This window comes from Schistocerca cancellata, chromosome 10 (assembly GCF_023864275.1).
Source record: "Schistocerca cancellata isolate TAMUIC-IGC-003103 chromosome 10, iqSchCanc2.1, whole genome shotgun sequence".
In the NCBI taxonomy this organism is placed as follows: domain Eukaryota; kingdom Metazoa; phylum Arthropoda; class Insecta; order Orthoptera; family Acrididae; genus Schistocerca; species Schistocerca cancellata.
Window position 1 is genome coordinate 88,711,327 of NC_064635.1, and position 1,050,907 is coordinate 89,762,233.

Sequence of the window (1,050,907 nt, forward strand, 5' to 3'; positions counted from 1 at the left end):
TATCTAAAAGAACAATTAAAAGAAGAGCTTAAGAAATGGGAAAAACTAGCAAGAAATGTAAATTAAGAATTTTAAAAAGTACATCAACCAGTTATATTACAATTGCAAAAGTTAACCAAGGAGTTGAAGGATTACGAGAAAAAGGTTTAAAAGCAATTGAAGAAAATAGAGAAATTGAAAAACTGTTATAACCAACATTATTTAGAAGAATTAATGATATTCCAACAATTAAACATTATGAAAGTGATTAAAGAGTTTATGTACTAAGTGAATGGAAAATATATAGCTTGTTAGAGAATTATGGAAAAAATTAAAAGAAAAAGATGTTAGAAACAAATGTAAGTGAATGAATTTAAGAATTTGTTAATGATAGTAAAGATTAGTTTATGATTGATACCTGTTGGACAATTTAAATTTCTTGGGAAATGTCCAATACAATTGAAAAGTGATAAATTAAAAATTGGTGAAAAAGAATATGAAGGAACAGAGGTATTAATGAAACTTTTAACTACAAAATTACTGTGGATGATTTAGGAACATAATTTGATTATCTTTAATTCCAAAATTATGCAAGAGTTTTATTTGACTCAATTGCTGTATATAACGAAAGTAATTCAAATATTGTATAATCAAGTGTAGAAAATAAATGTAATAACTTGATTAAAACAATTTTTATACAGTATTTTCTTAGTTTTTCAGAAAGAAATCTTAATTATTAATAAAAAATGTGGCTGAAAAAATAGTAAAAATATTTTCAGGAAAAAAATATTCAGAAAAAACATATTTGGATGAATGACATTACAGATTTAATCGACATATGAACAGTAATTCCTGGTGAAGAATTAGCAGGAAATAAAAATTATATAATGAAAACGTTGGAGTAATGCCAATGTTAACAAACAAATTTAGTGGTTTTATTATGATTGTACCAAATGGAATTCAACATGTTTTATAGATTTTTCAATAATTTACCACATACATTTTGGAAAAGTGAAAAAATGGTAAAGAATTATTAAACACTTTGATTAATAAAATACCATTTGAGATGCTTCTTCCAAGTTATCAATTTTGTGGTCTGAAAATCAAATTAGAAGAAACATTAGGCAGAGGTGATCAAGGAATTAATACATTAGGTGAAGCATGCAAAAAAATGGGATTACTTACGGAGTTAATATTTAATTAGAAAAAAACCATGAAGCAGATAAAATATCACAATTATTTGCAAATCAAAGAATGTATTTGAATCATTGCTGCAACTGCAGTTAGAGGACTAATTTAAGGAAATCGAAGATTAGGAATGGGCTTAAATGTTGTGAGAGATGAAGTAGGCTCAAACCCGCAGCTCGGTAGAAATGAATAAGGATTATAAAAATTATTTATAATTTTTTAATCTCAACTTCCCGATTGGCTGTGCTTTTTTACCAAAAAGCAAAATTAAAACAAAATAAATTGAACTTAAACTCAATAACGATCAGTTCAACGTTATTGAACCATTTTAACTTAGGTACAAAAAAGAAAGAAAGACAAAACTGTTGGAAATTTACTTGCTGTTGTGAAAATTTTCCGCTAACAAAAATACGAACAAAACTATTTGGAATGTGGAATAGTAAGTGTAGATACTTCTCATCATATTGGAACTCATTGGATTTGTTACAATAAAAATAAAGATTTAAAATTTGTTTTTCATTTGTATGTAGGGAATATACCACAACAACTAGTTAAGTATTAGGGAAAAATAATCTCTCCTACAATAGCGAGAGAATAGAAAAGTACGACGATTTATAATGAAGAAAAGAACTTAAACCATTAGATCCAAAAATTAATGATGAAGTTATTTCAAAAATCCAAAATATTCAACCATCAGTAGACTAAAAATAGTTACTGAATTTAAACAATTTTAAAACAATAACATAACATTGTTAAAGTAGCTAAATGTTATATATATTCAGAAAACTAATGAATAGTTAATATCAATGACCCACTTGATAATTTGGATGCAGTTTGTGAAAGATGCTAGGGAACAAAACTTTTAGAACCTATATCATAATAGTTAAATGTGTTAATTATGTTTCAAAATTATTATTCCAAGAAAGATTGTCAGAAAGCTTCAACCAATTATATTAATAAACAAGAACTATGAATTATTTCCCAAAAAACGGAAGTTAAAGATTGTGTTCAGGAATACATTTAATCCATACTAAAGTGAGTTACAAAAGCTTAATTATAAAGTATATGATAAACAAATTATTGAATCTACATTCAAGACTGGAGGTGAACAATAAAATATGCAATATCAGTGAATATAATTTTATGTTAAAAAAGTTATTGTTGTTGATAAGAAAATAAATAGAGATTTAACATTTAATGATTTTGATATCTGGATGAGTGATCACAATAAACTTAACAAAGTAACTAGTGAAATCAAAAGAATAAAAATAGTTCACAAATCAAGTTTTCTATGTGTTACAATAAAAGATACTGTTAACACTGTTCCAGCTGGGATAAAGATAATTGTATTTGTTGATGTAATTTAAATATTTTTATTCTATATAAATGAAGAATGATAATTGCATTTACTGTTTGAAGTGCAGAGAGTTTACTCAAACACTTGATCGTCATAGATTAACAACTAATAATGTAAAAACGAAGAATTGAAGGTATTTGTTCTATTTGTAAAACTAGAAAAAGGAAATCCATTAAGAGAATGTTGTATGTGACGGTCTAAATATTTGTGAACAAATTGTTAATGAATTACATAACCAAGAAGGAAAAATTTTAAAAGAAAAAGTATAATTACTTTAGGAACTGATCTATATTTATCTATTTAATCAAAATGGATTCTCGAAATTTGAAACTAATTTCGAAAATAAATAGACAATATAAATATTTATTAACTGTAATAGATGTTTTATCAAAATTTGCATGGGAATTCTGGTTAAAGTTAAAACAGGTAAAAATATAATTGATTATATTGAAAACATATTTGAGTCCAGAAAACGAAAAAAATTAGCAAATAGATAGTATCAGAGACTTTTATACTGAAGATTTTCAAGTATTAATGAAAAATTTAACAACAGCCATTTTTGAACTTGTAAAGAATTAACTGCTGTTGAACGAGTTAATACAACATTGAAAGAAAAAATGTGGAAGAAACCTGCTGTCAATAATATTAAAAATAGGTTGACTTAGTTTCAAAATCAGTTGATGGATATAATACCAAACTATTCAACAATAAAAAAGCCACCGAAAGATGTAAAAAAATTGTAAAAATCTCATTTAGAACTGTTTATGTAACTAATTTCTTAGATAAAGAAATTAAATATGAAATTGGTGATATAAAAATGGCTCTGAGCACTATGGGACTCACCATCTGAGGTCATCAGTCCCCTAGAACTTAGAACTACTTAAACCTAACTAACCTAAAGACATCACACACATCCATGCCCAAGGCAGGGTTCGAACCTGCGAATATAGCAGTCGCACGGTTCCAGACTGATGCGCCAAGAACCACCGGCCGGCTTGGTGATAAACTAAGTATAAGTAGCCAGAATGAGATTTTCAATCTGCAGCAGAGTGTGTGATGATATGAAACTTCCTGGCAGATAAAAACTGTTTGCCGGACTGAGACTGGAACTCGGGACCTTTGCCTTTTGTGGGCTAGTGCTCTACCAACTGAGCCACCCAAGCACGACTCACGCCCTGTTCTCACAACTTTACTTCTGCCAGCACCTCGTCTCCTACCTTCCAAACTTCACAGGAGCTCTCCTGGGAACCTAGCAGAACTAGCACTCCTGGAAGAAAGGATATTGCGGAGACATGGCTTAGCCACAGCCTGGGGGATTTTCCAGAATGAGATTTTCATTCTGCAGCGGAGTGTGCGCTGATATGAAACTTCCTGGCAGGTTAAACTGTGTGCCGGACCAAGACGCGAACTCGGGACCTTTGCCTTTTGCGGGCAAGGGCTCTACCAACTGAGCTACCCAATCACGACTCATGCCCCGTTCTCACAGCTTTACTTCTCCCCAGTACCTAGTTTCCTACCCTCCAAACCTTACAGAACTTTAAGCATAAGTACACTGAAAGGAATTTTTGGAAATGGATATACAGGAAATTCATCAACTGAAATTTTTCAAATTGAAGATGTTGATTATTCGAATCCAATTACAAATAAATCTAAAGATTTAATGAAATTTTTATGAACAAGAAACGAAAATGTTTAAGTGGTTGAAAAAGTTTTAAAATAAGAAAGGTAATAAATTATATGTTACATGGTAAAGTTTTTATAATTGACAGAATAGATGGGTAAATGATAGTAATGTATTTGTTTTAAAATACTAATAAATTTTTTATATATAAATCAGTTTACCACTCAAAATCTAAACGTGTTTGATGTTGAATATAATTAATGCCAAAATCATTTGGACACTTTACAGTTGATTTGGTGGAATGATATGTTTTTTATAGAATTTGCATTAGACATGCAAATAAATACTCTTATCAATGTTAATTTAAAATTGATTATGAATTGAGTTCTTTGAAATTTAGTGTTATATTCTAAGAAACGTGTGTAGTTTATTTTTATCAGCACACAATTGTTCAGGTGAATATTTATCCAAAGAATTGAAATAGTATTGATAACAAACAGTTCTCAAAATTTCTTTAATTTTTATTTATTCACCTAGACTTGTTTTAAAATATTTTTATATATTCTATTGATAACATAATAAAAACTGAATTTTTCATTATCTACTTGTAGTGAATAAATTCATGCTTCAATTGATCATCAGTGACTATCTGCCTTTCAATTTCCAATGTTATGTTTCGATCATGATGATCATTTTCATCACATTCAACTGCAATTCTATATTCTGTTACATATAACCCATTTCTGTACTTTTTAATACAGCATTGTATTTCACATTTTTCATTTTTAAAACAATAGATGGTGATGCTAATGAATTATTGATTTAATTATAATTTTAGATGAAAATGACTAATGAAGTTATCTATTAAGTTTTCTGAAGTTCTTGTTTTTTTTAATAACGAAATAATTATTTTTTGTTAATGAACATTCTATGAGGGCGTAAATATTTATTTATATATTATATATATATTTTTTGATATATTAACAATTCACTATAAGTTTTCTTATCTTAATTACCTACATGTTCCTTTATATCACCTCAAGAATGTTTATATCTCAAAGTATCAACAACTTGATTTGCATAAAACCAAAGATTATTTTCTTTATCAATGATTACTAAAAGGTGTTTGTTATTAAATATATGTTTCTTATTGTTTGATCCACAACTTACTTTATTGATAGATAGAAAAAGGTATTTAATTGTAATTTTTTTCATTGAAATAAATCATCTACTAACAAATGGAAAGCAAAAATGAAATGATTTGCCCATTGTTCAATCAAGAAATAGAAATTCAGAGAGAAATTAAAATAACAACACATAATTTGCACTCAAGTTCAGTAGTAAGGATCATAAAAGATAGAAACAAAGAGAACATCTTCATTATTAATTATAAATATTTTTTGTGGAAAATATGGAAAGGAAGTTAAAAACTCTTCTAAATCTATTCATAACTTTGATGAATCACGAGACTAGCTTTAAAATATCTTAAAACATCGAAAGCAGCTACTATTATACAAGAGTACAATTATTTTGTGGAATATTTGTTTGTAAATTTTATTTGAAAATACATTAAAAATTATCATATGAGAAAATATTAAAGACAAATTAATTTTTTATTTTTATTTAGCTGTTTCATTGCTGTAAGAAACCAGTCATGTCATATTTTATTTGTATTTAATTTATTGTGACTACTCGGTAATGTATTAATTCCATTTTGTAATACAGCACAGTTATAATTATTAATTGAAGCACTTTATATCTTTTCAAATTTTGCAATATCTGTCAACTGAACTGATAGATTGATTTCGCATATTCAATAAATTAATCTAAATCTAATTCAAAGTTTTTATAATTTTGAAATCTATCTGAGTTTCTATCTAGACTTTGTGCTCTTTGTTTTTTACATTAATGACAGCGTTTTCATCTTTAATCACTTTTGGAAAATTGATATATGATAAACTAATATTTGTATCGTAATTATTATTTAATTCTAAGCTATCTATATAAAATAAACACCAACCAGAGTTTTACCTCTGCATTTCTTCCACTTCACTTAATGTTTATTGATTGATTTTGTTAATAGTCTTCTAAATCAGTTGTCGTTGATAATACTCGATTAGTTGTCCTATTATTAAATACTTGTATTTCATCTTGACTTTGAAAATTGCAATAAAATTACATGTTAACTTTAATTGGTTTTAAGATATTCTTTAATTTAATGATTACTTCTTATTTTAATTTGATTATATAGTTCTTGTTGTTTAACAATATTATTATTATTATTATTATTAATTCGATAAGTATTTATTCTTGATTTGAAAGCAGAACCTTTTCTATTATTTCTTTTATGTAATTTTTAAAAAATCTTCATCATCTAGAAAATTGAAACCTCATGTATGTTTTTGATTAATTTCTTGATGCTTATCTACTAAAGCTTTTTGTAAATAATATTCATTACTGTTATTATTAATATTTTTCTCATTGTCATTATTGTTAATATATTTCTCGAATGAATGTATGAGAGATTCAATGTTGTTTATTTATATTAGAATAATTTTTGAATTTTTCGTTTTACAGATTTTACGAAGATCACTTAAAGATTTTTTACTCAAATCGTTATCTTTATTAAATATACCTTGGATTGTGTGATAAATTCAATTAAATAACTTTTTCTCAGTTTAGAATAATTTTTTGTTTTCCATTTTTACAGATTTGATGAAGATTTTAAAGATTTTTTTATATCAGATCATTATTGTTATCATTGTTATTAATATTGTCAATAGGATTCACAACCAGACAGATTAATTTTTCTTTATTAATTTTGGATTAATTCTTGAAATTTTCTGTTTTAGCAATTGATCGAAGTTCTTTAAAGTTTTATATTTTAGCTCTGTTCTCTTTATTTCTTTCTTTCATATTAAAATAATCAATCAATTTCAATAGATCTCCTTTAAATACTTTGGTTAATTTTTCATACTTTTTTGATTGTATTTATATAGTATGAAATTTGATTTTTTATTTTTATTAAAACTTTCTCAGTTCAAAGGTAGCTATGAGAGTTTTTGGTTTGTATTTATAAAGAATAATATTTTTAGATTTGAAAAATTTTAAATGAGAAAAACAGAATTTGTCTTCTTTAATAGAGGCAAACGAGATTTCTGCATTCCTATTTTTAAAGAATAAAATTTATTTCATTTTAAAATTTTTGATGAAAAAAGTTTAATTCGTATATTTTAAAATGTAGATAAATGAGTTTTTTTGGTTGGCAAAACTGCAAAATTAGATTCTTGGTTTGCAACCTGGAAATTTTACTCCAAAATGTTCTTTGAGTCAGAAACCCCACCAATATGCTACTGTTGTGAAATACTGCCTTTTCAATCCGATATCAATAAATTGTATTCTCTCGAAAATAATTAAAGACAGATCTTTAGGTATAGTGTTAAAGAAGAATCACTATTAAATCACTCCACATTTCAATGTTTGTCTCTTTGATGTGACATATTTTGAAGAAAGTCCTTACTTCTAAATTTTCCTTACAAAAGCACCTTCTGTGGAGTTTATTAAAAACAGCATGTAGTATTTCTATATTGAAACAATACTTAGTCTCATTTGGCTGTCATTAGATAGCGCTATGTTAAAAAAATGTTTGTATCAAATGAATTGCTTTAGAATTTCAGTGGGACACCAGCCCCCCACCCCCTTCACACACACACACACATGCAGTGCTTCTGTCATGAACTCAGCAGAAAAGTGGTGCATGTGAATATAAAAATTTCGATTATTGTATCACACTTGGTGTAAGGCACAACTGACCATCAAATTTAATATCTTCCAAGTCCAACATGTCTGCCAAAAAGATGTCAGCAACGCAAAAAATATATTGTGAGATGTCAATCGTATTTTCACACACATATACGTCAATAATGGTGCCCAAGACATTTCAATGAACGCTCAAATTAGGTACATCACTTATATTTTTGTGCCTAGTTACTTCTAAGAAATATACTAAACAGAAATTCCATATTTTCAAAGTTTTCTGTGATATTTCACAGTACATTAGCAAGCAACATTTTATGGCAGAAGACGGTAACACATCATTTTCTACACTGGAGGCTGATTTGCCATTACTCCTTTTTATTACTATTGTTTCAGTCCTCCTCATGCCTATGTACACAAACAACTTGGGAGTAAGGCTGCATTATTTACCAATTGTAGTTATGGTTCCAAAGCTCCACAGTCAGCTAGTAAATAATTACAACATAATTAAAATATGCAATATAAAATTATACAATGTAACCACAGACAAACTGAGCGAACGCCAGTTGAGGAAGGAAGGAAGTGATTTCTGGAAATCTTTGTTGCACTGAATAACTTAAACTGTACTTTCATAGTACACAAGAAGGACTTAGTAATGTAAATATTTAATTGCTACACATGACAATCAAAGTTGGTGGTGGAATGAGACAGAGAAAAAACATGACGAAAAATAGTGGTGAAACCAGATGGAGATAAATGGTAATTGTCTCTAAAATATAAAATGCAATCTTTACCACCAAAATATAAGTAACAGTTTGGAATAGACAAACACACACACAAATATATATGTATACACACACACACACACACACACACACACACATACATACATACATACATATATATACACAAGTTGGTCCATTGATTTTGACCAGGCCAAATATCCCATTTTTATTACATATTCGTGTAGTACATAAAGAATTATGAATGTTTTAGTTGGACCACTTTTTTCGATTTGTGATAGATGGTGCTGTAATAGTCACAAACATATGGCTCACAATTTTAGATGGATAATTGGCAACAGATGGCATTTTTAAATTAAAATACAGAATGTAGGTACATTTGAACATTTTGTTTCAGTTGTTCCAATGTGATACATGTACCTTTGTGAACTTATCATTTCTGAGACCGATTACTGTTACAGTGTGATTACCTGTAAATACCACATTAATGCAATAAATGCTCAAAATCATGTCTGTCAACCTCAATGCATTTGGCAATACGTGTAATGACATTCCTCTCAACAGCGAGTAGTTCGCCTTCCGTAATGTTCGCACAAGCATTGACAATGCGCTGATGCATGTTGTCAGGGGTTGTCGGTGGATCACGATAGCAAACATCCTTCAACTTTCCACACAGAAAGAAATCTCGGAACGTCAGATCCGGTGAACGTGCGGGCCATGGTATGGTGCTTCAACGACCAATCCACCTGTCATGAAATATGCTATTCAATACCGCTTCAACCGCACGTGAGCTATGTGCCAGACATCCATCATGTTGGAAGTACATTGCCATTCTGTCATATAGTGAGACATCTTGTAGTAACATTGGTAGACCATTATGTAGGAAATCAGCATACATTGCACCATTTAGATTGCCATTGATAAAATGGGGGCCAATTATCCTTCCTCCCATAATGCCGCACCATACGTTAAACTGCCAAGGACGCTGATGTTCCACTTTTCGCAGCCATACTGGATTTTCCGTAGTCCAATAGTGCATATTGTGCCGGTTTACGTTATCGCTGTTGGTGAATGACGCTTCGTCGCTAAATAGAAGGCGTACAAAAAATCTGTCATTGTCCCGTAATTTTTCTTATGCCAAGTGGCAGAATTGTACACGACGTTCAAAGTCATCGCCATGCAATTCCTGGTGCATAGAAATATGGAACGGATGCAATTGATATTAATGTAGCATTCTCAACACTGACGTTTTTGAGATTCTCAATTCTCGCGCAATTTGTCTGCTACTGACGTGCGAATTTGCCACGACAGCAGCTAAAATACCTACTTGGGCATCATTATTTGTTGTAGGTCGTGGTTGACGTTTCACATGTGGCTGAACACTTCCTGTTTCCTCAAATAACGTAACTATCCGGCGAACGGTCCGGACACTTGGATGATGTCGTCCAGGATAGCACACGCCCGTTGGGCATTTTGATCACAATAGCCATACATCAACACGATATCGACCTTTTCCGCAATTGGTAAACGGTCCATTTTAACATGGGTAATGTATCTCGAAGCAAATACCGTCCGCACTGGCGGAATGTTACGTGATACCACGTACTTACATGTTTGTGACTATTACAGCGCCATCTATCACAAAGCGAAAACAGTGGTCCAACTAGAACTTTCATATTTCTTTACGTACTACACGAATGTGTAATAAAAAATGCGGGGTTCCTATTTAAAATAACGTAGCTGATATCCATTTGACCAATGCCAGCGCCATCTAGCGGGCCAACCATAGCGCCATCTGGTTTCCCCCTTCAAGCTAGACGAGTTTCGTTCTTTGTAGTTTTTTCGTTTGATGCTTATTACGTGAGATATTTGGCCCAGTTACTATCAATGGACCACCCTGTATATATATATATATATATATATATATATATATATATATATATATATATACATTGCTTATCATAGTATGCAAGCATGGTCACTAATTTCTGACTGTGAAATTAAATTCAATAAAGTTGTAGTGTTACGCAACACATGTAAGATTTCAGAACAAAAATTCGTATTGCACTTTCCTCATAACTTAATTTTTCTATGGGTTTTAAAGAATATACACATGCATTGCACATTGGCGCTACTAGTAGAAGGTATGGCTTAAGCAGCACTTGTTGATGACTAAAGTTTGATTGTTGTACACCACTTTCCAGTTACAATAGAACATTAAATTCAGTATTTCCAAATTGTAATAGTGTCTACTACCTATGAAAATACAGGTGCCTTGCATACTGACATTATTGAGATAAACTACAGTGTGGTAGATCAGAAGAGTTCCTTCTCTGTACCATACATTACATTTAGGATAAACATAAAAATTTGTGTATATCACTGCAAAACACACATGAGCACCACTGCTGCTCTGAATTACTGCTTAAAGCCCACTTGTCGATACAAATTTCTAAAGGAAAGAATGTTATCCACACAGATAATTACGTCGAAAACTCACCTCTAAAAGCTATATTACTGCCAACCAAAAGTTATGGTGATCCTGAGGTAACATATTAACTTCATCATGCTGTTCAAAACATTATGTCCTTCTCATGTTAGACAATGGAAACATAATGTTTCGATGAAATAATATATTGAACAATAATAATAAACATTCATATGTGCACTTAATGAGGGTTAACATAATTTTAAAGTCACCCAAACATTACAAGAAGTCCAACCTGGAGAATTCAGTATGTCTTGCAGAACAAAATGTCTGTCTTCTTCTGCTGTAGATGTTAAGCAGGCAAGGCAGTGACAGGTGACATAAGCGATCAGGTGCTCTCAACTAAAATAGTGCTCCAGCATGAGAAGCTGACAGTGTATATGACATAACTTCACACTATACATGTCACAAAATGACAGCATTGTTAACTGATGGATGATAAGATGTACTCTAACACCAGAAGCTGACAGTGTGTACGTACATTGGGTGGCAGCTAAGGGGGAGTCAGATATTGACAGCAACAACTTGCTCAACTCCACAGCATTTTGCAGTGTAACCATTTACCATTATAACCGCTTTAGATACTGTTGGTTGGACAATTATGGTCATTCTGTAATGGACCAGCATTCTGTTAAGATTTTCATAATGTTGTAAACTAAAGAGATAGCTTATTAATGAAAATTTCAATGTGAATGTGGTGAAAGGTGTGTCAGAAGATAAATGTAACAGTTTAATATAGTAGACATAAACTGAACTATTTCTTTCAGTGTTTTAAGCTGATGTATTTAAATAAGCTGTATTTGTGAAATCTGGTTTATTCCTGAGAACGTAATAACTTATTGCAATGGGAAGAGTATCATGAAGCAAATAAAACTGGAAAGTCATTTGCCCTGTGAACCTTTACTATGGCAGAAATGTCTATTTGGCTGACCTAATGATTAGAACTAGTATAGAATTAGCAGGTGAACTTGTTTTGGAACGCCCTTTTTTAACGAAAAGAACTGAAGACACACGGAATTGGGAGAAATAGACTGCTAGCAGTGGTTTGTTGGGGTCATGGAAAGCTGTGTTCAAGTTTTTAATATTTTGTCCTAACACTGGCGCAGTTTATGGAGGACATCGATAATTAGTAATATGTCATTTCATATAAAATACAGCAGCAGATGCAACATACTTCCATGCAAAGTTACGGTGCTCCAGGAATAGCACAATCATACTTCAAGAATAGCCCCAGAAGGTAGACAATATGGCTTATACAGTCTGTCTAATTAATATGATAAAGGTGGATACTGCAGAAAATTATTAACATCACATTTACACCTGCACTGCTTCTGACAAGATAAGCTTTGATAGTTTGACATGTAGTAGGAAAGCCAGACATTTGTTAAGAAGAACTGTGGTTTACAGCTTTTTTGGGATAATTACAGTAACCGTTAACTCTTAAAAGCTTTATCTTATTACTTCAAGTACATTACATTGAATTTGCTTAAACCCTATCCCACAGATATCATTTATTAAGTGGAACAGTAACTACAGTTAATGCAATGTTCATTCTCATAAAAAGTGGAGACCTGTTAATTTGATGGGTTGCATTATCACAGTATTTAATTAAATTCATTTCAATCGCTCCTCAAGAGCCACGTAAATTCAATTTGGGAAGAATAACTAAGTTCATTTTTATCAGAATATTTTAGCACAGTCATTTTTTTAAAGGAAGCAGTTGCTTGGTAAATTATAACGTTTCTACTCTAACTAACAACTAACATAGCAACAAAATATATAAAAACATTTCTTGTATGTATTTTATAAAATATTCACTTCACTCATTACACTAGATTTCAAACTATGTACAAGTGTGCAAGTGTATACACTAGTAATTGTAGGTACATAAATGATTAGAGATAGTCAAAGAGAATGATAATATAAAACTTTGTAAAACTTGATATATAATCTTACCTCAATCAGTATCAGTAGTTATGTATCTCTGCACTGGGGAAGAACAGATGACATGGGGGGTGCAAAAAGTTATAACACACAGCAGAATTTTCGGATATGAAGACACAGTCTGCAATAGGCAATAAGTGGAGTATGATGCAGTGAGATTGGTCTCTCTACAGAGGCAGAATAACTTGAGTGTGGTAAATGTGACATGATGTGAATTTATTTACTCTGTAAGAAAACAGAGCAGTGCCCTGTGATATTTATTTTGTGTGTAAAGTCAATTTGTGACAACTGCAATATGAGTGCAAGTAGTTGGAATACTTATATCTCATATGGGCACAGCTGTTATAGTCCTTCAGGAAAAAGGACTATTGCAACAGATGTATTGTATCAGTCTCTAATAAATCATCTACATCACATACAGCAGGTGGAGTACAAATATACATAAATGCACTTCAAGAGGATAGCTTTAATGTGAGCTGTTATAGGAATTAAAATGTCCATATCTAATAACAGCCACCAACTGACCGTATAATTCATTGACTAAGACTGTCAACAGATAAGATCGAAACATTGTTTGTGCATTTTTTACAGGGTTCAAATTGATAATTTTTGTTAGTTTGTACAATATAGGTCATAAAGAAATAGTGTCTATTAGTGACAAAATATTATTCTGCCAAACTATTCATTTTATGTAACACAGTGTGTTACTGCAAAGAACCTCAAACTAATTTCATAATTAATGAAGTGATCATTAGTTGTGCTTCAGAGCAAATGAGATAGTGTGCATTTTCAAAGTGATTACCTTTCCATGTATTGTATGAACTGATTCAGATAGCTAAAACCTTGAGCAATGCAGCATATCAGTGCTTTTGCACAGGATTATTAATACGAGAATTCACTGTTTTAATGTGGTTACTTCATGCTCATATAGCTAGTGCAGTAATTACTATTCTGTTGTGACTATCTGAAAGAAACACTTCTTTTTTGCATTGCCTTTCCTCAGCAGTAGTAAAAGAGATTATTACAATGGTTATTAAAGCTCACGAAAGTATCAAGTAATACCCACATTATTATCTAACCAAGATAATAACTGGTATTGCTTTAACTGTCTGAAAGGATGCACAACAGAAAAGTAATTGAGTGACACAAGTATTACAGCAGGAGTGTATGAGATACTAACTATGAAAATGGCAGATCATGGTAGGGAAATAAATAATGCATTAACTTTGTTTTTAGATAGAACCTGCGAATATCTACTAAACACTCACTATTAAGTACAATAACCCAAATAATGCTCAAACAGATTTTACGTTTGAAAGAGAGTTCAGTTCCAGCCGACATATTTCTAAAACTGTACCTTTTATTACTCCTTGCCAGTTTCTGGTTAGTCATTATGAATGGCTTGAATGCTATAGTGAACGCACTCAGTTTAGTAGCTGCAATCAGTCTCTCCTAAAAAAATATGACAAAAGTTCACCGTAATAACAATTAGAGTAGAGGAGTGGAGAGTTATTGGAAGTTGACAAGGTGACTGTCACTATACTGCATGTGAACATGGTGACCATAATTACCTCTCAGATGCTACACACTGGAATATCGATGACCTGTTGAGATGGTGACTTTCATTTTAGCCCACACATGCAATAGGATGATCACCAGATTCCATTTGGTGGGGCTGTGTCATTACCTGGTTCATACACTTATTTCGACTCAGCAGAATATGTTTGAAGAATGCATCTTTTCACATGCACAGATGTTCACAATACCAATCATGCTATTGACTAATCAACCTATGTTTCATTCTGGCACACTACCCCCCTTCCTACTGCTGCAACAGTATAAGCCATGATACAGGGAACCTGAAAATACATTCCCTCCACGTTACAGTGAAACTAAACAAGCGCCCCATGCTGCAAAGTTTTCCAATATAAAGATTTTCCAGTTAAAGCTATTGACAGCGTAGATTTTTCTAGAGTACTCAAGGTGAGTTGTAATAAACAGTAACAAGTTACTTCATGTTATCGCTAAACTGCAAAAACATGCCCCACATTACAGCAAAACTGGGCACAGCTGCTGGATCTTACATTCTATTCTACCACCATAAGCTGACAGTCTGCGTGTGCAGTGAGTCTCACCTACTGCTAATTTCAGCTACAGGGGGTTCAATTAGTGGTGGTGTCAGCTGTTCTTAGCTATTAATGGTGTCAGCTACACGAAGTGTCAGATATTGGGTGTGTAGTTTGTACAGTCTGCTTGTTATAGATACACTACTGCAAATGATACATTATACATCTTGCAGAAGGACAGTTTCCACTTCCTTTGTAAACAAACAGGGCTTACCACCAATCTACATTACTGCCAGTTGTGATGTATTGTGTGAGTATGTGACTCCATAGATTACAATTTATGAGTTAGTTACAAGAGAGCAATGAGATATGCTACTAATACCTAATGCTCTACCTGAGCATTGTGTAACGGTCGTCAGACATTAGGTACAATGGACCGCAAAAAAGTACTGAGGAAGCTTGTGCACAAGTATAGATTATTTAGGTGGTTAATAGTCCTGGTATTACCGAAAGGTTACAACTACATCAAGCTGTCACATCACCATAACGGATCTCATTGCCACGCACTCACACGAAATTGTGCCAATATCTGCAGTGCACTATGGTAATGCCCTATGATTCTTATTTTTCTGGACTCTACATCTTACTCATGTGGAAGGAGATTAACTCATTTTTCCAGACGAACTATTCGGGGACTTGGTGGTGCCCATGGTGCGTGCAGTGGTGCAGTACAAAACTAAGTTTTACATTATAAGTTATCTGGGAGTTATGTATCATCAAAGCGACAATGTGCAACAGGGACCAAGTAACTGGGTTTACTGCAGCTTTTAAGACACTGACCCAATGCCCAGGAGAATGGGGTCGAATGGGGTCTCCTATGTTTGGCTCTGATTCAAGTTTTCCATAATTATCACAGATCATCACAGGACTCTGTTCGGAGATTTCTTTCGTCAAGGACATGGTTGAACACCAGTCGTATCCTGCAGAAACATACTTATATATTCTGTATGTATGTGGATTATGGCTATTTGTTTTAATTTGTCTAACAAGTCGTACATAGTTATGTGATGATCCTTGAAATAATAAATAGGCAAATAAAATAAATCTGGGAAAATAAGACAGCCACAATATCCACCAAGGCAACGAATTATTTAACAACGTATTCAGGTACATGTAGAGTTTACCCATCCCTGTAATTAAATGTTCTGTACAGTTGTGGGGAAGGTCACTGAGAATGGCGAACACTTAAAGATATAACCATAATACTGTCCATCACCTGAGAGCAAGTAATGAAGAAATGTGGACTCTATTACGTTACAGTGACTGAAGCACCGGGGGCCACAGTGAAATCAATTGTGATATGCTGCCCTACAAATATGAAAAGCTACAGACAATTTCTGTTCAGTGGATACAGCTAACTCCTCATTAAAAAGTTTGCCGATTAAGTTGCTTTTTGATTAATCGTGCATGGTTCTGCAATTTATGAAGAAATGAAAAACGGAAGTGGAAGATTCCCCCAATACAGAGAAAGAATAATTTCATTTAGAACAAAAATACGTAGATGACGAAAAGATCTGTGAGGATGTCTATTGTGATGCAAATAATCACGATTTGAGTAGTTAAGTTACGCGAATATGGAGAACAAGGTGTGTTTAGTGGAAAAGTCCAAAGGTGTAGTGGTCGACAAATCCGTCATAACACACATCAAGACATTTGAATGCGTTGACCTATTGCCGGAGTGTACGAGACCAGTTTTATTTGAATATTCAGAAGTTATCACCGTTCAGAACGTGGGAACCGGGGTGAGAAAAGATACTTAATGAAACAGGCTCTTTCTCTTCAGTGCTCCTCCTCAGTACATTACCTAAACCTCCACACAAATATGACGACGAAATATCAGAGACGATACTGACACAGAGGCATTACAACAGTACTATTACCTCATAATTTGTTTGTTAATGAGATGTGTGCTCTAGTACGCGTCTCTACTAGTAGGGAAATTGATTGTTACTGTAGGACGAGACCAACGGAAAACTTCAGCATTCCTTGACTCTCACTTGCTACAAGAGACCATCAAAAGCTTAAAACCACATTGTTGGTACCAATAAGACTGTATGGCCTTGTCAGAATTAATGTAGATGGTCTTTTATGGATACTAGTCGCGCAGTCCGGAACCGTGTGACTGCTACGGTCGCAGGTTCGAATCCTGCCTCGGGCATGGATGTGTGTGATGTCCTTAGGTTAGTTAGGTTTAAGTAGTTCTAAGTTCTAGGGGACTAATGACCACAGCAGTTGAGTCCCATAGTGCTCAGAGCCATTTGAACCGTTTTTTTTTATGGATAATAGTAAGCAACATCTGTTCTCATACAGAGTGTCCGAAAAGTCTTTCCCTGATTACATAAATTTATAACTCAGGCTAGAAATAAGATACAAATATGGAACTTGTGTCGAATTGTTTACAACTATCAAAGTTTTTTCTGTTTTAGGTTCGCAGTACGTAAGTAGTGGATGAGGTGCAGTGCCCAAGAAGCCATGTTAACCAATCAGGAGAAAGCACAGTGTGTCCTGTGGTACCATGAGACACGACCACCAACCACAGTGCAGAGACACTTCCAGACAACATTTGGAAGGAATCCACCTGATGTCAAGAGCATTGAAGCCTGGTATGAGAGGTTAAAGAACACAGGATCGGTTGCTGACCTTCCAAGGCCTGGTCGACCAAGAACCTCAGCAGACAGGGTGGAAGCTGTAAGGCAGTCTTTTCTGCGAAGTTCGAAGAAATAGGTGCGCAGGACTTCACGTGAATTACAGATGCCAAAAAGCTCTCTCCATGACATTTTACACAAACGTTTATTGTTTCGTGCAAACTAAGTGCAAATCGTTCAGGCCTTGTTGCCCAATGACAGTACACGTCGATATGACTTTGCGGTCTAAATGCTATCACGTATTGAGGACGATGATGGTTATCTCAGACGAATTGCCTTTTCCGACGAAGCGACCTTTTTTGTCAGTGGAGTAGTGAAACGCCATAATGTACGCATGTAGCGTTCACAACCCTCTGGCGAGGTCATGGAGTGCACCAGAGGCAGTACAAAGGTGAATGTTTGGTGCGCGCTATTGCACGATCGAATTATCGGGCCATTCTTCTTCGCTGAGGCTACCATGACATCTGCAGTGTATCTGCACATGTTGCAACTGTATGCTGTTCCTCAGCTGCTTCAGTATCACCCCGATGTCTTGTTTCAGCAAGACGGTGTATCGCCTCATTGGGGTTTGGACGTCCGTGCCTATCTCGATATGGCCTTTCCTGGGCGATGGATTGGTCGTGATGGGCCAACGGTTTGGCCTCCACGCTCTCCTGATATAACCCCATTAGACATCTTTTTATGAGGTTATGTCAAGGACGAGGTCTACCGAACACGTGTACCAGATCTTGAAACCCTGCGGCAACGGATAACCACAGTCGTTGAATCGATCCCTCCAGTGATATTGGCTAATGTGTGGACGGAAATTGAATATCGCCTAGATGTGCTACGTGATACCAAGGGCGCTCATGTGGAAGTTTACTGATGTGTGAAAAAAAAAACTTTTATTGTTTGTAAACAATTAGACACTAGTTTCATATTTGTATCTTACTTCTAGCCTGAGTTACCAATTTATGTAATCAGGGAAAGACTTTACGGACACCCTGTATATGCTGTGTATGACTTCGTATACAATGGCAAGGAGAGGTGGGCAGCAACTGACATGGTACGAAAGCTTGACAGGAGCAGAAATATTAGCGAACAAGTCACCACAGCAAACAGAAGATTTACTTAACTTGTGTATCTCCAAGAATTCAAATACTCATTACAAATATTGCACCGAGAAATAAAGTCCGGCCATCGCTGTCACAAGGAAGTGGCTCCAAGCACGAGTGATGTGAGCGGCTGCTGCCTGCAGTGGTGTTCCACAGAGGCAGAGGGCGCTCACTGCAGGCGCTGTGTGGCTCAGCAGGCGTTCTGCCAGATCCCATGCGACTGCTATTGGCCTTAGACAGAAACTTGACATTCCATTACCAACAACAAGGTGGGGTGTATTGTTACGTGATAATACACTACACATTACTTACCCAAACAACTTGCTCCTTTGCTGAGACTATTTGGCAAATGCTGCGTAATTTTTATGATTTTTGTCAGTAGACGAGGGGCTCTAGATCTGAGCATTTCGGAATCTTCAGATAGATTTGATGTAGTACCACATTTTATGAAGACCCTTCTTGCATATCCTTAGGACTAATTGGTTATAAGTTTGCTGTGGCCGTCATCGCTTTCTTCCAGCATGTTCTTTCGTCAACCTATTTTATTTTCGACCAAGAATATTTTTATCAGAATGATCACGTTGCAATGAGTAAACCTGTCACTCCATTTTAGATGTAGAAAATAGCCAAAGTTGCGAAATTCAGTTTTTTTTATTTGATTGATGATCAGTTTTGATGCCTCAGAACATGTCCTACCAACCGGGTCCTTCTTCTTGTCAAGTTGTGCCACAAACTTCTCTTCTCCCCAATCCTTTTCAATACCTCCTCATTAGTTATGTGATCTACCCATCTAATCTTCAGCATTCTTCTGTAGCACCACATTTCCAAAGCTTCTATTCTCTTCTTGTCAAAACTATTTATCGTTAATGTTTCACTTCCATACATGGCTACACTCCATACAAATACTTTCAGAAACGACTTCCTGACACTTAAATCTATGCTCGATGTAAACAAATTTCTCTTCTTCAGAAACGGTTTCCTTGCCATTGCCAGTCTACATATTATATCCTCTCTACTTCGACCATCATCAGTTATTTTGCTCCCCAAATAGCAAAACTCCTTTACTGCTTTAAGTGCCTCATTTCCTAATCTAATAAACTCAGCATCTCCCGACTTAATTCGACTACATTCCATTATCCTCCTTTTGCTTTTGTTGATGTTCATCCTGTACCCTCCTTTCAAGACACTGTCCATTCCGTTCAACTGCTCTTCCAAGTACTTTGCTGTCTCTGACAGAATTACAATGTCATCTGCGAACCTCAACGTTTTTATTTCTTCTCCATGGACTTTAATACCTACTCCGAATTTTTCTTTTGTTTCGTTCAGTGCTTGCTCAATATACAGATTGAATAACATCGGGGACAGGCTACAACCCTGTCTCACTCAAGAGCTTACATACTTACGTGTAAAGTTTTTTCGCGAAAACTGTCACGAGGGAAGATTCAGATCGCGAAAAGATATTAACCCAGCATGCTGGAAATCCATAAACAGTCTCTCTCTTTCTGGCCAACTTTTCTATGGAAGAATTCGAGGAAACAGTGCTTGAATCAATGGCCATTAAACCAACTGTATTTGGTAGGTACACTATGTGATCAAAAGTCTCCGGACACCTGGACGAAAATGAGTTACAAATTCGTGGCGCCCTCCATAGGTAACGCTGGAATTCAATATGGTATTGGCCCACCTTTAGCCTTGATGACAGATTCCACTCTCGCAGGCATACGTTCAATCAGCTGCTAGAAGGTTTCTTCGGGAATGGCAGCCCATTCATCACGGAGTGCTGCACTGAAGAGAGGTATCGATGTCGTTCGGTGAGCCCTGGCACGAAGTCGGCGTTCCAAAACATCCCAGAGGTGTTCTATAGGATTCAGGTCAGGACTACGTGCAGGTCAGTCATCACAGGGATGTTATTGTCATGTAACCACTCCGCCACAGGCCGTGTATTATGAACAGGCGCTCGATCGTGTTGAAAGATGCAATCGCCATCGCCGAATTGCTCTTCAACAGTGGGAAGCTAGAAGGTGCTTAAAACATCAATGTAGAGCTGTGTTGTAATAGTGCCACGCAAAACAACACGGGGTGCGAGCCCCCTCCATGAAGAACACGCCCACATCATGACACCACCGCCTCCGAATTTTACTGTCGGCACTACGCACGCTGGCAGACGACGTTCACCGGGCATTCACCATATCAACACCCCGCATCAGATCACCACATTGTGTACCGTGGTTCGTCACTCCACTCAACGTTTTTCCACTGTTAAATCGTCCAATGTTTACGTTCCTTACACCAAGGGAGGCATCGTTTGGTATTTACTGGCGTGATGTGTGGCTTATGAGCAGCCGCTCCACCATGAAATCCAAGTCTTCTCACCTCCCGCCCAACTGCCATAGTACTCCTGGTGCAGTTTGGAATTCCTGTGTTATGGTCTGGATAGATGTCTGCCCATTACACATTTCGACTCTCTTCAACTGTCGGCAGTCTCTATCAGTCAACGGACAAGATACGCCTGTACGCTTTTGTGCTGTACGTGTCCCTTCCCGTTTCCACTGCACTATACATCGGAAACAGTAGACCTAGGGATGTTTAGGAGTGTGGAAGTCTCGCGTACAGACGTATGACACAAGTGACACCTAATCACCCGAACAAGTTCGAAGTCTGTGAATTCCGCACTCTCACGATGTCTAATGACAACAGAGGTCGCTAAAATGGAGTACCTGGCAGTAGGTGGCAGCACAGTGGACCTAATATGAAAAACGTACGTTTTTGGGGGTGTCTGAATACTTTTTAACACATAGTGTATATGGGCGATACTTTCGTAGTGTGACCTCAAGGACAAGATACAATAATGGACTTTTTACATCACCACAACTCCGTCAATAAGAACACCGGTTCACAAAGGAAAGAGAGAATGATAGTTGACTGCCTTTCTTGGATGTTTTGACTAGGTCGGAGAATGACGCCTCTCTGGGGCTTTCAGTTGATCGTAAGCCATACCATGCCGAATTTGCATTTACAATCGTCGAGTCCTCATCATCCATAAGAAACTACGAATGTGCTCAAACGCTTGTACACAGAGTTCACGCAGCCTCAGACCCAAATAGTTTGTCTAAAAAACTCGCTCGCATACAGACAGAATCGAGAGTAAATAGATATTCTACTTGGTAGGTTAATAGCGCACTGTCAGTTACAACTACGACCCAGGATGTGGATTAACAGCAGAGCCCACCGACATAATCTACAGCTTTTTGTTCTGTCGCGGGCCAATTTCGTTTAATACAGCAAGAATTCTCCCTTAATTCCAGATGAATATGGTTATCCGCCCACTGTCTAAGAATGGCGATGTTCTACGATCAGTGGAGGACAATTTGTTATTGCAGAAGGCTGGAATTTACAGAATACCTTGTCAGTGTGGAATGGGGAGAAAACGCTCAGCGTGGGATGACGCTGCACCAAGCGTCGTTTCTCCACGCTCCTTTTGCTACTTAGCAAGTCCGCTATTGGTGTACATTGCCCACCAAACATTCACCAGAATGTGATAACACAATAATTTTGGCCACAGCAACATTTCTTAAGCACGTAAGCCATTATCATCACTTAGATCTATGTTTACCAGGTGCAGAAGTATGAAACCGAAATTTGGTTGTAATGGTTCAAATGGCTCTGAGCACTATGGGAATTAACATCTGAGGTCATCAGTCCCCTTGAACTACTTAAACTAACCTAAGAACATCGCACACATCCATGCCCGAGGCAGGATTCGAACCTGCGACCGTAGCGGTCGTGCGGTTCCAGACTGAAGTGCCTAGAACCGCTCGGCCACAACGGCTGGTTTGGTTGTAATAATTACACGTCTGTTGTTTGAAACCATACATTTCGCCCACCTCTCTGGCAGGCTATGAATGCCATGCCGCACCCTTTCATACGAACTGAAGCTTGGTTCAGCGACAGCGTGTTGCAGTGATGTAAACAGATGATAATCGGACGGAGCCAAGTCTGAAGAATAAGCCGCATGCCCTAGTGCAGGCTGTTCCAACCGAGCTCCACAGAGCTGGAGCGCTCCGGAGCGCTCACTGCGACAGCTCGGAGCCCGCGTGGAGGGGGAAAGCGAACTCCCTGCCCCCTGGACGCATGCAGCCGCAACTGACGCAATAATCCGTGTTCAATGACAGCTATGACTAGCCGCGGGAGCCCTGTACCTCTGTTGGAGGATACCTTTCTATTCATTGAGATTTCGTGTTCTGTAATGCGTTTATAATTTTCAGGTGAATGAGAGCGAAGAAAACACTACTGAATCTGCAATTCGTGAGAGCTACAGGGTCGCTCACATCATTGCGTCGAGTGACAAGCTGTTTTCGGTGGAACCACTCGTAAAATAGTGCATGGTAGCAGTTGCAGAATGTTAGCATCCAAGGGAGGTGCAGGCAGTTGAGGGGGTTTGCCTGTCGAAGCAAACAATGTCTCGTCAAATCCTCTACATGGCAGCGGATTTAGAGACACAGCTCAGGAAAAAGGCGGAGGGCTTTGTTGCATTTTCGCTAGCGCTTGACGAAAACACCGACATACGGACTGTGCTCAGCTTGCAGTCTTTGTGTGTGGTGTCGACATGCAGCTGCAAGTAAGTGAAGAACTCTTGGATGTGGTACCACTCGATTACACCGCAACAGGACCTGACATTTTTGAAGCTGTTTGTGAATCAGTGGACGATATGAAATTGCCGTGGGATAAGCTCCATTCTGTAGCGACAGACGGTGCACCACAAATGATCGGGCGTCACCAAGGTTTTGCTTCTCGTTTGAAAAATAAGCTCAGGGACGAATTCGGGAAAGACATTTTCACTCTTCATTGTTTTATTCACCAAGAGGCACTGTGTGCTGAAACAGTAGAGCTAGGTGGATTATGAAAGATGTCGTGAAGTGTGTGAATTTTGTGCGGCGTGACGGTATGAATCATCGCCAATTCAAAGGATTCCTGTAAGATATGGAAGCGGAGTATGGGGATATACCTTACTACAGTACAGTTCCTTGGCTGAGTCAGACAAAAGTTCTTTATGTTTTCTTTGCCATTCGTGAGGAAATATCCCTTTTTCTCGAAATGAAAGGGGAAGAAATGCATTGTCTGAAAGATATAAAATGGATATCAGACCTGGCGTTCCTAGCTGACATAACTATGCGTCTGAATAATTTAAATCTGTCATTGCAGGGCAAAGGGCAGCTAATCGTTGACATGCATGACCAGATCAAAGCGTTCATGGAAAAGTTACGCTTATTTGAGAGGCAGATGAGTAATGGACATTTAACGTTCTTGTATCGTCTTGCTTCTTTAAAACTACTTGAATGTACTACTTTCGGCGATTACCAAGCAAAGTTAAAGCAGCTCATCACGTCGTTTGAAACACGATTCCGAGACCTCACTAGTTTGGAAATGGAACTTAAGGTGTTCAGCACTCCTTTTTCAGTTTCCCAGATGACTTGTCATTGTCACTTCAATTGGATATTATTGATTTGCAAAATTCAACTTTGTTGAAAGAGAGGTACTACAACACGTTGAATTTGTCACGATGGTATCGTTCATTACAGCAAAAAACATTTCCCAAGCTCCACAACAATGCCGCTCAGATCATATGCATGTTTGAATCTACGTATTGTTGTGAGCAGCTTTTCTCAGCAATGAAAACAGTAAGAAGTAAGGAACGATCGTTTCTTCAGGATGCAACAATGAAGGCCATCCTCCGCATTAACGCTGCGAACACTTTGACGCCTTATATTTCCGATCTTGTACTGAAAAGAAAATGTCAAGCTGCAGAGGCCCAATAAATGTAGTATGCAATTTCTTGTAAAACAGTTGTTTCTTATTTATTTCCTGAACATCGTATTTCCTAGCGTAGCACGTCACCACGTCTTAGCAGCTAAGAGTATGAGGTTATCGATCTTGTAAGACGCAGCTGGCACATCAAAACGCTTGCCTTGCCGCCTGCCTCAGCCAGCCGTGCCACGTGCCGGCGCGCCGGCCCACTGGAATGGTCACAGCCAGCGACACGGCTCGCTGGAGCAGGGAGCGCTCCGCGGCTCACAACGGAGCCGACGAGCTGCAACAGCCTGCTAGTGTTTCCCAACTGAATGCCTCGATCGTTTTCCTGACCCGTTTTGCTGTTTGTGATGGGGCGTTATCATGGAGCAATATGACTTTGTGTTCTCTTTTTTCATATTACGGTCATTTTTCACGTAATGCTCGACCGAAATCGATCGTCTGCTGCTGGTATCGATCAGTGTTAATGGTTACACCAGGTTTTAGCAGCTCACACCCTTCTGATCCCACCAAACACACAGCATTGTCTTCTTTCCAAAGGGATTTAGTCTTGCAGTGGATGACGATAGTTTGCTTGGATTCACCCATGATTTACGACGCTTAGGATCCATTTTTCATCGTCTGTCACTATTTGATGGAGAAAAGACTTTCTTTTGTATCTGGTGAGCAGCATTTCACAAGTGGTCTTTCGATTTGCTTGTTGTCTTTCATTCAGTTCATGCAGAACCCATTTTCCTACTTTCTGCACCTTTCCCATAGCTTTCAACCGAAGAGAAACTGCTTTCTGCGTCCCATTCAACTGTTCCGCGAATTCCAGTTGAGTATCATCTTCATCCAATAAGGCCTGCAGTACGTTGTCTTTGAACTTTTTGGTGGTTTCCCGTTCTCATTGTTTCTCATGTCAGATCACCACTTTTGAATTTCTTGAACCACTCGAAATACTGTTTTTCCAAGAGCATGTTTGCCGGAAGCTACGACAAGCATTCGATGCGATTCTGCAACAGTTTTCTTCAAATGCTAACAGAAAACTTTCATGACAACGTTTTTCGAACGACGCGAGCTCCCGCTCACAAGGCACACATGGCTAGCTTCCGCACTCTTGTCGCCCGCATTATTCTCAGCTGCTGACAATCCACTGACCATTGTGTTGTGCAACAGATCAGTTGTTTATTTTTCTCAATAATCAATAATACTGTCAGTTTGGCAAGCTGTGGGTGAGTAACCAGCATCTGGCATGTGCCTATCATTCCTCCTGACGGGAACGTTCGTCATTATTTTAATACTGCTCAGATGGTAAGTTTCCATTCCAGTCGTTCAGTGTTAAAAATACGATGAGTTACGGAAATTCAATTACAAGTCCAACAGAACTGATAATTCATTATTGTGTGAATTGTTAACCTTTTCTCATTCGAAGATGCATCACCATTTGTGGGTAACGGCCACATTTCTCTTTTTGACAGGTTTATTGTACTTCCTTTGCCAAAACACAGTATAATTTGCACAAACTCATCTTACAGCAGCTATTGCAACAGAATTCTGAAACAGAGTGCCTCATTAAACAAGTAATTGGTAACCAGAGAGCTCAATAGCTTACGAAAAGCCTCATAGTTTCAGTTTGTAGTAATATGAGGGAAGAAATGTCATGTTTATTTTCATACTAGAAAACTCTTGTTTCACTAGCTGTCGATAACTCTTGAAAATTGCAGTCACTGGAGTGAAAAAAATAAAAAAGGAAGCATAACTACTGATATATCGCCGTAGATAAGAAAGTTCCATGTGTTTACGAATTGGCAAAATACTCTCCTCCTTGTGTGCTATCATTCGCCAAAATCTCGTTTCGATGTCTCGAGTGGTTTAGGAGATATGTAGGATGTTGTGAATATTTCTTTCTCGTATGCGTGAGATCGGGAGTGAGCGCGCTACATGGGATCAATTTCCTCGAGATCGGAGGCAGATAGAGTCCTCCTCCCAAGTCTAAAAAAAAATTCAACACGTTAGTTAAATTTCATAAGCAGCAACATATGGTGCAATATGCACCAAATGCAAAATCATAGCGACCCCTATATTTTATTGCAAAGTTTTCGAATTTTGCGTAGCGTCTTACTTAAATGTCTATATCGCAATAAGTATGACCATTAGCCAGATGGTGAGCACTTCTCCACGAAGCTCACATATAACTCTACAAGCAAGGCAAAAATCAAATATTTTTACTGAATAGTTTCTGTAAAATCGTTTGAGAAAGTTTATAGGGTGTCCGCGCTTCGTTTCTTTCAGCGCAGAGCGCCACCAACCGGTGCGACCAAAGTATGTGTTGGACCAGCGCAACGTGCGCATCGCGCTGTAGCGTCGTGTCACGTCACTCGTCCTATACGCTTAGCCTTACAAGAAGCAGATGGCGCTGCACACGCGGTCTCGCGGGCCCTACACTTAAGGCTAGCACCATCTATAGGGAAATTCCGGTTTCATACTTCTACACATGATACGTAAGCGAATCTCACTTCGCTTTTGTTTGGCGTGCAATTGGTAACGGCTGACACCAAGAGAAAAAAGGCTAATTAGTTGGTGGTTGACTAGCTCCCGTGATGAACCCACGGAAGAATCGAATAGTGAAAAGATATGCATTTTGCGATACAAGTACTCTCTGTAATGTGTATTCGTATGAGCACATCATGTACGGTCACAGTGAATCGCAATCCTTTCCCGGCGCATCCATCACCACCTCCGCCAAAACCACCTCCTCCCAAACACCCAATGTGGCTTTCGACCTTCCTTCTCTGCTGATGACCAACTCCTCCGCCTCACTCATCTCCTCTCCCTCCAGCTTAACTCCCGTCGCTCCGCCATTTTTGTCTCCCTTGACCTTGAAAAGGCCTACGACCATGTCTGGCATCCCGGTCTCCTGTTTAAACTCCAAACCTACGCCCTTCCTATCAACTACATCCGTCTGGTGGCCTCCTTCCTCTCCCACCTCCCCTCCTATGTTACCATCCATAATGCCAATTCCCACACCTTCTACCCCTCTGCAGGTGTGCCCCAGGGCTCTGTCCTCTCCCCTCTCCTCTACCTCCTGTACACCGCAGATATGCCCCAACCCCCCCCCCCCCTCCAGTACACCTATTGCAAAATGCTGATGACACCGCATTCATCGCCCTCGTTCCTACCCTCCACCGGTCCCAACGCCTTCTACAGAATCACCTTGACCTTTTTGCTGCATGGTGTAACCAGTGGCTCCTGAAACTCAACCCTTCCAAGACCCAGGCCATCATCGTAGGTCGTACCACTCGCTCCTTCCGGCTCCTGGATTTCTCCCTTATTGTCTGCGCCCGTCCTGTCCGCCTTACCTCCACCCTTACCTACCTTGGCCTCACCATTGACCGTCACCTCACCTGGATCCCTCATCTCCGCTGCATCCAATCCAAAGCCCACAACCGCCTCCGACTCCTCAAACTCCTCTCTGGCCGGACATGGGGGTTGCACCCCTCTACCATCCACCACACCTACAAATCCTTAATCCGTCCCATCCTATGTTATGCCAGTCCTGCCTGGATATCTGCCCCCCCCCCCAAATTCTATAAGTCCCTCCAGATCCTTGAGCATCATGCACTCCGCCTCGCCTTCCGTATCTGCCTCCCGTCCCCCACGCGGATCCTCTATGATCTCATTCCTTACCCCCATCTGCTCCTATTCCTCGAACATATCCACATCCTCTACACCTCCCGCCGTCTTGAACCCCCTCACCCCCTGGTTACTCCTCTCCTCTCTGATCCCCGCCCCCTGCCACGTCTTCACCGTTGTGTCCCCCCTACCCTCCATCTCTACACCCTACATCTCCTTTCCCAAGGTGGCTTCCATCAACTCCCCCTCCCGGATGGTGCCCTCTCTCCCTCCATTTATCCCTCATATCAACTCTGATCCTCACTCCCCCTCCTTTCCTCTGTCCTTTTCCCGGGCTCCCTCTCCCCCCCTTCCATCCTCTTTCTTCCCCACCTCCCCTCTCTTTGCCCCCTTCTCTCCCCCGAGTCCTTTTCCATTTCCCTCCTCTACCTCCTCTCATTCCCTCTCGCGTCTGCCTTTCTCCCCCTTTATTAGTCCCCTCCCTCCTTGGTTCCCCCCCTTTTCGTTTTTTCCTCTCCTTCCTCCTTGTTTTTCCCCCTTCTCCAGGTCCCCCCCCCCATCTGCCTTTGGATCGGGAGTGCCATATTTGTGCCGCCATTTTCGTGCGGTGTTTTACGGTGTGTTTTTCCAGTGAGTGTTCCGTGTTGTGTCTTTTGGGAAGTGTAGTGAACAGCCATCATACTGTCGCTGGGTGTGAATTTTTTTATCTCTTGTGAACAGAAGCCAGACTGTCGCCCTGTTTTTTTGATTGTGTGTCTACTATGTTACTTGTCTGATTCCTGTGTATTTTATCAACATTGCCAACCCCTTTTGCTTTCTGTTTTAACTTTCCGTATTTTTACGCCATTTTACACTTTAAATCACCATTTTATCGCCTGTTTTTTTCTTGTTTCTTTCTTCTTGCTTTTTTACCAAAAAGTCTGTAGGCTGCAGAGCGGCGTAGTAAGCTGCTGCCAGCCAGCCCCCTTCGGGAAGAATTGAAAATCAATAAAGAAGAAAAAATGAATCGCAAAATATCTGAATTCGAATGAAATTGCGAGAAATGAGAGTTGTTGTGCACGTGCACGACGTGGACATTACCACTGGATTAATTATTGTACCGATGAACGTCGATCTGGTGGCTTGAAGTGACTGGATATGAATTTTAGCTCAAGGAATACAAATCAGTGTGTGAATAGTGTAGTCCTGTAAAACGTTAAAATTAATAATATGCTAAAGTTGTATCACACTCGTGTCACGTCAGCCAGTAGTGTAACACTCACTTAACTCCTCATTAGTAATTTATTTTATCAACATTCCAGCTTGTCAAGCTTATTTGTTGTCCCACATGGCGACTGCATCTTAGAGTTGCAATTTTCGGCTCGAAGTGCTGATATCAGTGATTTAAAAATTGATATTCACGTGGCTCTGATGTGACCAGGACAATGAACGAAACCACAGTGATACCAAAAGATACTATAGTAGGGAAGCGCTGTGCAAAGAACGTGAGGTCAAAGTGGTGTCTGTAGGACTGTGCCAAGGTTCCACTACAGCAGACGAACAAGTGACGATCGGAGTAGTTGGCAATGACGCGCACTGTGGTGCCTCGGCAGAGCTCTCGTCGACAGTAGAGCTTAGCGAGCCATGTAATCTGCCCACCACCAACAGAAGCTCTATACGTGATACCTAAGGATCGTAGCAGTTCAACGACGATCCACTCTGCGGCGCAGTAGCAGAGCTGATATAAGGGCAAATGAACATCATTGGCCACGTTCTTCCCTACTGCACAGAGCTGACGTCACAATAACAACACGCACCTGGCATGTAACGAATGAGAAGGTGTAGGTGTTGCGATACTTGTATAGGAAATTAATTACGGCAATAATACGAAGAAGGGTGTCAATAATTTTATTTTATCACTTTGCATTACGAAATAAATTAACAGCTGGTGTTGCTCCATGTAAGTCTCAATTTTAATACATGCAAGGTACCTCTGGTTAACAAATGAGCTTTAAAGACTGTTGCTACATCAAATTGTTGCGTATTTATCAACGTCTGGTGCTGATTTCTGTCGCTGTCAATGTGAATTATTGTTGTGTTGTATTGTTGTTAATGCATTTAATGCATTGGAGATAGGCTACATGAGTGGAACTAGTGAAATGTACGAGGGTACGATTATTCTAGATAGCAGCATCGCTTAAATATGAAAATGAGAAGATATCATATAATTACAATGTGGATGATGCTACTGTGGCCAATGATGTGGGAAGATCAGGTATGGGTCGCTCTCTGGCATGCGCTTTCACTGAACAAGAAAAAAAGAATCAGAACCCATAATTGTTTACTTTGATGTAGCAACTTTTGGAAGAATCTCGGAAGATATCTCACGAAAATGTTAAAGAATTTTGGTTTGAAATTTCCCAGGCTTAGGAGAACCTTGTAAAAGAACTGTAAGGAAATATTGATGATTATATCAAACAAAATAACAAAAGTCAGAAAATCCTTGAAAGAGAGATCTAGGAAGTTTGTGAAAATTTCACTTTGGAACATCAAAAGTTTGTTGATGGGTTCCACAAACCAGATAATAAGCTGGATTTAGTCACAGAAGGGCTCAAGGGAGGTGTGCAGAAGATAGACAAAGGGTGAAAAACGGAGACAGAAGCAATTTCAGTAACTATTAATCAGCAAACGGAATGTGGGGATTGGTGATATGAGGAGGACAAAAATTCCATAAACTCCGTGAAAACAGACGTGAATGCATAGATGGCTTCTACCACAAAACAAATATGAAACCTAGGTGAAGACCCTTCAAATATTCATTCAGAACAGAAATTATGCATGGAGCCTTTGGTTGCCATATCCGTAGATGTGGGAAAGGTGAGGCAAAAGAAAGGGCAACAGAGAGAAATCAATGTAAAATTGCTGTTGTATAATGGTGTCGTAGTTGAGAGTAATCGCACAGGCATACATAATGAGGAAGTGTTTATAAAAGTGGCAAAATTTTTGAAGTTTAGTCCAAAGGGGAAAACGCATCCACATGACTTCGTATATCAGTTAAAGGAAGCGTCACCAGGGGTGTGGGAAGCCCAGAGAGAGTTACAGGGTGGCACACGACAAGTCACCTGATTTGTTTCATGAATAACACATTTGGTGTTGATAAGACTTGTAATTTATTGATGTAGAAGTAAAGAATACAGCTTGGAAAAGCACCCTAATGAGTATGTTGAATATGACTGCCGTTTTGGTTTACAACTTCTTCAAGTCACACATGTGCATTTGTGACGACTCTCCAACACAAATCTTATGAAATGGCGTGGCATAACTCCACAATGATGGTCCTAAGTTGCACTGCATTTTCCGGTTTTCTGTGGTACACCTTCTCTTTAAGGAACCCTCAAATGTAGAAATCACTTGGGCTAGTGTCCAGGCTGTGGGGCAGCCACATTCTTCCTCCTGCACAACGTTCTGGAAATCTGTTTGACTATACACTTAGGCCAAGTCTTTCGTGTAGGAAATCAAGCACAATGTAGGCAGTATGGGGTAGTGCTCCATCCTGCATGAATCACTGTGTCTGCAATGGAAGACACGAGGGAAGAACTGGTTTCACAGCATGTGTAAGTAGCATTCACCGGTTACTGTAGCATCGAAGAAGAATGGACTGATGATTCTATAACTTGACATCGTGAACCAAACACCTCCCCATAGGTGTCTTTCGTGTGGATTATTCATGGAGGTATATGTGCTCAGAGTAGAACGTTCTCTTTGTTCACATCTACATCTACATCTACATCCATACTCCGCAAGCCACCTGACGGTGTGTGGCGGAGGGTACCTTCAGTACCTCTATCGGTTCTCCCTTCTATTCCAGTCTCGTATTGTACGTGGAAAGAAGGATTGTCGGTATGCCTCTGTGTGGGCTCTAATCTCTCTGATTTTATCCTCATGGTCTCTTCGCGAGATATGCGTAGGAGGGAGCAATATACTGCTTGACTCTTCGGTGAAGGTATGTTCTCGAAACTTCAATAAAAGCCCGTACCGAGCTACTGAGCGTCTCTCCTGCAGAGTCTTCCACTGGAGTTTATCTATCATCTCCGTAACGCTTTCGCGATTACTAAATGATCCTGTAACGAAGCGCGCTGCTCTCCGTTGGATCTTCTCTATCTCTTCTATCAACCCTATCTGGTACGGATCCCACACTGCTGAGCAGTATTCAAGCAGTGGGCGAACAAGCGTACTGTAACCCACTTCCTTTGTTTTCGGATTGCATTTCCTTAGGATTCTTCCAATGAATCTCAGTCTGGCATCTGCTTTACCGACGATCAACATTATATGATCATTCCATTTTAAATCACTCCTAATGCGTACTCCCAGATAATTTATGGTATTAACTGCTTCCAGTTGCTGACCTGCTATTTTGTAGCTAAATGATAAAGGATCTATCTTTCTGTATATTCGCAGCACATTACACTTGTCTACATTGAGATTCAATTGCCATTCCCTGCACCATGCGTCAATTCGCTGCAGATCCTCCTGCATTTCAGTACAATTTTCCATTGTTACAACCTCTCGGTACACCACAGCATCATCTGCAAAAAGCCTCAGTGAATTTTCGATGTCATACACCAGGTCATTTATGTATAGTGTGAATAGCAACGGTCCTATGACACTCCCCTGCGGCACACCTGAAATCACTCTTACTTCGAAAGACTTCTCTCCATTGAGAATAACATGCTGCGTCCTGTTATCTAGGAACTCCTCAATCCAATCACACAATTGGTCTGATAGTCCGTATGCTCTTACTTTGTTCATTAAACGACACAACACCGTTCACGTAAAAATAAGCTTCGTCAGAAAACCATGTGTTGTGTAGCACTGCCTCTTGGTCTTTCTCGATTGCCCACCTTGCAAACTAAAGTCTTCACTCCTTATCTCTCGCAGTAAGCTTATGCGGCACAGACATCTTGTATGGATACAAGCGAAGGTCGGATTGAATTGTATAATTATTTGTACAGATTGGCGTGAAATTCCCCAGTCGGCACTGGCTCTTCTTGTTGATTTAATCGGACTACGAGTCGGAGCGACTCGAACTGCTTCAGTGTTTAGCGACGAATGTACGGTACGTGCATGTGGCCGCTGACACTCCAAAACAGATCCAGTGCCTTCAAATTTTTGATGTAATCTGGTTATTGTCTGTGGACTGGGAGCCCACCGTGTGCCGAAATGAGCACGAAACCTTCTCTGTGTCAATGTAACGCTGTTCTTCGCGTGAACAGTAACACAATCTCCGTCTTTTGTGTGACGGTCAACCGCCCTTTGTCCGCCATCGCGGCAAACCGAAATGGTGGAATCACAACGGAAGCGATGAACTCACAAGGACATCTGGCGTAATTTCCACGAACTGCGCGAAGTTGAGCGAACAATTTGAAAGCTGTTGCCCCAATAGTATACTTGTAGGATCAAAATTCAATCGGGTAACTTATCGTGCGTCATTCTGTAGGATTTTTGACATTGCGAATGGAAAGGGATGCTGGTACACGGGGAATGAGGTTTAGAAGTAACATGAAACATATCCTGAATCCCAACAGGAATTCCTAAATGAGTTCAGGTCAACGATAAAGGATAACGACGTACGAAATAGCCTGTACAAAAATAAGAAATTCAGCTGTGAATGTGACGGAAGCAAAAAATAGTATATCAACGAATTATATGAGAAGATAAACCGGTATGTGTGGTAGCATGTATCAGTACTACCCTACCACCGTTTCACCGTTGGCATCAGGCTAGAAAGTTTCCGCCTGATGTCGATAGCGGTAGCACGGGATGTGGCAGACCCAATGGTGCTCGCACACTGAGCCCCGACCCCAGTGGCTGTGGACTACGAGTGGCCTCTGGCACAGTGGTGTAGGACGGGCGGTGCCAGCTGCTCAGCATCTTGCAGTTGGAACCGCGTTGCGAGGACACCATTATTTGTGCTTGGTACAGCGAGCCTCGTCCTACTTATTCTTGTACGAGCTGGACTGTGTTTCTTGCTGCATTGCTTGCAATGAGTATCTGTATGCTTTGAGAAATACTATTTACGTAAATCTTTTGTGTGTTGTGTTAGGCTCCTCGCTAACCATTTGCGCTCTTGTCCAGCTTTCCTACGAAAGCAGCTGCTACTCCCTATGTAGCCAACCTCTCTTGCGTACAGAGTCGTACACAACAATACGTGCAGAAGCAGTGATATCACTAATAATACACTCCTGGAAATGGAAAAAAGAACACATTGACACCGGTGTGTCAGACCCACCATACTTGCTCCGGACACTGCGAGAGGGCTGTACAAGCAATGATCACACGCACGGCACAGCGGACACACCAGGAACCGCGGTGTTGGTCGTCGAATGGCGCTAGCTGCGCAGCATTTGTGCACCGCCGCCGTCAGTGTCAGCCAGTTTGCCGTGGCATACGGAGCTCCATCGCAGTCTTTAACACTGGTAGCATGCCGCGACAGCGTGGACGTGAACCGTATGTGCAGTTGACGGACTTTGAGCGAGGGCGTATAGTGGGCATGCGGGAGGCCGGGTGGACGTACCGCCGAATTGCTCAACACGTGGGGCGTGAGGTCTCCACAGTACATCGATGTTGTCGCCAGTGGTCGGCGGAAGGTGCACGTGCCCGTCGACCTGGGACCGGACCGCAGCGACGCACGGATGCACGCCAAGACCGTAGGATCCTACGCAGTGCCGTAGGGGACCGCACCGCCACTTCCCAGCAAATTAGGGACACTGTTGCTCCTGGGGTATCGGCGAGGACCATTCGCAACCGTCTCCATGAAGCTGGGCTACGGTCCCGTACACCGTTAGGCCGTCTTCCGCTCACGCCCCAACATCGTGCAGCCCGCCTCCAGTGGTGTCGCGACAGGCGTGAATGGAGGGACGAATGGAGACGTGTCGTCTTCAGCGATGAGAGTCGCTTCTGCCTTGGTGCCAATGATGGTCGTATGCGTGTTTGGCGCCGTGCAGGTGAGCGCCACAATCAGGACTGCATACGACCGAGGCACACAGGGCCAACACCCGGCATCATGGTGTGGGGAGCGATCTCCTACACTGGCCGTACACCACTGGTGATCGTCGAGGGGACACTGAATAGTGCACGGTACATCCACACCGTCATCGAACCCATCGTTCTACCATTCCTAGACCGGCAAGGGAACTTGCTGGTCCAACAGGACAATTCACGTCCGCATGTATCCCGTGCCACCCAACGTGCTCTAGAAGGTGTAAGTCAACTACCCTGGCCAGCAAGATCTCCGGATCTGTCCCCCATTGAGCATGTTTGGGACTGGATGAAGCGTCGTCTCACGCGGTCTGCACGTCCAGCACGAACGCTGGTCTAACTGAGGCACCAGGTGGAAATGGCATGGCAAGCCGTTCCACAGGACTACATCCAGCATCTCTACGATCGTCTCCATGGGAGAATAGCAGCCTGAATTGCTGCGAAAGGTGGATATACACTGTACTAGTGCCGACATTGTGCATGCTCTGTTGCCTGTGTCTATGTGCCTGTGGTTCTGTCAGTGTGATCATGTAATGTATCTGACCCCAGGAATGTGTCAATAAAGTTTCCCCTTCCTGGGACAATGAATTCACGGTGTTCTTATTTCAATTTCCAGGAGTGTATGTAAGCTGCCAGTGGCAATACGGGACAAATGATTGGCCACACCAAAATATGATGCGGAAGCTATCAAATCAGCATTAGGGCAGCAGGATAAGTTAGAAGAAAGGAGACGAACTGGAATCCGAACAAAGCAGAAAAAGCCAAGAAACTCTGGAAGAATCATTGGGAAAAGATCAAACGATGACATAAGATACGATAATCGAAGGCAGAGTGGTAATAATGGAGGATCGTAAGGTCGTGCGCTCAGTAGCTGAGACAGTGGCGTCACTCAACCTGGTGCTGAGTGCGAGTTGCCAGGGTCCAGTAAACGACGTGAGCCAGAACCAGATGTAAACAACGAATATCACGTTTCATAGCGTGAGGTACGCGTGGAGAACTGACAAAATATTCATGATGAGGAGCTATTAGTAACTGAAGATACAAGATGATAGGTACTGACAGTTAGAAAATGGAATCGACAGATGAACTACTGGGTGATCTGCTGTGGAAATAAGAAAACACTCCTGAAAAGGTGTGCAATTGATTATAGAAGGCGAGCTTTTTAATGTAAGTTATGACATTCTTTTAAGTGCAGCTTGTCCTATTCAAAGCAATATCACAATAATGATACGCAACATGGCTAGAGCAACGAAAGACGCTACCGGATTTTCTGGTGAAGAGTGTGTGCGTTTTAAGCGATAGAGGTACGAAAAGTAAGGCAGTAAAGGAGCAAATAGTGGTCGCCCTGAGACTCACGTATGCAGACTGAAACGACGAATGAAAATTTGTACCAAGGCTGAGATTCGAACGTGAATCTACTGCTCACTACGCAGAAACTGTAGCAACTACACCATGTTTTCTTTTTTTTTTCAACATATCGCCTCCAGAAAGATGTGTGACAGGACGATAAAACTAGAAATCATATTCTGTACACGAAAAACCATTCACGTTCTGTATCAAACAGTCCCTTTTTTTCAACCTTTTTTTTATTATTGTTGGTCCTCGCATTCCTGAAATTACCTAAAAATACAAAAAAAGGGAAGCTAATTCCACCACCACTTTTACCCTTCATTTTTAAGAAGAAACCCCACTTAAAAAAAAGCTTCACCACTTCAGGCGTTGGCCCCTATCACGAAAAAAAAGGGAAAAGAGGGTACAAGGAAGGTGCCTTTTTTATCACGACTGAATCCATCTCTGTCGCACCATCATGTCCTCACAAAGAATGGAGATCGTCTTTGACACCAGCGGGAGAGAAATACCGTGTGGTGGCGACACATTAGTAGATCATTGATGCACGTCTTGTCGGAAGTGTGTATGAATCACCGTTGAGGGGATCAAATCTGTAAAACTGAAGAAGGGACATATATCAGCTGCTCCTTACATGGGTGATCCAGCTGCGAGGGGTCTTGTGGAAAGCACTCCAGAAAAAGTTAAAGAAATGTGGTTCGTACTTTGGGTCCTTGAAAACTGCACAATATCGATCTTTAAGATATGGCCAGAAATCAAGGGCTGATTTGTCACCACCACCAAACAGGTACTCGACTGAGTGCCCACTAATCCAAGTCACCAAGTAAGTCTTTGCACGCGGAAAATAGTCCATGTCCGGGAAGAGAATCATTTGTGGAGTGGTGCTGTCATGTCAGGAGCCATGCGTGTGATGAACGCCGGTATCTGGCGGACCAAAAGCACTACTCGAGTCACAAGTTGATGGATATCGTCGTCCGGCACGCCACACATCTTACACAATGTTGATGGCACCAGGTGAACCCGGTGGAGACGTGATTGGCAGATCTGCATCCCATTAAGCGTCACATACCGGGTGGATTGGACGTCCGACGCAAGGGTAGGGGCGGTCATTGCCCACCATACGGCATTCCACCGGCCCAGGGGATGTTTTTCCTCAATCACATTCGTCGGAAGCCGCGACTGCAGCGAGGCATACACTACCGTGGCCGTCAGTAGACGAGGAGGGAGAAGCACAGTCCCGGTGTAGCTATGTCCAAGAAACAACTATCTCAAGCAGAAAAATGGCGATAGGACGTCTGCCAGCGGCACTGCGGCAATGAGTGAACCTGAGGTAAGGGCCCTCATCAAAGACCACATATTGACATGTGTGCTTAGAAAGAAGGCTGTTGCTCGATGGTGGACGACACAGAGATTGAGGCCTCCTTTGTCGTTTGGGAGGGTGAGGGACTCGTAGTTGACTTTAAATAACAAGCCTTGATTCACAAAGGAATGCAACTAATACACGTCTGGCCATTTATGGCAGAACGGGGGAAGTCTGCAACACGTGTGGGATCTGCGACGTGGCATAAACATTAACAAAACTGGTCCATTGCAGAATGTCTAGGGTTCAGAGTCAATGGTGACGGAGCTCTGCTCGGATCCAGTGCAATAAGTGCCTACTTTTAAGAGCCACTGATCGCCACAAGTCGGCTGTAAAATCAATACCCAGACATCGTACTAAGTCACAGATATGAAGGGGCTTGACGCATTCACCAGACACACCACTGCCCATAGGCAAAGTCTGAGATTTGCGAATATTAAGGACACTGCCCAAATCAGCACCGTAGGACTCCACCAATTCCAGCGTTGCCTGAACATCTTTGCCATTGCGCAGGAGGAGGACCAGGTCTCCTCATAGGCAGTGCAAGAAAAAGTGTGTCCACCAAGAGTCATCCTGATGAGGTGTTGGCGCAGGCCACAAGTAACGGTTCCATGGCGGGAACATAACGGATTGTGGAAAGAAGTCATCCTTGCTGCACCAATCATTGTACCAGGACAGTGGCATAAGACAACCACTGCACAAATCCTAGATGTCGTGCCCCAGATTAGTCGGATTATGACTTCCACAAAGCTGCCACACCACTGTCAGAGAGGAGTGATCAACTCTATAGAAGGCCTGACTGAAATCAAGGGAGGCCAAGACCCCTGTGATATGCCACATCTGCACAAGTGCAGTCATGTCACAGTACGACATAAGGCAGCCCAGATGTTGTGATCGCCTAAAAGGGCCTGATCGTAGGACACTATGTATCAGGCGGCCGCTAGATGTGCTGCCAAAAGCTGGGTAAAGATCTTCATATCACTGTTCAGCAGCGATAGGAGTGATAGTTATTGATGGGATTCTACCATTTGGTTTATTGACAGGAATGAGCAATCCTTCGAGGAAGACACCAGGAAGCTATACTTTGGGGGACATCAAGTCGCAGCATGTGTCTGTCCAGGCAGGTACCAGTAATTGGTGGTAGTTCCTGTAAAACTCTAATGGGATGCCATCAGGTCCTGGAGACTTGAGAGGCACGCCAGCCAGTATAGCTGCAGTGACTTCCTCCTCAGTTTTGACCTCAAATAATGAAATCCGTGTGTCTGACAGTAGTGTGCTGTATGTATGGCGAGAGATTTCTTCAGTTGTGTTTGAAGGATGATGGTAGTCCTCAAACAGTTGACTATAATGAGTGTAGAGAACATTCCCACTCGCATGTTGTGTTGTGACACAGCAACCATTGGCGTAAGTTACAGCATTCGATCATGGTGTGATAAATCGACGGCCTTTCGTGATCCGTTCTACCCAAGGTGCATTCAAGTACAGTCATACATTCAAAATGCTGCCTCGTGAGTCTCGTGATCCGCGCAATCATTACCTACCTAAGAGCCAGCTTGGCACATAGCAACCACCAAAAGAGTGCAATTGGGTAAGCCCCTTTCCGACAAGCACATGATGTTTATGTTGCATCCATGAGCTGCTGGCATTCAGATGAATGTAGGTGTGTCACGTTCAGTTTCCTGGGGACTCGCTCGTGCCATAACATCTGGCAGTGCATGGTCAGAAAAATCTGTGGGCCATATTTCAGCGGCCGTGTGCCTCAAACAATGGAGCGCAAGCAATAGATGTGGTGTATTCAGCTGGAGGAGTGGCTGGTATAATGCATGAGATCTGCCCTATTGCTTCACATATGGAACTTAGTGTGGCAGTTGTATTCGGTGCCTGGGTGGAATTAAAAGCCCCACTGAAGATTATGGCATCCTGGTGTCCCATAAAGAGGGGTGTGACCGCATCTGTGAAGAAAGTGGAAAGTTCAGGGCGTCGTCCCGATCTGGAGAGCACATAGATATTAACGATTTTGATGTCATGCAGAGTGATAGTGTCAGGGAAAAATGTGACGTCTTCAGCAATTAGGCTGTCATGGAGAAGGATTCTCACACCGCTGCCAGTGGCAGATGCATGGGAGACGTGAGCAGTGTGTCGGCCAATGAAATCCTCGACAGAGTCCTTCTGGAGGAGGACAATGTCTATATATGCCGCATTCAACATACCTTGTAACACCATGTATGGCGTGCGTGGATGGTATTGATGTTGAGAGTCGCCAGTTAGTACTGTTGGGTCTTCATGTCTACCAGAAAGGTGGCATCCACTTTGGCAGCAGCCGTCATGTGCAGACCATCCACAGCATCCATCGCGTTTTCAGTCACTGTGTCGTAGCTCCATCAGGACATGCCCTTCTGCAGCACCAGGCACTAGCACAGTGTCAATATAGATGTGGTGTATTTGGTGTCCCTCGACAGGTCATCTGCCATGTACGCAGGTGGAGTTGGCACAACAGGAGGGATGCCACCCAGGACGTCAGAGGAACATCATCGTCCGACGTCTGCATGTCAGAGGACTTTGCATCATTGGACATGTTCTTGTCATCTTGTGGCCCCATTCTTTGAAGATAATCATCTGAGAGCACATGGCGTTGCTTCTGCACTTCCCTGGGGCCTTTTGTTGACATACATGGTGTTCTGTGTTGGAATAGGAGCAGTTGTCCATCACCTCCTTGCCAGATGGAAAGAAGGCAGAAGTCAGTACAATGCCAGGCATCAGATCCACATATGTGTCATAGCTAGTGGTACTAGGCAGGCGAGTGTCTCCTCCCAACATTGACTCTAGTTGCAGTGATGTGGAAAGTGTCGGATTAGTCTCCATGATGGTAGTCGTCACCAGTGAGAGATGGTGTGGGTCTTGAAAGAAGTTGGTGTAGTGACCACGGCATAGGTGACAGGAAGAACAGTCGATGGCAGAGTAGATGTGGTGTCACTGAGTTGTGTCTGTACAAGCCTGCACTGGAGACAATTTTGGTGGACATGCCTTCCCTGGCCACAGCCAGCGCATGTGTCATACATAATGATGGACCTGCATTCACCTATAACCAAGTAAGACGGCACACGTGTCACCAGTTGAATTTTCGCTTGACAGACGCTGTTGAGTAGGGGGTAGATCTCAAAGGTTTTCATTTTTCGGCCAGGAAACTGAGTACATTGCCATACGGCTCAAAAGCCAACATGACGTCGCCCAGCGGGACCTCGAACGGGAGTCTAAACCTGTGTGGTCAGTCACTACATCACCTATGTATTGATTGGGGTGCTTCAACTTGATGTTTCGCGCGTCGTGGCGCACGATTTCGCTACACAGTTCTTCGATGAGCATCTTGACATATATAACGCTCTCAATGATGGAAAAGTGAATGTTAATGACATTCTCTAGATCCAGGTGAAAATCATCATGTATAACGCTCCCAATTTCGTAAGGTCTTGGTGGTGCATATTCTGCGTGGAATGCGATCTTGATTGTTGTCCGGCGGTAAGAGTGTGCCAAGGGTCGCTCGTAAGAGGCACTCGACACACTGCGGCGAGAAGCAAACGACGCGCGCTTGAGCTCCACAACAGGCACGACACAGCAGACATCTGCACCTTATGGCTGCGCTAATCGAACTGACCGCTGGGGTGTATTGGCTTTGCACAAACTGAACGGATTACCCTAGCACGCCTCCCTCATCTATTCAAATTCCCATTCACGCCTCAGCCTACTTCGCATTCCCCCTAAACTCGAACAGAAATGCAGAGGCTCTCCAGCTGTACTGGAACGCAACTCAGCATTGAACGAAACTGGGGCTTTCTGCCTGAACCCCAGGCACAGGTGCTTTAATCAGATGAAACTGTATGGCTCCAGAGACCTTTTTAAGTTTCATACATCTATGAATTGTATGCAGCCTGAAGCTATGAACGAAAATTTGTATCAAGGCCAGGATTCGAAAACAGGTCTACCACTCACTAGGCAGATGCGCTAATAATAATGCCACCCTGGCACAGTGGCTTTGCACAACCACAAAGGACTATCCTAAGCACGTCTCCCTCCCCAAACCAAATTCCCTTTCACACCTCAGCCCACTTGCCATTCCCCCTGATCATGAATAACATTGTAGAGTCTCTCCAACTGTACTGGACTAGCACCTCGGCATCGAAGAAATGTCACTGTGCCAGAGTGATGTAGTGGTCAGTGCCTCTGCCTAATGAGCAGGAAAAGCAGGTTAGAATCCCAGCCTTGGTACAAATTTTCATTCATCGCTTTAGCCTGCATATATATAATGTTTGAGAAGTGAAAAGGTCTCTGGAACGATGTAGTTTCACCTGATTAGTGAGAGGATTTTATGAGATTTCGGCGCTGCTCGTGTATGGTCTGGGATTGTTCATGATATTTGGTGTAGAATGGTTAGCGAAACAGCAGGCTCGCTTAAGCTTTGGTAATTAAAGTGTCAAAGCATGTAATTAAGGAAAAGAAAATGTTATTGCATTTGAACGTGTCTTGATGGCACATGAAGTGATAGGAGTGACAATATTAAGCTTTAGCATGGAATGACAGTGTTCAAAATGGTTCAAATGGCTCTGAGCACTACGGGACTTAACTTCTGAGGTAATCAGTCCCCTAGAACTTAGAACTACTTAAACCTAACTAACCTAAGGACATCACACACATCCATGCCCGAGGCAGGATTCGAGCCTGCTACCGTAGGTGTCGCGCGGTTCCAGACTGTAGCGCCTAGAACCGCTCGGCCACCCCGGCCGGCTGACAGATTGTCAAATGAAACTGTATGGCTCCAGAGGCCTTTTTAAGTCTCATACATCTATGAATTGTATGCAGCCTGAAGCTATGAACGAAAATTTGTATCAAGGCCAGGATTCGAAAACAGGTCTACCACTCTTCTTGTACTCGAGACCGACATTGCAGGATTGAACAAGAAACAGTGGAGATGGGAAGACCATTTTAACGTTGAGAACCGTAAACAAGGACACAGAAAGGGCGTAAAGAAAGCAGGTGTTGGATATCTTCAATGGGCATCCGATCTGCTGAACACTGTTGGCAAGCAGGGTGCACTCAGCCCTTGTTAGGCAAACTGAGGAGCTACGTGACTGAGAAGTAGCGGGTCTGGTCTCGTAAACTGAGATACGGCTGGGAGAGCTGTGTGCTGACCACATCCCCCTCCATATCCGCATCCAGTGACGCCTGTCGGCTGAGGATGACACAGCAGCCGGTCCGTACTGTTGGGCCTTCATGACCTGTTTGGGCGGAGTTCAGTTTTTGGCCCAAGTTTTGCAAACAAACTAGGTATAATCTTCAGAAAGTAAATTACAAGTAAGCAAGCATGAACCTTTCTTCACAAAACACTATGCAGTTCCTCAGGCAAAACGAGAAGCCGTGGGTAAATAAATTAAAAAAAAGTTAATGGCTGGAATCGTTGAAAGATCAAGTCATACGACCATCCTCTGTTTGTTGTAGAGAAAAGGAATTGTAACCTCAGAATAACAGATGCCCGACCAGTGAGCAAAATCGTATTACCACAGGGAGAGACATACCTCAGAGCCTAGAGAAATTGCTTTAAAAATTCAATGGAGTGAAAATATTCCGTAGTACTAATTTAAATGTGGCTATTAGCAGATTCCATTATTTACAGATACAAGGCAGTATACAACCTTTCTATATTAAAGCAAAAGCCATCATTACAATGTTCCACCTTTTGGCTTCAATATTTTCACCTCAGCCTTCAGTAGGTCGTTAGACAAGGTACTAGTAGAGAAATTTTAAAATGAGGCTACTTGTCACATCGATGATATTTTAATATCTACAGAGACTTGGCAGGAGCATCAATAAATTTTAAATTATATCTTAACTGCTTTCAAATAAGCTAGCATGCCGGGAACATGAGAAATATGGATTTGAAAAAGACAGAGCAACATTATTAGTGAATTACGGATTGAGTAAGTGTGAAGGTAAAATTATAGGCCATAAAATATTTTCCTGTACCTCACTGCAAAGTCAGTTAGAGAGATTCTTCAGATTACGCAGACTTTTTAGAAAATTCGTAGGGGTGCAATAACTGAAAAACCCTCACTTATTGAACATCCTGAAGACCAAAGCTCTGTGGCAATGGACTGAAGACTGTCAGCGATGGTTTTATATCAAGAGCAAGTTATATAAAATAAATATCCTGTCACACCAAGACTTAGATAAAAAATTCCTTATGGGTTGTGACTTATCAGATTCTGTGCTAGGTGTGCATCTTAATCAGATAGATAACACTGTTGAAGGAGGAAAAAGAACCATAGCCTTTGTAAGTCGTGCATTAACAAGGCGAAAATCCCAATATATGATTACAGAGAGAGAAACATTAGCAATCCTTTCGGATTTTAAGAAATACCAGTATTATCTCACAGGAAGAACAAAAAAGGTAGTGACAAATCACTAGATGCTGTCCTTGCTTGAAAGCAAACTACACCTAGAAAAATGACTATATGGACTCTTGCACTTCAGGAACATCAGCTTCAAATTGCATATGGGGCAGCATTACCTAGCATGCCACCATGTGTTCAAAATATTAAAGAAACTGATCCCCAAGGATATATGGTGGGGATCAGTCTGATGAAAGGAATTCTGCCTGAAGTTTATACGAAGAAACTAATAAAGAATTTATGGCTTGAACAAAACTTGGATCCAGTACTTCCACAGGTCAAGAGAATCTTCACATTTCCTGCCCAATATAACAACATTTTATGTAACCATTAAGGTAAGTCAAAGTGAGTGTGGTGAGTGGGTGTTACGGAGCATATAATTGAAAAGATAATACAGGGTGTTTATGTATGAATATCAGGGTTTTAATGCTTTATAATATTTATTATATTAAAGTTACGGTTATGAATGATATGTCAAATGAAAGAGCAACTCAAACAGTTTTACCAAGAACCGTATAAATGTTAAATGTGAGCACCATTTGCCACATGGCACACATCAAGTCTATAACTGAGTTCTTCCCAAATATTGATAAGTGTGTCTTCAGTGATTGTAGCAACAGCTGCTTCAATTCAGTTTCTTAATTCAGGGAGGTCTGCTGGTAGCGAAGGCACACGCACATGATCCTTGATGAAGCTGCAAAGGAAAATATCGCATGGCATTAGGTCAGGTGAATGTGGAGACCATGAAAAGCATGCCCTGTCATTGGGCCCCTTGTGGCCAATCCAGCGCTTGGCTACAGTGAAGTTCAACCAGTCATGTACCTCGCTATGCCAGTGAGGTGGCGCACCATCTTGCTGGAATATGAAGTTCTCTGGCTCATCTTCTTCCAACTGAGGGAAGAGCCATTGCTCTAGTGTATCAGTGTAAGAAGTGCCAGTTACAGTAGGTTCACCAAAAAAGAAAGGCCTATAAACTTTCTGCTGGGATATGGCACAAAAAACAGTCACTTTTAGGGGAATCTCGTTTGCATTTGCACCACCTTGTGAGGATTTTCTGAGCCCCCAGAAGCGCACATTGTGAGTGTTAGTATGTCCACTAAGGTGAAATGTCGATTCATCACTGAAGACAACGTGATCCAGAAAATCTTCAGCATCAGGAAACAACATTTCCTTTGCGAAGTTGGCACGTAATCTATGGTCTGCCGGCTTTAGAGCCTATAATAACTGTAAACGATAAGGACATAGTTGTATGTGTTTTCTTAAAACTTTCCAATTAGTCGACTGGGAACTTGCAATTCACGACTAGGCTTCCTGACTAATTTCTCACTCACTCAACAGTCTCTTCACTAACTCTTGGTCGTCCTGTGCTCTTCCCTTTACAGATGCAGCCAATATCTTCAAATTGATGATACCATCTACGAATGTTATTATCACTTGGGGGATAACAACCGAACTTCAGCCAGAACACACATTGCGCAGTAACTACAGATTCGGTCTTTGCAAACTGCAAAGGACAAATCGGTTTCTGTTCACTAATCGCCATCTTCGCTACTACCGCTGTCTAGTGGACTGCGGCGGAAACATTGCGCGCTGTACATGCACACTGGTGCCAAACACAACTGTTCGAGTTGCTCTTTCATTTGACATATAATTTATAACTGTAAGTTTAGTGTAATATATATATTATAAAGCGTTAAAACCCCGATATTCATTTATAAACACCCTGTATGATACATCTGATTTGGCAATGTTCATTTTGGTGCTGGTAAATGCAATGAAAAACTGAGAAGAGAATTTATAGCCTATGGTATGAATGACAAGGTTCAAAAAGCACAGGACACATGTGATGCCCACCGAAAGGCGAGAATTATTATGGTCAAATGTCAAAGACAGATGCATTCAATTGTACCAGACTGAATGAGGGACTCCTAAGCCATCTGGCAAAATCACTTGACAAATTCACAGAAGTAATCACAGTACTAGAAGTAGGCTACAAATATGTGTGAAAATTCTACCCATTGCGGAGATCTATTAGTAAAACAATGTTGCCGAAAATGGTTAATCATTATTTTGGCTGTGTCTGTAAACAAAAATTGGTCCACAATTCATCTACAGGGTACAGGAAGAAATGTTTTGACAAAATAATACTGAGCAGGTTTTGATTACAAAACACCTGCTGCAAATCCTTCGACGAGAGTAATGAAGGAGAGAAGCTACTTGTGTAGGACTCACTGTCACCAAAACTACAGGCTGGTGGAAGGAATACCTAGATTTCCTCTGCATTGGAATTGTTGTTAAACCCATATTTGCTGAATTTATCAGATGTTCCCAAGACAAAATGGTGTGAGAACGAAAAATACAACTGGCCACACAGACATCAGAACCAAAAGAGAGTGAACACCATGAAAAAATTCTCAGTCCGAATAAATATCATCTCGTGAGATGACGGATGACATATGGAAATTTAATTTAGAATATAAAAGTCCATGTAAAATTATTGGCACTGAGTATACTTACACAGTAGTTTCACTGACTGTGACGTCAGGCAAATATGAAGACTGAAGAATTACTTGAAGAACGTCATCTCTTTTTACATAGAATAAAATTACAAAATTATTTTCTTGCGCGAATGTGCGCTCTTTTCATAAGCAAATGTTTCATGTTATCTACGAAAAATGTAATAAAACGTGTGTGAACTGTGGATTCATATCAACAGTATCAGATAAATCAACCTGTGGCTGAAACGAATCGGACGAATGGTATTCTCAAATGTTTTTTAAGAAAATGCAAGTGACGAGCGAAGCTCCTCTCAGCAAATTATACTCTATTCTGTTCTCTTGTCTCCATCGACCTGAGCAGATGTATTTTATGTAAGTCTCTCTCTCTGTAGTACAATTAGTTTTGATTTATAATTAAATATGTTAAAATGAGTTTTATTTAAAAGGAAATGTACTACCCGAATTATTAAGTTGTACATGATTTATGATTGTCGTAAAATTTGATTCAGATAGGCTAGCGGATCATAGTAAAGAGGCCCAATGTGCCGAATGCAGTTCGCGTTGGGCCACCGATTTCATCCTGCTATAACCAGAGCGCGTCCCTGAGATAACTTTCGGATCATTTAACAGTGACTTACGAAACATCTGAGCGAGCACAAATTGCGTGTGATCCGGCCATTGTCTCCAAACTGTGAATCTGCTGCTCTCGCTTCTGTCAGAAACTGGCCCCACCGAACTGCTGATGGCGTTAGTTTACTACGGCAAGTAAATGGTAAAAACTTCAGAAGCTGGTTTCGTTTTGAAATCATTGGATTCTCCTTAGATGCGTATGAGATGCAGCTGGAAGAATGCCCTCACCATCAACAATGGCCATTGCTCAACTACTCGATGAGATAGAAACAATATTCAATTGTTGCCTTGGTTTTTACAAATTCTGTCACTTTATTAAAACAACAGGAGCAAAATAACGTGTCAAGGCAAACATCTTGTTAAAAATATGAGGCCATAACACAAGAATGAGTAATGTAAAGAATTTTACTTTATCGAAATTGTTGTGTATTATTTATAAACTCATTAATGCGTGCTTTACTGCACGTAAAATTAGGATCATAAGAAGTATTGCAATCTGTCAACCACGATCCTTTTTTTGCATCAAAGACCGTGTAAAACATTATGCTATAAAATATCTATTGTTAAGGTTTTGTATCTCACATGTTCTTGTACTGTTTTTTTCCACTACAATTTATTCTGACAGTCTAACGATTTTTCTGTGCAGCTGTTGCTAGTTTAACCAAGCTCAACTGTAATTATTTGTACCACGTCACTGTGAAGCTAAAACAGGTTGCCCCACGTTACAGAGAGAATGTTACACCTTGTCCCACATTACAGCAAATCTGTTACATGTTATACACAACTTTACGCGTTTTCCATGTTACAACGAAATTGTATCAAATTGCCCCATGTTACAATAAGAATATGCACAGCTCCTGTATCTAATAGCATTTTATTACCAAAAAATGACAGTATATAGGCAGTGAGTCTCAGCTACTCAAAGTATCATTATAAAATCATCAGCATACAACTTCACTTCCCCTGGAAACAAACAGATCATACTAACAGTCTATATTACTGTCAGTTGTGCTATATTGTATGAGTATATGGTCTCATAAATTACGGTTTATGAACTTAGTTACAACAATTCAGTGAGATATGCTACTATGATAACAGACACGCATAGTATGATACTGGATGATCTGCAGTTCGTATTTCTGGTAACGTCTACGTGTACATCGACACACTGCAAATCACATTTAAGTGTCTGGCAGAGGGTTCATCGGACCAGCTTCACAATAATTCTCTATTATTCCAATCTTGAACAGAGCGCTGGAAAAACGAACACCTATATCTCTCGTGCGAGCTCCGATTTTCCTTATTTTATTATGGTGATCGTTTCTCCCTATGTAGGTCGGCGTCGACAAAATATTTTCGCATTCGGAGGAGAAAGAAGATAACTGAATTTTCGTGAGAAGATTCCGCGGCAAAGAAAAACGCCTTTGTTTTTATGATGTCCACCCCAAATCCTGTATCATTTCAGTGACACACTCTCCCCTATTTCGCGTTGATACAAAACGTGCTGCCCTTCTTTGAACTTTCTCGATATACTCCGTCAATCCTATCTGGTAAGGATTCTAAAAGAGGGCAGACAAGCGTAGTATAGACAGTCTCCTTAATAGATCTGTTACATTTTCTAAGTGTCCTGCCAATAAAACGTAGTCTTTGGTTAGCCTTCCCCACAACATTTTCTACGTGTTCCTTCCCATTTCAGATGTTCGTAATTGTAATTACTAGGTATTTAGTTGAATTTACGGCCTTTAGATTTTATTGTTTTATTGTGTTACCGAAGTTTAACGGATTCCTTTTAGTACTCATGTGAACGCCCTCGCACTTTTCATTATTTAGTCTCAATTGCCAATTTTCGCACCATACAGGTATTTTTTGGAAATCGTTTTGCGATTTGTTTTGATCTTCTACTGACTTTACTAGTCGATAAACGACAGCGTCATCTGCTAACAACCTAATACGGCTGCTTAGATTGTCTCGTAAGTCGATTATATAGATAAGGAACAGCAAAGACCCTACAACACTTTCTGTTTTATCATGCATGTTCGATGTATCTGGAAATCAGGAAAAGAGGAGCCCAATAATAGTTAAGGCAAAGCAATCAAATGGAAACATGCAGAAGACACAATTTAGAACGGAAGCAAACTGAATTGATCACTTACAAAAGAGACAGCAGAAAATGCGAATTTCTCTCTTACATCATAGAAATAGCACAGGCAAGACTTATTCAATCGTCAAACGATTCGACACTTTACCTACCCATTTGCAGTCCAAATCTGTTCAAAATCAAAAGGAACATGAATGACAGTAGCGCTTTTGGCAACTTAGGCACCTGTGTCGCGACTGGATGCTCTATGCAGCATCGTGTAATGATCGCTAGTCACTAAAATCTTTGGATTTCAGAAAAGTTCTGTGGAATCTGATGCATACATACTGTTACAGATTACTGAGGGAATTCAATGCAGTGGTTATAAATGCAAGGGATCAACGAAAACAACGTTTCACATTATAACAGAAGATCCTCTTAGAAAAAGATAAGTACATAATACTACCGACCTGCTACACTCCTGAGTCCAACATCCTTCTCACCTGGAGGGTAGCTTACTCAATTTTCTACATGGATTCGAGGGAGGACATCGTGACGCGCGCGTTTTTTGTCCTGGAGTCTCCAGTGGGTGTCCGAAGTGTGTGTAACGGAACTGTGTATTATAACTTAGCTGATGGAAACCGTGTATGATGAAGGGGACGTTATAGAATAAGAGCCAACTAAATGAGGCACTGCAGTTTTAAGTCAATGATCTCATATACAGGTGGAAGGAGCTCTTACGCCTATCTCTAATTTAAGCTCTCCACCGCTTCCCCAATATATTGGAGGCAAATGCTGAAATGGTTCATTCATCAAGGCCACGGCTGACCATCTGTCTTATTCTGCTGACATATATACTCTGTGTATATGTGCATTGGAGTTATTTATTTTAATTTTGGTAATAACAGATCCTGTACCATCCTGAGATGATCCATACATGGATAAATAAATAAATAAAATACATTTTGGAAGGTAAGGCCGACCACTTGTCATTTTCTGCTGACATGTTCCGTGTGTATGTGCATTAGAGCTATTTATTTTAATTTCGGTAATAACAAATCCTGTATCATCCTGAGATGATCCAGATATGGGTAAATAAATATATAAAATATATCTTGGAGAGTAATGCAACCACAGCATCCAGGAAGGCCACGGAATACTTCACGACATATTCGACCACTCACAGCCTTCAGCCATACCTGTAAGTAAAAGTTCTGTTCAGTTGGGAGGCAAGCTTCTGAGATGCGAGATCCCTTAAGGATATGACCCTGCAAACTGTCCTCCACAGGAGTGCAACTAACGAAGAAATGTGGATTCTATGCAATTACAGTGATAGAACGAAGCGAGTGCCACAATGAAATCGCTTGTCATGTGCTATCCTACTCATAAGTGCATTAACTTCTTTTCCGTAGAAACTGTTGTACTACGAAATACTGGAGACGATCCTGACAGTAATACCAAGCGTTATCAAAGATAATGCAGCAGCACTATTACCTCATAGTTTGCATGTTGATAAGATATATTGTCTATTAAGTGAGTCTACCTATTGGAAGATTGAATTCGACCTCAGAATATGCGTACATCGGAAAATCAAGCGCCGAGTGCCTAATTATTAATTGATATTTATGGTTAAATTTAAATCAGTGTTGCCGTATATGGGGGGGGGGGGGGGGAGGAAGCGATTCGTGTCATTGAATTTGGCTTTCAGTAATAGGACAGTTAAAACATGACTGACTGACAGACCTTTCATTCTGGTACTAACAGCTATGATTAAGTTTAAAGTTAAATTCATTAACTGTCTGAAGTTTGATGAACAGAATTAGTTTAAAAATTCGTTCCATCAGGACTAGCGGCATGTTGTACTGTACAATGACTAATTTCAGAAGGAAAGTTCTCAAGGCGGGTTTGTATTGATTCCTGGCACAGTGGTAAATGCTGGCTCTGTGACTCAGTGAGAAATATTAGTAACGAAAATTATAATTAAGGGTAAGGAATTAAGTGATGTGTTTAACTTACTTTCTGGGTAAAATTACGGCCAAAATTTTGCACTAAACGCTCTGGATTGCAGCAGCAACATCCAAACACTTTCATACAGTGTTAACAGTCCTCAGAGGGTTCAGTGACTCAAAACTGTAATCAAACATAAATTTTATTATTCTTGTTATTCCTTGCGGATTTGTTGTTGGGCACTATGAAAGCCTTCAATGCTCTAGGGAGTCCATGCAATTTAATAGTCGCAATCAGCCACTTGTAATAAAAGACAGTAAAAGTATGCAATAATCACAAACAAAGTAGAGCTGTGAAGGACTATTGTAGGTTGACATGGTGACTATCAGTATCCCACATGAGAAATATGATGACGACCAGCACTCCATAGATGCTACTGGCTGGGGGAGTGATGGGCAGTTGACATGGTGACTGTCATTACCTCATTTGTGCAGTATCGTGATCACTATTACACCCCACTCCCAAATACTAATGGGTAGGCCATAGATGATGAGCTGACATCTTCACTGTCATTACACCACACATCCAATATGGTGGCCATAATTTTATCCTTCCCTCAGAGACTGTCTAGGTGGTCGGAGGATGTGGTGACTGTCATTACCCTGTTGGCTCATCTATCTCAACTCAGTGAGATATGACAAGCTTGCTGATTGTATCAATGCACATTTTCAGATGTCAACAAGTTAAATTATGCCAGTGACTAAACAGTTGAGACTTGTTTTGGCACACCACCCCATTATAACAGTTAGCCTCATGTTCAAAGGATTTTACAAAAAGTTACCAGCTATGTTACAGTGAACATGTAACAAGTTGCTCCAAGCTACCAGACTTTCCAGTCTAACCATTTTCTATGATAACTTATTATACTGAAACCGATTTTCAGTGTAAACATTTCTAGTGTAAGCAAGTGAAACTCTGACAAGCTGCCCCACGATGGAGTGAAATTATAACAAGTTAGTCCATGTTAAAGCAGAACTGTAAGCATGCCCCTATCTTGCAGCAAACTATAACAAGATTCTCCATGTTACAGCAAAACTGTAACAAACTACCCATGTTACAGTGAAATTGCGCTAAACTACCACATGTTACAGTGATGCAGTAACAAGTTGCCCCAAGTTATAGGGAAAATACGCTGTCCAGTCACATTAATTCGTTCACATGCCAAAAGCATCAATTACCACATTTGGCAGAGTGAACCACTGCAAGCCCTGCAGGAACAGAATCAGCGACGCTCCTGAAGGTACCAATATGGATATGGAGCCACGCCAATTTCAGTGCTGTGGCCCACTGCACTATATTTCTCGGTTCAGGATCCATGGCTTGAACAGGAGGTGGTCCCTCGGAGTCTCATGTGGGTTTCATTCCAGTGAGTCTGGTAGCCAAGAGAGTACGCTGACCTCATCATGGTGCACATACACAGCGGTCTGTGTGGCCTGTTGATCTGTGTTGCTGGTAGAAGACATCTTGCTGAGAAGAAACAAACTACATGTAGGACAGACGTAGTCCCCAAGTACAGATGCATACTTACGTTGAGACAGTGTACCTTTCCCAGTGACGACATAACCCAAGGAATGCCCTCTAGCCTGGACCCTTCAGACGGTTGTTGCAGGGTGTTTGCTTTCAGACGTTTTATGCTATACACAGCAGTGGCTATCTGTTCGATGGAGCATAAAATGTGATTCATCTGGAAAGGTCACCTGTCGCCACTCACAAGGGAACCTCCCTATCGCACCCCTCTCAGATTTAGTTATAAGTTGGCACAGTGGATAGACCTTGAAAAACTGAACACAGATCAATCGAGAAAACAGGACGAAGTTGTGTGGAACTATGAAAAAAATAAGCAAAATATACAAACTGAGTAGTCCATGCGCAACATAGGTAACATCAAGGACAATGTGGGCTTAGGAGCGTCGTGGTCCCGTGGTTGGCGTGAGCAGCTGCGGGACGAGAGATCACTGGTTCAAGTCTTCCCTCGAGTGAAAAGTTTAATTTTTTATATCATCGACTTCGCTCTCCAAAATTCCAGGACATGTTCAGATTTGCTTGGACATATGCAGGATTTGACGGTCTACGTACGGAAAATTTTGAAAACGTTAAAAACATATGTTTTGACAGAGCACGGGGAAAACTGTGCGAGTCTGAAACTGTTGCATTTATTTGTTGCAGTTTATGTGACAAACACTTATGTTTTCATCACTTTTTTGGGAGTGGTTATCACATCCACAAGAAAACCTAAATCGGGCGAGGTAGAAGAATCTTTTTACCCATTTGCCAAGTGGGTCGACAACATATTCCTGTCATGTGACGCACATGCCGTCATCAGTTTCGTATAGTATATATCAGACGTGTTTTCCTGTGGAGGAATCGGTTGACCTACGACCTTACGATCAAATGTTTTCGGTTCCCATTGGAGAGGCACGTCCTTTCGTCTACTAATCGCACGGTTTTGCGGTGCGGTAGCAAAACACAGACACTTAACTTATTACAGTGAACACGGACGTCAATGAACGAACGGACAGATCACAACTTTGCGTAAATAAAGAAAGTAAACTATTCACTCGAGGGAAGACTTGAACCAAGGACCTCTCATTCCGCAGCTCTTCACGCTAACCACGGGACTACGGCACTCCTGCGCTTACACTATCCTTGATGATGCCTATGTTGCGCATGGACTACTCAGTTTGTATATTTTGCTTATTTTTTTCATAGTTCCACACAACTTCTTCCTGTTTTCTCGATTGATCTGTGTTCAGTTTTTCAAGGCCTATCCACTGTGCCAACTTATAACTAAATCTGAGGGGGGTGCGATGGGAAGGTTCCCTTGTCAGTGGCCATCCAGTAGCAGTATCAGTGTGTAAGCTCCAGTATTCATCGCCGATGACGTAAGGGTGCATGAAACAGGCGCCTTCTCCAGAGGCCCATATACTGCATCCTTCTCTGAACAATATTAGAGGAGATGTTATTAGTAGCCCCTTGGTTCAGCTAGGTGGTCAGCTGCTCAAAAGTTGCATATCTTTTCGCTCGTACACATCTACACAGCCATCCTCTGTTGTCGATGGCTCATGGTGCACTGCAGTTGCCTCAGCATTAGTTGTGGATAGCGGTATTTTACCGTTCACGTTATACTTTAACCATTTCAGCACTTGAACAGCTTACACACTTAGGCATTTGGGAAATTCTTCACCCTTGGCCTGAAAACCAGTGATCATGCCCTTTTCGACGTCATATAAATCGTTCAGTTTCTACAATGTGATAACTAACGCACTGTTTTGCGAACTCTCTCAAAAGGTTTAATGCCCTCCGCTACTAGTGCTGCTACCTGCCATCTGTGATTTGTTATTGCATGTTGAACATAAGCGATGGTCACATCAATGTGACTAGACTGTGTAGAACAAGTTGCCTCATGTTACAGCAAAAGTGTAATAAATCTCAACACTTAACAGTGAAATTGCAACAAGTTCCCCTTCTATAGAATGTGCGTGTGTGAATTCCTAAGAGACCAAACTGCTGAGGTCATCGGCCCCTAGGCTTACACGCTACTTAAATTAACTGAAACTAACTTACGCTGAGAACAACACACACACCCATGCCCGATGAAGGACTCGAACCTCCGGCGGGGGTGGCCGCGCAGTCCGTGACATGGCGCCTCTAACCGCGTGGCCACTTCTACAGGGTGTTACAAAAAGGTACGGCCAAACATTCAGGAAACATTCCTCACACACAAATAAAGAAAAGATGTTATGTGGACATGTGTCCGGAAACGCTTAATTTCCATGTTAGAGCTCATTTTAGTTTCGTCAGTATGTACGGTACTTCCTCGATTCACCGCCAGTTGGCCCAATTGAAGGAAGGCAATGTTGACTTCGGTGCTTGTGTTGACATGCGACTCATTGCTCTACAGTACTAGCATCAAGCACATCAGTACGTAGCATCAACAGGTTAGTGTTCATCACGAACGTGCTTTTGCAGTCAGTGCAATGTTTACAAATGCGGAGTTGGCAGATGCTCATTTGATGTATGGATTAGCACGGGGCAATAGCCGTGGCGGGGTACGTTTGTATCGAGACAGATTTCCAGAACGAAGGTATCCCGACAGGAAGACGTTCGAAGCAATTGATCGGCGTCTTAGGGAGCACGGAACATTCCAGCCTATGACTCGCGACTGGGGAAGACCTAGAACGACGAGGACACCTGCAATGGACGAGGCAATTCTTCGTGCAGTTGACGATAACCCTAATGTCAGCTTCAGAGAAGCTGCTGCTGTACAAGATAACGTTGACCACGTCGCTGTATGGAGAGTGCTACGGGAGAACCAGTTGTTTCCGTACCATGTATAGCGTGTGCAGGCACTATCAGCAGTTGATTGGCCTCCACGGGTACACTTCTGCGAATGGTTCATCCGACAATGTGTCAATCCTCATTTCAGTGCAAATGATCTCTTTACGGATGAGGCTTCATTCCAACGTGATCAAATTGTAAATTTTCACAATCAACATGTGCGGGCTGATGAGAATCCGCACTCAATTGTGCAATCACGTCATCAACACAGATTTTCTGTGAACGTTTGGGCAGGCATTGTTGATGATGTCTTGATTGGGCCCCATGTTCTTCCACCTACGCTCAATTTAGCACTTTAGCATGATTTCATACGGGATACTCTACCTGTGCTGCTAGAACATGTGCCTTTACAAGTACGACACAACATGTGGTTCATGTACGACGGAGCTACTGCACATTTCAGTCGAAGTGTTCGTACGCTTCTCAACAACAGATTCAGTGACCGATGGATTGGTAGAGGCGGACCAATTCCATGGCCTCCACGCTCTCCTCAACCCTCTTGACTTTCATTTATGGGGGCATTTGAAAGCTCTTGTCTACGCAACCCCGGTACCAAATGTAGAGACTCTTCGTGCCCGTATTGTGGACGGCTGTGATACAATACGCCATTCTCCAGGGCTACATCAGCGCGTCAGGGATTCCATGCGACGAAGAGTGGATGCATGTATCCTCGCTAACGGAGGACATTTTGAACATTTCCTGTAACAAAGTGTTTGAAGTCACGCTAGTACGTTCTGTTGCTGTGTGATTCCATTCCATGAGTAATGTGATTTGAAGAGAAGTAATAAAATGAGCTCTAACATGGAAAGTAAGCGTTTCCGGACACATGTCCACATAACATATTTTCTTTCTTTGTGTGTGAGGAATGTTTCCTGAAAGTTTGGCCGTACCTTTTTGCAACACCCTGTATACAGTGCTCTATAGGTAGCCAATTTTCACTTACCTTGAAAACAAACAGGGTATACAACAAATATATATTTCTGTCAGCTGTGCTGCATTGCGTGAGCATATGGCCCATGAACTGCAATTTATGAACTTAGTCACAAGACTCCACTGAGGTATACAGCTAAGATTAACAACACTTACTGCCTGTCACTGGGTCCGCTATTGGTAATTCTGGCAACGGGCCTGCGTTATCTGGACATCAGGAAAAGATAAGCCGAACATTAGATAATGCAAAGTAATCGAATGGAAGCATACAGGAGATTTGAATAGCATTTTACAAGTGAGGCAAAGTGAATAGACCACTTACCGTACAGGCAGGAGAAAACAGTTAAATCTCTGTTACATCATGGGCAGGAGTGAGATTTCTTAACCCACAAAACAGTCTCATAATTTTTGTGCCCATCCACAGTCAATATGCTACAAACGTGTGCAAAATCAAAAGGCACATGAATGATAGTATCATTTGCAGCAATGTAGGCACTCCAGAGCATCTGCTTAGTTATTGTCCAGCGGTTATCAGACATACAGGACACAGGGACTCACAAAAGTACTGTGAAAACTGGTGCATACTTCTCAACTATAGATTACTTAGATTACTTATGGGAGTCACAGTACTGGTTTTAATGGTATGTTACAACTACAAAGGCCTTTACATCATAATATAAGATCACAATAGCACGCTTTTGCAAGAAAATGTGCCGAGATCTATAGGACATTAATGTTCTGACATTCTCCTGAGGTCAACATCTAACTCATGATGAGAAAACCTGACTCAGTTTTCCAGACGGACTGAAGAAAGGACACGAAGATGTACACGTTCATGGACCTCGTCTCACCAGCGGGACCCCACTGTGTGTGTAATGGGGCAGTGCAAAACTGTGATTTATACTATAAATTAGCTAGTGAAATTTGTGTATGACCAAACAAACATTGTACTTTATGGAGGAACCAAGTGAAACAGTGCAGTTCTTGATAATACAATAAGAACCTACTAAATGAGTCAGTGTAGTTATTAAGACATTGACCTCGTATAAGGGAAGGTAGAGTCAGTTATGTCTAGCTCTGATTTAGCTTTTCCATAGGTTTCCCAAATCACTCTACATCATCTAAATTTACATCACTACTCTGCAAATCACACTTAAGTGCCTGGCAGAAGGTTCGTCGAACAGCCTTCACACTAATTCTCGAGTATTCCACTCTCAAACACACACCTGTATCTTTCCGTTCGAGCTCTGATTTCCCTTATTTTATTATGATTATCGTTTCTTCTTACGTAGGCCGGCGTCAACTTGGCAGGAGAAACTTGGTGATCGAAATTCGTGAGAAGATCCAGCCACACAGAGAAAGGCCATTCTTTTAATGATGTCCACCCCAACCCCTGTATCATGTCCATCACACTCTCTCCCCTATTTCTCGATCATGGAAAACGTACTGCCCTTCTTTGAACTTCCTCGATGTACTCCATTAATCTTATCTAGTAAGGATGCCACACCGCATAATAGTACTCCAAAAGACGACAAACAAGCGTAGCGTAGGAAGTCTGTTTAGTAGGTCTGTCGCATCTTCTAAGTGTTCTGTCAATAAAATGCAGTCTTGGGTTCACCTTTCCCACAGCATCTTCTGTGTCTTGTTTCCAATGTTGTTCGTAATTGTAATTCCTAGGTATTTAGTTGAATTTACGGCTTTTAGATTTGATTAATTTATCGTGCAACTGAAGTGTAAAGTATTCCTTTTAGCAATCGTGTGGATGACCTCACACTTTTTATTATTTATGGTCAACTGCCAATTTTCGCACCATTGTTGTTGTTGTGGTATTCAGTCCTGAGACTGGTTTGATGCAGCTCTCCATGCTACTCTATCCTGTGCAAGCTTCTTCATCCCCCAGTACCTACTGCAACCTACATCCTTCTGAATCTGTTTAGTGTATTCATCTCTTGGTCTCCCTCTATGATTCTTACCCTCCACGCTGCCCTCCAAAACTTAATTGGTGATACCTTGATGCCTCAGAACATGTCCTACCAACCGTTCCTTCTTCTAGTCAAGTTGTGCCACAAACTCCTCTTCTCCCCAATCCTATTCAATACCTCCTCATTAGTTATATGATCTACCATCTAATCTTCAGCATTCTTCTGTAGCACCACATTTCGAAAGCTTCTGTTCGCTTCTGGTCCAAACTAGTTATCGTCCATGTTTCACTTCCATACATGGCTCCGCTCCATACAAATACATTCAGAAAGGACTTCCTGACGCTTAAATCTATACTCGATGTTAACAAATTTCTCTTCTTCAGAAACACTTTCCTTGCCATTGCCAGTCTACATTTTATATCCTCTCTACTTCGACCATCATCAGTTATTTTGCTCCCCAAATAGCAAAACTCCTTTACTACTTTAAGTGTCATTTCCTAATCTAATTCCCTCAGCACCAGCCGACTTAATTCGACTACATTCCATTATCCTCGTTTTGCTTTTGTTGATGTTCATCTTATACCCTCCTTTCATGACACTGTCCGTTCCGTTCAACTGCTCTTCGAAGTCCTTTGCTGTCTCTGACAGAATTACAATGTCATCGGCGAACCTCAAAGTTTTTATTTCTTTTCCATGGATTTTAATACCTACTCCGAATTTTTCTTTTGTTTCCTTCACTGCTCGCTCAATATACAGATTGAATAACATTGGGGATAGGCTACAACCCTGTCTCACTCCCTTTCCAACCACTGCTTCCATTTCATGTCCCTCGACTCTTATAACTGCCATCTGTTTTCTGTGCAAATTGTAAATAGCCTTTCGCTCCCTGTATTTTACCCCTGCCACCTTCAGAATTTGAAAGAGAGTATTCCAGTCAACATTGTCAAAAGCTTTCTCAGGAGTTTGATAATGCAATTAATTTGGCCACACCGTGGCCGCTTTGGGACTCCATTAGGTAAGAGGAAACCTGCGTGGCAGAAAATCCGTTGGCTGGTTACGTGTTGAATAATGCGTGGGCCATTAAAATCTCCACGATTTGCTCTAACCGAAGGCGGCAGTCCGCCACGGATGTGGCAAACAGCAGAGCTGCGGGAAGCTGGGTTCTCGGATTTCACCAGCGAGGTCGCTGCCGCCGGCTGGTGTGGCTTCGCTGTCAGCACGATCGCGTGTCATGCGCGGAATACTCAATGCCCGCTAATAAACTGTGGTTCGGAGGACCTCTTTGTCATTCTTCGTCTGTTTCCGCCTGAAGATGACTGTAAGGCCCTCCCAGCCGAAATATCGTCGTATGTAATTAACGACGGCTGTCAGCAAGCTCGAAATTTTTTTAACGTTCATTTGGCCTGGAAAATTTTGAAATTCACCTGGATGGGACACGTAGACCAGTACTGGCAATGAATGTTGTAATCCAATTATTGATACGGGCGGACATAACTTAGGACAGTTGCTACGAGCATAAGTTGCCGTTGTAAGGTGAAGCTGTTTATGTCAGCACAAAATTAATAATTCGCTTCCTACCAGTAGCCGCTTGGCTCACGGTTCTCAGTTTAGGACTACCTGCGATCTGTGTTGTTTTCGGTCACCTTACTTATGGGGACTTGGACGTCACGAGGGCCCAAAAATGGATTTCTGTAATTTAATGAAATTCTATGATTCTTCCTGATTCTAAAAATACACTCCTGGAAATTGAAATAAGAACACCGTGAATTCATTGTCCCAGGAAGGGGAAACTTTATTGACACATTCCTGGGGTCAGATACATCACATGATCACACTGACAGAACCACAGGCACATAGACGCAGGCAACAGAGCATGCACAATGTCGGCACTAGTACAGTGTATATCCACCTTTCGCAGCAATGCAGGCTGCTATTCTCCCATGGAGAAGATCATAGAGATGCTGGATGTAGTCCTGTGGAACGGCTTGCCATGCCATTTCCACCTGGCGCCTCAGTTGGACCAGCGTTCGTGCTGGACGTGCAGACCGCGTGAGACGACGCTTCATCCAGTCCCAAACATGCTCAATGGGGGACAGATCCGGAGATCTTGCTGGCCAGGGTAGTTGACTTACACCTTCTAGAGCACGTTGGGTGGCGGGATACATGCGGACGTGCATTGTCCTGTTGGAACAGCAAGTTCCCTTGCCGGTCTAGGAATGGTAGAACGATGGGTTCGATGACGGTTTGGATGTACCGTGCACTATTCAGTGTTCCCTCGACGATCACCAGTGGTGTACGGCCAGTGTAGGAGATCGCTCCCCACACCATGATGCCGGGTGTTGGCCCTGTGTGCCTCGGTCGTATGCAGTCCTGATTGTGGCGCTCACCTGCACGGCGCCAAACACGCATACGACCATCATTGGCACCAAGGCAGAAGCGAATCTCATCGCTGAAGACGACACGTCTCCATTCGTCCCTCCATTCACGCCTGTCGCGACACCACTGGAGGCGGTCTGCACGATGTTGGGGCGTGAGCGGAAGACGGCCTAACGGTGTGCGGGACCGTAGCCCAGCTTCATGGAGACGGTTGCGAATGGTCCTCGCCGATACCCCAGGAGCAACAATGTCCCTAATTTGCTGGGAAGTGGCGATGCGGTCCCCTACGGCACTGCGTAGGATCCTACGCTCTTGGCGTGCATCCGTGCGTCGCTGCGGTCCGGTCACAGGTCGACGGGCACGTGCACCTTCCGCCGACCACTGGCGACAACATCGATGTACTGTGGAGACCTCACGCCCCACGTGTTGAGCAATTCGGCGGTACGTCCACCCGGCCTCCCGCATGCCCACTATACGCCCTCGCTCAAAGTCCGCCAACTGCACATACGGTTCACGTCCACGCTGTCGCGGCATGCTACCAGTGTTAAAGAATGTGATGGAGCTCCGTATGCCACGGCAAACTGGCTGACACTGACGGCGGCGGTGCACAAATGCTGCGCAGCTAGCGCCATTCGACGGCCAACACCGCGGTTCCTGGTGTGTCCGCTGTGCCGTGCGTGTGATCATTGCTTGTACAGCCCTCTCGCAGTGTCCGGAGCAAGTATGGTGGGTCTGACACACCGGTGTCAATGTGTTCTTTTTTCCATTTCCAGGAGTGTATATACTTTATGTATAATACTTCGTCATTTTCATGTTTAAATGTCTTTCTAAAGCTGGTGCGGTGCGTGAATATCTAGCTGTCACATTAATGTCAAACACAATACTCTGACAACGATACCTCGTTATTTAGTTCTGGTGCCGCTATTTCCTCAGCAAATCGTTTATGGAATATCCTTGAAGAATATAGCGACTGTACTGTGGGCAGGGATTTATTGTAATCGATCTTTCCGTCGAATCCGAATGAAAGCTTCAATAGCTACCTTCAGGAACGCTTGCCAAAAACTGTTTTTGTTGGCATGTCAGCTTTTCATACTGGTGCGACGGACGCAATAATATGTGTCAGTGATGGAGTAACAAGCAGATTAGAAACCATGATCAGACTGGACATCAAAACTGGGAACAGCCATTCCATGTGGGCTGCTACGAGCAGACAGGTAACGTGTCGTTAAAGCTGAACAAGCTACTGAAAATACGACACAAGGGAGGCGAATAACAAAGAAAAGAAAGAAAGTTAAATGCGGAAGTACAGATTATGAAGCTGGAATGATTTGACGCATTACCACTGACAAGAAAATAAGACACAAATATTTAGTTACAATTTTCCTTTAATCAACGTTTTTCCATACTTAGGTATGATCCAATATTAAAATTACAAAAACAAAATTTTGCATGAATAACAAAATATGGCTTTTCTAGGTAGTGAACCACATTATTCAACAATATATTAAATATTTTAAGCTGGAGCACATTATTTGTTCTTAAATTATTAGCAGAATAAATCGACTTTCAAAACACATTTAAAAAACTCAGAACAAGAAATTGGTAAGTATTCCTGGTTTACTGTTAATAATTAAAAGTATAAAATTTGTTTTCACCTTTCATTTTGAACAGTGTGGAAATACAATTTACTTAAAATAAAAATTACACGTAATTCAATACCTAAAGTATGAATCAATATTCAGTCTACAATGTATTCCACAGTTTACAATTCTTTTTCTCATAGAGGTCACAATATTATTTGGTTAACATATCATCCCAAAGTTTTTGAGATATTAAATATTAAAATACTAGTACAAACTACGGACCATGACGTGCAGCTTCCCTTAAGCTATTTTTACCTCTATTTAAATACAGGGGAAACAGGGCGGAAAGCGCTATTATTGACTTATATCTGTCTTCGTCATGGTGTATACCATGGCTCGTGGGGGGGTAAATATTTTCGTGCAGACGTAATGTACTCGTTAGATGCAAGTGTTAACAGAAGTCGATGGCAAAATATCAAATTTCCAATTTTTATAGACCCGAATGTTGTATACATGTTAACAATTCCATCCATGAAGGATGTAGAACACCGTAAGAGCAAGAAAACTAATTTACAGCAGTGAGATCACGTAAATTTTCAAAGCACGGTAATAAGACACAGGGCCTGATCGATAATTCATGTGTTGTATATTTTACCTGTTACTGTGAAAGAAGTATGAGCAAGTGCATAGCCCAGCTCATACGGGGAATACAGATAATACGAGTACGTTCAAATCGTTTTCGACAAATATTGTTTTCTGTTTTACTTGCCCAAGCGTGTGGCACTGGAAGACGGTCGCTTGGTAGGTCTTTTGTTAACACTAAATAATTCTTCAACCTCAATGAAAAAGCTAATAATGGTAGAAACCATAGAGCTAGGTATTTTGTTGTATATTTTAATGTAAGCTTAAAGAAACACTTCTAGAGCTAAAGGCTGTTATATACACTCCTGGAAATGGAAAAAAGAACACATTGACACCGGTGTGTCAGACCCACCATACTTGCTCCGGACACTGCGAGATGGCTGTACAAGCAATGATCACACGCACGGCACAGCGGACACACCAGGAACCGCGGTGTTGGCCGTCGAATGGCGCTAGCTGCGCAGCATTTGTGCACCGCCGCCGTCAGTGTCAGCCAGTTTGCCGTGGCATACGGAGCTCCAACGCAGTCTTTAACACTGGTAGCATGCCGTGACAGCGTGGACGTGAACCGTATGTGCAGTTGACGGACTTTGAGCGAGGGCGTATAGTGGGCATGCGGGAGGCCGGGTGGACGTACCGCCGAATTGCTCAACACGTGGGGCGTGAGGTCTCCACAGTACATCGATGTTGTCGCCAGTGGTCGGCGGAAGGTGCACGTGCCCGTCGACCTGGGACCGGACCGCAGCGACGCACGGATGCACGCCAAGACCGTAGGATCCTACGCAGTGCCGTAGGGGACCGCACCGCCACTTCCCAGCAAATTAGGGACACTGTTGCTCCTGGGGTATCGGCGAGGACCATTCGCAACCGTCTCCATGAAGCTGGGCTACGGTCCCGCACACCGTTAGGCCGTCTTCCGCTCACGCCCCAACATCGTGCAGCCCGCCTCCAGTGGTGTCGCGACAGGCGTGAATGGAGGGAAGAATGGAGACGTGTCGTCTTCAGCGATGAGAGTCGCTTCTGCCTTGGTGCCAATGATGGTGGTATGCGTGTTTGGCGCCGTGCAGGTGAGCGCCACAATCAGGACTGCATACGACCGAGGCACACAGGGCCAACACCCGGCATCGTGGTGTGGGGAGCGATCTCCTACACTGGCCGTACACCACTGGTGATCGTCGAGGGGACACTGAATATTGCACGGTACACCCAAACCGTCATCGAGGCCATCGTTCTACCATTCCTAGACCGGCAAGGGAACTTGCTGTTCCAACAGGACAATGCACGTCCGCATGTATCCCGTGCCACCCAACGTGCTCTAGAAGGTGTAAGTCAACTACCCTGGCCAGCAAGATCTCCGGATCTGTCCCCCATTGAGCATGTTTGGGACTGAATGAAGCGTCGTCTCACGCGGTCTGCACGTCCAGCACGAACGCTGGTCCAACTGAGGCGCCAGGTGGAAATGGCATGGCAAGCCGTTCCACAGGACTACATCCAGCATCTCTACGATCGTCTGCATGGGAGAATAGCAGCCTGCATTGCTGCGAAAGGTGGATATACACTGTACTAGTGCCGACATTGTGCATGCTCTGTTCCCTGTGTCTATGTGCCTGTGGTTCTATCAGTGTGATCATGTGATGTATCTGACCCCAGGAATGTGTCAATAAAGTTTCCCCTTCCTGGGACAATGAATTCACGGTGTTCTTATTTCAATTTCCAGGAGTGTATATACGTATGTACTTACCTGATTCCGGCAACATCAGATATTGACAAACTGCCCCAGAATCTGCAAAAGAAAGTACGCTCGTTTAATGATAGCAGAGAAACCACAAATCATTCTGTTGGAGGTAAATAGCGCAATCGGAGATATTGTCCAATGCACATTAGAGATGGGGGATCCGCTCTTGAACTAATTCATAGAGTTGAATCTTTCAAAGGAGTGAACAATCAGTGATTCAGAAAAAAAGAACGGTAGCTCCAAACGTTTCCCACGGCAGAGAGAGAGAGAGAGAGAGAGAGAGAGAGAGAGAGAGAGAGAGACGGAGCATATCAGCAGCACCTCTGCTGGTCAGAGCACAGTGCACGCCACAAAACACAGCCAGCGCCGGCCTCTGCCCTGCTTCTACCTTGGCTGCCTGCATTGTGCAGTGCCCCATTGGATTTTGTGTTTCACATATGCCGTGCCGTCTCTGTGCGTCGTCTGCCGTGTGCAGTGTCTGGCGCAGCTTAACTTCGCATCACACTCTGTCGGCGATCGTTTCAGTCGCACGTCCTGCCCTCTGGGCAGTTGATGCGAGCGACAGGACAGAGAGTCACCTAGCGGATAACATAGGAACTACTTGCAACAACCTGCTCGCAAGGGAACGGACGATTTGTCTCGGAGCGGGTGAGTTCACCGCTCCCCCCACCCTCGGAACTCGCCCGCTCAATGCTCACCCCACCGTCTCGACTCTAGCCAGAGCATTGAGCGCAGCGACTCAGGTGCCACTCTGGTCTCTGCGGTCTTAGCTCATGCAGTAATACAGCTCGCGGCTCGACCTGCTCGACTCAGCGCCTCTGCATCGGAGTTCGTCCCTACTGGATATTGTTCTTCGTAGTAATACCGCTATGTATATTACATTATTATGTTATGTATACATCAATTGTTTTTATTTTATTTTTATTTGTTTAAACTGATTAGATTAGGTTCCTGATGACTCCTGTTACTACAGGATTTTTATTATGGACATTCGAATTTACGCTTTAATTACGAGCGAACCGATAAACGTATCGCAAAATGTGATACACCAATATTTTCCTTGTTTTATTCTGCGTAAGGCTATATGCAGCACTTTCGTTTTACAGTCAAATTTATATATTTTTTTCTTATTCTGGTACGGATTTTGCGATTTTAGGCGTCTTCGGAAGGAAACGTTCACTTTAAAAATATATGGCTTGCGATGTATTTGTATGAGGTTAATGAAATTTTAATACATTATAGCCAAATATATTGTTAATGTAAATCTCAAGTTACAACATTTTCCGATCACCCAAAAAACCACGATAGTGCAAAATAAATCAATAATCAAAAACTTTGTCATATCGTGGAAATTTCAATAAACAATACAAAATTCTTACTCGTTATCTGTGTTACTTCAAAATAGGATCAAATAAGATCAAAATACAGGTATAGTACTGGAATAAACCAAGTTTAAAGGGCAATGTGCCTTCCATTTATTTTCTATTGTAAATGAGTGGTGAGTCATGAAAAAGAGCTAATTCATTTCAGGGAGTGAACAGTTCTGATCCAATCTCTGAAAAGAACAGTTTTGCCCATTTCTAATGCACATATAAAAGGGTGATCATTAATAAAACCGACGAACTGCAGGAACGCATTCCTGACTAAGAATGGTGGAAAAAACGTCTTACGAACATGTGTCCGGAAATGCACTGTCGCCACAGTAGATAGGACTGAGGAATTGAAGTTCCTCTGACCAGGTACCGCGTGTTCCTTGCTTATTGCAGGCTGTGTGATTGACACCGCGTACTGTAAGCAGCAAAATGGCCCGGTATTGATGTCGGGAACAAGCCGAAATGGTGTTTGTGTACGGGCAAGCAGATGGAAATGGTCGAGAGGCAGCATTGCTATACCAAAACAAGTACACCCACAGACCCGAGCCACATAATACATTTCAAGCCGTATTTGGACGTCTGTCTGAAAGGGCCCATGATCACACGAACACCGAAAAACTGCTTCAGATGCTGGGTGATTTGGTTGGTGTCTGCGAAGGTACTTGTTATGGTACAGCAATGCTGCCTCTCCATCGTTTCCATCTGCTTGACCGTACACATACACCATCTCGCCTTGTTCCCGACATCAATACTGGACCATTCTGCTGCTTACTGTACGCTGCGTCAATCACACAGCCTGCAACACACGAGGAATACGCGGTACATGGTGAGAGGACCTGTCATTCGTCAGCGCCGTCTGCCGTGGCAACGATGTATTTACAGACAAATGCTCACAGGACCTTCTTTCCTCCATTTCCAGTCAAGAATCCGTCCCTGCAGTTTGTCGGTCTTATTAATGTTCACCCTGCATAGATTTAAAAAGAAACTGTAAAGTTGAAGAAAAATCTAACCATATACTGTAACGCCATCCTGTGTTTGCCCTTTCTTATACTCCCTCTCTGTTCTATCGCCCTTCTACATCTCCGTCTACATCCATACTTGGCTTAGCAGAGGGTGTTTGTGTAGTACCAAATTTCCCCCGCTTCCTGTTCCTGTGATGAATGTTTCGCGGGAAGAAATAGTGTTTTGTAATCCTCCCTATGAACTGGTAACACCCTAGTTTTTCCTTCATAATCTTTTCCGAAGAACCGCATAGGAGGAAGTATAATATTGGTTTACTCTTCTAGGGACGTACGCTCTCGGAACTTTAACAGTAAACTACACATCGATATGTGGAGCGCCTCTTTTACTGTGTCTGCCACTGCATGTGGCTGAGAATCTCGGTAACGTTTTCGTGCTTACTGAACAAGGTACAGATACCAGACAAACAAGCAATATCCAAGCAATGATCGATGAAGTACACTGCCTGAGGATTCTTCCAGTCAGTCTGAAACTGTCATCTACCTTACCTTCGAAAGGTTTTATGTGATCTTTAGTAGTAGGACAAAGTTTGTGTGGCCCCACTCTGCATTGTTTCCAGATTTATTCAAGATGGCGGATCCAAGATGAAGGCAACAGATATGGCAATGTCGCAATGACCTCATTATGTGAAGTTCAAATTTTGGCGAGAATATACGTTGATTCGGCTACCTCCACTAACCTAACCCCCTCCCCTGCCTCCCCCTCCTCTCCCCCAGAAAATGGTGGGAAGTTCAAATTTTGGTGGAACAAAGGTCACTTGGGCTACCTCCACTAATCTAAGAAAATGGTAGGAGAAAAGGGCTACCACTACTAACCTAAGTCATCCAACCGCCACCTCTTCCTAGGAATTGGTAGGAAAAGGACTCAGCCTGTGCTGGGCTGCTGGATAGGATGGACATAAGTGTTTATTTTGCTGGCAGTCTTTATTTAAACAATTTGAGGCAGTACCTCCATCCAGTGTGTCCACCATGAGGTCCTGAGTCCAACTGCGTGGTACACAGTACTGCCACCAGAGGGTGGTTTCATCCCATGGCGGTCTAGGGGGAAAATGGCGGGAAAATGACTCAGCCTACGCTGCGCTACTGGAGAGAGGAAGAAGTGTACTTATTTATTTTGGAACAGTTTATTTATGGACGGATTTCATGTACATTTATTACACTGATACAATACACTCACACTGACGTGCTTGGGGGGCACAACACACAGCCTACAGACCTGCAAACTACGCGTAAATTACTGAAATAATTCAGTACTTCAATGTACAGACATGCAAGATACTCGGAAATTGTCAAAATAATGCATGCAAAAGACTCTGCCAACATGCTCACAACGCTTAAACAGCTGAAAATAATATACTGCACAAGCACTCATTGCACATATAAAACGCTTTCGAACTATCGTCAACCGCAACATATCAGAGGCTCCAATGTGTGCATGCACCAAAGCCACAGCGAGGCACCGCCGGACAGAAAAATGCAGGGGTGCAAGCCATTTATCTCAGGCTGCCATCACCTACAGCCAGCAGGTGATAGTTGCATCTATTTTTCGGTGTACAGTTAGAATTCTTCGAGTGTTCTACTGACGTCACATTCTGTGTAAATAAGAGCCAAGTCACCCTCTGGATGCGCTCATGTTTACCATTGCTGGCGCAATGCCTCTCTACCTGCGGTCCAGCAAAGACCTAATTGCCGAGTGACACACCCTCACAGATGCAGCTAAAAGGTTCTCAATGTTATACTGACGTCACAGGTCATGCTATGGAAATCTGTTCCAATGCTTCCCAGAACAGCGCAGGGTGCGTTGTTCCTAGCAATCCTAATGGGACATGTGAGCTACATCTAGCTGTGAATGTATTTACCTGCCCACCGTTGTTGACGCATCACTGCAAAATGTTTGCATAGTGACTTACCATCGCAGGGGCATCTAAAAGGTTGTCAGTTTTATACTGTTGTCACATGGTGATGTAAATAAGAGCTAAGCCGACCTCATGGAAATTGTAAAGTGTCACATAAATAGTTAACAGTCCCTTTTGTAGGAGGTTTCGCGATGTCTCAGCTTGTCTGCATGGAAATTCTTTTCCTAACAGAACCTGTTTACGAAAATAGCCCAGAATAACACCGAATGCATTCCTCCTTATGGTCCTAACGTGGCACCCCATCCATCACGTGTTACCCTTCCTGGAAATCGATAAGTCTTGCTTTCAACAAACGTCTCCAAAACGCAAACATTCTCACTGCTTTGCAGAAGGTCCTACGTCTTGGTACAAAGGATGTCTTGTGAATGAATGGAACATTATGATCGGCTCTTACTGAATTTACCCTCAAAATTACTGATGCTGATGTAACACACTGTCCACCTTTCTGCAGACGAGACTTTCAGCGGCAAAACTATTTTGAACAGATCGCCATATTGCACTGACAGTTAAACCCTGCAAAAGTGGCCTAAAGCTCGTCAAATACAGAAAGAGTCTTACTCAAGTACACAGCCAGCTTGGTTCTGCCATCTTGTATAAATTTGGCAACAATGCAGAGTGGGGTCATATGAACTTTGTTCTACTACTGACGTTCCCATCTAAATCACTCCATCGCATTTTCCTAGATGTTTAATGGATGTGATTGTTTCCAGTGATTAGCCAGCAATCATATTTTACAAATACAATGTGCCTATTTGTGCGGAGTATGTTCCGTTATGTTGAGGGTCAACTGCCTCTTTCTGCCCCAACCCTCGAATCTCTGCTGGTCTTCACAGATTTTGCAACTATAATTTTCTAGCATTGCAGTTTCTCTGCACGCAACGTCATCAGCCACAAAGAGCATCGTAAAGCATCCAACATTAACCACTAGATGATTTATTTATATACCGTGAAAAGTAATGATGTAACAACATTCTGTTTAGTCACGCCAAAGTTACTTTTACGTCTATAGGTTCCTGTCCGTCAAGAATGACATGTCGTGTTCTGATTGTTATGACGTATTTCATCCAGAGACGGAGCTGATCTGACATTCCATACCCTCGTACTTTGTATGTAAGGTGTTGGTGCAGAACTGTGCCGAACGGCTTCTGTGTACCAAGGAACACGGCCCCATCCAGGACGCCTCTATTTACTACACTCTGGGTCTTGTAGACGAATCGAGCGAGCTGGGTTTCCTTTGCGGAGATATTGAATCCTACAAATGAGACATTCAGTCTCCAGAAATATCACAGTACACGAGCATCAAACGTGTTCGAGAATTTTGCAACAGACTGACGTCATAGATATACGACTGTAGTGTCATGTGTCTGTTCTACGACCCTTCTTGAAAACTGTAATTAAGTGTAATAGAATTACTTTACTTCGCAATCCCTAGCTTGAAAAGATTTATCGCTAGTCAAGTTGTTTTCTATTTCGAACTAAGTTCGTCTTTTTTCGATTTACTCTCAATCCATGTTTTGTTCACGTTAAAGAATTCATTCCATTCAACTCATCTTGTAACTTTTCTTCATCGTGACTGTGTATAGCAATGTTTTCAGTGAATCTTACCACTGACAAACATTCACTCCGAATTTTAATCCCATTCTTACATATTGCTTTTATTTCCGTCATTTCTTCCTCGATATAAAGATTGAACAGTAGGGAAGAAAGATTGCGCTCCTGTTTTACACACTTTCTAAAGGAAGCACTTTAGTCTTGTTCTTCCTGTCTTAATTTTCGCTCTTGGTCCTTGTACACATTCTGTACTACCTACCTTTACCTATACCATTCACTTATTTTTCTGATAATTTCGAACATCTCGACCCATTTTACATTGTATAGTTCTGTTTCTAGGTCGACAAATTCTATGTATATGTCGTCATTTTTTAAATATTGCTTCCATTATCAAGCGAACGATAGTACTGCCCCATTGGTGTCTTTTCCTTTCCTACACCCAAACTAATCGTCATTTTGCGATACATTGTTCTTGCCCACACCTAGGATGAATGAGATGTTAAGCTGACTGGACAATATTTCCCTCACGTATATGCTCTTCGGGACTGTGTGGATGACATTTTTCAGGAAGTCAGATGATATGTCTCCAGACTAATAGATACTACAAAACAATAGCCTGATAAAATTCCTTCGGGCTTTCAGCTGTGTCAGGTGGCTCATTAGCCCTCTGGCCGAGTGTCCTTCGGCGATTGCCACGTGTTGGCACTCGTGTGATTGTACCATTGTCCTTATATAGTCACGCTACCTGGGGGCTGACAAGAAATACGGCCCCGCAACGAACTTCTGACGTCACAGTAGTCGGCTTGTCTACAAAACTTGGCACCATGCTTGGCCTACTGGGAATCTATATGTAACTGAAATGGTACCCACTAAAGGTTTTAACCAGGTCATTAGGTATCGAGAGCTTGCATACTTTTAAACATACACTCAATAGTTCTTAAGCTCGTCTGAAATAGTTACTCGCTCCCCGCCAGAAATGGCTACTGGTACTTGTACGACCTGCACTATCACATGATGTGACGCATGTGCCACAGCCTGTGTTTCTTGTGGTCCTCGCGCTGCATTCTGTGAGGTCACTGGTGATCATTCCAGCACCATATATGGTGATGTTTTCACTGCATACATGCGACGCCTGCTTCAATATTCCTGCGCTCATGTTGCAAGCTCTGCTAGCTACAGACTGCAGTCTTTATTGAGGATACTGTAACAAATATTTATTTCGATCGCTTCTTTTGCAACGACATCCGAGAAACCATTCGTCTGTTTACTAACAGATCTCCTGCTGAATGTATTTTGGCGTCCGTTTTTCCAGAGATCGTTCTGCCACTGCTTATTTCTCAGGAAACAGTAGGCAGAAACAGCTTCTGTGCTCTACACAGTGCTTTTCAGCAGCAGGCATAGGCTTTCTCACATACGTCGGTCCACACCCAACTAGTACTTTATAAACCCCTGGTACTCTGAGACCTGCATCGCCTTTCATGGGTTTCGTGAATTGTCGAATTTTTGCTGGAGGCCTAAAGACCGATTTCATTTTCTGCGTCTTTAAGAAGCGGCCCACTTTCCCTTTCACTGAGCCACAGAACGGTGAAAAGGCAAACTTTTTCGTGTCGTCCTTGGGAGCCTTCAGCGTATGCACCACCAAAGAGATACCTTGCTGATTCTGTCAATTCCCCTACCTGTTTTTCTTGAATACTTCCCGTAAGTGTCTCAGTTTCTTTGCCAAGTTTTCAGAGTCCCAAAGGGCTACTGCTCGATGCTTCAAGATCCTCAGAACAGGATGTTTCTGCATTGCATGATGGTCAGTGGTAGCATGCAGAAATGGGTTTCAGTGTGAACTGAAATACTGACATTGGTAGTCTAAAAGGCGCTATTTGTATAGGCAAGCGGTAATAATGACGGTACTTGCATTTTACAGCACTGATGATACCCACACCATGGTTGAAATCTGGCTAGCTATGCTATAACTGATTATTGACGATGTATTGTTGTGCATTTCTAAATTCAAATAAGAGAACAACACTTTTTAGAAAAAATAATGGTATTAACCATTATCTCTTATATTGAACTCATTCCTCATTAATTCTACCTTGTTTAATCATCATTACTCACATCATAATTATTGCTGTAGAATTTCAGTCATTCATACACACGTTTTTTTTCAAAACCAGAGCCTTCTTTTCATCAGTAAAGAATTGTTGAGTATTAATTATTTAATATTATGATAAATCTGATAATCCCAGTGAGATGATGATGATCACTTACCTTCCTGTTCTCTAATGTAAATGGTGCTTTACACAATGGACCTCATTTAGGCTTGGAATAAATTTAGTGTTGTTTCTGTGTTAAATGATTCATTCGAGTGAATATGTATGTCCATTTGTTTCAAACTCTTTTTTCACTAATTCAATGAACACTTAATGTGCCTCAGGACACCTATAAACCTACTGGATCATTTTAATGAACTTTACTGTATTTCACATTCTAACAACAGCGTTCAAGTTCACATTTTTCGATATTTCATTATATTTTATTCATATGGTTTTGGTTTACATGTATCCAGCTCATAAACGAAGCTTTCAAAATCAGTATACATTACAAATGGTGCAGGCATTGTATGTTCATAATTTAAAAATAATATGCATTCATCTTAAATTGGTATATTTTGAAATGTCTAAATAATTGAACCATCTTCTTCGTGAGTTTTTAGACTATCTTCTGAAGTAAGTGTTGACACCTAATCTGCATATATAATCTTTTCAGCATATCTTTTACGCTCATAACAAACTAAACAAGACAAATTTTTAATCTAACAGTACTGAAAGCTGTCATCAGCTTTCATGTAGAACAGATCTTTATTTTCTTTTAATTTTTTTAGCCTTTAAGGGATATGATACATATTTTACATTATGTGCATATTAAATTAATACGCATATTAAGTTTACATTCATGTTTATGCGTGTCATCACTTTCAACTTGGTATTCTATTGACACCAGCGTCCTCTCGAATTCTTCCATCAACTGTTCAGTTAGAATTTTTACACTTACCGTGACTAACTGCATATAATTCTGATACTATCGCCAAAAGAAAACACTTTGGATCATTATTTGTAACATTTACATTTGCTTTGCTAATTTTTTTTTTTTTTTTTTTTTAGTTTTGCTTCATATGGGATGAACCATGAAGTGTTGTATTTCATTAATGCCTAGTTGTAATCTTATTATTCTATCTTTCATCTTGATAATCTGTAGTTATACATGTATCATTTGCTATTTTATAGCTACATGCTGAGAATATAAAATTTTCTGTTTCTACTCTCATATTCAAATTGAACTCACAGATCTAGATCAATCTCACTTTCAAATAGCTCTAACCACTAAGGGACTGAACATCTGAGGTCATCAGTCCCCTAGACTTAGAACTACTTAAATCTAACTAATCTAAGGACATCACATACATTCATGCCCAAGGCAGGATTCGAACCTGCGACTGTAGTAGCCACGCAGTTCCGGAGTGAAGCGCCTAGAACCACTCGGCCACTGCGGCTGGCCCACTTCCAATTCATGGAATATTATAGTATTATCTTTCCTGTGATCATATACTGTACATTTACCTAATGTTATAATTTGTTGTGGATCTATAATTTTGGGGTTATTTTCGATTTCTCATGTCTGAAATCTACTTGGAAACGCTTTCTTAGTTAAATGATGTTGATGTACATTTGTTTTTGCAGCTTTCCATATAAATCTTCAGCAAATGGAAATGACTGGCCACAAAGGATGAGGTGCATGAGTTCATTATTACATAATCTGAAAGATTTTGGCTCTTAGCTAGAGCTCTAAGCTCAGTAAACCTCATAGAATGTAGTTTCATTTCGAGAAATGTAAACTATTTTAGTATTGCCAGGAGATGGCTTTTTACATAATGGAATGAATACCTGTTTCATCTACCTATTATAAAATATATGTAATTTTTCTCATAAGCTATATCTAATATTCAAATAATTCAGTGGATACAATATGCTATTTAATTTCAGTTACTGTTTTAAAAATTCTAACACATGTACTTTTCTGTCTAACTTATCTTTCATACCTTCATACACAATATTCCAAACTGTCATAGTTCTACAGTCCTCTCAGCTTATCGTTTTATATGGTAATGTAAAATGGAAATCATTATTGTGCTCCATAAAGGTATTTTAATCAATTTTCTGTTAATGATATCTTTAGTTTTAATACACCTTGCATTCCCTCTTTCATTGTCACATAACTTATTCAGTGGTATGTCCTTTTGTGGACAAATTTTAATTACTAGCTCCATTTATAAACCAGTAAAATGTTCCAACTTTTGACCTATATTCTTTAGGAATGTTATTATCTCTGGAATTAATGCAGATGATTTAATGTGGTCTGTGCCAAATTGTGATAAATCAGTTGTACCATCTCTTAACACCTTCTTTGTGAATTCATTATACTCATAGAATGTACTCTCCTTGGAAAAATACAACATCCCATAATTCCTCCTGTACCATGATAGATATGATAAAACATCGCTAGGCCAGTTTTTTCTACACAATCTGCAAGAAGGATCCATTCCATGACATGGAACAAACCAAGGTAATTGTCATCTCTAAACCAGGTAAATCAACAACAAACCTCATAGTTCCTAATGCCCTTCCGAGAACAATGTACAAATTACCTGAGACATTGCTGTATAACAGAATATGTATCAAGATAAAAGAAAAAAGAAAAGATGTCTATAGACCAGGTTGGATTCTGACCAGTCAGTCTGTCCAGGAGTTTGGTCGTGCTGGTTACTTAGTGATAACAACATACACAATGAAATACACATCACCGAAAATATGTTAACAAAACAGCTAAGTAAAATGGAAAAATACTTTAGTAAATGGGGACTTTATCCAAACCCTAACAAAACTGAATTCACTTGCTTTCATCTGAGTGATATCCTAGCTGATGAGAACTGGACATATTTTACAAGGTTAACTGCCTAACTCATAGCGAATACCCACTGAATTTTGGAGTTAGGAGAGCAGCATGCCAACATTTAAACAGCATGTAACAAAGGCTGCAGCTAAACTAACGTCAAGAAATAATATTCTGCAAAAACTATTCATGCACTTGGCGACTCCAGTTAGAGGGTGCCTCATCTTGTTGAAAAATGAAGTTGTCTTCATGCAGCCTCGCAGACAACCAGATTTGTAACATATCAAGATACTGCTGACCGTTAACCGTGTTCCCATCAAAGAAGAATGGGCCGTAAACAGGTGATCGGGATATCGCACAAAACACATTGACTTTGGGCGAATCTTGTAACTGTTCAATTGCTGCATGTGGGTTCTGTAGGCTTCTGTAGGCCCCAAATTCGAACATTCTGTTTGTTTACCTGACCATTGACATGGAAAGTCGCTTCATCACTGAACACAATGCGTTGTGCGAAAGTATTATCACTGTCAATAGCAACAAGAATCTAGTTACAAAATGCCACACGCAGAGCTTGTAACAGCTGTAACTTGTACGGCTTCATAACCAACCGACGTATCAAAAGACGCCAAACTGTTGTTGTAGGCAGTTGTAACTCCCGACTGGCACGACGAGTTGATTTGGAAGGACTACGTTGGAAAGCAGTTTGAATTTGTGCAACATTTTCTTCAGGAACACGAGGGCGACCAGGACTCTTTCCTTTCCATACACATTCTGTATCTAGAAACCGTCGATAGCATCTGCCAATGTTCCATCCTTTCGGAGGATCAATCTGGTAACTCAACATAAAACGTCTTTGCACTGTAATCACGGAATTTCACTTCGCAAGCTCGAGAACACAAAATGTTTTCTGCTGCATAGTAGCCATTTTAAGCATATGATGGTTACCACGCAAAACAGAAGACAACTAACATCTAGCGGCTATTAATATAAACCAGACTATGTATTCGTTTCTCCAATAGCCGAGCCGAGGCGCAGCGATCGATAGTTTGGACAAAATAATACTTTGTAATACGTATATTCTTTTTGAACACTCTGTATTATCAGCGACATTATTGACATTGACTGGGAAGGATAATAAACCAAAAAAATAAAATTAAAATAAGAGGTAAAAGGGGGAAGAGGGCGAGAGAAGGGCGTCAGAGGTGGGAAGTAGCATACTACTATTACTAGTTTGATATCAATAACAATGTACTATCAAACTGTAAACTAAAAAAATTGGTACAACAATAAAAGGGGAGCGAAGAAAAAAATCAGTTTCAGTGATATAGAAGGGCAATGCGCAGAGCAATGGGAATGCCGTAATTGACGGGGGAGGAAGGAGAAAGGGGTGTATAGGAACACCTTAAAACATGTGAATTAATATATATAATTTTCAATAAGTATTATGCAAGAATCCTGAAAGGAGATATGAGAGGTTTATTCTGGAGCTTTAATGAAATTTAAAAAATCTGTAATTATTCAACAGAGCCCAGCGCTTTAGCGTTTGTTCGTTACAGAGCGTGAGAGGCTCTGATGTGAACTTTTCAAGATTTCTGTTTCCTGTAAAACGTTGGGCATTCATGTCTTATGGTGGTGTGACGAATCTTCAGAGCAGCGTCTATATCAGGTGGAGAGCTGATTTTCTTCTAAGTGGTCGGATACAGCGGTTTTGGAATTATGGATGCCTTGATGTTCTTTAAACCGGATGTTGAATGTGCATCCACTCTGTCCAATATGAAAGCACTGGTAGTTGCTGCAGCGTATTTCATAAATTCAGAGCTTTTGCAAGGATTACGACTTCTGGCTTCATAGGGTTTATGTTGTAGATCAACTCTCTGTGGAAAGTAAAAGGCTGGCATTACCCTGGCTTTTATAAGCCGTTTGTTAAGTTTATCGGAAATTATCCTGACGTATAGGATTTTACTGTAACAGTTACATGAGTTATACTTCTCAATGGGTTATTGCATCTTCATTTCTCCTGCGCTCTTTACTTTTCATTTGGGGATTGAGAGCGTCTACACCTGGAGTCGAATAACCGTTAGTACGTCACCATATTTCATGATTCCGATTTCTTTTTCGTGATCATGTTCGCTAAGGGTAACTTGTTTGACACAGTGCAGCATGGCGTGCAACGAGGACATCTTTCATTTCAGAGGATGGTTTGATGAACTGTGGATCATGCTGTTAGTTGTCTCTTTTCAGAAAAATGTCATAAACTACTTTGTTGCCCACCCCATCCTTGCTGTACCATATTCTCCCTTTTCCCTTTTGTTTTCATTTTATTCTATTGATAGCTTGTTCTTACCAGTCAATCTTAGTAATGTCGTTTATAACAGTTTCTTACGAATGCTGTTTATTCATCAAGAATCATAACGTCTGTACACACACTGCGTTTGTACCACTAGTTGTTATGTATCTTTGCCTAATTTCGTTTTATAACCATTCTTATGAACATTGTTTTTCCATAAGACGTTATTATCTTTATCTCTTTCGACATTAGCACCATTAATTGATTACGAGCTTAGACTATTAATACTTCATTACAGATTTACTGTTTTTATTATTTTTATATTTTTACCCTCAATTCCATTTCAGTACTTAGTTCTAACGGTTTGTACGCGTTTAGGCTAGTCATCAAGTGTAGTTTTTCATCTCCTTTTCCCACCACATAATGGGTCTTCTTAGAGGACACCCACATCGATCATTAGTTTCCCTTCCACAGCACGCTGCCCAATCATTCCTCTGACTACCACACCATCATGTCCACTTGTTCCTCATTGCAGGCTGGTATCTGCATATGCGACCAAACTTGACTACGTCAGTTCCTCATTCTACCGTTAGATTTTAGTGTTTTCAGCTTTTGCTGACCTTTTCACCCACATTATTTGAGACCCTCATACACCTAATTTCGCTTTCTGGGTTCCCTATTTTCTAAACTGACAAACCCAATCGAATTTACTGGTTGTGTTTGTAAGTGAATTACCATTCTCCATTAGAATTGCTTATATAGTATGTGGACTTATACTCCATATCCTTCCTTTTTTCATTAGATTTGTACACCTCAAGATGGGAGTATAACTTTCCTGAAAGCATTCGCGTTTATTTTAAAACATAGTAAGAACTGAAGCAGACATTTTCAGTCCCATTACAAGAAATAGCTATGTCACTTACTGGTTGGCTTTCCTACAGCATTTTGAACTTCAAAAATCACAAAGAAAAATAAAAAAAACTGTATTGTGCTGGAGAAACAATAGTTAACTGTTGATCAGTAGGCTTGGCAAAGCATAGACAAGTTTATCCACACATAGAGACCTAACACAAATAATAAAGCAGATGACCTTTTAAACAGAGTATCATTGGGCTACAGTTTAAGCTGCATATAGAAAGAAAATATTGTATTGGGAGCTTGTTAGGTTTCAGTAATCAAACTGCTACTGAAAATATTATTGTTAAAGATGTTCCTAAATTATTAGCATTTGAACTTTTTAATATAAGCTTTACTTTAGCTTATGGTGTGTTTGTAAAGGGTGCTGATCACTTTTATAGAGACACATATCGTTGCTTCATTTAAGCCTAATGTTTAGTTTGATGCATGTATAATCTTTTGCTCAACTCTTCTACTCTTTGTTGATATTTATGATGAAACTCAAGAGTTATTTCTAACCATGATTGATACAAATGATACTTTGGTGTATTTTAGTGGGACCACTGTAAGAGTTATATTGAAATGAAGTAATGATTTTTCCCTTAATAAATGACAAGATTGAGAATTGTCAGTTTGTGTTCTTCTGTGAATGAGAAGACAAAAAAATAACATGAGTACTGCTAACAATGGTATAGAGATGAATGTACTATATTGGTGATGGATGGGTGAATCCTAAGCATCCTCAGTTGTATATGAGATTTAGGCTTGTTGCAGCGAATGGAACAGACTTTCCAGTGTATGATAGGAAATTCAATAAAATCTTATTGATAAATATAAAGCTATTTGATTTTGTAACCATGAAGGAAGGAAATTATGTAGGACAGAACATGCATTCATTTCATCATCTCTTTTATGGCAATTGACTTCATATCTCTCTGATAAAATATGTATGGAAGGTCATAGAGTTAATAATGATAAAATAAACAGTAAGAGTAATGAAATTTTTTATCCATTGGAAATGGGGGATTTTTGGAAGCTTATAAGGAGGTGATATGGAAGCGTATTCTTACTGCATGCTTCTCCTAGAGTGAAAGTGCAGGAGATTCTCTCTTTAGATTGACTGATCATAATAATGTAGGAGTTGAAATAAGAGATACTCTTCTAACTGCAGGTAAACTTGTAATAGAAAATATGGAAATGCAACTTTCAGTTTTTATATTTGAGACTAGTTATGAGCTTGAACGACAAGAAATCATATTGAAAATCCTAAAAAACATATGTCTTCCTATTAATTAGAAGCTATGGAGGTGGCTTGACGAAGTGGAAGGAAAATTTGGAGCTGGATATCACAAATTACTATACCTCTAAGGAGTTGATATGCATTATTACATACTTGCAGTATTTCAAACTAATCATAAGAATAGGATTTTGACTGACTACTCGTTATATAGTCATTTTAAGCCACATACTCCATATCTGAAAAAATGGATGATATGAAGTATATCCATAAGAGAGGTGCAACTTATAGCAAACACATAATTACTGGAATACTTGTGAATCACTTCATGGTTTTTAGCCAGTTACATAAAAGAAAGGAGAAGTCAATGTCAACTCATATAATTTCATAGCAAGCTATCCTATATTCGTCATAAATATGACACATGAAAAAAATGCAGTGGCTACAGAGAAAAATCACTAATGTTATGTGCTACATTCAAAAATAATGGTCAAGCCGAAGCACTTGCCTTTGTAATTATATATGGAAGAAAAAACTTCATACTTGATATACACCATAGACCACACAGTAAGAAGTTTTAACTCAACAAATGTTTTGACATATTGAGCAGAGAAGACAGCATTAGTTAATATACATATGATCTACCCATGTTAGCTAGTGTAATCTCATCATACATAATTGTTATGTGTAAGTTAAGCTTATATGCTTTTATCAAACTCTTTCTGTTTTTAATTTTATCAAAAAGTTTCATGTGTAAAAATTGTTGCCACGAATTTATGTTACACTTTCAATTATGTATGTTTATATTATGTTCAGTATTTAGTAAGTCAGCTATTTTTGCAGTACAATACATTAAATGTTTACTGTTTTGGTATTTCCACAATAATATTATTTTATGATCTGATGCAGATGTAATCTGTCAGTGTACATAATGGAAAATGGAATTCTCGAACTTGTTTAACTTCTATGAAATATTATGACTGAATATTAAATAAAATTGTCAGTGAAAGCTAATTCCTGTTCTAAATAATAATTTAACTATTTTGGTTACATTGTTCACTAACAGAAGTTCTGGCAGGTTTTGTCACTGAATATTAAATATAATTTTTAGTGAAAGCTAAGTCGTTTTCCCAATAACACTGTAACTATATTTGTCGCAAATGCTCAGTAATTGACATAAAATAGCAATTTAAATGTTCTTTAATTAACTTGGTGTAACATAAGTTCTATCTTGTGTAAACAGCACAGCAAAAAAATTTGTCGCTTCTGTTCTGTGGATGACAATTGAAACCTAGTTCTGTCATTTCGAACCCAGTTTGAATACCTTTTATGTATTTGAATGTGATTTCATATGTTCAGCGAAACTGAACTGTATCAGAGATGAACAGTGCTAATCATAGTACACAAGCAACAGCATTCACCTTTAATACAGCATTCTGTGCTGTGTTTATAAGTAGCAGAGAGTACACATCTGTACCTTTGTAGTGCTGTGCATGAAATATGAATGGGTTGTAAATTAAGTGAACTTATGAAAAGAAATTACAGAATTAACTGACGAGTTTAAAATACAAAGACTGTGGTGCAAATACTATTTAACATGTCATCCCTACACATCCCTACAACTTGCATGGATATAAATTTTTAATTATGAAAACTGGGGTCCAGGCAAATTCCAGAAAAGCGCTAGACACGTGCTGAAACGTAATATCATATATTCTGCGAATCATTCGTTAGCAGTACCTAACATTTTAAGTGGAAATAAGTTTTCTAAGTTCATCCACGATCAGACACAATTTTCTCAATTCCAAAAGGGTTAAAATAGCTGTCAAAAGTAGTATAATACGGCGACTGCTTTCAGTATGTATAGACTCCATAAAACTCAGACCCATATTCGTCTTAATTTACTACAGTACTCTTCATTGTAATATTAAAAATTACAAGGAAAAAAAGCTGTCCATTTTCTTGAGAGCGCAGTGCTCTATAGCAATAGTCTGTGTGGTGTCCTATTGCTGACTTCATGCTTTCACGCAGCATATCTTTGCCTAAAGTTAAATGTTCTCACATTTTCTACAAAATTCACAGTTCCTTTACATGCAGAATAAAAAATGAAATTACAAATATTGGGAAAGCAGGTCACTGAATAGAAGCCACCGATTAACTGGTTAAGAAATTGATTACTATCACTTTTTATTACAGTTGTTACACTATCTATACACACACGTGTCCTTTCAGTACTCACCACGAAAGGATATCAGGTCTATAACAAATGTTTGACACAACTGGGATTCAGCATTTAATTATTGTTGGTATTTTGACATTAGAAATATCTTTATGATCGTACTTTAATTTTCCCTTCAGTTCCTTTGGAAGTCTCTAAATGATTGAAAATCGTTATTTATGATACATACATAAAATTACAAATTAATTGTATGAAATGTATATCAATAACATTCATTGTAGGCACATCAAAAAAAGTTTTGCATCACCTTGTTTCCGAGAGTTCCGTAACCTTTACAGAAAATTGGAATAGTGATCAACATAAACATGATTTCCGCCCTTTTTATTGCTCATGCAAACCACACATTGCATGTTGTACCACCATACAGCGAGAGCTTCACAGGTGGTGGTGCTGCTGAATGGAATGAACAGTATAATGAGTACTGAATACGGATTGAGAGTAAATCGAAGAGAGACGAAGGTAATGAAAAGTAGTAGGAATGAGAACAGCGAGAAACTTAATATCAGGATTAATGGTTACGAAGTACATGAAGTTAAGGAATTCTACTACCTAGGCAGCAAAATAACTAATGACGGACGGAGCAAGGAGGGCATCAAAAGTAGACTAGCACTGGCAAAAAAGGCCATCCCCGGCCAAGAGCAGTCTATTAGTATCAAACATAGGCCTTAATGTGAAGAAGAAATTTCTGAGAATATACGTTTGGAGCACAGCACTGTATGGTTGTGAAACATGGACTGTGGAAAAATGGGAACAGAAGAGAATCGAAGCATTTCAGATGTGGTGCTACAGGCGAATGTTGAAAATTAGGTGGACTGGTAAGGTAAGGAATGAGGAGGTTCTGTGTGGAATCGGAGAGGAAAGGAATATGTGGAAAACACTGACAAGGAGAAGGGATTGCATGATAGAATATCTGTTAAGCCATCAGAGAATGACTTCCATGGTACTAGATGGGGCTGTAGAGGCTGAAAACTGTAGAGGAAGACAGAGATTGGGATACATCCAGCAAATAATTGAGGACATAGGTTGCAAGTGATACTTTGAGATAAGAGGTTAGCACAGGAGAGGAATTCGTGATAGGTCGCATCAAACCAGTCTGATGACTCAAATGAAAAATAAGGTCCAATTCAACTGATATGGTCACGAGTCCAAGAGAGACGATGTCGTGCTGTTAACAAAGATACTGGCGTCAATTGTCTTGCTGCCGGAGCCCATTAACATCAGATTTCGCTGTACTGTCTAAACTGATAAGTTGGTCATACGTCCCACATCGATTTCTGTGGATATTATTTTCACGCAGTGTTGCTTGTCTGTTAGCTCTGACGGCTCTACGCACACGTTGCTGCTCTTGGTCGTTAAGTGAAATCCGTCGGCTACTGTGCTGTCCATGGTGAGTGATAATGCCTGAAATTTGGCATGCTCAGCACGCCGTTGATACTGTGGATTTCAGAATACTGAATACCCTGACGATTTCCGAGAAGGAAAGCCGCATGCGTCTAGCTCCAAGTACCATTCCATGTTCAAAGTCTGTTAATTACCGTCGGCGGTCATAATCACGTCAGAAACCTTTTCACATAAAGCACATGAGTGCAGATGACTGCTCCTCCAATGCACTGCCCTTTTATGTCCTGTGTATGACATATCGCCACCATCGGCATATGAGGGCTGTTTGAAAAGTCGTGCAAAAATAAAAACTACTTACCTGTTTGGGGTAAACCTTTTTTAGTTTTCCACATAGTCTCCTTTTAGACTTATACACTTCGTCCAACGCTGTTCTAATCTGTTGATCTCTTCCGAATAATAGGAATTGTCCAAGTCTGCAAAATAGCTATTAGTTGCTGCAATCACCTCCTCGTTTGAATAAAACCTTTGTCCCGGCAAATTGGGGAACAAACAGTAGTCCGAGGGAGCCAAGTCTGGAGAATAGAGGGGATGTGAAAAGTGCTGGAATCCTATTTCCATTATTTTTGCGACCACCACTGCTGAGGCATGTGCTGGTGCATTGTCGTGATGGAAAAAGCGTTTTGTGGTCCTATGGCCGGCGTTTTTCTTGCAGTTCGGTTTTCAAACGGTCCAATAACGATGAATAATATGCACCTGTAATAGGTTTATACTTTTCTAGATAGTCGATGAGGATTATCCCCTGCGAATCCCAAAAAACAGTCGCCATAACCTTTCCGGCCGAAGGACTGGTCTTCACCTGTTTGGTGCAGATTCTCCCTTGGTAACCCGTTGTTTAGATTGTTGTTTGGTCTCAGGAGTATAGTAATGTATCCATGTTTCATCCACAGTGACGAAACGACGCTTGAAGTTCTGCAGATTCTTCCTGAACAACTGCAAACCATCCATGCAACACTTTACACGATTCCGTTTTTGGCAAGCGTGAGCAATCGTGGAACCCATCTTGCGGATAGCTTTCTCATGTCGAAATGTTTATGCAAAATATTATGTACCCGTTCATCTGAGATGCCCACAGCGCTAGCAAATCTCACGCACCTTAACTCTTCTGTCATCCACCACCACATCATGGATTTTATCGATTTTATCAATGACTTCTGGAGTCGTAACCTCCACAGGGCGTCCAGAACGTTCAGCATCACTTGTGCCCATATGGGCACTCCAAAAATTTTGCAACCACTAATAAACTGTTCTAATCGAAGGTGCAGAGTCACCATAATGTTTATCAAGCTTCTCTTTAGTCTCCTGAGGCGTTTTGCCTTTCGTAAAGTAATGTTAAATCACTATACGAAATTCAGTTTCGTCTATTTTTTCACAATCACTCGACTTCCTTGATTCACACGAATGTCAAACACAAAGAAATAGACCTATATGGCTGAAACTTGGTGTGCGTTCTTTCCAAAGATGCTACTAACTAAACATGTCCTCGATAAGCGTCGGTGGTGCCAGCTCTCGGTCTTTGTACGGACTTTTCAAATGCCTTTAGAATGTGCATAACGCTGGCCCATGACTTCTGCCACCTCAGTGTATTGCTGTAGCCCTGTTTCTCTTTCCTGAATCTTTGTATATCGTTCAGTCACCGATGAACTGAAGTATTTCATCTGTCATACGAGGTTTCTTGTCAAGCGACAGTGACTGTCAATTTTAGATGTCCATTCCCGTCCTCCTTCACTTTCTGTTGTGATATTCACTATTGCGGTATCTAAAGGCTCGGAGAACTTCAAACACATCTCATCATTTCTCAGTACTTCAGAACCTCACGCCTTTCCGCATTTATCGTTGCGGACTATTCTCTTAAACTTCAGACTCCTCTTCACCATTACATTGGGATCTGAGTCTTTATCTGCTCCGGTGAACGCCTTAGTTCCCAGTACACAATTTTGTTTTCTCTCTCTGGCAATTATGTAATGCAGCTCATTTTGTCGCGTCTCGAGCCCTTTCTTAAATATTTTCTCTCCTCTCGCGTATTTAGAAAAGCTCATCTGCTACTACCAACGGAAAATTAGAGCAGAACTCAATTCGTCTTTCTCCTCTGTCATTCCTAATGCCGAGCATGATGTGCTTCTGTAGCTGTGTCTTGTATTCCTTCGCCTACTACAGAGTTCCAGCTACACATGATTATTACATTTTCATCTCCATTTAAGTACTAAATTATACGTTCGATATTGTCATATACCCTCTTTATCTCTTTCTCTACTGCTTGTGAAATCGTCAAGTTTTTCGGAAATATTGATGTGCCTTTGGTTTACTGTCGATTCTGATGAGAATAATCCTATCACTGTCACTGAACTCTTCACAGTCACCAATTCCCTGCTTACCCTCCTAATCATAACCAATGTCACTCCTGTTGCGCCGTTTTATGCTGCTGACGACATTACCACCTATTTGTCTGACCAGAAATCCTTATCTTCTTTCCATTTCACTTTAACTGACCCCCCACTAAACCTAGACTGAGTTCTTGCATTTCCCTTTACAGATTTCCTAGAGTCCCTACCACAGCTATATTTCTAATGTTCCGCACTCCAATTCGCAGAATATCACCCTTTCTTTGAGTAATCAGTCTTTGTCTCATGGCGGTCTCCCATTGGCATTTCCCTCCCAGAGGTCCCAATGGGAGACTATTCCCGAATCATGACATTTTCCAGTTACACGACACATGTCCTCTGTATACATATCTTTATTCTTTAATGCAATGATTTCCATTGCCTTCTGCATCCTTTTGCCGTTAATCGTTCCAGATTCATCACTCTTTTAGGACTTTTTCCCACCCACGGCCCATAGGATGCCCCATGTTTGTCATTTCCTTGTTCCTTGCCGAAGCCGTTGATAGAACAAGGGTGACTTTTTATGTCAGAAGTTTCGGTAGCTATTGCTGACGATTTTGTTTCAAAATTTAAGCAGTGGCTGGAATCTAACCTGGAACCCAGGACATTTTTATTACTATCGTAGCTTATCTTGAACCAGGTTGAAACTCAGTGTATAATCATATTGGTTCCAGAATCAAATTTTCACTCTGCAGCGGAGTGCGCGCTGATTTCAGACTTCCTGGCAGATTAAAACTGCGTGCTGGACCGAGACTCCAACTCAGGACCTTTTCCTTTTGCGGGCAAGTGTTCTACCAGCTGAGCTACCGAAGCACGACTCACGACCCGTCCTCACAATTTTACTTCAGCGAGTATCTCGTCTCCTACCTTTCAAACTTCACAGAAGTTCTCCTGCAAAACTTGCAGGACTAGCCCTACTGGAAGAAAGCATGTTGCGGAGACATGGCTTAGTCACAGCCTGGGGGATGTTTCCAGAACAGAAGCTTTTGAAATGGGCTGCTACCGCATGCTTTTGTTCCTTAATTTATTCTAATATTAGATAAATCAAACACCACCCCTTATGTTCCACTCCGTCCATTAGTAGAACAGGTTTTATTTTCTTCAACTGTGCCCAGTAATTTTCTAAATTGAGTGGATCATAAAAATTTAACATATCCCTACGCAACAATTGTTAGTGGTATTTAGATTTTCTGCTAAATGGTTATTTATTAATGTAGATGTATGAATATCTCTGCGCCACAAAGAAGAGAACAAGGATTATGTTCTCTAGGTGCTGTAGTATATAGGTACCGATTTTCAGGGATATGATATCCTAATTAAGCATTTCATGTTTTAATTAAGGCGAGGGTCGATCTTTACAACGGTCTTTACATTTAAAATGTTTCCTTCAAAGTTTTTTTCATTTTTTGATTTATTTGTTTATCTATTTTGTGTGCGCATATGTGTGCGTGTGTATGTATGTCTGTGTCTGTGTGGAAGGAGAAGAAATGTGATGATGGTCAGTCATCAGCACTTCATAGAAACGTAACAAAGAAACTTTCTGCCCTGTCGGCTAATGGAATACCCAGAATGTATGGAAAAGAAACTTTCTGCCCTATCGGTCAATGGAATACCCAAAGTGTATGGTTCGTGGTACCTACTGGAAAAGCTGACAGCACGAATCAGTTCGACCCAATTTTCTTACTTTCATTTCATGGTTCTATCGTAGTTCAGTTTCTCTTAGCACAGTTATACCTTAGTTTAGCGATGCATTACTTGCTCCAGTGTTATTCAGTCTCAGCGCAGCAGGTCTTCCGACCTGTTGGGAATTTCTGTATGCAGATGACTTCACAATTTCACATTAAAGATCTTCATGAATTTGAAGAATACATAACAAATAGTCTCAGTAAACTTTATGGAAAGCCGGCCGGTGTGGCCGAGCGGTTCTAGGCGCTACAGTCTAGAACCGCGCGACCGCTACGTTCGCACGTTCGAATCTTGCCTCGGGCATGGATGTGTGTGATGTCCTTAGGTTAGTTACGTTTAAGTCGTTCTAAGTTCTAGGGGATTGATGACGTCAGAAATTAAGTCCCATAGTGCTCAGAGCCATTTGAACCTTTATGGAAACTTTAATACTCAGGGCGTTAAACCTAATATTACTAAAACAGAAGTATGTCTCTTCCATCCTTCTAACCGCCTAGCACAAGGAAATGTGTGGCTCTCTTGACATAGTCAAGTACAACGATAAGCCAAAGTAGCTTTGTGTCATGCAATTTTGTCATATACAGACATGGTTGGAGATCGTGGCTGTTTCAGAAAATAAATTGTTGATTGTGTATAGCAACCAACCACAAATTGGATTCCATCAACGCATATTATACATTGGTTTCCTGTCAGTTGTCTTAGGATAAACAATAATTTACAAATTGCAAACATTTAATCAAAATGGTTGCGTTACATATTTCTGTTGTGATACAACATACGTGAAATGTCCCTCTGGTGCATCCATATTAGCTGTTTTCTTGCAATGAAATATATCCTCAAAGGTGTTTATAGTTTCACATTCGTAAACGTTGCACTGCATTGTAAACCATTTTCGTTCGGTCAACAAAAACTACCTTTCAATGTATACCACATGTTTTGATTTATGACATACTAAAACAAATACGTAGTTTGCAAAGTATCTGAGTATCAAAGATGTTACAATGCAGTTATCCTGGTACAAAGACATGGCCTTTTTTTTTGACGGGGAAGGAAACGTAAATTACTGTTACGTTAGATTGAAATAGTGTTTTACATTAAATCTGTTGTTGTTGTTGTGGTCTTCAGTCCTGAAACTTGTTTGATGCAGCTCTCCATGCTACTCTATCCTGTGCAAGCTTCTTCATCTCCCAGTACTTAATGCAACCTACATCCTTCTGAATCTGCTTAGTGTTTTCATCTCTTGGTCTCCCTCTACGATTTTTACCCTCCACGCTGCCCTCCAATGCTAAATTCGTGATCCCCTGGTGCCTCAGAACATGTCCTACCAACCGGTCCCTTCTTCTTGTCAAGTTGTGCCACAAACTCCTCTTCTCCCCAATTCTATTCAATACCTCCTTATTAGTTATGTGATCTACCCATCTAATCTTCAGCATTCTTCTGTAGCACCACATTTCGAAAGCTTCTATTCTTTTCTTGTCCAAACTAGTTATCGTCCATGTTTCACTTCCATACATGGCTACGCTCCATACAAATACTTTGAAAAACGACTTCCTGACACTTAAATCTATACTCGATGTAAACAAATTTCTCTTCTTCAGAAACGGTTTCCTTGCCATTGCCAGTCTACATTTTATATCCTCTCTACTTCGACCATCATCAGTTATTTTGCTCCCCAAATAGCAAAACTCCTTTACTACTTTAAGTGTCTCACCCTAGTGTAATTCCCTCAGCATCACACGACTTAATTCAACTACATTCCATTATCCTCGTTTTGCTTTTGTTGATATTCATCTTATATTCGCCTTTCAAGACATTGTCCATTCCGTTCAACTGCTCTTCCAAGTCCTTTGCAGTCTCTGACAGAATTACAGTGTATTCGGCGAAACTCAAAGTTTTTATTTCTTCTCCATGGATTTTAATTCCTACTCCGAACTTTTCTTTTGTTTCCTTTACTGCTTGCTCAATAAACAGATTGAATAACATCGGGGATAGGCTACAACCCTGTCTCACTCCCTTCCCAACCACATCCTCCCTTTCGTGCCACTCGTCTCTTATAACTGCCATCTGGTTTCTGTACAAATTGTAAATAGCCTTTCGCTCCCTGTATTTTACCCCTGCCACCTTTAGAATTAAATCTAGGGCATTAAATGCAGACAGAAACGATAATACGGGGAATTTTGTGAATTACAGCAATACAAACTTTGTGTCATATTAGACAAAACGCTAACATACCGCATCTTTCCTAGGCAGCTAAGAAGGAACAAATACGAGTTAATCCGCTGAGGAAGCTGGCAGGCAGTGCACGGAAACATATACATTATTTCTCCGCGTATTTCCGCTGGCGTACTCTGCAGCGGAACACTGATCAACAGTATCGCTCCGTGGCGCTCATGGGAAGAAATCTGACATTCCTAAGAACTGAATGCAGCGAGGAGAACCACTAATGGTGGCACTGTTAGATCTAAACGTACGAGTGTATGTTGGTGACCAATACAGTCGAGCAACTGTCGAGCTCGCCTTCGCCGAAAAGTGTCTCTCTACGAATTTAGCCAGAAAGCTTCTAAAAATGATCACCCCTTCGTAACGAAGATTCGTTTTCGCTGCGTAGGAAACGCCTCCAATCCGGAAGAGAAGCAGAAATAGAATACAAAATGTTGTCCACTTGGTTACACGGGACGCTGAACCAAATTTGTGTGTCAAGCCACGACAACCGGGATCCATTAACTTATTGACAACCCAATTGTTGAAATTCTTTCCTTTCATCACCTTAGAGAGGTGCGGGTACAGCTTAACAGATTACAGACAACATGCACAAATGGGGCATTTGCACTGACCGTGCGAGCCGCTGTTGTGGTATTCAGACAATGAGACGCATTGTAAAAGACTGCCCTCACAGATGTTTGGATGCTGTTATCGAGAACCTACATGACGCATCCGACGGCGCGCTCCTGTCAATTGCGTCTAACGACATTCTTTTGGATTTTGGGTTGCTGAAAATTCATGTAATGTGAATAGTTGCTCATATGTCTCTTATTTGTTAATTTATGTAACACTTTTGCTGGTGTACAATACAATGCGTACAATAACAATACGAGGGATGTTCAATAAATAATGCATCACATTCCAGAATGAGATTTCACTCTGCAGCGGAGTGTGCGCTGATATAAAACTTCCTGGCAGTTTAAAACTGTGTGTCCGACCGAGACTCGAACTCGGGACCTTTGCCTTTCGCGGGCAAGGAGTGCTAGTTCTGCAAGGTTCGCAGGAGAGCTTCTGTAAAGTTTGGAAGGTAGGAGTCGAGATACTGGCAGAAATAAAGCTGTGTGCTTCGGTAGCTCAGATAGTAGAGCACTTGCCCGCGAAAGGCAAAGGTCCCGAGTTCGAGTCTCGGTCGGCACACAGTTTTAATCTGCCAGGAAGTTTCAATGCATCACATTGTTTTACCCGGCAAGTTTCGGTTGAAAAAAAAATGCGGAATTTGTTGTGGATCGTGAAATATTCCCGCTTAACTTCCTATAGTTTCATGAAGTTACTATTCGCAACCTGCAAAATGGCGTCTGTAACGGAGGTGCGTTCGAAGCAGAGAGCTGTCACTAACTTTCTTTTGGTGGAAAACCAGAGCTTCGCAGACATTCACATGCGTTAGCAGAATGTCTAAGGAGGCCTGGTAGTGAACAAAACTAGGGTGACTCGTTGGGCGAGGCGTCTGTCATCATAGCAACGAGGCCTCCCAAACATTTCAGATCTCCTTCGTGCCAGCCGGCACGAAGGCCTGCGATGCTGGAACGTGCGGACACTCTCATTTGAGTTGCGCAGTCAGACACGCAGCTACTCGACTGGAAGTCTCTGTCGGTAGTGCTGACACACTCGTCCACCAGTTGCAATACTCAAAGGTGTGTGTCCCCTGGGTTACTCGCCACCTAACAGACGACCATAAAGACCAACGAAGGACCATCTGTGCGGAGTTGCTTGCGCGCTACTAGGCTCAACGTGATAATTGATGCAGCAAGATTTTGGCTCCGACGTCGACCAGTAGACTGGACCTGCCAGTAAGGTGGCATAAGACCATCCCATCGAACGGAGATGTTGAAAAACAGAGCTTTGTAGCCAAAAGAATGGGGAATAATATGGTGTACTGGAATCCCGAATGAAACAGATATGATTTCAGAAAAAAATGTCTTGCATTACTCATTCAGTGCCCCTCGAAACTTGATAGCAGACTTGCTTGCATGACGCTATCTCATGGTAAGTAAGGGAGCCAAAAATCAATTGCAGATCATGCACGTGTCATATTTAAGTAACTGTGTCCAAAATTAGCATGCGGCGTTGTTATGTCGGCGACCACTGCGACGCTCCTTCCAATGGGAGGCCCCCACGCTTCATGGGGCATGCAATGGTCGCGTGTCGCCACGTCTTTATTCTGCCGTCGGTCGCCCATGACCGCTTAATCTCCCTCCCTCTCCCTTCCTTCTGCTCTCTGTCGAGTCCCTGGGTACTTAAATCCCAGGTTATGTCAGTTTCATTGTCTGTATCTTTTAATGTGTCCACCACGTCAGCAGAATTACAACGTCTGACAATGAGAAATAAACTGTGATGCCCCACGCGTGAGGATTCTATGGCCAGGAATTAATTCCTAATGTCAGGCAATGTTATTAGGGAACAGTCACGCACGCTCACAGAGTTACCTTCACAAACGTTACTTGGTAACGCAACTACCTCCATCAGCACATTTTTTTCACCTCTGCAGTCTGTGAATGAAAGCTTTATCAAGCACGGTTTTCGTATCTGAAACACGCGAAACTCCATGCAATGGTTGTAATTTCTATTTCCACATCGTCAGAATGAAGGTTTCTTTTCAATAGATTGCACTCTTTTTCATGCTAGTATATTCTCTACATCTGTTAGCTCTCGAGACTTACCACGAATGAGATAATACACTGGAGTGCTAAACGTCAGCATTACGTGCCACTGCCAGGTAACTTGGACCGTACATGCACTACTGGCCATTACAATTGCTACACCACGAAGATGACGTGCTACAGACGCGAAATTTAACCGACAGGAAGAAGATGCTGTGATATGCAAATGATTAGCTTTTCAGAGCATTCACACAAGGTTGGCGCCAGTGGCGACACCTACAACGTGCTGACATGAGGAAAGTTTCCAACCGATTTCTCATACACAAACAGCAGCTGACCGGCGTTGCATGGTGAAACGTTGTTGTGATGCCTCGTGTAAGGATGAGGAATGCGTACCATCACGTTTCCGACTTTGATAAAGGTCGGATTGTAGCCTATCGCGATTGAGGTTTATCGTACCGCGACATTGCTTCCCGCGTTGGTCGAGATCCAATGACTGTTAGCAGAAGATGGAATCGGTGGGTTCAGGAGGGTAACACGGAACGCCGTGCTGGATCCCAACGGCCTCGTATCACTAGCAGGGCTGTAACGGATCATGCAGCCACGTCTCGATCCCTGAGTCAACACATGGGGACGTTTTCAAGACAACAACCATATGCACGAACATTTCGACGACGTTTGCAGCAGCATGGACTATCAGCTCGGAGACCATGGCTGCGGTTACCCTTGACGCTGCATCACAGACAGGAGCGCGTGCGATGGTGTACTCTACGACGAACCTGGGAGCACGAATGACAAAACCTCATTTTTTTCGGATGAATCCAAGTTCTGTTTACAGCATCACGATGGTCGCATCCGTGTTTGGCGACTACGCGCTGAACGCACATTGGAAGCGTGTATTCGTCATCGCCATACTGGCGTGTCACCCGGCGTGATGGTACACCCGGTGTGATGGTATGGGGTGCCATTGGTTACACGTCTCGTTCACCTCTTGTTCGCAATGACGGCACTTTGAACAGTGGACGTTACATTTCAGACCCGTGGCTCTACCCTTCATTCGATCCCTGCGAAACCCTACATTTCAGCAGGATAATGCACGACCGCATGTTGCAGGTCCTGTACGGGCCTTTCTGGATATAGAAAATGTTCGGCTGCTGCCCTGGCCAGCACATTCTCCAGATCTCTCACCAATTGAAAACGTCTGGTCAATGGTGGCCGAGCAACTGGCTCGTCACAATACGCCAGTCACTACTCTTGATGAACTGTGGTATCGTTTTGAAGCAGCATGGGCAGCTGTACCTGTACACGCCGTCCAAGCTCTGGTTGACTCAATGCCCAGGGGTATCAAGGCCGTTATTACGGCCAGAGGTGGTTGTTCTGGGTACTGATTTCTCAGGATCTATGCACCCAAATTGCGTGAAAATGTAATCACCTGACAGTTCTAGTATAATATATTTGTCCAATGAATACCCGTTTATCATCTGCATTTCTTCTTGCTGTAGAAATTTTAATGGCCAGTAGCGTAGTATATTCTCTACATCTGTTAACTCTAGAGATTTACTACGAATGAGATAATACACTGGAGTGCGAAACTTCAGGATTACGTGCCACTGGCAGGTAACTTGGACCGTACAGAGAAATAACCGCTAAAGGGAAGTGCAGACGGTAATCGAAATGAAACCGCAGTGAGGCGAATAGAAATGACACTTTATTCAAAGACAATAATTACACGCATATCACTGAGATTCGTGATTGTCTTCTGGGCATTACAATAGGCCGGACACGGTTCTTAATAGGCCGTCAATAGGGCGTCTGACCACCACGCACGGTAATGCATTCTCTGCAACGTGTTCCCATGCTGGCCACAAGATTGGTAAGAAGTTCTTGTGATAGGGTGTACCATTCCTCCATCAGTACCGTTGACGCTTGCTTGATGCCTGTTGGTACCGGCTTGTCAGTCCATTCGCCGAATATCGTTTCCTTTCAAGAGCCCCTCCGCCTTGTCATCCGTAAAATTGAGTAAAGACCAGTCCGCTGGGGCAGCTAAACGAAGCAGCCCGAGTTCGATTCACGGCTGGGTCGGAGATTTTCTCCACTTCTCGATTGGGTGTTGTTTTGTGCTTATGTTTCGTATCGTCATAGCTCACATTCCAATGGGCACGGTCCGAAAACCAATAAATTAATAAAAAAGTCAGGGCCAAATGCTCCAATTTAAAATTGTGAGAGATTAAAAAATGTACGTTTTCTGCCACAGTCAATGTCCCTACAGGAAGAGACACTTAGACCACACATCTCATCAACAAACATACTATGAGGTAATAGTACTGTTGCAATACCTTTTTTGACCTCTATTACCACTATACCTGTATCCTCTCTTATATTTCGTCGTCATGTTTATGTAGAGGTTTAGTTAATGCACTGAGAAGGAGTACTGAAGAGAAAGTGCCTGAAACTGTTTCTGGCCTCCATTCGCGTAGCTTAACAGCTGAAATCGTGATTCTTTGTACCGCAACAGGTATCCTCACACATCTTTTCGTCATCTACGTATTAACCATCAGAAATTTCTGTTTTAAATGAAAATATTCGTTCTCTATATAGGAGACTTTTCCACTTTCGCTTTTCATTTCTTCATAAATTCCAGAACTGTGCACGAATAATCCACAAGTAAGGTAATCCGCAAATTTTTTAATGGGGAGTTAGCTGTATCCGGTCAAAAGAAATTGTCTATAGGTTTTCATATTTGAAGGGTAGCATATCACTATTTATTTCACTCGATGCTTCAGTCACTGTAACGCAGTAGAATCCACATTTCTTCATTTCTTGCTCTCATGTGATGGACGTCCGCACCCGGTAGCTGAGTGGTCAGCGCGACAGAATGTCTGTCCTAAGGGCCTGGGTTCGGTTCCTGGCTGGGTCGAAGATTTTCTCTGCTCAGGGACTGGGTGTTGTGTTGTCCTAATCATCACCATTTCATCCCCATCGACGCGCAAGTCGCCGAAGTGGCGTCATATCGAAAGACTTGCACCCGGCGAACGGTCTACCCGACGGGAGACACTAGTCACACGACATAAACAATGTGATGGACATCTGAACTCACAGCCTGTGTGACTTAAGCAAAGTGTCGGGGAAATGTGAAAATGCCATCACCTCACTTACACATTAGCCACGCCAGAAAAAAGGCTATAAATTCAGCTTAGTTCTGACTTCAAAATTCCAACTTTTGTACTATGGTCTATAATTAATTTCTGGAGGGAAGTACAAAAATTCAGTGACTCTTGTCCTCTAGGAGACTGCACAATGGAATGTTCGTGCACCATGAGGACTGAAATTGTAACTGGTGGCAACTACTTATTTACAACTTATACAAGACAGATACATGTTTCAAAGCTATATTGAAGTTCAAAGCAGGATTGCGTATAACCCACTGCCAAGAGATGAGGAAGTCGTACGATTCCTATAGCAGAGCCACTTGTGTTGATAGCACGAGTGGAGTCCTCTACTGCCCGACGAAATTCTGTAACTGTTCCGAAGCTAATCATATGAAATGCTTGCTTCGTCTTAAGAATCTAGGCTGGTTTCGGACTGCGTTCCTAAAATCAACAGCTTAGAGAAAGAAGCAGCGACAATTTCTGCAGGACTCCCCTCCATCATTTCGCAGGGCAATGCTCGGGATGACGTGGCCCAAGTTGCGACGCTTGTTCGATCGATGGGGCTGAGACGAGCTGCATCAACCAATGCTCTCCCTGAACTTAAGCAATTGTGACTTCATGTTGTTTCCTAAGATAAACTGCATGGCATTCGTTCCAGAAATGTTATATAGATTCTTCCAGCAACAGATTGCTCCACTCGAATTATTAAGACAAGTGGTGCTGCTAAAATTAGCGTATGACATTCACATCGCTGGCAACGGATTCTGCACAATGCTTGTGACTACTCTGAATGGCAGTAAAGCTTTGAAACATATGTTTGTTTTGTATATTTATAAATAAATAGTTGCCACTATTAAAATTTCAATCCTCATACGTTTCTAAGATTCGCTACCGAATATATGACTTGCCGGATGAGTGGCACATACTAAAGAAGCAAAAACCGGACTTCTCAGTGGATAGACGTAAGATCCAACAAAAGACAAAAAAGTTATATGCACTTCAGAGAACGAAACATGTTTGTACGAGGCAACCAAATATTTGATGAAAGAGTTGTGTGATACAAACGAAAGATCATAGGCGTGTTTGGAGATCTGAGAGAAGTACAGGGTGTCCCACTCAAACCTCTCTGATTTCAAGGACCCAGAAGAGAAAAACCACAGCAGATACGACAGTGAAAAATGCACCACATTGTAGAGCATATCAGAGAATTTATATTCCTGCATCAGAATTGCCAGTCGCCCGAGTGCAGAATGGTCGCATGAAGTGAAAATGGCGACTCCACAGCAGCGCGCGCAAGCAGTAGTGTGGTTTATAGAAACAAAATCGCCCATTACTGTGCAAAGAAATTATCTTCGTGTGTATGAATGTGATCCACCTGATGTGAAAACAATTAAGGAATGGTATAGGGAGTTTGTAGCAACAGGAAGTGTTCTGAAACATTCTGGCGGTGCACGTTATGGAGTTTCAGAAGAGAAAGAGGACATCAGACAAACGTTTCTCAGAAGCCCACGTAAGTCAATTCTTAAAGCATCTAGGCAACTTGAAGTATCTTGATCAACATTGCATTGTGTAGTCCACCAGCATCTTCGCAACATCTGACACCCAACGACAAGCCACGCCGACAACAATTTGCTGCAGATATGCTGCAGCGTATTGATATGGATCCCAGCTTCATCTATCAGAAGAGTTAATACACATAATGTTCTGATTTGGGGTTCGCAAAATCCGCACGTTGTCATTGAACATGTTCGTGATAGCCCTAAACTAAACGTCTGGTGCAGACTAATGCACGACAGGATTGTAGGATTGGATTGGTTGGGGGAAGAGACCAAACAGCGAGGTCATCGGCCTCGTCGGATTAGGGAAGGAAGTCGGCCGTGCCCTTTCAAAGGAACCATCCCGGCATTTGCCTGGAGCGATTTAGGGAAATAACGGAAAACCTAAATCAGGATGACCTGACGCGGGATTGTACTGTCGTCCTCCCGAATGCGAGTCCAGTGTGCTAACCACTGCGCCACCTCGCTCCGTCAGGATTATTGGAACGTTTAGTGAATAGGTCAGTGTATCTGGACATGTTGAAGCAGTTTGTGTACCTTCAGATACAAGACTTGCAACCCAACATCATTTTTCAACAAGAAGGAGCTCGGCCGCGTCGGTCAACGGCTGTTCACACGTTCCTAGATAAGAAATTTCCCAATCGTTGGATCGGACACGAGGGACACATTGCCTGGCCACCACGTTCACCCGACATTACGCTGCTTGAATTCTTCATGTGGGGATTCGTGAAGGACAGCGTGTATGCGACCAAAGTGGGCGATATTCCTACGTTGCGACATCGTATCTCTAATGCGATTGCAACAACAACAGAGGAAATGTTACAAAGAACGTGGCAAGAAATTGAATATAGACTCGATATTCTTCATGCTACAAATGGTTCACATGTAGAGGTGTAATGACCATAAATAAATATATTCTTTGAGGTGCTTTACAATGTGGTGTATTTTTCATTGTCGTATCTACTGCGGTTTTTTTTTCCTGGGTCTTTTTTTTTTAAATCAGGGAGGTTTGAGAGGGACACCCTGTATATCCAAATTTTGCACCAGTCGCATAAGAGTGGCGGGACTGGGCGTCGGTGTTGTCTTCATCATCATCATCATCATACGTTGTCCGCCCCCGGTAGCTGAGTGGTCAGCGCGACGGACTGTCAATCCTAAGGGCCCGCTCAGGGAGTGGGTGTTGTGTTGTCCTAATCATCATCATTTCATACCCATCGACGCGCAAGTCGCCGCAGTGGCGTCAAATCGAAAGACTTGCACCAGGCGAGCGATCTACCCGACGGGAGGCCCTCGTCACACGCCATTATATATTATTATTATCATCATCCTGATTCGTGACAGTGGCTAGATTGGATGGTGTAAAAAACTGGACAGTGTAAAAACTGGGACTTTGTATAGGCGGTGATGACCGTGCAGTTGCGCGCGTCACAAACCAAACATCATCACTGCTTTGCAGCAGCAATTTGAGCAGCAGTTGGCACCTCAGTGGCACAACGAACTATTATAACGCGGTTATTTCAAGAAGATCTTCCAGGTAAATCTCATGTAGCGCCCATTCCACCGACCCCAAACCACCGCCATTTGCGACTTCAGTCGTGTCAAGCGAGAATTCATTGTAGGTCAGGGAGGCGGTCTCTTATGTTTTCTGATGAAAACTGGTTCTGCTTTGGTGCAGATGATGGCTGTGTGTTAGTTAGAAGGGGTCCAGTCGAGCGCCTGCAACCAACCTGTCTGTATGCTAGACACATTGGACCTACATCTGGACATATGGTCTGGGGAGCAATTTCATATGACAGAAGGAGCATTTTCCTGGTTGTCCCACGCATCCTGACTGCAGATTTGTACGCCAAGCTGGTCGTTCGACCCATTGTGCCGCCATTCGTGAAGAGCTTTTCTGGGGGATGTTTCCCCACTGGAAAACGCTCGGCCGTATATCGCCGTTGTAACCCAAAACGCTCTACAGAGTGTTGTGATGTGGCCTTGGCCTGCTCGATCACCAGATCTTTCTCCAGACGAGCGCATTTGGGCGTCACTGTACGACAACTCCTGCATCATCCACAAAGAGCATTAACCATCCCTGCATTGAACGACTAAGTGCAACAGACACGGAACCCCATCCCAGAAACCGACATCTGGCATCTGTACAGTTTGACAGACTCAAACGAAAACAGAGGGTGCAATTTGATTTTTCAATTTTGTGCTCATATCAAGAAGTTTTGCATTGAAATACTCTTCCAGATATTTGTCATCCTTCGCATTAGACCTAAAGTAATAACAGTCCACAAAGTCACATTCAAAGATCGTAGTTTCTAACTTGATAAAAGAACTATGGAAGTCTCATACCTACAAGTGTTGCAAATAGTTCTAAACATGTCAGAACAATACTTCTTTTTCACTGGAGGAAGTTCTGTCTCGTTGCATACTAGATGAACAGCGACAGGGGTGGCATGAGATGAGTGCTGAAATAGCTTTGTGTCTCTGTGTGAGGATAAGGGGAAATTCTATATGTCTACAAGTCACCTATATTGTGGCACATTGAAATACGTTTGACTGCAGTTAGAAATATTTCTGAAAATCATCATTTTAGAGTTAATACAGGTCATGCGGATACGATTTAATGTAGGGAACTCTGAAATACTTGGAATGAAGTTTTGACATCAAATATTTTATGTGAAGTGGGAATACAGCACAAATTGAACCATTCGTCTGTTGCCGTTTAAACAAAACACGTGTCGTTCTGAGTGGTTCTGGAAGAACAAATAAATGCGCTGATAACACTTTATTTGCTGCTACATTATGCTGGCTACATAACCCTTCACCCCTTGAATCTATATGCTATGTCAAAATCCAACAAACTGCTTAACATTACAACAAAACTGTAACAAACTTCCCCAAAATTATAACAAAACTGTAGCAAATTTTCACATGTAGTACTGAAATTTAAACAGTGTGCCCACGTTATAACTTCCAGATGTAACAGCATAAACTGATACAAAATACCACAGTTACAGTAAATTTTTATCAAAATACTCCGTATTACATTACAACATATTGCCCCATATTACAGAAACACTGTAACAAAATGACTGTATTACAGTGAATTTGTAACAAATTGCCTCGTTTTACAGCAAAAATAGTATCAAACTGCGTTTGTAACATTTACATTCTACGAAAATGCTCCGTGACACAGGGAAAATTTACCAAACTCCCCACTGTTACCTAAAAACTGTAACAAAATAGCCCTATTGTAGTGAACTCATAACAAATAAGCTTATGTTATCTGTAAAGTAAAAATACAACAAAAATTCCGTGGCACAGGAAAACTGTACTAATTTTCCCAGTTATAATAAATTACTCACAAGGGAACCTCCCCATCGCACCGCCCTCAAATGGTTCAAATGGCTCTGAGCACTATGGGACTCAACTGCTGAGGTCATTAGTCCCCTAGAACTTAGAACTAGTTAAACCTAACTAACCTAAGGACATCACAAACATCCATGCCCGAGGCTGGATTCGAACCTGCGACCGTAGCGGTCTTGCGGTTCCAGACTGCAGCGCCTTTAACCGCACGGCCACTTCGGCCGGCTGCACCGCCCTCAGATTTAGTTATAAGTTGGGACAGTGGATAGGCCTTGAAAAACTGAACACAGACCAATCGAGAAAACAGGAAGAAGTTGTGTGGAGCTATGAAAAAAATAAGCAAAATATACAAATTGAGTAGTCCATGCGCATGATAGGCAACATCAAGGAGAGTATGAGGCAAGGAGCGCCGTGGTCCCGTGGTTAGCGTGAGCAGCTGCGGAACTAGAGATCCTTGGTTCAAGTCTTCCCTAGAGTAAAAAGTTTAATTTTTTATTTTCAGACAATCATTATGTCTCCATCCGTCCGTCCGATGCGACTGTGAAACTGTTACATTCATTTGTTGCAGTTTATGTGACAAACTATTATGTTTTCATCACTTTTTTGGGAGTGATTATCACATCCACATGAAAACCTAAATAGGGCAAGGTAGAAGAATCTTTTTACCCATTCGCCAAGTTTACAAGTTAGGTGGATCGACAACGTATTCCTGTCATGTGACGCACATGCCATCAATCAGTGTCGTATATAATATATCAGACGTGTTTTCCTGTGGAGGAATCGGTTGGCCTTGCGACCAAATGTTTTCTGTTCCCATTGGAGAGACACGTCCTTTCGTCTACTAAACGCACGGTTTTGCGGTGCGGTCGCAAAACACAGACACTAAACTTATTACAGTGAACAGAGACGTCAATCAACGAACGGATAGATCATAACTTTGCGAAAATAAAGGAAGTAAACTTTTAACTTGAGGGAAGATTTGAACCAAGGACCTCGCGTTTCTCAGCTGCTCACGCTAACCACGGGACCACGGCGCTCCTGAGCTCACACTCTCCCTGTTGACTATCCTGCACATGGACTACTCAGTTTGTATATTTTGCTTATTTTTTCATAGTTCCACACAACTTCTTCCTGTTTTCTCGATTGATCTGTGTCCAGTTTTTCAAGGCCTATCCACTGTGCCATCTTATAACTAAATCTGAGGGGGGTGCGATGGGGAGGTTCCCTTGTCAGTACACCACTGTAACGTAGTGCTGTATTGAGTAGTCTGCTATAATTCCGATACACTATGGGAAAATTTGTGCAGAGAGGCAGAGAGCGAGTTACTGTAAACGGTTCAGTGTTAGGACTGTTTCCATCAGAATCGACAGCCAGCCAACAAAGACGACATTAGTTCAGATTTGCATGCCGACGTGATAAGCCGAAGATGAAGAGATAAGGAAAGTATATAAATATCTTGAAAGCGTAATTCAGTTCGTAAAGGAAGATGAAAATCTAGTGGATAAGGGGGATTCGAATGCGGTTGTAGGGGAAGGAATAGAAGGAAGGTTTACATTGGAATATGGCCTTGGTACTAGGAATGAGAGAGGAGTAAGATTAACTGACTTCTGCAATAAATTTCAGCTACTTATAGCGAATACACAGTTCAAGAATCACAAGATGAGGAAGTGTACTTGCAAAAGACCAGTAGATAAAGTTAGATTACATCACGGTCAGGCAGAGACTCCGAAATAAGATACTGAAGTATAGGGCACACCTAGCGGCAGATGTGGAGTCAGATCACAATTTAGTAATGACGAAGCGTAGGCTGAAGTTTACGAGACTAATTAGGAAGAAGCAGTGCGCTAAAAAGTGGGATATGGAAGTACTTAGGAATGAAGAGGTAACTTGAAGTTCTCGAGTCTGTAGCTACTGCGATAATGAATAGCTCAGTATGTAGTTCAATTGAAGAGGAATGGGCATCTCTAAAAAGGGTGGTCACAGAAGTTGGAAAGAAAAACACAGGTACAAGGAAGGTAACTGCGAAAAAACTGTGGACAACAGAAGAAATACTTCAATTGATGGACCAAAAAGGAAGTACAAAACTGTTCCGGGAAGTTCAGGAATATGGAATGGAGAAGAAAATTGAAGAACTGTTAGATGACGATCAGTTTGGCTTTAGGAAAGGCAAAGGCACCAGGAATACGGAATGAAGAAGAAAATTGAGGAACTGTTAGATGACGATCAGTTTGGCTTTAGGAAAGGCAAAGGCACCAGAGAGGCAGTTCTGACGTTTTGGTTGATAGTGGATGCAAGAGAGAAGAAAGAACAAGAAACCTTAATCGGATTTGTCGACTTCGAAAAAGCGTTCGACAATGTAAAATGGTGCAATATCTTCATAATTATGAGAGAAAGAGGAGTATGCTGTACAGAAAGATGGGTAACGTATTATATGTATAAAAATTAAGTGGAAACAACAAAACTGGACGACAAACAGCGTGGTACTGAGAGTAAAAATAGTGTAAGTCAGGTATGTAGCCTTTAGTACCTACTGTTCAATCTATACATTGGAGAAGCAATGACAGAAATAAAAGAAAAGTTCAAGGGTGGGATTACAATTCAGGATGATAGGATATCTATGGTAAGATTCGCTGATGACACTGCTAATCTCAGTTAAACTCAAGAAGAATTACGGGATCTGCTGGATAAAGTGAACAGTCTAATGAGTACAGAGTATGGATTGACAGTAAACCAGAAAAAGACAAAAGTAATGAGAACTTGCACAAATGAGAATAGCGAGAAACTTAACATCGGAATTGGGGAATGCGAAGTAGACGAAGTTAAGGAATTCTGCTACTTAGGCAGCAATATAACCCACGGAGGACGGAGCAAGGAGGATATAAAAACAGAGTAGAACTGGCCAAAAGGGCATTCCTGGCCAAGAGAAGTCAAGGCCTTAATTTGAGGAAGAAATTTCTGAGACCGTACGTTTGGAGCACGGAATTACATGGTAATGAAACATGGACAGTGGGAAAGCAGGAACAGATGAGAATCGAAGCATTTGACATGTGGTGCTAAGGAATGATGTTGAAAATTAGGTGGATTGTTAAAGTGAGTAATGAGGAGGTTCTCCACAGAGTTGGCGATGAAGGGTATACATGGAAAACATTGACAAGAAGAAAAGGCAGGATTGTAGGACTTCTATTAAGACATCAGGAAATAACTGCCATGGTACTAGGGGGAACTGTAGAGGGTAAAACGATAGTGAAAGACAAAGATTGGAATATATCCAGCAAATAACTAAGTATATTGACTGCAATTTCCACATTGAAATGGGAAGGATGGCACAGAAGAGGAATTTGTGGTGTACCGCATCAATCCAGTCGGAACACTGACGACTTGGGGGAAGTAAAAGGACAGTAACTGTCCACCTTGGGTTTTCTACTTACCCGTGATTTTATATTCTGTGCAGATAGCTATAACATCAGAGGGATGTGGAGATCCTGTAGCTCATTTAAGATATTTTGTATTTGCTGCCATTTTTAAAAAATTCCCACAATTTTATGCATAGCGAAATTGGCCTATGACTTCGTAGGAGTGAGGGCAGAAGTCTGACAACAATAAATGATGTCAGTTTAAAAATTTTCCCGGTGAACTGAGTTATCGAAGAAATCCGAGTTGCAGCCAGTCATCATTAACGACCGGCTTCTTCGAAAAATGAATGACACATCTATAACTTCATAGGGGGGCAGAAAGGCCGAGATAGGAAAATTGGCAACAATTGAGACTGTACCTGAATGTACACTGCTACCCTATTCAGGGGAATACTCCAAATCCATAACATGTATTGCCAAAAGAAAGTGTCTAAAAGGATTGAAGCACTGTGACTTTATTTGAGGTGTGATATTCCTGTTACGTTTTTATTCCTTCCATAGAAGAGAGTGACACAAACCACGATGGCTCTACATCGTGTTCACTTTTTTTCCATTTGTCCCGTATTCACCTCGTTCCTCTTGGTTCCCCTAGAGTTCAACAAGGAACAATGTTGCCCATTCACCAGAACTACTGATGTGTTTATCAGGCATTAGCTGATAACAGCGAATGCCTACCAACGACATTCCACTGTTACGTTTTGTGTAGCACTACGAATAAGTCCATGGTCCCTAAAGCCTCATTCCATTTTAATGCAACGTGTTAAGTAGTACTTTAATAATTAGAAATATTGTGAAAAGTTCTGAGTGGTACATTTAGAAGCTTTACTGATTTCTTTCTATATGTTTCGCGGGCTTTAGTAGCCTGAACTATAACATCGCTACAACCTCAAACTTTAGCACATGGGAGAGACACTGAAGGGAAACCGATGAAACTGCCTGTACGTGTTAGGTAGATGCTGGTGATGTAATGACTGCAATGTGTGACATATTGAACACTGCTATCCAATTATTCTACCTAAACGAATACTTTCACGGAAATTACTTTGCACTTCTTCACAGTAGCTCCTTTTATACATTCTCTCTCCCGCTTTTGCTTTCATGAAATAACCTCAGCTTTAGTACTGATGTCATAAAATGATCTCACAAGGAATTACAAATCATCCATGTAACGCTACTAAATAATGTTTCTTGAGAGTCACTTATCAACAGATACCAATAAGAAGTAAATTCTTCACTCAAACTCTTTCTTAGTATTAATTTCTCTCTTCAATCTTCACGAAAACAACGCCTCACAAACTGGGCAACAGAGAAATTTTTAATAAGCATGACCAGTGATAAAAAAATTCCTGTTTCATGTTTGTATATCAGGCAGAGGTAGCCAAATATGCTTTACTATTATTTCCATATTCAGTATTACATCAAGTCTCGGTCACATGGAAGTGAAAAAGATTTCTTCTTATCTCAAAAAGCGGAAATTAAGTGTGATATAATACAACTATGAAGAATATATTTCCCTTTTTATATTGAAAAAATGAAGTACTTTATTCATTATTAATTAGTCTCCTTATGTATTCAAATTTCTGACCTGACTGCTACACAAAACATTGGGAAACAAGCTAAGGATATGCTAAGCAAACTTTCGCTTCAGGAAGGATAAAGACACAAGAGATGCAGAAACATACATCTCCATTCCAGCTCTACACAAGAAAAAAGAACTTAACAAATGTGGACTTCACAAACGACGAACAAATGTTGCTAGATACAGGTATAGAGTACAATATACAACTAAAACTAGGTATGAGAGTAATGGAAAACCTCATAGCAACAACTAAACTCGCTACTGACAAGAGGGCTGCAGCAGATTTGCCGATAGATCTGTCCTCGGTTTCAAGTAACGTTCAAACGAATGTGGTGAGAGTTTCAAGGTTTTGTGACTGTCCAACTTGTTTCCTAAAATTTTATGGAGACGTTCATAATGTGTTAACAGAGTGGCTGGCTCCCCATGATTTTTGTAAGTGGTCTGCCCGTTACATTTCCCTGTGTCTTTCTTTACACTCTTCTGCAGCTTTACTTCCGTTTCAATCCCTTTTACCGCGTTGTCAGCTGAGTGCGATAGAGTGATTTTGTGGGTCAACGTGAAGAGGTGGGACTAAATTTGATAGATTTCCTCTTCACTGTGTGAGAATAATTTTAGTCATTTTATTCTGATTCGTTAATTCTAGTGTCACGACTGTGATAATCTCGTCTTTTAGCGCTGGTAAAGTCGAAACATACACACGCGTATGGCTTAAAGCCGTCTGTTATCACTTTCGTCCGTGGCAATATAATCTGCTTTATAAGAGACATTAAAGTTTGCTTTCCCCTTGAATCAACTGGAACTAGTAAGCACTTGCGAGATTCTGTTTCATTGCTGTCAAATACCCAAATATATTCAACTTAATTTTTAACAGTCGCCCTGTCTGGTAGCTATATTCGATTCGTCTATTTCCACAATCTTGTTTTGTCCACGTAACGGAACACTCTCCTTCGTGACCATAACGTAACAGTCTTCTGGGCAGAAACCGTAGTAATCACACAGGGTGTTCGTGGACAATAGTGTTTCAGAAACTGTCGCTTGTAGCGGTTAGAACTAAAATGGTGCTCCTCTCGATGGATCGAGAAGTTGGAACAGTTACGCCATGTGTTCTTATTTACACATGTTCTCTTGTGACACAAGAGCAGTAAAATTACAAAGAAAAATCAGCATCCACACATCTTTCCTCTGAAGTTTCACGGAGTTGATTGCATGACATTCTACACTGCATTTGGAAGAAGTCGGCAATCTCAACAAAATTTCAAACAATTTCCCACACTACGTAACCGAGGAATTAGGTATTTCTTGATGTGGGACTATTGGCACTCGGAACTGCAATGCTTTCACTCATTGCTTTGACAACAGAAAGCCATAAATTATGTTTCTCTGGCAAGGCATTTACAATAAATCGCCCAACCAGAGTCGTGTGGTCGACATCGAGTTGCACGTTCGATACTATCGTTAGGGCACTGCGTGTTTGATAGGCAAAAATTCTTGGAAATTACCCAAAAATTTACGTAGGACCTATATCCAACGAACTGAACACATTACAAAAGTCGAAAACAGTTAAATTCGCGTACAGAATCGGACACAGCCAGAAAACACTGAACCATTTCGAGGAAACAAAACTCCCACTACATTCACAACCAGACATACACAAAATCCATTGTAAAGACTTTGATTAATTCAGTGTAGGACAAACAGGCAGAAACTCAGAAGCCTACAAGAGACTGTGGTAATAGGCTCTAAATTAGTGGATAATGTCGTGACTATGGAGTCGACAGTTGTAGGTTTACATCTCACAACATCGTAATATTTTTTTCATCTTAGTGTTAACACATTCTAAGACTCTCTTATGAATATAATACAAGCATATTCTTCAATACTCGCTGTTATTTAACATTTTCGTCTGATTTGAGACCGAGAAATGAAATAAATACACTGAAGCCCCAAAGAAACTGGTATAGGCATGCCTATTCCAATACAAAGGTATGTAAACAGGCAGAATACGGCGCTGCGGTCACCAATGCCTATATAAGACAAGTGTCTGGCGCAGTTGTTAGATCGGTTACTGCTGCTACAACGGCAGGTTATCAAGATTTAAATGAGTTTGAACGTGGTGTTGTAGTCGGCGGACGAGCGATGGGACACAGCATCTCCGAAGTAGCGATGAAGTGGGCATTTTCACGTAAGACCATTTCACGAGTGTATCGGGGTTATCAGGAATCCGGTAAAACATCAAATCTCTGACATCGTTGAGACTGGAAAAAGATCTTGCAAGAACAGGACCAACGAAGAGAATCATCCACCGTGACAGAAGTGCAACGCTTCCACAAATTGCTGCAGATTTCAAGACTGGGTCATCAGCAAGTGTCAGCGTGCGAACCACTAACATCCTCGATATGGGCTTTTGGAGCCTAAAGCCCGCTCGTGTGCCGGCCTTTGAGGCCGTGCGGTTCTAGGCGCTTCAGTCTGGAACCGCGTGACCGCTACGGTCGCAGGTTCGAATCCTGCCTCGGGCATGGATGTGTGTGATGTCCTCAGGATTTTTTTTTTTTTGGTCCTCAGTCTACTGACTGGTTTGATGCGGCCCGCCACGAATTCCTTTCCTGTGCTAACCTCTTCACCTCAGATTGGCACTTGAACCTACGTCCTCAATTATCTGCTTGACGTATTCCAATCTCTGTCTTCCTCTACAGTTTTTGCCCTCTACAGCTCCCTCTAGTACCGTGAAAGTCATTCCCTCATGTCTTAGCAGATGTCCTATCATCCTGTCCCTTCTCCTTATCAGTGTTTTCCACATATTCCTTTCCTCTCCGATTCTGCGTAGAACCTCCTCATTCCTTACCTTATCAGTCCACCTAATTTTCAACATTCGTCTATAGCACCACATCTCAAATGCTTCGATTCTCTTCTGTTCCGGTTTTCCCACAGTCCATGTTTCACTACCATACAATGTTGTACTCCAGACGTACATCCTCAGAAATTTCTTCCTCAAATTAGGGCCGGTATTTGATATTAGTAGACTTCTCTTGGCCAGAAATGCCTTTTTTGCCATAGCGAGTCTGCTTTTGACGTCCTCCTTGCTCCGTCCATCATTGGTTATTTTACTGCCTAGGTAGCAGAATTCCTTAACTTCATTGACTTCGTGACCATCAATCCTGATGTTAAGTTTCTCGCTGTTCTCATTTCTACTACTTCTCATTACCTTCGTCTTTCTCCGATTTACTCTCAAACCATACTGTGTACTCATTAGACTGTTCATTCCGTTCAGCAGATCATTTAATTCTTCTTCACTTTCACTCGGGATAGCAATGACATCAGCGAATCGTATCATTGATATCCTTTCACCTTGTATTTTAATTCCACTCCTGACCCTTTTTTTAATTTCCATCATTGCTTCCTCGATGTACAGATTGAAGAGTAGGGGCGAAAGGCTACAGCCTTGTCTTACACCCTTCTTAATACGAGCACTTCGTTCTTGATCGTCCACTCTTATTATTCCCTCTTGGTTGTTGTACATATTGTATATGACCCGTCTCTCCCTATAGCTTACCCCTACTTTTTTTCAGAATCTCGAACGCTTGCACCATTTTATATTGTCGAACGCTTTTTCCAGGTCGACAAATCCTATGAAAGTGTCTTGATTTTTCTTTAGCCTTGCTTCCATTATTATCCGTAACGTCAGAATTGCCTCTCTCGTCCCTTTGCTTTTCCTAAAGCCAAACTGATCGTCACCTAGCGCATTCTCAATTTTCTTTTCCATTCTTCTGTATATTATTCTTGTAAGCAGCTTCGATGCATGAGCTGGTAAGCTGATTGTGCGATAATTCTCGCACTTGTCAGCTCTTGTCGTCTTCGGAATTGTGTGGATGATGCTTTTCCGAAATTCAGATGGTATATCGCCAGACTCATATATTCTACACACCAACGTGAATAGTCGTTTTGTTGCCACTTCCCCAATGATTTTAGAAATTCTGATGGAATGTTATCTATCCCTTCTGCATTATTTGACCGTAAGTCCTCCAAAGCTCTTTTAAATTCCGATTCTAATACTGGATCCCCTATCTCTTCTAAATCGACTCCTGTTTCTTCTATCACATCAGACAAACCTTCACCCTCATAGAGGCTTTCAATGTATTCTTTGCACCTATCTGCTCTCTCCTCTGCATTTAACAGTGGAATTCCCGTTGCACTCTTAATGTTATCACCGTTGCTTTTAAAGTCACCAAAGGTTGTTTTGACTTTCCTGTATGCTGAGTCTGTCCTTCCGACAATCATATCTTTTTCGATGTCTTCACATTTTTCCTGCAGCCATTTCATCGTAGCTTCCCTGCACTTCCTATTTATTTCATTCCTCAGCGACTTGTATTTCTGTATTCCTGATTTTCCCGGAACATGTTTGTACTTCTTCCTTTCATCAATCAACTGAAGTATTTCTTCTGTTACCCACGGTTTCTTCGCAGCTACCTTCTTTGTACCTATGTTTTCCTTCCCAACTTCTGTGATGGCCCTTTTTAGAGATGTCCATTCCTCTTCAACTGTACTGCCTACTGCGCTATTCCTTATTGCTGTGTCTATAGCGTTAGAGAACTTCAAACGTATCTCGTCATTCCTTAGTACTTCCGTATCCCACTTCTTTGCGTATTGATTCTTCCTGACTAATGTCTTGAACTTCAGCCTACTCTTCATCACTACTATATTGTGATCTGAGTCTATATCTGCTCCTGGATACGCCTTACAATCCAGTATCTGATTTCGGAATTTCTGTCTGACCATGATGTAATCTAATTGAAATCTTCCCGTATCTCCCGGCCTTTTCCAAGTATACCTCCTCCTCTTGAGATTCTTGAACAGGATATTCGCAATTACTAGCTGAAACTTGTTACAGCACTCAATTGGTCTTTCTCCTCTTTCATTCCTTGTCCCAAGCCCATATTCTCCTGTAACCTTTTCTTCTACTCCTTTCCCTACAACTGCATTCCAGTCGCCCATAACTATTAGATTTTCGCCCCCCCTATACGTACTGAATTACCCTTTCAATATCCTCATACACTTTCTCTATCTGTTCATCTTCAGCTTGCGACGTCGGCATGTAGGTTAGTTAGGTTTAATTAGTTCGAAGTTCTAGGCGACTGATGAGCTTAGAAGTTAAGTCGCATAGTGCTCAGAGCCATTTGAACCAAAGCCCACTCGTGTATCCTTGATGACTGCACGACACAAAATTTTACGCGTCGCCTGGCCCGTCAACACCGACATTGGACTGCTGATGACTGGAAATATGTTGCCTGGTCGTACGAGTCTCGTTTCAAATTGTATCGAGCAGATGGACGTGAACGGGTATGGAGAAAACCTCATGAATCCATGAACCCTGCATGTCAGCAGGGTACTGTTCAAGCTGGTGGAGGCTCGGTAATGGTGTGCAGTGCGTGCAGTCGGAAAGATATGGAACCCCTGATACATCTAGATGCGACTCTGAGAGGTGACACGTACGTAAGCATCCTGCCTGATCGCTTGCATCCATTCACGTCCACTGTACATTCCGACGGACTTGGGCATGCCCAGAAATGATATAGAATGGCTCCAGGAACACTCTTCTGATCTTAAACACTTCCGCTGGCCACCAAACTCCCCAGACAGGAACATTATTGAGCATATCAGGGATGCCTTGCAACACGCTGTTCAGAAGAGATCTCTTTATGTACAGCCCCGCAGGATTCATTGTGTCAATGCCCACCAGCACTACTTCACATTAGTCGAGTCCATACCACGTCGTCATGTGGCACTTCTGCGTGCTCGCGGGGGCCCTACACGATATTAGGCAGGTGTGCCAGTTTCTTTGGCTCTTCAATGTATTTTGCTGTTTAGTTCCGAATACTTGGATATTGCTTAGTGTCTGGTTAGGTCATTGCCTAAGAGGGCAGCTTAAATTGTTGCGAGTGAAACTATGCGCAATAACATTCATACTAAATTGTTAAGGCTTTCGTGGTCAGTTGTTGACAAACCGCCTATTTGTTTCTGTGTCGGGTTCTTTGGCCGACGTTCGTCTGATGATTTTACTGACGTTTCGCCAGCACGAGTGGCTGGCATTGTCAAAGCTTCACCCTCCATTGCCGGTGGTGAACTGGAGCCGAGCTCGCGGTCGCAGACTATATGTACCTGGCGCGCCAAGTCCGAGGGTTTCTCCACGGTCATTTCCGGTGCGGTTCTCCTCTTGCTACCCGCGACGGTCGTTCGCTGCAGTACGGGAAGCCAGGATCCGTTTACCTTAAGGCTTTCCTCTTTCTTGTTGAAGCTGTTCCCGTGTTTGTGTATTTCTACAGCTCCTCTAAACAAGCCGGTGTGATAGTGATCTCTACAGCCAGAACTTTCGTGTCGGAGAATTTTATTACATGGTCGGTATCACTCAGCGCCTGCTCTGTCACGGCCGATTTCTCCACCTGACCCAACCTGCAATGTCGCGTATGTTCTTTGATCCTGCTGTTGATTGATCGTCCAGTCCTTCCGACGTAAACTTTTCCGCATGTGCATGGTAAGTGCTATATTCCCGACATCGGACGTTCGCATGCCAGTTGCATGTAGTCTGCGGCCGAGAGCTCGGCTCCAGTTCACCGCCGACACTGGAGGGTGAAGCTTTGACAATGCCAGCCACTCGTGCTGGCGAAACTTCAGTAAAATCATCAGACGAACGTCGACCGAAGAACCCGAGAGAGAAACAAATAGGCAACATTCATACTCTTCTTGTCACAAATATTTCGCTGGTAACAATCATCTCACAATTTCTCCTGCACGTCCCGTTGGTATATTTCTGCCGCTAAAGACATGTGTAAGCTGTTACCCATGCGAGAGAGGTCCCCATCGAACGCTAACGAAAGTCCATATCAGTTCCTGTAGTTGTCGATATTGCGCGTGGCGTTAAATGACGTCACGTTTACAGGAATTAGTGTGAAGTAAGTACGACCCAAGAATTACGATATATAGACAAATAAATAAAAAAACTGTAACCACACAGCATCGCTGTATTTGCTGTTAGTCGTAGCTGTCAAACCTACAACAGGATATACCATCGATAAAAGACCTAAGCTGACATTTCCCAACAACAACAATCAGAAATAAAGTAAATGGTTAACAAATAAAATTAGTTTGCGATAAGATTATAGGATAGAGGCAGCGCCATGGATGCAATACGGATGTAAACGCCGACACACAGTCAGCCGAAACTGTTATTACAATGGCATCCAGACCGTTAGCTGATTACAGTTGTTGATAAATATCAACAGGGAAAGCTGTTATTAGGTTTAATTTGGCAACTGTTAACAAACCGTATTTGCCGGCAGATAGACTGAAAACGGCGATAGAGATTAAATAGGACTGTTGCCACTGTATAGTCTACAGCGATAAAACAACATCAATTATAGCAGCATTCTAGTTCATTACTATTATTACAGCAAGGAAATCTTCAATTTAGTAGCGGCCGCTGTGGCCGAGCGGCTCTAGCGTTTCAGTCCGGAACCGCGCTGCTGCTACGGTCGCCGGTTCGAACCCTGTCTCGGGCATGGATGTGTGTGATGTCCTTAGGTTAGTTAGGTTTAAGTAGTTCTAAGTCTAGGGGACTGATGACCTCAGATGTTAAGTCCCATACTGCTTAGAGCCATTTGAACCATCTTCAATTTAAGAAGGACGTGAAATATAAATATTGTTTAGGGATACCGTCTCTCTGTCATAAACCTGTACGTTGAAGAAGAAATGAAGGAAACAAAAGAAATGTTGTGAAATGGAGTTAAAATTCGGAGTAAATGAATGTCAATCATTACCAGATGGCACATAACCTCTTGAATGTTATGAAAAGCACCAGTAATGAGACTAACTGTAAATCTATCATCAAAGTCGGGAAAAAAAACATAGTATCTTGCAGGTGAATTAAAAAGTGACGGACATAAAGAGAACACTAATACAGGAAATGTTTCGAAACAAATGAAACAGTTTGTGTTTTGTAATCTAATATACCTACACGTTTTATCATCTTGAATGTCTACTGTATAAGTATGTCCATATAAACACAAATGAGGTGCGAGAGCGCTAATCATATCGCAGAAAGCATGAAACTATCACTTAGGCGTCTTGGCAGTTTCGTATTTCCTGCAGTAAATGCGCTGCTTTCGTGTCGTGTGACTCATACTTTTCAATTGGCTGAGGGCAGCGAAAGACAGAAGAACCACCACAAACGGAACTGGAGATAGGAGCAAACTGCAGAAACAACGGATATGCTACTGGGATTCCCACATTCCGTTAGTATGGGTAATATACCCATCCTGCTAATTTCCATGTGCACAAAGGGAATCATTGTGAATAATAGGCACAGTAACTATAGACTCACAAATAACGCCAAATAATTCGAATAAATAACAAAATATAACAGAAAAAATTTTTGTCTTGCAACTATAAATTCACCATGCTTCCCAGCCCTTCCCGTTCACCATTACACTATCAGTGATACGTCAAACAGATTGCTTGCAATTATACCTACATTAAATTTATGTGTATGTCTAATAACTGTCACTCTACGCCTTTTTTAATTCAAAATGTTGTGGGCTTACTTGCGTTTCTTGATATTATTACTGTCCATGAACAGATAAGTGTATGTTATAAAAAAAGTTTAATTTAACTGAATGATTTTCACATATTTATTATTTTGAATGTGAATAATATGCGTTGTTTTATTGTTTTGTTAGCGTTTATAAAGCAGATGTTACGCCATTTCGGAATAGGACAGTCCGCTAGAAACGAAGCTTTATTTTCGGATATCTTAAGCTTCATGCTATTGATTTTCAAAAAGATTTCGGCACTCTTGAAAGTGTTTCATGAAGTGGTATGTTGTGTTTCAGTACCTGTGCTGAGCCCGGATCTCGTCCGTCACAGAGCGGAATGAAACATCACTGTTTGGATACAATTAGTCTGTTCTAAGCACAGGTGGACTGAAACAGCCTATTTTGAAACAACGATACAGTTTCTGTGTCTGGCTCGAGATCGAATCTGGTCCGGTTATCCGAGACAGGGGCGGAATGAAACACCACTGTTTCGAAACAGTGAACCACAGCCGTTCCGAAACACTGAAACAGTTCCACGTATCGATACACTGTATCGAAACATAGAAACAGTGGCCAAGTCTAATGTGCACGTCTGGAGGTCAAGATGGGACGGAAGGGAGTCGTGGTCTGTGGAAAAAATTCGATAAGAACTGAGGTTAGTGCTATAGATGGATGCGGAGAAGTAGCTGTTTTGATTAGGTGAGAAAGGAAATTCCGGCGCGGAATCGGCTAGAAAAGGAATGTGTGGAAAACTCTAGCTAGAAGATGGGGCAGGCTGTAGGAACATGTGCTAAGACATTACGAAATAGCATTAACGTTGCTAGATGAAACCAAAGTGCGTAAAAATTGCAGAGGAAGATGGAGAAACGAATATTTGTAATTACTCCTTTTAGAAGCACTGTGTATTTATTACCTATGAGCTGCAGCTTCATTTTTATTGTTCGTACACTGCACTTGTTTCTGAACGAGTGATTTCTAAGCTGAGATTGTAAACGAAATATTGCTCACGTTTCTTTAAAGAAATTGTATGTTGTCTACGGGTGAACACGCTACTCTGAAACGAAGTGACTGACACAGAATAGTAAATCGTAGCAGCCACTTCAATCCAGACAGAAGGCGGGCGAGAAAAGAGAATAAATAGTGCGTAGATTAATATCTGGCAATGAAAGGAAAAGCTACAAAATTTTGAAGCAGGCGTTAATACGTTTTACACGTTTCACTGTGAAGTGTAATCTTAACTAGAAGTATACTCACCTTCTGTGGTGTTTCTCTCCTTCGCCATAACAAGCAACAAGACTGACAGCAGCGCACAGAGGACGTGCGCACCCATGGTTCTTGCTGTGAGTGGCTGCCAGTGCGGTCTCTAGCCACCGCGTCGCCTTATATACCTTCACCGCCATCGGCGTTCGTCGACCATACGCAGCAGCTGTTTCCTCAAACGTCATGGTTTCGTTACGATGTCGAAGCTGCCACCTGCATATATATACACTGTTCCTATTTCTCATAAAGGAAGCATTTCTGAGAGCGCAGTAGTTCTTTAACACCCAAAGTATATCCATGACCTAAAATTACCTCACAGGCGTACGCACTGTATTAAAATATTTTACTGCATTATACACGTTAAGTAGGATTTGCTGCTCCCAGCATGTAGAGAAAATACAGTGAATAAGTTGCTAAGTTTCCCTGTCTTCCATCAGTAATGTCCTACGCATTTTGTCTATATATAATCAAGAATGTTTCTCGTAAGCAAACGATGATCTTAATTTATAGGGAACACTGATCTTCTACTGTCTTCCAGAAAGCTCTTCACCAGATTTTTTTTTTTTCAGCTATAACGCAAAAACCTACGCTGGAAAATCACAAAGTGCTCTTACCATATTTAAAAGTACAACATTTCTCTTATCAAAAGGGAATCTTACGTAAGTCGCAAATTCAGCTTTAAACTGTTCCGAAACCTTGGTTCCGATGACCATATTCAGTTTACGAAAATCAGAGCAGGCGATTTCCGTCAATTAACTTCTTTGCCGCCCCATTCAGTCCTTGTATTAAACCACCCTCAATACAGAACCTCTTGATCAGCGTTAATTAGTTCCATTTCCTTTCGATGATATTATTTTGATATAATTTCAATAGCTATTCAGACTTACTTCCAAATTTGTTTCCGTTAGGCTTTGTAATCTAACATCATTTGAGATCTGTTCCAGTTCCACGTAGTCTTTCTTTGTCCCGCCAGTTTAAGGATTCGAAAACTCCTCTATTAAGTGCTCAGAGTACGTTTCAGTATATGAAAATACCTTGCATGACTATGCTTTCACCTTTGAATGTCCTGCTGACCTGGTGAAGTCTAATGGAAGCAGTAGCACTAAGGTGTACGTTCGTTATATGGTTCATATTATAAGCTGAAGAAATAACATGTTCTTCAAGCGTTCTCGACATAGTTTCATTAAGTAAAAGACTTCTGAAAATGTGTGACTCCCAGGTAGTGCACGAGTCGGCATCATCAAACACCGACCAATTCGGGAGATTTAAATAAGCTCGTTGATGATCTGGAGCCCTGAAAACTGCTTAATTTCTACCACCCTGACTGGCAGTAAAGAGATCTTGGAACAATGATAAGAACATTTCGTGAGACTCATGAAAAAAATTCAACTACAATAGACTGCATCGCTTCCAATGTGCGTCAGAGCAGAACAAACCATGGATGGCAGTTCAATCAACATCTCTTAACCGACTGAAGTTTAGAAAGGCACGTGGTGCAGACTGCAGTTAATTCAAAACGACGGTCTGTCCCTGAAGGCTATACTTTTTAACGTCATCCTTTCAAAGTATATATATATTTGATATATTTGATATATTTGACACCCCTTTGAAAGGGCACGGCCTAGTTCCTTCCCCACTCCTCCCAAATTCGATGGGACCGATGACCTCGCTGTTTGGTCCCCTCTCCCAGATAAACCAACCAACCAACCAAGAATCGGAACCCATCACAGCTACATGCTACATGTTAAATTATCGCAAGAACTTTCCTAAATCGCTTTCAAGTTACTTTGAAAGAAATGTTCACCTGTCTCATGCATTAACAGGTACAACTTACAAGACTTTCTATGGAAGACAACTGCGTGCTCCATGCAGCGAAAATGAACCATGTCTCTTCTAGAACTGGTCGCTTTAACATAGTTAATGTTGTTTTTTTTATAGATACATTGCATTTTCCCGGAACCTTTCTAACAAACTTAAGTTCTGAATTCGTCATGTCCACATCCGATTTCCATTGCTCATTCTATTTCGACTGCTTCACGGTAGGGCGTCTGTTATAGTAAGCAAGTGCTATTCTAGTTCTTTCTTTATTGGGTGTGTTGCTTTGCATTCATCTGTACTTCAAGGTAACTGCATTTCAGTTAGCGCGTTTGGAAATGATATCGAAGTAGTTAGACAGTCTCTCGCTGTTATCCAGAGGCAGTACTTTGCTCCAGAAATAACAGATATTGGTGGATAATATGGGAAGGCTGCTCACCGAATATGATAATCATTTATGTTGTGCATCCGCAGTATTCTACATCTACATCCATAGTCCGCAAGCCACCTGACGGTGTGTGGCGCTCAGCTTACCTTCATTTGAGCAGAGATGATGTTACCTCTACTCTGTTCAAAATTCTTCCCTACATGTTCGATACAACGCCAGCACTCACGTTTTCGAGCCAACATTAAATTTTGGAAACATATTCGTTACAGATGTGTTTACAAAACAGTAGTGGGTACCCACTAACTGCAAATTAATTTTCACAGGAGGAAAGAGAAAAATTGCTGAAAAATTAATGATCAGAAAGTACTATTGTGTAGATCAGACCGTCTACCTTGTAGTTTTGCCGGTCAGCGACTCTCCTCTGACCTCTGTCAATTACTTTGTTTGTGAAGAACGCTAAGTTGCACCATTAATCGAGGACCACATTTCCCGCTACGATCACAATTACGTCTCCGGTGGTACTCTCTTCATCTCACTCTGTGTTCTCAATTATTCGCTGTGTATGTGTCGATCTCTGTTCTCCACTAAAAGTTTTACCCGCTACAGTACCTACTGGCACCATTAATGATCACTGAGACTTGACACGTGTGCTATCATCCTGTCCCCTGCATCTAGTTACTGTTAACCACGTATTCCGTTCCTCGCCAATTCTGTGGATACCCTCTCCATTTCCTGTCTAAAAAAGTCGAGGGACATGAAAGGGAAGCAGTGGTTGGGAAGGGAGTGAGACAGGGTTGTAGCCTCTCCCCGATGCTATTCAATCTGTATATTGAGCAAGCAGTAAAGGAAACAAAAGAAAAGTTCGAGAGAAGAAATAAAAACTTTGAGGTTCGCCGAAGACATTGTAATTCTGTCAGAGACAGCAAAGGACTTGGAAGAGCCGTTGAACGGAATGGACATTGTCTCGAAAGGAGGGTATAAGATGAACATCAACAAAAGCAAAACGAGGATAATGGAATGTAGTCGAACTAAGTCGGGTGATGCTGAGGGAATTAGATTAGGAACGAGACACTTAAGGTAGTAAAGGAGTTTTGCTATTTGGGGAGCAAAGTAACTGATGATGGTCGAAGTAGAGATGATATAAAATGTAGACTGGCAATGGCAAGGAAAGCGTTTCTGAAGAAGAGAAATTTGTTAACATCGAGTATTGATTTAAGTGTCAGGAAGTCTTTTCTGAAAGTATTTGTATGGAGTGTAGCCATGTATGGAAGTGAAACATGGACGATAAATAGTTTAGACAAGAAGAGAATAGAAGCTTTCGAAATGTGGTGCTACAGAAGAATGCTGAAGATTAGATGAGTAGATCACATAACTAATGAGAAGGTACGGAATAGAATTGGGGAGGAGTTTGTGGCACAACTTGACTAGAAGAAGGGATCGGTTGGTAGGACATGTTCTGAGACATCGAGGGATCACCAATTTAGTACTGGAGGGCAACGTTGAGGGTAAAAATCGCAGAGGGAGACCAAGAGATGAATACACTAAGCAGATTCAGAAGGATGTAGGCTGCAATAGGTACTGGGAGATGAAGAAGCTTACACAGGATAGAGTAGCATGGAGAGCTGCATCAAACCAGTCTCAGGATTGCAGACCACAACAACAACAACCCACCATCCTTCGGAGACACCCAGCTCAAACGCTTCGATTGAAGGTACAGTCCACGTTACACTTCCATACAATTACAGGATCAAGTCACGTTAATGTAACCACCACCTGTGTTCGACATTTACATTCAATAATCACTCACAGACGGCAGATAGCACCACTGGCAGTGTAGAATATATAAAGAGTGTCGGGGGGACGTGGGACGCAAGGGAAAGCAGCTCGTAGCCGCACTTGAGCTTCTCATCAACGCGATGGGGAGCAACAGCGGCCGCCGACGACAGCCGAAGCGCACTCAGCGGAAGCGCAAGATGGTGCAATGCTACAGGTGCCAGCAGCTGGGGCACACTGCGGGTGTTTGCAAGAACGCCGTCGCGTGCTTGAAGGCCGGTTTCCACTAGGGCTGCCGCGCGTCAAAACCGCGCGTCAGCGGCGTGGTTGCCATGGAAACGGCGTCAGCGGCACGGCGCGGCGGGCTCTGCGTCGCGGTTTGACCATGTCGAACCGCTTCCGCTGCCGCGTGACGCGCCCCAGGTGCGCGCCGCCAATCACAGACCGCGCTGAGCGTGACGTCAGGTACGGAACCCCGGGCCACGCGAACTTTCGCCGAACCGCTGGCGCGGACGCGGCGGCAGCTATGAAATACTTATCATCCGATTCCAAGGAAACTATTCGGTAGAAAAATTTGATTCTTGGGCATGTTACAGCCTGATATCTTCTCTCGATAAAGAACCGAATTTCTTTTCGTTATTCGTGGTGGTTACTTGCTGTATCGCATTTACGTAAACCTTTACACGAAATTTTAATGAGTGTGCAGAGGTAAAAACGCATTGCGTGGACTTTGCGTACAGTTCATTTTAGGTAATACGTTATTGCGTTTGAAATTTAGTCAACATATCGAAATTGTTTTTAAAGCTGAGAGCAGATAGATAGCTATCACCGTTCTCGAGATATTGACTGATATGTCGGCGGATGGGCTGTGCCGTGACTGCGCGCGGATTGCTCGCGGTGCGACCGGTACTTCGTCCTGCTCGTCGTAAACCATGTGGTTGTATCAACCGCAAATTTCGTAAACGCATCAAGAAATCGAAACGTGTTTTTTGCAAACGATAACTTGTGAAAAGTCATGTATTTCGTCGCATGATAAATATCCTAAATCTGTTTATCTACTGAGATATGAAAGTAACTACAGTTTTTCAGAAGGGATAGATGTTTTTTTTTAATGGCATTAATAGCATGTCGAATGAGAAGTTAAACCGAAACTAATTTGCTGGTATGTCATAAGATGTAATTTACTAAATATGTAGAGCTATTGATTATTTCCTTTCTTTTTTCTTTATCCAGTGTACTTTACTGATTCAAGACGCGTTTCGCCTTTTACTTTAAGGCATCTTCGGTGGAATCTAGAATGACTCAGTTTTGTTTTGATCTGTGATACTTGCAGATTATAAAACAGTTCACATCTTTTTTTACGCGAATGACTGATTACTTACAGTGAATTGAGTTTTTGGCGGACATATACGTTTCCCCTCACCTGGTCACATGCTGGAGATTGAACTAAAACTTAGATTATGGAACATAAGCACATCTTCATGTTCGCTCTTTTTTCTTCTGTCACTAGCAGTAGACGTTTTACCGAAAACTCTGATTTAAAGTCGTACCTACAGTGTGTTCACCTCATGTCCCTTCCTGTCTGGTTTGTTTATGTACATGTTGCCAACCTGCAGAATTATATGCTGAAAACTAATGTTTGTTTATTTTTGTTCTCCTTATATCTGTATGTGTGTGTGTGTGTGTGGCTAGCCAGTGATAGTTATAGAAAGTTGAAAGTGAATCCAGTAGTTGTCAGACAGTGGTTGAAAGATTTGGTGTTCAGCTGATTTCAGTTTTGGTTTAAATGTTTTGTGGAGGAGTGCATGGAAGAGTAAATTCACTGCTTACATTAATAGATAAAATAGTAGAATAGTATTTCAACAGATGATTATTGTCAGAATAGTATCACCCAACCCCTTTGTCCTCACTCTTTGACGCCCCATAATACGTCCTGTCAGCTAACCCCTATTGTTGTCAAAGTTGTGCCGTGATTTCCTCTTCCTCCTCTATTTAATTCCGTACCTCTTCTTTAGTCACACGATCCTCGTATCTAATGTTCAGCATTCTTATGAATCACCATGGTTTGAAAGCGTCCATTGTCTTCTTGACAGAACTGTTCATCGTCCATGTTTCACTTACATACAAGGCTGCACTCCACACAAATACCTTTGTAAAATAGTATCCAACCATTAGAATTTATATTCGGAGTGAACAAATTTTCTTTTTCAGAACGCTTTTCTTGCTATTGACAGTCTTCAGTCAGGTTTGCTTCTGTACCAGGAAATGCCTTACAATTTAAAATCTGGTTTCGAAAACTGTTCCAAATATATATTATTCTTTCGTGATTCTTAAGCAAGCTGCTGGCGATGATTACATTATACTCTGTGGGAAATTCTATCAGGTGGCTTCCACTTTCATCCCTTCCACCTAGCCTTTGTGTTCTTACTGTTTTCGTGTACCTGCTACCGTATCACATTTTAAATTTTTGTCTCGCTTAACTATCTGAATAATCTCTTTTGTCGTACATTATTTCAATGTGTTAGGAGATAGTGAACAATCATGAACGGTAGTCATGAAATCTGTTTATGGTGAAATGAGAAAACACGAATAATGAAATATGTGAAAGAGTACATTGTACAGAAAATGAAAAATTGGTACGTCTTCACCCAACTTCGTCTTTCCTTCATGTAGGTGTAAGATATAGTTAATCAAACGCACCGCGCGTTTCAGTGGGTCCTGCCCCGTGCCTCAGTGGCTGTCCGTTATTGGCTACCACTAACGTCTGCCGCTTCCAGATGGGAACGCCAATTCCGCGAGCCGCCACGGCAACGTGGAAAACGCTTGCTGCTGCCGTTGCCGCACGCCGCGCTGCCGCGCTCTAGTGGGACCCGGCCTTGAAGTGCGCGGCAGCTCGCGACACGCGCAGTTGGAACGAGCCACGAGGGGTGGCCAGCAGATGGGCCAACTGCAGCAGCTCACACGCCGCCAACTCGCGTAGCCGCGGCTATCCTAATGCTCGGTTTACACTAGAACGTTATTGCAGCAATTTACTTGCGCGGAGGAACTTGCCGAGCGATTTGAGAGTGTAAACATATCGCCAAGTCGACTTACGACCGTAGCAATTTATTGTGGAAGTGACTTGCTGCACGTTTTCCGCTTCCAGTGTGAACACCACGGGAGGTTCAAATGGTTCAAATGGCTCTAATCACTATGGGACTTAACATCTGAGGTCATCAGTCCCCTAGACTTAGAACTACTTAAACCTAACTAATCTGTCACACACATCCATGCCCGAGGCAGGATTCGAACCTGCGACGGTAGCAGCAGCGCGGTTCTAGACTGAAGCGCCTAGAACCACGCAAGGAGTATCTACAAGTAACTTGCAGCTTTTAGGATTTATTTCTATTTCCTGCAAGTAGGAAGCGCAAGTTATACTAAGTATGTCGTCTGCATAACACTCATATTTAAAATTTTACTTAATGTGATGACTTAATTTTATACAACCATCTTACGTATTATACGCAAACAAATTTCAGAAATGGAGGAGAAAGGGGAATGGATGAAGCAGGATAGAGAACATTTTGTTGAAGCCGTGGAGAGCTACTACGAAGTATGGAACGCGCATAACTGGGACTTTAAGGATGGAGTGAAGAAGATGAGCGCATTAAATGAAATCACGTTGATATTCGACACATCTGTGAAAGAAGTACACAGAAAAAGTAGTATAACTTGAAGACACAACCACTTTGCCACCTGCATCCACTCGCTTGTAGTTTTATGAGTCTAGAAAAAGACGATGTGTAATTATTACATGTTCTATTTAATTAGCTTGTCACTTTCCATTATATGAGCATTAGAAAAAAAACATTTTTATAAGCATATCATTCTGTAAAAATGCAGGTTTTCAATAAAAATTTAATTTTATTGTTATGTTTTCACATACCTTCAAATAATTTTCCCTTTTTCAAGATGTCAAAAATGGCGCTACATACATCGGGTACAATCAGAGAAATCGTGCTGACGGGAATATGAAACAAGCACATTAGGGACTTCTATGAGTGTCCTACAAAGAAAAGATTTCAAAATTCAAACTTTTTTGGTTGTATGTTTCACATAAATAAATTAAAAGGCCTATTTTATTCATAGCTCACCTGTAGTTATAAATCGTAGCGTGACTAGCAAACGTTCCTTTGCTGAAATAGCAGTACGGAAGTTTGTGTCTCGTTTTGATATGACGGGCGCTATTAACGTCAACAAACACTCAAAATCATTTGAGGACATTCTGCAAAACTTTCAAAAGTATCCATGCTCTCGATACTAAGTTCTTGCAAAAGGTTATTATAGACACCATTCTGCGATCTTCTCATTCTCCACTCTTTAACCCAAATACTTCTGTTTTTCTTTTTCACGTTTTTCATTACAATTACAAGAGCTGCAGCATATCCCACCCGCCTACTTCTCATTTTATACTTTGGCTGACACTCGTAGTGGTACTGAAAGCATATGTAAACAGTATCAGCAAGCTGTTGAGGCAAGTTTCATGCCAAAGAACTTGCGGAAGAATCTTGCTTAATTCCTGCGCTGCTGTGTAAACAAAGTTGCAAGCGGCTCAAAATAACTTGCAGCAATAACTTATGCAAGCGACTTGCTAGTGTAAACCCAGCTTAAGGAGGAGTTACGCTGCCAGCCCGCCGCGACACGCCCTGCGCGGTGTCTGGTGCCACGACGGCCCCCCCCCCCCCCTCCCCCAATACAACAACTGATCATGTTACTCAGACAGTGTTTGAAACAGAAAAAAGTAAATGGAGAAATTTTTTAAATTATTTTATTTTTCTGAACAAATCCCTGTCTCTGCGGCCACAGAGAGCATATGTTATCGCGAAACAAATAAAATTTTCGGCAACTGCTTAGGCTAAGGGAAAGCAGAAAGGTGGAAGGAGTATATAGAGGGTCTATACAAGAGCGATGTACTTGGGGACAATATTATGGAAATGGAACAGCCTGTAGATGAAGATGAAATGGGAGATACGATACTGCGTGAAGAATTTGACAGAGCACTGAAAGACCTGCGTCGAAACAAGGCCCTGGGAGTAGACAGTAGTCCATTAGAACTACTGACGGCCTTAGGAGAGCCAGTCCTGACAAAACTCTACCATCTGGCGAGCAAGATGTATGAGACAGGCGAAATACCCTCAGACCTCAAGAAGAATATAATAATTCCAATCCCAAAGAAAGCAGGTGTTGATAGATGTGAAAATTACCGAACTATCAGTTTAAGAAGTCACAGCTTCAAAATACTAACACGAATTCCTTACAGACGAATGGAAAAGCTGGTAGAAGCCGACCTTGGGGAAGATCAGTTTGGATTCTGTAGAAATATTGAAACACATGAGGCAATACTGACCTTACGACTTATCTTAGAAGAAAGATTAAGGAAAGGCAAACCTACATTTCTAGCATTTGTAGACCTTGTTGAGTGGTACTTAAGATAGGTAAATAAATTAGTGAAATCAATGTGAAGTGAAGTAGAAATTAGAAAATAAACGAAAAATTAGTTTAGTTTAGAAGAATTACACACTGGCAAACAGCAGGCAGAGCAGCAGTGGCAACAGCCAGTGGTTGCAAGTCAGCAGGTTCAGGAGAAGCCATCGCCCTCCCCACATAAGCGGAAGGTGTCGATTCAGCCGTCAGGGCATCGCCCGACTGGCTCATGTGTTTCTCAGTTGTCACATGTGACCAAAGGCCCTCGCCTACATTCCAAGAGCCAATGACCGACGTTAAGAAGATTCTTCGAGAAGCTTTTCAACGTGACAGAAGAGGCAATGACCGTGAAGTCGTTCACCTACAGTGAACTGAAGTAAATAAATACGCGAGACGCAGTGGGCCCGACAGTAGTTTTCAGTTCAGTTTCAGTTCGAGTTCAGTTCCAGTACAGTTCAGTCGGCGCTGAAGACCATCATGCTGGAAGAGACTACATCGTACACAGAAGCACCAAGTCCGCCACTGTAATGGAATAGCAAGCAGCAGCCTCGCCGCCAGATGAGAGAAGTTAGAAGGTATTTGAAGTCTGATTTTTACGTACCCGGGTGACTCGTGAGGACGGGAAGGAGACGGCCTCACATCACAGTCACCTGTGAGCTGGTGATGAAGATCTGACAGCCGAACACTGGCAAGTCGGAGTCCGTTGTTCGAGTCCAGGACACTGGCCTTCCGCCACCACACCGCTCTGTTGGCCGACGCACAACACTGTCACACACGGTCGCATAGAGAAGAGAAACACTGCGACGCCACATCCAAGGTATCACCATCCGATTCACGACTTCGTTCTCAATAATTAAATGGGCCACCTCACGATGCACGTCTCCAGTCAACCGGGCAAAACAGCGGCACGAGATACACACCGGCAGGCGTAATAAGGCGCTGCCGCTCACGCAGAAAAAGGCTTTGCAAACGACACAGATGCCGCTCTCCCAGCCATAACAATCCAGTAAGGAAACCACTGTACAAATCTCTCAATAAAAGTTATCTTATGTAAAAATGCTGTTTCATTCTACCTTATACCCGAGCCAAGGAAGAACCCACCCTGCCCACATGTCGTTAAGAGGAAAAAAGTAATTTATGTAGTGTTTTTCACCCTGACATAATGCTTTAGAATCAAATGCCCTTTGCAGTAATGCTCATCCTGACAACTGACTAGCATCAAAAGAGGTTACCCAGTTACAACTTAGAAAAAGCTTTTGACAATGTTGACTGAAATACTCTCTTTCAAATTCTAAAGGTGGCAGGGGTAAAATACAGGGAGCTAAAGGCTATTTACAATTTGTACAGAAACCAGATGGCAGTTATAAGAGTCGAGGGGCATGAAAAGAAAGCAGTGGTTGGGAAGGGAGTGAGACAGGGTTGTAGCCTCTCCCCAATGTTATTCAATCTGTATACTGAGCAAGCAGTAAAGGAAACAAAAGAAAAATTCGGAGTAGGTATTAAAATCCATGGAGAAGAAATAAAAACTTTGAGGTTCACCGATGACATTGTAGTTCTGTCAGAGACAGCAACGGATTTGGAAGAGCAGTTGAACGGAATGGACAGTGTCTCGAAAGGAGGGTATAAGATGAACATCAACAAAAGCAAAACGAGGATAATGGAATGTAGTCGAACTAAGTCGGGTGATGCTGAGGGAATTAGATTAGGAAATGAGATACGTAAAGTAGTAAAGGAGTTTTGCTATTTGGGGAGCAAAATAACTGATGATGGTCGAAGTAAAGAGGATATAAAATGTAGACTGCCAATGGCAAGGAAAGCATTTCTGAAGAAGAGAAATTTGTTAACATCGAGTATTGATTTGTCAGGAAGTCTTTTCTGAAAGTATTTGTATGAAGTGTAGCCATGTATGGAAGTGAAACATGGACGATGAATAGTTTGGACAAGAAGAGAATAGAAGCTTTCGAAATGTGGTGCTACAGAAGAATACTGAAGATTAGATGGGTAGATCACATAACTAATAAGGAGGTATTGAATAGAATTGGGGAGAAGAGGAGTTAGTGACACAACTTGACAACAAGAAGGGACTGGTTGGTAGGACATGTTCTGAGGCATCAGGAGATCACAAATTTAGCATTGGAAGGCAGCGTGGAGGGTAAAAATCGTAGAGGGAGACCAAGAGATGAATACACTAAGCAGATTCAGAAGGATGTAGGTTGCAGTAAGTACTGAGAGATAAAGAAGCTTGCACAGGATAGGGTAGCATGGAGAGCTGCATCAAACCAGTCTCAGGACTGAAGACCATAACAACAACAACAACTAACAACACTTTATCAAGCTATAACAGTCCACTCAGTCCCAATCGGGGAGAAAAATTACAAGCTATTTATCTCCCACTACACAAAATGAATTTACCTCGCTCTGGGCGGAATTATTGTATTGTTGATGTATTTTTGTATAATCTTTGATAGCACGCCAGGCATCCCACACATAGAACAAATCAATGGCATAAATCGTTCCATTCACAGGGAAATCAAGAAAGTACAGCCCTCAGGGGCACAGCACTTGTTTCCTGGGTATGGGCTTGGTGACCAGAGGGCTCTGAGTAGAGGACTACTGAGAACAGTGAGCACGTAAGGTCTGGGCTTGCTTCAGCGATCACTGAGCGGCGGCCCGACGGAACGTTGTGTTTCACAGGCAATGAGGATCTTGGCCCAACCGCCAGGACTGCGAGAATAGTAAGACCTCTATAACAAAATCTTCAGTCTAAAGGTGTGCTGGACTTTGATGAGATGTGTGGCTGTTGAGGAGGAACAGTGACTAGTGGGCAACCTCTGGGGAATCTGCCACACTTCCATTGTATAAGTCTTACCCAAGCAAGTGCGGCTCTGTTTGGGTGCACTTCCTTCCACAGCTGCTCTGGGAATACCATGAAGCCTAAATCACATATGCGTTTCTACTTCCAGCAGTCCAGGTGAGACGTTGGGCAGTATTAACACCCAAAACCATTATATACCTCATGTGGCTAGCCCACTGGGTGTTCTCCATGACGGCAGTCGAAGTAACGGACTGCATCCCGTGGTAGATAACGTTTTTGTCGTCATGAGAGTGAGGATGGTACTTTTGAAAAATTATCGCCGTTTTACATATATAAAACTCTCGAGGGACTTGCAGGGCAACTCAGACCTATCAAGAGGCTGCGTAGTGGTACCCTCCTACTGGAGGCTCTGAAGGCTCCCAAGTACACAAGATGTTAAATGTCAAGCTATTTGGAGAATATCTCGTCAACAGTGAGCTGCAAACTTTGTAAGTTGCGTTAAAGGTGTTGCAATGTGTCAGGACATAATGGATATCGACAAAGAAGAACTACAACAGGAATGAGAAAATGCATAAGTGACTGAGGTCCAGAATGTAATGGAAAAGGTTGATGGTGAGCTTCAAAAGTTAGCTTCATACATCATGACATTCACTCTCCTGACGTATCCTCAATATATTGCTGCAGGTTTTCTTCATCTTAAGATTAGACCTTATGTCCCAAATCCAATGTGCTGCTTCAAGTGCCAGTACTTCAGTCACACAAATATGGATTGCAGCAGCCAGACTATGTGTGTACGATGTGGCAGCACAGCACACGAACAAGGTTTGCAATGCACTGCCCCACTCAGGTACATTAATAACTGCTAGGCCCATCCAATTTGGAGTGTGAACTGCCGAGTCTTCGCTGAAGAAAAGAAGATTCAGGAAATTAAAGTCATCCAATGTGTTTTGCACTCTGATGTGAAGAAAGAATAGAAGGTCACTCAGCCACCAAGTTTTGTCAAGCCCTTTGTCTCAGCATTGAGGCAGCCTGTCCAAATGGACAGTAATATATTGTCATTCACATTGCATTCAGACTATGATGGTAGTAGTAAGGTAAAGCCAACACTACATCACTTTCTATATCAAATTGATATGCTAATTAATCAAGTTGATCAACTCATTAACCCTCCCAATGATGTTGTCAAGGGGCTTACCCCAGCTGACACGTGTCTCACTCTACCACCCCTCTGGGAAATCCCCAACCATGACCCTCCTCTCCCCACTGCTTCTCCTCCTCCCTGAAAAAATTGTGGGAAAATCGCTCAGTCTCTATTGAGCAACTGGACTGGGAGGATCTCACTGCAGTAATGTATTGTCATTCACATTGCATTAAACAATTTAAGGCATTGGAATACTGTTTAAAAAACTTCTGGGGTGGATTTCACATTCACTGAATTTATTTAAACATTTTGTTGTATTAACAAGCATTGTAAATTTGGCTATCAAATCGCTGGGGTTGGATCTCTGTATTTCGCAGGAAAAGTTCATCATTCTCTGCTGCTTATTTAATTTTCGAAGATGCAGGTCTTATACAATACTGTACATCTAAAATAAGTAATTAAATACATAAATAGATCGCTTTTTCCCGATCGCTCAAGGAAAAGCGTGATGAAATCGACATCAAAACAAAACACTCGCCACACGTAATTACACTGTTACAGATCGCACTAAGCATATCTGGTAAAAAACCTTCTGATCACATATTCGCGCACGCCACACCACAACACATGCACCAGAATGCCGGCAACCCTTTGTGCCCCGAGCGCTGGACTGAGAGGTGCCGGTCACCTGCGGACAAATGCGTGACACCAGTTGGTGGTTTCCTTTGAAATTTGATACCAGATTTCTGTTTTGTTCCCAAACACACGTCTTCTACTACAGGTCAGCGGAAGCGGCTGCTTTATGTGCTCACCCTGCTGTGCAGATAAAGATTGAGTTAGTTCACAATACCAACAGCAGAGGAAGCTGGGAGAAGCAATCTCCTCAACCCTCCTCCCTCAAATCCCCTCCTCCTTTCCCCCCTTGCACTATTGTTTACGTCTCGTCAGGCAATACATCAGGTGGCAGCAACTCTTTGTAATTTGATATCTGGAAAGTTCCTGTCAAACCACACGCTCTCTCTCCCTCCCTCTCTCTCAAGTAGCTACTGCCTGACCGGCGAGTGTCTCTTACATGCCACTGGAAACCACACCAGCACCTATTTTGTCTTGAACAAGGAATTGTATACCTGTTAAATCCCCCAGCCATCCGCAAAATGCTGGGCTGCGGATGATGTCGTGGAAATAGTTCATTTGCACTACCCACAGTCTGTTAAATTGAATAACTAATTAGTTAAATCGATATTCTCTGTCTGGGACAGCTTTTCCTTGCTTCCTCTTGATGAATAATCTGACTGGTAAACAGGGTGTTACAAAAAGGTACGGCCAAACTTTTGGGAAACATTCCTCACACATAAAGAAAGAAAATACACTCCTGGAAATGGAAAAAAGAACACATTTACACCGGTGTCAGACCCACCATACTTGCTCCGGACACTGCGAGAGGGCTGTACAAGCAATGATCACACGCACGGCACAGCGGACACACCAGGAACCGCGGTGTTGGCCGTCGAATGGCGCTAGCTGCGCAGCATTTGTGCACCGCCGCCGTCAGTGTCAGCCAGTTTGCCGTGGCATACGGAGCTCCATCGCAGTCTTTACTGGTAGCATGCCGCGACAGCGTGGACGTGAACCGTATGTGCAGTTGACGGACTTTGAGCGAGGGCGTATAGTGGGCATGCGGGAGGCCGGGTGGACGTACCGCCGAATTGCTCAACACGTGGGGCGTGAGGTCTCCACAGTACATCGATGTTGTCGCCAGTGGTCGGCAGAAGGTGCACGTGCCCGTCGACCTGGGACCGGACCGCAGCGACGCACGGATGCACGCCAAGACCGTAGGATCCTACGCAGTGCCGTAGGGGACCGCACCGCCACTTCCCAGCAAATTAGGGACACTGTTGCTCCTGGGGTATCGGCGAGCACCATTCGCAACCGTCTCCATGAAGCTGGGATACGGACCCGCACACCGTTAGGCCGTCTTCCGCTCACGCCCCAGTGGTGTCGCGACAGGGGTGAATGGAGGGATGAATGGAGACGTGTCGTCTTCAGCGATGAGAGTCGCTTCTGCCTTGGTGCCAATGATGGTCGCATGCGTGTTTGGCGCCGTGCAGGTGAGCGCCACAATCAGGACTGCATACGACCGAGGCACACAGGGCCAACACCCGGCATCATGGTGTGGGGAGCGATCTCCTACACTGGCCGTACACCACTGGTGATCGTCGAGGGGACACTGAATAGTGCACGGTACATCCAAACCGTCATCGAACCCATCATTCTATCATTCCTAGACCGGCAAGGGAACTTGCTGTTCCAACAGGACAATGCACGTCCGCATGTATCCCGTGCCACCCAACGTGCTCTAGAAGGTGTAAGTCAACTACCCTGGCCAGCAAGATCTCCGGATCTGTCCCCCATCGAGCATGTTTGGGACTGGATGAAGCGTCGTCTCACGCGGTCTGCACGTCCAGTACGAACGCTGGTCCAACTGAGGCGCCAGGTGGAAATGGCATGGCAAGCCGTTCCACAGGACTACATCCAGCATCTCTACGATCGTCTCCATGGGAGAATAGCAGCCTGCATTGCTGCGAAAGGTGGATATACACTGTACTAGTGCCGACATTGTGCATGCTCTGTTGCCTGTGTCTATGTGCCTGTGGTTCTGTCAGTGTGATCATGTGATGTATCTGACCCCAGGAATGTGTCAATATAGTTTCCCCTTCCTGGGTCAATGAATTCACGGTGTTCTTATTTCAATTTCCAGGAGTGTATGTTATGTGGACATGTGTCCAGAAACGCTTACTTTCCATGTTAGAGCTCATTTTATTACTTCTCTTCACATCACATTAATCATGGAATGGAAACAGCAACAGAACGTACGTAGCGTGACTTCAAACACCTTGTTACAGGAAACGTTCAAAATGTCCTCCGTTAGCGAGGATACATGCATCCACCCTCCGTCGTATGGAATCCCTGATGCGCTGATGCAGCCCTGGAGAATGGTGTACTGTATCACAGCCGTCCACAATACGAGCACGAAGAGTCTCTACATTTGGTACCGCGGTTGCGTAGACAAGAGCTTTCAAACGCCCCCATAAATGAAAGTCAAGAGGGTTGAGGTCAGGAGAGCGTGGAGGCCATGGAATTGGTCCGCCTCTACCAATCCATCGGTCACCGAATCTGTTGTTGAGAAGCGTACGGACACTTCGACTGAAATGTGCAGGAGCTCCGTCGCGCATGAACCACATGTTGTGTCGTACTTGTAAAGGCACATGTTCTAGCAGCACAGGTAGAGTATCCCGTATGAAATCATGATAACGTGCTCCATTGAGCGTAGGTGGACGAAACTAAAATGAGTTCTAACATGGAAATTAAGCGTTTCCGGACACATGTCCACATAACATCTTTTCTTTATTTGTGTGTGAGGAATGTTTCCTGAAAGTTTGGCCGTACCTTTTTATAACACCCTGTATATGGCTGAAGTTCTGGGGCTATTCGGGATTCGATCCCGCACTTGCCTGATTTCCAAACCCTGTTCTTCCCCTTTCTGGATTTTCGATGCCTCCTATTGATGGATACTGGCACAGGTTGGTTGTCTGGAGGGAAATCAATTACGTTGGAGGTAGCTGAAAACAGTAGTGAGAATTTCAAAATTGAGCTCTATTGCACTATGTCCTTAAACAATTTGCAGCAAATTTGCCTGGAGTATGCTCGCAATACCAATATCAGGAGCAATAAATTGATCAATCAGGAATCTAAGTCACGATTGGAAGTGGCGCTTTATAAAATGATAGTTTTGATGTAAAATTTCGGCGGTGATTTATACAGTCATGGTTGTGTAATTCCCGACCACCTATAGGTCTGCTAAGTGTATTTCTAGAGCACTATAGAATCCCCAGTCCGCCCTCGTGGTCTCGCGGTAGCGTTCTCGATTCCCGAGCACGGGGTCCCGGGTTCGATTCCCGGCGGGATCAGGGATTTTTCCTGCCTCGAGGTGACTGGGTGTTGTTGTGTCGTCTTCATCATTATCATTCATCCCCATTACGGTCGGAGGAAGGCAACGGCAAACTACCTCCATTAGGACCTTGCCTAATAAGGCGGTGCGGGTCTCCCGCATCGTTCTCCTACTCTCTGTAAAGAAGCATGGGACTTCATTTCCATTTTTTCCATAGAATCCCCAAGTTGGTTCTCTCTGCTATACCAGGAAGAAGAAGGAGAGGAAAACGTCTACTGTGTGATAGGATAGTAACAACAACAAATCCGCATTTATTTAAGGAAAAACCACTCCATGTTTCCGCTGCAAGTCAGAGGCCACTGGTATGTACTGAGAAGCACTCAATGCCACACATGGTAGCCATCACTACATATAAAAGGGTACCCTCATCTAGAGGAGGGTACCGAAACAGATTTTCAACGGTTTTGTAGACATGATTCATCACACATACAGTATGTTGGAAGTCCACTGCTGACTGTGGTATGGGGAGACTTGCTGTTAAAGATTGCAGGTAGATTGCGCTCTAAGTCACACACAGAGCACACAGTTGTTCACGAGTCGAATGTAGGTTATACCACGCAACCGATACAACTTGAGATAATGTCGGAAAAATGATTATATGTGTGATAAATGAGATGCCACATCATCTTCCTCTCTATAGAATGCATCATCAATCTACCTTTAAAACAAACCTTGTTACAATTCCTATTAACTGATTGCTCCATCGAATTTTTGAAAATCCTTTAACGCTGATCCATGTCAAGTTAGAGTCAGATGTTTCTCTTTGCTAGATAGCAGTCAACTTGCATGTATGACTATTACGTCAGTAGACATACAGCAGAATGTTGTTGGAAACCACGCAGAACTTTCCGTAAGGTATTTGTTAGGAGACACCACATCTTTGTGGTTGGTGAGAGTACAGAGAAGCACATTGTAGATACTATTTGTGGGAGTTTAAAGTAGGGGAAGAGAGGAAACAGTGAGACAGTTTTATCTCTGGAATTTTGGTTTCAGTTGTTGGTACCTACTGTGAATGTGGTAACCATTATTATTTAGTCTGTGGATTTCCCCGTTTCGTACTTGACATTCTTGTTGTGATTTCGTTGTTGGTATATTTGTGCTCAGACGTACGAAAAGTATCTTTTTACTAAATTTTCGTAGCTGGTTTCTGAAAGACCATTGGTATTTTCAAATCATCTCATTAGTCACTCAAAACTATGGTTTTCCCAAGACATACAAATCTCCTTCATTGAAATGTTGCTTTCAGCTGAATGTATTTGGAGCCATTTTGAAAAAAGTTTGCAACTGGGAACAGTGAGACATGTATAATGAGGGTACACTGAGACGTATTCTCACTGTTCCCAGTGCTTGTTCATAGTGTCTGACAATGCGTGCTTGCTGTGGTTTCTGTAGATTCTAGTGTGCAAACTTTTCTTTTAGGTTATAAAATGCCCAGGAGAAAGAAGAATGATAAGGAAATAGGAAGGTTTTCAGAATCTTCAATGACGGAAGCTGTCATGCTGGTGATCGAAAATAAAATGAGCATCAGGAGTGCATCTAAGCTGAAAGGCTTACCCTTCCAAAGAGTACGATACGTTATGAAATATCTTCAGGATGACACTTCAAACATGTGTCCCAATTATTCAGTGAATCGCATTTTTCAACAAGAATAGGAGCTTACTTTATGTGAATATCTAGTTGTGTGTTCTAAAATGTTTTATGGACGTACTATGAATGACTGCCTTGCCTTAGCTTATGAATTAGGTATTAAAAGTAACTCTAGATAATGGTGGATGTGCTGAACACAGACGCTACACCAGACTGTGTCAGCCAGAAAAGTCAGCTGTGGCTGAACACTGTCTTGACACGAGACATAGCACGAACTATGGTGAGACAAAGATCGTTTCGTTTGCTTCTACGTATTGGGACTCCTTCATTAAAGAAGTAGTCGAAATACACTCCTGGAAATGGAAAAAATAACACATTGACACCGGTGTGTCAGACCCACCATACTTGCTCCGGACACTGCGAGAGGGCTGTACAAGCAATGATCACACGCTCGGCACAGCGGACACACCAGGAACCGCGGTGTTGGCCATCGAATGGCGCTAGCTGCGCAGCATTTGTGCTCCGCCGCCGTTAGTGTCAGCCAGTTTGCCGTGGCATACGGAGCTCTATCGCAGTCTATAACACTGGTAGCATGCCGCGACAGCGTTGACGTGAACCGTATGTGCAGTTGACGGACTTTGAGCGAGGGCGTATAGTGGGCATGCGGGAGGCCGGGTGGACGTACCGCCGAATTGCTCAACACGTGGGGCGTGAGGTCTCCACAGTACATCGATGTTGTCGCCAGTGGTCGGCGGAAGGAGCACGTGCCCGTCGACCTGGGACCGGACCGCAGCGACGCACGGATGCACGCCAAGACCGTAGGATCCTACGCAGTGCCGTAGGGGACCGCACCGCCACTTCCCAGCAAATTAGGGACACTGTTGCTCCTGGGGTATCGGCGAGGACCATTCGCAACCGTCTCCATGAAGCTGGGCTACGGTCCCGCACACCGTTAGGCCGTCTTCCGCTCACGCCCCAACATTGTGCAGCCCGCTCCCAGTGGTGTCGCGACAGGCGTGAATGGAGGGACGAATGGAGACGTGTCGTCTTCAGCGGTGAGAGTCGCTTCTGCCTTGGTGCCAATGATGGTCGTATGCTTGTTTGGCGCCGTGCAGGTGAGCGCCACAATCAGGACTGCATACGACCGAGGCACACAGGGCCAACACCCGGCATCATGGTGTGGGGAGCGATCTCCTACACTGGCCGTACACCACTGGTGATCGTCGAGGGGACACTGAATAGTGCACGGTACATCCAAACCGTCATCGAACCCATCATTCTACCATTCCTAGACCGGCAAGGGAACTTGCTGTTCCAACAGGACAATGCACGTCCGCATGTATCCCGTGCCACCCAACGTGCTCTAGAAGGTGTAAGTCAACTACCCTGGCCAACAAGATCTCCGGATCTGTCCTCCATTGAGCATGTTTGGGACTGGATGAAGCGTCGTTTCACGCGGTCTGCACGTCCAGCACGAACGCTGGTCCAACTGAGGCGCCAGGTGGAAATGGCATGGCAAGCCGTTCCACAGGACTACATCCAGCATCTCTACGATCGTCTCCATGGGAGAATAGCAGCCTGCATTGCTGCGAAAGGTGGATATACACTGTACTAGTGCCGACATTGTGCATGCTCTGTTGCCTGTGTCTATGTGCCTGTGGTTCTGTCAGTGTGATCATGTGATGTATCTGACCCCAGGAATGTGTCAATAAAGTTTCCCCTTCCTGGGACAATGAATTCACGGTGTTCTTATTTCAATTTCCAGGAGTGTACATATAAGTAACGACCTGATTAATAGAGTCATGAGATTCCAACTCAGCAAAGCATATGTACCAGCATCGGCGATACTTTTCCCACGTCGCGCATGCACAGACCGTGGCCCATTTTGCCATCAAGGGGCACTGGATGTCGGCATGCGCTATGATGATGTTACAGTTCCATGCCTTGGCCCCTACACTTTTCTAGCGAGTCAGCACATATATTGGTGAGCCACTGCAGCAACACGTCAGCAAGCACTTGAAGATGCTGTTTTGTTGGAATACTGTGCAGCTTCCAGAACATTATCCAACGTGACGCCCGTGAACCAATGAAGCAGTTATTATGTCGGGAAAGTCTCAAATAGTACGTCTGGTCCCTGCACGGGGAGGAGATGGTCAACAAAATACGTGAGTTCGATAAACTCCACAAGATGAGAAACACACTGTTGTGCTCTGTCGCATTTTTTTTTTTTTCGGGACCAGCAAATTACATTGACATTCGCTAAGTTTACTCATTGTGTAGACTCTGCGGCCACTAAGACGATCAAACAATGAACCAGCCTGGCATTGATGAGAGAAAGGCGAGAAATACACATAATCTGCAGCAGCCTTCTTTCATTACATCAGACGTGTCATGTCTGTCAGCGGGCTCCTGGGAGTGGGTGGATAGTGCTGCATTGTCGCTTTCAGACTGGACGTGGAAACCTGCTGTGGCATGTCAAACTTCCAAGTCCTATCGCTTTAGACGCCAGTCACTGCAAGAACATCAACCATGTACATGTACTGAGTGTAATTTCACAGGTGAACAACTGAGTGACGCTGCGATATCAGTGTTTCAGAAGGGACCTAATTTTGCATCCACTCCAAAGACCTTGCCTATCGCGGATTTTATCAGTGCCATTGAGCAAGGTGTCTTGAAAGTGAGAAATAAGGTGACACGCTTGCAGGGACATAACGAGGATGCCCTCACCCAAGCAGAACATCAACAATGAAGAAAGGAAACTTCTCTGTTCTTGGAGAGAGGACACAGAAATAGTGATTTTACCGGCTGACAAGGGAAACACTACTGTTATTTTGCCTGCAGCATTTTACTTCGGCAAGATGACTGATTTACTGCAGGAGTCAGCGTATCGTCGTCTCCAGAAGGATCCAACTGCATCTTGAATCGAGCTTCAGTGTACAAGCGCCAGTCACGACTTTATGGGGTGCCTAAGATCCGTAAGCCACGTCGTAAGTAACCGCCATACACTTTGTTTTTTCTACCATGACTCGGAGACCCGTGTCAGCTGACGCTAAACCGACATTAACACGTGTCGATCCTCTGGCCCTCACAGCAAAATGAACATCGTATGGCGTAAACTATACAACTACCATACCACAGGGTGGCAGAAATAAAACACAGATGCAATGTTTCTCATTGACAAAAATGTGGAAGACATCGCAACATATGGAAACTGGAAGAGTTTGCGGTATTGTAAACAACAATTTGAAGGTGATTACCTGTACAGTTAATCTTATCTTCCCTCCGAAAGGGTAGTGGATGTCTCGGTGCTCCGTTTCGAAAAGCTTTTCAAATGTGTGTAAAATATTATATGACTTAACTTCTAAGATCATCAGTCCCTAAGCTTACACACTACTTAACCTAAATTCTCCTAAGGACAAGCATACACACCCATGCCCGAGGGAGGATTCGAACCCCCGCCGGGACCAGCCGCACAGTTCATGACTGCAGCGCCCTAGACCACTCGGCTAATCCCGCGCGGCTCGAAAAGCTTTGTTCCTTCATTTTGAAGTCATGTACATGATTACTGTTCCGGTGTTGACCATCGCAGGAAAGTGCTGTTCACAACACGCATGAGGTAGCACAAATACACTACTGGCCGTTACAATTGCTACACCAAGAAGAAATTTAGATGATAAACGAGTATTCACTGGACAAATATATTATACTAGAACTGACATGTTATTACATTTTCATGCAATCTGGGTGCATAGATCCTGAGAAATCAGTACTCAGAACAACCACCTCCGGCCGTAATAACGGCCTTGATACGCCTGGACATTGAATCAAACATAGCTTGGATGGCGTGTACAGGTACAGCTGCCCATGCAACTTCAACACGATACCACAGTTCATCAAGATTAGTGACTGGCGTATTGTGACGAGCCAGTTGCTCGGCCACAATTGACGAGATGTTTTCAATTGGTGAGAGATCTGGAGAATGTGTTGGCCAGGGCAGCAGTCGAAAATTTTCTGTATCCAGAAAGGCCCGTACAGGACCTGCAACATGCGGTCGTGCGTTATCCTGCTGAAATGTAGGGCTTCACAGGGATCGAATGAAGGATAGACCCACGGGTCGTAAGACATCTGAAATGTAGCGTCCAATGTTCAAACTGCCGTCAATGCGAACAAGAGGTGACCGAGATGTGTAACCAATGGCACCCTATACCATCATGGCGATGACGAATACACGCTTCCAATGTGCGTCCACCGCTATGTTGCCAAACACGGATGCGACCGTCATGCCGTCATGATACTGTAAACACAACCTGGATTCATCCGAAAAAATGACGTTTTGCCACTCGTGTACCCAGGTTCGTCGTTGAGTACACCATCGCAGGCGCTCCTGTCTGTGATCAGCGTCAAGGGTAACCGCAGCCATGGTTTCCGAGCTGATAGTCCATGCTGCTGCGAACGTCGTCGAACTGTTCGTGCAGATGGTTGTTGTCTTGCAAACACCCCCATCTGTTGACTCAGGGATCGAGACGTGGCTGCACGATCCGTTGCAGCAATGCGGATAAGATGCCTGTCATCTCGCCTGCTAGTGATACGAGGCCGTTGGGATCCAGCACGGCGTTCCGTATTACCCTTCTGAACCCACCGATTCCGTATTCTGCTAACAGTCATTCAGTCACTGGATCTCGAGCAACACGAGCAGAAATGTCGCTATACTATAAACCGCAACCGCGATAGGCTACAATCCGACATTTATCAAAGTCGGAAACGTGATGGTACGCATTTCTCCTCCTTACACGAGGCATCACAACAACGTTTCACCAGGCAACGCCGGTCAACTGCTGTTTATGTACGAGAAATCGGTTGGAAACTTTCCTCATTTCAGCACGTTGTAGGTGTCGCCACCGGCGCAAACCTTGTGTGAATGCTCTGAAAAGCTAATCATTTGCATATCACAGCATCTTCTTCTTGTCGGTTAAATTTCGCGTCTGTAGCACGTCATCGTCATGGTGTGGCGATTTTAATGGCCATTAGTGTAAAAAGAGGTACTATTATCGTATTGATGAGAAAAAATAATAAAAAATAAAAACATCTGTAGGGTATTGCGGCATGTGGAAATAGGACGAGTCTGTAGCAATGAGGAACACTTGCAGACAACTGTATTAAGGTGGTGACTTCTACATTTTATCCCATATTCCATAGTGACAAGCAGCAAAAATCCAGTGTTCTATCAATTTTGCCTCCATCTCAACGGAGTGGCGTCAGTCAATTGTTATGCAGTCATCAAGAGCGACGGTCGGGATGGGAAAGACGCCATTGATATGGAGCGATGTACTGTAATACACATTCCAGTCGATAGCAAGATCAGTTTTAATAAATTTTATCCAGAAGTCGGGGAGAGCAATATCCACCATGTTCTGCAACCTATGTAGAAACAGAGTGCGCTGAGATAATGCTATAGGAGTGTGTTTCGACCACTTGTCGGAAGTGGGAACATGTTGTCGTAGCTCCGCCACCCGTGTACGATGTGTAAGGTCAGCAACAAATGAAGCCTGCTCCTACAACACGACGACAGTGCGAAAAGTTACGGTGGTGTTTCTTGTTGGGGAAATTAGGAAGAGTCAACATCGAAGCAGATCCACGTCCCTCAGGATCCATTCAGGTCTATCACCCAAACATTCTATCATCGCTATTCTGTACCATTTTTCTACTGTAACATGCTTTGTACATTGCCATACTTTTTTTTCCGCCACGACTTCGACGTCTGTGTCAGATTCTTAACTGACATTAACACGTTTGGTCCATTGACTCCTCTGGAAACTGGACATCGCACAGTGTAAATCACATTATGTGGTAATCAACAGCGTATCTGGACTGTTGGGATGGAAAAGATACCGTCGTTGTACTGTAATAGTAAGCGTCATAGTTGATAGTGCGATCAATTTTAGCAATTTTATCGTAATTTCAACACCGACCAATGGCGTGGCAGCATGCTTACCAGATTCTTTATCACTGCTAAACAGCCCCTCTACTACTTTGCGAGTACCATCGCGAGTGTAAGTAGATTATTGTGCAGTACGTTCATTCACTGTTAATTCTCGAACATATACACCAAAGTATACTACACAGCGACCTACATATCTCTAGCACTTTGATCATAGTGTGTAACTTACGATCTTTCTCTATGTGGATATGAATCACAGGGCATTCTCGCATTCTTAGCATAAAGTTAGAGACCGAAAGATCTCCTCACATTGTCTCTGGCCAACGCTCCCTGGAGCTGACCATAAGTAGATCACTATATTTTACGTTTCGTGTAGGAATAGTGCGAACCAAAGCTGTAAATGCTGTCCCGCACCCATCCAAGAGCACAAGATTTCTCCACACGCGCGAATTTAGAGGCGGTAAACACCCCTAATAGGTGTACAGTAGATGTTAGGCAATAACATTTTTATGCATTTTGTGTCAATGAAAGAAATATCTGGAACTACAGGCATCACAAATTTGTTCTCTAGTTTCAAACTTTTCCTAAGAAATGTAACTCCGCATTCGGATGGTTCTTTTTTACCTCAAACTCTACTAAAACAAAGTCACCCACTGTAAGTTTTCAAAGTTAACCATTTCCGGTTCTGGAATCAGTTGTGTCTGATCAAAGGTCTCATCACCTGAAGAATCTTGCAAAATTAATTCACTTTCGTCAGCATCAGTTTCATCAACTAGGAATAAAGCTCGCTTTGCTTCAGGTCCCTTAATGTCTTTTCGCTTCCTTTTCATTTGTAGTTCATTCCTTTCTGGTGTCTCGGTCGCAATCATTGTTATTCCTTTAGGCCGTCGGCGACTGCAAGTTTATCTTGGTTTTGCCTTTGGGAAACCTCGTATGTCTTCTGGAGAGAGATAAGACATTGGTGCAGATTTTCCATGTGATTGTGAAGAACTGGATGCTATAGACTGTGCTTAACTTTCATCATGTGATGGGTATCCCACATCAGTTTCAGGTTTAAGGTCTTTTTCGGGTGTTATGTGTTTTTCCAGGCTTTAATTTAGAGGTCTGTCAGTAACAGAGGATGGGAGAAAATCATCCTCATTGAACACATGGCGATCTAAAGGAAATATTCCTGTCATCTTAAATCCGGCAGTGATATTGGCAGGAGTCATTCCTCGCTATCGCCACACAGTGAGCAACATTGTAAAGTGAAAATGTTTCACCTGGATGAGACATCATCCGTGTAGCTACAGCAGCATCGTAAAATGTATGGAAAGGTTTCATGACACTGGCATCAAGAGGGTGCAGTTTATTGGTGCAATGAGGTGGAATTGTCAGAATCGTTATCCCATTCTCTTTGCACAGATCTATTGCCTCTATTGAGAGGTGGCTCTCATGACTATCCATCAGTAACAAAGATGGATTTGCTTTTGAGCTTGCAGAGAACTTGATGAAGTGATGAATGACCTTCACAGAACATTCTGAGTTCATCTAGCCTCCTTTAACGGCAAGATCTGATGTGCCAGCAGGTGCTCCTAATATCATACGATCTTTAAAATTCACACTTGGAAATATCATGACAGGGGGGTAGGCTCTTACCGAGAGCATTTATAATACAACATGTCGTAACCAGTGTTCCAAGTTCGGCCGCGCCGAGTAACCGCGCGGTCTGGGGCGTCTTGTCACGGCCCGCGCGGCTACCCCCTTCGGAGGTTCGAGTCCTCCCTCGGGCATGGGTGTGTTTGTTGTTCTTAGCGTAAGTTAGTTGAAGTTAGATGAAATAGTGCGTAAGCTTAGAGACCAGTGACCTCAGCAGTTTGGTCCCATAAGACCTTACCACAAATTTCCAATTTTGTTCCAAGTTCTGCACTGGTTTCCTTGTTAACTTGTTTCATACCCTTTAAGGCCAAAATCTTCTGCGTCTTCTGCACCGTTGTTGTTACAGATTGAAAATACGTTATCCATCAGCAAAATTTGGATGGCGTTTGATTACTTCTTCCAGTTTATCAAAGAAATTTGACACATTAAATTTATTAATGTATGCTCTACCACACTGGTACGGGGTTTTATATATCTCTGGTGTGCTTAGACCTAGGGTGTCATTAATGGAACCCAGCATTGTTTGCAATTGCGGAAGAGACATTTAATTTGATCTTTCTTGAACAGGACACGCCAGCACCATAGAGTAGAAAAAATATCCTCGTGGAGTTCTCCATTTCTTCTGGCTGTTCTTGAGCCTTAGTACATGCAGGTTAAAACACATTATGGATCTATTTATCAGAGTACCCGTTTTGTCAAAACACAGACCGAAAATGGCTAGGCCCTGCTAACAGGCTCCCAGCATCTGAGATAACTCATTACAATTTATAGGAACTAAGTTGGAATACATCTTACAGCTATCCAAATATGTACTTACCTCTACCTACATTTTATTTAATGAAACATATTTTAAGCAAACTAACGGTGTTTCTATAGGCAGCCCTTTCTCTCCCACAGTAGCTAACCTTTCTATGGAAGACTTCGACAATAAAGCACTTCAGTCAGCGGTGTTGAAGTCGAAATGTTGTTTTTGGAGACATGTGGACGACACCTTTGTAGTTTGGCCACATGGAACAGCAACGCATCCTGCATTTCTGGAGCAACTCAACTCCCTCAATCTGAACATGTGCTTCACCATGAAAGTGGAGAGAAATAGAGACCTCCCATTTTTAGACGTCTTGATCCGCAGAAAGGAAGACGGTTCCTTGGGTCACAGTGTGTTTTGTATGCCAGTTCACACTGACCTACATCACCGAGCTTCGAGCTGCCCTCACCCATCTTAACGAAGTGATGTATTATGGACTCTCGTTCATACAGCTGGAGTTATCACAGATGCAGGGAGCTTATCAGCAGAGCTAACCCATCTTTGGTCTGTGTTTGTACAGAACAAATACTCTGATAAAGAGAGCCATAATGCATTTAAAGCTGCACGCATTAAGGCTCAAGAACAGCCAGAAGAAACGGGGAACTTCATGGGGTTGGTTTTTCTACCCTATGTTGGTGGCGTGCACTGGTAGGCTGTTCAAGAGAGACCAAATTAAATACGTCTTCCGCCATCCAGCATGATTGCAAACTATGCTGGGACAACCTGGGTCTAAGGGAACCAAGGATATATAAAGTCCCGTGGCGGTGTGTGAAATCATACATTGGTCAGTCTGTCATGCTGTTGAGGATAGTTGCGTTGAACATAGACGTCACACCAGATTGGGTCAGCCACGAAAGTCAGCTATGGCTGAACACTGTCTTCACATGGGACACAGTACGAATTATGGAGAGACAAAGATCCTTTCGTCCGCTTACAAGTACTGGGACTCCATCATCAAAGAAGCAGTCAAAATACGTATAAGAAACGCCCTGATTAATAGAGACATGGGATTCCAACTTAGCAAGGCATGAGTACACGCATCGCAGTACTAAGGCATCGTCTGCTGTAGTCCGTGTCGACACAGTTAAATGGGGTACCAACGTTCTGCCCATAGCGCGCTGGGAAGCGATTTGCGGCCGCGCTTTTCCCGCGTCGTGCATGCGCAGACCGTGGCCTGTTTGGCCATTACGGGGCACTGGATGTCGGCGTGCTCTATGATTCGTCTACGATAATGTTACAGACCCACGCCTTGGCACCTACACTTTTCTAGCGAGTTAGCGTATACACTACTGGCCATTAAAATTGCTACACCACGAAGATGACACGCTACAGACGCGAAATTTAACCGACAGGAAGAAGATGCTGTGATATGCAAATGATTAGCTCTTCAGAGCATTCACACAGGGTTGGCGCCGGTGGCGACACCTACAACGTGTTAAAATGAGGAAAGTTTCCAACCGATTTCTCATACACAAACAGCAGTTGACAGGGGTTGCTTGGTGAAACATTGTTGTGATGCCTCGTGTAAGGAGGAGAAATGCGTACAATCACGTTTCCGACTTTGGTAAAGGTCGGATTGTAGCCTATCGCGATTGCGGTTTATCGTATCGCGACATTTCTGCTCGCGTTGGTCGCGATCCAATGACTGTTAGCAGAATACGGAATCGGTGGGTTCAGGAGGGTAATACGGAACGCCGTGCTGGATCACAACGGCCTCATATCACTAGCAGTCGAGATGACGGGCATCTTATTCGTATGGCTGTAACGGATAGTGCAGCCACGTCTCGATCCCTGAGTCAATAGATGGGGACGTTTGCGAGACAACAACCATCTGCACGAACAGTTAGACGACGTTTGCAGCAGCACGGACTATCAGCTCGGAGACCATGGCTGCGGTTACAGACAGGAGCGCCTGCGATGGTGTACTCAACGACGAACATGGGTGCACGAATGGCAAAACGTCATTTTTTTCGGATGAATCCAGGTTCTGTTTACAGCATCATGATGGTCGTATCCTTGTTGGGCGCACATTGGAAGGGTTTATTCGTCATCGGCATACGTTTCAGTTTGGAACCGCGTGACCGCTACGGTCGCAGGTTCGAACCCTGCCTCGGGCATGGATGTGTGTGATGTTCTTAGGTTAGTTAGGTTTAAGTTCTAAGTTCTAGGGGGCTGATGACCACAGATGTTAAGCCCCTAGTGCTTAGAGCCATTTGAACCATTTCATCGCCATACTGGCGTATCACCAAGCGTGATGGTATGGGGTGCCATTTGTTACACGTCTCGGTCACCTCTACTTCGCATTGACGGCACTTTGAACAGTGGACGTTACATTTCAGATGTGTTACGACCCGTGGCTCTACCCTTCATTCGATCCCTGCGAAACCCTACATTTCAGCAGGATAATGCACGACCGCATGTTGCCGGTCCTGTACGGGCCTTTCTGGATACAGAAAATGTTCGACTGCTGCCCTGGCCAGCACATTCTCCAGATCTCTCACCAATTGAAAACATCTGGTCAATGGTGGTCGAGCAACTGGCTCGTCACAATACGCCAGTCACTACTCTTGATGAACTGTGTTATCGTGTTGAAGCTGCATGGGCAGCTGTACCTGTACATGCCCAGGTGTATCAAGGCCGTTATTACGGCCAGAGGTGGTCGTTTTGGGTACTGATTTCGCAGTATCTATGCACCCAAATTGAGTGAAAATGTAATGACATGTCAGTTCTAGTATAATAAATTTGTCCAATGAATACCCGTTTATCATCTGCATTTCTTCTTGGTGTAGCAATTTTAATGGCCAGTAGTGTATATTGGCGAGTCACTGCAGCAACACTTCAGGAATCACCCGAAGTTACGAGCAGCTGTCTCATTGAAATAATGTGCACCTTCCACATAATTATCCGACCTCACACCCGTGAACTAGTTATAACGTCGGGAAATTCTCAAACACCACAAGTCGCTTCTTATTTTTTAATTAATCTGCAGTACAATTTCGTGCGTACTTTTTAGTGAGATCTACAGTGCAATTTGCTGCTTATCACAGCACAATGCAGGTCAGGAGAGGAGCATCAGTAGCATGAGTTCCGAAAGCTTCTGGGTTCACATATGGCATGGCTCTGTGCTAGTCATGACAGTCTTCAAAACTTAACAAGGGACAACCAGTTGTGTAATATTATACGTTCTGCTGACAGAAGAAAGAGTATCCTCGTAATACTTAATCATTTGCTAAACCGTAATGTAGTTCTTGTATCTCTTCGTTTCCACAGTATGAGATTCAAAAATACTGGTGAAGGCATCATGCTCATGATCTGCCTCTCTGTTACAAGGAAATTTTTTCCTTATGTAAAACCCTGATTACTTTAGTAAATAATTCGTATGTCAGTATTGCAAGGTGCCGGGGCTAGCAGTGTATTTAACACTAAATTCTTCTAGAATCTACATATGTAAATGATGCTCTAAGGCCCCCCTATTCTAACTCCGACTTTTGCTGCTGCACATGGATTAAAAAGATACGCGAACTGACTGTAACAAACCCTGCAAGTGGAGTAGAAAAAGAGTTTGGCACCTGCAATAATTTAATATGATAAATAAGTTAAATAAAGGAAGGTTTTATTAACGTTGTGAGAAATGATAGGATTGCTCTGCCGATTTACAGAATGAAAGTTCTGTCCAAAATAACAATATGATTTATTAAGACTAAACACAAAATAATAAACAAAAACACATGAAACATTTACAATACATCAAATTGGCTCAAATTGGATACTCAAATAAACGCTGTGAAGGTGAAGTTGTCCCTAAACTTGATTGTGACGTTTATGACGAAGTGGTATGTGGAGCCAATTCCTTGCAATTCAAATCTTAAGAGAGACACACAGCTAACCCAACATTAATTGCTGCTACATTAGTGAGAACTCAGACAATGAACACCCAAGACAGAACAAAGTTAGAAAAGACAAACAGGCACGCTCTGCTGAGTTCTGATTATCGCCTAGAAAAAATGCCTGCTTTGCCGGTGCTACAGACGTACATTACCAAGCTGTCTTCTTAGCTGCAAGGACACGATCTGGCGTACTGGAAGCGATGGCTGGTTGCTTCGACGTCCCGTCGTGGTGATGATAATGTCGCGAGTATCGAGTATAGCCCGAAACAAATTGTCCTGGTCTGGTTGTTCCAGACTAAAGACTTCCTATCAATACAAATGCGCCTCTGAGGGAGACGAAGAAGGCTCGCCACACAATCACTGACGGTACAGTGATTGATTTTAACAAGTGAAGTCACCCAGTAACTCCGATACAGTCACCTTGAGCCAAAACTGCTCAAGACAGACAACACAGGTCTCTTGTATGCAGAACGCTCAATTGCCAACTGTACTCGGAAAGTTACGTTGAAGTCGAAACTTCAGCAACTTCGTCAAACAGTTACAATTAAATAAAAGTATATTAGACAGCCAACGGAAGGCAGGCTGTCCAGAGCAGCGAGAGCTCAGTCTTGTAACCTACCCCGACCGAAAGCCGAGAGCCGACTCCCCACAAGAGCACCCGTACAAACCGAACACAGAACATTCCCGCCCCCACGACAGTGGCCGTGGTTAACCGTTCCAATCAGCAACTCGAAAACCGGCGGAAAATTCCACTCTATTGCCAGAGGACTACCATTCCACCAATGGAGATTCTTGGCGCCAATTTCTGCGCCGATTTTGCTACGTCACGGAGCTATGCCCTGAGCAAGCCAATCACAGTTACGATTTTGCAGAAAGCGCGGGATTTTGCCCGCCACAACTGCCTGGGTACAGAAGTCATTCCCACACCTCGCTGGTAGCCCGCCAGAAAGTGTTTTCGCTAAGTTTCTGCGAAGTAACGGAATCTCTAGCCCAGCCGCTCCTTCAGGCCTCTGCGGGCGTTTCTTTTGACAATGTCGGCGTCTGGAAAGTATTCACTCGACTCCCTCACACCTGTCGGCTTACCCTTTCAAGATCAGCAGAGCCCGCCTGTCACCGGACCACCTGGGTGACGAGAGATGCTGCGTGGGTAGTCCGCGTGTGAAGGAATAGCAACTTTTCACCGCATGCAAGTAGAGAGGAAAATCGTAAGATAGAAATATGAGAGGGGGCTCATGCCACCTCTCATAGCCCCTACGCCATTTTAGATTGTAGCTGGTGAGTGGTTGGCTCATTTAGGAGTAAGGTAGTGAGTCAATCGCCCAAGAACAATCTTGCAAACTGTCTCCACATGCCGCATTCTATAAAGAAAATCACTGCAACTGAAAAATGCAGCTCATAGAGGGAGGATTATTTATGATGTAGCCAACTTCACCTTCTTAATATGGAACTCTAACCTCACATCACACATCCATACCCAGGGAGCCCCTTCCAAACATAAATTCACACAGACATTCACGCTCTAAATATGGCCCAGGCATGTGAGCCAAATATGGAGCAGTTTATTCTTTACAATCAGAGTTGGAGTGCTCAACAATTAAATTCCCAAGATGTTACAACAATTTGAATCATTAAACTAACCTGAACTCACTCACACATGATACTATTTAAGTTAACAATCTCTTTATGAGCTTTCAGAATCTAATTACAACCTCCGATTCATTCTGTCTCCCTGCAGCAAGAATAACGTTTACAAAATGTTCCCTGAACTGATGGTCCATTCACAATGACAGTGGTGGTATCTGCTTCAGTTTATGGGGACTTCAGGCACACTGTTTGCATACACACAACAATAAATACAAAATACAAAAAAAAACAACAGGGTGTGGAGAACAATACAGTAATTTGTAATTTGTGCGCCCTACTCTATCACTTACATAAGAATTACAGTGTAAAACACAAACACATACAAGGTATAACATACATTACAAAAACAACACTAGAGAAAGAAATTTAAGAAAAAAAAACATGGTTCATGGGGCATCAAGTTGTGCGTGCACATTGCACAATGTTCACGACTGTGCTGAGAATGAGGCACTAAATCACATTGTTAGAAATATTCGAAGCACTTCACAAATTCGTTAGTTTCTCTGAGGGCGTTGGTATGTTGAGTCATATGCATTGATGCACGTGGTTCCATGTCCTGAGCATCGGAGGGGGGCTTTTGGGATGGGGCCACAGTACTGACATCACATAGGGCTAAACGTCGGGTGTTGTTGCTACGTTGTTGCAAAAGCAATAGGGTGTGCTGGAGCATCTGCAGTACTCTGTTGAGATTGCAGCAAGACCCACGCATATGATAACGGCAGTATGGTAGGAAGACATAGTGATAGGCTCTCCTCATGTCGATTAAATGTCTCTGAGGTCTGCTAGTTGGGATGCATCACTAGTCCAGATCTCTTCTCTCCCTGGACAGTACTTTACGTTTCCCAATATTGAAGTTCGACGAGGGATGATGGCACGTGGAGTGACTCCACAAGTGTGTTAGGTCATCCAGACAGGATCGAACTAGGAGCGACGATTGCTACAACAGCTCTCTAATAGTGAGGAGAAGCTAGAAATGAGACAATTCATTTGTTAGAGTTTGCAGCACGATAATGCTTTGTGTATGCAGATTGGCCAATGCTAGTTAGTTGTAAAAACCCAAACAGGTGAGTATATAGCGTCCCTTTCTGTCCTGAGGCACATGAGGCGCAGGTTCTGACACCATATGTGATCTTCGTGTACTCACGACAACGTGGTCTGCCGCAGGGAATCCCTCCAAACGGCTGCCGCGTCTGGAGAGCTAGCTGGCTGTCATGTGTGGGTCGCATGTCAGTGTCAACGGCCAGCCTGACTTTCGCTTGTGCCCCAGCGAGGATCCCGCCTAATCCATCAGGTATACGGCCCGGTGACTGTCAGCTTGCAGGACCGGACGCTCCCGCGCCCTTCTCGTTAGGTGGCGCCTTGACGCTCCCCTTCTTGCAGGTAGCCAAAGACCTCTTGTTTTTTGCTTTGGCTGGCCTCTGCATTGCCACAATACCCGTCATCTGCACAATTATGACAAAAATCTTATGCCTAACTTTTTCCCATGACCTTCTATGTTATAATAAATTTACATAACGACACATTGATGGTCTGTCATTTCAGAAACTCTTATTTTACTTTTATAGTTATTAATCTATAGCTATCATTACAACAAAATCTTGGTGTATCTAATCTAGACATGGAAATAATTTATCTTGATATTTGTGTAGAGACCGATCTCACTATTGTATTTGGTGTATGACAACTGATGCTATGTATTGGATGAACAACTAAATGTGCGGGCCCACACTAATATTATTATTAATTATATCGATTGACAGTAGACATGCTCAAGAATTAACTACCATTGGCCAACAATCTATATTCTATGTCTTCTCAATAAGTTATGTTATTATGCAGGTTCAAGTCTTACTGAGCTATAAAGAACATGCAACTATTCGACGTTCGCTCGCCGGTCGTCCCTCCATCTCGGGTCTGTGATTTGATGACCTGAAAAATAACATCCCAACAGGCGCGCGCCAAACATTCCTATTAATCTAGTTATTGTTAAATCCTACAGTTTAACTTATCCTAGTATATCGTACCTTTTTTTTTCAATACTCTTACATAATTCCTGTTACGCTGAGATGTCTCGCTGCTCGCCGCTATTGACGACGACAGTGATTTGCGCACCGTACGACACGGCGGCCTCCGAGTTCTCACTACGCCTCACTGAAACTCCAGAGACTGGGTTAGCCATGGCTATACAAGACAATAAATTTATAGTTGCAACTTCCTTCTCTATGTGATGCGGTTTTCGCGATCAAAGCACACCTTTCCAGAGGCAATGTAATACGACCAAGCCAGGACTGGTTCCTGTTGCGGATTCAGTCGCGCAACGCACGCCAGCTACACAGTATGTCACGAATCTCCAAGTATAATTCCTTGGTTATTCATCTGTAACAGTCACGAGCAGCACGCTAAATCCCCAACCAGCACATTGGCATGGTAGGCTTTATGCCCGCCTTTCTACCGTCTAGGGCACCATTGGAGTCAAACGCTCACAGGTTCACCCCGACTTGCAAGACAACGATGCTGGCGCAACACTGTAAAAACTATACTGCCCATATTCATCCTCGAAATCACGCAATATACCACAATCTTGCAGTGCACTGACGCGTGCCTGCAAGCATTGGTATGAACGTCTCACGAACTGGTTGTGGCCGCTATGGAGCGTATCACGACTTCTCAGAACGCTTCTAAGAGCACGTTCTTATTTGCGCCCGTTTGTGCGACATCTCGTCACTCATCATTATCCCTTAACATGGACACCAGATAGGAAAGGACAAAAACGTTGCTCATGGAAAGGTAGTGCCTCTTATCGCATCGACAGTGGAGATCGCGAACATAAACAAAAAAGTTAGCAGCAGTAAATTCTTATGCGAGAAAACGCAGCGTGTTAATACTTTAACAAACTTAATCTATTAATGCAACGATTATTGTTCCCCGAAGAAAGGTTCATATATTTGCCTATTCTACCATGTACACCACTTAAACTACTATTATTCCACGAACTTCTTCGTGTGAGAGATGTGGTGGAGTCCTATGGACTAGCGCCAATCCCTTGTCAGACTCCCCCTCCTCTGACGTGCATTAGGATTTGCAGGTCTAATTTGAATCTCCTGGTTCTCCTGTTGTCCTTGGTTTCGCACTCTCCAATTATGGTCGCTTTGCCGTTCGTTATTCCTCCTGTCCCAGATTCCTTGTCTAGATTGACCCTGTTCCCTGACGTTCTGGTTTCCGTGTCTCTGGTTTCCATAACCTTGAATAGCGTAACCTTGATTTCCGTAACCCTGGTTTCCTAACTGACAAGTGCGATTATGCGATCTGTTGTCGTCTTCCCTTGCTGGCCAGTGGTATTTGTTATTTTGCGCCTTCTTCCTGTCCTTTGCGTCTTGTTTATCAAAGACTACTTCGAGTTCGCGCAATAGACTCTTGAATGCTTCTATGTCAGATCCACACTTCCCGACAAATGTCTGTTGATACCTAACTGCCAATTTGGAAAAGCAAAATTTGATGATTTCTCCATTGCTATATGGACTATCTAAAAACTGATTCTTCTTGAGTAAATCATCAAATAATTTGGTTGCGCTCCTATGCCCGGACACTTCCAGTTCAGGACAAAATATTATTTCCTCTTTAATCCTGTCTTGCGTTTCCTTTGACCAGTAGGTCCGCAGGAATGCACCAACAAATTCCTCATAAGTCCGACACGTCGCTGCCACACCCCGCATCTTTTCCGCGGTTTGGCCTTCGATGTGTCCACACATGAATTCTAATTTTGCCTGGGTCGGCCATGACGACGGTAATGAATTTGTAAACTGCATCACCCAGCTCTTCGGATGCATCGACCCTCCATTATCTTTGAACTTCTGGAATTTTAGTATCGACAGGAAGTGATTCTGATCAAAATGCTGTCCGATCCTTGCACTGGTGTTGTCTCTCGTTTCCGATACTTGCGCGTCTGCTGAGTGTCCTCATCTATCTTGCTGATAACTGTGATGTGCTACCTCTGTATCACATTGGAAGTGGCACTCAGAATTCACTCTCCTAAGTGGGCTACAATTATTGGAGCTATTACTAGGTGTTTCTGCGTGTGCATTGTTAGTTCCGCACTCTGTCACTGAGCTAGAGCACGGCGGGCTTTTCCTCGGAGACACAATTCTGTGTACTCCATCATTGGTATCCGAACAAGCAGTGCTCGTGTGCCCGTTTCGCTCTAGTTTTGCTATCCGACTCTCTACTTCTTTCATTCGTTTCGTGATGTTCGTAACCGCAATATTACCTTGGGTTTTTAAGAACGCTAGGGATTTTGAGTGGGCTTGTGTCGCACGTCGCAAGCGACCTGCAAGTTGAGAAGTTACTTTTGCGACTTTCATTGCCCCTGCTGCTGCCGTTTTGGCTAGGCCTGCTACTTTTTGTGCTACCATTGACATTTGTTTTGCTTCTCCACATTCTTTCTTTATTGTTAGTAATTCCCCACGAATTTCCCATATATGCGAAATTATTGCCTCTGTGTCCTTCTTACGCTGTTTCTCATCTTCTTCCTTCTCCTTCTTACGTTGTTTCTCATCTTCTTCCTTCTCCTTCTTACGCTGTTCGTCAGCTTCTTCCTTCTCCTTCTTACGCTGTTTCTCAGCTTCTTCCTTCTCCTTCTTACGCTGTTTCTCATCTTCTTCCTTCTCCTTCTTACGCTGTTCGTCAGCTTCTTCTTTCATTGACCGTAGGAAACTCAGTATTGGGTTAATGTCATCATTTTGATCCTCGTCACACATGGGTGATGTAACTCTGGACACCTGGGCGCTAGAGCTCTGACGTGACCGAGCTGGTCTCTGTCTGCACTCGTTCGTTTGATTATAAACTTCTGCTGCCGTCTCGACCTGTGTGCCTGTCTCTGTTTCATCCTCTACCTCACTATCATGGTCGCGACGTTGCTCTAAGATCGCGTCTAAATCACCTTCCTCATCAATGACCCTGTCGTCCGGTGCTGCTAAAAATGTGCACATCTCATCTCCGAACCTATCCTCGTCAGTAACCTGCCTCTTATCCATTATTCAATTCTCTTTTGTTTTAGTTTCGCTCGCTAATAGTCGTGCCTTACTTCTCGTGATCATTCATGAAAAAACAAATTTATCTAAAATTCACAATAAAAATCATCTACTCCCAATATTTTTCCACATAGATATAAAATTTCAACAACGCCGTTCAAACGCTGTAACTACAAGCACGATTTGTTGTGGTACAGAAACTGCACACAAACCCGACAAAGTGTGATGTGGTACGGACACCACATCAAAGAAACACAAAAAACAATGAACAAACAAAAAATATATACAGTGAAAATAAAAACTGAAATCATGCGCCGCTAATAAAAACTAATCTCGGAATTACAATAAAAAGAACTTGGGTACTAATCATTAAAAAAAAAGTAGAGAAAAGAAATTTGAATTTTCCTAGTAAGAACACAGTTAGCTTATCAGTGATTCACAGGAAAGATCCGAGGCTGAGGGTCGCCATTTTATGCGAGGTGCCGGGGCTATCAGTGTATTTAACACTAAATTCTTCTAGAATCTACATATGTAAATGATGCTCTAAGCCCCCCCTATTCTAACTCAGACTTTTGCTGTTACGCGAACTGACTGTAACAAACCCTACAAGTGGAGTAGAAAAAGAGTTTGGCACCTGCAATAATTTAATTTGATAAATAAGTTAAATAAAGGAAGGTTTCATTAACGCAAATGATGCTCTAAGCCCCCCCTATTCTAACTCCGACTTTTGCTGTCGCACATGGATTAAAAAGAGTTTGGCACCTGCAATAATTTAATTTGACAAATAAGTAAAATAAAGGAAGGTTTCATTAACGTAGTGAGAAATGATAGGATTGCTCTGCCGATTTACAGAATGAAAGTTCTGTCCAAAATAACAATATGGTTTATTAAGACTAAACACAAAATAATAAACAAAAACACATGAAACATTTACAATACATCAAATTGGCTCAAATTGGATACTCAAATAAACGCTGTGAAGGTGAAGTTGTCCCTAAACTTGATTGTGACGTTTATGACGAAGTGGTATGTGGAGCCAATTCCTTGCAACTCAAATCTTAAGAGAGACACACAGCTAACCCAACATTAATTGCTGCTACATTAGTGAGAACTCAGACAATGAAACCCAAGACAGAACAAAGTTAGAAAAGACAAACACGCGCGCTCTGCTGAGCTCTGATTATCGCCTAGAAAAAATGCCTGCTTTGCCGGTGCTACAGACGTACATTACCAAGCTGTCTTCTTAGCTGCAAGGACACGATCTGGCGTACTGGAAGCGATGGCTGGTTGCTTCGACGTCCCGTCGTGGTGATGATAATGTCGCGAGTATCGAGTATAGCCCGAAACAAATTGTCCTGGTCTGGTTGTTCCAGACTAAAGACTTCCTATCAATACAAATGCGCCTCTGAGGGAGACGAAGAAGGCTCGCCACACAATCACTGACGGTACAGTGATTGATTTTAACAAGCGAAGTCACCCAGTAACTCCGATACAGTCACCTTGAGCCAAAACTGCTCAAGACAGACAACACAGGTCTCTTGTACACAGAACGCTCAATTGCCAACTGTACTCGGAAAGTTACGTTGAAGTCGAAACTTCAGCAACTTCGTCAAACAGTTACAATTAAATAAAAGTATATTAGACAGCCAACGGAAGGCAGGCTGTCCAGAGCAGCGAGAGCTCAGTCTTGTAACCTACCCCGACCGAAAGCTGAGAGCCGACTCCCCACAAGAGCACCCGTACAAACTGAACACAGAACATTCCCACCCCCACGACAGTGGCCGTGGTTAACCGTTCCAATCAGCAACTCGAAAACCGGCGGAAAATTCCACTCTATTGCCGGAGGACTACCATGCCACCAATGGAGATTCTTGGCGCCAATTTCTGCGCCGATTTTGCTACGTCACGGAGCTATGCCCTGAGCAAGCCAATCACAGTTACGATTTTGCAGAAAGTGCGGGAATTTGCCCACCACAACTGCCTGGGTACACAAGTCATTCCCACACCTTGCTGGTAGCCCGCCAGAAAGTGTTTTCGCTAAGTTTCTGCGAAGTAACGGAATCTCTAGCCCAGCCGCTCCTTCAGGCCTCTGCGGGCGTTTCTTTTGACAATGTCAGCGTCTGGAAAGCATTCACTCGACTCCCTCACTCCTGTCGGCTTACCCTTTCAAGATCAGCAGAGCCCGCCTGTCACCGGACCACCTGGGTGACGAGAGACGCTGCGTGGGAAGTCTGCGTGTGAAGGAATAGCAACTTTTCACCGCATGCAATTAGAGAGGAAAATCGTAAGATAGAAATATGAGAGGGGGCTCATGCCACCTCTCAGTATTATTAATGCATTTTCAATTGTTTACATAAAAATGCAGAGTTTTAACAAATTTTACATTTTAATTTCACTAGCAATTAATATTTATTACGATTCGTCGTTATATTATTCCATAAGATTACATAATTCGATTACATTAATGTAATTTTACCTCATACCAGTGTTCATAAAGAACACAAGGCTTTGCTACCTCACGTGGACGAAATGTATTAAGGATCTAGTTTACCCATTTAAAATAAATAAATAAAATTGTGTTCTTTGAAGTTGTCTTGGCGGACAGAATATCCCATCATCTTTCAGGCGTGCATCCGGGAAGCAATATCTTGGTTGCCAACCTTACAGCCATCTTCAGGACAAGTCAGTGAATGAATAGAATCACATTACTTCAAGTGGCTTTAATTTGCATTCTATCATTCGCCTTGAAGATAGTTGTATGGTTAGCTGCCGAAAAATCTGAAAATGAAATACTGCTGCCCCAGAAGCAAGCCCGGAAGATGGTGAAATATGAATAAAATTATCACCATATTTAATGCCTACATGGGAAACTGTAGAAAAGGAAGAAAATGTATGTTACTATAGCTAGGTAGACATAAACCAGCGTCTGCAAATTCTGAGAATCATACCATCACTCACTCAGTGGACTATATTGGAGAGAGTGACATTCAGAATGAATATGTCGATACAGAAAAACTTCTATGTCTCTTGCTGTAACATAAAGCCACATACACACATTCTCAAAGTACTCATCTGTAAATATCGATTTGCTGAATTTACTTATTATGACTGAGATAAGACCGTCATGGTAAATACTTGGCAAAGTGAAGTGGTAAGCTCGACATGGTGGCCATACCGTAATCTTTACGCCCGAAAAATAGAGAAGGGCAAATAATACTGGTGCAGTGCTCTTACAAGTGAAGCGGTGTTCACACGCTGCTTTCATTACCATGTTTTCAAGTGATACAATTTGCGAAAGATGAAAATCCAACTTTGAAATAAAAATGCGATGTTCGCTATCGCGTTTACATGTTAGGTCTGAATCTATTTTGCTAATTCGATCAAATATTGGTTTCCGAGTATCATTTGTCAACCACGAATGGATTACGTAAATCTGCTGTTCCGATTTAGTCAACAGCGTGAAACGAAATTATCAGCACCTTCGTAGCTTTATACACCGAAGAGCCAAAAAAACTAGTACACTTGCCTAATCTCGTGCAAAGCCCCCGCGAGCATGCAGAAACGCCGCAAGACGACGTGGCATGGGCTCGACTAGTGTAGTGCTTGAGGGAATTGACACCATGAATCCTGTCGGGCTGTCCATAAATCCGTAAGAGTACGATGGGTTGGAGATCTCTTCTGAACAGCGCGTTGCAAGGCATCGCAGCACTGCTCAAAATAATGTCCATGTCTGGGGAGCTTCATGGATAGCGGAAGTGTTTCAACTCGTTAAGAGTGCTCCTGGAGACACTCTGCAGGAATTCTGGACGTGTGGTGTGTTGCACTGTCCTGCTGGAATGGCCCAAGTCCGCCGGAATTCTCAATGGGCATGAACGGATGCAAGTGATCAGACAGGATGCTTATGTACGTGTCACCTGTCAGAGTCGTATCTAGACATATCAGGGGTTCCATATCACTCCATCTGCACACGCCCCACACCATTACAGAGTCTCTACCAGCTTGAACAATTCTCTGCTGACATGCAAGGTCCATGGATTCATGAGGTTGTCTCCGTACCCCTACATGTACATCCAATCAATACAATATGAAATGAGACTCGTCCGATCAGGAAACACGTTTCCACTCATCAACAGTCCAATGGTGGTGTTGACGGACTCAGGCGAGGCGTAAAGCTTTGTGTCGTTTGGTCATCATGGGTACACGAGTTGGCCTTTGGTTCCGAAAGCACATATCAATAATGTTTCGTTGAATGGTTAGCACACTGACACTTTTTATGGCCCTGCATTGAAATCTGCAACAATTTTCGAAAGGGGTGCACTTCTGTTACGTTAAACGATTCTCTTCAGTTGTCTTTGGTCCCGTTGTTTCAGGATCTATTTCTGGCTGCATCGATGTCGAGGGTTTGATGCCTTAGCGGATTCCTGATATTCACAGTACACTCGAGAAATAGTCGTATGGGAAAATTCCCACTTCATTGCTACCTCGGAGACGCTGTGTCCCATTGCTCGTGCACCAACTATAACACCACGTTCAAATTAAGTTAAAATCTTGATAAGCTACCATTGTAGTAGCAGTAACCGATTTAACAACTGGTCTCGTGGTCTCACTAATTCACAGACTGTGCTCGAGAGGGTAAGCAGCATGGCTGCTGTTCCTCTGTCGACCTCTTGGTTGGTTTGATGGCCTCTAGTTGGAATTGGCATCACGCTACTTCCTGAGGTTTTCGAAGCAGTCTATTGCTGCTCGGTCCTCTGGGGCAGGCTTCCTCCTGCTGGAGCACCACTCTTCCTTCACCCACTTCTCCGTGATTTGGTACACATGCTCCCAGCTGCGGGGGGGGGGGGGGGGTGAATATAGGGTGGGCGTTAAGAAGACGCAGAGACCACCTCGTGCAACAGGCCACAGGTGTGCTGAAGGTCGCAGGGGAGCGTTGGGCATGTACGGAGGTGTGGAGAGATATGGGTCGTCAGAGTGTGGGTACGACCCATCCCCTATGGACGCCGCAATCTTCTTAAGAAAGGGTTGCACACTGCACTCATCTAGGAGCGGCAAGCAAAGGGGCAGCTCTTCCTCCTCTGATGCCTCTTCCTCGTCGTGGGAGGAAGCGGACGGCGTCTCTTTCCAGGTTCTTGTGTATGTCCCCACAGCGGGAGACAGAGCGGGCGACTCGACATCCCTCTCCAGGTGCACCGCCTCCTGCATTTGTGCAGGGGCGGGGCGGTGGACGTCTACGTGGCGGCGTCCACCCCCACCGGCCGCCTCACAGGGGAGGCGGGGGCGGGGGACAGGCGACGTCTTCTTCAGAACCGGCAATCCTCGCACAGCTGCTGGAGCTGGCGATCGATACCTGCAAGTTCGTCCTTGAGTGCGGCCCTTTCGGCCGGAAAGGCGGCCTGGAAACCGTCCAGGGCGTCGTCAGTGGCGGCTTTTAGGTGGCGCGGCCCACCACCCTCACCTATATCTGTATTTGAAATGCAAGCCTATACCAGTTTCTTTGGTGCTTCAATGTAATAGAGAGATTGTTTAAGAAGAGATGTTAAAAAATGTTATCCATGAGGGAATGTTTTATTGCACCCCCCAGATCAGGCGCATGGAAGTTGATTGCGACGTGATCATTGGTTGAAGATTATTGTAATCAACATGAAATGAAATGATCGTATGGCGTTGTTGGCCGGGAGGCCCCATGCGGGGAAGTTCGGCCGCTGTATTGCAAGTCCTTTTTAGTTGACGCCACTTCGGCGACTTGCGAGTCAATGATGATGAAAAACACGCAACACCCAGTCATCACGACGCAGAGAAAATCCCTGACCCCGCCGGCAATCGAACCCGGGACCCCGTGCGCAAGAAGCGAGAACGCTACCGCAAGACCACGGGCAGCGGTCTGTAATCAACATATAATGGCTAGAAATATTCCGAATGAGTAAACACGTTGCGTGCAATCTGAAGAAAGTATTTTGCATGATGCGCTCAAGCATTGAAACTTATGTTGTTGCTTAGAACCCTGGTACAGCTTATGGGGTTAAGACAATAGTCCTCAAAAGCACGAGGTTGCAAAAGTTCAAACACGCTTCCGTACATTTAAATTTTTATTTTTAAATCTTTATCAAAACGGCTTTACTCGTTATTTTATTCTTAGTCCTCTGCCATACATTTTAATCATAGTATTAATTTTTTATATGGTTTCAAAAAGTCAATGCCTCTCCTCCCCACCCCTTAGCAGTTACCGAATGTTTTGTCAGTGCAAATGATGGCAGACAAGAGCCTTTTCTAGTAAGAGAAAGTCGGTATAATAATTGGCAAATTAGGCTGCTACGAAAGATACATGGTTGTCCCCAATTAGTTTAGTTTTGTTGATAAGAAAATGTTTCAGCATTTGTGTATCTAGTTTCGTCGAAGAAATATGAAATGTTATTCTCCTTAATAAATGAAAACGTCATGGTCCCTTTCTGAGTGATAGTCCGGCGTTTTCGTTGTTGATTCACATATGAGAAGTGTATCCTTAATGAAACCTATGGCACCGCCTACATGCACAACAATCAACGCCGACCGGCACTTTTATTCGACAATACTTCACGCAGTGTGTCACTTTGCCAATATTTATTTACTATATAATTATGTGAATCGATGTTTCATCTCAGTAAATCATTGACCAATTTGCTTCTGATGCTTCATTCTTCCGTAAAAACCTAACGTAGTATACCCTTTTTGCAACTATGTCCTCTACTGTGGACATTACACCATATTTATTGCCGGCCATTGTGGCCGTGCGGTTCTAGACGCGTCAGTCTGGAACCGCGAGACCGCTACGGTCGCAGGTTCGAATCCTGCCTCGGGCATGGATGTGTGTGATGTCCTTAGGTTAGTTAGGTTTGAGTAGTTCTAAGTTCTAGGGGACTGATGACCTCAGCTGTTAAGTCCCATAGTGCTCAGAGCCATTTTGAACCACATTTATTAAGGCACCTTATGAAACTAAATTTAACATACTGAACAGATTTTCTAAGAGTTTCGTTGATAGAGTTGAAGTTCACTTCTGTGCAACAAAAGCTGTGTTGTTTTCACACTGTTGGTATTGCATTATATTGTTCGTAATAGTGTCGAAATTGCTGCCTGATATTACATTTTTCCATAGCGTCAATGGAATACTTACTATGAGCACGTCAGTTCTCCGTCTTTGGTATTGGGCTTCATGTACCTCCTACCATCCTGTAGCTCTACGTTAACATGTTGGTTGTACGTTCCGTCGTCTTATTCGCCGGCATGATACATCCCTTCTCTACAATATTTATGCGCTTCATCATTACAGGGATCGCAGATCTGTGAGGCAATATTTTCTCACATGTGGTACAATGACTAGTGGCTTGAGGAGGCGTGGGACCATAACATAAGGGCTTCTATAACACTCTTATGTAGAGATACTTCTGCTATCAAACAAGACTTGTGTAGAAATTGTTAACAAACACCATTCTTGGATGAATGGACTCGACCAACTAAAGCAGTAATGAAATGCATTTTAAAGTATGTTTCCATGAAAAATATATCTCCAAGTATTCCACAGCCTTTGCCATAATCATATATAGATAGAGAATAAAAAGGTAGCAAAATAAAGCTGAAGTAAGAGAAGTAAAGTCTAAACAAATGACAACGTCAGCTTCTACGCAGGAGTGCCAACACAACCCGCAGACCTCTGGTGGGGCAATCCATGAGTAGTGTAGTACAACCTGCCACTCCAACATATCTCTACAGCACTAAATGTACGCAGGAAGTGTCTGATTATCATTTTGCAGATGTTTTTGGTTTCCTGGCCGTCTGTACCATGCATATAAGCGCGCCACAGCTACCTTATATTGGCATCAAGCAACTCACAACTCATGTCAACTGAGCAACGTTGTGAGGGCCAATAAGATATGATCAGGGTAACCGGCACTTCTTAATTCATAACATAGAAAGTGTTCAAGCACTGTGACAACTCCGCTGCTTCTAAATTAAACTCTTGTGGCAGCAAAAACAGCACAAAACTGGGTATACTTTAACAAGAATTATTGAGGTAGAACATGTCAAAATAGCTCCGATCTGTTCCATTGCTACAAGGAAGTGTAGCTCAATAACAGAATACCACTCTGGTTATTGCTGACTACTTGTTGCCTTGCTCTAGTGCAAGGCAAAATGTACAGAACAACATGAAAGACTTAATACTAGGGAAAAGTATAAAAAAAGTAAAAAAAATAAATACCCAATAAAATAAAAAAATTGGCAAACAGAGTCACAGGAATTCCTGGAGTAAACCACAAGAATCTTCTTCTGCCTGTGCAATCCTTTTGAAAAGAAAAAGAAAAAAAAAGGTATTTTAGAAGATAGTGCATCTCAAGTGTACCCCTGCACAGGCAGTAAAATGGGCAATTGAAATAGGAATGACACTCATCTTCAGGGTGACACTGCAGCTTGTGTAAAGTACTCCTATATATATCTGATGCCTGTACTCCTCCTCCTCATTGTTGTTTTGGCACCAGCAGGATCAAACAATTTCTTTTGAGACAGTGTACATTACACTGTTTGATAATATTAACATAATTTTACCTTACATGTCCTAATCTACATAAGTCTTCATATCTTCATATGGATCTCACAGTAAAAACAGATGAAACACAATATGCTGCTGCACGGCTCAGGAAATGAATGACAGGATTTTCCTTGGTAGTTCTTCCACAACCACAAATAATTTTTTTTTGCATGTACAGATGCTCCCATTTTAAGAATAATTTTACATAAGATAAAGCATTCCAAAATAGGAAGTTCGAGTTACACAAAAGCCTGCAAATTTGGAATATAATATTCTCACTTAACCCCTAAATCCTTTGATTCATTAAGAATTTCAATGTCCGTGGATGAACGATATTTAAAGTAACTGTTAAAATAACATTTGCCCAGCTGTAACTATTAAGAAATAATATGTTCCACACTAGATTAGCATTAAAGTTTGCACAGTATAGGATTTACCAATAATAAGTTGAGTTTTAATCATTCATTTAGTTTTCTTATAGCATGAGAAAATTACTGTTTTTATTACTAAGTCTTCTGCCTTGTTGTAAAAAAATCTATATTTTTTAACGAACCAATACTATTTGTGCCTTGATTCTGCTGTAGGCATTCTGAAGATAGTACTATAATCTAATACACATTTCTTTTTCTTTTCACATCAAAGAGAGAAGTGCAATAGCATAATGATGTTTCATGTTTCCTCCTGCATATGTTTTGTAACCGCCATCTATGAAACCATTATTTTTTTATCCAGTGACCATAAAATACAAATACAGGATGGTCCGTTGATCGTTACCGGGCCAAATCTCTCACGAAATAAGCGCCGAACGAAAAAATTACAAAGAACGAAACTTGTCTAGCTTGAAGTGGGGAAACCAGATGACACTATGGTTGGCCCGCTAGATGGCGTAGCCATAGGTCAAACGAATATCAACTGCGTTTTTTAAACAGGAACCCCTATTTTTAATTACATATTCTTGTAGTACGTAAAGAAAAATGAATGTTTTGGTTGGACCACTTTTTTCACTTTGTGATAGATGGCGCTGTAGTAGTCACAAACATATGGCTCACAAATTTAGACGAACAGTTGGTAACAGGTAGGTTTTTTAAAATAAAATACAGAACGTAGGTACGTTTCAACATTTTATTTCCGTTGTTCCAATGTGATACATGTACCTTTGTGAACTTATCATTTCTGAGAACGCATGCTGTTACAGCGTGATTACCTGTAAATACCACATTAATGCAATAAGTGCTCAAAATGATGTCCGTCAACCTCAATGCATTTGGCTATACCTATAACGGTATTCCTCTCAACAGCGAATAGTTCGCCTTCCGTCGCTCACGCATTGACAATGCACTGACGCATGTTGTCAGGCGTTGTTGGTGGATCACGATAGCAAATATCCTTCAACTTTCACCACAGAAAGAAATCCGGGGACGGCAGATCCGGTGAACGTGCGGGCCCTGGTATGTTGCTTCGACGACCAATCCACCTGTCATGAAATATGCTATTCAATACCGCTTCAACCGCACGCGAGCTATGTGCCGGACATCCATCATGTTGGAAGTACATCGCCATTCTGTTATGCAGTGAAACATCTTGTAGTAACATCGGTAGAACATTACGTTGGAAATCAGCATACATTGCACCATTTAGATTACCATCGATAAAATGGGGGCCAATTCTCCTTCCTCCCATATTGCCGCACCATACATTAACCCGCCAAGGTCGCTGATGTTCCACTTGTCGCAGACATAATGGATTTTGCGTTGCCCAATAGTGCATATTATACCGGTTTTGTTACCGCTGTTGGTGAATGACGCTTCATCGCTAAACAGAACGCGTGCAAAAAATCTGTCATCGTCCCGTAATTTCTATTGTGCCCAGTGGCAGAACTGTACACGACGTTCAAAGTCGTCACCATGCAATTCCTGGTGCTGCAATCGATGTTGATGTAGCATTCTCAACACACACGTTTTTTGAGATTCCCGATTCTCGCGCAATTTGTCTGCTACTGATGTGCGGAATAGCCGCGACAGCAGCTAAAACACCTACTTGGGCATCATCATTTGTTGCAGGTCGTGGTTGACGTTTCACATGTGGCTGAACACTTCCTGTTTCCTTAAATAACGTAACTATCCGGCGAACGGTCCGGATACTTGGATGATGTCGTCCAGGATACCGAGCAGCATACATAGCACACGCCCGTTGGGCATTTTGATCACAATAGCCATACATCAACACGATATCGACCTTTTCCGCAATTGGTAAACGGTCCATTTTAAGACGGGTAATGTATCACGAAGCAAATACCGTCCGCACTGGCGGAATGTTACGTGATACCACATACTTATACATTTGTGACTATTACAGCGTCATCTATCACAAAGCAAAAAAGTGGTCCAACTAAAACATTCATATTTCTTTACGTACTAAACGAATATGTAATAATAATGGGTGTTCCTATTTTAAAAGAAAACGCAGTTGATATCCGTTTGACCCATAGCAGCGCCATCTAGCGGGCCAACCATAGCGCCATCTGGCTCCCCCTTCAAGCTAGACGAGTTTCGTTCTTTGTAGTTTTTTCGTTTGATGCTTATTTCGTGAGATATTTGGCCCGGTCACTATCAATGGACCACCCTGTAGTCTACAGTTGAACTAATAATTTTCTAAACCAAGTGTATGCATTCAGTACTTGCACTAAGTGTAATGTTTGTATGGTTGTTATGCTGAGATTCGATTGGTGGGGAGACTTGCATGTCTCAACGATACAGAAGGCCATACCGTAGGTGCAACCACAACACAGGGGTATCTCTTGAAAGGCCAGACAAACGTGTAGTTCCTGAAGAGGGGCAACAGCCTTTTCAGTAGTTGCGGAGGCAACAGTCTGGATGACTGACTGATCTGGCCTTGTAACATTAACCAAAACAGCCTTGCTGTGCTCGTACCGTGAACAGTTGAAAGCAAGGGGAAACTACAGCCATAATTTTTCACGAGGGCAGCTTTACTGCATGGTTAAATGATGATGGTGACCTCTTGGGTAAAATATTCCAGAGGTAAAATAGTCCTCCTTTTGGATCTCCAGGTGGGGACTACTCAGGAGGACATCGTTATCAGCAGAAACAAAACTGGCGTTCTATGGATCGGAGTGTGGAATGTCAGATACCTTAATCGGGCAGGTATGTTAGAAAATTTAAAAAGGGAAATGGATAGGTTAAAGTTAGATATAGCGGGAATTAGTGAAGTTTGCTGGCAGGAGAAACAAGACTTTTGGTCAGGTGAATACAGGGTTATAAATATAAAATCAAATCGGTGTAATGCAAGAGTAGCTTTAATAATGAATAAAAAAAACAGAAGCGTGGGTAAGCTACTATGAACAGCATGGTGCACGCATTATTGTACACAAGATAGACATGAAACAGACGACTACCTCAGTAGTACAAGTTTATTTGCCAACCAGCTCTGCAGATGATGGAAGAGATTGAAGAAATGAATGACGTGATAAAAGAAATTATTCAGACAGTGAAGGAAGATGAATATTTAATAGTCATGGGGGACTAGAATTCGATACTAAAATGAAGAGAAGGAACAGTTGTAGGTGAATATGGAAAGGGGGTAAAGAATGAATAAAGAAGTTGCCTGGTAGAATACTGCACAGAGCATAACTTAATCATAGCTAACACGTGGTTTAAGAATCATGAAAGATGTTGTACACATGGAGGAGGCCTGGAGACACTGAAGCGTTTCAGACTGATTACATAGTAGTAAGACGGAGATTTAGGAACCAGGTTTTAAATTGTAAAACATTTCTAGGAGCACATGTGGTCTCTGACCACAATCTATTGATTATGAACTGTAGATTAATACTGAAGACACTACACAAAGGTGGGAATTTAAGGAGACGGGACCTGGATATGTTGAAAGAACCAGAGATTGTAGAGAGTTTCAGGGAGAGCATTAGGGAACGATTGAGAGGAATGGGGGACAGAAATACAGTAGAAGAAGAATGGGTAGCATTTAAAAATGAAATAGTGGAGGCAGCAAAATGGTTCTGAGCACTATGGGACTTAACTCCTGAGGTCATCAGTCCCGAAGAACTTAGAACTATTTAAACCTAACTAATCTAAGAACATCACACAGATCAATGCCCGAGGCAAGATCCGAACCTGCGACCGTAGCAGTCGCGCGGTTCCGGACTGAAGCGCCTAGAACTGCTCGGCCACCACGGCTGGCTAGTGGAGGCAACAGAGGATCAAGTAGGTGAAAAGACGAGGACTACTAGAAATCCTTAGGTAACAGAAGAGATATTGAATTTAATTGATAAAAGGAGAAATTATAAAAATGCAAAAAATGAAGCAGGCAAACGGAATACAAACGTCTCAAAAATGAGATCGATAGATTGTGAAATATGGCTAAGCAGGGATGGCTAGAGGACAAATGTAAGGACTTAGAGGCATATATCACTAGGGGGAGGGAGATACTGCCTACAGGAAAATTAAAGAGACCTTTGGAGAAAAGAGAACCACTTGTATGAACATCAAGAGCTCAGATGGAAAACCAGTTCTACGCAAAGTACGGAAAGCAGAAAGGTGGAAGAGTATGTACAGAGTCTAGACAAGGGCGATGTACTTGAGGACAATATTATGGAAATGGAAGAGGACGTGGATGAAGATGAAATGGGAGATATGAGACTGCGTGAAGAATTTAACAGAGCACTGAAAGACCTAAGTCGGAACAATGCCCTGGTGGTAGACAACATTCCTTTAGGACTACTGATAGCCTTGGGAGAGCCAGCCCTGAAAAAACTCTACCATTTGACGAACAAGATGTATGAGACAGACGAAATACCCTCAGACTTCAAGAAGAATATAATAATTGCAATCCCAGGATTCCGTAGAAATGTTGGAACACTTGAGGTAATACTGACCCTATGACTTGTCTTAGAACACAGATTAAGGAAAGGAAAAGTACGTTTATAGCATTTGTAGACTCAGAGATACTCATTTTCAAATTCTGAAGGTGGCAAGGGTCAAATATAGAGAACGAAAGGCTATTTACAATATGTACAGAAACCAGATAGCAGTTATAAGAGTCAAGGGGCATGAAAGGGAAGCAGTGGTTGGGAAGGCAGTGAGACAGGGTTGTAGCCTATCCCTGATGCTATTCAATCTGTATATTTGGCAGGCAGTAAAGGAAACAAAAGAAAAATTTGGAGTAGGAATTAAAATCTATGGAAAAGAAATAAAAACTTCAGCTTTGCCGATGACACTGTAATTCTGTCAGAGACAGCAAAGGACCTGGAAGACCAGTTAACGGAATGGACAATGTCTTGAAAGGAGGATATAACATGAACATAAAAAAAAGCAAAACGAGGATAGTGGAATGTAGTCTAATTAAATCAGGCTATGCTGAGGGAATTAGATTAGGACATTAGACACTTAAAAGTAGTAGATGCGTTTTGCTGTTTGGGGATCAAAATAACTGATGATGGCTGAAGTAGAGAGGAGGTAACTAACGAGGAGCTACTAAATAGAATTGGGTAGTTGAGGAAGCTGTGGCACATCTTGACTAGAAGAAAGGATCGGTTGTAAGACATGTTCTGAGGCATCAAGGGATCACCAATTTAGTATTGGAGGGCAGAATGGAGGGTATAAATCGTAGAGGGAGACTAAGAGGTGAATACAATAAGCACATTCAGAAAGATGTAGGTTGCGATAGTTACTTGGGGATGACGAAGCTTGCACAGGATAGAGTAGTATGGAGAGCTGCATCAAACCAGTCTTTGGACTGAAGACCACAACAACAACAACAACAACGACGACGACGACTCCATTGTGTGGTCTTTGATCAACTGCGTTCAGTGGATGATAACAAGCACACACGAGCATCTTCGAGGTTAAGAGAACAATATGTTACACTCTGCTCACGGGACAGCGTACGGCAGCACGCCGACATTACGCTTCACCCATTGAGTATAGTAAATTAGCCGAATAAACGAATGCTACTGAATACGGCTCTATCACTCTGCACTTGTCATATGCCTTTTTCTTCTTTGGTGCAGCAGACTCAATGATTCTCTGATCCTAGACCGAAATCGATCTCTATCTTTCCAAGCACTTATACCGACTTGCGGGTTCTGCTGGTTAATCGGACATGGAATGTTAATTTTAAAGTGTGGCCAGGTGCCCTTCCTGTCGCCACACCGTACCCCCCAGGAAGGAAGTAGTGCACCCCAACTGTCTGCGTCTAGTGTAAGCCATGGTATAGCGTGAATGTGTACAGATGTCTGCGAGCCGTGTAACCAGCCCAGTATTCACCTAGCGGGCGTGGAAAACTGCCTAAAAGCCACATCCAGGCTAGCTGGCACACTGGCCCTCGTCGTTAAAACGCCTGTCGGATTCGATGTGCGGCCAGCGCGCCTAGCCGAGTCCAAGAATCAGTGCGTCAGCATTCTCGACTACCCTGGCTGGTTAGACCGACTGAAATTGATCATCTTTATAAAATATACTGATTCAGCTATGTATTCAATAATACAGTTCTTAATCATTATTAGGTCTTCTGTGCTGATGTGTGCGTGCACATTTTGTAACATGTTCGTTTATAGTAAAATTTTTCTAAGGGCACAAAATTATTATTTTGCGAAGGAAACGAGCTTCGTAATACAGGGTGATTCAGTGATGATGTTATAAGCTTTTAAGTGATTATGGATAATAGTAAATGATCCAGTTTGAGCTAAGGAACGGTGGGCTGGAAATGACAGAGTCAAAAGTTATAAGCGAAAATCGTACCGGAACAGCTGCTCAGATTCTACGCTAGGCAACTTTCAGAGTAGATAGTATGGATCAAAACAAGAAAAAAATGTGAAGAAACATGAGTTCTAAAATGCCTTAAGAGCTATGAGAACTTGTTCATTTTCATTACTGTGGGACACTTGTCTTCTATTGCACAACAGTTGAACAGCTCTTAAGATATGCATTTTAGAGCATGTATTTACTGGACATTTTTTCTTTCTTTTGGTCCAGACTCCCAGCTATGAAAGTTGCCTGCCCTACAGCCTTAACAACAACAATGCTGGTACATGTGTCCTACTGTCAGAGGTATCAGAACAATTTTCGTTAATAACCCTCGATTCAAATTTTTACATTTGCCATTCTCCATCAGCCCTGAATGATTGTAGCATTATGTGGAATCACCCTATAGACTGATAGGTTGTCTTGTCATGTGAAGGGGTAACAACACAGTCTGGAAAGAGGAGAGGAGGCTCGTTGTCGACAATGAAGCATGACAAATGTAACCTGTTCGCGTTACAGAAGTCGCATTTGTTTGATGTGGGGTACACAAGAAGAAGTGCATAATTAAAATGTGTTTACGAGTTAGTATCTTAAACACATATTTCTTGAATTAGTACGTGAGGTACTATGAACAGTCTGTGAGATCGAACCACACTTTTTAAGTGGACAGTTTTCAGAGTTGCAACAAACTGTGTTTTGAACTTTTACAAGTGATTTGTGTTCTGATTACTATTTTGCAAGTTTCCACTAAACTGACACAGTTCTCGTGAAGTATGATAGACGGTTTATATAAACTATTATCCGCGATGTTGTGATCTGTGTTTTAGGCATTTGCTACCATTTATTGCACTAATGGGCAATACTTGAATCATATACACTGGTTTGTATTATCACTCATAACAGAACTAATAACCAGAATGCTGTGTATAGATTGTTAATTGGTAAGAATTTTTTGAATGAATTATCTCCTTCTGTGCAACGAACTGTAAACTGGACACTTACATGTGTATTAACTGTCGGCTCACATTACTGCTTGCTGTTGAATATGCATAATGCTACTGTGAATTACGAAGTTTTCTGAATGAATAATATGCTGAGTTGCAATAAACAGTGAATTGGAAACAAATACAGGTTTTGCAGCTTGATTGCTATTACAAATCACAGATGTATAAGCACTACAGGTATAGTGCGGACTTTCATAAACAGTATGATAAAAAATTGAATATCATGAAAATGTATACATAGTATACACTAAATTCTCTCAACACTAATGCCAAATATGACAAAAAATGATGTTACAAGGAAAAGTAGTTTAAATCTGCTCAAAGTAGTGCTTTACCAATAGGCACTAATATATAGGTATGTCGACATACTGCCTTTTTCCTCATGTGCTACCATAGACACATGGGGACAGAGAGACATGCGCAGAAGTCAGTGGATTAAATATATGGTATGCAAGCACGATATTGCGTCCACAGGTCACTGTTCTTCTTGCAAGGCTGCCAATGATCCGTTTGCTCAGTAAGTTGTGCTACATTTATTGCGAGGAAAGAAAAGAAAGCATGAAGGCGACCATGGATGAAACAATGTCTACATAACAAGAGGAAAGAGTGATGGGGCTGTCAATAATATTTTGTTGACCGGCAACAGACAACTTATACAACGGTTTGATGTGTTTACTTCGCGTTTCAAAACAAAGCACTTTATTGATTATTCTTCAAACTGACAAATACTTAATGGGGGTTCTTGGTCGCAGTGCAGTTTAGATGACATTCAATATGTCATATGCGTTTAGCCTCAGACTCGACAAATTCGGGAATGCCACAGACCCAGAAAACAAATGATCGTGTGGCTTTGATGATTGGGAGGCCCCATCTGGTGTAGTTTGGTCACCGAGTTGCAAGTCTTATTTCAGGTGACATTACATTGGGCGATTTGCGTGTCTGCGATGATATTATGACAACACAACACCCAGTTCACAAGCTGAGAATATCTCCAACTCGGCCGGGAATCGAACCTGGGCCCTCTGCATGGTAGGAAAACAAGTTACCACTCAGCTAAGCAGGCGGACATAGGCCCATAATCCACTAGCATGGAGATTGTGTTTTCCAATTTTGGTTTTGAATCCTCAATATTTTTAATTTCAATTTCTAGTAGTTTGTTCACGAGCTCCACCTATCCCGATTATATTTTGTTCAGACAACATTCCCCTATAATGTTGTGCTATTAAGTCACTATAACATGAAAATTTGTCAACAGTTTTCGTATAAACTTGTCATACGTGGTTAAACTCCTTCTTTTCTGTTGTACTTCAAGACTTACACTTTACAATAATATTATTAGAAATTTTTTATTTTATTTTTAATTGTCCCAAGTCAGGCTAATACTTGAGGTTCAGTGCGTCACATTTTAAATTTCTAGTCAGATTATCTTTATTTATAATCATCTATAATTTACAGTATGGTTTCTTTGGAGTTAACAATACTTCACTACACATAAATCGTTTAAAATCATAACCTCATCGCACTACACAATGAACCACATGGGGCCCAGCTGCCTGTCATTTTCTAAACAGCAAAAGAATGAAGACGCTACAATGCAGTCCCACCAATTTTAACAAACGGCACATGCACATACACATATGGCTGCTTGCACTGCTGGAAACGTATGCCAATGCAGAAAGTTAAACAGAAGAAACACATCACATGGATGCATGTTTATGTCGCTGGTCAAAGCCAACGTTTGGTAGTGGATGTGCATGACACGTTGGCCCATGTGCTGCCCCCACACTCTTGTTCTCAATGCTGGGCGACCTCATCTCTGCTCCTTAGTGGCTGCCACCTCAGTTGCTTGTCACCTACTGTACCATTTGATTCGTCCATTACTATCGAAACATTCTCTGCTCGCCTCCACTACATTCGGAAAGAGAGGCATGTGCACACCAGCTGCAATGTAATCTTTCTCAGAGGATTTTGAAAAAACTATTCGCTAGAAATGTTTGATACTCACGCTTCTAATAGCCTCATTTGTCAGCTTCGTGATGAACTCCCTATCATTTTTTTAACAGTCATAATATTTGTGATATTTGTATATTAAGTAAGATATTGCACAGAATTCTAGTTCTTTGCAATGAAAAAAGGGGTACATGATAAACCGTATATTAATGCATACCAGATAGAGCTAACATGCTGAATTTTTGTTTAACTGGAGTTGAGATCTACATCGATCAGCAATCTTGAGCAAATGGATCTTATATAAGTCATTCACTTCTCATTGTGTGCACAAATGATAGAGTGCAAGTGAAATACTCATACCCATCTCTCACAGCTCAGAAATAGTTCGAGATACAGAAAGGATTATTTGGATAATATTATCATGCAAAGCCGAGGGCATTTTGACTTAATAGCTAACATCAAAAACTTTCTTATCTACAGTGATATAAGAGTGACTACAGATTTTTTCAATGAAAGAAAGAGCACTGAAAGACCTTAGTCGAAACAGGGAGTAGACAACTTATAGCCTTGGGAGAACCAGCTGTGACGAAACTCTTCCATCTGATGAGCAAGATGTATGAGACAGGCAAAATTCCCTCAGACTTCAAAAAGAATGTAATAATTCCAATTCCAAAGAAAGCAGGGGCTGAGAGATGTGAAAATTACCGAGCTATCAGTTTAAAAGTAACGATTGCAAAATACTAACACGAATTCCTTACAGACAAATGGAAAAACTAGTAGAAGCCAACTTTGGGGAAGATCAGCTTGGATTCCGTAGAAATGTAGGAATACACAAGGCAATACTGACCCTATGACGTACCTTAGAATATAGATTAAGGAAGACAAACCTACATTTATAGCATTTGTAGACTTAGAGTAGGCTTCTGACAATGTTGTCTGGAGTACTCCCCTTCAAATTGTGTAAAATACAGGGAGCGAAACACTATTTGCAGTTTGTCCAGAAACCATACGGCAGTTAGAAGAGTCAGGGGCACGAAAGGGAAGCAGTGATTGAGAAGCGAATGAGACAGGGTTGTAGCCTATACCTGATGTTATTCAATCTGTATGTCGAGCAAGTAGTAAAGGAAACCAATGAAAAAACTGGAGCAGAAATTAAAATCCAGGGAGAAGAAATAAAAACGTTGAGGTTTGCCAACAGCATAGTAATTCTGTCAGAGGCCGCAAAGGACTTGGAAAAACAGCTGAACAGAATGGATAATGTCTTGAAAGGAGGATATAAGATGAACATAAAAGCAAAACGAGGATAATGAAATGTAATTAAATCAGCTGATCTTGAGGAAATTAGATTAGGAAATGAGACACTTAGAGTGTTGCTATTTGGAGAGCAAAGTAACTGATGATGTCGAAGTAGAGAGAATATAAAACGTAGACTGGTGATGGCAAGGAAAGTGTTTCTGAAGAAGATAAACTTCTTAACTTCGAGTATAGATTTAAGGATGAAGAAGTCTTTTCTGAAAGTATTTGGGTGGAGTGTAGTCATGTATGGATGTGAAACATGGATGATAAATGGTTTAGACAAGAAGAGAATAGAAGCTTTTGAAATGTGGTGCTACAGAAAAATGCTGAAGATTGGATGGGTGGATCACATAACTAATGAGGAGGCACTGGATAGAATTGGGGGGAAAGGAATTTGTGGCACAACTTGACTAGAAGAAGGGATCGGTTGGTAGGATACGTTCTGTGGCATCAAGGGCTCACCAATTTAGAGCTGGAGGGAAGCGTGGAAACCAAGCATAGAGGGCAACCGACAGATGAATACACTTATCCGATTCAGAAGGATGGCGTTGCAGTAGTTACCTGGAGATGAAGAGGCTTGCACACGATAGAGTAGCATGGAGAGCTGCACCAAATCAATCTGTGGCCTGAATGCCACCAAGACAACAACAACAACAACAACAACAACAACAACGTAATTATTAGAACAGCCATCCAGAGCTGGTGAAATGAGAATTAGAATGGGTTTCTAACAACATAGGTGAAGGAATCATACTTTTATTTTTATACTGAGCATGTGCTTTTCATTAGCTATTGTCCTTACTTATCCTCAATTGTTTGATTAATAGTATAGACTGCTTCAGTATTCTATCGCACATGCCAGTGAGATGAAATTGTGAGGCCACACTGTGTTTTGGAGAAAGTAGCTAATTTTTAACTTGGTAAAAAGAAAAGAAGATGTAAAAGACAGACGAGGATAAATCGCACCCACTGTTGCAATTTGAGTATAATTCTGTACCCATTGCGTTTTTAATTATAAACTGTTGACTTGTCAACTTTTTGGACATACTGGCATAACTTCTTAATACGATCATTTGCACACTTGCTAGCTATAGCTCACAAGTTCCAGGCATTCAGTGGAAGGTTTAAGCTGCTGAACCACACCTCTCCTACCCCACTTCTCATTCGCAAGCGTGCCCCTGACACTAACCTTGTCCAACCCCCTGCCCTACCGTCTTCACGGCTGGTGCCTGGTAATATTGCACACACTCTATCAGAAATTAGAAATTCCCCTTAATCCAGACGGAGCAAAATTATCTGGCCCCGGGAACATCTTCGTTCCTTTATAACATTGCGTCTTAGCCATTCTGCACTGCAGCCAAGACTTCTGAATATTTCTGCTTAGCCTGGGCATTACTTGCGGCCGGGACGACACAGTTGCTTCGTTTACAGTTAAAAGGGGCACAATGCCAATGGTGTTCCACTGTGCAAGCAGTGGATTTTTGTTCCAAGTGTGCAGTTCAATCTGTCCCATTTTCTTGTACTTGTTTATTGTGAGATTGTGTTAAACCTACATGAAAGTTATGTATAGACAACTTTTCAAATTTTGTATGTAGTTGAGAGTGATCATCAGCAAAAAATATATGAAAGATATTTAGTTATTTGCAGGTTTCTTTTTTCAGTATGAGCTGCAAGCAATAAATTGCATCAGCATCATATCTACTTTCAAGTATTATGTTGCAAAATGACTGTGTGTAACCTGAGACAACAACTGGGACAAATAGATTGAACAATATTTCTTTTATGAATTCACAGGCAAAGTGCTACAGCAATGCGAACTGTTTTGGTAGTTTCTGATACCTTACAGCCTATGTGAGGACTATTACACGATTAATATATTTCTTGAACCTATGGCCTGTTGAAACTGGAATGTTGTAATTTTTACACTTAACCCATTACTGGCCAAAACTCTATCGGATCCTTTTTGCTAACTTTTATACATAAATACGTTACAGTGAGTGATTAATTAAATAAAAAGTAGTTTTGAAAATTTTAAGTTTATTAGAACAAAAACTATAGACCATCCCATGTTTGGGACATTGGCCAAATGCGCTATCCAAATTCACAACCTTATTCTCCATGCATAATATTGTGAGAAACAACACAAACAATAAATAAAGAAAGTTTTAATATTATTGAATGTCTATTCAGTATGAAATGAAGCAAAACACTTGTCGTGTACACCAACACTGCACCTATCACAAATTTTTGTTGTTTTTTTCCTTGCGGTAAGCACATCTCTTCTGTGTTTTACTTGGCACAATGAAATGATTTCCAAGATATAGTCGCACAACTGTGCTCACCCGTCCATCAATTTGCTTCCTTGTGGTCCTCTGCATTTTGGTACTGATCCTGTTTTCTTTGATAGGTAAAACATCACTATTCTCCATCGGACAACCAAAAGTGAGAGCTTCTCATTAGAGTTAGCAATTTGGTATGCACGCCATGTGTTTAGTACGCAGATATCTATCATCTGTGTGAATAATGGCCACCACCATTTCTTTGACATTATCCTCGTCCTATAAAGTGATATCTGCTTGTCCAGTAGCTCTATGCCACCCATATGAGCACATCAACAATAAATGATAGTGTAACATGCCATTGTCCCACTATTGGGACACATAAAATATATCGATATTGCACTTACTTGAAAAAATTTGAAGTATACGTAATCTTGCACGGACATCCATATGTTCATAACAAACACGCCCAGACAACTAAATCACAGCTCATTGTCATCCAGGAACTACCAGCAGACGTACAGTGCTGCCAAGTGCGAGAGCAAAAAATCGGCAAGTTTATAATTTTCCTGACATGAAGTACTTAGAAAAAAGTTATTTATTTTACATTTACAGGTATTATAGCAGTTAGTTGAACCTACAGGTGCAACAATAAAGGCAAAAAGCTACATTGCTTACGTAGAAATAAGTAAAATATACGTGTCCCAAGAAAGGGACAATGGCCAGTAATGGGATAATTAACAAATAAAACCAGCCACAGTTAAATCGGGTATTATTGTGGCGCAACTATAAACCTCCAAGAGTAGTACCTAGTTGGGGTTTGGGTAGTCACAGTTACAGAATCAATAACAACTTATTAATAACAACAGGTACAACATAACCACCGTTTTGGGCAAGATGCTGAACAACAGTCAAAAGCAGAGAGAAACACAGCTGTCAAAGAAAAGAGAAAATAGTAACAACATAAATATTAAATTGTTCTTACTCAATCCCTCCTTTCCCCTCCTTAATTTAATAGCTCTGCTGGAGGGCTGTAAAAAATAATACGTACTTAGCAAAAGATTCCAAATACAAACATTCATCAATCATGCCACTTTAAATTTTATTACCAAATCTTGAGGCACAGATAATTACATTGCTCACTGATAATTTCATTCAACATTTGGGTTTCTGAGATATAAATGAAACTACAAATGCATTGTTTCCTATAACAAACTCTGTAAAGTAGTATCATACTAATCCATGGCACTCAACTGCTACCTTCCCCTTGGGATTACGTTATGGGTACAGGGGAAACTTGTGCAAGTAATGCAATGACGGAATGTTATTTGATGTCCATGGCACAATGGACGTAAATATTTCGTAGAAATTTTTAAAATACTTGATGTCCATAGCACAATGGACACAGATATTCCACAGAATGTTTTACATTATATATTGCATTGTACCTACAGTCTGGGCACAGTCTTGTATTCTAACAGTCTGGAAATATAGTGGTGTATAACTTGATAAGGGTGAGGCACTGTGATACAGTGACAACAGTTTATCTCACTCTTTGTGTCCCATATGGAGTCAGAAAGTGACATCTACAAACACGACACCTTTTAGTGATGAAAGAATCGAGGTTAAAGGGTCCACAGCTTTCCCATCACAATATTACCACCTGCATTGACATCAAGGGGAATGTAATTGGAGATAAGTAAATGTGGGATCTGCAGATGAAAAAGGAATAATGGGGCAATATGAATAGCAAGTATCACACATATATGTTACCAGTATTGTGGTAAGTTATTACTGATGCTATATTTGCATTTGATGGAAGGCCGCATCTGAATTTCTTGTGTTCTTTGCTGCTGTTTTGCTGTACCTACCCATAAAAAATTGTGTCACATCTAACGCGCCAGTATTAGTGCTATATTTATTCAACGAGCTCAGTGATTCAACAGATTAAAAAGTTGAAAGGGCACTTTGTCTAATAGTTCACCTACTGCTACCTAATAATTAATCAGTGGTTAGAAGATAAGGAACATCTGCAATGTTATCATGAAGGTTTTCTGGGTATGATACATATTATATTGCAAAATAAGTATTGTTAAACAAAACAGAGATTTTGGACATAGTAGGCATTTCAGCCATGGCTGACACTTGTTTCATCCTGTGATATCTGTTTCACAATATGATGCAGTACAATAACCAGAAAACGTTAATGTTAACTGACTTTGGTCATTGTAGCCTACACATGTATATCTGCACCTGTATATTTGCATATGTATATCTGCAATGTTGAGACAGGTTATTATGACCAGCTGCCAGCAGTCAGATCAGTCACTGCACTAAGAAAACTCAGAAGAAACCCAGTCAGGTGCTGATGGTCTCCATGGCTACCTGAAAGCTAAATTGATAGTTGGTTCTCAACACAAAATAACAGAATGTAATGCTACATATTACATGAGAAGATACAATACTATCCCACTAAAAGATTGGCCTTAGGTCAGTAATAACAATCAAGTAGTTAAGAATATTTGACTAGGGAGATTTGAGAGATTAAGGGTGAGAGAGAGGAAAGTGTGCAATATCAAGGAGTGACTTATTTTCAGGCATTCCAATGCAGGTTAAGATCCATACCATTTGCAAAAGCTTTTATTTTCCATAATGGCTAAAATAGTCAAATTACACAAATCAAAAGGTATACGATGGATTCTGATAGTGTTCCTTCCTTTGTACCAACCCGACAACAATTTCACATATGCTTAGAACCTGGCAAAGACCCCTTGTAATTATGATACCTGGTCTAATTCCACTCAAAATCTGTTGCTTACTTGTATATTAACCAAGAATTTTAATCACAATAACTTAATTTGATAGAAATATGCTTTTTATCTCAACAACTCAACCATCTACACGATACATTCAGTTGAACTGAACATTATAATAACGATGATTAAATTGAGAGCCTCTGTTAAAGTATGCTTTTAATCAGCTTTCTAGACAGACTGGACTCTGGAATCATACTAGACGTGAGATTTGTAATGCACCTTGAATCCATTTCTTAAACTTCTTAAGACACAAGTTCAGTGAAAGTAGCATTCCCCAGTGCACATTCATAAGCGTATTTTCAGGCAGAGTGATCTGTTGAATGACTTGCCGCATGCATCAGAGGTTCAGCGAATATTGCCCAAGTGTACATGTAAGCGGCTGTTCCGACTGATGTCACTCCTGAATCCCTTATCACTAGAGACCAGAGCTATGGCAGGATGCCTTTTTAAATGCATTGCATCTATTTTCAATATCAATTTGTATCTATACAAAACACATCTTAGTGATTGGAAAGTAACAGTTTTGTGTAACCCTTTCCGACATTTTTTATATAAATATCTCAACTGCCAAAACAGATGCATTTTGCTGTCTTTATTATTATTTGTTCATTTATTATTAAAAACAACAATCATTGCCTCATGTCACAGTAAAAAAGAAATAACAGCTGTTAAGAGTTTAAGTTATTGCTTGTGTTTACTTGGCTTCCTATTAGATCATACCTCCTTAAAAACAACAGTGTGTGCCAGAGCTAAAACGTGGTTTCATTATTGTTCTAAATTTATCTTTCTTTCAGTTTTCATTGCAGCGTTGTTCAGCAATGTAGCTACTAATATGCCACAATTCAGCGTTCCTTCATGTAGTAAATAGAACAGTTACATTAATACTCTTGGATCTGATATATTTTCTACTGATGGTAAAATAATTCTGTGTAAAATAGCTGAGTAGCCTGTGAACTACAAAAACAAATATTTGATTTCCGAAGATGTCAGTAAAACCAAACACAAAAAGTACTTTCAACAGCTGCTGGGAAGTAGATTTGGTTGCTCACAATGGTAACTGCAGCGTCGAGTCGAAAAGTACAGTTTGCATTCAGCATGTGTAATGCTTTTATTGATGTAGGAATCCCTTTGTGGGAACTATAGAATCCTACATGAAAACAGATTTGGGTAATTATACAGCCGAATCTATGCCCAATGAGTAAAGTTTGCAGGAATGCCCTTTAAGTGAATGATACAATGAAGTAACGAAAATCATTAAAAATGAAATGAAAATTTGAAACAATGAGTCAATTGATCCTATGGGTCATTTTACCATCAGTATCATAGTTGGACCATTACATATATAATCATTATAATGCTTCAGCTTTTAAGAAACATTTTCATTTTCATGTTGTTTAAAACTTTACCCTTCTTTAAAAATATAATACCATTCAATGTCAACATAAATATGATGATATAATGACTGAATAACGCAGTCTTATAACTAAAAAGGCATAATGTAAAGTACTTTTACATCTATTTTAGCTATCTATAATACCTTTTTGCTTGCCTATTTTAGTGATTTATAATGCCTAAATATCCAGTCTCTGGTTATGATACACATTACAGATATATAGGCATTTGTTTTTATGCATCCACAACACTTCTTCAGGCGAATACTTTGCATTCATGTCTTGTTGCAAACATCACAACTGTACAGGCGATGAGTGTGCACCTTCAGCCTGCTACTCAGTGTAAATGTTCTGAGACACAGAAAGTCCCCATTGTCGATGTGCATGTGCTCCTTCAAGCTTAGCAGCTGTGCAAATGTCTTTCTATTGATGATATATGCGAGATACACTTGATCACTTTTATTCCTAAGGCGCCTCCTTCTTGGTGAAGCATTGCCCAGCATATTTTCTGTTCCTGCAAACAGATAAATCTTGGTAATCAAATAGCCGGTCTCACAAGTGTCACTCTCATCCTCCCTGCTGGTGCGGACAGTAGTGCCGAAAAACGATAAAACTGTGTCACAAAGTACTGCCACACAGTTTAATTATGGAAATGAAGAATTATATTAACTTAGACATACGTCGCAAAGTACCTCAGAGTCTCTCAAATGTAGGAACATTCTCCGCTGATAGTGGTGCTATTTCAAAGTAAAACTTCAAGAAAACCCCATACGTATGTGATTAACTGATAGCTACCACAGAAACCTAATGAGTAATGTATGAACGTATTTTCAGATGTTCTTGCTGTGGTAGCTCACTGAAATATGGGTAGTTTATGTTGATGTTGTCATGGGTGCCTGACTCACCAGATGCCCCCACTCACAAATCTAAATGAGCTAACCTGCTTAGACAACCATAAATGACGCCATCTCTGTCTACATCTACAACCACATCAATACTCGGCAATTCACACTCAGTGGTTTGAAAGAACGTTCATCCAACCACTTTCATACTACGTATTTCTCTATAGTTCCGCTCTCAGAAAGTGCACAGGAAAAATGAACATGTAAATATCTCTCTGATTTCTCTTATTTTACTACAATAATCATTTATCACCATGTAAGTGGGTATCAACAAAATATTTTCAAAGGAAGCCAGAGATTGAATTTTCACGATAGTACAAAATTAGCTGTCTTCTTTGAAGTTGTTCGATGTTCTCCATCAATTCTATCTGGTAAGGATCCTATGCTGCACACCACTAGTCTATCAGAGGTCGGATAAGGACAGTGCAGGAACTCTCTTGGGTGGATTTGTGCATCTCCTAAGTGATGCCCCAATAAAAGGCAATCTTTGGCTCGTGTTGGCCTTCCCCACATTATCTGTGTGGTTGTTCTAATTTCAGTTGTTGGTAATTGCTACCACTAGGTATTTAGTTGAATTGAGACCCCTTCGATTTGTGCAACCAAAATTTAACAGATTCCTTTTAGTACTCATGTGGATAAACTCAAACTTTTCGTTATTTAGAGCCAATTGCCAGTTTTCGTACCATGCAGATGTCTAAATCATTTGGCAATTGGTTTTGATCTTCGTAAGACTTTACTAGACGGTAAATGACAGCATAATACGGAAACAATGGGCTGCTGTCATTGTCTCTTAAATCATTTACGTAAATTAGGTACAGCAGAGGGCCTACAACACTTCCTTAGGGAAACATCAGCTTTCTCATCTCTTTTACTCGCTGATTTTCTGTCAGTTGCTATGTACTGTGTCCTTTCTAACAGGTAATCACATATCCAGTTGTACAACTGATGTGATATTCCACAGGCACGGAATCTGAATAGAGGTCACTTGTGAGGGACAGTATCAAAAGCCTTTTTGAAAATCCAGAAACACAGAATCAATTTCAGAGCCCCTGTCGATAGCAGTCATTACTTCGTGAGAATAAAGAACTAACTGTATTACGCAAGAACCATATATTCTGAATCCATGATGATTATGTGTCAAGAGATCGTTTTGTACGATATAGTTCATAATGTTCAGACACAGTATATGAACCAAAATGCTACTGCAGATTGACGTCAGTGATATGGGTCTGTTATTCATAGGATTACTTCTGCTTCTCTTTTTCAGTATTGGTGTGACTCGTCCAACTTTTCATTCTCTAGATGCAGCTCTTACGTCGAGCCAAAGATTGTATATGACTGGAGCTTTACAGCTGCATACTATCAAACAAATCTAACTGGTATACTATTTGGACCAAAGGCCTTGCCTTTACTAAGTGATTTGAGTTGTTTCACTGTACTCAGGATATCTACTTCTAAGTTACTCATATTGGCAGCAGTTTCTGATTCGGATTCTGTAATGTTTACTTCATCTTCTTTGATGAAGGAATTTCAGAAAAACATATTGAACTCCACTTTAGTGGCAGTGTCTTCAAAATATTATCATCACTATTCCACAGTGAAGGAATTGTTTGTCTCTCGCCAGTGATGTACAACACATATGACCAGAACCTCTATGGTTTTTGTGCTATATTCAGGACAGAGTTTCGTTCTGGAAACTATTAAAAGCATCTCACAGTGAAGTCTGTGCTAAATTCCGAACCTGTGCAGAACTTCATCAATCTTGAGGATTCTGTAAAAAGGCATTATTATTTGCCAATAAGCTGTATAAATTTTTATTTATTCAACCCATTGCGGTTGTTTCAACCTCCAACAATTGGAAGAAGTGAACAAAAAGACGAAACTCTATGTAATTTATGCAGTCAAGAAAGAAAATTAGAGTTGTACCTCTGAAAACCAACATCATATGTAGTACATACAAAATAATAATATCTGTTGATTTAAAAATGCTTATTTCTCATACAAACACATTCATATACCAAATGTAGCAGTGGCAAAACACACAATGCAACCTAACCAGATTTTGACACACTTTTAAAAAGCCTAGATAAGTTACACATGCAATGTTGACAGTTAAGAGGCACAGGACTACGTAACTGCAGATGTTCGAATAGTCTAATATCACAGAGTAAAAACATAAAACCTGTAATACTATCATTGGTGAAATCAGGGAGAAGACTAGTTAACAAGATTGATTGCAATGTTGGCACTCTGTGGTGCTGTGAACAAACAACATGTTATGAGTACAACATAAGGAAACCAAGACTACATGAGCATTTTCTTGCGACACATGTCAAACAAATAAATGTTGAAATGAAAGTAATGTCATGTAAAAGCCATATAGTGGTATGATAATTTGTTGTTAAACTACACTTGAAGAAAGTAATAACGACAACTGAACTTACCATCAACAATGAAGTGTCAGAGCTACAAATTTTCATTATAACAAGTGCCATCTTTAACGCCAGTAAAATGAAAGGTCAACAGCTGTAACAATTAATGATAGTGAATTCTTGTCAATTCACAAATTTATAAGGGATATTGAGCTTCTATACAAAATCGTAAAAGTTCAGAAGGTGTGGAGACGATCTCTCAGGAAGGTGTCAAACGAATTTTCTTCTGCTTTTTTAAACAGATATATTTTGCGTTATTTTTGGTAGGTTCAGATGTTACGTCATTCAGTCTCACAGCAACAACCTTGTGGTCACTAAATCCCTGTATCTGTCGCAATGCTTCCTATTTCCTTGAGATTCTTTGTTGCTACGAGGTCAAATGTTTTTGAAAACATTTACACGCCAAGTAGGTTCCTGAACTAAAAATAATTTCTGGAGAAATCATTTATCATAATTTCGGACAATGTTTTAGACTTACCACAGGCTGTGAACATGTATTTTCACCAACATATAGAGGGTACAAGGACGCGATCACATGCTGCCGACGTTGTTGTGACTATGCCGCAGAAGTTTCACTGGGAAGTTCTTACACATCGTCCATACAGTCCAAAGCTTTCCTCATGCGATTTCCGTATTTTTGGAGCCCTGAAGAAAAACATTCATAGTACCCAAATTCTTTGGATAAAGATGTGTTCATCTCATACAATCATGGTTCCATAGGGAAGTGCAAAAATTTTTCCATGAACCCACTGACCCTCTTGTCTTACAGTGGAATAACTGTACTAACAGTTATGTCGATGATCTTTGAAATGATAAACACTTTACTTACTTGTTTTCTCTCTGTCTCATTTACTTTTAACTGTTCCTTATAGACTGAAATAATGACCATAAATAAATGTATGAGTGGGGTATCTGTTTGTGATGCTACTAAAATTTTCTTTGAATCTTTCAGCAACTGTATCATCTGGGTCAAGAGGAAGGTGAGAGGAACCAATTATTAATTTATTCCAATTTTAAAGTATATCCTCTACCCATACTTTCTCATAGGAACTATCTATTTCAATTTCATTACAAGACGCGTCTAACAGTAAAAAATACGCCACCACCAACGGTACTTAGTCTATCCTTTATGAACATGGTTTACTCCTTTGCAAAAATTTTAGCTGAACTTCTCTCCAACATTAACTAGCTACCAGTAACTATAAAAATTGACCTTTAGTGCCTTCTATTAGCACATTGAGCTTAGGTTCTTTCCCAACTCATCTACGTCAATTTCCTGCTATAATACATATGGTTCCTAGGTCTAACATCATCCTATGTTTCACCTGATGTGTTTGAAACTGAATCCCTCATTGTTCTTTCTTGAGGGCATCTAAACTAAAAAACTGGACAGTCCATTCCACACACCCCCCACGGTACATGCAGCCACATCCTGTGTGTAATGGACCCCTGACTTATTAAGACAATGCTGATACTCCTCCACCCTATGGCGCAATTCAGGGAATCTCCAGCCTACACTCTCGTAGAACTGTAAGACCCTCCACTCGACTCTGTCCCTAAGGTCCACAATCGCTCCTGTCACTAATGCTAGGTAGTGAGCTCCGCCTCCATCTTGCAAGGAAGACTACTAGCCTTTACCAGTTCAGACAACTGCTCGAAACCAGAGAGAGCCTCTCTGAGATCCAAAGCAACACACATAATTAGTACTTACATGAGCCACCACCTGCAGTTGGCTGCATCTTTAGCTCCTTCTGACATGCATAGGGACTTGTTCCTCATCAGGGATGACTTCACACAGTTTGCATAACACACAGGTCAATCAAGCCTCAGCTACATTGATATATTGGAGTCAATACATATCCAAACACAAGTGTATCTCCAATGTACCCCTTTAGACATCATGGCCGCTATCGACTGGGGATCTCAAGGTGATTCCGTATTTCTAGATTTCTGGAGAGCTTTTGACACCATTCCTCACAAGAGACTTCTAATCAAGCTGCGGGCCTATGGGGTATCGTCTCAGTTGTGCGACTGGTTTCGTGATTTCCTGTCAGGAAGGTCGCAGTTCGTAGTAATATACGGTAAATCATCGAGTAAAATTGAAGTGATATCAGGTGGTCCCCAGGGAAGCGTCCTGGGACCTCTACTGTTCTTGATCTATATAAATGACTTGGGTGACAATCTGAGCAGATCTCTTAGGTTGTTCGCAGATGATGCTGTAATTTACCGTCTAGTAAGGTCATCCGAAGACCAGTATCAGTTGCAAAGCGATTTAGAAAAGACTGCTGTATGGTGTGGCAGGTAGCAGTTGACACTAAATAACGAAAAGTGTGAGGTGATCCACATGAGTTCCAAAAGAAATCCGTTGGAATTCGATTACTCGATAAATAGTACAATTCTCAAGGCTGTCAATTCAACTAAGTACCTGGGTGTTAAAATTACGAACAACTTCAGTTGTAAAGACCACATAGATAATATTGTGGGGAATGAGAGCCAAAGGTTGCGTTTCATTGGCAGGACACTTAGAAGATGCAACATGTCCACTAAAGAGACAGCTTACACTACACTCGTTCGTCCTCTGTTAGAATATCGATGCGTAGTGTGGGATCCTTACCAGGTGGGATTGACAGAGGACATCGAAAGGGTGCAAAAAAGGGCAACTCGTTTTGTATTATCACGTAATAGGGGAGAGAGTGTGGCAGATATGATACGTGAGTTGGGATGGAAGTCATTAAAGCAAAGACGTTTTTCGTCGCGGCGAGATCTATTTACGAAATTTCAAAAAAATGGTTCAAATGGCTGTGAGCACTATGGGACTCAACTGCTGAGGTCATTAGTCCCCTAGAACTTAGAACTAGTTAAACCTAACTAACCTAAGGACATCACAAACATCCATGCCCGAGGTAGGATTCGAACCTGTGACCGTAGCGGTCTTGCGGTTCCAGACTGCAGCGCCTTTAACCGCACGGCCACTTCGGCCGGCTACGAAATTTCAGTCACCAACTTTCTCTTCCGAATGCGAAAATATTTTGTTGAGCCCAAGCTACATAGGTAGGAATGATCATAAAAATAAAATAAGAGAAATCAGAGCTCGAACAGAAAGGTTTAGGTGTTCGTTTTTCCCGTGCGCTGTTCGGGAGTGGAATGGTAGAGAGATAGTATGATTGTGGTTCGATGAACCCTCTGCCAAACACTTAAATGTGAATTGCAGAGTAATCATGTAGATGCAGATGTAGATGTATATCCGGCTTGACTTCACTCTTCCAGCACAAATATTCATCCTAGACAAGTGAATTCATGTGTATCTTAAAGCCAACTCTGCTATCAAGCTTGTTATTGCGCAAACCACAACAATAGAAGTATTTGCAGAGTTCACTCGCAAACATACTTTCAGGCCTTTCCTGTGTCATAAAGTGAGTATTTTCCCAGTTCTACAGGAACATGATGTAAGACCCCCAGGATGCAGCTAAATTAGTATTTAATTAAGAACAAGCCAGGATAGGATACCGATGGAAAATAAAAGTCGGCAGAGACATTAACTAGTTAGGCGCAGACAAACGAAGACTTTTTTTACATTCATTATTTTTTAGGTATACTGTATTTTGTTTTTAGTAGTGGAGGACAGTCGAAGTTTTTCTCGAAAGAGTGAAGGATGTGCATTTTGTAGAGAAAAAAGTAGTGCAGTCTAAATGTATTTAATATGAGTATTCAAAAAAATGGTTCATATGGCTCTGAGCACTATGAGACTTAACATCTGTGGTCATCAGTCCCCTAGACTTAGAACTACTTAAACCTAACTAACCTAAGGACATCACACACATCCATGCCCAAGGCAGGATTCGAACCTGCGACCGTAGCGGTCACGCGGTTCCAGACTGAAGCGCCTAGAACGTACGGCCACACCGGCCGGCTAATATGAGTGTGAAAAATATGATATTCAAGAGGAGTATTAAGCATTTACATTTATGGAAATACGAGATTTGTTTTGTAATTGCGAGAAGTGCCAGTGCCCAAGGAGTCCTCTGCTGCCTCAACTAGGTCAGTGCAGTACGAAACGAGATTAAGTTACGCACAAGACAGACATTTATGCAAGCAATTTTTCATATTCAGTAGAGTTATATTTATTATTTTCATTTTTTAAGTATATTATATGAACCGTCCCCTTAGAAAAATTTATACACGAGACTGTGCTTAAACTGACACAATATTTTTTAGCGCAACGCAATCTGACTATCAAAGATCCCTGCAAAAGAATGGCCCTGCGTAACATTAACCTATACCTTTCAGAAATCACTTACCTCACAAAAATCTTCATTATTCGAACTACTGCAATACAGCGAGTGCCACTACTGCCAGCTAAATAAAAGATTCAAACTACGGAAGGCACTAACTACTGATAGGGATAGTTAGCAAATGAAAGATATTAATAGAGAACAAACAATGTATTTACCTTGATAGTCATAATATATATATATATATACACTCCTGGAAATTGAAATAAGAACACCGTGAATTCATTGTCCCAGGAAGGGGAAACTTTATTGACACATTCCTGGGGTCAGATACATCACATGATCACACTGACAGAACCACAGGCACATAGACACAGACAACAGAGCATGCACAATGTCGGCACTAGTACAGTGTATATCCACCTTTCGCAGCAATGCAGGCTGCTATTCTCCCATGGAGACGATCGTAGAGATGCTGGATGTAGTCCTGTGGAACGGCTTGCCATGCCATTTCCACCTGGCGCCTCAGTTGGACCAGCGTTAGTGCTGGACGTGCAGACCGCGTGAGACGACGCTACATCCAGTCCCAAACATGCTCAATGGGGGACAGATCCGGAGATCTTGCTGGCCAGGGTAGTTGACTTACACCTTCTAGAGCACGTTGGGTGGCACGGGATACATGCGGACGTGCATTGTCCTGTTGGAACAGCAAGTTCCCTTGCCGGTCTAGGAATGGTAGAACGATGGGTTCGATGACGGTTTGGATGTACCGTGCACTATTCAGTGTCCCCTCGACGATCACCAGTGGTGTACGGCCAGTGTAGGAGATCGCTCCCCACACCATGATGCCGGGTGTTGGCCCAGTGTGCCTCGGTCGTATGCAGTCCTGATTGTGGCGCTCACCTGCACGGCGCCATACTCCCATACGACCATCATTGGCACCAAGGAAGAAGCGACTCTCATCGCTGAAGACGAAACGTCTCCTTTCGTCCCTCCATTCACGCCTGTCGCGACACCACTGGAGGCGGGCTGCACGATGTTGGGGCGTGAGCGGAAGACGGCCTAACGGTGTGCGGGACCGTAGCCCAGCTTCATGGAGACGATTGCGAATGGTCCTCGCCGATACCCCAGGAGCAACAGTGTCCCTAATTTGCTGGGAAGTGGCGGTGCGGTCCCCTACGGCACTGCGTAGAATCCTACGGTCTTAGCGTGCATCCGTGCGTCGCTGCGGTCTGGTCCCAGGTCGACGGGCACGTGCACCTTCCACCGACCACTGGCGACAACATCGATGTACTGTGGAGACCTCACGCCCCACGTGTTGAGCAATTCGGCGGTACGTCCACCCGGCCTCCCGCATGCCCACTATACGCCCTCGCTCAAAGTCCGTCAACTGCACATACGGTTCACGTCCATGCTGTCGCGGTATGCTACCAGTGTTAAAGACTGCGATGGAGCTCCGTATGCCACGGCAAACTGGCTGACACTGACGGCGGCGGTGCACAAATGCTGCGCAGCTAGCGCCATTCGACGGCCAACACCGCGGTTCCTGGTGTGTCCGCTGTGCCGTGCGTGTGATCATTGCTTGTACAGCACTCTCGCAGTGTCCGGAGCAAGTATGGTGGGTCTGACACACCGGTGTCAATGTGTTCTTTTTTCCATTTCCAGGAGTGTATATAGCAGTTCATGACAAATTACAAAACTCCGCCATCTCTCTCCCCACATCCACCACTGCTGGCGGCTCACCTCCAACTGCCCAACGCTACGCGCTGTTAACATCCAGCTGCCCAACACTACACTGGCAGACAACAATGCAAACTAGCCACAGACTGCACACAGCACAGCCAGTGATTTTCATATAGAGAGCGCTACGTGGCGGCGGCGTTACCAATATAAGAACCTAAACAGCCTACTTACATAAAGAAAACATAAACAGCCGACTTACAATTACAATTGGCGACCTGTGTGCCAGGACTTCTGGGCACCGGTCATGAACTGTGTTTCTTAATTATTGTTATGGTCAGAAATTTTTATGACATTGTTATAAATTGCAAAAACTAATTGCCTGTATTTTCTGTTTGCATGAATCACGACGGGGAGCGAGTATTACAAAAAGGCAAAAATTGGACCCAGGTCACGTAAAATTTTCCATAGTAAGCTGTTTTATTCGGCGCAGCAAAAGGTAGGACGACTATGCAAGTTGCTTGCATGGTTATGCTTGGTAGCCCCTCCTTTTGATGTAGATAGAAACCTTTTCCTCATTATTTTCTTCCGGGAATTTTTGGCGAAAAATTTACAAAAAAATTTCAGTGTGTTATGCATCAGCAAAACAAAGAATTATAACCCAATAGTTTGCACTTCATAAATAGGCGTAAAACAGGCTTTGACATTTGCATACTTTACATTTGTCAAGCGTAATAATTAGCGTATGAAAAATGTAACATTTGTGAAATTTCCATTTATAAATTCATATAACATGGTTGAAAAATATATGCCCATTGTTGATAACAACAGCGAAAACGCAATCAGCCAAGGTGGCGTAGAACTGCAAGATCGGACAATTGAAGTTCAGGCGCCATGCATGCCTACTGCAGAAAGTTTAAGTAGATCGGAGACGAATATTGCAGGAGTGATAAATGATAGAGACGCTCCACAACAGAATAACCTTGACGACACAGTGTTGACAATTGACGAAAACCATGTCACGCATCTCCCAGAGCGACATTCTGCTCATGAATGAAACATTGGAGAGCGATCAAATTACGAATCTCGACAACGCGTAACAAACACCTTCAGATTACAATGTAAACATTAACTTGGGAAACACAGCGAACAGCAACCACAGAAGTACAACTGAAGCACTGCTATGGCGGCTACTATCTAATATAAATGAGAAATTTGATTATATGAAGCACGGTATGAACACTAATTTAAGTAGTTTGATACGTAATCTGAACACAGTTACACAAGATATGAACACGGTAAAACAGCAGCAAAACACTGTTACACAAGATATGAATATGGTTACACAAGACCTAAATGCAAAATTCGATGACTTAACTAAAAATTTTCGCACTGAAATAGACGAAAAATTGAATGACATGAAAACACAGGTAAAGCAGGAAGTACTTTCCCAAGTTAACAGTAACATTGCAGAGATAAGACAGAAGGTAGACTATTTAATGATCATCACGATCTAGTCGAACAACAGATAAAGAAAATTACAGACACAAACACACACATTGAGACCACACAAAACCAGTTGTAGATTGCAAAGTGTAAACATACCCGCAACACCAAGCCTGAACAATTACTAGCCGGAATTAAAGTAACTATAATAACAACATAAATACGATCGAAAATGCCACGAGTTTATCAACTATTTTTGCAGACGAAGGTTTGCTGAGACATCGACAGTTTCCTACATTCACTCATCATCATCATTTAAGACTGATTATGCCTTTCAGCGTTCAGTCTGGAGCATAGTCTCCCTTATAAAATTCCTCCATGATCCCCTATTCAGTGCTAACATTGGTGCCTCTTCTGATGTTAAGCCTATTACTTCAAAATCATTCTTAACCGAATCCAGGTACCTTCTCCTTGGTCTGCCCTGACTCCTCCTACCCTCTACTGCTGAACCCATGAGTCTCTTGGGTAACCTTGCTTCTCCCATGCGTGTAACATGACCCCACCATCTTAGCCTGTTCGCCATGACTGCTACATCTATGGAGTTCATTCCCAGTTTTTCTTTGATTTCCTCATTGTGGACACCCTCCTGCTATTGTTCCCATCTACTAGTACCTGCAATCATCGTAGCTACTTTCATATCCGTAACCTCAGCCTTATTGACAAGGTAACCTGAATCCACCCAGCTTTCGCTCCCATACAACAAAGTTGGTTGAAAGATCGAACGGTGCACAGATAGTTTAGTCTTGGTACTGACTTCTTTGTTGCAGAAGAGAGTAGATCGTAGCTGAGCGCTCACTGCATTAGCTTTGCTACACCTCGCTTCCAGTTCTTTCAGTATGTTGCCATCCTGTGAGAATATGCATCCTAAGTACTTGAAACCATTCACCTGTTCTAACTTTGTTCCTCCTATTTGGCACTCAATCCGTTTATATCTCTTTCCCACTGACATTACTTTCGTTTTAGAGATGCTAATCTTCATGCCATAGTCCTTACATTTCTGATCTAGCTCTGAAATATTGCTTTGCAAACTTTCAATCGAATCTGCCATCACAACTAAGTCATCCGCATATGTGAGACTGCTTATTTTGTGTTCACCCAGCCAGTCTATTGTTTTCAACATATGATCCATAAATAAGATGAACAACAGTGGAGACAGGTTGCAGCCTTGTCTTACACCTGAAACTACTTTGAACCATGAACTCAATTTACCGTCAACTCTGTTGCCTGACTTTCTATGTAAAGACCTTTAATTGCTTGCAAAAGTTTGTCTCCTGTTCCACAATCTCATAGAACAGACAATAACTTACTCCTAGGAACCCGGTCATATGCCTTTTCTCGATCTATAATACATACATACAATTCCCTGTTCCACTCGTAACACTTCTCCATTATTTGCCGTAAGCTAACGATCTGGTCCTGACAACCTCTAAGAGGCCTAAACCCACATTTATTTTCATCCAATTGGTCCTCAACTAATACTCGCACTTTCCTTTCAACAATACCTGAGAAGATTAAAGAGATACCTCTGTAGTTGTTGCAATCTTTTCTGTTACCATGTTTAAAGATTGGTGTGATTACTGCTTTCGTCCAGTCTGATGGAACCTGTCCCGACTCCCACGCCAAGCAAATCACATTAATAGTTTTTATTACAGTAAAGGAGATTGACAATACTTCACTTTGGATTTACAATGAGTTGTCACAAGCAACAGGCTACATGCAAACAGTCAGAGTCCTTTGCTATACACAATGCTCGTGCAAGTTTCTCACACAGTTCATGGATCACTAATAATGGCTATCGTAGTGCTCTCTTCTAAGGTGTGGTTTCTATGAGTGTCCATCTTCTACTCCTTTACTGTCCTGTCAAGGCTGGTGGCAGCAGCACTTACATTCTCTTCATGCAGGGGCTGCTCCTGTCGTGGTGCCGTCCTAGTCAGCCACCTATTGCCTGATGTCGTCTCACAGCCTTCCCTGCTCTTGCATTCTTCATCTTTGTGCCAGTGCTTGTGGTTATGCCAGAATACCATTGATCATTTTGCACGATAAATTGTAATGGTGTGGAATGAGTCAGTTTACATTCACATCGCAAATTAACATGTAAATATGGCTACGTGCTGACATTTACGAGGATTTTTTTTTTTTTTTTAATCTACAGATGTGAGTTAGTAATTCCTGCCCAACACCTTTTACACATAACAATAATAGAAATTCTTCTTTGAAATATGAGTTGTCAAGGAGAAACTTTTTCAGTTGGTTTTCAGATTTTACTTTGCTGTCTGTCAGACGTTTTATATCACTAGGTAAGCAATCAAAGATTTTAGTTGAAGCATTGTGTGTCCTTTTTTGTGCTAAAAACAACCTTAATGGGGAGTAATGACTGTGATTTTTTCTTTCTGGTATTGCAATGTAATAAATTAAGGTTGAACACAAAGAATACAAACAGTAACAGTTTACATTTCAGAATGAAGTGGTGAAACAACTCTGTCACATTAAGCATATATGACAAATCTATAGGGTGTATAACAAACCCAACGTTTTTAGGTATTAACACTGATTGTCATATAACATGGAATGAACACACGAAGGTACTGCCAAAAAGAATGTCATCAGTATGTCATGATCTTAACAGTTTTAGCAGTAGTTTGTAATAGCCAAAATCTTGTAGTGGCATAGTATGCCCATGTACACTCTATTGTTAGCTATAGTATTCTTTTCTGGGTCAAATGGCACAAAACATGGATGCAGTTTTTAAACTGCAGAAAAGAGTCATAGGAATAATAGTGGAAGTAGTAATTGATGTCATTGTAAAGAATTATTTAAGAAAATTATGCATCCTACCTGCATATTAGAGAAAACATTACTAAGTATTTCACTAATATTTCTATACATAATCTGGACCAAGAGCCAGCTGGACTTACATTTACTCCAGGAAAACAAACAAATGACCTTAAACAGCATATTCTGTCATGGAATAAAATTTTACAATAAATTGCTACAGGAAATGTAAAAGATTACTAAAATATATCTTTTTAAGATGGTGCCTAAAACATTCTTTGTAAGTAATGCATACTGCATTTGGATATGTGGGAGCATAGAGTCAGCTTTTTGAGTGGGTTGAAGTTGCTGCAAGGGCCACAAGAGCATCATCACAGTCCAGGAGTCACCAGATGGTGTGATGAAAAAAGGAACTATGTTTTATAATACACGTTACCTGAAGCAAATTGTGTGTAAATCAAGGAACATTGTACAATATGGACTAACCAAATGAGGAAGCGCAGCTATTAAGACAATGCCTCATTCTCAGAAGGTTGGTGGTGGTTTCTCCAGCCATCCTGATTTCGGTTTTCTGTCATTTTCCATAATCACTTATAGGAAATGCTAGGATGTTTCCCTAATCGAGGCCTTGACTGACCACCTATCCTAACCTCATAAACTATCTGTCCTGCACTCAGAAATATCCTGGGTGTGACAATTAAGCAGCAAATACTCATCTTCAATTCTCGGCATTCTCCAATGCTGTAGTAGCTGTAAAACAATTTGCAAGTTATCTGCTCCACCAAAGTGTGCTGCTGCTTGCTGAGTTCTTATCAGTGTGACTATTGATTTGGTAATGGTAAGAGAAATATCAGGAAATACAGGGAGACACAATATCCTCTTTCAAAATCACATTTATTGCATGATACTATAACAAAACTGGCTCACAAAAACTGTTGGAAAACTGACACACACATGGCTGATTCATCACTCCTTATGTATATTTTGGCTACACCATCCACTATTAGAAACAGAAAAGTTATGGATTACAATCAAAACCTCACTGGGGCACACAGACTGTCATCATTCAGTTATGCATTAATTCTTCCCTCTCACTCTGCAACAAAGTTTTACACAGCTTTTATCTTTTAGTATTGAAATTCATAAAATATGCTTGCTAACAATGTTTTTTTTTAAATATAAAGTTGTTTATATTGTGAAAAGTATTAGTTGGAAAATGTTCCTAACATTTCCGTTTGTTTATATCACAAATACAAACAGAATGTAAATTTCATTCCTTACAAAAACTATCCTGCAATTACAAAATGAGACTTGTTTAGTTTTTATATCAAAGAAGTAATTAGTCACAGTCAAACCAGTGCAGAGATATATGTATGCTTTCTAAAGTTGGAATGAAATTAATGAGAGAATATGAATCATTATAATAAATGGAATTCTATGTGAAATATCCTTGTTACAAAACTTATATAAGCATGTAAATGTTGCATCCTGATACCTCAGGCCAACAATTCATATTATACTTGCCATAATAATCATATATTAGTACGTTTAAAATCATAATACATGTTACGCATTTCAGAACAAAATTCAGTTCTCAGTTAAACAATTAGGATACTTATTTCAGTTACTGATTTTAACAGACTAATCTGTCAATTTCAGAAGACTACAAAATTTATGATGATATAAATTTTTTTAAAGAAAACATGTTGGCCAGCATTGAGTACTTTGAGCTTTATGCTCTTATATATGGCTGACTAGGTAGTAGATGTGTGATTTTATTTATAGCTGTTATTTTCTCGGCAACTGTGTGTTGTAAATTTTGACCTGTTGATTTGCTTTGTATCACCTTCAAAATGTGAGATAATCAATAAATAAAATGGTGTGTTTGCTTAACACATTGGTTACTGGACTTGTATCATGTGATTTTTTCCAGTTTGTATATCTGTTAGACACATTGAATGTGAAGTTAATTTCTTCAATATCATTCCTACTAGGCCATGTGTATAGGAATTATGCACAACTTTAATTAACAAATCAATACTGCTTTCAGCATTTCAGGCTAATGGCACTTATTGTTTGGAAGAACAGAGCAAAATTGATATAAATGCTTAATGGTAAATACCTCAGAAGGTTGGTTTTCAAATTCACAACAGATGTAATGACATATCTGAATTAATTAATAGGTTGTACCCTTTACTTTACAAGTGTGGAAAAAAAGAAAAGAAAAACATCCCAAGCACATGAACTTTACTTTTGGACAATACTTAGAGTCTCTAATACTTGATTTAATTTTCCTTATAGCTTCAACTCGGCCAAATTTTTGAGAGTATCTTCAGTGACTCAATGTGCACATGTTTTTGTTGCTGCCTGTCTCTTGCAATAAATTGTTCTGTGAACTTGATGTTCTTGATTATCCTTTGGGGTTTCCAGTGTTTATCAATGTAATTGCAGCTTTCTCTCAAAATTCAGTTATGTCCATGTTTTTGTCAATTACTTGTTTGGATATAGCTTGAATGTTGGCAGGTGCTGTATTTTTGAGGAATTCAAAGTTCAGACATAAGATGGCATTTGATCTGACACATCTATGAATCATTTTGAGGCATTGTATTCCAAAACTGAGGATAGTTTTTTGTTTGCTCCTTTCCCTGATGTGGTTGCTACAATTTCTGGAACTTCTTTAGTTATCAGAAACAAGACATTTCTCTTGCCCTTACATTTTCCTACAGTTATACATGTGTTACTCTGTTCTGCATACATAGCATTTCACCTTTCTTGACCTCACATTTCACTACATTAATTGGATTCTACTTTCTGTTATCCTAAATGTACCAATGAGGTGCACTGAATATTCATTCCATGGGCTAATGTGATGTTCATGTACTAATTGTCAATATACAGATTGCGACCCATCAACTCCACCGCTCCATGGGAAAAAAGTCATAATCGGTGAAGCAATCCCTTTCCCAGCATCCACTTTCAGATGCCAAATGTAATGTCTCTGAACACACAGCTTGAATAGCTTAATACTATATTTATGATGTTCTCCTAGAATATACTGATAAAACCCCAGCCTCCCCTAAAGAGCACCACAGTGCACCTGGATGGTGAGTGCTCATCAGAGACAAGGGTATCCTCAGGAGTTCTCTAGGTAAGTTTGGTATGCTGCTGTTATTTTCTTTACATATAAATGATCTGGCAGACAAGGTAAGCAGCTGTGTGCAGCTGTTCACTGATGATGCTGTGGTGTATGGAAAGTTGTCATCATTGAATGACTGTAGGAGGACACAAGATGACTTAGACAAAATTTCTAGTTGGTGTGATGAATGGCAGCTAGCACTAAATGTAGGAAAATGTATGTTGATGCAGATGAATAGGAAAAAGAAACCCAAAATGTTCAAATACAGTACTAGTAGTGTGCTGCTCGACAAACTCATATCGATTAAATATCGGGGCATAACATTACACAGCAATCTGAAATGGAATGAGCATGTAAGGACTACAGTAGGGAAGGTGGCTGGGTGACTTCAGTTTATTGCCAGAATTTTAGGAAAGTGTGGTTCATTTACAAAGGTGACCACATAAATGACACTAGTGTGATCCATTGTTGTTTACTGTTAGAGTGTTTGGAATCCACACCAGATCAGATTAAAGGAAGACATTTAAGCAATTGAGATATGGGCTGCTAGATTTGTTAATGGAGGTTTGAACTTTATGCAAGTATTATAGAGATGCTTCAGGCACTCAGATGGGAATCACTGGAGGGAAAGCAACATGCGTTTTGAGGAGTGCTATTGAGAAAATTTAGAGAACCGGCATTTGAGGCTGACTGCAGAACAGGTCTACTGCCAGATACTGCATTCATATTGCATAAGGACCATGAAGATAAGATTAGAGAAATTAGGGCTTGTATGCTGATGTATAGATAATCATTCTTCTCTCACTCTATTTGTGCGAGGAACAGAAAAAAAAATGGCTAGTAGCACTACTGGGTATCCTCTACAGTACACCCTTTGGTGGATTGTGGAGTATGTGTGTAGATGTAAATGTAGATGTAGACAGTTTTATCATTACACACTTTCTCTCCAGAAAAATGTGATTCATAAAATTGATCATGTATTGGATAAAGTAATGGTGAAATTTTGTACAGTTTGCATTTGCTTGTGCTAGAAGTGTCCAAAAAATGTAACATACTGAAATGAGCTCAAACCTGTTGCTGGACAAAGCCTTACTTGATTTTTGTATAGCACATTCTGTAGCCAGTAGTTTTTGAGTGTAGATTTTCAATCCAAATCAATCCACAAAACAAATTTAAAAAATGTTGCATCTCTTCATTCTTTGTGCCCACTCATTGTTGTAGTCTGTTGTCTTCTGTACATTTTTCATTGATAATACTCTGAATAATTCGTTGCACAGCATAACAAATTGTCAAGGTGCCAACCACTTCCTAAACTGGGTCATCAAAAAGCAATTGGTAAATCTCCAATTCATGACAACTTCCAGTCATTTTCACATGATCAGTAATTCCATTACAGGTTGTGATAAAATAATTCATGTTTTTTGTTACATATTTTTTATTTTATTTTTTTTATTTTTTAGTCCACCTGCATCAGAGTCATTGGAATCACAATCAGAACTCTCAGCAAAAGTATTCAAGATAATTGCTATTAGATGCTTCACCAAACAATCTGACATCACTTTCTGCGGCCAACCAACTCCTAATTGTCTCCATATCAGATGTTGTCATAAACTCTTAAGAAAACAAGCTCAGATCTTCACAGGAACATGACTTTAAACACACAAACCTCTAATGAGTATAACAGAGCTCATAAATGTAAAGAAACAGTTGACTGCAAGGCAAACTACAATAGTCAGGTTCACACTATCTGTCAACAAATTTTGGGACTAAAAGTGCACGGCCTCTCCAAGAGACCGCAGTAGCTTTATATCCATTTGCATTCAATGTATCTGGGTATACATATTTTGCACATGGCCTGGAGTACATACACTGAGGTGACAAAAGTCATGGGAGAGAGATATGCACATATACAAATGGCATTAATATTGTGTACACAAGGCATTAAAGGGCAGTGCATTGGTGGAGTTGTCATTTGCATTCATGTGAAAAGGTTTCTGATGGAACATGACTGGAATTAACAGCCTTTGAACATGAAATGGTAGTTGGAACTAGATGTATGTGCAAAATGATCCATGGAACATGAAAGTAACTACTCCCCTACCATTGTACAGGACTTAATTGCTGATGTTTCCCAGTTTTCAAGAATTGTTCCTGTCTGTAGGCACTTGTTCATGAAGTCCTTCCATAGTTTCTCCAGGCTGCCAGTGGAGTGTTACATGTATATGCTGTCTGGACCTGCCACTGTCTTGTTCCATTCTTAGTTTATTGTTGTTGTTGTTGTTTTTTTTACCAATTCAAATTTGAATGCAATCTCCATGGGACATTCCATTTTGGAAATCATTAGGGAATTTAATATTCTGAGATCAACAGTGTCAGGAGAGCAATGAGAAAACCAAATTTCAGTCATTACCTCCCTTCAAACATCATTTTCCAACTGTTCAAGTTGTGTTTGAAGGAGTTATTGTGTCAAGAAGAAATCTACAGATACCAGTCACTGAATGCTGGTACCAGTTTTGACTGGACCGGAGGTGGGATTCTGCCTACCCGTTGGCCAGGGGACCTGAAGATGGTGTAATATAGTGCTGAAACTGGTTGCTCAAATAAAATGATGAGTGGAAATTTAGGCAGCTGAAGGTGTTTTGATTTTACATTTAATCCCTCTTAGGTATAACAAGAAATTGCATATTAAACTTATGAAGGAAGTCATAAAGTTTTCATTATCATCTCAAAAATAAAATTACATATTTACTTTCAGAGTAGTTTCAGGGGTAAGACAAGGCTGCAACCTGTCTCCACTGTTGTTCATATTATTTATGGATCATATGTTGAAAACAATAGACTGGCTGGGTGAGATTAAGATATGTGAACACAAAATAAGCAGTCTTGCATATGCGGATGACTTAGTTGTGATGGCAGATTCGATTGAAAGTTTGCAAAGTAATATTTCAGAGCTAGATCAGAAATGTAAGGACTATGGTATGAAGATTAGCATCTCCAAAACGAAAGTAATGTCCGTGGGAAAGAAATATAAACGGATTGAGTGCCAAATAGGAGGAACAAAGTTAGAACAGGTGGACGGTTTCAAGTACTTAGGATGCATATTCTCACAGGATGGCAACATAGTGAAAGAACTGGAAGCGAGGTGTAGCAAAGCTAATGCAGTGAGCACTCAGCTACGATCTACTCTCTTCTGCAAGAAGGAAGTCAGTACCAAGACTAAGTTATCTGTGCACCGTTCAATCTTTCGACCAACTTTGTTGTATGGGAGCGAAAGCTGGGTGGATTCAGGTTACCTTATCAACAAGGTTGAGGTTACGGATATGAAAGCAGCTAGGATGATTGCAGGTACTAGTAGATGGGAACAATGGCAGGAGGGTGTCCACAATGAGGAAATCAAAGAAAAACTGGGAATGAACTCTATAGATGTAGCAGTCAGGGCGAACAGGCTTAGATGGTGGGGTCATGTTACACGCATGGGAGAAGCAAGGTTACCCAAGAGACTCATGGATTCAGCAGTAGAGGGTAGGAGGAGTCGGGGCAGACCAAGGAGAAGGTACCTGGATTCGGTTAAGAATTATTTTGAAGTAATAGGTTTAACATCAGAAGAGGCACCAATGTTAGCACTGAATAGGGGATCATGGAGGAACTGTATAAGGGGGGCTATGCTCCAGACGGAACGCTGAAAGGCATAATCAGTCTTAAATGATGATGATGATGATTTACTTTTTGGTTGGTTTTCAGGTACACATCTACAGTCCTGGTACATGATGAGATCACAACACTGTCCCAGAGGAGTCAAAACAAAATGTTATGACCCAAAGTTATGAGGCATTTTCAGAAAGTAAGTGTACTGTGACCTTTATGGACTGTGTTTCTTTGATTCTTGACAGCTGGCAACACTGACTGATGGAGGGTGATCCTGATTAGAATGAACATAGCAGAAACATGCAGCATCAAAGGAAAATGTTGCAATGATAAAGTGGAGTAGTGATTAGCTTTACTCGAGACCAGCATATCACAATCGAAATGGTACCAGAGAATGGGAGAAATAAGATTTCAGCATCTTGCATAACCTTTTGAACATGACAAAGGTCACCAGCCGATGGATTCCGCAGCTCATCACATCCATTCAAGTAGCCCACAGAATCGTTGCAGCAGCAGAAATGTTGCAGCTGTGTCAGGACACCCCACATGACTTCTTCAGCCACCTGATCACAGTGGATGAATGCTGGATGTATCAGTCTAACCCTGAGACAAAGTAGCAAAGCAAGCAATTGAAACATTCGGATTTACCCCAGCTGAAAAAGATGAATACCCAATTATCATCAGAGAAGGCAATGCTGGGTGTGCTTTGGGACTGCAGTGGCCTGATGCTAACAGATTATGCTTGTAAAGGGCAAACTGTCACAGAATGGAGTTACAGGAGACTGTCAGGGTAATGTATCAGAGTATGAAGGAAAATGATCAACAAATGAAATATGCACTCCCTTATATACAGGGTAGCTATAATTAAATTTTCAGTACTTGAGAGGGCCCCGTGAAAAACAAGTGATTGTAGGATAATAAAAGTTTGTGAGATCATTTGCGAGGACATGTGGTAGAGAAATAATGGATAAACTATTGAAAGAAACTCATTTTAATTTCCATAGGAAAGGGTAACATTTGTTAATTGTGTACCATGTTTACATACTAGGTTACAAACATTGCTCAATGTGATGACCATTTGCATCGTTGACAGCCTGGAACCACGCAAGTCATACCAATCTGCATCTGTTAGCAGCATTTTTTGTATGATGGGCTGTGGAATGTTCAGCTGTCATGACACAGCTCATAACTGTTTGAAGACTGCATATTGTATCCACCATTCTCAGCTGTGGAAACAATAACGTTTTCAGCAACTTTTGGTGTCATTGGCCATCACCCTCCTTCAGGAGCAATTCCAAATTGCCAGTTAATTTGAAATTCCAAACCAGATTCTTTAGCCCTGATGCTGAAAACAGCAGTATTGCTGTCATTTTGATAACAAAGCTATATAAGTGAAGCCCAGCTCACCTTGTCCAGACCCATATCAGCTATCTGCAAGTGTAATCCACACCGATGCTTGTGTTTCAGAGACCAACCCACTAGTGAGAGCAATCAAGGCATGCCTTCAGCAAAATCTGATCCAAATAAACTACATTATAATAGTATTGATGTTTCAGAGAAAATTATATAGACAAATGGAGCTATCCAAGAAGGCCCTATGAGTCCAGTGCTGTTCAACATGTACACAGCAGGTGTGACAAACGTAATAGAAGAAATCTCAAAATCAGAAATATTTCTGTATGCAGATGACATGGTGATTGGATCAGCAGTAAGAGAGGACATACAGAAGGCACTGTCAAGATCTAGGAACTTTGGAAAAGATAACTGACCTACAGGTAGACCAAGAGAAGACTGTTCAACTGAAATCCAGGAAGAGAGGAACAACATCATTCAAAGACAGTATAGCTGTATACAATGAAACACTGCAAATACTAGTGAAATACAAATACCTGGTAGCTACATTACACATATCTGTAACATTTTTCAGTATGCATATCCAAGAAAGAGCAGCAGCTGTCATCAAAGCCTCATATAATACCGCTAACATAACCAATCTATTGACAAGAACACAGATGACACTATACAAAGGCAGTGGTGCCAGTTGTAATGTATGGAACAGAGATCATATGGAAAAACTTATAGATCAGCAATATGAAAAGAATTGAAAAAGTGGGGATGCATTCATGAAGTGGGCATGAGGAGCAGGAGAAACAGCGCCATCACAAATTAACAAATGTGATTGTGAAAGAGACCTATTTCATGGATTACAACACTGGCTACCTTACACAGGACCATATCAGGAATTAATGTTACGGACTAGAAGAAAAGGCGACAAACCTATTCTACAATGCACCAGCCATCAGGATAACAGCTGGAGCACAGCTGTCAGAAAAAGAGCCATGTAGCAACAATACTTGGGCAATACACGTGTTTCATCATAAAATATGTATCAACAACAGGTTTCATGAACCAAGTGGAGAGTTTAAATGTGTATTATGCAGACAAGTGTTTAAAAAATACATTGTAACATGCATGAAGAGAAAATGCTACAAGAGAGTACAGAAAAGGCCAAAAAATTTGTATAAACTTGCATAATAGTGCTCAGTCTGAGTACATCAGTATGTGTGTATGTTGCACTTATATACTAAGGCAAAAGAAATACGCAATACTTATAATGGTTTATTTTCAGAATTATCTATAAGTTACATTGAACTTCATCTTCCCGAAAAATATTAAAACTTATAGAAGTTACGTGCAAGCACGGCATTGCTTTTTTGTATGCAGGGTCTTACTCAGAGCTGTTCAAGCTGTCTTCATCATCTTCCACATTTTCTCTAGTCAGGGGCACACACACACCTCTAGAACCGCACACTAAATGTGGCCCGCACATTGTGTTTTCGGGAACTACCTTGCGGCACCTTTCTCCATTTTCTGTGCAGAACAAAAGAATATACATATGATAAAAATTTCATGTAGATTTAATTACAATCATAAATTGGTACTCACCACACAGAAGAGATACTGAGTGGCAAACAGGCACATTTAAAGAACATTTAAAAGTAGATCAACTGCCTGGCTCTATCTCTTACTTTAAATGTACCTGTGTGTCAGTTGCTGCCTCCTCTATGTGGTGAGTAGCAGTCTATCCTCTTTCATTGCTTTTATTACCTCCCACATTTTCCTTAGCTTACTTATAGTTATGTATGGAAAAGAACTTAATTAGAAAACTAACATCAAAGAGTTAGTAAAACATCATAATCATGTAGATTTGGATGCCTGAGTAAGAAAGTGGGTCGTGTCCAGTTTTGACATTTTTGAATCATACATTGATACTTAATCTGCTATTCATCTGGAAAATGAACTTGGTTTGGATGGGCTGTCACAATCATTCCATGTGCAGTCTGCCATTCATTGCTGAGTTTACTGTCTGTAAGGGTCTCTAATAAATACAGACTTATTACATGTTGGTGTTGCATTTGTACTGACCTTCCAATTTAATTTTGTAGATATATTTATTTGTAAATTACTATCTTTAATGTTATGACAAAAAACACATAAGTTTTGTCAAACCTGAGTGCTCTTCATGGAATTCCAGGGTGCTGTGGAGTTGAGTTTAAGGCATTTGAGTCAGTAAATACACAACATGCATAAAATATCTGTCTTCCAAGCATTAAGTTAAAATACAAGGGTAGAGCAGTGTGCCCCATTAAGGAATGGGACTGCAGACAAATTTTAATGAAGATTTTAATATTTTTGTGTAAAAAAAGGATGCCTGGCAAATATGTGATTGATTTAAAATTGGTAACCAGATGCCTGAAAGTACGGGTAGCAAGAGAGAGATTTAGAAAGGCAAAGCATGAAGATTTTATGGGAACACTTCTCATTTAGTCTCAGCTTGTTAAAGGTATTAACACAACAGCTGCATCATTTGTAACCCATTCTACAATTCTTTGGTTTCTCAGTATTTTCCATTGTTGCCTGGTTTGCTGAATTTCTGTGACTTTTTATCAATGATAATTACTGAACACACTTCACTTTACTTTTTATTGGGAAACCTTAAAAGAGAAGAATCCAGATTCACTTAAAACCATGGGAAAATGCAGAGCTTATAGTGATTTAATATCTCATATAGCTTCATGTTTATTTTTAGATTACCTTTGACCAGCAAACTCAAAATTCACTTTAATGTCACTACCTTAGCAGTTCTCTAGCAGTGGAGGGGAGGAAAATCAGACAGGAACATGTCTGAAAATGTACACAAATATCACACCAACAGTGCTTTGTCCCATGAAATACAATGTTTGTAATGCATTATAACTGTGTAAACAGTACTTGTAATTTACACAAGTATTATGGTCAAATGCCTTAGAACAGAACAGGACATTGTAAATGGCTGAAGTGAGATTTTGGTTCATGAATCTAAGGGTTAGCCACTGGGGTTTTCATCTGAGGAAGAATTGCCATAACCTGTAGTTTTAGATTCTTCATCAGAAAATGATGTTACAGCACACGATGATATATTGAATAATGCTGAAGAAAATAAGCATGTTTATATGTTTTTTTCTTAGGTTGGTGCATAAGTAATGTTTTTCCATAAGTTCACATAACAGAGACATTAGTCATCAATAATATATTCTCCTTCACTGTTTACAACAGTCTGTCAATGCTGTGGCAACTTTTCAGTTCCATGACTGTAGAAATCACATGATTTTTGGGGACAGAACTTGTGAAGCCATTATTGGAGCACATTTTCATATAGAAAAGAAGTTTCTTGAAGGTTGTTTGATGGAGAGCACAAGAGGTGAAAATCTGAGGGAACAAGATCAGGTGAAGAATGTGGGTGTAGAATAACTTCCCAACCCAATTCCTGTATAGAGTTTTTTGTCATTTATCGCAGAGTAGCATCACTTCACGCTGTCTTCCTGGTCACTGTTCTTGGATTGCATCCAGAAGTCATCTCAGTTATTAATGACAAATGGCAAGTAGTGATGGTTGCACCTTGGGGAAGCAATTTATAGTACACCACACCATTGTTATTCCACCAAATGCATAACATTACCTTTTGTGGATGTATGCAGTTCTTGGTATGGGGAGCTGCATCTTTGTTTGGTCCCAACCATTCCTTTCTTTTCCTTATATTAGCATGAAGGCACCATTTATCTTCACCAATAATGATACTGGATAGTAATGGTTGATGTTGTTCATGAGCCAATTGGAGACAAGCAAGCAGAGATGCATGTATAGCCATCCATTGTTTTTTGTGATTGTGGCTTAGAGCATGTGGTACCCATACACCTGATTTTTGGAACTTACCCATTTCATGCCAGATGTCACATGATGGTGGAATGATCACAGTTCATCACATTTATTTTATTTTATTTATTTATTTATTTATCCATCCATAGACAATAAATATTGTATGCATGTTGTCCAAAAGTACATGCAAATTCATGGGAGACAATTAGTACAAAAGGAACATACAAAATTTTACATTAAATAGTGCAAAGAATAATACATACAAAATTGTACAGAAAATGTACAAAGAATAATACCTGGTCATACAAGACACAGTAATACAACCTTTTATGCATGTATACTAACAGTATTGTAACTGCATAGACTGTTTCTTCTAAGGCTTTACTTTTGTCTTCCCTAAGCAGGAAGCCCCCCCCCCCCCCTCCCCCATGAACAATGGATCTTGCTGTTGGTGGGGAGGCTTGCGTGCCTCAACAATACAGATAGCCATACTGTAGGTGCAACCACAACGGAGGGCTATCTGTTGAGAGGCCAGACAAATGTGTGGTTCCTGAAGAGGGGCAGCAGCCTTTTCAGTAGTTGCAGGGCCAACAGTCTGGATGATTGACGGATCTGGCCTTGTAACACTAACCAAAATGGCCTTGCTGTGCTGGTACTGTGAACGGCTGAAAGCAAGGGGAAACTACAGCCATAATTTTTCCTGAGGGCATGCAGCTTTACTGTATGATTAAATGATGATGGCATCCTCTTGGGTAAAATATTCCGGAGGTAAAATAGTCCCCCATTTGGATTTCTGGGTGGGGACTACTCAGGAGGACGTTGTTATCAGGAAAAAGAAAACTGGCGTTCTACGGATCGGAGTGTGGAATGTCAGATCCCTTAATCGGGCAGGTAGGTTAGAAAATTTAAAAAGGGAAATGGATGGGTTAAAGTTAGATATAGTGGGAATTAGTGAAGTTTGGTGGCAGGAGGAAGAAGACTTTTGGTCAGGTGAATACAGGGTTATAAATACAAAATCAAATAGGGGTAATGCAGGAGTAGGTTTAATAATTAATAAAAAAATATGAGTACAGGTAAGCTACTGCAAACAGGATAGTGAACACATTATTGTGACCAAGATGGACATGAAGCCCACGACTACTAGAGTAGTAAAAGTTGATATGCCAACTAGCTCTGCAGATGACAAAGAAATTGATGAAATGTATGATGAGATAAAAGAAATTATTCAGGTAGTGAAGGGAGACGAAAATTTAATAGCCATGGGTGACTGGAATTCGAGAGTAGGAAAAGGGAGAGAAGGAAACATAGTAGGTGAATATGGATTGGGGCTAAGAAATGAAAGAGGAAGCCGCCTGGTAGAATTTTGCGCAGAGCATAACTTAATCATAGCTAACACTTGGTTCAAGAAACATGAAAGAAGGTTGTATATATGGAAGAACCCTGGAGATACTAAAAGGTATCAGATAGATTATATAATAGTAAGACAGAGATTTAGGAACCAGGTTTTAAATTGTAAGACATTTCTAGGGGCAGATGTGGACTCTGACCACAGTCTATTGATTATGAACTGTAGATTAAAACTGAAGAAACTGCAAAAAGGTGGGAATTTAAGGAGATGGGACCTGGATAAACTGAAAGAACCAGAGGTTGTACAGTGTTTCATGGAGAGCATAAGGGAACAATTGCCAGGAGTGGGGGGAAGAAATACAGTAGAAGAAGAATGGATAGCTCTGAGGGATGAAGTAGTGAAGGCAGCAGAGGATCAAGTATGTAAAAAGATGAGGGCTAGTAGAAACCCTTGATTAACAGAAGAAATATTGAATTTAATTGGTGAAAGGAGAAAATATAAAAATGCAGTAAATGAAGCAGGCAAAAAGGAATACAAACGTCTCAAAAAGGATATCGACAGGAAGTGAAAAATGGCTAAGCAGGTATGGCTACAGGGCAAATGTAAGGATGTAGAGGCTTATCTCACTAGGGGTAAGATAGATACTGCCTACAGGAAAATTAAAGAAACCTTTGGAGAAAGGAGAACCACTTGCATGAATATCAAGAGCTTTGATGGAAACCCAGTTCTAAGCAAAGAAGGGAAAGCAGAAAGGTGGAAGGAGTATATAGAGGGTCTATACAAGGGTGATGTACTTGAGGACAATATTATGGAAATGGAAGAGGATGTAGATGAAGATGAAATTGGAGATATGATACTGCATGAAGAGTTTGACAGAGCACTGAAAGACCTGAGTCGAAACAAGGTCCCTGGAGTAGACAACATTCCATTAGAACTACTGACAGCCTTGGGAGAGCCAGTCCTGATAAAACTCTACCATCTGGTGAGCAAGATGTATGAGACAGGCGAAATACCCTCAGACTTCAAGAAGAATATAATAATTCCAATCCCAAAGAAAGCAGGTGTTGACAGATGTGAAAATTACCGGACTATCAGTTTAATATGTCATAGCTGCAAAGTACTAATGCGAATTGTTTACAGACGAATAGAAAAACTGATAGAAGCTGACCTCAGGGAAGATCAGTTTGGATTCCGTAGAAATGTTGGAACACGTGAGGCAATACTGACCCTATGACGTATCTTAGAAGAAACATTAAGGAAAGGCAAACCTACGTTTCTAGCATTTGTAGACTTAGAGAAAGCTTTTGACAATGTTGATTGGAATACTCTCTTTCAAATTCTGAAGGTGTCAGGGGTAAAACACAGGGAGCAAAAGGCTATTTATAATTTGTACAGAAACCAGATGGCAGTTATGAGTCAAGGGGTATGAAAGGGAAGCAGGGGAAGGGAGTGAGACAGGGTTGTAGCCTATCCGCGATGCTATTCAATCTGTATATTGAGCAAGCAATAAAGGAAACAAAATAAAGGAACAAAATTTTCTCTCATTCTTGTGTTGTGGTCATGAAAATCTCTGTTTACAAGTGCTGCACAATTTACCATTAAAAGAAGTTTTGTCTCATGTATGGACAAATTTGATACAGCAAATATTTTAAATTCTACGAATTTGTTTTTGCAGGATTCCCATGGTGTTAGTTTACTATGCATCTAATGGCTTTCTTTTAAAGTTTCAAAATTCTCTGAATGTATAGATCTGCTGTTACTGCACATAGTGGTATATGGTACAATATGCGTGGGAAAATAATCTTGTAGCACAATTTTAGCAAGGTTTCCATTTTCATCATATAGCACAGTTTTGTTTTCAGTAAGAATATGTATGTACTTGGTTTTAGAAAAGATCATATCAGTGTGGTTTTTGCCATGTCAGAAATTTGTCCACCTCTGTTCCCAGAAACACAGTCCACTTCTTCTAAGTCTGCATCCTCAATGTTCAGAATAAAATCCTCTGGGCAGTTAGTTTTCTTTGTTGCAAATTTTGTACACATTGTATTCTTTCTGTTGATCATTAAATCATTTTCTCAAAAAATACCACTCTGCCATTTGCACGTTCTTACCAACTATCTTTTCCATATCCTTTACTGAGTCACTGTATACCAATAAAATTGTGTCATTGGCATATGCAATTACTTCTTCATTTACTGCAGTGGGCATACCATTTATACATAAGATAAAGAGGAGAAGTCCTAATACTGAACCATGAGCTACTCCATGTTTAACTGCACAAAATCAGAGTTGACATTTTTCTCTGTATTTCCATACTGAAGTTTAATTTCAGCACACTGTTGTCTGTTTTCAACAGAGGTTTCTATAATATCCCTGGCTTTTCCTCTTATGTTGTAGCAGTCCAGTTTCTCTACAAAATTTTTATGGCACACACAATCAAAAGCTTTTGAAAGGAGTAAGATACTCTCCTTTGACAAGGCCCTCAGCAATGTGTATTATGAAATTTGACAATGCAGTCTTAGTGAATCTCCTCTCTCTAAACACATATAGTGCTTAATTTAAGTTGTTTTGTTTCTCTCTGAAGTTTATAGTTCTGTCTTTAATTGCTGTTTCTACTATATTAGAAAGAACTGTTGTGATTGTTATGGGTCAATAGTTCCCTGGATCTCCTTTATATTTTTCTTTAAACACTGGCAATGATTTGCTCCTTTTTAAACATTTTGGGAATACTCCTTTTTCCTCAATAAATTTAAATTTATAGGGAAAATCAGTTGCTTTGCAATACATCTAGCACTGTGTTGTACCATTTTAGCTGATTTTCCATCCTAACCCTAACATTTTTATTTTTTAGTGCTCCAATTATTTTTAAAACTTCCAATTCACCTGCCGAGAGTAGGGACAAACTCTTAACCTCCCTTAGGGACATCCCATGCTTTTTGGTACTCATGTGTTTTATTTTAGAAGTGTCTCCACTAATATTACTTCTTGATATGACTCCGTCATGTCTTTTCCCTTCCTTTCCAATATTATGTTTGTACCTTTTAACATGTTAATGAAATTCAGATAGTTTGTGGCTGACTTAACTGCTAGGAAAATTTGGACTTTGCTAGATGGTAGGTGAGTCATCCTTTGATCTCATATATGGTATCCTAGAGCCTATGCTTTTCTATCCAGAATGGGGAAAAATCATGGATCCAAAGCTAAAAGAAGCCTTAACAAACCTCTTCCTTAACACACCTCCTTCTACCTGAATGTAATATAATGGGATGGATCTAAAGAAGGAGATAAGTGGTATGTTGCTGAAGGTGAAGATCAGTCAATCAGCAGCTCCAGTCATGGTAAAGAAGGAAAGCTGTGATTGTGTAATGTTGTCAATTTCACCTATTTGCCTACAAATTTCATGCAATGAGTGCCCTTGATGGGGACATGATCTACTTTCCCTCAAAATCCCAGCTGCTGGACAACAAATGTGAGTTTCTTTCTGGCAAATCAATCACAAGAAGATAATTTTCACCTATTTGCCTACAAATTTCATGCAATGAGTGCCCTTGATGGGGACATGATCTACTTTCCCTCAAAATCCCAGCTGCTGGACAACAAATGTGAGTTTCTTTCTGGCAAATCAATCACAAGAAGATAATTTTCACTGTAACTACAATTTTCTAATGTTAATTATATTCTAGAAAATATAATAAAATCATATAATTGTTGTGCTGTTTGTGTAATTTGCAATAAACAAAGGAAAGTATATATGTGTGTTTTTTTTTTTCAGAATATGGACATGACCCACAATTTTTAGTCAATTATTCAATTCCTCAATCATTTGATTAGTAAATTTGATTACTACTACAGGCAATTCAAAAATGAAGAAAGTAATCTATTCTGCACATGTTCATTTACTAGTAAGATATGGAATCAACTTTTGGGGTAAGAAATGACAGGAATAGTATTTTCGCAAAACAGGAGCATGTTTTAAAAGTTGTATATGGTGTTGGGTCTAGAACATCCCAGACACCTCTTCTCTTCAACAACCTTGGTATTTTGGCAATTGTTTCTCAATATAAATTCATTAATGTCCTTTGTCATTACATCTATTTCTTTTTTTCATCAGAGAAATTGGACAGTCATCATGTATCTCCATATCATTTTACATGAAAGAAAATGAAATGACAGCATTGTGGAATATTATTGTGTCTTTTATTTTTGTATTTTTTGACACTATCGCGTTTCACATTAATGACATTACCAGCTTCTGACCGTAAGTAGTCGTCTTCAGACTGTCAGTAGGTCAAAAGGGGATACAAAGAATCATTGTATAGCCTACCATAGCTAACAAGTAATTACATAATGAGAGAAAACAATAACATTTTATAGCTTGCAGTATGTGTCTTTAAGCATAAATATATTCTTTTTTATATTTTTTTACGTAATTACTTGGCAGATCTTATACCTTATGTGGTGATTCTTTGTTTCACCTTTCTAACTGTCAACAGACGGAGGATGATGACTGACTTGAAACTGCTAATAACAGTGTGGAAAGCTCATGTAATTTTGTCAATAAAATATAAAAGTGAAAGAATGTAAGTCAGTTGTAAGTCAATTACTTTATTCTCCAAGACAGTCTGCCATTCTTTTCCAATATTATTTTATTATAGATGTAGTTTTAACTGTAAAATATCCTAAAACATTAAGAGTTTCTGTAAAGATTTTCAATGGAGTAAGAAGAGTTGCCAAAAAGAAGGCTATGTAATTCAGTCAGAAACTCCACCACATTACTATATGCTCTGGTTAGCAGATTTTTGAACATATGTGTTTCTCTCTATTGTCTGTACTAATGCTGACACATTGAAAGCCTTTGTAGAAGATGTTTTTGGTCCTAAAAATATATACATGCTTTGCACTCTTTGTTGAAAAAATAAAATATTGGTAATGACCAGTGCTTGATTTATAAAAAAACAGTTTCCACTACTTTTACCTTCCAGGGTGGGGGGGTTGAAATTTAGAATTCTTAAAATGTCATTTTAAAGCTTTCCTGAGCGTTTTAAAAGTGCGAACAAAACATTTATATTGGCAAAAAATGAAGTTCTGCTGTGCCACATCTCAAAGTCTGTGGTCATTTATTTCCATCAGATTTACCAGCATGGTGTACTGGTGTGTATTATCATAAATCAAGCACCAGTAGTGACAAAGGACATCAGGGTGTTCCAGAAATGTTGTGATAAACCTCAAGGGGCTGTAGAAGGTGTCTCAAGGAAGAAACTGAGGATAGGAATCCATGTTTGGAAACTTCATTCAGTGATCCAGAATGAAATTTTCACTCTGCAGCATAGTGTGCACTGACATGAAACTTCCTGGCAGATTAAAACTGTGTGCCAGACTGAGACTCAAACTTGGGACCTTTGCCTTTCGTGGACAAGTGCTCTACCATCTGAGCTACACAATCACAATTCCCAACCCACCCTCACAGCTTCAATTCTGTCAGTATCTCATCTCCTACCTTCCAAACTTCACAGAAGCTCTCTTGCTAACCATGCCAAACTAGCACTTCTGGAAGAAAGGATATTGCAGAGACATGGCTTAGCCACAGCCTGGGGGGATGTTTCCAGAATGAAATTTTCACTCTGCAGTGGAGTGTGCACTGACATGAAACTTACTGGCAGATTAAAACTTTGTGCCAGACTGAGACTTGAACTCAGGACCTTTGCCTTTTGCAGGCAAGCGCTCTACCATCTGAGCTTCTGTGAATTTTGGAAGGTAGGAGACGAGGTACTGGCAGAATTGAAGCTGTGGGGATGGATCATGAGTCGTTCTTGGGTTGCTCAGATGGTAGAGCACTGCCTGTGAAAGGCAAAGGTCCTGAGTTTGAATCTCGGTCCAGCACACAGTTTTAATCTGTCAAGAAGTTTCATTACTTGATGCTACAGAGTGTCAAAGTTACAGGCATTGGCACCTGCCACTAGGCCACCCCTTCTGCAGCAAGTACAGTGACAGACCATAGGCAGAACATTGTGCAATGTCATTAGTTATTCAGTGATCCTGACTGATTTCCACAATCATCAACAGATGAGATGGAGCTAGTTGCTGCATAGAAAGGCCTTGTCTCCTATGAAAGTGATGCTCCGTTGCCCTATTGGATGACAGTTTTGGACACAGCTTTCACTCTGCAATTAATTTTTGTCTTATGTGCTGAAAATTCCAGATTTTTAAGGGTTACAGGAGAAAAATATACTGCAGATGGAAACTTGTTGCCAAAACCGTCATCCATCGAGACAACAGAACATCAAACTCATAGGAGACATGGCCTTTCTATGCAGCAGCTATCTCCATCTTCTCCACTCGTAATCGTGGCAATCAATCAAGACCACTGGATAACAAATGACATTGTGAAACATTGTGCCTCCAGTTCATCATTGTACAAAGTCATGTTTGCTGTTGAAGGGGTGACCTACTGGTAGGCACCAGTGCCTATAACTTCAGTCTTCTGTTGAGTTGTCAAATGACGTTTCTGGGAATGGGTTCCTGTCCTCAATTTGTTCCTTGAGACACACTCTACAATGCCTTGATGTTGGTTACAACATTTCTGGAACACCCTGCATATACATTGTGAAAGAGTTGCCAAAATATAAATTTTTAATGGTCTTTTTTAGATGTTAAGGAAAATTGTCCCCATAGCAATTAAGAGAATACAACGCTTACTCAAGTGTATCCAGCATACATCACAGCAACCACAGTTCTTTACAACTCCTGAGGGGCAGTAGTATGGTGGAGGGTTGCAGGGCTTGTTGCACTCATGTGGGATGCACTGCACAACGTCACCGCGTGAGTCACGGAGGTCGTCACTGTCATCGGCCACAGCGAGGCAGGCAACCAACAGCACTAGACACACAGGTCTCAGGAACATCTGCAAGCAGGGCAGTGTGCAATCAAGTAGGTGGATTCTTTCTGCCTGTCGTGTTTTACTTCCATCCAAAACATCCTTTCTATTTTTTGCAAATATCTTCAATATTATTATTTTTATGTCATGCATAATATCCAAAAACCTCAGATATTGAGATAGGGTTTCTCTGAATTAACTTTAGTGTTTATTTTGTTCATTTGGTTATCAGGAGTTCATGAGCTAATCAATGAACCTAAAGGCCACGAGAATTACAAATACCTTTAGTTTTAGAACTTTGGTATCATTGTCCATGTGTAAACATATACCCAATTACTAACCATCAGACAAAGAAGAGCAAAAATATATATAGTTTAGTTTATTAACATCCTTCACATCACTCACATGTTATAGGAACTGACATAATGCCATACAGCATATGTCTAGCACAATTATACAAGTTAATATAATAAATATGAAATTAACATTTTATAATGTATTAAAATGACTCAATGAACAGGCTCTTAACAAAGGTATAAGTGTGTGGAATAGATTCACAGGTATGTGAGTGCCTCAAAGACTTCTTAAGTTATAGAACCGAGTGTGTTGTCCTCATTGGCAAGTTTCATCAGAGACAAGGGTACCATCAGGAGTGTGCTAGGGAAGTATGATAGGGCCAATGTTGTTTTTATATACATAAATGATGTAGGAGGAGGGTACAAGATGACAGACAAAATTCTAGTTGGTGTGATGAATGGCAGCTAGCACTAAATGTAGAAAAATGTAAGTTGATGCAGATGAGTAGGAAAAACAAACCCATAATGTTCGGACACAGCATTAGTAGTGTTCTGCTTGACACAGTCACATACTTTAAATATCAACGCGTAACCTTGCAAAGTGATATCAAATGAAACCAAGGGCATGTGAGGACTTGGTAGAGAAGGGTAGAGAGAATTCTAACAAAGTGTGGTTCATCTGTAAAGGAAAGTGCAGTTAGGAAACAGGTGCAACATATTCTTGATCACTGCTTGAATATTTGGGATCTGTACCAGGTCAGATTAAAGGAAGACATTGAAGCAATTAAGAGACAGGCTGCATCATTACCAGTAGTTTCAAACAACATATAAATGTTGTGAAGATACTTTGGGAACTCAGATGGGATCACTGGAGGGAAAACAACATTATTTTCGAAAACACTATTGAGATAAGAGAACTGGCATTTGAAGCTGACAGCTGAACAGTTCCACTGCCACCAACATACATTACTCAAAAGGACCGTGAAGATAACATATGAGAAATTAAGTCTCATACAGGGTCATATAGATAGAAATTTTGCCCTCATTCTATTTGCAAGTGGAACAGAAAAAGAAATTACTACTAGTAGTGGCAGCTTGCAGAGTATCTGTCTAGTTGCAGATGTAGATTTAATGCATTGGTCTCATATACACTCTCTGAAAAAGTACACCATGATTTGATATACATGCTGTATACTTCAAGAAGCACTTCATTTGCAGTTAAATAATCATACAAACAAAATATAAAATTTACAATGAGAACAGTATGATTGAAATGGCAATGAAGAAAGTACAGTATAAGAGCTTGTTAGTGATTTACAGATTCAAAATATCCCTCCAGGTTATAAAAACATTTATTTAACAGGTAATTTTTTAATTCTGACTTATTTTACCTCTTCTTCAATTTCCTTTTGTTTTTCTTACTCTTTCTACATGTAGGTTCTTACTGATACTTGTGTTGTAGTTATGGAAATCTGAATTTATATGTGAACTACTCGACTGTGTTCTTACTTATGGTACACTTTTGAATATGTACAAAGATACTGGCAGAAGTAAAGCTGTGAGTACCGGGCATGAGTCGTGCTTCGGTAGCTCAGATGGTAGAGCACTTGCCCGCAAAAGGCAAAGGTCCCGAGTTCGAGTCTCGGTCGGGCACACAGTTTTAATCTGCCAGGAAGTTCCATGTACAAAGATGGTTGTGTAAGTATTTATAATTGCACATATAATGGCCTGCAGAGTGTTTGTGGAGAGTTGTGTCTAATAATTCTAAATACTCTTTTCTGTAATTTAAAAGTGTCTTTCAAAAAAGATTTTGTTACACAGAACATTATTCCATAACGTACAATACAATGGAAATAAGAAAATTACATTCTGTGCTACAACTCAAGAAATTATTCTTAGTGCAAAAATGCAGAATTGTGTTTGTGGATTATGTATATGATACAGCCTGTATGTCTCAAGTCATGACCAGTGTACCAGTGTGCATGCACAAAAACTTTGTAGACTATACTTTCATTATTTCCTGATCACCAAATAATAAATGGTCATCCTTCTCATTTACTTTACTGTGTTGCATGTAATTTGTTTTATTTTAATGATCTATTAACTTATCAGCATGAAACCAGTGCTGCACGTACTTTAGAACTTTTTCAGTTGTAGTAGATAAAGACTTACTGTCATCATTTATAATTATGCTTGTATCATCTGCAAAGAACATAATTTTGGATTTACTTTGCAGAACATTATTCCATAAGATACAACAGAATGGAAAGAAGAAAAATAAACTAATTTTGCACATTCTGTTCATGTTGTAAAGGGACACTCTCCTCTAATGTTACCTTTCTTCACCAGAGGTTATTGATATCAAAAATACTTTCAACCTTTTAAACAAGTTAATATTATCTCAGCTGGTTAACTAAAATAATTTCATATGTTTTTGTATATGATAGGGTATATTTCAGACTAAAATGTATAAAAAGTAATTTCTTTATTTTCTTTGTTACAATCAATATGTACTAACTCTGTAGTACAGTTAAAATTACTCTTTATTTAGAAACATTTGAAATTATGAAATATTCAGCACACCTAAAATTCCTGTTATTAATTGCACAATATGACGCTAATTATTAAATTTATCTCTAGATTCATATAATATAATCATAGAAATTAATAGAAAGTCATTTGTCAATAAATTTTGTAAACTCTTTGGAATATTGTTAGTACCACAGAATGTAGTAGTGGTGGGCATTCCTCTTATGTGATCAGTTGAATTTTTATGTTTGGCAATAATGATGTAATTTTTGATAATGAAGTGGAAATTGTAAAGGCAGTGTGATATAGAAATATGTGATACAATAAAAAAATTACAGAAAGAGAAATTATGGAGCAGGCTTACTTCAGTACTATCATTTCATTTTGAACCTACAATGTCAAAAATTTCAGCCCCAAGAATCAACCCCTAGATGTGGAGGAGAGAAACTACGAGAGCCAACTACGAGAAAAGAAGATAACTAAAAAAGTTTATTGTAAATTTTACTCCTCTCGAAGCTTATTAAAAGAGTTTAATTTTGAAGTAAGCGACAGTTAACAAATGATGTGAGGGAGGGTAAGATTACAAGTGGTGGCATCGTATGGGATCAGTTCATTGATAATGAAGTTTTGTCTATTGCAGAAGATGGGTTGTGCAATTTGCAGTTCATGTATAAATGAATTCCCAATCACTTGAAGAAAGAAAACCGAGGACTGCCCAACAAAGACTATCAGCAGTGATGAGGTACTACCAACAATGATGGCCCACATCAATTGAAAGAGGACTTTACAACTACAATGAGGGACATCAAAAAGGAAAGATAAGTACAAACTACTTGTGAAATTAATTTGTTTGTGGACTAGTGTTCTTGTTAACAAAATGAATAGAGATGAGAGTAGTAGTGATGCAGAAGTGAAAGCTGTGGGATCCAGTCAGGACAGGTTTGAAATGAGTGAAATCGTAGTCTGCAAATAAATAGTAAAACTGATATTTTTCTGTTGATTTAGGCAAAACTAGAGGAAATGAAGACAGAGAAAAATAGAAAATTTAGTGCAGTTAATGATCAGTTAACCAAAAAATTTACTATGCTACAATGACAATTAAATGGCCAGAAAACTGAAAACAATAGTAAAATGGATAGGGTACAATACCAAATAGACCAACTTAGTAATCAGGTTTTGAAGGTAAAAAACAAATTGTCAGAGGGGTTAAAATGTGTGAATGAAAAAGTTGAGGTCTTAGAAAATAAATTGATTGTTTTGGAAAATGAATTTATTGTCGAATCTGGAAGACAGATGAAGAATGTTAATGACTCAGAGTTGAACAGAGGGCTGTAATGGAAAAAATTGAACAAAACTTTAGCATATATGAAGATGGTATCTGTTCTTTCAGACATGTCCGAAAGAACAGATACCATTGGTGACCATTAATCTCTCTTAGTATGAAATGATAATTAAATCAAGACCCTAAGCTGTCAACAGGCATTGATATAAATCATTGGTGACAGTCGAAAATGTGTACCCTGACCGGGACTCGAACCTGGGAACTCCTGCTTACATGACAGACTCTCAATCCATCTGAGCCATCAAGGGCACAGAGGATAGTGCAACTGCAGGGATTTATCCCTTGCACACTCCCTGTGAGACCCACATTCCCAACTTAATGTCCACACACTACATTCATAGTGCCCCTGCCCATTACAGTCATTACTCGCGGCAGACGATCGTACCGAGTCCTGTAAGAGTTCGGGCAATGCGTGTACATCCAGCACAGAAGAAGCAGCTCAATGGCTGGTTAGCCTTAACTAGTCCGAAAGAACAGATAGCATCTTCATATATAGTTAAGGCTAACCAGCCATTGACCTTCTTCTTCTGTGCTCGATGCACATGCTTTACCCTAACTCTTACAGGATTCGGTAAGATTGTCTGTCATGAGTAATGAGTGTAATTCGCAGGGGCACTATGAATGTAGTGTGTGGACATTGAGTTGGGAATGTGGGTCTCATGGGGAGCATGCAAGGGATAAATCCCTGCAGTCGCACTATCCTCTGTGCCCTCGATGGCTCAAATGGATAGAGCATCTGCCATGTAAACAGGAGATCCCGGTTTCAAGTCCTGGTCAGGGCACACATTTTCAGCTGTCCCTGTTGATGTATATCAATGCCTGTTGACAGCTTAGGGTCTTGATTTAATTATCATTTCAAAACTTTAGCAGTTTATGTAAAAAATTTTAAATATTGAAAACAATGTGCAAACTAATGTAAATGTTTTAGATCAAAAAATTTCAGCAGTTCAGGAAAATTGCATTTACAGAAATCTGTATTCAAACAGTGGTATTGCATGTTCCAACATTCCTATCAAAAGTTTTCTGTCAGACAAGGCATGAGTGACAGTCAAAAAATTAAATTTGTTAAAAGATGTCTTCAAGGAAAATCTCTAAGATGTCTTCAAGGAAAATCTCTGTGATGGGTAAATTTAAATTTAAGTCAGTGGAAAACATATCAAAGTTTCAAATAAAGTTTTTTACATAAATTTTGGTCAGAAGCTGAAAAGGGAGAATTAATACTGAATTTTTGAATTGTCATAATTATGGTAATAGGGACAGTACGCTGAAAGAGTTTTATAAGAATCAACTTAAGAAGTAACACACCTTGACAAACCATCTGATGAAATGACTTTGATTGAAGCACTCAAAAGGAGATTACCAAAAAGATTGTAGTGGAATTTAATACATGGACCTGATAAATGTCTTGAACAATTTTTGCAATATGTTGATAGGCTTGATAGGGCAGTAGAAAGAAGTATGTACCATGATAATCAAAATGACAGAAATCACAATGGGAATTACAGAGACAGAAATTTTGAGCATCAGCAGAATAGGAATAATGGGGGTAACCATGGGTAATTTAGTAGGAGAAACAATCATAGAGGTAACTACTCAGGAAACAGCAGTCCCCCTCAATGAAGGTCCATAGTTTTGGGGTGAGGAAACACAACAAGCACAGGACCCCTAATTTACACTTGCAAGGAGACAATAATAATAGTGTAAATGATATGACACACGTATTTAAAGTTGAGCAGAAGGAATATCAGATTTCTTATTTATGTTTGATCAAAATTTCTGGGAGACTATGTTTAATTATTGTAATGTAGGTGCTAATCACAAACCATAATGTGAGAGTAATGAGAATTTCGATGTAGTATGTACTAATGATGCCTTCTCTTGGTCATAAAACAGTATTATTGATGTATGTAAATCAGATGATGACTGTATGGGATCTGAATGAGGTGATATTTTTGATGTAGATGTAAATGAGAGCTGTGAAATAACTGAGGTTGGTAAGTCTGAGACTAGTAGCTTAAGGTGAGGCATGTGACTATCATGGAGATGAGACTTGTGTTAGTAATAATGGTATTGGTGAAGTACTTTTGGGAGAATATGATGAGGATGATGAGCATCAGGTATTTGTAGAGTTTAAGAATAATAAAGTTTCATAGTTATTTGTGAATGATGTTGATAATACAGATAAGGTTAGTGATGCATGTGATGATGTAAGTGAGAGTCATAGAATACCAATCTAGTCAATGCAGTTTTTCATTAATGTCATGCAGAGCAATGATCCAGACAGTAAAGATGAGTTATCTGTAAGCCTAGAGAATAAAGGTGAAAACTTCTTGAAGTTTGTTTGGAACAATATTGATGATAACATAGATAAATGTGCATTCTATAATAAGTTAGCTGTGGTTAGTCAAAATTTGTATCCATATTGGTGGAATGAAGTGAAAGATGATCTATTAGGAAGTGTAATTTTGACAGTAATATGTTTTGTGTTCCTTCTGTAATAAGTGATGTTAGTTGTTCTATGGAATCCATTCACTGTGTTCAATCTTTACCTGACAACATGAGTAACCAAAGTAATGGCATGATACCAGTAAAGTGGATAAAACCCTGTAAAGTCAGTGTGGATGTAGCATTCAATGAAATTGAAGAAGTGTCTAATAACAGAGATGGTAATTCAGATTTTGGGTGTCTTTACATTAAGATTAAGATTGGTCAGTGGGAAGGGAACTGTTTGACTGATACAGGTAGCTTGATTTGTGGTATATCTGAACAATTTAGAGACAAGATCCAGTATAGTAAGAATTTTGTGCAAATGCCTGTTGCATGTGTAAGTATAGGAGGAGCAACTGGTAAGCAAAGAAAGTATGTAAAATGTCAAGTACCATTATGTTTTAGTATAGAGGACAAGACCTATGAACCTGGATGTATAATGGCTCCTAGTCTACAAGAAAATATACACTACATTTGTAGGTTCATTAGACTATATAATTGTGTTTTGTTTGTCATGAATTTAGTATGTGAGATGATATAATTCTTGCAGTTCTGTCTTATCTGTTGACTGAGTTTAAATCTATTTGCAGCTTTATGCAACTACATAATTGTGGGTTATTTTTTTTTTTCTTTTTTTTTTCAGGAATGTAGTATGTAAGATGATGTTATTTCTTAAGTTTTGTCTTATCTACTGACTGAGTTAAGATCTATGATACACTAAATAATTATATTTTGTAATAGATTTTTGCTTTAGAATTTCATAGATATATACTATGAGACTAAATGAGTAGATCCTTTTACAATTTTGAAATGGGACAATGTTCATAATTTGTACTTAAAAAAATAGGAATAGTATCATAGTATATCTGTGTGAATCACCTTGTTAGTTCATTTTTTTTTCATTGCATTTAACTCTGTTTATTAATGTCTCATACGTGAACACTTTAAAATCTTATCTGATGTAAATCCTACATAATTGCTTTTGGGATATAAATAGGGAGAGCATATGCCATGTGATCCAAAAAAGGTGTTGAACAGCATATGATGTTTCAGGATTTGATGTGAATGCTAGACAGGAATTACCTGTCTATTCCAGCATGTGATTAGAACTCTAGGGAGGAAACTGAAAGATGTGGGCAGACCCACTCCCCACACTGCTGTGTGGCTGTACCCTGCTGGACCACTCAACTTCCAAGAGATCATAGGTGCTGGGTAATGTACTCAAGCATCTGCCAACTACATCACTGTTGTGACTGAAATTTGTAACTTGTTAGCCAAGACTGCCGAAGACAGTATTATTTCACATAAATGAATTTTTTTTTTTCAAGTAGGGGGATTGACTTCCCACCACATTATATAACTTTAAATCAGTATGTTTTCATTCAATTGTAAATGAATCTTCTAGGTCTTTATGTATGTAGGTTAGTTTGAATGGACAATTAGCAAATAGTGTGGAAGACATTTACTACTATAGACAATATAACAAGATGTATACATGTCTGCTTTCATACACTGATTTTGGTCCTCAAGGTACTCAGTTATGTCATCAATCAAAGATATTTATGACTCTGTTTACTTGTATTTATCCTGAGTACTGCATATTGTATCTGACTGGAACTTGAGTGTGGGTGAGCTCATGCTTAACTCTGCGTTGGGTACCCCTGGTCATCATGACTTTGTGTGTGTACTCAAGGAGAGTGTACAACTATTGATTAAAGGTAGATGCTTCGTATAATTACTCATTACATGTGATAGAACTTTGCTGGTTTATACCCAGTGTGGTTTGGATTCATGGGTGTGTGTGTGTGTTTTTTTTTTACTGATGAAAGTTATGGCCAAAAGCTATATGTGAGTATCTTTTAATTGTTTGGTTGTGCCTATCTGCAACTTGTATTGTCTTTTTATGGTAAGCAGCAGTATAAATATGAGCTCCTCATCCAGGCCATGAAGGCCTAAAGGATATCTACCTGCCAATGTGTCATTCTCTGCCTTGAAACATCATACAGTTGTGGTATGGAGGGGCACGTGGTGAGCACACCACTCTCCCAGCCATTTTGTAGACTTTTCACATTATGGAGCCTCTATCACTAAGTCAAGTAGCTTGTCAATTACCATTATAGAGCTGAATACTTGCTGTACTGATCCCTCCACTAAGGAAAAACCCTTGACAGTACTCGGAATCAAACCTGGGTCCTCCTCATGGCAGTCACCTACACTGACTGCTCAGCTACGGAGGCAGACTCCTCTGTACTGAATCTAAATATTCACATAAGTTGTGGAATGAGTGGCTAATGAAGTTTATTTCCAATTTTCTTCTGAGATGTTGGATATTCCCAATTTCTTGCTTTATGTTAGATGAGAACCTGTTGAACATCTTACCACCAGAATATATGATTACTTATTGGCTTACATATTCATACTACTATTTTTGTCCAGCAACATGATTGCAGTTGCCACAGTAGTTTAAGCAGCTGTTCTGTAGTTAAAAACTGAATACTTAAAGTGCTACTGCTACTATTCAACTCTAGGGAGCATTTTTACAAGCAGTGGTCAGCCAGTATTGTCTATTATTTTTCAAATTTCCCTTCCTTAGTCTGTCATTAAGTGGCTGTAAGTGTCTTAAACTAATTTTATTAGTTACGAGTCATATTCAAGAATTGTGAGACCAGTTATTACCTGCAGTTCTTATTTACATAGGCAGTAATTTCCATACCCTAACCATAAAGACTTGAACAAAAAGAAATTTTTTTTTGAGCTTAAGCAGTGTGAGGTTGGTGTATTCACATATTTACTTAACATTTTTATGTTGAGAACAAATTCTTTATTATTTCCTGTTACTTCTTTTTAACTCATACTTGCATAAAATATGAGTGTTATGTAATTTTGTGAGGTTGTAAACTGATGATTACTTTTGAGCTTGACTGATCTCTGAAATTTCACCAGTCAAAGAGGACATTAGTCCTAGTCTGAGATTAATTTTTATACAACACAGAATTCTTGATCTCAGGTTATTTTCTATGTTAATCTAAGATCAAAGTGCAACAATAATGGAAATTTCTGGATGGAACAATACCTAAAATAAGTAAAAGGCAACCACCCATATATAATGGACTGGTGTATAGAGCATAGAATCATGTAACAGAAAACACTATTCATACTGGCTTTCAAACTCTCGTTCTTTCTATAGTAGATATTATTTTATAGCACACTTTACATACACAGCACATTGCCACCCAAACACTCACTCCCATGGCCACAGTGAGACCACACCGCTGTGGCCACAGGAGTGCACATTTGGGTGTCTGTGTGTGTGAATGAGTGTACCTTTACCAGAAAAAGAGCAAAAACTCAAAAGCTACCATAAACAGGGTTTCCTTTCAAATATTTCTGTGCTCCACACATCAGTCTGATGTAGTGAGTGCTTCCTTTCCTTTATTTTACATATCAATCTATGGTCAACAGCTTCTTATAATCAGCCCTTAATCTTACAAAAAAATTATTTTCAGAGACCAGAAGTAAAGTTCAAGAGAGATGCACTACATGAAATTGTTAAGCATGCAAATAGATATCAATCTCACCTGCCACTCTGGCATGTATTAGTTATCCAAAGACCTCAGTTCTGCTTTGTAGTTATAACTTTTCCGTTTTCTCACATGACACCAGGAAAGCCATGTATGAAGCTGGTCAGATGGATTCAGTATTCCCTAACTTCCAAAAACATATGGCTTGATACTACACAAACAATTATTTACAAAAGTATAATTATGTGGAATATCAACCAAACTTTGTGATTGGATTGAGGATTACTTGGCAGGAAAGGCACAGTCATTGAAAGAAGTGGAAACATCATCAGGCATGCCCCAGAGGAGTATGTGGGACACTTCCTGTTCTCACTGTATATCATGACATGGCAAATGACATTAATAGACTTATCAAAAGCACACTACTGGCCATTAAAATTGCTACACCATGAAGATGACATGCTACAGACACAAAATTTAACCAACAGGAAGAAGATGCTGTGATATGCAAATGATTAGCTTTTCAGAGTATTCACACAATGTTGGCGCCAGTGGCGACACCTTCAACGTGCTGATATGGGGAAAGTTTCCAATTGATTTCTCATACACAAACAGCAGTTGACTGGTGTTGCCTGGTGAAACGTTGTTGTGAAGCCTCGTGTAAGGAGGAGAAATGCATACCATCACGTTTCCGACTTTGATAAAGGTCGGATTGTAGCCTATCGTGATTGTGGTTTATTGTATCATGACATTGCTGCTCGCATTGGTCGAGATCCAATGACTGTTAGCAGAATATGGAACTGCTGGGTTCAGGAAGGTAATACGGAATGCCGTCCTGGACCCCAATGGCCTCGTATCAACTAGCAGTCGAGATGACAGGCATCTTATCTGCATGGCTGAATCAACAGATGGGGACGTTTGTAAGACAACAACCATCTGCATGAACAGTTTGATGATATTTGCAGCAGCATGGACTATCAGCTCGGAACCCAGGCTGTGGTTACCCTTGACACTGCATCACAGACAGGAGCGCCTGCAATGGTTTACTAAACAATGAACTTGTGTGCACGAATGGCAAAACATCATTTTTTTGGATGAATCCAGGTTCTGTTTACAGCATCATGATGGTCACATTCGTGTTTGGTGACATCACGGTGAACGCACATTGGAAGCATGTATTCATCATCGCCATACTGGCGTATCACCCGGAGTGATGGTACGGGGTGCCATTGGTTACATGTCTCGGTCACCTCTTGTTCCCATTGACAGCACTTTGAACAGTGGACATTACATTTCAGATGTGTTACGACCCGTGGCTCTATCCTTCATTCGATCCCTGTGAAACCCTACATTTCAGCAGGATAATGCACGACCGCATAATGCAGGTCCTGTATGGGCCTTTCTGGATACAGAAAATGTTCAACTGCTGCCCTGGCCAGCACATTCTCCAGATCTCTCCCAAATTGAAAACGTCTTGTCAATGGTGACCGAGCAACTGGCTCGTCACAATACCCCAGTCACTACTTTTGATGAACTGTGGTACTGTGTTGAAGCTGCATGGGCAGCTGTACCTGTACATGCCATCCAAGCTCTGTTTGACTCAATACCCAGGCGTATCAAGGCCGTTATTACTGCCAGTGGTGGTTGTTCTGGGTACTGATTTCTCAGGATCCATGCACCCAAATTGTCTGAAAATGTAATCACGTGTCAGTTCTAGTATAATATATTTGTCCAATGAATACCCATTTATCATCTGCATTTCTTCTTGGTGTAGTAATTTTAATGGCCAGTAGTGTATTTGATATCACCAATCAGCATTGAGGTTTAGGGGAGCAGCATATAACTGGATTAAATCATACCTCCATGACAAAACAGCTCATAGAGATAACACACAATGTAAAGGGGGCAGTCAGTGCCCATCAGTCAGATTTATTAATGGTCAATTGTGGAGTTCTCCAAAAGTCTCATCCTGTTCTTATTTTTTTTTATCAAATAAACCTTTGAAAACAACATCATTAAGTTTGTCACAAAGAATGTAATTAAATACTTTTATGCAAACATCTTGATTATAAAATGAAAAAAACTTTCGCACTAGTAATATTCACCAACCAGAAGAGGATTCCAACTAATCCACATGTCAAAATAAATGGACAAACTATAAAAAAAAGGAAAAGAAAGAAAAACAGAATATACAATATTTTTCCGTGTATGGATACAAAAGAATATGAAATGGTATGAATATAATAGAGGGAAACATTCCACATGGAAAAAATATATCTAAAAAGAAAGATGATGAGACTTACCAAACAAAAGCGCTGGCAGGTCGATAGACACACAAACAAACACACAAAATTCTAGCTTTCGCAACCAACGGTTGCCTCGTCAGGAAAGAGGGAAGGAGAGGGAAAGATGAAAGGATTTGGGTTTTAAGGGAGAGGGTAAGGAGTCATTCCAATCCCGGGAGTGGAAAGACTTACCTTAGGGGAAAAAAGGACAGGTATACACTCGCACAAACACACATATCCCAATATGAAATATATGAAATGGGATAGACATAAACAAAAACTGAGCAAAATATGTATCAAAATAAGAGTACTAAGAAACTGTATATCACAAGATAAGCTCAGGACCATATATTTTGTTTATGTTCACTCAATGTTGAATGAAGATTTAGTATTTTGGGGAAATTGTGGAGCAAGTCTAAGATAATTTAGATTACAAAAGAAGGTTATTAGAGTAGTGGAAGAGGTAGACCAAAGATCATCACACAAGCTGCTGTTTAAGAAAAATAAATTGCTACCACTTTCATATCTTTACATATTAGAAAATGCAACTATTATAAAAGAAAAACAGTAGCAGTCCATGCATAGCATGTAACCAATGTGTACACTGCTTCTGCACAACATGTTTAACAGACAAATACAGTACCATTCATAAAGGGATACCCTATCCCAGCATCAAACTATATAATGCATTACCAAAATAAAAAAAAAACAGTAATGAAGAACAGAAACAATTTCAAGTCAACAGTGGAAGATTACTTGGTGGAGCACTGCTTCTATACAGTAAGCGAGAAAAACAAAACTGCAAAACCAGTTAAGATTGTTTTTGTAAAGTGTATTTAATAATAAAAAAATGTGTAATAGTAACTTCTGCTAAAGTAATGTGGGAAAAAACTACAAGAACCATGTGTAGTAACTAACAAATTATCTAATATCTTTCATACTCTGTACAATCCTAGATTCACAGGACCAATAAGTAAATAAATAAAGCCTCAGATACTTTGTGATGCAATTATCTGTGAGGAGGAGTTATCTGAAAAAAGCTGCACAAGTATTCAGTCAGTTCTTGATAATATTTCAAAATAGTGCAAAGACTGGCAACTTGTTTTGAATGAAAAGAAAAACTGTGTGCTTCAAAAAAAAAAAAAAAAAAAAAAAAAAAATTAACATCCTATGACCACAATATCAATAAGTCACAATTGTAATCAGTCAAGTCACACAAGTACCGGGATGTAACAGTTTGCAGGGAAATGAAATGGAGCAATCACAAAGGTGGCAGGCTTCATTTAAAACATTATTGGCAGGTATCAGCATACATATAATGTAGGAAATGTGTAACACAGATGCTGACTTTAATGCAGTTTATTTACTGATCACTTTCAGTCAAGAACTATGTTCACAGTAGCAAAATATGCAATTATGAAACCAACATTACATATCATACATTTCTTGAAATCCAAGATAAATAATTTAAGCCAAGCAGAAGAATTCTGAATGCAGTAACTCTGTGAAATGCAGGTCCTAATCCCTGCAAATGAAAATATTAAACTGGCTCAGTTTAATGTCTTCATTTGCAGTAATTTGCACCAGCTGGCTTGGCTTAAATTATGTAAATTAGACTTCAAAAAATGTATGATGTGTAATTTTGGTTTTATAATTGCATATTTTACTACTGTGAACATGGTCCTGGTCTAAAACTGGTTGGTAAATAAATTTCATTAGAGTTAACATTTGTTTTTTTTTGCATTTCTTACAGTAGATTTCACTTCATTGGCAGTATACAGGGAAAATACAGTCTCTGAAGGAGACAGCTTATGTGCAACCATCTTAAAATATTGCTCAGATGTGTGGAACCTGAGAAAATAGGAGAAACAGGATATATTAAACATAGAGACAGAAGGAAAGCACCAATGTCCACAGCTTTGTTTGATAGTTGGGACAGCATTGTGAAGAAGCTGAAAAATCTGACTAGGCAGATGACTGGAGATAGGTCCCAATTATCCCAAGAAAGCCTACTCAGAAAGTTTCAGGAACTGTTATTAAGTGAGGAATCCAGGAATATACAACAGCTATGTATATGTTACTTCTGTAGGGACCACAAAACAATTGCATGCTCAGTGGTATTTACGGAACTATTCTTCCCATTCTCTGTGTGTAAATGAAATAAGAAAGTCTTAATATTGTGATACAATGTAGAGTACCCTCTGCCATGCACTTTTTAGTGGTTTGCAGAGTATGAATGTAGAAGTTGTATCAACAGACAAGCATGTGCCACACATGTATGTTGTAAATGCAAATCAAAGTGTTCAGAAAATTGCTACAAAATATGAAGGGGTAACTAATTTTTAAGAAAGAAAGTCTACATTGCTCAAAAATGTGCTGTAAGAGTAACATATGGAGCTCACCCACAGTCATCTTGCAGACATCTGTTTAAGTAGTTGATCACTGTGCTGCAACTAAAATTTTTGGTCACTTACCCAGAGGTGTAAAATGTCTGACAGTTAGATGTTCAGCATGTAGCAATATTCAGAAATTAATTTGCTATGTGAATGTAAACTTAAAACTTCCACATCATTACAATTTATCACACAAATGATCTGTGCAACTTGAAACTCACTAACTATAAAATATAAATAAATAGCAATGTATTTGACAGATTTATTACAAAATATCTAACAATACCACTACAGTTCATCTACTGAATGTTTGAATATTTAGTATATGCACAAATAGACATAAATATTTTTTCTTGGAAACCTACTACATCATCTAGTACATTGTACTTCATATAATCAGACTAAATAAATAGATAAATAAATGAAATCAGAGCCATGTGTGATAAGTCTCACCTTGCTGTATTTCTGGCACTGTTGTGTGTGCTCCTATGAGAAATCTACTTATTCAGTGGCTAATGTGAAGAGATTTTGCCATCTGCCTCACCTTTATATCAGGAGCACTGTGGCACATGGGAGCAGATATTACAAAGAAATGCTTATGGCTGTGAGACAAGAAGCTGCTGCCTGTGCTAAAGCAGATTGTATTGTGCTGACTTAAGTGTGCCACTTTACCCTGCCATCAGAGGTCACACTGATATAGCAGTAGTAAGGTATAATAATGTACATCTGACAGTTTTAAATGAACTCTACATAATACGTGTAGCATTGAGTTAGTCATATTCAGATTAAAATACAAACAAGTAAAATGTTGCTGCAGTTGCAAGAGCTATTGTTGCCAATTTGAGAGCTATTGTGTTTGATCTCTAATGTTGCACACGTTGTTGTTCAGCATTCCAGCTTAGCAGTGTAAAAAGATGGAGACATAAATATTGTAAAAAGCCAATGGAAATAATGAATGAAATATCTCTCAATTAATTTAAAATGATTTATAGATGTTAAGTAAAATGTAGATCTATGGTTACGACTGGTCACAGAAACCTGAAACATTAATTTTTGAGAGTTTGTGTGAAGACGCTCTTCAGTGGGAAAGTGCTACATCTGAATTCATGTCCATAATCTGAAATTCACTGTTGAGTGGTGACTGGCAGATAGTACATCACATTGAACTTTGTATTAGGGCTTCTCTGCACTCCATTCACTTATGATGTGCAGAAAGAGTGATTGCTTAGGTGCATCTGGGGATGCTGTAATCAGTCTAAAATTATCTTGGGGTCCCTGTGGAAGTGATGTGAAGGGGGTTTTAGTATTTTATTAGATGGATCGCTTAACACTAGTACTTGAAACTGTGTAAGTAGTCTTCCACCTATCTTTGAGAATCTGACAGTTTAATTTTTCAACTATTCCATGGTGCTCTCCTAAGGGTCAACCAAATTTATGACTATTTGTTATTTCATTCTTTGTACATATATTCAATATCCCCTGTTAATTTTATTTGTTATGGATTTCACACATCTGAGAACATTTTAAGATGTAATCATAGAGTACAATTTAAAACAGTGGACATGTGATATTCACCATGAAATATTACATTTAGCTTATTTTGTGTGTGTGTGTGTGTGTGTGTGTGTGTGTGTGTGTGTGTGTGTATGTGTGTGTGTGTGTGTGTGTGTGTGTGTGTGTGTGTGTGCATTTACAAAAAAAATCATCAATATTGGTAGTTTATGTGGGTATATTATACAACCAGTTGCATTTTTGTCCTTTAATATGATTTATGTTCAGTATCATTAACTAATTTTCAAGCCACTGTAGTCTCATAATCAGGTGGATATGTTGCAGGAATACTATCTGTATCATGTGCAGCTAGGCGCTAGGGTCATGATGCCACATAAACACAAATCTTTTTCCTTCGAAATACTGGATGATGATTATTTGAGGTGAGGGGCACTCAACATCATGGGCATCGGTGCCCTGGTGAAAAGTCAGCATGCCAATGTCATGGGTAGGGACAAAGGCTGTCCCTGCATGTGGAGCAGTTTGTAATGCATTAAAGTCTGCCTCCCTTCCCCACCAATTTAGGGATGAGAACTAACAGTTCACAAAATTTCACCACTCTTGTAAATGGAATCAGTATCAGGGAGGATGATGGGGAGATCTCCTTCGAGACCAATGGCTGCCCTAATATCAATATGTTGCCAAAATATGCTGAACTGAAAGTGGCACAGAGTGATGGATCTTCCCACTGGAGGAGGAAGCCAGGTGTTAAAGGGTTATATCCGATGCACAGCCTGGTAATCCAAATACTGGAGCTAGCATCCAGCTAGTGGTGGCCATCAATTCAGCTCACAAGCCACGCTGCGGCACAAATACCACAGTGCTCAGCCTGACTGCACACTTCCCCTACCACCATACCACATGGTCTGAATGTGAGGAGGAGAAACAGCAGAAACTTCGAACACACCACACAAGACATGCAGATGGCAATGTATTTGCACTGCATAGACCTTCATTGCACTACATAGAACTTTATTTTATATTTCAAATTTCTCAACAATATAGATCTAAAAGAAAGGCAAATTTTCATTATTATTATTTATTTATTTATTTTATTTTTGCACTGAAGACAACATACAGTTTTTATCTGGTACAAACTGTGAACGTAAGGACGGATGCAGACAATTTTACATATTTTTGCACTCAGGTCACCATGTAATTGTGACTTATTAGTTTCATAATAAAAAAAGAAGTCTTTCTCAAACACCTGCACACAAACACAAACACACACACACACACACACACACACACACACACACACACACACACACACACACACACATGTGTGTGTGCATTGATCAAAATATTGTTGCACATTGGAAACCTTATCACAGAGACATGAAAACTCAACCTTAGGAAAGCAATATAAATGTCCTGAACAAACACTAAGGGGATTTGCCTTTAAAATGGCAATTACCTTGCAGATCAGTCAGTTACATCTGTGCAGATCAGTCAGTTACACCTGTGCATGCACAGGGGCACTTGTAACTGAAATGAAAAACAGTTTTGAAAAGACACGCAATATAGGCAGTGTCCTCCAAATGTTTGGTCAACTATCCTTGTAATTCTTTCAAGCCCAAAACAAATGATTCTGACCTCATGTTTTCATAAATACCAGTAATCTTAGGGAACTGGTCTACAATTGTCAGAATGTATTCCCCCTACAAAGTGATTTTTTTTCTTTTTTTTTTTGTAATGCATCCCCATTAAATTGAAAAGAATTTGTTTCTCACCTTGTATTGGCTTACTGTGGGCAGTTTGCAGTCAGTCCATTTAAAATGAGAGGTCTGCAATCCATTCCAGATGTTCTAATTTTTGTTCCTGCACTCCTTTTTCCTTCATCCCCATCGACACAGAAGTCGCCGGAGTAGTGTCAACTCGAAAGGCTTGCTCCAGGCGAATGGTCTACCCAACAGGAGGCCCTAGTCATATGGCATTTCGGTTATCCTTCATAAATTGAAGAATAGCAAGTTTTAAACTGAAAACTCATTCCAAGATTTCCCATTTACTTAGCCAATGTACTTTGCAGTAATATATAATGTCTTCATGTACTTTGTTCAGTTCCATCAAAAACTATTGCAACTGGCAGTAGAATAATGCATATAACTGCAGAAACTTTACTATTCACATCATAAATTTTTTCATGTGCTCTATGCTGCGACTTTAGCACAAAGTGCTTCTTGATGTACCGAACAATGAATCCATCTGTCAATCATTGCAATTTTTTGCTCTTTGATTGTCAAGTAAATGTTTATATTCTTTCTGCATGTTATTTTAATGTCGTTCCATCGGAAATTTGCAGTACATGCCACTGATGCAATTGTGTAGTATATATTGACAACTCTCATCCCTCTCTTCTGTCTTTCCTATTCATTTTAAAGGCTTGTAACAATATATTGCTGGACTGTCTCTTTTTGTGCAGACAGCCACTGGGACTGTGAACAACCTTCATGCCACAACAAATACAAAATGGTAAAGAGTGTTGGCATCAGGATTCTGCCAAACTAAAGAGAGTTGTGCTGACTGGAAAGTGCCACACCACATCACTAAACAAAATATTACGCTGTTCTGCATACTTCTGAGAAGGACTAAGGAGAGATGAGACAGGCTGGGCCTTGGCCTGCAAGTGGCCTGCACACCCTGTGTGAGAGAAGTTTGACACACTGAGGCTGGATCTGATCTAGATGCATGTGGTCCAGATAATGATACTGTTACACCTCCATCTGATGATGAGCCTACAGTGCTTGAAAACTAGTTAATGGTACAACAGATCATATCAAAATAGAAAACAAGTGACTGGTTGCTTATTATACCCACATTAATTAGAAGTTTAAATAACAGTTTCAGTTTGTTATCCACAGTGAGTATAGTGAAAATAATGAAATCCCTCTGACATTTCATTACACGCATCTGAATTAAATTTTTAACATCTTATCCTTTTTCTCAGCTCAACACTGCAGTCTTTATGGGTGCATGGAGATTCAGTTTTTTAGATAACCAAATGGGAAGTTTTTCAAAATAAACATCACTATTACTATCCGGATGTCAGATAATAATATGTCTAGCAATTGGTGTTGAGAAATCAATGAATGACTAAATAGTGTAGCAGTAATTCTTTACAGTATGAAGTTACTTCTTTGCAAGAATATATTAAGAATGTATCATCAGTTCTATGTCATTCTCCAGCCATGGCTGGACAGACAGCACCAAGTTTACAATAATATTACTACAATAAAATTAATAAAATATTTCAATTTAAACTGTAATGTAATTGGATTGATAAAAGGGCTACTCAACAAGCAGCAGCAGTAAAAAACACTTATAAAAAATATTAAATATGCAAGCTTTTGGAGTCAGTGGCTCCTTCTGGTAGAAGGGTTGAAGGGGAAGGAAGAGGGATGACGGAAAGGACTGGTGAGGTTTAGGAAGATAGATAGAGTTCGGAAAAGTCACCCGGAAGTCCAGTTCAGGGAGACTTACTTGTGGGATGTGAAGGAAAGACAGACTGTTAGGGACTGCACAGGACTAGATTTGCAAACCTAAGAACTTAATGGAGAAAGGTAGGGTAATATGCAAGACAGAGATATTACTGCTGAAACATCATACATGAGTTAATAAGAGCTAATAGCTAAGTGCATTTTATGTGATAAAGGTGGGAAGGAGATGGCAAAAAATAGACAGGTAAGAAAATGGCAGATGAAAAACCTAAAAAGAAGTGAAGAAAGGAATTGTTAATTTGAAGAAATGCTGAGACCAAGGATATTGACATAAATTAATACTGGGTGGGTGGTGAGAACCAAGGACATGTTGTGGTGCCAGTTCCCACCTGTGGAGTTCTGAGAAACTGGTGTCTGGGGAAAGAATGCAGATGGCACCAAGGACATGGCTGTCATGTTATAGTGCATGCTCTGCAACAGGATATTGTGTGTTGCTAGTGTACAGCCTCTGCCTATGCCCATTCATCCTAACTGATAACTTGGTGATTGTCATGCCAATGTAAAAGGCCAAACAGTGTTTACATTTACATTTAAACTATGATTGTATTGTACTGAACTGAGGACCTACGAATAACAAAGAGTATTTGCCCCCATTGTAGCTCTCAGTGGGTCACAACCCCACAATAGGCTGCAGCAGTCCACTCACCCCACCACCACCCCACACCGAACCCAGGGTTATTGTGTTGTTCAGCCCCTAGTTGACCCCCCTGAGAATGTCTCACACCATATGAGTGTAATCCCAAATGATTTCATGGTAGAGTAATGGTGGTGTGTGTGTGTGCATGGACACAGTGTTTGCACAGCAATTGCCGATACAGTGTAACTGAGGTGGAAGAAGGGGAACCAGCCGGCATTTGCTGAGTCAGATGGAAAACCACCTTAAAAACCACCCACAGCCTGACCAGCACACCAGACCTTAACACTAATATGCTGGGCGAATCCATGCCAGGAACCAGCATGCCTTTCTGCCCGGAAAGCAGTGCGTTAGACTCCATGGCGAACTGGGCATGTTAAACTGTGATACTAAAGTGGCTGCTATAAAACATATATTTTAGAACTAGATTACAACATACATTACAACAATAAGGCAATTGATATTAGAACACAGTGCAGTAAAATAGCAGAGTTGCTGCTGTTTTCATTGGAACTGAGTTACAGCTCAGTTAGACAATGTTCTGTCACTAGAGAAGTATTCTTATATACTGTATGAAGTTTGCTCTTTTAGTATGCATAAGATTTTAGTTCCAAATTATTCAACTGGTAATGAGTGAATGTCCTTAGGTAAAGCAATAAATAACTTTAGAGCCACCATTGATAAGCTATTCTGCATCTTAGTTAATTGATATCTTGGCCTATCTATACTGTCTTTATAGTGAGTGTTGTGTTGATGAACTTCATTTCTCCTTCTGTATGTCTCACGATTTGTCTTTGTGTGAATAAGGCAAGTGAAAATATATTGGCTAAAACCAGTCAAAACTCCTAATCTGGAAAAATTTGGTTTGCAGTGATCAGTTTCTTTGCTTCAGATAAAGAGCCTCAGTGCTTTCTTGTGCAACTAAAGCACATTCTTGCAGCCTGCAGAATGATCCCACAGTAACAGCCCATAGCAGGTGTGATTTTGGAACATTTTATAGTATACTGTTAGGGACTACTGTGGTATAACGCTTTTTAGTATCCTCAAGGGCTACAGGACTCACAAGAGTTCGGAACATACATGTTCAGTGTGTTGTTGCCAGGTTAACTTGGTATCAACGAAAAAGTCCAGAAACTTAACAGCTTCTGTGTCACCCAGAGCTCCAATATCACTTAGACTGCATATCATACCCTGTGTTTTCTCTTCATTAATTTGCATCTTGTTCATGATGAATCAGGCTTTGACTTCAGTGGATAATACTTCTGCTTGTTGAACAGCTTGCAATACATTGTTCCCTTTTGAGAACAAAGTTGTATCATCTGCAAACTGCAAGGTGTGCCCATTGGAACCTATGTCACTAACAAAAGTTAAGAACAACAGGAGCCCAATTATGGATCCCTGATTATGCTTTTTGCACTGACACAATGTGCCATCTGTTATTTAGGTAGGATTCAAGTGTTTGTAGAACAGCTCCTCCAATACCATATGAGTTTAGGTTGCTGAGAATGGCCTTATGTGGGATACATGAAATGACCTACCAAGGTTACAGAGTACCAATGCTATAGACTCCTTGTCTTTAACACCATGACTTATATTTGTAACTAAATCAAGTGCTGTTGTTGTAGTTGACCAGCCCTTCCAAAAGCTGTGCTGTGTATCATGAAAGTTATTTCCTTCAAAATAACTTAATGGCTAATCTTTCATTATGGACTAAATCCCCTTAGCTAGCACTAGTGTTATAGGTATAGGCCAGCAACTTGGCACTTCACTTGGATTACCCTTCTTCTTAAACTCCTACTGTGCATGCTACTTTCAGGAAATCTGGAAATTACCCAGTGGGGCAGCATTTATTTATTACTGCTGATAGTGACAGAGCAATTTTACATATTATAGTTTTTAATGTAGTACAGGGCTCTCTGAGTCTTTGTAGTCTTTTACTATTTTTATTATGCCTTTGGGTACAATCTCTTCCACGTTATCATGCTCCGTTTATTTTCAAATTTCACAGCAACTGCAGGATCTGTTCTGAAGTCAGGAAATTCACCTACTGTGCTTCCACCGTGTTTATAAAATATTCATTAAATTCATCTGGATTAAAGCAATAGGTGAGCCTTGTCCTATGTTCATTAACAAGACCCCATGCTGCCTTGCAAGGATTGTCAGTTTCTTCAATAAATCTGGTGCTTTACTCCCTTCCTATTTCTTCTTCATTCTGTAAATCCTTTTGGCTTATAAATAACTGCAGTATAATCTGTCCTTAAAATCAATTACTTCAGTGGCTTTGACACAAATTATGATTTAGTAGTTGTACAATGCATTTTATTTTAGCTAATCTAGAGGTATACTAGCGCTTTAATTTGAAAGTTTTCTGTGTGTATTTTGATTTGGTAAGTGGATATCTCTTGGGTTTCAGTGGAAAATTTTCATCAAATTTGGCATTAAGAGCCTGGAAATTGGAAGTGAATGTATCACTTGGTGTCAATTCTTCATACATTTGATGCTAATCTGTAGAAGACACTGCAGTTCTGAAATCATCTAATTTTTTCTTTTTAATAACCCTACTTCTGAAGACATAATTTGAATGCCAGTTGGAAATTTGTTGAATACTTGCTGATTTGCCCATAACTTCATGATTACTGCACTGTGATTTTCAAGCATAGTGTCAACCACACTTACTTTGTAGCCCCAACTATTTAGATTTGTAACAACTGTATCAAGACAGACATCTCCTCTTGCAAGTAAATAACTTGCCAGTGACAAAACAAATTGAGAATGCACCAACAGCACATGAGAAATAAACATCTCTAGCTACATCTCTAGAAGAAATTGGGCCTACATCAGCATCAGAATGGGAACCGTCATTGTTACCATTGGCATCGTCAGAAGCAGTAGTAGAAAATGTATCAGCTATAGAAGCACTTCCACAAACCACAGCGGAAGTTACACCAGCAACAATAACTACATCCCTGCTGAAAGGAAGGAAGATAACTACAGCAGAAAAAGCAGTAAAAATTGTTGTGGGTAAGCAGAAAACAGTGCCTCCTCTCCATTTACATGATTTTTAGTGGAATACAGCAAGATGAAGAAGCCCATAAAATAGGTAGTGTAAAAGATATTATAGCTCCTAACCAAACTGTTCATTCTAAAGACAATAACAATTCTGTTCTTAAAATTTGCTGTCTGAATGTTCAAGGAGTAAAAGACAAAGAATTTATTGTAAAAAATTTGATATTTTTTTTCTAAGTGAACGCTGGGCAACAGAGGTGAACTTAGAGCTATCAAATTTAACTATAAAATAGAAAATGGTTACCATAGAAAAGTGCATAAAAGGGGTTGTGTGGCATTGTATACTAACCAGTCCCTCAGCCACTCCATCAATAGGTTGGATCAAGACTAGCTGTGTGACAAACTGAATTTTGAAGCCACTGGTATAGTTAGTGACAATTTTAAGTTAGTGATAGTAGCCTTATACAGATCACCTAAGGGTAAATTAGTGTATTTTTAGAAAAACTGGACATGCTGTTAGATGTATTTAGGAAGACAAAATTGTTACATTACGACACTGTAATAGGTGGAGATTAGAATGCAGATTTTGATGTAACAGCAGCCAAACATAGAGTAACTGAGCTCAAAAATCTTCTTAGACAGTACAATCTGCACTTTATCAATAATAGGCCCACAAGAGATGAAGTATGTCTTGATAATAATCTTTGTCAGTTTCAATACTATGGAAGAATAATGTAATGTGACAGTATTTCCATCCTCAGATCATGATTCTGAATCATTAAATTACATAAGTAGGTTCTGTGCTGATAAGAGTAACATTGTGAAATTTTAAATTTTCCCGGCGAACTAAATATTCAAAAAGATTTTGGGCTTGCAGCTGCTTGTCGTTAGCTTCCATCCACAATATTGCGATTGGACAACTGCCAGCCATCCTCAGGTGAGCCATCGAAGACTGACAAAGACGCACTCCATTCCGTAATATATAGCATGCAGTGAGTATTCTGCACATGTGTCAAAATCATATGGACAGCCAAACTACACTGCCCACCAGCAGTGCCCTCGCTGGTGGAACTGCTGAACGCTGTCTTCGGCATTGTCAATTGCCGCGGCCATCGGAGTGCTCTGACGTCTTCGTCTGGAGCAGATCTTAGAGATGACGGGGCTCCACGCATTATCTAACTGGTAGCCATTGTCATGGTTGATAAGATTGTCTGTCTGTGAATTTCCACTGATTCTTTTATGATGGAATCCCAAAAGGATGTTGCTGTGGCCAAAGTTGTTGTCTTGTCATACTCCATTGAGTGTCCAGTGCAATGCTCAGCAGTTGCATATGTAACATTCTGTTTGTTTAAACAATGGAAAAATCAGGATAGAATAATGACAAAATTATGAAAACAATAGACTATTACCCACCACATAACAGAGATGATGAAGTGCAGATAGGAACAACAAAAAGATCATCAAACAAGAAGCAATTTGGCCTGAAACCCCTTCATGAAAAGCACACACACACACACACACACACACACACACACACACACACATGCACAACTCATAAACACATGACTACAGTCTCTGGCTGCCAAGGTTGGTCTCTTGTTGTTGTCTTTCATTGACAGCACATTGTAAAGCTACATAACTGCATTGTAGTCACTTGGCAGTGAATTAATGAATGATCAGAAAGTTACTGTACTTCTCTCATCATTAACTCCGTTACTGATAGCCTGCATAAATTGGTTCCATGCAGGAACTGCTGGCATTTCAAAGTGGGCTGCAATGAGTTGATTCACTTACCACACATTCATGGGGTATCAATCCAACCACTTTCCCACCAACACTACACACGTCACTGATGACATCACACTTATGACTTAGCACTTCTTGGCCATTGTTTACGGAAATGTATTTTACATGAAAGCTGTCTTAACAGCTGCAAAGAAGTGGTCACTTAATATACTGAGAATAACTCAATTATATAAAAACAAGCCCAGTCAAGTTATTTTGTCCACTCACATAAGAGAACTGGACAGGAAAAGCTGGTGAAGTATCGTCTGTCTGTAAACTGAAGAGCAAGCAGCACACTTGGTGGGAAGTTGCCTTTCCTGGAAGAACACTACAACTGCCATACAGAATGACTAAAACTCAATTTTCCTCTAACAGTGTACAACAGGGTACAGTGATTTATGTAGAATCTGCCCTTATGCTTTTCTAATGCTTGTATTATGTTATCACACTTTGTAGACCCCCCCCCCCCCTCCCACCCCTCCCCAGGAGTGTCTGTCTGCGTTGTTACACCATCATAACACAATTTATTCCTTAATATACTTCTAGTGCACTTAAATGTGACACACATATTTAATATTTGTTCTTAAGCATTTCATTTAACAATAAACACCAATTTTATCCCCTTAAAGGACTATTTTTATAAATTATCTGTGGTTTTTCCATCCCCTGCAACATGGAAGCTACTAGGTCTAGAGGAGAAATGAATAGGACCATTTTGTATAAATTTAAAATAGTTTAATTTTTTTCTAGGGAACATTTTCACTAGGAGCCATAGTTCTTGAGCCATTTGATAGGAACATAAAAAAGTGAGCTTTAAATGACCATTAACTCCAATGTGAACAGCCCACCACTCAGAATTTTTAATGTTTTCAGGACACTCCCCATTAGCATGGTGCAAAAATTTGTGACTTCACAATTTTTCCCCTAATTTTCCTTCATTGACTGGACTACTAGGTACTAAATATATTTTTAGATAACAGAAGGAAGCAATCAGATGCGTAGTAGGATTAACACCCAGAGGGACCTGCAGAAACTACTTTAAATCTCTCAGCATCATAATAGTGCATAAACTGAACATATGTAACTGTTTAATATTTACTAGAGAATATCTGAAAAAAATCAACAAGAGATATATTGTGCATGTACACAATACCAGAAACAGTGACTCGGATTTTTCTTCCCAAGACTTGCTCTAGTCCATAGTCCATAATAACTATAATTGCTTAAGCATTTTTCAGTAGGTTACCAGACTCAGCTTGTACAGTACCACTAAATAAATATAAGAGAATATTAAAATATGGCTCAAATACCATGAATACTACTCAGTTGAAGAATTCATAAACACTAATCATCATATAATTTGTTTAGTCTAAGTGATGATAAAACCTTATATTTCTTAAATAAACTGATTATTTACTGTGTGTTTTCTGTATATGTAATTTATTATTGTATAAAACTTGGTCCAAATGTAAACTTTGACAAAGGTAACTGAATGAGGTTAATAAATATTCTTTTCTTTTCTGTGCCATCAGAATACTTTCTCAATTTTCTGGATACAGAACAATACTGCAAGGTGAATGTTCTGGATACAAATTATTTATGTACAAAAAGAGATATATTGTTTTTCTTAATCTCCTGACAAATGTGAGAATCTTTGACATATCCAATTTTCAATTCACTCCATAGTGAACAGTTGGTTTTGTGTAGAATTTAGTACTACACATTTTGCTACTCTGAAAAAAAGCTATTGCTTCACCTGCTATATTACTCAGCTGCTATTACTATCTAATACTTCAAACACAGCACTTTAACTTCAAATGGACCACTATTAGCTCTCTATGTACTTGCAAAATGAAGAGCTATCTGATAAAAATATTAAAGTTGGGCAGAATTTACATTCCTCAGTGCAAGTATTTAGACTTGTTGTAGAAGTAATGACTGATGAGGTATTCTTTTGCTTTTTTTTTTTTAAATAGAGAATTTATGACACACTGTTGACAAATATCATATGCATCAGCTGCTGCATTAATCTATTATGGCTTGTGACACTTGAAATGTGAGTGAGGCTAAAGGTGCAGGTCAGGCCAAAGTGTCAAAGTCTTATCTGCACATGTGCACTGCTGATTGTGTACTTGCAGGACAATATCTGTTTCTTCTGTAGCTACATCCATGGAGTGGTAATATATTTTTATAATATCTGGTGGTACACACATTTTCTGCTGATAAATCAATATTCATACCAATGGTAAAGCAGGAAGGTATACTGGGGTGGCGGCAGAAAATGTATAAGTTAACAAAAGGAGCTCAGTTTTGCCTGCTTTGAACTTAAAAATCTCTCTCTTTGTGTTGACCTGAGTACAGTACTCCTAGCATAACTAGCATACAATCATTCAATATTATTCTATGGCTAAATCTTAAGTGGCTCTTTAAATAAGGCATAAAAGTATTTATTTCACAAAAGTGTGCAATAAGATTATAGTGTAAAGTTCATAACCAAACTTTTTTAGAAGTCTCTAGCAATTTTCACACATATGCCCCAAGTCATTCATTTCTTGTAAATTTCAGTTAATACTAACATTCACATTACACACTTTTAGCTTTTCCAGCATACAGTCTGACAGTGTTGACTGAAATCAGTAGAGCTACACAAATGTTTACCACAAAATAGGATTAAAAACAGCAGTTGAGTAGCGTAATGGCCAATTTTTTGAAGTAACTGCATTTCTAACAAGTATTTAAAGCAATAAATGTGATTATCCATGTGCACAGATTAGACTACTGTTAAATATTTCTTAATATAGATTACAATAGTAGTCTTCAATGGCTCTGTTAATGCAAAACCTTACAAGATTGCTCTGCCTTATATGGGGTTTATAGAACATGATGCAAGAATTATTGAATAAATTCTGTTATACAGAGGGTGTCAAAAAGGTCATGAAATATATTTTTTTGCCATTCCCCAACTGATTGCACTATGTTTGGGCCATTTGAGTTAGCAGGGGGTGGGGGAACCTTCAGCTACACACTAGGTCAGTCTGTTCCAAGCACTGGTGCTGTCAGGTTCGCTAATTTAGAGCACTTCTATTTGAAGATCATGTATTGGAAGTACTTTCAAACAATGTTAGACAATCAAGTTCTGCACAAAACTTAGCAAAAAAGCTGCAGAAAGTCATAAACTGCTTAACAAGGAGTCTTGTCTTCCATAAGTGCAAGTTATAAGGCGGATGAAACAGTTTAAGGGAGACATCAGAAAGGGGTGGATGATGACTCCCCACTCTGGATGGCCACCAACTAGTCAAACTGATGAAACTGTGACTCATGTGTGTGGGTTGTTGAATGCTGACCATCAAACGAGTGTTAGCTAACACTCTGAGTGTCCCAAAAACCATTGTGCATCACATATAATTTTGTAGGAATTGAACATGCAAAAGATGTGCATTAAGCTGGTCCCCAAACTATTAATGAATTAGCTAAAGGCCAGTTGAATGCTGATCATGAGTTAGCTGAAGGAAAATTTCAGTATAACCCAGAGATGAAGTTCAGAGTGCCAAATGACACTCCCTGTCACCCTCAAAACAGAATAAGGTTAAATAATGGAAACTTCAGTTTGAAATATTAACAATGTTAGGAAAAGGTTAGACTGCTGCTCACTGTAGAGAGGCCCTGTGGAGCTGCAGATAGGCTCAGGGGAAGACAGTTATAGCTTTCGGCCAAAGTCTTATTCAGCATGAAAACACACAAACTCTTCAAGAATCACACCCTCAGTGTCAAAAAAGACAATTTAAACTTGCTTATTCTAATCTTATTCTGCAGTGTTACGAAAAGGATAGATTGCTGCTTGTAAAGTTGACCCAATGGGCTTTGAACAGATACAACAAAAGGACCGTTACACAATACAGCTTTCAGCCAAAACCTTCATAACTGAAGAAAACACACACACGTCCACAGAAGCAAGCACACCTCACACATGACCACTGCCACTGACAGCTGTGGTCAGAGCTGTCCGTGGTAGCTATGACAGCTCTAATCAGAGCTGTCAGTGGTAGTGGTCATGTGTGAGGTGTGCTTGCTTCTGTGAAAGTGTGTGTGTTTTATTGGGTAATGAAGTTTTTGGCTGAAAGCTGTATTGTGTGGCAGTCTTTCTGTTGTACCTGTCTGCAGCCCAATGGTTCATCTTTACAATGAGCAGCAATCCATCATTTTTGTAGTAGTGCAGAATAAGATTGGTATGAGCAGGTTTAAATTGTCTTTTTCGATACCGAGGGTGTGGGTCTTGAAAAGTTTGTACCTCAGTGATAGACCTTTAATGCTACATACTACGTAGGAGTTCTGGTAATATTGTGAAATAGGGTCATTGATGCATGGAAAGACACTGCTGCTATCTCGTTGCAGCCTCGTGATACTGAGCCCAGCCACACATCTCTCGCCATCCTTGAGTTCCCAGCAAGGCATAAAATGGCAAAGGTACTACAGTCACCCTATAGTCAAGATCATTACTCCAGCAGATTTCTTCTTGCTCCCCAAGTTCAAGAACATGCTCAAATTACACAATTTTGACAGCGTTGGGCTATCAAAGTGGCTGTGACAACAGCAGTAAGGGTATGCTTGTTGAGGCATTTGAGAGAACATTACGGGCATGTAAGAATCGGTGGAAAAAATTGTATATGGTCATGGAGGGGATTTTCAAGAATATCAACCCTTTGTACAGACGCTGTTAATAAAGCTTTTTCAAATGTAGTTAATTAATTTTTTGAACATGCCTTGTATGATGAAGCAGATGGAAAGTTTATTTCATGTTTATATACTTTTTACTGCTCTCATGAATCAACATAATATGACACAAGAATCAAAAAGTAATGCATGCGGGATTGTATTGTTACAGTAACAAGTTGTACCACATGTTACGGTAGGTTACCCCACACTGAGAACTGCAGCAACATTTTAACTACATGTCTGTTTGTAAAATTGATAAAATGTGTGTCTGTAAAACTGATAAAATCTTTTTTTAATACACTACGTTTTCACATACACTCAAGTGCAAAGTCTTTTAATGGTGGTTGTAGATAACAGTGTAGCTGCTATATTACCATAAATCCATTGCTTTCTGTTCTCATTAGTTCTACATTACAACAAACAAAGTAATACTATTTTGAGTAAGAATTATAATCAATTCAAAAACTGTCAAAGCTTATATGAAGTAAATCTTGTGGAATGCAAATTGTTAAGCATCATTTCATTAAATCATTGACATAGAATACGGCTTTTTGTACCTTAAAACACAGTTTTAAATAAGTGATATTCAACAGTAAAATTAATTCAATACCATAAATAATTTTAAGCATGTACACAGTACAATAAAACAGTACAATATAAAACATTAACATAATAGTACAGTTTGTACACCAAAAGTGATTTATACACACAAAAGAAAGAGGGAAATAGATTAAATTTATGCCAACAATATTCACTTACAGTAAAATAGTATCTATCTTGCAAAAGTATTTTTAGAGCCATTTTGAATTTTTATATTTCTTTTTTGTCTTGATGCAGTGGGGAAGTTTATTGTAAAGTTTTTTCCCAGTTTGCAGTGGTCCATTTTGTCTGAGGGTTGTGTCTGCATACTCACTGTGAAGATCCAATTTTTGCCTGTTGAGCTGCTTGAGTTTTACATACTAAGTTTTCTTTGGCCTCTGAAATTTTGTTAACATAAGTAATACCTCAGGAGTGTATAGGCAGGTCAGTGCTAGTATCTGGAGTATTTTGAATACGGTTTGCAAACGTTTCTGAGAACTGCATTTTCAATCACTATTATCATCCTCTTTTTGTACTGTGAAACAGCTTTTTCTAATTGGCAAGTTGCCCACTATCCCATATCATAATAGTCATTCTGCTTGGTAATAACACACATTTTTACTGTTTCTTTTGTTGTACACCCAGTACAGGTATTTTTATGGCCTAGTAAATCATGCTTATCTTCTAACTTATGTAACTGATATGTATGTTTCGTTTCATGTTTCCCTGAATCCGTTTTCTAAGAAATTTTGTGAAATTTACCATTTATAATTATTTACCAAAGAGATATATAGGGAGGGGAGTGTTAATAGATGTTTGTTTTGTGTGGAATAAAGGTCCACTGTGACAGTTATCTCTGCATCATCAACAAGATTGTTAGTGGTAAACCATTCTGCAAAATGTGAGTTGCAGTTTACTATTTTACATTGCAGTTCTGCAGCAGTTTTGCCTTTTATCAATACATTAAGGTCATCTGCAAATGTTGTAGCCTTCTGGTAGTTGCTGGACGAGCCTAGGTCATTGATAAATATCAAGAACAGCTCTTAGCTTAATCTGAACCTTCAGGCACATCATACATAATTTATTTTCATTTATGATGGTAGGTATAAATAGGGTTCTATTCCTGGTGTGTGATTTCTACTATCTGCTTTTGAGGAATGATGTCACTAATTCATGTACCAACTACCCAATACCTACATATTCAAGTTTTCAAAGCTGTAGGTTGTGGTCTATCATATCAAAGATTTTTTGAGGCCCAGAAATATTGCTAATACATGTTCCTTCTGGTCTACTGCAGTCAAGGGTTCATTCACAAAATCAAAATTGTCAGTGTCTGTTCTCCTATATTTTCTGATTCCATGTGGGGTACTTAGTACAATAATATTTTTCTCTTTGAATGTAATGTGCCTTTTGTAAAATATTACCTTCTCCATTTTTAATTTTTCTAGAAAACACCTCTAAATTAATGAGGAGTTGCAGAGATGAGTTAGGGGCTTAGTTAGCACTGTTACAAATTGTCTATGCCCAAAGAAAATTTTTATTTTAATTCTCAGTATTTCCTCTTCATCTGTTGGATACAAAAAGAATGTTCTTGCATTGAAATAGGTTTTGGGCTGGTCTCTGTTTTCAAAAGCTGTTCTTTGGTGTTTCTCTGTCAGATTACATGCTTCATGTGTGAAACATGCATTAAATACCTCAGCTATTCTGCATGAGTCAGTAATTTTGTTTCCACTTTTAAGCAGATTAATGTTGCAGTGTTCCCCCCCCCCCCCCCCCCCCTCCACTATCTGATAATTTTCTTAAAGATATGTTTGTATCTTTTAAAATAAACATCAAATTCTGGAATGATTTCAGTTTGCTTGGGTACACGATTGAGAAATATTTTTTCCTTCTTTGAAACCTGTATGCATGGAGTGATAGAACTACCTATTGTGTTATTTTTTTTATTTTCCTTTCTCTGAGTGGAAATCAAAACTCAAAATAGCACTGGAAGGCCCTTAATAATTTACCAAATTTATGTGAATTTATGTTTTGAACACTGAAGTTTCTAGCTGTAGTTACTGATGATTCACTGGGATGTACAGAATGATTTGCTTTCTTGGTATCATTCATACAGTCTTTCTTTTGCTTTTCATCTTTGTCCCACAATTGTCACAGGGTCAGGAAAGTTACAATGGATTTGGCATGGTTAATTTAAAGGGGTGGCCAGATGCCCTTCCTGCTGCCACCCTGTAGTATCCCCTGAGATGGAATCAGTGTACCTTGGCTGCCTGCGTCTAGTGTAAATCATGAAATGGTGTGAACGTCTTGCAAATGTCTGGGAGTCATATAACTGAAGTAGGACATGGGGACCAGCCCATTATTCACCTAGTAGGATGTGGAAAACCACCTAAAACCACATCCAGGCTAGCTGGCAGACCGGCCATCATCGTTAATCCACTGTGCGGATTCGATCTGGGACCGGCAGGCCTACCTGGGTCCAGGAAGCAGTGCATTAGCACTCTCGGCTAACCAGGCAGGTGGTATTATTCATACAGTGTGATCCCCAAAACCTATTTCATAAGCTCAATAGTAAATATGTGGTGTATTTTGGAACTCATGTGTTATTTATATGTGCTGTTGTTTATAATGTAGGTTTCATGTTAAATATGAAGAGGAGGATCAGTCATTCAGTTTATTGCTTAGGTTAAACAGAAAAATCAATATTAAAGTCATTACATAGAATCAGACATCTGTTTTTTTCTGTTAACTTGTAAAGGAGAGATTCTAAATTTTGTAGCAAAGTGTTTGTATCCCTACTATGGGTCCTGTACAAACAAAAGTATGGCTATATTCACATTTCATATTTCAAGTTCTTGTATTTCTGGATCTCTTTATCTGGGAATATCTTCTGGGAACTGAATGGGTACAAATATTACATCACTTTTAATGTAGATACAGCTGTCATCACAATTTTGTGCTTTTCTGCAGAAGTGACTGCCTAATATAAATCCTGGGAGAGATACCATTTTAAGTTTACAATGAAAACTTTAGATGTGTTTCAACAACATTTTAGCAGTATGTATTATGTTCTACACATGATGCAGATATTTTTTAATTTTCCTATTCTGAAGTCTACATGTTCTGGTATCTGACAAACTATGAAAAATAAAAAAACTTAATTTTGTGAGGGAGCGAATGAGGACATACAGACAGCGCAAGTTTGCCTTAAAGTACTCATCAGCAGAATACAAAATGTAGCATTTTCTTTACAGTGTTCCTAAATGTTTTCATTTTTGTTTCTAGAGGATAGGAGTAGTTTGTTGAAGAGTAAGTTGCCATATTTTTTTCCACAACATGACTTCTGATTAATATTTTGTCCTCAGCCTTTGGATCATCTTTTCTATGCATGAGGATGCAGAAGGCAATGGAAACCACTGCATTAAAGACACGTAATGTGTATCCACAGGACATGTGGCCTGTAATTGAAGAAGTTTCATGATGATCTCTCCATTGGCAAAAGATTCCGGAATAGTCCCCCATTGGGATCTCCGGGAGGGGACTACCCAGGGGGAGGTTATCATGAGAAAAAGATTGAATAATCAATGAAAGGATAACGTTCTACGAGTCAGGGCGTGGAATGTCAGAAGCTTGAACGTGGTACGGAAACTAGAAAATCTGAAAAGGGAAATGCAAAGGCTCAATCTAGATATAGTAGGGGTCAGTGAAGTGAAGTGGAAGGAAGACAAGGATTTCTGGTCAGATGAGTATCGGGTAATATCAACAGCAGCAGAAAATGGTATAACAGGTGTAGGATTAATTATGAATAGGAAGGTAGGGCAGAGGGTGTGTTACTGTGAACAGTTCAGTGACCGGATTGTTCTAATCAGAATCGACAGCAGACCAACACCAATAATGATAGTTCAGGTATACATGCCAACGTCACAAGCTGAAGATAAAAACAGATAGAGAAAGTGTATGAGAATATTGAAAGGGTAATGCAGTATGTAAAGGGGGATGAAAATCTAATAGTCATGGGCGACCGGAATGCAGTTGTAGGGGAAGGAGTAGAAGAAAAGGTTACAGGAGAATATGGGCTTGGGACAAGGAATGAAAGAGGAGGAAGACTAATTGAGTTCTGTAACAAGTTTCAGCTAGTAATAGCGAATACCCTGGTCAAGAATCACAAGAGGAGGTGGTATACTTGGAAAACGCTGGGAGATACGGGAAGATTTCAATTAGATTACATCATGGTCAGACAGAGATTCCGAAATCAGATACTGGATTGTAAGGCATACCCAGGAGCAGATATAGACTCAGATCACAATATAGTAGTGATGAAGAAGAGGCTGAAGTTGAAGACATTAGTCAGGAAGAATCAATACGCAAAGAAGTGGGATACGGAAGTACTAAGGAATGACGAGATATGTTTGAAGTTCTCTAACGCTATAGATACAGCAATAAGGAATAGCGCAGTAGGCAGTACAGTTGAAGAGGAATGGACATCTCTAAAAAGGGCCATCATGGAAGTTGGGAAGGAAAACATAGGTACAAAGAAGGTAGCTGCGAAGAAAGCATGGGTAACAGGAGAAATACTTCAGTTGATTGATGAAAGGAGGAAATACAAACATGTTCCGGGAAAATCAGGAATACAGAAATACAAGTCGCTGAGGAATGAAATAAATAGGAAGTGCAGGGAAGCTACGATGAAATGGCTGCAGGAAAAATGTGAAGACATCAAAAAAGATATGATTGTCGGAAGGACAGACTCAGCATACAGGAAAGTCAAAACAACCTTTGGTGACATTAAAAGTGACGGTGGTAATATTAAGAGTGCAACGGGAATTCCACTGTTAAATGCAGAGGAGAGAGCAGATAGGTGGAAAGAATACATTGAAAGCCTCTATGAGGGTGAAGATTTGTCTGATGTGATAGAAGAAGAAACAGGAGTCGATTTAGAAAAGATAGGGGATCCAGTATTAGAATCGAAATTTAAAAGAGCTTTGGAGGACTTACGGTCAAATAAGGCAGAAGGGATAGATAACATTCCATCAGAATTTCTAAAATCATTGGGGGAAGTGGCAACAAAATGACTATTCACATTGGTGTGTAGAATATATGAGTCTGGCGATATACCATCTGACTTTCGGAAAAGCATCATCCACACAATTCCGAAGACGGCAAGAGCTGACAAGTGCAAGAATTATCGCACAATCAGCTTAAGAGCTCATGCATCGAAGCTGTTTACAAGAATAATATACAGAAGAATGGAAAAGAAAATTGAGAATGCGCTAGGTGATGATCAGTTTGGCTTGAGGAAAAGTAAAGGGATGAGAGAGGCAATTCTGACGTTACAGCTAATAATGGAAGCAAGGCTAAAGAAAAATCAAGACACTTTCATAGGATTTGTCGACCTGGAAAAAGCGTTCGACAATATAAAATGGTGCAAGCTGTTTGAGATTCTGAAAAAAGTAGGGGTAAGCTATAGGGAGAGATGGGTCATATACAATATGTACAACAACCAAGAGGGAATAATAAGAGTGGACGATCAAGAACGAAGTGCTCATATTAAGAAGAGTGTAAGACAAAGCTGTAGCCTTTCACCCCTACTCTTCAATCTGTACATCAAGGAAGCAATGATGGAAATAAAAGAAAGGTTCAGGAGTGGAATTAAAATACAAGGTGAAAGGATATCAATGATACAGTTCGCTGATGACATTGCTATCCTGAGTGAAAGTGAAGAAGAATTAAATGATCTGCTGAACGGAATGAACAGTCTAATGAGTACCCAGTATGGTTTGAGAGTAAATTGGAGAAAGATGAAAGTAATGAGAAGTAGTAGAAATGGGAACAGTGAGAAACTTAACATCAGGATTGATGGTCACGAAGTCAATGAAGTTAAGGAATTCTGCTACCTAGGCAGTAAAATAACCAATGATGCACGGAGCAAGGAGGACATCAAAAGCAGACTCGCTGTGGCAAAAAAGGCATTTCTGGCAAAAAGAAGTCTACTAATATCAAATACCGGCCTTAATTTGAGGAAGAAATTTCTGAGGATGTACGTCTGGAGTACAGCATTGTATGGCAGTGAAACATGGACTGTGGGAAAACCGGAACAGAAGAGAATCGAAGCATTTGAGGTGTGGTGCTATAGACGAATGTTGAAAATTAGGTGGATTGATAAGGTAAGGAATGAGGAGGTTCTATGCAGAATCAGAGAGGAAAGGAATATGTCGAAAACACTGATAAGGAGAAGGGACAGGATGATAGGTCATCTGCTAAGACATGAGGGAATGACTTTCACGGTACTAGAGGGAGCTGTAGAGGGCAAAAACTGTAGAGGAAGACAGAGATTGGAATACGTCAACCAAATAATTGAGGACGTAGGTTGCAAGTGCTACTCTGAGATGAAGGGGTTAGCACAGGAAAGGAATTCGTGGCGGGCCGCATCGAACCAGTCAGTAGACTGATGACCAAAAAATAAATTCTATCCTACTCTGCATAAGTAAAACACAGTTTATAGTACACTGATCTGCCAAAATACTATAACCATTGCATACCATGATGTTGGATGCCACACAGTGGCATTGTGGGCATGTGACGTAACAGAAGTATGTAAGTGGAGCAGCCACAGATGAGGGATCACCCTAGCAAAGATGTGGGCTGCAAATGGGGACATCCATTAAGATAAGGGACTTTGACAAAGCACAGATTATTATTAGGCAGAGCCTGTGAATGAGTATCTCAAAAACAGCAAACCTGGGTGAATGTTCATGTGGCGCTGTCATGAGCGTCTACAGAAAGAAGTAGAAGGACGATGGAACTGTGATTAGGTGCTAAATCATTGGATGTCCACATTTATTCACAGAATGAGCGTTTTTGAGACTTATCTGCTCTATAAAGAAGGATAGATGGAGATCTGTGGCATCTCTGTTGAAAGAGCACAATGATGGTGCATGCACAAGTGTCTTGGAGTACACTGTTCATCATACATTGTCAAACATGGAGTTCCACAGCAGACCACCCCTATGTGTTTAAATGTTGACCCAACAACATCATCAATTGTGATTACAATGGGCCCAGGACCATTGGGATTTGGCTGTTGATCATTGGAAATATGTTGACTCTTTCAGTATATCACATTTTTGCTACAGTAGGCCAATTGTCATCTACACATATGCCGTCATTGAAATGAATGTTGGCTCACAACATGCAGTGCACCATGGACACAGGCTTGTGGGAGCAGTGTTATGATGTGGGAGAAATTCTCCTCCACTTGCATGGGACCTGTTGTAGTAATTGAAGACATGCTGACTGCTATGAACTTCCTGCATCACTTCATGCTCGATGTCTTCCCCGATGAAAATGTCATCTTTCAGCAGTAAAATTGTCTATGTTTCAGAGCCAGAATCATGCTACAGTCACTTGAAGATCATTACAATGAACTCACATTCATGTCTCAGTTACCAAATTTATCTGATGTAAATTCTACGGAACCCATTTGGGTCACTATCATCCACCATCACTGCATGCAAAAATCAGTGGCCCATTATTTACAAAAATTACTTGACCTGTTCGAAGACATCTAATGGCACATACCTCCACAAGCCTACCAACAAACTGTTGGATTCCTGATATACAGAAGCAGTGATGTATTTTGTTCCAAAAATGGACAAGCCACCTATTAAGCAGGTAGTCATAGTGTTTTTAGCTCATCAGTGCAGGACTGGTGGTTAGCTGCATTAGTATTTTCTCATTATTTTTATTAGCATGAGTTCTACATGGAAATTATTAAATTATTTCTGTGAACAGTCATCCAAACAGTGGTCTCATATGTCACTATTGAGTGTTTAACTTCATGATACCCAGTTTTGAGAATGTTAGATCACATGATTGCTTGAGAATTCTGAGTGCTTGGTGTAATTATGCTCTGAAATCTACTATCAGTCCACACCCACAAAAATGTCTCTGTTACTTGTTTAATTTATATACCATCAATTTTTAAGGGCTCCATTTAGGCAGGATGTTTTCTGAGTGGACAGAAAAATATATTAACTTTCTTGCTTGTGTTCAGCAACAACTTACTCTCCTGTAGCCAGAAGAGGAGCCTACTGGCTGTCTCATTAATCTTGTACTTTTATTGCAGAAGACTGAAAGGACAAATTTGTATCATCTGCAGGTAACACAGGAGAGGTGTTGGGGAGGTTTAATAGAAGTTGATTGCTGAATGTTAGGGCTTTTGGTTGATGAGATAGGATTGAAACCATGAATTTGGTTGGAATTGGTCAACTCATACAAATAGCTTGGTGTAAGAGTTTGTAGGGAAATGAATTGCAGTAATCATAGAGGCTCAGCCATGGCTATATCAGGTGGCAGACTTTGGTTTATTGGCAGAATATTGAGGAAATTCAGTCAGACTAAAATACGTCATAAATATTTCATGTGGCCTGTCCTAGAATATTGCTCAAGTGTGTGGGACTCATACCAAATAGGACTAAGCAGGGATATTGAACATATATGGAGAAGAAAAGTACAAATGGCTACAATTTTGTGTGTTCAGTGGTAGGGTGTATACGTGGACAAGGAAAAAAAATTCCTGGATTTTTCCCGGATATATCGGTTAAAAATACACTTTCCCCCACACTGAAAATACATTTTTTCTGTGTTAAGTGACAGTATACTCTTCAACAGTACAGTAAAATTCATCAACCCTTTGAATGTTTATGTTTTAGGCCCATACACCGGAGTAGAATTTGCCGGCACTTTATAAAACGGAATTCAGGGGGGAAAACATGTTTTGAAAAACCTTTGATGTGCTGCAACATGTACGCTGCAAAAAAATGGTTCAAATGGCTCTGAGCACTATGGGACTCAACTTCTGAGGTCATTAGTCCCCTAGAACTTAGAACTAGTTAAACCTAATTAACCTAAGGACATCACACATGTCCATGCCCGAGGCAGGATTCAAACCTGCGACCGTAGCGGTCTCGCGGTTCCAGATTGCAGCGCCTAGAACTGCACGGCCACTTCGGCCAGCTTGACAACTGCATATTTTCATATTATGAATGTATAAATTTGAATTCCACCAAACACCGCATGTTACTTTCCAAAACTTTGAAATCAAGATTGCGATGCACTTTTGTAAGACAGTCATAGCTCATGTCACATGATTTTGCCAGCTGATGGCAGCAGACGACACGTGATGTAGTAAGCCAATAGCAAGATCACTCTTCAGTAGTATGAACACACAAATAAGAAAAGTTAATGGTTTAAATTAATACACATAACATTCACATATAATATTGGTCTCGAACATTAATAAGCTGGAAGAGAAGCTAAGCTTCCACGTATAATGCTGATCTCTTTTTGCACGTCTTACACTTTAAGAACATCACACAAATGTGCCAGTAGAATTTTTAATAATGACGTAAAAGTCTGATCTTCTGGGCTCTAAATTCTTCTAAATGGTCATCTTCAATGAGTTGATTTTTAAATGAGATTCAAACGCTTTGTGATTTAAGAAATTCATCGTACATTCTCACACATAGTTCATCTTGCATAAAAGGAAATCTGCTTTTAATGTAATGCTTTTTAAACCACATTTCAATATTTTCCTACGACCTGTTAGAAACAGGTTCGTTTCAGCAGTTGCAAGAGAGCGCCAGATAACAGGCGTCATTGCACTTGCACAGCTACGATGATGCTGGAAGCCCATATGTTGTATGTGTAAAACATTAAAAGATCTTACATATGTCATAAAAGAAACAAGACATCAGACGATACTTCAAGAGTGCCGGAATTTTGTGAACCATACTAAAACGCAGAATTTGGCTGAAAATGCACATTTGTATGTAAATTTTCTTGGAGTACCAGTACTGTATTATCTCATGTTTGGTTCTTTATTATGCCATGATGCCATACATGCACTTGAAATGCAGCGAATAGTTGAAACTAGCCATTCATGTGAAATTAAACACTTTGTTTCAAATAAATTGACTGCCTCAGCAGAAAAGATTAATTTTAAGCCAAATTGTTCTCTATGGTGATTAATTCTTGACTGTCAGAAAGGTCGAAATAAAATCTGGCACTAATAACATATTTTAGCCTTCTGTAATCATACTAACGTACTTTAATTCATTTGATAGCTCCCGGCCACAACAATCCATTTGTTTATCATTTAATGTGAGAGCATTAACGAAGAGGAAACAACAAATTCACAGGTCATGTGGAGACTCCCCACCTCAACTCAGGCTGCTCTGTGCATCAGCCCCGATTTACTATATTTCTGAACCGGGGCAATATTAAGTAGTGGCACCCAGCCACACCTCTGTAACCAGAAGTGGGAGAAGGCATTACTCATATGCGACTTAACTGTGCATACCCAAGAGCCCGCCCACAACAGATCAAACTAATCTAATTTAAACAGTTGTCTTGTCACGCTCATTGGAGGCAATTTGTTGTTATAAAGCATTGCATAGTCTTCCTAAAGGCTCTGCCACACTTTGCTGTTGGCAGACGCTTGTATGAGCACTGTTTTGTTGTATACGGCACATTTCCATTGCAACTTAAGTTTTTTTTCTCGTTTCTTTTCTCTTGTTCATGTTTTGTTGGTACAGTATTATTCAGCAGTAGCAGGATATAGTAATATCCTTTGTTAGTGTATTGGTTCTTACCAGTCAAAATCACAAAAATTTAACTGAAAACTAAAACAATGAAAAATTCCCGAAATTCTAGACAATTCCTGGGGTTTTCCCTGTTTTCTCCCGGATGAAAAAATTCCTGGGTTTTTCCCGGATCTCCCGGTTGTCCCGGGTCGTATACACCCTGAGTGAGAGAGTGTCACAGAGATGCTGAAGAAACTGAACTGGAAGGCTCTTGGAGCCAGATGTAAACTATCCCAACAAAGTCTACTTATGAAGTTTCGAAAACCAGCTCTAAATGATGAGTCTAAGAGTGTGCTACAACCTTGTACATATCACTCCCACAGGGATTGTGAGGACAAGATTAGATTAATTACAGCATTCTTGGAGGCATTTAAACAACCATTCATCACAATCTCTATATGTGAATGGAATGGGAAGAAAACTGTAATAACTTCTGCAATGGGGTATATCCTGTGCCATTTGCTTGACAATGGTTTGTACAGCATAGATGTACTTGTAGATCTGCTGTGTCTCTGACATCATATAAATCTAGATTCTGAAGCGCCAGTGAGTTATAAATTATATCAAAGCCAGTAAAAAGTCTAGAGGAAAAATTCCTTTTGGTTGAAGGATTTAAGAATTTTATGGGGGAAACAGAAAAGTGCATAACTAACACTACTGTTTTTATGAAATTCAAATTGATGTTTGGTGAACAACTCCATTTGACTGAGAAATGCTGCTTTCATTGTTAATGTTAGTTCAATCAATTTAAATATAGCTGTTAGAAGCATGATGATAATTGTTTATATCATGTGTGTTCCTTTCCTGAAGACTGAAATTATCTTTGAGGTCTTTAAAGCTTCTGATAAACACCCTCTGTTTATTGAACTGTTTATCACGTTATGTATGAGTGTGGCAACTTCCACCGAAAAATTCTCAAATAAACAATCTAAGATACAATTATTTCTGCCTGAGTAAGAAGATCTTGTGGCTCTTAAGATTTTTAATACCTCTTGTTCACCTACTGGATGTTGGAAAAATTGACCTGTTTGTTGCTGGAAGTATGGTTGTAGTGGTACAGTGATACATGGCAGTAGGTTATTGGTAATCTTTTAAAAATACTGGATAAATAATTCACACATCATTTAAGTTTTGTTGCTATTTGGTGGAGGTATTCATGTGGATCTAGCTTGTCTTTTGCACTTATGGTGCCATTAATAATTTCCCGAGCACTTTACTCATATTACCTCAGTTTACAGTATACTGATTGAGATCTGCTTTGATTTTGATATGAATGTGATCAAACTTATTTTGCACAGTTTGTGCTACCTTTTTTTGCTGTTAACATCATAAATAAACTTTGCCTGTATATTTCAGTAATTCATACACCATTTTAAATAGTAACTAAACATGTTCTCCCTTTTTAAGCAAAATTCAAGCAGTATTGATTGGTACATTTATACATAAAAAATTAAAATAATTTTCAAATTATTTCCATTTCATCAGGTACCACATTTTTGCCTTTGACTGTAAGTATTGTATATTTTCTGCTATCTGCCAATTTCAACTGATATGTAATTTTCTAGTGACAGCTACAATGAATTTGTAAATAAGAGAAAATAAATAATAATTACAGAAAATGCTGTCAGTTCATAAATTTCCAGTTGTTAAGTAAACTCAAACAGATTTATAAATTCAGGACACAGCATATTAAATCAGTATAGATCTATGTTCCAGCAATAGTTTATTAGTGGGTTTGAGATTTTTGGAGCACATGATTCTATACACTTATAAGTGAAATGAAAATTCCTACCTGCTTAAATAATAAGGATTTGGGAAAAATAGTGTATGAAGTAATTTACACATTTTTAGATAACTGTTGCCCAAAATCAAATTGTAAGAAGAAAAAAAAATATTTATTTACTCCTAAGGTGATGCAAAAGCAGCTGAAGGGTCTGATGCAAGAGAAAGGCAACTCCATTTTAGCATTTTTTTCAGGAGGGACACAAAACTAATCAATGTATTCTCTTAAATAGTTCAGAGAGATATATTCTTGAAGCCCACACTTTAAGGCTGTAATGCATGGGTACAATTGAAAAGTGCAGACTGATTAGTATTATTTATATTAATATAATTTTAAAATGGAGTTATCTTTGACTTCCACCAAAATATTAATATTTTTAAATATTTGAAAGGTGTCTTTATTTAAATCATTAATTTGGAAGATGAACAAGCAAGTGTAGAATAAAGACTTATGCTCTTTGAATCTGAATATACAAACAAAACAACATAGAAATAGTCACCGTAGCAAGTTGAATGTTCAATATTTATGCACTGCATTTGTCTTCTGTAAGAGAGTCAGTGTAATCTTCACTTCCATCATGTAATATCACTTCCGTGCTGCATAGTACCACATGTCACTACCTTATATGTACTGCTCCATCAGTGCCATTGTGCCTCTTAGTATTGCTAGTTTCAATGGCAGCTTCTAAAAGGAACTTTAGCAAAGAGAATGTAAATATATTTTCTAATAAACTAAGAACTACAGACTGCCGTCTAGATAATAGTGTAAGTGAAAAAGCTTTCAAAACTTTCTTAAATTGTTTCCTTATGTTTTCAAAGAAACTTTTCCCCCTAAAGCCTGGCAGCAAAGAATGGCCAATAAAATAAATTGGATTACACCAGGAATAAAAGTTTCTAGTGCCAGGAAAAGACAGCTTCACAATGAGTTAAAAAATAACAAAAATTCTGACTTTGTGGGGAATGTAAAGATATATAAGAATACATTCAAAAAAGTTGTACAGCCAGCAAAAAAATTGGCTAACAACCTATATATTAGTAAGCAAGAAAATAAATCAAAGGAAAATCTGAGTTGGGAGTAAAGAACAAGTGCCAAGAAATTGTCCAAATAAAACTTAAAAATGATATGATTATAGATCATTTTTCAAATGTCAAACTGTTTCAATGGTTTCTTCATAAATGTGACAAAATCAGAAGTAGCTATCACAGCTCACCAGGACAAGATAGATGTCACCTTTGTAAATATAAAACAAAATGCAAGCCATAAAACATTCAAAAGAATTATCTCAAAAGATGTAGAAGATGCTATTGTGTCTTTGAAAAAAAAAGAAATCAGCTCAGTGGGATGAAATTCCAACCACTGTAGTCAAGGCTGTTTTTAACATTATTTCTCATCCATTGACTAAAATTATTAATCAGTCATTTGAGGAAGGATGTATCCCAGATGTGTTAAATTATGCTGAAATAGGACCATTGTTCAAGGAAGGCTCACCAGATGACATGGAAAATTACTGCCTTACTTCCCTCCTGCCAGTTTTTATTAATGTGATAGAAAGGATTTTTGCAAAACATCTTGAAAACTTTCATAAAGAAAACAATATTATAGTTAAAATCAATTTGGTTTTCAAAAGCATAAAAATACAATAAATGCTATCAGGGAATTCACTGAAAAGGTAAGCTCTGCTTTAGACAAGAGTAAAAATGTTGTGGTTTGACCAAAGCTTTTGATGCAGTCAATCACTTGCTACTTCTACACAAGTCAGAGAGATATGGCATTGAGGACAGGGCATTGCAGTGGTTCAAATTTTATTTGTCAGAAGGAAATCAGAGAATTATTCTAAATTCAAATGGAAAAAAAATCATTCTTGGACTGGAAAAAGATTTGTACAGGGGTCCCACGAGGCTCAATTTTAGGGCCTTATCTTTAACAAGGGAAATGGCTAGGTTAAAGTTAGATATAGTGGGAATTAGTGAAGTTCGGTGGCAGCAGGAACAAGACTTCTGGTCAGGTGAATGCAGGGTTATAAATACGAAATCAAATAGGGGTAATGCAGGAGTAGGTTTAATAATGAATAAAAAAATAGGAGTGCAGGTGAACTACTAAAAACAGCATAGTGAATGCCTTATTGTGGCCAAGATAGACACGAAGCCCACGTCTACTACAGTAGTACAAGTTTATATGCCAACTAACTCCACAGATGATGAAGAGATTGATGAAATGTGTGATGAGATAAAAGAAATTGTTCAGATAGTGAAGGGAGATAAATATTTAATAGTCATGGGTGCCTGGAATTTGACATTAAGAAAAGGAAGAGAAGGAAACATAGTACATGAATATGGAATGGGTGTTGAAATGAAAGAGGAAGCCGCCTGGTAGAATTCTGCACAGAGCATAACTTAATCATAGCTAACACTTGGTTCAAGAATCATGTAAGGAGGTTGTATATATGGAAGAGGCCTGGAGATACTGAAAGGTTTCAGGTAAATTATATAATGGTAAGACAGAGATTTAGGAACCAGGTTTTAAATTGCAAGACATTTCCAGGGGCAGATGTGGACTCTGACCACAATTTATTGGATATGAACTGTAGATTAAAACTGAAGAAACTGCAAAAAGGTGGGAATTTAAGGAGATGGGACCTGGATAAACTGACTAAACAAGAAGTTGTACAGAGTTTCAGGGAGAGCATAAGGGAACAATTGACAGGAATGGGGGAAAGAAATACAGTAGAAGAAGAATGGGTAGCTCTGAGGGATGAAGTAGTGAGGGCAGCAGAGGATCAAGTAGGTAAAAAGACGAAGGCTAGTGGAAATCCTTGGGTAACAGAAGAAATATTGAATTTAATTGGTGAAAGGAGAAAATATAAAAATGCAGTAAATGAAGCAGGCAAAAGGGAATACAAACATCTAAAAAATGAGATCAAGAGGAAGTGCAAAATGGCTAAGGAGAGATGTCTACAGGACAAATGTAAGGATGTAGAGGCATATCTCACTAAGGGTAAGATAGATGCTGCCTACAGGAAAATTAAAGAGACCTTTGGAGAAAAGAGAACCACTTGCATGAATATCAAGAGCTCACATGGAATCCCAGTTCTAAGCAAAAAAGGGAAAGCAGAAAAGTGGAAGGAGTATACAGAGGGTCTATACAAGGGCGATGTACTTGAGGACAATATTATGGAAATGGAAGAGGATGCAGATGAAGATGAAATAAGAGATATGATAGCACTAAAAGACCAAAGTCGAAACAAGGCCCCAGGAGTAGACAACATTCCATTAGAACTACTGACAGCCTCGGGAGAGCCAGTCCTGACAAAACTCTACCATCTGGTGTGCAAGATGTATGAGACAGGCGAAATACACTCAGACTTCAAGAACAATATAATAAGTCCAATCCCAAAGAAAGCAAGTGTTGACAGATGTGAAAATTACCAAACTATGAGTTTCACAGCTGCAAAATACTAACACAAATTCTTTACATACAATAAACTGGTAGAAGATCAGGGAAGATCAGTTTGGATTGCTTAGAAATGTTGGAACATTTGAGGCAATACTGACCCTACAACTTATCTTAGAAGATAGATTAAGGAAAGGCAAATCTACATTTCTAGCATTTGTAGACTTGGAGAATGATTTTGACAATGTTAACTGGAATACTTTCTTCCAAATTCTGAAGGTGGTAGGGGTCAAATACAGGGAGAAAAGGCTATTTACAATTTGTACAGAAACCAGATGGCAGTTATAAGAGTCGAGGGGCATGAAAGGGAAGCAGTGGTTGGGAAGGGAGTGAGACAGGGTTGTAGCCTATCCCTGGCATTATTCAGTCTGTATATTGAGCAAGCAATTAACAAAACAAAAGAAAAAATTAGAGTAGTAATTAAAATCCATGGAGAAGAAATAAAAACTTTGAGGTTCGCTAATGACATTGTAATTCTGTCAGAGACAGCAAAAAAAGATCTGGAAGAGCAATTGAATGGAATGGACAGTGTCTCAAAAGAAGGGTCAAATTAAATCAGGTGATGCTGAGGGAATTAGATTAGGAAATGAGACACTTAAAGTAGTAAATGAGTTTTGCTATTTGGGAAGCAAAATAACTGATGATGGTTGAAGTAGAGAGGATATAAAATGTAGAATGGCAATGGAAAGGAAAGTGTTTCTGTAGAAGAGAATTTGTTAACATCGAGTATAGATTTAAGTGTCAGGAAGTCTTTTCTGAAAGTATTTGTATAGAAGTGAGACATGGATGATAAACAGTTTGGACAAGAAGAGAACAGAAGGATGCTGAAGATTAGATGGGCAGATCACATAACTAATGAGGAGGTATCGAACAGGATTGGGGAGAAGAGAAATTTGTGGCACAACTTGACTAGAAGAAGCAATCGGTTGTCAGGACATGTTCTGAGGCTTCAAGGGATCCACAATTTAGTATTGGAGGGCAGCATAGAGGGTGAAAATCATAGAGGGAGACCAAGAGATGAATACACTAAGCAGATTCAGAAGGATGTAGGTTGCATTAGGTAGTGGGAGATGAAGAAGCTTGCACAGGATAGAGTAGCATGGAGAGCTGCATCAAACCAGTCTCTGGACTGAAGACCACAACAACAACACCATCTTTTCCTGCCGTACATAAATGATTCACCTTTAAGCATTGATGTTCACTCCATTTTATTTGTAGATGACACCTTGTTTTTAACTGTAAATGACAATTTAGAACAAATTCATGGTACTGTGGAAAATGTAATGGGAAACCTATAATTATGATTTCAGCATAATGGATTAAAACTTAACGTCACAAAAACACAATTAGAACAGTTCAGTGCTAAAACAACATCAGTGTCTCCCATAAAAATAGTCCATGGCGATCAGGAAATGATTGAAGCAAGTTATGTATAATTCCTAGTCCTAAATCTTGACAAAAATTTAAAATGAAATGCACATGTAAACTACTTAGCTAACAAACTAAACAACCTAGCTTATGTGATGAATGTCTTATCTGGTTCCACACTTATGGACACCAGGAAGGTAGTCTACCACAGCTACTTTGAGATTTAATACAGAATAATTTTCTGAGGAAACTCAATGAACAGCCCGAGATTACTTACTCTTCAAAAGAGAATCATAAGAAATGTGTTAGTCCAAAAAAGAGCATTATGTCACCCATTATTAAAAAAATAAAAAATACTAACCATTACTTCTCTGCACATCAATAAAACATTTATTTTCATATATAAAAATCAAAACTCACTTGACAATATTCATTTCAACCACAATTACAGCACTCATCACCGACACAGTTTCAAACTTTGGTCTCACAATTTAAAACTTTACACTCAAACATCATTGTACAAGAGATTAAAAATTTACAATAAATTAAATAACACAAAACTGTTAAATATGGAGTTTGACCCACTAACAACATTGTTATTTAATAAACTAATGGAAAAATATTGTTATTCAATTGAAGAATTCATACAGGACAGTTTGGCAATTTCAAAAGAAAAGAAACAGTAAAGATTGTGTATTGTATAATAAATTGTTAATATATTGTATAAATTGTAATGCAAGATGCAAAATTACCATAAGTGTTATGTATATTCTCGTTAATTGTTCATGCCTAAAAATTCAGAAATGCCTCATTAGATATGTCAATTACTATAAATTTATTTTTTTAAAGTAAATTTACATGTCTCCAGTACAAAAATCTTTGATTTGTAACTGTATGTTGTGAGACAAATAAACTACTTTCTATATTCTACATTCTTGTTATGCATATGGAGCAGTGAAGGTAATATTCTGAGGCTTTTTCAGCAGCCTGAATTAGGTGAAGGTAGACATGCTTGCAGATACATTACATTCTGTCATGTCACTATTGTGAATGTAACAAAACTCTCAAAAAATAGACACTAGAAATCTATCTTTGGTATCACTTTTAAATGTTTTTAGCAAGTAAGGTTTTAGATGACTCACAAAGTCTGTTATCATAGCAGTGTTAATGCTGATTACATGGGATATTGATGGTGACATCTTTTTCACTATTTTCTAATATTCATGTGACAGAAAAATCGTCTCTGTTCTGTATGTGTTCTTCTTGATTAGACCAAATTACCTATCACAGGGCATAAAACTATGACCTAGTTCAGGAAACTGGTGGGTAATGATTTCTAGTCTGACAACATTAACATGCATAAATAATAACTGAACTAGTGCCATATTCTTATTTTGGACACAACAACTGTCTGAGAATAGGTATAGATGCCTACTATCTCCTCTCAGTATATTCTCAAAGCTGTGATTTCCTCATTTGCACTTTTCTTCCCAGTCAATTCATCTTATACATATAAATTTGTGCTGTCTTATTCTTGACTTTATAGAATAAGACACAGAAGTTGTGCACCCTAAGATTAATGACTATCAAATGCATCAGTAGATGATACCTGGGTAGTGGCATGTTTTGCTGGTAGTGTATAAACAGTGTTTCAGTAGAAGCCTCCTTCTATGTCTCTCCAGATTTATCTCTCAGTGCATTACAGAAACATTCAGCTTTCCTAAGATCCAACTCTTTCTCAGCTGCAAGTTTCTTCTTTTCTTCCTCAGATTCAGTACATTTCATTTGATTTGCAGTTGTGTCACAGATTCTGCAAGTGTCCATTAAAGGGTTCCCAAATGCATAATTAAAGTTCTGTTGAAAGTAAATGCAGTAGTAATTATACAAGACAATAGGTTTATACCTTTTATCCTCTACCTTCAAAATGTGCTGGTTTTGCTCATATTTCTCCATACATGTGTCATACATATTGCTCACATTAAACTCAGGAGACAAATAACATTTATTATTCTTTTCCTGCAGTATTGGGATGTACTTTTTGAAAACTTTTAACATGACAGTCTATCTTTTGTCTAATGATTTACAGAATCGCATTGGACCTGGTTTCATGCTTTTCTCTCATGTCATATAGAGGTATAATGTTTGCTGATACGTAACTTGCAATGAACTCTACACATGTTTTTGGCAAGCTCATATATTAGACTGAATTCTGTCTTGCATAGCTTAAATTCCTCTGGTCCCATCCTAATCTAAAAAGAAACAATATAGTATTAAATGCCACTATTCTATATGGTAACATATGGTATACATTTCTGAAACTGTTGCATTTCACATTTACTTTATATTTAAAACTGCAAGCTTGACAAATCCTAGCCCTCGTTGTTGGTCTAGCACCTCACAATGCTATGTGTAAGAGGGAGTAAAGACTTAATCACATACTACCATCAGTTTCCAGTGGATGTACCTCATTCTTGCATCAAAGATGCAACTAATTTTACTGCACACATATGTGAATTTTACAGTTACCCCCTCTTGCACCAAACCTTTCAATTGGAGATATTCCACATGCTTGATTTCACAGCGTGGAAGAAGCAGAGGACAGAATTAAAGTCTCTATCAGGATGATATTCCATACTGATGTTGTCAGGTTACAGATGCCACCCTTCCACATAAGCTTACTGTTACTGGCTGGTTACCTGGTCACAGCCACCCACACAGGTGCTGGAGATAATCAAACAGCATCCACTCCAGAACAGGAAGTTCCTTGGGTGGCATGTGCTACGCTGGAGTGTGACAAGCCATGTCCCACACTTCCACCCAGCTGTCCCTCTGGCATCATCAAGAAGTGTGGCTGCTGTGATGTTTGCTGGAAATACCTGAGTAAGTAACACAGTGCTTTATTACTAGGTAAAAGGAAATCCCAAGATGGATAATACAGACAAAAGTGGGGAGAGGAAGCGATTCCTCAGGAGGTGATTGGGCGAGTGGGTGGGGATTAGGGTTGGGCGACGAGGGGGGAGGGGGGTGGCACATGAGTACATATAACACATATAACAGTTCAGAAAATGCACCTACCCCTCCCCGCTCTTTTGTCTTTTTAACCTCCACTCCCTCCTCCTCCCCCACCTATCCCCCCCTCTCTCTCTCTCTCTCTCTCTCTCTCTCTCTCACACACACACACACACACACACACACACACACACACTCAGAAGTACTATCATTCATTCAATGTGTTCCATAGAGCCCCCCTCCCCTCCCAACAAGAAGGAGCAGTTTCTGGAATGTGGAATGTGGCAAGGTATACATTAACAAAAGACAATAAAATGTTATATACATAATCTGTGCACTGTATAGTTTTATATCAATGAAACTGTATAAATCACATTTTAGCATGTCTTTTGTACTCCAGTCAAATGATTAGCATATGTGTGTTACAAGATGAATAAATCATAATTCACAACTCCTTCAACAACTGAAGGAGTTGAAAACAAAACAAAATATAAGCTTCTAAGCCAACACAACCAAAAGAGAAGACTATTTATGTCACAAACTAACAAATACACTCATTAAAACCTATAAAGCACTTCCTGTTGATGTAGAATCATGAATTTGGCAAGAAGGAATTTTTGACAGCCCAACCAATGGAAAAAATGGTAATTTGTAATTATATCATATGAAAAAAATATTTCTTTTGCTATTTGTTATCCAATGTCAGTCTTGATTTGTATTAATATCACCAAAAAAAAATTTCCTTTGCCATTTGGTAGCTACTGTTAATCAAATAAATGAAGGCAAAAGAAATATTTTTTCATGTGATATAATCACAAATCAACATTTTTCCTTTGGTTGTACTTTTAAACATTACTTCTTGCCAAATTTCATAATTCTAGGCCAATAGGAAGTGCTCTATAGATTTTAATGAGTGAGTTTGTGAGTATCAAAATGTGTGACATATTTAGGCTTATCATTTGGTTGCATTGATTTAGAAGCTTGTATTTGTTATGCCACCAAAGACCTATAGATCTTAGTATGTGACCTAAATTTTAACTTGTGCATTTACCTGTTACTGAGAAAAGGGGGTCATAACTGATGGACAGACAGACAGTCCATAATAAATGAGAAAATATTTTTTTGTGTGATATAATTACAAAATACATTTATCAGATTTTTTTCTTTTGGTTGTTCTGTGAAACCTTGCTTCTTGTCAAATTTCATGATTCTAGGTCAATGGGAAGTATCCTGTAGGTTTTGATGAGTGAGTTTGTGCGTATAAAAATATGTGATATGAATGGCTGTATCTTTTGAGTGCATTAACTTCGAAGCTTCAATTTTTTATACTGCCAAGGGATTATAGACTTTAGTATATGACACAGATTTGAACTAGACTTGTCTGCCCATTCTCGAGGAAAAGCATTTTTAATGGTTAGAGAGCAGACAGACAGGAGAGAGATGGACAACAAAGTGATTCAATGAGTTCCATTTTTACTGACTGAGTTAACTAATCCCAATTAAAACTACAATATACAAGGTATGTCCACAAAGTAAGTACTATTTGGTTATACAAAACAAACATGTACAGATACAGAAAAAATGTTTATTCTAGAAAGATCTACAACTGTTAAACTACTTTTCTGCATAGCTTCTGAAATTTTGTAGGTCTTATAGTGTGGCACAAGTTTTTGTGTGCCTTCTTCATAGAAGGTTGCTGCCTGTGATTCAACCATGTGGTAATATTTTCTTTCAGCTCATCATCATCATTGACATGTTTACCACCAAGGACAGATTTTAGGTGTAAGAAGATGATCAAACACATCCCAGTGAAATTCCCATGAGAGTTGTTTGGTCACATTCACAGTGTGACATTGGGCATTATAGTGGAAACACATTTTCACAGTAATCCACAGCACTTGTTCTGTAATGCGTGGTACAATTTCTTAATGGTCTCGTAGTAACCACATGCATAGATTGTTTGGTATCATGGTAAGAAATCAATCAGCAAAATGTCCTTTTTATCCCAAAAAATGGTGCACTTGACTTTTCAAGGTGTCAAGATTTGCTTAGGCTTAACCTTCATTGGCGATGAAAAGTGTCTCCATTTCATTGAATGCTGTTTTGTTTCAGGGGTGTCATATGATACCCAAGTTTCATCCCCCGTGATTATACGAGAAAGAAAACAATTGCCTTCTTCATTGTAGCATGTTAAAAACTGAAGTGCACTGCCCATTTATTGTTTTTTTTTTGTTCAGTAAGAATTTTGGGTACCCAACATGAGCAAAGTTTTTGAAATTCCAGTTTTTCAGTAACAATTTCATGAGATTTGCGGAACTTCCATAGCTAGGGCACTAAGTGTAAACTTATGGTTGTGCTTAATCTTCTCTTCAATTGTGTGAACCAGTTCATCAGTAACCACAAATGGGCATCCAATTCGTTCTTTATCTTTCTCATGATCACGTTCTTTATTGAACAGTCTGACCCCTCTTCTAACCAATGAATTGCTGATAGAATTTTGTCCATAACTCTTGTAGATTTGCTGATGAACTTGCTTTGGTTTAACTTTCTTTGTATTTAGAAAATGGGTCACAAATCTGATTTCAAATGTGGCATTTTCAATTATGGCTGACATTATAAATAAGCACTACAAAGCACACATCGGCAGCAGCAATCTGAAAATGGCATACATGTCTCCTCCTTGAGTCAGAGTAACTGCTGCGCATCCTCAGAACTGCAATCATAGTGCTGCTGTGGATAGAAAGAGAAATGGAACTTACTTTGTGGATGACCCCCGTAAAATTGTTGCTAGTGTTTCTTCATTGATTGTCCTCAGTGTTGACATATTGCATTGCTATACTGGCTGAAGAAAGGGGGCGAAAGTTCAACGCTGACTCCTGTAAATGATGTAACCAACAAGTGCACAGTTGCATTTCACAGTTCTTTACTTTCCCTGTTCACAACACCACAATCTTACACAGTTAATATGGCCAGTTCACTGTTGTTTAACTTTCGATAAGCCTCAATAATAGGTTGCAGGCAAACATCAGAATACTGCTACTGTTGAATATCTATGAGCAGGAGAAACTGAACCACACAGTTCACAGTTCTTGCACAGTAATACAGTACATATTGAACAGACACTGTCATTGTTTTAACACAAGGCCCATTCGTGTTACACTTATTTCACAGTTAAGTTGATGAATTGTTGTTGGCCCAACCAATACGAGTCCCTTGTCTGAAACTCGGCCATGGACTGACTGACTCGAGACCAAAAATTGGACCTTTTTATATCATCACAATAATAGCTACTGAAACTACACATTGTTTGATGTTTAAGTTACAGGAATTACAATTAAAACATAACACATTAAATTAACTGAATATATAGAAAAAGTCCATCTTTTTAACAGTTTCTTCTACTAAGCTAAATTATTTGTTTAAATCATGTAATTAACAGATATAACAATACCAGAGAAGGAAAGTTGCCATTCACCATACAGCAGAGATGCTGAGTTGCAATAGGCACAACAAAAAGATTCACACAATTATCTTTCGGCCACAAAGGCCTTTGAAAGTTACAATTGTGTGAATCTTTTTGTTGTACCTATCATGACTCAACATTTCCGCTATATTGTTAGTGGAAACTTTCTTTCTCTGGTACTGTTGCATTCTATCCTGGATTTTCCATTGTTTAATTAACAGATATAAATATACAAACACTACTTTTGACAAACCTGGTAATTACTTTGGAATTAGTTAAGGGATGGATTTGCTAACATGTTTCCGAGTAGATCCAAATAAATACTTAAGGAATGCCAGTGTTTCATCTTCCAAATGTTTACAATTAATACGGAATTTATGTTTGTTTATAAGTCAACAATAAAATTTAAGTTACAGAACAATTACTGATTTTACCCTATAACAGAAGATATTAATTAGGAATAGTTGAAATAAATTACTAAATTGATGACATACATAAAATTAAGCACAAAATTAGATGTGGTACTATATTTTTTAAGACTGGGGGCCAACCGTTTTTGTTTTATGAAAATGCAGATTATACTCATATATGTTAACAGTAATAAGCCAAAAATGAAAAAAATGAATTTTAAGGAGGCAGATTGCAAAGCAAGAGATGAAGTAAAAAGATCCCAGCTTGCTTTGTCACAAGCTGTATGCTTTGTGTCTTGCATTGTGACTGTCTAACTCACAGTGTGGCTGAAACTAATTTTTATTATTGGCAACAGAAAGTATTAAGGAATACATGTAATGGGAAATGAAAGCAAGAATTCCAACATCCATAAAAATGTTTCAGCAAGAGTATGGTTACCTACTTTACACAATATTCTTACAGCTCATTTTTGTTAAATAGACATTTTCATTTCTTTAGGTGAACTTCCAGAAGAGACAGTTCTGTAAAACAATAGAAGTGCAAATACGCAAAACAATTGACTCCTCTTGTGTTTAGGTCAAGTATGTAGTCAACAATCACACAATTTGAAAACAACTCTAGTATCAGAAATATACTGTATGACAAAAGAAGTGTAACACCCAGAAGAGGGGGAGGAAACAAAATGAAACGTCATCGGTTCTACATCTACACCTATGTCTACATTGATACTCTGCATTCCAACTTATGGTGTGTAGCAGAGGATACCCCACACCACTGCTAGTCATTTCCTTTCCTGTTCCATTTACTTGCAAGTAGAATGAGGGGAAAATGGCTGTCTATATGCCTCCATATGCCCCCTAATTTCCCATATCTTATCTTCAAGATCCTTACACACAATGTATGTTGGAGGCAGCAGAATCATTCTGCAATCCACTTCAAATGCCAGTTTAAATTTTTTCAATACTGTTCCTGGAAAAGAATGTTGCCTCCCCTCTAGGAATTCCATTTGAGTTCCCAAAGCACATCCGTAACACTTGTGTGTTGTTTGAATGTACAGGAAACAAATCTAGAAGCCCATCTCTGAATTGGTTTGATGTCTTGCTTTAATCTGGCCTGGTACAGTCCCAAACACTCAAGCAGTACTCAAGAACAGGTTTCACTAGAATCCTATAGGTGGTCACCTTTACAGATGAATCACACTCTCCTACAATTTTCCCACTAAATCACAGTTAACCATTTGTCTTTCCTATCACAGTCTCACATGCTCATTCCATTTCATATCATTTTTCAGAATTATACCCAGATATTTAAATACTGTGACTGTCAAGCAGTATACTAGATGCTGTATGCAAACATTATTGGTTTGCTTTTCTGCATGGACTTACATTTTTCTACATTAGAGCTTGCTCCCACACCAACTAGAAATCTTGTCTGACTCATCTTGTCTCCTCCTATGGTCAGTCAGCTTCAACACCCTACAATACACCACAGCATCATCAGCAAACAACCGCAGATTGCTGCTCATCCCATTTGCCAGTCATTTATGTATATAAAGAATAATAGTAGTCCTGTCACACTTCCTTGGGGCACCCCAGATGATACCCTTGCCTCTGTTGAACACTCATTGTCTAGCACAACATACTGGGTGCTATAACTTAAAAAGTCTTTGAGATAGTCACATATCTGTGAACCTGTTCCATGTGCTCATATCTTCTTTAACAGCCTTCTATGTGGCACCATGTCAAATGCTTTCTGGAAACCTAGAAATATGGATCTAAGTGTTGCCTTTCATCCATAGCTCACAGTATATTGTGTGAGAAAAGGGCTAGCTGAGTTCACACAAGTAATGCTTCCTAAAACCATGCTGATTTGTGGACATAAGCTTCTCAGTCTCAAGAAAATTTATTATATTCAAACTGCAAATAAGTTCAAGGCTTTTTATTTATTTATTTATTTTTTTTTTTATTGTTCCGTGGGACCACATTAAGGAGAAGTCTCCATGGTCATGGAATGAGTCAATACATGAAATTATAACATGATTGTAGAAACAGATAAAATGAAATATAAGAAACATATTCAGGCGACACATCATTAGTTTAAATAAAGAAAATCAAGAATGTAACACTGGAATTTGCTTAATTTTTTAGCTCTTCCAGGAGCTCCTCGACAGAATAGAAGGAGTGAGCCATGAGGAAACTCTTCAGTTTAGACTTAAAAGCGTTTGGGCTACTGCTAAGATTTTTGAGTTCTTGTGGTAGCTTATTGAAAATGGATGCAGCAGAATACTGCACTCCTTTCTGCACAAGAGTCAAGGAAGTGCATTCCACATGCAGATTTGATTTCTGCCTAGTATTAACTGAGTGGAAGCTGCTAACTCTTGTGAATAAGCTAATATTGCTAACAGCAAACGACATTAAAGAAAATATATACTGTGAGGGCAATGTCAGAATTCCCAGACTATTGAATAGGGGTCGACAAGAGGTTCTAGAACTTACACCACACATAGCTCAAACAGCCCGTTTTTGAGCAAAAAATACCCTTTTTGAATCAGAAGAATTACCCTAAAAAATAATACCATATGACATAAGCGTATGAAAATATGTGAAGTAGACTACTTTTTGTTTGAAATGTCACTTATTTCAGATACTGTTCTAATGGTAAATAAAGTGGCATTTAGTTTCTGAACAAGATCCTGAACATGGGCTTTCCACAAAAGCTTACTATCTATCCGTACACCTAGGAACTTGAACTGTTCCGTCTCACTTATAACATGCCCATTCTGTCTGATTAAAATATCAGTTCTTGTTGAATTGTGAGTTAGAAACTATAAAAACTGAGTCTTACTGTGATTTAGCATCAAATTATTTTCCACAAGCCACGAACTTATTTCATGAACTACATTATTTGATAATGTTTCAATATTACACACAAGATCCTTCACTACCAAGCTGGTGTCATCAGCAAACAGAAATATTTTTGAATCACCTGTACTCCTAGAAGGCATATCATTTATATAAATAAGAAACAGCAGTGGCCCCAGCACCGATCCTTGGGGAACGCCCCATTTAACTTGCCCCATTGGGACTGAACATCATTACCACTCTCAATATTGCGGAGAATTACCTTCTGCTTTCTGTTCTTAAAGTAAGAGGCGAACCAATTGTAAGCTACTCCCCTTACTCCATAATGTTCCAACTTCTGCAGTAATATTTTGTGGTCAACATAGTCAAAAGCCTTCGTTAAATCAAAGAAAACACCTAATGTTTGCAACCTTTTATTTAATCCATCCAAAACCTCACAGAGAAAAGAGACTATAGCATTTTCAGTTGTTAAGCCATTTCTAAAACCAAACTGTACATTTGACAGCAAATTATGTGAATTTAAATGCTGCAGTAACCTTGTATATACAACCCTCTCAATAACTTTAGCAAACACCGATGGTATAGAAATAGGTCTATAATTATCAACATTATCTCTGTCTCCCTTTTTATAAAGTGGCTTCACTACCGAGTACTTTAATCGGTCAGGAAACCGACCACTCCTAAAGGAAAAGTTACAGATATGGCTGAGTGCTGGGCTAGCATACATGGAACAATGCTTCAGTATTCTGCTAGATACACCATCATATCCATGAGAGTTCTTGGTCTTTAGTGATTTAATTATTAACTCAATCTTCCTCTTGTCAGTATCATGGAGGAGCATTTCAGGTAACAGTCTCGGAACACTTTTTTCTATGAGCGCTATATGATTCCCTGTTGGGACTAGGTTTCTATTTAGTTCCCATGCTATATTCAGAAAGTGATTATTAAATACTGTACATATATGCGACTTATCAGTAACACGGACATTCCCACTATGCACTGATTCTATATCCTCGACCTGTCTCTGCAGACCAGCCACTTCCTTTACGACTGACCATATGGTTTTAATTTTATCGTGAGACTTAGCTATTCTATCTGCAGCTTCTGCAGCAAACCAATGATCAGGATTTTGGCCTGTAATTTTCTAGGTATATTCTTTTTACTTCATATACACAGAAGTCATCTGCACTTAATACAGGGTGTTCAGAAAGTCTCTCCACAGTGCCATATGATTGTTAGCCACATGTGCCATATGCCGTAGTGAATATACCAAAATGAAACTCAGTGAAATACAAGTTATTAATTTACTGAATATTCATTTTTACTTACAAATTTTCACATTAAATGTTGAAAGTGCCCCTCTGTTCAATTCATCTAATCATGTTTCCAAACACAAGCTGTAACATTTCTTTTGTAACAGAAGCAGTGAAAGTGGATATTGCAGTTTTCAATTCATTGATAGGTTTTGGATAGTTTTTATACACAATTGCTTCTGCTGCACCTCAGAAGAAAAAGTCAGGTGGTGTTAGGTCAGGCGATACTGGAGGCCAAATTCCCTGTGAAATAATGCAATCATCAGCAAGTAGTGACACTGAAATGCAAGCTGTATGCACAGTTGCACCATCTTGTTGAAAATAACCATTCAGTATTTCACTTAACACAAGTTCCCCTATGAATGGATACAGAATATGACTGCAGTATCGTGCATTTATTTTTTCATTGAAAAATATGGGACCCACAATCCGACATTTAGAAATTGCAATCTAAACTCCTATTTTCACAGAATCAAGTGGTTCCTTATGATAAACAATGGATTCACAGTACTCCACATATGAGAATTTTATATGTTCATGTACCCAGATAAATGAAACCACACCTCATCAGTGAAAAATATTTAATTAAGAATATCCCTTCCATTTTGTTGAACAAAGTTTTTGAATCATTGACAATAATGCAGTCTGTTGCCATGATCAGTATTTTTCAGGTCTTGCACAACTGTCACTTTGTATGGAAAAAGTCCTAATTTTTTCCTTACAGCTGTGTGGGCCATTCTGACACTAATATCAATTCCCTGGGCGAGTTTTCTTACTGACTTGTTCAGACTCATGGACATTTTATCAGAAATAGTAGTTTATCCTCAGACAGAACAATAGGACAGCTATTTCTCAGTGTATCTGACACTGAACCCGTACTTCAAAATTTGTTAATCAAATCTTGCACAGTTTTGTGATGTGGGAGTGTTGTCCCTGGGAAAACTGAATTAAATGTTTGATGAAATGAAACTGTGTATTTACCACCAGCTTTGAACACTTGTTTGACTAAAAACACATGATCTTCAATGGTTAGCACTTAAACACTTACAAAAATGAAACAAACAAACAAAGAAACTAAACTTAAATGTTCATGTCAACACATAATGACATGCACCAATGACACTACTGACACTGGCTAGTATAAATGAAACAGTGGAATGTTGGGAGAGTCCATTTGAAGAGGAGTAACCCAGCAGATGAACAATCATGTGACATGCACGGCTTACAATCATGCAGCACTGTAGAGAGACTTTTTGAACACCCTGTATCAACAGACCTTCAATACTCAATAATTTAAGGTCAACATTCATCATTTAAATTTACGTACTTCTCATTATCATCACCATTGCGCATAGAGCTGGTCACCACCCTTCCCCCCCCCCCCCCCTCCCCCCAATGCTGTTACTGGATTTGCTCTCCTCTGCTCATGCAAATTCCTCTTGTCTGCTTTGATCCTCTTGCAGGATTCTTGGCATGGGCAAAATGATGAACAGGGACAGTTATTTATATAAATAGCTGTATACAAACTGCGTCTCCATAATAACTTTAATAACACTTCTTTAATGTATGGTTATAATACACATTTTTGATAAATAATATTATTGCTGGTACAAAATAACTTATTAAAGAAAAGAACAAGAGAAAAAACTAATAATATGATCCATTATAAAAATCTGACTGGGATTCCATCCAGACCCAGTGACTTTCTTCTCAACTCCTTCAGTTGTGGTTTGTGAATTGCAATCTATTTCTCTCATAACATACATATGGTAATCATTTGATTCGAGTACTGGAGATACATCAAAATATGGTTAATGCAATTTACTCATATAAAGCTATAGTTAATAAAATGGAGTTGTATTTAGACATAGATATAACTTTTTTTGTGAAAAGATACCTTTACGTATTCATATAACAAGACAACTAATAAGCTACATCCTGCTCAGATATCCAGTTCGTTGTCCATGAAATCTTCAAGTGAGCAGTAGCATCACTGAAGCAGAGTATCATGTAGGGTGATTTTCAGTGAATCTAGGTTCATACTAAGAATGTTCTTGGCTCTTAGTATGTTGTAAGTTTTCATTTCCATATACTGGGAAGTCTGAGCATATGAGTTTAAACAATGAGCAGGAAGCATAAAATTTTCTTTATTTCTTATATTATAAGTGTGATGTAAGCAATTCTCCTAGGATAATTCTAAACTACTATACAAAAGAATGTTAATATTATGGATGCATAGGGAGGGAATTGTTAACAATTTCAAATTTTTAAATAATCGACAACATAACTTCTATGGATGCATAACACACACGTTTCTAATAATTCTTTTCTATAGATTCAGTACACATATTAAGTTGCTCAAATTTCCCCAATACACAATACCATACCTTATAACTGACTGGAAGTATCTATGGTACACAATTTTGCTTGTGTCCATGTCAGTGGCATTTTCCAATATTTCCCTTGAAAATACAAAGCTACATTGTTTATTTACTAGATATTCCTCATATTTTTTCCAATTTTAATTCATGTCTAGGTTTAATCCTGAAAATTTCACAGAATCCACGTCTTCCAGATTTCGATTTTTATAGTTTATTTTAATTTCCTGCAATGTTGACTGTTTTGTTCTGAACTGGATCACGTGGGATTTTGGGATGTTAGGGATTAATGCAACACCATTCATCAGCAGTCCACATTTCCTAGTCACTGCACCACTCGAGACACAGTAGTTTGTGTTGTGGTGTTAGTGTGAGCCAGGATGGCAGCTCCGTAGTATTGCTACTGCTAGTACTCGACCAATGGTGTGAGGTGACAGAATATTGCCGGGAGTTCATTACTTGTAATTGGATAGCAGGCACAGTTGTGAATGGCTAACAATGTGCTCAGTTGACAATATGGCAATTCTCTCTCATGGCGGTCAGAGGTGGTTGAATCTCAATGACAAGTATACCTACCCGCACGTAGCAGTGCAGTCAAACTTCAGACCCTCACTTAATGGTGAAGTCAGACTTCAGACTGCTGTCACATCTGATTACTCCAAAAATCTGGATACTGATGCGTTCAACTGACTGATCAAATGGGGATCCACCGTGAGGCCCCTTTCACACACTTTCAATTGCCGATACTGCTGCCTCACACAAATATGCAGCAACTCCATGTCTTTTACAGCTATCACTTGATATCTGACTGAGTCAGTATCTGAGATTGAACACAACACTTACACACCATACCAGGCCTGGCAATAACACTAAACGCAGACAACACTAAAGCATTCTGGTGGCCATTCTACATGTCACAAAGAAATGCAACTATAGTCACTTACATATCCATCAATGGAGCATAAGAGTACAATGTTATGCTGACATCCAACCATATCATCTGGGTGCTACACTTTTTTTAAGCAGTATATATTGCTAAAAAGGGAAATGGCTTACACTATCCATCACTCAGCCTTCATGTGGCACAGAAAGGAGTGAGGCATTTGGTGATAAAAATCTTGGGTCATCTACCCATTCAGAGATGTAAATAATTTGATAAATAATAAAATTAACTTCAAACCCAAACTGAAATCATGTCTACTCAACAACTCCTGCTCAATTGTAGAGCTTCTGAATATTTAATACTACAAAGAGAGAGAGAGAGAGAGAGAGAGAGAGAGAGAGAGAGAGAGAGAGAGAGAGAGAGAGAGAGAGACTGAACATAGTTAAATATAAATTACCATATGTATGTAAAATAAATAGGTATATTCATATATGTTGGCATATTTTCTGCCAAGAAACTGTATTATAATTTCAGAACTGGCTCATTCTATTACAAGAGGTTGCAGTTGTGCTCCACAGGACATGTAAATAACTATTTAATGACATCAAGCATCTTACCTGCTTTGACCGAGGCCTTGCTCTAATGCACACATCTTAGTGGCATTCTATCTGCCTGTTTAGATGAAGGACAGCTGTGTCGCAAGTTCCTTCAAGGAAACACACTGTGCGGTCCTGGTCTTGCCTGCAGCAGTAGTGGCTTATGTGAACATCTGCCTAAAGTTTCCAGCAGTGAGGAGGAGAGCTCTGAGTGAATGACTACACTGATATTTAGAAGGTGACATAAGATTTAAATATGTATCTCAGACAATAAACAGAATGTGTAATGCATCAAAACCAGTACTTTAGCAAATATAAAGTCCTGAAATCAAGTGCTAATAAACTGCCAACATGTTCTGATTGTACTCCTCAACCAAAAATGTTTTAAATAAGAGTTGTTGAAATGGATTTATTCTTCTCATAAGATGTGTCTTGGACAATTCAGAGAATCTGTACTTGAACCAGATAGTAACATTGTTTTATTGTTTTCATCTTACGTTTGACAGAAATAATATAAATGGGAGGTAAAACACTGTATGTTTCTCACAGAATGAACTGATAAACAGATAAATTTGTAGCTTAATATTAGACACTGAGGTGACAAAAGTCATGGGATACCTCCTAATATCATGTCAGACTTCCTTTTGCCTGGTGTAGTGCATGGACTCAAACAAGTCATTGAAAGTCCCCTGTAGAATTATTGATCCATGCTGCCTCTATAGCCGTCCATAATTGTAAAACTGTTGCCAGTACCTCTTGATTCTGTCCCATAAATGTTCAATGGGATTCATGTTTGGCATTCACTCAAATTGTCCAGAATATTTTTCAAATCAATCAGGAACAACTGTAGCTCAGTAATATGGCGTACCATCATCCATAAAAAAGCCATCATTGTTTGGGAACATAAAGTCCATGAATGCCTATAAATGGTCTCCAATTAGCTGAACATAACAAATTCCAGTCAGTTGTCACTTCAGTTGGACGAGAGGACCCAGTTCATCCCATGTAAACATAGCCCACACCATTGTAGAGCCTCCACCACCTGGAGGCCTCCATGATTATATTTGACAAATATGCTGACATGGTGTGAAAGTGTTATACTAACATATTTTACATAAATGCATGTAGTAATATTTATTACAATATTATTATATATATATCTCACTTACATATAAAATGGTTTAAGTACCTTTCTTTGAATACTACAGTTTTATTACAGATTACAATTTCCCACATGTAATGGTACTAACATGGTGGTGGATCAAAATTCCTTGGTGTTTCACCAGAAATGAAATCTCATAACCTGAAATTACTTTTATTGGAATTCATACAGTTCAATGACAAATGCAACATACTTGACTTCAAATTTTCACATTTTCAAATTTATTCAAATTAAACATTTTCTAGCTTACACTTCCTTTTATATTTCACAAACACCAGACTAGCACATATACTTTATGATTAATAGCAGAGGTAACATATTAAATTAACTATTCTGTAACAAATTTAACGCTATTGTCAACACATACTTGAATTTCCACAAATCACAGTTCATGAGACAACAGACAATTAGATATAATTTCCATAGTGCATTACACACCCATTGAATGAAGTATTGATCTTCATGCACACTCTGACAGAGAAATGATGATTGAGTGGGTTTGGAGAGTAAAATTTCACATATGTGTTAATCATATGTTTGTTCACTGTAGACTTACACTAAGAAATTAACAAAATACAGCAAAGTTACTATGTGATGTTACTGTGATGACTGCCAAGCCTGGACTCCCAATAATTCTTTAACTTCATAATGTTAACCTACAAACTGACATGGAGATGTTGACTGATTCCTTTCTGGCTGTAGACTAAAGATTTCTGGGTGGTGTGGAATATACGTTGACTGGAATATGTATATTTTGTGATTTTTGGTAATTACATTTTAGTTTCTAAAACTACAAAGTGAATATTAAGTGGTTTTGAAAACCTATTGTTTCCAAAAATAATCTGATTTAACTGAATTATATACTGGGTAGGGTGAAATTAAGGCTATCCAACTAGCTATGTCAGTTCTCTGAAAGGTAGTGATAGAAGAGGAATTTGAGCAAATTCAAGACTGCCTTTCTTATACTACAACATTGACACTCCCACTACCCACAACCTACCAACCTCAAAGTAATGGACCAGTGAAACATTGGCACCCCACAGTCAAAACAGCTCTCATGTGCCACTGAGGGGAGTGGGCAGAAGCCGCGTCACAGTCACTTTTAGGTATGCTTTCAGATAAAGGGAAATTCTACATGCATCCTAACAGAAATCCTTAATAGGAAACCACTAATTCTACTAGTGTACTTCACAAAACCACCTCAACCACCAGTAGAGAAAGAACCTCCTCTGCTCAACAGCAAGGTGAAGCAGCACATTGTTCATCTCAAGATACCACGACAAGCACACAGTTCACACAAAATCTTTGTTCATTAATTTCCAAAGGATTGAAACCTACATAATGCTGACAGATGACACTGTTCACCTGGCATTGGAACTGCCCTACTCAGGCCTGCCAAGAGTGATTAGATGGGGAAAAAACATGTTTAACATCTTACTGCATGGGAAGCCAATGACTGTTACCATCAATGGACTTGAGCCCATGTGAATCCTACAGAATACCTCCAATGCAGCTGTAAATAGCACTGATTGACTGCACAGATGGCAGTACTTGCACCAGTCTAAATGACAACATATTTGTAATGTGAGTAGACATGCAACAGTTTCATTATGATGAGATTTCAGTTAAACTAGCCAATGACCTTCTTGTCATGGAGAATGGCACAGGGAACATTGGTGCAATGAGTGGACATCTCCTGGAATATTCTCTTGCCATTACAAACTTCCACAGGATATTGACCAGGTACTGTCACTACCTGGTTGTCAGCAGACAGAACCCACACTTTCACAGTTACTAAGAAACAACCACAGTTTCAGCATTTGCCAGCATAGCAGGATACACCTGTAGCTATGGTTCCACTACTTCCAACATTTAAGGCTCCACCCCACTCCAGTGCTGATAAGCAATCTCATTATGGACAACCACAATAACTTTCCCTTCACCTATTACAATATCATCTTTACTGACTAGCAGCAATCACACCTCACTCATCCACTTGCACCAAGAAATTGTCCAGCTGTGCCATGCTTATGCAGCTAGCCATGGCATGGCTGGTCAGGCATGCCTGCATGAAGAAATCAACAGAAGTGTTAATCCCCCCCCCCCCCAGTGTTCTGTACAGCAGGGTGGGGGGAGGGGGGGGGGGGGGGGCTCTGTGTCAACTGTTGGTTAATATAAGAATACTCTCTGGTCAGCAGCACCTAAACTTTAACTCTGAATATTAGTTAAGTTAGATAGTCTTTGGAAAAGTGAAACTAACTACTGGAAAGGCTGAAATTAGGACTATCCAACTAGCTATGCCAATTCTCTTGCATGCTGTTGCAAGAACTTCATTTATCAATTTCTCTTAACTAGCAATGTTTGAAACAAAACTAAATATGGCACTAGTTTCTGGAAATTATGAGATGAATAATAAGGTTATATAAAATATTGTACAAATAGTATTTTGGTAGTTTTGGGTCTATTGGTACACGCACTGCTCTTTAGTTTAACAAAGATGAAAAATCTGTACATGACTGGCAGTGTTAGAGATGGTATAAACACAACATATTTTTTACACGGACTTTACATCAGTACTCCTTTCTTTTACAAAGATCATCCTTGTAACTGACTTCATATTTCTTTGTGCACACATGTACCAAAAATTCAACTGCAATGTCAAAGCAATTATCAATGTTGATAACTTCGAGATTCCTGTTAACAAAGAGAGAAACTTCATGTTCTTTTTTATACCTGTTGGCAGGTTGTTGTATAGTTGCTTAAATTGTGCTTTTTTTAAAAGCAGAGGCATGCATTGTCTGAATATGGGGTTTCATTTCATGTTTTGTAACATGATCTCAGATATTCACATTTTTGCTGACTTTATCAGTGTTGCTTTTAACTAATGTACATGTTTCATATGTTTCAAGACTGCCAAGAGGTAAAATAACTGATTGTTAGAGAAGAGTTCTGCAGCTGTCTGTAGTCAGTTTCTGATGGATAGCTCATTCTATTCTGTTTGTAAAATGTGTTGATAAGAACTTACTGAATAAGTGACTACTTGAACCATTTCCTGGCCATCAATACTACACAATAATTATTTAGATGAGTTTATTTTCATTTAGTTATTGTATAGTTTTAATATGTGTAAAGCATGATGAAAAAGTATCTCTTTGTGAACTTTGCTGCAGTATATATTCAGTGTAATGTTACTCCAATGCAGTTAATGAAGCACCAACATGTAGTCAAGGATTAGTGTGGCATTTGCATCTTTCCAATTTACATGCAGTAAATGTGAAGTATGGTGACATTATTACCAAATGTGTCCAATCAGGAGCAGCATGCTGTTGTTGTTTTGTTGGATGCCAAAGAACAAACAATGTTAGACATCAATCAGGGAAAGAAAAAGGTGTATGGGGCAGCATGTCTGTCAAAAACCACCATTGTGGAATGGTGTGATATGGGGTGCTGTTGCTTCATAAGAAAACATTTTTATGTATTTTTATTTATTATCTTTTTTTCCATATAGTCACCAACTGGTGACTTTTGCAAACATCATAGCATTTTTATGCAATTTTTGTACAAACAGTAGAAATTTGCAATTCACATGTACAAGAAGCCACTTGCGGGTGATGCACTTGGCAATGTATGGTACAGTACTTCATAATGTAACATACAGTTGTTACATAGTATAGGTATTTGAATTTACAGCATGTTGTTACAAAAATAATATATATTACCATCACCTCAGCATAGTACATCATATAAATAGAAGAGCTGGGCTTACATTTAAGAATAGCTACATTTTAATATCAGTGTTCATTAAGTGAGTACAAACATTTGAGAGTTAAGAATGATTTTAATTCCCTTTTGAATACTTTATCTCTGTGGCATCTTATAGTGCATCTTATAGTGCTCTGGCCATTAATCCAAGGACTATGATCTGTTGTCTTTAGTTTAGTTCTGTTTCTGAAGAAGCAATCTTTTTGTCTTGTGTTATGGGTATGCACATCAGAGCACTTACTTTCATTATTTTTATGGTCCACAAAGAATGTTATTAATTTGTACCGATACAATGAATATACTGTTAGATATTTGTGCTGTACAAAGATTTCCCTACATGAATCTCTGTATCATAGTCAATGCATGGCCCTGCTTACTCTTTTCTGCAGTGTTAGGATTCTGTTCATGTGTCTATCAGCAGCACATCCCAATATCTCTATTCCCTAATTAATATATGCAAATATTGTTCCATAATAAGCAATTTTTAATGTTTGTTCAGAGACTAATTTTGATAGTTCGCTAATTAAGTGCAGATAACTGCTGATTTTATTGCATAAAAAGTTGATATGGTCTACCCATCTATGATTTTTGTCTAGGTACATCCCCAAAAATTTACATTTGTCAGTGTCTACTTTTTTGATGCCACTTATATTATCAATACAGGTTTGGTATGAATTAACAAGTTTAAATGGTAATAGCTGGGACTTGCTAATATTGACTTTTAGACCTTGATCATGGAAGTAAGTAGTTATTTGACTTAAGCCAATGTCAAGTCATTAGTTTGTTTGCAAAAGAACAAAAGTGAGGTATCATCTGCTTAACTTACTAATTGGGAGTACAAAGGTGTCTCTAAATCATTAATGTAGACCAGGAAAAGGAAAGGGCCTTGTCCCCACATCACAAATAAATAATGCAGAAGTTACACCAACTCAAGTGGGAGACACTTGGACACTTGTCCTATAGTCCTGATCTCTCTCCATGCCAGTATCACATCTTCAGTCTTTTAAAGAATGCCTTGAATGGTTGACAATTGTGTCAGATGAGGATGTGTAGCAGGCACTTACAGACTTCTACATACAGTGTTATACTAAATGGATATGCTCAACCTAGTGCATCAGTGGAAAGATTGCGTCAATGCTTATGGCAATTTTGCCTGATTGAGATACTAATTTTGGACTGTACAGCCTTCAAACAGAAACTTTTTTGTCACCCCATATATTTTCATTGTATTTGTATTGCTGAACTGAGTCACCAGTCACAATGTGAATTCCGAAGCTACTCTTCACTATACATGCTATCAGCCATTTCAATGACAATGTATTAAAATATCTGAATGACAATATTTTATCCACTGGAATTTTTTTGTAACCTGTCTGTGGCACTTGATTATGCAAATCACATTATAATGGAGTAACATTAAGTTAAGCTTTTGCCCAAAGCCTTCTTGAGTAAGGGAAACACACACACACACACACACACACACACACACACACACACACACACACACACACAAACCTACACACACACACACACACACACACACACACACACACACACACACACACAAACACAATGCACAGTCATTCACAAGCAAGCACGCTTCATGCATGTACGACCACTATCACTGGCAGGGGAACGGATAGCAGGGTATGGGTGTGGGGTACAGCATTGGAAGGCTGTGGTGCATGGAGATGAGGAAGGGGGGGATGAGGAGCAAATGTAGAGAGGAGAGGGGAAGGAGACAGATGGGTGGGTGCATTGGCAGAGGGCAGCACACAAAGAGGGTGGTAGATGAGAATAGGGAGGAGGCACAGTGGTGGAAACTGTTGGGTGGAAAGTGTGGGGACAGTAAGTTATCATAGGCTGAGGACAGGATAATTTTGGGAGTGGAGAATCACTGCAGGTCAGAAAAGCTGGTGGTGGAGCAGCCACTGAAATCAAGCATGTTATGCTGAACTGCATGTTGTGCTACAGGCTGTTATCTGAGTTATATGAAGAACTCTACAGGCAGTGCAAATATCAGTTCTGCAAAGAGACTGGGAAGCTGAAAGCAGAAAGGCATTAGCTAACAGATACAAAAGTCAGATAACTTTTCAAAGTCTCGCTGGTCAATAGTAAATAAAATCAGAAAAAATGCAACAGAAAGCAAAATTAATGTAGAACTAACTGTGAATAATGTTGATGTTTCTGTTGTCTCCTACTTAGAGATATTTTTAATAATATTTTATGGACATTATTGAAAGTATTGTCTGTATGAAACAGGATGCACAGCATACATATAGGACCACTAATGAACAGAACGGAGTGCACTATCTACAGCAGGCACTGTGACACTCTGCAGCTTACTGGTAGCCTCAGAAACAAAAACTCAGCAAGATTAGATGCAATTTCTGCATTCTTACTGAAGAAATGTAAACATGCGTTAACAAAAACATTTGTTTACATGAAAAGCTGTGTTCTTTTTAAGAATGTGTTTCCCCAACAAGTCAAAACTGGCTGTAGTTGCACTCTTAACAAGAAGGAGGGTGTACCCATTTAAATCTAAAGATCTACTGCATTAATTACATACCTAGTGCATTAAGTTCTAAATTGAGGAACTTATGTTAAAATGAATTTTGGAACATTGTGACAGTGCTGATGTATCAGGTGATTTTCAGAACAGTTTCAGAAACAGTCAGACTATAACATCAGTGGTGGTGCATTATGTAATTGAAAAAATAACTGGAACATCCCACACAGCAGGAGTATTTTTGGACCTCTCCAAAGCTTTCAACAGAGTACATCATAATGCACTCTTATCAAAAATTATGGTGAGTAATGTGATTGGAAAAATCATGCAGTTACTAGAAAATTTTTTATGAGGTACTGTATATCTATATCAAATACAACAATTACAATAATATTTGTGTAAGATTGTATTGTAAGTGTGAACAATTTAATCTGTCCCTTGTGTATCAAGAAGACTCACTAAATCTTTTTCTATAAATTCCAGATTTACTGAATACCATTACATGGAGGAGACTGTATTCACCAGTACTGAATATCTATGGTGTGAAAATTCTGAAATTGTTCTAATACTGTTTGTTAATGAAGCAATTACCTTCTTTTTTCCCTGCATCTTCATGAAGTAACAAGGAGTCCATATATCTGTGTCAGTATGGAGCACTGTGTGATCAGATTTTAATAATGTTTTACCAGGAGATGCATTTACATTAATTATAAACTCACACAGAATTACAAGGACTGTGGAGCAGGATTCAGCTAACCCATATCCTTCACACATCCCTCCTCACCATACTGCATGTATTCCATTATGTCAAAATTTCTTGTACAATCATTTTCTACAACACAATGCAGAAATAATATCTATCTCTTTAATACATAGATTTCTCATACTGAAGCTCAACTAGTGCATAACAATATTTCATTCTGACAGAGTATTAATTCTGTAAATATTAGCAGTTCCAGTATACTGTAATGTATTTTCATATCTTGACATCACGACAAGTGATCGGAGAAGTGAGTACTGTATTCAAATGTTCTATGTTTTTATGTTATACTTTCTTACATGTTCCATGCCCATGAGAATAATCTCATTTTTGGGTCTGTGGAACCAAAACTGAATTTAATCTAATCTGATCTACAAGTCTCTCCAAATATTTATTGTCTCTTTTAATTCCAGGGAGTAGCCCCCATTCAGTGTCCAGGGAATGCCAAGCTAACTTTCTCGAATCACTGATATAACATTTCTGGATGTCCTCTTATCACATAGCATGAGCTTACATAAAATATGAACAAAATGAAATGTTTCTTAACAAAGTCACAGCTTCTGTACCCTCAGTTTAACCATATACACAGAGACATATGAAATAGAATTTACTGAAATATGGAGATTACACAAAGGTGGACAACAATGTACGGAAATTTTATGTTGTAGAGGGTTTGGGTATTCTCTGGTGGTGGATGGCTGGTCAGGGTGAGTCATAAGCTACTCATAAGCTTGTAGTATTTTTATTCCATCCAGTACTTCATAGTACAACTCAGGCTCATGTCAGGCAGTACTGGAAGGTGGACCTTAACACATGGACCCTGGCACTGAAGTGTTGTACTGGGACTCTGGTCACTGCTATGCTTGGGGAGGCCCAGGTATGTTTCGTCATTCCATAGTTGATGGTACTTGATGTGCACTGAGCATACTCAGCCTGACATGGCAGGCTGACTCAACCTGCTGAGTGTGGGATGATGAGTCCGCCACTGGCCACTGCAAATGGCAGGCACAGATGTCCAAGGAGTGAACCCTGGATCAGTAGCTGGCTGACAGCAACTGGTGCTGGTTAGATGGATATGAGGGCCTCAGTTTAACCCTCAGCCCATTGCATGACACCTGGGCCCTCTCGGGAGACAGCCCCATCATGATGGTAGCAGAATGGTGGCGACCTCACGATGGACATTGACACTACAAAATGACTCACTGGTTCAGCACATGTCTACATCTGTATACATACTCTGTGAACCACTGTGAAGTGCATAGCAGGGAATACAACCCATTGTACCAGTTATTTGGGTTTCTTTCCATTGCATTCCCATACACTATGTGATCAAAAGTATCCGGATACCCCCAAAACATATGTTTCTCATATTAGGTGCCATGTTCTGCCATCTTCTGCGAGGTACTCCATATCTGGGACTTCAGTAGTCATTAGACATTGTCAGAAAGCAGAATGGGGCACTACTCAGAACTCATGGACTTCGAATATGGTTAGGTGATTGAGTGTCACTTGTGTCATACATCTGTATGCAAGATTTCCACACTCCTAAACATCCCTAGATCCACTGTTTCTGATGTGATAGTGAAGTGGAAATGTGAAGGGACACATACAGCATAAAAGTGTACAGGCTGACTTCATCTGTTGACTGACAGAGACTGCCGACAGAGAGTAGTAATGTGTAATAGGCAAACAGCTATCCAGACCATCATACCGGAATTCCAAACTGCATCAGGATCCACTGCAAGTACTGTGACAGTTATGTGGGAGGTGAGAAAACTTGGATTTCATGGTCAAGCCACTGCTCATAAGCCACATATCGTGCCGGTAAATGCCAAATGACACCTGGCTTGGTGTAAGGAACATAAACATTGGATGATTGAACACATGGAAAACATTGTTTGGAGTGATGAATCATGGTACACAATGTGGCAATCTGATTGCAGGATGTGGGGAATGCTCAGTGAACATCATCAGCCAGTGTGTGTAGTGCCAACAGTAAAATTCAGAGGTGATGGTGTTATGGTGTGGTCTTGTTTTTCATAGTAGAGGCTTGCACCCGTTGTTGTTTTGCATGGCACTAACACAGTGCAGGCCTACATTGATTTTTTTTAGCACCTTCTTGCTTCCCACTGTTGAAGAGCAATTCAGGGATGGCAATTTCATATTTCAGCATGACCAAGCACCTGTTCATAATGCATGGTCTGTGGCATAGTGGTTACACAAGAATAACATCCATGTAATGGACTGGCCTGCACAGAGTCCTGACCTGAATCCTATAGAACACATTTAGGATGTTTTGGAACACCTACTTCATGCCAGGCCTTGCCAACCAACATTGATACCACTACTCAGTGCAGCACTCCATGAATATTGGGCTGCCATTCCCCCAGAAACCTTCCAGCACCTGACTGAATGTATGCCTGCAAGAGTGGAAGCTGTCATCAAGTCTAAGGGTGGGTCAACACCATACTGAATTCCAGCATTACCAATGGAGCCATTTTCAGCTAGATGTCCAGATACTTCTGATCACATAGTGAATGGAACTCTGTAGGAATGATTGTATGGATGTGTCTGTGTATACTGTAATTATTCTAATCTTATGCTCAGGATCCCTCTGTGGGAGATATGTAGGTGGTAGTAGTATATTCCTAGAGTTATCATTTGCTCGTGGCATAATGAGACAACTCAGGAGCCACCAGCACCAGCCATAGGGGATCAAAAATTCTGAACATGGCTTTTACATAAGCTGAAACTGGTAAATAAACAGATATTATTGTGATATTGAGTGTTAATTCTAGTTTAAATATAGCATTGTGTTGCTGTTATCCATATACTATGTTGTCTAGGTTTATGATTGCACTTCCCCAGTATTCTAGCAATAAAGCAAAGTCTGCCACCTGCTTTACCCATGACTGAGCCTATGTGATCACTCCACTCCATTTCATACCCCTAAAAAGTATTACACCCAGATATTTGTAAGAGTTGGTGGATTCCGGCAGTGACTTGATATTCTAGTCATAGAACATAATGTTTTTTTTTTTTTTTTTTTTTTTAAGTGCACAATTTTATATTTCTGAACTTTTAAAGCAAATTGCCAATCTTTGCACCACTTTGAAATCTTACCAAGATCTGACTGAATATTTATGCAGCTTCTTTCAGACAGTACTTCATGATAGATGACTGCATCATTTGCAAAAAGGGTGAGGTTACAATTAACATTGTCTGCAAGATCATATACATCATGAACAGAAAGGGTCCAAACACACTTGTCTGGGGCACACCTGAAGGTACTTTTTCATATGATGATGACTCTCCATCCAAGTTAACATGCTGCATTCTCCCTACTAAAAAGTCCTCAGTCTAGTCAAAAATTTCCCTTGACACTCGATATGATTGTACCAATATTATGAAAATGATAGTTGCTACACATGATATGCACATGCGTGCACACACACACACACACACACACACACACACACACACACACACACACACACACACATGACCACAGTCTCTGATTGCTGAGGCCAGATTCTTGTACTTTTGACAATAACTGAAGCTAACTGGATGATCAATATTTGTTTACATCAAAACAGGTTTGTTGTGGTATTGCATCTGCAGAAAAAATATATGCCACATGCAAAAGTGTCCCTAGTTACAGTTACTGATTGTCACTGTCTGGCAGGTGAACAGTAACCACAGTAAGCACTGTGGCATGATGCTGTGCCAGCATATTGCCACAAGTGGTCTGCTTTGTGGCATTAAGCCCATTTGCCTAAGCTCTCTGTCACTATAACTGGAATTAGTTAATTCTTTACCACACATTGTAGACACATCTGGTTAGTCTTTAGCTCATGAGATCTACAGGGTGCCTCAAAATAAAGTTTAAATTTGATGTTGCAAAATAAAATGGAAATGGAAGTCTATCAACAATATCTTTATTTTCCATTGAAATACACAGATTAGGAATTTACTTCTTAAAAGTAATGTCATTTAAATTCAATCCAGTATGCCTATGGCACTCATGTAAATAATGAACAAAATTTTAAATGATGGCTCAGCATATAGACACTGGGATGGCTGCCACTTCCTTGTGGATATTTTCTTCCAATTGCTCCAGAGCAGTCAGGTTATTGACATACACTGTAGAGTTGACATATCACCATAAGAAACAATCCATGGGCCTTAAATCTGGATTGTGTGGGGACCAGTTTATGTCACACATTCTGGAAACCAATTTCCTAAGGAAAATTTCATGAACTCACAGTGTAGACACCTCTTGGTTGTGTGTGCTGTGGCTTCATCTTGAAACCATGTTCTGCAGTTATAACTGGGAAAGTTTTGCAGTTCAGGCACCAAAAAGTCATTTAACATTGTCAAATAATGTTCCAAATTCACTGGAACTGCATGACTGCTCTTATCCTTGATAAAGAATGGGCAAATTATTCCTCAGACTGACATCCCAGCCCATACAGTAACTTTTGGTGAATGAAGGGGTTTCTCTTACTTCTGTTTAATATTTGTTGCACTCCAGTAATGGCAGCTTTGCTTATTGATGTGACCATTAGTTGAAAAGAAGCCTAATCAGAAAACAAAATATTGTTAAATGAAGAGCACTCAGTCACATCGTTAATGAACTGCAGCCTATATCTGCCATTCTGATGCCTTAATTATTGCACAAATTGGATTTTGTAAGGATGAAGTTTAAGGTATTTCTGCAGAATTAAGTGCGATATTGATTTATGCACACTTAAAGAAGTTGCACACTTATGAATGGAGATGTTAGGATCATCATGAACAGGCTGGCACTCACCATTGATTCACCCATTCTTGACAAGCTTAGCCACACAGGTTTCAATTGTGCCAGTATTGAAACTGTCCCCACAAATGTGTTGACCCATTTCTGAATAAGGGGAACACTTGTTAAGGAAAATTTCATGAACTCACAGTATAGACACATTGGTTGCATTTACATTACGAAATCCATGACCACTGCAAAATTTCCTCCATGCTACAGTCACTGAACCACAATTTTGGTGAAAGTTTCTCTCACAGAACACATGGTCCACTCCAGAGAAGTGCTCCATATCAAATGAATTCCTAAAGGCCAAGCAAGCAATGAACATACCCATCCACTATTCTTCGATTTGTTGTGCATGTGCAGAGAGCTCTTCAAATATAAACTTTCTTTTGAGACACCCTGTATAAGAGTTCATATGTGACATTCCAACAGTTAAGCAGATGCCCAGACACATTTGAAATCCACAATTAATACGCTTTCAGCAACTGGCTTTTGCTGAAAACTTACACAATATGTACCAGAGATGTATTATACACTGACACTACACACTCTTAAGTTCCCTTTTATGGTTCACTCTGCTCCATGCAGCATACTCCAGGCTGTCTCCCTGAGAAGCACATAACTCTCTTTCAGTCCACCAGCAGCTGTGGCAAACAAATCCTACAACAATAATCCCACTAACATTATGAAACTTTGCATCCTATGTTTTTCATGTAGACTACCTAGTAACATTCATGTGCCCACCTGTCAAAAGCCTGAATAACCATCTTTAGCAGCTTGAACCATGGCAAGACATGCAGGAAGAGAGTCAATGAGTTTCTGGAAGGTACCAACAGGAATGTGGAACCACGCTGATTCCAGTGCAATGGCCACCTGTGCTAGGTTTCTCTGTTGGTGATCCATGGTATGAACAGCCCAGTTGAAATGGTTCCACAGATTCTCAATTGGGCTCTAATCCAGGGAGTTTGGTGGCCCAAGGAGCATGCACAACTCATCCTGGTGCTTTTTGAACCACACATGCACACTATGAGCTATATGCCTCATTGCATTATCCTGCTGGTAGATGCCATCTTGCAGAGGAAAAACAAACTGCATGTAGGGTCGGTGTTGATCCACTGTGCCCTCAGAATGATGCCATCACCATTAGAATGCCACAGAAACATTCCCCATACCATAACACTCCCTCCTCTGGCTTGGAGCTTTCCGATGATTCCCACCAATACATACCAATGGTCATCTGTCCGATGAAGCATAAAACAAGATTCAGCTGGAAAGGCCACCTGTCACCACTCAATGTATATCTAGTTGCAGTACTGGTTTGCAAATCCAGCATTCATTACCAATGAAAAGCACTCAGCATTTATACAAGGACCACATCCCTGTGGCAGAATCTCATAACAGCAACATTCACTGAATGGTCATTGAGGAGACCCTGTTGGTAACACCTTATTTCATTTGAGTGGTCAATTGTTTGACAGATATGCCTCTGTTCCCCCATACACATCTCCCCAGCTGTTGCTCATCTTTGTCAGCTATGGTCCATGGTGTACCACAGTTTGCTCAGTGCCACATTTGGGTAGCACCATTTTGCCATGCACAATACACTTTAATCATGGCAGCATAAAAAGAGTTTTAAAACTTAGTCATGTTGGAAAAGCTTCCATCCTTGGCCTGAAAGCCAATGATCATTCAGTATTGGATGTCAAATAAATTGCGCTGTTTCCTCATAACAATGACTGCACTGTTTTGCCTCGTCCCCCAACATAATTTATATACCCCTCCCCCTCCACTGCTGCCGCCTGCAGCCTGTGAGTAGTTATTGCACACTGACATTGAATGTAGGTGGTGGTCACATTAATGTTTCCATACCAAGACATAGCACTACACCACTCACCTTCTTTGATCTAGTTATCCCATATCTCATGTGACATACTGTCCTAATTATCTATTATGCTTTTTGAGTAAGTTGCGCAAAGCACACAAGTTTTTAAAGGAGAGCCTAGGTTGAATTACACTGAAGTGTAAAAGAAACTGGTATAGACATGAGTATTCAAATATAGAGATATGTAAACAGGCAGAATATGATGCTGCAGTCAGCAACACCTTTATAAGCCAAGTGTCTGGCACAATTGTTAGATTGGTTACTCCTGCTACAATGGCATGTTATCAAGATTTAAGTGAGTCTGAGTGTGGTGTTATAGTTGGAACATGAGTGATGGGACACAGCATCTCCGAGGTAGTGATGAACTGGGGATTTTACCATACAACAAATTTCACAAGTGTAGTGTGAATATCAGGCATCCGGTAAAACATCAAATCTTGGACATTGCTGTGGCCAGGAAAAGATCCTGCTAGAATGGGACCAATGATGACTGAAAAGAATCATTCAAGGTGACAGCTGTACAACCCTTCGACAAATTGCTGTAGATTTCAAGGCTGGGCCATTAACAAATGTCATCGTTGAAACAGCATTGATGTGGGCTTTCGGAGCTGAAGGCCCATTCATGTACCCTTGATGACTGCATGACATAAACCTTTATGCCTCACCTGTGCCTATATACACTGACATTGGACTTTGATCACTGGAAACATGTTGCTTGGTCAGACGATTCTAGTTTCAAATTATATCGAGCAGATGGACATGCACAGGTGTGGAGACAACATTATGAATCCGTGGACTCTGCATGTCAGCAGGGCACTGTTCATGCTGGTGGAGGTTCTGTAATGGTGCGGGCCATGTGCATTTGGAGTGATATGGGACCCTGAATCATTTTGATATGACTCTGATAGGTGACATGTACGTAAGCATCCTGTCTGATCACCTGCATCCATTGATGCCCATTGCACACTCTGATGGACTTGGGCAATTCCAGCAGGACAATGCAATACCCCACACTCCCAAAATTGCTACAGAGTGGCTCTAGGAACACTCTTCTGATTTTCAACACTTCCGCTGGCCACCAAACTCCCCAGACATAAACATTATTGAGCATATCTGGGACGCCGTGCAATGTGCTGTTCAGAAAAGATCTCCACCCTCTAGTATTCTTATGGATTTATGGGCAGCCCTGCAGGGTTCATGGTGTCAATTCCCTCCAACACTACTTCAGATATTATTCAAGTCTATGCCATGTCATGTTGCAGCACTTCTGTATGCTTGTTGGGGGCCCTACACGATATTAGGCAGGTGTACAAGTTTTTTTGGCTCTCCAGTGTATTTACAAAAGAAATCTGTGAGACAGTAACAATAGTCACATTTATAATCATAATCATTGGAGAACTATTGTTTAAACCCTAAACTTCACCCCTTGTTCCTGAGAGGCCTACCCAGCATATTATGTTTTGTGAACTCTGTGAACCACTGACCTATTTACTTAACCATAGGCACTTTACCAGCTAAAACCAGGTGCTTTACCAGCCACAACCTGTGTCCTTTCTACAACTCTATAATATGAAATAATTCTCTCTTCATCATAATCCACTGATACTTGATTAATTCTGCCATTATGCTACACATGTTCAGACAGATTTGTTAGGTGGACTTTATGGTATCACACTCACTGAGCCACAAGGGAACAGGAGCAATGTAACAATGACATCATGGATAATGATCTGTCTTGCATCAGTGGTATCAGTGCCTCACTACACTGCTTTGAGACAGTGTCACATGATGTAAAAACAAAAAACACAGATTATAAGATACTGCTGTGATATAATCTATGTTTTACTTTCTCATCATTGTACTACTGTTTACAACTACCTTAATAGACAATAGATCGAGCAGAAAGAGTGGAGAGTGGAACTGGAAAGAAAGGTAAAAGCTCCACATGTGATTCTTGCATTCTGGGACATCAAACTATGTATCTACTGGTGTAGACCTTTTAGGACCTGTTAAATTCATAATTCACATAGCAAACCTATTTACAGCACTCATATCTTCAATCACCTACTCTCTGCATTGGCTTAAAATTCCCTTGCTCCCACAGCCTTCCACATCTCTTCCAAGCATTCTCCCCACAATGTCTAATGTTATGCCCTCTGTCAGCATACCCAGCATACCACATTGTGTGATTCAATACAAGGCATTATATGACCCGATAAGTTACACTATATGCACATAACCAGTCTCACTGGTTCACCACTTGGGCCCTTCCCAACGTATCTGTACCTGACATAATGGAGAAAAGGACAGGGTGAAGAGGACAAATCTAGGAGCAACAGACACAATATTTCAGCTAACAGAAAATACCTAATCTACCTTAAACCCTATTCTTTGTCTAGGATATGAACAATGCAAAATACCAAAAACATATTATTTAATAGCAGAAAGGATTGTACTAGGCTAAAATCCACTGTCTATCACAGAAAGGACCAGATTTACAAGACTGCTACAATTAGCTTCATCACCCTATAAAATTTTCCAAAATGTTGTTCCTGACATCTATGACAGAATTTATGAAAAAAATCAAAAGAAGTATTTCAGGTATTCTCACAGTTTCACAGCTCATTGGTCATCTTAAATCCACCTGGAACTCAGATTTCTTGTTGTGAAGACTTTTACATGTTCTAACACTGGAGAAAATATGGAAAGGGGTATTAATACTGTTGTAGATCACTGGAACATTGATCAAAGTGAAAAACAAAACTCATTCATGACACTGAGTATAGCATGGTGAAAATTTTGGCTCAGTATGATTCAGCTAGATGTTTTAGTCATTTGCTGTCTCATTTAGAGTTGGACCCAAAGTAGCAGGAATGGTCACCACTGGTAGACATCTCATAATGCACTTCAATCATTCAAACTTAGTTCATGGAAAACTGTAATGTCCCACTGATCATGAGTTCATTAGAGACAGTGTGTGTATGGAGTCATGTCTCTACTACTGAAAACTGAGTGTCACATTAGGAAATGGCATAGCAGGAATAAGGTAACCTACCTCCATGCCCAAAGTCACTAACATGTGCTTGTGCGGAGGCATTCAGCCCAGGAGCAAGCGCCAGTTCAGATCCTGGTGGTTGAAAAAAATTTCACTGCCAGTATTTGGCATGCAAGGGGAGATGAGGTGGTGGCATAAAGTTCATGACTGCAAGACTTTGTGCCAGTGTCCTGGTTTAAATACCAAACCTCTCCACAGCTTCTCATGAAGTAAGGGCATGTGACACTGTTGGTTGGGATCTGTCCATTGAACAGGGACATTAAACTTGGTGCCCTCAAGCTGTTATTTGCCAGGAAACTAGTCTGAGGCAACTGTCCATGGCAGTCTATCCTTCACACACACACACACACACACACACACACACACACACACACACACACACACACTATAGATACATGTAGTAATAAAAAAAGTAAACAACAACAAAAAATTAAAAAAAAACAGGAATAAGATTAACATTAATGTTAATCTTAATATAACAGAACATTAAGTAGGGTGTTTGGAACATTTGTGATTGTGGTCTACACAAATGATTTAATGGTAATTCTGGAGGGCTCTTCAAAAACTGCCATGATTGCTGATGATATATGTACATTGATAGAATATCCTAACACATCTGTACCAAACACAGCCAGATGAATAACAGAAAAGGATTACAGCTGGTTCACAGCCAACACATTAATACTTAAACTTGCAAAAACCCATGTTTTTGTTGGTGTTGTTGTTATTGTTGTGGTCATTGTTGTGGTCTTCAGTCCAGAAACTAGTCTAAGGCAACTGTCCATGGCAGTCTATCCTACATCTCTGAATAACTTCTGACAACTAAATCCAGTTGAACCTGCTTACTGCATTTTCAGTTGGAATCCCCCTACAATTTTTATTCTCCTCACTTACTCACATTATATAACTCAATAATTCTTCATGTCTCAGAATGTGTGCTATCAACTGATCTTGACAGATTTATGTTATGGAGATGCTGAAGAAACTGAACTGGCTAACTCTTTAAGGTATGTGTAAAGTAACATGTGAAAGCCTACTTACAAAGTTTAAAGTACCAGCTTTAAGTGATGGATCTGGGAATGTATCTTGCCCATAGGGACCTCGAATTACAGCATGCACAAAGGCATTTAAGTAATCATTTTTTCCAGTCTCCATGTGTGAATTGAATCGAGAGAAGCCCTAATACATGACACAATGGAAAGTACCTTCTGCTGTGCATCACTCCACACTGGATTGCAGATTATGGATGTAGATGTGAGATGTTATACCCAATGAACTGTACATTGTCACAGATGATCTTAAAATTAATGTTTCAGCTTTTATTTAGCTAATACAAGTACTGTAATACATTAAGTCTTTTCATTGTATAGTGTTTAAATAAAATATACATCCTTGATTATTTCACAGATACATATTTGTAGGATCAATGAACTGTGACCAAAGTAATATCATCACTTATTGGTGCTGCTGAGAAGTTGGTCTTGTAATATTGTAATAGGGTGGATCTGGTTTAAATCTGTGCCCAAAATGCAAATCTGTATTTTACCTAATATCTAAAAACCATTTTAAATTTTTGAGTTATGTTTCTTTTGCTGTTTCCATTTGCTCTGTACAATATTTCACTCTCCATCTGTTTACACTGATAAACTGGAACTTCAAGTAACAATGTGTACAATGTTTGTATTTTAAAATTTAATGTCAAGATGTCCAACTCAGTGCTACAAGTATTCTGTGGACTTGGTATAAAACTATCTGACATATATTCGTACACCTTATTGCTTGTTATATCAGTGCAACCTCCTGTGGAAGGTTAAAGTGACACATTTAGCTCAGCACTATGGAATCTGATTTAGCAAAACCAGCAGTTGCTTATCTTACAGCCATAAGCATTTCTTTGGAATATCTGCCCACATGTGGTGGTGTTGCTGATATGAGGGTAAGGGGCAAGGCAAAATGTCCTGACACTAGTCTTTCCAGAGAGCTGCAAAGTTAGTGGATTTCTAACAGCACACAAAACAGCACCAAAAATACACCAATGTAAGACTGCTCATACATGGCTTTAATTTCATTTACTTATCTGCTTATTCAATCTTTTTGATTATATGTGATGTAATTTACTAGATGATGCAGTAGGTTTGACTTAAATCCAGTGTTTTCAAGGACAAATATTCATATTTATATATGTATAAACTTAACATTAATATCCAGTTACTGAACAAAGGTAGTGGTGTTGCAAACATTTTGTAATTAATCTGTCAAATACATTGCTATTTATTATATATTTTATAATTTGTTGAATATTTTTGCTTTCGACAAGACTGTTAGGCAATTTGTATATATAGTAGTAGCAGATGATCAAAATATCAACACACTGAAAGAAAGCTGTTATTCAAGGAGTTTCAGTAAGCTAATCAACAAGTCTGACCTAAATCTAGTAGTAAGTAGTCCCACAAGGTACAGCAAAGATATGGGGACATTAATAGACAGACAAAAAGTACAGGTCAAAGACACAGCCATTGCTGAACCCCATGGGGAATTAACAGAGGTAACAGATAAGGTAACAATGTCATAAAATATAATTAAATGTTTCCCTGAAACATTTATTCCTAGCAAGCAAGAAGACCTGGGTTTGAGTCTCAGCTGCAGCACAAATTTTAATTAATTTTGTCTGCATCTATCATTAATGTCAGAAAATATCATTAAAGGACTGTGACAAACAAAGCAAGCAAGCCTATGGAGGCTACAAAGGTTAATGCAACCCAATAACTGGAGCAATCATATACCAAACAGTAAACATAAATAAGGGATGGGAATCATTCTCCAAAACATTATCTTGCATTAGTATGCAGGAATACAAAAGTTCAGTGCAATAACTATGTGCAAAACTATGTACAAACAATCTCAGATAAATCCAACACAATCAAACTGTGATGCCTATATGGACAAGAAGAGATCATATAAGAAATTGATAAAAAAAATATTAGATTAGATTAGATTCAGTTTTTGTTCCATAGACCCAAAAAATGAGATGATTCCTGTGGTGTGGAACATGTCAGAAAGTAAACATGAAAACATAAAACATTTGAATATAATATTCACTACACTGATCATTTGACAGGAGATTGTCGAAATAGGTGATTACAATGTGGTAAACTGAAACAGCTAATATTTACAGAATTAACATACTGCCAGAATGAAACATTGTTATGCTCTATTAATAAAATTATCATACTCAAAGTACCTAATCTTGAATGTTGTCACCAAGTGCTGTCAACACTGAAATCTAACAGACATTTTTACTTAAGCTGGCTTAACAGTCTATGCTAAGATATTCATCTATAGAGTAGAAGGAGTTGCCTATCAAAAAGTCTTTCAAATCCTGTATAAACCATGCTTTATCTTAAACCAAGGTTTTGATGGTTGCTGGAAACTTATTTGAAAATGTGTGTTCCTGAATATTGGACCCCTTTATGGACTGATGTAAGTTATTTTAAGTCTTTATGTAGATTGCTATTATTTCTAGGATTGGTACTATGTATCGAGCTATTGGTTGGAAATACTGAAATATTACTTGCAACAAATATCATTAAGGAATAAACATACTGAGAAGCAGTGGTTAGAACACAAAGTTCCTTTAACAGGTTTCTACATTATGTTCTTGAATTTACACCACCAATGATTCTTATCACATGCATTTCAGCCTAAAAGCTTTTGCTCAGTTTGATGAGTTACCCCAGAATATGAACCTGTATGGCATAATAAAATGGAAGTAAGCAAAGTATGAAAGTCTTTTATATTTATATCTCCTACATCTGACATCATTCTCACTGAAAATACAGACTTGTTTAGGCACTTAAGCAATTCTGCAGTATGCCCTTCCCAAATGAATTTATTATTGAGTTTTAATCCCAGAAATTTAACACTGTCAAACTCTTTGATCTGCATGTCTTCATATGTTATACACATGCTGGAAGGAAATCTCTTACAGGTTCTGAACTGCACATAGTGGGTCTTCTCAAAGTTTCATCACAGTGAATTAGGTTTAAACCATTTATTAATGTCAGTGAAAATTTATTAGCAGCCATTTATAAATCTGTATTTGACTTGCTACCTATTGCAGTGTTTGTATCATCTGCAAACGAAACAAATTTAGCATCTGGCAATGTAACAGACTAGAGGTCATTAATGTACAGAAGAAAAAGCAATGGACCTAAGATGCAACCTTGAGGAACACCACATGTAATTAATTCCTAGTCAGATGAAGGCTGACTGCTTACTGCACAGGTATTTTGCAACACCCTTTGTTTCCTGTTAGATAGGTAAGACTCAAACCATTTTGCAGCATTGCTGGTGACACCATAATATTCTAACTGACTTAAGAGAATGCTGTGTTTCACACAGTCAAAGGCTTTTGACAAGTCACAGAAAATGCCAGTAGCCTCTAATTTGTTATCTAATGAATTAAGCACATTCTCACTGTAAGTGTAAATAGCTTTCTCAATATCAGAAACCTTAATAAATCCAAACTGTGACTTGCTCAATATATTATTTGCAGTCAGATGCTTAAGGAGATGCTTGAAAATAACCTTTTCACATAATTTTGAGAAAGCCAGCAAAAGTGAAATTGGTCAATAGTTTGATGGTACCTCTTTATCCCCCATATTGTAAAGAGGCTTAACTTCAGCATATTTTAGCCAGTCAGAAATGTTCCACTGATAAGAGATTGATTACACAAATAAAAAGATAGAACTCAACTTGAATGGGCACTCTTTGATGAACTTCATTGATATGTTATCATAACCACTGGAATACTTAGATTTTTAGGATTTTATGATGGATGCTACTTCTTTGGGAGATGCGAGTGTCATTTCCATTTTACTGAAGCTGTTTTTAAAGACTTGTCTCAAATACTGCATTGCACTATTCACTGAACCTGACAACCCCAAGCTGTCAGTAACAGAAATGAAATACTTGTTTAAGAGGTTTGCAACACTACATGCGTTTGTTACCAGTTTTATTTATTTTTAGAGATATCTTTTCATCTTCCTTTCTGGTCCCACCTGCCTCTGTCTTCACTATATCCCATACAGTTTTTATTCTGTTGCCTGTTGTAATTATCTCTTTCTCATAATGAATCTGCTTCTATTTCTGGATTACTTGCTTCAATACTTTGCAGCATTCTTTGTAATTTTTTATAATTCTAACATCAGAGCTGTTTCTAGATAGTAGATACAGTCTCCTTTTTGTCCCACATTATATCTTTAATCCTTGTGTAATCCACAGTTTACTTTTTGACTTCTGTGTGATTTGAGGTACCTTTAAGCAAAAACAATTTTCAAAAGAGGAGGTAACTTTAGTAATGAATGTTTTGTATTTTCCATTTGAGTCAGAAGTATTGTAAAAATCTATCTGGTTCATGTCTTTGAGCAGCTTCCTGAATTTCTCAATTTTTGACTTATTTATTACCCCACTGTACTCAGATGTAATAGATTTTTTATCCTGAAAAGTTTGAACATTTAACACAAGATGCTGCATGTCATGATCAAATACACCATTTACCTTTGGTTTTGTGATATGCCTTTTTTCCCTGGATTTGTCTACAAATATATTATCAATAGCAGTCTCAGAGCATTTACATATCCTAGTTGCAAAGTTCACAGTAGGAACAAAATTGAATGATACTGTTACTGACTGCAATAATTATTCACGGACAGAGCTATTCAATAAATCCACATTAAAATCACCAGTGACCACTTGTTTTTTACCATGTGATGGGACAACAGAGCTTCCAGATTTTTTATGAAGAGGTTAAAATTTCCTGAAGGTGATCTGTATATACCTTCGATTATAACGGACTTATTATGAAATACTACTTCTGTTGTACAAGCTTCTAAGCACTGCTCTGAGCAAAATTTATTAATACCAGTAGTCTTGAAATCAAAACAGTTTCTGACAAATGTGGCAACTCCTCCTTCCTCCATATTTTCTCTACATAAGTAAGAAGTTAACTTGAATCCTGTAACATTTAACATAACTATATGAGTGGTCACATGATGCTTATAGAGGCAGATTATATCAACTGGTTTGCTCAACTCTAATTCTTCAGGATAAGTAAGCAACTCATTAAGCTTAACCCTTAGTCCTTGGATATTCCAATGCAGTAAGGATAATTGATTTTGTGCACTGGCTGAATTACAATTGCCTGAACCTAATTTTTCTATCAATTTTTTAATATCTCTAGTTTCAATCAGAGGCTGTCTCCATGAATTGTATACATTATAATTTGCTTTTTGGCTGCCTGTTTTACCAATGTCATTTTCAACCTGTCTCTGAACATCTTTTGTTTATGTCCTCCCTACCCTAAAAGAACTGCTGATCTGTCACTTTTAACCACTGTTTTTTTACCACTTGTGACTGTGCCCCCCACCCCCTTAAGTTATTTGCTATTAGCCCAGACAGTTTTCCCTTCCCTTGAGGTGAAGGCCATGACTAGTATTGTCCCACTTGCTGATAGAGTCAACGGGAACCACACTGGTATGAGACCCTATACCTGATCCAAGTAACTGTTCCACCCATAAATTAACTCTCATAACAGTAGAATTTAAATGAGGCCCGTCATGGTGCATCAGAGCAGACACAAGCCCAACACCAGTATGTCTCGTTTCTCATTGCTGAAGCAATCTTTAACAGGTAACTCTCAATTGAACAATCAGGGTTCCTATCACAGCTTGTAATAATAAGACAAAGACCATGTGGTCACACATAAAGAAAGAGAGGGAAGATGTAGATATGAAAAATGGTGTAATCATAACTATAAACAAAATGGGGACCCTATAGAAGTCAGTAATATTTTACATCAACATTGTGTTGACATAGTGGACAAATTAATGAAGCAAAACTCTCATGACAAAAATAAATACAAAGTACACCTCATGAGACAATGCATTTGTTCCTTTTCCCAACAAATGAACATGAATTAGTAAAAATAGTACACCAATTATCTACTAGACTAACTAAATCCTCCTGCAGTGGGTGGTAAGGCATCTGACTTTTCTCATAAACTTAGCTATGGAAGAAAAAATATTCCTGACATGTTTCAAAAAGAGTAAAGTGACCCTTATTATAAAATCAGGCGACAAGATAGATTCAGGAAATTATCAGACAATAACTATTACACCTGTCTTACCTAAAACAATAGAATGTGTAATTAAAGATGGAACAGTACATTTTACAGAATGAGGCCCAGGATGTGTTTAGGAGAGGTAGAGCCATGAACACAGCAGTAGCTGAATTTATAGGGCATGTAACTAAGCTACTAGATGAATGAAAGAAAGTTTTTGGCATGTTTCTTGACCTTTGAACTCTATTGATTGTGTATACCACAACATATTATTAAAAACTGTTATGGTAGAAGGGGGAAAGCGGTTGATATCATACAATCATTCATGGAAAATAGAAAACAGTGTGTAGAAATAAAACAAAATGTGAGCAATACTCTTACAAATGTCAACCCAGATTTTGAATCTGTTAAATATGGAGGGCCTCAAGGATCAGTGCTGGGCCCATTACTTTTTATTTTATATACTGATGATGTGTCCAAAATAGTAGGTGGAAATACTGTCATACATACAGACTGCACATCATTTATTATAAGTAGTACCTCAACAGATGACTTACAAAAGCAACCTTCTCTAAATGTGGAAAATGGAAACAATTATTACAGTTGAAATAATCTTTTTATAAATGTTAATAAAACCACATATATGTAAACACAAGCAAACAGAATACCTAACTGGAACACATGTCAAGCTCAGAGACAGTGATCTAAAAGAGACAGAAACATATAAATTCCTGGGTGTTACAGACAATAGGTACTTGACATGGGAGAAGCATATAAATAATATTTGTTGTAAAGTGAGTTCAAGTACATGTATGATGAGAAGAATATTAACAACAATAAACACACAACAACTGCTAACAATGTCCAATAGGCTAGTTCATTCACATATTTCATGTTTATCCTGGTCTGGGGAAATTCTGCAAATGTGTACATGCAAAGAGTGCTAAAGCTACTAAAGAGGGCTGTGAGATGCATAACAACATTATGTCCTAGATATTCCTGTTGAAATAAATTCAGTGAACTAAGCATAGTAACAGTAGCATCACTAGACATATATGATACAAGGATTTACGTAAAAAGTAGCCATACTGCATCATTAAACAAATATAGCCATAACTGCAGCATGATTATCATATTGAAGAAAATTGGCTCAAGTTAACTGACAAAGAGACTGCAAAAGAAGGGGCTGAGCTCATGGCATCACTTGTGCCAACTACCGTATTTACTCGAATCTAAGCTGCACATTTTTTCCTGTTTTTGTAATTCAAAAAACCACCTGCGGCTTAGAATCGAGTGCAAAGTAAGCGGAAGTTCTGAAAAATGTTGGTAGGTGCTGCCACAACTAACTTCTGCCATCGAATATAAGGAGCACTACACAGGCATGCTGTGCAGGCACAATGATAAATACTGGCAGCAAAACCTCTGTGTCAGTAAATAAATTTAAAAAAAAAAGGTGGAAGATGAGCTTATTTTTCCTCTGCCCCGAGTTTCGACCACTGCATTTTCATACATTATCCATCGAAGTAAATACAAATTCCGTATTGTTCATCTTCGAATGTTGCAGTGTTTCAATGTACTACGAAAACCCGACTGGCAAGACTGTTATGGATGTTTGTCAATATGGCCAACTCTACGTTCTGAATTTTTTCCTACCTGTGAGAAGAGATTGTTGCTAATAGGAACTTTTATGAATTTGAGTCACATGCAGTATTCTCTTCACCATAAGAATAATACGAATGTAAACGTTTTGCCATGTATTCTTTCGTGTTTGCTGCTGTCTCATTTAAATTCTGTCTGCCTAATAAACTATGAATCTAGAGTGAGACAACAGCAAACGCGGAAGAATATACATATCATGTCATGTTTATATTCGTATTATTCTTATGCGTAATAGTGATACAGTCAGAAAGACAAAGAGTTTGGGCAGACTCTTTGTCTTTAAATATGTCTGCTTGTGTCTGTATATGTGTGGATGGATATGTGTGTGTGTGCAAGTGTATACCTGTTCTTTTTTCCCCCTAAGGTAAGTCTTTCCGCCGATCCTTGGCTTACATTTCAGCAAGATAATGCCTGCCTGCACATGTCAAGAGTTCCTACTGCTTGTCTTCATGCTTTCCAAACCATACATTGGCCACCATGGTCACCAGGTCTCTACCCAATTGAGAACGTTTGGAGCGGAAGATTTTGACATTCTAATGCACCAGTTGCACAGAATTTGGCAATGTATCCCTCAATGCCCAGCTGAATAATTGCTTGGACAAGGGCAAGGGTGGATTAATGCATAACTGATTTGTTCAACTTGTTAAGCTCATTCTCTCAAAGAAATCATCCAGTTTTTCTGAAATTACAACCATTTGTTTGTCTGTACCTCTTTTTTGTACAAATCAGGAAGAAGTGGGCTTTTTAGAAAATTTATCCATAGCCTGATGCCACCTCAGATTAATATCTTTATGTATACATGGAAATTCATGTTACGTGTACTCAATGATCACTTCTTCTAGTCCCTTAAGTAATTTTTATTTGTTTGGCATTGTATAATACAATTTTTGGAAGATGGCTGGTTAAGGTATTTGCCATGAAGCAGACGTTAGCAGATTTCATCATCCTCTTGATTGTGCCTGGTATGGATATATTTGAGTTAATAACAATTATAATTAGGTCCTCTAAAAACATCACAGTTTTTCAACAGTCCTTCAATGATCAAGCTATATCATTTATACAGGTCAAGAACAGATGTAGTCTGAGTGTTGAACCTGGCAAGATTCAGTATTTAAGGTTTCCCCTCTCTGAATTTAGTTTTATTCATACTGTATCAAATTTTAGTATGGCCATGCATTTTGTTGTTGAAGTGTGATTCTGTCCACACAAATGTCTGCCTTTCATGCCATAAAATTTTAGTTTTTCTAGTAAAATTTATGATATGCACAATTACAGGGCTTGGCAAAATCACAGTAAATGCCATATGTTCCTTTTTAGTACTGGCAGAACTGACTGAAAAATACTGTATTGCTTTCTCTGTAGAGAATCATTTATTGAAAGTGAACTGAGCAGCAATTAAAAGGTTATTTAGAGAAAAGAGGTTCAAAATACTGTTGTATGCTATCTTCTTAGGCTAGCAAAATAAATAGATAAGAAAAATATAAGAAAAATTATTATTAAAAGATAGAGAGGGGACAGAGCCACATGACAGTAAAATATTTATGTTGTGCAGGATTATGCCATAAATGTGCATGCATTCTTGATATTTCAAAACAGTGCATAAGACAACTGATTCAATTATTTCAGAAGAAAATAAAAAATAGTACACTGTGCGAAAGTTTGCAGATCTCAATTGTCTTCTCTGTAACTTCTCTTGAAATAAGGAAAATTTTCTGTAGTTAATACTAATTCAAAAACATAAATTGAAGGGTAGTTTATATTTTAGAGAGAATCTAAAAGATTGTGAACTGATGATATGTTAAGTTCTCAGTAAGATGGTTGGTATGACACCTTTTTGAACAGGTATTAAAACTTGCTGTTCTCTGAGTTCAGTGTAAGAAGGATGATTTCATGAGTATTAACAACAAATCCATAAATTTCATCAGTCAGCATAGAGTAGATTAAGAGCTGACGAAGAAATCAACATGAATGATAAGTCTATGTAATAGGGGCAGAGGATAGTCCATTATTCAAACTGCTGCTAATATTTTTGCAGTAAATTTAAAATTTTGGCAACATATTGGAATTTCAGAACCTTTTACATGTACATAAGTTCCCCAATCATACCATAAACATCAGTAGAGATTTTAATTATCCAAAATTAATTTTTTAGTGGTGGGGATGGTAACACCTGTGAAACTTTACTAAATGCCTTCTCTGAAAACTACCTAGAACAGATAGTTAGAGACCTCATTCCTGATGGAAATATATTGGATCTAATGGCAACAAATAGGCCTGACATCTTTGAGGATATCCACATCAAAACCGGTACTAGTGATCATGACAACAATGATTACCAAAATACAAATGACAACAAAAACAAGCAGAAAAATATATATGTTCAGTAAACTAGATAAAAAAACAGTTGTGTCATAATGAGGAACTTGAAATGTCAGCACAGGGCAGGTATAGGTAGAGGAACTATGGCTGAAGTTTAAAAGAATAGTTGACCATGAACTGGATAGAAATGCAGCCAGTAGAATAGTTCATAATGGTAGGGAACCTCCATAGTATACAGTCACTGTAAAGAAACTTCTAAAGAAACAGAGATTACTGCATAATAGGTGTAAAACAAAGCATACAGCTATAGATAGAGGGATTCTGAATGAAACGCATTTGGCTGTCAAGAGAGCAATGTGTGAAGCCCTCAATGACTACTGTAGCAAAATATCTCTTATAGAACCTGAAGAAATTCTGGTTATATGTAAAGGCTGTTAGTGGCACCAAAGTTAGTGTCAAGTTCCAAGCAAAGAGCCAGGAAGTGAAATTGAGGGTAGCAAAGCAACAGGCTTAACTCCATTTTCAAACATTTCTTTACAAAGAAAAACCCAGGAGAATTGCCACCCCTGTCAGATTCTATATTGAATTTGTGTCTGAGTTAGCTGCTGTTCTAATTATAATCTATCATAGATCCATTGAACAAAAAAATCATGCCCAGATCTTGGAAAAACGTACACATCACAGCCATTTACAAGAAAGGTAGTAGAAGTGATCCACAAAACTATCATCCAATATCCTTGACATCATTTATTGTAGAATATTAGAACATATTCTGAGCTGAAACATAATTAGGTATCTTGAACAGAATGACCTTCTCAGTGCCAACCAGCATGAATTTCAAAAGCATTGATCATATGAAAACTAAGTCACACTTTTCTCACATTACATAATGAAAGCTTTGGATCAAGGCAACCAGGCAGAAGCAGCATTTCTTGATTTCTGAAAAGCATTTAACTCAGTACCACATCTACAGTTATTGTCAGAAGTCCAATCATATGAGGTATCAAGTGAAATTTGTGATTGGACTGAAGACTTTTTGGTAGTGAGGACACAGGATGTTATCTCGGATGGAGAATCATATGTAGAAGTAACTTTCGGTGTGCCCAGGAAAGTGAGTTGGGGCTCTTGCTGTTCATATTGCATATTAATGACATTAAAGACAAAGTTAATAGTAAAATCAGAATTTTTGTGGATAATGCAGCTACCTATAATGAAGTACTGTCTGACAGAAGCTGCATAAATATTCAGTCAGATCTTGATAAGATTTCAAAGTGGTGCAGGGATTGCCTACTTGCTCTAAATATTCAGAAATGTAAAATTTTGCACTTCATAAAATGAAAAAACGTAGTATCCTATGACTATAATATCAATGCATCACTGTTGGAATCAGTCAAATCATACAAATACCTGGGTGCAATACTTTATGGGGATATGAAATGGAATGATCACATAGGTTCAGTCATGGGTAAAGCTGGTGGTAGACTTCAGTTTATTGGTAGAATACTGGGGAGGTGCAATCAATCTACAAAGAAGATTGCTTGCAAATCAATCATGTGATAGGCTCTAAGATATTGCTCAAATCTGTGGGACCCATACCAAACAGGACTAACAGGGGATAGGTTCAGTCATGGGTAAAGCTGGTGGTAGACTTCAGTTTATTGGTAGAATACTGATGGCTCAACACAAAAGTTTTGTCTCAAGTACAGATAGTGTTGAGGATCAGTGGATGAAGTTCAAAACCATCGTACAATATGCTTTAGATGAGTATGTGCCAAGCAAGATCATAAGAGATGGAAAAGAGCCACCGTGGTATGACAACCGAGTTACAAAACTGCTGCAGAAGCAAAGGGAACTTCACAGCAAACATAAACATAGCCAAAGCCTTGCAGACAAACAAAAATTACACGAAGTGAAATGTAGTGTGAGGAAGGCTATGCAAGAGGTGTTCAATGAATTCGAAAGTAAAGTTCTATGTACTGACTTGGCAGAAAATCCTAAGAAATTTTGGTCTTATGTCAAAGCGGTAGGTGGATCAAAACAAAATGTCCAGACACTCTGTGACCAAAATGGTACTGAAACAGAGGATGACAGACTAAAGGCCAAAATACTACATGTCTTTTCCCAAAGCTGTTTCACAGAGGAAGACTACACTGTAGTCCCTTCTCTAGACTGTTGCACAGATGACAGAATGGTAGATATCGAAATAGATGACAGAGGGATAGAGAAACAATTAAAATTGCTCAAAAGAGAAAAGGCAGCTGGACCTGATGGGATACCAGTTCGATTTTACACAGAGTATGCGAAGGAACTTGCCCCCCTTCTTGCAGTGGTGTACTGTAGGTCTCTAGAAGAGCGTAGCATTCCAAAGGATTGGAAAAAGGCACAGGTCATCCCCATTTTCGAGAAGGGACGTTGAACAGATGTGCAGAACTATATCGTTGGTAAAGCAGATGCCAGACTGAGATTCATTGGAAGAATCCTAAGGAAATGCAATCCGAAAACAAAGGAAGTAGGTTACAGTATGCTTGTTTGCCCACTGCTTGAATACTGCTCAGCAGTGTGGGATCTGTACCAGATAGGGTTGATAGAAGAGATAGAGAAGATCCAACGGAGAGCAGCGCGCTTTGTTACGGGATCATTTTGTAATCGCGACAGCGTTACGGAGATGATAGATAAACTCCAGTGGAAGACACTGCAAGTGAGATGCTCAGTAGCTTGGTACGGGCTTTTGTTGAAGTTTCGAGAACATACCTTCACCGAGGAGTCAAGCAGTATATTGCTCCCTCCTACGTATGTGTCGCGAAGAGACCATGAGGATAAAATCAGAGAGATTAGAGCCCACACAGAGGCATACCAACAATCCTTCTTTCCACGAATAATATGAGACTGGAATAGAAGGGAGAACCGATAGAGGTACTCAAGGTACCCTCTGCCACACACCGTCAGGTGGCTTGCGGAGTATGGATGTAGACGTAGATGTAGAGGTGCAATCAGTCTACAAAGAAGATTGCTTACAAATCACTCAGTAGATCAGCTCTAGGATATTGCTCAAGCGTGTGGGACCCATACCAAACAGGACTAACAGGGGATATTAGACATATACAGAAAAGGGCAGTATAAGTGGTCACAGCTTTACTTAATCCATAGGAGAGTGTCACAGAGATAGTGAAGGAAGTAAACTGGAAGACTATTGAAGACAGACAAAAACTACCCTGAGAAAGTCTATTAACAAAGTTTCAGGAACTGCCTTTAAATGATTACTCTATGAATATACTGCAACCGTCTATGTATCATTCACACAGAGATCATGAAAATAAGATTCGAATAATTACTGCATGCACAGAGGCATTCACACTATCATTCTTCTCATGCTCCATATGTGAATGGAACATGAAGAAGCCCTAGTAACAGATACAATGGGACATATCCTATGCCATGCACCTCAGGGTGGTTCGCAGAGTATAGATATAGATGTAGACATAAATACAAGAATTGCAGTTTCTTTCTACTGGTGGTTATCTTCTGGTAGTATACAATGGCTCTGTGCACTGCCCCCTGATGTGATGTAGGTATGTTAATTTTAGTCAGGTGTGCTTATAATAACCAAAATTACCGTATTTACCCGAATCTAAGCCGCACTTTTTTTCCGGTTTTTGTAATCCAAAAAACCGCCTGCGGCTTAGAATCGAGTGCAAAGCAAGCGGAAGTTCTGAAAAATGTTGGTAGGTGCCGCCACAGCTAACTTCTGCCGTCGAATATATGTAGCGCTACACAGACATGCTTTGTAGGCACAAAGATAAATACTGGCGCCAAAACCTCTGCGTCAGTAAATAAATTAAAAAAAATGTGGAAGACGAGTTTTTTTTCTCCGCCCCGAGTTTCGACCACTGCATTTTCATACATTATCCAACGAAGTAAATACAAATTCCGTATTGTTCATCTTCGAATGTATTAGAATTTCAATGTACTACGAAAATCCGACTGGCAAGCCTGTTTGGGATATTTTACAATATGGCCAACTCTACGTTCTGAATTTTTTCCTACCTGTGAGAAGAGATGGTTGCTAATAGTAACCTGATGAAATGTGAATCACAAGCAGTATTCTCTTCACCATTCACAATAAGAATAATACGAATATAAACATTTTGCCATGTGTTCTTCCGTGTTTGTTGCTATCTCATTTAAATCCTGTCTGCCTAATAAACTACGAAACTAGAGTGGACAACAGCAAACGCGGAAGAATACACCTATCGTGTCATGTTTATATTCGTATTATTCTTAGCCTAATAGTGATACAGTCAGAAATGAACCACGGCAACTGACTAGATTTTTAAATCTAAGATGACTCTAATTTCTGTGCAGAATTTGATGTACTAAAGAAGCGGCCGCATAGATTTTCAAACAGAGAAAACGGCACTTATAAGATCAAACAAAATAAGCAATCAATTCAAACCAGACGAAGCACGTGAAAAAGGAAGGGTACCCGTATAAATACGGACGGAGCGCCTGACGCATAGCAATGGCTACCTGGTAAAGCTTACGACTCAAACCAAACTACTGTAGCTGTATTGTCATTCATTTGACCTAAATTGTGTCTCATATTACAATGGACCAACTTTGTTTCGATTTGGAGGTGCGGCCTAAAACTTTTCTCTCCCCTTGAATTTAGAGTCTCAAATTTCAGGTGCGGCTTAGATTCGGGAAATCTTTTTTTCCTTTGTTTCGAGTCTCATTTTTCAGGTGCGGCTTAGATTCGAGTGCGGCTTAGATTCGGGTAAATACGGTAGTCACTATGAAAAAGAGAGAAGAAATTGTGATTTAAATGGTTACTTTTTATTCTAATATTGAATATGGTGTTGAGAACTCTCTCTGTCTGGAGAATTTGATTAAAAATAACCCTTTCAGAGTTGCTGTAGGAAAACATGTTTTGATATAAAAAAATTAATTGCTCCAGGGGTCAGCGTCGACTCCCCTTTTGTTCAAATACAAAAGAAAAATTCTGGCAGAAACATATGCAAATGATATTACTCCAACAACTCAAAATAAATCTTCCAAAGGAGAAAAAACTCTCTCAGAAAAATTAGATATTCTACACAAATAGCCAACTATAAATCGTAAATTGTTACAAACCTATTACACCAAGGTGAGAAAAGTCATGGGCTATGTCAGCAGACAATCTATGCGAGTGCCTTTGCTAACAGCATGACATAGCCTGCAATGCATCTCCTAGGCTTGTGACTGTATCAGTTGGACACTAAATGACTAGAAAACTGTGGCCTGGTCAGATGAGTCCTGATTTCAGTTAGTAAGAGTTGACACTAAGACTTGTGCATTTAGCATAGGCCCCACAAAGCTGTGGACTCAAGTTGTCAATAAGGCACTGTGCAAGCTGGTAGTGCCCCATAATGGTGTGGATTACATTTATAACGAATGGACTGGGTCCTCTGGTCCAATGGAACCAAACGAAATGGTTATGTTCAGCTATTTGGAGACCACTTGCAGCTGTTCATGTTCCCAACAACAATGCAATTCTTATGGATGACAATATGCCATATCATTGGGCTACTGTTGTTCACAATTGATTTGAAGAACATTCTAGACAATTCAAGTGAATGATTTGGCCACCCAGACTGCCCAACATGAATCCTATTGGACAAATATGGGACATAATCAAGAGGTCAGATCATGCCCAAAATCCTGCACCAGCAACAGTTTTGCAATTATGGATGGCTATAGATGCACCATGGCTCAGTATTCCTGCAGGGGACGTTAAGTGACTTGTTGAGGCCATATCACACTGACCTCCTGCACTATGCTGGGAAAAAGGGGTTCTGACACTATATCCCATGACTTTTCTCACCTCAGTGTATATCAGAGGTGTGTGTAATCCATCTAAATAACAAGTTCATTGACACAAAATGTAACACTGGTGTCACCACAGCAAAGTCATAAATATAATCAGTCTCTGACATGCAACACATTTAAAATAACCAGCCAGAAAATTAAAACTTAGATCAGCATTAAGATTGGAACAATTTGGGGAGAAAAAGCAAAGGCACACTGTTGCTGAGTACCATAATATTTAATTGGTTATGAGCAGTCTTTCTCGGATTTCCAATAGTAACATCGAGTGATGTACAACTTTCATTCAACTGAACACAGAAGTTTGAAACTTGTCTGACTTTGAAACTTTTTGGCAGATTAAAATGGGTGCCGGACCAAGACTCAAACTTGGGACCTTTGCCTTTCGCGGGCAAATGCTCTACCGACTGAGCTACCCAAGCATGACTCACGCCCCATCTTCACAGCTTTACTTCTGGCAGAACCTCATCTCCTACCTTCAAAACTTAACAGAAGCTCTCCTGCGAAGCTGTGAGGATGGGGTGTGAGTCGTGCTTGGGTAGCTCAGATGGTAGAGCACTTGCCCACGAAAGGCAAAGGTCCCAAGTTCGAGTCTCCGTCCGGCACACAGTCTTAATCTGCCAGGAAGTTTCATATCAGCACACACTCTGCTGCAGAGTGAAAATCTCATTTTGGAAACATCCCCCAGGCTGTGGCTAAGCCATGTCTCTGCAATATCCGTTCTTTCAGGAGTGCTAGTTCTGCAAGGTTCGCAGAAGAGCTTCTGTTAAGTTTGGAAGGTAGGAGACGAGGTACTGGCAGAAGTAAATCTGTGAGGATGGGGCATGAGTCATGCTTGGGTAGCTCAGATGGTAGAGCACTTGCCCGAGAAAGACAATGGTCATGAGTTCGAGTCTCGGTCAGGCGCACAGTTTTAATCTGCCAGGAAGTTTCATATCAGTGCACACTCAGCTGCAGAGTGAAAATCTCATTATGTCTGACTTCCTTAGCACAACAAAGCCAATTATTTACAAGCCTGCCATTGTAGTGCTATGAAAGATATAGCTACTACAAAGGTGTATCTTTAAGTATTGACAACTGTGTTTTCAATGTTGACAACAAGAATAGTAATCAAATATTAATTTTTCTCATTTAAATTAGGCCTGGGTGGTACTGAGTTATTAGGGAAATGCTCCTTTGTGGTCAGACGGTGGGACTTTGGGAGGTGGTGGGAGACTGGAAAGATAAGACATGGGAGATTTGCTTTTGTACAAGGTTGGGAGGACAATTACAGTCAGTGAAGACTTCAGTAAGACCTTTGGTGTATTTCAAGAGGGACCACTCGTCACTGCAGATGCGATGACCATGGGTGTCTAGGCTGTATGGAAGGGACTTCTGGGTATGGAACAAATGGCAGCTGTTGAAGTGGAGGAGTGGAGGTATTGCTGGTGGTTTGTAGGCTTGATATGGATGGAGGTATTAATGTAGCCATTTTGAGATGGAGGTCAACATCTAGAGGAAGGTGGCTTGTTGGGTTGAGTAGGACCAGGTGAAACAAAAGGGGGAGAAGTTGTTGAGGTTCTGGAGGATGTACATAGGTTGTCCTCAGCATCAATCCAGATCACAAAGATGTCATCAATTAATCTGAACCAGGTGAGGGGTTTAGAATTCTTGGTTTTTAAGAAGGATTCCTTTAGATGGTTCATGAATAGGTTGGCATGGGATGGTACCAATCATATACCCATAGCTGTATCCCATATTTGTTTGAAGGTAATGCCTTCAAAAGAGAAGTAATTGTGTGTGAGAACATAGTTGGTCATGGTAACAAGGAAGGAGGTTTTTGGTTTGGAATCCATTGAGTGTTGGGAAAGGTAGTGTTCATAGTGTTCAATAGCTGTAAGGCCATGGGCATTAGGAATGTTAGTGTAAAGGCAGGTGGCATCAATAGTGATGAGCAGGATACCATGTGGTAAAGGGAAAGGAACTATGGAGAGCTGGTGGAGGACATGGTTGGTATTTTTTACATATAAGGGTAGGTTCCAGGTTACAGGCTGAAGGTGTTGGTCTTCAAGAGAAGAGAGTATATCAGTGGGAGCACATTAACTGGCCACAATGGGGTGTCCTGGATGGTTAGATTTATGGACTTTAGGAAGCATGTAGAAGGTAGGAGTGCATGAAGTGGGTGGGAGGGAGGGGGGTGAGTAGAGAGATGGACTCCAGGGAGAAGTTCTGGGATGGGCCTGAGGATTTGAGTAGCGACAGGAGATCCTGCTGGGTTTCTGGAATGAGATCACTGTGGCAAGGTTTGTAAGTGGAAGTATCTGACAACTGGTGGAGTGCTTCTGCCAGGTAATTCTTGCAGTTCAAAGCAACAGTGGTGGAGCCTTTGTCTGTAGGTAGGATTGTGAGGTTAGGATCAGTTTTTAGATGGTGGACTGCACTTCTTTCTGTGGAGGTTAGTCTGCATGTTGAGGGCTTTGGGGAATGATAGTGAGACAAGGTTCAAAGCTAAGAAATTTTGGAAAGTTGTCTGGGATTGATTTCGGGGCAGTGGGGGTTGATCGTGGTTGGATGGAGTAGTGAACTTAGTTAGACTGGGTTAGGTATTGGTCTCTGATTGAGTCTGATCGGTAGCATTGGTGGAAAAAAAGTTCTACCACTGTAGGGACTGGGAGAAGGAGAGAAGAATAGGTGAGGCCTTTGGAAAGGACTGATATTCCTGATGGGCTAAGGCTTCTGGAGGAAAGGTTCATGAGTGTGTTATGGGCCCGTTTAGGTTCTCGATTCTGTGTGGTGGTGGGAGGGAGTTTTGAAGGGTGGGGTAAGTGTAGTAGGTCTGTGAAACAGCTATGAATGGATGTGGGGGAGGTTTGGAGGTTGTTGTAGAGGTGGTGGTTAGTGGTGCTCCAAGGCAGGAGTAGGAAGTGAGCAGGATGGAGAGCTTTTTGAGGTGGTGTTTTGCATGTTGTTCAAGTTCCTGCAGGGCAAGATTTTCAATGTGTATTACATGTTCCAGGAAGTTGGGACTGCATAGCAGGAGAATTTTGCAGATCTAGAGAAGGTACTGTAAGGAGGTTTGGGCTTAGTTGATATGGTTTTGCAGGACTACATTGGTGAGGGCTAAGGATTGGCGGAATCTGGACAGGTGGAGGTCATTGTGGAAGGAGGGGTGGCAGCCAGATATGGGTAATTTGATGGTAAGGTGATTTGGGGGGATTCCATAGCCAAGCAACAGTGCAGGAATGGTATGTGGGACTGAGATCTGGCTAGGCATATGGAAACTTTTCTGCATTGATGCAGATGGAAGGTGCAAGGATCCATGGTAGTGGAAAAAATACGAAAAATCACTTAAATAAAGTAGAATTACGTCCAATAAATTTCGCAGAAATACACCCAAATATATGAGAAGGATGAAACAGATGCAAAAGGGGGAAACAAGATGAAATCTGAGGTAGTTAACAACAATCTTGGAAATATACTTATCTGGGAGAAAGTGTAGCTCTGCTTAGATCTTCAGTAATTGCAGAATGTATAAGCCAAACACTGTTTTAAAATTGCTCTTCATTTATTGCTCCAATCAAAGAAAAGCATGGCAACACACATTTCTGGCAACAACCAACACAGACAACCTGCCTTCACTATGCCTAAAATCAGACTCTATGTAACACTTTGGCAAACTGAACTGGGGGCGCATTTACTGTTGTATAAATAATGTCTAACAATCAGCATATTTCATAGCACTGTTCAAATGACACTTTGTTGAAATTATAATTAAAATTTTAAATCTCTGTCAGTCTGAATAAAAGATTTGTTACTAAGAAATAAGCTGACAGGTTTCACACAAGCAGAATTTAGATGGCATATTTTTAGACCAAATTCAGTGAAATACGTTTTGTAAACACAGAAAAAAGTTGATTTACATTTTAATTACCCAGTAGTTTCCCTGCTAACATTCTTCCTGACTCTTTGGCACAATATCAACAAATTTATGTAGATAAAAGTTATACAGAAATTTTGTAAGTATTTTCAAGTTAAATTCAAGTTGCTACAATATGCTCTGGAAGACAGTTTTACATAAAATAACAATAATTTGAAGTTTAATGGCATAGCACTCAGTATAATTATAATTTCAGACAGATAATACACTGGAATTTGGGAATAACCACAATTTATAGCAAGCGAAAAAGTTTGCTTGATTCTGATCTGTGTATGAGCTTCTACACTAAAGTTGGGGGATCAGATGGTATACTAATCTGTACCATTACACATTACATAGCATTACACAGCAACATGTTGCAAAAGGCCATCAGAGTGCACTGATGCACTCTCTCAGCTGTTCCAGTGTTCTCAGAGGGGAGATGTCCTTTCTGTACTCCCAAAGGAAAAAGTCATAAAGCATTTGGGAAGGTGACTTGCAGTGGCCAAGTGAACACAGCCACGACATCCAATCAAGTGATGCAGTAGTTCATCATTTATATAGTGACAAACTTTGATGCTCCAATGAAGAGGAAGATGAAAACTATGGAATCAGCAGTCAGAAAGAACCACAACTGCAGTATACTGAGGTAATAAATACCTACCACAGTCATCTCACAGAAGAAAAATGGCCCATACAACTTTGTTTGTGACACTGCTTAAAAAAAATTAACCCTTCATGAATTTCATTCATGTGCCACAGTTTATTGAGATTTTCAGTGCCACACAGTCTTACATTGTGGCAATTAACTTTCTCAGATAAATGGAAGGTTGCTTCTTAACTGTATATCACCTTGTTGTTGAAATGTTCATCCTCCACTGTCCCCTGCATTGTGATGCAAAATTGAAAGTGGCAACATAGTCTTTTTTTAATTGTTGTATGACCTACAGGTACTGTGATTTAAACACCACAGAAATATCTTCCACACAGTTTACTGCAGTATTCAGAGTTCTTGGTTTGTAAGGAGCATTTAATTTTTTGGATTGCATGTGAAACTTTCCCTCACCATCTTATGGTTGCATCTGGCACACTGGGTTGACCAGTGCTTTACTGTTAACAGAGACAAGCCTCCCAAAATTGTCAAGACCAATGTACAGTGCTCTGCATACGATGTAGTTGATGGTTCTTTTCCATGATATATTTTGATTTCATGCTGCACTGTTGTTACAGATAAACATTCCACACATTCCAACACATGAAACGCTTTTCTTTCTTTGACACCATTTTGTCAAGGCACTGCACTCATAACACCAAATGGGGAGCACAAAGCAAACTCAATGAGTTTATGTTTATATTCATACATGAATTATATTTGTACACATAATACTTTGGAAAATACAGAACTTTGAATATGAATGAATCATTTATAGAAGCCTGTATTTTACACAAAAAATAGCTTTTATCCTTTCCTTTTAAGAAATTTTTTATGTATAATATATTGCATCTGATCTATAATTATAACCTGTACCACTTGAACTGACATTCAGTTAAAAATCTGGCACTTAAAAAAATAACTTCTACATCAAAAAGTGCATTGTTGAAACAATTTTCTCATCTGAGCCAACTTGTAGAGTGACACTTAAAATAACGATATTTGTTAGTTTAGATCTCTTTTGTCATGTTCTTATTTATCATACATTAATTGATATTTAGTATCACAACACTTTTTTAAATAACTGTCAAATTAAAAAGATGAGGGTACTAGAAAGGCATATATTGTTTATTACAGAGTTGTACACTGTTTGGCAAGGTGTCGAGTAAAGAAAATCCCCTGAAAATGTAAGTAACTCCATAACCATATATAACGTGTGCTCACTAATTGAGAGAGACAACAAAAATCATGCAATTTCCTATTTGGCCACACCACTTTTTCCACTACCAATTGAAAACATAGATCTTTTACCCAGGTCAGATGTTTTCATCTACCTTGTCCCAAAATTTACCCTATTAGTACTTCCCAATATTTCACAGCTAGGACTCAAGCATCCACGCCAACTTTGGAGATCAAAGCACATTACTTTACATTAAAAATTACATTACTGGCTCCTCATGTATCTTCATGCTCAATGTGCTTGCTTGGACATAAACTACTAAGAACTCTATCAAACAACTGCTAAAGTGGATGAAGGAGCAGAGCTTTGATTCGATGACAGCTTCCAACATTAGTGGCGAACTTCATGGTTTATTCTTGTAGTTTCTTTTACTGCATCTGTGTGCAATGGTGTTAGTGTCAGCCAGCATTCCTGGTCCACATCATTAGTGCTTTTGCTATTTGACCCTGCCACCACTTCTGCTCTCTCATGTGTCATAATAGATGTATATCACATATAACACCAATGAAGATACTTTTCAATACACAGTCATCAAATTTACATAGGCTCTCACAGGAAGAATTGTCCAGTGACTGGTTCAGCATTTTGATGGGTGGAAATGTACAGTAAATCAAAATAGTAACTCACTTATCATTTATCAACATTTCTGTAAAAGTGTCAGGATGGATATATTGTGCAAATGTCTCTTTGCTGGAGGTGGGTGAGGTGTAGGTGATGAAGGCAGCCAGTTGTTGTCAAAGTTATTTATTATTAACTATAAACAAACATAGTACAGCATGCCTGCAGCAGGCAGACAGCACGCGACGGGTATCAAACTTCAGGCTTAGATGCACTGTTGTGGAAATGCGGCCAAAAATGCTTCTCGAGGAGGCAGCTGGTAGTGAATGGCCTCACTACTGGTACATTCTAGTGGCCAGCTGTTGCTAAGTCAGGATGATATGACAGCATCTTGGTATTGGGTGTCCAGAATGAGATGGAAGGTTAGGCTGTTGGGCAGTGGTCTTTGGTTGGCAGCATTGTTGCAATGATGGTAACTGCATCAGGAGAATGTCACCAGCCCTGCAGCAGAGAGTGACGTGTGGCAAGTGTCAGTGCCAGCCTAGCTGTGCTGATGATTTTCTTTGGCTGGCTAGGGGTACAAATTCATCCAAAGTGGGGCAGTTGGAAGACAAGTACTGCCACATGCTTAAATGCTGCTGAAGCTTCCCAAAGGTTTGTCACTGCCTACAGATCTGGGTCACTTTTGGGGTCACTGCCAGGATATCAAAGTGCTACACCAGCTGGTTGAAGCTCACACCCTGAATACAGCACTGAGGTCCTGTCTTGGCTAATGCCATTACATTTCCATCTCATGGTATTGCATTTTTACTGATTTCATCCAATCATTTAGATCAGTGAATTTAATTCATATGGTCCACATCCAGAGTAAGCTATTCTTGTCCACCAAATCCATTCCCCCAGTGATGCTATGCCCATATACTTCGTGGGACATCTTCTGATAGCAGTATTCATAAATCACAAGAGGAGACATCTGTGGCTATGATAGTCTGAATCTGTGTTAGGCTTTCAGACAGTCCAATAGTTAATATGAAGGAAGTCTGATTTTGAGTCTCAGCCTGTCACAAATTTTCAACTGACATGACATTCTACATAAGGATAACTGTCACAGGTATGCTAAAATCAACACCTGTCTCACGCTTTAAGTCTTCCCTAATGTAGCACCACCAGATCTCAGTCAAAAACAGGGAATGGTTTCTGAGTGGACTGAGGTATGCAACATAGATCCTACAAATTCTCTAACTAAGAAAATTCATCATGCAATGCAGGATTTCATAGCTTGTATTTGAACTCATAGCGATTTTAGTTGCATGAGCATTAAGCTGGGGTCATGAGCACATTTCTGTGCCTAACACTTCATCTCCTAATGTTGGAGACATCCCTTTCTCAAACTGTGCAAGAATTGAAAACCTCCTCAAGAGAGGAGTGGTCCAATATCCCCGAGGACTCCTCAACAGTTTAGTATCCATCATGAATAATAGGTGAATACTGTGAGTTAGTGCCCAAGGAGGGCACATTTCTTACCTTTATATTGACAGTCTGACCTGTCTCAAACATGAATATTTTTATGATTGTTATCCTATTTTTCCATGAGGTGAAATCTATGCCATTTTTCATTAGAAACATATCACTCCACCTCTATTATGTATGTATTGCACTGTCCATCTTTACCTGTGATTATTCCTGCCCAGTAATGTCTTGTTACTTAGCTACGGTCCAGGAAATTGCTATTTGGGGCTTTATAGCCTGTGATGAGGTCTCCAACAATAGGAGATGAAACTTAATGCACAGAAGCATGCCTTGCACCATGGTGTAATGTCCATATAACAAAAATCATCAGGTTTAACAAAACCGAATCCTGCTTTCCACATATCTCAGAAGCCTGTGAGAGATCTTAACAGATTCATCAATATACTCCTCCAGATTTGGAAGGACATCATTTGCCAAACAAGACCTTGTGATGGTACAGGGAAAGAAATATGTAGTTGGCTGTAAATTAAATATGATGGTTCTCATCTTCACTGGGGGTCTTAAGTCAGCTTCCCTTTCCCATGCATATAATAATTGAAAAAATTAAGTCAAATTGTTGCTGATGCAGTTAAACAGTAAGACAATTAATTAATCACTGGGCATTATACAGGTGCAACTTACATGAAATTATTATCCACTTCTTTAATATTTAAATTTTCACTAATAAAAGTTTATTGTCTTTAAAATTTTCACATAAACTCAAATACTGGTGGCAACAACTATTTCAGTAAGTGATTAAAAGGGACTCGAACCCCCAGTATAGCAGCTGGTTAAGCTCACTGTATAAAATTTAATAAATTTAAAACTGCTGGAAATCCTCAAGTATATTCACTGCTAATTATTAAAGCAGAATAAATTGCAAACTAACTCACACCAGTCAAACTGACACACAACGCTAAAATCTAAGTGCCAATTTGCAGTAAAAATCATGAGAGTCCTTGGAGGTAAAACTGAAACAAAGGCCAACTTTACTGCCATAATGAGATTTTCACTCTGCACTGGAGTGTGTGCTGATATGAAACTTCCTGGCAGATTAAAACTGTGTGCCAGACAGAGACTCGAACTACGGACCTTTGCCTTGTGCGAGCAAGTGCTCTACCGACTGAGCTATCCAAGCATGACTCATGCCCCATCCTGACAGCTTTACTTATGCCAGTATCTCGTCTCCTATCTTCCAACTTTACAGAAGCTCTCCTGAGAACCAGTTTGCAGGAGAGCTTCTGTAAAGTTTGGAAGGTAGGAGACAAGATACTGGCAGAAGTAAAGCTGTGAGGACAGGGCGGAAGCCGTGCTTGGGTAGCTCAGTTGGTAGATCACTTGCCCGTGAAAGGGAAAAGTCCATAGTTTGAGTCTCAGTCCGGCACACAGTTTTAATCTGTCAGGAAGTTTCCAACTTTTGTGTTTAGAAACAGAGTCAGAAAGATCACACAAGAATCACAAGTCTAGACTGTCACCTGGCAAAAACAATCAGACACCTAAATAGGCTCTGAGTTTTCTAAGTCCAGCTACTGGACTACTTTCCAAACTTTTCTGTACCTAAAGCATGTGAAGCTAGAATCACTGCTCAGTCTGTCTGAGATGTCGCTTCAATTATCTCACACAGAATGCTCTCTGATCAGCACAGGTCCTGCCCCAGCCAGGTCATGACAAAACCTCTGTACATCATGATGGCTGTCAGCCCATATATGGCCTCAGTCCACCACTTTCAGCAAATTCTCATATGCATCGCTTAATGAGGTTCGCAGTTTCACCAGCCTCTATTATATGTTTTGGTTCAGAGTACTGAGAATTATTTGACTGGATTATTAGCTACATGCTGAAATTCTAGTCTAATATAATATATTATATTAAATTGTATGTGTAATATTCCACTTAATAATTAAAACTGAATAGCTGCAACCTTCATTGCAATGCTCAAAAAGAGTTCTTTCTGTTAGTGCCATTAAATATTATTAAAACTACTAAGTTGACACCACTTCCTTAATGGATTTTTACTGCTCTTTTTTGTGTGCTACTCAGAATTTATGGATATTTGATAGTTCATTACTTAAGGATGAAACTAGGTAAAATTATAAACAAACAAAAAGACACACAATAAAAAATGTAAATCTTAAGAACTAAGGATTGTAAATAGCTTGTTAAAATCTTTGACAATGCATACTGCCTTTCTGTATGTGAACTTTTATTTTGTGATAGATTTTAAATCAATTTTCAATTAAATCCAACTGAAATGTGTGTCACTGCTTAAATATTTACACTATAAATCTTTGTACATACCAGTCAAAGCACCTGGCTGGGAGCAACAATTTGATTGACCTATCTTCATTGTACATTATTTAGTAAATAAAGTATCATACCTTTGTCAGTTGGCACCTACAGAAAAACTTCTGAGTGCTGTATCTTTCAATATACAATGTTTACAAATAATATCTGCACTCTGGCACAATCATGGTGCTCCCATCATTCATACAATATATCGTCCTTTGTCGTATAGTTAAACGTTTGCTTTGTATAAGCGCAAATGTGAACAATAGTTAACTGCCATTGTGTGTCCAACAGCTGAGCTTAAATCACTTCTGTATTTTTTCAACTTAACAGAAAGTGCCCAACACACACAGAAATGGGCCTGACACAAGCTCACACACAGACATTAAGCCCTAGCACAGCAGTCAACACAAAGGCAGAAGCCCAACTCAGACCACAGCCACCCTCTATGCCATGGCACACGCATCATTCAAGTGCTGCTGACAATCAAACCCTCCATTTCACATACTAACACAATCTGTCATGTCACAGCCTGGAGTGTCATACTGGCCAAACTGTATCACCTGCACTCGTGCAGCTCCCAAGAAAAATCTGGAGTAGCAACAACTGCATCTCAGCCAAACATGTAAGAGCAAAAGCACCCTCTTATGAATGGAGGATCATAAGAAGTCTCCAGAATGTAATTGTTGTGCATTGGAGTGAACAACAGATCACATTATTAGTGAATTTCCAATCTGAAGATTTCACAGAAATTGGAACAACTTCCTACAGCTCCATCCGAAAGCTGCTGTGTTACTACATTCCTGGACATAAGGCTCTGATGGAGCTTTGATATTAATATCCTCTCCAAGAGTTCACTTGACATAATTTTATACTAGTTTCTTAGCATTTTTATATGCTTGTTTAGTCTCATTCTTTTGTTTAGTGTCATATTTTCCTGTACTTTCCGCAAGTGAAGTAAAATAAATAATAATGAAATGACAGAATGGATCATAGTGGCAACCATTATATTTCAAGAACTGGTTACCTTTGATTATGATGAGATGGCCAAGGCTTCACAGAGACCCATACGAGTGATTAATAGTTAACAGTTTAAATCTTAATCTTACAAAGATCCATATTATGCAATTTTAAATGAGCATTAATGACCTGGTATCACCAGAAGTAAACATTAATTAAAATACACTATATGAAACACACTATGCACATATTCTTGGGGTTCTAACCTGATGACAAATCTGAAACTGAATTAGTGTTTGACAAACCTCACTTTTCACTGTGCAATGGTTCATTTGAATTCTTTCAGTATCTTAAAAAGTGAAAAAAGAAATCAGGGTTAGAACTTCTACTTTAATTGGTCTCTGAGTGTTAATCATTGAATTTCTCACTTATTTTTTATGAATATCACTTATTTTTATGAATAATATCCATTACAGCTTCTTCAATTACTTGCAACAGTATTCTTGGAATATTTCCTGTTAGATGAAAGATGTCATTTGATTCATAATATCCTCTGTGAGAAACTTTAAATGAAAAGCCACAGAAATTTAATTTTCTTCATCAACATTTTAATAAACACTTGTTAGATTCATTCTTCACAATGCACTATGCCCAGCTGTAAGCACATTACAGTGTAACATGCAAGGAACTCCAGTACACAATCCTAAAAGCAAAGTGGATCTAGATATACCTAATTATCCAAATATAATACTTGGCAATGAAATAAAATTATCTTTGAGTATTTATCATTAACAGTTGGAATTTTGACCATATTCTTTTAAATTAAAAATTAATGCCATAAGTAATAGTAAAATATAATAACAGTAATTAACAATACTGGATTTTTCAAGATTACAAAATATGTTTGACAAAATTTTTGGTATTATAATACTTACATTAAAATAACTCTTCTAGACTTATTTTCACATTCATACATAAATAATTATTTTCGCATTCATACATAAATAAATGACACTTCAACATCCTTCTGATTTAAGTGAAAATCAAAAATTAAAATTTTGTGCTAAATGTCACTGGATCAGGTGCAGAATTCATTGTATGTAGGACTATCATGCTGTGTACTAGAAAATAAAAGTGTGGCACTGACAAGTTCCAATATGGTGTCCACTGGACAACAAGTTAAAATGTAAACAAATAAAAATAAAATAAAAAAGTCAACACATAGATAAAATAATGAAGCAGCTCAGTTCTGTGTGTTGTGCCCTTAGAAGCATCTCTCATTGTATATGAATGCATGATTCCACCATGATACATGCTGATGAAATTCTCTTGGGCTTCTATCCACCTAGTTTAAAAATCAGAAGCTTTTAGCTGAGCTCTTCTTGGCTACTGTCCAATAAGCACTTGGCAATGCCTGAGGAGAACCCATCAAAGCTTGTGAATTTAAATCATTTGATGCAGTTGGAAGCCAGACAGAATTTTATCAGCTCTCACTGTACCAACCTAAAGACGAAAATGTTTGCTTGTGCCAGATATTTTCACTTCCTATTGTCTTACATAATTATCTTCTGGGGTAGTGCTCCTGAAGTAAATAAAGTGAAACAATGGAAAGTCCAGGTTAGAATATCAACAATTATGAATAGGGTAGATTGCTACTCTCTGTAAAGATGACATGCTAAGTTGCAGACAGGCATGATGAAAAGATTGTTACACACTGAGCCTTCAGCTAAAGCCTTCCTCAGAAAAGGAGAGAAAACATGCACACATTCAAACAAGCAGGCATAACTCACGTACAGATAACCACTATTTCCAGTTGATCTGGCCAGAACAACTAGAGACAATGGTCATGTGTGCATGAGGCGTGCCCTCTAGCATGAATGTGTGTGTTTCCTTTCTTTTTTTTTTCGCTGAAGAAGGCTTTGGCCAAAAGTTCATTGTGCAACAGTCTTTTCCTTGCCCCTTTCTTCAACTCAGCATATCGTCTTTTATGGTGAGTACTCAATCTATCCTTTTCATAATTGTCAATAAAGTAAATGAAGTGTTTGTTCAGCAGAAGTGAGCATGAAAAATGTAGCACAAAGTAGATAACTGTACAGGTCACAGAAACTGTTTTAAGGATCTTGGAATTCTTCGACTCATTTCCCAATACATTAACTTGTTAATGATGTTTGATGCTGATACTAAAAACCAATTTCAAGTGAACATTGATATTCACAGTTGTAATAAAAGATACAAAAATGATTTTCATGTAGGCTTGGCTTTTTTGTCTAGGAACCAGAATAAAGTTACATAGTCTGATGGACAGATATTTGACGAGTTCCCTTTTTATGTAAAGAAATTGGGAATCCATACCAGAAGAAAAGAAAAAAAAAGTATACCTCATTAGCCCCTGTTTCTACATTTTCTCTGCATACCTAGGTTCTGGGACTGACAAGTTCTGTTAGCTATGTGGTAAAGTAGAAATGTTTATAATAAATCTGTATGACAGATAGTAGTGTACCAATGAGAATAACTAATTGTTGAACATATAAGTAATTAGGCGGATAAAAAATCTACTCACCAAGCAGTGGCAGGAGGACACACATGTAAAAATGTTTTGCAGTTTGCAAACTTTCAGAGCCAGTGGTTCCTTCTTCTGCCAGAAGGGCTGAACAGCGAATGAAGAGGGGTGAAGGAAAAGGACTGGTGAGTTTTAGGAAAAGGGTGAAGTTTGGAAAAGTCTCTCAGAACCCCATGTCAGGGGAGACTTACTTAACAGATGGGATGAGAAGGAAAGACTGATTGTTTGCTATCAGCATTTCTTCCCAGTAACTATTCTTTCCTTCACTCCCTTTTAGTTTTCTACATCTTTCATTTTCTGACACATCTATTTTTAGTTGTACCCCTCCCACCTCTATCACATACAAAGCACTTAGCTTTCTGCTCTTATTAACTCATGCACAATGTTTTAACAGTAATCTCTGTCTTTAATATTATTGCAAATTACCCTGTCTTCCACCTTTAAGCTCTCAGGTTTTCAAATATTGGCTGAGGGAGTCTCCAACAATCAGTCTTTCCTACTCACCCCATCCAGTAAGCCTGGGCAACTTTTCCAAACTCTAACCTTTCCCTAAACCTCACCAGTCTTTTTCCTTCACCTCTCTCCCTTCCCCTTCGATGCTTCTGCCAGAAGAAGGAGCCACTGGCTCCAAAAGCTTGTAGACTCTAATACCTTTTTATAAGTGTATTCTTCTGCTGCCACTTGGGGAGAAGTTTTTTATCTATCCAGTTACTTCTAGATAGTAACATAGTGTAAAAAGGAGTCAGTATTTACAGATAAAAAGATATTTTCTCTGAAACATAGAATTGCAATCAGGTAAATATTAAGCTACTAATAGCATATAAACAGCAGCTGTGCAGTAAGCAGTCAACAGCATGATGCAGCTATTTTTTTTTAAGTAGTAACTTTGATACTAATTTACTGAATTTAGATGGGTTAATTGAGGACAGCATTAGGCAACAGACTGATAGTTTATAGTTAATATGGCATACCGGTCCACTTTCTATGATGTCCTCATCTTTGACTGACATATTATTTGACTCGTTCTACATCTCTGAAGGTTCTCTTTCTTGATGGGATCTTCTTGACACATACATGAATGAGTTAACTGACACCTGTTGTACTATGACTGCCCATTCATTGCTATGCTTGCAGATGTTCCTGAGACATGTGTGCCTAGTTCTGTCAGTTGCCTGCCTCGCTCTGGCCGATGACAGGTTCGGCCATCATCATCCACATGGTAGCATTGTGCAGTGCCTGCCAAATATGTGTGATGAGCCCTGCCCCACTTTACCATCCTACTGTCCCTCAGGAGTCATCAAGAACTGTGGCTGTTGTGATGTATGCTGGATATACTTGAGTAAGTACTGTAGTCTTTTATTATTTACAGGGGTATTTTTTTTTCAACCTAGAGGGACAATGTTTTCAGAATACAGTAAAAAGACCTATATGTTGTATTATGTCTAGAATATCCTGCAGAGACATCATCAAAAATAATGGTAATTTGGCAGATGTTTCACAGTACATACATATTCATTGATTTCTTTGACATTACCAATACTGTATTTTTCTGAAAAGTATAGAGCAAAACATGAATATAACACTAGGACCAAAAGCATCTTCTGCAAAGAATTCAACAGCTTAGAATTAGTACACAAAGGAGAGAAGTACAAGAATACATGTACTGGGTGTTGCAGGATGAATGGTCAGTATTCAGGGCTATTGCAGGTGATTATTTGAAGCAGAAAAGTATAAGAAACATGCATACCTTAAGAACACAGAGCATTTTTTCATCTTTGATACTGTAAAACAAATCTCTTCTACAGCAAGTTCTCTGCTTTCCATATTTTGGGAGTAGGTAGTATCAACCAAAACAAGAAAAAATTGTCTAATGTACATGGGCTCTATAATGTGATCACTTGTTCAGTAGAACAGATATATTTCACAATAGTGAAGATGAACAAGTGCTCATAGCTCTTAGATCCCATATTTGCTGTTTATTTTTTTCTTGTTTTGGTACATACTACCAGCCCCCAAAATATGGAAAGCACAGAACTTGAAGTAGAAGGGATTTGTTTTGCAGCAATGAAGTTGAAGTAGTGCCTATTGTATTAAGGTAGGTGTTTTAGAGACCATGTTTACAAGACTTTTTTGTGTCATGTCCCTGACTATTGACCTTTCCTCCTGGGACATCCTATGTATTTAACAACATGCTAATTAGAGCAAATTAAATGTCATATGAGGAAGGTGATGGAGTTCAAGACTGAATTAAAGAATTTTTTTGGCAACTCCTTCTAGTTTGATGAAGTATGTCATCAAAGAAACTCCTAATTTTTTAGGATATTTTTAGTTAATATTAGATCTGCATTGTATCTTTTATTTTTGTATTTTTTTACTTAACCACAGTCATATTTCAATATGCTATTACTGGTTTCAGCCAGTTAGATGGGGTCTCTGGATTGTCAGAAAATAAAAAGGATATACAAATAATCATCTTATAATATATAAAATGTACCAAGTAATTACCTACATAAAAATAGAAAAAGAAAAAGATAGAAAAAGAAAAACATTGTACCCAAAGGGACATGCTGCCAGCTGCAAGATTTTATCCTTTTCTATAGTAGATAATTACTTGGATAGATTTTTTGGAGTATACAATGATCCCTTGGATTCCTTTTTTATCTACTGACAGTCTGAAGATACCCACTCATTGATTGAGACAGGTAATGGCATTGTGAAATGTTCATGTGACCAGAAAAGAAGAAGAAAACAATAATATCCCATGATGTATTGGGCTTAAAATGTACATGCTTCACTATTGTCCACATTTTTGAGAGAAAAATGTTTGTAATAACATAGGGCATTAATGATTTTATACTTAGAAACAGATATCAAATGCCATCCACAGGATGTTCTATAGCCAACAGCATTTACAATTCTTAAAACATTGTCCCATATTGTGAAAATACTATCTCTATAAGTTTAGTTCACTCAGAAACTGAGTCCATAGCTCATTAGTAAATAAGAGTATGCAGAAAAAAACAGTGTCTTCATTTTTAAATTTCATACAATAGTAATCATACATACAAAAAATGGACGCTACAAATTATGGGCCATGACTACATTCTGAAAAAACACACTTATATACTTTTGTTTATTTATTGAAAATTAGCAAATATCACAGACAAATATATCATTTTATTATATTTCATAGAATATAATTAACTTTATAAAATTACAGTTGCAGTAAAATTTGCCTTCCAGGGATTACTTTATCAGAAAAAAAAATGTTTAGACACTTATTGTACAGTAACAGGGATTTTGAGGAAAAATGGACCATATTTACATTGTAGACTTTCACTGCATAAACTTTTGTGGAAAATCTATCAAATTGACAGCATACCCAAACATTTACATAACCACAGCTTCTCCTTCTTTACCTGCACTTGAGTTGCCCTTCTACTCATCTTGATCTTCAGGTCTGTGTCACTTTTCTTCTTCATCAGGTCTATAATCGTATAATAGGTTCAGCTAGGAGGTATGATACACAGGGAGTATGTAAGGGAGCTATTTATTAAGGCTTTTTATAGCTTTGCATCTGTGATTTTTCCTCCTGGATAGAACACCACAGGTTCTGGCATGCCTGAGAGAATTGCTCTCCTTCCATCTCACAATGTACACATTTTTCTAATCTTCAATTTCACCTGCACACTATTTGAATTTCATTAACACTGGATGTTTGTAGTGTGCAGCTACAGTAGTTAATGTCCCTCAGTAGCCTTCTTTCTGTGACTGATAAACTAGTTAATACACTCAGCATATGACACAAAGTCAGCAATCTCACCACCTCAAATTTTTATTCTTCACTTTTGACAATAAATGCCATCCAGAAATATGAAAATAAATATCTTTCGTGAAACACACCATCTATATATCAGCAAAATCCACTTGAATCTGTAGAAAACTTTGACTTGTTCTCATAAACTGCTGCCCTTTCTATTTGCCTCTTTGCTGTAGTGATGTGCACCTGAGAAGGCACAGGATTGGGCAATGCACAATGGTGAGGAAAAGTGTAACACATGATGCTCTAGGCAATAATATCATTCTGCCTCTTCTGACTGTAGCATGCACATTGGGGCACATGTAGGAAATTTACAAGGGCACCATACAAACTTTTCCTCACCAATTTCATTCATATTGACAGCATCCTCAAGGAGTCTCCAGGTGAGTAAGTCAGGGCTTGGTTTTATAAAAGTGAGTGTCCTGGATTGAATCTCACTGCTATCAGTTTTTTTTTTTTCTTTACCAGGCAACTTCGATATGACAATGCAAATTATCAATATTCCTTCATTCATTTATTATTTTCATAAACTTTATTCTGAAAAAAGGAAATTGGAAATAAAATAAGGGTACATGACAATTTTCAGGAAGGTAGGAGACAAGATACTGGCAGAAGTAAAGCTGTATTATTGTATCTACATTTGTGACAAGTATAATGTGGAACCTACAGAGCAGGGCAAGAATCAGGAAGACACTGATCATACAAACATGGAAAACAATAATTATAGTCATGTATATCACATGTAATGACTGGCAAATTTTTGCATGTGCTTCATTTTTCAATGTGTCTGTTGCAAAACAAACTTGATTTTCATTCATAAATAGTTGTCAGTCATCACACAACTTCATGGCATACCCCTGATATCGAACCATGTACCCGATGCTGGTGCTGATAGCTCACAAAAAGCAGTAGTGCCAGCAGCAAGATTTGATCCACAGACCTCACACTTATCAAACCAAGCTCTTACTCACTCATCTGTGGGATCCTTACATACTGATGATCATAGAAAGTGTATAAGCACACCTAAAATTTTCAAACTCAATTTTCTTGAAAATAGTGGAAAGCTGTGTCTTACTGTCTACATACATTGAAGTCCCTGTCATGCCCTACACACACCCTTTCAGTATGATCAAATTACTGAGGTTAAGTTTGTACAACCCCCTCATCAACATTGATTTTCATGTTAGTTTGAGTTTAGTGAGGGTACTTAGCCACTACAGTGTTAATTATTGATGGCATAAAGCAAACACAAGAAGTATTATGTTAAGAACTGATAGCATTAGTTTTCTGACTTCATAAATTCTGCTAGGCAGAATCAGAAGCAGTCACAGTGACCCATTGCAGCACTCCTCTCTATTTTCCCAGTTAGCATGCTAAGCAGTGGCTGGAGTGTGAGTCATGGGACACAGCCAGAGAAGACACCGGCAATGTTGCAAAGCATTCTCCTTCCCTCTCTTCAGAGGATGCAGCATGAAGCCACCTTCTTACATGCAATCCACTGTAACAAGATAACATCCTAATATAGCAATTTTTAAATTCCTGTTTAATCCTCTGCAACTGCCAGAAAAATGTTACAATAGCCATCATGCCATTATTCAATTGTGAGGAAAATTATGCATGATCAAATTTTGCCTGTCCCTCTCATAAAATATAAACACCGATGACTCCTCACTCCCAAGGTCATAAATTCCAGTTACACATATGTAATTGTCTGTAGAATTTAAATTTCATACATATGCTTATCTGCAGTAGTGGATTTACCTTGCTGACATGTCAGTAGAAATTAACATCTTTAACAAATTGAGACTGAAAAAGAAATAAATCTGGAGAAGCTTAATTCTCTGCATTTCTGGGTCTCTCTTTTGTTGCCCACCCCTTCTGCACACACTGATTATGAGAGTATGCATTTTTTAAACATGGAACTATTACAATCTTAATTAAAACATCTGTAACCTCATTCCTTAATCGGCTGCAATTCGCTATTCAAATATTCTAACTTACTACTTAACTTTGTGGTCTGGCATGAGTAGTTAGAGACTGTTGTCGTGTGTGTGTGTGTGTGTGTGTGTGTGTGTGTGTTTCATCTGTTTTCAATGAATGCCTTGTTGTGTTACTTAAAATCCATCGTGATAGCAAATTTTTTATTCATATGACCGGTTTCGGTTCATTCAGATCTAATATTTCACTTACAGGAGTAACCCGTCCAAATCCAGCAACTTTCACATGCACGTTTTTTTTTTTATGTGACGTAGCATGTGAAAGTTGCTGGATTTGGACGGGTTACTCCTGTAACTGAAATATCAGATCTGAAGATGGTTCTGGATGAACCAAACCTGGTCATATGAATAAAAAATTTGCAATCAAGATGGATTTTAAGTAACATTATAAAATCACTGATTGCTGTTATCCCATAAGACATTATGTCTGTTTTTGCAAATGCCTTGTTGGCTGAAAGCTAACTTTCTGACAGTCTTTTTCTTGTGCCTATCTGTGACTCAGCATCTCTGCTACATGGTGAGTAGCAACTATTCTTTTCACAATATTGTTACATTCCATACTGGATTTTCCACTGTTTGATTTTAACTTACTACTTGGTATGCTCAGATATGTTATAGATTTTTTTATATTTACTAATTCACTATTTCTTAAATTGTGTTCTGTGGAACCCAGGGATTTTGTGAGGATCACTCAGGAGTGCTGCAAAACTTACATGCTTCTTCTTGTAAGATTTGAGAAAATAAATTGCAATCAAGCAATAACAGTTAACAAGTTTACAAAATTAAAAAAAATTCAATGACAACAAACCCTGCTTCCTCTTACTAATTTGGATAGTTGATATGAATGCAACACTGACTGCAAATAAAGCTGTATTTATTAGAAACCCTTTTAAATGTCGAACTCAGCCATCTGGTACCAACAGCGCAAGGTATGATTGTAGGAGGCCATTCAGACTAAGCCCATTTTCCAGATGAACAGCAGATTAAAAATTACAATAAACTATGAATTAGAAACCCAGTTATTGTCAATGCATGATCACAGCAGCAGAAGAAAATGAAACCAGTATCTCTTTCATCACTGGAAGAAATATTTTAATTAATGTTGGTAGTGGATTTCCGGTGAAGCTTAAAAGGTCAATATCCCCAACTTTTGCAAGAGCCCGTGTTAGTACTTTTACAATTTACAGATTATGTGTTGAGAGAACATACATACCAAAACAGACTTGATTCCAAACCTGTCATGAGAATTCAATATTCAACCATAAAGCCTATCATTAGATACATCTGTGAAAATAAAAATCAAAACCAGCCATCACATTAAAATTTAAAACTCCTGTTTTTTATAAATTGATGTTACTTTGACAACATTAGGGCTACTTTTGAAATTACTTTTTGGAGCGAATAAATATTATTTGGAATAAATCCTATTTTTGTTTCAGATAACCCATTTGCAGAATGTTACATTAAAAATATACCATAGAAATGAAGTAGGTATTCCACAACAAAAGTGGACATTACAAAAGGATTCACTTACTGAAAAAAAATCAACAAACTCTGTACTAAAATACATCATCTCCAAAATCATTGAAAATGTGAAATGCCAAATCACAGTCTGCTATGTTCGACAACAGTAGATATGGTCCATTATAAAGAGTGGCCAAGATAAAAGAGCACCCATGTTATTCTGAACATGATTTCTGAAGTATCTGGGTGTTGTTATTTCTTAACACTAGGGCAGTACTCATTTTACATGATGTCAGTTGACATCAAGCAACAATTTAGAGATCAACGCTGTGTCAGTAGTGAGTTTGAAGCTTGTTGTGAATACAGTTTTGTGGAATGCCTTTTTCAGTTGAACAAAGAGTGCTTATTGTTGAAACTTTTTTGTGTGTAATTCATTTAATACATTAAATGGAAAGTTCATGATAAAATATCCAGAGACCACTGCTCCTGCAAGAAGACTCTGCAGAAATTGATCACTAAATTCAGAGCAACAGGTTCAGTCATTAATGCTAAATGTAACCATATAAAGAAAGTTTGTTCACTGGAAAATATTGAATGTGCTCACAAGGCTATGGTAAGAAATCCACAGAAATTGACTAGACATCTATCCTCCCAACTAAGCATTCAATGAATGTCATATCAAAACATGTTGAAACTGTTACATATGTGAGCATGCAAAGTAAGAGTGATGCAAGCATTAAAATTACAGATTACACACAGTGACAACACTATTGAAAATGGTTACTCATGCATGTTGCTGAACGATATCTGGTTTCAAATCTTTACTTAAAATCAGACTAAGCATAGTTTCACCTTAATGGGTATGTGAATTCTCAAAATACATGCTATTGGTCAACAGACAATCCCAGGGAACTCTTTGAGGTACCTCTACATGATTTGAAAGTAGGTATTTGGTGTGCAGTTCAGCCAACAGGTTGTAGGTCAGAATTTTTGTAATAACACTGTGAACTTCGAAGCATATGTAACAGAATTTAGCAACAATTTATAACACAGCTACTGAGGAAAAATGAAGTATGCGTTTTTCCAGCAAGATGATGCTATGACGCATACTTCATGGTTTTCAGTGTCATACATCCATGAAGCTGTTGGAGAAGAATGTACAATTTCCACAGATTTATGCCCCATCTGTCTACCTGTGATTTTTATTTCTGAGGTAATTTGAAGAGTAAAGTCTACAGTAACAACCCACATTCATTGAAGAGCTGAAAACAAACATTCACAATGTGATTGTTGAAATCACACCAAATGAATTGGCAAGTCTCCAGAAACATATTGAGACATGCTGATTTGTGTATCAAAGTTTATGGTGAACGTTTTCAGCACCTCCTATGAACTACTGATCTACTGAATGTTAAAATGTTGCTGTAATAGCAATTTACTACTCTGTATTCTGTATTTACAATAAATCAGTGAATTGTCTGTATGACATGAGGCTTCTTTTATTTTGGCTACCCTGTATGACTGAACAAAGAACTCCCATTTATTAGAAGTACACTGACTGTCAACAGATGGTGGGGAAATACACACCAGGACTTGGTCAATTTTTTCCTGTGGCAGATCTCCTTTTTGGCTGCAAAAAGCAATGCATAACTCAAAAATGACAACAGTGGGCATGGTCCAGATCTTTAGTCAAGCATCCATATATATCTGAATTAAGGAATTCACTGATTCTCTGATGTTGGTTATCTGATTAAGGTCTTCATATATATGACTGTAATTAAACAATAGAAAATGTGGAATGGAATAAACATAATGGAATAGGTCAGATTGTTCTTCAACACATAGAGGAGGTGTTAAATGGCAGACAAGTACATTTAAAGTACAGGGTGACACAGTTAAAAGTAGCCTGTCTCCCCTTTGCATGCAAATGCAATATTTCGACTTGTGAAATAAACAGCTACAACAATTGACAGTTTTATGCAATAATCAACTGTTAGCATTCTTCTCTCAGAATTTCAGTTTATTTCATCAGTGACATTGGATGTTCCTCTTCATGGTCTGCAAAATAACTTTCTCAATAGAAGAAAAAATTGAAAGTGTCGAAGTATATGTGAAAACAGGTTTGATTAAAGAAACCCATGAAATGTTTGGGTTCAGCTGTCTGGATAGATGACTGCCAGCAGACAGAGCAATACTGAGTCTGTATAAAAAGTGGTGCACATATGGATCTCTGCAAAATGTAAAACAACAAAGAACTCTACCATCTGAGCTACCGAAGCACGACTCACGACCGGTCCTCACAGCTTTACTTCTGCCAGTATCTCGTCTCCTACCTTCCAGGAGAGCTTCTGTAAGGTTTGGAAGGTAGAAGACGAGATACTCTGCAGAAGTAAAGCTGTGAGGACCGGGCGTGAGTCGTTCTTCGGTAGCTCAGATGGTAGAGCACTTGCCCGCGAAAGGCAAAGGTCCCAAGGTCAAGTCTCGGTCGGGCACACAGTTTTAATCTGCCAGGAAGTTTCATATCAGTGCACACTCCGCTCCAGAGTGAAAATCTCATTCTGGAAACAAAGAATTCCTTCAGTTTATACACCAGAAGTTACTGTAGACATTTGCTGGAGAATTATTCAGAGTCCAAAGAAGTCTACACATTACTTTGCCCAAGAGGCACATGAGAGTAGGAAGAGTTGCCAGCAGATATGGAAAAGTCTTAATTTAAAGCCATATCATGTGATGATTGTGCCACAATTATGGGAGAATGATATTCAGAAATATGTAGATCACTGCACATGGCTTTTGAATAACATCAGTGTTATTTTGTTAGACCCTTTCTATTACATCATGAGGGATGAAGCATGGTTTCATCTTTCCAGTCATGTGAATTCACAGGACACAAGATACTGGGAAATGGAGAACCTGAACATTGTGTGTCAGCACCCACTCCATGATGAAAAAATTGGCACTTGGTGTGGTGTTTGTTGCATATATGGAAATTGTAGATACATTTTGTGCTCAACTCATTGGGTATGAAAGACAATACTGCTTCTCCTAGCAAGATGGTGCAACATACCACATGGCTAAGGTATCCCTGAAACAAGTCCATGATGTCTTCTCTGAGGAATGAACTGACAGCAAAATTTATGGCCACAACATTTGCCAGATCTAACAACATGTGATTTTTTTTCCTTTAAGAGCAAGGTCTATCTAACAAATCCCCACACAATACAGGAACTGAAAGACAACATCAGCCATGAAGTTGCCACCATCAATATCCAAACTTTACGCAGGGTGTATCTGAATATGTTTAGACATGCACAGTTGTGTATTGATGTTGCAGGGGTTAGTTTCATCATCTTCTACAAATGTATGTTTCTCTGTATTTTGCATTTTAAATAAATGGGAAGTCCATTTCAGCTCTTAAGTTCTGTAATTTCACTGCATTTTTCTTTATACTTACATGGGCTACTTTTATCGGTGCCACCTGTTACATTTAAAAGAGGGTTAAGCTATGGAAAAAAGTCCTTCCTTAGACACACTCATACATATGCATAAGCACGTGTGTGCATGCATGCATGCGTGCACACACACACACACACACACACACACACACTACATACAGATACATTCATACATGCAGAGCTCACACACACATGGCCATTGTTGTTTGCATACATTTAGTTTACTTGTAAATTACAGGTGGAACATTAACAAAACTGACAAACTGCAGGGATGGATCACTGACTAGAAATGGAGAAAAAAAAGGGTCCTATGAACATGTGTCTGGAAATACGCCATTGCTACATTAGATGGTGGTGATGAATGAGAGCCCCTCTGACCACATGCAGCACTGAGTGAGGTGCACCAGTGGTTAGCAGACTGGACTCACATTTGGGAGGATGATGGTTCAAATCCATGTCCAGTCATCCTGATTTAGGTTTTCTGCAATTTCCCTAAATCTCTTCAGGCAAATGCTGGGATGGTTCCTTTACAAGGGCATGGCTAACTTCCTTCCCCATCGTTCCCTAGTATGATGGGATGATGACCACACTTTTTCTTCCTTCCTCCAAATCAGCCAACCATATGCAGTGTGTTCCTTGTGTGTTGCAGGCTATGTGACTGACACTGTGTATTGTAAATAGCAGAATGGTCTGGTATTCATGTTGGGAACAAGCTGAGATAGTGTTTGTATATGGTCAAGCAGACAGAAATGGTTGAGAGGCAGCACAGCTATACCAAAACAAGGAGCCTCAGAGACACCAAACACATCACACAACATTTCAAGCCCTTTTGGGCACTTTTCTTGTAAAGATCTGTCTTGATCACACAAATAATTTCTGTCATTGAGATGGACCTTTACAGATAAAGTGACACAGGACAATCGCAGATTTATTTACAGACTTTATGCCTTCAATTGACCCTTTTGGGTGTTTGTGTGCTCATGGATCCTTTCAAACAGATGAAGGGAGGCTGTGAACTGTCCGCATGTCAGATTTGGAGACCAGATTCTACAGGATATTGAGAATATCCCTAGTAGAATCTCCTGACAAGTGGCCCACCTACAAAGTGTAAGCCAAAGTTAGATTTTATTAGTTCTGCATGGCAACTGCTACTGTTCCTATCACCTGCAATTCCACGGAGGCCACTTTGAACATCTGTTGTGGCATGGATGCAATGAACCTCTGAGCTGTGTTCTGAGATGATTTGTTGTCATTGCACACACAGTGTCCACTTTTGGACACATGTTCACAGGACCTTTGATCCTCCATTTCCAGTCAGGAATCCATCCCTGCAGTTTGTCAGTTTCATTAATTTTCATCTTGTATGTGACTGTCTGCCACTCAGTGCCTCCTCTAGGTGATGAGTAGTAATCTATTATTACAAATAAATTTACATGTGTATTTGTCTTTTTTCTTGACAGAGGAGGGAGAAATCTGCCGCAAATTCATTCCTGAAAACACAATGTGTAGTCCAGGCTTGGTGTGTGGTTCCAGAGGTGTGTGTGTGCCGATGGCTGATCAAAATGTGGAAGATGGTGAAGATAGCTCAGACAGCACAGACAGCTCTGAGTAAGACTGTGCACACAAGAAAAGTAATGCTGTACTTGCACTCAACTCCTATAAGAATTAATGCATTTGTGGAAGATGAAACTCATTGTAATCCTGAAAATAAATAATTAGAAGTACTGCACATCTCTTTTGTTCTTTTGCATGTAAATCTAACTTATTCAAGTACCAAATGTAGTCACTCCATTTATGGCTACTGAAAATATTTACTGTAATTGAAATTTTGTCATTTTCAAGCACAGCTAGATGTTAAGGGCCACTCTGCAATGTGAAGTCATGACATGCAGCTAACAAATTTCCATTCTAGCACTCTCGATGCAGTTTTGTATGATGGTGTAAGTAAACCACTCTCTCAAATACCATGTGAGCATGACCCATGTGGTGAGCATAAAAACACCATTCCATTAACACAAAAATAAATATTTCATTCACAATATAAACAGAAATTTACTATTTGTATAGCCAGTGTGATGGCTGGATTGTGACTGCAGCAAAATGAAACAATGGCAAAAACAGACACAGGATGTGAGCTCGGTAGTACGAAAGTACGAAAGTATTAGTAGCTTGAGACAATATCATATGGCTTGTCAGATGTGTATCCACAACAAAAGTCAATGAATATCCAAGTATTATGTCTGGAGCAATACTTGAAATAAAGAAAAGGTGACCACTCACGTATAGTGCATTGATGTCTAGAGCACATAACATGTAACAGGAGGCAGCATCCATGCTAGCTTTTGAGCACTAGCTTTTTTCCCAGGAGTAGTACACAAATTCACCAACAATCCTCACAGACATCCGAATACACACTCTCCTCAGCGTGGCAAGATGATTGTTTGCCTTTCCCTTATTTTATACACTGCTCCATCGAAGAATTTCAAGTATTATGTTTCCATCCTACATACCACACTTATGAAACTGCATATGCACCTACATTCAGGGGCTTGAAATTTTAAGTTAGACATTCTTATGGCACACCAAGTAAATTTTATTGAATGCTGACTACACTTCAAACTGACACAGACACATGACATTGTTTTTTAACATAGCTACAAAGTCTCTGTAAACAACAGTCAGAGTGTCCTACCAATAGTCCACTTCTGGAATGATAGAAATCTACTGCTTGTGTTAACAGAGAAATTCAAAAACTTCTGTGTGAATGTCCACATTGTTTGAATTTTTTTTTCCCACAGACACTTCACCTTTCTAGACAGAGGGTGTATATGGGCAAATACGTAATATCCTGTTGCAAGACGTGCTCTACAACATGACAGTCATGACCTCGGTGCCTGTTTCACCACACATGCTATCTGGATGTTTCCCAGACATCAGTTTCTTAGAACTCTGCAGATGGAAACTGTTGTTACAACCATGTGCATGGTTTTGCCACTCACCAGGCCTTAATGTATGTTAATTTCTTCAGTTTCATATTTCTTCTCAGTAACTATTCCTTTCTTCAATCCCTTACAGTTTTCTATTTTCTATATCTTTTATTTTCTGACTTGTCTATCCCCCCCCCCCCCCCCCCTCCTGCAATACCACTACCATATACTGTGCATTTAGCTTTCTGCTATTATTAACTCAGGCATGATGTTTTATTAGTCATCTCTGTCTTGCTTATCTTCCATCTTTAGGCTCTCAGGTTTTCAAAGCTTGTCTGTTGCAGTCCCTGACAATCAGTATTTCCTTCTCACCCCACCCAGTAAGTTTCCCCTGACTCAGGGTTCTCACTGACTTTTTTGAACTCTCTCCTTTGTAGATTTCGCACTAACCAAAGTCTGTTACTAAAATTGCCAATTGCTGGGCCTAAGTGATCAACCTGTTCCATAACTCCACAAATTGTTGCATCGAGGTATTTGTATAAGTTGACTTATGATGTACTCACAGGATCTACTTCTTTTTCATTTTGTAAAGTGTACAATTTTATATCTCTGAACATTTAAAGCAAGTTGCCATTATTTGCACCACATTATAATCTTATCAAGATTGACTGAACATTTGTGCAGCTTCTTTCAGAATGTATTTCATTATAGATAACTGCATCATCAAAGTATCATACAAATCAAATGTTTCCAGAAATCAACAAATATATCTTCTTCTTCTCTTCTTCAGTAGCGTTACAGCCCTTGGTGAGCCTTAGCTTCTTCAACAATCTTCCTCCACCCTTCTCAGTTATTTGCTGCTCTTTTCCACCCCCGGACTTCCATGCTGGTGATATCCATTATTACCTCATCAATCCATCTTCTTCTAGGTCTCTCTTTTCACCTAGCTGAATGGATCATACTTGTCATCATTTTCTTTGGAATTCTATCCTCTGCAATTCTCTCCAAGTGTTCTAGCCATCATATTCACTGTGATTTCACAAATTTTACTAAGTCCCTGCCTTGTATTAACTCTTGTAATTAGGCATTGTACCTTATTCTCCAGCCATCTTCCTCCCTTATTGGGCCATAGATTTTGTGTCATATTTTCTGCTCAGTGGTTCTTAGTGCATTTTTATCATATTCTCTCAATGTCCATACCTCTGACCTATATGTGATAACTGGGGGGACTAGGGAATTATATATTAGTAGTTTAGTTTTTCTTGTAACAAGACTATTTTTGAAAAGTTGCATATTTGCAAACTAAGCTCTGTTTCCTGCTTGTATTCTTTTCCATAGCCTTTCCAATACTGTTATCATTTGTTATTAGGGCTCCCAAGTAGTAATTTGAATCATTTCCCATTGATGTTTAGATTGTGACATTACCATAGATTTTGTTTTGTCTTCATTTACTATGAGGCCAATTTTAAGGCTTTTGTTTCCATTTCCTGGTATGTTTTTAGGAGTGTATTAGTATTTCTTCCTACTATAGCAATGTCATCAGCATATGCACATAAATATGGTGCCTCTTTTGTTGATTTTATTTAATACCTATGCAGTGCTATATTGAATAGAACAGTGGAGAGACTATCACCTTGCTTCACACCTTTATTAAAGTCAAAGCTTTCACTTGCTCTGCTAAGGACCTTTACTTTTGCTCTTCTCTCTGTCATTGTAATTCTGATTAGACTTATTAGTTTAGCACTTATACCAACTTTTTTCAGTACTCTGCATAGTTCTTGCTGATTTATGCTGTCAAAGGCTTGTTTAAAGTTGATGAATAGGAAATGCAGATCTATATCATATTCACAGAACTTTTCCATCATTTGTCTTATCACGAATATTTGATCAGTTGTTCCTCTGTCTGGTTGAAAGCCACACTGAGATTCCCCTAGTATGTCCTCTGCACACTTCTGTATCCTTTTGTTTAATATACTTGTGAAAATCTTATAAGCTGTACTTAGGAGTGTTATACCTCTATTGTTTTCACAGCTGATCTGTCCCCTTTCTTGTAAATGGGGATTATTATTCCAATTTTTCAATTATCTGGCATAGTTTCTATTTCACAAATATCTGACATTAATGTGTGCAGTTCCTTTATTACAGGCTCACCACCAGTTTTTATTAATTCAGCAATTATGCTGTCTTCCCTAGAGGCTCGATTGTTTTTTGACTTATGTATAGCCTGGGAGACCTCTTGTAATGTTGGCTTTCTTGCCTCATTGGTTTCATTGTCTACTTCCAGCTCCACTCTTTCCTCCTGTGCAGCTCTCTCTTCATCTTCTAGGCTGGTGCTTAATGTATCTTTGAAATACTCTGCCCATCTTCCCGCTACCTGTTCTTCCTCCCTTATCATTTTCCCATCTTTACTGGAACAGGCCATTGTTTTTGGTTGGAATCTATTCTTCATTTTGCCTGTGGCATGATAGAACTTTCTTATTTCATTCTGTTCCTTTAATTCTTCTAGTTTTTGAAATTTCTTATTATTCCACTCTCTTCTTTCTCTTGCACAGTCTGTTAGCTCTTCTCCTTAATTCTCTATATTGTTCCATATTATTTCTGGTTTCTCTCTGTAGCACTTTTGTTCTTGCCCTGTTCTTTTCCTCTATTGCTGACCTGCAATCTTCATCAAACCATTCCTGGTTTTTTCTATTCCTTCTTACGCCTATTATTTGCTCTGCAACATCCTTAATGGCTTTTTCAATCCTGTTCCACCTTCCATCTACTCCTACTGCAGTTTCTTCATCACTCAACTTTCTGCTTAGTGTTACTTGGTATTTTTTTATTCATCAGGGATGTTCAGTTTGTCTGTATTCCATTTCATCATCTTTCCTACTCTGTTGCCATTTGTTAGTATTTCTCTCTCAAGACTGACTTTATCATAAAGTGGTCTGAATCACAGTCTGGTCCTCTGCAGCTCTGTACATCTGTAACTGACGTGGAATGGCGTGCAATAACTAAAATATGGCCAATCTGATTGACTACTCCATTGGCTGCAGACTTCCAAGTACCCAGATGGATCCTTTTGCGTGGAAAGCAGGTAATTTTAATAATAAGATTATTCCTTGCTGCAAATTGGCATAGTAAGTCTCCATTCTCACTGTTTTCTTCATGTAGTGAATATTTTACAGAAACTCCATATGGATGTTCATTCCTCCCTATTTTTGCATTAAAATCTCCTATTACTAGCATCAGGTCATATTTAGGTACTGCACAGCATACCTTTTCCAAGTCTTCATAGAATCATTCTTTAATTATATCCTCTTTTTCCTCTGTTGGTGTATGTGCATTAACTATTGATATATTCCTAAATTTCCCTCTTAGTCTGAGTCTGCACATCCTTTCATTTATGGTTTCAAATTCTACAAGGCTTTTCCTAACTTCCCTATTTATTATAAATCCTGTTCCAAGTTGGCCTGTTCTTTCTTCTGGTCCACTATATACCAATGAGTACTCAGGTTTATCTATTTGCCCATTCCCTTGCCATCTAATTTCCTGTAGCCCTATGATACCATATTTGAATTCTAAAATTTCATTGAGTATTTATTTCATTTTTCCAGGCTGAAGCATTGTCCTCACATTTGATGATGCTACTCTCAGATCCTTTTTCGGTCTCATTTGCCAGTGTCTTGATACATGCATTCCATCCAGTTTCTGAGGATTCTGTTGAATTTCCATAATATTCTTTTTTTTTACAGTATGGAGTTATTGGTCGCATGCCCAACCCCCAACCTGGAGGACCAGGATTTGTATGAGGTTTAGGGAAGCTGCCTTCACTATGCCTGTGGAGCCCTCCCTGCCCTATGTTGCAGGAGACACTTTCTCTGGCTCCTCTGACGAGACCAATCCTGCTTGGGTGACCCTGCCAGTAGCTATGCTACCGCCAGCATAGCTCTTGACTTAAACAAAGAATGCAAACCCCCCGCCTGGCACTGAATGTGCCTACTATAAGGCAGTGTCCCCTGGGAGGGTCAACAAATATATTATCTACCTAAATGCCTTGAGACACAGCTTCCAGAATATTTTGTGAGGAAATTGCAAGTTGCATTTCGAATGACTGATGTCTTCATGCTAGTTTGTGAGGAGGAGGTCAGTCAGAGTTATTATCAAAATTTCGAGAGAACACTTTCTGGGAAGAGTCAGGCAGCATATTACTTACATCTCACATAATGACCATGGGGAGAAAATTTGAGAAATTAGAGCCAATACAAAGGCTTGTCAACAATCATTTTTCCCATGTGCTACTCACGAGTATAACAGGGAGGGCTCAATTAGTGGCTTGCAGAATATGATGTAGATGTAGATGCTCACAACACATTATATTTGAGCTCAGAATATTTTCTAAGATACTGCAACATATGGATGTCAAACATATTATACAGCAGTTTTGTTAGTCACTTCTGTTCCCTTCTTGTAGATTGAAGTGACACGTACTTTCTTCCAAATACTAGCACAGATTTTTGGTCAATATCTATGATATGATGTGGTTACAAGAGGGACAAAGCAAGCCACAAATTAATTTCGTAAAAATCTGCATCTGAGTGACTATTTTTTGCCCCTTGTGTTTTCAGCTACTGTTAAGAAGAATTTATTGAATTTAGTGACTTATGTTTTGAATTTGACATCCTCAGCCTCACTGCTAATGTCATCAAGGAGCCAAGTAAAGTCTGTCTTACTGAGTTTATTTTTGTTTAGACACAAACCTAGAAACACATATAAATATGTAAAATGCTGTTTAAGATCTCTAATCTTCCTATCCTTTTGCCATATATTTACATTATGTAAACTCATATATTGTTTAAAATAAACATTAGGACACAGATTGGGAACAAAAACCTAATTGCCATGTTCACAAACACCTTATTGTATTAAACATAAACTTCTGTACGATCTGAATCAACACATCCCTTTTTCAAACCATTACTTCATCACATGGGAGTGAAACTTTGTAACAAACTCCCTCAAAACTAAAAGCATATACTAAACCTAAAACCTTCAGAACATGTTTAATGACATAGCAGCATCACTACTTTTGCTCTAGTGTAGAATATTTAAATGGATGAAGTGCATTATTTGTAATTTTAAATACACAATGTGATCAAAAGTACCCGGACACCCCCAAAACATAAGTTTTTCATATTAGGTGCATTGTGCTGCCATCTACTGCCAGGTACACCATAGCAGCAACCTCAGTAGTTATTAGACATCATGAGAGAGCAGAATGATGTGCTCCACAAAACTGACAGACTTTGAACGTGGTGAGGTGATTGGGTGTCACTTGTGTCAAACGTCTGTACGCAAGATTTCCACACTCCTAAACATCCCTAGGTCCACTGTTTCTGATGTGATAGTGAAGTGGAAACATGAAGGGACATATACAGCACAAAAGCATCTGTTGACTGACGGAGACCGCCGACAGTTGCACAGGGTCATAATGTATAATAGGCAGACATCTAGCCAGACCATCATACAAGAATTCCAAACTGCATCAGGATCCACTGCAAATACTATGACAGTTATATGGGAGGTGAGAAAACTTGGATTTCATGGTTGGGCGGATGCTCATAAGCCACACATCACACTGGTAAATGCCAAACAATGCCTCACTTGGTGAAGGAGCATAAACATTGGACAATTGAACAATGGAAAAATGCTGTGTGGAGCAAATCACAGTACACAATGTGGCATCATCTGTGTGTTGGTACAGGATGAAAGACCCCCACGATACTGTAAAGTTAATTTTTATTAAAAAAAAAAAAGGTGCAACACCAATTGATCATAAGAATTAGCAATGTTAATTCTGAATGTCCATTAAGGCACAGACAAATGAAAAAACATTCATTCAATTATTTGTACAGTGTTTTGTTTTTACACTCTGTCTCATATGTAGAGGAATGATGAAGATGTGTGATTTTAAATATGAAGTATTACGAGTTCTATGTATCATATGTGTGCATGAATAATAGTATACTGAACAACAGCAGCAAGTATTTTTTTTATTGAAGTGAAGACCCTATAAGGAGGATTTTCTTGATTATGAAAAGCACCAGTGTTCTCAGAGTCCTGCTTGTACAATTTAAATGCAAGCAAAGTCTGATAGCCTACAGAACATTTCTAATAATACAATAGTGTTATATCAATTTAAAAAAGTTTTCATATACATATTGAATAATATTTAGTAATATTTATTAATTTATTTTTTCCTTTTTTATTATTACAACACAACTGGGAACCGTGACAGGGCTCAAACCTGCAACTCAATGAAATTACTCCAAGTAATTACTACACCATCAGAAAACAGCCCCAGGCTAATGACCTCTCAGGGAGTGGGGGCAAAACAAAACTACAGACATGTTTCATATGGTTTGACAAACAAGGTGACATCAAGGATGATTTGTATTAGCATGAGTTAGATATAGTAGATACAGTCCAGGAAGAACAAATACAAGCAATAATTAAGGTGGTTTAATATTTACACGCAGTTAATTTTAGATATAAGTTCAACTACCAACCTAATGTCAAATGCATTTTCCCAACATTTCCTGTACAAAATTGCAAGGGGCAAACTGCCACAGGCAATAAGACAAAATTTGTTTAGCATCAGGCACTTATTCCATTACAAATTGAACATTTTAGCATGAAGTGCAACTTTCTTATAATTGACAAACATATAGTTACTTGTCTTATTGTCATGGAAACATTAAGAACATACAAAACACAGATTGATGTAGGTAATGGTAAATGACACTTTTATGTAAAGGATCAGATTTTTCCTATCAACTTGGTCAAAACATCTGATGTAAGTAACAAAAAAAAACCAGAGTCAAAAGTGATAGTACAATATTCCTATTTCAGAAACAAATCTGATACTGGACAAGAAGTAGACCCTGAGGTTAGTTACAAAATGGTAGAGCAGAAACTAAGTGAAACACAGGTACTAAATGAGATGCAATGACAGGAACTTTCTAACTAGTATGCAGATGTTTTCAGTAAGGAGCCATGAGTAATCAAAGACTATGAATATAAATTTGAAGTCTATCCATATGAGACATTTTGTGTAATGTCATATCCTATTCAATGGGCAAAACAAGAGGCAGTAAGAGAAGAGATCAATCATATGATTAAATGGGGAACTATACAAACTTCATTTTTACCCTATTGTAGTCCAATATTACCAGTAAGTAAGCCAGACTGTTCTGTAAGATCAGTTCTCGATGCCAGAGGTAGCAACACGATTCTAGTGCCAGTACATATAAGACCAGACAACTTGGATGAACAGCTTTTAATGTTTTACAATACAAAATATTTCAGTATACATGATCTCATGATGTCCTACTGGTAAATAAAGCTCCTTGAAGAAATTCGAAAATATACAGCATTTGTCTGTGGTGGCAGAAGTTACGAATTCCGTGTTCTACCTTTTGAACTGAACATTAGTGCAGGAGTGTTTATATCTAAATCACAGTTTATGTAGATGACATGTGAACAGCCACACCCACTTAGTTAGAACATAACAGGCTCATTGAACAGATGCTTCAACGATTTGCAGATTATGGAGTAACAGCAAATTTAAAAAAGTCTAGTTTTGGAAAGGAGCAAGTCAAATTTTTAGGACATGTTGTTTCAGCACAAGGTATATTACCTGATCTGAAGAAAACTTGATGACATACACAATTGTCCAGCTCCAAGGAATAAAAAACAACTAAAAGGATTTTAGGACTAGCATCCTATTTTTGTAAATTCATACCACAGCAGCTGATGAACAGTGACGCATTGCTCAACTTGTGAAAAAATAGGCTTTGGTTATGGGATGGTAAGTGTCAAGAGGGCTTTAATAACATTAAGCAGACTTTAGTCAATTCAAACATTCTTAGCCACCCTGACATGTCCAAGGATTTTTGTCTATGCACAGATGCCTTATCTCAAGGGCTGGGGGCATACTTGTCCCTGATGCGAGAAGAAGAAGGTGAGGGAGTACCCAAGGTCATCAGTTTTGCTAGTCACACATTATCAGAAGCAGAAAGATGTTACTCTGTGTCAGAATAGGAAATTTTAGCACTAATATGGGCATTTAAGGAGTTTGAATATTTTTTGTGGGGCAAGAATACCAAAGTTTACGTTGACCATTAGTCACTGTCATTTCTTTTCACATGTAAACTATTACAACGTCAATTAACTATGTGGAGTCTATATTTACAACAATACAATTTAGAGATCATTTACATTAAAGGAAGTCAAAATGTTATTGCAGATGCCTTGTCTAGGTTACCACAAGATTTAGAGGAATTAGGTGAATTAACAGAGCAAGATGCAGAAATCAAAACATTATTAACACAAGGTACAACACAACAGCCTGATTACCATACGTTTTGTAAGCAAACAAAAATTATACAACAGCAAGATCACAGATGGACGAAAGTCATGCCAAACCTTAAGCAGGATGGAGGTGGAAAGGCAAGTAAATGGTATCAGGAGTACAAGGGCATTTTGTTTGATAGGAACCATTAAAAATCTGATCAATGCTGTGTGTGTATTCCCAAAGATTATATCAACGAATTTATAAGACACATATATGAAGTATGGGGTCGTTATGGATTAGGCAAATGTACTGCAAAAATTGCAACACTTTGTTATTTTCCAAATTTCAGAAAACGAGTCCTACAGGTATTACGAAAGGGTGCAATATGTCAAAAATCAAAACAGTCCAATGTGTAAAATATACTGAGCTACACCCAGTACTCACAAAACACCCACATAGCTGGCCCATATCCAAGAAGTAAAGGAGGAGTAAGATATGTAGTAGCACTAAACAATATTTTCTCAAAACATATCAAAATTTATGCCATTAAAAATGCAACAGCCACAAATATCAGAAAAATAATTTAGGGAGACTCTTTGAGAAGAGTAGGTAAACAAAGGTACTACTAACTGATAATGCTTTATATTTCATTGTGCAAAAGTGGAAACAATTTATGATTGCACAGGGCATAAAGCATATATTAGTAAGCCTTTTTCACCCAGAAGTAAGTGCAGTAGTACGAGTCTTTAAAGAATTTAACCATTTTATTAGAAGTACACCCCTCACTAACACACCCAATGGGTAGAGTGTGTAACTCCCTTCATGCAATTTGTCAAAAACCTTCCACATTCTTCAACAGGTTTCACACCTAATGAATTGATGTTCCAGACAAAACAAACAAATGAGTGGGAGTCGTGCATACCAAAGGTACCCACTACAGAAATTACCCTTCAAGACAAAATCAAACAAGCTGTGGTTACACTAGAAAACAGGGCTGAGTATAGGAAGAAAATTTATAATAAGACACTGAAACTTGTTACACAATTTTTTGAAGGGCAACAAGTTCTCTTATGGGCACTTCCTAAATCAACAAAAATTCACAAACTGAATAAGAAGTGGCAATTACTCTATACAGGACCATATGTAATTTCCAAAATACCATACCCTGGGATGCACAGGTTGGTTTATGAGAACACAGGATGAGACAAGGGTCTCCACCTCCACAATGACATAAAAGTTTGATAGAATGATGAAGCTAGGTAGCATTTTTTCTTTCTATCATAAGATAATTGTACATAGCATACACAACTCTCAGTCTAATTTTTCTTCTGGAGAGTATTTTTGGATGAAGTAATGTGTATAGGCATAAGTAATTCTGATTTGTACATGTAGGCATAAAATTAACAGCATTGAGAAGTAATATACCCCTCCATGCAAAGTGAAAGTATAAACAAAATTAGCATATGGCTCAGCTGTCTACGCTCAACAATATGCTCTGATGTCAGTAACAGGAGAGGAGGCACTGACCTGTGCACATGCATGACAGACTGGCAGAAGGTGCAACCAAAATAGGAATGCAATATGTATTTAACTTAGATACAAAATAAACAGAAATACTACAAAATGACATATACTATCTAAGAACCAAGAAACCTATTGATATATTTAATTATATACTAAGATACTAATTAGATCTAATTAGATACTAAGCTACGTACAACATATTTACAACCAAAAGGAAGCATTATGAAAAACTGCACAAGACATGTAACCTAAGGACAAACGACAAAATACCGTAAGAAATATCAAATAATTTTCTTTGCAGAGTAAATGTTCATAATGGGTAATAGAATAGACAAATGTCTATGAATTTTCACAAGGTATGGAAATATCTACAGATGTGTGTAATGACCAAGTGCATCAGTGGCCACTGAGCTATGTAATGAAGTTAGTTTTAAGTGTTTTCTTTCAGTGACCAGTGCAATGTCACCGTGCAGAAGAAGAGAATTACGTCGAGAATAGCAGGTACCAAATGAAACCGGCTGCACCTCATGTAAACAATTTAGTTATAGGGATATTTATACAAAGGTCATTAGGCAAATAAAAACTGAAATATGCATCGTCACAGTGTATCTCTGTGACAATTATCAATATCTATTCACTGCAGAGTACACACTAACATTTAAGTGTGTGATTTTACAAAAACCAATTAATTTTATCATGTCACATGAAAGCTTGAATACTGACATTTCCAAGTATTTGAGAAAGGTAAGTCTATGATGGTTAAAACATCAGATTTCACACTAAGCTACACATGAATTGAAGTAAACAGCACTAACACATGAAGAAACAACATGATACAACATGGGTGATTAGTTGGTACACAGTATTTCAGTGAAGCAAATGTTCCTTGGCAACTAGTCCATCATTGTATGAGTAACATTTCCTCATAAACCCTTGAACCAGTAGATGAATATTCCTCTTCTTCCTTCCCAAACAAGGAGGCAGTGCCAAGTGTAGTTAGGCCAGCAATGCTCAATGTTTTGGCACTATTTCAAATGTTTTCTCCCTCCTGTACCTAACTAAGAAATGAGCTTGCATAAGTGATAAAAGCCTATCTATAAAATGAAACAATGGAAAATCCAGGATGGAATGTAATAATACCAGAGAAGGAAAGTTGCTACTCACCATATAGTGGAGATGTTGGTCATGATAGGCACAACAATTTGTCATGCCTATCGCGACTCATTATATAGCGGAGATGTTGGGTCGTGATAGGCACAACAATTTATTGTGCCTATCATGACTCAATATCTCCGCTACATGGTGAGTAGCAACTTTCCTTCTCTGGTTTTGTTAATTATAAAATGAAGCATAAATGTATCACATGCTCGTATTGTGTCATAATAATGTGATATATAATTAATTTGTATATGTGATATTAACAAAGATAAGTTGAAGCTAACAAACAAACTGTAGTAACAGAAACCAGTTACAGAAGCGTCTGATTTCACCCGTCTGCTTTGACCCATGACATAAGAGTGTTGTGGTGTGTGACGTCATTACAGCACAGAGTTAATGAGTTGGTTGTGTTTCTAGACTTTGCAGTGCCGAAATTTGTTGGTGGTATGTAATTGTTTTTTTGGGTCTATTTTTCTCGAGTTGTAATGTTTTGTATTTTTATTGTGTATCGAATGTGTTTTAATTTACATAGGGATGTTTGAATTTTGGATTTTTGAGGTGTTGTGGTTGGTTTTATTTTTTGTAGTTGTAGGTGTTGGTTTTTTTGTATCAATTGTTATGGTTGTCCTATATAGATCAAGGTAATGACTGATTCCAATTTTTGTAGTTTTATATGTAGGTATCGGTGCTTTTGATATCATCATCTGTGGTCAAGAGAAATGTCTGATTGCAATTTCTGTAGTTTTTGGTGTAGGCATTGGTGGTTTGGTATCGTCAGCTGCAGTTGACCTGTAGGTCGAAAGAAGTGTCCGATTCCTGTAGATTTTGTAATTTTTTTTTTTTTTTTGTTCATCATTTTGTGTGTTTTGGGATCATGGTGTGTTTTTTTTCTGTTATATTTAGCTTGTTCCCTCCCTAAAGCCCCCAATTTCCCATGGTTGTTCCATTAGTTTGATGGTATTTTTGGAGGGAGATGTTATTGTCTAATTTATACGTATTTTTGTGTTAGTTGTCATGTGTATGTAGTGACATCATAGGCGCTATATTGGAGATGGTTAGAATAGCCATTTCCACCATATTGATGAAGTCATGGGTCAAAGCAGATGGGTGAAATTGGACACTTCCTTAATACCAAAAAATTTATGACGTTTTAAAACTTAAGAAAAATATGTTCATAGTATAAGCAATGGATGGAATGTCAGCCATAAGTACAAGCTATCATGTTATGTATATTGTTGTAACTCAATACTTGTATGAATTTTCATTGGAAACCAAACTCTATATGAAGAAATGAGCTTTAGAGACAAGCAATTTATACAATGTTTTGGACGGCTACATGTGTCTTTCAACAAGTGGACAGTCAAGTGTCGGGACATGAACATGCAAGTACAACAAAATGAATTCTGAGTATCGTAGCTCACAATGCTTGACACTTTAACAAGTGAACCATAGTTTTTCAAGCAGGTACACACCTCATCGAAGGGTGCTGTTGGTTGGTGTTCTCTGCACTTAAAATGCAATTTCAATGGGTAATAATGATGGCCAAGCTGTAAAACTGGACAGCATCAGATTTTGAACAATAATCACACACACAATGCACCCCGAATGAAGACAAATGCCACGGCAATTCTTCAATATGTGATACTCAGGTGAAAGTGTGACACTCAATGTGAAATCAACACTAAGAAAGCGAGTGCATGCACATGTGATGGAGGCTTCTAGCATGTTGACCATTAGCGTCTAGCTCTTAGCTGCCAAATAGGCCAGTGCACCGGTGCAAAACCCGGCAGTGAGAATGAAGCAACCTGAACATTATTGTTAGCACACTACATTCAAATATGTAATGGACTAACATATTATGTATATAACCAGAAATTTTCAGACAGTTTAAGGCAAATCTCAATGTAGGTACTGGTAAATACAGCTTGTAGGTTGATAAAGAGATTTTATCAATTCATTCGGTTGCAATGAAAGAAAATCATACCCAAAATAGCGATTGAATCCTCTGTGTTGCAGCCTGTTGTTGGCCACCAATAAGGCAAACAGTAGTATTTAATTAGTAACTGATGCTCACTCCATTAACAAAATCATTGTTCCTGTAAGGACAAAACCCACAAATATCGATGATGAACAACTCTCAAAATTTCAATGTGTAACATATTTACCTTCACAGGATCTGCACTCTTCCTACTGGCATATGTCACTGCACATGGAAAGTAGGAAATGCACGATATTTTTATGTTCTTGACACATTTACCATTTTTGTGCATTACCTTTTGGACTTAGTATTATTGCAGGTGTCTTTATAGCAGCACAGGGCACCATATTGAGACCAGTGCTTCACAAGAGAATCACCATGTATGTTGATGAGTTCATTTAGATTTGTTAAATGAGGTGCTTAAAATTTTCTTAAATATGGTGTTACAGTTAATTTACAAATGTTCTGATTTGTAACACAAAAAATAAAATTTTTGGGGAACAAATATTTCACCTGGTCCTGGAAAGACTGCAGTTATTAAACATTTTTCTACACTACAGAACAGAAAACAATTAAAGGTTTTTCTAGGCCTAATTTCATTCTTTAGGAAGTTTGTACCTGAGCAGTTGTTAAACAGTGACCCCTTCTGAAACTATTAAGAAAAAAACAATACATGATTTTGGACTGATAAATGCCAAAGAGACCCCCAGGACATAAAGAAAACTTGAGTAGATGCAAATATTTTACACCATCCAGACATAACACAAGATTTTGGTTAAAGCATAGATGTATCGTTTCAGGATTTTGGTGCTTGTCTGTTTCAAATTACAGAAATAGATGGAAACAGCACAGATTGTGTAATTAGTGTTGTGCCAAACATTCACTGAGTGCTACTAAACTCAAAGTACTACCTATAGTGTGGGATTTTTGAAAGTTTGAATACTATGTGTGGGAAAACATCTGCAAATTTATTGTGATCACCAAACTTTATCTATAAATGAATTCAGTTTTGAAATAATACATATAAAAGAAGAACAAAACACTATAGCCCATGCACTTTATAAACTCTAATAAGAATTAAATGAATTTACAGAACTAAATGAAGAGACATCAGATTTTAAAATCTAATTAACACAAGATGAAAATTATAAACCCTGTTAGTTAACTCTGTGTTAGGAAATGAGCAATTTACAAGAAAATGATCCTCACTGGAGGAGGGTAGAGCAGAAACTGAACAGCAAGGAAGATGGAGATCTAGGTAAGTACTACACAATATACAAAGTTGTGCTATTTCATCGGCGAGTGCCGGAATAGAACTGTCGGTGCATCTGTATACCTGAAGATTATGTAATTGATTTTATTAGATTTACACACCACATGTGGGGTTATTGTGGAGAAAAGAAGTGTAGTGAGAAAATTGAGTAATATTGTCACTCAAGAGAAATGGGTGGAGAGAAGCTTGTGGTAGCTCCATTATACTCTGTGGAACATTCATGTAGGCATCTATGGGTCAAGTGGAACTCATGTAAGGCACCACGATGGCCGAGGGGTATCGTACACTGGTTGCAGACCATGTACACCCCTTCATGCTGATTGTGTTTCCCAATGGCTGTGACATTTATCAACAAGATAATGCATCATGTACAAGGCCAGGAGTGTTATCAAGTGGTTGAAGGGACACAGTGGTGAGTTCCAATCAATGTGATGCCCCCCCCCCCCCCCCACCAACTCACTGGATCTGAACCCAATGAAACACATTTGAGATGAGATTAAATGAGGCATTAAAGCTCATTTCCCACTCTCCAGAATTTACAGAAATTAGATGCAGATGTGGTGACAACTCCCTCCAATGACCTCCCAAGGCCTCATTGTTTCCATGCCATGAAGTGTAACTGCTGTTATCTGTGCCAAAGGTGGACATACTGGATATTAGGTAGGTGGCTGTATTGTTCTGGTTGATCAGTATATATCCATGAGTGGTGAGAATGAATTTTGCCAGATTTCATTCACTGTCATCATATGGTACTAGCAGTCCCATTCTGTATCATTCAGTCACTCTGCCAATCATTTCAGCAGGTGAGTGCGCTAAGCATTAGAGTTGCCACAAACGAGCCTCCAGGCATTTCTGTAAGCTATTCAGTATCAAGTTGGAATTGTTCCTGAGTTACTGAGGCGGGCCTCTGCCACCTTACCATCGCTCCTAACACCAGCCAACTGGAGACAAGTAACCACAACTGCAGGCATGATCACTCAATGATGTGCTCCTGACACAGAGCACTGCAACATGCGCAGTGCCCCACACCAGAAGCGACCAGCAGACACAACTACCAGACACGTTATTCCCATTATCCATTATTGTTTTTGAAAAGTGTGTTTATAGTGAATAGTGTTGGTCATATATAAGTGAAAATGGTGGAAGAAAATGAGAAGTTAGTATGTTCACATCCCTGTGACAATGAAATGGCTTCACGTATTGGCATTATGTGTCTGTTGTTAATGTGTGCTATATTTAAAACAAAACCAGTATGCAGTAAGACACCTCAGTATTGTTCAGTTTCAATAAATATGTCTAGCCTTCCTCAGAATAACTACCTGTGTTAAAAATTTGATGACTGATATAGCTTGTTCAACTGATTTAGTCGTTTCAGGGCTTGCTAAAGAGATATACCTTCAGTTGCAAAGGGATGGCAATAGCTCTTTCATGGGTTCATGAAGTTACTCAAGCAAATTATGAGTCATCTTCCTGCTCAGTCAGTCAGTACCTAGCCACAAAGTTGCTCTCAGTCATTTCAAAAGGGTCTGTCTCATCCCACTGATTATGTTGGCAAATCATGTGGCACAATATTTCCTCAAACTGCTCACCCACCTTTGTTGCTCTTGCCTCCTTGTTAAAAGTACTGTGTACACAATGTCCACTTCAATGATCCTTGGCTAAAACACATGCATAATAATGTTTATGAACTCCCTTTCCACTTGGATGCATCCCAGTGATTCTTCAATGAAACATAATTGCTACATCCAAAACTGAAAATCACCCAATATTTATAAAATAACAATTTTTCTCCACAATCAAAGCACACTGAATGGTACAAACAGCCTTATTGACAAATCCACACCTCTCAGTACAGTAGACAAAAATCTACAGGTGGACCAATCGGTAACAGCTCTGAGTAGCGTACAGAATAGCAACTTTGGCTACTGAACTGAAAATGACATCACTGCCGAGACTAAATTGTGGAACCAAATGGTATGAATGCTACAGAATAGGGCTACTGCACCTGGCACACTGCTAATTTGAGTAACAGTAATTACATTTCTGAAGTGCTAAGGTCATTGGCTGTGACCTGTCTTCTAGAAATATGTGGTGATATCAGGCCAGAGATTTGAAGAAGCAAGGAACAATGTGCCTATATTAAGAAGGAAGCCTCTAGGGATATGGAATGAGTCAAGGTGTACATTACTGTGTTATGCACTCACAAAAAATAAAATTTTGTTATTTGCTATCCTTTTTGGTCCTACAATTTTAGTAGTCAGCAATGTACATTTGTACAACTAATTTTAAACCTTAACCCACAGGGTGTGATCTCTCAGACATTTCAGTAGCCAGCAGTGTATATTTGTACAACTAATTTTAAACCTTAACTCAAGGTCTGATCTCTCAGACAACAGGAAAATTTTTGATCTCACTCTCTGAGGTTAGTCCTGGAGGAATACTTCTATACTCCCCCCTCCCTTAAAATGCTAACCAAACAATGTTTTACTGTCAGTTGCATTATTGCCTTCTCTGTTTGTTGTTGATAGATGTTAGTGACAGATGCTGCAATCCACTAGATTGTGCCTAGAGTTGTGTGAACTAAGTACCTCATTTCTCCAGTAAAGTACAAAAAGTGTTCACAGGAATGGATCAGTTTTAATAATTGTGAGTTTGATGAAATTGTTAATCAGTGGATAGAGATACATGTTAGTGATATAGATCAAGCAATAGATGAAAAAAAAAAGACAATTTTACAGTTCTGCTAGCAAACAACAGAATCATTCAGAGGAAGAACTTCAGGGCAATGGTGATGTGAACCTTTCTCTTCATTTCTCTTCATTTAAGCTGACCTGATCTCTCTGGTTTTCTTGGTACGATCAATCAAATGGTGTGCTTCCAGATATACAGCCAATTTGTTCTTTCCATTTTGAACACTATGTTTTGATGAGTGAACCAGTCATCTTCTTCAGATGCTGGGAATTGTGCTGTTATGTGCCAGACTGGTTGGAGGCAGGGAGTACACATAAAAGCACAATTCGTGGTACCTGTAGAACACTGTACATAAAATGGAAGCAACAATTTGGTCATATACCCAGAAGCACACAATTAAGGAAATATACCTTCCTGGAATGGACAGTTGATACCATCCAGTAGTAGTGCCATTACTTGTACTGTCATCTGCCTGATGACATAGTTTGACATCTCAAGCATGATCGACACACTTGGCTGCTTTCAGCATTTTTATAACCTTTGCTAGTTCCTCTTCAGATAATGCTTTCAAAAATATTGAGTAGCTTAGGTTTTCATCATTATGGACATATTCTGGAATAACTAACAACATCCATTAGCCTACTGAATTTGTAAAGATTCTAACCCCCCCCCCCCCCCCCCTCATTTTAAATAAGTTTCATGGCAGTATGTGGTATTAATTGAGATATTATGAACAGGTCTTTTGTTTCATACAAATATATCCATTACTGGTTTTGATTTTCATAAGTTTATATTCAGATTCCAGTACATGCCTCACAAAATTTATTATATAATTTATTGTTGGCAGTCAGTTGTGAGTTCAAATTACACAAATTTATTTCAGTACTGTGGTTTCCTGCCACTTACAGTAATAACCCCTTGGACTGTTGGTGCCATACAGCAAATGCTTTTTGCACTATGATTAACAATGAAAATTGAGGTCCATAAAAATTTCATTATACATAGTTGCACAAGGGAAATGAATACTGATTTCACAACCCACATTATGCACTTTTCTCTACGATTTTTATTTCCATGAGCAATAAAGAAAATTAAAACAAAAAAGATTCATATTAGTTTATAGTAAACAAAGAGCAGAGAAATCAAATGCCCATGTGTTGCATTTGCTTAACTACCATGTATGAAATAACCATTAAACTGGAGTACAATGTTTACCCAGAAAGAACACTGGTAGCAAGTTTTCACACAAATGCCTTTGAGTATGGCTACAGTCTTATTCATGAAGACATTAATTTTTATTCAGCACTTGTATGCAACCATGCAGGAATCTACAAAGACTTTTTTCCCAACTATGTTTCTTGTGCATTCATGTAGAAATCCAAACGGTCTAGTATTTAATTTGTGTATGAAATGCTCAAGGCTTGAAACTATTATGATATATGTGCAGATGCTGAACAATTCTCTGTTATCTCTTTCAATATTTTATTACATATCCTCAATAGTGAGGACTATTACTCCACATCTAAATGGACCCTCAATTGGGTTTTGAAGAGCACATTTTTCAGCACACTTCAATATTTACATGCTTGCATCCTAAATTTACACCTATTATTAGCCACAAGCACCATTACGGTGTAGGCCTAAATGTACTGTCAGATAAGAGTATGAATATCAGTGCTATTGTTGAGACTTCTGCAAGGTGTTAGCTCATCAACTTTATATACTGCATACCTCTGAATCCACAATGAGCTTTTTCCTGAAATTTTGTGCCCAGGAGTAAGGACTGTCTTGCATTTGCGGCATGTGATGTGGAGTTTTTATTTTCTTCACCAAATAGAACTTCAGTCTTCTATTATGCTGAAACTTTGTTCTCTGCCATGCCCACTGCTTTAACTTTGAATGTACACATGCACTGTGAGTAGTGTTGTACATTAGCAGAAGGTGTCCATTATAAAAAATTTTTACCAGTTGTTGTTTGACTTTGGGGATCCAACTTCCAAGATGCATAGCAAAGTGTGTAATAGATCACAATGTGGAACAACATGGTTCCACGCTGAATTTTTCAACAGGACACAGGCATTACTATGAGACAAATTTAAAAATTGTAGTTGTTCGACATCCAGAAGCAACACACAATTGCACAGCTATGAGGAAATATGGAGTCACAGATGTTCAAAATGGTGAAAGGACAAAGGACATCTGAAAAATGTGAAGTTGACTAGGAAGGCTTTCAGTGACCCACAGAATGTATGTTTCGAAAAAACTGAAATGGAAATAGTGGTATTTGTACTTGAGAAATGTAGAGAAGGAACAGGAGTGTCCCACAATATCATACGAAATAAAGGACATGAATGGGCACAGGAATGCGGTGTCCAATGTAAAGCCAGATCTAGGTGGTATACAAGGATAACACCACACAATGGATCTGTGCTGCAACATCGAACATCCCGTGCTCAGCATCCTCCAGAATCATACGTGGAGAAGTTGGTCAAGTATTAACAGTATGTTATAAGACTGAGAAAGAAACATGCTTATCTTCCTATGGCCAACTTTAAAAGCTGACGAGACCCCTGTTTACCTCGACATGCCATCCAGTATAACAGTTGAAGAGAAAGGTGGCAAAAGTGTATTGGTTCATACTGGGGGCAATGAGGGATCACAAATCACCATGATGTTGTGTGTGCTTGCAATGGAACAATGGATATGCCCCTAATCCAATGGGACTGATACTCACCATTTTGTCCCATCCCCTGAATCAACTCTATGTCATCCTCAGTCATAAAGGTATGCCACAGGGAAAGCTGCCACCTGGTGTCATATTTTGTTGAAATGGAAAATGATGGATGACCAGTGAGTTTTTTGTTATAGATTGGCTCCATACAGTCTGGAGCAAGGGTCCAGATGCTCTTCTAAAGAATCATGGAAAGTTAATCCACAATGCTTTCCAGGGGCATTTGACACCAGCATTGAATGCAGAAATCAACCTTTTACTGTCTCCTTCAGTTGCCTGTAATATGGTAACTATTTGTAAATTTTCAAAGTAAACCTAGTATGTGTATACATCTTCTTTTCTAATCCCTTGTCAAACAGCAGGGGTTCATCTCACATTCCAAGAGTCATCTCGGATTCAGAGATATATGGTAATATTCTTAAAGCACACTTCTGCAAAAGAAATATTTCTTCTACCTTAGTTGGTTGGCTCCAGAAGACTATTCCACTGGACAATATTGAGTAAAACTATGCTAATAATACTTTAGCATTCCAACAAAATTAGAGAGATTTCTAAGTGAAACAAGGCAGAACTGAGTGGAGTGAAATAAGTAGCTGTAAAACTCTTTGACAATCTAGCCATAGGAATAAAACACCTTGACAATAGAAGCATTTCCTAATGTAGATTAAAGATTTTTCTCTGTAACAACCCCTTATATACCACAACGTAAGACTGAGTGAGGTGGTGAACTTGTTAGCGCACTGGACTCAGATTCGGGAGGATGATGGTTCAAACCTGCATCTAGCCATTCTGATTTAGGTTTTCTGTGATTTCCCTAAATTGCTTCATTTATTTATTTATTTATTTATTTACATTTTCTTTGCGTGGAGCCATCATAATGATGGCTTTTGCAAATGTCAGACTTAATGCTATGGTTATATTTACATTTATAAAATACACTATATCCTGTAGCTGTTGCTTCTTCTGTCTATTTTTTACATTTATCATATTACAACTGATATGATAATGCCTCATGTTACAATCACTATCTTAAAATTCATTGGAAGAATATAAACATTTTTCTATTAGAAAAGATTTTAATTTTGTTTTTAACAACATTTCCCATGTACGTTCTTAGAGCATTTGGTAGTTTGTTATACCAAATCAAACCACTGACTTCTATCAGTCATTTTTAATGTTATTCTGTTACAGAAATAGTTACACTTTGTTCAAGCATTGTGGTCATGTACATCACTGCCCTTGATAGCTTCTGTTGGTTGACTTATAAAAAATACAACTATTTTGAAGATGTACAGAGAATATGTTGTCAGATATTTGTGCTGCACAAACACTTCATGACATGAATCTCTAAGTCCCATCCCATGTATCTGTCTTATTGCTCTTTTCTGTAGTAGTAGTATTCTTTTTAAGTGTACATCAGCTGCACAGCCCCACAGTTCAATTCCATGATTGAGAAAGGGGTAAAGTGTTCCATAATATAATAATTTCAGTGCTTGGCTAGGAACTATCTTTGTGAGCTGGCAGAGGAGATATATGGCACTACTGACTTTTACGCATACAAAATTAATGTGGTATGTCCACTGCAAATTTTAATCAACACACACACCCAAGAATTTACAGTTACCATTTTCTGTTGCAGAGATATTACACACACTATTCATGTGTTCTACATTTATTTCAGCTGACAACTACCAAATCATAACACTTTTTGTAATATGATCTACAGAACACGTAACTAATGTCTAGGAATGCACACATGGCATTTCATTTGGTGTGTGCTCATTAATCTCTACCCATGATAGGATTTATGTAACATGTCATGTGAATGAATGACATAATCCAAGGCACTATTCTCAAATGCAGGAAGCCTCTGATTTTCCCAGAAAAAGATTGGTAGCTACTGAAAGATTCTGGCCTTAGTGATCGTCATCAGGGCAAATCCAAATCGTATCAGACAAATCTTCCTTTCTTTGATTTAGTTTCAGTCTTTCTTCAGCTGTGATCCTACCCAGTACACAGCAGTCATATCCAAGGCTTCTCAACTTAGTTAGATAATTTTCCTTTTTCCCAACCACCATTCAGCCAAACTTTTTCTTTTTATTGAACTTCTTCCAGTTTTATTTACTGTGAAGACTGCATAATTTATCATTTCAGCCCACAGATTCTTATTCAGGTTTCATGCATATGAAGACCTAGAGAGAATAGCAACGAATTTCCATTTTTTGTGATTGTGTTGCCATATTGTAGAGGTCTGTGTGTAGAATCTGTTGAGGTATTCATTGGCACTAAAAATACTAAGATTCCTGTATTAATAAAAATGAATGTCCATTTTTGTGATTGTGTTGCCATATTGTAGAGGTATGTGAGTAGAATCTGTTGAGGTATTCATTGGCACTAAAAATACTAAGATTCCTGTATTAATAAAAATGCCTGACAAGATAGAAAACTGCTGAGAGCCTCGAGTTTGATGAAAAAAATGATGATAGTCCATTCTGCTTTCTTTCCATAGAAAATAATCTTTTAGCCTGTTGGTTGGTGTGACTGGTTGGTGATTTTCCTTTGTTTCATTATTGAATTCAACAAAAGGTCTGTTGATTTGATCATTGTTAGTAAGGCTGTGTTACTGTTGTCTGTAGTCACAATAGGTGTAGATTGCTGTAAAAATGGATGAAGATACAAGTGTACAATGCACTCAGAATGCTAAGAAGAGTTGAAAGCACTGTAGATTATTGGATGTAAAAAAAGGAATTATGGTACGATGCGCAGAGGATATATTTAAGTAGTTTGGTTGATGTGAAACTTGTACATAGAAGGTATCCTTGAAATAGTCCTAGTGAAGCTCTTCTTCGTGATCATACATACACATACAAAATAAGAGTGAAGAAAGATACTGCTATGAGGGAAATTCCTGTTTGTTATAAAGCTTACCACATTCTTCAAGGGACATCTCCTAGAACTTTGCAGGCCATCCCATGAACAGTTAAAAGAATGTGGCAGAGTTGTACCAGATGGAAGGGGCAAGCACAAAAATCAGCCTCATGCTTTGAGTGATGACACAAGGAATACAATTCATGAGTATATTCAGTCATTCCAAGGCTACAAGTTGCACTGTTCTTTGAATAAGACATCTAAAACTTACCTTCCAGTTTATCTCGATGGAAAGAAATGCCATCAGATGTACTTGGAGAAATACCCCAAAAATCCAGTGTCTTGTGATACATATTTGTGAATTTTTAATGTGGAATACAATATTTCATTTGGGTATCCTGATTCAGATATATGTAGTCAATGTAATACCATGAACGCACAAAACGTTCAAATACAAGAACTGGCTTGTTCAGAAAAAAGACTAAGAAACTGAAAAGTCTGAAAATAGACAAGGAACTTCATTTAAGAAGAGCCCAAATATTTTATGATAAGAAACATCTCTGCAGGCAACAGTGTGCTAAAAGCAAAGAAGAAGCTATTGCCATGGATTTTTAAAGGAATGTGCCAGTCCCAAATACAGCAAGTAACATGGTATACTACAAACATTAGCTGACAGTACATGTTTTAGCATCAGGGAATTCAATATTTTATTGTTATTGTGATGAAACTGTAACAAAGAAAGCTGCAGATGAAGTTGTATTGATGCTTCACCATCTCGTATTTCACATTCTTTCTCCTGATGTAGTACAATTATACATATTCTGTGATACTGAACAAAATAAGAACTTTACTGTTTTTAGATATATTCAATACATATGGATGGTTTGCTAGTGTCTTGAATGGGTTACAATGACATTTCCAGAAAGAGGGCACTCATACCTCAAGTGTGACAAGAACATGGGTTTAATATCACAAACTGCTCAGATGGAGGTACCAAAAGACTGGTATTATGTCATACGTCACAGTCACTTGAAACCATGTCCATTTCAATTTGTGGAATATGATCAGTCAATGTTTCTACATTGGACATCACTCTTTTCATGTAATGGAGTGTACAAAGGATATTACCTGTACCTTAGACGCCACTCATGGAGGTACAGGTAGAGGATAACTAGCCACGCATTACATCACTGAGGTCTGGAAGCTACAACAGTTTGTGGGATACAGTGGTAATCACATAGATGCATAAGAAGAGTTCATCAAGTCTCCCAGAACAAGAGTTTCAACTACCAGGACCAGCCTACTGGACAGACTTGCTCATTCTGCTCCTAAAATGGAAAGATTTGCAGGAATGTCTACTGAATATTTTATAGACTATTACTACTACTACTAATGAAACAGTAAACTACAAACTTTTTTGGTATTGGTTTTTAGGATTGTTAGAACACTAGGGTTTGCTTACTGCTAATATTGTCACTCCATTATGACATTCATAGGTAGGAAAGTGTTTCAAACTTTAAAATTCAAATACCTCACTAACATTAAAACATGACATTCATCATTATTCCCACCAGGTCACCATATATTGCTGATCAAGCTGACTCTTTCAGTTATTCTGTTTAGTTGAACTGTGTACATGTTCATCTTTAGGTGAAAATGTCAAAGTTCATCTAGAGTATGAGACTGTTCTTTATTTTGGCCTCATTGTCTGACTTCAAACACTTTATTAGTACTTTCTTTCCAAACTGATTTTCTACCATTCTCATGGAAGTTTCTAATTAGAAACAGCTTCATCATTATCTTCAGGAAACAAACAGAATGGAAATGGCGAAAATTTTCTTTAAACTACAAAAATTATCTTTCTCCTCCTGATGACATGAGATTCATTTCACACAAGTCAGCATGAATTACATCCAGAGTATTTGTTGGATGGGATTTGTGGCATTGTCTACTGTAGACAAAACTGACATGGACATATTCATTCCCATAATCAATATTCAGTATCATCAGTCACATTTATTTTTAGTGCTGTATGTTACTGACATATGCAGGATTCAGAATTTTTTTACATTTTTACAGCTGTTGTTTGCATCAGCCCATTGCCACTTTTGAAAACTGACATTTTTGCATTTGCAGTTTCAACACAGCCTTTATAATACTAGAATAAAGTTAATATTTGGTGCATATAAAACATTCTTCAGAACTACATTGTACCATTGTTCTCCATGGAAGGCCTCTAATTTGACACCCCCCATGCCAATTCCTTCTAATTCTGAAGCATCATCAATTTCATATAATGATTCAGTCTTCATTTAATTTATTAACCAGATCCTTCTAAATGTCATATGTACATCTTTGGCATCAAATGTTCCCTTCATCAGACTGCAAATTTATGTCATCTGCACTGGCAATGGATAACGCAGCAGTGAATAGTGCATTACATTTGAACCTTTTTGATTCTTTACAATTGGATTTTTTTTTCTCATTTCTAATGTTGCACTTGGGACATTCTTTGATATGACCATTTTGTTTGAGGTTGTTACATAAATAATTGTCTCTAAAATATGCTGAATATCTGATACAAGGTTTATTTCTGAAATGATTCTTTACTTTCCTGTTTTTGCCATGATTGAAAAACTGAACTTTATACTTTTCTGCTGTCTTACTTTGATGCAGTGTTTATTTTATATTGAGATAAAAACATTTTGAGACATGTTTGACTGTAGCGTCTCACTTAATCTATCTTCTTCAAATCACAGACGATCAAATAATGTATCAAGATTTTTGTCTGCTGCTGCTGCTGCTACATTATCCCATGTTGTCTGGAAGTGGTGAAGTTGTGATGGTAACATTCCAAGAAATCACAACATAATCCAGCTCTCTTTTGCAGCTTCCGTTCCTGCTGCTAACTTTCTGCATGTTTTTGTAACTGCATACAGTTTGAGAATAGCTGATTTACTAGTATTGTATATGTAATTGAAGAAATTTCTCCAGAAGCATTGAACTGTTACATTAGATTTCTCACAATACCACATTTTTAATTTTTTAAGCATTTGACAGATTGACTTGCAATTTGCTATTTTCCTGGCTATGTTGTTTCTGATATTCAAATCTTTAAAGATTTGTGCCTCAAGATCTTTCTCAATCCAAAACTTCATCCATTGCTCAGTTTGTTCTATTGTCTGGCTGCTATTGATGTACCTCAGACAAAATTTACTATTGTGGCTTAGTAGAATCCATTGGTGAAAGACAAAAATTTATTGTCTGTGAACTTAAAGCATGTAACTGACATTTCTCAATGCACTTTCATTTGCCGATATGTCTACATCAATATACGTAGTCTGCAGGATTCTTGGCAAATGGTACCTTATACCATTACTGGTCATTTCCTCATCTGTTCCATTCACAAATTGTCTCTATGCCTCTGTACAAGCACTAATTTCTTTTACCTTATCTTTGTGGTCCTTACACACATTGCACTTTCACAGCATTATAATTGTTCTGCAATCAGATTTGTTCTGGTGTAACATCAAGCACCAGCATGTTGGCCCAGAATGATACAGCAGAGAGCACTTTGAGATGACATCAGCCAATAGCAAGCTGACTAGGACAACACCATGACAGGAGCAGCCTATATACAAAGAGAATATAAGCACCACTCTGCATAGCCTCGGCTGCACTAGAAGACAGGCACTATAAGAGCTGCACTATAAGAGCCACACTAGAAGACCCACACTAGAAAAGCTGCACTAGAAGATGAGCCATGATCAAAATGATTTAGCCATGACTTGTGATCTATATTAATTGCTTGCATGGATATTTCATATATCGAAGGGTATTGATTATTTGCATGTTGCCAATTGCTTGCAACACTTCCTTGTAAAAAGACAAAGTTAAGACTGTCAGTTCAATTTATTGTGGCAAACTCCATTAATAAGACTTGCTTGAATGTTGTCTAGCTATCCGAGGAAACAGTTCCCTAGGCACCCTATATTAGATGAGTGGGCAGCATCCCACAAGATTCCAATGCTGATTCTCTTAATTTTCTTAATAGTGTCACATGAAAAGAGCATCTTCTTGCCTCCATGGATTTCCATTTGAGTTCACAAAGCACTTTTGTAATATGTGTTGATCAAGCCTACTGGTAACAAATCTAGCAACCTGCCTCTGAGTTGCCTCAGTGTCTTCCTTTAATCCAACATGGTGAGAATCACAAACACATGATAAGTACTCAAAAATGGGCCCCACTAGGACTCTATATATAGTCTCATTTACAGATGAACATTTTCTAAAAATTCTCCCAATAAACCAAGGTCAACCATTCACTTTCCTACTACCATCCTCAGATGTTCCTTCTGTTTCATATTGCTTTGTAATGTAATGCCTACATAGTTAATTGACATGACTATATCAAGCAGCATGCTGACATGTTCCACATCCTGGAGGACCTCCTCACTACGGATCAATTGGAATGAAAGTAAATCTAATCTAATCTAATCTAATCTAATGCTACATTTGAAAATTACGGGACTGTTTTTACTACTCACCTGCACCACCTTATATTTTTCTACATTGAAAGCAAGTTGCCATTCATCATACCAACTAGAAATTTTGTCTACGTTATCTTGTATTCCCCTATAGTCACTCAATGACACCTTCCCATACACCGAAGTATCATCAGCAATCAACCACAAATTGCTTCTCGCCCTGTCTGAAAAATCATTTATGTTATATATAGAATAAGACCAGTCCAGTCACACTTACCTGGGGCATCTCTGATGATATCCTGGTCTCCTATGAACACTCACCAACAAGGACAACATGCTGAGTTCAGTTACTTAAGAAGTCTTCAAACCACTCACATACCTGTGAACCTATTCTGTATGCTCGTACCTTCATTAACAGTCTGAAGTGGAACACTGTGTCAAATGATTTCCAGAAATCTAGGACTATGGAATCTGCCTGATGCCCTTCATGCATGGTTCACAGGATATGTTGTCATGAATCACAGTAGAGCAGCGATTGGCAGTCTAACAACACTTTATTTCATCGTCACAGAACATACAATACAACATGTCAAAGATACACTGTCCTAAGAGTAAACAAACAGTCTCTCACTTGCCCAAAGTTCATCACTCTGTGACACAAGTGACAAAAGGACAGCTGAGTTTTGTACAAGGGAAGCTATCTAAATCCCTGCTGATTTGTGGACAGAAGCTCTTCCATTTCAGGAAATTTATTATATTCAGAGTGACAATATGTTCAAGAATTCTGAAGCAGATTGAAGTAAAGAATATTGATGAGTAATTCTGCAGGTCCATTCTTTTACTCTTCTTATATACATGAACCATGGATCTTGCTGTTGGTGGGGAGGCTTGCGTGCCTCAACGACACAGATAGCCATACCATAGGTGCAACCACAATGGAGGGCTATTTGTTGAGAGGCCATTCAAACGTGTGATTCCTGAAGAGGGCAGCAGCCTTTTCAGTAGTTGCAGGGGCAACAGTCTGGATGATTGACTGATCTGGCCCTGTAACACTAACCAAAACGGCCTTGCTGTTGTGGTACTGCGAACAGCTGAAAGCGAGGGGAAACTACAGTCGTAATTTTTCCCCGAGAGTATGCAGCTTTACTGTATGACTAAATGATGATGGAGTCCTCTTGGGTAAAATATTCCGGAGGTAAAATAGTCCCCCATTTGGATCTACGGGTGGGGACTACTCAGGAGGACGTCATTATCAGGAGAAAGAAAACTGGCATTCTACCGATCGGAGCATGGAATGTCAGATCCCTTAATCGGGCAGGTAGGTTAGAAAATTTAAAAAGGGAAATGGATAGATTAAAGTTAGATACAGTGGGAATTAGTGAAGTTTGGTGGCAGGAGCAACAAGACTTTTGGTCAGGTGACTACAGGGTTAAAATACAAAATCAAATAGGGGTAATGCAGGAGTAGGCTTAATAATGAATAAAAAAATAGGAGTGCGGATAAGCTACTACAAACAGCATAGTGAACACATTATTGTGGCCAAGACAGACACGAAGCCCATGCCTACTACAGTAGTACAAGTTTATATGCCAACTAGCCCTGCAGATGATGAAGAAATTGATGAAATGTATGATGAGATAAAAGAAATTATTCAGGTAGTGAAGGGAGATGAAAATTTAATAGTCATGGGTGACTGGAATTTGAGTGTAGGAAAAGGGAGAAAAGGAAACGTAGTAGGTGAATATGGATTGGGGCTAAGAAATGAAAGAGGAAGCCGCCTGGTAGAATTTTGCACAGAGCACAACTTAATAATAGCTAACACTTGGTTTAAGAATCATGATAGAAGGTTGTATACATGGAAGCCTAGAGATACTACAAGGTTTCAGATACATTATATAATGGTAAGACAAAGATTTAGGAACCAGGTTTTAAATTGTAAGGCATTTCCAGGGGCAGATGTGGACTCTGATCACACTATATTGGTTATGGACTGTAGATTAAAACTGAAGAAACTGCAAAAAGGTGGGAATTTAAGGAGATGGGACCCGGATAAACTGAAAGAACCAGAGGTTGTACAGAGTTTCAGGGAGAGCATAAGGGAACAATTGACAGGAATGGGGGAAAGAAATACAGTAGAAGAAGAATGGGTAGCTTTGAGGAATGAAATAGTGAAGGCAGCAGAAGATCAAGTAGGTAAAAAGACGAGGGCTAGTAGAAATCCTTGAGTAACAGAAGAGATACTGAATTTAATTGATGAAAGGATAAAATACAAAAATGTAGTAAGTGAAGCAGGCAAAAAGGGATACAAAAGTCTCAAAAATGAGATCGACAGGAAGTGCAAAATGGCTAAGCAGGGATGGTTAAAGGACAAATGTAAGGATGTGGAGGCTCATCTCACAAGGGGTAAGATAGATATTGCCTGCAGGAAAATTAAAGAGACCTTTGGAGAAAAGAGAACCACTAGCATGAATATCAAAAGCTCAGATGGAAACACAGTTATAAGCAAAGAAGGGAAAGCAGAAAGGTGGAAGGAGTATATAGAGGGTCTATACTGGGGCGATGTTCTTGAGGACAATATTATGGAAATGGTAGAGGATGTAGATGAAGATGAAATGGGAGATATGGTACTGCGTGAAGAGTTTCACAGATCACTGAAAGACCTAAGTCGAAACAAGGCCCTGGGAGTAGACAACATTCCATTAGAACTACTGACAGCCTTGAGCGAGCCAGTCCTGACCAAACTCTACCATCTGGCAAGCAAGGTGTATGAGACAGGCGGAAATTCCCTAAGACTTCAAGAAGAATATAATAATTCCAATCCCAAAGAAAGCAGGTGTTGACAGATATGAAAATTACCAAACTATCAGTTTAATAAGTCACAGCTGCAAAATACTAACGCGAATTCTTTACAGACGAATGGAAAAACTAGTAGAAGCCGACCTCGGGGAAGATCAGTTTGGATTCCGTAGAAATGTTGGAACACGTGAGGCAATACTGACCCTACGATTTATCTTAGAAGAAAGATTAAGGACAGGCAAACATACATTTCTAGCATTTGTAGACTTAGAGAAAGCTTTTGACAATGTTGACTGGAATACTCTCTTTCAAATTCTGAAGGTGGCAGGGGCAAAATACAGGGAGCAAAAGGCTATTTACAATTTGTAAAGCAGATGGCAGTTATAAGAGTTGAGGGACATGAAAGGGAAGCAGTGGTTGGGAAGGGAGTGAATCAGGGTTGGCGCCTTTCCCCGATGCTATTCAATCTGTATATTGAGCAAGCAGTAAAGGAAACAAAAGAAACTTTGGAGTAGGAATTAAAATCCATGGAGAAGAAATAAAAACTTTGAGGTTCGCTGATGACATTGTAATTCTGTCAGAGATAGCAAAGGACTTGGAAGAGCAGTTGAACAGTATGGACAGTGTCTTGAAAGGATGGTATAAGATGAACATCAACAAAAGCAAAACGAGGATAATGGAATGTAGTCAAATTAAGTCTGGTGACACTGGGGGAATTAGATTAGGAAATGAGACGCTTAAAGTAGTAAATGAGTTTTGCTATTTGGGGAGCAAAATAACTGATGATGGTCAAAGTAGAGAGGATATAAAATGTAGACTGGCAATGGCAAGGAAAGCGTTTCCGAAGAAGAGAAATTTGTTAACATCAGGTATTGATTTAAGTGTCAGGAAGTCATTTCTGAAAGTATTTGTATGGAGTGTAGCCATGTATGAAAGTGAAACATGGACGATAAATAGTTTAGAGAAGAAGAGAATAGAAGCTTTCGAAATGTGGTGCTACAGAAGAATGCTGAAGATTAGATGGGTAGATCACATGACTAATGAGGAGTATTGAATAGGATTGGGGAAAAGAGGAGTTTGTGGCACAACTTGACTAGAAGAAGGGATCGGTTGGTAGGACATGTTCTGAAGCATTCAAGGGATCACCAGTTTAGTACTGGAGGGCAGTGTGGAGTGTAAAAATCATAGAGGGAGACCAAGAGATGAATACACTAAGCAGATTCAGAAGGTTGTAGGCTGCAGTACGTACTGGGAGATGAAGAAGCTTGCACAGGATAGAGTAGTATGGAGAGCTGCATTAAACCAGTCTCAGGACTGAACACCACAACAACAACAGAGAGAAGAGCAGCATAAATGGTCAGAGATCACAGAGATGTTAAAGAACCGAATGGGCAGACTCTTGAAGACAGAAGGAAAGTATCTCAAGCAAGTATAGTAACAAAGATTCAAGAATTAGCTTTCAGTGATGGCTCTAGGAATACAGATTACTACAACCATACACATATTGCCACCATAGGGATCCTGAGGACAAGGTTAGATTAATTACAGCATGTTTGGTTGTATTCAAACAGACTTTCTTCCCACACTTCATACATGAATGGAACAGGGAAGGCCCTAATAATCAGTGCACTCGGATGTACCCTCTGCCATGAATTTCACAGTGATTTGCAGAGTATGGATGTAGAGGTAGAAGTGCTGCTCAAGCAGGGCTAAGTTAAAAACATTATAAATGAATCCTGGTGTAGTCAACAAAGCTTGCAAGTTTTCAGTGGCATGCAATTTGTAGAAATCCAGATATATTTGAGCCCATCTGGAAGTGCTCAGCAACTGCGCTTACTTCTATTGATAAAAGAAAGTGTAGCAGTCAGTTGCAACACATGCTTCATCTAGCTGCTCTATATTTTGGTCACTGACCATCTTCAATGTAGCAGATAAAGTTAACACATTTCATCCATTATTTGGCATAATCCCTGTTGGTCTATAATGTGAAGAGGGCAGTTTGATTGACTTGAGGTAGTAATGGGTGTGGCCTGTGTGGTAACTGTCTGTGATGGACTGGAGGCAAAGACAGGGGATGAATGCTGAGCACCAATCCATATCACGTCATGGTTGAAGTTGGTGTAGATGGAGATGCAGGCATAGAGTCTGGCACTGTTGTGTTGAAATCATGTCACTAAGAGGGACTGAAGTTGTCTGTGACAGTTGGACATGAATAGTACAACTGATAGTGGTGTTGTAGAGTGTCATCAGTCTGTGACAGCTGTACAGTAATCAAATGTAGACCCAGGTGAACGCAGTCAGTGGAATCAGGGTTGTCGTGTGAAGATCGACAACATGTGGCGGTCAAGTTCTGTGGCAGTGACTGGTGAGGAAGAGACACGGCGACAATATGCTGCCCAAAGATACCAGCAGCGGAGAAGCCAGGTGGCAAGAAGAAGCACAGTGTACTGTCATGTGTGTTTCATTGTATGTCCGGGATAGGTGACAGTGTAGATGCTGGGTAGATGAGGGAGTCCAAGTGTGGTCAGACTGCTGGTGGGCACAACTGGTCAGTGGGTCCAAGTTCATGAGTGCACTCCTAGTCTTGTCATTAAGATGGCTGGGTGAAAAGACTATAAGCTGTTCACACGCCATGGTGAAGGCACCAAATGTTTTATTACACTGCGGAAGCATTATCTTCATACAGAGTGCATACGATGACACACAGCAATTGGTGTAATGTCAGTGAATCACCAAGAGCTCATCAGCTGAAGAGGCACACTGCTTGTGTGTGTCCATTGATGTATGATTGTCTTACTTTTAATTGGCTTGGATGGTCGACATATCAGGTAGGGATGAGGTGCCAGGGCAAAAGATTCTGCATTGCAACAGCCCTTATCAAGGCACACAAGCGCAGTATGTTATACAACCAAGGAGAGGTGGATTTGGTGTAATAAGTCCATCACTGGGCCTGGGTTTATGATGTTCCTAAAAGAGAATGTCCATGTAAGGCAGCAAGACAATGACAGTCTTAATGGCTACAATGCTGTAGGTTCCTCTGTTGTTGATGAGCATCAAGTGGTAGTGATTTAATCTGCCAGGAAGTTTCATATCAGCACACACTCCACTGCAGAGTGAAAATCTCATTCTGGCATGACATGATGTTGTAGACTTACACTTTATTGAACAATTGCATACACAGATAAAGACACAACCGTAACACATGGACACTAAAATCACACTGAAGTCTCTGATAAAGTCACAGATATTGCACTCACAGCCCATCAGTGATATATACCACAGTGGGTGTCCCCCTCCAATAGTACGGTGTCAGGGGTACAACTCAGTGATAAAAATTGTAAACTTCCAAACATCAAGATACAACATCCTAGATATATGATGGGCATGAGTTGTGGGCCAAGAAAAAATCTTTAGGAGTATCATAATCTTGATATGTGCCCTCCAAATATGGTAGCCAAAAACTGGAGATATGTGAAAAACAAAATGCAAAGGGCAATTGTGGGACATAGTTGGTGTGTAGTGAAACTAATTGAAAAAATTACAATCATTAACACCTATGAATTTTCCAAAACATTAAAACTTATGTATTTTCCAAAGCATACTATATTGCACAGTTTTACCAATTCAAAAAATGCAAGGCAACAGGATAAAGCAACTAGCTAGCAGATAGTTTAGGAAATATATTCAGGCTGTTGTATGATATGCTAGCCAAACTGAAGGAGTCTGGTGGGCTGGAACTTGTTCATATCAACAGAAAAGCAATGGTGTTGCTTCTCAAGCTAAATGGAAGTTCAGGCAATATCACTTGTAAGCTTTTCTAAACTGTGCACCCAAGTCTGCATCTGCCGATCAACATAAGCAAAGTTAACTGCAAGATAAAGCATGTTAGGGAATTCTTCCTTCAGGCCAATTACATAGACAAACAACGAGACAAGAGATTTCCAGCATGAATGGAAAAAGTGCAACACAAGCAACCAATGACTGACAGGCAAATTTTATGGTCAAGCACAACCCTCAAAGCATATTATATCTACAATGTACAGGGTTGTTAATAATACTGTTGAAACAAACAAAAAGCTCCACAGAATAGTGTTAATGATAAGGATGAATGCCTCTCATGTGGATTAGCTGATACCCTTCTTCACCATTTCACTTGCTGTGGTCATTTTTGCAACTGGAGCTGGATCGGGAATAGAGTAATAGACTTTTCCTACTGGCAAACTTTTTTAATGGTGGCCGCTTTAGCAAAGCACAGTTTGGTTTCAGAAGTTGAAGAAGTATAATACCAGCCATTGCACAGTCTGCAGAAAAGGTACTTGAAGCTTTTGATAGGGAAGATTTTGTTACAGACATTTTCTTAGACTTGTCGAAGGCATTTGGACACTATTGACATTAAAATACTATTGAATAAGCTAGGAGTGCTAGTTGCAAGAGGAGCGGTGAATGAGTGGTTTAGGTCTTAATTGAAAAACCGGATGCAAAAGTGAAGATCTACTGGTGATAAATTTAAGAAAACAATTGTCAGCCAAGAAATAGATAAACATAGCTGTTTCTCAGGGTAGTGTATTGGGTACAATTCTTTTCTTAATACCTATAAATGACTTTCCAGACAGTGTAAGACATAGATAAAAAGTTCTCTTTGCCAATGACAGTAACATCATAGTCAATGATAAAACATCAACACTCCTATTAGAGACAGCAAATGAAACCCTCAAGGATGTTTACAGGTGCATAGTATGCAATAATCAATGTTGGACACAAGAAAAATGGACAGGATGCATTTCAGCATAAAGACGGGAAGGAACTCTAGTACTTTAAGCACAGATGATCATTGTATAGATTATGTAGCAAAAACAAAGTTTTTAGGGATGAGCATTGATTGTCAACTAACATGGAGTGCACATACAAAGATACTTGCAGAAGGGTGTCACCAGCATGATTTAGAGTGTTAGCATAAGTTTGTAACAGCCAATGTCTGGTGGTGACATACTATGCCCACATACACTCTGTTAGCATAAGTTTGTAACAGCCAATGTCTGGTGGTGACATACTATGCCCACATACACTCAGTTCATAGCTTTTGGATTCTTTTCTGGGGATCAGAGGCACAAAACATGGGCACTATTTTTAATCTGTAGACAATGGGCATGAGAATAATGGAAGTACTACTGGAAGTAGTAGGCGAGCTCATTGTAAAGAGTTATTTAAAAAATTAGGCATTCTTACTGCACCAAGTGAGTACATACATAATATGTGGTGTATATCAGGGAAAATACTTCTAAATATGTACTAACAGTTCTTTTCATAATCATGGATCAAGAGATAGTCTGGAGTTACATTTACCCTGGAAAAACAAACAAAAAACTCAAAACAGAATTTTATATTGAGATAAAATTGTATAATAAATTGCCAAAGGAAGTGAAAATGATTATTAAAACACATTTGTTTAAAAAGACAGTTAACTATTCTTCATAAGTAATGCATATTACACAATACTCAAGACTGGTGGACAGTAAAGAAACAAGACACTACAGCATCTTGTCACATTATAGTACAGTGTTATGATTTACTGCTTTCACATGAATCAGGTCAAAATGTATAATACACGACTGTATGTATGTTGGCTTAGTTTTTCAAGTGGAGAATTGAGTGTGGTGTATTTATTCAATCCAGAAGTTCAGTCCAGTCCATCGAATGTCTTATGATGTGTGCCAGTGAAGAGTGGTTTAAATTGCAAGTGACTAGAAGCCCTCCAGGAGTCATTAGCAGGTATCCTCAGTATGTGGGCAGTGAAGAAGTAAACAATGCTTGGCTTAGCAAGTTACCTGAAATAATTAATGTATCAAAGAAAGAGCATTATACAATAATGAATTACCCAATGATGCACTGCGGCTGTTAGGACACTGACCTCATGTTCGGGAGGATGGAACTGCTCTGTCCAGCAATCCTGATTTGGATTTTCCTGGATTGCTAATGCAAATGCCGGGATGGTTCCTTAATCAAGGCTATGGCTGAGCACCTGTCCTACCCCAGTAGGTTAACAGTCCTATCCCGTTAAAGCATGTTGCTGTATGCTGTGTATTATATTTGGGCCTAGTTATTGGCATTATATTGCCTTGATAAATCCTATATCATCTATATCATTGTGAGCTGATCCTTGAATGAATAAAGATAAATAAATAAATGAAACAAGGAGCTCTGAAATCAACTATACACAAGACATCCTACTTTGGCCTGCATCCAGACTGTATCCTACCACAAAAATAGCACTATAATGTGGTTTCTGGGACATTATGTCAATCACATAATTAATATCAGAGGGGATGATAACTTTACGAACTTCATTACCTACATGAAAGTGGTGTACTTGGTAACCAAAAGATCTGCAAGACAAAAAAATTATTTGTCAACATGCTGGAAGTAACATTTGACAATATTTGAGTAGGATAATCCATTGGAGGCCTGAAGCAAGGTAAGGAAAAGAGCAAAACACTTTACAAGAACACATTTAAGTTTGAAAACAAATTATTTCTCATGCTCAAGAATATTTTTTATTATTAGTTAGTGACATTTTTCTTATTTAAGACATGCATTTTATTGTGATACATCATGTTCTCATTTGTAAATAAGTTTATGTATTGGGAACAAAACAGCAGAAAGGAAAACTGAGTAAGTATCTCCTCATGATGAGTGAGACACTGAACTCCAGAAAATGACAAGACATCAATCTCCTGTAATTTACATCTTGACACGATTTACTTGTGGAAACACTAAACCATGATCATGTACTGAAATGCAACAGGTGTTGTAGTTATCCCCTTTAGTTATTACCCACTAACCTGCCTAATCTTCAATTGTGTAGTATGCATTACCTATGAGTAATGTTTGGCTGTGTTTCTAAACAGACGTGTTTTAGTAATATTTTACATTTCCTTGGGCAATTTATTGTATAATCCACAACTTAGTTGTAACAAGGAAATAAGAATGTGATATGTCCAGAATTTATTGCTGCGAGAAACTTCTAATTCATCAATTCCTGTTTGAATACACTAGTTATACATGTGTTTTCTTTCCATTTCTCATTAGGCCTATTTTCAACTTCCCAACAGTACCGAGTGTTTCAAAATGAATATAGGGGTTTTAAGGCTTTGTAGCATTTATTACATTTGACTTACAAATAATACATCAAATGAAAGAGCAACTCAAACAGTTATTCCTACAACTCTTCAATGTGAGCACCATTTGTGACAAGCCACACATTTAGACGATTGGTGAGTTTGCTCCAAAACTTGACCAGTGTGTTTGGCTGCAACAACTGCTTCAATAACAGGCAAAGGTCGCATGGCATCACATCAGGTGTACGTGGAAGTCAAGTGAAATGCTCTGCCATACGTCTCCTTGCAACCAATCCAGCGGTATGGTATTTGTATTTCTTTATTGGTCCTGTAAATTGTGTTTAGGTACATATTTTGCACAAACAATGTAGGACAAGTCAGGTTGGTACAGTATATACAACATCATACACATTGTTATTTTTAAAAGATAAATATTTAAAATTTTTCAATACATGTTGAATATTGATGACAAAATTAATATAATGAAATAAAATGATAGATTGGTTAAGAATATTTGAGCAGTAACACTATATTTTTCTGGTACTCTAAAAACTCGGAAACAGAATGGAAGCAGTGGTCAAGCAAGTACTCTTCCAGTTTCACTTTAAACTTTTGTAAATTTTGCATCTGTTTCAAATAGGATGGCATGTGATTGTACAGCATTATGCCAGTATGATACACTCCCCTCTTACAAATGTCTGTACTTACTGTATTGACATGCAAATAATGCTTCTGCCTAGTATGATGAGGGTGGAAATCACAGTTATACTTGAAGATATTTCCATCTTTTAAAATACTTCCTTTTGTGAAATTTAGTATTTCACAAATACATAAACAAGGAAGAGGCAGTGTATTTGAGATTTTTAAATATTGGTCTACAGGAGTTTCTGTACTTAGTATGGTTTATTAATCTAACAATCTTTCTCTGTAGCCTAAATGTTTTGTTTGTACCTACGGAGTTCCCCCAAAGATAATGCTGTACATCAGCACTGACTGAATACTGCTATGGTACATTGTGATCACTAACGCACAGTTTGTATTTTGTGAGAGGATTCTTACTGCATACGTAAGTGTGTTTAACTTTTTATTTACATGATTTTAGGTTTTGCTGAATATGTATACCCAAAAATTTTGTGTCGCTCACAGATGAAACAGTTTTTCCATCAATTTTAAAAATCGGTCTTGCAGGATGTAGTTTCTGTGAATTGTGGAAATTGACTGTCAGTGCCTTTTCATTATTTATTATTAGCTTGATTGTTCTGAACCATTGTGTTAAATTTTGTATTATATCTGTAGCTGTTTTTTTGTAGGCTTTCCTCTTCACATGATTTGATTAGGATATTTGTGTCATCTGCAAAAAGTACAGTTGTCCCTTTAGTTATTTTTTATGACAAATTATTAACATAAAGAATGAAAAGAATTGGCCCAAGGATTGACCCTTGGGGTCAACGGAATCGTCAGATTCCACCCATCGGCTTTGACCCGTGACATAAGGCTGTTGTCATGTGTGACATCATGATGGCGTGGAGTTTAGTTTGTGAGAGAGGCATGTTTGTAGGTGTCGTTTTGATATGATCGGTGGTGCTCTCTGGTGGTGTATTTATGTGTTGTGTGATGTTTTTGATTTAGTTTGCATGTGTGGCGTGTTTATAGATGGCGTATTGTTGCGGTCAGTGGTTCTCTCTGGTGGTGTGTTTATGGGTAGCATGTTTTGTGGCGTATAGGGTTCATTTGGTGGTAGCATTGCATGTGTGTGGTATCGGTGCTTTCAGCAGAATATTTTTCACTGAGTTAACGATTTTGGTTTTGTTATGTTGACGTTATTGTAGTTTTTTTCTGTTCGTTGTGAGTGAAGTTTGGTAAATTGCTTTGTTTATGTCTTTGGTAGGTATGGATATGACTGACAAGGTCAACAGTTTTCGGTTGTCGGAATTTATGGGGGACAGTGCTATTCGGCCTGTTGGCTGAAGTCGTGAAATGTTCTGTGTGTCATGAAGAAATGAGGCTTACTAAAGTTCCAGCGTCTTGGACCAGGGATGGCTATATGTGGAGATGTCGTAAGAATAACAGGTCAAGGGAAGTGTTCGATTCCGATTTTGATTTTCTAGGTGTCTTTTTTTTTTTTTTTGTTTGTTGTGTGTGTGTGGTAGGATTAAGTGTGGTTGTCGTGAAATTTTTGAGATTTATAGTGTAGTATCGATTGTTTTTGTTGACCTATATAGGTCAAGGGAAGTGATAGATTCCAGTGGATTTTTCTGTGTAGTGGACTTTGGGAATGTTGTGGGGTCCTGTTATTTTAGTGTTTTTTGTTGTTTGGTGTCATAGCGTTTGTTTATATTTTGTTGGTCCCCACCCAGAAACCCCCACTTTCCCCTGCTTGTCCCATTAGTTTCATTATATTTTTGGAGGAATATCTGGTTGGTGGTTTTTCGATCTATTTTCGTGTTTGTTGTCATGTTTACGTGATGACGTCATAGGAGCAGTAGGGGAGTTGTTGTGAATGGTCATTTCCGCCATATTGGTGATGTAATTGGTCAAAGCAGAGGGGTGGAATCGGACGCTTCTGTTATCCTGACCCTCCACATGTAATGTTTTGTACATTACTGTAAAAATTACAAATTTTTTGTGTTTTTATGTCTTTGTATTTTATTTGAGTGATCTGTTGATGGTCATGAAGGTAGGAATGTATCCACTTGTTTGGCAGGCATCGTATTCCATAATTACCTAGCTTCTGCAACAGAGTATTATGATCAATTACATTGAAGGCTTTACTAAGGTCAAGAAATATGCCAGACACATGTTGCTTATTATCTACTGCAGTTAGAATTTCATTTAAGAAGGTATAAATAGCTGACTGTGTTGATCTGCCAGTTCTGAATCCGTGTTGTGCATCATTTATTATGTTTTCTTTATTTAGAAAGGCTGTCAGCCTTCTAAGAAATAGTTTTTCAAGAATTTTGCCAAAGCCTGACAATACTGATACAGGTCTATAGTTTGCAGCTTCATGTTTGTCACCTTTCTTGTACAGCGGTGTTACTTTCGCCATTTTCAGATTTTTCGGGAATATACCACTCACGAATGATGAATTGAAAATATCTGTTAATGGTTCTACGATAGATGTTACACTTGCTTTGATGATAATATCTGGTATTTCACCAGTACCTGCTGAATACTTATTGGGTAACCTTTTTATAATGACAGATAATTCCTCAGGTGTTGTAGGAGACATAAATGGGGTTAGTGTAAGAATTTTTGTATCTGATTGGAGTGTATTGCTGTCTGGTTGTGAGTTGTAATGTTTGGTAATCAGGTGGTATGCTAGTGTTAGAAAAGCAGTTGTTAAATTTATTAGTCACTACTATGGGGTTGATTATTTTATTGTTGTGTTCATGAAGTTCTATATTTTTGTGAGCTAATGGTGTAGTACCTGTTTCTCTATTTATGATACTTCAGGTTGCTTTAGTCTGATTCCTGGAATTGTCTATTTGTTTGTCACTTTCCATATTCTTTGCTTTTGTTATAACTTGTCTAAGTATTTGTTTATATTGTTTAAAGTAGTTAATAAACACAGGATTTGTGGTTTGCTTTTAGTATTGATATAAGTTCCTTTTATTCTGGCATGATATTTTTATTCCTGTTGTGATCCATTTATTTTGTTTGTGTACAGAATTTATAAGTGATGTTTGTTTAGGAAAGGCTATTTGAAAAAAATGTTTGTACGTGGCCATAAATTTATTAAACTTGTCATCTGTGTTGTTTGAACTATAAACATCAGTGCAGATTCCTCTTCTCAAGACAGAGAGAGAACAAAAGTAATCTACGTTTTCATTATGAAACTTCCTGGCGATAGCTCTCTTCTTCTGGGGTTTTGTGTTTCCTGGAATAACGATTGTTAGTATTTGGGCATTGTGATCACTAAAACCAGTGTTTGCAGTATGTGTGTTGCAGGTATATTTATATGTATTTACAAACACCTGATCTATGGTTGTTGCAGAAGTAGTGGTTATACAAGTTGGGTTAGTTATAGTTGGTTTTAGGTTAAAGGACTTCAGTAAATCTTTGATTTCATATTTAAATTTACTGGGTTTGGATTTGATTTTTTTTTTTTTTTTTGATTTATTGATCCATTTAATCTACAATGTGCAAGAGATATTTGGATTTTTTTAAATATTAACAGTTTTACATATAATATACCTTTGTACATAATAACACACATTAATATATCAATTAATGATGAATACTTAAATAAATATTGTTACGCTATGTACAGAGAGATAAAATACAAATGTTCTTCTGAATGAGACTACATTGAGTAAACACACAAAAATTTAGATTTGTAGGTATTCATTTACTGTGTAAAAGCAGTGATCAACCAGGTACGACTGCAGTTTAGATTTGAAGTGACCAATGTTTTGTATGTGTTTAATGGTATCTAGTAAGGCATTGTATAGTTTGATACTAGGATGGATAAGGCTGTTTTGAAATAACTTTGTGTTGCCACTTTGAACATGTACATCCAATTTTTGTCTCGTATCATAGCTGTGTATTGTGTGATTTTGAGTGATAAGTGGTCTTTTTGTATATAAGTTTTGCTTTAAATCCATTATATTTTCAAGTATATATATATGCAAGGAAGTGGCAGGATCATCCTTTTTTGAAACAATAGTCTACATGATTTGCGATTATCTACCCCTTCCATTATTCTTATAATTTTTTTTTTAATGTTTTGATGGCATCTCCAGAACTTCCCCAGAACATAATCACATACCGGAGGTGAGAGTGTACAACTGCATAATGTACACACTGAAGGGTGTTGTAGCTGGTACAATCTTCTAGGAATTGGGTGCAAAATGATATCTGTCTTGTTATTGAGTTGGAGAACACTTGGTAAGACGTTATCAATGCTTTCCACAATATTGTTGTAGGAGTCTTCAGTATCGTTCGACCCAGCCATTAATACATGAGTATCACTCGCATCAAGTCTTCTGCTAATTTGTCAATTCAATTAAAAACTTCACAGAGAGGAGCATTTGGTTTAATAAAACTTTGAATGTCATATTTTGTGTCTAGTTTTGTCTCCAGAATGTTTCTGCAGTACCTGCCTTGGCTGTCACTCACTATTAAAACTTTCGGATTCCGTACTGCATTCCTTAACTCGTAACTTCGTTTCATATGTCCAGGTGCTTATCTTCTTGAACACTATTGGTATCGTTCATTACAGATTCGTTTTCGCTGATTGCCGTGTAAACACTGCCTGCAGTAACACTTACACACTGCACTGGCTTTTTACCAGCTGACATCAGAACAGTTTCTTTATCTGAAAGTGCACTAACTTGTTCAGACGCACTTTTTTTCTGGATACCGTTGGCGTTACAGATACATTATAACACGAGTACATCTTTAGTTGCGATTTTAAATTTTGTGTGTTCGACGCACTTTTTACGGTACACCACTTTTCACTGCTTACACATTTTCTTCGTTCTTGTTCTAACTCGCTGATTCTCGCTAACAGAACGTTTCTATCCTCTTGCAACACTTTAATTATTTCGTCTTTCGATGCTGAGGTTGCAACATCGTGTGCGTTAATAAGTTATGAGAGTAACGCGGCGCCAAATATTATTGCGGCGTGCAGCTTCTTCCAACTGAAGGGCGAGCCATAGTACTAGCGCATCAAGATAAGAAACACCTGTTACAAGAAAGACCCGTAAGCTTTCCACCGAGATGTGGCACAAAAATCATTCAATTTACGAGAGTCTCGTTGCAACTGTATCATCTCATGTGGATTTCCTGATCCCCAGATGCGAGTGTGTGTTCGCATTTTCATTTAGATGACAAGTCCAGTCATCATTGTAGACGACACGATCCAGAAAATTTTCATCGTCATGCAGCAACCTTAGGTACTCTTAGAGCTTTACAGCTTTCACATGTATAAAAACAAATCTGTTTGTATTGCTCTTTCATTTGATGTGCTATTTATAATAGTCAATTGAATGAAATAAAAGCTACCGTACAGAGCCATAAAACCCCAAAATTCATTTTGAAACACCCGGTACATAATCAACGAGCTAGGCTGTCTACTGTTTAGTGGCAGCGATACCAACACATTATATTATCGAAGTAAAATGATTTTAAACAGCGTTGTGCGTCACGAGCAATGTCCTCAGTGGACTGCTTCTCTGGAAGTAAATTAATGCTTATACTCCAATGGATTCATATGCTACACCAACATGATGTCGTTGGCCATACACGCTGCTAACTTAAAAAAAAAAAAATACACCCAGGCTATCGTTTTGCTAACAGTACTATCAAGACGGATGCCAAAGATAGTACATGTTTGTATTCTGTCGATGATGCTGTCAAAATCGTAAACTATTAAATATGCTGAACACAAATAAATAAACAAAAACACTACCGGTAGTGCGCTGTGGGCCGGAATTGCGATCGAGTTTCGGCTTGCATTTGTGAAACATAAGTTACATGTGGAAGGAAATTACCTGAAGGAATTCATTCACACTGGAAATGGTTAGTGTTGCCGTAACGACAACTATCGTATATATTTCACTCAAGGAGGCAATAATTCAGTACCTTTTGCTTTCCGTAGGACAGGTTGTATATAATATTATGCAAAATGTGTTGCATGTAAAATGCAACATGGATTAGATACCGGATTAAATTCAATGAATATTGTATCGATATTATATTAAACCGTACCATAGTTTTGGGAGTTTATGTAGCTGGGTGGCAAAAGTAGATTTCAGAAAGCTAACTAAAATAATTGATTCGACTATGGGTTCTTAGTGAAACATTGAACATTGTAGTAACGAAACAAATTATAGCCACTTTCTGTAAACTTCAAATATGTTAGGAAGATTCTATATTGACCAAAATCCAATTTCTTGTTTATTTCCTCTTCACTGTTATGAATGATGTTACACCATCATCAGTGAGTTCCCTTCTATTTTACTGAACTGCACATTCCGCTATTAAGATCACTTCTTATCCGATATTTCACGATTGTGTTGTCTTAATTTAATATTTGTTGGTTGGGATTTTCACTGATAGTGGTAGATGAGAAAAACAAATTGTTTTGCTCAAGGCAAAATCTTCGAAATAGCCTATATTTATTGCTAAACCAATGACGGACCCTAACAGTAAAAAGAAAGCACCACAAGATGAATATATAAACTTGACTTTTGACTATATATTAGCTGTGTTTTTATAATATCACATTTGTTTAATTTGGCAGCTTAAAATTGGATTAGGCCTATCACTTCTCAATCCAACCAAGATCCAAGGGTGCACTACAGCTCATTCTGTCACTGTAATCTTCATTAGACAGATTAGTAGGACTGTATATAATAATGAGTAAATATTGAAATAAGCAATTCAGCTGTACTAAGAACGGTGTCCTTTGTGATATAATGAGCACAAAGCTATGAATGGGTAGTGTCTCCTATCTAGAAAATGAGTGCACGCTGCTCCTTGTTGATTTGATCAAAATGCTAGTTAGTGATTGATTTGGGGACCATGCCTGTGTATGGGAGGAAGGTGCTGGCAAAATATGCCCGCTTCCTGTATCAATGAATCTGAGATGTTACCTCCCACTGAAACTAAACCCATGTGTCAAACTTCACCTTTTGAAGGCTGCTGTGTCAAGAGTACATGTGTGAAAGGATAAGTAGTCTGTTTATCATAGACAATTAGAACATACTGTGGATGATTCTATCCCTCGGTGAAATAGCATATGGGATGTGAAGGATCTCCATGTGCAGTCTGTGTGTATGTCTCATTCAACAAGGTAATAGTTTAGCAAAGAGCTTCTTTGAGGGAACAAGGTGCAACGAATTGCAGATGTTACTACCACATGGTAGAACAAATGATGCCTGTCATATGGGCTCCAGGATCACAGTTGGATCATTGCCACAGATGGTAGGAAAGGTTGAGAGGGCCACCCTTACTCACAGGGATTCATTGAAGCTCACAATCTGCAGCATTATCCCTAGAACTCAGTCTACCTCCCTGGTCAGAAGTCGAGCAGAAGGCTTGAACCAGAGACTTGAATGATTCTGTGACATGCTATGCTGTGACTTGACAGGCTTGAACTAGAGGGTTGAGAACTTTATGGTACTCTTAGATGACTCAGGGGTGCGCTATAAGTCAAAGGCTGCTAACGAGATGACTGGCTGTGGTTTTTCTGGTTCAGCAACTCCTGATCCACACCAATTAACAATAGCTGTATGAGGCCCATAAGTATTAATTTAAAGTTCAAAGAGGTGGCCTGCATAGATGAAACAGTTGAAATCCTAGTGATCAACTGCCAATGCATTGCATCAAAGTCCCAATGTTTGAAGCAGCTGTAAAGAGGAGTGGAGCTCGTATATGTGTATATTGCAAGGATAGGCTAATGAGAAACTAAGATGTTTGTATTTGTCACAGTAGACAAAAAACTTAAGTCCATTGAAATAGAAATTGAAGATGCTAGTGAGATTGTGTAGGCAATATATAGTATCAATGGTGGCCATCAACATAAGATTGAGCCCGTCTATCAACTGCCAGATTCAACCGCATTTGTAAACAAAGACTTTTTCGGAAGAACCACTATTAGACAGATATGTTCTCCAATCATATTGTCACATCAGAGGAGACTTTAATCATAAAACAGTTAATTGGGATACCGGTAATTACAGTTTAGTATGCGGTGTGTTGAGGAGACATCCTGCGGATTCATAATCAATATCACTTCAGGCAGGGTGATTATCTACATAGTCTCAGATATTATTGAATTTAGCATATGTTAAAATTCAGGAGTAAGCAAGAAACATGTATTTTTTAGTTTTCTCCAAAAAAATTCCCGCCCCGAGATACAGGCCTCCAAAGATAGCACTGCGAACCTGCGAACACTATTTTGAAGATGCACATTTCAGAAAAAGTTTTAAAATGCTGTATCTCTGTGTAGATATTTTTTAGAGTTTCTTTTATTTGAAAGATAATTGCTTTATGATTACAATGATATCCTTTGTTTTGAAATATCTGCCAAAGTTCTTTTACTGTCGCCTGTTGAATTATTTTATTTACATAAAAAAAAGTTTTTTCAAAAATGCCAATCCAGAAGAGTTAGATTTTTTTCTGTTTATTAGCACCATGTAGTACTATATTCTCTGTAAAGGAGAGCTTCCACTTTTAAGTTGGACAGGTTTTTTTTCTTTTTTTTTTTATAACTTTCAAGGGTAATATATGTCTTCACTTACTAATTTCTTTTTTACAATGTTTATTTCTATTGTCTTTGTTGCAGTTACTTTCATTGTTGCAGATATTTCTTACACTTTACCGTAGTTTCTTGGTCATGGTTGTTCATTGCAAGTTTCTGTATTGCAGTTGTTTAGTGCTAATTTGTTTACTGAAGAGACTTCTAAGATATCTGAGACCATCCAGTGAGTTCCGAGTTTTCGTGAGAAATTTGCCAGTTGACACAGTTGCAGTGTGTTTTGTGAAAAGGACTTGTCTTCGGACTGGGGCCACAGGAGAGTGAAGTGTGCTGACTATAATGCATATCCTTAAAAGAGTGATATGTAAGACAATAAAAAAACAGACTTTGTTCAGGTTGGAAATAAGTGTTCTCATTTGAAGTCTCTGTTTCAAAGTGAAGATGTTTCCAGTGATGACTTTTTGCATTCTAAATGTTTTGACAGAATAATAACAGTGATATTATCAGAACAAAGTGCAGATGATCCAGATTTTCCATCAATAGAGGAAGAATTAAATACCCTGTAAATAAATAAATAAATACAGAGGTAGGTGTTTCTCCTGTTAAGAAACTGTGTTCAGTGAAGTCGAGACATAAGCTCTGTGCAGAGAAATTACTAAAGCTATGGATAAGTGCACTACAGCAAAACTGACCACACTCTTCAAAGTAGAAATTCCATCTTCAGAAGGAAACAAATCAAAGCACTCTTGCACCTCTTGCCAGGGATTTTTTACAAATATGAATTCAGCTGTTGAATATTGTGCATCCTACAGTGAAAAGATGCAAGTTTTAACTATTATTCTGGAGACATTTTCAAAGAAAACAATTTTGAATCACGTTCCATCAGTATCAAAGTACATGGTAGACAAATCAAGAAATGTGAGGTCTGTAAAAGGATTCAACGGAGGCGTCCAATCCCACCTATCAGTTTTGACCTGTGACATAGGGTGTTGTGGTGTCTGATGTCATGATGGCATGGAGTTTAGTTTATGAGTGTTTGTAGATGTCATCTTGTTGTGTTATAGCACGGAGTTTAGTTTGAGTTTGTTGTGTTTGTAGATTTCGTCTTGTTGCGGTTGGTGGTGGTGGTGGTGTGTGTGTGTGTGCGCGTTTTTGTGTGGTCCACATGTTATGTGTTGTATTGGGTCCATTTGAGCGTCGTTGGTCGGAGTGTGAGTTAATTTATGTTGACTGTGATTGGAGAACGGAAATTGATTTCAGTGGGTTTTACAATTGGAATTTTGTTTTGTTTATGTGATTGCAGTGTTGATTGGTGTTATTGGTTTGCTGTTTGTCGTGTGGTACTTCATTTAATTTATTTTGTGGCTTCTTTTGTTAGGTATGGATATGGCAGTGAAATTAACAGTTCACAGGTGGGCTGAGATGGGGTATGACATGATATGCCTCATTAAAGTTTTGCAGAAGTTTGGACTGTTGGCCAAAATAGTCAAGTGCAGTATCTGTAAAGAGAATTTGCGGTTGGCCACTGTTCCGGCATCTCGGTCCTGGGACTGTTACATTTGGTGGTGCGGAGGGGATAACCTTTGGTGCTCCATTAGGTGCCGTACCTGGTTCGAGAAGTCTAGGTTGGCCATGGGAGAGAGAGTTTTGATGACTTATTATTTTTGTTATAGATCCTCCATCAGTTTTTGCAATCATTAAACTGGTGTGAGTGATAGGACTGTCTTAGATTGGTTTTCTTTTTGTAGGGAAGTATGTTATGGATAGTGAAGTACAGGGGTAAGTTGGGTGGGCCAGGGTGGTGTTCGAGGTAGATGAATCACAGTTTGGAAAGAGAAAATACAGGAGGGGTAAGTCTCCGGTTGGTTTATGGGTGTGGCGGGCTGTTATTTTGGGGTTGGATATGCAGATGGTGTTTTCAGGGTTTTGTATGGGCATACAAAGAGGAAATTGGTGGGATTAATTGAAGAGTATATAGAGGAGGGGAGTGCAGTAGTTTCAGATGCTTTTTCATCTTATAGGCGGTTGGGGAAGGGGGGTTATGATCATTTAGTTGTCAATCGTAGTCCAGACTACAAGGATTACGGGACTGGGGCATGTACTAATACAATAGAGGGTTTTTTTCTTTTGGGGTGGGGGGGGGGGGCAGTTAAATCAGTCATAAGGAAGAGGAAAAGGCGCTCTTCTAACCTGCAATCTCATTTAGATGAGTATCGCTGGCGAAAGAGCATTTTTCACATTTTTTTGATGGCTGTTAGTAAAATGTATACCTATACATAGGCTATAGGCTAAAGGTGGTTAGTTAAAGAGGTTTTGCATGTGTGTGTGTGTGGGGGGGGGGGGGGGGGGTTGTTGGTTGTTAGTAATGTTTGTGGATTTAGGTGGGTTGGGTGGGTGGGGGTTGTTTTGTGATTATGTTGTGGAGGGTTCTGTTTTGTTGCAGTTGTTTTTGAGGTGTAGTGTGTGATAGAGTTTTGTTTATTTTCTAATTTTTATTTGTTGGCGAATCTTTGTTTTTTTTTCTTTTTTGAGGCGGGGGGAGGGGGAGGGTTTAAGTTGGGGTTGGTAGGTTGTGGGTGGGTTGAGAGTTTGTTTTGGTTGTGTTTTTTGTGTGTGTGTGTGTGTGTGTTTCTATTTTTCTATTTATCGCAGGTGTAGGTGTTTGATGTTTTGGTATCGTCACTTGTGGTTGATTTATGTACCTTAGGGAAGTATCCGATTCCAATTTTTTGGTATCGTTTGCTGTAATTGACCTATATAGGTCAAGGGTAGTGTCCGATTCCAATGTGTCGTTGTTGCTGTGTGGTTTGGTATCGTCAGTTGTAGTTGACCTATATAGGTCAAGGGAAGTTGTTGTTTTTTGTGTTGTTTTTGTGGTATCGATAGTTGTGGTCTGATTATAATTTTTGGGTGTTGTTGGTTTTTATTTTGTGGTATCGACAATTGTGGTGAGCTATGTAGGTGAAGGGAAGTGACCGATTCCAGCGGATATTGTGAGTGTAGCGGAATGTGTGAATTTTGTGTTGTTTTTATGTCATCATTTTGTGTAGTTTGTGGTCGTGGTGTGTGTCTGTATGTGTTTATATTTAGTTTGTCCCCACACGAAAATCTGCAATTTCCTGTGCTGATCCTGTTAGTTTAATTATATTTTTGGAGGGAATGTGTTTCTTGTTTTTATATGTTTGTTGTTATGTTTAAGTAATGATGTCATAGGCTCCATATTGGAGACGATGAGAATGATCATTTCTGCCAGAAAGGGAGGACTGTCTTTATGGACAGTTAGCCTGGAAGACATAGCATATATATCTGCAGAAATAACGTATCCAACATGGGAGAAAAATAAACTAATTATGAAAGCTGTTGCCTTTGACAGTTTCATTGATGAACTTGGTAAATGGTTAGTGAAAGCAGTAACACACCAGCAACTGAAGAAATTGCAACAACAACACATTGCAGAAGTGAAAGGGTGTGTACAGGCTAAAGAACTGTGTTTATTGCTTCACTGTGATTTTGCTGAGAACTCTTCTGTAATTCTTCCTGAAGAAGTACAATGGTAACATTGGAGTAATGACCAGGTTTCAGTTTTTACAGGAGGGACATATTTTCAAAACAAGACCACAAGTGTTGTAGTTGTAAGTGATGACACAGGACATGACTCAGCACATGCTTTGCTAGCAATGCACAGAATTCTTGACCTGCAAACAGGGACAGAGAAGATGATCATCATTTCTGATGGTGCTCCTAGTCATTTTAAAAATCAGTACCAGCTGTTTGAATTGAGTAAGTTGCTTGTGCCAACTGACTGGGTATACAGTGCTACTGGTCACAGAAAGGGGCCTTGTGATGGTGTAGGAGGCCTGTTGAAGGACCATGCTATAAAACATAATCTTAGCAGACCAAATACAGCTGCAATTCAGAGTGCTGAGGATTTTATGAGAGCTGTGAAATCGTACACATCCACAGCCCTCACTCTTTTGTTCAAAGAGGAAATTGAAGAATTCCGTGAGCAGCAAAAAGAAGAATTTTCCAAACAGACCACTCCCATGAAAGGAATGCAGAAGACACATTTTTGGACTCAAAGTGGAGGGCTAACACATACTGCATGCACTTTAAAGAGCAAGAAAGAAGAAATTTTGTTCATGTGCCCACCACCTTAGGAACAGCAGGATAATATTGAGATTCACAACCAGAGGAGGGGGATGTTTGTGGTGTGTGTGTATGACTGTGACATGAATTGCAGAGATTATAGACACTAGTTATGATTTCAACGAAACTGTAGTGAACTTCATGCTACCACATGGACCAACTGCTGGATACAGGTTTCCAGGTGAAGGACAGCAACAATACCATCAGTGCTCACTTCCTGTTCACAATGTTTTGAAGATTGTAAGTGCACCAGTTTCTATTGGTTCAACAGGAAGGCATCACTCTATATCAAAAGAAGTTACTAAAGCAGTGGAACACATTTTTAGTTCACTGACTGGCTAATTTAAGTACAAAACAGAATGCACAGAAGTTGTAAAAATTGAAACCTTTAAGTTTTTGGATTTTTCACATACATTTTGGAACTATTTAAAATGAAGCTAGGTTTTGATTTTTATGAGCCTGTTATGTGATAATGTGGTAATAAAATAGGTTTTATGTATGGCAAAAATTTCAGTAGTTTATAAAACCTGTTCAACCTAAAAGTGGATGCTATCTTTTTCAGGGAATGTAGAACTATATGGCACTAATCAACAGAAAAAAATCAAAAAGAATTTTTTTCCATAAATTATAAAAAACATTCACTATGCTATAGTAAAAGACGTTTGACAGATAAGTCCAAATGGAAGATTTCTTTCTAATCATAAAGCAATTATCTTTCAAATAAAAGAAAGTCCAACAAAATATCTAGAACTGTTCCAGAGACACAGCATTTAAAAGAATTTTCCCGAATTCGCATCTTCAAAATAATATGCACAATGTCATCTTTGGAGGGCTGTATCTTGGAGCAGAAATTTTTTTGGAGTAAACAAAAAAATACGTGTTCCTTACTTATTCCTTCATTTTAACATGTGCTAAATTCCATAACATCTGAGACTATGAAGATAAGATATTTTCCTAGCCTTCCTGAATTGATATGGACTGTGCTGAAACAATACCAATTGCTCATGCTGAAAAGTATCATTCAGAAGCACACTCTGATGGCAGTGTGTTAGATAGAACTACTGGTAATAAATAGATCTGACTGATGTGATGCTTTCCGTGCATAAGCTGGTATCACAGTCTGTAGAAAGATTAACTTGTTCAGTAAACTAAATACAGAGGCAGTAGTTTCATATCTGAAGGATGAATTTGAAACATTTAGCTCTGGACAAAATCATTTAGAGGACCAGTGATTTTATTTTAAACAGCTGACCGAACACTATTTTTTTAATATATAATTTTTTGAATACTTTGAGAGGTGGCAATACTCATTGAAACAAGAAATGTAGGTCCAGTGAACATGGGTCTGGAAATGCATACTTATAAACATGTGTTTATGGGAGGTATTCAACTTTGCATCCATTTATGACAATGCACCTCTCTGCCCTCCGGTGTAAGGAATGATGTTCCCTTTAAAGTTTACGTGGCATGCGTTGAAGACCTGAGCCTGAAGTGCCCGCACATTGTTGATTGGTGTGGTGTAGGCCAATTCTTTCAAGTGTCCCTGTAACCAAAAGTGTAGGGGATTAAGGTCTGGGAAACGAGCAGGCCAAGGTGTTCCCCAACCCACAACCCCTGTGACCAATCCAGCGGTCCTGAAATGTCTGTGCCGGATGTTCACGCACACTGCAATGAAAGTGTGCTGATGTGTTATCGTGCATGAACCACATTTGTGTTCGTTGCTGCAATGGCACAGCTCCCAGCATGGTAGGCAATATATTAATGAGAATGTTCAGATAATGCACCCGAAGTAACCTTTGTGGTACCATGATGACCCTATTAATCTGTCGACAAGTACAACTGCCGATACATTGATTGAAAATCAGTGTTGATGTCTTCTTCCCTGAATTCATAACACCATTTCTTGTGAACCCTGCCTTAGTGGTAAAAAAAAAAAAAATCCTTGACATGAACAATGGATCTGCAGCACACTTCTGCAACAGCCATTGACAGAATCACTGCCTGTCATGATGATCCTGTGGCCTTATGGTCTGAATGCACTGTAGATGATATGGGTACAGCAATTGTTCATGAAGTAACCCCCCTCCTAGATAAGAGAGTGAGCCAATCCTTCTGCTGCTTCTAATTGCCGCACATTGGTCTGAGGGGTTTCTTCCACTGAACGTAGCACACGCTCCATCGTGTCAGGTATACAGACTATGTGGGATCTTCTACCATCACTCTTCCAAGGTACAAGGGTACCTGTGTCCCTCAGACACTGGAAATGTCTGCTAAACAGCTTACCAGAGGGCACTCTGCACTGTGGGTGTTTTTCAGCGTAGAGGACACCGGCTCCCAGGCTATGTCCATTTGCTAAACCCTAGCAGAATATCACATCCTCCATTTCACTTGCAGAGTAGTATGCTTCCATTGCTAACAAGTGATGGAGGAGAGAAAATGTAAATCTACTGCACCATTTGTATGTACAAACAGCACAATAGTAAACACATAAGTGAATCCACATTTGGAAGAAGGTAAAACACCATGATACGTACCCAGGGTTGACAGTACTGCACAACAAGACACAAACATGACAAAAACTAACATAGCCTACAACATGACTCAAACCACACTACTGACTGCAGACCACATAGTGGTACGTAGGGTACTGTGGAGTAAGACATCATAGTACACTGCTGACATATAAGTGCCTAGACAGTCATAGGAGACACAGGAATTGAGAGTAGTAAAGCAAAAAACATTTACACAGTTCTGATTTCAGTATTCCTTTACAAATGTTCGCATTATGTGATATTATTAATGATGTGCATGCATCAATCAGTTGTGCTAAGAAATTCATCAATGGAGTTGAAGGAGTTGGCCACCAATAAATCCTTTAGAGTCTTCTCAAATAGAACTTTATTATTAGTTAAACTTTTTATGGCTGCTAGCATGTCATTGAAAATGTGTATTGCTGAATAATGGACACCTTTCTGAAACAAAGTAAGTGACTTTAAATCTTTGTGAACCTCATTCTTATTTCTATTATTGATTCCATAAATTGAGCTATTAGTTTGAAAAAAAAAAAGACATTTTTAATGACAAATTTCACTAAGGAATAAATACATTGGGAAGCAGTAGTCAGTATCTCCAGTTTCTTAAACAGTCCTCTGCAGGATGTTTGTGAATTCACACAGCAAATAATTCATATTGCTTGCTTTTGGGATCAGAAAACTTTAGTATACAGAATTCGCAGCTGAGTTAAGGTCCCCCCCCCCCCTCCCCTCCTACCCCTTTAACCTTGATATATTGTAAGTCCCTCAAACAAAATTAGACTAGATAATAAGACACTAAAAGTTGTAGATGAAAAGTGACGATGTGCAAGACATAAAATACAAAACTGCAGAAACAACAAAAGCATTTCTGAAAAAGATAAATATTTTAAAATCTAATATGAATTTAACTAGCTTTTGCTACTATTTGAAGATAGTTACCATTATTGTAAGTTTTTTAATAAAGCTGCAAACTAGTATCTTGCATTGTTAAGAGAATATTTCTTATTTTCAACAACCTACAGCTTCTCTATATATACATCACAGGATTGTTCACCAACTAATTATATTGTGGTGCTATGGTTGTACTAATTACTCTTCAAGAATAGAGGACATTTGATGGTATTTTATGATAGGGTACATCTGTTGAACCTGGTCTCATGGATTAGATTCAGTTTTTGTTCCATAGACCCAAAAAATGAGATGATTCTTGTGAGTATGGAACAAATCAGAAAGTATAACATAAAAAAACATAAAACATCAGAATATAATACTCACTACCCTGATCATTTTCCAGGGGATTGTAAAAATAGGTGAATACATTACAGTAAACCAGACGTGCTAATATTTACAGAATTTATACTCTTATCAGAATGAAACATAGTTATGTTCTTTTAATAAATTTGTCATACCTAATCTTGACTGTTGTGACCAAGTGCTGTCGAAACTGAAATCTAACAGACATTTTTACTCAAGCTAGTCCCCGTTAAGACATTCATCTATAGAGTAGAAGGAGTTGTCTATCAAAAAGTCTTTCAAACTCTGTTTAAACTGTTCTTTATCTGAAACCAAGTTTTTTATGATTGCTGGAAATTTATTGGAAATGTGTGTTCCGAAATATTGGACCCTTTTCTGGACCATGGTAAGTGAGTTTAGGTCTTTATGTAGAGTGTTCTTATTCCTAGTATTGACACTATATATTGAGCTTTGGTTGGAAACAGAGATATATATTACTTGCAACAAAATTCATTAAGGAATAAATATACTGAGAAGCAGTGGTTATAATATAAAGTTCTTTGAACATGTTTCTACACGATGTTCTTGAATTTACACCACAAATCAGTCATATTACATGCTTTTGCATGCTAAAAGCTTTAGCTCAGTGTGATGAGTTACCCCAAAATACAGTGCTAACAACATTTTCCAGGACGAAGTACAAATTAATGTAAAAGAGGTGTATGTCATACTGGAGTTATATAACAATTCTTGCTTAAAATGCATACCAACATTAAATACATTTAAATGTAGTGGAAACAGTTCTTGCTTGACAATTGCTTCTACTAGCCTCTGCCTCTGAACCTGTGAAACAGCACTATAAGTAAGCCATATGTATCAAGTATTGTTACTTGTATAATTATGTGTTAAATGTGTTGCTTTATCTTATTATTTACTCTGATTTTGTTGATCATGTAGTCTCAGTACATACTGTAATTATAAATTACTTACATTAACCTGGCTTGTTGTATATCATATTTGTAAACAGTGCCCTATTGTTTGCTGCAACAAACAATAAATAAATAGTTTATAGAATGAGTGGCTAATGAGATATTCCTTTCATTTCAATTTGAATTTCTGAAAAAAATTCCGTTTTCCTGGCCTATATTATATCCAAGGGCAATTTTAGTCTCCTATTGACTGAATCTACATATATACAGAACAGTTAAAGACTGGCTTAATTGTCAACTTCCATCCAAGAGTTATAAATTTGTTGAAGCTTCAGCAAAATAAATAAACAAATAAACAAGAAAATAAATAACTATTAAAGGAGGCAAGAATTTCCCAGCCCACAGATACAGAACTTTGTACCTTATTTTCTAGTTCATGCTTTATTCTCAGTTTGTTCTTTGTAGTTTGCCTTCAATTGTGTTTTTCTTACAGGAGACTGCCCCTGAACAACATACTAGTTCTGCCTGTGATGCGGTTACCATCAAACAGGAGCCAGTAAGTAATATTAATATGAACTATTATGCTGTTTGTTATCATTTGGGGAGTATCTCAAAAATAACAGTTGGAAAACAGCAGCTCTTTTATCAAGAAAGGAGGAAGAATAAATTATCTGCCATCTTAAGATCTTTTGTCACCCAGACTTGTTTTGGCTCCTGTGAGCCAACTTCATTGCATCTCATTTTTTTGTAATGAGATGGTAAAAATATGACTGTTTTTTGTTGTGACTCAACGATCTTTCAAAGTGCCGCCGCGCAGTTACATGCATCCTCTACATGCTGCGCTGTCTGCCAGCCATGCAGCAGCAGCTGCAGTGGCCAGCCAGCCAGCGACCGCTAGACTTGGGCTCAATTATGATTTGACTGTTAAAGTGTACACACGTCTTACTCCATTTACTTGATCTGTGATTTTCATGTATTGCATCTTCCTTGAAATATATTTGTTCAACTTGAAGTTATAACATTTTTCTGTGTTGTTATTTTAAGTCTGAAAGCCGTAAATATGTGCCTATACTTTTGGAGTAATGGCCCTTTCAAGTGCCTTACTTTAAGATGTGGATTCAACAAGGCTACGTTTTGTACATTTTGTGGGCAATCAACATTTGACAGTTTTTGCATTATTGTGATTGCTTGGTGTGTTGTTTAGATAATGTTTGCACCTCTTTTTTCTGATTTCTCCATTCTCTTGTTTTGTCAAATTGTAATGACAAAACTAATATGTTTCATAATTTCCCTCCCCAGAAAAATTTGACAAACATGAAAGAGTCAGAGCTGCCTTATTCAGAATTTTTGAAAGTCTTAATCCACTATAATTAATTTATTTATCATGTATGTGTTCTGTAGAACCATGTATGTGGGCAAGTTGCTTGTGTCTGGAACAACTGTTAAAAACAGAAAAAAAGTGTAGTGATGGTAGTACTCGTACAAACAAAGAAACAACTGTATTGAACATGGTTCTGGAAATACATACTTTGTGAGATCAGATCACTTGTTTGAAGGAATGCCTCTGTGGGATGACTGTGGGATGATTGTTGGTGTTGTAACGTAACCTATTAAAGGCTTTACTTTACCGAAGTATGCGATATCCTCCAAATTCAACTAATTTAACAAGTATTTATGGTTATAGAAAAGTTATTGTGTATGTTAACAATGATTGCATAACATGTCTCCATAAACAGTAAACCCATTAAATTATACTGAAAAACTGACCCACACAAAAGTTAATATCACTTGATCACTGATACAGTAAATGTCATCATGTAAAAACACTAAGTTCATCTTAAATAATTAATATGAAGTACGAAAAATAGTGGCCAACTTACGTATTTTGGATCTCCTTAAATAAAAATCACCCAGTGAAACCTATTTGTTCACTAGGACCGTTTTCACTCAGTATTCACGTAAACATTCCTATTTTAGACGAAAACCAATGTAATTCTTAATAATTCATGTTATTTACTTGTTTATGCAAATTAGAGAAGTCAATTGACAAACTTTTAAAAAACGGCCTTTTTGTAACAAATAATTATTCTGTCAAGTCAACAAATCTTTCTGTCATTTTAATAACCTGTTAAATTATGTCACTCGATATAAATTAGTAACTTTTCTGCACAAATTACGATAACAGATGTACATGTGACTTATAAACTGTGTCTTTTTTTAGTAGTTCTTTGACAAGGTTATAAATACAAGCTGCAAGAAGGGTCGGGAGCGGAATCTGAATGTCACTTTGGTAAAGTGTATGTGTATTATTGTTCGAGGTGGATAAACATTGCAAAGAACATGTAAAAGAAGTGCTACTTTGTGTTGTCATGGTCTTTGGTGGACAGTGGAATTAAGATGGCCACCAGAGTAATAAATATTTGAAGTTTAAATATTTGTTGGTTTCGCTCATTATTTATCCTCAAAAGCACATCAAAAACATGGGACCTCATCTTTTTACCCCTAGACAACCAGATTTAGAGTCAGCATTAGCATCGAGAGACAGCAGCGATCCAGCAAGCAGCAGCGATTACCACAATGCATTTTAATGGCGCCAACCTAACATCAAGTGCTAACAAGCTCCGTAAATGGGAGTGAAATAGTGCGATTATAGCAATATCTACAACTAGGCAACCATTATAGTGTGCATACTGGCTCATATTGAAGACACTGTACTGTAGTCTTATCGTTATTGGCTGGAATGTTACTGAATAATGATTGCAAGAGTCCAAAAGTCTGGGAAACCAGGAGATCAAGTCCGGGGATGGAAGGGGGGTGGGGGAGGGGGAGGCCCTCCCTGACCAGTCCAGCAGTCCCGAAATTTCAGCACCAGATGTTCAAATACATTGTTGCAAAAATGATGTACTGGTGAACCCTTTGCATGAACCACACCTGTAGGCTTTGCCTATGTGGCACATACTCCAGTAGGGTAGACAATACGTTAATAAGAAAATCTGTGTAACACTACCCATTTAATCTCTGTAGCACATAAGCCCAAATAATTTATTTACAATAAAACATTGTACATTGATTTGAAATAATATTTATTTCATCTTTCTGCACTTACTTGCACATTTTTATCAACCCATTCATGATGATTATGAGAATTCAAAATGCCTGAAATATTCCTTTTGACCCCTCTCAGAGCTTCTGTGGTGTTAAATCACACTTGCAACCACCACCAGAACTCATTAACTCACAGATAAGTATGGCGCGTGAGACAAATTGCATGAGATACTGCTCTGCAGAGGTAATCAGGAACATTTATTCCCCCAGGGGGCTTGCCACTCTTTGGCGGATTTGTTCTTGGCTACCATGGGGCCCCAGCCTTTACAGCACTTTTTCCCTTCCGTGCTGCCTGTCTATCCTTTTGCTATTCCTTTTTCCCCTCCCTTGGGGAACATATCTGGGGTATTATTGGGAATGCTCTGCATTCTGTCGCTGACCTGCGAACAGTCTCAACTTTCTTTTTAGCTCCCATTTCCTTTCTTTGTTTCCCTTCTCCTCTTATTCCTCCACTTCGGCATTTGAGGATCCTCTTTTTTTCTTCTTCCTCCCTGTGCCCTCATGAAGTGTCTGACGCGTAAAAGGTGACTGGGTAACGTGTAATTCCCAGCCTCGGGTCGACATGTAGGGTTCGCACGTACCCCCTGGTACAGCCAGGCCCAGGGAGGGGTGATTGTCTGAGCTGTAACCTTCCCAGATTGCCTATTGATCCCTCCGTCAGGTGTTCGGGAGGTGTGACCTGAGGTGTGCGCCCCCTTGTGAAGAGGGCTCCAGTTGGAAGGAACGGGCCATCAGAGACGCTGGCAATCACGGGGGATTTCCTCACGATGAGTCACTCATCCTCTCCATCGATGTCAACGAAAAATAAACATAATGAGGCTACTGATTTGAAGACTCTTCCCGCTGCACTGCTGTTCCTTGTGTATCACGTACTGAAGATGGTCAGTCCTTTGCCATGGTCAATCCGTTTATTATTCAGAAAGGTGTTGATGCCATTGCTGGCCCTGTGAAATCCTGCTCTCGTTTACGGAATGACACTTTGCTTTTGGAGACAGCTTCTGATTCTCAAATGCAAAAACTACTTGCTGCCTCGCTTCTCCACAGCTACCGTGTTCGTGTCGAGGCACATAGAACTTTGAATTCTCACTGTGGTGTAGTTTGCACCAGGCTGCTTGACGGTCTGACCGAGCCTGAAATACAATCTTACCTCTCTGATCAGGGTGTCATTGCCATCCATTGTGTAATGATAAAGGTCGATTCCTCCTTGGTGCTCACCTGCACTCTTTTCCTCACCTTTGATAGGGTGATGCTGCCATCCAAGTTTAAAGCAGACTACAAAATCATCACAATCCGGCCGTACATTTCAAATCCAATGTGCTGCTACCAGTGTCATTGGTTCAATCACACTAGAATGTCTTGTTGACACCCAGCCAAATGCGTAACCTGTGGCGGGGGTGCACATGAGGGCGAATGTTTGCCTCCTTCTCCCCACTGTATCAACTGCAATGGTGGCCACACCGTCTCCTCCTGGGATTGTCCTATGTGTCTAGATGAGCGGGTTGTTCAAGAGATTCGGCTAAAGAAAAAAGTGCCTTACCCAGTAGCTGGCTAGTCGCAAACCCTGTGTTCTCCTGTCTGGCACTTATATTTCGGTTCTTGTTACCACTCGCTCCATGAAGGACATGGCTACACTGACATATGACCTCAAATTTGGCTCTGAGGTTGTGAAGTCACCCAGTGTCAAGATGGCATCGCCGTGCCCACGTTCTGCTGTGCAACAGACTGTCAAATTCTTACCTAAAGTGGCGAAGCTATCCACTATGCAACTGGCAGGCAGGAAAGGACAGAAACAGTACTCCCGAGAAGTCTTCCTCCATCCCTCCAACCAAACAACACCCAAGTCTTTCTCTAACCAGAAGGGCTCAAAAAAGTCTGCTAAAAAGAAATGGTCTTCTCCTTCACCAACTCGAATATCCTGCCCGACGGTGTCGCCATGTGCTCACTTAACCCAGCCAGCCTCTGTCTCACCGGTGCACACCACCAACCGTTTTTCAGTGTTGGACTCCACCGACTGACCGAACAAGCACATTGATGCCTCTGTGGACCCCATGGAGCAGGATCCTCCTGCTTCTGTGCCCTGTAGTAGCGTCTCTCCACTGGCTGTCCCTTGGTGGCCACCTAGTTGACACCGCTACATCTCTTCGTGACTGTACTCCAATGGAACGCTCATGGTCTTCGGTGGCACAAAGAGGATTTACGGCTGCTAGCCTCACAGCATCCCCGTTTACTCTGCCTTCAGGAAATGAAATTGCGCCCTCGAGACCGCTTTGACATTTACTTACCGATTCATTTTGACCTTCCCCCTGAGGTCGGCATCCCATATCATGGGGCCGTCATGCTGCTTTTACGGGATGGCCTTCATAGTCATCCTATCTCCCTGACTACCTGTCTTCAAGCTGTTGCTGTTCACCTTTTCCTTCCCCACCTGACTTTCTCCCTCTGTACCATTTATGTACCTCTGTCCTTCGATGTCACCTGTGCAGACTTCCTTCTGCTTTTAGGCAGCTTATTAATACGTACAACCACATCTAGGCAGAGGGCTCATTTCCCGGACACTGGTGTGAAGTGACTGTCATACCCATACCTAAGCTCGTTAAGGACAAAAACCTTCCTTCGAGCTACCACCCCATCTCTCTTACCATCGTCATTTGCACCCGTGTCTTTCGATATCAGCTTCCGGACCACTCCTCAGTATTCACAGCTGAGCTTTTCACCTTGTATCAGGCCATGGAGTACATCCTGTGACACAGCCTTCCCAATTGTGTCCTCTGCTCAGACTCACTCAGTGCCCTCAGGTCCATGTGAGCTGTACACTGCTCATCCCTTAGTGCAGCGGGTCCAGGAAAACTGTCACTTGCTAACTCTTGGTGGAGCCAATGTCATGTTTCTGTGGGTCCCTGGACATGTCGGTCTGCCAGGAAACGAAGCTGCTGACGCTGCTGCCAAGGCTGCAGTCCTCGTACCTCAGCCTGCGAGTACATCTATTCCATCCGATGATCTCTTCGTTGCCGTCTGTCAGGAGGTGGTGTCCCTTTGGCATCGCCAATGGTCCTCCCTTCATGGAATAAGCTTCGGCTTATTAAGCCTCTCCTGGCACCTTGGCTGACCTCCTCTCTGGCCTCCCACCAGAAGGATATTATTTTAATTTGGCTGCATATTGGGCACTGCCTTTTTAGGATCGTCATTTGCTCAGTGGCGCTGCCGCACCACTTTGTATGCATCACTCCCAAATTTTAACTGTCCACCACTAACTGCTGGAATGCCCTTTTCTTACCAATTTACATTCCATCTTGGGTTTGCCATCTGATTTATCAGCTGTTTTAGTGAATGACGTGCGGGCTGTCACCCGTGTTTTACTTTTTATCCACCGAATCAATATGGCGAAGGCCATTAAATTTTTAGTTTTGGATCTCCATTTTTGTCTGGTGTTCCTTTAGCCCTTTTTCCACGTGCCTTGTTTAGCTGTCTCTTATTCTGTCCATTGGGATTGAAATATAGTCATTTCCCTCATCTGTGTGTTTGTGTTCTATAGTTTTGACTTGGGTGCATATGACCTCAGTTGTTTTTTGTGCCCTAAAACAAAACAAAACAAAACAAGAAACATTTATTGGTGGATCCACTTTAATTTTCTACACTGGCACACTGGGTTCCTGGTGATGTTTTTCATAAGACAAGGTTCAATTTCTGATTATTACAAATTCAATAATTAAAATTCCTGCTGTCATCCTAACTACGCTTTGGAAGATTCTGAGATGTGACCACTGGACTGGAATATACAAACTGCTAACACTCCAGTACACCCTCCAGCTGGCTCCTCAGAACTTCTGGAAAAAATCTCAACAACTTCAAAACAGTAGTACTGTAGACACACTCAGAAATTTCTTTGGAAGCGAATGAAATTTATTTTCTCCAATTAAACCTCACTGGGTCTGCTATGCGCAGTGAACTCTCATTTCCAGCCAGCTAATGGCTCCAAGTTGCATTATAAGGTGCCTCTTGCTATAGAGTATTTGCACTCTCTCCCAACATCAGCAGTCACCTAGAATAACTTCAAAGAAACCAAAAGAAAACTGCCCAATAATTCCAGATTGTACTCTTTCTGTATATGAAAAATAGCTTTCTTGGTAAAAAATTGTCAATCACTTCTGACTTCAGAACAGGAACTCCACACTACAGAGCCTACAACTTGCCCCTCAACCCTGTGGGGGCTGCCAGTAGATGAATTAGTGGACTTCTAAACTCTCCCCAAAATTGTTATAGCATTAAGGCCTTTCAGTTGATCAGAATCAGGAGCTGTTATATAGGTTTTTTCATTGGCCATTTCCAGTTTCCACTAATAGAAATTTCAGGCTGGACCTTCAGAAGTTCCTATCAAGAGGATGTCAGAAAGCATTGGCCTTCAGGTGAATTGCAAACCTATAAACCAGCTGTGTGGTCTCTGGCTGTAACTGTTTAGGAGGATTGGGGAAAAACCAACCCATCGCCTGCAGACTGGAGAAAATCTCCTTCACACGGATAGTGACTCTGGTGGACACAGTAGCCACCTGACGAGCACACAGCTTTTGCAAGAGTCGCTTATAGAAGTACAGTCTGACGTGGTGATCTTGTGACCCAGTGGCCTGGCAGCGTTGAAGATGGTACACATACAGAAATTGTACACAATGTACCATGCAGATGAGGGAATGTCTCTTGTGTTCTGTTGCTGCTAGTAGTCATGCACTCTTTCAGGAATTTTGTGCAGTAATTGTAGCATATGCTTATCCATCTCTGGTGTGTAAAATGAGTGAGATTGTGACAATAAGACACTGCAAGATTGGCTGTAATAGCTTATTCTTTTGTTCTGTGTCAGACTGATATTTTTCGACATCAAGGGCATTGACTGCAGCCCACTTCCATTTGCTGAACCATAGCAAAAAAAATCAAGTCTGCCATATCATTATGGCATAGTAGGCTTCAATTCCAGCAGTTGAGAAGAGAAAAGAAAATGAATTGAACCATTTGTGAATACAACCCCCCCCTCCCCCCCCCCCAATAACAGTAAACGCAAAAATTAAGTCATCTGCGTAAGTAGGTAGACATCACAATACATGTAGTGTCGTCTAAAGAGCAAGGTGCCAAGGCAAGATTTGTACATCTCCATCTACATATATACTCTGCAAGCCACTTTATTGCATATGGTGAAGTGTTCCATGTACCACTATTAGTCATTTCCTTTCCTGTTCCCCTCGCAAATAGAGTGAAGGGAAAATGACTGTCAATATGCCTCCGTATGAGCCCAGATTTCTTGAATCTCATGTTTGTGGTCCTTAGGCGAAATGTATGTTGGCGGCAGTAGAATAGTTTTGCAGTCAGCTTCAAAAGCTGGTTCTCTATATTGTCTTGATAGTATTCCTGGAAAAGAACATCGCCTTCTCTCGAGGGATTCCCATTTGAGTTCCCGAAGCATCTGTGTAACACATACGTGTTGTTTGAATCTACCGGTAACAAATCTAGCAGCCCACCTCTGAATTGCTTTGATGTATTACATTAATCCAAACTGATAGGGATCTCAAACACTGTTGCAGTACTCAAGAATAACACACACTAATGTCCTATATGCAGTTGCCTTTACAGATGAATCACACTTTCTCAAAATTCTTGCAATAAACCAAAGTCAGCTGTTTATTTTCCCTTCCACAGTGTTTTGATGTTTTTTTTTTCCATTTCATTTCACTTTTGTGATGTTGGGCCTGGATATTCAATGACGTGACTATGTCAAGCATGACACTACTAATGCTGTATCTGAACATTACAGGTCTATTTTTTTACTCATCCACATTAACTTACATTTTTTTCCCTGATGGAACCAAAGCTAAACATAGTCGCTGCCAGGAGCTATGACAAATGAGAGATGGTGGCATAGACACACCAAGGGGAGATTCTGTATGCCACTGCATCAGCTCGCTGACTTACAACTGAGCACAGTACCACTCAGCCCAGTTTGTAACTATTGTTGAAGACGGCAGCATGGCCCCTCTACCAAGCCAGCAGTATGACAGTTATATTAGACAGAACTCTGTATAAATGTTTATAGTCAGTTGTACTTTGTGAGAAGAGACTAACATCTTGTTCCGTATAGAGTGATACCTTATTGTCCAATGACATTCCTGGGGATGTGGTTTGTTGAAAAGTTAAGTGTTTCATCTTGCTCAAGTTGTATTAAAGTGACTGTATATTTGTGTGTTGTAGTATCATTGGGTCCTTTGAGGAGTAAAGTTAATACCCCCACCACTGCACCGACTAGTGTTATTTCGTAGACAGGGTTGTGTGTAATTTATTGTACAACAACACAAACAACCCAGTGTGACCACACAACTGAGTACAGACTGCTTAAAGTTTGGAATGTTCTTTACTTAGACTACTATGAAACAGAATGGCATTAAAATGCTCTGCTGCATCAGAACACACTGTTGACATTATTGATAGAGAACCAAGCAGCAACTGTGTTCATATCCACATCAGAATGTCTTTGGCCACTTCTATGAACAAGAGTTCACATCTCAGTGAGCAAGCCTTTCAGAATCCAAATTTATTGGACTTACTTTTCTTGCTTTGATGAGTACTATCCTTTCTCAATATGTCTGACACTATATGTGTTGGTCTGTAAATATCAGTATGTTGTTGTTGTTGTGGTCTTCAGTCCTGAGACTGGTTTGATGCAGCTCTCCATGCTACTCTATCCTGTGCAAGCCTCTTCATCTCCCAGTACCTACTGCAACCTACGTCCTTCTGAATCTGTTTAGTGTATTCATCTCTTGGTCTCCCTCTACGATTTTTAGCCTCCACGCTGCCCTCCAATACTAAATTGGTGATCCCTTGATGCCTCAGAACATGTTCTACCAACCGATCCCTTCTTCTAGTCAAGTTGTGCCACAAACTTCTCTTCTCCCCAATCCTATTCAATACTTCCTCATTAATTATGTGATCTACCCATCTAATCTTCAGCATTCTTCTGTAGCAACACATTTCGAAAGCTTCTATTCTCTTCTTGTCCAAACTATTTATCGTCCATGTTTCACTTCCATACATGGCTACACTCCATACAAATACTTTCAGAAATGACTTCCTGACACTTAAATCTATACTCGATGTTAACAAATTTCTCTTCTTCAGAAACGCTTTCCTTGCCATTGTCAGTCTACATTTTATATCCACTCTACTTCGATGATCATCAGTTAATTTGCTCCCCAAATAGCAAAACTCCTTTACTACTTTAAGTGTCTCATTTCCTAATCTAATTCCCTCAGCATCACCTGACTTAATTCGACTACATTCCATTATCCTTGTTTTGCTTTTGTTGATGTTCACCTTCTATCCTCCTTTCAAGACACTGTCCATTCCATTCAGCTGCTCTTCCAAGCCCTTTGCTGTCTCTGACAGAATTACAATGTCATCGGCAAACCTCAAAGTTTTTATTTCTTCTCCATGGATTCTAATACCTACTCTGAACTTTTCTTTTGTTTCCTTTACTGCTTGCTCAATATACAGATTGAATAGCATCAGGGAGAGGCTACAACCCTGTCTCACTCCATTCCCAACCACTGCTTCCCTTTCATGCCCCTCGACTCTTATAACTGCCATCTGGTTTCTGTACAAATTGTAAATAACCTTTCACTCCCTGTGTTTTACCCCTGCCCCTGCCCCTGCCTGTCTCATACATCTTGCTCACCATATGGTAGAGTTTTGTCAGGACTGGCTCTCCCAAGGCAGTCAGTAGTTCTAATCGATTGTTGTCTACTCCTGGGGCCTTGTTTTGACTTAGGTCTTTCAGTGCACTATCAAACTCTTCATACAGTATCATATCTCCCATTTTGTCTTCATCTACATCCTCTTCCCTTTCTATAACATTGCCCTCAAGTAAATCGCCCTTGTATAGACCCTCTATATACTCCTTCCACCTTTCTGCTTTCCCTTCTTTGCTTAGAACTGGGTTTCCTTTTGAGCTCTCGATATTCAAACAAATGTTTCTCTATGAGCAGAATATTGTCAAATGATATTTCACAAAACTCAAAGAAATTCTGCTTATACGTAAAGGCTGTTAGTGGCACCAAAGTTAATTGTCCAGTCATTTGTGAAGGAGGCAGGAACTGAAATTGAGGGTAGCATAGCAAAAGCTAAAATGATTAACCCAGTTTTCAAATGGTCTTTTCCAAAGGAAAACGCAGGCAGATTGCCCCAATTTAATTCTCGTACCACTGAAAAGATGAATGAAATTAGTATTAATATCACTCCCGTCGAGAGCCCCTTTTCTAACTCTAATCTATTGTTCATCCCTGGAACAAAAAACTGTGAGCAGTTCATGGAGAAAAGCACAGGTCACACCCATCTGCAAGAAGAGGATTAGAAGTGATCCACAAACCCATGCTTGACATCAATTTGTTGTAGAATCTTAGAACATATACTGAGCTCAAACGTGATGAGGTATCTTGAACAGAATGACCTCCTCAATGCCAACCAGCACGAGTTCTGACAACATTGATCATGAGAAACTCAACTTGTACTTTCCTCTCTTGACATGCTGAAAGCTTTGGATTAAGGCAGGCAGGTGGGTGCAGTATTTCTTGATTTCTGAAATGCATTTGACTCAGTATCATACCTATGTTTATTTTCAAAAGTATGATCATATGAGGTATCAAGTGAAATTTGTGACTGGATTGATGGCTTTTTGTAGGTAGAATGCACTATGTTATCTTGTATTGAGAGTCATCATCAGATTTAGAAGTATCTTAGGTGCACCCTAGGGAAGTGTGTTGGGAAAGTTGTTGTTCATGTTGTATATTAGTGACCTTGCAGACAATAGTAACCTCAGACTTTTTGTAGGTTATGCAGTTATGTGTAATGAAGTACTATCTGTAAGAAGCTGCATAAAAATTCAGTTAGATCTTGATAAAATTTCAAAGTGGTACAGTGATTGACAACTTGCTTTAAAGGTTCAAAAATGTAAAATCGTGCACTTCACAAGAAAAAGTACTATCCTATAATATCAGTGAGTCTCGGCTGGAATTGGTCAACCCACATGACTACATGGGTGTAGTACTTTGAAGGGATGTGAAATGGAACGATCACATATGCTCAGTCATGGGTAAAGCAGGTGGTAGACTTCGGTGTATTGGCAGAATACCGGGGAAATTCAATCAGTCTGCAAAGGTGATTGCTTACAAATCACTGGTGCAACCAATTCTAGAACACTGCTCAAGTGTGTGAGATCCATGCCAAATAGTAATAACAGGGGATATTGGATGTATACAGAGAAGGGCATAATGAATGGTCACAGGTTGGTTTGATATGTGGGAGAGTATCTCAGAGATACTGAAGGAACTGAACTAGAAGATTCTTGAAGACAGACGTAAACTATCCGTAGAAAGTCTATTATGAAAGTTTCAAGATTTTTTCCTGTGCTCCACATGTGAATGGAACAGGGGGAATCCCCAATAACTGGTACAGTGGATAGTATCATGTAGATGTAGAAGCAGATACATTGATGATCCAGAACATGAGTGAGACTGAATGGTACCTGGAGGTACTATGGGCATGTGACACAGTAGGGAAATAATTAAAATAGAGAAGAGACAAATGGTGAATTATTCTAGAGATGATATGTTTCCCAATTTAGGAAATACGCTGACAGAAGCGATTTTGACAAAGGGCAGATTGTTACAGCCCAGCACCGCCGAACAGGCATTTCAGAAATAGTGAAGCTGGTTGGGTGATTGCTTGCTACTGTGATGAGTCTGTGGGGAAAGTGGTTGAATAACGGTCAAACCACAAGTACCCGAAAAGATGTTCATGCCAAGTGGTTCCAGTCATATCTAAAAAATAGAAGACAGATAACTGAAATCTCACATATTTCAAGTTGCTCACACTATATTGTAAGGTATACTTCAGACCCAAATTATGTAAATATAGGTGTCTCACAGGGTAGTGTCCTTGGCCCAATACTATTCCTCATTTACATAAATGACTTCCCACAGAGCATCAAGCATGGACAAACAATATTGTTTGCAGATGACTCAAATGTTCTAATCAGTGACAAATCACCAGATGCACTGAAAGAAAATGCCGAACAAACACTGAACAGTATACGTGAGTGGGCATCCAATAATAAACTAACACTAAATTAAAAAAAAAAAAAAAAAAAAAAAACACACAAAAAAAACCAAATGCTGTTAACTTCTATGTCTGCAAAAAACCACACTATATCAACTTTAAGTTAAACGATGAAACTATAGAATGTGTAGACTAGACAAAATTTCTTGGTGTGCATGTTTACAGTCAAAGTAAGTGGGAAGAACATATTGAAATACTTAGTAACAGAATCGCTACAGCATGCTATGCTCTTAGAATTCTGACTTCAGTGTGTGATACTACATGTGTCAGATCTGTATATTTTTCTTATATCCACTCTGTTATTACCTATGGAATAACATTTTGGAGAGTCAACAGTAAAAATATTCAAATAGTTTTCAAATTACAGAAAAGAGCAATTCGTATAATAACCAAGAGTGGCAGCAGGGCTCACTGCCTTGAACATTTCCAAAAGCTGGAAATCCTAACTGTTCCCTGTGAATACTACATTTTTCAAAGTATTATGTATGTAAGTAAAAAAAAAAAAATATTGACTGCTATATGAAAAATTCTTTAGTACACAGCTACGAAACTAGAAACCAATACAATCTGCATCTAGAGAGGAAAAATAAAGTTAAAACTCAGCAGACCTTGTTGTACAATGCCGTTAAATTATATAATAAATTACCTCAAAATATAAAAGATATTGACACAATTGGACAGTTCAAAACAAAACTAAAAAAATTTTATTAAATAAAAGTTATTACACAGTAATGGACTATCTGAATTAAAACATGTAGTGTAATTAAAGTAGCCTGCATTGTAATACATGAGGAAATAATTATAATATGAAATCCAGAATTGTACAGTACTATAAGAAAATTACATAAGGATATAAAACTAATGTAAGATACCTCAAAAATGTGTGTAAATACTAATTTTATGTGTATAAATTGTAGGTATATTGTATTGTATATGATTTTGCTGACGAAATCCACACAATGTAAATTGTTACATGGATTAATAAAGAAATCAATCAATCAATCCCAGTCCATGGAGGTCAGGGGCTCATCTGCTATGTAAAGCGATCTATGGCAGAACTGAGGACAGAGTACAGTGCTGGTGCAGGCACTAAATCGCTCCAGGCAAATGCCGGGATGGTTCCTTTGAAAGGGCACAGCCGAGTTCCTTCCCCATCCTTCCCTAATCCGATGAGACCAATGACCTCGCTGTCTGGTCTCCTTCCCCAAACAATGCAGCCCTCTAGAAGGAAAACCTCAGATTATGTGTCACCTATTGATACATGAAGAACTCCTAAAACCAATAAAACAAGGACCTGTCAAAGGAAAAACAACCAGATCACAGATGAAGTATACAGATCAACTTACAAAATTATTTTGACTGTAATTCCTACACAGAAGTGAAGAAGATGGCAGAGAGATGTGAGGACTGGAGGTATAGTGCCAACATATTCTTGGATTGAAAACTTAAGGAGGAAATTGTATGCAGGACCTGTATGTACGGCCTTCCTGATATTTAGTCTTTATTTCCTGACCCCCCCCCCCCCCCCCCCAGGTATTGGGAGCAAAAAGAATTCTCTTGTGCATCATGCTCAGATATGGGAAAATTAGTTAGGAGCTTCCAAGTGCACACTAGGGATGTAACAGAGCTTCCATTTGATTTCACGTCTGTCCCCAATAGTTTTAAAACAGATGTTTTACCAAAGGTAAATTTTCAAAGTTTGAATGTAAAACTTCAAAAATCAAAACATCAGTCGTAACAACAGTGTTAAAGAACATAAAATTTTTCACTTAAAAAAAAAAAAAAAAAAAAAAAGAAGAAGAAGAAGAATACCAAGGGTGCTATGATTACAACACCAGTGGGTGACAGCTGGAGTTGGTCAACTCATACAAATATCTGGTTGTAACAATTTGCAGGAATATGAATGCTCACATAGACTCAGTTGCATATGAAGCAAGTATCAGACTTTTGTTCATTAGTAGAATGTTAGGAAAATATGGTCAGTCCACTAGGAAATCTGCTTACAAAATACTCATGCTGTTTATCTTCTGTTGAAGCGTATGAGACCCATACTGGGTAGAACTGGTAGGGGACATTGAATGTATACATAGAATGGCAACGCGAGTGGTCACATGTTGTTTGACCCTTGGGAGAAGGTTATGGAGGTACTGAAAGAAATGAAGTGGCAGATGTCAAAGTCTGATGCAAACCATCCCAATAAAACCTACTTAGTAAGTTTCAAGGCCCACCCGGTTGGCCGTGTGGTCTAACGCATGGCTTTCCGGGCGGGAAGGAGCACCTGGTCCCCGTCACGAATCCGACCGGCAGATATGTGTTGAGGTCCAGTGAGCTGGCCAGTCTGTGGATGGTTTTTAGGCAGTTTTCCATCTGCCACAGCGAATGCGGGCTGGTTTCCCTTATTCCACCTCAACTACACTATGTCGGCGACTGCTGCACAAACAATTTCTCCACGAACGCGTACACCACCATTATTCCACCACGCAAACATAGGGGTTACACTCGTCTGGTGTGAGATGTTCCCTGAGGGGTCCACCAGGGGCTGAACCGCACAATAACCCTGGGTTCAGTGTGGGGCGGCAGAGGGTTGAAGTGGACTGCGGTAGTCATCGTGGGGTTGTGGACCACTGCGGCTGCAGTGGGGACAGAGCCTGTCCGTTGTTTCTCGGTCCCTGGTTAGCATACAATACAGTACAGTACAATACAATACAATACAAGACAATAGTAAGTTTCAAGAACCAAATTTTAGTGAAGACTAGAAATATACTACAACCACCTATGAACCATTGCATAGGGATTGCAAAGACAGGATTAACCAAATTACAATACATGCAGTGGCATTCAAGTAATAATTCTTCCCATGCTCTGTACATGAATGGAAGGTGAAAATGACCTAATAACTGGTACAGTGGGACACACCCTCTTTGCAGTGGTTTGCGGAGTGTGTATCTAGATTTAGATGCATCTTCACCATTGTCATACCCTGGGCAGGCAAGATACATTGCTGGCACTAGAGCTTGCTCGGCCCACCACAGAGAAATGACTGATGCCATTCACAAATCTCCTTGCTGTAGAGGCAGGGAAGGGAATATGAGTGGAATTTCCTGTAATGGAGAAGAATATTTGGGTTGTGGAATCTGGAAACACCTAAAAAACGGCTTTCAGGTGACAGTTATGGGCCCAAGCTGTCAAGGTTTACCAACCTCTGCTAACTGTGAAACATAGGTATAACAAAGCCTAAGAGAAGTGTGATGTGGTATTACTTCAGTGAAGTCAACACAAATACTGCAAAATGCAAAACCTGCAAGAATGCAAATCAGAAAAAGATTGTACAAGTACATCTTTAAAAAGGACATTCTAAATGATTACATACTTCTGAATATGAAGAATGCAGGAATTCAGATATGAAAGAAGTGTTAGTTAACCATCCTCCTGGTGCTACAAGAAACTATGATAGTGATCACTTTAAAGGAAATCTTTGGTGAAAAATAAAAAAAAGGAATTCTTTGAATCCTAAATTGCAAGAAACTTGACAGGTTGCACTGTGAAATGACTGATCTTCAAGACCTCTTATTTAATCATATGCTATAACACATAATACAGTCTGTTATGTCAGACTATCAGTTAAGTGGGCACCATGTTGCTTAATTTTTTGCATTTGTATTTAAATTATTTCATTAAATTAATGATAGTAATAGGAATAGAACTTCTTTTCAATAAATGAATAAACTGACAATTTTACTCAGTCTTTTTCTTATTGAGAAATGATGTTGTTGTTGTGGTCTTCAGTCCTGAGACTGGTTTGATGCAGCTCTCCATGCTACTCTATCCTGTGCAAGCTTCATCTCCCAGTACTGACTGCAACCTACATCCTTCTGAATCTGCATAGTGTATTCATCTCTTGGTCTCCCTCTATGATTTTTACCCTCCACGCTGCCCTCCAATACTAAATTGTTGATCCCTTGATGCCTCAGAACATATCCTACCAACCGATTCCTTCTTCTGGTCAAGTTGTGCCACAAACTTCTCTTCTCCCCAATCCTATTCAATACTTCCTCATTAGTTATGTGATCTACACATCTAATCTTCAGCATTCTTCTGTAGCACCACATTTCGAAAGCTTCTATTCTCTTCTTGTCCAAACTATTTATCGTCCATGTTTCACTTCCATACATGGCTACACTCCATACAAATACTTTTAGAAACGACTTCCTGACGCTTAAATCTATACTCGATGTTAACAAATTTCTCTTCTTCAGAAACGCTTTCCTTGCCATTGCCAGTCTACGTCTTATATCCTCTCTACTTCAACCATCATCAGTTATTTTACTCCCCAAATAGCAAAACTCCTTTACTACTTTAAGTGTCTCATTTCCTAATCTAATTCCCTCGGCATCACCCGACTTAATTCGACTACATTCCATTATCCTCGTTTTGCTTTTGTTGATGTTCAACTTATATCCTCCTTTCAAGACACTGTCCATTCCATTCAAGTGCTCTTCCAAGTCCTTTGCTGTCTCTGACAGAATTACAATGTCATCGGCGAACCTCAAAGTTTTTATTTCTTCTCCATGGATTTTAATACCTACTCCGAACTTTTCTTTTGTTTCCTTTACTGCTTGCTCAATATACAGATTGAATAACATCGGGGAGAGGCTACAACCCTGTCTTACTCCCTTCCCAACCACTGCTTTCCTTTCATGTCCCTCGACTCTTATAACTGCCATCTGGTTTCTGTACAAATTGTAAATAGCCTTTCGCTCCCTGTATTTTACCCCTGCCACCTTTGGAATTTGAAAGAGAGTATTCCAGTCAACATTGTCAAAAGCTTTCTCTATGTCTACAAATGCTAGAAATGTAGCTTTGCCTTTCCTTAATCTTTCTTCTAAGATAAGCTGTAGGGTCAGTATTGCCTCACGTGTTCCAATATTTGTACGGAATCCAAACTGATCTTCCCCAAGGTCGGCTTCTACTAGTTTTTCCATTTGTCTGTAAAGAATTCGCGTTAGTATTTTGCAGCCTTGACTTATTAAACTGATTGTTCGGTAATTTTCACATCTGTCAACACCTGCTTTCTTTGAGATTGGAATTATTATATTCTTCTTGAAGTCTGAGGGTACTTTGCCTGTCTCATACATCTTGCTCACCAGATGGTAGAGTTTTGTCAGGACTGGCTCTCCCAAGGCTGTCAGTAGTTCTAGTAGTTCTAACGGAATGTTGTCTACTCCCGGGGCCTTGTTTCGACTCAGGTCTTTCAGTGCTCTGTCAAACTCTTCACGCAGTATCATACCTCCCATTTCATCTTCATCTACATCCTCTTCCATTTCCATAATATTGTCCTCAAGTACATCGCCCTTGTATAGACCTTATATATACTCCGTCCACCTTTCTGCTTTCCCTTCTTTGCTTAGGACCGGGTTTACATCTGAGCTCTTGATATTCATCCAAGTGGTTCTCTTTTCTCCAAAGGTCTCTTTAATTTTCCTGTAGGCAGTATCTATCTTACCCCTAGTGAGATAAGCCTCTACAATCTTACATTTGCCCTGTAGCCATACCTGCTTAGCCATTTTTCACTTCCTGTCGATATCATTTTTGAGACGTTTGTATTCCTTTTTGCCTGCTTCATTTACTGTATTTTTATATTTTCTCCTTTCATCAATTAAATTCAATATTTCTTCTGTTACCCAAGGATTTCTACAAGCCCTCGTCTTTTTACCTACTTGATCCTCTGCTGCCTTCACTACTTAATACTTAATCCCTCAAAGCTACCCATTCTTCTTCTACTGCATTTCTTTCCCCCATTCCTGCCATTTGTTCCCATATGTTCTCCCTGAAACTCTGTACAACCTCTGGTTTTTTCAGTTTATCCAGGTCCCATCTCCTTAAATTCCCATCTTTTTGCAGTTTCTTCAGTTTCAATCTACAGGTCATAACCAATAGATTGTGTTCAGAGTCCACATCTGCCCCTAGAAATGTCTTACAATTTAAAACCTGGTTCCTAAATCTCTGTCTTACCATTATATAATCTATCTGAAATCTGTCAGTATCTCCAGGCTTCTTCCATGTATACAACCTTCTTTTATGGTTCTTGAACCAATGGGGCTTCAAAAAAATAGTGTAATTTTGTTGTAGAGTATAGTTGCATATTTTTTTGTGAGACTGTTACAGAACAGGTGTGAATAGTTACCTCCATTGAAGCAGTAAAATTTTGGTCTTTTATTGTTAAATTTGAGGTACATGCATAACGCTTGTGAGAGAACCCACTTCAGTACAAATGCCTCACCATAGTGAAAGATTGTTTCAGAAATTGATTTCACAACTGTGGATGAGCCATCTGAAACTGTTTCATTTGTTCTAGCATTAGTTTGTTAGAGAGTGTAAGAGAATTTCTGCGTGATTAGGAAACAGGACGCAGCTTCAAAGCCGATGCTGGCAGATGTGTTTTCATCGGTGCAAGAGGCTACAGTCAGATGGAAGTATTCCACTATACACGAATATGTGACTGAATGGGAAGAAGGCAGATAAGTGATGTCCCTGTGTGGATGCCCCACTCCTCGGTTTTTTTGGAGGCTATGGCATCTCTATATTCTGACTCCTGCGGCAGACTGCATATGATCCAACCCCAGGCATTCAGCTGCCAACTTGTAAATTTACCCTGCTGGACTGATTAAACTAAAATGAAATCACTGAGAAAGATCTGCTCTCCCACTCAGCATAATGAAATGGGCAAATATGTGATCCCATTTGAAGAAGCCTACCTGGTATTTTGTGTCTTAGGGGCAGGTTGCAAGTCCTACACTAAGCCCTGACACCAGGTAATTGCTCAGAGGCATTTTGCAAATTTTAACAATTACTCTTAATTCAAATATGTGAAAAATTTTACTCAGAGAAAAGCAATTTGAAATAGCACTAAGGTGTTGTTTCTTCACCAAGCAAAGTAAATGAAATTAATGGTCTCCAGTATAAGTTTACACGTATGGAAGATAATCACCACACTAGGAAGAATTGGTGTGCGATGAATTCTGCCATTTCAGAACACATGGAGAGTCTCTGCCTTTAATTCATGATAGGCATGTAAATATGCACAATGTACCATATGTTAACACAAATAAATGTGATGGAACGCTATTTCATGTCTGAATGCCTAGAAAACTGCCTAATAGATGTCCCAAGGTAAGAGTCCGAAATTTGAGCAAGATTTTCCATCAGTGAAACCAGCAGTAAAGTTGACAAAATCAGAAACACATGAAAATGTTCCTAGCAGTTGAAGCTTTGCAGCCATTATGCCTGTTGCAGATTCACTACCTCTAAGCACTTCTGGGCAGAACGACCCAGTGGCTGACTTTGCAATACTGACAGGCTCATGCTGACCTGACACTCAATATCTCATGGCCTGTTTAGCCTGAAGATTCTCTCCTCTTTTTTACAAATATATATTTTTGAGATAACATTTAATTTATCACAAAACATATAAGTAATATACCTCAAAAGATTTATCTTTTGATACTAGTCTCTCTACATGCTGCATGCAATATTTAAATAAGCATAGAAAGTCTAATTCTTATGATGTCATGGAAGACACAAAAAATACAGAATAGAACGGAATGAAACTTTGTTGTTTCATGACATACAATTTCAAGTCATTGACTTAATGTGCAGGAGAACCTTCAAAATACAAAAACTGGTTTACAATTTTCCTTATAGTATCAGTAATATAATATACTGTAATGAATAATCAATTAAGCAATTAATAATTTCTCTTCAAAAGTAATAAACTTCTAAAAACTAACAGTCCTAAGTACTTGCTCTCTCCAGCTCAAATTTGCAGGTTGTCATTAATGAATTCTTCTACTGAATAGTAACATTTCTTCTCTAGTTTATCACATAAGGTTTTTTTCAGTGTTTCTAAATTTATGCTGAGCATTTCTCTTCCTCTCGTACCTACATAATGTGAAGTTTGAGCATAAAGTTTTAAATGGTGGGTGGGCAGCATAAAATTATTTTCATTTCTGGTGTTGATTGTTGAAAACAATTTGCTACTAATAAGTCAGGGTTACTGTGTACAAAGATAATCAGCTCAGAGATGTACAGTGAGGGAACACTTAATATACTTAGATTTTTTAGGAGGGGACAACATGATTTTCTTTGTTCTACATTGTGCATATCTCCAATGATGGTTTTCTGAAGTTTTAATATTCAACACATGTGGTTTGAGTTACCCAAAATACAATTCCATACCTTATTACTAACTCAAAGTAGCTGTGATTTACTACTTTCTTATGCCCATACTGGTAGCATTGTACAATACTCTTTTTGCAAGTGCCAGGTTATTTAATTTATTTGCAAGCTACTGTATATGTGAGCCCTATGGTAGATTTTTATCCAGTTGCATTCCTGGGAATTTCACACAGATGACTTCCTGAAAATCCTGGTTTCTGTGACTGACCTGAATATCATTTAATTTTACTTGTTTGGTTTTAACTTCCATTAACTGAGTCTTTTCCATGTTTAATTTTAATCTGCTTAAATCAAACTAGGTCTCTAATTTTTCTAAAGTATTTAATACAGTTTGGGGAATTTGGTCAGTATTGTTAGTTTCAGTGATTACAGATGTGTCATCTCCAATTAAAACTGAGTGACACTCAATATTAAGTGGCAGATCATTTATGTAAAACAAAAGCAGAATGGGACCTAAGACAGGATCTTGGGGTACCCCATGTGAAATGGTTTTCCATTTTGAAATATAAGTTGTTCTCTCTGATTATAAAAGCACTCTTTGTCTTCAGTTGGTTAGATAAGTCTTCAACCATTCTAATACCATGGTCCTAATTTCACACTTTTCCAGTTTACAGAGTAGCAAGGAATGGTTCACACTACCAAAGGTCTTTGCTAGGTCACAGAAAATTCCTCTGGTATGCAGTGAGTTGTGTAGAGAGGAGCTAATTTTATCTACAAAATGGTTTACTGCAGACACTGTGGTTTTACCTTTTTGAAACCCATACTGTTATTTTTTTATTATTTTTTATTTTTTTGAGATTATTTTAAATTTTTCTATGAAATTTTGAATTTGTATGATGACTACCTTTTCAGATATTTTTGATAGTGACAGAAGAAGAGAAATTGGGCAATAGTTTCCCTTATGTTCTTTTGCGCCTTTTTTGAATAGTGGCTTAACTACTGCGTATTTCAGTGTGTCTAGAAAATAACCTTCTTGAAGGGGCTGGTTAACTATTGTAGATAGTGACTGTGCACTTATTTTAGAGACTTGTTTTTAACACTGTTGCTGGTATCCTATCCTATCCTGCTGATGTTTTACTTTTTAGTGATAGTATCATATTTTCTATATCTTCTATAGTAGTTTTGGTAAATATACTGAAAAGTTCACCTGCAAATTGCTCACTACATTTATACAGAATCCATTAAATAATTTAGAAGTTTTGAGCAGGATTTACAATAGTTTTATCCTCTATCTTGATTTCAGAAATATTGTGGCCTCTAGCTGTATCACCTGTTTCAGCTTTGGTCACTTTGATTTGTTTTCACTGTCCAAAATAAATCTATTATTTGCCAGTTCGTTTGCTGTCTTTAAAAATTTTTTTGTAATTTTTTTACACATTTTGCTTTATTTCCTACTTTTTTATCATGTAAAGTAAGGAGGAAAGTTTCATTAAAAATGTGTAGGAACTTTTTCAAGAAAGCAGGACAATTTTCAGAACATGAAATGCTGTAATCTATAGCCCACTTCACCTTAGTTAATCAGTTATGGAATAAGTTCATATTTTCTTTGTTGAACTGGTGGTTGATGGTATACATTTTTTTGAGCAAAGTTTAATTTTTTTAACTCCATAAAGAGAGCATAATGGTTAGAAAGACCTAAATCTAAACAAAACGTATTTGCTTTATTGTAAGTATAATTGGTTAAAATATTATCCATACATGTTGCAGACATTTCGTTTACTCATGTAAAATCAGTGGCATTAGCACTGAAACCCGATATTTGGACCATGTCATTGAATTTTGTTGAATTATTGGCTTCACTGGCTAGATCAGCAGTTATTATGACTCTTTTCTTGGTTTCTTTTTGATATTTTTGCAATAGACACTGGAATTTAGACAAAAATGTTTAATTTTTCTGCACCTGGAATTCTATACGCAGATAAAATTACAATATTTTTGCCCTAACTCTAGGTAGCAGCTTTCAAATATACATTCTTCACTAAGGGGATCAAAACCCAATGTTGCTCTATATTCAATTGATCTTTCCACAAGTATGCACAATCCCCCCGTGTTAAATCACTCCTACAAAATATGCTGGTAACATAAAAATTATCAATGTAATTTAAGATTTGATACTATCCTTTATAAGCAGATAACAAATCAAGGAAAATAATGAAGATATTCCTAACAAACTCACACTATTTCATTTATGCTAAGTGGTACTAGACTGGAATAACAGGCAGTTTTATTATTGGACAATTAATTAATCATTAATTTCACAAATAACAATTAACTTAGAGCTGCTATTTGCATATACAGAGATGAAGATTTGTCGAAGTTCGATACAGATTTTCTTTCATAACACTTGTTGATGACTGTATATGAGTGTTCTAGCATTAATAATTGATTCTGTATTATTTAAATGGCATCTGTGCCAAACCTACCCATGATACAAAAATGTTACTTCTTCCAGTCACCGCTGCAACTGGCTGCTAGCAGTTGCCATTTAGATCTTGTTTGTGGCAGTATGTGATTGCACACAGCATTGCTGTGTGATTGCAAAGTTTCAGTAAGGTAGCCCAGTTTCCACAGTTTTGATCATATGGGCAAATTAGAACAAGCAATGAATTCATTTTGTCGATACAAAGTGTCTGTGGTACTTAGTTTTAATGTATGTAATTGGAAACATACTCTTCAATTTTATAGCCAATATTCTGCAGTTGGCACACAGGAGGAGGTCACAAAGATGCCCCCGCCCTCCCCCCTGGGCTTTCCATCCTCTGTGTGAGTACACCATTAGTACTTGCCATCCCTTCACAAATTCACACAGCCTTAAACTTGCTGGCTGACCCTGCCCACAGCTTAATGGTACTCACCTACAACAGTGTATGTCCACTTGCACCTGTTTGGCAGCTGGATAGTTTAAACTTACAAGATCTACAACAGGTACTAAACAAATTGCAGGGATAATTTGTATGTTCTTTAAGTTAAATGAATTAAATACATTAAAATGAAAAGAATGAAGTAGGAGGGACAAAAACAACAAAGATGTAATGGTGTTAGTTGATATGAACGAGAACTGTAACCAAACTCAAGACTTTCTTTGTCACTCATATTATTTTTAAATACCACTATATGAGGTTCTCCCATGGGGCGTGTGGGGACACTTTCACATGGGGAGCAGGGGGCGGGATGGAATGAGGAATGGTATCAGTGGAGAACAGCTCCGTAATCTACCACATGATGCATCACATACCCCATTGGACAACCTCATGCTGTGGTGTTCGTAAATCATATGAGGATACATCATTGGCAGTGGGAGTCTGAGTTTACTTGGGAGGTATGTTCAGATAGCCTAATGCTGGAAGTGACTGGTCCACAAATATTTGATTTTCATGATGTATTCTACACAAAGACTATTGACACTGGCATGCTAAAATTGATGCCAATTTATATATTTAAGACTTAGCTAATTTAACACCACCAAATCTCAAGACAAAAACAGGCAGTGCCTCTGATAATGGAGTAAGTTATGCACCGTATCAGTTCCTATAAATTCTCCAACTAACAAAATTCATTCTCATGTTCCACATACCAGGTTCAAATACAAAAAGGTCTTTGTAAGATCTGAACAGAGTTCACCTCCAGATAGTCTTACAGTTTCAGCACCTGATCATGAAATGTGGGGAACACAGGTTCAAATCAAGGTCTGGCACAGACTGTTAATTATATCGACATATTCATTTGTAGTGTGAAGACTTATTTTATGTGTGTTTCTTGTACACTGTGTTTCATCTGTACTTAACTCGTTTTCTTTGATTCAGGTGGAGTCTGAACCACTCATGTCTGCTAACCGAGAGATCGAGTTCATATCTGTTAAAGAAGAACCTCCAGTAAGTAGTAAAATTTATCTATCATTACATCCTAATATGTTCTGCTAGCTGCCATGCTCAACATTATTGATTGGACATAATGCCAAGATAATTCCTTTGAAAAGGATGCATTTTATTTCCTTCTTTCTTCTCATCCTGTTCTTCATCTGTAATGACCTTGTCATTGATGAGGTGTTAAACCCTAAATTGCCTTTCTTTCTTCTCTTGAACTTATTTTATCTGGAATGATGATACAGGATGAACAATAAGTGCAGTATTAAAGGTAGGGCTGATCCTTTCTCAGTAGATCACCTAACTTAGAGAAAACACAGTTTATTCAGTTCTGTACATGACAACATATGTAGTCATAAGTAACAGTATAGAGGAAAGGACATATGTAAAACTTAATGTTCGTAACTTCTTTGTGTGCATATTAATGAGAATTTTAATTGTAAAACATATATTATAGATCTTCTTGTAGAAATAGTAAGCAGCCAATCAGTTGCAAATTGGAAGATTTATTAATGCCCCTTTTCCATGGTTTCACCATTTATAAAAATGGCTCGTTCATAAGAAAATATGGATTACATATTGTGGTGGAGGTACTTCAAAATACACCCGAAAGACTTCTTCAAATATAAAATTTCACCTCCTTATTAAATTAAAACATGCTTAACTTCTCATGGTTGAGATATTTCTTAAAAGACATCATAGTCGCCATTTACTGTATAAAATATTTATTGTTACTATTGCAATTTCGGCCTTATGGCCATTTTCAAGTAACACTACAAAGTTACTTTTCAGACTGTTCAGTTCAAACCACTCATCTGAAATAGTTGACGAGGCGTTGTCCGATATCGACGAACAGCATATCATAATCCATTGGCGACATTCGTACTTGATGCTGTAAATGTTGACATGTCATGGCGAGGTAAAAAATGATTTTTCTTCGTCGGAGACTACAGTCATTCTTTTTGGCGAAGAAATAATGTGCTCGTGCGAATAACAATCTCCCCCTGCGGGTTCGGGGGTTAGAATAGGCCCGCGGTATTCCTGCCTGTCGTAAGAGGCGACTAAAAGGAGTCTCACATGTTTCGGCCTTATGTGATGGTCCCCTCTCGGGTTTGACCTCCATCTTTCTAAATTATTCCGAAGAGCGAGCCAATTGGGGAAGGGTGCCTTACGTGGTGCACTGTATCTGTCGTGCATTGAGACCTTTAGCCGGCTTTTTCGTCGTTGCAATGGTGTCCCGCTCATTTTCCATCTCTTGGGCGAGGATACGTCCCTGGGTGCGATTCCCACGCTGCGCTCTGCAGTGTTTCTTTTAACTGCGACGACGACCTTGGACAGTTTTGCACCTAAGATCCAGCACGGTAGCCAGTCCGTTGTGGTGGGGCCGCCATGTACCCTCTTGGTTGTAGCCCACTGACAACACAGGGATCGCTCTACTGATGCCTGCGCCGTTAACTCCCCACCTATGCCAAGGAGTAGATGCCCGTCTCCCTGGGGCATCAGGACTCCCGGCAATGGACATCCTGCCAGGTGGCTATTGCTGCGGCTGGGTGGCGCCCGTGGGGAGGGCCCTTGGTCGGAGTAGGTGGCATCAGGGCGGATGACCCGCAATGAAGCGTGGTACATCATCTCTCGCTGGCGGCCAGCCGCCAGCAGTCTCTAAGCGTTCTCGGGCTCAATTTAATGCTGAAAAGTACAATTCGAAAACATTCCCCTCTCTGGCCACGCCGTGGGAGGAGCGTAAGTCTCAGGATGGAGGTAATAGTTATTCGCCCCGATTCTTAGTTAGTACGAGAGCTGATGGGGAGTCTTTTCTCTCCACAAAGCCTCAGTTCTTCGTCGAGCATTTAGAGGAAAAGTTTGGGGAGGTGGAGGGCTTGTCAATAATGCGCTCTGGATCGGTCCTGATCCAAACGGCATCCTCTGCCCAGTCACGACGGTTGCTTGCTTGTGACAAGTTGGGGGATGTTGCCGTTACGATCACGCCGCATAAGAGTTTAAATATGGTTCAGGGAGTTATTTACCATAAGGACCTTCTTTTGCAGTCTGATGACGAGCTGCGCGCTAACTTGGAGCGCAGGGGTGTACATTTCGTCCGGCGCGTTCATCGGGGTCCGAAGGAAAATCAGATAGCTACCGGTGCCTTCATCTTGGCCTTCGAGGGTGATACGTTACCGGAAAAGGTCAAGGTGATGGTCTACCGATGTGACGTCAGGCCCTATATTCCTCCCCCGATGCGGTGCTTCAAGTGCTGGAAGTTCGGCCATATGTCTTCCCGCTGCACTTCCAGCCTCACATGTCGAGATTGCGGACGCCCGTCTCATCCCGATACTCCATGTGCCCCGCCTCCCATCTGTGTCAACTGCGGGGAGCACCATTCACCTTGCTCGCCTGACTGCAAAGTCTTTCAGAAAGAGTGCAAAATTATGGAATATAAGACCCTGGACCGGCTGACCTATACTGAGGCCAAAAGGAAATATGACAGACTCCATACTGTGAGAATGACATCTTCTTATGCAGCTGCTACGACAACTGTGCTAGCCCCATCAGTTTCGAGACTTCCAGCCAGCTCGATAAGCAGTAAGACTCCTCCTGCCCCCTTGCCTGTGGGGGGCTCTACCCAACCGGTTGCTCCTGCACCACCTACCTCAGGAGCAACCTCCTCCCACCCATCGGGGACGTCCGTCCCCGCTTCTCAGCCAGAGAAGCGTCTTACTTCTTCGGCTACTCTCGCCCATAAGAGTTCCCTTGGGACCCTCCCTTCCCAGGGTTCCACCAGCGGGAAGGATGACGGCCGCCAGTGGCATAAATCCTCACCAGCGGCCGGGCGTAGGGCTTCACGATCCTCCTCTGTCCCGGAGACTGAATCGGTGAAGCCTTCCCAGTCGGTGCAATCCAAGGTTCAGCGAGAGAAGTCCAAGAGAAAGACCTCTAAGGCCAAAGAACTTGCGGTGGCGCCAACCCCACCGCACCTTTCGCGCTCTGCGTCTGAGGATGCAGTCGAGATTCTAGCGTCCGCTGAGGACCTTGATCTCGCTGGTCCCTCAGACGCCATGGATGCCTCTCGTACGGGTACTGAATCGGTGGCAGTGAGTGAACAAGCGGCGTAAATTGCCTTCCCAGTCCTTTCACGCCTTTCTCAGCCATGGACAATATCATCCTCCAGTGGAACTGCGGCGGTTTTTTCCACCATCTAGCTGAGCTCCAACAACTTATCAGCCTTCACCCTTTCTTCTGCATTGCTCTTCAGGAAACTTGGTTTCCAGCAATGCGAACCCCCGCCCCCCGTGGCTATCGGGGTTATTATAAGAACCGGGCAGCATATGAAAGGGTGTCGGGTGGCGTCTGCCTCTATGTCCTTCACACTCTGCACAGCGAGTCTGTCCCTCTCCACACACCTTTAGAGGCTGTCGCTGTTCGGGTGTGGACGCCACAGGCTGTTACCGTCTGCAGTCTTTACCTTCCACCGGATGGTGATGTCTCGCAGCATGTCCTGGCTGCACTGATAGCCCAATTGCCGCCACCTTTCTTGCTATTGGGCGACTTCAACGCCCATAACCCTCTGTGGGGTGGGTCAGTGGCAACAGGTCGAGGCGCCATCGTTGAGCATTTATTGTCGCAGCTCGATCTCTCGATTTTAAATGATGGTGCCTTCACACACTTCAGTGTGGCGCATGGCACATACTTCGCCATTGACCTTTCAATATGTAGCCCTAGCCTCTTACCGTCTGTCCAATGGAGTGTGCATGACGACCTGTGTGGTAGTGACCACTTTCCGATCTTTCTGTCACTACCACAGCGTCACTCTTCTGGGCGCCCTAGCAGATGGGCTATGAATAAGGCTGACTGGGACTTGTTCTCCTCCACTGCCGCTCTTGAGTCTCTCTCTAATGACGACATTGATGCGGTGGTTCAATCGGTCACCACCGGCATCGTTACTGCCGCCGAATCTGCCATTCCCCGTTCTTCTGGGTCCCCTCGGCGGAAGGCTGTGCCTTGGTGGTTGCCTGAGATCCCTGAAGCGATTAAAGATCGCCGGCGGGCGCTCCAGCGTCACAAGCGACATCCCTCCTTAGACCACCTTATCGCCTTCAAACGGCTGCGTGCGCGGGCCCGCCTCCTTATCCGCCAAGGCAAGAAGGAGTGCTGGGAGCGGTATGTGTCCACCATTGGCCTCCATGTCACTCCTTCGCAGGTCTGGGCCAAGATTCGACGCGTCTACGGCTATCAGACCCCTGCCAGCGTCCCTGCGCTCTCACTGAATGGAGCAGTTTGTACTGACTCCGACGTCATTGCCAATCGCTTAGCAGAGCATTTTGCTATGAGTTCCGCTTCTGCGAATTACCCCCAGGCCTTCCGCTCCATTAAAGAGCGGATGGAACGTCAGAGCCTTTCGTTTCGCACCAACCACCCAGAATCTTACAATGCTCCATTCAGTGAGTGGGAATTTCGCAGTGCCCTAGCTGATTGCCCTGATACCACTCCTGGGCCAGATGGCATCCACTGTCAGATGCTGAAACACCTTTCAGTGGACTGCCAGCGGCGCCTTCTTGATCTTTACAACCGTCTTTGGGTCGAGGGGGTGTTTCCGTCGCAATGGCGGGAAGGCGTTGTCATCCCCGTTTTGAAACCTGGAAAGACCCCTCTGGAGGTGGACAGCTACCGCCCCATTAGCCTCACCAACGTTCTTTGTAAGCTTCTCGAACGGATGGTGAGCCGGCGCTTAAATTGGGTACTGGAGTCTCGGGGCCTTCTGGCTCCGTCTCAGGGTGGGTTCCGGAAAGGCCGCACCGCCGCCGACAATCTGGTGAGCCTGGAGTCGGCCATCCGTACTGCCTTTGCCCGCCGTCAGCACCTGGTCGCTGTCTTTTTCGACATGCGGAAGGCGTACGATACGACATGGCGTCGTCACATCCTTTCTACACTTCATGGATGGGGTCTTCAGGGCCCTCTGCCGATCTTTATCCGCAATTTCCTGTCGTATCGTACCTTCCGCGTGCAAGTCGCAGCCTCCTATAGTTCCACCCACGTCCAGGAGAACGGTGTGCCACAGGGTTCTGTTTTAAGTGTCTGCCTGTTTTTAATAGCCATTAACGGGCTCGCTGCGGCCGTGGGAAATTCTGTCTCTGCTTCCCTGTATGCTGACGACTTCTGCCTTTATTACAGCTCTACTGGCATTGCAGCTGTTGAACGTCAGCTACAGGGCACTATCCGTAAGGCGCAGTCTTGGGCTGTAGCGCATGGGTTTCAGTTTTCGGCAGCCAAGACCCGCGTTATGCATTTCTGCCGGCGCTGAACAGTCCATCCTGAGCCGCGGCTTTATCTTGCCGACGAACTCCTTGCTGTGGTGGAGACCCACAGGTTTTTGGGGGTGGTTTTCGATGCCCGGTTGACTTGGCTGCCTCATATCCGGCAGCGTAAACAGATGTGTTGGCAGCATCTAAACGCTCTGAGATGCTTGAGCCACACCCGCTGGGGCGCCGACCGCTCTACCCTGTTGCGGCTCTACCATGCGTTAATCCAGTCCCGTCTGGATTATGGGAGCCTGGCTTATGGCTCAGCATCCCCATCTGCGTTACGGGTGCTGGACCCAATTCTCCACAGCGGGATACGCCTTGCCACTGGCGCTTTCCGCACCAGCCCTGTGGACAGCGTACTAGTGGAGGCAGGTGTACCTCCACTGCGGTTCCGGCGCCAACGTTTGCTGGCCGCTTATGCTGCCCATGTTCTAAGCTTGCCCGGGCATCCAAATTATCGTGTCCTGTTCCCGCAGTTAGTCGTCCATCTGCCAGACCGTCGGCCCCGGTCGGGTTGTCCGATCGCCGTACGCGTCAAGGAGCTTCTCTGCGGGCTTGGGTTTTTCCCTGTTCCACCTCCTTTCCGGGCGCCTCTGCGTACACCCCCGTGGTGTGTTCCTTGCCCTTGCCTTCGGCTCGATTTGGTACAGGGCTCGAAGGACTCGGTCCCTCCAGAGGCCTTCCGCCGCCGCTTTTATTCCATCCTGGCCACGTATCAGGGCTCTGGAATTGTTTACACTGACGGTTCGATGGTTGCTGGTCGTGTCGGGTATGCGCTAACTCTAGGGGACCATTCCGAACAACGGTCCTTGGCGGCTGGTTGCAGCGTTTACACTGCTGAGCTAGTCGCCATCTTTCGAGCCCTGCTCAGGTGAGTCCTTCGTTATCTGTAGCGATTCCCTGAGCGGTTTACGAGCTCTCGACCAGTGTTTTCCTCGTTCTCGTCTGGTGATGGCTATCCATGAGTCCCTGCATACTCTTGCGCGTTGCGGCCGCTCTGTGGTCTTTGTGTGGACCCCCGGTCATGTCGGTATCCCGGGCAATGAACATGTTGACCGCCTGGCGAAAGAGGCCACGAGTAAACCATCTCTGGATGTTGGCCTCCCAGAGGCTGATTTGCGGGCAGTCCTCCGCCGAAAAGTTTTTGCGCTTTGGCACGCTGAATGGCGCGATCGGATTACACCCAATAAACTCCGTGCCATTAAGGAGACGACGACTGTGTGGCGGTCCTCCATGCGAGCCAACCGCAGGGACTCAGTCGTCCTTTGTCGGCTCCGCATTGGCCACTCCCGGCTAACACACAGTTATTTACTGCGCCGGGAGGACCCTCCTGTATGTCGCTGCGGGGCGGCTTTGACGGTGGCCCACATTCTGTTGGCCTGCCCCCTTTTAGCTGTGGTCAGGCAGACATTTGCGCTTCCTGATACGCTCCCTGCTGTTTTATCTGATGACCCTGTTATGGCTGCCTTAGTTTTACGTTTTATTAGGGCAGGGAGTTTTTATTCTTTCATCTGAGTGTTTCTGTTTTATTTTATTTTTTGTGTTGATTCTGGCCTTTGGCCTATGATTTTAAACTGATCTTTTAATGTGTTTCTAAGTGGTTGGCTTTTCCTTTTTTATTCTATGGTCGGCCAACCACTGTCACACTCTGTGTGGTTTTAGTTCGTTTTGTCTTGTCCTTGTCTCTGTTTCTCTTGTTCTGTATCGTCTGTGATCTATTCTGTTCCTCGTTTTTATTCTCTGTGGGTGTTCTTTGTATTTGGAAAAAGGGACCGATGACCATAGCAGTCTGGTCCCTTTCATCCCCCAAACCAACCAACCAACCAATAACAATCTGTGAATTGAACACTTACACAAATTTTGTGTATCGGTTGATATTACAAGCTGCAGCTGAATAAATATGCGCAGCTCTGCATACGGACTGTAACTCAAGGCATTTTCAAGTGAAGTATTTTGCATCGTGTAATCACCTGTGAGTGAGACACTTAAATGTGGCTTGTGCGCTGTTTATTATTCGCCAGTCGCAGCGGAATTGCTTTGTAGTAGAACACGGTCAGAGTGTGAATTAAACGACATGTCCTGTGGACTGTTTTGCTTTGTGATGTGCTACACAGGTGACTTAAGTGAGTAATGCAACAAAATGTTTAACGATGCAAATTAGTCTTTTATGTTACTAGTAAACAGATTGTTATTTGCATGAGCACATTAGTTCTTCACCACAAAGAACGACTGTAGTCTCTGATGAAGAAAAAACATTTTTTACCTCGTCGTGACATATCAACGTTTACAGCATTAAGTATGAACGTCGCCAATGGATTATGGTATGCTGTTCGTCGACATCGGACAATGCCTCGTCAGCTACATCAGATGAGTGATATGAACTGAACAGTCTGAACAGTAACTTTGCAGTGTTACTTGAAAATGGCCATAAGGCCGAAATTGCAATAGTAACAATAAATATTTTATACAGTAAATGGCGACTATGATGTCTTTTAAGAAATAAAACATGGTTGTTGTCTATGGCTCTTCCTCTCCAATGTACAGCTAGTGCACAGATATGAACTAAAGAGGTTTTAAGAAACCTTCCAATTTGCAATTGATTAGATGTTTACTATTTTTACAAGAAGATCTATATAATATATGATATACAATTCAAGTTCTCATTAGTGTGCACACAAAGCAGCCAGCACACTAGTTGTGCGTTGGTGAGGAAGTACCATATGACAACAGTCATGTTGTGCATGTTTTAATGTAATATGGAGGCAAAATTTTATATTTGACGATGCTTTTTGGCTGTGTTTTGATGTACCTCTGCCACAACATGTAATCCAGTTTTCTATATTTTCCTTATGAAGAAGCCATTTTTATAAACATTGAAACCATGGTAACGGGCTTTAATAAACGTTCCAATTTGCATCTGATTGGCTGTCTACTATTTCTACAAGAAGGTTTTATTCTATGGTTACTGCTCCAGGCATTTACAAATTTTAAAATAACGTAAGCATTAGAAAATTAGCTTACTTCATATGCTTCCATTTGTTCTGTGTAATGGAGTAAATTTTTGCTATAGTCACCACATAAAATCTGGTGCCCATCCCCAAATTTCCTGTAGGAACCATTTATACTAATGTCAGTTTCGCAATGCATTTACTCTTTTGTACAGTTAATTGTGAAGAAATGAGGCACAATTTAAAAATAATAATAGTATCCATAAACAGAACACTGGAAGCAAAAATAACCCTCACTATCCAGAACTTAAACTTACTCTTGCCAGCAAAGATTGAAATATGCAGTGTAAAAATATTGGACTACCTACATTGTGAGAAAAGGTGCTGACAGGTATTGAACATTATAATAACAAACAACTCATTTCTTTAGGACTATTTCTCCTCCTCCACAGATGAATTTCTCCATAGATATTATATGCACTGTATATTTTGGCAGAAGACAACCTTAAGACAAGGCTAAGTATAAATTTTCGTCAAAAGATATATAGTTTTACCGTATTCCCGCCTTATAGGATAATCTCCACACTATCAGTGGTCTGTAAATTTAGTTTAGAACAGTGGTCATCTGGATAATAATATGCACACTGATTATGGTAATGACCTTGAGTATTTATAAAAGCATCATATTGGGTATTCATTTTTGTGGACATACGCATCCTGTCCTACTAAACAGTTGGTATGGTTGGACATGTCAAGGCATCCCGGGTTCGATTCCTGGCCAGGTCGGGGGTTTTCTCCACTTGGGGACTGGGTGTTTGTGTTGTTCTCATCATTTCATCATCATTTGTGAAAGTAGTGAGATTGAACTGAGTAAAGATTGGTAATTTATACGGCTGCTGATAACCGCGCAGTTGAATGCCCCACAAACCAATCATCATCATCATCATCATCGTAATCATCATCTGGATGCGTCATAAAGCAAAAGCCTCCTTTAGCATGGTTTTGCCTCTTGAATGTACAGCTCTTAAGTATTGTAGTAGGTTGTGTTGTGTGTTCAAACAGTTTGTGAAATTTGTAAAGTGTGTGCATGATGATGGAAACAAAAAAAAAAAAGAAGGAAATATGAAGCAAGGTTCAAGTTAACAATCATAAAACAGGCTAAAGAATAAAACAACTGTGCTGCAGTAAGGGCTTTCAGTATAAAAGGAAGGATGACAAGAAATTGATGAAAGAATGTAAATGCTATTAAAATGCCAATGAAAAAGTGTTAGCTTGCTGGCCAGATTTAGAAATAGTATTGCAGAATGGCTACAAGAACGGAAACAGAATTGTTATGTTGTTATGAGAAATATGATTAGAGCTTATGTACTGAATTTGGCATGAGCCAGTCCAGAGCATGGCAAAGAATTTGAAGCAACTTTAGGTTGGTGCAATCATTTCATGAACAGAAAAAAATCTGGTAATTGGCAGAAAACAGAAATTGCATAGAAATTACAGAAAAATCTTGACCATAAAGCTATGAGTTTTCATAAGCTTGTTATTCATATGAGGCATAAGTACAATTTTCCACTGTCTCATATTGAAAATATGGATGAAACACCAATGAACCCAATATGAAAAACAATAGGGCTATGGAAACAAAAGGTGTAAAAACTGTTAAAGTTAGAAGTTCAGGCCATGAAAAGACCAGGTTTACATTAGTATTAACGTGCATCACATATGGAACAATGTTAAAATCTATGGTCATTTTTAAGTGGAAAACCATTCCTAAAATAAAATTTCCACCAGGCATTTTTGTACATTTTTACAAGAAGGGTTGGGCGGTTGAGAATGGTGTAAAATTGTGGAATGCGAGATATGTTCCTGAGTCACATGACTGAGAATACCAAAAATCACATAGCACTGAGCAATACTAAGATTTCTGTTACATTACATGGTTTGACTTCGATGCTACAACCCATAGACATCTCTCTGTGTTAAACCACTTGCGTGAACACTGGAACAATTGGATGATGATGGCAAAAAGTCATATATTAAAGGTGAAGCTATGTGGGCTGCATCACTTGATGTTTTGTGTAATTTTGTGATCAGATCATGAGAAAAATTGAAAGTGCAAACAGTGACCAAATCCTTCAAGAAGGGGGGGAGGAGGGGGGTTCCAATACTATCGATGACACTGAGGACGATTTTTTATGGGATACTGATGATGAAGCAAAAATCGATTCACAAGGTGCAGAATGGGACCCAATGACGAGCTTCTTAACAAAGTGAGGATACACTTGCGAAACTGCTGTCCTTAGATGATGATTGTGAGGATTCTGCAGCATTTTAAATGCATTGGTGAGTGGTTTATTTTATTTTATAATGGTTTTAATTTTTATAAATTTCAGTCTATGTTTTATATCTGCCTGTAAGAAAACTCTGATTTTGAGTGCCTTTTTTTGTGCTTCAACTGTTGTCTTACGTGCTGAAGCGTAAGGTTTGTGTCTGTATTACATTTGTCAGATTTTGTCATAGACAAAAACTAGAAAAAATAGTTAAGTAAATGACTAACATGTACCCACATTTTAACATAGAAATTATATGCGTATAAACCTACGATCAAATTCCACATAATCTACATAAAACCTCTGGAGACCAGTGTGTAATGCGTGGTAAAGGCTAATTGTTATATATGTATTGACTATGCCTCTGCTATGTTGTGGACACATCTCTCACAATGACCGACTGTAACGTTTGTGTCAGTGTAGTGCTGAGCAACTGCATAAATGAATAATCAAAGTACAATAATTACGTTTATTAGGAAATCCAAAAGAAACGTAGAACTCTAGTATAACTGAATACAAATACAATCCTCTGAAACATGTAATTTCCAATAACTAAGTCAGCAACCAGAGATGCTATGAGTCTCTGATAGTTTCTTGATTACAAATCTGTACCTACAAAGTTATCTTTTGAGACAACTTAGTGTAGCTCCACTGTACTGGTGGTGATTCAGCTCACGTGACAACTGTCGCAGGCGGTAGCTCACAGGCTTCTTAGCATGGATTCCAACCGTGAACTGATCTTGCTGTGAACTGACTGTAGAGGCTGCAGAACTGGTATTATTGTGAGTATGAATTACACTTAAGCCGTGTGACTGGCTACTACTGATGAGCTGCTCACTCATTGGCTCTCCATGTAATGTGATACCATATGGTAGGGAATATGCATCTGTGGAAGAAATGAGAAAGTAGTTCTGTTGGCTGTGGTGCCCTGTCAAGGCAGCTGTTTCTGTTAGCCATGCTTAAAGGCCATCATGTGTGATACAACAAGTCATAATACGCTGAACAAAGGAATGTCATCTGGCGGGCGCCATGGGAAAGGAAGCGAAGCACCTTTGGCGTTGTCTGGAACTGCGAGTGGAGTGACAACTGCCGGGTGCTCAGTTGTTGGTCGTCGTCATAGGTCACTGCCTCTGGGCAACGAAACAGTGGAGCATCTCTACCTCTGCAGGATGGTGGGATAACAGCAGCTGGAATTGGAAAGGGTCCCGAACTGAGGACAGACTGAAGGAACTGACGTATGGCTGTAGGTTAGCAGTGGAAGAGGGGAGAGGTGACACCCACTTTGTCCCACCAGCACTAATGGGAAGTTGAAGGTGTGGGCAGAGTCCTCCTGGTGCATGATGTGTCCCTGAGGAAAAAGAACCTGAAAGAGAGCAGGATTAGAGATAGGAATCTACAAAAAGGACACTGGGTGGGGGCCAGAGACAGACATAGGAAGCTGCCGCCAGGTCTGTCTGAGATGCCTCGGTAGAAGCGCACTCAGTCGACTGCATTGGACGACGAAGGATCGCTTGGCACGAAGTGCATGATGGAATCTGACATGATGGGGTGGGGTAGGCTGTCCAGTGTAGATTTTCCAAAGCACCTGGACAATGGGGAACACCTGTGGGTTGTCCTGCTGAGTGAATACGAGTACCCGGTGGAAGAATCCAGAGTTATCGTCAAAATTGTATGCCAAAGAGGTCCACTGGAGTGCTACAGGAAATGATCCCTTTGCACCAGCAGTTCCGGCCCAGGCGAAGAATTAGGTAGTGGGTCACCACGTCAGCCACATCAGAGATCTGTATAGGAGCACTTGGATCAGGGACACAGGAATATAAATGCTGGAAAAGATTGAGGCCCAAAATGTTAGCCAATATGCGCAAGCGTGTGGCAAGAAACTGTGCCAACGTGTTGACTGAATTGTACTGTACGTGGCACATGGCAATTACCATGACATGCCACTTAGTGGTTATTATAGTTTTTGAAAGCATGAGAAGAGAAGAATTACAGAGAACCAATTAAAGCATAAATATCCACATTAAAATCTTGAAATTAATAATAGACTTGGAAGATCCAGTATCGATTGGAAATTTAATAATATGTCCATCAGTGTCCTAATCACAAAAATCATGTCACCAAAACATTTAAGAACTGAGACCACATTATTTTGAACAGAACTGACTGGAGAACAAATAGTTTTTGTCATTATCCATATGACGTGTAAGAGAATTTATAGTATAACAAATGTTGTGATTAGTATAGAACTTACACCTTATTTTCAGAATCATCGGTTTGTGAATCAACTTTCCAAGCCTGAGGGGACAAGTCCCATAGAAACACTGAATTTTCTGTAACACTAGAAGAATCAGTGCAGCACAAGTTTTGTAATTGTACCCCTTTTATGGTAAAATAGGCAGTGCAGGTGTTGAACAGTACGAGACGACATGTTGTGGTTGATGAAACTGGATGCAAGATTTGTCAGGCAATGATAGGTTACCCAGTAGGTGGCAGGTCGTGTTCCAGTGGCATAGTCTGAGGTCATGGTGGTGAGCTCCCAGCAGATGAAACTGGGCCCAGGTCATGAAACATAACTTGAAACCTAGGTGGTGGACGAACAGCAGGATAAGGGCGGGACTGAATCCTTAGTGCGCCTGAGGTCTGGGTGGCTGGTTGTGACAACCCAATGGATGATCATTGATAATGGCAGGATTCTGAAACACATCAGAACTGTTGCATTTTAGTGCTGACACAGAGCATGGGACTTGTTCAAAAGCACACACCACTGATAAGTATGCATTTAATGGTGAATTGCTTAGGCGGAGTGGGTCGTTTGAAGCCCTAAGTCCAGAGTGTGAACAGTAACAATTCTCTGAGCACTGAATAATCTACCTAAGGCAGAGAAAAGTTCAGATTTTTGTATACAGTCTGATAGTTAAAGGTTAGGCCTTCCAAGGAGGCAAACCATTCAGTCGGTATAGGATTGTCCAGATTGCTTGTGGTGCACAAGAAAAATGCACACTTCGATACTTCACCATAAGCAGCAAAGTATTGATCCGAGTGCGTCCAAACAGCAGGTCCACTGGCCCCCTGCCAGGTCAAACGGGAGAAACTCAGGTGGTGGATGCCGAACATCTAGGTTGTGCTGCAACCTGTCCTCCGAGTGCCTGTAGCTACCGGCCCTAAACAACTACACGTGTATCCAGCATAGCTTGCAGGGTCAGGAAGAGATTAAACATGGGAATGAGAATTCCACAAGTTCTGCCATCTGGAATATTACACACACAATAAGAATTGATAGTATATAATGTGCAATGAATGGTCGAAGGAGAGCAAAATACTGTCCAGAATTCCAGCAAAAGGCCATGATGGAAATGGTGAGACCACCTGCAAAATACTCAGAGACCAGAGTGAGTCCACTGCACTGCAGTTGTGCCACAAAAGCAAACGGAAAGTACCATGAGGGAAGTAGCCACAACATATATGCAAATCACTTTAAAACAGTTAAGAAAATGTTCAATTCCTGAACAAGTACCAAAGAAGTGGAGGCTTCGAACCGTAGTACCGAGTAGGCCAAAACGTGTTTAGGCTTTGAATCAGTACTCACTGCACCACTGTTGTATATGTGTTGACTATTCGACTGTGCCACTTATTTGTTGTTGAAACATCTGTCAAAATGACTAACTGCAATAACTGCACCAGTGTAGTGTCGGAGACAGCTACATGTATAAGCAATCCAAGTATAGGAGCTGCATTTATTGCATTTATTAGAACACACAAATGGAGTGTAGAACTCTGCTATAATTGAATACAAATAGCACTTCCTGGAACATGTAAATTCCAAAAACTAAGTCCGCAACCTGACATACTTACAAGTCTGATGGTTTCTCTTACAAGTCTGTATTTACCAGAGTATCCTGTGAGATGAATTGCTCTAGATCCAGTATACTGGAGGTCATATCACTCACAGACGACTGTCATAGATGATAGCTTGCTGGCTACTTTGCGTTGACTCCAACTATTGAATTACGTTTATCCACGTAACTGGCTGCTGTGGTTGTGATGATGAGCTGCTCTCGTTGGCTCTCCAAGTAGTGGATGTCATCTGGCGAGTGACTGGCATCTAGGAAAGGCGTGGCAAAGTAGTTCATTTGGTTGCAGTGCCTTCTCGAGGTGGCCAGTGCTGTCATCCTTGCCAAACACCTGCGCTTGCTGATTATGCAATCGGTGACACTGTGTCATAAAAAGGAATGTCAACCAGCAGGAAAAGACTGAATTTTTTTGTGACATGGTGTTACAGGCACATCCTGAAAATCAAATGCACGGTTCCTACTGTGAATGGCAAAGCCCTTAAAAGAGAGGGGGAGAAAGAGTGTTTGGATTATTGATCATCTATTTACACATGAAGAGCTCTGTCGATGGAAAAACAGTCAGAGGAAGACCCAATCAAATTATAAGCAATGTTGGCTGTAGCTTCTACACAGAAATGCAGAAAATGGCAGAAAGATGTGAGGAATGGAGGTATGCTGCCAGATTTAAAACTAAAGGAGGAAATGGTATGTAGTACCCATATGTAAAGCCTTTCTGATATTCACTTTATATTTCTTGACCTCGTCAGGTATTGAGAGCAAAAAGTATTCTCTTGTACATAATGCTCAAATATGGGCAAATAAGTTGGCAGCTTCCAAGTTCATACTAGGGATGTAGTGAAGCTTCCATATGGTTTCACCTCTGTCGACAATAATTTTGAAACATGTTTTAGCAAAAGTGAATTTTCAGAGTTTGGACTTGAAACTTCAAAAATCAAAACCTCAGATAGTGACAACAGTGTTCAGAAATGTAAAATTTTGCACTTCACAAAAAGAAAAATACCTAAGGTCCTGTGATTATAATACCAGCCAATCACAGTTGGTGTTAGTTAGTTCATAAAAATATCCAGTTGTGACAATGTATAGGAACATGATGATCACATAGTCTCAGACGTAACAGTAGGCTAATCATAGTGAGTTGTCACAAATATGATGCACTTAACACTAAACTGTAGCATTAGATTTACTCCACAAATAGTGTTTTAAAAAGCATTCTTTACTGGTACATATTAGCCTTTAATGGTATATATTAGCCTTTAATGGTATATATTAGCCTTTCTCCTATTCAGTTAACAGATGAAGCTTCAGAAAAATGATTGCTTTCATTCATTTTGCTGTATGCTGGTTTGAGTTTTTATTTTCACAGTTCCTTCAGCAGAGATTCATGATTTGTGGAAAGTTTTTATGCATTCTGTCCTGATAGCTGATTCCTGTTTTTCATAAATTAATTTCAGGAGATGCCAGTGACCAGTGGTGCATGCCTCATTTTTTGCAAGTATTTAATGTTGCATATTATTCCAATCTGGTATGGGTCAGTCTGACCATTGTAATGTATTTGTTTCGTAGGAAAACTGGAGATTTTCACTAGCCAGCCAATGATTCAAATCCAGCTAGTTGTTTTACCTCCAACCAAGCTAAAGCGATTATTCCACTTGATGCTGTTACTCTTCTTTCCTCTCAGATGTTGAAAGGACATTTGACTTGCCTGTTTCCAAAGTCTTTTATCTCCATGTAACAAAAGTTTTCGGAAATGAGAGAAAACTGTCACTCAGTTGCTATTTAGTTTTTATTGTTATTCTTTAGTTATTACAATTTTCTTTTATATTCTGGATTTATATTTATACTTCCCATAAATCATACCACAGTGTTTTTATTTAAAATAAATATTTTACTTCAAACATGTTGTAAAGAAGACACGTCAAGTTGCAGGCACAATCAAAAAGACAAGTAGCATTTTTTTTACTACATTGTTGTAAGTAGCAGTCTGTTTTTTCGTATATTGTTTATGTGAGTGTCATTTGACAGTGCCTGTCTGCAACTTGATGTGTATTCTTTACAGTAAGTAGCAATCTTCCTTTTTTTTCTACATGGTTGATATTCATACCTGGAGTTTCCATTGTTTGATTTACTTTGAACATAATGACTTTTGGAACTGTAATCTGCACATAACAGTTTCTGGTAATGTTTTGATTTTAAAATGATGGGTACAAATAAAAATAATATAGATATTTCATAATACTTATTCCTGGTACAAAATTGTTAGTGACCACTAGAAAGAATAACATAGCATGTAACTACTAATTAATTTTTTTGAACAATTGCCATCAATTTTGTATTAAAATGACATATAATTATGAGATGACTACTTTTTATGTCAAATACTGTTCTGCTCTTCAGCCTCATCAGGTATCTCTCTGACTTCAAATTCTCATCCATTTGAGCTCCAGATATCTGTTTAAAGACATTCTTGTAGAATAATAGTTCAGTAATAGGCAGCCCGGGTGGCTGACAAGTGGGATGGGGGTATCATGTAGAACAAAGTGGGAATGTTAGAAGTAGTCACAATCAAGCTACAGTAGCCCATTACAAACAGTATTGTAAGGTGCTTAAAAATGTTATTAGGAAGGCAAAGAGTATGTGGTATGCAAATAGAATACCTAATTCACAGGATAAAATTAAAACCATATGGTCAGTTTTGAAGGAAGTGTCTGGTCAGCAGCACAAGGTCGATGATATAAAGTCAGTTCTTAGTAAAAATATTTCTGTTACTGATAAATCCGATATATGTTCAGTATTTAACATCTTCTGAGCACTACTTGTGAATTAAATAAAAATTTATTTTCTACAGGGAACCATACAACTTTCTTGGCAAATGCCTTTCCAAGATTGACTCGCATTCGGGAGGATGAGGGTTCAATCCCGTCTCCGGCCATCCTAATTTAGGTTTTCTGTGATTTCCCTAAATCACTCCAGGCAAATGCCGGGATGGTTCCTTTGAAAGGGCACGTCCAATTTCCTTCCCCGTCCTTCCCTCACCCAAGCTTGCGCTCCGTCTGTAATGACCTCGTTGTCAACGGGACGTTAAACACTAATCTCCTCCTCCAAGACTGATGTCTGAAATACTCCTCTGTGATACAGACAAGGAGGAGTTTGAGTCAATAATTGAATCATCCATCCATCATGGATATGATTGAGTGCGGAGCAGAATATTAAAGTACTGTGCTGCACATGTGAGCCTTAAATTTAGCCATATTTTTAATTTTTCCTCTACGAAAGCTCAGTTTCCTGAATGATTAAAATATTCAGTAGTAAAGCTGCATTATAAAAATGGAGAAAATGATAATGTAGTCAATTTTAGACCTGTTTCTATGCCATCAGTGTTTGCTAAAGTTATTGAAAAGGTTGTGCATGTAAGCTTAATTGATCATTTTATATCACACGATTTGCTATCAAATGTACAGTTCGGCTTTAGAAGTCATTTAACAACTGAAAATGCTATATTATCTTTCCTCTGTGAGGTACTGTATGGGTTAAACAAAATGTTTCAAATGCTAGGCATATTTTTTTATTTAACTAAGGTGTTTGATTGTGTTGATTACAAAGTATTGCTCCAGAAGTTGGACCATTATGGAATACGGGGAGTAGCTCACAATTGGTTCACCTCTTACTTTAGCAACAGACAGTAAAGGGTCATTATCCACAATGTTGAGAATGGCTGTGATGTGCGGTCTGAGTAGGGTGCAGTCAAGTGAGAAGTGCCCCTGGGATCAGTGTTGGGACCACTCCTGCTCCTTATTTATATAAGTGATATGCCCTCAAGTATTACGAGTAACTCTAAATTATTTCTGTTTGCTGATGACATTAGCTTGGTAGTAAAGGATGTTGTGTGCAACACTGGCTCTGTTTCAAATATTGCAGTTCATGATATAAGTTCATGGCTTGTAGAAAATAAAATAACACTAAATCACAGTAAGACTCAGTGCTTACAGTTTCTAATACACAATTCAGCAAAACTGGACATTTTAATCTCACAGAATGGGCATATGATTAGTGAAACTGAACAGTTCAAATTCTAGGTGTTCATATAGTAAACTGTCGTGGAAAGCCCACGTTTGGGATCTTATTCTAAGACTTAATGTTGCCATTTTTACTATTGGAACGGTATCTGAAGTGAGTGATCGTTTGACATGAAAATTAGTCTACTTGGCTTATTTTCATTCGCTTATGTCATATGGTATTATATTTTGGGGTAACTCTTCCCATTCTAAAAGGATATTTTTGGCTCAGATATGGGCGGTTCGGGCAATAAGTGGCGTAAGTTCATGAACCTCTTGTCGACCCCTGTTCGCGAGTCTGTGTATTTTGACATTGGCATCTCGATATATATATATTCCAGACCATCATTTCTTGTTAACAGCATTAGATTATTCACAAGAATAAGCAGCTTTCACTCAGTTAATACCCAGCAGAAATCAAACTTGCATTTGGATCAGACTTCCTTAACTCTTGTGCAAAGAGGTGTGCAGTATACTGCTGCATCTATTTTCAATAAGCTGCCACTCGAAAAGAAAAATCTCAACCATAATCCACATGCTTTCAAATTGATACTGTAGAGTTTCCTCTTGGGTCACTCCTTCTGTTCTGTCGAGGAGTTCCTTGAAAAATTAAACTGATTCTTGTTTTATTGTTGATTGTATTTATTTATGGATTAACTTTTTTCAGGTTCATAGACACTTTATTTTTGTCTGTTATTACTTTTATGCTGTAATTACATGTACTGGCATGTTCCATGATTTTGGAAATTTGATCCTGAATTTGGTCCTATGGAACGTGATGTGTAAATAAATAAATGAATTAATTAATGTCCATTCAACAAAGTCCGTAGTGGTCCTGTAAAAGGACTGTTACATCAGATTTTTTTCTGGTGTTACCATAACACTTTTACATACCTCTGCTGCTTTTACTCCTACCTAGGATTTAATCTTGTTGCAGATACTTTTATCAGTTCCTGTATCAGTGTTATAACTTTATTCCCCTTGAATAGTAATGTGCTCTGACATTTCTGTTTTTGTAACCTTTTTGAAGGCTGGAACTGGAAGTGCCATGCAAAAGGAGGTTTCTTGGGATCTTTAATTGACATCCATCAATCAGCAACATGTACACCTGATCCAAGTTTTTAGATAGTCCCAAAGCTTCAAATAATGTAATAATAATCACTACGGTTTGAGATAGTGATTTTTGAATGTAATTTCTTTTCAGCCTGTCCAACCAGGTGTCAGTAATGTTTATTTGTGCCAAAATACAACTTGACAGGTATACCAGTTGAAAAATGTAAAATACAGAAAGCTGAACAAAATAAAATCACATTTACCTCAAAAGAGAAACAAATGTTATGTTTAAAATGTATTCTAAATATGATTTATCAAGTGCATTGAAATAATGGGCTTTGGAAATGTATCTTTCTCAAAGCATTAAACTGGCATTGAATATAATGGTTTTAGGTCCCATATTATTGTCAGCATTTAACACCTACTTGAATTGAGGCCATCATGGATATAATGGAGGCTGGAACTTTGTACGAACTTCGGAGATACTTTTATAACAGAAATAGCAACAGCTCGAAGTGTGCTGTTTCAACATATAAAAAAGTTAATATTGAAGAACAAGGGATTTAAAGAATTTAGGAAACAGGTGACTCAAAATGTGACCTTAGCTGTGACTCATCAAACCTGCAGTAAAAGGTTGCTGTATTATTTTGTTTCATGAAGTCCACAAGTTTTCTCGGTTTGTACGAGATTGAGAATTTTTTGAGTTGTGACTGGATGTTGCTACAGTATTTATCAAATAACTCTTTTGTAGAGCTGCTGTCATTAGCAACAAGTTCACTCTGTATCTAATTATATCTGTTAAACTGTTGATGTATAATGTGAGCAGTGACAGTTCTAGTACATGCCCCTGAATATGAGAGAGATAAAATTCAGTGCCTGTAAGTGATTTTTCATGCAGGGTAACATTCTGTGTTATGAGTGTCACACCTATAACTACGGATCCTTGAAAATGTACCTATTTTTGGAAGGTACTGAATCAAAAACTTTTAAAATGTCTAGACATAGTGAATCTGAGTCATCAACTGCACCCATAGATCTAACAGTGGAGGTGCCCCAATGCTACTAATTAAAACAGAGGAAAAATGATCTTAACATACAGATATGTATCTGTTCTGCCACCCATCAAGGTCATGTATCTGTAAAACTGTCTATTTGGTCACAATCAATGTTTGAAGGTTAGTAAAAGTAAAGACTACTGAAGCCCAAGTCACTAAAAAAACTGTGCCATCTAGCAGACAGCTATGACCAGCAGCTGGACAACAGTCTTAAGAGGTATTATTTGGCAGAAACTAAACATTTGTTTGAAACAATACATATTAATGCCTGCATTACTTAGAATTATATTTCATAAAATATAAGGGGCAGTCAAAAAGTTTCTATTTGAAAGTGTTGCTGCAGTATATGTGTGACATTGCACAACTTCAATGTGGGGATATAACCACTGATGTGTAGGCAAGGGATTAGTGTGGCATTTGTGTCTTTCTGACACATGCGGTAAATATGAAAAGTGAACTGTGGGGATGTTGTTACCTAATGCGTGCAAACGGGATTGAAGTGTGCAGAGGTTACGTCAACTCGAGTGGGAGACACTTGAGAATTCACCTTATAGTCCTGGTCCCTCCCTGTGTTATAATCATGTATTGAGACCCTTAAGAAAGCCTTGAAAGGGTGACAATTCCTGTCGGATAACGATGTGCAGCAGGCAGTTATGGATTTCTTCACGCAGCAAGACAGGGTGTTTTGCCAAGCACATATGTTCAACATGGTGTGTCGGTGCAATGATTGCCACAGTGCTCGTGGCAATTTTGCCCAATTGGCATACCAGCTGTGAACTGTACAGCATTCAGACGGAAACTTTTTGATCACATCTTATGTAAGTTGCTGTTTTGTACATTCGTCCCTTATTTTTCATCAGACTGCAAATGTGCAGTTTTGATTAAGTTATTAAACTACAGCAGATTAGAATAGGTCATGGTGAAAGTTAAGGGATTGTTTCATAATATAACAGCCTATGCAGAAAAATTAATTTCCTCGAGAAATTCACTACTGCTGTGGACCCATACATAAGAAAGGCTATTGATAATTTCTCATCTTGTAAGAGAAGTACAATTCATGCAACCTTATATTTCAGTATATATGTAAACCACAGCTATCTCAATATACACTATCTGATCAAAAGTATCTGGACACTCCTTTGTAATGTGGAATTGACCACCGGTTGTCACAAGAGGTGGACTCACTTGTGTAGAAAGAGGTGGGGACTACTGTGTTGCAAGTAGAGGAGAAGTAACACCAGGCTGGGTTGGACAGGAGACCACAGTGACTTCAAATGTGGTCTAATTGTCGGCTATCACCAGCATAACAAATCCATTGGGGTCATATCAGTTCTGTGAATGCTTCCCAAATTGACTCTTGGTGATGTGATTATGAAGAGGAAATATGAACAAGTAACAACTGCAGTTAAACCAAGACAAGCCAGACCTCATTTTATGATAGTCTGGGATCTTCGATCTTTTGAGTGTGGTTGCAAAAAATCACATGAAATCAGTGGCAGGAATCACTTGTGGCCGGCCGCGGTGGTCTAGTGGTTCTAGGCGCGCAGTCCGGAACCGCGGGAATGCTACGGTCGCAGGTTCGAATCCTGCCTCGGGCATGGATGTGTGTGATGTCCTTAGGTTAGTTAGGTTTAATTAGTTCTAAGTTATAGGCGACTGATGACCTCAGAAGTTAAGTCGCATAGTGCTCAGAGCCATTTGAATCATTTTTTGAATCACTTGTGAGTTCCAGAGTGCTACTAGAAGTCCAGCTAGCTCAATAACTGTGCACAGGGAATTACAAAGGTATGACAGTTGAGCAGCTCCTCGTAAGCCAGAAATGTCTGTGGTCAGTGCTAAACGATACTTCAGATGGCGTAGAGTGGCAGAACTGGACAGTGGGTGAATGGAAATGAGGCATTTGGAATGATAAATCATTCTATATCCGGTAGCAATCTGATGGAAGGTTTTGGCTTCAGTGAATGCCTGGATAACATTACCAGCCATCACACAGTGCCAACAGTAAAGGACAGAGGAGGTGGTGGCATGCTGTAGGTGTGTTTTTGTGGTTAAGGTGTGGTCCCCTTAATTTGCTGTAGGAGTTGCTAGTTGCAAAAGGATGTTAAAAAAAAAAAATTTACAGAATTTTGTACTGTGTACAGTAGAGCAACACGGAGTTGACATTTGTCAACAATTTAGAATGTCGACCTCACCCTAGTCCCCAGTTTCCAACATCAATATCTTCCCTGATTTCGGCTGTCGAGGAAGGGTGGCCTGCCATTCCTTCGCAGAAATTTGTGTGCAGATATTTTCGACCGGATAGTGTATATGTAAACTAAAGCAATGACAATGTCCCAAAACTGGTTATCATATGGACAGCAAATAAATAAAAACACAACAAAATAAATTCGTTATATTAACTTGTAGAGGAAAACAATCTGAACAGATTGCTCCTTCCTTTCTGAAAATTAAAAGGAATGTTATTCCATCCTGGCAATTGTCATTATGAAATACAGCATAGAGAAACATTAGTTCATAATAAACATTCAACGTCAGGTGGGTATCTATCATATGTTCCTAACTGTTACCATTTGGACACACTTGAAGAGCTTGATCTTTTTATAATAATTTGAGAATTTAGTTGACAGATGAACAAATTTCTGTAACAAAGCCTTTGCCAGAGTATATTCAGATTTGTTATGATGTGTCTTCTCCGTGTCTTTTGCCTTATTACTGTGTTGGGATTCCTCTGCAAATTGGGGCAATCACCCGAGTGTGGTTGATGCATTGCCCCTCATGCACCCTCAGCTCACACGACAGGACTTGCGGTTGAGTTTGTGCCCCTTTTAATCGTAATGTGCTGTGGATCTGCTGCATGAAAAATTGTACACAGAGATTTAAACAAAACACTGGTCACAGAGGTCTACAAGATGGGCAAGAGAAGTGATCCGAAAACATTAATCTAGTGAAACCTACTTTGCACTTTGTCACATGATATCCTGGGTATATGAAGTATTTATTGACTTCCAGAAAGCATCTGACTGAAAATCACACCACTGTTAATTACCAAAAATTCATTATATAGGCTGTCAAACAAAATTTATGACCAAGTTGAGCATTTCTTGGTAGACACAATGCAACACATTTGAGAGAAGTAGCAGTATGCTCACCAGTCAATATGCAAAGAGCGAAAGCTGATCACTTGTAAAGCAGCGGCACTTCCAATGTCAAGATTTTAACACAAATTTCCAAAGGATTTGAAGTGAAGTCCCTGAATTCCCTCCAGGAAAGCTGTCATCCTATAATTATACTCATAACAGATAGCTGGATGACACCTGAGATGGGAAGTTAAGAAATATTTAATGAACCATGGAATGTGTAGCAAAAGACAGGTTGGACTTCATGGGAGGATGAATATCTTTTATGTGTATTGAGGTCAAAGTTGAATCAATCGGGAACTAATGAGTAGCTGAGTAGGTTTAAAAATACAAGATCTGCAACACCTCCTGAACACTTCTTGTAATGTAAGAATAGTGTGATATTTTCTATAAGTTAAATAAATTAAATGCACTTAGATGAAAGGAATTAATCATTGGGAATCAAATTAATTAAGATATAATGATGTGAACTCATAGTAGACTCAAACTTTCATTGTCACTCATGTGATTTCTTAACACTACTACATGAGGTTCTCTCATGGACTGTGTGGGAACAGTAGCATTGGAGGAGAGGTCTCAGTGGAGAACAGTGGCATACTCAGGGGCAAGGTGTATCATGTACCCCATGGGATGACATCATGTCATGGTGTTCGGATTTCATTTTAGGAAAGATCATTGATGAAGTTCGAGATTGGTTTGGAGGTGTGTTCAGGTAGCCTAATGGTTGAAGTGAATGCTGACAGAAATTTTTGATTGTCACAACATATTCTGCAGAAAAAGAATTGTCATTCTCATGAAAAAATCAACACTAATCAAGTTTCACCTAATATAACACCACCAGATTTCAGACAAAAACAGGCAGTGCTTCTGAAAATGGTGTAAGCTATTTACTGTACCAGTTCATAGAAACTTTCCAACTAACAAAATTCATTCTCACATTCCATGCACCAAGCCTTAAAATTGTATTGGATTTGAACACAGTCCACTCCCAAGTAGTCTTATGATTTCATAAGACTACTTATCATAGGCATACTTATCATAATCAGATTTATGTACAGTATTTAACAATCATTTTCTGACCATTGCTGGTGAATTAAATAAAAATTTAGTTTCTACAGGAAATCATATAAATTTCTTAGCAAATGCCTTTCCGAGATTGACGTCTGAAGTACTACTCTGTGATACAGACAAGAGAGAGATTGAGTCAATAATTAAATCACTGAAGACTAAGGACTCTCATGGTTATGATGGAGTGTCTAGTAGAATATTAAAGCACTGTGCTGCACATGTTAGCCCTGTATTTAGCCATATTTGTAATTTTTCCTTTAGGAATGGTCAGTTTCCTGAGTGATTAAAGTACTCAGTAGTAAAGCCGCTTTATAAAAAGGGAGAAAGGGATAATGTAGTCAATTTTAAACCTGTTTCTATGCCATCAGTGTTTGCAAAACTTATCGAAAAGGCTGTGTATGTAAGGTTAACTGATCATTTTATATCACACAATTTGCTATCAAATGTACAGTTCGGCTTTAGAAGTGGTTTGACAACTGAAAATGCTATATTCTCTTTTCTCTGTGAGGTACTGGATGGGCTAAACAAGAACTTTCGAACGCTTGGCGTATTTTTTGATTCAACAAAGGCTTTTGATTGTGTTGATCTCACAATATTGCTCCAGAAGTTGGACCATTATGGATTAAGGGGAGTAGCTCACTATTGGTGTACCTCTTACTTTAGCAACAGGCAGCAAAATGTCATTATTCACAATGTTGATAACGGCTGTGATGTGGGATCTGAGGAGGTACTGTCAAGTGGGGGGTGCCCCAGGGATCAGAGTTGGGGCCACTCCTGTTTCTTATTTATATAAATGATATGCCCTCCAGTATTATGGGTAACTCTAAAATATTTCTGTTTGCTGATGACACTAGCTTGGTTGTAAAGGATGTTGTGTGCAACATTGACTCGGTTTCAAGTAATGCAGTACATGACCTCAGTTCATGACCTGTAGAAAATAAACTAACATTAAATCACAGTAAGACTCATTTTTTACAGTTTCTAACACACAAGTCAACAAAACCTGACGTTTTTATCTCACAGAATGGGCATATGATTAGTGAAACTGAACAGTTCAAATTTCTAGGTGTTCAGATAGATAGTAAGCTGTTGTGGAAAGCCCACGTTCAGGATCTTGTTCAAAGACTTAAAACTGCCCTTTTCACTATTCGAATGGTATCAAAAGTGACTGATACTTCGACATGTAAATTAGTCTACTTTGCTTATTTTCATTCACTTATGTCGTATGGTATTATGTTTTGGGGTAACTCTTCCCATTCTAGAAGGATATTTTTGGCTCAGAAATGGGCGGTTTGGGAAATAAATGGTGTGAGTTCATGAACCTCTTGTCGACCTCTGTTCACAAGTGTGGGTATTTTGACATTGGCCTCTCAATAGGTATATTCCTTATTGTAGTTTCTTGTTACCAGTATTAGTTTAATTCCAAGAATAAGCAGCTTTCACTCAGTTAATACATGGCAGAAATCAAACCTCCATTTGTATTGGACTTCCTTAACTCTTGTGCAAGAAGGTGTGCAGTATACTGCTGCATCCATTTTCAATAAACTGCCACTCGAATTCAAAAATCTTAGCAGTAATCCATGCACTTTCAAATCAAAACTGAAGAGTTTCCTCATGTGTCACTCCTTCTATTCTGTCAAGGAGTTCCTTGAAAAATTAAGCTGATTCTTATTGTATTGCTGACAGTGTTTACTTAAACTTATGGACTGACTTTTTTTCAGGTTCATGAACATTTATTTTTATCTGTTATTACTTTTATGTTGTAAGTTCATGTACTGACGCATTCCGTGACCTTGGAGATTTGCTCCTCAATTTGGTCCTATGAAACTTGATGTGTAAATAAATAAATAAAATAAAATCACCCAATCACAAAGTTCGAGATATGTGGATTTGAGTTTTGCTGTAGCAAAAACTTTCAATTGTCACAATATATTCATTTGTGTTATGTAGACTGCTTTTATATGTGCTTCTTGTAATGTGGATTTCATCTGTACTTAACTTGTTTCCTTTGATTCAGGTGGAGGCTGAACCACACACATTTCCTAAGCAAGAGATAGAGTACATATCTGTTAAACAAGAACCTCCGGTAAGTATTAAAATTCATCTGTCTTCACATCCAAACATATGCTCTGCAAGGCACTGTCCAAAACATGAGAACACCAAGGCACTCTCTTTGAAAGGGTGCATTTGATATCCTTCCTTGTCCTTGTTGTGTGTTCTATCATAATATCCTGTTGTTGAAAAAATGTTAAGCCTTAATCCACCTTCCTTCTGTCGAACTTGTTACCTCCCCCACACTTATCGACCTTAGTGACAGTGAAAAATTAAACCGCATGTACCTAATGGAAATTTGGAAAAAGCAATCGTCACTGAAGTTAATCTATCAGTAAAGAGGGAGGAAGGGTTACATCTAAATGAAAGGAAAAATGCAAATGAAATTGATGGAAATTAATTTTGAAAAAGTGTAAAGTTAATAAAGAAAGTAAATGTGCGGTCGTTACGTTAACAATTAACTGGTGTTAATTAGATATTTGAGATTTGGGGAAAAGTATGGTCGCCAGTCCTATGGACAACTACTATAATAAATGAAAAAGAAATGTTAATGCACATATAATTAGCACTAAAACTGTGGCAACTGAAGGTTGACACGTGTTGTGTGAAAATTGAATGTTTATCAGAAGTAATAAATTTCGCTACACTCTGACTTAATTTAGCAAAAGAATTAATAAAACCGGAAAATTGAAAGTTAATTTAGTGACTGAAATTAATAGTGAACTTTGCTTCTGAAGCACTACGAAATTAAATAAAATAAGGTTAGTCTTGGGCTACCAAGCATACCAACATCATAGTAGCATTCATAAGGATTTAACTATGAACAAAAATAGCCTTCACTACCCATATCTTAACCCCACTATTGCGCAGCCATAGAAATATTTAACCACTTACACTGTAAGTAAAATTTATGGCAGATAATAGAGGTTTTAAAAACAATTCCTTCTGCTCCACAGATGAATTTTTGAAGATAGTATCTATATGTGTTTGGGTTACGTCTATCAAATTTTGATGCGGAGTAAGATTTAAAAAAAAAAAAAAAAAAGTAATTTAAACATTCAGCATGTAGCCATTTTCTTACAGAGAAATTGTTTGTTATTTGTAAACCTACTGTCACATTCGACACAATCTGCATACGTACTCTGCAAACCACTGTGAAGTGCATGGTAGGGGGTAATCATAATGAGTTGTCATAAATATGACGCACAGAACGCCAAATTAAACTACATTAATATACTGATGCTATAAATGATGTTGTAAAAGGCACTGAAACAGATTGTAGTTTCCAGTGACTACAGTCTCTTGTTGACCAGTCTGGTGGGGCAGTTGAAGGTAGCAAAATGAAAGCCAAAGTTTTAAATTTCATGTTCAGGAAATTGTTCACACAGAAGAACCATACAAATGTACCATCATTTGACAATCGGACAGACTCTCATATGGATGAGATAGTAATATGCATCCCTGGCACAGAAAAATAACTCAAAGATTTGAAACCAAATAAATCAACAGGTCCAAATGGAATCCCAGTTCAATTTTACAAAGAGTACTGTATGGCATTGGCCCTTTATCTAGCCTGTATTTATCATGAATTTCTTGCCCAGCACAAAGTCCCAAGTGACCGGAAAAAAGCACAGGTGACTCTACTATACAGTGTGGTCCATCTGAAGTGTCCGATGAGATTATCTCGAAAACTATATATTGGGTAAAAATAGTGGGTAAGACAAGTCCATCAGCTCAAAGGAGGACATCAGATGATACTACAAGTGACCCCCAGCCCCCGCCCCCTTGTGTGGGGCAGGGGGAAACTTTTAAATTTTAAATGGAAACACCCATTTTTATTGCAGATTAGGATTCTCCATAAAAAAGTAATTAAGTTTTGTCTGAAACATTTTTTAAACCATTGACAGATGGTGCTGAAATCGAGAAAAAAGTAAAATTGGGGAAGAAATCTAATTTATTTAGAATTATCTGGGAAAGATGCATCAAATTGATAAAAAAATGCACACCAATTCTTTCTTTATGCCAAATTAAGCTATTTTGTTACAGTTTTTGATGGAGGGAGCCAGAATGATGTTAAAATCTCATTAGGGAACTCTTCACAATTGCATTACTCACCCAACTGTGGCACTACCTTGGCTGAACTGCGAGCTATGGCTCAATATAAAGGTCATTGGAATGCGATGAGATGTCTCTTCACTCTTAGATTGTGAACCGTAAACATCAACTGACGAAAGTAAATGATTCTTTAGTGAATCATGGCTTACTATCCTCCTACAGAGATTGTTGGTATGATGTTAATTTTAGGTGAATGCCATAACATTTATGCTGCAGCTGCACAATTGTATGCAGATTGTTTCCCAGACAGATGACATCCAGGTGAAAACATTATGCGAAATTGCACTCAACGAGCTCATAATGAATACATGCACTGTCCACCTCGTCATTGCGAATACAATGAAAATAACGCTCATACCCTTACCGTTCTCGCCTGTGTTCAACTGGATCCCGAAATTGGTAGTTGTGCAATTCAGAGACAAACTGGAATACTGAAATCAACTGTTTTGAGGATTTTGAAGGCACATAAATATCATGTATATCATATGACACTGACACAAGTGTTAACACCGAAATATATGCAAATACGTGTGCATTTATGCCAATGGGCCTTGGAAATGATAAGAAGTGACAATGATTTTTTTAGATACGTTATGTTCACTGATGAAGCCAAATTCAAAAACAATGGCAAATTAAATTGTCATGATTGTCATTATTGGTCTCCTGTCAATCCACACTGGCACAGACCCGTTGACAATCAACACAAATGGTCATTAATGGTCTGGTGTGAAATTTTAAATGGTTACTTGATTGAACCATATTTTTTTGACTGAAATGTTACTGGGGAATCTTATTTACAACTTCTCCACAATGATTTGTTAGAGCTAATGGAAGATGTTGATTTAGAAACTAGGCAATGAATGTGGTTCCAACAGGACAGAGCAGCTCCCCATTATGCTAAAAATGTGCGGAACGTTTTAAATTTACGGTACCTTGGTCAGTGGTTAGGATGTGGCAGTCCAATTCAGTGGCCTCCACGTTCACCAGACCTAACATCTCCTGATTTTTTCTTGTGGGGTTATTTAGAAAATATTGTCTGTGAAAGACAGCCCACAACCCGAAACGATATGGAGCAACGTATTCAAAGAGCGTGTGTAGCCATACCACGGGATGTGCTACTCAAAACTGTGGACAACTTTTGCAGACAATTTACTATATGCATTGAAGCAAATGGGGATAATTTTAAACAATTTCTTTGTGGTTAATTTCATTAATTAAGCACCCCAAATTGTGAGGGGCAAGGGGACTCACAAATGAAACACTCCATGCGAACATCATTCTACTACGACCACGTCGTTGTTCCTGGTTAACGCTTAAAGTAGGATACAGTACATTTTTTACAAAAATAGCTTAATTTGACATAATGATAGAATTGGTGCACATTTTGTATCAATTTGATTCATCTTTCTCAGATAGTTGTAAATAAATCAGAGTTCTTCCTCAATTTTACTTTTTTTCTTGATTTCTGCACCATCTGTCAATGGTTTTAAAAAATGTTTTGGACAAAACTTGATTACTTTTTTTATGGAGAATCCTAATCTGCAGTGTTTCCATTTAAGATTTAAAACTTCCCCCCCCCCCCCTCCTCCCCCACTCAAAGCAAGGGAGCGGGGGCTGGGGGTCACATGTAGTATCATCTGATGTTACCCTCTGAGCTTACGAACTTGTCTTACCCACTACTTTTACCCAATGTATAGTTTTTGAGATAATCTCACCCGAAACTTCAGATGGACCATCATGTATAAGAAGGGTAAGGGACCAACAGAGTTGCAGACCAATATCCCTAATTTCGATTTTCTGCAGAATCGTTGAACATATTCTCAGTTCAAATATAATAAACTTTCTTGAGACTAAGAAGCTTATGTCCACATATCAGCATGGTTTCAGAAAGCATCACTTCTTGAAAACTCTTGCTCTTTCCCCACATGATAAACTGCAAACAATGGATGCAGGGCAACAGGCAGATTTCATATTTCTAGATTTCCAGAAAGCATTTGACACGGTGCCCCATTGACAGACTGTTAACAAAGTTACGAGCATATGGAATAAGTTCACAGATATGTGAGTGGCTCAAAAATTCTTAAATAATAGAACCCAGTATGTTGTCCTCATTGACGAGTGTTCATCAGCGACTAGGCTATCAACAGGAGTGTTTTATAATAAAACAGAAAAATATTTACATATCAGCAGCTAAATCATTATTATCATATGTGTGCTAATGTAAGTTCTGTGTGTGTGTGTGTGTGTGTGTGTGTGTGTGTGTGTGTGTGTGTGTGCGTGTGTGTGTGTGCGTACACTTTATTGTTTGTAATTTTTTTTTCACAAACATTTATATTCTTGGGAGAGAAATGAGATTTGTGATCATCTGTTGGGATTATTGTCTATTATCCGATGAATCAGTGTAAACAGTGAATTGTGAATCATGTTCATTTGGTCATTTAGTCGTATGTTCCTTTCAGCCTCTGTTTTGTGTATGTGGTAATTTTATTAGAAGGTTAGGAGCTGTCTTTCATTATTTATTCTGACTATTTTCATTTCTTTCACTTTTGTAGCAGGTTTGAGGGTATTTTCTCTTAAATGTTCTTCAAAAGTTGAATGTCCTGTCCCATATTTCCACGCTCAGATGGGTTCTTTGTACCGTGTGTCAAATGTTCTGTTGGTTTGTCCTACTTATCTTCCATCACATGTTGCATCGTAATTAGGATATTCCTATTTTCTGGTAGATGTCAGTATCTTTTGTTATTTTTGGAATATACGTTTGGATTGAACTGTCTATTTTTATGGTATGTTTATGCCTTGTCTTTTGAATATGTTTGTTATTTAATTTGTGTGTTTGTGCTTGTAGGTCATCATGTACCATCTTGAACCTTCTTTCCTGTTTTCATGTATTCTTTGAGTCATCACTCTGTTGCTGTGTGTGCTTGTTTGTGTGGTATTTTGTTGTGCTGTTGTGTTTTGGCTGAATGTGTGCCATATTTATTGACTGTTTATGGTGGTTGAATTTTTTGTTTAATTTTGTGACTAGATACTACTGCACCCACTGTTTGTTGCTATTTATGAGATGATGTCTAGTTGTTACTGGTAGTTTTCTGTGCTGAGTCTACGAAGCATGTATCTGAATATTGATTGCTTCTATGGGTATGGGTGATTTGAAGTCTAACACATGATAGTGTCCATTGTTGTAGATTTATGGTGAATTTCAAAGCTATGCTGATTGTTTTGTTTTTTATGGTTATCCTAAGAAGTTTATTTGGTTGTCACGTTCTTTTTCCATTGTTAATCTTATATTTGTATGTACTGTGCTTATATCTGCAAGCAACTAATCAATTTTTGTGGAGGTTCATCAATTAAATGAAGGATATCACCCATGCATCTAATGCAATAAAGTGTGTTGTAACTCTTTGTGAATATGTTTTTAAAAATCAGGTTTTATAGGTGGTTTGTGAAAGTGTTTGGTAGGGCACCTGACACTGGGGATGCCATTGGTAGTCTATCTTCTTGTAAATAGTATTCATTGTTAAATTGAAAGAAGTTCTGTTCGGTTATCAGTTCAGCAATTTGTGTATTTGTGTGATTTGTTCATCTGCTAGTTAGCTGTTATATTTCAGGGTTTGTTGTATGATGTTCATTGTTTCTGCTACAGATAAGTTAAAGTACATATTTTTATGTCAAAAGACAGGACACCCACTGAAGGTACTTTGTAACTATGGTGAATCATATCTGGGTGCACAATACAAATAAATAAATTAAAAAAAAAACACTTAATGTGCAGCATGCAAAAGGCATTTTTCTTTTGAACTACAGTAATTTCTTTTATACATTAAATTTTTTGTACCACTATTTATTATTCATTAACTTTGAGATTTTCATTTCGTTTTCAAACTCAGATAACCATATCAATCAATATTTCAACAAAACATAAAAATTACCTTCCTCAATAAAACTTAACCAAACCACAAGTACCCCTCTATAGAAAATTATAAAATCCTCCTAGATGTGGTTATATGTTAAAACTTCCACATAAAATTTACCTTATTAATTACAGAACTTAACTTGTAGGTGTATATAAAATTTCTCTAAATATGATCCAATTCAAAAGATTTTTTTTAATGTAATCCATCTCTGGCTTATAAAGGCTTATCAAAATTTGAACACAGTTTGGGGATGGACATTGTTTTACTCGAACATGGCTCTTGTAGTGGAAAGATCTAGGAGTTTTATGCTTTTTTTAACTATACAGCTAACAACAATGTTACTTGCCCTGATAGCCCCTATGAAGCATAAGTGTCTACCAAAATAGGATTACCCAGTCATGGGGGATACCTCTAGTTCCCTTATGCAGGCATAAAACATTGACTGACCTCATAAATATGAACAACTCCTCTTCTAGTTGCCACCTCTTCAAATCTGTAATACATACAACCCTTTTTAGGGTAATTTAAAATAAAATTCTTTCATTGACCATCATAATATTTTATGCTAAGACTACATTTGAATCTCAACATTTATTGACATTATATAACACTCTTTCTAATGCCACCCCTTGACTAGGACACACAAAGAACAATCTGTCATCAGCATGCTGCTATATTAATTAATTACTGCCACATTTTGTCCACTGTGACTAAGCATAAATAGGTGTTTGTCTCTCAATCCCCAAAATGTTAGAGAAATACTGTTTTATTTTCTAATTACAATGCACCCAGAATGTTACTTCCTTGCAGGTTCCAATATGTTGTGAAAAGTTTCATAAGAAACTTCCTTTATCAAAAATTTTGTAGTGAATTTTGGCCACTAGGTAAGGCTGCATTAAAGATTGTCACAAATCTGAAATTATGTTTTGTCACTAATTGTATGTTGGCAACGCAATTGCATGCTACAGGAGTACCAGCCACACTCCCTGGCCAACAGTCTGCAGACCAGCGTGGTTCACTGCTATCCTCACAGCATTAAATATACACTGTGTACAATAATGTTTTCTTATCTTGAGAATACCCATCCGGTGTGCAAAACCTAAATTACCTCATTGTAAACTCAACTCAAGTTTGACATAATTGAAGTTGAAGTAACTATTAATGTGTAGATCAAATACAGTAGATAAGCATCTTCAGTATTGCCATCTACTGTTTCTTTCACTAAATTTACATGATCATCACAATCTGGTACAATGCTTTTATCTAAGTATATTGTGGTATCAGTCTGTCCATCTTACCATTTAAATGGTTAGTGGAATTTTTTACTGTAATGTTCGTATGGCCTAATCTGTTTGCAGTTTGTGTAAATCTATTATGTGCATGAGTTAACTTGTCTATTGTAGCGGTGACTTAAAAGCTTTAGAACAGGCTCTCACTTTTGATTAAGGAAGGACTAGCCCCAGTTTGCACATATAATAAATTTTATTATAATGTAGTTCCTCAGCACATGTTCACATTCCTTGGTACTCAAAAAAGTACACTGTACAATTTATGTTCATTACACTCTTTATCCTTTAGCAAACAAATTTTGAAATAAATACGATCACTATCAAGTTCTCATTAAATCATTTCAGTAACACCAAAATTTTAAGCAAAGGCTTTCGAAGTGAACTCAGAAAGAAACTCGCCTCACAACCGGGCTAAAGTTTACCTTTCCCTTAAATAAAATATACTAAAAAACTCAACATTAAAAAGACACAAGCATAATTGCATTGTTGTTGTTGTTGTTGTGGTCTTCAGTCCTGAGACTGGTTTGATGCAGCTCTCCATGCTACTCTATCCTGTGCAAGCTTCTTCATCTCCCAGTATCTACTGCAACCTACATCCTTCTGAATCTGCTTAGTGTACTCATCTCTTGGTCTCCCTCTACGATTTTTACCCTCCACACTGCCCTCCAATGCTAGATTTGTGATCCCTTGATGCCTCAAAACTTGTCCTACTAACCGATCCCTTCTTCTAGTCAAGTTGTGCCACAAACTTCTCTTCTCCCCAATCCTATTCAATACCTCCTCATTTGTTATGTGATCTACCCACCTTATCTTCAGCATTCTTCTATAGCACCACATTTCGAAAGCTTCTATTCTCTTCTTGTCCAAACTATTTATCGTCCATGTTTCACTTCCATACATGGCTACATTCCATACAAATACTTTCAGAAACGACTTCCTGACACTTAAATCTATACTCGATGTTAACAAATTCCTCTTCTTGAGAAACGCTTTCCTTGCCATTGCCAGTCTACATTTTATATCCTCTCTACTTCGACCATCATCGGTTATTTTACTCCCTAAATAGCAAAACTCCTTTACTACTTTAAGTGTCTCATTTCCTAATGTAATTCCCTCAGCATCACCCCACTTAATTCGACTACATTCCATTATCCTCGTTTTACTTTTGTTGATGTTCATCTTATATCCTCCCTTCAAGACACTGTCCATTCCGTTCAACTGCTCTTCCAAGTCCTTTGCTGTCTCTGACAGAATTACAATGTCATCGGCGAACCTCAAAGTTTTTACTTCTTCTCCATGAATATTAATACCTACTCCGAATTTTTCTTTTGTTTCCTTCACTGCTTGCTCAATATACAGATTGAATAACATCGGGGAGAGGCTACAACCCTGTCTTACTCCTTTCCCAACCACTGCTTCCCTTTCATGCCCCTCGACTCTTATAACTGCCATCTGGTTTCTGTACAAACTGTAAATAGCCTTTCGCTCCCTGTATTTTACCCCTGCCACCTTCAGAATTTGAAAGAGAGTATTCCAGTTAACATTGTCAAAAGCTTTCTCTAAGTCTACAAATGCAAGAAACGTAGGTTTGCCTTTTCTTAATCTTTCTTCTAAGATAAGTCGTAAGGTCAGTATTGCCTCACGTGTTCCAACATTTCTACGGAATCCAAACTGATCTTCCCCGAGGTCGGCTTCTACCAGTTTTTCCATTCATCTGTAAAGAATTCGCGTTAGTATTTTGCAGCTGTGACTTATTAAACTGATAGTTCGGTAATTTTCACATCTGTCAACACCTGCTTTCTTTAGGATTGGAATTATTATATTCTTCTTGAAGTCTGAGGGTATTTCGCCTGTCTCATACATCGTGCTCACCAGATGGTAGAGTTTTGTCATGACTGGCTCTCCCGAGGCCATCAGTAGTTCAAATGGAATGTTGTCTACTCCCCGGGCCTTGTTTCGACTCAGGTCTTTCAGTGCTCTGTCAAACTCTTCACGCAGTATCTTATCTCCCATTTCGTCTTCATCTACATCCTCTTCCATTTCCATAATATTGTCCTCAAGTACATCGCCCTTGTATAGACCCTCTATATACTCCTTCCACCTTTCTGCCTTCCCTTCTTTGCTTAGAACTGGGTAGCCATCTGAGCTGTTGATATTCATACAAGTGGTTCTCTTCTCTCCAAAGGCCTCTTTAATTTTCCTGTAGGCAGTATCTATCTTACCCCTAGTGAGACAAGCCTCTACATCCTTGCATTTGTCCTCTAGCCATCCCTGCTTAGCCATTTTGCACTTCCTGTCGATATCATTTTTGAGACGTTTGCATTCCTTTTTGCCTGCTTCATTTACTGTATTTTTATATTTTCTCCTTTCATCAATTAAATTCAATATTTCTTCTGTTACCCAAGGATTTCTATTAGCCCTCGTCTTTTTACCTACTTGATCCTCTGCTGCCTTCACTACTTCATCCCTCAGAGCTACCCATTCTTCTTCTACTGTATTTATTTCCCCCATTCCTGCCAATTGTTCCCTTATGCTCTCCCTGAAACTCTCTACAACCTCTGGTTCTTTCAGTTTATCCAGGTCCCATCTCATTAAATTCCCACCTTTTTGCAGTTTCTTCAGTTTCAATCTGCAGTTCATAACCAATAGATTGTGGTCAGAATCCACATCTGCCCCAGGAAATGTCTTACAATTTAAAACCTGGTTCCTAAATCTCTGTCTTACCATTATATAATCTATCTGATGCCTTTTAGTATCTCCAGGATTCTTCCAGGTATACAACCTTCTTTTATGATTTTTGAACCAAGTGTTGGCTATGATTAAGTTATGCTCTGTGCAAAATTCTACAAGGCGGCTTCCTCTTTCATTTCTTCCCCCCAATCCATATTCACCTACTATGTTTCCTTCTCTCCCTTTTCCTACTGACGAAATCCAGTCACCCATGACTATTAAATTTTCGTCTCCCTTCACTACCTGAATAATTTCTTTTATCTCGTCATACATTTCATCTATTTCTTCATCATCTGCAGAGGTAGTTGGCATATAAACTTGTACTACTGTAGTAGGCATGGGCTTTGTGTCTATCTTGGCCACAATAATGTGTTCACTATGCTGTTTGTAGTAGCTTTCCCGCACTCCTATTTTTTTATTCATTATTAAACCTACTCCTGCATTACCCCTATTTGATTTTGTATTTATAACCCTGTAATCACCTGACCAAAAGTCTTGTTCCTCCTGCCACCGAACTTCACTAATTCCCACTATATCTAACTTTAACCTATCCATTTCCTTTTTTAAATTTTCTAACCTACCTGCCCAATTAAGGGATCTGACATTCCACGCTCCGATCCGTAGAACGCCAGTTTTCTTTCTCCTGATAACGACGTCCTCCTGACTAGTCCCCGCCCGGAGATCTGAATGGGGGACTATTTTACCTCCGGAATATTTTACCCAAGAGGACGCCATCATCATTTAATCACACAGTAGAGCTGCATGTCCTCGGGAAAAATTACGGCTGTAGTTTCCCCTTGCTTTCAGCCGTTCACAGTACCAGCACAGCAAGGCCGTTTTGGTTAATGTTACAAGGCCAGATCAGTCAATCATCCAGACTGTTGCCCCTGCAACTACTGAAAAGGCTGCTGCCCCTCTTCAGGAACCACATGTTTGTCTGGCCTCTCAACAGATACCCCTCCATTGTGGTTGCACCTACGGTACGGCCATCTGTATCGCAGAGGCACGCAAGCCTCCCCACCAACGGCAAGGTCCATGGTTCATGGGGGGGATAATTGCATTACAAAAAATATTTGCCCAATTAATAAAATTATTGAACGTTCAACATTATCTTAGCAAACCTTGAACTAAGCAAAATTTCTGCAAGCTTAATTACCACACATTTAAGCCTAAGCTACTCAGACAATTATAGCTCAATAAGAGTGCTAAATTATGTGAAGAAAATACAATTTAGAATTTTACAGTCCTGCTCTGGACACATGCCCTTCTTGCTCTCTGAACAGACCCACACAACCCGCGTACTCCTCCGTGCGAAGGTACATAAACACTGAAACCAGAACAAGAAATCCTTCTAGAACACACAGAAATCTGCTATTAGAAACATTTCTACCCACGACCTTATACATATGTTGCAATCTTTAACACGCAAATAAAACACAATAAAATAGTGGCCATAGAATTAAGAAAACAACCCCGCAACTTAATTACGAGTAAAAAACCTTAACAATTACACATCTCTCTTTAACTAATGAAAAGGACATTCACTGATATACACATATGAAAACCAAAATGCCTCTTTCGCAACCAATTAGCGTGTCCCGGCTTAGTCGAATATTAATTAACGACAAGTAATGAGCAGCACCAATATCATAATCTGAATCTGAACTGGGAAAGTTTTTATACGACGAACAAGCCTGTGCAATTCTTTAATTTTTGCGATAATCACAGTTGTCATTGGAATAATGCTCACTAGAAAGATTATCGGTAAGATTGAATCTCCAGCAGATGGAAACGGAGCCCCATAACGAACGTCAGAGGGCTGGAGAGCAGATCAGCATCGGGTGTTAACACCAAGGCAGTCCAGCCGTCACTCACCTCTCTCGCACACTGTGCTCCAGCCACAGCGCATGACAGTTGCACCTCCTGGTCACTCAGTTCCATCTGCCTCCCTGCTTGCCTCGGAAATGCGCTATGTACCCATCCAGCGCGAGAGAAAATCGATACTGGGTAGCTTACATAGTCTTTGAACCAGAGGAAATAGATTCTATTACCTTGATGTGAACACATCGATCTCCCCCCTTTAAACCAAAACTCCTCCAGGCCTCCCCACCGTGAGTTGGTTCTGATGGGTTCGAAACTCCCTGTGCATTTTCAGGTCCCGTACCAGGAAGTTTACCTGGGTTAGAACTCTTAACGACCTGACATGGGCCTACATATCTGAGTGCTAACTTGCTGACCACTTCATTATCTCGGTGCGATTGCCCCCAAAATTTTTTGACTAAGACTCTGTCTCCAACCGTCAATGACACCGCACACCTTTGCTTATTATAGGCTTTTTCTTCTCGGCAGTTTGCCAAAATAATGTTACTTTTTGCGGCGTCCCAACAAACCCGCAGCTCATCAGGGTCCGCACGCTCTGGTAGGGTATCTTTCACAGACAGGTTACTTAAAGGTGTGTTAATCTCATAGTACCCGTGGTCTATGGGTAGTGTCTTTGATTCATAATCAAAACGTCTTCGGTCCCGGGTTCGATCCCCGCCACTGCCTAAATTTTGATAAATAATCAGCATTGGCGGCCGAAGACTTCCGGCATAAGAAGTCAGCCTCATTCTGCCAACGGCCTTGTCACAGAGGGCGGAGGAGCGGATAGAGGTTGAGGGCACTCTCTTGTCCTAGGGGTGGGAAATTGCCCCTAAAGGCGGAAGAATCAGCGATGATCAACGACATGTGGATGCAGAAGGCAATGGAAACCACTACATTAAAGACACGTAAAGTGTATCCACAGGACATGTCGCCTGTATTTGAAGAAGTGTCATGATGATCTCTCCATTGGCAAAAGATTCCGGAATAGTCCCCCATTCGGATCTCCGGGAGGGGACTGCCAAGGGGGAGGTTACAATGAGAAAAAGATTGAATAATCAACGAAAGGATAACGTTCTACGAGTCATGCGTGGAATGTCAGAAGCTTGAACATGGTAGGGAAACTAGAAAATCTGAAAAGGGAAATGCAAATTCTCAATCTAGATATAGTAGGGGTGAGTGAAGTGAAGTGGAAGGAAGACAAGGATTTTTGGTCAGATGAGTATCGGGTAATATCGACAGCAGCAGAAAATGGTATAACAGGTGTAGGATTCGTTATGAATAGGAAGGTAGGGCAGAGGGTGTGTTACTGTGAACAGTTCAGTGACCGGGTTGTTCTAATCAGAATCGACAGCACACCAACACCGACAACGATAGTTCAGGTATACATGCCGACGTCGCAAGCTGAAGATGAACAGATAGAGAAAGTGTATGAGGATATTGAAAGGGTAATGCAGTATGTAAAGGGGGATGAAAATCTAATAGTCATGGGCGACTGGAATGCAGTTGTAGGGGAAGGAGTAGAAGAAAAGGTTACAGGAGAATATGGGCTTGGGACAAGGAATGAAAGAGGAGAAAGACTAATTGAGTTCTGTAACAAGTTTCAGCTAGTAATAGCGAATACCCTCTTCAAGAATCACAAGAGGAGGAGGTATACTTGGAAAAGGCCGGGAGATACGGGAAGATTTCAATTAGATTACATCATGGTCAGACAGAGATTCCGAAATCAGATACTGGATTGTAAGGCGTACCCAGGAGCAGATATAGACTCAGATCACAATATAGTAGTGATGAAGAGTAGGCTGAAGTTCAAGACATTAGTCAGGAAGAATCAATACACAAGGAAGTGGGATACGGAAGTACTTCGGAATGACGAGATACATTTGAAGTTCTCTAACACTATAGATACAGCAATAAGTAATAGCGCAGTAGGCAGTACAGTTGAAGAGGAATGGACATCTCTAAAAGGGCCGTCACAGAAGTTGGGAAGGAAAACATAGGTATAAAGAAGGTAGCTGCGAAGAAACCATGGGTAACAGAAGAAATACTTCAGTTGATTGATGAAAGGAGGAAGTACAAACATGTTCCGGGAAAATCAGGAATAGAGAAATACAAGTCGCTGAGGAATGAAATAAATAGGAAGTGCAGGGAAGCTAAGACGAAATGGCTGCAGGAAAAATGTGAAGACATCGAAAAAGATATGATTGTCAGAAGGACAGACTCAGCATACAGGAAAGTCAAAACAACCTTTGGTGACACTAAAAGCAGAGTGCAATGGGAATTCCACTGTTACATGCAGAGGAGAGAGCAGATAGGTGGAAAGAATACACTGAAAGCCTCTATGAGGGTGAAGATTTGTCTGATGTGATAGAAGAAGAAAGAGGAATCGATTTAACAGAGATAGGGGATCCAGTATTACAATCGGAATTTAAAAGAGCTTTGGAGGACTTACGGTCAAATAAGGCAGAAGGGATGGATAACGTTCCATCAGAATTTCTAAAATCATTGGGGGAAGTGGCAACAACTATGACTATTCACGTTGGTGTGTAGAATATATGAGTCTGGCGATATACCATCTGACTTTCAGAAAAGCATCATCCACACAATTCTGAAGACGGCAAGAGCTGACAAGTGCGAGAATTATCGCACAATCAGCTTAATAGCTCAGGCATCGAAGCTGCTTACAAGAATAATATACAGAAGAATGGAAAAGAAAATTGAGAATGCGCTTGGTGACGATCAGTTTGGCTTTAGGAAAAGTAAAGGAACGAGAGAGGCAATTCTGACGTTACGGCTAATAATGGAAGCAAGGCTAAAGAAAAATCAAGACACTTTCATAGGATTTGTCGACCTGGAAAAAGCGTTCGACAATATAAAATGGTGCAAGCTGTTCGAAATTCTGAAAAAAGTAGGGGTAAGCTATAGGGAGAGACGGGTCATATACAATATGTACAACAACCAAGAGGGCATAATAAGAGTGGACAATCAAGAACAAAGTGCTCGTATTAAGAAGGGTGTAAGACAAGGCTGTAACCTTTCGCCCCTACTATTCAATCTGTACATCGAGGAAGCAATGATGGAAATAAAAGAAAGGTTCAGGAGTGGAATTAAAATACAAGGTGAAAGGATATCAGTGATACGATTCACTGATGACATTGCTATCCTGAGTGAAAGTGAAGAAGAATTAAATGATCTGCTGAACAGAAGGAACAGTCTAATGAGTACACAGTATGGTTTGAGAGTAAATCGGAGAAAGACGAAGGTAATGAGAAGTAGTAGAAATGAGAACAGCGAGAAACTTAACATCAGGATTGATGGTCACGAAGTTAATGAAGTTAAGGAATTCTGCTACCTAGGCAGTAAAATAACCAATGACGGACGGAGCAAGGAGGACATCAAAAGCAGACTCGCTATGGCAAAAAATGCATTTCTGGCCAAGAGAAGTCTACTAATAATCAAATACCGGCCTTAATTTGAGGAAGAAATTTCTGAGGATGTACGTCTGGAGTACTGCATTGTATGGTAGTGAAACATGGACTGTGGGAAAACCGGAACAGAAGAGAATCGAAGCATTTGAGATGTGGTGCTATAGACGAATGTTGAAAATTAGGTGGACTGATAAGGTAAGGAATGAGGAAGTTCTACGCAGAATCGGAGACGAAAGGAATATGTGGAAAACACTGATAAGGAGAAGGGACAGGATGATAGGACATCTGCTAAGACATGAGGGAATGACTTCCACGGTACTAGAGGGAGCTGTAGAGGGCAAAAACTGTATAGGAAGACAGAGATTGGAATACGTCAATCAAATAACTGAGGACATAGGTTGCAAGTGCTACTCTGAGATGAAGAGGTTAGCACAGGAAAGGAATTCGTGGCGGGCCACATCAAACCAGTCAGTAGACTGATGAAAAAAAAAAAAAAAAAAAAAACTCGTAACCAAGGAGTAAGTTGGCAGGAGTAGTCCCATGGCTCTCATGTTGTGCAGTGTTGAATGCAAGACTATGCCACCTCAGCAATTGGTCCTACTTAATTGGAGCCCTTGAATGATAAATGATTAAGGCTGATTTTATATTTCGGTTAATCCGTTCTGCAAACAAAGGTTGCGGATAGTATGGCGTAGTGGTCCAAAGTCAAATACCTTGTGAAAAGCAAAACCTACGGAATTGTCTGGAACAAACTGCAGGGGCATTATCACTTACTAACATTTGTGGTGGGCCAAATGTGGTAAAAATCGATACCAATGCTGAATACTCATCTGAGCAGTGGTACTTTGGCTTGGAATCAGCCAAACAAACTGAGTAAAGGTGTCCACTACTACAGGGATGAACCTGTTACCTTCCTTAGTTCGCGCGAGGGGTCCTACATAGTCAATAAACAATTTCTGAAATGGCTGGAACTCCCTTGTGGATTGCAAATAACCTTTACTCCTCCCCACGTCTGGTTTTCCACATTGACAATCTTCGCAACCTCTAACCAGCTTCCGAATTTCCAGGGCCATCCCTTTCCAGGTAAGATGTTCATTGATTTTAGCCAAAGTTTTCTTACCTCCTAGGTGCCCTCCACACACTGATTGGTGATAATACCTGAACACTACGGGTACTAAATGTTTTGGCAAACAAATTCTTTCTTTTTGATCACGTCACCCTTTATAACAAAGCATGTCTTTTTCCAAGGAATATCCTTCTAACCCCTGCCCGTTGTGCAATTTCCTTTGTATCACTGCCAAGTCGATATCCTTTTCTTGCTTTTCTCTCAGATTTCGAAACAAGTTGGGAATCTCAGTCAACACTTCCCCTACTACTCAAGTTTGCGACACCTCTGCATTATTCGCAGATAACGATGCTGGCAAAGCTCCTTCGTGGGAGACTTCCTACTGTTGTTCGAACATTCGGCTAAGCGCATCCGCATCCGAATTTTCGAGCCTTTAATATGTACAACCTCGAATTGGAATGCTGATATCCTGATAGCCCAACGTGCTATCCTACCCGTTTTTCAGGGTCTCGCCAAAACCCAACTTAGAGCTTGGTTGTCCACCTCCAATTGAAACCTCCTATGTTTGAGATAAAACTTAAGTTTTTCAATGGTGAACAACACCGCTAAAGCTTCTAGCTCATAAACAGAATAGTTATGCTCTGGATCAGACAACACCCTCGAAGCAAAAGCTACGGGTCGACGTTCCCCTTCCTGTAGTTGCAACAAAGCTGCAGCAATACCGGTATTTGATGCGTCAGTTTGTACAATAAAAGGCCAATTGAAGTTGGGAATAGCTACCACTGGCGCATTACTAATGGCTTGTTTAAGTGCCTCAAAAGCTGATTGCTGGCTATCCCCCCCATTGGAAATTCTCCCATTTTTTCCATAATTGATTTATAGGGGCCTGTAACCCAGCAAAATTCGGTGCAAATTTTTGAAAAAAATTGCACATACCAATATAACTAGCTATGTCTTTCTTGTCACGAGGTGTAGGAAACCTATGAATCGCACTGGGTCTAGACTGATCTATCCTAACCCCTTGGTTTGACACAATATGCCCAAGAAGAAAATTTCCTTTTTTGCTAATGTGACCTTGCCTGGTTTTACAGTCAGGTCCGCTTCCCTCAAATGCAAGGTGTTCAAGATGTTCATCAAAATTCTTACTATAGATCACCACGTTGTCTAGATAATTGTAGGCAAATTTGAATTTAAATTCGCCAAAGACAGAATCTAACAGTTGGGAGAGTACTGCCGCCCCTGTAGCCAACCCAAATGGTACACGGTTAAATTCGAACAGATTGTAATCAGTGCAGAAAGCCATTAATGGTTTAGACTCCTCATGCAATGGAATTTGATAATAGGCTTGGTTTAAATCCAATACGGAAAAGACCTGACCTCCCAAAAACCAAGTAAAACAAGTCTGCAAGTCCGGTAAGGGCACCGATTCTAACACCACCTTTTGGTTTAACAACCGGTAGTCTACCACCGGCCTAAACTCCATATTATTAGGCTTTGGCACCAAAAAAATTGGCAAGGCATACGGCGACACTGACGGTCTAACAACCCCTTCCTCTAACAACTTCCTTACAATCTTATGCAACTCCCTCATCTTAGGAGGCGATAGCCAGTAAGGTGACTGTCTAACAGGGTTTGAATCCGTGAGCCTTATCTTATAACACAGCTGATGTGTTACTCCTAACTTTTCGGACAGAACTTCAGGGAACTGGTGAAGCACATCTAAAAGCTTGCTAGCCTGCTCACAGGAAAGATGTCCAAGATCAAAATCGGAACCCTCTTCCTGCACATGGTACACTCTACTTAGCCTCTTCTGATCACATAGCTGAAACTTTACCCCTGGACGAAAATTAAAGGAAAATTCCTTCTGTGCATGATTTAATACACAACCCATTTTAACAAGAAAATCATATCCAAGCAAAACAGATACAGACAAGCCCCAAATAATTAAACAACACCAATCTTTAATTTACACTTTATACTACCCACAACATTTAAATGTTCGTTGGCCACGGATCTACAATCACTTTCGATCATTTGTAATGGTGGTAAACTGACACGAGTCCTATTATCCATATACCAGTTATAATCTAGGAGGGATACACTACTCCTGGAGTCCAGCAACCCTTGCACTGACTCCAAACCCACAGACACCCAAGCAAATGGAAGGCGAGAAGTATTACCCGCACATACCATACGACACCCGCAGGGAGGCCTAACTCCCTTCAACTCCCGGGTTGCATTCTGGCGTCAGCTATTATGATCACGATCACGCGGTTTAGGGCAACTACATCCAAGGTGTTCAAAACTCCCACATCTAAAACAGCGTGCAGTTTGACCTTGACGCTGCGAAAATTCCTTTTTAAATTCCTGGCTTTTAAGGTTGGTATCAGGTGTTTGCTCTCTTTTGCACTTACTATCACAATGCTGCACATTTTCTGTTCCCAATACCAATCTATCTAAATCATGAAATGACCACGGCTTATCTGCAAAGATCACTTGAGACCGATCTTGCGGACGCATACCTTCAAGCAGGCTACTCACAGCATCTACCTTGGTTACTTCAAAGCATAGGGCTATCACAGCTGTTCTCAACCTATCGACATATTCAGACAATGACTCATCATTATCCTGAACATGATAAAAATAATCGGCCACAAGATCCTTGCGCCTTCGTTCACCTAACAACTTTTTCAAAATTGTCTGAGGTAGACAAAACAAGGAACCACCTTGGCTTAACACTTCACTAATTACTTGACTTAGGTGTCCTTCAGCCAATGGATAAATTAACTGACAGATTAATCCTTCCGAGACTTGTAATACACGAGCTTGGTTTTCCAACTTAACAATCAACCATAATAGCTCTTTTATGCTATTAACGTCCTTTACAGATAAGCTACATACTCCCTGAAGTAGTGGTAACACAGGATTCGGCAGTTTACTAAACTGTTCCGAACTCCAGACTGCAGTATTCAGACTGCCCCTTCTACCTTCCTCTACACCTTGCTTCCCTTTGCCTTCCTGCCATTTATAAGTAAATAGGGTCCTTTGCACTGAAATTAATTCTTGTTGCAACACCCGTATATCATTCAGAAATTTATTGCCTTCACAAACAAGCTGAATATCACTAACTCAATTAGCCACGTGATCCACCAGAGCATGTAACCATAACAATTGAGCTTCAGAGGGACTAGAACCTTTTAAATACTCAATGCCTTCTTTTACAACACCCAATAAGGAAAGACATGTGGTGCGTGCAGTACTCACCTCGCCTACTGGACCGCCAGTGATGTTTACAGGCTTGTGTAATATACCTCGCAACCGCTGGCTCAATTCGGCCACGCTGCCCTCGTCTCCTTTGCCTCTTATTTGAAGTTCATACTGCAGTGGTTCTTTTCTTAGATACTTTAAGCCCAACACACTGCGAACTGCCATGGCACGGGAGCTGGAAACACACAGGTAATTTTGAACAAGGCCCTCAACCAAATATAATTCTATTACTTACACAACTAATGAAGCACCAAGGAATATAATGCAAAAAGAGGAACCACGCTCTGCTACCATTTGTAGCGGTGACTTAAAATCTTTAAAACAGGCTCTCACTTTTGATTAAGGAAGGACTAGGCCCAAGTTTGCACATTTAATAAATTTTATTATAGTGTAGTTCCTCAGCACATGTTCACATTCCTTGGTACTCAAAAAAATATACTGTACGATTTACATTCATTACACTTTTTATCCTTTAGCAAACAAATTTTGAAATAAATATGATCACTATCAAGTTCTCTTTAAACCATTTCAGTAACACCAAAAATTTAAGCAAAGGCTTTCAAAGTGAACTCAGAAAGAAACTCGCCTCACAACTGGGCTAAAGTTTACCTTTCCCTTAAATAAAATATACTAAAAAACTCAACATTAAAAAGACACAAGCGTAATTGCATTACAAAAAATATTTACCCAATTAATAAAATTATTGAACGTTCAACATTATCTTAGCAAACCTTGAACAAAGCAAAATTTCTGCAAGCTTAATTACCACACATTTAAACCTAAGCTACTCAGACAATTATAGCTCAATAAGAGTGCTAAATTATGTGAAGGAAATACAATTTAGAATTTTACAGTCCTGCTCTGGACACATGCCCTTCTTGCTCTCCGAACGGACCCACACGACCCGCGTACTCCTCCGGGCGAAGGTACATAAACATTGAAACCAGAACAAGAAATCCTTCTAGAACACACAGAAATCTGCTATTAGAAACATTTCTACCCACGGCCTTATAAATACGTTGCAGTCTTTAACATGCAAATAAAACACAATAAAATAGTGGCCATACAATTAAGTAAACAACCCTGCAACTTAATTAACCTTAACAATTACACATCTCTCTTTAACTAATGAAAAGGACATTCACTGATATACACATACGAAAACCAAAATGCCTCTTTTGCAACCAATTAGCGTGTCCTGGCTTAGTGGAATATTAATTAACGGCAAGTAATGAGCAGCACCAGTATCATAATCTGAATCTGAACTGAGAAAGTTTTTATACGACGAACGAGCCTGTGCAATTCTTTAATTTTTGCGATAACCACAGTTGTTGTTGGAATGATGCTCACTAGAAAGATTATCGGTAAGACTGAAACTCCAGCAGATGGAAACGGAGTCCCATAACGAACGTCAGAGGGCTGGAGAGCAGATCAGCGTCGGGTGTTAACACCAAGGCAGTCCAGCCGTCACTCACCTCTCTCGCACACTGTGCTCCAGCCACAGCGCACGACAGTTGCACCTCCTGGTCACTCAGTTCCGTCTGCCTCCTTGCTTGCCTCGGAAATGCGCTATGTACCCAACCAGCGCGAGAGAAGATCGATACTGGGTAGCTTACATAGTCTTTGAACCAGAGGAGATAGATTCTATTACCTCGATGTGAACGCATCATCTATTTTAGCAAATCTATTATTTGTTTGTGAAGTTGTCTAATACCATTTGAATAAATGCTTACATAGTAATAGTAGTAGTCATTAATCTCAAGTTAAATTTAATTTGAAACTGCTGCAGTACTGAAATTTCTTATCTGATTCACAAGTGCCTTTATGGCCAAAAATCACGTCATTTCGCTCGAGATTATGGTGATCCTATTCTACAAGGAGTTGTGTATGAGAGGTCTGGAACTGGCAATGAATACTTCTGTGCAATACATTTTTGATGTGTGTAATTTTGACCGTATCACGCCTGCCTGTGAACTGCTATCATACCCAAATGCCAGTAAGCATAGAGATGATCAAACCCTGTGTTTGCTCTATCATCTTCTTAATCATTGCACTACTTCTTATTTATCTTCAACCTGTACTATCTGAACAGCACAGCAGAAACACTTGTTCTCAGCAAAGCAAAATGCTCTTTGTACTGCTACACAACACTGCCATTTATTCTAAACCATACTGTGCAAGGTGTTGCAGTGGTTAACAAACTGGACTTCCATTTGTCAGGATGATGGTTCAAACCCATGTCCAGCCATCCAGATTTAGGTTTTCTATGATTTCCCTAAATCATTTCAGACAAATGGTGGAATGGTTCCTTTGAAAGGGCACAACCGATATCCTTTCCCATCCTTGACACAGCCGATATCCTTCCCCATCCTTGACAAAATCCGAGCTTGTGCTCCATCTCTCATGACCTCAATGTCATCAGGACATTAAACTCACTCTTCCTTCTTTACTCTAAATCATCTTCTGAACCAGGAATGTGACTTTAGAATAATCTTCCTCAAAGTACTAGAGAAATTAAAATCTTTTCAAAACTTGATAGACAGCTAATGACCCATCATACATTGCAATCGCTATCTCTTCCATGTACCTGTCTGCAGTTTACTCTTGTCAATTCTCCCTCCCCAGCAACTTTTCCCTCACTCTTTTCTGCAGAGTGGTCTGTTGAATAGCCACTTCCCTGACAGCCACTGTCATTTTAATTTTAATTTTGTACTCTCTTATTATTCCTTAATGTCTCCATTGTTTTATTATTATTAGCATTGATATTATTATTGTTATTATTCATCATCATCATCATCATCATCATCATCATCATCATTGGCACAACAGCCATTCATGAGCCTTGGCCTTCGGTTATTCCATCCTTCCCTGTTTACTACTGAACAACTCCAGTTTTGAATTCCAATTTTCTGAACATCCCCTCTGACATCTTCCTTCCACCTTAGCTCTGGTCATCCTACTTTCCTGGTTCCTTCAGGCACTGAACTGAATGTCTTCGTAATCATTCTGTCATTTTCTCTCAGTATGTGTCCTGACAATTCTAGCCTTTTAATCTTAATGTAGCTGACAATGTCTGGTTCAGTATAGAGATTATACAGGGTGAATCACCCAAAACTTGTACCGCCTGTATCGTGGAAATGGAAAGTTCTGTTGATGTGCTATTTTCACAGAATGTATCGTTAGTCAGGGACTTGTGTTGTTAGCCAATCATCAGATTGTAATAATACTTAGAAATCATATTATTTGCGCAAACATACACTGTTTTTAAGTGCAGCAGTGCCTGTTGACATTAACAATCTGAAAGTAGGGTAAATTAGAGTGTCAGGGGTGTTTGTTGCAGGAGTCTACTGCAAATCATTTACAAGATATCATATTTTGTAAAGTTTCCACTCAGACTCTTATTTGTGCCATTCACCCTACATAATTAGTTGGTACAATGTTGTTACATTTGTTTACAGTGTGCTTGTGTGTTCCTGCCACTGCCATTGCCACTTTCTAGTCAGTCATTGTGTGACAATACAAGCAGTAAGTTGTGAGTTGATGATGGGATTTACCAATGCAGAAAAATCCAACGTCCGCATTGAGTATGGAGAGTGTAGAGAGAATGCAGTTCATTCTTTTATGTTGTCTGCAGCAAGATATCCCAAAAGACGTCAACCATCTCAGCAACTATTTATCAACCCCTTCAACCACTTACGTGCAAATGGTAGTGTAATTCTTAGCCAATGTAACAGAAGGAAACGGGTGACAACAGAAGAGGAGGAAATCAATGTTCTTGATGCTGTCACAGTTGATCCTCATGTTAGCTCCCGCGCAATTGCATGTGGAAGTGGCATGAGTCAGGCAAGTGTCCTATGCATTCTCCATCAACATAGGTTCCACCCCTATCACATCTCTCTCCATCAAGATGGAAATGATTATGAGAAACATGTTAACTTCTGTACACGGGCGTTAAGACAGGATACTCCCGATGTATCATGTATCTTGTTTAGTGATGAAGCCACATTTACCAATAGTGGCCAGGTAAACCGCCAAAACATGTGCCATTGGTCTGTTGATAATCAGGTGGAATGCCAGCATCCATGGAGTGTAAACATGTGGTGTGGGTAGTGAACCATCAGCTCATACTCATTTCTCATAGACAGAACACTGTATGTGCACAAGTATCACAGCCTCCTAACAGACCATCTCCCATGGGTATTAGAAGACATTCCTCTGCAGACTAGGAGGAACCTGTGGTACTAACATGATGGCTGTCCAGTCCGTAGTGCATGAAGTACTACAGCATGTCTTCAAAAATGGTTTCCAAATCATTGGATTGGACTTTGAGGACCTGTGTCTTGGCTGACCCATTACCCAGTTTGATGCCTCTAGACTTTTTGCTGTGGGGAAAGCTGAAAGACGCTGTCTACGAGGACATACAAACTACACCCAATGATACACAACAATGTATTATTGCAGCCTGCTCAGACATCTCCACAAAAATGTTAGCACATGTGCAGCAGTTATTCCATACTAGACTGGAAGCATGTATTGCCACAACCTGTCTTGTTCAGGTGTCTCATTACTTGTCAGAATCCACATAACTGGTGTATGCACTTGTGTTGTTCTTTAGTATGTGTTACGACAAGTATTGTACAAGTGTCAATGTGGGAACTTTTCAAAATAAATATGATATCTTGTAAATGACTCATACTAGAATCCTGCAACAAACACCACTAACATTCCTATTTATCCTACTTTTATTCTGTTAATATCAATAGGCATTGTTCCATTTAAGAAAGTGCATGTTTGTACAAAAAATACACTTTCTAAGTATTATTACACTCTGTTGTATGACCAACAATACAAGCCCCTGACTATCAATCCCTTTTGTGGAAACCACACATTAATAGCACTGTCAATTTCTGTAATATTTGTGGTGCAAGTTTGAGGTGTTTCACTCTGAGTAAGTCATAGTTGAATCTCCTCCTCCAGGTACCATTTTCTTCCACTGACCCTAGAATTTGTCTCAATATCCTCCTTTCAGATATGCCCAGTTACCTTTCACCAGATTTTGTTAATGTCCACGATTCAGCACCCTATGTTAACATACACCTTACTAAAACTTTATACATCAGAACTTTAGTTGTCCTGAACATCAGCTTAGCTTCCAGATATTTTCTGAGGGCATGGTGCACTTGTTGGTAGACAGTATTCATTTTTGGATTTCGGAGCTGACATTGTTTTTACAGTTTACATCTGATGCACATGGTAAGCGCAGCTTTGCACAACATTAAACTTATATTAACCAGTTTTGTAGATGGGGCTCATTTCAATAATCTTTCTTAGTTACGGGCATATACTTAGCTTTCTCCTCATTTATCCTTTGGTTCACTTTCTAGCAGCTCTTTCAAGACTGGCAAAGTCTTCCATCATTGCTCTTGATGTTCTTGCAATTATATCAACATCATCTGCATATGCCAGCACATGAACTTATTTATACAGGATATTCCCTCTTGTATGGATGCTCGAACTTCTTATAACCTTTTCCAAGGCTATATTAAACAGAAGGCAGGGTAATGCATCTCCTTGTCTTAATCCATTCTTTGTGATCACAGCACTTGATAACGTATTTTGCATTTTAATTTGACTCCAGATATTTTCCACAGTAGCTTACATGAAGGCAATCAATGTATTAGGAATGTCTCTCTTCCACTGCTGTATACAGCTCCATCCTCTCAGTACTGTCATAGGCTGATGTGAGGTCTATAAAGAGATAATGTGTCAGTCCCAAAATCTTTGCATTTTTCCAGTATTTGCCGTATTGTGAAGATGTGATAAACAGTAAGTTGTTCTTTCCCTACAGGACCCACACTGATAGTCGCCAACAGCATTTTCAGCATCAGGTGTAAGCTTATTAAAATTATGTTGCAGAATATTTTATATGCTGTAGATAATAGACAAATTCCCCTGTAGTTATAGCACGGCATAGTATCGCCTTTCTTGTGTATTGTGCATATGATACTTACGATCCAATCATCAGGGATTCTTTCATATATCCAAAACTTAACTACAAGCTTGTAGAAACATTTGACAATTCCTCTCCTGCATTTTAATGAGTTTTGGTTGTATTATATCGACTCCTGGGGCCTTATCATTCTTCACCTTCTTGATGAGTGCCTCTACTTCGTCAGAAGTTTTGGTACTGGTTCTTCTGTTTCTGAGTTCCTTGTATTTACAGAGGGTAAGATTCCTTGGTTATCAGCTGAACCATCATTCAGCAGTTCATCAGAGTGTTGAGCCCATAACTGCTCAAAATTGAATCATCTGTGTTTGTACATAAATTTATGCTTTGCACTTGAAATCTGCTAAAACACTGCCAAGTATCAGGGATTTCCTTAATTTGACTTGACTGCAACAGTGTCTTAGTAGTAAAGAAAAAATGTATTAAAATTTCATGCATGGTGTGACAATTTTTCATGTTTCTCAGAGTTTGGTGTAATATCTCTTGAATTATGTGTCATAGAATGATGTATTTGTGTAGGTACATTCAGCAGCATGTGTGAATGCTGTCTGAGAAAAATGTTCCAAATAGAGTCACTAGCAAAGGAGTAATAAATTTAAACATCAAGCATGAGGCAGATATTTTTAATGCATCTCAGTGTTAATGATACCATATCTCCCGAATTGTGTATATTACCATGATATACTTTTGCAGGTGCTTTTAGTGACATATGTGGATACTGTCTGCGAATTTTATTGCAAATAGAGTTAGTAACATTGAAGTAATACTTTTAAACATCAAGCATAATGTTGCAGTTTTACATACATCTCATTGTTTATGATATAATATTCCCTCAGCTATATTAGGTAGGTTGTTCTTACTCTCACAACCATTGTTGCCTGACTGTAAAGGATATGTGTACGAAGTTTGATTGAAATTGCTCAAGTTGTGTAGGTGGAGATGTGGGGAAAAAAAGGCGTGCACATGAGTGCAACTCCCCCCCACCCCCCCTCCTCACATACACACAATTTATTTTTATAATATATATGGATAATAATAATAATAATAATAATAATAATAATAATAATGATAATTGTTATCATTATTATTGAGATTGTTGTGTAATAGCTAATCAGAGGGCCTTAAGACCCTAATATGATTAAGTCAAATTAGCAATGAACAAGTAATTCAGCTTGTTGTATATTAGATGGAAGGTCATTTACATATAGTTCGAGGTGCTGTAGCAATGTTTTCTTGATCTTTATTTTCCTAATGGTAGGAATAGACCATTGAAACAGTCCAACAGTCAATCTGTAACTTCCGTATCTTGCTAGGTTTCTAGCTTCTCTTACTTTCCCTCACACTCGCTGTACAATAACAATGCTGCAAGTGTCCTGCTATTCAGTACCGTTGGACTGTGACACAGTTTCTCCCCTGCGTATTTCGATCCATTGCATCGAAGATGCTGAAAGAGACTTGTCTTGTGCCAGTGGAATAATACTCAGAGAAGTTAAACTCAGTGTATTTCCTATTATGTACAACTCTAACTTCTCTTAATAAATTGACCATACATGTGTTATATTCCAGTTAGATGTAATCATATGTCTGTTTCACGTGAGACTCTGGACAATAGCACAATAAAATCTGAACATCAATGCATTGGTGATTTCTTTGATGTCATGGAGGTCATCTGTGCTCCATGCCTTTCCCTCATGCCCTCATGGAACAAATGAATCCACTCAGTAGGAAGAAGTGCCAGTTTGCTGTCTGATAGCACAGGATAGACACAATTCTGATCTGCACAAACACCAAGAAAACCTCCTGAAAGTGGATGCTTCCAACTTACTTACAACATTAACCCACAAACATCTTTAGTTGGCTTATGGAGATCAAGGACGTGGAACATCTCATTCTGTGAATGACTTGTTACACCTCATATTCCCCCACTGAGATGGAAGATTTTATGTCCATGAACTTAATTCTGAAAATTTAATGACTTTACAATAAACTTCAATTTTAAAACAGTTGTGTAATGTTATAACATTACAAAATACTGAGGTTCCTTGCAGTTCAATTCCCTGAGGGATTTTGCATACCAGCTCATATTTAACTAATTTCTTCCCATCACCAGGCTATGTTCGCATCCTGTTCCTATGGGACTCACATACAATTTTCTATTTCATTGCCGTCTTTGTTTATCATACTATAGTTTCACCTCTGCTCCATCATTCAGACATTTTAATTTTGTGATTACACTTTAGAATTCTTCTTTTGTCTTTATTACACAAGCTACATGGTATCTACTTCCCTTAAAAATGCATATTCTGTCATGCAGAAACGTTTCTGTAGGTTTCTGGAGATATTATACTTAACTAATTATCATGCTTTCTCTGCTGTACATAAGTGGCACTAGTTTACTGTAATGTTCTCTTTACTCCAGGTTTTCACAAAGGTATTTATGTTATGTTTGTTCACAGTTTTAAATTACTTCATTTAATTCACTGATTTACCTGAAGAGTGACCTCCTGGATTGGAATCAACAATCTGTTTAACTATTCCTAACCTCAGATACTTGCTATCTTAAACTGCAGAAGAAATTTACTCAAATTTATGAAGTTAAATCAACCAGGTCCATACCACATTACACATGTCTGGAGAACAGTTCTATAATGTGAACATCCTGTGTGTGCATGTTTACACCTCATTCTAGGAGTGAATACTTCTCACTTATCTTAGCATTTGAGGTACCAGTCACCCTTTTCAACTCTCCCTCCATAAAAGTGGTACAGGCCCTTCCTTTTACGGATCCACCCAACCAAGGTGTAAGTCACCCTTTCCATAGGTCCACTTACCCCTTATCCTCCTAGCATGCTGCCTTTGGGCACAAGCACAATCACTTTCCAATTTCTGTATAAAGTATCCTTCCTAGCTTGTACTCTTATAAGTAGAAGAAGACATTACTCCTTTAATGTTGGCCTCTAGTGATCATTGCTGTGTGTACATTCTCATCTTCCTCAGGTCTTGTCTTACATTAATACTTACAGCTCTTAACAGTTCTGTGCTGATTAGTGGTGTAAAATGCTTGGACATTTATAGGTTGGGACATATTCCCAGGATAAATGCCTGGGCAAATGCCCAAAATTCATAAACGTCTGGGCATTCATGCATTTTAAAGATTAATTGATTAGCAGCACATATAAAAAAATCTGAACTGATATTGTGTACTGGAAAATGTGTTTTGCAACACTGCTTCTTTGATGGTTGGGTAACCAAGCTGAAAAAGCTGCTTGAGAGTTATCGGAGGGTTATTAGAGGAAATAAACTGGACTGTAAACACAACTGTTTGCATTTTTAAGAGGCCAATTCTTGGAGCATTATTTAATAAAGAAGGAAACAATACTCAGCTCTTAAAGTAATTTTTTAAATAAAGTATAGTTTATATTAAGTGGCTAGCCTGTAGGTAGTATTTTTACTTGAGCTGTACTACTGCAAAATATTTAACAAATGTTTTCAATCAGTTTCTTGATCTTCATAAGTTGAAGAAGAATCATGAAGTTCTGACTCTGCCTCAGCTCAGCAGTGGATACATATGGGGGGGGGGGGGGGGGCGCACAGGCCATTCACCCCCTCTCTGTGGGGCCACCCTCATTGCAACCTGCGCCGACCCCACCAGTCAGCCCGCACACTATTTGTTTGTTTCTTTTGTCACTCAACTCGACTGAATTGAGTTATCAAATAGTTGTACTTTCCTACGTATAACGCGCGTCCACATCATCATATTTTATACGTTTCTGTCTGGCACATAGATAGCTACCACATACCTACGAGAAAAGTTGCGGCCATTGTAGTGATCTCGATATGTTATGAAGGAGGATTGACTTAATGGCTTAGCTCTGTTGAACTCTCACTCTGGCATTGATTGTCCTATTGACAATGTAATTAACCAATTTGCCAGGAAGAAAAGGCACATAGAATACATTATTTACAGAAGAGAACCACAATAGAAACTATTTTAGATCATAAGATGGCATTTTCTTGTATATGTGTATAATCTGTTTAAATAAAACTTTTTTAAACTTTGCATGTGACTTGATTTTTTTTATTACAGTAAAAGTAAAGGTAGCTCAGGATATCTTTAGTGCCCCCTCCTTGAGGTTTTTCTGTATCCGCCACTGCCTCAGATTCTCCTGAATCTGATTCCTTGCTGACTACTGGATTCCTTTCCAGTTTGTCTTTGCATGGACTGTTCGATACAGGTTTTTCCTTGGGGTCAACAGGCTTAGGTCATGTTCCTGCTACATTCATCAGTTTCAAGTCATAGAAGTGGTAGGTTATCTTTGCAGCTCTCTCTGACGTGAGCCTCCTTTTTTTCTGTGGACAATCCAAAAGTGCTGAAGGCATGCTCTGTAGCAGCAGATGTAACTTGCGTGCCTAGAATTTTATGGCAACTTCTGCCAGTTCACACCTTGCTACCACAGTAAAGGATTTACATGATGATTTTTATCTTCTGAAGAGTATGTGAATCAAATGATCGTAGAATATTGAGCAGCAATTCTTTGTTACTAAATCTGTTTTATGTTAGTGTTCTCATTTTATCTTCACAGCAGTACAGAAATATAAAAGTAAATGAAGAAAGAAACAGAATAAAAAACTATGCTCACTCAAATGTCTCCTCTACATCTGACAATAAAGCATTTTTTGTTTTTTTGCTGAAAACAGTTCAACATTTAAGAATACATTTATCATCAAGATACATATGCCAGCTGTTTGATACAATCATTAATAATTTTGCTATCAATAATCATTCTCCAGTAATATTGAGAGATTTGACACATTACTAAGCAATGACCCAAGGACAAGTTTTTAGGCCACCATATTTGAACTTCTTTTTCACCCTTTCCCTATTTTTACTGTAATGTGTTATACATACTTACCGGATGAATACTAAGTGGTATGTGTAAGTGTCTCCCTGTCTTTATAATACTCATATTACAAAATATATGAACTTTCAAGTGTCTTAATTTTGTTAACCTTGCCCCTAATAATGTTTGTGACTTTATTTGGACATCAGAACACTTCCCTTATGCCACGAGAATTCTGTTGCAATTCTTCCATCTTTGCAGTGTTACCATAATTAATGTGTAATATGCACATGTTCATCCATTACATTTTCCGTCGATTTGCTCTACCCACCCTTTCCCCCATAACATGTGATTTGACTGAAATGTGACACATAATTCTCAGTCATAAAATTTTGTCCAAGTGTTGTCTTCATATATACCCATGTGTGTCATTTTCCTCGGGTACCCTGTGATGACAGGGTGGTACTATGATAATGTGTAAGAAAGAAGAGTTTCACTGATAGAAACTTGTGAATATGAAAGAGCAGGAAAGTCAGAGTTGGTCTTCCTTTTGGAGAAGTAAGAAAGGAAAAGAAAGATGCTTTCATTAAGATCGAAGAGAGAAAGGAGATAGCCATGAAACATTGTGTATCATACCACCCCCCACCCCTAGGAAATTCCCTCTGCTTAAGTTCTTCATTGTGGCAACAGGGGGAAAAGATGGCTGGCATTCCCTGCAAAATGGTCTGGTCACAACTTCGCTGTTGCAGACACCAAAAAGCTACTCCAGAGAACTCCTCTTGTAACCGTGAAGAGAAAGAACAAACTCCAACGGTGGAAAAAAATAGTATATCGTCAGTCTGTCTCTGTCTGTCTATTATCCAACTTACAGTACTGCTACACTGATACCTCCCCTAAAAAATCTTAATAAATCCAGGAATTTCTATGTGATTTTACTAGCAAAAAAAATGGTTCAAATGGCTCTGAGCGCTATGGGACTCAACTGCTGAGGTCATTAGTCCCCTAGAACTTAGAACTAGTTAAACCTAACTAACCTAAGGACGTCACAAACATCCATGCCCGAGGCAGGATTCGAACCTGCGACCGTAGCGGTCTTGCGGTTCGAGACTGCAGCGCCTTTAACCACACGGCCACTTCGGCTGGTTTTTACTAGCAATTGTTAACAAAAAATCCCCCTTATAAAATCTTAAAAAGAAATTAATTGTTGACACTTATTCATGTCTCTAAAGTGCCCCTCCCCCCCTGCCTCCCATCACCAATCTTCTTTTTAAAGCCCCCAAAAAAGTCCTTCTGTCACCCATTTGAGATAAAGGACATGGAACATCTCATTCTCTGAATGACATGTTACACCTCATTGTCTTTAACGGAAATTGAAAACCCGAGTAAGGAGGACTCATGTCATCTATTTTGGGCAAACCTGCTTTGTTCTGCATCAAAAGGGGCAAATGCAAAAGAGGAGGGTCTACTAATCATGAACAGTTCAAACATATGGCAAACAGTGGTACCCCTTAGGGAAATGGCAGCAAGGAGCAGGAAAGAACAACAGCTGCACTCAGTGTGTATGCCTGAGGGCCTCATTCAGCATGTTGAAGAGGATATTCCAGCAGCCATCGAAGGAAGTGGGTGATACCAACTGCATATTATGGCACACATTGGAACAAATGCTCCATGTTGTCTGGGCTCTGAGGCCATAATTGGATCACCCCAGTTACTGGCAAGAAGGTTTCAACAAAGTGCACAGTTTGCTGCTTCATCTCCAGAACTGATTGTGGCCCCTGCCTCTGTGTCAAGTGGAAGAACTGGACCAGAGACTTCAGGGTTGTCAGACAAGTGAGGCTGCAACTTACTGGACTTGAACCATAGGGTTGAGAACTGTAGGATCACACTAAATGGTCAGGTGTGCGCTACAGAAGCTGCTACCCAGATAGCTGATGCTCACAAGGGTACTATAGATCAGGTGACTTTCCATCTAGTCCACGTAATGACAGTGGTAGAAGACCCAGAAGTATAAGCGTAAGAATGCCCCTATTGGTGAGAATATGTAAATCCTAATATTTAACTGCTAACACATTGCAACACAGTGCCAGAGTTTGAAATGCTTCAGAAAGGCAGTGAAGCTCACATAATGTTTTGAGGTTCAGTCAATACGTGTGGTACAAATTGGGGTAGAGATATTAGAGCTGTGGATACCAGCCGGAAATTTATTTTCCTTTTCAATATACTTTCCTTGTAAGCGTAAACACTTATCCCATCATTCAAAAATGCACTAGAAGCCAGCAGCATAAAATGCTTGTGGCAGCAGTTGCATCTAATGCGTGACCTCTCAGGGTATAATAAGGTTATTTGGTTCCTTAAATTGCTGCAACCCACAACACTGATGTGTCCTAAGGGTAGTGAAATAACCTTAGATGAGGAAACTGTGCCATCACTAGATAACTAGGGTGGCCAGGACACTCCTTATTTGTGACTTTGTCTTGTTGTTTTCTGAATTCCTGTATCCAGTCAAGCATAAATATCCATGAAATACAATTCTAACAATGTTCTTGTTGTTTTTGTTGTTGTTGTTGTTGTTGTTGTTGTGGTCTTCAGTCCAAAGACCAGTCTGATGCAGCTCTCCATGCTACTCCATCCTGTGCAAGCCTCTTCATCTCCGAGTGACTACTGCAACCTACATCCTTTTGAATCTGCATAGTGTATTCATCTTTTGGTCTCCCTCTGTACTTTTTACCCTCCACTCCTCCTCCCAGTAATAAAGTGGTCATCCCTTGATGCCTCGGAACGTGTCCTACCAACCAAGCCCTACTTTTAGTCAAGTTGTGCCACAAATTCCTCTTCTCCCCGATTCTATTCAGTACCCCCTCATTAGTTACATGATCTACCCATATGATCTTCAGCATTCTTCTGTTGCACCACATTTAGAAATTTTGTATTCTCTTCTTGTGTAAACTGTTTATCGGTCATGTTTCACATCTGTAGATGGCTACACTCCATGTAAATACTTTTAGAAAAGACTTCCTAAAACTTAAATTGATGCTCGATGTTAACAAATTTCTCTTCTTCAGAAACACTTTCCATGCTACAGCCAGTCTACATTTTATATCCTCTCTACTTCAACCATCCTCAGTTATTTTGCTGCCCAAATAGCAAAACTCAAATACTACTTTAAGTGCTGCATTTCCTAATCTTATTCGCTCAGCATCACCTGATTTAATTCGACTACATTCCAGTATCCTCATTTTGCTTTTGTTGATGTTCATTTTATATCTTTCTTCCAAGACATTGTCCATTCTGTTCAACTGTTCTTCCAAGTCCTTTGCTCTCTAAAAGAATTACAATGTCATCTGCAAACATCAAGGTTTTTATTTCTTCTCCCTAGATTTTAATTCATATTCCAAATTTTTCTTTTGTTTCCTTTACTGCTTGTTCAATGTCTGGGTAGAATAACATTAGGGATGGGCTACAACCGTGTCTTACTCCCTTCTCAACCACTATTTTGTGCTGCTCGACTCTTATAGCTGCCTTTTGGTTTCTGTACAAATTGTAAATAGTCTTTTTCTCCCTGTATTTTACCCCTGCCACCTTCAGAATATGAAAGAGTATATTCCAACCAACGTTGTTGAAAGCTTTCTCTAAGTTTTTCCATTCGTCTGTCAAGAATTCATGTTAGTATTTAGCAGCCTTGAGTTATTGAACTGATGGTTTGATAACTCTCACATCTGTCAGCACTTGCTTTCTTTGGAATTGGAATTATTATACTCTTCTTGAAGTCTGAGGGTATTTCACCTGTCTCATACATCTTGCCCACCAGATGGAAGAGCTTGGTCATGGCTGGCTCTCCCAGTGCTATCAGTAGTTCTGACGGAATGTTGTCTACTCCTGGGTCCTTGTTTCTACTTAGGTCTTTCAGTGCTCTGTGAAAGTCTTCATGCAGTATTATATTCCCCATCTGGTCTTCATCTATGTCCTATTCCATTTCCACAGTTCTTTCAGTTTACCTTACTGCAGTTTCTTCAGTTTTAACCTATAGTTAATAACCAATAAATTGTGGTCCGAGTCCACATCTGCTTCTGGAAATGTCTTACCTGGTTCCTAAATTTGTGTCTTACCATTGTATAATCAGTCTGAAACCTTCCAGTGTCACCAGATCTCTTCCACATACACAACCTTCTTTCATGACTCTTAGACCAAGTGTTAGCAATGAATCCTTGTATCACTTAAAAGATGAACAAAATAAGTGTTAGTGTCAGTGGTGTTGAGAAACAGCTGGATTCATTAAAACTGAACGAAGCTCTGGAACCCAACAAAACTTCTATCAGATTGTATTCAATGATTCAGAAAGAATCATTTCCAGTTGTGCATTACATACACTCCTGGAAATGGAAAAAAGAACACATTGACACCGGTGTGTCAGACCCACCATACTTGCTCCGGACACTGCGAGAGGGCTGAACAAGCAATGATCACACACACGGCACAGCGGACACACCAGGAACCGCGGTGTTGGCCGTCGAATGGCGCTAGCTGCGCAGCATTTGTGCACCGCCGCCGTCAGTGTCAGCCAGTTTGCCGTGGCATACGGAGCTCCATCGCAGTCTTTAACACTGGTAGCATGCCGCGACAGCGTGGACGTGAACCGTATGTGCAGTTGACGGACTTTGAGCGAGGGCGTATAGTGGGCATGCGGGAGGCCGGGTGGACGTACCGCCGAATTGCTCAACACGTGGGGCGTGAGGTCTCCACAGTACATCGATGTTGTCGCTAGTGGTCGGCGGAAGGTGCACGTGCCCATCGACCTGGGACCGGACCGCAGTGATGCACGGATGCACGCTAAGACCGTAGGATCCTACGCAGTGCCGTAGGGGACCGCACCGCCACTTCCCAGCAAATTAGGGACACTGTTGCTCCTGGGGTATCGGCGAGGACCATTCGCAACCGTCTCCATGAAGCTGGGCTATGGTCCCGCACACTGTTAGGCCATCTTCCGCTCACGCCCCAACATCGTGCAGCCCGCCTCCAGTGGTGTCGCGACAGGCGTGAATGGAGGGACGAATGGAGACGTGTCGTCTTCAGTGATGAGAGTCGCTTCTGCCTTGGTGCCAGTGATGGTCGTATGCGTGTTTGGCGCCGTGCAGGTGAGCGCCACAATCAGGACTGCATACGACCGAGGCACACAGGGCCAACACCCGGCATCATGGTGTGGGGAGCGATCTCCTACACTGGCTGTACACCACTGGTGATCGTCGAGGGGACACTGAATAGTGCACGGTACATCCAAACCGTCATCGAACCCATCGTTCTACCATTCCTAGACCGGCAAGGGAACTTGCTGTTCCAACAGGACAATGCACGTCCGCATGTATCCCGTGCCACCCAACGTGCTCTAGAAGGTGTAAGTCAACTACCCTGGCCAGCAAGATCTCCAGATCTGTCCCCCATTGAGCATGTTTGGGACTGGATGAAGCGTCGTCTCACGCGGTCTGCACGTCCAGCACGAACGCTGGTCCAACTGAGGCGCCAGGTGGAAATGGCATGGCAAGCCGTTCCACCGGACTACATCCAGCATCTCTACGATCGTCTCCATGGGAGAATAGCAGCCTGCATTGCTGCGAAAGGTGGATATACACTGTACTAGTGCCGACATTGTGCATGCTCTGTTGCCTGTGTCTATGTGCCTGTGGTTCTGTCAGTGTGATCATGTGATGTATCTGACCCCAGGAATGTGTCAATAAAGTTTCCCCTTCCTGGGACAATGAATTCACGGTGTTCTTATTTCAATTTCCAGGAGTGTATAAACTATACAAGATAGAAACACCTTGCACGTATCACTTCACTGTTTTCTGTTTGTAGCAACATGGCGACTACACCAACTACACCACAAGAGAAATCAATTTGTGTATGGTAATTTGCATGAAGTCAATCTAGTGTTCAAGTGAAATGTGCATTCCATTGCTGATTCAGCAGAACACTTCATCTGCACAAGTAGATATGTGGCTGGAATATGAAATTTTTTGAAGTTGGTTGCATAATGCAAAGGGAAGAGACTGGTTGGCCGCGCATGTCTGATGAAAATGTCACGCACATCCGAGATGATATAATCTTCTCCAGTTGAGAGTCGAGTCAATGTGTATTTCTCCAGCAATGTTTCAGCAAGTTTCTTACTTGCCATCTTCTGGTAAAGTGCCAGGTTCATGTCTTGTCTGATTTTTTATAGCTGCTGGACCATGGGCTTCTCTGCATACTCGGTGCCATTCGACCCAATCAGGCATGAGCGGAATCGGCACTGAGGCACGTGGTGGGAGGGAGCTGCGTGCGCCAGGTCCCAGCGTCACATCTAGGTGTGGCCTGTTTATTCCATCTGCCACCACCATCCTCCCTCCATTGGTGCACTATCGTCATATTCTTGCTAATGTTGTGTCCCATGCGATGCTGAGTTGGAAGTCGCTATCTCAGTTGACCAGGTTATTATTGACTTGTATCTCCACTGCCTCTTTAATAATAGAGTCCCAAAAACCTTTTTCTCTACACAGCATCTTGGTTTGTTCAAATTGAATCATGTGCTGTGCTCCAGTATAGTGGATTTTTCCTTTTGTCTGAGGCAAACACTTCTCACACATTTAGAGATGCAGTGTGTTATGCAATGCTGCATCTGTCTGATGTATTGTTTTCCACGTTCACAAGAAATTCTGTAGTTGTTGTTCATCGAGTCTGTGCTCAGTAGCACGGAAGTAGCCCAATTGTTTAGTATTAGCTGGAGGCAGCTTTAATCTACCGAGTATAGATTGTGACATCTATAGGTTCAGTGGAGTTATATCACAATTAGGGGAGATATGATATATCACAAGTTGTTAGCGTCCTACTTAGACAGTGAATAGATGTAATTTAGTTCCAGTATGATGTATGTCTGGGAATCAAATATCTAGTGTGACAGTCCAAATGTAATGGAAATACAGGGTTATTCTAAATTATGGACCTATTTTCAAAAATTAGTATGTATTCAAGAACAAATCCGAAATGAACAAGCTTTATACCACTGAAAAGGGGCAGTTTCAGAGTTTTTGGTGGGTGGGTGGGTGGTGATGCTTTCAGAAGCGGCCGGTAGAGTTCGCGCCACAATAGGGCTGTCATTCCATTTCACTGTCAGTTTGAGTGCGATGGTGACTGTGGAACATAAGGTTTCCTGCGTTCTTGAGTTCATGAAAAGTGAGTTGCAAATTGCAGTGCAGTGGGCATTTTGTACCACATTCAGTATTCGACCAGAAACTCGCAAATCCATTAGCCATTGGTTTAAGCAATTTAAACAGACTGGGAGAGAGTGCAAAGGAAAGAGCACAGTTTGACCGCATGTGTCAGAGGATGCTGTCCGACGGATTCAAGAAAGCTTTGTGCGCAGTCCCAGTAAGTCTACCAATAGAGCCAGTCGAGAACTTGGAATACCCCAACCATCTGTATGGAAAGTTCTGAGACAGTATTTACTGTACAAGCCCTACCAATTACAAATTGTGCAGAATCTCAACCCCAATGACAAAGAGAAGTGTCTTGAATTTTGTGGTTGTGTGCTGTTAAAGATGGAGCATGACGCATTTTGGAATATATGAAGTTTTGAAAACCAGTCCATCATTTAGAGTAACCCTGTATTTTAGACCTCACAGGGGCAAACTGGTTTGATAATATTGTCAGTTTCAGTAAGAAAATGGATAAGTGAGCGTGATGTCATCATACCCACAATGGTTTTTGAAGTTAACAAATTGATCAGTAAGACTAGGGGAGTTTTTATTGTGTAAAGAATAGATAAGATAGATAAGCATTTTTTCAGATTTTCTCCTGTGGGACTGACAGATAAAATATTTTTGTTGCTTAGTTGGGCAAACCTATTTCTTTGTCCTTCTATTAACACAAATATAAAGTAATTGTACAAATCGGTAATTAATTTAGTCCATGCCAATGTGTTTTTAGACTTGGCATTTATTTATTAAATCTACTGTGAAAATGCACCTATTTGCATCCACAAAGAGCAGACAAATTACATTTGTCTCTCCCCTCTTCATTTGTTTCAAGACAACTGAAAATTTGTTGGCAGCGTTGATAAAGTTGTTCAAATGAGCACTGAATTGATAAAGAGCATACCTGATGAAAAAAGATGAGAACATTACATAAAACTACAAGATTAAATGGAAGGAGTGAGTTATCTTGTAACCAGGGGAGGTATGATATATCACAAGTTGTTGGCGATAGCATGCTACTTAGACAGCGAATAGATGTAATTTAGTTCCAGTATGATGGATGTGTGGGAATTTTGAGCCAAGATTTAACTGATTGTAAATTGCACTCTGAAGAAGTATGTGCCAAGTAAGTCGATTAAGGATGGAAAATACCCACCATAGTTTAATACTAAAATTGGAAAATGCTTAGAAACAGAGGCTGTGCTTCACTCAGTTCTAAAAAGAACACAGATTTGTCTGCGGGCTAAAGTTACTGGAAATATGTGTATCTATAAAAAAATCAATGCACAAGTCATACATAGTTGCACTGTAAAATGTTAGCAAAAGGTCTTACTGAGAAACCTATAAAATTGTGGATCTGTGTAAAATCACTAAGCGGTCTTAAGGTTTCTGTTCATTAACTTATAGGCCAGTCTGGTACGGTAGTATAAAAGGAATCACAGTTCTGTTTCAAGGAGTGTTCTCTTCAGCATTGGCTTACATTAACTGTGGTTCCAAAGCCCAGTGTAAAGTACTGAATGACATGAAAATGCACGAGTGAATCCCTTGTGTAAGGAGGGTGAAGGAATGGACTCCAAGAAAAAGGGCTGAAAGTCGTAAGTTTGCCGAGGAATTCATGAGCAGATTTTAAGTTTCAGTATAATAAATTTCACTTTTCTGTCCAAAAATCAACACATATTTAGAAAATGTCACTAATGTCAAATCAGCATGCCCTCTCTTGCATGATAGCCTGCGAATCGTGAATGGCAGCAGGCAGATTCCATATTCCTAAATTTCTGAAAAATATTTGACACAGTGCCACACCTCAGACTCTTAACTAAGGTCTGAGCATGTACAATAGGTTCTGAGATATCATGTGCAATAGGTTCTGAGATATGTGAGTGGCTCAAAGTCTTCTTAAGTAATAAAACCTAGTATGTTGTCTTGGATGGCAAATATTCATCAGAGACAAACGTATCATTGGGAGTGCCATACAGAAAAGTGATATGTGATAAGATCTATTTACTAGGGTAATCCCAAAAGTAAGGTTCCCAAAGCACTGGGGCTGCAGTGAAATTGTTTGTGTGGCTGTTGGCTGCACTGGTTTTTTCCTTGTTCCCTCCTCTCCCTGCAGAAACCACCATACATCCACTGCAGCTTTCAATTTCAGCTTGGCAGCCAGCTGTAATGGAGCTACCGTTAGCCACTACTGCCAGGTGTGAACTTCATGCCGTTATTCAGTTTTAGAAGACATTAAGATGATCAACATTCATTGATGGTTGGCGGAATTGTATGGAGAGACATGAATGGATATCAAAAATTTCAGCAAGTGATGTAGAGAGTTTACAGGTGGTCGTACTGAAATTCATGATAATAGAAGAATGGGAGACCACCAATTCCTGAATAGACTATCTCAAAGGTTGAACAAGTCATATTTCAAGAATGCCAGACCAATATTGATTAACTCTTCAATGTTGTTCTAGAGGTTTCTTAAAGCACTGTTCAACAGACTTTGACTAAAGTGTTGAAATTTCGGAAAGCGTGCACAAGGTAGGTCCCAAGAATGCTGACAGAAGACCACGAACGGCAACGTGTTGAAACTTCTCGCCAATTTCTTCAATGCTGTGCAGGTGAAAAGGACAGTCTTTTGGATTCAGTAGTCACAGGTGATGAAACCTGGGCTTTCCACTTCACACCTGATGAGATGAAACAACAGTCATATAAGTGGCGGTGTTCAGATTCACCCAAGCTGCAAAAATTCAAAAGAATACAATCTGCCAATAAAGTTATGGCAACTGTGTTTTGGGATGAAAGGGGATATTGTTGGTCAACTTCATGTTTTGTGGGACAAGAAATGCTGACAGGTGTTGTGAACATTCAAAAACTTAGATGGGCAATTTAGAACTGACGAAGTTGAATGTTGAGCAAGGGAATTAGCCTTCTCCATGACATTGCTCACGTCCATATTGCCCGTCAAACTGTGAATCTTCTGCAACAATTTGTCTGGGACATCACTACTACTTGGCTGAAAGGCAGTTTAGTGATGACGACGAGGTCAAAGATTAGGTCCGACACATCTTCAGTAGCATGGGAGCGGACTGGTATGACATGGGCATACAAAAACTACGTCAGCATTTACAAAAATGCGTTAATTGAAATGGCATTTATGTGGGAAAATTGAATCGCTTCTATATATTGTTTAAAAAATTGGAGACCTTACTTTTGGGCTTACCCTCATAGTTATCTATATACAAAAAAGGTGAGTAGCAGTCTGCGACTGTTTGCTGCTGATGCTGTAGTGTTTGGGTCAATGCCATCTTTAAGTGATTTGGGAGGATATGGGATGACTTGGAAAGAATTTCTTTTGGGTATGATGAATTGAAGCTTTCTGTAAATGTGAAAATTGTATATTAATCCAGGTGATTTGGAAAAACTTTCTTGTAATGCTTGAATACAGATATTAGTGACATGCTACTTGACTCAGTCACATCTATTAAATACCTCAGTGTAATGTCGCAGAAGAACATGAAATGGAATGAGCACATAAAATTAGTTGTAGGGAAGGTGAATGATTGACTTTGGTTTATTGGAAGAATACTAGAAAGTGTAGCTCATCTACCAGTTGACCATGTGAAGAATGTTTGTGTGATCCATTCTTAAACACTACTGAAGTGCTTGAGATCCCACACAGGCCACATTAAAGGAAGATATAGCAGTTTGGGCATGTGTTGCTAGACTTTTTACCAGTAGGTTAGATCAGGTATTACTGAAATGGCATGTGAACTCAATTGCCTGTGCCAAAGTAGACATTCTTTTTGCAAAACACTATTGACATAGAATGAAGTTTTCACTCTGCAGCGGATTGTGCACTGATATGAAACTTCCTGGCAGATTAAAACTGTGTGCCAGGCCAAGACTTGAACTTGGGACCTTTGCCTTTCGCGGTCAAATGCTCTAGTTGTAGAGCACTTGCCTGTGAAAGGCGACAGTCCCGAGTTCGAGTCTCAGCCCAGCACTCAGTTTTAATCTGCCAGGCAGTTACTATTGACACAATTTATAGAACTGCCATTTGCGACAGAATGCAGAACGGTTGTACTGCCACAAACATTCATGGCACATAGTGACTGTGAAGACAAAATGAGGGATTGGGCCTAGTGCAGAAGCATATAGAAATCCTTTTTCTCCTCTCTTTATACATGAGTGGCACAGGAAAGGAAATGACTGGCAGTGGTAGAAGGTACTCTGGCTGTGCACCTTATGTTGGCCTCTGGAGTGTGTATGTAGATCTAGATGAAATTCAGGTGTGTCCCAGGGATATGTTTTGGGACCCTTCTGTTATTATTGTGTGTTAGTAACCAGATAGACCTCAGATTTTTCGCAGATAGTGCAGTTATTTTTAATGAAGTACTGTCAAAAAAAAGCTGAAGAAAGATCCAATCAGAACTTGACAAGATTTCTTGTGCAAGAATTGTCAGCTTATTTTAAGTGTTCACAAAAGTAAAATTCTGTGCTTCACAAAACACAGAAAAATAGTTTTCTGTGACTGCAAGATCAGTAACAGTTCAGAACTTTCAGCTTGCACAAATAATGGATGTAATGATTTGTAGGGGTATGAAATGGAATGATCTCATAGGCTCAGTCCTCAGCAAGGGAGGATCATTAGCAGGATACTAGGAAAATTCAGTCTGTCTATAAAGGAGACTGCTTGTGCATCACATCACAGAATGTTGCTCAGGTGTATGGGACCCATACCAAAGCTGACTAACAAGTGACATACAAAACTTCCTGGCAGATTAAAACTGTGTGCCCGACCGAGACTCGAACTCGGGACCTTTGCCTTTTGCGGGCAAGCGCTCTACCATCTGAGCTACCGAAGCACGACTCACGCCCGGTCTCACAGCTTTACTTCTGCCAGTATCTCGTCTCCTACCTTCCAAACTTTACAGAAGCTCTCCTGCGAACCTTGCAGAACTAGCACTCCTGAAAGAAAGGATATTGCGGAGACATGGCTTAGCCACAGTGCTAGTTCTGCAAGGTTCGCAGGAGAGCTTCTGTAAAGTTTGGAAGGTAGGAGACGAGATACTGGCAGAAGTAAAGCTGTGAGACCGGGCGTGAGTCGTGCTTCGGTAGCTCAGATGGTAGAGCACTTGCCCGCGAAAGGCAAAGGTCCCGAGTTCGAGTCTTGGTCGGGCACACAGTTTTAATCTGCCAGGAAGTTTCATATCAGCGCACACTCCGCTGCAGAGTGGAAATCTCATTCAAGTGACATACGTTTGGAATGGAGCAGCACAAATGAACATAGCTTTGTTTGACTTGCAGGAGAGTGTGACAGACGTGTTAATAAACTTGAATTGGCAGATGCTTGAAGATGGATGTCAGTTATAGCGTGAAACTTGCTTGCAAATTTTTACACACCAATAGGGCCTCGCATTTGGGGGGACGGTGGTTCAAACCTGCATTCAGCCATCTGGATTCCCTAAATCACTTCAGGCAAATGCCAGGATGGTTCCTTTGAAATGGCACAGCTGACTTCCTTCCCCATCCTTCTCTATCTCGATGGGACCAATAACCTTGCTGTTTGGTCACCTCCCACAAATCAACAACAACAATGCAGAAGCTAGAGATATTCTTTATCCACTATGTATTCCACTCACAGACAGTGTGAAGGCAAGATTAGATTAATTACAGCACCCACGGAGGCCTTTAATACCTGGTTCACGGTGGAGCAAACACTTGTGAATGAGCAGCAACAAATGAGAATTCTCTGTGGTGTAAGCAGCAGGTGAGCACAGGCAAACATCTGTTGGTCATGTTCAGTTTGCATTTGCTGCTCACCCATGCTTCACTGGCCATTGGCCTTGAACAAACTGTTGACAAAAGTACACATCATCTCTGCTTCAGCACTGACAGCAGAGAGAGCTTACATCTGCTGTCATTGTCTGCAATTTTGTGTGGGAACTACTTTTGTTGTTGAAATGAGTTGGGTAAGTGATGGATTGGTCTAGAGAGAATGTAATGATGGTAGCAGAAGAAAGTAGACATCATAGATGTTAGTGTGATCCAAGAAATCCACAGTACAAATACTGAAGAAAGAAAATATGATTTTAAAAAATTGCCAAAACATTCATAGTTCCAACTGGAGATGTGAGAGGGGCCATAAATTTATTAGATGCTTCTATTAGTTAGGTGAGAACAGACTGAATAAGCACAAGTGTTGTATTTCTTTTTACCAGAAATGAACAGCTCACTATTTTTCTCTGAAAGTAAACGAGTATGAATATGATTCTCTTATCCTGAATAAAATTAAAAATGACCAAAAGACCTGCTTACATCCATAGTGGCTGTAATTACATGGCTGATGTATCTTTTATTTTAGAGGTTTTTAATTTTTTTGTGATCAGTCTTTCTGCCCTATAACGACCTGTATAGCAGATTTTATCAAGCATCCTATGTGACAATTTGTATGCATATTCCTCTTTTCAATTCCTCTTTTCATTCACATTATCTTTCTTATACTTACTTTAATAACATGCTTGAAGTACTTTGTGTATATCACTTCAAACATCAACTAGTATGCAGTGTTACATCTGTTGAAATGTGACAACTTTAGCATAATTGTCTTTAGTTGCTAATTCTGAAAGTGTAAATATTAAATTAAATATCAATATTAAATTAAATATGACCTTTTTTCAGGTTATGTTGGTCATTAGTAATTACTGTTCGGCTTTTAAATATCCACCTCAGTTGTAATGAGAAGCATGCAAAAAGTGTCAAATGATATTGTTATAATGTCAAGTTGAACACATATATTTTGAAACGACACGCCACATATAAGTCACTGAGCAAGTTGACAAAGCAAGACATGTGATCACGGTAACATTCGAATGAGCACTGAGTCCAAGTCCAGCGGCCGCTGGCTGGCTGGCCGCTTAGGTGGCGCGGCTGCTGCATGGCTGGCAGACAGCGCCACATGTAGACGACGCACGTAATTGTGCGGCGGCACTTTGAATGATCGGTGAGTCACAACACTTTTCCCCCCTTTCAAATTTTTGCACTGGTCTTGATGGAAGTGGCCTGTAGATTGCTAACGTCCATAGGTGTTGTTTGACTGGCCGTAAAGTCTCGAGGAGGAAGCTTCCCATACGGACTGATGTGTCCCCGATGATACTGGGTCGAGATGACTGGAGATGTAGGGGTCGAATCAGCTGGGGCCCTGTGCACCAATCTGCCCATTGAGACAAGTCCAGTTAATATAACACGAGACATGGGCGATGTGTCGGCGTCCATAGGAGAAGGAGGCGAGTAGATTGGATCTGACAGATGATGGTCATCCGGTTCGTGCATGGGCACGTCTCCTGGTAGTGTCCGTTCTTGTACTGGCACCGAGATGACGGTGAGAGGGCTGCGTTGTGAGTAATGAGAGATGCCAAGACCCCGAGCATCAGGTAGAGCCGAAGGTGGTGTAGCGGCATTCGGAACAGGCGTTGCTGGCACACGAGGCTGAAGCTGGTCCAAATGATGCACTGCAACACCCATGTCTGTCTGGATTTCATACAGACGTCGGCCACGGTGTCGTAAGATGTGGCCCGGACTCCATTTTGGCTGCCTGCCATATCCCAGTACCCAGACAAGGTCATCAGTGGTGAACCTGCCAAGCGAAGGCACCCGCGGCCATGAGGTGGAAGGCCCCAGAAGATGAAGTAGTGTGTGGGGCTGTCAGCCATGTAAGAGCTCAGCCGGACTGTGGTCGCCCATGGAGGTGAAATGGTAAGAAGCCAGAAACTGGAGAAGCGCATCATCAGCAGCAGAAGAAATCAGGAGTTTCTGCATTTGAGCCTTAAATGTGCGGACCAGTTGTTCAGCCTCACCGTTTGATTGTGGATGGACTTAGGGGCTGTGACATGCATAACGCTGTGACGAGCACAAAAATCCGCCAATTCGGAAGAGGCAAATGTGGACCATTATCAGTAACAAGAGTAGAGGGAAGGCCTTCCAAAGAAAAAATGCGGGCAAGAGCACTGGTTGCCGCGGTGGTAGGTGACGTGCAACGGACAATGAAAGGAAAGTTAGAGTAGGCGTCAATTACGAGGAGCCAATAAGTACCTAAAAAAGGTCCCACGAAGTCAGCATGAATGCGCTCCCAGGGCGTCTCAGGCGAAGGCCACGGTGACAAAGATGACTTCGGGGCGGCGGCCTGTGACGCACAAGGACTCCAGGCAGCGACCATGTGTGCTATCTCAGAGTCGATGCCAGACCAGTACACATGACGGCACGCCAGAGATTTTGTGCGAGAGACACCCCAGTGCCCTTGTTGAAGGAGGCGCAAGACCGAAGCACACAAAGACGCAGGTACCACTACACGCAGCGAAGCATTGTCGGTGGAAAAGAGGATAACACCATCCCTAGCTGTGAGGCGGTAGTGCAAAGTGTAGTAGTTCTGCAACGGGTCAGAAGTCTTAGCAGATGGACGATCTGGCCAAACTTTCTGAATACAGCGTAAAACCCAGGAGAGGGTAGGATCAGAACCCGTAGCAGCTGCCAGCCGGTCCCCGGTGATGGGGAATCCATCCACAACCCGCTGCTCGGCAACATCCAGGTGGAAACACAAAAGTTTGTCCCTATTGAATGCCAGATCAGGACCCATGGGAAGGCGAGACAGTGCATCAGCATTCGCATGTTGAGCCGTCGGCCACAAATGAATCTCATAATTGAAACGAGACAAGTAAAGAGCCCAATGCTGGAGGTGGTGTGCAGCCTTGTCGAAAAGTGATGATGATGGATGAAACAAGGAAACAAGTGGTTTGTGATCCGTGACAAGATGAAATTTGGATCCATAGAGAAAAACACCAAACTTATGCTTTGGCCAAAGCTTCTTTTTCAATATGAGAATACTTTTGTTGGGCATCCATGAGTGTTTTGGAGGCATAAGCAATGGGTTGTTCAGAGCCGTCAGAAAAACGGTGCGCAAGGACTGCACTGACCCCGTATTGAGAGGCGTCTGTGGCAAGAACAAGATGTTGGCCAGGTCTATAAGTAGCCAGGCACGGGGCCTGTTTCAGCATAGTCTTCAATGTCTGGAAAGCTGCATTGCATGACGCGGACCAGTGAAAAGGCACGGAAAAGGCACGTTTTTATGCAACAGGCGATGCAACGGCTGAGCCACTGAAGCAGCAGACGGTAAAAACTTGTGATAGTATGCTATTTCCCCCAAGAAGTCCTGCAGTTCCTTAACAGATGTGGGGCGAGGAAGGGCATTGATCGCAGCGACAGTTTGCTGAAGTGGACGAATACCATCCCGAGAGAGTTGAAACCCCAAGTACGTGATAGATGCCTGAAAAAATTGTGACTTCTGAAGATTACACTTAAGACCGGCAGTCTGTAAGATATGAAAAAGTGTGTGGAGGTTCTGAAGATGTTCTTCAGTGGTGGAGCCAGTGACAACAATGTCGTCGATGTAATTTATACACCAAGGGACAGGGAGCAATAATTGTATCAAGAATCTCTGAAAGAGAGCAGGGGCACTGGCAACCCTGAATGGCAATCATTGGTATTGATAAGAGGCCGAAAGTCGTGTTAAGAGCCAGAAACTGCCGGGAAGCAGCGTCGAGAGGAAGTTGATGATAAACTTCTGACAGGTCAATTTTAGAAAGATACTGGCCTCCCGCAAGTTTAGTGAACAATTCTTCAGCTCGGGGCATAGGGTAAGTGTCGATGAGGCATTGCGCATTTACAGTGGCTTTAAAATCGCCACAGAGACAAATATCACCATTGGGCTTAGCAACGACGACAGGAGAGGACCACTCACTGGAAGTGACAGGAAGCAAGACACCCGAAGCAGTGAGATGATCCAGCTCCCGTTTTACCCGATCACGAAGGGCCACAGGAATGGGCCGAGCCTGAAAGAACTTAGCCGAGCAGTGGGTTTGAGCGTGATATGATCTTCAAATTCATTTGCACGGCCTAACCCAGGAGAAAAAAAGGGACAAAAATGTCATCGACAAGGAATCCAATTGAGCATAAGGAATAGCATCAGCGACGATATTGACAGAGTCATCTATGGAGAACACAAAAACGCGAAAGGCATCGAAACGAAAAAGATTCTCTGCGTTACTTTGGTCGACCACAAATATGGGAACAGTGCGAATGTGGCTTTGTAAGATACCTCAGCATTAAATTGTCCCAAGAGAGAAATCTTCTGTTTATTGTATGTCCGTAATTGCCGAGTATTTGGACAGTGAGGAATAACTTCCCTGAAAGGGAAGAAGTACAATTGACAGACAACACAGAATCAGAATCAGCGTCATGTTCATGAACATCATGTATGCGGTCAGATTTGCAAACGAAAGACACATTACCCTTCTTTTTGCAATTGTGACACACAGCCCAACGTTGAGGACAATCCTCGTGTGAATGTTTCGTAAAACACCGCGGACATGAAGGAAGTTGCTGCAGGTTTTTAGAGGGTTGTTTACGGTTAGGCTGATTCTGCATGTGGGAGCGTACTGTGGCCACATCAGCCGGCGGGGACGCACCGCACGCATTGTCAACAACGCACAGAGGTTGTATCTCCCCAACGTCACCCCACGCCTCTATTTGTGCCCCAATGGCGCGAGAAATTTCAGAAGACTGCCAATGGATAGGACTTTATCTAGAGTCGGATTTGCCAACTGAAGGGCACGTTGCCGAACTTCTTTGTCAGGCGCCGACCAGATAATAGCATCCCATACAATGAAATCGGCATAGGCTTCTTTGTGAACGTCAGTAACAAATTGACACTTTCAACTGAGGCCATGAAGTTCAGCAGCCCAAGCGCGATAGGATTGATGCGGTTGTTTTTGACAATGATAAAAGGCAACACGAGACACTACCACATGCGTTTGCTTTTGAAAATAGACAGACAAAAGTGAGCACATTTCAGCAAAGGACAAAGACGCAGGATCTTTCAAAGGAGCCAATTGTGACAACAATCGATACATTTGGGGTAAAATCCATGAAAGAAACAGAGACTTACATGTTTGTTCGTGCTTGACATGAAATGCCAAGAAGTGCTGTCGAAGACTTTTTCGTAATCAGGCCAGTCTTTCGCCGTCTCGTCGTAAGGAGGAAAAGGAGGTATAGACAACGACAAGAAACGCCCCACATTTGTGATGCCGCGACGAAATCGCAAATCGCCGATGTTAGAAGCATTTGCTGTTTAATGAGACCTTGGAATAGTTGCTCGACAGTAGCCATGGAAACCTGTGGGTCAATGATGAAAAGGAAAAATTCCATCCTCATCACCAATTGTTATAACGTCAAGTTGAACACATATATTTCGAAACGAAACGACACGACACGTACGTCACTGGGCAAGTTGACAAAGCAAGACATGTGAACACGGTAACATTCGAATGAGCACTGAGCCCAAGTCTATTAGCCGCTGGCTGGATGGCCGCTTAGGTGGCGCGGCTGCTGCATGCCTGGCAGACAGTGCCGCATGTAGACGACGTGCGTAATTGTGCAGTGGCACTTCGAATGATTGGCGAAGCACAACAGATATATGTTCAAAGGTTTGGAAGAATCATAAGAGAGACTAGAGCTGCAGTTCTGTGTTAAGTGCACTACCGTCACACATTTCATGCTTATGAACAAATTCCGGTTCCTGCTTTCTTCCTTTGCTATGCCATTTTGCTTGGTTTGTCAAACACAGCTGTTTCACTATGCAAAACATTCCTACTACAGTATTAGGCTTTTTTATTGTGGCTATAACTAGTGTTTTATTGAGTGAAATGTGAGAATTATTAGAGTGGGAAAAAAATAAAAACAAAATAATAGAAAAGAGTAGGAGAGTAGTTGTAAGGTTGGCAGGTAGACAAGTTTTATTCATTCTCTTCTATTCCCTCCAGTGGAAATGCTTGTTTATGGACAGAAGAGAATGGTCGTGAACAGTGGTCAGTTATCTGTGAATGCTTATTTGCTTGTGATTGCTTGCATTCACCCTGGTGTAAACAAGGCTCAAGCAGTCATTCTTTCTGCATATTGTACCCAATTGGAACAGGAAGAAACCCTGCCATACGGTCCCATGCTAAGCATCTTCAGCCATGCACTTCACATGGTTTCCAAAGTATGAGATGTGTTAGCTTGTGAGGGTGCCAAACTACTGCATATGTAATTTGCTACACGTTGCAAATAAATCTTGGGTGGTGGTCATGACACCACTTAACCCTTGCAACACCTAAGGGGGGGGGGGGGGGGGGTAATTTATTGCACCTTTTGAAAATGCTGAAATCTTGTAAGTTACATAATAGTTTAAATATTTGAAAAAAATATTGTTTTTAACGAATTCTTCTACCAGGATTAAATTTAACCAAGAAATTTAAGTCTTTGTAGCAGATGTTAGTTTTCCTAACAAATAACATATTCAGTAGTTTCAAATTTGAGGCCTTACTTAAACACCAATGTTGTTGTTGTTGTTGTGGTCACCAGTCCTGACACTAGTTTGATGCAGCTCTCCATGCTACTCTATTCTGTGCAAGCTTCTTCATCTCCCAATACCTACTGCAACCTACATCCTTCTGAATCTGCTTAGTGTATTCATTTCTTGGTCTCCCTCTAGGATTTTTACCCTCCACACTGCTCTCCAATACTAAATTGATGATCCCTTGATGCCTCAGAACATGTCCTACCAACCGATCCCTTCTTCTAGTCAAGTTGTGCCACAAACTCCTCTTCTCTCCAATTCTATTCAATACCTCCTCATTAGTTATGTGATCTACCCATCTAATCTTCAGCATTCTTCTATATCACCACATTTTGAAAGCTTCTATTCTCTTCTTGTCCAAACTATTTATCATCCATGTTTCACTTCCATACATGGCTACACTCCATACAAATACGTTCAGAAACGACTTCCTGACACTTAAATCTATACTCGATGTTAACAAATTCCTCTTCTTCAGAAACGCTTTCCTTGCCATTGCCAGTCTGCATTTTATAACCTCTCTACTTCGACGATCATCAGTTATTTTTCTCCCCAAATAGCAAAACTCCTTTACTACTTTAAGTGTCTCATTTCCTAATATAATTCCCTCAGCATCACCCGACTTAATTCGTCTACATTCCATTATCCTCGTTTTGCTTTTGTTGATGTTCATCTTATATCCTCCTTTCAAGACTCTGTCCATTCCATTCAACTGCTCTTCCAAGTCCTTTGCTGTCTCTGACAGAATTACAATGTCATCAGCGAACCTCAAAGTTTTTATTTCTCCTTCATGGATTTTAATACCTACTCCAATTTTTTCTTATGTTTCCTCTACTGCTTGCTCAATATACAGATTGAATAACATCGGGAAGAGGGAACAACCCTGTCCCACTCCTTTCCCAACCACTGCTTCTTATTTCATACCCCTTGACTCTTATAACTGCCATCTGGTTTCTGTACAAATTGTAAATAGCCTTTCGCTCCCTGTATTTTACCCCTGCCACCTTTAGAATTTGAACGAGAGTATTCCAGTCAACATTGTCGAAAGCTTTCTCTAAGTCTACAAATGCTAGAAACATAGGTTTGCCCTTCCTTAATTGTTGTTCTAAGCTAAGTCGTAGGGTCAGTATTGCATCACATGTTCCATTACTTCTACGGAATACAAACTGATCTTCCCCAAGGTCGGTTTCTACCTGTTTTTCGATTTGTCTGTAAAGAATTTGTGTTAGTATTTTCTAGCTGTGACTAATTAAACTGATAGTTTGGTAATTTTCACATCTGTCAACACCTGCTTTCTTTGGGATTGGAATTATTATATTCTTCTTGCAGTCTGAGGGTATTTTGCCTGTCTCATACATCTTGCTCACCAGATGGTAGAGTTTTCTCAGGGCTGGCTCTCCCAAGGCTGTCAGTAGTTCTAATGGAATGTTGTTTTTTCCTCCTGATAATGATGTCCTCTTGAGTAGTCCCCACCAGAAGATCCGAATGGCGGACTATTTTACCTCCAGAATATTTTACCCAAGAGGATGCCATCATCATTTAAACACCAATATCTCTTTAAAAAGTATGTTATGAGTAAAAGTCAACAACAATTAACAATTTTTTAAGGTATTGCTCGTTATTTATAATGTATTCATATTGCTAAGGTGCTAAAAGATATTTTCAGGTTCAGGATCCTATTGACATGTCAGTACTTCTGTAAAAAGTATGTTATTGATCTAAGTCAACAACAATATATGATTTTTTTAAATACTTTTTTCAGGATGGGCATAAAGAATCCCCCCACCCTCAACAATGCAATTTTTGGAAAATGCGTTGGTATTTCTAGGATTAATCGTGCATATGGACATTCTAACAAACACACATAAATAACTCTGTTTACTTTTTTTCAGTGTTTACCAGAGTGGGAGGAACCCGAAGGCCTTGATAGCGCACAGGACCCACTAAGTGGCACTGCGGAGGTGAGTGTGTCTTTTGCATTGTTTTATTTATCTGTGGGTAACTGCATTGCATAACATAGGACAATAATTTATTTGCTTACGTGTTTGTTTATTACCTGTGGAGGAAAGAGGAACAGCTCTATGAAAATATAGCTCAAGTGACGAGCCAGTACTGCGTGAATAGGGGAAAGCTGAATTATGGATGGAATACATAGAAGAGATGTAGAAGGGAAATGAGCTTGAAAGCAACATTATAGAAGGGAAAGAGGAAGTAGATGAAGATGAGCTAGGAAATTTGATACTGCAGGAAAAATTTGACAGACCTCTGAAATGTGTAAGTCAAAACATTGCCTTTGGAGTAGATGACATTCCCCCAGAAGTGAGTCAGCCATGACAACTATTCCACCTGTTGTGTAAGAAGTTATGAGACATGGCATGTACACTCAGACTTCAAGAAGGATGTAATAATTCCATTTCCAAAGAAGGCAGGTGACGATAACTGTGAATACTACCAAATTATCAGTTTAATCATTGGTATTAGGTCTACAACTTTGCTTCTGGTTCAACTTTGCTTCTGATATTTTGCACTTTTGTTGGAGTCATGAATGACAGTGGTCAAATTAGGCACGTTCTACACACCTACGTCATGAATGCTCCAACAACCACAAGCACTCGGAACACTACTGAGCACTCAGTAGTGTTCTGAGCACTCTACTGTAAATGCTGTAGCTAATGCGAGCATTAAACATGATTGTAGCGAGTTGCTTTGTGAATTTCGATTCCATTTGTTGTGAGTTGTCATTGCTGATTGTGGTGTTAAGTGCTAATTTCTGCATAAGTAAGTGAGAGACATAATTTGCAGGATGTAAACTTTCTTCAAGCAGAAAGAACGCTCACACACATACCGCAACTTTCAATTGGAATTGTCAACAGTGCAGTCTCTGTCCGTGCCTCGACAGGCGTGAACTGCCATTGTTTGTGGATCTGATTGTAGATGTCTGTAGTGGCAAGTGGTGGTGCAGTTGGTAAGTTGTAAGCGTAATACAGTAAGCATAGGCATTTGCAAACATAACACCTTTATCTTTCAGTGGCAAATGACATGGCTGAGCAGTGCTTCCAGTCATATGAACAAGTTCAAAATTCGATTGATTCATGAGTCTCCTCAAAAGATGCCCAGTTCTTCTGCATTCGTATACTGTCTGATAAATGAGAGAAAGTAGTGATCAGTGATGACCAATACTTTGAATTGTGAAATTTTCTGTAAGTTTGTCACAATAAAAACTCCATGTTCAAGAAAAAATGATGGAAACAATGTTGTAGACCTACCAGTTGCAAAATATTGACATGAACTATTTACAGAAAAATGGAAAAACTGGTAAAATCCAGTCTAGGGGAAGATTGGTTTGGGTTCCAGAGAAATGTAGAAACTTGCATGGCAATACTGATCCTATGTCTGTCCTAGAAGACAGGCTTCAATAGTAAAACCAACATTTATAGCAGTTGCAGATTTAGAGCAAGCTTTTGACAGTGTTGGTTGGAATACACTGTTTCAAACTTAGAAGGCAACTGGGGTGACTATACAGCAGTTATAAGAGTCTGACTGTGAGAGCCAGAGGGCATGAAAGGGAAGCTGTAGTTGAAAAGGAAGTGAGGCAGGGTTGTAGCCTATACCCATTGCTGTTCAATCTGTACATTGAGCAGCCAGTAAAGGAAACTGAGGAAAAATTTGGAAAGAGTATTGAAATCCAAGGAGAGAAAATGAAAACTATGAGGTCTGCAGATGATGTTGCAACTATAGGAGCAGTTCTTGCAGTTATGTCGGAGATTGCAACGGACTTGCAAAAGCAGTTGTTAATGGAATGGATAATTACGAACTTGTAGCATGCTGCAGGTGAAAAGTAGATCCGCAACTTGTCTTATAATTGAAATAAATGATTTTAACTCCATCGTGTATTGTGTTGAGAAGTATCTTTTTTTTTTAATTTCTTGATGGTGACTAGTTTTGGACACCTGTGTGCATTTTCAAACCATCCATGATGTAACTGTGACAAATACGGGTGGTAACCCATGTGCAGAAAATACCCTTGCAGTAGTGAAAGAAATATATGGCTAACTTAACAACAACAAAATACACCACATAGGACAGACATTAGAGAATGGGTAATGTCTTGAAAAGAGATGATAGGATGAATATCAACAAAAATAAAACAAGGGTAATTGAATGTAGTTGAATTAAATAAGATGATGCTGGTAAAATTAGATTAAAAATTGGACTCTGAAGGTAGTAAATGAGTTTTGCTATTTCGGCAGCAAAGTACTTGATGATGAGCAAGTAGGGAAGATCTGAAATGCAGACTGTCAACAGCAAGGGAAGAATTTCTGGTGAGAAAAGAGAATTTGCTAACATTGAATGTACTATAAATACTAGCTGAGTACTTTACATTGCCTGGGTATATACTAATCTTCTATTAGTCCTTCCCCCTCTGTCTGTCCATCTCCACTCCCCCCCCCCCTCTCTGCCCACTTCTGCCACCTCCTTCCCCCACTCTCTGTTCATCTCCTCCTCCCCTTTTTCAGTTCATCTACTCCTCCCACTCTCTGTCCATCTGCTCCTCCTCCTTCTCTCTCCATGTTGTTTATTTATTTATTTATATACTTGTTCCATAGATCTGTACATGTGAGCAAGTCACTCAGATGTGGAACGTGTCAATGTACATAATAAAATACATAGAATAAAGACATTGTTATAGTATTAATAACAGTGCACAAAAGTCATACTTATTAGCTTAAAAACTAGTCAGCATAAATGTGAAGATAGCAGTTTCATATTTAGGGCATTATTGCATCTATTTTAACCTTGAACAGTAATCAAAACTTCCAACTTTGGGTTTAGAAGTGACCCAAAAATGGAAATGAGAAAAACAGGAATTTTTACATTAGGGCATTATTACATTAGTTTAACAGTAAACAGTGTCAAAAAATTTAAAAACATCTTTCCAATCTGGGTTTTACTCATTTCTCTGAAAGAATTCTTCTAGTGAATAAAGTGAGGTCTCAAGTAAATAATTTTTTAAGCTACGTTTAAATACTGATGTACTACTCCTTATACTTTTGATGCTGTTGGGTAGGGAATTGAAAATTTTCGTTCCAGCGTACTTTACCCCTTTCTGAATAAGTGTCAAGTTCTTTAACTTACAGTGGAAATCCTCTTTTCTTCTGGTGTTATGTTCCTGATGTAGGCAATTCGTTTCATACAGAGTGGGGTTATTTATTATGAAGCACATCAGTGAATATATGTACTGAGATGTTGCTGTCAGTATTTCAAGTCGTTTCCACAAATGATTCTTATTGCTCTTTTTTGTGCTGTGTATTGCCCCAGAAGATGATGCCATAACACATGACTGAATGAAAATAGCCAAAGTAAGCTGAATTTGAGATGGTAACGTCATTGAAGCGTGACAAAATTCGTAAAGCAAATGTTGCCGACGTCAGCCGGTTTAGTGTTTGTAGAACGTGATGTTCCCAGTTCAGCCTACTGTCCACGTATACGCCTAGGAATTTTGATAAGTACACTTGCTTTATCATCTGATCATTCTGTGTGATAACTGTTTCTTTTGGGTTTTTGTGGGTTGTCTGGAACTGGATAAATTATTTATTTTTTTTTTTCAGGTTTATTGAAAGGGAGTTAATACTAAACCAACCCAGAACTTCTTTAAGGATATCATTGACCTCGGATTCTAAGTCAGTAGTTGACACATTATCCACCACAATGCTCATATCATCAGCGAACATTGTAAATTTACACTGCTTATTGATGGATAAAGGCAGGTCATTAACATATATGAGGAACAGCAAGGGCCCAAGCACTGATCCCTGTGGCACTCCATGCTGCACAATTCCCCACTCAGAGTCCACTATATATTGTGATACACTATCTGAAACATCTAGAATAATCTTCTACTTCCTATTTTCGAGGTACAATTTTAACCAGTTCCCTACAGGTCCTGTAATTCCATAATGACAGGCCTTCTTGAAGAGTATCTGGTGATCTACACAGTCGAACACCTTTGATAGGTCGCATAAGACACCAATTGGCAGCCTCTTGCTGTTTATAGACTCTAGAACATCATTTGTGAATGAGAAAATTGCATTATCTACTGAAACTCCCTTTTGAAAACCAAACTGCGGACTGTTAATGATGTTCAGGTCACCAAGGTGTGCCACAATCCTGTTGTCAACTCTACCCCACTAGGAAGCTGGTGGCCTCCCCCCTGCCTCCCCCCACCACTTCCCCCATATTTCTTTACAATTCATAACTAACATGTGTACCAGATTTGACTGAAATAATTCCAGGGGTTTAGGATGAACTTTTTACTTGTGGTTTTGCCTAAATATGCATATGTGAAATATATGTCATATATTTAAAATATATCACATTTCATTTTTATGCAGCTCACTGTTTGTGATGTAATATCTCCAGAACTGTGTCGTACAATGATATAATTTTGGAGGTATATCCAGTGGTATATGTGCCTATGTCTGCGAAATGTGTTTTGAATGGAATTAGTAGTAAAATTAAAACATCATGCATGATGCAGTAGTTTTTCATGCATCTCAATGTTTCTTGTGTCATGTCTCCTGAACGGTGTATTGTACAGTCATGTAATTTTGCTGCTACATTCAGTTGTGTATGTGAATACTATTTGCACAGTTAGTAGTAAAGAAGTAATAAATTAAAATGTCATGATTCATGTGGCAGTTTTATGGTATTAACAGTGAAAATATACATTATGTGATCAAAAGTATTCGGACACCTCCAAAAACATACGTTTTTCATATTAGGTCCATTGTGCTGCCACATACTGCCAGGTACTCCATATTAGTGACCTCAGTAGTCATTAGACATAGTGAGAGAGCAGAATGGGGTGCTCTGCAGAGTTCATGGACTTTGAACGTGGTCAGGTGATTGGGTGTCATAGGTATCACGCGTCTGTATGTGAGATTTCCACACTCCTAAATGCCCGTAGGTCCACTGTTTGCAATGTGATAGTGAAGTGGCACCATGAAGGGACACATACAACCCAAAAGACAGGCCAGCCTTGTGTGTTGACTGACGGAGACCGCTGACAGTTGAAGAGGGTCATAATGTGTAATAGGCAGACATCTATCCAGACCATCACACAGGAATTCCAAACTGCATCAGGATCCACTGCAACTACTATGACAGTTAGGCGGGAAGTGGGAAATCTTGGAATTCATGGTCTACCAGCTGCTCATAAGCCACACATCACGCCGGTAAATGCCAAATGGTGCCTCACTTGGTGTAAGGAGCAGAAGTATCGGACGATTGAACAGTGGAAAAACGTTGTGTGGAGTGATGACTCATGGTACACAATGTGGCGATCTGATGGCAGGGTGTGGGTATGGAGACTACCCAGTGAATGCCATCTGCCAGCATGTGTAGTGTCAACAGTAAAATTCGGAGGCAGTGGTGTTATTGTGTGGTCACATTTTTCATGGAATGGGCTTCCAACCCTTGTTGTTTTGCATGGCACTATCACAGCACAGGGCTACATTGATGTTTTAAGCACCTTCTTGCTTCCCACTGTTGAAGAGCAGTTCAGGGATGGTGGGCATCTTTCAACATGATTGAGCACCTGTCCATAATGCATGGCCTCTGGTGGAGTGGTTACATGACAGTAATATCCCTGTAATGGAATGGCCTACACAGAATCCTGACCTGACTTCTATAGAACACCTTGGGGATGTTTTGGAACACCGACTTTGTGCCAGACCTCACAGAACGACATCGACACCTCTCCTCAGTGCAGGACTCTGTGAAGAATGGGCTGTCATTCTCCAAGGAACTTTACAGCACCTGATTGAATGTATGCCTGTGAGAGTGGAAGCTGTCATCAAGGCTAAGGATGGGCCAACACCTTATTGAATTCCTGCATTACTGAAAGTGGGCGCCACAAACTTGTAAGTCATTTTCAGCCAGGTGCCCAGATACTTTTCTAACAGATAGTTAGAAACAAACTTTCTTCTTTCCATCATTCTGTGGTGAGTGGGGTGGGGGAATTTCAGCAAGAAAAAGTTTCATGAAGTTTTGGAATTATGTGTAATTTTTGTTGCAAGTAGCTAAGTCCTCTCGTTCTCAAATACTGGGACAATACTGGTCACCTGTCGTGGGCTAACTGGTTTTTCACCCTCACTCCCACCCTTTGATAGGTAGGCAGTTCTTACCCACATAATGATTCTTTCCAGACAGTTAGTGATATGTGTACCAAGTTTGCTTGAAATCGGTCCACTGATTTAAGAGGAGATGTGGAACATCTGTACATATAATGAGGTCTGTTAGAAAAGTATCTGACCTTTGGCTGGGGGAAAAAAACTGGCTTACCTGGAGCATTGGACACTTAATCATTCTGAAAGTCTTTCCTATGGGACCCCACACACATCTCCCAGCAGTGCTGCAATTGTTGGAAGGAAGCCCAAAAAGCCTCTTTCGGAACAGAGTTTAACTCGGCTGTCATTGCTGCCATAATGTCCTCTGTTGTTTGAAATCATGTCCCTTTTACTGACCTCAAATGTGAGGAATGTGCTGGAGCATTGCTGTGATGGAACCGCCAATTTCCTAGTGACCGCGAGTCCAGTCTCTTACACTGCACATCATCACATAGGTGATGGAGGGCATTCTTGTAGTACTCTTTGGCGATTGACACTGTGGTGCTTACTCATGATGTACCATACTACAGGAGTCAAAGAAAGCAGTCAGCATCACTTTGACATTGCCGCACACTTCGCGGGTCTTGTTTGGTCTTGGTGATGAGAAATGCTTCCACCGTGATGACTGGGATTTGGTTTCAGACTTATACTAACACGCCCAGGTCTCTTCACCAGTGATTATAATGTTCACAAAGTCAGGGATACTTTGTGGAGTCCAGCAATTTGTGTGAGACGTCAATACAATGTTGCTTTTGCTCCACCGTCAGCAAATTTGGCACGAATTACACCAACAGTCCCTTCACGGCCAAGTCTTCAGTCAGAATGGAATGTGCTGAAAAAGTACCAATGTCCACCCCTTCTGCAATTTCTCTGCTAGTCACATGCCGGTCCCACATCACTAGAGTGTTCACTTTGGCAATGGCCTGGTCATTTCAGCATGTTGCTGGCCAACTGGAGCATGGCTTGCTCTCCGCCAATGTGTAGCCGCCTTTAAACTGGTCATACCACTCCTTAATCTGTATGATGCCCATAGCATCGTCACCGATAGCCATCCGAATTTTCAAAATGGTTTCCAACTGGCCGTTGCCCAGTTTGTGGCAAAATTTTGAACCAGTAGGGCTGCTCCAGTTGTTCCATCATTTCCATTACAATGAAAAACTGATATGAACACTATACACTACCTCACTCAACTGCTGCTTGCCAGCAACTGACACTGTCAACAGGCAGGAAAAGTTCATGCTTGCAGTTGGAGGTTTGAGATCTTCCTTTTTCCACATCTACATTACTAAGGAACCATCCCAGAATGCAGCTTCAGAGACAACCATGTTTAGTGTTTTGTGTAACTGTTGACTGAATTTAAAAATTTAAAATTATGTCATAATCTCCTAATTAAGATATGTAATCTTATGTTAAAATTTAATGCATTAAGACAAGCATAACAGTTGGAAACTGTTTGTTTTGTTTTGAGGCAATGTAATTGATGGTGCCCAAATATTGGGACTTGATTCAGTCAGTATTTGATAATGAGATCACTTAGCAACTTACAACAGACTTCCCTAATAGCTTAAAACCTTTGCAAAACTTTTTCTCGCTGACACGCATCACAAAATTGTGTTCACACAGTAAAACTTCAGCATCAGTCATGACATATTAATTTAATATTTTTTTACTACTGACACTTGTTTGGAACACAGTTTGCAGACAGTATCCACATATACCATTGACTGTACTGCAAAATTATATCATTATATGATACATAGTTCGAGAGGTATAATGTCATAAATATTTGAATGTTTATACTGCTTAAAATGGCATACACCAAAACATCATCAAGAATGATGTTTTAATTTATTGTTTCTTTACTACAAACTTGATTCGCAACACATTTCGCAGATAGTACTTACATATTGCTGAAGGTACCTACAAAATGATATCATTGTACAATACACAGTTCAGCAAAACGTAGTTGAATTAAATCAGGTGATGCTGAGAAAATTAGATTAGAAAATGAAACACTTGAAGTAGTAGATGAGTTTTGCTATTTGGGAAGAAAAGTAACTGATGATTGTCGAAGTAGGGAGGATATAAAATGTAGACTGACAGTGGCAAGAAAAACGTTTCTGAAGAAAAGCTACATCGAATATAGATTTAAGTGTCAGGACGCCCTTTCTGAAAGTATTTGTGTGGAGTGTAGCCATGTATGGCAATGAAACATGGATGATAAACAGTTTAGACAAGAACAGAATAGAAGCTTTTGAGGTGTAGTGCTACACAAGAATGCTGAAGATTAGATGGGTAGGTCACATAACTAAGTAGGAGATACTGAATAGAATTGGGGACAGAGAAATTTGTGGTACAACTTGACTAGAAGAAGGGATTGGTTGGTAGGACACATTCTGAGGCATCAAGGGATCGCCAATTTAGTACTGGAGGGAAGCCTGGAGGGTAAAAATCATATAGGAAGACCAAGAGATGAATACAATAAGCAGATTCAGAAGGATGTATGTTGCAGTAACTACGCTGAGATGAAGAAACTTGCACAGGATGGAGTGGTGTGGAGAGCTACATCAAACCAGTCTTTGGACTGAAGACCACAAGACGTATATAGCCTTCAGAATGGGGTCTGTAACAGAGATGTGTTCCAAACAGAGAGCTGTTATTGAATTTCTTTTTGCAGATAACCAGAGCATTACAGATATTTGTAGGCTCTTGCGGAATGTCTACGGAGACCTAGCAGCGAACAAAAGCATGGTGAGCCATTGGGTGAGGTGTCTATCATCATCCAACAAGGTCACGCAAACCTATTTGATCTTCCACATGCCAACCAGCCGCACACAGGTGTGACTCCTGAGATATGTTGGAAGCTGTGGACACTCTCATTTGAAGTTATTGACTGATCACAATTGACATCTTGTTGCACAACTATATGCCTGTGTTAGTAGTGCTGCAACACTTGTCCACTAATTGGGTTAATCAAAGGTGTGTGCCTGTTGGGTTCCTCTCCACCAGCAGAAGACCATAAAGAGCAATGAAGGACCATCTGTGCAGATTTTCTGGTGTGTTATGAGGCTAATTGCAAAAATTTTTTTGTTGAACATTGTCACAGACAACTGGAAACAAAACGGCAATTCATGGAGTGGGGTCACACCACTTCTCCTCTGAAGAAAAAGTACAAAGTAGCACCCTCACCCGATGAATTCATTGTGATGGTGTTGTGGGAGTCTGAAGGTGTATTCTGTTGATGTTTCCCTTGTGGTGGAACGATCAACTCAGAAGTACACTCTGCTACCCTCCGGAAATTGAAGAAACAACTTCAGCATGTTTGTCACCACAAAAGTGCAAATGATCTCCTTTTTCAAGACAGTGCAAAGCCTCACAGAAGTATGTGCACCTGAGAGGAGATCATAAAACTTCATTGGACTGTTATTTCTCATCCAAACTATGGCCTGGATCTCACACCTTCTCACTTTCATCTGTCTGGCCCAATGAAGGTTGCACTCTGTGGGAAACAACATGTGGATGATGGGGATGTTGTTGGTGGAGCATGATGGTGGCTCTGTTGTTGGCCAGTAAATCATACCGTGAAGGCGTACAGCCCCTCCCAGTAAAGTGGCATAAGGCCATCACAGTCAACAGAGTTTATGTTGAAAAGTAGGATTTGTAACCAGAAGGGTGGGGAATAATGTTATGTATTTGAATCCCAAATACTACCAACCTGCTTTCAGAAATAAATGTGTTGCATTATTACTTAGTGAAAACTCATCGTTAATGTAGATAAAGGGAGATAGAGGATGTGGAAGATTCATTGAATGAAGATTCTAAAGTGAGAATCAACAAAAGTAAAACAAAGGGAATGGAATATGGTCAAATTAAATTAGATGATACCAAAGAGATTAGATTATGGCATGAAACTCTTAAAAGTAAGAGAAATGTTTGCTATGTGGTCAATAAAATAACTAATGATGGCATAAAAATGTGGGAAATTCTTTCCTGGAAGTACTTGTATGGAGTGTTGCTTTATATGAAAGTGAAGTGTGGATGATGATCAGTACATGTAGGGAGACAATACAAAATTTTGTAATTTGGTGTTGCAGAAAAATTACACAACTTGACTAAAATAAAGGGACTAGTTGATAAGACATTCTGAACATCACAGAACACAAATTTGGTTATGAGGGGAAAATGTGAGGGGTAAAAATCTGTCATAGAGCCAGAGCAAGGCTTGACTACACATGCATATTGAAGTGGACCTAGGTTGCAGTAGTTATGCAGAGGTGAAGAGGCTTGTACGGGATAGACCAATGTAAAGAGCTGCATCAAATCAGTCTCCAGACTAAAGACCACAGCTATAACATTATTTACACTAACCATTGTTCAAAGTGGTTTTAGGGCTTAGAAGCATTTTTCCAAAACAACCAAAAAGCCACAGATGAATTTGATACACAGTAATCTCAATATTAGTCTTAGGAACATAAGTTCCACAGCTGGTGATATAGAGTTTGTGTTTAGTGCAGTTCAAATGGGTATTCATAAGTAAAAATAAAAGTGATCATATTCATTTGATAAAATAGTGAAATGAACTTTTGCACTATGCTTTGTATTACATTATACATACACTAAACAGCCATAACATATGACCAACTACCTAATACCTGGTATGTCCACCTTTGGCTCGGATAACAGTGGTGACGCATTGTCGCATGGATGCAATGAGGCCTTGGTAGGTCACTTGAGGGAGCTGGCACCACATCTGCACACACAAGTTACCTAATTCCTGTAAATTCTGGGGAGAGGACCAATGAGCTCTGATGCTACATTCAGTTATATCCCAGATGTGGTTGATTGGGTTCAGGTTTGGTGAGTTGAAGGGCAAGCACATCAATTAGAACTCACCACTGTGTTACCTGAACCACTCCGTCACAGTCCTGGCCCTGTGATAAGGTGGATTATCATGTTGAAAAATGCCATTGCCATTGTGAAACATATATGCCATGAAAGGGTGTACGTGGTCTGCAACCAGTGTACGATACTACTTGGCGGTCGTGATGTCTTGCATCAGCTCTACTGAACCTATGGGTGCCCAGGTGAAAGTTCCCCAGGGCATAATGTAGCTGCCGCCAACTTGCCTCCATCCCACAGTGCAGGTGTCAAGGAGCTGTTTCCCTGGAAGATGACAGATTTGCACTCTCCCATTGGCATGATAAAGAAGGCATTGGGGTTGATCAGAGCATGCATCGCTCTGCCACTGCATCAACATCCAGTGCCAATAGTCATGTGTGCCTTTGTTGTAGTTGCTGATGTCATGCTATTAACATTGGCACATGCATAGGGGATCAGCTCTGGAGGCCCATCTTTAAGAGTGTTTGGTGCACTGTGTGTTCAGACACACTTTTACATGCCCAGCTTTAAACTGTGATGTTTGTTCTATCACAGTTTGCCCCCCCCCCCCCCCCCCCCCCCCCCCCGGTCCAGTTTTACCAGTCTGCACAACCTAGAACATCCAACATTGTAACGAGGGATGGCTGTCCAAACCCATGATACCTAGACGTGGTTTCAGCTTGATTTCACCATGTGTTGAAGACACTCACCACACAGCACCCCTCAAACACCCAACAAGTCATACAGTTGCCGTAATGCTCATGCCGAGCCTAAGGACCATCACAATCTGCCCTCGGTCAAAGTCAGATCATGTGCATTCCCCATTCAACACATAGACAGCATGCCCACTGATACTACATGTACCATGCATGTGTCTTATTAACGGTCATTCTTCACCAGGTGACACTGCTATGGATTGGACTGTTTTATATCAATAGTAGTGTGGAGGTCATAATGTTACGGATGATCATTGTATCACATAGAGCAGCATTTTCTCTGCAAGTACTGATGCATTGGTAATCGTGAACTTTACATTTAGACAGAGGAAGCTATTTGGCATGGTAGGTCAGTGGGTAAGTGCTGAACTTGAAATCCAAAGGCTTGGGGTTTGATGTCCACTCAGGTCTGAGATTTTTTCTTTCATCTCTGGCAGTGATTTGTCAATATGAAAAAATGGCATGTTTAAGCTTTTCACGGAATTTGTGCTAAACTCTGGGTAAGTCAGTACTAAGTTCTGAAGAAGACAAGGATTTGTAGAGGCAACAGACCAAGCCTAGTAAATTCTCCAGTCTTCAAACCGACTCTCATGATGATGACCGGTTTACTTCCTTATGTCAAAACAAACATCAGGTGTGTAGCAGTTAATTTCAAGCTGTAGTGATTTTCTATGAGTTAGTGCAAGTTTAATGTCAATTGTAATGTATGCCAACTGCTGCTGTAAATACATTTTTCGTAGTGTATAACTGTGAAACTTAAGCAATTTTTTGCAGAATAACTGCTTATCTGTTGTTGTTGTTGTGGTCTTCAGTCCTGAGACTGGTTTGATGCAGCTCTCCATGCTACCCTATCCTGTGCAAGCTTCTTCATCTCCCAGTATCTACTGCAACCTACATCCTTCTGAATCTGCTTAGTGTATTCATCTCTTGGTCTCCCTCTACGATTTTTACCCTCCACACTGCCCTCCAATGCTAAATTTGTGATCCCTTGATGCCTCAAAACATGTCCTACCAACCGATCCCTTCTTCTAGTCAAGTTGTGCCACAAACTTCTCTTCTCCCCAATCCTATTCAATACCTCCTCATTAATTACGTGATCTACCCACCTTATCTTCAGCATTCTTCCGTAGCACCACATTTCGAAAGCTTCTATTCTCTTCTTGTCCAAACTAGTTATCGTCCATGTTTCCTTTCCATACATGGCTACACTCCATACAAATACTTTCAGAAACGACTTCCTGACACTTAAATCTATACTCGATGTTAACAAATTCCTCTTCTTGAGAAACGCTTTCCTTGCCATTGCCAGTCTACATTTTATATCCTCTCTACTTCGACCATCATCGGTTATTTTACTCCCTAAATAGCAAAACTCCTTTACTACTTTAAGTGTCTCATTTCCTAATCTAATTCCCTCAGCATCACCCGACTTAATTTGACTACATTCCATTATCCTCGTTTTACTTTTGTTGATGTTCATCTTATATCCTCCTTTCAAGACACTGTCAATTCCGTTCAACTGCTCTTTCAAGTCATTTGCTGTCTCTGACAGAATTACAATGTCATCGGCGAACCTCAAAGTTTTTACTTCTTCTCCATGAATTTTAATACCTACTCCGAATTTTTCTTTTGTTTCCTTTACTGCTTGCTCAATATACAGATTGAATAACATCGGGGAGAGGCTACAACCCTGTCTTACACCTTTCCCAACGACTGCTTCCCTTTCATGCCCCTCGACTCCTATAACTGCCATCTGGTTTCTGTACAAACTGTAAATAGCCTTTCGCTCCCTGTATTTTACCCCTGCCACCTTCAGAATTTGAATCCTCTGTGATACAGATATGTGGTATTTTTCATGCAACTTACAAATTATTTTCCTTTTTTGATGTTACTTATCTTAAATCACTTAATAAAAGCACATCTTCTTGTCCAGACTGTATACCAATTAGGTTCCTTTCAGAGTATACTGATGCATTAGCTCCATACTTAACAATCATATACAACTGTTTGCTTGATGAAAGATCCGTACCCAAAGACTGGAAAGTTGCACAGGTCACACCAATATTCAAGAAAGGTAGTAGTAGTAATCCACCAAATTACAGGCCCATATTGTTAACGTCGATATGCAGCAGGATTTTACAACATATATTGTGTTCGAACGTAATAAATTACCTTGAAGAAAATGGTTTATTGACACACAGTCAACATGGGCTTAGAAAACATCGTTCCTGTGAAACACAACTAGCTCTTTATTCACATGAAGTGCTGAGTGCTATTGACAAGGGATTTCAGATTGATTCCATATTTCTGGATTTCCAGAAGGCTTTTGACACTGTAACACACAAGCAGCTCGTAGTGAAATTGTGTGCTTATGGAATATCATCTCAGTTATGTGACTGTATCTGTGATTTCCTGTCAGAGAGGTCACAGTTCGTTGTAATTGATGGAAAGTCATCAAGTAAAACAGAAGTGATTTCTGGCGTTCCCCAAGGTGGTGTTATAGGCCCTTTGCTGTTCCTTAGCTATATAAATGACTTGGGAGACAATATGAACAGCCGTCTTCTGTTGTTTGCAGATGACGCTGTCGTTTATCGACTAATAAAGTCATCAGAAGATCAAAACAAACTGCAAAATGATTTAGAAGAAATATTGGAATGGTGCAAAAAGTGGCAGTTGATCTTAAATAATGAAAAGTGTGAGGTCATCCACATGAGTGCTAAAAGGAACGTGTTAAACTTTGGTTACATGATAAATCAGTCTAATCTAAAAGCCGTAAATTCAACTAAATACCTAGGTATTACAATTATGAACAATTTAAATTAGAAGGAACACGTAGAAAATGTTGTGGAGAAGGCTAACCAAAGACTGCATTTCATTGGCAGGACACTTAGAAAATGTAACAGACCTACTAAGGGGACTGCCTACACTATGCTTGTCCGTCCTCTTTTAGAATACTGTTGCGCGATGTGGGATCCTTACCAGATAGGACTGACTGATTACATCGAAAAAGTTCAAAGAAAGGCAGCGCATTTTGTATTATCGCGAAAAATGGGAGAGAGTGTCACAGAAATGATACAGGATTTGGGATGGACATCATTAAAAGAAAGGCGTTTTTTGTTGTGACGGAATCTTCTCACGAAATTCCAATCACCAACTTTCTACTCCGAATGCGAAAATATTTTGTTGACATGGAATTACATAGGGAGGTATGATCACGAAGATAAAATAAGGGAAATCAGAGCTTGTACGGGAAGATATATGTGTTAATTCTTTCCGCACGCTATACGAGATTGGGATAATAGAGAATTGTGAAGGTGGTTCGATGAAATCTCTGCCAGGCACTTAAATGTGATTTGCAGAGTATCCATGTAGATGTAGATGTAGAAATTTTTAAATGTATTCATATATTCAGTAATTGTAATTAGAAATAATCACGAATTCTCTGTTTTGTGTCATTTGCTGTATTTTTGTATGAGAAATTGTTGGTTTATGTTGCTGAAAACATAACTAATTTCAATATTTGAATCCAGAACAAAACAAAATATTCAAATTATTACACGAAAGGGTTAATTGTGTACTCAGAATTATATATTTTTCCTAAAACCCTCAAGTGACAAGTAATAGGATCAAAATTTAGGAATGTCTTGCTTTTTCATTAAAGATATAGCTCATGTAATAATATTTCAATAGTTGTTGTTGTTTTTGTTGTAGTTTTCAGTCCACAGACTGGTTTGATGCAGCTCTACACAGCATTCTATCATGTGCAAGCCTCTTCATCTCCAAGTAACTACTGCAGCCTACATCCTTCTGAATCTGCTTAATCCATTCATCTCTTGGTCTCTCTCTACAATTTTTACCCTCCACGTTGTCCTCCAATACCAAATTGGTGACCCTTGATGCCTTAGAATATGTCCTACCAACCAATCCCTTCTTCTAGTCAAGTTGTGCTACAAATTCCTCTTCTCCCCAGTTTGTTTCAGTACCTCCTTATTAGTTACTTGATGTACTCATCTTATCTTCAGCATTCTTCTGTAGCATCACATTTCGAAGCCTTCTATTCTTTTCTTGTTTAAGCTATTTATAGCCCATGTTTTGCTTCCACACATGGCTACACTCCATGGGAAGCTTCCTGACACTTAAATCTATATTCAGCGTCTACAAATTTCTCTTCTTTAGAAACGCTTTCTTTGCCATAGCATGTCTACATTTTATATTAAGTGTCTCATTTACTAATTTAATTCCCTCAGCATTACCTGATTTGATGCAATTACAATCCATTATCTTCATTTTGGTTTTGTTGATGTTCATCTTATAGCCTCCTTTCAAGGCACTGTCCATTCCGTTCAGCTGTTCCTCCAGGGCATTTGCTGTCTCTGACAAAATTACAATGTCATCAGCAAACTTCAAAGCTTTTATTTCTTCTCCATGGATTTTAATTCCTACTCTGAATTTTTCTTTTGTTTCCTTTACATCTTACTCAATACAAATATTGAATAACATTGGGGATAGGCTTCAACTCTGTCTCACTCCCTTCTCAACCACTGCTTCCCTTTCATACCCCTTGACTGTTATAATTGCCATGTGGTTTCTGTACAAATTGTAAATAGCCTTTCATTCTCTGTATTTGACCCCTGGCATCTTCAGAAGTTGAAAGAGAGTACTCCAGTCAATATTTTAATAGAGTCTAAATAAAACAGTGAAAACTCCAGAATGGAATAATGATATTATGAAAAGAGTAGATTACTACTCACCATATAGAAGAGATGCTGAATTACAGACGGCCACAAGAAAAGGACTATTATACATTAAAACTTTGTCAGAAGGCCTTGAATAGTTTGTACATATATTTTCAGCAGTCATCTGACAGTTGCCACAGTTCACACAGTCTCACTACCATAAGTTATAAAGCTTCTAGTAGGAAAAAGTTGGTGCTGTTTGCTTTTTTTAGCACTAAGGCCCACAACTTGTCTAATTTCAGTCCTACTCCTTAATGCTAGACAAAGCGTATAATGTCTTATCATCTTCACTATAAGCTTCTTAACTGGTAATGTCGAGACTGTGATCTGTGACAACAGTGAGTCAGATGATGTCAGTACCTGACCACTGCACAATAACTTACAAACTGCTTGGCTTACTGATATTGTTCAATTTCAGAAAGCAATTAACCAAGTGTTAATAAATACTAAGGATGTCTCCAGCATTAGGAGATGAAACAATAAGCACAGGAAAATGTGTAAGTCCATGGCCTAATGCCCATACAAATAAAATCACCAAGAGTGTTCCTGTTGTTATAAATTCTGTCATCACCTCAAATCTTCCCATACTTTCCCACTAGTTTAATCTGCATAGAAAATATAACATGCTTTCATCTTATTTAACATACAACAGTTTTGTCCATAAATCACTGTTATGAATGTGGAGGTTTAATTTGCATGCATTCAGAAAATGGTAGCCAATCTTGAACAGTTTTCTTTCCTGATCGACAATTCTAATCCCTCTGGAGGCAATTAGCTCAGTCCACCACCTTGAACTCTGCATACCTAATACTCAATGGAAGCAAGTTGGGATCTCCCAGTGAAATGGCATGAAACCACCTGCTCCAGAAAATTTTTTGTGTGAGCATAACTAGTGCAGGCCATAAGAGACCATCAGTAGTTTTTTTACACCATGTCTCCTCAGGCCATAGTGTTACCCACTGATGCACATTTCAAGTAAATAGATCAGCACATGGCTGTGTCCTCTACTGCTTTGTGTCCGTTCAACAGGATGCAATATTTACATTCTCTCCAGTGTAAATGCGCCACTGTTTGCTGTAATGTGACATTCTGTTGGTCAACAGGTGAGTTAACATTAAAGAGTACAGCTATTTGGGGGAGCACACTAAATGATAACTGGATAAATGGAAAGGGGATAAGCTCAAGAAGTGCAATGGCAAAGCAAGTTTTCCCGAAAAAAAAAAAAAAAAAACCTGTTCTGGAGCAAATTGGGGCTGGAATTAAGAAAAAGGTTGGATAAATGCTTCATGTGAAGTGTTTTCCTGTACAGCTGTGAAAGCTGGACATTGAAGAAGAGAGAGGCAGAAGTGAAGCATTCAAGATGTGGGTTTGGAATGAGATTGGTAAAATAAAATGGGTGAATAAAGCGAAGACCAGTAAAGAACCAGAAAGGATGAAGGAACAAAGAATGTTTCTAAACCCCTGGTCTAGGGAAACCAGACAAGATGTGATCAAAAAGTAATGAAATTTTTTTTTATTTTGTGGGCTTTATAAATCTGATTTTCAAAACATTTTTTTCATCTTGTTGATACACACGTCCCTTATGTATGTATGCATTTTCAGCTATTTTGAATGTTTAGTTTATTGTTTACTGTGAAATAGTTTATACATGTTTTTGAGTGCTCAGTGAATTTTTATTTATGAAAAAGCTGAATGAAGAATATGCATTAAATTTTGCTTGAAAGCTGGAATAAAGTGCATTTGAAATGTTGGCAGTTGCTTTTGCCAAATCTGCTGTGAGTAAGAAAAGAGTTTTCAAGTGGTCTAAATGTTTCAAAGAGAGTCGAGAAGATGTTGAAACGATAACTGCCCATGACACCCTAACACATCAATTACTAATGGCAATGTGAAAGACGTAAAGAAAATGTTTCTGGAAAACTGCCAGATCACCATCAGAGAGATTGCTGATGATGTTAGCATATCCTTTGGCTGATGTCGTGCAGTTTTTCACATATTTTTGACATAAAACATGTAGCAGAAAAATTTGTACCAAAATTGTTGAGTTCAATTACAAACAACATTATGTAGATATTGTTCATGAATTGCTGCATGAAGTCACTAATAATCCAGATTTTCTAAAGAAGGTTATAACAGATGATGAAACAAAGGATTGCAGATATGACGTCCAAACCAAGGCCCAGTTGTCCCAGTGGAAACTGCCGAAGAACCGAGACCGAAAAAAATTCGACAAGTTTGATCACTTCTTCGATTGCACTGGGGTAGTGTATCATGAGTTCCTGCCTTATAGTTATAGGGTCATTAAGTAATACACCATGGAAGATATGTTCTGTTTGCATGAAGCAATCCAAAGAAAATGACCAGAACTGTGGCACAACCACTTGTGGAAATTGCATTGCAATAAGGGTTATGTCGTCTCAGCCACCATATTTGCTGGACATGGCCCCCTGAGACTTCATTCCATTCCTGAGAATCCCTGAAGGAGATAAACACCATAATGAAAAGTGAGTTCAAGAAGTGCTTCCAAGATTGGAAAAAGTGTTGGCACAAGTGTATTATATATGAGGGGGATTTCTTTGAAGGGAACAGAGCTGATGAATAAATGATGATACCTTGAAGAAAAAACAAAAATTCTCATTACTTTTTTATTACATCGTATACTGCTAGGAAAAGGAATAGCAACAACAGGTATTGAAGGTACAGTCGAAGGACAGGAGAAAAAAATAAGGAGATGAAAAGGTTGGGCTTGACAGGTTCAGATGAAGACAGCAGTGGTGTCAGAAACCTGTAAATAGGCAGAACACTGTATGGTGGTGGTGGTGGTGGTGGTGGTGGTGGTGGTTGTGGTGGTGGTGGTGAGCAGGAGGAGGAGAGCTCAATTGCTTTGAGTTCAATGCATTTCAACAGCAGTAGTGTTACATAAATTTGCTGTATGATGCTTTTTCAGTAGTACATTTGTAGCTACAATCATTTCTTCAAAGGCATTTATTAGGTAGATTGAAGCTCAAGAAGTGTACTCTTTATTTCTCTGTGATTTTGCTTGAAAGTGTGTTGTGTCCTATCTCTTACCTTGTGTAGCATTTTCTTTTAAATGTTCCAGGAATGTTCACCTTCAGAAGATTTTTCTGGACCTAGCACATCTAATATTGATAAAACGGAGAATGAGGAAGACGAAGAGGAGGCAGACAGTGGAGACGACGAGCCGGTGAGTTGTGTTCAGTGTTTTGTGTCCACCACTAGTATATTGATGAGAGATCTACCCATCATCCAGTCAACAGTGGAGTGTCATTAAATGTCATGGTGATGGAGCTAAAAGAATTTGTAAACCAGAATATTTACATCACAAATTAAGACATTTGAAGTGGGCTTTCCAGGAAAAAGGCTGTTCAGGAAAAGAAGCAAAGAGGGTTCTGCAATGAAATAACAGTACACTAAGGACAATGGATGAAAATGTAACAGATCATATTGATAAGATTTTACAGAAACGTAACATTAGACTGGTATTTGGACCAAAAACTAAAATGTCATCCCTTCAGATCTGTTAAGTATGATTCCCATCCTCCACTGGCATGATGTATATAAGATTCCATGTACGGGAAACAACAAAGAGAAGCATGAATATGTTTGCAGGATCACAGAAGCTTTCAGTGACTATAGATGGTAGAAGAATCAGCTGATGCAGAGCATGCACTGCAGTCAGGAACGATGAAGTGAAGTTTTATGAATCCAAAATTTCATCTGCAATGACAAACTATTATCCAAGCCTATAAACAGAAGCCATCAAAATATATACACACACCACTCAAAAGAACTAGGGGACCATGACTTTGTGCACCAGCAATACTCAACTGAGCAATAATTAAGGGCTTCTTATGTTACAAATTATACCTTCATCTTTCACAAATTGATTACACAACAAAACAACATTATGTCTGTGTTCATTTACAGAACAGCACTGAATTGTCTGGCAGATGTTGAAAACACAGTGGCAACAATCAATCATCCTGTCATCCTGGGTGCTTTCCATTGGCCTTTGAGAGCTTCAGTAAAATTTATGCCATGAATGCCACCTTGACACCTACCTGGCATGATCTGCATAAATCTACAGATGTGACTCTGTGTATCCATTCTAATTCTTCAGAGAGAACCCCTGAGAGTTTTTGGACAGTCTGTGGTGGAACAGGATGACTGCAGGTATGTCTCTTAAGCATGTCCAACAGGTACCAAATGGGATTTAGGTTGGGACTCTCTGCCAGCCATTTCATTACTTCAGTGTCCAGGTTTCACAAAAAATCTGTGGTGGCAGCTGCCACATGGACCCTGGCATTATCATGCATGAGAAAAAACTCAGGGCCATTACAGTATCCACCAGCCACTACATGGTCCAACATCTACATCTACATAGATACTCCTCAAGCCTCCATATGGTACTTTTTGGAGGGTACCCTGTATCTCTAGTAGTCATTTTCTTTCCTGTTCCATCTACAAATAGAGTTAGGGAAAAGCAACTCTTTATATGCCTCTATATGAGCCCTAATTTCTCATATCTTATCTTTGTGGTCCTTACGTGCAGTATATGTTGATGGCAGTAGAATCATTCTTCAGTCAGCTTCAGATGCCGGTTACCTAAATTTTCTCAGTAGTGTTTCTCCAAAAGAATGCCCATTCTCTACAGGCATTCCCATTTGAGTTCCTGAAGCATCTCTGTAACACTTACACATTGTTCGAACCTATCTGTAACAATATAGAAGCCCACCTCTGAATTACTTCGATGTCTTCCTTCTATCTGACCTGATACAAATCCCAAACACTTGAGCAATACACAAGAATAAGTTGCACCATTATTCTGTTTGTAACCTCCTTTACAGGTGAATTACTCTTTCCTAAAATTCTCCCAATAAACTGATTTCAACCATTCTACTTTCCTACCACAGTTCTCACATGCTTGTTCCGTCTCATATCACTTTGCAGCATTATGCCCAGATATTTAAACAATTTGACTGTGTTGAGCAGGACTCAAGCAATACTGTGTCTGAACATTACAAGTTTGATCTTCGTACTCATCCGCATTAACTTACATTTTTCCGTATTTAGAGCTACCTGCAATTCATCAAACCAACTGGAATTTTTTGCTAAGTTGTCTTGTATCTTCCTACAGTCACTCAACTATGACACCTTACTATGCATCATAGAATTGTTAGCAAACAACTGCAGGTTTCTATCCACCTTGTCCGCTAAATCATTTATGTACATAGAGAACAGTAGCGGTCCTATCAAACTTCGCTGGGGCACTCCTGATGATACCCTTGTCTCAAAGCAACACTTGCCATCAAGGACAACATACTGGGTTCTATTATTTAAGCCATCTTGAGCCACTCATATATCTGTGAACTTATCCCATATGCTTGTACCTTCTTTATCAGCCTGTAATGGGGGACCATGTCAAGTGCTTTCTATAAATCTAGAAATATGGTATCTGCCTGTTGTCTTTCATCCACAGTTCACAGTAAACAATGTGAAAAAAGGGCAAGCTGAGTTTCACATGAGTGACACTTTCTAAAACCATACTGATTGATGGACATATGTTTCTCAGTCTGAAGAAAATGTGTTATATTCAAACTGAGAATACCTTCAAGGATTCTACAGCAAACAGAAGTTAGGGATCTTGGTCTGTAAGTTTGCAGGTCCATTCTTTTACCCTTCTTATATAATGGAGTCACCTGCACCTTTTTCCAGTTGCTTGGGACTTTGTTCTTGGAGACAGATTGATGCTAAATGCAAGCTAGGTAAGGAGCCAATGCCCTAGAGTACTCTCTGTAAAAACAGTGACAAGATCTGTATGGCTGTAAACACTGTTGCCTCTCCACACTATCACAGAATCGTGGCAAAATGTGTTGATTTTGTGTACAACATTTGGCAGATACTGCTCACAAGTGTCTGCACACACCTAACATGCCCATCATCTTGCATCAGAGGAAATCGGACTTATCTCAAATAACATGTTTCACCAGTGACAGAGTTGCCAGACAACATGACAACGCCAGAACCGAAGCCAAGCCGTGAAATGTCGTCATCTGAAGCCAGCCACTCAAACATGACATCTGGTTTGTATGGCCTTTTCTCATAACCTGTTCCTTACAGTCTGGTTGAGCACCACAGCTCTAGTGGCCCTTCTGAAACCATTTTGAAGTGGTCTGGTAGCAGCCGTACAGTGTCGCAATACAGGGATGGCCGGATGTTGGTCTTTGTGGGGACCGCCCTTGTGATTTGAACTGCAGTAAGATGTTGCATTGCATGTACTTGGTTGAATACAATACCCACAAATGACAACTGCCCACTTTGTACCTCACTAGAGAACACTGGAACATTGGTATTCACTTCCTTCTGTGGGGTCACATGGTACTGTAATGTATAACACAGCTGATAGGTGCCAAATGACTTTAGTTGTTGTGTACATATACTGGAAGCAAAATGCAATAAGACCACAGCTAGTGTCTGTGTCAAAATAGATTTAATGTATCAGACATTGCTACATGCGTTCCCCTGCTTATTTTGAGCAGTGTAATCATGGTAACAATTTAAATAGAAAATAAGAAGCCATGATCATTAATGATATATGGACAATAACTATACAGAATTGACAGATAAGTTTGTATTTGACAGATGACTATTCAATAGTCAAGTTTTATTGTTGACAAGAATTATCTCTGCCATTCACACCCTCTTTTCACAGTATTTATCAGAGCATGCCATATTGACTTCCTGCACAGACTGCAGGCAAAACTGCGTGACGTCATTGGGAATACAGGAAGTGAGAAGCGGGAGGCATTGTTAATGCAAGAAAATTCTCGGGACCCCTGTGTCAAAATAAATAGAATGCAGCTGCTTATTAGCTATTCTTCTTGCTGACCAATTTGTTATACTATGAGCAAAATTAGAAATCAGTGTGCTGTTGCTTTGTTTAAAACTCTGGATGTTGATTACCATAAATTTCCTAAAGATAAGAGAACTACAGCACAAATGGGTCTCGTGCTGTAAAAGAATTGATACTGTTGATGTGAATAATGCAAGGTTTGTTGAGATCATTTTCTTTCCAAAGATTATGAGTGGTACTTAAAAAGTGAGCTTTTGTGTTTTTCTTTGAAAAGATAATTACAGAGTGACATTTTGCCATCACAAAAAGATCAAAATTTTTATGAAGATGCATCCAAGGTTTATGCCAGCAAAGACTATGTACATATCATTGCCAGATGTTCATCCTCTTTTGAAATACATTTCTGTGTATTATTGATTATTGTCTTTGGAATAATCCATGCATTGTTTTTTTTGTAGAGATCAACAATGTGTAGTTCTTTACCTAGATGTTACTTGTAAACAAGAAAAGGCAGATTAAAAATTAGGGTAAAACTGCTAAGGAGAGAAAACTATGCTGCATTTTACAACTAAGCACCCAGCAGAGGCTTCATCGAACCACCTTCAAGCTATTTCTCTACCATTCCACTCTCAAACAGTGTATGGGAATAACAAACATTTAAATTTTTCTGTGCAAGCCCACCATGTAAGTGGGTGCCAAAAAAATATTTTTGCATTCAGAAGAGTAAGGTGGTGACTGAAATTTCATGAGAAGATCCTATCCCCTATATTGTGATAATGCAAAATGAGCTTCTCTTCTCTATATGATGTGGATCACAGCATACAGGAATACTCCAGCGTAGTCTTAAGCAGTCTTTCTATTAAACCTGTTGCATTTTCTAAGAGTTCTCACAGTGAATTACAGTCTATGGTTTGTTTTCCCCACAACATTATTATGTAATCATTATAATTGAAGTTATTCATAACTGTATTAAAGTTGAATTTACAGCCTTTAAATTTGTGTGGTTTATCGCATAACTGAAATTAGCAGATTTCTGTTAGTATTCATGTGGAGGACTTCACATTTTCATTATTGAGAGTCAATTACCAGTTTTCTTCTGTAATAAAATAACAAATAAGAGTGTGTTTCACATAAGGCCAGATCCTATCTTACCTTGGCAGTTCCTTGGGTTCATTCTCAGAAACACTTCTTGTGGATTGAGGTTACATCACTGGTTGTGACTGGATCTCTGTAATCTTTGGTGGTGGACTCATTTCTCCTTCAGTTGACTGGTTCAATGAAATGAAAATGTTTGAAGCAACTTTTGGAGTTTTCATGGGTGACATGTTGCCAAGTGTGACTGAGTGATGCAAAAGATAATTTCTACAGTAACATCAAAGATTCCTGCAATGCATCACAAAGTGGTTTCTCTCTAAGTTAGCCCAAGAATGTTCATTAGATTAAGACATCTGAACGTACAGGCTACAATAGAAAACATAAAAAAAATTGTCATGAAGAAAAATCTTCAAAGGAATGTTTTGTGATCTTTCTGAGCTTCAGTAAGTATTGATGAATGCAGTAAAAGTAAGAGGTTCTAACTCTTAATGTTAAGTCATTGAAGGTGGCCATTATCATAACATACAAGTGTTGATGTAGTAATTTTAGATTTAAGCAATGCATAATAATGTGCATCAGCACTTTGCATCACACAGTTCATGAGGGTGGTATTAAAATTCTCGTGGACCATGGGGACAGTATTCTGAGGCTCATGAGTGATAGGCCTGAACAGTATTCCCACTGATGTCATTCACTTTAGTCAATACCAGCACAGGACTGTACAAAGTTAGCAGTGTCTGATGCTGTAATGACATTTAAACCATGGGAAGTGCAAAATACTGAAGGTTTTGGGAGAAGCTAAGAGTGAGATTAGGGCAGAAAGCTTCTAGAGGACTGTGAGAACTGGATGTGCTTCATGTATGCCAAGCAGAGTTTGCTCCTCAGCAAATGACAAAAGCTGCAAAAATTAAAGAAAGAGGCAAGCACTGGGTGATTGTGACAAAGAAAAGGTCACAGATTATGGACAAAGAAGTTTTTGTCCATGAACTAATGTAATCATTAAGTATGTTACTATAACACTTTGAACCTTAGTATCTCAAAACTACTTTTTTGCTGTAAACGGCCTGTTTTCTCGAAAAGTGCTGAAGATACACACACAAAATGTTCACAGTATGCCAAGAAGAAGATTCAATAGATATGGAACTAGAATAATAAAAATATTCTATGATTTTTGGTTTCTATGTTCATTTATTTACAAAACTTTGCCAGAAAAATGAAACTTAAGAGAAAATCACTATAACATGTCTCATAATACAATTTTTGTAGTAGTCTTGTTTGCATCTATTTACAAAATTATATTTGTTATTTACGGAAAATTGGAAGTTGGTGTCTTAAAAGCTTTCCGAGATAAGATCACAAAGTTTTCTAATTTTACTTTGGCAGCTTGGGACATACAGTCTCCTCCTAAATGATTCAAGCTATACAGCAGAGCAAAGCAAGCAGAGCATCAATCAAAAAGTTCTGAATACTAATGAATCTCAGATTTTATAGCATATGTAACATAGTTTCAACCCTTTGCAATGTTTTCAAAGTTCCAGTAAGACTTGTTAAAAATCGAATTAATTCTGACACTGTCATACTATTCACTTGCTTAATACTTTAGTGTCCCAGTATGATCAACTACAATCACACTAAGTCCATACTATCACTATTCTTAAATCTTTATATATTTTCATCTTATACCAAAACTAAATTTTTTTCTATACCCTTTAAATGTGTTATTTTACTTTTGTTCAGAAAGAAAATCACAGAAGCTTGCCAAGTACACGTCTGTATTCTCTTTGTCCTTGTGGCACTATGAGACTTGAACCACATTTCCTAATTTTTCACTAACTTTGCAGGTCAGATTTACATAAATTATGTCATAATCCCTACTGCAATGTCAACATGCTAAATGTAAATAATAATGTTCAGGTACAGAATGATTTGTTTTATCACAGCATAATTAAATATTATATGTGATTTGTTTAACAATTTGTTTTCATGCGTACCAATGACAGGCTTGCTCTTCATGCAACTGAGGTCACTACCTGTTTGTTGCTGTGTCATACGTATTAATAACATGTCTGATAATGGTTATTACTTGTTATAAATAAATAAACATTTAAACTTCAATGACTTCTAAACAAGCCACCATTTAAATACAGTAATAATTTTATTGTGTTCTAGAGCTTCTGCTGAGTCTAAAAACATTCTTGTATATTCAGTTGCTCAACTGTAGGCAGTTTTTGCCATTTTTAATTGATATACAGTACTTTTAATGTAACACATTCAGTTGCAAGGCCATCTTGGCATTCACCTCCATTGTTACCAGGCATATTAGGTTTGCACTTTCCCCAATGATATGAACCATCCACAGACAAGTAAGTCCTTGGCCACTTCTCTCATGGCGTGGCTCTGTCCAACCTACCCTGATTCTCTTAGCCAGACCATACAAAACAACAAACTGCCCCTCCACCAGTTGCCTCCATACAACACTCAACAGATCGGCCATGCCAGATATTTTGTCACAGATTGTCGCCAAACAATAGAAAGTCTGTCGATTCACTAAATACCTGGGGATTACAATTACAAAGAACTGAAGTTGGAACCATCTCATAGGAAAGGGAAACCAAAGACTGTATTTTTTGGCAGAACACTTAGAAACTATAACAGATCTACTAAAGAGACTTCCTGAACTCTGTTTATCTGTCCTCTTCTGGATTACTGTATGGGATTCCTATCCTATAGGATTGTCAGAGGAAATCGATAAAGTTCAAAGAAGGGCAACTTGTTTTGTATTATTGCTAATTGGTGTGGTAGTCATTAAAACAAATGTTTTTTTCATTGTAGTGAGATCTTTTCACAAAATTTCAATTTCAGCTTTATCATCTGAATGTGATAATGTTTTTTAACCTACATATACATAGGGAGAAATGACCATCATAGTAAAATAACAAAAGTCAGAGATTGAATGGAAAAATTTAAGTGTTCATCTTTCCCTTGTGTTTATGAATGGACCGGTCAAGAGATAATCTGACAGTTATCCTACTCAGCCAAGTGCTTAAGTGTGAATTGCAGAATAGTCTTATTGATGTAGATGTAGATGTAATCAGTGGTCCAGATTAGGTGACTTATTTTGTAGATCCATAGTGAGGAGATCCTCAAGGATATAGAACATCTCAAATAAGAATAAATAATACATATTCAGAAAAAAAGATATATTTTGATGTTCCTTCCTCAGATATTTAGTGAAATTGGCTTGAAATAAGTAAAAAAATCTTAAACAGTTATATTTAATATGCAACAACAAACTTTTCACGAAACATGTAAAGACGTGAAGTGTGTTTGATAAGTTTTAGGCTGTAGTAACTATGTTCCATCAAATAGTAAATCAGTCTGCAGTACTTTGCACTGATCACGTTACTGCAGTGAAGATGTGAAGAAGTCAGAATACAACATGTTATTTGACATTATTACAGATGTATATCCATCAGTGGGGAAATGGTAGACATGCTAAGACATCCTGTGAAACATTACTATGTGTCTTCTCTGAAAAGTACCTACTACCAATAGTTCAGAATTCCACTCGTGATGGAAATGCATTGGCTCTGATGGCAACAAATAGACCTGACCTCTTTCCCACATTGAAACTGGTGTGAGGTACCATGATATGGTTGTAGCAGCAATGATTACCACAGTACAAAGGGCAACTGAAACGAGCAGAAAGATATATATGTTCAGTAAACTAGATAGAAAAGCAGTACTGTCATATTTCAGTGAGCCACTTGAAACTTTCAGCACAGGGCAGGAGCATGTGGAGGAACTCTGGCTCAAGTTTAAAAGAATAATTGACCAGGCATCAGATAGATACATACCCAATAGAACAATTCATAATGGGAGGGACCCTCCATGGTACACACTCACTCTAAAGAAACTTCTAAAGAAACTGAGATTACGGCATAATATGTGTAAAACAAAGTGTAGACTATAAATAGAGAGATGCTGAATGAAGCACATTTGGCTTTCAAGAGAGTAATGCGTGAAGCTTTCAATGACCACCATAGCAGAATATTGTGAAATGATCTTTCACAAAATCCAAAGAAATTCTGGTTGCGTGTAAAGCCTGTTAGTGGTACAAAAGTTAGTGTCCAGTCCCTAGTGAATGAAACAGGAACTGAAATTGAGGGTAGCAAAGCAAAAGCTGAAATACTTAACTCTGTTTTCAACTGTTCCTTTACAAAGAAAAACCCAGAAGAGTTGCCCTAATTTAATCCTCCCACCACTGAAAGGATGAATGAAATAAGTGTTAGTGTCAGTGGTGTTGAGAAAAAATTGATAAAACTGAACAAAGCTCCAGGGCCAGATGGAACCCCTATCAGATTCTACATTGAATTTTCAGCTGAGTTAGCCCTTCTTTTAACTATAATCTATTGTATATCACTCAAACAGAAAATCATGCCAAGTGGTTGGAAGAAGGCACCCAGTTAACAACTGTCCACAAAAAGGGTAGTAGAAGTGATCCGCAAAACTGCCATCTAATATTTTTGACATCATTCTGTTGTAGAATCTTAGAACATATTCTGAGCTCAAAGGTAATGAGGTACCTTGAACAGAATGACCTCCTCTTTGCCAACCAGCATGTTTTATCAGATGACATACTGTAAGCTTTGGGTCAGAGCAGTCAGGAAGATGCAGTATTCTTGATTTCCAAAAAGCATTTGACTCAGTACCGCACCTAAGCTTATTGTCAAAAGTACAATCATATGGAGTATAAAGTAAAATTTGTGACTGGATTGGGTTCTTTATGGTAGGGAGGAAACAGTATGTTATCTTGGACAGAGTGTCATCGGTAGATGTAGAATTAACTTCGGGTGTACCCTAGGGAAGAGCGTTGAGGCCCTTGCTGTTCATGTTGTATATTAATGGTCTTGCAGACAATGTTAATAGTAAAATCAGGCTTTTTGCAGATGATGCAGTTATCTATCATGAAGTACTAACTGAGAAAAGCTGCATAAATATTCAGACAGATATGAATAAGATTTCAAACTGGTGTAAAGATTGGCGGCTTGCTTTAAATGTTCAGAAATGTAAAATTGTGCCCTTCAAAAAATGAAAAAACATAGTATCCTATGACTATAATATCAGTGAGTCAGTTGGAATCAGCCAACTCCTACTAATACCTGGGTGTAACACTTTGTAGGGATATGAAATGGAATGACCACTGTTGTGGGTAAAGCAGGTGGTAGACTTTGGTTTGTTGGTAGGATGCTGGGGAAGTGCAATTAGTCTACAAAGAAAATCACTCATGTGACATGTTGTGTTGGCTACTGTGGGTGTCAGCACCAACACAAACAAGGAGAGAGAGAAGTTGTGATGGCTGGTGGTAGAAAACCAAAATGATCTGTACATTAAACTTTCTAACTAACTGGACACTTTATTTCTAAAAAGAAAATAATCATAACTTCTTGTTATGAAATGGCTTCCTGTGCCTCCTACATGCAATTACCTTACTCGCTATTAATACTTGCAGAACGTGAGGTAAGTGTTGTCTTCCTGTTAGTCAGTACTGATGCTCTCAAAGACTGCGACCAAACTGGGGCTGACCAGGGATGAGCAACTGGTTAAGTCAGCGTTGACAGGTGGCACTGAGCTCTGTCTTCCTGGAGGTGTGACACAGCCCACTCTTTGCATTGGCGCACGGGTCAGCGACTTCTTGATACTGTTCTGTGGCACTGTGCTGGTCGGTGTGCAGTCGATGCTTTAGGATTGCATGTAACTTATTCTAGGGTTTGCTGAAGTGTGTAGGACCCTTATCTAATAGGACTAAGGGGGATATTGAATCTATACTGAGAATGGTCAAAGGTTTGTTTGACCTAGGGGAGAGTGTTAACAGTGATGTCGAAGAAACTGAACTGACAGACACTTGAAGATAAATGTAAACTATCCTGAGAAAGTCTACTAACAAAGTTTCAAGAACCAGCTTTAAATGATGACTCCAGGAACCTACTGCTGTATCGCCCAAACAAGACACAGCCAGGGAAAAAGCACCACAGGCGGAAAGATGCAAACTGGTGCCAGTGCCATAGGGACTCGCCACTTGCACAAGCTCCACCAGCACCACGGGTGGTGCTGAGGATGAAGATATTGACTTTGCCCTGGCCAATTTCCGGCCGAGTACAATCTACCAATGACCAGATGACAACAGACAGAAGCTTACTGGGAAGATAGAAGAGCAGCTCTCTCCCACTTGGTTATAGATCATAATCCAGGGCTGACTTAGACAGGAAATGTCATTTAGTGGACTCATAGAAGTGAACAGACAGTTGTTTTAAATTGTATTTGCTGTGCAGTGTGAAGTTTACGTACAATTATTTGCACTTAGCCATTGAGGGCCTTTTCTGTGTTACATTACATGGAGTGCTGCAGACTTCCTTGTTCAGTATGTCACTGAGATAAGGAAACCTTCTAACTCATTTGTGTGACCTTGTTACTAATTTCTTGGTGTGTTGTAGAACCTTTGTTGTTCCATCCTGTTACTGACCCTGGAACATAACTGTATAATAATGGCAAGGAGAAATTTTCTTAGCGGTATACTGCACCAGGAGTCATTTCATGAACTCACAAACTCGGCGTACCATAACAACAGTGGCAACTTGGTCTCCACAGCAGTAGCGACAAGGTTTTACAAAAAATACTACAACCCTTTACATATCACTCACTTCGAGATTGTGAGGACAAGATTAGAATAATGGCAGCTCAGACAGAAGCATTCAAACAAACATTCCTCCCATGCTCCATATGTGGATGGAACAGGAAGCAATCCTAATACATTGAGACATACCCTCTGCCATGTACTTCACAGTGGTTTGCATAGTATGGATGTAGATCAGTTGATGAGTTAAGAAATTTGTCAGTGGAATGGAAAGAGTTGCCCACACACAAATCCTTTGGGCTTCTCTTTAGGATCCTCATAAACTGAACTTTATTGGTAGATCAATTTTTTATGGCTACTGGCAAGTTATTGAAAATGTATGTTCCTGAGTAATGGACGCCTTTGTGGAACAAAGGAAGTTATTTATTTATTTACTCATTCATAATGTACAAAGGCATTCATTAACTAAAATATGCTGATAGCTGTATACTGAGTTACAATAATCTTTAATATGTTTTATAATACTACACAATATTACAAATACAATTGAGGAACTCTATCCATGAGTCAGAGAGCCTGTGTATGTGCTTCAGTTGACCCTCATAGTCGTGCACCTCACACACAAGTAAATGGTCCATTCATTGATTTCCCCGTACTCACATGCAGGACTGTTCGATAGGTCTCATTTGTTCATTAGTTGCTTAAACCTACATCAACTCTCATCCTGATGCAGTTCAAAGTTGTTCACAAATAGCCAGCTGCTGTGACCTCAGATGTTAAGTCCCATTGTGCTTAGAGCCATTTGAACCCAAGTGCTTGAATTTTGCAGACTGAATAGATATTACATGAATCATACATGTTTAAATACGACAAGTCTGTGTTGAAGACAGCAGATGTAGCTTTGATTGTGAGATGATTTAGTCGTGAGTATCACTAAAAAAATTAACAAGACACTATTTCTCACCTTGCACACGTTAGTGCACAGGGTAAAAATCATATTGTATTGACAGTCTCCAACAAATTGGTGCAAAACAGTCAGTAAACCAACAACCAACAGGTCGCTACCAACTACCTACCAATGACCTCTTCCACCAACATATTTTTAGGTTTTCATTCTGGAAACATAATTAATATTTTCGCAACAATTCTTCCTTTACTATTCTTAGTTACAATATCAGCCACAATTGGTTTTCACTGCATATGAACATTGTTAGAAACGATTCCTTGTGCTTAATAATTTAATATTACCTTCTTCTACAATAACTGCAGTGGTAATATTTTATGAACATATATTTTTAGTGGCATAAATACGTGTTTTTGTCCTATCCATGACTCTTGTTGAGTTCGTCATAATAATTTTCGCACTTCTGAGGGCTTTAATGCTTGCCACATAAATACAGTAATTTCATTTGGAGCTAAATTCATTATCAGTTTTAAGGTTTTCTTTTTATATATAAAAACCCAAAAAGACAAACTATAAATTGAAAAATACATGTGCATCAGGCATTACATTGTTTCTGAGTATCGTATATTTCAATACCGTTTACCCGGTGATAGTTACATCGATATGCGTTTCCTTAATTTGTTTTATTGTTTTATGCAGAACAGTAAATATATTGTATTAATGTAGCAATTTATAAAATATTTACGGAGTTTATAATGTGTGTAACACACATTTAACAGAAAATTAGCTACACCATTCTGGTTTTGTTTTGTTGAGCTATGCATATTGTTTGAATGTAGCATCAAAATCTGTTAGTTTTTCTTGTTTGGCACTAAGAGACCCTTGTACTTCATTCTGTAGAGTCTGTACTGTATGGCACAAAAAAAGAAGACATTGAAGTACACCCCTGATACCAAATTAATAAGCTGATTGTGGCTGATTTTCTGCAAACTAAAAGAATATTTGTGAGGATAGAATTCATACTGAACAAGCAGCTTAAGAGTATTATCTATAACTGTAGCTAGTCATATAGTATTCTTGCAAACAAATGGTATATAAGATGTATGCCCAAACCTTCTTCTTCTTCTTCTTCTTCTTCTTCTTCTTCCTTTCATTCTTCTCCCACACATTAATCCTCCAAGTGCATTCACCATTTGACAGTTCCAGTGCAACATGTGACAAAGCCAGTTCATCTTTCATTTTCTTATAACTTCCAGTAGTCTTCTTTTCTTTCCAGCACCTTTTCATTAATTAGTCACTCTCTGTACCCAATGAATCCCTTCCATCCTTCTCCATACCAACGAACTCGAATGCTTCCCTTATCTTTCTGTCTCTTTTCGATGCCCATGTTTTAGCTCCATAAAGTGCCACATTCCAGACAAAACACTTGGTTACTCTTTTCCTGACATAGCTGTCAACATAATAAGTTCCTATTTCTACTTAGAACTTCCTTAGATATCACAGTTCAAGCTGTGACCTCCTGGTGGCACCTTAGAGCACCTGTTGTTGTACTTCCTAGAGCCTGAAAGCTGTCATTTGGCTAATTTTAATTTGCCCCATGTTGATATTAGCTATTTACATCTGATAGTCATCATTCACTTTTTCTCTTATTGATCTTCATGGCATATTTGTCACATATATCACTAAGATCTTCTATTTTCTTTGCATTACATACTTTCAGTTCCTACCAGTAACACCTTATCATCGGCAAATTGTATACATGCTATTTTCTTTACTCCAACAAAAACTCCTTTTTTGTAACTGAATATCGCTCAACAATTTCCACAATTTCTTAATTTTAACAGTTTTATATGTCAAATTTTCAATTTTTTTTATCTTGTTGGTACTTAAGTTGACAGTCGAAAAGTTTATACAATTTTTTGAGTGCTTGGCAAATGTTTACTTTCGGAAAGATGGATCAATGAATTTGCATTAAATTTTGCTTGAAAAATGGAATAAAGTGCAGCACCACATTCAAAATGTTGACTTTGGATTTTGGCGAATCTACTATAACTAAGACAAGAGTTCATGAGTGACATAAGTATTTCAAAGGGGGCCGAGAAGATGTTAAAGACAGCGAGTGCCCTTGATCTCCTAGCACAGTAGTCAGCAAACGGTGGACCATAGTCCATGTCTAGACCACAGAAGCCCAAATGTGTTTTGAAAGTATACATTATGTAATCAAGTCATTTACAAAATATTTTTCTGTAGATAACAATTCATTTGAGCATTGCCCCTATAATTTTTTCTAGTGTACATTAACTTCTGTATAATTAGAATTCTTAATGATTAGTTATTTCCTTTGGTGTGTAGCAGCATAAACTTCCACAGGGAGGTAGCTCCTTTGCAGTGCTTTCGATGGTGCTGTGCCAGATGCCGGTATTTTCACAAAGAGCTATCTAAATAAAGTACACAAATTTTGTCACCACTTCTTCAGTAGTTACAATCTTGTATGGAATGTTTCATTGCTGTGAAGGCTTATAACATTTCTTTTGCATCAATATGGGTAAACAGCATAAAATTGATAATGAAAATAGGAAGTTTTTGACTGAGTGGACTTAACAGAATTGTTTTATGCTGCTTCCTCATATGCAACAGAACTCTCACTCTTGTTAAAGGTGCTAATTTAAAATGATGCTACAAGACAACTTAGCAAAACCATAAAAATTTTCCTCTGGGTAGTGATGAAGCTCATCAAGAAAAATGGCAGGTATATCTAGCTTCTTACAAAAAAGAGCACGGCCTTCCTAGCTCACTCTATGAGCGAGCAAGAAAGATCTGCAGAAGCAGTGATGCATGTGTGTAGGATGCTCGATAAACACCAAAAGCCATTTTTCAGACTCTGAGAATACGGATGTTGTTGCTGCAATTCAAGGTATTCCATTGTTGACAAGAGGTTATGCAAGAACTATCAAAATTTTGGCTGCTGACAATAGTAGGAGTTCGCTCATACTTCCACTGAAGGCATCTTGCTACGCCATAGCACTAGGTGAATCATGCAACATTGTTTATGAAGAAAAGATGTGTTGTGTCTAGACAAGACAGTCTAGACACAAGGCGGAGATATCGAAAGGGCACGCGTCAACTCACGCCGACTGGCGTGAATTTTGGAACAGGATATGTAATTAATGCTATAAAGAAAAGTACGTATCGTCTGTTTACTTAACTTTAATTCATCCTTGTGGTACATCGCTATTGACGATACAAGTGAGACTCTCTCCAGATATGGTTAATGGCGCCTTGCTAGGTCGTAGCCATGGACTTAGCTGAAGGCTATTCTAACTGTCTCTCGGCAAATGAGAGAAAGGCTTCGTCAGTGTAGTCGCTAGCAAAGTCGTCGTACAACTGGGGCGAGTGCTAGTCCGTCTTTCTAGACCTGCCGTGTGGTGGCGCTCGGTCTGCGATTACTGACAGTGGCGACACGTGGGTCCGACATGTACTAATGGACCGCGGCCGATTTAAAGCTACCACCTAGCAAGTGTGGTGTCTGGTGGTGACACCACAAGATGTGTGATTGGATGTTGAAAGTAAAGAATTTAGGGAAGAATTGCTAACAATACTTCTGTTAAAAGGCAAGAGTCACGGAGAAGATTTATTCAAGACTTTTGATGACTTCATGATGTAATCAAGCATTAGTTATGATGCAACGGTCTCTTTATCAACTGACAGGGCCCCAGTGATGATCAGCAAAGAAAAAGGACTCGTAAAGAGAGTCAGTGATAAGAATAAACTTTGTGTTGTGCCTTACGACAGGTCTTGTCATGGGGGAAGCCTCATCAGACAAGTCCAGTGCATGAGCATCTAGGGAATTGATTTCAGTGGTGGTTTCCCATTGCCTTCCACTGGTGATGATGAAATGATAATGAGGACATCACAACACCCAGTCCCTGAGCAGAGAAAATCTCTGACCCAGCCGGGAATTGAACCCGGGCCCCTTGGCGTGAAAGACTACCGCACTGAGCACTCAGCTATTGGGGCGGACCAATGATAAGAATGCTGGGCTACTATCTTATATGTGTAAAATTCACGAAACATCCCTTTGTGCGAAACTTAGTGTGACTCTGAAAGAAGTAATGTACAGGTTGATCAAGTTGATTAATTTTATGAGGTCTCGTTCTGGTTTTCGGCACCAGCTGTTCAAAGAGTTTGTTTCTGACTGTGAGTAAAGGTGAAGTAGTTGAACATTTTTGGCAAATAAAAAGTAACATCCTTCTTAGAAAACTTGAATTCACAAGAAGCAAGAAACATTTGGAGATCTTAGAAAACAAACACAGTACGTTAGTTGTGGCTTTCTTGAAAGACATTCTGAAATACTCAAATGCACCTAGCACCAATCTACAAAGAAATGGGAAATTAATATGTGAGCTGATACAAAGTGTGTCTGCTTCCCATCACAAGCCAAATAATTTTGAAAAAGACATTTCAAGTCAAGAACTTTTTCACTTTCCAACAATATTTGAATATAAAAATAATTCTCAGGCATACATTTCAGTATTCTCAAATTTTATGTCAGATCTTAACAAAGAACATGCAGCAAGATTCCAAGACTTTCCAGAGAGAGAGAGAGAAGCTGTTGTGATTTTTAAAATCACATTTTGTACTTCCTAAACTGGCAGAATGGACAGATGTGGCTGTGAAGTTGTTCTGCCTTTCAAAGCATTTACTCCAATTGGAGATAATAGACCTGCAGGAACATATTTCCTTGCAAACTGATAAAGCTGCATCTGCTGAAGAGTTTTGGAATAAACATGTCCCAGAGAAATGCAAAAATTGCGAAAAATTAGGCATATGCCTGATGACTCTGTTTGGCTCCACTTATATTTATGAAATTTCATATTCAGAAATGAATTTTTTCAAGAACAAATATTGCTTGAAATTAATTGCTGCCCACCTCGAAGACATTATTCGCATATGCTCCTCCCCAAGTGAACCTAACTTTAAGAAAATGGCTCAAGACTAAAAATGTAATTTCTTTCATTGATTTGTTTTAAATACAAGTACACCTAACTGTTGTATTTCATATTTTGTGAATGAATATTAAAATAAAAATAGTAATGAATGTTTTTCTCTTGATTCAATACAAGTATGCTGACCTATTGTATTTCATATTTTTCTTGAGTGAAAATAAAAATAAAAAATAGTGAATAATACAAGGTTTTTCTTCTGGAACCAGATAAAAATTTTCAAAAGTATCTGGACTCCATTTAAAATTACTTGCCAATGCCTGCCCTAGCACGTCAGTTACTGATTATGATGTAGTAAAGAAAATGCTTCTTGAAAATTACCAAAACACCATCAGAGAGGTTGCTGATGATGTTGGCATATCCTTTCTATCCTTTGGTTCATGCCAAGAAATTTTTGTTAGATGCTTTGGGCATGAAACATTTAGCAGCAAAGTTTGCTCCAAAATTAATGAATTTCAACCAGAAACAGTGTCATGTAGACATTGCTCAGAGATTGCTGGATAAAGATGACAATGATCAACTTGTAAAGAAGGTTATAACAGGTGATGAAACATGAGTATAGGGCTATGATATTGAAACTAAGGCCCAATTGTCGCACTGAAAACAGCCTGAACAGCCAAGACCAAAAAAATGTTCAACAAGGTTGATAACATGTGTAGGTTCTTCTTACTACTTTCTTCAGTTAAATGGAGTAGTACATCACGATTTCCTGCTTTATGGTCATACAATCAATAAGGAACACTACCTGGAACTTATGCTCCACTTACGTGAAGCAATCTGAAGAAAACAACCAGAACTGCGGCAAAACCACTCATAGAAATTGTATCACAATAATTCCACTCTCACCTCAATGCTTTTTCATGCTGTATTGGTGAAAAACAAAACCATTATGTTGTCTCAGCACTGTATTTCCCGGACATGGTCCCATGTGACTTTTTCCATTCCCTAGGCTGAAGAGAACCATGAAAGAATGTCGTTTTGCCACCATTGATGACATAAAAATGGAATTACTGACAGGGCTGAACACTGTAACAGAAGGTGATGTACAGAAGTGCTAACAGAAAATGCGTTCCAGATGTGCCTCCAAGACTGGAAAAAGGGCTGGCACAAAAATATTGTGTCTGATTGGGATAACTTTGAAGTGGATAAAGTTGATATTAATGAATAAATAAAGATTCATTAAGAAAAACAAAAATTCCTATTACTTTTTCATCACACTTCATATATCAAAGAGCAGTGAGTAAAGGCAGTAACCAAACTTCACTCCCCATCCCATCATACTTTCGTTAGACATTTCACCTCCATTCCTTTCTTTTATCTTGTGTTGTAAATGTGAATTGTATACATCTCCCCTCATGACAGTCAAAAAAATGCATGTTATTGAAAGCACGTAAATGTATCTGTTACTTTTAGCTTAAAATTCTTTATGCAGATTTTCTATTGATTAGACATAGAATTAGTTCCTCCAATAATATGTAGCATATCTGGCAACAACTTTCTCCAGTGAATTCGTATTAGCTATCAGGTTTTCATCTTCTTCCCAGTTTATCTTGATGTACTGAAAATTCTTTGTAAAGGTTTGTTTCCAGGTGTTACGAGATCTTCCTTCATTTCGGTATGCATCTGTTGGTCTCCTCAATAGTGCTGATTTGAGGATTGTTCCATCTGTCATGCAAGCTTCAATCCTCTTTCAGTCACAGTGTTGTACAGGCTGTGTAGATTACTTCTCATCAACATTTCATAATTTGAATGAATCTTCAGAATTCACCTTAACTATCATTGGAGAAAAACATTTAACCTGTGTGCTGATTTCACTGACGTTTTCCAGGTCTGACATATATTTATGGCTATCAGTAACATTATAGAGGAGTACAGCTAAAACCTTTTTAGACATACTTATAGAGTCTAATGGCCATATGGATAGCATTTGTTGAAAGATTCCCAAATTCTGTTGCTACTGTCACCATCTACATCCCATTATAACCATCCGACTGCTGAGATTTTTAAATTGGTCAAAATCTTGTAGTAACTTCTGTTGCACTACAATTTGATTAAATCAGTTTCCACTTTTTATGTACTTTGTGCTTGACTTATCACCATTTATTATTAGCCCTACAGAACTGGTATATCCAACCAACTCGATAGTCATTAATTATAAACTTTGTGGTTTGTCTGGCAGGAGAATTATATTATCAGAGAAAAACATATCTGGAATCATAGACTGCTTATTCCAATGTATGCCCATGTTGCAGTTACCCATAGTATTTCTCGTTATGAAATCTATAATTAATACTGCTGTAAGCAATGTTACATGCTGTGTGTGTTACAGTTAGCATCACTGGCTATGTACTGTGATTCACCATTTCTAACTTGACTGCCAGCACATATTTGTTATTTAGTATTTATACTTTCTGGAAGTTTCTCAAAATTTCTTCTGTTTTTAATCTTCGTACTTCCTGAAATATTTGATGTTTGTATAAATAACAGCAATCTTTGTAGTTGTATGTTGCTGTTTGTAATAAATGTGTTTTCACTGTTAAATGTTGTATATCATTGACCACCCAGCTTTTAGACTTGTATTTGATTCTGGTTATGGTATGTCATTGGTGGAGACATCTGGTACATAAAGACATCTGCCTCACCATTGCTCTGACTAGGCAATATGAAAGCTGTTGCCTATACAAACAGAAACCAGAATAGAAGTAATACATCTCTATGATCCATATGAGACCAGTGGATCCAAAACAACAATAAGTCAACAGCACGTCTGACACCCATTAGTGTTAGACATTTCAGGATTTAAGCTAGCTTCCTACTTCTGCAGAGTAGATATGGATGGAGGAGGAGTTGCCACATTTATTAAAAACTGCCATAAATTCAAGAACATTGACATTAATAAATTCTGTTTAGACCAGCATCTAGAAGCATGGGCAACAGAAATAGAGTTCCATAACAAATCCTATATAATAGTAACTATCTACCAAGCACCTGCAGGAAATTATAATCTATTCATAAATCATCTAGAAGCTCTTTTGGGTTACTTAACAGGAAGAAACAAAGAAATTTTGATTGCTGGTGACTTTAATACAGATTTTCTAATGGAGTCTTCCAGTAAACATTTACTGCAGTTAGTAATGTTGTCTTTCAATCTAACTCACACTGTAAACTTTCCAACTAGGATCACTAAATCATCAAGGACAGCCATTGATAACATTTTTATACACAAATCAAAGGAACAAAATCATATCATAAAACCTGTAATAAATGGACTATCAGATCATGACATGCAGCTCCTTGTTTTAGATGTAAATTCTAAGCAGATTATCAAGACTGCTAAATCTGAGCACAGGAGAGTAGCCAATCATCCAAAAATTGAGTGTTTTAGAAAACTGCTCAAAGATATGAGCTGGAAAGATGTTTATAGTGCCCCTGACATGAATGAAAAATATAACACATTCATGAACGATGTCAGTACCATGTTTGAAAACTGTTTTCCTCTAAAAGTTACTCAAATTAAACAGAAGTCTATAATAAAACCATGGATTTCCAGTGAGACAAAAAGGAAAATGTATCTGTCGACCAAGAATAGCTCCATTGCTGATGATTTAGCTAAATACAAGAAATAATGTAAAATATTAAAAAAAGTAATTCATACATCTAAACAAATGCACTACAAGAAGAAGATAGCAATGTGAGGGAACAAAATAAAAACAATGTGGGATATAGTGAAAGAGGAGACTGGTAGAACCAGAAAAGAACAGGGCAAATAGGATTAAGGGTAGATGACACATTAGTAACCGATGGGTATAGTGTGGCAAATCTATTTAACAAGTACTTTATATCCATTACTGATAGAATGGGATTGTCAGGATCAGTAAATAATGCCCTTGAATATCTGAAACTAGCCTTTACAAATAGCTTCAAGTACATGAATATGTCATTCACTTCACCAAAAGAAATAACTTCTATAATAAAATCTTTAAAAACAAACCATTCTGGTTACAATGAAATATCAACAAAGTTAATTACGGCATGTTCTTGTGATTTTAGTACAATTCTAAGTTACTTGTGTAACCAGTCAATTATAACTGGGACATTTCCTCACTGGCTAAAATATGCAGATGTTAAGCCTCTATTCAAGAAAGGGGATAAAGAGATACCATAAAATTACGGATCGATTTCACTTTTGCCAGCATTCTCAAAAATTTTAGAAAAAGTAATGTACAGGCAGCTTCTCAACCATCTGACCACAAATAACATATTATCAAGAACACAGTTTGGATTTCTGAAGGGTTCTGATATCGAGAAGGCTATTTACACCTACAGTGAAAATGTACTTAATTCATTAAATAAATTACAAGCAGCAGATATTTTCTGTGATTTGTCAAAGGCATTTGATTGTGTGAACCACAACATCCTTTTAAATAAATTAGAATTCTATGGTGTCATGGGCAGTGCTGCAAAATGGTTCAAGTCATACCTCACTAACAGGAAACAAAGGGTGTCAGTGCAAGGGACTAGTGAATTAAGTCATCAGTCATCATCAGAATGGGAAGAAATTACACGTAGTGTCCCACAAGGCTCCATTTTAGGTCCATTGCTTTTTCTTGTGTACATTAATGATCTCTCATCAGTTACACTGTCAGAAGCAGAGTTGGTTTTGTTTGCAGATGACACAAGTATTGCAATAAATAGTATGTCGAGTGTAGTTCTAGAAAGATCTGCTAATGATATTTTCATGGATATTAATAAATGTTTTGAAGCCAACTCACTGACATTAAACTTCGAAAAGACTCACTATATGCAATTCAGAACCTGTAAGAGATTTCCACTCAGCATATGCATAAAGTATGAAGAAGAGCAGATAGAAGAGGTCGACAGTCTTAAATTTCTGGGACTACAACTTGATAATAAAGTCAGTTGGGAGGAGCACACCACAGAACTGCAGAAACACCTTAACAAACCTCTATTTGCAATTCAAGTGGTAGCAGACATAGGCGACATAAAAATGAAAAAGCTTGCATACTTTGCCTACTTTCATTCCATAATGTCATATGGTATAATATTTTGGGGTAACTCTTAAAGTCAAACAAAAGATTTCAGAGTCCAAAAGCGTGTAATACGTATTATTTGTGGAGTAAATTCATGGACATCCTGTAGAAACCTCTTCAAAGAACTGGGTATACTAACTACTGCCTCTCAGTATATTTACTCCTTAATGAAATTTGTCCTACATAATATATCTCTTTTTCAAACGAACAGCTCAGTTCATACATACAATACCAGGAACAAAAATGATGTGCACAAGGATGTAAAAGCACTTACTTTAGTTCAAAAAGGGGTCCACTACTCAGAAACACTCATCTTCAATAATTTGCCAGCAAACATAAAAAATTTAGTTACAAATAAAGATCAGTTTAAAAGAAGCCTGAAAGACTTACTAGTGGCAAACTCCTTCTACTGAATTGACAAATTTTTTTAATAGAAACAAATGATGTATATACTCATACTATTAGTATTGTTATTTTACCTTAAAAAAAGTGACATGTTCTACATCCACAAGGATCTCCTCAGAACGGATCTATGGAATGAAAAACTAATCTAATCTAATCTAATCTTTTCTTTTCTGGAGACACTGCTCAGGACTTGACAAAATAGCTGAAAGGATTTGATTAGGTTGCCAAATACGACAGGTAGGATTACATGATGTCGTAGGCAAATGTTTACTTCTACTCAGATGCCACAGCCCAACAGTGGTTTAAGGACAAACAAGAGAAACTCAGTAGCTGGGATAAATCCCAGGCTGAACTGAAGAAAACATTTGGTGACAATCAGTGGCAAGTCCATTTAGCAGCAGAATGTACATTTAGAACGTTTGGGATCTATGCCAGATTGTGAATCCAAATGCCAATAGCTGACAGAATCTGACACCTGAGAAGCCACAAAAAACATGTACTGAGCTCCTCTGGTAAAAGTTGTCATGACGACAATGAAATTCATCAAGTGGCATCAGCGCATTTAGGAAATGCAGCAGAAAAAGAATTGGATGAAGGAAGTGTAGTTTACTCCCGAATGTGGTCCCAGTGCCAGTTGGGGAAGGCTACTGTGACTGTGTCTTTGTTTTACACTAGGTTTTAAGAGAAGAGATACAGAATTTTATGGCAGGCAGAACTATAATATCAGGTATGCAAGAGATAACAGCTCCGTATGTCAGGCAATAATAGAGAATTTTGAAGATGTGCATCCGTCTCTGGCACTGATCTCTGCCACTAGTCAAATATGCCATGAAGAATGGATGTGGCCAACTTGAACTTAGGCTGCAACTGACAACAAAGCAGCCGACCAACACACGTACAACTAACTCCTTTGCCTAGTATAATGCTCTCCAAACGAACAGGCATTTAGAGGACAAAATGGTGGTATGTTTCCACTGAACGTGTTTGATACTACTGCAAAGAAAGAAGACAAGTTTTTCATAACTACCATGCTACCTGATGTCAAACATGATAGTAGTTCTATTCACACTAGTCAACTGTAGACAATTATAATCGACCTGTGGGACGAAGCTGTTGGCGTACCATGGATGAGGTCACTCCTGAAATGCTGTAGGCATTTCCTGTCACTATACAGAGGCACCAGACGCTCACCTAGCTGCTGAATACAGGAAAATTAAATGAGTGACCACCTGTTGAGGGAAGGCCGCCACAGATGAAAATGCTTAAAGAATGACAAGTCACCAATAAGTCAGAAAATCTCACTCGTATCATTGATGGGCAACCTGTCTGGGCACTAGTCAATTGAGGGACTTCCTTTTCTGTAATGTCGAGTGCTTATTGTCATTCACTAAAGAAGACTATGTCCTGTGATACAAAAGTGATTGTGTTGAAGATTGGAAATGGGAAATACATCCAACAGACTGGAACATGTGCTACAAGAGTAACTATCAGTGATAGAACAAGCCCTTCGGATTTGTCATTTTAGCAGAACATGATTATAATATTATTATAAGACAGTACTTCTTGTAGTGGTCTCAAGAAGTCATAGCCATGGGAGATCAGAACTCCAGATGGACAAAAGTATTTCAATAACCACACATAATAACTGTCACTCTTGGATGATGTTTGTTGTTGAAGGTATTCTGCCATCAGCAGTGAGATGAGTTTCAATCATCAATCTAGAAGCTCATATAAACATGAAGCTTTTATTGATTGCTAAAAGCTGCTCATGTTCAGAAAAGGAATCTGCATACCAGCAACAGTCATAAGCATTGTAGGTAGTCAAGGAGAACTTTGATCACTAATTGTCATGAGGTCATGAGCAGCCGCTACACCTCCCTAAAGGGTGTGGAAAGGGACAGCTGAAATAGTGTAGGCAGGACAGATTAATGGTACTGATGGGGAATTGTGCTCTACTACTACTACTACTACTACTACATATAATGCAGGGGAGGAAGCTACTATCAAACTGCCAACAGGATGCGGCCACAAGCAAGGCACAATGTCAGTGTGTGTTAGCTCTTCTGTGTCAGTTTTGGATGCTTTCAAATCATAAGTGGAGGAAAGATAAACTAAGTGGCTCATGGTAATACACTACCAACACTGTGGATCATTCACCAGTTAGCTAGTACTAGTGTAGAATATCGCTGGCAGCACTTGTATTAAGTGTTTACCCACTGCTGCACATTGATGACACCCTAGACTGTTCAAGAGGAGCAAAGCAAAATCTTTCTCAGCTGTGGACGTGTGGAGATTCTCCGGACAAATCGAGGCTGACTGGGAAAAGAATGTCTTCGTAAGCCCTGATGGCCTCTACGAGTTCAAAGTTATGCCATTTAGACTATGTAACACCCCAGCCATCTTCGAACATATGAGGGACAGTGTGCTTTAACACATTAAATGCGCTGTGTGTATGCTATCTGGATGACATTGTCATTTTTTAAGATATTTGGAGATATTTAAACTGCCTGGCAACTGCATTGAAGTCTGTTCAGACTGCAAGCCTCCGCATAAACACAAAAAAGTTCTCTTTGCTGCCCAAGAAGTAAAAATCGTAGGTCACCTAGTGAAAGGCCATGGAGTTTGTCACAATCCATAGAAAATAAGAGCAGTTGGAGATATTCTGAGTTTTCGACATATTTGTGATGTGAAAAGTTTTCTCGGAATGTGCTTGTACTACCAGCAGTTCATAAAAGAATTCTGGATCATATCTCTTGCAAGAACCACTTCTGGGAAGCACCAAATATTTCATAAACAAAGTGCACGAAAGATCTTTCCATGTTGTTAAGGAGGTGTTAACGTCTTTTTCAGTCCTAGCACTGTGTGACAAGAATCCCCTGACAGTAGCAATTATAGTATAGGTGCAGTTGTATTGTAAATTCTAAAAGTTGTTTTCAGAGTTCCAGAGTACTCTCCAAGTGTGAGATTAACTACTCTACAAATGAGAAAGAGTGCCTTAAGTTGTTTTGACAATTAACAATTTCCAGACATATTTTTTTGACAAACCATTCACTGTTGTGATGGACCATCATTTTTCATTCTGGCTAGCTAGCTCGAAGAACCCATTGGGTTGGTATACAAGATGGGTACTAAAACTTTAGGAAGTGGTATACAGAAACGGATGCAAATGCAAGGACACTGCCTTTCGAGGAATCCTTTGACAGAACACAGCAGTGTGGGTGAAACCTGAGTCCTCACTTTGTTAATGACATGGCTGCTGAACAGAGGGAAGATCAAGCATTGCTGGAAACAGTAGAAGATTTGAAGAGTGAGGGACCAACTGAAGGAGAATTCCAGTTAGTAAATGGAACGTTCATATAAGAGGAACTATGGTCTGCCTGAGTAGAAACAGTTGCTCATCATCCCAGTTCAGCTACTGCCAGCTATCCTGAAGTTTCTCCATCATGCTCCAACATCTGGTCACCTGGAATATGTGAAGACTCCATACAGAATCAGATTCTGATACCACCATCCACATCTCTGTCAATGTATTGGACACTATGTGAGCCACTGTGAAGAATGCCACTGACAGATGGATATTCCACCAAATTGTTATCTGAATCTATCTTTTGGTGAGATTCCAAGAGTCAACTGAAGGGAATCAGTGGATAATAATCTGCAGTGACTATTGCACCTCTATACTGGCACCAAAGCTGTACTGTCTGCTGGAGCACTGGAAAGTGCACGGCTGCTTACAGAAGATGACATTTTGAAACATAGAGCACCCTTTGTGTTGATATCTGATCATAGAAAATTTTCCAGTCGAGAATAGTATCAGAGATAATTTCACGTTGTGACATAATACACAGGAATACAACTGCCCACACCCATTATGAATGGCTTCACAGAATGCTTTAATAAGATATTAGCAGAAATGCTCTTGATGTATGTTGATGTCGAACACGGAGTTTGGGATACAGTAGTGCCCCTTGTGAAATTTGCATATAAGATAAAGTAACACACTACTGGCTTCACACTGTTCTTTCTTCTGCATGGTCATGAAGCCAAAAGGATGATCGGTGCACTGGTTCCATTTCAAACTAGATGATATTCAGGATGACTATCTGAAATACCTTATCACCAGGACCAAAGAAACGAGATGGCTGACTCATTTAAGCACCTTGAACACACAGTAGGAAGATGGAGAATGCTATAAAGCCAAACTGGCTAGTGAGATACGGTGCCAGAGACTTGGTATAGATCTTTATGTCTGTGCAGAAAATACAACTTTCAGAAAAGTCACTTAATTGTTACTGGGCTATATTGTATCTGCCATCACTTGTAGGATGTCACATGTGAAGGTGAAGATTATTGCCTTTCATCATGAAAAGAAAAGTGCAGAGATGTTTTTCATGTTCTCTGTATATTACAGTTGTAAGGTGCAGTTTGATATTAGGGCTTCTCATTTAAGAAAACTGAAGACCAACTCGGCAACTGCGAAGCTTCAATAGGAGAGGCTACCTTCATTGATGATGATGATGATGATGATGATGATGATAGTGAGGAAGATGTGATAAGATGAGCAGAATGTAAGCATCTGCCAGCACTTCAATACAGAGGACCATTGACAAAATCTAGATTGAGGATGCTGTAGTTGACTCCCTGGAAGAGCCGGCCGGAGTGACCAAGCAGTTCTAGGCGCTACAGTCTGGAACTGCGCACCCGCTGCGGTTGCAGGTTCGAATCCTGCCTCGGGCATGGATGTGTGTGATTTCCTTAGGTTTGTTAGGTTTAAGAAGTTCTATGTTCTATGGGACTGATGACCACAGAAGTTAAGTCCCATAGCGCTCAGAGCCATTTGAACTCCCTGGAGGAATTCTCCAGGAGGAGGAGCATCGCCACAAGCTGTGCTGCATGTAGTGTGGTGTAGGTCGCCAGCTCAAATCGAACCACCAGCAATTATTTGTTATCTATTATCGATCAATTCTGGAAAGTTCTTGAAATTTCTCATGTTTGTATATTATGGCATATTCTATGCTTGTGTAAACTACAGCAGTTTCTGTCCAGGAGTTCAGTTCTCTTTTGTTCTTACTGTTACTGTTCATGCTTTCAGTGCAAATTGCTGTACTTCATTGACAATCTTGCTTGTGGACTTGGTCTGGAGTCTTGTGATGATGTGACAATATGAAAGGAATGGTGACTAAATGCATCCTTGTCTAACACCTTTCAGAATTCTAAAGAAAGGGTTTCTATCCATTGTATGTTTTTATGCAGCAACTTGAGATATAGGTTTCTGAAAACATCAGTGAGATGGTTAGGAATTCCACACAGGCTTCCAGTATTCTCCAATGATTCTTAGTGTATGCTGTCAAAAGCATTTTTAAACCCAATGAAGTTAAGGTGCAGCAAACAGTGGATGTCTGTGCATTATTCTATAATTTTTTTCAGAACAAGTATTTGTTCAAAGCACAGCCTTCCACTTCAAAAGACAGCCTGTTCTTCTTGTTGTTGACAGTTTGCTGCTGCTTGTATCTTTTTTAGAACAAGGCAAAAAGACTTTCTCTGCCACTAATAGAAGCTTGATACCCTACAATTTGTATGTGTGGTTGGATATTCTTATTTTGTAGTTTAACAATGATCGCACGCACCAAGTCTTCTGCAGATTGCCATGTTTGCCAACAGGCATTGCACATTCTGAATAAAATAATTTTGGGCATGGTACCATGTTGCTATAAAACCCTAAAGGAACTAAGTTTCCTCCTTGAACAGTCAAAACATCAGCTATTTAGTTGCTTTAGTGTTTTATAATGGTGTGGCCTATTACTCAGAATTATTTTTTTCAAAATGACAGTGGCTGTGGAAGCCAGCAAACTTGTTTTGGTATTACACAGTTTAATAAAGAGACAAATGAAATCAAGGCCTCTTATATTACATAATTTCAGCCACTGTATTGCTTTTAAATGCTACACACACAACTGCTTTTGTGAGATTACCTGTTTTTACCACTAGCTGTTACATTTTAGGCTCATTTTAAGGTTGTAAGCTGTATATCGATTGGGCTGGTGTAAGGTTTCTTTGATGATCTCAACTCATTGTGCAGCTTGTTCATCTTTTGTGGATAGAAGTATTCCAGTTTTATCATTTATGAGGTGCCTGAAAAGTTACGGTGTCCAGTAAGTAGCACAATAGTTGCTCATTTGTTTGTTTTACAGACAAGTGACCATTCAGTTCAGCCTGGCTCCAGCTATCACCTGTGACAATCTCCAGGGCAACAAGTTACATATTTAGCTTTTCCTGTGTTTTCTTGGTAGTGCGTATTTCTTAAATTACATGCATTGTAAGTTTAAATTCAGGCAGTCCGTAGCTCAGTTGTCATTTCTTCTGAAAAGACAGCTGCACAGTTCCTTAAGGTATCAGTGTCCATTGGTAACACATCAGGAGGGTAACAAGTTGCATGTCTAAGTATCTGTCAGATTTTATAGTTTACTTCTTCAGTTAGTCTGGCTAGGATGGTTAGGATGTGTGTATGCTTTGTGCAGATGCATGAGATGCTAGTCGCAATTTGCAAACAGTTAAATGCAGTTTCAAATACAGTCAGCCACATTCAGGCCGCTGTCTGGGGGTGTAGTGGTGGCAAAGAATCTGGCATGTCACAGGGGGCACCTCAGGTGTTGCTTGTTTGGCCCACAGGCTCTGCTACTGAGGCACCTTGTAATGTACCCGATGCAGTGGATCTGCCCTTGCAGCAAGGTGAATGGTGGGTGGTATTGCATTCGTGTTGCTCAAGATGGAGGGCCAGTGTGGAGGCTGGGTGTCTGGCCTTGCCTCTTTACCCTGTGAGAGAACAGGTGGTCATTTCTGCAGCAGGATCTGAGCAAGCACATGTGGGCAGTGGTTTGCTTGTTATCAGGAGCCCCATGACAGGTGCATTATGGAGCACCTTAGGAAGATAGCATTCAGGGCTGGAAACAAACCCATTGCGCACTCAGTATGTATGCTGTGGGCCTCATCTGAGATGTGGAGGTGGCCTTACCTGCAGGTATACAGTTTGCAGGAGGCAGTTGTCTGTGAGTTTTGGCTCGCATCAGAACTGATGATACCTGTCATGTTGGTTCTGAGGCCATTCTCAGTTCATAGAGGTGGCTGATGGAGGTAGTGGAGGCTGCTGACCTCCCACGTGGCCAAGCCAGTTGGTACTGAGTTTAGCACACTGGACTTAAATTCGGGATGATGATGGTTCAAACCCATGTCTGGCCATCCTGATTTAGGTTTCCTGTGAACTCCCAAAATTTCTCCAGTCCAATGCCAGGATGTTTCCTTCAAAAGGGCTTGACTGACATTCTTCCTCATCCTTCCCTAATCCAATGGGACCAATGATAACTCTGTTTGGTCCCTTCCCTCAAATCAACCAACCAACTTTGCACATGGGGTGCAAACAGAGCTTGCAGTCTGTGGCATTGTTCCCAGAGTTGATCTGGGTCCTTTGGTTTGGAACTGAGTGGAGGGTCTCAACCAAAGGCTTTGTCAACTCTGTGACAGTGTTGGTTGCAGATTTCTAGACCTATATTATTGGGTGGGAATGTGTAGGACTCCTTTTAATAGGTTAGGAATGCACTACATAAAGGAAGCAGCTATTCAGGTAGCAGAGTACTTGTTGAGTGCACATGGCGGATTTTTAGGCTAGGTGGAAGTATGAGGTACACTCATGAACACTCACCAGTCGATATGCACATGGGGAAATCAGACTACTTTTAGAGTAAAGACATTTTGACTGTAAAAATTTTATCAGTAAATTGTCGAAGTATTTGTAACAAAGTTCCCAAATTTATTGCCGTCCAGGAAATTTCTCATGCCAAATTACTCTTGGGACTGAGAGCTGGCTAAACGCGAAGTAGAAAGCTCCGAGATATTTAGTGAGTCTTCAAACATTTATCAGGAGGACAGGTTAGATGCCACAGGAGGGGGAGTGTCCATTGCAGTTGACAAAACTATTGTCTCTGTTGAGGCTGAAATTGAGTATGACAGCAAAGTCATTTTGTTGTGTGTGACAGTTGTAGGTGAAATCAAGTTGATTGTCAGATGTTTTTAGCGGCTGCCTGATTCCATTGTGACAGTTCTAGAATCATTCAAAGAAAGTCCATGGTCAGTAGTGTGTACATGCCTAGATCATGCAATACTAGTTTGAGGAGACTTTAATCTACGGATTATAGACTGGGATGTCTATGGATGCATTGCAGGGGGGGGTACAGACAGACAGTCTTGTGAAGTACTTTTTGAACACTTTTACCAAAAACTGTCTTGAGCAGCCCACACTCAATAGAAATATCTTAGACTTTGTAGCTTCAAACAGGTCGAACCTTATTGGTGGTATCAGTATGGATCGAGATTAAATGATTATGGCTACAGAAGTTAATAAGTGAGTCAAGTAGATAGAGACAATGTTTCTGTTAGAAAGAGCAGATAAACAGTTGCTAGCATGTCACTTAGCCAGTGAATTGCAATCATTTAGCTTTGGTATGATAGAAATCGAGGAATTATGGGTAAAGTTTAAACAGGTAGGGAATCATTCAGTGGACAGATATGTGTGTAATAAATGGATTAAGGATGAAAAAGATGCACTGTGGCTTAACAAAGAAATTCAGAAAAGGGTGGCGAAGCAGAGGCTGTTATGCCCTTGTTTCAGAAGAGAATGTGCAAATGACAACAGGCAGAGTTTAGTAGAGATTTGTGCATCTTTGGAAAGATCTATTTGCAAAGCATATGTAACACCTAACATCGTCACACCTTAACAAAATATCTGACCGAGAACGCAAGAAAATTCTGGTTCTATGTAATATCACTAAGCAGGGCTAAAGCTTCCATGCATTCACTCGTTGACCAGTCTGGTATGGAAGTTGAAGATAACAAACTGAACACCAAAGATTTAAATTTTGTGCTTAAGAAATTGTTCACACAGGAGAATCATACAAACATACCTATATAAGTTTGCTGTGGGGCCAAGTCACTGCTGCGTTTGATTACATTTTTTATTAAAATAGGTCTATTGTGGGGTGATTGCCATGATCAGGTTATATCAGGTGGTCTTGATGTCCATGTGATATCACTGTTTTGGTTACTGTCATTACTATATATGTTTGCTTCTGTGATGTTGGTGGAGCTATAGAAATTAAAATGTAGCCAGAGCAGTTATTTCTGAACTTTTCCAATTTTGAAAATTTATTTCATAGGGATGTTAATTGACAGCTGTATTGACTTCAGAGGTAACTGCTCCAGCTATAGTTTAATGCCTTCTATAGTTCCACCAAGGTTAAAGAAGCAAACTTATACCATAGTGACAGCAGCAAAAACAGTGATATTGTATGGACATCAAGATCGTCTGATATAACCTGGCAATGGCAGTCATGTCAAAATAGGTCTATTGTAATAAAAAATATAGCTGAACACAGCAGTTTCTTGGTCTCATAGCATAATAAATAACATCCTTATATGACATATGCCACAAAGGAGGCCCAGATGAATATGAACATGTCGTCATTTACCTTTACAGAGTGTCCCATATGTATGATATAGTAATAATCATCCCTGGTGTAGAGAAACAACTGAAAGAGTTGATAACAAGTAAGTCACCATATCCTAATGGAATCCCAGTTCGATTTTACAAAGAGTAGTGTGTGACATTCCCCCCCCCCCCCCCCCCCTTACTTAGCTTGCACTTATTGTGAATTTCTCATACAGCCAAGGTCCCAAGCAACTGGAAAAAAAGGTGCAGGTGAATCCTGTATGTAAGAGGGTAAAAGTGATCTTAACATCTGCTGCAGAATTTTAGAAGATACTGTGAATTCCACTATTATAAATTTCCTTAAGACCAAAACGCTTCTGTCTCTGAATCAGTATGGTTTTAGAAAGCACTACTCATGCAAACCTCAGCTTACCCTTTTCTCACATGATATACTATGAACTAGGGGTGAAGGGCAACAGGCAGATTCTATATTTCTTGATTTCCAAAATGCATTTTACATTGTACTTCACTGCAGACTGTTAATGAAAGTTTAAGCACATGGAAAGATCCTAGGTATGTAAGTGGCTCAAAGACTTCATAAGTAGTAGAACCTAATACGTTGTCCTTGGTGGAAAGTGTTCGTCGGTGACAAGGGTACCGTCAGGAGTGTTCCAGGGAAATGTAATTGGACCACAATTCGTTTCTGTGTCCTTAATGATCTGGTGGACAAGGTGGAAAGCAATCTGCAGTTGTTTGCTGATGGTGCTATGGTGTATGGGAAAGTGTCGAAGATGAGTGGCTTTAGGAGGATACAATATGACTTAGACAAAATTTCTAGTTAATGTGATGAGTGGCAGCTAGCTATATACGTAGAAAAATGTAAGTTAATGCAGATGTGTAGGAAAAAGAAACCCATGATGTTTGGAATGGCTAGAGGACAAACGTAAGGATTAGGAAGCACATTTCACTAGGGAAAAATTGGGCACCACTTACAGTAAAATTAAAGAGACTTTTGGTGAAAAGACAAGCAGCTGTACAAATATCAAGAGCTCAGATGGAAATCCAGTACTAGAAAAAGAAGGGAAATGAGTATTTAGGACTGTACAAGGGAGATGAACTTAAAGGCAAAAGTGTAGAACTGGAGGAAGATGTAGATGAAGATGAGATAGGAGATGTAATACTGTGAGAAGAATTAGACACAGCACTGAAAGACCCAAATCAAATCAAGGCCTTTGGGGTAGGCAACATTCCATAAGAACTACTGATAGTCTTGAGAGAGCCGGCCATGACAAAACTCTTCCCTCTCGCATGCAAGCTGTATTAGACTTAAAGAAGAATGTAATAATTCCAATTCCGAAGAAAGCAGTGGCTGAAAGGTACGAAGATGAACAAAGTGTCAATTTAATAAGTAATGATTGCAAAATACTGACATTAATTCTGTATGGAATAATGGAAAAACTATTAGAAGCAGACCTTGAGGAAGATCAGTTTAAATTTTGGAGAAATGTAAGTACACATGAGGCAATACTGAGCCTTCAACTTATCTTAGATGGTTGAATAAGGAAAGGCAGACCTACCTTTATAGTATTTGTAGACTTAGAGAAAGAATTTGACAGTGTTGACTGGAATACTCTCTTTGAAATTGTTAAGGTAACAAGGGTAAAAGATGGGTATCGAAATTCTATTTACAACCTGTGTAGAAACCAGATGGCGGTTATAAAAGTTGAGGGGTATGAAAGGGAGGCAGTGGTTGAGAAGCGGCCGGCCGCGGTGGTCTAGCGGTTCTGGCACTGCAGTCCGGAACCGCGGGACTGCTACAGTCGCAGGTTCGAATCCTGCCTCGGGCATGGGTGTGTGTGATGTCCTTAGGTTAGTTAGGTTTAAGTAGTTCTAAGTTCTAGGGGACTTATGACCTAAGATGTTGAGTCCCATAGTGCTCAGAGCCATTTGAACCATTTTTTGGTTGAGAAGCTAGTGAAGCAGGGTTATAGCCTATCCCCAGCGTTATAAAATCTGTACACTCAGCAAGCAGTAAAGGAAGCCAAAGAAAAATTTGGAGTAAGGATTAAAATTCAGGAAGAAGAAATAAAAATCTTGAGATTTGTAGATGACATTGTAATTCTGTCAGAGACACCAAAAGACTTGGAAAAGTAGTTGAATGGACTAGACAGTTCTTGACAGGAGGATATAATATGAACATCAACAAAAGCAAGTCAAGGATAATGGAATATAGCAAAATTAAATGAGGTGATGCTGAGGGAATTAGAGTAGGAAACAAGAGACTTAAAGCAATAGACCAGTTTTGTTATTTGGGCAGCAAAATAACCGATGCTTGCTGAAGTAGAGAGGATAAATAAGAAAGCTAAAGATTAGATATGTAGATCATGTAGCTAATGAAGAAGTACTGAAAAGAATCGGGAGACAAGAAATCTGGACCACAATTTGTCCAAAAGAAGGGATCAGGTGATAGCACATATGCTGAGACATTGAGGCATCACCAGTTTAGTATTGGAGTGAAGAGTGGGGGGTAAAGAATGTAGGAGAAGGCAAGAGATGAGTACAGTAAGCAGATTTGGAAGGATGTATGTTGCAGTAGTTATTAGGACATGAAGAGGCTTGCACAGGATAGAATAGCATGGAGAACTCATCAAACCAGCCTTTGGACTGAAGACCACAACAAGAATGATCAGATACACCATTAGTAGTGTCTTGCTTGACACAGTCACATTATTTAAATATCTACACATAACATAGCAAAACGATAGAAATGGAAAGAGGCTCTAAGGATTGTAAAAGAAGGAGAATGGTAGACTTTAATTTACTAGGAGAATTTTATGAAAGTGGGGTTCATCTGTAAAGAAAACTGCATGTATGCCACTAGTTTGACCTATTCTTGAGTACTGCTCGAGTGTTTGGAATCTGTACCAGGTCATATTAAAGGAAAACATCAAAGCAGTTCAGAGGCGGGCCACTAGAGTTGTTACTGAGGAGTTCAAACAACGTGCAGATGTTACGGAGGCACTTCGAAAACTAGTATGGGAGTCGCTGGAGGGAAGGTGACATTCTTTTCAGGGAACACTATTGAGAAAATTTAGAGCACCAGCACTAGAAGCTAACTACAGAACAATCTTACTACTGCAAATACAGGGCGAGTCAAAAGTCCTTGGACACCTTCATAAGTTAGAAGATTAAAGGGAAAATTGAAATTTGATGATGGGAACATAGGTTTGATGTGGGGCCTCAACTTTTGGAGTTAATGTCATTCATGGCCCCCCCCGCTTGAAATCCACCATTTTGGATTCAAGTCATTTTTTTTAAAATGGGAAGGGGGTGTATGACACATCAAATAACACTCGCTTGAGCTCTGGAATTTAATGGTGTAATTTGTTTTTGTCTATCTTGCACAGTTTAGAAGTTATTAATGTTCAAAGTTGGGAAATTACCTTCATACCGACTGCTATAACACATGTTCTACATGTTGTTCATCCCGTGCAATGCACAACTGTAGTCACACTCCTCCAGGGGACATCTTGAGGAATGCATACAACAAGCCTATGACCAAATTGCAGGAGACACTCTCCTTCGTGAGCAGTCAGAGTGGTTGTGGTGACTACAGTTGTGCTTTGCATGGGATGGACAACATGTAGAACATGTGTTGTAACAGTTGGTATGAAGGTAATTTCCCAACTTTGAACATTAATAACCTCTAAACTGTACAAGATAGACAAAAACAAATTATACCACTAAATTCCAGAGCTCAAGCTAGTGTTATTTGATGTGTCATACACCCCCTTCCCATTTAAAAAAAATGGCTTGAATCCAAAATGGCGGATTTCAAGCTGGCGGCCATGAATGACATTCACTCCAAAAGTCACGGCTCCATGTCAAACCTATGTTCCCATCATCACATTTCAATTTTCCCCCAATTTATGAAGTGTCCAAGGACTTTTGAATTGCCCTGTATATATCTCGTGTTAGGTCCATGGAGATAAGGTATGAGAAATTAGGGACTCATACAGAGGCATGTAGACAATTTTCCTCTCTCTGTATCCATGAGTGGAACAGTAAGAGAAACGACTCGTAGTGGTACAGGGTACCCTCTGCCACACACTGTGCAGTAGTTTGAAGAGCATGGACGTAGATGTAGATATAGATGTAGATGCAGATGCAGAAGTTGAAGTAAAAGTTCTCAAATGATATGGTACAATGTCCTGGTGTCAATTTGAGATGCATCATTTTGCACCCCTCTACTTTTCTGTTGAAATCACTTTTTTTTGTCTCTACAACTGCTTTTGACGCCACAGTGTAAGTTGATGTATTTTTGTTTAGTAAATTGAAGTTTCTGATCTTTAGCTATTTCACTGTGTTACTTCACCATCATCCTTTCATCTTATCGGATGCCAAGTATGGTTTTGGATTTATTGCTCTTTCTGTGTTTCACTCTGTCTTCCACTTGTCCCTACAGTACATGTAATCACAGAATCCTTGAGTTTAAACCATTGCATTTCAACATCATCTGATTGATCTTGAAGTACCTGTTACAGATTTTTAAGGCTGATTACAAATGAACTTCCTACTTTACCTTTCACTTTGCTACATCAGATGATTTCTGCTTATGTTGTTGGCATTGCCACAATTTGAACTTCACTTTCAAGTTCTCTTGGACCAAGAAATGACCCTACCCAATGTCTGCAGCATGATACGTTTGTGTATCTCACAAAGAGGACTTCCATTGTCTGTTCAAACGAATGTGGTAACTATAATTTAGACTGTTTCCTTCAGGTGAATGCTAGGTCTTCTTACATATCATTTTAAGTTAAAGGAAACTATTGCCTATACAGATTCCATGGAGGCTACGGGATAATATAATCATTGCCAAAGTAATGCATTCATATCATCTATAAGAAGTTTAAGATCATGATTGAGTATTTCATCAAATAGATCATACAACTGTTCATGAAAAATGCCCTTGTCTTCATTAATTTGAATATTCTGATGGCAAATAGACCTGCACAATAGTTTTCCTCATGTGAGTAGTGTGATGAACATGAACGATGAGTCAATCATTAACTAGACCCCAACGAGATGCAAACGTTGATCATTTTGCCTTGAGTAAAGGACTGTTTTACCATCATGGGTATTTCATCACTGCCCAGACAATGAATTTCACAAAGGCCCTCTGTGTACAGTTCATTAAGATCAAATTCAGTGAGTAATTGTGAAAACAAGCCTGTTTGATTTAAGGATTGAACACACTGTGTTCCAGTCTGAGTGGTATCTTTTGCAGGAATCATTGAATTCTGTTTCATTAGTGGCTGTATGCTCAGTTGCACATTCTTGGATTATTCACATCACTCTTATCTCCATGACAAGATTTAAATTCACATTAAAACTGACATTTCTAATTATGCTCAGACATTTCTCATTTCCTTTGAATGTTAACTTTATTTCCCATCACCACAGTTGTAACTTCAAATTCCAGATGATTTTGAAGCAGAAGAGATCACGCAAAAAATTTTAAGCATTATACGGGATACATAAACATTTATGGAGAATTTACTTAAAAGCTAACCATTAAAGATGGAAATGTTGTTCCACAAAATATATTATGGATCCTCAACACAGGAAAATAAGAAATAATGTATCAAGTACCAATATAACAAAAAGGATAGTTGCTCCTCACCACATAGCGGAGATGCTGAGTTCTAGAAAGGCTTACCAAAAAACCTGTCAGAAAGTTAGCTTTCAGCCAGCAAAGTCTTTGTGAAAAATAGGTGTGTGCGAGTGCGCATGCATACGCGCGTGAACACACACACACACACACACACACACACACACACACACACACACACACACACACACACACACACACACGACCACAGTCTATGGCAGCTGGAGCCAGACAGCAAGCAGCAGTGCATTATGGGAGAGGCAACTGGATGGGGGTAAGGAGGATGCTGGGGCAGGGAGTGGGGATGCAGAATTAGGAGTAGGGGGCAGTAAAGTGTAGCTGGGAATGTGCAGTGATGAGGTGGAGAGTAAGGCAGCTAGGTGCAGCATGAGATTATATGGAGGATGTTGGAGGGTGGGGGAGTGGCAGTAGAAAAGGAGAAAAGTAAAAAGAGTAGGTGCTTTGGTGGAATGAGGGCTGTGTAGTGCTGGAATGGAAAAAGTGAAGGGGCTAGATGGGTAAGGACAATGATTAACAGATGTTCAGCCAGGAGGATTATGGGAACATAGGTTATATTGTAGGGAGAGTTCCCACATGCACAATTGAGAAAAGCTGGCAGGGGCTGTGAAGTAGTCATTGGAATAAAGGATGTTGTGCTGGGTGGCATGCTAAGCAACAGGGTGGTTCATTTGTTTCTTGGCCACAGTGTGTCAGTAGCTATTCATGCAGACAGAAAGCTTGCTGGTTGTCATGCCATGTGGAATGCAGCACAGTGGTTGCAGCCTAGCTTGTAGATCACATGACTGGTTCTACAGGAGACCCTGCTTTTGATGGGATAGGTGATCTTATAACTGAACTGGTGTAGGTGGTCATGGGATGATGTAAGGGACAGGTCTTGCATCTAAGTCTATCGCATGGATATAAGCCGTGAGGCAAGGAGTTGTGAGCAGAGGTCATGTAGGGACGGATGAGGATATTGTGTAGGTTCAGTGGACGGCAGAATACTACTGTGAGAGGGGTGGGAGGTTAGTGAGTAGGATATTTCACATTTCAGGGCATGACGAGAGATAGTCTTAACCCTGACGGAAAATGTAATTCAGTCTCTCCAGTCCTGGGTGGTACTGATGAGGGAAACTGCCCATCACCCCCCCCCCCCCGTCCCCCCTAAGATTTAGTGGTAAAATGACCCAGTGGATAGCTTATCAAAAACTGAACATAGATCAGGCATGAAAACAAGGAAGGTGTACTTAACCGTGAAAAGAAAAGCAAAATAGAAATAGTGAACATTCCAAAAACTAGAAGTGCAATGTAGAGCAGCCTGAAAAAGCAATGAGGTTGTGGGCGAGTGGTCGTAGTGTTGGACTGGCAAGTGGGCAAGATGTTAAAAAGTCCCTTGTGGCATTTATTTATTTCTTCACAATATTTGTACCTGTTTGTCCAGTCATTGAAATGTTTGTTCTCTTTCTGTAGTCCTGGAAGTTGTCATACTATACATTGGTTATAGAATTTGAGTCATGTGGTAAGAATACAGTACCATCACACGTAAATGTGATGAATAGTGAGAACAGATGAGATGAAAGTGGACGTCTCACAAAAATGAAAACAACAAAGAAATGGGTGTGAACTATGTTACAATAAAGGAATTCAAGAGTCAAGGCTTCAGAAATGAAATGCAAGTGTAAAAATATTAAAAACAGATGTTTTGAAAGAGCACAGAGAAACTGTGTGATTGTGAAACTGGTGCGTTCATTTGTTGCAGTTTACATGACAAACTGTTATGTTTTCATCCTTTCCTAGGGAGTGATAACATTCACCTTCGTACAAATGCCTATATCAGTCAAGGAGACATATCTCACTCACTTACCAGCTGTACAAATTAAGTGCATCAATAAGAGATTCCTCTCATAAGACACACGTACTGTCACTGATGTGGTGTATGACACATTAGGCATATTTTCAAGTCAGGGATTCGGTTGACTTGTCTTTCGTCATCAAATATTTGCAGTTCCAATTCGAAAGCCACTTCCATTTGGTTGCTAATAGTGTAGTTTTGCAGAATCTGCTGTCATTATAGGTCCCTATTTTAACCTTTCTGTTGCAAACAGCTGCTACACCACAACACAGACACAAATTTGAATAAAGTGAACATAAAAAAAAAAAGCTGGCACAAGGGAAGTTCAGACGTGGCTTGTCCACATGGCAGTCTAACACTGTAATCACTTACCCAAGACACCATTTCTCTTCCAGCCTAGTCTATATTGCACTGTTCACTGTTTCAATTTTTTTCCCCACAGTCCAGTACACCTTCTTCCTGTTTTCATTCTTGACCTGTTTTCAGTTTTTGACTGGCTGTCCACTGGGCCCTCTTACCACTAAATCTGAGGGGAGTGTGATGGGTAGTTTCCCTTGTGATTCACAAGGGGAAGGCTCCCCTGTGGCCAGATGGTGGGACTGTTCAAGGTGATGGGTGATGAAAGATAAAGCACAAGAGATCTGTTTTTGTACAAGGTTGGGAGTGTAATTACAATCTGTGAAGGCCTCAGCGAGACCTTTGGTATATTTCAAGAGATACTGCTCATCACTACAATGCTATGGCCACAGGTAGCCAGGCTGTATGGAAGGGTCTTCTTGGTATGTAATGGATGTCAGCTGTCGAGGTGGAGGTATTGCTGGTGGTTGGTAGGTTTGATATGGACAGAGGTACTGCTGTAGCCATCTTTGAGGTGGAGGCCAACATTTAGCAAGGTGGCTTGTTGGGTTGAGTAGGACCAGGTGAAGCAAATGAGGGAGAAGGTATTGAGGTTCTGGAGGAATGTGGATAGGTTGTCCTCAACCTCAATCCAAATCACGAAGATGTCATCAATGAATATGAACCAGGTGAGAGGTTTGGGATTCTGCATCTTTAGGAAGGATTTCTCTAGATGGAACATGAATAGGTTGACACAGGGTGGTGCCATGCAGGTGCTCATAGCCATACCCAGATTTTTTTTGTAGGTAATACTTTCAAAGGAGAGGCAATTGTGTGGATGAGGATGTAGTTGGTCATGGTAACCAGCAAGGAGGTGTTTAGTTTGGAATCTGTCAGCTATTGGGAAAGGTAGTGTTCAGTAGCATTTAGGCCATGGGTATTAGGGATGATATTGTAAAGGGAAATGCCCATGACCTTACCACTATTGAACACCACCTTTGCCAAAGGCCATTACAGATCTTACATTCTCCACTAGGGTTATGCCTACCTCCCAGTGTGCTTTGAAATTAGAAATGTCCTACCCACTAACCTTCCCACCCCTCCCACAATGGTATTCCACTGTGCACTGAACCTACACAATATCCTTGTCCATTCCTACACAACCCCTCCTCCCCGCCCCTTGTCTCATGTCTCATATTCCTGTAGTAGACCTAGGTGCAAGACCTGTCCCGTACATCATCTCACCACCACCACCACAAACATCACCTACCCCATCAAAGGCAGGACCACCTGTGAAACCAGTCGTGATCTACAAGCTAGGCTACAACCACTGTCCTGCATTATATGTGGGAATGACAACCTGGCCACTGACAGACTGTGGCCAAGAAACAACTGGACCACCCTGTTGCTGAGCACATCGACCAGCACAACGTCCTTCATTCCAATGACTGCTTTGCAGCCTGTGCCATCTGGATCCATCCCACCAGCACCAGATTTTCTGAATTGTGCTGTGGGACATCTTCCTGCAATATACCTTATGTTCCCATAATTCTCCTGGCCTCAACTGTCGTTAGTCATTGTCCTTACACATCTAGTCCCGTCCCTGCTCCCATTCCAGCACTACACATCTCTCATTCCGTCAACGCATGTAGTCTTTTTACTTCTCACCTTTTCCACTACCCTGCCCCACCCTCTGTCTAACCTCCTGACTGCACCTAGCTGTCTTACTTCTGCCTCATCCCCACACACTCTTAGCAGGCATTTACCATCCCCCACTCCTACCTTGCATCCCTCCCCCTTCCTGCCAAAGCCGCCTCCTTACCCTGACCCAGTTGCCTCTCCCATAATGCAATGCTGTTTGCTGTCTGGCCGAAAGCCAACTTTCCTACAGTCTTTTTGTTGTGCCTTTCTGCATCGTGGTCATCTTTGGCTATAATGATTTTCCAGATGCATTGAAAATGGACATTTCAAAATGTGTTCATACCCTAGACCAATGTATGAAAAAGTATCCAGGTTTTAATCAACTTGTAAACAAAATGCAAGCATTCTTATTGAACAAGGATGGGCGTAGGTTAGAAATTAGATAACTAATAATTAAAAAGAGAGAGAATTGAACTGACTTGTGATTGTGATCGCTAGAATAAGGTACAGTGGTAAAAATTGTTGTGGAGCTGGTACCAACAAATATACACAATGACCAGCAGTTGATTGAAATTAATGTAAGTATTTGCTTGATAATGGATGCAAGGCTAAAGAAAACTCAAGGTGCTTTTATGAGATTTGTCAACATAGAAACAGCATTCGGTAATGAAAAGTAGTGAAAAATGTTTCAAACACTCAGACAAATTTGTGTATGTTATAGGGAAATGTATACAAGGACCAAGAAGAAATAATATGAATGGAAGACCAAGAAGGAAGTTCTTGATTAAAAAGGGTCTAAGCATGGAAGTAGTCTTTCTGGACTACAATTCAACATATACTTGAAGCAACAATGAAGGAAATGAAAAATTCAGAGGTGGGACCAAAATTGGAGTGAAAAAAATCATGAAATTCATTTTGACAATGTGGACATCTGTGTGAGTGGAAAAATTACAGAACTTCCCAAATGGGATGTACAACATTTTGAGCAGGGATATGGACTGAGAGTTTTGAGGAGCAACTCAAATGAGACTAATGACGAACTTTGCACCAGAATTGGTGACCATATAGTAAACAGAGTGAACAAATTATACTAATTTGGAAGCAAAACAACATAGGATGAATGAAGCAGGAAGGCTGCTAGAAGGGGACTGATACATCAAGTTGTGTTATTCATGCTTCATTGAGGTCTTCTGTTACTGCACCAGTCCATTTTATAGTTTCAGTTTTAGTTTTACTGTGAATGTCTTAGAATTCTACAACCCATGTAGTTAATGTGCTTGATTCCAGTCTTTTGATATGCCCATAAAATTTTAGCCTGTGTTTTTTTCATATTCAAATAAATTTTTGCATGCTTTTCAATTTCTTTATTTGCTCTTAGGCTCTGTGTTCCATCTACAGTATAATTTGAATGTAAAATTTTCCTGACTACTTTTCATTACCTCTTTTGATGTCTTAAATGTCTGTCTCTTTCTGTTTAAAATGAATGTCTCAGCCCAATAAAGACACTCTGGTTTGCAATAGTGTTGAAATCCTACTGTTTTGTGAATTTTGAGATACATTGCTTTTATAGATATCTTTTGTAATCCTGAAAGTTGGTTTAATTTTGTGACAGCAAATGTCATAACCAATAGTTTCTAGGTCATCGCAGATAGTTCTACCTAAATATTTGAACTGAGAAACTCTTTCGATCATCTCCAATTTAGTATTTAGAATATTGGGTGCCAAGTTGTTGGTAGATACCTATTTTGTTTTTTCAAATGGTTTTTGGAGCCCTGCTCTTTTTTCTGTTTCTTTAATAGTTGCTGTTTGTTTCTAGTGAGTCTTCCTAATTTGATTACTTAAATTTTAAGCTCTGATTTAAGTTTGCACATCTCTTGGATTGCCTTTTCTAAGGAACATCACCTTGTCTCACTCTTCCTCTAATTTCAAAGTGTTCTGAAATTTCTCCCCAGAATTTTATCTTAAAATTTGTGTGAGTTAGTGTCAATTAATAATTTTAAAGACAGACATTCTGTCTATTTAGTCATAAGCTTTTCTAAAATCCACAAAGCTGCACAATAATTTTTATGCCCCTTTTTTATGCCTGAGAATTAGTTTCAGAACTAAAATTTGTTCTGGGCAAGATCCATGTTGCCTGAAACATTTTTGATATCTGTGAATTTAGCCCTCAAGTTGTTCAGTTCAGTTCAGTTCAGTTGACATTGCAACAGAATTGTGTTTGAGACAGGAAGAATGAAAATGGGCACTGATAACCTCACTGTTGAATACCCAAATCTAAACACACACAAGAATGGAAGTCCCTCTATAAGTATGAACATCAGTTCTGTCTTCCTTCTTATGTAGTGTATATATCTCACAGTATTCCAGTCATCCAGAGTATTATTATTATTATTATTATTATTATTATTGTTGTTGTTGTTGTTGTTGTTGTTATAGATGTTCTTAATACCTCTTTCAGGATCTCAAAGAAGAATCAGAGTCAATAAACAGTGGCAGTGAACCAGAAAGGTATTGTACAGTTTTTTGCATACCTTGTTTTTCATTTTGTGCATGGGTTGTTTTGCAGCTTCACTTTGTAAGTGCCCAGAGAATATATAGGTATACACACATATATGCAATACATTAACACTGCCCAGTGATGCCTGTAAAGCTGCATTTACCACTGAGTTTATAAAAACATGTTTCTGTTCACATCATTATTTCCAATTTGTTGGCAACATTGCTCATTGTTCATATTCCCCCCTACAATAGTGACAAACATTTCTAAATATGTATCCACATTGTTGCTGAACTGTCAAGAAACATTTCACATTATGTCTTTGCATCAAATGCTATGTAATAAGTGGAGAGGGAGAATTAATGGTATGTGGTGCTGCATTAATAATACTCAGTGAAGTAAGCTGACAAAGAAAAAGATGTAGTCATCAGTATTGGAAAAAACATACTAGGCCTATATAAGATGTGGCCAGAATGACATGCCATATGAGCTGAATTTGGAGGATGGTTCTAGTAATTCATATCTTCACTAGGATGTTGCTGACCAGTATTAAAATTCTAATGAGTATTGCAGGACCTGTTCAAAGAAAGACACAAATTTAAGAAAAGTTATTCCTGTGAAGCAAAGACTTGCTGATACTCTTTGGTTTTTGGGAATGGGAGATTCCTATCAAAGTGTTGCATATTTATTCCACATTTCAAAGCCAGCCATATCTCAAATAGTTCCTGCAGTTTGTGAAGCTTTAGTTGAAAGGTATTATGTAAACGTATTTCAATTGTGTTATAGCACTGAGTGGCATAATTAATTGATCATATACTTCAATTATGTTGTAGCACTGAGAGATATAATTAATTGATTATATATTTCATATTAAAATTAACCAAAATTATCATTCTCAATAAAAAACTTCTTCGGCTTCTATTTCGCTCACTCTTCCAAAGAATGTGACAGTGAAATCTACAGTTGATGATCCTCCTGCGACATCCATGTTTTCTGCTGACTATTACTTCTTACATACATACATTCATTTCTGCCTCACAGAAATCATCCTATATTCTTTTGTTGTCACCATCGTTTCATAGGGCGGCGGCTCACATAACGTGTGGACAAAATTTTTTTAAAGTTAGATAACAAATCCTGTTGTTGTTGCTGTGGTATTGAGGAATGAGAAACTTAATTTTTTGTCTACATCACTGCCAATGGCACCAAGCAATTTTTTGTAGGGAGTCATGCTCCTGTTAACACACAGGGAGTCATGATTCTGTTTACACACAGGAAGACAACAAGCAAAATGGGTGCTGATAACCTTGTCGTTAGGCGCCCCCTAACCTACAAACATCCAACACTACAGACCTAGCAAAAACAGACACGAGCTCTGTGTTGTGGTATTTAGTGGTATCAGGGTGGGAACAGTGTTCCTTTGATGTGTACCTACACCTCTGTAGAACACTGGTTTTGTGTTGCCAACTTGTTGACATGTTGTGAACATTGGTAGTCCAGTACTAGCTGCAAACAGTTTTGCAGAACATGTTTGAACTCAGTGTAAACATGCCTTAATGTTGATGTATTCATTCAAACATGCCTTAATGTTGATGTATTCGTTCAAACATGCCTTAATGTTGATGTATTCGTTCAAACATGCCTTAATGTTGATGTATTCGTTCTACTGTGATAACATACAGCCAAGTTCTCCAGTTCCACCAACAATGTACTTTCCTTTAATTAAGTAATGTCTATAGGGTAAAGGAAATAGCATACTTTGAGATGCTCACACATCCCTCTGGTAAAATTATTCATCTGTTGAGACCAGAAAAAGCATATGAAAATTTGGGCTGCAATCTTTACATCTGTAATCATCTGTAAGTTAAATTTAATTCTTCGTAATTTAAGGACAATTGGTATCCAGTACTCTTACTGCCTGATAGATACAGTTTTGTTGTATTGAAGTTTTTTAAATACCGTTTAGCTGGAAAATGAGTGATTTAGCTGGGGTCCAGAAGCATGGCTCTTTCTAACAACCATTTGCCTTCTTATCTAGATTTTTTTTTTTTTTTTTTTTTTTTTTTTTTTTTTTTTTTTTTTTTTTTTTTTTTTTACTACAGGAAAGCATTAAATCATGTTGATCTGAGGAAAATCATTTGAATTGGACTAAGATTTCAAAACACACTTTAATATCCAATGAAAATGTACTATTAGATTGGATTAACAATCAAACTAGAGCTGTTTTGTATATACGTATGCTGATGAGTCTGGAAGAGACACACCAAGACCATAAAACTATGAAATATAAACAGTTGAGGTCATTAGTGGAAATGCTTTTGCAGCATAGGTGACATTAACAAGGTATTGCAACTTCACAATAATAAAAGGAGCTCTTCTAATCAAAGCAGACTTTGATTTATGCAGGCTGAACAGCAGTCATACAGTTCGCAGTTGCAATAGACAATGTGCTAGTGATTGAACCTAGGAGGGGAACAGCAAACTTGTAATGAGTGCAGGAGTTCGCTAAGTATAAGGAATAATGTAATATTGCAGTGCAGATATTGTTAAGTTTGTCCTGTAAGTACCTAGCAGAAACATTATTTATATTTTTATTGTGAGAAATAGTTATGTGAAAGAAACTGACATGAGGTTGTTTGCATCAAAATATCAAGGTTTTAAATATGGACTGATATTTTATATGCATATCATACAAATAAAATCTTATTAAATCTGCATTCAAAGTACAAGTCCATCCAGAAATCATTTCTCTAATGAGGTGCATAAGACATGCACCAAAATTTTCAGGCTTTTGTGCTTTGCTGAAGCTTTTGCTTCTGGAAGCTTTTCATTTCTGAATATCTATACATCTTCTCTCTGGCTATTAAAGCCATTAAAATGAAACATCATATACTCATATGAGATATGATGCAAAACCCTATGGAACAGTTATTTCCCAAAGTTATTTTAAACTGAAATATGAGTTTGATATGAGTAAATTATTTTTCAAGAACTTGATTCCAAAGTAAAACAAAATTAGCATTGATTACATTTTGGCTTGCCTGTACATAAAATTTGATGAAATTGTTTATACAGTTTGAGTTCCTAACAATATCTACTTTTCTGCGTTTTCTTATATGTATACTCCACCTCCTCCCTCTATCCATAAATACCTTACACAGTATAATTAATGCAAAAATGAAACTTCACAACAGTGCACCCTATTTATTTCAGCTTTTTCTGGCATTTTTTGTAGACATATTTAGGTTATTTCATTTTGGACAGCTGGCATTACTGGTATGGACTAGATGAACATTGTTACGGATCACCTGTATCCCTTCATTCTTGATGCTTTGCCCAACAACAATAGCATCTTCCAGAAGGACAACCATCTGTGTCACAAGGCTTGAATCATGTTTCACTGATTTGGTGATCATGATAGTGAAATTGTGTTGATGTTTTATGCACCAGATGCAATTGTGTGCTGTAGTTCTGTATATCTGTGGAAACCTAGCAGTGACTTCTCAGATTCATGTCATGCAGAATTGCTGCTATATTGTATTCCAAAGATGGACCAACACTCTATTAAGAAGTTGATTGTAGTGATAGGCTCATGACTGTGAGTTAAATACACTAAGTAAGAAATCTGCTGTACAGCCCAGTACAGGGAACATCTAAGGACAATAAACAAGGACACCGTCAATAAGAAAAGAAAAAAAAATGTAAATGAAACAAGTTTGTAGTAAGTATCTGAAATGGTAGTGAAATATAAGCAACACACAGGATGCTGTTCAATTCAATTCAATTTTTATTATCACATAACATGCCTTATACAATCAAAGATTGTGACATAGGTGACTTGTCAGTTTTTACACTATATATAACAATACTAAAAATAGACAATAAACTATTAATATACATGGTGTAACATCTTCAAAGAGGTATTTTAATTACAATTATAATGCATTGTTACCATTCATGAAATCTTCTACACTATAGTAACATTTATCTTTCAGATATTTTCCCAGGTCTCTTTTGGTGCCTTTTACATTTGGGTCATCCATATCTTTCCATATTTTATTTACAAATTTCATGCCCATATAGTATGGGGTTTTTTCATATGATTTTAAACGGTGGGTAGGTAACATGTAGCTCGTTGTATGTCTTGTATCATATTGATGCAAGAAGAAGTTGCCCTCAAAAAGTTGTGGGTTTCTTTTCGTGAAAGTGAGAGTTTCATAGATGTATATGCTTGGAATGCTCATTAGATCCAGTTTTACAAATAAAGGTTTGCAGTGTTGCTTTGGTTTTGCTCCCACCATTGCTCGGATGATTCTTTTTTGTAGTCTAAAAGCTCTAAGTAAATTTGTTTTTTCAGACCCCCAGAAAATTATACTATACCTAATGACTGAAACAAAATATGCATTATATACAGTTTTTCTTACAGCTAAATCAGTAATACTATACAAGATATTCATAATATATACAAGGCTATTCAGTCGACCCAGTATGTTGTCCACATGGTGACTCCATAACAGGTTTTTATTGACTAACACGCCAAGGAATTTGACACAGTCTGCAGTCTCTAATTTTTTGTCCATATACCTTATTTCACTTATAGACTGTGCAGATTGTTTTGTGGTAAAATGAACAATTTCTGTTTTTGTAATATTTAATGTCAAGTTATTGTTTTTGACCCATGCCTCCACTTCCCCAAGTGTTTGTTCAATATGACGAATTAGGTCTACCTCATTTTTACAACAGACTACAGCTGTTGAGTCATCTGCATAGAGGATAGTATCAGACTGGACCTGACATGGCATATCATTAATATAATATAGAAAAAGCAGTGGCCCTAATATTGAGCCTTGTGGAACACCTAATTGAGTGTTTTTCCAGCCAGAGAGAAATTTCTTGTCGTTGATGTTAATAAGTACTCTTTGTTTTCTGTTTGCCAAGTATGATGACATCCAGCTAAGAGATTTGCCTTGAAAACCATAGCGTGCCAATTTTTGGAGAAGCAGGTCATGATTTACTGTGCCGAAGGCTTTGGACAGGTCACAAAAGATGCCTGACACACACATTCTATCATCAAGACATCTGCTGACTTTTGTGACTAATTCATTTATTGCATGGATTGTGCTGTGGCCTTTTCTGAAACCATATTGATTGCCTAAGATAATGCTGTTAGATGAATTGTGATTTTCAATCTGATCACATGCAGCTCTTTCAAATATTTTTGAGAAAATTGGTAACAGTGAGATTGGCCTATAGTTGCCCAATTCATCTTGTTTGCCTCTTTTGTGTATGGGCCGAACTTCTGCATATTTTAATTGATCTGGGAAACATCCCTCATCAAATGATTGGTTGATTATGAAAGAGAGTGGGTATGCAATACTGTGACGGACTATTTTTATTATTTCAGTGGGGACCTCATCCCACCCCGCAGATTTTGAATATTTTAGGGACATTATGATTTTGATGACATCTGAGATGGAAACATGAGAAAACTTAAAACATGTGCAATTGCTATCTGTCATATTGGGCTTTGTATTTGGTGGTGAACAGTCACCAAATTTGTTACAGTTTATGAAAAAGTCATTGAATGATTCACAAATGGCACTGGGTTCTGTAACAGCTCTACCATTTATCACTATTTTAGAAGGGCATTTTCTCTCTGCCTCACTGCCAACTTCACTTCTTATAACAGACCAAACAGCTTTTGATTTGTTTTTTGCATTTGAAATGAAGTCATTATTTGCAGTACGTTTTGCTAGTTTAACTATTGTGTCAAATATTTTTTTGTATGTGCTTACATACTTAAGAAATTGAGGGCTTCGATTTACTTTTGCCTCCATATGCAGTTTCCTCTTAGTAGCACTAGACACTCTAATTCCTTTTGTTACCCAGGATCTACTTTTTTGGGACCTGGTCCTCACTGTTACAAAAGGGAAGCATTCATTGAATATACCCAAGAATTCAGTTAAAAAGTTATTGTAATTGTCACTTGTGGAAGTGTGTTTGCTGACTGTCCACTTGGTTTGGCTTAGTTTTTTGCAAAATACTTCCACATTTTCTTGACTGAAATTCCTACACCTTTTTGTTGTGCAGACTGAATTTTGCTTCAGTAGTGATACAAATAGTGCTTTATGGTCAGATACTCCTAAATCTAGAAGAAACTTTTCTTTTACATAATAATTATAACTACTTACAATATTGTCAATACATGTTGCAGAGCTTGCTGTAATTCTTGTATACTGATCGAAATTGAGATTTAGCCCATTTGTGGCTACCAGGTTCTTTAAGTGTGAAGAAAATTTGTCATCAGTCCTTACATCTATGTTGAAGTCAGCACATATAACCACTTTCTTGTACAGTTTCTCACATTTTAATTTATGTAGCAATGTATCAAACTTATCTAAAAATACAGAGCTTATATGGTACCCAGGGGTGCGATATATGCTGATAATTAGTGTGTTATACTCTTTAAGTTCTATACAACAACTTTCAAATGTGCCTTCTTCATTCAGATGGCTAAAATTCTGTCAGATATCATAGTCTACCGTGGAATGAACTAATATGCAAGAGCCTCCATACCCATTGGTCCTACAAAAGCTGGTAGCCAGTTTATAACCTGTAAGTTTATTTAGGAGACTGATATTTTCAGATTTTAGCCAATGCTCATTAAGGCATATTACTTTCACAGATTGTTTCACACTTTCTAGCAAAATTTCTATATCATAAAGCTTCCTGATCATTCCTTCAGACAGACCTCTTATGTTCAAGTGCATAACGAAACTACTACTGCATATATTATTAGGTAGAGGGTCTTTAAAACTAATTTGACTATAAAGTAACGGAACGTCCACCTGAGTGTTGACTACTTGTTCTGGATTCGTTGTATTGGGCCAAATTCGGATAGAACTGGCCCCCCTCATCAGTTTCCCTGTGTGTGAGCACCTGTATCTGAGATGCACAGCAACCATTGACTGAGTTCATTTCTGCCAAAAGAAAGTGGCTCAAAAAATATTTATCTAACAAGAGCATACACCACACTCAGTAATTATACTGCTCACACTGCTGCAATACTGGATGTTCATTCTCTGCCACAGGGAGAGAGTTAGAGGAGTTTGGAACTGTAATGGCAATATTGCCTCGTAGACATGAATACATTGGTTGTCCACATACCTCAAGTGCCACCTCCATTTTTTGGTAGTTTGTTCATAGCAGAAATGAAAATGAGAGAAAGGTGTCCTATCAATTTCATTTTGAGGTAACCTAGACTGCAATCACAAACTTTTTTGACTGTGCAGTGTATTCATTTACAAACAAAAATGACATACATAAGAGACTAAGGAAAGTAAAGTAAAGTTGCCTTCAAATTGAAGTGAAATATGTAACAATAGTGACAAATCATGTTATTTCAAATTGCATGTTGTATGGTATATGATATGGAGAAATAGTACATAGATTACATAATGAAAAAATACATGAGAAAACACCGAAGGACATTTATAAGCAGACTTGGAGCCAGTTACATAAAAATCTTCTGCTAAAATCATTCTTTTATCAAACAAAGCAACAAATGAGGGGTAACTAGCATCCAAGCATTACACCAAAAAAATGTTGTGTTCAAATCTATTGGCTCTGATAGTTGTAAGCCATCTTAGGGCATATTCTACATATGGAAAATAATCTATAGATAATATACTATAATTGTAGTACTTGAGATGTACATGATGTCCCTGAAGGAATGGTCAGTATACAGGGATGTGACAGGACAATCATTCAAAGCAAAAAAGGTCTAGCAAAGAGATACGCGGTTCCAAGGGATATCAGTGACTTGAACATGATATACTGCTCTCTGCTCTGAAATGCGTGCCTTAAGAGCTATGAGCACTTGTTCAGTAGGAGAGAGGTGTTCCATGGCAGTGAAGATGAACAAGCTCTCATGACTCTTAGGGTATGCTCTTTAGAGCCCATGAATACTGGACTTTTTTTCTTGTTTTGGTCCATAATATCACCTTTCAAAACGTGGAAAGCAGAGAGTTTGCAGTAGAAGAGATTTGTTTCACAGTATTGAAAATGTAGTGCAAGAAAATTTAGTGGTTGCAGTTCTTAACAAATGAACTTTAGAGCTCATGTTTAGGGGACTTTTTTTGTTTCTGATCATATCCCTGAATTCTGACCATTCCTTTTGGGACACCTTGTATACAAAGGGATGAATATAAATGCTTAAGTTTATGTATCCTGTAATACATAATGGAATCATAGGCAAGTAGTTTAAAGTTTCATCCCAAATAGCACACTTATTCAGTCCCTTTTGCATTGTTGTGGCATTTTGGTTTCTACATGAAGCTGTCCTTAGTTCTTCTGTTCTGATGTGACAAGTTGCTACTGCCATTTCAAGGTCATCTGGATTTCATTAGCCTTTCCATCTTTATTGTTTTATAGCCATCACACCAGCCTTTTTGTACCCCATGAGTTCCTCCAATGTCACACATTTTCCTCTCATGAGGACATAGTGTTTAAGATGTTGTCTACTTATATTGTTACCAGTCTTCATAAATTGTTGTGCAGCAATATGTATTCAGGCTTTAGAGGCAGTATTGAATGCCTGTGTGGATGCTTTGTGGAAAGTCCATTACTAATGTGATGCAAGGGAGTGTATATAGGGACGTTAAATCATACACCAACCTTCAATACTATTGCTATCTGTCTCGGTAAATAAATTTTAATAAAATTTTTTTACAAAAGAGTTATGTAGCACTAGCAATTTACCAATTAAATTTCAAGTCAGTATCTTTAATAAGTTCCAAGATACAGAAAGTTACTTTAAATCCACAATTCTTGTAATACGTAATAGTATACAATTTATATATTATTACAATTTGTGTGTAGTGAATAAGAAGTTCACATGAAAAATTAACATAGAACTTGTGAACAGTTAAGAATGTCAATGTGTGTGATAATTTGTCTGATAATGGAGCGGATCACACATACTGAGTGAATAGAGGGTATAGTGGTAAACCAGTGTGATCTTATATAGAGAAGGTAACATGCTGTCCCTAAGACTTGTAAATATTTGCTTAATAAAAGTTCATTTGTCATTTTTGAGACTGTATTATGGTAGTAGACATAATTTTTTTGCATGATGAAAGATTCGTCAGATAAGGCATTTGTCTAGTTATATAATAACAGCTGTAACTGGCCACAGCTGGAATCAGCTAGTCAGAGAAGACTGTATTCCTGGCTTCTGGAGCCTTGATATGTACTGCATGTTCTAAAGTGTCAATGAGTTTTATTCTAATGAACAGAAATTAATTTGTGTCTGCAGCACCTTTGACGATTTTTGCAATATGTTGCAGAAATGTGTGTTAATGAAGAACAGTGTGCCCACAGAAAGTATAAAGTGGACGTGTGTGGTGTTTTCCAATTTATATGATTTATTACTGCTATTATTCTTCTTCTTCTTCTTCTTCTTCTTCTTCTGTCTTTCTTTTCTCAGACATTATGTCTGGTCAAAAATGGAAAGTGACGTGGACCTTGATCAAGCATGACTTCCTGTTAACTGTACGGTATATGTTATATTGCATTTAGGAACTTTCGGGTGATTGAACATGTATCAATAATTACGGATTTATGTAGTTGTATATATAAGTTTGGATGTAGCCGTATTGCATTGATGTACTGGTGGATATCGTGTGGTATGACTCCTGTAGTTGATAGTATAATTGGTATAATGTCAACTTTATCCTGATGCCACATGTCCTTGACTTCCTCAGCCAGTTGGATGTATTTTTCAATTTTTTCTCCTGTTTTCTTTTGTGGATTTGTTGTATTGGGTATGGATATTTTGATTAGTTGTGTTAATTTCTTCTTTTTATTGGTGAGTATGATGTCAGGTTTGTTATGTGGTGTTGTTTTATCTGTTATAATGGTTCTGTTCCAGTATAATTTGTATTCATCATTCTCCAGTACATTTTGTGGTGCATACTTGTATGTGGGAACGTGTTGTTTTATAAGTTTATGTTGTAAGGCAAGCTGTTGATGTATTATTTTTGTTACATTGTCATGTCTTCTGGGGTATTCTGTATTTGCTAGTATTGTACATCTGCTTGTGATGTGATCTATTGTTTCTATTTGTTGTTTGCAAAGTCTGCATTTATCTGTTGTGGTATTGGGATCTCTAATAATATGCTTGCTGTAATATCTGGTGTTTATTGTTTGATCCTGTTGTTTGATCCTGTATTGCAATCATGAATCCTTCCGTCTCACTGTATATATTGCCTTTTCTTAGCCATGTGTTGGATGCGTCTTGATCGATGTGTGGCAGTGTTAGATGATACGGGTGCTTGCCATGTAGTGTTTTCTTTTTCCAATTTACTTTCTTCATAACTGTTGATGTTATGTGATCTAGAGGGTTGTAGAAGTGGTTATGAAATTGCAGTGGTGTAGCCGATGTATTTATATGAGTGATTACTTTGTGTATTTTGCTAGTTTCTGATCATTCTAGAAAGAATTTTCTTAAATTGTCTACCTGTCCATAATGTAGGTTTTTTTATGTCGATAAATCACCTTCCTCCTTCCTTTCTGCTTACTGTGAATCTTTCTGTTGCTGAATGTATGTGATGTATTCTATATTTGTGGCATTGTGATCATGTAAGTGTATTGAGTGCTTCTAGGTCTGTGTTACTCCATTTCACTACTCCAAATGAGTAGGTCAATATTGGTATAGCATAAGTATTTATAGCTTTTGTCTTATTTCTTGCTGTCAATTCTGTTTTCAGTATTTTTGTTAGTCTTTGTCTATATTTTTCTTTTAGTTCTTCTTTAATATTTGTATTATCTATTCCTATTTTTTGTCTGTATCCTAGATATTTATAGGCATCTGTTTTTTCCATTGCTTCTATGCAGTCGCTGTGGTTATCCAATATGTAATCTTCTTGTTTAGTGTGTTTTCCCTTGACTATGCTATTTTTCTTACATTTGTCTATTCCAAAAGCCATATTTATATCATTGCTGAATACTTCTGTTATCTTTAGTAATTGGTTGAGTTGTTGATTTGTTGCTGCCAGTAGTTTTAGATCATCCATGTATAGCAAATGTGTGATTTTGTGTTGGTATGTTCCAGTAATATTGTATCCATAATTTGTATTATTTAGCATGTTGGATAGTGGGTTCAGAGCAAGGCAGAACCAGAAAGGACTTAATGAGTCTCCTTGGTATATTCCACGCTTAATCTTTATTGGCTGTGATGTGATATTATTTGAATTTGTTTGTATATTAAGTGTGGTTTTCCAATTTTTCATTACTATGTTTAGGAACTGTATCAATTTAGGATATACTTTGTATATTTCCAATATTTGTAGTAACCATGAGTGGGGTACACTATCAAAAGCTTTTTGGTAATCAATGTATGCATAGTGTAGTGACCTTTGTTTAGTTTTAGCTTGATATGTCACCTCTGCATCTATTATCAGTTGCTCTTTACATCCTCGTGCTCCTTTGGAACAGCCTTTTTGTTCTTCATTTATAATTTTGTTCTGTGTTGTATGTGTTATTAATTTCTGTGTAATGACTGAAGTTAATATTTTGTATATTGTTGGTAGGCATGTTATGGGGCGATATTTAGCTGGGTTTGCTGTGTCTGCTTGATCTTTAGGTTTCAGATAAGTTATTCCATGTGTAAGTGTATCAGGGAATGTGTATGGGTCTGCAATGTAACTGTTAAATAATTTAGTTAGATGTGAATGTGTTGAGGTGAACTTCTTTAGCCAGAAATTTGCTATTTTATCTTTTCCAGGGGCTTTCCAATTGTGAGTAGAATTATCACTTCAGGCATCCGCGGTATCATCTTGTATAAGTCTGTTTCTGCTTGTATCCACCGTGCATGCCTGTTATGTTGTACCGGGTTTGACCATAAGTTGCTCCAGAAGTGTTCAATGTCTGTTATGTTTGGTGGATTGTCTATTTTAATGTGTGTGTTATCCATTGTTTGGTAAAATTTCTTTTGGTTTGTGTTGAATGTTTGGTTTTGTTTCCTTCTATTTTCACTTTTTTTTTGTATCTTCTAAGTCGTTTGGCCAATGCTTGTAATTTCTGCTTCTTTTCATCTAATTGCTCTATTGCTTCTTGTTGTGAGATTTTACCTAACCTTTTTTTTTTTTTTTTTTTTTTCTGACATTTCATTTCTTATAAATTGTGTTAGCTGTCCGATGTCTTTTCTCAGTTATTCTATTCTGATCTGTAGCCTGTGTTGCCATGCTGGTTTTGTGGGTTTCTTCTGTGTGTTGGTTGGTTCTGATCTCTGCCTAGTATGTATATTTAGTGTAGTGAGTGCTCCTATATAAACCAGTAGTTGTAACTCTTCCGTAGTTGTATTTTCATTTATTTTGTTGTGTATGATTGTGTTAATAGTTTTTATTGTTGTTTCGATTTGTGGGTTATTTGGCGGTCTATGCAAGAATGGTCTAATGTCTCTATTTGTGTCTTTGTATTCTATATATGTCAGCTGAAATTTCTCTTCTGTATCTAACATGTGTGTCACTTCGTGTTCTTTTTGTGCTTGTTCTGGTGGCTGTCTTAAGATTTTGTTTTCCTCTGATTGTTTAATTGATGCGTGTTGGTCTTTGTTTGTTTGCTCTGGGATGTTTGAGTCCATTACTGTATTTTCTTCTTCTTCTGATTGCACATTATTTTGTTCCAGTATTTGTTGTACTTGTTGTTTGATGTTTTCTAATTCTGACTGGGGTATCCTGTTATTTTTTATTATTACACGGATCTGATCAGCTAGTCGTTGTTCTGTTAAAAATTTTAATTCTGGATATCTGGTAATAAATGTTGTGTATACTTGTGATCTATATCCAATTGTGTTGGTTCCTAGGTTTGTTGCGTGGTAATAACAGAACATGAGGTGTTGGTTAACTTCATCTGACCATCTCATCCTCTGTCTTTATTTTCCTTCTAGGGTGGTTGCAGGAAGCATATCCTGCAAAACACCTCTATTTGGATTTAAATCATTTTCCAGTTGGCTAGCAGTGTCGTTACCATTGTAGGCGGGCATAGGGTTCAAGTGTCGTCCCCGACCATGACGGCGCTTGTGCGAGGCTTCTTTAGTTCTGTCCTGAGCCAAGTAATCACACTAAAGGGGGGTTAGCCCTGTTAGTGGTTTGTTCTTTTCGTCGCCTTTTACGACTGGCAGAACATACCGGAGGCCTATTCTTTTCCCGGGCCTCCACAGGGTTTATTATTATTATTATTATTATTATTATTAGCTTTTTCAAATGAAGTGGAACTTATTTTCTTATGGCATATCAAAATACGGCATGACAATCACAGGTGTTGCTTAAAGACAACATGTTGATGCTTACTAATTCAATCATACCCTTGAATGAAATTTTAATTGGATTATTTAACTACGGACACTTACTGTCCGACCATGCACTGATATGCTTTCTGCATGTGAATTAACACTAAAACAAACATTTTTGTAGAAATATACATTTAGAATATTCCTCATTGACAAGTTTTGACGTAGCCTTCTCCAAGACTCTGCTTAACCTGTTCTTGCAGTGTTGGAGCCTCTGTACTGTACTTACTGCAATGATGTGCATCTACCGGTTAACTAAAACAGTCATACACCACCCAAGGAGTACCTCAAACAAAAAAACCCAAAAGATATAATCCAAAACAAGTATTTATATGCCTGTGTATTATTTAAAAGATACAACTTGTAACAAAATTAACAATCAACACATTTACTGATGATGTATGAACAATGAGGGTGCATAATACTTTGTACCTCGGACTCTTTAAGGGAAAAATCCTGGCTTTAATTCCACAAAAGTTCTGTACCTTCATACATGCCGCCCCATATAAATGTGTAAGCATGTTACTATTTTGTAAATACTATAACTCAAATGTTAAACATTACAACAAGAATCATCTTTCCTTCATATGTTTGGAAATAATTTATACTGGTCTCTTGTTTATGTTGGTGAATTATTTTTTTTATTTAAGACATTCATAACTTTGTGTGTCTCAAAACCTACATGTTCAAGTTACATCAGGTAAGTGTTCATAGTATTCTTTTATGTATTATTACCCATCATAATTATTATCTTTATTTTACATTCGAAACAAATGACCATATGGATCTAAATTAGTTCAGTATCATAAAATATCTCTAGCCATTGAGCATTGTACTTGTTTCAGCAGAGCAATCTTTTATACTTGATTTGTTGCAATATTTCACTTATTATAATCATAGAGCCTTTTGGCCTTCTCATTATTATGCTGTATTTGTGTATTCTATATTATGTATACATTACATTAGTCATTCATTTCAATGTCAAATCTGGGATATGTTAAAATTCCTTTGTGATGCCACTGTTAGAATGCATTGTCCACAAGCTACTCAAGCATTGCTACAACATGATCTGTCCTGTGAAAACGGATTTAAGTATATGGACATAAGAAAGGTTCACACACTGTAGCTGTTGAACATGTAAAGAGGGAAGATGGAATGGTGACCTAGGTGGGGAAGTGAGAAAGGAAAGGTATGATTAACCAAGTTAGAACATAAAGAGGAAAGAAGACAGACCAACTCTGACCCCAGGATACATTAATGGACAGGTGGGGGGTGAGGGGGAAGGATGTTACTTTACTGATGGGCTGGACGAGAGAGATCTTTATCAGTCCTATAGAATGGACACCATCAGCTTCTTCCACACAAGTCCTGAAAATTGGTTCTTACACCCTACTAGTGAAAGCCTATGGAGAGAGTAGCAATGAAAATAATAATTTTCATACTGTATGAGGAGTACACTGCATTAGCCAGTTACACCCCTAACTTAATCTTAAACTCCTTAATTATGTCAGTGTAAGAAATGAGTTTAACTACTTATACTAAGATACGCTAACATTCCTTAAGAAAAATTATATAAACCCAATCATACCATTTAGTAAATTCAAAACAGTACGAAATCCCTCTGTACTAAGTCCATACCAATTATTGTTACCACCCAGTAGAAAACCTTATAAACTGTCACCAGCTTTCGTCATTTTATAAATTAAATCTGCAAAACTCCTTAAAAATGCGTTAATTCCTTATCTGTCATTGGGTGGATGCAATCTTTAATTTAGAATGGTAATCTTAATTTAAACTTGTTAGGGGATTGAAAACATCATTAAATTGTTGCATGCCTCTCATAGTGGAAATCTGTAAGATTATATTATGTTTCCTGCACTATTTTTATTCTATTTAAATGGTATTTCTTTGCAGCACAGAAAAATTTTATTTGCATGCACAGAGTACAAAGACTATGGTAATAACCAATAAATTGGTACTTTGTTGGAAAGAAATGTTGCTACAGCCCTTTCAGAGTCTTCACATTATTTAACCTGTCATAATATACCATAATATATGCTGCCTGCTAGCTAGAGCAATAAAGGTCTTCAGATGACTACATAGTTGAAGGGTCTAGTTTTATAAAGTTTATTACAGAACATTAATATTTCTACTTAAATCTTTTCTTGATCTTATAATGCTATAAGGTTTAAACTTACTGATGAAAATTACACACCTTGAGGGATAAATGTGTAACAATGTTATTGTACATCTATTCAAACTTTTGATGCTATGTGTTCAGAAGTTGAGTAAGAATAATTTACTCAGTGGAAGAAGGGGTTGAGTCCATGAATTCTAAGTGGGGATAAACATTACTTTTTCCTTTAGTACTTGAAATAAGAACAAACTATATTTAAAAAGCTGTACAAGTGTAGTCAGAGAGCTTCAGGCAATAGGTAGGTATACTGGCTAAATATTCTTTTTTTAAATCTGCAGATCCTGGTATTTCTCACCCCTTAGATGTGGGCAGTAGGTCTGAAAGTATAAAGTAGAACATTTTAGAATTTGAAACTATGTCATAGTAAAAACTAAATAACATGTGGAGATTACTGTACAATCTTATCACTATAGGAAAACTCGGGCAAATCAAACTCTAGTCCATTGAATTCTTCAGCTTGATGAGCCAATTTCAAAGCAACAGTCTCCCACACTCCACTATAAAAGGTTTGGCCATACAACAACAGGACTATTGCTGTAAAATATTTTATTTGAAAAATATACATTTTTGGTTATTGTCACTCTCAGTATACTCTCCTTATCTATCCATACAAGGATTCAGGTGATTTTTTCATTGATTGAAACAGTGCTGGAGGCCTTCCTCTTAAAACTTCTTGATGAAACATGCTATTTCAGTGGACTAAAACCTTGTTCCTTTTAATGCAGATTTGCCCTTAGGAAGTAGATAAAAGTCACATGTTGCTAGGTAAGGGAATAAGGTGGCAGGTTTAACACTGGGATGCTGTACTTCACTAGTAACCTCTTAACATACAATGTGGTAGAGCTACTGGATTTTGTTGATATAGAACCTATGACTCATTCTTCCACGTTGAAGGCCTTTTTTTCCCTCTCATGAGTTGAGCACGAACCTCAAGCTTCATCCTGACCCACAACTTCTTCACTTTTGAAGGCCAGACATACCAACAATTAAAGGGAACAGCCATGGGTACCAGGATGGCCCCCTCGTACGCCAACCTATTCATGGGTCGCTTAGAGGAAGCCTTCTTGGTTACCCAGGCCTGCCAACCCGAAGTTTGGTACAGATTTATTGATGACATTTTCATGATCTGGACTCACAGTGAAGAAGAACTCCAGAATTTCCTCTCCAACCTTAACTCCTTTGGTTCCATCAGATTCACCTGGTCCTACTCCAAATCCCATGCCACTTTCCTTGACGTTGACCTCCACCTGTCCAATGGCCAGCTTCACACGTCCGTCCACATTAAACCCACCAACAAGCAACAGTACCTCCATTATGACAGCTGCCACCCATTCCACATCAAACGGTCCCTTCCCTACAGCCTAGGTCTTCGTGGCAAACGAATCTGCTCCAGTCCGGAATCCTTGAACCATTACACCAACAACCTGAAAACAGCTTTTGCATCCCGTAACTACCCTCCCGACCTGGTACAGAAGCAAATAACCAGAGCCACATCCTCATCTCCTCAAACCCGGAACCTTCCACAGAAGAACCCCAAAAGTGCCCCACTTGTGACAGGATACTTTCCGGGACTGGATCAGATTCTGAATGTGGCTCTCCAGCAGGGATACAACTTCCTCAAATCCTGCCCTGAAATGAGATCCATCCTTCATGAAATCCTCCCCACTCCACCAAGAGTGTCTTTCCGCCATCCACCTAACCTTCGCAACCTCTTAGTTCATCCCTATGAAATCCCCAAACCACCTTCCCTACCCTCTGGCTCCTACCCCTGTAACCGCCCCCGGTGTAAAACCTGTCCCATGCACCCTCCCACCACCACCTATTCCAGTCCTGTAACCCGGAAGGTGTACACGATCAAAGGCAGAGCCACGTGTGAAAGCACCCACGTGATTTACCAACTGACCTGCCTACACTGTGAAGCGTTCTATGTGGGAATGACCAGCAACAAACTGTCCATTCGCATGAATGGACACAGGCAGACAGTGTTTGTTGGTAATGAGGATCACCCTGTGGCTAAACATGCCTTGGTGCACGGCCAGCACATCTTGGCACAGTGTTACACCGTCCGGGTTATCTGGATACTTCCCACTAACACCAACCTGTCAGAACTCCGGAGATGGGAACTTGCCCTTCAGCATATCCTTTCTTCTCGCTATCCGCCAGGCCTCAATCTCCGCTAATTTCTAATTTCAATTTGCCGCCGCTCATACCTCACCTGTCTTTCAACTTCATCTTTGCCTCTGTACATCCGCCCCGACTGACATCTCTGCCCAAACTCTTTGCCTTTACAAATGTCTGCTTGTGTCTGTGTATGTGTGGATGGATATGTGTGTGTGTGCGAGTGTATACCTGTCCTTTTTTCCCCCTAAGGTAAGTCTTTCCACTCCCGGGATTGGAATGACTCGTTACCCTCTCCCTTAAAACCCATATCCTTTTGTCTTTCCTTCTCCTTCCCTCTTTCCTGACGAGGCAACCATTGGTTGCGAAAGCTAGAATTTTGTGTGTATGTTTGTGTTTGTTTGTGTGTCTATCGACCTGCCAGCGCTTTTGTTTGGTAAGTTTCATCATCTTTCTTTTTATATATATAAACAATTACCATCACTTTAAATCTTGATTTGCTCATTCGAGCTTTTTTCTCTCGCAGTGAAGTTGGACCCTCCCAGGGCATGGATTGGCACTTAGTTTCTGGAACATAACTGAAAAAAAAACAAGATTTGTCACATGTTATCACTCTTTTCAAGAAACTGTCATCATTTTCAGTGATATTCAAAGTGCAAGTACAAACATTTTCATGAGATTCTTTTTGTTCAGTCATGAGAATTTTTGGCACAAGTTTTGCCTGTCCTTTCCTCATGTTAAATTGGTTATTTAAATTTAGCCTTACACATTCACTGTCAGTTACTACAGTTTCAGCAGTCAATCAATTACTCAACTGATGGTCAGATCAAATCAAATCACTTACTTTTTCAATATTTTATTCCTTTTTTATGTTGAGGGTTGTCCCAGGCACAAGACATTGTCAGCGTCTTCTCAGACATCTTGATAAGAATCCCTCACAAACTCTTGTACATGAAAACATCCTTTGCCATACACTTCTTTTAGTAAAAAAAATGGGGTTCAGTAGCAGTTCTTCCAAGTTTCATATGAAATTCCATGACAGTTTGGTTCTCTATTATTACTCATTTCATTGTTCCATCTAAACAAAGTAACAGCTCTTACACAAATGAAAGCCACAGCCACAATGATTTGCTACGGACACCAGAGATGCTGCAGTTGACTAAGAAGGCTTCACACTTCACGGCTACTGGTTGTTCATCTTGTGTTTTTGCTCTGTGACAGCATTAGTCCCATTATGTTATAGCCACACCTTATAAGTTGTTCTGAATTTGATAAGGCTTGGGTGTGGGTGTTGTGAATTCATCAAGCATGGGTGTGCTAGAGTTCAGTCACAATGTATGTTACTAATAAGCTACACATCTCTTCTGTAGTAATCCTCAAACTCTTGACTGGATGAATTCTTCTTAAATCTCGATCAAGGCATTAGTCATGTGTCTTTGTTAGGCTGACATCCAATGCAGTCTCTGACTTTCAAATAATGTTATTACAAAAAGATTCAGTATATATTAACATTAGTGCAGTACATCATGTTCAAGTCATTGATATCCCTTGGAACCACATATCTCTTTGCTGTGATAATATCGTGTAGCACTACATCCTGTCACCACACAAAGCTCATAGGAAACACTCCAGGCAAATGAATCGAACAACCACAACAGAATGTGCTCCATAATAAACCTTTATACATAATAAAGATAGTTCTAACCCTCAAAATGTCCTTTCTAATAAACCTTATGTCAGAATGCTCAACTATGTTTGTTCATTTATACATCAAACTAATCTTGGAATTTCCCATCAGTCAAATGGTTTCTTGTTTGAAATTCTTACTAATAAAACAGTGGAAAATCTTGTACCATTTCAGGTGAGTTCTGACTATGATGAGTTCTATAACTTCTGCCTATAGGAGGTCTTCAGGAATCCTATCCATCGGCAAAAAGCTTCAGATGTTCATTTAACAACATCAAATGTTGAAGGCCTTGACCAAGCTGATATGAACACCAGAATGAGATTTTCACTCTGTAACAGTGTGTGTGCTGATATGAAACTTCCTGGCAGATTAAAACTGTAGAGCACTTGTCCGTGAAAGGCAAAGGTCCCGAGTTCGAGTCTCAGTCCAGCACACAGTTTTAATCTGCCAGGAAGTTTGATATGAACACTTTTATCCAAATTATGGGGAGCCCTGTATGAGCTTTCTCATTTATAATCCCCATGTTTTTATCACATCCCAAATGAGAATGTCCTCTTATTAAAAATATTGCTTTTACAGTGTCAGATCTTCTCTATACTGCAACCAAGTAGTGCAAAAATCACATTAAGGATGTAGTTCTTATTCGAGCTGGAACATAAATCACAAAATATATAAAGGTTTTTTATGGCCCCATCACAGTCATTATAACAGAATTTGTGAATCATTGAACAGTTGAAAAGACATCACTACTACCTTTCTTGCCAAAACATTCAGGATAAAGGAAAAATGTACCCTAGGCATTTGATAAACAGTGTATGTTGCAAGTATACATAGGTAATCACTGTTTTAATATACAGTGTTAGTTGTAATGTTAGACAGAAACAGATTTTTGCCAAAATCTGTACATATGGCTTCCTTTTCCATACTCTTTTGGTTTTCCTTTTTAGTTTTTTTCTTCCTCTCAGTAAATCTATTGGCATGTTCTTTGAAAAAAATTATTTAAAGTTTTCAAATTCCTCATTTGACACTCAATTCCTCGTATTTCTGCTGGTTCAGTGCACTATTGTTTATCCATTTCCAGGCATTTAACTTTGGCTATATATTTGGCACAGGTACTTTATTTATGTGTGAGAGAATACTCAAAGTAAATATTGAAGTTTATATTAAATATGTCTGTATATGTTTCATAAGATGCCTTAACTGTTGAGTAAGCCACTTTGAATAAATTGAGCATTTGATTTATACCTCAGAGGCGTAAACTTTTGTCTCAGGTTTTAACTCGTAATGACTATTTCTACCTGGAAAGGAGGCAATATTCTGCACAATGGTATGACTGTCTCATCACTTAATTTCCAATGCTTGTTCCCATGTTTCCTTCTTATATCAATAGGGGTGTTCCCAGTAGTTCAAAGACTAGATACAAAATATTGAATCTTGTTTTTTTGATGTGCCATTCATTGCCATAAATGCCTTACAACAAACTAAAACTTCCTTTACTCCATCCCCTATTTGCCTTCAAACTCTGTACTTGTGGACTACATTGTTAAATATTGTTTCAAATTATTGTATTCTATATTAGAAGTACAGAAATGAGACCACATAAATAAGCAGTTTTGCAGACATACAGTTTCGGATACATGGAATTCCTATAAAATATTTTGTCTTGTATCTTCAGGCATGTTATCAAAACATTGTAACATACAGTGGCAGTTTTCTCCCATCTCATGAGACATTAATTTTTTAGAGGAACACTCCACCATTTGAATGTTTTATTATATCTATAACTACAGTCCAGGTTTTGGACTTTTATGCCATTTTGAAGTATTTGATTTTATGTCTGTAACATATATCGCAGGACACTTAACACGTTGTCAAGCTCAAAGTTGACCATACATTACGAAAAGTAATGGCTCCCCATGAAATGTCAGATGTAAAATCACCATCTTGTAACAGATCAATAAATAATCACGGGAGCACATCATATTTAGTAAAAACTGGATAACGTTGATAAATAAAAGGTGAGCACATTTCCTTAAAACATAATGACTGATTTTGCTATCATTATATTTTATGAAAATGTACTCATCTTTTATTTACCAACATAAGCCACTTTTTAGTAAATATGATGTACTCCCATGATTATTTATTGATCTATTACAAGATGGTGATTTTACATCTGACATTTCATGGGGAGCCAATATTTTTCTTAATTTATGGTCAACTTTGAGCTTGACAACATGTTAAGTGTCTTGCACTATATGTTAAAGACATAAAATCAAATAATTAAAAATGGCGTAAAAGGTGAAACTTGGGTTTTACTTAGATAAACAATAAAACAGTTAAATGGTGGTGTGTTCATTTAAAAAGTGCTGTGTGATTGTTGCTCAGCAACATTTAAAACTGTTTCCATTAATTTTTGTTGACGTAATATAAGTGGCCATGCCTTTTCTCTTTCGTTAGTTTCTGATTTCCTTCCACATTTCCACTATGTCAGCACTCAATGGCTCATTTTCCATATCAGCATTTCCACAAAACTGCAGAAACTTTAGTGCATTATATAAAGACCAACAATGCACATAATTTGACAACTGTTTATTAGGGCTGCAACCTATACCATTATTTACTTGAAAGACCAGCGCTTGATGGACGAATTTTTTTTGAGCCCTGAGCTCGTTTATAGTGGGACTGAACTTTCTTCTTATCACATACTCTAGTAGCAATTTTGGGTCTGTTCCATACTTACATATACTGGTGAAAACTCAAAAAACAAAAAAAATAGGCTTAGCTCATTCTATTCCAGGACCCTTCATTTAAATTCATAATTATAATAATTATATACAACTCTCTTTCTGAAACTTCCTGGCAGATTAAAACTGTGTGCCCGACCGAGACTCGAACTCAGGACCTTTGCCTTTCGCGGGTAAGTGCTCTACCATCTGAGCTACCGAAGCACAACTCACGCCCGGTCCTCACAGCTTTACTTCTGCCAGTACCTCGTCTCCTACCTTCCAAACTATCGCAGGAGAGCTTCTGTAAAGTTCGGTAGCTCAGATGGTAGAGCACTTGCCCGCGAAAGGCAAAGGTCCTGAGTTCGAGTCTCGGTCGGGCACACAGTTTTAATCTGCCAGGAAGTTTCATATCAGTGCACACTCCGCTGCAGAGTGAATATCTCATTCTGGAACTCTCTCTCTCTCTCTCTCTCTCTCTCTCTCTCTCAGAAATGAGCAACTAACACGTGGCAGAAGAATTGGTACAGCATTGCTTGGGCAGTAATGTACCCGTTATGATGTGGCGTTCCCTATAGGATGGTACCCGTGTACATGCGATGTGCGAGACTTGTCGTATCTCACATAGATGATAGTTTCTCCCTGTCGTTATCGGACATTTGTATTGCAGAATAGCACCATCCCTAATCTGCAAAAGCACCATCCCTAATCTGCAAATATTTTACGAAGTGCAGTATTGGTGAAGTATAGTGCCCCATTTGCTTTAAAAGATGACAAACAAGAGTAGCCACAACAAACTTGTGACATAATATAAGGCAAAAATTTAAAAGTTCATAGTTGCAATAAAAATAGAAACCAGCTGATCTGCTGCCTGTGTCTTTGTAACATCCGTTTATCTTCTTGTAACCATTGAAAATGGACAAATTAACACGAAAAATAGTGTTCTTCAACCTCAGTTTTTACCCTTTATCACTGGCTACTCGTAATGTCCAAATAGTGGTATCCCCAATTCAACGTGATTTTTGAACAGAGTTTCAAAAAATTACAACCAATACGAGAATGCTGGTGATTTTTTTGTAGTATTCAACCACTTATCACATTTCGAGAAAAGCAGCGAACGGTGGACGGACCAAGTTTTCTTTCGTTTTCCAATTTATTTTAATATTGTTTTTATGTGTATCGTGAAACTGACGGAATCAAAAATTTTCAATCCTTGTTCGATTTCTACGTTTATTACAGGAAATAAGATGAATAAATAACTGAAAATCGGTTATTTCAGAAACCTTTTATTTTGAACGGTTTTAAGAGTCTACTTAAAGGCTTTGAGAAAAAAAAAAAGAAAAAGAAACGGTATAACAGGAAACCAGGTGTATCAGCGATACCCGCCATCCCTGGTGGCAGAGACGTACTCCACCACACACTTTATTAGCGCTCTGTGTTCCGCACACATGTTAAGGTCGTGGTGTGGCTAACTAGGGAAACTCCACACCCCTCTCAGATTTAGTGGTAAGAGGGCCCAGAGGACAGCCGGTTAGAAACCGAACTGAGATCAAGCATGAAAACAGGAAGAAAGTGTACTGGACTGTGAAAAAGAAGCAAAATAGAAACAGCGAATGGTCCAAACCAAGAAGTGCAATATACACTCCTGGAAATTGAAATAAGAACACCGTGAATTCATTGTCCCAGGAAGGGGAAACTTTATTGACACATTCCTGGGGTCAGATACATCACATGATCACACTGACAGAACCACAGGCACATAGACACAGGCAACGAGCATGCACAATGTCGGCACTAGTACAGTGTATGTCCACCTTTCGCAGCAATGCAGGCTGCTATTCTCCCATGGAAACGATCGTAGAGATGCTGGATGTAGTCCTGTGGAACGGCTTGCCATGCCATTTCCACCTGGCGCCTCAGTTGGACCAGCGTGAGACGACGCTTCATCCAGTCCCAAACATGCTCAATGGGGGACAGAGCCGGAGATCTTGCTGGCCAGGGTAGTTGACTTACACCTTCTAGAGCACGTTGGGTGGCACGGGATACATGCGGACGTGCATTGTCCTGTTGGAACAGCAAGTTCCCTTGCCGGTCTAGGAATGGTAGAACGATGGGTTCGATGATGGTTTGGATGTACCGTGCACTATTCAGTGTCCCCTCGACGATCACCAGTGGTGTACAGCCAGTGTAGGAGATCGCTCCCCACACCATGATGCCGGGTGTTGGCCCTGTGTGCCTCGGTCGTATGCAGTCCTGATTGTGGCGCTCACCTGCACGGCGCCAAACACGCATACGACTATCATTGGCACCAAGGCAGAAGCGACTCTCATCGCTGAAGACGACACGTCTCCATTCGTCCCTCCATTCACGCCTGTCGCGACACCACTGGAGGCGGGCTGCACGATGTTGGGGCGTGAGCGGAAGACCGCCTAACGGTGTGCGGGACCGTAGCCCAGCTTCATGGAGACGGTTGCGAATGGTCCTCGCCGATACCCCAGGAGCAACAGTGTCCCTAATTTGCTGGGAAGTGGCGGTGCGGTCCCCTACGGCACTGCGTAGGATCCTACGGTCTTGGCGTGCATCCGTGCGTCGCTGCGGTCCGGTCCCAGGTCGACGGGCACGTGCACCTTCCGCCGACCACTGGCGACAACATCGATGTACTGTGGAGACCTCACGCCCCACGTGTTGAGCAATTCGGCGGTACGTCCACCCGGCCTCCCGCATGCCCACTATACGCCCTCGCTCAAAGTCCGTCAACTGCACATACGGTTCACGTCCACGCTGTCGCGGCATGCTACCAGTGTTAAAGACTGCGATGGAGCTCCGTATGCCACGGCAAACTGGCTGACACTGACGGCGGCGGTGCACAAATGCTGCGCAGCTAGCGCCATTCGACGGCCAACACCGCGGTTCCTGGTGTGTCCGCTGTGCCGTGCGTGTGATCATTGCTTGTACAGCCCTATGGCAGTGTCCGGAGCAAGTATGGTGGGTCTGACACACCGGTGTCAATGTGTTCTTTTTTCCATTTCCAGGAGTGTAGATTAGCCGGGAATAGAAATGACGTCGTGGTGAAGAGGTTACCGTGTTGGACTGTCAAGCGGGCGACCCGTGTTCAAGCTTCCCTCGTGCCAGTTTTTTTTTCCCCCACTGTTCACGTTTTCACATTTTTGTCTGTGTCGTGTTGTTACGTCCGTTTGCAACAGCTGGGTTTAAGGTAGGGACCTATAATGACAATTGATTCTGCACAACTACGTTGTTAGCAGCCGAAAAGAAAGTGGCTTTCGAATGGGAACCGCAAAAGTTTGATGACAGGGCTATAAGTTAATCGAATCCTCCACCGGTAAAAAAGTCTGTTCTGCCATACGGGTCATTAGTGACAGTGCGTGTGTCATGTGATAAGAATCTTTTTATCTACGCATCTAATTTTACGTGGGTGAGATAAGCCGCCTTGCCCGATATAGGTGTTCGTATGAATATGAATGCGATCACTCCCAAGGAAATGATGAAAACATAATAGTTGTCACAAAAACTGCAACAAATGAACACAGCAGGTTCACAACCACACAGTTTCTCTGTGCTCTGTCAGGAAATATTTTCGTAACGTTTTTGAAGTTATGTTGTGTTTTGGAAGCTTTGACTTTTGAATTCCTTTTTTTGTAACATAGATCACATTCGTTTATTTGTTGTTTCCACTTCTGCGAGACGTCTATGTGCTATCTCGCCTGCTCTGACTATGCATCACATTTACTTGCGGCAGAAACGTATTCTTAATGACATGACTCGAAATATATAACCAATCGTATGAGACAACTGTCAAGACTGCGGAAAGGGAATAAACATTTCAATGACCGGAGAGACAGTTAAAAAAAAAAGAGCACAAGGTTGCTTTGAACGCGGCTCGCCCGCTTTGTAGTCCAATACCGTGACCACTTACCCACTTCGCTCTTACACTTCGCTCAGTGTTGCGCTTGTTAATCTTCGACCGTTCACTGTTCCTATTTGCTTTTTTTCGCAGTTCAGCACACCTTCTTTCTGTATTCATGCTTCATCTGTTTTCAGTTTCTGAGGGACTGTACACTGGACCATCTTACTACTAAACCTGAGGGGGTGCGATGAGAAGTTTACCTTGTAAGTCAGCGCCATCGCTGGTGCAACTGCGGAACTCGGCTGTCTTCAGGGTTGCTACGCGGCGTGCCCACTGACGTACTCTGTCGCCTTCGTTGGCAGCAAATCTTGGAGATGACGTGGTTCCATGCATTATCCAGCTGTATCCCGCTGTCGCAGTTTATCAGATTTTCCACCAAGCGTGTTTGCACGGGTTTGGAGATACGATATTTGGTATTACGAGACTTCGCGAGTTGTTCTTCCACAATGTGAGTCGTCTGGCGCGTATAAACCGTACCCCACTGGTAAGATATATTGTAATTACAGCCTTCCGCAATAACAAATTGTTCTTCATTGATCCCAGAAGATGTACAGTCTTCGGTGTTGGACGCAAAACCACCTAAACCAGAAATCGCCGGAGGTTTCTGGCTGTCTCGAGTGAAATATTGCCAACAACGGGGAAGAAAAGCTATAGATTTTGCTGGCGTGCTTTCCACTTTATACACTTCCTGGTTTTTGTCTTTGACTGATAATGTCCTGTTAATCTGCTGTGTAGAATATTCTTTATTTCTGAAAACTGTACTTCGGTGGGCGAGTTCTTTGGGCAAACTATATGGATCCGAGACTGTGTGAGCTCTTTGTGCAGGTGCTTTAAGCACATCTGTATTTTGCGGTGTTGATGGCAACTCGACAACTGTAAGTACGAATCGGTATGAGTGGGCTTATGATAAACTCAGTGACCCAAAACATCTAGGAAAGTAGACAGTCATCTTCACCTGTTCCACAGTGAATTGAATGTTCTATGTTCTTAAGAATGGAGCTCACATGATGTAAAAATCCAGTTAATTTATCTTCTCCATGAGGCCACACTATGGGAGTATTGTCCACATACCGCCAAAATACAGTTGGCTGAAGAGCTGCTGATATCACCGCTATATTCTCAAAGTCATCTGGAAAAAAGTTGGCTATCAGGGGCCTATGGCAGCCTTCGCAAAAGAATCTTGGTTGAACATGAAATAGGTTGGAGACAGAGCATTCCGAAACAACGCAGTGATGCCCAACGGAAATTTGTTAGTGCTAATGGCTTTGCGAGAGAGGCATTTGTAAAATGTGATACCACATCGAAGCTATTTAAGCTGTCAGAATTGATTCGATAGAGAGTTTCCAGTCTTGATGAAATCGGCCGAGTTATGTATATGATGTGACCATGAAAGCAAAATGTTTGGCTAAATCACGTGGACGAGCACCAGTGTTGCCTACTATTGGCCGCAGAAGTAGACCCGCCTAGTAATTAGGAAGGCCGTACCACCTGAAGATGGTTGGCATGTGACCAGTCGAAATATCGTGGATGTAGTAAAGTGTGACTGGCTGCGAGTCTGAAACTTCTATGTATATTAATGCGCTTTTTTACATTCGGGTCACGTGACAAGCGTGTTGTTGAAGTTCTACTGTACATTACTTCCAGATTACAAATTATACTACGGAATTATTGTTTCTACGCCGTTCATTATTTTCACGAGTTAGGTGCAAATTTAGCTTGACGTTTGCTGTTATAATCATTCGAGGCTTTACACAGTGAGTCATGATTATCTAAACACCAGAATACCTCGAATAGTTTTATCCAGTCATGTAACAGGATACGTAGTGTAATAACACTCTGTGACAGATTATATCTGTGTGTCGGGCTGGGTCTTGAACTGGGGACCTTTACCTGTCATGAGAAAATGCTTTACTGACTGAGCTACCCGTGCACGATTCACGGTTCGCCGTCACAGCTTTACTTCTACCACTTTCCCATCTCCACTTTCCAGTATTCTTTCTTCTTGGAGTGCTAGTGTCGAAGGTATGTAGGATAATTTCTTTGGCCCTCTACATCTTGTGTCTGTGTGTAGAAGTGGTCTGGCTTCCTGTTGATGGAGAGACATCACCTGGATCGGGTCCTGCGTGAGCTTGGTTGGGAAATGGACAGTGAACTTGTGGAGTCTTACACCCCTCCCCCGCCCTACCTACTGCCGGACCCCCCCCCCCCTTTTCCGTTTCGTCCCCCTGTCCGAAGTATGTGGTGGAAGGAGAACATCAGTCAGCATAGCACTTGGGGGAATAGTGCTAGGTCAGTGGTTTGCGTGGGGATGTGTGAAAACAATATACATAGTTTCCATTAGATTTATAGGGTTCCTAGCAGTTAATTACTTACACATCGTATTTTTCCTGATCTTCACCTTCAGTCTAACAAGGAACGACTTGAGTGCGAGGTCGCAAGTTCATTGTTTAGTATGGATAATTTGAAAGTGTGTTAACATTTATAGCAGGAAAAATATTATCTTTTAAAGATTCACCATGCGTATCAGATATGCGATAGGAAATGGGTGTCCGGAAGGTGTAGAGATCAACCTTCTGTGGTCTGTATGTGTGGCACTCCACAAAATGGACATCGTCGACATTCAAGAAACGTTCAAAACAAACCATTAACTTGTACCATGAACACCAAATGAAAAATGGCGCGTCCCAGCCATCACAAAGATTCACACTATCGAGATCGAAGGCGAACTCTTTGGGAGTTACAAATCACGCATGCCGTTCCGCTAGGTATCCACTCTTAAAGAATGCAAATAGGATCATACTGGTGTAATGGGGTGATGACATCTAATGGAATATGATGGAATGCAACCGAATGCGAAACAGTCTGTGGGGGAGCTTATCGTGAAACTGGTTGTCCATTAAGGTGTAGCTGCAGATAGTGCGATAATATGTGTTATAGGCACGGAAAGAAACAAACATACTGAAGCTGAATTTGGCCTGTGGTTCCAGGTGGTAAGAATTGCAACATCACACACTTTCTAGGTGGTTCAAAATGGCTCTGAGCACTACGGGACTTAACATCTGAGGTCATCAGTCCCGTAGAACTTAGAACTACTTAAACCTGACTAACCTAAGGACATCACACACATCCATGCCCGAGACAGGATTCGAACCTGCGACCATAGCAGTCGCGCGGTTCCGGATTAAAGCGCCCAGAACCGCTCGGCCACCACGGGGGGATAATTTGCTCTAAAGTAGTATGATTTTTATACGCAGACCAGGAGTAACCCAGAAGCAAGTTATTTTGACCAGCTATTAGCCAAAAGCAGTGCTCATACCGTAGCAGTAGTTCTCTTACGGCGATTTTCCCACTCTGGCTCGCTGTGACGTAAATATTCCCTACTGTTATCGCAAGATCACGCACATGAGTAATAATCGTAGGGGGCAGAGCACCTCCAACTTCTCGCAGTGCAATAAACAACATTCCAACCAATTCACCACCCAGATTAACATTCGACATAATTGTATACGAATGCATTAAGGCATTGATGTTAGTTGATGTTGATACAGCTGTCTTGGTACCTCTAATTTCCAGAGTTCCTTTCATATGCATTTCCTCTTCAAATCCCGATTAGTCGGAGCTGAAAATAAATTCTATACCAAACGATGGGATAAGTTTGCTTATTTCATCTACAAATTTTCAGGCCGATTACGCAGTTTCCTGTGCACCGCTTTGTTTGAAATTTCGTGATCTTACGTCTTCCAACAGTGTTTGAAGTTATGCAACCATCCACTGCTTCCCTTGAAATCAGTGTAATCTGTGTCGCCCAGAATTTGACGTGCATAACATAGTAGGACACTATCATTCACATCTTGCAAATTGAGTTGAGCATCTATGAAACGAGCAAACACCAGTTTATGTAACAAGAGCGCCTCGTCCACCCTTGAACATCCGTAGTTTTCCGTATGCACTGCACGGTCATATTTCTGTGAAACTTACTCGAAATCTGTTCATAATTGTTTTTTTACTGTGCTGCGGTTGATCTTCGATGTACGTAATTATGTTTAGCACTCGTTCCATGGACAACGACTGTCCTTTACTACGTTTCACTGGAGACGGGATTTCTGGCTCCCCGTCTGACAAGGATGATGACCTACACGGCTGGACACCTATTTAAGTATCACTTTCACTTGTTAAGCGCATATCATCGTTGTACTGCTCATGTACGTTGTCCGCACAGAAGAGCGTATACGACACCGCCTATTCCACTGATTCATATTGCAGAAACGCTAGTATTTCATCTTCCACTTCTTCCCCACTCTGCGAAATTCCGTAGATTCATTTCCGACGAAAGATTAACTTCAGCCACTGTTGTTTGCTTTGTTTATCGTTGCCATTGCTCTGCTTTGTATCAGCACATCTAGCACTGTAGCTCTTTTGTGAGTCACTCGTCGACTAAGCAGTTCAACTACGTTCCGTAGCCTCGTGCTGTGCTCAGCATTGAATACCTCCAGTCCCTGCCTTCAGCAGCCAAAATTGTAGTTGCATGGAAGACGAATATGTGGGGCGTAGAATACAGTAAATATCATGTCACACACTGCGACAGCAGCGTGCCAAGCAGACAGTAGGCTGTACTGAATGTGACATCCGATTAATGCGGATAGTGCCGACCGCGGTGGTCTAGTGGTTCTAGGCGCGCAGTCCGGAACCGCGGGACTGCTACGGTCGCAGGTTCCAATCCTGCCTCGGGCATGAATGTGTGTGATGTCCTTAGGTTAGTTAGTTTTAAGTAGTTCTAAGTTCTAGGGGACTGATGACCACAGAAGTTAAGTCCCATAGTGGTCAGAGCCATTTGAACCATTTTGAATGCAGATAGTATAAAAGAGCGTACATGGCGCACTTATAACAACAACAAAACAGAAGATACCAAATTTGTCATCCTGTTTAAGAACTGCAAGAGAAATGAAACACTACATTACAGTACAGTTTAGTTACAATTTTCTTGTAACCTACAAACTTTCACCAAAAGATAACGTTCTTTTTAAGAACGTGAAATGGATGACAAGCTGCAGAAGACATAACCTGTTGCAGAAAGACGTCGTGTATCTGCACAATAACATGAAGCAGTGACATTAAAAAAATAGTGCATTGTAAAGTCGAGTGAAGTGCATCAACATGCAAATCTTTTTAGACTCTGCACAAAATTGCTGTCATAAAGTGCTCACCGGTATCACGAAGAGTCAGCAATGGATATATAATAAGCTTGTTAAACAAGAATATATAATATGCTTGTTAAACAAGAAATACAGGGTGTTTATAAATGAATTTTGGGTTTTTAACGCTTTATAATATTTATTACATTAAACTTACAGTTATAAATAATATGTCACATGAAAGAGCAACTCAAATAGTTTTACCAAGAACCTTATAAATGTTCAATGTGAACACCCTTTATCACACGGCACACATCAAATCTATATCCAAACGTTCATAAGTGTGTCTTCAGTGATTGTAGCAACAGATACTTCAGTCCGGTTTCTTAATTCAGGGAGGTCTGCTGGTAGCGGAGGCACGTACACACGATCTTTGATGAAGACCCAGAGGAAAAAATTTCATGGTGTTAGGTCGGGTGAACGTGGAGGCCATGCAAAGCAGCCCTGTCATTGGGCCCCTTGCGGCCTATCCAACGCTTGGGTTATAAACTTGGTGTGTGCCGTGCGACAAATGGTGCCCACATTAAACATTTCTAAGGTTCTTGGTAAAACTGTTTGAGTTGCTCTTTCATTTGACATATCATTTATAACTGTAAGTTTAATGTAATAAATATTATAAAGCGTTAAAACCCCGATATTCATTTATAAACACGCTGGACAATGTTTTGTGTTATCTTGCTTTCAGCGGGATAAGAGGCAGTTACGTAAAATTTGGAGAGATTTCTTCGTGAAAACATTATGACATTTCATTCATGACTTTTGGCTCTTTTTACATTTATTTTACTACCATTTAAGTAACTCGATATTTTATTGACGTTTGGGACGCAAAAATGTTATAACTATTTCGTAAATGAAACAGAAAAAGAGGTAAAAACGAAAATTAATCTTACTACACAGTGTGACGTTAAATGATGAATTGCTTTCCCGCAGCTGGGGGCTCTAGTGGGCCTACAAAGTCAGAAAATGACAAAATTTCACAGCAGTGATAGTCACAGCTGCTCAAGTTAGATCGATGTCAGTGGACTAGCCTACGTTTAACTCCTGTGAATAAACTCTGAGAAATTACAAACGCTTTCGATCTAAAGCCATCCTTCACATGGATTCAGATCACTGTTCTTACTTATTGGAGCTAAAAATACTCTTTGATATTGGCACAGTGTGTTCCTTATTTATATTCTAGTTCGCAAACTATGCCTATCACAGTGCATTCATGGAGATACCAAAAGATATTTTATGACACATGCATGAGTTAATTGTTTTGTCATGACAAAACTTTGACACATTTGTTTCCACTTTTTATATGCAAAGCAGTGTGAGACCATATTCAAGCATGCACACCAGTGTGAGTTCATACAGTTGTGCCGTTTGTAACGAGATGGCCACACATTATAGCTCACTGAACTGTCATTCGCATATGTACACAGGTGAACGGCCGTAGAGCTGTGACGTCTGTCATGAATTCAGGAGCTGCGGCAACCTGAAGGAGCACTATAGTTCAATTCTTTTATCTCGGCGGCCCGCGCATGCCCGCCCAGACGCGGGAGATTGCTGCGTTGTCAGTTGCACGCGTCAAGAGAAGCAGCGCCATAGTATAGTTCGCAAACTTACGTTTAGGGGGGAGCGCGCAGTTTATGAAGTAAAGCCACCACCGCTTTCGCTGCTACAGAGACGTGCTCCCCGCATTCCGCGCTGTGCGCGATTTTGTCATCACTGCACTGCTCGTAGACACATGGTGTTTCGACTGCTTTGACACACTTATCATTCGATTTTACAAAAACTATTTGGCCCAAAAATTTGATTTTTTCACATATTATTGACTGATACTTTTCCCACATAAATGACTTAATTTTGTTTCGATGTTCAACGCAGTTATTGTGCAGCATTAGATGTAGTAGACTACTGCACGAAATTTGGAAGAGTTTGCAGAGGTAGAAGTCCATAGTGTATACTTTCCGTATGGGCGATTTTAGTTGCCACTAGAAATTTCAAAAAATTACATTCAAACGAATAAAATTCATGAAGTAAGACACTTCGATATTGTTTTTAAATAAAGAAAATATTAGGTACCGAACAAGGTTTGAACTCAGAACCTTCCGCTTAGCAGCCAAACACTGTAACCATTTCGCTAACGCAGCTCGTCATTCAATTGTCTACCCGGAGGACTTTAAAATGTGACGCAAAATACCGACAAACACTGTTGGTATGAATTTCGCCGGAGTACAATAGGAAATAAACAATTACCGCTGTTCTTTATTGCGAAAAAGCGGTTCGTGAGAATGATACAAACACCTTTCTTTGCTATCGCCTGAATTAGGAGACTTATTGCTTGTTTGGTTTAGTTAATTAATAGAATATGAAGCAATTGGTATAAAGAATGCTTTTTCCAAACTTTTTATAAAAGAAAGTCTGCTATCAAGACATTGCTTTTGTTCTATTACTTTATTTATGACTGAACGTTTCTAAAACTGAAGACACGTCCGTGCTCTACACTGCAGTTGAGCTCTGGCAACGTCGTTCGCTGTTCATTGGTTGACTGTGTTTTGTGACGTCAGATGCGCAGAACGAACCTAAACTCGGCCGCCATCGTAAATGACGCGCTCTTTAGAAGCAGAGCCTAATCTCTTGTGGTGTGTATGGCAAGTCATTCAAAAGCCAAGGCATGCCCAGGGGACCGCAACGGTTGCACGCTGATCACTGCTCAAAGATGTGTGACGTGTATTTGCAGCAGGACTGGCCACAGTGTGCCAAACTTCACTGGTCTAGCGCGCGTGCCAAGACTCGACCTGCTTCGGTTTTGCTCGGTGCCTCTCGGAAGTACGTGGTACAGTACGACATTTCAAATAGTATGGCGTTGTGGCATTTTTCGGCCAGCAAAACTCTGTTCCGTTCCGCAGACTCCTGGTCTCAGCTCTGTTTACCCTTCGCTGTTTTTTAATGGTATGAAGGACATTACAGATCCATTGGCTGTTTGCACAAAATGAATGGAAATGACACAAAGGATGGATGATAATTTTCAATACACGACGGTCGTTCCGAAAGTAAAGCCTCTTATTTTTATTTGGAAACTACTGGAGGTACATAAATCGCAACAGCAGAGCTAAATAGAGCAATATTTCATCTACTCAGACTTTCATTTTTCCCCACGGTCACCACCGTTCATTATGAACTTTTGCCAACGATGAACCAGAGCCTGCATGCCGCGCTTATAAAAATCGGTACCAGCTGAGACTAACCACTTGCTTACAGATTTGAGAAAAACATCCGAGTCTTGAAAATATTCGCCAGGTAGTCCACGTTTCAGAGGCCCAAATAAATGAAACTCTGAAGGCGCTAAATCGGGACTGAACGGTGGGTGTAATAAGACAGTACAGCCGAATTTTGCAATGAATTGCGTGGTCGGATAACTGGTGTGGGGCCTGGCGTTATCATGTTTCGTGTGAAAGTTGGCTTTCTTCTCTGGGCTTACCCTGGAAATTCGGCTTTCAGATTAGTCAGTGTCATCTTGTAGCGTGCTGAATTGACAGCTTCTCCAGGCTCCAGGACATCCTCCCTGGCTATCCCAGAAGAATATGCCCATCAGTTTGCCTGCAGACGGATGTGTCTAGAATTTCTTCTTCGACAGAGCATTCGCATGTCGCCATTCTGTGGACTGTCTTTTTGGATTCCGGCTCGTAGTGGTGACACCACATCTCCAGTGACGATGCTATTCAGAAGATTGTCACCTTCAGCAGGCCCCCGACAAATTTCCATTTGATGAGTTTTGTGTTCTTCTGTAAGCATTCGTGGGACCCATCTCGCGCAGACATTGCGACAACCAAGATGTTCCAACATTGTTTCCAAGGCTTTACAGCCGATATTCAGCTTTTCACACAATTCTCCGGTCGTCATCCCCCGATCAGCACGGATGAGCTGATCGAGACGCTCTTTATTGCTAGGGATGTTAGCTGTGCGGGATCAACCGTGCCTTGACTTGTCATGGATACACTTTCCACCACCTTGAAAATGCCGCACCCATCGGCTCACATTACTCACGTTTACTGTATCGTCTCCATACACCTTTAGGAAGCGTCGATGGGTTTCAGTCGCAGCAGTTTCTTCAACAGTGAGACATTCAGTCACACACCGCTGATCTATACGCTCGTCCATATGAGACTCCATTTCGGAACACTGCTCTGCTGGCGCCAAGTACCACAGAACAACGGAACCCTCTGCAAAGGAAAGAGGGAGGGTCAAGCATCAGCACTACACCAACATGTGACGCGGATATCCGAAGTCACCACAAAAAAATAGGAGGTGTTACTTTGGAACGACCCTCGTATATTAATACAATCGCATAAGCAACAGGTACCGCAGATTTGCTATCAAATGACGTTACAATACCATGCGGAAGGAGTTTAAAAGATTTAGCAATAATGAAAGAGCAAAAAGTTACAACAGTCAATACACGGGATTCACCGAATTTATATACTACTGCAGTGTGCGTTGGTTAAGTCAAGGGGCATGTCTGCAACGGTTTTTCTGTTTAAAACTTGCAATTGTTGAATTTATGAAGGAAAAAGAATTCAGAAACGAAAATTAGAACATCCGGAATTGATTGCAGATCTCGCGTTTTAAGTGACTTGACTGCACACTGTCCACAGTAAGATATTGCAATGTGAGAAAAACTTTTTCTGATTTAACAGGTTTGCGTTTAAAAAGATTATCGCGTTGAAGAAGGGACACATTATGACAAGCACAGTGGCTTTAAGGAAAACACAAAGTTTGAATAATTCATTGTCGTCTTGAAAGAATTCCGAGAATAGTTTCGTAAACATTTTGAGGACACTGGCAGTCCTACATTTGTTTTGGAGCTGTTGAAAGCGCCCCTGTGCATGTGCAGGTCTGTCTGACTGATCTGAAAGGTAATTTCTGTTTCAAAACGTCATTTCACATTAAAACAGTCCAGGACGTTTACATTGGTTTCCTCAGGAAGAGTTTCCACTTCTCCATTATGAGTTTGCTAACATGATAAAATATTTCATGTATGAAACTTCCTGGCAGATTAAAACTGTGTGCCGGACCGAGACTCGAACTCGGGACCTTTGCCTTTCGCTGGCAAAGGTCCCGAGTTCGAGTCTCGGTCCGGCACACAGTTTTAATCTGCGAGGAATTTTCATATCAGCGCACACTCCGCTGCAGAGTGAAAATTTCATTCTGTATTTCATGTATGTATGAAAGGCCGTTTTTCGATTATGAAATTAAATAAGTCATGACTACGCGGCAACCTGAGTGCGAAAATCTGTGAAATTGTTTGCAGTTGTCCTTATGCCGACCGTCTGTACCAAATAAAAACTATATTATCTCTTCAGTGTGCAAAAAATTATTAAATAATACTGAAATTTTGTTATGTTTGTGATCTATGTTGTTGAGAAATGTGGAATGTAAAACCAAGTCGTACGCAGTGCGACTGCACTACTATTTACAAGCGGCGCGTTGACAGCTTCTCTCTCCGCTTCCTCCATGTGCTTCAGGGTTGCCAAATGTACGAGGTTCCTCCTACAAATACGAAATTTGTGTTCTGCTGTACGAGGTACGAGGACACGGTCTGGCTGATACAGTTATGTACGAGATTCCGACATAGGAAATTTTATAGCATGATTTTTTATTGTGGGCAACAAGTTATATTGTAAATAGGTCTTTACACTTTGGCTACATTGGCTGCGCTACATGAAAAGTAGACGCATTGAGTATATTCGCGGATTTTTTTCATTTTAATGTACCTTTTTAAGTTATCCTAGTTCCCTTAGCTCCCTCAGTTTTGCTCGGAGCTCGTCGGCAGAGTCCGGAACATTCCGTCTTTTTACGCATTGCTGCCAACGAATGCGTTTTGCAACGTGCGGCACTACAATGAACAGAAGTTCGGTGCGCAGTGGACGCGATAGTGTTAATGATGATGATGATGATGATGATGGGTGACGCTGAAATCTAGAGTCTAGAAGAATGCTGTGCCTGCGACTTACTTGTTAATGATTATATCCGTTGATTTAAAATAAATTTTACATAGTTTTCGATGTAATTCATCTCTTACTCATTGAATAACTGTGTCACATCATGATTTACTTTTTTCTGTATTTCATATTCATTGGTATAAAAAGTACCGTAACTTAATATAAACTTGCACAAATACGATCTTTCAGCAAATGTGTTTACTTTCGTGTTGTTCACACCACAATAAGCGAGGACTGCGTGCCCGTACTGCCAAGAAGCCGTTGCGCTGTTACGCGTTGGCTTTTGTTTTCGTTCCTCCTTGCCGCGCTTACCCCTCATCCCTGGAAACTAGAAAAACTTCACAAGGAATAGTGGGCCATGCCCATGCTTACACTTACACTTCTAATCTGAATGGAAATGATACATACGCAACAGATTGTTACTCAGCAACTCAAAAACTGTTAAATGTGATACTCGAGGAGAATAAATCTACTATCCATGTTAATAAATTAGGCTTGGTCATTTACTAAATATGGCGCAATGTCCTTTAAATTAGCGCTTCTGTTGGTAGATTTTTTTACTTTTTAGTTATAATTAAAATTTCTAAAATTTTGACATAAACGAAACGTGCCTGTGACTTTCGTGTTACTAATGAAAATAGATGTTTTATTGTAATGACATCGTATTTATTTATTTGCAATTCATAAAATATAATTACTTGATATAGCCTATCTCTGGAATTAATTTTAATTAAGTTTCAGATTTTGCACACTACAGTGCGTGACAGTAAGCACGAGGAAGTACAATGGAAATTAAACAATTTTGTTCTCACTGATACGAATTTTCTTTTCAGTGGCCTTCAGTCATACAAGAATTGACACTTGCAATCGTACACGGAAAGTTTAGTCTAAGCTATCCCGAAATAAACATATCGGCTTTTAAAAGAAAAAGCGATCTACACTACGGTTAGTTAGCCGGGAATCCGCGTGGAACAGATTCCGTTCTTTGTATTTGCCGTCTGTATCATAAAAGCGAAAGTACTACTCAAGCGAAGAATAGATGGCCCCTTCCTCCGACGCTTACTGACAATTACCGAACTGAAATCGTAGCGCTGCCGACATATGCAGTCTAACAATGCGTGGTGCGGTATTATTTCAGTAGGTATTTCATAATGAAGTATCCACACATTTAAACATGAACACATATGCAATGCTCTTTTACCGAACTCTGGCGATCGTTACGGCGCTCTGAGCTCACTGTGCGCCAGTATTTAAGCGCTGGTGTGTCTCCTTCAGTGGAAATAGCACGCCTCGCCGTATGTAGTATCTACTTTTCTCTTTTCCATACGTGTAGTATAGTGTCTTTTGTGTAGTTGTTTGTGCTACCTATTTACCATTAATTATGAGTGATTGTGAGGAAGATGGCTCTGAGCACTATGGAACTTAACATCTATGGTCATCAGTCCCCTAGAACTTAGAACTACTTAAACCTAACTAACCTAAGGACATCACACAACACCCAGTCATCACGAGGCAGAGAAAGATTGTGAGGAAGGCACTGACCATTCGTGTACTCTTATTCCACCAAGAAAAATACGCAAAATAGGCGTCTGGACAAGGAAAAAGGAAAGTAACACGTGATCGCAGAATCGCCCAAAAATTTTTAGACATCAGTGGTTAAAGGATCCAGCTTTTAAGGACTGACTTTTGCCAGACACCAATGATTCAACTAAAGCTAAGTGTGCATTTTTCCTGGGAACATCGATGGTAGCTGAAATATCTAATTTGAGAAACTCGCGCCACTACCAAAAAATATGTAAATAACAAACCTGGTTCTAGTGAAAAAACGCTTGGATTCCAAAAAAGTGTAACTCCACAAAATAAAGAAAAAGCACGTGCAGAAATTAAACTTGCCGTGATTTTTTTTCTAAGAACATAACATTGCATTTACGGTTGCTGACCATAAAGCAGAATTAACCCAAAAACTACAAAAAAAAAAAAATTCGGTAATGACGGACGAGACAACCGACATTTCAACGGTCAAAACTGCTTGCGTTGTGGTACGCTATTTTGATCTAGAAGCTCTGAAAATATGTAGCACATTTTGACATTTTGGGAGTTGCACAAAGTTTTTAAGGAAAGAACCTATGCTGATGATATTCCCACAGCCAGTGCCGAGATTTTATACAGATCTCTTATCGATTCATTCGCCAGCTATAATGTCCCACTGAAAAATGGTGTAGGCTTTGGCTCAGATGGATGTAACGTCATGATGGGTAAAAACGACTCCGTAAAAAATAGTTTACAACGTGATTTTAAAGGAATTACAATAGTGAAATGTGTTTGTCACTCAGCCCATTTGTGTGCTAGCGAAGCTCGTAAACAGTTACCTGATAGTGTAGAGCAACTAGCTCGTGATATTTATAACTTTTTTAAACACAGTGATAAACGCCAGTTTGATTTTCGTAACTTCCAGTCATTTCCATTCTTAAGCCATCTCAGACAAGGTGGCTTGCATTGTCAGCAGTGGCTGAAAGAATATTAGAGCAGTGGGAAGCCCTACGTCTATTTTTTTATCGATTTCACGTCAAATCGTGCACAGAATGCCATAGCCGATGTGCAAAATCAGGCAGTATTTATTTCTGAAAAACTCAGCAACTCATTCTACGAACTTTATTTTTGTTTCCTTGAATGGTCGCTCCCTTTATTTAATAAATTCAGCCTGGAATTTCAAAGCGAGAAAGTAGTTATTCACAATCTACATGGGAAAATACGTGAACTCTACCAGCAAATCCTATTGCGTTATCTACAACGCGAATATATCATGAGGCCAAACGTAGGTGAAATACACCCTTAAAGTCAGCAACATCAATTCCGTAACACTAAACTGTGTCTTGGCGTCAAAGTGTACGAGCTCGTAAAACATCCTGATGTGGTCAGACATCCTGCAGATATTGAACAACTCTTCTCATGTTACAAAAATTTCTACAAAGTTGCTGCCACAGAAATAAAAAAAAAAAACTATACATGATGGAGAACCCTGTCTTGTCAAAGTTGCAAGTTTTCAAACCAGAACCAGCGCTCTCTCACAATTTCAGGAGCCGTTTACCAACAGTAATGCCTCTTATTGAAGTGGTTCCGCTTAAAATTGACCAGATGATCACGAAAAAAAAAAGATCGATATTTGGAGACTGATGCTAAACGCACAAGCTCGGTGTCCTGAAAGATTGAATGAAATTAGTGATCCAGATAAGTTTCAGGATCTTTTAGTGAAAACTGAAGATTTTTCTGAGCTGGCTCTTTTTCCTATAAATGCACTGTCCCTGCCTCATACACACGCTGACTGCGAGCGAATTTTTTTAGTAAGGTTCATTTGATAAAAACAGACATAAGAAACATGCCAACAATGGAAAGTGTGAATAGGACACTTCTTGCTGCAGAGAGTGTAAAAGGACGAATACGTATTGGAAATTGCGTCAATTTTAAACCGAAAAAAAGACATGTGCAGCCTTATGACAAGGGAAAAATTATACGGCAACATAAATAAGAACTGTGTGAGTGAGGCTGAGGATGTACCTGATATTATATTTGGAGACATAAAGACTAGAAAATACCACAAAAAATTTCGTAGTTACATGCAAATGTAGGTTAGATGGCGCCACAGTTGAGTGTTCTGCGGATGTGTCGTGGCGTAAGTCGCACCTCAATGGCAGAACAGGAACGAAAAACTTTGAATGTCACCAAACATTAGCCAAAGCAACAAAGAGGTTTTTTACCGCCAATGAGAGGGGAATATATTCCAGTCAGCAAACAACACAGTTAACTAAAGTGCCTTAATGATCGTCTAAATAATAATAATAATAATAATAATAATAATAATAATAATATCATGTACCTGTGTAATTTTATGAACTAATAAATTATCACCCAAGTGTTATGTCCCATGGTGAAATTATTTATTAATGTGCATTCTCATTTAACGTCGATTTATAATGCGTTTTGCGAATCCTTGTTACTTCCGAGAGTGAAATTATATCATAGTCCCACCCTAACCCCCCCCCCTCCTCCCCCCCCCCCCCCCCGCACGTTCCTAAGAGCCGAGACTAGTAAGGTGTCCAGAATTTGGGTCTAGAAAATATGGCAACCGCAACGTTTTATTTGTACAATTCAAAATTTTTAAATTAACAAATGCCTTCTAAAGTCACACTTATTTAGTAAGCCTTACTTTTGGTTTTATAAAATTTTAAATGCTTGATAAATGTACGAGGTTTGAAAGCCAAAGAACGAGATTTTTAATCGTTCATGTTCGAGGAAAAAAGTTCTATGATTGACAACCCTGATAACCTTAGACAGCGTGACAGCAAGAGCCAGCATCATAGACATTATCGACTGCACATGGGGGAAGGACAATATAGTTGTAGCGTTTATGAAAAGAAATAATTTAACAACTTTAGAAGAGACCTGCTTCTGTCTTCTGTAGTTTTTAAATGTTAATAAACCTCAGATCACGTGGGCCGTGCCATGAGGTTTGTTGAGTTGTTGCTGTAAAATCATGGAGTCAGACAAAAGCCTAATGTTTCCATAAAATTAAGTTGTGATAAACATGCTTGACAAATTTAAACAGCTTTTGAGTGGACCCGCGTGTGATGACGTAATTATTTGATGTCTTTGCCCTCTACCTTGCAGATGCGAGGATAATTCACACTTCAAAGCAGCTGAGACAGTGGGTGGAAAAAAAGACTGTCAGCAGGTTTACATGGGCGGTATTTGCGTCAGCGCCGAATTGTTTTTGAGCATTAAGTTGTGGTCCAAAGCACGTTTGTGTGCCTGACTTTTCATTTCCTAGTGCTGGAGACATCATCAGAGATTATAAAGACTCGCACAGCTGGATCAAACTCATACAAGCTCAGTGAGCCGAATTGTTTATAAGCTTGCTGAGCTTGTTTGAGTTTGAAACTGCTACGTGATATCTGCAGACTTGGATACGAAACTGTAGGAGCAGAAATTTCCCTTGAATCACTATCTCCAAGGACTGTCAACAAAGTTCTGTGTACCTAACGTTTTTTTTCTAATTGTACATTAATGGTCGTTATGAGGAGATAAAAGTTGCAGGGAGTAATTTCATGCAGGGAGTAATCTTCATGTGTCCGGTAATGTTAGATCTCGAAAGTTTGAGAGTAAGCCTCTGTGTGATGCTTTACAGCACTCTGCTTTTCTTCATGGCCTATTCCAGCTTAAAACTCACTCTTTCGATGTTGTTTAGTACTTGACGCTTATGACAGGCCGTCATAAGTGATCGCCGATTGTTTTTGGTTCCGTATTATCAGATGTCTTCATTTATTGCCTAGCATTAAGCTGTATCATATTTCTATTGAGAGTCAACAGGCAGCTTTGCACGAGGTACTGATGATCTGTGTGTGTCTCTGCATTTGGAATCAAGTTTTCGTCGTTTTTTATCTCCCTGTACGTACGTGAGTCGTTTGAGAACAGCAACATGTTGCTGCAGACAAGTGATGTGGAAGGTTACTGATGTATATCGTGTGTAGTATTCCCGAGTCGCTGTACTTTTGAGGTTTGCTGACACTGCTTTCGCTTTTCGGTATGGCTGTCAGTTATTAAAGGTGCACTAGAATTTTTTTGCTAGAAATTGGTGAAGATAACTGCAAGTCTGTGTTAGTGTTCTACATGTAAGAAACTAATTTACTGGCAACTGTGGAACAGTAACAAAGGCTGTCATGAAGTCAGCAAACGCGGCGTCAACCTGAGCCCCGCTGTCAGTTGAATTACTCCCTAGAATGACTGTGACACAGTTGGTTGTTTTATTGAGAGCAGTCAATCAGCTCGTAAAAATGATAGATTCCCTACATAGAAAAGATCAATTAATTTACAAATTTTTACCTGTTCGACAAGAACAGTCCAATAAGTGAATGGTTCATTAGTTGTCAAGTTCTTGGCACAGGCTCGTCTGTAGGTATGCCTCTGTTTGATAAGTGAGCAAGAGTTGGTTTCGGACACTTTTCGATTTGTGTACGTGACGCAATACAGGTCGAGAGTCCAATGGAGGGACGTCAGATGTGGGTTCCATGACGTCATGTGGTGGCGACCGGCCAGCCGGCACGATTTTCCTCAGTATGCCTTGCAGTCTACGTACACATGGCAATCTTACTGCTTCTCATCTCAGTGTTCGCTCGCATACGCGCAGCAGTGTAAGCTCCGGTAGTCACGAATCATTTGTATCGCGCCATCAGTCTGTTGAAAAAGATGGACTGCTGTTGTGCATATAGAGTGAAAACACGTGAAAAATATACATATACGATAAATAAAGTTTGAATTTCGTCCGTAACTATAGCTTATCACGTAAATTTAGAATGTTCTTACAGTGTACAATAGAAATCATTGATTTTTATTTGATTTTAGATGAGAGACTTGGACATTGCCCAGTTTGAATTCAGACCAAGCTTAAAAGATTTTTTTTTTAATCGTGTTAGTGTGTTGTTTATCTACAAAAGTCGGGAGTTGATAAATTCACATGAATATTACCGTGTCTACGTTTTATTTACGTATACACGTTTTAGCAAAAAAAAAAAAAAATCAAATGTTCAAATGGCTCTAAGCACAATGGGGCTTAACATCTGAGGTCATGAGTCCCCTAGACGTAGAACTACTTAAACCTAACTAACCTAAGGACATCACACACATCCATGCTCGAGGCAGGATTCGAACCTGCGAGCGTAGCAGCAGCGTGGGTCCGGACTTGAAGCGCCTAGAACCACTCGACCACAGCGGCCGGCCGTTTTAGCATGATCGATGGATGCGGCACATGTTGTTTATGCGATGAGAAGTTTTCTCAGCGAGGTTTGGTGTGGGATACGCGCTTTGAGCTCCTGTGCTGCGGAATCCATCAACACCCCTTCGGTATCAAATTCTTCTGGAGGAAGCCATTCCAGTTTCCCCACAGGTATGTGCACACCCTTGTAGCCGGCGGAAATGATGCTCCTGTTTGTTGTAGTTTTCCTTTAGCACTCCGCCAGAGATCGGAATTATGCACTATGTCCTAATTTTCTACCCCAACACACGACTGGTCATTTTTTATGACTTACACATCAGTAGTTTGTATTCATTGTAGTAAAAGTTTAGGTACCTTTGTGTGATGACTCGTATTTACTATGGGCTTTTATATTTACAGATTCTGTCCAAGTCATTTTATTTACTAATTCTTTTTAACTAATCACGTATTTTTGAAATTTCAATTAACCTATTATCAGCCTTAAAATACTTTAGAATCCGGTTGTAGAATTCATATATTATGAAGTTAATATTGCATTTGCTTACATACACATACTATTCACGTCAGAGAAAAGTCTCTACAAGACATCACTAACCTAAAGTATACGAGTGCTAAATACCACAGTACCTACTTTTAGAAACGATTAAAGTGCAAAAGAAACAGACGCTCACCCAAAACGAGCAGAAGAAAAGCATCAAGTTACAAGTTTCGTGTCTGCCGTATACTATCGTTCATGTTGCTGATTAGTATTTTATGTGAATGTACTACTCATGTGTACTTCGTGAACAGACTAGTACATTACATACTCCTGTGTATTTATGGTGTACTCCGATGCAGTGCAGTGTATCCGTATAAATGGTTTCATTTATCGACAGGACATCATCTCTGGCATTACACTATTCACTCAGTTTTATAAGTTAATGACCATCTTTTACTCTCTTCATAAAATAAATGTCATAGTACTAAAATGCGGTAAGCATAGTTGATATTCAGCAGTGTGTAAGTTTGAGATTCACCTCTGCTCTCAGAGAAAGTAACGTTATATCTATACAGGTGAAAATACTTAGCATCGTAATAAACATGGAAAACCACAGATAAAAATGAGTCGGTGCTACAGTACGTCTTCCGCAAAATTAATCTGTGTGTATGTAGGAAAATGGATAAATATGATTCCAGCTAGAATAGCTTCTCTATTACTGATACATACGCGTGTTGCAAACATAATGCTCATTCCAAAACGAAGTCAGGATATGTTTCGTTACATGTGTTTTAGTTCATTCAACGATCAGTATGACAAATATTCTCATAGCTGGTACTTTCCTTTCATAATATTTATTTATTGGTTTTGTGTACGTTGAAACTTTTTCAGATCTTTGATCTTTGTGTGGTTACAAACCTTGAATCTTATTGGTTTTAGGATTTGTCGGTAAATAACCACTTTACGGTTAGTTCTGAGTAAAACATAATTTCTTACTTCATAATTTTGCATGTTTTCGAGATTTTTGTTAAACGTAACTATGCTTGCCAAATATTTGACCGTGTACGGTGGTGTTTAACGTGTATGTGAAGCATAGATCGTGTTTGAGAGAAATTTTGATTGATGGAAAGTTTGACAGGATGGCGGACATTGCTTTTGTAGATGTTTAAAAGTTATCATGATCCGAAGTATGATGGCGAAGTTGGCTAACGTGATTTTTATTTAATCGTACGACTACTTGTCGTTGTCAGCTTTAGTTATACATGCGATACATCCAGACAATCTAATGCTTTTCGATGTTAGTTTTACGAGTGCTTGACAGTGACAAGTATTCTAAATCAGCTAATCGCACGATGAACTAAAATTCACGTTACAGCCTACTACGGACCATATTTATGTTTTTTAAGCATCTGGAGGCAGTGGATCTCCACAAATACAACATTTGCGTCAATGTGTCGTCACATATGTTTATTGAAAAAGTTTATTAGATTTTATCTCACTGTATCGTGAGATTTCACAACTATGAAAATTACTATCGAGTATAAAAACAAAATAGCGCTGACAGTTACTAAAATTGTAGAGGTATCACATCTTTCCAACCCCTGTATGACACATAAAGAGGTTATGAACAAAATCAATATTTTATGCATACAGTAACATAAAAGCGGAGTGGAATGAAATAAAAGAAATCGAAGTTCTCCGGTTCTACCACGGCCAATAAGGGCTATATGTTGCCATGGCATGGTATTTTAATGAACTGTCATTAGAAGACCAAGTAGTAAGAATAAATTTTCCCGTATTTGTGTCTTCTTTTTTAATGTGAGGGGATGTAACGCTGAAGAAGTTATTAAATGTTTCACTGTCCATCCGCAGAAAGTTACGTAATCACCAGGTTCTGAGTGTAACATTTCCATTAACGGTTTTTCAATTGTATATTGCTCATTTTAATACATTCTCTGGCCCAGTCTCTTGTTTTCTTCTTCTTTAAACACAGTGCCAGAGTCAATGTTAGAAATGTTTTATTTGCATTTGTTGCCATTGCCACTAGTGCCAAAACACAGCATACATGAAAAGCGTGTGCCTCAGAAGTATGGTTAAATTGACAAGCTGTCTTGGTACGTGTACGGGTTTCTTCTTCAAACACAGTGCCAGAACTGCTTTATCCGCCGTTCTGACAACTGTCAAAATACACACACAAACATTGTCTGCTTCAAAGTGAGATTAAACCGAAAAACATCGTTTGAACGTGTGCTTGGCAAATCCGTGGCTGGTTAAGAGCGATTTTGTCAAACACGATTGATCGTTTGCAGGGGCCTGTACTGCAGTTCTCTAAGGTGCAATAGGGGAGTGGGTGCAATTAACCCACATTCAGTATCAAGCCTGCAGGAGCGTATTGTGTGTCATAAATAGGAATATGGTTTACTACCTGGTCAAACAAATCAAGATACTACACCCAGCGAATGCGTTGATTATGTCTATAGGTGCGTGCGAACCTGTTTAATTCGTGGAACACCCTTTCACACGGATTGGCTTGCAACTTAAAGAGTGATATTAAAATTGTTCGTATGCCATTTTCTCGCACAAATTCTATTTGTAACCAGTGAAGGAAAATGCATTGTCCGTTAGCAATGTCTTGAGTGTCCTACTGTGGGAATGTAATCATAAGAAATTTGTTTTGATAATTAATGTAGCCCTAATGGACTTTGCAGCATATAGCTCTACAAACTTGGGAAAAGATATCTTATAGTGCATTTTATTATTTGATACCTCCACAGGCAGTCAGATATGGACCACGTAATCTTACCCTCTCACACGTCTTTATTAAATTTTCCTTAGTGTCTTCATTAGTTTCAAAAGCTTCGAGAGGCGTAAAATTTACAAAAGAAAAACTTTTTACTTATCTTCATTTTCTCCTCTTGCTCTTGGCTCGACGTCTTGCGTCTAGGGTTACATTCTTGCGGAATTTTGCTTTAATGTTGTGGATTCCTGATGAGTAAATAACTGATAAAGATTTGCCTGTATATTTCTAGTATTTTATCCTTTGCACATTATTAAATAACACACCTTTTTTACAATTTCCACTTAATATTCCAAATTATACTGTTAGTGTCGATCATGTAAATATGTCTGTCTCCATCAGAGGTATGCCCAGTACTACTAAGATTCTGCGGTAATCATAATATTCCAAAGAGCTTACAAAGCAAAAAAGTTTAAAGACTTTCTTGACAAAAGAAGAATCTTCGCTAAAATATATCAGTATTTTGTAAATGAATCAAGACATAAATTTAATAATTGGCATTACATTGTGCGATTAATAATATGAATTTCAAATATACCAGATATTTTGTAATTTCAAATTTTTTACAAGAAGAATAATTTTAACCACACATACAGAGTGTAACAAATTAATTTATTTTTTTACGTTTTAACCTGAAATATAATGTATCGCATACAAAATCAAATGAAATTCCTTCAGTGAAACAGCCGAGAATGTTCACCTATACAAGAATCGATAGTATACATGGTATCGGTTATTTCTATAAAAAAAGGTAGTGTTAGAGGAGGGTGTCCCATTACAACTAGCAGCATCAATATCTGTGATTTCAAGTGGTTTGCTGCACAAAATAGAGTGCAATTCAGTCTTACTAGTTTTGTAGATGTATTTTTCTTTCTGACCTGGCACATGTGATGAGTAATCAATGTACTTTTCATTGCATATTGGGAAATTAGCAGTATGAGTTGAGTTTTCTTACACACTTTGTAGATCCGTAGTGCCCCCAGGTATGATGTGTGTGTTAAATGAGCTTATCTACACTTTCAGCCGGTATGCATATGCACCAAGAGTTTGTGTTGGGACGCCTTCTGTAGAACAATACATTATTGTGTTGGGTGTAAAAGTATCCTACACTGTTTACATTATCTTGTTTCAACTGTTTTCTCACTTCGCGCCATCGCTGATCTGCTTCCTGTAGTTCTTTCATGTTTCTGCACATATCAGTATAGTATTGTCGATATTATTTGTCTTGAGTAAATTACGATAGTCTGTTACTTATACTAGATTTTCTACATTTTTGATTGGATTTGTGGCAGTCTAGACAATGCATCAGGTACAACGTTTTGTTTCCGTGTAGGCGAATTATCTCAAATGAATATTCCTGTAAAACAATGACCATTGCACCAGGTGCTGGTCGAATAATCAGCACAATTTCAACAAATTCAAAGTTTAGTGATCGTTATATATATTTATGTTTCTGCTATAAATGTAGTAATTGAATTTTTTGAATGCCCCCATTCAGTGAGTGTTCTACTGTCAACGCTAATCATTTTTTCCATGCTTGCCTTGTTCTTGATAAATTTGAAACAGATACGAGCATAAGAATTTGATCTCCTCACACGCAAACTTAGATTTTTGTGAATTTGTCGTTACTCCTTCTTGTGAAAACTTCACTAGTTTTTTTTTCTTCTAGTCTTTGGAGATTTTATTTCCCAGTATTTGTTCCCATTAGAATGTCGCAAGCATGCAGTGGTACACTTTGTAGCAGTTCTGGCCATAGCATTGTGTCTGAAGCAATGATGAACACTCCAGAACTGACATTAAGTCCAAAAGGTAGGGCTCAAAAGTGGTAACTCCGGCCGCCAAAAACAAAGCCTCTATATTTTCTAGATTCTGGGTTAGTCTTACGTGCCAAAATGAACGATTTGAATCAGTACTTGTAAAGTATTTGGCACCATGAAATTTTTGTAATCGCTCTTCGAGGGTTTCTGGTATTGAGTGTACAGATGCAGTTATTTTATTTGTGGATCATGCGTCTAACACAAGACGAATATTTTCATTAGATTTGGTTATCACTTGCAGTGGTGATATAAATGGTTCAATTATGTTCGATTCTAGCGTTTGCTTGGTCTCATGTCTCACTGCCACTCGCTCTGACCAGGGTATCATACAGGGTGAAAATTACTGAACTGTATGAAAAAAAAACGTAAATTAGTTGCAAACTACGGCGGGCACACACTTTATTCTACTATTACTACAGATATTCGGATTTAGATTATGATATGTTATGGCAGCATCATTGGCGATGATGTGCCGCTGACGAATAGCGAAATTCTGGATGACCCGCTGAAATATCGGAACATCGATTCTGTCGATGACCACCTGAATGGCTGTTTTCAGCTCAGCAGTGGTTTTGCGGTTATTGCTGTACACCTTATCTTTAATATAGCCCCACAAATAGGAGTCCCCTGTGGTCAGATCCGGAGAATATGGCGGCCAATCGAGGCCCCTGTCATTGGCCTGTTGAATACCCCAAACCAAAATGCGGCCCCCTAAGTGCTCCTGCGGGACATCAAACACACTCCTGCTTCGTTGGGATCGAGCTTCGTCTTGCATGGACCACATCTTGTTGAAATCAGGGTCACTTTGGATTATGGGTATGAAATCGTCGTCCAAAACCTTCACGTACCGTTCGATAGTCACCGTGCCATCAAGGAATATCGTCCTCCGCAGAAGGGGACAAAACGTACGGTTTTAAAGTGAAATCCATTCGACCACGGCATAATAGCCCGGAACATTTTATTAGCTGTGGATTCTCAGTCCCCCAAATGTGCCAATTATTGACGAACCCATCCAAATGAAAGTGGGCTTCCTCGCTAAACTAAACCCTACCTACGATACTAATTCCCACCACACCACGCGGCCAACCGTGCAGTTTGAACGTCCTGACGCAAACTGTTCAGAATCTAAGACGGTTTTATTTTATATAGCTCAATAATTGTCAGCCTATATATATGTTGTGGCAAAATACACCGTGCGGTCGAACTTCCATATTGTAAGTATAGGTTTTAATAATACCTGGTTTTATGTAAATACCTGTAAACAGTGTAGTAATAAGGCATGTAACTTACCTTGTTCCTTTGCAGTTACTGTAGATTCAATCACTTTATCACCTACGAGTTTCTTTAAGTGTAGTATCTCATCTGTTGTTACATGATGGCTAACTCTATGGCTGTCATCAGTGTATAAGAATTGTGTACAATAGCTCAGGCGCCATTTACCCAGATTTAATTTTTCTTTCCCCAGAATTACTTAAATCTTTTGTCAGGAAACATCTTCTTAATGAGAAGTCGACTATTGTGTCTTTCTCACTCAGGAAAACTACGGCTGTAGGCAGTCAGTAACTAAATGATCAATAATTAGGAAAGCGCATTCCATCACTTCATTTCCAATCTTAATTGTCACAAAACCTGCAACCTAATGGCAACTGTGCTCATGATTTGGCATTTCTTGACAGGAAAATATGGAATGTGGCCTAATGTCTTCGTCCTCTTATACAAATTGTATGTTGCAGCATACGCTGCTATCCCCACATGTATAACAACTCTGGTCGGTAGAACACATACGATAGGTTGTGCTGTGGCCTGTACCACTTCATTTTGTGGGCCACTATGTTTCATATTTTCTTTGGTTTTTTTCTGTGTTTTCGTTGGTTTTCTTCTGTGTTTTCTTTGTACCATAATGAGAGTGCGGGACTTATCTGATGACTATTTGATTTATTCTGGTTCTTGTTAATAATGTGTGACAGGTTTTTGCCCCTGTGTTGATCCCCGGTCATCATCTGAGTGTAAAATGGGACCAAATCTAGTTTACCGGGCCGTCATTTGACGGTTGAAGCTCATTCGCTAGCTCTATTACGTTCACTTGATGTAGGTGTCTCCTGCAGTCACCTTGGACCGCACGACTTTGCGTGTTATTTTGCGAACAGGTCTAGTTGTCACTGTTATTATTGTTGGCAGACAGGTTCCTAGGACAATTATTGTTGTTGTTTCGCGGGTACCACTGACGTTGTCCGTTTCCGTAAGTTATTGTTACTGCTGTTATTACGGCAGTTAGTGTAGTTACGGTTTCCATTATCATTCGTGTACCTGAATACTGTTGTTTCGTCTGTTATGATTACTGCTGTAGCCTGGATGAAAACGGTTTCTGTACTTCCTTTTCTTGTTAGGCGAATTCGCCCATAGTTCTAAGGAGCCGGATTCGTATTTGGCGGCTGATTAGCTGGTACTACATAGTTAAGAAAGCTTTCATGGCGCGAATTAGGTTGGCTGTACTATTGCGATTGTGTCACGCGGACTGTCATACTCTTGTTATTTGGTGAGCCGTGTATGTCGTCCTGGAGTAAGACCGGTGAATTAAGTACATAGATAAAGTATTCTATACTGCCTCTGGCACTTTTAAAAGTTTTTCACGTATCTCAAACGATAATTTTGCTTTAAAATCCGCAACACATCAGGCCTGGAGGCAGGATCGTCCCAGTAGTGCGTCGTATTTAGCCACAATAGCGCCTTTAACTACCTTGACGTAGATTAAAGAATTCTAGCTCAGAAACTTGTTTTTTAACCCTTCCTGAACAGAGCCTGGCCAAACTTAGTTCAGAAAAGCACATTGAAACAGTTCGTAGTCGATACAGTTATCCACAGTTTCTGATGCCCATATCACGGCCTCACCCTGTATCTAGCCGAGTATATAATTGATCTTTTGTCGCTCTGTCCAGGTCCTAGGCAAGGCCGGTTTGAATGCTTTAAGAAAAACGACGGGGTGGACAGACTTTTTCGCCGGAATGAATACCTGGAATTGACGATGTTTTACTAAAACTCTCGTCTAGTAATGCAGTTGGAAAGTTAGGTACTGCGCGTGGATTATACAAAACGTCATTAGTGGGGAACTGGGTACCGTACGCATCTTCATTACCAACACTTCGTGCAGTTTGCACGTGACAAGAACTTTCAAAGTTTCTTTCTTGGGTGCAACTGTGGGTGATGAATGTGTTACACTTTACTGTTTCTTTTTTTATTTAATTTTGCAAATTGGACAAGTGTGAAGACACATTTTGTTGCCAAACCGACAGATCTTTGTTAACAGTTTGTCAAAGTTATTTAAATTCATAAGCCTGTTCTGGTTTTGAAATTTCATTGCTTGAAAAGTAGTCACTCAACTACCACTTCACCGCTCGAGGTAACTCATCACTGATACATTTATCAATGTTCTTATTTTTCTTATGTGTCCATTCTTAATAATCACAGCTAAAGGTATGCATCTTGATCGCTCGACCATGAAAGAAAGACAAACAGAACAATAGGAACAATTAGCAGTGAAGAAGGCACGTTGTAATTGTCCCAGATTATTCCAGCTAAAGATGTGGCACACTGGAATTTTTGAAAATGAAATTTGCATATCATGACCTGATAACCACTTTGTACTGGGTGATTAGTTAAAATTCTCGAACTTCTTCCTCGAATGGCTGCAGGTTCAGGTTGCACAATAGAAGAAAAAACGACATTTAAAATTAGTAATAAAGTCACGCCAATGGTGGATTAGTACCTCGTCGAAGTGTGGCCTCTCCCCCCCCCCCCCCCAAAAAAAAAAGGCGTTTCACTATAGCTATCATCCCTGAAAAGCACTAAACTGTGTCTGAATTATTTATTGATTTATTATGTATTACATCTTTTTCATTATGCAAATGTTTGTCAGAATATCGTATCCTCCACAATAACACCGCAACTAAATTTGTGTCGTTATTTAAGGAATATATTAAAAACTTTATTTAAATATAACACTTGACATTAAGTAACCAATATAATTTAAGAAGTGGTCAGTTGCATTTCTTAGTTGACACTCCTGTTTAGAATAATGCCAAAAGGCACTTCTATCAAGCACTCACAAATAATTGTTTACACAATATTTAACAACATTTTGTTGCCATTAAAGTGAGCGCACTTACGCAAAAATTTTGGCTTATTTATTTATGAACAAATCTTTATTTATAGTTATTGTAAATGATCCGAGTGTGACCAAATATTTATAACATTTCTTTATTTAAATATTGTTGTAATATATTAGTTTAGTGTAGGAAGTGGTCACATTGAGTCAGACCACGTCTGTAGAACTTAAGAACGTGTTTTTGGTGCAGACGGCCTTCATCCAAGGAGGAGCAGGCAGTGGCACAACACTACTGGAGTCACTCTTTTGAGTGGTGCACTTAAGGGTGCGATTCGGGTACTTTCATGCGAGTTCATGAAGAAGAAGGCAGACCTGCCTGTAGTATGGTGCGACATTCGGTATCTGAGTGATAGATTCTGGGTGGTGTATAGTCCGCACAGGATAAGGTAGCGATGCCCAGTGACCAGTTTTCGTCCAAAGCGCTGGGCGAATTCATTCGTTTGTTCAGTAGGGAGGCCACCAAGTTTTTGCCAACTTTTGCCCGATCGACAATAACAGAATCGAGGCGGACGCCCTGCAACCTTTCTCAAACGAAACTATTCGGTAAAAGAGAATCATTTTTGCGTTGCTTATAGCTTTATATGTCAGGTTCATGATGATGTGCCCATATTTCGTTAATGGTCGTAGTCATTGCGATATTTGCGTGGAAGTAACACTCTGCGCGAAATTCGAAAAAGTTTGCAGTGAAAAATGGTGGTCACTATGATTTTGGTTTTGGAGCAAATTACGTAATATGTTGCTGCCTATGAAATTTAGCTAACATATCGAATTTTTCTGTAGACTTGGGGGTGGAACCAATGTCGAGAAAATTGGTCTGATGTAGCACACTCATTTGCGATCGCGCCGCGCCAGTGATGAATCCAAAATGAAATATCCATAACATTCGTCAATTTCATAAACGGTTTGACGTATCGAAATGAGATTTTGCAAATGATAGCACATAAAGAGGAGAGTATTTTACCATATGATTATTATGCAAAGCCTTTATCTACCGTGATAATCCACTAAATACAGACTTTTTCGATGAAAGAATGTAATTTTTAGGGGCCATCGATAGTGGTAGGAACTGAAACTGGTCGACTTTGAGCAGGAGAGGCACCACAGGACATTTTAATTTTCACTGTCCATAATTTTACAAAGAAATTCATAAAAATTTGTCAGCACGACCAGGTAGGATTCAGGATTCACACTCGTAGCAGTGTATATTTAAAAACATAACAAAATAATTTTTTCACATGTGAAATTTCACCATTTTTTCACTTACTACTGACTGCATTGAACTTCATATTTAGAAAAAACTCAGATTTTGCAGTTAATTATCTCAATTTTTACCACAGTTTTTACATGTAGATTTGGAAAATTGTAGAGTTTCATACACCTCTAAGTATGGTTTGTATACTGTGCTAAATTCATCGAAGAATCTATCTTATTTATGAAGAAAAGTGTACCTATAGCAATAAATGCAGCCAATAGTAAGTGAGAAAATGATGAAATTTCACATGTTAAAAAATTATTTTGTTATGTTTTTGAACTTCCACTACTATGAGTGTAAATCCTGAATCCTTCCTGGTCATGCTGACAAAGTTTTATGAATTTATTTGCAGAAGTATAAACAGTGGAAATTAAAATGTCTTTTGGTGCCTCTCCTGCTCCAAGTCGGCCTGTTTGATGTCCCACGATCGTTAATAAACAACTGTTCCAGAATTCTCTCGCATTTGCATGAGCACAGCAGGTTAGAGAGGTGACACTGGCCGGCCGCGGTGACCGTGCGGTTATAGGCGCTGCAGTCCGGAACCGCGGGACTGCTACGGTCGCAGGTTCGAATCCTGCCTCGGGCATGGATGTGTGTGATGTCCTTAGGTTAGTTAGGTTTAAGTAGTTCTAAGTTCTAGGGGACTGATGACCTAAGATGCTAAGTCCCATAGTGCTCAGAGCCCTTTGAACCATTTTGAGGTGACACTGTGTAAACTCTACTGTGTTTTACAAAAGCAGCGCATCTTAACATGGCAACAAGAGAAATGTGTTAGTCTTATTCAAAATTCGCCACTCATGACGTTTCTCTGAATGTTAAAAATGGTTAACAAACCAAGCCGATATACATCGCTGCATTTTCAGCGGAATTCTTTTTAGATTCTGATCAAGGCAGTGGTTCAAATGGTTCAAATGGCTCTGAGCACTATGGGACTTAACATCTGAGGTCATCAGTCCCCTAGAACTTAGAACTACTTAAACCTAACTAACCTAAGGACATCACACACATCCATGCCCGAGGCAGGATTCGAACCTGTGACCGTAGCAGTCGCGCGGTTCCGGACTGAAGCGCCTGGAACTGCTCAGCCACAGTGGCCGGCTCCTTAGAGAGTCATAGACTAGAAAGTTGTTACTTTTGCACACATGACTCATGACACCTGCCTAAAAATTACCACGAACCACGTTAGCGGTTGGGAGGGCGTAAATGGAAGTACTTGTACGAGTAATTGCAATCGTGGCAGGAATAAACCGCTGAAACTGGTGGGCCGATCTCTTGTTGCTTCGAAGTGTCATCATGGCTCAGCAGCAGAATTCTGTGTCACACGCGTTCGCCATACGGCAGCATCTGTCTGAGCCTGAAGTCGTGTTGACGTCACAGTGTGGAATGCCACTTTCCACTACACTGTGGAGCGTAAAATCAAAAACATGGCACGTTAGATTTTTGCCTCGAGGAGAGGAACGTGGCCAGTGAAATGCGCCGTCATTTTGCGGCACAAGCAGAAAAGAGGCCCGCAGTATCACGGATACCACAATACACGTTAGGGGTCAGACGCAGGTGGGCTGTCAGCTGTGATGGCACCTTGAACCCTCTCGCCATATCGCACTGCTTCAAAAATGGTTCAAATGGCTCTGAGCACTATGGGACTTAACATCTGTGGTCATCAGTCCCCTAGACTTAGAACTACTTAAACCTAACTAACCTAAGGACATCACACACATCCATGCCCAAGGCAGGATTCGAACCTGCGACCGTAGCAGTCGCGCGGTTCCGGACTGCGCGCCTAGAACCGCTAGCAAGACAGTGGTGACGGATCTCCTTGAATGGTGACCATGCAAGTGTGGGCGTGGAGAGGCTCCACTTAATATTAAAAAAAAAAAATGTGATCGTAGATTTCAGTTCAGAAAGGCACTGCCTCTCCAGCGCTCGGCATTTCTCCTACATCACCTACGTGTAACCCCCACCACTACCACTCTCCCCACACGTGCCCTTACGACTGTGCAACTACTGGCCACGGCATTTTGCACAGACTACACAGCCTCTAGAATACCTTAACTTTTGAAGGGTGTCAGTGTGTTCCATTGCAGAACTTTAACTTTTCCGATTGCTTACAGAATTGAGACTATACAGAGTGAGTTCGCACTCGTTATCTCTCACGTGTTAGGGTGTAAATTGTCATGCTGAAATCTGAATTATTTTGAGCTGGCATTGTGATCACGAAATGAACTTATTTTTTCACACATCTTGTATGATTATTTAGCGTGGGGATTTTGCTACCATTCTCATGATGCTATGTCTAAATGGAACTTTATTGGATTTTATGAGGTTATCTTTCTGTCTATATTATAACTGGTTATCATCAGGCCACTTACCATTTGTTTTAGAAATTCTATCATGAATTAACATTATTCAGCAGAATTCTCTGGCGTCATCTATAACAATTTCAAATGCTAGTATAGAAACCTTTTATTAATTATTCATTTATTTTTATTTAATGTTTCTCTTTATTTTATAAATTCGCAATTCTATGGAAATGTCGTGTGGCTAGGGCCTCCCATCGCGTAGACTGGTTGTCTGGTGTGAGCCTTTTGAGTTGACGCCACTTCGGTGACTGGCGCGTCGATGGGGATAGATGATGATGATGATGATGATGATGATGATGATGATGATGATGATACCACAACACCCAGTCCCTGAGTGGAGAAAATCTCCAACCCACCTGCGAATCGAACCCGGGCCCCTTGGCATGACAGTCCTCTCACTGCATCGAGTTAGCAACTGGGTATAAAAGCAGACATGTGCCTCGTCTCTCAGAACCTTCTTTTTAAACAGAGCTGTACATAGCCCATTTACCTAAAGACGAGCAACCACAGGCAATTGGTTTGCTTGTATGGAATTCTGGTTAGAGATCCTACTCACGGTATTCCATAGGTAACGTCACAGTGGTCATCGAAGAGGCTTATGACAACAAATAAGAGGACGGCAGCTGCAAAAGCCGCTGCGTTGCTGAATGTCGCACTCGTGAACCTGTCAGCGTCAATACAACATGAAGGGAGCTGCAGAAGCAGGGAATTCCAAAACCACTTATCAGCAGTCGAAGTGCTCGTAGCAGGAAAACGTGGTGGCGTAGCCAGAAAACCTGGGCTATGGCGCAATGAAGAAACTCATTTGGTCGCATGAGACTTGTTGCACACTCTTTCCAACTTCCGGCCAAGTTTACATCCCAAAAGCAAAACATGGTGGAGGTTTGGTGATGATGTGGGCACCATATCATGGTATTCCATGGGCCCTATGGCTACTCCGCAATGTCGCATAAGTACCAAGAATTACATGCGCATTTTGGCTGATGAGGTCCATCCCATGGTACAGTGTGTTTTTCCCCAATGGTAATCCTGGGTTCCAAAACGACAGAATCGTCAGGACTCGTTTTGTGGTCTCAGGGATGGATTATCGCATCTCCTCTGGCCACAATTTCACCAGATGTCAGTATTATTGCGCCTTCTACTTTGGAGAGAAGGGTGCATGATCACTATCCAGCTCCATCATTGTTATCTTAACTTGCGGCTACCTTTCCGGAAGAATGTTACAAGGTTCCCCTGAAAACCTCACAGTACCTATGTTTATCCATTTCGAGACAAGTGGAAGCTGTTTTGAATGGCAAAGATTTTCGTACACCGCATGGTGATCGTTTGTGTGTGTGGTGTTCCTATATTTTTGTCCACCCCCTGTATGTAGATTTAGAAATAAATATCACCTTAATACAGTATGGATGGATACAGTTAAAATTATTTGTTTCTCACTTTATTTAATACAGTGAGTGCAGCCACAGATTGATCCATGAATTTGTCCAAGAATAAACTAAGTTCTGACGCCACGCAGCTGTTCACAGTTAAAATCTGAAAAGTCTGTTGAATACTTTTCCAAAGAGCTATTGTGAAATTTTATAACTGTTCCACAAATGTTTCAAATGGCTCTGAGCACTATGGGACTTAACATCTGAGGTCATCAGTCCCCTAGAACTTAGAACTACTTAAACCTAACTAACCTAAGGACATCACACACATCCATGCCCGAGGAAGGATTCGAACCTGCGACCGTAGCGGTCGCACGGTTCCAGACTGACGCGCCTAGAACCGCTCGGCCACACAGGCCGGCTAACTGTTCCACACCTCGGAGCTGTTCTATGATATGGTTGAGCAAACTTATTGTGCAAAACATTTCTCTATCCATAACGTAATGTAATAACTTTTGCAAATTCCTAGGCAGTCCACGTCGGTATCTGCGTGGCCAGAGCGGTGAATTGCTAACCGATGGGGTCTGGGTTCAATTCACGGTCCGGTCATAGACTTTCTTTGCTCAGGGACTGGCTGTTTTGTTGTCCTTACGTTTGTACCGTCATAATTGACGTTGTGTTATTGAGATGGTTGTATGGGCACTTCCAGAAAATCAGTGAATAAAAGAAATGCTTCGGTATGTTACACGAAAATTTCTAACTCCTTTAGTAGCAACTGACACATCAAACATTCAACAGGCTTTATCTTGGCGAGTTATCCTACACTAATTTTAGTTGAAACCTTTAAGAAGGTATTATTAACACGAATCAAGCTAATCAAAATCGTTTAAATAAGTTATCGTGGGAGAGAAGTGTTAACACAGTTCTAATAATGTAAGTAGTTGGTACACCATATATCGATTTGGATCACCCTAGATGTAACTTTGGAGCAAACTTTGACACCATAATACCTGTATCTCGTAGTCATGATGTCATTTGAGAAGACTTCTATCGTCAACAACCAGAGGTCAGTGTCATTTTGTAAATGGAAAGTGTGGCTAGGGATCCTATCATGTAATACTAAATTTCTTCTTTGAAAGCAACGTGGAACAGATAGCTCAGAAGGTTATTTTCAACAGAAACATATTTCATCAGTTGGCGGTCTGACGTGATTGAAATTCGTATCAATGTCCTTGTGGTGGTTGTCGCAGTAATGATTGCCAAAGTACAAAAGCTAACTGGAAAAAGTAGAAAGATAGATATTTTCAGAAAAATAGGTAAATAGGCAATGCTGTCTCATATCGCGGAGGAACTCGAAACATTTATGTCTGTGTAGTAGCGTGTAGAGGAACTCTGGCACAAATGTGAATTAATATATGCATTAATATATGTCTAGTAGAATAATTTATAATAATTTATAAGGGGCTGTCCATGCCGTACAGTCTTTTTAAAGACAGTGCTAAAGAACATCGGGAATGATACTGGGGGTATTAGGGTGAACCATTCTCATATGTTCTTTTACATAGAAAGTTCCGTGGGTAGAGGCGGTTTATTTCTCACATTACGGCAGAAATGAATGGTGTATTCGCTAGTGTCAAGGCGAGTCGTAGTGCCTTTACATCACACCTACACCGATGTGACGAAAGTCATGAGATAGAAATTTGCATGTATACAGATGACGGTAGTATCGCGTACACAAGGTATAAAAAGGCAGTGCATTCGCGGAGCTGTCACTTGTACGCAGATGATTCATGTGAAAAACTTTGCGACGTGAGTATGGCCGCATAACGGGAACTAACAGACTTTGAACGCGGAATGATAGTTTGAGTTAGACGGATGGGACATTCCATTTCGGAAATCGTAAGATATTCAATATTCTACCATCCAAAGTGTCAAGAATGAGCAGAGAATACTACATTAGAGGAATTACGTCTCACCACGGACAACGCAGTGGCCAACGGCCTCCACTGAACGATCGAGAGCAGCGGCGTTTGCGTAGAGGTGTCAGTGGCACCAGACAACCAACACTGCTTAAAATAACCGCAGAAATCAATGTGGGACGTACGAGGAACGTGTTCGTTCGACGAATTTGGCGTTAATGGGCAGTGGTAGTAGACGACCGCCGTGTGTGCATTCGCTAACAACACAGCATTGCCTCTCCTGTGATCGTAACCATGTCGGTTGCACCCTAGGCGACTGGAAAACCGTGGGCTGGTCAGAAGAGCCGCAGTTTCAGGCGGTTAGAGGCGATGGTAGGATTCAAGTGTTGCGCAGAGCCCAGGAAACCATGGACCCTAGTTTTCAACAAGGTACTGTGCAAGCTGGCAGTGGCTCCGTAACGGTGTGGTCGGTGTTGGCATGGAGTGGACTGATTCCTCTGGATGTTCAGCTACTGGGAGACCATTTGCAGCCATTCATGGACGTTATGTTCCCAAACAACGATGGAATTTTTTGGATGACAATGCGCCATGTCACGAGGCCACAGTTGTTCACGTTTGGTTTGTAGAACATTCTGTACAGTTCGAGCGAATGATTTGGCCTCGCGGATCGCCCGACTTGAACCCCATCGAATATTTATGGAACGTAACGTCAGCTGGTGCATAAAATTCTACCCCGACCACACTTTCGCAGTAGAGGTAGCATGGATCAATATTTCTGCAGGGGACTTCCAAAGATTGTTGAGTCCATTCCACGTCGAGTTGCTGCACTACACCGGACGAAAGTAGGTCCGACACGCTATTAGAAGGTACTCGTTGACTTTTGTCACCTCAGTATGTATCAATTCATGATAGTAAGGGGATGCATGAGACAATGAGTCATGATTCTAGCGTGACAGATTTGCGTTCCGATCCAGCAGCAGTTCCTAATAGTGACAGCTGTGGGTAAGAGGTGTCAGCATCGTATGGGCAATAAAATCAGTAACAGTCAAAGCGGTATATTTTGGAAACAAAACTATCTTCTGTAAATATTGCGTATTTGTGTGTTAGTGTAAATGAAGCCATTAATACGAAGTAGTATAATAAATAATTGTTGATATGTTTATTAGCTGAGTATACGTTAGCGTGAGAAATGTATGTAGACAGCATGAGTGAATCATATGCTGATGGGAAATTTGTAAAGTGCAGTTCGTCATTTTATGGTACGGGGGAGACAAGAAACATTTTATGATAATTAAGTTATTTAAAGAGGGAATTATTTTGATGTTTGTCGATTTTATAAATATGTTTCTTTAATAAATTGCTAGTCTGAGCATTGTGATTGGTTCATAATGAAAAAACGCGTCATAGCGCGGGTTTATACTGACATCACGTGGTGTAATGTTTCTCAGCCAATTATAAGATTGGATGTCTGCGCGTATTTGATGAATTAAAGAACTGATTTGTGAAGTCTGAGTTCAGTTCGGAGGTCAGCCACTATGACGATGGGACGTGAGAAGTAGGGGCTCTGAATAGATTTTGCGCAATTACGAGTTGAATTTTGACCGTGGAGCGCCGCAAACAAATCGCCAACGAATGATAAAGACAAACGCCGGAAATCCTGGTTTTTATCTGTGAAATGTGCCATTTTATACAAGCTTTGTCTAAGAACTGCACATTCGATGAGATAATATTAGAGCGAGCATTGTTTCGTAAGCTTTCTGTTAACTGGTTCGGTTAATTACCAGAAGGTGTGAGTGAATGTGATTGCATGAGAATAATGAAACTGTAACTTTCTGATTATCACGGATTTGATGGTGTTTTGTGTAAAAGAGGTAGAAATATATCGAAATTTTCATTAAAGAACTAATCAACCTTTAATAACTCCACCAAGTTGATACTAAAAATAATTTGATACAGTCTGTAGAGGTGTGTAGTGTGCCTATTTTCCGCCACAGCTTTCTCTAGCCGAGCAACATTACCCATTTTATAACATGCGAGACGTGAGGACTGGACTGCAGAACGAGAAGTTCACCGCTAGTTGAGTAGACGTTCCTGTAGGCAGAACATCGTGATTGTGCCGCTGCAAAGGCTGTTTAGGAAATATTGAAACCGCTAAAATTAAACAATGTCCCAGGGCCTTATGTAAATTGTATCAGAATCTGTATAAAATTTGTCGTTGAGTTCGGCCCTATTTCAAACACAATAACCCATAAATCCCTGATTTGGAAGCAAGCACAGGTCTCACCTATTTACGAAAGGGTAGCAGAAGTGATCCATAATACAACTGACCAATATTTTTGTTTTGTTTTTTCGTCTATATGTTGTAAAATAGTGCGGATTATCGAACAGAATGATTTTCTTCATATCAACCAGCATGGATTTCTAAACGTGGGTCATGCGAAAATTGCACATGTCATCCTGAAACCTGTTGGTCAAAACAAACCCGTGAGTAAAGAGAGATTAATGCAGTACTTTCGAACTTTAGAGAAACACTTCCTCGGTAAAACGTCAACGTTTATAATCGAAAATACGATCTTATGGGTGTTGGTAGTGCATTATGGATTCCTTATTAAGAATTATGGAGCATGTTACTTTTAAATGGAGATATGTTGATATGAGAGGAAAAAAATTAAAAAATAGAAAATTGTTGAACGGACAGGGTCAGTTAACTAAAACTGAAATACAAAACTTGCATTTGTACTATGGGCAGGTAATTAGGAGAAATAAAAAAAATCTGGAGCCAATGGAGAGAGATGTTTGGGCCGTATTCTTCCGTAAGTCCTCTACCGATGATAAGCCATGTCATGGATTGTGTCCATCAGGAGAAAATTCGTGTTGCAAATACAATAGGGCTCAGGCAACTGGAGAATCTTATTCTCACCAGCATTCTCTTCCTGCTGCTGTTATTACAGCAATTAAACCTATTTTCAGAGACTTTGCTCAACGTGACCTTCTAAGGAAATGTCTGCATGGGCAGACACAAGACCTAAATGTATGTTTCAACAGCGTAATTTGGAACTGCATTGCCAAAACTGAATTTGTAGGCATGCATACAATGAAACTTGGAGTTCATGATGCTGTTATTACATTCAGTTGTGGTAATATTGGAAAGTGTTGGGTACTGAAAAAGCTGGGAATTAATCCTGGTGAAAATATGATCACTGGGCTGCAACATTGAGATTAAATGAGGATAGCCAATGCAGACAGGTCTACATCTAATATGGCCTAGAAAGCAAGACAAACATCCAGGAAGGTGAAAAAGAAGCTGGAAGACCTTCTACAGGCCAAAGAAGGGCCATCATATGCAGCAGAACAGTTTTAATTAATAGTAACTAACAAATTTCAAAAGTTTTTTCTTTAAAGTCAGTTTCCCACAAACTAAAATTTTCAGTACCTATGCCCCATTTATCAGAAACTATCGTAGATAAATGAGGGAAATTTTCGGGAACTCTGCATAATATACACTCCTGGAAATGGAAAAAAGAACACATTGACACCGGTGTGTCAGACCCACCATACTTGCTCCGGACACTGCGAGAGGGCTGTACAAGCAATGATCACACGCACGGCACAGCGGACACACCAGGAACCGCGGTGTTGGCCGTCGAATGGCGCTAGCTGCGCAGCATTTGTGCACCGCCGCCGTCAGTGTCAGCCAGTTTGCCGTGGCATACGGAGCTCCATCGCAGTCTTTAACACTGGTAGCATGCCGCGACAGCGTGGACGTGAACCGTATGTGCAGTTGACGGACTTTGAGCGAGCGCGTATAGTGGGCATGCGGGAGGCCGGGTGGACGTACCGCCGAATTGCTCAACACGTGGGGCGTGAGGCCTCCACAGTACATCGATGTTGTCGCCAGTGGTCGGCGGAAGGTGCACGTGCCCGTCGACCTGGGACCGGACCGCAGCGACGCACGGAAGCACGCCAAGACCGTAGGATCCTACGCAGTGCCGTAGGGGACCGCACCGCCACTTCCCAGCAAATTAGGGACACTGTTGCTCCTGGGGTATCGGCGAGGACCATTCGCAACCGTCTCCATGAAGCTGGGCTACGGTCCCGCACACCGTTAGGCCGTCTTCCGCTCACGCCCCAACATCGTGCAGCCCGCCTCCAGTGGTGTCGCGATAGGCATGAATGGAGGGACGAATGGTGACGTGTCGTCTTCAGCGATGAGAGTCGCTTCTGCCTTGGTGCCAATGTTGGTCGTATGCGTGTTAGCCGCCGTGCAGGTGAACGCCACAATCAGGACTGCATACGACCGAGGCACACAGGGCCAACACCCGGCATCATGGTGTGGGGAGTGATCTCCTACACTGGCCGTACACCACTGGTGATCGTCGAGGGGACACTGAATAGTGCACAGTACATCCAAACCGTCATCGAACCCATCGTTCTACCATTCCTAGACCGGCAAGGGAACGTGCTGTTCCAACAGGACAATGCACGTCCGCATGTATCCCGTGCCACCCAACGTGCTCTAGAAGGTGTAAGTCAACTACCCTGGCCAGCAAGATCTCCGGACCTGTCCCCCATTGAGCATGTTTGGGACTGGATGAAGCGTCGTCTCACGCGGTCTGCACGTCCAGCACGAACGCTGGTCCAACTGAGGCGCCAGGTGGAAATGGCATGGCAAGCCATTCCACAGGACTACATCCAGCATCTCTACGATCGTCTCCATGGGAGAATAGCAGCCTGCATTGCTGCGAAAGGTGGATATACACTGTACTAGTGCCGACATTGTGCATGCTCTGTTGCCTGTGTCTATGTGCCTGTGGTTCTGTCAGTGTGATCATGTGATGTATCTGACCCCAGGAATGTGTCAATAAAGTTTCCCCTTCCTGGGACAATGAATTCACGGTGTTCTTATTTCAATTTCCAGGAGTGTAAAAAGCCACCTCTGGTACTACATTCATTAATATTCCCCCATTAGGAAGTTCCCAAAAAACATTTTCAGCAGAAAAACTTAATATTTTTTGTTAATAAATTTAAAAAAGTATTTCGTAAAAACTATAAAATGGATAAAGTAGGTTTTAGTACAGTTGACTCTATTAGCATCATGTAACATACAGTAAAAATATTAAGGTCCTGCATCACATAGTTTTTTTCAGAAATGGGTCAAATACTTGTCTAAATTAACATGGGTTAGATAGGCAGGGTGTGATCCCCTTAATTTATTGTTTTGTCTGGTAGCAGCTACAACTTTTGGCATTGTTCTTTTTATCACAAGTATCTTGATTATCCCCATTGGGGCCAAATTAGCTAATCGCTAAATTATGAAATAATGTGGTTATTTGAAAATAAAACAACAGATTACTTAGGAAAAGACTCCACACAAGAAATTCGTAGCAGACATGGACCCATACATACAAAAGCTGTTAATTTTCTCATAACGTTAAAGTGACCATCCAGGCCGCCATGCACTGTTGCCATTTTTCGGAGTGCACTCAGCCTCGTGATGCCAATTGAGGAGCTACTTGACCGAATAGTAGTGGCTTCGGTCAAGAATACCATCATAATGACCGGGAGAGCGGTGTGCTGACCCCATGCCCCTCCTATCCGCATCCTCCACTGAGGATGACATGGTGGTCAGATGGTCCCGGTAGGCCACTCGTGGCCTGAAGACGGAGTGCATTTTTATAACATTAAAGCAGACGTGAACCCTTCCGCAGATGTGAACCCTTCCACAGATGTTGAATATGACGTGTGCATCATGTTTTTCCTTGCATCCCATGTTCAGAAGACAAGGAGAAGATCTACATTAATATTTAGTAAATGATTAAATACCAGGCAGACAGAGCTGCATCTTTCACCAAGGCAAGTCTGGTTGCCTCAGCTGTCAGTTACAGCTCCGGTGTGTAGGCTCTCAGCCACAATTTTGTATAGCCTGTCTTGGCCATCAAAATAATGTAGCGAAACGTCATTTCTACATCTGGATACGTACTTTGTAAAGCACTTTGAAGCGGATGACACAGGGTACATATGATGTTACCACTGTTCGAATTACTTCCAGTTCCAGTTTATGTAATGGAAAGCTTTGTTCCGTAAATTGAATTATTAAAAAGAAACCTTTTGTTGAAGTCAAAAGGATTTTGAAGCAGGGAAATTCGCACTAGGTCAACAAATATTGAATAAAGTTTGGTATGAGATATCTAATTCCATTGTCAAGACATTTATCAAGTGGACAAGAATTCCTGCACAGCATTTCATGTATTAGCCAAGGATCAAGTAACGTAGAAAACAAGCCTCTTTCAGACTAGAAATGGAGTAATTCATTCTCATTCGTCATGTGTCCTACAGTTGTTGAAATGGAAAGAGATTAGTGTGTGCCACGGAATTTAGGTACTGGCAGGAACTTCTGATTGTGCACAATTTGAGTGTTATATGTAAACACAAGTTGCCTCAAAGAGTAGGCAAGCATTAAAAGACTGAAATGTGTTTAGTATACTTTAGAAATGAAGAAACAACTGAAATACCAGACCTGTTTCCAGTACTTTTTAAAAATAGTATGTTTAGAGAGACTATCTTGCACACTTGAATCTCAAATATTCGAAGCACAGATTAGAACTTGTAACGTCCAACATCGTGGAGTGGAGATTACAGATTTATGTTTACCTGTGATCATTCTTTGATTGTAATTTACATTGTAAATTTATTAAGTATTTGATAGTGATTAGTTTGGTAGATACTTCCTGAAGTTACTAATAAAGATGTATTTCAGTTTAGTTCAGATTTCATAAAATGTAGTGGCATCAAGTAATAAACTATTTCCTTGGAAAAGATTGATGACTATAATTAAATGGGTCCAATTTGACATAACTAATAATCACATTTTATTCGAATTAATGGGCTATACTGTATGAATAAATGTATCAACCCATCAGCATTTGAAAGTGATAATTAGGACCAGAAGGCCATTATAGCTGTCAATACTTTTTAAGAGGAACATCTGTGCAGATTTTCAACCAAATATTAGTTTTTTCTAACTGTCTGCTGTGATATAAATATCTTTTTTCTAGGTGTCTGCAAGGTTTACACAGGCTTCTCTTAGTGCATCTTAACTTTCCATAGTCCATTGCTCTGTAGAAATTTCTATCCACTCCCTCGCTAGTGTAGCATCATTTACAATATTCGTCCATTAGTTTTTGTGACCAGTGACCTGTGGATGGTAGGATAGGTAAGACACAAATCTTAATTTGTCCCAAAACGTGCGTGAGCTACAACAAAAGGATGTCTGAAGATTAGTAGCTGTCACTTACAATAGGTGGCTAATGAAGTACAGATTTGACGTAGAAGTTCACGTAGTATGCATTAGAGTTCTACGGTCCCTATCTGGTATTTTCGTACAGCTATTGGGGTGATAATTGTGGTTCTTATACTCCTAATGTTTGACTTTGCAGTACTCCCACTGCCTGTTATTCTTCTACATTTCATTTCTATGAAACACTCTGACAAATTTACAACCTTTTGGGCCCTAAACTTGATTAAGGTAGTGTGCTCCCAATTTATAACCTAGTTTTGAGGATCTTTTGATACATTTGGCTACCTAGCATTTGTTTACATGATTTTTCATTTCCAAAGATGCACTGATATGACAGTTTTCTCTGCTTTTCTGCAGAGGCATGGAGGACGACAAGAGTAATGATGACAGCGGTGGTTTGGTTACCAACATTTCCATGGCTGCAGTAAAGGGCAACAGAACACAGTGCACAACCAAGGCGGAAGCATGCTGTGGGAATAAAACTGGTACAAGGAGTCTGCAGCAGAGACATGGGTTCCGCAAAAAGACATTCCCACTGTTGCAGGAACTGATGGGCCACGCACCTGCGGACAAACGTGAACTTCTGCGGTCGTGCAACGTGTGTCACAAAACATTCGCAACGAGTGGCAGTTTGAATAGGCATATCCGTGTGCATACTGGCGAACGGCCATACAGCTGTGGCGTTTGCAATAAGTCATTCAAGGAAAGTGGGGCACTTAAGCGGCATTTGAATCTGCACACTGGTGAACGCCCATACAATTGCGACATTTGCAACAAGACATTCAGGCAAAATAGTGACCTGAAACAGCATTTGCGGTTCCACACTGCTGAACGCCCGTACATCTGTGGCGTTTGCGACAAAACATTCAAGAAAAATAGTCACCTGAAGAAGCATTCCCGGTTGCACACTGGCGAACGCCCTTACGCCTGTGATGTTTGCAACAAGACATTCGTGGAAAGTGAGGCACTGAAACGTCATTCGCATCTGCACACTGGTGAACGCTCCTACATCTGTAGTATTTGCAAGAAGACATTCAACCAAAGTACTCACCTGAAGAAGCATTCAATGTTGCACACTGGTGAGCGCTCATAAAGCCTCAGGGATCTGGAGCAAGACATGCTGCTGCACATTTCTGAAGGCCCTGTAGATGTAATGCGTGTCGTGAGAGGTGCAGGAATATCAGGAACCCGAGGGGAATATTAGCAGATGTACATTGATAAAATACAATAGTGTTGCAACATTCGTTGCAAGAAATTCTCAATTAGATCACCTCAGGAAACCATCTAGTTCTTAACTGGAGGAAACTCCCGTGTGCTTGTGATGTATTTCCTTAGAGATTCAAAATGGTTCAAATGCATCTGAGCAGTATGGGACTTAACATCTGAGGTCATCACTTCCCTACAACTTAGAACTCCTTAAACCTAACTAACCTAAGGACATCACACACATCCATGCCCAAGGCAGGATTCGAACCTGTGACCATGGCAGTCGCGCGGTTCCGGACTGAAGCGCCTGGAACTGCTCAACCACAGTGGCCGGCTCCTTAGAGAGTCATAGACTAGAAAGTTGTTACTTTTGCACACATGACTCATGACACCTGCCTAAAAATTGTGATTGCTGCTAGGGATATGAATGTGCTCTAAGAAGATGAGGAGAAGTGGCTTAAAATACATTTGAAATCTCACATCTATCACGGTTCATATGTCTGTTAATTAGGTCATGTAAGGTATTGAAAAATTTTTCGTTGTCACATTTGAAAGATAAGATTACATATTTAATTGGTCGTTTTTTGTATGTTCATATTCGCAGCCTATCTCTACTTTATCTGAAGGCTGCACCACTTTGATTTCGCTACTGAAGCATTGTGCTGTGCTACTTTGGCACAGTGATTTCTAGCACGATTGCAGATATGTACATGTAATGACACAAAACAAAAACATAACTTGAGTTTTTCCATTGTCTTTCCTTTCGATATGATTGAAAAATGTGGTTTTGACTCATCTGTTGCAATGACACTGGGCCATCTCCTCCATTGAAAGTTTCAGTTCCGAGTATTGATGGGAAGTTGATCCCGAAATTGTGCTTACGTTTTGAAATAAGAATTCCGCCTCTCGTTTTAGGTGATAGAGAGATGAGTGTGGAAAAGGTTTTACATAAATGTACTACTGCACATTGTAGTAGTAAAGAAAACTACATTATGTATTAGAATGGTGGTTCACCTTTAATTTTCACTGTGATCAGCCACTGATAGGTAATTGTGTTGATTGTTTTTGAACCATATATTTTATATTCGGGCAGGGTAATATATTATAAAATTCTTAACAAAAAAGGGCTCTCTCTCTCTCTCTCTCTCTCTCTCTCTCTCTCTCTCTCTCTCTCTCTGTGTGTGTGTGTGTGTGTGTGTGTGTGTGTGTGTGTGTGTGTTTGTTTAAATATTGCCCAGAAAACTCGTTTCTGTTAATATTGTCATCAGTTACTCTATGATATTACTCATGGTTACTACTAACTCAGTTTTGAAATACCAGACAGCCCAAAAGTATCCAAATACTTCCAGTATGTTTCGGTATATCTGCCTAACAGTTTATCTTCCTTGTGCAATAGTTATAATATCTGCCTTGCATACACAATGCAAAAAAAGGAAATCTCAAAAAATGAAAGAAATTCATCAAAACTCATTATACCAGGCACACCTGGAATAAGGCATTAGAATCAGGTGTTTTACTTTTCGGTATGACCTAAACATCTGTACAAATGAAACTGCATACTTGTTGTGTACATAATTAAATTTTGAAAAAAAAAATGTGCTAATTTTTATTCTCCATCGCGTATTGAACAAATGAGTAAGAGATCATCATTTATAATACCTACAAGGATTGGGTGAAGATGCTGTCACTTTTAAAGTAATAATTAACATGTAAATAATAAAACAATTACGCTGTTAAATGTCTGAAATCGAAAGGATTCCTGTGATGGTTTTTAACCTGTTAAGTGGGTAGTTTGCGCGCGCGTGCCTCTTCCACAGTGGGTAATATACGCCAGCACGCCAATTTGCAGTGATGCTGCGCACTGTTCTCACGTTTTCCTTCGCGTTTTCATTGTTGAATTTAAATTGATATTGGGTGGAAATGAATAAAATATATTGCAGAAGTTAACAAAACTGTATTTTCACAATTTTACATATCGTTTTCAGTGTGAAACATTTTAAAACAAGGTGCTGCACACAAGGAAACTTCGCATTCTGCGCACCAGTATGAAGTCTCTTTGCGAAGGCCTTTTCTCGTACACACCACACATCTCATTGTTGGTATTTCCTTCGTTGTGGGTGGCAGAAGGTCTGGAAAATGCCTGACTGTAAGGTGTGTTGCTTTTGGTGTTCGAGGTGGGTGTCCTACTGATGTCCCTTGATATGGTGAAGATATGGTCAACTGTTCACCAAGCCTAATCAGGAAGCTCATTCTACTTTGTTCGCCACCGTGCTTCTTGTACAGAATGTATGCATTGTAGCATGCAATGTCCAACAAATGGCGGAAAAGCTTCTGATAGTATTTTTTCAGCCTGCTTCTGGCCATCTGGTAGCTTTGTAACTGAGAATCGCACCTATCTCTGCCCTCCGTATTCTTGTTGTAGTCAACGACAACTTTTGGCTTTTAAACGATTCCCTTCTTTGAGTTCACATTTACAAATTTATCATCATGGAAGGTGCTGACCATAACAACGTCTCTTTTGTCTTTCCGTTTCATTACCATCTGCTTGCCTTTGTACCCTGTTATGTGCACCCCTTTCTTCAATTTTTCCTTTTTTACGAAGTCAGGGAAGCCCTTCCTGTCTTGCCACGGTGTGCCGACAACATCAGTGCTATTGCTGGTTAGTTTGTCCACCAAATCTGTACTGGTGTACCAGTTGTCAAGATAAATACAGTGGCCTTTCCCGAGTAGATCTTGTGCAAGCTCCAAAACAATTCGAGACATTATTTTTTCGTCTGGATAGTGGCTACCATAATTAGTGTCCTTTCCAGTGTAAACAATAAAGTCCCATACATACCCGGAACTGCTTTCACAGAGTTAGTACAATTTGATGCCAAATCTGCTACGCTTTGATGGAATATATTGCTTCCATCCTATCCGTCCTTTCCAGAACAACAACGATTCGTCAATGGTGATGTTCCTTTCTGGCATGTACGCTGATCTGAATTTACGCCGCAGATGCTCCACAATGGTGTGAATTTTGAATAGTTTTCTTCTGATAGTGCCTATTGGATCATATGAGGTATTGTCAGCAAAGTGGAGGAATTTCAATAGAAGATGAAACGGCTTTTCAATAATCACTTTCCTGAAGAAAGGTATGTCAACTGTTCCCTCTTTGAAAAGTACATTTTGTGGTCTGGTTTGTGAAGAATTCCTTGAAGTACAAGCATTCCAATAAGTGTTTTTACCTCGTCGCGTGTAGTATTCTGGCAACTGTGAACCCTGGAGCGTGCTGCTAAATTGGGATGAGAAGCTATGAACTGTTCTGCATATAATTTCGTCTGTTCAACTATCATTGTGCACAAAGCGTCATCCACAAAACACATAAAACTACTCATCACATCGTTTTGTTTTGGAGGCACAACTGTACCACTATTACCACTGAACAAATATTGAATACGAACTGAACTAGCACGTACAAATTCACTAGGTACCGTCTGCTGCAGTAGTGTCTCGTCGTCAGATGTTTCTGAATCGAAGTCACTTTCACTAGCCTCAACATCTGTACCTTGAAAACTTTCAGAACTGTCACTGAAATTATCGTCACTTTCTAAAAGCAGCTTCTCAATCTCCGAATCTGATAAACGACTTCTTTTCGCCATTGCAAAAAATCACTCACTAACGCTGTGGTAAACACAGACGAAAAAGGCATTTTCTCGAAGCGCGCTCGGGTGGACAATGTTATTACTAGCCTAGAACACGCTGTATTGCGTGACAAGAGCTGCCATCTAGTGGACGAAGCTCAACTAATATCACAGTGTCAACAGCAGGCCGATAACTCGTCATTCCCACTAGCTACTAGCCACAGAACACAGTGGATGGATATATCCGTCGAACCCACTGTGCAATAGCAGAACGTGGACGGATATATCCGTCATGCCCACTTAAAAGGTGAACGAATTGTACTGCTTTGAGGAGGGATAAATTGAGATTGCAGTGTTGAACTTTGGCAGGGCACTGTTGCAAATATCATTAAATTAGAGTCAAAATCTATTGCACATTTGTTATTAAATACAAATTGACTACAATTTTTGAGTGTATCTGCAAGTGAGACCATGTATATCGGAAAAAATTACTTCAAAATTGTAGATTGTAGCATTGTATGTGCATTTGGTGCAGTTACCTCATACATGTTTCACAAATCACATCATAATTGGTATGATCATATATTGTGCTGTTTTGATAATTTTTTAACCTGACAGGTCCTACAGAACGCGTAATTCTTACTACATCTCCATTAGCAATCTTAATTTTGACTTTGTAGAAGCTTTGACAATGACATTCCCCCCCCACCCCCACCCCCAAGAAAACATTCTTTCATACTCTAGAGCATTTCTATAACATATCCCTATCATTCTTTCTTATTCTAGAGTATATCTGTGCCACTCAAGGAATATTATTGAGGATTTTCTGATGAAACTAACTAGTGTGTAATTCATAACTCATTTTGTAATAAACTGTGTGTTAAGAACTCCAGTTTTGTAGTCTTCATATCTCAGCGTATATCCCAGTCAATCAATGGGACAAGGTGGTCTAGTTGCATGTCCCACATGGTCGCTGGACCTCAGCCCTTTAAATGTGTATCCTATGGGGCCACTGTAAAAAAGTTGTGTATGCAGCTATCCGTCACGGCATTCAGTTACAGCAGGATGTGTCAACTTCATGCCGGCAGTGTGAGTGGGACTCGTGTGGGCCAAGGGTAGGGCTGTATCAGCTTTGCTCGGTCCTTCCTGGAGGAAGTATTCGGTGCAGCGCAATGTTTCATTTATTGTTGCAGTGTGGCATTCTTCGGTCGGCATCTCTCTTCAGTTCTGCAGAATCGTGGCTTCTGCGCTATTTATCCTTCACTGTTTGTTGTATGAGAGACTTTCACATGTCCAGAGCTTTGATTGCACAAAAAGAGGTACTCTAGCGATCTGTCATCACAAGTATTTAAAAATGAATGAGAATGAAGAGAATCCTCAATATCTATTGTGCAGTCGCATGAGCGACAGGAACGGCAAATTTTCTATGAAACAACTTTACAATACCATGATGAAAGAATTTAATTTAAAGCAAAGACTTGCTACCATCAGTGGATGGGATTCGTTGTTGTGTACGTCAAGAGGCACTTTTCGCTAAATTCCCAGGCATGCAGCCCTTGAAATTGATGATACGAATAGAAAAATTTCTGAAATTGTACGCATTATTTTACTGTCAGTTGCAACAGTTTTCGATGGAATTGAATAAACAGTATGGCAAATTTATTTATTGTTACAGGGTACATTGGGTAAGTCAAGAGACGTGCCTGGAACTACTTTCCGATTTAAAACTCGCTGTTGTTAATTTTGTGAAGAAACATGTAATGCATGAACTAAAATGAGGACATCTGAAGCGGACTGCAGATGTCGCATTTTAAGTGAACATAACTGCACGCAGTCTGCAACGTGAGAAAGATCTTATTATTCATTTGGTGAGGATGCATTTTAAAAGAGAATCGTATTATAGAAGAGACACATTCTGACTAACACAGTCCAGTTCCCTAAACTCATTGACGATAAACAAAGTTTGGATGATTTACTGTGGACTTGAAAGAATTACAAGGACAGTTTTGTAACCGTTTTGAGTACACTTTCAGTCTTACATTGGTTTTCGACCCTGTTTCATTTGAAAAGCGCCCCGTTGCATGTGCAAATGTAACTGGCTGATCTGGAAGATAATTCTGGTTTTGAACATGAATTCTGGTATGTAAAGACTGTCCATAATGTTATACATTGCTTTCTCCACAAACAGTTCTCAAACATGATAAATGTTTCATTTGACATGTGTGTGTGTGTGTGTGAGAGAGAGAGAGAGAGAGAGAGAGAGAGAGAGAGAGAGAGAGAGAGAGAGAGGAGAAATAGTCCGTGTCATTCCATATGCTGACATTTTGTACCATATAAAAGTTATATTACGTCTTCAGTGTGCCACAAATAATTGAGAAATATGAACTGTAAAACCAAGTCGTATGCAGTGTGACTGCACTGCTATTTAAAAGCAGTGTGTACATAGTTTGCCCCTCTTCCCCCCCCCCCTCCCCCCCGCACACTTTCACAGTGTGCCGTCCCAGTGGGGGAAACGTGCAGTGAAGCTGAGCACCATGGCACTCGTGCCGTGCTAGGGTGTGGCTTGTGAGCTGAATTCTTGGCTGCCCCTGATCTGCAGTCATTCACGGCAAGCCCCATCCAACAACAACTTTAGAAGACAGGCGAACAGCTGTAATTGTTAAATATTTACAAACTTTAGATCACTTGTGGTGTGTCATGAAGTTCATTGAGTAGGTGCTGTAAAACCACGGAGTCAGACAAAAGCCATATGTTTTCATAAAGTTAAGTTGTTGTAGTAAACATACTTGGCAGATTTAAACAGCTTTTGAGTGGAGCCGGGTTTGGTGAAGTAATTATGTGAGGCCTTTGACCTATACCATGCAGATGTGAGGATATCTCACAGTTAAAAGCAATTGAGATAGTAGATGGAAAGAAAGACTGTCCACATATAGGCTTTCATGGGCAGTATTTGCGTCAGTGATTAATTGTTTTTTGGGCATTAAGTCGTGGACCAAGGCATGCTTCTTGTGTGGCTGACTTTTCATTTCCTAATGCTGGACACATCATTAGAGATTATAAAGACTCACATAGCTTTATCAAGGTTATACAAGCTCAATGAGCTGACCTTGCTAATTGTACATTGATGGTTGTTATGAAGAGATAGAAATTGGAGGGAGTAACTTCAATATTCATGTGTATTGTTTGTGATATCTCTGAATTTTGAGTGTGAGACTCTCTGTGATGCTGTACTGCATACTCTGCTTTTCCCCATGGCCTATTCCATCTTAAAACTCATGCGTTAGATGCTGTTTGGTACTTTACACTTGTGACAGGCTGTCATTACATTGTATCGTATTTGCACTGAGGGTCAACAGGCAACTTTGCACCGGTCACTGATCTGCAAGTTTCACTATATTTACCTTCTAGTTTCTAACGATTTTTTTTCTCCCCATACAAACATCAATCGTATGAGAACAGCATCCTGCCGCTGCAGTCATAAAGTATGTCCCCTGTCACTGATGTATGTCGTTTATAGTATTCTCCAGTCACCCTAATTTGAGGTAGCCCTGACATTGTTTTCGCTTTCGGAGAGGCCTTTCAGTTAATGAAAATTTACAGAATTATTTTTTTCTAGGAATTCTTGAAACAAGTTGCATGTATATGCCAGTATTCTGCATATAAGTATAACTACAGAACATTACCAAAGGATGTATTGAAGTCATCAACCGCAGCATCAACCTGAGCCCCGCTATCGACTGCACTGTGAATCTCAAGAATGGACAGAGTGCATTGGGTTTCATGTGATTGGTATGTAAGGAAACTTTTTTTTTTTTGATGTATCGATGTTTTTGAATTAGCACAAACGCCGTCATTACGATCCATGACTGTACACCATACTCAAGCCAGTGGAATAGGTCTGAGGGTTTCTGTAGAATTTTGTAGTGACTTGGCACACTTTATTGTGTCGAGAATCGATTATGAGCTACTCTATCGTCCAATCTAAATTTAGAATTGAGTGGGCTCTCGTTTTACGTGTCACTTCATCTGTTCAGGTACTTGAATGGATTCCAGTTCTGCACCGACTTGTTACCCTATGCGTAATTTCTCCATGTGTCAGAGTGTTAAAACTATCACACTAAATTATGTTCATGTTTGTTGAAGCAGTTTTGGAAGACTGGATTCAGAATTTAAGTCTTTATTTTTTCGGGCAATTGGTTTTTTAACGCTGTGTAGAACTCGTCAGTAAAACTCGTCAGTTGGGAGGCAGCTTCTATTTCTGCTGCAGTACATCACAGTATACTGTTTCGTTTGTGAGTTATAACGAGCTTCTGACAAGAAATGACTTGTTTTCATTTACTTTTAGCATTTTAGATATAATCATTTTGTTGGTGGCCCTTTGCTCACATCTCCAGGTGATCCTGGTTTTAGTCACACAGCTTTAATCTTTTCACAATAGACATCACTTGCAGGGGGGAGGGGGGCAATGCGGCGAGCCAAGGGAGGGAGGTCCACATGTCCCATGTATCTCCCAATAATTTCACTGCTATGACCTCCGCAGTTATTCCCCCCCCCTCCCCCCCCCAATTGAGTGAGACCCCCCACTTGTGTAAGTAGGAGGTTACCTCAAGATGCAGCAGGCAGTGAAATGCCTTCCAGGGTCTGACCGAAGGTCATTTTGGTTTGTCTGACAAACAGGTTTCAGGCGCTACTTGTGTTTGATAAAAGGTCATGAGTTAGATGCAGTCACTTGCTCTGTCTCAGAAAAAGCCTCTCAGCCCGCAGGATCTGAGCACTCACAGAGAGTGGGATTACTAACTTGGGAGATTCAACATTTGGTGCATAATGAGTCCCATTTGGAATATGGCTGCCAAGGAGGGGAAGCAATCGATTGTGTAATCTGTTTGTATACCTAGAGGAGTCATTCTAGATGTGTAACAAGTACTTCTGAATGGCAAGAAGACCACATGGTGCAGCTAACTGCAGGTGATGGCTGATGTCGGAACTAATTATGGGCATCACTTTTGATCTGGGGAGATTCTCTTTGGTTTTAAGCATCTGTCTGAATTGGTAAAGACTTCCAGTCTTGCTTGCAAGATGGAGGAAGAGCTCACCATCTGTAACATTATCGACAGGATTGACTGCGGAACTTTGTTGCAAAGCCGAGTAGAGAGTTTGGATCAGAGGTTCAGTCACTTTTGCTACACATAGGCTACAGATTTCTCATCTTGCGCCGTAGGATGTTGGGGTATGCGGTCCTGCTTAATAGGTCACTGGAAGTGGCTATACAGGTGGCGGGGGCCGTGTGGAATGGACTGGACTATTTCTTAGGTTAGACAGTCTCAGAAAGGTACAGAAAGGGCTTCAGTCTCGAAGTTGCAGGATGAACACAGGACGAGAGAAGACATTGCAACAGTTGGTACTGTAGTTGTCGTAGCTGTATTGGGATGAGCTAGTGCTCCAAGCTCTAACAGCAAACACAAGCTCAAATCGTTGTGCATATGGAAAGCTCAGCCAGAATTTTTACAAAGGACCTTTCAGTGTTCAGAAAGGATCGGTTAAATACCATTGGTGCGGGAGTTCGAAAATAGTTCAAATGGCTCTGAGCACTATGGGACTTAACTTCTGAGGTCATCAGTCCCCTAGAACTTAGAACTACTTAAATCTAACTAAACTAAGGACATCACACACATCCATGCCCAAGGCAGGATTCGAACCTGCGATGTAGCGGGTGGGGGAGTGTTTGTTACTGTTATATGTAGTTTATATTGTAGTGAAATTTAAGTAAATAGTCTCTGCGAGTTAGAATGTGTAGGGGTTATACTTAACAATAGGAGTAAAGTAGTATTTGTTTCCTTCTACCGACAGCACCCCCTCCCCCCCTCCGGTGTCACCCGACTCAGAGATTTTGTTTGACGTCAATGATTTTGAAAAGTTAGTTTAGTAGCCCATGCGAGGTGTGAATGGTTGCGAAACCATACTTCACCTCTTAACAACAAATAATCCTGACCAAATAGGGAGCATGAAGATGGATGCAGGTATTAGTGCCCACAAGGTATTTGCTCAGAGAATGAATGCCGTAACATCCAAATCCACAAAAAATAAACACAGAATAAATCTCTTCAAGAAAGCAGATAAAAGTTCGCGTGACGCCTTCTTAAGAGACAACCTTCACTTCTTCCAAACTATGTAAGTGTAGACTAGATGTGGCTTAAATTTGAAGAAATAGTATCAGCTGTAATTGAGAGATTTATACCGTAAAAATTGATAAAAGATGGTACTAATCCCCCATGGCACACAACACAGCTCAGAACGCTGTTGCAGAAGCAACGAAAAAAGCATGACAAGATCAAAATAATGTAAAATCCTCAACGTTGGCAACGTTTTACTGAAACTTGACTTGAGTGCAGGATGCTTCTAATAGCTTCCGTGACGAAACTTTGTCTTGAAATCTGGCAGAAAACCCAGAGTGGTCATATGTGAAGTATAACAGTGGCAAGGCAATCAAAACCTTCACTGTTTGATGCCAATGGTAATATTACCAATGACACACTAAAGCGTAGTGACTAAACACAGTTTTCCGAAATTCCTCCACCAAATATGATGAAGTGAATATTCCAGAATTCGAATCAAGAATACCTGCCTAGATGAGTAGCTTAGAAGAAGATATCCTCCATGCAGCGAAGCAGCTTAAATCTCTTAACAAAGGTAAGTCTTTCTGTCCACATTGTGTACCAGTCAGATTTATTTCAGCGTATGCTGACACTGTACCTCCATACTTAGCAACCATATACATCCGGTCCTTATAGAAAGATGCGTTTCCAAAGACTGGAAAGTTGTACAGGTCACACCAATACCCAAGAAAGAAAAAGAAAATAGGAGTAAACCGATGAATTCGAGACCAATGTCACTGACGTCAATTTGCAGTAGTACCTTGAAACACATAGTGTGTTCGAACATTATGAATTACGTCGAAGAAAATGGTCTATTGAACATGCAACCGATTCAGAAATTATCATTCTTGTGAAATACAACTAATTCTTTATTCTCGCGAAGTAATGAGTGTTGTCAACAGGGAATGTCAACTTGATTCCATATTTTGAGATTTCCGTAAGGCTTTTGGCACTGTTCCTCGTTAGCAACATTTAATCATATTACATGCATATGGTGTGTCGTCCCAGTTGTGCGACTGGATTCGTGATTTCCTGTCAGAAAGGTCACAGTACATAGTAATCGACAGAAAGTCATTGGGTAAAACAGAAGTAATATCTGGCGTTCCCCAAGGAACTGTTACAGGCCCTCCACTGTTACTAATTTGTGTAAACGAGTTAGGAGACAATCTCTGCAGCCCGCTTAGATTGTTTTCAGATGATGCTGTCATTTGCCGTCTAGGGAACTCATCAGCAGATCAAAACCAACTGCAAACAAACAAGATATGTTTATGGCGCGAAACGTGGCGATTGACTCTAAATAAAGAATCCATTAAATTTCGGTATACGATAATCACACGAAACTTAAGGCTGTCAATTGAACTAAATGGTCAGAAATTACAATTACGAACAACTTACATTGGAATGACTGCATAGATATTGTTGTGGGAATGCAAACCAAAGACTGCAGTTTATTGGCAGAAAATATAGAAAATGCAGCTGGTCTACTAAAGAAACTGCGTACACTACACTTGACCGTCATGTGCTATAATACTGCTGTGCTGTATGGGATCCTTACCAGATAGGATTGACGAAGGAGATGGAAGAGGTCCCAAATAGGGCACCTTGTGTTGTATTATAAAGAAGTGGGGAGAGTGTGTCACGGCTGTTATAAGCGAGTTGTTGTGGCAGTTATTAAAACAAACACGTTTTTCGTTGCGACAAGGTCTTTTCACGAAATTTCACCCACCAACTTTTTCCTCTGAACGAGAAAATATTTAATTTCGCCAACCTATGTAGGAAAAAGTGATCATCATAGTACAATAACAGAAAACTGAGCTCACACACACTATTCGTTAGTGGAATGGGAGAGAAAGAGTCCGAAGGCGGTTAGATGAACCCTCTGCTAGCCACGTGTCAGAGTAGTCATGTAGATGCAGAAACATTTAAGAATGAACATCGTGAAATATGGGAGCTACTGAAAGAAACAAAGACATCCTGAGAATTTCAAATGGGAGGATGATGCAACACTGTTGCCTGAGTATGGAGACCGCAAATGTGAACTTATTTTGGATGTCTTCAATAAGTGGCGCCTTTTCAATGTCACTGAGCAACATGTGATCAGAATGTCTCCAGATACACTTGTAGCCCTCTGAGCACCAGATTAACAGTGAGTCACATCTTACTCCCAGCTATATGTGTGGTTTTCCTTCAGACAGAAGCGTAAAGTTTGTAATAACTCACCAAAATACTGGCAATATGTGTAGTAATGAGCCAGGTACGACAGTACGAGGATGACTATGGCAGACATTTAGAGTACTGAATACCAAAGAACGCCAATACTTATATTTTTGCGTTACATGTATGTCTGTGTTAACACATGCCACTCGCGCGTGATCTCCTATTTGTCGCTCAGAATATTCTTCCTTGGTCTACTTATGTCTCATACTCACTACACCGCAATTGTATGTATTGTACAATCGAAATGCTAATGTCATGACAGGGTGAGTTGCGAATCTGTTTGATGTTGATTACTTCGAAATTAAAAGCAGACAGCTGCTTGTATAAGTGCCATCGTTGTGATGTACTGACTCCACACATGGTGGCTAGCATCTGAACTTGGTGCCACAGCCTTACAGTTGATTATCAGCGTCCATTTCTGTACCACTGTATTACCACAGTGGCACAATAAAAGTCCATACCCAAACCGAAGGTGGGATGCAATGTACAATACATGGGAGAGTCAAAAATTAAATACACTTTCGTTCTACACTTTATTTACGAAAAAAACTGGTTTGACATGTTATTTTTCAACATTTTCTCCATCTTTTTCATTGCACTTGGTCCAGCGACCCACAAGCTTGCATATTCCTGCCAAAAAGAAGTTGCTCGCAAAAGCCACTTACGCACCACAATCTTAACCTTGTCGTAACCCAACACTGGTCGCGTCATACTTACTTTAAAAGCTCACGCTCAGATCAGATGTGGTGCGGGATTTAAGGTCATCCATTTCTTGGTACGCGAACGGATGTGGACAGCGCTGAAACAGCGACAGTGTATAGCTTAGATTTTTCAGATCTCTGTTGTAAGAGACAGTATGGAAACACTTGGATGTTAGGCTAAGAAAGTAGGTATGGAGATATAAGGGAAACGAGCCGCTGGGTTGATTTACTGGCCTGATTTTTATCCTTCCCATGTTTGCAATGAACATGCAAAGAATGCAGACGCTGGTTTGTAAAAATGTACATGAGGCTTACTAGATACTCCAATCAGTTACCAGAACGAAGGTCACCCAAGCCTGTAACTGTACTAAGTTTTGGGTGTACACAGTAACGTGTGTTACTACAACCACGAACCTTGGACGTGTCAAGTTCTGTTGGAACCTCAGGTTCAAGTCTTGTCACAGTGCAAGTGACATACAGACACAGATAAATGTAGACAAATGTACAATAGAAATCAATAACCCTAATCTAGAGGCAAGCTTTTTAAGTCCTTCATAGTGTACAAGTTTAACTGAAGACAATGCTCACTCACATGGTGTACACTATAGGCGGAACTCTCTTGAGCGCTGGGCTGCAGAACTCTGCCTTGCTTGGCGTTTGAGAGTTTCTGTATATGGCATTTGGGGCTGTTTTTTGCTTACAGGTAGGACGTGACTGCGTGGATTTTTACCTCCAGTCCGCAATCAGTGAGCTTAGAATCAATGGTATCTCAATTCATATGGCCTCGTAATGGGCTGACGAAAGCGGCTCACACTGTATGCCTCCACCTGAGTTACGTGGCTTACATTTAATAGTCATGCTTAGGCGACTTTTTTTCTGGTAGCCCTCATGGTTGTGATTACAGCCTCCACATTGGACGAAAATCGATGATCTCACACAGCATCTTCGAGCGACCTAGACAAATGAAAGACTGTTGGAACAAAATACGTGCTGCAGGGAGGAGTTTCATTAGCTAAAAATCCGTTGTCTTGATGGTTTCAGTGCTGTGGTGAAATGTGTGTGGGCGGCCGTTGTCATGTAACGGCAACACTTTCTTTGACAGCAGACCTCGTCGTTTGCTGTGATTCTTTCTTTAGCTTGTTTCCACCACCTCAGTGTAAGACTCCTTGTCGGCATTGGTTCCCATTGCTATGCACTCCTCCAACACTGGCCCTTTTGCATCCGAAAAATTATTCACTTAATTATTGCTGCCAATCGCAGTCTGGAATTTTTTGTCTTTGTTGTTCTCGGATGTTTCCACTTTATTCTCTGGCCTTTTGATTCTGTCTGTAGTGGTGGACCAGTGTTTCATGGCCAATGACTGTTAGGTTCAAAAATGTTCAAAAAAATGGGTCAAATGGCTCTGAGCACTATGGGACTCAACATCTTAGGTCATAAGTCCCCTAGAACTTAGAACTACTTAAACCTAACTAACCTAAGGACACCACACACAACCATGCCCGAGGCAGGATTCGAACCTGCGACCGTAGCAGTCCCGCGGTTCCGGACTGCAGCGCCAGAACCGCTAGACCACCGCGGCCGGCGTTCAAAAATGTGCTGTCGTTCCTGTTTAAAGAGTGGAGTTAGCGTTGGCAGATGACAACATGTTTGACCTTGGTCTCTTCTGTAAGCTATCTTGCGTACCCATTGTGCAGTAACTTCATGGGAGCCAAGTTAGTAGGAAGAACCATGAAGATGCTACTATATCGATGGTATCCCTCGACATGCATCCTGCAATATGTCAAGCTAGTCCGTCCACTTTCAAATATCTTGACACAGAAATAAAAATTTATGCGTTACATGCCAGTACCCTGATATTGTGCTGAAAGTTTATGTTGACCAAAGAAATTGAACTACGCTCGTTGTCCCTTCAACAGAATGCAACGGAGCCAACTGGAGTCTGACGATGCGTACGTCACTGCAACTGTAAGCAGAGCGAAATTTTTACAAGTGTGATATGACCAAAGTTTACATAATTTTTGGCTCTCCTTCGTAAAGCGTTCTGGAAGCAAGGACGATTGGATTTAATGTCCGGTCGACATCGAGGTCGTTAGAGACAGACTAAAGGGTTCTACGAAAAGTCATATGTTCACTTTGCCATGCAGCAAAAGTAAATTCCATCATCACACTATCCCTATTATATTTTTCCTATGTGAGAGGCAATCCTGTAACTCATTTTCTGCCCTTCTTGTAGCAAAGTGTTGACTTCCATATGAACACTGGTAAGAGGTAAAATTACATTGAAATTATCGAATAACGTAATGTTATGGAATAATATAACGGCCTAAACGTAACAAATATTAACTGCCATAGAAACTAAAATGCAAAATCCGTTGAAATTCTCGATTTATTGTGGAAGGAAGTAATAAATCTGATAGTAACATTGACAGACCTATTATTTTATGAAAAAAGGATGTTGCAAATAAAGAAAAAAATATTTATAATAAGTAGGCAGAACTTCAGTAAGATGCGTTCACTAGTATGTTAGAATCCCATGCAAGTAAGCATATACAAGAACTAAGTCAGTGTTAACCACATCATTCCTGAGATAAAAAAAATCGCAGAAAATTTTTCTTTTAATATTTTCAAACAAGCTAGTAAACAAGCATGATCCATATGCAAATGAAATATTTTTTTGATTGTTCACTAAGGCGTAAAAGGAAGTTCACATATGTGGACCTGAAGTCCCACTTAGCATGAAAACGTACTAATCTGTACCACATATTTTCTTTCCCCAAGCTGCGCAGGGTAGCCACATGGTGTGAGGCACCTTCCATGGTTTGCGCAGCTCCTGCCGTCGGAGGTTCGAGTGCTCCCTACGGCATGGTGGTGTGTTGACCTTAGTGTAAGTTGGTGAAAGGTAGTTCGGTAGTGTGTAAGCGTACGGACTGATGACCTCAGAAATTTGGTCCCATAGGGACCTACCACAAAATTTTTTGCCCATTCTTCAATAAAAACATTCGGCAATATATTTTAATTGAAACAGTAAATAGTGTTTGCTGAGGCACACAGGAAAAATGGCTCTTAATGTTAAATTTTTGAAATATGTGATTTCCAATACAGGTTTTATATGTGAGTTAAAACAACTTCATAAATGCCAGAAAATAATAATCATACTTGTACATTAATTTCTGGCAAGTAATAATTTGCTACTCCCAGTACATAAATATTCATGCTACGTTTTATTATAAGCTTCAAAACAATTATTTTTCACGGTATATAAATACACTCCACATTTGACGCTCATGTATCTTATCTTGGAAATGAAGTAAGCTTTCTTGCATTTTGAGGCACTCCTTGCCTCAACAAATTTTGGTAGTTGGCCGACATTCTAAACTCTAACTTCTGAAACTGGTCGCAACACTACTCTTCCTGGCTTTTTACCCACATTTTCAACAGCATATGTATCTTTACTATCAGAGGAACTCACTGTACAAGGACGTCCTCTCTTCTCTTAGCTACTGACACGACATCTTAATGTTCTTATTCTTTATTGGTCAGTTTCATCAAGCTCAGCAGAACAATCTTCACCAAAAACCAGAATTCCTCATCTTCCCAATCAGATAATTCTGCATAGCTGTCATTAAAAAGCGTTTCTAACGGTCCATCAGTTAGTATTTCGTGCATTGGTATAGAGTGTAGAAAAACCAGTTGTTTCAATACTCCATTATCGAAGACGAAATTGAAATTAGCAGACATTCAGTATGACCTGAGACTCACGTGCGAGGACATTCAAAAAATGTATTAGTTTATAGTAATGAACAAAATTTATACAAATCTAAACGAATTCTAAACATCTAGAGTAGTTAGTGAACTTTGGGTAAAAAACACATTTTCTCAGTTTAATATTTAGACATAGTAATTATTTAAATATTTTTTACATTTTTTGAAGTAACAATTTTCTGTGTACAGCCAGCTGTAAATTAATACACGATTCGTACCTAGCAAGGTGCTGTGCCCTGATTTCAAAACTGAGAACTAGAAGGCCAACGCTGGCAGACCATCAGTCTATGAGCAGAAAAATATGGCTATTTATGGAAGAAACAAAAACAATTTACCGGTGTCCACATGTGCGGACCAAGGTGGGAAAGATGTTAAACATGTTGATTGCCACATGCGTGATGATGGATGTTTGTCTCACAGCTGGTACGGTGGGCACACAACCTTCGATGTGATATGCTGTTAAGTGGCTTCTGATGGCGTCGTGGCAGTCAACATGTTGATGAACAATTAAGTATTGGGTACACACGTTTTCTTCTTTAGTCGGTATGTCTATCCATCCCTTGTGCCTTGTCCTGCAGTTATGCAGGTTTGGCTGTGGTTAATCAGATTTGGCACGTGGATTTAAGGGGTGGCCAGCTGCTCTTCCTGCCACCACCCAGTACCCCCCTGGGATGGAATTAGTAAACCCCAGCTGTCTGTGTCTAGTGTAGGCCTAAGCCATGGAATAGTGCAAATATGTTCAGATATCTGCAAGCTGTGTTACTGAGCCGGAATGTGGGTACCAGCCTGGTATTCACGTAGTGGGATGTGGAAAACCGCCTAAAAACCACATAAATGCTGGCTGGCACACCGGCCCTCATCATTAGTCCACCGGCTGGATTCAATCTTGGCCAGCAAGCCTACCTGAGTCCAGGAAGCAGTGCATTAGCGCTCTCAGCTACCCTGGCAGGTTGTCATCAGGATGTATACAATAAAAAATTGTTAAGTACAGCTCTAGTGTGTAGGCGCAGTTAGATGTCACGGATTGTGTGGCCCCTTCGGCAGGAGGTTGGAGTCCTCCCACATGGGTGTATGTATTGTTCTTAGCATAAGTTAGTTTAAGAAGTGTGTAAATCTGGGGACCGATAACCTCAACAGTTTGCTTACTTAGGAATTCACAAATGTTTGAACGTTTCTCCTGTGTAGGCAACAAGGCTCAAATTATGGGGCACCTTTCTTGAATGGCACTGTAATACAGACAAACGTCACAGTGAGACGTCAGTAGCTTTAGAACACCTATTCCTGATGCACCTCTTCCAACTGTCACAAACTGCGACATGGTTGCAAATGGAACAGTGATCCAAAAATGTAGAATAATTTTTTTTATCATATCTGTGGTCACAAACTTGTAGGTCCTCAGACTTCCGGTTCCAGTCAGCAATGACCATCTTCAGATCTATTTTGTAAAAATATGCATAAGACATAGCACTTGGCGATGTGACCATGGCTCCAGCATTTTAAGACATGTTTTTTATAGAAAGATCTGAAGATGGTCATTGCTGACCAAAACATCTGAGGACGTACAATTTTGTGACCACAGACGTGAAATAAAAGAAATTTAATCTACCAACCATGCTGCTTTATGCTTTAGATCCAACAATGAAAAAGGAAGCAGCTGATTATTGTTAAAAGGCACAGAGATATTCGCTCTGTGAAAAACAGTTCCTGTTAAACTTTTCTCATCTTAGCCAGTGTTCAAGAAATATTGCAAACAAAACTCTTTCAGTCAACAAAAAACCTAGCACCGTCGCACTAGTCAAGAAGTAATACTTTCTCACTAGTCATGGACTGTACCTTGAACAGATTGGGATGTGGTTGATGTGTGCCACTGAATGTGGTCACCAGAAGGAACTCTGGATCACACCCTACTTGTAACACAACTTGTCTCAGTGGAAGAGAATCATTACATACCAGACACTTATTTAGTTTATTTAGAAATGAGGACATGCGCAGAAAAATGAGCTGACCCACAGTATTTGGAAATGGAGAAAAATGGGATTTTGTAAATGAGGCTGGAAAAAATACATCAGATTATTTTATTCTTATTTTTATAACAGAAATCTATACAGTATGGACCAGTTAATGTTTCTAATCTGTCATATTGTTTGTACTGGAATGTAACATGAAAAAAAATAAAGAAGAACAATAATTTGTGAAGTTTTGTTTTATTCAATATCAAACATCCACAAGCACAAATTACCAAAAACTGTAGCAAAAAGTTCTGTAAAAGCGAAAATTGGTGATAACACATCACAAATGCCTCAAGTAAATCGAACCAATGCTGGCTATCAGAGTCTGATGTCGGAAAACAATGCAACCATTGATGAAAGCAATGACCATAACAGAATTATTAGGTTTGAATATTCTAAGTCCGTTTTGAGATTTTTGTAGGCACTACTAGCCTGCTTAAATGGATGTTCTTTTGCTTCTAGTTGCTTCTTTTTTGTGACAGTTTTCCTCAGATTAAACTTGCCTCTTAAGGTGATAAACTTGACAGTTGTCACTACGTGTTTTTGCAAAGCCAGTATCGAAAAACTGATAAAATATTTTACAACACATGCCATGGCTCAGTGGTTCCTTGTTGCTGTCTCTGCACTTATCTTGATGCAGACTGTACATTTCGGCAATGTTTAGAATTGCATACAAATACGTCATGTTGGGATTCTTTTTCCTGGAGTAATAGCAAAACTGTTTATATGAGCAAATGCACATTTCTGGTTCTCCTTACTGCATTTATTTGAGCGATCGTTACATCTTCCCCGCTTTTCCTTCTCAAATAAAATATTTAGCTTTTAATGTCATGTTACGTGTAAATCTTCACTGTGAATGTATGTCTTGTGACTTGTTGCCTAATGAAATAGTGAAACTAACTGCAGAGTTCCGGTGTTTTCTTTTGTTGATTCACCCGCGACAGGCGTCCATTGCTCATACTGAAGATTGATGCACAAACTTTCTTACAAATCTGAGCGTCTACTACACCTACAGTAACCTTTTAGACGTTGTAGTACTTTCAACATTGCAGCCCAGTCAGCAATCGTGACAATCCAGTATACAGGGTGGTCCATTGGTAGTGACCGGGCCAAATATCTTACAAAATAAGCATCAAACGAAAGAACTACAAAGAACGAATCTCGTCTAGCTTGAAGGGGGAAACCAGATGGCGCTATGGTTTGCCCACTAGATGGCGCTGCCATTGGTCAAACGAATATCAACTGCGTTTTTTTTTTTAAATAGTAACCCCCATTTTTATTACATATTCGTGTAATACGTAAAGAAATATGAATGTTTTAGTTGGACCACTTTTTTTGCTATGTGCTAGATGGCTCTGTAATAGTGACAAACGTATAAGTTCGTGGTATCACGTAACATTCCCCCAGTGTGTACAGTATTTGCGTCGTGACACATTACCCGTGTTAAAATGGACTGTTTACCAATTGTGGAAAAGGTCGATATCGTGTTGATGTACGGATATTGTGATCAAAATGCCCAACGGGCGTGTGCTATGTATGCTGCTCTGTATCCTGTACGACATCATCCAAATATCCAGACCGTTCTTTGGATAATTACATTATTTAAGGAAACAGGAAGTGTTCAGCCACATGTAAAACGTTAACCACGACCTGCAACAAATGATGATGCCCAAGTAGGTGTTTTAGCTGCTGTCATGGCTCATCCGCACATCAGTAGCAGACAAATTGCCCGAGAATCGGGAATCTCAAAAACGCCGGTGTTGAGAATGCTACACCAACATCGATTGCACCCGTACCATATTTCTATGCACCAGGAATTGCATGGCGACGACTCTGAATGTCTTGTACATTTCTACCACTGGGCACAAGAGAAATTATGGGATGGTGGCAGATTTTTTGCATGCGTTCTATTTAGCGACGAAGTATCGTTCACCAACAGCAGTAATGTAAACCGGCGTAATATACACTATTGGGCAAATGGAAATCCACGATGGCTGCAAAAAGTGGAACATCAGCGACCTTGACGGTTAATGTATGGTGCGGCAATATGGGAGGAAGGATAATTGGCCCCCATTTTATCAATGGCAATCTAAATGGTGCAATGTGTGCTGGTTGTACCGATGTTACTACAAGATGTTTCACTGCATGACAGAATGGCGATGTACTTCCATAATGATGGATATCCGTCATATAGCTCGTGTGTGGTTGAAGCGGTATTGAATAGCATATTTCATGACAGGTGGATTGGTCATCGAAGCACCGTACCATGGCCCGCATGTTCACCGGATCTTCCGTCCCTGGATTTCTTTCTGTGTGGTAAGTAGAAGGATATTTGCTATTGTGATCCACCGACAACGCCTGACAACAGGCGTCAGCGCATTATCATTGCATGTGCGAACATTACAGAAGGCGAACTACTCACTGTTGCCAAATGCATTGAGGTTGACGGACATCACTTTGAGCATTTATTGCATTAATGTGGTATTTACAGGTAATCACGTTGTAACAGCATGCGTTCTCAGAAATGATAAGTTCACAAAGATACATGTATCACATTGGAACAACTGAAATAAAATGTTGAAACGTACCTATGTTCTGTATTTTAATTTAAAAAACCTACCTGTTACCAACTGTATGTCTAAAATTGTGAGCCATATGTTTGTGACTATTACAGCGCCATCTATCACAAAGCGAAAAAAGTGGTCCAACTAAAACATTCATATTTCTTTACGTACTAAGCGAATATGTACTAAAAATTGGGGTTCCTATTTTAAAAAACGCAGGTGATATACGTTTGACCTATGGCAGCGCCATCTAGCAGGCCAAGCATAGCGCCATGTGGTTTCCCCCTTCAAGCTAGACAAGTTTCGTTTGACGCTTATTTTGTGAGATATTTGGCCTGGTCACAATCAATAGACCACCCTGTATAAAAAACTATCAGCCTCGATTGCGGTAATGAAACCAACCTTTACCTATGTTTCAGCCCAAGTAATTGAGCCTTCTTCAGAAGATATACCTGATTCTATAATATGTCTACGACTGCATGGAGTAGAAATAAAACTAAAAGAGCCTGAATGGGTATAGTCACATTTACAAAACGCGGTACATATATACTAAGTCACCACCAACCTTAAGTTAAGTGTTTTCCATTGTCCATTACCCTGCTAAATATTTTATCATTTGTTCCACAACCAATGTGTCATCGATCTAAGGGAAGTTTCTCATTCGTTTATGTGAACAATGACTTTTGGATTGTAGGATAGCTGTGAAAAGAGCCTCACATGTCACAACATGCCAGTGAGCTGCAAATGTAGGAATGTCTGATGAAAGCATTTCAAGCTGCATACGGGCGAATGCCCTTACAGTTGTGCCGTTTGCAACAAGACATTTGTAACAAATACTAACCTGAAGAAGCATTCACGGTCGCATACTGGCGAACGCCCCTGCAGTTGTGGTGTTTGCAACAAGTCATTCACGCGAAATGATGTTCTGAAGCTACATTCACAGATTCATACTCGCGAACGTGCTTAAATCTAGTGTCGTTTGTAACAAGACCATCACTTTTAAATAGCATTCGCAGCTGTATAGTGTTGAACATCCTTACGTTTCTTGTGTGTGTGTGTCATAAGAGATTTGGCAGCATCAACAGCTACAAGGTGCATTCAAGTTCTAAGGCCTCCGATTTTTTTTTTTGTAATTAACTACTCACCCGAAATAGATTAAACTGGCGTTACTTCTCGACGTAATCGCCCTGCAGACATACACATTTTTCACAACGGTGACGCCATGATTCCATGGCAGCGGCGAAGGCTTCTTTAGGAGTCTGTTTTGATCACTGGAAAATCGCTGAGGCAATAGCATCACGGCTGGTGAATGTGCGGCCACGGAGAGTGTCTTTCATTGTTGGAAAAAGCCAAAAGTCACTAGGAGCCAGGTCAGGTGAGTAGGGAGCATGAGGAATCACTTCAAAGTTATATCACGAAAAAACTGTTGCGTAACATTAGCTCGATGTGCGGGTGCGTTGTCTTGGTGAAACAGCACACGCGCAGCCCTTCCCGGACGTTTTTGTTGCAGTGCAGAAAGGAATTTGTTCTTCAAAACATTTTCGTAGGACGCACCTGTTACTGTAGTGCCCTTTGGAACGCAATGGGTAAGGATTACGCCCTCGCTGTCCCAGAACATGGACGCCATCATTTTTTCAGCACTGGCGATTACCCAATATTTTTTTGGTGGCGGTGAATCTGTGTGCTTCCATTGAGCTGACTGGCGCTTTGTTTCTGGATTGAAAAATGGCATCACGTCTCATCCATTGTCACAACCAACAAAAAGAAAGTGCCATTCGTGCAGTCATTGCACGTCAACATTGCTTGGCAACATGCCACACAGGCAGCCATGTGGTCGTCCGTCAGTATTTGTGGCACCCACCAGGATGACACTTTTCGCATTTTCAGGTCGTCATGCAGGATTGTGTGCACAGAACCCACAGAAATGCCAACTCTGGAGGCGATCTGTTCAACAGTCATTCGGCGATCCCCCAAAACAATTCTCTCCACTTTCTCGGTCATGTCATCAGACCAGCTTGTGCGAGCCCGAAGTTGTTTCGGTTTGTTGTCACATGATGTCACACGATTTTCTGCCTTAATTAAACTGTCGCACCCACGAACGCACTTTCGACACATCCATAACTCCATCACCACATGTCTCCTTCAACTGCCGATGAATTTCAATTGGTTTCACACCACGCAAATTCAGAAAACGAATGATTGCACGCTGTTCAAGTAAGGAAAACGTCGCCATTTTAAGTATTTAAAACAGTTCTCATTCTCGCCGCTGGCGGTAAAATTCCATCTGCCGTACGGTGCTGCCATCTCTGGGATGTATTGACAATGAACGCGGCCTCATTTTAAAACAATGCACATGTTTCTATCTCTTTCCAGTCTGGAGAAAAAAAATCGGAGGCCTTAGAACTTGAATGCACCTCGTATTTACCAGAAGATTGGGTCGCAGCTGCACATTACAGAAAGACAACACAGCTGCACTGTTTGTCAAAAAAAAAAAAAAAAAAAAAAAAAAAGTTCTTAACCATACATGGATGCATGTTGGACAACATTCTCTTCTTCATAAAATGGGGTGTCTATATAGTCATGATATGTTTGTGCAGAGATTTAAAACCTGCCACAGATTGGAGAGGCACTCACTTCGCCACACAGGCTACATTTGTGGCATGTGTGTCAAGACAATAAGTGTTTCAAAGGCCTGAAAATACACCTGTGATTACGTCTCAACAAATGCTCCAGTCACTATAAATTGCATCACACGAAGTTGAAGAGGCGTCATAATGATTGTGAAATTTTACATCTATGATGATTTTTATGAGTGTTTTTGCTATAAGAGTCAGGTAAAGATGGAAAGCTCGGTTAGAGATATTTTGGAGCCACACTTACTCTGGGATAAAATCACAACTGCAATATCAATGTTCTATTAACTTTTATACGTCAAAGATCACTTAGCTTAGTGGTCATCGAAGACTCAAAAGTATTCGTGCAGCCTGCAGTACCCATCCGTACTTTATAGTGATACTACCTGAGTATCCGGCATTGCCTGGGTATGTATTTATTCCAGTCTTACAGTAGTCTGCCTCCTTCCACTCTCGCTATCCATCTCCTCCTTTCCCCTATCTATTCATCACCTCCTCCCCTCTTCTATCCATCCCCTCCCCTTCCATCCATCTCCTCCTCCTCCCTCTATCCATCCCCTCCCCCCTTCGCTATCTGTGTCCTCCCCACTCTATGCTTCTCTGCCTCCACCCTCTGTCCATCTCCTCCTTCTCCTCCTTCCTCCTCTCTATGCGTCCATCTCCTCCCACCCCCTTCTCTCTCTCCAAATTATTACCCCTAGCCAAATAGGTTACTGGTTATCACCCCCAGAGTATTTCCTTCAAGATCGTAAGTAATAAGTTCGGTTGAAATTGACCCAGGGATTTTGGAGAAGCTTTTCGCCTGTGGATTTGCCCACATATATACACATCTAATAGATTTCACATATTTCACAGATATTTGTACACATAGCTCACCTATACCCCTAGCGAATTTCGATCTGCGGATGTTTACGCCATCATATCTCTTGAATGATGTCTCATACAATGATACAAATTGGTAGTTACATTCAGCAGCATATGTTGATACTGCCTGTGAAATGTGTTGCGAATAAAGACACTGACAAAAATGTATAGTCATGCATGATGTGACAGTTTTCACACATCTCAATCTTTGAGCTCATATCTCTTGAAGTGTGTGTCGTGCAATGTTGTAATTTTGCAGGTACATTCAATGGCATGTGTGAATCCAGTCTGCAAAGTGTGTCGCAAGTAATGTTAATAGTAAAGAAGTAAATTAAAAGGTCATACCTGAAGCGGCAGTTTTACTGTATGAACCGCGAAATTGTAGTAAGCGATAAACTTTTTTCCTGTAATCATTTTGTGGGCGTTGACAGCGAGAAAAAGTGCCATAAACGTTTGAAATTGTGTATAACGTTTGTTGCAAGTCATTAAGTGCTCTCTTTCTCAAATACTGGATGAATAAAGTCTGTGTGTTCACGTGTTGTGAGCTACGTTTGTTTTCCATCCCTACCCTCACGCCTTTGATGTTGGCTCTTACAACAGCAGCGATTTCTTCCAGATGGTAAGTGATATGCGTACAATGGTTGGTGAAAAAAGATCTGGTGGTTTAGGAGGAGATGTGGAACATACATACTTAGGTCCATTTGTATAATAAGTATGGATGCATCTAGCAATTAGTAACTGAATCCCAAAACGCAAGATTCTTAAGATTGTAGTTTTCGGGCACAGTAACAAACGAAAATCTATACAGAGACAGAAATATCTTAAGATGTGCTTAGTTTTAATTGACGACGGAAAGTTAGCCATGACCTAAGTAGAGCTGGTTGCTTACCTCAGGGGCAAAAGGGTAAGTAGAGTGGTTACTGCGGGATTAGAGGCTGTAAGAGGCAGAGGGTTTTCTTGTCTGTCTTCCAGTACTGACAACTGACAAGCATGTGCGACCTATGCCGATCAGCATCTATGGTATAAATTTTGACACAGAAGTAACGTGGATTCCTGAATGAAAATTATAGAGACAGTTTGTGTTTATAGCAAGGAATGCGATATTAAATTAAGACCTTTGTAATAGAAAACAATGAGTAAAACAAATATGTTATTCAGAACATATAGTAAACGTTTTTGATTATGTCTCATATTTCATAATGCAATTAAATATAAGTTCAATTACTGTTAGTTAATCATTTCATCACATGCTCACATGGACAGCGCAAGAACACCTTATCAGGTAATCACAGTCACAACTCTGTGGCCGCTGAGGGAGGCAGCAATCTGAAACAGAGAATAATCGACATGAAGTGTTCCAGTAAGTTCTGACATTTAACGATCAGCGCTTGGGAGGGTGAGAGGAGGGTCGGAGACCAACTTGTCACTAACTATAGATTGTCTATTGGAGGCTTGTTAGATACCAATTTATGTAGGTTATCAGGTAACAATAAGATCCATACATATGCAGTCCAAGATGCTGCTCAACAATGCCATTATTGGATTTTGAGCAAGAAATTTAACGATCACTCACTTAAATGTACTGAGGGGATGATTGAGATGTTACTGTAAAATGCTGGAGTGACTCACTCTTACAGTTACATACCATGTGGCAAGATTGTCAACACCCCCGTGTCTGTGATCCAGCTTCTATAACAGTACCCTCATGGTCAGTGTGATACACAAGTTGAAGGAAGTAATAATTTTTGAAATGTTATATCTCTGAACTTTTTTAGGAGTGTCTTTCGTCATGCAGTTCATCCTCCTCTGTCCTTCCTGTGGTCATTTGCACCTTATATCTCTGTAGTCAAGTAGTCTTAAATACTCGAGAGTTGTGACTGTTCGAAATCCAGTTGTTTAGTGAAATGGTATTGTATCTTTTCCTGTATTACCTTGCATTACGTTTGAGTAAAGAATGGACATTCAACTTCTCCTTGGGAGCCAAGGAGTCCTATTAGCAGCAGTGAATTATTTCCCACTCATCTGATTACGAACAGTGTTTGACCAGCCTATTGACGTCTGGTCATAGTAGTGTGACTCATCGTTCCAGATGATTCTGAGTTTTGTACCGTAGATTCATTTCTAAGTACTGAAAGGGGGGCTGTGGCACAATGTGCTTTTTCAGGCATTATTCTAATATACTGGTATACTGAGAATCTTGAAGAAATATAGCGCTGATATCTCCGCATTATTTGCAATATTATTTCGTATTGGTAGCGACAGAAATACACGTGACAAATTCAGGTGTGGATGCTAGTCACGCACAAATATGCTATTAGTAATACCTCCTCAGAATAGTGGGAACGTGGCGTAAAATGGCTCCTAAAAATCACATTATGTGCAGCATTATTTCGTATTCATAGCTACAGAAAAACACACGAAAATACACAATAAATTTAGGTGTGCATCTCCATTAAGCACAAATGTGCTATTACTAATCCTTGTCACAGTACTTTTTTGTGTTCATTCTTGTGATTGAAGTTCTTGGGGGACTTCAGCTGTTCACTTATGTAAGAAAATGGAACGCCTACAGCTAAACAATAAGTGACACCATGACAGCTGTAGTTGTTTCATATTCGTATATAGCACAGTACTGGTAATGTGGTATAATGTGGCTACTAGAAATTCATCTGCAACCTAGGTGTCAACAGAAATCAAAATTAAAGACAACTGAAAATTCTTTTTTATGTTCTGTGTATAGGTCTGATATATGTCCTTCACACTTCTTCTTCCGAATATCATTCGCTCTATTTCTGCTTCATCCACGGACGACATATTCATTTCTCTGAATTACTTTTCCTCCGTAATAAACGCTTATGTCGTTGGAGTATAAGTTTTTGACTCTGTTGACTTTGATTCTTCCATGATTAAAAGCAGCCAACCATCAGTGTGGGTGTCATATTGGTAGATGCGACACTGTGACTCCCTATAAGGTCACTCAAAGCGGGAGAAATATTTCTCGGTGCGACAGAGTGAATCACGAGTGTCTAGTTGTACACCATTGAATAATCATAGTGGTGCAATAAAAATATTGTACCCAAAATGTTTGGTCAACACAGGATATAATATTAAACATCCTTAAAAACGTCTCTGTTTCGTTTGAAACTGACCCCAAGTATCATTCTGTCACCGCGCTACCTCCACAGGATCCCCCTGGTCTGACAACATAACCACAAGAGGGAGGTGACACTTGTGTGCTGTAGCTTGTATGCAACTTCATGGAAGTGGTTACCTTCGATAACGATTGAACTTTGCGAGGACACAGATACTAGTAAGTCATGGCTGCAGCGCTACCTGTTACATTGACAAGTTACAAATGGTAGTGACTAATTTCAAAAGACTGAATTTTACCAATAAGAAGAAAAGCTCTGTAATAGAAACAATAGGTTCTCTTAGTGTCCAAAAAGCAGCTGAGTGGAGAAAAATCGATGTAGTTTTGGTGAATGCCAATCTATTAAAAATTTAATAGAGTCTAGTGTGCATCATAGTAAATTGCTAAACAGATATGTCTCAGTAACTGTGATTTTAATAGCCATGATAAATTTTGTCTACCTCTAGAATAAACATAGAATGTCTCTCTATTGTCTGTAAATCGTAATGTTCACCAATATGTTACAGTGAGTGAGCAATGATATTACACCTCAAATTTTTAGACTAGTGTAAATCAAGCAAATATTTTCTCTTATGCAAAATGTACCTTTTTTGAGAAAATACACACGTATCTAAATGATAAACAACGCTACTTGTATTTTATGGAGGAACTGCCAAGATAAATCCTGCCATTCAGTTCCTGTACTTTGTGTGGCACTGCCATGTGGTCTGTGTGTTTAACTACAACGTCCGCTTGAGTGCGAAGGATCACAGGAATCATATACAGGATGTCCCAGGAGGAATCGTCGTCTAATATGCATAGCTTAAGGGCAATGAGCACTTCTTCATCTTAGAGACTCTGAATCAAATCCCTTCTACTTTAAGGTCTTTGCTTTCGACATGTTGGGAGGAGATAGTATGGACCAAAACAAGAAAAGAAAAAATTCCCAGTAAACAAGGGCTCAAAAACCGAGCGAGGTGGCGCAGTGGTTAGACACTGGACTCGCATTCGGGAGGACGACGGTTCAATCCCGGGTCCGGCCATCCTGATTTAGGTTTTCCGTGATTTTCCTAAATCGCTCCAGGCAAATGCCGGGATGGTTCCTTTCAAAGGGCACGGCCGACTTCCTTCCCCGTCCTTCCCTAATCCGATGAGACCGATGACCTCGCTGTCTGGTCTCCTTCCCCAAAAACAACCCCAACAACAACGGCTCAAAATGCACACCTAAAGGCAGTGATACCACGGTATAGTGATATACACATATACATGGTATAGTGATATACACATATGGTCATGGTATAGTGAAATACACATATACAGATGGCGATAGTATTGCATAGACAAAGTATAAAATGCCAGTGCATTGGCAGAGCTGTCATATATATACTCAGGTGATTCATGTTTAAAAGTTCCTGAAATGATTACAGTCGCATGACGGGAATTAACAGACTTTTGAGTGTGGAATGGTAGTTGGAGCTAGACACGTGGAACATTCCATTTCGAGAATCATTAGGAAACTCAGTATTCCCAGATCTACAGCGTCAAGAGTGGGCTGAGAATACCAAATTTCGGGCACTACCTCTAATTGTCCACAATGTAGTAGCCGATGGCCTTCACTTAACAACCGAGGATAGTATCATTTGCGTAGACTCCATGAAATCACCGCAGTGTTGCTTGTTCGATAGGACTGCAGAAGTCAGTGTAGGACTTACGACATTATTTAGGACAATGCAATGAAATTTGGTGTTTTTGGGTTACATAGGCAGACGACCGATGTGAGTGCCTTAGCTACCAGCACGACATCACTTGCAGTGTCTTCCCAGGGCTCATGATCATATCAGTTGGACCGTAGACAACTGGAAACCAGTGGCATGTTCAAATGAGTCCTTGTTTCAGTTGGTAAGAGGTGATGGTAGGGTTCGAGTGTGACGCAGATCGCACGAAATCATGGAGCCAAGTTGTCGGCAAGGCACTGGCTAAGCTGGTGGTGGTTACAAAATGGTGTAGTCTTTTTTTACATGGAATAGACTAGGACCTCTGGGCCAACTAAATCGGTCAGTGACTGGAAATTGTTATGTTCAGCTACTTGTAGACCATTTGCAGCAAATGATATGACCACCCAGTCGCCCTCCATGAATCCCATCGAACGTTCATGGGACATAATCGGGAGGTCAGTTCATGTACAAAATCCTGCAACTCGAAAACTTTCGAATTATCGATGGCTGTAGACAAAGCTTAGCTCAATATTTCTGCAGGGGACTTCCAACGACTTTTCGAGTCCATGCCATGTCAAGTTGCTGTGTAACACTGGACAAAGGGAGGTTGGATACAATATTAGACGGTATCCCATGACTTTTGTTGCAAAAGCAGTACAGAAAATTGCCTTATAAATAATTCGTGATGAATGTTACTGTTTTCCAAGATAGCCCATTGTGTGAGTGGTGATATTATATGTGGCGTTTGCAGTCAGTCTACGTCTTATATGCATATGTTTTCTTTGTTTTGTAAAATGTTTTCTAATCTTATCAGTAACTCTGCTACTGTTCGATGCTATCTGTTGTGAAGGTGTTTGCTGTTTCTGGAAGGTCTGCATAATTTTTTCCATCTTTCGATGTGCTCTGTTCATTTTGTCACCTCTGTTTCCCTCTTTGGGCCCATAAACCTTTTGAATAGTTTTCTGCTGTGTCTGTAACGTTTACAATTAAAACTGGAGTTCGCTTCTCTGAGGGTTCTACATTACCTTTTTTTTTTTGTAGAGGATATTATACGCCTCAGACCTTTCAATGAGTTCATAATAAGTCATAATAATAGGTCTTCATTCACCGACTTTCTTTTTTCGTGGTACCAGATTTGCAAGTTTTTTATCATTAAGACGCCTTACTTTACAATAATGTACACCGACGAAAAAAAAATCGCAACGCCAAGAAGGAATTGTGCGACAGAAACGAGTTAGTAGGCTTGTTTCTACATCTGAAAGATGATCTGTATTCAAATTTTGTTTCAGTCACATGAGAGTAGCGCTAGCAGCGCCAACTATGAGGATACAAATCAGGTTCGCTTTAAATACATGCTGTAATGGTCGTGAAAGTTAGTTACCTTTGAGATTGGACGTAGTGCGTTGATATTAGTCAAGAAAGCCTTTAAGGTGACAAGAGATGCCATTATCAACACCTCACTGTGTTTGTATGAGGTCGTGTATTAGGGCTCCGAGAAGCTGTATATTCCTTCTGTGCTATTGAAGATAGATTTGGCAGGAATGTAGCCCCTGTATCTTATTGCTGGCAGCCGGTGGTCATGAGAATCTACAGTCCCAAGAAGACTGAGCTACAGACAGCTGCATATCACTACCAAGAGAAACGACCATCATGTTCGGTGTCGGGGCTCTGTTGCATCATACTGCATCTGCAGCAGCATTGGAACCCTAGTGACACAATGAACTATTACAAATCGGTTATTTCAAGGACAGCTCCAAGCCAAAAGCCCTGTAGCGTACATTCTATTGACACCAAACCACCCCATTTGTGACTTCAGTGGTCAGTGGTGTCAAGTGAGAGGGCATTGAAGGGCAGGGTGGAGGTTTGTTGTGTTTTCTGATGAAAGCCAGTTCTGCCTCAGTGCCAGCGATAGCCGCGTGTTGATTAGAAGGAGGCCAATTCAAGACCTACTACCAACCAACCTGGGTACTCCTGGGTACTAGACACACTGATGCTACACCTGGAGTTATGATCTTGGGCGCGATTTTGTATGGCATTAGGAGCTCTCTTGTGATTATCACACGCACTCTGATTGCAAATTTGTACATCAGTCCGGCCATTCGACCTGCTGTACTACCATTCATTGCATTACAGGGTGTCGACATGTTGCATTGGGCCACTTGATCACATCATCTGCAATCGAGCATATGTGGGATAGCGCCTGATGAGAAATCCAGCGTCATCCACAACCATCATTAACTGTCCCTATATTGAGCAAGAAAGTGTAACAAACATAGAACTCCATCCTACAAACTGACATATGGCACCTGTACAACACAAGGCATGCACATTTGCAAGCTGCATTCAACATTCTGATGGTTAGAATGGTTATTAATGTACCATCATTTCACATTTGTGTTGTCTTATCACATACTTACGTTAGTCTGTGATCTTGCAATGTTAATCAGTGGAATACGTTACCTAGACGGATGTATTCTCGAAATTACATTAATTTGTATTAATTATGTTTTGGTGCTGCGATTTTTTTCTGTCAGCGTTTAAATGAAGTAAAAGCTGGTGACATTTGAAATGTGCATCATTGTTTGCATATATTGTTTTCCCACCTTTCCTGCATTAACATTTTGCTATTTAACCTGCCGGTTCTCCTCTGCTTATTTCAATCACTTCTTATGTTAACATTTATAATGATTGCAAAATGATCTTATAGTGTGGAGATGCATGTCAATATAGCATAAACATTTGTGTGTCACCATAGCATGAAGGTATTGGTGTCACCATAGCGCATAGCGTGAAGCTATGGGTGTCACCCTAGTATGAAGTTATGGGTGTTACGTTAGTACAAAGATATTGGTGTCACAGCAGCATGTAGGTATATTTGCTATCATGTGATCAATAGTTTTCTCTCAAAACAGTGTAACTGTTTTGGGTTTATATATCTTTATTAGTAGGTTGTAAATATTCAGCAAGTGCAATAATATCATCGCGTTTTTGCATACCTCGTTGTGTTTGTATTCATATACTCAGAAATTTTTAGGTATCATATGTGTTTGCAGTAGTAATGACTATTCTATAATTTAGGGTTGAGCGATTATGTAGGAATAAATAATTCACACAGTAGCCTAGGGACTTAATAACTGCGATCCACACAAAAAAAGTCTGAGTCAGTCTTGTTACTTGCTATGGAGTGTAGACCTGAAGGCGATATTATCTACATACGAATTTTTCTTTGTGCAGTATCTGTTCCATGGTCCATTGTTCTGTAAAACCATTGTTCAGCGACGAAAATGACGTCATTTATGGTAACCTAAGCAAGTTCTCTGATTTGGATCTGCGAATGATGCTTTCTCGTTAGAAGGGCAGCCATAAAACTGTCATAACCAGACATGGGTCGCAACATACATACTTTGAATGTCTCAGATTGGAGGTGACATGATAATTTTGGTCCTCTACCTCTGGCACACAAGCAGCTACCTACGGAGGTGAAATGGCGACAGGGTGAAACATATTTTTAGGTCTCTGTAGTATACTGTAAACAGACTTGGATGTCAGGCTAATTTGCGATGGTGATGTATTCTAAAATAGCATCTCATGTTGGCATCCGTAATAGCCTCGGCAAATTACAGTTTGGATTTCAGAAGGCTTGTTGTATTGAGAATGCCATTTACTTTTTCATTCGTCATATTTTACAGGCGTTAAATTATATAATAGTGCCAGTTGGTGTTTCCTGCGATCTGTCTCAGGTATTTGACTTTGTGAATCACAGTATTTTCCTAGATAAATTGAAGTTTTATAGGACTCATGGTCTAGCCAACCAGTGGACAATGTCATATCTAACCAAAAGAATGCAAAGAGTTGTACTTAGTAATTCAACCAACATAGTATCGAGTCCTTAGGCTTAATCTTGAAAGTATCATTGACTGTTTTTGTGCGAATTGTCTCACCCTCAATTTTTAAACGACATAACATATTCAGTTCTGCACCAATGAAAAGTGTTGGATATGGTCAACAAATAATAAATAGGGTGGATATTTCAAAATTCTTAGATGTCCATATTGATGAGAATTTAAATTGGAAAAAGTAAATTTTTGAACTCCTAAAACGATTTTGTCAAGTCACATTTGCATTTACAATCATTGCAAGTCTTGGGGAGAGACAAATCAGTAAATTGACGTATTTTGCATGTTTTCATTCAGTAATGTCATATGGAATAATGTTCTGGAGTAACTTATCTTTAAGAAAGAAAGTTTTATTTGCACAAACACATGCAGTAAGGATGATATATGGTGGTCACCTGTGATCATCTTCTAGACATCTGTTTAAGGAGTTGGGCATTCTGACTACTGATTGACAGTATATATATTCCCTCATGATGTTTGTTGTAAATAATCCACTGCAGTTCATAAGGAGCATTGATGTACATAACTACAATACAAGAAGGAAAAATGACATTGTTCCACATCAAGGTTGTCTTTAGCACAAAAGTGGTGCACAGTGCGGCAGCAAAAATTTCTGATAACTTTTCAGGAATATACAATATCTGTCGTAGCAAAATAAAGTTTGGAGACAAACCAAAAAGTTTCTCCTTTACAACTCCTGTTCTGTAAAATAATTTCAATTACTGTAATGTGTAGAAGGTAGTGCTAAGGAATTACTAACCCACATCTGTATAGATTTTAAAAAAAAGACACTACTTTGTAAATATTCAGCATCTAGCCATATTTAAAAATTAACTTGTGATGTGTACTTCAAATGACTTGTTCCACATCATTATACTGTACCACGCAAATGTTCTGTGGAACATTAACTAATATGCTGAAGCACTGAGACACTAGTTTATCAGTCGAGTCCAAGACCCACTTAATGTAGGTGGAAAAGACAGACATGGTTTGAAACTGTAAGCTATTATTAACCAGTTATTAGAACAAATGGCGTAACCAGCCTAACATACTATTAGGAATATGGTACGCGCAGCAACATATAACGATGGTGTTCCAGACAGTAAGTGATGAAAGAACCCAGTTTCTGTTGCTCTGGTGGAAGCCATAGTTTAAGTTTCACGCCACAGTGAAAGTGACAACCAGGTGTAGGTTCATGTAAGCAAACGTTCAAAGTGAACCACTAACTGTAGTCAAGGGGTACCAACAGGAAAGTTTTACAAGTCCTTCGTAGTGTACAAGCTTAACCGAAACACGTATTGGGCTCCCTGAGGCTCCATCGCAGCTCCACTATTGTTTCTCATGTATGTAAACGATCTTTCATCTAATATACAATAAGCGGAATTCGTTTTGCGATCAGTCCAAGCATACATACAGAAACAAAAGCAATGATATCGCTCTTGAAAGTATCATTGACTGTTTTTCTACCAATAGTCTCACCCTCAATTTTAAAACAACAAAACATATTCAGTTCTGCACATCTAGGGGTGCTACACCAATGGCAAGTATAACATATAGCGAGAAAATAATAAATAGGCTGGAAATTTCAAAACTCTTGTATGTCCATATTGATGAGATTCAGATGGTTCAAAAAATAGCTCTGAGCACTATGGGACTTAACATCTGTGATCATCAGTCCCCTAGAACTTAGAACTACTTAAACCTAACTAATCTAAGGACATCACACACATCCATGCCCGAGGCAGGATTCGAACCTGCGACCGTAGCAGTCGCGCGGTTCCGGACTGAGCGCCTAGAACCGCTAGACCACCGCGGCCGGCTATTGATGAGAATTTAAATTGGTAAAAGTACATTTTGAAGCTGCTAATTCTCACTCCCATAGTTCCTGCTGTCTGCAAGTATTTATTCAAGGCGCTGGTTTAGGTGGATGTCGGCGTAGAACTTTGTTGCTGGCGGGAATTCTGCCCTGGTTGTCAATTGGTGGGTTCTATATACTGCTTTTCAGCCTGTTTGGTTGCATATGGTGTGTGACTGTGGTCCCTTTTGCGTTCAATTCGCAATCAGCGCGTGAGATCAGCGGCTTATTAATGTGTATGACCTCATAATGAACTGGCGAAAGTGGCTGAAACTGTTATTATCTAAGTTTAAAGATTGTTTATAAATATTCATACTGAGACTATTTTTTTCATTTTTCTGGCAACCCTTTACGATTCTGTCATCACTACAGTATCGTGTCGTGTCCCAACTTGTCAATCGGCCGAACAATAAACATGTCTGAATATATCTTCATGTGTGCGACCCATTTTTGAGAACTGCTCGAATGTTTGAGATCCCTATCAGGTCAGATTTAAGGAAGACATCGAAGCAGTTCAGAGGTGGGCTGCTAGATTTGTTACTGGTAGTTTCGAGCAACACGCGATATTAAGGAGAAGCTTCATGAACTCAAGAGGTAATCCTTGGAAGGAAGACAACGTTCTCTCCGCGGAACACTATTAAAAAAATTTAGAGAACCAGCATTTATAGCTTACTGTTTAATGATTCTACTGCTGCTAACGTACATTTCGCGAACGGATCGCAAAGATAAGAGAAATTAGCTCTCGTCCCGAGGTATATAGACAGTTGTTTTTCTCTCGCTCGATTTGCGAGTGGAACAAAAAAGAAAATGACTAGTTGTGGTACAAGATACTCTCCGCAACGCACCATATGGTCTTTTTCGAAATATATATGCAGGTGTAGGTGTTACACGTTAGATTTCTGTGTTCCCTAGCAGTGAATTACTTGTATGAACCACTTACACCGTAAGGTAAAAAACATCATTGTCAGTGGATGTGACTACGTTAGGAATGTAGAAATTTTCGATGCTTATGGTTTCTAAATGTATGCCTAATATAAACGTATCCTGTCAGTTGCCTTACTTGAAGTCACAAATATCCCTATTGTGGAGACGGTGTGCTCCTCATTTCAAACACAAAATGGAGACAATGCCTTATTTAGCAAATTTGCGGAGAGATTCTGAGGTATTTTATCATTATGTGTAAGTTAATATAAATGTTGATGCCCATAATTATACTGTATGGCAGTACTTTGTGACACAGTTTTTTTCGCTTTTCTGCAGTACTGTCCCCACTCGCATGGAAGACGTAGTACTGATGACAGTGGCGGTTTTATCATCATATTCATATCATCTGCAGAGAGATGTTTGCACAATTGCAGAACGTGAAGGTGTCCACACATGGACAGTGAGTAATTTCTGCATACCTGTGGTGTGTGTCTCAAAACAGTCACGTAGAGTGGCAGTTTGAAGGCGCACACTCGTTCGCACACTGGAGATCGCCCGTACGTCTGTGACATGAGCAACAGGACATTCACTCGTAGTACTCACCTGAAGAATGATCCGCAGCTCACCTTTCGTATGCTCTTGACAACATTGGAAACTATTACGAGGCCAACTGTGGGAAGCCAAATCCAAGCAAACCAGTTGTCAACGCTTTCCATCTCCATAACAAATACGCTAACTACATTCTAAAAACCTCATGGTTGGAAACTCCTCTCAATCACACCTCTGTCCCTAAATATCTCAGCGTTATTTGTGATAGGAGTCTCAGCGTTATTTGTGATGGGAGTCTGACATTCAAGAAACATTTTGACAGTGTCAGAATGAAGATTGCAACACGAAACAGTATCTTAAAATATCTCAATGGCACAAGTTGGGGAACAAGCCCGCATGTACCTTGGACGTCGGCTGTAGCCTTGTGCTACTCAGGGGAAGAATGTACTTACCCTGTGTGGTACCAAACCTGCCACTCGAAACAGGTTGATATTGGTCTTCACCGAACTTGCAGCCATGTGAGAGTGTGCTTCACACCAACCTCTGTAAAGAAGATCCAGGCTCTGGCTGGAGTAGCTCCACCCAATACCAGTCGAATAGTAACAACGAAATCCGAGAGGAGCAGAATCAACACTGATTACAGGCATGCTCTTCATGAGCATGAACCTGTTTCTTCACGTCTTTGCAGCAGTAAAATTATCATCTCATGTACCTCCCCATTGGTGAAGTCAAAGGCAAAAGAGAGGTTACAGTGTGGCAGGAAAGAACCAAAAGTGATAGGATACTACCAAAAGAGGAGATCCCCCCCCCCCCCCCCGAAAACATCCTGTCACGGCCGACATTGATATACACTCCTGGAAATTGAAATAAGAACACCGTGAATTCATTGTCCCAGGAAGGGGAAATTTTATTGACACATTCCTGGGGTCAGATACATCACATGATCACACTGACAGAACCACAGGCACATAGACACAGGCAACAGAGCATGCACAATGTCGGCACTAGTACAGTGTATATCCACCTTTCGCAGCAATGCAGGCTGCTATTCTCCCATGGAGACGATCGTAGAGATGCTGGATGTAGTCCTGTGGAACGGCTTGCCATGCCATTTCCACCTGGCGCCTCAGTTGGACCAGCGTTCGTGCTGGACGTGCAGACCGCGTGAGACGACGCTTCATCCAGTCCCAAACATGCTCAATGGGGGACAGATCCGGAGATCTTGCTGGCCAGGGTAGTTGACTTACTCCTTCTAGAGCACGTTGGGTGGCACGGGATACATGCGGACGTGCATTGTCCTGTTGGAACAGCAAGTTCCCTTGCCGGTCTAGGAATGGTAGAACGATGGGTTCGATGACGGTTTGAATGTACCGTGCACTATTCAGTGTCCCCTCGACGATCACCAGTGGTGTACGGCCAGTGTAGGAGATCGCTCCCCACACCATGATGCCGGGTGTTGGCCCTGTGTGCCTCGGTCGTATGCAGTCCTGATTGTGGCGCTCACCTGCACGGCGCCAAACACGCATACGACCATCATTGGCACCAAGGCAGAAGCGACTCCCATCGCTGAAGACGACACGTCTCCATTCGTCCCTCCATTCACGCCTGTCGCGACACCACTGGAGGCGGGCTACACGATGTTGGGGCGTGAGCGGAAGACGGCCTAACGGTGTGCGGGACCGTAGCCCAGCTTCATGGAGACGGTTGCGAATGGTCCTCGCCGATACCCCAGGAGCAACAGTGTCCCTAATTTGCTGGGAAGTGGCAGTGCGGTCCCCTACGGCACTGCGTAGGATCCTACGGTCTTGGCGTGCATCCGTGCGTCGCTGCGGTCCGGTCCCAGGTCGATGGGCACGTGCACCTTCCGCCGACCACTGGCGACAATATCGATGTACTGTGGAGACCTCACGCCCCACGTGTTGAGCAATTCGGCGGTACGTCCACCCGGCCTCCCGCATGCCCACTATACGCCCTCGCTCAAAGTTCGTCAACTGCACATACGGTTCACGTCCACGCTGTCGCGGCATGCTACCAGTGTTAAAGACTGCGATGGAGCTCCGTATGCCACGGCAAACTGGCTGACACTGACGGCGGCGGTGCACAAATGCTGCGCAGCTAGCGCCATTCGACGGCCAACACCGCGGTTCCTGGTGTGTCCGCTGTGCCGTGCGTGTGATCATTGCTTGTACAGCCCTCTCGCAGTGTCCGGAGCAAGTATGGTGGGTCTGACATACCGGTGTCAATGTGTTCTTTTTTCCATTTCCAGGAGTGTATTTAATAATCCCCCCAAGGGCATTGGCCTAAGTAAGCCAGCCATGTTAAAACAGCGACTCTGCGATAACAGGGCTCTGTCTTGTGCATGGGGGTTGGACATATGATGATCCATTTTCTTCACTACCGTGCTGAAAAGCAGTGCACCTTTCTGAGACGCAGCATCTCATTTACGTAATTTTCATCGACATGCTGAGAAGAAGAATCTGCATCTGCATGCAAACGAATGCCCATAGGTCTGTAATTTGTGTCATAAGAGATTCAGGTGTGTTGGCAACCTGGAGGACCACTCACTTATGTACACAGGGGACCTTTTGTGCACTTGTAATGTGTGTGGCTGGTCACTCAGAGCTCCAAACTGACTGAAAATACACTAGCGAGTGCTCAGTGACGAATACTCCTACATTAGTAGGTTCTTTTCAGAGTATGCTGATGCAATAGCTCCATACTTAACAATCATATACAATCGTTCGTTCGACGAAAGATCAGTACCCAAAGACAGGAAAGTTGTACAGGTCCTACCAATATTCAAGAAAGGTAGTAGGAGTAATGCACTAAATTACAAGGCCATATTATTAACGTCGAAATGCAGCAGGATTTTGGAAGATATATAATGTTCGAACATTATGAATCACCTTGAAGAAAACGATCTACTGACACACAGTCAACACGGATTTAGAACACATCGTTCTTGTGAAACAGAACTAGCTTTTTAATCGCATGAAGTGTTGAGTTCTATTGACAAGGGATCTCAAACTGATTCCGTGTTTCTGGATTTCCAGAAGGCTTTTGACACTGTACCACACATGCGGCTTGTAGTGAAATTGCGTGCTTGTTGAATATCGTCTCAGTTATGTGACTGGATTCTTAAATTCCTGTCAGAGAGGTCACAATTCTTAGTAATTGACGGAAAGTCATCGAGTAAAACAAAAGTGATTTCTGGTGTTCCCCCAGGTAGTGTTAGAGGCCCTTTGATGGGCCTTATCTATATAAACGATTTGGCAAACAATCTGAGCAGCCGTCTTAGGTTATTTGAAGATGACGTTGTCGTTTATAGACTAGAAAAAGTCATCAGAAGATCAAAACAAATTACAAAACGATTGAGAAAAGACATCTGCCTGGTGCGAAAATTGGCAGTTGACCCTAAATAACGAGAAGTGTGTGGTATTCCACATGAGTGCAAAAAGGAATCCGTTAAACTTCGGTTACACGACAAATCAGTCAAATCTAAAGGCCGTAAATTCAACTAAATACCTAGGAGGTACAATTACGAACAAATTAATTTGGAAGGAACACACAGAAAAATGTTGTGAGGAAGGCAAACTAAAGACTGCATTTTATTGGCAGGACACTTAGAAAATGTAACACATCTAGTAAGGAGACTGCCTACACTGCGCTTGTCCGTCCTGTTTTAAAATACTGCTGTGTGGTGTGGGATCCTTACCAGATAGGAGTGATGGACTGCATCGAAAAAGTTCAAAGCAGGGCAGCAAGTTTTTATTCTTGCGAAATAGGGGAAAGAGTCATTGAAATTATAGAGGATTTGGGGTGGATATCACCCCCCCCTCCCCCCCGTGAACCACGGACCTTGCCATTGGTGGGGAGGCTTGCGTGCCTCAGCGATACAGATAGCCGTACCGTAGGTGCAACCACAACGGGGGGGGTATCTGTTGAGAGGCCAGACAAACACGTAGTTCCTGAAGAGGGGCAGCAACCTTTTCAGTAGTTGCAGGGGCAACAGTCTAGATGATTGACTGATCTGGCCTTGTAACACTAACCGAAACGGCCTTGCTGTGCTGGTACTGCGAACGACTGAAAACAAAGGGAAACTACAGCCGTAATTTTTCCCGAGGGCATGCAGCTTTACTGTATGATTAAATGATGATGACGTCCTCTTGGGTAAAATATTCCGGAGGTAAAATAGTCCCCTATTCGGATTTACGGGCGGGGACTACTCAAGAGGATGTCGTTATCAGGAGAAAGAAAACTGGCGTTCTACGGATCGGAGCGTGGAATGTCAGATCCCTTAATCGGACAGGTAGGTTAGAAAATTTGAAAAGGGAAATGGATAGGTTAAAGTTAGATATAGTGGGAATTAGTGAAGTTCGGTGGAAGGAGGAACAAGACTTCTGGTCAGGTGACTACAGGGTTGTAAACACAAAATCAAATAGGGGTAATGCAGGAGTAGGTTTAATAATGAATAGGAAAATAGGAGTGTGGTTAAGCTACTACAAACAGCATAGTGAACGCATTATTGTGGCCAAAATAGATACAAAGCCCACGCCTACTACAGTAGTACAGGTTTATATGCCAACTAGCTTTGCAGATGACGAAGAAATTGAAGAAATGTATGATGAAATCAAAGAAATTATTCAGATATTGAAGGGAGACGAAAATTTAATAGTCATGGGTGACTGGAATTCGGTAATAGGAAAGGGGAGAGAAGGAAACGTAGTAGGTGAGTGTGGATTGGGGCTAAAAAATGAAAGAGGAAGCCGCCTGGTAGAATTTTGCACAGAGCACAACTTAATCATAGCTAACACTTGGTTCAAGAATCATGAAAGAAGGTTGTATACATGGAAGAAGCCTGGAGATACTGACAGGTTTCAGATAGATTATATAATGGTAAGACAGAGATTTAGGAACCAGGTTTTAAATTGTAAGACATTTCCAGGGCAGATGTGGACTCTGACCACAATCTATTGGTTATGAACTGTAGTTTAAAACTGAAGAAACTGCAAAAAGGCGGGAATTTAAGGAGATGGGACCTGGATAAACTGACTAAACAAGAGGTTGTACAGAGTTTCAGGGAGAGCATAAGGGAACAAATGACAGGAATGGGGGAAAGAAATACAGTAGAAGAAGAATGGGTAGCTCTGAGGGATGAAGTAGTGAAGGCAGCAGAGGATCAAGCACGTAAAAACACGAGGGCTAGTAGAAATCCTTCGGTAACAGAAGAGATACTGAATTTAATTGATGAAAGGAAAAAATACAAAAATGCAGTAAGTGAAGCAGGCAAAAAGGAATGCAAACGTCTCAAAAATGAGATCGAAAGGAAGTGCAAAATGGCTAAGCAGGGATGGCTAGAGGACGAATGTAAGGATGTACAGGCTTATCTCACTAGGGGTAAGATATATACTGCCTACAGGAAAAGTAAAGAGACCTTTGGAGAAAAGAGAACCACTTGTATGAATAGGAAGAGCTCATATGGAAACCCAGTTCTAAGTAAAGAAGGGAAAGCAGAAAGGTGGAAGGAGTATGTAGAGGGTCTATACAAGGGCGATGTACTTGAGGACAATATTCTGGAGATGGAAGAGGATGTAGATGAAGATGAAATGGGAGATATGATACTGTGTGAAGAGTTTGACAGAGCACTGAAAGACCTGAGTCGAAACAAGGCCCCGGGAGTAGATAACATTCCATTAGAACTACTGACAGCCTTGGGAGAGCCAGTCCTGACAAAACTCTACCATCTGGTGAGCAAGATGTATGAGACACGCGAAATACCCTCAGACTTCAAGACTTCAAAAAGAATATAATGATTCCAATCCCAAAGAAAGCAGGTGTTGACAGATGTGAAAATTACCGAACTATCAGTTTAATAAGTCGCAGCTGCAAAATAATAACGCGAATTCTTTACAGACGAATGGAAAAACTGGTAGAAGCCGACCTCGGGGAAGATCAGTTTGGATTCCGTAGAAATGTTGGAACACGTGAGGCAACACTGACCCTACGTCTTATCTTAGAAGCTAGATTAAGGAAAGGCAAACCTACGTTTCTAGCATTTGTAGACTTAGAGAAAGCTTTTGACAATGTTGACTGGAATACTCTCTTTCAAATTCTGAAGGTAGCAGGGGTAAAATACAGGGAGCGAAAGGCTATTTACAATTTGTACAGAAACCAGATGGCAATTATAAGAATCGAGGGGCATGAAAGGGAAGCAGTGGTTGGGAAGGGAGTGAGACAAGGTTGTAGCCTATCACCGATGTTATTCAATCTGTATATTGAGAAAGCAGTGAAGGAAACAAAAGAAAAATTCGGAGTAGGTATTAAAATCCATGGAGAAGAAATAAAAACTTTGAGGTTTTGCCGATGACATTGTAATTCTGTCAGAGACAGCAAAGGACTTGGAAGAGCAGTTGTACGGAATGGACAGTGTCTTGAAAGGAGGAGATATGATGAACATCAACAAAAGCAAAACGAGGATAATGGAATGTAGTCGAATTAAGTCAGGTGATGCTGAGGGAAATGGATTAGGAAATGAGACACTTAAAGTAGTAAAGGAGTTTTGCTATTTGGGGATCAAAATAACTGATGATGTTCGAAGCAGAGAGGATATAAAATGTGGACTGGCAATGGCAAGGAAAGCATTTCTGAAGAAGAAAAATTTGTTAACATCGAGTACAGATTTAAATGTCAGGAAGTCGTTTCTGAGAGTATTGTATGGAGTGTAGCCATGTATGGAAGTGAAACATGGACGATAAATAGTTTGGATAAGAAGAGAATAGAAGCTTTCGAAATGTGGTGCTACAGAAGAATGCTGAAGTTAAGATGGGTAGATCACATAACTAATGAGGAGGTATGGAATAGGATTGGGGAGAAGAGAAGTTTGTGGCACAACTTGACTAGAAGAAGGGATCGTTTGGTAGGACATGTTCTGAGGCATCAAGGGATCACCAATTTAGTATTTGAGGGGAGCGTGGAGGGTAAAAATCGTAGAGGGAGACCAAGAGATGAATACACTAAGCAGATTCAATAGGATGTAGGTTGCAGTAGGTACTGGGAGATGAAGAAGCTTGCACAGGATAGAGTAGCATGGAGAGCTGCATCAAACCAGTCTCAGGACTGAAGACCACAACAACAACAACTACAACAACAACACTAAAAGGCGTTTTTCGCACGAAATTTCAGTCACCAACTTCCTCCAGCAAATGCGAAAGTATTTTGTTGACGCCGACCTACAGATGGAGAAACGATCAGCATAATAAAATAAGGGAGATCGGAGCTCGTACGAAAAGATATAGGGGTTCGTTCTTTCCCCCGGTATGCGAGATTGGAGTAATAGGGAATTGTGAAGGTGTTTCGATGAACCCTATGCCAGGCACTTAAATTTGATTTGCAGAGTATCCATGTAGATGTAGTGGAAATCATAAATGCAGGGTTGCTACAAAAGTAATTCTACAGTATCTGAAGCGTACACATATCTAATTCATTATGAATATAGTAGATACACACAAGCATAAACGACCATGACGGAATTACATAGGTTATTTCGTAACACAAATGACAAAATAAGGTGTTTGCGTTTCTGGGAAGAAAACTGGTATGAAGCCACTTGCTGTCTTGTTGGTTATTGGACTGTTAGTATGAGGGACGTTCAATAAGTAATGTAACGCATTTTTTTCTGAAAATCGGTCGGATTCATTGAGGATTGCAAAGCACAATGTTATTCCCCATTCTTTTGGCTACGAAATCCTTTTTCTCAACACAGTCTCCGTTCAATGTGAGGGCGGTGCGCCACTATTATGTGAGGGCCTTTATATCTGCATGGTACTACTCTTTTGGTCGACGTCAGAACCAATCAGCGACGTCCCCATCATCCACGTACTGTTTCTTGCTGAGTCCATCCTCCATTGTTCCAGATAGATAGAAGGTGGAAGGTGTGAGATTCTGCCTGTAGGGTGGATGAGAAAGAACAGTCCAGTGAAACTTTATGAGCTCCTCTCGGGTGTGCCGACTCGTGTGAGGTCTTGCATGGTCACAGAGACGGAGAAGTTGGTTTGCATTTGCGTGACCTTGTTGTGATGATGACAGAGACGCCTCGCCCAGCGACTCACCGAGCACTGGTAGTAAACACTACCAGTTCTTCGTAGACATTCTGTAAGCGCCTTCGAATATGTGCGATGATCTGGTTTTCCGCCAAAATAAACTCAATGACAGAACTCTACTTGGAACGCACCTCCGTCACAGACGCCAATTTGAATGCTACGTGTATCGCCACCACGCGTCGGAACCTTATGGAACTGTATCGGACGAAGCGGGAATCTTCCGCGATAAATTCCGCATTTATTTCAACAGATATTGGCCGAGAAAGAAAATGTATTTCATTACTTATTGAACGCCCTTCGTACTTTGCCCAACCTCCATTCGTCCACTCGTTTCATATCACCCTCTTTAGCTCACATACGGCCTCAAATAACCGTCCATTGCAATAAACACGCATTGCAAGTATTCCTCAAAGGTTTTCCACAGGTTTCAGATCCAGGCTACGTGCAGGTCAAGACACGACGTCGATATCTTTATCTCGAAACCAATTTTTTGGTTGTAGCAGAAACATGCACATTTGCATTATGTCGTTAAACATTAAATTTTCCTCTCCCTAGGTCCTCATACATTCTGATCAATGCTGTCTCTAGCATCTCAGTGTGCTTATTAGAGTTAATTATAGTTTTCAACCAAACAATGCGTGATTTACTTTTAGCGCAGAAGGCTGCCCAGATCATAACACTTCGGCCAGTAAAATTTCTGCGTATTCTTAATTCCTGCTCTGCTCTGTTCTCGGATCATGCCTATAATACTGAAATCCATCCAGCCCATCTAAATTAAACTTCATCTCATTACTGAAGACCACTTATCCCATTCTGAAGTCCGTGACGTACACGATGTGATCAAAAGTATCTGGACACATCCAAAAACATACATGTTTCATATAGGTGCATTGTACTGCCAACTACTGCAAGGTACTCCATGTCAGCGACCTCAGTAGTCACTAGACATCGTGAGAGAGCAGAACGGGGCGTTCTGCGGAACTCACAGACTTCGAATGTGGTCAGTTGATTGGGTGTCACGTGTGTTTTACGTCTGTACGCGAGATTTCCACACTCCTAAACATCCCTAGGTCCACTGTTTCCGATGTGATAGTGAAGTGGAAACGTGAAGGGACATGTACAGCACAAAAGCATAGAGGCCAACCTCGTCTGTTGACTAACAGAGACCGCCGACAGTTGAAGATGGTCGTAATGTGTAATATGCAGACATCTATCGAGACCACCACACAGGAATTCGAAACTGCATCAGGATCCATTGAAAGTACTATTACAGTTACGTGAGAGATGAGAAAACTTGGATTTCATGGTCGAGCGGCTGCTCATAAGCAGGTAAATGCCAAACGACGTCTCGCTTGGTGTAAGCCACGTAAACCTTGGACGATTGAACAGTGGAGAAACGTTGCGTGGAGTGACGAATCACGGTACACAGTGTGGCGATCCGATGTCAGGGTGTGAGTATGGCGAATGCCCGGTGTACGTCATCTGCCAGCGTGTGTAGTGCCAACAGTAATATTCGGAGGCCGTGGTGTTATGTGTGGTCGTGTTTTTCATGGAGGGGGCTTGCACACCTTGTTGCACTATCACAGCACAGGCCTGCGTTGATGTTTTAAGCATGTTCCTACTTACCACTGTTGAAGAGCAATTCAGGGATGGCGACTGCATCTTTCAACACGGCCGAGCACCTATTCATAATGCTTGCCCTGTGGTAGAGTGGTTACATGACAATAACATCCCTGTAATGCACTGGCCTGTACGGAGTCCTGACCTGAATCCTATAGAACACCTCTGAGAATTTTGGAAAGCCGACTTCGTGCCAGGCCTCACTGACCGACATCGATACCTCTCCTCAGTGCAGTACTCTGTGAAGAATGGGCTGCCATCCCCCAAGACACCTTCCAGCACCTGACTGAACAAATGCCTGCGAGAGTGGAAGTTGTCATGAAGGGTCGGCCAACACCATATTGAATTCCAGCATTACCGTTGGAGGGCGCCACGAACTTTTAAGTTATTTTCAGCCACGTCTCCGGATACTTTTGATGTTTTCCAGCAAGCTCCAATCTGAGTTGTTTACGTTTGGGTGTTAAAGCTGCTTTCTGTTGTCGTTTCGTAAATGGAAGATGCTTGTCATCTGACAAAATTTGTCATACGTATCTAGTAGTTAGTGGTCACTGTAAATCAGCAAGAAGTTGAGAAGACTAATCGTTTGTGGCCTTCTTTTGCGCAAAAGTTACCGTTTCGATGCCTCAGATAATTTTCTACTTTGCCCATATGCTCCATTCTGTCCGTGTCGTGTACCCAAACAATCAATATTATCAATCACTATACGTGAACGGTTCAACATTTTGGCGATTAGTAAAGGCACGTACGCACGTACTAACACTGCACAGAGCTCACTATCTTTATACCTCAACTGTTGGTGTCTTGTTATGTACATTACTACTGACATCAAACGCGGTACCACCTGAGTGCATTTGTCGATGTAATGAATCTCATAGTATTGCATATACACTGTGCACGACTATTGCAACCGACAGTGTTAATTTTCCTACAAACATCCATGTCTTAATTGCCACTACTGCACTGCTGTGACTTGTGTTATAAGATGCATACGAGCAGCAGTGGCTTTAGGTTGCACATGAAATTTCACTCCAAGTACGATTCTTATGACTGTTTGTGCTGTAACAAGTGAATCTTCTTGGAAGGCTCCCTAAGACGGTACTTTGGAGTTCTGCTAAAGCTTCTATAATTTCACAACTGCAATATCAATGAATCGTAATTATTATAACGCTGTGATCGATATGCTATGTTTTGGTGATTATTGTATTAATTTTATTAATTGGTTCTCTAATGTGTACGTAAATAACAGCCGTTGGGTGGTATCAAATTTGCTGGCGTAACTATTTGGATTCTTTGCCAATTTCTAAGCAGATGTGTGATTATATGGCAGGAAAAGTACGAGGGAAGAATGACTCTCATAACCTTACGTACACAAATAAAAAAAAATTTTGCATCGCCTCAGTTCCGAGAGTTCCGGAACCTGTATAGAAGATTAGAATAGCGATCAACATAAGCATCATTTCCGCCCTTTTTACTACTCATGAAAACCACACATTGCATGTTGTATCACCATACAGCGAGACCTTTAGAGGTGGTGGTCCAGATTGCTGTATACACCAATACCTCTGATACCCAGTAGCACGTCCTCTTGCACTGTTGCGTGCCTGTATTCGTCATGGCATACTATCCACAAGTTCATGAAGGCACTGTTGCTCCAGATTATCCCACTCCTCAACGGCGATTTGGCGTAGGTCCCTTGGAGTGGTTGGTGGGTCACATCGTCCATAAACAGTCCTTTTCAATCTATCCCAGGCATGTCCGATAGGGTTCATGTCTGGAGAACCTGCTGGCCACTCTAGTCGAGCCATGTTGTTATCCTGAAGGAAATCATTCTACATCTACATTTATATTCCGCAAGCCACCCAAGGTGTGTGGTGGAGGGCACTTTACGTGCCACTGTCATCACCTCCCTTTCCTGTTCCAGTCGCGTATGGTTCGCGGGAAGAACGACTGCCGGAAAACCTCCGTGCGCGCTCGAATCTCTCTAATTTTGCATTCATGATCTCCTCGGAAGGTATAAGTAGGAGGAAGCAATATATTCGATACCTCATCCAGAAACGCACCCTCTCGAAACCTGGACAGCAAGCTACACCGCGATGCAGAGCGCCTCTCTTGCAGAGTCTGCCACTTGAGTTTGCTAAAGATCTCCGTAACGCTATCACGGTTACCAAATAATCCTGTGACGAAACGCGCCGCTCTTCTTTGGATCTTCTCTATCTCCTCTGTCAACCCGACCTGGTACGGATCCGACACTGATGAGCAATACTCAAGAATAGGTCGAACGAGTGTTTTGTAAGCCACCTCCTTTGTTGATGGACTACATTTTCTAAGGACTCTCCCAATGAATCTAAACCTGGTACCCGCCTTACCAACAATTAATTTTATATGATGATTCCACTTCAAATCGTTCCGCACGCACAATCCCAGATATTTTACAGAAGTAACTGCTACCAGTGTGTGTTCCGCTATCATATAATCATACAATAAAGGATCCTTCTTTCTATGTATTCACAATATATTACATTTGACTTTGTTAAGGGTCAGTTGCCACTCCCTGCACAAAGTGCCTATTCGCTGCAGATCTTCTTGCATTACGCTGCAATTTTCTAATTCTGTAACTTCTCTGTATACTACAGCATCATCCGCGAAAAGCCGCATGGAACTTCCGACGCTATCTACTAGGTCATTTATATATATTGTGAAAAGCAATGGTTCCATAACACTCCCCTGTGACACGCCAGAGGTTACTTTAACGTCTGTAGACTTCACTCCATTGAGAACAACATGCTGTGTTCTGTTTGCTAAAAACTCTTCAGTCCAGCCACACAGCTGGTCTGATATTTCGTAGGCTCTTACTTTGTTTATCAGGCGACAGTGCGGAACTGTATCGAACGCCTTCCGGAAGTCAAGGAAAATGGCATCTACCTGGGAGCCTGTATCTAATATTATCTGGGTCTCATGAACATATAAAGTGAGTTGGGTCTCACACGATCGCTGTTTCCGGAATCCATGTTGATTCCTACAGAGTAGATTCTGGGTTTCCAGAAACGACATGATACGCGAGCAAAAAACATGTTCTAAAATTCTACAACAGATCGACGTCAGAGATATAGGTCTATAGTTTTGCGCATCTGCTCGACGACCCTTCTTGAAGACTGGCACCACCTGTGCTCTTTTCCAATCATTTGGAACCTTCCTTTCCTCTAGACACTTGCGGTACACGACTGTTAGAAGGGGGGCAAGTTCTTTCGCGTACTCTGTGTAGAATCGAATTGGTATCCCTTCAGGTCCAGTGGACTTCCCTCTGTTGAGTGATTTCAGTTGCTTTTCTATTCCTTGGACACTTATTTCGATGTCAGCCATTTTTTTGTTTGTGCGAGGATTTAGAGAAGGAACTGCAGTGCGGTCTTTCTCTGTGAAACAGCTTTGGAAAAAGGTGTTTAGTATTTTAGCTTTACGCGTGTCATCCTCTGTTTCAATGTCATCATCATCCCGGAGTGTGGATATGGTGTTTCGAGCCACTTACTGATTTAAGGTAAGACCATAACTTCCTAGGATTTTCTGTCAAGTCGGTATATAGAATTTTACTTTCGAATTCACTGAACGCTTCACGCATAGCCCTCCTTACGCTAACTTTGACATCGTTTAGCTTCTGTTTGTCTGAGAGGTTTTGGCTGCGTTTAAACTTGCAGTGAAGCTCTCTTTGCTTTCGCAGTAGTTTCCTAACTTTGTTGTTGAACTGCGGTGGGCTTTTCCGTCCGTCACAGTTTTACTCGGCACGTACCTGTCTAAAACGCATTTTACGACTGCCTTGAACTTTTTTCATAAATACTAAACATTGTCAGTGTCGGAACAGAAATTTTTGTTTTGATCTGTTAGGTAGTCTGAAATTTGCCTTCTATTACTCTTGCTAAACAGATAAACCTTCCTCCCTTTTTTTATATTCCTATTTACTTCCATATTCAGGGATGCTGCAACGGCCTTATGATCACTGATTCCCTGTTCTGCACATACAGAGTCGAAAAGTTCGGGTCTGTTTGTTATCAGTAGGTCCAAGATGTTATCTGCACGAGTCGGTTCTCTGTTTGATTGCTCGAGGTAATTTTGCAGGTTCACAAGATGTGCACGATGGGGGCGCGAATTGTCGTCCATGAAGACGAATGCCTCGCCAATATGCTGCCGATATGGTTGCACTATCGGTCGCAGGATGGCATTCAAGCATTGTACAGCCGTTATGGCGCCTTCCATGACCACCAGCGACGTACGTCGACCCCACATAATGCCACCCCAAAATATCAGGGAACCTCCACCTTGCTGCACTCGCTGGACAATGTGTCTAAGGCGTTCTGCGTGACGGGGTTGCATCCAAACACGTCTCCGACGATTGTCTAGTTGAATGTATATCCGACACTCATCGGTGAAGAGAACGTGATGCCAATCCTGAGCGGTCCATTCGGCATGCTGTTGGGCACGTCTGTACCGCGCTGCATGGTGCCGTGGTTGCAATGATGGACCTCGCCATGGATGTCGGGATCGAAGTTGCGCATCATGCAGCCTATTGCGCACAGTTTAAGTCGTAACACGACTTCCTGTGGCTGCACGAAAAGCATCGTTCAACATGGTGGCGTTGCTGTCAGAGTTCCTCCGAATCATAATCCGTGGGTAGCGGTCATCCACTGCATTGGTAGACTTGTGTAAAACATTAAGAACTACCTGTTTCTCGCCATTTTTACGGTGTTCCACGCGCGCGTTTCACACAGATCAGGAAGCAACGCCAGCCCTTTTTCCACTGCGTATACTAGCGCGACAGTCAGAGCACAACAGTACAGAGACTGTACACTGCTTTTGAGATAAAAACTACATAACTGAAGTATGATTGTGAAAATCATTGATGGCTGTTAATATATTAAATCTGTTGAAGTTCATTTACGTAACATAGTAATAAGATATCTAATACATACGTAGGACCTACTGCCAAGAGTGTAACAACACTAGTATATGTGTGCTACGGCTGCTGACAAGTAACTGCGTTTGCGTTTGTTTACATTGGCTTAAATGTTATGATGAACGAATTAGAACTGTAAAGAGTTATCTGTGTCTGTATCACCCTTGTAAACGGTCACAATTGTTGGTCATATTTGCTGTTTGCTTTTCGCGGGTTTGTGAAATCAGTTTGCAGATGTGTAAACCAAGTTTGTCAAACTTAACATCACTTCTGAAGCCCCTCTCGCTCTGTATCATGTTGTGTCGTATTTTCGCACTAAAGTGAATGTCTACCATAGCAAACAAAGCATTTCTTGCATTTACTTTAGCACTGCGTACAAAGATTAAAAAGAAATCAGGACGTTGATATAGAGAATGGTTGAAATTGAGCGGCAGAGACCCATCAAAATCTGCCACAAGAAGTACCACACTCACCCTCTGGTGATAACATGATCTTTCTCCAAATGGACAATTAAACTTTTAATGACGTGTTAGAATTACTTTGACCTCACAATGATTAAGAGGACACAGTTATGTGGAATTCTGTTTCAGTCTCTCAACGATTATATATATATATATATATATATATATAACTTTGGGATATCTGTGAACTGAAGCAGATTTCACAGACTTAATATTTGTATTCTGCATTGCATCTCGCACGCTGAGAGACATTATTATGGAAACCCGTGGAACAATAAATGAAGGATTAAAAGACAGTATTATCTTGTTGTATTCTCGATTGGACTTCGGGGGCAAAAAACTGATTTTTTTTCTCTTTACGTCTTGCTGTGTAATATTTGAAGGAGAAAGGTGCAACACCTCTACCATTTTGGTAATGACCTGTGATCTTTTGTTTCTGTCCGTATAAACCTTCGAGATTAATTTCACAATTGTAACTCATGACGCTTAGAAAGAAACTGCAATAAAATTGAGGCGCTGAGAACCATAAGGGCGTAAAGCACACCATCAATTTTGAGTTTGTACCATTTATGCATGCCCCTGACATCTTACGGTGAACCAGTATTATCTATATCTGTAAGCCCACATTATTTATATGAGGATTCGCCAAAAGCTGCCTCCCATATTTGTCGAATATTCATTTTCAAATTGGCCCAAAGCACATAACAAAATTTTGTTACACTGTCCTGTTAAATTGTTATCTAGAGTTGCCGACATAATTTAGCGTCTAAATCATGTACACAGTAGAAGCAATTCGTAATCGGAGGTTTTATCTGAACTTCAAGCCACAGAATCTGCGTAATGAAAATGATGGTAACGAGTACCACGAAGTGTTCATACAGGTAGTAATAATTTTGTATGTAGTGCATTTAGTATTTGTTCTTTGTCTTCTGATTCTAATTTCATATTAATTAAAAATTTTACCATAGTCAAAAGATATTATTGTCACTAGCTTATATAAGGTAATTTTGTGAAATAGAGGCTGTGGAGACTTAGTTTTAAAAAACAGTTCAGATCTAGGAGACATGTGGCTTGTCTACAAATTTGATTTTTGCATATGCCTGTTTGTCTGAAAACTTCGTGTCTGGGCTTCGGGCCCTTATGGTACTCAGCACCTCAATTTCTTTTTCGCCCAAAATACGCGGCGGAACGTCCACGCTAATAGGTCCGTAATCTTCGAAGTCAGGCATGCAGCTGGCTTATGTTTGATAAGCACAAAACGATCAAAATTGCTTGACAAATCGGTTACCAATTAAAATATTTCTCAGTGATGCCAGACAAAGTCATTCTTTGACAAACTCGTAAAATAAACCAGCACACTGCCAAATAATTTGACAAACACGTGGAATTTGGTAAACTGGTGGCTTAAGGACGTTTGAAACGAAACTCTGCGGTTGTTGTACCGCAATGGGTAACTAACTGATGAAACTTCTATCGGAAAATGACAATGAATACGTAAAAATTTTGTTCTAATGACGTTTCAGATAGAGCAGAATTGAACCAAATGACATGAAAAGTGTCGTCACTTCTTTCACTAGTACCAAAAAAAAAAAAGAAAAAAGAAAAAGCCTTAAGCTCCTGATTGACAAAAACGAACACATCCATTGGTGGATTCTACACCAAAGCTAGTGGAAGCGAACATGCAATCGCAGATAATTTGCCCATTGTTTACACCGGAAGAAATGAAGAGAGCACTTTAGAACCAGGATAACGTGCCAACTCTACGAACGTTCAAATTATTCAAATGGCTCTGAGCACTATGGGACTTAACATCTGAGGCCATAAGTCCCCTAGACTTAGAACTACTTAAACCTAACTAACCTAAGGACATCTCACACATCCATGCCCGAGGCAGGATTCGAACCTGCGACCGTAGCAGCAGCGTGGCTCCGGACCGAAGCGCCTAGAACCGCTTGGCCACAGCAGCTGGCTCTACGAACGTTGTCAGACGAGTTTCACTAGATACAACACTATTTTTAGCCACGATGCAAGACTGTGATATTCTGATAGGATTATTTTTCCTGGCGAGCGCGCTGTTTTTGACTTTGCAATCAAAATGACGTATCTAAGAAAAGTAGAATGAAGGTGTCTAAATTTGCATGCAAGCATGAAACGCGTGGAGGTAATGGACTTAACACTGAATTGCTGGTTCAGCTTTCCTTAGCATTATTCCTAAACTGTGCAGATTTGTTGGTTGTCGCTTTTCGCTGACTTCTCAATCCAACTGAAGGGGATATTTAAAAGCAGAAGAATAATTACGACGAGCAATTCCACCTGAAGAAAAAGCTGAGATTTACACTCTGATTATTATCAACTGGAGACATTGACTTTAATAAATGTTCCGCATTTCAGTAGCTGCTGTATCTCAAATACTTCCTGACGCATACAGTGAAATGAGATGCTCTTTTTCTAAAGGAACCAAATGCATAAAATCTAATTTAACGGGAGGGACGAAAAACGTTTTACAACCACGGTAGCATCAGAATATGTTTTATGGCTTTCTTGTTATATTCAGACGGATATTGGGACACATTATAGTTTCTCTGTTGCATGTTTATTTGTTGTTGCGTAAATAAAAACGGATATGGTACCTTTTGATAGAAAATTGTGTTCAGTTTGGTAACTGTTGTTCTGGAGCTTCTGTTGGTGATTCACAGTATTCACCTAATATATCAGTCTCCATAATTTAATTAAAAACTCAAAATGAATTTAAAAAATAAAACGCCTGACATGCCCTTACAATATACAATGTCATGTAAACAAATGTCGGCCATGTTGTTTGTGATGTCATTATCAAAAACAACAACTATTAGCTGCCAGGATTTGGACTTAAGAAACGAAATAAGACTGGATTTGGTACTCTTCGCCATGAACAGAAAGTCTTAAGGAGAAATATATGACAGATATGGTACGTTTTTGGATACGTAACAGTTCTTATTACATACATAATTGTTCTAGGTAATGCTGCCACCTGTTACCTCATTTGGAAATAAGCTTCTGGTATGTGTGACAAACTTCAAGGATTTTATTAAAGTGCATATTTAGAAGATAATGTCAGAGTATGGTTAACGGAACATGCAAAATTTGTACAAACTGCCTCAGGCTATTTGATAAAATCTACTGTATATATTATTAGAGCAGAGTTAGTGTGAGCGAAGGAAATCCATTTTTATGTATTCGGTTTTTAGCTTGTAATTTATCCATATAAATAATTGATGTACAAAAAATTACATTTTATTTTCGAAAGTGGAAGATTCAGTGAAGTTAGATAAAAGCAAACATAAACTCTAAAGCAAGGAAACTCCCTCTAGACAACGTGCTGTGACCGTTTCTATACAGTACCTACACCAGTGATCAGTCTGTCGGAACAAACACTACATCTTTCATTTATGCTGACGAGACAGCAGTTGCATCCCGAGGAGGAGCATTTGGGGAGTTAGAAATGAAACTGACTGCACCCCTGGAAGATCTGGTAGCACACTAGAACAATAACCACCTGAAGCCTAACCCATCCATATCACGGGTCTCTACGTTTCACTTGATACAGGGTGTTTCAAAAATGACCGGTATATTTGAAACGGCAATACAAACTAAACGTGCAGCGATAGAAATACACCGTTTGTTGCAATATGCTTGGAACAACAGTACATTTTCAGGCAGACAAACTTTCGAAATTACAGTAGTTACAATTGTCAACAACAGATGGCGCTGCGGTCTGGGAAACTCTATAGTACGATATTTTCCACATATCCGCCATGCGTAGCAATAATATGGCGTAGTCTCTGAATGAAATTACCCGAAACCTTTGACAACGTGTCTGGCGGAATGGCTTCACATGCAGATGAGATGTACTGCTTCAGCTGTTCAATTGTTTCTGGATTCTGGCGGTACACCTGGTCTTTCACGTGTCCCCACAGAAAGAAGTCACAGGGGTTCATGTCTGGCGAATAGGGAGGCCAATCCACGCCGCCTCCTGTATGTTTCGGATAGCCCAAAGCAGTCACACGATCATCGAAATATTCATTCAGGAAATTAAAGACGTCGGCCGTGCGATGTGGCCGGGCACCATCTTGCATAAACCACGAGGTGTTCGCAGTGTCGTCTAAGGCAGTTTGTACCGCCACAAATTCACGAAGAATGTCCAGATAGCGTGATGCAGTAATCGTTTCGGATCTGAAAAATGGGCCAATGATTCCTTTGGAAGAAATGGCTGCCCAGACCAGTACTTTTTGAGGATGCAGGGACGATGGGACTGCAACATGGGGCTTTTTGGTTCCCCATATGCGCCAGTTCTGTTTATTGACGAAGCCGTCCAGGTAAAAATAAGCTTCGTCAGTAAACCAAATGCTGCCCACATGCATATTGCCGTTTTCAATCCTGTGCACTATATCGTTAGCGAATGTCTCTCATGCAGCAATGGTAGCGGCGCTAAGGGGTTGCCGCGTTTGAATTTTGTATGGATAGAGGTGTAAACTCTGGCGCATGAGACGATACGTGGACGTTGGCGTCATTTGGACCACAGCTGCAACACGGCGAACGGAAACCGGAGGCCGCTGTTGGATCACCTGCTGCACTAGCTGCGTCTTGCCCTCTGTGGTTGCCGTACGCGGTCGCCCTACCTTTCCAGCACGTTCATCCGTCACGTTCCCAGTCCGTTGAAATTTTTCAAACAGATCCTTTATTGTATCGCTTTTCGGTCCTTTGGTTACATTAAACCTCCGTTGAAAACTTCGTCTTGTTGCAACAACACTGTGTTCTAGGCGGTGGAATTCCAACACCAGAAAAATCCTCTGTTCTAAGGAATAAACCATGTTGTCCACAGCACACTTGCACGTTGTGAACAGCACACGCTTACAGCAGAAAGACGACGTACAGAATGGCGCACCCACAGACTGCGTTGTCTTCTATATCTTTCACATCACTTGCAGCGCCATCTGTTGTTGAAAATTGTAACTACTGTAATTTCGAAAGTTTGTCCGCCTGAAAATGTACTGTTGTCCCAAGCATATTGCAACAAACGGTGTATTTCTATCGCTGCTCGTTTAGTTTTTATTGCCGTTTCAAATATACCGGTCATTTTTGAAACACCCTGTATGAAGACAAGCTAGGCAAAAACTGGATGTTACTTCTTGGAGGGGACAGCAACTACAACACCGGTATAACCTGCAGTACATCGGAGTAAAGTTTGACCACATACAGGGCATACATAAACTCCAGGATAACTTTCAATTATTTATTGGACAAGAACTAAACATTGTACAGATTTCATACATTATTGCATTTAAAGAGACACTATGAAAGTTTTTTTTTTTACAAACATTTGATATGCGAACCATGAATGACCTGGCAGATGTCAATACGGTACTCGAATTCTTGTCATACCCATCCCATCATGGCATGGTCGACTGTGGCAGTCGCTTCCCTTATTCTCTCCAGAGCTCTGCTACATCACGTGGTAGAGGCGGCACATACACTAGATCTTTAATGTGTCCCCACAGAAAAATGCCTCACGGAGTGAGATCTGGTGATTGGGGATGCCATTTCGTGAAAGAGCTGTCCCCTTCTGTACCATGGCCTATCCATCGACGTGGCAGATCCGTGTTCAGGTACCCACGAATTTCTCAATGAAAGTGGGATGGAGCCGCATGCTGCTGAAAGATGAACAGAGAGTCCGATTGCATTTGAGGCATGAGCCATTGCTGCAACATGTCAGAATAGGAATATCCAGTGACAGTGCTCTTGGCGAAGAAGAATGGCCCATACAGTTTTCGACGTGTCAAGGCACAAAAAACATTTACCTTTGTGGAATTACACTCAAATTCAATGCATTCGTGTGGATGTTTTGTACCCCAGATTCGACAATTATGCCTGTTCACTTTCCCATTAGTGTGAAAAGTGGCTTCGTTGCTAAAAATTAAGCAATCAACAATGCCATCCCCATCCTCAATCAGTTGTTGCAACAGCGCACAAAACTCAAAACGCTTGTCTTTGTCGTCGTCACTGAGCTTCTACACTAGTTCCAATTCGAATGGTTTCATAGGCAGCGTCTGTCGCAGGACTCTCCACACAGTCATTGGAGCCATTTCAAGTTCACAGGATGCACGACACACCGATTTCTTTGGACTCCTAATAAATGTCTCTCGTGCGTGCTCCACATTCACTTCACACGCGTTGGAGCGTCCGCTTCTCTTTGACAGGCACAAGAAACCCGTCGTAACGAATTTGTTGTGCCAGTGGTAAATGGCCTTTCCTGTTGGTGGCTTCTTACCGTACTTGGTTCTAAATATCCGTTGAACAGCTGTAGCACACTTGTTTTTGTTGAACTCCAACACACAGAAAGCCCACTCCGCAGCTGAACTCGCCATGTTTGCGACTACCGTTAACTATCGGAAAATTACCAAATTACGCTGTGGCGTTATACATGAAAAAAAACTTCAAAATGACATATGTGTGATATTTGTACAATGTTTGGTTCTTGTGGAATCAATAATTGAAAGTGCTCCCGGACTTTATGTACACTCGTACTTACTTTCAATAGCCGTAGCGGGTACATGAAGCTCAAAGTCTGCAGCCGAATTAATATTGTACGCGACCTCACAAACAGCACATGAGGGACTCAGCCAAATGTTCTACAAATGTCTGCTTTTTCTCTACGTTTCTCCGCGGCAGTATGTACAGCACCAGTTCGGCAGAACTCCGTACTTACCAGGTATGATGACACGGCTCTTCATGAGAGAGGCCACAATGTGACTGGTTGCCTACGAGCAAATCCAATTGACAATATCTTCCATCTTGTAGGCGTAGTACCACTGCATACGAGACGAAGAACAGCTGCAGAGGCTGTGAAGGAAAAACAGGAAAATGATCCCAGGCATATCATGTTTGAAAGAGAAGCATCATGCCCTACACTAAACTCAAGAAAGGGCTTTCTTCGAACGACTGAAGCAATTACATCGTCACCTTCCACTCGCTGAATGGAACTGTGGCGAAACTTGGCAAATGGTAATAACAGCCAGAAACTAAAGAACGTCTCGTTACTGGTTTACAACTACGTTATGAAACGTGGAAGACCCTGAATGAACTGCGAAGTGAAGTGACAAAAATGCAAACATAACATGAAGCGGTTGGGCCATGTTACTGGAGATGCAACTTGCGAATGTGAAGAGCTTCCAGACGGAGAAACTCTCTTGGTCTGCCCAAGGTTGCCTGAAGCCTGAAGGCTGCATGACATGGTTTTAGAAAACGTTCAAGCTATTAGGACCGCCGAATACTGGGCCTCAAAATTAATTTGACACTCAACAAACTGTTGTGCATATATTTGTAAATAACTGTACTGTACCATCCTGGATACGAAAATAATAGTAACGATGATGATAGGGTGGTATGATGAAAACTAATGCCTCCGACTTTTTTTGTTGTGTTCTCGGTGTTGATTGAGGTATTACATTACATGCGCATTACTCAGTCGACTTTCCCGCGCTGCTGACGCAAGTTGCAACCCAGTGGTGCTAGACAACTCCGAATTGTAGCGTGCATCATGGCGGAGTGTAACGTAGCTATGTCAGTGCGTGACAAACAGTGTGCTGTAATCGAGTAGAAAATATGCCTCCAATTCACAGCCATAGAAGAACTAAAGCCATCTACGGTGATGTTGATTCAACATCAGTAATGTGCGGATTTGGGTTGTTCATATTTCTTATGCAAGAAACAATGGTGCTAACCTCAACTTGGCCCCATCCGATTTTCACCTGTTTCCAAAACTTAGAGAACACCTTCGCGGACTTCACTTTGATAGTGAGAGGTGAGGTTGTGGTTCCATCAACGAAGTCAAACAGTCTACAGCGGCAGTATTAACAGACTGGTCTGTCACTGGGAGAAACTTGTTCGACGTCAGGGTGACAGTGTTGGGGAAATAAACACACAGACATGAAGAATAAAGATGAAGAATGTTAATAAAATTTGTATTATTTGGGAGCTTTGAGAATTATCACATAAAAAATTGGAAGACACTACTCTTCAGCATACCCTCATATAATAAATGGTTCAAATGGCTCTGAGCACTATGGGACTTAAGTTCTGAGGTCATCAGTCCCCTAGAACTTAGAACTAGTTAAACCTAACTAACCTAAGGACATCACACACATCCATGCCCGAGGCAGGATTCGAACCTCCGACCGTAGCGGTCGCGCGGTTCCAGACTGCAGCGCCTAGAACCGCTCGGCCACTCCGGCCGGCCCTCATATAATACAGCAAAAATAACAACACAAAACATGTGAGAGAGTTCACGTGTACCACATGCTGCTTTTACGATGCACAAGTACACAAAAAGTAAAAAGTAACAATGCCAACCTCCCCCCCCCCTCCCCACACCACCACCACTACCTCCACCACCGCCACCACCCCCATCCCACTGACCTCCGTATAGCGCAGAACATCTGGGATCTTGGTACTTGAATAATCCGGCAATTAGCTTTTATGGTGCAGAGGCTGTCTGTTGCTGCACCTGTGTGTCCCAAAGCTGACTAGCAGGTTCGTCTGGCGTCCAAGAAGTATGATTCGGTTCTTCTGGACTGATTGTGGTTGCAGCTTCGGTGAGGTGCCTAACACTGTCAGAAACTAAAGCTCACACCACTTTGATCCTTTCAATTGATACATTCATTGGCACGTCATTGTACAATATGTCTATGGTACGATCCAATCTACTCAACATTGGGAAAGGGCCAGTGTATGGTGGCTGTAGTCACTACCTGATTGAGCCCTTTCACAGAGTCACATGCGAGCAGCTGTGTAAGTATTCGCGTGTGCAGACACCCAATTACCACTGTGTGAGGAGGGGGCGGGCAGCGTATATTGCTGCAGTGTTTGCTTCGACTGCTGCACCAATGGTGGAAGTTTTGCGGTGTGTGGTAGTACTGTTCTGTAATGTCCGACACCAATGTTGTTGTTTATCGGTCGAAATTACGTATCACCAAGGTGAATTACTCGTTATTGGTCACCATTTGCTGTCAGAATATGATGTCCATTACCACGAATCACGTTAGCGGTTGGGAGGGCGTAAATGGAAGTACTTGTACGAGTAATTGCAATCGTGGCAGGACCAAACCGCTGAAACTGGTGGGCCGATGTCTTGTTGCTTCGAAGTGTGAGCGTGGCTCAGCTGCAGAATTCTTTGTCACACGCGGTCGCCATACGGCAGCATCTGTCAGAGCCTGAAGTCGTGTTGACGTCACAGTGTGGAATGCCACTTTCCACTACACTGTGGAGCGCAAAATCAAAAACATGGCACGTAAGATTTTTGCCTCGAGGAGAGGAACGTGGCCAGTGAAATGCGCCGTCATTTTGCGGCACAAGCAGAAAAGAGGCCCGCAGTATCACGGATACTACAATACACGTTAGGGGTCAGACGCAGGTGGGCTGACAGCTGTGATGTCACCCTGAACCCTCTCGCCATATCGCACTGCATTGAAGCTTATAGACCCATGGCGAAAACTTGCTTAACTCATATACTGGCGTGAATGTAATCCAGATCCTCATGGTTTTATTGTGTTGTTACTATTGTTATTAAGCTTTATATTAGTTGAACTGTGTTCCTTTGGTCGGTGAAATGCTAGTGTAAAGCCTCCGAACTATGTCTTTTTTTTTTTAATTTTGTTAATGTCTGACTGAGTCTTAACATTGGCAAGGTTTAAGACAATGAAATCTGGTGGAACGCTGAATTGCCTGTCTTCTTTCTAAAGTGACTTACTGGGAAGAGGAGATTTCAATGTGTCCCAGACAAAAGATAACGCTCTATAAGGTAGGCAATGTAAAGTCGCAACCTTTGCAGTATCTTCGAATGCTCAGTCAGTCCTTTCATACCACTTATTGTTGACAATCAGAAACAGAGCCCTGAATCACCTTTTGAACATGTTCTCCATTCAATAACTCATGTTCTACTTTCAATCACCCGGCATTACATCGAGGGAGAAAATCCAATAAATCTGCATACTTTTGCCGAAGGTCTTTATATGCGTTTCCATAATTTTTAATTGTTGGCGTAACCACAGATCATCACATTGACAGCAGTGTTTATTATCATGGGTAGCCTTTTGTCTAGTAGCTGGTGATATATTTACCTGTAAAATATCTTCTACTTATGTATGGTAGCTTCGTTTTTTAGCACGAATATTTCTCTCATTATTAGGCTTAATACTACGTCCTAAATCAGCACTGGAGGATGGTAGATTTAGAGCTGGAACAGCTTCAGTTTTCAGCTTGCATTTCATTGGAATATTCGACAGTTCACTGTTCAAACCCTTTCATAATCCGCATTGCAGCACAATTATTAATGGCAATTACTGGGTACTGAGCGTTGGCTGGGTTCACTCTGACGTCAGCGGCGCGGCTGGCTATTGGGCATTCACCTCGTGATTCCTACCATGTATTCTAGTATCTGGGCGACATATTGTATGGTTTTAAACATTGTATCTGGTGGGTTTTCTTTCTTGTAGAGTACGTGGTACGAACATAAGCTGCTTCAGAGCATCAGCAAATTGAGGATCTCTCGAAAACGCGCCGTTTTAGCTACGACTTGCTATAATTAAATGACAGGAAACGACATATCGATAGATAGCGGCGTCCTATTGTTGATGTTTTAATTTGTATAACTTGTTTGCTACGAAAGTATACTATTTCAAGACTGCAGCACAATGGTCATCAGAAGGGCATCTGTTTGGTAAAATTAATACAGGGTGTTTCAAAATGAATATATGGGTTTCAAGGCTTCGTAGTACATATTATATTCACCCTTACATATATAAATAATACACCAAATGAAAGAGAACATAGTTTTTCTTACAATTATTCGGTGTGAACATCGATCAGATATCGAGTCGATTGGCGAGTTGTTCTGAAAGCTTGATCAATGTGTCAGGAGTAACTGTTGCAATAACACTGTTCCTAAAGTCGGATAGATGAGGTAGTATCGGAGGCACATACACATGACCGCGTCAGATCGTGTGTGAACGTGGAGGTCATGGATAAAATGCTGTGTCAACCAGCCCCTTGCTCCCAATCCACCGGTCGGATACAATGTCGTTTAACCAGTCAGGTACTGAATTATGCCAGTTAGGTGGTGCACCATCTTGCTCCCAAGTAAAGATGTGTTGTTCAGCTTCTTCCCATTGAGGCACGGGCCATAGCTGTATAGCACATCAAGATAAGAAACATCAGTTACAGTTGATTCATCGAGAAAGAAAGGCCCATAAACTTTCCGCGGGCTGATGGACTCACACTTTTTCAACACGTTTTTCAGTTACTCTTTGTCATTCCATACTCTTGCCATTGCGCACAGGTATACAAACAAAACTCTTTGAGTTGCCCTTCGATTTGTTTTATTATTTACAACTGTAAGTTGAACGTAATAAATGCTAAAACGCCTTAAAACCGGTATGTTCACTTTGAAACATCCTGTATATTAAATCTCAAACAATGACATTTGTAGTTATATCTTTACATACACTGAACAGCCAAAGGAGCTGGTACACCTGCCTAATATCGTGTAGGGCCCCCACGAGCACACAGAAGTGCCGCAACACAACATGGCATGAGCTCGACTAATTTCTGAAGTAGTGCTGGAGGGAACTGACACCGTGAATCCTGCAGGGCTGCCCATAAATCCTTAGGAGTACAGGCGGGTAGAGATCTCTTCTGAACAGCACGTCCCAAGGCATCCCAGAAATGCTCAATAATGTTCATGTCTGGGGAGTCTGGTGGCCAGCGGAAGTGTTTAAACTCAGGAGAATATTCCTGGAACCACTGTGCTGCAATACCGGACATTTGGGGTGTCGCATTGCCCTGCGGGAATTGCCCGTCGGAATGCTCATTGGACATGAATGGATGCATGTGACCAGACAGGATGCTTACATACGTGTTACCTTTCAGAGTGATATGTAGATGTATCAAGGGTTCATATCACTCCAACTGCACACGCCCCACGCCATTACAGAGGCTCCACCAGCTTGAACAGCCCCCTGCTGACATGCAGGGTTCATGGATTCATGAGGTTGTCCCCTACCCGTCCATCCCCTCGATACAATTTGAAACTAGACTCGTGCGACCAACCAACATGTTTTAAGTCATCAACAGTCCAATGTCGGTGTTGACGGGCCCAGGCGAGGCGTAAAGCTTTCTGTTGTGCAGTCATCAGAGGATACACAAGTGGTTCTTCAACTCCAAAAGCCCGTATCGATTATGTTTCGTTGAATGGTTTGCACGCTGACACTTGTTGATGGCCCAGCATTGAAATCTGCAGCAGTTTGCGGAAGGGTTGCACTTCTGTCACTTTGAACGATTCTTTTCAGTCGTCATTGGTACCGTTCTTGCAGGAACTGTCGTACGAGAAAATCCCTTTCTGATCGCTACCTCGGAGATGCTGTGTCCCATCTCTCGTGCGCCGATTATAACATCACTTTCAAACTCACTTAAATCGTCAGTGTCACGGCGAATGGCTGCACGGTTAGAGGCGTCATGTCATGGATTGCGCGGCCCGTCCCGTCCCGTCAGAGGTTTGAGTCCCCCCTCGGGCATGTGTGGTGTTCTTAGCATAAGTTAGTTTAAGCATTGTATAAGTCTAGGGACCGATGAACTCAGCAGTTTTGTCCCTTAGGAATTCACACACATTAGTTGCAGCAGTAACTAATCTAACAACTGCGCCAGACAGTTCTTGTCTTATATAGGCGTTGCCGACGGCAGCGCCGTATTCTGCCTGTTTAAATATCACTATATTTGAATACGCATGCTTACACCAGTTTCTTTGGCGCTTCAGAGTAGTCTGTTCCATATACAGAGGCCTGTTCCATATACATTTATCAAAAAAAGTTTTGCATCACCTCGGTTCCGAGAGTTCCAGAACCTGTAGAGAAAATTGGAATAGAGATCAACATAAACATCATTTCCGCCCTTTTTATTGCTCATGAAAACCACGCATTGCATGTTGTACCACCATGCAGCGAGACCTTCAGAGGTGGTGGTCCAGATTGCTGTACACACTGGTACCTCTAATACCCAGTAGCACGTCCTCTTGCATTGATGCATGCCTGTATTCGTCGTGGCATACTATCCACAAGTTCATGAAGGCATTGTTGGTCCAGATTGTCCTACTCCTCAACGGCGAATCGTTGTAGATCCCTCAGAGTGCTTGGTGAGTAAGTCCTTCATAAACAGCCCTTTTCAATCTATCCCTGCCATGTTCGATAGGGTTCATGTCTGTAGAACATGCTGGCCACTCTAGTCGAGCGATGCCGTTATCCTGAAGGTAGTCATTCACAAGATGTGCACGATGAGGACGCGAATAATCGTCCACAAAGACGAATGCCTCGCCAATATGCATTCACGTATGGTACAGCCGTTATGGCGCCTTCCATGACCACTAGCGGCATACGTCGGCCCCACATAATGCCACCACAAAACAGTAGGGAACCTCCACCTTGCTGCAGTCGCTGGACAGTGTGTCTAAGGCGTTCAGCATGACCGGGTTGCCTCCAAACGCATCTCCGACGATTGCCTGGTTGAAGGCATATGCAACACTTATCGCTGAAGAGAACATGACGCCAATCCTGAGCAGTCCATTCGGCATGTTGTTGGGCTTATCTGTACCATGCTGCATGGTGTCGTGGTTGCAAAGATAGACCTCGCAATGGAAGGTCGGGAGTGAAGTTGCGCATCATGCAGCTTATTACGCACAACATGACGTCCTGTGGCTGCACGAAAGCATTATTCAACATGATGGCGTTGCTGTCAGCGTTCCTCCGAATCATAATCCGCCTGGGCCCGTCAACACCGACATTGGACTGTTGATGACTTAAAACATGTTGGTTGGTCGCACGAGTCTAGTTTCAAATTGTATCGAGGGGATAGACGGGTATGGGACAACCTCATGAATCCATGAACCCTGCATGTCAGCAGGGGGCTGTTCAAGCTGGTGGAGCCTCTGTAATGGCGTGGGGCGTGTGCAGTTGGAGTGATATGAACCCTTGATACAGTAGTAGACATGGGCAGCTTGAGCGAGGCATGGCATCGACAGTTCCTGTCTCTCTGTATCTCCTCCATGTCCGAACAACATCGCTTTGGTTCACTCCGAGATGCCTGGACACATCCGTTGTCAAGAGCCCTTCCTGGCACAAAGTAACAATGTGGACGCAATCTAACCGCGGTATTGACCATCTAGGCATGGTTGAACTACAGACAACATGATCCTTGTACCTCCTTCGTGTTTGAATGCCTGGAACTGATCGGTTGTTGGACCCTCTCCGTCTAATAGGCATGGTTGTTTACATCTTTGGGCGGGTTTAGTGACATCTCTTAACAATCAAAGGAACTATGGCTGTGATACAATATCCACAGTCAATGTCTATGTACAGGAGTTCTGGGAACAGGGGTGATGCAAATCTTTTTTTGATGTTGTATATTTTTTTTTCTGTTTCTTGCCTTAGAGACTAGGTCTTTCTTATGCATTTCATAGATTTATTATCTCAGTAGTCGATGTAGTTTATCATAAATAATGTATTTCGTGCAAATCTTGTCGCAATGGTCAACGTCTGGAATGTTGCCTAGTGCCCAGGCTACGTGTGAAAGTAAACAATTTACACACTGGAAGTTTTTTCTGTTATGAAACTTTCTGTAATATGCACTACTGGGCATTAATATTGCTACACCACGAAGATGACGTGCTACAGACGCGAAATTTAACCGACAGGAAGAAGATACTGTGATATGCAAATGATTAGCTTGTCAGAGCATTCACACAAGGTTGGCGCCGGTGGCGACACCTACATCGTGCTGACATGAGGAAAGTTTCCAACCGATTTCTCATACACAAACAGCAGTTGACCTGCGTTGCCTGGTGAAACGTTGTTGTGATGCCTCGTGTGAGGAGTAGAAATGCGTACCATCACGTTTCCGACTTTGATAAAAGTCGAATTGTAGCCTATCGCGATTGCGGTTTATCGTATCGCGACATTGCTGCTCGCGTTGGTCGAGATCCAATGACTGTTAGCAGAATATGGAATCGGTGGATTCAGGATGGTAATACGGAATGCCGTGATGGATCCCAACGCCCTCGTATCACTAGCAGCCGAGATGATATTCATCTTATCCACATGGCTGTAACAGAGCGTGCAGCCACGTCTCGATCCCTGAGTCAACAGATGGGGACGTTTGCAAGACAACAACCATCTGCATGAAAAGTTTGACGACGTTTGCAGCAGCATGGACTATCAGCTCGGAGACCATGACTGCGGTTACCCTTGACGCTGCATCACCGACAGGAGCGCCTGGGATGGTGTACTCAACGACGAACCTGGGTGCACGAATGGCAAAACGTCATTTTTTCGGATGAATCCAGGTTCTATTTACAGCATCATGATACACATTTCAGATGTGTTACGACCCGTGGCTCTACCCTTCATTCGATCCCTGCGAAACCCTACATTTCAGCAGGATAATGCATGACCACAAGTTGCAGGTCCTGTACGGGCCTTTCTGGATACAGAAAATGTTCGACTGCTGCCCTGGCCAGCACATTCTCCAGATCTCTCACCAACTGAAAACCTCGTATCACTAGCAGCCGAGATGATATTCATCTTATCCACATGGCTGTAACAGAGCGTGCAGCCACGTCTCGATCCCTGAGTCAACAGATGGGGACGTTTGCAAGACAACAACCATCTGCATGAAAAGTTTGACGACGTTTGCAGCAGCATGGACTATCAGCTCGGAGACCATGACTGCGGTTACCCTTGACGCTGCATCACCGACAGGAGCGCCTGGGATGGTGTACTCAACGACGAACCTGGGTGCACGAATGGCAAAACGTCATTTTTTCGGATGAATCCAGGTTCTGTTTACAGCATCATGATACACATTTCAGATGTGTTACGACCCGTGGCTCTACCCTTCATTCGATCCCTGCGAAACCCTACATTTCAGCAGGATAATGCATGACCACAAGTTGCAGGTCCTGTACGGGCCTTTCTGGATACAGAAAATGTTCGACTGCTGCCCTGGCCAGCACATTCTCCAGATCTCTCACCAACTGAAAACGTCTGGTGAATGGTGGCCGAACAACTGGCCCGTCACAATACGCCAGTCATTACTCTTGGTGAACTGTGGTATCGTTTTGATGCTGCATGGGCAGCTGTACCTGTAGACGCCGTCAGAGCTCTGTTTGACTTAATGCCCAGGCATATCAAGGCCGTTATTACGGCCAGAGGTGGTTGTTCTGAGTACTGATTTGTCAGGATCTATGCACCCAAATTGCGTGAAAATGTAATCACATGTCAGTTGTAGTATAATATATTTGTCCAATGAATATCCGTTTATCATCTTTGTTTCATCTTGGTGTAGCAATTTTAATGGCCACTAGTTTATATGTACGTGTCTCTGTGTTTATGGACTCGCTCATGTTTGTATCTTGCTGGTAAATACCTTTTTTGCTGATGATGAGCTGCTGCCAAAATCTCGTTTCTTCATTCGAATGAAGATACGAAACTAACCTCGATCTTGAAATCTATGTGATGCAGTGCGTCATTTCAGTGTCAGCACACAATGCAATATCGAGAATATGGATTTATGCTTGCGCAAACTGACATTGGCCGTTATAACAACTATATTCACTTTAAATTCGAAAATTGGATGAAATTTCAATTGAGTTAACGAATAACTACTACTACAGATATGTGTCTCAGACCGTTTTAGAATATTATGTAGTGTTCTTCTACCAGAAATTCTTTGTTCAAGCCATCGACGAGTCATGAATCTCCTTCTGGATTTTTCCATTTCATCTTCGACAATAACTAACAGCTATTTTACGCTCGTTCTTTTTCGTATAGAGTGTGGTTTGCGAGCCAAATAAAGCCGAAAATGACCGCTGGAGAGCGCTGAGGGCACAGATCACGTTAACCAGCTCGTCCCGGGTGGCGGAGTGCTGTCCCTTGTGAGGTCGGATGTCTCGTCAGCGTCATCGTCAACGTTAGGTGCCTCGTCCCGTGTGAAGACGGCTGAAGCCTGGCCTAATACCGTGAAGCCTGGCCTAATACCGTGCGCCACCTGGACAACTGTGCTGCGATGTGTGGACATTGGAGAGTTAACGCGGTTTTTGTTGTCCTGTATGGACTTCATGCCAGAATGTATCAGAATTTCAAGCTCCAAAGCCTTTATGTCATTCTGAAGTGCGTTAATGTCATCAGTCTGTATCTACATCCACGCGATTACTCTGCTATTCGCAATAAAGTGCCTGGCAGAGGGCACCACCTTCAAGTTGTCTCTCTACCGTTCCACTCTCGAACGGCGTTTGGGAAAAACGAGCACTAAAATTTTTCTGTGCGAGGTCTGATTTATCTTTTTTCAACGTGAAGATCATTTCCCCCTATGTAGGTGGTTGCCAACAGAATGTTTTCGCAGTCGGAGGAGAAAACTGATGATTGAAATTTTATGAGAACGTGCCGTCTAAACGAAAAACTCCTTTTTTTAAATGATTGCCACCTCACGTATCGTGTCAGTGGTACTATCTCCCCTATTTCGCGATAATACAAAACTAGCTGCCCTTCTTTGAATTTTTTTGATGTCATCCGTCAGTCCCTCCTGTGGCGGATCCCACGCCGCACAGCTATACTCCAGGATGGGGCGGACAAGCATGCTCTAAGCAGTTTCTTTAGTAAACGTGTTGCACCTTCTGCCAGTTCATCGCAGTCTTTGGTTTGCCCTACCCACAACATTATCTATATGATCGTTCCAATTTAGGTTATTTGTAACTGTAATCCCTAAATATTTAGTTGAATTTACAGTCTTCAGATTTGTGTGACTTATCGAGTAATCGAAATTTAGCGGATTTCTTTTGGTACTCATGTGAATAACTTCACACTTTTCTTTATTCAGGGTCAATTGCCACTTTTCGCACCATACACATATCTTATCTAAATCATTTTTCAATTCGTTTTGGTCGTTTGATGACTTTAGAAGACGGTAAATGACAGCATCGTCTGCAAACAATCGAAGAGTGCTACTCAGATTGTCTCTTATGTTGTTAATGTAGATAAGGAACAATAGAGGGCTTATAACACTTCCTTGGTTATCGCCGGATATTACTTCTGTCGTACTCGACGACTTTCCGTCTATTACTACGAACTGCGACCTTTCTGACAGGGAACCACGAATCCAGTCGCACAACTGAGGCGATATTCCACAGGCACGCAGTTTAGTTAGAAGACGCTTGTGAGGAACGGTGTCGAAACCGTTCTGGAAATCTAAAAATATGCGATCAATTTGACATCACCTGTCGATAGCACTCATTACTCAATGACTTCATGGAGTATCTTGCTGCTGTCGCTCATTTTCTCCGTGAGTATTTAGCTGCTGGTCGCCTACGCCACCGAAAGCTACGAAAGCTTTTGAGAGGGTCACAAATTATGTGGCGTCATTATTTATGCTCATAAATAATCGGACGTAGTTCTGGGTCTTATGGAAATTTCTTTTTATTTTCGAAAGTTGAAGATACAATGACGTTAGATAAAAGAAAACTCTGAGGATAACAGTCGTTTCACACTACTTCCTGCATACATGACGTCACTTTGACGTCAAGCAAAATATCGACGACAGCACGATCGTTTATCGGCTTCGACTTCGTAACGTCTGAAAGAACAGATATCATCTTCATACAGGTAAGGCTTACTGGCCAATGATCTTCTTCAGTGCGGATGCACTCACACTGCCCAAACTCTTACGAGAATGGGTAGATTGACTGCCGCGAGTAATGAGTATAGTGTCCAGAGGCACTACAAATGTAGTGTGTGGACAGTAAGTTGGAAGTGTGGGTCTCACGGGGAGCTTGCCAGCGATAAGTCCCTGCAGTCGCACTATCCTCTGTGCCCTAGATGGATCAGTCGGATAGAGCGTCTGCCATGTAAGCAGGCGTTCCCGGTTTCGAGTCCCGGTCGGGGCAAACATTGTTTAACTGTCCCCGTTGATATTTATCAACGCCTGTAATCAGCTAAAAGGTCTAGATTTCACTATAATTTCATTCATAGAGAGTGCAAGATCACCAATGATATCTGTACAGATACCAGCTCCATACAGATGCGTAGTAGTTGCCATTTAATGGACAGGCAGTCACAATCGCTTCTCTAGTGTCATCCAGCGTACGTGGCTTTGTGGCGAAGGCAGTGTCCGTCATAGTTCCTCACAGAAAGAAGTCTCAAGGCGCGTGCTCGGGAAGCCTGGCTGGAAGTTCGGCACTTTCTCGTCGGCCTATCCACTTCTCAAGAAATGTTTCAACCAGGAATAACTATACATCAGGATGGTAATGTGACGGTGCACTGTCTTGTTGAAAAAAAAATTATCTCAGTACATTTGGTGAACAGCTGATACAAATCGTTCCTGCAACATGGTAAGGTCACTGTTCCTGCAAAAAGAAAGGTGCTATAAGTCCTTTAGAGACAGGCGCACCACTCCAGACCACACCGGTAGCCCAGGAACATTAACATTTCATACATCAGTGGCATGAGGATTATCTCTTTGTCACAGTACACACTGTTATGGCGATCGATGGATCCATTGAGTTTAAGCATAGCCTTATCAGATCAAACAATAACATCTGTCAACTGTTCACTATTGTATATCCATTCACAAAGTTCGAGGTGCCAATCCTGGTCGTCGTCATTCATCACGTGAAGCAAACTGGAAATGTAGGGTTTCTAATTCGCTTGCTATAAAATGGGGCGAAGTCTTGATTTGCTGGCACCTGATTTCACGCGCAGCTCGCCCTGTGGACTTCCGTGGCGACGTTGGTGAAGCTTATACCTCTGTGCTCACACCTCTTTCGTCCGCTACTGATTTCTTCCTGCGACACAGTCTCTTTTTCAGGCCAAGCACAGTTCCTTCCGTATCACATTTGTCGCGTAATTTCGTTAAACGGTGGCCCAATATAAAATTCTTCACACAGTCGGTTGCACTTTTATGTTTTCCCATTTCCAATAGCACTTTAAAATCCCCTTTCTTTGGTCGAAGGTCTAGTTTTCAGCTATCTTGTTATTTACGTGTAGTTGCTGTCAACTGAAAATAAAAGAATGGCGAAACACACAAGTTATATAATTACAATCGGGTCAGATTATCTATTACCAGTTTGTCTCAAGGTATGCCATTGGCTGAATGATGATGATGATGATGAAAACGACACAACACCCAGTCATCTCGGGGCAGGTGAGACTCAGTGACCCAGCCGGAATCGAACCCGGGACCCGGTGCCCGGGAAGCGAGAGCGCTACCGCGAGCGGCGGACCTCCAGGTATTAAAGATCGAAAATGTAAAACCCATTGTGGGACACCCTCCTTTCAACTCCATCTTTAAGTGTTAGTGCAACGATCGGACCAATACTTCTATACTCTGTTCATCATAAGAATAAACCCGATGTAAACATTACGCCATGTATACTCCCGCGTTTGCTTGAATCTCATTGGATTTCGTTTCACATGGAGCGGAAGCCAAGCTGTGACAGTACAGTCAAGTACGATCATAAGGATACGTTTTATGCTGTCTAACACACACATAGACTGAGCGATAATCCGGGATAACAGCTTTACCGGCGCTTTAAACTTGGACAGCATTGGCCAGCCAGTGGTCGAACTAACCTGCAATGATGTGAGCAGTCGCAGTTCAGATATAAAAACAGACGAGCATAGAGACATTATAGCTTCGAATATCATTTAATTTTTAAAGAGTATGAAGTAATATTCGGAGAAACTCTAGCACTACCGCACGCTTCTTAGATGACCAGACGGAAAGCATAAAATGCACTCTTTCTTACCTGACATACTATTGTAATTACAGGCAAAAGTGATGAAAATTTCTCACTTAAACATAGGCTGATTTTTCTGAGCGAGGAATGTGTAATACATACTGCAGGGCTTTCACTGTACTGTTGAACACTGAAGCCACTGAAGGTATTAATTACAGTCAATCTTATCAGAATCCTAGAATTACTTTTCTGTTCTGGAAGTGTCACCTGCTACGTTGTTAACGAGCCTATTAACAACAGAATCCACAAAGCCAACCAGGCGCCGCATTTTCTCTTCTTCTTTTGTGACAAGCCATTCTATATCTCTCTGTTCGATTCACTTAAAGTAATACTTGGCAACTATCTTTCTACAAATTTTAAAAGCCATAGTCTATTGCGCGACTGCTACGGTCGCAGGTTCGAATCCTGCCTCGGGCATGGATGTGTGTGATGCCCTTAGGTTAGTTAGGTTTAAGTAGTTCTAAGTTCTAGGGGACTGATGACCTCAGATGTTAAGTCCCATAGTGCTCAGAGCCATTTGAACCATTTAAACAATAGTCTATTTTTCCTACATAATTATTCAACGTTACGCTTGCGGTTTCTTACGAGTCGCTGCTACGTATTTCGTGAACCGATTCACCATGTAACTGCTGCAGTCAGCATCGAACGCATCCAGAGATTACACATTGTCTGTCGCTTCGGCGCGCATCGCCACATTGCAAACTTCCCCACTATTATCTTCCTGCTATGTATAGAGTTGGCATCCATCCTGATGTATCAGAACAGTCATCGTTATGGATCTTTTTGTCCCAACATCCCAACAAGACTCAATTTAGTCCAGATTTTGCAAAATACTGTTACTAGCTTGTCTCCAGTACTTAAGCAGCGCCATCTGTTTGTGCAAAATGTAAATGCAACCTCAGTTAGTTTTATTTATGTCAACAAGTTTATGTTGACAAGGTTGTCTCACACATGGCGTTACATGTTGCGTGTCCTCTGTTGGCTATGCAGGCACCTTCTAGATCTAGTGCCATCATTCGGGAAATACCAGACCTCTCCAGTAGTAAGCGGCTGGAACCACTTAAGCAGCTTCACGCGGAAGAATAGGGCAGTTCCCATTTGTATAGCGATGTGATAAGCCAACTCTTTCTAAACGTAATACGAACAACGAGTGCAAGTTAATAATGTTTGAAGTGTTTGCCGCGGATATATAGGGCGTGAAGTGTATGGTGACGTATACTTCGATGACTCAAGTGTTAATGGCGACTAATTACCGACTAATAAACTTGTCTCATCAAAACTTACGAAAATGTCAAAGGATATAAAGTGAAAATGTCAGTTTTTGAACGATTACCATAAGAATGGTCTTTTGTCATGATAGGACATACGGATTAGGAAATGCTGTATGATATTCGTAACTGATTCATCTCATCAACGTACGAAAATAAGGCAGATGTGAGGCATCACGTTTCTATGAAGGCTCGTACAAATAGATCCATGGTAGCGTCGACATCAAAGACTGTTTCTACATTCACGATTAAAGAAGATTCGAGGAATAATTGTTCTTTGCTGCTGCAGAACTGACAACAGCTTATACAGTTTTCAAGCATCATCAGTCCTTCAGTTCCGTAAATCTAAACGTCGCAACGTATCCTGACTCCAAAGTCGCTACAAAGCAGTTTACAGCCAGGACCAAAGGAACAGCGGTTGTTGAAAATATTCTCGCGCTACACTCTGTTCCCGAATGCATAAAGCAATTACAAGAAGTTTCATTTTACAACATGGGCACTGACGCAGCAAACTACAAGGCTGGAAAGATGTTTCCTGCACTTGTTCGACACTTTACTGAAACTGAAGGAATCCATCAGAAGCTGTTGAAGTTTGTTTTGCTGAATAACGAAACATCGGAGAGAACAGCATTTTGTCTAGACACATTAAGACAACTGTAGATTCCATTAGATAAATTAATCGCGTTTTGTGGGGACAATACCAATATCAACTTCAGAAGGCTTAAAAAACGCGACTAGAGGAATGTGTTTCGCCAAATTAATGAAGAATTAGGAAAACACGTGGAAGAAATTGGAATCCGTGCCCATATTCTCGACGATACTGTATCAATCGCTGTTGTAGTCTTAACTGTCGACGTTGAAATAATCACCATGAAAATATGTAATTATTTTTCAATATATACGATAAGGACAGAGAAGTTAAAAAGAATCCTGTTCATCATTGATGTCAGTTGTCAGACTACTATCACACTCAAAAATAAGATAGCTATCGTTAATGCCCACAGTTGACAGAATTCGTAAGCTCTGGATTCCATTAAACAATTTTTGGACCCCGAAGACATGCCACCTAAAATAATTTAACATGTTTTCATTAGTCCAATCAGTAAAATTTACTTCTGCATTTAAACTTAGTTCTGTTTGAAAAAATATAAAAAGAGTGGAGAAGAATAAAGTCTTGATAGTTAAAATAAAAAATATAGTAATCGACACCCAAAGATGTCTGAATGAAAGGAATACCGCTAATTTTATTGGCATGCAAACCAAGGTGCATTTGAGCGAATTAAAGAATGGGAACTTTAACCAAAAAACAATTAATTTGATTTGGAAGTTTGAGGAAGAGACAATGGCTTTCTTTACAATAACATTTGTTTACTTAGAGAAAAGGACTATTTCTTTCAATAAAGATCAAGTAATTGAGTGGATGACGCTATCTGAAATCCCAGGTTAGGTGATGATTGGGAAATACTATAATGGCTGGCCGGAGTGGCTGTGCAGTTCTAGGCGCTACATTCTGGAACCGAGCGACCGCTATGGTCACAGGTTCGAATCTTGCCTTGGGCATGGATGTGTGTGATGTCCTTAGGTTAGTTAGTTTTAATTAGTTCTAAGTTCTAGGCGACTGATGACCTCAGAAGTTAAGTCGCATAGTGCTCAGAGCCATTTGAACTAAAAATAATGTATGAATCGGAAGAGCATTTTAGAACCTAATTCTGGCTGAGAGGAATTGAAATCCCTGGCTTGATGTGTGGGATCATAGGGATGGAACTCACAAACTTTGTTGGTAGGCTCCTACATTGCCAGGTTCTGGAAAGGTCTGTGGAAGTCGCAAGTTAACACGTAGGTCAACCCATGTGGAACACAGTCCACATTCATTTTGTAGATTTGACAAAACAACTGTCGTGGCAGTTCTTAATTTTTTTTATTTTTTTTATTTTTTTATTTTTTTTGTGATCATGTACTACTACAATACAGACAGCCCTACTCAGTACACACATCAGACCAGTGTGGACTCCTAACCACACATCCATGCAGCACCTTTCTCTAACTCCGCAACATTCGCAGCAGGCTGATGCACACTGAACCTGTCTCATTGTTGACACCAGAAACAAAGAGTAATGCACTCTCAAATTCGCCAACAGCCTATAATTCAGAAAAGTGACTGAAAAGTCACTTACACAAGTAAATCATTCAATAAATCGACACACAAGTGGAAAATCTGATTTACGCATATAGCTCATAGTGACCATGACAGCAGTGCCTATGCATGTCCAAACATCTCAGTGAGCCTCAATGATAGGGATATTTCAAGAGAAATACATTTAGTGTGCAGTAGTGTCCTCTAGTGGCTGCCAGACAATTTGTCTTCAGCCTACAAGGCCATCATCAGACTTTAACTGTCATAATCAAGGAGGGTACAACACTGGTGTGCAGCAGTGCGACATATTGTTCCCTCATCTTACTAACACCAATAATACTCATCTTAGTGAGTGCCGCAGAAGTATAGCCTGTCCTGAGATCACATATAATGTTTCTCAGCTACAAAAATCTAATATTGTCCATTAGATGAACAGTAGTAGTTTGAATACATTGCTTTATACAGATTTCCTGTCTTTTGACAGAAGTGTTGTTTTATTTGTTATTTGAGGTTCAAGTGTTTAGTTAACATCCTTCATTGGCATCTACAGAAAACGTATTAACATCCCAAGACCTTATTTATCAAGGAAAGTTATATCTTCTGAATTTTCGATGGTTTATTGTGTACCAGAGTTACTTAAAAAACTGAAATTTATATTGCTGTTAACTATCAGCTTTACAAAAGTTTATACAAAATTTCACAACAATTGGATTACTATACCTCCCTTTTATAATTCATAGGAACGTACATGCACCATTTGAATATCTGACGGATTCATGTGCAGACATATGTTACTCTCAGCATACGAAATTATTCTATGGGTCAGAACTCTTGATGTAGTAAATGAAATTCTGTCAGAGTATCACCGGGCGACGTTTACAGCTACGTTTCGTGTGCACAGCAGTGCAGTAGCTATTACACATGGAGAGTGAATTGTCATATCTTTTGCACCAACTCTTAGTGGTTCTCACGTGTAATTGTGAAGTTTTTCTACCAGGAAGCGATGGAAAAATCAGCTTAAACAGAAATATCGGAAAATTCACTCTGGGGAATACACTGAGAAATTTACAAACTCTTATGACAAAAAAATCATATTTCATAGGAGGTCAAATCTTTTAATTGCCTCATTGAAGGCAGAAATTTTCTGTGATACTGAGGCATTGTCCTAATTTATAACCTAGTTTTGTAGACTATTCCAGATACAATGCATTTGTGGAGATCCTGTGGGATATTTCGAATCCTAGCGTATTTTAATATGCTTGTTAATTTCCTTAGTTGTACTGTTATGAAAAAACTTTCTTACACTGTTTTTCCACTTTTGTGCAGTACTATCCCCGTTGGCGCAGAGGGCAGCTACAGGACTGGTAACAATGGCAGTTTGGTTACCAAAGTTCCCCTGCCTGCAGAAAAAGACACGGATGCATTCAACAAAAAGAAGTTTCCACAGTGTCAGGACGTGAAAATTCACCCTCAAAAGGGCAATCGACAATTTCTGCATTCCTGTAGTGTGTGTCACAAAACATTCAAAAGGAGTGACAATTTGAAGAAGCACTTCCGCCTGCACACTGGTGAGCGCCCGTACAACTGTGACATTTGCAAAAAGTCGTTCAGACAAAGGACTCACCTGAAGCAGCATTTGCTGGTTCACGCTGGGTTTAGCCCCTACAGCTGTGACTTGTGCCACAAGAGATTCAAAAGCAGCAGCATTCTGAAAGATCATTTACGTCTGCACACAGGAGACCGTCCGTGCACTTGTAATGAGTGCGGTAAATCATTCAGGAAAGATAGTGATCTGAAGAGACACATGACTGTGCACACTGGTGAACGTGCGTACAGCTGTGGCGTTTGCAACAAGACGTTCACACAAAGTAGCACTCTGAAGCAGCACATTTGGTTGCATACTGGCGAGCGCCCATACAGCTGTGACGTTTGCCACCAGACATTCACACAAAGAAGCCACTTGAAGACGCATTCACAGAAGCACAGCGATGAACGGCCATACAGCTGTGGTATATGCCAAAAGAGATTCAAGTTCAGCAGCGTCCTGAAGGAGCATTTACGTATGCACGCTGGCAACCGCCACTTCAAATGTGACTTGTGTGGCAAGTCATACAGGTGTCAGAGGGACTTGTCACGACACTCAGCAGGGCACACTGGTTAGCGTTGATGCATCTGTAATATTCACAAGAAGTCATTGAAAGAAAATGACACTCTGCCAAACACCTGTATATATTCGGTGTGCCCACAGGGGAATGATACTGGTGCTGTGACTTTTATTGACGGAAGTTTAAGTTCAGAAGTGTCTTGAAAATCGACATATAATCACTGGTCTCAGACGAATCATATGTTTCTGCTGTAAGAGTTTGATTGGAAAGAGGTCTAAGGGGCCCCTTTGTGGTACATTAATGCTTGTATGATACGTCACTTGCTGGGATAGTGCAACATTTTTATTTTTATATTAATATCACTTGATTGTATCAAGAGATACTTTAGGTGTTCAAGTAGTTTGCTGAAATAATACAAAAGCCTCCTATTTTCTTCAATTTTAGATGTTGTTGTAAAGATGCTGATAATATGTGAATAAAAACTGACTTGATTGAAAGCAGATGACGTAATTTCACATTGTTCTATTCAAAAGTAGCACAGACAACATTTACACAGAAATTCCGTTCACATTCCTGCATATATGCCTCAGTTTCTGTAATTGTGTAATTTTGTTTGATACAGAAAACATGAAAGTTGAAGGATATAGTTTTTTTATTTAATTCATGACTGGTTTTGGGTTACCTGAACCCAGTGTACATATCATCATAACAGACAGAATGGTATATTCCATAATAGCATGCAAACCATGTTTAAAACTGTACATATATCAAATTCGAGTTTTTCTATGTGCATTGGCTGGACAAACATATTAACCCAGTCTGCCTCAAATTAATGTATAATCTTTTTCATTATGGTATATTTTAAAATTATGTGAAGTAATATGTATCCAAATCTGTACTACAATGTGAAATCTGAATTTTCAGGTTTATGCAGTCTATGACACTTTCTGAGATACTCTGCCTTCCCCAGAGACAGTTACACCTTAAATCTCGCCTGTCAGATATTCTTGAGTCTTTATCGTGCTGATTCAATAACAAACCCTTAAATCAAACAATATCAGTTGTTTTTATATATTATATAGCATTACATTGTGTTGTATTAGCAGGAAAACTGAGCTGTTGACGTTGCTTTAAGAACACATGGTGTCTTTCCACATCTGACCAACAATCTATTGCACAAACAGTTTGAATTTGGATTTTCATCATACCAGTGATGCGATATAGTGCTACATAGTTGAACACTGTTGATTTACTGTGAGTCCATGACATCTTGTTCTTTTACTATTTGTCACAGCATACAGAATTAGCAACTGATGTCTACAAACTTCATACCCATAACGACAATAACTGCTTGTAATGGCGGAATATCAAGTTGGAACAAGTTCTCCTATTTCCCACTCTATAATCAGGATTTGCACAACAAGAAATGAGTCACTTCCCATGCATCTAGTTGTGAACAGTGTTTGGTGTTAACAGTAACATCTGTTGGTAATAGTGTGAGTGAATATCGCAAATTTTCTTCCCTTTTGTTATCTAATTTCATTGTTAGATACAAACAGTGGCTATACAACTAGTTGCCCAATCCGTTGGCTCACAGACCAGAGAAGGAATATAGTGTTTGCATCCTTACAATAGACTGTACTATATTTGGTGTTGACAATTATTCCAAAGCACACCAAAAATTCAGCGACAATTTTCTTGTGTGGTTTCCCTTCAAACACAAATGTAGTTTGGGTATCAGCTCACCACAGTACTGATAAAATGTGGCACAACATTGTATAAACAACAGTACAAATGCAGTTGCATAGTAAGCATTTACAGAATCGAATATTGAAGAAGTCTGATGATTAGTTTTTTTGTCTTGTTATACAGGGTGTTGCAGCTGCCCCTAGCTATGTCATTTTATGCAACCCACAATATTACAGCAAGTCTTCAAAAACTACATGCAAGCTTTTCCCCTTCTGGCAACGCACAAACTGTTAGCCCTACAGAAAAAATGAACTAGAGCTTTTTTGCAGGAAATGTAATGTAGTTAAGTTTTGTACCTTTACACCATCAGTTTAGTTGAGCACTTAGAAATGATGAAACTGACATTTAGATAAATTGTATATAATAGTTTTCTGAATTTAAATGATGACATAGTAGTATTTGTCAGGTCTTCTGACTACGAAAACATTTTAAGAGTTACTTTTGGATCGAATTGTTAACGTAATTTGTTTTAGAGTAACGTGTGTAGTTATCGGTTTTCTTTCATTACTCTCATGGGTACGTTTAAATTAATAATGTGATTGAAATAGCCGACTGTGCTGGTGGTGTAACAACCCAATCTATAGAGACAAAAGAAGATGGAATATCGGGAATAGTTCATGTAGTCTGAAAGTTTTGTACAGTGCTAGGGGGGGAGTGCCACGAACAACATACTAAAAATCATGACTGGTGAGGGTTAGTTGGGGGGTGAAGATGTTTCATGATGGTCACTTTTGTACAGTTTTCTAGAAACTCAAAAACCGTGACCTGCTGCACAAAGTTTATCTACCTTAATTTTGGAATTGTAAATATAATGTTCTTTAATCCTGAGAGTATTATATACCTTACACATCACATGGAATAGTTTTGTCACAGCTGGCTCCCCCAATGTTAACAGAATTTGTGAGGGTATGTCGTCTACTCCAGGGGCATTGTTTCGAATTAGGTCATTCAGTGGTCTGTCAACTTCTTTTTGCAATATCCTGTCACCCATCTTATGTTCATCTACGTCCTCTTTTTATGCCTTTCCCTCCAACTTCATTTCCCTGGTACCGAGCCTGTATATACTCCTTCCGCCTTTCAATTTTCCCTTCTTTATTTAGTACTGGTTTTTCTTCTGAGCTCTTGATATTTATACAGCTGCTTCTCTTTACTCCAAAGCCTTTTTAATTTTCTGTAGGCGGTATCTCTCTTTCTCCTAGTGATATACAGTTCTGAATCTTTTCATTTGTCCTCTTATTAAAATATAGGTGAGGCATACTAGATACCCCAATCAGTTACCAGAACAAAAGTTCGCCCAGGCCTGTAACTTCACTAAGATTTGGGTGTACACAGTAATGTGTGCTACTACAAACGACGAACCTTGGACCTACCATGTTCTGTTGGAACCTTAGGTTCAAGTCTAGTCACAAATCAAGTGACTTGCAGACACTGATACATGTAGACAGATGTATCATAGAAATCAGTAACCCTAATCCAGAAGTACTTTAAGGCAAGCTTTGTAAGTCCTTCATAGTGAACAACCTGAACTGGAGACAATTATCACTCACATGGTGAACACTATATGCTGTCTGTCATCCTAGGCAGAACTCTTTTGATCGCTGTACTGTAGAACTATGCCTTGTGTGGCGTTTGAGGGCTTCTATATATGGTATTTGGGGCTGTTTTTTGCGTACAGGTAGGATGTCACTGCGAGGATTTTTACCTCCAATTCACAGTCAGTGAGCTTGAAATCAAAGGTATCTCTATTCATATGGCCACGTAATGGACTGACGAAAGTGACTTGCACTGTATGCCTCTACCTAAGTTACAGGCTTACAGCTAATATTCATACTTACACGACTTTTTCTTTCTGGCAGCTCTCATGATTCAGTCATTACAGCCTCCACATTGGACGAAAATCGATGATCTCACACAGCATCTTTGAGCGACACAGACAAATGAAAGATTGTTGGAACAAAATATGTGCTGTAGGGAGGAGTTTTATTAGCTAAATGTCCATTGTCCTGATGGTTTCAGTGGTGTGGTGAAATGTGTGTGGGCAGACGTTGTCATGTAATGGGAACCCTTTCTGTGGCAGCAGACCTCGTCGTTTCTAGTGAATTTCTGTCTTTAGCGTCTTTCCAGCACCCCACTGTAAGACTCCTTGTCGGCAGTTGTTTCCATTGCTATGTTCTCCTCCTACACTGGCCCTTTTGCATCTGAAAAATTATTAGCTTAATGATTTTCGCCAGTGGCAGTCTGGAATTTTTTGTCTTTGTTGTTCTCCACTTTATCCTCTGGCGTTCTGATTCTGCCCCATAGTGGTGGACCGTTGTTTCATGGCCATTGACTGTTACGTTAAAAATGTGGTGCTGTCCCTGTTTAAAGAGTGGAGTAAGTGTTGTCAGATCCTGCAAGAACAGGACCAATGACGACTGAAGTGAATCGTTTAACGTGACAGAAGTGCACCCCTTTCACAATTTGCTGCAGATTTCAATGGTGGGCCATCAACAAGCGTCAGCGTGCTAACCATTAAACTAAACATCATTGATATGGGCTTTCGAAGCTGAAGGCCCACTCGTATACCCTTGATGACTGCACGACACGTAGTTTTGCTCCTCGTGTGGACCTGACATTGGACCATTGATGACTGGAAACGTGTTGCCCTGTCGGACGAGTCTCAGTTAAAATTGTATAGAGCAGATGGAGTGTACAGATATGGAAACAATCTCGTGAATCCATGGGCCTGCACATCAGCAGGGCATTGTTCAATCTGGTGGAGGCTCTGTAATGGTGTGGGGCATGTGCAGTTGCAGTGATATGGGACCCCTGATATGTCTAGATACGACTTTGACAGGTAACACATATGTAAGCATCCTGTTTGATCATCTGCATCCATTCATGTCCATTGTGTATTCCGACGGACTTGGGCAATTGCAGCAGGACAATGCGACACCCCACACATCCAGAATTGCTAGAGTGGCTTCAGGAACATTCTTCTGTGTTTAAACCGTCTGCTGGCCACCAAACTCCCCAGACATGAACATTATTGATCATATGTGGGATCCTTGCACAGTGATGTTCGGAACAGATCTCAACCCCATCGTAGTCTTATGGATTGATGGACAGTCCTACAGGATTCAAGGTGTCAGCTGCCTCCAGAATTACTTCAGACATTAATCGAGCCCATGCCAAGTCATGTTGCTGCACTTCTGCGTGCTCACAGGGGCCCTACACGATTATAGGCAGGTGTATCACATTCTTTGGCTCTTCAATGTACATAAGAATTTTTAAGATCATTGTTACTTCGATACAATATCGAAACATTTTCTACCGTAGGCTCAATCTCAACCTTGTGAATTTGCATTTTTCACTACATACATATATTTATTGTACTCTTTACTACTTCTTTGCGCCAATTCTTTTGATTACGCTTCTTCTGTCGATAAATTTCGCTGATTTTCCACACTTTCATCAGCATACGCCATTTCTACATCCGCCATGTTCAGTATTTCTGTTGTGTACTGAATGTGCCAACTGAACACTTGAAACACTCTAAACTTGGTACATAAAGTGAATAATATTACAAATTACACAAGGATTAAAGTTTGTGTTTATACTTTTATTAATTCCAATATAATCTAAGTCTGCCTCCAAATCTTTCCAACTTAGAGATAAATCTCTGTTGTCTGTTTATCATTTGGCGCAGTGTTGGCTACTGAGCTAGGCAGCTTCTTTCCAATAGAGGGAAACTAGAGTTTAGGGAAAGGTTAGCCCATTTTGACATCACAGAAATCATATCTAGTCAAACGCAAGAAATCCTCTTCGTTGTACTACATCCTAAAGTGACATTTAGGGGTGAGACCAATGTCAATTTTGTTGGATCCCATACGCAGAGAGCGATGGCAGCACTTATCTGTAAGTTTTCACATTTGAGAGTTTGCCCGTTTTTCTGCACACGTCTACAAATAAAGATGACTGGAAAGTATTGGACCAATTAGCAGCACAGATTTGAAATAAAGTCTTAAAGAGGATATTTCGTCCATATGAATCAACAGTCTAGAACAAAAGGTGAGCTCCTGTGTATTACAAAATAGCACATCTACAGTCCTGGAGTGTAGATTTAACATAAAACATTACTTGTGTTCAATTTTAGATTGTAATTTAAATAATACTTTGTGTTTCATAGTGGAAACTTTTGTAGATAATTTGTCTCATTTGCTGATTAAGATGTATTTTAGGTTCGTTTACATTTCGTTAAATGTAATGTCCACAGTAGGAAACTCAGATTCCTATGACGAGAATGGTGATCAGTGTTATGTGGGGCCAAGTGGCTCTTGAAATTGGTAGAAATAATAATTACATTTCATTAAACTTCATAGGGTACTGCTTATAGTACTAGCACCAGAATCGTGTAGCATTAGTATCACCCAATATGTTTCTCTACATGTGAATCTTCACGACTAGCTCTGCACCTCACACATGAGTGACTGGCAAATTGCTCATCGAACCACTTTCATTCTATTCCTCTAACGTTCAACTCTCGAAAAGTGTGCAGAAATAATGAAGAAGAAAATCTTTCTGTGCAAGCTCTTGTTGTTTTTCTTTATTACACTGATCACTTCTACCTATGTAGATCGGTGTCGATAAAATATTTTCGCATAAGGAGGAGAATGTTACCAATAGAATTTCTCGAAAAGATCTCGCTACAACGAAAACCACCTTTCTCTTAATAATTGCCACGCCAACTTGCTTATCATATCCATGACACTTTCTCCCATATTTGGTAATTATACAGAATGGGCCGTCCTTTGAACTTTTCCAGCTTCCTGCGTTAGTCTTCTCTGGTAAGGATCCCATATTGGACAACAGTAGTCTAACAGAGGATGGACAAGCGTAGTGCAGACAGTCTCTCTAGTAGACTTGTTGCATCTTCTGATTGTTCTGGCAATGAAACACAGTCTTTGATTCGCATTCTCACAATGTTACCTAAGTGATTGTACCAGTTTAAGTTGTTCATAATTGTAATTCCTAATACTTAGTTGAACTGACACCCATTAGATTCACGCGATTTGCTGTGTAACTGAAATTTAATGGATTCCTTTTAGTGGATGATCTCTCACTTTCCCTTATTTACAGTCAACTGCCACTTTCTGCACCATACAGATTTATTGTCTAAATGATTTTTGCAATTGGTTTTCATCTTCTGATGATTTTCCTAGATGGTAAATGACAGCATCATCTGCAAATAATTTAAGCAGGCTGCACAGATTGTCTCCTAGGTTAGTAACAGCACAGGGATTGTAAAAGCTTCTTGCAGAATGCCAGATATCACTTCCGTTTTAAACCACGACGTTGTATTGATTGCTATGAATTGCTACCTTTCTGACAGGAAATCATGAATTCAGTCCCACAGCTGAGACCATACACCATATGTACTGTATGTAACATTACTGGAAGTTTCTAACAATGAACGGTGTCAAAAGCCTTCTGGAAATATCAAAATATGGAATCAATTAGATGATCCTTATTGAAAGCACTCATTACTTAATGAGAATAAGAAAATGTTCAAATGTGTATGAATTCCTAATGCACCAAACTGCTGAGGTCATCGGTCCTTTGACTTACACATTACTTAAATTAGCTTATGCTAAGAACAACACACATACCCATGTCCAATGGAGGGCTCGAACCTCCCGAGGGAGTAGCCACGCAATCCGTACATGGCGCCTCAAACCGTGCGGCCACTTCGCATGGCTGAGATTAAGCAGTAGTTGTGTTCCACAAGACTGACAACTTCTGAATCCCTACTACCTGTCAATAGACCATTTACGTCAAGATAAGTCATAATGTTTGAACACAGTATGTGTTTCAAAATTCTAATGTAAATTGTTTTGTAATTCATCGGATTACTCCTGTTTCCTTTCTTGGGTTGTTGTTGTTGTTGTTGTGGTCTTCAGTCCTGAGACTGGTTTGATGCAGCTCTCCATGGTACTCTATCCTGTGCAAGCTTCTTCATCTCCCAGTACCTACTGCAACCTATATCCTTCTGAATCTGCTTGGTGTATTCATCTCTTGGTCTCCCTCTACGATTTTTACCCTCCACGCTGCCCTCCAATACTAAATTGGTGATCCCTTGATCCCTCAGAACATGTCCTACCAACCGATCCCTTCTTCTAGTCAAGTTGTGCCACAAGTTCCTCTTCTCCCCAATTCTATTCAATACCTCCTCATTAGTTATGTGATCTACCCATTTAATCTTCAGCATTCGTCTGTAGCACCACATTTCGAAAGCTTCTATTCTCTTCTTATCCAAACTATTTACCGTCCATGTTTCACTTCCATACATGGCTACACTCCATACAAATACTTTCAGAAATGACTTCCTAACACTTAAATCAATACTCGATGTTAACAAATTTCTCTTCTTCAGAAACGCTTTCCTTGCCATTGCCAGTCTACATTTTATATCCTCTCTACTTTGACCATCATCAGTTATTTTGCTCCCCAAATAGCAAAACTCCTTTACTAGTTTAAGTGTCTCATTTCCTAATCTAATACTCTCAACATCACCCGACTTAATTCGACTACATTCCATTATCCTCGTTTTGCTTTTGTTGATGTTCATCTTATATCCTCCCTTCAAGACACCATCCATTCTGTTCAACTGCTCTTCCAAGTCCTTTGCTGTCTCTGACAGAATTACAATGTCATCGGCGAACTCAAAGTTCTTATTTCTTCTCCATGGATTTTAATACCTACTCCGAATTTTTCTTTTGTTTCCTTCACTGCTTGCTCAGTATACAGATTGAATAACATCGTGGAGAGGATACAACCCTGTCTCACTCCCTTCCCAAACACTGCTTCCCTTTCATGCCCCTCAACTCTTATAACTGCCGTTTGGTTTCTATACAAATTGTAATTAGCCTTTCGCTCCCTATATTTTACCCCTGCCACTTCATAATTTGAAAGAGAGTATTCCAGTTAACATTGTCAAAAGCTTTCTCCAAGTCTACAAATGCTAAAAACGTAGGCCTGCCTTTCCTTAATCTAGCTTCTAAGATAAGCTGTAGGCTCAGTATTGCCTCATGTGTTCCAATATTTCTACGGAATCCAAACTGATCTTCCCCAAGGTGGGCTTCTACTAGTTTTTCCATTCGTCTGTAAAGAATTCGCGTTAGTATTTTGCAGCCGTGACTTATTAAACTGATAGTTTGGTAATTTTCACATCTGTCAACACCTGCTTTCTTTGGGATTGGGATTATTATATTCTTCTTGAAGTCTGAGGGTATTTCGCCTGTCTCATACATCTTGCTCACCAGATGGTAGAGTTTTATCAGGACTTGGTAATTTTCACATCTGTCAACACCTGCTTTCTTTGGGATTGGGATTATTATATGCTTCTTGAAGTCTGAGGGTATTTCGCCTGTCTCATACATCTTGCTCACCAGATGGTAGAGTTTTATCAGGACTTGCTCTCCCAAGGCCGTCAGTAGTTCTAATGGAATGTTGGTTATTCCCGGGGCCTTGTTTCGACTCAGGTCTTTCAGTGCTCTGTCGAACTCTTCACGCACTATCATATCTCCCATTTCATCTTCATCTACATCCTCTTCCATTTCCATAATTTTGTCCTCAAGTACATCGCCCTTGTATAGACCCTCTATATACTCCTTCCACCATTCTGCTTTCCCTTCTTTGCTTAGAACTGGGTTTCCATCTGTGCTCTTGGTATTCATACAAGTGGTTCTCTTTTCTCAAAGGGTCTTTTTAATTTTCCTGTATGCAGTATCTATCTTACCCCTAGTGAGATAAGCCTCTACATCCTTACATTTATCCTCTAGCCATCCCTGCTTAGCCATTTTGCACATCCTGTCGATCTCATTTTTGAGACGTTTGTATTCCTTTTTGCCTGCTTCATTTACTGCATTTTTATATTTCATCCTTTCATCAATTAAATTCAATATTTCTTCTGTTACCCAAGGATTTCTACTAGCCCTCGTCTTTTTACTTACGTGATCCTCTGCTGCCTTCACTACTTCATCCCTCAGAGCTACCCTTTCTTCTTCTACTGTATTACTTTCCCCCATTCCTGCCATTTGTTCCCTTACGCTCTCCCTGAAACTCTGTACAACCTCTGGTTTAGTCAGTTTATCCAGGTCCCATCTCCTGAAATTCCCACCTTTTTGCAGTTTATTCAGTTTTAATATACAGTTCATAACCAATAGATTGTGGTCAGAGGCTACCACATCTGCCCTTGGAAATGTCTTACAATTTAAAACCTAGTTCCTAAATCTCTGTCTTACCCTTATATAATCTATCTGATACCTTTTAGTATCTCCAGGGTTCTTCCATGTATACAACCTTCTTTCATGATTCTTGAACCAAGTGTTAACTATGATTAAGTCATGCTCTGCACAAAATTCTACGAGGCAGCTTCCTCTTTCATTTCTTACCCCCAATCCATATTCACCTACTACGTTTCCTTCTCTCCCTTTTCCTACTACCGAATTGCAGTCACCCATGACTATTAAATTTTCGTCTCCCTTCACTATCTGAATAATTTCTTTTATTTCATCATACATGTCTTCAATTTCTTCGTCATCTGCAGAGCTAGTTGACATATAAACTTGTACTGCTGTAGTAGGCGTGGGCTCCATGTCTATCTTGGCCACAATAATGCGTTCATTATGCTGTTTGTAGTAGCTTACCCGCATTCCTATTTATTTTATTAATTATTAAACCTACTCCTGCATTACCCCTATTTGACTTTGTATTTACAACCCTGTATTCGCCTGACCAAAAGTCTTGTTCCTCCTGCCACCGAACTTTACTAATTCCCACTATATCTAACTTTAGCCTATCCATTTCCCTTTTTAAATTTTCTAACCTACCTGTCCGATTAAGGGATCTGACATTCCACGCTCCGATCCGTAGAACGCCAGTTTTCTTTCTCCTGATAACGACGTCCTCTTTCTTGGGTATTGGTGTGTTTTGTACATTTTTCCAGTCTTTGGGTACGTATCTTTCTACAAGCGAGTGGTTGTGTATGATTGCTAAGTATGGGGCTATAGCATATGCTGAGAGAAACCTGACTGTTAATAAATGTGAACGGGAAAATTTGCCTTTATTAAGAGATATAAGTTGCGTCACTATTCAGAGGATATCTACTTCTAGGCTGTAATCTAGGCAGCGGCTCTTGATTTGTATTGTGGAATATCTGCTTCGTCATCTTTGTTGGAGGAATTTAGGTAAACAGTATTTGGTAACTCCTCTTAAGTGGCACTGGCATCACCATTGTGCAATTATGGTATTGCCTGTGTTGTGCCAGTGGTGTACTTTGCATGCGACTAGAATATTTTTGAATTTTCTGCTGATTTCTAAACAGAATTTCATTGTGGAAACTCTTAAAAGATCTCGCATTGAAGTTGGCATTAAATTCCGAGTTTCTGTCAAACTTCGCCAATCTTGGAGATGTTGAGTTTTTTTTCATTGGGCGTCCCTTTTTGTTGCTTCTGCAACTTTCTTGGCTTGTTTAGTGTAGGATGGGGTTTCACTTCCGTCTCTTCTTAATTTATTTGTTACAAATGTCTCAATTGCTGTTGATACTATTTCTTTGAATTTCAGCCTTGCGAAGTCAAGACATCATGCATATTTTTATATGCTTTTTAAAATAGATATAAAATAATTGTCGGATAAATTTCGGACGATGTTTTATGCCTACCACCGACTTTAAACATGTAATTTCGTCGACGTATTAATGGTGTATTGAAATCACCACCAAGTTACGTGTGAGGTACGAATTGGAAATGGGACTCAAGTATTCTTTGAACTGATACGAAACTGCATCATCTAATTCGGGACTATTTCGGCTATAATGTGTCAGCAAATGCATCAGCATTTAAAAGTAGTAATTTTGATAAACACGACACATACAGCATGCAATTACATTGTCATTTTTCTTTTGAAGACGTTATGTGTGCTAAATTTGAACCAAATCCAAGTAGAACATATGTAACCAACCATTGCCATGTACATATTTTTTCCTAGTGTCAGCAAGGTCTAAACGGACTTCAATTAGTTTAAAATATTTTCCATTGTCCATTACACTGTAAAAGATTTTATCCATTGTTCCACGACCAATGTGGCTTCATCGTAAGGAAAGTTCCTCATTCATTTTTGTGAACAATGACTTTTAAATTGTACGTGGTTATGAAAAGAGCCTTACATGTCACAACATAGCACTGAACTGCTAACGTTGGAGTGTCTGAATGTGACTGTCTGCATCAGACCCTATTATAGCTTTGGTATGTAGACATAGATGGTCATAATGTACGTATCAAAATTTTATTGCCCCAATCAGGTACCTCCTTACATCTACTGGATCTCTGGGTGTGTTTTCATCGTGTTACACTGTGGAGTAACATCATTATCAGTGGATTTGCCTATATAAGAATATACAGCCTACAGTTGCAGGTTAACTTTATCCTTTACCTAGGTTTCAATGTTAGTAATATCATCTTCTTCAGAACATAAAATATTATTCAAATGTTTGCCTAAAACAAGCCATGTCCTAAGTCACCTTTATAAAACTTGATGCATAACCATAAAACCTTGTCACTTCTATTAAACAAGCTGTAGCAGGTTCACTTTAAGCACATTGTATGGGCCTTGTTGTGTGACTACAGACTGCGGACCGCGAGGGCCATACAACGGGATTAAAGTGAACCTGCTACAGCTTGTTTAATAGAAGTGACAAAACCTTATGGTTATGCATCAAGTTTTATAAAGTTGACTTAGGACATGGCTTGTTTTAGGCAAACATTTAAATAATATGGTATGTTCTGAAGAAGACGTTATTACTAACGTTGAAACCTAGGTAAATGATAAAGTTAACCTGCAACTGTAGGCTGTATATTCTTATATAAACAATATCAGTTGCTCTCGCTGCATAAAAATGTTAAAAATTATGGGATTTGCCTATATTTACCTCCTGTGAATATTCTCTGATGAGAGTACAATGTTTTGGTACCTAAAATAACGCCTCATATGAACCCGTCTGTCTGTTGCTTCTTTAAGGGGAGCCAGAGGTGCCTATGCTGCCCATGTTAAAATCACTAAGTTTGAGGAACATTTATGAATAAACTACCAAATAGAAAAATTTGAATTTTTTTACATATAGAGTGGTTTAGTATTGCAGTTATGACAGAGGGATTTTGGAGTATCTTTTCTAGTTTCCTTCCAATTTTTTTTATTAATGACCCAAATTTTTTACAAATAATTGCTTTATAATTAAATTGAAATGAAACTACTGAACATATTGCCAAATGGCTGTGTTACAATGTAAGTTTGACCACTAGTGCTGTATAAAAATTTCATCTCACTAGCTTGAGTGGATTTTGAGAAAATGTTCCTTATATTCGAAAAATTCTAATTTACGGGAAATGGCTATCAAAGTTTCTCATTACATTCCTGCACTATAGGATGGATTATCAGGGTCTTCTTCTTCATCCTCCAAAAGCTTTCTCTTCTGTCTTCTTTTCTGGCCTGTTGTTCCATCATACTTCATATGCCTTTCTCTTCTTTCTGCTCCTCTTATCCTTTCTCTGTCAATATTTCTTAGTACTCGTACAGTGTTCATCCCAGCTGTAAATCCTAATGCCTTCAGAACTTCACACTTCATACTATTCACTTGGTTGTAGGTTGCTATTGCATCATAAATGCCAAAGTGCAGTGTTTTTATGCTTACAAACACCCTTTTAGGAATCACTTTCCAAATCAAATTGTATACGCTCTCATTAGGATTCTGTGGCTTTCTGTGTAGACATTTGTGTAACAATTCTGGCTGTGCTAAGTCATGAAAAATTGGTTTCATTGCATTTATCACAGTTGCTGGCAAACCATGTTTGTGATCATAGTCCTTTTTTGCATTATGTTTGCACCAAGAATCTTTTGGATACAGGCTGTGTTGAGGGTATTCATTGGAAGAGGCAGTATGAAGCAACAATGCCCACACTGCTTTTCGCATGTCACTAACATTACTAGTATTTTGCCTTACATCATACCCATAGTATCTCTGTAGACGTTCAATCACCTCATCAGTAAGCCTGCCTCTCCCTCCTGTTGTCTTTCCATCACTGAGCTTACTTGAACCCAAAGTTTGTTTGAGCCTTCGAAGCCATGCACCCATACACTTTTGCACATGCCCAGTGCATTCCAACTTTTCAACTACAAATTCATTGCCGTATGGTTTCAGTTCCTCTATAGTCTTGAAACCTTTGGAGTCACCATCCCCAAGGTAGTATTTGTACCTAACGTTGTATCTGGGAACTGAATGTTCAAAAATTTTTTTTCACTCCATCCACTTCCATTGCTCCACTTGATCCACTAAAATTTGCCTCACAGGTTCCACTGTGCTCTTCTTTGATTTTATTTTTGCACTTACAATGTTTTGATAATATTGCAACATCTGTCACTTTTGCACTATCACCACAAGTAGCAGTTACAACCCCATTCAGGGATTTATGACCCCTCTTTTCCCAGGAACCATCTAATGCCACTACCAAATCCCTAGAACCACCGTTCATTTCTACAGATTCCTCCACTGCTTCCTTCATGGTTTTCAAAGCCACATCTTCAACAGAGGATCCTACCAGTTCACAGTAGTACCCAAATTTGCTTGGAGGCGATGGCAAGTTCATAATACCACAAAACAGTTTACCAGCAGCAGACCCTTTTCCAATGGATCGAAGACCATACACAAGTCGAACATTCACATCAAACACTCAAGATCGTCCATTTTCACCAAAGAGACTGACATGTGAATTGTAGAAAGTCACTTGATACTTGCAACATGCACAGTTTATCTTCATCTCACAAGCTAAACCAAAGTGCTTTGTTATCTCTAGTCCCACTCCTACACTTGAACACATTTTGCACAGAACACTTTCTTTCAGCACAGAAGATAATAATCCAATAATCAGTACTTCGTTAAAATCATCACTGTCACTAACATATTCACGAAATCTGTCACTTCCACCAGTTAGCTTTTTGCTAGAAGATGTCACAGGGCTATGGCCGGCCATGTGTTGCTTAGCAGAAGAACACACTGTTTCAATAATTGTAGTATTGCAACTTGGTATAAGTGTTAATTTTCTTTTCCCTACGTTCTTCCTCTTCTTATATACACGGTTACTAAAACGTGGCGTCATAACCAGAACAACGCTTTACACAAGAAGTATAATACTACCAACAACAGGCGCAACACTGAACTAATTCGAAACGGTAAACAGCAAAAAGACGATTTTCCGCGCTCTTAGCGCTTCATTTGTCACAGAAAACTATGTAGCCTACCCTTGCACACTCGCTGTATGCGTAACATAATGCGCTGTATGCGTAACAGGCCGAGAAAATCCCAAGCAGTTCGCCAGGAAGTCACGAGAGGGTGTTAGATGCATTCAGCGGCCGCCCATTTCCTCTGCAGGCGTGGGAGAAAATGGTAATAACTCCACTTCTAGGGCGAGTAGAACAATAATTCAAAGTTTACATTAAAGAGGAATGTTCCAATTAATCTTCGATAGCAAAAAAAAAATTGTAATTTTTTGGATTTGACCACCTCTGGCTCCCCTTAAAGAGGCCCAAAAGTTCTATTAATGCAAGTACATTTGCTCATAATTTGTAACCTGCATTGCAGACTATGCTGTACACTATGCCTTCATGGGGACGTTTAGAGATCTTTCAAGACCTAGCGTATGTTAGTGTAATTGTTATTTCCGTAGTTGAACTGTAATGAAAATATTTTCTGACACAATTTTTTCCACTTTTCTGCAGTATTAATCGTGCTGGTATGCTGAACAGCAATGCTGCCGGTGACAGCGGCGGTTCAGTTACCAAAGTGTCCCTGGCTGCAGTATCAGAGAACAGGATACAGAGCATCACCATGCAGCAAGCATCCTGTGCTATAAGACATCTGGCACACAGGTGTGACATCTGCAAAGAGACGTTCAGCCAGTTGCAGGATCTGAAGGAGCACACACATGTGGACAGACGTGAATTTTTGCATTCGTGTAACGTGTGTAGCAAAATATTCAAAAGGAGAGACACTTTGGAGAAGCATTTCCGTCTGCATACTGGTGAACGCCCATACTGTTGTAACGTTTGCAACAAGACATTCACTCAAAGCAGTACTTTGAAGGAGCATTCACGGCTGCACACGGGTGAACGCCCATACAGCTGCAGCGTTTGCAGCAAGGCATTCAAATCGAATAGCCATCTACATAAACATTTTAGACTACATACAGGCGAACGCCCGTATAACTGTGGCGTTTGCAAAAAGACATTCAAATCAAGTAGCCATCTACGTAAACATGTTCAGCTGCATACAGGCGAACGCCCTTACAGTTGTGCCGTTTGCAACAAGACATTTGTAACAAATACTAACCTGAAGATGCATTCACGGTTGCATACTGGCGAACGCCCCTACAGCTGTGGTGTTTGCAACAAGACATTCAAATCAAATAACCATCTAAAGTTGCATTCAAGGCTACATACTGGCGAACGCCCCTACAGTTGCAGTATTTGCAACAAGTCATTCACGCGAAGTGATCTATTGAAGCAGCATTCACAGATTCATACTGGGCACCGTGCTTAAATCTATTGCCGTTTGCAAAAGGCAGTCACAAAAAGTAATACTCTTAAAGAACATTCGCAGCTGTACAGTGTTCAATGTCCTTATATTTCTTTTGTGTGTTGTAACAGATTTTTGCAGCTGGTTACCAGAAGGTCATCTTGCAGCTGCTCATTACAGAAAGACAACACAGCTGCATTGTTTGTCAAAACGAGCTCTTAATCATACATTGATGCATATTGGACAGCATTCCCTTCTTCATAAAAACTGATGTCCTTATACTTGTTATATGATTGTGAAGAGATTTAAAACCAGCCACAGACTGAAGAGGCACTTAATCTGCCACACAAGCCACATTTGCAGCATGTGTGTCAAGACAATGAGTGTTCTTAAAGGCTTGAAAATACACCTGTGATTACATCCTGACACATACTCTAGTCACTGTAACTTACATCATACGAAGTTTAAGAGGGGTTGTGAAATTTCTCATCTAGGATGATTCTTATGACTGTTTTTGCTATAAGAGTTAAGTCGTGATTGAAAGCTCACTTAGAGGTATTTTGGAGGCACACTTACTCTGGGATATAATCGCAACTGCAATATCAATGTACTATTAATTTTTATACAGCACAGATCATGTAGCTTAATGGACATCAAACTTCATCCCACAGGTCGCATTCAACCCAACTCAAGGTATTCATGTGGCCTGTGGTTCTCAGCCATATTTTATAATGACACTATCTGATTACCTAGCGTGGCCTTGGTATGCATTTATTCCAATCTTCCATTAGTCCATCTCCTTCCACTCTCGTTATCCATCTCCATCCTTTCCCCTCTCTATTCGTCACCTCCTCCTCCTCCTCCTCTATCCATCTGCTACCCCTCTCTATCCTCCTCCTCCTTCTCCTCCTCCTCCTCCTCCTCCTCTATCCATCTGCTACCACTCTCTATCCTCATCCCTCTATCCATCTCCTCCTCCTCCTCCTCCCCCCCTCTATCCATCTCCTCCTCCTCCTCCTCCTCCTCCCCCCTCTATCCATCTCCTCCTCCTCCCCCTCCCACTATCCATCTCCTCCTCCTCCCCCTCCCTCTATCCATCTCCTCCTCCTCCTCCTCCCCCTCCCTCTATCCATCTCCTCCTCCTCCTCCTCCCCCTCCCTCTATCCATCTCCTCTTCCCTCTCTATCTGTATCCTGTATCCTCCTCCCCCTTTATCCATCTCCACTTCCCCCTTTATCTGTATCCTCCTCCCCCTTTATCTGTCTCCGCCTCCACCCTCTGTCCATCTCTTCCTACTCCCTTCTCTCCCACATTATTACTCCTAAGCAAATACGAGGTTACTGGGTCTCACTCACACAGTATTTCTTTCAATATAGTAAGTAGTGTGTGTAGAAAGTTTGGTCGAAATCGACCCAGAGATTCAGGAGAAGATTTTAGGCCATAGCTTCGCCCATGTATGTGAACGTCCAATAGATTTCACATATTTCACAGATATTTGTAGACATAGCTCATCTATATCTCTAGCGAATTTCGTCCTGCAGATGTTTACGCTGTCCTATCTCTTGAATGATGTGTTTTACAATGTTACAAATTTATAGGTACATTCAGCAGCATATGTTGATACTGTGTGTGAAATGTGTTACAAATAATTAGTAGCAAAGAAGTTATACTCATGCATGATGCGGCAGTTTTTCGTGCATTCAATGTTTGAGCTCATATTCCTTGAACTGTGTGTCGTACAATGTTGTAATTTTGCAGGTACATTCAGTGATATATGTGAATACAGTCCACAAAATGTGTCGCAAATACTGTTAATAGTAAAGAAGTAGTAAAATAAAAGGTCACGCCTGATGCGCTAGTTTTATTGTATAAACAGCAAAAATGTACTAAGCGATAAACCTTTTATTCTTTTATCATTTTGTCAGGGTTGACAGCGAGAAAAAGTGCCATAAACGTTTGAAATTTTGTATAAAGTTTGTTGCAAGTCATTAAGTGCTCTCTAATAATGGATAAATAAAGTCTGTGTGTTTACGGGTCATGGGCTACATTTTTTCTTTACATCCCTACCATCACGCCTTTTATACACTCCTGGAAATGGAAAAAAGAACACATTGACACCGGTGTGTCAGACCCACCATACTTGCTCTGGACACTGCGAGAGGGCTGTACAAGCAATGATCACACGCACGGCACAGCGAACACACCAGGAACCGCGGTGTTGGCCGTCGAATGGTGCTAGCTGCGCAGCATTTGTGCACCGCCGCCGTCAGTGTCAGCCAGTTTGCCGTGCCAATGATGGTCGTATGCGTGTTTGGCGCCGTGCAGGTGAGCGCCACAATCAGGACTGCATACGACCGAGGCACACAGGGCCAACACCCGGCATCATGGTGTGGGGAGCAATCTCCTACACTGGCCGTACACCACTGGTGATCGTCGAGGGGACACTGAATAGTGCACGGTACATCCAAACCGTCATCGAACCCATCGTTCTACCATTCCTAGACCGGCAAGGGAACTTGCTGTTCCAACAGGACAATGCACGTCCGCATGTATCCCGTGCCACCCAACGTGCTCTAGAAGGTGTAAGTCAACTACCCTGGCCAGCAAGATCTCCGGATCTGTCCCCCATTGAGCATGTTTGGGACTCGATGAAGCGTCGTCTCACGCGGTCTGCACGTCCAGCACGAACGCTGGTCCAACTGAGGAGCCAGGTGGAAATGGCATGGCAAGCCGTTCCACAGGACTACATCCAGCATCTCTACGATTGTCTCCATGGGAGAATAGCAGCCTGCATTGCTGCGAAAGGTGGATATACACTGTACTAGTGCCAACATTGTGCATGCTCTATTGCCTGTGTCTATGTGCCTGTGGTTCTGTCAGTGTGATCATGTGATGTATCTGACCCCAGGAATGTGTCAATAAAGTTTCCCCTTCCTGGGACAATGAATTCACGGTGTTCTTATTTCAATTTCCAGGAGTGTAGATTGGTGGTACTTACAACAGCGATTTCTTCCAGGCAGTAAGTGATATGCATACAAAAGTTGTTTGAAAACGGTCTGATGGTTTCGGAGGACCTTTGGATCATACTTACTTAGATCCATTGTTATAGTAAATATGGATGCAGCTAACAATAGCAAATGAATCCCAAAACGCCAGCTGGCCAGAGTGGTGAAGCGGTTCTAGGTGCTACAGTCTGGAACCGCGTGACTGCTATGGTTGCAGGTTCGAATCCTGCCTCGGGCATGGATGTGTGTGATGTCCTTTGGTTAGATAGTTTTAAGTAGTTCTAAGTTCTAGGGAACTGATGACCTTAGAAGATAAGTCCCATAGTGCTCAGAGCCATTTGATAACCATTTTGAACCAAAACGTCAACTAACATCAAGATTCTTAAGAGTGTAGTTTTCGTGCTCAGTAACAAACGAAAGTTCTTACAGAGACAGAAAAATTTTTAAGATGTGCTTAGTTTTAATTGAAGCTCGGAAGATAACCATAACCTGAGTAAAGCTGGTCGCTTACCTCAGGGGCAAAAGGTTAAGTAGAATGGTTAGAGGCTGTAACAGGCAGAGTGTTGCCTTGTCCATCTTCCAGTACTAACAGGCATGTGCAACCGATTAGCAGCTATGGTATAAATTTTGACACACAAGTAACATGGATTCCTAAATGAACATTATAGACACAGTATGTATTTATAGCAAGGAATACGAAATTAAATTAAGACCTTTGTAATACAATACAATGAATAAAACAATAATGTCATTCAGAAAATAATGTAAACGTTTTTGATCATGTCTCATATTCCATAATGCAATTAAATATCAGTGAAATTATTGTTAGTTAATCATTTAATCACATGCCCACATAGATGGCACAAGAACACACCATCAGGCAATCACAGTCACAACTTTGCGGGCACTGAGGGAGGCAGCAGTCTGAAACAGAGAATGATTGACACGAAGTGTAACAGTTTGTTCTGACATTTAACGATCAGTGCTTGGGATGGGGAGAGGGGGATCGGAGACCAACTTGTCACTTCCTTACTATAAATTGTCGATTGGACGCTTGTTAAGTACGAATTTATGTAGGTTATCAAGTAACAATAAGATCCATACATATGAAGTCCAAGATGCCATGCATTAATGCCATTGTTGGCTCTTGAGCAAGAAGTTTGCCGACCACTGACTTAAATGTATTGTGGGGATGGTCGACGTGTTGCTGTAAAATGCTGGTGTGACTCACTCTTACAGTTACATTGGATTAAGTATGGTAATAGCTTTGTTTCACAGACGCAATTAACAAAGTTTTTTGTTTATTCTTACCATGTGGCAAGTTTGTCAACATCCCTATGTCTGTGATCCAGTTTCTATAACAGTACCATCATGGTCAGTATGAGTCATAAGTTGAAGGAAGTAATAAGTATATATTATGTCTTTGAATTTTGTTAGGAGCGTCTTTCATAATGCAGTTCATCCTTCTCTGTCCTTCCTGTGGTCATTTGAGCCTTAAATCTCTGCAGCCAAGTAGTCTTAAATACTTGAGAGATGTGACTGATCGAAATCCAGTCGTTTAGTGAAATGGTATTGTATCTTTTCATGTATTACCTTGCATTACATTTGAGTAAAGAATGGACATTCAACTTCTCCTTGGGAGCCAAGGGGTTCTATTAGCAGCAGTGAATTATTTCCCACTCATCTGATTGCGAACAATGGTTGATCTGCCTATTGGCATCTGGTCATAGTAGTGTGAGTCATTGTTCCAGATGATTCTCAGTTTTGTACTGTAGATTCATTGCTAAGGATTGAAAGTGGGGGCTGTGGGACAATGTGTCTTTTCAAGCAATATTCTAACCTACTGGCATACTGAGAATCTTGAAGAAATATAGCGCTGATACCTCTGCGTTATTTGCAACATTATTTCGTATTCATAGCTACAGAAATACACGACAAATTCAGGTGTGGATGCTAGTCACACACAAATATGCTATTAGTAGTACCTCCTCAGAATAGTGGGAACATGGCGTAAAATAGCCACTAAAAATCACATTATGTGCAGCATTATTTCATATTCATAGCTACAGAAAAACAACATGAAAATAATAAATTTAGGTGTGCATCTCCATTAAGCACAAATGTGCTATTACTAATCCTTGTTACAATACTTTTGCCAGCCGGAGTGGCCGAGCGGTTCTAGGCGCTACAGTCTGGAACCGCGCGACCGCTACGTTCGCAGGTTCGAATCCTGCGTCGGGCATGGATGTGTGTGATGTCCTTAGGTTAGTTAGGCTTAATTAGCTCTAAGTTCTAGGGGACTGATGACCTCAAAAGTTAAGTCCCATAGCGCTCAGAGCCATTTTTTTGTTACAATACTTTTTTGTGTTAATTCTTGTGATTGAAGGTCTGGGGGACTTCAGCGGTTCACTCATGTAAGAAAATCGAACGCCTACAGATAAACAATAAATGACACCGTGACAGCTGTAGTTGTTTCATATTTGTACATAGCACAATACTGGTAATGTGGTATAATGTGGCTACTAAAAATTCATCTGCAACCTAGGCGTCAACATAAATCAAAATTAAAGAGAACTGAAAATTCTTTTTTATGTTCTATGTATAGGTCTGATATATGTCCTTCACACTTGTTCTTCTGAATATCATTTGGTCTAATTTTGCTTCATCCACAGACATCATATTCATTTCTCTGAATTAAGTTTCCTCCGTAATAAATGCTAATGTCATTGCAGTATAAGTTGTGACTTTGTTGACTTTGATTCTTCCATGATTAACTGCCGACAGCTGGCAGTACAGGTGTCATATAGATAGGTGTGACATGTTGACTACCTATGAGGTCACTAAAAGTGGGAGAAATTTTCTTGGTGCGTCACAGTGAATCCAGAATAATCATAGTGGCGCAATAAAAAGTTTGTACCAAAAGTGTTTGGTCAATGCAGGATATAATATTAAACATTCTTCAAAACCTCTCTGTATCGTTTGCAACTGACCCCAAGTATCATTCTGTCACCACACTACTTCCATAGGATCCCCCTGGCCGGACAACAAAACCACAACAGGAAGCTGACATTTGTGCGCTGTAGCTTGTATGCAACTTCACATAAACGGTTACCTTCGAAAACGATTGAACTTTGCCAGGACAGAGCTGAATGGAGAAAAGTCGATGTACTGTTGGTGAATCCCAAACTATTAAAAATTTAATAGAGTCTAACGTGCATCATATTAAATTGCTAAACAGATATGCCTCAGTAACTGTGATTTTAATAGTTATGATGAATATCGTCTACCTCTAGAGTAAACAGAGAATGTATCTGTATCATTTATGAATCATAATGTTCAACAATGTGTTACAGTGGACGAGTAATGACACTATGCCCCAAATTTGCAGACTCTAGTGTAAATCAAGTAAATGTTTTGTGTTATACAATATGTACATTTTTTGAGAAAATACGTGCATATCTAAATGATAAACAGCATTACTTGTATCTTATGGAAAAACTGCCAAGTAAATCCTGTCATTCATTTCCTGTACTTTGTGTGGAACAGCCATGTGTTCCATCTGTTTAACTAGAACGTCCACAGAATACTCATAAAGAGCAGAAACTTGTTAAGATAGTATTATGTTATTGTTATCGAACGACTAATGTACAGCAGCTCAAAAAGACATAGTCAAAGCTGCTGGTGGCATAACAGTGGGAAGGAGCACATGAATCATACACAGGATGTCCAGTAGGATCATCTGAAGGAAGAAAGCCTAGTAAACACAGTCTCTAATATGCATATCTTAAGAGCTATGAGCGTTTCTTCATCTTAAAGACTCTGAATCAAATTTCTTGTACTTCAAGCTCTTTGCTTTCCACATGTTGTGAGGAGAAGAAAAAATTGCCCATTAAATATGGGCTCAAAATGCACGCTTAAAGGCTATGAGCACTTGTTCAGTGGAAGAGATGTGTTTCACAGTAGTGAAAATGAACGAGTGCTCAGAGCTCTTAAGGTATACACAGTAGAGCCAATGTTTACTAGATTTTTTGCTCTCGGTGATCATTCCTGACATATTGACCATTCATTCTTAGACACATACAGATTGGAGCAAGTACCATGATCTGTAGTGCCATCCTGAACCTCACCATGTTTCTCCCACCTGTTATACCGTCAATGTGGTGATAGCAGGTTCATCTTCATAGCAATACAGAGAATTTGACTTCAGGCGTACGTGGAGTACTGTAAAGGGATGGTGGGGTAGCAAGCTGTCGGTGAGATGTCCTACTCAGGCACTGCCCCTCCACATGATCTGGTGGCTGGGGTGGCATCCTACTTAACGGGCTCACCCTGTCTTTTGCATAGTGACATAATTTTTCTAATTTTCTTCTTATTCGGCTGCCTCTTTATTCTATATTTGCCCATGATGATGCAAAAACTATTGAAGGTAATTTTTTTATGGAAACATACATTAAAATAAATTTTAATAAGATGATCACTATCTTCCTCAGTACTTGATGACTGGATTATTGGTCAGATCCATACTTCCAAGAGGGGTGTTTAGTATAATTTTCTGCACGGTTCCAGTATAGCGGCAGGAGTATCTCTCTCTTATGTCATGATCCCAAGCTCCTCAGACTACTCAGCATTGTGCTATGCATTAAGGATCGAAGTGTCACATAATGGCGATACCTTAATGAATAAATGAATAAACAAGCGCCAAAAGTGGCAAGTGTGGTTACACACTTTCCTCTGACGTAATAACTAAATTCAGCAAATTGTGTCTTACATTGGAGCGCTTTGAGAATGTGGCTGTGTCTTTACAATGGGTTGACAAAGGTCATGGGATAGGGATATACACATATGTAGATGGCGAAAGTATTGAATACACAAAGTATAAAATCCCAGTCCATTGACGGAGCTGTTGTCTGTACTCAGGTGATTCATGTGAAAAACTTTCTGACATGATTACGGCTGCACGATTGGAATTAACAGACTTTGAATGTGGAATGGTAGTTGGGGCTAGATGCATGGAACATTCCATTTCGAAAATCATTAGGGAATTCAGTATTCCCAGATCTACGGCATCAAGAGTGGAAGAAGAATGCCAAATTTCAGACATTCCTTCTTACTGTGCACAACGTAGTAGATGACGGCCTTCACTTAACGATCGAGGGTAGCAGTGTTTGCGTAGAGTTGTCAGTGCTATCAAACAAGCAACACTGCATGAAATAACCATAGTGTTGCTTGTCCAATAGCACTGCAGAAGTCAACTTACCACATCACATTAGGTCAATGGGGTGAAATTTGGTGTTAATGGGTTATATAGGCAGACAACCGATGCAAGTGGCTCTGCTAACAACGCGACTTCACCTGCAGCGCCTTCCCAGGGCTCGTGACCATAACAGTTGGACCCTAGACGACTGGAAAACAGTGGCCTCATCAAATGAATCCGTGTTTCAGTTTGTAAGAGGTCATGGTAGGGTTCGAGTGTGGTGCAGACCCCATGACACCATGGACCCAAGTTGTCAGCAAGGGAGTGTGTAAGCTGGTGGTGGCTACATAATGACGTGGCCCAATTTTACATGGAATGGACTGAATCCTCTAGGCCAACTGAACCAACCATTGACTAGAAATTGTTATGTTCAGCTACTTGCAGACCATTTGCAGCCATTCGTGGACTTCATATTCTCAGACAGTGATGGAATTGACACCAGCCACAATTGTTGACAATTGTTTTTAAGAAAATTCTGGACAATCCGAGCAAATGATATGACCACCCAATCGCCCTACATGAATGAATCCCATCGAGCGTTTATGCGACATAATCGAGAGGTCAGGTCATGCACAAAATCTTGCACCTCGAAGACTTTCAAATTATCAGTGGCTGTAGAGGCAGCCTGGCTCAGTATTTCTGCAGGGACTTCCAACAACTTGCCGAGTCCATGCCATGTCAAGTCGCTGCACAACACTGGACAAAGGGAGGTCGGACACAATATTATAACGTATTCCATGACTTTTGTCATCTCACTGTATGTTACAACAGGAAACACCATAATTTGTTACAAAAGCAGTACAGAAAATTACTTCATAAAAAATTCCAAGATAACCCATTGTGTGAGTGGTGATATTACATGTGGAATTTGCAGTCTGCCTATCTCTTATATGCTTATGTTTTCTTTGTTTTGTAAAATGGTTTCTAATCAGTAACTCTGTTTCTTTTTGTAGCTGAAGTTGTTTGCTGTTTCTGGAAGGTCTGCATCATTTCTTCCATCTTTCAATGTGCTCTGTTCATTTTGTCACTTCTGTCTTCCTATTTAGGGCCATAAAACTTATAAATAGTTTTCTGCTTTATCTGTAACTTTCTCAATGAAAATCGGAGTTTGGGATCTACGGCAGTCTCTTCTTTGTAGAGGATATTATGCGCCTCAGACCTTTTAATTAGGTTATAATAAGTCATAATAATAGGTCTCATTTACCAAGTTTTTGTTTTCGTGGTACCAGGTTCCCAGTTTTTCTCATTAAGACACTTAACATTACAATAATGTTCAATGACGAAAAAAAAATCGCAACAACATGAAAGATTTGTGCGTCATAAATGAGTTAGTAGGTGTGTTTCTATATCTGAAAAATGATGTGATTACAATTTCATTTCAGTCACATGAGTGTAGCGCTAGCAGTGCCACTATGACGATGCAAATCAAATTTGCTTTAAATAAACGCTGTACCCGTCGTGAAAGTTTGTTACCTTTGAGATTGAACGTGGTGACCTGATGTCAGTCAAGAATGCCTTTAAGGTGACAAAGATGCCATTATCAACACCTCACTGAGTTTGTTTGAGGTCGCGTGTTAGGGTATAAGAAGCTGTATGTTCCTTCTGCGATATTGCAGAAAGATTTATCGGGAATGTAGCCGCTGTACGTGATTGCATGCAGCTGGTGGTCATGAGAATGTACAGTACTAAGAAGACCGAGCTACGGACGACCGCATCTCACTACTGAGAGGAACGACCATCATGTTCAGTGTCGTTGCTCGGGTGTATCATACTGCATCTACAGCATCATTGGCACCCTAGTGACACAACGAACTGTCACAGATCGGTTATTTCAACGACAACTCCAAGCCAAATGCCCTTTAGCCTACATTCAACTGACACCAAACCACCCAATTTGCGTCTTCAGTGGTGTCAAGTGAGAGCGCATTGAAGGGCAGGGTGGAGGTTTGTTGTGTTTTCTAATGAAAGCCAGTTCTGCTTCAGTGCCAGCAATGGCTGCGTGTTGATTAGATGGGGGCCAATTGAAGACTTACAACCAACCAACCAACCAACCTGGTTGCTAGACACACTGAACCTACACCTTGCGCGCTTTCGTATGGCATTAGGAACTCTCTTGTGATTATCCCGCGCACTCTGGTTGAAAATTTGTACATTAGTCTGGCCATTCGACCTGTTTTGCTACCATTCATGAACAGCATTCAAGAGGATGTTTTAAAGCACGATAACGCTCGTCCACATACTGCTGTTGTAACCCAGCGTGCACTGCAGGCCGTCGACATGTTTCCTTAGGCCACTCGATCACAACATCTGCAATCAAGCGTATGTGGGATAGCGTCTGATGACAACTCCAGCGTCATCCGCAACCATCATTAACTATCCACCGAGCGAGGTGGCGCAGTGGTTAGACACTGGACTCGCATTCGGGAGGACGACGGTTCAATCCCGGGTCCGGCCATCCTGATTTAGGTTTTCCGTGATTTCCCTAAATCACTCCAGGCAAATGCCGGGATGGTTCCTCTCAAAGGGCACGGCCGACTTCCTTCCCCATCCTTCCCTAATCCGATGAGACCGATGACCACGCTGTCTGGTCTCCTTCTCCAAACAACCAACCAACCAATTAACTATCCCTACATTTACCAACCAAGTGTAACAAACATGGATGTCCCGAGTTCGAGTCTCAGTCCGGCACATAGTTTTAATCTGCAAGGAAATTTCATATCAGCGCCCACTCCACTGCAGAGTGAAAATCTCATTCTGGTTCCTACACCAATGTTGTTGTTATTGATCGAAATTGCTTATCACCAAGGTGAATTATTCGTCATTATTGGTCACCTTTTGCTGTCAGCATGTGATGTCCGTTACCACGAACCACATTAACGGTTGGGAGGGCGTAAATATAATTATTCGCGTCACTAATTGGAATTGCGGCAGCACAGAACCGCTGAAACTGGTGGGCCGATGTCTTGTTGCTTCGAACAGTGATCGTGGCTTTGCTGCAGAATTCTTCCTTACACACGGTCGCCACACGGGAGAATTTGTCTGAGCCTGAAGCCGTCCTCTCACGGGACGTGAAACGCACCAGGACGAGGAGCTGGTGACGTCACAGTGTGGAATGCCATGTTCCAATATACTGCGGAGCGTGAAATCAAGAACGTGGCACGTAAGATTTTTGCCTCGAGGAGTGGAACGTAGCCAGTGAGATGCGCCGTCGTTTTCTGGCGCAAGAATAAAAGATGCCCCCCCCCCTCCCCAGTATCACGGATACTAGAGTACACGTTAGGGCTCAGACACAGGTGGGCTGTCAGCAATGACGTCACCGTGAACCCTCTCGCCAATCGCACTGCATTGAAGTTTATAAGCTGACGACGCAAACATGCTTACCTCGCGCACTGGCATGAATGTAATCGAGATCCTCAAGGTTTTAGTGTGTGATTACTATGGTTATTAAGCTTTATATTAGCTGAATTGTGTTTTCTATGGTCGATGAAACGCTAGTGTAAAGCCTCTGCACTAGGTCTTTTTCTCAAATCTTGTTAATAACTTTAACTGACTTTTCAAGCCTGCCGTGGTGGCCGAGCGGTTCTAGGCGCTACAATCTGGAACCGCGTGACCACTACGGTCACAGGTTCGAATCCTGCCGCGGGCATGGATGTGTGTGATGTCCTTAGGTTATTTTGGTTTAAGTAGTTCTAAGTTCTGGGGGACTGATGACCTCAGAAGTTAAGTCCCATAGTGGTCAGAGCCACTTTTTTTTTTTTTACTTTTCAAAACACTAAGGTTTAAGACAATGAAACCTGATGGAAGGCTGAATTTGCCTGTCTTTTTTTTTAAGTGACTTACTTGGAAGAGCAGATTTCAATGCGTCCCTGACAAAATATAACACTCTATAAGGTAGGCAGTGTACAGTCGCAAACTTTGCAATATCTTCAGATGACCAGTTATCCCTTTCAGAGCCATTTGTTGTTGACCATCAAAAAGCGGCCCCTGAAACCCCTTTTGAACTTTTTTTAATTTTAGTAGCGCTACATCGAGAGAGAAAGTCCAATAAATGAGCATTCTTTTGCCAAAGGGCTTTTATTTCTGTTTCCATAATTTTGATTGTTGGCGTAATCACATATCGTCACATTGACAGCAGTGTTTGTTTTCATGGCTAACCTTTTAAATAGCCGTAATTTCTTCATGAGCTCCTGATATATTTACTTGTAAAATATCGTCTGTTTCTTCATCGTAGCTTCGTTTTTGAGCACAGATGTTTCTCTCATTATTAGGCTTACTACTACATCCCAAATCAGCACCAGAGAATTGTAGATTTACAGATGGAACAGCATCAGTTTTCAACTTGCATTTCGATGGAATATTCGACGGTTCACTTTTCAAATCCCTTTCATAATCCAAATCATTTAAATGTATTGAGCAAGCATGAGCATTTTCAACTGAAATCGAATATGCACATGTACTCGGCAATTATCCATTTTTGTTTTCTCTCTTTGAAATATATGAAACTTTATCCCTAACTAAATTCGTTTTCTGCTGTGTTCAGTACAGCTGGCGACCGTGCAGCAAATCATTATTTTTCACTTAAAAGCTTACTCTAAAGAGTCCCTCAATATACTAATAATGATGATACAGCTCGGAACTCAGTCGACAGCCACTAATAAAAATTATCACTGCCGCAGGCAACTTTATATTGACTGGTAAACGCGTTGCAGCACAATTCTATATGGCAATTGCGAGCTGCTGAGTGCTGGCTAGGTTCACTCTGACGTCAACGGCGCGGTTGCTACTACGCATACACCTAGTGATCCCTACCACGTATTCTAGTATCTAGGCGACATATTGTATGGCGTTAAACATTGAATCTTGTGTATTTTATTTCTTGTAGAGTACGTGATACGAACATAAGCTGTTTCAAAGCATCAGCAAATTGAGGACCTCTCGAAAACACGTCGTTTTAGGTACGACTTGTTATAATAAAATTACAGGAAACGACATTTAGATAGGTAACGGCGTCCTGTAGTTGAAGTTATTATTTTTATAACTTGTGTGCTACGAAAGTATACCGTTTCAAAGGTACGGCGCAATGATCATCAGAAGCACGTCTGTTTGGTAAAATTAACATGTTATGTATCTAATAATGACATTTGTAGTTACCGTCTTTACATACGCTGAAGAGCCAAAGAAATTGGTAGACCAGCCTAATATTGTGCAGGATCTCCGTGAGCACGCAGAAGTGCCGCAACACGACGGGACATTGACTCAACAAATGGCTGATGTAGTGCTGGAGGGAACTGACACCATGAATCCTGCACGGCTGTTCATAAATCCGTAATAGGACAAGAGGGGGGGGGGGGGAAGGAGATCTCTTCTCACCAGCACGTTGCAGGGCATCCCAGATATGCTCCATAATGTTCATGTCTGGGGATGGTGGCCAGCGGAAATCTTTAAACTCTGAAAAATGTTCCTGGAGCCACTCTGGAGAAATGCTTAAAGTGTAGAGTGTCGCATTGTCCTGCTGGAATTGCCTAGGTCCAGCGGAATGCAGAATGCACATAAATGGATGCAGTTGATCAGACATGATGTTTACGTACGTGTCACCAGTCGGAGTCTTATATAGACATAGCAGGGGTCCCATATCACGTGAACTGCACACACACCACACCATTACAGAGCCTCCACCACCTTGAACAGTCCCCTGGTGACATGCAGGGTCTGTGGGTTCGTGAGGTTGTGTCCATACCCGTACACGTCCATCCGCTCGATACAATGTGAAAAGAGACGTTCGACCAGGCAACATGTTTCCAGCCATCAACTGTCCAATGTCTTTGTTGACAGGCTCTGGCGAGGCGTAATGTTTTGTGTCGTGAATTCATCAAGGGCACACTAGTGGGCCTTCAACTCCGGAAGCCCATTTCGATAATGTTGTTGAATGGTGTGCGCGCTGACGCTTGTTGACGGCCCAACATTGAAATCTGCAGCAATTTGGGGAAGCGTTGCACTTCTGTCACGTTGGACGATTTTCTTCTGTCGTCGCTGCTGCCTTTCTTGCAGGATCTTTTTCCGGCCGCAGCGATATCTGAGATTTCATGTTTTATCAGACTCCTGATACTCACGGTACACTCGTGAAATGGTCGTATGGGAAGATCCCCACATCATCGCTACCTCGGAGATGCTGGCCGCGCGTGGTAGCCGCGTGGTATGAGTCGCCTTCCCACGGTTCGCGTGGCTGCCCCCGTCTGAGGTTGGAGTCCTCCCTCGGGCATGAATGTGTGTGTTGTCTTTTGCGTAAGTTAGTTTAAGTTAGATTAAGTAGTGTGTAAGCCTATTGTCGCAAAGGTTAACGACTGGAATGTTGTCCAGTTCCCAAAAATTTTATCGTGACTGGCAGCCTACGTGTGAAAGTAAACACAATTTACATACTGGATGTCTTTGCTATTATGAAACTTTCTGTGAAATACATGTACCTATCGCTGCGTTTATGCACTCGGTCATGTTTGTATCTGGCCAGTAAATTAAATAAATATATAGCGATGACGGTAGTTTACATCAATTAATTCTCTTGCCTCCCTCAGGACTTTTCCAGCTGATTACATGTCATACTCGACCTAATCCCTGGAATGTAACCCATAGCGGTGTTTTGATCTTGGAGCATATTTATGTTGTGGTCTAGGTGGTTGTATTACCTTCTTTCTTGGGTGGAACTACTGTTGTAACAGGCTCTCTTTCACTATCAAGCAGGGGTAGCTCGGAACCCTTATAAAATTTTAACCTGTCGAAATGAACGATCACTGTGTGTTCTGCTAACTTAATTTCCGCATTTACCGGCGAAGTAAGCCGTGTGATACGGTGCAGTCCTTCATACATAGGTATAAACTTCTTTGTTCTTCCCTTTTTTACTACTGAATTGCATAACATAACTAGATCTCGTACCTTGTACTCGGGCATTTTTGGTTTTTGATTGTCGCTCTTTAACTGTTGAGCAGTGGCTTTTGCATTGTTCCCTCACACTTTTTTCCAAATGGCTTTTAGACGTTGTGCCAAACCTTTCACGTCTATGGATTTAATTCCAGTCTGTCAATATCAAAAGGTGAATTCATAGGTCGACCATATATTGCTTTATAAGGGGAATATCCTGTAGCTTCAGGAACATGGCTATTATATGCCGACGTGATGTGTTGGACATACCTGTCCCAGTCAGAGTGATTTTTATTGACATAGTAACAGAGCATGCGCGTAACAGTGTGATGGACTCGCTCCAAGCGTCCGTCCGCTTTGCGGTGAAACGGTGTCATTCTCCACTTTTTGATTTGCAACAATCGACAGACTTCTGTAAACAATGTGGACATAAAATTCGTGCCTTGATCTGTAAGTACAGCTTTAGGGCTTCCATAGGGTAACACGAAGTGGGTGAAAAATGCACGAGCTACAGTTTCCGCGGACATACCAGTATCTGGTATGGGAACGAGAATTAAGAACCTGGAAAAATGATCTATGATGGACAATATATCTCTCTTATTTTGTGGAGTCAAAGGGAAAGGACCACGATATCAGCTGCTACCAGACCCCAAAGACAAGTTTCTTCTGACACTTGCTGTAAGGGTACCTTTGTTCAGGGTGCAATGACCTCTTAATGCAGGGCAAGCAGTTTTGTATATACTTTTGTATGTCTCTCCGCCTGCCTTCCCAGAAATAGCGGGTGGCTATTCGACAATTAGTGGCATGAAGACCATTATCACATGCTTGCAGGCTATCATGACATTGTGCTACTATCTTGAAACATAGCTCTTTCGGAATTACCACCCGTTTACCCAATGGGGTTTTTCGATACAAAATTCCATCTTCAACAGAAAATTCAGGCAAAGTTTCGTACTTCTGACATTCAACATCTCTTTGCTGTGCTTCCCTCAATTCTTCAATAGAAACATCAATGGTAAGAATCATTAACTTTCTGACTTAACGCATCGGCATTTTGATGCAACTTGCCCAGTTTATGTTTTACATCATATTCAAACTCGCTCAATTTTAAAGCCCAATGAGTCAACCTGCTACTAGGATCCTTAAAACTTAACAACCACTGTAATGCAGCATGATCAGTGATGACAGTAAATTTTCTCCCGTACAAATAGCATCGAAAATAGGTTACACCAAACATGAGCGCTAAGACTTCCTTCTCAGTTGTACTGTAATTTCATTCTGCTTTGTTAAGCTGTCGAGACGCATAACCAATTGGTCGTTCTTCTCCATCAATTTCTTGTGACAAGATGGCTCCTACAGCATAATTAGAGTTGTCTACCAACAGAATGAATGGTTTTTCAAAATCGAGGTATGGTAGTACAGGGGCTCTAGTTAAAACATGTTGGATTTGTTGCGTTGCTTCATCACATTCCTTGGTCCAGGTAAAACTCGATCTTTCTTTCAATCTTTTAGTCAGGGGCTTAGCAATGGTAGCATAATTGTTCGCAAAACATCTGTAATAATTAGTAAGGCCTAAAAATGACAGTAATTCTTTGATATTTGTTGGTGTTGGAAATTTCTTTACTGCTGTGATCAAATAGGGATCTGGTTTGGCACATTCTTCACTTATTATATGTCCCAAATATTGTACCTGCAATTGGGCAAAGGCACACTTTTCCAGTTTCACACTCAAGTGAGTTATTTTCAATCTTTTCAAAACATCCCTCAGTCTTTCTGCATGTTCTTTGATGATTTTAGAAAAAAATAATAATGTCATCTAAATATACCTAGCATGCTGTGGGTTTCAATACGTGCAACAACCGGCTTTCTCTCCGTTTACTGACTTTTTTGGCACGACGACCACGGGGGACGTCCACGAAATTGAGGAGGGCTGAATGATTCCTGCAGCTAATTGCTGCTGAATCGTATCCTCGTCTACAGATTGCAAATGATATGGTATACAGTACGGTTTTTGCTCAATCGGCCGTGCTTCACTGTTCGGAATTTCGTGCTGAACCAAATCCGTGACCGGTAGAAACTGCCACTCTTCAAACAACCAAGAAAATTCCTCAAACACTGGCTGCAACATCTTTTTCTCCTCAACGTTTAAATGACTCAACTTCTCTGTCAACTGATTCCTTAATGACGACACGACATAACCCACTTATGTGACTGGACACTTCTTTCTCCTCCATCCCTCTTTATCTTTACTTTGTGAAATTTCAGCTCCTCGTACTTCTTCCAAGATTTCAGGTCCAGTAGCAACAATAGTACCTTTCGGAGTTACATCTTTCATACCAAAGTTATCTATGCTCACCGGTACTGCAAAACCTTTCTGTTTTCTTTCCGGTCGGCAAATACTTCTCTTAACATGAACTGATTGACGATCTAATACATCATTCTGGCTGAGTGCATCCACCAGAACGTCTATCTTCAGCTGCTTCCGATTTTTGACATCTATCCAAAGAATTTTTCCGCTTCCGCCTTTTATCCTTACAGGATCAGTGGTTTTTATCGCCCACATCTGCAGTTTTGTAGGAGAATTTGAACGGCACCTTTCACAGCTTCTTCGGATCTGATGGGTTGGTACACTACCGAAACAGTGAATTGCTTCCCCACACTGCACAGTTTGCGTTCGATAATTCACTATTCCCTGATAATGGTGGCCGAGGTCATTCCCTAATACGAGGTCAAAATCACCTTTATTTAACCTCACTACTTCCATCTCTTGACAGTATTTATTCTCATCTATTTGCAGATTCGCTACACACGAACCTGCAGGGACCATTATTTCTTCACCAACGTCAGTGATATGAAATCAGGGTGGCTGTAGCACCCTTCAATCATTTTTATCTACTAATTTGTGAACCAATGTCAACTAAAATCTTAACTACTTGGTTCCCGAGTATGCCACTTAGACTAACATGGTCCACCTCCTTACCTTATCCGGCCCTCACCGAGTGTATTATTCTGGTCGGGGGCGTGGGTGGGTGGCAGAGCCTGTCCCCCCATACATTTCCCGAGTTTGACCCCTCGTAGCGGCGTTGGCCGCGCATCTGGTTAGAAAATTGGGACTTTGTTGGACAGACATTATTAACATGACCTACCGTCTGGCAAATAGTGCAGAATGGTGCGCGACAGTGCATTGCCGTGTCGTTGGGTCTCCTACAATGCTGACAAAATACTTCCTTTGCTAATACCGGTACTGGATCCGGCGGACACGGTGCAGCAGCGCAGAAGCGCAATTAATATTCGTGTACTTCTGCAAATTAACAGCGCCAAGCAAAGAGGTGGGGGAGGCTCCTTTAACTTCTCCTCTGATGCGGGGATCAACACTGTGAACAAGCACATCAATTGCACGTGCTTCTGCTTCTGAGCGCAAAATCCTATTTTCATTGGCATTTTCGCGTAGCTTTTAGGTACGACAAGATACAGCTCATAGGCGATCTGCGAAAGCATCAAAATCCTTGTTAGGCTTCTGCCGAAGAGTTGATAATTATTCCCTGTAATATCCGGTACCTCTGGTATCGGAATTACTCGTAGTTAGTCCGCGGGCCAAAACGTCAAAGTCACGCGTATCACGCAGCTCGTCCACTGTCTCTATAAACGTTCTGGCTTCCCCTGTCCATTTCAATGTGGCTACGTTGACCAGTAGATCATCCGGCCAGGCATAAGTGCGACCCACATCGCGAATATTCTGTATGAACATAGCCACATTTTCATGGGACTTTCCAGAAAAGGTGTGGATGAAATCAGCTGCAGGAAAATTACTTACAGTTGCCGTGTTAGCTGAAATTGTGGTAGTTGCAGTAGTGACAGAATTAGTAATAGTTGTCACTGGTTGCACATTTGTTAGAGGCGTGGAGCTAGCCTCAGGTACTGAAGGTCACACACTGGCTTCCAGTGTCTGTTTCAAGACGCGGTTTTGCTCAAGAAATTCTTGGTTTTGTATGAACAGTTGGTGCATTTGAATATTAATAGTTTTGAGCAGGTCTTGCGAGGCTGGTGCCTCTGAGGGAGTATCCGTTCCATCGCTCTCATTCCCATCGGCGTGTTTACAAAATTAGGAGGGCGTTATTGACCCATAAAATCTACATCTACATCCCTACTCCGCAAGCCATCTAACGGTGTGTAGCGGAGGGTACCTTGAGTACCTCTATCGGTTCTCCCTTCTATTCTAGTCTCGTATTATTCGTGGAAAGAAGGATTGTCCGTATGCCTCTGTGTGGGCTCTAATCTCTCTGATTTTATCCTCATGGTCTCTTCGCGACACATACGTAGGAGGGAGCAATATACTGCTTGACTCCTCGGTGAAGGTATGTTCTCGAAACTTCAACAAAAGCCCGTACCGAGCTACTGAGCGTCTCTCCTGCAGTGTCTTCCACTGGAGTTTATCTATCATCTCCGTAACGCTTTCGCGATTACTAAATGATCCCGTAACGAAGCGCGCTGCTCTCCGTTGGATCTTCTCTATCTCTTCTATCAACCCTATCTGGTACGGATCCCACACTGCTGAGCAGTATTCAAGCAGTGGGTGAACAAGCTTACTGTAACCTACTTCCTTTGTTTTCGGATTGCATTTCCTTAGGATTCTTCCAATGAATCTCAGTCTGGCATCTGCTTTACTGACGATCAACATTATATTATCATTCCATTTTAAATCACTCCTAATGCGTACTCCCAGATAATTTATGGAATTAACTGCTTCCAGTTGCTGACCTGCTATATTCTAGCTAAATGATAAGGAATCTTTCTTTCTATGTATTCGCAGCACATTACACTTGTCTACATTGAGATTCAATTGCCATTACCTGCACCATGCGTCAATTCGCTGCAGATCCTCCTGCATTTCAGTACACATTTCCATTGTTACAACCTCTCGATATACCACAGCATCATCTGCAAAAAGCCTCAGTGAACTTCCGATGTCACCCACAAGGTTATTTATGTATATTGTGAATAGCAACGGTCCTACGACACTCCCCAGTGGCACACCTGAAATCATTCTTACTTCGGAAGACTTCTCTCCATTGAGAATGACACACTGCGTTGCGTTATCTAGGAACTCTTCAATCCAGTCACACAATTGGTCTGATAGTCCATATCCTCTTACTTTGTTCATTAAACGACTGTGGGGAACTGTATTGAAACACAGTATCTACCTGGGAACCCGTGTCTATGGCCCTCTGAGTCTCGTGGACGAATAGCGCGAGCTGGGTTTCACACGATCGTCTTTTTCGAAAGCCATGCTGATTCCTACAGAGTAGATTTCTAGTCTCCAGAAAAGTCATTATACTCGAACATAATACGTGTTCCAAAATTCTACAACTGATCGACGACGTTAGAGATATAGGTCTATAGTTCTGCACATCTGTTCGACGTCCCTTCTTGAAAACGGGGATGAGCTGTGCCCTTTTCCAATCCCTTGGAACGCTACGCTCTTCTAGAGACCTCCGGTACACCGCTGCAAGAAGGGGGGCAAGTTCCTTCACGTACTCTGTGTAAAATCGAACTGGTATCCCATCAGGTCCAACGGCCTTTCCTCTTTTGAGCGATTTGTTACAAAAAAGAAAGGTCACAAATAACCTACTCCAGTGGCAGAGAGCTCGATGTTAAAGTTGGAAGCATCATCGCCACTTACATGAAGGTGGAGTCAATGCGACATGTTGGCGGCGGTGACGGCGTGGTGGAGTGGCGGCGGCTGGCGACGTGCCAACAGCGGACACACGTGTGAGTGGGCGGCTGCTGGATCCTCGGGTGGCGGCTGATGTGTTGGCGGGAGTCGACGCTGGCTTGGCCAGTACTCGGCAGCGACACCGGCGGGCAGCAGCAGCGCCCGACTCACGTGGCTGGTTCCCTCAGACTGAGGTGACTCCGACACTGCAGCGTGCGCCCTGAGCATTTCTACGGCCGCGGCCCATGTGGGGCGAACATGCCGGCTGGTTGGCACACTCAATGCACAAAATGCCCGGCGCTTCGCCGGAAGATTTTGGAATAGCGACAAAGTCGCTATGGGAATGCATCCGTATTTCTGACACCAATTTTTGTACAGGACATCTGGATTAGAAGGTGGTGGGCAGGAATGAACCATTAGGAACCTTTTAGTTAAAAGCCCATTTATTGGCAGTAAATGCATTGAAATGGGTCACATAGTCAGGCCTAGGGAGGCGAGGGTGAGCCAGAGCATAGTCGGGGGCGAAACGTAGTTCGCATAACTAGGGAAATGCAGTGTCTGCCATTCGGACAAGTCTGACTGGCGTGGCAGCTACTGAAAAAACAAAGTCCATGGTGCCGCTGCACCGGCAAGAGCAGGAGATGTTGATTGCTACAGGGCGCGTGATCGAGAGAGAGCGGCCCAGTGGCGGGTGGCCGGGTACATGCAACACGGCCACACGGCTTCCTCTGCCCTAATTGGTCAGAAGCCGAGGAATCCACAGGGGTGGCATGGAAATTTCCAGAGCGTGGCCTGGTCAGCGTCATCGCCTGGGCGGCGTTACCTCGTCAGCACACAGGGGAAGCGCGTGTTCGAGATGCTTGCTGACTTGCTGTTGCCAGACCGTGGGATGAGAAAATTACAGGCACCCGAAGCTGCCGGTTAATGTTGGGCTGTAACGAGAGAATAAAATAAACCTTTTAAACTGAATTAACGATAGAATCCCCTTCTGTCTGGCTCAACTTTACAATACTCCTAATACAACACTTTGTATGATTCCTGATCCCTGACACCTAGCTTTCTGAAAGATGATAGTGTCCTGCATATCATGTAGCTAGGGAACGGCGTAATTAACCAACATGTCTAGGTAAGCATATCAACTTACATTACTTTCTAATCCCCCGATCCAGACATTATGGCCTTTAATTGAACCACAAACATAAAATGTAGGCTTATCAGAAAAACACACGCAATTCAAGAAATCTTTGTCCTCAGCCAGATGGTTCATCATGTCCATTGGAAATTGTTTGTGCCTTGTGCGATCATCTAGTTGTAACGCCTTAACAATCTGTATCATGTATGCATACAATTTAAGACATTTGCGGACTACTTTATGAACATTACTCTTGTACAAGAAAACATCTGGGACAGTACAGATGTTTCTGGTACAGCGACCCTTATCTCAAATTGATATCTTTTTCCTTTTCCATCATCCTTGAAACTATCTAACGTGATCACAGGATCACCCTTCATATACTTACATCTACAGCTGCCGGCATCTATTACTTTGACGTTCAATAGCGTCGATGGAGGAAGTTTTCAGACAAGTTGTACAGGTACAGGTGTACAGGAACTTCATGCGTTACCTAGTTGATCTGTAAGAAAAAACAAACGTACCATCATAAATACAATTAATATTAAATCTTAAAATCATAGAGGTTTATGGACACCACGTGATAAGACAGTTAGGGCTGGCTGATTAACGTGGATGATCTCCAATGGTAGAGTAAAACTTATATAATATATTATATAGTGTGTTTCACAATTCATGTTACACAGTTCTAGAGGCTATAGAGGGGATTTAGTAGATCGTGTTTTACATAGGAACCCTTGTCTGAAAACTTCCTCCATCGACGCTATTGAACGTCAAAGTAATAGATGCGGGCAGCTGTAGATGTAAGTATATGAAGGGTGATCCTGTGATCACGTTAGAAAGTTTCAAGGATGATGGAAAAGGAAAAAGATATAAATTTGAGATAAGGGTCGCTGTACCAGAAACAAACGAGTTGAAAGTTGTAAGAGAAAACTATTCTGAAACCTATCAACAGTGAAATACATAAACCGTTACTGTTGTTTCTAAGATTGTAGGTTGGGCAACTTACAGAGGTGGAAGTATGGACCAAAACAAGAAAAAATGTCTACTAAACATGGGCTCTGAAATGCATTCGTGAGGAGTTACGAGCAGTTGTCCAATAAAGGAAATGTGTTTCACACTAGTTCCTCAGGTATGCATTTTACAGCCATTGGTTAGTAGATATTTTTTCTTAATTTGGTGCCTACTACCACGTCTGAAAGTTACATACCCGACATTCTTAGCACTAACAGTACCTGTACATCTATTCCAATGTCAGAGGTACCAGCACGATTCTCTCTTGTAACTTTCGAACTATTCGAAAGAGAAGAGGCTACGGAACAAGCCAGTACCTGCCGCATACCAATGCTGCCAACTGTTGAAGAGTTGCGAAGGTGGAGGCATTACTTTTCAGTCAACCCTCGTATTTGTAGAGCAATATGCTGTCTACTCGTTCCAATAGGCCATTACAAATGATATACAGGTTCAAATGAAATTTACCAGTGTGACTGGTAAGCTAGTCTGTAATTGAATTTTTGGAAGTCATTAATGAAAAAATAATTGCCAAAATTTTCTGCAGTTCAGATACTTTATCGTGTCTGGCCGCCAAGCAGGAGTGCTTGTGGTGTGGGGGCATCCTCCTCCCCTTCCCTTTCCACTACATACCCGTGGCATGTGGCCAGATACCATGATGCTGATGTCATAATTCCTGGATTGCCTTGGAAATAAGACGGTGCTAATGTGTGATGTGACATGACACTCAGTTGTCTTCTTCTCCCTTGCCCTCCTGCCCCTCCCATCCTTGATTTGGTGTGTAGCAGTAAGTCATGAGTCTCAGTATGGTCTTGGAGATAAGGAAGTGCTGATGCTGACGTCTGCAGAATATGACATGGGCAATTGCGTCATTTTGTGTTAACTGAGAGTGCGGACACTTAAAGGTCATTTGAAGGTTATATCGTTTTCTCCTTGTCCTAGTACTCTTACATATCCTGCAAGATACACATGAACACTTATGGTGGCAAGAACACGTATATGGTAAAGTTATACAAGTGTTATCGGACATTGTAAGGTACTCCCTTTCAAAGAAAGGTCACACAACCCTACTGGTTCTAATACAGTGTGGAGGGGGACAGGTATTACATGTATAGGTTGTCCCAGGATGAATGATCAACATTCGAAGATGCAACAGCAATGATCATTCAAAGTAAAAAGGCCAGTAAACATGGGCTCTAAAATGTATAGATTAAGAGCTATGAGGACTTGGTCAGTAGAGGAGATGTGTTTCACAGTAAAGCAAATAAATACGTGCTTGTAGCTCTTAAGTTATGCATTTTAGAGCCCATGTTTAAGAGACATTTTTACTTCTAGTGACCATTCCTGTCGTGTCCCTGAATATTTACCATCCGCTTGGCACACTCCGTATGTGGGAGCACTCACCATGAGCTACAATGCAAACCTGAAGATGCGCTGAGCGTCGTCTCACTCCATTTGCCTCTTACTGTCCATGCACAGATATCATTGAGGTGTACTCACTTTTATAAAAACATCTTCAGAAGAGTTGCATAAGGAAAAAGAGTATGGTCGTGGTTTGCTCCAAGAATTCCTATTACACTGTTTGCATGAACATATTTATTTTACGTTTCCTCAGTGTTAACCCCTTCAGTGCTTTCTGTACATTATGCCTGGCACTATAGAAAGGCTATCATTACAATCGACAATGACATCAGAGGTGTATTTTCCATTCCTGCTGCACTCATACTCTTCGTTGTAGCCATGGAACATATCAGAGTTATTCTGACGTTATATAGCTCAATTATTCTTGCTGGAATATAACCCATATTCTGCTGCTGCTGTATGAGACTCGTGTAGAATCAGTGAAGTTATCACGCTACTTGAACACTTTCTCAGTTATGAATTAAGAAGTGCAGAGTGCGCCGATCGTACCTCTCAGAATCTTACTCAGTTGACATGAGCTGCTAGATGCCCATATAGGATATGTTTGTCTTACCTAAATGCATGGTAGTGGCAGCGTGGAAATTAAGAACATCCAAAGAAACTCTGAATGCCCATGTACGTGTAGTGACTAGAGATACAGCGGAGCAGCAGGCTGTTGGTGGGACATACTGTACTATACTAATTGGGCACTGCCCCACCATTCTCTCAGGAGGCTGCAGTGGCACTCCAATTTACAGCCTCGCACTAAAATTTGTGTAGCTTGTAATTTTTCTAACTTATTTCTTATTTGGCTACATCTTTATTCCTCATGTCTCTGTGATAGTGGTAAAGGCTGTAAAATACTTGAAGGTATGTTTCTTTTGGAAATATGCTTTAAAAATCATTTTAATAAAAGCCTCCACTATTTTCTTTTGTACTTGATGACTGCTTTATCTGGTAGAGACCATTCATCCAATAGGAGTGTTCATTACATTTGAGAGCACAAGTACCTGTCTGTAAGAGTGTTGGGGAACCACTTATGTGATGCTTCCATGTCCACTCAAACCATTCGACATGTGCAACATCTGAAGAAACATTGTGTCATGTCTGTGATCCATGTAAAGATAAAAAAGATTAAAACATTTATAAAATCGTCAAGTATGGTGACACTCTTAATTCTGGTATAATAACTAAATTCAATAAATCGTTGCTTACAGCTAGCAGGAAACACTATAAAATGGCTCTGAGCACTATGGGACTCAACATCTTAGGTCATAAGTCCCCTAGAACTTAGAACTACTTAAACCTAACTAACCTAAGGACATCACACACACCCATGCCCGAGGCAGGATTCGAACCTGCGACCGTAGCAGTCCCGCGGTTCCGGACTGCAGCGCCAGAACCGCTAGACCACCGCGTCCTGCAGGAAACACTATAGTCTTGTACAAATCTGACATAGAAAATTTCTGTAACAACAAATTTTTTGTGAATGTCACTGTTTTCCAAGGTACTCCATTGTTTGGACATGACATTATATGTAGAAATTGTATACTTACCTATTAGTAGTATACATTTTCTTTCTTTGGAAGATTTCTTTCCTTGTAAATATGACACCATATCCATCTTCTTTTGGGAATGCACCTGGCACAGCAGTAGTTTATTTTCCAATATTTTGACTGCCATCTTCAGTGTGAGTGGTAGTACGCCCAGAAAGAAGAACAGGAAGGGAAGACGGACTATGCTACAGGTTCAGACAAACCACTAAACGAAAAATGGACACTTACTTGTCATGTTGCAGGAGGTGCTGATCCATTGTTGCCCTTCTCAGATGCCACATATCCTCGTCGATTACCAGCCACAATTTCCTCCAAATCCAGCGAGAAGACCGCAACTGTCACCAATTGTAACAGGAGTGTGTAATGTGCAGGTTGCCCGACTGACACCACTTGTAATAGGATGACCGGAGCGGGTGACATGGTCGGGGTTGTAGGGCGTGGCTGGGTAGAAGAAGGTGGCTATTTTTAGCAATCTTCCTCTTTATTGTTGGTTCTTCCAATACATTTTCTGGTAGCTCAGCCCCACCGCTTGTGTCATGGTGGAGACGTGCTGATGTGTACAGCCTGGGGAAAGCGACGCTGTGCTCGGTCATCGGCTGCGCAGGCGGTAGGAGGTTAGCACCACAAGGCCCGGCCCAGCTCACCTGCTATAGACGCTGCGGCTCGTGACGACGCTGGGAGTCGTCGGTGCAGCAGCGGGCAACGCCCTCTGGCGGCTGGTCCTCGGGGACAGCGACACTGATGACAATGACATAACAGCAACTGAACGCCCAATTGGTCAAACTGATGCCGATGCCCACCTCTGATGCCCTTAAATAGTGCAGACCACTGCTGAATCCCCTGGTTACACGGCGCCGTGTTTATTAGAACGTACTCGATGAGTTGGCTAATGCAACCATACCACACACGGCCCGCGGCCCGCGTCATTCTGCTAATGCTGCGTTCTGTCTGTTGATGGCACTCGCGCATGTACACACATACCGACGCTCATTGCAAACTGTGTCACCTGCATAATGCGCCGGTCAGCTTACATCTGTTGTGTGCCGTGAGGCTGGCGCATCGCGCACTGAAACACACTAAATCACAATTTCCCACCATATTTCCTAAAAATAACCCCTTGTCCTCTACAATACCTCCCTTGTACGAAAAGAATTCGTCCCCAGATTCAACCAAAAAGTCAAAACAACTATAGTTCACTTCACAAACCCCCACAAAATGCGATTGATTCACTATTTACACTGTGTTCATTCACTTCTATCCTCAGTCTAATCTTTGTCCATAAACATTACTCAGTGTTCTGCTGCAGTACCTCACAACTGTTCAGTGACTTTGTCTGGACCTTTAAGTTAAAGGTTGGAAGGGGCGGGATTCGGGCTACCTTTCTCTTGAGCCGATAGTACATTAATCCTACGACAAAGACAAAAATACAAGTGGCGGTAGTTGATGACCCAATAACTAGTAAGCGTTGCTTATGCTCATTACGGTACTCATGCACTCGTTGAAAAAGATGTTCCATAGTTATATGTCCATCCTGAGCTGCTAGCATCCGGTCCAAAGAGGCGAGCAAAGTCGGGTCTAATGTGTTATTCAAAAGAGTGAGATTTTCTTTCGTGACGAATTGCACCGATTGGTCGGTAAACGGAAAGTTGGGCCTGAAATGTCATACTGTGTGCCGTTAATTAACAGTCCCTGCCTCTGCATTTCTGTTCTTTGCGTACTCCCTTGCTTACCCTGCTCGTAACAAACGCAAATAAAGACTGTGTTTTCCATTTCTGAGAATACCCAATGTGGACCCACTTGCTGAAAGAAGTGCACCGTACCTTCTATAATTTCCTTATGGCACTCCGCGACTTGTTCTTCAGAGCGGAATAGAGACTACTCACAAGATTTGAGAACAGTGTGTAACAATTTCACGGGGCAGATGGTAACTGGACCTCTTCGACAACACAGCAAGTCTTGTGGAGTGAGGAACGCATGAACTTGTCTGTTACGTGCCACTAATAGTATTTTCTGTATGGTTATAGTATGAATTTCTGCAAAATTTCCCACATCACTGAATACGTATGCAAGGCGTAACATCCAAATTTACAATCCTTACATGTTAATTGTATTATGATATGAATTCTCAGCAGGGTACCTGTCCGCACATAGGTAACATTGGCCATTTTGTAGTACAGAGATAAGTGTCAGTAGCTCCAGGGATGCGGGCGATTCCGATTGAACTTTTCGTAATCCTTCCCGTAGCTGTTCCGAAGGTAACAGCACCGGGTTTAGGTGGCTGCGCATTGCATGCAACAAAGCCTCCTGTAGTTCCGTGGCTTCTATGCGTGCTTCCGTAATACTATCAGCAAGAAAACGGAGCAGCATAGCGATACTTGGTTATACCCAAGTCGTGATCGGTTGTGTCGGCTGTGGTCTTAATGTGGGACATCAAGGTCGCGACCAAAGCTCGCAATTGGCGCGTATTATTAACTACATCTTACTCCAAACTCTCTAATTGGGTTGTGTGAAGATCTAGATTAGATTAGATTAGATTAATACTAGTTCCATGGATCATGAATACGATATTTCGTAATGATGTGGAACGAGTCAAATTTTCCAATACAAGACATAATTAAGTTAATTTAACAACATACTTAAGTTAATATAACAACTTTTTCATTTTTTTTTATTTTTATTTTTTTTTTTATTAATAATTTTTTTTTAATTTATATCTAAAAATTCCTCTATGGAGTAGGAGTTGTCATTCAGAAATTCTTTTAATTTCTTCTTAAATACTTGTTGGTTATCTGTCAGACTTTTGATACTATTTGGTAAGTGACCAAAGACTTTAGTGCCAGTATAATTCACCCCTTTCTGTGCCAAAGTTAGATTTAATCTCGAATAGTGAAGATCATCCTTTCTCCTAGTATTGTAGTTATGCACACTGCTATTACTTTTGAATTGTGTTTGGTTGTTAATAACAAATTTCATAAGAGAGTATATATACTGAGAAGCTACTGTGAATATCCCTAGATCCTTAAATAAATGTCTGCAGGATGATCTTGGGTGGACTCCAGCTATTATTCTGATTACATGCTTTTGTGCAATAAATACTTTATTCCTCGGTGATGAATTACCCCAAAATATGATGCCATATGAAAGCAACGAGTGAAAATAGGCGTAGTAAGCTAATTTACTAAGATGTTTATCACCAAAATTTGCAGTGACCCTTATTGCATAAGTAGCTGAACTCAAACGTTTCAGCAGATCATCAATGTGTTTCTTCCAATTTAATCTCTCATCAATGGACACACCTAAAAATTTGGAATATTCTACCTTAGCTATATGCTTCTGATTAAGGTCTATATTTATTAATGGTGTCATACCATTCACTGTACGGAACTGTATGTACTGTGTCTTATCAAAATTCAGTGAGAGTCCGTTTACAAGGAACCACTTAGTAATTTTCTGAAAGACAGTATTGACAATTTCATCAGTTAATTCTTGTTTGTCAGGTGTGATTACTATACTTGTATCATCAGCAAAGAGAACTAACTTTGCCTCTTCATGAATATAGAATGGCAAGTCATTAATATATATTAAGAACAACAAAGGACCCAAGACTGACCCTTGTGGAACCCCATTCTTGATAGTTCCCCAGTTTGAGGAATGTGTTGATCTTTGCATATTATGAGAACTACTTATTTCAACTTTCTGCACTCTTCCAGTTAGGTACGAATTAAACCATTTGTGCACTGTCCCACTCATGCCACAGTACTTGAGCTTGTCTAGCAGAATTTCATGATTTACACAATCAAAAGCCTTTGAGAGATCACAAAAAATCCCAATGGGTGGTGTTCGGTTATTCAGATCATTCAAAATTTGATTGGTGAAAGCATATATGGCATTTTCTGTTGAAAAACCTTTCTGGAAACCAAACTGACATTTTGTTAGTACTTGTTTGTTACAGATATGTGAAGCTACTCTTGAATACATTACTTTCTCAAAAATTTTGGATAAAGCTGTTAGAAGGGAGATTGGACGGTAATTGTTGACATCAGATCTATCCCCCTTTTTATGCAAAGGTATAACAATAGCATATTTCAGTCTATCAGGGAAAATGCCCTGTTCCAGAGAGCTGTTACACAGGTGGCTGAGAATCTTACTTATCTGTTGAGAACAAGCTTTTAGTATTTTGCTGGAAATGCCGTCAATTCCATGTGAGTTTTTGCTTTTAAGCAAGTTTATTATTTTCCTAATTTCAGAGGGAGAAGTGGGTGAGATTTCAATTGTATCAAATTGCATAGGTATGGCCTCTTCCATTAACAGCCTAGCATCTTCTAATGAACACCTGGATCCTACTATATCCACAACATTTAGAAAATGATTATTAAAAATATTTTCAACTTCTGACTTTTTGTTCGTAAAGTTTTCATTCAATTTGATGGTAATACTGTCTTCCTGTGCTCTTGGTTGACCTGTTTCTCTTTTAATAATATTCCAAATAGTTTCAATTTTATTATCAGAGTTGCTGATTTCAGACATGATACACATACTTCTGGATTTTTTAATAACTTTTCTTAATATAACACAGTAGTTTTTATAATGTTTGATAGTTTCTGGGTCACTACTCTTTCTTGCTGTCAGATACATTTCCCTTTTCCGGTTACAAGATATTTTTATACCCTTAGTAAGCCATGGTTTGTTACAAGGTTTCTTACGAGTATATTTAACTATTTTCTTGGGGAAGCAGTTTTCAAATGCATTTACAAAAATGTCATGAAATAAATTATATTTTAAATTGGCATCAGGTTCACGGTACACCTCATCCCAGTCTAACTGCTGTAGGCTTTCCCTGAAATTTGCAATTGTTAAATTGTTGACTGAACGTACTACTTTGGAGGACTGTTTAGTATTGCTGAATGGAGCTATGTCATATATTGTAACTAGCTGTGCACCATGATCAGAAAGACCATTCTCAACAGGCTGAGCATTTATCTGGTTAAACTTATCTTGGTCTATAAAGAAGTTATCTATCAGTGAGCTGCTATCCTTTACCACCCAAGTAGGAAAATCAATAACGGGTGTCAAATTGAAAGAACCGAGTAATACTTCAAGGTCATTTTTTCTATTACCCTCTTTCAGAGAATCTACATTGAAGTCCCCACAAATAATAATTTGCTTCCCCATGTCTGACAGATAGCACAACAAGGAGTCCAAATTTTTCAGAAATAGATGAAAATTTCCTGATGGGGACCTGTATACAGTTACAATTATAAATGTGCCTTTATTTAATTTAAGCTCACAGGCACATGCTTCTGTATGTTTCTCTACACAAAACTTTTTTGTTTCTATACTTTTTGCACAATGATGACTTTTGACATATATGGCAACTCCTCCTTTCTCCATATTTTCTCTCATTACATGTGCAGAGAGCTTATATCCACTTACATTTACCTTATCCATATCAGTAACAATGTGATGCTCAGACAGGCATAGTATATCTATTTCATCCTCAGCTTCTAAATCTTCTAAGCAAACCAGAAGCTCATCTATTTTATTCTTTAAACTCCCAATATTTTGATGAAATATACTTACATTATTTTTAATTATACTTTTATGAGAACCTTTCCTTATTCTAACATTTGCAGTACTCTCCTGTCTGAGTTTCTCATTGTGCTTAGGCCTAGTTGCTATACCAGTGGTCACATGGTGTTCAGAGAGGCAGATTATGTCAACTGGGTTGGGTGACTTTAATTCATCAATGCAATTACCTAGGACTGAGATACAACTTGGTGGAGATAAAATTTCTGGTGATTGGTGAAAATTTATAATTGACAGCTGTGATTGGTGATCCAATGTGCTAGAATTGTGCTGTTTAATTTCTTTCCTAAACTGAAGATTTGTTTCAATCCTGACCTCTCGTAGAACTTGACATCTTTCTGTCTTACCTATCCTAAAAAAGGTGCTGCTCCAACACCTGTAACCACTGGTATTTTACCATTCATGGCAGTGCCTCCCCCCCTTAAATTTCCTGCTATTACCCCAGCCAGTTTCCCCTTCCCTTTCCTGTTGAGATGTAGGCCGTGCCTGGTATAGTCCCACCTACTGAGAGAATCAACAGGAACCACACCAATATGAGCCCCCGCACCCGACCCAAGCAGCCGTTCCAACTCCAAATTAACTCTCCCAACAGAAGAGTTCAAATGAGGCCGGTCATGGCGTCTCAGGACAGATACAAACTCAACACTGGTGTGTCTCGATGCTGACGCAATCTTTACCAGGTCACACTCTATACTGTACCCAGGATCTCTGTCGATGCTGTTCCCTGGCCCTCCCACAATAACCACGGTGTCTTCCCTGGTAAATCCTTTACAGAGTGAACCTAAATCCTCTGTCACCTTATCCAGACTAGCACTTGGTTTGAAAAAATTTGTGACCTGGTATTCTGGTCCTAATTCCTCCTGCAGAAGTTGGCCTACACCTCTGGCATGAGAACTGCCTAACAACAAAACTTTCTTCCTTTTCAATGGCTTTCCTACATTCTTTTTCAATTTCCTATTGAAAGTTTGTTGTGTCCTGTCTACACCTACCTCTGCTTGAGGCTCATCAGTTTCTAACTGAAGCAACAGGTCAAACTTATTTTTGACATTCATCACAAAACTGTCAGACTTAGTTCTAGGCCTGTTCCTTCTGCTACCTGTTGCCACTTCCCACCTCTCTTTGCCCTTCTCCCTCCTTAACCTGTCCAGATCTTCCCTAGCCTGATCTAGCTCAGCCTGAAGGGCAGCAATTTTCCCCTCCTGTTCCACTATCTTCCTATCTCTGCTGCAAATCCTACAGAACCACTGATGAGCCTGATCCACTTTCCCAACACCCACGCCACTGCAGTCCCCCCAGTGAAAAAAACTACTGCATCCATCACACCAAATCCCGGAACTAACAATTCTACGGCAAGTCTGGCACTTCTCACTCATGGCAAAAATAATACTTTAGCTAGAATAAATCAATTAAATTACCGAAAATAAAAAAAAGACGTTACAAGAATTAAGCCTATTCACAAATGTATATAAGCAAGTTTCTGATTTAAAATTCCGCTGTTTTTCTGAGATCTGTGTTAAAACAATGAAGGTATACGCTATTTATTTTATATTTCACTCGATGGAATGAAAAAAGGACAATTAAACGAGATACTTTGATTCTCCAAAAACGTTACGAGAATTAGGTCTATAAACAAATGTATATATTTATTTATGCATTTATTTTATCTGGCAAGATTAGGGCCTTCAGGCCCTCTCTTACACCTAACCAGGCATACTCAGATTCAACAAATTTCAGTTTCTACAGAACATTAAGGACATATAACATGTTATACAGTATTAATGTTACAGAAAAAATTAGAGATTATAAAAGTACTACAATGATAATTATAACAATCAAAAAGTAATTATAATAATCAAGAATAATAATAATAGTAATGACTATGTATAGGAAAGTGAACATATTTTTTCTTTTATGAATGTCAGTCCTATTGCTAGTTGGGAATTTTCTCGTTATATTCTTGCAGCTTGTGAGTTATTCTCATCAAGCAGAGACATAAGACGATAGAATGGGGTGAAAGAGATATAGAAAAGGTAGATAAGTTAGAGGAGGAGAAATAGAATGGTAAAATTCGAAGCTATGATGGAGAGGAGAAAGAAAAAGATGAGAGGGGCACGACAATGGTGGCTATACCATCCCTAATATGTAAGTCTTGAGTTCCCTCTTGAATGTTAAGTGGTTCTGGATAAGACGCAGATCACAGGGAAGCGCGTTCCATAGTCGTATGGCTGAGATGGAGAATGACACAGAGAAAGATTTTGTGTTATGTAAAGGTACAGCCAAGATGCTAGATGTATCCGATCTGGTATTGCGGTTGTGGAATGATGATAGGTGTTTAATGTGAGAAGATAAGTATTGGGGGCACCAGTGGCTAAGAAATCGTTGAAGTAAGCACATCGTGTGGAGATCGCGTGCCTTATGTGGGCGTATCCAACCTAGCTGGGAGTATGAAGGACTGATATGATCATACAACCGTATATTGCATACGTATCTAACGCAAGCATTCATCACTAGCTCGAGGCATCTCGAATTTTCACTATTTGTGCCGTGTTGAACTACATCACAGTAGTAAAGATTAGGCAAGACTAGTGTTTGGACTAATTTTTGTTTAACATGGGTTGGAAATATTTTTCTAAATTTTTGAATTGCATGTAGGGAGGAGAGCGATTTCCGGCAAGCTGTGACTGTTTGTTCTTCCCAGTTTAGGTGTTCATCCAAGATTATTCCAAGGTCTTTTACTGTTTTTTGGTATGGTAGTTGGGTACCATTGAGGAGTATTTGAGGGACTGTTTCGCGAAAGTACCGACTGATTAACTTTGGATGAGATAAAAGTATGACCTGGGATTTCTTGGGGTTTAGTTTCAGACCTAGGTTCTGTGCCCATCGAGAAACAGAGCAAAGATCTGCGTTCATACTCGCTACTGCGTCAGCAATGTTCTTGGGGCTTGCACTTATGTACAGTTGGATGTCGTCGGCATATAGATGGTAGTTGCAGGAGTGAATCACTGATGAAATATCATTAATGTACAGTGAGAAGAGTAATGGACCAAGGACGGAGCCTTGGGGAACTCCAGAGCGCACGTTTTTCCATGATGACTTTTCCGACCCACAAATGACTTGCTGACTTCTGTTTGTGAGGTAGCTGTCGAACCAGTGTATAGCGCTGTTTGAGAAATTCAGCTGTTTCATTTTAATTAGTAATATATCAAAGTCAACTGTATCAAAAGCCTTGCTAAAGTCAAGCAGTGCTAGGATGGTAGCTTCACGTCTGTCCATAGCATGTTTAATGTCATCAGTTACTTTGATTAATGCAGTTGCTGTACTATGGTGCTTTCGAAAGCCTGACTGATATTTGTTGTGGATGTTATGAGTTTTGAGGTAATCCGTCAGCTGTTCATGGACGATGTATTCTAGGGCTTTAGATATTGCAGGTAGTATGCTGATCGGCCTGTAATCACCTGGCGACTTAGGGTTGTCAGTCTTGGGTATAGGTTGAATTAAACTTTGCTTCCACTCAGTAGGATATGTATTACTGACAAGAGACAGGTTGAAGATGTCTGTGATAACTGGAGTAATAGTGTCTACGACGTTCTTAGTCATGCCAATGCTCACTCCATCATTTCCTACTGCCTCGGAAGAGATTCTCATAATTGCCTTGTGTACTGTGCCAGTAGTTACATGTTTTAGGTAAAACTTGTCTCTCGAGAGATTGATATCTTGGGGCTGGTAATTTGTCGCTGCGTGGCAGTTTATAGCTGTTGAGAAGAAATCATTGAATTCTTCTGCAGACGCTTGATAAACAGCGTCAGAACTTCGCTTCCCTATACCGAAACTGCGCAGCTTTTTCCACAGTGCAGCAGGTTTTGTTATACCGCATACGACAGAGCGGGCATGTCTGATTTTGGCATTCCTCACGCTTTGCTTGGTTCTATTTCGGAGTTTCCTATAAGCTTCGTACGCCTCGGGAGTTGGGTTACGCTTGAAGGCCCTATGTGCAGCATCACGTTTATTCATTAACTGGCGTAATGCAGTGGTGAGCCACGGAGCGGGAGCTCTCTTTACCTTGACAGTGCGTTGAGGAGCATGTTTATCATACAGTGTAATAATTTTGCGACATAATTCCCGAATTTTTCCGTCTAAAGTCGGTTCATTGCTTATATCATGCCAAGGGATGTCTGAGCAATCCTTTTGAAGAGCGTCATGGTTAACATTTTTTAGGTTTCTGTAGGTTACCAGGTGAGATTTTTCTATGGTAGTATGCACTGAGTAATTTAAGAATATCACGACGTGAGCAGAGAGTCCTGGAGCGGATGTCTGATTGGCGCGAATTATTTTATCTGGTCGCTTTGTTGCTATTATATCTATGAGTGTATGGCTGTGTGGCGTGTGATGAGTTGCGTGCAGCGGTGTTAAACTCATATCATTGGAGTGGAACAGTCTCCTTAGTTTTTCTGCAGAGGGAGATTTTAACTGTAAGTCGATGTTTGTGTCGCCCATAATGATTATGTGTTCATACAGTGTCACGAGCGAGGACAGGGCAGACTGAAAGGAGGACATAGCACCGACGTTTGGAGGTTTATAGATTACTCCAATTAGCAGTTTCTGATTTGATGTGTTTATTTCGAAAAACAAGAACTCTGCTTCTCCTTCGCCCTTTGCATCCGATGTGCATAGTACAGTAGGTCTGAGATCAGAGCGAACATAGGCACCCACACCACCTCCGCGTCGTGTTTCACGATCTGCTCTTAGGAGAGAGTAACCATTGATTCGGATAGCGTCGGAAGAAATGTTTGGTTTCAACCAAGTTTCAGAGACGAGGATAACATGGAACAGCGATTGGCAGAACAGGTCACAGAACTCGTCGAAGTGAGCCGTTAGCGACTGCGCGTTCGCGTGGGCCACAAAGAGCCCGTCGCCGGAACCGGTCCGTCCCATTGTGGCCGCCTGTAGGACCGAGCGCGCTCCGTCTACCTGCTGGCCGGAAGAGGGACAAAAGCTGGATTTCGCGGGGGAAGACATATTTACAGGTGTGTCCAAGGTCGTGACTGACTCAAGCGTCTGTGAGCTACAGGTGAAAGACAAGCTGGAGGTATCGGAGAAAGGAGCAAAAAGAAAGATGGAAAGTGGCAGTAGTAGTTACGAAAAAGATAATAGTAGTAGTAGTGGTAGTGACGAGGATGAAAATGACAGATATAGAAAGGCGGTTTTAAGGAGATTCCTGTTAATGGACAATGTTAATTCCCGTTTGACTGATAATATGAATATGCATGAGCACTTATGATAGACAAATAAAGAAGCAATATTTATGTGAAACAGTTGACTGATTTTAAAGAGAGTACTTATGGTGCTTATAGAAATAACAAAGCAATATTTACGTAAAAAATGAAAAAAAGAATAAAAATTAACTTATATTAGACAGAGTACAATATGAGACTTTGTGTCTCGCGATATTTCGCTCAGACTTTCAGTTCGGACATGTTCGTCAACGTTTTCCTCCCTCCTTCCGTCTTGACTACAATCCTGCCATCCTGGGTCCATACATTTTGAAGGCCGAACTGTGTGATCGCAGTGTTCAAAACTTTTAGTCTTTCGCACGTCAGATCTTCCCTCAGGGTAACCCCACTCTTGGCGAGTTTTCTTTTCTGGGCAAACACTTCAGCTCTTTTCCGGTATGACACAAATTTAATTATTATGGGCCTGGGTTTCATGGCACCTGGTATCCTGCGCCCAACACGGTGGCTTCTGTCAATGTCGGTCACGTCGATCTGCACGCCAAGTTTCTCACGCACGAGGCTAATGGCCAGGTCGTCGGTGTTTTCACGATCGTTCTCAGCTACCCCGAACAAGCGCAAGCTGTTCCTTCGCTGATACTGCTCAATTTCATCGGTGGCCGCAGACAGTTTAGCTTCTAGGTCGGCGGCTTTTTTCTCTTGTGCGGCCAGGGACTTTTTAAGAGACTGGATTTCGGTGCTGTTGCGCCCGACAGACTCTTGCAGTTTTTCCATGACCGCGGCCGTCACAGAGTCCGTGATGGACTGCACGATTACGTCTAGCGTGTCTTTACTCTGCAGCGCCGCACTCACCTGGGACCGGACGAGCTCCCCGATGTCGGGAAGCGAGGTCTCACCTGCCGCCGGAGACCGGGCGCCCGCGCTGCCTGCGCCCCTGTAGCCTCGCCTGCTGCCGCTTACTCGTGCTCTTCCCATTTTTCACTTACTTATCACTTATCACTTGTGGTAATCAACGGAGAACAACACACCACGGCAAGTAACACTTGTTTAGTCGTATGCACACGTTGTGGACTGCCGCACTTCTCTGTAACACCTTCAATGAGCGGAAAAACTCGCGAGCCAAAGAAACGCGCGTCACTCAGTGGCCGCCATCTTATGACATCTTATAAGCAAGTTTCTGATATAAAGTTATGCTGTTTTTCTGAAATCTGTATTAAAACAATGAAGTTATACGCTATTTACGGTAGTTTACTTATTTGTTACCAAGAAATTAGTTAAATTACCGTGAAACAAGAAACAAACACGTTTACAAAATTTAAGCCTAAGCGCGACTTCGCGAAGTTACGATCTTTTCGTGTTTTCTGAAAAAATAAGCAAAGAAAAGTCAAACCTTTAACGGCAAGACTAAATGATACACTAATGCATGTATTTAATTTGTTGTCGGCGTTAAACTAAATTATATTCCTGTCTAAATCACTTAACTTTCTGGAAATGGTTTCTGGCGTCACTTACTCGGCGGCCATCTTGAAAAATCTAGCTTTCCCTGGTTGCTATTCACATTATCCTGTACCTGCTACAGCGTTTCATTAATACTTTTAATGTCTTCCGCGTCAGCGGTCCCAAAACCAGTTTTTAGGATACGGCCACCCATATCTAACCATCCTCTTTTCCTACGGACGTGCGGGATTAACCCTGCAGTTTGCCGCAACTGAGATTGTAAGCGTGCAAAAGTTGATCGTAGTAGCTGATATCCCCCCTGTCTGTCATTAAACCTTTACTGATTTACCACCGTGGAATGAAGTTCATTAAATATATCGTCTAATTTACTGATTTCGTCTTCAACCGCCCAAATATTACAGTCCACCCTTAAGGTCCATTGATGTCCAGACATAATTCCGCACGCTTGTCGCGAGAACAAAACACCACTTGATATAGGACGTACCTTCAAGGCTTCAGCTAAGTTGCAACAGCAAAACAGAATAACTATGCTGAGAGATAGTGCACACCTTCCCTCTTCCCTCTTCAACGCAACCCATGACGCTGGAACTGCTGGTCTTACCAGAACGTCAGGCCTTCTGAGAAACAAAAGAAAAACAACTCACATTAGGTCTTCCTTTTTGCGCGTGGCCTAAGAGCATAGTAGCATGTGTGATCGCTTCCACAATTAACTTGGTTCTTTTGTTTTTCTACTCCTTTCTTATTCTTTTTCTTAGATTCATCTTTCTCTCCACTAGAAGTTACAGCAGACAATGAAGGAAGTTCCTCAAAATTCCTCTTGAAAGGCCTAATTCGGCTCACATGCACAATAGTTGGGCGAGCTGGAAGCTGTAATTTTACATTCACTTGCGATGTCATCTCGATCACCTGGAAAGGACCTTGATAGCGGGATACAAGGTTCTTCGTTTTGCCTTTTGGCACATACTGATTAGTCATCATCACTCATTGTCCTACATGATATTTGGGTAAAGCCGCCTTTCTATTGTGAATTTTGTCCTGTCTCTCTAACGCTTTAGTGTTCATTTTTTTCACCTGCCGCCAGATTGTTTTCAACTTTGTGGATAAATCCTTAACAGCCGAAATATCGGTTCCTGGTGGGGCTTTGAGCAATTCAAACGGAGATGGCATCTTCCTACCGAACAGTACTTCATACGGAGACAATCCTGTACTTTCATGCACTTTTGAGGTATATGCCGCGGTTACAAACGCCAATAGGGTATCCCAATATTGTACGATGAACTCTCTCGGTCCAACCATTAGGCTGCGGGTGTAACGCACTCACTCTCAATTCCTTTACATGCAAAAACTTGCATAACTGTTTCATCAAATTGGACATAAAGTTTGACCCTTGATCTGTAATTATACTTTCAGGTGTTCCGAATTTCAATATCTATTGATGTACCATGGCGTGAGCCACTGTTTCAGCTCGCTGGTCCGGAATAGCTGTCATAGACACATAGCGCGAAAAATGATCTATTATTGTTAAAACATAGCAATTACCCGCTGGTGTTTGCACAAACGGTTTCAAGACGTCAAAGCCAAGTAAGTTCTATCCGCTTCCAGTAGTCGTTGCAACACAATTTTCTGATGACTCAATTCTGCCCGTTGAGCACACGGAATGCAATTCTATACGTACTGATTGACATCTTGCCTATGCAGTGACCACCAATAACTCTGTGCTAGCCTCCTTTCCGTTGCTCTTCGACCTGAATGACCAGAAAACATTGAATAATTTGTTTGCCTTAACATTTCGCTACGCCATTTTTCTGGTACAACTATGCGTGGACCGTTCCTAGTTTTACGGTACAATATCCCGTCTTCCACGACGAACTGTCGCTGCGAGGTAATCGTTGACAATCTGTGTCGGCGGTTTGTACCTCCACCCATTCGTTCTCATTTATTCCTGTGCATTCCATGGTGCATACTTTACGACTCAGACCATCCGCGTTTCCGTGTGATTTACCTGGTCGATGAATCACTTCAAAATCGTACTCACTAAGACGCAAAGCCCACTTAGTTAATCTACTCATTGGGTCTTTAAGCCCCAACAACCACTTAAGTGCTGCATGGTCAGTAATCACCTTGAAACGTCGTCCATACGAATAACGCCGGAAATAGGTTATTCCGAAAATTAATGCTAATAACTCCTCACTCAGTTGTTGAGTAATTTTTTTCTGCGTTGTTTAGCTGTCTGGAAGCATATGCTATTGGGTGTTCCTTCCCATCTATTTCCTGAGATAATACAATACCCAAAGCAAAATTGCTAGAGGCACAAATTAATATAAACTGTTTACTAAAATCTGCAAAAGCCAAAACTCGACTAGATGTTAACAAATTTTTTAACTTTTGAAAAGCCTCTTTGCATTCTGCTGACCAGTGAAATTTTGCTCCCTTCTTCAACAACTGTGTGAGGGGCAAATTTTGGAATACCTCTTGTAAAAATTGGCGAGACCTAAATAAAGCTGCAAATCTTTTACTTTTGTAGGTGTCGGAAAATTCGTTACCGCCTCTACAAGTTTTGTATCCGTGCGTACACCCTCTTGTCCTATAACATGACCTAAATAACGGACTTCTTGCAACAAAAAATGAGATTTTTCCATATGAAGAATTAACCGCGCTGCTTTCAGACGATCGAAAACTTCGCTCAAACGGCGCACATGTTCTTCCACGTCCTTTGAGAAAATAATTATGTCGTCCAAATATACCATACACTGATTAGGTTTCAGCCCTCATAACACGCTATCTAGTAACCGCTGGAAGGTTGCTGGAGCATTTTTGAGTCCGAAAGGCATTCGCCGATACTGAAAATGACCTGTAGGTGTTGAAAAAGCTGTCTTCGGTCGGTCTTCCAGGGCGACCTCCAACTGGTGGTACCCGCTTCGAAGATCGTAGGTCGTGCAGTACCGACACTAACCCAAATTATCCAGAGTTTCAGTGATATTGGGCATTGGGTATGCATCAGATACAGTTTTTTGATACAGGAAACAATAATCACAACAAAAACGATATGCCTTGTCCCCATCAAGTGATTTTTTAACCACTAATACGACAGGAGCGGTCCATGGACTACTACTGGTTTCTATTATCCCATCCCTAAGCTGTTGATTAATAAATTCTTCCATGACAGGCTGTAAACTTTTAGGAACACAATGTGGACGTTTATACACTGGTGCTTCATTCTCAGTGGGGATGTAATGCTGAACTAACGGTGTGGCAGACAGTGGACCATGAGAATTATATAACTCTCTATATTCTGTCCAAAGGGTCTCCATGATTTCTCTGTCTTGCCCTTATAAATGTGCTACGTTACCCCTCAGTGCGAACCAACTGACAGATTCTCCTGGTATTGTGTAATCTGCTGTGAAATCCTTATCTACTCCTGGAAATTGAAATAAGAACACCGTGAATTCATTGTCCCAGGAAGGGGAAACTTTATTGACACATTCCTGGGGTCAGATACATCACATGATCACACTGACAGAACCACAGGCACATACACACAGGCAACAGAGCATGCACAATGGCGGCACTAGTACAGTGTATATCCACCTTTCGCAGCAATGCAGGCTGCTATTCTCCCATGGAGACGATCGTAGAGATGCTGGATGTAGTCCTGTGGAACGGCTTGCCATGCCATTTCCACCTGGCGCCTCAGTTGGACCAGCGTTCGTGCTGGACGTGCAGATCGCGTGAGACGACGCTTCATCCAGTCCCAAACATGCTCAATGGGGGACAGATCCGGAGATCTTGCTGGCCAGGGTAGTTGACTTACACCTTCTAGAGCACGTTGGGTGTCACGGGATACATGCGGACGTGCATTGTCCTGTTGGAACAGCAAGTTCCCTTGCCGGTCTAGGAATGGTAGAACGATGGGTTCGATGACGGTTTGGATGTACCGTGCACTATTCAGTGTCCCCTCGACGATCACCAGTGGTGTACGGCCAGTGTAGGAGATCGCTCCCCACACCATGATGCCGGGTGTTGGCCCTGTGTGCCTCGGTCGTATGCAGTCCTGATTGTGGCGCTCACCTGCACGGCGCCAAACACGCATACGACCATCATTGGCACCAAGGCAGAAGCGACTCTCATCGCTGAAGACGACACATCTCCATTCGTCCCTCCATTCACGCCTGTCGCGACACCACTGGAGGCGGGCTGCACGATGTTGGGGCGTGAGCGGAAGACGGCCTAACGGTGTGCGGGACCGTAGCCCAGCTTCATGGAGACGGTTGCGAATGGTCCTCGCCGATACCCCAGGAGCAACAGTGTCCCTAATTTGCTGGGAAGTGGCGGTGCGGTCCCCTACGGCACTGCGTAGGATCCTACAGTCTTGGCGTGCATCCGTGCGTCGCTGCGGTCCGGTCCCAGGTCGACGGGCACGTGCACCTTCCGCCGACCACTGGCGACAACATCGAAGTACTGTGGAGACCTCACGCCCCACGTGTTGAGCAATTCGGCGGTACGTCCACCCGGCCTCCCGCATGCCCACTATACGCCCTCGCTCAAAGTCCGTCAACTGCACATACGGTTCACGTCCACGCTGTCGCGGCATGCTACCAGTGTTAAAGACTGCGATGGAGCTCCGTATACCACGGCAAACTGGCTGACACTGACGTCGGCGGTGCACAAATGCTGCGCAGCTAGCGCCATTCGACGGCCAACACCGCGGTTCCTGGTGTGTCCGCTGTGCCGTGCGTGTGATCATTGCTTGTACAGCCCTCTCGCAGTGTCCGGAGCAAGTATGGTGGGTCTGACACACCGGTGTCAATGTGTTCTGTTTTCCATTTCCAGGAGTGTAGTTCATCTTCCCCTATTATCTCCAGATTCGCTATTACAGTACCCCATGCTAACTGCACCTCTTCAAGGTCAAAATTATCGATACTGACAAGCACAACCTTTTTTCCTTCTATCTCCCGCACGTAGGACACGCTACGGTGCATTAAACACTTCATTTTATCCAGCGGCTCATTCTCAGACAAAGGTTCAACCATACACAACGAATTTATCAGCACGCTAGCTCCAACATCTGCTCAGATTATTTTCCCTGTACCCTTCGGTATAGTATCCTGCGAGTTAACCCTAAGGGACCTTGTACACAGTTTAGGTGGCCCATCCACCGTCTGGGCGGTTCCTTGCAACAGTAATGGTTTTTCGGCCACACAACCTAGGCGAAATTGCATTCCGTCCAGTTCTACTGTACGCCGTTCCAGGTTAACTTTTCGGTGATACACAACCAGGAAATCCAATCCGAGTATGATATCATAGCTGCTGCCAACAACTGGAAGAACTTCTACCTTGACCTGGAAGTTCCTCATTTCCACACTGAAGTTTAACACCGCTGATCCGAGTGACTTCACCTTTCCCCCACCCACGCCACTTAACGCCCAGCGTGGTGGTATTAATTCTACTTTACCGAGTACATTTCTACTCGCCATGGATACCAGAGACCCAGTATCCAATGAAAATTTGCACGATCTGCTCCTCACCAAGCCGGTCAGAAGAAAGTCTGCCACTGATTCTGCACTAGCATTAATCCTCACCGGGGTTGTTGCATAGTGGACACACCACCCCCTGGCCCATTTAACTGATGGGGGTGGGGCCCATCTTGCGGTTTACCTGTCATCTTTCTGCCGGGACCCATTGCAGTTACGCTCCTGATGACTCCAACGTATGCATTTCCTGCACTGCACTTCCTTGCAATTGAATCTAATGTGTCCTATCCAACCACATCTGAAACATTTTATTTCTGCATTAAACACTGCTTTCCTGTCTCACGTCTTTGTTACTGCTTCAACTTACTCTAACGCCACAGCGATTCCGACTGCCTCATTGCGACTCTTAGGGAATTCCATCCTAATCTTGCTGGAGGTTTTGTGTTGTATTCCCCGCAAAAATGCGTCTAGTGCCCTCTGCTCAGCTTCCTGCAGAATGGCTTCATTAATCTTATCAGAATCCGTTAGCTCATAGGTATTAACATTAATTTTTCAAATTCGATCTACAAAAGCTTCTATTGATTCCCCATTCCTTTGATACATTCTATTCAATTGTTGCTCATAGTATCTAGACGTATTTTTCCTTCGATACCTTTTCAGCAACCCTTTTTTGAATACTTTAAATGTCTGAAGATCCGTTAATTCTTCATGGCATGTAATGTACGCTCTGGCATCCCCAGTTACTTTCAACTTAGCCACATGCAAAAGTGTTTCTACACCCCAATTTCCCAATTTAGTGGCCGTCCTAAGGTTCTCAAACAAAATCATAACATGCTCCCCAGCTTTTTCGGAGAGACGGGTGACCAAAGACGCAGCGTTAGTGTCAAGAATTACTGCATTAACAGGAAACCGATCCTTGCTCACTTCTTTAGACGGAGCAAGCTCTATCTCTAATTCTGACACTCGTTCAAGTAACTGCTGGATAGCCACCTTGGGTGATACAGACTCCTCCATCACTACCAGCTATCGAATCAAGACTACAGTAAGCCCAGAAAGAAGAACAGGAAAGGAAGACTTACTATGCGACAGGTTCAGACAAACCACCAAACGAAAAATTGGCACTTACTTGTCATGTTGCATCAGTTGCCGATCCATTGTTGCCCTTCTCATGTTCCACATATCCTCGTCGATTACCAGCCACAATTTCCTCCAAATCCAGGGAGGAGACCACTACTGTCACCAATTGTAACAGGAGTGTGTGATGCGCAGGCCAACTGACACTACTTGTAATAGGATGACTGGAGCGGGTGACGTGGTCGGGGTTGTAGGGTGCAGCTGGGTAGAAGAAGGTGGCTGTTTTTAGCAATCTTCCTCTTTATTGTTGGTTTTTCCAATACATTTTCCGGTAGCTCAGCCCCACCGCTCATGTCGTGGTGGAGACGTGCAGATGCACGCAGCCCGGGGAACGTGATGCCATGCTTGGTCAGCGGCTGTGCAGGCAGTAGGAGGTTAGCAGCACGAGGCCCGACCCAGCTCGCCTCCTGCATACGCTGCGTCTCGTGACGACGCTGGGAGTCGCTGGTGCAGCAGCAGGCAACGCCCTCCACCGGCAGGTCCTCAGGGACAGCATCACTGATGACAACGATGTAACAGTGACCATACACCCAATCGGTCGAACCGATGCCGACACCCATATCTGATGCCCTTAAATAGTGCAGACCGCTGCTGAATCCGCTGGTTACATGGCGCCGTGCTTTTTAGAATGTCCTCGATGAGTTGGCTAATGCAACCATGCCACATGTGGCCCACGCCTGCGTCATTCTGTTAATGCTGCGTTCTGGCTGTTGATGGCTGCCATGCATGCACACACATACCGACACTTGATGCAAAACTGTGTCACCTGCATTATGCGCTGGCTAGCCTTCATCTGCCATCTGCCATGAGGCTGGCGCATCGCGCACTGAAACACACTAAATCATAATTTCGCACCACAGTTCCTAAAAATAACCCCTTGTCCCCTACAATATGTATAAATTGCTGACTGTCTACTTACCTATTATTAGTATACATTTTCTTTCTTTGGAAAATTCTTTCCTTGTAAATATTACACCATATCCATCTTCTTTTGGGCATGGACGTGGTACAGCAGTAGTTTATTTTGAAATATTTTGACTGCCATCTTCAGTGTGAGTGGTAGGTTGCATAAAAACCAATTGCTACGCAATTTGGTACACATGCGAACCTTCAGATATGTTGATCACAGATTTTGATGGGTCTTAGATGTTTTGCAGAGAGCTCTGTCATGAGTACCTGGTTAGTGGCCTTTTATGCAGCAGTCCCTAGTTCATGGTGAAATAGATGTTGAAGTTTTCTGCGTATTTTCTATACCAGCAACGTTACTCATCTTTTGACTAAGTGGTCATAGTGCAGCAGATAAAGTTTCTGGCTGTCAGGCTGGCGGCATGGGTTCTAATTTTGTTTATAACCTTTTTTGCAGCGTCATTGTACAGAATATCATTAAATAGTGTGTGTCGTCCATATTACTCAAAAATAGTCATTTTCGCCGTACTAATTTTATTAATAAATTAATCATTACAGCAGACTTTCTTGAAATGTTTATTTCGTGTATTACAGCATAGTTTGCAGAATCGTTTTATTCACTACCTCTTGCATTACTTGCTGTGCTACAGCAGGATTTGGGATGCCGCCTGTCATAGAAGCAATCTAAACATAAATTTGTAGAACACCACATACCTGTGATGAAATTTGCTGCTGTGAAAGGACACATTTTTTTGAAGCAATACTGGAAAATACAGTTCACTTGAATTAAAAATGATTGTACTTTCTTCTATCAACTTCGATGACAACCACGCATATTTGATCATTCCTGTGGTAGCTGAAGCACTAAATTGACGCAGAATAATCGGATGTATTTTTATGGAGTTTTCTCTCAAAGTGATTTTTCTATTAGTCTGGAGCATTTTGAATTTTTTTCGTAAAACTTTTAACCTGCTTAGAAAATAAACATCATGAGGTTTGAAAAGTGTTGTATATTTGCGTGGGATAATTTTAAAGTAGAGAAGCTTTCTTTTTCTTTCGTCTAAAAAGATTTGATAGTAAAGCATCTGATCAGTCTACTTTCCCCATGATGCAATAACGTCTTTTTTTAAACTTTTCGTCAGCGCTTAATTGAACTCCTTGATTTTGCGCAGGACAGAATTGTATTTTTTAAATTTATGAACCAAGAGGTTAACTGCTTTTTGAAAAATCTGACCAAATATCTCAAATTGTTCTAGCATACATAAGAAAATATACGGAAATATCTTTCCTGATGAAGTTACAGTACATTGTCCTAATCTTTTTTCAGGGGGTTTCGCTCATTGTTATGCAAGGGTTCTGTTGTATGTCAAATGGTCATGGCAGCCGTTTTGATCGGTATTAATTACATAACCGAGATCAAAATTGGAGATCAGTACTTTCATCTGTATTTGGAATCCTTCCACAGCTGCCAATACTCTGTCCCTCGTTGCGAATTCTTTGGAGCTGTCTAAATATTAGGAATTTCAACCACAAGCTGAATACACATTTGAAGATAATATGCTGTAATCATTGATTTATTAATGTGCTAACTACGACGAAATTGACTATTTTTGAAATATTTTTCATGCCATATACTGTTTAGTGATGCTCTGTACAGTGACAGTTAAGGGCGAAAAAGTACATGGACAGCGTCTGAACCCATCACATAAGTCTGGAAGCCACTAACCCTAACAATTGTGTCACGCTTGCTTGATCGAAATGATACTCTCACATGTGTAGGAGTTATGCAAAGAAACTTCAATATCCAGTATCTTGGAAACTAGGGGCAGTCGAATGAAAAGGTGCTAGGCATGTCTTCAAGAGAGGTCGCTCTATAATGTACCTTAAACTCATCAAAACTCGTAGTTAAGAATCTGATCGTCCTGTTGTCTGTAGAGAGACATACATTATATACATGATGTTTATTTAACACAGTGGTGTATTCCATATGTTACATTATGTGGTATTCTTGTACTTGTAAATGAATTGCTGGTCGCTGTTAATTGAAATGCAGAGGCAGAATAACAGTGTATGTCATCGTTACTGTAGATTTCATCTCCTTCGACAACTTCTTCTGTGCTGGAACTGAACATGTCTCTCTCAAATCTCAGGTTTCCAAGAAATGATGTAGACGAATTCTTCGCTCATATCAGTATGTTGATCGATTCAGTACAGTAGTGGAACATCTCATGCAGTCTCTTGTAACAAATTAGCTGTTTCATTATATGTCCTCAATACAGTTTCGTCTGAGAGTAATTGACGTTAATTCTCGCCCGAGTGACTGCTAACAGAATGACAGCAAAAATGCTGCAACTGTCCTCACGACTTCATTACGATTGTCACAGCAGTTCTTCCTCCACGACGTGTGCTATATCTGCAAAGAAGGCCCCGACGATATGGAATAAACCTTCCAGTCACCTGATAGTGTGAAGAATGATAAGAGTCATTCTGACTTGTAGATCTGCTGCATTCATCGAAACCCAGATTACATGCACAGAAAGGAAACAAAAACGTAATATTACCTGTGGTGATTCTCCTATTGCAATTTAAACTGTATTAATAACTTAATTCTGAAAAAATTCGTAGATAATTTATTTCAGTTGCTAAATAATATGAGTCTTTTCGAATAGTTTACCTTTCATAAAACGTAATAGTCTCAGAAAGGAACCCACCTTCCTGTGACCAGAATATGAATCAAAGTGGCTGTTGGAATGGTACAGCTAATAAATATGTTTTATTAAAATTAGGTGTGTACTACTTCTCATTGTTTTGACAGAATTGTATACCAACAATGAAACCTAGTTAATTTAAGTATTGGGAAATAATGTGTGAACAAATATATCAGTCAACCAGCAATTAAATGTCGCAATTAGGCTGTATGTAACACAAGTAATGGCTAATTATATTTTTTAAGCTATGATGTGTTAATGTGAGGGGTATTGTAGCTGTCGATTTTCTGTTAAAGACGCTACCTGTGTTAAATTTAACCCAAATCCTACTTGGACCTTCTTCTAACCACACATTGTCATATAAGTAGCAATTTTTTCGTTTTCAAGCAGCTGCAAGATCTGCACAGGCTTTTCTAGTGCAACATGAATTCCATATTCCATTACTCTGTAAAGTTTTTTATCCATTGCCTGTGACAAAGGTGGCATCGTTTATAGTAATCGAAGAAAAGTTGTTCATAAGTTTCAGTGACAACATTTGTTTTCTGGGTGGTAGGATGGCTAAGAAGATATTATCACATATCTGTGTACAACGAAAAGAGGAACTTCAAATTAAGTGTCCTCCACACACACACACACACACACACACACACACACACACACACACACGCACACACACACCAGCATGGCTTCAGGAGTACAGCTGTAGATGTCGAAGTTCGGAATGTATGCACTTTGAGTTACATGGTCCCTATCATGTAACTTCTTACATCTGTAGCAGTGATGGTGATTCGTGTTTTCTTGATGTTCTTTTGTGGTAACATAGCTATTAGTGGATCTTCATACATTTTACTTCTTCAGAACTATCTCTCCCAAATTTACAAGCTTTTGGGACCTAAAATATGTGCATTCTGGGGATTTTTGGCACATTTGGCGCCCTAGCATATGTTAGTATAATTTTCTCTTCTGTAGCTATGTTGTTGTAATATTTCTGAGACTTTTTTTCCATTTTTCTCCAGTAATAACTTCGTTGGCGTGGAGGACGACAACAGTACTGGAGACAGTGGCAGTTCTGTTACCAAAGTTTCCATGGCCTCTGGAACAGGCATCAGGATACAAAGCACCACCAGGCTGGAAGCGTTCAGTGGGAATAAAACCAGTACAAGGCATCTAGTGTACAGTACTGACATCAGAAGTAAATTTTTGCATTCCTGCAATGTGTGTCACAAAACATTCACTACAAGTTTTGGTTTGAAAGTACATCTTCCTGTGCACACAGGTGAACGCCCCTATATCTGTGGCATGTGCAACAAGACTTTCAAGTTAAGTGGTCATTTGAAACGACACTTACAACTGCATACTGGTGAACGCCCCTACAGCTGTGCCATTTGTAATAAGTCATTTGTAACAAATTCCGACCTGAAAAAGCATTTAGAACTGCATACCGGCGAACGTCCATACAGCTGTAGTGTTTGTAACAAGACGTTCGCATCTAATAGCTACTTGGTGAAGCATGCTAATCGGCACACTGGTGAACGCCCCTATGGCTGTGGCGTGTGCAACAAGACATTCAAGCACAGCGATCATCTGAAGCGACATTCACAGCAGCACACTGGTGAACGCCCCTACAGTTGTAGTGTTTGCAACAAGACATTCACACAAAGTGGAAGTCTGAAGCAGCATTCGATGCTCCACACCGGTGAACGCCCCTACACTTGTGATGTATGTGGCAAGTCATTCAGGAAGCAGTCTGACCGAAAACAACATTCGAGACTACACACTGGTGAACGTTTGTACAACTGTAGTATGTGTCCAAAGACATTTTCGCGGCGCTGGAGTCTCAAGGAACACTTGCGGCTTCATGCTGTGAGAGATCATACAGTTGCAGCGTTTGTCGAAACTAATACAAACTTAACCGCCGATTGAGGAAACACCTACTTCTTCGTGAAAGTGAATGCCCATCTATAGTTGTGATGTGTGTGAAGAGATTTGCAAGCAGCTGCAGACTGGAGAGGCACACACTTCTTCACTCAGGAAAGGTCTCAAACTATAGTTGTCAGTGCAAATTACCGAATATTGCTGTTGCTGTGACTTGCGTCTTTAGAAGTTTAAGAGCAGAAGAATCTTTCCTGGGATAATGAAATCTTATGTCTGTATCGACAATTGTGGCTGTTTGTGTTGTAACAGTTAAGTGTGGCTGAGGAGCTGCCTAACAGAGGCACATTTATGCTTGCATAATAATTGAAGTGCAACACCAGTGTCGTCAAAATAATTATAAGTATTGATTCGAATGGCTCGGAGCACTATGGGACGTAACATCTGAGGTCATCAGTCCCCTAGAACTGAGAACTACTTAAACCTAACTAACCTAAGGACATCACAAACATCCATGCCCGAGGTAGGATTCGAACCTGCGACCGTAGCGGTGGCGCGGATCCAGATTGAAGTGCCTAGAACCGCTCGGCTACTCCAGCCAGCTAATTGTAATTAGATGAATTAAATGTGTCATGGGGATTGTTAAGGTGTTGCAGTAAATTGTTGGAATGATGAAAAAGCCTCACAAAAACCTCAAATGTAATTATAATAAAATATCTATCACATATAAATAATAGCCTTTAAGTGGGTTGATGTCAGGTGGCCAGTAAAATGATACAGCACGGATAGTGCATAGAAAGAATGACTCTCAACATGTCTTTGTATATTACCCAGTTCTTGCAACTGCACTATTGTAACCATTATGAGACATTAAAGCTGGGAAATTAATATGTATTGGAATATGAGATCTTTGAATTTTGAGTAGGTGCTGAATTCCATCTGTCCTAAAGTTAATGTCTCTAATGGCTGCAAAACTCTTTATTAGTGTGGAACTTACTGCTTATATGTCACAGTAGTATTAAACTATTATTGTTACCATGTCGCTGATAGTTGTTTAACTATACTCTGTCACTATTGTGGGTTTATTGATTCATATTAGTAGGTTGTAAGCATGCAACAATTTCAGTAACATGATGGTGTGTTTGCATTGCTCTTTGTGTTTATATTAAAATGCAAATAATTATTATAAAAATATATGTTTGCAGTGTTAATGACCGTTCCATGGTTTGAAGTTCAGCGGTTATTTACATATGAACCTATCCAGGATTAAAGTAGCATACTAGTAACTGCAATGTACATAACATAAAGATCTCATGTGATTTTATTACTTATTATGGAGTGTAGACTGGAAGGGGGTATTACCTCTCACTACCATTCAAGAACGAAAACCTGAGAGAAATATCAACCAAATTTATGATGGAATTTTTCTGACCATAATTTGTTCCTCACTGTTTGCTAGTCATTTGAAAGATCTTCAAGCAGTATCTGTTCCATGGTTGTAAAAGTTTTTATCCACTACACCAGGATAGAGGTAGCGCCCTTTATGGTAGACAAAGAAATGTCTCCCATTTGTATCTGTGACTGGTGACTGCTGACAAGTAGGGCAGTAATGGAAAGAGTGTCATACCACATCCCAACATGTCAATGAGCTTCAACAATAAGATTGTCTGAATGTAACTTCATATTTTATGCAATAGATTACAGTTGCTCCTAACAGTTAAGCTGTACACCTGGTGGTTTCCTTAAGTTTCACTTCAAAAAACGTCACTATTGGTGGATGTGTTCCTCATTTATAATGTATATTTCAGAGAATGTCTTATGCAGTGCATTTGTGGAAAGCTTCCAAGGCACTTTTGTGACCCATGTGTGAGACCACATAATTTTTCATTTTCATGATCATATTGTATCACATTACTAGTCAACCACAATATTATTGCAGCTGGGAGTAAGGGCGCTTTGGTCGGCTTTTCGTGAGTTTTTATTGTGATATTCCACAAGGAGATGCTCGACTACCTGACAGCATATGCACAACTGTCTGAAAGCATTCACAGTGCTATGTGTATTCATTAATCGCCACTGCACGTTATTTACTCTAACATCATTGCATGTTTCTGATAACTGCTGTGGGAGGCCAAGTGCAATACAGTTGTGATTGCCTAGTACATTGCCCAGCATTATCTCATTTTTTGCTGCTCTGTCCCCTTTGGCATGGCATACGATTCTCGTAGTAATGGCACTGGTGGTTTGGTTACACTTCACCACCAAGCAGGAAGATTTTATGTCATACGTAAGTATTTCATTTGCAAAAAGAAGTCTGCATATGTAAGGGACCTGAGGGAGACCTTACGCATGCACGCATGCGCCCCCCCCCCCCCACACACACATGAACAGTTAGACATTTATGCATTCTTGTGGTGCCTACCAAAAAAATCCACAAAGCTCAGTAGTTGGAAAGTGTTCATTCGATGGACACTACTGAATGGCCACACAGCTGTGACATTTGCAACCAGATTTTCACACAAAGTACAAGGGACAGCCAAAATGTAATGCCTCCTATTTTTTTATTTCCTTAAATAAGGCTTGTTAGTGAAGAAATTTAAATTTGGCGCTATTTCGCGAAGCTTCTCCAATCCACTGCAATAGTAATTTTCTGCATCAAAAGATGCCATTACTGCAAGCGCTTTGAAAATGGCTGTTATCTTTTTTTTTTTTTTTGTTCAGGGAGCATTCTGTGATAGAATTCTTGAATCCAGAAAGTGAAATACCCATTAGTATTCATGAAAGACTGAAACATGTGTGCGGCGATGCAACACTGGATGTCAGCACAGTTAGGTGATAAGATCATTACTGTATCAGAGATCATTACTGCATCAAACTTTAATGGCAAACACCATCATCTGACGAAACACAGAGTGGTAGGCTGGTGTGACTGCAGTGACACTTAACAACATTCAGCGAGTCAACGACATAATTCGTGGTGACCGACAGGCAACTGCAGGTGATTTTTCTCACGTTATCTCCCTCAGTAAAGGTAGCACAATGACGAATATTTAAGGGGACGACACTGTGGTTCATGTCGAAAAAAATTGATTTTCGGTTTTCATCATATTTCGATACATTAAGGTTTTAAGTATTCTGCAAAGTATTTTGCTGCAAAAAATTTTTTTGAGCATTTAAAGAGCATTTTCCAACCACGTGTGTTTATGTGCCACGCCCACTTTTCTGTCACCCTCTTTTCTGCATATATATTAGATCTTTACATCCCCTACATTGCACATTAGAGATTTTTTACTCCCGAGTGTGTTGGCTATTCTTGGAATGCAATGGTCGGTATTCTTTTGTTTCTCCTATTTGTAAACAACATGGTTTCAAACACGTGGTTAGTTTTATTCAAGTGAGATTGCGAGTAATTGTTATACTTATATTTGCAGTGCTTTTTTACATGTGTTATGTTGTGTTTACTGAAGATGACGAAACGTAAAGGCATTTCCAAGAAACGACAATTTAGAGGAAACAAGTTTAGAAAGCTTTCTGTACAAGAGGTTGTGTCACATGGCAACGATGTTTCTAACTGTAATTCTTCAACAATTGCATCATCAAAGAAGCTCTCACCATTTCAAGAGAGTTACGACAAATTTACTGTGATAAGGGGTGCAGTAACATTATTATAAATTTGAGAATATTATCAAATGTAATTTCTAAATTTGTACAAAATATAGACAGTGTGGTGAGTCACAGAGTGTGAAAATTTGTTATAGTGCCAGTAGGAGAAAAGCCTAGCAATTGCTTTGGATTTAATTTGCACTAAATGCTCAACTGTGATTCCATTTATGAGTTCTTCAAAACCAGATGCAAGTGGCCGTTATGAAATCAGTACTAGATTAGTTTATGCCTTACAATCCATTGGCAAGGGCCTGGCTGCAGGGAGAACATTTTGCTCAGTGATGAACTTACTTACATCAACCACCAAATAAATTTGAAAAGCTGACTGAAATTTTAGAGAAAGCTGTATGTGAGGTCAGTGAGAAAAGCATGAGACTGGCTGCTAGGTAAGCAGTGGAAGAAAACGATGGATGTTCGGATATTGGAGTTGCACTTGGTGGACGTTGGCAGAAAAGAGGACATACTTCTCTGAGTGGAGTAGTGACTGCCATGACTGTAGACACCAGTTAAGTGTTAGATGTGGAGATAATGTCTAAAAATTGCAAATGCTGTAAAGTCAATGAACTTAAAGAACACAACTGTGTGGCTAATTTTAGAGAAACAAGTGGTGGTATGGAAGTTCATGGAGAACAACAAATATTACATCGCTCCATAGGAACAAGAGGCATATGGTACACCAAATATTTGGTTGATGGTGACAGTAAGGCATACAATAATGTGGTGAACTCTAAGCCATATGGAGGTGCCCAAAGTGGCTCTGAGCACTATGGGACTTAACAGCTGTGGTCATCAGTCCCCTAGAACTTAGAACTACTTAAACCTAACTAACCTAAGGACATCACACACATCCATGCCCTAGGCAGGATTCGAACCTGTGACCGTAGCAGTCGCGCGGTTCCGGACTGCGCGCCTAGAACCGCGAGACCACCGCGGCCGGCGAGGTGCCATTATTAGCAAAATAGAATGTGTAGGTTATGTACAGAATCGTTTGGGAGCAAGGCTGTGAAAACTGTTGATATGAGAGGAAAAAAAATAAGAAGATGGAAAATCGTTGACTGGACAGCATCGATTAACTAAAACAGAAATAGAAAACTTGCAGGTATACTATGGGCAGGCAATTAGGAGAAATAAAGAAAATCTGGAGGCAATGGAGAGAGATGTTTGGGCCATATTCTTCCATAAGTCCTCTACTGATAAGCCATGTCATGGATTATGTTCATCAGGAGAAAATTTGTGGCACAAATACAATAGGGCTCAGGCAATTGGAGAATCTTATTCTCACCAGCATTCTCTTCCTGCTGCTGTTTTTACAGCAATTAAACCTATTTTCAGATACTTGTCTCATCCTGACCGTCTAAGGAAATGTATGCATAAGCAGACACAGAACCCAAATCAGTGTCGTCGTAACTGCCGTCTGCGTCACTTCTGCTGTGCAGCGAGCTACGTTAATTTAAGTATTAACTGTATTTTTCTTACTTGTCACTTCTTCTTCCATGTGTTTTTGCTTTTAGGAATCTTTAATTGTCGGGTGCTAGTAACAGTGTTCCACAGATTTAGTGTTTGTTTTGAATACAGTCAGACAGAGTCCCTTTAGTCAACATAGTGCCAGTAGTGCTAGTGTTTGTTTTCAATACAGCCCAGAGACAGCTATCGAGACATCTTCGCGGGTACCGGATGCGGTTGGGCCACCCTCTCCCCAAGGGGAGTGGTGGGTTCAGCGGCGTTTGCGGCGCACGAGGCGGAGGGTCAGTGTGAAGGCTGGCCGTGTGGCATCGACCGCTTTGCCTGTGAGTGGACATGTGGCCTCTCCTTCAGCAAGGCCCGAGCAGGCACAGGGGGGAAGGGGTTTATTAGTTACTGGGAGCTCCAACGTTAGGCGGGTGATGGAGCCCCTTAGGGAAATAGCGGAAAGGTCGGCGAAAAAGGCCATTGTTCACTCTATTTTCATTGTTTTCTACAAGAAGTGTCTAGTAACCACAGTTTACTCAATTAATTTAGTGAATTAACTGTCTAGTTAAAAGTTGCTTAACTCTCTACAGTAAATTGATTTCTTAGGATGGATAGGATGTGTGACTGCTGTGTACGGATGCAGGAGGAGCTGGCCACTGTTCGCAAACAGCTGAACATGTTGATGGCCGTGGCCAGCCGTCTACAGGCTGCCGCCTCGGAGTGTAGCGGCAGTGTGGAATCTGGTGCGTCGCATGGTGCACCCCAGGTGTTACATGCTTCATCCACTGTCCCTGCTGTCGAGACATCTTCGCGGGTACCGGACGCGGTTGGGCCACCCTCTCCCCAAGGGTAGTGGTGGGTTCAGCGGCGTTTGCGGCGCACGAGGCGGAGGGTCAGTGTGGAGGCTGGCCGTGTGGCATCGACCGCTTTGACTGTGAGTGGACATGTGGCCGCTCCTTCAGCAAGGCCTGAGCAGGCACAGGGGGGAAGGGGTTTATTAGTTACTGGGAGCTCCAACGTTAGGCGGGTGATGGAGCCCCTTAGGGAAATAGCGGAAAGGTCGGCGAAGAAGGCCAGTGTTCACTCTGTCTGCTTGCCGGGGTGGTCTCATCCGAGATGTGGAGGAGGCCCTGCCAGCGGCGATAGAGAGCACTGGGTGCACCCGACTGCAAATTTTTGCTCATGTCAGCACCAATGACTCTGGGTTCAGAGGTCATCTTCAGTTCCTACAGGCGGTTGGCGGAGTTGGTGAAGGCGGAAAGCCTTGCTCGCGGGGTAGAATCTGAGCTACCTATTTGTCGTATCGTTCCCAGAACCGATCGCGGTCCTCTGGTTTGGAACCGAGTAGAAGGCTTAAACCAGAGGCTCAGACGATTCTGCGGAGATCTGGGGTGCACATTTCTCGTCCTCGGCTATCGGGTGGAGAAATGCAGGGTCCCCCTGAATAGGTCAGGCGTGCACTAAACGCAGGAAGCAGCTACAAGGGTAGCGGAGTACGTGTGGAGTGCACATGTGGGTTTTTTAGGTTAGAGAATTCCCTCCCTAGGTCCGATAAGATGTCTCCTGAGACGCAGCAAGGTAGGAGTAGGCAAAATGCAACAGGGAATAACAATATTAATGTGCTAATAGTAAAATGCAGGAGCGTCTATAGAAAGGTCCCAGAACTGCTCTCATTAATAAACAGTCACAATGCCCACATAGTACTAGGGACAGAAAGTTGGCTAAAACCAGACATAAACAGTAATGAAATTCTAAACTCAGATTGGAATGTATACCACAGAGACAGGCTGGACAGTGAAGGGGGAGGCGTGTTTATAGCGATAAGAAGTGCAATAGTATCGAAGGAAATAGACGGAGATCCGAAATGTGAAATAATTTGTGTGAAGGTCACAGTTAAAGCAGGCTGAGACATGGTAATTGGATTTCTCTATAGGCCACCTGGCTCAGCAGCTGTTGTGGCTGAGCACCTGAAGGATAATTTGGAAAATATTTCGAGTAGATTTCCCCACCATGTTATAGTTCTGGATTGAGATTTTAATTTGCCAGATATAGACTGGGAGACTCAAACATTCATAACGGGTGGCAGGGACAAAGAATCCAGTGAAATTTTTTTAAGTGCTTTATCTGAACACTATCTTGAGCAGTTAAACAGAGAACCGACTCGTGGCGATAACATATTAGACCTTCTGGTGACAAACAGACCTGAACTATTTGAAACAGTTAACGCAGAATAGGGAATCAGCGATCATAAAGTGGTTACTGCATCGATGATTTCAGCCGTAAATGGAAATATTAAAAAAGGTAGGAAGATTTTTCTGTTTAGCAAAACTGACAAAAAGCAGATTTCAGAGTACACGACGGCTCAACACAAAAGTTTTGTCTCAAGTACAGATAGTGTTGAGGATCAGTGGACAAAGTTCAAAAATATCGTACAATATGCGTTAGATGAGTATGTGCCAAGCAAGATCGTAAGAGATGGAAAAGAGCCACCGTGGTACAACAACCGAGTTAGAAAACTTCCGTGGAAGCAAAGGGAACTTCACAAACATAAACATAGCCAAAGCCTTGCAGACAAACAAAAATTACGCGAAGCGAAATGTAGTGTGAGGAGGGCTATGCGAGAGGCGTTCAATGAATTCGAAAGTAAAGTTCTATGTACTGACTTGGTGGAAAATCCTAAGAAATTTTGGTCTTATGTCAAAGCGGTAGGTGGATCAAAACAAAATGTCCAGACACTCTGTGACCAAAATGGTACTGAAAAAGAGGATGACAGACTAAAGGCCGAAACACTAAATGTCTTTATCTAAAGCTGTTTCACTGAGGAAGACCGCGCTGTAGTTCCTTCTCTAGATTGTCGCACAGATGACAAACTGGTAGATGTCGAAATAGACGACAGAGGGATAGAGAAACAATTAAAATCGCTCAAAAGAGGAAAGGCCGCTGGACCTGATGGGATACCAGTTCGATTTTACACAGAGTACGCGAAGGAACTTGCCCCCTTCTTGCAGCAGTGTACCGTAGGTCCCTAGAAGAGCGTAGCGTTCCAAAGGATTGGAAAAGGGCACAGGTCATCCCCGTTTTCAAGAAGGGACATCGAACAGATGTGCAGAACTATAGACCTATATCTCTAATGTTGATCAGTTGTAGAATTTTGGAACACGTATTATGTTCGTGTATAATGACTTTTCTGGAGATTAGAAATCTACTCTGTGGGAATCAGCATGGCTTTCGAAAAAGACGATCGTGTGAAACCCAGACTCAGAGGGCCATAGACACGGGTTCCCAGGTAGATGCCGTGTTTCTTGTCTTCCGCAAGGTGTTCAATACAGTTCCCCACAGTCGTTTAATGAACAAAGTAAGATCATATGGACTATCAGACCAATTGTGTGATTGGATTGAAGAGTTCCTAGATAACAGAACGCAGCGTGTCATTCTCAATGGAGAGAAGTCATCCGAAGTGAGAGTGATTTCAGGTGTGCTACTGGGGAGTGTCATGGGACTATTGCTATTCACAATATACATAAATGACCTTGTGGATGAGATCAGAAGTTCACTGATGCTTTTTGCAGACGATGCTGTGGTATATCGAGAGGTTGTAACAATGGAAAATTGTACTGAAATGCAGGAGGACCTGCAGCGAATTGACGCATGGTGCAGGGAATGGCAATTGAATCTCAATGTAGACAAGTGTAATGTGCTGCGAATACATAGAAAGATATACCCCTTATCATTTAGCTACAATATAGCAGATCAGCAGCTGGAAGCAGTTAATGCCATAAATTATCTGGGAGTACGCATTAGGAGTGATTTCAAATGGAATGATCATATAAAGTTGATTGTCGGTAAAGCAGATGCCAGACTGAGATTCATTGGAAGAATCCTAAGGAAATGCAATCCCAAAAGAAAGGAAGTAGGTTACAGTATGCTTGTTCGCCCGCTCCTTGAATACTGCTCAGCAGTGTGGGATCCATACCAGATAGGGTTGATAGAAGAGATAGAGAAGATCTAACAGAGAGTAGCGCGCTTCGTTACAGGATCATTTAGTAATCGCAAAAGCATTACGGAGTTGATAGATAAACTCCAGTGGAAGACTCAGCAGGAGACACGCTCAGTAGCTCGGTACGGGCTTATGTTGAAGTTTCGAGAACATACCTTTACCGAGGAGTCAAGCAGTATATTGCTCCCTCCTACGTATATCTCAGAAGAGAACATGAGGATAAAATCAGAGAGATTAGAGCCCACACAGAGGCATACCGACAATCCTTCCTTCCATGAACAATACGAGACTGGAATAGAAGGGAGAACTGATAAAGGTACTCAAGGTACCCTCCGTTACACACCGTGAGGTGGCTTGCGGAGTATGTGTGTAGATGTAGATGAATGTTTCAACAGCATAATTTGGAACCGCCTTCCTAAAACTATAATTGTGGGCATGCATACAATGAAACTAGGAGTTCATGATGCTGTTATTACATTCAGTTGTGGTAATATTGGTAAGTGTTGGGTACTGAAAAAGCTGGGAATTAATCCGGGTGAAAATATGATCTCTGGGCTGCAATGTTGTGATAAAATGAGGATAACTGATGCAGACAGTTCTGCATCTAATATGGCCAAGAAAGCAAGACAAATATCCGGGAAGGTGAAAAAGAAGCTGGAAGACCTGCTAGAGGCCAAAGAAGGGCCGTCATATGCAGCAGGACAGTTTTAATTAACTCTAAGTAACAAATTTCAGAAGTTTTTTTTCTTTAAAGTCAATTTCCCACAAACTAAAATTTTCCGTACATATGCCCCATTATATCAGAAACTATCATAGATAAATAAATGAAATTTTCAAAGACTCGGCATAACATAAAATGCCACCTCTGGTACTACATTAATTAATATTCCCCCATTGGAAAGTTCACAAAAAATATTTTCTGCGGAAAAACTTAATGTATTTTGTTAATAAATTAAAAAAAGTATTTCTTAAAAACTATAAAATGGGTAACGTAGATTTTAGTACAGACTCTATTAGCATCATGTAACACAGTAAAAATACTAAGGTCCTGCATCAAATAGTTTTTTTTCAGAAATGGGTAAAATGCTTGCCTAAATTAACATGGGTTAGATAAGCAGGGTGTGGTCCCCTTAACAGCTGGGATACTCAAGGTTTGTGGGACTTGGATATACAAGAATGTTAATCGACCAGAATGAAGACGCAAGATAAACAATTTGCTCTCAACCATTGCAGCTCTTCCGTTTGGTGAGAGAGAAATTCTGGCGTAAATTGTGACCGCGTATGAAACATGGGTACATTTTTTAAAAGCAGAATCAAATAGGCAGTCAGTGAAATGGCATAACAAACTCGCCAAAGAAGAGAAAGTTAAAAACTGTAGAATCGTCAGGGAAAGGTGTGGCTTCGCTATTCTGGGATGCAAAGGGTGTGACTGCGGTTGATTTTTTCGGACAGGGATGCACTATAAATTCTGTCCCATCCGTCACAACCCTCAAACAGTTTAAAGCACTTCTTCAGCAAGACCGCTCGACAAAATCTATGACATATGTTCTTCTTTTGCATGTCAATGAAAGATCACACATTAGTCGTCAAACCATTGAAGAGACTGTGAAAATTGGAGGGGAAGCCTTGCCTCATCCGCGGAAACCAGCCAGTTACTAATTTTCCACGTATTGCACATTTCTAACACGAACACGAAGCGCCTAGAACCACTCGGCCACAACGGCCGGCAGATATCGAATTTGTTTAGAGCAATGACACATAATCTGCGGCAAATAATGTCGCTTCGAGCGACAGCATTGACCCATAACAAGTGGTGAAGAATATTTGTTTTCAGTAGTCTCGTAGAGCAGACTGAAGAAGGTACAGTTTTCAGCAGTGTCTGTCCCATGTTGCGTAAATTGATTCCTATGTTGAGTACCATTGAGTGTGGGAGTGTCATCTGCTGCCGAATCACGACACTAGAAATTGCGCGGGTTATTATGGAGAGAACTGCATCAGACTGTGTTCAGAAAGTAGCGATTCTGATTTCATTTTACAACAGTATTGTAGCAAATGTCAGAAAAGAAAAAGTATAAGTAAAAACACATGGTTTGATTATTCTAAACTGACAATACAGCATAGCATCATCTTGGTTTCCTGCTGGATTAAAGATTACATGCTGGAAAACACAGCGTCGGAAATTGGACTGGCGATTAATACTGTTCATGACTATTATGGCTTCTGTCGTGAAGTGTGTTATGTAATTGTGACTAATGACGGTGGTCCAATAGGTGGAGTCAACAAGGTTGTGGAAATACATGTGTCGCAGATAACAACTAGAAAGTACGGGAAAGGATGACTTCTCAAGAACGAATCTGAACAGGTTTGGGTATTTGGAGGCATAGAAAGACAATCAAGAAAATGTTTCTGTGTGAAAGTGTATTTCGTGACTAAACAAACTTTAGTGTCTCTTCTTAAGAATTTCATCTTGCCTCGCACCAAAGTCATTACAGATGGATGGAAATCGTAAAACGCTTTGAAGGAAGAGGGATTTCACCACGAGTTTGTAAACCATTCTGTCGAATTCGTGTCATCTGATGATCTCTCTGTGCACACACAGAACACTGAGCGATTATGGAGATCCATGAAATTACCGATCAAAAGAGAATGACGACTGGGAGACTGAGATGAACTGTACATTTTGCAGTGCATCTACCACGATTGGCGCTTACGTGGTATTAATCTTCCCTGTGAGACTTTGCCAATTTTCTTAAGAGATATTGCTAAAGTTTACCTATGGAAAAAAAGGAATTCTACTGGCAGCACACACATCACATGCAGTTGTCCAAGGTGAGATATCGATGAAGAGTAAATAAGTGAAGTTACATTTTATGTCGTCATTGGTCAATTTTCATGTATTCTTTTTGGAGTTGTGAATGCTATAACCGAAATCCACATCGTTCATCTTTCGTCGTAGTAGTTCCGATCAGTGTAAACAAAATCGGTGTCTTGCTCCATGACAGTAGTGCATTCGATGCATATATCGCTTGCAAGCGTTCTTGTACATAACGCTTCTCTTTATTGTGTTCACGAAATAGACACTGATATGACCTCACAATTGGCACATTGTTTACGACGTTTGTCGCGTATTTCCTACGTCAATGGCCAAAGCTCGTACCAAAGAGTTCTCTGAATACTATACGACCGCTATAACAAAAGGAAAACAAATTATAATTTACACAGCTCACCAAGTTTTTCTTTCTTAGCTCTCCATGTTGGGATAACGACAGGAAGACGGATTCTATGCGATGGACATATTGAGTTGCAGTACATCGGTTCGGCGGCTGAATCTGCTGATGTTCTAGAGTGAAGAGCCCTAAATGGGATTCTTGACAGCTACCCGGAGTTTGCTGTGCTGCCAATTAAATTTTTCACTGCTGCTTAGTTGTGGATGTTGACCTTCATTGCTAAGGACAACCACACTATTTCATGAGATTTCTTATGGTGAAAACTGTTATATTCTTCTTCTCATCAAATTTTTATCGGCTTTCCAGCACAGAAATGTTCTGGTTCTGGACTTGGTCGCTAACTCGAAGTGTTCTGCACGTTATTTCATGTGATATGCTTGTGAATAAATCTTCGGTCAGCATTAATTACTAATTATGATCTGCTGTGCTTGAACTGCAAAGCCAGAATAACTATGTGTGTCTTCGTTAATGTAGACTTCGTCTCTTTTGGCAACTTCTTCTTTGCTCGAAACCGAAAAGGTCTCGAATAAATGATGTGGAGGAATTCTTCGATAAAATCAATGTATTGATCGATTCGTTACAATAGTCGAACGCCTCATGCAATACTTTGTAACAAATCAGCCGTTTTATTACATGTCTTCAATACAATTTCATCTTATAGTAACTGACTTTAATTGTCTCTTGAACAGCAGCTAAAATAGTGACATGGTATCATAGTGATTTTCATGGCAGTTCTTCCATAGTTCACACCACATCTCTTTGCAGGACCCAGCAACATGGAATAAACTGCCTCATAAAGCAGATAATGTGAAGCATAGTAAGAGTGCTATTGTCATCCTGGCTTGCAGATATGCTGGATCCCTTCTACCCCAGAGTACATCCAAAGAAAGAAAGCAAACCTCAGAACAGCATACTATACTAAACTCATTATATAAATAAAACTTTTGAGGTGTTGATCATTATTCGTTAGTTTGGTATGTGTCGTACAACACATCACTTCATCCAGGTGTTATAAGAGTACTGCAGTTGTCGATTTTCTTATAAAAATGTTACCTGTGCTAAGTTTAAACCAAGTCCTAGTTGGATCTTTCTTATCACATAGTGTCATGTAAGTAGTTTTTTTTTTCAGGCATCTGCAAGGTCTGCACAGGCTTTTGTTAGTGCAGCATCAATTCCATACTCCACCACTTTCTAAAATATTTTGTACATTGCTCCATGACAAAGGTAGCATCGTTTATAGTAATCTAAGGAAAATCGCTCATTCGTTTTTGTAACCTTTGAGTTCTAATTGTCAGGACGGCTAAGAAAATACATGAAATACTCGTAATTCACAGTTGTGAATATGGACAACCATCATGTGTATAGCAAAATTACGACAGTGAAAATTCGTGCCAGGCTAGGACACAGATACGGATTCCCCGCTTATCACGAGCGGTCGCGTTACCGTTTGGCTACCGAAGCACAACTCAAGGCCAGACCAAAACTTCCATATATCGTCAACCATTTGTCCACTTTTGCCTCCCTTCAGCACAAATTTTCATTGTCGTCGTGCCATTATACAGCCGATGGTTGTCCATAGTTCCAAATGTGGATGCATTTCACGTATTTCATAATGGCTGTAGTCGCTGCAGTGCTTGTTCCTTTGGACATTTATGCATGTCCAAAGGAACACTGTATTGTAATTCGGAATAGGACAGCCATTGCAATATTGTACTGGATAAGAAAAGATTCTTATATGTCCGAAAATATCAATGAACTACAAAAAGAGGAATATCAGAAGTTAAATGACTCCCAGACAGATGGTAGCATGTCTTGTGCTGTATAGATATGGATGTAGAAGTTCGCAGTGTGCAGTAGCGTTATGTGGTCCCCTATCAGGTAGCTTTTTATGTCTGCTGTAGCATTGATTGTGGCTTTGTTTTTGGTGTTTGTATTTGTAATAACATTGCTTTAGTGGATGTACATACATTTATCATCTTCTGTGGCTTCCCTTAGAAATTTTCAAACTTTCTGGGGCTTAAAATAATGTCTCATATGAGCTCAAATCTCTCTGTTGCCTCTAGAAAAAAAACCTAAAACTTCTATTAATTCTAGTGTGCTCTTAATTTATAGCGTGATTTGCAGGGTATATCATATGCTGTCCATTCACGGTGATCTCTTGACACTTTTAGTGTCCTAGCTTATGTTAGTATAATGTTCATTTGCATACTTGTACTGTTATGACAAAATATTCTGAGACATTTTTTATTTTTTCTCCAGTAATAACTTCACTGACATCAGGGACGACAGTGGTTCTGGTGATAGTCATGGTTTGCGTACTAAAGTTTGCTTGGCTTCTGGAACAGGCAACAGGACACAAAGCACCACCAGGCAGGAAGCACCCTGTGTGAATAAAACTAGTGCAATGCTTCTGCTGTACAGGTACAGTTGTTATGTCTGCAAAAAGGTATTTGCACGTCTGCAGGATCTGAAGGATCACACTCACATGAGACGTCATTTTTTGCATTCCAGCAATGTGTGCCACAAAACACGCACTTCCAGTTCTCATGTGAAGATGTCCTTCCGTGTACACTCTGGAGAACGCCCCTACAGCTGTGGCGTTTGCAACAAGTCATTCTTACGGTATAGTAGTCTGAAGTTACATTCAAAGATCCACTCTGATAAACGCCCCTACCGCTGTGGCGTTTGCGACGAGTCATTCTCATATAACAGCTACTTGATGCACCGCTCTATGGTACACCCTGGTGAACGCCCATACTCCTGTGGCGTGTGCCACAAGAGCTTCAAGCTAAGTTGTCATCTGAAGCGACATTCGCAGGTTCACACTGGTGAACGCCCTTACCGCTGTGGCGTGTGCAATAAGACATTCACACAGAATAGTAGTCTGAAGATACATTCAAACCTCCACACAGGTGAACGCCCTTACCACTGTGGCGTATGCAACAAGTCATTCGCATTTAAGAGTAACTTAATGCAGCATTCTCAGCTGCACACTGGTGAACGCCCATACACTTGTGGCATGTGCAACAAGAGTTTCAAGCTAAATGGTCATCTGAAGCGACATTCACAGCTGCACACTGATGCACGCCCCTACCGCTGTGGTGTGTGCAACAAGACATTCAGGCTAAATTATCATCTGAAGGAGCATTCGAAGGTCCACCCTGGTGACCGCCTCTAACGTTGTGTAGTATGCAACAAGACATTCACATAAAATGGTAGTCCAAAGCAGTACTGAAAGTTACACAATGGTGAACATCCCTAAACTTGTGATTTGGGTGGAAAGTCATTTAGGCACCAGGCTGAACAGATACAACATTCACAACTCCACATTGGTGAACATCCGAAAATCTTTAATGTCTATGAGTATAAAAACATTCATGCAGAGGAGGAACCTCAGGGAGAACTTGTGGCTGCATTCTGGAACAGACTATAGAAATGCAGCATTTTGTGAAAAGAAATACAAACTTAACAGCAGTTTGACGAAACATCTACTTCTTCATGAAAGGCAATCACTATATAGTTTTGGTGTGTGAATGAAGGGAATTACAAGCAGTTGCAGACTTGAGGAGCACTCACCTCTTCATACAGGAAAGGTCTCAAACTATACCTGCAGGTGAATACTAGTGAATATTAGTGTTACTATAACTAGTCTCATATGAGGTTCAAGAGCAGCAACTCACATGCATGTCTCGATTCTTATGACTATGTTGTAAAAGTTATGTCTGACTGCAGAGCTGGCTTAGGAGTCAGTCTTAGATGTGCTTAGTATCAGAACAGCAACACCAGTGTAATCATAATAATTATAGAGCTCACATCTATTAAATGTGTCATGAGAATTGTTACAGTGCTACAATAATTTGCTGGAATGATAAAAAGCTCATGATAATATCAACTTCAACTGTAATCAACATATAACTCAAATGTAAGTAATTTCCTTTGAGCAGAATGATGCCAGATGGCATGATTATGTAGAGTTCTACCAAGTTCAATCCAGATGTCCAACATTATGGCATGGATACTATCTACAAAGACAAGAATGTCAACATGCCTTTGTATGTTACAGAAATTCTGCAATTGCATTATTGTGGTTATTATGAGACACAAAGTGTAGTAAAGTGATATGTATTGAAATGTGAGATTCTTGAAGTTTGAGTGTTTGCTGAGTTCCATCAGCCTTGCTATTAATGTAAATAATGAATTCAAAACACTCTGCTTGTGTGGAGTTTACTGTTCAAGTGTCATGTTAATATTAAAGTATTATCGTTGTGATATTATCAATAGTTGTTTAACCATACTCTGCCACTGTTGTGGGTTTATCTATTTTATTAGTGTATCTTGTAAGTATGCACCAGGTGCAATAGAATCATGGTGTGTCTGCCTTACTCATTTTTTATTGAAATGCCTAACAGTTATTAGATAAAATATTGGTTTCCATAGTTATGACCATTCTATAATTTAGTCTGAAGTGGTCACCTATGATTAAATGTATCATGCTACAAAAAAGGAAACTAGTAATTGCGAAGTACACAACATAAAAAATTCAGATTGTTACTTACTATGGACTGTAAAGCCTTAGGCATTATATCTGTCTTTATCATTTAAAGACGAAATCTTGTGCGAAATATCAATCAAATTTATGATGGGATTTTTCTGACCATCGTTTGTCAGTCAAGTGCTTTTGCTAGGCATTCGCAAGACCTACTTACGAAATCTTAGTGCAATATCTGTTCCATGGTGCATCGATCTGTAAACATTTTTATCCAATACTCCATGACAGAGATGGTGTCATTTATGGTAGTTTAAGAAAGTTTTCTTATTTGGATCTGTGACTTCTAGTAACTAGGGCATTCATGAAAACAAGTGTTTTAACATGTCCCTGCACATCAAAGAGCTTCAACAGTAACAAATCTAAATATAAATTCACATTTTATTTTATCCATGTTGGATCTTGTGAACTCCATGACTATTAATGATAGTTACTGAATAACTCAACCAGCCACATATACTTCTTAATATGTTTTATTTTAGTGCCACAACTGGTTTCATGATAATATTTTCAGTATGTACTGATTAACAGCATGTCATCTGCTCCTTCACTGCACAAGAATATTTAATATCACTTTATGAATTGTTTCATTAGTAAAAATACTCGAAAGTGCTTGCGTTTATTTAGGTATAATATGAAATATTTATAATCACTTAGATAAGTTTCAGTATATGGCGATTTGTATTGTTGTGGTCCATTTCGTTTTTCATGTCGATGTATATATGTTGTTGAATTGCAAACAACACATATATTGTAATTAAATTACTGTAACATATTTCGTAATATTCTTAATGTCAGTGTTGAATGTCACACCCTGGAAATATCTGAAGCCATCTAAAGATGGGTGTGATAGCCTGAAAATGGTTATGTCTCTAAAATAAAACATTTTAGGAATATATCTAGCTGATTGTGGAATTAACTAACTGTAAATTCATGTAATTCATACGTCATGCAATAGATTACTGTTGTCTGTAATAGTGTTTTCCTGGGATTTCACTTTAAAATAACATCACTATGGATGTACTCGTATTATTCTTTAGTGTTGTAACACTGTGCTACTCATTTATAACATGGAATGCAGACATTGCCTTATGCAGTGTATATTTGAAGACCTTCTGAGGTATTTTGTGATCCATGTGTAAGAACATATAAGTATTAGTTCCCATAACTGAACTGTGTAGCAGTATGTTGTCACACCATTTTTTCACTTTTCTGATGTACTGTCCTCGTTGTAGTTGTAGTTGTAGTTATGCCACTGGTGATTTGGTTACGAAAGTTCATGTGACTGAGGAACAAGAAACACGCTTCTAATACAGCACATTCAGTGCACAAAACTGAACGCCTATGTAGCTGTGACATCTGCAAACATATCTAGGTGGCTGAATTATGTGGAGTCTTTACCAAGTTACATGCAGATGGGAAATTAGATGGCAGGGATAGGGCTTGTCAAAACCCTATATGTAATTAAAACATGATCATAATAGAAGTTACTGTAAACTCTATGGATCTATACCACCACTGAAATATCAGATCTTTGAATTTTTGAGAGTAAGTCACTACACTGTGCTGTACACTGTTCTCTCTTATACCCATGGCTAGCTCAACCTTAAACCTCTCGTCAGAACTTGATAATTGTGAATGAATGAAACCCAATCTTTTAGTGAAACGGTATTTTCTCTTCTCAAGTATTACCTAACATTACATTACATTACTTTTGTGTTGGGAGCCAATCAGCTTTGCTTCAGGTAGCCATGGAGACATATTAACACCTTATTGTCATTGCAGTACTTCTGACCACTCTGTTTGCAAACAGTAGTTGGTATGGCTATTAACACTGCTGATAATAATATAACTCAGCATCGCAGATATATATATGCATAGGCTGCCACGACCAGAGTGAGTTAATATGAACGTTTTCAGGTTATGATACCATGTGATATTGTCAAATAACTGCCACTAAACGATGCTGAAGTTTCTACCATATTTTCAGTGGTCATCCTCTGGGTCTATTGACTCACAGAACCACCAGTGCCACCTTGTCTAAAAACTTAGTTTTATTGAGCAATAGTTATTTTCCGCTATGACATGACACCATGCCCATGAAGCTTTCATGTTAACATTTGCAGATGTTCCTCACCTTCTTATCACAATCTCATTGTAGACAGCAGCAAGTGGACTGCAGGACACACTCCCTTTCAAGCAGCTTTTCAGTATGTTGCTGCCCTGAACTTGAATGAATGTAGGACTAACACCAATACATTACCTGTGACGTTTTTTGTATGGGTTGTTACAGCAAAGAAAAAATAAAAATACAAGGACTTCAGTTTTATGCTCCATCACACACATATGTAGCATTAGCAAAAACTTAGCACAGTTTTGGTAACATGGGTAACATTTGGCATAATGTGGAATTAATAAAACACCATGTGCACCCTTGGTGTTTACAGAACTGAATACCGAAGAACTGCTATCCAGAACAGCATACAAACTTCCAACTGTAAACATGTCATGGCTTTGAAGTTGGAACTGTGGGACTTAGCAGATCGATGTTGGCAGTCCATTCCTGTTAACTGTAACCAAAGGAACGAGTATTTCACAGCTGCGAGGACCACTCAGTCTGGGTGGAAGTATTGAGGACTCGTGGCTGCTGCAAAGAATGGCTATGACAGCTTTCTGAAGGAATGAATATGTTGCAGGCGCCAAAATGTAGCTACCTGTCGGCTTTGACTAGTGATGCAGTTATAATGGCTACTGGGAACGCAGTTCTTGGAGCACATTTTGAATTGCTCTTATTTACAGCGTTATTTGTTGTAATCTTTCGTTGGTTATTTTTAATGTTTGCTAAGTGTGTGAAAAAATTTGGTGTTCTTCCGTTTTGGAGTGAGTTATAGTATTTATTCGGTTAATCAATGTTTCATTCTTTAGAATATCTTTTTTTTTTTTAATCTGTACTATGTATTGTGGCTTCACTATAGCTGTAAAACTTATCTAACTGCGACTTCCAGTAGCAACCAACACAACCCGTCAGTATCCAATTTAAAGTTCGTTGCTCTGTAGAAAATGATTTATTTAATAAACATACTATAATTCAGTCAGTAAGGTATATTAATTTAATTATGACCTATAATAACAGTCAGTGCACAAAACACAAGTTTTGGCAACCACCGAACTAAAAACATGCAAATGTCTTAATGATAATTCGCTACATCATATATAACATTTTATTTAAAACGCCTATTATACTGTTTGCTGCACTGTGTATGTCATTTCAGTGGAAATTTGTAAAATAATAATCACAATACGAGTCACTTGTAAACGTTTAAACTACAGTTTTTTGCAACTCTGAAAACCGTCCACTTAAAAAAAGTACTTTGATATTACAATCTGCTCCTAGTACTTCACGTATTTGCTTACAATAGTGAACGTGTAGACACATTTCATTTCTCCACCTCCTGTTCTATACTTCGTCTATATATATGCAAGTTCACATATGTGGAATGCCACACTCATGAAAACAATGAGCTTCCACTTCTCTTAGCAGACTGCTTTGTTACTGCTACACATAGTGTGACCTATCAATATATTACAAAACTCGTCTCTCTCGCAAATTATTACATAAATTGCAATTCTTTAAACTTTTCACGTGGATGTACAGTTTTATGCATACAAAAATATTTTACTCAAAAGTGAAGTATTAAATGGGCAAGCTCACACCATTAAAAAATGAAAAATTAATTCCATACACAGCATTTGCAGGAAGTATATAGAGGGAAACCTACAGTTTGATGTGCACCATTGCAATTCTATAGTGCTTGTTAATAGAAAAGGAAAATAAAGAAAAATTAATGTACATCAAATTATGGAACTATCTTCTCACTGCCTGTTAGAGCGACAGGGCACAGATAGAATTGGTTCATTTAATGTTACTGCTTTCTGTAACAGCCAAAAGGTAGGCATTATAATAAATTCAGTAATTTTTCTCATGATATCCAAGAACCAAGTGAATGATGAAAAATCAATTTATTACAGGGGAATCCTGAACTATAAGAAATTTATTAGTGTCTAGTGTGGAATACGTTATTTGCTTAACAGGTATGACTCATCAGTTGTTATTTTAATGCTCACTTTATATATTAAAGGAAGGAAGATATGATTTAAGACACAAAGGAATTGCAGACATTGTCTGCAACTGGTCATTGATTTAAATCAGTGGGGAATTTTGAAAACTGTGCCACATGGATATTCGAATCCAGGTTTCCTGCTTACTAGGCAGATGCACTGACCAGTAAGCCATTGAGACACAGTGGTCATTACAACTGCGTGGACTACATAACACGTCTCTTGTCAGACCCAAATTCTCAACTTATCCACACAATACTAACCATAAGATTTCGGTTTTGGTGTGCATCTTCATTGAAGAGATCAGTGGCTGTCTTCACCTTAATTATATGTGTGTTGTGTCTGGTCTTTTTGATATGTCTAAAAGAACAGACACCACATATATGGCTGCACAATCTAATGTGCAGCTACCCCCATTGGAGGTTCGAGTCCTCTGTCGGGCGTAGGTGTTGTGTTGTCGTTAGTGTAAGTTAGTTAAAGTTAGATTAAGTAGTGTGTAAGCCTAGAGACCGATGACCATAGCAGTTTGGTCCCATAGGAACTTACCACAAATTTCCAAACACTACATATATATTATGACTTAATTTCTCATTGATGACAAGATAATTAAGACGGGCTTTAAATATCACTCATCTGTAGAATAAATGGACATAGAAAATTGCTGTTTCGCCAAATTCGTAATGAATCAGCTTACTAACAAGTTCCCATGCTTGAGTGATGATATGCTCTCAGCCTACAAACATTTTACCTTTTGTAAAATTAAACTAAAAACAGCAAACGATCTAAATGACAAACAATTTTATTTGTGAGACTTCCTGGCAGATTAAAACTGCGTGCTTGACTGAGACTCCAACTCGAGACCTTTGTCTTCCATGGGTCCCGAGTTCGAGTCTCGGCCTGGCACATGGATTTAATTTTACAGGAAGTTTCATATCAGTGCACGCTCTGCTGAAGAGTGAAAATCACATTCTGGGTATTTTGTTTGTGTTTTGTGAACTGGCTGCCAAGGAAAATTCCTGTACTTCACGTATCAGTGCCTTCTGATCCTTGTGTTTTTACTACAAGGTCCATATGTACACTTACAGAAAGAACAGGAGAAGTAAAATAAAAAACATTAATGTTACCGAACAATGTAATGTGCACCATTTCACAAAGGAACATCACTCAACCCTGATGGTGTCATAGTTGGGGAGGAGGCAGGAAAGCACAGGAATGACATAGTAGTCGCTGGTGCAGCAGCGGGCAATGCCCTCCGCTGGCCAATTCTCGGGGACAATGGACACTGATGACGACGACGTGACAGCGACCGAACGCCCGATCGGTCGAACCGAATGCCGACGCCCAACTCTGATGCCCTTAAATAGTGCAGACCGCTGCTGAATCTGCCGGTTACGCGGCGGCGTGTTTATTAGAAGGTTCTCGATGAATTGGCTAACGCAACCGCGCCACACGCGGCCCGCGCACCTGTAATTCTGCTAATGCTGCGTTCTGATGGCTGCCGCGCACGTACACACATACCGATGCTCGTTGCAAAACTGTGTCACCTGCATAATGCGCTGGCCGGCCTTGGTCCGCCGTTTGCCGTGAGGCTGGCGCATCGCGCACTGAAACACACTAAATCACAATTTCGCACCGTATTTCCTAAAAATAACTCCTTGTCCTCTACAATTCCTCCCTCGTACGAAAAGAATTCGTCCCCAAATTCAACCAAAAAGTCAAAACAACTACAGTTCACTTCAAAAACACCACAAAATGCGATTGATTCACTATTTACACTGTGTTCATTCACTCCTATCCTCAGTCTAATCTTTGTCCATAAACATTACTCAGTGTTCTGCTGCAGTACCTCACAACTGTTCAGTGACTTGTCTGGACCTTTAGGTTAAAGGTTGGAAGGGGCGGGATTCGGGCTACCTTTCTCTTGAGCCGATAGTACACTAATCCTACGACAAAGACAAAAATACAGGTGGCGGTAGTTGATGACCCAATAACTAGTAAGCGTTGCTTATGCTCATTACGGTACTCATGCACTCGTTGAAAAAGATGTTCCATAGTTATATGTCCATCCTGAGCTGCTAGCATCCGGTCCAAAGAGGCGAGCAAAGTCGGGTCTAATGTGTTATTCAAAAGAGTGAGATTTTCTTTCGTGACGAATTGCACCGATTGGTCGGTAAACGGAAAGTTGGGCCTGAAATGTCATACTGTGTGCCGTTAATTAACAGTCCCTGCCTCTGCATTTCTATTCTTTGCGTACTCCCTTGCTTTCCCTGCTCGTAACAAACGCAAATAAAGACTGTGTTTTCCATTACTGAAAATACCCAATGTGGACCCACTTGCGGAAAGAAGTGCACCGTACCTTCTATAATTTCCTTATGGCACTCCGCGACTTGTTCTTGAGAACGGAATAGAGAATACTCACAAGATTTGGGATCAGTGTGTAACAATTTCGCGGGGCAGATGGTAACTGTACCTGTTCGACAACGCAGCAGGTCTTGTGCAGTGAGGAACGCATGAGCTTTTCTGTTACGTGCCACTAACAGTATTTCCTGTACGATTAATTGTACGAATTTCTGCAAAATTTCCCACTTCACTGGATACGTATGCAAGGCGTAACATTCAAATGTACAATCCTTACATGTTAATGGTATTATGATGTGAATTCTCAGCAGGGAACCCCTCCACGTACTGGTAACAGTGGCCATTTTGTAGTACAGAGATAAGTGTTCGTCTGTTAACGTCGTCAGTAGCTCCAGGGATGCGGACAGTTCCGATTGAACTTTCCGTAATCCTTCCCGAAGTTGTTCCAAAGGTAACAGTGCAGGGGTTAGATGTCCGCGCATTGCGTGCAACAAAGCCTCCTGTAGTTCCGTGGCTTCTATGCGTGCTTCTGTAAAACTATCAGCAAGAAAACGGAGCAGCTTGGCGATTATCAGCTGTGAATCGATGTTATCCAACCGGTACTTGATTATACCCAAGTCGTGACTGGTTGTGTCGGCTGTGACCTTAATGTGGGACATCAAGGTCGTGGCCAAAGCTCGCAACTGGCGCGTATTGTTACCTACATCTTTCTCCAAACTCTCTAATTGGGTTGTGTGAAGATCTATCATTCCCTAGTTGCTATTCACATTATCCTGTACCTGCCGTAGCGTATCGTTAATACTTTTAATATCTTCCGCGTCAGTGGTCCCAAAAACAGTTTTTAGAATATGGCCACCTGCGTCGAACTATCCTCTTTTTCTACGGACGTGCGGAATTAACCCTGCAGTTTGCCGCAACTGAGCTTGTACGCGTGCAAAAGCTTTTCGTAGTAGCTGATAATCCCCCTGTGTGTCATTAAACCTTGACTGATTAGCGACCATGGGATGAAGTTCATTAAATATATCCTCTAATTTATTGATTTCGTCTTCAACCGGCCAAATATTACAGTCCACCCTTAAGGTCCATTGATGTCCGGACTTAATTACGTCCGCTTGTCGCAAGAACAAAACACCACTTGATATAGGACGTATCTTCAAGGCTTCAGCTAAGTAGTAACAGCAAAACAGAATAAATATACTGAGAGGTAGTGCACACCTTCCCTCTTCCCTCTTCAGCGCAACCCACGACGCTGGAACTGCTGGGCTTACCAAAACGTCACGCCTTTTGAGAAACAATAGAAAAACAACTCACATTAGCTCTTCCTGTTGTGTCGGCAGATTAGCCAACACAACGCACTAATTTAGAGAGGAGGCCGAAATGCACGCGTCAACTCACGCAGGCTTGCTTTAGGTCTGAAACAGGATACGTAATGAATGCTATAAAAAAAACTACGTAGCTCCTGGAATACTTAACTTTAATCCATCATTTGTATACAGCATTCTTGATGATACAAGTGAGACTCTCTCTAGAAATGGTTAATGGCGCCTTGCTAGGTCGTAGCCCTGGACTTAGCTGAAGGCTATTCTAACTGTCTCTCGGCAAATGAGAGAAAGGCTTCGTCAGTGTAGTCGCTAGCAAAGTCGTCGTACAACTGGGGCGAGTCCTAGTACGTCTCTCTAGACCTGCCGTGTGGTGGCGCTCGATCTGCAATTACTGACAGTGGTGACACGCCGGTCCGACATGTACTAATGGACCGCGGCCGATTTAAAGCTACCACCTAGCAAGTGTGGTGTCTGGCGGTGACACCACACTTCCTTTTTGCGCGTGGCCGAAGAGTATAGTAGCATGTGGGATCGCTTCCACAATTAACTTGGTTCTATTGTTTTTCTACTTCTTTCTTATTCTTTTTCTATCTTTCTCTCCACTAGAAGTTACTGCAGACAATGAAGGAAGTTCCTCAAAATTTCCCTTGAAAGGCCTAATTCGGCTCACATGCACCATATTTGGGCGAGTTGGAAGCTGTAATTTTACATTCACCGGCGATGTCATCTCGATCACCTGGAAAGGACCTTGATAGCGGGATACAAGGTTCTTCGTTTTTCCTTTTGGCACATATGGATTAGTCATCATCACCCATTGTCCTACATGATATTTGGGTAAAGCGGCCTTTCTATTGTGAATTTTGTCCTGTCTCTCTAACGCTTTATTGTTCATTTTTTTCACCTGCCGCCTGATTGTTTTCAACTTTGTGGATAAATCCTTAACACCCGAAATATCGGTTCCTGGTGGGGTCTTGAGAAATTATAACGGAGATGGCATCTTCTGACTGAACAGTACTTCATACAGAGATAATCCTGTACTTTCGTGCACTTTTGAGTTATACGCTGCGGTTACAAATGCCAATAGGGTATTCCAATTGTTTGTTGTGTTGCGAATTTACATAATAACTTAACATCTTAACTATTGTAGATGAACTCTCTCAGTCGTGAACTACCGACACTGAGTTAAATTATCCAGAGTTTCAGTGCTATTAGGCATTGCGTATGCATTAGATACAGTTTTCTGATTCATAAACGATAATCAGAACAAAAACGATATGCCTTGCCCCCATCAGGTGATTTTTTACCCACTAATACGACAGGAGCGGAACAGGGACTACTACTGGTTTCTGTTATCCCATCCCTAAGCTGTTGATTAATAAATTCTTCCATGACAGACTGTAAACTTTTTGGAACATGATATGGACGATTATACACCGGTGCTTCATTCCCAGTGGGGATGTAATGCTGAACTAACGGTGTGGCAGGCAGTGGACCATGAGAATTAAATAACTCTTTATATTCCGTCAAAAGGTTTTCCATGATTTCTCTGTCTTGCCCTTCTAAATGTGCTACATTACCTCTCAGTGCGGACCAGCAGACAGATTCTCCTGGCATTGTGTAATCTGCTGTGAAATCCTTATCCAGTTCATCATCCCCTATTATCTCCAGATTCGTTATTACGGTACCCCGTGCTAACTGCACCTCTTCAAGGACAAAACTACCAATACTGACAGGCACAACCTTTTTTCCTTCTATCTCCCGCACGTAGGATACGCTACGCTGCGTAAAACACTTTATCCTGTGGCTCTTTCTCAGACAAAGGTTCAACGACACACACAACGAATTTACCAGCATGCTAGCTTCAACATCTGCCCAGATTATTTTTCCTGTACCCTTCGGTATAGTATACCGCGAGTTACCCCTAAGGGACCTTGAACGCAGTTTAGGTGGCCTACCTGACATCTGGGCGGTTCCTTGCAACAGTAATGGTTTTTCGGCCACAGAACCTAGGCGAAATTGTATTCCGTCCAGTTCTACTGTACGCCGTTCCATGTTAACTTTTTGGTGATGCGCAACCAGGAAATCCAATCCGAGTATGACATCATAGCTGCTGCCAACAACTGGAAGAACTTCTACCTTGACCTGGGAGTTCCTCATTTCCACTCAGAAGTTTATCACCGCTGATCCGAGTGACTTCACCTGTCCCTCACCCATGCCACTTAATGCCCGGCGTGGTGGTATTAATTCTACTTTACCGAGTACATTTCTATTCGACACAAATACCTGAGACCCGGTATCCAATAAAAATTTGCACGTTCTGCCCCTCACCAAGCCGGCCAGAAAAAAGTCTGCCACTGATTCTGCACTAGCATTAATCCAGTCATATGTATACATTTCCACAGTTATCATTTACCTGTGTCATCTATGGCCTGTGGTCCACGACAGCTGCTTTAGCGCTGGTTTTGGATAGCGCCAATTTGGCATGCACAGAATGCTTTTCCCAAGGCAGCACATGAACAGTTCACAAAAATTAGCCATTTCAGAAATGTTTTCGCCTGAGCTCCAGAAGCCAATGATCACGTTCTTTCGAACATCAGACAAGTTGCTCCGTTTCCACATTACAACAAAGGGATGGATAGTGTCTTGAAGGGAGGATATAAGATGAACACCAACAAAAGCAAAACGAGAATAATGGAATGTAGTCGAATTAATTCGGGTGATGTTGAGGATATTAGATTAGGAAATGAGACACTTAAAGTAGTAAAAGAGTTTTGCTATTTGGGGAGCAAAATAACTGATGATGGTCGAAGTAGAGAGGATATAAAATGTAGACTGGCAATGGGAAGGAAAGCGTTTCTGAAGAAGAGAAATTTATTAACATCGAGTATAGATTTAAGTGTCAGGAAGTCGTTTCTGAAAGTATTTGTATGGAGATTAGCCATGTATGGAAGTGAAACATGGACGATAAATAGTTTAGACAAGAAGAGAATAGAAGCTTTCGAAATGTGGTGCTACAGAAGAATGCTGAAGATTAGATGGGTAGATCACATAAATAATGAGGAGATGTTGAATAGGATTGGGGAGAAGAGAAGTTTGTGGCACAACTTGACTAGAAGAAGGGATCGGTTGGTAGGACATGTTCTGAGGCATCAAGGGATCACCAATTTAGTATTGGAGGGCAGCGTGGAGGGTAAAAATCGTAGAGGGAGACCAAGAGATGAATACACCAAGTAGATTCAGAAGGATGTAGGTTGCAGTAGGTAGTGGGAGATGAAGCAGCTTGCACAGGATAGAGTAGCATGGAGAGCTGTATCAAACCAGTCTCAGGACTGAAGACCACAACAACAACAACAACAGCTGCACTATCTTGTGCATCTCCACCCTGACACTCTTTATATACCCTCCAGTATTAGTGCTGCCATCTGACATCTGTGAGTGTTTATTGTATGTTGACACTTACATATGCGGTGGTCGATGTACCCATGGTCTAGGGGTAGCGTCTTTGATTCATAATCAAAACGTCTTCGGTCCCGGGTTTGATCCCCGCCACTGCCTAAATTTAGATAAATAATCAGCATTGGCGGCCGAAGACTTCCGGCATAAGAAGTCAGCCTCATACTGCCAACGGCCTTGTCAAAGAGGGCGGAGGAGCGGATAGAGGTTCAGGGCACTCTCTTGTCCTAGGGGTGGGAAATTGCCCCTAAAGGTGGAAGAATCAGCAATGATCAACTACATAAGGATGCAGAAGGCAATGGAAACCACTGCATTAAAGACACGTAACGTGTATCCACAGGACATGTGGCCTGTATTTGAAAGAAGTGTCATGATGATCTCTCCATTGGCAAAAGATTCCGGAATAGTCCCCTATTCGGATCTCTGGGAGGGGACTGCCAAGGGGGAGGTTACCATGAGAAAAAGATTGAATGATCAACGAAAGGATAACGTTCTACGAGTCAGTGTGTGGAATGTCAGAAGCTTGAATGTGGTAGGGAAACTAGAAAATGTAAAAAGGGAAATGCAAAGGCTCAATCTAGATATAGTAGGGGTCAGTGAAGTGAAGTGGAAGGAAGACAAGGATTTCTGGTCAGATGAGTATCGGGTAATATCAACAGCAGCAGAAAATGGTATAACAGGTGTAGGATTCGTTATGAATAGGAAGGTAGGGCAGAGGGTGTGTTACTGTGAACAGTTCAGTGACCAGGTTGTTGAATCGACAGCAGACCAACACCGACAACAATAGTTCAGGTATTCATGCCGACGTCGCAAGCTGAAGATGAACAGATAGAGAAAGTGTATGAGGATATTGAAAGGGTAATGCAGTATGTAAAGGGGGACGAAAATCTAATAGTCACAGGGCGACTGGAATGCAGTTGTATGGGAAGGAGTAGAAGAAAAGGTTACAGGAGAAGATGGGCTTGGGACAAGGAATGAAAGAGGAGAAAGACTAATTGAGTTCTGTAACAAGTGTCAGCTAGTAATAGCGAATACCTTGTTCAAGAATCACAAGAGGAGGAGGTATACTTGGAAAAGGCCGGGAGATACGGGAAGATTTCAATTAGATTACATCATGGTCAGACAGAGATTCCGAAATCAGATACTGGATTGTAAGGCATACCCAGGAGCAGATATAGAATCAGATCACAATATAGTAGTGATGAAGAGTAGGCTGAAGTTCAAGACATTAGTCAGGTAGAATCAATACACAAAGAAGTGGGATACGGAAGTACTAAGGAATGACGAGATACGTTTGAAGTTCTCTAACGTTATAGATACAGCAATAAGGAATAGCGCAGTAGGCAGTACAGTTGAAGAGGAATGGTCATCTCTAAAAAGGGCCATCACAGCTGTGCAGGTGGTAGGAGGTTAGCGGCATGAGGCCCGGCCCAGCGCGCCTCTTGCTGACCGAGGCCAGCATCGTGTTCCCCGTACTCCTTGCATCAGCACATCTCCACCACGATACGAGCGATGGGGCTGAGCTACTGGAAAATGTATTGGGAGAATCAAGAATAAAGAGGAAGATTGCCAAAAACAGCCACCTTCTTCTACCCAGCCACACCCTACAACCTAGACCATGTCACCTGCTCCAGTCATCCTATTACAATATCTATGGTAGCACTTGGTAAGAACTGTAGAGCCAAGATGATTATCCAAGTGTCACCCTATTTCACCAGTTCTCCAATTTGTATTTACTGTCAGTGCAGAGACACTTTGAGTTGCGTTACCTTTTAATATAGAACCTTCATAACAGCTGCATGGGGAAGAGAGTGGTCGTCGTGATTTACTCCAAGAATTATTAGAATTACTGTGACACTATTTGTCTGAACTTATTTACGTTACTTTTATTATAGTAAGCATTCTCAATTCATCTTGTACTTCATTCCTGTCACCATAGCGATGCATCCATTGTAATCGTCAACAATACCAGAGTGGTATTCCACTTCTGATATACTCCTACACTTCATAATAGTCATGAAACATATAAGGCTTACACGGTCCAGTCTCATTAATGTGACCACCACATATGTCAGTGTCAACATACAATAAGCACACACAGATGTCAGAGGGCAGCACTAATACTGGAGGGTATATAAAGAGTGTTGGGGTGGAGATGCAGAAGACAGTGCAGCTGTTGTAATAATGTGGAAACGGAGGAATTTGTCTGATGTCCAAAAGAATGTGATCATTGGCTTTTGGAGCTCAGGCGAAAATATTTCTGGAATGGCTAAGTTTGTGAACTGTGCATGTGCTACCTTGGGTAAAGCATTCTGTGCATGACAAAATGGCGCTATCCAAAAACAGCGCTGAAGCAGCTCCACAGGCCATAGATGACAAGGGTAAATGACAACTGTGGAAATGTATACATATGACTAGATGTACAACTGTTGCGCAACTGACCATCCAGATGAGCCTGTTGGCTACCAACAATGAGTGCTCAACGACCATTCAGCGAACATTACTGCCTATGGGCCCCCACACCAGGTACCTGGTTCATGCTCCTACAGTATGAAAAGCCTGAAAGCAAACACCCTGCAACAAACATTGGACAGATTCAGTCTTGAGGAGGATACGTTATCATCTGAGGAATGTTTTTGTGGTGTTCCCTGCGTGATCTCGTCATTCTCGTAGACACACTGGGTCAACACATGTATTCATCTTTTCTTGAGGAACATGTCTACCTCTACATGCAGTATGTTTTTCCTCAGCATGATGTGTCTACCACCAGGACGCTGCAACATGTCACAAAGCTCACAGTGTATGTGTGTGGCTCGAACAGCACCAGGACAAGTTTACCATATTCTCCTGATCATCAAACTCCGTGGATTTAAACCCAATCGAGAATCCATGGGAGCACCTCGATCGGACTGTATGTGCCATGGATCCTCAACTGAGAAGCCTAGGATAGCTGACTTTGGTACTGAAGTTGGCATCTCTCCATGTTCCAGTTGGTACATTCTAGAACCTCAGTGACTCTTTTCCTGTTCATATCGTGGCAGTCTGTGTTGTAGAAGGTGGTTATTCAGGCTTTTGACAGGTGTTCATATTAATGTGACTTGCAGTGTATTTTGAGGTAATCTAGCTTAATCAATCTTGCTGAGTTGTAGTGGATTGTGTACTGTTGCCAAATGAGACATACATTTAGTTGTTGCCCCACCTGAATAATTTGTAATTTACGAATTACGAAGCATAGGGTGCATTGCTTATACCTAGTTGTCCACAGGACCAACTCAGTTGTCATGAGCTGCTATATGCTAATATAGAATAGAAGTGGTTTGCCGAAACTCATGTTAGAGGCAGTCAAGAAACCAAAGAAAACATGCTCAGCAATCCAGAGACTCTGACTGTTTGTGTAAATACAGCACTATAGAGATGATTGTGGCGGCCTGTAAACTTGAATCAATGAAAAATTATATTCTGCGCCCCATTCAGTTGATGTCACAAATCCTAGTTTTGGAATTCATAAATTAATTGAATTGGTGCTTGTAAGTTCCAGGCATTTGGTCTCAGATTTCACCTCTGACAGGTAAATATTAATAAATTTGAACAATTTATTCACATTGTGATATTTATTTCGTAAACACAGTGCACAATATTTAATTAGGGAAGAGAGTTACAATATGAGTCCAGAATAGCAACAGCCATTAACCATGTTTCTTTGCAGCTGTCATCCTACATTTAGAAGGCATTCACAAAAATACAAGTGCTATAGATTTACACGCCGTTTTGCAATGTTACTTCCCTCTGAACTGGCTTCTGGCTCATTTCAGAAGTCTATATATGAACATGTTTGTACTCACTAGTTTAAGATGTGTGAGATCACAAAAACGAAGTGTAAATATGTGTTGTAGTAGAATAAGCTGCCTGTTGGTTAGCACTCTCTTAAATTACATTAATTTATACTAAAAAGCTTTTATTCTTTGGATATTAAATTAATCATAATGTATATTTATGTTGTAGCAACCATATTTGAGTCAACTATTTTTCCAAAACCCATTCTGCCATCTTAGCAAAATAAAATAAATGAAACATAGCGGAATCTAAAACGACCTTGAAATGATGTGTGATGTATCTCGTCTTAAAGGGATTTCAATTCTGAGGTCGAAATTGCTCTTAAATTTTGCTACTTGGTAATATTTCCAAAGTTATGGGGAACTTAATATTATGATTCATATTGAGGTAATATTGATTCATGTGATGCATTTGGGATACAGTTGTATGTGCATACCATATATTTTGTACTCTAGCAGTAGGTGGATGAAAAAGTTTTTTGAAAACAGTTGTTTAATTGAATTTCACTATTTCACTCTTGAATTATAAGTTTTTCCATTAATATGTGATATAGTTTTGGAATTATGCAAATTAGTAAATTACCCATGAGGCCAGTTTCCCTATTATAACTGTTAGTTGCTATATAACCTCAGTTCATAGTAGCAAAATATGAGGAGATGAATTTAACTGGTTTCAACATCGGAAATATGGATTATTTAATGGAATCCAAAATAAAATTTCAGAAGTATTGTATGGTGTCTATGGAATCAGTAATAAGCACTCTAATGTGGTTGTTCCAAACACGTTATACATTTTAAAAAATAGTGACACAGTATCAGTTTAGGTTATGATCAAAGAAACTGTTGCTAGGAGTTACAATCAACTTTGCATCACCAGTTGGTGAGAAATGCTGTCATATACTACTCATCCACATCCCAACCACATGGTCCAGACCTGCTGTGGTATACCTATTTACATACTCACCTTGCCATTTGTGCAGTGATGTGATTTTTATTATTTAATTTTTATTTAGCTGCCTATTTGCTCTTTGTGTATCTCTGGTGATGGCAGAAGCTGTAGAATACCTGAAGATACAATATGTTTCTTAAGATAACAGGTTGCACTATTTTCTTCTGTATTTGATGGCTGCCTTAGTTGGTTGAGCAAATTCATCTAAGGGGGGGGGGGGTTCAGTAACATTTTCTACACAGTTCCAGCGTGACAGCAGAATTATATCTCCATAGCAGCATTACAGAACTTCTTACATCATGGGCCCATGTACACTGATACTCTCAAAATTGTGACACATGATAAGAAACGTTGTGTCACATGCATGATTAAATGGTATGAAACCGACAAGTATGATAACTCTCTTACTTCTGTTGTAGTAACTAAATTCACGAAACTGTTGCTTACAGATGCCAATTTTGAGAGTGTAGGTGTGACTTCACATAACAGCTGGAATCACCATAGTTTTTAATAAAAATAATATGGGAAATTTCTGTGTCATTCCTGGTCAATGTCACTGTACTCCAAAATAGTCCATTGGGTAAATAATAATATTATACTCAAAATTTGCAGACTTTAAATTTGCCTCCCTATTGTTAGCATATGTTTTCTTTCTTTTGTAAAATTTCTTTTCTTAAATCGGTATTACTATTTTATTCATACTTCATCATCTTCCATACATGAACCTGGGACAGATATTTCATTATCCAACATTTCAGCAGCTAACTATTCAGCTAAATTCACAACAAGCTGGTGGTGCATTTAACCACTTTATGCAATGCAGTTTTATTTCATTCACTTACTCGCCTTGAAGATGGCTGTACGGTTAACAGCCAAGATATTGTTGTTCCAGATGCACACATGAAAGAGGGTGGAATATTCCATCCCCTGGGAAATTTTCAAGAAACATAGTTTTATTCATGTTTTACGGAATTATGAAGGTGTCTTTGTCATTCATTTCCTACCCACTGGATAGGAAAGTCTAGCATTTCATATGAACTATGAAGGTGTCTCTGTCATTCATTTCCTACCCACTGGATATGAAAGTCTAGCATTTCATATGAACAGTGGTATGAGGTGAAACTTCCTTAATGTTATCAAATAATATGATGTTGTCTAGTAATATAATGACTAAGCATTACAAATATTAACAGGTAATAAAATTAAAATTCGAAATTTCTTAAAAATTAGTTACATAATTATATTACAAAGCAAGACTGCATTAACAGTACTGATTTACCCATTAATTAATGGAAAAAGAATTTTTTTACATAGGTACAAAACTTTCCCAATAACACAAAGGCTGAACTTTGAGAGTGATTCCTTCAACAGTTGAATCCCATAGTGAAGAAGTGAGTATATCAAGGTCTACATCATTTCATAAGGAAAAATTCATCCTTTACCAGCAGTTCTCAGCCACAGCTTTAGTGTGCATGCTCCCAGTCTCTGTTTTGTGAAGCTTGCCATGACTGGGATTGTAGTTCAGAGAAACATCATTGTAAGAGGTCAGGAGCTTTTGGAGCATGTACTCCTCCTTTCGAACATGCCATATGTTAGCCACTGTTCAATGTACTTTCAACTAACACAGGAACTAATATTTTCCCATTTAGCACGAGTCTTACCTTTAAGAGACTGGGAAGAGGCTGATGTACACCAGTGAATGTAGATACTGGAATGACTCTGGATCATACCTTCTTTCTCTAATTGGAAATGCTGGAATTACTCTTTTTGTTTTGTGTGTCCAATAACTGGGAAACGTAATGATAGGCTTACCTTTGTGTTTGTGGGTCCTTTATTCAATTGCTGAACCGATTCTATTCCCTGTTGGTTCTGCTAAATTCGCTGATTGTTGAATAATGTCGAACTATTTGCAAAAAAGACCACAGATATAGATACGAATCTCACGTTAGGTATTATTGTTATTCATTCAACTAAGGACTACTCTAAGGAAGATAAATGCCTGTTCTTGCTTTGAGAGCTACAGAAATTTTCTCTCTGCAGTAATTCAAAAAGTGAAATAAGTACACCACAAATGAAATCCTGTGCTTCCGTGCGAACCAGTATTCAAATGAGATTAATTTTCTTTTATGTTCCAACTGTTAGCAAGAGGTAGTATTCATTTCACACAGCAGTTAACAAAACAAGGTTATAACTTGGAAGAAACATTATTTCCATCTCTCTTGTTGATAATGAGTTAAACATGTAACCTAAGGTCCAGAGAATGACATACCAATTAAACATATAATTAATCTAAGGTCCAATATCTGGAATTATCACATGTGGTCTTCTCAGAGAAACTATAATTAATGACAACTCACAGGAACGTTTAACTGGTCATGAACGTCATCTCTATGACTGCATAATCTCACAGTTTAACAGCCACTTTAAACGCCACTCTTCAGTATTACCAGCATCAATGATATAGCATAACAAACTCACTTCGACTCATAATATGAATTATATATTCCTCCAATCAGTTATCCGAAAAATGTAAGTTATCAGGAGAGCTGGGATACCGCAGAAGATTCACAGAATCATGTGTTCTGTCATGTAAGTTTCTATCATGAATTATTATTTCATAATCATTAAATATATTACTTCTTGCATAGTAACCATAAGAAGGATCTTGTTTCACAGTGACAACATAAATAATCATTTGAAGGAAAAAACACTTATCTACTGCATTTATGTATTGCTTTTCTTTGCCACTTTGATTTCATACAGCTGTTAAAGATGCCACATAGTAGAAACATGCAATGCTAAAAGGGATGTGTGGCGTAAAAATGGATGTCAACAGTCTATGTGAACACAATGTGTCTCAATTGAGACACAACCCTTATATACCAGATATTTAGTATAACTAGATATTTCATAAGTTAGAAATAAAGAAAAGGGGAAGATAGGGCCAGTTAGCACTACAAACTAAAAGTAAAGGCTCCAGCAGGCTCTTGTCCATGAAATGAAATATCCTTCAACTAAAGGTAAGCCATATATTGCAAAATGGTCAGTCAACCATCCTGGAATGGGGATAAAATATTCCCTCATTGTAATTTAATCTGTACTAATTGTTTCAGCATGAAAAGTATTGTAGATAATTTGTGAATTGCTAATGAGCTCTAAACAACTCATATATATATATGAGTTGTTTAGAGCTCATAATATACAACAGTCTCAGAATGGGACCAATTTCCTTGTGACTGTGATTGTGATCCATGTGGTATGGGTCCAAGTGACTGTTGGAAGTAGTAGAGCTAATAAGCAATTTTTGTAATATAAAATTAATGGAATACTACTTTTGATGTTATAATCGGAATTGTGTATCAGTAGAAAAACACAGTTTGTAATATTTTGGGCGATAGTATGTGAACGAATGTATCAACAATTAAAAGTCGTAATTTGGATGTACATAATGCAAACAATGTCTAATTATTTTTTGAGACATGGAATGTTGGACTGAAGGATATTATAGTTGCCAATTTACTTTTGATGATATTCCATGTACTTAATTTGAGGCAAATCCAAGTTGGGCCTTTTTCTAGCCAACCATTGTCAAGTTAATAGTTTTTTCTCCAGTCATTCACAAGATGTAAATGGGGTTTGCATAGTGAAACATGAAGTCTGTGTTACATCACTCTGTAAAATATTTTCTCTCCTGCTCCACGACCTAGGTGGCATCGTTTAGAGTAATTGAAAGGAAAATGTTTCATTCGTTCTTGTGGCCAATGGCATCTCGGTAGTAGGATGGCTATGAGAATCGTGTCACATATTTCAACATAGCAATGAGTTACAAAAAAGGAATCTCTGAAGTTAAGTGTCTTTCAGACAGACGTGGGGTATATATGTAGAAGTTCACAAAGTGTGGATTATGATCCTATAGTCTGTATCACATAATTTCTTATGTCTGATGTAGTAATGGTTGTAGGTGTGTTTTCGTGGTGTTTAGCTTTGTCATAACATTACTATCAGTGGACATTCGTACATTATCTTCTTGTGAATACTCTGTGGCAAATTTACTAACTGTTGGGACTTAAATAGTACCACCTATGAACTCAAATCTCTGTTGCCTCTTGAATGACTCACAAAAAAAAAGAAATTATTTCCAGGCGATATGCACATAATTTATAGCCTGGTTTGCAGAGTGTGTCATATCCTGTACAGTCATGAAGATCCATTGTCACGTGGCGACCTAGAATATGTTACTATAATTTTAATTTCCATAGTTGATTTCTGACATATTTTTTCCCACATTTTTGTATCGATAACCTCGCTGGTGTGGAGGACAACAATGATACTGATGATAGTGACATTTTGGTACGCAAAGTTTCCCTAGCTGCAGGAACGGGCAGCAAGATACGAAGCATCACCAAGCAGAAAGCATCCTGTGGAGAAAAAACTTGTACACGCATGCATGTCTGAAGTAATTTTGCATCATAGTTCTGAACAACACAGGAACTAAAATAACCGAAATCATTCAGGAGGATTTTACTGAAAATGTCTCCCCTGTATGGGAATATACATAACTGATGTATGAGTGCAGGTTGTAGGCACTTGGTTCACGATATGTGGAAAATAAGACAAGAAGTGTATCGCTAGAGTTGGTAATAGTAGAATGGTTTTAGAGTTCTCTACTATTTTCACGTGTTCCTTTCAGAGTAGGGCAGAAAGAAACCTGTGCTTGATCATAAAGTTAACACTAGAAGAGCTGCGCTGATACCACAAGGGAGTAGGTTATGGGCATGCCCCTTCATGGTAGTCTAAACTGTAATGGGGAAATGCAAGACAGACCTATTTCGTGATGGTAGAGTTGTGGGAGGGTGCCCATAGGACATATTTTCACGAAGTAGGACCGCAATGGGTGTAACTAGTGCATTATTCAGTCATAGCTATAGTCATCTGCAATCACCATTATGTCAATCAATGATGGCTACCCATCTGTGCATCCAATCTTCCAGTCCATTGTCTACCAATCCAATGGATTGGCCAAAACTATTGAACACTGTCAGTATATCAACTGAAAGACACCATCTGATGGAGAGTGCAAGGTAGAGGAACAGACAATGTGAAAAATTTAAATAAGAATGTGAAAGAGAAATCACCACAACTGTGTGCATGTGGGGAGGGGGGGGGGATATAGACACATCAATAATAAGTTATAATATTTTAATAGTTCACAGGTTCATCAGCAACGTGGAATTTGGAGTGTCAGATTCTCCTGAGTGGGGGGGAGGGGGGGGGGGGTTAACACTGACATTAAATGTCCTGGGTACCATGCAAGCATCTGCTCAAGCTTGCCAGATGCCTGGAGCCATCTAAAGTATACTCAGAGTCAGCCACAAGCTTGCAAGGTGCCGAGCTGACATCAGCCTCCTGTTGATGATGTCACACACGTACAGGCCATGTTATGCTGAGGCACTATGCTGCCACCCCTGTGTCCACACCCACTGCTCAGTTCCTGTGCATCAATATCGACCTCAGGTATGGAAGTGGCATCAGCTGTGGGAAAGATTTCATCACCAGCAACAGATGAGCATACAGAACTGTCAACAGCGAAATCATGTCACTATGCTAAAATATTGGTGACATAGCATTCTGGAATAAAACGGGTCTGGGTTGCGTTGCTTCATGCTGTGGCACAACACTATGCTTCCACAGCCATCTGTGTGATGAGAAGCGGGCTTCTCTTACAACACACAAGATCCAGCACTTGTTTTTGGACTTTTTAGTTCAGTTGGTACCATAATGGTCTCCACACCAATTGCTGGTCCAGTATATGGCTGAGGAATCACAACATAATTGAGCAGCGTCATCAGCTATGTGAACTCCCTGGACTACAAACCACCAGCTAGACCTGATGGTTCTGAGTCTCAAACTGTTACCACCGAGAATCACTCTACACTCTGACTGACTTTAAGTGTCCTGGGTACCATGCAGGCATCTGCTCGGCCTTGCCAGATGCCTGGAGCCATCTAAAGTATACTCGGAGTCAGCCACAAGCTTGCAGAGTGCTGAGCTGAAATCGGCCTCCTGTTGATGATGTCACACGCGTACAGGCCATGTTATGCTGAGGCACTATGCTGCCATCCCTGTGTTCACACCCACTGCTCAGTTCCTGTGCATCAATATCGACCTCAGGTATGGAAGTGAAGACTACTGTTATTGAATGAGCGTACTTAATTCAACATTCACCTGCGGTATTGAATGATTCCCACCAATAGACCCAACATGCACTACTCTGGGGGCAGATGTGGTCGCCCCCACTGATACTGATGTCGACTTTGGCACCTGCTCTGTGGCGATATTACAATGAGTGCAACATAAAATGTTATACAAAACATGTGTTCATTTTTTCATAGATATCAAGTAACATTCCACCATCACACTTCCTTGGCAGGATTCTCCCATTGCCATAACACAGTCGCAAGGGGAATACAGCTTTTGTATTTCATAGATCTGCATGAAACTTCACAGAGATAACCATCATTGGAAACAATTGTTTCCTAGTTTGGCTTATATCTAGGAAAGACAAATGTTGAATGGAACTATGAGTGAACACTTCAGTAAACTGTCTCTCAAGGCGTTAATAGTGAAATCAGGATATACTTAATGCTTAAGTGTTTGTGCTTGTTATCTATCTCTAAGTATGTGTCGTTTTTTAACCGTAATTAGTTGAAGGAAAAAGTGAGGGTGTTGGAAGGATGGAGAATTAATTGATTGCGTTGTAAATAAATTTCGCTTCGCTTTGATATATGTGTTTCTCTCTGTCTTTAATTGATGTCCAGTACCTTGTCCACAGTGGTGGTTTTGCTGTAACTGTATTTTGTAATAAGTTGTTACTACATGTATAATTGTGACTTCCAAGTTTTAAATGTAAAATAATCGCGGTATTTTCGTTATAACAACACCATAGTGTCAGAAGTAATTATGTAGGTACAGAAATTCTAACCACATTTAAGAGATTACAATAGTCTAGTTACAACCAGGCAGTGATCCAGAAACATATTGATTATTTAATAGCCCCACAGAGGTTGTGAGACACACTGAAACCACCGAAACAATGCGCAGTACTGTGGCACTGTGTCTTTAGATTCATAAAAGTATTGTTGAATGCATTTGGTCCAGATGTTGTCTCAGGTTATAGTCAGTCACTTTGAAGCATAACGTTGACCACAAATATTGCCATGTTTCTTGCAGCTCACAGAGAAAAAGGCCCACACAAATAACTACATTTCTATCTTTTATTCATTGTTGACGAACACACACATAATTTAGTGCAAGATTTCTACACTTCAATTTCCTATAGTATATCACAGTTTCGTAATACGTGAGTACAGGACTGCAGTCATGAATGCATTACTCACTGATAGGCGACTGTACCAACGTCTACTAAGAGTTAACAGCGGTTACGTCGGCATTTAACCCTGGTCGCTGCAAATTGCGGCTGGAGCAACCTCGTTTAAAGTTAAATGGGGGAGTTAATCGTGGTTAAAGGCGATCGAGGTTGGAGTCTCGTTTATCTTGAATTGATCAAGATTAAAATAAAGTAAACACGTGCCATATTAAAATGGCGCGCCCTTGATGTTTTAGATGGCATAGATGATGAAGAAATGTTATGTCTTACCCGTAACCATGAAAATCGTCGCAGCATCAGTATTGGAGTACTTGTGGAAAGGGGAAATCCTTTCGAAAATTACAGGGACAGGGATTCTGAAGAGAGATTTCGTCCTTCAAAAGAAAAAATGCGGTGGTTATTATGTCAAATCAATGAGACGTTGGAATTTCATCCTTATTGCAATAACCCTGTCGTGCCCAACAACAGACTTCTGATGACATCAAGGCCAAATGTAACTGGTTCATTTAATATAGTTATTTGCTGACAATCCTTATGTACATAGTAAAACAGTACAAAAGAATTATCAGTAATGTATTCTGTATCATACAGTGAAGAGCCAAAGAAACTGGTACACCTGCCTAATTTCGTGTGGAGGACACACGAGCACACAGAAGTGCCGCCACACAACGTGGCATAGACTCGACTAATGTCTGAAGTAGTGTTGGAGAGAACTGACACCATGAATCTTGCAGAGCTGTCGATAAATCCGTAAGAGTACGAGGGGGTGGAGATCCCTTCAGAACAGCATGTTGCAAGAAATCCCAGATATGCTCAACAATGTTCATGTCTGTGGAGTTTGGTGGCTGCCGGAAGTGTTTAAGCTCAGAAGAGTGTTCTTGAAACCACTATGTGGCAATTCTGGATGTGTGGGCTGTAGCATTGTCCTGCTGGAATTGCCCAAGTCCGTCAGAATCCACAATGGCCATGAATAGATGCAGGTGACCAGACAGGATGCTTATTTACGTGTCATATCTAGACAGATCAGGGGTCCCATATCACTCCAAATGCACACACACTACACCACTACAGAGCCTCCACCAGTTTAAAGTCCCCTGCTGACATGCAGAGTCCATGGATCCGTGAGGTCGTCTCCATACCCGTACACGTCCATCTGCTTGGTACCGTTTCAAATGAGGCTCGTCCGACCAGGTAACATGTTTCCAGTCATCAACATTCCAATGATGGTGTTGACGGGCCCAGGAGAGGCGTAAAGATTTGTGTCATGCAGTAATTAAGGGTACGTGAGTGGACCTTTGGCTCCGAAAGCCCATATCAATCGTGTTTTGTTGAATGATTCGCATGCTGACACTTGTTGCTGGTCCAGAATTGAAATCAGCAGCAATTTGCGTAAGGGTTGCAATTCTGTCATGTTGAACGATTCTCTTCAGTAGTCGTTGGCCTCTTTTTTTCTGCTCACAGCGATGTTGGAGATTTGATGGTTTTCCAGATTCGTAATACGGTACACTCATGAAATGGTCATACAGGAAACCGCCGCTTCATAACTACCTCGAAGATTCTGTGTCCCATCGCTCGTGCGCCGACTATAACACCATGTTAAAACTCACTTAAATCTTGATAACCTGCCTTTGTTGCAGCACTAACCTATCTAACAATTGCGCCAGACACTTGTTGTCTTATATAGGGGTTGCCGACCACAGAGTCGTTTTCTGCCTGTTTATATATCTCTGTATTTGAATACGCATGCCTATACCAGTTTCTTTGGCGCTTCAGTGTAACAGTAATGTCTCCACAATACATATAGTTTTCTTCTCGAGCAGAATTACACTCCGTGATAGATAGTTTCAGTGTATTGGATGGAGTCAGTGTATTGGATGGAGTATAGTAGATTTCAATGCTACAGCATAATGATCTATCAAAAGGGCGTCGTTTTTCTACAGTTTTTCATACTCAAATATCAAATAATAACGTTTGTAGATACATGAAATGTATTCGCAGTTGCGAATATGGACAACCATCAGTCACATAATGGACGAGGACTGTGAAAATCTGGGCCAGACGGAGACTCGAAACCAGATTTCCCGCTTATCGCGCGCGGTCGCCTTGCTACCTGAGGACGACTTACTGCCACACCCAAATTTCCATATGTTGTCGACCATATGTCTACAACCTTTAGTCGTAATCTACAAATGGTTGACGGCATATGGAAGTTTGGTTTAGGGCGTGACTCGTGCTTGGATAACTTAACGGTAAGGCTCGCGATCAGCGGGAAATACGGGTTCGAGTCTTGGTTCGGCACAAAGTTCCATTGTCGTCATTCCATTGTACAGCTGATGGTTATCCATACTCACAATTGTGATCACATTTCACGTATTTCGTAAGGCTTGTAGTTGCCCCAGTGCATGTCCCTTTAGACATGCATGCTTGGAACATTGCATCATACTTCTGTACAACGCAGGCATTGCTACACTGAGGTGACAAAAGCCGTGGGATTGCGATGTGCACACATACAGACGGCGGCAGTATCGCGTACACAAGGTATAAAAGGGCAGTGCATTGGTGGATCTGTCAGTTGTGCTGAGATGATTCATTTGAAAAGGTCTCTGGCGCGATTATGGTGGCATAACGGAAATTAAGACTTTGAACACAGAATGGTGTTTGCGCCCGGATGCATGGGGCATTTCATTTCGGAAATCGTTAGGGAATTCAATATTCCAAGATCCACAGTGTCAAGCGTGTCCCAATAATCCCATATTTTAGGCATTACTTTTCACCACAGACAACGCACTGGCCAACAGCCTTCACTTTACGACCGAGAGCAACGGCGTTTGCATAGAGTTATCAGTGCCAACAGACAAGCAACGCCGAGTGAAATAACCTCAGAAATCAATGTGGGACCCATGGAAAACGTATCCGTTAGGACAATGTGGCGAAATTTGAAATAAATGGTCTGTGGCAGCAGACGATCGGAGCGAGTGGCTTTGCTAACAGCACGGCATCGCCTGCATCGCCTCTCCTGGACTCATGCCCATTTTGGTTGGACCCTAGAAGACTGGGAAACCGTGTCCTGGTCAGATCAATCATGATTTAAGTTGGTAAAAGCTGATGATAGGATGCAAGAGCGCCACAGACCCCACGAATCCATGGCTTCAAGTTGTCAGCAAGGCACTCTGCAAGCCTTCAAATGGTCTGGGCCGTGTTTACATGGAGTGAGCTGGGTCCTCTGGTACAACTCAACCGATCATTGACCGTTTGTAGTCTGTCAAGGACTTCATGTTCCCAAACAACAATGAAATTTTTATGAATGACAATGCGCCATGTGACTGGGCCACAGTTGCTCACGATTGCTTTCTAAAACTTTCTGGATAATTCGAGCGAATGATTTGGCCAGTCAGATCTACAGATGTGATCCCATCGAACATTTATGGGACATAATCGAGAGGTCAATTCGTACCCAAAATCCTGCACTGGCAACACATCCCCAGTTATGAACGAATATAGAGGGAGTATGGCTCAGTATATCTGTTGGGGACTTCCACCAACCTGTTGAGCCCATGTCACGTTGAGTTGTTGCACTAAAGCCTGACAAAAAGGGGTGCGACACGATATTAGGAGATATATCATGACTTTTGTCACTTTGACGTGTATCGATTTTGTTGATACGATCTATAAACAGAGTATACCTTACCAGAATAAATTTTCACTCTGCAGCGGAGTGTGTGCTGATATGAAACTTTCCGGCAGATTAAAACCGTGTGCCAGACAGAGACTCGAATGTGGGACCTTAGCCTTTCGCGGGCAAGTACTACCAACTGAGCTACCCAAGCACAACTCACAAGCTATTCTCAAAGCTCTACTTCCGCCGTACGTCATCTCCTACTTTTCAAGCTTCACGGAAGCTCTCCTTCCGCCGGTACCTCATCTCCTACCTTCGAAACTGCACAGAAGCTCTCCTGTAAAGAAAGAGTACTGCAGACATATGGCCTAGGCACAGCGTTGGGTTTCTTTACAGAAAGAATTTTCACTCTTCGGCAGAGTGTGTGCTTATATGAAACTTCCTGAAACTCGGGACCTTTGCCTTTCAAAGGCTAGTGCTTCATGAACTGACCTACTCAAACACGCCTCACGATCCATCCTCATAGCTCTACTTCCGCCACTATCTCAACTCCCACCTTCCAGACTTCACAGAAGCTCTCCTGTGGACCTTGCAAGACTAGCAGTCATATGAGAACGGATATGCCAGAAAGTGTCATATTAATGCCTACTGCGCTGCAGAGTGAAAATTCATTCTGGAAACAATCCCCCAGGCTGTAGCTAAGCCATATTTCCCCAGTACCCTTTCTTCCAGGAATGCTAGTCTTGCAGGGTTTGCAGGAGAGCTTCTATGAAGTTTAGAAGGTAAGAGATGAGTTACTGGCTGAAATAGGGCAGTGAGGACAGGGTACCTCAGTTGGTAGAACACTTACCTGCGAAAGCCAAAGGTCCCGAGTTTGAGTCTTGGCTCAGCACTCAGTTTTAATCTGCCAGGAAGTTTCATATCTGCGCACACTATGCTGCAGAGTGAAAATTCATTCTGGAAAGAATCCCCCCATGCTCTCGCTAAGCCACATCTCCGCAAACAAAAGGTTCACATGAGAGCTTCAGTGAAGTTTGGAAGATAGGAGACGAGGTATTGGCGGAAGTAGTGCTGTGACGACAGGTCGTAAGTCATGCTTAGGTAACTTAATTGGTAGAGAACCTGCTCGCGAAAGGCAAAGATCCTTAGTTCAAGTTTCAGTGCAACACACAGTTTGAAACTGCCAGGAATTTTCAGTGCATACCTTTTCGGATACCTCGCTACACTGTTGAAGCTGTAGTCTATGCGGATGCTGAACAGCCAACAGTTTGAAGTGGCAGTGTAGATGCCTGCCAAAAGGAGGATGTTGTTAAGTTCGTTTCGATGTCCTACTGTTAAAGATTAAATATCATTCCTCATTCAGTGAATGCTGCAATTGATGACTGTAAATAGCTGTCACCTTATTTATGTCATTTCATTGTAAGCTAGTCACTTTTGTTACTATTTTTGTAGAAAAAAAGTTGATAGTGCCATGAGCTGTGAAGGGAGAGGTAGGAAGTTTGCGTCCACCTCTTTCAAAATTTTTTTTAACTCTATTGTTCTAAAAGATCGTCGGTCTCTCTTCTTAATGTAGTAGGTTATTACTAACAGTAGTCGATATTATTTACTATGAATAATTCATTTTCTGCAATTCTTGTTGCAAAGCTCAACGTCTGGAATATTGCTCCAGTGGACAGAAATCTTAACAAAACTGTCAATCTACGTCGGGAAATAAACACAAGATGTTTTTCTTATTATGAAACTTTATGTAAAATATGTATACCTATCTCTTAGTTTTATGGACAGCCTCAGGTTTGTGTCTTGATAGTGAATACACTGAAGGAGAAAAAATTGCAACACCAAAAAATAATTAATATACAATAATGCAATTTCATTAATGCATTTGTATAAGTAACATATTTATCTGATTAACATTGCAAGATCACAGGTTAATGTAAGTGCGAGATAAGCCATTGCAAATGTGAAGTGATGAGACACTAATAACCGGCGTAACCATCAGAATGTTGAAAGCAAGCTTGCAAATGTTCTTTTACTGTCTTATACAGGTGCTGGATGTTAGTTTGTGCGATGGAGTCTCATGCCTCTTGCAGTTCGTCACTTGATAGATGGATGGTTAATGATGATTATAGGTGATGCTGGAAGTGTCGTCCTCTGATTTCCGATATATATTCTATCAGAAATAAATATGACGATCGACTAGGCCAAGGCAACATGTCGATACTCTGTGGAGCATGTTGGGTTACCACAGCGGTTGTTTGGCATGCGTTATCCTGTTGGAAAACACCGTCTCAGAAGCTGTTCATGAATCGCAGCAGAAGAGGTCGAATCATCAGACTGATGTAAACATTGGCCGTCAGTGTGTAGGATAACCACGAGAGTGCTTCTGCTGTCATACTAAATTGCACCTCAGAACATAACTCCAGGTTTAGATCCAGTGTGTCTCACATGCAGACAGATCGGTTGCACACACTCTGGCCTCCTCCCAACCAGCATACAGCAATCACTGGCACCTAGCACCAAGAAAGAACCGACTTTGATCATAAAAGGAAACAGACCTCTACCTTCCATCCCATTAGCTCTCACTTGACACCATAGAAGTCGCAAATACCCCACATGTGCTTGGGGCTAGAATAGACTTGCGGTATTTCTGCCTGTCATAAGAGGCGACTAAAAGGAGTCTCCTAGTTTCCGGCCTAATCAGTTATGGTACCCTTTTTGGATTTGACCTCCATGTTTCAAAATTCTACATAAGTGTGGGTCATTTGGGAAAGGACATCTTACAGGGTGCATCATGTATCCGGGGTGCACTTAGACCTTCTGCACCTGTTATTGTAATGGAAATGTTATTTCATCTGTAATTTAGCCTTTTGGGCAAGGACGTATTATAGTGTGCATACTTTACATCCTTTGTGCACCGTCATCTCCTGATAATAATGGATCTTTCTGCACCCAATATTCAGTGTAATAACCAGTCTGTCTTGAGAGTGTCGTCATGTACCCTCTTGGTTGTAGCCCCTTGACAACATGGGGATCGTACTGCTGATCTACAAACTCCCCACTTATGGCAAGAAGAAGATACTCATCTTCTTTGGGTACCAGGTGGCCACTGCTGTGGCTGGTTGGCGCCCATTGGGAGAGCCCCTGATTGGAATGACGTGGTGTTCACTTCATCCAGCACGTCTATAGGAAACTAAAAGATAATAGGGTTGCTACCAGTTGCTTCATCTCAGCTCTTGAGGGTGATTCTTCCCCATCGGTTCTGCTGCAAACAATACGTCCCTCCCCCTATACAGTGTTTTAAGTGTTGGAAATTCGAGCACATGTCTTCCCAGTGCAATTCCAGAGCCACAGGTAGGGATTGCAAACGTCCATTGCATCCGAATAATCCATGTGCTCCTCCTCCCACCTGTGTCAACTGTGGAGAGCACCACTCCTCCTGCTCGCTGGACTGCATTGTTGTTCATAAGGAGAGGAAGATTATGGAATACAAGATCCAGGACAGGCTGACTTCCCAAGAGGCTAAAAGGAAATATGGCCATTTGAACCCCGTTCAATTGATATCATCCTATGCTCCAGCTACAACGACGTCGTCTTTGCTGGCAATGGTAGCCCCTTCATCTATGCCTCCTGCAGCAGGCCTTCGGGCCCCCTGACAACATCCCCCACCTTGATAGTTGGCGGTACTTCTTCGTCCATTGCTTCCAAAGCTCCAGCTTTGGGACATTGCTTCCCCAAATGCTGGGGACATCCGTTCCCATCCCCCAGCTGGAGAAGCAACAGCCTCCTCCAGCTTCTCTCACACAGAAGGGGTCCCTTGGGACTCTACCTTCCAAGGTCTCCACCCATGACAAAGTGGTCACCAACCAGTGGCTGACTGAGCTGCTGCTCAAAGGGCTTCATACTTTTAATCTGTCCCTGAAGCTACATTAGAGAAGAGCAATGAGAGGGCAGACAAAGAACAAGACTGTTAAGAAACGAGAAACTCTGATGGCCCCCAAGTCATCACTCCCTACAGGTTCCACATCTGAGTACTATTTGGAAATTCCAGCATCCCCTGAGGACCTCGATTTCGCCGACATCCCCAAAGCAATGGTAATAGATACAAGCACTCAATCAGTGGCATTGTATGACCCTGAGGTGCCTGCTCCATCCCTTTGTGCCTTCCCAGACTGCAGAAAGGGTCATCCTCCAGTGGAATTGTGGTGGTTTCTTCCCCTACCTGGCTGAGCTATGATAACTCATAGCATTCATCCACTTTCAGCATTGCCTTTCATGAAACGTGGTTTCCAGCGATGTGGACCCCCGCCATTCGCGGCTATTGGGGGTACTACAAAAATCGTAATGAATGTAACAGGGTGTCATGTGGAGTATGAATTATGTCCTTACCTTTGTCTGTAGCGAGCCTGCACCTCTTCATACAACTTTAGAAGCTATGGCTATCAGGATGAGCACAACACAGGCAATTGCCGTCTGCAGCGTCTACCTTCCTCGAGATGGTGAAGTACCACAAAATGTACAGGTTGCACTAATTTCTTAACTCTCCCAACTTTTCTAGTTTCGGGTAATTTCAACGCCCATAAGTGTTTATGGGGAGTGGAACCAATATTACTGGCCATGATAAAGATGTCGAGAATCTACTAACTAAGCTCGACCCTTGCCTTCTAAATGCAGGTGCCTGCACTTAGTTCAATGTGGCATATGGCACATACTCGACCATTGATGTCTCAGTTTGCATGCCTGGCCTTCTACCATATATCCACTGGAGAGCTCACTGTGTGGCAGTGAAGACTTTCCACCCTTCTTGTCTCTCACCCAGAATTTCCCACCAGGACACTTGTGAAAATTGGCTCTTACTAAGGCTGACTGGTTTGCTTTAGCCTCCACTACCACCGTTGGATCTCCATTACGTGGCAGCGTCGATGTGATGATTCTGAATGTTACTACAACCATTGCTTCTGCAGCTCAATCATTGCTTCTGCAGATGAATTGACGGTCCATTGTTCCTCAGGTTGCCCTCAGTGCCTTGGTGGTGGCCAGAAATCGCTGTTGCAATTAGAGATCGTAGGCAGGCCCTCCAACATCATAATCAGCTCCCTCAATGGAGCACCTCATTGTCTTCCAATGTCTCCACACCCAGGTGTGTCAGCTAATTAAGAGACAGAAGCAGGAGTAATGCGAACCTCTCCTTCCCAGGTCTCCATTAAGATCACATGGCTTTATAGATGTCAGACCCCTGCAGGTATACCTGGCATTTCCACACATGGTGCTGTATGTAACATCCCAGATGCAATCGCAGAGCGGTCTGCTGAGCTTTATGCTCGAAACTCTGTGTCTGAGAATTACCATCCCGCCTCTCATACCATAGAACACTGGGTGGAATTGTACCTTTCTTTTACTATACAACACCCTCAGCCGTATAATGCTCCATTCAGTGAGTGGAAATTTCTCAGTGCCCTTACACGTTGTCCCAACATAACCCCTGGATCAAGTCACATTCATCACCAAATGATTAACCATTAGTGCGTTACCAGGGCTATTTTCTTGTTGTCTTCAACCAGATATGGAGGGATAGCAAATTCCCGTCACAATGGCGAGAAAGTATCATCGTTCCAGAGCTAAAACTTGGTAACCCCGCTAGATTTGGATAGATATCGTCTTCTTAGCCTTACCAACGTTCTGTGTAAGCTCCTCAAACGTATGGTGAGCGAGCAGTTATGTTGACTCCTTGAGTCTCGGGGCCTTCTGGCTCTGTCCCAGGGCGGTTTTCGCTCCACTACTGTCAACTTGGTATACCTAGAGTCTGTCATTCGAATGGCCTTTCCCGCCGTCATCACCTTATTGCTGCCTTTTTTGACATGATGGATGCCTATGAGACCACTTGGTGACACCACATCCTTGCAACATTATGTGAATGGGGTCTCCAGGGCCTGCTCCCGATTTTTAAACATAGATTTTTGTCGCTGTGCACCTTCAGAGTTCGAATCAGCTTCCTACAGTTCCCGCCATATCGAGAAGAATGGAATTCTGCAGGGATTTGTATTGAGTGTCCCTCTCTTTGTAGCGGCCATTGAAAGTCTTGCAGTTGCTGTGGGTTCTGCAGTATCAGCCTTCTTATACGCCGACGACGTTTGGATTTCCTTTCACTGATCTACTATTAGTGTTGCTGAAAATCTACTGCAGGGAACCATACAAAAGGCGCATTCACGAGCTCTCACCCATGCCTTTCATTTTTCAGCCGCCAAGACTTGCGTCTCTCACTTCTGTCGCCGTCATAGAGTTCACTCACACTCACGATTTCATTTTGATGACCTTCTCCTTAATATACTGGACTCTTATAACTTTTTAGGTCTGGTTTTCGACGCCTGTTTAACTTAGCTTCCCCATCTTCGTCAGCTTAAGCAAAAGTGCTGGCCGTATCTTAACATTCATCGTTGCCTGAGCCACACCAATTGGTATGCAGACTGCTCTACACTGATGCAGTTGTACAAAGCCATTGTACAGTCCTGTCTTGACTATGGGAGCCTGGTGTATGGTTCAGCATCGACCTCAGCATTGCGGATGCTGGGCCCTCTACACTACTGTGGATTTCGACTTGCGATGGGAGCTCTCCATTTGAGCCCTGTGAATAGCATAACTCGTGGAAGCTGTAGCTCCTACATTGCAGATCAGGCGACAATAACTGCTTGCTAGATATACCACACACGTTTACAGCTTGCTTAGACATCTGAATCACCATCTCCTTTTCTCTAACATGGCGATCCATTTCCCACAGTGGCAGCCCAGATTGGGGATTCGAATGCAGTCCCTGTGTCCCCTCTCACTGAACTCGAGTCTTTCCCTCTACCACTTCTCCTCTGTGTCCACTCATGCACACCTCCATGGGGTCTATCTCGGCCACAGCTTCGTCTGGACCTGTCACGTCCCAAAAGATTTAGTTCATCATCGGCACTCTGTCACCTAATTGTCTCTATTCATGACATGTCTTGTGACAGCCAGAGCGAGAGCACCAGCAGCAGCGAGTACTGTTTGTACAAAGCGTTTATTTTGCATTTTGTTTACGACCTTCCACTAAGGAAGGGATTCTATTTGTGTTTATCTGCTCTGCATAGTAACTAACAGTTCTTGATAAAACTTTATGTAGTTTTCGTGTTAGATTTCTTAGTGTTTTCTTGATCGTTTAGAACAGAAAGCGCCCTAAAACCGTCTTTTGTTTGTTTCGCGGCCGTTAGCCACTAGTCACTTGAATCAGCAGTTGTCTTGTGACAGCCAGAGCGAGAGCACCAGCAGCAGCGAGTACTGTTTGTATAAAGCGTTTATTTTGCATTTTGTGTACGACCTTCCACTAAGGAAGGGATTCTATTTGTGTTTATCTGCTCTGCATAGTAACTAACAGTTCTTGATAAAACTTTACGTAGTTTTCGTGTTAGATTTCTTAGTGTTTTCTTGATCGTTTAGAACAGAAAGCGCCCTAAAACCGTCTTTGTTTGTTTCGCGGCCGTTAGCCACTAGTCACTTGAATCAGCAGTTGTCTTGTGACAGCCAGAGCGAGAGCACCAGCAGCAGCGAGTACTGTTTGTATAAAGCGTTTTTGTACTTATTTGCTGCGCTTAGCTTTTAAATAGTTTTTCTGGGAAAACCTAGCGTAGTTTTCGCGTCTCGTATTTCAGTGAGTGTTTCTTGATTATCAGAGTAGCTCATCAGAAGATTATCTTGGGAATTTGTCACCGTATAGGGTAGGGTAAACATAGTCATGTGTAGGGACTGTGGTTGTTGTGAGCGGACGCAAGGAGAATTGGCCACTCTTCCGGGGGCAGGTGGAGGCTTTGTCTGTTAGGCTCATCGAGCTCGAGGCGCAGGCGTCGGCTCGTAGTGGCGTTGGGGCAACTGTGGTGAGACCTATGCCTACTTCGGTGGCCTTGGAATCACATGGAACCCCTGATGTCGCTGCGTCTTCCGGCAGTGAGCATCTTACCGGTCAGCCATCACTCCAGGGTGAATGGCGGACAGTGGTGGGCTCGCGCGTGCCTGGCCGAAAGGCGAAGGTGGGATCTGGCCGCGTGGCAGCTGCCTTACCCCTTTCCAACAGGTACGGGGTGCTTCCTAGTGGTGATGACATCGTTTCCGAGCCACCACAGGATGCCTCGCCTGTTGGGCCAGTGGCCGATTCTCCGGCAAGGTCCCGACAGTCACAGAGGGCGGGCCTATTAGTTATAGGGAGCTCCAACGTTAGGCGGGTTATGGAGCCCCTCAGGAAAATAGCGGGTAGGTCGGGGAAGAATGCCAGTGTGCACTCGGTGTGCTTGCCGGGGGGTCTCGTCCGTAATGTGGAGGAGGCCCTTCCGGCAGCTATTGAACGCACTGGGCGTGACCGGCTGCAGATAGTAGCACATGTCGGAACGAATGACGCCTGCCGCTTGGGTTCTGAGGCCATCCTTGGTTCCTTCCGGCGGCTGGCTGATTTGGTGAAGACAACCAGCATCGCACGCGGAGTGCAAGCTGAGCTTAATATCTGCAACATAGTGCCCAGAGTCGATCGCGGTCCTCTGGTTTGGAGCCGTGTGGAGGGTCTAAACCAGAGGCTCAGACGACTCTGCGACTATAATGGTTGCAAATTCATCGACCTCCGTTATTGGGTGGAGAACTGTAGGGCGCCCCTAGACAGGTCAGGCGTGCACTACACACCGGAAGCAGCTACTAGGGTAGCAGAGTACGTGTGGCGTGCACACGGGGGTTTTTTAGGTTAGAGGGACCCCCCCTTGGGCGAAACGATAAAATACCTGACGGCTTACCAGAGAGGACATTATCATCGTTGATAAAGAACGTCCGTCCTCAGAGACCAAAAACAGGAAAAGTTAACGTAATATTGGTAAACTGCAGGAGTATCCAGGGCAAGGTTCCTGAATTAGTATCTCTTATTGAAGGAAATAGTGCGCATATAGTATTAGGAACGGAAAGTTGGTTAAAACCGGAAGTGAACAGTAACGAAATCCTAGACACAGAATGGAATATATACCGCAAGGATAGGATAAACGCCAATGGTGGAGGAGTATTTATAGCAGTAAAGAATTCAATAATATCCAGTGAAGTTATTAGCGAATGCGAATGTGAAATAATCTGGGTTAAGCTAAGTATCAAAGGTGGGTCAGATATGATAGTCGGATGCTTCTATAGACCACCTGCATCAGCAACCGTAGTAGTTGAGCGCCTCAGAGAGAACCTGCAGAACGTCGTGAAGAAGTTTCGTGATCATACTATTGTAATAGGGGGAGACTTCAATCTACCAGGTATAGAATGGGATAGTCACACAATCAGAACTGGAGCCAGGGACAGAGACTCTTGTGACATTATCCTGACTGCCTTGTCCGAGAATTACTTCGAGCAGATAGTTAGAGAACCAACTCGTGAAGCTAACGTTTTAGACCTCATAGCAACAAATAGACCGGAACTTTTCGACTCCGTGAATGTAGAAGAGGGTATCAGTGATCATAAGTCAGTGGTTGCATCAGTGACTACAAGTGTAATAAGAAATGCCAAGAAAGGAAGGAAAATATATTTGCTTAACAAGAGTGATAGGGCACAAATCGCAGAATATCTGAGTGACCACCATCAAACGTTCATTTCTGAGGAAGAGGATGTGGAACAAAAATGGAAAAAATTCAGAAACATCGTCCAGTACGCCTTAGATAAGTTCGTACCGACTAAGGTCCAAAGCGAGGGGAAAGATCCACCGTGGTATAACAATCATGTACGAAAGGTACTACGGAAACAAAGAAAGCTTCATCATAGGTTTAAGAGTAGTCGAATCATAGCTGATAAGGAAAAGCTGAACGAAGCGAAAAAGAGCGTAAAGAGAGCAATGAGAGAAGCATTCAACGAATTCGAACATAAAACATTGGCAAACAATCTAAACAAGAACCCTAAAAAGTTTTGGTCATATGTAAAATCGGTAAGCGGATCTAAATCCCCTATTCAGTCACTCGTTGACCACGATGGCACCGAAACAGAGGACGACCGAAGAAAGGCAGAAATACTGAATTCAGTGTTCCGAAACTGTTTCACTGCGGAAAATCGTAACACGGTCCCTGACTTCAGCCGTCGCACGGACGCCAAAATGGAAAATATTGAAATAAACGATATCGGAATTGAAAAACAACTGCTATCACTTAGTAGCGGAAAAGCATCCGGACCAGACGAGATACCCTTAAGATTCTACAGTGATTATGCTAAAGAACTTGCCCCCTTTCTATCAGCAATTTATCGTAGATCGCTGGAAGAACGTAAAGTACCTAGCGACTGGAAGAAAGCGCAGGTCGTTCCCATTTTCAAGAAGGGTCATAAATCAGATGCGAATAATTATAGGCCTATTTCGCTTACGTCAATCTGTTGTAGAATAATGGAACATGTTTTGTGTTCTCGTATTATGACGTTCTTAGATAATACAAATCTCCTTCATCATAACCAACATGGATTCCGCAAACAGAGATCATGTGAAACTCAGCTCGCCCTATTTGCCCAAGAAATTCACAGTGCCGTAGACACTGGCGAGCAGATTGATGCCGTATTCCTGGACTTCAGGAAGGCATTTGATACGGTTCCGCACTTACGTTTAGTGAAAAAAATACGAGCTTACGGAATATCGGACCAGGTTTGTGATTGGATTCAGGATTTCCTAGAAGAAAGAACACAACATGTCATTCTTAACGGTTCAAAATCTGCAGATGTAGAGGTAATTTCGGGAGTACCGCAAGGAAGCGTGATAGGACCTTTATTGTTTACAATATACATAAATGACTTAGTTGACAACATCGGTAGCTCCGTGAGGCTATTTGCAGATGACACGGTTGTCTACAAGAAAGTAGCAACATCAGAAGACTCGTACGTACTCCAGGAAGACCTGCAGAGGATTAATGCATGGTGCGACAGCTGGCAGCTTTCCCTAAACGTAGATAAATGTAATATAATGCGCATACATAGGGGCAGAAATCCATTCCAGTACGATTATGCCATAGGTGGTAAATCATTGGAAGCGGTAACGACCGTAAAATACTTAGGAGTTACTATCCGGAGCGATCTGAAGTGGAATGATCACATAAAACAAATAGTGGGAAAAGCAGGCGCCAGGTTGAGATTCATAGGAAGAATTCTAAGAAAATGTGACTCATCGACGAAAGAAGTAGCTTACAAAACGCTTGTTCGTCCGATTCTTGAGTATTGCTCATCAGTATGGGACCCTTACCAGGTTGGATTGATAGAAGAGATAGACATGATCCAGCGAAAAGCAGCGCGATTCGTCATGGGGACATTTAGTCAGCGCGAGAGCGTTACGGAGATGCTGAACAAGCTCCAGTGGCGGACACTTCAAGAAAGGCGTTACGCAATACGGAGAGGTTTATTATCGAAATTACGAGAGAGCACATTCCGGGAAGAGATGGGCAACATATTACTACCGCCCACATATATCTCGCGTAATGATCACAACGAAAAGATCCGAGAAATTAGAGCAAATACGGAGACTTACAAGCAGTCGTTCTTCCCACGCACAATACGTGAATGGAACAGGGAAGGGGGGATCAGATAGTGGTACAATAAGTACCCTCCGCCACACACCGTAAGGTGGCTCGCGGAGTATAGATGTAGATGTAGATGTAGATGTCTCAGGATTCAGAGATAGTTTACACAGATGGCTCCATGGTTGATGGTCACATTGGGTTCAGTTATGCTCATTCAGGAAATAGTTACATGGCTGCAGTGTTTTCACTGCAGAGCTGGTAACCATATCTCAGGCTCTAGAGCATACCCATTCCTGCCCCACGGAGTCCTTCCTCATTTGTAGCGACTCCTTCAGCACCTTACAGCCTCTCGATTCGTGTTATCCTCGCCATACTTTGGTAAGGCCATCCTAGAGTCTGTTTACATCTTTGAACGGTGTGGACGGTCAGTGGTCTTCATATGGATCCTGGGACACGTCGGAATCCCGGGAAATGAACTTGCTAACAGGCTAGCCAAAGAGACTACTCGTAAACCGACGCTGGAGATTGGCAAACCGGAATCTGATCTTTCATCAGCATTATGCCACAAAGTTTTCAGGATCTGGAATACTGAATAGTACATCCTAACTTCACCCAAGGAATTACATGCTATAAAGCAGACGACAAATGTGTGGACGATATCCGTGTGAGCCACTTGCAGGGAATCCATTGTCCTTTGCAGGTTCTGCATCAGCCATACTTGGGTGACTCACAGTCATCTCCTCTGTCACGACGACCCACTCCACTGTTGCTGTGGTTCTCGATTGACAGTAGTCCACATTTTGATGGACTGTCCCAATCTAGCCACCCTGAGACGTACTTTTAACCTTCCTGACCCACTACCTATGGTGTTAGGTGACAATGCCTCAACAGCTGATGTAGTTTTAAGTTTTTACCGTGAAGGGTTTTTTTGTCATTCTATTTAAGGGTGGTCGTCTTAGCGTCATCTTTCAGGCCCACAGTCCACCTGAATTTAACTCTTTCTCCCTCCCACTGGTGCTGTCTGTTCTACTTGGTGTTCGTCTTTTCAGCATCTTTGTTTCACTTGCTTTATGTTTTTTTTTTTTTTTTTGGCTGGAGATTTTAGTGTGTTGCAGAGTGACTGGCTCATCCTTTTTTTGTTCTTGTGATCAGCCAGCCAAGGCTGTTTTAACACCTGCTACCACTTTTTTCCTTTTAGTTAATGTTTTAAATTTTGGCTTGACACTTTCGTTTTCTCCTTTAGATGTGGCTAAACACACAGTTTTACGCATTTTATTCTTTTCCCGGAATTCAGGCGATAGAATTCCTTTGGAGTATGGTTTTAATCCGAGATCTGTGTGACTAAGGAAAAAGAGGCTAATAACCTTACCGTCTAGTTCATTTAATCTACAAACCAACCAGCCATCCAAGTTGCAAATGGTAGTGGATTGACGTCAGTGGAATGCACGCTATAGACTGTATGGCTTGGAACTCTCCTCAAAATAACCAATTTGTAACATTTCGTTGTGACACTGTGGTGCCAACTGCTGCTGAAATTGCAGCTGTAGATGCAATGCAATGTGCCAGAGCCATATGTCAAACACTATGGTCTTCACTCTTGACAATGCCATGTGGTCATTTGGAACCCAGACTTCTCGTGACCGTACATTCTCGCGACCATCTCTATCAAAAGTCATCTACAGTGGTTACATTCCTGCTAAGTTTTTTTTTCAGTGTCGTAAAGTGAACATTCAGCTTCTATTACCCCTATTAGATTATCTTATTCAAATTAGGTAAAAGTAAATGTCGTGTGACTAGGGCCTCCTATCGAGTAGACCATGCACCAGATGAAAGCTTTTCGATTTGCCGCCACTTCAGCGACTTGCGCGTCGATGGGGATGAAATGATGATGATGAGGACAACACAGTCCCTGAGTGGAGAAAATCTCTGACCCAGTCGGGAATCGAACCCAGGCCCTTAGGATTGACATTCTGTCGCACTGACCACTCAGCTACTGGGGGCAGACATTCAAACTCGGTGAGGTCTTGATAGTACTGTATTTGTCGCGGGAAAGGCATTCGTGATTAACATCAACTCACCACCTCTGATCTCAAATGTGACTAACGCTAACGACTTTTACAACATGTATTTAAATCAAACCCAAAATGTTCAGCTATAGCTTTAGTACGGTCCTATTTGACACATTCACGTCATTTAAACATCTGGATGTAACGCTGCAAAGCAATATGAAATGGAACGAGCATTTGAAGACTATGGTAGGCAAGGCAAATGATCGATTTATTGGTTTATTGGGGGAATTTGAGGAAAGTGTGGTACATCTGTTAAGGAGACCATATATAGGGCGCTAGGGCGATCTATTCTTGAGTACTGCTTAAGTGTTTGGGATCTGCACTAGGTGGCATTGAAAGAAGACATTGAAGCAGTTCAGAGGCGAGCTGCTATATTTGTTACCATTAGGCTCTATCAGCTTGCATGTGTTACGGATATGCTTCGGGAGCTCAAGTGGGAATTCTTGGAGGGAAGAAGACGTTCCTGACTGTAGAATTATCCTACTGCCGCCAACACATACTGTGTGTAGGGACCACGAAGGTAAGATATGACAAATTAGGGCTCATATGGAGCCATATAGAGAGTCATTTTTACCTGACTCTATATGTGAGTGGAACAGCAAGGGAAACGACTAGTAGTGGAACAGCATACCGCACCACGCAGTGGCTTGCGGAGTATGTGTGTATATGTAGATGTAGGTGCATTCGCATAGTAGCACAACTCTTATACGACTGGTGCGAAATTTGAATAGACATCATGTTCCAGACCTAGGGACACAACTACCAGCTCTCGTTTATGTCACACAACTCCTTGGTATTTGAGATTTTTTTTCTGTTAATGCACCTTTTCAGTGATGGTAAGCGGCTTCGAAAAAACTCCTGTTCCATTCAAATGAAACAGCGCAGATGTACGTATTGAGGCGTAACACCTGCAATGCAGAATCGTTGTAGCGGAACGTTCTGAAGGAATGAAGATGCTGCACGTTTTCAAATTACGTCCTTGTGGGTCAAGAGGAATTTGTGATTCTGAACATTGGTTTTGCCCAGGCAGATAAAGATCCATCCAGACGATGCCTTTTTCTGTTCAACTTTACACGTGCACACACATTTCCAACACTAGCATGCATGCATTGGAGGGTGTACACTATAATGCATTGCTTCCCAAGTAACACTACTGGCCATTAAAATTGCTACACCACGAAGATGACGTGCTACAGACGCGAAATTTAACCGACAGGAAGAAGATGCTGTGATATGTAAATGATTAGCTTGTCAGGGCATTCACACAAGGTTGGCGCCGGTGGCGAAACCTACAGCGTGCTGACATGAGAAAAGCTTCAACCGATTTCTGATACACAAACAGCAGTTGACCGGCGTTGCCTGGTGAAACGTTGTTGTGATGCCTCGTGTAAGGAGGAGAAATGCGTACCGTCACGTTTCCCACTTTGATAAAGATCGGATTATAGCCTATCGCGACTGCAGTTTATCGTATCGCGACATTGCTGCTCGCGTTAGTCTAGATCCAATGACTGTTAGCGGAATATGGAATCGGTGGGTTCAGGAGGGTAATACGGAATGCCATACTGGATCCCAACGGCCTCATATCACTAACAGTCGAGATGACAGGCATCTTATCCGCATGGCTGTAACGGATCGTGCAGCCACGTCTCGATTCCTGAGACAACAGATGGGGACGTTTGCAAGACAACAAACATCTGCGCGAACAGTTCGACGACGTTTGCAGCAGCATGGACTATCAGCTTGGAGACCATGCCTATGGTTACCCTTGACGCTGCATCACAGACAGGGGCGCCTGTGATAGTGTACTTAACGACGAACCTGGGTACACGAATGGCGAAACGTCATGTTTTTGGATGAATCCAGGTTCTGTTTACAGCATCATGATGGTCGCATCCGTGTTTGGCGACATCGCAGTGAACACACGTTGGAAGCGTGTATTCGTCGTCGCCATACTGGCGTATCACCCGACGTGATGGTATGGGGTGCCATTGGTTACACGTCTCGGTTACCTCTTGTTCGCATTGACGGCATTTTGAACAGTGGACGTTACATTTCAGATGTGTTACTACCTGTGGCTCTACCCTTCATTCAATCCCTGCAGAACCCTACATTTCAGCAGTATAATGCACGACAACATGTTGCAGGTCCTGTACGGGCCTTTCTGGATACAGAAAATGTTCGACTGCTGCCCTGGCTACCACATTCTCCAGATCTCTCACCAATTGAAAACGTCTGGTTAATGGTGGCCGAACAACTGGCTCGTCACAGTACGACAGTCACTACTCTTGATGAACTGTGGTATTGTGTTGAAGCTGCATGGGCAGCTGTACCTGAGCACGCATTCCAAGCTCTGTTTGACTCAATGCCCAGGCGTATCAAGGCCGTTATTGCGTGAAAATGTAATCACATATCAATTCTAGTGTAATATATTTGTCCATTGAATACCCGTTTATCTTCTGCATTTCTTCTTGGTGTAGCCATTTTAATGGCCAGTAGTGTATATGGAAAGCTCGAAATTGTGAAATTTATTAATGTCCTCAATGTCTTGTGCAAAGAATCTATAAATCTGTTTAAAATATGTTGATATCATTATTTTATGAGAACCTTCCTTTTGCATGAGAGAAGAAATTTCATCATTATAGGGAACAGACTAGAATATAAACCGAAACTGTTGAGTATGACACTTTCACCACTACACACTAGAAAGGCTAGCCTACTAGTTACAGACATTAGGAGAAGATATTTCTGGGCTTCTGTTAGACCACACTGTAGATAAAGAGCAACATTCGTATTTAAGGATACATAAGCTTGTGTCACCAGGTGATACAAAGTAATAACTCTTCTTGCAACAGTACTCGAATACAGCTGTACTGTACAGGCTGACAGACCGAGTTCTTTGAAACATTCCACAGCAGAGACACCTAAAAAAAGGCACTGAACTGTTGATAAAAGCAGAGGGAATTGGAGTATATGATATTTGTACTAGAGCGGTAAATATTTAACGTAAACTGGAGGAAAAATGTAATTTTAGATTATTGTCGCGTCCTTCACCAAATGGATAATACTGTATTTCCAAACAAACATTTCATTTGTTAGCATTCGTCCAAATCATGTCGAAAACTAGGCACTGTCAGTCACTAAATAGAATGATATTGTCCCACTGGTTATGGTCCTACCTCTTTCAGATTGATGAGGTGTTGATGTGTGACAAAGTATGTGACTACCAGACAGAATTACAGATGATGTAAGGGAGAGTGTTGTAGCTTGGACACTTTTGAGTATTTCGCATCTAGGAAGCCATGTAGAGGAAGTTTTATATATTTTCCTATTCTATTTTTAAATGACTGCATTCAGTTTTTGTGTCTGCATTATCTTCTTGAAATTACAAAAATTACTACATAAAAATAAGATTTTTCCGAAAGTGAAGAAATGTTCTGCAGTTCTATGAAAACTTAAAACTGCTGCACTTGAGGAAAATTTTTCATTACTGTATTTAATGTTCTATCTGTTACAACATTACTCTACCACACGCAAACAATCAGCAAGAGAAATCAGATGAAATAGAAATGTTATGGGGAACCAGTAATTTAGTAATTTCCATTTTCAAGGCAGATAACGCTCTTACAACATTAAAAAACTTATAAATATCACATCTCATGGTAAACAACCTTCTATTTTCAGATAAAAGATGCTACATGACTGATGAAATATAGTTTAACTGATCACACTACAACTAGTTTTAAAAATATGTAAACTTTTACTCATCATAAGATTCTATAGCTCGAGAATTAACATTATCTCCCTAGAACAATATGTACCACAACAATAAAGGCCATAGAAAATACCAGAAACACTGATTATGGGTGTGTGTAGTGGGCAGTCCTTCAAGTGATTTCTTAAATTAGTCAGTAGCCTGAAACACCAAGCAGAAAACATTGTGTGATTTTATTTTAGAATTTTGTTGTTGTTGTCAAGGGGGGGGGGGGCTTCACAGTTTCAGCATGTTTTAAGAAAAAAATGGTCCAAACAGGTTATAATATATTTATTGTTCGTGCTATTAGCTTATTTTTGACGGTTAGTCATTTTAAGTCCTTTTCCCCAACCCTCAAGTTCCACATCACATTTTGCTAAGTAGGCAGTACATATGTACTATCACTCTCCTATTTGAATGTCTGTGTAGAAAGAAATTGTCTCAGTGTGAAACAATACTTATATGGTAAGCATTTATTTCGTGTAGGTACTGGGAAGTTATAAAAATTAGAAACACATATTAAAGAGAACTACTCAAACAATTTAATCATACATTAATGAATAACAAACTAGGCAATTTATGTTGCAAAATAGCATAGTTACAATTCTGAAGAGGAAACAGCAAACATAGAAATAGTTGTTGTGTGAAGACTGACTCTAGACAATTGCCTGTAATCATTCTTTGGTTGTAAATTCACTTAGCCATGTTCCCCATCGACAAGAACCAGTAGTGTGTGTTGGTTGTGATGTTCTTATATCATAATCAGCGTAATTCACTTTCAAATAGTGCTATATGTTTTCCAAAATGAAGAGTGCTATAACTTTGTAGAAGTCTGTCTTTTTCCCTTTATAGATTTTATAAAAAGATTTTCCAAATATATACTACTGTACGTAATGTTGGTGAAGTACATTTTAATGAATGTCTGAATGTTTGGTTCACCTTTTATTTCCACAATGATCTGCTGTTGGCATCTAACTCAGGTTTTGATTATTATGTATTAATTCATATGTTTTATGTTAAGAAAAGTTGCTATCTCTCAAAATTCGTAACAAAAGGGTTCAACATTCGTGTATATGTTTGTCAAATTTACAATTAAAATCCTATTTATTATGACTGTTAGCACACTATTCACTGGTACACATTGTTGAAGCGTTAATGATTAACGTCAATTATTTTTTAATATAACTCACCGTTACTGCAAACTCAATTGTGAATGACCAGGCTAAAAAAGAAAAAAAAATGTTTCATATATCAGGGCAAAACACTTACTGCATTTTGTTTTTGTGTATAGTATTTGTAATTCTTTTATTACACACAAAATGCAAAATGCTATAAACAGGGATCTAAAAAGTTTAAAAAATTGCTTTAAAATTCATCATACTGGACACACCTTCTACAAGATTCTGCAGGTGTCTTCTTACTTTTTCAACATGTGACCTAAACACATGACCTAAACATCCATAAAAGAAACTGTGCGCTTGTTGTGTACAGAACCAATTATCGTAAACAGAAAATAATCTTTATTCTTCGTCAAATATTGAGAAACCGAGTAAAACAATAATATTAACATTAGAAAAAACCTTACGACTATTGGGCTGAAAGGTTTTCTCAGTTAGTAATTTATAACTAAAATGGTTACTACGTTGTTAAAGCCATCAAGTGAGAACTTCCTTTGATAGAGTTCCGTGGATTTCGCTACTCTGAGTTGGGATGATTTGGCATTCCGCCGCAAAAGGTGTGACTTAATCAGTTATGTGCAGTATCCGTGTATATTTGTAAGCAGATATCCAGTTTTTTGTGGACAAGTGAGATAGGTCAACTTGAGCCTTCGATAACACCCATCCACCTTGAGGCATGCTATAGTACTACTGGTGTGAGTGACGTCATTCATCGGTCAGGGATTATACAATATCTTTGGTTGTCTTTGCAGCTAGCGAAAACACTGGCTACAGTTTACATGTACTTGGAATCATCTTCCAAATACAGAATTGTTGCCTGACGTGCTACTTGCTTTAAGATGTTGAGTCTGTTTGCGTGTTACAGTGATGTTAACCTGTTAAAACTTGTTTTATTTCCACACCGCATTTTGTAGACAGCTGCGATTTTTAGCTATTGGTATGTGTACTGATATCGCTTTTTGACTTTTTTTAACTGTTTTCGGTTATTATCTGTTTATATTGACATTGGTGCTTACGTTGCGCTATATAGGTCAGTGATGTTTTCGACATCCCCTTTCGTTAGTTTTTGCAGTTTTGTACTATGTGTTTTGGTATCGCCATTTAGTTTTTGTATTTCCATCCGTTTTTGACTTATAGTATTGGTATCAGCCAGTTAACTTGGGATATATAGCTAATCTAATGCTTTCGACACCATGTTTCGATAGTTCTCGCGATTTTGGCTATGTGTATTGGTATCACCTTTTGACTTCCTTAACTGATATACGTTTTTTGCTGTCTGTATTGCTATCTGTCTTTTCAGTTGAGCTGTATCGATTTCGCGTTTCGTTAATTGCCGTGATTTTTGGCTATTTGTATTGATACCTTTTGTTGGCTTTCTACATTGCTGTTGGGTGTGTGCCATTTAGTATTAGTATCGGTCTCTTAAGCTGAGCTGTATTGGTCAAGTGATATCTTCGATGCCCGTTATTGTTGGTTCATGCTAATGTTGAGGTTTTTGTATCTTTTAAACCAACCATTGTGTTGTGTTTCTCAGGTTGAGGCGTTTTATATATTTTACAGTTGTATTTCTCCAGTTGTTATTTCAGTTTCTCCCCATCGAGAACTGCTGATTTCCAATATTTTTCTCGTTAGCGTCAATATTTATTATTAAGAATTTGCAGGATTTTCTGTTTTATGTTTATACACTCCTGGAAATTGAAATAAGAACACCGTGAATTCATTGTCCCAGGAAGGGGAAACTATGTTGACACATTCCTGGGGTCAGATACATCACATGATCACACTGACAGAACCACAGGCACATAGACACAGGCAACAGAGCATGCACAATGTCGGCACTAGTACAGTGTATATCCACCTTTCGCAGCAATGCAGGCTGCTATTCTCCCATGGAGACGATCGTAGAGATGCTGGATGTAGTCCTGTGGAACGGCTTGCCATGCCATTTCCACCTGGCGCCTCAGTTGGACCAGCGTTCGTGCTGGACGTGCAGACCGCGTGAGACGACGCTTCATCCAGTCCCAAACATGCTCAATGGGGGACAGATCTGGACATTTTGCTGGCCAGGGTAGTTGACTTACACCTTCTAGAGCACGTTGGGTGGCATGGGATACATGCGGACGTGCATTGTCCTGTTGGAACAGCAAGTTCCCTTGCCGGTCTAGGAATGGTAGAACGATGGGTTCGATGACGGTTTGGGTGTACCGTGCACTATTCAGTGTCCCCTCGACGATCACCAGTGGTGTACGGCCAGTGTAGGAGATCGCTCCCCACACCATGATGCCGGGTGTTGGCCCTGTGTGCCTCAGTCATATGCAGTCCTGATTGGGGCGCTCACCTGCACGGCGCCAAACACGCATACGACCATCATTGGCACCAAGGCAGAAGCGACTCTCATCGCTAAAGACGACACGTCTCCATTCGTCCCTCCATTCACGCCTGTCGCGACACCACTGGAGGCGGGCTGCACGATGTTGGGGCGTGAGCGGAAGACGGCCTAACGGTGTGCGGGACCATAGCCCAGCTTCATGGAGACGGTTGCGAATGGTCCTCGCCGATACCCCAGGAGCAACAGTGTCCCTAATTTGCTGGGAAGTGGCGGTGCGGTCCCCTACGGCACTGTGTAGGATCCTACGGTCTTGGCGTGCATCCGTGCGTCGCTGCGGTCCGGTCCCAGGTCGACGGGCATGTGCACCTTCCGCCGACCACTGGCGACAACATCGATGTACTGTGGAGACCTCACGCCCCACGTGTTGAGCAATTCGGCGGTACGTCCACCCGGCCTCCCGCATGCCCACTATACGCCCTCGCAAAAAGTCCGTCAACTGCACATACGGTTCACGTCCACGCTGTCGTGGCATGCTACCAGTGTTAAAGACTGCGATGGAGCTCCGTATGCCACGGCAAACTGGCTGACACTGACGGCGGCGGTGCACAAATGCTGCGCAGCTAGCGCCATTCGACGGCCAACACCGCGGTTCCTGGTGTGTCCGCTGTGCCGTGCGTGTGATCATTGCTTGTACAGCCCTCTCGCAGTGTCTGGAGCAAGTATGGTGGGTCTGACACACCGGTGTCAATGTGTTCTTTTTTCCATTTCCAGGAGTGTATTTAGGTATCATGGGAAGTGGTAACTTCACTGGTCAGCGTTTTGAAATCGTGTTTGTGTAGCATTCTGGAGCTTATAATGACGTCAGTGGCCAAAGACAATGGAGCTATCGACGACTCTGCTTTATCTAGCGAGAGCATGTAAAACTATCTCTGTCGTCATATATTAGGAGTTTCATAACGTTTACGAGTGCTGTGCAAAAAGTAAGTAGAACTATGTCGTCAGTTGTAATTTACCTTTTTGCTTTATACAGATTTTGGCAATTAGCATCCTCATTCAGACTATCATTCTCCTTAATATAGCGTGTTTCACGCCATTCAAGGTATGTTTTTGATAGTTTTCGGAAGTTTACGAGTGTCCCGTATAACTTATTTTGCAATAAATCGACGGTTACGAGTTGCAGTTGTGTTCTACAAATTTTGGCAGCAGTACCTTAGGAAAATTGTTTCTCGTAATTACCCTGTAAATAAACACATTGTTACTGCAATATTTCGCACTGTTATCTCCTTTTTGACCAGCTTGTTCTAAGAAAGTATTCGAAAACAAAGCTCCTACGAAGGAAACTCCTGTGGCATAATATTGTGTTATGTGCACAATGCAATTGTGGTATCAACTTCCAGTTAGTTTGCCATTACAATTGCAGTAAATAATGTGAGCATTTCTTTTCAATTTCCTTTACTGTCGAGTTTGTTACACAAGGCTGTTGGATAGTGTAAACTCGACAAAAAAAAATTTCGACATCCAAAGTTCCGAGTATCTTCTACATTTATATATATACTCCGCTAGACACCAAGCGGTGTGTGGCGGAGGGCAGTATTCGCTCCAAAGTCATATTCCCCCCCTCTGTTCCACTCGCGGATCGCGCGAGGGAAAAACGACTCTCTGAACGCCTCAGTACGAGCTCTAATTTCCCTTATCTTTGAATTGTGATCATTGCGCGATTTGAAAGTTTGTCGTAATAATATATGCTCTACATCCTCGGTGAATATCGGATTTCGGAATTTAGTGAGCAGCCCTACTGTTTAGCGCGCCGTCTATCTGCAAGTGTGTGCCACTTCAAACTTTCTATGAGATTTTAACGCTATCGCGATGGCTAAATGTACCAGTCATGAATCTTGCCGCTCGTCTTTGGACCTTCTCAATCTCTTGAATCAGACCCAACTGGTAAGGGTCCCATACAAACGAACAATACTCCAAGACTGGACGAAGTAACATATTGTAAGCAATTTCCTTTGTTGAAGGACTGCATCGCTTCAGGATTCTAACAATAAACTGTAATCTAGAGTTCGCCTTACCTGTTACTTGTGTAATCTCATTGTTCCATTTGAGATCATTTCGAATAGTCACACCCAGATACTTGACGGATGTTACCGCTTCCAAAGAATGGGCATTTATTTTGTACTTTTACGTTAATGGGGATTTTCGCTTTGTTATACACAGTAGGTTACACTTACTAATATTGAGAGATAATTACCAATCATTACTTCACACAATTATTTTCTGCAAATCGTCTTTGATTTGTTCACAACTTTCGTGTGATACTACTTTCCTGTAGACTACGGCGTCATCGGCAGTCTAATACCACTTTCAATACCATCAACCAGATCATTTATGCAAATCACAAAAAGCAGAGGACCTATTGCGCTGCCCATGGGCTCACGTGATGTTACGCTTGCTTCTGTTGAAGTGTCCCCCATTCAGGAAGACATACTGGTCTCTGTCTGTTAGAAACATTTCTATCCAACCGCATATGTCAGTGGGCAGACCGTAAGCGCGCACGTTTTTGAGCAAGTGACAGTGTGGAACTGAGTCGAATGCCTTTCGAAAGTCGAGGAATATGACATCAGCCTGGGAGCCGGTATCTAGAGCCTGTTGTATATCATGCACAAAGAGGGCCAGCAGTGTCTCGCATGACTGCTGTTTCCTAAAGCCGAGCTGGTTTCTGCAGATGGTCTTCTCAGAGTCTAGAAAGGTCATTATGTCTGAACACAAAATATTTTCCATGATTCTACAATAAATCAATGTCTGTGAAATTGGCTGGTTATTATGTGCATCTGATTTTTTACCCTTTTTATAGATTGCTATGACCTGGGCCTTCTTCTAATTCCGTGGAACTTTCATCTCATATTATACCATAAACTACATAATGGGCGCTGCAGCTTTAATACTGTACATAGAAAAATGTTCGTCCATGTCACATAGTAGAACCTCATAATTGAGACACAACCAGTGATGTTATTTTAAACTTAAGTACTCCCAAAAGACATTGTAGTTGCAGACTAGTTGTTGTTCTCAGGCAGATGGAAATCGATCTGGTGCTGTTGAACAATTGAAAGTTACTGCGAATCCAAGTACAATCCTATGAACAGTCACATAACCAACATGTATGAGGTGCTGTCTCCCGCTAAAACTGAAACTGATTCGATGTGATACATTTTATCTTTAGGAAGATCACAGTATCCCACACCAGGACGACAGAAGAGCAAACTTTTAGGGTTCTGTTAATCGTTGGAATCTTGAACACACAACGAAAACTGGCAGTCACTCCTTAGGGAAATGGCAGCAAGTTACAGAATGGATCAACATATGCAGTTACAGTGTCTGCCTGGAGGCTTCATCCAAGAAGCTATTCCGGCATCCAGTGTTGAATAAGGGTGGAATCATTTTCATATTATGGAAAGAATGGTGTGTGCTGTCTGGAATCCTTGTCATACCTGCATCATTCCGGTGACTTGAAACAAGGTTGAGGAGACCAGCCTTGCTCATAGAACTTCACTGAAGCACACAATCCTCAGGATTGTATCCAGAACTCATCATCACTTCTTACTCTGAGTGGAGTGAAAGTCTTGAAACAGATACCTTGAAGGTTATGTTACAAGCTAGGCTGTTACTTCCTAGACTTTCGCCATAGGGTCGAGAACTATAGGGTACTCCTAAATGTCTCACAGGGACACTACCCAGGAGTTTGTGGTGCATACAAAGTTTTATATTAGATTTAGAGACTCTACCCAGTCCACATGGTAGCTTTAGACCCTGAAGTATATGTGTAAATGCCCCTCACAAATGAAACTATTGAAATCCTAATGATCAACTTCTGAAACATTCGGAATAAAGTGCCAGAATTCTAAGCATTCCCAAATATTATGTAATAATACGTACCGATAGCCAATATTAATGCATCACAATTCGAATCAGTCACTCATGTAAATGTGTGGGTATAATAATTTGTGGGAATATGAACTGGAAAGATCACACTACCTCATTCATATGTTAAGTTGTGGACAGAATTTGGTTCATTGCTTGAAGTCTGGGAAAATGCATTTATATTACAAAGAAAATTTCTAACAAAACACTCAATCGATCCCAACTAGAACATTGTTGAAGTGTATGGTACCTATACCAAATGAGACCAAGAGGGGATATTGCACTTGCAGAAGGAAGGGAAGTACGAATGGAGACAGATTTTGTTCAAACCTTAGGAGACTGCGACGAAAATGCTGAAAAACTTGTTATTGTGTTTTGTGTGGCGAAGATTGGGGACCAGTCAAGCATCTTCCCAGATGAGTGAGGAAAACCACGTAAAGGCTACACTCAGGCTGGCCAGTGTTACAGTGTCTATTAAGCTATACAAGCATGTCGAATGCGGGCACTAACTAGTTCTTACCAACTTTCAGGTATTTCAATTACCAATGGTGAATGAGAAATCCAGAAATTTACAGTATCTATCATATGTAAGTCCTGTAGGGGCAAGGAAAACATGTTTACACCAAATTTTAACACACATGGAGACATTTAAACTGATATTCGTTTGGTGCTCGATACTGGAATGGAGTGCAAAAAACCACCCTTTTCTGACACAATATGCACTTCACCATAGGTTGCATAAAATGGGAGTAGATGCAGAGCAGTGTGATAATGGTGGGCCATGGATCATAGGCTCAACGTTGTGGAATTTTGTCATGACTGTTAAAAGGTTCCCTAAAATTTCCATGTACACTTATTGTAATAATGAGTCTGTATTCAGACGACCTAGAAAATGAGCAGCAATCATGAAATAATTGGTAAAAGACGAGGTATTTCAGTGGTTAAGATTTTTGTTTCATCTGCAAGTACTTAGTAAACTAGGACTCTGAAGTGTAACTGGAGAGGTCTGACTCCAACCGTGGGAATATCGTCAAGAGTGTAAAGCACATACCATGTGTTCCTCTACATCTAAGCTATAACAAAATAGAGGCTTTCCGTGGACGAGAGGAATAAAAAAACTTTTTCACTGCTTGCAGATGCAATCCCTCATAACCTTTTCATACTGGTGAGAGTTTGATTTATAGTTAGGACTGTGGGATACCAGAAGAAACTGATCACACACTATTTAAATGCTCTATGCACATACAACATATGTCGTTGAGAAACAGTAATTACAAGTTATTAATTTATTTGGCATAGCTAGAAATAGGGAAAACTGAAAGATAATGGACAAATTTTCAACTCAGTTTCGAGAAAGAGAAACAGTTAAAGAAAAGCATACTATGTTCTGCACTTGGATCACACATAAGCGAACATATTGAAGCCATGTACACTACAAAAGAGCATACTAACATGTGTGGGCTGAGCTGGAAGACTGCCTGTAATGACTGTTTGATTTAGTTTCAATTCTGTTAATTCTTCGATAGTAGTGGATTAGTAGGTACTTTGCTGAAATAATTGATTGGGGTATGGAATTTAGGTGAATTTAGATTTGATAGAAGGAAGAAGTGTCAGAGTAAAGTGCACAAGTGAATGATCCGCGTTATACTGCGCTATTTTCCTGTAGGAACCGAAAACTAATAAACATGCTATCTTAAAATTTATTCAGAACTGTCTGTAGTAGTATAATCAGAATTTTAGCTGTACAAGTACTAATTCTATAATTTAGGTATTGCGCCATTCTGTATGAGTAAATGTATCAGTCAGTCAACAATTAAAATTGTAATTAAATTGTAAATGAGGCAAGAAATGTCTAACTTAATTTTCTTGAAACTTATGAAACTTCAGGTGAGACTGATGTAGCTGCCAGTGTTCCTCACAGTAACACGAATGCATGTGCAAAATTTCAAACAAATCTCTGATAAATCTTTCTCTGTTCATCCTTCTTGATTTAAATACTGTTTTCCTGCAAGAACTACACCACCCTTTCTTAGTCTGTAAAAGGTTTATTAACTGTTGCCCGACTGAGTCGGTATCTCCTGTAGCAGTCTAAGAAAAGTCACTCATTGGTGATTTTTCTATGGTAGGCTGGCCATGACAACAGTACCTTAACATGTACAAAGACATTAGTGTGTTTTAACAATGGGGATGTTTGAAGATAAATGCATAGGTATCCATTTGTCTTTTCTAACCCCACTCAGAGAATTTTGTATATGTGGCAGTGACATTTATTCACGTAGTTTTCTGTGCTGTTACATTTTGCAATGACAGTACCAGTCATATATTAAAATCACCTCGGGGTTTTCTACCACATTAATTTAGGTCGTGAATTGGTTTTAAGCTTAACAAGAGCATTTTCAGATCATAACTACTGTTGTCAAAGGGAACACACCATTCCAATATATGTTGCATATGAAAAGTGAAGTGTAATATGATATTCAATGTTTTTAATTATGAAGTTGTTCTAATGACAACTGAATAAATGGATTAACAAAACAATATCAGTGAATTTTAGAACATCAAAATCAGAGATAAACCGACCAATTTGCAATCTCTTGTTACCAAAGAATCATGCTTCATACGACTTCAAGACTTGTAACAGCCTCTTCAATGCAGAAATGTTCTGTGATATCGAGCTGGTGTGCTCCTCATTTACACCCTAGTTTGTAGACTTTGCCAGATTTATTGCATTCATTGAGATGTTGCGGGGTATTTCGGATTCTACCATATGTTAAAATTCTTGTTCATTTCCATAATTGTACTGTTAGACAAAATTGTCTTACACTGTTTTTCCACTTTTTGTGCAGTACTGTCCCCGTTGGCGTGGAGGGCAACAAAGGCACTGGTGCCAGTGGCAGTTTGGTTACCAAAGTTACCCTGCCTGGAGCAGCAGGCAAGGGTGCTATCTGCAAAAAGACGTTCCCACAGCGGCAGCACCCAAAAGATCAAAACCACGTGGACAGTCATGAATTTCCGCATTCCTGTAATGTGTGTCACAAGACATTCACAAGGAGTAACTCTTTAAAGACACACTTCCGCCTGCACACTGGTGAGCGCCCATACAGCTGTGACTTGTGTCACAAGAGATTCAAGAGAAGCAGCATTCTGAAGGATCACGTACGTGTTCACACCGGTGACCGTCCCTGCACTTGTGGTGTGTGTGGCAAATCATTCAGTAAGGATAGTGACCTGAGGAGACATATGACTGTGCACACTGGTGAACGACCATACAGATGTAGCATTTGCAAGAAGACGTTTTCACAAAGCAGCACACTGAAGCACCATTCATTGCTGCACACTGGCGAGCGCCCGTTTAGCTGTGACATTTGCAAAAAGACATTCACACAAAGTACTCACCTGAAGCAGCATTCACTGCTGCATGCTAACGATAGTCCCCACAGCTGCGATTTGTGCCACAAGCGATTCACAACCAGCAGCATCCTGAAGGATCACTTACGGGTGCACACAGGTGAGCGTCCCTTCACTTGTAACGTGTGCAGCAAATCATTCAGGAAAGATGGTGACCTGAGAAGGCACATGAGTGTGCACACTGGTGAGCGCCCATACGTCTGTAACGTTTGCAATAAGACATTTGCACAAAGTAGCACACTCAAGCATCATACATTATTGCACACAGGTGAGCGCCCATACAGCTGTGACGTTTGTAACAAGACGTTCACTCAAAGTAGTACACTGAATCAGCACATGGGGTTGCACACTGGTGAGCGCCCGTACAGCTGTAACATTTGCAAAAAGACTTTCACACTCCGTAGCACTCTGAAGCAACATTTTCGGCTGCACACTGGCGAGCACCCATACAGCTGTGGCATTTGCAGCAAGACATTCACGCACAGAAGCTGCCTGAAGAGGCATTCAGAGAAGCACAGTCATTAATGCCCATATAGCTGTAGTGTTTGCCATAAGAGATTCAAGGGCATCAGTGTCCTGAAGGAGCATTTACATATACACACTGGCAACTAATCCTTCAGATGTGGCATATGTGGCAAGTTATACAGGTGTTGGAGGGATGAGGCACAACACCTGGCATGACTCGCTGATTAACACCAGTAGAACTTTGGCATTCATGACAAGTTATTGACACAAAATGGTACACCTTCAAATAACCATGTATCTGGTTTGTTCATACAGGAAAATCAGCTTATTAGTTGTTGGTGAGTGTTCCACGTTGTATGGCAGTGGTCCATGAAACTTTTCAAATCCTAACATTTTGTCCAGTTGTAGTGAATCTTGCCAACCAAAAGTAAGACTCAGTTGAATCAGCAGCACATCTGAAGATGTCAAGTACTGCTGTGGACGAAACATTGGGAATGAGAAAGTTTCATGGACTGCTGCCACACAATCAGGAAGAGTCATCAGGAACTAAGCTATCTAGTCATTAGAGCTTTCATTGTAAAATCATCATATTGCAGCAACTTGTTTCACAGGACATTTGAGAGCAGAAGTCGCTTTAAAATCTACATAAAATCACCCACATAACTTTTTTGCTGTTAGACGTAAGTCTGACAAGAAAGAGGTCTTAGGGGATAATATTTCAACACTGTCCTACTGTAATCATGATTGATGTGTCACTTGAATGTATGACAGGGAAGTTTGAGGTGTTTCAGTAGATTGCTGAAATAATAAAAATAGCCCTGCATTTTCGTCAAATTTACTTATTGCAGTCATTTACATATGCTTGTCAAATGCATATAAAAGCTTCTGATTGAATTCAGGCTTGGTGAAATAATCTCGTTCTTTTCTATGTGAAAAGAGACAGTTGTATATACTGCTATTTCAGTAACTGGATAATTAAGGTCATTATGATATGTTAAGTTGGAGGAAGCAACATGTATCCAAATCTGTACTGTTATGTGAACTCTGAAATTTCAGATTTATTCAGTGTGTGTCAGTTTACAATTTACTCTGACTTTGCCAACATCCAGATCAAGCTTAAATCGCTCTGGTCAGATATTCTCTAGTGCTTGGTGATATTGACAATACACAGTCTTTAAGTAAAATAACATGAGATATTTTCAAATACTATCTGGCATTATGGTACTGAGTATATGCAAGGAGATATATCTGTCAGCATTCCTACAAGTAGCCACAGAGGCCTTCCAGAATCTGATGACAACGAGCCACTTTCACTCATCTAATTGTGAACAATTGTTGATCTGACCACTAGCATATGGTTCTAGCAGTGTGACCCAACACAATGATCTTCACATTGTTATCAAATAATTATTGTTAGACATAAATGACAACTTTTCAGGCAGTTACCCAGTCTGTTGTGCCAAGGTTAGTGAAAGACTGTAGTACTTTAGACTTCTACATAGGAGATACATCATTTTTAATTGATAGTAGCAGCGAAATTTACAAGAAAAGTCAGTGACAACTGCCAGTGTGGTTTTCTCTCAGTCACAAATGTTGTTTGAGGATCAGTTCACCACAATACTGATAGCATGTGGCATTAGATTACATAGACAACAACAAAAAGGCTGTTGCATATCAGGCATTACAGAATTTATTATCAAAGAAAATCAATAATTCCTTTTACAATATTATGAGAAGGAAACTTGCAACTCACCATATAGCAGAGACACTGTGTTGAAGATAGGCATAACAAAACTTTTTGTTGTGCTTATTGCGACTCAGCATCTCAGCTATATGGTAAGTAGCAACTTTCCTTCTCATAATATTGTTAAATTACATTCTGGGTTTTTCATTATTTAATAATCACTTTATATATATATATATATATATATATATATATATATATATTATTGTTTATGCATATCAGTCAAGTTTGCTCTCCTGGATGTCATTGACTGTATGCCTCCTTCATCTAATGCACATAAATACTTCACTGTAGTTTTATTTCTCCTTAAGAAAACCCTTATTGCACAGTGGGATAATCTATGAACATGTTGAGCTTAGACTCTTCCACCATTAAAAGCAGGTATCTGAGAGAGTGGTATCATGTTTGTAGATGTCAGTCGCTGATTATGTGTGCAGCCACTAACAGTAAGAGAAATTGGTTCCACTGGCTCACAGTGACTCGATACATGCTTATATTTCCTCACTGGTATCAGGAAACTCCAAATTCAAAATGTCGATCAACAAATTGTGTGACCACAAGTAACATTCCATCATTACACTTCATCCACAAAATTCCCTTATTGCACAATACATTCACAAGGAGAAAACATCATTTGTGGGCTACGAATTAGTGTGATGTTTCACGTAATTGTTCATAACTGAAAAAATCAACTTCCGTTTCATCTTGCAGCTATGAACATCAGATACTTTGAAGAATCTAAGATAGTAAATAAATGTTATCATTCACACTGTAATGGATTATTTTACGAAGAAGTCATACTCTGAATTTGCAGAGTACACATTAATCCTACCTGCATGTCTTTGGGAACATTTTATCTTTCATGAACTGTACACTTAAAAACTCGGTAACGTTAGCATTTTTTTTTTTTTTTGCGTTACATGGAAGAAATGTCTAAACAAATCCTGTCATTCAAAATCAGCAATTTCCCAAAAAAATGTGCTATGTTTTTCGACAAGGTCCACATTAAGCATTTGCATAGGGCAGACCATTCAACATAAAGTAGCATAAATGTTATTGAATGATGTAAAATTATGGACTAATGCAATGATGAAGCATCACAAGTATCACTTATCAATGAAATAAAAATACAAATTTTCTTATTAATATTGTCGATTTAGTATATGTCAAACTAAAAATTCATTTTATAATAGTGTAACATCCATTTTATGAAGAAATTTTGTTTTAAGCAAGAGAAATAATTTCTTCCTTAAGTGGTAAAGATGAACCAAAAGCCAGTAATCATGAGTATAATTTATGTATCACAGCTCACTGAAGCGCTATCTCGTTAGTTATACACTTTAGGAATAGATATACCTGTGCATAAATTACAACACAATGTTCTTCTGGATCAGATCAAGAAAGTAATAGAGACATATGCATTACCATGGCAACAACCTGTCAGAGAATGGCCATAGTTGACCTCACATCTTAGTATGTCCACCGCTTTCGTATATCTCTACTTCATATGTCAGTTGAAGACGATGCTTCTGACTGGTAACATAAGAATCATGCTTTACTTTCGTCTTCTGCATTGTTTCTGTGTGCAATATGTTAATTTCATGTTACAGAATATCCTATATACGTTGAAAAAGTGCACAGTAAAATTATTAGACTGGTACCATCCTGCTAAGTAACCCAATACTACACATTAGGTTCTGTGTATGAATGTATCCAGAATTGAGGAGGCTCATATGTGACAAACTTGATCCGACAATATCACTTTCGACCATATTGAATTTTCAGTAACTGAATTATTTTGATTGAGGTAGAATTTCACAGCTCATATTGGTAAGATAGTTGAAGAGCAATATTAATTTCTAACAAACAGGCATGTTCATTTTTATCAGTGATAAAAGAATAATGCATTTCCTTGTTTCAGTAGTCGTATTATCTGTATGTGTTGTCTCATAGACTCAACTTTGTGAAGCCTGCTAATGCAGCTAGGGTGGTGTAGAAAGCACGAATCTGACAAATCGTGAATTTTTGATCAGCTGCTTTTGATGCACATTTTCTGCGATGGAAGTGGACCCTAAAGACCTATCAATTAAGAAGTAAGATTAAAAGTATGTCACTTGATTTCGTGGTTTTAAATGAGTGTTTTTGTACTAAGTCAGCAAATGTCACAAAATATTGGAATAAGGATTGTGAGTTTAGATTAGTGCCAAGATCTTCGTCTAATGGTCGATGTTTTCCATAGAATATTTTATCTGTTAGCTAATGTTAAGGAAATATTGGGAAAACACTAACAGTGTGGGAGTGGTACTTTCTCATTGGTCTTTAACCATATGTTTGGGAGATAATGAAATGGTTGATTTGTGGCAGTGAGTATGGGAACCAGAAGGATCTCCAGGTCATGAGGTGTTTGAGATGTCTAAGTAAATTTAATTTATCTTAGTTGGGAAACAATCATTGTAAACTGGATATTGGTTTGGTATGCTTAGAAAATTAAGAAAGTAGACAGTACTAGTAGTATAAACAGCATAGATTTAAAAACTGCTAAAATTGGCTATATTGTGCACTTAAATTGGTGGACAACAGAGTGGCCATATGTATAGCAAAAAATATACTGTCAATTCTGTATTGAAGATGGGAACAAAAATCTTGCCATGATCGTTCTTCGATTGTGAAGTGATCTGGAGCCACAGGAGTGTAAGAAGACACGGTACAGTGCCAGACAAACAGCTTAAAGTACCGAAATATCTTTATAATGGCTATCCATCATGGTTCAGCACAGACAACAGCAGCATGTCTGAGGAGTCCAGTGGGTTCCTGTGTCAAAGTGTGTCATCCAGAAATCCTGACAGAGCTTGGCATCAGCTGAGCAGCAGTGTGGGCTACATCTGCCCCTATCAGCGATGATTTTGGCCCGCGCAGCCCTTATTGCCACGAGTGTGTTGGAGCAACTCACACATTCAGTGCTTTCCTGCAAGCATGGCCATGACCCCACTGCCCTGTGATGATGGCCGGCAAGTTGCTTCTCAGAGCTGGCGCTGGCCTGAAGTCGGGGTGGCTCTGGCTTCTGTGGTTTCAGGGTGGACTGCCCTGTCACAGAGTCGAATTGTGAACCACAAGTAGCATGCTGGACAGTGCCCATGCGTCACAGCTCTGTGCTTCTAGAGCTGTGGTAGTAACACATGTCACTGTAGTACAACATAACTAGGTATTTATATGCTTTCGGGCTGAGCTTGCTTGGATTTTGCTCTGCCTTGTAACATATATGCTTAACACTTCCACAGTGTCTCTGGTGCTTGCCTGCAGCTGGCGCAGCTGCAGTCTACTTCCATTAGAATGTGTTTCATACCAAGTATGGCCAGTGGGCTAAGTTGCCCTCCTCTTTAACAAGATCTGGTCCCTTGTGTCGCCTTAGCCTAGATTATCCTTATGAAATACTAGAGTGATACATATAAACAAGGGCTAAGTTGAGTCGAGTAAGTATTGGTGTTATACATGGTATAATTTCTTCCTCTTTGGTACTAGTTCTCCTTGTCCTGGTCAACATGCTGCATTAGCGCCTCCACAGAGACTCGCCCTCCTGTCCTTTAATGAGCCTGTCTAACGACTGAGGTTACTTGGGTACTAAATGTGGTACAACATAGTCCAGTTGATGTCTATTATCCCTCCATAGATACAGTTGAGGCTTCGAAATACTCAGCAGGGTTATTCCTGAAACTGTGGCAGGTAGACGGAAAGGTGACTCCACTGTGTCACACAATGTCCCATTTATTAATAATCCACTCCTATGTAGCTAAAACCTTTTTGCTCCCATGTGCTTCCCCTGTTAGAAACAACTGACTGCTACAAGTACTTTATAGAAGGTAGGCTTCAACCAATGTGCTGCCTGCTGAAACTGTAATTCAGGCATAACCACTTCTTTTGTGCAATATTTTTCTGTTTTCTGACCCTGCAGTAACTTCACTGCACATGAGATGTGACCTTCCCTCACTACCCCGTTAAGACAGACTGTAACCTCGCCTCTGTAGCACTTCTGCAATGCCACATCTTCCTATCCACGTGCCTCCTTTTGTCCTCTGCAGTTTACAAAGAGTGCTGCACTTTTACACCGAAATACTTCTTCAGTACTGTCGCTTAGCAAGATGTATGTGGACTATGTAACATTGGATCCATCACTGCTTCCCTGCTACTGAAAAGGAAACTGAAATGTAGACCTTTTCTCCATCGATCCTTGCTTCTTCTGTGGTGACAATCAGGAGCATGGCTGTCGTGTGTACTATCTTGCCTCCTGACATACCTAACCTCAAGACAGGGATACCTATTACCCCTTTCTTTCCTTTAAAGTGCTCTGCTTCCCCACGACAGTTCATCTCGCCTATGCTATACATTATGCTATACTTATACCCAACAAACACAAAACGTAAATCTACTTTTATCTCCTAGACCTTAACCTTATGGACTTCTTCTCAGTTGTTTGTCCAAATCTTCTCTAACTGTTCTAAATAATTTGCGCATCACATTGACAGCTAAAAAGTTTCAGGTACAATGGTTACAAAGGTGACTAGCAGAGGACAAAAATTAAGGCCATTTTAAATTACTTCTAGCAATCGAGACTTTAATGTATGACAATTAAATATTTTTTACACATACACCATTTTACAACAATTCCTGTAGCGTAGTTCTCATGATAATTTTTGAATTATGGGTATTTTACTGACAACTTGTTAATTCAAAAAATTCGAATTGTCTGTTAATTTTTCCTAATACCAGGCACATCTGATTCTAAAAAAATTAATGCTTTCACGTATTTCACAGTAATGACCAGTTATTTTAGACAGGTTGAGGGTGGATGCCATTGTTCAGGCGTAGTTTATCAAATTCGTAAAACATGATGCCAGAAAATGCTAACGCACAAATGACTAAAGTTTAAGAATACCGTTCCGGAGATAAATCTGAAATGACAAACAGCTATTGTATATTAAATTGCCCAACAGTTTCCTGAAAAAAGTTTTCCATCGCCGGAAAAACTATTTATGGAGAGCTTCAATCACATTGGTAGCCAAATCGTATCAACAGTCTTTTCGTTGTTCTTCACAAAGACAGAGGTGTCGTTATGTCCAGATCAAACTTCCAACAAAATGTGAATTATTTTGTGTAGCTGATACCAAATATTTCAAATGAAATATTTTTCCCGATTCTGATACATCCTTTACAAGGATTTTGTCATCAAACATTCCTTTCTTTTTATTTATTGTCCTGGCAATCAATAGCGTGCCTTCATTCATGTGAATCTAAAAGTTGTCATTAGAGTGAATCACAGGACACGAAATATCATGTGTTCTTTTCTTGAAGTTACAATGCTCTCCCATACTACTTGAGTACTCAATGTAAAAAGAGATTGTCTCAGAGGCAAACAATAATTATATACCAAATATTTATTTACATATTTTATTGGCTGGGCAGCTGTTTGTGAGAAGTGGTAAATCTGGGTTTGAACCCTGGCCCACCAGAAATTTTCAATGTCCGCCATCACATTACCATAAGGACCTGTGTGGTTGGAGGTCACGAAGTCCCACCCATCCCTTTCCTTTCTTCCTCATTCTCTGTTTTATATAAACATTTATTTGGTATAAGTACACATAAAGGAAATGGAAATTCTTGAAGGTTAACAACACAAGTTAAAAAACTGCACAAACCTGGTATGCTGTACACTTGTATCATATATCAGTGAATTAGCAGTTAGGCTACATATCCTGCAAAATAGCATAGTGCAATCCTGAAGTGAAGACATAAAACACAGAAGAAATCCTTCAGTGACGATTGGAGTTAGAAGGTTGCTTGTAATCACACTTTGAATTCAATTTAATTTAGCCATCTTTTCTATCAAGAAGTCCCAGCAGTGGGTGTTGGTTGTGGTACATTATTATCAGTGTAAATTACTTTTAAATCGTCTTTTTTCTTTCGCAGAACGAGGAGCACTGTAATTTTGTAGAAATCTGCCTTTTTCTCCGCTTGGATCATAAATGAGGTGAACATGAGAAGTCTTTGCAAGTGTACTTTATCATATATCAGAATGGTTGGTTCAGCTTTTATTTCTTGGCATCCAACTCATTACTCTGTTATATTGCACTTCACATGTATTTGACACTAAGAAGAGTTGGAAATTCTCAAAATTCTTGACAAAGAGTTTATGTTTGTCAAATTTACCAATTAAATCATACCTCATTTGTCCATCGGCACATTGCCCACTGGTAAACATTGTGCATTGTTAATGATAAATGCCAATTTCTCTTTAATATTAATCATTGTTACTGTAAAGTCAATGTCGAATGACCACGCTATAAAAGAAAATGTACAAATACTTTCAATGTTTCATGTCTGAGGGTAAAAAAATTAATAAAGTTTCTTTTCTTGTGTGATAGTTGTAAGACTTTTATTGCACACATAAAGCGATAAACAGGGTTCTAAAATATTAAAGAAATTACTTTAACATTACCACTCCACTCGCACCTTCTATAAGATTCTACATGGGTCGTTATATTTTTTCAACATGTAACCTAAACAAATGACCTAAAGAAATGGCCTACAAATGAAACTGCGCATTTAGGAACAGAATCAGAGATCGAAAACAGAAATGCCAATCAAAATTTACGTCAGATATTGAGCAAGTGAGAAAAGGAATAACATTAATATGTAAAAAGCTTAGCGACTATTCACCTCACAGGCTTTCGTTTGTCGCCATAAGGAGAAAATAAGAATTAATAAACCAATGCTAAAGTGATAACTGAGTTGTTAATCATCTCAAGTGAAAGACTTCCTGTGATAGTGATCCATGAGTTTCGCTGCTTTGAGGAGGCTGATGTGGCGCCTCAGAACCTACGTTTGGCATGCTTATGCAGACGGTGCAACTTAGTCAAGTGCAAAATCAGTGTATTTCGCACATTTATTGATAATCTAAGCGGATATTCAGTTTTTTTGCCAATAAGCGAGGTAGGTGAACTTGAGCCTTTGATACTGCCCGTATGCTTTGAACCGTGACGTAGTGGTGACTGATGTCATTCGTCAGTCAGAGATAATGCAGTATCTCTGCTTGTCATAGCAGTGAGCCTGAGTAGTTATTACAATTTACATAAACTAGGAAATATTTAAGATACATATTCTTTCCAAATATACAATTTTTGCCTGACATGCTACTTGCTTTGAATGATTGAGGCACAGTTTGCGTGTAATAATGATGTTAACATATGAATCACTTGTTTTATTTCGATACCATGTTTCGTTGATTGTCGCGACTTTTAGTTATTGTGCTGATATCACTTTTTGACTTCTTGTAATGCTATCGATTTTTGGACTTTTGTATTGGTTTTTCGTAATTTTTGTGTTTTAGTATCGCCTGTTGTGTTATGTTTAGCTCTCCGTTTTCAGCATATTGTAGAAGTATCGGCGTTCTAACTAGGGCTACGCAGCTCAATCGATGTTTTTGATACCGCATATCATTATTTATCGCTATTTTTCGGTATTTCTATCGCCCTTTGACTTTCTGTAGTGATTTGCGTTTTTAGCTTCTCCATTGCTGTATTGTATAGATCAAATCATAATTTCTACATCAAATATTTCGTCAGTGGCACTGATTTTTGGATATCTGTATTGGTAACTTTTATGTCTCTTCATTCTGCTCCTGCATTGTGGCTCTTTGTATTAGTATCAGTTTTTTAAACTGATTTATTTTGGCCAAGTGTTGTTTTCGATACCTGTTAATTTTGTCTTTTAAGCGTCTTTGAAACCAAACATTGCGTCACACATCCTTGCTTGTTTCGTTTCGTATATTTTGTAGTTGTGATTCTGCAGTTCTTGTTATAGTTTGCTCATGGCCAGTTCCCCGATTTCCTGTGTTTGTCCAATGAGCTTCAATGTTTATTATTAACAGTCTGCAGCGGTTTGAAGTTTATATTTCGGTGCCATGGGAGTGGGTAACGTCAATGGTCGCCATTTTAAAACACGTTTGTGTAAAATTTATGTACTTGTTGTTACATCATTAGCCAAAGTCGGGAATAGAGCAACGTCTGATTTCACCCACCTGCTTTGACCCATGGCATCATAATTTGAGTAAAGAGCATAGTTTACCTGAGTTAATGAGACAAATATGGACAATATTTAATAACAGGCCGATTACATCCTTCAAGATGGCGACCACAAGGTGGACCATTATGGTCGAAAAGAAACGTAAAAAACATGCAAAATAGTTCAGTCAGCTAATGAAATTAAGTTAACGAGACAACGTTGGGAATTAGCGCGTTTTTGGTGGGTACAAACTAAAGTAAGGTAATAAAGATAAGATCATTCAAAGCAATCAAACAAATTGGAAAATCACGCACATGAATTCGTATGGAATAAACTAAACTAAAACTGGACATAAAATACTTAAGTGGAATCGAAAAATTCGGTTACCTGTACAGGTGAAGGACTCGGGGTACTTTTTCAACTCTATATTGTATGAAAATCAGCATGTTAGTCTTTCACCAACTGCTCGTCCTGTATGTATTTTACAATTTTGTTCTTTATCACAGTTAGTGCAGATTAATTTCAAAATAATTTTCAAGTATTTGAACAGTTTTGGATCCACTAATGCTTATACAATAACAACAATTAAGTACTGATTATTTGAAATACTTCTTCAAATTCAATACTGTTTAATTCACTGGTCATTTGACAAAGACCAGATTTTTACCACATATGCATGTCATATGGCTGACATATTAGACCTCTTTAATTCTACATATTAAGTATATTTACTAGAATACAAGTTATGGTATCTTATATTTTAATTTTTAGAACATTTTTCCTATTTCAGAATTTCGTTTCTCTATTCTATAGTTGAATCTGCTATAAAGTTTAGGTCTGCTAGATGAGTATGAACAATTGCACTTCACAAAAAAATTGTGAAATGCTTTGTAAACTTTAGGACATATGTGTACCTATAATCTCAAAAGTACAACTTGCAGGGAATTGTGAATTAAGATCTGTGTTAGACTAAAATGTGGTCAGTGCCTGAAGCATAGTCTTCATCCTGCTTCAAACTTCCTCTTAGCATTCTTTTAATACTTATTAATTCATTCTGAAAGTGTATAATTACACTTGTATTTATGGCCACATACTTCAATTCATTATATTTATGTCTATATACTTCAGCAAATATAGCTAGTAAATTCTTTTTGTAACATAAAGTTGCTAGGGAGATAAACATATTTAAATAAATTAATATGTAATTGCTCATAATAAATTATATCCGCCTACCAATAGAATTCTACGATTAATTCATCATTAGAGGCAAAATTCTGCAGCCATTGTGATATAATTTCAAAATCTGTTATTAATTATTGAAGCATCTTCTTTGATAAAGGAACTAACGAAATGTAAACAATGTGATGGTTCAGATTGCCTGAGCACAGGATGTTGGGAGTGGAAGCTTGTAATCCACTTGTAGCAGATTGGCTGGTGAGTCAAGCCACACCTCCTTCCTCCAAAGCAGCCAGCTTGCAACTTATAAAAGGAATGAATGTGTTATAGGTTCTTGCTTCGTAGAAGTAACACGAAAGTTGATGGCTGTTTGCTACCAGGACAAGATACTGCATCGTCACTCGCATCTGCAAATAATATCAACAGTCACACTGCACATGGACATTATATTCACAAAAGTGACTTTTGTTATGGCACATGATGCTGTTATGTAACTAATATTGGTAGTGATTGTAAACATTCTGGAGCAGTATGAAGTCAACTGACTTCCATTGATGGCAAAGGGGCCAAGTGAAACTGCGTGATCAGTACCAAGGACATAGGATCTACAATAAACAGCTTCAGTGTTAACTCAGAGATCTGATACTCCCAGAAGAACAGATAGATAGTTTTTCTCAGTACTATGGACTGCTTTGTTTGTAAATTAGTTACCTATGAATTTTGTTTTGTCGAATTTCTAGATGTGTAACAGTGTTAGTACTTATTGCACAACAATGAACATCTCGAATCATGAAATTTTTTATGAAACGGTACACATCATGGCCTCACTACAAGTAATGTATATCGAACACTCAATTCTCGAGAGGTTGACAAGGGGGGTGACATAAGACGAACGTACTGAAACGAGAAATTCATTAAAAAGAGAGAGTAACAGTAATTTTTTCACTCAAGGGAATGTATTGAAATGAATCACATCAGTTACATTACTCATGGTATGTAGTCGTCGTGCACAGTACCACATCTGGTGTAGGAAACATTTCTTTTTCGCCGTACCTAGAATTCACTATTGACACATCTCTTAGGAACTACTCTCGTGCGATGTTCCATTGTAAAAGCATAAAACAATATTCATATTTCTCGCTTCTAGAGTCATGCGTTCGATATATATCGCTCACAGTGAGGCTGTGACTTCAATGTGCACTGTTTCTTAGAAATTACCAGATCACAAATATCCGTAACACTTAGCCAAGAAACTTTTACTAGGCCATAGACAAAACACTTCAACGAAGCGAAAATAAACAGAAGCAAAAATGATCATCTATATACACTGGAAACCAGCAGTGATACCAACATGCCTAAATATCCTATTCAGAATCGCTAAAAGCGGAAATTTTCAAGTTGTTTTGCGAAATACTAATGGTTTCCTATTATTTAAATAAAGGGGGCCTGTCAGTATATGCTGCTGAAATTTGCTATATCGCAATCATTTTTCATTCTCAACCCAATAAAGGATGTATCAATGTATCAGGAAATACTATAGAATTTAATAAAGTAATAAATAAAATTCGAATTTTCCATTATTCAGAAGTGTCGTGTGTGCTCAAACGAAGACAGCTATACCAGATACACCCACTAAACAACGAAATATTAAAAAAATAATACACACAAATTTCTGCATAATAAACCTAAGAAAAATGTAAAACACAACGCCAGTGGAATCTCAGTTCATGCAGGACCCAAATAGCCGAACGAAGACGGCAATACCAGCTACCGCCTCCCCCCCCCCCCCTCCCCAAACACACACACACAAACACCACAAAAACCACACAATCGAAATATAATTCCTCCAGAGTCAACCAAAAGAAATTATATTTAAAAAGTTGGGGCCACATTACAAACGAAATGTAACAGATCAAAAACCTAAGCAAATAACTATGCAATAAATAACGAAGTCTAGATCCTGTTAAACTGAACTATTATTAAAACCACATCACAAACGCCAACCACAATAGTAAGACAGTGGTAAGAACAACACGACTCCTACAGGAACAATCCATTTCATACACACACTGCCTCCACTACGGCATATTCGACAAAAGAACAGACAAAAACTCAGTTGGTAGAGCACTTGCCTACGAAAGGCAAAGGGTCCGAGTTCGACTCTCGGTCCAGCACACAGTTTTAATCTGCCAGCAAGTTTCAAAAACTTGAAAAAATCAAAATTATAAATAACATCACTACCAGTACTAGCTTCACTCACAACAATTTGAGCTATGCACTGACTGTAGGCTTCTGCCTCCCCTCACCTTCAACAATGTGCCACATTACAAAAACTACCAAATAATTATTAGGAACAACATTATAAAATACTTGTGAATCGTTTAACTTGCAACAATTTATGTTATGCTCTTAAATTCCTGCTCAACCTTACCCTTGGAAATAGAACGAAACACAGGAGAAACGGTCAAATATTTGCAATATATATATATATATATATATATATATATATATATGTAAATTTAATTGCTAGTAGTTTCTCTTTCAACAGTTCAGGATGTGCTCTCAGGTTCCATCCTATAGTCGAGTCGGCGTAGTCGATCCATGACAGTTGCAGTGGGCTAGCTGCAAAAGTTTTGTGGGCCTACCTCAGCCAATAACAAACGCTACTTTGTAAATGTCTGTATGGCGACGCCTCAGTGTTGTCCGAGCTGTGTAGGGGGCTACTGTTTTCGTCTATAGCTGTTAGCACTTCGAATTTGAGAACTCGCAACAGTGCCGCAAGCTGTCATGGATCTTCTTATGCCGTCTCGACTATAACAACACCCTCATACATCATAGCATATTTTGAATAAACAGCGTAGTTTACGAACATCATGGATTACACTGCTTTCTAAGACAACCACAGATAACATTTAATAACAAGCGAAGTATTATATGCACAAACTAATTTGACATTTGTCAGGTTGGCTACTGGGAGCAAATGTTAAGACCTTCCCTTTTACGGTCGCTCCCAACAGCTACTGTGTAGAGTGTGAACTTAGTTTTGACACATAAGTACATACTTTCCACTATGAACTCATGATGTCACACAGCTGATGTGGGTCAAAGAAGATGGCTGAAATCAGACTGTGCACATGACCCCAAAAGTGAAGGGTTCAACACCCAGGGTACTGAGTATTTTCATGAAATTTCATGTGACGTTATACCATAAACAACCTTTTGAGTGCTGTAGCTTTAATAGCGTAATAGAAACTGTAGATGTAATCAGTGAGGTTAATTTAAAGTTAGGTCCTAAAAAAAAAAAAAAAAGACATTGCAGATTAATTGCTGTTTTTAAGAATATGGAAATCGATCAGATTTCTGTCAAACTATTGGAATGTACTGCAACTGGGTTTGTGGGCTGAACTAGTGTGGTATTGAAGGTCTGTTAGTAAAGTCCGTTCACTTGGAATCTGTTTTCTCTGTATCCAGTCCCCTTACTAATGTGTTTGAAGTGCTGTCTCCCACTGAAACTGAAACTAATCCCATATGCCACATTCCTCCTCTTGGGCTTCCACTCCAGGGCGACATAGGAACAAAATGTTAGGTGTCTGTTAATCGTTGACAAATCAAACAAGCAGTTTGTAATGGCATTGGGAGCAAGAGACAGGGTGGATCAACACATACAGTTAATGTGGTGTAACATACATGATATGGGCTGGCCTGAGGAAACAAAAATTTGGGCTCTCTAAAATAAATTGTATATGCTATCAGTAACCAATATAAGTTTAATTGAATCAATGAGTTGGGGTAATGTTAATTTATTTTTCAAATAAAGTTTACAGAAGGTAAATGATCTTTATATTTATATGCATCATTTGATATGACAGGGGATCAGGTCCCATCAACAGATTTGCTACTCAGAAGGGCATTGAGTTAGAGAACGAACCATGTTCCCATAAATAAGTGTATACAGTGGATCTGTTCCAATAATAAAGTAGAAACTAGACAGTGTGAAGAAAATTCTGCAATACATACTTGATGAACAGAAACCATTTTATAACATATCTGCCAGCAGTCATCAAAGGATGGACAAGATAAAGATGAAACATGCCCACTATTGTGTGCTTTGCTATATCTTGTTTGTGGTTGTATTTTGGATACATTATGAATAAATATGTGCTCTGTAATGATATGAATAATATAAACTTGCATAACACAATCATTCCGCTGCAAACATAACGCTAGTCGCCTCAGCCACATCATGAGGTTCGAAAAGGGGTAACCTCCAGTTCATTCAGATTCGATTACTGACCACAGTCTATGGTTAAAACACGTTGTAATGGTGTAAATTGTTTCATCCTGGAGCCAATTGTTACTTGACAACTCGACAACACAATGTTTAAACCCAGTTTATAGTAAAACAGTTACATGTGTCTCATGAAAAATCTATTTTCTGGTACATGACCCACTTTCCAACTCAGTGATTCAGTTACAGCAGGTAGAAGTAGAAATTTACATTATAGTGATTGACAATTCAATGTGAGTAAACATAGACATACACTTCCATCTGGTGTTTGGTGTACTTGCACTTATAAAACCTCACTGCACCCACCTTGATCTATAGTGAAACTGAACCATGCAGTGTAGCTTCTGTGACGCTAAGGTATTGATGATTTCACTGGCTTCAATTGCACCAGCTCGGTCACTTCCGGTATTTAGGATACAGAGTTGAATACGTCTGTCTTGTACAATTATGTTCAACTTCCTGCGGGAATCTCAAAGTAGCAAGCATGGAGGACATGAACTGTGGATAAGTGGCGCTGTTTCCAGATGGCGCAGTGGTTAACGCAACTGGCTAATAAGCAGGAGACCCTGGGTTCAAATCCCAGTCTGGCACACATTTTCACTGCCGCCACTGATACCACATAAAGTCCTGGTACAGATGACAAAAATAGTTCATTCCCGTTACATTCTTTTACCCTCCTCCAATTTGCATAATATATACATTATATGTTTGATCATTCAGTCATAAAAACAGTGATAGCAATAGTTAAAAACAGGTACCAAAGCTGTGCATAAATCTGCAAAGTTAGCAGCTACAACTGAATTCTCTTTTAGTAATACTTGTGTGAAGTCAACCACAGGGTTTAATGAGGCTATTTCTTTCTTCAGGGCGTTTTTTAAACCTAGCACGTGGTCTGGAAACATTCTGGATAAATCGGTCTCATACTCGTTTAGAAGAATTATTGCTGAAACGTGAATCTCTTTGTCGGTTGCAGAATTTACAAATATTGGAAAATAATTTCGAAGAAATTGTCAATATTGTACATACCCTCAAATCTGGTTTTAACTGGGCTAAAGTAACGTCCAGACTGCCTTCTAAAACCAATGGTTTTGAAATGCATATTTCGATCCACTACCTACTTGTCCTGACACAATTAAACAGAATGTTTTTTATCTTTTTGAGGTACCGTGAAATATTCCATTTCTTTGCCAAAGATGTAGCTGATGACATTGCTTCTTCAATCTCTTTTTGGTAGCAAGATAAATTATCAGCTGCATTCTGAACACAAGAACACTCTGTTTCAATCTCTACATTTGCTGAGTGCATAATTTGGGTTTCTAAATTAGTACATTCTAGAATCTTTGATAGCAGGACTATCTAACGAATGAATTCAAGTTTCTCTAATTTGTTTTTTGAAACAGTCCTCACTTGTTATTTTTTTGTGCACCACTTAGATGTTTGTACTTCAGTACAAATAGTTTCATAAAAACGAAAAAATGTTAAAGTTCATGGCAGATTAAGACTGTATGGCAGAAAAATTTTCGAACTCAGGGCTTACACCTTTTGTGGGCAGGTGCTCTTGGCTGTGAAGTGCAAAGATCCTGAGTTCGAGTCAGTGCCCAGCACACATCAGGAAGTTTCATATCAATGTGCACTGCACTGCAGAGTGGAAATTCCATTCTGTTCAAATGAAGTACGAAAAGTTTCAGGTTACAATTTCTGTGAACCTCCTGTGAAGACAGCTCACCTGAAACTGAGTTGGCTGTTTATTGTTTGTTACTACTCCACAACCTTTGTTGGATAATTGACATCATTGTCGAATAAAGGTGTGTCATAATTTAATTTTTTAGAAGAAAGTGCATAATAGAACCTAAGGTACCCTACACATTAAGAAAGAATAGTTTTATGCCTAAATGTGATACTCTGGTACACATTTTCATTGATATCATTGTTTTGCAGTAGCTAATATGTGCTGCTCTTTTGTGATGATCGAGCAACATGCTGTGAACTGAGTTTTACAAGAGCTGCACTATATTCAATTCAGCATTGACCAATTCCATTAAACAGTTTCGCTGGAGACCAGCATTTGATTTGGCTACTTATTTTATACAAATTTCTACATTTGTATTTGTATACATTTGACTTTATGTTTTCATTCTGAACTTTAATAATACTAGAAAAAAATTATTTCCTTTTATGTGGGTCCCTGAAGTAATGGTCCAGTTTGCATTGCAGGCAGAAATGTTACGCTATGTCATCCAAAATCATACTTCAACCACTCCAGTGACTTAAAGGCAAGGTTGAGGAGACTAGCCTTGCACACAGAACTAAATAAAAGCACACACTCTCCAGCATTATACCCAGAACTGATCATCACCTGTGATTCTGAGTGGAATGGAAGGCCTGAAACAGTGACTTTGAAGGTTGTGTGACAAGCTAGGCTGTAACTTTCTCGACTTTCGCCATAAAATTGGGAATTGTGAGGTACTCCTAACTGTCTCATGGAATCACTACCCAGATGTGCGCAGTCCACACAACGTTTCATTTTAGATTAGGAGACTCTCTATCCAATCCAGATAATGATAGCTTTAGGCCCAGAAGCATTCGTGTAGAATACTACTGCAACAAATGAAACTGTTTAAATGCTAGTGATCAATTGCCTAAGCATACAAAGAAATCCTGAATATCATTAACCCAAAACTGACAGCAGGGAAAAATCTGTGTGTATCTAAAGACAGGCTAGAGGGAATTGGTGTTACTGTATTTGTTTCAGTAGATAAGAAACTGAAATCCACCAGTTAGCACTGGAAAGTGTAACTGAGATAGTGTGGGTGAGATTCAGTATCGAAAGTGGATATAAAGCTACAGGACGGTCTCTCTATCACTTTGAAGAATCACAGCAGTATGTAACTGAAAAATTTAGAGTAGACGCTGACTCGCTACGCCATTCATAATGTTATCAATATAGGAGACTTCGATTATCTATAATGACAGGCGTGGCAAGATGTAAGAATTTTTAGTAATCTCATAAAATGGTGTTCTTTCATTCCAGTTTACATAGAGCGCTCGCTATTCCCCTTTCTGCTAAGGCATTGGAGAACGAATTATTAACACTCGAAGTGATTGCCGAAAATAATGGGCATAAACCAGACTTTGTAAAATAACTCTGTAACAAGAGAGTAAATAACAAGAGAAGCATGACTTCATCTACACGAGGTGCCACAGCAGATGATAACCATGTGAACGTAATCTCCATTCCTTTTATAGGTAAAGCTTCATACAGCATAGGGCGAATTCTAAAGAACCATGGTTATAAGGCAACATATTCTACCAATAACAGCCTTAAGAAAAATTTAATTTATTCTTTAAAAATAGCTAAGGACAAACTGACTCTCTGGGGTATATAAAATCACACGCGGTGAGTGCCCTAGCTTTTACATCAGTCAAACGGGGAGGGCGTTGTCAGCAAAATATAAAGAGCTTATGCCAACGAGAAGTGGTGATAGCAGACGGGGTTCGACTTTCGCCAAGCACCTGGTCCAAGTGGCCCATGCACCCAATCCTCCAACCAATACTGAGCTGTTGCACTGTGAGGTAAAAAACAAGGCTAGATATTCTAGAGGAGATGTAGTGTTTCAAACACTTGCTATCCGATGAAGAAAACCTTCTGAACGATCAGCTGCTGCTGATAAATAAAAAGTTTTTCGAAGGTTTCCAATCTTTGTTACGTTTGGTTTAATTTATCCCTGTTACATCAACCACTATACTTATCTCCTGATTGCCACATACCATGTTCAGACATCAAGCCTCGCCTTTCCCTATAAACTTAAGTTTGGCCCACTACCCTTTCACGACAGTTTGGACGCCATTATAGTTGAATTTAACAATTAAGCAACACAGTAAGTAAGACTTAGCTGCTTTAAATACTTCCCCTTTTTATGACACGATGATGTTACACACCTATTGTATTACTTACAATGTTACCCGTGGAAGAATATTCCTGTCAAAGATATATTGTAGATTATATGTTAGTACACTTGACCTACGTTGGTCAGTAGCACATAAGTGTAATGACAGAGATGTTGTACCCTCTGCCACACTTTAATTAATATGCATGACCTATGTTGGTCAATAGCATAGAGGAACTTAACATTGTAGAATATAGGTTATTGCACTTGACCTATGTCGGTTAATAGCACATAAGCGCGATGACAGAGATGTTGTACCCTGCGCCACACTCTAATTAATATGCATGACCTATGTTGGTCATTAGCACATAACTGTGATGACAGAGATGTTGTACCCTCTGCCACACTTTAATTAATATGCATAACCTATGTCAGTCAATAGCATAGATGAACGTAACATTGTAGATTATAGGTTAGTACACTTGACCTATGTCGGTCAATAGCACTTAAACATGATGACGGAGACGTTGTACCCTCTGCCACACTTTAATTAATACACTTGACCTATAGCAGTCAATACTAGTTAAGTGTGATGATAGGGGCGTTGTACACTCAGTTATACCATAACTATATTATTGATAATGATTAAGGTTTCAAATAAGTGAGACAAGTAAGTTGCTCGCTGTTAGGCATGTTCGGTGGGGATACTTTGCATGAGGACCATATCTGCTTAAAGTCGTAAAGGTTATCCTTCAACTTTATACACCCAACCAAGTAAATAACCTACTATTTAATACAATTTGCGTATAGTTAATACACAAAGGGACTTCATTTACATAAAGCTTAGTTTGCTTGCAATTACGGTTATCAGAAACTACTTTCACATATAGTTAAGAAATACATTAGTAAGTGATATTTCCCAGCCCAGCCCCACATTTCATTATAATCAGTTAAAATATATGATGGGGTGGTCGCAAATAACACCTACAACTAAGTCCCATGAACCAAATCGATTGAAAAATCATTTAAAAAGTAAATTTAAATAAAAATGACAATGGCTGAAAATACAAAAAATTATAAATCTTTCGCTACATAAGAAAATGTTTCAAATACAGGTAGCCATAATTTTTAACTCAATAAATAATCTCGTACAGGAGACACAATAAAAAAAATGTAAATCTAATGAAAATGTGTTAAATATAAATGCGAAAAATATAAATTCTAAAAATAAATACCTAATAAAAAGTTTTTCTAAATATGTAAACTTAAACAAAATTAACTTGTTTGTTCTTCATTTTTAAAAACACAATGAATTTTTTTATTGTATAAATTAGCTCCCTAAATCTAGTGTTGAAATATTCACAACCTATGTAAAAAATATAAACTCTTTTTACTTTTTTTAAAAACTGATTTTTTTCAGTTTTACACTGATGTAAAACATTTTTTGTTATAAATTATCTCCTGAAGTCTTTTATTAAAATATTGGGAACCTATATAAAATATTTGACTTTGGTTTTTTCCATTTTTATTGTAATCTATTGAAATATTTATTTTTATTTCAACCTATTTAATTGTATATTTTTCATTTTTTGTAATCTATTGGATTTCTTGTTTTGCAATTTACATTTTAATGTATTATTTTTCTATTTTATTTTAAACTATTAATTGTTTATTTTCATTTGTCTTTTAAATTATTAAATATTTATTTTTAATTTTTCTGAAAATCTATTACTTTTTTTCTTTAAAAACGAGAGAAGAATTAAAAAACTTCACTGTAGCTCACCATATTGACTGTTGTAAAAGAAATAATGTAAAGCAATTATAGATAAAAAAGATGAATGAATTATTTTTACAATAGCATCAGTCATCACCAATCTGAGAAGAATCAAAAGAACATATTGGAAGCAGTTAATCTATCCTAAAGTGGAAAATAGTAATGAAGTTGTTTAAAATAATGAAACTAAACAATTAAAGGAAATGTTTCATTTTTCGTCTAACATACAATTGAAAAAGCAAAACAAAAAAAGAAAAACAACCATTAGTTAGTTAATAAAGCATTTTAAAAAAGATTACAAACTATAAATTTCGAAAGTAATTTAAACTCAGTTTAGCCTAATGCCTTGAATGCATTAAAATCAAACATTATGAAAATAGTTTAAGAAGATTGAAATGACACAATGACTTGAAAATAAATTTTATTTTTTGTTGTGGTTACAGAATGCAGACCAGTATTGAAGTTAAGAAATTCGATCATCAAACTCAAAATAATTTATTTATTTAATAAATTGCAGCCAAATACCCATATATAGCTACTTTGCTTAACATTTTACATTTACATGTACATTTTTGCATATTTATTTATAGATTTCACTCTTAATGCACAGTTTTATGTGATATCGTTCACAGGCTTCATACCACAGTTCACACACACACACACACACACACACGCACACACACACACACACACACACACACACACACACACACACACACACACAACAGATGTGATCTATTTAATATGTTCATCAAATATTAAATTAACAGATGAAGTTAAACAAAAATAGGCTTGTATTAATGTTAAAAATAATTATCAATAATGTTTTCTATGGTCTATAGGTCTAGCAATAAAACCAGTGAATAGAAAAAATGTAAAAATCTAGATAGAACAAGAAATTATAAAAAATATTTTGCAGTCCTTAAAGAAAAACTGCCTGTTAGCTCAATCCTGAACCTATAATTAATAAATCTAGTAATATTTAATCTTTTTGTATAAATGATCATGTATATCTATTACAAATAGCAAAATAGGAAAATGAAGAACATATTATTTGATTATATTTTAAAGACGAAAATAACTTGCATTACTGATGGATAAAAAATTTGTCTAGACTTTTTGAAGGTCTCATTAATAAATATGAGCAACAATAATTGAAATTTGATTTGTATTTATCACATTTTAATAATAAGGAAATGTCATATGATCAACCTATAATTGTTTAAATAAAAAACCATTAAAATTAGAAGTACCAGGCAAAGGCTCAGATATATATAGGTTTTAAAAATTATGAGTACACTCAAAAAATCTTTTTAATTTCTTCTGGCTTAATATTAATTAAAATAACAATATCCTGAATTAATGGCAGATGATATAACTAATGGTTCCAATAGCGAAATATTATAAGATACCTATATGAACTTAAAAATTAAAGAATATGCAAATAATTCAAACTCAGTTAAAATTAGAATGAGATAATAAACCTTAGTTTATAAAATATCGAAAACATTACTGAACCTATTTTTTGTTATAATAGTAAATCTATAAATTGACACTATAAAAATCCTGTTATTTTTAGAGGATGAAATTCCCATAGAAATTTATATGTTGTTTTGTTGTTGTGGTCTTCAGTCCTGAGACTGGTTTGATGCCACTCTCCATGCTACTCTATCCTGTGCAAGCTTCTTCATCTCCCAGTACCTACTGCAACCTATATCCTTCTGAATCTGTTTAGTGTATTCATCTCTTGGTCTCCCTCTACGATTTTTACCCTCCAATACTAAATGGGTGATCCCTTGATGCCTCAGAACATGTCCTACCAACCGATCCGTTTCTCTAGTCACATTGTGCCACAAACTTCTCTTCTCCCCAATCCTATTCAATATCTCCTCATTAGTTATGCGATCCATCTAATCTTCAGCATTCTTCTGTAGCACCACATTTCGAAAGCTTCTATTGTCTTCTTGTCCAAACTAGTTATCGTCCATGTTTCACTTCCATACATGGCTACGCTCCATACAAATACTTTCAGAAACGACTTCCTGACACTTAAGTCTATACTCGATGTTAACAAATTTCTCTTCTTCAGAAACGCTTTCCTTCCCATTGCCAGTCTAAATTTTATATCCTCTCTACTTCGACCATCATCAGTTATTTTGCTCCCCAAATAGCAAAACTCCTTCACTACTTTAAGTGTCTTATTTCCTAATCTAATTATCTCAGTATCACCCAACTTAATTCAACTACATTCCATTATCCTTGTTTTGCTTTTGTTGATGTTCATCTTATATCCTCCTTTCATGACACTGTCCATTCCGTTCAACTGCCCTTCCAAGTCCTTTGCTGTCTCTGACAGAATGACAATGTCATTGGCGAACCTCAAAGTCTTTATTTCTTCTCCATGGATTTTAATACCTACTCCGAATTTTTCTTTTGTTTCCTTCACTGCTTGCTCAATATACAGATTGAATAACATCAGGGAGAGGCTACAACCCTGTCTCACTCCCTTCCCAACCACTGCTTCCCTTTCATACCCCTCGACTCTTATAACTGCCATCTGGTTTCTGTACAAATTGTAAATAGCCTTTCACTCCCTGTATTTTACCCCTGCCACCTTCAGAATCTGAAAGAGAGTATTCCAGTCAACATTATCAAAAGCTTTCTCTAAGTCTACAAATGATACAAACGTAGGTTTGCCTTTCCTTAATCTAGCTTCTAAGATAAGTCGTAGGGTCAGTATTGCCTTGCGTGTTCCAATATTTCTATGGAATCCAAACTGATATTCCCCAGGGTTGGCTTCTACCAGTTGTTCCATTCGTCTGTAAAGAATTTGCGTTAATATTTTGCATCTGTGACTTATTAAACTGATAGTTCGGTAATTTTCACATCTGTCAGCACCAGCTTTCTTTGGGATTGGAATTATTATATTTTTCTTGAAGTCCGAGGGTATTTCGCCTCTCTCATACATCTTGCTCACCAGATGGTAGAGGTTTGTCAGGACTGGCTCTCCCAAGGCCGTCAGTAGTTCTAATGGAATGTTGTCTACTTCCGGGGTCGTGTTTCGACTCAGGTCTTTCAGTGCTCTGTCAAATTCTTCATGCAGTATCGTATCTCCCATTTCATCTTCATCTACAGCCTCTTCCATTTCTATAATGTTGTCCTCAAGTACATCGCCCTTGTGTAGACCCTCTATATACTCCTTCCTCCTTTCTACTTTCCCTTCTTTGCTTAGAACTGGGTTTCCATCTGAGCTCTTGAAATTCATACAAGTGGTTCTCTTTTCTCCAAAGGTCTCTTTAATTTTCCTGTGGGCAGTATCTATCTTACCCCTAGTGAGATAAGCCTCTACATCCTTACATTTGTCCTCTAGCCATCCCTGCTTAGCCATTTTGCACTTCCTGTCGATCTCATTTTCGAGACGTTTGTATTCATTTTTGCCTGCTTCATTTATTGCATTTTTATATGTTCTCCTTTCATCAATTAAATTCAATATTTCTTCTATTACCAAAGGATTTCTACTAGGCCTAGTATTTTTACCTACTAGATCCTCTGCTGCCTTCACTACTTCATCTCTCAAAGCTACCCATTATTCTTCTACTGTATTTCTTTCCCCCATTCCTGTCAATTTTTCCCTGAAACTCTGTACAATCTCTGGTTTAGTCAGTTTATCCAGGTCCCATCTCCTTAAATTCCCACCTTTTTGCAGTTTCTTCAGTTTTAATCTACAATTCATAACAAATAGATTGTGGTCAGCGTCCACATCTGCCCCTGGAAATGTCGTACAATTTAAAACCTGGTTCCTAAATCTCTGTCTTATCATTATATAATCTATCTGAAACCTGTCAGTATCTCCAGGCTTCTTCCATGTATACAACCTTCTTTTATAATTTGTGAACCAAGTGTTAGCTATGATTAAGTTGTGCTCTGTGCGAAATTCTATCAGGCGGCTTCCTCTATCATTTCTTAGCCCTAATCCATATTCACCTACTACGTTTCTTTCTCTCCCTTTTCCTACTACCGAATTCCAGTCACCCACGACTATTAAATTTTCGTCTCCCTTCACTATCTGAATAATTTCTTTCATTTCATCATACATTTTCAATTTCTTCGCCATCTGCGGAGCTAGTTGTCATATAAACTTGTACTACTGTAGTAGGTGTGGGCTTCGTGTCTCTCGCAGCCACAATAATGCGTTCACTATACTGTTTGTAGTAGCTTACCCGCACTCCTATTTTTTATTCATTATTAAACCGACTCCTGCATTACCCTATTTGATTTTGTATTTATAACCCTGTGTTCACCTGACCAAAAGTCTTGTTTCTCCTTCCAGCGAACTTCACTAATTTCTACTATATCTAACTTTAACCAATCCATTTCCCTTTTTAAATTTCAACCTACGTGTTCGATTAAGGGATTTGACATTCCATGCTCTGATCCATAAAACGCCAGTTTTCTTTCTCCTGACAACAACATCCTCTTGAGTAGTCCCCACCTGGAGATCTGAATGGGGGACTATTTTACCTCCGGAATATTTTACCCAAGAGGACGCCATCATCATTTAACCATACAGGAAAGCTACATGTCCTCAGGAAAAATTACGGCTGTAGTTTCCTCTTGTTTTCAGCCGTTCGCAGTACCAACACCAGCACCAGCACACAAGGCCAGATCAGTCAATCATCCAGACTGTTGCCCCTGCAACTACTGAAATGGCTGCTGCCCCTCTTCAGGAATCACGCATTTGTCTGGCCTCTCACAGATACCCCTCCATTGTGGTTACTCCTACGGCACCGCTATCTGTATCGCTGAGGCACGCAAACCTCCCCACCAATGGCAAGGTCCATGGTTCTTGGGGGGTGGGGGAGAAATACAAACAGTTGGAAAAAATTTGTAGACCAAGAACTTCCAACAAAAGAAGAATTTAATAATTAAATGAATGATTTTAGTGAAGAAAGATTACAAACATTCTAAGCTATTTTGAGAAAAATTTAATATCATGAATGTAGGAGAATATCATGATTTGTATTTAACAAAACTGAACTTTTATTATTAGTTGATGTTTTGGAAATTTTAGAAAAACTTGTATAAAACCTTGTAATTTCCATCCTTATATTTCGATCCCATGTTAAAAGTAAGAGAACAAAAACTAGTTTTATTTGATGACTATGATACGATTTTAATTGTTGAAAGAAAGTGTAAGAGGTGATACATCCCAATGTTCTGAAAGATATGTTAAAGCAAATAATAATGCGTGAAACATTGTCATACCCCTATGATATCGATTTTTAATGTACTCAGATGCAGATCATTTACATGGTTATGCTATGAGCCGAAATGTGTCTTATGAACGTTTTGAGTGGGTTAAACCAAGTATGATTCAAAACTAGTAAAATTTCATAAGCTTCGAAAATTGTAGTAGTTTTAGAATACCCAAAAAATATGGCAAGTACTACCTCTTCCTCCCAAAAATGAATTGTGCCAGAGACTAAATAAATAGATTAGTAACTAGTTTAGGTAATAAATATAAATGTGTTGTTCAGTACAAAAATCTTGAACAATATTTACTCTAGGGATGAAATTACATAAATACATAAATCATTAAATTTAAACAATCTGATAGGGTAAAAAAATTACACAGATTTAAATACAGAAAGAGAGGTTAAGCAAAATTGGTTTTGAAAATGATTTCTGCAAATGGTTGAATAATTTATTATTTGGGAAAACAATAAAAAATATAAGAAACACAGTAGATATAAAAATACTTACAAATTCAGACAACTAAGCAGCAAAACTAAACTTCACTTCAATAAAACTAAAATTTTTGTAATAAACTGATTATATTAGAATGTGTATACTTGATTTTTGGAAAAAGTATTGTGTCTCATTTTCACTATAATGTTATGAAACTTAAATCTGGAGAAAAATTGAACTTTGTTATCAAGATACAAGTAGTTATATCTATAACCCAAATACTGAAAATTTTTTTAAGATGTGAAGTGAATGACTGATTTTTTGATATTACTTATTATTCAGAGATCATGTTTATAATACACCTAAAGAAAATAAAGAAGTATTAGTAAACGTGATTTAAGAGCAAAAATTTATGCTGATAATGGTAATAAGAAAGGAGATAAAAAAGTCAAAACTGCAAAACTGTAAAGAAATGTGTTGTTGAAAGTAAAATAAGATTACACGATTGTTTATTTAACAATAAAGAACAATACAGAAGTATCAATTTAATGTGAAGCATTAAACATGAAATTTATTCTCTTGAAATTAATAAATTAGTTGTACCTCGCCAAGATAATGAAGGATATGTTTTATCAAATATAATGAACGTGTTATCATATGCCCATTATGAAACAAACAATTAGTTTCTGATAGAATCTTCAGTTTCATGTTTTGTAATGAAATAGGTATTTAGAATGAAGAATTCCTATAGATTTTCTTACTTTTGTTTTATTCTAGGATATATTTTTAATAATATAAACTAATTACAAACAAATATTTTTATGAATTTTCTTGGTTTGGTTATATTTTACAATATAATTTTTTATATTGACATGAATATTTGTACTTAGATGCTGAAGTTTTGTAAAAACAATTGAAATCCTTAATTTCCTGACAATTTATACATTGTTTTTCACAAGTGTTCATCACTTTTTCAATTTATGCTTTCAACACTTTAATAGATATTAATATTTAACAGTACTCTTCGGTCATATCTCTCTGTAATAGTTTTTAGAAACTAATTTTCTGCACACACACACACACACACACACACACACACACACACACACACACACACTCACACACACACACACACACACACACACACACACACACACACACACACATGCACATGTGCAGAGAACTGTTATTTTACAGAGCTTTGTGATATTCATTTAAAGAGAGTCTATGCATTGTTTGTTAATCATCTTTTGTATATTTCTGTGAAGTACAGTTATCAGTTGCTTTCACAAACCCAACAATTTCTACAAATCTTAGCTTCCATTCATATATACAAAAATTAATAGAAACATAATAGAAAAATTAAAAGGAACATATTTAAAGAATTAAGAATGTTAAGACAAAGATTTTAAATATAAAAAATTCTAATAAAAATATTTTAATTAAATTAACAAACAAATTAAAAACAAAAACTTGTATCTAATGTTGAAGAAATATTTATTTTAATTATGGAAATTATAATCTGTGCTTTGAAGCAAAAGTTGGTGCTGAAATATTAGAATATAAAGATAAAAACAAAATGATGCGAAAAAGTAGTGATAAAGGTAGTAAGATTATTTAAAAAATTTAAAATGCATGTGCAAGATGAGGTTAAAGGAATGAAATAAATATTATATTTATTGAAGACTCTATATTATTTTATTTTATGTTATAAAAATGTAGAATCGAAAATTTTTTAAGAAAACAGTAATAAATTAATATAGGAAGAAAACAGACTACAAAAAGTGTTGTATAGAACAACTACAGAAAATAAATATGGAAACAAAGAAATAAATGAAAATAATGAAAAAATAATTAATTTTGGGGATATACAATTAAAAATTTAGTAGATAGAGTCAATATCGATTCAGAATTAATAAACTAAAATACTGATAAAATAAGAATAAAATTGCTGTGCACAGTTTGTTAAACAAACAATGTAGATTTCAGACCTAAATTTGTTGTTTTAAGATTATGTAATGAATACTTTAGTTATTACTATTGTGTTGCTGGAATGCACAAAAGCCACAAAAATAATCAAATGAAAATAGAAATACACACTTCAATTGTGAAGAAATGTTAAGTCTTGTTTACTAGCATAATTCCATAAATTTGTCTCAATTGTTAAAGAAAATACAAGAACTGTATATCATCACAATTATTTTAATGTGTTAGATACACCAGATCAATTTATTCATGGTATTGTAAATGCAATAACTTATGATATTCTTTTTTAATATGAATATTGTTCACCTTCACCATTCATTTCCAAAAAACTTACTTTTATATTTTTCAATTTCCAAAATTAATTTTGATATTTTTGGCTTTTGCAAAACACTTTTAATCATTTTATATCATTAGTTTTGGATACAAAGCTATTAAAGCTGTTATTAAAACCAAACCATTAACAAACAAATGATCATCTTGGTTATGTATGTCTATTTCTACAACATATATATCTGTTAACTTTGGTTTTTGTTGTTTTTGTTCGTATAAATTCCTTTTATATTTTTCAATTTATGTGTAATTTGATCAAAATGTATGTCATCTTCTATTTTAAACATTTCTGCTTACAAATTAGCTGTATAGCCTTTATCATAAATTTCTATTAATTTACTGACTTGAGCTTCATCATGTTTTTTTTATATTTTGGTCTATTATTATTTACAATGTAATCTTTAGTTTTTTCATTAACCTCTATTGGCTTGATTTTTATTGTTGATTGTTTTGTATTATTGTATTTGTCAACTTGTTTGCTAACTATATCAACCTATTTATAATTACCTTGAAGAGCAAATTTTCTCCTTTATTTTGGTATTGTGTTGAATTTTTCAACAACTCTAAAGTCATTCAGAGAAAGTGTACAGTCAATAGCACATAAATTCTTATATCATGCAATACTAGTTGGAGGTGAGTTCAACCTGCCTGAATAGACTGGGATGTCTATGGATTCATTGTGGGGGTACAGACCAACAGTCATGTGAAACACTTTTGAACATGTTTTCTGAAAATTACCTTGAGCAGCTAGCACAGGGTCCACACACAATGGAAATAACTTAGACCTTGTAGATACAAATAGGACAGATCTCAACAACAATGAAAGTATAGCAATGGGGATTAGCCATCATAATTATATTATAGCAACTATGATTATGAAAGTTAATAAGTCAGTCAAGAAGACTACGGGAGTGTTTCTGATAGATAGAGATGATAAGTAATTACTAACATCTTACTTAGACTGTGAATTAGCATCACTGAGTACCAATAAGATGGATGTCAGGAATTATGGCAAAGTTAAAGTAGACTGTAAATTGGGGTCTGGAAAGTTACATGCCTAGTAAAGGATGGAAAATGCCCACCATGTGTTAATAACGAAATTCGTAAGATGCTCAGGAAGCAGAGGATGTTGCACTCTAGGTTAGAGAGTGGATGCACAAATGTCAACAAGCAAAAGTTGGTAGACATTCATGCATTTGTGAAAGGATGTATATGTGTAATGTAGAACAACTATGACTATCACACCTTATCAAAAGATCTGTCAAAGAACCCAAGAAAATTCTGGTCATGTGTAAAATGAGTAAGCAGGTCTAATGCTTCCATTCAGTTCTTTTTTGAACAGTCTGATGCGGCAGTTGAAGGCAGCAAAATGAAAGCCGTAGTTTTAAATTTTATATTAAACAAATTGTTCACACAAGTGAAACATACCATCATTTGACAGACAGACTCATGTGTGGACAACATAGAAATAAGCATACCTGGTGTAGAGAAAGAACTTCAAAATTCGATAACAAATAAAACACCAGGTCCAAATGGAATCCCAGTTCGATTTACTAAGAATATTCTATGCCAGTGGCCTCTTACCTAGCTTGAATTTATCATACTTTCGCACCCAGCACAAAGTCCCAAGTGACTGGAAAATGCGCATGTGACTCCAGTATATAAGAAAGATAAAAGAATGGATCCGAGAAATGACAGACCAATATCCCAAACTTCTGTTTGCTGCAGAATCCTTGAACACATTCTCAGTTCGAATACAATAAACTTTTTGACGCTAATCATCTTACATCCACGATCAGCATGATTATTAGAAAGTTTTGCTCATGCAAAACTAAGCTTGCCCTTTTCTCATATGACATACTGAGAATTACAAGTGAAGAACAATAGGCAGATCCCATATTTATAGATTTCTGGAAAGCATTTGACAAGGTGACCCACTGCATCTTGTTAATAAGGGTTTGACCATATTGAATAAGTTCACAGATTACTCTGAAATAATAGATGACAGTATGTTTCCTTGATGGCGAGTCTTCTCAGAGACAAGGCTATCGTCAGTGCTCCAGGGAAGTGTGATAGAACTGCTGTTGTTCTCTGTACATGTAAATGATTTGGCAGACAGGGTGGGCAGCAATCAGCAGTTGTTTGCTGATGATGCCATGGTGTACAGTAATGTGATGAAGCTGAGTAACTGCAGGAAGATACAAGAACACTTCGATAAAATTTCCAGTTGGTGTGACGAATGTCAGCTAGGTGTAAAGGAGACCACATATAGAACGCTGGTAGAGCCTGTTCTTGAGTACTGCTCAAGTGTTTGGGATCTGTACCAGGTCATATTAAGGAAGACATCGAAACAACGCAGAGGATGGCTGCTAGATTTGTTACCAATAGGTACAAACAAAATGTAAGTGTTATGGGAATTGAAGTAGGAATCCCTGGAGGGAAGGTGCTATTCTTTTTGGGAAACACTATTAAGAAAATTTAGAGAACCGGCGTTTGAAGTTGACTGCTGAACGATTCTTCTCCCACCAACATACACTCCGCATAAGGACCACGAAGATACAAACAATTAAGGCTCATACGGAGGTGTCCAGACAGTGGTTGTTCCCTTGTTGTGTTTGTGAGTGGAACAGAAGGCGAATTGACAAGTAGTGGTACAGGGTGTCCTAAGTCATGCACTTCATGGTGGCTTCTATCTATGTAGATGTAGATGTAAAGCCTTTAATTCTGTAAAAGTTGAGTAGTGATTAATTTCATATTTTTAATAAGTAATTGAGAATCTCTGTTAAAAACATTTTTATCACTATTGGTCTGTAAATATCTAAAATATATGAGTTTTAAAATTTTTTCAAAACCTTCTGAAGTATTTTTGCTAGTTTTATCTTTAACTGGAATACTCTAAGCAAACTTTGAAAAAACTTCAATTCAGTTAATTAGTATTTATATCTGTTATTTACTTTTGAGATATCTTTCAAGTTTTCAGAATCCATTTTTTACTAAATCTCCTTGCCACAAATCGTCTTTACAACTAGAAATAATAACTTTAAAATTTTTCATCATTTTGTCTAATATAGTCATTATTTGTTCCTGAAAATTATTATGCTGTGTCCCAGCACCCACAAATTTTTAATAAATTTACTATTTTTATTTTTACTAACTGTATAAGTACCATCAGTTTTTTGTCTTCCATTTTTTGCTGTTGTTCTATTTGGATTATGTGCATCAGTAAATTTTTTATGTTTCAACACCAGATATGAGTATGGTTATCTATTGATACAAGATTCAATTTCACCAAATGAAATTACTTTTACTTCTATTAAAACAGTTGTGCCTTTGTTTTTTAAATTTACAATTAGAAAATTTGGTTTCTGCTATATTTTTATTCATTGATTAGCACTAGCTATTTCATAAAGATTATCAAACACACGTAACTAATTATTGAAATCATTAAATGATAAATATTTATCCATATTTTGACCAATAACAAAAACATTGTAAAGATAAATACATATTCACAATTGTATTTTTCTTGTTCATTTACAGTTATAAATGAAATTCAGTATTTCATCAATAATATATCTTATTTTATAATCTCTGAGTTCATCTAAGGCATTATTATGTGTTGAATTGGTGTTACTTTTCTTTTATGTTAATCTTCCTTTTTCTGATAATCTTCTGTAGCCCTATTATAAATTATATTTCTTTTATTGAATTGTGTTAGATTAATTGTATACTCACGTTTTGTAACAATATATTTAGTCCGTTTTCTGTATAATTTTTAGTAAAGTAATTATAAAATTGTGTTAAAATATTTATATGTTTATATATTCAGCTCTGTAACATAACCTGCCATAGCTAACTCTCATTTATTTTCGAAATATTCCTTTTCGACAGCATCATTGCCACTCAATGGATCTACAACATCAACCAGTCTTCTACATTAAAATCAATAAATGTCCTTATTGTTTAAAAGTATTACCCAAATCTTTACAAAATTATTTTCATTTGTGTCTTGTTTTAATAATTGTTTATTCTATTTCTTCTAAATTTATTTGTTTATTTATTTTGAATTTTAATACATCATTAATTTTTGCTTCTGTTCCTAATTAATGTTTAAGAGATTTTGAGTCTGGTTATTTATTAATTTTTAACTGTATTTCTATTTCTTGTTTATTAATATTCTATCCTATTTCTTTATTAATTTTTAATCTAATACAATATTAATTTATTTTTCATTTATTTTTGATTCTAAGGCTTTTCTAATTCATCATATTTTATTGCCAAAACTATACATTGATTACATTTAAAATAGTACTAAAATTATAATTATCAGATAATAGTTTTAACACAAACATAAATATCTACAAATTACTTATTAGTTTTTTCTTTTGGTATTTATAGTATCAACCATTTTGCCCATTTTTGTAATTAATTCTTTTGGAATGTCGGCAAAAAATGATTTTAAAAAATTTAGGTGTTCTTTGTTTAGTAATAAGAAATTCAATTACTATCGGTGTTGTCACAAATATTGAAATTAAAAATGCCACATTCAAATTTTGGATTTATTAAGTAATTCATCAGTCACAAAAATGCCTCTAAACTATGACACTTTTTTAATGCTTACCTGGATCTTCTATATCAAAAATTAATATAGTTTTATTATATTTTTTTGAAATTTTGTGTTCCCTATATTTATACTTCAACACCCCATCTAGTTTGTTTCTTCTCTATTGCTAAATTATGTGATTTTGTTTACCCAATTCTGTATGACCTTATTGCTTAATTATTATAGCAGCTGCTCTACTCTATTGAACTGACAGCAGCTGAATACGGTAATGCAGCTAATAATAAAGCAAGAAATTCTCCCTCATGTTTGTTTTTTGTTAAACATTCTATAACTTTTTTCACAACAGGAATTCCAAGGATTATAACTAAATTTTCGCCAGTTTGGTACCTCTCGTTATTTCTGAATATCTCTTTAAATTATCAGTACTATTTAAATGTTCATTATTAAACTTAATTTTCATTGGATGAAGTTTATTTTATTACTTGGTAGCATCGAATATTCTATATTAAAATTATTCGTTTATATGGAATAAAATGTTATGAGACTTCATAAAGTGAATTAAATAAAAATAATGAAGAAGTTATGTCATTACCTTATTAATAAGTTTTATAAAATATCTTATTTAAACAATTTATAAAATGATCTTATTTAAAGAAAGTTATAATACTCAGCCATTTTGATTGAGTTCCACAGATAATTTTCTTTTACCGAACATTGTTCTTAATAAAGCTGGTGTGAATTTTTCTCCTAATGAAGCATCATCAGCACGCATTCTTTGTTTTGCAGGTAAGTGAAGCTGTGTATCTGCTTCATGTCTGTTCCCTAATTTTTTATTATCTCCGTGAAAAATATCACATTCAGTTACAAGTTTGCCTAATTTCCTTATTTGTTGATCATATCTAGTTAATCTTCCTTCTAAATTTGTTCCTGGAACACAATAGTTATCACCAGCAACGTGATTTTGAAATGGTAATACACCAATTAAAAATTAGTATACCTTCACCATATTTTTCTCATTTCCAGAAAGTATGAGGGAAATTATCAAAAAAAGGAATAAAGTTATGTGTACATTTTGAATTTTTAACAATAAAATCATTAAATTTATTTGTTGCTACACTACCTTTACCAGTGTGATAATTTTTATTTCCAGCTATTTCTTGTCCATGAATAATAGTTAATCGATTAAATCTCTTACATCATTGATCCAACTATGTTCAGCTAGGTATTGTGTGCATTTTTTATTAAGCATACACCTGTTTTCTCATGTCTGCTGATAATTTCAGGAAATAGATTTTAACAATTTGTTTTATGTAATTATTATATTTGGTATCTTTACTTGATTTTATTTTTTTTCTGTTCTTTTCAGAATTCAATGCCACTGAATGAAATAACATATCTACATAATTTAATAAGTCAGTACTGTAAAGTTTGTTGCCCATATCATCCATAGTAATATGTTTTTAATTTGAAAGGTTCATTAAACCACCTGTATGCACCTACGTCTTTCACCAGCTGTTAATTTGTCTCTTTCGAATTTTACTGATATTTTACCAATGTATTTAAATGTACCAGTAGGACTTAATCCTAAAACTTGACTTCCACTGTAGGTTTTATTCTCCTGCCTTCTTTCACTTACGTTTACTTTTTTACATTTGACACAGTCAAGTGTGCTTTAGCAGTCGCTTGTTCATCTTTTACCTTTTTCTATTTTTGATGTCTTCACATTTATTCAATACTTTTTGTTGTGGTTCACTTAATGTGCAATCATATTGTGTAATTGATGGCATACCATTAAATTCTGCTAAATATTTATGATGGTTGTAAGGAACCATTTGTTTTTAGACCTTTACATTTTCTTGTATAGCTTTTAATACATCATCACCTAAATCTTGGATTCTGTGTTTATCTCCTTCTGTTGCATCAGTAACGGGTTGACCTTCTTTATATTATTCATATTCTGTTCTAAGTTGTTTTCTTCATTTTTTAAAAACATTCCTGTAATTATTTTTTATTTTTATTTTATCTGGCTGTTTTAAAAACTTCAGGGTCATACTTAGCAAACATTTAATGAAGATAAAACAATAATTTAATCTTTTAAGGGTTTTTGGTTTATATTTTTGTTTTATGTTTTACATTTTTAGATTTTTTACGTTTTCACATTCTTATGCTTATATACACTCGTGGAAATGGAAAAACGAACACATTGACACCGGTGTGTCAGACCCACCATACTTGCTCCGGACACTGCGAGAGGGCTGTACAAGCAATGATCACACGCACGGCACAGCGGACACACCAGGAACCGCGGTGTTGGCCGTTGAATGGCGCTAGCTGTGCAGCATTTGTGCATCGCCGCCGTCAGTGTCAGCCAGTTTGCCGTGGCATACGGAGCTCCATCGCAGTCTTTAACACTGGTAGCATGCCGCGACAGCGTGGATGTGAACCGCATGTGCAGTTGACGGACTTTGAGCGAGGGCGTATAGTGGGCATGCGGGAGGCCGGGTGGACGTACCGCCGAATTGCTCAACACGTGGGGCGTGAGGTCTCCACAGTACATCGATGTTGTCGCCAGTGGTCGGCGGAAGGTGCACGTGCCCGTCGACCTGGGACCGGACCGCAGCGACGCACGGATGCACGCCAAGACCGTAGGATAATACGCAGTGCCATAGGGGACCGCACCGCCACTTCCCAGCAAATTAGGGACACTGTTGCTCCTGGGGTATCGGCGAGGACCATTCGCAACCGTCTCCATGAAGCTGGGCTATGGTCCCACACACCGTTAGGCCATCTTCCGCTCACGCCCCAACATCGTGCAGCCCGCCTCCAGTGGTGACACGACAGGCGTGAATGGAGGGACGAATGGAGACGTGTCGTCTTCAGCGATGAGAGTCGCTTCTGCCTTGGTGCCAATGATGGTCGTATGCGTGTTTGGCGCCGTGCAGGTGAGTGCCACAATCAGGACTGCATACGACCGAGGCACACAGGGCCAACACCCGGCATCATGGTGTGGGGAGCGGTCTCCTACACTGGCCGTACACCACTGGTGATCGTCGAGGGGACACTGAATAGTGCACGGTACATCCAAACCGTCATCGAACCCATCGTTCTACCATTCCTAGACCGGCAAGGGAACTTGCTGTTCCAACAAGACAATGCACGTCCGCATGTATCCCGTGCCACCCAACGTGCTCTAGAAGGTGTAAGTCAACTACCCTGGCCAGCAAGATCTCCGGATCTGTCCCCCATTGAGCATGTTTGGGACTGGATGAAGCGTCATCTCATGCGGTCTGCACGTCCAGCACGAACACTGGTCCAACTGAGGCGCCAGGAGGAAATGGCATGGCAAGCCGTTCCACAGGAATACATCCAGCAACTCTACGATCGTCTCCATGGGAGAATAGCAGCCTGCATTGCTGCGAAAGGTGGATATACACTGTACTAGTGCCGACATTGTGCATGCTGTGTTGCCTGTGTCTATGTGCCTGTAGTTCTGTCAGTGTTATCATGTGTATCTGACCCCAGGAATGTGTCAATAAAGTTTCCCCTTCCTGGGACAATGAATTCACGGTGTTCTTATTTCAATTTCCAGGAGTGTATTTTTATGTTGTCATGTTTTATGTTGTATATTGTTGAAAAATCATTTTATTTATATACTTATGTTCTGTAATTGTAATAAATTCAATTTATCATTACTCAAATATCTACTATACATTTCCTTGAAATCATCTAACTTAAAGTTACCAGCAAACAACTCGTAGTATACCAGTTTTGGATGTGTTATCTTCTCTAAAAATATTTTAAAAAATATTTCTAACTTGTTGTATTGGTCTTTTTGGACATATGTAGAGTAAACGAAAACAATCTATTCCTTTATGTCTACCTTATGTAAAATGGTCCTTAACTACATCTTGATTTTCGAGGACAAAATCACCAAACAAAGCAACTGAATTATCTTCATGTTTATCTAAAGGTACAATTTTGTCATTGTTTTGAGTGAAAGCAAAGAAGTCAAAGATGTCATCTATATTTATTACCTTTTCTTACACATTTTCATAAATTATTGATATATTGGTTGGTCTAAACTTTTAGAATAAATATATCATTGATTAATTTTATCCCAGTTTCACTTTCCTGTAGATAAAATATATTTATCATTCACTGATGTTGTTACACAACCTTCACTTGGTCCTATTGTAGAACATCGAATACAAATAGGCAACAGTTTGCCATGCACATTTTTAATTTCGCTTCTGAAATCTAATTTTTGGTTCTCAATCAGTTTTCATTTAATTAAATAATTTTTATTAATATTAAATGAGCTGCTTATTTCAATGAAAAAGTAATTCAACAGATTTCAAAGAAGAATTATCTCTTCATATGAGAAATACCTATAAAAATGTTTTTAATGAATTTTTTTAAAAACAAATATGACTCAAAAAGTATCATATTGGTGTAACTGTATTAAATCCTAGTGGGCAATATATCTTTAAAAACTTAGAAAAACTTTTTCATTCTATAAAATCTTATACACACACACACAAGATGAAGCTTTAAATAATGTTGTTAGTGAGTGTGATGTTCAAATATACATTGGTGTAAAAGATAGTGTTGGAGAAGTTTTAGGCTTCAATAATCAATTTACTGAAGCCAAGAAAAAATATTGCTAATAATTTACCAAAGATTATTGGTTTTGAATCAATAAATTCAAACTATAATTTAACTGATGTGAAGTTTGTAGAGGAAAATAAACACTTTCATCAAGAAACTAGTATTATTCATTCTTTTAGACATAATTTATAGTGTGGTGCTCTTTTATTGCATAAACCAAACTATCCTTAAATTTTTCCAGTTCATGATATAGAAACTCAGTGTTTTGAAATAAATATTATTAATGAAAATGACAGTTTGATAGAGTTTTATTGTACTAATGTAACAGTCAAATTAGAAGTGAATTAAGAAGTTTTTAACTTTAAGAAATAAATTTAAGAAATGTTTAATGTATAGAAATAAATTAAAATCATGCTCAGTTTAATATGAGTTTTAAAATTATTCAAGCTCATGCTTCATATTATCCTCCACATGATGGTAAATCTAATCAAATATTAAATGGTAACTATGTCCCAAAATTATTTGCTTTTGTAACTATAAAAGAAGGAAATAATATTTGATGAAGAATAGAACATAGTCCTGTTTCCTCATCAGTTTTATTAAAGTTTACTTTGTCTCTTATTGATATAATTTATGTGGAAGGACAAGTGCTTAATAACTGTGAAAAAAATACATTCTTTAGAAATGTTAGGAGGTGTATTGAAAGATTAAAAACAAGTAATGTGGAAAGGAGATTTAACTATTATTTCTGCATCATCTTCAAGTGCTGAAGATTCTATACCGAGATGGACTTATTTATATCAAAATTATTTTTTATCAAAAGAAGCTAAAATTATAATTGAAAATATTGAATTTCGAGTTCATGTTTTTAAATATGACAAAAATATGAACCTGTATTAGAGGAAGAAATGTTACAAAATCCTAATATGCGAATATTTTTCTATAAATTATTACTTCAGAAATGCCATCTGAATATAGCAGATGATTGTAATTTAGCAAAGTTTGATATGCCTTAGTATATTTTTGTTGTTTTTCAAGCAAATCTATGAAATAATGACTTCCATTTTTTATTTATTTTTTCCATTTAAAAAATGGAAGGAATACAATTTTCTCACAAGGGACTTAGAAATTAGACCAGAAATAAATTTTTAAATACTTACGATTTATTTTGTGATTCAAACAAGTAACAGAATTAAAATAAAATCATGACCTGAGAATTTTTAAATATGTATGAAAAATTTTATCTTTACATATTTTCTAGTTTCGATATTAATATTTTTTTAAATAATGAACGATAAACTGCAATTTTTGAAAATTTTTCGTAAATGATTTAATGGTAAATTAAAATTGTGCATCATATATAACAATAGGCAATATGTTGATAATTCTCTCCTTTTATATTCATAGATTTTTCACTTACTCCTTAAATATCTATATCTTCTTCTCATAACTAGGAAAAACTCATTTGAATAAGTTGAATGATGCAATTTAATTTATTTAAATAATCAAATGGACTTCATGTTTTAAACTTCTCAAACATTCTGTAATTGAATATGGTTTAAAATAATATTTAAAAATATTACATTTAACTTGTTCATCCTTTGTTTTATTAATGCTCTCAACAAAAACATTTTTGTCAAATTTAAACCTGTCCAACATATTAGTCATATTTTATTTGCTGACATTGATAACATAATCAAAAAACCGTTTTATATTTTTTGTATAGGGTATGAAAATTTGAATACTAGTTTTGGAGAACTAATTCGTAAGATACAAAATTTATGAGTTTTGAAAATGAAGAAACAAGTTTATTTTTGCATAGGTTGCCAATATTTTAATACTTGATATGGGAAGTGAAAATTTGAATACTAGATTTGGAGAGGTAATTCATAAGATAGAGAATTAATTAGTTTTGAAAATGAAGAAACAAGTTTATTTTTACATGGGTTGCTAATATTGTAATACTTGATTTGTGGAGTTAATTTAGAAGATAAAGAAATTATTATATTTTAAAAATGAAAGAAATGAGTATATTTTTTTAGGTTCATATTTTAAGAGTGTAAATTTTGTAAAAATTTTTCGTCCATGAAAATTATTTTCATCCAGTTTTTTAATGTTCAGTTGAAGATTTGTAATTTATCTGATTTTCAGTCATTTTCGTATTTGATTAAATTGATAATTTAACTGACTTCTTCAGTCAGTTTTTTACATAGGAAATCTTTTTTCTAGTAGGTGACATATGAAGGCCTTATTTCAGTAGTGGTACAAGTCCATTACCTCCGCTTTTCTGTCTACAATGCTTCTGAGAGTAATGATCCAAACAAACAGAAAGAAAGGTTCATCTCTAGCAAGAAGCCATATGGTTGAATATAATTGGTAGTTCAACTGCAGATTTTTCAGCGCTCATTTAACTTTAGGACTCTGTATCTCAGAATGAACAAAAATGGACCCTTACCACTATTGAAGTAAGCTGTTCACTTGTGCTGGCCCTCAATTTTTTAATCGGTTAAAATCTAAAAAGTGGGGCAAGGACAGCAAACATCAGCTAGTTATATTACATCTTTTGACAACGTTTAGACGTGAGTAATAGGAAAATTATATTATTGATTGTGAGGAAGTTGTCACAGCAACAATGACCAAAGTGGAAAGAGCAAAAAAATTCAAGTATATAATAAATAAGATACATAGGCAGTAATGTTGCATATCAAGATTTCAAAGTATTCAATCCTAAGAAAGAGAATGTAGTGGAACTGTGGCTTCAGTTTAGAATAATAATTGATCAAACTAGATGTGGAATTCATCATAAGGGGGACTTTTCTTGCTACACAGTCTTTTAAACAAATTGTTAATGCATCTATTACACAGTATGTATGTATAAATAGTAGAATTGGTCTTTAGAGAGAAATTTGCTAAATTAGACTTTTTTTCAAAAGGGCAAGAGTGGAAGCTTGAGCCACTACCATAGCAGACTGTTACTGAAACACATCTCACATATCCCAACGACACTCAGATTACATGTAAAAGCTGTCAGTGAAGCCAAATTCGAAGTGGAAATGTTGAACTATGATACCTGATGTTGCTTTACAGAAGAAAATACAGGAGCACTTCCTGAATTCACCATCTCACTAGCGCAACCTCAAAGGTAGGTGATGTGGATATTAGCGTCAGTAACTGTGAAAAACGGCATTCACAAATAAGTATATTCTGACCTCAGACATAACAGGTACCTCTAACAGAAATAGCTCTTCCATGCCAATTAGATTCAGCAGTGCATTTTGCCTATGTGGCAGTGTAAAGGCCACAATTGAAAGCAATCAGGTGGATGTAGTATCTCATAACTCTGAAAAGTGTTAGTACCATACCAATGTTCATCTACAAATATTGTGAGTGAACTTAGTATTTCTTGGTAGGAAGGACACAGCATGTTGTCTTGTATTGAGACCCATTGACAGGTGTTGAAGTAACTTCAGGCATGACCCAGATATATAGCCCTTACCATTATTTTGTATATTAGTGGTCTGACAAAGACAATTAGGAGTAATGCCAGTCTTTCCAAGTAATAGAGTTGTCAATTAAAAATCTGCACAAATATTTGATGTGATCTTAAAAAAATTGAAATGGTGCATAGTTTGGCAACATGCATGTAAAATGTCACTCATTTTAATTGCCAAAATTCTAATAAGTTAAGTCATGTAAATATGAGGATGTAACAATTTGTGGGGATATGATATGGAAAGATCAATCAGTCCCATTTATATGTACAGTTGTGGATGGAATTTGGTTTATTTGTGGAATTCTCAGAAAATAAGTTGGTTCTATGAGGAAGATTTCTCAGAAAACACTCATTTGACCCAAAATAGAATGTTGTACAAGTTTGTGGGACCTATACCAAATGGGACCGACTGGCGATATCGCCTTTATAGGAGAAAGGGAAGCACAAATGAGGACAGATTCTGTTCAGCCCACGTGAGAGTGTCATGGAAATATGACAAAGTTTTACTGGGAAACATCTGAGAACACATGCTGACGCTCTCTTTAGCAGTGTTTGTTATACAGGGTCTTTTGTTTTTATGATTGTTATTTGTACCTATTACATTTTACTTTGTAGCCAGCTGCATCTCTGTTACCGCTGTGGTCATTTAAGTTAAGATCTAGCAGCCTTATGCAAGATCTATGGATTGGTTAAGCATTGTTTACATGTTTTGGTATTTTAAGTTTTTGAGTATTGTGTTTTCTGAGGTGCAGGTTGCGTACCAGTCAAGCATCTTTCTAGATGAACGTGTAGAAGCAAGTAAAAACTACACTCAGGCTGGCCAATGTACCAGACCATCGGTCATTAATGACCTGTGCAGATTCTATTTGTTTGTGGTGCACCTTTCTCTCTCACAAAACAGCATGGTTTGTACTAAGGTATACAAGTGGCTTGAGAAGTTCCAAATACAAATGACAAACAAGGAAGCCAGGAACATGCAACATTTTCCAAGTTTCATATGAACTAGGAAGACGTGTTTGTCCTAATTATAACACATTTGGAGCCATGTAAACTGCTATTCCACTGCTTGATACGTGAACAGACGATAGAAAAAACCCTTCTTTGTCGCACAATAGACGTACCCTCTGTACTTCACTGGCGGTTGCAGAAAATGGGTAAATGTAGAGCAGTGTGTTCATGTCAGTAGTGGGCTATCGCTTACAGACTCAGAATTGTGGAATTTGCCATTGCTGTAAAAAAAGTTCAGACAAATAGCAGACTGAACGACTGCAAGGTTCCTAAATGGCTCTGAGCACTATGGGACTTAACTTCTAAGGTCAACTTAGAACTACTTAAACCTAACTAACCTAAGGAAATCACACACATCCATGCCCGAGGCAGGATTCGAACCTGCGACCATAGCGGTCGCGCGGTTCCAGACTGTAGAGCCTAGAACCGCTTGTGTAGGGTTCCTAACATCTATGTGTACACTTATTGTAAGACTAGTCCATTTAGTGGTCTTAGAAATTAAGCAGCAACCATGAAATAAGTGGTAAAAGAAGGAGTGTTTTGAATAGGTAAGGTTTATATTACATCAGCAAGTATTTAATAAATTAGGACACTGCAGAGTAATTTGAGAGTAGTGGCACCAACTGTGAGAATATCATCCAGATTGTAAAGGACATATCATGTGTTTCTCTACATCAAAGCTGAAACAAGTAGAGAGTTTCCGGAATAAGAAACTATTCCCTTGCTTGCAGATGCAGTCTGTCATAAGCTTCACACTCTGGGAAAACGTTGATTTGTAGATATGAGAGACTGATCACATATTATTTGAATACTCTGCCCACATAGAAGATACATCACAAATATAATTACAAATTAATCATTTATTTGGCAACGTTAGAAATAAGGAAAACTGGAAGCTAATGGACTAAATTGAAACTCAGTTTCAAGAAAAAGTGCTTAAACATACTAATTCGTGCACCTGGATCACATACAAGTGAACATATGAAGCCATTTACATTACAGAACAGCATAATGACAAACCTAATATAGAGATTGAGCTGGATAGTTGGCTGTAATCACTGTCTGATTTAGTTTCAGTTGTGTTCATTCTTCTACAGTTGTGGTTTAGTAAATATGTTGTTGAAGTAGTTCATTGAAATATGGAGTTTAGGTCAGTTTAAATTTTGTAGAAGGAAGCAGCGTCAGAATAATGTGTGTTGGTTGGTGACCCACGTTATATGGTGCTACTCGAACTAATGAACTAGTAGAATTATTAAACATATTTTTAAAATGTGTTCAACACTTTTTGTAGTTCTGTAATCAGAATTTTTAGCTGTGGTAATACTAATTTTATATTTAGGTATTCAGCGATTATGTGTGTGGAACTGTATCAGTCAGTCAACAATTAAAAATAGTAATTAGGTTGTAGATAATACAAGAAGTATGTAATTCGATTTTCTTGGTTATTGAATATCAAGTAAGGCTGATGTAGCTGTCAGCATTTCTAACAGTGCGACAAATGCCTGTTCAAAATTTCAAACAAATCTCTGATATATCTTTCTCTATCAGTCCTTCTTTATTTAAATACTGTTTCTTTGGTATCTGAAAGAACTACACAGCCCTCTCTTAGTGCCACTACTGTTCCATCATCCACCTCTGGGTAAAAGTTTTTATGCACTTCTGCATGACTGAGTTCCTGTCGTTTATACTAGTCTAAATAATGTGGCTCCCTAGCGTCTTTTGTGTGGTAGAATAGCTGTGAATACCATACCATAACATGTACACACATGTCAGTGAGTTTCAAGAATAGGGATATTTCAATATAAATGCATGTAGTATCCATTTGTGTGCTCTAACCCCACTCAGATAATTTTTTATATGTGGTGGAGATTTTTTCACTTACGTGGAGACTATGTGAACGTGCCTCCACTGATTTTATCTATACAGACTAGCTGTGTAGAGCGCAGCTAGAACTTTAACATATGTAAACAGGAAGATGCAACTGTCGACTGTTTTCCAAGAAATTTGTTTCTGAATATTTTATGCATGCTTGTACACTCTTTTTTTAGGGATTGCACAGTCGAGTGAGTAAGCTTTTGATTTCCTCTGGTCAGATATTCTTAAGTGAGTGATGGTGTTGACAGATTACCATGAACAATACCAATCCTTACAGTAAAATAATATAAGATATTTTCATATATTATCTAGGATTACAGTACCATGCATTTGCAAGGAGATTCAACTATCAGCATTCCTCCATCCTTCTAGATCCTTGTTGACAATTAGCCACATTTCTCTCATCTAATTGTGGACAGTGGTTGATGCAATTACTGGCCTATGGTTATAATAATGTGACTCAACAAAATATTCTTCACATTGTTATCAAAGAGTCATTGTTAGATATAAACAGTGACTTTTCAGGCAGTTGCCCAACTTTTGCCTCACTTAGTTTAGTAAAAGAATGTGGCACTCTCACCTATGAAATAGAATGGACATCATTTTGAATGGATCGTTAAAGCAAAGCTCACAAAAGTAAAGTCAGTGACAACTGCCTGTGTAGCTCTCATTGAGTCACAAATGATCCACTCATCACAGTAATGATAACATGTGGCATTACATTACATGGACAACAAAACAAAAGCAGCTGCATACTAGGTGTTACAGAATTGATTATCAAAGAGCATTGCTTTTTTTATGTATCAGTTTTTTCACATGTCATTCATGTTCCCTTTCTTGCATGTAATTGACTATTCCTCCTTCAGCCACAGGTATCATAGCCACTTCACTGTAATTGTACTTTTTACTATGAAAATCCTGGCTGCACTGACTGATACTCTGTGAACTTTTTGAGCTTTGATTTTTGGACTATTAAGGGCAGTTATCTGTCAACATTGTATGATATTTGTAGAAGTCAGTCGCTGATACTGTTTTCAGTCACTAACGCTAAGAGAGGTTGATTCCATTGCCTCACAGTGGCACACAAGTGTTCAATTACACATTCTTATTTTTCCTCACTGGTATCATAAAGTTGAAATTCAGACTGTAGATGCATTGAATTGTGTAATGTACAACATTCTACAGAACATCTATGTTTATTTTGACTCCAACCACAAGTAACATTCCATCATCACAGTACACCACTGAATTCACCTGCTGTACAATATAGTCACAAAGAGAAACCGTCATTTGTGGGCTATAAATTTGTATGATATTTTACATAATTGTTCATCACTGAAAAAATGGACTTCTGTATCTGCTCGTAGTGGTGAACACCAGAGGTTTTGAAGAAACTGACGTAGGAGCTACCTGTATCATTCACTTCATAATGAGTATAACCATTTTTTAAAGTGGACAAATGTATGTAGACTTCGTACTCTCAATTTGCAGACTAGACTTAATTCTTCCTCCGTGTTTTCAGGAACATTTTGTATTTTGTGGGATGTACAGTTAAAAATAGGCATTCAGAACTGTTAATAATTTTATTTATATTACATGGAAGATATGTCTAGGCAAATCCTGTAATTCAGAATCTGCAGTTTGTCTAACACTTTACTATGCGTTTACTACAAGGCTCAAATTAATTTTTGCCTATGGTCGACTATATACGGTAAAACAGATATCTTCAAATGATGTAAAACTGTAGGATAATATAATGGCGAAACATAACAAATATTAGTTACTGATTATGAAATTAAAATAGAAATTTTATTATTATTGTTGATTTATTATATGTCAAACTAATAATTCTCTTTGTTATACTGAAATATCTATTTTTCATGAAGAATATTTTAAGTAAGAGAAATAGTTTCTTCCTAATTGGATGGCAGAGATGAACCAAATGCCAATTATTGCGAGTATAATATATGTATCACAGCCCACTGGAGACGCTATACCATTAGTTATAGTCTTCAGGAATAGATATACTTGGCTATAAGTCAGACCACAACGTGTTTCTGGATCAAAATAACAAATTAGTTGGCAGCTACTTATTTCCATGGCAACAGCCAGTAATTTCCAAGAATGTTTGTCTGTCGAAGCCGCAGGTTCCAAACGACAGATATCGAACGTGCGATTGTAAATCGATCCCGCGACTGTGGTGGCAGGATTCTGAACAATGTTTACAGTGGTCACTATAGCAACAATAAAAGAAGAGTGTTGACTAAAATACTTATTATTAAGAAGGAAATGACTTACCTCACTCGTTCTCGGCGCTGTTGCCATGAGAAAGTCCATTTGACGTGTATGCTATCGGAAGCATTCCCTTTTTGGCATAACCTTCGCTAGAGTGCCTATGTCACGTAAAAATAGGTGTAGAGTGTCACATGCATCAAATTTTTCTGGCAACTGCAAGTTATGGAAATACAGATACTGAAACAAGTGGTGTTCGTCTCTTCCTCCTGGATGTCCTTCACTTATTTCCTCAGCCGCTTGGTGTTCTGCGTGTGCACACTGAGATCATCAGAAGACACGAACTCTACACAATGATTCAAAAACTCTTTTTGCTTTCAGTGTCTTATAGGATTGAAAGCTGTCTATAATCACTTAGCTACTGGGCGGTGTAAAGTGCTTTATCAAACTGGCTAAAGTCATTTTGTCTCTGGATAAAACTCTTGTCACAAAGCACTTCTGATGCTCTCGTTCTCTACAACCAAATACCCAAATATGTTCGATTTCATTCTTTAAGAGTCGTCCTCTCAGCTTTTTTTCTTGCTATGTGTAATTAGTCCACTTCAACAACTTTATTTAGTCCACTGATCGGTACACTGTTGTTCATCACTATTACACAACACACTTCTCAGCAAAATCCGAAATAGTCGCACACAGTATTTGTAGATAAGTCATTTTCCAATGTTTTTGCTCACAGGGTGTAGTCCCTAATCCAGCAAGATACAAGAATTACGCTGTTCTGGATTGATAATTTTGAATAGTCGATCCATGTATTCTTCCTGATAGTTTTTATTTACCACAATTTCCGCGATGAAATTGTAAACATATTTCACAATCAGAACTCTTCTTACAAACTTGTGTAGTCCTCACCCCACTACAGTCTACACAGTCCCCGGTTTCGTCATTCGGTATTAGTCCATATTTCCGACAAAAATTCAAACAATTTTCTGCATTACATAAGCATGGAATTAACGTTTTTCGACGTGAGGTACTCGGTCGAAGAAACGTCTACTACCGCAGACATCCCAACTCACTATCGACATAAATCGTGTAGGTTTCCCTAGCAACTCACAAATAAATTATCATAACGCACGTCACCACAGTCGCGTGATCGATTTAGAATCGCACGTTCGGTATCTATCGCTTGGAGCCCGCGGCTCAATAGGCAAACATTCTTGGAAATTACCCAACAACCAATCAGGGAATCATCTTAGTTGGTCATATGTCCTACTGTGTCCACCGTTTTCATTTCACAATGCTACTCCAGATGTCAGATGCTTGTGATTTGTAACGTAAGAATTATGCTTTACTTATGGCGTCTGCGTTTTTCTGTGTGCGGTATGTTTATTTTATGTATCATAACACAATATCCTATATAAGCTGCAAAAGTTTACAGGAAAGTCGCAAGATCACTGTTACTATCCTCATAAGCAAACCCAATAACATATGTTAAGTTCTGTGTGTCATTGTATCTAGAATGGAAAAAGCTCATCTGTGAAAAACAAGAACTGATGACATCGCTGATTCCCATGTTCAACTTTCAGTAAATCACTTATTTGGATTCAGATAGTTTTGCAGCTCATATTGTGCAAGCAAGTTTAAGAGCAACATTAATTTTTAACTAACATGTAAGTATTGCGCCGAAATGTTCATTTGTCATCAGAGATAAAAAATAATACCTTTGCTTGTTCCAGTAGTCAAATTATGCCATATGTGTAGCCTAATAGAACCAGAGTTATAAAACCTGCCAATACTGTTAGGATGGTGTAGAGAGCGTGCTTCTGAGAAATCAGGAGATTTTGCTCCTCTACTATTGATGCACTTCTTCTATGGTGGGACTGTGCTCTAAGGACCTAGGACTTAAACAGGAAGATTAGAAATAGTGATTTTGAGGTTTTAAATGATTTATGTTTATAGCAAACAAACATTACAAAATCCTGGATTAAGAACATAAGTATAGATTAGTGCCAAGATCATCTTCAAGAGGACGATATTTTTCATGGAATATTTTATGTGTTAGGTAATATTCTGGAAATAATGAGAAGGCACTATGAGTGTGGAAGTAGTACTTTCTCATTGACATCTTTGTCAGATAAGGAAGTGGTTGATTCGTGGCAATCAGTGTGGGAACTAGAAGGAACTCCAGATCACACATTACTAGAGTGCTCTAAGTAAATACAGTTTGTCTCCGTTTGGAAGCAATCATTATACACCAGATATTTTTTGGAATGGTTAGAAAATTAAAAAGTAAAAAAAGAAATCATAGATTTTTTAAAAAGTGCTGAAATTGAATATATTTGGCACTTGAAATGGTGAACAACTGATTGGTCATATGTATTGCAACAAAACATACGGACAATCCAGAAGTGAAGATTGTAACTAAAATCATTCCTATGATCTTTCTTTGGTTGTGAAATGGTCTGAACCTAGAGGGGTGCAGAGAGAGGCTGTGTGGCGCGAGGGAAACAGTCATAAGTACCAAAATATCTTTATTAAGGCTTTCCATACTGGTTCAACATCGGCAACAGCAGCGTCGCTGAGGCGTCCAACAGTTTTCTGTATGAGTAAGTGTCATCCACCAGTGCCGATAGAGTGTGGCGTTGGCTGAGCATGGATGCATGACGCAACTACCTATATCAGCGATGATTCCAGTCCCAGCAGCCAGCTACAGCCACGAGCATAATGGCTCAGCTCACACCCTCAGTGCTGCCCAGCCAGGTGGTGAGCAGTGATGTAATGGCTCTGACTCACTGCTCCATGATAATGGCCAGCAAGCTGCTTCCCAGGCCAGGTGCCGGCTCGATGTGATGGTGGCTCCAGTTCCCATGCTTTAATGTAGGACTGCCCTATCACAGACTCAGGTTGTAGAGTATGAGCAACATTCCAGATGGTTCCTGTAGCATCATAGCTCTGTTCCTGTAGAGGTGCGATACTAACACAACTGACTTTGGTACAAGATGGTTAGGTATTTATATGGTTTCAGGCCATGCTTGCTTTGCCTTTGCTGTGCGCTGTGGCTCATATGTTGAACACTTCCTTAATGGCTGATGTGGAGGGCTTCCACCTTGTTTTGCCTTTCCCCTGCTGTGTCAACTGTTTCCACACCTCACCAGACCAACTCACCTCATGGTGTTGTATTTTTCAAGGCATAACATCTGCACTGGAGGACAATATTATGAAAATGGAAGAGGATGTAGATGAAGATGAAATGAGAGATATGATACTGCACGAAGAATTTGACAGAGTGATGAAGGACCTAAGTCGAAACAAAGCCTCAGTAGTAGACAACTTTGCATTAAAGCTAGTGATAGCCTTGGGAGAGCCATCCATGACAAAACTCTTGGTGAGTATGATGTATGAGACAGGTGAAATATCTTCAGACTTCAAGAAGAATATAATGATTCCAATCCAAAAGAAAGCAGGTGCTCACAGGTGTGAAAATTACCAAACTATCTGTTTAATAAGTCACAACTGCAAAATACTAACACGAATTCTTCACAGACGAATGAAAAAACTGGTAGAAGCTGACCTTGAGGAAGGTCAGTTTGGATTTCATAGAAACGTCGGAACACACGAGGCAATACTGACACTACGACTTATCTTAGAAGATACGTTAAGGAAAGACAAAACCTACGTTTCTAGCATTTGTAGACCCAGAGAAAGCTTTTGACAATGTTGACTGGAATACTCTCTTTCAAATTCTTAAGGTGGCAGGGGTCAAGTACAGAGAGTGAAAGGCTATTTACAATTTTTACAGAAACCAGATGGCAGACATAAAAGATGAGGGGCATGAAAGAGAAACAGTGGTTGAGAAGGTAGTGAGACAGGGTTGTAGCCTATCTCCAACGTTATTCAATCTGTATATTGAGCAAGCAGTGAAGGGAACCAAAGAAAAATTTGGATTAGGAATTAAAATCCACAGAGAAGAAATAAAAAAACTTTGAGGTTTGCCGACGACATTGTAATTCTGTCAGAGACAGCAAAGGACTTGGAAGAGCAGCTGAACGGAATGGACAGTGGGTTGAAAGGAAGATATAAGATGAACATCAACAAAAACATAACAAGGATAATAGAATGTAGTCGAATTAAATTAGGTGATGTTCTACATCTACATGGTTACTCTGCAATTCACACTTAAGTGCCTGGCAGAGGGTTCATCGAACCATTTTCATACTACTTCTCTACCATTCCACTCTGGAATGGGAAAAAGGAATACCTAAATCTTTCGAGCTCTGATTTCTCTTATTTTATTATGATGATCATTTCTCCCTATGTAGGTGGGTGTCAACAAAATATTTACGTATTGTGAAGAGAAATTTGCTGATAGAAATTTCCTAAATAGATCTCGCCGCAAAGAAAACCGCCTTTGTTTCAGTGACTGCCACCCCAACTCGCATATCATATCAGTGACACTCTCACACCTATTGCGCGATAACACGAAACGAGCTGCCCTCCTTTTCACTTTTTCGATGTCCTCCGCCAATCCTACCTGGTAAGAACCCCATAACACGCAGCAATATTCCAGCAGAGGACGGACAAGTGTAATGTAGGCCGTCTCTTTAGTGGGTTTGTCGCATCTTCTAAGTGTTCTGACAACAAAGCGCAGTCTTTGTTTCGCCTTCCCCACAATATTATTTATGTGGTCTTTCCAATTTACGTAGCTCGTAATTGTAACTCCTAGGTATTTAGTCGAATTGACAGTCCTTAAATTTGTGCGATTTATCGTACACCCAAAATTTATGAGATTTCTTTTAGTACCCATGTGGATGACCTCGAACTTTTCTTTGTGTAATGCCAATTGTCACTTTTCGCACCATACAGAAATACTCTCTAGATCATTTTGTAATTTGAATTGATTTTACTAGACGCTAAATTACAGCGTCATCCGTAAAGAATCTTACGGGGCTGCTCAGATTATCAGGTAGATCGTTTATATAAATCAGGAACAGCAGAGGGCCTATGACACTACCTTGAGGAAAGCCAGATATCACTGCTCTTCTACTCGATGATTTATCGTCTATCTCTATGAACTGTATCCTCTCTGAGAGTAAATCACGAATCCAGCCACACAACTGAGACAATACTCCATATGCACGCAATTTGATTAATAGTCGCTTGTGAGGAACGGTATCAAAAGCCTTCTGGAAATCTAGGAATATGAAATCGATCTGAGATCCCTTGTCGACGGCACTCATTACTTCATGGGAATAAAGAGCTAGCTGTGTTGCAGAAGAACGATATTTTCTGAATCCGTGTTGGTTATGTCTCAATAAGTCACTTTCTTCAATGTGATTCATAATGTTCGAGTACATTATATGCTCCAAAATCCTACTGCAAATTGAAGTCAGTGATGTGGGTCTGTAATTAAATGGGTTACTCCTGTTTCCTCTCTTGAATATTAATGTGATCTGTGCTACTTTTCCAGTCTGTAGTAACAGACCTTTCATCAAGTGAGAGGTTGTATATGATTGCTAAGAAAGATGCTATTGTGTCTGCATATTCTGAGAGGAACCTGATTGGTATACCACCTGGACCGGAAGACTTGCCTTTCTTAAGTGATTTGAGTTCTTTCGCAACACCTAAGATATCTACTTTTATGTCACTCATGCTAACAGCTGTTCCGGTTACGAATTCTGAAATATTTACTTCGTCTTCTTTTGTGAAGGAATTACGGAAAACTGTATTTAGTAACTCCGCTTTAGTGGCACCATCATCGGTAACATTTCCATCGCTATCGCGCAGTGACTGTATTGACTGTTTTTTGCCATCGATGTACTTTATATACGACCAGAATCTCTTTTGGTATTCTGCCATATTTTGAGACAATATTTCATTGTGGAAACTATTAAAAACATCTCGCTTTGAAGTCTGCCCTAAATTTAGAGCTTCCGTGAAACTTAGCCGGTCTTTGGGATTTTGCGTCCTTCTGAATTTGGCATGCTTTTTACTTTGCTTCTGCAACCGTGTTCTGACGTGTTTTGTGTACCATGGTGGATCAGTCCCGTCTCTCATTAATTTATGCGGTATGAATCAATCTATTGCTGTCGATACTGTATCTTTGAATGTGAGCCATATCTGGTCTACACTTACATAAATAGCTTTGAAGAAATGGAGACTCTCTCTTAGGAAGCCACCGAGAGAATTTTTAACTGCTGTTTTAAATAGATATATTTTGCGTTTATTTCTTGTGGTTTTGGTTGATATGGTTTTGAACCTCGCTACAATGGCCTTGTCTTCACTAATCCCTGTATCCGTCGTGACGCTCTCTATGAGATCTGGATTATTTGTTCCTAAGAGGTCAAGTGTGTTTTCTCAACCATTTACAATTCGTGTGGGCTAATGAACTAATTGTTCAAAGTAATTCTCAGATAAAGCATTTAGTGCAATTTCGGTAGATGTTTTCTGTCTACCAGCGGCTTTGACGTATTTTCGCCAACAAATCGAGGGTAGATTGAAGTCTCCACCAATTGTAATTGTATGAGTGGGGTACTTCTTTCTAATGAGAGCCAAGTTTTCTTTGAAGCGTCCAGCTATTATATCATCTGAGTCGGGGGATCGGTAGAAGGAGCCAGTTATTATTTTGGTACGGCTGTTGAGTATAACCTCTACCCATAGTAATTCGCAGGAACTATCTATTTCAACTTCACTACAAGATAAACTACTACCAACAGACAAAAACACACCACCGCCTACTTTATTTAATCTATACTTTCTGAACACGGTTTGCACCTCTGTAAAAATTTCGGCAGAATTTATCTCCGGCTTTAGCCAGCTTTCTGTTCCTACAACTATTTCAGCTTCAGCGCTATCTATCAGCGCTTGAATCCCTGGTACTTTTGCAACACAGCTACGACAGTTTACAACTGCAATACCGACTGTTGCTTGGTCTATTCTCGTCTTTTCTTTGTCCTGCTCCCTTTGAGACGGGAGCCCTTTTTTATCTTTCCCAAGACTGCCTAACCTAAAACACCGGCCAGTCCACGGCACACAGCCCCTGCTACCCGTTCCGTGTAGCCACTTCCTGTGTGTAGTGGACACCTGACCTATTTAGTGGAACCCGAAACCCCACCACCCTATGGCGCAAGTTGAGGAATCTGCAGCCTACACGGTCGCAGAACCGTCTGAGCCTCTGATTCAGTCCCTCCACTCGACTATGTACCAAAGGTCCGCAATCGGTCCTGTCGACGATGCTCCCTTCATCTCGCCAGCAAGACTGGTAGTCTTCACCAACTCAGATAGCCGCCAGAAACCAGAGAGAATCTCTTCTGATCCATAGCGGCACACTTCATTAGTGCCGACAAGAGTCACCACTTGCATGCTGAGGGCATTAGATTAGAAAATGAGACACTTAAGGTAGTAAACGAGTTTTGCTATTTGGGGAGTAAAATAACTGACGATGGTCGAAGTGGAGAGGATATAAAATGTGGACTGACTATGGCTAGAAAAGCGTTTCTGAAGAAGAGAAATAACATCGAGTATAGACTTAAGTGTCATGATGTCTTTTCTGAAAGTATTTGTATGGAGTGTAGCCATGCATGAAAGTGAAACATATACAATAACTAGTTTGGTCAAGAAGAGAATAGAAGCTTTCGAAATATGGTGCTATAGAAGAATACTGAAGATTAGATGGGTAGATCACGTAACTAATGAGGAGGTACTGAACAGAACTGGGGAGAAAAGGAATTTCTGGCACAACTTGAGTAGAAGAAGGGATTGGTTGATAGGACACTTTCGGAGACATCACGGACTCACTGAATTAGTACTGGAGGGAAGTGTGTAGGGTAAAAATCGTGGAGGTAGACGGAGACATGAATACACTAAGCAAATTCAGAAGGCTGTAGGTTGCAGTAGTTATTTGGGGATGAAGAGGCTTGCACAGGATAGAGTAGCATGGAGAGCTGCATCAAACCAGTTTCTGGACTGACAATCACAACAAGAACAACAACAACCGCAATTGCCTGTGGCTGACGATACTGCTATCTTCTTCCTACCCATTATGTTTCTTACCAAATACGGCTGGTGTAGCATGTTGCCATCCTCTTCAACTAGACCCAGTCCCTTAGGTTGCCTTAAACTTGATTATCCTTATGCAAAACTAGAGTGACAAATTCTCTGGCAGCTGTCCCAGTTAGCTGTGGTCCATTTTCCCCAAGATTATGGTTCAAATCGCTCTGAGCACTATGGGACTTAACTTCTGAGCTCATCAGTCCTCTAGAACTTAGAAATACTTAAACCTAACTAACCTAAGGACGTCACACACATCCATGCCCGAGGCAGGATTCGAACCTGCGACTGTAACGGTCGCGTGGTTCCAGACTGTAACTCCTAGAACCACTCGGAGACCGCGGCCGGCTCCCCAAGATTACTTTATCGTTACGTCCTCTAATCCACTACTTATCCTAAGCTTGTTAGTTCCTTTCAGCTTATCGTACAGTCCCTCTACTGCCTCCTATGCTTGGGGAATCCAATCCACCAGGATTGACTCTTGTGTTTCGCAGCTTGTACTTGTAAACAAGGGCTAAGCTTAGCAGAGTAAGTCTCGCTGCGATAACTGGTAGAATAATGGTCGATAGTGTTTCTGTTTGGTATTGGTTGCCAGTAGTAGGACACTGCCAGCACTAGATATCCTTGACCTAAACCGAGAAGTAATTCTGTGAATTCTCCTTTAATTCCGCATGTCGTATTTTGCCGACTTCAGCAACAGCAGTTCCTTCTCTACAAGGTCATTTCGGGAACAACATGTGCCGAGGTAGGGGAGAGGAGGGAATGGGAGGTGAGCGGAGGGAGGGTCTCCTAGGCGCGTCCCCTGCGCTTCTACAAATTTTTCCGTTGCGCAGCCCGTGCCCTGCGCCCAGCGCCTTCATGCTCATGACATCAGGACACTTTGTATGAAGTGTAAGCTTGTAAATATTGATCTACCTTTAATCGTCATTATGTTTTGTTTCTCAGCTGGTCGTATGTTAAAAATAAATGCACAGACCTCTTTCGCAACATTTGCATCTTGTCACTGACAATCACTGATGAAGATATTGACTGTGAAGATGGAGATATTGAAGCAACTTACGGCTGTTTGCTGTGTTATTCTAGAAACTGTAATGAGAATTTTACATCAGTTATGTAGACAGCAATGGGCGTCCATCATTGGCTCTGAGATGCTTGTTATCTACACTGCCTAAATGACCTAACCATACGAGTGTAGACGCACATAAGATAACAGTAGAAGTAGCGAAAAATGTATTTACTGTGGTTGATAAATAGTCCTGTCGCTAATGAGATAAACGTCAAACAGTCCCTTCTGCGAGGCAGCGTAAGTATTAATACCGATGCCGAGGAATTGGAGGGGGGGGGGGGGGGAGCAAATAAGCTTAACTAATAATGCATGTTTTCCTTGTACGTGAGGTGAAGCCGTTGCAGCAGCAGATACCTGACGTGAAGATAATGCTGTTGAATCAAACCTATTGTATGAGCATCAGTGGGTGTAAGGATGTCAGTGTCGATATGACATCGAATAGAGAGTTGTACCCGATGGTAGTATTTTTCCAAAAACCTCGATTTAGTGACGTCAGAGTTATCCATAGATGAATGCCATATGTCAGTGTAGATTGAGGCCTTGTTCCACGGAAACGTTTACTCTCCCTCGATGATACTGAGTGATCATGCAATCACTGTATGGGACTTCCCTCGTACACTTAACAACAGAAAGTGCATACATCTACAGGAGCAGACTTTTAAGAGTTTAATGAATGCCACCTATGAATTATGAGCTGGAATGTCAGCAGATAGCAGTCATACACCTTTTAATTCTACGAGACATTGTGGAGTAATCAACTGGAGTTAGCTCCTCAAACTCTCTGCCCACTGTTGGAGGTGGAAGTGTACGATTCAGCATTACAGATGTGGGCTGTGGACTATGATATTATTTCAGTTTTTTTGTACCCAGATATATGTAACAGTTTATGAAACTTCTTTCATTCCAATATAGATTAACAGCTGCCACCATGGCAGTGGACGAAACAACCTCACCACAAGTATTTTGTAGCAAGCGACTGGTCCTGCAGTGATGAATATGGAAACCAGAAGAACAAGATGAAATGGATGATTACTTCCCAATATTACACGCGCTTTGGTCACTGTGCCTTCCCACTCTAGAAAAAGTAATCTAGTTCTAATACTGTTAACACATCCTGATCGAATCCGCTTCGAGCAAGTGTATCTTTCTACAAAAACTCTGTTTCAGCCATAATATCAGCTATTATAGGAGGTTTTGTACGGAATTGATGGAGTAACATAGCCAGATATTCCACTGCCTGAAAAAGTAAAGCCAAACAGTGTATTCATATTCGACGACGTCGCAGTGGAAAATCAGAATGAGATCTGCAGACATTTCTGCTTTTGTCGCCGTATGCAAGTCAATATCTTTTACTTGAGCCAGATACACTCAAGGATCACAAAGCACTTGGTCTGGGATAATGCAAACCTTATTATAGCTTTCAAACAGGACCATCTGAATTTAAGGCATGTCTACTAAGCACGTTTAGGAACTGATATGGCATCCAATGAATTCGTTATCATATGTGGAGATAGCTGGAATAATTCGTAATATGGCTTTCTGGTTGTAGGTAAAACTTGGAATTTGAATGACGGTCGATACAGACGACACTTCAAAGAGATTCTCCATAAAGGGCAATGTATCAAAACGTAACTGTACCACTATACTGTAAACTACGGACAAATTTGCACATGTGTCACACACTCTGCCAGAGGGTGCAAATCAGAAGCGTCTATTTGACGGAAAGTGAGGCAATGAACGCTAAATTAATGGAACTGAAAGTCTCATCGAGGCGGGGGCAAAATGAACAGATATGCGCGGATATACCGAGGCGGTAGCTAAGGCATTTGACTCCCTTCATCACCAGTAGTCTCAAAGCAAAATCAGCAGCTTAACCAGCGTTGGGAAGATAAGCCTATTTTACACATTAACAGACTTCCGCCGACTTGCATATGACCTTGCAGAAAACTTAAATATTAAGCACAGCTTTAACAAAGGAACAAAAATGGCAGGTGAGGACTGGGCTTTCCGCAAGAGGAACCCAACCTTAAGCCTAAGGCAGCCTTCTGCAACAAGCCTTAACCAAATTCTGGCTTTTAATGAATCTGAAGTTGATTTATTCTTTTCAAACTCGGATAAAGTATATCAAAAACATCAATTTAAGGCAACAAGAGTATTCAATAGGGATGAAACTGGGATATCAACAGTTCAAAAGCCAGGAAGGTTTTAGTCCCTAAAGGCCAACATCAGGTAGGCTCTGTGACGAGTCGGGAACGAGGGAGGAATATTACGGTGGCCTGCACTGTAAGTGCTTCTGGGTTTACATCCCACCCTTGTTCATCTATCCCCAGACGCAGATGTCTCCTCAGTTGGAAAAAGGAGGGGCAGCTGGGGCCATATATAGATGTTCACATAATAGATGGTCAAACGAAGATCTTTTCAATGATTAGCTTAAGCACTTCAAAGAGAACACCAAACCAACCAAGGAAGACCCCGTTTTATTTATTATGGACAACTACAGAAGCCACATCTCTCGAGATAGCTATGAGTTTTGTAGAGGTTTCTATATCACCACATACGTCACATACGTCGCCTTTAGATTTGGCTTTTACGGTCCTCTCAAGAAGGCATTCAACATCCAGTGTGACAGGTTCTTAAGGGCTAATCGCTTCTAGGAGATATCAGTTTATGATATTGCTTCGATCTTCAATGAAGCTTACATCAATGTCGCAACCATGGAGAAGGGCGTATCAGGATTTGATGCAGCAGGGATCTTCCCATACAAACCAGACAAGTTCGGTGATTTGGATTTCATCTCTGAGAACAGAATCCAAACTCCGGTCATCATTGACGCAGAAAATGTTGACGAACCAACGAATGGCGATGGTGTTCACGATGGGAATAATGCAGTCACTGTGGAGCCTGCAAACACAAATCAGGAAAGGGCTGAAAATTCACAGCGTTCCTGGAAAACTACCAACTTGAATTTGACTGGACCTTATGCTAATCCAGTAGCTTGTTCCTCAAGGTGAGATCCTGGACCAACACCTTCTCCAAAAACTTCTCAGGATACAACTCACTTCAGACAAGCCTTAGAAGCTTTATCGCCTATGCAACAACAGCAACAACAACCTCGCGATGGTGTCAGTTGACAGGAAGCAACATTCCATTATTATGATGTCCATACCCATGAAAACTGTATTGGAGGAAGCACAGAAGGAACGAGTCATTAGAGAAATGAAAGCTAAGCATAGATTAGGAAAGGTAATTGATGACCCAAAGATTGTTCCCAAACTTAAACTTAAGCTTTTGAAGAAGTCAGGTCAAGTTGAGGTTAAACCCAAAATAAAATCAAGCACTACCAAATGCACAAGACCATATCCAAAGGCAAGAAAAAGAAGAATAGGTGCAGCAGAGAGATTTCTTTAGAAGAAACATCTTCTGAAGAAGAAACAGATGAGTCAACGTTATGTGATGACGATGAAATGGACAAAGGAATAGATTTATTTTCCAAAGACAGTGATATGTGTTTAGTCTGCGGGGAGTATGACATTAAAACTGAACTGTGGTATCGGTGTGTATTTTGTGGGAAGTGGGCACATGCAGACTGTAGCGGCTATGATTCTCCTGAAAACTACATTTGTGACTTTTGCTCTACTACTTAAAATGATTTGTTTTCTTTTCAGACTTATTTGTCATATTTCTTTATCTATAGTCATGACACACTATTATGAGTATCATACATAACTTTGTAACAATGTACATTTTATTGATATACACCATTCATGTTATTATTTCTCACTAATGTCGGCGTTACCCCAAAGCGGTGTCGAAATTGCCCTGGCGACCGGGGAAATGCCGACATCCAGTAAACATTGCTATATACGCGTTTTTCACTTTATAAATGTAATTAGTTTAACATAACTATATTTTTAATGAAAGCAGAAATCCCCAATTAAATTTTAGGTACCTCAATAAAAAACATAACTAAATCAGTAAAAATTTAAAAATTAAAAATGTCTTAAGGTGTCAGCATTGCTCCAGTCTACCCTACCAGGTCAAACTGAAGGAAGACAGCGAAGCAATTCGGTCACAGGCTGCTAGATTTGTTACGGAGATGCTTCGGGAAATCAAATGGGAATCCCTGGATGGAAGGTGAAGAACTGGCATTTGAAGCTGACTGCCGAAAAATTCTACTGCCGCCAACATACATTGCGCATAAGGACCACGAAGATAAGGTACAGGAAAGTAGGGCTTGTACAGAGGCATACAGCTGTTTTTCCCTTGCTCTATTTGCGAGTAAAACAGGAGAGGAAATGGCAAGTAGTGATACAGGGTGCCATCCACCACGCATCGTACAGTGGCTTGCGGAGTATCCATGTAGATGTATATGTAGAACTATCCTCCGCAATGTTCGATGGTCCCTATCTGTCAGTATGTGAGGTCTACTTGGCCTCTGCTTAACTGTGATTGTTCCTTCGTGTTTGCATTTCACAGTCACACCATCAATACTAGACTTTGAGTGATTGAGAAGGGTTCAAACGTTCCTGATGAATTAGATACTCAAGTGACATCGAATGATTAGCCGACAATGGGAAACACGTAATTCTCTTGATTGACCCATTGTGCAGTTACTGCTTCCCTACTGACAACACAACAGTCTCTGCCTTCTTTTATATCGGCTGTTCTGCCTCTCATAATATCTATTGCATTACAATGGGGTTTCCGGATACTTCAGATGAGTAATTGCATACAGGTATATCTCTATATTATACTATACCTGAATACAACGTAGATAGTATGCAAGCGATTCCAGTGTTTTTGGTTGTACCTATCTTATTATTCATTAGTGTATGAACATTGTTCATGAAATATGATGTTTGCGAGAGTTATTCATTAGGTAATGTTATAATATGTCCCTTGCTACTAATATTTTTTTAATAGGCACAGATATCTATGCACTGATGTTTGATGGCGGGTTTTTCAACTTTTGGAAAGCGTTATCAGCAGCATAAAGAGAGTAACGATGTTCATTAAAAGAATTGTGACGCTAACCTGCCTAGTTCCTTATATTATATTTCTTCTATACTGGCTTGATCATATTTATGTTTCACTGAACGATTGTTCCTACAAACATGGCATGAAATTCGAAATTTATGTCGAACAGTGCTGCAACAAGATCCAAAGGTACATCAGGTTACTAAAAGTACACTGGCGGAAAAGCTGTAACACAAAGAAATAGTCAATGCAGAGTAAATGAAATTTCGGGAACACATTTGTCTAGGTAACACATTTAAGTGATTAACATAGCAAGATCACAGGTTAACGTAAGCACGCTGCAAATGTGAAATTCTGGTACAATAAATAAACGGTGTAACCGACAGAATGTTACATAAGAGCATGGAAACGTGCTTGCATTGTGTTGTACAGGTGCCGGGTGTCAATTTGTGGGTTGCAGTTCCGTGCCTGTTGCACTTTGTCGGTCAATACAGGGACTCTTAATGCTGTTTGTGGGATACGCTAGAGTCGTCGTCCAGTGATGTTCCACATGTGCTCGTGCTCGCTTAGAGATAGATCTGGTGATTGGTCAGGTCAAGGCAACATGTCGACACCCTGCAGAGCGTGTCGGGTTACAACAGCGGTTTGTGGACGAGCGTTATCCTGTTGGAAAACACCCCTTGGAATGCTAGTCATGAATGGCAGCACAACAGGTCGGATCACCAGCTAACATACAGATCTGCAGTCAGGGTGCGTGTAATAACCAAGAGAGTGCTCCTGCTGTCATATGAAACCACACCCCACACCATAACTGCAGGTGTATTGTGTATTTAAACGGGGACCTAAAACGATGGAGTGACTGTGTCATGCCATAGCCCTCAGTGGTTCACAACGCCACGAAAGGCCACAGCAGTCCACCCACCCCACCGCTGCCCCACACCGAAGTCAGGGTTATTGTGCGGTTTGGGGTCCCCAGTGGATACCCACTCCCCCCTCTCCTGGGAACGTCTCATAGCAGACGAGTGTAACCCCAAATCCCAAATGTTTGTGTGGTAGAGTAGTGATGATGTATGCATACGTGGAGACAGTGTTTGTGCAGCAATCACAAACATACTGTAACTGAGGTGTGATAAGGGGAACCAGCCCGCATTCGTTGAGGTAGATGGAAAATCACCTTAAGAACCATCCATAGACTGGCTGGCACCCTAGACTTCGACACTAATCCTCCAGGCTGAACTGTGCCACAGACCAGCATGTCTTCCTGCTTAGGTAGCAGTGCATTAGATCATGCGGGTAGCCAGGCGGACTAACTCCAGGTGTAGGTCTAGCATGTCTAGCATGCAGACACGCTAGTTACAGGCCCTCAAGTGGCCTGTTCCTAACTAACAAATTGCCGTCACTGGAACCGAGACAGAACTACCTTTCATCAGAAAACACAACAGACATCCACCCTGCCCTCCAGTGAGCTCTCGCTTCAGGCCAGTGAAGTAGCAAATGGCGGTGGTTTGGAGTCGGTGGAATGTACGCTACAGGACGTCTGGCTCGGAGCTGCGCTTGAAGTACCCGATTTGTAATAGTTCGTTGTCCCACTGTAGTCCCAGATGCTCCTCAGATTGCTGCCGCTGATGCAGTACAATATGCCAGAGCCATACGCCCAACACAACGGTCTTCCGTCTCGGTGGTGCCACGTGGCCATCCGTAACCCAGTCTTCATGCAACCGTATATTCTTGTGACCACCATTGCCAACAATCATGCACAGTGACTACAGTCCTGCCAACTCTTTCTGTAATACCGCATAAGGAACATCCCGCTTCCCATAGCCCTATTGCACGACCTCGTTCAAAGTCAATGAGGTGTTGATAATGGTTCTTTGTCACCTTAAAGGCGCTCTTGACTAACAACTCACCTCGTTCAGTGTCAAGGGTAACTAACGCTGATACCTTTTAAAGCGCGTATTTGAAGTAAAAACCTGATCTGCACCCCAACAGTGGCGCTACTATCGCCATTCTTTGCGAATGGTCAGAAATTGGAACAGACATCATTCTTCAGATGTAGAAACACACCTACCAACTTTCGTTTATGTGGGGTTGCGATTTTTCTCCCATCAGCGTACTTAGTGAGCTGAAGTTTGTGATATCGTAATTCTTTGCTTACGATCATTTACTCATTGACTATGCAGACGCTAAGTAAAGTGGCTTAGCTGCACAGAAAAGAGGGTTGGGTTGTTTTGGGGGAGGAGACCAGACAGCGAGGTCATCAGTCTCATCGGATTAGGGAAGGACGGGGAAGGAAGTCGGCCGTGCCCTTTCAAAGGAACCATCCTGGCATTTGCCTGGAGCGATTTAGGGAAATCACGGAAAACCTAAATCAGGATGTCCGGACGCGGGATTGAACCGTCGTCCTCCCGAATGCGAGTCCAGTGTGCTAACCACTGCGCCGCCTCGCTCGGTCTGCACAGAAAAGAAAATGATGGATAATGAATTCATCTGAAATGCTATCATTTAATGTTAAGTAGTCCCTGTCATAAAGTTTCTCTTTCTCAATAGAACGATGATCGTGTTTATTGATCCTGCTGTTTCTCATATTAAATGATCCTGAGAGGCCGCCCAAAATCTGGGTCCACGCCATGCTATGCATTCTAGCGCCCACAAGGAAAACGTCCCTCTCACCTCCCTCAGATTTAGCGATAAGTTGGCCCATTGGATAGCCCGTCAAAAACTGAACATATATCAAGCATGAAAACAGGAAGAACTGTGGAAGAAAGAAGAAAAATAGTAACAGTGAACGGTCCCAATTTAATATGTGCAATATCGAGCATTATTAACCAGCGTCGAGTCGTAATCTTAAATATGTATGTTCTTAGTAGACTCTATTAGATTGCCGCCGTGTTGCAGATACTCACTGACCTTGCTCACAAGCTTCTTGTTGCCATATATTAGTTCGTTTGGAGAGGAAATATCTTCAAAACTCCAGTTCACATGATGACACTTGTTCGCCATGCAGGCAGGTTAGGTATAAAGCATGTACGCACTCAGTGTCTTGCGGTCTTCATAAACAGAACATCGAAAATATTCAGCAGCAACCAGACTGGGATGTCCAAGAGTCTATTCACTTCCTTAATGCCTCAGGATGTGAGACCGCCAATCAATGTTGGACATATCAACGAATAGCTGGGATACGTCCGTGTCTGCTTCACGGAAATCAGCTACCTGCACCAGTCGCTTCAACATTTTCGTATCTCTGTACTTTACTTTGAACCGACAAAGAGACAGCAACGGAATTCGACCGAAAAGGAACGCCCGGATAAAACGTGGAAACGTATATGGGGGAATATCGCCAACCCCATTCTTACGTCGGACATAGCTGCTGTATGGTATGACATTGTCAAAGAAAAGCTCACCACAGGCGAACAGATGCATAAAATTTAACTACGCCTTACACCATAACCATTGGCAGGACACTTAGAAAATGTAACAGATCTACTAAGGAGACTGCCTACACTACGCTTGTCCGTCCTCTTTTAGAATACTGCTGTACTGTTTGGGATCCTTACCAGATAGGACTGACAGAGTACATCGAAAAAGTTCAAAGAAGTGCAGCACGTTTCGCATTATGGCGAAATATGGGAGAGAGTGTCACTGAAATGCTGCAGGACATCATTAAAAGAAAGACGTTTTTCGTTGCGACGGAATCTTCCCACGAAATTCCAATCACCAACTTTCTCCTCCGAATGCGAAAATGTTTTGTTGATACCGACCTACATAGGGAGAGACGATCACCACGATAAAATAGGGGAAATCAGAGCTCGTACGGAAAGATGTAGGTGTTCTTTCTTTCCGCGCGCTACACGAGATTGTAATAATAGAGAATTGTGCAGGTGTTTCGATTAACCCTCTGCCAGGCACTTAAATGTGATTTGCAGAGTACCCTTGTAGATGTAGATAGACACACTGGCTCACACTTTCGTTTGTAGAGTGAACTGGACGAGGAAAAAGCTATTTATTATTAACAGGACGACAGAGAATGCGGTCACTGTGGATGATGTGTTACACCCGGAGTGGCAGCTGATCCTGTCGTGAAGAACAATAGTTACACCTGTCTCCTCGGACAATGTGTGTACTACAACATCACGCAACAACATGCAAACCTCAAAGCATTCAATCTGTATATTCAGGAACAACATCATAATTTGAAAAAACATCCAAAGTATACAGAATTGTTACAAAACTTTCTTATTTGCACTTTACCTTAAAACTGAGAGTCATTCGACACACTGACATGCGCGCGCGCACATACGTGTGCATATGTGAGAGGGCGCGCGCTCGTATACACTGTCAAAGCACGTAGGAAACTTTTACGCAACCTACTAACGAGTAATTTAGATTTATTGCATTTAGTGCCAGGACTCACTAAACGCATTTCACAGAAAACGGTTCAAGGAACTATTGCACCAGATGAGTGTTACTAAACGCACACGGCAGTCAATTCCATCAACAGAATGTTTGCAAGTTACGACCTTTAGCTTGTCACACAGTAAATTATGAACGTAAATCTATGCTGCTATGGCGCAGCGACATTAAAGACACACACCGCTCGTTTGTTAGTTATTCCAAGCCACTGAAAACCAAAAGAAAAACAATTTAAGTTACCGCAGGGAATCCTGTATGATCGTACAAACGCAGCAACCGTAACATCCTCGAAAAGAGCAAGAATCACAAATTTTCGCAACTATCACTGAGCACAGTCGCTACTGATTACGTCTCGGTCTTATCCTCCCCTACCAAAGTTGAGTATTTCTTACCTTCACGGCGAGAAAAGTTTCTACTGGACACTGGAAACCGAAAATAAACTCTTCTGTTACAAAACCCTTTCATAGAGTACTGGGAGCTTCGAATACGTCTCGCAAAGTGACAGCTGCTCGTATACATATGCCTTTCAAAGAGCAACTATTCGTCGCGGGAAAACATCCAAAAATGGTTCAAATGGCTCTGAGCACTATGGGACTTAACGTCTAAGGTCATCAGTCTCCTAGAACTTAGAACTACTTAAACCTAACTAACCTAAGGACATCACACACATCCATGCCCGACCACGGCCGGCGAAACCACCCAGAGAGTAATTAATACGAGGCGGGAAACCAATCAGAAAGTAAATAGTATGTGGCGGGAAAAACAATCTCATAGCGATCATGACTAAAAGTTACGTATGTCGTACAGATCGTTGACATGAGTTCAAAATATGTGTGAACTCAAATACTGTATTGTTTTGCAAATAGCAACGTCGATTGTACTAGGCCTCTGTCAACCTGTATTTTTACAGAAATAATGGCAAAATTCTTCCTGCCATTGATATGAGGATATTTATCAAGATCAAAAATTCGATATTCGAACTTGCTTGCCTCAGTGCTGCAGTTTTAAATTTCTAGCTGACAGTTTGTCGTACCAGTAGCTAAACATACACACAAAAGAACCGTCTATTTTACTTTTTCTTTCTTTGTTACAGACCTGCGTAATAAAGAAATAAACTTCAACAAAACCCCTTGTTTATTCACAAAAAAACAACTTTTACACAAGATCGATACGTTTCTGGACCATTAACGATTTATTCCTGTTGAGTATATGGCTTTTAAAAGCAATCTCACGACAAAATATGTTAACAGGAGTTTGGAAATGTGTCAAAGACAAAATAAAAGTCAGCAGTCCACATTATTCATAACTGGCATTTGTTTACCCAGTGGCACCTCAATAAGTTCTAATGATAACATGGTGAACAATCTACTGCGGGCTCACATTGATTTGTTGTCTATAATACTCAGAGTATGTGCTCTGTTGTAGTTAGTCAACATCAACAAGAACGAGATATATCCCATTTGCATGGAAAATTGTTATATAAGGGTCGATCAAAAAGTTTCCGTTAGAAGGCGTTGCCGCAGCGTATATGCAACGTTACGCGACTCCGATGCGGGTCTATAAGCACCGACATGTAGGCAAGGGATTAGTGTGATATTTGTGTCCTTCCGACACGTGTGTAGTAAATGCATCCAGACAGCACCAACGTGCCATTACTCTTTTCTTGGCTGCTGAAGGACAAATACCGACAGACATCCATCGCAGAATGAAGAATGAGCCGTTATGGAATGGTGCAACAAGTTCCCTGCCGATCTGAGAGGCCAGCCCCATTTCGAGGAACCTGCAGCTTCCAACACTGGAGAACGTTAATTGCACACCGCTGGAGACTGTAGGATTTGGCTTCAATGGTTGTTCTACAAAGGCAGGCAGAGAGAGGGGTGTATAAGCCATTTTAAGAAGGAAATATTATCGATCCTCACACGTTCTTCGCTCAGACCACAAAATCAACCTTGTGGGTAACGATACAAACACAGTGCCGGAAATTAGGAATACTGATGTCACCGTAAAAAACGTTTTTTTAGAGAATCGAGTACACGCTGGAAATATGCATTCAATTTACCACGAATGTGTGAGACGAGATGGTATGGGGAAATATAAAACCATCAGACTATATTCCCAGCAACCCCCAGAGATCGTGGGAGATCGATAAAAATTATCTACAGACGGAAATTATGCAACCACAATATCTGTGTATCAGTTGCACGCAGCCATTGCAAAACCAGTGTTCATCTTAGCTTTACAAACAACAGCCAAATATACAGCAGTTTCGGGAACCAGTGGTTCGTGTCCAACAATCTAACAAGTCTATGAATATGATTGTGGCGAGGGAAAACATTACAGCAAACCTAGACGTACTCAGTAACGACCGAAAGGAAGCAGATAGAATAATTACAGAATTACTTGGAAATGCACGAACTACTGTAGAGGAATTGAAAATAGAAATTAATGTTCCACATTCTGGATGCAAGCAAAACTTCAGAAGCAATCCGGTAAATGAAAACAAATATTGGCGACGTTCGCTGATAATACCACATACCGAATCTCTCATGTGATCATCAAAGATTTCGTTTCCACCAGAAAAAACTCCAGATTTTGTTTTACATAAAAATGTAGTATTTTTATAAAAAAAATTATTTGGATGATATTGTCGGTGAACTAGGCCTAAGGTACTATTTACGAAGGAAAAATAACACACCTTAGTGGCCTGTTTAACACTAAGAATTTTGAACACTATTCCATGCACAGCGGCGACCGTGCAACGATCCCTGGAACAACTGAGGGAGAAGAAAGGCTCACTGTGTTGTTGCTCACGAGAGTGCACTGAAATTGTAAAAGTAAAGTGTAAGACGTAAGAAAGGAAAATAACTGAAAAATTTGCATCAAATCCGAGAAGGTCATCACTAAATTAAAAATTTGTTTTATTATCAAAGTGCATTATTATGTTTAAAATGATTATCAAAATCAGTTTTCCACTAGTTTTCTGTTTTATTTATTACAAAATGATGCCTGTTGTCCCTGTTGCCTGTTCTGTTTCTCCACACTAACATGACCTCCACCCCCCCCCCACCCCCCGTCCACCCCCTACTCTCTCTGGCACGAATCCTTTGAAGTTGATTGCGAGTGTAGTAGATGTGGACAAACCGTGAGGATTAGATCGCGATATTATAAGATCCACTAATGCTGATAAAGCACACTGAAGAAAGTTTTTGCAATGGTCGGTAGGAAATACAGGGCATCAAAAAGTCCAATGTAATTATTACATTTTCCAGTCTAAAGTTTCAAATCACAGTGTATAATTTTACACCAAATAGAGCCTAGGTGCATGAAAGGGAAGCAGTGGTTGAGAAGGGAGTGAGAAAGTGTAGTAGTCTATTCCCGATGTTATTCAATCTGTATATTCAGCAAGCACTAAAGGAAACAAAAGAAATTTTGGAGTAGGAATTAAAATCCATGGAGAATAAATAAAAACTTTTGAGGTTTGCGATTACATTGTAATTCTGTCAGAGACACCAAATGACCTGGAAGAGCAGTTGAACGGAATGGACAATGTCTTAAAAGTAGGATATAAGATGCTCATCAAAAAAGGAAAACGAGGATAATGGAATGTAGTCGAATTAAATCAGGTTATGCTGAGGGGATTAGATTAGGAAATGAGGCACTTAAATTAGTAGATGAGTTTTGCTATTTGGGAAGCAAAATGACTGATGATTGTTGAAGTAAAGAAGATATAAAATGTAGACTGGCTATGGCAAGTAAAGCGTTTCTGAAGAAGAGAAATTTGCTAACATCGAGTATAGATTTAAGTGGCAGGAAGTTTTTTTCTGAAAGTATTTGTATGGAGTGTATGGAAGTGAAACATGGACGATAAGCAGTTTAGACATGAAGAGAATAGTATCTTTCGAAATGTGGTGCTACAGAAGAATGCTGAAGATTAGGTGGGTAGATCATTTAACTAATGAGGAGGTATTGAATAGAATTGGGGAGAAGAGAAATTTGTGGCACAACTTGACTAAAAGAAGGGATCGGTTGGTAAGACACGTTCTGAGGCATCATGGGATCACCAATTTAGTATTGGAGGGGAACTGTGGAGGGTAAAAATCGTAGGGGGAGACCAAGAGATGAATACACTAAGCAGATTCAGAAGGATGTAGGTTGCAGTAGGTACTCGGAGATCAAGAAGCTTGCACAGGATATGATAGTATGGAGAGTTGCATCAAACCAGTCTCTGGACTGAAGACCACAACAACAACAGAGCAACACTGTTTGTGATGAACGTTTACGATACGAGAAGGAGTGTGCTTGTTTTCCCCGAGGGCCATGCCAACCTCACGACTGTAAATTTCTTTGAGCTATCGGCACGATCAGGTAGTGCAAGGATCATTTAATACCTTTTAAATCCCCAACACTCGGATGCCAATCACCAAAAACGTTTATGCATGTTGAATTAGATAGTGTTTCAGTATTTATTTCGTTTTTTTTTTCTTTTGAATCTTATCTCCTTCTACTTTGGATGGTCAAGATCAACTGCTCTTCCTTTACCATCAGGGTCCCTGCAACAGGGCCCCTGCCACACCAGTCTCGATGCACTTCTGAACTGGAGAACTAAAATCGGCATCTGTATCAGACCATTCACGACTATAGTTTAGTGTACGGCAGGACTGAGTTAGGTCTGCTAAGCTTAGCATCAATTATCAACAATTTATCTCTTTTTCTTTAAAAAAATTATATTTACAATTAATTTTCATGATTACTATGTACTCATATTGTGGTGTCACCGCAAGGCACCACACTGGCTAGCTTGTAGGCTTCAAATCGGCCGCGGTCCGTCAGTACACATCGCACCCGCGAGTCGCCACTGTCGACGCCAGCAGACCGAGCGCCGCCACTCGGCTAGCCTTACGAGACAAGCTAGCGCACTGCACAGTTCTACAGCAGACTATAATAGGAATGATTCACTTGTTATAGCTTCAGAGATCTCATTTCCAGAGACGCTAATTAGCGTAGCCTTCAGCTAAGTCACTAACTACGACCTAGCCAGGCGCCACATACAGTTTATGCATTGAAAATTGATCTACAGGGTGCGTAAAAAAAAATGTATACACACTTTGAAGCGTCTTAGAAAATTTATTTCCCGTTCTACAATGTTAAATTTCTGGAAATGGAAAGCTTAAGTTGGAAAAATAAATGTACTTTGCAAATGTGATTAATGTTCAGACTGGTGGCCTTCAGCATCAATACATTTCTGAGTAGGAGTCACCACTGATTCCATACATCGTACCGAAGTGCCCAATGAGATTTCTGCGCACACCCCTTGAATGTCATTCCAAAGTGTGTCCAGGTTACGTGGTTTACGTTTGTACACCTCATCTTTTACTGTGCCCCATAAGAAGAAATCCAGCGGCGTGAGGTCTGGAGAGCGTGCAGGAAACTCGATTGGTCCCCTGCGTCCCATCCACTGGCCTGGCACATTGTGATCCAGGTATGCTCGTATGTCCCTATGATAGTGCAGCGGGGCGCCATCTTTTTGGAAATATAACTCATCATTTCCGTATAATGCACGAATGGCAGGGAATATGGAGTCAGCAAGCACTGTTAGGTACGTTTCTCCAGTAACAGTACCTTCAAAGCGGAAAGGCCCAATGAGTGCCCTTGCAGACAAACCACACCACACATTTACACCAGGCAAATTCACAGCCTTTTCAACTGTAATGTGAGGATTATCTTCAGCCCAGTACACACAATTGTGCCTATTGACAGTTCCACTGAGTTTGAATTGGGCTTCATCCAACCAAATTATGCTACCCATAAATCCCGGTTCACGTCTCAACATCTCCTGAACCCATTCACAAAATTCTAACCTTCGATCTGGATCGTCGTCACTTAGCTGTTGCACCAGCCTTGGAATGTACGCACAAAACTTGCCTTTCTTCAGAATGCGTAACACACTACTAGCACTTACATTACTCTCATGTGCTGGTTGCCTTTGAGATTATTGAGTCGAACGCCGAAACAGTTCCAAGACCGCAGTTGTGGAATCATCACTTGTAGCTGTGCGAGGTCGCCCTGATCGACCTTTATGCACATCACACACTGTTCCATGAATTTCGAATTTGTCTCGTAGACGTGTAATTGTTACCCTTGAAGGTGGTTCTGTACCATACTGACTTCTCCACTGTCTTCGAACTGCAGCTACATTCTCAAATTAGCAGTACCACTTAATTATCTGCTTCAAAGCTCAAACGCACGTCCGCCATGTTGTAGTTACTTCCTTGCCACCGCTGCCACCTGTTGATGAAACATAACATTACTTTCTCACAGATATTTAACCTTGTAGAACAGGAAAAAAATTGTCCATGGCAGTTCAAAGGGTGTATACATTTTTTTGACGCACCCTGTATATGTGTGAAGCAATCAGGTGTAAAGAAGTATTGCAGTTCAGTCTATAACTGCACGTGTAAATATTATTGTACAAAGTCTAGACCGACGTTCATCACTGATGCTAAATTAAAGCTAAGTATTTAATGGTATTCCTGTCAACTAAGTTAAGATGTTCCAGATACTTCCCGTCAAGCTCTTCCCCCCTTCCGTCCTGTTTTCTCCCCACTAAACCTCTCCCTACCTCCCTTCTCCCCCCCCCCCCGAGTCCTTTTGTATTCCCCTCCTCTGCCTACCCCACTCCCTGTCGCGTCTGCCCAGCGCCCTCCACCCCTCTTATGGGTCCTCATCCTCCATCAGCTCCTTTCCCGGCTCCCCCCCCCCTTCGCTTTTACTCTCCTTTCCCTCCCCCCCCCCCGCTTTTTATTTTCCCATCATCTGTCCAGTTTCCCCCCACCTGCTCTCGACTGTGGTATGTCACATTTGCCAACTTTTTAGTGCAGTATTCCAGTGACTGTTCAGTGTTGTTTGTCTTTTTCGTGTTGCGAACAGAAACCATGCTGTTGCTAGGTGTGAATTTTATGTCTTTTGCGAACAGAAACCAGACTGTCGCCGTGTTTTTTAATTGTCTGTCTATTGTTTTAACTGTCTGCTTCGTATGTATTTTATTAGCGTCATCATCCCTCTGTTCTTTGTTTTAATTCCACGATTTCTTTTCGCCATGTTACTCTTTAAGTCTCCGATTTTATCGCCTGTTTTTATTGTTTATTCTCTTCATCTTTCTAACAAAGTCTGTAAAAAAAATATCCGGTCAAGTATAGTTCATTATCCCTCACGTCGGCCTACGTGATCAACGCGAGCAACTAATGGCCACACCTCGTGATCAGCCTAAGAGTCAAGTTGCGTGACTCACTCTGGTCACCCTTTTTCCACGAGGCCCATAGTTCCGCCTCATATGTAAGACATATGCTGTTCGAAGTACTTTAAAGAAGAAAGGTCTTACATGTATGTAATAGTGTAATCCATTAGTGGTTATGGGTAATACAAGTATCGAAGTCCACCTACGAGGTAGGATCCACAAGTTTCCGGCCTGGCCTTGAGGACCAGCGAAGAGGTTAAAATGCCTTGGAGGGGAGCCAGCGGCACCTGTCAGTAGATGCACAGTCGAACTGCAGCCCGCTACTAGCCTCACCAGTGGAGGCCCTGAAGTTGGGATCACGGATTTACTTCAAACTTTGTACACCTGTAGTAGACCATTAAAACTACATAACGTGCAAGTAGTGACGTGCACTACTCCGGCAATTCCGAGAAAATCGCAAGAGAAGTTTTACTCATCTGTTATGCAAGTGACGTATCCGTGCAAATGCTGCTCTTTAGAGTTTGTGGTGGTTAAGTGGTTAGCGTTTGAGCTAGGAAAGACGAACGTGTATGAGGCGACGATTGGAGTACTGCTCGTACCTGTAATTTTGTAGTAAAAGTGTAAATTCTGTGATATTCGAAAAATTTTCACCTACAGTAATCGTTCTTGTTACGTTAGCAACGTCTCACAGCTGCGCAGGTAAACTGCCTAATGGGGCCTGCCTCTGTGTCAGCAGCTCGCAGCGTCGAGGTGCAAAGTAGTTCCAGGAATGTGTAAGGGATTTCGCAAATCACGACAAGCACATATTTGCTGTAAAACTCTATGCGTTTCTTCATTTACTTATCGACAGTTATAAATACACTGAAGAGCCAAAGAAACTGGTACACTTGCCTAATAGCGTGTAGGGCCCCCGCGAGCACGCAGAAGTGCCGCAACACAACGTTGCATGGGCTCGACTAATGTGTGAAGTAGTTCTGGAGGGCACTGACTCCATGAATCCTACAGGGCTGTCCATAAATGGGAAAGTGTACGAGGCGGTGGAGATCTCTTCTGAACAGCACGTTGCAAGGCATTCCAAATTTTCTCAATAATGTTCATGTCTGGGGAGTTTGGCGGCGGCCGGCCCGATTGGCCATGCGGTTCTAGACGCTGCAGTCTGGAACCGAGCGACCGCTACGGTCGCAGGTTCGAATCCTTCCTCGGGCATGGATGTGTGTGATGTCCTTAGATTAGTTAGGTTTAATTAGTTCTAAGTTCTAGGCGACTGTTGACCTCAGAAATTAAGTCGCATAGTGCTCAGAGCCATTTGAACCAGTTTGGCGGCCAGCGCGAGGGTTTAAACTCAGAAGAGTGTTTCTGAAGCCACTCCGTAGTAATTCTGGGCAGGTGGAGTGTCCTGCTTGAATTGTCCAAGTCGGTCGGAATTCACAATGGACATGAATGGATGCATGTGATCAGACACGACACTTAGGCACATGTCACCTGTTAGAGTTGTATATGCACTTGTCAGGTATCCCAACATCACTCCAACGGCACATGCCCCAACCCGTTACAGAGGCTCCACCAGCTTGAACAGTCCTCTGCTGACATGCAGCGTCCACGGATTCACGAGGTTGTCTCCATACAAGTACATGTCCATCCGCTCTATGCAATTTGAAACGAGACTCGTCCATCCGCTCGATGCAATTTGAAACAAGACTGGTCCGACAAGGCGATATGTTTCCAGTCATCAACAGTCCAACTTCGGTGTTGACGTGCCCAGACGACATGTCAAGCTTTGTGTTGTGGACTTAGCAAGGGTACACAAGTGGGAGTTCGGCTCCAGAAGCCCATATCGATGATGTTTCGTTGAATGGTTTGCACACTCACGCTTACCGAAGGCCCAGCAATGAAATCTGCAGCAATTTGTGGATTGCACTTCTGTTACGTTGAACGATTCTCTTCAGTAGTCGTTGGTTCTCGCGGATATCTTTCCGGCCGCAGCAATGTCGGACATTTGATGTTTTATCGGATTCCTGATATTCACGGTACACTCGTGAAATGGTCGTACAGGAAAATCCGCACTTCATCGCTACCACAGAGATGCTGCGTCCCATCGCTCGCGCGCCGGATACAACACCACGTTCAAACTCACTTAAATCTTGATTACCTGCCATTGTAGCAGCAATAACCGATCGAACAACTGCGCCAGACTCTTGTCTTATATAGGTGTTGCCGATCGTAGCGCCGTATTCTGCCTGTTTACGTACCTCTGCATTTGAATATTCATGCCTATACAACTTTCTTTGGCTTTTAGTGTATGTTTGTTCTAATAATTAATTAAACTTAATTAAAAATAGTAGGTAGCCAAATAACATGTGTACAATGAGAGTGTAATGAGAGACGGAACTTATTTTTTTCAGTACAACACACATTTGCTTTATTTGACTTTTGTGTGCAGAAGAAGGCAAGTGTACAAGTGACAGCAAATTCTAACTCACAGTATAGAGATTATCCATAAAAATATATAAGCAAAATATCCTGCAAGCCACCACGCTGTATGCCATACTATTCCAACAACAGGGCAAAATTAGACCTCTTCTGGTCTTGGTTGGTCACTCGTCATACAAGACATGTAAGTAATGGCAAAGCCTTGATAAGGATAAATAAATGGTACCAGCTCATTATTAATCGACTTTTAAAAGTATGATCTTGGCGATAAGTAGGCAAAATTAATACTGTGTGACCAATCAATCATCACGTTCAGTCGTCGTTGGTCCCGTTCTTGCAGGATTGTTTTATGGCTACAGCGATTTCAGAGATTCGATGTTTTACAAGATTCCTGTTATTCAGATAACACTAGTGAAATGGTCATACAGAAAAATCCCATCGCTTGTGCGTCGACTATAACATCACATTCAAACTCACTTAAATCTTGATAACCTACCACTGTAGCAGCAGTAACTGATTTAACAATTGCGCCAGACACTTGTTATCTTTTATAGGCTTTGCCGACAGCAGCGCCGTATTCTGCCTGATTGCATATCTCTGTATTTGATTACGCATGCTTATACCAGTTTCTTTGTTGTAATAATTAAATTTAATTAAACCTATTAAGTAGCCAAATAATATGAAATGCGTTAAAACGTCATGCAATTACATGTTTTTTTTATTATATTACCTCTAAAATGTCATACAAATTAAATAATATGACCAGCGATAAAAAACATATAGATTAAAAATTTAGTTTGAGCAGGAGTCGCACCATCGCTTCATACACGTTCGTATTACGTAGCACGAACGGTAGCCATTTTTTTCTTTAATCTCATTCTAAGGGACCGATGGCCTTTGTAGTCTAGTCGCTTCAACCCACCACAAACTAACCAACCAACCTAAATCTCATTTTGTTCGTTATAGTTCGTTGCGTTTGTTCTTGGCTGACGTCTCATGACACCCATTAAAGTTCGTCATTGATCCGTTCACTCAGTTGTTAGTTAGGCCGGTATTGCACTATCAAATTTCTTTGTCAAACATTTCATCAAAGATGTGATCAAATATTCCGTCAAATATATTTGACAAAGATCTTTGACATAGGGCTAGAAGGGGTGTTACACTGTCATCATATTTTTCGTCAAAGTTCAAGATAGCTGACAACAACTACAACTTGTTATTAACCGCAGCAGTTGTATGTACCACAATTGCACTGTGTGCATATGCAGAAGAGAAGCAGGAGAAAAAAAGGAAACAAACCTGGGTGAAGCCGTGGGTTTTACGACGACAGGATAAAAGCATTGAACAAAACTTGTTACGTGAGGTTATAGTGGAGGACGTCAAGTCGTACATCAATTACTTAAGAATGGATGAGCATACGTTTCTGTATGTGCTCAATGAAGTGTATCCTCATATCACAAAGCACAATATTCACTTAAGAACTGCTACAACTGCAGAAGACAGGCTCACTGTAACACTCCACGATTCCTTGCTACAGGAGAGGTTAGGTTAGGTTAGATTAGGTTAGGTTAGGTCAGGTCTCCAACCTTTGTAATCTATTTTTGTATTCAGCATGCCTCACATTGTAATGCGCCTCATCAGCTGCATATATCTCTATTAATTTTGTAGTTGTCGGCACACACCAATTGTATTTACCCGCAATGTTTATAAAAACACTACAGACGACAGAATGCAGCGATACTAGCGCTCCATGTGGTAACATGTCACATTGCAGTGAACAGAAGACAAGCGACTTCTTTGATCAAATCTACAGCGAGGCCCTAGATTTCATCAAATATTGGACGACATTTGACAAAGTTCCCTATTACACCAAAGACAAAGATATTGGACAAAGATATTTAACAAAGAAATTTGATAGTGTAAAACCAGCCTTACAGATGGCAGCTAAACCTCTGACCGAACACGCTGAGCCACCGTGCCACCCCCACTTGACTACCATGAACTCTGACAGAGCGCCCTTACACACATGTAACATTGAGTAAAACTTCTCTTGCGATTTTCTCGGAAATGCCTGAGTAGTGCACCTTACTACTAACATATTATTTGTTTCAATGGCCTACTGAAAGTGTGCAAAGTTTGAAGTAAATCTGTGATCCCAACGTCGTGGCCTCTCATTGTCAGACGAATGGTCATGCTCGTTTGAGTGAGACGTTGCGTGATGCGGTGCTGCAGTGGTAAAGTTTCTGACAAAGGGAGGGCTTCCACCAGTTGAAATCAAAGACTACTTGGATGATGGTTTTGGTGATGCTTTGCCTCCGTACTCCACAGTGAAGGAATAGTCTAAACAGGCTCGTCTAGGCAGAGAGTGCGTTGCTGCTGATTCGCGTATTGGTCAGCCATCTGAGATGGTGACTGAGGAAACCATCGGTGTTTTTGAATGTGAAGTTCTGACGCGACAGGCGGTTCAAACTCAAGGAAATTGCAGCAAGGTTAGGGTTACCTGAAACAATCTTTAGCCACGTGATGCGTGATAATTTACACACGAAAAATTTCAGTGCAAGGTGGGGGCCCAGACTTCTCTTTGCAGTGCAGAAGAGCAGTGCGTGACTTGTTCCATCAAGTTGTTGGAGCTGTGATGTGGCAACCAGAAATATGTACTGGAATCCGTTGTTACTGGGGATGAAACTATGGTTCTTTATTACGATCCTCTGTCCAAAAGAGAATCCCTCGAATGGTGAAAACCAGGTAAAGCTCCACAAAATAAAAGGTCACTCAGTCCATAAAGAAAGTCATGGCAACAAACTTTTGGCATACCAGAGGAATTCTCATAGATGATTTCAAAGAAAGGAATACCACTGTGAACACACAATACCTTTCTTCACTTCTTCAGTCTGGAACCCCGTGACCGCTACGGTCGCAGGTTCAAATCCTGCTTCGGGCATGGATGTGTGTGATGTCCTTCGGTTAGTTAGGTTTAATTAGTTCTAAGTTCTAGGCGACTGATGGCCTCAGAAGTTAAGTCGCATAGTGCTCAGAGCCATTTTGAACCTTTCTTCACTTCCGCACAAATTACGCGACTCCATAGAATAGAATAGAAACTTTACTATCACATAACATGTCATATACAATCAAATGATTGGGATATAGGTGACTCGTCAGTTTAAGGCCACTTTCTAATTCTGAGTATACAGAATAACTTACAGCTATTTCGTAATTTTAAACACCACAAAAGATTTAATGTAATCAGGTGATTCGGAGTCACATGTATCATACGTCTATACGCGAGATTTCCACACTCCTAAACATCCCTAGGTCCACTGTTTCCGATGTGATAGTGAAGTGGAAACGTGAAGGGACACGTGCAGCACAGAAGCATACAGGCTGACCTCATCTGTTGACTGACAGAGACCGCTGACAGTTGAAAGACGGTCATAAGGTGTAACAGGCACACATATATATCCAAACCATCACACAGGAATTCCAAACTGCTTCAGTATCCACAGCAAGTACTATGACATTTACACAGAAGGTGAGAAAACTTAGATTTTATGGTAGTGCGGCTGCTCATAAGCCACACATCACGCCGGTAAATGCCAAACGGTGCTTCGCTTGGTGTAAGGAGCATAAACATTCGACGATTGAACAGTGGAAAAACGTTATGTGGAGTGACGAATCACGGTCCACAATTTGGCGATCCGATGTCAGGGTGTGGGCATGGTGAATGCCCGGTGAACATCATCTGCCAGCGTGTGTAGTGCCAACAGCAAAATTCGGCGTGGTCGGGTTTCTCATGGAGGGGGCTTGCACCCCTTGTTGTTTTGCGTGGAACTATCACAACACAGGATGTTTTAAGCACCTTCTTGCTTCCCACTGTTGAAGGGCAATTCGGGGATGGCGATCGCATATTTCAAGACGAGCACCTGTTCATAATGCACTTCCTGTGGTGGTGTGGTTACACGACAATAACATCACTGTAATGGACTGGTCTGCACAGAGTCCTGACCTGAATCCTATAGAACACCTTTGGGATTTTTTGGAATGCCGACTTAGTGCCAGGCCTCACCGACCTACATCAATACTTCTCCTCAGTGCAGCACTCCGTGAAAAATGGGCTGACATTCCCCAAGAATCGTTCCAGCACCTGACTGAACGTATGCCTGCGAGAATGGAAGCAGTCATCAAGGCTAAGGGTGGGCCAACACCACATTGAATTCCAGCATTACCGTTGGAGGGCGCCACGAACTTGTAAGTCATTTTCAGCCAGGTGTCCTGATACTTTTGAGGATAGTGTAAGCAGCTTTTGGTACAGCCTTGAGTACTTCCAGCGACGTAGTTTTTACTTCCTCAGTTGTTAAAAATCTTCGTCCTTTCATAGGTCTCTTCAGTTCTGGGAACAGGAAAAAGTCGCAGCTGCCAAATCCGGTGGATATGGTGGCTGAGGCATGATTGTCGTGTTCGTTTTGGCCGAAAAGTCTCTCACAAGCAACGATGAATGAGCAGGTGCATTGTCGTGATGCAAAAGCCTTCAACTGTTTTTTCCAGAGTTCCGGACGTTTTTTGTGTATTGCATCTCACAAACGACGCATAACGTCAAGGTACTTCTTCATTGACCGTACAACCCTGAGGCAAAAATTCATGATGCACTGTGCCACGGTAATTGAAAAAATAGTGAGCAGAACTTTGACATTTGATCGTACTTGGCGTGCTTTTTTCGGTCTTGGTACTCCGGTTTCGTCACCAGTTATGACCCTTCTGAGCAATTCAGGATCATCATTGACGTCATTCAAGAGCTCCTGAGTAATGCTCATGAGACGGTTCTTCCCATCAAAATTGAGAAGTCTTGGAACAAACTTCGCTGACACATATCTCATGCTGAAAACACCAGAAATAAATACATGACAAGAGCCGACCAATATTCCAACATCCTCAGCAACTTCTCTTGGGGTAATTCGACGATTTTCCAAAACCAATTTCTTCACACTTCGACGTTATCATTTGTTGTTGATGTGCTGGGGCGTCCGGAGCGAGGTTCGCCATTGGTATCTTCTCGGCCATCTTGGAAGAGCTTGTACCGCTGGTAAACATTTTGTTTTTACTTATAACAGACTCACCGTATGCCACTATCAACGTTTCAAGTGTTTTAGGGCACTTGATTCCATTTTCCACACAAAATTTGATGCAAATTCTTTGCTACATTTTTTACAATAATCGAAAATCGCCGGGCACACTAAAACACGTCTAGCATTTCTAACTGTCAAAAAGAAACGAAGTTGCTGTACACTTGAAACTGTGAACATCTGTTCGGGACATGTCTACCAACATAACAAAAGAAAAAAGATTTATAATCGAATGCGTTGCCCGCGCAATTTGAAAAGTTGCCTTACTTCTTTTACAGCCCTCGTAAAGTAAACTTATCGAACTAACGGGGCAAGGAAGGTTGTTACATGGTGTTCGTCTTCTTCGCGCCAATGCGCCAGTGCTCACGTGGGCAGTTGCGAAGGCTGCCGTAAAGGAATGTGATTTCCAGCAGATTGACGACCCACCCTATAGTCCAGATCTAGCCCCGAGCGATTACTACCTCATCTCAAAAGTAATGGAAGATCTTCGAGGAAGGAAATTTGATGACAATGATGAAGTGAAAACTGCTGTAATGGGGCATTTTCAGAAAAGTATCAGATTACTTTTTGAAAGGCATAGAGTTGTGAAAAGTGTATCAAAGTAAAGGTTGGTTACTGTCGAAATAGTTGCTTCACTACTGCCCATTTGGTATAGAGTTCCATTCGTAACACCACGCCGTTGGCGTCAATGTTAATCCATGAAGAATACGTTTTTCGGAAACATGAGGTTGTTGTTGTTGTGGTCTTCACTCCTGAGACTGGTTTGATGCAGCTCTCCATGCCACTCTATCCTGTGCAAGTTTCTTCATCTCCCAGTACCTACTGCAGCCTACATCCTTCTGAATCTGCTTAGTGCATTCATCTCTTGGTCTCCCTCTACGATTTTTACCCTCCACCCTGCCCTCCAATACTAAATTGGTGATCCCTCGATATCTCAGAACATGTCCTACCAACCGATCTCTTCTTCTAGTCAAGTTGTGCCACAAGCTCCTCTTCTACCCATCTAATCTTCAGCATTCTTCTGTAGCACTACATATCGAAAGCTTCTATTCTCTTCTTGTCTAAATTATTTATCGTCCACGTTTCACTTCCATACATGGCTACACTCCATACAAATACTTTCAGAAACGACTTCCTGACATTTAAATCTATGCTCGATGTTAACAAATTTTTCTTCTTCAGAAACGCTTTCCTTGCCATTGCCAGTCTACATTTTATATCCTCTCTACTTCGACTATCATCAGTTATTTTGCTCCCCAAATAGCAAAACTCATTTACTACCTTAAGCGTCTCATTTCCTAATCTAATTCCCTCAGCATCACCCGACTTAACTCGACTACATTCCATTATCCTTGTTTTGCTTTTGTTGCTGTTCATCTTATACCCTCCTTTCAAGACACTGTCCATTCCGTTCAACTGCTCTGTCTCTGACAGAATTACAATGTCATCGGTGAACCCCAAAGTTTTAATTTCTTCTCCATGGATTTTAATACCTACTCCGAACTTTTCTTTTGTTTCCTTTATTGCTTGCTCAACATACAGATTGAATAACTTCGGGGAGAGGCTACAACCCTGTCTCACTCCCTTCCCAACCACTGCTTCCCTTTCATAAGCCTCGACTCTTATAACTGCCATATGGTTTCTGTACAAATTATAAATAGCCTTTCGCTCCCTGTATTTTACCCCTGCCACCTTCACAATTTCTGAAATAGGTGCGTGCAATTCTTTGTTACAGGATTTCTGTTTTTGGTGTTGCTTTCTGTACTGCCGCGATAAATAAAAGAAATATTGGAATCAGTAACTAGAATTGACCTACATTGGTCAGTTCTAGTTGACAATTTTATGATTTTGCTATTTATCGCGTTTTTACAGTATTACAGGAAGCAATACCGTAAGTTAAATCCTAAAGAAATTAGCAACCCACACCTATTGAAAAGACATAACTTTGAACGTGGAATCGGCAGTTGCGCGGTAACACGAATGAAAATTCTAAAAGAATGCACAGTAGATGTAAGCAGTGGTCCGCCATACGATTTCTGTTCTTGGTGTTATTTTCGGTACTCCTTTTGTTGCAGTAGATGTGTACCAAGCATTCTCTGAGAACTGTCATTCATGGTATCGCTCTAATTGTTGGTTCCACGTTTCTTTATTTTTCGTGATTTTTGCTGGCTGTTAATTATTTCGTTAAGGATTTACCTTTTTCATATAACTCGCTATACTACTAGTAAAATGCGAAAAAACAAACTTTGGAATCGACACCTAGACTTGATCTATATAGAGACAACAAAATTTCTAAAACAAATAACAGTAAGCAATTAATGAAAAATCACGAAAAATAACGAACCGTGGAATGGAGAGCAAGAACTGACCTATATAGCTGTCCTCTTTGGTTGCTGCCTAACTTCACCCTCAGCAATCGTGCCACATTCTGAAAGATACAGCCAAATATTTTTGAGAACAAAGATTATAAATATAATTGAAGATCGTTTCACCCGCAGCAACTTAAGCTGCGCTCTTATGTTCCTGCTCGAAGGCACGTTCAGAAATCATGCTATATTCGGAAAAAAGTAGCCGTTTATATTCACGAGAACAAAGATTGTAAGCACGATTGCTACTTTATTCACTCGCTGCAATTTAAGCTACGCGGAAATAGCTATAATATATTTTAAGTAAACAGCATAGTTTACGTCAGTTACTAAGAGAACCACATATGACATTTAATAACAAGCCAAATACGTCTTTCGCATCGTAAACTCATGGCATCACAAAATATGTCATTGGTCAAAGCTGACAGGTGGAATCACACAATAGAGTTGACTCAAAATACAACTTATACCTGAAATTCATCTACAACCCGTTAGAAATTCTTTTAAAAATTTATTAGTTCTTATGCTAGGACCACGGAAATCGTTTGTTTCAAGACGGCATTGGCGACGTACTAAACTTGTCGAATGTTATCTGAACGAGCGCATACAGCGAACAGTTGGCGAGAGCAGCTCCGTAGGAGAATTTATAATTTATGGTATCCTGATCTTACTCTAACTACAAGGTTTATGAAATTAATGTTTCTCCAACACAAACTACTTTAGACTAACAGTGATCAGCAATCTGGACGATTGATTTACAGAATTAAATTACCGTGAATGTAACAGCTGTGTCGAAGATCTCCCTAGTCATTAAACGTACATGATGTGAGAATTTGTGTTACGCGTCCGCAGAAAGGTTTTGATTGCCAAGGATTGGCAGAAATTATGTGCTAGTTCAGGACTTACCAGAGGCCGCTATAGTTGCCCGATTCCCTACTGTATTTCATGATATTTTAAGGCTTTGCTGAATGCAGACAGGAACATATGTGTTGCTCACCACTCGACTCGTCTCAGACTGTTGCTAAGATACGGCATGGGGCGTTGAAGATAACCCCGTATTGTTATAAACTGGGTCACATCGCTATTTGTGTTGTTTGCTTTAAAACGGTATGCGAAGAGTTATCACGGTGCAATTAAAGAAGCTGTCCAGCGATAATGACAAGGGCTTAAATAGGCTGTGGCGTCCGGAGCAATGGAGCCGAGAATAAAGCCTCCTCGGTGCCTGAAAGAAAAGAAATAATGAACATTAAAATTGGAGGGGGAAATGGATAAAAATAGTAAAAGGATCAGTCGTGATATATCTTTCGCTACGTTAAAATAACCAAAGTAATTTATGAAACTTCTTGGCAGATTAAAACTGTTTTCCAGATCGAGAATAGAACTCGGAAACTTTGCTTTTCACTGACAAATTCTCTGCCACCAAGCGTGACCCATAACCTCTCCTCAGAGCCTTACTCCCGCCAGTATTTCATCTAATACTTCCCAAACTTCATAGAAGCACTCCTGCGAAACACGCAAGACCAACACTCCTGGAAGAAAGGAGACCCAGGCCGTGGATAATCCGTGTCACCGGAATATCGTTTCTTCCGGGAGTACTTACCTTGCACGTTTCGCAGCAGAGCTTCTGTGAAGTTTGGAATGTTGGAGATGAGATACTGGCTGGAGTAAAGCTGTGAGGTCGAGTAGAGTGAATCGTGCTTGGGTAACAGTCGCGCAGTTGGCCGTTGGTGACCGTGGCAATCGCAAGTGTATCGTGTTTACGTCTCTGCTGCTATGCTCTGTTCATCAAAAGAATAAACCTGATATAAACAAACACAAACGCGATGATTGATCAGAAGTCGTAGCACACGTACACTGGTGCTGTTACGCTCTTGGAAGTGGGTCCTACTTATGTATTAGGCTAAGTTACGTTAAATAAACCTTCAGGATATTTTAAAGTATTAACAGCCATCAACGTTTTTGTTAATCACGGTTTAATTGTGTAGTTTTTATTTCAAAAATCGTGTACAGTCACATTCTCCGTTCTGTTGTGCCCCAATTATAGCGCTGTTAATATGCAGTATGATAATGGCTGAGGCTACTTCGTGCTCCGTACTGAAACGCGCATGTGGAATAAAATGTTCAAATGTGTGTGAAATCTTATGAGACTTAACCGCAGGTCATCAGTCCCTAAGCTTACACACTACTTAACATAAATTATCCTAAGGATAAACACACACACCCATGCCCGAGGGAGGACTCGAACCTCCGCCGGGACCAGCCGCACAGTCCATGCTGTAGCGCCCAGACCGCTCGGCTAATCCCGCGCGGCTTGTGTGGAATACGGTTGAAAAGTCCCTAGAAATAAGTTGCTCCTAATGTTTTTCACAAATTTACAGGAAAAATCGGCTTTGATGTTTTCCGAGGGACTGTATTTGATACAGTTGAGATATAAATATAGACTGAATGTATAGTAGAATCGGTAGCGGGTAGAAACATGAGGCCGACCGAATAGGCCGTGCGGTTAAAGGCGCTGCAGTCTGGAACCGCAAGACCGCTACGGTTGCAGGTTCGAATCCTGCCTCGGGCATGGATGTTTGTGATGTCCTTAGGTTAGTTAGGTTTAACTAGTTCTAAGTCCCATAGTGCTCAGAGCCATTTGAACCATTTTTAGAAACATGAAAAACGATCATTTTCACAGCATCCGGCACCCATACAAACTCTGATTCCTTACATTTACCACTGTATCATTACAATATGTACCCAAAAGAACTGATCTGGAGCCAAGTTAAGGGTTTTGTTGCAAGAAATAACGAGATTGTTAAGCTGCCAGACGTGCTGAAACTAACGCACGCAGCTTTTTCACATGTCACTGCCGAACGTTGGCCCGATATAGAACGGCACATCAAAAAAGAAGTGGAGAAAATACGGTGCTTGGGTGGCTTCGTGGATTCTGTTGTTGATCGACTCGTAGCAGATGGCAGTTCCAGAACTGAAAGGTATTTTTCGATTTCGGATAAGGAAGGAGCTACGAGGTTACCAGACGACTGACTGTAATCAGTACCTTCAGTGTGCAACAATACTGTGAATTCTCTGCAGTACGCTTTTGCATTAAAAATAGCTCGCACAGAAAATGTACCCTGTGTTTAAGTTCGAAATTTTCGTCACTCTTGTTTGTAATTAGAATGGTTCAAATGGCTCCGAGCACTATGGGACTTAACATCTATGGTCATCAGTCCCCTAGAACTTAGAACTACTTAAACCTAACTAACCTAAGGACGTCACACAACACCCAGTCATCACGAGGCAGAGAAAATCCCTGACCCCACCGGGAATCGAACCCGGGAACCCGGGCGTGGGAAGCGAGAACGCTACCTCACGACCACGAGCTGCGGACTTGTAATTAGAATACTATGTTAGGTGAGAACGAGAGCATTTTATGATTTCCTCCTGATCACATAAGAAGTGCGATAGTGCTGGACTTTTGCCGAATATTATTTCGTTTTCTTTAAAAATTAAATGACATTCGAAGCCATATTGTTTCTCTGCTCGTCTCTTTCTCCGTCTGAACTGCAACTGCTCGCCCCATTGCAGGTTACTTGGACCAGCTGGCTGGCCAGTGCTGTCCAAGTTAAATGCGCGGGAACACTGTTGTCCCGCATTATCGTTCTGTCTTTGTAAGTGCGTGTAACACAGCATAAAGCGTGTCCTTATGATCGTACTTGGCTATGCTGGACACAGCTTGTCTTTCACTCCACGAGAAACGAAATCCAATGAGCTTCAAGCAAGCGTGGAAGAATACGAGTGCATGGTGTAATGTTTACATCAGGTTTATTCTTATGATGAACACAGTACAGTGGCTGTGCGCAGTTGTCGGTGAGTTTAACTCCATCGCCGGCCAGAGTGGCCGTGCGGTTCTAGGCGCTACAGTCTGGAGCCGAGCGACCGCTACGGTCGCAGGTTCGAATCCTGCCTCGGGCATGGATGTGTGTGATGTCCTTAGGTTAGTTAGGTTTAATTAGTTCTAATTTTTAGGCGACTGATGACCTCAGACGTTAAGTCGCATAGTGCTCAGAGCCAATTTTTTTAACTCCATCGAGCGTTCAGATCAAACAGGATTTCTACTGGCAGAACCTCTAAGAAAAAGCACTTTGAAAGTCATAATTGACAATAACTATGCGTGACCTTAACAATTGGAGGTAGTGGACTTTGTATGGAAGAAGTAGTTAAATTTTGTAACAGCAGAGGCTATAATTGGAATTCATCCGTCGATCAGTTGTAGTACCTTTATCTTAGGTTAAAAACTCCCAAAAATGTGATCGAACTGTGGAGTTATATGGAAATAATTTTAAAGTTCAAACATTCTGACGGCAATGTCGGTGATATTACTGTTACTCAAACAGGATTTTGATGCACAGTTTTCGAACTACAGTTTGAAATAACGTCAGAGCAAATTAACGCAGTGTTGAAGCTTTATGGCAGCATTCTAACTTCCCATCGCTCCCTCCTCAGATTTAGTGGTAAGATGGTCCAGTGGATAACCCGTTAACAACTGAGCAAAGATCAAGCATGAAAACAGGAAGATGGCGTACTGAACTATGAAAAGAAGATAATAATAATAAACAGTGAACGGTTCAAGCGTACCAAGTGCAATATTGAGCCAGCGTTTCCAGCCGTGGCGTCGTGGTTGTCATGGTGAACTGTGAAGTGGACGAGTCGTGTTCAAAACTCCCTTGTGCCATTTATCTCATTTTTCTTTTCACAACATTAAGAACTGTCCGTCCGGTCATTGTGATGTTTGTTTTCTCGTTCTGTAGCCTTGGCAATTGTCATACTACACATTGGTTATACAATACGAGTCATGTAGAAAGAAAACGTTACCGTCGCAAGTAACAGAAATGAAAAAAAAAAAAACAAATAAACGGGCCTGAAATATGTTACAACAAAGGAATTTCAGGAATCAAAACTTCCAAAACGGAACGCAACTGCAAAAACATTAAAAGCATATGATTTGACAGATCACAGAGAAACTATGTGATTGTGAAACTGCAGCATTCTTTTGTTGCGGCTTATGTGACAAACTATTATGTTTTCATCATTTCCTTGGGAGTGATGACATTCACATTCATACGGACAAATAAATCGGGCAAGGAGGCATATATCACTCACTTACCAAGCATGCAAATTATGTGCGTCGGTAAGAGATTCCTATCATATGACACACGGACTGTCACTAATGGCGTGTATGACACACCGGACGTGTTTTCCCGAGAACAAATCGGTTGACTTGTCGCTTTGCCATCAAACGTTTGCAGCCGCGTGGGATTAGCCAAGCGGTCTGAAGCGCTGCATTCATGGACTGTGCGACAGGTCCCGGCGGAGGTTCGAGTCCTCCCTCGGGCTTAACCTTTTAGGTTAGTAGTGTGTAAGCTTAGGGACTGATGACCTTAGCAGTTAAATCCCATAAGATTTGAAAAAAAAAAAAAGTTTGCAGTTCGCATTCGAAAGTCATTTCCTTCCGACTGCTAACAGAGTAGTTGTGCAGAATCAACTGTTATTACAGGTCCCTTTCTTACATCTCGGAAACGAACAAAGACACAAATTTCAATACAGTGAACAGCGAGAAAAAAAAAACAAAAAGAAAATTGGTTCAAGGGAGTGTTGGGGTTGGCTTGGCATCACAGTCCAACACTGTGACCACCTAATCACGACGACGTTGCCCTGTCGACTTGCTATACTCCACTACTTGTCCTTGCACCGTTCACTGTGTCTATTTTGCCTTTTTTCTTTTCTTTTTTTACAATTCAATACATCTTCCTGTTTTCATGCTTGATTCGCATTCGGGAGGACGACAGTTCAATCCCGCGTCTGGCCATCCCGATGTAGGTTTTCCGTGATTTCCCTAAATCGCTCCAAGCAAATGCCGGAATGGTTCCTTTGAAAGGCCACGGCCGACTTCCTTCCCCATCCTTCCCTAATTCGATGAGACCAATGACCTCTGTCTGCTTCCCCAAACAACCCAACCACTCATGCCTGATTTGTGTTCAGGTTTTGACAGGCTGTCCAATGGGCCCTCTTACAACAAAACCTGAAGGGGGTGTGGTGCGGAGTTTCTCCTTGTAAGCAACATTGCTGAGAAGTGGTAGCTGCACATAAATTCTCGGTCTTAAATGTGTGGGAGCGGTAAAAATTGACGTGATAAAGCATATACCGTCATACATCAACGTCTGAGGGTATATGGCTATTGTTATTTACGAGGGGCAGCCAAGAACGAGCGCGGGCTGTGTTCTTCGGGAGATGTGCGCGCTCAGTGTCTGCAGCGCCGCGGGATATGTGAGGCAGTTGTCCCGACCACTATGTCACAGCTAACGACTACCGATAACGTACGTCGCAGCAGTTCGTGGAGTCCTAGCTAAGACATCAGAGGGAGTTATTGATGACACTGTGGGCCACGTCGCACGCACGAATGGAGCAGGCTAATGTAGAAAAAAACTCTAGAACAGTGGTTCCAACCTGCGGGTAATTACCCATTGAGGGGTAAAATGAGATTTGCTAAGGGGTAAAAAATCCAAAACGGTGTGATTCTGTTTCAGTCATGAAACAAAATTACTTTTAAAACGTTACTGGTTTTAACACAGTTTTGTAAGACTTTAATACTGATTATACAGGGTGAAGAAAAAGTAGCGCACTCGGACTTCGCAGCACGACCCATCACTTACTGGCAATACAAAAATGCCTGTCACAAAATTTCATCGTGCACATATTTCGGCCAGTAAATGGACGTTAAACACTGGCAATCTGACAACACTGTAATCACATGTACGGCAAATACCTCTTTCAGCACGTTTTACAGTGCTCTGCATTTGGTGCAGTGGACAGCGTTTTGTTTTAGCATGTAGAAGGTCGATGGTTCGATTCTGAGATGAAGCTTATTTGTTTTTATTCGCTAAAAGTAGTTATACAGCGATTACAGTACGTCTTCTACAAAACATTTGTGCTTACATACTAAGAACACAGAAATCATTTTCATTGGACAGCTCTTAACGAAGATTTTTGAACGTCATGGGCACATATTGTTTCGTGCCACAGCATCCACCAGGTTCCATACCTGTTTTCGGTGTACCCTCCCGCAATGGTCCCATCGAAATTACACACATCAAAAAAAGTTTTGCATCACCACGGTTCCGAGAATTCCGGAACCTGTATAGACAATTGGAATAGAAATCAACATAAACATCATTTCCGCCCTTTTTGCCCTTTTTATTGCTCATGAAAACCACACATTGCATGTTGTACCACCATACAGCGAGACCTTAAGAGGTGGCAGTCCAGATTGCTGTACACACTGGTACCTCTAATACCCAGTAGCACGTCCTCTTGCATTGATGCATGCCTGTATTCTTTGTGGCATACTATCCACAAGTTCATAGGCACTATGGGTCCAGATTATCCCATTCCTCAACGGCGATTCCGGGTAGATCCCTCAGACTGGCTGGTGAGTCACGTCATCCATAAACAGCCCTTTTCAATCTATCCCAGGCATGTTCGATAGGGTTCATGTCTGTAGAACATGCTGGCCACTCTAGTCAAGCGATGTCGTTATCCTGAAGGAAGTCATTCACAAGATTTACGCCAGTATGCTGCCGACATCGTTGCACTATCGGTCGAAGGATGGCATTCACGTATCGTACAGCCATTACGGTGCCTTCCATGACCACCAGCGGCGTACGTCGGCCCCACATAATGCTACCCCCAAAACAGCAGGGAACCTCCATCTTGCTGCACTCTAAGGTGTTCAGCCTGACCGGGTTGCTTCCAGACACGTCTTGGACGATTGTCTGGTTGAAGACATATGTGACACTCAACGGTGAAGAGAAAGTGATGCCAGTCCTGAGCGGTTCATTCGGCATGTTGTTGGACCAATCTGTACCATGCTGCACGGTTCTGTGGTTGCAAAGATGATCCTCGCTAAGGACATCGGGAGTGAAGTTGCGCATCATGCAGCCTGTTGTGCACAGTTTGAGTCATAACACGGCATCCTGTGGCTGCACGAAAAGCATTATTCAGCATGGTGGCGTTGCTGTCAGGGTTCCTCCAACCCATAATCCGTAGGTAGTGGTAGTCCACTGCAGTAGTAGTAGCCCTTGGCCAGCCTGAGCGAGGCATGTCATTGACAGTTCTTGTCTCTCTGTATCTCCTCCATGTCCGAACAACATCGCTTTGGCTCACTCCGAGACGCCTGGACACTTCCCTTGTTGAGAGCCCTTCCTGGCACAAAGTAACAATGCGGACACGATCGAACCGCGGTATTGACCGTCTAGGCATAGTTGAATTACAGACATGAGCCGTGTACCTCTTTCCTGGCGGAATGACTGGAACTGATCGGCTGTCGGGCCCCGTTTGTCTAATAGGCGCTTGTCACGTATGGTTGTTTACATCTTTGGGCGGGTTTAGCGACATCTCTAAACAGTCAGAGGGACTGTGCTGTGATACAGTATCCACAGTCAACGTATATCTTCAGGAGTTCTGGGAACCGGGATGATGCAAAACTTTTTTTTATGTGTGTATTTGCAAATCGCGTTGCTAGCACTACTGGTGACATAAGGCCCTAACGAAATGTGATGGTCCTGAACGTGGGAAGAATATTAATGGTATTAATAGACGTGACAACTGGAGGAGGATACACACAAAACAAGTTTGGCATCTAGTAAACGCAGTGGCTTGAAACAATTCGTGTCCACGCCGTGCAAAAGGCTTCTTTAAAAGCTGACCAATGAAAACGATTGTACTTCCGTGTTCATTGTACATAACAGTAAATGTTTTGTAGAAGATCCACTGCAATCGCTGTGTGACGATTAAGAATGCAGATACCGTACCACGCAGACTACTTTTTACAAATAAAAACAAATAAGCCTCGATCCAGAAGCGAACCATCAACCTCCTACATGCCAACCCGAAACGTTATTCCCTTTTTTTTTATTTGGTTTATTCACACTAACGATATTACAGAGCGTGATCACATTAAAAATGTTACAACTCATACCATTAAAGTGGAAGTCCTTCGAGAGTAGCCAACAGCAGACTGACTATACTTTTTAATTATAGACTACATGACATTCATTGTTCATTCCATTATTTCATTTTAAAATCATAATCGCTGCAGACTTCTTCTTACAGACGAAAGCCATTGATCAGGTGGGTTTTGTATCTATGTAAAGTGTAGTCACAGCATCAGAAATCCCAGCTCAGTGACTGCTTCAAGTTGGTCTTCTCGAAGGGTAGTTTCTTGGTTTTCCGTTTCGTGTATCCATCCTCTGGTTTCCTGAGTTTGGATTTCTCTGTTTATCTTCTCTGCACCAACTGCACAGCACTACCGCTTATTCCTGACAGAGGTAGTTATTGAACACGTGATTACAGTGTTGCCAGACTGCCAGTCATTAACGTCCATTTACTGTCCGAAATATGCGCAGGACGATATTTTGTGAGAGAAGTTTTTGTGTTGCTAGTATGCGAGCAATCGCGCTGCGCAGTCGAAGTGCTCGAATTTTTCTTCACTCTGTGTAAGTTTTCAATAACAACTTTTTCCTCAATGAGTAGCATTAACGCCTGACGCCATGCGGTCGAGGTTACAAGTGCCTTGCATTGGCCACCGATTACACACGTACTTTGTAATGTGAACTGTACATCTATGAAAATAAAAGTAAGACACATGTAACAAACGCTAAATATCTCATGAAAATGTTTTCTACAAGTTGTAGATTGTTCCTGCAATAGACCAAAAATTGTTTCATTACCTACTTTGAAACAGATATATCAACGAATTGGTAGCACACCACTGCAGTGGTGTACACAGAATTATGATCATTATTGTTATTCGAATAGTCAGACACAAAGCGTTAACAGCCTGAAGTGTTGCAATGTCTGCCACTTCAGAAGTAAGGAGTCCAGCAATCAGGCGATCTAAAAACAGCAACGATAGTGCACACAATTTACATAGGTGGATTGTAATTTGGGATGCATGGTGTGGTCGAAGCAATTGCCACTAGGGAGAGGAGTAGTACAGAGAAAGCACGTCTGGATGGTTAGCTTGCGCAACTGCATTGTAGGTAGCATTGCTTCATCATTCATTACTGCACATACATACGCACACACACACACAAACTATACATCATTTAGCTTTCACCATTTTAGAAACAAATGTTTTCAAAGAAAATTCTTTTTTATTCTAAAGTTTGGACAGGCGTTAAATTTGAGATGACGGGGGAGGCGGTTGAGGGGTGGGAGTAGTCTGTAGGGGGGGGGGGCGTGGGCGGGGGATACTATACAGGATGTTACAAAAAGGTACGGCCAAACTTTCAGCAAACATTCTTCACATACAAAGAAAGAAAATATGTTATGTGGACATGTGTCCGGAAACGCTTACTTTCCATGTTAGAGCTCATTTTATTACTTCTCTCCAAATCACATTAATCATGGAATGGAAACACGCAGCAACAGAACGAACCAGCGTGACTTCAAACACTTTGTTACAGGAAATGTTCAAAATGTCTTCCGTTAGCGAGGATACATGCATCCACCCTCTGTCACATGGAATACCTGATGGGCTGATGCAGCCCTGGACAATGGCGTATTGTATCACAGCCGTCCACAATACGAGCACGAAGAGTCTCTACATTTGGTACCGGGGTTGCGTAGACAAGAGCTTTCAAATGCCCCCATAAATGAAAGTCAAGAGGGTTGAGGTCAGGAGAGCGTGGAGGCCATGGAATTGGTCCGCCTCTACCAATCCATCGGTCACCGAATCTGTTGTTGAGAAGCGTACGAACACTTCGACTGAAATGTGCAGGAGCTCCATCGCACATGAACCACATGTTGTGTCGTACTTGTAAAGGCGCATGTTCTAGCAGCACAGGTAGAGTATCCCGTATGAAATCACGATAACGTTCTCCATTGAGCGTAGGTGGACGAAACTAAAATGAGCTCTAACATGGAAATTAAGCGTTTCCGGACACATGTCCACATAACATCTTTTCATTATTTGTGTGTGAGGAATGTTTCCTGAAAGTTTGGCCGTACCTTTTTGTAACACCCTGTATAATATCTGATTGGATTCAGGGGTAGTGGTCTAAGAACAGTTGGGAGTCATTGTTCTAAAAGATGCAGTCAGCTCAACCCCATAACAGTGAACGAGGCAGCGGTGCAGATAATGCGCACCTCAGCTCCGAATAATCAACGAATCACAGGTGACAAATGACGATTCAAGAGATAGCTCCACCAAAGAAAACAAGAAACGGAGGACTTCTCATTACGGAGGTGATAAAAGTGCGCCCATCCTGGGAGAAAAAGTGAAGCAGGTTCGACAGAAATTACATGACACACTATCAGATAGCCAGGAAGACCGACAACAATTGTCAAGGAAATCATGGATGGCAGAACTGTCAGATGGGGAAAAGGAAAATTAGAGGAATCCACGAACACCATAATGATTCAAAGAGGTACAGCAAATATGAACAACCAACCTATGGAAGGGGAAAAGGAAATACGGAAAGGCAACCATCCATAGCCAAGGGACGATGATGAGGAAGGTGTTCTGGGTAAAGGATTCATGATAAATCCCAAAGCAAAGAATCCCAAATTGTAGGTGTAGAATACAGTGATAGCCTTCCTGACAGTCTCACTTCAAATAGCATGGACATGTCTGCAACACTACACAACTCACCTTGTCACGAAGAAATGGAAGAGGGTAAAGGGGCCTACACATATTCAATACTTATTGACAATACTAGTTTCTCAGTCCTTCAGTATACTGAAGCGCCCTCACAGTAACATTGACAAAAACTGTCAGTTGACATCGTAACATTACGAGGTTAGGATGGCGAACATCCAAAAGAAAGATGTGCTGTAATTACATTAGCTACAGTTTGCAAGCAATAAAGGCAACGGCCTTGCCGCAGTGGATACACCGGTTCCCGTGAGATTACCGAAGTTACGGCACTTGGATGGGTGACCCTCCAGGCCGCCTTGCACTGTTGCCATTTTCTGGGGTGCACTCAGCCTCATGATGCCAATTGAGAAGCTACTCGACTGAATAGTAGTGTCTTCGATCAAGAATACCATCATAACGACCGGGAGAGCGGTGTGTTGACCCCACGCCCCTCCTCTCCGCATCCTCCTCTGAGGATGACAATGTGGTTGGATGGTCCCGGGAGGCCACTCGTGGCCTGAAGACGGAGTGCTTTTGCAAGCGATAAAAAGCAATGAAAAAGTGGAAACTGGTCCGAGAGTGGTTGAAAAACAAAGAGCAACTGGTCACATGTTAATTTACTGACTGAAGTCAGAACCATGGACCCGAAAGATTTCATAAATTATTTTCCGATGAATCCTGAATTGTATGACAATTTATTGGTGTTGATACGAGATAAAATGTTGCTGTTGTTCAAATGTATGTGAAATCTTATGGGACTTAACTGTTAAGGTCATCAGTCCCTAAGCTTACACACTACTTAACCTAAATTATCCTAAGGACGAACACACACACCCATGCCCGAGGGAGGACTCGAACCTCCGCCAGGACTAGCTGCACAGTCCATGACTGCAGCGTTTTAGACCGCTCGGCTAATCCCGCGTGGCGTTGCTGCTGTTGTTGTTGTTGTGATCTTCAGTCTGAAGACTGGTTTGATGCAGCTCTCCATGCTACACTATCCTGTGCAAGCCTCTTCATCTCCAAGTAACTACTGCAACCTGGAACCTACATCCTTTCAAATATGCTCACTGTGTTCATCTCTTGTTTCCCTCTATGATTCCCCACCACCATGCTTCCCTCCACTACTAAATTGATAATCCCTTGATGTGTCAGAATATGTCCTACGAACTAATCCCTTCTTTTAGTCAGGTTGTACCACAAATTTCTCTTCTCGGCAATTCTATTCAGTACTTCCTCATTAGTTACATGATCTATCCCACCCAGTCTTCAGCAATCTTCCTTAGACCACATTTCAAAAGCTCCTATTCTCTTCTTGTCTAAACTGTTTATTGTCCTTGTTTCACTTCCGTACATGGCATACTTCATACAAATACTTTCAGAAAGGACAAGGCTTACCCGTTGGCTTCTTAACGATGACCAGTGGTGTAGCCAGTTCACTGGAAGAAATAAGCTGCATGACATCGAGTGACATCAAATGGTCTAATTCGGCCTTGACAGAGCCATACAGCGTGACAGTCACCTGTCACGCCTGAAAAAACTAGGGCAGGTGGACTCTTTCATGGTAACGTGGGCTAGAAAACCGGTAGCATAACCTAGCCCAGGGGGGAAAAAGACAAAAACTTGGAGCAGAGAGATTCCAGTTGTTGATGATCTGACACTAAATTTACCTTCCAGGCAATGGAGAAACCAAAAGCATTAAACACATCTAACCTGAAACGGTCTACAGTATGGGAATGATCCGCAATAAGGAAGGTGAGGGGACGAACAACAGGTTTGTAAGACACAGGAGTGGAGAACTGATCTAGGATCAATGTGCTGTTTATTGTAGCAAACCAACTTCTGTAAACTTGTGTGAGGGGAGGGGAGCCCAAGTCCATGTGCGTTTACTAAAATCACTGCAGCTCCTGTGTCCACTTGCGTTTTTAGCAGTTTATTAAACACGTGCAAGTCAATAAACAATTTTTGGGGGGAAACAGTCATTGTAGACACACAGTTTATGTCCATCAATACTACTGTGTCCACTACTTTTGAAAACAAGTTACAGACCGATGCAATGTGGCCTTTCTTTTGACACTGGTTGTAAGCTGCCCAATCCTTAGGACATGCTAGTCACTTGTGTTTGACGAAGCAGTACGAGCTAGACGGAAGGGGCATGCGGCGCTGCTGTGATGCAGTCTGTTGCTGCTGTGGCCATAACCAACGCTGCCCCCTGCAACGCTCAGTTGAAGGTTGTACTGCTGCAATTGCTTCCCCATCATCCTGAACACTTGCAGCATGCCTAACAAGGGTTGACTAAGCAGCTTCCTATACTTCTCCCAATGCAGCAATCTGATCGCCTGTGGTCAGTGACACTTCAAAAGACTGTGCCATATTGAGCACATCCGTAAGCTTTGGGTTCTCACATTGAAGTGCTTTTTTGCGGACTCCCCTACGTGGGGGCAGATGAATATCGTCACGCACCATGTGATCAACATAGGATTCGCGATGGGTACTAGTGACAAATTTACAATAGTGGTTCAACCTGAGTAACTCTGCAGCCCAGGCTTTGTAAGATTAGTTTTGGTATTTCTGAAAATATTAAATTCTACCCATGTTGCAATGACATGCGCTCTGTCACGGTGAAAGGTTGAGAAAAGCTTGCACATTTCATCAAATGATAAGCTGGCAAAAAAAAAAAAAAAAAAAAAAAAAAAAATGGAAATCTTGGTGAAACCGTGTCTCATACAAGTCCCAGTCCTCAGCCGATTGGTCATATGCTGGAAATGGTGATAGTTGCACTGACAGGAGAGTAACCTACTGCAAATATGCAAACGCCACTTGATTGAGAGTGGTGTCGAGAGCCTTCTGTTGTTCCGTGAAGCTTGTTGCTGGGCAATGAGATGTTGGAGTATTTCTTCCATCACGATGTTTGCGGGTTACTTGGCACTGACACAAACACACAGAGAAAATGTAACCCTCACATGTTGCCAAGTTTGTTATAGCAGGAACAAACACGATATGTGGAATGTAGTATTTTATAGAGCAAAATATAAGATACAGGTAGTTTGCAGCACTGAGCATATTGACTGGACAACAATTATACAATTTACAGAGTAGGCTGAGCATTCATTTGTGAGCACTTAAATAATGCTGTTACCTTGGCGTACGCTGGGGTGCTGACCCAGGTGGCCTCTATAAGTGGGCCTGTCAACTACGAGCAATATTCAGAAAGTAAGTTCAGATCTGTCAAGAAATGGAAACCACTATGAAAATCTAATAAAGATTTGTACATACGTGTTCGACAGTGACTCTAGTATGCCTGTAGGTTGCATCACTTCACTGTTTTCAGTTCTGAGTGCATGGTCAGCACATAATGATGCATAGAAAATAGTGTCTCCCACCAAGTATGAGGTCCTGGTGAGAGATTTCACCTGATGTTATGCAGCCCACATTACAGAACTGTCATATGGTTCCTACTTTGGGACAATTCTCAGTTGCAATCTGGAGGGGCAATGAAGTGTTCGATCACCTGCAGTACAGACCGTAATTGGCTCCCTCTGTGTTTCATATCTGCTCACATTAACTACTGCCTATGAAGACAACATTTTCGCTCAAATAATGAGCAATAGATTAGCATAGAGGATTAGCGGGAAGCTCAGTCGGCTGCCTTCTTTGAGTAGGGCATTGGAAAGTTGGTACAATGCTAAGGCAAATGTCAAAATGGGAGTGGTGACTATGTAGAGCAGTGGCTGGAAGCTGTAGCTAACTGTTGCAGATAAAATATTTCTGATTTTCAAAGTGGGTTCCATTTCGCGATCAATCGGAAATTATTTCCCGAACAGCCCTAGCATATGGATGTAGGTGCTCTGAAATCACCACGTCGTTAGTAAAGATACAGTCTTAGAGAAAACAAATTGAATGGCGGCCAGCCACTGCAGATACTATGTCCGAGGCATTCACTTCAGGTGGTCAGTAAAGTATCTCACCCCTCAGAATTCTAAATCCGACAGTATGAATGATCTGACAACACTGTATAATGCGGAAATGTCTGGAGGAAGTATTGTCCTTTCGTTGAGCATGTGCAAGGCTTTAACTGTTCGTGGTGTGGTGGTAAACATAAAGTAGTGTAGCCCCTAAGTCGCAACATCGAATCCTCTCATTCCAGTCATTCTTTCTTCTTCTTTTTATCTGCATGTAGGTTACATATTGGATTTTGCATTCTCGAAACTTTTGAACAGTTTTCAAGAGTTGTAAAATAGAATCTCAAGTGGAAAAAGTCTATCATTTGCAACATACTGCCGGTCGATGTGGCCGAGAGGCTCTAGGCGCTACAGTCTGGAACAACGCAGGTTCGAATCCTGCCTCGGGCATGGATGTGTGTGATATCCTTAGGTTAGTTAGGTTTAAGTAGTTCTAAGTTCTAGGGGACTGATGACCTCAGAAGTTAAGTCTCATAGTGCTCAGAGCCATTTGAACTATTTTTTGCAACGTACTGTTTACTCTGGGTTTAACAGATGTTTGAAGGAAGCAAGCCAGGGTAGAACACCTGCGCTGTGTGAGGAATGAGAGCTTGTAGGCAAAGCATATTAGCAAAGGATTTTCCTGTTTCAAGAAACATTGTTATACGTGATGAACTGCAAACATTTAACCGTACCACGCTACTTGCATTCAACAGAAAAGGTTCAGAAGTCGAGTGTAGAAGTACAACAGGCTGTAACGGAAAGCAACAAAAACCAAAGGGGTGACTATTACTCCATTTTCGCCTGAACGTCATTTTTCCTATGCACTATTGTTACTGGTGTCTAGTTATGACGTCTTTATGTCAACTTCTTAAAAGAAAATTGGCAGTTTAGCCCTGAAAAAAGACATTTCCTCAAGCAAAGGGCAGTAACTTTATGGTGAAAGTGTATGTAAATAAAACAGAAAACCCTGTCACATGAGTGTGCCTATTACAGCACGAGTGGATAAGACATTAGGCATTCTGGACTTCGAAACGGTATGGTTTATTTGCTGTCCTATGTCAAACTGAAACTTTGGCTCCGACTGCCTGTCGCTCTGTTACAAAATAGCTAAAATAATCTGGCCTTCAACAAGGCTGGAACCATGACGAAAAGCAGCCATTGCTTCAGAAGCAAACACATTACCTCAGTATCACTGAAGCACTGCTGTGGTTGTCTCTTCCTTATTGTCTGGTGGTGGCTAGAACTAATAAACTGCTATGTAAAAGACAAGATTAGTTACAATTTCTGCGTGGAATTATCACCCTGGACTCAAAATCATAAAGAGATACATCAATGTCACACCTTTAAAGAAAATAACTCAGATTATTCAATCAGACAGACAAGGAAATATCAAGTGAAGTTCTAAGCAAAGAAGGGAAAGCAGAAAGGTGGAAGGAGTATATAGAGAGTCTATACAAGAGCGATGTACTTGAGGACAATATTATGGAAATGGAAGAGGATGTAGATGAAGATGAAAAGAGAGATATGATACTGCGAAAAGAGTTTGACAGAGCACTGAAAGACCTGAGGCGAAACAAGGCCCCGGGAGTAGACAACATTCCATTAGAACTACTGACGGCCTTGGGAGAGCCAGTCCTGACAAAACTCTACCATCTGGTGAGCAAGATGTATGAGACAGGCGAAATACCCTAAACCAGATGGCAGTTGTAAGAGTCGAGGAACATGAAGTGGAGGCAGCGGTTGGGAAGGGAGTGAGACAGGGTTGTAGCCTGTCCCTGATGTTATTCAATCTTTATATTGAGCAAGCAGTAAAGGAAACAAAAGAAAAATCCGGAGTAGGTATTAAAATCCATGGAGAAGAAATAAAAAGTTTGAGGTTCGCCGCTGACATTGTAATTCTGTCAGAGACAGCAAAGGACTTGGAAGAGCAGTTGAACGGAATGGACAGTGTCTTGAAAGGATGGTATAAGATGAACATCAACAAACGCAAAACAAGGATAATGGACTGTAGTCGAATTAAGTCAGGTGATGCTGAGGGAATTAGATTAGGAAGTGAGACACTTAAGGTAGTAAAGGAGTTTTGCTATTTGGGGAGCAAAATAAGTGATGATGGTCGAAGTAGAGAGGATATAAAATGTAGACTGGCAATGGCAAGGAAAGCGTTTCTGAAGAAGATAAATTTGTTAACATCGAGTATAGATTTAAGTGTCAGGAAGTCATTTATGAAAGTATTTGTATGGAGTGTAGCCATGTATGGAAGTGAAACATGGACGATAAATAGTTTGGATAAGAACAGAATAGAGGCTTTTGAAATGTGGTGCTACAGAAGAATGCTGAAGATTAGATGGGTAGATCACATAACTAATAAGGAGGTATTGAACAGAATTGGGGAGACGAGGAGTTTGTGGCACAACTTAACAAGAAGAAGGGACTGGTTGGTAGGACATGTTCTGAGGCATCAAGGGAACACAAATTTAGCATTGGAGGGCAATGTGGAGGGTAAAAATCGTAGAGGGAGACCAAGAGATGAATACACTAACCAGATTCAGTAGGATATAGGTTGCAGTAAGTACTGGGAGATGAAGAGGCTTGTACAGGATAGAGTAGCATGGAGAGCTGCATCAAACCAGTCTCAGGACTGAAGACAACAACAACAACAACAGGAAGTAACTCAGCAGTCAGACCATTGCCAAATGTATTCTACATTGTTTCAGTTGTACTATGAGTAGGAAGAATTCATTTCACCAGATGGTGTAAGCCTGGTGTAAGGTGAGCACATCTTGTGTATGAAAAAAAAGGTGCAGGAGGGCCTGAATACCAACTGTATATGTCAATGGATTTTATTTGTGTTTATGAACTACAGTGCTGTTATTAATAATACTCAGATGCTCTGACTGCAGATAAAGATTATAAATCACTGTCACATTATTTCCGTTTTTCTGTCATAAGCACATTGGAAACCAAAAAGCTAGTTCACCAAATGTGATCCGCACGTCTGAAGTGTCTTGAGTGGTTACACTGTATACATTATAAGAAAGCAACACATCTTTTGATCGTTACAGACTTTGAAAATGTCTTTCTCAAGAATCCTGTAACTGGCACTGTGCACAAAACAGAGCAACACAAATGAAAGGACAGCTCAGCTCAGCTTTCACCACAAAACGTGAACATCCTAGGAGAGGCTTTGTAAGCTATGAATAATATTGCATTCCAAATCAAGAGTTAGCTGAAAAGCATGCTCAAAAAACTGTGTAAAAATTGACAGTAGCGAATATGTGCTGCTGCTAACGTGAATGGAGAACCAGTTGTCACCAAGGAATAAAGAACAAAAAATGCAGACAGTAATGTCTGGAATAAGTCATCCTTGAGCAAAACTGCCATTAAGCCTATGATTACTGAGAAATGACAAGTGTCTGCTCAGAATGATTACAGTATAACCACTATTGATGTTCTGTCAGTAAAGGCGAGGAGCATCTGTGGTGAAGAGCTTTTCAACTTGCATTATGCTTAACACAGAGACATACCAAGATAACATTATGTTCACCATGATGAGCATTGTGCTGATTTTTTTCTATGCAGTGATCCATAGTCAGTGCATGGTGTTAGTTTACAAACAATGACTTTATCATGTCACAGTAGTCCAGTGAGAATTATCAGGATGTAATATGATAGTACAGCTGGAAGACTGTTCTAACACTTGCAGATGCAATGTATAAGCAGCTGATTCATGACGCTAAACTACCACTATGTCAGATTGTAGCTTAGACTTTATTTTCTACTCATGAAAGAGTTTCTCAGTGGCAGGTGAATAGCATCTGCACCCTAGTATCCACACATAACACAGATCCATAATATGCATGTTAATGGCAACGAAATGTCTCATGCTTGCATCTTTCTGGCAGTTTTTTTCTTTCTTTTTTTCCTTTTTTCTTTTTTTGCACTAGACTGTCACTATGTTTTGGAAGTGATAAACAATTGTTATAGTCTGCCACACCATAATTCACACCCATTCCCTGCCTGCCCAACCACAACAGCAACTGTGGATGTTTCTTAAAATATGACACTGGGTGCAGTTTCATGCCTACCTTATTGGCTTCTTGATGTCAGCCTCTTTGTGTGGTTATCCTGCTGCTACACTTAAGTCGAATACATAAAGTGAGTACTGATACTATATTGTGGCCGACACCCAATGTCTCCATTTTTCCAGCTCCACCATTCAAAATGCAGTGAAAATGAGCAACATAAATGCACCTATGACTGATAAGCAATATTATAGTAGTAACTGGCAAAGCATGGAAAACTCCATCAGTCATTTGATGATTATGAACTTAAGTGTGTCACAGGATTCCTTTAGTTGATTTCATTGCAGTTGGTTTCAATTAAAATAGAGGAAGAGGAAAAACATCTGACTTTAAACATATGTTTGTAGTGGATTCTGAATGTATGGCTACAGTTGCAGCAATACACAGCTAATGAGGTGTAGTCGAGAACGTGAACATTCTATCATTGCTTTAGTGCAGGCTAAGGCAGAAAATAGCTGTTATAATTATTTATTTTATGTTTAATTAACGTATTGCACCCGATTTCAAGCATATTTAGCTCATCATCAGGTGTTTATGCTTACTGAAGATTATGACCCAAAGATAAATTGTCTTAGCATAGAACTGTTTTGTTCACTGTTCGCTGCTGAACTGGCTCCTTTGTATAAGAAGAGTAAAAGAATGGACCTACAGAATTACAGATCAATGTCCTTAACATTGGTTTCCTGCAGTATCCTTAAACATATACCCAGTTCAAATAGAATAAATTTCCTTGAGACAGAAGAGCTCCTGTCCACGAATCACCATTGTGTTAGAAAGCATCCCTCATGCAAAACTCAGCTTAACCTTTTCTCAAATGATATCCAATGAACTAAGGATGAAAGGTAACATGAAGATTCCTATTATTAGATTACAGAAAAGCATTTGACATGGTGCCCCAACGCAGACTGTTAATGTAGGTACAAGCATATGGAATACGTTCTCAGTTATGAGAGTGTTTTAAAGACTTCTGAAGTAACAGAATGCAGTTTGTTGTCCTCGACCACAAGTGTTTGTCACAGGCAAGGATACCACCAGGAGTGCCTCAGAAAAATGTGATAGGACCTCTACTATTTTCTATATACATAAATGATCTGGCAGACAGGATGAGCAGTGATCAGTGGCTGTTTGCTGATGATGTTGTGGCTTAAGGGAAGGTGTCATCATTGAGTGAATGAAGGAGGATTCAGGATGACTAACATCAAATTTCTAGTTTGTGTGATGAATGGTCGATAGCTCTAAATGTAGAAAAAATGTAAGCTAACAGAGATGAGGAGGGAAAAAAACCCCATAATGTTCAAATACTGCATTAATAGTGTGCTGATTGACACAGTCACATTGATTAAACATCAAGGCATAATGCTGCAAAGTGATATGAAGTAGAACAAGAATGTAAGAATTGTAGTGGAAAGATAAATGGCCGAATTCATTTTACTGGGAGAACTTTAGGAAAGTGTGGTTCATCTGGAAAGGATACCATATAGAGGGCACTAGTATGACCCATTCCTGAATACTGCTTGAGCATTTCAGGTTTGCAGCGGGTCAGATTAAAGGAAGGTATCAAAGCAATTCGAGGGAAAGCTGCTAAATTTGTTGCTGGTAGGTTCAAACAACATTCAAATATTGTGAAGACACTTCAGGAACTCAAATGGGAATCCCTGGGGATTGACTTCCTGAAGCATCTCCATGTTACTTGAGAGAAGTTGAAATTGTGGTTTATATTCTCATAATAGCAACAGCATTCCAGATGTAGTGCAAGTTGAAGCAGAGTGTAACAAGAAAACAGTGTCAAGGGCATAAGGTGTAGCAAGAACTACATTAACATATTCCACAAAAGACACAAAAACATGACATTGGTTGTGTCCATGTGCAAGACATGGGTCATGTTATTGTTGGAAGTGTAACAAAAACTCTTAACTTTGTAAAAGACTAATGGATGTTACAAAAAGTGATAAAAGCAAGAAATATAATGCAAAAAATGATAAGGAAGGTTATTCAATGAAAATATTTACAAAGAATAACTATTTTACATGAAGAATTACTGTAAAATTGTACCATTGGCCCTGGCAACAAGACAAATAACTGGTTAAAGGGAGAAAATGCATGTGTTAGTGCACATGCTAAAAGGTTATCTTTACAATAAAATGTGTTGCTGCTGAAATGCAATTAAGTCACAGCACTGAATTCAACAAAGAAGGTTTTTAAAGGCAGTGAAATGGAAGATTCATGCCAGTTGCTTTGGTCGACAGTGATAACAGCAGTGGGCAACCGGCAGCTATGCAACGATTTCAGGTGTGAGAGAGAGCTGCGTAACCAACTCATGGTATCAAAGAATTCTGGCAGAGCCGTGCAGGCCACATTATGACGTTGATTATTGCACAGCACTGCAGGGTGAGTTTTATTTGCTCCAGGAAACTTTTACTCTCTCTCATCTAATTTTGTGTGTTGAGGGATGACTGGGCAGATTTTTGTAGTGATTTCCTAGGAATGTGCTAATGACAGTTGTGAATTATAGAAGTAGTATTCAACTATTAGGATTTAAACTGTATGTCACTATTAACAAGAAAAACAGGGGAAACTTTAAGGGCTATTGCTGACCTAAATGTTAATGTAAATGCACAAGACATTGAGTTTGAGAATACTCTTATGAGACAATTTCTGAGTTAAATGTCAAATTAGACACAAATAATGCCAAAATAGACCTACAAACCAATAAGTTGAAGGAACATATTGCTGACTCACATCATAAATAGTTTCTTATAAATGGAAAAATATTAGAACTGGAATCAATTAAGTTTAAAAGATAAATTAAATTCTGACAAAAGTAAGTGGTGTGATCTAGTAAGGGATGAGGCAAATAAACAATTGAAAGATGTAACAGCTGATATAGAAGAAATTAAGAAGTTTACTGAAAAAGAATTTGCTGAGGGACATAAACAAATTCCAGACAATACAGAAAGGCTCAGTGTTTTCGACAAGATAAAGACTCAGATTAAGTAGGTATCCCAGGTTTCATTTTCATAACATTGAAGGATTGTGTAAATCATTTGACTGAACAAAAAGTACATGAAAAGACAGAACCATTAGTCAGCACACCTCATCCATGAGTAGATCCAAAAAGAGGCAGAATCTCAAAAACTAAGAAAGGAGTTAAGAGAAAGGAATGTACTAAAATAGTGTTTTTTCAGTACAGTTTTATTTAGAATCAGGAGTTAATATAAATAAACAATTTGCTCAATTTAAAAAAAAAAGATGATCATTCTACATATTTCTTAAGAGCATTTTCAGAGTCACACACATGGAGATGCTTCAAAAAAAGATAGATTTTGTTCTAAACTATCCAGAAGAGGAGACTACAAAGTGTAGTACAGGATATTCTGAATAATTCACTTTGTGGAATGATTTCTGTGACAAGTTTAAAAAGAAATATTGGTCATCAAACACACAAAAAAGTTAGCACATGAGTAGTTAATCCACATTATTATAATAGTGGTTGAGAGAGTTACAAGTGTATAGAATGGTCAAAATATCTATTCAACCCCATTGAGGATACTCATTTAGTTCAGGTATTAGCTCATTTTCTACATTACCAAGTGCAAAAAGACACATGGTATCATGGGTGTGCAAATGATAATGAATTACTAAGTTTTATAGAAGTCCTAGATACCTTAAATAGAGAGTGAGCACAAGCATTCATCAGGTAATGGAAATTAATATTCTACATGATTTAAACTTAAAAGTGAGACTAAACAGGCTGGAGTTAAGAAACAAAATAATAGTCTGGAGTTAAGAAACAAAATAACAATAAATACCAAACATTTTGTTCAAGCATTATAAAGAATGAATATTCAAATTGACTGCCAAAGAGGTCTTTTCTGAAGCAGTTGTCAGAAAACAATCCACATTCTGGAATAGGTGCCAAGTTCCAGGATACACCAATGGAACTACAGGCCCTTGTACAGGAAAAGTAGTAGCATTCACTGTCTAATATCTGCTCATGAGTGGTTTATTGGGGAACAGAGGATGGAGCCGAAAAGGGACAGGTGAGACCTATTGTGGCTGGTGAAATTTTGGTTACTAGATATTTATATGATTAGGTGTTTAGATTCTGGCAGAAAAATGTCTTTTATATCTCAAGAAAGGAAAACTCAGCCATAAATTCAATCTGTATTTTTTCTGCAGATCTAGATTTCAGCTACTGAATATCTATCTTCAGTGCATTTAAATAGTCATATAGACTCATCAAGCTTGTGACACCATGTTACTATATGATTTTAAGACTACTGGATTGGTGCATAAGTTCATAGCATTATCACGTTAAGTTTAATGAACACAACAGACACATGTAACAGAGAATTTAGTCATCAATAATGTGTTCTACTTCAATATTTACGACAGTCTGCCAATGCTTGGGCAGCTTTTTGATTCTGCGACTAAGGAAATCACATGGTTTTAAGACAATTAACTCATTGAGCCATGTTCGGAGCGCATTTTCACCTGGGAAGTAAGTTCCTTGAAGGTTGGTTGATAGAAATCAGAAAAGATGAAAATCTAAGGGTGCAAGATCAATTAAATAAGGTAGTGTTTTTTTGTCAGTCTAGCAGAATGCGGGCAGGCATCACTTCACACCATGTTCCTGGTTGTTCTTGGAGGGCATCTGCAAGATGTCTCAGTTGTTGACAGTAAATATCAGCAGCGATCATTACACTTCAGGGAAGCATTTCATAATACACCATACTGTTACTATTTCACCAGATCTTTAACATTATCTTTTGTGGATGCATGCAGATCTTTCTACACGGAATTGCTACTTTTTTGTGGGATCAACCATTCTGTCCGCCGCTCGTGGTCTCGCGGTAGCGTTCTCGCTTCCCGAGCACGGGGTCCCGGGTTCGATTCCCGGCGGGGTCATGGATTTTCACCTGCCTCGAGATGACTGGGTGTTTGTGTTGTCCTCATCATTTCATCATCATCCAGGAAAGTGGCGAAATTGGACTGAGCAAAGATTGGGTAATTGTACGGGCGCTGATAACCACGCAGTTGAGCGCCCCACAAACCAAACATCATCATCATCAACCATTCCTTTCTTTTCCTTATGTTAGCATAAAAACACCAATTCTCATCAGCATTAATGATAGAGGTCCATGCTGTTCATGAGCCAATTGATGAGCAAGCAGAGATGCATATGTGGCAACCTGCTGATTTTTGTGATTTTGGTTTAGACCTTGTGGTTCCCATGTGAATGATTTTTTAACCTTCCCCATTGCATGCAAATGTTGTATGATGGTCAAATGATCACATTACATCACATTTACCAGTTATTGAGTATGCTGACATGGATCATTGTGAATTAACGCATTTAAATGATCTTCATCAAACCCCAAAGGTCTTCCTGAATGTGGAGAGTAACTGATGTCAAAATGATCCTCCTTAAAATGAGCAAACCATTTTCTTGTTGTGCTCAGTTCATTTTCATTGTCAATATACATGGTGCAAATGTTTTTTGGCTGACTTAGTTGCAGTCACCTCTCTATTGAACTCAAGCAGAAGAATATGTCGGAAATCTTCAGATTTCTCCACATGCCACTATTTTGTAGCGCCCACAGCTTCACTCACTATCTCAAAATGACAATATGTAAACTCAGATAGCAACAGTGAACTACAAACATAAAATTACATTTGGTAAATAAACCCATAGCAACTAGAATACCAAAATGCAAAACAAAAACAATACAAACTTATGCTCCAACCTAATATATAGACAGATGCTAACTCTGGCCATGTACGTCTTAAAGTCAAAGAATAACATGTGTTGTCACAAGTGTGATGATTCTATTGGATTCAGTTTAAACACACACACAATATAAGCTATTCAGGAGCTGAAATCTAGATTTGCTATAAAAATACAGATTGTATTTGCAATTGACTGCTGAATTCTTTTTCCTGTTTTGAAATAGACTACAGTTGCCATGGAAAATGTTCCAATCGAATCAAACTTGGTTATCTTTAATAGCACAAGAATTTAGAGAGCAGTAAGGAATAAATTTTACATCTTGTACTAGCGCAAACAGACGGAACAAGAATTAGTGAAAAGCATCTGATTGAAATTGTAAGACTCAAGTATTTTAACTGATAAATGAAAGTATCAATTAGGCACTATCTTTTAAAAGAAAGAGAAAATATTTTCAGGTAATGGGATGGATTTGTAAGTTTAAATGGAAGGAAAATAAACCTTTCTTCCATGAAGCTTATCCACATCTGTCAAACGCTATCTGGTGGAGTGGCAGGGAATAGATTCCAACAGACACAGTGTCAGGAGGTTGTGGAGCAGGGAGGTGGGGAAAGGAACAAAAAATGAGAGGAGCAGAGTAGCGGGGCAAGGCAGGTGGACGCATTGGCAGAGGGCTGCAAATAAACATGGGAAATGAGACTGTGGAAGAGATGATAGGACATAGGGGTTGGAAACTGTAGGCTGGAGGGTGTGGGGACAGTATGTTACTGTAGGTTGAGGCCAGTGTGAATGACGTGTGTGTGTGTGTGTGTGTGTGTCTTTACTGACAAACAAAGGCTGTGGCCGAAAGCTACATATGAGTGCCTCAATTGTGCCTGTCTGCAGCTTGATGTGTCTTCTTTATGGTAAGTAGCAAATGATCTTTTCCTACATTGTTGATATTCCTACCTGGAGTTTCCATTGTTTGATTATCCATACCTATGAGTCTTCAGAAATAATTCAGAAGATGATTGATAATAATATTATGAAAGGTAGTATTAGTGTCTGTAGTAACTCATTATCGGTAGTTAAGAAACCTGCAGGTGGTGTTTGTTAGGTTTAGGATGCCAGAAAACTGAATATACATACATATACCTGTGCCAGAAAACTGAATATACATATATATACCTGGTGGCCTAAAACAGTTTGAAAATCTTGTAAGGGTGTTGCAGGCCAGGTTTTGCTGAGAAATAATTGTTAATAAGAAAATTCAGTACACTACACTCTTCCCGATTTAATTAGGTCACTGTGTATGCAAATTCAAGCTAAATGTGCTAAAATGTGGTAATGCACAGATATCTGTGGGTCCATGAGTTACACTTGTTCAAATCCTCATTAACAGTTAAAAATGTGCCATTTGTGAAAGTGATAAACTTAAGTTAGGTGACCAAGAGCTACATTTGTTTGGTCTGAAGAAACCAAATGAGAAACATGTTTGGCGACAAGTCTCTGGCAGGCTACATGAATTTGTGCTTGCAATAACCTGCTAACTTCAATGCTAATTAAACCATAAATGGCACAACTGAACAATAATTTCTCACCAGAATCTACCCTGTAACACCCTTACAATCTTTTCAGAATGTTTTGACCACCCTGTAGGTACGAAAGTGGGAGATGCATAACTGTAGAAGAGTTATTATCTAAATTTGAGGAAGCAGGTTCTTTGACTCAATGGACCTAATGTTTAGATATTGGTATGTTCCATTAACTGAAGAATAGATACCATGTACGGCCTTCTTGTTCAAAGGTGAATCTTACCAATTTAAGGTATTATCTTTCAGATTGAGCATCTCAGTGGCAGTTTTTATTCAAGCTTTAGAGAAATTTTTGGACATTGAATTCGTATGAGATCTAATTGTGCATGTAGGTGATTTACTTCTGGTTTCTAAGTCTTAGGAAGAACTAAGTCAATAATAAAAAAGAAATAACAGTGAAACATTGTGTTTGTCTTTTTGGGAGGCAAGAATTAAAATTTTAGGCCCTATAATAGGAATTAGTGAAGCAACTTGATCCTAAAAGAAGACAAGCTGTTAGGGTTACTCCTGAGCCTAAGAATATGAAACAGTTACAGTCATTTTAGGTTTAGCTGTCTCATATAGAAAATGTGTATAAGGGCTGGTCATGAATGATCCAAGATTGTTAAGTTTATGAAAACAAAAAGCTAAATGGTTATGGAAGTGTACCATACACCTGAAGCTTTTGATAATATTAAATAATGTTGTGTCACCCAAAAATGAATCAAGAGTTTAAATTGGCCACAGACCTGTTGGGATACAATCTTGGGTGTGAATTGTTCCAAGGTAAAAGGGATGTGAAAGTGGTGAAAGTCGAATTATAGCATTTATTAATCACAGTCTCAGTAAACATGAATGGAATTATTCAGTAACTGAGAAGGAACTTCTGTTTGTTGCAGTCCTGGCCAAACAACACTCCCTGAGTGTGAGCACTACGGCCACACTCCTGCCTAGCATTCAGTGTAGTGGTGAGTGGAGCTGAGAGACGAGGAGGAAGAGGTCAAGGAAGGCTGCAGCCGGACGCCACTAGAGATGGACAGTCATCTTGTCAGACACCAAATAGTTTGCTGACAGTACTACTTGCATTAAATTAGATTTGCCTTCTGCATTAGGAGTCCTATGATGTCAACGCACTTTTACAAAGAAGAAGTAGTGAAGAAGCCTCTCATTCAGTGCTAAGAGAGAATTGCCTTGTGTTTTGTATCATTTAAAGGCCAAGGAAAGGTCTTAATATACTATTGTACTATTATGAGCTGGAAAAATGTTAATTGGAATGTCATTACAACAGCAGCCCCAAAGACAATATGATGCACTTGTTTTCTCACAAAACAATGGTGCTTGCTGTCTGAATTGAAGGCGGCCATTAGGGAATAAAACTGAGTTAAATGTAAGTAGAGTGGTGAAAAAATCTTTTATTGTTGACATCATAAATTACTTGAATTATTTGAGTGTCTCATTCCAAGGGGAGAATCATTTGCCTACAGGTGTGGCAGACAGGACTGATGCTATCGAACAAAAATTAATCCTGTGGAAAAATCAGCTTCAAGTTCATGACATGAAATAATTCCCATAACTCAAGGCAGTCACTTGTGGACCAGACATGACTGAATATGTTTCAGTAATCGAAACATTTCACCATGAGTTCTGAAAGAAATTGTATGATTGAAGATGAATTTCAGTCTATTTGTCAGACCATGTTCACTTTTCTTTGCTAATGTGCCTCATTATTTCTGACTTGAGGTGACATATGTGCAGTGGAGCACACAGCTCAACTATATGTTTGTCCAGTCCAGGAAAAAAACTTTTATAAAATGTTACCACAAGAACAATATCCTCAAGTGCACTGACAAGCCACTTAAGTTATATCAGTGGTTGATTCAACAGTATGTTTGAACATTTTTCATCACTTATGAAACTGACAAAGTATTGCCAATGTTCAGTTTTAACAGGTTATAATCTGTGTAACCCTATGTGTTTGACTGTATTATGAACTGTAGCTCCAGAATTGTTACATATTCTAAAATCGAAATGTGTATAAGTTACATTGTTACTGTGCATTAATTTACTCAGCATAGCTGGCAATCTGTTGCAACAGAAGTCCTGCAAAACAGCTACTATAAAAAAAACTATAAAGTTATTTTTTAAATAATAAATCCAGTATAATGTTTCCACTGAACATTTATTACAATCTCAAAGTAAATAAAAGCATCTTGACAAATCTGAAATAAGTTGTAACATACTTACAATAATGAAATAAATCATGGTCAACAAGCTACATGCTTTCTGTCCAAATACTGACCGCTTTTGCCAACATGGCTGTAACTATTTATGCTTTCTTAACAATCCCGAACAATCTTCGGCATTGTTTAGAATAATTTTTTGATTAACTAACAATTACAATTGACATAAGAAACTGAAAATACATATATAAATGTATGTTTACTCCAGAATAGCTAGTACACTACGATATTAGTACATGTCTGTTATTTTATTCTAGAATAACTTCTCGAATATGTATTTACAATAATACATTTACATTTTTTATTAATTACTAGAGACTCCCTTCATGGGAATTGTTCCCTTCATTTACAGAGGTTCTCCACATTTATGTAATTAAGATTTCATAATTATTTTCTTCGTAAATTTTCCACAAGTACATATTTCCATACACCTCTATGTCAGAAATTACTGTTTATGGTTGAAATTTATGTGTTTAAATGGATTTCAATTAGACTTACATTTCAACAACATTCAAGACTTACATTTGAACAAAACCTTTTCTGACAGGTTTATGTAACAGTACTCATTTTACAATCAATTGGATGAACAAACAATTTGCAAAAGATATGTGCAACCAAATATGTAAAATTATCATAAATTATTTTGTATTAGATTCAACTAGATTAAACAAAATATTAATTAATAGCACAAAGAAAGAACAAGTTAATTCGCAGAATTGTCTGCAGCATGTATTACAACATGAATGTGAGGTAAATCTATTTCAATCAGAAAATTATCTATTGGAAGTTAGCTGAATTGGCTATGTTTCTGTATATTTATGTTTGTTATTAGATCCTCCAGGTTCTCCTGAGTGCAGTGGAGACGCTGGTGTGTATAACTCTTTCTCAATATTGACAATGCATTGTGGAATAAGTGTTAGTATCGGATACTACAATACTCAAAATCCATATTAATTTGTATTTAAACATTTCCTGTCTTTGAAAAGTACACCTAGTATTAGACCATAATATAACAAAGTGTTCAGTCTCCTCTATGTGCAATGAAGAGCACTGAACTGAAGTAAACTGTAGATCTCTGCTCATCGGAAGTTCTTCATTGCAAAAACCTGAAATAAGGCTCATACTCCACTCTTTATGACCATCATATAATGTGTAATTGATTGTTTTGAATAGAATAGTTCAATTCAGAAAAATTCCAACTGTTCATACTAAAACATTTCCTGTCTTAAATCTCACATTTCAATTTCAACTTGTTCTTTGATAACATATCACTAAAATCATACTAGTACCAAAAAATTTTCAAGTGCTATGGTATTTTTCTCTGCAGTTTAAATTAAAATTTACATATAGTATTGAATAACTAAATATATTATTATCATATAGTACAATTAAATTCTTGGAGTATAGTTCCTCAACAGTTAGCATAATTCATCCTGCATGCATAGAATGGAATGTCTGACCAATGTCCAGTATTTCCTTTTTTCATTTGTCAAGACACTTCTGATGCTTCATTCTGTCTTTACAAAACATATGATGATTATTTTTTATGAATATTTATGCAATTACAATCATTTCATCTTCCTTCTCAGTATGAGATAACATTTAGTGGTATCATGCCCCACAACAGTCATGGAATATAGTTATGTGATAGAGAGTAGTGTAAGTGAGCCATTCCTCATGATAATTAAAAAAAAAACATTATGCATGGTAATATTGAGTATAGTAAGTGAGCCATTCCTCCTCACGATAATTAAAAAAACATTATGCATGGTAATACTGAGTATAGTAAGTGAGTCATTCTTCACGATAATTAACAAACATTAGTAAGTGAGCCATTCCTCATGATAATTAAAAAACATTATGCATGGTAATACAGAGTGTAGTAGGTGAGTCATTCCTCATGATAATATATTAACAGAGCATATTTGTATATAAGTAAGTGTTCACAACTTTGAGTGGTGGTATATAGCAAAAGTAAATTCATAAGTAAATGTTTACCGCTCGGGTGATAACATACAACAAAATTGGACATAATTAAATAATATAGTATGACAGAGCATAGTTATATATATTAATGCAGAAATGTTAGCTCGATTCCTGGTTCCTCCTACAACATAGGCTTTAGTCATCTAATAGGCTAGCAAGGTAAATGAGAAGAGTCTCAGTGATAAGGACATATCATGTGGACAGAGGGAAGGATAGCTTGGTACTCTAATGAGAAGTAAGAACTGAAAAAGAATGTTCGGAGTGTTGGAGTTGAAGAAGAAAAGATGACAGACCTCCAAAGACAGGATACCCCCTACCCAGGACCTCCACTGTTCCAGTACTTCACTGTGGCACCAGAGGGAGAAGAGTGTTCGGCATTCCCTACAGAACAGACTTGCCACAGCTTCACCTTCCCAGTCCCCAAAAATTAACCCCAACACTCCCTAATGACTGACCAATGAAGGGTAAACAATTAGTATTCTGCAGGACAGAGTAAATGACATATATAATGCTGTACTGGTTAACCCAAGTAACAAATGCTAGATCCTACAAGCTGACTTACAAGCAGTCACTCTAGTATCTGAGTTTGATCAAACATAATCAATTACATAAACATAAAATATTGAAGCCTGTGATATATCTGAGACCTAAACATGAAAATACTAAAATGAGGTACAGAACTACTGCGTTCTTCTGATATCTGTTGCTGCTCAAACATAAATTATTACATAAACATGAAAATATGGAAAGAAGGTAGCCAAATGCATCGAATTACAGCATATCTCATATCAATAAATAAACAATTACCTCATTGGGCAGATCATCCAAGTGTTACAATGTTCACATTATGTGAAGTACTTTCTTATGCATCAATATATTTGCTAAACACCATCAAGTCAAGTGTGATAATGACAAAAGAAATTTTTGTTACACTTTCAAAATTAAGCAGGAGGCAGGTCTGAGATATAAAATTAAAGTTACTGGAATCTCAGCCAAGTGATATATAAGTTCCCTTTCCAATTGTCAAGGCATATATAAGTCTTACATTTAGTTCAAGGACATATTTCATGTGTTTATAATGTTACAAAATTTTATATAAGGCAAAGCTAAAAGATATATATATGTAAATGTTCTTCAAGTGGCAGTAGGTATAAATAAACAGCCATTAGCAGAGTGATAGAATCAATTATAGTTATGATATTGCTGTTAACAATAGCTGGGGTAGGCTGTATGCCACAAGGAAGCAGTTTACCTCTTTGACAATGAATGATTGCATAGAGTTAGATTGCATGCGACAGCACATCATGGTATATGTCAATACATCACTAGTTCTAATTTTGTGCCTGTAAGTTGTAGATCTAATTAAAGTAAATATATTTCTTTTGAAAGGAATAGAGCATTGATAATAAGCGATTACTGAGAACCATGTTGCATGTGACAGTATATCATTGTGTTAAGTAGAGGTAAAAGATATTTCAAACAACAGTGCATATGAATAAACACTCATAAGTTTGAGAATACATTGACAATAGATGATTATTAAGGATTATATTGCATGTAACAGTAATCATTGTATTAAGTCTAAATAGACCAAATTAAACAGATGATTATAGTGTGCATTGTATCATGTAAAGGGAGTTGTCAAGCAATTTACAAGAAACAGTAATTGTTAGCCTTTCAGACAACTATTTGCATTGAAATATTATGTCAGTTTTCAACTGTTGAAATGTACATAGACATAACGACAGTACCACTTGTACGACCAAACATCCTCCTTTCTTTACAAGTCAAACTCAGACTTTATAACAACTGAACTGACATGAACATTTCAGGTCAGGAAACCACAAGGACAGATAAAGGAATTTGCCCACAATAACTGTCAAAGGCACCTTGTTCTCATAGCTTGAAAGTCATTATCCCAAATTTTTTGGCATCTTCTTGTAGAAACTGAGAGCTACCATGGCTACATGCCACATAGAATCAGATTTACATTGCAAAATGCCATCTTCTGGAGTACTGCTGTGCAGTGTGGGATCTGCACCAGATAGGATTTATGGAGGACATAAAAAAAGTTCAAAGAATGGCTGCTCATTTCATATTACCACCAAATAGGGGAGAGAGAGTGCCACAGATATGATACGTGAATTGGGGTGGCAATCATTAAAAAAACAATGTTCTCGCCAGAGTGTGAAAATAATTTTTTGGCACCCACTTAGATAGGGATAAATGATCATCATAATAAAATAAGAGAAACCAGAGCTCACACGGAAATATTTAAATGTTTGAGAGTGGTACACTTAATCATGAATTGCAGAATAACCATGTACATGTAGATGTAAATAAAATTAAATCTCTCAATGGGATCTTCAGCTTTCCATCTCAGAATCCACTGACAGATGTGTAAATTGTCACTGTGATCTTGCAGCTTCCAAGCTCGCACACACTGTAAGGAACATGGATGCAGTAACCGCTTGTGCAGAATGTACCATGCCAGAGCATGGCAGATGCCTTCAGCACACACTTGTCTCAGGATAATTTTCTACTTGTTGTAACATTTGCTCCTCAACATCCTGTGTGTGAACTGCAGAGAGTGTACTGCGATCCCTTCTTATCAGTATACATGTGACAGCATACCTACCAATATGTTCCAAAACACCATGCACAGAAAGGTGATTTTCCAGTGTTCACACCTTGGATTCTATTGGTGATAAAAAGGCAGGGTCAAGTATTTAGGATATCCTTTGGGTTAGTGACCATTTGTATACTAAACAGAAGGATAAGGGGCTCTATCCAACACTACACATTCAGGATTGAATACTACAAACTTCCTCCTGCAAATGGATTGAATTGGTTGGTTCTTTTTGCATTTGATGTGGTTTGTGGTGTCCTTGGTGGGACTTACAGGAACACCAGTAGTTCATTTACTATATTTTTGCTGTCACCAATGGACATTTTCAGCATTATAAACCTCTCTTTGTCTAGGAAGCCTGCTTTGCTAATGAAAATCTTGCTCTTATTCCTTTTTCACTTGTCCTATTATCAGTTAATCATGCTTCCCAAATAGCCCTGCTGTTTAACACCAGCTCACCTGTAAAATAGAATGCCATGTCACATTACAGCAAATAGTAGTGTATTTACCTTAGGCAGAACATAAACACAATGTCGCATCGGCTGGACACAATCCATGTAGCAGCAGAGGACATGGCCATTGTGCTGACTGATTTACTTGAAATGTGCAGCAGTGGGTAACACTGTACTGTACACTGCAAAGATCAAAGATGAGGGTGAACATCTTTTTCATTTGGGATTTTAGGTGTCTTCTGGCCAGCACTAACTGTGTTCACAAAGTGAATTTTCTGAAGCACAAGGTTTTGTACTATTTCATGGGAGGCCCCAACTTGCTCCCAGTGGGCAGCAAACAATGTGGGAAGTCAAATAGGTGGACTGTGCCAACTGACCGCTATTTTTATGAAAACTTTTTCACACATTTTTACAGAAAATTTTTCAGATGTTATTGAATAGTGAATACTTCAGAGAGATTAGATGTACATAGACCAAAAAAGTTGTTCATAATCTGATACTATCTTCTGAATGCAAGGGAGTAAGACATCCAAATTCATAGTAATGATTTATGTATAAAACTGGTTTTGTGCTAACCCTTTACACTGCATAATACAGACATATGGAGTTTCTGTGCACCTTTATTTAAATCGCTGCCATCTAGGCAGTATAAAAATTCACTTTCATTCAAATGAATTTACGTAAGCATTACAACAGCTTCAGAAGCTCCACAATCTCTTCCTCAAAACAGACTGTACACGAAGAACTAACTATTTCACACCTTTTAACTTAAATGTAATAATTACAATCTTCCTCAAATCAAACAATAGAAACTGCAGGTCGGAATATCATCAATGTGGGGAAATGCGGATTGCTACTTACCATAAAGAAGATGTGTCAAGTTGCAGACAGACACAATTAAAAGACACTTACATAAAGCTTCCGGCCACAGCCTTCATCAGTAAAAGAGAGACACATATCATTCACACACGCAAGCAAGCACACCTCATGCACACATGACTGCCAACACCAGCATCTTGGGCTGAAATGCAACTAGTACATGGGATGCAAGCAGCAGCCTAGAGGGGAAGGGGAAGGGGAAGGGGAAGAGGAAGGGGAGGGGGAGGGGGAGGGGAGGGGGGAAGGGGGAGGAGGAGGGTAGGGGGAGGGGAAGGGGAGTGGAGTCGATGGGCGAGGGGGAGGGGGGAGGGGAAGGGGGAATGGGAAGGGGGAATGGGAAGGGGGAAGGGGAAGGGGAGGGGAGGGGAAGGGGAAGGGGGGAAGTGGAAGGGGAAGGTATAGTAGTGTACAGATGGGGAGAGAGATGAATGCTGTCTGGTGGAGCATGCAGGGACTAGACTATCAACAGGTGCAGTGACAGGAGGTTGTGGGGCAGAGAGGTGGGGACAAAGGAGAGGAGTGGGTAAAAACAGGCATATGCATTGGCAGTGAGCTGCAAATAAACAGGGTAGGAGATGAGACAGGAGGGTTGAAACTGTTGGATGGAGAGAGTGGGGGTAGTATGTTATTGAACATTGAGGCTGGGATAATTATGAGAGGGGAGAATGTGTTGGAAGGATACTTCCCATCAGTGCAGTTCAGAAAAGCTGGTGGATGAGGGAAGGATCCAGATGGCTCAGGTATTGAAGCCGCCATTGAAATCAAGCGTGTTGTGTTCAGCTGTATGTTTTGCTACATGGTGGTCTACTTTGTTCCAGGTCACAGTTTGGCAGTGGCAGTTCATCCTGGTGGACAGCTGGTTGGTAGTCACACCAATATAAAAAGTTGTGCAATGATTGCAGCAGAGTTGGTAAATGACATGTCTGCTTTCACAGGTGGCCCAGTCCTGGATGACAGGACTGGAATAGTGCTGAATGGGTGGACTTGTCATGAACCCTCTCTACTGAGCTGGAAAAGTTATCTCCATAAGGACACCGTTACGGTGTGGCTAATGGCTGTATAGTACTTTAGTAGAGCTGGCCATGATGTCTCCTTTGTTGACACTGCTGAGTCTGTGTTGTCCATGTGGCTTCTTGTTGTCTAGGCATTGATTCCTTTGCTGCTCTGGGTCCAAGAAAAGGTGCGGGTTTTTTAATTATCACTGGACTATCGAAATCATGTCGCAGTATTCCATGGTTTATTTGTAACAAAAACACATATTTATTGCCAAATCTAGACAAACAACTACACTCAACCACAGCCAACACTCAAGTGGCTGAAAACCCATTGTAGACCAAAGATCACAGTCATCAGCTACAAAGAACATAAAATTCCAATATCGATCATTGATCGCAACACCTAACTTAGTATTATATTAAGCAAAAGCTTTTTTAACACGACTTTAGTGTATAATATAACAAAATGATGTCTATTTGTCAGTTCCATTACAGACTGGACAGATCTTTCACGTTTCTTCCACAGGGATATGATACCTGTGGCAAGGGGTCGGGACTGGGAGTGGCATTAGGATGAACCAGAATGTTGTGGAGGTTGGATGGGTGACAGAACACCACTTTAGGAGGGGTAGGAAGTATCTCTGATTGGGTGTCCCTCATAGGTAATCTAGGCCCTGGTGAAGGACGCGGTTCACTTGTTCCAGTCCAGGGTGGTACCGGGGAATGAAGGGGAAACTTCTTTGTGGCTAGTTCTTGAGGGTGGTGGGAGGATTTGGGGTTTGAGAAGAAATGGCACGAGAGATCTGTTTGTAAACTAGGTCTGGGGGATAGTGGTTGTCTGTGAAGGCCTTTGTGTGCCCTCAGTATACTGGACAAGGGAGTTTTTCTCATTGCAGATAGGCCATCCCCAACTGGTCAAGCTGTATTGGAGGATTTTTTGGTGTGAAAGTGATGACAGCTGTCAAAATGCAGGTACTGTTGATGGTTGGTGGTTTTAATGTGGACAGAGGTGTGGATGGAGCCATCAGAGAGAAGGTGGTCAACATCTAAAAAGGCGGCATTCTGGGTTGAGGAGCAATGTAACTAGGCAATTTCCCATATACAGCAACAAAATGCACTCAGATGTCATCAAGAAATGTAGACCAGATACTCTGTAACTGTGGTTCACAAATTAATTTTTGTTTTGCCTCAGAATGCACTACAGGTATTTTAAGCCTTTAAGAATGGCACATGGCTGAAACTTGTAAGGCAGTATAAAAATAATAAATTCAGTGATCAAGACTAATATCAGTTTTTCAGTGCCTTCCCCATATACCACCTCCATAGCTGAGGTCACTAATGTAAACTTGAGAGAAGGTGCTTGACTCTGAGGTAAGCTAGTTCAAATTCAGGTGAAGGATGAAATTTTTCCTCCCAGTATTTGACTGAGAGGGGGAGGGAAGAAGGTATCGTAAAGTTCCTGATGACCGGTCTCTGTGTCAGTGCCCTAGATTAAATTTCAAAGCTCTCTGCAGTACCTCAAAGGAGGGGCATGTGATATGTTGGATGAAATTTTAAGCTCTGTGAGCAACCTGGTGCTATTTCGCAGGACTAGATGATATGCCAGCACTGAGGCCTTAACCCTTCTCTTAACATCATCATACAACACAAACATTGCACTACACACACACACACACACACACACACACACACACACAAAACTCTTATACATTATACATCCAAACGAAAAGAGGTCATGTTGAGAAAGAACATCCTTGGCAACTGATCCATCCCATGCTTTTGATAGGAAGGATCCAGATGGCACAGGGTGTGTAGCAGTCATTGATGGTTGGTTGGTTGGGTGAGAAGGGACCAAACTATGTGGTCATCAGTCCCTCTGACCTTAGATTAACTAAAACCGATAAAATCCCATATTAGGAGTGGCAACTACAATGTCCATAAAATGAGAAACTGAGGGAAGGAAGGAAAAGGGTGGAAGAAGATGTGAGGGAAAGAAAGTGACTAATGACAGGGGTGGGAAGGAAGAAGCACAGGAGACAAGAGAGACACTCAAGACATAACAGACCCCGTAACAAAAGGAGTGGGAAGGCAGAGGGCTGGGGTGAACCACCAAGTCAGTTGAAGCCAATCCAGTCGGGGCGAAGGGGGGAGCAAGAGGGCCTGCCATCCCCTCCACTCACGAATAAGGTGGAAGGTCCCTCCCTTAAATAAAGTGATAAAAACTCCCATCATGAATAAAACGTAAAATGAGATCTGCCACTGAGGCATTGTCAGCCAACACCAGGGGTAGAGAGCATGGAAAGCTGAAAGTCCATCACAGGGTGGCTAAGTTGGGGCAGTCCAATAAGATGTGAGCCACAGTCAACATCAATCCACAACAACAGAGAGGGGTGTCCTCACAACCAAGGAGATAACTGTGAGTAAAAACAAGACGGCCGATGCGGAGCCGGTAGAGGATGACATATGCTGTACGAGAGGCCTGTAAGGAGGACTGCCATGGAGTTTTAGAGTCATTAATTGCCCTGAGCTTATTCGGTGAAGAAAGAGTGATCCATTCTGCATCACAAAGGCCCAAAACCTGACAACATAATGCTGAGAGAAGGTCTATTTCTGGAATGCCAATAGCAAGAGATGGCCTGGTAGTAGCTAATTTAGCCAGTCGATCAGCAAGTTCATTGCCAGGGATCCCAACATGGCTTGGGGTCCAAATGAAAACCACCGAGCATCCACTTTGAGCAAGGAGAGAAAGGGAGTCCTGGATAGCGATGAACAATGGGTGATGTGGCAAGCACTGGCAGATAGCGTGCAAACCGCTCAGTGAGTCACTACAGATAATGAAGGATAGTCCTGAGCAGGAGCGGATATGGTCCAGTATGTGCAAGATGGCTACCAATTCTGCAATAAAAGCACAACAGCCATCTGGCAAGGAATGAAGTTCCATGCATTGCACATAGGTGTAAGCAAAACCAGTGTGGCCAGCAACCATGGAGCCATCAGTATAGATCACTTCTGAACCCTGAAAAGAACTGAGGAGACAGGAAAACTGGTGGCGAAGAGCCATCAGAGGGACAGAATCCTTTGAATCGATTGAGAGATCAAGACAGAGTTGTGGCTGAGAGATGCACCATACAGGGGTACAAGCGTGAGCGCAGAAGAGAAGTAAAGACAATTGCTGGAGCTCAGAAAAGAGCGACTGAATGTGGACAGCCATGGTAAGCCCACATCGTGGATACCGCTGTGGCAGGGTGATCTCTGTGTCTGGATAAAGGAGACCATAATTAGGGTGCTTTGGGGTGCAGTGAATTCAGAGCAATTCTTCCAAACGTGGAAGAATATACACATGTCATGTTTATATTCATGTTATTCTTATGCTAAATAGTGATACAATCAGAAATGAACCATGAATCTAAGATGACTAATTTTGTGGTGGTGGAATCCCTGCCTCTGCAAGAATGCTAAGTATGGGGCTAGACCGGAAGGCACCAGTTGCAAGTCGGACCCCACAGTGGTGGTTGGGGTCTAGTTTCTGCAGTGTCAAAGGCAACGCAGAACTATAGACAGGAATTCCATAGTCTAAACGAGACTGGACCAATGCTTGATACTATCACAGGGAAACAGATTGGTGGTATTGCACAGGCAAGAATATTGAGATGGGACAAGCACATCCACTTCAGCTGGCAAAGGTGAGGGAGCCATGTCAACCAGGCATCAAAGACCAGACCCAAGAAGCAATGGGTGTCCACTACCTCGAGGCGCTGGCCATCGAGGAACAGTTTCAGATAGGGATGGACTGTACGGTGATGGCAGAAATGCATGACAAGTCTTGGCCACCGAAAACTGAAACCCATGGGAGAGAGCCCATGTGTGCGCCCAACAGATTGCCCCCCTGTAGACAGCTTTCTGCAGTGCCCATTACGGAGGAGGCGAGGTGGATACAAAAATCGTCAGCACACAAAGAGGGGGACACTGTTGGCCCAACAGCTATCACCAGACAATTACCATATTTACTTGAATCTAAGCTGCACTTTTTTTCCAGTTTTTGTAATCCAAAAAACCATGTGCGGCTTAGAATCGAGTGCAAAGTAAGCGGAAGTTCTGAAAAATGTTGGTAGGTGCTGCCACAACTAACTTCTGCTGTCTAATATATGTAGCACTACACAGGCATGCTTTGCAGGCACAAAGATAAATACTGGTGCCAAAACCTATGTGTCAGTAAATGAATTAAAAGAATATCTCATTTACATCCTGTCTGCCTAATAAACTACGAAACTAGAGTGAGACAACAGCAAACGTGGAAGAATATACATATGTCATGTTTATATTCATGTTATTCTTATACTAAATAGTGATACAATCAGAAATGAACCATGAATCTAAGATGACTAATTTCTGTGCAGAATGTAACGTACTAAAGAGGCGTCTGCAAAGATTTTCAAACGGAGAAAAATTTTTGCTTAACTCTTGTTCGGAATAAATTCTATCATATGCAGTCTATTATTTGGTTCTTGTTGGTCATTATCAAAGAAAGCAGCAGTGTAAGTAAAACCAAATACCAGTCTCTTGCTGTTGTTTCGCTTATGAGACAATTCCTCTCTCTTTTTTTTATTGTAAGCAGTGGCAGCGCGCACAAAAGCAAGCCATGCCGTGAGAGGCAACAGGTCGTAAACACTCATTATCAGAATGTGACAAACAATGCATGACACAGTAAAATAATGCATTTTCAGCTTAGAGAGACATAAACACCTATAACAAAGAGAATGGCACTGATCAGATCAAAGCAAAATAAGCAATCGATTCAAACCAGACGAAGTACGTGGAAAAGGAAGGGTACCTGTATAAATATGGATGGAGCACCTGACACATAGCAATGGCTACTTGGTAAAGCTTAACTGTTAAGCTTACGACTCGAACCAAACTACTGTAGCTGTATCTTCATCCATTCGACCTCAATTGTGTCTCATATTACAATGGACCAACTTTGTTTCTATTTGGAGGGGCGGTCTAAAACTTTTCTCTCCCCTTGAATTTCGAGTTTCAAGTGCAGCTTAGATTCAGGAATTTTTTTTTCCTTCATTTCGAGTCTCATTTTTCAGGTGCGGCTTAGATTCGAGTGCAGCTTAGATTCGAGTAAATACAGTTATGGCTATGAGAAAGAGAGGGACGCTTAGCACGGAACCCTGTGGAACCCCATTTTCTTGCCAATGGGGAGAGCTGTAGGAGTAGCAAACTTGGGCCCGAAAAGAGCAACAAGAAAGGAAGTTACAGATAAAAACAGGCAGAGCGCCACAGAGACCCCATTTGTGAAGGGTGGTGAGGATGTTGTGGCACCAGGTGGTGTCATAGGCTTTATGCAAATCAAAGAAGACGGCAAGGAGGTGTTGCTGATGGGCAAAAGCTGACTGTATAGTAGGCTCCAAGTGGACCAAGTTATCCACTGTAGAGCGGCCACAGCAAAAACCACTTTGAGTCAATGATGCGGGATTCAAGGATCCAAAACAGCTGTCGACTCACCATGCATTCAAGGAGCTTGCAGAGGGTTTTAGTAAGGCTAATTGAATGGTAGTTATCCAATTGAAGAGGCAGCTTCCCAGGCTTCAACACCAGAACAACAATGCTTTCCTGCCACTGGGTATGAAATACCCCCTCACCCCACAGACAGTTGAAGAGGGTCAGTATATGACGGTGGTCAGCCACTGATAAGTGTTGGAGCATTTGGTTATGTATCCGATCCAGTCCAGGAGCCGTGTCAGGACAAAGGGCGAGGGCGCTGGCAAATTCCCACTCACTGAATGGGGCATTATATGGTTCTGAGCAGCAAGAAACAAAAGACAAAGGCAGTCATTCTGAATGCTCTTTCAGGAGAAGGAACGTGGGTGGACACTGAGCTGATGCCGAAGCTTGAGCAAAGTGTTGAGAGAAATTTTCTGCCACAAAGTCTGGATCATAGAGGACAACACCATGCACAGAAATTCCTGCAACTCTGGTGGGAGGACGGTGGCCAAAAATTCACTGGAGTTTCACCCAGACTTGTGAAGAGGGGATGTGGGATCCTATGGCAGCTACATATCGTTCCCAGCAAATCCGTTTCTGGTATTTGATTAGGTAGCGGGCCTGGACACAGAGTCGTTTAAAGACCAGAAGAAGAGCAGTAGAAGGGTGCCGCTTGAAGTGTTGAAGAGTATGGCAGTGGTCTTTTATGGCTGCAGCAATTCCCGGAGTCCACCAAGGGACCATCCTCCGGTGGGGAGAACCTGAAGAAGAATGGATTGCTGAAACAGCTACTGAAAGGATGAAGGCAGTCAAAGTCTGAGTAGATTCATCAACACTGTCATGTGGCAATACAGGGGGGATGGGGCAGAGGAGAAGGCACCTCAATCAGTCTTAGGTATGGCCCACCTGGGAGGGTGACGGAGCGAGAGACACTGAAGGAAGGACAATGGGGTAATATCCATATAGGTGGGGTCAGACTCTGTTGGTTCATTGACTGTAGGAGAGGAAGGCTGCACCTCAGGGGGTACCAGAGGGGCCTTGCCCTTTTTCCTGCATTTCTGCTTCTTCTCTTGGGAAGGAAGAGAAGGGCAGACTTTAGCAAGGGCAGGCACGGAATTACACCGGGCAACCTTGACGCCCACTGGCCACAGATCACGCTGCCAATGTGGAGCAGTAGATCGCCTTTCAGTGAGGTGCCAGGAAGAGGAGCCCCGGGAGGGAGCTCCAGTACCAGCGGCCATCAAAGGAGGGGAGCACTTCTCTGGAAGGGGAGGGGGAGCAGCACCCGAAGGGCTGGGTATGGGTACTGAGGGGGAGGGGTAGTGGAAGAGGGAGGAGGAGGAGGAGGAGGAGGAGGAGGAGGAGGAGGAGGAGGAGAAGGAGGAGGGGGGAGGGGGAGGAGGCTGAAGGCATGGGGTAAATGGGGTGGGGCTGGGAAGAGGAGGGGGTAGGAGGAGGAATGGACGTAATTGAAGCAAAAGTAGAGGTCATAGACACGGGATGGAGCCATTCATATTTTTGACGAGCCTCAGTGTAGGTGAGCCAAGCTGAGGTTTTGTACTCTTGAATCCTTCCTTGTTTCAAAAACACCGGGTATGTAAGTGAGCGTGGAGAATGCTGTCCATTACAATTTACACACATTGGTGGGGGAGCACAGGCACTCCCCTCATGGAGGAGGCACCTACAGTAGAGGGGATCAGTGGTGCAGCAGATAAAACGTGTCCAAACCTTAAGAATTTTAAAACATCTCATCAGTGGTGGAATATACGGTTTTACATCACACCAGTACACCATTACCATGACCTTCTGTGGGAGGACATCCCCCTAGAAGACCAGTATAAAGTGCCCATAGCGATGTGATTGTTTGGAGGGCCTCGCTACACACGGCAGATAAAATGAACCCCTCGCCACTCGAGGTTAGCACAGAGCTCCTCGTCAGTTTACAGAAGAATATCTCAGTGGAAAATAATGCCCTGTACTGAGTTCAAAGATTGGTGGGGCGTGACGGAGACTGGGATGTCACCGACACAGTCACAAGCACGCAGGGTGTCAGATTGGGCAGCAGATGATGTCTTGACAAGCAAAGCACCGGACCGCATTTTACTCATTGATTCAACTTTGCCATACTTATCTTCAATCGTCTCCACAAAAAACAAAGGCTTGGTCATAGCAAAATTACCGCCATCCGTCCTGGTACAAACCATGTACTGAGGGAAAGGTTTCAACCCAAGCCGGCAAGCTTGACCATCCTCCAGGGGGTGGCCAGGGAGGGGAAGGCCAAAGGATCAGAAGGAGTGTCATGTCTGCTACCACTCTTAGAGACAGCCACAGAATGGCCAGGATGGTGAAGCTTTTGTCGCTTCATGTGCAAGGTGTCCACCCTAGTACCTCCCACTCCATTCAGGGGCTCGCCCTGTGGGCGTCACAGAGCCACAGCAAGGGCCGTTTGGCACGGCGGCCATTGCCGGGAGTTTTGTTGCTCCAAAACAATGAGCATCGACTCCTGGGCATACACAAGGCATTAACAACTCAGGTACTAGTAGTGTGATCCCTGTTGTTTCAGGGGACTCAACCAAGTGGGTAATTAACAGCCCCACCACACGGACTGGCTACCATGCTGGTGACCTAGCAGGAGGGGGGCCAGGGCGCATAGGGAAAGGGGAGGGGAGGGGGAGAGGAACCTGCACCTTGGAAGCTAAGTAGGGAGTTCATCCCCAAATGGGTCATACTGAACAGAACAGTTTGGAAATGGAGGCCAAATCCCAAGGGGACCAAAAACGCCAAAAAGGACATGGAAATAAAAAACTAAACAATATCACAGACCAAAACAAAGCCAGGAGGATAGCCAGGATGACATAAAGGAGTCCACTAAGAGGGAAAAGAGGGGTCAGGGACAAAGGAGCAAGGATAAGGAGGGAGAGAAACAGGGATGGTAATGCGGCCTTCAAAGGAAAGGAGACAAATAGCTCAGGGCCCTGTGCGCACCACACATGTACCCACAAAAGGACTGTGGGCCCCCGGGGGGGAGCAGCCATTGAAATGAAGAATGTTGTTTGGCAGCGTGCTCGCCAAGTGGGTGGTCCAGCTGTTTCTCGATCACAGTTCGTCAGTAGTCATTTATGCGAACAGGACAGACACCTCATTTACTGTCATGCCCATGTACAATGCAGCACAGTGGTTGCAGCGTATCTTGTAGATCACATGACTGGTTTTTCAGGTAGCCTTGTCTCTGAGGTGATGTCTGTGAGCAGACTGGAGCATATGGTGGTGGGAAGATGTATGGAACAGGTCTTGCATGTAGGTCTGTTACAGGGATACAAGCCAAGAGGCAAGGGGTTAGGATCGGGGGTTAAGTAGGAATGGACGAGGATATTGTATAGGTTTGGTAATTGATGGAATGTCAGTTTGGGAAAGATGAGAAGAATAGTGAGTAAGACATTATGATTTCAGGGCCAAATGAGAGGTAGTTTAAACCCTGCCAGAGAATTTGATTCAATTGGTTCAGTCCTGGGTCATACTCAGTCATGTGTGGAATGCTTCCCTGTGGCTGGATGGTGGGATTTTGGGAGGTAGTTGGCGAATGGAGTGATAAGGTCTGAGTGATGTGTTTCTGTTCAAGGTTGGGTGGGTAACTACAGTCTGTGAAGGCCTCAGTGAGACCCTTGGTATATTTTGGTTGGCTGGACTGTATAAAATGGACTTCTTGGTATGGAATGGGTTGCAGCTGTTGAAGTAGAGGTGTTGCTGGTGGTTATTAGGTTTGGTGTGGACAGAGCCATCATTGAAGTGCAGGTCAACTTTGAGGAAAATAACTTGTTGAGTTGAGAGGGGCCAGGAGAAGTTGAATGGAGGAGAGGGTGTTGAGGTTGTGGAGGAATGTGGACAATCTGTGCTCACTGTCAATGCAGATCATAGATATGTCATCATTAAATCTGAACCAGATGACAGATTTGGGATTCTGAGTGGCTAGGAAGGATTCCTCTAGATAGTGCATGAATAGATTGGCACAGGATGATGCCATGCAGGTGCCCATATGCCCACTTCTGTATCCCAGATTTGTTTGTGCAGAATGTGGCACCACACAATATGGCACTACACAAAACTGGTGCTAATAGCATAGGCACACAGGGAACACACACAACACATATCTGTAAGTCCACAGTATTGGTGATAATTTGAGAAAACCATCCCGAAACACATGTGCTACAAAACGCCACTGTTTCCTGCACATGTACCCTAACATCAATATGGGATATGATCACCATTCACATTTACACAGGCCACACAATGGGTTCGCATACTCTGGATCAGGTGGTCGAGCAGCTGCTGGGGTACAGCCACCCATTCCTGCACCAGTGCCTGTTGGAGCTCCTGAAGTGTTGTAGGGGTTTGAAGATGTGCAGTGATGTGTTGACCGAGAGCATCCCAGATGTGCTCTATGGGGTTTAGGTCTGGAGAACAGGCAGGCCACTCCATTTGCCTGATATCTTCTGTTTCAAGGTACTCCTCCACGATGGCAGCTTGGTGGGGCCGTGCATTATCATCCACCAGGAGGAAGGTGGGACCCACTGTACCACTGAAAAGGTAGACATACTGGTGCAAAATGATGTCCCGTTACACCTGACCTGTTACAGTTCCTCTGTCAAAGACATGCAGGGGTGTACGTGCACCAACCATACCTCCATACAGGTCCCTTACAAGGACATTAAGGGGTTGGTATCTGGTTCCTGGTTCACACCAGATGAAAACCCGGCAAGAATCACTATTCAGACTATACCTGGACTCATCCGTGAACATAACCTGGGACCACTGTTCCAATGACCATGTACTGTGTTCTTGACACCGCGATTTACAAGATCTCCTGTGACCAGGGGTCAGTGGAAAGTACCTTGCACATCTCTGGGCGAATAAACAACATCTGTTCAGCCACCTGTAGACTGTGTGTCTGGAGACAACTGTTCCAGTGGCTGTGGTAAGGTCCCGAGCAAGGCTATCTGCAGTACTCCATGACCGTATGTGGACACTGATGGCGAGGTATCGGTCTTCTTGTGGTGTTGTACACTGTGGACGTCCTGTACTGTTGCACCTGGACACATTTACTGTCTGATGGAATCTTTGCCATAATCTCGAGATCACACTTTGTGGCACATGGAGGGCCTGAGCTATGACCTGCTGTGTTTGACCAGCCTCCAGTCAATTCTACCCCTCATAACGTTATCAATGTGTGTTCTTTGAGCCATTTTCAACACACAGTCACCATTATCATGTCTGAAAACATTTGCACACTTCCTCGCTGCACTGCACTCTGACATGCACCAACACACCTCTGCGTATGTGGACTGCTGCCAGCACCACCGTGCGATGACCGCAGGTCAAATGCACTGCATGGTCATACCTCGAGGTGATTTAAACCTGCCAACCACCCACCAGAGTGTTGTTTCACCATGTATCAGCATTATCCTTAATTTATGAGCATGAGTGTAGTTGGTCAGGGTGACCAGGATGGGTAGATAAATGTTTGTGTGACGTACTACAGTTCAAGAAATGTACAGGAGTACTGCATGAGTGTTGCAGTCACAGTTTAGCACAATATTGCTAGCAAATTCATGTGCCACTCCCACAATCACTCATTTTAAAACCTCTTTCATGACACTATCCATTCCATTCAACTGCTCTTGCAAGTCCTTTGCTGTCTGTGACAGTATTACAATGTCACCTGTAGACCATGAATACCAATTCCAAATTTCTCTTTGGTTTTCTTTACTGCTTGTGCACTGCAGATACTGAATAGTGCCAGTGACAGGCTACAACTCTGTCTTACTTCCTTCTCAACTCTTGCTTCCCTTTCGCAATCTTCAACACTCTAAATGGAAGCATGATTTCTTTACAAGTTGTAAATAATATTTCACTTGCTATATTTTACCCCAACCATCTTCAGAATTAACATGTTATAGTCAACATTGTCAAAAGCTTGCTCTAAATCTACAACTACTATAAACATAAGTTTTCCTTTCTCAGCCTGTCTTTTATATTTGTAGGGTCAGTATTGCCTTGCATATTCCTACACTTCTTGAGAACCCAAACTGATCTTCTCTGAGGTTGGCTTCTGCAAGTTTCTCCATTCTTCTGTAAATGAATGTGTGTCAATATTTTTGAACCAAGACTTATTAAACTGATGATTCACTAATATTCACACTGATCAGCAGCTGACTTCTTTGGAATTGGAGTTATCACATTCTTCTAGAAATCTGCAGGTATTTCAGCTGTCTCATATATCTTACACACTGGGTAGAATAGTTTTGCAAAGGATTTAAGCAATTCAGAGGGAATGTTGTCTACTCCAGGAAACTTGTTTCTCTATAGCATGCTCTGTTAAATAATCCAAACAGTATCATAGCATTCATCTCATCTTCAGCTAATTCTCCTTGTTTTTCTATAATACAGTCTTGAAGTACTTTTCCTTTGTATAACTCTTCTATATAGTCCTTCCACCATTCTGCTTTCCTTCCTTTTTTAATACTTGCTTGCCAACTGAGCTCTTGATTTTCATGCAGCTGCTTCTCTTGTCCCCAAAGAGAGTAAATAAACACACAAATAAATACATGACTATTTTATGTTATAGAGTGCAATTCTCCACAGCAAAATAAGAAGAATACAAAAGCACAGACACACTCACCTCTGTGGCAATGCTTAGTGGGTCCTGTGTATTATCGTGCCCATCTGGCTCCTCCCACTTCTTCAGACACTGAAAATAAGGAAACTGAGTTACTCTCATGTGTGTTACTCACATACGTCACATCCTGACCATTACTCACATGTTTCATCTACAGTGTGCCACAAAGTATACAAGTGTGGCAATGGCTCTAGGTAATCTGTTGCCCTCAACAACTGGCATACTTGGTAATGCCACCCCATGTAAAATATTAAGTATAAATGATATGTCCCTTATATGTGTAATACAATTATCTCCACCTAAACTGGGTGTCAGAACAGCAACTGTCGGAGTGTTGGCATGTGCCAGCCAGAGACACTTTTATTTACTTCTACTTCTATGTACATACTCTGCAAATCATTGTGAAGTGCATGGCTAAGGGTACTTAACACAGTACAACACATTAGGGTTTCTTCCCATTCCAGTTGTGAGTGGAATTCAGGAAGAATGATGGCTTAAGCTTCATTACAAAATGCTGAATGGATGCAGACACAAGCAAATCATCATTCAAAGACAATTCGCCTGAGTTCACTACCAATCACTTCTACTTATGAGCAACAAGCACTAGAGGGAATAGAAGAAACACATGAGAACAAACACGCCATCTCTATGAAGTTGCAAATAGTGCACTTGTTGTCATCCCCCCCCCCCTCCCCTACTCACTCTCTCTCTCTCTCTCTCTCTCTCTCTCTCTCTCTCTCTCTCTCTCTCTCCAGTCATAGTTCTTAACCAAGCCTAGTCATATGTTACAAGGAGCAATTTAGTTACATACGTCCAAACATTGCTGATTTTGTGAGAGAAGTTCATAATATTATGACAACTTTCCAAAATCTGATTTGTAAACATTTCACTGCCATAGACCAGAAATTCCTCAATACAGGGCATAGTTTCATACCATGTGACAGAGATTTTGCCCTTATAGAGAGGAACAAAATATCCTTTCACCTACACCCTGGATTCCAGTCATTGCCAACACCAAGGACAATGAAGTCTTTCTGTGCAGGACGGATCCTGAGGATTTCATGGATCTTAGCACACAGACCATGGGTTGGGTAAGGAAATGTCATCCATCAACTGTGGACTGTCAAGGCATTGCAAAGAAGCTGAGAGAGGCACAGCAAAAAGAAACCTGCTGCTAGATGTCATTATAGTTTTACCTATCTTGCATGATTAAGTCTGACAAGAAAAAGCCTTGCTTGACATGTGACAGTACATCCCAACCAAAAAACAGAATTTCTATTAGCAAGTACCAAGGGAATAGTGGATATGTACACCTATCTTGCAAAACCCATTGACTGAGAACAGAAAATGAAATGCTGACTGTACATGTTTCGTGTAATTGCAACAAGAATAGCATTAAATTTTTTTGTATCTTCTATTGCTGCTGGTGCAGATATCTATGGCAAGAAACATTATATGTTTTCACCTATGTTGTTGTTGTTACTCAAAATATGGTTTCTACTTCTACGATACGTAACACATTAAAACCAGAGTGCTTCAGCAGCACAGCATTGTAACTTCACAGATTCAACTTTGTTCATTCAAGAAAATAAACAAGATAGTACAATTTTTTCAAAGATAACACGTAATTGTCTAACAACTATTACAAAAATATGCAAAATGGCATTTTATCTCATATAAAATGCCTGCATCAGATAACTCCAGATATGTAGGCATAATCAGTCATTGCTTGCTCAAACAAACACTATTTGTTTGACAATATGTCAATGGAAACAGTTATTGAATGTTTCATTAATAAAACTCTAAGTGTAGGTAAGAAAACTTTATGTATACAGTATATAGCTAACACTGCTACTAGATCTGTGATCGTATACCTTTTGTTTAAAAATGAAAATAACTTAAAATGTGATTGTAACTGACTTCATAAACTACATACAAAAGAGAAACATGATCCACAAATCCGCTTACCATATGACCATAACATCAAGTGTTGTGCATCGTAGCTCATTGTGACCAAACATCAGAATATATCACTTATTTTCTCAGGACTGGAAAGAGGTATAATTTCAATATGTTAGCTATACTTTGTAAGCGACAACCTATGACCTAAAAGCCACCAAAGGTAAACTGAGCAGCCACTATAGTCTTCACAGAAAACTTTTCAAAGTATACCCGGTGAGTTACTTATTTTGCAAGTATCACAATAACTATGGGCGATAATGAAAATAAAATCAGAATGAGATTTTCACTCTGTAGCGGAGTGTGCGCTGATATGAAACTTCCTGGCAGATTAAAACTGTGTGCCCGACCGAGACTCGAACTCGGGACCTTTGCCTTTCGCGGGCAAGTGCTCTACCATCTGAGCTACCGAAGCACGACTCACGCCCGGTACTCACAGCTTTACTTCTGCCAGTACCTCGTCTCCTACCTTCCAAACTTTACAGAAGCTCTCCTGCGAACCTTGCAGAACTAGCACTCCTGAAAGAAAGGATATTGGAGAGACATGGCTTAGCCACAGCCTGGGGGATGTTTCCAGAATGAGATTTTCACTCTGCAGCGGAGTGTGCGCTGATATGAAACTTCCTGGCAGATTAAAACTGTGTGCCCGACCGAGACTCGAACTCGGGACCTTTGCCTTTCGCGGGCAAGTGCTCTACCATCTGAGCTACCGAAGCACGACTCACGCCCAGTACTCACAGCTTTACTTCTGCCAGTACCTCGTCTCCTACCTTCCAAACTTTACAGAAGCTCTCCAGCGAACCTTGCAGAACTAGCACTCCTGAAAGAAAGGATATTGCGGAGACATGGCTTAGCCACAGCCTGGGGGATGTTTCCAGAATGAGATTTTCACTCTGCAGCGGAGTGTGCGCTGATATGAAACTTCCTGGCAGATTAAAACTGTGTGCCGGACCGGAAACTCGAACTCGGGACCTTTGCCTTTCGCAGGCAAGTGCTCTACCATCTGAGCTACCGAAGCACGACTCACGCCCGGTACTCACAGCTTTACTTCTGCCAGTACCTCGTCTCCTACCTTCCAAACTTTACAGAAGCTCTCCTGCGAATCTTGCAGAACTAGCACTCCTGAAAGAAAGGATACTGCGGAGACATGGCTTAGCCACAGCCTGGGGGATGTTTCCAGAATGAGATTTTCACTCTGCAGCGGAGTGTGCGCTGATATGAAACTTCCTGGCAGATTAAAACTGTGTGCCCGACCGAGACTCGAACTCGGGACCTTTGCCTTTCGCGGGCAAGTGCTCTACCATCTGAGCTACCGAAGCACGACTCACGCCCGGTACTCACAGCTTTACTTCTGCCAGTACCTCGTCTCCTACCTTCCAAACTTTACAGAAGCACTCCTGCGAACCTTGCAGAACTAGCACTCCTGAAAGAAAGGATATTGCGGAGACATGGCTTAGCCACAGCCTGGGGGATGTTTCCAGAATGAGATTTTCACTCTGCAGCGGAGTGTGCGCTGATATGAAACTTCCTGGCAGATTAAAACAGTGTGCCCGACCGAGACTCGAACTCGGGACCTTTGCTTTTCGCGGGCAAGTGCTCTACCATCTGAGCTACCGAAGCACGACTCACGCCCGGTACTCACAGCTTTACTTCTGCCAGTACCTCGTCTCCTACCTTCCAAACTTTACAGAAGCTCTCCTGCGAACCTTGCAGAACTAGCACTCCTGAAAGAAAGGATATTGCAGAGACATGGCTTAGCCACAGCCTGGGGGATGTATCCAGAATGAGATTTTCACTCTGCAGCGGAGTGTGCGCTGATATGAAACTTCCTGGCAGATTAAAACTGTGTGCCTGACCGAGACTCGAACTCGGGACCTTTGCCTTTCGCGGGCAAGTGCTCTACCATCTGAGCTACCGAAGCACAAGCTGGCAGAAGTAAAGCTGTGAGTACCGGGCGTGAGTCGTGCTTCGGTAGCTCAGATGGTAGAGCACTTGCCCGCGAAAGGCAAAGTTCCTGAGTTCGAGTCTCGGTCAGGCACACAGTTTTAATCTGCCAGGAAGTTTCAAAATAAAATCGGTTCACTATCAAGCTGTGATCTCAGACTATAAGATATCAAATATAACCCCCGCCCCCCATGCCCTTCTTTCCAAACAGTTTCATTAAATTATAATGAGAAAGACTGCATAGTGGAGAACATATGTCAATCTCAAAACAGTTGTTTTTATTTTTACGCAAAAGGTAAAAGTTTTACTGAGAAACCATGTACAGAGACAGATGTAGCTTTGCTTCATCTACATTAAATAATTTTCTGAGGCACATTGGATAACTTCAAATTAGTGAAAACGGCAATGCACCACTTGGACGTCTCCGTGACACATCCCTTCAGTGCACTACTTGTTGCAATAAACGGACATAGTGCAGACTACTATAGATGCATCCTAGCCATGTCATTTCTGTGTGAAATGCTCCGTTTATAACATGAAGTTAGCATGAAACAGTGCCACATCTGTGCCATGTGATCTCTGTGCAAATTGGGCCTCAGCTTTTCTCAAATCTCTTTCCCTTTTCTCCCACTTTCTCAGACACTTAAAATGTCTACTGCTTCACTGTACCCAGCATGTGCATTTTGAAAGCTGTGTTAACATGTTTGTGAATGGTGCAGCTGCAACACCTCCAATGACCAATTGTCAGGTGTATAGTGTGAAGGGAAATGAGATAGTCAAATTTTCTACCAGAATGGAGGAGTTGTCAGAGAAATCTCTTTCAAGGCTGGCATTGGCAACAGAGAATGCAAGGAGGTATGATAAATCTCTTGAAATTTTCGTCTCCTCTCATTCGCAATGACAGTCATCCAGATTGATGAGATCACAAGCCCCCTCAAATTCCTTGAGGACTTCCTTTACTGACCTGGTCTCTAAAACATTTTGGAATTTCCAGGCAATGGCATCAGATTCATGAGCACCAAAGCAATTTAAGGTAGTGAGATGTGTCAATGCTATGCCTAACTGTCTCTTCACAGGGTCAGCACTAATTGCCACTTCTGAATCTAAGACCATCATACCCTTCAGAAACTAATATTTCAGGGGCAGTTCATTCAGAATTTTGGATACTACACTCTTCACAAATATAAGGCACTCATATAGGTATATTTCTATGATGCATCACAATGATCCAGAGCTTTTTTGATTGTTTTCCCAGTGCCCACTTCCTGAGATCACAACAGATTTATGTTGTTACTCAGATCTATCTGAAGCTAGTCTGTTTCTACAAAATGTTTGATTTGAAAATTTTTCTCATTTTCTGACCATAGGTTAGAGCAGAAAAAATAGAGGGAAGGAGCCAATGGGGCATGTGACTGAAATGCAGTCACAAATGGCTCAATCTGAGCAGCCACAGTCTAAAAAAGGAGAGGTGAGCCCTCAGCATCTTGTACCTCAAAGAGTCCTGCACTACTTGGCAACTATGACTCTTAAAAGTTCCAGTACTGACCTTTAGTTTCAGTTTTAACTCCTCTTGTTCCTTCTTTACCCTTTCTACTTCATTCACAAATTTTTCATCCGAAATTAATATTTGCAGCCCAGATTGCCAACATTTTATTTTCCACCCACCAAATGGCACAATACTTTTTTGTGAGAACAAAAGTGCCTTTAATATTGGTGAAATCAGTTTGGTGGGGTGAGATGTTTTAAACAGATTATGTAAAGTTATCAGAAACTGAACATGGTTCCAGTCGGTACTAGTAGAACCTGTCTTAAAGGCACCAAGCACAAGCCAAAAGCATGGGATCTTTTGGATTACCCTCAAATTTTAGATTACTTTTCAGTTTTCTTAGGAATGCATTGTTAATACTAGGGCTGGATGGTATGCATACACCTTGTCTTTAAAGATTTACCTGACTGAGATTCAACTTGCTTCAAATCCTTCAACTAAACCTTTTGCAACACTGTTTCTCAAAACTACTGAACTGAGGTACGTGCTCAAAACCTGACCCAACACACTATTCCAGAAACCTACAAATAGATCAGTCTGCTAGTTTTGGGTAATCTTATCTGAACTCTCAAAAAAACCCAACTCTGATGATGTCTCCAGTCATAACAGCCATTCTAGACACAATGCTGTAATTTATTATTAACTTTTGAAGTGGCACTCTAGAGGCAATGAAACTGTTTGAAAACACATCAAGTAAGAGATAAACAAGGCGACCAATGTCCAAAAAGATAGGTATTTCACAGCAGTCGACAGACGCAAACAGATCTTTGCCTTTATCGTAGAACCCCTCTGCACTAATCTAGCAGTGTCAGCCAGATGTCTGATGTGACAGCCTCATTGTAGGATCTGGTTGCTGGAAAATGCCATGACTGGATGAAATACTCCCTACTATCCACAGCAGACTAAACTTACACAGCAAACAATCAGAAACACCACTTTCCTTCAACGAAACCAGTAATTTATTTTCCAGTGCACAGACTGAGCTAAGGGCATTGTCAGGATTGTCCTTTTCATTATCATAATTGAATATGAGCTGAGTGTATCAAGCAATGGCAGGCAGGACTGCAGGAGCTATGCCCAATACAGCATTATCACAGCCATGGCTATTGGAAGCAATGGATATGGGCACTGTTGCTTTCCCATGAGGTATGTTCAGAAAGTAAGTGTAAGCCTACTAGATTTTTACATTTTTTTTTAAAAAAAAAGTGTATTGGAAAAAATTACAGAAGACTGTCGATATACTTCTTGACTATTTTTCCACATAATCACCATCCAGTTATTCAATGCACATGGTGAGTCATGGCACGAGCGTCGTTACCTCCTCCCTTAAGAACTCTCCCGCCAGCATGTTCCTCGACTTCAGAACCTCTTTCTGCACCTGCTCATGGGTTGAAAATTTAATTCTACTCATATGTGACTTTAGGGAGGTGAAAAGATAATAATCTGAAGTCACCAAGTCAGGGGAATACAAGGAGAGGTTCAAAACATCCCAACAAACAAGTCCAAGAGCGCCCTGGTGACTAAGGCTGTGTGAGAACAGGCATAGTCATGCAATAATCTCACTTCTCTCAACAGAATCCCACTCCTTTTGTGTTTAATGCTCCCTTTCAGTTTTTTTAGGGTCTCACAATATTGATGTGCATTCATGGATCTCCAAGGCAGAAATTTGTCCAAAATTCTAGGCTTTTTGGTCTAATAGGGAATTGGTGTGACGTCACTGTGACGACTGGATTTTTGTTGGGCACGTAATGAGCCACCCAGTCTCAGGAATGTAATGAGCCAGCCACGTTTCATCTCCACTCACAATACATCTCAGAAAATACTCTCCTTCCATTTTCAGTTGCTCAAGCAAATCTCAGGCACTACTGACCTGATTTTTCTCCAGCTGCTTTGCGACCCACCTTGTGCCATTTCAGGTATCCCAATGTTCCTGTGAGTGTCTTTTATAAGAGAGTTATGGACAGATGTGGAAACACTGCAGAAATTTCATCCACTGACAACTGGTGGTGGTCACAATATTTTGCACCACTCATAAGTCAAAAGGGAAGGTCTTCCACTCCTCTGTACATTATAAATTGTTGTTCTGCTTCCATTAAACTCCCATCACCACTGAAACACACCCATTCTGTTCATAACACATTTGCCATAAATCATTCTGATTAGCAAAAAAAAATTTTAGTATGTGTTATTCCTTCCATGAGTAGGAAGTGGATCGCAGCCCTTGACCTGCATTTGGCGGGATTCCCTACTGACATCTTTCACACAACTGGATATTACAACATGAGTTAATGTACTATCACATTCCTGTGAGGTTTCTTCAAGTTCAGGGCATCCCCTTCTACCACTCAGTATTGCCAACCCTCCAAAAAAAAAAAAAAAAAAAAAAAAAAAACAGCCTGTTATGGTCACAGTACACTTACTTTCTCAATACGTCTCGTAGCAGTCTCGAGTCCAGTGCACTTCTTCCCCATGGCATGAGTGGATGAGGCCTGCTTGCCCATTTTGTTCACAGAGCAATACATATAACAGAGCATGCACTAAATAATTAATTTTTTCAGTCACACATTCTGCAGCCCACCAGAATTCTGAAACGTCTGCCCTGCCAGGGTCGAATAAGCACTTCCAATTCTTCGAGTGAGTCTGGAGTTAACATACACATTATACAGGATTGCACCTAAGTGAGATGCATCTGTGAGTCCACAAAAACAGAAAGTAACTAAAATATCTTGCAGTCCGGGCTTCTTTCTTATGAGGAATGTCAACCTCATCCCTTCACTTATGGCCCATCTTGAATGTGTGAAAATGAAGGCAATAAGATCTTCCTCATGTGCAGGTAATTAAAAGTAGTTAATGGCAACTGAAACCACATCAGCAACAGAAACAGTGAACAAAGAAATGATGCAAAGAGTCACCCCGACTGCCCCAGCCACCAATTCCTACAGGCCCCATTTGCCCTCTGGCTACCGATGATGTACTGTTCCCATTTTGGGCATTATCTTAACATTAACTCTAACAACCACTGCATACCAAAAGTCTGAAGACTACTTGTTAGCAATAAAATGACACCATTTTATGCCTGTCGCTAAAGCTCTATGAGCAAATCTTATTAGTACACAGAGGGAATAAGGTTGATAGCTGTTTGGTATGTGTCCGAAACAATGTTCTCTATCCAAACCTATCACATCCTGATTTGACTGATTTAATCATGGAAAAACAAACAACAGTGGTGTTAGACCCCTGCTAATCACACCAAAATTAAGTTTATTGCCATTCTAATAAAGCCAATCAGTAACCTCAAAGAGTGGTCCTTGTTGGACACAATAGCTTCAGGAATTAGTGGTTCAAATATCTTGTGTCTTTTGACCTGCAGTGTTTTCCATTGGAAGATTAAATAAACATGGTGCAGTTTCACCCCCTCACCACATAGACTACACTTACGGGCTTCTTTCTGTATTCCCATAATCTGTACATGTTCCTTGAAGTTTCCATGGTCAGTCATTAAACTTATCAAGAGTTCAATCTGCCTGCTGTTGAAGCCAAAGATTGCAGAACTTCTTTTTACATATGATAACAGCAGCATTAGGTTGCAATGTTTTTAGGGTTCCATGCCTCAATCTGTAAAAGCGTAATCCTTATTATAAGATGGCTTTATTGTCCACCTGTTTGACTGTTAGTAACCTCTTTTTCTCAGGAACAGGTAGATGTATCAAGTTCCAATTTATGTCACATACTAAGGTCTATGGTCTCTTTGCACTGTAAAACTTAAAACTTCAAAGTTAATGCAATCAAAAGACATGGCCATTAATGTCACATATTTTCAATCTCGAAAGCTCACTCATCAAAATCTATAGGGTACTTTCTGTTGACCTAGACTCCAGAAATTTTCAAGGAAAAAATCTGAAAATTGTTAATTTGTAATTATATCACATGAAAAGAATACCTATTTTATCCATCTGTCTGTCTATCCACCTCTTAAGACCCCTTTTTTCCCAGAATAGGTTGGCATATCAAGTTCCAATTTATGTCGTATACTAAGCCCTCACATTCATTCATAGTGTGAAACATTTAAGCTTCTAAGTTTATTCAATTAAATTAGTCAGCTATTTATGTCAAGTATTTTGAAATTCGTACAGTCACTTGTCTAAACCTATAGAGTACTTATGGTTGACCTGGAATCAAGTACAAGTAAAGCAAAAAATCTAAGAACTGTTAAATTATAATTACATTTTTTTGACATCAGAACATACATTGCATTCATCAACTGTAAAAAGAGTGATATGCAAACATTACTGCATGCAAACATAAAATCTAAGTTTTAGTCAATTTTAGTAATGAAACAGAATATACCGGGTGATCAAAAAGTCAGTATAAATTTGAAAACTGAATAAATCACAGAATAATGTAGATAGAGAGGTACAAATTGACACACATGCTTGGAATGACATGGGGTTTTATTAGAACCAAAGAAATACAAAAGTTCAAAATATGTCCAACAGATTGCGCTTCATCTGATCAGAATAACAATAATTAGCATAACAAAGTAAGACAAAGCAAAGATGATGTTCTTTACAGTAAATGCTCAATATGCCCACCATCATTCCTCAACAATAGCTGTAGATGAGAAATAATGTGAACAGCACTGTAAAGCATGTCCGGAGTTATGGTGAGGCACTGGCGTCGGATGTTGTCTTTCAGCATCCCTAGAGATATCGGTCGATCATGATACACTTGCGACTTCAGGTAACCCCAAAGCCAATAATCACACGGACTGCGGTCTGGTGACCTGGGAGGCCAAGCATGACGAAAGTAGCGACTGAGCACACGATCATCACCAAACAACGCCCACAAGAGATCTTTCATGCATCTAGCAATATGGGGTGGAATGCCATCCTGCATAAACATTGTACGTTCCAGCAGGTGTTTATCAGCCAGGCTGGGGATGATGTGATTCTCTAACATATCAGCGTACTTCTCACCTGTCACGGTAGCAGTCACTGACGTTTCGCTGTCCACCGCCATCTGTCGGATACTTTGTGAACTTTGTTTTTGTTTTTTGGTTCTAATAAAACCACATGTCATTCCAAGCATGTGTGTCAATTTTTACCTCTCTATCTACATTATTCCGTGGTTTATTAAGTTTTCAAATTTATACTCACTTTTTGATCACCTGGTATTTTATTAAATCTTTTATATCTGCATATACAAGGGTTGGAACTTAAATAGTGGCAACTATTTATTCACAACTGATACAAAAGAGTTACATGTTTGCACCTGTAACTGTCCTTCAAAGTAGTCACCAGCATTGTGTAGAACCCATTTCCAGCGATGTGGAAGGTGTAGTATACTGTTATCAGAGCCTGTTCTGTTGATGGTGCAAATGGAGAGGTCTAAAGTTATTGGTGATTCTCATGTACGACTGTGATGGTGTTATCCTAACACATTACGTTCCTCCATAACAGATCATCAATGCACAGCATTACTATTCATTCAGTCATAGATCAAAGCAATGTAGGTTGTGTTTTTTGACTACAAATGCATTATCCATCATGAATTTGTGCCACATGGTCAGATGGTAAATGAGGACGTCTACCAGGGAATCCCGGCGTGCATGAGTGATGCTGTGTGCAGGAAGAGGCCTGAATTGTGGGGAAACCAGAGTTGGATGTTGCATCATGACAATGTGCCAGCTCATGCATCACTCCTTGTCTGCAGCTATCCAGCAAAACACCACATTCCTGTAGTGCACCATCCACCGTATTCTCCAGACCTAGCTCCAGCAGACTTTTTCCTGTTTCCCAAACTGAAAGACACATTAAAAGGATGTCGTTTCCGAACTGTAAAGGAGAAACAGAATAATGCAAAGAGAAACTTGCGCACAATCCCAAAAAATGGTCCCAGGAGTCATTCTAAAACTGGAAGAAACAATGGGAATGATTTATTGCTAGCAGAGGGGATTATTTTGAAGGGTACAGTGCTTAAAATGTTGTGCAATAAGGAATAAAGCTGAGACAGCAAAAGTTCTGTATCTTTTTGAACGCACCTTGTATAGATAACATCTGTTCAGAAATTCACCTGTGGAATACAAGGAAATGTCAAGCAGCAATGAGTCATCCCTACCATGCCCGTTTCTGTGAAGGAGTGATACTAAGTTGTGGGTAGTGCCGATTGTTTTTGTTCCTGTTGTTGTATTTATGGTTGCTATTATTATTTTTAAATTGTACCTATTTCTTCACAAGTAACTGCACAAAAGAGTAGATGTATTGTAAGATTGATATTAATATGCTTAATTTTTTAAACCCTTGCCTGCACAAGATTCAGATACTAACCTTACAGGACAGGACAGGAGCTGAACTCTTGTGTTTGAGAAGACCTATAACAAGTGATCTCCATATACGCTGTTTGAGACTTTCCTGATGTAATAACTGCTTCAGTGATGTACAGGTGCTACATCAGATAAATGTTGTTAAAGCTGCACAGTTTTTCAATCAGACAGCTGTTCGTCATCTTCAGGTGCTTAATGAAGTGTTGCTGCAGTAGCTCACCAATCGGTTCGCTAGAAAAGCACAAGTGCTGAGGTGTGGCCCTTAGGCATGAGTGCAAATGGTGCTGGTTTCTGTTAAAGACAATCTAGGTGTAAGAGGACCAGGGATATATAAAATTCCATGGCAGTGTGGGAAATCATACATGGGCCAGGCATGTCACACGGTTAAAGATAGGTGCACTGAATGCAGATGTCACAACAGTTTGGATCAGCCAGAAAAGTCTGCTGTTGCTGAACACTGTCTTGACCCAGGATATAGCACAAAATTTGAAGAGATAAAAATACTTTTGCCTGCCTCCATGTACCGGGACCTCATCATTAAAAAAGCTGTCAAAATACATATAAGTAACAACCTGATTAATAGACACATGCGTTTTAAACTTAGTATGCCATGTGAACCGGCACTGGCAGTACTAAGGCATCATAAGTCACACGCACACACACACACACACACACACACACACACACACACACACACACACACACACACACACAGGTCCGCATTGGGATGTCGTACTTTTCCTGCATCTCACATGTAAAGACTGTGGCTCATTCCTCCAGCAGGGGGCACTGGATGTTGTCGTCCTCTATGATCCATCTATGCTGATGCTATAGCCCCATCTGTTGGCACCTGCACTTCTCTAGTGAGCCAGCACATATATTGGCGAACTACTGCAGCAATGCATCAGTAAGCATTTGAAGATAACCAGCAACTGCCTTTTGAAATACTATGCACTTTCCACAACATTTTCTGGTTCAATGTCCATGAACCACTGAAGCACTGATGAATATACACATCCAGGAATTTTCAACAATCAGTTTTACAAGTTTCCTTCCCTTATGCTTCAGTCTCATTGATAATATACAAAGATGTACTGAAAAGTAATGTCTTTGAATTTTTTATGTGAAAACTCTTAAAACTTTTTAAATAAAACAAACTTTATTAACATTTTACATCTTTATTGTTCATGTCTACATATTTATTTCTCAACATAGTCACACCAGCAAGGAACACATTTTGCCCCACAAGAGACTAGTTTGGTGATTCAGTCACTGTAAAATATTTGACTTTGATGACAGAGTCACAACTTCACCTCTGCTTGCACCACTTCAGCGCTTTCAAATTTAAGTCCTCAAGGCTGTTCTTTCAGTTTTGGAAACAGATGAAGATTGGTTTGGGCCAAGTCGGGACTGTACAGAGGAAGATTGATGACAGTGTACCTGAGGCATCAGATTGTTAGAGATGTTGCAGTACTTGTGTGTGTGGTCTGCAATTGTCATGCTGAAAGAGAGGGTGCTCCACATGTGGACTAACTCTTTGAATTTGAAAATCAGTTACAGCACGCTGTTTCTCACATAGCAACACAGTTAATGTTACAGGCTGCCAAGTTACACATTACAATTCAGAGCCATTTAGTGGTACAGTGCTGCAAATATGTAGCCATGAAGATCAAAGATGTAGCATATGAATAACATTTGTTTTACTTAAAAAGCTTTAGGAGTTATGCCATAAAAAGTTGGAGGCATTACATCTTGTCGTCTTGGACAGAAATGAATGACCTGTGTTTCTTACCATTTACCAACAAAGAATGAATCACATTTTTGAATATTTCATTTATTGTTCCTCCTACCTCATCATGTGAGATAAAAGGAGTTTAAGAGAAGGAAAGACAGCAGAATATGGTCAAACACCCCATCAGTGACAGGATCCTCACAAATGGAAACTGGGACAAGGACAAGGAAGGAAATCAAACCCATCCTTTCCAGAGAATCTATTTAAGGATTTTATTTATCAGTCATATTTCACACAGTGGCTTGTAGAGAATACATTTGGATGTAAAGACAGATGAATTTTGGTACTTACCAGAGGTTCTTCTTTAACAGATGCATACTCAATTTCTCACATAGGAGACACTTGTGGCTCAGCCTCCACCTAAATCAAAGGAAATGAGTTAAGTAATGACGAAAAACAGACTACAAGAATCACAGATGAAAGCAGTTAATGCATCGCAAATGAATAAATCATGACAATCAAAAGTTTGTGCCAGTGTGAGACTCGAACAAGGGTTTTTTTGCTTTTCACTTATGTGTACTGAAACTTTAAGACTGACTGGAGCTGGACTCTGTTCAGATCCTATATTGATTTACTTTATAGGCTGAAGCCTCATATTTGGAGGGTGAAGATGAATTTTGGTAGTTGGAGAGGTTCTGGAAACAGTTATGGTGCACAGCTTACTGCAATCTCAAAGGTACTGCCTGTTTATGTGCAAGATCTGGTGATGTCATATTAGATAAGACTTCAACCACGAAATGGTGTCAATTTCAGGGTACCAGTGATAATTCTCTTTGCATAGAATGTGTAGTGAGCACTGAAAACTTGTCTCAGCAGTGCCTTAATCATTGGGGTACCTGAATACACCTCGATACCAGATTCAAACTCTCATTGTCGATGATGTTTCCTCTTCAGATTTCTGAACACCACTACAAAAGTTTCTCCCACAGGGTAAGTGATATACCTTGTCACATATTACAACACTGCCATGACACCACTCCTCTAGACCTACTGTTCCTACATATCCTGTCAGAGAACCCCGTTTAGCAATGTGTAAAGTTATACGAGGAAACATCAGCATCGACGAAAGTTTACATCAACATCTACATCTATAGTCCACAATCCACCTAATAACATATGGCAGAAGGTACTTTGTGTACCAGAGTCACTTTCCTTTTTTTCTGTTCCAATCAAGTACAGTTCATGGGAAGAATGAGTGCTGGTAAGCCTCCATATGTGCTCACATCCATTTAAATTTATCTTCATGATCTTTTTAGGAGGAGGAGGAGGAGGAGGAGGAGGAAATATGATGGTTGACTATCCTAGGAACATATGCACTTGGAAGTTTGACAGCAGACCATACCGTGAAGCTGAATGCCTCTCTTGCAGTGTTTGCAACTGGCACTTTTGTAATTGCTAAATAAGCCTGTAACAAATTATGTTGCTCTCCTTTGGACCTTCTCTATTTCCTCTATCAATCACTTGCTGTGACAACCTCAGACTGATCAGCATTATTCAAGTGATGGTCAAATGAGTGTTTTGTAAGCTACTCGTTACGTCGGTGGACTAAACTTCCTGAGGATTCTTCGATAAAATCTCAGTCTGGCATCTGCCTTACCCACAATTTTCAAAGTGCTGCATGTAGATATTTTAGCAAAGTTGCTGCTTGTAGATATTGTTTTTCAGTTGTATTATTCATACAATAAAGGGTCTTTCTGTACGTATTTACAATATGTTACATTTGTTAATGATGAGGATCAATTTTCACTCCCTGCATCAAGCAACAATCCCAAGCAGATCTTTCTGGATTTTGCTACAGTTTTTTAGTATTGTGACTTCTCTGTATACAACAGCTCCTCTACAAAAAGCTTCACAGAACCTTGATATTATCTACTAGGTCATTTATATATATTGTTAAAAGTAATGGTCCTATAACACTCCATTGGGGTATGTCCAAAGTTACTAAAGTCTTTTTTCCATTCAGAATGATACAATACGCTCTGTTTGCTCAAAACTCTTCAATCCAATATTGAATCCAGGCACACAATTAGCTTCACTTTTCATTGACATCAATTCTGATATTTTCTCTATATTTATGTAGATCTCCTCATTACTTCTCATTTTCTGTCATTTGTATTGAAATCATTATTTTTCTAACTATACATCTTCCAAGTACCTCTATCATGTTTATATTATAGTTTGTTGTTAGGCATTCACATGCGTATAAACATACTGGTTGTACTACTGTGGTTTTTCTACATAAGCCTTTCTTGCTGTAAATATTCTTCGTCAATCCACATGCTCTTTCCATTTTATAACTCTTACATCTGCTGCAAATTTTTGTAGTTCATTCTGTTGTAGAGTTTCTACCCACCAGGTCAGCCGAGAGTGATAACATGCTACTTCCTGGACTTGGGTTGGCGCGCCAGCTCCAGATCCAATCCACCTGGCAGATTACCAAAGAGGGCCAGTGTGCTGGCCATCCTGGTGAATACCGGGCTGGGCCCCACATCCCACCTCAGCTACATGACTCACAGACATCTGAACATGTTCGCACTATGCTTTGGATTACACTAGACGCAGACAGCCGGGGTACACTAATTCCATCCTGGGGGGTACAAGGTGGCAATAGGAAAGGCATCCAGCCACCCTCTCACACTAACAATGCCAAATCAATAATAACAATGGCAAATCAAGAGTAACGAGGCCGACCCTGTGTTGGAGTGGGACAAAGGCACAAGGAAATAATAATGATGATGATGATTATGATGATGATCTGAAGTAGAGTTTCTCCAAAATATTTGAATTTACTTACTTACTCTATTTTATGTATTTGTGTTTCTATGAATTTTGGGGCACTTTTTATATTTGTCATGAATTTTGTCTTTTCAGCTGACATTCTGTGACCAGTTCTATTTGCTATTTCTTCCAGTTGATTTATTTGAATAACTGTGTGTGTCAGATTTTCGGAAAGTATCACAAAATTGTCTTCAAAAGCCAGGCAGTTTACCTTAGTTCCATTTGTTTTCCTTCCCAGAATTATTTGTTCAATTTTGTGATTCTTTGGCTTCAAATTCTTGATCATTACAGTTTTTTCAAGACTGCAGTTAAACAGTAAAGGTGCTTAATCATTTCTTTGTCTAACACTAGTTTTATTTCAAATGGCTGAGACAGTTCTTCCATAAATTTAACTTTAAATATTTTCTTAGTTAGAGTTTCATGAATTATGTTTTGCTAATTTTTCTTTAACACCAAATTCTCTAATGATTTTCCTATTATCTGTCTGTCTACTGAATCCAATGGTTTTTTTGAAATCAATAAATGATACTATTACAGGTTTGCTGGTTAACATTCTATGGCAAATTATTGAGTCTAGGTTAATAATCTGTTCTGTGCAGGATCTTCCTCTGATATTCTCCTAGTTGGTTGTCTCACAGTTTCAGAGAATTTTTGATAATATTGTGTGTGTGTCACTGGTAGAAGTGACACTCTGTAATTGTTGACATTCTGCTTGTCTCCCTTTTTGTGTAGCAGATGGATTAATACTATTTCTAGAATCTTTTCAGTTTTCCACACGTTCTCAAGAATCAGTTGTAAATCATTTATAATCTTCAGTTCTGGCCATTTCAGTAATTCTACTGTAATGGAATCTTCAACCACATGCTTTGTTGTTTTTGAGTGATTTGATAGCTTCATGAATTTCTTGCTTTGTTGGCGGGAAATATTCCACCAGATTTTGTGGTATTGTTGAAAATTCCAATTTAACTGTTGGAACTGAACAGTTTAAGAGCCTGTCAAAAATTTTGCTACTGTCTCAAAATTTTCTTTGTTTTTTAATCCTATTTTGATACTTTCATCTTTGAAACAAGTACTTGCTGCTTGATACTCTTTAAGTACATGTTTAAAAGCCATGTAAAAATTTCTAGTATTATTTTTGGTAAAATTTGCTTGTATTTCCATAAGCTGAGGTTTTTTTTAATGTTCTTTCAATTTTTTGGATTATTTTTGACCTTTTTTTTTTGTCTGAATTATTCTAAATGTTCTTTTTTGGAACATTTACATTTTCTAGCTCTTTGTTCTAATGCTTCTTCACACTCTTCATTCCACTATGTCTTCTTTTTATTCTTGGCCAGTCCTAAAGTTTTTTCTGGTTCTTTAGCAGTTTGTACCTGCAGTTCATGCTAACTCACATTGTTTTGTTGTTTCAAATACCTCACTACATTTTTAACTGTAGTGGAGCTGTGTATGATTTTCTGTATATGACTTTCTTGGTTGACATTTTTGTTTCAAATGCAAGAAATCGTTTTTATTCTAAGAGAGTTAATGATCTGAATTAAATTCCCCATTTCTGATTACTTTAACCTTCATAATTTCCATAATATGCCATTTAGATATGGCTGTGCGATCCAGTTGAAATTATCCTAGGTTTACATTTGAAGATATCCAAGTTTCGGGTTTTCTTGGCATTTTGTGATAATGTGTGGATGTTTCTAACAACAGTTATTTGAACTAATAATATTCTATTTACACTACTTGCATTTCATCAAAAGATTATTTCATATCTTACAATAACTTCAAAATAGCTGTGGTAAACAGCTTTTCTAGTGTCAAAGTCACTCATGTAAGAGTGTCATCGTGAATGCAAGACTGTTTAGCTTGTTTGCCATGTAGCTTCTATGCAGAGACTAGGATAAATTTTTTCCTAAAAATATCCCCAGGAATTTGACAGATTTTGCTTCCATAAGTTCCTGATATTTATGGGAATTTGGAAGTCACTTTATTCAGATTGTTTAGTTTTAAACTGTGTATTTCATGTTTAGTTTTAATCCATTTGCATTACACCACTGTTCCAAACTATTTAGGGTCTCAATGACTCTTCGGGGAATTTGTTCTGTGGTCTCACTTTCAGTTAACCCTATAACTGCTCTGAACGTGTTAATATGTGCACCTTTATACCTGCCCCTGTGTGCTCTGAACATGTTTACGCATCCCACCAGTCCTTCTACCTGGTACTCTGAATGTGTCTACTTATGTAACGTGGCTGATAAGGGACTTAGACTCTGCAGGCACCAGCAAGCAGGCGTTATCCCGGACGCGCGCTGTAGATATCTTAGCAGCGTGCGCCTGCTGGTGCGCCGACCTAGCGCTGAGCCAAGTGGGTTGTGCAACCAGCTGGCTAGGCGCCCAGTGGGTAGTGCGGCACTATGTTTTAAATATTTTATCAAACTGTTGCATCCTTGAGCCCCCGGTTCACTATGTACGCTCCCTGGTTAATGGCTGATGCTACAGATCACACTTTATTAATAATTATAGTACAGGGTTACATCACCAGTTACAGTTACATTCTCAGCAAGTACACCAAGTCCTTTCATCCATACATGTATTTTTTCATCATTACTAAAGTTTACTCTAGCTATTGTCCGATCTGAGAATGCCTCTCTACCTGGACTGGAGTCAATTGCTGACTGAGATGTCATCACTTACAAGACCTGACATCGCGAACCGGGGGTTCAAGGATGCAAGTGCCACACTGCCCGCTGGGCACCTAGCCAGCTGGTTATGCAACCCGCTTGGCTCGGTGCTAGGACGGCGCACCAGCAGGTGTGCGCTGCTAAGACATCTACAGCGCGCGTCCGGGATAATGCCTGCTTGCTGGTGTCTGCAGAGTCTAAGTCCGTTATCAGCCATGTTATGTAACCAAGGTCGTTCGCTGCCTATATAAGCGGGCACTGCATGCCAGTGGAACCATTCCACTGTAAGCTCTATCTGCAACAGCATGGAAGCACTATGCCTCGTCGACATGTCTATTGTCATCGCCGCCACCGCATGCCAGTCTACAAACATATAAAAAGCCTCAAAAATAAACTTGGCACAAATGGTTTACTGCACAAAGTGTCATTTTAAATGGATCGATTTTCTTCCGTGGTTTCAAGTTAATTTTAGTGTTGATGCTGTATCAGGAAGTACTGGAAGTGGACACATTCAGAGTACCAGGTAGAAGAACTGGTGGTGCACATAAATATGTTCAGAGCACACAGGGACAGGTACAAAGGTGTGAGTGTTAACAAATCCAGAGCAGTTAAAGGGTTAATACAGATGTGTCATCTGCAAATAAAACTGAGTGGGGTGTTATATTTAGACGTAACTCATTTGCCATGACCAAGTTCATGTCCTCCATTTATCTTCCACGGATTGTACATGTACTAGAAATGATTTTCTTGGAACCAAAGTTGATAGTGACACCCATCTAATTATCATTTCTGAGTAACAACTGACTTGTGAAGAAACCTCAGTTTATTCATTTATTTGACAAAATTAGTTTTCTCCTAAATTATTTTTGTAATTAATAATTACAAGATATAATTTCAACATGAGTATAGAAGTAAAATGAAATGGTGCCCACAGTTTGATGTAAGCAAATGCTTCAAGCATTAAAGTATATAATTAACTGGAAGATCTTGAAGATCAATCATTTCACACATCAAATTGTCATTTACTTTGGATTTAGGGTTCAAAGTGTCACACTTTTTATTTTTCATCAAAGATTTTCTTTAAAGTTATCACTATCTTAGTTTACTGCAGCACTTGAAGGATGATAAAGTAATGCTTCTTTCACACCTGAATTACTGCTTTCTTCGTAACTGACAGTATGTAATCATTTCAAATGTCATTTTAAAGATGTAGTTGCGCTATCTGTTTTTGAATAACATTTCTTACAAATTCTACACTTTGCACTATTTGTATTGACTTCACTGGGGTAATTCCATATCACATTTATCTAAGGTTTCATGTAACTGAGCAGATATGAAAGATTTCACTTCAAGACTGACTTTGAAGAATGTTTGGGCCTCTAAGTGCCACATGACAGCCACTAGTGCAATGTTTCCAGTTTCCACTTCCAGGACACTCTTCTCTGTTTCAGAAAATTCTCAGGTTACACTAGTTCCCTTCTGTACTAACGTGGCATCTCTGTGGCTCCATGCTGTTGCTCATGCAGCTGCTCGATGACTGACGCCGTCTTGTGACAAACGTTATTCATGCAGCTGCTGTTATCAAAACCACAAAATCTTGCTGCAACAGGAAGTGAATTATAGTGCACTGCGGGCCTAGTAAACTATTGCCCATGGCCACAGCAGCAGCGCTCAGAGGCTAAGTCCCATTCAAGGTCACTGAGATGCCGCATTAATACAGGAGGAGCAGGTGTTCACGCCACACAGTTTATAAGGCTGCTGACAAAATTGACATTAATGTTCATAATGTTAATGGGCAGGTGTTTTTGCATGGTCCATCTGTTTTTTGTAGAGGAGACTTTGATTTCACTCTACAAACTAATGATCAGAACAGAGCTGGCAATGGATGGGTGGCCATATCAATTGTACAATACCCAGGGGACAAAGTGTCCAAGGTTGAAGGACTTGAGTCTTTTAATGATAGAGACATTACTGTCTATCGTACATATCATATAGTTGAACTGTTTAACAGAGATATGGGAGTGTCCTATCTTATCTCTACAATGCCTCTTGTTTTAAGGACTAATAATCACCATAAAGTAGGTGAATATGAGTCTGTATGTGTTTGGGCTAAAGGTTCAGTGGTAGGAAGGAGTGCCATTAACAGCATACCAGAAATCCTGACCAGTGCATGCTGCGATTGGGATTGTGGATGCATCTGAAGGTCACTTTTGTATGTCCATCTTTAAGGACTCTAAAACTACAGCCTCTAGCAAAAACATGTTTCAGTACACAATTTAACTACATAACATTTCCTACAAAGAGGTCCTGTTCATTTTTTTCTGTACAACTAATAGTTTGCACATAGCAAGTGAGAGAATGTGAAAACCTCACTTGTGTTTTATGAAGGCCAGCCATAACACTGGATTGCATAAAAACACTGGTTAGGCAGTTAAATCCTTCTGTACTACAGGAATTACATGCACAGCCTCTTTTAGCTCTCAATCAAAGGATTTTTTGGGAGCATATCTCCAGTAGTCACATCTTTCTGCATCCTTATTCATTTCTGTGTGGAGTTAAAGCTGAAATCTTTTATAATGTCATGTGCATACTTCAGTTGTCATCATCCTCCTACCATTTCTCTATTGACAGATCCTCATTTCATTGTTTTTAGGAGCCCTACATGTGTCGACAATCTGACATCTTATTTCTACAGTAGTATTTGTTAAATTCCTTTTCGCTCTAACACTTTTAAAACCTTTGTCATTGGTAATCCTGTCAATCCATCTGATTTCTGGGATGCACTTGTAACACAAAACTGCAAAAGAATTCAGTCTTTTTCTTTCCTCATTTACCATAGTCCAGGTCTCACAGCCATTCAAAAGTATGCTTCCAAAAACCTTTTCCTAATTTGTAGGCTTTTACTTTTAGAGGCTTATATCTTCATTTTTTAATACATATAACAGGTACTAATGCTTTTTTTGGCTTGTCACCATGGCAACGGAGATTTCTGTTTTAATGGCTTACTACTCTCCTGTGCTCTACGCAGACAGGCCCACTATCTTATTATCTAAACCAATAAATATCATTTAACTTAAAATGGGCGTCTTATTATTTATTAATAGACACTGGATGTATATTAATGTACAAATACAACTTACAATAATCAAGAAAGCTAAATATGGCAGGTATGTCTACCAACACTTAAATTGTTGACCCCACACAAAAACTTCGAAATCATCAGACATCTGAGTCAAATCATATTATTTTCTTGGGCACACACCTTCTGTAGACAAGTTCTTACTCTAACTCCAAAACAGTTACCAAAAACTACATTATGCAACACCAAATTTTACCAATTTGTCCATGGAGGACCTCAACTCTTCTTCTGTTAAGCATAATCCATCCCCCCCCCCCCCTGCCATTATCCACCCCTTGACAGACTTCTAGAACTGCCTCTGCTGCTACATGCTTTATATTTATTTCCAAGAGGGCATTAAAGTACAATACAGTACAGATAAATAGAAAGGGACTAGCTAAACACCTAATTGCTCAGAAGATGAACAAGAAAATTAACTTTTGTTCCATGGACCAGACCATTTCCTATTTGTGAAATGGAAAGACACTGGGAATGTATTTCTCTTGATGAAAAAACACAAAATGATTGCATCCACTGTCAATTTTAGAATTAAATTGGGAATGATATTGTAATGAAACATTATTGTAATTTGAATTATAATAAAACGATTGCCAGTGTTGACCACAGAGACCAGGTAATGGAGTACCATCCTTTTGAAAAGGTGCAAATAATGAGATGGAAAAAAGCTTTTTCCACATTTTTGCGATGACAATTGTAAATTACCAGGTTTTACATAAAAGCTGGGGGGCTACTAGCAAACATCTTGTAGAATGGTTTACAGAACTGACAGAGGGTTTGACATAGGAGGCACAGAATGAACTTCCACTCAAAATAATTCAGTTGTGAACAGACTCAGTGGGATACATTTTCCTAAATTTATTTCAGCTACAGAAATGTATAAATGGTCTCAGAGAAGATGCAAGGGTTCTGTAGAACAGAACAAGGCAAGATATGGCACAGCGGGAAGAAAAGATGTCAGTTCTACAGTGAAGAATGTGACGTTGTATTTCGTTTTCTAAAATACTTTGAAAATTTCATACTAATGCAAATGTTTATGTTCCTCTCCAGTATTTCACAGAAAAAACATCCCTCTGTTAAATGAAATAAACTGACTTACATTCTGTACAGAAGAATCTGCTACAAAAAATTCAGAAAAAATTATGAAAAAGCACAGTATCAGACAGTTGATCATCACCCCAGCTGCCTAGTCCTCAATGCATTAAGGTAATACCATATCACCTATACAGATAAGCTTATGTGACAATACATAACTTAATCTAAGACAGTTAACAAGAGACAATGGCTGGTCCATGATCGATAGTCAAAGATCTCGGGCCGCACTCGAGGCCACACTACCCCATCACCTGGCTAGGAGGCAATAGATTTGCAGCTCTGCAAGATAAAAGACCACACACAAACCACCTAATATCTCTAGGTCTCATTTATGAGCAGGGATCTACATGACGCCAGATGAGTAGTGTCTGCACCGGCAAGTCTGTTCTTGTTGTGGTTCGAGGAAAGATTCAGCAGGGATTGTGCAGATGGAGTTGTCAGCCACTTCCCAAATTAGTTGCACACTGTGGATGGTTGCCGAGATATGTTTGCTGATGGAGAACAGAGTCTTTGGATATAAATAGTTTTTTCAGAGGCTATTAGATGAGAGACTCATTTGTGCTCTGAATGTTTGGGTCTGTGTCTGGGCTTTGAAGTTGCTAAATTTTATTGGCACTAAAGCTTTTGTTGGTTTAAGAATTGGTTGTTTTAAGAATAGAAGTTAAACTGTTTAAATTTTATTGTGTGATTGTTTACACAATACCCTTTAAAAATTCTCATTGTGTAGGCCTAGATATTTAGTACCATACACTTTCTGTAGCTCTTTTGAATTTAAATGATGCTCAAATACACTTATGAAAGATTACAGCCAGCTTGTAAAGGCTTGTTGCTCTCTGTCAGCTGGTCATACTGAGCCAAAATTGAGTTTACAAAAGTTGCAAACCTTGAAATTCTACCTTAAAATAAAGTGTATTTCTTGTTAAAAGAGTTTTTTCCTGCTCCTGACTGTAACTCTTTTATTGAATATTAAGTTTTATTACTGTTTCTTAAACTCATCTAATTTTATTCAATTTTAACCTCAAGTCCAGCTACATAAGTTTCAAGCAAGTTTCTTTTAATCATGTTGAATGTTTTTTTGCCAGTGTATGTTTTCGAATTTTTAATATATGTATGTTTTAGATTTTAACTGTGCCCAACATAAGTTAATTTATATTGTGGGCAGCGGCTAGAAAGAGAATAGGGGCTGTTTGTTTGGGCACTATGCCATTCACTGTATGCCAATGCCACTGTTGTTTGAAATTTTTGTAAACCATTCAAATTGTTATTCATTGGTAATTTACTGCTGAATAAATATACATATATACATAATTTATGTGTGTTTCTCTGGGTTTGTGCCCACAGTCCTTCAATGACAGAACTGAGCATGCTTAAGTTTTTGTCCAGAACTACTACCAGGACTGCTCACACACCACTCCTTGCAAAGTTTATTGCTACTACACTGATGAACCAAAAACATAATTCATAACTGCTTAACTGTATATTGATCCAAACTTCAGAATGTGATACATTAGTGATTCTACATGGCAAGCTCTTGAAAACTCCTTTCCAGAGATATGTAGCACTATGTGTTTACAAGCAAGTCACCAAATTCCCTTAAACCACAGGCCAGTGGTTAGTGGGTGCATAGCTTGCACCCAACAGTGTGATTCATCTAAACAGGTGACACATTTACATGGATCCACACCCTAATCTCAAAGGTCCTGCACCACTGAAATTGTAACTGATGCTACTGTCAGAGGTCAGCTGCCGCAGAGTACCACATACACCAACATGCACCAAATGGAGTGCTTCAAAACACTCATGCCTGGAACAGCCATCACATCTGCCATGCATCACCGCATATCAGCTTTATAGAGTGTGCAAGCCTCTGATCACTTACTGTGATGATATATGGACATCACCTTGTCACCTACTTGTGGTCTCACTGTCATTCATCCATGGGGTATGATCAATAATTAATGTAACACACTTTTTGTCAGCCAGTTTTGGCTGAAAAATGTGTTATTTGTTGTAGGGAATCATGGAATAGTCCCGCTTCAGCTCCTATAGCTTCATGAAGTTCCAATAGAATGTGGTGCTATACATAACCTTCAAAATGGCATCTGTAATGGAGATGTGTTCCAAAAAGAGAGTTGTCATTGAGTTTCTTTAGGTGGAAAATGAAAGCATCACAGATATTCATAGACACTTGCAGAATGTCTATGGAGACCTGATTGAGGTGATCAACAGATCACAATCAAACACATCACTACTGAATTGGACATCTCTGTTGATAGAGCTCAGATACTTGTCCACCAGTAGGGGCAGTCAAAATTGCATGCCCACTGGGTTCCTCACAGCCTAACAGAGGACCATAATGAGCAATGTGCAGAATTGCTTACATGTTATGAGGCTGATTGTGAAAATTTTTTGTTGATCATCGCCACATGTGATGAAGCATGGTTTAATCCCTTTGAAGCGGGAGCAAAATGGTGTCCACAGAATGATGCCACACCACCTTTCTTGGAAAGAAAAAGTTCAAAGCCACACCCTCAGCTGGTAAATTCATGGTGGTGGTCTTCTGGGACTCTGAAAGGGTTATGCTGTTTGATGTCCTCTCTCACTGTGCAACAATCAACTCTGAAGTGTACTGTGATACCCTTAGTAAACTGAAGAAACGACTTCACTGAGTTCATTGTCACAAAAATGCAAACGAACTTCTCCTTCCCCACAACACCACAGCATCTCACACAAATCTATGGACTATGAGCCCAAAAAATAGGGTTTTGTGGGGAATAATATTGTGTATTGGAATCCTGAATAAAACCAGCCTGCTTTCATTAAAAAAAAAGATTTATTGCTTTACTTATTGAATGCCCTTGTACTTTCCAGATATGCTCACAACAGTAGCACATGAGCAGCTGACCAGCTTCACCATTTCTGTTAGGCTTTTCCCCAGGTATTGGGCCATAGCTATATGCCCTTTGCCAAAGTCAATCAAGGGATCATATCAGTGCCAGAATAATTCCCTATTCATCTCTGCTCTGCGTATATACTTTCCTTACCATGTCACATGCCTGCAAGGCCTCCACGTAGCATTCAAGCTTGTAGTGGGTAGTGGTTGCAATGTTTGGGATCATCACTGTTATTGTTGAAACTGACAGTATTTATATTCTATGTACTGATATTTACAGACTATTAAACAAGGTGTCCAGTATAATGAAATGTACTAGTACTTATCAGAACATGGAAATTAAGTCCAACAAACATGGGTCGGAAAAGGCACACACTGTGAGATGCGAACATTTGTTCACAGGACAGGCTGTAAGGTGTTGAGTTGTTGACATGAGCACAGTCAGTGCTTGGTGCTCCATGAATAGTGTCAACAGAGTGTTTGGATGTCCTACTGTATCACAGTATGCTAACCAGGACAGGTCCCCAGGGGTGGGATCAACTTTTTGAAACCATCTACACAGAAATGTAGGTTAGGGTCCCTGGTATCACAAACTGCAACCGTTTACCTTGGCCATCCCTTGCTTGCAAGTAATTGAGGGAAACAATTGCATGGTATTCTAGAGCCTTAAATGTGATGGAAATAACATAGCAAGGTTGTGTCATAGTGATCGAAGTATGGTCGTGACATACAGAAGAATGTGCGCTCGAATCTCATTAGGTGCACTGAAATGTTTTATATTTAAATCTGTATCAAAATTACTGGATCATTATTGCTGTTCAGCTAATTGGTTTAAATGTATTTTTTAATTGCTAATCGTTTGTCATCTCACTTTAATCATCATATTAGCTAGTCCATTTGCTCTTATTTTGTCTTCCAGTATTTTTTTCCATTTGGAATTTTTGTACATGTGATTTTACATTTTTATGTATTGAATTTGATTTAATTTCATCCACTTCACTGTATTATATTTTCATCCACAAGTTGCTTGAATTTTGTTTTATTAATAATCCCTTCTTTCACTTAAATCTTCATCTCTGTTATTTTCTCCACAGAGTAACAAGCCTTAATGTTTTAAATTTCTATATAAAGATTAAATGATTCTAAGATGATTTAAAAAAAGTACACCACTGTACAGTCAATATACAGCCTGTAGATTACTTCATCCTTCATTATTTATTTATTTATTTATTTTAACCAATAGATTGGTATTTTCATGCATTTGTGTATTATGCTAGATAAATAAAATCAATTAAAAATCACATGCACAAAGATTCTAATCACTTGTTTTTAAGGACAAAATAAGAGCAAGTGAAACTGTCAATTCAATGATTAAAATGATGGGACAAAGATTAGAAATTAAAAAAATTACATGTAAACCAATTAACTGAATAAAAATAATGGTCCAAACTCATTTTGATAATGATCTGAATATTAAAAATTTCAAAGCACCTGATGAGATTTGATTCTACAAATCTTATGTACACCTGTAATCACTATGGCACAACAATTTCTATGTATGTGTCTCATTTTTAAGCTCTATAATATCATGTGACATTCTGATTTTTTTTACTTTGATTAGTTGAAAAACAAGGGCCCATGAGGATGAGTGGTTGTGAAGCGAGATACCTGGGACTTCAACCTAGATCGTTGTATAGATGGTTTCAAAACTTTGATCCCATTGGATTGGATTGGATTGGATTGTTCGGGGGAAGAGACCAAACAGTGAGGTCATCAGTCTCATCGGATTAGGGAAGGCCGGGGAAGGAAGTCAGCCGTCCCCTTTCAAAGGAACCATCCCAGCATTTGCCTGGAGCAATTTAGGGAAATCACGGAAAACCTAAATCGGGATGGCCGGACGCGGGATTGAACTGTCGTCCTCCCGAATGCGAGTCCAGTGTGCTAACCACTGCGCCACCTCGCTCGATTTTGATACCATCCATGGGGACTTTTCTTTGTAAGTACACATCACTCTGAACATTACGCATCCAAATGGTACAGTACATTTTCTTTCTTATTCTCTTTTTCACCACTTGTCAGGAAAGGAAGCATGCCACAAGTGATATGGCAGATATGGCTTCTGCTATGGTTTTGCAAATGCAACCAGCCTGCAAGCCTGTGCCCTTTATGCTGAAAACTACCCGAGTTTCAGAGTACTAACCAGTATGCTGTTAGAGCAGCCTCAGCAGTATCTAATACACGCAGGCTGTCTGTCACTTCAAAAATTAAACAGTGGGAGGCATCATTCATTTCACGATTTCGCACACCTGAAATGGATGAATGTATGATACATTTACTGTAGTTGACAAATATCCTGAACCTATGTGAGATGACTAGCTGAAATGGAACAAATGAATAATTTCACTGTCTGAACAGTACTTTCTGTACCCATATGATCTCCAACAATTCTATGCCACAGGGCCACAAGACCACCATAGCAACCCTAATCTCTGTCAACAGGACTTGTTAAAGTGTGGTCCAAATCCATTGCTTACATCCAAGATTTTACTAACTGATGATGTGTGTGGTTTACAAGAGGTGTTGTAAAACACATTATTTCATACTACACCTGCACGCTCATCACTTGACTATCATATAGTGTGGGCACAGAATTTAGCTGTACTTTCCAATGAGTGTTAGAGGTATGAACTTTCCTGTAGCCTGATCATCTATAAATGACAGAGTATGTCTACAATTAAGTTTATTATAAAGGTTATGATGCTCAAATACCACAGAAATGTGTCATTTCTATATCTATGATGATCTGCATTAATTTATATTTTTTTGTATTTTATTATTAGCTACAGGTACTCCTTGGTCAACATATGGCAGTTAGAGTTTGTCAGCAGACATATCTATGTCATGGCATGTGCTGTACAGAGCTACAGACACCACGTCTGCTGCAAAGAATGGCCTCAGGATACCCTACTACAAGTGTCACCAATGAAAAGTTGAGACAATAATGTCAATAATGCTTATGTTGAAAATTTTGTAAAATCTGAAGTTAGTGGGAGCCTAGCATCCACTCAATATGCATATCCCTACACAAGCATACAATAAATTTTGATTGTTTTACATAGTCATTAACAATCATTCTGAAAAGTAGAAATAGAAGAACATTTATTAAACAAGATTTAATGATGAAAGCCATATCAAGAATTTATAAATGTTTTTGCACCTCTGCACTTTCAATCTACGCAGGGAAGGGCATTTTCTCTAGCACGCAGGTGGTCGGTCGGTTGTGGCATAGTCTTGAATGCTATGTGGATGGAATATGGAGAATTGGAGAAAATACATTTTATTTGTTTCCATGGAAATTTCTCTCTCTCTCTCTCTCTCTCTCCCTCTCTCTCTCTCTCTCTCTGTGTGTGTGTGTGTGTGTGTGTGTGTGTGTGTGTGTGTGTGTGTGTGTGTGTTTTGTTTTGTGTGTCCCTTTTGACCCAGAGATGTTAAACTGTATTCCTGTTTTGATGTTGTGGAGATTTTGCCAGAAGTTTTGAGGAGCCAGCTGGAGGTGTATACTGAAGTGTTAACAGTGAGCATATTCCAGTCCAATGGTCACTTCTCGGAACCTTTCTGCGAGTAATTTGATAGTTATATTGATTTCAACTATTAGGTTAGTAGTAATGAGAAATTTAAACACATCTCACAGGCTGATGCGAGGCTGGCAATCTTCATTAGATTTACTTCACAAGTGTAGCAATGCAAAGAATTAATCTGGGTCCATCAATAAAACTTTCCTATTACAAGTACAGAGATGTATGTCATTTGTTTTGTGCATGACACACAGCTAAAAGTGAACCAATTCTGGCCATAGCTGCGAGTGTGATTCCACTTGATGGCATAGCTGCTCCAAGAATGGGAAAAAGAACATTTCCTGTGTTCTAAATTCTCACAATCATCAGGAACAGGCTGATCAGCTAACCTTGTGAGAAGATTAACAAAGGCATATGCCACCACAGAGATTAAATGGGGTTCAAATATAAATATTTTCTCATTAATTTTACTGCCCACCCTACTAGAGTATATGTCATGCCCACAAAGAATACAAATGTCATTCATGCACATGGCACACGAACAGATTCACCCAGCAGTATCTTCAATATACACCAGCATATGCAATGACACTCAGGCCAATTCAAGGAAATTGTGTTCATAATGCCACAGGGCAGACCAATGAATAGTCATCACATTGAAACCCTCTTATGAACAGATGTCCTGATCTCACATTTTGTGTGTAACCTGACTTTTTTTTAACAACCTACACACAGTATATAGAGACTCCTTACACACATGAATCTATGGAACACACACTGTCCAGTCAAATTAACGTGACCACTGCTGAAAGCCTGAATAACTACTATTGCAGTGTTGGTCACTGCAAGATGTGCAGGAAGAAAGTCGGTGAGGTTCTGGAAGGCCCAACAGGGTGTGGAGCCATGCCGACTCCAGTGTCAATCGAGGTGATCCCACAGATTCTTGACTGGGTTTAAATCCAGGGAGTTTGGTGTCCAGGGGAGTACAGTAAGCTCATACTGGTGCTCTTTGAATCATAAAAATACACGGTAAGCTGTGTGGGACACTGCATTCTCCCACTCGTAGATGCTATTGTGCTGGGGGGGATGCACTTTAGGGTGGACACACTTTATACACCCTCCACTGCTATTGCTGCCACCTGCTGTCTGTGAGTGGTTATTCCACACTGACATTGAACAAAGGTGGTAATCAAATTAGTGTGACTGGATTGTGTATAACATAAATAAATAAATTGAGATTCTCAAAAATTTGAACAAGATTGAGAGTCAAAATACAGATAGCTCTTGACACATTCCTAAGGTGTGAAATTATAAATGAACATTGAGAATGTTTCATTGTGTACTCCAGTTCAAAGACTGGTTAGATGCAGCTCTCCATGCAACTCAATCCTGTCCAAGCCTCTTCATCTCTGCATAACTGCCACAATAAACATCCATTTGAGCCTGCTTATTGTCTTAGTCTCCCTCTACAATTTCTATCCCACTACACTTCTTTCCGTTGACAAATTAACAATTTGTTCATGGGACAGGATGCATCCTATATATATATTTGTTACAGACTGACAAAACAAGATAGTATCAAAATCATAAAAAATGAGGAATCATAAAAAATGAGGTCAAAACATTTTCTAAAGCAAGCATGGTAAGGGAAAAAACATCATGTGTTGAACAAAAATGAAGCCTTGATGAATTCATGTTTTGAGTTAGGTGCTTGAAAGTGACAATCCTTCAAAGGTAGGTGCTCACACTACAGCTTTTAGACTTAAAATAACAACAAAGAAAACCAATCAAACTTATATCCCATTACACCAAAAAAATGAGACACAGTGAACTCAGCTCAAAGGTGCCGAAACACATCTGCTGTGGTTTTTTCTCTATGAAATTATTCATATTAATATTACTTACTGTCTCTTCTTTGATGATAACTGCATCACAGACACAACTTGTCTGTTGTTCAAGGACCATCTCCTGTAAGAAAAATGTAACCGAAGACAAACTATAAAGAATAAAGTATCCACATAGAAAGGAGGTAAAAAGTTCTACACCTGTGGGCTGGACTTCAGGAAGTCCATTTTTTTGTATTTACCTGAAGCTTCAACAAGTTTCTAATTACTGGATGAAACTTCACAATTAAGCCAGTCTGTTCTGAACATACATAGATTCAGTCAATAGAGGACTGATATTTGAGTTTACTCTATTATTTTCTGTTTGCATTTAGATGCTTTTTTTATACGCTGCCTATGCAAATCCTTCTGAAATTCAAAGCAAAATGAAGGGGATATCTTGTTAGCCATTCATGTTATAAATTATCAGAACACTAGGAGTATCGGTATGCAAACAGTTGTTAGCATTGTAGGAAACTAAAATCAGCAGATATAACCTGTCATCACATAACATTAAATAATTCCCTTTCTTGAACAATAATTTGCATACTCAATAAACCATAAAGGATCCAGCAGCTGAATAGCAACCAAATTATCTATTTAGAAAAGCTACAGTTCGCTGAAAATAAGAAATCTGTTAACTATAAAAGATAGTAGGTTGCAGCTCCTTTAAAATATAAATCTGGTATAGCAACTAACTCCAAATAATAATAAAAGTTGTCTATCTTTAATTACAGTTAGTCATGTGATCAACAGATGAGGTTCATCAAAGCAGCATACTATTGGAAAGTATATTTTATCTTACTTACATCCCCGACAATTCTAATGATTAATGACTGTCTATAAAACACACTGAAGAATTATTTTCTCTAATGTTCAGGGTGCTCAGTCTCATAGTAATCTATGCAGTTTTCCTTTTGAAGTACTTCAGTCAGACCCATCTCATCCGTTGTGTGTGATTTTCCACCTTCTCTTTAGCTACTAGTTTCCCCAGAGTAACAGAGCTCCCTTTCTCATAAACGCAGTTGATAGCCAATTATACAAACAAACAGTCAGTAGTGTTATTTTATAATGCACACAAATTCTACAGAGTAGAAGTTGATAGGACAGCTCACGAATAAGAATGGAATATTTGACTGGATTCTCCAAATAGTGAAAGTTTACTTTTCTTGCTGAGTGAATCCCAGTTGTGAATGGCAACCACCATCACCTCTTAAAAACAAATCTTGGTGGAACAATAGTGGGCACAAATGTGTGTGTCTATACTTTGTATCTAAATTGAAGATGGGAGGAGGAGGCAACAAGATTTCTGGAACTTTGCTACTGGAACTTTGAAACTTATCAAAATACAAAGTTTTTTACTTTCTGTAATTCATAAGCTACAATAAAAATAATCAATTGACTTCACATAAATGCTTCAGTATCTCTCATTACACCAATGCCTTGGTTTCTTTTCCCAGTCAAAACTGACTGTAGCTGGAGAGAATTTTGTGTCAATGCAGTGTCAAGAAACATTAAGCATAAAAAGACCACTGTAATTACTGTGCAGCACCAACAAACGGAAATGAGAATTTAAAACACAGTACTAATTTTCCTGATATAGATGTGTATCAAAACATTTTAATATTTGACAATGTCAACCTCAGACAAACAAAAATTGATACAGGATGTATGTGAAAAGAAGCAGAAGTTAATTTAATTATGAGAAAGAAAACTGAAACATTGGGGAACTACTATAAAAAGCATAGTGTACCAATTACCATAACCAAGATATACACAAAGCCATGGCCAACCACAGCATCTTGCTATCTGTGCAGATTATGAAGAGACTGAAAAATAAAAGGATTGGATAAAATAAAGTAGTTAGCACATTAAAAGGGAATAAAATTTAACTGTGATGGGGGACTATGATATAATGGTAAAAGAATGAAAAATTATAATAAAAGATCTCTAGGATCAATGGAGGAAGCAGCCTGTTAGAATTTTGTACAGAGCTAACTTTAACCATATTAAATTATTGAGGAAAGAATAATGATAAAAGGTAGTACATGGAAGAGAACTACAGATACTTGTAGGTTTTAGATTGCCATACCACTATGTGATCTCGAATTTAAAAACTTTAAAACCCAGAATTCAAACTGCAGAACATTTCCATACACAAATGTGAACTGAAACCATAATATTTTGGTTATGAAATGCAAAATAATGTTAAGAAATTGATTTAAGGTAGGAACTCTTTGTGTTGGGAGTTCAATAAGTTGAAATGAAAGAACAACAATTGAAAAGGAGTGATTGGCTTTGTGAGATGAAATAATAACTGCAGCAGAGGGTCTAATAGGCCCAAAGACAAGGCGAGTACAAATTCTTCAATCACACAGGAAATCTTAAAAGTAGAAATGTCAGTGTTCATCAAAACAAGAAAAGTAAGTACAATAACATCAGTCTGGAAATGCACCCTCTGAGATCTGAAGCTAAATTCATAAAGAGGTACTGAAATATTTCTGGCTGTGGATATGAACATAATCAGTGCATGGTGCTCTATCAATAGTGTCCACAGTGTGTTCTGACATTATTTTGTGTCATGGTGCTCTAAGTACACATCAGTCTGTAGTCAGTCATGTGGTTTGAGATCTACTGTGTTGTAGTCCTAGTTGTGTCAGAGTTATTGTAAAGCAAATTACTCACAACTCTTAAGCATGTATTGTGCTATCTTCCAACTTATACAGATGACTTAATTTTTGTGTTTACTATTATTGTGGCACATATATACATACAAATGGTTCAGTACATTTTCCTTTCTTTTTGTTTCTACAAGGTGTGTTTAATAAGTAAGTCAACACATTTTTTTTCTTCACCAGTTTTAGTTGAAAAAGTATGAAATATGGTGTAGGATACTGTGGAATACTCACACTTTAGCCCCTACAGTTTCTCAAAGTTCTGAGAGGTGGAAGCACTATACACAGCCTTCAGAACAGCATCTGAAACAGTGGTGCATTCCCAGCAGAGCGCTGTCATTGAGTTTCCACTGGTGGAAAGTTTGAGCATCGAGATATTCATAAACACTTGCAGAATGTCTACAGAGAAATGTCTACAGAGACCTAGCAGTGAACAAAAGCACTGAGTCACACAAACCTGTATGGTGACCTGCATGCCAGCTGCCCACACACAGCTGTGACTTCTGCAATGTTGGAATGTGCGGACACACTGATTCGAGATGACTGCCAGTCAAACACCTCACTGCTCTACTGGAAACCTTGTGGGTAGTGTTGACACCACTCATCCACCAGTTGGGGATACTCAAATGTATATGCTGAATGAGTTCCTTGTCGTCAAACAGATCATAAAGAGCAACAAGTACCAACTAGTTGGTCAAATGACGATTGCACTTTGCAGGAAGCAGTATGTGGATGATGGGGAGGTTACTGATGTACATGAAATTGACTCTCACACCAAACAGTAGAGTGCTACCATGCAAGCATACAGACCCTCCCAGAAAAGTGGTGTAATGCCATTGCATTGAATGGAGATTATGTTGAAAAATAGGGTTAGGCAGCCAAAATACGTCTTATGCATACATGCTGTCTGTCACTTCAAAAATTAAATAGTGGAAGGCACTGCTCATTTCGCACACCTGAGATAGATAAATGTGCACTACAATTAGTGGATGAAAATCCTGGATCAACATGTGACAATTACCACAATGGAACAAATGAGCAATTTCCTTGTCTCGATAGTGCTTTCTGTATCTGTGTCATCATATGCACTTCCAAGGCACAGGGCTACAAGACCACTGTGGCAGACTGTAGTTCTGCCAAAGGCTCTTTGAAAAGTGTGGTGCAGATCCATTGCTTAAATCTAAGAGTTTACTAATTGGCTATGTGCCATTCACAAGAGGTGGCATGTAAAGTGTCATTTTTTGCCACCTGACCCCTTTCTGTTGTGTGCCAGAGCCACTAGCAAGGGAAGGAGGTTTTCTGCGGCCTGCTGGTGGTAAGCTGGTCTCTACCTAATCCTGCTAAAGGGTTTGTGGCCAAAGCATACAAAGCTGGTTTACAAGTTTGTGGTTTCCCATAATGGCTGGTGTGGTCTGACATCTTTTGGATAGGGGCTTTGGCAGGTCCTGGAAGAAAGCAGCACCTTGTACAGAACTTCTGTTAGTGAGAGCAGGATACAGCCAATGAAAATGCCTATATTACTACTCTCAATTCTGATTGGCTGAATGACCTTAGTGCAACAACAATTTTGTAGAGTGGTTGGGAGCTTACTAAATTGTTAATGTCACCTTGAAGGGTTGTGGAGTCAAGTTGTGCACTCTATAGGGTGGAGCTGATGTTTTAAAGTCACAAGTTTCTGATCCTTTGAGATAAATTAAATTAGTTTTCATACATGGAAAGGATACAAGAGTTAGAAGTGCTTTAATATGTGGATATGTGGAATTCTTTTTTAGCTTCTTTGCAGTAATTCTAGGCGATTCTTGCCTCTTGGTGAGAGCATAACTAGTCAGGAGGAAGAGGCAAGGCACCTTACACCAGAGTGTGGAAGCATTAGCCGGCTGGCACTAGAATTTCTTGAGCAAGCAGACTGGGAGAGATTTAACTCAAGGAAATAAATTTCATTTCTTTCCATGGAAATGTGTGTGTGGTTTTGACCTTGTGATACTGAACTGTATTCCTATGTACGTATTCCAGTTAAGTAGCCATGTCTCAGCATCTTTCTGAGAGCAGTTAGAAGCTACTGGGATTTTAATTATTGACTTTATAATAATAAGACATTTAACTGTGTCTTGCATGAGAAAGAGAGGTCAACGAAGCTTATTGGATTTATTTTACAAGTGTAGCAGTGCAGAGGATTAATGTGGATCTACCAACAAATGTTTCCTATCTACAGAGCAGTGTGTTTTGTGATTTGTCTTGTGCACTACACATAGCTACAAGTCCATCAATACTGGTCATGGTTAAAAGTGTGATTCTACTTGAGGCAACAGAAGCATCAATAATGGGTAAAATGAATGTATCAGTTGTTGTGGATGCTCATAGTCATCACATGTGGGTTGGTGAAAATCCAGAAGCAATTGCAGAAAGAGGAACCAGTACTCTGTCTCATTCAATGTAAGGACAGGCATTTTTGTCAACAGATTAACATGGCTATATGTGCTACCACCAAAATTAATGTGGGTCATTATTAAGATTATCTCATTAACATATGGCCTATCTTAATGGAGCAGTGCCCTGCCAATAGTGACTGCAGATGTTGATAACATGTATGCTACACCAGCACATATTTGCAGCAGTGTGTATGAACACCCAGCACTGACATTACAGGACCACTGGATTGGTCAGGGAAGCCCCATACCTTGGCCTCATTCTTTCCAACACCTCAGCCCCTAGACTTTCAGTTATGGATACACCACAGTATCACTTCTTAAATACATGCTAGCTTTTCCAACAACAAACAGGTTGACTTCAAAGAAATTGTGATTCCTAAGCTGAAGGATGCATTGCCACATATGGACATCATGTTGAGTCCCTCCAATCAACAAGCATTTATTTATTTTTATTTTCCACATCTAGTTCTGCAAGAACACAGGGAAGAGAAAATCTCCATGAGTTGGTACGTGAAATTAACTTCAGAGAAGTAATAACAGATAAAAAATAAAATGTGCAAGAATCTTTTGTAGATGAGAAGTTGTAAGTATATAGAAAGATAATAAACAGTATAACAAAGGAATTAGTTTAATTTTTTCCATGAATTTCCCAACACAATAGAAATAGTGAACCTTGTGGAAATTCTTTGGTTTAGACTCAAAAGTGGGAGGACCACTGCTAAGATTTTTTAATTCTTGTGGTAGCATGACAAAAATGAAAGCACATAATACTGCATACCTTTCTGTGCAAAAGTCAAGGAAGTGAGTAAAATGCAGATAGGATTTCTGCCTAGTACTGTATTAACTCAGTTAAAAAAGAGCTCCTTAGTCTTCGGAGGAAGCTCGTAAACAACATTAAATAAAATACATATTGAGAAAGCCATATCGGAATCACCATACTCCTGAACAGGAGTTAACAAGGAGGTCACAAACTTACACCACATATTGCTCGAACTTTCTATTTCTGAGCCAAAAATACCCTCTGAGAATGTAAAGAGTTACCCCGGACTATAATGCTGTAAGTCATAAGCAAATGAAAAAAGCAAAGTAAGACTACTTTTTGTGTTGGACTACCACTTATTGCAGATATTGTTCTACATCTACACACTGTAAAAGCACTGTGAGGTGCATGGCAGAGGGTACGTCCCATTGTATCAGCTAATAGGCTTTCTTTCTGTTCCATTTACATATGGAGCACGGGAAGAATGATTGTTTGAATGCCTCTGTGTCTGTGCAGTATTTATTCTAACCTTATCCTCACAATCCTTTTCTGAGCAATATGCAGCGGGTTGTAGTATATCCCTAGAGTAATCATTTAAAGCCGATTCTTGAAACTTTTTTAATAGACTTTCTCAGGATAGTTTACATCTGGCTTCACGAGTCTGCCAGTTTAGTTCCTTCAGTATCCCAGTGAAACTCTCCCTATAAAGTGTTACACCCAGGTACTTGTATGAGTTGGACGATTCAAATAGTCATTCACTGATATTATAGTCATAGGACATTAAATGTTTTTCTTTTTTGAAGTGCAAAATTTTACATTTCTGAACATTTAGAGCAAGTTCCCAATTTCTGGGCCACATTGAAATATTATCAAGATCTGACTGAATATTTATGCAACTTCTCTCACATAGTACTTCATTGTAGATAATCACATCATCTGCAAAAAGCCTGGTAAATACAACAACATTCAGTTTTTGAATGAGATTGTGAAAATTCCCTTCCATGACAGCTGACCACCTATCTGATTTTTCTAGTAATTTGAACTGTTCAGGCTCACAAATCATATGGCCATTCTGTGTAATCAAAATATCAGTTTCACTTGAATTGTGCATTAGAAAAAGTAAGAACTGAGGGTTACTGTGATTTGGCATCAAGTTATTTTCTATGAGCCATGAACTTATGTTCTGAACTGCATTATTTGATACACTGCCCAGTTTGCACTCATCATCCTTCACAATAAAGCTAGTATCATCAGCAAACAGAAATATTTTTGAATCATATGTCATATTAGAAGCCATATCATTTATAGGTAGATAAGGGGTGATCAAAGTATATAAGGACCGACATTTAGGCAACAGATTAGTGTGGCATTTGTATGTTTCTGATTTACATGCAGCAAATATGGAAATGTGCCAATGGCCTTGCCTTAGTGGCAACCCTGGTTCCCCTAGAAGTAGTGGTACCAGTCACATAAACTGATAATGTCAGGGAGAGCAGTGTGCTGATCACATGCCCCTCCATTTCTGCATTCAGTGACGCCAAAGGGCCAAGGATGACATGGTGGCTAGTCAGTACCATTCAGCCTTCAAGGCCTGTTCAGACGGTGTTTTAAATATGGAAATGTGAACTATTACGAATTTATTACCAAATCCACCCAAACAGGACCAACATTCTGTTATTCACCTCTGAGCTACTATAAAACAAAAACTGGTAGACATCCACTGGAGAATAAAGTGTGTGCATGGGGCAGCATGTCTGTCAAAAACCACCACTGTGGAATGGTGCACCAAGTTCCATGCTGGTCTCCATGACAAAATGTCATAATGCAGAAGTTATGCCCATTCAAGTGGGAAGACGCTCTAACACCCTACCTACAGCTGTTATCTTTCCCCATGTTATTATCATGCATTTAGTCCCTTAAAAAAGGACTGAAGAAGTCAAGGATTCTTGTTGGATGAGGATGTGAAATCGGTATCATAAACCTGATGCATCAGGGGCATGAATACTTCAATGTTCACATTGGTTTTGTCTGATTAGCATACTGATTCTGGAGTTTTGCCCCTTATATAAGAAACTGTATTAGTTCCAGTGTCGATGCCTGAGGTACTCCCCATTTAACCACGCTGAAATCAGACACCTCTTCATAGCCATTCTTGTTACTTTGAAGAATGGCCTTTTGTTGTCTGTTCTTAAGGTGTGAGAGCAACCAACTGTTAGCTACTGCTCGTATTCCATAATGGTCCAACTTATGCAGTAATATTTTGTGATTAAAAACATCAGGTGCCTTAGTCAAATCAAAGAAGACAGCTAGTGTTACCTTTTTGTTTAATCCATGCAATGCCACAAAGAGAAGGGAAAATATAAAGTTTTCAATTGTTAACCTCTTCTGAGACAATACATTTGACAGCAGCTTATGTGAAGTGAAATTATCAATTACCCTTACATACACAGCCTTTTTAATAACTTTTGTAGGCACTGATAGCATAGGAACAGGACCAAAAATTGCCTACATTATTCATTTCTCCTTTTTTTAAAGGCAGTTTCACTACTGACTAGTTGAAGCATTCAGGAAACTGACCATCACCACAAGAAAAATTAAAAATATTACCAATTGGGCTAACATTTCCACAATTCCTCAAGAGATCTTAGTCTTCAGCAAACAAATTATTTACACAATCTCCATCGTCTCAATATTACAGTGGTGTACTTCAGATTTTCAGTCAGCAGTCTTGGAAAGCCATTTTCTGAGGGAGTTGTATCATTCCCTTTAGAAACTAAGTTGTTATTTAATTCAGCTGCTATGTTTCAAAAGTGATTATTTAATACTGTAAATGCATCTGACTTATCAGTAACAAAAACATTTTTTACCGTATACTGACTTTATACCCTTTATACACTTGTGTTGTAAGCCAGACACTTCCTTCATGAATGACCACACAGTTTTAATTTCATCCTGAGAATTAGTTATTCTATTTGCATATCACATGCCTTTTGCCTTCCTAATGACATTTTTAAGCACTTAGCCGGTCGGTGTGGCCGAGTGGTTCTAGGCGCTTCAGTCTGGAACCCTGTGACCGCTATGGTCGCAGGTTCAAATCCTGCCTCGGGCATGGATGTGTGTGATGTCCTTATGTTAGTTAGGTTTAAGTAGTTCTAAGTTCTAGGGGACTGATGACCTCAGATGTTAAGTCCCATAGTGCTCAGAGCCATTTGAACCATTTTTTAAGCACTTATAATATTGTCTGTGAGGAACTACTGTAGCCCAGTTGTTACTATTCCTAATGTTCTGGTGTTCTTTCCACTTTGATCTACATGATATCCTTATCCAATTAACCAGCCATCTACATCTAAATCTACATCTACATCTATACTCTGCAAGCCACACAATGGTGCGTGGCGGAGGGCACTTTACGTGCCACTGTCATTACCTCCCTTTCCTGTTCCAGTCGCGTATGTTTCGCACAAAGAACGACTGTCTGAAAGCCTCCGTGCGTGCTCTAATCTCTCTAATTTTACATTTGTGATCTCCTCGGGAGGTATAAGTAGGGGGAAGCAATATATTCGATACCTCATCCAGAAACACACCCTCTCGAAACCTGGACAGCAAGCTACACCGCGATGCAGAGCGCCTCTCTTGGAGAGTCTGCCACTTGAGTTTGTTACACATCTCCGTAACGCTATCATGGTTACCAAATAACCCTGTGACAAAACGCGCCGCTCTTCTTTGGATCTTCTCTGTCTCCTCCATCAACCCAATCTGGTACGGATCCCACACTGATGAGCAATACTCAAGTATAGGTCGAACGAGTGTTTTGTAAGCCACCTCCTTTGTTGATGGACTACATTTTCTAAGGACTCTCCCAATGAATCTCAACCTGGTATCCGTCTTACCAACAATTAATTTTATATGATCATTCCACTTCAAATTGCTCTGCACACATACTCCCAGATATTTACAGAAGTAAGTGCTACCTGTGTTTGTTCTGCTATCATATAATCATACAACAAAGGATCCTTCTTTCTATGTATTCGCAATACATTACATTTGTCTATGTTAAGGGTCAGTTGCCACTCCCTGCACCAAGTGCCTATCCACTGCAGATCTTCCTGCATCTCGCTACAATTTTCTAATGCTGCAACTTCTCTGTATATTACAGTATCAACCGCGAAAAGCCACATGGAACTTCCGACACTATCTACTAGGTCATTTATATATATTGTGAAAAGCAATGGTCCCATAACACTCCCCTGTGGCATGCCAGAGGTTACTTTAACGTCTGTAGACGTCTCTCCATTGATAACAACATGCTGTGTTCTGTTTGCTAAAAACTCTTCAATCCAGCCACACAGCTGGTCTGATATTCTGTAGGCTCTTACTTTGTTTATCAGGTGACAATGCGGAACTGTATCGAATGCCTTCCGGAAGTCAAGGAAAATAGCATCTACATGGGAGCCTGTACCTAATATTTTCTGGGTCTCATGAACAAATAAAGCGAGTTGGGTCTCACACGATCGCTGTTTCCGGAATCCATGTTGATTCCTACATAGTAGATTCTGGGTTTCCAAAAATGACATGATACTCGAGCAAAAAAACATGTTCTAAAATTCTACAACAGATCGACGTCAGAGATATAGGTCTATAGTTTTGCGCATCTGTTCGACGACCCTTCTTGAAGACTGGGACTACCTGTGCTCTTTTCCAATCATTTGGAACCTTCCGTTCCTCTAGAGACTTGCGGTACATGGCTGTTAGAAGGGGGGCAAGTTCTTTCGCGTACTCTGTGTAGAATCGAATTGGTATCCCGTCAGGTCCAGTGGACTTTCCTCTGTTGAGTGATTCCAGTTGCTTTTCTATTCCTTGGACACTTATTTCGATGTCAGCCATTTTTTCGTTTGTGCGAGGATTTAGAGAAGGAACTGCAGTGCGGTCTTCCTCTGTGAAACAGCTTTGGCAAAAGGTGTTTAGTATTTCAGCTTTACGCGTGTCATCCTCTGTTTCAATGCCTTCATGATCCCGGAGTGTCTGGATATGCTGTTTCGATCCACTTACTGATTTAACGTAAGACCAGAACTTCCTAGGATTTTCTGTCAAGTCGGTACATAGAATTTTACTTTCGAATTAACTGAACGCTTCACGCATAGCCCTCCTTACGCTAACTTTGACATCGTTTAGCTTCTGTTTGTCTCAGAGGTTTTGGCTGCGTTTAAACTTTGAGTGAAGCTCTCTTTGCTTTCGCAGTAGTTTCCTAACTTTGTTGTTGTACCACGGTGGGTTTTTCCCATCCCTCACAGTTTTACTCGGCACGTACCTGTCTAAAACGCATTTTACGATTGCCTTGAACTTTTTCCATAAACACTCAACATTGTCAGTGTCGGAACAGAAATTTTCATTTTGATCTGTTAGGTAGTCTGAAATCTGCCTTCTATTACTCTTGCTAAACAGATAAACCTTCCTCCCTTTTTTATATTCCTATTTACTTCCATATTCAGGGATCCTGCAACGGCCTTATGATCACTGATTCCCTGTTCTGCGCTTACAGAGTCGAAAAGTTGGGGTCTGTTTGTTATCAGTAGGTCCAAGATGTTATCTCCACGAGTTGTTTCTCTGTTTATTTGCTCGAGGTAATTTTCGGATAGTGCACACAGTATAATGTCACTCGATGCTCTGTCCCTACCACCCGTCCTAAACTTCTGAGTATCCCAGTCTATATCTGGTAAATTGAAATCTCCACCTAAGACTATAACATGCTGAGAAAATTTATGTGAAATGTATTCCAAATTTTCTCTCAGTTCTTCTGCCACTAATGCTGCTGAGTCGCAAGGTTGGTAAAAGGAGCCAATTATTAACCTAGCTCGGTTGTTGAGTGTAACCTCCACCCATAATAATTCACAGGAACTATCCACTTCTACTTCACTACAGGATAAACTACTACTAACAGCGACGAACTCTCCGCCACCGGTTGCATGCAATCTATCCTTTCTAAACACCCTCTGTACCTTTGTAAAAAATTTTGGCAGAATTTATCTCTGGCTTCAGCCAGCTTTCTGTACCTGTAACGATTTCAGCTTCGGTGCTTTCTATCAACGCTTGAAGTTCCGGTACTTTACCAATGCAGCTTCGACAGTTTACAATTACAATACTGATTGCTGCTTGGTCCTCGCATGTCCTAACTTTGCCCCACACCCGTTGAGGCTGTTGCCCTTTCTGTACTTGCCCAAGGCCATCTAACCTAAAAAACCGCCCAGCCCCCGCCACACAACCCCTGCTACCCGTATAGCCGCTTGTTGCATGTAGTGGACTCCTGACCTATCCAGCGGAACCCAAAACCCCACCACCCTATGGCGCAAGTTGAGGAATCTGCAGCCCACACGGTCACAGAACCGTCTCAGCCTCTGATTCAGACCCTCCAGTCGGCTCTGTACCAAAGGTTCACAGTCAGTCCTGTCGACGATGCTGCAGATGGTGAGCTCTGCTTTCATCCCGCTAGCGAGACTGGCAGTCTTCACCAAATCAGATAGCCGCCGGAAGCCAGAGAGGATTTCCTCCGATCCATAGCGACACACATCATTGGTGCTGACATGAGTGACCACCTGCAGATGGGTGCACCCTGTACCCTTCATGGCATCCGGAAGGAGGCTTTCCACATCTGGAATGACTCCCCCCGGTATGCACACGGAGTGCACCTTGGTTTTCTTCCCCTCTCTTGCTGCCATATCCCTAAGGGGCCCCATTACGCACCTGAAATTGGAGCTCCCAACTACCAGTAAGCCCACCCTCTGCGACTGCCCGGATCTTGCAGACTGAGGGGCAACCTCTGGAACAGGACAAGCAGCCATGTCAGGCCGAAGATCAGTATCAGCCTGAGACAGAGCCTGAAACTGGTTCATCAGACAAACTGGAGAGGCCTTCCGTTCAAACCTCCGGAATGTCTTTCACCCCCTGCCACACCTTGAGATGACCTCCCACTCTACCACAGGTGAGTGCAGTCTCAATGCGGGCAGTATCCCGGGCAACCACAGTCGTAGTCCGATCGGGGGATGTGTGGGACGAGCTGGCCGTCTCCGACAAACCCCCATCCGGACCCCCACAGTGATGCCCATTGGCAACAGCCTAAAGCTGTGTGACCGAAGTCAACACTGCCTGAAGCTGGGAGCGAAGGGATGCCAACTCAGCCTGCGTCCAAACACAGCAGTTGCAGTCCCTATCCATGCTAAAAACTGTTGTGCAAAGAACGTCTGAACTAATCTACAGAGAGCACAAACAAATCGATACAAAATTTAAACAGTTATTAAAATACAAGATTGCCTACTAAATGCAGTAATGCTGCTACTTGCGCACTTCTGACACACTGCTCGGCGGCGGAAGGAGACTACGCAATTTTACACTGTTCGGGTACTAAAACGCGATGCTACAACTCTCAAGTACTATAATACGCCCGAAATTTATGAATTAAACAATGCAAGTACCAAAAACACGCAAAGAAATTAAGAATTAAACTATGTAACAAATGAGTGAGCTAGGAGTATACGACTTGCTGCTGCAGCTGCTTATCCAACGGCGGCAGGGAGCACACTGACTCTGACCAACCGACACTGGCCGTTCAAAACAAAAACAGAAGACAGACGACTACACGAATTTACACTATTCAGGTACTAAAACGCGATGCTACAACTCTCAAATACTATACTACACCCGAAATTTATGAATTAAACAATGCAAGTACCAAAAACACACAAAGAAATTAAGAATTAAACTATGTAACAAATGAGTGAGCTAGGAGTATACGACTTGCTGCTGCAGCTGCTTATCTAATGGCGGCAGGGAGCACACAAGGTTGAGTGTTAATGCTAGTACCCTGCTTTCAAAGAGCATAATGTAAGTGTCAAGGAAAGCATTATATTTATCATCTAAGTTATTTGCACTATAAACAATTTTCCCTCTTACGAATAGAATGCCCTTCTAGTAATGAAGAATGAACGAACAAACATGTTGTCTATAATTATGCTACTGTACCCCTGCGCTCTAGCTGGAAAGAACACAGACTGCATCAGTTGTCGTTGCGGTCTTCTGTCCAGAGACTGGTTTGATGCAGCTCTCCATACTACTCTATCCTGTGAAAGCTTCTTCATCTCCCAGTACCTACTGCAACCTACATCCTTCTGAATCTGTTTTGTGTATTCATTTCTTGGTCCCCCTGTATAATTTTTAACCTCCACGCTGCCCTCCAATACTAAATTGGTGATCCCTTGATGCCTCAGAATATGTCCTACCAAGCAATCCCTTCTTCAACTCAAGTTGTGCCATATATTTATCTTCTCCCCAATTCAATACCTCCTCATTAGTTATGTGATCTACCCATCTAATCTTCAACATTCTTCTGTAGCACCACTTTTCAAAAGCTTCTATTCTCTTCTTGTCCAAACTATTTATCGTCCATGTTTCACTTCCATACATGGCTACACTCCATACAAATACTTTCAGGAAGACTTCCTGACACTTAAATCTATACTCGATGTTAACAAATTTCTCTTCTTTAGAAACGCTTTCCTTTCCACAGCCAGTCTACATTTTATATCCTCTCTACTTTGACCATCGTCAGTTAGTTTGCTCCCCAAATAGCAAAACTCATTTACTACTTTAAGTGTCTCATTTCCTAATCTAATTCCTTCGGCATCGCCCGATTTAATTCAACTACATTCCATTATCGTCATTTTGCTTTTGCTGATGTTCATCTTATATCCTCCTTTCAAGACACTGTTCATTCCAATCAGTTGCTCTTCCAGGTCCTTTGCTGTCTCTGACAGAATTACAATGTCAACAGTGAACCTCAAAGTTTTTATTTCCTCTCCATGCATTTTAATTCCTATTCTGAATTTTTCTTTTGTTTCCTTTAGTGCTTGCTCAATATACAGATTGAATAACGTCAGGGATAGGCTACAGCCCTGTATCACTCCCTTCCCAACCACTGCTTCCCTTTCATACCCCTCTACTCTTATAACTGCCATCTGGTTTCTGTACAAATTGTAAATAGCTTTTTGCTCCCTGTATTTTACCCCTGCCACCTTCAGAATTTGAGAGAGTATTCCAGTCAACATTGTCAAAAGCTTTAAACTGTTTTGCTTAATAAAATGGCCGCCAGCCCAAATCAGGTACAGCGTCTACACAAAAAGATGAAGTCAATTTTCAACACTGAATAAATAACTACTTTCACTTACTATGTAATTTAAACACAACCACTTAATTTCCATTTACTATGGTCACTTGGCAGTAAATACTATCAATCCCACTTTCTGTTACTTATGGAATTTATCACTACACTTCAGTAATTATTTAGCTATCATTCATATGACCAAAACTTTTATTTAGCATGAGTAAATATCATTTCTTTAGGACTGTTATTTGTTAATGTTTTACTAACACCAATATTTGTCTGGCTTTCTTTGATATGGAGAAGCAACACCAACAATTACTGTTAAGACTGTTGCAGTTAAACAATTATGTTACTTTACTTTCAGAAATGCTATTGAAAACTTATCCTCATGGTCACGCAAAGTGGTGGCCCTTAAACTGATACGTGCAAACTTTAGTATTTAATAATGATTTTCAGAATTTACTACCAAAACAGTACTATTTCCAGTAATTTACTATTATTCAAGCTTCAACAGGGTGTATACGGGGACAAGGAAAAAAAATTCCTGGATTATTCCCGGATTTCTCCCGGATATCCCGTTTAAAAAATACGCTTTTTCCCGGGCGAAAATACACTTTTTCTGTGCTAAGTGACAGATTTTCCGTAGATTTTCCCTCGGAACTGTAAAACTTATCAATTCTTTGAATGGTTAACGTTTTATACAATCGTGTAGAACGTCCCGAAAAAAAAAGAAGAAGAAGAAGAAAAAAAAGATGGGCAGACAAGTTTTGGAGAGAATTTCAATAAAAAATAAAAATAAAAAAAAAAAAATAAAAGGAGAGAAGTGTTGGAAAGACCTTTGATTTGCAGCAACACATACGTTGCATATTTTCTTATTACGAAAGTATAAATTCGAATTGCACCAAACACAGCGCGTTAGTTTGCGGAGTGTTGAAAGCGAGGTTGCGAAGTCATTTTGTAAGCGAGTCATATCTCAAACCACGAGATCTCGTCAGCCGATGACAGCAGCTATTCAGAGCATAGGACACGTGTTATAGTCAGCCAGTAGCAAGATCACTGGTTAAATAGCGCGAACACGCAAGAGGAAAAGTTAACGGTTTACATTAATGTACACAGTACCGTATATCTACAATAAAAGCTAAGCTTTCACATATAATATTAGTCTCTAAGATTAACACACTACAACAGAAGCTTCGCTTTCACATGTAATATTGATCTTTTTTGCGTGTGTTATACTTTAAGATACATCACACAAATGTGCCAGTAAATTTAATATTATGACATAAATGTCTCGGCTCGAAATTCTTGTAAGTGGCTGGTCCTCAAACTGTTCAGTTTCAAACGCTCTGTGATTTAGATATCCACCCCACTTTCTCACACGTAACAAAATTCATCTTGCGTAAAAAGAAATTTGCTTTGAAAGTAACGCTTTTCTAACCACCGTTCGCAATACTATCCGAAGACTGTTAGAAATAGGTTCGATTTACCAGTTTCCAGAGAGCGCCAGAAAACAGGCATTATTGTGCGTGTGCAACTGCAGTGGTGTAGGAATCCCGTATGTTCGTGTGTATAAAGCACTAAAAGAGCTTACATTACACCATAAAAGAAACAGGGCATCAGAGGGTATTCCAAAGAGCATCGGAATTTCGTAAACCATACTAAAATGCATAATTCGGCTTGAAGTGCGAATTGGCTTTTTCCAGATTCACAATGAAGTATGTCCCATCTGATACTAAGCTTTCCAGTGTGGTTTTTGGGATGTAAATTTCTTGGAGTACCAGTACTCTACGATCTCATTTTTGGTTCTTTATTATGGCATAATGCCATGTATGGCAGAAGATGATAACGTGCACTTGAAATTCAGCGAAAAGTTGGAACTAGCCAATACTGTAGAATGAAACACTTCATTTCAAATAAATTGCCTCAGCGGAAAGATTAATAGAGCCAAATTTCTTTAGCAAACTTGCAAAAATAACTTCACTGTTCTGCAAGGCGATTAATGCTTGACTGCTACTAACTTGGAAATAAAATAAAAATCAGAAAAGTGAAATTAATAATATATTTTTGCCCTCCATAATTATGTGAATGTATTTTAATTCACATGATAGCTCCCCGGCCACGGAAATCCGTTTTGTTTTCATTTGACTTGGGAGCTGTACACGAAGAGAAGCAGCGAAATCACTTAACGTAAACACGCGTTACGTGGAGGTTAATCCCCTCCCCACTACAACTCGGACAACTCTGTGCAAGCGTGAATCTGACAGCTATGGCGTGCGAGAAAAATTTTTCTCGTTTGCATCTGGCTGCTTGCTACTGTTACCGACACAGTTAACAGCCAAACTTCAAGTAGCGGGAGAAGGTACTGCTTATACGCGAGTCAAATGCGCATGCACAACAGACCGCTGGCAATTGGTCATACGAACCAAATGTGAACAGTTGTGACGTCATACCATAGCAAGCAGTTTATTGTTATGAAGAATTACAGTCTGCACCCTATGGCCTTTGACATATTTTTGCTATTTGCAAACGCTTGTGCGTGCACGGTTTTTTGTTGTTGTAAATTGCACATTTCCTTTGTCACTAAAGTTTTAGTTTTTTTCCCCTCTCGTTTATATTTTATTGCTGCAGTATCATTCTCCAGTAGCAGGATACAATAATATTCTTTGCTAGAGAATCAATTCTGCAGCCAAAATTTAAAAAATTTAACTGGAAGCTGAAACAATGAAAAATTCCCGGAATTCCGAAAAATTCCCGGGTTTTTCCCGGTTTTCTCCCGGATGAAAAAATTCCCGGGTTTTTCCCAGATTTCCCGGTTGTCCCGGGTCGTATACACCCTGTTCAATAAACATCAGGATACTCGGGACAGGCATAGGATTAAAAAACAGCATCATCAAATGTCCTTAGAGAGGTTTGTCAAATTGATAAAACGAAGAACACAAGCAGCTGCTCGTGGGTCATCTGCTAAAATGGCATCGAAAGTACTTGGCAGGTTAAGATCTAGACGCAGTGTGTTAAAATCTGGACACGACATTAAAATGTGTCGAACTGTCAGCAATTGCCCACATGGGCAGAACGGCGCCGGCGCAGCCGTCAGCAGATGGCGATGGCTGAACTGGCAGTGTCCAATTCTTAACCGGGCCAAAACTACCTCCTCCCGCCGAGAAGGGCGTGAGGAAGACGTCCAAGCCACGGGAAGAGGTTTTAAGGCCCGAAGCTTGTTGTCTGTAAGTGCAACCCAATCGGCATGCCACAGCGATAAAATGCGCCGACAAATGACCCTGCTAAAATCGGACGAAGGGACACAACAAGAAGCTGTCCGAGGCTGGAGGACCGCAGCCTTGGCCGCGGCATCTGCAGCTTCGTTCCCAGGGATACCGACATGGCCAGGAACCCACATAAAGCTAACCGGAGAACCGACGTCCACCAGCTGCTGAAGAGAGCGTTGGATCCGGTGTACGAAAGGGTGAACCGGGTACGGATCACTGAGGCTCTGGATGGCGCTCAGGGAGTCGGAGCAGATGACATAAGCAGAATGTCTGTGGCGGCAGATGTAAAGAACAGCCTGGTAGAGGGCAAAGAGCTCAGCTGTGAAGACCGAACAAAGGCCATGGAGCCGGTATTTGAAACTTTGTGCCCCGACAATAAAGGAACACCCGACCCCGTCATTGGTCTTGGAGCCATCTGTATAAATGAAAGTCATGTTGATGAACTTCGAACGAAGTTCCAAAAAACGGGAGTGGTAGACCGAACCGGGGGTAACCTTTTTTGGGAGCGAGCTGAGGTCAAGGGGAACGCGGACCTGAACCTGGAGCCAAGGTGGCGTGTGGCTCTCACCCACTCGAAAGGTTGCAGGGAGTGAAAAATTAAGGTGTTGAAGGAGGCGACGAAAGCGAACTCCAGGGGGTAGCAGGGCAGAGACATACAACCCGTATTGACGGTCGAGAGAGTCGTCAAAAAAGGAACGATAAGACGGATGGTCGGGCATTGACAGTAGCCGACAGGCATACCGACAAAGCAGTATATCGCGCCGGTAGGTGAGTGGCAATTCGCCAGCGTCAGCATGAAGACTCTCTACGGGACTAGTATAAAATGCTCCGATCGCAAGTCGTAAACCCCGATGTTGTATGGAGTTGAGGCGGCGTAAGATGGATGGCCGTGCAGAGGAGTATACGAAGCTCCCATAATCCAGCTTGGAGCGGACGATCGACTGATATAGACGAAGTAGGACGGTTCGATCCGCTCCCCACGACATATCACTGAGAACACGGAGGACATTTATAGAACGGGTACAACGGGCGGCCAAATATGACACATGTGGAGACCAGCTAAGTTTCCTGTCAAATGTAAGGCCTAAAAATTTGGTTGTCTCCACGAATGGAAGAGCAACGGGACCGAGTCGTAAGGACGGTGGGAGAAACTCTTTGTAGCGCCAGAAGTTAATACAGACCGTCTTCTCGGCAGAAAAACGGAAGCCATTGGTGACACTCCAGGAGTAAAGACGGTCAAGAGAACGCTGAAGACAGCGCTCCAGGACACGTGTACACTGCGCGCTGCAATAGATGGTAAAATCGTCCACGAAAAGGGAGCCTGATACATCAGCTGGGAGGCAATCCATTATTGGATTGATCGCGATGACGAAGAGAGCGACGCTCTAAACTGAGCCCTGTGGCACCCCATTCTCCTGGCGAAAGGTGTCGGACAGGACAGAACCCACACGTACCCTGAACTGTCGATCCATTAAAAAGGAACAAATAAAAAGAGGGAGGCGACCGCGAAGGCCCCATGTATGCATGGTGCGGAGAATGCCCGCTCTCCAACAGGTGTCGTAAGCCTTCTCCAAATCAAAGAACACAGCCGCGGTCGAGCGCTTCCGCAAGAAGTTATTCATAATGAAGGTCGACAAGGTAACCAGATGGTCAACAGCAGAGCGGCGCCTACGAAATCCACATTGTACATTGGTAAGTAGGCGTCGAGACTCTAGCAGCCAAACCAATCGAGAGTTAACCATTCGCTCCATCACTTTACAGACACAGCTGGTAAGCGAGATAGGTCGATAACTGGAAGGCAAGTGATTGTCCTTCCCCGGCTTAGGAATCGGGACAACAATAGACTCGCGCCAGCATGCGGGAACATGTCCCTCAATCCAGATGCGATTGTATGTACGAAGAAGAAAACCTTTACCCGCAGGAGAAAGGTTCTTCAGCATCTGAATATGAATAGAATCAGGCCCTGGAGCAGAGGACCGTGATCGGCCAAGTGCGTTTTCGAGTTCCCGCATGGTGAATGGGGCATTATAACTTTCACGATTCGAGGAGCGGAAGTTAGGTGGCCTAGCCTCCTCTGCCTGTTTTCGGGGGAGAAAGGCAGGGTGGTAATGAGCGGAGCTCGAAACCTCTGCGAAAAAGCGGCCGAAGGCATTGGAGACAGCCTCAGGGGCCACAAGGACGTCATTCGCGACCTTCAAGCCAGAAACTGGTGAGTGGACCTTAGTGCCAGATAGCCGGCGCAGGCTACCCCAGACAACAGAAGAAGGAGTAAAACTGTTGAAGGTGCTTGTGAAAGCAGCCCAGCTGGCTTTCTTGCTTTCTTTGATAATACGACGACACTGAGCATGTAATCGTTTATAATTGATACAATTTGCCACTGTAGGGTGGCATTTAAATGTGCGTAAAGCACGTCGACGAGCACGTAAAGCGTCTCTACATGCTGCGGTCCACCAGGGGACCCCCAGTCTGCCTTGGAGATGGTCCAACTAGAGGAGCACGGAGAGGGGGTATGCTGCACGAGATGGATAACACACGGGAAGTGGTCGCTCGAATATGTATCAGAAAGTGCATACCACTCAAACCGGCATGCAAGTTGGGGAGCACATATAGAGAGGTCTAAATGGGAATAGGTGTAAGATGTGTCCGAAAGAAAAGTAGGGGCGCCAGTATTGAGGCAGACAAGATTGAGCTGGTTGAAAAGGTCTGCTAACAAGGAGCCCCTTGGGCAGGATGCTGGAGAGCCCCAAAGGGGATGGTGGGCATTGAAGTCTCCAGTTAACAAAAATGGTGCAGGTAGCTGAGCAATAAGTTGCATCATGTCTACCCTGGTAACGGCAGATGACGATGGAGTGTAAACGGTACAAAAGCAAAACGTAAAAGTGGGGAGAGTAATGCGGATGGCAACTGCCTGCAAGCCGGTGTGCAACGTGATGGGATCGTAGTAAATATCATCCCGGACCAGCAACATAACCCCTCCATGAGCTGGGATACCTACCACAGGGGGTAGGTAAAAACGCATAGAGGTGTAGTGTGCCAAGGCAATTTGATCGCATGGGCGTAGCTTCGTTTCCTGGAGGGCTACAACGAGCGGACGGTGCAAGTGGAGCAGCAACTTCAAGTCCTCTCGGTTGGAGCGAATGCTGTGAATATTCCAGTGAATAAGTGCCATCGTAAGAAAAGGAAGATGAAAGAAGGGGTCACCTCGAAGGCCGCTGAGGGCCTGGCTTCGAGCGAGCACTGCCGCCGCTATCAGTAGGCGGACAGTCATCGTCCATTGGGTCTATAGGTTCATCGGCCATCTCGGGAGGATGGCCAGGAGGGGGAGCTTCCTCCGCCGGTGAACGGCCAGATGTACGGCTACCAGCGGTGCGGCCAGGCGAAACGGATGACGGCCTGGGGCGGCAACCGCTGGGTGGCGCAGGAGAAGAAATGCGCCGTGGCGGAGAAGGAGAACTGTGCTTCCTATGAGCCTTTTTGGAAGGACGTTTGGTGGAAGTACCGGTCGAAGGCTGGGAGGTCGAGGTACGTAGGAAGTCTGCACGGGATGGTTCCTTCTTGAAGGCCCGTGCATCTGACTTCGGGGTCTTCGTCTTAGCAGAAGCTGATGAAGGGGCTGGTGTCTGTGGGGTGATGGGAGGAAGAGGAGACGTCGACCGCACGATCTTAGCACTGGCCGAACGGACGACCGTGGTGCTGAAGGTCAGATTGCATGTCTGGGTTGCTACCTCCCTGGTAGTCTGAGGAGAGGCGAGGACAGTACTGAATTTCCCCGCTGGGAGCAGCGCGGGCTTCCTACTAGCCAATAGCTTGCGAGCAGCCGAGGTGGACACTTTCTCTTTGACCCGAATTTCTTGGATACAGCGTTCTTCCTTATAGACAGGACAGTCGCGGGAGGATGCGGCATGGTCACCCTGACAGTTCACACAACGAGGAGACGGAGGTGGACAGTCACCCTCATGGGCATCCCTGCCACAAGTGACACATTTAGCCGCATTGGAACAAGACTGTCGAGTGTGATTGAAACGCTGACACTGGTAGCAGCGCGTAGGTGTCGGGACATAGGGGCGAACAGAAATAACCTCGTAGCCCGCCTTGATGCGCGATGGCGAAGGTCAAGAAAAGTGTCCGGGTCGGTACAAGGTAATTATTGACCTTTTTCATGACCCTATGGACAGCCGTCACGCCCTGCTCAGCGAGGAAAGATTGAATCTCCTCGTCAGTCAAGCCGTCGAGGGAGCTAGTATAGACTACACCACGAGACGAATTCAAAGTTCGGTGGGCCTCCACCCGGACAGGGAACGTGTACAGGAGTGTGGCCCGAAGCAGTTTTTGTGCCTGAAAGGCACTCTCAGTTTCTAGTAATAAGGTACCGTTACGCAACCTGGTACAAGATTTGACAGATCCAGCTATGGCATCTATGCCCTTCTGGATAACGAAAGGGTTGACAGAGCAAAAATCCTTTCCGTCCTCAGATCGAGAAACGACAAGGAACTGTGGGGCAGGTGGTAGTACTTTTGTCACTGGTGGCTGGTCATGTTTCCGTTTTTGGGCAGAAGTCGAGAGAGATGGAGTAGAATCAATTGCGGAGGAATCCCCCATGATTGCCAGCATCTCCGATGGTGCGCTCCTTCCTTGTGGGGACCCTCTCAGAGGGCACTCCCGCCTTAGGTGAATGTTTACACCTCAGGTCACACCTCCCGAGAAACAGATGGAGGGACCAATCGGCATGGTCAGAAGGTATCAGCTCAGGCAATCACCCCTCCCCGGGCCTGGCCTTTACCAGAGGATACGCGCGTGCCTTACATGTCTACCCAGGGCGGGGAATTACGCGTTACCCCGTCACCGGCTAAGCATGCGAACGCGTGGGTCGGCCTTCAGGCATGCACAGGGAGGAAGGAAGAAGAGGAAAAAGAAGAGACAGAGGGAGAAAGAGGACAGACTGTCTCAAACACCGAGGCGGAGACCAGAGAAGGCAAGGAGAAGAAGGCAACGAGAAGGCAAGGAGAAGAAGGCAATGAGAAGGCAAGGATAAGAAGGCAATGAGAAGGCAAGGAGAAGAAGGCAATGAGAAGGCAAGGAGAAGAAGGCAATGAGAAGGCAAGGAGAAGTCAAGTGAGGAAGACAGTGAGGTGGAGAAGAGCAAAGAAAGGAACCAACAAAAGGAAGGAAGAAACGAGAAGTGAAAAACCAAAAAGACCACAATCATAGGTCGTGGAACCGTCCGTCTCCGGACGCAGGCGCTAACTACCCCCGTGAGGGGGATGGACTCCTTTTAGTCGCCTCTTACGACAGTCAGGAATACCTCGGGCCTATTCTAATCCCCGGACCCGCATGGGGGGAAGGTGGTGTGAGGCGGTGCTGCATAGTAACACTGTGCATGTACGGCTCTTGTCTTCCTCTTGGTGGCGACAATAAAATTGCAAATTTCTGAGCTATTAATTTATTGCCGTACTGCGCCAATCATGTAGAACATGTCCGAGGCCAAAACCCAGTCTTGCAAGTAAATTCGGGGCCTCTACTGCTTGTCCAACATAATGCGTGTTCACCACTTGCAGGGCAGCTACCAACTGACTGCTCCATTGCGTGCCAGTTCTCACTCACATGCCCCACCACCTTCTCCATTCCACCACAGAACGGAGTTCCGTTCTACCTATGATCCCTACACCTTTTCAATTTACACTTTTGCTTACAAAAACCTTAAGTATAAACCATCTACAATTGCATGACAGCATATACATACAAAATTGACATAATTAATCACAGTTGTACTTGAAATATTACATAATTATTTACAAAATATGTTTTAATACAGTTATTCCACCTACATCAAAGAGGTTATTTTAAACAGATAAACTACATTTAACAAAAGCTTACTCTTGCTATAGTATTTGCTTAATTTTTCAAAATTATTACGGAACAAAAAACTTTAAAATATACAGATTAATGGCAGTATTATATTTACAACAGCATTACAAGCTTCTACCAGTTTTTCCATTCGCCTGTAAAGAATTCATGTTAGTATTCTGCAGCCGTGACTTATTAAACTAATAGTTCGGTAATTTTCACATCTGTCAACACCCGCTTTCTTCGGGTTTGGAATTATTATATTCTTCTTGAAGTCTGAGGGTATTTCCCCTGTCTCATACATCTTGCTCACCAGATGGTAGAGTTTTGTCAGGGCTTGCTCTCTCAAGGCTATCAGCAGTTCTAATGGAATGTTGTCTACTCCTGGGGCCTTGTTTCGACTCAGGTCTTTCAGTGCTCTGTCAAACTCTTCATGTAGTATCATACCTCCCATTTCATCTTCATCTACATCCTCTTCCATTTCCATAATATTGTCCTCAAGAACATCACCCTTGTATAGACCATAGACTTTCCCTTCTTTGCTTAGAACTGAGTTTCTATCTGAGCTCTTGATATTCATGTAAGTGGTTCTCTTTTCTCCAAAGGTCTCTTTAATTTTCCTGCAGGCAATATCTCTCTTACCCGTAGTGATATACGCCTCTACATCCTTTCATTTGTCCTCTAGCCATCCCTGCTTAGCCATTTTGCACTTCCTGTCAATTTCATTTTTGATACATTTGTATTCCTTTTTTCCTCCTTCATTTAATGCATTTTTGTATTTTCTCCTTTCATCAATTAAATTCCATATCTCTTCTGTTACCCAAGGATTTCTATTAGCCCTCATCTTTTTACCTCCTTGATCATCTGCTGCCTTCACTATTTCATCCCTCAAAGCTACCCATTCTTCTTCTACTATATTTATTTCCCCCATTCCTGTCAATTGTTCCCTTATGCTCTCCCTGAAACTCTGTACAACCTCTGGTTTAGTCAGTTTATCCAGGTCCCATCTGCTTAAATTCCCACCTTTTTGCAGTTTCTTCAGTTTTAGTCTACAGTTCATAACCAATAGACTGTGCTGCGAGTCCACATCTGCCCCTGGAAATGTCTTACAATTTAAAACCTGGTTCCTAAATCTCTGTCTTACCATTATATAACCTATCTAAAATCTTCCAGTATTTTCAGGCCTCTTCCATGTATACAGCCTTCTTTTATGATTCTCGAACCAAGCTTTAGATATGATTAAGTTATGCTCTGTGCAAAGTTGTACCAGGCGGCTTCCTCTTTCTTCCGTTACCCCCATTCCATATTCACCTACTACATTTCCTGCTCTTCTTTTTCCTACTATCGAATTCCAGTCACCCATGACAATAAAATTTTCGTCTCCCTTCACTATCTGAATAATTTCTTTTATCTCATCATACATTTCATCAATCGCTTCGTTATCTGCGGTGCTAGTTGGCATATAAACTTGTACTACTATGGTAGGCATGGGCTTCGTATCTATCTTGGCCACAATAATGCATTCAGTATGCTGTTTGTAGTAGCTTACCCGCATTCCTATTTTTTTTTAAATTCATTTTTAAGCCTACTCCTGCATTACCCCTATTTGATTTTGTATTTATAACCCTGAATTCACCTGACCAGAAGTCTTGTTCTTCCTGCCACCAAACTTTATGTATTCCCATTATATCTAATTTTAACCTATTGATTTCCCTTTTTAAATTTTCTAACCTACCTGCCTGATTAAGGGATCTGACATTCCACGCTCTGACCCGTAGAATGCCAGTTTTCTTTCTCCTGGTAACAACGTCTTCCTAAGTAGTCCCCGCCCGGAGATCCGAATGGGGGACTATTTTACCTCCAGAATATTTTACACAAGAGGATGCCATCATCATTTAACCATACAGTTAAGCTGCATGCTCTCGGGAAAAATTACGGCTGTAGTTTCCCCTTGCTTTTGGCCATTTGCAGTACCAGACAGCAAGGCAGTTTTGGTTAGTGTTACAAGGCCAGATGAGTCAATCATCCAGACTGTTGCCCCTGCAACTACTGAAAAGGCTGCTGCCCCTCTTCAGGAACCACACTTTTGTCTGGCCTCTCAACAGGTACCCCTCCACTGTGGTTGCATCTAAGGTATGGCTATCTGTATCGCTGAAGCACGCAACCCTCTCCACCAACGGCAAGGTCCATGGTTCATGGCAGGGGGGGGGGGGGGGGGGAGGAGGCGGGAATTGCATAAGATGATATGAATTTAGAGGATCTCGCTACATTCTGTTCCTTGGACAGTCACTTTAATTAATTAATATTAAAGTCACATCATACAACTAACTTTTGGTACTTTCTGTAAAGTGAAGAAAGAACTCTCACTAGCTTGAACAGAAAGGTCCTGAAATAAGGGTTAGGGGACTTATAGATAACTTTAGTTAAAAGCGTAGTTTCACTAAATTCAACTGCTCCCGAATGACTTTCAATTACCTGTTCAGTGCAGTGCTCTGATATATCAACAGATTCAAATGTAATACTGTTTTCCAAGTAAATGGCCACTTCCTCATTCCTCAAAGAGCTCCCTGAAAAATAGTCAGCTAATCTGTATCCTGCCACAGGAAGCCTCTGAACTGCCCCAGTGTGGTGCTCTGGTCTGCCAATAATGTCAGAATCAACTTCAACAAGTAGTTCATGAACTTTCCCTCTAAAATCCCTTATATTTTGATGAAATGCTAATTCATTAATTACACAGACACCTGACCATTTTGTTAGACTTCCCTTAAGCAGACACACCTATCAGCTGCATTCAGTCTAAAGAAGGTGCAGCTCCAACACAGATTACTTATAGAATTTTCCCATGAGTTATCCCTCCATGCTCATTATACTGTCACATATAGACGATGCTCCACATGAGGATGAACTCTTTGAATTTGTGATTTCAATTTTCTTGGCATCTCACAGTACCTCACAGAGTTTATGGCAGCCCCTTTAGGGATGAATTCCAAATGCAACACATCTTGAGCATCCCAGAACAGTGTGAGCACAACTTGGCCATCTGACGGCATGATCTCAAACATTTTTGGCTTCAGTAATCCTTTGTGGCCGAACTCGACTGATGCTCTTGTTTTCAGGCACAAAATGGTGTATCCAGCTTTCATCACCTGTCACAATATTGTTAAGGAACTCATCACACTCACAAAGGAAAAGATGATAATGTCCTCTGTTGTGTAACTGGAGTGAGCATTCGGGGCACCCATTGCACACACAGTTTTCTGTACTACAGTTCTGCAATGGTGGCCTGTAAATGCACCTGTAATGTCACACTTTGCTGAGAGCTGTGTCTTTGTTATCAGATGATTCTCTCTGTTGAACTCAATAGCTCAGTTCTGATGAGTCTTGTCATTTGCCTTATGCAGTTACCCACTCTGAGCTCTGTCACACAGGTTGCGGTTAGCACCACTGTTTCCTTCACTGTTATAACGAACAACCCAATGTCGCACATTACTGATGTCAATACAGGCATCACTCTACACAAGCTTTCATTCTTCTATTGATTTCAATTGGAATGTCGTTTTCTGCAGTTAGAAATTCAGCACTCACAGTTACGTTACACACAGCCATGTTACACGCTACAGTGTGGAGCCCTCTAGCAGCAGTGGCTTACAACTTCCATTAGTGAAGCAGGAAATTCAACTGAGTGCTATGCTTGACATTTAATGCCTCAACTGATGTAAAATTCAGAGGTATCACTTTTTAGCATACCCTTATACCTAATAATAGAACCACCTCCTTTCTATTTGAATTTACAACTGACTTCGGTTTCTTAACTGTTCGGGGTCTGGTGCAGGTTTCCTACACCTACAGATACAAGAGACTCGTCACCGGTAAATTCTGACAGTTGGTAAAATCTATTCCTGATACACCATGTGAAACTATCTCAATGCATCCTTATCCTAGCTACCAGTCTTCTTACCAACTCCCACTTCCAATTCCCCAGGCCTCTTCTCCCTCCTCATCTTATCTAGTTATTCCCTTTCATTAACTAACTACACCTGATGCATTTTATCTCAGAAAGTATACATTTCCAGAGCAAAGTGCATTACACCTGTTTTCTGGTTTGGATGGGTACTAACTACCATCTCTAAAAATATCTTTTTAACACCACCTGCATAGTAAGCATTGATGTATTGCATACACAAGCAGTTTGTCCAAATATATGGATATGTTGTTGCTGCTGTTGTTGTTGTTGTTCTTTTCTTTCCAAAGATTGATTTGATGCAGTGCCCTATGCTATTGGTGGCCAGGGGCGTATGGTAAACTCATCCTGATGCTTCTCGAACCACACACATAACTGCCACGTGTGACACATTGCAAAGTCCTGCGGGTAGATGCCACAGTGCAAAGGAAAAACAAACTGCATGTAGGCATGGACATGGTCCTCAAAGATAATGCTCACGTGTATTGATCCACTGTGCCTTCCAGAATTCATCTGTCACCACTCAGTGGGCATCCTGTTACGGTACTGGTGTGCAAATTCCAGCGTTCATTGCCAATGAATGGCAGTCAGCACAGTGCATGAACCAGGTGCCTGCTACGGAGGTCCATACACAGCAACATTCACTGAACAGGTGTTGAGGAGACACTGCTGGTAGCCCCATTGGTTCATCTGGGTGGTCAGTGTCACTCAACAGTTGCATGCCTATTCAGCCATTCACATCTCCACAGATGTTGTTCACTTCCATCATCTATGTCCCGAGATGAACGACAGCTGCCTCTGTGCCATTTCATATAGCACAGTTAAGCCATGCACAGTATACTTTAACACAGTGGCACACAAACCATTTACAAATTTAGCTGTGTCACAGATGCTTCAACCCATGACTCAAAAATCAATGATCACGCTCTTTCAGACCTCAGGTAAATTGCTCCATTTCCACATTACAACAATGGCTGCTGTTTTCAGCATCACAGTAACACTTGGGCGGCCACCAACCATCTGTGAGCCGCTACTGAACGCTGACACTGAACAAAGCTGATGGTCACATTAATGTGACTGGACCGTGTCTGTTAGATGGTAACAAATCGCTCTTTTGTAGAAATGATTTCCTTTCTGTTGCCACTCTGCATTTTCTATCTCCTCTACTTCATCCTCCTTTGGGACACTGTCCAACTTGCACATCACACTGACTCGAATGTCAGTTATATCGTCAACACACTGAACCTTCAAGGTTCACTCCACCCTTTTGTGGTATGTCTGTACTGACAACACCAAGTCTCATCACCTGAGATGACTTTCTCCAGGAAATAATTGTCAACATTTTGCATTTCAATCATTTCATGGCTGGTGTCGATATGTCATCACTTTTGTTCGAGATTCGAGGTGTGCATGTCAGCTTTGCACAGCCTCTTCGCTTCTTCAAAACATTCTGGAGAGTGTATTGAATGCTTGATTTAGAGACATTGCTCAATAGCGATTTGCGACACAATGTTGACACACTACAGCAGCATGTCCACTACTTAATACTGCCTGCTCACACCTGATTGGTCAAATGCATAACTGCTGCTTACAGTTGTTACTTCAAGCTGCCACAGTAGTTACTCTGCTGATATTGCTTATAAGCCATGAGTAAAATCGATCTTGGATCTTTTGGAATGGGCTGTGTAGTCTATACAGTTTTCTTTAAATGTCTGAAGATGGCCTTGTAAGCCGAAAACCGGTTAACACAGTAAAAGTAATATTGTAGAACAAAGGAAAATTGAAGAAGGGTATGAAATCAATGTGATAGGAGTTGAACAATTTGAAAGAATTCGAGATTGTTAGACTGTAAAAAGAGGGAATTAGGTGACGAGTAAAGGAAGTGGGGGGAAAGGAATACAATGCAGAAGGAATGCGTAGCTTTGAGATATGAAATAGTGAGGGTATCAGAGACTCAAATAGGCTCATCATCATGATCAGAAGAGATTCTTTAAATATACAAGAGATATTAAAGTTGATTGATCAAAGGAAAAGACTTAAAAATGCTACCAAATAATCAGGCAAAATGGAGTACAGGCACCTAAACAATGAAATTCACAGGAACTTCAAAATGGAAAACCATGGAGTGCTAGATTAGAAATGCAGATCTGTAAAAGTGTGGAGGGAGTCAGATACTGTGTACAGAAAATGAAATAAACTTTTGGAAAGTGAGAAGTGACTGCACAAATATCAAGAACTCTGATGGAAACCCAGGGAAGGCCCAAGGTGGTACAAATAGATAGCATTTAAATGGCAAACAACTTGAAGGCGATATTATAGGAAGGGAAGAGGAAGCAGATGAAGATGAGCTGGGAGATATGATACTGTGAGAAGAAATTGACAGAGCAATGGAAGACCTGAGTCAAAAGAAGGAACATGGAGCAGCTCATCTACCAGACAAATTGCCATTAACAGTAATGTCAAAGAATAGTAAATGAGAAGTCAGTAATTGGAGTAACATTCACCTCAATACATCAACATTTATTCTTGTTAATCTTGTTATACAAAATAATGGTGTCTTGTATGCTCATAGCAACATTTTTTTCATGACCATACCTGAAGGACAAGTGAAAAATAATGTTTGACCCCTTTCACAGTTAGAATCAATAAGTAAAATTATAACAGATTCAGATTAACTGTACTGCATCTCCAGTATTTCAAGCGCACACCAGAAATTATTTATTCTCTTTCATAAAACTTCACATTTTTTTAAAAAAGTATTAAGATGCTACAGGCAGACAATATTCCGTCAGAATTATTAAGATCCTATGGAGAACCCACAATGAAAACTCTGTTGCAACCAATATGAAGAAGTATGAAGGATGTATGACACAATGAAATATTCTCAGACAGGTATTGACAGCTGTACTACTGAAACATCAGTTAAATAACTTGTGATTGTTAAGTACTAATACAACTTGTGCACAGAAGGGTTAAGCAACTGGCAATAACTGATCAGAGAGATGATCTGTTTGAGTTCTGGAGAGCTGTACAGACACTACAAGAAAAACTGACCCTATGACTTATCTTTGAAGATATGCTGAAGAAATACAAATCCACATTTATAGTATTTGAAGATTTCAAAGACTGTAACAATAGTGAGTAGAACATGTTGTATGAAATTCTGAAGTTTCTGGGCTTATTAAAGAGTTCAAAAGTTTATCTACAGTTTGTGGAGAAAGCTGTCCTTAGTTGAAGGATTTTAAAAGAAGGCAGCAAATGAGAATGAAGTGAGAGAGGATAAACCCATGTTATTCAAGCTGTACATTGGTAAGCAGCTACAGTAATCAAGGTGAAATTTTGGAAATGAATGAATGTTCAGGGAGCTCTCCATAAGTACTGAAGAGAAATGAGAAAAGTCTAACAGTTGGGCAAAATCAACCCACAACTCCAGCACTGGTGGCCAACTTGGGTGGACACCGATTGAATTCCGATATAAGGAGCCATCCTCTACCAAGTGCCTTTCATGGTGGATAAGCATGTAGAGGCATACGATACCCTCTTGCTCTTAGTATGAGAAATTATCCCTAAAGGAGGATGTGAGAACAAAGGCCAATGGTAGAGATTTCCAGGATTACAAGCCTTGAAATTATTTAGGGTTAGCTGCAATACTGCTAACTTCATGACAAAACCCTGAAAGGCATGATGAAAAGTCAAAGATGGTATCCATCACACTATTACCATGGGCAGTGCATGCAAGTCAATGGAGTCTGGAGAACTTGCAGCAACATGTTGGAAGAGTTGGAGCTTTTTGGAAACTGGCAGAATCAAATAGAGTACAAGCAGAAGAATTTCTTTCATCTACATCTACATCTACATGGCTACTCTGCAATTCACATTTAAGTGCTTGGCAGAGGGTTCATCGAACCACAATCATACTATCTCTCTACCATTCCACTCCCGAACAGTGCGCGGGAAAAACGAACACCTAAACCTTTCTGTTCGAGCTCTGATTTCTCTTATTTTATTTTGATGATCATTCCTACCTATGTAGGTTGGGCTCAACAAAATATTTTCGCAATCGGAAGAGAAAGTTGGTGACTTAAATTTCGTAAATAGATCTTGCCGCGACGAAAAACGTCTTTTCTTTAATGACTTCCATCCCAACTCGTGTATCATATCTGCCACACTCTCTCCTCTATTACGTGATAATACAAAATGAGCTGCCCTTTTTTGCACCATTTCGATGTCCTCCATCAATCCCACCTGGTAAGGATCCCACACCGCGCAGCAATATTCTAACAGAGGACGAATGAGTGTAGTGTAAGCTGTCTCTTTAGTGGACTTGTTGCATCTTCTAAGTGTCCTGCGAATGAAACGCAACCTTTGGCTCACCTTCCCCACAATATTATCTATGTGGTCTTTCCAACTGAAGTTGTTCGTAATTTTAACACCCAGGTACTTAGTTGAATCGACAGCCTTGAGAATTGTACTATTTATCGAGTAATCGAATTCCAATGGATTTCTTTTGGAACTCATGTGGCCCCTCACACTTTTCGTTATTTAGCGTCAACTGCCACCTGCCACACCATACAGCAATCTTTTCTAAATCGCTTTGGAACTGATGCTGGTCTTTGGATGACCTTACTAGACAGTAAATTACAGCATCATCTGCAAACAACCTAAGAGAACTGCTCAGATTGTCACCCAGGTCATTTATATAGATCAGGAACAGCAGAGGTCCCAGGACGCTTCCCAGGGGAACACCTGATATCACTTCAGTTTTACTTGACGATTTGCCGTCTATTACAATGAACTGCAACCTTCCTGACAGGAAATCATGAATCCAGTCGCACAACTGAGACTATACCCCATAGGCCCGCAGCTTGATTAGAAGTCGTTGGTGAGGAACGGTGTCAAAAGCTTTCCGGAAATCTAGAAATATGGAATTAACTTGAGATCCCCTGTCGATAGCGGCCATTACTTCGTGCGAATAAAGAGCTAGTTGCATTGCACAAGAATGATGTTTCTGAAACCATGCTGATTACGTATCAATAGATCGTTCCCTTCGAGGTGATTCATAATGTTTGAATACAGTATATGCTCCAAAACCCTACTGCAAAGCGACGTCAATGATATAGGTCTGTAGTTCGATGGATTACTCCTACTACCCTTCTTAAACACTGGTGCGACCTGCGCAATTTTCCAATCTGCAGGTACAGATCTATTGGTGAGCGAGCGGTTGTATATGATTGCTAAGTAGGGAGCTATTGTATCAGCGTAATCTGAAAGGAACCTAATCGGTATACAATCTGGACCTGAAGACTTGCCCGTATCAAGCGATTTGAGTTGCTTCGCAACCCCTAAGGTATCTACTTCTAAGAAACTCATGCTAGCAGCTGTTCACGTTTCACATTCTGGAATACTCCATTCGTCTTCCCTGGTGAAGGAATTTTGGAAAACTGCGTTCAATAACTCCGCTTTAGCGGCACAGTCATTGGTAACAGTACCATCGGCACTGCGCAGTGAAGATATTGACTGCGTCTTGTCGCTTGTGTACTTTACATACGACCAGAATTTCTTCAGATTTTCTACCAAATTTTGAGACAATGTTTCATTGTGGAACCTATTAAAGGCATCTCGCATTGAAGTCCATGCCAAATTTCGCCCGTCTGTAAATTTTAGCCAATCTTCAGGATTTCGCGTTCTTCTGAACTTCGCATGCTTTTTCCGTTGCCTCTGCAACAGCGTTCGGACCTGTTTTGTACCATGGGGGATCAGTTCCATCTCTTATCAATTTATGAGGTATGAATCTCTCAATTGCTGTTGCTACTATATCTTTGAATTTGAGCCACATCTCGTCTACATTTGCATAGTCAGTTCGGAAGGAATGGAGAGTGTCTCTTAGGACGGCTTCTAGTGACACTTCATCCGCTTTTTTAAATAAAATTATTTTGCGTTTGTGTCTGGTGGGTTTGGAAGAAACGGTATTGAGCCTAGCTACGATGACCTTGTGATCACTAATCCCTGTATCAGTCATGATGCTCTCTATTAGCTCTGGATTGTTTGTGGCTAAGAGGTCAAGTGTGTTTTCGCAACCATTTACAATTTGCGTGGGTTCGTGGGCTAACTGCTCAAAATAATTTTCAGAGAAAGCATTTAGGACAATCTTGGAAGGTGTTTTCTGCCTACCACTGGTTTTGAACAAGTATTTTTGCCAACATATCAAGAGAAGGTTGAAGTCCCCACCAACTATATCCATATGAGTAGGGTATTTATTTGTTACGAGACTCAAATTTTCTCTGAACTGTTCAGCAACTATATCATCGGAGTCTGGGGGTCGGTAGAAGGCGCCAATTATTAACTTAGTTCAGCTGTTAAGTATAACCTCCACCCATACCAATTCGCACGGAGTATCTACTTCGACTTCACTACAAGATAAACCACTACTGACAGACACAAACACTCCACCACCAATTCTGCCTAATCTATCTTTCCTGAACACCGTCTGAGACTTCGTAAAAATTTCTGCAGAACTTATTTCAGGCTTTAGCCAGCTTTCTGTACCTATAACGATTTCAGCTTCTCTGCTTTCTATTAGTGCTTGAAGCTCAGGGACTTTCCCAGCACAACTACAACAATTTACAACTACAATTCCGACTTTTCCTTGATCCAAGCATGTCCTGTATTTGCCATGCACCCTTTGAGACTGCACCCCACCCCGTACTTTCCCGAGGCCTTCTAACCTAAAAAACTGCCCAGTCCACGCCACACAGCCTTCGCTACCCGTGTAGCTGCCAGCTGAGTGTAGTGAACTCCTGATCTATTCAGCAGAACCCGAAACCCCACCACCCTATGGTGCAAGTCAAGGAATCTGCAGCCAACACGGTTGCAAAACCGTCTGAGCCTCTGATTCAGACCCTCCACCCAGCTCCGCACCAAAGGTCCACAGTGGGTTCTGTCAACAATGCTGCAACTGTTGGCACAATTTTAGTTCTGAAAAGTGGGAAAATTAAACAGATAACAGACATTCTTCTTAAACACACAATACTTCTTGCTGAAGTACAAGAAACAAGGTTTATGTATGAGCATACCTTTGAATCAGAGTGCTTCAGAATTATCAAAGGAAAAGTAGGAAAAAGGGTTATCAAGAACGTCCCACATTTAAGAACAGCCGTCGTTGCCAGATGCAACATTTTAGATGCCATAATAGATCCCAGTTGCGTAAAGCAGTATGTCCATGCTGTCCTTCACACGCAATGATTAGGTATATACAGCAGTTAACACCCACGCACCAGTCAGTCAGGCCAGTAAAGCAAACAGAAAAGAAACAGATAAATCTTGGGAAGAACTTTAAGAAAATACCAAAGAAATACACTAAAGCCTAACACAACTGAGGGATTTTAATGCACAACTAGGATGAGAGAAAAATTTTTGTCAGCAATTATGCAGCTCACAAAAGGACAAACAAGAATGTCAAAAGACTACTAGAACTCTAAAGAGTAACCAATCTAGTACTGAAATCCACTGCCTTTATACATCTCTCCACAAAATAGAAATCATGGAGCTATGCAATACCCAACTTTGGTGAATGTCAAACAGATCATGTTGCAATATCCAGAAACTCCTTCCAAGAAATACAGAATGGTAAGGTCTTAAGATATGCAGATATGGTTTCTGACCGCTATCTATCAAAAACCAAAATTAAATTCTGATGAAGAAATACCAAGGGACAAGCCAAACCAAGAACTCTGAGATACGACACTGAAAAACTCAAACAAAGAAGAAGTCTTAGTGTAAAACTGGTAACCTAGTAAATTGCAGCCAATTGAAACAGTCTCAGATTCAAACAGTAAAAGAAATAATTCTCTTGACCAAAATCAAAAGGGCATATGGAATGAGATGAAAAAGGCATTTGGAATGAGATGAAGCAGTCACAAGAACAAAACACATGGCAAAAATTGAATGAAGCCAAGAATGCAGAAAACTGAAGTTCCCTTGATACAAGATAATAAATGGCCAAAGTGGTCATCAATACTAAGAGAAATTATAATAAAAACCAATTAAAATGAACACATCATGACTTCAAAATGAACAGTACTAGAAATTACAAGACTTTTAAAAGAAACTTTAGCTTCAAAGAACAAAATGGGAGAATAGCAAATAATAATCAAGAAAACTACAAGATTTTAATACGGTATCTTGAAAATTCACCAAATTCTGAGTGTCATGACTCAAAATTTGGCTTTTCTCAAGAAAACAATCAATATAGGGACACTCATCTGTCAATGAAATGGTAAACCAAAGACATCATATCAGATCCCTCAAAAACAATGTGGGAAGGATTCCATAACAGCAGAACTTTGGAATTAAACAAATAGTAATACAGTTTTGGGTAAGATAACCAAAAATCATATAAAATATTTGGTTAACAGAAGAGATTCCTGGAGAGTGGAAGACAGCCTTGGTCCATCCACTGCACTTAGCAGAGGTGATAAAACCGATGTGAACAACTATGGGAAATTTCTCTCCTACCGATCACCCATAAAATCTTATTAAAAGCACTATTAGAAAAGGCAGAAAAAAATTCTACCCTGAAATTGGTGAGTATCATTGTGGTTTTAGCAAGAATAGATCATGTTCATAGCAGATCTTCAATTTGAAGTCAATTATAATGAATCTGAAAAAGATCGAAAAATTTTATTATCAGTTCAGGAAAACCTATAAATCAGTCAATAGAAAATCACTGAAATTCTCAGTGAACTTGGACTGGACAGTAAAACCACAGATCTAATTAAGCAAACATTAACAAATACCTGTTCAAAGCTGAAATGAAAACAGAGGTGAAATTTCTGGAAGTTTTGAGATCAAAACTGGAGTTGGACAAGGAAATGGTCTCCTCCTGCTTTTCTCCATGTTTTAGAAAAAGTTGTAAGGGAATGAAGAATGCAACAAGGAGAAAGCCAAATCAAGGAGAGACTTAGATTAGGTTACAAATGGGACAACCCACAAATTGACTGTCTACTGTTTACAGACAACATAACTATTTTTGCAGACTCGATGGAAACAGCCAGTACACAGATAGAGCAGCTGAAAGAGCAGGATTACAAATCTCCTTTGAGAAAATAAAACAAATGACAAACATTAAAGCAGCCCTCAAGATGATGAGAGCTAAATACGGAACAACTGAAGGAACTAGCAAGTTCAAATATCTACAAGAAGTAACTGAATGAAACATTTTGGGGAAAGAAGCCACTAAAGTAAAAATGAATAAGATGGATACAGCGTACTGCCTCAATATGTGTGTGGGTCTATATAACAAGAAATCAACATTCCTCAATGATAAAGTGGATTAAAAGGTGTGGGAGTGGGAGGTGCTCAATCAAATTCTATGTAGAATCTGATAGGGGACCCTGGAGTTTTGTTCCTTTTTTTTCCAGTTTCAGCTGTTTCTGAATTCTGCTGACACTAATTTTACTAATCTTTGCCATGGTAACAGAATCGAGAAGGGGTTGTACTCGTGGGCTTTCCTGTATAGATGACCAGAATTTATTTAGGTTTTATGGGGCCTTATTTGAGATATTTCTACAATGGTAGTATTTATGACTTAATGCATTATCTTTCTGAGAGCCAATTGTATTTCACTGAGATCCCCTCTATTCATAGCCCTATGCTTTGTTTCACACACGTATGCAATAGTCACTCTTCCGTCATAAGATTCTTTACAGTGACTGTATACCACAGGTGGCCTTTCTCATAAACTCTTCTATTAGGTCCATATAGGCTATGCCTAAAACCTACATTTGCTCAACTGTTCTTTCAGTGTCACAGTCAATCTAAATGATCCTGTCCAGAGTTAAATGTTTCAAGTGGCTCCCTGACCCTGATACTACTGTCTCTTTATTTAGTTTATTGAACATGTTAATTTTTCCATGCTCAGTGGTGCCATTTCTAAGGTGGACATCCGCAAAGTAGCAAAATCGTTTTTTACCATTAGTTCTACCTAACACGTTTCCATCATCAGTGTTCTTCTAACTTTGTAGGTAGATAGTTATCAGAGTGACCTCTTGGTAGTATTTCGCAGGAAGTGGTAGTATTTCTGCATCACCTCACATCCATCACATACGAAACTGTAATCACCCCAATCTGATGTTGAGTGATTAAAGTGTCCTCCAGTTATGACAATATGATTGGGGAACAAATGAACTAGTTAGCTGTGGTTTCCTCAATAAGCGAATAAATGTGATGTTATACGAACACAACTAACCTATGCCACAAAGCCAAACTTACGTATGCATCTTGAGGTCGTTTCTCTTTATAAAACCACACTATTAGACCCCGTGTTTGGTTTAGTGACAAATATGTTTCAATGATTAGCCTATCCCATGTGCAAAGCAATTTCTTGTTTTGCATTCAGCAAAAACGGAGCGTGTTGCCCATGCTAGTCCATAGCGTTTTGCAGTTGTAGAAACCCCAACCAACCAACAAAAAGAAAATGTTGACAACAAACCATATTAAAATCTCAGCAATACTGCAGAGACAGTCACCGGCATGAGCAGCAGTATGTTCTGGCATGAGCAGCAGCATGTTCTGCTAAGAAAAATAAATGGAAACATCTCTGATGACAGTTTAAACACCGAAACATGTATTCGTGAAGAGAAAATAAACAAATTGAGTTTTGCTCAAGGCAGTACCTTCCTACCGTATCTGACGTTTACACAACCCGGCTAATGCAGATTTTTGTTTTTAAAAATCCATTTTTGCGAGACACTTCGGCAAACCCACACAGCTCGGGTAGTGAGTCATTGTTCACTAATTTTTATCTAGTACCAAACTACGTTAAATTTTACATACAACTGATTTAGCATACAACACTTCCCACATAAAGTAAATGTCAGGGGAAGTACTGCCGGCAAGTGAAAATGTACATCTATCGCTAAGGTAGAACTAACCACTTCCATCGTGAATGTTTTGATTAGTTAAGCTATATCTTTCCACATATAGCTTCCAAATTTTACGCAAAAACTGAATCGCAATCCGTCTCACAGAGCACACCAACAGTACTTTGCTTTATTTCATTTGGGTTCAGAACAAAGGCTGTGTTCATGTGTTGTTACTTGTTTTTGTTTACGATTTAGACAGCATTACATAGATATGACAGTAGCGAAACAAATGTTTGGAATCTTACGTATCCTACGTGCACTTGCTGTCAATTTCGGCAGTTCAAACGATAGACAGAAGCTAAATGAAGCAACGTATATTTCATAAGAATACATTGTTTTGTAAGTATTTGCATTGTTTTGTAAGTGTTCCTGAGGAAATTTCTCATGATGCGCATCACTTCGACAACATAGTGTGTTGGTATTGCTGCCACTGAAACAATAGACAGCTCAACTTGTCACGACGTTCAAAATGAGCGGAGGTGGCAAAATAACAAAACAGTAAGAAAGGGCTGGGTTTAAACAAGAACTAAAGGGTATGAAGTGGTTCGCATCAATAAATAATGAGCACACCGTATTCATATTTCCTTGTCAAACCATTTTGACTGTGTTCACTCACTGCAAGGAATGAGCTAATGTCAGTGCGATCTCTATGTTTAGTATTATCATTCTTCTTGCGGTGAATGAGCAACAGACTGCTCACACTTTGTGGTTGTTGAAGGGATAAGCTTTCTTACATATCTGGACTTTTCTTATTTTTTATGTGAAAAAGGAACTATTTTTCGGAAGTTTCGGACGCTTGCATAAATTTTCGTCATTTACTAATATTTTGCATGACATATTTCATAATAATTCGGTGTTTGTGATTTACAGTTACTGTAATTACGTAACGTGTCGTGTCTCTCCTGTAACAGGAGTTTAAACTTTCCCTTGACTTGTACCAAGTTTACTGTTATCGCAACAGATATCTCGTTTTTGCTAGTAAATCGCTTTAGTTCCAAAAGGCTGTTGGTAAATAATGCCTGTATAGTATCGGAATCATAAACTCAAAGAGAATTAGCAAGCTTAGCTTAAAATTATTTATTTACTATTCTGTAAGTATTGCACCTGTCGTATTGCAGACTCACTGTGTTTACTGTTTTCAGGCAGAGGATGATATAGTTGCAATTCATAAGCAGCTGGTCACCCTGAATACTGACAAGCGATTAGAAGCTGCTGTGAATGTCTATTATTAATATACAACGGCATGGCTGACCTCGGAAAGATAGACGGATGTTACAAAAATTGATAAAATTGATCCCCGAGTGACTTTTGGAATCGGAGTGTTTTCTCACCAAGTTCTTGCGCAATGATTTTACTTCCGCGCGTGAGCCAAATTCTTCCGACTTCTTTTTATAGCCATGATGATGTACGTCTTCTTTCTTGATCGTATCGTTTAGTTTTAAAATGATGAACTTTTTTGTGAGCATTGCTTAATGAGGAGATGGAAACTTAGTTATCTTCCATTTGCAACTATATTCTTGCTATAAGTACAGCTGCTATATAATGCTTTTGGTGTATTTATTAGCTCCGTAATATAATAACTTCTGAAACTTTCTGGCAGATTAAAAATGTGTGACGGACCGAGATTCGAACTCAGGACCTTTGCCTTTCGAGGGCAAGTGCTCTACCATCTTTTTTTTCAATCTCATTTTGTTCGTTTTTGTTCGTTGCATCTGT

At 40.1% G+C, this 1,050,907-nt stretch overlaps 3 protein-coding genes and 1 non-coding gene across 19 annotated transcripts; 3 read left to right on the forward strand and 1 right to left on the reverse strand.

Annotated features, from left to right (window-relative positions):
• Nucleotides 1-202,917: 202,917 nt before the first annotated feature.
• LOC126106492 (uncharacterized) lies at nt 202,918-242,736 on the reverse strand. Of its 3 annotated transcripts, none has more exons than XM_049912796.1 (3): nt 242,643-242,736; nt 213,488-213,692; nt 202,918-203,118 (listed from the first exon to the last, which is right to left on the reverse strand). In XM_049912796.1, the coding sequence occupies exons 1-3, from the start codon at nt 242,718-242,720 to the stop codon at nt 202,976-202,978; spliced, it is 426 nt and encodes a 141-aa protein (XP_049768753.1). In that variant the 5' UTR covers nt 242,721-242,736; the 3' UTR covers nt 202,918-202,975. The 3 variants fall into 3 exon arrangements, with proteins under 3 accessions (XP_049768753.1, XP_049768755.1, XP_049768754.1); XM_049912798.1 differs by lacking the exon at nt 242,643-242,736 and adding an exon at nt 240,836-240,937; XM_049912797.1 differs by lacking the exon at nt 242,643-242,736 and adding an exon at nt 240,748-240,865.
• On the forward strand, nt 241,046-337,451 carry LOC126106493 (uncharacterized). Of its 8 annotated transcripts, XR_007523355.1 has the most exons (7): nt 241,046-241,168; nt 264,175-264,407; nt 276,526-276,679; nt 284,028-284,175; nt 284,358-284,516; nt 326,127-326,331; nt 337,189-337,447. XR_007523355.1 is itself a non-coding variant. In XM_049912800.1 (4 exons), the coding sequence occupies exons 1-3, from the start codon at nt 241,161-241,163 to the stop codon at nt 276,654-276,656; spliced, it is 399 nt and encodes a 132-aa protein (XP_049768757.1). In that variant the 5' UTR covers nt 241,146-241,160; the 3' UTR covers nt 276,657-276,679; nt 284,023-284,191. The 8 variants fall into 8 exon arrangements, 5 of the variants coding, with proteins under 5 accessions (XP_049768758.1, XP_049768760.1, XP_049768757.1 ...); XR_007523356.1 differs by lacking the exon at nt 284,028-284,175 and having other exon boundaries at nt 241,048-241,168; nt 337,189-337,445; XR_007523354.1 differs by lacking the exons at nt 326,127-326,331; nt 337,189-337,447 and having other exon boundaries at nt 241,146-241,168; nt 264,148-264,407; nt 284,023-284,175; nt 284,358-284,736.
• A 44,484-nt stretch (nt 337,452-381,935) lies between these two features.
• Nucleotides 381,936-959,987, forward strand: LOC126106534 (zinc finger protein 3 homolog). 7 transcript variants are annotated; one of them, XM_049912859.1, is made up of 10 exons: nt 381,936-382,136; nt 394,155-394,217; nt 418,951-419,019; nt 445,816-445,884; nt 497,919-497,987; nt 517,622-517,726; nt 561,924-561,973; nt 789,952-790,113; nt 790,204-790,314; nt 846,880-849,783. In XM_049912859.1, exons 1-10 carry the CDS (start codon nt 382,134-382,136, stop codon nt 847,964-847,966), a joined length of 1,788 nt encoding a protein of 595 aa, XP_049768816.1. In that variant the 5' UTR covers nt 381,936-382,133; the 3' UTR covers nt 847,967-849,783. The 7 variants fall into 7 exon arrangements, 6 of the variants coding, with proteins under 6 accessions (XP_049768816.1, XP_049768822.1, XP_049768817.1 ...); XR_007523363.1 differs by lacking the exons at nt 790,204-790,314; nt 846,880-849,783 and adding an exon at nt 774,501-776,055 and having other exon boundaries at nt 789,952-790,059; XM_049912865.1 differs by lacking the exons at nt 789,952-790,113; nt 790,204-790,314; nt 846,880-849,783 and adding an exon at nt 958,144-959,987.
• Nucleotides 863,688-863,760, forward strand: Trnai-aau (transfer RNA isoleucine (anticodon AAU)). The gene has a single exon. It is a non-coding gene; the product is annotated as a tRNA-Ile (tRNA).
• Nucleotides 959,988-1,050,907: the final 90,920 nt, after the last annotated feature.

What these genes read in the sequence shown, in the direction of transcription:
- LOC126106493 (XM_049912800.1), top strand. An exon ending in TGTTTGCTGGAAATACCTGA is followed by an intron (nt 264,408 to 276,525) that starts GTAAGTAACACA and finishes CTGCCTGTTTAG; the next exon opens with ATGAAGGACAGCTGTGTCGC.
- LOC126106534 (XM_049912859.1), top strand. An exon ending in CTGTTAAACAAGAACCTCCG is followed by an intron (nt 445,885 to 497,918) that starts GTAAGTATTAAA and finishes ACTTTTTTTCAG; the next exon opens with TGTTTACCAGAGTGGGAGGA. An exon ending in AGTGGCAGTGAACCAGAAAG is followed by an intron (nt 561,974 to 789,951) that starts GTATTGTACAGT and finishes TTTTTTCTCCAG; the next exon opens with TAATAACTTCACTGACATCA.
- LOC126106492 (XM_049912796.1), bottom strand. Translation starts at nt 242,720, where the DNA reads ATGCTGAATAAGACTTTGGCCGAAAGCTATAACTGTCTTCCCCTGAGC. An exon ending in CTCCACAGGGCCTCTCTACA is followed by an intron (nt 213,693 to 242,642) that starts GTGAGCAGCAGT and finishes CCCTGCTTGCAG; the next exon opens with ATGTTCCTGAGACCTGTGTG. An exon ending in TGTATGCTGGATACACTTGA is followed by an intron (nt 203,119 to 213,487) that starts GTAAGCGTTGTA and finishes TGTTCTGCACAG; the next exon opens with AAAATGGAGAAAGGTGCCGC.